The sequence below is a fragment of the Triturus cristatus genome, chromosome 2_2 (assembly GCF_964204655.1).
Source record: "Triturus cristatus chromosome 2_2, aTriCri1.1, whole genome shotgun sequence".
Lineage (NCBI taxonomy): Eukaryota > Metazoa > Chordata > Amphibia > Caudata > Salamandridae > Triturus > Triturus cristatus.
Window position 1 is genome coordinate 428450439 of NC_140582.1, and position 1153433 is coordinate 429603871.

The following is a 1153433-nucleotide window of genomic DNA, read 5'->3' on the forward strand; positions in this document are numbered from 1 at the left end:
GAACTGGTCTTTAGGCAGATGGGCAGCATAAGGCTCCCATTTTGTTTTGTCTTCCCACGGCTTATAGCATTGGTATTTCCCTCATCAAAATGGCAGACACAATGACCTAATTAGATAGGGATCTATCCTCCCCAGCCCAATTCAGGAAAATAGACATAGGACCTCGGCCCACTAATCACTGCTAAACTGTAACAAAGGACCAGCACCTCTATTCAACTCCATGGAAAGTGACAGAGGACTACACCTAGTGAGGTCCCTATCATTGAAAGAGCGATAGGACTACTTCCCAGATCAGCACTATCACAGGACAATCAAGCAGCCATCTTGGAAGGGCGACTTTACCTAGTAATTATCCCAGAACATACTAAGTTTCATCCTACTACTCAGCTACTAGGACCTATTATTAAGGTACAGATCTAGCGCACTTCTCCCCGCACCGCTTGTGTGGCGCTACACGACGGATGTAGTTCGTTTCCTGTCCCCGCCCCTAAGGTTCATTACATAAAGACGTTTTTTTTAATTTTATTTTTTTTATACTAAGCTAACTGCCTTTACCCAGCGGTCACAGTGCGACTCAGGTCAGCTCAGATAACCATCAGATTCCATAGAATCCACTCTTTCTCCCCACCCAGACCCAACTACATTCCCCCACAGTGGTTTACCCCCCCTTAACACAGCCACCCTCCTCCACAATCCAACCTTATATAACAACCCAAGCCCTATACACTTTGCGAGACCCTTATCGTCCTATTATTTCCCTCCCACCATGGAACTCACAGGCACTCGTACCCACACCATCATGTACCCTCCCAACTTATCTAAAAAAGCAGCCAAACGCTTTAAACACAATCTCATAAAAATACATCCTGAAACGCCTATCGCTGATCCTTACTTCTCACCACGCAACGGGCACTTCTACCGATATCATCTTTCATACGAAACGAAGAGCGCAATGGAGGAAAGCCGTCCTTTCCTTATTTACGATTGCGGCCACTAGGAAATCAGCACACGGCCTAGTTATTTACATCTCCCCCTCCCAGTTCTTTCACGCAACAGCAACCATTACCATTTACAACAACGGGACCATCCTCATGCAATCCACTGACCGTAATGTTAACCTCCTGGATAGCATCTTCCCCATCATTAAAGATCAAGTTTCGAGCTCCCAAACTGGCAACCAGGCCACACTCACCAACTCCATACAAGTTAACCCAGCACCTCTCCCCAGTGACAGCCCTGCCCCAGCACCAGCCCCTCCACTCCTGATTTAGATGCAACAGCCAACCAGATTACTTCTGTTTACAACACGCAGCACATTATCCTTCCAAGCTTGCACCACAACCGGGTTCCGTCAGTACACCAACCGTCAGGCACCTTAGTTTCTAAGGTAACAACCATATTGCCTGACCCTCTTGCAATACTCCAAACCAACAGTACCGTGACAGCACTTGTACCGCCAACAGATAACCAATCCCCCTTACACTCGTACACAGCGGCACCGATTGCCATCACCCTCCCCGCCACACCGAAAATTCCAGCCACTCCAGCGCCACTAACCACCAAGACGCCTTGCACTCATTGCCCGCAGCCCACCCTACCACACACAGTTCAGCTGGCAGAACACAAGAAGACGTCCCAGCACCACACGGATGATACACCACCACCGGAGCCCCTTCTGGCCCCAAGGACACCTCATATACCCCCATCCCAGATACTCACGCCAACAGCCCCACCCTACACATCCCCCAACCAACCATCCGCACCCACAGCACCCCCTCCCACCGCACCCATTTCTTCACCAGACCAGGAACCCGATCAACTCACAATCCTCCCAACTATTGACATATCTCAGCCTACAACCCCTCTCCTAATCATTCCAGACCCCAGATTAGATGAGATCATGACCGCACTACATCAAATCAAAGTAGAAATACAAGCTTTTAACGAGCTGTTTTCAAAACATCCATGGCTCTCTGGAGCTACAAGTCATCCCAAAGCCAGCGGGCGCTTGATGCAGCCATCAAATACCTCATTACCTAACTGGAAATCAGTGCCCTTCATGAATAATTCTACCCGCCCTCGACGAATTAACAACTCGATGACAGAGAGGGACCTACTAGCGCTACTTCACTCATATGCACCCCCCTTTCGAACCGCATCACGCCCTCTGCTATGACCATCCCAACTATCCCCCCCCAACCCACACAGAACCACCAAACATAACAGTAGAGGCATCATCGACAACAACCTAAAAAGAGTCCCCCTCATCCAAGAACCTACATCGTCCCTCCGTTCCCCCCGCCTCAAATGCATCCTCTTAAATTGTAGATCGGCAGCTAGACACGCAGCAGAAATAGCGGACATCATCCTCACACAAGAACCCGACCTATTATTGCTTACCGAAACCTGGCTAAATGAATCCTCCTCTACGATCATGGACATACTAGTGCCCCCTAACTATGATATCATAAGACTATACAGGGTTGGTAAAACAGGGGGAGGCATCGCTTGCATACACGGAAGCAATATCTCAGTAAGCAGAACAATTGCTCCGGTATTTCCATCTTGCGAATACATTTGCCTCAACATCTCCATTAATGATAAACCACTATGCTCCCTACACACGATTTATCATCCACCAGGTGACAACCTGGCCTTCACCGAACACTTCATGGACCTGGTTTCAACAAACACCGGGCGCCAAAATACACAAATTGGCGACTTCAATCTACATTGGAACGACCACAAGGATGCAGCGGTCAACAGCCTCAAAAATTTCTTACAAGACCTAGACCTCATCCAAAGCTGCAATAGCCCCACACACGACAAAGGCTCAATTTTGGACCTAATAATCTCTAAAAGAGATTGCATTCAGCTAGACTCTATCCAACCATGTGACTGGTCTGACCACCATGTCATCACCTTTTTTATCAAGGAAATAGCGAAACCAATCTCTATGCAATCCACAAGACCGAAAATTTGGAAGAGAGACATCAAAAAAATCAACCCCACTACTTTTCCATCCTCCAGTTACAACCTACTTCTGCCCCCCATGGGATCCTCAGAAGTCCAGGTCATCACAAATCACTACCTTAATTCCATGACCAGGATAATAAATCAGGTAGCCCCCCTGCAATTGAAGAGAGCCTCCACTAAGGACTCCAAGCCTTGGTACAATGGAATGCTCAACGAAGACAGACGCTCTCTTCGAGCCACGGAACGTACCTGGAGGTCAACTCCCTCAGCAAATCACCTAAATACACTAAGGAAAAAGAGAACCGCTTATTTCAGAAAGATCAAGCGCACTAAAGCAGAATTCTTTAGCCACCAACTAGACCAGGCAAGAAACCGTCCCAAAAAACTCTTTGAACTTATCAATCTAAGGACCCTGCGCAACGTCCACAACACATAGATTGCCAGCAACACAACTGTGAAGAATTCTCCGCCTTCTTCACCATGAAGACAGACAATATTAAGACGGACCTTCTGAATGATCTAATCCTACACACGGGACAGCACAAGACGACTCCCCCAAATAGGCCAACGGCACCGCACCATCCCCCATCCCAGCCTAGCCTAAAAAATAAGGCTGGCTGGGCATCCATTTCGACATACTCCGAAGAAGCCATTGGTAAAATACTTGGGGCCTTGAACCCTGCCAATCACTTCTCCGACCCCCTACCCGCTAACGCGGTTAAAACCCTTACCCCACTTCTGCTGCGTCTTTGGACTAAGATCATAAACAGTTCACTTCAACAAGGCTGCATTCCGGACACCCTCAAAGTGGGCCAGGTCTCACCCATTCTTAAGAAGCCCTCGGCCGACCCCACGGATCTAAATAATTATCGGCCTATTTCCAACATCCCCACACTGGCCAAACTTCTGGAAAAATGTGTATTCCTCCAACTGACAAAGCATATCGACCAGTTTGACCTGCTTAATAAATTCCTATCCGGCTTCCGTGCACGTCACAGTACAAATCAGCCATGACACACATAATTGATGACGCGTTACAAATCCTGGATCAGAATGGTGCATGCCTTCTCATCTTGCTGGACCTATCCTCAGCATTTGATACGGTCAAACACGAGAATCTATTGGACCTGCTGAAGCACAGAATGGGTCTATCAGGTACAGTGTTTAACTGGTTCACCTCATTTCTCCATAATCGAACACAACAATTCAAGGTCAACAACGCCATGTCTAAACCCGTCCCAGTAACATTAGGAGTACCGCAAGGGTCTGCTCTATCCCCGACTTTGTTCAACCTTTTCATGGAACCCCTCACCGAAATTCTACAAGCCTCTAACGTGCAATATCGCATGTACGCTGACGACACTAAATTATACCTCAAGATCCACACCCTAGATGATATCAAACTGCTCAACACAACGCTGGGGAATATCCAGTTATGGCTGGCAAAAAACCATCTCGAACTAAATGCCTTAAAAACCGAGTTCTTGCTTATAGCTCCACCCGCCCAAGTCCCCTTAATGCAAGAATGGTTAAAACACCTTACGGCACTCAACGTCCAACCAATCATTGTTGACTCAGCGAAATCTCTGGGAATAACTCTTGACTGGAACCTCAGTATGCAAAAACATATCAGCAACGCTACGAAGGGAGCTAACTACCAGATAAACACACTGAGGAAGCTGAAACACTTCCTGCCTACCAAGGACTTTAAGCAAGCAGTTCAAGCACTTGTCACCCCCAGAGTCGAGTATGGTAGGGTCTCTCTATGTGGCCTACCCAAGGCAACCACAGCACCACTAAGAGCCACAATCAACGCTGCAGCGAGACTCATCACTAGTTCTAAAAGAAATATACACATCACACCGGACCTCAAATCCCTGAATTGGCTCCCCCTGGAAGCCCGTATTCACTTGAAGATAGCATGCATGACGCACAAAGCCATACACCACGATACACCCAGATACCTATCACAAAAGCTAACAATCTCCGGAGGGCTCAGATCCTCTAGAAGTGCGGAAAACCTAATTCTAAAACCACAGAGATTCAACAAGAAAAAGACTTACAACCGTACTTTCTCAGGGATGGCACCAAGAATTTGGAATGCTCTACCACCTGAAACCAGACTTAACACCTCTTCTGCATCCTTCAAAAAGGAAGTTAAATTAATTCTCATGGCTAAATTCACTTGAGTACTGTCCATTGAGGACTTGTGATCTGCAATAGTGTTACCACTACCCGGACTATGACAAGGATCCAGCTAAGTTTTGGACATCCCATCTTACTGTTTCACTGTTTCACGAGGATAGAGGCCCATTGTACTTGTTCACTGTGTTCTTGCATTATGTTTTTTCTGTATAGATCTTACAATTTCCCTGTGATTTATGTATAAAAACTCTATTTGACTGTTAAGCGCTCTGATACCCGCAAGGGTCTTGTTCGCGCTCTATAAAACCTTTCAAATAAATAAATAAAATAAATATCAGAAAATAACGGCTATTGGGGCACTACAATTTTAATAACTTCTCACAAATCAATAATGAATCTGTAGATTTTAGTGTCAGTGTTTTGTTTTCAAAATAGTAAGGATAGGGCTATTGCAAGTGTTATAGGGGACTTCTTCCACTACCCCTACTTTAATCAAATCCTGAACAATATGTGCTAATGCTTCATCACCTTCTCGGGATATTTTGTATTGGGGCAGTCGAGGCAATGAAAAACCCTCCTTTACTTGAATATGTACAGGTGGAATAACCATTTGACCCACATCCGTATCTGATTTAGCCCACAAAGTACTGTGTAAGGATGCCAGAGCAACATCCTCATTGATAAGACAAGATCTCTCAACCATTGGATAGTGGTCATTCAAAATAACACGCACACCTTCCAGAGAACAACGTATTGTGGCACAGAAATATTTAAGCATATCGATACCCACAATGTTGTCCGGTGTGGTAGGGGACAGCAAAAATGGACATGCTGCAGTGAATTTATCAAGTCGCTGTGAAAGTGGGCTAGGTGTAGGTGTCCCATTGAATCCTATCGATGTTATCATTGTACCAGACAGGGAAGCCCTAGGAACCCATTTTTTAGACAGAGCACTATGGGTAGCCCCTGCATCAACCAGAAACCGATCAGAAGATCCCAAGACGTTTGCGTCAACATAGGGACCCATTTGATCTACTGGCACCTCAACCGGTTCCTTACCCCATCCTAGGCATCCCTATGCATAATCGGAATCCGCAAGGGCATCAGCAGAATAACCAGACATTTGATATTGATTTAGTCTATCAAAAGTATTAGAGTAATTTGGTCCTTGTTCAACTGCTTCAAATCTGGGGTGAGCTCCCGTACCTCCCCTGCTTTCTGAATTCCCTGGACGTCCTCTTATACTGCCCCTTCCCCGCTGATACTGCTGACCTCGCAAAAGAGGGCACTCAAAACGCCAATGCCCAGTCTCTTTACAATAAGCACACTGATCAGGGAACAAATTTGCTCGAGGAAGAGGGGGCACTCCAGGTGTATACATTGCACGGCCGCCTCTTCCACCTCCCCTAAATGGTGGACCATATACTTGAGCCAACATAACTTTTGTCTTTAATTCTTTAACCTTCTTATGCTCCCTCTCTTTCGCTTCCTGTTCCTGTCGCTCATAATATTGGGCCATAGTCAAAAGGAAAACTGGGGAAGACGTGGTCCAAGAACTCTAGCTGGCCTTTAAGCGACTACCTATTTCTGGTAACATATTAGCGACAAATTTGTCAACAAACAAATGCTTACCCGTATCATCGGCCAATGACTGACCACTAAAATCAAGGAATGTCTCTTCAAATCTTGAAAAGAAATCAGAAACTAACTCATCCTTTTTCAGTTTACAAAACGCTAACGTAGTCCAATCTATTTTCTTAGGGCATATGAGAGTCTTTAACCTAGTCACAATAGCTTTAGGAAGATCTAATATCTCCTTCGGAGGTTTCTGAGCAGGCTCCCTTTCCGCATCTATTTGTTCTAAATGTTCCCAGGTATCACCATATGCTACATTATAATCTAATTTACGTATTGTTCTCCACATATCAGGAGGCAAAATAAGCCAGAAGAACATATCAATATCTGGCAAGGTCATAGTGCCGGAGCTAATGGCTCCTTCCACCTCCTCATAGAGGCGGCAGGATTTTTCCAGGGGTTGGGCAAAGCAGCTTTAAGAGCCATCACATCAGCTCTACTCCAAAGAGTGTAAACCCAATTATATATAAAATATCCCTTTGCATCATCTGAAGTTTTATCATCATTGGTTGCCGCATCCTTCGGAAGAACATACAGGGGTGCAGCTTCACGCATATGTTTCACAGTAACTGTATTACTACCGGTGCAACCTCTTCCACCGGAGCATCTACGTCCTGTGCTTGAATTTGAACTGCATCTATACCTCTGTTTTCTAGCTAATTCTTGCTCCTTTCGTAAACGTAATGTTACGTCTCGTATTTTAACAACTCGTCTAATCATATAGGTTCGAAAAAGGCGAAGTCCCCTCTGTTAATCGTTTATAATCAGTATTTATATCAGCTGGCTCAAATTCCTGAGAAATTTGTCTATAATCAAATATTACCTTCCAAGGAAATGTTTCTACAAATTAAAATTGCTCTGTATTTTTCCACTGTTGAACCATAGTTACAATGAGCGATGCAGCGTGAGGCCGACGAGCCTCCTCTCTAGCAGGGGATTTTAATTTATCTTTTTCTGCTTTAGTCAAAGTAGTCCGTTGCCCATCTTGTTTATCTTGAGCTTTGTCGTCTGAAGATAAGTGCTCGTCGTCAGAAACCTCATCAGGGGCACTTGGAGTGGGAAGTTTATACGGGGGTGTGGGGCATTCTAATAAGATGCAATCATCCTTAGATGTATCAAGTAGGGAATAGAGAGGGCGCCTGATAGAATACTGGCCATTTACCTCTAATCAACGTTCCCTATCTTCTTTTTCTATTTTTTCCTTTTCTTTATTTTTAATTCTAGCACTTTGATATATCATTTTTCATTGTTCTTTTTCTGCTATAGCTTTTGCTCTCTCTCGTACCGTACTTCTTTCTCTCACAATCAAACATATCCTGTCTACTTTTTCTTTTAAATAAACACTGCTCTACATATTAAACCTTTTTAGAATCGAATGACCCATTCACTGGCCATTGTAGACTGGAATCTTTCTTTGTGCATTTATTCCATAGTGGACTGTACATTATGGAAGAAAAACCATATTTGACATACATGTCTCTATTAGGTGTCCCTTCTGGGGGAGCCGTCTGACTTTATTCCAAGCTTACTTTGGTACCACCAGAGCAGCATCACCACCTACAAAGTGTGCTGAGAACAGGCATGTTTTATAAATATATGTAAAATATTACTACTCCAAACAAATATTCCAAAAGGAGAAAAATCTCCACTTACCTGCATTCAAACTTTGCAAAGAATGAATAACCAATCTAAAAAAAAAAAGCCCAGGCCAAACAAATCAAGAGTGCCGCTTCAGCGACCTAACCAAACAGAAGTCTCCAACTCCCACCTGCCAATCTCTTGGTCGACCTAATGGTCACTGCAAAATTGCGCCACAGAAAACCCCAGTCAAGACCAGCCACCACCTGGAGTGTCAAATCAGGAAAACCGGAATAGTCACGTCGGCCTGCAAAGACAAAGGTCTCCCCGTGCAGTGCGCTTCATCAGTAATTTTTGGATCCTCCGGCAAGACCACTCCTTCGGACGGTCACGTCTCCAATGGCAGCTACAAACCCTCAGCACGTACATTGCTTTTAGCTGAGTCAGGAAGTCAACTAAAATAGATAACACAAGCAGAGTGAAAAGACGAGCAGCAGAGGACGGAAGAATTATGAAGGAAACGAAATGGACACCACAGCCAAAATGGCTGTCGCTTATGCTAAGTAAAATATTAAACGTTTTCCACACTGCCACCTAAGGGAGGGTAACAGATTGTTTATTATGGTATTGCTACACCAAGGCCATTGAAAAATACACCGTATGTGCCTTTCCGGACAGTGGAGTCCCGAAATAGCAAAATGGGACGAGAAAGGTTGCTAAAATGGTGTCTCCAAGTGTTCCAATATTGTGTTGATAAATATATAATGTTTATCCCAGCCTTCGCTCTTCTTTTAAATTTCAAAGAACTTTATTGGTTTTTATGACAAAAAACAGAAACGTTGCATTGATACAGTAGTAAAAACCACATGTTGAATAGGCGGGTAAAGTATACATAACACATTATGCATTGTAAAGAAAACCAAAGGGCAGACAAGATATAATCATGAGGTAAACCTGATGTTGAATATCAAGCAAAAAGCCAAATACAAAATGCAAGTTGCAGAACATAAAATAAGGAATGATATTGATAGGCATGACAATTCTGCGGGTGGTATTAGAGCAGCACGCTTCCGGAAAGGTAGCAGTCTGGTGGCAGACAATATAGATAACATGTTAATGACTAACTATGCAACTACGGAATGTTGTAGTAGGGGATCACTGAGCTTTGGAAGAGGTGAAGTAGTTGTCTAGTGCCTTTCAAACAGGTCTGGTCTGAGATCTACAGGGGGAGCTTTAGATAGTAATGTTATCGGGCCTCCTTAGAAATGAGACCCAGTTTAGACAGGACTTGAAGGAAGTAGTTGCAGTATTTTTACAGTTAGCTAGAACAGACTTACAGGCCGCATTCAATAAAATGCCTACAAGAAGCCTGTCATTGGGTGACGTGAGCTGTGGGTCAAGGAACTCTTGAATGAGGGAAATTAAGACATGTTCCAGCTGAATCCCAAATAGGGAACAAATACAATCGAAAACTCTGTTCCAAAAGTGGGAGACAGTACTACAATGAAATAAAAGATGTGGGAAAATGACCAATAGCTTCATTACAATTCCAACATGTTGAGTCCTATCTAAGCCACAATTTATGAAGGCGCAAGGGAGTCCAAAAAGCACAATGAAGGAGTCAGTATTTCATTTGGGATAGAGGGAATTATTTTTTTAGATACTACTGATTTCCAGATCAGTCATCAGTCGTCTGGAAAAATAGTGTCAAGTGTATCCCACTGTTTGGGAAAAGCAGGGTGTGTACAGCTCAGTACTTTGATGTGAAATGTATTCAGAAACGGAAATGTGAAGCACGAGGACATGGATGGGGCCTCACTTCGCTGTGCTGCACATCAGCAGGAGCAAGCGCTGGTGCGGGTGCTAGGACAGGGACGTGGCAGCCTTTGGCAGCATTTTGTGTTGGCGGTGGTGTTGAGTTGGGCCGGAGGGGGGGAATCTGCCACAACACCTCGGTCCACCTTGCTGCTTGCTGTTTTGTTGGTCCCTGGACCACTGCCGATCACTTCCCTCCTCCGGCCTGAACTGGTGAAGCCGAGACCACACCACCCCACCGGATCTACCCAGATTGCCAGAGGAGACAGTGATCTAACTTGGTTCGGTTGTGGGCTTGATCTGCGTCTGGAGGGCGCTGCAGGGGGCAGAGTACCCTAGATAAGGACCCCACATAAGCTGCGGTAAGTGTTTCCACCTTTTGCCTGTAAAGCTCACTGATGAGCAGAAGCAAATCAACTAAGCCACTATGTGTGAGCCAGTGAGTTAGTGTGTGGGGTGCAGAGTGTGATGCACTAGGCAGTAGATCTTGGTTCTCCTTGGCAGTGGTTCGGAAGCAGCCAGTGTTAGATCGGTGCAACTTGCTCCATGTCAAGCAAACCAGTAAGGAAATCGTCTGGCCACTCCCTGCCTCAGTCCAGACCCCCATTGCATCAGTGGCATCACGACAAAACCACAGTCAAGATAAAATTCACAGCAACGACCAATAAGCAAAACAAAAAAACATCCTTGGGCTTGTCAGCACACTTTCATCCTTCAGCTGTAAGCAGATAAGCAATATTTACAAATATAATCTTTAGTGTAGCCCACACCGAATAACTGGTGTGTCCGTGCAGAGGGGCAGCGCTCATACCGACTAGAACCTTTTATTGGAGCAACAAGTTTCAGACTTGACTAAGGCGATAGTCAACTTTGATAGTATCAACACTGCACCCACATTACAGGGAAACAAAATTTGGGAAATGAGAACACACAACTCAAAGATTTTATATATATCCAACCCACATCCAGTACTCACTCCCTGAAAACGGAAAAGACTGTCCATAACAGCGCAACATCCCCACCCAGCAAAAAAGCAGGACTGGCCAGAAACCCCGGCTAAACAGCACTCCATAATGGTATTTCTGCTCCAACCAGGCTGAAGGAGCCGAAGTACACCAGCCTAAACCAGGCTTCGCACAAACTGGTGGTCACCCGGAATGCATCCCCAACAAAAGCAAATGAAAATGGGACTGCAAATAAGGACGGGAATCAACTGTCCAGGAAAAACAAAAAACGACTAAGGAAACTAAATAAAAACAACAAAAGGAATGAAAGGCTCGTAATAGCAAACAACCTCACAGATCGTAAAATTTCTTCAGCCCCTGAACCAGTCCAATTAAATCAAGAACACAAGCCATTAACCGTCTTTCTAAAAAAAAACACTACAACCCTGACAAGCAACATTCCAAATTAATAAGTGAGCTGCCAGCACACCTCATGGAAGACGATACAGCCAGCGAAAAAATTAACTCGCCCCACCAAAGATAGGACTGAAGCATATAGAGCAAAATCATATAAGAGAAATGGCAAGCAAGTTTCAGATAGCTGGTGCCGCACACGGGAATAGCTCACCTAACCAACAACAATTGCAAAATGAGACCCTGCTAAAAGAAAGGAAGTAATCGAAACAAATGTCAACATCACTTCAGATAACGCCCCAAATGTAAAAGCAAATGAAAATTGAAATAAATAAGAGGCAATGGGAAGCGCCCCTCTCAACGCTCAGAAAAGTGAGATTTTCCCAAGGAATCAGCAGGGGAAACCATCCAGCCCCATACTTGGGTCTCGAAATGGCATGAATGCCCCAATCATAATGCCATACAACTTCCAAACACAAGGACATATCAATAATCCACAGGCGTCGGAAGAGAGGATTAAAACAGAGGCGCCCATGATGGGAATAAAGACAATCCTATTACAACCAGAATATGTATCTCAAAGCAAGTGGGACATTCTGAATAGGCAAAATATTCAAAGACTGGCAATCAAACTACATGGTCTGAAAAACTTGAGCTCAAACTATATGGAATACGTTGCCTTTAAATCCCGGGGGTTCAGGGAAAGGAACGAACATAGCGAGATTTGTTTCAAAGAGAAGTTTTCTTTAAGCTCTATAAAAAATAAAGAACAACTGTATAGGTGGGGAATAAACCTGTCATATATCCAGCCTAAGAGATACTCCAGTTTCTTAAACCTGCCCGCTCCCAACCTTGGCCAATGAAAGTACAGCGACTGGTGCCTCAGCACCAGATCAGGCTAAAGGGACAAATGACCATACCGCAACGAATGGATCGCCCCCCAAATCAACAAAGGGGCACCAAGAGGAAGGAGAGTATAATTGGCTAGAAGTGTAACATGTGGAAGGCAGCTCAGGACAGGAAATAAACAAAGTGGAGTTTTCTCCTCCTCCTATATTACAATCAAACTAGGCCTGGCTGGCCGGCTGCCTAAATAACCGTTCCTAACCAACGCAATACAAGCAGAGAGAGACCACCTATGAGAGAGAGGAAAATCTGTTATTGGAATTTGAAAGGCCTATGAGAGCAAGAAGATAAACTAAGGGAACTTTAAGAATTAACTAAGTATGACATAATTTACCTGCAGGCAACCTGGAACCTGGACCAGGAGCTATTTATGGAAAATGCAAATGCATCGCCCACCCGCCCTACTATCCCAGCAAGGCAGATGAACCAGTAGAGGAGTCTCAATCCAAATAAAGATAGATTTAGCTGTAAACTCTACAATAATCTGTGCAGGAAAAGCAGTCGCGCTTATAAAGAAAAGCAAAAGTGACCTCACAAATCCTCTCCTAATTATTGGAATCATCTATAGGACAATCTATTAATACTTTCATGATTGATAGAGGAAGCGATGAGACCCAAGGCCCTTCCGTTAAATGCAACTTTCATCGATTTTACTGACACCTTTGACAATAGCACCAGAAGCATATTATGGGAAAAGTTAAAGAAGTAGGAGATACCATCAAACCTTCTAAATGCAATTATATCATTATACAGCAAAACTTGGGTCAGAGTCAAATTAACAGCAAACTGAGAGACGTCAGAAACAATCTCCACAAACAAAGGGCTGAAACAGGGCTGAATTTTAGACCTGTTTCTTTTCAACATTTACATGGCAGACATTGAAGATCACTTGATAGTCCCAAGGATTTAACCACCCAGACTGATAAAGAAGAAAATACAAGTTCTTCAATATGCAGACGACATTGTAATCCTCGACAACACCCAAATCGGCCTTCAAAGATCACTGGACGTATTAGAAGATGCTGCATAGAAAATGAAACTACCATCAGCTTGAACAAAACAAAAACAATGATCTTTGGCAGACGCCTAATTAAAAAGGGTGTCTAATCAATTGGAGGCAAAACATTGGAAAGAACAGCAAGCTTTAAGAACCTCTGGGTTACATTTGATGGAAGAGGGGAAAAGAACCTTTGAAAACAACTACAAAACATCTTACCTGCAAGATGGGTCAGCTTAAAAGAAGTGTGACAAGCCAAAATACAGAGGCCAGCCTAACGGTGATGGTGGTCAAGTGATGCCCGCCCTGACATACAGTGCAAAGATGTTCAAAGATCTCCACAAGTGGCTAGATAAACAGCAACGTGTTTGCTATCACCGCATCTTTTCTCCAGATTGCACTAGCCAGTCACAAATAAGACTAACATTTAAGCTGACAAAGCAGGATTTAGCCCTAAGGGCAACATTTGTTACCTACTGCAGAACACTATAAATGGCCCCAATGGGCACAATAGAACATCTGCTTTGGGTGAAGTTTCAGTCACCTGGGTCAGCTTTTAGAAACCTCAATTTAGACCTTAAGCACTGAAGACTTACTAAAAAGCAGCCCACTACCAAGAGCAATTGCAAAGCAAAAAAACTATACACCGTGGCAGTTGGGCTGCAAAATGTGATCATCTTGGCACCCTTCCCGGCTATCTACACTCGACGCCCACATCACACTAAGCATGCCCTAATGAGAATGCATTTCGGGTTGATCCCCCTAAGAGGTTACTGCTATGGGCGAAGCGAGGGGGTAGCCGACACACGATCCAGATGGTGCGGCAAAACAGAAGAATCTCTAACGCATGTAATTTGCATATGTGAAACCCTGAAATTCCAAAGGTGCTTCTGGCTACGACCAATATTTTGAATTTTAAACATAAGATCACCCGAGGCGGCTGTATTCACCTGCCTACAAGGAAAATCTTGCCAATTATCTGAGCGCTTTATAAAATTCATGAAATTAGCAACAGGAAAGCTGACAAACCCATGATGAGAACTGATGTGTCCAGGAGCATATCGATGACAATACCTGCATGAAGAATAATTACATTCAGTAAGAATCACCATATAAGATTGATTGTCACTGAGGTGGACATTTTAATAAAAAAATCTTTTTTTTTTTTAAATTGAGTCTAAACCCATGTTTTACCAATGACAGGACGATGAACTTTTTTGAGTCATAGAGGATTGCGCACACTGGGCCACACTACTGTGAGATTTAGCTTGTATGGCAGCCCTTTTTGCCTACTGCATGATTGCATGCTTTTACTTTGTTTGCATGCTTTTACTATTTTATTTTCCATCCTTTGCTCTGCTCAAGATGTAACGATTTTAATTAATTGAGCATCAATAAACTATTCTAACTTTCCCACTTTAAGAGGTTGGAGGTTAAACGTGTTTTTTTGTTGTATGAGGTGGTAAGATTTGAGGCTTGATGTCCGGTTTTGTTAAAGGTGAAATTGATTGCAGGTAACGAGGGATCTACATTAGGGCATTTCGATTTTAAGAGGCTGGATTTGAGATTAGGAAGTTGTAGACTTCAATATCTTATAGAATGTATTGTTGTAGTTCTCTAAAGGAAAGAGGGGTGTGTCGTGTACCTAGTTATTTCAAGAAGTGGATGCCCAAGAACGCCAAAATATGGGTGTGTCTTGAAATTTGATTTTAGGGTTATTCCAGAGTGAGGTCATGTTAGAATGGGCAATTGATTTTGAGGTTCTTGTCAAGGGGATTGCTAGTCATAATATAAGAGCAGAAATGCGGTTATGAATTGTGTGAGCGAAGGATGTAGAGGGGAGTTAAAATGTGTTCTATCATAATGATGGTGGAGTTTGAAAGAGAACTGCGCTATCCAAAAAAGGGGTACTCCTGGGTGTAAGCGAGTCCTTACTGCTTGGATGTAGCTATGAAAGGTTGTTAATTTTTGAGAGACAGCAAGTATTAGTAGTGTGAAGGACTGATGTGCCATGCCATATGAATTACGAAATGTGGAAAGAGAAAAAAAAAAAAACACAAAATGTAACAGCACAACCATAAGAAAAAAGAAATCCAACCCCTAAACCTGCTCCCAATCCCCCCACCCAACCCACCCATTACACTGAATGCGAGTGAGACTACCGCGGTGTGACAACTCAACCATCGTGGAGGTGTACTAAAAAAACAACCTAAACGAGTGAAGCTGCAGTCTTGCAATAAAAAATCAAGTACTGGATGCAACGCTGTAAACAGTTAGACAAACGTTATTAACTACAATCACCTGTGGGATACTCATGAAGTTTTGCCTTTACAGAAGGCAGCACTGTCTCAGTAATACAAACTCACCCATGTGGGCAAAGATTGGATTCTTAACAGCTCAAGGTACAGGTTAGCACTCTGCATGAGGCAGTAGATACTGGACACCCGAGTAACGTAAGTTCACAGGTACAGTCAAGAAAAGGTGGATATGAGACTGTGATTAAGCAGGTGTAAACATTACTGTGCAAGAGGGTAGCACTGAGGAATTGGACAATAAACCAGAGCATGAGTATGAGAACATGTCGGGAAGATACAGTAAGGCAACAGAGTACCTGGGTTGATCTGAAATCTACAACATAAGCACCTAAATAAGTACTATAACACGCACATGTACATACATGTATCAAACCTAATAGCATTGTGACAGTGATCAGGAAAAATGATGAATAAACAATAATGAAAGCACTCAAAACAGTGGTAGAATCTGCAGTAGACAAACACTGGGTGAGGCTCATGAAAACTTATATGTTGTGTCCACAGGGAGAGCATTGAGTCACTGTAGGTAAGTGTGAGAGGAGTTTATCCTGTAGTGAGAAAGGCACAAGTGCCCGAGAGAAAGAATTTTGAGTTCAACCTACTGGGGGGTGATTATTAAACAAACATAACCTGTATTTGTTAAGCGGATGTTCACTCTGCGTCTTGGAGCTGAATAACAGATGTTTATTTTTACCCAATTCAATGGTACTCATTTTATCGACCTCAGATGGATGAAAGGCTGAGTGGACCCGCCGGGATTTGAACCCGTGACCATGAGGTCGAACACAGGCCCCTGCAGTGGACGCATCAGACCCGGCTCAGTGCACTTATTGGATGCCCATTAGATCACAGTCTCTTTAATCTAGGAAGGTTTGTAGATGCCTGTGGTAGGCAAAAATGTGGTGCTTCCCATCAACAAAGATTTGGAATTTAGCAGGACCAGTGAGAGAAAATTGGAGGCTTGCTTTCTTCAGTCTAGGTCTAAGGGCTAGGAAACCTTTCCTGATTTCTACCGTTGGTTTGGAGTGATCTTTGGATATGAAAATGTTGTGACCCTTCTATAAAATGTGGTTGTTTTTGCACATGTACTTTAGAATGAATTCAGTGTGCTGGTATCTTAGGGACAGCAGACGATCTGGAGTGTAATGTTCTTATTGACTGTTCTAGTTACTGGAAAAATACATCAATCAGCAACTGACAACCTACCTTGAGGCTAACAGTCTATCAGACAGCTCTCAGTCTGGCTTTAGACCTCTTCACAGTACTGCGACAGCCCTGCTTGCGGTCACTGACCATATCAAATGCCCTCTTGATGTCAATGTCCCTACAATGCTGGTTTTGCTAGATTTGTCAGCAGCATTTGATACGGTGTTTCATCCTTGACTTCTTGACAGACTACGGGAGATAGGGATCCATGGAATGGCCCTCAAATGGTTAGCGGACTTCCTGTCCCTGAGATCCCAAACAGTCCTTCTAGGCCCCTAGAAGTCTAGAACCAGGTCACTTGACTATGGAGTCACCCAGGGCTCCTGTCTTAGCCCTACGCTTTTTAATATCAATATGGCACACCTTGCTAAGCTAGTCAGTGTTTTTGGGTTTGAGATTATCTCATACGCTGCTGATACGCAGCTGCTTTTCTCCTTTGGAAATAATCTATCCAATTCCAAAGCTTCAGTCTCCTCCGGGATGAAAGCCATAGCTACCTGGATGTTGGAAAACAGACTGCAGCTCAACCCTTCTAAAACAGAAATCATGTTAATTGGACATGCCCAACTTCTTTGGGCTACTGACTGGTGGCCAGCAGAGCTGAGCCCTGGCCCTGTACCCAAACCGGTGGTAAAAAACCTGGGAGTTCGCCTGGTCCAATCACTCTCTATGAAAGAACATTCCTCTGCAACTACTGGCTCTTGTTTTCATATGCTACGTCTGTTGAGAAGAGTTGTCCCTCTATTACCATTCTCCTCAAGGAAAACCCTTGTTCAAGCCCTGGTAATCAGTTGCCTTGATTGCTGCAATTCACGTTTGGCCTCCTTTAATGAGAATTGACTCTCTAATCTTCAGGATGTCCAGAACACTGTTGCTGGTCTCGTATGCAATCTCCCCCCGGGCTCGGTTATAGCCCCACTTCTTCAGTCTCTACATTGGCTACCGGTGAGAAGGAGAATCATATTTAAACTATACTGTCTAACCCACCATGCTCTCCATGGTCAAGGGCCCTCTTACTTGGCCTCCAAGCTTCTGCTCTTCATTTCTTAGATCATGCGATAAGGCCTTGCTTAGGGTCCTAGGTTTAAGAAGCCCAAAGCAGGTTGCAGATCTTTCTCTTTCCTTGCCCCTCATCTCTGGAATAATTGGCCTACACAATTACGCGTCTGCTAAAATCATTCCCTTTTCAGGAAGGCGCTTAAGACCCATCTATTTTAGGTTCACTTTCAGCCTGTCATTGTCCTGGTCCTGCACCGAGATATTCCTTCAGGGGTGATTTGAGCATGTAATAAATTAAAATAACATGACTGACTGGTTTGAAGGAGGGAACTCTGTGTGCTCTTTCTAGCTTGAAGTCTTTTTTGGAAGGGAATGCTCATCATGTGCGGGATACAATTCTCTAGAAAGGTAATGCAAGAGCTCGAAGAATCCTCTGCTCACTCCGGCACTCCAAACATATACAGATGCCCCCTACAATTCCTGTCTTCTAGCTCTGCCACGTCTTTTGAAAGGCCTGGCTTGAGGCTTGCAGTGGCAGTTGGTGATCCACAAAAATGGTGGGTTCACATCAATACAAGATAAACGACGGCAGAAATACAATTTGAAAAAAAACATGCAAATAAACATTTAAAAATGAAAAAAACTTTCACTTACCTTAGCCTGGAGCACGTCCTCCGTGTTCTCTAGCCCCAGCTCCAGACTCCTGCAAGCTCGACTTCCCATGGGTCCTTAACCAGTCCAGACATTGCTCTCATGCTGCATGAGAGCATTGTCTGGATTGGCTGGAGCAGGCAGCCTCAGCGCTCCGAAGAGCACTGAAGGCCTGTGCCTGCTTTCCATCCCAGCTGTCTATGACAGCCGGTTGGAGCGGTTGAATTGCGCATGTCTGTTTGGCTGTAATAAGGTAGCCAGCCATATCAACATTGCATTTCATATAGAAGGGGCCACTTGTCATTGCGGCCAATCAGCAGCAATGACGCACCTGACACCTTGCCATCTCAGTTCGGCAGAAACCCAGGAAAATAAAATGGTAAATAAATCCTTTTATTACCATTTTATTTTTCCACCTTTCTGCGCAGCAGTGTGTGGGGTGCAGCGTTCTTCCGCCTTCATGGAGGAACCGCTGCTGGAGGCTTATATTTTCTGAAAATCTTTCCGCAAAGCCTCTGCTGTGTCTTCTATTGTGCAGATGCACGATTCTGCCTCGGAAATATTGGAGAGAATAGTATTAATATCTGCTCTGATCGCACAAAGTTCCTGATGTATCATGTCCGTATTTGCTTTAATGGATTTAGCCAAATCATGAACTTCAGCAAGTTTCTTCAGGATTCTGTTTCTAGTATTTGATATATCTGTTTTTCTTTTGAGAGGCAAATCCGGTAGCAGAGATTCCACTTTGGAACGTTTGTGACTTGGTTTGATTTATTTTTCAGCCATGTTCTTTCTGTTGTGAGAAGTTTTGGGGAGCAAGCCAGACTGTAGGGTGATATAGGCTTACAGCGCAGATGAGGAGCGTGTGGGACTCTTTACAATATAACATAGACAGTGGTGTGACCAGACAAGATGATGGAGAATCTTCAAGGGGGACTATTATTTCGTACCTTCTGGTCCCTTGGGGTGAGGTGTTAGCCAGTCAAGAAGCATCAAATTGCGCTCTATTTCACAGTTGCTGGATTGTAGGTAAGCAAGGATCGTAGTTGCCCCAAGTCTAGAAACGAACGTATGCAGTGCAAAGTAGAGGTGCAGTACGTGTTGTTTGATGATCGGTGCAATAAAGTGGGTTACTATTAGAGCCCAATTAGTCAGGTTATCACCAGACTATGCCGGAGGAACCAGTGTAATGGTATGTCCCAGAAGTCTCTGAAATGTTCACCAATGATCACCACTGATCACTACTGGTCATACTCAGTTGCGGAGGTACAGTACTCCTGTTCAGTGTGCCCAAGTATTACTCAGGAGACGTTCAAATTGTGTACAGCGCTTAAGAAATGGTCAAACTGCCACACCACTTAGGACTTCAGTAAAAGGGGAAAGTCTTGTGGGGAGCTGCCATTTTAAACTCAGGCAAACAGAGAGGTTCTCCAGACATAAAGAGCTCATTCTCTGAGCCCAAAAATGAGGAGTAGGAAATGTCTGGTAGATGTGCACAAGGGAGGCATCAAAAAATACAGGATGGCTTGATAGAACGGCTTACTTGGGGTCCAACGAGACTCGTATTCAGGAAATCTTCGCCTGGTCGCGTATGAGCTCAGTGGCCATTTTGGAATCGGTGTTTGGCCGCATTGGAGGCTCAGAGCTCCGAGTTGAATTGCTCCCGGTAAACAATGTTAAAATGTAGAAGCCAGAATGTCTGGGTGCTCCTGTTCTTCCACAGTCGAAAGCAGTGATTTGGTCACATGAGGTGTTCTTTAGGTTGCAGCGCTCCGGTTTCATAGTCCGCGAGGGCGGGAGCAGCAGAGTGAAGCTGCCATTCATCGAGCCGTCCAAGCTACGTCCCCCAGTCTTCAACTCTTGATCAGGAATGAGAGGCATAGCAGCCCTGTTCAGCACATCTGCTCTACAGGTCATGTTAACAAGAGAAAGCTGGCAGGCGCCAATTCAAACAAAAACATGCTGGACAGTGAAATTTCTTAGTACCAAGAAAATCACCAAAAACTGGGCATTATATTTTCCACTTCAACTAATCTGCGCGTAAAAAAGGCTCAATATGAAAACTCAGCTTGCAAGTTGTACAATTTCGAATCAATGTCTGGGTGAATTGCATTGGGTCTAATAGTTCCCCATCACTGCGAGGATAGTCAACACATCTTGTCCACGTCTTTGCTGATCTAAAGATTTTTTTATTCATGCAGTTGTTTACCAAACTCCAAGAGAAAACAAGCTACGTTTTAGGGTCACCCCAGGTGGTAAGAATATAAAAGTGGTCCAGGAATCCATCCAAGAGAACGTTACATGGTAAATAGAGCAAAGGGTACCCTAGATAGCCAACTAGTCACTAGAGCTCTAGTCGTTTAATTGTATGGGTCAGTGTCATATCTGCTGGTATTTCTTCATTGAATTCTGGTAGCTGTAGTCCTGCATTTAGAATGAGATACTATGAGAACCATAATGCAAAGGAAAATCAAAAAGCTGCAAATATATTACTTGTACCCGCTGTTCATTGCGGCATCCCAGGTACTAACATGTAGGAATTCATCGGCTGCTGTCTGCAGTCAAATTATGGTTATTACATGTGTTAGTGTACAGACAATATACAACTTGCTGCTGATTTGCATATAGGTGATTGAGATATTAAAAAGGTACTCTCTGGAAAGTTCAGAACAGATAAGATGGCAGCACACTCCTATTAGGATTGGAGTGTGAACAATCACTAGGCTACTTAATAAGTGAGTTTTAAGTCATACTGTCTACTAGTACATGGAAAGATTTAAGTGGTGGTTGTGGTGATGTGCTTTAAAATACTACCTTGTCTCCCATATGTACTTCCTACCTCCCTTTGAAAAGTGTTCTTTAAATAATAATCACTTTTTCTGACAAAATTTATAGGCGCAGGTTGCTTTAATATTAACTGTTTTCCATTGCGTTCCAAAAACATCTTTAGTAGAAGACTCGTAGCCCTTGTAAATGGTATTTGTGCCTTATTAGTTTACTGGTTTCAAATCTCTGCAGTGTACTCGTTAACTCACTGAGCTACCTTACGCATATATTAAGACACAAGTCATATGTGTTGTGGTGCAATTTTTAACTGATGAACACGTAGCTTTCAGTTAGATGCTGTGATCTGATCATATGATCTTTTGTGGTGCACACTGCAGTGTGTGCATTTTATTCTAGCTTGTAACTCCCCATTAGGAACAATGGAACTTTATATAAAAAACAATGATAAATAATGTTAAGGCGCTTCACTGCACTGAGTGGACTGGATCTGGTTTTCTAAATACCTACTAAAGAAAGGATATTAGGCACTTTAAAAAAAAAAAAAAATTTTATTAGAAACAATGCAACGTTCAATCAATTAGCACCTAAATACCGTGCAGTCCCTTTTTAAACATTCCTTTGACATTTTGCACATTATTATCCGCAGTCATAGGTATAACAGTATTCCCTGTTAATCTCACATCTCCCCTCCATCCTCCTCATCAGAAACCTCATCTGTCTGCAGCCTGGGTGGTTCACAGATGTAACCCCTGAATTTATTCCAAGCCCCCCATACTTTATTCCATTTTCGAGGACAACCTCGATTGATGAACACTGCTTTTTCGGCCACCATTGCTGTTTCCATGTCTTTGCACCATGCGGCGAGTGTGGGCGACTCTTCCGAACCCCATTTTTGGGCAATATTACGCTTTGCAATCATTATCCCCAGTGTAGTCCAATCTTGTGCTGGGATAGTAAGGTCATTTGGCTCCCAAACATTCAACAAACACCTCTTGGATTCTTGCACCAGTGACACCTCTTCTGTTTGTGATATCGTTCTCGTTACCTTTACCCAGTACGCTTTAATCTCCGGACATTGCCATATGGTGTGATAAAATGTGCCCTCCTCCCCACACCCCCGAGATTAGGCACTTTTAAATAACAGAACATGGAATTATCAGGGCACGTTTTACACACTGATCTCTTTCTGAATAATGAGTGTAACATGAGTGTTTTACAGAATACACAGCAGATTAAATTGCGTTAATTGTAGGGTGAGTTCACGTTGTGAATAGATGTCTAAAAGGGGGTGGAGCTGAGGCTGAAGGCAGTGTGATTTCCCACAGTACCTATCACGTGGCAGACTACTTGCTCATCCTGTCCTTGGCCTCGCTGCAGACTGCACAGAACGATTGGCACGTAATTATGATTCTACAGGGAAAAGTATTTGTACACACACACGTACACACACACACACACTTGTACACACACACACACACACACACACTTGTACACACACACACACACACACTTAGAAAAATAGCCTTTATCTGATTAAAGAAAGACCAAAACAACAAAAATCCAACATACACAACCCAAGATATGAATTTTCAAAGTTTAATAAAGTTATAGTTCTTTGGAAATCAATGGTTGAGCTTGACCTGTACAAAGTACCTTATACGTGTCAAAGCCGATACGTGACGCAGGGGGAGGTGAGGCATCAAAAAAGCTGGTGATGCATCGGTTCCTTTCTGCTAGGCAGGTTAGTGGGACGCGGGCGCTTTCAAACAGTGCATTGCGTGGGGAAGGTAATGCTGCGGTGCGGTTGATGAAATCGCCATCCAGAAAGTCAAGTCATGCTGCGTCGATTCAACAGTGGTGAAGCAGGCGATGCGTCTAAGTCGGAGCAGTACATCACTGACTTTGGTGATGCGGTGCTCGAGACTTACGCTGCGGTTGTTGTTCCGAGGCACTAAGGCAAAATGTCAGGGCCTCCGATGAAAGCCATGATTGTTGCATTAAGCGGGGACCACGCTTCAGTGCCGGCTGCCGCAATGCAGCGAGTTTTGCGATGATGCGTCTGTTCCAAATGATGCTGGGAGTCAATGTGTTAATATCTCTCCTTGTTGCACGAGAACTCACTTCCAAGGCCCCAGGAACTGGATTTCGTTATACTTGGCAAGGCAGGGCTCTCAGCAGAGGAGCCCAGGTGCTGGCAGGTAAAGTATTTGATGGCCGTGGGACTTCTTAACTGGGAACAAGCTTAGATCAAGCTCTTGGAGAACCTCAAAAGCATGATGTAGAAAGCAAAGTCAAGTCCTTTCACTTCCCAGGACACGAGCAGCATGCCAGCACAGCAAAGTGGCAGTCCCTCATGAAGCAACACAGCTCTTCTTCTGGGCAGAATGTCCTATATCCAGAAGTGTTCTGAGTATATGGTGTCAGAGGTCCAGAACGTATACCCATTTAAGCCTTTGAAGTAGGCAAACTTCAGAGGAAAGTCTTTGTAGTGCACAAGACCCTGCCCTCCTTTGACCTGGCTCCAGACACACTACAGGGGGAGGGGGGACTGCTTTGTGAGGGGACAGGCACAACCCTATTAAGGTGCAAGTGTCAACATCTCCCACAACTGTAGCTAAGGAAAACCCATCAGCCTGGTGATGGGTTACCAGGACATGCAGGGCACACCTCAGCTCCCTTTGTGTGACTTTCTAGCGTGAATACACAAGAGCCCAACTGGCACCCTGACCCAGATGTGTATTCAGGGCAGACAGAGGTACAGAATGGTTAAAGTAAGAAAATGCGATCTTTCCAAAAGTGGCATTTTACGACCTGCAATTCGAAAACCAACTTCACTGAAAGCTGTATTGTTATAAGTCCAGAGACTCCAAACTCCAATTTTCTATCAGCCTCCAACTGGCAGATACACTTCTGAAATGTTACAAGGCAGCTCCAATGCTAACCTATGGGAGAGACAGGCCTTGCTGCAGTGAAAACTAAATTAGTAGTGTGTCACTACCAGGACATTTAAAACACAACAGTACATGTCTTACCTTCTAAGCACTCTGCACCTTGCCCTTGGAGCTACCTTGGGCCTACCTTAGGGGTGACTTACATGTAGTAAAAGAGAAAGTTTGGACCTGGTAAGTGGGTGCACTAGCAAAGTCGAAATGGCAGTTTAAACTGCACACACAGATACTGCCATAGCAGGTCTGACATGCTTGCAGGGCTACTCATGCGGGTGGCACAATCAGTGCTGCAGGCCAACTAGTAGCATTTGGTTTACAGGCCGAGGGCACACACCGTGCACTGTACTAGAGACTTACTAGTAAATCAAATAGGTCAACTATGGAGAAGCCAAATACCATTAAATTTTAGATAGGGAGCACGTGTGCTTAAGCACTGGTCAGAAGTGGTAAAGTGCCCAGAGTCCGAAAGCCAACAAAAACTAAATCCAGCACACAGTCAAAAACAGGTGGTCAGAGACAAATAGACTAGGGAAACCACATCAAAAGATGCCAGGTCTAACATCACTTGATAATTATTGGATGCGGTACATACCTTTAAACTCGTAATTCCGACCCATGCGTAAACAGGGGTTTACACAGGAGTCAGAATTAACCGACCCTCTCGAAATCAGGACCATAGGCAACTGAAAGATTTTGAGCTTTATTGTGCACATGATGGCGACAGGAATTCTGTCTAATGTCTACTGTGTTTATAGGGTGATGTGTAAGTGTGGATTGAGCTAGATGCACTACCGATCTAGCAAGCACAGAACCTCCTGAATGACTTGTAGACGATTGATTGCCCTAAGAGCTGTCTCCTTCCCCAATGGCATGTGACAGAACACCGCGATGCGATGACTTGAAGGGAGACAATGATACTAAGCGTAAATGGAACCAGGCTGAGGCAGAAAGTGGATGGGAGACAATTCCAAGTCAAAACTCCACTTCCTGTGTAGCTCACTTTGTGGGGGCCTTTAGGTGCATGCAAAAAGAAGGGAATAAGGCGGGCAAAGGAAACAACAATAGCGGTATCAAAAGAATTTACCTACTAAGCTATCTTAATGATTCTACAAATGTGAGATCTAGCTTTACATGCAATGTTCTGGAAGTATATTAACCATCTAGGCTATTTTAAGTGGACTAAAACTGTGTCCATTTGTTGAAGAAAAAGAGAACAAGGGATTTTACATAAACTGCTATTTAAGTACCACCTTCTTTCCCTTCCATTACCTCAGTATACACTAAATGTGGAGCATTATTCTTTGGAATGTGGCAACCCTCCTGCAGGTACACAATAGTTGGAGCGATTAAAGTTTCTGAAACATGACAGTACAGGCTTCCCTCCTTCACAGAATAAGTACAGCACACCATATTGGCCTATGTAATTGCAGGTGTGGCTTAAACATGAAAACTAAAGTCATGTGCTTTACAAAGCATGCTGCCTGGTCAATATTGGGGGGCCTCTCTGTGTTGTATATTGTTGCATCCAGATATATAACGTACACCTAAAAAACTAAAACGTATTGGCTTTGCCAGTGCCTGGTAGTAGTATCAGATAAATGAGTAACAATGATTTTGTTGGGAAAAATCCCGGCTTAGGCAGATATTTTATTTCACTGAGACTTTTTTTTCTTCTTTCTCACAAATGAGTACCTTCAAATGTGTGAGTTTGAGAAGTGCACTGTACAAAAACTAATTGTGTTTGATTTAACCGAATGTTATATTGCTTCATATATATTAAGAATCTAGGCCATATATGGGGTATGCATGACAACTGATTTGCCTCAGATTTCACTAGTGGCATTGCGGTCAGGGCAGGGGGAGGGATGAATTTTTTTAAGTTTAGGTTTTTAAACTATTATTTTTAATAAATGCCTCTAAATTCATTTATTAGAATGCATTTAGAGAAGTATAAGGATGAAACCCAACAGCATGTTAAAGAAAGGGTTGTATGAAAGAAGCACTCATGGCTGAACCACATGTGCCTCTACAACGCGGTCACAATAACAAATGCATCTCAACCATGCATTCCTTTACCAAGCATGACTTCAAATGAATTTTGTTGTAAAGGCATGTTTGCTGAAAGGGATATGCGTGGTAAATTATCACTACTCCCAACCCCCCTCCAAGCACTAAGCCCTAAAATACTATCCCCCCGACCTCGTCCCCCTTCACCCGACCTGAGCCATAAAACAGACCTCGCCCTGCCCTTGAAACTACCCCTTCCGCTCCCCCTGCCCTGAACCTAAAACCCTGCCCCCTACCAAAAACTACCCCAATCCCAGCCCCCTTCCCTGAGCCCTAAAATGTACCCCTGCCCTTGAAACTACCCTACTTTCCCCACCTTGAACCCTAAAAACTACCCCCCACCGTGGCCCAAGCCCTTAACACTTCTCTGACACTCCCCCCAAACTGAGCTCTAAAACACTGTCCCCTTGACAAAAACTACCCACGCAACACGGCCCCCGACCCACTTACCTGTACGTGTCCAGAGCTTCCTGTCCAACACTTCCTGTTCCTATCCCTGCCCATCCGGACAATAGACCGCTGTCTGCCTTAACCACGCATATGCGTGGTTAAGACAGATGCGTGGTTCAGTCAAGCGTTGTTATGCTTGCATGGAAATGGCACGCATAGATCAGCAAACACAAAGAGATGTTGGACGGAGTGCTGAAACTTTTCAGACACTCTTCCCCCAGTCACAGATCTGGGCTGAATCCATCATCGTTCTTTAGCTCACCTCACCACCCTAGTTCAGACCCAGCTGTATGCAAATCACTCTTGACGCTGTGCCTCATGGGAACAGTCCAGCCTGAACTGCCAAGCCAGGTCTTACCTGAACCAGAAACAAGCATCCTGGGACCGGTTTCGAGGTAACACCACTCATCAGGACCTGGCCTGGCAGTTTGAGCTAGACTGTTCTCATAGGGAGCAGGGTCAAGACTGATTTGCATATGGCTGGGTTCAAACTGGAATGGCATGGGGAGCAAAACAACGATGGACTTAGGCCCATATCTCTGTACTGGGGTGAATATATGACATTGCTCTGCATTCTGTACATCAATTGTTCTTTACGCATAGCTCAGCCCACGTTGTAAAGGCCTTTGCCCAAAATACATTGCTTTTTATAGAGACTTTATTGTATTTTACATTATGTTTGATACATAATTTAATTGCCAAATATATTCAGCTCATGCTTGGGTGCTTAGAGCCAAACCTTAGTCTTGGCTCGACTCTCCTTGTTAATAGGTTGGCTCACCCACCTCCACCTAGTCTTGAAGTCACTGTTGCTGGAGGCAACCGATCCAGCTGACACTGCCGGGCAAAGGTCAGGTAAGTAATTCATAGGGGGTGTCCCACGTTATACAACTCCCTGAAGCTACGACTCTGCCCTTGGTTGTGGCTATAGAAGCTCACAGAGGGTCCAATTGTCCCTTTGCCAATTATCCCTATTGATTAATAACTGTGGGCAGGTGCACTACCTTTTTTAGCAGTGGCAAACGGAAAATCAGGCAATTTGCGACCCCTAAAAAGGGTGGTGGTATTTGGAAGGTGCGTGCCAAGGGCCTCCCTTCCTAATAGCGAGTCGCACTGGTATGGACGACTGTTTTACGACCGCAAAACAATAGCAGTTACCACCTACTTTAAGTAGGTGATAAGCCAGTCGCAAATGGGAAGGGGTCCCCCTGGACCCCTTTCCCTTTGTATTGGGCAGTGAAAATATTTTTTTCAGAGCAGGCAGTGGTCCCACGGACCACTGCCTACTCTTAAAGAAATGAAATAACGTATATTTTTCTTTTTAGATGCATTGCGTTTTCCTTTAAGGAAAACGGAATGCATTTTAAAAAATATTCTGCTTTACTTAAAAAGCAATCACAGACATATTTTCGTATAGTATATTACTCATGTATAATTAGGCTTTCCTGTTTTCAGTTTCTATTTTTGGTAAATTCTGGTCTTTTTTTTAAGTGTTTAAGTGATTTCAATACCTCAATAAAATAGTGGCTATCAGTGGTTACACATTTCCGCGCCATTAAAACAACAGAAACATTGTTTTTCCTGTGTTTATGAAACAATTTGCTTTTATTATTGCTTGCTTTCTGCACGGTCAACGGTATATACACAGTGTATGTACAGTGTATATGAGATCCAAATACATTTTTGCAAATCAAACTTATTGTAGTACACCATACAATACTTCAGTGAGTCTTTGGTCATGTGCACTCACTTTTTCCTTCCCATGTAAACGTTTTTCTGTGAAAAGGCCCTCTCAACATTGGCACTTGAGATGAGCAGGGGGATCCAACTAGCTTTCCTCCAGGAAACACACATAGCGCCAAAAGAAGATGTGGCATTGCAGCGTACATGGAGAGGGCAGATTCTTTGCACAACGTATTCCGCTTTCGCACGAGGGGTCTTGATATGGGTCAGGGCGGGTGTTCCTTTTCAACTCACTCGGCAGCTGAAGGATCCTGAGGGTCGTTATATATTGGTTGCAGGGCGGCTTAATGGTAGGGATGTAGTGCTGGGCAGCATATATGCACCAAACACAGAACAATCGGCCTTTTTTACACAATTGTCTGGGAAATTTGCACCCTTCTTAACTGGATCAGTGTTAGTGGGGGGGGATTACAACTCTGTCACGGATGTCCACTTGAATAGATCTCACCCTCCCCTTCTGGACTCGCCTACTCATGCTCTTGCAAAGATCAGGCGGGAATGGCAGCATAGATGGGGGCTGATAAGACACCTGGAGGGCGTACCATCCGACTACCCGGGATTATTCGTTCTTTTCTGCCTTACACGACCTCCATGTTCGACTTGATGACCTGCTTTGCTCTCCTGACTAGATGCTGTAGTACAACATAGCGAATTCCTAACTAGAACGCTATCTGACCATAATCCGTTGTTATTACGGGTGAATTTTTTGCCTGATCGCCCCAAAATTCCAACTTGGAGCTTGAACCCAGAATTGCTGGAAGATTAAACATTTCGCGAAATGGTGGGAAGTGGCATTACTGAATATTTTCAGAGAAACACTGGTACTGTCTCATCGCTAATGGTGGAGTGGGATGCTTTCAAAAGTGTAATATGGGGGCAATGCATAGAGTATAAGTTGGGAGTGCGTAGAATGCTACTGCAAGATTTAGAGAGGGCGGACCAACAGTTGTAGGATATTGAGAGGGAAAGGCCTGAGCACACAGAACGCCAATGAGGCTTACTGGCAGCGAGAGAGGAGGTCACAGTACAAGTGGAGCGATTACGCTGCTTTGACTATTAAAAATACACTGCACAGGCGCATGCAGAGCACGATAAATCTGAGGCGCTGTTGGCATGGCTAGCTAACCCAGCGCGAAGAGGGATGGTCATTTCAGAACTCCATACCCCTTATAGGGAAGCTCGCTATACGCTCGCTGAAGAGGATAAATGACCGATTTTTTGCGTACTATAAAGATTTATATCAAAGCAAAGTGACCCCTGGCGAAGAGGTCACTCAGGAGTTTCTAGCAGTGGTGGCTCTCCCAGTGCTAGATAGTGAGAGGGCGGAGCTACTAGGTCATGATATCACTCTGGGAGAGGTACGTGGCACGATTAAGCATATGGCCCTGAAGAAAACTCCTGGCGTGGATGGTCTCCCAGTGGAATTTTATAGCACGTATGTTGACCTGCTGGCCCCTAGGTTGGTGACCCTGTATAATACTGCGAGGAAGGAGAACCTTTTGCCTGCCACCACTCGAGAGGCGTTAATTATACCGCTGCTAAAACCGGGTAAGCCTCCTCATGACAGGACCACCTATCGTCCATGGTCAATGCTGACCACGGATTATAAAATATTGAGCCGGATTCTGGCGACCCGCCTACTCCCATATATGGTCCACTTAATACACACAGATCAAGCGGGGTTTATTCCAACACGGAATACGGCTCAGAATGTTCGGCGCCTCATTGCTATCTTAGAGGCAGACACTTATCACAAAGAGTCTGCTGCCGTACTGGCGATAGATATTGAAAAGGCCTTTGATAGTTTGGAATGGCCATATTTGTTTGGATTGGGGGATGGTTTTGTAGATTGGACATCTCTCTTGTATAAACAGGGCCACAGCGCGGATGAAGACGGGAATGATGATATCGGACACCTGCTCTGTGGGTCGAGGGACGAGACAGGGTTGTCCCCTTTCACCTCTGCTGTTCGCCCTAGCCATGGAGTCGCTGGTGGCACGGGCTAGGACGGGCTTGCACTATTCAGGACTGAGAGTACATGAGCAAACTCATCAAAATGCATTATATGCTGATGATCTCCTTCTGTTTTCGGCGGATGTAGAGGGTGCCCTTCGTGGCGCGAAGGTTTTATTGGAAGATCTTGGCAAGGTTGCCGGTCTGAAGGTAAATTGGACAAAGACTTGCCTGTTCCCTGCGGCGCTGCAATCTGAGAGCCGAGAATTGACACAAGGGGTGCCCTGGGAGCGACAATCTTTGACGTACCTTGGCTCTCGCATTTATCACACCCAAACTGACCTATTGGAGGGTAACGTGGGCAGGGCACTTAAGGGATGTATTGCGTTTTGGGGTACGCTCCCACTCTCGATAGCTGGGCGAGTAGCCATTCTTAAGATGGTAGCGCTCCCTAGACTGTTGTACTATTTTAGAACGCTACCGATCTGGATTCCGGGATCGGTTTTTAAGCAACTTCAGTCGGTGGTTTGATTTCTTTGGGCTGGGGGATGACAGAGTAGCTCTCAATACACTTATGAGGCCACGATCGGAGGGTGGACTGGCGGTTCCTGATTTTGAATCGTACTATTTAGCGGCACAACTACAGTGGCTAACTCAAGCGGTGGCACGTTCGTTCCGCAGTGATGATGATGGGGAGAGGAATCAATTACATAGGCAAACGCTTTCCAAGCTACTATTGCAATTACCACTTCCGGCCTCCTTCCTGACTCGAGAGATGGGGACGTTTAAGCTCTGTTGGAATAGGAGTCAGAGATGCGCACAAACAGTGCGTCCGTATGCACCTGAAGTCCCGTTGGCGGTATGTGGTGCACTACCGCATGGCGGTAATTGGGCGGCGCTGGGGGACTGGGCGGAGACGGGGTTGACCACCATAGGGGATCTGTACGAAGATGGCTCTGTGATACCATATGAGATATTACAAGACAGATATGAACTGGCCAGGGGAGATTACTTACTACACCTAGCGCTCGTAACGGCCATCCAGGCGCATTGGAAAATGGGACTCGGGGAACCACCCACCTCCATGGTTTGTCAGTATGTAGTCCTAGCTGCTGGCACCATCAAGGCAGTTACTTGTGTGTATCGCCGTATGATAAGTGAACGTCTGACCCCACTAGTAACGCTCTGGGGCGGTGGGAAGGAGACCTAGGTGTTGAAATTCCTGAGAAGGCATGGGCAGAATTGATGCAACGTGCATGGAAAAGCACTCGGAACGCACGCTTCCAGCTGATACATTTCTTTATACTTCATCGAGCATATCTTACACCTGAGAAAATTTATAAATATTTGAATGTGACTACAGCAATGTGCCTGCGTTGCAGTACGATAGGAGCGGATTTCTGCCACATGCTGTGGAATTGTCCTCAACTTGGTACATTCTGGGAGGAGGTGGTAGCTCTTTTGCATATAGTTACAGACAGGGACATAGAACCCACCATAGGCCTCTGTTTGCTGCACTGGTTCCCCCACACCTCTAAGAATAAGATAACAAGTACATTTATAGACCTGGGGCTTTTATTGGTGAAGAGGGAAATAACAGCCCACTGGAAGGCCGTGAAGGGCCCTAGTTTTCAGAGATGGCGCACCGAATTCCTTAAATGGGCGTAATGCGAGGGAACCACGCGACTACAGCTGGCAACCCACGCTAAAAGTGACAAGATGATAGAGATGGCGAGGGCCTGGGAGGCGTTAGTGCACATATTGAGGGTACCTCCCACTGACACTGATGAAGACTCAAGCACACAAGGTTAGGAGACTCCTCCTCGAGGGCTTACACCTCCTTAAGAGGATGACTGCAATGCTTTCTCTCATGTCATTACCTCGGACAACACAGACCGGCTTTCTGGCTTATTGTGAAGGACACACTTGCTATTGCCGCACCTATGACTTACCATTGAATATTGTTTAAAAACCATTGTTACGCCATTAGGGAGGGGGGGGGGGGCTAAGCGGGAGGGAAGGGGATTGCATATCGTGTTATTTGATACACCGAGCAATGGATGGTTGCAATCATGCGTTATTGTCGGAAGAGTCTGACTGATGGTATGATGTTTTTGGGAGGTGACAATGTACTATGCCTAGTGTCTTTTCTAACTACCAAGGTATGATTGGAAACAGGGGGATGTCTCCAGAAAATACGTTCTTTTCATAACATGATGCTGAGTGTACAGATATCTTTGATATAAATGCACTTGTTTTGTTTGTTTAAAAAAAGTACAATAAATATAAATATTTTTTTTTATTTAAAAATGAAGCCGTTGGACTCCAACGAGGTCCTTGTTGCATTAAACTCGATAAGAGTGGGAGGAACACCTGGACTGGATGGCCTCGCGGTAGCATTTTATAAAGAATTCAAGGACCTTCTGTTCCGCCATTTGAGGAGATGGGTGAGATGGGGACGATGCCATCTTCAATAAGAGAAGCTCTTATTGTCACTGAACTTATCTGAGATAAAATCCTAAATGTACTACTTTTGGTATTCACAGAAGGCATTTAGTGGTAGTAAAGTTAGGACGCCTAACTTTACTACTACTAAACTGAGATAAAATCCTAAACTTAATACTTTTGGTGTTCACAGAAGGCATTTAGTAGTAGTAAAGTTAAGCCTCCTAACTTTACTTCTACTAAATGCCTTTTGTGAATAACAAAAGTCGTAAACTTAGGATTTTGTCTCAGTTTAGTAGTAAAGTTAGGAGTCCTAACTTTACTACTACTAAATGCCTTCTGTGAATACCAAAAGTAGTAAGTTTAGGATTTTATCTCAGATTAGTTCTGTGAATCGGCCCCACTATATTTAAACCCGGCAAATCACCGGACGAATGCTCGTCCTTTCGGCCATTGTCGCTTCTTAATGTGGACACTAAGCTGTTCGCGAAGATATTGGCTAACCGGCTTGCCCCCTTGGTTCCGTTATTGATTGGCCCGGAGTAGTCGGGCTTTGTCCCAGAGCACAACTTGTCATACAATTTGAGAACCGTCTTTGGCGCCATACAACACATTAGGCCGGAGGTTAGGGTGGCAGCGGTCTTTCTGGAAGCAGAAAAGGCCTTTGAGTCCATGGAGTGGTATTTTATGCAAGCAGTGCTTAGGCGCATGGGGTAGGGGAAATCTTCCTTGGGCTGATAGGAGTGCTCTACAACTTCCACGCTGCTCGGATACGAATTGGCGACATGGTCACATCCCCTATTAGAATATCGAGAGGCACGCAACAGGGTTGCCCGCTGTCCCCTTTGATCTATGCCTTAATAGCTGAACCCCTTGCATGTGAGTTAAAGGAGTATCACGGGCATAGGGGGATTAGAATTCCTGACTATAACCTCATTATATCAGCATATTCAGATGATACGCTACTATATGTCAGACATCCGGAGACCAACCTGACCCCGATCCTGGATGAGGATGTGTGATACGACGAACTGCCTGGACTTAAAATCAATTGGGCTAAATCGACAATTTTACCTTTGTCCCCTACCATGGCCCCGGTGGACTTAGATGATCTCCTTCAGTGGTCTTCAGATCTGATTCGCTACTTGGTCATACGATTGCATACGAATTCAGCCCTGGTGATTGGCGAAAACTATGGCAGAGCAATCAGCAGATTAGAGGAGGAAGTAGATAGGTAGATCCGGCTCCCCCTGTCCTTGTTATGACGCATATCTTTAATGAAGATGGTAGTGCTACCCAGATTCTTGTTTTTATTCCTGAACATCCCGGTAGTGCTACCTGCCAATATTTTCAAGACAATTCTCTCTTTATTGATGAGATTGGCTTGGGCAGGGAAGGAGCCCCGGGTCAAGTGGGACGTTCTTACGCTGCCATACTCTATGGAGGGACTGGGGGCGCCAGACCTGGAGCTATACTATAGAACGGTGCAGGGATCTCATACCTTTCACTGGCTGCATGAGGAAATACGACCTCCTCGTCTGCCAATTGAAAAGGTGGCAGCAGCGCCTGAGTCACTAGTAAGGGTCCTATTTCAGGCCCCCACCAGAAGGACCGGTGTCCTGGACTCTTAACTCGGTTGTACATGCGTGGCAGAATTTGTTGAAAAGACAGGCAGGCACTATACGATATTCTCCTTTGACCCCGATTGATTGGTGCAATTTGCTGCTGATGAGTGGAGAGAAGGGGTTAATGCAGGCCCTTGAGAAGACAGAGGTCACCAAGATAGGGGACTTGTTCTCTGAAGGCAAGCCCGGGGCTGGACTGAGTTTGATGTTGAAGGCTGCGATTATAGTCCTCGGACTAGCTTCTACGTGAGACATGCACTGCGCAAACTGTTGGTAGATAATATGCTGGAGCCACCTGAGCTGGGAGCTTTCTCTCACCTGTTGCATTGCACGACCCCCAGCAGGATCCTCTCTATTATATATGATGTAATGTAAGATTACAGAAGAAATCACTACATTAAAGATAGACTGGAATGGCAAACTGATATGGGGGTGGTACTCGAGGATACTGTTTCGCGATACTGTTGCAAGGCTATGCAGCAAGGGTCTCTGAATGGCAGACATTGCCTGATCCATTTTAAATATCTTAATAGAGTCTACTATACGCCAGCACGTTTGTACCGGTATGGTTTACAGGACACCGTAGCCTGCGAGAGATGTGAGACCGACCCAGCAGGTTTTTTACATACAGCCTGGATGAGTCCGGTGAGAGCCAAGTTCTGGGAGCAGGTCTTTCAAACATTAAACAAAATCACAGGCTTGGAGATCGTATTAGACCCACTTTTGGCGCTGCTGGGCTATACTGAGAAGCTGCCGAAAGAAATGCGTAGCTTATAGGTATGGGATTGTTGCTTGCCATAAGAAGAATTGCTATGTGATGGGCGCGGGGACCTGTACCAACCGTAACTGAGTGGTCTAAAGATATGGTTTATTGCAACACACAATCTGAACTGAATAATGATTTGTTACCGCCTCAGAGCCGCCCCAGAAGCTTCTGGGGACTGTACCAGCAATAAATGATTGGAAAGGAGACGGGTGAGGCTGAGGGCACAGGCCCTATTTAGATGTGGGGAAAAATAGACGATGCACTCCAATTCTGGAGTACCCTTGCACATGTAGCATTGTTATGTAAGGTAATGTTGCTGAAGTCTACTGCACAGCCGGGAGCGGGAAACGTGATGTGGACATTGGGCTGGCGCTGCAGCTATTTTCTGGAAGCAATGTGAGGTTTGTACTATATGAGGCTAAATGCTCTGCAATTCGTCGTGATGAGTGCAACCGGTAACTCTTAATAGTCATTGTGTCTATTTGCTTTAGGTTTTTCAACAAAATTAAAAAAATAAAATTAAAAGTTTGTTTCTGAGAAAGTTATGGCTGCCACAGAGTCAGTGGAATGGGTCAGTCCCATTGCTGTTATATGCAAAAAGTCCAAAGGGCTCAGGTTGTGTGTGGATCTTCGCACACTAAAAAAAAACATAGTGATAGACTGTCATCCCCTGCTTAAGATTCAAGAAATGGTAACTAGTGTTGGGGAAGCTAAATTCTTCAGGCTTATGGTTATGCGTTCAGCTTATCACCAGATTCCCCTCATGGAAGAGTCTCAAGAGCTAACCACTTTTGTTATGCCGTTCGGTGCGTTTAAATTTCTACATCTTCCTTTCAGTCTGGCCTCAGCTGCCAGTGTGTTTCAGAGACTCATGGATGCTATGCTAGTTGAGGTAGCTGTGGCCTATCTTTTCGTGATGATGTATTAATTTTTGCCAACTCTGTGTAGGAACATGATGCCATTCTTGAGAAGGTGTTGCAAATTTTCAAAAGAGTGGGTGTCACACTTAGGACTTAGCGCAAATTTCTTATTCAGGAGCTGGACTACTTGGGAGGGACACTGCATCACTGCTGAGGGCATCAAACTTAAATTTTCCGTGATGCAAACCATTGTCGAGGTTTCCCCACTTAAGGACAAAGTTTCACTTTGTTCCTTTCTAGGACTTAGTGAATATTTCTTAAGGTTTATTGAGGGAAATGCCTTTGTGGTTTAGTCCGAGGGCTCTGCTCAAGAAAGGTGCCAAGTTCATGTAGAACAATGTGTGAGAGTAAGTGTACTCCTCTATTAAGAGAATGATCACATCTGCCTCAACACTTGCACCTTTTAACTCTATTAGTAATGTTTTCTTACAGTGGATGACAGTCAGGCGGGGTTAGGAGCATGCTTTCGAAGTGATTGGGGGCAAAGAACAGACAGCGGCTTTTGCTACTCATTGCCCCAGACAGCCAGAAGTCAACTACTCCACCATTGATCAGGAAGCTCTTGCTTGCAGTTGGGCAGTGGTGAAGTTCAGAACGTTTTTGTGGGGCTCCAGTTTTGAGATTTCCCAACCATGAACCCCTAATTTATACATTGGATGGGAGTGGCACTGATAAGGCATCATCTAGACTAGTTAGGCTGTTAACATGCCATCAAGAATTTTCTTTCATCATGAAATTAATACCTGGTGGTAAAAACTGTAGGGCAGACTATTTATGCAGGGTACACATGCCGTGTGATATGAGTTTGGAGAGTAAGGAAGATGTGAAGTGCGTTGTGGCTTATGTGGAAGACATGTTACGCAACAAAGTTGTTTTCAAAGGCTAAATGGTTGGAGGCACTTGACTCCGTGTTGAAAAGTGTGGTGGGTTTCATCACAAAGGGTTGGCCACCAGAAAGCGATGTGGATATCGATCAAAAGCCAAGATCTCTGAAGAATTATCTGTTATTAATGGACTAGTTACACGCAATGATGTGTGTATCCCTCCAGTTACTCTTCATGATACCTTGGTTAATTTTACCCTTGAGAGTCATTTAGGTGTCTGTGCCACATGCAAGAATCCGAAGCAACACCATTGGTGGGCTTCCATGGTTTATCAGGAGGTGAAGCTAACAGATACTTGCAGTGTTTGTCTTCAGTCTGATAAACACTGAAAAACATTTGAGTCACCATCATATGTCAATCAGCTACCGGACGGTCCTTGAGAAAAGGTTGCTTGAGACTTTGCAGGCCCTTTTGACATGCTACCAGTGAGAAATGGTTTCTTTTAGTCCTAGTAGATTACTTCTCTAAAAGGGTATAATTTGAGTTTGCCAGTTCTTCTACGTAATGTGTGATGGAATTTTTGAAGAAAGAGAGTGCCTTATTTTTGGTTAAAGAGAATGGTACGCGTTTCACCTCTACCTTGATGAAGAAATTCCTTGTTCTCAATCATATCACTCACATGCAGGTTGCACTTTACTCTCCCACTTCAAATGGTTTGGTGGAGATAGTCATCCGTTTTTTGAAGGAAGGTAAACAGTCTGCTATAGCTAGTGGTCTAGAGGAGGAGGAATTTCTAAAACAAAAATTGTAGGCATATTTGGTTACACAAAGATCCATCTCTTAAGGGGAGAAAAGAAGGAAATTCAAACCTGGGTTATATGGGTGTAAATGTCCCACAATGGTTGGACATACACAAAGGTGTTTAAATACCCCTCACACACCAAGAATGACCAGTGGTGTCATGCTTCATCATAGGGGTCTTCCCGCCCCGCTGCGGGACGGGGCGTGCTACGACCTACGAATACGTGGGAGCACTGATAATAAAGTGCTATGTGTAGTGCAGTGGGAGGGTCTGGGATAGGTGTGAATGTGAGTTAAAAAGGACCTGGCCCCTAGGACAAAAGAACTTTAATAAGTCGGAGGGGGCTGGTACTAGTAAAAGGGTGGTGCGGAGACTTCCTACTCAATGTGTGGTGTTCTTCTAGTATGTTGTCGACATGTTTCGATGCTAGGCATCTTCTTCAGGACAGGGTTAAGATCCCTCCTATGTGCGCATATTGGTACTCATGATAAGTTTATCAATGTAAGAGAAAACATGCGTGAGTATACAGTACCTAATGGTATTCGTATTTAATTCTGTAAGAAAAATAATAAAGCAAATTTACTCGTTCAGATTCCCAGGAATTGTGAACATCGTACCTGCAAACAAAAGAAGTGTGCCACGAAGGTGACAAAAAACGTGATAGTTTTAGCCATAACTCTAAATGGTTGCAGAAGAAAGTGCAGTGACCTGTAAGAAAAGTAGAGACATACATGACACTACAAACAAAAAACAGAAAACACACACTCTAAAAATAATGAACGTTACTCTTATTCGGATATGGAACCAATGGTATATTGAAAACATACTTAAGTGTATGTGGGGTATTGCCTCATGGACCTTAGGGTTGATGGAAAAAACAATAAGGAGCCTCAATGCTGAAAAAGATAATAAAAAGGAGAGATGCCTGTTATCTACTGATTACTCCTAGAGAAACGCCGTTATCGGTGTCCTCCAGCGGCTAAGCCGTACTCGCGTATCCTTTAGCAGCCAATCGCTACATGTGCATCCATCCCGATGTCCGGTCGTACTGTGGGGAAATCCCTACTGTGCCCAGTTTAAATACAGCCAGCTTTCACCAATTCGCGGGGAAACTAGTTGCACCTGGTGAGTTTCAGAAGACTTCCGGTTCAAAGGGTGCCGGTAGACTAGACCGGATCGAGTAAAAGATCTCTGTCAACCGGAAGTGAGGACCCAATACGGGTATTTGAAGTGGTATGATCACATGCGCCCACTGGTAAATGTAAAAAACAAATAATAAATCAAAAAATGAGGATAGAGGTCTCCCAAGTGTAACGCCTCAAAGCCTGTTTGACGGATCAAAGAGGTACGGGCTGGACTTAGTGAGAGCGAGAAGCGTCTCTCGTATGTCGAGAGGTGTGATAACTGAATTGGCTCTCGTGTGTCGAGAGGTAGCTGAATTACAACGGGGAGAGAAAGAAAAGGGCCAATGCTGAGAGGAGGTGGGACTGATCCGAGGGAGGGGGTCAAAGGGTGTCAAAATTAGAGGATTGACACATGGTTAGTAATCCATCCGAGCCCTTCGTGTCATTTAACAAAGACAGAAGAAGTTCTTCTGACGGCAGAAAGGATGCTTGGGTGGTTTGTTGTGAATACAAGTACAAGCATCCAAATAGTGCCAGGAAAGGAGTATCATAATTGATCTCGTTGGTCATAACTGACAATGAAAGGGGTGAGGCAAGTCACTATGACAGCTGTGACCATGGTATGTCATCGTTCAGACCAAACACGTGAGTGCCCAGACGGAACACCCAACGTTGTTCTTTCTCGAAGACTCTTTTCCTGGCACTATTTGGATGCTTGTACTTGTATTCACAACAAACCACCCAAGCATCCTTTCTGCCGTCAGAAGAACTTCTTCTGTCTTTGTTAAATGACACGAAGGGCTCGGATGGATTACTAACCATGTGTCAATCCTCTAATTTTGACACCCTTTGACCCCCTCCCTCGGATCAGTCCCACCTCCTCTCAGCATTGGCCCTTTTCTTTCTCTCCCCGTTGTAATTCAGCTACCTCTCGACACACGAGAGCCAATTCAGTTATCACACCTCTCGACATACGAGAGACGCTTCTCGCTCTCACTAAGTCCAGCCCGTACCTCTTTGATCCGTCAAACAGGCTTTGAGGCGTTACACTTGGGAGACCTCTATCCTCATTTTTTGATTTATTATTTGTTTTTTACATTTACCAGTGGGCGCATGTGATCATACCACTTCAAATACCCGTATTGGGTCCTCACTTCCGGTTGACAGAGATCTTTTACTCGATCCGGTCTAGTCTACCGGCACCCTTTGAACCGAAAGTCTTCTGAAACTCACCAGGTGCAACTAGTTTCCCCGCGAATTGGTGAAAGCTGGCTGTATTTAAACTGGGCACAGTAGGGATTTCCCCACAGTACGACCGGACATCGGGATGGATGCACATGTAGCGATTGGCTGCTTAAGGATACGCGAGTACGGCTTAGCCGCTGGAGGACACCGATAACGGCGTTTCTCTAGGAGTAATCAGTAGATAACAGGCATCTCTCCTTTTTATTATCTTTTTCAGCATTGAGGCTCCTTATTGTTTTTTCCATCAACCCTAAGGTCCATGAGGCAATACCTCACATACACTTAAGTATGTTTTCAATATACCATTGGTTCCATATCCGAATAAGAGTAACGTCCATTATTTTTAGAGTGTGTGTTTTCTGTTTTTTGTTTGTAGTGTCATGTATGTCTCTACTTTTCTTACAGGTCACTGCACTTTCTTCTGCAACCATTTAGAGTTATGGCTAAAACTATCACGTTTTTTGTCACCTTCGTGGCACACTTCTTTTGTTTGCAGGTACGATGTTCACAATTCCTGGGAATCTGAACGAGTAAATTTGCTTTATTATTTTTCTTACAGAATTAAATACGAATACCATTAGGTACTGTATACTCACGCATGTTTTCTCTTACATTGATAAACTTATCATGAGTACCAATATGCGCACATAGGAGGGATCTTAACCCTGTCCTGAAGAAGATGCCTAGCATCGAAACATGTCGACAACATACTAGGAGAACACCACACATTGAGTAGGAAGTCTCCGCACCACCCTTTTACTAGTACCAGCCCCCTCCGACTTATTAAAGTTCTTTTGTCCTAGGGGCCAGGTCCTTTTTAACTCACATTCACACCTATCCCAGACCCTCCCACTGCACTACACATAGCACTTTATTATCAGTGCTCCCACGTATTCGTAGGTCGTAGCACGCCCCGTCCCGCAGCGGAGCGGGAAGACCCCTATGATGAAGCATGACACCACTGGTCATTCTTGGTGTGTGAGGGGTATTTAAACACCTTTGTGTATGTCCAACCATTGTGGGACATTTACACCCATATAACCCAGGTTTGAATTTCCTTCTTTTCTCCCCTTAAGAGATGGATCTTTTTGTTAAGTAAATAATTTGAAGTGGAGGACGCATCCATCTCTGAAGCCCATGAAGGGCCATCCCTCTACACTCCCCAATCTTGTTACTAGTAGATATTTGGTTACACCCCATAGTACCACGAGGGTGTCTCCATTCAGATTATTAAGAAAACATGATCCATGCTCTAACTTGTATCCTGACTGGTTGAGACATTGACTGCCACGGAGATTGAGTGACACTGTAGTACGTAGTCGGGTTTCTCAGTCAGCACAAGAGTCTCAAAGATGTTCTAAAGAATTCTTTAATAGAAAGAAAGGGGTGAAAGAACTTGTTTTTAAAATTGATACCTGGGTACTCATTAAGAAACCAGACAGGGTCCGCAGGCGCAAATCAAAGCTCTCGTCCCCTGTAAACATAGTCAAAATGTCTAAAGGTGCTGTATTAATTGATGGCACAGGGTGGCGGAGCAAGAGATTCTTGTTAAGATCACGCAAGCGATGACTGGAATTTTGGCTTAGACAGGTGTGTCCACTCATCTTGCTGATTCATGGTGGGTGGATACCACTGATAGCGCTTCAGAGTCAAATTCTCTGCACGAAATTGGTCGGGTGGAAAAAGTTCAGCCTGTTGTCTTTCTGCACCCAATGTAAATGTGGAATGAGAAAATGTGGAGTCGGTTCTGGGCAAACTTACTAGCAAGCCGGCTCGCAATGTGGGTTGCCCTGCGAAGTTAAAAGATTTTTGCATGCAGTAGTTGGGTTTCTTTTTTTATTTAAAAGAGGGAAGATGACGTAGTAATGCTTCTCGGGCCCCCGCACGTTAATGTGCATGTGTTGGTGTGATTGCTAGTTTGACGTACACTGCTTGCACGCGAGCTCTTGCATCGATTGTTCCCTCCATGCTGGCGTGCAAGCCCTTTGCATTGTATACTAATATGTTTTCATTCAAATGTGTATTCTTTGATGATGTGTTCCATCTTCATGCCGATACCAACGGGATCTCAACTAGCGCAGCTAGGCAGACAGTTGAGACGACCTTGGTGGATTTAGGTTACAAACATGGGCTCCTTTATGTGAATAAACTTATATTGTTTGGAACATTTATCTGAGAGGATACCAGTGGATTATTCATCACACCACATCCTGGCTGGTTGTAAGTGTATGTCAGTGTTGTTGTGTTATATATCTGGATGCAGTAACAGACTAGCTCAGCAAGACACCAAAATACCGGTCGTCAAGGGAAACACTATGGTAGTCACAGCAATTTAGTTCATATTTTAAGCCGCACACATAATTTCTTTGGACATGCCCTTTAATAGACCCTCCACTTTTTCCATCCCACGCAAAGAGCTGCCTATGCCTTTTAATCTTTAAATTTAATAGCGCCCCATCTAAAGACAATTTCTAAAGACGCCTGGGGCATGGAAAGTTCTTAGTAACTGTAGTGAGCTACTCGGCTACTACGACGGAGCAGGGTGAAAAGTTAGTATTAATCCACCAAAAGCAGGGTATAAATTCAATAAGATTAAGCTTTATTGAAAGCTAGAACATGAACACCACTGGAGTGCATCTAATCCCCTTGAAGTACGAACTGCCAATGTAAGCAACTGGCATTCATACCTCAACGAGAGATAGATCGCACAAGAATGCAAATTCAATTATAAACAATAACATGGTTACATATATGCACGCAAAGAACAATAGTAAGGCATTTAAAAGATGCAGAATAGCGTGCATGCAAGCACGTGAATGAGCGCATGGAAGATGACATAATGATGACTCAACAAAGAGGTGCGTGCGCCTCAGAACCAAGCACTCACTACATCACCCTCCCCTTATCAAAATAAAATAAGCAAGCTAATGCATGAAATTAATTTTAACTTTTAAACCAAAGAAGGTACAAATTTTGTGTAGTGTAACTGACTAAGACATGTAATAATCCTTAAATTTGGATGGAAAAGAACAATTACATGAGGACCTTGAGAAGGTAAGTTCAGGCATGGGAATAGAATGACGATGTTGGGGTGAGTCTGTAGACAAAGCCTCTGTGCTGGAAGAGGGGGACAAAGCCTGTTGAAGTTCATTAACATGGTTTGTGTCAGATTCTGTAAAGGAGGAATCATGTGAGAAATGCGAAAAATGCAAATCCTCTTGTAAATCAATACTTTCGTGAGTTAAAATTTTAGAAGCTTGAGCAGGAGTTAATTTGACAATCATTCTCTTGCTCCACCAACCCTTTTTTCCCCAAGAAAAGAGAAGCTTTTGACACCTTTAGAACCTGTATAGGGAGAGAAAACTTCGAAAGACCTTTTTTAACCTTACTGGGAAGCTTAAACATGACCCAATCGCCAATTTTAAAGTCATGGGTGATATTACAAGTCTTAGTGTCAAACAATTTTTTTTTTTTTAACAAGTTTATTTCTCGTAGCATTCTTTAACATCTTTTGTTTATCTTTACACACCAAACAAAGTTCATCCTCTTTTCTTATAACATTTAGCCAATTAGGACACACGGTACCATTGGGGTTTCTCTTCTTAAGCAATCTGAAGGGAGAGACACCCGTGGAAGAGTGAGGGGTGGTAAGGTAACACCAAATCTTTTTATTCAAAAACAGATCTACTAATGAATTACAAGCTATAGCAGATTGAATACCTTCTTTAATGAACCTATTCATGCGTTCCACTAAGCCATTAGAGGAAGGAGAATATAGTGCCACTCTCAAATGCTTAATGTCATGAGCATTTAAGAAATCAGCTAAGGTAATTGAAGTAAAATGAGATCCATTGTCTGTGACAAGTTCTTTTGGAAAACCTTCAGATAGGAAAACCCTAGAAAGAAAATTTATCACAGACGATGAATTTGGAGAAGAACAGAAATCAAACTCTAACCATTTTGAGTAGTAGTCAATGAAGACAATGTACTTTTTATCACTTGGTAACATTCCAAAAAGTCCAGCAAAGTCAAGGGCTAACTTGGACCAAGCTTCAACTGGAACAAGCACATTATGTAAAGGAGTCTTCAAAGTTTTCCAGTGCTTGTCTGAAACAAGACACGTTTGACACAAATTTATCCAAGTAGAAACATCTCTTTCCAACCCAGGCCACCAAAAAGTTTCTTTTAATCTTCTAGATGTTGCACCCACACCTAAATGCCCCTCGTGTGCTAATAAGAAAATCTTTTTGCGAAGAGAAACAGGAGGTACAGCCAAATCACCTCGCATAATCAAGTTTTCAACAAGAGAAAGCTCATCAGAGATTTGTGCAAAAGACTTCAGGGGAGCTGGTAAAGAGCGTTCTCTGGGCCAACCATTAATGATCATATTCTTAACTTCCAAAAGGACATTGTCCTCATCTGAAGCTTTAAGCCAATCATCTTGAGAAATGGAAGCCATGCTGCCAATGAAGTCTTCAATGGTGGCAACAACACATTCAACATCGTCAAACCTTGAAGAGGATGAATCATCCTGTAAAGGGAGTCTAGACAAACAATCAGCCCTTAAATTGCATCCACCAGGAATATATTTTATAGTAAAATTGTACTCATGTAAACGTGATAAGATACGAACTAATCTTGAAGACGCTTTGCCTGTGCCATTAACATTGAGCAAATGAATTAAAGGTTTGTGATCTGAACAAATTTCAAAATGAGAACCCCAAATGAAAGTCCTGAATTTCTCTACAGCCCAGGAACAGGCATGAGACTCTCTCTCAATGGTACTGTAATTACTTTCTGCAGTTGTGAGTGATCTAGAGGAGAAACCAATTGTGTTTTCTTTACCATTAGACCATTGACAGAGGACAGCTCCAAGACCACGTTGACTCGCATCCACTGAGATGGTGCATTTTAGGCAAGGTGAGAAGGCAGAAAGAGCAGGTGCCTCCAGAATTAGACTTTTAACAAGATCAAATGCCTCCTGTATTTCGTGAGTCCAGTTGAAATTTGTGTTCTTCTTGAGAAGAGTGCGAAGTGGTTGGACAACTTGAGCATAACCTGAAATAAATCTGGAGTAATACTCGGTCATGTCCAAGAAGGATCTGAGTGAATCTTTATTGTTGGGAACTGAGACTTTAGAAATTGCTTTTGTGAGGGAGAATTTCAGAGTGATACCAGAGGCAGAAATCGTATGTCCCAAATAATCAAGCGAAGTAACAAAAAAATTACATTTCTCAGTACCTAGGGTGACACCAACCTCTTTGAACTTATGAAGGACTTTTCTGAGTGTAACTAAGTGATCTGATTTGTTCTTTGAAAATATGAGAACATCATCTTGGTATGCCTGCACTGAATCAATACCCTTTAAAATATGATCCATGAATCTTTGGAAAACGCTAGCTGCTGAGGCTAAACCAAACGGTAATTTCAAAAATTGATATGCTCCAAACGGAGTAACAAAAGTAGTGAGGTCAGTAGAAATATTATTGAGTGGAATCTGGTGGTAAGCTGAACGGAGATCTAAGAGAGAAAAATAAGTTGCACCAGATATATTTGCCAATAGATCCTGGATTTTGGGTAAAGGGTGGCAGTCTACTACTATGTTTTTATTAAGTGAGCGCAAGTCAGCACACAAACGGATAGATTGATCCTTTTTCCTGACAATGACAATGTGACTGACCCACTCAGATGAGTCAGTAGTTTTGATAATGCCCTCAGAGACTAATTTGTCAAGTAACACTTTAAGATCATCCCTCACACTCAAGGGAATGGGTCTTGGTTTGTGTGAAACAGGAACAGCATTGGCCTTTAATTTGATTACATGCTCAAATTTAGAAATATTTCCTATGGTTGAGGAAAAAACTTCAGGAAACTCAGAAATTATTTTTTTTGAATCACTTTCTGAACAATGTGAAATTGTGGAAATACAAACATCATCATTTATCTGTATTGGATTATCAGATCAAGGAACTAACTTGAGACCCATCTTGGCCAAATATTGCCAGCCAACAATGTTCTTGCCTTTTATAGCCACATAAACTTTTGTAAAAATGTTCCGACCTAAACAGGATATAGATTCAACGAAATAACCTAACATGTCAATTGTGTGCTCACCATATGCTTTAGGAATGATATCTAAGACCTCCAAAGATTTTTCAGACGACCAATGTTCCTTATACAAGATATCAGAAACAATGGTGACAGGTGTTCCAGAGTCAGCCATCATATCAAGAACAAGCTTTCCAACAGTAACCTGACAGATGGGATCTTTGACTATGCGAAGAAGATACCAGAGCCATACAATCAATGGAAAGCATGAACCTCTCCAAATCATTTGGTAAGACAGCATTGTGATTTAAATTATCACTGACAGGAAGATCAAAGGTTTGGAGAGTGCTAACTCTAATCAATTTCTTGCCCCTGCAAACAGATTGAAAATGATCCATTTTGTTACAATTGGTATATTTTTTACCCAAAGCAGTGCACACAGGGCTATCTCCAAGATGAGATCTGGAACCACACCTGTAACAAAAAGCATTAGGTGTGTACTGTTTGTTTTGAAAAGCTTTTGTAAATTTGGACCTGAAAGAAACGTCATTAACAGAAGAATCCTGGTAATTTGTATTAACAGGATTAGTAAATTTAGACCTGTAAGAAAGAGCATTAACTGAAGCATCCGGATGAATTGCATTAACAGAATTATGCTTATCACTTGCAGTACATTTAGAAGAAATAATGGATCTTTCGATGCCCTTCGCAATGTCAATGACCTCAGCCAAAGAGGGATCTCTACAGCTGAGGATGTGTTCCTGAATTATTTTTAAATAACAACTATATACAAATTGATCTCTGAGGTGATAATCCAAGCATGCGCCAAAGTTACAAGTAGCTGCTAAATTTCTTAACACTGAAATAAAATCTTCAACAGACTCATCAGGTTCCTGCTTCCTCTTCATAAAGTTGAACCTTTCAAGCATTACACTGGGTTGTTCCATAAACGTTTTGTTGAGTCTTATTACAGCTTCAGAGTAGACATTCCAACCATCACCCTCTCCTGGAGGGGGTAGAGTCAGAGGAAGATTGTCAAAAAATGTTCTGCCTGCAGCGCCAAGATAATTAAACAAAACTGCTAATCTGTGCTTATGAGAATGGGATTCAGGGTCAATTGCAACTAGATAATTTTCAAAGGAGCGAAACCACAGTTTCCAGGATTCTTTTGGTTTACCAGGCTTGGGAAGAAAATAGTCCTGTTGAAATAATTGTTGTGAAGAAGCCATGTTGCAATAAACAGTAGGAATGTGTATGCTTCCAATAAATAGTCTATGAAAATCCAAAACAGGAACAATCATGCAAAAGTAAAACCTTTGAGAGAAAACTTGTAAAGTGTTGACATAAACAGTATTTTTAATGTAGAAGTAAAGCTGCCAAAATGAAGTGAAGAATAAAGAGACCCAAGAGGACTCACTTGAGTTTCCTTGACAATGTTGCACGCGTAGTGCGTGTATGTAAATTTTGATTTGTATTTTGAAAATGGTTTTAAAGGTTGCGCGCGATGCGCATGTAGATACCTTCAATATTGAAGCAGAACTGCCAAAGAATGATGCCGAACGATTTGAGCAGGACGCATTTCCTTTTTTTTTTTAATCTTGCACGCGTTGGGCGTATAAATGCGTGTATGTGCCTTTAATTGCAAAGGAGGAGTGTCCAAACCAAGACGCCTTTATCACGTCAGCTCAGCGGTGAGGTAATCAGCGTAGGGGAGCTCGGAGGCTTTTTGAGAAGGAGGAACTCGGCAATACAAGCCAGCAGAAGCGAGCGTCTGAATAAAATGATGCTGAAACGAAGTAGGAAGTTGAGCAGAATGATCTCACACAGGTCCCACTCAATCCCGGCTTCAGGAAAGCCGTTAAGAAGCCAAAGCAGGAAGAATCCTTGAAAATTGCACAAAACTGGTGGTGTCACGTCAAAAAGGTAAAAGAAGTCGCTCGTCACCAGATGAAAAGTTAGTATTAATCCACCAAAAACAGGGTATAAATTCAATAAGATTAAGCTTTATTGAAAACTAGAACATGAACACCACTGGAGTGCATCTAATCCCCTTGAAGTACGAACTGCCAATGTAAGCAACTGGCATTCATACCTCGAGAGATAGATAGCACGAGAATGCAGTTTCAATTATAAACAATAACATGGTTACATATATGCACGCAAAGAACAGTAAGGCATTTAAAAGATGCAGATTAGCGTGCATACAAGCACGTGAATGAGCGCAGCACGTGAATAAGCGCATGGAAGATAACAATTACTCAACAAAGAGGTGCGTGTGCCTCAGAACTAAGCACTCACTACACAGGGACACCCGGGTGGAGTACAAGCACCCCTCAGGGTCGGGCGCGACCAAGGGTATAAATAACTGGGATGAAAACCGATCAGGATCTTTAGCCCCGCACTACCTGCGCTGTGGCCAATGTGCTTTAAATAGAGGACTAGGGCTGTTGCAACCCTGTGTAGTGCCCAAACAACAGTACCCACCTTCGGTTTTACTGAATCAAAAGAGCAATGCTTTTGGACACCCGGCAAGACAGACACGTCTTGTAGGCCCGTGACGCATTTCCTCCCGCAGGCGCAGCAGCATTCCTGCCTGTGACGTGGCTCATCACCTTTACCCTATATCCCCCGGATGTGCCAGATGGTTGGCGTCACTCCATTCTTTTATAGCCGCACCCGGCCTCCCTCCTCTCTTTCCAGGGAAACCCTCAGACGGAACGTTCCATCTGGCGTGAGAAGGGGTAGATGAGAGTTACAACAACAGAAATGTGGCCCTTACAAGAAGAGGGCAAGCGTTAAATACACGAAACAGCACCGCTTCACGGCAAAACTATCGCCCGGGGTCAGAATGATATAAAGTGCTGCCTCACTCTCGACGCTGAAGGCTGCTGGAGATGGACGCGCCCGGTGATGTCAGAGCGGAGGTCGGGTGTTCTGAGCCGGCTGGTAGGTTACGTTACAGTGTAAGCTTGTTAAGGTTCAAAGTATACCGTGTCGTGACTCCTCGAGTTTTCTGAGTCCCCGGTGCCGCCCGGCAGGTCCGGCGGCGCGACATGTATCAGGGGCCTAGCGTTGCCCGTAGTTTCTGCTCGGCGTTGATCTGCACCCCTCTGCGCTGGCGTTGTGGCCCAGCTGCGGCCACGGAAAACAGCAGCGGAGGCAGGAGACGCGGGCGGAGCTGTTCCCCGCGGCCACCGCCGTCTGCGGGCAGAGCAGTCACCCGAGGCGCCGCGTCCAGAGCAGGTGAAGGACCAATGGGTCGGGAGTGGGGAGCGTTCTGACTGTTTGTCCCCTTGTTGGACTTGTGTTTAACATCTGTACCCACCCCTGGCCTCTAGCAGCAAAACACGATATGCCCGATGACCATTCCAGGGTGTGTATGCTTTAGGTTATGGCCCTTCCTTCATCACACGAGACCTAACTTTTAGAGGTACACTCAGTGCTGTAAATCAGCTACTCCAGACACCCACAAATCAAGGGGGGGGGGAGGGGGGGTTGACATGATGGAGTCAGAAAGGGGTAGTGCCACGAGGAGCAGAGTTAACATCCGTGAATGCGTTGTATGCGTGATGGTGCCAGTTGATGTGTCTAATGTGCTCTGTTGGTGTAGGCTAAGTATAACTGGACTTGCGTTTTCCATTGCCTTGGCAACGCTTTGCTGGTAAATGACCTGAAGCCATATTGTGCCAGTCAATTGTCAAATATGTAGTGTTTGGGTAATGTAAAGACTTAAGTAAACTAGTTTTGTCGAAATAATATAGCTGCAAGTTGCGTCCAGTACCACTTTTTCTTTGTGCGAGATCTTGCCCGTGAGCGGCAGAAATTGCTTCCTTTTAGAACTCCGAAACCGATGTTGCAGTATTTGTGGTAAAGCCTCTTCCAGTAAAAACACCCGTATTTAAGTGTTAAGAAATTGCCATGACGTTTCCCCCTCAACTGCATTTAAATATTGTGGTTTCAGTTACAAGGTTACAAACTCGTTTTGAAGTAATGGACTGTTTTTAGGTTTCACGGTATTCGAAATAGTGTGGTGTGTGTGGTTTTTTTTTTTTTAATTTTTTTTTTTAATTTTTTTTTTTTTAAATTGCACGTATGATGAAATATAGGTTATATAAGTTTTCTCTTAGGATGGTTACATCAGTTATGTCAACTCGTTTAGTAAAGCTCAGGGCTGTAAACAAGGTATGGTATGGAATTTCGTGTCAGCCCAAGCTGGTTATGGGAACGCTTTGCTGAGAATGGGCCTACTCTCTGCCTGCTAGAGCACTTTTATTTAAGAGTTATTGCTATGTAAATTGGTACTTGTATAGCGCACTACTCACCCGCAAGGGTCTTAAGGCGCTTGTACGAATACCGCTGTGGAACCCATCCTGGCTTTCCCTGTGAGGCGTCCACTCCTGGGCACCCCCAAGGTGGAGGCCAGGCATCCGTAGCGTTGTGGGGGCCGTTGTGGAGATTAAGCAAGCTATTGCCCAGAGTTGCAGAGTGGGACTCCATGATTGGAATGGCACCGAGGCGAGAATTATCAGGTCCATGGAATTTTTGAGCCCAAGACCCGCTGAAGCGGGGATTTGAACCCTGATCCCGGGCTAGACCTCTGCATCAGGGTCTGCCACTCCAATCATTGAGCCACACTTCTCCACTATGTCACTTAAAGATAGTGACTTCAGTTACCAATTTAAACCCACAACTGCTTTAAGGGCATTTATATATAGCACGTCAACATAAAGGTTAAGATAGATTTCGGGACTCAGACACACAGCCTTGCTAAACCCGAGGATAATGCTATTTTTGGGGCCTTTATTGTAACGCCACAGAGTGATAGTTGGCGAAACCGAAACTCGATTGACCAGGAGTGGGGAGTGGGCGGGCTAGGGAGGGAGGGGATGGTTTAATGAAGTTCGCATGTTGCTTGGAATGTAATTGTCTCCTACTGTCGATTTATATTGCCAGATCACTTACTTTGATGTTAACGACGCTATTGGAGATCATTGCCTTCGATTTTATCGTTTACGAAATGCCGCACATAGCCACTATAAGCCATATGTGTAATGTTCTCCATACAAAGTAAAAGACTGTCACTGTAAACTGACGGATACATTTCAAATTTGCTAAAGTCAGCAATAAAGTTTGTTAAAAAAAAAAAACATAAAGGTTAAGAGGGCAGTCTTCTGTAATGCACTTTTTTCACTCCTCTCGAGCACAGTGGTGAAAACAATATTTAGCTACGCTCTACCACTGCATGGCCTTAGTTGTGCAGGACTCCCCGAGGTAGGCACTATTCAGATGGGACCCTATCGCATTCCCCCTGAGCCTGACATATATGTTGGACAGGTCAGGGATATCAATAGAAAGCAAAAGGGGAGCACACAATTCTTGCATCACGGAGTGTAACAAACGACCCAGATGTTTATGGGAAAGTAAAAATGCTCGAAGTTACCAACAATTATTAGTGCACTGCACCACTTCATGTAAAACGTTTATTTTATTTACATATTCATAAACCAAACGTAATTGCTAAAAACACAAAAAGAACTTAAGAGGTGGTGTTTAAGCTAGACATCCCTGCCGTTCATATCCCCAGAAAGTAATGATATGGGTGTATCTAAGGCGGCACCGTGAAATCCCCTGCTCTGTATGAAACCATAATCTCGAGTTGCATCAGCAGTGTTAAAACATTTTGTCTGCTCTCGTGGGCTGTAATCGTCACTCAATTGCTGTGCATTTCTGACAGCCCCACTAATCAGGATAACATTTCATGTTCACTGTTGTATTACCAAGGTACCACAGGGGCAATACAATTCTTTAATATAATAAAGACTGTAAAGAAGTATAACTGGTGATTAATAGGCGAACTAAAAGTCCAATAAACATCAACAGCATGAATGCTAAACCACATTGAAAAAAACAGAAAAAGAACCAAAATAGCCAGAAAAAAAGACATGCCATCCGTTTGCTCTCTGTTCATTAATGTCTTATACTTGTTATGCTAATTGTTTCATACTTGTTATTGAAATACCTATAGTCAGTTCAGGTAAATCTTGAGTACCGTTAGCTGTATATAAGTGGCCAGATATGACTATGTGACTGTTCTTTTTCACCTTCACATCTATAGTGCAGCAGCCCTCCCATCCCCGATACTGAGACGTCTGCCTCTTTACGATATCCTATTATCGACCCACTAGAAACCCTTATCTCCAAGCAGCTTATAGTGCTTACTTGAAGGAACTTACAGCCCATATTAACTTTATGAATACTATATGGTTTTAGAGGGCACTGTATATGTTTACCAAAAGGGAGAGGGGAAAATCCCCGTCAGTATATCCGTCCGTTCTAAACTGTTTTCTCAAAGATTATGATAGTTATATGACACTAACACGTGTAGTATACGCCTAAAATGCCAAGCCAAGATTTGTTGTAGGATAACCCTCACTCACATTTATGGACTGCTTCATCACAGGGTTCTCCCCTGGATAGAACTGTCTCATTTATCTGGGCTCAGCAGAACTTGGGAGCTCTTGTATAACATATGTCTTATTATTGTTAGGGCTGAATAATTTGTAAACATTACTTTAGACCACCCCCACCCATGGACCTTTCTTTTTAGGGCCCATGGTAAGATTAAATACTAACAAAGCATTTTATATGGCACTATCTACAGTGGTTCTCAAATCCCTACAGTCAACATGTTTCAGCCATGTAAATACAGGCCAAAGGGTCTATGGGTTTCGTCAGGGCTTATTGTCTAATTCTATGCATGCAAAATACTTAAATGTAAAGAAATACGCAGTAACTTTTTTTGCCTCATGGATGGGATAATCTATCTAGTCGCCTATTTGTCAAGGATAATTACCCTCCAGTGACCAAGCGACTTTCCATGCATCCTGACTTTGCCTTGACTACAGGGACTTCCACACCTCATCCCACTCCGTGATGCGAAAAAATGAAAAGTCAGGGAAATAATCTAGGTCATGGAAGATAACGGACTTTGTCCTAACTTTAAAGAAAGGGATAAGAAAAGACTCTTAAATAATCATCTTGGATGACAAGTGAAAGACTTTACAAAGCAGTTATCACTGTGTCTTGAGGAGTGGATTGTTAAAAATAGTACTTCTCCTACACAAGCGAACAGTTTTGGCTTTGAGCTAGATTAACAGACCACTTTAGCTGCAATAAAATCAGGCAGTGGACTAGAGCTTCGAAAGCTTCATCATCAATCTAAAACGTATCAAGTGCTCAGCTAATAACCTTCAGCTCCTGGCGACAGAAGCAAAGCAAATAATTGTGAACACTTGTAGGTCAACGGAGGACCCAATTGCGAATTGGGCAATGTTCTCGGACTACCTGGCAGCCAGGTTTGCAAAACCAATACAGCATGTACAAGCAACTGGGCCCAAACAACCGACCTCTCTCGCTCCCGCAATACGGTCTGCCAAACGAAGCATGAATCGGTTGTGGCGTAAACTGAAAACGATGCCAATGGACCGAACTACCTTAACTAAACTAAGAGAGGCATGCTGTCAACTGAAGGTGGCCAAATGGGAACGAAGGAACTCCTGGAACTCTTTTTGGGCCAGACTACATTACGATATAAGGTCCAGCAACCCTGTGAGGTTTTGGCGCATTATAAATAGCTTAGGGGGTAGGGCCCCCAAAGTTGCATCATCCAACATACTGGAGTCTGAGTGGTACCTCTTTCTATATAACCATTTCAGTGACCCTACAAAGCCCGATCTGACATACAAACAGTCCAATGTCACTGTGGGCAGCATGACCCCGGGGGCGCAACCTTTGCCTCACGACAAGTCACCTCTTAGGCACTCATACACAGTGATAACAATTCAAAAGCAGATCGGTCAAGGACGGGGCCCCGGGTCTGGGCGGCATTCCACCAGCCCTTTTCAAGGAGGATCCAGCTTTTGGGCCACTTAGCTAGCCCGGCTCTACCTTTCCATCTTAGAAAAGTGTACCATCCCGGCCTCATGGCAAGGATTGATCCTCGTTCCGATTTTCAAAGGTAACGAAAAAAAAATCTCCAGGTAACTATAGCTTGGTCGCTTTAATTGACAATGATGCGAAATATTTCACAGGCATACTGCTAAATTCTCTATGGGAATGGGCCGACGCAAGCTCAATAATTCGGCCAAATCAGACCGGATTCATGAGCAACACTGGCACAACGGTCAACCTCATCACAGTTTCTCACTTGATCGACCAGGCTGAATCCAGCACTAGCCCCATATATATGGGGTTCATAGACTACAAATCGGCCTTTGACAAGGTCAACAGGACGAGGCTGTGGCAGAAACTCTCCCTGCTGAACATTCCAAATAACTTACTTAAGGCCTTGCAGCTCCTGCATCAGGACTCGTGGGTCAGGATCAAGATCGGAGACGGCTCACAACTGTCTCGACCAGTACCAACAACGCAAAGCCTCAAGCAAGGGTGCGTCTTTGCTCCCACACTTTTCAATCTATTCCAGTCTGATCTTCCGGCAGCCCTCAATCCAGTCAACTCACATCCACCCAATATGGGTATCCTCCGTCTGTCCAATCTTCTGTACGCTGACAACCTGGTCCTTCTTAGTCATACAAAGATAGGATTGCAACGTCTCTTGGATGCAACTGCTACATATTCTAACAAGAATGGGCTACAGATAAACAACAAGAAAAGTAAAATTCTGGTGGTCCGTACATCAGGGCCCAAAAATCCGGCATGGTTCCTAAATCAGGAACGAATAGAAGCAACCAGATGCCATAAGTACTTAGGAGTCTTCTTTAACAACAATGGCAGATATGCGAACAAGCTGGGTGAATTGAAAAAGAAAGGAATTGTATTGTCCTTCGCACTTAACTCCATTAAAAAGAACTAAATGGCCCAACTTTCACTCCAGTCCTCCAGGTGGCCCAGGCAAAGGTCATTCCAACTCTAACCTACGGGTGCATGGCGCTAAAAGGGCTGGATAGCTCGCTATTAGATAAAAGTCGCAAAAATGTATAGAACAATCTTCCAGTTACCGCCTTACACATCATCGGCACAAATTAGATTGGAATTTGGAATCTGTAGACAGTCACTGGGCCTGTATGGCAACTTTTTTAATAAGCTGCCATAAGCTGAAGGCGTCAAAGGAAGGCAGCTTGGCCCACTACCTTTTGGAGCCAGCTGTACACAAGTCGATGGCAGGCAGGGAACCGCTATCTGTCCTGCGGCCTTCGCACTCTTGGCCTGAGCAACATCTGGGCCCTACATGCAAACCAACACGAGTTCAAGAGGCTAGCAAAACTCAGTGCAAAATGACTGGCCAGCCTGTCGTCACGGTTGGATGACCCTTCACACCTATCCACAGTTGAAATCTCAGAGCTACCTAACGACTACCTTCAATGCACGTACTAAGCTCCAGTTCTTAAGGCTGAGAATGGGGGTGATTCCTATAAACTGCCATCTCCCTAAATGGGAAAGAGATCGTTCTCAGGAAACGTGCCAGCTGTGCGGTGAACATATGGAAGACATACTGCATGTGCTATGCTTGTGCCCCAATCTTCTAGAGAATAGAAGAACCCTATTAAGAAGGGGCTGGATCGATAAGGACGTTAGATCTTGCAGAAGAGCAGTGCTGGCCTTCCTCGACCCCTGAAACGCCATACTAAACTGCGCCTTGGTCAGGTTAATGGACCGCTTCTTAAAAAAGCTAGAGGAGGTGTGACGTGTCAAACCTACAGTCTATTTGGGATTGCCATCTCCTTGTCCGAACACAATCTACCGAAAGCCAAGGACAGTGCTTTTGTAACAGAGTTTTATATGTCATGATGACGGTTGACTTTTAATTGTATGCAAAGTTCTTAATCATATTCTCTATTTTATATACAGCATTGATTCTCTACAATGTAGATCGTTGCAAGGGTTTTAACAAATCACTCAACAAAGTTATAATTAGGGCTCCCGGTTCTATGGTATTTATGTTTTTTAGCATTTCCGTCTGTATTTATCCATATTTATTTTGTGTTTTGCAGATAAATGAAGTGGTAAAACAGTACATTTCCATATTTATTTAACTGATAGACGCGCACACATACTTTGATGTCTGTCTTTTTTTAGCTATTTCAGCTGCCGCATATTATATAACAAAACATCCACTGGTAAATATTCGTATTCTACCACAAATGTATGTTGACACATGGCATTATTTAATGAAATTGCAACTTTTTTTAAATTTCGCGTGCTGTCCATCTGCTCAGGTGTTGGCATATAGTTCATGAAAGGTAGCACAGAGTGACTTAAAAGAAGCCCAATTATCTGTATTCACTTTTAAAAATAAATGCAGACAGAAAACACATTGTTTTCTGTCTGTATTTATCTGTTAAAAATCCGTAAAAACGGAAAAGCAGGAGCCTTATTTATTATGCATTTACCTACCTCACTAGTCTTGATCAGGTTGGAGGTCGGAAGGTCAACACTGGTTTGAATGTTGGGTTCCTAAGAAGCAGAATGCTAATACTATTGCTCCCTCAACTGTCACTCTTACATGTACCCATATTAGGTTTCATAATATGCTAGTAATCATCTTGCAATTGGACACTAGCCCTCGCGCTTATATTGTTTCCAAAATATACAATAAAATTGCCAGAGCAGATTAACAGGTCATTCGGATACTTTGTCTACAATGGGTCTAAATAACTGAATCATAATTTCGTCAAATGATTTACCCCCCTCTGATTTGCTCTCTCTCGCCCCCCCCCCTCTGATTTGCTCTCTCTCGCCCCCCCCCCCTCTGATTTGCTCTCTCTCTCCCCCCCTCTGATTTGCTCTCTCTCGCCCCCCCTCTGATTTGCTCTCTCTCGCCCCCCCTCTGATTTGCGCTCTCTCGCCCCCCTCTGATTTGCTCTCTCTCGCCCCCCCTCTGATTTGCTCTCTCTCGCCCCCCCCTCTGATTTGCTCTCTCTCGCCCCCCCTCTGATTTGCTCTCTCTCGCCCCCCCTCTGATTTGCTCTCTCGCCCCCCCTCTGATTTGCTCTCTCTCGCCCCCCCTCTGATTTGCTCTCTCTCGCCCCCCCTCTGATTTGCTCTCTCTCGCCCCCCCTCTGATTTGCTCTCTCTCGCCCCCCCTCTGATTTGCTCTCTCTCGCCCCCCCTCTGATTTGCTCTCTCTCGCCCCCCTCTGATTTGCTCTCTCTCGCCCCCCCTCTGATTTGCTCTCTCTCGCCCCCCCTCTGATTTGCTCTCTCTCGCCCCCCCTCTGATTTGCTCTCTCTCGCCCCCCCTCTGATTTGCTCTCTCTCGCCCCCCCTCTGATTTGCTCTCTCTCGCCCCCCCTCTGATTTGCTCTCTCTCGCCCCCCCTCTGATTTGCTCTCTCTCGCCCCCCCTCTGATTTGCTCTCTCTCGCCCCCCCTCTGATTTGCTCTCTCTCGCCCCCCCTCTGATTTGCTCTCTCTCGCCCCCCCTCTGATTTGCTCTCTCTCGCCCCCCCTCTGATTTGCTCTCTCTCGCCCCCCCTCTGATTTGCTCTCTCTCGCCCCCCCTCTGATTTGCTCTCTCTCGCCCCCCCTCTGATTTGCTCTCTCTCGCCCCCCCTCTGATTTGCTCTCTCTCGCCCCCCCTCTGATTTGCTCTCTCTCGCCCCCCTCTGATTTGCTCTCTCTCGCCCCCCCTCTGATTTGCTCTCTCTCGCCCCCCCTCTGATTTGCTCTCTCTCGCCCCCCCTCTGATTTGCTCTCTCTCGCCCCCCCTCTGATTTGCTCTCTCTCGCCCCCCCTCTGATTTGCTCTCTCTCGCCCCCCCTCTGATTTGCTCTCTCTCGCCCCCCCTCTGATTTGCTCTCTCTCGCCCCCCTCTCCCCCCTCTGATTTGCTCTCTCTCGCCCCCCCTCTGATTTGCTCTCTCTCGCCCCCCCTCTGATTTGCTCTCTCTCGCCCCCCCTCTGATTTGCTCTCTCTCGCCCCCCCTCTGATTTGCTCTCTCTCGCCCCCCCTCTGATTTGCTCTCTCTCGCCCCCCTCTGATTTGCTCTCTCTCGCCCCCCCTCTGATTTGCTCTCTCTCGCCCCCCCTCTGATTTGCTCTCTCGCCCCCCTCTGATTTGCTCTCTCTCGCCCCCCCTCTGATTTGCTCTCTCTCGCCCCCCCTCTGATTTGCTCTCTCTCGCCCCCCCTCTGATTTGCTCTCTCTCGCCCCCCCTCTGATTTGCTCTCTCTCGCCCCCCCTCTGATTTGCTCTCTCTCGCCCCCCCTCTGATTTGCTCTCTCTCGCCCCCCCTCTGATTTGCTCTCTCTCGCCCCCCCTCTGATTTGCTCTCTCTCGCCCCCCCTCTGATTTGCTCTCTCTCGCCCCCCCTCTGATTTGCTCTCTCTCGCCCCCCCTCTGATTTGCTCTCTCTCGCCCCCCCTCTGATTTGCTCTCTCTCGCCCCCCCTCTGATTTGCTCTCTCTCGCCCCCCCTCTGATTTGCTCTCTCTCGCCCCCCCTCTGATTTGCTCTCTCTCGCCCCCCCTCTGATTTGCTCTCTCTCGCCCCCCCCCTCTGATTTGCTCTCTCTCGCCCCCCCCTCTGATTTGCTCTCTCTCGCCCCCCCTCTGATTTGCTCTCTCTCGCCCCCCCTCTGATTTGCTCTCTCTCGCCCCCCCCCTCTGATTTGCTCTCTCTCGCCCCCCCTCTGATTTGCTCTCTCTCGCCCCCCCTCTGATTTGCTCTCTCTCGCCCCCCCTCTGATTTGCTCTCTCTCGCCCCCCCTCTGATTTGCTCTCTCTCGCCCCCCTCTGATTTGCTCTCTCTCGCCCCCCCTCTGATTTGCTCTCTCTCGCCCCCCCTCTGATTTGCTCTCTCTCGCCCCCCCTCTGATTTGCTCTCTCTCGCCCCCCCTCTGATTTGCTCTCTCTCGCCCCCCCTCTGATTTGCTCTCTCTCGCCCCCCCTCTGATTTGCTCTCTCTCGCCCCCCCTTGCTCTCTCCCCCCCTCTGATTTGCTCTCCCCCCCTCTGATTTGCTCTCTCCCCCCCCTCTGATTTGCTCTCTCCCCCCCCTCTGATTTGCTCTCTCCCCCCCCTCTGATTTGCTCTCTCCCCCCCTCTGATTTGCTCTCCCCCCCCCCTCTGATTTGCGCTCTCCCCCCCCCCCCCCCCCCTCTGATTTGCGCTCTCCCCCCCCCCCCCTCTGATTTGCGCTCTCCCCCCCCCCCTCTGATTTGCGCTCCTCTCCCCGTCAGAGGTCGCTCGACCCTCCCCCTCCCCCAAGAGTCTGCTCTCCCCCTCCCCCAAGAGTCTGCTCTCCCCCTCCCACCCCACCCCCAGAGGTCGCTCTCCCCACTCCCCCCAGATTTCGCTCCCTCCCCCCAAGTGGTTGCTCTCTCCACTCTCCCAGAGTCTGCTCTCCCCCTCCCAGAGCCTGCTCCCCCCCCCCCCCCCCCCCCGAGGTCGCTCCCCCCCCCCCAGAGGTCGCTCTCCCACTCCCCCCCCCCCCCCCCCCCGAGGTCGCTTCCCCCATCCCCCCCCCCCCACGAGGTCGCTCTCCCCACTTCCCCCCCCCCCCCCAAGAGTCTGCCATCCCCACTCCCCCTCCCAGAGTCTGCTCTCCCCCTCCCAGAGCCTGGTCTCTTCCCCCCCCCCCCCCCCCAGAGGTCGCACCCCCACCCCACCCCCAGAGGTCGCTCTCCCCACTCCTCCAGAGGTCGCTCTCCCCCCAGATTTCGCTCCCTCCCCCCAAGTGGTCGCTCTCTCCACTCCCCTACCCCCCCCAGAGTCTGCTCCCCCCCTCCCAGAGCCTGGTGTCCCCCCCCCCAGAGGTTGCTCTCCCCACTTCCCTCCCCCCCCCCAGGTCGCTCTTCCCACTCCCCCCCCCTCGAGGTCGCTCTTCCCACTCCCCCACCCCCCCCAGAGGTCGCCCCCCCCCCCAGAGGTCGCACTCCCCCCCCCCCCCCCCCCCCCCCCCTCCCCCCCCAGAGGTCGCACTCCCCCCCCCCCCCCCCCCCCCCCCCCCCCAGAGGTCGCCCTCCTCCCTTGTCTGCTCTCTCCCCCTCCTCCCCCCCCTTGAGTCTGCTCTCTCCCCCCTGCTCTCTGCCCCTCCCCCCCCTTGAGTCTGCTCTCTGCCCCTCCCCCCCCTTGAGTCTGCTCTCTGCCCCTCCCCCCCTTGAGTCTGCTCTCTGCCCCTCCCCCCCCTTGAGTCTGCTCTCTGCCCCTCCCCCCCCTTGAGTCTGCTCTCTGCCCCTCCCCCCCCTTGAGTCTGCTCTCTGCCCCTCCCCCCCCCTTGAGTCTGCTCTCTCCCCCTCCCCCCCCTTGAGTCTGCTCTCTCCCCCTCCCCCCCCCCTTGAGTCTGCTCTCTTCCCCTCCTCCCCCCCCCCTTGAGTCTGCTCTCTCCCCCTCCCCCCCCCGAGTCTGCTCTCTCCCCCTCCCCCCCCCCCCTTGAGTCTGCTCTCTCCCCCTCCCCCCCCCCCTTGAGTCTGCTCTTCCTTCCTCTTCCCACAACCCCCAATCTGCTTTTTTTGTTTGTCTTTTGTGTGTGCAGTTTTATGTAGCGCCATCATCACACGAAGGTATTGGAGCGCCTTACATTAGCACCAGTTAATTTGCTCAAACATTTATTTTTGTTGACATGGGGAAAATTTAGTGATTTACCCAGAATCAAGAATGTTAAGCCGACACTGAAACTTGAAACCGGTTTCCCAGCTACATAGTCAGAAGCTCTGGCCCCTATGCCACATCCTCTCCCAAAGAACGGCATATCTACCTAGCCTCAGTTCCACATTTTGTGATTACGGATAAATCGCTTAATCACCCCGTTTCTAAAAACAACAAGCATTGACCAAGTCAGTAGGTTTTGCCTGTGCTAATTCTATTGTTGGCCTACTATTTGTAAACGCCAGCATATGTCTTGTTTTCTTTGATGCCGTTCGCCATGGCATGTGGGCGTCATGCCCTCTCCTTGTGTTTGGCCCTCCAATAGCGCATGGATCGAGTACCTGTCTCCTTCCATTGTTCCTGGTTTGTACCGCTAGATTTTCTTGGTTTTCAAGCACTTTGTGAAGCTGGCTTGGCATATGGTGTACACTTAGGTAATTGGGCACCTTCACCAATCCAGACAACCCTCATGGTTATTTTAGTGGTCTTAGACAACCTTAGAAAGCTCTCAAATTGGTAGCTGTGGAGAGCAGCCTTCAGGCTTCGTCCAGAAGTAGTGTAAAGCAGCTTGTTTTACCAGAATGCAATCTTATAGGTATAGATTAAGTGAAAAAGAACCACACAGTGTATTAATAAAAAAATATGTATTTATTATGAGACACTAACACATACAGACATCTCCTAGCTGGAGATATCCTTAATGCATACAGTACTTTTCAATAGAAACTAGTAAGTAGCACGAAATACACAGTGGTCCCCGGGGGAGACCAAACCATATACTAAAATAGTGGTATGCGAACCACGGCTCGAGTCAAGACTATACCCAGAACACGTAGAAGTGCTGGGGACCCAAGGAACCACACAAGGTAAGTAACCAGGAGCCCCATAGAGGCCGTGCGCAGAGTGGGAACACGACAGCGGGATCAATGCAAGTCAGTGGGTAAGTCGTGGTTGCAATTTTAAAGAAGGACCCTTCCCAGTGGACTCTTAAGAAACCCCGTGGAAGACAGAAGGTTGGAGAGCCACCCCACCTATGGATACCCTAAGAACCAGGATACCTACACCAGGGAAGCCAAGGTGCTTAGGTGTGAAGTGGCTTCAGAAACCGCTGTCGAACCCAATGGAAGCCTTCAGGAAGATGCTGCTGCTGGAGACAGTGAAAGTGTCCGGTGGAACCCAAAGGTGTTTTCAAGATGTGAAGGAACTGCAAGCGGAGGGGACAGAGTCTATGCCACTCAGGAGTGACCAGGAGGCACGGAAGACTAATGCCCACCGATGTCGAGTGTTGCAGGAAAGCTGAAGATCTTGGTCACTGGAGATGCTTGAGGTTGGGGCTACTTGGAGCCCGAAAATCTTGGTGGGAGGAAGCCAAAAAGCCTTTGCAACTGCAAGTAGACGTGGCGCACAGGGGTTCGGCTCCGAGGGATACTGGCCTCAAACTCGGTGAAAGGACAGGGCAGGCCTCGAAGATGTGAAGAACAACCAGCTGTGTTGCTGAGCCTTTTGGAGTCCATGGGAGCCCAGGATCAGCAGACCCGTCAGCTTTTTTGTGGTTCCTGCAGATGCAGGGAAGTGACTCCTTCACTTCAAGGGAGATTCCTTGAGGTGTCTTGGATGCCCACAGGCCTTGGAAGGCTCCTGTGTTGTGCAGCAGCAGGGACGTTGCAGCAGAGGAGCATGGCGGCGAAATCAGGAGCAGCATTCTTCCCAGTTGAAGCCTTGATGCCCACAGCAAAGTCAAGCGTGCCCAGACGGTTGAAGCGGTGTCTGAAATATATCTTGTCCCACCACAAATCTAGAGACTCATCCACAGGCGAGCCTTTAAATACCCTAAGGAAAGGGTTGGAACAATTCAAGGGTTCCTCCCTAAGGAGGGGCTAGACAAGGGGGAGGATACTCCCCTGTCCTTTGTCCAGTTTCGCCCGAGAGCGGGAGCCAATGGCTCCCTAAACTGGTTTGAACTGGACTATGCATGGAGGACACCAAGTGTGCCCTGAACGCAGACTATGTGGCACTTACCAGTGCCCCCCACCCTAATACACTAAACCCTGTTTGGGAGGTGGTCACACCTCCCTGTGACAGGATACCCATTCTGCCTTCCCCTGCATGAGCTTGGCTCATCCACAGGAGGGCAGAAACGTGTCTCTGGTCAGCAGCAGCCCTAGCTTGCTGTCAAGGTCTAGAAGACTGGTACCGGGAGCATAGAGGGCCTCTCAAAGGAGCTTTACGGTCCAACATGGTTGATACCAAACATGAAAGGATTAGTTATAGCCAGTTTCGAGATGGTCACCATGAAATGACTCCGTGCCCCTCTATATGGCTGTTCTCACTTACAACCGGGGAGAATGGGCGCTGTGAGGGTGTTCTGCTCATGAAGGGGCACCCTCACAGTTGGAATCGAGCACCCTGCCTTCAGGATTGTAAGGCCTGCTTTAGGGGTGACTTATAGGTTTTAGGGGCAGTGACCTTGGATATAGGTAAACCTATAACTCTCATAAGTGGTGGTAGCACCAACTTACACAGGCTGCAGTGGCAGGCTTGTAGTTACAAATTGAGTGGTCTCCCATGGGTGGCATAATACATGCTTCAGCCCTTTGGGGACCCCTGGTGTACCTATGCCCTGTGTACCTTAGTACCATATACTCGGGACTTATAAGGCTACACCAGTGTCCAATCTGGGATGTACTTAACAAACCAATTTAGGGGAGAAAGCACATAGACTAGAGTCCTGATTAGCAGGATCCCAGTCAGACTAGTCCGAAACAGCATTGTATCGAGCCAAAAGTGGGGGTAACCATGAAAGCCGATCCTACTCCTACACACTCGATAGAAGTACTTGTGTTTTCAGGCCGTCTCCCTTGTACACACACCACATATTGTTACCCAACTCAATGATACTCATTTTATTGACCTCAGATGGATGAAAGGCTGAGTGGACCCGCCAGGATTTGAATCTGTAAATAGGAGGTCGAACAGAGGCTCTTACAGTGGACGCATTAGTCCACTAAGCCATCAGACCCGGTTTTGTTTGTAGTTAATGTTTGTAGCGCTCACTTTTGGGAAACAGTTCATATTTAAAGTTGGATATTGGTTGATCCATCAGCTTGTCCAACTTGGAAAATGAAGCCTACCTAATTAATATTCTGGGTCAGCCTTAAATTACTTGCACTACCAAACAATAATTGAGAACGAAATTACCCTTTTTTTGAACAATTGGCTGCAATAAAAGATTTAACACTGCAGGTGTACAATTTTTAGGTTGGGCAATTTTGTTTAACAGCCTGTTTCCGTGATATGTGAATTTTTCAATATATACAAACATTTACGTTGGTATTCGCTTTTATTGGATCATTAAATAGGTTTAAATTAGCTGAAAACTAGTCGGGCCTTTTTATTATGATCCATTGAACTTACAAGCATATTCCTAAGCAATGGCGTACAGTACAAAGGTGCAATAGAATGTAACTAGTATTATGTGAGCCACTCTGCAATAAATTACATTGAAAATATGAGCTTTTTATTCTTCCTATATTTTATTTTTTATATTTTTTATTTTACAACAAATTACAGTCTGTACACTTTCACCAATAATTGACAGTATTTATAATCATTTGACATAGGTATAAATTTTAAATTCTTCTTACACATTCTTGTGCTACTTAAGTTATCTATAAAATATAGTTAGGTGGGGTTGCCTCCCAATACGTACTCTTTCCATTATAATCTCTGCTAGTCACTAACCTCAGATAGGGTGTCCTCTTCAGAGGGTTCACATATATTGCCACGGAAGGTGTTCCATTTCCCCCAAATTCGGGCCCATTTTTTGGGGCATCCCCTATGGATATATACTGCTTTTTTAGTTACCATTGCATTATCCATGTCTTGGCACCAATTTCTCTGGTTAGGAGTCCGTCCTGTTCCCCAATTATGTGCTATATTCTAACTTTTTTAATGTATATTCTTTGAGATTAATTAATTATGCACATGTGTTCGAATGATAAAATGCATTTAAAAAGCCGCATCTGCTGTTGGTCTAAATCCTAACTTGGATCAAATCTATCAGGGGCCAGGTTTGGCATCCATATCACCTCAGGCCATACGGTATTGTCTCAGATGCCGCCACAGAGGTGAGATTTATTAATTGTGAAATGACCCAGAGTTTGCTGGACTCAATTTAACCCTGCCCTCTTATTTCCTCCGCAGCGTGTTCGATGGGTAACAGTACAAGCAGGCTCTATAGCGCGCTTTCCAAAACACTCAGCAGCAGTGCTGTGCCCCAACCCCAGGTACAGAATCCACAAGATGAGGATGAACTTGATCCAATCGACCCAAAGGATCTCCTTGATGAATGTCACGAAGCTCTGAAATCAAGACCTGCACGACTGCAGAGGAATTTCGTGAATCTGATGAGCCTCTCCAGTAGTGACCAGCATCCCATTCGAGTCATGCAATGGAACGTTCTAGCACAAGGTATGCTGTATTTAAAACCTTTTGTCGGAGTGCTCAGCATTTGGGAGGATTATACCAGCCCAAAGAAATAGTGAAGGGACCTTTAAATCCACAAAACTTTTAATTTACAAGGACTGAAAACACTTTTCGTAACCGAGTTTAAAATTGCAAAACAGCAAATTTTAAATGCACTTTATTGGACGGACGGCACACAGTTACCACACCACCATCAAACTCCTCTATTTACGATCATTTTTTCACAACTGCTTATCCTCCTTCAGAACAGTTTTACACTCGTTTTGGAAAATACAATTTTGTGGTATTTTGATGTTTAGAACAGCACATTTAAAGACGACCGACCCCCACCAAAAAGAACTTCACAGTACCTCCCTGGTAGTTGTCAGGCCCTAACTTATCTTATAGGTGTGTGTTATATGAGTCCTATTTGGGCCCTCATGTACATCCAATGTAATATATAGATTTACGGCTCAGGGATCGTTGAACATCTAAAAACAGATCGATCCTTTGTCTTTAAGAGAACTTCCCCTGCTTTTGCACTTGCTTCACATGTTTTTGTTAGTGTTTTGTGTTGTACACTTTTATAATGGATACATGTTTTAATGGCTTAATTTCATTAACATCTGCGTGGGGTGAGGGGGTATATGTTGCTTTTTCATTCTTGAGTGGCTACTTTCTTTTTACTCTGTAGTTCTGTCCTTTCTTCAAGTCCAAGTGGTTGATAATGACTACACTGCATGCTGTTGCTTTACGTTCAGCAAAGGGACATAGTTCCCCTGTCCCTTTTTTAGGTCGAGCCAGGGCAGCGCATGCGCTGCTATGCAAGGCATGCTGTATTGAAGTGGGGGACTTAAAGCTGCGCCCAATCTCTGCCCACATTTTTCATTGGCTTGTGTCATTGTCCACTGTAAACTGTGGCTGTTCATTGGTCAAAAGGCTACGCAGTCCCTCCTTAGTACCGCCTTGTCTAATTTTGTAACCTCCCATGGCGACACCCCCTATTACGTATGTTGTTGCTCGGGAGGCTTTAATTACAGCTGCTGTACACTATTTCCTTAAAATAGCTTTGTCCTACCTGCTGTTGCAGGCAAAACACGCTCTTTCCTAACGCTTTTGAAAAATGTTATAGCATACATTTGCAATGCAGTAGGTCTCGCATTTGCGAGAGTTTAAGCTATTGGCATTGTAAATGACACAGCCTTTTATTTATCAGTTTTAAAAAAACACATAAAATTCATTGTCATTTACAATGCCAATAGCTCAAACTCTCATAAATTCGAGACCTATTGAATTGCAAATGCTTGTTTACACACCAACCCTGCATTATACCAATGTGTCATCAACTAGCTGAGGCCATTTTTAAATTTTTTTTTACTTTGCTTCATTACTAGGACTTGTGGCGGTCTTTTCTTGATCTATTTTTTGTCGTGTTATCTTGCTGCTTTCTCCTTACTTATAAGGTAACAGTGGTTCTGTTGGGTGAAAGTATTGCTTTGCGCATTCGGTTTAGTCAAGCATTTTTCCAACAATGTACATTAATTTGACTTTAAGCAACACACAAGACAGTTCAAATGCAACCAAAAATTCTTTATATATGAATTGCGTCATTCATATATGCATACATCAATATTTTCATGAGTGGCCGTCATGCAATGATGTGTTGACAGAAGTGACACAGTGAGAAATAGGTGCTCGGTGACAATGTGCGTGATATGTACAGTAGTTTAAAAGCGAATTTTTTGAAAGTGGCCAGGATGTGTCGAATAGTAAAACTGCGCTATGGAAGAGTTCTTTTTTGGCACAGGTTCTATACGAAGGTCCACAAATTAGTCGACGTTTCAACCCTAGTACTGCCCTCTTGATAGGTCAGTGCGGGTCTTCATCAGGACTTGAATTTAAGCGTGACGGCCTGGGAGTAAAAGAAGACTAAGTCAGGTGTGTTGTCACTAGAACAAGGATGATCTATGTGCTAAGGATGGTAGCTGACTCACCTTAGAAGGTCTAAGTCTATGGAGTAGGTAAAAATCCGGCGTTAGTGTCAGGATGGGGTTCACTCCAAAGGTTTATCCTATTGACGGGCCTGTGAAGTAGTTACACACATTGTGAATATTAGTAATATTGTGTAAAGTTGTTTGATAACGAGATAGGGGGGGCTTGACTCGCTCACCCTTGTTAATTCACTTGAGGCTCCATCATAGTGTTTGATATTGACGGTGTCTAGAAGATAATAAATAATAGAGGTGGTTAGCGTGAGAAAAGCCATGGCACCTATGCTGTGTGATGGGCTGGAGTGGTGCAAGGCTAACGCTCACCTATTTACTTGAGCGGTGCTGTCTATAATCCAGATCCTTCTACCTCATTAGTGTAGGTAGGAATGGGCTTCTTCAGACGAAATTTTACTGTAAAGAAGCAATAATGAGGTAAGGGTTAGATAGCCTCGAAACAGAAAGGGCGAGGTCTAAGATTAAACACGGTCTCTTCGGGATTCCCAATTACCTTGTTCTGAAGAAACGGACAGCCGGCCTGTGGGTCCTGGCTCGTCTGGTGTGAATCGGCAAAGAAGTCTGCGGTGAGTCTGCATATAAGCCTAGTGTGGCGTGGACGCCGAGCACTGGTGGTTGCTAGGCAATGGGTTACGCTAACGTCGATGAACGGGTCAAATTCCCATGCTGACGGAGTGCAAATCTGTCATCTGGGGGATTCTGTGTGCTAATTGGTGCGAGGCGGGAGCGTCACAGGACGTCACTACTCGTCAAACGTTGCCATAGTAACTACGTAAACAAAGTGTGTCATCTGAGGGATTCAAATGCGCCGATTGCTGTGACGCAAGTGTGGCGAGAGCAAGCCCGTCACTTGATATGGGCAATTTTGAATTCAAAGTGGGATATAGTGGAAACAAATCACAAAATAAGGAGTGTAATTAATAATGGCATATACATCGATCGACGTGAGCACTTAATTCGACAGACGGCATAGAAATACTGTCTACATACGTAAATTGTACTAGGGTACAGATAAACATGGTAAAATCAACATTAATTCTATTGTATATTATTTTGTGTTTTGTTCTAGTATGTCTGAAAAAGAAACTTTGTCATATAGTGAAGACTATATAGCCAAATTGATACATGATCAGGGAGCGTCTGGATTTCTACTAGGTTCTGATAGTTTCCGCAGACACTAGTCTGAATGAATAATTGGCCAAAATTGAGAGATTGGAGAAGAAGCTAATCAGAGCACGCCTTCACGGGCATGTATTGACAAAATATCTCCAGTCCAACATAATTCCCAAAGGCTTACAAGTACGTAATGAGCCGGCTATATTTATAGATATCCCGAAATTCAGAGAAGGATTCAGTTACGTAGCAAACAACTGCTCCAGGCATTGGATGGTCCTGGGGGTGGAAACCGCATTAGAATACGTTAAAAACTTAACAAAAGAAATGGAGAACCTTAAAAAGGAATTAATTGATGACACCTCCCTTTCCAACGCCAGGGAGGCATTAGAAAGAGCCGAAAAGACACTCTCTGACTTCAACACCATCACTCTGAATAGGAAGCTAGATAAGTTAGCCAAGGATATAAGGAACTACGACACGAATATAACTTATCCCTATTTATCGGACGACTATTACCAGCAAGACAGTCAGGGTTTCTTCAGCAATAGAAGTCGACAGGGACCCAGAAGATTTTACACCTTCTCAAATTCCTCTGTGGGAAGTGGCTCAGATACTGAATCTGACGGACCTTCCTCAAACCCACAAACCAACCAGGGTGCACGTTTTTTAGGAGAGGGCTACCGCCAACACAACAGGGGCGGAGGGAGAGCTCAGAACTGGGAGAGACCGAGAGGATGGAACAGGGGGAGGAACACCCAGCAAGGTACATCACGAGTTCGGTTCTACCAACCGGAGACACACGGGGAAATATCTACACGGAGGCAAACTTACAGATGGTAGAGGCCCATACTCCTTTTGTCCAGGTGCCTGACCAATCGGGAACTACTCTACATCCCATACTCTATTTGAGTGAAGCCAACAACACGCTTCCCATGATCCAGAATAGCACCAACTCATCTGATCCAATCATCAACTTATCAAGTCACATTATGTCTCAGGCTGAGAAAGACGTACTTGCCAAAGGACTTTCCTTCGTCCCTACAACCATCCCGGACTCTTTCCAGATTAAAATCGAGCTGCACCGCTTCTTTCGCAAAATCAGATTAAAGTACTATTTCAGCAAAAATACCTATAACCCGGTACCTGCTGCCACAGGATTTAGACCCATTTCAACCTTCACCCCAGGGTCACATATGGTGAGTGAAAAAATACTTGCATATGAGAAGATTGTACTTGAGGAAACTATGCAAATTGTGGCAGAAAGAAAGTACATAAAGTACAACATCAGCAAAGAGGAAAAATGTGCCCTACGATCCTTGAGCGATAATAAAAACATCATTATCAAATCAGCAGATAAGGGTGGTGCAGTGGTACTTCAAAACACAGACGACTATGTGGATGAGCTTGAACGGCAACTAGGAATGGAGGATAGTTACCAACCGACCCCACGTGACCCGATGCCTCTTCTTAAATCTATGATAGAAAAAGTGACCAAAGGAGGTCTCTCCAATGGATTCCTAAGCCAGCATGAACATGACTTCCTCAACAGCAAAAACCCTCGAACACCGACCATCTACACCTTACCTAAAATACACAAACGATTGGAGAAGCCACCCGGAAGACCTATTGTCTCGGGATGTGGCTCGATCCTGGAGCCACTCAATCAATTTATAGACCATTTTTTACAACCCTTCGTGTCTAAAACGAAATCACACATAAGGGACACGACACATGCCATCCAAATACTGGAAGGACAGGCATTTGATCCCCAGACCCAGCTCTTGGTCACACTAGACGTGTCCTCCTTGTACACTTCAATTCCTCAAGACACGGCATTGGACATCGTCAGAAACACATTGGACTCCAGACAAAGACCGCATTGGATCCCCACTGAATTTTTGATCTCTTTACTTGACATTGCCATGAAAAAGAACTACTTCACATTCAAGAAACAATTTTATTATCAGTGCAAGGGCGTGGCCATGGGGGCTACATATGCCCCAAGTCTGGCGAATGTGTACATGGACCATTATGAAGAAGAACATCTATATAGTCTGGACAACCCATACCTGAATGCCATCGCGGTATGGAAGCGCTATATAGACGACGTGATAAGGATTTGGAATGGGGACAACAGTGAACTCAATAATTTCTTTACCTGGCTAAACATGAGATCTACAGATATCCAGTTCACAATGACGAGCAATAACGAATCAATCGATTTTCTTGACTTAACATTCCGCTCTCAAGATAATCTGTTATACTGTGATCTGTATCGCAAACCAATGGAAAGAAACTCTTTACTCAAATACCAGTCCCATCACCCACGCAGCCTGCGAGACAACCTCCCTTATGGCCAATTCCTCAGACTGAGGAGGAACTGCACGAGAAGGACAGACTACTTCAGGGAATCTGAAATACTAGTATCCAGACTCAGAGAGAGAGGTTATCCAAGAGGTCTACTCAAACGGGCAAAGAAACGGGCATGGTATTGCCCCCGGGAGCAACTGTTGGAGACCAACCAAAAACAACCAGAGGGAGAAAAAATAGTCTGTGTGACTACATTTAACACTAAAAGCAATGAAATAAAGAAAGTTGTAAAGAAATACTGGAACCTGGTAGCGAGTGAACTACAGACATCACAAGACCCGACATTCGCCTTCAAGAGAGGTAAAAACATCAAGGATTCGGTGGTGAATGCATATTTGGACACACCCAAACAACCTGACCTCCGGGACCTTTTGAGGTTGGCACCTGTAACTGGACACCATAAATGTGGGCAATGCAAGGCGTGCGACGTATGCTATGAAGGAACTACATTCACATACACTGGAAGAACATACAAACTTTCCCAATTCACAAACTGTAACAGCATGAATGTTATTTATGCCATCCAATGCCCATGCGGACTTACATATGTGGGACAAACAACTCAGAAAGTGAAAACGCGTATTCTGCAACACATGAGCAGGTTAAGGTACATGGTACATGGGGCCCCAATGGTAGAGCACTATGCCTCACACAATCACTCCCCCAACAACATCACATGGTGGGTACTTGAAAAGATTGTCCCCAGCAGCAGGGGTGGGTCAATAGCGAGGTTGCTGAACTACAAGGAGTGTAGATGGATCCATTTACTTAACTCGGTCCAGAATGGGTTGAATGAGATGGAGGAGATCTCAAGACAAATGGGCCTACTTTGATCACCCCTTAACGCGGTATACAGGAGTCGCTTGATTACATAATACTGGCTGAATCATCCAACATACTTTAGATTCACTGAGTGTAATATAATCTTTCCTTCCGCCCCCCCGTTCAAGCGGGTTTAGAACTACCTGACTTTTTGATCTATGTCCTGTTTGGTACTCCGTGATTTGGTCTATGTTATGTGCATGACTGCTATCACCGTAATCCTTTAATGTTGATTTTACCATGTTTATCTGTACCCTAGTACAATTTACGTATGTAGACAGTATTTCTATGCCGTGTGTCGAATTAAGTGCTCACGTCGATCGATGTATATGCCATTATTAATTACACTCCTTATTTTGTGATTTGTTTCCACTATATCCCACTTTGAATTCAAAATTGCCCATATCAAGTGACGGGCTTGCTCTCGCCACACTTGCGTCACAGCAATCGGCGCATCTGAATCCCTCAGATGACACACTTTGTTTACGTAGTTACTATGGCAACGTTTGACGAGCAGTGACGTCCTGTGACGCTCCCGCCTCGCACCAATTAGCACACAGAATCCCCCAGATGACAGATTTGCACTCCGTCAGCATGGGAATTTGACCCGTTCATCGACGTTAGCGTAACCCATTGCCTAGCAACCACCAGTGCTCGGCGTCCACGCGCACGCCACACTAGGCTTATATGCAGACTCACCGCAGACTTCTTTGCCGATTCACACCAGACGAGCCAGGACCCACAGGCCGGCTGTCCGTTTCTTCAGAACAAGGTAATTGGGAATCCCGAAGAGACCGTGTTTAATCTTAGACCTCGCCCTTTCTGTTTCGAGGCTATCTAACCCTTACCTCATTATTGCTTCTTTACAGTAAAATTTCGTCTGAAGAAGCCCATTCCTACCTACACTAATGAGGTAGAAGGATCTGGATTATAGACAGCACCGCTCAAGTAAATAGGTGAGCGTTAGCCTTGCACCACTCCAGCCCATCACACAGCATAGGTGCCATGGCTTTTCTCACGCTAACCACCTCTATTATTTATTATCTTCTAGACACCGTCAATATCAAACACTATGATGGAGCCTCAAGTGAATTAACAAGGGTGAGCGAGTCAAGCCCCCCCTATCTCGTTAGTCGTTATCAAACAACTTTACACAATATTACTAATATTCACAATGTGTGTAACTACTTCACAGGCCCGTCAATAGGATAAACCTTTGGAGTGAACCCCATCCTGACACTAACGCCGGATTTTTACCTACTCCATAGACTTAGACCTTCTAAGGTGAGTCAGCTACCATCCTTAGCACATAGATCATCCTTGTTCTAGTGACAACACACCTGACTTAGTCTTCTTTTACTCACAGGCCGTCACGCTTAAATTCAAGTCCTGATGAAGACCCGCACTGACCTATCAAGAGGGCAGTACTAGGGTTGAAACGTCGACTAATTTGTGGACCTTCGTATAGAACCTGTGCCAAAAAAGAACTCTTCCATAGCGCAGTTTTACTATTCGACACATCCTGGCCACTTTAAAAAAATTCGCTTTTAAACTACTGTACATATCACGCACATTGTCACCGAGCGCCTATTTCTCACTGTGTCACTTCTGTCAACACATCATTGCATGACGGCCACTCATGAAAATATTGATGTATGCATATATGAATGACGCAATTCATATATAAAGAATTTTTGGTTGCATTTGAACTGTCTTGTGTGTTGCTTAAAGTCAAATTAATGTACATTGTTGGAAAAAGGCTTCACTAAACCGAATGCGCAAAGCAATACTTTCACCCAACAGAACCACTGTTACCTTATAAACTTACTGCCCAGGTTCTGAGGGATACTGGGTTACCCCATTGTTTTTTTGAATATGAATGCTTTCTCCTTACTGGAATGTTAATTTATCAGTTCCTTCTTTAAATTCTCTTTTTTTTTTTTCAAAGTCTCTTCTATTTTTTTTCTTCACAAAGTCTCTTCTTCCTCGACTTATATAATTGAAGACCATCTTAAAGCAGTACACCTAGTTGCTTCTCAGTGATCGAGCCTGGTTTTGCTTCTAGAATCTTTCAGTGGATTTCTAATTTTTTGGTTCTGTGCAGGAATCCCAGTTGAGGCTAAGAATTGTATCAGCGTTAAAGGTAGTCTAGCTACCACAGGAAACATAATCATTTTACTCATTTGAGTGACCTGTTTCTGAGGGCTGCTTCATTCTTATGGAACTGGACCCAACCATTAAAAATGTTGCATTACCTATGGAATGCCCTTAAGGATTACCAGAATAGAAATACTTTTGGATATCATTTCTACATAATGCGGTATCTGGTGTTCAACAAAATGCTCACAAATGCAAAAGTGGATTGGGGCCTGGGTTAGGTATCAGCATCCTCTCAGACCATCTAACAATCCCATCAGCGTTTTGAATGAATGAATGAAAGAAAGCATCTAATAGCTCTGTATAGCGTACTGATCTTCTCAACTGGGTTAGGTCTTAAAATACTGGCGTTCCTCTGCTTCCTTGCAAGAGGACAGTAGGTTAAACCAGACTTAAATAGCATGAAATTGAAACAGGCTATGTAGGGGTTGAAAATATCTATTGTAGCATTGTTTAGTGGCTCTGTCTGTTTTTATGAGGTGACTTAATAACTTGGGATTCCAGTTGGGTATCTTGTTTGAACGGCATAATGAATTGGTGTCAGCCATCTTCTTGCATACCCAACCAATGGATTTGAATCTGATATTGTCTCAGGTAATGGACTTTCCATTTTTAACTTTCATATGATGATGTTCAATACTTGACTATTAAGACAATGATTCTGGTTGTGATTACTTCAGCCAGAAACGGAAGTTAATAATAAGCACTGTCATCTTAGTTACACTAAATTGTATTTCCAAATGATAATATAACCATATGATGTAAAAAATATATTCTGGCCAAAGCTCTAACAGATTTTCATTTTAACGAGCCTACATAGGAGGTACCAATTTTCTTTCTTTAACCCCATCAAGCTATTGGAGAAGCGAGCTTGCCCCTGCTGAATCCCAAAAAGCTCTGTTGTTCAGTTTAAGGTGGCGTAAGTACAGAATGGACTGGACACCGTTGGTTAGCCAGCAAGGATTGTCCAAGTGGCACAGCAGTAACTAAGATACACTCATACTGAACTGTTTCTTCTATTAAGTAGTGTGATTTATGTAGCTCGTAAAACGCCAATGAATGCATGTTCTAACAGTAGAACGAAGTTTTGCAGCCACTACTTTTCTGAGGATAGGTTGGAGTGCTGCGTTTTTGCCGGTTGTTTGACAAATGTCTACTTAGTGTTCTTTGTATGCATTTGTCAAACATTCTGCAATAACGGTGTGGACAATTTCCTCAGTATTTTATTCCTACCTCCGATACCTCGATGCAAATTTGTTGGGTAATGCTGGGTAGGTCTTTCAGAAGACCTGGAATTTTCAGATGCAGTAGTTACTAATAAAAGAAAAACCTGCATACCTTAGTTAATGTTGGTTTCTTATAGATACGGTTTCTTTTCTGCAAGTTCTTTCTCATGTCTGCTTTCCCTCATGTTCTTCATCCTTTCTGGGCCCCTATGTGGTTCATAAATATCAGAGTACTGAGAATCACTGGCTCAAGGGTGCCATTTACATTTCAGCCTGTAAGTACTACAGAGCACCAGCGAGATACTGTGAACCTAATGTGGCATGAACACGTTTCCAGGGTCTTAGCATGGAAAATGGCCTACAGCACTAGATAAACATGTGCAGCAGAAACACGTTAATGATAACAAACCATTTTACTCTGCTATTAATTTCTTGTAATCCTGTAGTAATTCAAAGGTGACTGCTTTCTCTCTCTTTGATCGAATAATCATTGTGCCATAATTTGCACAAATGAGAAAGTTTGATATGTTTTTGAAAAAGTGTTTTACTACCTTTCTGTTTTTCCATTTAGCTCTTGGAGAAGGCACAGACAATTTCATAAAGTGTCCCATGGAAGCTCTCAAGTGGGAAGAAAGAAAATATCTAATCCTTGAGGAAATTGTCACTTATTGCCCAGACATCCTTTGCCTGCAGGAAGTGGACCATTTCTTTGATACCTTCCAGCCAGTCCTCAGCAGGATGGGCTACCAATGCACGTTCCTCCCAAAGCCATGGTCGCCGTGTCTGGATGTACAACACAATAATGGACCAGATGGTTGTGCTTTGTTCTTCCTCAAAGATCGCTTTCAGCTTGTAAGTAGCAACAACATTCGTTTAACTGCTCTGTCCCTGAAAACGAACCAAGTGGCCATAGCTGAAACACTGCAGTGCAATAAGACTGGCAGGCTACTTTGCATCGCAGTCACTCACTTAAAAGCTCGGACCGGTTGGGAGAGGTTCCGTTCGGCTCAGGGATCAAACTTACTCCAAAACCTGCAGGATATAACTCAAGGAGCAAATATTCCCCTTATCATCTGTGGAGACTTCAATGCAGAGCCCACTGAAGAAGTTTATAAACACTTTGCTTCCTCCAGCCTGAATCTGAACAGTGCATATAAGCTTTTGAGCCATGATGGGCAGTCTGAGCCCCCATACACATCATGGAAGATTCGTCCTTCTGGGGAGAGTTGCCACACACTGGATTATATATGGTACTCCCAAAATGCCTTAAATGTTGTTGCTGCTTTAGGAATGCCAACTGAAGAGCAGATTGGACCCAATAGGTTGCCGTCATTTAGCTATCCCTCAGATCACCTTTCTCTAGTGTGTGACTTCACGTTTAGTGAAGAGCCCAACATACTACTCTAATTCGGACCGACTTTGTTTCTTTTTAATCCTACTGATTGGACTCCGGCAAAAATGGGCTTGTGCAAAATAACTGTTTTACACGAGATACAGCTGCCAGTGCTTTAGGCCTGCTGGACATGATCTGATCCTGCTAATAGATTGCTGCTTTTGGTTGAACACCAAGTCAAAACAACTGCAATGCTTGTTCATTTAGGGTCGTACTATATGTCCTTGTATTTTTCTGTCCATTTGGAACCTTTTTTTAAATTGTGTGAGAATATTTCCATGCTAAAGACTGAAAACTCCTGCATTGTCATGAACGTTGAAAACCTAACATAGTACCATGCATAGAAAAGGTCTGTTTTCTGTCTTGTCATTGCATGTGACTGGAGACAGATCTCAGCACTTCATGAGGCAAAGCTGTACTTGACCACAGAAAGGCCAACCTGTGATAAACCTCATACAGCTTAATTGCACACTATTTATAAAAGAGTCCATCGTCAGCTAGCTAGTCAGGGTAATTTTAAAACCATGTTATTACCATCATAGATACTCATTTTCCATTCTTTATTTTAGCCCCTACCTCGCAAGCTCCTGTTTTTATAATTCTCTTCAGTATTCCAGTTTCTATCCACTCATTAGGGTTTTAGTTCATTAGGTCTTCCTCTGCTCCATAATCTAATAAACCCTTGAGTAAACTCGTGCAATATGCCTGTCTAGATAAACGGTTGGTATTTGACAGAAAATGGTGTCAAGCGAAGAGTTTGTCAGATTACAATAACTGTTTCCAGAATCTATTTTACTGCTGTTATCCATGTATTTGATTTCCCATGGTAATCTCTTTATCACATGTGGGTCTTCTATTTGAATTGCTGGATGTAAAAAACAAACATTTAAATGTGTCTACACATTTACAGAATGTAACAAAAAATGTATTTTGAGTGAAGAATGTTAACTTTAATATTTATCAATATAATTAGGTGATAGTTCACACATCTGTATATCATTTAATTTTTCTATGTAAAAACAATACATGGAAAATATTTGTTACGACGCTCTCGTTTTAAAAAATGTTCCCAAACATTTGTGCCACTATGCCCTTGTTCCGTTTTCTAACAGCAAAGATGGGTCGAAAATAGTAATGGAACGCATAAATTGGTTAAAAAGTGATATTCAAAATCAGTCTTTCTGAACAGGTGTCCTTAAAAGATTTGGCATTTGCAAAATATGTTGGCTGCGTTAATTCTTCCACTAGAAAATACAAACTGAAGATATACAGTGTCATAAGACCCTACATGTGCGATAAGTTGCTGAAAATAGCGTATCTGAAATAAGGTGCCTCGCTCATGAAAGTAGTTGAGAGTAATTTAGAGGTTCTTTATTAACTACTTACCGAGAGGCAACTCTGTTTTCCCAAGATTACATTTGTGTCCTAGGTGCTTCTGCTCATAGAGAATATAGTAAGTTTTCTTTTCAATACGGTAAGCAGGCTCACTGAGAAGGGAGGCTGGGTGAGGGGCTTGCGGCTTATCGAAACACTCTGTTTTGTCATTATTGGTTACTTTTTATGTGCTATCCTATCTACCCACTTCTCCAGAAAGCACATTTTGTACTTGCCAATATAAAATAGCTTTACCTAAACTTATGAGAACTTTGTCAAGCTAATAGTTTACCTCAAATTTAGTAATGCAAAGTGTTTTTTGTACAGTTAGATCCTTGGCTAAAAGAAGGCATGCGCATATGCCCTATTTGCTCAATTGATACAGGACTTGTCAATGCTATGTTAATCTTTGCTCTTAAATTGGGAAGCTGTGCTTCTCCATCGTAGTTTTTTCTTTGATATTAGCCAACTGTGCCAAAGTGGGTCCCACCTAGTTTCTACATAGAATCTCCTCACCTTTCCACATTTTGGGTGTGACACTGGTGTACATGGATCTTTCACCTGCACCCACCTAGTCCTGAAGCCAGCTTCTATCCTTAAACCTCTGGGATGCATTTCTTGATCAGTGTCGCTCCTTCAGTGTGAAAAATGAGCCAGCCTAGTCACCGAAAGGCAGTCTACTAGTCGTTATTAGTTAAAATCTTTTTCTTTGTTAGATGACAGTTGAAGTATTTTTAGGTTAATTGCATTTTTATAACTTTACTGCTATGTATAACAATGACTGAACCTACCTTTTTCTAATATGGAGCGTCTTTACTGTTGCATGTTTAGACGACTGTTAGAGGACACATACACTGTCTCCTTAACTGACCTTAGTGTAGGTAATTGAAACGATTTCTAACGCAAATTTAAAAATCCGTACAGGGCAGGTAAGCTAGATATGTACCTGGTGCTTAGGCTTTTGAGATGGTGCATCCTCCGAGGACATTTACCGTTCTATAGGCCTTGCAAAGTTTTCTTCCCCCAAATTGAGAATTCCTTTTCTTTAACAAAGAATACTAGTCTTCTCTGGCTCTATCAAACAGACGTTTGAGCTCACTATCTGACTCCCTTTATCAACCCCTTTCTATAGCCTGTAAAAGGCTTTGCCCTTGCATTAACAGAGGCCTCTATCACGGAGTTTGAACCAGACCATTCTCTCGCCCCATGATAGATCAGTGAACCAGTGGAAGAGGTGTGGCGCAGCGGCCAGGGTGCCTGACTCTGGACTACAGGGTTCACGGTTCGATCCCCGGTGCCTGCGGTAGGTTAGCCCAGCACTATGTGACTCTGGGCAATAGCTCGCTTAATCTTCCCAAGGGCCCCCAACGCCGGGACACCATTTCGGAGGTAGCTGTGCGCTTTACAAATACTGGTATTTCATTTCAACCACACTTGTTGAATTCCCCTGGGTTGTAGTTACTGGGTATATCCTTTCACAACAGGGAGGTGGGAGGATGGAGGGTCGTTCCCTCATCCCTCCACCTAGATCCAACATTCTTCCAAAACTTAACAGGTATTGGACAGAGTGCACACCTGCTCAGCCAACTATTTGATAATGACACTCTAGTCCCTGGTTAGCAGACCCTACTATACTCCTTCCTTTAGCCCCCCCCCCCCCCACCCCCATCCATCCAGGTTCGCTATAGACCTACCATTACCCTCCCTAGAGGAAGATGAGCTCTTACACACAATAGATAAGTTATTTCAGTGGCTTCTCTTTGAACGCAAACATTGAGTTGGTGGACTTGCCCTGAACAACTCATGTTAACAATATTGCAAATAGAATGTTTGTGTACACACACTTTATTATGCTTAGAAACATGGAAGGGATGGGGGAAGTTTCAAGTCTTGATCTCTCATTATTGGTCATCATCTTGGGCAAATGTTAACCTTACAATCTAACTAGTATGTCAATAAAAAGTCCGTGGGAATATGCAACATGCAAACAGACTCCATCTGACATTTTTTAAATATTAATTTTTTCGCGCAATCTGCTGTTGGCCCCCTTTCATTTTTCTCAGTTACAGAAACGGACTATTTTAAAGCTGTGCATTTGGATCACCAGTGAGGGGTTCCTTTAGGAGTCTCCCTTTAATTTTGCAGAGGAGGCTTCCTGGGCATTTGTTTCTGATGCCACTGATAGCCCAAAGAATTAGAAGATCGACTGATCTTTCACTCTGGCCATAATCTTTTGCAGGTGTCTCGTTTAAGATATACAAGCTCTCACCCAGGAGCACCCAATCTTTAAGACATTGACAGTTAGGCTTCTAAACTATGGCACTCGTCTGAGCAGCATGTATTGACGTTCTAAAGACAGTCACTACAAAAGCAAATCTTTTACTGTTTCAGAAAGCTATTTGGCATGGCAATATTTGCAACTTGGATTATCTTGGGCAGAATAGAACACACAGATGTTACTTCATCTTTAAATTATGAATACACAATGTGGTTTTTTTTTTTTTTAAGCGATGCAGTCAGTGCAGCACTATTAAATAAACTATTGTATGGAAATCCAAAGGAGGACTGTCTAGTCTAGTGAGCTGTCTTGCACAAATCAATACTCTAGCCTTTAAAAATAATAATGGTTCTAGCATTATCAAGCAATGATTATTAAAAGTGCTCAACTAGCAACAGATGTTTTAATTAGTATTTAGTAGTTGTTGTGACATACAATGGAATACTTCCAAAATGTTGTTCCAATTGAGCTGCTAGTCAACTTTTTCTTTCTGCATTTTCGTGTTGTCACTAAGCAATATTTGTGATGCTTGGGCAAGATCTTGGAACAATTACCTTTTGGTATCGTATCTGGTCCTTTGCTCAGGGCAGAGTAGTTACAAAGTACGTTTTTCTAGGTGGATGTTTTCATGCTGGGGCTCACTCTACCAAAACGAAGACTGTGGCAGTAGCACTAACCCTTTCCCTGAAAATCTGTAAGTGACTTCATTGAGATCAGTCCTATTCTCCTGCAACTGTCTGTTTAGATTAGGATTTGGGTTAGGGGTAAGATGACCTCAAATCTCTCTTCAAGCAATGGCCAATATCTGTTTTTTAAAAGGGATTTAAATGATGCACTAACCTTTCAGTTTTCACAATGAAATCCCCAAATATGTTTCCAAAATAATTTGTCACTTCTGTTTTCCTCCCCCAGCCCCATAAGAAAATATTTGTGTGTTGTAAAGCAAAAGGTGGCTTGCAAGGTTTTGATGAGAGGAACACTTGTTTTTCATCTATTCATTTAAGGTGGTCATTTCTGTGTTTATTGAAGCCAGATGTCTGTTTTAGGCAAATTCCTACTGTTCAGCGCAAAGCGCACCATGTTACAAGTATTGGCGGTAACAGGACAGACAGGCTATGTGCCTTGCATAAAGGTCCTCACTTGATCACTAAAGAATATTTTTTGTTTCGTTTCAGCAGAACTTCCTGCTGTCTTCAGTAGTTGTTTCTGAACGTTAGGCTGTACTCAAACTGATGCTATGTTTGGGTGAAAGTAAAAAAAATTGTTGTCTTTTCCAGATAAAGATGCATGATGAACGTATATGTATGTTTAAATTTGTGTAAGTCCGCCTAATGTCTTCGCCTCAAAGAAAGTATTTTTATTATATTATTTATATACTATAACTTAAACATAATTTATGTAAGAAAATGTTCTCATAGATGTCTACACAAATGGTGCAAATAAATTATTCAACTTCAATTTGAGTCTTTTAGTTTTACATTCATGATGTGGAGTTCTCAACGATGTTTAAATGTTGATTGCACACTAATAGGTGACCTTTCTAGAGTACGTTTTTGTTGAATTTCGATCTACATCAGATGTTTTCTTCACCCCCAACCAGTATGAGTCACGAGTGACAATTGAGAGCAAAAAGGCGGCTCATAATATCAAGTGGAACCCAGGTAGCAAAATTAAATTCAAGCCATGCAATTAATCATGTGGAAATAGTTGATAATCTGCTTCATATAATGTCACAATCCTGTTGATTAGACCATCGCAGACATACTTCGGAGTGCACCATGTTTTTAGGTCTCGCCTGGCTATCGCGTAAGCGATCGCTCAGCGAGACTTACGTAGGGGCTTCAGAAAATGCTCCCAAAGGCTTCCCAGGCGGATCGGGTGGCGGTTATGCGCACAACCACGCGCATTCCATTTGCCACCAGCTACTTCCTGCGTGTGCGCCGCCTCACGCATTCAGAGAGCTTTAGTAAGGGGCACAAGACCTTAGGAATGCGGTTTATGGCCAGTGCATGTGAGGCATTCAAGCGCGAAGCTGGCATCTGGCATCGGACTTGAAAGCAGCAGACTGCTTTCGCCAGTGCGCTCTGGGCCTCACTTCCTGAATCCCCTCTTACAACAATTAACTTTCGCTATAACTCACACCCCATATGCTCGTTCCCTCCCACCCTTCCTTTAATGTCCGCTTTTCTTGTTGTTTACAAACCCCGCCACATACTGCTGCACGCCTCACACTGCTGCACGCCTCACACTGCTGCATGCCTCACACTGCTGCACGCCTCACACTGCTGCACGCCGCACACTGCTGCACGCCGCACACGCCACACACTGCTGCATGCCGCACACTGCTGCACGCCGCACACTGCTGCACACTGCTACACGCCGCACACTGCTGCATTACTCACTGCTGCATGCTGCACGACACTGCTGCACGCCGCACACTGCTGCATGCCGCACACTGCTGCATTACTCACTGCTGCATGCTGCACGACACTGCTGCACGCCGCTGCACGCCACACAGTGCTGCACGCCGCACAGTGCTGCACGCCGCACAGTGCTGCACGCCGCACAGTGCTGCACGCCGCACACTGCTGCACGCCGCACACTGCTGCACGCCGCACACTGCTGCACGCCGCACACTGCTGCACGCCGCACACTGCTGCACGCCGCACACTGCTACACGCCGCACACTGCTGACCTCCACACACTGCTTTTATGCGAGTTTATGCTACTGACATTGTAAATGACAATGCCTTTTATTTCTTTTAAAACCAAAACCTAAATAAAAGGCATTGTAATTTTACAATGCCAGTAGCTCAAACTTATAAATGCAAGGCCTATTGCATTGCAAATGCTTGATCATTATTCAATTAACCTTTTTTTCATCACTTTGCAATATCCACCTCCGATACTTATACATTGTTACTGCCTTGGTGGTGTCCCACTGACCCATATGGTACAGTTGAAATGTTGAAATCTTGCAAGAGGCATGATGTGAAAAATTATCCCCTACTCACTCCAACAGTCATGGATTCACCATTTATTTTCCAAGGCCAAAACAATACATTATCTACTTTGAATCTTTGACTTTCACCAGCGGGTTTTAGTTTTCTCCTGGTCCAAGTAGTGCATACCATGAGAGGTCGCAATACGAGTAACATCCATATTAATGTCCCCTAAAGTAACCTCTGCTCCCTGTGGTGTGATGCATGGTTTTTAGTGCAGTGGTTTCTGGTGTGCAAGAATTTGGTTTTAAAATGCATTCCTATTCTGCTGATGTTTCATTAAAGTTTTACAATTAGCAGGACCGTCCCTGCTTTACCATTGCACTGCCTTTTTAATTATCCACCCTAATGGGGACTTAGGCTTCTTCCTCTGTTTGCACAGATAACTGGGGGCTCTGCTTTCATTGGGATTTATTTTAATGGAATTTTTAAAATATGGGGATGAAGTGGTGGCTTCCTTTAGCACTTTGTAACCAGACCCTGTCTTGGCGGTGATCATTGCTGCTGGGTCGTGGTGAAACACCCAGAGCCTACTCCTGGTATGTGGGAAGAATTTAAGGTGATTGGAAGACTGTGGGAGGGCATATGGTGACAATGTCCCTACAAGTCTTTGTGACCTTGAGAGTGGATAGGCTGAGGTTCGAAATACAACCATGGAAGCATCATTGTGACAACTGTCTGCTTCCATTAGGCAGTCTGAGAGCAGGCACTAGGAAGTAGTCTTAAGGGGATAGGCTTCATCTTGGGTGCCACTGCTGGGAGGGAAGTCTTTTCTCTCCAGGTTCTGGCATGAACAACATCTGCTGTGAGCTGCAAGGACAGAGGCGGGCTGAAGATGTCCCCTCTCAACATGGTGGCTTATTGAGGCAGTAGATGATATGCTTTCCTGATAAGGTGCGGTTTGGAGCCTTCCCCCAAGCAAGCACTGCAGGACAGTGCTTCGTTATCGCAACAGTTTGACTGCAGAAATGACAGTGTTTAAAAAAAACAAATTTCAGCATATGGCACGAGAGAGTCTGGACTTAGTTTGACTACATTTTAGTGAGGCTCTGCTGCAAAGGCCCTGCCAGTGACGGGGTATACTTATGAGTCTCTGGGTCGGGGCGTATCCTGGGTCCTGACTGGACCAGGCCTCATCCCTCATTCCAGGATGTGAAGCTCTTGATGTGCCTGAGGTCTGACAGGGGTGGAGTCTGGGAAGCTGCACCAAAATGTTCCTTAGGTTTTTATTTATTCTGGCAGCTACAAATGGGGGACATGAATTCAGATTACCACATGTGAGCCTATTGCTGTTCTTGGTCGGTATTGGGTGCCTAATCTTCTGGAAGCTGGCGACTGGATTTATGTGAGTGGACAAGCTGGCCAACTGGATATGTGTGACTGGACCTAGTGAGAGTGTAGGATGCCTTTGTGTGGGAGCCGCACATGGGGTACTGCATCAGCAAGTGCAAATTAAGCAACAGTAGAGAGGGGTAGGGATGGTTTTGTGTGCTGGGTGGAATTGTCACATGCTGGATCTTGACTTTTTGCCCAAGGACTCCAATGAGAGAAACTGACATGATGATGTCTCCTGCAGTACTTTCAGGTGACTCAATATGCAATATGTTGGAATGGAATAAAGAACATTAAGATAAAATCTGAAGGTATTTAGAAAGGGCACTGGCAGAGATGAGGTTGAATTGTGGCCTCAATACAAAATATAGCAACTGTACCCTACAATGATGCCTTATAACTATGATTACACTGGAGGAATTGGGAGTACTATTTAACAAATGGGACTTTACTCCCATTTTTTTGCCCTCCTTTTGACTACTATGTGCTGGTGTAATGGCCGTGAAATGACTTGAGCCCTGCTACATAGAACTCTGTGCATGTGCTTTTACCCTTAAAATGGTACTTGTTCAATTGACTGGTCCCCAAATGGCACAGCCAACTTGCTTGTCAGTCCCTAGTATATGATACCTGGGGTACCTAGGGCCTGTAAGTTGAGGTGTAACTCGTTGACTGCTGCACTAGTTGTACCACCACGTGTATGACATGGTAATTTATGTCTCTCAGAATGCTACTGCAGGCTGGAAGGGCAGAATTCAACTGCTAACTCGACTTTCCTCTTTAAGGTAATGGCAAAGCCCAAACCTCCCTTTTTAGGTCTCACCTAGGCAGCGCTTTAAAAGCTCTGCCTATTTTCAAGAACTGCCCCTATTACATGTGTTGTTATGCAGAGCGTGTGAGCACTATTTCTTTCTTTAAGTTGGAGCACTCTAGGCCAGTGCTTGTGGTTCACAGAGCTCTGTTTTAAACAGGGCTGTAAATCGTGCTCTAATCTTGCCCCATTTGCTGTGCATTCAAAGATCAGGTCTGTTCCCCCACAGCCCCACCACCCACCTGTGCTCGATGCCATTGATGCTCCCCCCCGTCCTTATGTTAAACTGATTAATAGGTCTGTGAAGCCTTGGTGCAAGCCATGGCCAATGTTTAAAATATATGGCTCTTTGCTCGCGCTCTCTCTCTCCTGTGGCCTCTTTCCCACCACCCCATCCCAATCCAGCCAGATGGCCCTCACATCTGAACGCTCCATTTCTGTAAACAGGGAACCAATTACACTGCTTTATGTTACTGCTAATACTGTTTATGCACATTTTCATTTTCACAGTTTGATATTTCTACTTCTGCAGTAGAAGTACAATTTTTTTTATGTAGTTAGGAATCTGATATTTCCTTTCAGGCCAATTGTTTCGCTAGCACCACTCCACACAACGCATATTCACTTTACACAATTGTTCTCCATACAACTGCACTTCACTCTACCCAACCCACTCGGCTCTATGCAACGCCACTTCAAGCAGACCCTCAAAGCAACCCCACTCTCCACACTGCTCAATGCAACACCACTCCACTCAGCGCCACTGCATGCCACACAACTGCACCCCATGCAATGCCACTCCACACAATGTCACTCTGCCACTCCACAAAATTGCACTCCACGCAACTGCACTTCATTCTATGCAATTGCACTCCACTCTGTTCCACTTGAATCTACGCAGTGCAATGCCACTCTGCTTTACTCCACTCCATGCCACTCTGCTTTACTCCACTCCACTTTACTTCACTCTGCGTTACTCCCTCAACACCACTCTGCTTTACTCCCTGCTTTACTCCCTCCAAGCCACTCTGCTTTACTCCCTCCAAGCCACTCTGCTTTACTCCCTCCAAGCCACTCTGCTTTACTCCCTCCAAGCCACTCTGCTTTACTCCCTCCAAGCCACTCTGCTTTACTCCCTCCAAGCCACTCTGCTTTACTCCACTCAACCCCACACCATTCTACTTTACTCCACTCAACCCCACTCCATTCTACTTTACTCTACTCAACCCCACTTCACTCTGCTCTACTCAACCCTGCTCTGCTCTACTCAACCCCGCTCTGCTTTACTCCACTCAACCCCGCTCTGCTTTGCTCTGCTTTACTCCACTCGACCCCGCTCTGCTTTGCTCTGCTTTACTCCACTCGACCCCGCTCTGCTTTGCTCTGCTTTACTCCACTCAACCCCGCTCTGCTTTACTCCACTCAACCCCGCTTTACTCCACTCAACCCCGCTTTACTCCGCTCGGCTCTGCTTTACTCCGCTCGGCTCTGCTTTACTCCGCTCGGCTCTGCTTTACTCCGCTCGGCTCTGCTTTACTCCGCTCGGCTCTGCTTTACTCCGCTCGGCTCTGCTTTACTCCGCTCGGCTCTGCTTTACTCCGCTCGGCTCTGCTTTACTCCGCTCGGCTCTGCTTTACTCCGCTCGGCTCTGCTTTACTCCGCTCGGCTCTGCTTTACTCCACTAAACCCCGCTCTGCTTTACTCCACTAAACCCCGCTCTGCTTTACTCCACTAAACCCCGCTCTGCTTTACTCCACTAAACCCCGCTCTGCTTTACTCCACTAAACCCGGCTCTGCTTTACTCCACTAAACCCCGCTCTGCTTTACTCCACTAAACCCCGCTCTGCTTTACTCCACTCTACTCCACTCCATTTCACTCTGCTTGACTCCATTTAGAGCCACTCTGCTTGACTTCACTCTACTCCACTCCATTTCACTCTGCTTGACTCCATTTAGAGCCACTCTGCTTGACTTCACTCTACTCCACTCCATTTCACTCTGCTTGACTCCATTTAGAGCCACTCTGCTTGACTTCACTCTACTCCACTCCATTTCACTCTGCTTGACTCCATTTAGAGCCACTCTGCTTGACTTCACTCTACTCCAATCCATTTCACTCTGCTTGACTCCATTTAGAGCCACTCTGCTTGACTTCACTCTACTCCAATCCATTTCACTCTGCTTGACTCCATTTAGAGCCACTCTGCTTGACTTCACTCCACTCCACTCCATTTCACTCTGCTTGACTCCATTTAGAGCCACTCTGCTTGACTTCACTCCACGTCACTCTGCTCCAAGCCACAGCACTCCACTCTACACAGCTGCAGTCTAAGCCATGCCACTCTGCACAGCCGCACTCCACTCTACGCCACACCACTCTGCACGGCTGCACTCCAGTCTACACCACGCCACCCTACCCAACTCCAATCCACACCACTCAGCTCTACGCAATGCCACTACACACACACCACCACTCAATACAATGCCAATCCACTCAATATATTGGCAAGTCACGCTTCGCCAATTTACGCAACTGCAGTCCACTCGACGCAATGCCACTCAATCAATTCAGCGCCACCCATGCAATGCCAGGTCTTGCAATGCCATTCTATTCCACTGTACACAACACCACTCCTCTCCACACAATGCCACTCTGCTCTATGCAACACCACTCCACCCAACTGCACCCCACACAATTCTACACACCTGCACTCCACTCTACGCAACTCCACTGAACGCCACACGACTCTACTCTATGCAACGCCACACATCACTCAATAACACCAATCCATACAACCACACCATGCAACATAATTACAAGCCACACAATACCACTCAACCCCACATAATTCAACTCCCTAAATACACACTACTCAATACCACATAAATACACCCCACATAAATCCACAGAACGATCCACATAAACACTCAGCAAACTTTCTCCATTCTGCACTGTTCCATGCCACACTATTCAACTCCACACATCCATTCCACACCACATAATTAAACAATGATTCCACAACAGACTTCCACTACACACCACATATGCTTTGTAAATTCTATATCTCCAGTACCAGAAAAATGCAGTCTATAAGTCGAGCCTAGGCAGCGCATGCGCTGTCTCTTCGAGACATGCTGTAATCATTTTGTGGACTTGCATTCCACCCATTGCCTTTTTATTCCTCACTTTGATTGTCCTTCAAAAAGGCTTCCTTGCTAGTGGTTAATTCTTCAATGTCTCGCCTTGTTGTCATTTGGATCCTCCCACTGAGCGGTGCTAACTTCCTGTATCTTTACGCTGCCGTGTTTGTGGTTCTTTTCGGGATCTCTTTTCACTTGCTCTGATTTGAGCTCTGGTATGTTTTTCCTGCTCTAGCACAACACCACAGCTAGTCATCAGCACTACAATGATTCCTGCTTCTGTCAAACACTGTATTGCACACAGTTCTTTCTGCAGAATCCTTCCCCCCCCCCCCCCCCCCCCCCCGAGCTGGCTGCATAAAGCATATTTTTAGTTTTTCGGCAAAACCCCAGTGATTTGTCCCTGTAGCGATTCCTGCTCATGTCACACTGTATTGCATTCAGGTTTTTCTACAGAATCCCCTCCACACACACGGAGTTGTCTACGTATAGCATATTTTTAGTTATTGTACAAATCCCATGTGTTTTGCTTGTGCGGTTGCTTATGTTGTGTTTTCTATACACGTGTTAAGGCAGTCGCTAGTAGGTGGTGTTTCATGTCTTTCATTTCTGCTTGAAACTAGCAACAAGTCTGGCCCCAGTGCCTCACAAACATGATGGTGTACTGAGGAAATAGAAAGAGCTATTCCTTCCACTTTCTCTATATATCTAGTTTTTAGGTCTCGCCTACGCAGCACGCATGCGCTGCGATGGAGGACCTTTAGCCGTCGTTCTGCTCTTTTTCGAAACATATACTCGTGCTTATGGCGGCATCCACCTTGCGGGAGCGAGCAGGGGCTCGCCGCACAAGCACGACTATGTGCTTCGAAAAAGAGCAGACTGCACACGCACACATGCACGCACCACTCCCGGGCCAGCAAACACATGATTTCAGCTCTTCTGGCCTACTCCAGCTTCAATTTATGTCCGCACTTTCACTTTTGCCATTGTCACAGACTGCCCCGCTCTCACTCACTTCCTTACGCGGCAGACTCAGATCCTGGCCTGGCTCTTCCGACCTTCTCCAATTTACGTCCGCGCTTTCACTTTTGCTTTTGTCACAGACTGCCCCGCTCTCACTCACTTCCTTACGCGGCAGCCTCGGATCCCGGCCCGGCTCTTCTGGTCTTCTCCAGCTCCAATTTACGTCCGCTGCACTGTCGGGTGGGCCCTAACGTGAAGACTGCTCTCGCTTTCACTTTTGCTTTTTTTCGCACCATCCGTAGGCCGCGGGTCACAAACTGCCCCGCTCTCACTCACTTCCTTACGCGGCAGCCTCGGATCCCGGCCCGGCTCTTCCAGCCTTATCCGGCTCCAATTTACGTCTGCTGCACTGTCGGGTGGGCTCTGACGCCGCAGCTCTCTTCCCTGATGCAAGCTGAGTGCTTCGTTATGCGCCGACCCCCTTCTATTCACGGAGGTTTCCCGCTGCCTTAATAATCGCCAAACCAGCCGTTTTTCCGCTCAGGAGGTCAGACTCTGCTGACTGCAAACTCAGCGCTGCTCCCTGTGACTCTATGCCCCTGAATTACAGGATATGTCCCGGATATTTTGTGGCCTGGACAGGAGCTGTTTTACTTAGCGGCCATCTTGGTCCTTGACCAAGACACGCCTTCCCCCCCCTTCTCTGATTATTTAACTCCGTATCAGTACTCCAAGGGTTTGTGCACTCTGTGTTGCAGGCCAATCTTATTACACCTGAATAATAACTCTGGTGCTTCAGGAGACCACCCCTATCCCCAGAGTATGACCACAGTGTACTGCAGATGAATATCCTACCCTCAGGGCATAAACACCGGGTGCTACAGTTGAATATGTCCCAACAGACAATGTGCATAAGATACTGCAGGTCAGTATTGGCATCCACACACACAGCATGACCACTGAATGCTGCTTGTGAATACACCCATTGCTGCAGCATGAATGCTAGGTGCGACAAGCCAGTCTAATTATCCCAAAAGACTGAACACATTTTTCTACAGATGAATACAGCAGCCACGCTGCTCATGAACATAGCTTACAGACATTGCCAAAGCCAATAGCTCTGGCAAACAACTTACAAGGTCACAAAAGTGAGACCTATTGGCATAGCTTTTTGCATAGCTATGCCAATAGGTCTCACTTTTGGGACCTTATAAGTGTTTAGTTGTCCAGCACAATATCCTTGGTGCAACAAAATCAACTGTTGCATGGCTAAACACTTACAAGGTCCCAAAGGCGAGACCTATTGGCTATGCCAATGCTTGTTAAACATCCCCATCCCTCTCACGTCACATTTTTCGCAAATTACGCTCCACCATCATAACTCTGGTCTGGGCAGGGTGACAACGTAGAATCGCTTATGACATTCTTACACTACCCTAGGTCCGAGGCAGAATGGGTGCCCCAGATTACAAGCTATACGCGCTGTGCGCTCAAGCCAGCTTCCTCCATTTTTGGTTCCATCCCATGCCTTTTCAACTCCATGTGGCGGTCGAGGCGGACCTTGCTGCCCCATGGCTGCTTTGGACAGCGCCATTTCTCCCACATAGGCCCCTGCACGGTGAGATCGATAGAGTTGAATACCTGCGTTGGGCTTGGGACGGGCTGCGCAAACACACAGGCGCCGACACACAGGTGCCAACACACTGTACACCCCCTCCATGAACCTATCCAGCATTCCCCCCCCATTGCAGACAGCAGGCATGGCCCGCCGCGCAGCCCTCCTAGGACTCAACATTATAGCGGACGTTTATCCTGAAAATACCATTCACGAAAATGCTGCGCTAATGGATAAGCTATTGTACTATCAGATTAGATCGACTTGCAGAGAAGAGAACCATGCGTTTCCCCAGGCTCCCCCCAGCTAATGCCGCCCTCGTATTGGTCCATTCCTCCAGCTCCCCGCGAAAGCTGGTCACTAGACTGTATGCCCTCTCATTTGCCACCTCTTCCACCAGCACTGAGCACGCCCATACTGCGTGGAGTGTAGACTTGGATAGGGACCTTCCTCAGGAGTACTGTCTCTACTGCTTCAACCATACCAAGCACCTCTCTCCACAACTATCGCCTGTGGCTAATACATTTTAAATATTTGCATAGACTCTACGACTCGCCTGTATCACTACATAAGATGGGCCTACTCGAAAATGACAGATGCGCGCGGTGCGCCACTCCTGGCGCGGACTTTGCCTGCCTGGCTGTCCCCCAGGGTTTACACCTTCTGGCAAGGGGTGTGTGCAGCCATTGACGCCATCACGCTTGAACGTATCACTCCTGATCCCCTGGTGTGCCTCCTAGGTTGTGTAAAACACATATTTGACGCCAACCGCAAACTCACCACAAAGCTTCTAGTGCTTGCAAAGCGTCCAGTCGCTGGGGGCGCAGAATGGCGCCCACGGTTAAGAATAGATTAGATGACGTGGCTCATTGACAGACACTGCTTGGTGAATTCTGGGATTTGATGTCGCCAGCTAGCAGATCCCCAGACATATGGGCCCCTCTCATTTCTTACCTTCAAAGTTTAGCCCCAGACGGCTCACCAACAGACTCCCCATCACTGACACGCCAAACGCAAGAGAGAGTGCAGCAGATAGCAAAACCTCATCGAACCGGCTTATTTGTGCTTCCCCAATTGTGCCTTAATTATCACCTGTCGGGGATGGGCTGTGTACTGTGCCAAGTTTGGCCCAACTTCATTTTCCAATGTAAATGCAAGTGCAACTGTGTCTGCATTTCTGCTGCATTGACTACTTGTAACGTGTTGTGATTTCCTTTTCAAAAAAGGTTTGGGGGGAAAAAAATGTATGGATGAATAGGGATTTATTGAGCACAAACCTAATTAGAGAGGAATGGAACGCAAAGGGCAAGAGTCACCCCCCCCCCCCGCCCTCCTCTCTTTACTATTAAGGATGGGCGACCATGAATCGTGACGTTTAGCGTTATTGTTGGTTTATTGTGTGGAGATGTGATGTTCTCTAAAGGTGGGTCTTCAGTCTATTTCAGAATTGCAGAAAGGTTGTGGTAGTTCTGTGGATGGTGATACAGTTCTGGATCCAGGAAGCAAAAACGGAGAAGGCGTGTGTTCTGTTTTTTCTTGTTTTGCAACTTTTGTATTGAGACTGGTGATGTCCTGGCTTCTGGTGTGGCGTGGTCAACCTGAAATAATTACTTTGCCAAGCATGGAGAGATGACGGGTCACAGAGCTCGGTACGTGATGCAGCCTTTCCCAATACTAATGATGTTTCAAGGGGGAGCCAGTTTAGTCCTATTAGCCTTGAACTTCTTAAGACACTTTAAGGAGACCTGCTACCACACATAGGATGTCTTTCAGGTGAGTCACCCTATCTAGGTTTGACAGTGGCATGGTTTGGATCATTGTACTGAACTTTATTTCAGGGACGTAGGGTTTCACTTCCTTCCAGAGAGGAAATTGGTCTCTTGGTTTTCTCTGCAGCATGTTCTTTGAACTAGAAAGAGACCCATTTGCCCAACTCCCCAAGTCACCCCTTTAACCAAATACTTTCCAGTCACAGTGATCCCTGTTAACCTACCCAGCAACCTTTGCTCGCCATCTAGGACCTTGATCTTTTTAATAAAACCAGTGCATACACTCTGGTTAGACGTCTACTCCACACAATCCTGGTGCAGCATGCATCCGGGTTGCACACTGCTGACCACTTTATCACAGTTCAAAGAAAATGTAAAAACATCACCCCCTTCTTCAAACCATTCCAAGGACATGCCAAAGTCTAAGCCTATTAAAATATTCCTAGTCCGCCTGTGTGACCTACAAGTCCATGCACTTACATGATCAGTGCTATCTTGATGGCAAAACACCAAACTCTGCAGGTGTCAGCACACAGCTCCTCCCTGATAAGCAAGGAGGTTCTATGAGATAAGCACTCAGTACTGACACTGACTGGCAGGTCACAATTTCGAATATTGGCAAGGCAAACTCTACATTTCTTTAGGGGAGTTGGGGGGGAATCGTGGGGGGAGGAAGGGGGTTTGGAGTTTAGGGCCATAAAATGTGTGACTGTGCCCTACGTTCTGAGGGAAGGAACACGCTAGAGCCTGGCCGCCGACAGGGGGTCTGCCCCGCACATGAGCGTCGAGATGGAGGGACACTCGAGAAGCAGTGGGTATTAAATCAGTCATGCACGGCGATGCCCGACCTCCGGGATGTGGGATAGCCGATACAGTTGGTTGCGATATGAGAAAAGGTGGCGGGCCTCCGGTTGGTGGCGCACGGATATGTACATTACAGTGCCTTGTTTGCAGTCAATAAAAACATTTAAACAAAAAAATAATCTTGCAAATAGCTAGGTTTTCATCAGTTGTCTAAGCAGTTCCCATCCATTTTTAAAACATTTTTACCCTCAATTATTTTTTTTTTTCGATTTGACGTGCTAATCTTGAGCATAGTCTGAATATTATTAAAACTTCAGCTGCCAGTATATTGGGCCTTTTTCATGAGAGGTTCTTTGAACCATTCTACTCTTCAAGTAGTAGGTAGCCAGTGAAGGTGAATGGCGTCATTATCCCAGCTGTGTACACGGAGGAGAAGTCTTGCAGCAGAATTCTGGATTTGTAATAGTTTGTGTAGTCTATAGATATCGAGGGGGGGCCCTCGAGATATATATATATATAGGCTGTTGGTATCTTAACCACCACAAGAGTGAATATATCTTGTAGCTTCTGTTTGTATCAGGGGAAGGGAAGATGCGTCTTGGTGATTTTATCAAGTAGAAGGCGTTCTTAGCGACTCATATTGACATGTGAAATCAGGGACAGGGCTGTGGTTATCCTGAGTTTCCTCTCTTCTCTTGACGTAACTGGTGGGGCATTAAGTTCTTTGGGACATGTTGTTGGTGTTTGTGTCACTGCTCGCAGGTCATGATTTCTGTTTTAGCTGTATTGAGTTTTTAGGTAATTGTTCACCATCCATATTTCTGTGATGTGGAGGGATTCATCCAGTCTTGAGGAGTGGATGACTTTCCGGTTGTCTAGATTTTAGTTGATTGTGTGTTGTCTGCATATTTGTAGCATGTCAGGTTCATGGACTTGATACAATCGGACAAGGCTGTTGGTAGATCTTGAATAGGAGAGATGCAGTCAGTGTCTGAGGGTCGTATGTAAATGTTTGCAGGATTACCAGGTTTTGTCTGTTTTGGAGGTAGGAGGCAATCTTTGGTAGGGCATTTTACAGTCTGAGTAGTGGCACGTATAGGTGAACCGTGTCCGAGGCTGCCAGTAAGTCCAGTAGTACGAGTGGTGTCATACCATTCTTGTCGAAAGCCGTATCAGGTCATCCCATTTGACTATTATTAGTAGGTAATTTTGTCTGCCTTTCGCTGGGGGTACGAAACAAATATGGCTCAACAGAACTTACTTATCCTTAGCATGTTTGTATGTTAGGATCTAATTTCTTTTAAATCTTTAAAAAACTGTTTAGATTTTAGCATGAGACCCATTGACACTTTTATGTATGTTTTATGTATCTTACCACTGGTATGTGCCTTATTTAGGATCTTTCTTGAAAATAATTGTTTTATCCCTGTATGTGCCCTGAATCTTGTAATGGTGCTCTAATTATTCATGAAATTATTATTTGTACTTTTTATGGCCGCATTTAGCCAAATAAAGTTACATGACTGACTATTATTCCTAAAAAAAAAAAAAAAAAAAAAAAACTCTACATTTCTTCCTTAGCAGATCTAACAAATGGAGTGCCATTAAATTAGGCATATGTTATTAGTTTGCTGCTGCAGTCCTGCCCACTTCCGGTAGACTTAAGGAAGTGCGCCGAGCGGACGCGCAGCTTCAACGCAGAAACTTTCTCCTCACGGTCAGCGGCGTCTTACCTGCACTCCTACCCGTACTTCCTGTCGGTAGGGCAAGGAGGAGAAGTGACGTGCCTGCTGCATCGGACTAGGAGAGAGAGGTCTGAATCGGAGAGGAGGAGATGGCTAAGGAGGGAACCACAGAGGCTGCAGCCAGGACAGGGAGCTCCGAGCAGGCACAGGGGCTCTGGGAAGAGAGCGCCGGAGCTGGGACAGGCACTCTGCAGAGACACTCAGAGATATCCCGGAGGCAGTGAACGGCACTTTACAGAGAACCCTGGAGAGACGCCGTGCTTGCAGACCCTTCCTTTAAACGCAGTGAGTTGGACCCGCAGAAATAGTGTGCAGGAGCCTGGACAGGCAGTACCTGCCACTCGGAAAAGACACTGCACAAGGCCAAGGGACTGAGAGGATTACCGCGAAGAGCCGAAGTAAACTTTGCCCTATAGACAGACACCTGTTCGGGCGCATTGTGTGTCTCTCTCAAAGGAGAGGGGAGGCCACAGATCGCTGAACGAATCCAGGGGACCCGCCCACAACATAAGTTGTTTGCTGGCGGGGGAAACAACGCCGGAGGAGTGACGGGGACCTACTTGCTGCCCTGCCGATGCTGTGAGCTGCTCCTGGGTGGGCCACGCTGATAGTCTCGCCGCTTTGTTGCATCCCGCGGCTAGAGACTACAGCTCCCAGAGAGCTTTGGGGGCACTGCCGGTCTCCTGTACCAGCGCGCCCGGAGGTGCTACATAAACAGCGACGCTACCTCCGTGTCGCGGGACTGCGCGCGGGGCCGTGCCCGGGGGTAAGCCCGGGCATAGGGCGGGCCGTCTGTGGACGACGGTGGACGGGACGGGCCGCGAATCCTGGTTGAATCGGAACACATCTTGCACAGGTATCCACACTCTGATAACTCGAGGGTTAAACTCCGCATCTGGTAGTAATTGTGACAGTGACACTAAAACCCATTTTTCGCCAGTGCAAGAGGTTAGTAAAATACTGTTAAAGACCCAGGGAGACTCAAGGAGTAAGGAGGACAACACTGTGCTTTCAACAACTATGTCTACTAAACCCAAAACAAGGTCAACCAAAAGCAAATTAGTGACCCCAGCAAAATCCAAAAAGTCAGTGTCTGAGAATGTAATTGCCGCTCCACACAAGAGTACCCCCACTGCAATAGACCTAATGTTACAGAAGGTGGCGGGGGAGATGGAGAGAACGGAAAGACGCATATCTATGTCGTTAATCACTGTGCCACTTTCACCTACCCAGAGAACTCGAGTCTCCTAATGCATGGGGTCAGTCATGAGGAATCAGGTGACGAGGTTCCATGTGCCCAGCCAGTCAGGGAAGAGGACCCTTTGACAAACAGGGAAGGGACTGTAGCCCCGGCGACGAAAGGGAGGAAAGATGGGAGGAAAAACACAAAAACACGTCATCAGAAGCGCCCCGTTAGAAGCTCCAAACAGAGAACTATGGAGCACGAGCACTCCAGACAAGAAACGAATGCCCGTTTTGTCCCCCCAGGTTGGCTAAATGAGATAGTCTTAGACCTAAAAAACCATCTAGAGGCATTTATAGCCAATCAAATTAAACCACTGATTAGCAAACTTGACAAAATAACACATGAAATCCAGAAACAGGCTAAAGTGAAGGACATACAAACCTCAAACCAGGGAGGTACGATCACACCAGATACGAATGCCCCATTGCAACGACCCCGGCAGATAAATAATTGCGTAAGCACTGCCAAGTGTAGCATCGTACAGGTACACACTGAGCCAAACACAGCAGAAGAGAGGGGCACTGAGGGAATAGGGAAACACCAAGGGAATGGGGGAAGTGAGCTACCACCAAGACAGGAATTAGTTACGCCCTTATCAATAGGACCCTCTGCTGCATTTAAACATGATTCCAAAGATCACGAGAGACACCAAGCTCACCTCCCATTAGTCAACCTCCCCCCGGAAGCAAGCCCTTTTGTAGTTATATTTACAGGGGTCCCTGAAAATAGAATAGGACAGAGAGAATCACAACTGGAATTGAAGGGTAAAATTGCTAATTGGCTAAATTTTCACAGACCCCTACAACCTGGCCAAGAGGGAGAAATCCAACACGTGAGAAGGGTTTACTGGGTAGGCTCTAGAAGGAAAGACAGGGAGGGTAACTGCGTCATCGCACATTTTAAAAACCCATATTTGGTGGAGTACATATTAGAGAACTGCAATAGGAATGCCACAAGCACAATTAGGACCATGCCGGTAGCCTACTTCTATCCCAGAAAATTGGGGGCTTATCCACAAAATCCAAAACAGGGGAATAGAGACAGACATGGGAACGAGTATTGGGCAAGGCAAAATGATACCACTACACAGTACTACCCACATCAACTAGGCCCTCAGTGGACAAATAGATATACCCCCTTGTACTCACTCGATGGAACAGAATGACTAGGGTCTCCAGGAAGGCCTAGCATAGCTACTGATAATGGAGGGAGGAGTATAGTGATAGGATCTATGGAACGTATGAACCCAGAAATGAAGCAAGTACCAGATGCCCCGACGCTTAACGCTATAAAAGCGGGGTCAGGGAATTTTATAAGTCCAGCACAACAGGGCCAAGTCGGAAGTAGTATCCAGGAGACCAAGACAAAAATCCTATCTTGGAACATTGCAGGGCTAGCTGGTAAATTTGAAGATCAGGAATGGAGGAAGGATTTGCAGGGTTATAATATATTAGTTTTCCAAGAGACCTGGGCAGTTGATCTGGCAAGGTATCAAATAGAGGGCTATAAGTGCTTTGGGGTCCCTGCACAAGAAAGTAGATCAGGAAGAGCGAGAGGTGGGTTATCTATCTATGTCGATTTAACCCTGGAAGGGAAGTGGACAATTCCACACTGGACATCACATACTCTCCAGGTACTCAAGCACCAGGGTAGAAGGCACAAATCACAATTCTTTAACCTCTATAATCCTGGGCCCACACTAGGGGAAAATCCAGTATTTAGGGAATTAGATAGCAAACTGAGGGAACAGGTAGAACAGACAAATAAGGGGGGAAATCCAATCATCTTTTTGCTAGGGGACTTTAATTGTCACCTTTGCCCTCACCTCGCCACTTTAGAAAAAGACTGGGACAGCTGTCCGCAGCATAAAGGACCGCATTTTGAGCATACGCAGGAGGGCACACTATTATCCTCAATGTTGGCTACCTACTCACTGGCACACACAATGGACATGATACCTCGGGTGGGGGAGGACTCATATATCCCCACATTTAAAGGCAGAGATTGTTCCTCCACAATTGATTATATAATTTTATCAACCTTCGGTTTATCTAAAGTCACTAAGGTAAAAACAAAATGGAGTCCCTTTAGTGATCATAACCCTTTAACTATAGAACTGACACATATGGACCGTAGGAACAACATGAATGAAAGGGAGGGGAGGTTGCAGCCTGAAGCTCGAGGAAGGCGCCTGAAGTGGATGAAAATAAACCCACAGGACTTCTATAAAACTCTAATTTTGAAAGGGGGGAAATACGTAGAGGATTGCTTAGACCTCCAAATAGAAGGTTCAGATCTAGTGTCCTCCTTTGAATCACTAACAAAATTAGCAGACACACTTTCAGAAATAAAAGGCCCCAGTAAGATATCAACTAACCCACGGTGGTTTGACTCCAACTGCTCGAAAGCTTTAAGGAATTTGAAACAAGCACTAAAATGCAAACCAAGGGACACAGCAATAGTGGCCAAACTGAGGCAAACCTACAAGGCCAAAATTAAGGAGAGAAAATTAGTAGTACAGGCAGAGGTATGGGCAGATTTAAGAGAGGCAGGAGAAAACCGGGACTATTGTGAATTCTGGAAAATAGTAAATAGGCCTTGTTTTCAAGATAGTTCCGCCCCAACTATTAGCACTAACATTCTCCCAGAACAATGGGTTAGTCACTTCAAGGGACTGTACAATAATGCGAAGGGGGTATTGCAAGAGGGTAGGTGGGAAGGGGATAGGAGTGTAGATTTAACTTTCTCCCTGGAAGAGCTCGAATTAGCAATTCAAGGGCTCACCCCCAACAAAGCACCGGGACCAGATGGGACACCTCCAGACCTGTATAGAAGCAATATAGACCTGTGGGCCCCTATTTTAACAAGGGTCCTAAATGCGGCGATTAGGTCTGGTCTACCACGCTCCTGGTCCACCGCCCTAATAGTACCTATCTTCAAGAAAGGGAGCCGAGAAGACCCGAAATGCTACAGGCCGATTTCTCTAATCGACGTCTCAGCGAAAATTCTGGGACGGGTGATATTGCACAGGCTAACAAACTGGACAGAGGAACATTGCACTTTAGTGGACACCCAGTATGGTTTCAGAGGGGGGAGGTCAACAAGCGACCAGTGCCTGAATCTGTATTTGTTAACAGCTAAATACACCAAAGCCTCCACTGGAACCGTTTTCATGGGGTTCATGGATTTGGCAGCTGCTTTTGACAATGTCAATAGAACTAAACTCTGGGCCATGATGTTTAACCTGGGTATGGAGGCGGAGTTGATTAACATTCTAAAGGAACTCCATTGGAATACTACGGCTAAAGTACGTTTCACCTCGGATGGGGGCTGCACGGATGCTTTTCCCCTGCACAGGAGGAGTAAGACAAGGATGCATCCTTGCTCCTTTTCTTTTCTCGCTATACATAAATGGCCTGGAACGACACCTCATCTCTCTAGCCGCAGATTGTCCAAGAGTAGGATCACGACAAATACCTGTCCTTTTGTACGCGGACGACGCGGTCCTGCTGGCCCGCACACCAAGGAGTCTACAAATCTTGGTGAATGGGTTTGTTGAATTCATGGCTGACCTAGATCTGGCAGTGAACTTGAAAAAATCATTTGTCTTGGTAGCAGGGAAAAAACCAGCTAAGAAACCACTGTTAAAGATAGGGCCACATGTCCTGGAAACGGTAAATACTTTCCCTTACCTGGGCCTGCTCCTGGACTCTAACATGTACTTTAAGCCTTTGGTAGACGAACATTGTTCAAAACTTACATCATCCAATGGGGCAATTTTAAGCTTTGCACACAGACTGGGTCGGTGGAGCCCGGAACAGATCATGACACTCTATGGGTCCATCACTAAGTCAAAGGCCCTATACGGGGCAGAGGTGTGGGGATTTACGGATGTGACTAAATTGCAAATCGAAGAAGACCAGTTCCTCCGCCGAATTCTCAGAATCCCAAAATCCACCCCTGCGGACATTGCTCATCTTGAACTGGGGATGGGCTATATCTCTGACGAGGTAAAGATCAGACCAATTACTATGTGGTCAAGAGTATGGACCAACCCAGAGGCGGAATTAACCAGGGAAATTGTTAAAGACTGTTTGTTAAGGAAAAACGCACTTGAAATTCCATGGTTGAAATATGTTAAAAATACCTTGAAAAGTATTCATCAGACACATTTGTTCTTGGATCATACGCAGATTACAACCATGTCTAAACTCATAGTAAAGAAACTGTTACTGGAAAACTTTGCAAGTGCTAGACTCAAAGTGGGACAACTTAAGAGAACAGTAACTGCACATGGCTTGGTAGCAAACAGGGCAGGCATGGAACCATATTTGTTTTTAATGCACAACCAACAGGACAGATTTTTAATGTGCCGTTTTAGGCTCAATCTTTTACCTAACATTTTAGCTTACCCCGCGGGGTTCACCACAACGATTGAGCAGAAGGGTGCCTGCGGCTGCGACAATAAGTCTCCGCAGGACACCCTTCATTTTGTACTTTTATGTCCATTTTTTCAATTTCCAAGGCGCCGCTTCCTGGTCCAAATACTGAAAAACCAGAAAATACGCCAAGCAAAAGCAGCCCTGTTGTTTTTACAAAAAGCAAATGATATGTATACTCTCTATGCTATCTCAAATTTCCTAAAAGTTACTGTTAGACTTAGGAATACAAGGAACTAATATAATCGTATTTACATGTCCTTTCTGCCCCTGACCCACAAATCATGTCCTAGTACATGTTTTTTAATCCTTCTCTTTTTAAATTGTTGAAGTTCAGGAATGAAATGTGATAAATTGTATTTTTATGATGATTTTTAATTATCGAAATAAAAACGAACTGAACTGAACTATTAGTTTAGAAATGCCATGTGTGTAAAGAGTGGGCCTTTTCTTGAGGGAGTTGGGCATTGCTTCAGGCGCACACCGTAAAATTCCAAGAAACACTTGGTTAACTCTAAAAATCGAGTCCAAATAAATTACATTACCTATGTGAAATAGAATTTATTGCATATGTTCCATTTGTTATGAAAGTAAGCATACAAATAAAAGAAGGAAAGTATTTTTAATGTGGGAATATAATTTCTTCCTCTTTTCAAAAGAGTGCTCCCATGTTTGTGGAATGTACTTAAAACACTATCTGGAAAATACTCAGGTCATCCAAGAACTGTGGAAACGTGTTTTGACCACTGAGTGTACGTTTTCAGAAAATACCTTCGGAGAGCAACCACATCTATTCTTCACACACTTTTTAGCAATCAACAAAATAAGATGCACTCAACCATATGTTAAAACTGCACAATCTTCCAACTAGATGACAAAGTGCATCCGACCTAGCTAAAGGAGAACAATTCCAGCTCCACGTTCTCTGAAGCATAAAATATTATATCTTTGAACAGGATTTCAAAACAGTAGTCCATGCCATGGAACTATCGAGAGTGGCCAAATGAGACACCTTACTCACTGGTTTCTTAAACCAGCATTTACAATGCAAAAGGTCTCGCAATTACATTGTTTTGAGCTATTGGCATTGAAAACGTTTTTTTTCTCCCTTTGTGAAGCATTAATCACGTAATGGCGTTGTACATGACAATGTCTTTTACCCCCTGTTGACCCCCGCAAAGCTCATCAGCATGTGCCCGCCAGTTTGAGCTTGAAATGACACACTGCATGAGTATTTTTCCAAAGTATGGGAGATTGCAGCATTTATATTTGCTGCAGGCAATGTTTGTGCTAATATCAAGAAAATCAACATTATAAACCGGCCCACAGGGCATAAGCAAAGTACACAAACTGTTATAAAACAGGCCACGCACTGATCTGTCAGACCAGCCCAGTGAGTAAACATTTCTATATCAAGCAGTACCTACTACCACACTGTTGTTGCACGCACCCGTTTTTCCCGTTTATGCACTATTTTATTAAGATGGTTCTCTTACCACGAGCGCTCTGGTGCAGGGTATGAATGCTTTCTAATAAATAAATATGGAGGAATGTATTTAATGAATAAGTAAACAACCGTTTCCTGCCAATTCTAGCACAGAAAGGAATCGGATTCGTTATCTCCAAGGGCACCGTGGGAGGGGATTTGGTGCCAAAGTACTCACTGGCTTGAAAACGTGCCAGTTCAAACATGTGCACGCACCAACACGCCCGAGTGCCGCTCGCCTCCATATTACATGTCTGGAACAGTAAACAATTGTGATGTCAAAGTACTTTTCCCTAGTTCAGATTTCCATTAAAGACCGCTATAATATCGGAGCTCTGAACCCAATGTTTTGACTAACGTTACATAATCTGCTTTGTTGTTGGGTGACAGCTGTTAGGTGTACAGGTTTGCATGCTAAAATTCAGCACAAACTTCCAATGTGGGTCTCAAATGATGTATTGTGCCATTTAGAATTTACCAGGAAATCAACGAGAGTTGTGCTCAAAAGCTAATCCATGTGAGCCTAGAAGCAATCTCCTTTTCTGTTCCTACGAAATGCTATGTTAAGCTCCTTTACATTTTAGGTCAAACACAATATAAAGGTTGTTTTTGCATCATTTATTCCCACTACAGAACATGTGTTCAGTCTAAAAACGAACAGGACTAGGGTCGCACTAGCTGACCACCCTACTGGCTTTTCCTGCCCTCGAAAACAGTCGCTGGATGGAAGCGCCTTCTGTGTGCCAGTTAAAGAGAACGAGCAGTTTTTAGGGAACATTTACAGCAATAGGACCCGCGTAAAACCCCTGCTCTTTGAAGAGTGATGCGCGTTGACGCCATCCGAACAGATGGGCAGACCGCTCTAAAGCTTAATGAGATGAAAGCAATGTTTATAACACTGCTCAAACGAAAGGAGCTGCTTACATAGGGAGCATGTCGTTGCACATAACCGTAGGTTAATGTCAGAATACAAGGTCCCATGCCCTTCTAGTGATTATCTAACGGTTCACCTATGATCACTACATGAAACACGCATTTGCAATGCAATCGGTCTCGCCATTAGGACCTTATATATATTTAGCTATGCAGCACATTAGCCTGGGTGCTGAAACATCAATTGTTCAATAACATGGAGGGAAAGTAAGCACAAAACTGCGTGACACGACAGGTATGGGAACACATTGAGAGAAATAATGCCTTTCAGTGGGAAATGGTATAGTCCAAAGCTCTGTTTTTAATATAAAATCGGGGCCTTCGGTGGTCATATCACTGAAAATACAAGATTTGAAAACGATATTATTGTCTATGGGTTCTCGTGGAAGACAATTTCTATGGACTGGAATCTAGAGAATGCTTAAGTGATTCTGGTATTTTACTGACCTCTGCTAGTCGTTTTCCATCAAGACATTTAAATAGAGGCAGTTGAACAGAAAGGAAAAAGTCCCTAAGTGGGAGCAGACAAGTCCTAGGGCTGATCTCCAGAGCCCACAAAGTACATACACATATAAGTATATACTAAAGTATATACAAGAGCCCTCGAATGCTTCACCTAAAAAGAGCCTGCAAGAGTGAGATAGACAGAATGTGCTGGCTGGTGGAAGAAAGAGGCACAAGTTGGAACCTGGGGCGAGGCAGGGTGCGTACTTACAAACATGCAACCGGGGAGCATATTTATTTTGCTTACGTTTCTAATCCACTGTGGCAGGGACTGATCAATGAAAACGCGTGTGGTGGTCTGCCAACCCCCTTAATCATCCCTCCCATTCAATAAAGAAAACGTGGAACAAAAACATAGCCCAAAACTAAAGGTTTGTTCCTGCGTAAAATCGAAGCCGCAACCAGTTGTATAGATGACCCTAACTGAATAAAAAAAAAAAAAAAAACATATTACCTCGCCCATTTATTTAAGAAAAATAATGGTCAACCGCATACTTCCCTTTGTAAGCAGCATAAACAAACTCCGAAAGCCTTTGCAAATTAAGCTTAAGGTCTATTTAACATTAGGGCAGTTTTTAATAGTGCAGAACCTGCGCTAGCAAGCACACCCTGTGCTGAAACGCCGGCTCCCGCCTGCACAGTGGACGCAGGGGGGCTTAGTATGAATGGAAAATAAGCTTGGGTGTGGCAGCAGAGATTTGAAAATCATCAGGGAAGTGCGCTTTTGAAAAGGTACCAGCAAGCCATGGATTCGGAAAACAAAAAAGTATTTAGCACCGAAAAGAACGACAAGCGGCACCACTTAACGCCCTCGTGTAAACTACTCGACCGAGTAGCCATTTCATGTTTTCATAAACAAAGTTACCCCTCCCACCTGAAGTGTGCGTGACCAGGATATTGCAGGTCCCATAAAAGTTCATCGTCATATGAAAAGCATAAATGTCGAGCAGATTGTCAATGTGACTTGTAATGATGAAAACACATCTTTCCAAATCCATTCATGTGTCAAAACCACATTTTAAGTTCAATTTAAAAGGAGCCATCCAGTGTAGAGAAAGGAAAAAAACAGTTCCGTTTACCTACTCCTGCAACACTAAGAAATGTGTGTGCTTGTGTTTGGAGAGATATCGTACCCAACTATTTACTTGAGAACCACCCCCGTTCCTTTAGGTACCGTTCGTTTAAATTAGAACGAGTAGGAACTGCAACAGAATGTGGCAAAAATAAAAGTAAAAGTGGTCAAAGTTCAAAAATTGAAATAATTGTATTTATATTTATGGGCGCATCTGGGGGCTAAAACACATGCATACCCCTTTATTATAGTTCCTTTTCAACCGAAGAGGATTAAATGCTTGCTCGGCCACTTTTTAATTGAGAAGTTGACCTTGGGCAGTAAACAGCATTCACGATTTGTTCAGCACTGTTTTCAGTGAAAAATGCAAACGTCTGCTAATTACAGCAGCAGGCTCTCAACCCACTGGGCAGCCTCGCACAGTATAAAAGCCAAAACATATTCTGTTCCACTATGGTGCCCAACTGAAAAATAAAGTAAAATAATAAAAAAAATAAAAAAAAGAATCAAAGACAGCCTCAAGTGCCTGCTCCAAAGTTAATACACTGCCCAGGAATAAATGCAGGCACGCCTCTGCCGCACACAACAGAGCATCATTATAAAGAGAATAAAACCTGAAACCCACCCAGAAGATGGTGTCGTAAACAATGAGCGTGAACTTGAGTCAGCGGGAGCAGTAGCGAACCTCCTGCTCAGTGTCCCCCGCCATGGTGATCCTTCTCGCTCCCAGCGGCAACTCCTCTCTGCCTGCCGGAACCTCTCCTCCGACAATGACAACTGGGGCGACCGGTTCTAGCGCGGAGGCATGTAAGCTTCCTCATCATTGGCCGCTGCGCGGTGTCTCCGGATTGGTCTGGGATGCCCGGGGACGGCGACTAGGGATGTATGAAAGGGGCAGCTAGGCAGCAGTAAGGACACGTATCAGTGGCTCCAGTTATGTCCTGTCAGAAGCAGTGCTTTAAATGTACCGGTACGATGTAACGACTCTTAATCATTTTCTTCCCTAGAATACCGGAATGTCTCCTCAGGCAACAAGAGTACCGGTACTCATAGGGGCCTAACCTCGATGCAGGTGGGGCTGCGCTCATTAACTCCTACCTGGCCCACCTTCACTGCTTAACGCATGCCTTTGAAAAAGGAGGGACACCTGAGCTGACCTGGAACAGGAGCGTCAGAACAGCAGCTCGTGTCTCCAGGACACTGTGATCTAAGCGTGCTGCTGTGGAAGATATGCGAGGAGTTTTTTTTGTTTTGTTGCTGCAGGCTATTTTCTTTATATTACTTAGTGGGGCAGAGAGGTGAGTGTAAAACATAATGGTCGGGGAAACGGGAAACGCATTGTTCAGGGTAATACAGCTTTTAAAAATGCCTTATGCTTTAAGTGCCTGCAAATCTTCCTCCATCAGCAATTTAAATGAAAGGCATTTGCGTGAAAGAAAATGCTTGATCTCGCCACCACTTTCCTGATTAACTTAAAACAAAGAAAAAAGCGCGGTCCTCAAAGTGAAAGAGGACCGTGCTGCAGTCGATCTTTTGTCTTTATGGGGCCATGTGTTTAAACACATGGCCCCATAAAGATAAGAAAACATTTGCGACGGGAGGAAAGCAGGCGAGCCCGTCCAAGTGGCCCGTCTGAAAAAGCCAAAGGGAGGCAACATGGAAAGCTCTTTTCCAATGGCTGGCCATCGTTTAGCATAAACGGTGACGCCAGCCAATGGTTAAAAGGGGCGGGACTTAAAGCCCTTTCCTGAAGCTACTCAAAAACGTTAAATCTCGCCAAGCGAGCTACGCATGTGCGCAGCCACGCTAGCCGAGACCTAAAAAACAAAAACAAATAAAACCGTATGCACTATCACTTTCATAGATGTTATTGCCATTGCCTCTATAAAGAATTGGCACTGGTAATAAACAAATGTCTGTTTAGCAACAGTAAAGGCGAGACAGCAGGAGAAACAAGCATTGAAAATGCAATAGGTCTCGCCTTTGATTAAGTTAAAGCCATTTGCTTTGCTAATGGTATTGTATAGCAAAGCAAGCTTTAGCCGCTGGAGCATAACGCCACTCTATATAACGCCCATTTCTTGCTGTGCACTTGTCCCGCCCTGTTTCCGGCTGGTTGTATTTTCACTGAAAGACATACGCTGAATTTCGGCTATTCTCGCTCCGAACATTTGCCAAGATGGTGACCCTCACCTGAAGACTGAGTGGAGGTCAGTGTCAACCTTGTTTCACAATTCACACTTCAAGTGCATTCACAGAGCTACTGCAAATTCTGGCCCAATTATAAGCAGTCGGCTCCACAAAAGAACAAGTTCCTTTTTATTATGCAGTGTCTGCCTCGAAAGGGGGACATTTAAATTAATCTGCAAGGGAGGGTGGAAAGTACAAGTGCTAGAGAATGTTTCCAGAAAGAAAAGTGTATGCACGTTGCAAAAAAATATCCGAAATGTAATGATATGGTTGTACTATCGGTTTCCTCACATTTTACACCCAGCGCTGTCTAATTCCTATTCGGTAACCTCTAGTGTCGGCCTGTGGTAGTGCACCATAGTTCACCCAGCGCTGTATATTCGTTCCTATCCAGGAACCTCTAGTTACTATTAATTTTCTTTTCTTTAAATTATTTATTTTGTCTGCAAACATACTGAAGCTACCTTGGGGTAGTAATAGTTTTACTATTTATTACTTTAAAGCCACTTTCATATGTTTGCAAAAACAGGACTGTTCCTTCCTCGTTCTTTTTCTATCTGCCTACCTCCACTTTAGCCACTGCTCACTGTAACTGTCTCCTTGCTGTCATTTTTCATTTTTTATCTGCATGTCTCACTTGTTAACTCTGCTTTCGGTCTCTCTTTTCTCATTTACTATCTATCTTAATCTCTTCAGCCTACCTTTTGTTGCACTTTGCACTTAACCACTCTCTCTTTTCCTGTTCTCCGCCCATATTTTGTCATTTTCTATGGGCGTGCCTTCTTTCTTTTCTACTTGACTTTTTTTTTAATACTTCGACTGTCAGCCTCCTCACACCCCTTCCTTGCCTTTTATATGCATTTCCTTTTTCCCCATTATATATTTATTTTTTTGTCTACTTTCCCCTCTTGTTTTTGTACCTTTCTCTATACATTTGTTAAGTCATGCTGTCTTGTCCCCAAGCACTTTGGTACAATGCATGTAGATGCTTAGCAAGTGACGGTACAGCAGATAGGCTTCTGCAGTGGTTTACAATGCCAACGTCATGGATCAGAGGGACCTGAAGACAGACCTGCATTTCATGGTGCAATATGTTCGCACACATCTCTGCTCCCTGCAGCAAGGAGTCCGCAGAGCCAGCACGCCGGTGGTCAATGCTCTTGCTTCTAGAGAATCAAGCTGTATGAATTGGATCAATGCGTCATAAGCGCCTTCTCCTCCCAACATCTTATGTATTTAGTGCACACACCATCATGGATATGGACCATACTAGCTCAAGAAGCAGGTGCGATAACTCTGAATAGTACATGGGTGTGAAATGGAGGCAGTGCGTGCTGTGACTTGCAACAAGTGTCAAATTGGCTCTCATTTTCCCAATGGTGTGTATATTGAGACACCCATACACACCCACTTTATGTTACAATTTGCTGCATTTGTTATCCATCCATTCGCCCACTGATTGATCCATCTACCCACCTTCTTTCCTTTCAACACCCACATCTGCCTACCCACTCATTGTTCTTCCAACACCCACCTCTGCCTGCCCACTCATTGGCCTTCCAACAAACACCTCTGTCTATCCACTCTCCCACTGCCCTTCACACACCCAACACTCTATTGGTCCACCCATGCTCTGTCCTTCCAACAACCAGCCACACCGGTCTCTCCATTTATCCACCTGTCTTTCCAACAACAACCACCTCCGTCCATCCATCTATTTCCCATGCAGGTGCATAATATGCATCTATAGATATGTACCTACAGATAGTTGACACGCATGCACTATATTTGCTAGATAATATACATTTAAATACATGTATTAACTAAACACAATCATACACAAGCTGACGCGTGCAGACATCCAGTTGTGTTTAGTGCATTCTGGAGCCAGCACTGCAGCCTTTTCAGGCTTCTAGGAGCCGTGTAAACTTTGACGTTCAGCTAACTAGAGGACGTATGTTTGTAGAAAGACAGTTTTGTAGTGTGAGGAACTGGATTTTGTTATGGTAGATTATGGTTTCGCTCTTATAAGCAAACAAATACCACTTGTTTACTTTACTTCACACATCCTGTCTGCAACTTGGCATACACTTTTATTTTGTGTGTAGTTTTTTTATTTTTAAGTGAATGCATTTTGGGCTTGATATAGCGATACACATATTCAGGCATTTAGCTATAAATGAACTACCCAGGATAATGTACTTCATGGCTAAACACTTATAAGGTCCCAAAGGCGAGACCTATTGGCTATGCCAATGCTGGTTCATAAATTTGTGTTGGATTTCTTTGGTGTCTTGTCGATTTCTTCTTGCTGTTTAAATGCTTTACACGTGTTCCTTTGTGTAAGCCTTGCTGCTCAGAGCCACAGCTACCCAGGGATGAGATAAATGTTTGACAAACAAAACCTAAGGGTCCTGAAGGAGTTGGTAAGTGTTAAAGAGTGAGGTAGCAGAACCACACCATATAATACACCCGTTTTCCTCACATCTATAATTTGTATTCTCCAGCTGACAGGTCAGATCACATCTTTGGTGCGAAGGGATCCATTTCATAATATGCTAACAAGAGAAAGGGATTTTAAATACAAAACAACAATTTGTGATTTTAAACAGGAACAGGGGTGGGAGCACACCGCTTCTCCTCCCAGCAAGTTTCGCCCTGGCATTATGGTAAATGCAGTCTCATGTTGCTTACTTTGCTAAAATATTTACGAGTGTTTCGCCAGAGTTGGCGCAAATGGTGCTGATCTCTAGACACATGTTTCTGGTTCTTTAACCGTCATCAGTAGAGATTACAAGCTTCAAATTTGGGGTTTGCTGAGTAGGCTGCCAAACATCGCATCAGGTCAGGTACCTCTCACTGGCGCGCGCGTGCTTCTTCCAGGATCTCGTCAGCTCAATGACTCACGGGAGTGCTTTTAAACAGGAACAGGGGTGGGAGCACACCGCTTCTGCTCCCACCCCTGTTCCAACAATTTGTGGTTTGTAGTATTGAGCACATCAATACAACAGGCTTTTACACCTCCATTTATAAAGGCAAAAAATGAATTCTGCAGGTGCACCCCCTAAGCTACTTTTTACCCGGATCACAGAATAAACACGCAATGGAAATGCAATAGGTCTCGCAATGTGTTTTTTATATATATGCAATAGGTCTTGTATTTGTTGGAGCTATTGACACTATAAATGAAAAAGTGAATGCTATAAAGTATGTATGTTAGAAACCCCCAAAACACAGTAATGTTTTTAATAGGGTCACCAAGTTTAGTTTTTTAATTGAACACAACAGACCATACACTATGATACACTCCACAATAGGATCCCGTAACAGACCAATTAAGATGACCTTCTGTGCTTAACCATATGAGACAACATGCAGTGAGTTATCTCCCATGAGGGCAATGGCGGAGGAGCATCACCCCCACTGCCAGGCTAAGAGCCAGTAAATGTAAAAAAAATACTGTCATTGTTTTATTTTTCATTTTCCGGCTCTGAGAACGCTTGCATGGGGAGGAGGAGTGCTATGTGCACCCCTCAAGTGCGCATATGTGTATGGCCGGCCATCTCAGGCCAACCTAAACACACATGTGTACTTAGATTTCTCCTGCCCAGTGCATTGACCAGCTGGGCTGGAGAAACTTCCACAGACTCCCTGGCCTGAGCAGGGCGTCTTTCCCACCTGCTCAGACCAATCCCCGTGCTTCTCTGACATGAGAGCAGTGATGAGATTACAGGCAGTGCGTGACGTGGCTCAGTGCTTTCTGGGACCAGGAAGGAGGCCGAGCACATCGCGGGAGGTGGCCGGCAGCTCCAGGTAAGTTTTTTTTTTTTATAATTAACCCCCCTGCGCTCTCTCTCCTGCCCTCTCCACGCGCCCCACCTCTTTTTTGTGGTGGCCACCATTGTCTCCCATTAGAAAGTTGTGGAAGATAAAAACACAGACAAGCAGCAGAGCAGGGAAAGTACCTAGTTATTGTTTGACCACAAAATTATAAGTTGGTATTCTGAGAATTCTGATACTGAAATCAATTGCTTACACTGTTTGCTGTGTCCTATTTACTGAGTCCGTCATTGTTGAAGATGAAGCGTGAAGAAGTGTCTGTATGCCAAGGAGCGATGCCAAGAAAGTGGTTTTAGGAAAGGGATATTAATTAGGCGGTGTGACAGGAATTTTGGATGTGTGCATGAGCGTATGTGTTCGGGGCGTTAGATGGTATGTAGGAGAGTTATAGGAAAGTTAGGAAGTGGCGTGGTGACTTGTTGCAGCCGTTTGGGGAATAGCAAATATTGACTCTCTATAAGCAATAGAAGACACATTTTTAAAGAGACTTTTAGCTATCCCAACCTCTTGTTCAAGCATTTTAATCCATAAGGAACTAGATTTTCTGTTCCTATCTGATACATTAAAAATTGCCCCGCTTTTAGCCTGGCTCTCTGGAAAAGGGAATCAGTCCCCCTGAACCACTCGGTACTAAAGGATATCTTAAGCTTGGATTGTGCTTCCTCCATCAGCTGGCTAGTTTTTGTGAAACAGTCCCTCAGAGAACTAGATCTGGAGTTTTTGTTTAACTCACTGTCTGAGTGCATATCCTTTTCCAAATCGCGACTAAAAGAACTCTTTGTCGCTAAATGCAACTCAGACAGGAGGCAAAAAAATAAATAAAAATAAGGTCCGTGTCCACACACCTAGCTTCACCAACTGCGAGTAGTGGCCACTTATCTTACATTTCATTTGTCACGAACATCAGACATCACTTCGTACTAAACCAGATTCAGACTGAATTACATACCATTAATGGCAGCTTATCTGGCACAAGTATATTCGGCAAACCAACTATCTCTGTGCCCCTGTGATGGCCTCTTCCACCAATCTATCTCATATCTTTTATTTTTTGATCATTCTATAAAGTAGGGAGGGAAAAAATCATAATTCCATTGCTGAAAAAATTCTGTATCCGCTCGCATAAACGAGCCCTTGAAATTGTCCGATAATTGGAAATTCCGTACCTATGTTTCATGCATGCAAACATTTTACTTTGCCATTTTAAAAAACAGAAAAATGCACTTTAATCCACATGGGGCACACTTTTAGAATTTGTACTATTACTTATAAGCTGGTGCACATTGTGTTTACGTATATAGTTTTATATATTTTTTTAACTTACTTTTATAGTTGTTTTTATGAACTTGACACTGTCTTTTTAATATCATTATAACTGTTTTGCCGTATTATATGATGCATATTACATTTTAATGTACTTTTTATGCATTTATCCAAATGCAAAATAAAGATGGATGATGATGACTTGTTGGGGGGAGTAGGTGTTTCATTAGTGAAGGGAACAAGGTAGGAAAAAAGTGGGAAAGAAGAATGAAAAGAGGATTTATGTGCTCCTCAGACACCCCCTTTGATGGACACCACAATGGTTCAGCTGCATCTGACAGATCTCCCACATGGCGCAGTGCAGCCCCTCTGTGACACTGCAGAGTGAAAGGCAAGAGTCCCTGAAGTGACAAAGTCAGACAGGTTACTTTAATGTATGTACCCTGCTGATATGATTTTTGTTTCTCTTCTCAAAAAAATTCTAATAGTGTAATAAGGAAGTAATCCGTAGAGGGCAAGCTGTTTGCCTCTAAAAGTGAATGTGGCTGTTTCGCAGTTCCACCGAACTTGGGGCCATGTGTAGGAAGCTGTTTTGCGATCGCAAACACTGCGAATCGCAAAAATCAGGGTGTATGCAATCGCAAAACAGACCGTTCCTATGTAGGAAAGGTTTCCGCAGTGCAAAAATGGGAATCGCTAATTTAGCAATTACCATTTTTGCGTACCAATGATTCTGCGAATTATTTTGCAAAATTGCAGTCTGCCGCACATCATTTGCGATATTCGCTACTACCGTTCTCGCTAAATGCGAATTCGCTAATTTAAATGTAGGTAAAAGTTGCAATTTGCGATTTCTCGAAATTCGCAATTTTACACTTCTCAATTACCACCAACTCTGAGCAGGTGGTAACCAGGTGCTATCTATTTAAACAGGCCCACAATGCCACTGGGATTTTCCACCATGGCTGGCCTGTATGTGATAGCCAGGAGGCTGCGAATCAGAGATGCTAGGAAAAGATCTACAGAGCACGCATCACCCTCTTCCAGCTGACCGAGGAGGAGATCCATGTGAACTACAGGCTGCACCCAGACAGAATCCTGGATTTAATAGAGGAGCTGACACCAATACTTGAACACCCCACATGCAGGGCACACACCATTCCCACCCATGTCCAACTTCTGTGCTCACTGCACCTCCTGGCATCAGGGAGTTTTCAGGGGGTGATAGCCATAGCAGGAGGGGTTTCTCAAAGTTCACTTTCGCACTTCTTCCACGCTTTCCTTGATGCAATGGTACAGAGGCTGCATCACCACATACATTTTCCAAGCACACAACATGCACTAGATCAGACCAAGCAGGAATTCTACCAAATAGCCCAATTCCCCCACGTCATTGGCTGCATAGATGGGACCCATGTCGCAATCTCACCCCCATCACAGAATGAGTATGTGTTTAGGAACAGAAAGTCATATAATTCCCTGAACATCCAGGTAGTGTGCAACGCCAAACATATAATCACTGATATTGTGGCAAAATACCCAGGAAGCACACACGACTCATTCATGTTTCGCCACTGTGCATTAAATCGCAGCCACACAAATGGCGAGTTTGGAGAGGGCTACCTGCTAGGAAAATGCATGGCTTACAAACACACAACCAGTAAAGGTTTGAAGTGGCAGGACAGTATTGAACATAAATCTACTTATACCCTGCAGGTGACAGTGCGTATGCTGTACGTGACTACATCCTCACACCGTACCTGAATCCAGCCACTGCAGGTGAGTGGAGGTACAACAGCGCCTACGAGCCACACGCTGTGCCATTGAGAGGACCTTCTGAACCCTTAAAAGCTGTTTCCGCTGCCTCCATAAGAGTGGAGGTGCGCTACAGTACAGCCCTGAGACATTTTGCAAAACCGTGGTTGGCTGTGCAATGCTACACAACATCGCTACCAAGAAAGGCACCCCAGTAGATCTGACAGATTCAGACACATAAGATGAGGAGGGACCAGCTCCACATTGCAGACTTGCAGGTGGGGCTGGGGCGGCTGAGACGAGATGAGATCACATAGAACTACTTCTAAGTGAGTAATGAGGACACAATGCCACAGAATAGTGCTTAACAGTGATGTTTATTTCCTTTGGTGAAGGAATACATCTGTCAAACAGCGTGACTTCATTGTGAGTGCTTGCACATGTTTGTACCACAGTGCCAGTATGTCCATCAGCCAATATGTCCATATGGAATGTGTTGCTTCACACATAGCCATAAGTCCCTGGTGTACCTTCACCTCCTACGTGCACGCCCTGTTGCCCCTCACTCAGGCTGCCCACTGCAGTCCCTGGAGTCATCATCTACTCTCCCCTGGCGCGCACTCCGGCGTCTGTCCGGTGGAATTTGTGGAGTGATGCTGCTCCTGCTGGACTGTTTGTCCGTATCCATTGTGCTAAGTGGGCCTATGCCACCTGTCGCAGCTGCGCGCATCTGGTCCACCGCATGTGTAACCTGCACCAGGACCCTGCCCACGTCCTGGCAGCAGTGAGTCATCTCATGCTGCATACTGACACATCTTCGGGCCAGCAGGGATGTGGCGGTTGACTGCTCTTGTGTACAAGTCCAGCCGGTTGTGATGGCGATGTCTCTCCATGCGCCTGGCTGCCCTGTCTCTCCTTATCTCCCTGCACAGTCCTTCCACAGAACCTGTCATGGCCATTACACCAACCTGCAACTCAGTCATGTTATGATTGTGTGCAGCCAATTGGCGCTGTATTGATCTTATTCCTTTGACTTGCAGGCGCTGTGCTTTCAGCATGCTGCCGTCAAGGCCTGAGAACACCGTGTCTTCTTCGACAGGAGCAGTGCTGGTGGACGGCCGTGCCCTGCGTCTCGACCCACTTCCTACTCTGGATTGTTCAGGGGACTGTGTTGTCTGCTGTCCTGCACGCTGCCTCAGCAGGAGAGGCACAGCCAGTGCAGTGTGTCTGTTGCCTGTGCCTCCAGCAGTGGCAGTGGTGGCACTATGTTGCGCCGTCTGCATGCCGCAGGGTTTGCTGGTCTCGCTTCACCCTGCTCCTCCTGCCCTGCCTCGTCCTCATTTTCTGGTGTTTCCTCCCCTTCTGCCACGGTTTCATGGGTTGTTGGTGGTGCTGTGAATTTAAATGCACATATTAATTCTGTGTCCTGTCTCGCATCTGTAATGCATTACAGTTTACAATTTTAAATTCACATGAGTACTATCTGTATGTTTTCTTCATTTCCTGAATGACTCATCCCTATTCCACCTTGCTGTGTCTTACTGGCCCAGGTATCAGTGCATGTGACTACATCTCCCATAATGCATTTCTGGGTGTGCTGGCTGACATGTACTGGAGTTGCACTCAGATTGCCACGCCACTCACACACTCAGGCTGAAGGGTGCCCTCCACCAGCTCCTCCAGGGGCGTTGGGTCTGTTGCTGTGGACGTCCCACCACCGGTGTTTTTGGCCTCGGCCTATCTTGTAGCCACCCTCTCCTTTGACCTCTGCCGCATGTCGTACCACCTTTTTCTGAGGTCTTCAACTGAGCTGTGTGTCACGCCAATTGCATTTACTTTCTCCTGGATGTCAGTCCATATTTTTCGTTTTCGTGCCTCTGGCCCATGTAGTGAACTTTCTCCAAACAGGAGGTCATGGCTGCTGACTGTTTCCTGGGTGAGGACCTCCAGCTCCCTTTCGCTAAATTTTTGTTTCCTCTTTCTGGGTGTTTCTTCCTGCTGCTTCTCTGTCCCCTGGGACTCCATTTCTCCTGCTTTCAGTAGCTGAGCACAAATCTCCAACTCTCCTCACAGGCTCTCACTCAGCTTCTGACAATCAGGTGCAGCATAGGCAGTCACACTTCCTGGTTGTGATGTCATCATTCTGCACCTGAATTGCAGATTCCCGGAATTGCGATTCCTTAATTGGGTTCTCGCAATTAAGGAATCGCAATTTCAGTAATCGCTATGTAAATCTGCAAATTTTTGGGAATATGCTATTATTTTCAATATTTTACCTACATCGGAATTCTCAAAATGCGATTCGCGGAAAATCGCAATTTCAGAATCGCAAATTCATTTTTACCTACATACGCCCTTACTTCTTTTAACTTATTTTGACACATGGTGGCGGCCGCGTGTTTCCATCAGAATGCATCTGGTAGGCTCGGCGCACGTGACATGTGGCTGCTTTTTGTTAAGTATTTACATACAGGGGGCAGTTGGTTTCTATTACAGCAGACTTATTTAGCAGCCCCCCTGAGCGCCACCGTGAGAGAGGTGGCTGTGATTTGAGAAAAGACTGCATAGATCTTGCATTTTTCTGTGAAAGGAATTGAACCGTGGCGGCTGAGACACTTGTATTTTTGGGGAAATGTGGCCACACACCACGCAGTGTGTTAAAGGGGCATGGTGGGCTGACACCACCTCTGTTCTCTGACACCCTGCAGCTATTGCCACAATAGAGCACAACTTTACCAACATTTGAGTTTCTCTTTGCTAAGTGGTTTCTGTGTAGCACATTGGTCGCCATGTTGTTGGCCGGTGGGCAATGGGGCAGGAACAAGTTAGTCCGTGGAATGCCCAGTCTCCGATTTTGCACTGGTAAGAAACTTTGTCAACACATGTTTTTGATTGAATGCCCTATGTTATAAGTTGGTTGTTTCTGTGAAAAATGCTGTCGTTCACGAAATACACTAAAGTGCATGCTTACAACCTCAACCGTATCAGATTATTGCAACATTACTTCCAAAGAGGCTCCTTCTCATTACCTCCTAGCTAAGTCAATTTAGTGACATTAACCCACCTGCTATTAAACACTGCCGTTCCTGGACTTGCGTATCGGACCCGCTTAACTATGGCTTTTTCTAGAAGCCTTACTTACCTGGCTCGTGTTCTGGACATGGCAGGTCTTCCCCCAACAAAAAGCATCTGCTGGCTTCCAGAGAGCCAGCTCATAACAAGTATTAGGATGCCATGGTACCGTTTTGGTGCTGGGAGGCAGAGGCAGGAAGCAGAAAATGGAACAAAGGAAGTGGACAGAAACTGAGGCAAGCTTGACAACATGTTGATGAACCAACTCGCTCTGTGTGTGCTGAGAGTTCAGCGTGTTACAACACAGCATTTGTGTCGGGGGGCTTCTCTAATAAGGGAAATGCGTTTATGTTGGAGGGTGGGTGTTAGAAATGGGGATCTCTAGTTGGCAAGGGTTTGAGGCGGTTCACGTGGAGGTCCCTCAAAGGGTTCCTGGGGGCCTGCAAATCCACCATGTAGGTGACCTCACTTTTGCGCTCCACCACCTCAAACGGCCCAGTCCACTTGTCCTGCAAGGCACAAGGTTCCACTGGGGCCATGACCCATACTTTTTGTCCAGGTTGAAATTCGACCAGAGTGGCATTCTGGTCATACCACTTCTTAATTTCTTCCTGGCTTGCTTTCAGGTTCGCCTGAGCAAGTTTCCCGAAGCAGGCAGTTTGGTTTCGGAAGGCCAGCATGTAACTAAACACATCCTGGGGAGTTTTCCTAGGAGCTGCCTCCCAGCCTTCCTTCACCAAACTCAGAGGTCCTCTCACAGGGTGACCATATAGAAGTTCAAAGGGACTGAACCCAAGAGACTTCTGTGGTACCTCCCTGTATGCAAAGAGAAGGCACGACAAGAGGATGTCCCACTTACGCCTCATGGGTTCTGTTAGACCCTTGATCATGACCTTCAAGGTCTGGTTAAATCTCTCTACCAGACCTTTACCTTGTGGGTGGTAAGGAGTGGTGTACTTGTAAGTTACACCGCACTCCTTCCACAGGGATGTCATATACTTCGATATGAAGTAGGTACCCCTGTCAGAAACCACCTCTCTGGGTAATCCCTCTCGGGAAAAGATCTCCATTAACGCCCGGCCCACCACTGGTGCCGTCGTTGTCCTGAGAGGGATTGCCTCCGGGTACTGGGTGGCATGGTCCACCAAGACCAGAATGTACCTGTTGCCCATGGCTGTCTTGGGATCCAGTGGTCCCACAATGTCGATGTAGGAGAGTAGGGTCTGCTTTCTATGTTCACCCCCACTTTTTGCTTTTGCTTTACTGGTTTTCGACTTAGATGTGGCTGTGGGCCTGCTAATCAGACCCACAGCCCTGCTATTCTCTCTCTAAATTAATGCTATGTACTTTAGGTGCATAACCCATTTGGATAGGATCACCTTATTGGCCCCTGTACAGTGTACCCTAGGTACCCAGGGCATAGGTGTACCCTAGGCCTACCAGGGGCTGCAGCATGTATTATGCCACCCCTGGCCTGGCCTTCCATTATGACACAACTGGCTGATCACTCAGCTGGGGCAAGGTCGTGTAATCACCCCTTGCTTAGGTGTAGTATTCCTATACCTAACTTACATATAGACACATGTGTACCTATCCGCCACTCCTATGGCAGGCCTTAACAATCCTGGAGGCAGAGTGCTTGGTAACATGTGAGATGGTGCTCTAGCATGAGCTGAGCCTGTCTGCAGCTTTCGGAACCATGTCCTTATAGCTGTTCTATGATATAGCCTACCATATACTCTTAAAGTGCCTTATAATCTTAAACGGTTATGGTAACTATGGTTTGGCTTTATCAAAACATGCCGTGTAAGGTGTCTAACACTTTGGAATAATACCCCCATCCCATTTCTGGGGATGAGGATATTATCCCTCCCTTCTAGAGGGAGAAGACATGTTGTAACCTTCTAAGAGAAAGGAGCATGAAGCCAGAATGAGGGAAGCTAATCTGAGGATTCAGAGGGAAGAACTTGCCCTTGCCAAAGAGAAGCGTGCTCTGGCTAGAGAGCAAAAGTTAAGTGGGTCAGAACCCACTGGTGGCAGCAATATCCCTAAGGATAGAGACAGGCACTATGATAATAGAAACCTGAGCAAGATTGTCCCTCCCTACAAGTGTGGGGATGACATCCACAAATGAATAACTGCTTTGGAGAGAGCTTGCAAAGTACAGCAAGTACCCCAAAGTCAGTGGGCAGCTATCTTGTGGCTCTCCTTCTCTGAGAAAGGCAGAGACAAGCTCCTCACAGTTAGTGATGAGGATGCAGATAATTACACTGTCCTGAAGAGTGCTCTAATTGATGGGTTTGGCCTAACCACTGAACAATACAGGTTGTTGTTCAGGGATACCCAGAAGACACAGACTCAGGACTGGACTGACTTTGTAGATTGTGCCACTAAGGCTCTGGAAGGCTGGCTAGTGGGAAGTAAGGTTAAGGACTATACAGGATTGTATAATTTGATCATGAGAGAGCAAATCCTTAACAACTGTCAAAACCAGCTACTGCATCAACACCTGATTGATTCTGATCTGACTTCTCCCCAAGAATTGGGAAAGAAGGCAGATAGATGGGTCAGGACTAGAGTTAAGCAGAAAAACCAGAACCAGGGCGGTGATCAGAAAAAGGCAGACCAGAAGGGTAATGATCAGAAACAAAAAGACCAGAAGTCTTCACCAGGCCCCCAAAAGGCTCAGGGGGAGGGTGGTCCCAAAAAGGATAAAAAGAAAGATGGCCAAAAGAAACCATGGTGCAACTATTGTAAGTCCAACTCACATTGGTTTAGTGAGTGCACCAAAAAGGATAAGCCCCCAGCAACCATTGCCCCTAAGGCAACTGTACCCCCTAGTCCAGCTGTAAGTGGTGGTTCCCAGCAAAAGGGTGTAGTAGGGTTAACCTTGGGAACTGAGGAGGATTCTGGCCTAGTCAGAATACCTACTCAGGCTGTTCTGATCTGTGATGGGGACTTAGCTTTGTCCTCTACTGTAGGCCCCAGTAACCTGGGCAAGTACAGACAGACTCCTTTTATCAACCAAAGAATGTCTCAGGCCTACAGGGACACTGGGGCTAGTGTCACAATGGTGACACCTGCCTTTGTGGACCCTGGACAGATCATACTAGGTGAGAATTACCTAGTGACCAACGCTAGCAATGCCACTACCTCCCATAGTGTGGCTATTGTTAACTTCTCCTGGGGAGGGGTAACTGGCCTCAAGAAAGTTGTTGTTAGTTCAGACCTTCCTGTAGAGTGTTTACTGGGCAATGATCTTGAAACTTCAGTTTGGTCTGAAGTGGAGTATAGGACCCATGCAGAAATGCTGGGGATAGATGCACATGTCCTTGCTGTGACCAGGCCAGGTCACAGGCCAAAAAGTGCACCACTGAACAAGTGCTGGATCCTGAAACTATGGACCAGTCACAACCCAAGAGAAAGAGCAGTAGGGTTAAGGCTGTGCCTTCCCCCCTGCCTCAGGTGGTGGATCAGCCCTCCCAGGAGGATGATTCTGAGAGCCCTGAAGGAACTGTCCTAGAAGAACTTGAGCCTGATCAGGTTGAGTTTCTTGGGACAGGGGGACCTTCAAGGGCAGATCTGAGGCAGGCTCAATTAGACTGCCCCTCTCTTGAACCCCTCAGACAGCTGGCTGCTGCTGAGGCTGCAGGGAATGCTCAAGGTACCCATAGAGTGTATTGGGATGAAGGGCTACTGTACTCAGAGGCTAGAGACCCCAAGCCTGGTGCATCCAGGAGGTTGGTCATACCACTGAAGTTCAGAGGCTTCCTTCTTACCTTGGCCCATGATATTCCCCTTGCAGGACATTTAGGCCAGAACAAGACTTGGGACAGGCTTGTCCCTCACTTTCACTGGCCCCATATGTCAGAAGATACTAAGGAGTTTTGTCGCTCCTGTGTCACCTGCCAAGCCAGTGGCAAATCAGGTGGCACCACCAAGGCCCCCCTCATACCACTACCTGTGGGGGGGGGTCCCCTTTGAAAGAGTGGGCATAGATATTGTAGGACCAATGGACCCACAAACAGCATCTGGGCACAGATTCATACTGGTGATAGTGGACCATGCCACCAGGTATCCAGAAGCTATTCCCCTGAGGACCACAACAGCTCCTGTTGTGGCAAGGGCCCTGCTTGGAGTATTCTCCAGAGTGGGCTTTCCAAAGGAGGTCATTTCTGACAGAGGTGCCAACTTCATGTCAGGATACTTGACTGCAATGTGGAAGGAGTGTGGTGTGAACTACAAGTTGACCTCACCCTATCACCCACAGTGCAATGGGCTTGTTGAGAGATTCAACAAGACCCTAAACGGAATGATAAAAGGTTTACCAGACAAGCTTAGGCGAAGATGGGACATCCTTTTACCCTGCCTTCTGTTTGCTTACAGAGAGGTCCCACAAAAGGGGGTTGGCTACAGCCCTTTTGAGCTTTTGTTTGGGCATCCTGTAAGAGGACCCCTGTGTTTGGTAAGGGAAGGATGGGAGAGACCTCTCAGGCAACCCAAACTTGACATAGTGGATTATGTACTTGGTCTCCACTCCAGGATGGCAGAGTATATGAAGAAGGCTTCTAAAAACCTTGAGGCAAGCCAAGAACTCCAAAAAGCTTGGCATGACCAAAAGGCTGTGCTGACTGTTTACCAGCCAGGGCAGAAAGTTTGGGTGTTGGAGCCAGTGGCCCCAGCAGCACTCCAAGACAAATGGTCTGGACCCCACACTATTGTTGAGAAAAAGGGAGAAGTCACCTACTTGGTGGACCTTGGGACTCCCAGAAGCCCCCACAGGGTGCTTCATGTCAACAGATTGAAGGCATATGTTGACAGGGCAGACATGGGCTTACTCATGGCTACAGATGAGGGGCAGGAGGAAGAGAGTGACCCTCTCCCAGACCTGTTGACTCAGAGTCCTGATGATGGCTCAGTTGATGGTGTGGTCTTTTCTGACAGCCTCACTGATCATCAGCAACAGGACTGCAGACAAGTTCTGCAATCCTACAGACATATGTTCTCTCAGACCCCAAGTCAGACAAACTGGTGCACCCATGAGGTGGACACTGGTGACAGTCTGCCTGTAAAGAGTAAAATCTACAGGCAACCTGACCATGTCAGGGACTGCATAAAAGTTGAGGTACAAAAGATGTTGGAGCTGGGAGTCATTGAACCTTCAGAGAGCCCTTGGGCTAGTCCTGTAGTTCTTGTGCCAAAACCTCACACCCAAGATGGTAAGAGAGAGATGAGGTTTTGCGTAGACTACAGAGGTCTCAATGCTGTCACTAGGACAGATGCCCACCCAATACCTAGGGCAGATGAGCTAATTGGCAGATTGGCAGCTGCCAAGTTTTTGAGCACGTTTGACCTGACAGCAGGCTACTGGCAAATCAGACTAGCTGAGAATGCAAAGGCCAAAACTGCTTTCTCGACCCCAGGAGGACATTATCAATTTGTGGTAATGCCCTTTGGTTTGAAGAATGCACCTGCCACTTTCCAAAGGTTGGTGAATCAAGTCCTTACAGGCCTGGATGACTACTGTGCAGCTTATCTTGATGATATTGCTGTCTTTAGCTCCACCTGGGAGGATCACCTGGTCCACCTGAGGAATGTTTTAGAGGCTCTGCAAAAGGCAGGCCTCACTATCAAGGCCACTAAGTGCCAGATAGGGCAGAGCAAGGTTGTATACCTGGGCCACCTAGTCGGTGGGGGTCAGGTTCAACCACTGGAGAGCAAGATCCAGACCATACAGAACTGGACTCCTCCAACTACCCAGACTCGGGTCAGAGCTTTCTTGGGCCTGACTGGGTACTACAGAAAGTTTGTTAAGAACTATGGGTCCATTGTGACACCACTTAATGACTTGACCTCTAAGAAGATGCCAAAGAAAGTTCAGTGGACAGTGAGCTGTCAAAAAGCATTTGATGACCTGAAGCAGGCCATGTGCAGTGCACCTATTCTGAAAAGTCCAGACTACTCCAAAGAGTTCATAGTCCAGACAGATGCTTCTGAGTTGGGTGTGGGAGCTGTTCTTTCACAACTGAATGTAGATGCTCAAGACCAGCCCATTGCTTTTATTAGTAGAAGGCTGACCCCTAGAGAGAAAAGTTGGTCAGCTATTGAGAGGGAGGCCTTTGCTGTGGTTTGGGCCCTGAAGAAGCTGAGGCCATACTTGTTTGGCACTCACTTCAAGATTCAGACAGACCATAAGCCCCTCTTGTGGCTAAATCAGATGAAGGGTGAAAATCCCAAACTTCTTAGGTGGTCCATTTCCCTACAGGGTATGGACTTCACAGTGGAACATAGACCTGGGACTGACCATACCAATGCAGATGGACTCTCCAGATATTTCCACTTAGACCATGAAGACTCAACTGGTCAAGGTTAGTTTAATGTCCCTAAGTTGGGGGGGGGGGGTTGTGTAGGAGAGTAGGGTCTGCTTTCTATGTTCACCCCCACTTTTTGCTTTTGCTTCACTGGTTTTCGACTTAGATGTGGCTGTGGGCCTGCCAATCAGACCCACAGCCCTGCTGTTCTCTCTCTAAATTTATGCTATGTACTTTAGGTGCATAACCCAATTGGTTAGGATCACCTTATTGGCCCCTGTACAGTGTACCTTAGGTACCCAGGGCATAGGTGTACCCTAGGCCTACCAGGGGCTGCAGCATGTATTGTGCCACCCCTGGCCTGGCCTTCCATTATGACACAACTGGCTGATCACTCAGCTGGGGCAAGGTCGTGTAATCACTCCTTGCTTAGGTGTAGTATTCCTATACCTACCTTATATATAGACACATGTGTACCTATCAGCCACTCCTATGGCAGTCCTTAACAATCCTGGAGGCAGAGTGCTTGGTAACATGTGAGGTGGTGCTCTAGCATGAGCTGAGCCTGTCTGCAGCTTTCGGAACCATGTCCTTATAGCTGTTCTATGATATAGCCTACCATATACGCTTAAAGTGCCTTATAATCTTAAACGGTTATGGTAACTATGGTTTGGCTTTATCAAAACATGTCGTGTAAGGTGTCTAACACTTTGGAATAATACCCCCATACCATTACTGGCACTGAGGATATTATTCCTCCCTTCTAGAGGGAGAAGACATGTTGAAACCTACTTACCCGGTTACAGTTAACCAGAGCCCCAGCATCACAAAATGGATGCTGCTGCCACAGACACAAGTCTGACCTCCTGCTGCTGGGAGTCCTTCCAGCAAGGGAGGCTTGGACAATAGGTTTCCTGCCTTGGGAGGTGCGAGCACCACCCTAGACAGGATTTAGTGTATTGGGGCAGGGAGGGTTGAATGAAACTAGACACTGCCTGGGGCACACAAGGTGTCCCATGCATAGTCCAGTTCAAACCGGCGCTGGGGCACTCCAGCCCCAGCTCTGGCGCGAAACTGGACAAAGGAAAGGGGGTGTAACCACTCCCCTTCCTGGTCCCACCCATAGGAGAGACCTTGCAGGTAGCCCAGCCCACTAGCCCAGTATATCAGTAGGTAGCTGAGCCCTGCTAAATTAGATTAACCTAAATCTGCAACTTGTACAGAAACTCTGGACCTTCGACATTCGACCTCAGGAAGAAGACTGAAGAAATCTCCCTTGTGTCCAAGGAGTGACCACCCTGGGCAACCAGGCACCATCCAGCGACCGCTGCTTTGCTTTGCGACTGATCCTACGAGGGACGACTGTAGAGACTGACCAGCGCCGAGACTTCCAGACACCTCTGACCCAGATCCACACCTCCAGCGAAGCTGAGACCCGTGGAGGCGACGAGGGACGTGGGACCGGCGGCTTGGGAAAAGTGGCTAGTACCGGACTAGCGTGACTTCCGAGGCTCCCTCGAGGCTGTGCTTGGGGAATTGAGAAGCCCCCATCCCGAGCACCATCTACAAAGAAGACCAGCTCCCCACACTTCACGTGTTCTGCGTGGGGCCCTTCTGCACCTGAGTTGCTCGACGTGTTGTCCGGTTGCTGGCCCGTTGGCTAGTGACTTCTGCGACGACGAACCTTTGTTTTCATCTTGCTGGTCCGGCTCCTCCAGACTGGCACCCGCTCCTCTGTAAAAGAGAAGCACCCCAGACTTTCCTGGTCTGCTCCAGAAGCAAGTCCTCCATCCTGCGTGGGTTCCGCTTGCCAAGGCTTGTTGGGTCCTGACTCGACTTCGATGCCGCCGACAGCAAGAGCCTTCGTGGGACAGCTCACCTCCTGGTCCTGGTTGTCCTCGACGCCTCCTGGTATCCGTGACTGCTGCGACAAGCTTCACCTCTTCACCTGCATCTCCACGACATCGCCTGGTTCCTTCCTGGTTCCTTCCCGGCTCCTAGCTGGTGACCTAGACTCTGTCCCTTTTGCTTGCAGGTTCCTTCCTTCTTGATCCCCTCCTTGGGATCCACCGGACACTCTTCATTGACTGCCTGTCAGCAACTTTCCTTCAGACATCCATAGGAGTCGACGGCGAAACCCGACGCAAGTTCACATCTATGCACCCGCAGCCCGTGGGCTAGGTAACTTGAGCATTTCGGTGCTCACAAGGGTATTGACTATCCAAGGGTCTAGTTTCCGAGTCTCGGCTTCCTAGCTATACCAGAAGTGTCCTAAAACTGCTAATTTCTAATAACTTGCATTTCTATCGACTTTTACGCATTACGCGTGAGTGTTTCCACTCTGCACCTGAATCCCGTGGGCCTCCCACTTCCTAACCTTTGGTAGTATAGTGTAGCCCCAGCGATTCCCTAGGCCTAGGCCTCTCCTGTGTTCGTGACAGTGGTCCTTATACCACTTACTTAGTATATGGTTTGCGTGGCCCCTAGGGCCTAACTGTATTACTTACCTGTGTGACTTAATGTATGCTTAAATAAGACTGTGTTGTACTTACCTCGAATCTCATAAAGAGTGCTGAGGCTTTGACTAGAATAAATACATTCAATTTTTATATATATCTGTTGTGGTGTCCTTTCATTTGGTATTCAAGGGATTACATATGGTATAACAGCTGGCTTCACATGCCATTCAGAGTTTAGCCTAAGACTGCTCTTGTCCATGCTACCACTAGGATAGCTGGTCTATAAGGTTGACTTTACAACCAATCACCATAAGGGTTGTTTGGACTGATACAGGGTGTACACTAGAATTAGTGACATCATATATCAGGCCAACTTCTCACATTGGTGAGCAGCGGTTGGGATCTGAGCTTGCTGTTGTAATACCATTGTAATCTTGAGATACTAAATTGAAAGATCACATAAGATATTGTTAGGTACATATAACATAGATTATAAATACTTAAGTCCTACTGGACTTAGTTGTTGTAGGTTGAAGGGCCTAGCACACCCTGACTACAACTACTAGAGAGGTTTAGTAGATACAACTAGTGTAGGTAGGTGCACACACCACACCCTCACTAGATCATGTCTCTGAGAGGAGATCAAGTTGATTCTCTCCCAGGAGGGGTAGATCCTAGAAAGATCCCCTCTAGATATGATACCCTAACTTTTCAGGAGATGAGACAGTTGTGTACCTCCAGAAAGTTAAAACAGGGTTCAAACCCTACCCTCATTCAGCTAGTAGAGATCCTAGAGGAGTATGATGCTCGTAGGGCCTCCCAGGCTAGTACCCTAGGTACAGGTGAGGGTCTACCCACTACAGATGAGTCAGATGGGACTTCAGAAGATGAGGTAGACAGCCAGGTCCAAGTTGGGAGACTTAACCAGGCTAACTTAAGCCTCCATGGGAGTCTGAATGGGGTCCCCCCCATTCAGACCCCCAAGTGGGCTTAACCAGAGAAGCAGAAGGGACAGATCCCTTTCAAGGGAATCCATCCACTCCCATGTCTCTAACAGCTCCAATGCCTCTTCTCACAGGGGAATGACTTCCCCACAGAGAAAAGAGCATGAGGCCAGAATGAGGGAAGCTAATCTGAGGATTGAGAGGGAAGAACTTGCCCTTGCCAAGGAGAAGCTTGCTCTGGCCAGAGAGAAGAAGTTAAGTGGGTTAGAACCCACTGGTGGCAGCAATATCCCTAAGGATAGAGACAGGACCTATGATAATAGAAACCTGAGCAAGATTGTCCCTCCCTACAAGTGTGGGGATGACATCCACAAATGGATAACTGCTTTGGAGAGGGCTTGCAAAGTACAGCAGGTACCCCAAAGTCAGTGGGCAGCTATCTTTTGGCTCTCCTTCTCTGAGAAAGGTAGAGACAAGCTCCTCACAGTTAGTGATGAGGATGCCGACAATTACACTGTCCTGAAGAGTGCTCTGATTGATGGGTTTGGCCTAACCACTGAACAATACAAGTTGTTGTTCTGGGATACCCAGAAGACACAGACTCAGGACTGGACTGACTTTGTAGATTGTGCCACTAAGGCTCTGGAAGGCTGGTTATTGGGTAGTAAGGTTAAGGACTATACAGGATTGTATAATTTGATCATGAGAGAACAAATCCTTAATAACTGTCAAAACCAGCTGTTGCATCAACACTTGATTGACTCTGACCTAACTTCTCCCCAGGAATTGGGAAAGAAGGCAGATAGGTGGGTCAGGACTAGAGTTAAGCAGAAAAACCAGAACCAGGGCGGTGATCAGAAAAAGGCAGACCAGAAGGGTAATGATCAGAAACAAAAAGACCAGAAGTCTTCACCAGGCCCCCAAAAGGCTCAGGAGGAGGGTGGTTCCAAAACGGATAAGAAGAAAGATGGCCAAAAGAAACCCTGGTGCAACTATTGTAAGTCAAACTCACATTGGTTTAGTGAGTGCACCAAAAAGGATAAGCCCCCAGCCACCATTGCCCCTAAGGCAACTGTACCCCCTAGTCCAGCTGTAAGTGGTGGTTCCCAGCAAAAGGGTGTAGTAGGGTTAACCCTGGGAACTGAGGAGGATTCTGGCCTAGTCAGGATACCTACTCAGGCTGTTCTGATCTGTGATGGGGACATAGCTTTGTCCTCTACTATAGGTCCCAGTAACCTGGGCAAGTACAGACAGACTCCTTTTATCAACCAGAGAATGGCTCAGGCCTACAGGGACACTGGGGCTAGTGTCACAATGGTGACACCTGCCTTTGTGGACCCTGGACAGATCATGCTAGGTGAGAATTACCTAGTGACCAACGCTAGCAATGCCACTACCTCCCATAGTGTGGCAATTGTTAACTTCTCCTGGGGAGAGGTAACTGGCCTCAAGAAAGTTGTGGTAAGTTCAGATCTTCCTGTAGAGTGTTTGTTGGGAAATGACCTTGAAACTTCAGTTTGGTCTGAAGTGGAGTATAGGACCCATGCAGAAATGCTTGGGATAGATGCACATGTCCTTGCTGTGACCAGGTCACAGGCCAAAAAGTGTAACACTGAACAAGTGCTGGATCCTGGGACAATGGACCAGACACAACCCAAGAGAAAGAGCAGTAGGGTAAAGGCTGTGCCTTCCCCCCTGCCTCAGGTGGTGGATCAGCCCTCACAGGAGGATGATTCTGAGAGCCCTGAAGGAACTGTCCTAGAGGAACTTGAACCTGATCAGGTTAAGTTTCTTGGGACAGGGGGACCTTCAAGGGCAGATCTGAGGCAGGCACAATTAGACTGCCCCTCTCTTGAACCCCTCGGACAGCAGGCTGCTGCTGAGGCTGCAGGGAATGCTCAAGGTACCCATAGAGTGTATTGGGATGAAGGGCTACTGTACTCAGAGGCTAGAGACCCCAAGCCTGGTGCGTCCAGGAGGTTGGTCATACCATTGAGTTTCAGAGGCTTCCTTCTTACCTTGGCCCATGATATTCCCCTTGCAGGACACTTAGGCCAGAACAAGACTTGGGATAGGCTTGTCCCTCACTTTCACTGGCCTCACATGTCAGAAGATACCAAGGAGTTTTGTCGCTCCTGTGTCACCTGCCAAGCCAGTGGCAAATCAGGTGGCACCACAAAGGCCCCTCTCATACCACTACCTGTGGTGGGGGTTCCCTTTGAGAGAGTGGGGATTGACATTGTAGGACCAATGGACCCCCAAACAGCATCTGGGCACAGATTCATACTGGTGATAGTGGACCATGCCACCAGGTATCCAGAAGCTATACCCCTAAGGACCACAACAGCTCCTGTTGTGGCAAGGGCCCTGCTTGGAGTATTCTCCAGAGTGGGCTTTCCAAAGGAGGTCATTTCTGACAGAGGTGCCAACTTCATGTCAGGATATTTGACTGCTATGTGGAAGGAGTGTGGTGTGAACTACAAGTTCACCACACCCTATCACCCACAGTGCAATGGGCTTGTGGAGAGATTCAACAAGACCCTAAAAGGGATGATAAAAGGTTAACCAGACAAGCTTAGGCGAAGATGGGACATCCTTTTACCCTGCCTTCTGTTTGCTTACAGAGAGGTCCCACAAAAGGGGGTTGGCTACAGCCCTTTTGAGCTTTTGTTTGGGCATCCTGTAAGGGGGCCCCTGTGTTTAGTAAGGGAAGGATGGGAGAGACCTCTCAGACAACCCAAACTGGACATAGTGGATTATGTACTTGACCTCCGCTCCAGGATGGCAGAGTATATGAAGAAGGCTTCTAAAAACCTTGAGGCAAGCCAAGAACTCAAAAAAGCTTGGCATGACCAAAAGGCTGTGCTGACTGTTTACCAGCCAGGGCAGAAAGTGTGGGTGTTGGAGCCAGTGGCCCCAGCAGCACTCCAAGACAAATGGTCTGGACCCCACACTATTGTTGAGAAAAAGGGAGAAGTCACCTACTTGGTGGACCTTGGGACTCCCAGAAGCCCCCACAGGGTGCTTCATGTCAACAGATTGAAGGCATATGTTGACAGGGCAGACATGGGCTTACTCATGGCTACAGATGAGGGGCAGGAGGAAGAGAGTGACCCTCTCCCAGACCTGTTGACTCAGAGCCCTAATGATGGCTCAGTTGATTTTTTTTTTTTAAAACATGTTTTTTATTGCAACATTTTCAGCAAAATAACCATCGGGGCAACCGGCACCCCCTACAATCTCCGATCACATTCTTCGGTTTAGCAATGCACACAGCCATTCAGCCCACATCCCGGGGGCCGGGCGGCATATATAGACAGTTAAGCATTGTAACACAACTATCGCCTCATAGCGGTGCCTGGATCATGCCCCATGGGAGCCTCTGCTTTTCTGTCCCAACAGCTACATTCCTCATCCAACTCAATATAGCATTACCCTCCCACCTCAGGAACTCCCCCCCCTCCCACCCCACCCCTCAACTGCTGCTGTTGTGGGCCCCTCCAGTGGTCCCTAACTCTAAGTCGTGCCATCCGTCAGGGGTTACATCTATTGTCCTCAGCCTCAAGGAACTCCGTTCTCCTCGCGCTCCCGTTCCGCCCGCTCGAGCCGGCAATCCTGCAGGGCCTGCTCGATCAGCTCCCATGCCCTTACCCACTCTAACCCCTTTTCATTGTCCGCCTTAATCGCTTGCCGCCGTCTGACTTCACTCTCGCATCTAGACCATTTTAATAACTCGGACATCCACCGCCCGATTGATGGACCCTCCCGGGACTTCCAGTGCCACGTAATCTCTCTCTGAGCCAACATAAGCCCCAAGTCAATAAATTTACTCGTCACTTTTGTCTTTGCTGTGTGAGGGAACCAGAGCAGCAGGCACGCCCCCATATCAAACTCCACCTCCCGGTCCGTTATAGTATTCAAGATCTCTCCCACCTCAGTCCAGTACGACCCTAGCTTCGGGCACCCCCACAGCATATGCTCTAGTTCAGCTCCCAGTGTGAGGCAGCGCGGGCAAGCGGCCTCCTGCACCTTAAAGTACCGGCTAATCTTTCCCGGGGTCAAATACGCCCTGTGAATGATGAAGAAGTGCACCTGCTGAAAGCGGGCATTCCCGCTACCCTTCCATGTCCTCCGCATGATGTGGCTCCAGATCGTGTCCGGAATGGGTTTGCCTATGCTTTCCTCCCACCGCTCCTTTAATGCCGCTAGCGGCTCCAACCCCTCCTGCAGCAGTCTAGCCTGTAGGCATGTCACCGCCTTAATCGTTCCCGCCGCCATTGCCACGTACTGACAGGTTAGTGCCACAGAGGGCTCCTCCAGCCCCTTTCTCCAGTGTTTTTGTATTGCCGCGCTCACCGCCGCGTGCAGGAGATAACTCCCATCCGGGAGGCCAAACTGCTCCTGCAAAGCCCCAAAGGGGGCCAGCACCCCATCTATATAGAGGTCCCCCACCATCTGCAACCCCAGCTCCTCCCACTCTGCTAGCGGGGACCAGTCGCCTCCATGCGGCAGCGCCGTCAGCATCCCCAGCGGGATCTCCGGTGCATAAGGTCTCACCGTCTTTGCTCTCCGCATGCCCCTCTGCCAGCATAGCCGGAGAGTCCGCTCCTCAATGGACAAATCTCTCAGGTCTAATTTCTGTTGCATGACTATGTAAGACAGGACATGTCTCTGGATGCCCGTCCCTCGTCCCAGCTCCGGGCCCCGGAACACCCTGGCCACATTCTGTGTCAGCACTTGTAGCTGCGCCGCCAGGTAGTACAGTTCAAAATCGGGGACCGTCAGTCCCCCCTCTAGTTTAGGCCGCAGCAGAACCGTCAGGGCTACCCGTCGCCGTCCCGACCCCCATAGGAAGCTGATGATTTGCGACTTCAATTCTTTAAAGATCCTCTGCGGGATCCATATCGGCAGTGTGCGGAAGTAATAGAGCAGTCGGGGCAGAGCCACCATCTTCAGCAACGCGACCCGGCCCAGCACCGAGAGCGGGAGGGCAGCCCAGAAGGCCATGCATCCCCTCAAAGCCCTTATGCAACGCCCTACATTACCGTCCAATAGATTTACGACATCGTGGTATATCCGGACTCCCAGGTAAGTAAAGCATTTAGCTTCCCATACCACATCCCGAGTGGGAGGGCAATATGGGACATCTGCCCGCAGCGGGAAAACGCAGGTTTTGGTCCAGTTGACCCTGAGGCCCGAGAGCTCGCCGAAGCGCGAGAGCATCTCCACAGCCCCCTCCAAGGCGTCACCGGAGTCCTCCAGGTACAGCAGGAGGTCATCCGCGTACAGGGATATATGATGTTCCTCCTCCCCACAACGAACCCCGCCGTACACCGCTCCTGTCCGCGCTTGCGCCGCCAAAGGCTCCATCGCCAAGGCGAACAACAGGGGAGATAACGAGCAACCCTGCCGTGTGCCCCTGCGTACAGGATATGCTGCGGACACGACCGCTCCCAGCCGCACCCTGGCTGTAGCAGAGGAGTAAAGGACCCGTGTCCAACGTCCGAACCCCTCCCCCAGGCCGGACTACTCGAGCACCGCGTAGAGGTATCCCCATTCGAGGCTATCGAAAGCCTTTTCGATGTCCACGGCGAGCACTGCCGGCCGCTGTGCTGGGTCCCAGACGCTGTCCATGATACGGACCAGGCGGCGAATATTCCAGGCTGTGCTCCTGGTGGGGATAAAACCGGCTTGGTCCCCGTGAACCAATGTGGTCATGTGAGGTAATAATCTAGTGGCTAATATGCGACTCAATATTTTGTAGTCGACCGTCAACATAGACAAAGGTCGATATGATGTCACATCCGAGGCATCCCTGCCGGGCTTCAACAACGGCACCACCAAGGCCTCCCTCATCGACTGGGGGAGTCTCCCCAGCTCCATGGCCTCAGTGTAGACCAGCAAGAGCCTGGGCGCTAAGGCATCCACAAATTGCGCGTAGAATTCGATCGGCAGGCCATCGACCCCCGGCGTTTTGTTTCTGGCCATCTGCTTAATAGCCACCCGAATCTCCTGCAGCGTAATGGGGCCTCCCAGCACCATCGCAGTTTCCGCATCTACCCGGGGGAGGCAAAGAGTCGCCAGGTATTCAGTTATCTCGGAGTACTCCACCCCCAACTGGCTCTCATAGAGGACCGAATAGTATGACCTGAACCGCTGGAGCACCGCCCCCTGCGAGTAAACCATCTCCCCCGTCTCCGTTCTAATACTTAGAACCGGGCAGCCCCGGGGTTCCGGGTTCGCTAGTCTAGCCAGTAGCGTTCCTACCTTGTCCCGTTCCGCATGCACTCTGACGAGATACCGCTTGTAGTCAAAGCCCCGCAGCCGCTCAGTTTCCGTCGCTACCACCTCCTTCGCCTCAAGCAGCCTGTCCTGCAACTCTGGTCGTTCAGGCCTACGCTGCTCCAGCTCCCTCAACACCCCTTCCGCCTTCTCCAGAGCCGTCAGGATAGTAGTCCTCACATTCGCAAATGTTCCCATGCAAACGCCTCTGGTCACCACCTTCATGGCATCCCATTCCATCGCCCTCGTGGCCGTTGAACCCTCATTCTCCGTAAAGTACTGCTCTACGCCCCGCTTGACCGCATCACTAAACACTGGATCTTCCAATGCCTCTGGCCTCAAGCGCCATGTCGGGACCGCCGATCTCGGCCGCCGCCACTGCAACGTCAACAGCAGCGGGTTATGGTCTGATATAGTTCTAGTGAGGTACTCCGTATGGGCCATCACGGGCGCCAAGTCCCTGCTGCACAACACAGCATCTATCCTAACGTGCAGCGCGTGTAACGCGGAGAAGAAGGAATAGTCCCTGTGTCCCGGGTGTTGCTCCCTCCACACATCTATCAGCCCCCACCTCTCCTGCCAGTCCGCCCTGTGCGCCGCTAATCGGCGCACCGGCGAGTCAGCCAATGGCGGATGCGACCGGTCCAGTGCCACATCAGTGATCGAGTTGAAGTCCCCTCCTATCAATATGGGGCCCGCCAAGAAGTGCGCCATGGAACCCGTCAAGCTAACAAAAAAGCGGGCCTGGTCCGTGTTGGGGGCATATATACTGCATAAGGCCACATCCTGACCACAGAGCTTCCCTCCCACCACCACAAATCTACCCCCCGGATCCACCAGCTGAGTCGTGGCCTGAAATGGGATTCCTGCCCGCACCCATATCAACACTCCCCTGGCAAACGCTGAGCATGTAGTCCCAAACACCTGGCCACGCCATCTCCTCTGCAGCGCAGTGAGTTCCTGTTGAGTTAAGTGAGTTTCCTGCAGGAGTGCAATTTGTATGCCTCGCCTCACCAGATGGGCATGGACCTTGTGTCGTCTAGACATAGTGCGGAGGCCACGAACATTCCACGTGAGGCATTTCAAATTAGGTAATGTCCCCATTGCAACCAGTACCCCCCCAGCACACCAACATCCCCAGCCCACCTACAGCAGCGCAACAGAACCCCGCAACCCGAACAACCCCACAAACTCCCCCCCACCCACTCCCCAGAACAGGACCTAATAACACACTATCAGCCCCCATCCAAACCTGCAACCCACCAAACCGTCCCTACTCTGTGGTCGTCTCCACAGAAAGCCTTAAGGGCCGCTCGAGGGTGGTCAGAACCGACCTAGGGCAGGCCAAGCCCCCGCCCCGCACCCACCATCCCCCGAATGTCTCAACACCATACCTGCAAGTCCGTCGAGCACCGGGACCCCCAGTCCGACCCGGAGTCACAAATGTGGCCCCACCCTCCGCATCACCCGTTAAATAGTCCATCCGCCGTCTGTGGGGTGACCACCGGCCCCCCGGAGCTGTCAACCTCCGACACCTCTCCGCCGGACTGCCCGGCCTCCTCGCCAGAATCCGAGCCCACTGAAGTCTGCTCCCCCTGAGAGCCCGTTATGATCGCCGTTGCTGCCAGCGCCCTCCGCCTGTCGTCCGCCATCTGTCCATCCCGCTCCGCTCTCTGAAGTTTATTGCGCTTGCGGATACGTTGAGATTTCCGCACTTGGACCGGTTTCTGCCTCCCTTTTTCCTCCGTCCTTCCCCGGGCCGTGCCCGCCCGATACGACTCCAGCCATGTCCACGCTTCCTCAGGGGTCTGAAAGAAGTGGGTCGTCCCGCTCAGGATTACCCGCAGTTTCGCTGGGAACAGCAGGGAGTACTGTAGGCCCTCGATCCGTAGTTCCTTTTTTACGGCCAGAAAGGAAGCCCTGTTCTTCTGTACCTCCTGCGTGTAGTCTGGGAACACCGTGACCGAGCTGTTGGCCACCTGGAAGGGGCCATTTGCACGCGCCTTCTGGATCAGCAGGTCCCTATCCCTATAATGCAAAAGCCTGACCAACATGGGTCTGGGAGGGCGGCCCTGCGCCGGCGGGCGAGCCGGGACCCTATGCGCCCGCTCCAGGGAGAAGAAGGGGGAGAGGCCCTCCGGGGCCACGGTCTTCCTGAACCAGTCCTCCATGTATGCCACGGCGTCATCCCCTTCAACTTTTTCCGGCAGGCCCACCACCCTCACGTTATTTCTCCGATTGCGACCTTCGGCGTCTTCCGCTCGCCTCTCCAGCGTCGCCAAACGGCCCAGGATCTCAGCGATTTTGCGTTCTGCGGTCGCCGCCGCCGGCTTGAGCTCCCGGATCGCCACCTCGTTGTCTTTGACTCTGTCCGCCAGTTTTGCATGATCGGCCCGTAAGAGCCCCAGCCCAGTAGCCACCTGCGCTATGTCCTGATGCAAGGCCTCCTTGGTCGCCGTGATTGCCTCCAGGATCCCATCCAGCCGTTTGTTTAAGCGCCGTTCCTGCGCTGTGTCCCCCGGGTCATCTTGGGGTCCTCCATCTGCGGCCGATTCCGCCGCCCGGTCGTGCCTAGGGGGCACATGCGGCACGACACCCTTCGTGGCCATCCCGCCCTGCACCCGATCCAGTTCAGGGCCCCACCAGCAGGCAGATCGATTCCGCCGTCCGTCCACTCCGGGAGAGAAGAGCCAGGGCCCGGCACCCGCTCACCGTTCTCAATGTGCTCCTCGGGGCGGTCCGCTCCCCCAGGGCCCGGCAGCCCAGCAGCCCAGGGTCCCTCCGCTCGTGGCCAGCAGGTCGTCCCCCCGCCAAGGCCACCCGCCACCAGCGCACGGGTCCTCCGCGGCTTCACCCAACGACAGCACACAGCGCGGGCTCACCACCTTCCTGCTCCAGGGCCGGGGTCGCTCCCGCTCAGTTCCCCCCAATGGGTCAACCTCACCTCCGGGGGGAAGGCGCCTCCACGCGGTCTTCAGGCCCTCCGTTCCGCAGCGCTCCCGCAGCCCAGCGCTGCTATCTCCTCAGGCCGCCATCACCATCCGCCACCACCAACGGGCGCGAGTCGCCCGGCTCCGCCGCCAGCTCCTCCGCCGCTCTCACTCTCGTCCCCTCCACAGCCCAGCTGCCGCATTCGCCAGCGGGCAGGCGCTTTGCTCCGGTGTCCGGCGCCGGCTCCGCTGTCCCCTCCGTAGTCTGTGCCGGGTGCCCCGAGGGGGGAGGGGCCGGCGGGATCCGCCGTCACCGCCGCGGCGGAGAGCGCCGCGCTCCAACATCGTGGTCCCGGAGCCCCGAGCAATAGGCGATCAGCCCCGCCCCGCTACACCATCGGCCGGCTTCTCCGCGGTCACCAGCCTCCGTCTGGGGCTGTTTACTCTTCTCCGACTGGGGCCGCCGCCATCTTGTGCTGCATCCGCCGTTCGTCCCGCTCCGTGTCCCGGCTCCAGCACCTCGCCCGGAGCCCTGCCGTCCCGCGTGCGGCGTCCACTGCCGTCCCGGTGCTCAGCGCAGCAGGTTCGCGCCAGCTGCGGCGCGTTTTGGCCGGAGTTCAGGATAAATATCGGGGATTAGGCACGGAGCTTCAGGCTCACGCCGCCATCCCGATCGGCGTCCAAACCACGCCCCATGATGGCTCAGTTGATGGTGTGGTCTTTTCTGACAGCCTCACTGATCATCAGCAACAGGACTGCAGACAAGTTCTGCAATCCTACAGACATATGTTCTCTCTGACCCCAAGTCAGACAAACTGGTGCACCCATGAGGTGGACACTGGTGACAGTCTGCCTGTAAAGAGTAAAATCTACAGGCAACCTGACCATGTCAGGGACTGCATAAAAGTTGAGGTACAAAAGATGTTGGATCTGGGAGTCATTGAACCTTCAGAGAGCCCTTGGGCTAGTCCTGTAGTTCTTGTGCCAAAACCTCACACCCAAGATGATAAGAGAGAGATGAGGTTTTGCGTAGACTACAGAGGTCTCAATGCTGTCACTAGGACAGATGCCCACCCAATACCTAGGGCAGATGAGCTCATTGACAGACTGGCAGCTGCTAAGTTTTTGAGCACATTTGACCTGACAGCAGGCTACTGGCAAATCAGACTAGCTGAGAATGAAAAGGCCAAAACTGCTTTCTCGACCCCAGGAGGACATTATCAATTTGTGGTAATGCCCTTTGGTTTGAAGAATGCACCTGCCACTTTCCAAAGGTTGGTGAATCAAGTCCTTACTGGGTTGGACGATTATTGTGCAGCTGTCAAGAATTCCTGTCATGCGAGGGGAGGAAAACGGTAACCAGCGAAAACGGACTACATCTCCCAGGATGCTTAGCGGTTGAGAGGTTATGTAAACAGGAGAGCTGTTACATAACTCAAGGAAAACACGCCCTTATGTAAACAGGAGAGCTGTTACATAACTCAAGGAAAACACGCACTTATGTAAACAGGAGAGCTGTTACATAACTCAAGGAAAACACGCCCTTATGTAAACAGGAGAGCTGTTACATAACTCAAGGAAAACACGCCCTTATGTAAACAGGAGAGCTGTTACATAACTCAAGGAAAACACGCCCTATAAAGGGAGGAACCGGGAGGTACAACGCTGTCGGATATTGTGTTTACACCGACGTACCTGCTTAGTGAAGAGCAGTGTTCCGGAGTGGTGCTCCAGTAAGGCAAGAACGGAGGTAGGTCGAGTCGTTACTCCCTGGGCCGTGCCTTGCCCCATCGTCACCTGTGAAGGACCCGGAAGCTCTACCGGATAACCATTGAGCTTCGCTTTTTGACTCGGCTGAGTCAAAGCGCAGTGGCGCTTTTGCTGGTTGGAGTCGTAACTCCCAGCCCGACCAGAGATACAGGGACTGCCAGCTGTAACGCACACCAGGAGGTGTTTGCCGCGTTACAGACTCGGAAGTCCATAGGATCGATCGAGCGGCTGCTCTCGGTTCAGTCTTCTTTGCTTGTGATTGGGGTATCGGTGACGCATCACCAGGAGGTGACTCCGCGTCCCGGTGCAGTCTGAGGAAGAGGTTGAGCGGCTGCTCCCTTCAGGTAGAGACCCCGGCTGGGTGTTTCCCTGACTCCTCGATTCTCCCCAACACTCTTCGTGCCCCTCACAGCCTACCGATTGGCATTGTCGGCCATTTCATTTCTGCCCTCTGTTGGCATACGCCGGGATCGGCGTATATGCAGAGGACGGTTAGGACCATCCGTGTTGTGGGCTGGTAACGTACTTAGCCTGGAGGATTCCAGTGACTATAACCTTTGTTTATTCCTTGTATTATTTTTGCCTTCATTAAAATAACTAAACCTTCACAAGTGGTTGCGTTCTCATTATCGTGTCTGTTAAACGATCCTGAGACGTTCAGGGCGTTACAAAATATCCGACCCTTAATAACACTAACTGTCTCCCGGTCGATAACAGACATGGCAACACTTGATGATGTGCTGGCTGCTTTAGTGACCGTGCAAATTGAATTGGCTGCCTCCAGGCAAGAAACAGCCGATGTAAAAGCCAGACTGGATGCTATCCAATTGGACCCGCTCACGCCCAGCACCTCCCTCACGAACCAGACCCCTGCGGTAGTAGTGGAAATGCCGATAGCCGTCCCCTTGGCAACACCAGAGAGGTACAGTGGGGATCCTAACACAGTGCAGGTATTCCTCACACAAGTGGCGCTACATTTATCGTGCAAACCAAGGGCGTTCCCCACGAGTCAGGCTCGTGTGGCTTTCCTTATATCCTATTTGGCTGGAAACGCGGCACAATGGGCCGTACCTCTGGTGAGCAGGGACGACCCCATCTTATGTGATTGGGGTGCTTTTCGCGAGGAATTCCTGAAAGTCTTCGACAGAAGGGCTGACTCGTACACGGCGGACCGTGAAATGCTTGAGTTGAGACAGGGATCCAACGACCTGGTGCAGTATCTCAACGCGTTCCGAAGGCTGGTTGCGGAAACCAAGTGGCCTGTTGCTAAACAGACGGCGCTCTTCCATCACGGGCTGTGCGATGAGCTCAAGGACGCCGTGGCTCATATTGACCCACAACCCAAGACATGTGAGGGCCTTATCAACCTGGTATTACGGCTGGAACATAGGCTAAGTGAAAGAAAGGGGGATCATGGGAGAAAAGGAAACTCCCTTCCATCCTATGTGACAGTGGGAAGTCCTGAAACTTCCACCGCATCCAAGGGAGAACCCATGGACATCGGCGCAATACGAGCGAGCCTCACAGCCACGGAGAAAGAGTCACGCCGTAAACAAGGATTGTGCCTATATTGTGGCAAAAAAGGCCACTACGTACGTGAATGCCCTGCCAAACCGAAGACGTCACGTTATCGGGCCAACCGGTCAGTAACAGCCGTGGTGGACGTACCGGCGGAAAACTAGAGGACTCCCAGACCAAAGAAGGGGCATCTCGGAGTCACTCATCCATCCCTTCACTTTCCAACTCGGTCACTAAGGGACAACGACACCTGTTTCTCACGGTGCACGTGGGAGTGCATGACCAGTGGATACCCATTGTGGCCATGGTGGATTCAGAGGCCACTGGCATGTTTATGGACCACAACGAGGCATGCAGGCTAGGGCTAGTGCTTCTTCCCAAAGCTGTACCCGAAGACGTCTATGCTGTAGACGGAAGGCGATTGGTGACGGGGCCCATCGGGCAGCACACGGGGGTCCTTCCGATGAGATGTGGGAGGAACCATTTGGAACAAATCGATTTTAACATCATCCGAGCGCCCCAATATGGCGTCATATTGGTATTGCCGTGGCTACAGAAACACAACCCCTCTGTGGATTGGCCAACACATCGCATCGAACTGACGTCACCGTATTGCATCCTGCATTGTGGAATAAGAACGGAATCCCTTGACGCAGATGAGAGCGGGAGTCAGACGGTGGCTACAGCGGCACAAAAAGATGTGGCTCTCCCCCAGGCTTATCACAGTTTTGAGGATGTATTTGATGAGGTGAAGGCGGAAGTGCTACCACCACATAGACAGTTTGACTGCCAGATCGACCTGGTGCCAGGGGCCAGCGTTCCCAGCGGCAGGCTGTATGCCCTGACGGAGCCTGAAAACGTGCATCTCCGGGGGTACCTGGATAAACTCCTCAAGCTAGGATTCATCCGCCCGTCCAAGTCTCCGGCCGCCTCGCCACTCTTCTTCATCCCGAAGGCTAATGGGGAGCTGAGAGCCTGTGTGGACTTTAGGGCATTGAATGCGATAACCGTAAAGAATCGGTACCCCTTGCCTCTCATCAGTGTACTTCTGGAACAGGTCAAGAAAGCTCGTATCTACACCAAGTTGGATTTGAAAGGGGCATACCATCTGGTGCGCATGAGGGACGGAGACGAGTGGAAGACCGCCTTTAAGACCAGGTTCGGCCTTTTTGAGTACCTCGTCATGCCGTTCGGTCTGTGCAACGCCCCGGCAGCCTTTCAGTACTTTTTGAATGAGGTATTCAGAGAGGAGTTGGATATCTACGTGGTCGTATATATCGACGACATCCTCATCTATTCGTCCAGTGTGGAGGAGCACGTACACCACGTCAAAGCTGTGCTCCAAAAGCTGAGGGAAAACATGCTGTTTTGTAAACTCAGCAAGTGTGACTTCCACGTCACATCCGTGGAATTCCTCGGAGTGATGCTGAGTCCAGAGGGACAGGAGATGGCAGAACGAAAGATCAAGGCGGTGAAAGAATGGCCGGTGCCCCAAAGCGTGAAGGACGTCCAAAGTTTCATTGGCTTCGCCAACTTTTACAGGCGGTTTATAGATGGATTTTCAGGATTGGTGGCCCCAATCACACAGCTACTGAGGAAGTCCAAGGAGTTTGTCTGGTCCCCTGAAGCGAACAAAGCCTTTGAGGCCCTGAAAAGCGCCTTTGGTAAGGCGCCGGTGTTGGCTCACCCCGATCCGGATCTCCCCTACGTGGTGGAAGCGGACGCATCGGATGTGGCGCTGGGGGCTATCTTGTCCCAACGCAACCACGACACAGGGGTGCTTCATCCCGTTGCGTACATGTCCCGCAAACTCAACGACGCCGAACGCAACTACCATATTGCAGAGAAGGAGCTTCTCGCAATCAAGGACGCCTTCACCGAATGGAGGCATTGGTTGATGGGGGCAAGACATGTGGTATCGGTGTACACGGACCATCGGAACCTACAGTTCATGACGGCCACAAGACACCTTTCTCCCAGACAGCTGCGGTGGATGATCTTCTTTGCGGGGTTCAACTTCCGCATCACATATCGGCCGGGGACGGAAAACTGGAAGGCGGACGCCCTGTCCCGTCAATCTGCGGTTAAGGAACCATTGCCTGCGACCGAGCATTCCATCATTTCCCCGAGGATGGTATTGGGGGTTATCCAACCGGATACTTTCCTGAGGGGAATAAAGAGAGGGATCAGGTCATTCGCATGGCGGAGGTGGCTCCTCAGTCACAGAGAATGGCAGCTGAAGGACGGGATACCCCTGAAGGGCAGGTGCCTATTGATACCCACGCCTAGGCTAAGGAAACAAGCATTCATCTGGTGCCATGACTCTCCATGCGCAGGTCATTTGGGCTTTGAAAAAACGGTGGCTAGCATGGGACGGCATTTCTGGTGGCCAACCATGAGAGTGGATGTCAGGAGGTGGGGACAGGAGTGTCCTACGTGTGCTACCATGAAGGCCGACCATGGCCGAACCCAAGGGCTCCTACATCCACTTCCGACCCCGGATAGACCATGGGATAGCATATCACTGGACTTCGTGGTGGGCCTACCGGTAGACCAGGGGATGACGGCAATACTGGTGGTGGTGGATTACTTGACGAAAATGGGGCACTTCATCCCCTGCAAGAGAGTCCCTACGGCCGGGGAATTGGCGTCACTACTCCTAAAGAATGTGGTACGACTGCATGGATTACCTGGGGTGATCGTGTCGGACCGGGGATCGCAGTTTACTGCGCAATTCTGGAAGACTTGGTGCACTGCGCTGCATGTTAAGACCGCCCTGTCCACCAGCTACCACCCTCAAACGGACGGCCAAACCGAGCGCCTGAACCAAACGCTCAAACAGTATCTGCGATGTTTTGTGGACCAGGGCAGGGAAGAATGGGTCGACTTGCTATGGGTTGCAGAGATAGCCTATAACAACGCCACTCACAGCTCCACACAGACATCTCCGTTCTATAGCAACTATGGCCAACATCCCAGGTTCTTGCCATTTCTACATCCGTTCAGAGAGGACAGGATTCCCGCCACAGCGGACAGGGTGGCACACATAAAAGACACGTTGATGCGCTCAAGGGCTGTCCTAATAGAGGCCAAGAGAAGATACAAGGCTGCGGCAGACAGGAAGAGAAGGCCCGGGCCACTGTACCGCACTGGAGACTACGTCTGGATATCCACAAGAAACATGAGGTTTCGAAAGAACAGTGTGTTCCATCCCAAGTACATGGGCCCCTATCGAATTACCAAGTGTATGGGTCCCGTGAACGTGAAGGTGTGCTTGCCCCAGTCATTGCGGATACACCCTGTCTTTCATGTATCATTGCTCAAACCAGCACCCTCCAAGCCGTCTGGGACACCTAGGCCGGTATGCGTGGAGTCGGAGGTGGAGTATGAAGTGTCGGGCATACGGGCGTCCAAATGGCGCAGGGGGAAGCTGTGGTACCTGGTTGCGTGGAAAGGCTATGGCCTGGAGGAGCAGTCATGGGAACCGGCTGAAGGGGTTCATGCTCCGCGCTTGGTCTCCTTGTTCCATCGGCGTTTTCCTGCCAGCGCTGGACCCGTGGGGAGCCGCTGAGAGGGAGGATGTACTGTCAAGAATTCCTGTCATGCGAGGGGAGGAAAACGGTAACCAGCGAAAACGGACTACATCTCCCAGGATGCTTAGCGGTTGAGAGGTTATGTAAACAGGAGAGCTGTTACATAACTCAAGGAAAACACGCCCTTATGTAAACAGGAGAGCTGTTACATAACTCAAGGAAAACACGCCCTTATGTAAACAGGAGAGCTGTTACATAACTCAAGGAAAACACGCCCTTATGTAAACAGGAGAGCTGTTACATAACTCAAGGAAAACACGCCCTTATGTAAACAGGAGAGCTGTTGCATAACTCAAGGAAAACACGCCCTATAAAGGGAGGAACCGGGAGGTACAACGCTGTCGGATATTGTGTTTACACCGACGTACCTGCTTAGTGAAGAGCAGTGTTCCGGAGTGGTGCTCCAGTAAGGCAAGAACGGAGGTAGGTCGAGTCGTTACTCCCTGGGCCGTGTCTTGCCCCATCGTCACCTGTGAAGGACCCGGAAGCTCTACCGGATAACCATTGAGCTTCGCTTTTTGACTCGGCTGAGTCAAAGCGCAGTGGCGCTTTTGCTGGTTGGAGTCGTAACTCCCAGCCCGACCAGAGATACAGGGACTGCCAGCTGTAACGCACACCAGGAGGTGTTTGCCGCGTTACAGACTCGGAAGTCCATAGGATCGATCGAGCGGCTGCTCTCGGTTCAGTCTTCTTTGCTTGTGATTGGGGTATCGGTGACGCATCACCAGGAGGTGACTCCGCGTCCCGGTGCAGTCTGAGGAAGAGGTTGAGCGGCTGCTCCCTTCAGGTAGAGACCCCGGCTGGGTGTTTCCCTGACTCCTCGATTCTCCCCAACACTCTTCGTGCCCCTCACAGCCTACCGATTGGCATTGTCGGCCATTTCATTTCTGCCCTCTGTTGGCATACGCCGGGATCGGCGTATATGCAGAGGACGGTTAGGACCATCCGTGCTGTGGGCTGGTAACGTACTTAGCCTGGAGGATTCCAGTGACTATAACCTTTGTTTATTCCTTGTATTATTTTTGCCTTCATTAAAATAACTAAACCTTCACAAGTGGTTGCGTTCTCATTATCGTGTCTGTTAAACGATCCTGAGACGTTCAGGGCGTTACAGCAGCTTATCTTGATGATATTGCTGTCTTTAGCTCCACCTGGGAGGATCACCTGGTCCACCTGAGGAATGTTTTAGAGGCCCTGCAAAAGGCAGGCCTCACTATCAAGGCCACTAAGTGCCAGATAGGGCAGAGCAAGGTTGTGTACCTGGGCCACCTAGTAGGTGGGGGTCAGGTTCAACCACTGGAGAGCAAGATCCAGACCATAAAGGACTGGACTCCTCCAACTACCCAGACTCAGGTCAGAGCTTTCTTGGGCCTGACTGGGTACTACACAAAGTTTGTGAAGAACTATGGGTCCATTGTGACACCACTTAATGACTTGACCTCCAAGAAGATGCCAAAGAAAGTTCAGTGGACAGTAAGCTGTCAAAAAGCATTTGATGACCTGAAGCAGGCCATGTGCAGTGCACCTATTCTGAAAAGTCCAGACTACTCCAAAGAGTTCATTGTCCAGACAGATGCTTCTGAGTTAGGTGTGGGAGCTGTTCTTTCACAACTGAATGTAGATGGTCAAGACCAGCCCATTGCTTTTATAAGTAGAAGGCTGACCCCTAGAGAGAAACGTTGGTCAGCTATTGAGAGGGAGGCCTTTGCTGTGGTTTGGGCCCTGAAGAAGCTGAGGCCATACTTGTTTGGCACTCACTTCAAGATTCAGACAGACCATAAGCCCCTCTTGTGGCTAAATCAGATGAAGGGTGAAAATCCCAAACTTCTTAGGTGGTCCATTTCCCTACAGGGGATGGACTTCACAGTGGAACATAGACCTGGGACTGACCATGCCAATGCAGATGGACTCTCCAGATATTTCCACTTAGAACATGAAGACTCAACTGGTCAAGGTTAGTTTAATGTCCCTAAGTTTGGGGGGGGGGGGGTTGTGTAGGAGAGTAGGGTCTGCTTTCTATGTTCACCCCCACTTTTTGCTTTTGCTTTACTGGTTTTCGACTTAGATGTGGCTGTGAGCCTGCTAATCAGACCCACAGCCCTGCTGTTCTCTCTCTAAATTAATGCTATGTACTTTAGGTGCATAACCCATTTGGATAGGATCACCTTATTGGCCCCTGTACAGTGTACCCTAGGTACCCAGGGCATAGGTGTACCCTAGGCCTACCAGGGGCTGCAGCATGTATTATGCCACCCCTGGCCTGGCCTTCCATTATGACACAACTGACTGATCACTCAGCTGGGGCAAGGTCGTGTAATCCCCCCTTGCTTAGGTGTAGTATTCCTATACCTAACTTACATATAGACACATGTGTACCTATCAGCCACTCCTATGGCAGGCCTTAACAATCCTGGAGGCAGAGTGCTTGGTAACATGTGAGATGGTGCTCCAGCATGAGCTGAGCCTGTCTGCAGCTTTCGGATCCATGTCCTTATAGCTGTTCTATGATATAGCCTACCATATACTCTTAAAGTGCCTTATAATCTTAAACGGTTATGGTAACTATGGTTTGGCTTTATCAAAACATGTCGTGTAAGGTGTCTAACACTTTGGAATAATACCCCCATCCCATTTCTGGGGATGAGGATATTATCCCTCCCTTCTAGAGGGAGAAGACATGTTGTAACCTACTTACCCGGTTAAAGTTAACCAGAGCCCCAGCATCACAAAATGGATGCTGCTGCCACAGACACGAGTCTGACCTCCTGCTGCTGGGAGTGATCCCGGCAAGGGAGGCTTGGACAATAGGTTTCCTGCCTTGGGAGGTGCTAGCACCACCCCAGACAGGCCTTAGTGTATTGGGGCAGGGAGGGATGAATAGAATGAGACATGCCTGGGGCACACAAGGTGTCCCGTGCATAGTCCAGTTCAAACCGGTGCTGGGGCACTCCAGCCCCAGTCCTGGCGCGAAACTGGACAAAGGGAAGGGGGTGTAACCACCCCCCTCCCAGGTCCCACCCATAAGGCGTGACCTAGCAGGTATCCCAGTCCCCCAGATTAGTATAAGAGTGGGAGTTGGGCCTCAAGACTTTAGATTATCCTGAACCTGCAACTTGAACAGAAACGCTGGACCTTCGACATTCGACGAAAGAAGAAGACTGAAGAATCTCCCTTGTGGCCAAGGAGTGGCTACCCTGTGCAAACAGGCACCATCAAGAGACTACCCTTTGCTTTGCTAAAGTTCTACGAGGGACCGACTGCAGAGCCCGACCAGAGCCTTGACTTCCAGACTTCTCCGACCCTGATCCACATCCACAGCCGTGCTGAGATCCGTGGAGGCGACGAGAGACGTGGGACCGGCTACCTGGGAAAAGTGGCTAGTATCTTCAAGCGCAGCTTCTGAGGCACCCTCGAAGTTGTGCACCGGGGATTGAGAAGCCCCAACCCCAAGCACCATCTGCACCGAAGATCAGCCCCCCACACTCCACGAGTCCTGCGTGGGGCCCTTCTGCATTTTCCTGCTTGCCGCTTCTGTCCGGTTGCTTGCCCACTGGCTAGTGGCCTTTGAGACGACGCACCCTGCAATTTTCAGCGCTGGTTTGGCTCCTCCAGACTGGCTCCCGCTTCTTTGAAAATGAGAAGCACCCCAGACCTTCCTGGTCTGCACCAGAAGCAAGTCCTCCGTTCTTCGTGGGTTCCGCTTGCCAAGGCTTGGTGAGTCCTAGTCCAACTTCGACGCCGCCGACAGCAAGAGCCTTCGTGGGACAGCTCGCCTCCTGGTCCTGGTCGTCCTCGACGTTCCCTGGTCCTCGTGGCTGCAGCGACAAGCTTCACCTTCACCTGCAATCTTCACGACATCGCCTGGTACCTTCCTGGTCCCACGTGGTCACTGGCTAGTGACCTTGACTCTGTCCCCTCTGCTTGCAGGTATCCTCTCTTCTTGATCCCAGCCTTGGGATCCACCGGACACTCTTCACTGACTGCCTGTCAGCAACTTTCCTTCAGGCATCCATAGAAGTCCACAACGAAACCCGACGCAAGTTCATACCTATGCACCCGCAGCCTGTGGGCTAGGTAACTTGGGTACTCCGGTGCTCACAAGGGTATTGACTATCCTAGGGTCTAGTTTCCGAGTCTCGACTTTCTAGCTATACCAGAAGTGTCCTAAAACTGTTTATTTCTAACTGCTAGTAATTCTATCGACTTTTACGCATTACGCGTGAGTGTTTCCACTCTGCACCTGAATCCCGTGGGCCTCCCACTTCCTAACCTTTGGAAGTATAGTGTAGCCCCAGCGATTCCCTAGGCCTAGGCCTATCCTATTTCCGTGACAGTGGTCCTTATACCACTTACTTAGTATATGGTTTGCGTGGCCCCTAGGGCCTAACTGTATTACTTACCTGTGTGACTTAATGTATGCTTAAATAAGACTGTGTTGTACTTACCTCTAATCTCATAAAGAGTGCTGAGGGTTGTCTAGAATAAATACACTTTATTTTGATATATATCTGTTGTGGTGTCCTTTCATTTGGTATTCAAGGGATTATATATGGTATCACAGCTGGCTTCACATGCCATTCAGAGTTTAGCCTAAGACTGCTCTTGTCCATGCTACCACTAGGATAGCTGGTCTATACGGTTGACTTTACAACCAATCACCATAAGGGTTGTTTGGACTGATATAAGGTGTACACTAGAACTAGTGACATCATACATCAGGCCAACTTCTCACAGTCGATCCCTCCCCTTTCAAAGGGTGTTCCAACAACTGGAAACGGTTGGAGAGGAGCTTTGACCTTCCTCCCACTCCTACCACTTGCCTGGCAAGTTTGGCAAGACCGGCAATGTCCATCTGACTGCTTTCGTATTTGGGGCCAGAAGAAGTGGGTGACAAGCCTGTCAAAGGTCTTTTCCTGCCCCAAATGTCCTGCCAAAGGCACATCATGAGCCAGACCCAGAAGGAAGGTCCTGAAACGCTGGGGTACCACCAGCACACGGGCTGACCCAGGCTCAGCCACCTTAGACTCACTATACAGGAGATCATTCTCCCAGTACATCCAATGTGATCCAGACTGATCACCAGCTGCCTGGTTTGCAGCCTGCCGCCTCAGACCCTCAAGAGAAGGGCACTCTTTCTGCTCCTTGCAGAATTCCTCCCTGGTGGGACCCCCTTCTTGCTGCCAATGGGTCAGCTCAGAGATGTCCCCCAGTTCAGCTACCTGCTTCCCTGTAGGCACCGGGGCGTCCCCCTCAAGGTCCACTTCCTCCCGGTCCGTGGGAACTTCAGGGGCCAGTTTTCCACGACCCTTGCCTTTTCTCTTGGCAGGGACTTGGGCTACTGTTTCAGGCTCCAAGTCCTCCTGATCACCCTCTCTGGCCGCCATTGACCGAGTGGACACTCATGCCCACTCTGGCAATCCAAGCATCTCCAAGTGAGACCTGAGCTCAACATCCTTCCACAAGGACTGCTCCAGGTCGTTACCTAGCAGACAATCTACAGGCATGGAAGGGCTCACAACCACCCTCAAGGGACCTGAGACCGTCCCCCACTTGAAGGGAACCTGCGCCACCAGACACTGGCGCTCTGAATTGTCTACCACAATTACTTGGTGGAACGCCCCTGGGACTATCTGCTTCTCAGAGACCAGGTGACACCGGACTGAGGTCACACTGGCTCCAGTATCTCTGAGAGCCTCTACCCTTTTCCCATTGATGGTCATCCAGGTGCTATATTTCTTTGTGTTAGGGGGCACCTGGTTTCCTGGGACCATCTCACTGTCCCCTAGTGAACGAGGGTCATTTTTGCGGGGTCCCCACCCTCCTGTGGGTACTTCTCCTCCTCCACAAGCACTACACTAGCCAACACTTTGGACTGCCCACCGGTGGGTGGCTGAGCCCCCTTTGAGCACCTGGGGTACCCCTTCATATGCCCCACCTGGTCACATGCAAAACACATGCGGGGGCCGGTCTCAGCAGGCTTTCCTGATGAGACCCCGATGTTTCTTATCTCCTGGGGGATGGGCACCTTTACCCTGGGTGTTAGTTTGGGGCCCTTTAGAGAACTCCTGTGTTTTACCCTTGTCCCCCCCCACTTTTCTGCTGGGGACCCAGCCAACCTTTGGCTGAGTCTCCCCCAAACGCTTTCTTGTGGACCCTGATACTCACCCAGCGGTCCGCCTCCATAGCAAGCTTCCTAGGGTCAGTCAGCTTACTATCAACTAGGTGCTGGCGCAGATCTGCAAAACATAGACTGGACTAGTGCTCCCATGCAATCAAATTGTAGAGCCCCTGAAAATCTGTCACATTACTGCCCTTCACCCAGCCATCCAGTGACCGGCAAAACACATCCACACATTCCAACCAAGTGTTGGCATCAGACTTCTTACTGGACCTGAAGTGATCCCTGTACTTTTCAGGGGTAAGACCATACTAAGGGGCATATCAGCAACAACCGGTGATAATTATCGCTAAGCGCACTTAGCGCTAGGATAATTATCGCCGGCTAACGTGGATTTATATCGCTGAGATAGCGTGCTATTAGCGACGCTTATCTCAAAAGCGATAAAAATCCTAGCGCTAACTGTCAACGTTCGATTATCGCTGGAAGCCCAGCGATAATCTCACAAAGTTTGGCGTTAGCTTGATGATAGGGCCTCACATACTTAGCCATGATATCCACCTTCCATAGGATATCATGGCTAAGTCAGTCCTGAAGCAGGCGTAAGGAAAGCAGCGATAACAGGGGTTATCGCTACTTTTCTTGCTGCTATACTTCATAGCGTGGGTTTTGATGATAGGAGAAATGTCGCTTAGCGACATTTCTCTAGTCATGTCAGGTCAGGAACGCCCACCTTTCATCTCATTAGAGATGCAAAGCTGGGCGTTAAGAATGCAGGCGCTAATGCAAGGTTTCACGCGATAGCGTGACCTTGCTAATTAGGCGATAAAATTATCGCCGCTTTTCGTCCGAAAACGGACGCAAAACCGGCGATAATTTTATATCGCCTCGTTGCTGATATGCCCCTTTGTGAGAAGGGCGTCCTTCATGTCTGGATAGGTGAGGTGATACCCCTTACCCAAAGTTATTAAAGTATCCATTGCTTCTTCTGGGAAGAGAGGCCACAATCCTGCTCCTCAATTCTCCTCAGGGACCCCATTCATGTGGATTGCTGCCTTGTACCCTTGAAACCACCTTTGTATGTTACCCCCCTTCTTGAATTCATTGCCTATATTTTAAGGATGTGTACAATTCTGTCTGCCTGTCTTGACAAATTGCTGCCACCATCTGAGCTGGGCCTAATTCTTAGCTCCAGCTCCTTAAGACCTCGCTCATGGTCTAAGAGCATCTTTCTTTCCTCCATGGCTATTCTTTCGTCTTCCCTCTCACTTTCTATCCTGAGTTTTTCCAACTCGAACTTCCTTGCTTCCCGCCTGTCCTCCAGCTCCTCTGGGGACAGGCTACTGCTGCCTGGAGGGTTCCCCCCCTCCCAAAAGCACATCCACCCTAGGAATAGGCTCCTCCGCCTCTCCATTGAGATCACCAGATTGCCCACTTGCATCTCTGGCTGCTACCCAGGCCCTCAGCGCCTTTTGTAGCTCATCCTTCCTAGTGAGGCCTCTGACTTGGACTTTTAGGTTCTTGCTAATTTATTTCAATTCCCTAACATTGTAGGCTTCCATCCTATCCTCCTCAAAGGCAATCTCCAGGGATGCAACAGATGATGCTCTTGATTCCGGCATGATGAAGTAGCAAGTTCAAACTGGCAAGATCAAAAATAGGCTAAAAAGAACTAGTATGTGGCACGTAAAGGTCTGCGATATGGTAGTAGTGCACACCAGTCACTGTAAGTCAAGTGCAAACGCAAGTCCTATCCTCACCGCTGACAACCAATGTTAGAAATCGGGCTCTCTAGTTGGAAAGGGCTTGCACCTTTGTCCAGATAGGAACCCTTCTTCCTGCTCAACCCCTTGGTAGCTTGGCACGAGCAGTCAGGCTTATCTTAGAGGCGGTGTGTAAAGCATTTGCACATAACCCACAGTAATACAGTGTAATCACTACAAAAGGACACCACACTAGTTTAGAAAAATAGCCAATATTTTTATATACGTTAAGACAAGACCAAAAACAATAAAAATCCACAATATAATACTTAAAAATCTACAGTTGTCAAAATAAGCTTTAAAAACAGTTCCTTGATGTTGATAGCTCCGTCCGGGGCTATCACGGCGTCGTGAGCAAGCAGATACAAACAGTTCTGGCTGACCGCAGCATCGCGGGCCAGCTACGGTGTCGGGCAGACCCGCAAACAGTACCTTTTAGAAATGCAGGGCGTCGGCGACCTCTCGTTGAGCTTTCCAAAACATGGCATCCGCAGGCGTTGGTTCTGGAGGTGGGTGCAGGAGTCGTCGGGGCCCTCGAAGTCACATGCGTTGCAGGTCGATCTCCTCTTTCTTGGAATCGGGAGCACTGGCGTCGGCAGGCGTCGGGTGCTGCGGTGCGAAGTGCAGCAGTGCGGCGTGCGGTGCTCTTAGGTCGCCGTGCAAGCAGCGGCTCGGTGGCGGCGTCAGATGGCGCCCTCGATGAGACCAAGGTCGCGGTGCGAGATGAAGGCGGTGCTCGTCAAGGTGCTGGCAGGTCCCGGTGCTGGCAGATCCCGGTGCTGGCAGGTCATGGTGCAGGCAGCGGCGTCATAGACGTTGTCGAGTTGCTTTTCTTCTGTTGCAGCACAAAACACACAGTCCCCAGTGCTGAGGGCAGAAGAGCTTGAAGTCTTTGCTGTTCCTGAGACTTCTTGAACAGGAGTCAAGCTCTACCTCAAGCCCTTGGAGAAACTCAGAAAGCAGATTGCAGAAAGTTCAGTCCAGTCCTTTCACTGCCCAAGTCAGAAGCAGCCACTGCAGGCCAACACACAGCAAAGCACACAGCAAAGTGGTAGGTTCTCCTCACAGCTTCTCCAGCTCTTCTTCCTGGCAGTCTCCTTGATCCAAAAGTGTTCTAAAGTTCAGAGGTCTGGACCCCAATATCCTTTGATCTCTTAGGCAGAGAGTGTCTGTGCCCAGCCAGAACCAGTTCTGCCTTCTCTGGTGTGATTTCCTGGCAGGAGGTGGGGACGGCATAGTCAGAGGCAGATCTCCCCCCTTCCCCCATCGCAGCCCAGGTCTATTCAGCCCTTTCTTGATCTACCTACACTCCTGCTCCCCAGCCTTCTGTCATCCAAAACCCACACCGGCAATTCACATTCCAGCAGAGGCACACAGGATGACTGAGCAAGAAAATACCTACTGTGAGAAGTTGGCCTGATGTATGATGTCACTAGTTCTAGTGTACACCTTATATCAGTCCAAATACCCTTATGGTGATTGGTTGTAAAGTCAACCTTATAGACCAGCTATCCTAGTGGTAGCATGGACAAGAGCAGTCTTAGGCTAAACTCTGAATGGCATGTGAAGCCAGCTGTGATACCATATATAATCCCTTGAATACCAAATGAAAGGACACCACAACAGATATATATATAAAATGAAGTGTATTTATTCTAGTCAAACCCTCAGCACTCTTTATGAGATTAGAGGTAAGTACAACACAGTCTTATTTAAGCATACATTAAGTCACACAGGTAAGTAATACAGTTAGGCCCTAGGGGCCACGCAAACCATATACTAAGTAAGTGGTATAAGGACCACTGTCACGGAAATAGAATAGGCCTAGGCCTAGGGAATCGCTGGGGCTACACTACACTAGCGTTAGTTAGGAAGTGGGAGGCCCACGGGATTCGTGTGCAGAGTGGAAACACTCACGCGTAATGCGTAAAAGTCAATAGCAATAGTACAGTTTAGAAAACGGTAGATTTAGGACACTTCCGGAGTAGCTAGGAAGTTGAGACTTGAAAACTAGACACTAGGATAGTCACTATCCTGATGAGCACCGGAGTACCCAAGTTACCTAGCCCACAGGCTGCGGGTGCATAGGGGTGAAGATGCGTCGTTTTCGTCGTCGACTCCTATGGATGCCTGAAGAAAGATGCTGACAGGCAGTCAGTGAAGAGTGTCCGGTGGATCCCAAGGCTGGGATCAAGAAGAGAGGAAACCTGCAAGCAGAAGGGACAGAGTCAAGGTCACTAGCCAGTGACCACGTGGAACCAGGAAGGAACCAGGCGATGTCGTGAAGATTGCAGGTGAAGGTGAAGCTTGTCGCTGCAGCCAGGAGGACCAGGAAGCGTCGAGGACGACCAGGACCAGGAGGCGAGCTGTCCCACGAAGGCTCTTGCTGTCGGCGGCGTCGAAGTTGGACTAGGACTCACCAAGCCTTGGCAAGCGGAACCCACGAAGAACGGAGGACTTGCTTCTGGTGCAGACCAGGAAGGTCTGGGGTGCTTCTTCTTTGCAGAGAAGTGGGAGCCAGTCTGGAGGAGCCAAACCAGCGCAGAAGATTTCAGGGAGCATCGTCACAAAGGCCACTAGCCAGCGGGCAAGCAACCGGACCGACGCGGCAAGCAGGAAAATGCAGAAGGGCCCCACGCAGGACTCGTGGAGTGTGGGGGGCTGATCTTCGGTGCAGATGGTGCTTGGCGTTGGGGCTTCTCAATCCCCGGTGCACAACTTCGAGGGTACCTCAGAAGCTGCGCTTTAAGTTACTAGCCACTTTTTCCAGGTAGCCGGTCCCACGTCGCTCGTCGCCTCCACGGATCTCAGCTTTGCTGTCGATGTGGATCAGGGTCGGAGAAGTCTGGAAGTCAAGGCTCTGGTCGGGCTCTGCAGTCGGTTCCTCGTAGAACGTGGGCAAAGCAAAGGGTAGTCTCTTGATGGTGCCTGTTTGCACAGGGTAGCCACTCCTTGGCTACAAGGGAGATTCTTCAGTCTTCTTCTTTCGTCGAATGTCGAAGGTCCAGAGTTTCTGTTCAGTTTTGCAGGTTCAGGATAATCTAAAGTCTTGAGGCCCAACTCCCACTCTTATACTAATCTGGGGGGCTGGGATACCTGCTAGGTCACGCCTTATGGGTGGGACCTGGGAGGGGGTGGTTACACCCACTTCCCTTTGTCCAGTTTCGCGCCAGAGCTGGGGCTGGTGTGCCCCAGCACCGGTTTGAACTGGACTATGCATGGGACACCTTGTGTGCCCCAGGCATGTCTCATTCCTTTCAGCCCACCCTGCCCCAATACACTAAAGGCTGTCTGGGGAGGTGCTAGCACCTCCCCAAGCAGGAAACCTATTGTCCAGGCCTCCCTGGCTGGGATCACTCCCAGCTGCAGGAGGTCAGACTTGTGTCGTGGCAGCAGCATCCATTTTGTGATGCTGAGGCTTTGGTCAGAGGCTAACAGTTGAAGTATGATTTTAACATGTCTTTCCCTCTAGAAGGGGGGAATAATATTCTCATGTCCAGAAATGGCATGGGGGTATTATTCCACAGTGTTAGACACCTTACACGACATGTTTCGATAAAGCCAAACCATAGTTACCATAACCGTCTAAGATTATAAGGCACTTTAAGAGTATATGGTAGGCTATATCATAGAACAGCTATAAGGACAAGGTTCCGAAAGCTGCAGACAGGCTCAGCTCATGCTAGAGCACCATCTCACATGTTACCAAGCACTCTGCCTCCAGGATTGTCAAGGCCTGCCATAGGAGTGACTGATAGGTACACATGTGTCTATATGTAAGTTAGGTATAGGAATACTACACCTAAGCAAGGGGTGATTACACGACCTTGCCCCAGCTGAGTGATCAGCCAGTTGTGTCAAAATGGAAGGCCAGGCCAGGGGTGGCATAATACATGCTGCAGCCCCTGGTAGGCCTAGGGTACACCTATGCCCTGGGTACCTAGGGTACACTGTACAGGGGCCAATAAGGTGATCCTATCCAATTGGGTTATGCACCTAAAGTACATAGTATTAATTTAGAGAGAGAACAGCAGGGCTGTGGGTCTGATTAGCAGGCCCACAGCCACATCTAAGTCGAAAACCAGTAAAGCAAAAGCAAAAAGTGGGGGTGAACATAGAAAGCAGACCCTACTCTCCTACACCTACTTTCTAAAAGTGGTATTTTCAAACACAGAATGTAAAAATCACCTTCACTAAAAGCTGCATCTTTAGATTCTTTGTTCAGGCGTACTAAACTTTATTTTCCCACCTAGTTCCCAGGGCCAGTTATGTTTATAAGATGTTATAAACAAACTTCCTATTCTGTCCTATGGGGAACAGGTAGCCTTGCAATAGTGAAAAATGAAATGGGCTGTAATTCACTATCAGGACATGCCACACAAACCAGGGGATGTCCTACCTTTCACATACACTGCACCCTGCCCACAGAGGTACCTTGGGCCTACCTTAGGCGTGACTAACATGTACAAAAGGGAAGGTTTAGGGCCTGGCAAGTGGGTGCACTTGCCAAGTCGACATGGCAGTTACAAACCACGTGCAGACTCTGCAATGGCAGGTCTGAGTTATCGTTTTAGGGCTACTCATGTTGGTGGCACAATCCGTGCTGCAGGCCCACTAGTAACATTCGATTTACAGGCCCTGGCAACCCCAGTGCACTTTTCTAGGGACAAACAAGTAAATCAAATACCCAATCATGGAAACACTAATCCATATCATAATTTACCACAGGAACACTTGCAATTTACCACTGATCAGCAGTGAGGAAAGTGCGCAGAAACACTACTCCAGCAAAAACAGAGGCAAAACCAGGAGGGCAATAAGCAAAAACTCAGGGGAAAAACGCCAAAAGATGCCAAGTCTAACAGTGGGGGAGGGCGAAAGCAGTGACGGCAGAAAGCAACCAGGGAAACACTTTGTGTGGAAAGATGGAAGCAGGGACGGCGTAAAGCAACCTTAAAAAAGTTCTTAAAACAAAAAATTCTTAAAACAAGCAAGTAAGTGTAAGGAGACAGTGCTTGGCCGGTGCTCCTTAGCCTTGGTCGGCTGCGTTAATGACTTAGGAGGCAGCATAGAAGAGCAACGCAGGAGTGAACCAATGGTAAGTAGCAGGCAGGAATAAAGTACTTTTTGTTGAATACAACAGCCAGGCAGACAGATCATGAGAGCTGCCTAGGCTCGGGGGCGTGGCCAAGCAGGCTACGATGGCGGACGCGCTCTGCTGAGGCGCCGTGATCGGGCAGACAAGCAGACAGCACCACATCGTTGAATCCGGCCCCCAAACATCTCCGCGGGGGTCGGAACCGGAGCTGTGCGGGATGGTGCCTGTGAACTCCTGAATATTGCGGAGCCTGAGGTGATTTTCGGAGTTAGTTCACCCCGGGGCCCGACAGCAAGATGGCGCCCGCCCGCACCTACCCGTGATTGTGGCGTGCCTGGGCCCAGCTGCCGACTAGCGCGGTGCCGGCAGGGAGAAGCACTCAGCGGTTGGCCTCGGCGGCGGCCAGACAGGACGGTGCACCCTTGCCTGGGATTGCCACTGCCGGGCGTCTTCTATACGACGTGCTGCGGAGGGAGTCGCGGACGATCGGCGGCAGTCCGGGGTCTCGGACAGCAAGACCTCACCTGAGTGGCAGGAACCCAGGGGCGCGCACCGGGAGTGGCGGCTGAGCCGGCTGATGCCTTTGCCGGTATCCAACTGCCGGGAAACGAATCGCTGGAGCTCTCCGCCCTGACACCTCACATGGGGCTTGTCGCGCCGAGTCAGCCTGACTCTAAAATGACGCCCGTGAGGTAGGAAGACCTGGATCACCGAGAAACGATCCCTGAGAGATCTTCCAGGACACGGCGGCAGGTGAGAAGCGGGGACTAGATCCAACCCTACTGGCACGGATAACGTGGATGCCCCCCAGCCCCCTGCAGCACACGAGTGGTGGTCATACCCAGAGACCATCCTTGCCTGACCCTAACATGGAGGCCGTAGGGGTGCAGGGGGATCGGTGGGCACACTGAAGCTTGTCCCACACTGGCAGCGGACACGAGCCTGAAACACCCTCGGCACAGGTCCTGGGCACTCCTCGCCAGCGACACGCACACCAGCCAGAATCCAGCAGAGTGGCTCTGAGGGCGCAGGGCCTCATACCCAGCGAGGGCTATTGGGAGAAAGACACTAATTGGGAGAGACTGAAGTTTGAAAATCGGCGAGCCCAAATACCATACACCACATGTACTGGGGCGCACAGAACAGAGCGCGAGTGTTGCTGAGGGGGCCCACCACTCGCGTGACTCGGGCGGCTCGGCGGGGGACGCCCCACCGGGGCAGTGGGGACCTGCGGACACACTATGCCCCTTACACCAAACGGGTGACCAGAAAGATAACTTGGCCACACAACGATGCCAGGCCGACTACGCCCCAGCCGCCGCCCACTTTGAGCACAACAAACCTTATCTCAAACGCCAAAATGGGGAAGCCTAGAGCCACGCACCGGAGAACCTGCCGCGCACTCATACGCTGGCCAGGTTCTCCACCACCCAGCCAGACCCGACCATCTCGGACAAATTGGATCAAGTGCTAGCGGCCATCGAACTTTCAAGGGTCTCCATGGAGGAGCGTCTCGGCGCCCTCACCACGGACATTAGTCTCATCCGAGACGATCATAGAAAGGTAGCCGACAGAGTAAAGGATGGTGAGAAGTCAATGGCAGACCTACAACCCACCGTCATTGTGCAACAAAAGACGATGTGGTCTGCGCTGGACCGCCTGGCGGCTGTGGAGGAGCGGATGGATGATTTGGCAGGACGCTCGCGGCGCAGCAACATCCGCGTCTTGGGCCTGCCGGAGGGAGTCGAAGGGGCGCATCCAATCGTGTACATGGAGGCCTGGGTCAAATCGTTCACCCCACCCTCGGAACGCACAGCCTTCTTCTCAATAGAACAAGCCCACCGAGATCCAGCTCGCAGACCACCACCCGACGCCCCACCTTGGCCACTGTTGGCTAAATTTCTACACTTCCAAGACCGCGGTGCTCAGGGCCGCCAGAAACACGGGCCCACTACAGGCAGTGCTTAATTTGTAAAATTTGAAGTGCAGGTGCTCAAATCTTTGTTGGAGGCCACACCTACTTTTTCTTTGGCTCCACCCACTTCCTCCACTGGCTCCACCAACTTCCTCTATTAGCTCCACCCACATCGTCAACTGGCACTGCGAAAAGTCAGATGAATTTCAGCAAGGGAGCCTGCCTTCCTCATAGTAAGGTTTAGATAGGAGGTTCCCCTGCCCTGTGAACATTTTCAAAAAGATTAAATCAAAAGTGCATTTAAAGCACAATTTTGAAATAAATTAGATAAAATCACTAATGCATTGAAAAGGGACAATTCCAGTGCTGTATGTGCTAATTTGGGGAAAGGACAATACTGGGGTAGGGTATGCCCTTTTTAATAGAGTCTATGAGATCAAAGACACAATGTTTACATAGCTTATGTGACAAAATAAACCAAAATGTTGTGAAAACAAACACTAGTCAAATCAGAACAGATAAGCTGCATAAAATCATGAAATACACTTGAATGAGTCACTGTCACTTCCAGTGTCCGAAGGGGTTTGGGATTCATAAAAAGCAGAGTTAAAGCGATTACTTTTAGAGAAACAATTAAAAAAGATGATTAACAATTGGGCTTGCTACTATAACTTACTCCCTGGCATGGAGCTATATGTTCATTTATTAGACATTCTGAATAGTAAAAAACATGGAACTTAACTGGCGTTTCCCAATGTAGTTCTGTATCATACAGACAAGACAGAGATTAGAAAAGAGGCATATATATTCAAAATATGACTTTTTAATTAAAGATTTGTATATTAACAAAGCACAGAAAAATGTCAACTCCCCCAACAATCTTATAGGTACCTAAGCCAAAAGAATAGGTAGTGTATGCCTGGGCAGTTTGAATTTCTGTATCTCAAGTCATACCCATTAGTGCAAAATGACCATAGTACCATACAAAATATAAATAAAGACAAAATGACTCAAACTAAAGTATAGATAAATACAGTCAAATAAATACATACATGTTCTAAAATGAAAAACGAAAAAGAATTGTCTCATAAAAACAAAATAAATAACATATATAAAATATAACAATATATATAACATCCAAAAAAAAGGAAGAGACATAAATATAACAAAATATTAAATAAATTGACACTGTCAACAAAGTGTTATAATTTCAAATAAATAACCGATATAAACTAGAACAATGAGGAAAAGTAGGTCGCACACCGCTCGTCACACCAGCAAGTTGCCCCAAAGGACTGTGGGAAATGTAGTGGCGACGGCGGGTACGCCTATGCCACAAAAAGTAAATAGAACAGTATGTGTATGCGTTAAATATCCAAACACAGTAAAGCCTAACTTTTTCAAAACATTGCAATGACACGTGTTTTGTCAGTTGGAATTGGCTAGCATCTATTTTTCTAGAAATGCCCACAAATAGTTTAAATTGCTTGCGCATTCCAAGTCTTCCTCTTTCCTTGCTTTATTCCTAGTGTCATCAGCTGCTCTTCGTCCTTTTGCAAGCCATGACTGAACATAAGGGATGGGGTTGAATCTCTTCAATGGTGGGCCAACAAGATTTAAAAACATTAAAGAACATGTTGTTTCAGTCAGCAAAGATGTGCAAATAAGATTCATTTGAGAAAAGCCCCGCTCACATTCTGCAGTACTGATTGCAATAGTGTGTAAGGCCATCAAAAGCTCCTTGAACTGCCTTTTAATTTCTTTCCCTCCAGATTCCTTAAACACTCTGTAAGCACGTATAGTCTCTCGACTGGCAATGTTGAATCGTTTACACAGTGACTCAATGTCACTTTCACCATAAAGAACAGGTAGCTCATCAGGCCAGTACTGTTTGTATAAAACTTTCACTTCGCTAATCAGTGTATCATACTCAGCCTTTTTGTCAGTAGAATTAGTACCTCCTGTAGACAACAAACGATGTCTTAGATTTTCTGCAAGACTACGAAAAAACTGTCCCTGTTCAATGATTTTATCAATGGTCTTTCCTTTGTGCAGCATCACACCTTGGAATATATTTTCTTCTATGCCCTTTTTACACTGTGAGAAGTGGTTCCCTTGCCTGTCTACCATTGCCTCAAACACTGAAATTTGCCAACAAATAGCTCGATGAGCATCAATGATTGTAGACTCACGTTTCTGTAACTCGAGTGATAACTCTGATAACTCCTGAAGAGCATCATACATGAGCCCAAGATTAGCAACAAACTGGATAGATGATAACCGCCTTCCTAGGCCTGTGTACATATTTCGTGTTGAATGGTCACGGGACCCATCATCAGCTGCTCTAGTAAAGTGCTTGTAGAGGGCAGGGTAAGCATTCCAAATAGCCTCCACTGTTCTGAAGCTTGATGCAACCCAACGAGTATCTAACACTCGACCTATTCTGCAAAGCTGAATGTCTAGAGCTTCTGCACATTCTTTCAGCTCCAAACGGTTTTTAACAGATGTGGCAAATAGAGAATAAAGCTTATCGAGTAAGTTTTTTAAATGAGTTGTAGCGCCAATATCTTTCATGACATCATGAACGGCAAGTTCCAGGCGATGTGCTGAGCAGTGCCCGGCTACAATATTGGGAGAGATTTTTTCTTGCAACCTCTTCACAACACCACTGTGGCGGCCAAACATCACAGAAGCTCCATCACAGGCAACAGAAACCAGGCATTTGGAGAGAAAGTCCTCACTTATGTTAACTGGATCTTTTTTTAGTGCAGATAGTAAACTGTTTACTATGCCGTCAGCTGACAAATCACTCAGCTCAATGAGGTCAACAAAAATATTAGCTGGGGAGTCCATGTCAGGTAGCTGCATTCACATGTACACAATTAAAGAACTTTTCCTATTTAATGCAGTGGCTTCATCTAGTAAAAGACTTACTTTGGGGGAAAGTTCAATAATATTGGCAAATATCTTCCTCTTCATATCTGAGGCTATGTGGCGCTGTATGTTTGAGCAAGCAACATTGGAGTGCAAAATTAGCCCCATATCTAGTCCATTCAACTGGTGACAGTCTATCTCGGTTTCAAAACCATACGCTGGCCTGTTCCGCTTTGCTTCCTTATAAGCTACTCGGAATATTCTGGCTGTTGCTGACATTTGTAAAGATTGCGTTTTTGCAGTTACTTTCAATAAAGGATCTTTTTTTGCATTTTGTAAGATTTTTAAAGTTGTAATATGAGCCTTGCTTTGTGCATGTTCTCCAATATTTTTCCTCAATGATTTCTGCTGCTGTTCTATATTGGTGCCATATGCCTTCACAGTAGACTCCGTGCTTTCTTTGGACAATTTCATTCCCCTGGATTTCTCAGCACCAAGATCACGGACTTGGCGACACACAGAACAGCCAAGGTTAGGGCCTTTAACAATTAACCACGGATGCTTGCGTTGGAAATGTATTTTTTGGTCATGTTTCCAACCTTTAGGAAGAATGCCTTTCCTAAAAACTCTGTCTGAATGTGGTTTCAGTGATATGGTAAACTGTTTGCTAGTGCTTGGTGTTTCCTCTGTCTCTGTATCAATTTCCACAGCATGATGCTGCTCATCTCTAAGAAGACTATCTTGTGTCGTTTCTTCTGTAGGGGTGATAACGCTGCTGCTAGTAGTGGGGTCACTCTCATCTAGTGCCTTCTCTCGCACTTCTTCATCTTCCTTGTTCCCTTCATCCACAGGAAGTACATGGTCTTTTCTAGCAAGTTTGCTTGCTGGCTCCTCATCATCTTTGGGCTTAAATTTTGTGAAGTAGCTTGAAATCTTCTTCTGTCCAGTGTGTGACATTCTAGGGATGCAAAGTGAAAGAAAACACGCTAGACGTGCAAAGTGCGATGTTAATTCGTCTAAGTAACATGCACAATTAATATTTATTTGCAGTTTGCCCAAAGACATTTCTGCATCTGCACATATATTACCATCCATGACTGACTACAAGTACAATCCAAATGGATCCTCCTCCTACTTTGCCCACCCAAATTCAGGCCTTTTCCAAATCATACCCCGGCCTGCTTGCCCTGCAGCGCTCACTCGAAAGAGACACAAAGTCTATACAGTTTGCCTCAATTTTAAGCTTTGGCTTCTGGAATAGCAAAAGCAGGGTAAGGTGGCAGTGTGCACAGTTAGTTACACACTGTGATTCACAAAAATTAATTAATTAATTGACACTCAGGGCCGGACTGGGAACCCAAAGCAGCCCTGGCAAGTTTTGTTACACCAGCCCCCATACGGTGCATAGCACACAAACACAGCAAGCGTAATGACTGCCACAGGTGTTTGCATGGGGGAATTCTCCCCTCAAAAACATTTTGCAAAAAGAAAAACCAAAATGGTGCACAACACATTTTCCATTACATATTTATCTGTATCAACTTTCAAAGCATAGTAAATCATAAATGACGACCTGACATAAGCACCCAGGCCAGAAAGCATGGAAATCTCACACTCATAAGTACTCAGCCAAGGAAACAAGGAAATGTCACACAACGGCACCCAGGCCAGAAATCATGGAAATGTCACACAAAGGCACCCAGGCCAGAAAGCATAGAAATGTTACACAAAGGCACCGAGCCAGGACAGAAAGCATGGAACCGTCACACAAAGGCAACTTGGCCAGAAAGCATAGAAACGTCACACAAAGGCACCCGGGCCAGCCGGCCAGAAACCATGAAAATGTCAAAGAAAGGTACCCAAGCCAGTGGGGCTAGAACAATTTTCAGAGTGTTGGTGCTGCCCTCAATGTTACATCACTGAATGAAGTCATAAGATTGAGAAAAATGCAAACATCACGCACACTAAGGACAAACATAGCAAATGAGCCTTGCCCATTCCGGTGGAGGTGGTGAGAGTGTGGTATGTTGCAGTGGAGCATTTAGAAGCCCACTGCTTGTTGAGTGGTGTTGGTGAACTCAACTGTATGAACCAAATCTTTCCACAATCCTAAACTCACCAACCCCAATTGCCTCAACTTCCTGCTCTATCCAGTGCTGTGGTAGAATGCCTGCATATCGGCTGATGCTTTGGACAGTTGAGTAGCTTTGATGGGAAGAGGAGGTTTCTGAGGTGGGAGTATCAGGCAAGTGACACTTCTCGGGCTCCCTCTGTGCAAGCCTTCAGGGAGAATCCCTCTTCATTACTACCTCCCTGACCCTGGACTCTGCAACGCACTCCCTTACAGGCTTGTTTATCCCGGTAAAAACATTAGTAAAATCACCTTCAAACTTAAAACATTGAATATAGTGGTAAATATAATTAGCACGCACTTCAAAGTATGTTCCACAGTAGCCCTTATGACCCCGACTGCTAATTAAATAAACAAAATCAGAAAGGCCATGACAGGGCCGGCTTCAGCGCTGATGTGAAAGTCTTTTTTGGCGTCGCACCAAAAACCTCTCTCTCCGTAAATAACCTTTACTACCACCTTCCAACAGTGCCCCTCATCCCTCTATGGCCCCCCCTATTGACATCCTCCTCAGATTCCCTCACTGCCACACGCCACAAGTGCCCCTCATCTCCCCATAGCCCCTTCCCCTCATGACCTCCTCCTCGGATTCCCTCACTGCCACCCTCCACCAGTGTCCCTCGTCTCTCTGTAGCCCATCCCCCTCATGACCTCCTCCTCAGACTCCCTCACTGCCACCCTCCAGCAGTGCCCCTCATCGCTCCCTCCTCCACCCCATGACCTCTTCCTCGGATTCCCAAATTGCCACCCTCCAACAGTGTCCCTCATCGCTCCATAGCCCCTCCCCCTATTGACCTCTTCCTCAGATTCCCTTACTGCCACCCTCTACCAGTGTCCCTCATCTCTCTGTAGCCCATCCCCCTCATGACCTCCTCCTCAGACTCCCTCACTGCCACCCTCCAGCAGTGCCCCTCATCGCTCCCTCCTCCACCTCATGACCTCTTCCTCGGATTCCCAAACTGCCACCCTCCAACAGTGTCCCTCATCGCTCCATAGCCCCTCCCCCTATTGACCTCTTCCTCAGATTCCCTCACTGCCACCCTCCAACAGTGCCCCTCATCTTCATGTAGCCCCTCTCTCATATGCATTTCATTTGTTGTATAGCGCTACTCATATCAGTGTAGTGTGTGTCAGTACTTTACACCACTCACACATTATACAGGAGACAATGAATCATACAAGTATGTAAATCAGTCTACAGGGAATGTCACATAAGCCAATGAGGATTACAAGGTGTATGAATCACGTGTCATCCATACCTGTGGGACGGAAATTTTGAGTGGGTTTGGGCTGGTGAAACAAAACCTTAGGATTTAAAGATTATTCAATGGGGGTCAGCTTTACTGATAAAAATGTATATCTGCCCAAACATACTCATTTTGAAAACATTAGAATAATGAAAGACTGGGGAAGTTCTAACTATATCACAAAAAAAGAAAGCGAAGTTCTAACTATACCATTCATGTTTAAACTTTGTATGCAGCTCTTTGGTGACAGTTCATTGGTCACTGTCCTATGTTAGGATTGTACCTTCTGAACTGCATGTAACACAAGGATCTCTGTTACAAAGGCAGTAACCCACTGAGCTTCCACATAAAATACAGTTTATCTGCATTTAAAAACTACTAACAGACAAATGATTGCTCTCCAGCAGGATCATTTATCACCAGCGCTATCTGGGCATTTTGTATTGTCTTATTGTTGTCCTGCATCGGCCACGATATTGCTAAAAACTGTCTAAATGAAACACACACGAAGTATGTGTCCTGCTGGGCCTGCGCAGCTTTTAAAAAGAAAAACAACTAGTAACACATTGTTAGAAAAACACACTCCCACACCGGAAGGGTGGTGGTGTTCTCCCAGACACACTGTGGTAGCTAGGCTCGAGCGGGAAGGAAGGCACTGTGTTAAGCATACGTCACACCCTCACAATAACCATGCGTTCATCCGTTCCAAAAACGACACTACACCTTAAAAATTATACTGAAAATATATCTCTTTATCTTCTTTTCTCTTAGTTGCTGATTAAATAAATAATAATACAATCACAGTACACAAGGCTTTTCCTGTGGAAGGGTACGTCAAATAAATAATACTTCAACGATTCAATAAATAAGGTAGATCATAAATAATCAAGGCATAAATATAAGTGCATTACATAACAGGCAATTAAATATTATGAGGCAATAAATACTGCGAGACAATAAATATTGTGCGACAATAAATACTGTGAAACAATAAATACTGTGAGGCAATAAATAGGATGAATACAATAAATACAGTGCTCTCAATAAATAATAAAAGCCAACAGTGACACTTGAAAATCAGTTCACATTTCTGAGGTACTATGGGATGATTTGACCCAATCCCAGCTTGTAGAGATTTGGATGGCCTGAGGGGTATACTCCCTGGCTTGGACAAGGCTGAGGCCTAAACTGAGGTAGATCAAGGGGGAATCTAGAGATCTGGCTCTCCCACACTACACAACCTCTCTGTATTAGTCTCAGCTCACCCCTGGCACAATCAAGCTGGTTCCAGCACCTCTCTAGCCCCTAGGATGGTCTCTTAGGGCTCCACAGGGCCTTAGGCGCCCTCTATTCCACTTACTGCCCTTTTTATGAAGCTCCGACGCCGCTGGAGTCGTGTCGACGCCGTGAGGTGGTTCCGGTTCGATGTCGGCGGCCTCGGCGCAATGACAGTTCTTGACGACGCCGGTAGGCGGTTCCGGTTCGATGTCGGCGGCCTCGGCTCGATGTCGACCTCCGGTTCGATGACGTCGGGCAGTCTTGGCTCGATGTCGACTTCGGGCGGCTCCGGTTCGATGACGTCGGCCGGCCTTGGCTCGATGTCGACTTCCGGCGGCTCCGGAGTGCGATCTCCACTCCCGACCTCCGGTGCTCCTTTCCTCAGGTTCCGGCGACTCCAGAGTGCGACCTCCACTCCCGACCTCCGGCACGATTCCCTTCAGGTTCCGGCGACTCCGGAGTGCGATCTCCACTCCCGACCTCCGGCACGCTTCACCTCGGTCTCCGGCGACTCCGGGGGGCGGACTTCACTCCCCCGTCGACGCCGCACACTCGACCTCGGGTGACTTCCTCCTCGACCTCTGGTACTCTCCACGACCTCCGTCGGCGCCCTCTCTCGACCTCTGGCGGCTCCGGGTACGACGTCTGCTTTCCAGTCAGCGCCGCTTCTCCACCTCGGGCTCCAGGTCTCCAGGCTTCTCGACGTCGGACTTCAAGAAGTTACCAGTAATCAGGTCAGGAACTTGCTGTTCTTTACTTTTAAGGCCTGTTCCTGCTGTCCAGGTCCTTAAGATGGTTTTTCTTGCTTTCTCCCACACAGGGCTCCAGGCTGGGCTCAGTCAGTAGGGACTAGTATCAAGGGTGGGTTTATGGACCCCACTCCAGGCACAAGTTTCCACCCCTGCTGCCTCACTCCTTCCTCCTTCAGGTTTCTGCTGCTCTCCCTTCACCAGTCAGGTGCCAACTGCCAACTCCAACTGCCAACTCTGAGTTAGCTTCCCAACATTCTAAACCGCCTCCAACTGTCACAGGGTTCCAGAATGTTGCAGAAGGTTCTAGTAGGTTCCAGTGGGTTCTGATGATGTCACAGGTGGCCACCATTTTGTGTCTCAGGCCCTCAGACAGAAGTTCCAGGGGTAGGGAAAATGGCTCCCTGACCCTGCATCAACACTAAAAAGTCTGGTGGTTCCCAAAAAGGAAAAATCATAACAGGGTTTGAGGCAAAAGTGGGACAAAATAAATAATGATGATGAGGGACCACCCAAAGGGCTGACAGGTCTAACACGCGTCCCCCCCAGCTGAAAGTGGGGAGAGCTACCCAACCCCTTGGGAGTTCTCCTCACTAAGGCGGAAATACCTTGAGAGACCGTCTGCATTGGCGTGGTCCACTCCAGGCCGATGTTCCACCTGAAAGTCCATTCCCTGTAGGGAGATAGACCACCTCAACAACTTGGGATTCTCCCCTTTCATCTGCATCAGCCAACAAAGGGGTTTGTGGTCGGTCTGAACTAGGAAGTGCGAGCCAAACAGGTATGGCCGCAACTTCTTCAGAGCCCATACCACTGCAAAGGCTTCACGCTCTATTGCACTCCACTTCTGTTCCCTGGGAAGTAGTCTCCGGGATAGGAAGACCACGGGTTGATCCAGACCCTCTTCATTGAGTTGCGATAACACTGCCCCAATGCCATGTTCTGATGCATCCGTCTGGACAATGAACTCCTTGGAAAAGTCTGGGGCCCTTAAGACCGGGGCCTCGCACATGGCTTTCTTCAGTCTCACAAAGGCCTGCTGACAAGCCTCCGTCCAGACTACCCGTCGAGGTTGTTTCTTGGACGTGAGCTCCGTGAGGGGGGCTACAATGGTACCGTACCCCTTCACGAAGCGGCGGTAATATCCCGTGAGGCCCAGAAAAGCTCGGACCTCAGTCTGTGTCTTGGGGGGTTCCCAGGCCATGATGGCCTCGATCTTCGCCTGGAGGGGTTGCACCGCTCCCCTACCCACCAAGTGTCCAAGGTACACTACCGACCCCTGCCCGATCTGGCATTTACTGGCCTTGATCGTTAATCCAGCTTGTCCCAGGGCCTGGAGAACAGCTTGCAGGTGACGCAAGTGATCCTCCCAGCTGTTACTGAAGACGGCTCTGTCATCCAGATAAGCAGCAGAGAAACTCTCCATTCCATGAGGATCTGGTTTACCAGGCGCTGAAACGTGGCAGGTGCGTTCTTGAGCCCAAAGGGCATCACACAGAACTGGTAGTGGCCATTGGGCGTGGAGAAGGCTGACCTTTCCCTTGCTCCATCAGTCACAGAGATCTGCCAGTAGCCAGAAGTAAGGTCAAAGGTACTTAGATATTGGGCAGCTCCCAGCCGGTCAATCAATTCATCCGCCCTAGGGAACGGATGAGCATCAGTTTTGGTTACTGAATTCAGTCCCCGGTAGTCCACACCGAACCTCAGTTCCGGTTGGGCACCCGGTGGTGCAGCTTTTGGTACTAGTACCACCGGACTGGACCAGGGGCTGCTAGAAGGTTCGATCACTCCTAGCTCCAGCATCTTAGTGAATTCACTGTGAATGCTGGCCTTCACCTTGTCTGACATCCGGTAGATCTTGGACTTCACAGGTGGGCTGTCTCCTGTGTCCACGTCATGGACGCACAGGTGAGTCCTACCCGGGACAAGGGAGAACAACGAAGAGTACTGCCCCAGGACCTGGCGGCAGTCCTCCTGCTGTTCAGGAGTTAGAGATGGGGAGAGAATCACTCCCTCCACCGACCCATCCTTCTCTTGAGACGCAAACAAATCGGGGAGAGGCTCGCTTTCCACGTCCTCTGCTCCGTCAGTCACCATCATCAAAATGACTTCGGGCCTCTCGTGGTGGCGTTTGAGGCGGTTGGCATGCAGCACCCGTAGGGGCTGACGAGGGGTCTTAAGATCCACCAAGTAGGTAGCCTTACCCTTCTTCTCCAATACCTCAAAGGGTCCTGACCAGCGATCCTGGAGGGCGCTAAGCTCCCCTGGTTCGATCACCCACACCTTCTGGCCAGGCTCCAACTCCACCGGGTGAGCATTGTGGTCATACCACGCCTTCATTACTGCTTGGCTGGCTTCCAAGTTGTCAGAAGCTTGCTTCCACAACTTAGCCATTTGGCTCCGGAGGGCCAGCATGTAGCTCACCACATCCTGGGGAAGCTTTCTGGGAGTTCTTTCCCATCCGTCTCTCACCAGGTTGAGAGGTCCACGCACAGGGTGCCCATACAGAAGCTCGAAGGGGCTGAAGCCCACTCCCTTCTGTGGCACTTCCCTGTAGGAAAACAATAGACAGGGTAGGAGGACGTCCCATTTCCTCCGCAGGCTTTCAGGCAGACTTCTGATCATGCCTTTCAAGGTTTTGTTAAACCTCTCCACCAGACCATTGGTCTGGGGGTGGTAAGGAGTTGTGAACCGGTAGGTCACTCCACACTCCTTCCACATGGCCCGCATGTACGCTGACATGAAGTTGGTCCCCCTGTCGGACACAACTTCCTTGGGAAAACCCACTCGGGTAAAGATTCCCATCAGGGCCCTAGCCACAACAGGTGCTGTTATGGTCCTCAGAGGTATTGCCTCTGGGTACCGTGTGGCATGATCCACCAGAACCAGGATAAACCTGTGACCAGCTGACGTAGGCGGATCTAACGGACCCACAATGTCGATGCCCACCCTTTCAAAGGGGGTGCTAACGACAGGAAGTGGTTCCAGCGGAGCTTTCAGCTTCACCCCTGTTTTCCCACTGGCTTGGCAAGACACACATGTCCGGCAGTAGGTATCGGACGACACTTTCATTTGAGGCCAATAAAAGTGTGGGACAAGACGGGCGAAGGTCTTGTCTTGCCCCAGGTGTCCTGCCAATGGGATCTCGTGAGCCAACTCCAGAAGGAAGGCTCGATAACGTTGAGGGACTACCAAGGCTCGTGACGATCCATGTAGGGGTGCCTTGGGTTCACTGTAGAGGAGGCCATCCTCCCAGTAAACACTGTAGTTCCCTTCAACGTTCCCTGCTGCCTGGACTTTGGCCTGACGCCTCAGTCCCTCAAGGGTAGGGCACTCCCTCTGGCCCTGGCAGAATTCCTCCCTGGTCGGGCCTCCCTCCACGTGCCACTCGGCCGGGATGGGTAGGTCCTCCAGTTTGGTGACATCCCCTACCGCAGACTCCTGGTCCACCACCTCCGGTGGCCTATCCGTCCTACGGGGTGTGGACGCCGAGGCAGGCTCCTCCTGTCCTCGGTTCTTCCCTTGATCGGCAGCTGGCTGGGACTTTGTTCCAGGCTCCAGCCTGAACGAACTCCCTCTCCGGGTAGTCGCGGACCCTGTGCTCACACAGGCCCAGTCAGGTGTACCCAGCATCTCAGTATGAGTCCGGTATTCCACCTCCTTCCAAGCATTGTGCTCCATGTCATTCCCCAGCAGACAATCAACTGGCACGGCAGGGCTTACGGCAACTCGAAGTGAACCTGCAACCCCCTCCCATTCAAAGGGAACCTCGGCCACTGGATAGTGGCCTGTTCTGCCGTCAGCCATCGCGGCTGGGTGGAGTACATCGGGAATTACCTGCTCTGGAGACACCAGTTGGCTACGTACCATAGTCATACTGGCTCCTGTATCTCTCAGAGCCTCCCCTCTTTGGCCGTTGATGGTGACCCACTGCCCATACTTTACGGTATTTGCGGGCACCTGGATCTTAGGAACCATCTCCCGTTCTCCCAGGGACACTAAAGTGACACCCGCCCACTCCCTTCCCTTAGTTAAGGGCATCTCCTCCCCGAGCACTGCACTAGCTACTCCGGGGGTCTTTCCTCCAATGGGAGGGGGTGGTCGTTTCGGGCACTTCGCATCTCCCTTATAGTGTCCAACGCCACCGCACTCGAAGCAATGGACAACCCTTGGCTGCTGACTCTGGCCAGGATTAGGGTTTCTGGGTGGGTTAGCCCTAGGGGTGAATCCTGTTCCCTTTCCTTGGAAATTATTTTGGGGGCCTTTGGAGAACTCCTTTTTCTTTTCCCCTCCCTCTTTCTTCTGGGGGGCGCCCTGTCCGGCCTTTTGAGTTTCCCCTCCAGTCCCCCTTGTGGACACCCGGGTACTAGCCCAAATGTCCGCCTCCTCAGCAAGCTTCCGGGGATTGGTCAGCTTGCTATCCACCAGGTGTTGACGCAGTTCAGGGAAACATTTTTCGAGCAGGTGTTCTTTCAGTACTAAATCAAACAACCCCTCGTAGTCCCTCACCTCACTGCCCTGAATCCAACCCTCTAATGCCTTCTTTGCATAGTCCAGGAAGTCCACCCAATTCTGTGTGCCCAGTTTGTGGCTACCCCGGAACTTCTGTCTGTATTTCTCGGGTGTTAGTCCAAACTTTCGTATGAGCGCCACTTTCATGGTGGGGTAGTGGGTCTGCTCATCCTGCTCTAGGGCCAATAATGCATCCCTACCAGCTGGAGGCATGTACTTGTACAATCCCCCTCCCCAGTACTTCTCTGGAACCCCATGGGCCCTTAACGAGACCTCATAGGCCGCTAGCCACTTGGCGAGATCGTCACCCGCCCCATAGCTAGCTACTATGTCCTTCGGCAAGTAGGGTTTGGGTTCCCTAGTGAACTCTCTTTCTTCGCTGCCACCATTAGGAACAGGGTGTGCCCTGACTCTTAGGATCTGAAGATCTATCTCTTTCAGCCTTAACTCGTGAGCCATCCTCTGTCCCTCCTTCTCTTTCTCCAGCTCCGCTAACTTCCATGTGAGCTGTCTTTTCTCCCTCCGGTCAGTTAGCTCTGCTTCCGACAAGCCCCCGCTAGAGACAGTGCTGCCCTTCCTGGATATGGTTCTGGGCCCCGCTAACAGGTTCCCCACCTCAGGTTGGTACAACCCAGCCCCCTCGCTGTCAGGCTCTCCATCCCTGTCTTCCTGCTCAGCCTTGCTTTCTCGTCGTGCCTCCCCCCAAGCCCTCAAGCTGGTCTGGAGTTCAGCCTTCTTGGCACCTGGGGGACAGTACACCCCCTCTCTCTGACAAAACTCTCTGAGTTGGGCCACAGTATAACTTTCCAGGTCTTCTAGCACAAACTCCATTTTGCCCACTCAGAACAGAAGACAGGTTTTTACAGAAGCTATGCAGGGGGGTACCTTATATAATACCTCCTCCCACCACCAGAGTAAATTTGGAAAAACAAAAACTCACAATTAGGAAGGCCGCTTTGAGAAAACTCCCGGTGTAGGCCTATGGACTACCCACAGTTATTGTCGAGTATACGTAGGCACAGCTCAATCCCACCGCTGAACACCAATCATGTTAGAAAAACACACTCCCACACCGGAAGGGTGGTGGTGTTCTCCCAGACACACTGTGGTAGCTTGGCTCGAGCGGGAAGGAAGGCACCGTGTTAAGCATACGTCACACCCTCACAATAACCATGCGTTCATCCGTTCCAAAAACGACACTACACCTTAAAAATTATACTGAAAATATATCTCTTTATCTTCTTTTCTCTTAGTTGCTGATTAAATAAATAATAATACAATCACAGTACACAAGGCTTTTCCTGTGGAAGGGTACGTCAAATAAATAATACTTCAACGATTCAATAAATAAGGTAGATCATAAATAATCAAGGCATAAATATAAGTGCATTACATAACAGGCAATTAAATATTATGAGGCAATAAATACTGCGAGACAATAAATATTGTGCGACAATAAATACTGTGAAACAATAAATACTGTGAGGCAATAAATAGGATGAATACAATAAATACAGTGCTCTCAATAAATAATAAAAGCCAACAGTGACACTTGAAAATCAGTTCACATTTCTGAGGTACTATGGGATGATTTGACCCAATCCCAGCTTGTAGAGATTTGGATGGCCTGAGGGGTATACTCCCTGGCTTGGACAAGGCTGAGGCCTAAACTGAGGTAGATCAAGGGGGAATCTAGAGATCTGGCTCTCCCACACTACACAACCCCTCTGTATTAGTCTCAGCTCACCCCTGGCACAATCAAGCTGGTTCCAGCACCTCTCTAGCCCCTAGGATGGTCTCTTAGGGCTCCACAGGGCCTTAGGCGCCCTCTATTCCACTTACTGCCCTTTTTATGAAGCTCCGACGCCGCTGGAGTCCTGTCGACGCCGTGAGGCGGTTCCGGTTCGATGTCGGCGGCCTCGGCGCAATGACAGTTCTTGACGACGCCGGTAGACGGTTCCGGTTCGATGTCGGCGGCCTCGGCTCGATGTCGACCTCCGGTTCGATGACGTCGGGCAGTCTTGGCTCGATGTCGACTTCGGGCGGCTCCGGTTCGATGACGTCGGCCGGCCTTGGCTCGATGTCGACTTCCGGCGGCTCCGGAGTGCGATCTCCACTCCCGACCTCCGGTGCTCCTTTCCTCAGGTTCCGGCGACTCCGGAGTGCGACCTCCACTCCCGACCTCCGGCACGATTCCCTTCAGGTTCCGGCGACTCCGGAGTGCGATCTCCACTCCCGACCTCCGGCACGCTTCACCTCGGTCTCCGGCGACTCCGGGGGGCGGACTTCACTCCCCCGTCGACGCCGCACACTCGACCTCGGGTGACTTCCTCCTCGACCTCTGGTACTCTCCACGACCTCCGTCGGCGCCCTCTCTCGACCTCTGGCGGCTCCGGGTACGACGTCTGCTTTCCAGTCAGCGCCGCTTCTCCACCTCGGGCTCCAGGTCTCCAGGCTTCTCGACGTCGGACTTCAAGAAGTTACCAGTAACCAGGTCAGGAACTTGCTGTTCTTTACTTTTAAGGCCTGTTCCTGCTGTCCAGGTCCTTAAGATGGTTTTTCTTGCTTTCTCCCACACAGGGCTCCAGGCTGGGCTCAGTCAGTAGGGACTAGTATCAAGGGTGGGTTTATGGACCCCACTCCAGGCACAAGTTTCCACCCCTGCTGCCTCACTCCTTCCTCCTTCAGGTTTCTGCTGCTCTCCCTTCACCAGTCAGGTGCCAACTGCCAACTCTGAGTTAGCTTCCCAACATTCTAAACCGCCTCCAACTGTCACAGGGTTCCAGAATGTTGCAGAAGGTTCTAGTAGGTTCCAGTGGGTTCTGATGATGTCACAGGTGGCCACCATTTTGTGTCTCAGGCCCTCAGACAGAAGTTCCAGGGGTAGGGAAAATGGCTCCCTGACCCTGCATCAACACTAAAAAGTCTGGTGGTTCCCAAAAAGGAAAAATCATAACAAGGTTTGAGGCAAAAGTGGGACAAAATAAATAATGATGAGGAGGGACCACCCAAAGGGCTGACAGGTCTAACACACATTCTCTTACCTACTCCATTAGTCAAACTTTGTGTCACAGCCTGATGTGATACGCAGCTGCATGGGTTAGGAAAGGTGAATAGGAATAAACAAACTTCTTTTCTCCTGCGCTACATAGAAAAAGAAATATCCACGCAGCAGAATATTGTCGCCTTTGCCATGTGGAGATGAAGGGGTGAAACAAAGCCTCGTTAACATATAAATGGTCTTTCGATTTACTTGGATCAATAAAAGGCTGCAGCCCGATTTTCCTCTTTTCCAGCATGCTAGACATGAGTGCGTATGTGAATAGCCCAGTGTTTTTTTGTGTGTGTTTTTACTTGTCCTTTGCAGTTTTATATAGCGCTAACTGGAACCGAAGGTATCGGATCGCTTTACCCGAGCACCAGTTAGTTATATTAATGTAAGCAGCCAGTAATAATGGGTGAAAGAGACAGGCTTCGTAAGAATAGAAGAGGGTTAGGTTACTAAACTGAGGCGCCGTTTTAGTGCACGAGGTCTGCCATGGAGAATAAATAAGAGGCCACTGGAGTGCATGTGGTCAGTGGCGTGGAAGGAGTGATAGTCTGCCAGTTTCAGAGGCCAGAACTCGAGGAGTCCGTTTCAGCTGCAGTGAAGTGTGAACACATATATGGCGCCAGCGCCGCCAGGCCGAGAGGCCGCAACATGATGCCGCCCGCACCTGAGTAAATGTCTCACCCCTACCCCTCGTGTGTGGGCTTGACCTTTGTGTGTTTGCTAACACTGAGTGCTTCCGTCGCACAGTCACGGACAACAATGCGCACACCTGGGCAAATTAAAAGCACTTTTTATTCCGTGTGTGTGTTTATTTTCTGGGCTCGATCCTGGTATGGGAGCTTTCCCACGAAGGGCGTGGTTTGGACGCCGATCGGGATGGCGGCGTGAGCCTGCAGCTCCGTGCCTGATCCCCGATAATTATCCTGTTTGCCGGCCAAAACGCGCCGCTGGTGGCGCGAGCCTGTTGCGCTGGGCGCCGGGACTGCAGCGGACGGTGAGAACGAGACGGCGGGGGTCCGGGCGAGGTGCTGGAGCCGGATTGCAGAGTGGGACGTGTGGCGACTGAAGAGCAAGATGGCGGCGGCCCCGAACGGCGGAGCCTAACGAGTGCCGGACAGAGGCTCGCGACTGCAGGGGAGGCTCGCCGCTGGCGGGACTGGGCAGTGCCGGTCACCCACTGTCCGCGATCCCGGGGACCCGGCGTTGGTGCGGGGAGCTTTCCGCCGCGGCGGCGGCAGAGGATTCTGCCGCCCCTCCCCCATAGCTGAACGCATCAGCCTCGTGAGGGGAATCCAGCTCCTGGAGGGAGGCGCGGTACGCCGGCGGCTGCCAGGACACGGGCGGCGTCCGTCCGAGACGCCACACACCAAGGCGAACAACGGAGACGGTGAGGAGAGTGGTGGATCCCGCGCCGGAACTTGGGGCTGAGTCGCTGCCCCCGCCGCCGGCCCCGCTGGGGCACAGCTGCCTGCGGAAGGACGTGGCTGATCGGAGTGGCTGCTGGGCTGCGGAGGGGACAGGCTCGGACGCGATACGGGAGCTGGCGGCGGAGCCGGGTGAGACGCACCCAGTGGTTGTGGGCGGACGGTGATGGCTGCCTGAAGGGACAGCAGTACTCGGATTGGGGAGCGCTGAGGGCCGGTACGCCAGACGGCTGCGGAGTAGCGCCCCCCCGGGTGCGCGGCTGGCCCAGTGGGGTGGATCGAGCTGGGTCTTCCTCGGCGCTGGAGCAGGGATGAGGTGAGCTGGCACTGCTGCTGATGCTACGAGGTGTGGCGGAGGACCCTTGCCCTGGGTGGCGTTCGGGGGCACGAGGACGGAGGCAAGGGGCTACTGGCGCCTGCAGCGGGTGGTTCTGGCGGGGGGACACCCTGCTTGCCACGAGAGGAGAGTATCCGGGCTGTCGGGCCGCCGGGCCCTGGGGGAGTGGACTGACCCCTGAGGAGGACACCGATCTCAGTAGGCGGGCTCCGGGTCCTCTCTCCCGGAGTGGACGGACGTTGGAACCGGCTTCCCCTCCAGAGGTGCCCTGAACTGGAGCTAGCACGGGGCGGGATGACCACTAAGGGTGTCGCACCGCATTTGACTCCCGGGCACGGCCAGGCGGCGATGTCGGCCGCGGCTGGCGGGGCCCACGATGAACCGGAGGGCTCGGCGCAGGAACGGCGACTGAACAAACGGCTAGATGGGATCCTGGAGGCGATCACCGCGACCAAGGAAGCCTTGCATCAGGACATAGCGCAGGTTGCCACTGGACTGGGCCTCTTGAGGGCCGATCATGCCAAACTGGCGGACAGAGTAAAGGACAATGAGTTGCTGCTCCAGGAGCTCAAACCAGCAGCGGTGACCGCGGAACGCAAACTTGCTGATATCCTGGGCCGTCTGGCGACGCTGGAGAAACGGGCGGAGGACGCCGAAGGTCGCAATCGGAGGAACAACGTGAGGGTAGTGGGCCTGCCGGAAAACGCTGATAGGGATGACGCTGTGGCCTACATGGAGAACTGGTTTAAAACGACTGTGGCCCCGGAGGGCCTCTCCCCCTTCTTTTCCTTGGAGCGAGCGCATAGGGTCCCGGCCCGCCCGCTCGCGCAGGACCGCCCTCCCAGACCAATGGTGGTCAGACTCTTGCATTACAGGGACAGAGACCTACTGATACAGAGGGCGCGCTCGGAAGGCCCCTTTCAGGTGGCCAATAGCTCAGTCACGGTGTTCCCAGACTACACGCAGGAGGTCCAGAAGAACAGGGCTTCTTTTTTGGCCGTGAAAAAAGAACTGCGGAGTGAGGGCCTACAATATTCCTTGCTGTTTCCAGCGCAGTTGAGAGTGATCTTGGGAGGAACGACTCACTTCTTTCAGGCCCCTGCTGAGGTATGGACGTGGTTGGAGTCGTATCGCGCTGGGACGGCCCGGGGGGGGGGAAGGAAGAAAGGGAGCGACAGAAACCGGTCCAAGTGCGGAAATCCCAACGCATCCGCAAACGCAACAAACTCCAGAGAGCGGAGCGGGATGAACAGATTGCGGACGACAGACGGGGAGCGCTGGCTGCAGCAGCGAGCATTACGGGCTCACAACGGGAGCGGACATCAGTGGGCTCGGACTCTGGTGAGGAGGCCGGGCAGTCTGGCGGAGAGGTATCGGAGGCTGACAGTTCCAGGGGGCCGGTGGTCACCCCACAGACGGCTGATGGATTGTTTAACGGGTGACACTGGGAGTGAGGCCACATTCACGACTCCTGGTCTGGCTGGGGGTCCCGGTGCTTAGCGGACTCGCAGGTATTGTGCTGAGACACTCCGGGGGTTGTGGTCTCGGGGCGGGGGCTTGGCCTGCCCTGGGTCGGCTCTGAATCACCCTCGCATTGCCCTTAAGGCTTTCTGTGGAGACGACCACAGAGTAGGGAAGGTTTGGAGGGTTGCAGGTTTGGATGGGGGCTGATATTGCATTATTGGGTCCTGTTCTGGGGAGTGGGAGGGGGGGAGTTTGTGGGGATGTTTTGGTTGAGGGGTTCTGCTGCGCTGCTGTAGGTGGGCCTGGGACACTGGTATGCTGGTGGGGTGCTGGCTGCAATGGGGACGTTACCTAATTTGAAATGCCTCACGTGGAATGTTCGTGGTCTCCGCACTATGTCTAGACGATATAAGGTACACGCCCACCTGGTGAGGCGCGGCATACAAATTGCACTCCTGCAAGAAACTCACTTAACTAAACAGGAACTCACTGCGCTGCAGAGAAGATGGCGTGGCCAGGTGTTTGGAACTACGTGTTCAGCGTTTGCCAGGGGGGTGTTGGTGTGGGTGAGGGCGGGAGTCCCATTCCAGGCCACGAATCAGTTGGTGGACCCGGAGGGTAGATTTGTGGCGGTGGAGGGGAGGCTCTATGGTCAGGACGTAGTCTTATGCAGTATATATGCTCCCAATACGGACCAGGCCCGCTTTTTTGCTAGCCTGACGGGCTCATTGGTGCACTTCTTAGCGGGCCCCATATTGATAGGAGGGGACTTCAACTCGATCACTGATGTGGCACTGGACCGGTCGTACCCGCCATTGGCCGACTCGCCGGTGCGCCGGTTAGCGGCGCACAGGGCGGATTGGCAGGAGAGGTGGGTACTGATAGATGTGTGGAGGGAGCAACACCCGGGAGCCCGGGACTATTCCTTTTTCTCCGCGTTGCACGCGCTGCATGTCAGGATAGATGCCATTTTGTGCAGCGGGGCCCTGGCTCCCGTGATGGCCCACACGGAGTATCTTACTAGAACTATCTCGGACCATAACCCGTTGCTGTTGTCGGTGCAGTGGCAGCGGCCGAGGTCAGCGGTTCCAACATGGCGGCTGCGACCGGATACATTGGAAGACCTGGTGTTTAGTGATGCGGTCCTACAGGGCATAGAGCACTACTTTAGGGAGAATGAGGGCTCCACTGCCACGAGGGCGATGGAATGGGATGCAATGAAGGTGGTGACCAGAGGCATTTGTATGGGCAAATTTGCGAATGTACGGGCTACAGTCCTGACTGCTCTGGGGAAGGCGGAGGGGGTGTTGCGGGATATGGAACAGCGCAGGCCCAAGCGACCAGATCTGCAGGACAGGCTGCTTGAGGCGAAGGAGGTGGTAGCGACTGAAACAGAGCGGCTGCCGTGTTTTGATTACAAGCTGTATCTAGTCAGAGTGCATGCGGAAAGGGACAAGGTAGGAACGCTACTAGCTAGACTAGCTAACCCAGAACCCCGAGGTTGCCCGGTCATGAGCATTCGAACGGAGACGGGGGAGGTGGTTTACTCGCAAGAGGCAGTACTGAAGCGTTTTAGGTCGTACTACACGGACCTCTATGAGAGTCAACTGGGGGTGGAGGTCTCCGCAATAGCGGACTATCTGGCGACTATTTGTCTCCCGCGGGTGGATGCCGAAACTGCGACGGAACTGGGCGGGACCATCACGCTGCAGGAGATCCGGGTGGCCATTAAGCAGATGGCCAGAAACAAAACGCCGGGGGTGGATGGCCTGCCGATTGAATTCTATGCGCAGTTTGTGGATGCCTTGGCACCCAGGCTCTTGCAGGTCTTCGCTGAAGCCATGACGCTGGGGCGTCTTCCCAATCGATGAGGGAGGCCTTGGTGGTGCCGCTGTTGAAGCCCGGCAGGGACGCCTCTGAGGTGACATCATATAGACCTTTGTCTATGCTGACGGTCGATTATAAAATACTGAGTCGCATATTGGCCACTAGATTACTGCCACATATGACCAAGCTGGTTCACGAGGACCAAGCCGGTTTTATCCCCACCAGGAGCACGGCCCTGAATATCCGCCGCCTGGTCCGTATCATAGACAGTGTTTGGGGCCCTGATCAGAAACCAGCAGTGCTCTCCGTGGATATCGAGAAGGCTTTCGATAGATTCGAATGGGGGTACCTCGATGCGGTGCTCGAGAAGGTCGGCCTAGGGGAGGGATTCGGACGTTGGACGAGGGTCCTTTACTCCTCTGCTACGGCCAGGGTACGGCTGGGAGCAGTCATATCCTCAGATTATCCGGTGCGCAGGGGGCCGAGACAAGGTTGCTCGCTGTCTCCCCTGTTGTTCGCCTTGGCGATGGAACCTTTTGCGGCACAAGCGCGGACGGGGGCAGGGTACGGCGGGGTTAGTTGTGGGGAGGAGACGCATTATATCTCGCTGTACGCTGATTACCTCCTGCTGTACCTGGAGGACACCGGCGACGCTCTGGAAGGGGCTATGGGGATGCTGTCGCGCTTCGGCAGGCTCTCGGGCCTCAAGGTCAATTGGACCAAAACTTGTGTTTTCCCGCTGCGGGCGGATGTGCCATATTCCCCTCCCACTCTGGATGTGGTATGGGAGGCTACGTGCTTCACTTACCTGGGGGTCCGGATATACCACGACATCGTGAACCTGTTGGACGGTAATATAGGGCGTTGTATAAGGGCCCTGAAGGGGTGCATGGCCTTCTGGGCCTCCCTCCCGATCTCGGTGCTGGGCCGGGTTGCGTTGTTGAAGATGGTGGCTCTGCCCCGACTGCTCTATTATTTCCGCACCCTGCCAATATGGATCCCGCAGAGAACTTTCAAAGAACTGAAGACACTGGTAATTGGCTTCCTATGGGGGACCGGACGGCGGAGGGTGGCCTTGACTGCTCTGATGCGGCCTAAATTCGAGGGGGGACTGGCGGTCCCTGATTTTGAATTATACTACCTGGCGACACAGCTACAAGTGCTGACACAGAACGTTGCTAAAGTGTTCAGAGGCCCGGAACAGGGACGGGGGACCGGCATCCAGAGGCATGTTCTATCCTACATAGTCATGCAACAGAAACTAGACCCGAGAGACTTATCCATTGAAGAGAGAACTCTTCGGTTATGCTGGCAAAGGAGCATGAAGGGAGCGAAATCGGCGCGACCTTATGCACCGGAGATCCCGTTGGGGATGCTGACGGCGTTGCCGCATGGAGGCGACTGGTCCCCGTTGGCGGAGTGGGAAGAGCTGGGGTTGCAGATGGTGGGGGACCTCTACGTCGACGGGGCGCTGGCCCCCTTCGAGGTTTTGCAGGGGCAGTTTGGCCTCCCGGATGGGAGTTACCTCCTGCATGCGGCGGTGAGTGCGGCAATACAAAAACATTGGAGGGAAGGGTTGGCGGAACCTACCGTAACCCTGACCTGCCAGTACGTGGTGATGGCGGCGGGAACAATTAAGGCGGTGACCTGCCTCCATGCTAGACTGTTGCAGGAGGGGCTGGAGCCGCTCACGGCATTGAAGGAACAGTGGGAGGAAAGCATAGGCAAACCCATTCCGGACACGGTCTGGAGCCACGTCCTGCGGAGGACCTGGAAGGGTAGTGGGAATGCCCGCTTTCAGCAGGTGCATTTCTTCGTCCTCCATAGAGCATATTTGACCCCGGGAAAGATTAGACGATATTTTAAGGTGCAGGATGCCGCTTGCCCGAGATGCTTAGCACTGGGAGCCGAACTCGACCACATGATGTGGGGGTGCCCGAAGCTTGGGACGTACTGGGCTGAGGTGGGGGAGATTTTGAATGCAGTAACTGACCGGGAGGTAGAGTTTGACATGGCGTCATGTTTGCTGCTTTGGTTTCCTCACACGGCAAAGACGAAGGTGACGAGCAAATTCATTGACTTAGGGCTCATGTTGGCCCAGAGAGAAATTACATGGCACTGGAAATCCCGGGAGGGCCCGTCAGTCGGGCGATGGTTATCCGAGCTGCTGAAATGGTCTAGATGCGAGAGTGTGATTAGAAGGAGGCAGGCAACCAAGGCGGATAACGAGAAGGGGTTGGAGTGGGTAAGGGCTTGGGAGATGATCGTACAAGCTCTGCAGGATCACCGGCTGGAGCGTGCGGAGCACGAGCGTTAGGAGAGCGGAGTTCCTTGAGGCTGGGGAGACTAGAAGCAAACCCCGAGGATTGGCACACATTAGTGTTAGGAACCACTGGTAGGGCCCACATCAGCAGCAGTTGGGGGGTGGGGTGGGCGGGGGGGGGAGTTACTGGGGTGTGTTTGTAGTGTTACGACGAGTTGGATTTGGGGAGTGAATCTGGTGGGAATAAAAGCAGAGGCTATCATGAGACATAGACCGGGCTTCGCCATGAGGAGATCGTTGTGATAATTTGAATCACTGTCTTACTACGCCGCCCGGCCCCCGGGATGTGGGCTAAACGGCTGTGTGCATTGCTACAACCAGGGGTGTGATTTGAGATTGGACGCGGGTGCCGGTTGCCCCGAGGGATGTTTTGTTTCAAATGCTGCAATAAAAACATGTTTAAAAAAAAAAAAAAAAATGGGAGCTTTCCCACGCAGACACTGCCACGACGGCACGTTTGCCAGGTGGAGCATGGGGCAGGCGTGGTGGCTGAGAGCAAGGATCCCCTCCTCCAAACCTGACTGGACTCTGACACTTAGACTCACTCTCACCTGGTGCAGCCGCTGTTGCCAGACCCTGGCTAACTGGCTCACGTCGTCCGGCCGGGTTTTAATTGTTGTGAGTGTGAAGTTTTTGTGAACGGCCACGGCGAAGAAGTTGAACCAACACCAACACGAAGACTAGGTGCGCGGCAGCGCTATGCTGGGGTGTGGCACTGAATGCGTGGCGTGCGCAATCGAAGCACAATTTGAGAACATCAGCGCAGTGCGCACGCTGCCGCGTACAGCCCCCGCCCCGCGCCCCCGAGGCCCGGCGAGAAGCGAGAACCAAAAAGCCCTGCCCAACAGTGTCCCGCGGCTCCGCAATGTCCGCATCAACAATCAAGCCGCAAAATGAAGTGTGTCATACAGTCTGCACACTGTACACAGTGTCCCCGGAGTCCGTAGTCCGACGGGAAGTTAAACACTTGAGTTTTACACTGCCAAGTGTCCCGTAGCATTAGCGAAGCAAGTAAGTTACTTGTATATAAATAATTAAGTGCACCTGAGTGTGTAGACCCGGCCTTGATAATTAGGTGCCGGTGCTAAGCACCGGAAAGCACCGGCACAAATTAAGCACCGACTACAGGTGGAAAACAAGCATATCATGGTCTTTCCCGACTATGCACGGGTGGTGCAGAAACAACGATCATCATTCCTGGAGGTGAAACGCCGACTGCGGGCTAACAACATACAATACTCATTATTATTCCCGGCCCGTCTGAAAGTTATCCACGCTGGCACCACCCATTTCTTCTCCACTGCTGAGGAGGCATGTGACTGGGCAGACCACCACTGCGCACAGAGCTCAGCAGCGGAGGCCACTCGGGAGCGGACGAAAAGGGCTCTGCGCACCAGGCGGCGTAGCCAGCAGTCATCACAAACTCGGAGACGGCAGGGCAGGAGAGAGTTAGCAGAAAATCATGTCTTGGACTCTCCGGACCTGGAGGAAATCATGCAGGAGCGACGCAAGGCCTTACAGACGGTGACGGATCTAGGGACCGACTCGCAGGGGCAATCCATTCTATTGGGCAGCATATATGCCCCAAATATCGACCAAGACAAGTTTTGGGAATCCCTTACTGGGGTGTTAGCTCAATTCGCAACTATCCCATGGATCCTAGGGGGAGACTACAACTGCGCGCTCAACATTACACTGGACAGATCCCACCCACCACACTCGCCTGCACCGAAGCAGACTGAGCACTTTCAAAGTTGGGTGACACACTGGGCGCTAATAGACGCTTGGAGAGCACACCACCCTCTGACACGTCTTTACTCATTCCATTCTATACCACATAACCTACGGGTCCGATTGGATAGATTTTTATGTTCCCCGTCACTGATTCCTAAAATACAACACACAGATTATCTAGGACGCGTGATCTTGGATCACGATGCGCACATCTTGCGTATCCAATGGAGGCCCCTCACACTTCGGTGCCCACTTGGCGCCTCCCGCGTGACTGTTTGACGGACCAAGTGTTCAAACACGACCACAAGCAAGACATACAGGACTACTTTTCCAACAACTCGGGGACGGCCTCCTCCAAACTGGTTGAATGGGACGCATTTAAGATAGTGGCTCGGGAAGCATGCTTTACGCAAATAATAGGGGCGAAACGCACACTAGAACGCACACTCGCCACCACAGAATTGAAGTTGGCCACCCTCACTCGACAGGAAGATGCCAATGCTGCAACAGCAGCACAAGTAGCGGCAGCCAAAACACAGCACGCTGTTGCCATGGCAGACCTACGCAAATACAACTTTAGAGCCTTCGCCTCTCGAATGCATAAAGAAAGAGATAAAACGGGCACACTCCTAGCTTGGCTAGCAAAACAGGACACGGAAGCAAAACCCATCACCGAAATAATAGACCCTTCCGGTAATCTAGTGCGATCCCAACTGGACATCATAACTGCATTCCAGCATTATTACACTATAATTTACCGCACCCAGTCACAGCTCAGACAGGAGGCGATCGGACACTTTCTGGACCCCCTATCTATCCCACACATCTCAGAAACAGAGAAAAACACCCTAGACACCACAATAACATCGACTGATGTCACCCACGCGATTCGTGCGCTAGCACAGAACAAGGCACCGGGCCTTGACGGTCTGCCTCTAGAATATTATAGCACTTTCTCCCCCCTACTAGTTCCTCGCCTAACTGAGATGTTTGCGGTCGCTCTAGAGAGGGGAGAACTCCCCAGCTCCCTCCGCGAGTCGGTCATAGTGACGTTCCTTAAACCACATCGAGACCCGCAGCAGTTGTCTTCTTATCGTCCAATCACGCTCCTCTCGGCCGACTGCAAAATACTGGGGAAAATTCTGGCGGAGAGGTACGAACAAATTCTACGACCATCAGTGTGAGTTTGTACCCGGCAGAAATACATCACAAAACATACGGCGCTTGTTCCATATTCAGGATCAAGTGGAACATACACACCCTAACGCGGTCTGCTTAATCTTAGACTTAGAAAAGGCCTTTGATACTCTTGCTTGCCCATACCTTTTCGCTGTGCTGCAGCGAGTAGGGATAGGCCCAACCCTCCTCGCATATACAAGTCTTCTCTACACCGCGCTCACATCCCGTATTCGACTGGGCCGCTACATATCTTCATCATTCAAGGTGGAGAGGGGGACGAGACAAGGGTGCCCACTATCCCCCCCTGATCTTCGCCTTAGCGGTAGAACCGCTGGCAATCCGAATGCGTGCGGAGGGAACCGAATGGGGCATCCCCGTAGTGAACACCGTCCATAGCGTCTCCATGTACGCGGACGACCTCCTAATATAGATCCGTGATATCACCACGGACCTCACACCCCTCTCGACAACCCTAAAGGAGTTCGCAGAGGCGTCCGGTCTTAAAGTAAACTGGGACAAATCTACATTATACACACTGCACCCAAACCTCAGGCCGCTGGAGGTGCAAATTGGTACGCAGCGCCTATCCTGGAGCACACATGCCCCCGACATCTCGGCATCCGCCTATACCACTCCCCCACAGACATATATGAGGGCAACCATCGCAAAGTGCTAGCCGGCATTAGATTGGCGGTGGGATTTTGGAAGAATCTCCCGCTGGCCCTGATAGGCCGGGTGTCCATAGCTAAGATGATTGTTGTCCCCCGTCTACTGTACCACTTCACGAATCTACCGGTGATCCCACCTAGGGCCTTTTTTCGAGACCTAGACTCGCTCCTCCGCACACTCATCTGGGGCACGCACAGACATCGGATAGCCCTCGCTAAGCTGCAATTACCCACCACACAAGGGGGCCTAGGCGCCCCCTCCTTCGAGTCATTCTTTCTGGCGGCGCAGTTACAATGGCTATCGTACTGGACGGCGGGTAGGAATACAGGAGAAACTCATACGTCCCAGGGCTGGGTCCCTACCCCGGAACTGCGTCGCCTACTGCTCCCAGGTACTAAACCTCGACGGACATATCCGTTACAGGTGTCGGTGGCCCGTCGATGTATGCAAAGAATCCACCGCATGTAGGCGGGGACCCCACATTACTCCCCATGGCTATCGCTGGTCGGCTGGCCCAAGCGGGAGACATACTTTACGGCAGCCATGCTCCGTGCGTGGACGGACTGCGATATAACAGAAGCGGAGGCACTGTTTGCAGAAGGGCAGTCAGACCTTACGTCCAGCTCACGGAGGATTACTATCTACCCGCGGGACATTTTTTAACTCACCGAGAGCTCCTAGAACACTTTCGGCCACACGCGGACCTCTCCATAGGCGAGCCCAAGACCCACCCGGTCATTCACACTATCCTACATATGGGTACAGGTCGGCACTTAGTTACATGGATCTATAAATCCATAAGAGCTTACGAATAAACCACTACTTGAACGTCAGTTGCACGACAGGGAGTGGGAGAGGGCCCTAGAGTTCCCTAAAAAAGTATCGAGGAACGCACGTTTTAAAAACATACAGTTTTATGTCTTACATAGAGCGTATTTAACACCAGCGCGCCTACAGCGGTTCTACCCGGACACTCGATTTCTATGCCCCAGATGTCACTCGTCAGACGCACACTTTCACCATATTTTCTGGAGCTGCCCCACCCTACGACAGTTCTGGTCCTCGAGACACTTAAAAAACTTACAGACCTTCCGGATATTCACACCTGGGAGGCGGTCGCTCTCGGAATATTCCGTAGACCAAAAACACTCAAAGTGCCCATCCACTTCGTAACCTTAACAACGCTACTAGCAAAAAGAAGCATCGCCATGAACTGGCGAGCCCCATTGGGCCCCCCTGTAGAGGCATGGGTGGGGACGGTGAAAAAATGTGCGGCAGCGGAAGAAGAAACACTTCGGGAGGAGGAGGTGAAAGGACTACGAAAACATCCCATATCTACGGAATGGGCCATATTATCACACCAGTTCCAGCACTTACAATGGCGTGCCGATTCAGGCACATCTCAACATACCACTACAGACTTAGAAGCATGTACCCTGAACGGGAGCACACATAACGCTGCCGCCACCTCCCCGGCTAACGAGTGAGGCACACAAAACCCCCCAGTGCACTACACGACCTACTGCCGCTGGCTCGGATGTCCTGGCGCCTGCCCACAAACAATGTCCTACCATCTACATACTACAGCTGAACTGACCCGGACGCCATACTCATGGCCCTCACCCTGGCTTCCCCCTGCAAAGCATCCCCAGCTTTTTGGTTTTTTTTTAGTCTCCCCGGTTCCCCCCCTGGCATCACAGTACAGAGAGGATATATGGACTGTAACGACAGATGCCCCCTCTGAGGACAGGATGCACGTCCTACAACTGGACAGCACAACTACTGTCGATTACATAAGTGTAATGAGATGAGCTGTGGCTTTTGTTTGTTGTAAAAATGATAATAAAAATATTTCCAAAAAAAAACAAAAAATGAGAGCTGCCTAGGCTCGACCTAAAAAACTTGCTCAGGGTTGGGAAAGAGAGAAATCAGGTGTATTCTACTTAAGTGTAGGTGGAATATGTCCTCAATCAGGATTCCCAGTTAACTGTCTAAACTGTCTGGAACAGGGATGTAGGGATGTTCCATATGCCTCGTCAATTTACCCTAACACCTTTTTCCAAATATCACCTACCTTCATGCACCCCCCCATCCCAGCACATGTAACACTTACCCTTCCAGCTTAAATTGGAATGTTTACTATTGAAAGTGCTTAACCTGGTAGGCAAACGATTCAGCATAACTGGGAGCTGTGTCCTGGTGATCCTGAATCTCGCAGCATAAACAGCTAATTTAGAGCATTGTTCCAGAATGAATGGGTAGGGAAAGTCACATGAACAGCTAAGGGATGCTTTGCAGCACACTACTTGAGAAAGTCAAATCACATAGCAGAGGTCATAGTTTCTAAATTCGGCACCTCTTCACAGAACCTGTGCTCCAACATGGCTGCTACTCAGACAACTAAAGCTATATGGAGTGTAGCAGTCAGATGAGCTCAAATTGAACTTAATGTGGCAGCGTTTGTATTCCCTAGCAGGCAGGATCAATGAAGCCGAGATGAAAGTGGGAGGCAATGAAGACTACAGAAGAGCACATAAAAAAGGGGTGCGTGGGGTAATAGTAGTGAATAGAGCTTATAAAATAGCGGAAGGCTGGAAGACCGAAAAAAGGAGAGCAAGAAGGAATAATGTCTGTGTTATGAGTGTTGTGTAGAATATCAAAAGTGGACTAGTTGAATCATTTGTTGAAAACAATTATCAGATCTCAGCTTTGTTGAATGTTTTTCTTGTGGAATAGACTCTTCGGTCCCTCGTTCACCCCATTGTGCGTACCTGTGCCCCATATTTGCAAGATTATTGAATTACAGAGGCAGGATACTGAGAACGGGCTGGGACAAACAAGGCATCAGCATGGACCCATAATAGGATCAACTCCTATCCTGCTTTCACTCTAGTTGTTCAGAGAGCTAGAAGGTAGTTCAACCATGTGGAAAAAAACCTTATATAATACACTATTGAATATGTATATGCTATATTCCACCTTTCAAAACTGATGCTAGTAAAAAGCCCAGAACACACATTTATTTTCACATACTGGGGCTCGTGAGAGGTCAGTTGCCGCCCACAATTGTGGGATGAGGCAGTTCACAAGAGATGGGCCAGTCCATCGCCCATAATGGTGAAAACAGAACAGAGAAGACTAGTGTTACATTCTCACTTTTACTCTGTGCCACATAAGTTATCTTTTGTTATACATTCTAGTTCCATTTGGAACCATCTGCTAGAACCTGGGCTGAGACTGGCGAGTTGTACTGGAGCTGTCTGGGCGTCAGTTGTTCCTGTTGCTGTGCTGCATATTTGTACAATGAATCAACTTTTTAATACTGGATTTACAGTTTCTTTCAACTAGCCGATCCAGCGAGGAATATGCCGTTATTGAAGTGTAAAATAAGTGATGATGTAACATGAGCAATTTGTTGTATCTGCGGATGTCAACAATGGGGGAAGACTATGATGCCATACAGGTGTTTGTAGCAGATAAGCGGTGAACTCAGTCTCCTGTATTTACAGGCAAGTGCTAAAAACAAGTGTGGGGAAGCTGGATCATCATGGGTGGGTGGCCCTAAGCATCGAGGGCACACCTACTCAATAGACAAACACCATGTCATGAGAACAATGGCTCACTCCTCAGCCCACTCACGACGCAGGCATCTGAGATGCCTGCACTATGGGGCTGAGAAATACTTGTGGGGCTCTTTATGAAAGTCTGCCCATGGAAGGTAGCTGACTGAATGATGTCACCATGCGGAAAGTGAACAAATGATGTAGCCGCAGATGGATCAGAAAGTACCCCTGTGCAGTGAAGTCTTGTAGTGGCAGGCCAGGGTTGTGGTGCGAAGCAAGAGAGCAAGGAATTTAGGACAGCTCTGCAGAGAATCAAAGAGCAGAGATAAATGGCGGCTGAGTGTCTGTGGAAAGAGATTACACCGTGGAACCTGAGGAAAAGACAAAAATAAAATTGATTAGCAGTTGAGATGAGCAGCCTGTAATGTAATGATGGATGCAGGGCAGATGTAGCCAGACTGTTTCGTTGACTGTGTTAGGGTGTGTGTAAAATAATCAGTTACAGATGATGTTACTTTGTTCCTCCCTGAAGAATGGGTAGTACGTAAAGAGGTGCCGTAGGGGATCCAAGTTCTTCTCATAGAATAACAACTCGGAGGAAAATGGAGATCAACCCAAGTTGCTCCTAAAATAGGTGAACATCCGAGTACGTTCACTGATTTTCAGGTTGTCTTTTGAGATATTTGGAGGTCTAAATCGTGTATTTTTGGGGCCAGAAGATGGCGAGGATAGAATTGTGAAATGGGGATCACTGTTCGTTGCCCACTGTTGGAAGTTTAGTAAAAAAAAAAAAGACCAGTTAATTTCTTTGATGGCATATAGCACTATGCATGGGGTTAGAATTGAAGAGGTGCTGCACTTACATGTCCTGCTAGATGGATGAAAAAACTGAGGACGATATTGATATATGTGAATAGGTCGCATGCTAAGCATGCGATGCTGCAAGACAACCTATTAGGAGTACCTTAGAATGGTGCATGTTGGGGACCCAATGGGGACTTTGCTTCAGATATAAAAGGTTTCAGAGGGAAAACTTGTATTAGTTCACATATAAAAGAATTTGAGCATTCCTTCAGTTAAGGAACACCTGACAGGCGTTTTTCCCTTTAAAGAGGGGAACCTATATTGTAATGCCAGTGGCCCAAAATAGGTCGTCTAGCTTTCCACACTACTGCATAGCTGTCAGGGTAAACTGGGTAGAGCAGTAATCAAAGAGGGAGGCTTCAACACGATCCTGAATATCTTCTGTGACTAGTCTTTGATTGCCAATGGAGGTGAGCGTACACATCCCCCTCAACTCCCCATAAAATAAGGTGTGGAGTTGCATGAGCCTGTGGACACCTGACCGCAAGGATGACATTTACTACTTCAAGAGGAAGATAGAGTGCAATCAACTGCTGCCGCTTAATCTCCACGGCATGAAGGTGTAGATGGTGCAAGACCATATCCTGCTGCTGTGATAATAGATCAACTTGAAGGGGCAGCCTGATCGGAGGGCAGATGCTGATGCCCAGAATTGTCGGGTACCACAGTCTCCTGACCAAATCAAGGGCCACTAGCATGACTTGAGTCTGGTCATTCCTGATCTTCTCCAGAACTCAAGACACCAGAGGGAGCATACAGGAGTCCTGTGCTCCACTTTAGGCGGAATGCATCTTTAACAGAAAGGCTTTTTTTGAGAACTACAGCACACAAGTGTTAACATAGTGTGTTCTTGGCGGCGGCAAAGAGATTGAGCCAGGGTTCTCCCTATGGCTCAAAGATGCCCTGTGCCGCCTTCGGATGTAACTGCTATTCGTGATATTATTGAATTTGTCCCCTCTGCTATTTAAAGATCCTCCCAGGTGTTAAACGATCAGAGAAATGCCCTGATGGTCAGCCAGTTCCAGAGGTGCAGTGCATCTTGGAAAAATGGGCCCATAACCCCCACCTCGCCCTGCTTGTTGCAATACCACATAGCGGTGGTATTTCTATAAGAACCTGAACCAGCCTTCCCTGGATGGATGGTAGGAAGGTCTTCAAAGCAAAGCAAAAAGCCCACAGCTCCAACAAGTTGATCTGGAGATCTCCAAAATGACCCCTTTGACCCAACAGTGACATGTCAATCATCATCACCACCATCAGCTCTGGGCCGGGTAGGAAGAGGGGTTAGCTGCTAATTCAATTGCAGTTGTGCAGCCACCACTGCAGATCTGTTGCAGACTCCTCTGAAACCTGGATGGACTCTGACAGGTTCTCTTGGTGCTGGGTTCACTGAAACTTAAGAGCCCACTGCAGACCCTGCCTATGCTATCTGACATGGTTGACAAGCAGGATGCCAATTGTCCAAGAAGCCTGAGTGTCCGCCTAACTGGGACTCTCGACAAAGGCTAAACATCTGGATCATAGCCTAAATGCACTGGATGTTCTGATCCAGAGGGAATGCCTGGTAAAGCCCCGTATCCAGGATGGCTCCAATTAAAAGGAGCCTTTGCGAAGCAGTCATGTGTGACTTTGGAACGTTGACAGTCACTGCAACGGGGTAAGGAGATTAGCTACCATCTAGAGGTCTGTGGCGAGCCCGCCTTCCACAGCCAGTTTTCATGATAGGGGAAGACAGGTATTCCTGACCTCTGAATGTATGAAGCGACCGCTACAATCAACTTTGTGAACACCCAAAAGGCACTGATGAGGCAGAAAGTGGGCACAGCAAGCAGAAAATGCTTTTGGCCCATGTTGAACTGCAAGTAGCACTTGTGGGCCTGCGAGACTGGAAAATGGAAATAGATGTACTGCACTACGATCCAGTCTCCAGTAATCAGGGCAGATAAAACCTGGGCCAACATAAGCATCTTAAAGTTTTCTTTTCAAAGGAAGAAATTGAGAGCTCAAAAATCTAAAATAGGGTGGACTCCTCCGCCTCCTTCGGCACAAGGAAATAACAGGAAAGACATCCATTTCTGATTCCAAAGGTCAGGACTCCCTCTAGGACTCCCTTTGCCAAAAAAAGCCTGAATTTCCTGCAGCAAAATTGACAAGTGGTCGGAAAGGAATTGCAGGGTGTAGCCCTTTTGAACTATCTTCAGAAACCACTTGTCAGATGTTATGGCCTGTCACCTGTGGAGGAAATGACTGATCTTGTCTCTTAAAGGTTAGTCATGTGCCAGTAAGGGCAAACTAAATCGGCTTCAAGGCTGCTGGTTGGTGGGGTAGAAAGAAGGGGAACAGAGAACTGGGAGGTTTGCTGCACCTGAGGGCTAGGACTATGTCTGTTGGATCCCCTGGCCCGATTGGACTGGGGTGCCTGCTGTTGAGGTGGTGGACTTTGGCATTACCTATCAACGGAACCCTTGCTGATGCCTAGAAACAGTCAAAACTGTTGCAGGTGCTGCCTTGCGGGCGTAGAGAGGCCCAGGAAGTGCGCTTTGCCTCTACTTTCTTCAAATTATTCTAGGACAGAGTTGGCCAAAGAGGCGAGCTATGTCAAAAGGCATATCCTGGAGTGATGCCTACTCGTCCCAACAGCTCTGCCTAAACAGTCAGTCGTGTCTAGGCTGGAGCGTATGACCTATTGGCCTGTGTCCTGCCCACCCAGAATAGTTTGTGCCACGTTGTCTCAAACTACTCCAGATTCGCTGGCAAGATCTTTGTAACGGTATCCCACAGTCTCATAATGTTTTGGAGTAACTGTAAAGCAAACAGATGGAGTTAAATAACCAATGGGCAAGACTTGCTGAGGTGAACAGTTGTTTACCAAATGACTCCAGTCTCTAACTTAACTCCCTATCTGGATGGGTAATAGGAAAACAGTTTGAGTTGTGCCTGCTTATTAAGTCCAGAACCACAATGCTCTTTGGAGTAGGGTGATGTGTCAATGAGGCAGGTCTGTGGTGTTGTGGTACCCAGTCTATTTACAGGAGGGCAGGACAGGTGCCTATCAGTCAGGGCTTCGTTGAAAGACAGCAATGGTTCAGACAAGGAAGCAGAATTTCAATGAGAACATTTGTTTTTACTTCAACAGAGAGCAATTGTTAAGTCCAGGACTTCAGCTGAGGGAACCATAGGAGAACCCAGCCCTGTGTCTGGAGAAGTGTTCAGTCCACTTGCCTCTTGTAGGTCCAGATAAAGAATGTCATCATATTGTGAGGGACATTCATCCCCATCATCTCCACTGTTGTCAAAGGCTGGCTAGCTTTGGTCCGAATATGGTCTGAAAAGTTGTTCGAGCTCCAGGATGTGAATCCTAGACAAAGGTGCAGTTTGGCCTGAGTCTGAATGAACAGGGACGAGCTGCGTTGGCACTGTTCCTAGAAGCTACTTCAGTCGAGGTCAAGACAGGTTTGCTTCTGAGTCAGGTACTTTCAAAGGTATGGTGTTCCTATGTAAAAAATGGGGAGGGGACAGGTCAGCAGCTCTTTGGAAATCAGATCAGAGGATCTGCTTCATCAGACGCAAGGGCCCTCACACACCCCAAGGTGTATCATGCTTCATCATCGGGCAGCTACTCGTTGGGCTGGCGCTGCAATGCCCAACGAGCCCCTCAGGGGGTCTCTCTGCCATAGTTTTTTTGGTTGTGGATGTGAAGAGTGAGGTGCTATGTGGGTGTGATAAAGTGAGTAGATTGCAGTGGAGTGAGTTAAAAATAACAAAGGCTAATCCAAGCTCAATTTAATATGTGGATTGTTTTTTTATATTAAAAACAGCAGCCAGAAATAGATGCAATAGTCCACGATGGCTCTAAAAAGCTATGTGAAGGTCAACATGTTTCTTTGCCTTTAGAATGTCAATACTAATCATGTCAATTCTTCAGAACCATATATAGGCAAAACTACTCAGCGGTGGGGTGGGGGGGGGGGGGGGGGTCAATGTTTGTGCACTTACAATAGCCATCCCTACGTCAATCACACAGAGTATATAGTATACCTTATACCAATCAGTTAAAAACCGACCATCAGGGGAACAGTGTTTGGTAAGTACTAACAGCTCTTTGTGGTATTGTGACAATGTCTTTTATTTATGTGTTGTTTTTAAAACAGATAAATATGTCTTTTATTCATGTGTTGTTTTTAAAACAGATAAATAAAAGGCACTGTCATTTACAATAACAATAGCTTAAACACTTGCAAATGTGTTCTCTAAACAATAAAATCGGGATTAAGGTAAAATAATAAAACAAATGGCACATTAGGGGAAAGATACGTGCATTTTGTCAAAAGCACATTAGGAGTCCAAGGCAAAACGGACAGTAATTTAAAGGGATACACTTGAAAATAAAACTGAAGAGTCACAAATGTGAAATGTCTTGTTGTGGTAGGATTAGGATTGTCAAATTAAATGTGTTCTTTAATCGTGAGAGATGGCTCAAAGGGAAAAAATGCGATTTGCCAACTGTGTCCTCAAAAACTGTAAGCTTATTTTCCCCAGCTCACCTCATTAGCAGTTTAAACACATCACCTGGCTCCGATGTGCCGCTACCCAATTCGTCAAGATATTATTTAAACTTTGAAGCACTCCGGAGAACTGGTTATAAACCCCGAAGACGGCTGCACACGTAAGAGGCCACTGCTGGTTAAACCACGCCCCCGTGTGGTAAGCATGAAAGATGCATGTACAACATGTAAAGCAATACTTTAGAACGCACACTGTCCGCGAGGCGATGCCGCTGAGCACACGCGAGGTACAGGATAGTGCTGCTGGGCACACACAAGGGCAGTGTTGCTGAGATACCTTAAGATATGGAGCAGTGTTGCTGAGAATGCACAGGGCAGGGAGCTGCGCCGCTGAGAACCCATACGGTAGGGGGCAATGCTGCTGAGAACAAACACCTAGGTAGGGAGCAGTGTTGCTGAGAACGCACAGCCCAACTGTCCTGCTGAGCACGCACATGAACAAGCAGTGCTGCGGAGCACAGTTGCACAACGAAACTTGAGGGGGCCCAACTGGAGTGTTTCTTTGACCCCCACATGCGATAGTTCGAGCATGTGTGAGCAGCCACCACCTTGCATGTATACAACCCCCACGCTCACGCAATCAAAGCAACTTGGAGGGTGGTTAGCGGGACCCCTCCCACCCACTCGCAGAGGATAAAATAACGCCTTCTCCCAAGCCGCATACCCTTACCACCCCTTCCTTGGCTGCCAAGTTCACGCAGGGAATACCAGTTAAAGAACCACTAACCCCGATGCTGATTTTGGTCACAAATCGCCCTGAAGTAGATTTAATTAAATGTTATGTTAATAAATATTTCTATAGAGCACGTACACCGAGAGGTTTCTTGGCGCTGATCTTTGAATAGTATCAAGGCAGAGACGGATTATGCATAAGCCTGCTCAAACAGCTACGTCTTGAGCATTTTTCTGTAGCCCAAAAGGTTGTTACAGGATCTAATCGCTAGTGGAAGGGAGTTCCAGAATTTGGGGGCCAGATAGGAGAACCTACACCCTCCCTGGCGTTTGCGCTTTAAGGTAGGGGTAGTTAGCAGCTGGAGGTGTGCTGAGCGCAGGTTGCGCGGGGGAGCGTATCTTGATATCATGCAACTGATAAATTTAGGGCTCCTATAGTGGAGGGCCTTAAAGATTAAGCACCCTGTCTTAAAAGCTACGCGTTGGGCAATTGGTAGCAAGTGCAGTTTTGTTAGTAGGGGTCTGACAGATTGCCATTTTGGCTGTTTATGGATTAATCTCGCAGCTTGGTTTTGTACCAGCTGGAGACCTTTGAGTAAGAACAGTGGGAGGCCGAGGTAGATAGAGTTGGAGAAATCAAGACGGGAGAGTACTAAGGAGATCACTACCTGTATGAGAGCGGTGTGGGTAAGCAGGTGGGCAATCTTCCTAATTTTGCGTAACTGGTAAAAGCATGAGGACACCACCGCTCCTACTTGTCCTTTGAGTGAAAGATCCACATTTATAGTAACTCCAAGACTTTTTACAGAGGGGGACGGAAAAGGGGGAGGTCACAGTTCGGTCGGCCAATAGTGTGGGCCCGAGAAGATTTGGCCTTTCCCGGGCAGTACTAGTTCAGTCTTGTCCGGGTTACGTTTGAGATGGTTAAGGTCCATCCAACTCTGGATATGGAGCATGGTATCTTGGAAATTTTGGATTGAGTCAGGGGAGTTGTCAATGGTGAAGACGAGTTGGAGGTCGTCAGCATAGTTGAAGGTAGTTACCTTCCTGTGCCTAAGCGAATTAATCAAGGGCAGGAGGTAGAGATTAAACAGGAGGGGGGACAATGATGATCCTTGTGGGACCCCATACGTGATGGTGATCTTGGGGCCAGTAAAAGGGGCGCGGCGTACTGCTTGGGTGCGACACTCGAGAAAGGACTTAATCCAATTGAGAGCTGAGCCTTGTATGCTGGCCTGTCTGACACGGTCCAACAGAATTTTGTGGTCGACCATGTCCAAAGCAGCCGATAAATCTAGGAGTACCAAGGCCTCAGGGATGTCCTTGTCTGCATTGGCTCGTAAGGCGTCTAGAACCGTGAGGATAACAGTTTCAGTAGAGTGGGCGGGTCGGAAGCCTGCCTGGTGAGGATCCAGGTGCTCGGAGTGTTCAATGAAATTAGATAGACACCTGGCGACATGGGCCTCTAAAATCTTGGCCAGAAAGGGGAGCAAGGAGATGGGGCGATAGTTTGATGGATTCAGGGGGTCGGCGCCTGGTTTCTTTAGAAAATGGACCACAATTGCATTCTTGAATGCGTTCGGGACCCTGCCCTGCGCTAGGGACTCGTTTAAGAAAGGCAGTACGGTGTGTGGAAGGGCAGAGAAGATGTCCTTTAGGATGTAAGGGGGGGCAGCAGTCTCTAGGGGAACCTGACTTGATTCGGGCCAATAGGTCTAAGAAAGTCTGTGAGCAGATAGCGGGAATGTGATCCATGGTGCCTGTATTGATTATCAGACTGTCAGGAGGCTCCGTGTGGCTTGAAGAGGAAATACTGCCTTTAATGCTGGATATTTTATCCAGGAAATAATAATTCAAGGAGTTGCATAAATCTTGGGTAGGGGTCTGTTTAGGGAGGATTCCCTCAGCATTGCAAAGATCATTAACTATCATGAAGATTTCCTTCAACCTATTTTGAGATTTCAGGATTCTGGCAGAAAAGTGGGCTGCCTTAGCTGCTGTTATAGCATTTTATACTCTTTACGGGCCTTAGCGTACTGAATTTTTTCTTCGGGGGAGTAACTAGCTCTCCATCTCCTTTCTTTTTGTCGGAGAGCTAGTTTTTGCTTTTTTAGCTCCGCAGAAAACCATTTCTGAGCATCAGCTTGGCGTGCTCGGTTGAGTTTAGTAAGCGGGGCATGTATATTGCATGCTGCAAGTAGCCAGGTAGAGATATTCTCTTCCGTGGAATTGATATTGGAGTCGGGGGCAGGTACTGAGCTGGCTAAAGTGTCAATGAAGTCCTGTTTAATCAGTGCCCTCTACTTCCTTATCATGCCACCCTCAACCGCGGGGGCCTTGATGTTGAGGGGGATTGTTACCGTGAATTTTATTAGATGATAGTCTGACCATATGCATGGTAAGATTGTGGGTACCGACAAGGTTAGATTGATCAACCAAAGGTGGTCCAATGTGTGCCCTTTGATGTGGGTGGGCGAGGATATGTGCTGTGTAAAATTAAGGTTGGAGAGTAAGTCAGATAGTTTGTTGGCATGTGGCCCTCGAGGGAGTCGTTGAACCAATAGTTCATGTCTCCTATGAGTAAAATATTCGAGTAACTCGTGGCCAGATTGGCCATTTGTTCACTCAAGGAAAAAGGAAATGAGGGCATGTACTGTGGGGGCCTGTAGACAATAACGCAGATGAGGGGTCCAGCGTTGGAGTCCAGTTTGATGGCCAGATTCTCTGTCGATGGGAGACTAAGTGGGGTAATAGTGGTGAATTTATGATCCTTGTGAATGACGCAGCTACTCCACCGCCTGTTTTACCTGGGGGCCGGGTAACGTTTAGAATGTAATAATACTGAGGTAGTGCCGCTAGTATGTCCGGGGTGGAGTCGAGGTTGAGCCAGGTCTCCGTAACCAGAAAGACGTCTGGTTTCTTGGACATAAGCAGCAGGAAGATGTCTAACTGGTGTTTGACCAGTGAGCGGGTGTTAAGATATAAAATACGTAGGGTGGTGTGTTTTATCTTGGGAGGTAAGGAGGCTTGGGGACGGTGAGGAGTGGGGGTAGTGGGTCAGCAGAAGGGTTTCTTGATCGATCGATCTGGTTGACTCTGATGCATTTGTGGGTAAACAAAATTGAGGGGCACGGCCGTCTGGGCAAGCAATCTGAGTTCCTCAGAGGAATATTGTTTGATTTGGCCAGAGATTGCAGCCCATGGGCCCGTCAGGGCGCGGACGGGCTTGCCTTTGGCATGCCGCCAGCGCGTCTGCTGCGCTCCCTCGCTGCGGCGTGCATTTGTAGCTGGGCCCGCCTCTGACTCCTCCCCTTCCCAGCGAGATAGGCTAAGCCGAGGGGTGGTGCCGAGCAGAGTGACAGTGGCAGTCCGTGAGTGAGCAAGATCAGTTCCGGATATTTAAGTATTTAAAACAGAGTGATACAATCAGAAATACAATTCAAGTTTTAAAAGTTTAAAAGAACAGAGCGCTGCAGCAGCGGTCCGCGCAGCAATCTAGTTGCAAAAACATTAAAATACCACTGTCCTAAAAACATTACCACTTGGATTGCGAGCACAGAAGGCGCCCCACACCACCCCCCTCTCCCCTGAAGGAAGTCATTAGTGCTGGATAAAATACTGAGAACCATCTTTAGAACAAGCGTGGTCCCGAAAGTGAAAGAGGACCGCGTTGCAGCCGGAGCATGGGGATCTCTTGTCTTTATGGGGCCATGTGTTTCTAATTAGAAACACATGGCCCCATAAAGATAAGAAACTGCTTTGCGACAGCAGCAAAGCAGGCCACCGAGTCCAGATCGGAGGCGAAAGGGTGTGAACCAAAAACCCTCATTTTCAATGGCAGGCCACCGTTTAGCATAAACGGTGACGCCAGCCAATGGAAATGAGGGGCGGGGCTTCACGCCATCTTCTGAAAGTCCTCCTCTCGCCGAGTGAGCAGCGCATGCGCTGCCACGCTAGGCGAGACCTTAAAAGGGTATACTAACGTTTTTTTTTAGAACCAAGCAGGACTTGGCACAGATAAGTCAAATATATTCTCAAATGCAAGACTTTCAGAGAAATGCAGTTGTGGTGGAATTTGCAATTGTTACGGGTTGGTATTGGTACAAAAAGCAGTTTAAATTTACAGTAATTAGTTTTGGAATACTTTTGGATTACTTTTAGATTACATCGACTACTCGGAGTGGTATGCCTAGATACCACATCGGGGATCTCACAATACAAGGTAAGTAAGAGTTTTTAGGGTTTGCAGTTTAGTTACTTATTCTTCTATACAGAGTCAGCTGAACAACATTTTTGGAACAAAAACTCGTAACATTAGAGAGAAAAATGGTTATCAGTTTTACAGGTAAGTACTGGAACTACGAATTAGAGTTTTGGGGGTTAGGACCAAGGTTCCCCAAGGTCTAGGTAGGCACTCAAATTGCACCTGGACACCCCAGTGCCGCTGGTGATGGAGAGTGCGGGGCCCAATGTTAGCCAATGGGGCTAAGGGTGCCTTGGGCTAGGGACTGCTTACGAGCAGGCCACTCGAGTGTGGGAGCAAAGCTCCTGGGGGGGCCCAATGTTAGCCAATGGGGCTAAGGGGGCCTTGGGCTAGGGACTGCTTACGAGCAGGCCACTCGAGTGTGGGAGCAAAGCTCCTTCAGTTAGGGTCAGCACTGCAGGGGCCAACAATCCGCACAGGAGCTGCACCACAAGCGGCACAGGGGTGGCAGGGTGCAGTGTGCCAAGAAGACGTTGGGGACCCTGTGGATTCAAATGGAGACCTTCAGTTCAGCAGAGATTCTGCAGGTTTGGGCAGGGAGGCTTCCTGAAGGCGATCACCAGCTGGAGAGATAAGTTGGGTAACTGGGGGATGCCTTGACACCATCGGATGGGCCACTCAAGGCCGTGGGGTGTCTGGTGCTTGGGTGTCTTTTGTCGTCTGGTCTTCTTACCAGCTCTGGTCGTGGTCAGGGGAGGGCCTTCAGGTTGAAGTTGCAGGCATCGTCTTGAAGCTTAAGGGAGGTCGGGGATCACCAGATCCCAGGCAAGGGTCGCTGGAGAGACCTCCTCGTGGTGTTTGGCCACTCGAACTTGGGCCGTGGGCATCAGGTGCAGAATCGCAGAGCCACCTGGATCCAGATTCTGTGGGTGAGCCTTGGCTTGAGCAAATCCGATGCTCACGGGAGACAAAATCTGTTAGACGAGTGAAGTACAGGTCCTCTGGGCACGGGAGGTTGATGGCTGCTGGACTCGCCGGGGTTTTCGCTGTATTTAGGTTTAAGGCAGGACAGGCCGGTAGGGCTGGGGCAAAAGCAGGAGGTGTCCTTTTCTTCCTGGGTTAGCACAGCTCTTCGGTCTTTATCTTTTCTTCCTCGAATCTGAGGAGGCAAAGTTCAGGGTTGTCCCTAAATACTAAATTTGGGGGCATTAAAGGGGTCCCTTCATTGGGTTGGGTACACCCCGTATTATGCCACCCTCCAGTGGGAGGGGACATGTGCTTCTTCCTAATTGGCTGGGTCCCCTCATCTTCAAGATAGAGGGGACTGAGATGTGTGCTTCACCTCGGCTTCCCCACCTGAGCGGTGGGGTTCACAAAGGTGGGCACACCTTTCCTCCTAGCTTAATTTACCTGCTGATTCGGTGGGAGTCAGTTACTGGGGGCAGCAAAAGGCAGGGACAGCTTACAAAGGCGGCCTTTGAAGCTTCGTGGGCCCAGCCCATCCTGGGGTAGGAGGCATGACACCTCTGCCCAGGATGGGCTTTGTTTCTGTACCCAGAGAGCTGAGGCTCTTTACCCAGTGGTCCAGAAACCTCTGGGAGAGCGAGGAGAAAGGAATAGGATCAAGACATTTATAGTGACAGTTTGAGAAGGGAGTGGGGAAAAGGATTAGGAAAAGGAAATATATTCCAGGGCACAGCGGGTGAGAGCAGGGAGAGAAAGGGCAAGAGAAATTAACCTATTTCTTTCTCCCCCCTTCTCCCTCTCATTAACATCACCTCTCATCGCTTCCCGCCCTTATAATTTCATTGCACGAAACCCTTACCACATTCTCACGGGTGAGGTTTGCTTCACATTAACTTTGCTGTATTGTTGTACATTCGCTCTGTTACGTTTTTTCTTTTTGACTATGGTTATTGCATTTTGTGTTGCTTTTTTCTTGATTGTACAGCCCTGAGGAAGCCCCATGGCCAGATGGCCGATGTAAGGGGTGAAACACGTGTTGGCTGTTTATTTAAATACACTTTGCCTTATGGATCTGTGATCCATTGCTGCAGTGCATGACTCTAAATTCTGGAAAGAGTCAGGTACCACAAAGATCTTCACGTAGAGCAATAAATTGGAATGTTTCCTGAAATAAGGGTGACGATTCTTACTTATTCTGGCACACCATCAAGTTCAGTACTAATAATGGGGAAGGGGTCTCCCATTGTCAAGAACAAGTGAACCCTAAGTTTTAGGCTTTATTACCAAAGGTCTGCTGATGATCGGGACCCATTACCCCCTATTTCCTGGCCATGTTTCGGAGGTCCGACTCCCCAGCTGCCTGAGAGCAGAATACCCTTCCAGATTACCATCCAGAAATAACTACGCTGATCCAACAGATGGCATTCTGCCAAGACAGAAGAGCAGAACGTTCAACCAGAATTGAAGAAACCTTGGCAACCAACCCAGTTATGACAAGAAATCCCTCAAGCAAATCTAACCCAACATCGGCTAGAAGCACTTTCCAAGCACTAGAATGTGCTGTGAAAAAAGAAACCTCTAAATGGTGGGAAGCAGCTTCCCTGAAAAAGTACTTGGAAGCTGATAGAATTCCGTGAGGTCTACGGATTCTCATCTTCCAACCTTCAGATACAACAGACCCAGAATACATAGAGAAATGGGAAGGAAATCTAAAGGAATGTTCAAACAAAAAGATCAGACAACTCATTGATTTCGCAGAAGAAGAATACAACAAGGCAAAAACAGAAGTGGATTATCTAACAAAATATATTGAGAACTCTAACTGGGGGGACCTAACCAACAGGAATTATGAAGTATTGAATAACATCACTGGCGAATTCGAAGAGGATATTATCAAAAGAAAAAAAAAAGAAGTTTTGCCGAAACCAGCTGGATTACTGGTTTGGCAGAGTCTACACTTTTGCCAAATGATATGATGCAAAACTGGTAGTAGTCAATAGTAAAGAGGATAACACAATACAGCAATCGGGACGTCATCAAGCTCAGACATAGACTCACCAACGACCAACTTGGAAAGTGATACCTGAAGATGCAAAGTACATTTTTTCGAAGAGGTCCTTCGTTACAGACTGGGTATAAATACAAAAAACGTCCAAAATACTACAACACCAGCAGCCTCCCTTCAAAACTGATGATCCTTAACATCCCCTGTAGGGGTCACCACAAGAGCCACGAAGAAGGAACTGGACAGAAGAAAGTAGCTACAGAAAGTTTGGTTAAAAATCTCTTGAAAATTGCACTCTCTGATCATGAACTTAACATACTTAATAAGAAACTGTCATTCTGCCCCACGGCCTCCTGGAACCTGATTCAAACACACATTGATCTTTTTTTCAAATTCACCAGAAAGCTTAAGCTTAAAGTGTTTTTTGAAGACCGACCGTCACAACACCATGGACCACTGCATACCTCCATCTCCAATATATTCATCCAAGATATGGAAAACAGACTTACTCACCAAGCTAAGTGAACGAGAGACCGATCCTAATTCACTTGCCAGAACTGCTCTGGAAATAGGATTCAGTACTGACATGACTAGAGATACCAACCTTAGAAAGAAATCGACTTTCTGCCCTCAGTTACTGGCTGGTAACAGTATAGATGCTTTCCACCTAGCAGTGACCCATGATCTAGAAAAAGAACATCTCAAATACCAGAAAAAACTAATATTTCTTCCACAAACGTATCAAGGGAAGAGAGAATGGCGATTAAAACATTGCAAGAGAAGAAGGTCTTAATTCTCAAGGAAGCAGACAAAGGGGGCAACCCAGTGGCCCTACATGAGAACGACTACATCAATGATGCAAACCGACAATTAACTGACAACACATGCTACCAACTCCTCTCCTAGATCCCACGCCTGAAATTTTACATGTACTAAGAGAAAAATTGGACAAATGGTATAGGTCAGAACTTATCTCCTTTGAAGAAAAAGCATTCCTCTATATTGAACATCCTACTATTCCTACATTCTACCTTCTTCCAAAAATTAATAAGGGCACCTACCAGCCTCCTGGAAGACCAATCATTGCGGGCATTAACTCGCCCTGCTCCAGGATCGGCGAATTCATTGAAAAGAAGTTGCAAGTTTTGATGAAAGACTTTATTCAAGACAGCAAAGACATCCTACTCAAAGTTAGGGATATCACCTGGGAACTGGACTTTCTTCTAGTGTCTATCGATATAGTGAGCCCCTACACCTCCATTGAACATAAAGATGGATCAAAATCAGTACAACAATCTCTTTGAGCACAACCTGCTAACTTCTTGGAAACAAACAAAAGATACTCGAAAAGGCTGGAGTTCTGCCTAGACAACAATATCTTCAGTTTCAACAGAAAGATCTATAAACAAGCTATGGGGGCCAAATTCGCGCCGACATATGCCTGTGTCTTCATGAGCAACAATCCATGGGGAATCAAAGCAACGTCCAATTTTTCCAATAAATAAATCAACTTCTTACTGCAGCTATAAATGTACATCGGACTAGCCTATAATACCTTTGTATGCCTAAGTATGTATCTCAAGATTAAAGCCATTGCCGATGTTTAACTGTATCGAACATGTTAAAAAATCACTAAAAGAAATTTCAACAAAAAAAAATAAATCAACTTCTTGGACCTCATTCTATGTGAAAGACAGCCGTCTTCAAAGTAAACTATACAGAAAAGAAACAGAGGTCAATGCCATCCTCAGTGCAGAAAGTTGCCACCCCAAACACAATATCAGAAATATCCCCAGAGGAGAACTTGTTTGAATCAGAAGAAACTGCAGTGAAGAACAGATGTTTGAAATTATAGGAAGGGAAGCAATAGCACGCTTAGAGCAGCGAGGTTACGATCAAAGTTTGCTGCAAAATACTCTGACAACCATCTCAAAGATTGAGAGAGCCAGTACCTTAGATCCCAAATCTGCTACCAAACATGAACAGGACAACAGGATCTGATTTATCACAGATTACCATAACGGACACCATAACATCAGACAAATCCTTAAACGCCAGTGGCCCCTACTTCAATACATTCCGGGACTTAAGGATCATCTCCACAACTACTCGGAAATGAGCTTCAGAAGGGCATCTAATCTAAACAAAAAATGCTTTGTAGATTTGAGTTTGAGGACAAAAGAAAAAAGGTGCCCACTTTCCTGGACAGACCGGCAGGATTTCACACGTGTCACAACTGTAACATCTGCAAACTGGGTATCAACAAAACCCAAGTTGTACCCATGCCACAGAACAGGCAAATTCGAATCAAAGAATGGATCGACTGCAGCAGCAAGTTCACCATCTATGTGATTTTCTGCCCCTGCAATCGACCATACATAGGGAGTACGATTCGACCCCTACGTATATCCACAAATACAATACAGGCTACCCACTAACAGATCATTTCCATAGCGCCCATTCACACAAGAAATGCTTCACCTTCTATGGCATTGAGGTGATACATCCCTCTAAACGAAGAGGAGACCGGGAGTTGAAACTGCAGAGAAGAGAGAGTGAACTCATTCTCAAATTCGACACAGTTAAACTGGGACTTAACAAGGACGCAGAAATGCATGTTTGGTTGGGTGATGTATGAGTGACTTTTACGAATACCAATAACATCCCTTTCGCCCTTACCACAATGACATACCAGTCCCCCCCGACCACCCTGACACGTCAGCTGTTTTTAAACACATCACGCTTTCGCTTAATAGGTCTATCTATCCCAGATACCGCCAGGTAACATACGACCATAAACCCAATTCTTGAAGCGGAGGCCTCTACCTAGACCCTGCTTCCTTATGAGCACTGCCCATTCGACCCCTTAAAATACTCCTCACCCACACACAGGTTCCTTAATGAACTTTTTCCCCCTCCCATCCTTCTTACCACCTTCCAAGATGGCCGCTGCCTTAGAGCAAATGTATCTGCATATTTGGCCTCTGTCATCTAGGGGCAGACTCTCGAACCCTAGACTAATCCCCTTTTACCACGAGGACTCGTAACTGCACATCAGGTAGGCCCGATACTCCCTCCCCCTACCATGAGGGCTCTCGCCACCGCGGGACTTATTTCCCCTCAAACATAATCGGGACCCGTGCGGCAAATTCACCAGCGACCTTGAACTTTCTTTAGGAACTGTCATCCACATGTTATTTATATTTGCACTATTTCACAAATGCAAAACTATTCTGTATACTTTCATCCCTGCTGACCACCCCCTTAGTGGGTTCGATTCCCAGTGACCCCACACCACTCCAAGATGGTGCCGAGCTTTTTGCCTCCCCACGAGACCCGGAATAGATTTCTTTTTCGCCCATCACTGTTCTTAAGGGCCCGCGTACACCGGGCTCTGTACTCATGCCGACTGATAACTTCCACACGCCAATGACCGGACATCCTTGTTTCTCTCCAAGTAAGTAGAACCCGTGAAGTGGTCTGCAGGAACCCGTGCGGCCTCTTAGCCTTATTCCTCTTCATGATTATGTCCCAAAGCTGTTCCCAGGACTGACGAGGGCCGCATTCCTTTCTAATCAGTGCCTTTCCTCTTTGCCTCCCCCTTTGTAGAATTTGCTTTTCGCTACACTGAGCAGGATTCCCTCTTACCATTAATATACATGACGGTAAGCGGGGCCCTACACGACCCACGGTGGACTCAGGAGCATGCGTCCCTACTTGTAGGAACCTTGCTCTTCCATTAACTATTCTCCATATGCCCCCAGGGATATATAAGCAGCTCACCTTTGTCCCCTATTACAATGCCAGGCCTAGATCACCTTTTCTATATACTGTTTATCACACAGGCCAATTTTTAATGAGCCACCACGGAAACACTTGGTTTTCATTTTCCCCAGACCAAACAATATGACGCTAATTTTTATACAAGCTAGAGTTTTGGTCTATCGCTTACAACACATTTTCGTATACATACTGAACTAAACCAATGGTCATGTTTGATGTTCATTTCTCCTGGTTTTCTTTATGTTTCATGCTCCTATAACCTGGATACCAACATCCTGTATGTATCGCTATGAATCCATTGGGATTTAATAATTATGTAAACTCAGTGATAATTTGGGATTATTTTGATTTGCTTCTCTCCTCCCCTGTTTTTTTCCCCTTTCCCTCCTTCAACCGGCCCAACGACTACTACGGATCCGGTTAATTTCTCTTGCCCTTTCTCTCCCTGCTGTGCCCTGGAATATATCTACTTTTCCTAATCCTTTTTTCCCACTCCCTCCTCAAACTGTCACTATAAATGTCTTGGTCCTATTTCTTTCTCCCCCCTTCTCCCTCTCATTAATATCCCCTCATCGCTTCCCGCCCTTATAATGTCATTGCACAAAACCCCTAACACCTTCTCAAGGGCGATGTTTGCTTCACATTTAGTTTGCTGTATTGCTGTAAATACGCTATGTTACGTTTTTTCTTTTTGACTTGGGTTATTGCTTTTTGTGTTGCTTTTTCTTGATTGTACAGCCCTGAGAAAGACCTATGGCCAGACGGCCGATGTAAGGGGCGAAACACGTGTTGGCTGTTTATTTAAATACTCTTTGCCTTATGGATCTGTGATCCAGTGCTGCAGTGTAGGACTCTGAATTCTGGAAAGAGTCAAGTACCACTAAAATCTTCACATAGAGCAATAAATTGGAATTTTTCCTGAAATAAGATTGACGATTCTTACTTGTTCTGGCACACTATCAACCCCAACTTTTGTAACAGTAGGAACTACCAAAAAATATCTTGCATTATAGGCGTAAGCGGGTGTAATTGTTTAGATGTACAATAGTAGACCTAACAATTTCGCTAAGCAGCGTAGCAGGTGGTGTAGCGGATCTACAGTCTTCTTTGAATATGTCTATGCACTCTTGATTGAGGTACAATGTAACCAAACTCTAGGAGCCAAATCACCAGATTGTGCTGGATGTCCAACTTTGCCGTGGTTCTGCTAGAGAACATCCAGCCTGTTGGGAGGCTTTTCATGAGAACCATGGTTGTCTGAACCACATTAGAGCCACTAAGATAAAACTAAGGAAAGTTTGCCTCAGCTTTCTGATCACACACAGTATCAGTGGGAGAGGTGTGAAGAAAAATAAAAAAATAAAATAAGAATAGCAAAAAAAAAATAAAAGCCCGGACCAGTTCATCCACAGAACATTGCTCATGGGTGTGGAAACCTGGAGTCAAAGTTTGAGCATTTTTGTTTGTGGTGCAAAGGTCTGGTTGGGGTGCCTCATTTCTGAAGTAGGGGAGCAGGACTCCTGGGGGGGGGGGTGGGGTGGGGGAGTTCTCGTTTGTGGACTTGTTGCTGCATCTTGCTGAGCAGGTCTTCAAAGTTGTTTTCCACACCTAAAAGATACTCTGCTATGAGACAAACCTCTTCAAAGGGGGCACCGTGTTTGGAAGTATTTTCTGGTTTTAAAAGCACCTGCTGCTGCATTGCTGGCCTCTGCAATTTTCATACAAAAATAAAAATGTGAAGATAACACGTGATTAATGTTCTTCCTGCAGAGAGAAGGAGTTTTGTCAAGTGGAAGTTTTAACTCATTTTATGGTAGCACAGAGAGTTAATGTGCCTGCTGCAAAGAATGTGTACCATGCAGATCACAAAGTGCATATAGTTTAAATAGGTCAGTGCCTTTGTCAGAGAGATCCTTTTGGTACTAGCAGTGTACATGTTAAAATCCTAACATGAAACAGCGAGCTAATAACAGTCATCAAAGAGCTGCATGCAAACTGCAAGGTATAGATTAGACAATTGTGATTTTTTTCCTCAGTCTTTCATTATTCTAATGTTTCAAAAAGGGTTCACTTTGGTAAAAAAAAAAATCCTTATTATTAAATGTAGCCTACCAACCGTGAGGTTATGTTTTAAATTCTGAGATTGTGATTCTCCAAACCAAGCACTCTTAAATTATACTGTTTACTAGTATGGATGATATGTGACCTTGTAGTCTTCTGGATTATATACCGTTTCCTATACACTGATTTACACACATATGATTGATCGTCTCCGTTTAATGTGTGTGTGATGTAATGTGCTTTGACACCCTACACTGGTATAGGTGGCGCTATCTAAATAATTAAATCTATCTGAGAGAGAGTGGTTATGGAGACTTGAGGGGGCACTGTTAAAGGATAGTAGTGAGGGAGTCTTTGGGTGGGGTGCCAACAAACATTGTCGTACAGGGCGCCACCAGGGCTAAAGCCGGCCCTGGGAGGCTGCACTGGTGAGGTGGCCTCAGACCCTGGACTGTCATGTCATTGAGGTGTGCAACCAACCTGGCTAGAGATGTGCCGTGGTGATAGTCACCTGCAGAACCCGGTCTGCAAAGAGCCTGTCCTGCAACAGATTATTGCTGTTCCACCATGGCAGAAAGCAATGGATGCTGGCCTGTATCAACACTAGATCTTGTAATTGACCCTGTGCTTCTTACCATTGGCTTGACAAGCACACCTGATTATGCGCATATGCAGTCTGGCATGGGGCACTATGAATTGCATGAGGCCATCTTACCTAGAAGGTGCATGATTGTACACATTCGAAGTGTCTGCGGTGACTGAAAAAGTGGTAGAAGCTGTTGGAATGCATGCAGCCTCTGGGTGCTGCTGGGAAAAGCTGTGCCCATGACTGTGTTTAGGACTAACCCTATGAAGGGTTGGACTTGTAGTGACTCCAAGTGAGATTTTGTCGTGTTTACTGTTATCCCTAGGCTGTGCAGGAAGGAGATTGCAGACTGAGCATGGGCTACGCATTCCTGTTTGCTTGCACTCTTGATCAGCCAGTTGTCTAGGAAGGAGAAGATATGTGTTTCTCCCCTCCTTAGGCGAGTGGCTACCACATACTAGACATTTGGTGAAGACCCCATGGCTGTATTGACGCTGAAGGGCAGTACCTTGAACTGGTAGTGTTGACCATTTACCATAAAGCGGAGGTAGTGCCAATGTGCTGGATGGATTGGAATGTGAAAGTAGGCATCTTTCAGGTCCAATGTGGCTAAGAAGTCGCATTTGCTGTAGCAAAGGGATGATGTCCTGTAGGGTGACTATGTGGAAATGTGAAAGGTTGTATCTGTTGAGAGAGCAGAAGTTGATGTAGGAAACTGGGTTTTTGATGCAGTAGGGTCCCCCTCACACTTTTTGCATGGTATTTGATGCAACATTGACTGAGGTGTGCTGGGCTCCTGCTAACCAGGTCCCAAGTGCCAATGTTCTGCCCATGCCAAAACAAGACAACTGGTCAATTGATCCTCAAGTGACCAGGCCTTTAGCTCCCTGTATGTCATGGTACCTTTGGCACCTAGGGCATAGATAATAAAGAGGGTCTCTAAGAGCTGCAGCATATCATGTGCCACTCTAAGGGATCCAGTCCCAAACTCATAGACTGCAACTGCAGGCTGTGTGACAAGGTGCTACAAAAACACAACCAACATGGCACACATGTGTGCCATGTACCCTAACACTGCATGTAATATCTGTAAGTCACCCCTACAACAGGCCTTACAGCCCTAAGGATGGGTGCATTGTATTGCATGTGTGAACATATCTGCATGAACAGATGTGTTACACCGCAAAGTTGGGCACACCTCTAGGGCACAGCTTTCCAAACTTTTCATGTTGGTGAAACACCTTTTATATAATCTTCAACTAGGGACACGGTAACGCGAGCGAGCGTGCCCAAACCACCTCAGGTTGGTCCGGGGGGGTTCTCCCCCCGAGAAAATTGACAAAATAGTGGCCAAATGGTGCATTTCCAAGCAAATTTGAGAAAGCAGGAAGATTAATAAAGCAATTGTGAATCTGTTCTAACAAAGACAGTGACTGGCAAAACTGGGTGTAAGCAAGGTTAGGTTTGTGCCTGAAACAAGAATATAATCATGTACACATTGACACATGCCCCAGTGATTTACGGCACAAAAAGGGAGGGGGGTGCGCGCACTGCCAACCCTTTCAACCATGCACAAAGTCCACCTGTTGCCTTGCTAAATATGAGTTATACAAAATTCCGTTCAGGAAGGGGGAATTGTGAGTGGAAAAACTATCATTCAACCTATCAGCCGGTCTCTGCGCATTGAACTCAGGTGGGACCGCTTTCCTCATTGCAGCGTGCCAAAAGGCAACAGAAAATAAGACAAGTGATATGTTTTTCCAATCAGTACTTTGAGGTAAAATTAACCGGATACAAGACATAAGGACAAATACTTACATGCCATATAAATTGTAAATATCAAAATGTATGGGGACACAACATATTTCACAAAAACCTTTCATTGATTTTTAAAAGAAAAAATAAGATTTGTAATATAACACATATACATTCCCAAAGCATGTTGTCCTTTATGAGTAACAATGTAAGTATGTACAAGAATGAAAAACTTTGAATAAAAACAACAGCACTTACTATTTTATTGAGATGAATGAGTTGGATAGGATGAACACAGCTGGTCAATATTTCGCATTTCGGCATTAAGCATTTTCATGGGTTTCAACATTTGGTAAGTAATGATGAAGGTTCTCTCCGAGCAATGTTATATGGTCAACAATCAGGGGGCTGATATCCTATTTCAGCAGGCACTTAGCAGTTTTGGAAAACCTTTCAAAATTTCCTCCTTGCGCTTTGCTTTTCCAAATTGCTCTTTTGTCTCTCATAGCACAAGAATTACAAAATTTTAATAAAAACCAACAGCACTTGTCTTACTATTTTAATGAGAAATATGAGGCTGATAGGATGAACACAGCTGGTCAATATTTGGTTGAATATTTGATAAAGACACTTGCATTTCATCATCAAGCATTTTCAAGCACCCATGTTTCAGTGTCTTTAAATTTGTCATCGTTGAAAAGGATACTTCACAAATGTATGTAGTAGAAAACTGCAAGAGAATATTTAACGTTTTTTTACCTATGTTTGGATGCTTTTTTGTAACACGAATCCAAAAGCTGTCTAAATCACCCTCTGCATGCATCATGAACATACTTCGATCATTTTTTATTTCAGCTAATTCTTCTTCTTCAGTTAGTGAAAAGTTCCCAGTTGCAAGAAATGGATTTCTGATCCAATCATAGTCTTGGATTTCAACATTTGGAAAGTAATGAGAACCTTTCTCTCCGAGCAATGTTAAATGGTCAACAATCAGCGGGCTGATCTCATTTCTCAGCTGGCACTCATCAGTTTTGGAAAACATTTCAAAACTGCCTTCTTTCACTTTCCTTTCCCAAATTTTTATTTTGTCTCTGAAAGCACAAATTTTATCTACTGCTGTTAAGATATTTTCTCCTATTCCTTGCATACTGGTGTTCATTTTATTCAAATGTTCAAATATGTCAGCAAGATATGCCAATTTTGTGCACCAAAGTTTGTCTTGAATTAGATCGCAGAATTCGGGTTGCTGATTTTCCTCAAAAAGCTTCAGCATCATTTCCCGCAATCCATATACACGACAAAGCACGCGATCTCTTGAGAGACAACGAACGTCTGTGTGCAGTAAGAGCTTTTTAAACCTTGCCCCCATTTGTTCACAAATATGAGCAAATATTCACAAATATGAGCAAATATTCGTGATTTAAGAGGTCTGCTTTTAATGTAATTGACCATTTGAATCACTTTGTCCATAACTTTTCTTAATTCATTTCCAATGGTTTGCGCGACTAGTGCCTCACGATGTAAAAAGCAATGAGTAAATATGATATTTGCATTTTCTTTCTTTGCTCAAGCTATAAAACCTTTTGTTGAGCCAACTATTGAGGGTGCACCATCCGTGCATATCCCGACACAATTTAACCAGCGCAAATTATTTTCCTTCATGAAGCAATCTAAAGATGTAAATATATCCTTACCTCTAGTTCTCAAGGGAAGTTCTAGGCAACACAGGAATTGCTCAATAATTCTGTCACTATGAATGAAACGTATAAAAACCAGTAATTGAGCTAACCCACTGACATCCGTTGATTCGTCTAACTGCAATGTAAAGACCTTATTATCATCTTGGAAAATATCCTTCATTTGTAACTTAACGTTAGCAGACATATCTTGAATACGTCTTCAAATTGTGTTATCTGCCAAAGGGATTTTATTAACTTCTATCTCAAATTCTGCCCCAAACATTGTTCGAACAATAGCACAGCAAGATTGCTTTATGGTGGTTTCGGCAACAGTGTGTTGTTCCTTGTTTTTGGCAATTATTTGAGCAACCAAGTAACTTGCCTTTTAAGCTTTCTCTGATGTCTTCATTCTCTTTGTGAATGATGCAGACTGCTTCCTTGTAGATTTAGAAAGCTCAATAAAGTATTCTTCTGGTTTTTCTGACAAATGGCTGTGTTTTGTGGTAAAATGTCGTTTTAACTTATTTGGTACCATACTTTCATTTGCAAGTATTTCCCCACAAACTAAACACTGGGGGCAAGGATGGTTTTCGTTACCAGAAAATGTGAACCCCAGTTTCATATAAGCTTTGTTATATAAACGAGGATTGGAGATTTTCCCTTTACACTTCTTACGTGCTGAGACAGACCGCTCAGTTGATTCTTGGGTACTTTGTTCAATAGCTGCTACATGTTGTTCTTCGCAAACGCCATCTTCACCAGCTTTTTGCTTCCTATTTATAAACTTATCCATTTGGAGTTTCTGTTTGCCTTCCGGGAAAATTTAGAAATGTGGAAATCTAGAGATAGGAAGAACATGAGATACGGAGTTTAACATTCTTACGCCTTGCTTACAGTCCTCATTCTCTCTAGTATCCTTGAGTAGTAGATAACCATGTGAAATCAGAGCTCTCAACATAGGGGGGACAGAAGTAATAACTGCATTGACGCTGGCTCGGACAGACTCAGGATGCCAAGTGAGCTGTCCAGAATCCACAATTATATTCCATCCTTTATCAGAAGGCCCTTACATATCCATGCCATGGTCTTCCCCGCCAAACTAGATTGCTTACTGTCCTAAAAAACAATTTATGTCTCATTTTTAATCTACCGATTTGAACAGGAAGCAATCAAGAGATAATCACATAAAAAACCACATATTCTTCCGCTATGATCCTGAAGTCTTTTTGACTGGATCAGAGACAGGCAAACTAAATGAGGTAGCAGTGCGGCACGCGGAAAACATGACATTGAAGGTGGAAGAGCCACGCCAACATTGCCCACGGGAAATTCTAATTAAGTTGGAGAACCACGTTTCTGAAACCTCAAAAATGGTTAGGAAATCAAACTGTTGCCCGAGCTGTGTTGCCATCTTTCAATAATCTAGTTCTAATCTAGTCAATAATATCAAAGGATTTAAGATTGGTCTAGAAAACAACGAAGCAAACACAAGGAGATGATGGACGGAGCACTGAAACTTTACAGACACTGACCCCCAGTCACAGATCTGGGTTGAATCCATCATCATTCTTTAGCTCACTGTGCCACCTCAGTTCAGACCCAGATATATGACAATGAATTTACACTGTAAGAGTAAGCAGTAAACACAGAGCTGGAATCTCAACCAATTTTGCAAGTCAGAAATATAAACAAAGCATTTACTTAACCGCAAAAAAACACAGCTTGCCTGAAACGTGACTTTCGGAACGTACAAACAACCAGAGTGCAACACTACCTTGATGGCTAACTGACCAACTCTAGTTTTACAGTTATATACACAAACATCTCAATCCAGCATATAGTAAGGCTCACTTTAGTGCACAAGTAACAGAGCAGTCATAGAATGGTAAGCATGTAACACAGATTATTTGAACATGGTTTTTCAAGTGCGCAGCTTTAAAAATGAATGTCTAGATTAGAATTAGAGAAGCCGAACTGAGGCAGCTTGCTTCTGTGATTACATGATCCACACTAATGGTGAAGTATCTTCTGAAATTTGGAGAAGCCTGGTCAGCCCCAGGTCTGTTAGTCTTTGCTAGGCATAAATGTGCATACAAATATGTGACGTTTCCAGACTCTCTCTCTCTCTCTCTCTCTCACACACACACACACACACACACACACACACAAGAAGTGAATACCTTACGAATCACTCATTCGGTGTGTCGGCACTGCCCTCATTTTCAAACATTGGCCACTTTACTAGCTGTATAATTAACTAATGGGGGGCAGGCCCGGTTCTAGTGGTTGGGCCAGGCCCACCCAAACATGAGACTGGCCCTGGCACTGAAGTCTTGAAGGCCAGTAGTAAAAGGCCACTTCAATTTAAAACGTTCTTCCGAAGGTTGATTTTATTCCTAGGAGTTGCGTGATTGGGCCTGGGCTCTCCCACAGGCACCCCCAATCACGCATCGCCTTTTAGAAAGGTGGGCTGCGTCCCCATCCACTCGTGCACGTACAATTGGGTCACTGGAAGGAGACACATCCTTTCTTTGGCACCGGGCAACCTTAACTGTAACTTTACCCGTTCTGCGGCCTGGGTATTTCCTTTTCGATTCCACACTGGAGAAAAAAGTTTGTTCATCCTGATTCACCTTTCCTGGCCCAACAGCTGCTTATTAGATGGCTGTGAAGAGGAACCAGCAGGTAAGAGAATGTGTGGCTATTTGTTCTTTTTACAAATCAAGGCAGGCACAGCAAGACACATACTTCATGTATGCTTCATTTATAATAAAACATGTCTAGATAAATCTGGTGATTAATGATCCTGCTGGAGAGCAACCCTTTGTCCTTTGGTAGTTTTGAAATGCAGATAAACTGTATTTTATGTGGATAGCTCATTGGGTTACTGCCTTTGTCACAGAGATTCGTGTGTTCCTTGCAGTTCAGAAGTTACAAATCTATCATAGGACAGTTACCTATGAACTGTCATCAAAGAGCTGCATGCAAACCTGAATAGTATAATTAGAACATAGCTTTTTTTTGTGTTGTGATATAGTTAGAACTTTCCAGGTATTTTATTATTCTAATGTTGCTAAAAAATAGTTAGTTTGGGCAGATCTACATTTATGTTAGTAAAACCAACCCCCAAGCACTGGAGACCTCTTTAAATCCAGAGTTTGTGTTTCTCCAGACAACACCCTCTTAAAATATACTGCCCACCAGTATGGGTGACATGTGATTCCTACACCTTGCAATGCTCACTGGTTTATTTGACATTCCCTGTAGACTGATTTACGTACTTGTATACTTCATTGGATCTGTATAATGTGTGCATTATGTAAAGTACTGTGACACCCTACACTGCAAGTAGTGCTATACAACAAATTAAATGCATACGAGAGAGGGGCTACGGAGAGATGAGGGGCCCTGGTGGAGGGTGGCAGTGAGGGAATCCGAGGAGGTAATTGGGGGAGGGTCTACGGAGAGATGAAGGGCACTGGTGGAGAGTGGCAGAGAGGGTATTCGAGAAGGAGGTAATTGGGGAGGGGCTGCAGAGAGATGATGGGCGCTGGTGGAGGGTGGCAGAGAGGGTATCCGAGGAGGAGGAGGTGTTTGGCGGAGGGGCTACGGAGAGATGAGGGTCATTGGAGGAGGGCGGCAATGAGGGAACCCGAAGAGGAGGTCATGAGGGGGAAGGGTTACGGAGAGATGAGGGGCACTGGCGGAGGGTGCAGTGAGGGAATCTGAGAAGGAGGTCATTGGGAAAGGGGCAACGGAGAGATGAGGGGCACTGGTGGAAGGTGGTGGTAGTAAGGGAATGCGATGAAGAGATCATGAGTAGAAGGGGCTATGGAGAGATGAGGGGCACTAGTGGAAGGTGGCAGTGAGGGAATCCGAGAAGGAGGTCATTGGGGAAGGGTTACGGAGAGATGAGGGGCACTGGCGGAGGGTGCAGTGAGGGAATCTGAGAAGGTGGTCATTGGGAAAGGGGCAACAGAGAGATGAAGGGCACTGGTGGAGGGTGGTAGTAAGGGAATGCGAGGAAGAGGTCATGAGTGGAAGGGGCTATGGAGAGATGAGGGGCACTGGTGGAGGGTAGCAGTGAGGGAATCCGAGAAGGTCATTGGGGAAGGGGCCACGGAGAGATGAGGGGCACTTGAGGAGGGTGGCAGTGAGAGAATTTAAGGATGAGGCCATGAGGGGGAGGGGCTACGGAGTGCTGAGGGGCACTGGAGGAAGGTGGCAGTGAGGGAAGTCAAGGATGAGGCCATGAGGGGGAGGGGCTATGAAGAGATGAGGGGCACTGGAGGAGGGCGGCAGTGAGGGAATCCGAGGAAGAGGTCATGAGGGAGAGCCCGAGAAGTGTCACTTGCCCGATACTCCCACCTCAGAAACCTCCTCTTCCCATCAAAGGGGCATGACATAGAAAAAAACACTTTTATAAAGTGCTAACATATAAAAAGAGATTTGGAAAGAAAATAATGCGTTTTCCTGGCCCTTGTAAGACTAAGGAGAGATAAAGGAGGGCCCTGAGCAGGCCTGGCTAGACATATATGTGACAAATCGGGCCCGCTGTGGCCCACCCGAATGCACCCTTGGCCCATCCAAATAAAAAGTCCTGGGGCCGGGCCTGATGGGGGGCTACTTTTATTTGATGCCAGGACTATTTTCTGGCCCAGTCCGACCCGGCTGTTGTGTGTGCATGGAACTGCACCGCTATGAAGGAATATAAGAAGGGTGGCACTGTACTGTGAAAGAAATGATGTAGTGAGGAAAAAATGGGGCGCTAGGGATGAGGGGAACAGAGATGCAGCAGATTTATGTTGATGGATGATACGGAAATGGCAAAAGCGGGGTGTTGTAAGAATGGAGTGGATGGCAGAGTGATGGAGGGCATGATGAGAAGTGTGGAAAGGGAGATACATTAAGTTGGTGATTCGTGGGATAATGGATGCAGCCAACATCATGTGCCTGCCAGGTTTCAAGATTGTGTAATTAAATGATGTGTTTCGTTTATTATGTAGGAGGAAGGTGTTATGGGGGGGATACTTAAAGTGGTGTTTTTTTTTGTTTTAATATTAATTTTCTACGGTTTATTGTGTAAAGAGAGAAGAAGTTATAATGTGAGCTGCCAGGTTGCTCAGTGATTGTTGCCATGGTGCCCAGGATTTTGCAGCCTCTTTCTGCAGGCCCCTACAACTGCGAGTATCTCCAGCACAATATCTGATGCCAAAAGACACCACTGCACCTGCGATCCAGAGCCTGAGGAGAAGTGGACCAAGGGTGCCCCCGTGCCCAAGCATCTCAAGGGTCGAGCCCCCCTGTGGTTTCCCCTGGACTGGCCCCAAATTCCCAGCTTGAAGCCTCTGTTTGACAGGACTGTTCCCCCATTGAAGTGACTGGGACATCCAATGACATAACCTAAGATACCACAGGGTCTTCTTAGGTGACTTGTTGGTGTGGCCTTGGACTTTGCCCCATACTCCTTGGAAAAAAGTCCCATAAGTCGCTGTTGAGTGTGCCCGACTGCAGTACATGTTTTCCCCCCATAGTTTAACATTACCGCACCCAAAAATGACACTGTAAATGTTTGAAAAGTGTAAAAATTAATAACTCAAAAAGTACTTACCTGATTCTGATGATCTTGGTATCTAAATTGAGATGAGTCTGTTATTTTTATAAATTAGTGTCAGATTTCTTTGAGTGTGTCTCACTAATGCCTTTGTGTGTGCAATGAATGCTTAATGCTGCCCTCCGATATGCCCAACTGCTCTGCCACACTTCCACAAAAGAGAGCATTTAGGGTGTCATTTGTGCTTCTGTACTTCCTTTTGGGTTTGCCTGGACTCTTTACACATTGTAACTCTTTTTGGTCCACTATATAAAGAGCTGACTTCCTATAGACTAGGATTGGCCTGAGTGATTTGTCCTTCTTGGGAATGACAAAGTATAGGGAGTAGATACCTTTGCCCTGGTATTGCCTGGGTACTGTCACTTTGGCAACCAAAAACCCCCAGGACCTGCATTTGTTCTGTATGAGTCAGCTAGAGCTCCAAGGGCTGACCGTTACTCAATTAATTGAGTCACAGGCATATACATACTGTTTGTCTGGTAAAAGCCTGGAGCTCACTTACGCGACGTGCTGAAGTGATCGCATGCGTAAAGCAATTTTGAAAGTCAGAAGATGCAATGAGCAGCTATGCTTTGGCTCAATGAGGGGCCACAAAGAACGTCAAGACCAAATTAAGATCCCACCCTGACAGCACAAATGATTTAGGAGAGAACATGTGTATCAAAAGGCAACACAACAGGTGATTTAAACAAGGATTGCTGGCGCTGCTAAAAGCAAAAAAGGCCAACAAATAACCCTCATTGGTGCCCACTGCAAGTCCCTGCTGGGTTAAAGACAAAACAAACCATAAAACATTCGACAGTTTGCCCCAATCCAGAGCCACTATGACAGGGCTCTTCAAACTGGGGGTGGTGGGCTCCCTTAAGGGAGCCTCAAGAGATCTTATGGGGGTGCGCCAGGCTTGGGACAAAAGAAGCATTATGCTCATAACAGTGCTTTGTTTTCAGTAGAAAAAAAATGAGTGACAGTAAGCTGCTCTGTAATGGGCCATCACTAACATCTTTTGTTATTTATATCCTGGCTGGGAGAAGGTGTCAAAAGGGAAGGGACTACAAATACTCTTCAGAACCCCCACCCCCATTTCTAATAATCACACTGTGGATACCTTTCCACATTAGTTAGACCTGCCTGACCAGAATAGTATGTTTGGCAATCATGCATTAAAGTTCATTTTTAAAACTGTAACACAACTTAACTGCAATGTTTAAATAAGTCTATACATATTTAAACAATGTCAAATTAATAGAATACTTGTGAAAGTTTTTGCAGGGGCCCGGAATTTCTTTTTTCTTTTCACTGGGGTGGTGGCATTAAAAAGTTTGAAGACCACTGCACTAGGATGACTTGGGCCCAGTCATTCATGACTTTCTTCAGAACGTAGAGCAGAAAGAGGCGGTAAGGAATACAGGAGTGCAGTGCTCCACTCTAGCCTGAATGTTTCAAATAGAGATGCTTTTGACGGTGTGGGATTTTGATGGTGGTGCAAAGATCCAACCAGTGCTCCCCCCACAGTTGGAGACCCTACACCACTTTGGGGTGCAATCGCCATTCATGATCCACCAGGCATCACCCTCCTAGTTCATCCGGCATGGTGTTTAAAAATAACACCAAGGGGGGCATGACCTATGCGGGAATAGAGTAGGACGTGATTCACCTGCTCTCAGAGTCCCCAGGGCCCATCTAACGCCACTGACTGCACCAGGACAGCGGAATAGGCACTCTCTAACCGTTGAAAGTGGCTACCCTCCTGCCCTTACCGTGAAGGGGATGTTTTCCCCTCCAGTATCGACGCTGGCTGCTGTACAGTGGAGGCCCTACGCGGCTGCTGGGTGCCCTTGCTGCAATCTTGCCAGGCAGCCCACGCATCGCTTAGCCTGCTATGGTTGCAGCGGCCTGAGTCTGAACTGCTCCTGGCGGAGGGTGGCGCTTCTCTGCCACCTTCAGAGGGGGCCACACCGCGGCTGAACATTGGGAAGCCCCCAGAGCTTGCTGAAGGTACAATGCGGCGGCCTGGTGCTCCGAAAGTGCCTTGGCTGCACTCCCCCTGTGAGGCCGCAGCTCATAGGCCTATGGAGTCCCCAGCGGTGACCCCAACGGCGGCTGTCCGCTGAAGAGGACCTGGGCGCCGAGTTTTCCAGCCTGTGGTTACTATGGTGTGGACCTGCCTGACCACGCCTGCCCATTCCAGACCTGCGGTGTGGCCTGCCAGCGCTCCGGTCCCTGAAAAGGTGTCGGAGCAGCTGCGTGGATGCGGGAACTAAGCAAGCCACCCCAATGCTGCTCATTATAGAGCGCAAGGAGTTTGCTGGAGGAGTTGCATCACGGCTCGACTCTCTGTGCAAGTGTGGCAGTGCTCTCATTGCTGGACTGTGGCCTACCGGCATCTCTGGCACCTGGAGGTTCTGTATACAGCAACTACAAATTGAGTAGGGTCCAAAAGCAGAACCTCCTGATTTGAGGCCTCCACAGAGAGGGCACGCCTTGTCGCACTGGTTTACTTCCGGCCTGGGACACGAGCCATCGATGACTTGCCCCTGGGAAAAGGATCGGAGGTGAGAGTGCAGGGGCAGAGCGAAACGCCTGTTATGCATTAGGCCCCGGAGCTCTACATTCCTTGCTGCGGGCCCTGGGCTTGCTGATACGCGCTCAATTTAGTGCTAGACTTATTGAAAACAGGGAGGGGGGGGGGGAGGGGGGCTTGTTACATAGCTGGCTTCCTGGGAACATCTTAACAGACAGGCCTCCTCCCTTGAAGCTTCCCTCGTGGGCTGTGCTCCATCCTAAATGCCTGCCTTTGATCAGTGGTCTACGCCCTGTCTCCTGGAGCTGCTGGCGACATTCAAACTGCTAGAGGGTCCTGGGACTGTGCTTTCTTAAGTGCTTCCTACCTTCACTGGTGCGGATTGCGAGGCCTTGACACAACGAACCTCCTGGCCTCACTGGAGCAGTGTAGGCTGGAGTCTTCATGGGGCAGCTCATGTGGTGGCTGCAGGGGTGCTTGGGGAGCATCCTCTTAAACCGTAGAGGCCCGCACTCCTGGGGGCCTAGTTGACCATAACTGCATATTACTGGCTCTGCGGGGCCTAGGAGAAGCCTTTTACCCACCCTTTGCTATTGACTTTGTTCCTCCTATGATGGCCATCCCCGGTGACTTATTTCCCGGGAGGGTGACTCCTCTAGCGGGTCTGGCGTGCTCACGCTCCGGCCTCCGCAATACATGGAAGTTACTGTTGGACCCTGTTGGTCTGTTATTATTGGTTATATTTTGTTTTTTCTTTCAGGTCGACTTATTGTCTGTGGCGTCTACTGTGGATGGCAACTGTCACACCCAATATCAGGAGTAACAGGGAGGCGCAGTGGCATACAGTATTGCTTCCTCTTATATGTATCTGTCCAATGAACTCTCACCATGGTGGGCTTAGTTTGGGTTCTCTTTGGGCTGCTTCCGTCTAGGGATGAGCTGGGTGGGGATGGTCTCCCCCTCCATAGAGGTACAAAGCGCCCTTTTGTGCTACCTCTTCTCCTTGTGAGAGCACCTCACACACAGCCTCTGTGTTCAGGTCTATGTTGAGAGAAACTAAATTGATATCTCTGAATGTGCAGGGCTTAAACTCCCCAAAGCAACACAAGTAAATTTGGTGATACATACTGCAACATGACTGATGTTGTCCTTCTGTAGGAAACTCACCTGCTACGGACTGATCACCACCGCATGACACAGCTTCTATTCATCGGTAAACAAGGTGGTCCAGACAGGGAGGGTCGATAACTGGCACTACATCTCCTTCGGTGTCAGCGGAGGCTCACTCTACTGAATATATATGTGCCCAGTAACTCACAGGGCGTTTACCTTAGACGCATTTTGTTAGAACAATTAGAGGAGGTGGAAGGTGACATTATCGTGAGCAGGTATTTTAATCTTGTGTGGGGCCCCGTCCTAGACCGCAGCGGAGCCACATTTCAACATGTCCTCTCACCTTAAACAAAACCTAGAGAATCTGGGTTTAGTAGACGTGTTACAAACATCCCGACACGCAGGATTACTCTTTTACTCGCATGTACACACTTCCTACTCCCATATTGACTACGCCTTAGTTACTCACTCCCCGCTTCGACACCTAGACACACTAGGCCTTTCAGACATTCCTATTTCCGACTACACACACACACACCTAGAGCGGACGTGGGCAGCTAGTAGCCTTTCTTCAAAAAGCCCACCGCCCTGGCGCCTGCCCCCACCTCCACCTCCACCTCCTACGTGAAACGATTAACCAACAGGGACTTGAAAAGAGAAGGCTGATCTGGCAACCGAAGGAAGGCAGAGATGGCTGAAAGATAGCCCTTGATAGTGCCCAGAGCAGAGCTCTGCTGGGCTAAAGAGGGAAGAAACAAGAGTACTTGAGAAAGAGGGATCCACAGCCTTTGCTGTGCACAATTTCTTCCATCTACAGGTGTATACCGTCTTAGTGGAGGGACGCCTGGCTGCCAAGATTACATCACAGACTTCAGGAGGCAGGTCGAAAGACGTCAACTGCCGCCGCTCAATCTCCACGCAAGGAGGTGGAAACTGGATAGGTTCGGGTGGAGAACCATCCCCTGCTGCTCCGACAGAAGATCCTCCCGAAGAGGCAGTCTGATCGGAGGAACGAAGGCCATGTTGAGCAGCTCGGGATACCAGACTCTTCGTGCCCAATCCGGAGCCACAAGAACGACTTGGGCCCGGTCGCACCTTATCTTCTTCAGCACTCTGGGCAGAAGTGGTATAGGCGTACAACAGATCGCAACTCCACTCTCGACGAAAAGCGTAGCCGAGCGAGTGCCGCCTTGGAAATTCCAACACGCAGAATTGCTGACATTGTGCCTTTCTCTTCGGTGGCGAATAGATCTAACCAAGGCTCTCCCCACTGTCGAAAGAGACCTTGCACCACCTCCGAGTGAAGAAGCTATTCGTGATCCATCATGCACTTTCGGCTGAATTTGTCCGCCCTGGCGTTGAGAACCTGCCAGGTGTTGAACCACCAAGGAAATGCCCTGATGTTCCAGCCATGTCCAGAGGTGTAGGGCCTCCTGACATAGGGTCCACGACCCCACCCTGCCCTGTTTGTTGCAATATCACATCGCGGTGGTGTTGTCCGTGAACACCTGCACCACTCTTCCCCAGAGGGAAGGAATGTGCCATTTCCACTATTTGTGAGTACCATGTCTGTCTTGCCCACTGTGGTGCCACCAGGATCATTGTCATGTTGCTGGTCTTGCACTTGTTGAGTACCCTGTGTATCAGTGGTATTGGTGGAAAAGCGTATGCAAATGTCCTTGACCAACTTATCCATAGGGCATTCCCCTGGGATTGTTTTTCTGGTTGTCTGGATGCGAAGTTTCGGCATTTTGCATTCAGGTGTGTTGCAAACATGTCTACTGTAGGTGTACCCCACCTTTTGAATAGCCTTTGCTTTTCCTGTCCATTGAGCTCCCACTCGTGGGATGCCGAGGTTTGCCTGCTGAGCCAATCGGCTTCTACATTGTCTTTCCCTGGTAGATGTTTGGCCAGCAGGTCTATTTTGAGTGGGATGGCCCATCTCCAAATCTCTTGTGCCAGAGTGGAAAGGGGGAACGATTGTGTTCCTCCCTGCTTGTTGATGTAGAACATTGTTGTAGTATTGTCCGTCTGTATCAACACTTTTTAGTTGTATAGCTGCCTCTGGAAGGCCTTCAGGGCTAGCAGTACGGTCTTCAATTCCAGGTAGTTGATGTGTCTGACCGCATCTGCTGGAGTCCACAGACCCCTCACTCTGAGCTTGTTCATGTGCGCTCCCAATCCTATCTGGGATGAGTCTGTGGTGATGGTCACAGTTGGGCTTGGTGGTGTCAAGGGCTTTCCTATAGTTATGTTCTCCCTGTTCCACCATGCTATCTCCTCTAGCACTGCGTGCGTAACAACCACTAGATCCTCCCAACTTCCGCTTGCCTGTGACCATTGCTGTTGCAGCCATTCCTGGAATGGTCTCATGTGAAGCCGTACATTGGGGACTAGGTGGATACATGACGCCATCATCCCCATGATCTTGCTCGCTGTTCTCACTGTCAGAGCTTGCCCCTTCTGGTAGAGGCGCGTCTCCTTCAGAAGGGCTATTGTTCTCTTGTCGCTGGGCATCACCGTTCTGTCTATGGTGTTGATCTGTGCCCCCAGGAATATCTTCACCTGCTCTGGTTTCATTGATGATTTCCCCCAGTGTATTGAGAACCTCAGGTTCGTTAGTGTCCTTGTGACCCGCTGTGCGTGTTCCTCGCGTGAACTTGCTTTTATTAGCCAGTCGTCGAGGTAAGGATACACATGAATCCCTTTCCTCCGCAGGTACGCTGCTACCGCTGCAAGGCCTTTTGTGAAAACCCTTGGTGCGGACTTCAGCCCGAATGCCAGGGTTGTGAATTGGTAGTGATCTTTGTTGATTGTGAACCTTAACAGTTTTTGTGCTGCCTGTTCATTGGGATGTGCAGGTAGGCGTCTTTGAGATCCACTGTGGACATGAAGTCCCCGTCTCCCATCTGTGGGAGTAGTTCTTGTAGGGATGTCATTTTGAATTTTTGTGTCCTTACGTACTTGTTTAGGAACCGTAGATCCAGGATGGGTCTTAGTGTCTCGTCCACCTTTGGTACCAGGAAGTAGTTGGAGTACACTCCTTTGTTCCTCTCCTTGAAAGGTACTGGTTCTACGGCCTCCTTTTGGAGCAGCTGTAGTGCCTCCTCTGCGAGTTGTGCTAGCTCCTGTCTTGAGTGTTCCCTTCTTTTTGGTTTTCTGTTTGGAGGGCTCCTTTCCAACTCTATGCAGTATCCGTACTGAATGATGTTGAGTATCCATTTGTCTGTAGTTATTTTTTGCCATCCCGGGAGGAAAAGCCTCAGTCTTCCGCCTACTGGTGTTGCATGCTCGTAGGCGTTTGGTTTGTGTACCCCCTCCATTTTGTTCTTTTTGTGCTCCACCCTCGGAGGTATATTGAGGGTGAGCCATCTTCTTCATGCAAAGTCACTTTGAGGTGGGTTGGTCTCCCCCTCTTCTTCTTTGTCCTCGTCCGTTCCCCCTACCGCGAAAGGACTGGCCTCTAGGCTGGTACTGCCAGTTTTGTTTCTGCTGCCCCTGTTGGCCGTGGCTCTCGCCTTGCTGGAAACTTTGGTGTGACGTTCCCGGCTGGTTACCTCCCCTTCCGTAAGGTCTCCGAGTCGGGGTACCTCTTCGCATCCCCCTGAATTGCAGGGCCCCCATGGACCTTGCCGTCTCATTCTCTTTTTTGAGTTGGGTGAGCTTCTCATCCACCGGTGTCCCGAACAGTGTCTCTCCGTTGAAAGGGGTATTCAGTATATTATTCTGGACCTCTTGTTTGAATCCTGAAATTCTGAGCCAGGCCTGTCTCCTTTCAGTGATTCCTATCGCCATCAGTCTGCTTGATGTCTCTGCCCCGTCCAATGCCGTCTTAAGGCATGAGTAAGCTATATTCTTCCCCTCTTCCACTAGATGGGAATCCCTTTGTTGGTATTGTTCGGGAAGATGTTTGATTAGGTCCCCCATCACGTCCCAATGTTGGTACTGGTGCCTGTTCAGTAGCGCATTTGAGTTTGCCATGCGCCAGTGCATTGCGGCGTTCCTCTCTATTTTCCTTCCAGTGAGGTCCATCCTTCTGCTCTCCTTGTCAGGAGGTGGCCCCGAGGTCGCCAGGACATTGGCCCTTTTTCTGGCCCAGGATGCAATAATGGAGTCAGCAGTGACAGATCCCTTGATATATGGAGGGTCCTGTGAGGAGTGTTTGTATTTCTTTTCTGTTCTGGGCGTGATGGATCGGCATGTTGCTGGGTCCTTGAACGCCTCTTTCCCTTGGTTCATCACACTTTGGAGCATGGGGAGGAACTGGCTCCTAGTTTGGATGGGTAGCAGTGTTTCGAGTAGAAAATCTGCTTTCGGTTTCTCCTCCTCTAGTTTCACGCCAAAAGCTGCAGCCGCGCTTTTGACGACCATGTTGTACACCCCAATATCATCTGGCGGCGAAGGCCTCGAAGGATATGTCTCTACGGGCTCTTCTGGGTTTTCGGCGTCGAGGTCCTGCCATTCCAGCTCTTGTGTCGTCGACGGTGCCGAGCCGTAGATCGACTGCTCCTCCTCCTCCTCCTCTTCTTCTCCCCCATAATAGAATTCTTCTTCCCCTTCTTCGGGAGCTTTCGACTGCTCTTCGGCGTCGAACTCTTCCTGCTCCTCGACTTCGACGAGAACAGTCGCCGGTTTCGCTGGGATTGTGAATCTCTTCATCTTTTCATCGAACTCCTTCTTCCTCTGAAGTATGCTCTCCATCTCCGCCTCGAGCCTTCTCTTTTTCTTCTCCATTTCGGAGGCATGTTCGGCGTCGAGCGCTGGTCTTTTTGATGGAGCTTGCGTCGACGCGGCCTTGACTTTCGAAGTCGAACGCCCCACCTCGTGGGCCTGTTTCGACGAACCTTGTTTTTCGGCGGTCTTCGGCACCTGGGAGTCCTTCTCGAAGGATCTGCTGGGCCTATCGTCCTTGGATCCACTCGCGGTCGTTGAAATTTTCGGCGCCGGTGTTCCTTTCGAGGACTTACTCTGGTTTTTTCGAGTCAGTGTCTGGTTTTCGGGACCCTTTCGGGGGTTTTGTGCTCGACGTCTCTCCTACCTTGTCAGACGTTTTCTTATCGGTCTCTGCGACCGTGAAGTCATCAGGTCCCTTGGCGATGTTGTCTTCATCGTTGGTGGAGAGGCCCAGGTTGTACAGAGACGGGGCCTTACCCTTGCCTTCAATGTTGAAGTTGGCTCTCCTCTGCCTCTCTCTCACCCGGAGGGTCTTCGGTGTGAAGGCGGAGCAGGCGTTGCAGTCCTTGCTCTCGTGGTCGATGGGCAGGCAAAGGTTGCAGACCGGATGTTGGTCCTTCTGCGCGTATTTGTGGTGGCAGTTACGGCAGAATTTAAAAGGTGTTTTGTCCATTCCTGCGCTCAGAGTTCATGAGTGCGCATTCTCCGTTGGACGTCGAAGATTGAGGTTCTCTTCCTTCTTCGTCGTCCCGGCTCTATGTTCTTCCTCTCTGTAGTCTTTGCTTTATTTTCCTTCGATGAAACTCGTGCTCTTCTTCTTTCTTCGTTCAAACTCTGGAGCTTCTCGTTGACGATCCAGACCCAACAGCAGAAAAAAGAATCTGAAGATGGCGCCCCAAAGGTGGGACTTCCGCAGGAAGCACGCCGACGTCACGAGAGGTACACCAAATGGTGGGACGTCGACGCCCACCTGTGCTATGGAAAAACAAAAAACAAAACAAAAGAAAGACTACGAATCCGGACCCAACCACCAGATCGCGGAATAATGCACAGCATAGTGAATCCAGAAAGATTCACGCTGCAAAACTAACGTGTTTCTTTCAGATCCAGCCTCAAATCTTGAAACTCTAAGAGGTGAAACAGCTTTAGACTAGCCTAATCCTCGCCTCCGGGTCCTGACATAGAATGAAAAAGGTCCTAGCTAATGCAACAGAAAGTTTCAATTCTAGTAAGGACACAGAGGCAAGGATTAGCCCACCCATTCTTCTAATACGTTTAGCATACCCACCCGACTGGATATGAGGTATTAATATGCTTTGGGTTATGTAAATGTATGTACTTTATTCATTTGATAATTTGCTACGGTTTATCTTGTTAGACATGTTTAGGTTAATATTTCGACATTGTAGGTTGATACTTTAATCCTGGTCACCTGAACCTTACACTATGGTTGCTTTCACAGGAACAGACTCCAATACATTGGAATGATCTTTGGAGAAGACAGCTGTGTTCGCAGGAAGAAAGAGAAGGATAAAGAGTCTCCAGGGAATGTTATATGGATGTGCAGAGTCCTGATTGGATGGACTGTTTTGTTTCCCCAAGAACTTATGGAAAATGTGGTTTACTGTTAAATCTTCATGATGTTAATGGCTGCTGGTGAATAAAAAGAAGAGAAAGTTAAGTCTAATCCTCGCCTACGTGTCCTTAATAGAATTGAAACTTTCTGTTACGATAGCTAGGAATTTTTTTATTATGTTGAAGTACTGGACAAATACGTATGTTGGTAATATAGTGCGTAATGCAAAAAATATGTTGCTGTTTCGTAGTACTGTAAATGACAAGTGATACGCTTACCCAACTTGAGACTTTTTCATCACCAAAGGCTATAAAAGACTAAAGCCTCTATTCCTTGCAACTTGGATCTCAGACTTGTATTTGCATATTGACAGCGCTGAACTGGCAAAGCGATCCCCTAGAGAACAGTTCTTCTCCGCAAGTAATCAAGTGTCTAAAGAAACACCATAACCACCTGGACAACTGAATCCCTTTCCTATACTTGCTTTATTTTTCAATAGGAATCTCCTATGTCCGGTAGACTTTCGCTTTCAGTGCCGTGATCAACAGTTAAATTAACTCCAAGATGATTGCACACAAGACTAGGCTACAAAATATGGGAAGCGATTCCACTGTACACTTCTGCCAGACACTTCTTTCTCAAAGCTAAAGTAGGTCAGGGACGTTAGTGTTCAATTAATCAGTGTGTTGTGGGTAGCACATCCAGGGTAGAACTCTGTATCCAGCAAGTTGGAAAAAATTATTCTGCCACATTTCAGGGCAGAGAATACAATTTTCATTCATTCACACATGTGGGATAACAGGCCAGCCAGGCATGCAATATACCTCACTGTTTTTTCTCGGATTGGAACCTGAGAGAACGGTTTTACTAGGGGGCAGTGAAACGACTCAAATTTAAGCTAGCCTCATATACACGCACAACCTTTAATATCGAGTTAATGAACTAAAATTCAGACGCACATTCACCTCAATGGATCTGAAAACAAAGTTGGTCTTTAGTAATCAGGCTGAAGGCTTCTTTAAAAATCAAACGACCTAAAGTAGGCTTTGAAATATACAAAAAATGTAAAGGATTCCAAAGTCAACTGTTCTGATTTTGTGCAGTTCTACCCCTAAAGCAGTTTCATGTTAACATGGATCAAATTGCAGAATGGGGTAAAAAGGATATGCCACTTTTAAATGGCACAATAAAAAAAAAAAACACCTGAAGTAGTTTGTGTAATTATGCAGTCAATAGACCCTATTCCAAAAGATTTCTGTCCAACCAGACTAAGTTATGTAATATTTCTCAAAGGGGCACTGTACAGACTAACAGAATGCAAAGACAAAATGAAAATATACAAACTACTCCGTTTCAGTTCACATAGAATTAAAGTGTTTTGGTGACCGCAGGTGTGTTCCAATAATTAAAATGTACTGATCGGGATTTGTCAGAATCTCTGCTTTCTTAACGAGTAGGACATTGATTCATTAGTGACTTTTCTGCCTAGCTAGTAGTTTACAAAATTTCCATTTTTAGGAAAGAACGAAATAACTGGATATAATGCAGATCAAAATACATACACACACATCATTTCCCACATGGGTTTCACAGTAATTTGACCAGAACAGAGAGCATACCAAACTTCTCCGCTTTTTGCAAAACAGTAAAAACACTCAAAATAATAGAAAAATAACAAACCGTCAGCTTAAATTGTTTTTTCTATATTTCAGTAAAATCTACTTGAATACACTTTGAAACAAGAGTACAACAAAATAGAATATACTTCAAATGTTGAATATACAAACTATTATAGTTCATTCTGAACACTGGTAACTTTCCCTCTTAACTTCAACTAAAAAAAATACAAAATAATTCCAGGTTTTGAACTACCTGACAAAAAAATATATCGCAAATTCATGCTGAGTGTGACCTTGAGTTGAAACTGAAATGTATGCGTGAGTGCTAAGCAAGTGACTGTCATGGTACAGGCAAGCGCAATAGTGCCAGCTGCAAACTTGCTCACAAGTGAGAAATTAAGACAGACTTAACTACCATACAAAATGTTACGTTTAATTCTAGAACAATACTGTGCTAGGTAATATGCTTTCTGTTTTAATTCATTAAAAAATGCTGTACACCAAACAAGCCATTAGCTTATTTCAATAGAGGGAACTGAAAATCAGTCTAAAGCTTCTATATCAAATTCTGCTTGAAAGCGGTATATTACAAATCTCTCTGGTCTGCTCCTGCAATGTAGCTTTTCAGAAGATCTTGAGCAAAGGTTGCTGCAGTTGCTTTTCTTCCTTATGCAATTCACATTCTGGAATAACTACTCAGCAGAGTTCTATGTAGCACCAATGAAGCGAGCACTGTGAGAACACAGCTGGGCTTTGCTAGTTTCCATGTAAGTTGCATCAGGATTTATCATTTGTAGCGCGGCATTTCTTACTCCCCTGCCCTCTTCCCACCCGTCCTCCACTGTAATAAAAATATAACAAAATACTCTCTTGCAGAATCAACTTTAGTGTTTCCAGTCCTTAGTGTGTCTTGATATTGTAGTGAACTGCTTGGTCCCATATTTTGTATATACTACAGCTTTCTATGTGTAGGCTCTCATCTAGTTCCACTAGCAACAGTAGGAGGCAGTGGGGTGTGGGGTTTGTCGACATCTGAACAGGCAGTTCCATTCCCATTGAAACATGGGACAAGTAAAACACATTCCAGTCAGTCTTTTGGCCATAACCTTTGCTATTTTACATGCGTTTTGTTAAAATGCCACCATTCCTCGCTACAGCTCTTTCTTTTCAACCCAAACAATGCATTTTTACATTAATATGAGCAGATTCACAAGTTTGTTCAGTTGGTAGACAATGTTGCTTCTTTTAAATGTCGGACCTTTCTGTTCCTTCCGTTTTAACAGTTACTGGAAGGGCAATACCAGACGGCGTGCTGACTACTACCACATGTGTCACAGTCTTGCTGCCATCAATAGGGCTCTCCTCTTTCAATGGCTGCAGGGGTTTTCCGTCACCTTCTTGGCGGACACACACTGAATCAGTCTTTATGTCTGACCCTCTGAATACTGCACTGAACACCCGAGGAGTCTGGCAAGCGGCCGGCTGACTGGGAACAGACAGCCGCATGAGTGGTGTTGCATGTGCAAGGGACATGGGGTTAAGTGCTCGCATGGCCAATGGGGTTCCCATTATGTTAATACTTCCAGATGCAGGGAGACCGCTTTTAGCTTGCAGTTGATGACAATGCGCCAGCTGTGATGCCGGGATGGTGATGATTTTGGCAGGCTGCATGGTGATTTTGTCCGTGCTGTCAGCAGAAGCGGACATCATTGTCGGGATTGTCTGAATTACAACCTTTGGAGCATTGCCAGTTGTTGGGCTGGTGCTGGTTATAAGCTGCGACCCTGTATTCATTGGCTGCATTGCCAACGTTGAGATTTTCTGACCCAGAGACGTCATCACGACCGGCACTTGCATCGCTACACGGAGAGTCCTGCATGATGAAGGAAAACAATAGTTTTAGACTTCTATTTTATCCTAAGTTCATAAAAAATGCATCAAGTTCATAACTTGAAAAACTCTCTCACTACAGTCACTTTTGCACCATCGTGATCAATGGGTCATCTGGATTAGTCTCTTGGGTTTACAAACAGCAACTGAAAAAACGGATCCTAGCAACGATTAATTGCAAAGCAATACACAAGTAACAAGCTTCAAGTTAGTATTAAATTCTAGATGTGTGTCAGTAAGTAAATATATCTGCAAATACTCTATAAAGAATAGCAGTGAGGAGGTTGTAAAGTGGCAAAGCCGCCACAGACTGGTTGGCCACTTATCATTAAAGTGTACTAAGCCAACAACTAGTTATAAAAGTTAAGAAAGCCAGCAACAAGCTGGCTAAAGATTCATGAACTGAATTTGCCAAATGCGAACTCGAGTAATTTCTATTATCAGTATTTATCCTTTGGATCTGTAAACCAGTGATGAAGCAGCCCTGAAAGTAGTGACTTGAGGTAAAGAGTGGTCTCGGGTACCCTGTATGAACATTTCACAATGACCCAAATGTCGAATATTTTCAGATGAAAATGCTTTGAAATAGCCATATACCTAATCTACCATCCTTTCGCTTGTGTACTCGACTCACCTGCAACCTTACTTGCGCTTTTTAATAAAAACCTCTAATGCTGAAAAGCCTGCAATACACTAAACGTTTATCAAACACAAAGCCATATTCTTTCCAATCCCAAGGTCTAACCATGAATTCAGTTCATATCAGTGCACTGCACATGAAATTATACTACTGGTTCTTATTCAACCAGTCTTGTACATTCCCTCACTCTAAAATTAATATCTCTTTTGCTCGAGGTTCCTAAATCGCACAATGCAGGAGAATCTTCTGCACATGCCAAGTTTCTTGGATAGGAAAACGAATGACTCGAAATGTAAGCATGTAACGATTAGGTTATTAACGGCATTGATAACCTCCTCGATCTATGCACAATATATGAAATTCAATTCAGGAAACTAGTAAAAAACAAATCTCAAAATGTAATGTGTGAAACAGACATTTAATTGTTTTTTTCGAGGTGGTATCAGGTGGAGCAAGATATTGTTCTTTTAGTAGTAACTTTCAATACAAGTGTGACACCGAGGTGAGTTTGTCCATATAGCCATGCCATACTTCAAAAATAACTGCAACCCCACGCTCAATCTACTATACCATCACTGGTCTACCATGGGGCTTAATTTTCCAACGGAGTCCATCCGTACTGCCTCTTAAATCTCCTACAGTTGCCAGAATAGAAGGCTCAAAACAGCTTTTTTTTTGCACGAGTAGGAAGCACTCAACTACATATTGATGTTTGGTACTGCACTGGGCATGACATAACCAGAGTCATAAGTGCCACCCTGGCAGAGCCTTGACGGTTTTTCCACACCTTTAGAGTCGAAGATGATGACATCGAAATTGACAATTTTATGCACTGTACCAAAATTGACCTTATTAACCAAATTATGCACTCCACCCATGATGGGGAGGTGGGTGGGATGGGCAAGGAACCTGCAGGTAAACAAAGTATACAACAGAACGATCCTTATCAAAGGTAAGTAACAGTACTTAAAACTAAAGATTCCTTGCTTATTGAATAAATACCAAACAAGTATCCCCATGGAGAAATGTCTGAGGAGAAAGTCACACCAAAATGTTTTGCATAATTGATCTGACAAATGACCACCCCTGCAAACTTTTGAGTGGAGACAATAATGTCTCGTGGTGAAAGTGGGAACCAAAGCCTACGTCACAGCCTGAGAGATGCCCAAGACGACACACCACTAGACAGTTGTAAAGAAGCAGTTTTTGCCTTAGTGAAATGGGTCCTGGTGTCATCAGGAGGTACCTTTTAACTAAGAGCTAAACAGATTTCTGTATAAAATACAAGATGCCTGGAACACACCATTTCCCAAATTTTCTCTTCCTTTTTTGTTTCTGTCAAGCTATCTATCCAGTTTCTGGGACCTGTCCATAAAAAACATAAGAGGTTTGCAAGGATCCATTCAATGGAGCTACTCTTCCTCTTTGGTGGGTTTAGGAGGTTGACCAACTCTACCACGTCAAATAGGTAGCCAATCTTCAGAAGAAACAAAGCTTTGTCCTGAGAGCATGTTTATCCAAATAGAAATAAAGGCGTGAAGACCAGACAAAGCCTGCAGCTTGCTAACAAGGTGAGCCCAAGTGACAGCAACCAAAACACTGTCTTAATAGTGAACAGCTGCAATGGACGGCTATGCACTAGTTCAAACGGAGCCCTTCCTCCACCAGGAATAGGAGTACCAAATTAATGACCCACTTAGGCATTCTGAACGCTGACAGAGAACACGCAAGTCAACCCTTTGAAATGCCTCATGACAATCGGGCGCTTGAACCACAAAGGATTGTTAGGTGAACAAAAAGTCAGACAAGGATGAAGGTACTCTTTAACTGTGCCCACAGCAGATTAAAGACAGAGCAAAGGTCAACATATCCAAAAGGCACTCTTTAAGAGGATCCATGTTCTCCATAGCTCACCAAGTTACACACTGGGACCAATGTAACGGAGCTGTGTACCATACACTTGCAGCCAGTCTAGACGAAAAACCAAGGTCATCTTTGCACGGCCCTGATGCAGTTTCCTGACAACAAGAGAAATCCAAGGAATGGGAAGTAACACATAGTGTAGTATAAACTCCCCTAGGTTGAGTGTAGCCATCATGGTGCTCGGGAACTCGAGCTGTTGAGTTAACAGCCCATGTACTCTCAATCGCTTCCCTGGCACTTACTATATGAAGAATAGACTGAAATATTGTAGGAGCATATCTGCTCATGCAGATATGCCCATACCCGAGATAGGATGCAACCTGCCTTAGGGCTTGTAAGGCCTGCCAGAGGGGTGACCTATCCATACCTTAAGATGTGCGGCTTTGACATGGCACAAAGGCAGTGTGCCATGTCGACTTTGTCTGCACCAAGGTGTGCAGGCTGCAGTGGTTGTTTGCATGGCCTTAGTGAAGGCTCCTAGGGAACCCTCTTCAGTACCAACGCCCTAGGGATCTAAATAGAGGGGGGGGGTCTGAAGTTGCCAATCGTGGGACAGTTTTAGGGAAGGAGATCTGGCACAGTGGACCTGGTTGGCAGAGGCCCTGTGCACTTTCAATCGAAACCATATCAATTTCCAGGCGCAAAGTGGGTGGCTAACCATATCAAAAGAGGCACCTTCTCACATTGAGTCTCATTTTGTGACTCTATATGTACAACATATGCTTAACACTACCCTTTGATAAGCCTAAACTGCTTGCCCACACTACCACAAGAGAGAGTATTTGGGATTATTAATGTAAGCCCTGTAAGCCAATATGGGTCGTCTGGACATTCTACATAGTGTACAGTATTTTGGTATACTATATAAAAAGCCAGCTTTCTGCACTGCCTATTACAATACATTTCATAACAGCAGCCAATGAAGCTTTCTCAGCTCCATATAGCCTTGATGAGGATTAGACTGTCTGGACATAAAGATAATATAACAAAGTACGAGAGACCCCCCCATTCCCAATAATTACAGTGCTTGGCGCCGATCGTAATGGCGACGTAGCTCCGGCAGGGCCCGCAGCGATACACCCCTAATCCGGCAGTAATCCGCAACCCCTGAAAAGGTACTGGTGCCGTTTGGACCCCCATACCTGCGGACCGGTGGTGGGTAGAATCTCACCGCTCCAGACGTACGCAATACAACAAAATCCGAGCCGCTGCGAATCAGCGTAACGCGGACCCGATATCGACGGCGGAGTCTCGTTGCAGACAGCGGGACACTGAGGCTGAGGACCGCGGCTTCAGGCCTGCAACAGCTGCACACATCCCAGCCCTGGAAACGCCCCGCAACCACACGAACTGGACGAAATAGCCAGCGGCCAAGCGCTGAGGTGAGACCAGAGAGGGGGGAAATCACTGGCGATCACCCCCCCCCCCTAGTGTGGGGCACGCATAGCACCAGAAAACTGAGATCTGCATGGTACACGAGAAAGGGGCAGCCAGTCGGGAGACAATACATCAAACACAGTAGAGAGGAAGACCGGGTGAGTCCTGTGCGGGATAAGCCACGCTGAAAAGTGCGAAACTAAGCGCCAGCCACTGCATGCTCCACCTTCAGCAATAGACACAGCAAACCTGGCAAGGGTGGAGCAAAGGAATTGGCGAACGGCGACACTGGAGCGGACCTCCGACGGGGGCTGCGGGGAAGCACCCAACAAGAAGCGATAGACGCGGCATACCACCGGCAAATAACGAAGCGGCAGTGGGGACGAGTCCGCAATCCGGGGAGCCACTAATAAGAAGCGGACCGCTCAAGTACTGCACCGAGACCCCTCCCCTCCCCTAATTACTGGGACATCACAACTGCCACGCAGGAATATCGCTGCCCTTCATCGCGAGACCACCCCGGTATAGGACAATTGAAAAGCTGAAATGCGGTGGTGGTCCAGACAACTTCTCCGTATCAACATGACGAAGCCGAAGAGCGGGACTACCGCCATCCAGGCTAAGAAAATGGATACATACGCAGTACCACGACAGCTCACGACTGATACTGGGGTAAATGAGGAGGCCACACCAGCGGAAGAGCCTTCACTAGGCTCAATAATGGCAGCAATACAGGCAGTCGGAACTAACCTGGAGACCAAAATAGACAAGTTCACGATCGAAATGAACCGTATGCGGGCCAACATGTGGAAGACGTCTGAAATAGTTACGGCCACGGAAGAAAATGTAAGTGAGTTACAAGACGTCACACGTGAATTGGAGAAAAAGGTGCAAAAACTGGTTCACCAGCATAAGGAAATGGCACTGCACCTGGACGATCAGGAAGGACGAGCCAGTCGCACCAACGTACGAGTGGTGGGGGTGCCTGAAGGGGCGGAAGGACCCAGCGTAGACCTCTTCCTAGAAGACTTTATCCTTAATCACCTTAAACCCAAGAGACTCCTCCTGCTATTTTCTATCGAGAGGGCGCAAAGGGCTCCTATCCCGAAGCCATGGCCTGGTGCACCACCCCGCACTATTATTGCCCATATCTTGAACTTTCAAGACCGAGATGCAATCCTGCAAGCAGCTAGAGTGAAAGGAGATCTCCCCTATGATAACACGACTATCAGATTTTTCCTGAATTTCACCTTCAAAGTGCAGAGACCGTCGCTCTTTTGAAGGCATTAAACGGGCGCTCAGACAGAAGTCTCAAATATATGATGTTCTTCCCAGCTAAATTGAAGGTACTGGATGGAGAAAAATCCTGGTTCTTCATGACTCTGGACGACGCCCAACGATGGCTTGACGGGGGACCGGCTACGTCCCAACGCCGCAGAGAAGACACCGCCAACAGAAACGCCAATTCCTACTCCAAAGACACTGATCGCAGATTCGAAGACAGGCGATGCTCACCGTCAAGATCCAGAAGCTCCAGGTCGGGGAGTACTGGCAGCGACACTGCAAGCTCCGGGAAGTGAAGGACTGCAACGACGACAATGGTCGGTAGATATCTCACTTATTGGCCTGTCTATAATGGTGGGTAGAAAAGCTATGATTTGAATGCCTCAGCGGCACCCATGAACGAACTGGGGGCGCACAGTTTCAGTTGGGGACTAAAGACACTTATATGCGCCATTAGGGAAAAACAATGTAATTGGGATTGCTGCGGGCCCAGGAGGGAGAGACTATCAGGCGCCACACCGCACAATCCTACGTTTATGATTTATTCATTATTGGGGATCTTAGGCACTCTGCTATTGGGGAGGTGGGTAGTTTTGAACCTACTAGGCAGGGATGCAGGGAGGGGGGATGTGTTTGGGGGAGGGGAGAAGGGATGGGGAAGACATTACCACTATCGGTGTATCTCCTCTGTAGAAATGCTCATGTTGAAGTTCTAATGGTTATAGATCAGCAATTGTCACTGTATATTCACTTTCAAAATATGCACATAACGATTCTCACACCTCAACATGTCACAACGACGAACATACCCAATGGCATCACATGACCTAACAACACAGCGTACCATGAGACCAAAGCTGTTCTTCCTCTCTTGGAACATCAATGGCCTGCGGGATAAGATAAAACTAGGTTTGGTACTACAATACCCGAGACGTGTGTCTCCGGCAGGTACACTGCTACAAGAGCCGCACCTAACGGGCTCCACATGTAGGGCCCTTGATAGATGGGGGTTTCAATTAGTGTCGCACTCAGAGTTCACAACCGGCTCCCTTTGGGGGGGGGTGGGGGTGCGGATACTGATATGAAAACAGTTCCCCCTCATTCTCCATCGTACCTTTAAAGATGACCAGGGTCGATTTGCTGCAATCTCGATGCAGTGGGAAGGACGTACGATTAATTTTGTATCTGTCTACATACCACCTGCGCTACAAGCTCCCGCCCTACAAGATCTGGGCAAATTTCTCTTAACGTTACCAGAGGGAGACTTAGTAATAGGAGGAGATTTTAATATGACCCCAAACGACACACTAGATCGCACACCGACTAGCCCACAACATCGTGTTGGCTCACCTTTGGCCGACTTCTTAGATGCACATGGCCTGTTAAGATATATGGAGGTTTCAAAATCCAAATGCGAAGCACTACACATTCCACTCCGGCACTCATAACAGCCTTTCCCGTATAGACTACATACTTGTAGCAATAGACAGTTTGAGTAAGCTTGGCAGAGTCGCACATTTACCCAGGGGAATCTCAGATCACTCACCGGTTACGGCAGAACTACTAACACATCGCACTACTCAAAGTCGTATGTATCCTATATACCCGGGGTACCTCCTGAACTCTAAAATTAAGGCAGCCTTAATCAGGGCAACTTCCCACTACTTTCAAGATAATGAAGCGTCAGTCCCTTCCCCAGCATACAAGCCAGTAACAAGAGGTCATGCTATATCGCAAATTGAGGGACACAAGAAGGGGGAGAAACAGGATATAGAAAATATGGAGCATGAGAGAGCGATTGGAATCCCGGCAGGCGACAAACCCTACAGATGGGAGCGATCACACTCTCCGCATAAAAAAGACAGGAATATCATGAAAGTCTCTGAAACGCTGCCGTGTCCCGCATGACAGCCACCCAACACCGGATCTACGAATCCGGAGATAAAGCGGGTAAGCTCCTTGCATGGCTTGACAAAAGGGAAAAATCACATAAATGGATAGCACAGATTAAAACAGATAGGGGCAAAATTACATCGGACCCACAACTCATAGTGGACACACTGGCACGGCACTGTGAGCGAGTTTACACCTCCACGAATACAACCACCATACAGGAAGCACTCGCTATCCTTAAAGATATTCATATGCCTCGACTCACACCCCAAGAAGCCGACAGACTAGAAGTTAACATGACAGTAGACAAACTCAAAGTAGCTATCACTAAAATACAATCTGGGTAGGCCACCGGTCCAACTGGTATTCCATTGGAATTATATAAGTGCACAGCAGATAAGATAGCTCCATACTGGTTATGCATGTATGAAACAAGTCGAGAAATAGGGACACTCCCTAAAGACCAACGGTTAGCCACTATTGTAGCCATACATAAACCAGGCAAACCAGTGTAGGAATGCTCATCGTATCGCCCGATCTCAATCAATGTGGAAGGGAAAATATTAGCAAAAACGCTGGTGCTTCGACTTGCACCCTATTTCACCAAACTGATTCATCCGGACCAGTCCGGTTTCATGCCCGGTAGAAACACCGCACTAAATCTAAGACGCCTACACGGCGTGTTGGGCAGAAAACACTATACTGGAAGACGCCGCAGTCCTATCGCTGGATGCAAAGATGGCCTTCGATTCGGTGGAATGGTCCTTCCTATTCGCGGTACTCCAACAGCTAGGACTCGGGCCAAAATTTTGCTCATGGATACACTTACTCTACACCAACCCCAAAGCGCATGTAGTGGTGAATGGCCATATAGCAAAGGAAATCACCCTGGGTAGAGGGATGAGACAGGGCTGTCCACTATCATCCCTACTATTTGCATTAGCCCTAGAACCATTGGCGACCTGGATAAGGTGGGACCCTATGATACGAGGTCTAAAGTGGAGGGAGGAATGGGATGTATTACTATATATTACCTCGCCTACACGATCTCTTCACGCAATTCTTAATATCTGTGCTGTGTTCGGCTCGGTATCAGGATATGCCATTAACTGGGATAAATCGGTACTATACGTCCTACATGGAGCGCCCCCACGGTTGCCGAGAGACTGTAAGGTCCAGATAGTCATGAACAGTTTTAAGTACTTGGGCATTCATATTACCTCAGACCAAGACTCCTTTTTTACCCTCAACCTGCAGCCCCCCTTGCAAAGGCTGAAACGGGACACCAAACATTGGAGGGCACTACCGCTCACTGCTGGGCAGAGCGGCCCTCTTTAAAATGATGGCCCTGCCCAGATTCCTTTACGTCCTGCACAACACGCCATATGCAATCCCCGACACATACTTTAAAGCAGTGAACTCAGAAGTTGCGGCCCTTCTGTGGGGCGGCAAACCGTCCAGAATAGCTGCCCACAAATTGACGCGGAGTTGGTACGATGGCGGGATAGCCCTGCCAGACATAAAGGCATACTATTGGGCCTCACAACTCACAGTAATTAATCAATGGCTGCACGTTCCAGACACGGATCCCACATATCACCTAGACAGGATGACCCTGGGGGTTGGAGGGGTTAATAGAGCACTTTATGCCCAACGCAGAACCAGTAGCCTCATGGGCCCAGCGATGCATACTGTTCGTATATGGCATACGGTTAACAGACACCTGGGATGGACGGGCAGATTCACACAACACACACCCCTATGGGATACAGGCCGATTAGGAACATTAGGCAACAGCAAAGGGTTTCGAAACTGGGACCCGATTGGAATCTCCCGGCTGGGGAACCTTTGGCATAATGGAGAGGTGGTCAGTTTTGCCTATCTGCAAGATCAGTACAAAATGGCCCAGAGGGAACAGTTTAGATATATGCAATTTAAACATGCCATAGAGGCGGTCCTCCCTCCTGCCGAGACTACCAGAATCGTCACCCCTAGAAGACTGATTGCTCACGGACCACTTGTACAAGCGAGCAACTTCGCTAACATATAAAAAATCATCAGTAACCGTGCAGATCCACTTGACAGACTGAGGGAAACCTGGCAGTTAGAGGTGGGAGAAATGGATGACCCCGACTGGCGAGACCCCGTAGTGTCGCCTAAGGAGGTGGCAATCTCTTTAGACTACGACTGGTACAGTTCAAAATACTGCATAGGTCCTACTGCACCAGGGTGGTTCTACATAAGATGGGAAGGTCCCCTGACCCGGGTGGTCTACGGCAGTGTGGGGACCTGGGCACCTTCTACCACACATTGTGGGGATGTATGAAACTGGGACCGTACTGGGAGACAGTGATGAGGACCATTGCAGAGGTAACAGGGAAACAAGTTCAGCTGGAGCCTAAATGTTGTCTTTTGAATGTGTGGGGACCTACGGACTTTACACACGTCGAACGACAATGGGCAACGACAGGCATGATAGCCAAGAGGAACATTGAGCAAAAGTGGGGGGCCGAAAATATACCATCTGCAGCGCAATGGAGTAATGATATGGATGTTATGGTGGCGGAGAAGGCCACATTTATTAATAGGAAATGTCCCAAAAAATGGAGTAGAATATGGGCAAAATGGAATATGTATAGAGGAGATATATGCACCCCCCGGAGGAGGAAAGTGATTCAGATGATGACGTATAATAATGGAGGGTGATGGTGAAGTCATACGTTTCTAAATGTAATGAAATAACTATGATGAAGTGTTTTGCAGATGATAAATTGTACATGCAGATCTTTGTTGTATACAATAAAATGTTAATTAAAAAAAAAAATTTAATTACAGTGCTCTGTAGAGATGAACAGCCTCTGTTGGAGCATTTTCTGGTAGGTTTCATACGCACAATGGATAGTTAATTTGAGGAAACTTTCGTCATCAATCTGAGAACCGTCACAGATGTAGGGGGTGTTGACTTTTCTGCAGTGTTCAACACCTCCAATTATCATATATTCTTACAGCCGCTCTCATATCTTTGATTTTTGCAAAACGTCATGACTGAATTAAAGTGACTGAAGGACAGAATGAGAGCTACGTAACTCTATATACAAACATCTAATCCAAACCCGTAATCTTGGTAGTGCCAAACAGGCAAGACATCTCACATCTCCTTTTTATGAGATAATCCATGTATGGGCACCTGTATTCTTTAGCTCTCAAGGGAGTTTATGACAGGATGGGCAACTTTAGATTTAGTCAAATCTTGCAAGGACGACAACATCTATTCAGCCCAACATATATGACAATTGTCTCTGGCAGGGCTCTCCCATAGCCTTCCCTTGTCCCTCATTGGTGATGAGAAAAAGTACTCACCACATGTATTCACTCTCTCATTGATTTGGGAAAATCAATGAACCCGAGGATCTTCTAAAATCCTTGTGAGGTTGTAAAGCATGCAGAATGAAGAAACCAGAACGTTGCTAGATCTTAGGATGTTTTCGAATGTTTCCAGATCGCTCTGGCACTAGCACGGGCTGCCTACACAGAAAGCGATCAAGTTCAATGCATTCTATATCATGCACAAGCTCTATTATGGATAAGGCCCCAAGTTTGTGTCAACTATGTTCATAAGTATTGTCCACAAGCAGTCCTGAGATTGCCTGCTGAAGATTTGCTATCAGTGACCAGAATAAAGCATAAGAAATGCAGAGGCAGACCAGACCCTTAAGCACTCCAAGAACAGTGCTATGGAACAGCAGAGAACAGAAACTAGCCACAGTACATTTCTGAAGAAGTTAAAACATGGGTGTTTTCCTCCTGATGGAGTAGATGGAGTCTTTGAGTACTTAAGCGGGTGAAACTGAATAAACTGCAGTATTTGTTGACAGCACAAATCAGTTCTAAGTGAATGCTGCACTTTATGCATATAAATTAATAATAAATACATCAATAATGCTTACCTAGGAGCTACAGTGGTCGTTAACGTAGTTGTTGTTGAGTGAGGCGAAAGGTCATGTCCAGACGAGGCGATATTCACTAATCGTGCAATTGGCTTTCCCATTCTTGTAGCACTTGATGGGGACAAGTTCCTTCCTCCACGTGCAGGTATTGCCATTTTCAAGATGCCTTCTGTGGAGATTGACACCCGCTCTAAAGAGTTGTCCTCCGTTGGGCTGGTTACTTCTTCACTGCAAAATTCAGCTTTATCATCCTCTATAACCACAATGTTTTTTGGCATTTCTTTAAATTGATACACGAGCCTTTGGCCTTCCACTTTTGCAAGAATTCCCCTTTGGTAGTAGTACCTGTGGCATGAAAAACAAAGCTTCATCAGATATGTCAAATATTAAGGAAGACACAGGCATGGATTGTCTGGTTATTACAGCAATAGCAACCAGGATCTAAAAATGTACACCTGGCATCAAAGCAGTAATCAAACAGCCTTTCTCACTTCCTGAACAAGCACAGTCATCTGCACCCACAGATAACAGAATGCAGCCTTAAACACATTCAGTTATGACTTCATTCAGATTCGTAATCAGTCCGAACTTGCCAGTTTAATACAACTATAGCTTTCACTGATGGTAATGGTCTGCGCATGCCCCTGATGTCAATGTTCTTTGCATAAAAAACATCTACTTTTTATTTCTTTTTACTCATAACTGAAACAAGATCAGACAATACATACGAACATCTAAACAATTTCAACGTTGTTGCCCTTTTACGGAACAAAGATTGGCTTTTATGATGAAACAGTTCCAAATAAATCACATTTTTTGATTGGGAGATGTTAAGAAAATAATGTCAAAAATGTTTGTGTAAAATAGTATTCAAATGTATTATGACACAGAAAAATAAAGATCTTACATACATCCATTATAAAAATTATACATTCATTGTTTCAATTTAATATCACTAGATACAATGATCCTCATTATCCCAAGAATGCTAATGCCGTTTGCCTATCCTTTTTTGACATACCTACATACATCAGGGTTATACAGAAATCCAATGGTTTTAACATCGACTTATCGCAAGCTTTTCTTGCAATTACAAATAATCCATGTTTGTCTTTTTAATTTTTTGATGAAAATGTATTGTTCTAGTGATGATTACAAGTGTTTCAGTATGCTTCTTCAGGGCTAAAGTGGGAAAACTCAGGAAAATCTTTTTCTCTCCATAAAGTTTGACTGAATCGCATTTTCCTCATCAATGTGACTATTGAGTCATCCTCACAGTTACATAAATGAATTTAGGTATTTTTTAGAATCTATCAACATAGAAGTATTGCCACCAACCAAGCAAAGCCTGAATTAGAAGCCAAGTCATATCTCATCCTAAATCACTGTGTAGCCATAATTTGAGGGTGCAAGTCCTGCAGGTAGACAAACCAGATCGGCCAAAGTCTATGAACCTAATTATGATTTTCACTTCATATAAAAAAACTTTGTGTAATTGTTTTTAATGGATGTATTCTCAAATGTTTAAAGTTTTATTTTGTAATAATAAATGTAAATCATATTTTACACATATTTGAAAAATATTATTCTGTTAATATTAATGTTTTTATATACACATTTCAAACTCAAATATTGTGAGTTATGATGTATAGACTGGACGCGTTCCTTTTCTGTGTGGGTTGAGTAGTGCAGGGTCAGGTAGATCTCCAATTAATCTGAATTAGTTATTTCATGTCATAGTTCCCAGATAGCTCCTTTGTAAGAAATCAGGCATGTATTCATATATTTAAAAATCCTTTCTTTAGTTTGTAAATAAAGCCTCATGTTGCTTTTAGTGATAAGATATCAATGTTCATACAGATGTGTGTGTGACTAACAAGTACATAGATTTAAATTCTCAGAAAATGAGTAGTGGTGGGTCTTTTTAGAATGGCAGTCTAATACAGTGATGCATTTACTATTGAAGCGATCGCCCATCTAAGGTGCTCTACCGACTGTATTGTAAACAAGCATTGGCATAGCCAATAGGTCTCGCTTTTGGGACCTTATAAGCATTTAGTTATGCAGCACAATATCCTTGGTGTAACAAAATCAACCGTTGCACGGCTAAACACTTATAAGGTCCCAAAGGCGAGACCTATTGGCTATGCCAATGCTTGTTTTAAAGAGGGCCTGCGTGAAAGATTGTCTGGCTCCCTAGTGCAAGCTGTAGGTCAGGGCTTGGCAATCTTTCCCAGTGAACAAAACCATACCTTTAAAACTTATTACCCGATTTAATAATGGGTGGCAAAGGAAAATTCTCTGATTTGAGAGTGTTCTCTGTCAGTGGTCAATTATCCAGTGGAACTGCTACCACCATGCGGTTAGTTCCATACCGCTAATGTAGTCAAAGGATTCCTCACCTGGAGAGAATCCCTAAAGGAGGGTTTAGACCAAAGAGGAGGGGTTTTGCTACCAACAACTCTAAAATCGCCTTCTTATATTTCATTATGGAGCTCAAACTTCAAAGGTAGGCCAGGTTACAAAGCTTCACCCAGCAACAGCTTCAAAGGTGAAACATGCCAATTGGGTCATCACGGTGAAGCCGCCTTAAGAAAACTCAATTGCTGCAGGGGGAGGTAGGGGTCTCTCAATGACTAATGTTAGGTTCATGGTTATCAGATGTTTTGAAGGGCTTCTCTAGGTTGGTTCTACTCTGGTGGGGTTCACAGAGCTTTTCTCTTAACAACGGATGGGGTAACACCTAGCAGATTTCAATAGTCTCTGACTTTTAGGCGATATCAGGTGCTTAAGAAGGTGAAGAATATAGGGCCAGATGTACTAACCTATTTTGTGGCCACAAACACTCTAATTTACAAAATAGAAGAGTTTGAAGCCACAAAATAGGTTTTCCTTATGTACAGATTCGATTTTAGGATTCTTTCAACTTTTACCGACTCCTAAAATGGGATTCTGAATGGTTATAGAATCTCAGTATGGTAGGAGCATTTTTTGGGCAACCCTTCCAAACTGTGATTCAGTGATAAATCAATGGTTTGTGACTGGAACTCTGGTTGCAAACCATTGAAACGTTGCTCACTTCCAAGTTGCGGTGGTGACCTATTCGCAAAATGGTAGCAGTGTCTTTTGGACATCCTTAGTGTACAATAAGCTGCCGCTCTCCCCACTCTATGGACAACCAACAATATGGAACAAGATGCAAACCCTTACTCTCACACAAACATAGAAATATATTTTAGTGAGACTAAAAAAATACTAAAAATGTATTTAAAAGGCAGAGACGAGATAAGGCAAACCTATGGGTCTCCGAAAGCAAGGGTAAAGCCAGAGACCATGGTATGTCTGTGGTGAGAGCAGGAAGGGGGCAGTCCTGGCGGGCTCTAATTGCCACAACATTCTGTTTCTATGTTAACCTTAAAGCGAGCTTTCACTGCGCTCAAACATTCCTGTGCACACCGACAGTCCCCCTGGTGCCAACAAAATTATCAGAAAATAGACCTTAGCGCTGCTCACTCTTGCTTGTCAGGTGGCTGAAAGAAAACATTAAATACGTCTCTGCGTTTCAGGGCACAGCCTCTGGTGTTTGATGAAAAGGTATACAGACGTAAAAGAGGCTCGCGCGTGCTGGGCGAAGGGAGAAAATACAAGTTTTAACCAGGTGGAGGGTGGAAAAAGGGGAGGGGGTGCAAGGGCAGGATTTGGAGGATGTAGTTGTGTGTTCTGAGGCTGAGATTAAGGTAAAAGGATCAGGGCGGCCCAGTCCCAGCGAGCGGCTCCTGTGCCTTGTTAGTATGCTGACGTAAATCTTTCAGCCCAGACACATTTGGTTGCTTTGTTTGTTGTGCAAAGGCGCTATGGCAATTGGTCCGGCGGCATGTGTGTGGGGAAAAAAAAAACCCTTCTTACACCGAAGTAATGCAGAGTCCAACTATTATGCGGCAAGCCCCGAGCTCTGGGTCTCACCAACAATCATGTACGCCAGAATGGGGCTTTAGGATGCACCCAGGATGGGGATTCCCATCACAGATAAGCGCTTTGCCCACAAATGGACTTACGAGGCTGGTGCAAAGAAAGCATATTGTGCAAATCACCTGTGGTTTCAGTGCAACCATGATTCACAAAAAAAGACCAAATAAATACATAAAAGTGACTAGCTGTCTCTGTGTTTGGTAAAGTGACTTTGCTATTAAGGATCTGTCTCATTGGACATCCCTCTTCTAATTGCCTAGGCCAAAAAGCAGCACTCAGCGATCCTTAAGGAGAACGGGAGGGACGAGCAGAGTCGGTCAGTCTGCTGCAGATAAGGAAAGCAGATCGTCCTGAAATATTTCTATCACTTAAGAACTCATAAATCTCCCAGGGTCGACTGTCAGCGGGGTATGCAATACAAGCATTGACTGCGCGGCCGTAAAAGTAACGGCCGCGCGGCCATGAGAGCGAAAGTAATCGTGATCAAAGCGAGAGTGATGGCGATGACGGGACGCGCTGTGTGGTAAGCACGCGAGTGGTGCGCGTGCAGCAGTGATTGGCGGCTGCGCGTGTGAACGTAAGCGTTAGGCCAGCGAGGTCTGGTAGCACTTTGGAAACTGTATACTAAATGTCTCTCCGAGCAGCGCATGCGCTGGCTCAGGCGAGACCTAAAAAGGTAGGGACATTTGAGAAGGATACAGTGGTCATAATCAAATTTGATGAAATCCAACTAGATTAGTCTCAACACTGCCTTTTGGCTAGGTTCGCACTAAATAGAAATAGTATATACATACAACACTCAACTAAGCAAAACGCAAGACATAGATTTGGATTGTACTGTTCCGCTCAATACATGCAACGGTCAGCTGAAAGAACAGAACAAAGCTGATTAAGGAAGAAAAGGCACTTACTTGTAACAATAAGTTTGCTGCCTGAAGATTTTTCAGCACCAACATTCTGTGCATTATTTGGCCATCTAGTAAGTGGGTCTTGAAATGTACTTAATTTTATTTTGGCTGTTAACCATAAGGTGGGTATAGCCACCCTCTATGATGTAAACTACACACCTACAATGTACCAGTGCATGGTCACCATCTTCAGATTCTTTGTTTCCCATTCTTGGTAATTGTACTGTCTTCAAGCTTATTATCAATTTAAGCGAAGGATGAGGGACTAATACGCTAAACTCACACCTCCTTTTGAGAAGATAGGAGGATCACGTTTGCAAATAGGTGTCTCAATACATTCTGGCCCACCTGTCTTTTAGCATAGATGTCCACATAGTAGTGTTTTCTGAAGGTGTGGACAGATGACCATGATGTGTGTGTCATAGGTGCATTAGCTATGAATGCTTTCTATCTAGGAGAATGTGCCTTTGGTTTACTATTTAGCATTTTCTACGCTAGATTTAGCATCTTTGTATGGTTTGCACTATCCATCTTGCAATGATTCTATTTGTTCTTCAGGTTCAGGGAAAACACTTGTTTGTGCAGCATTTGCAATACTGTTTATGCTTTCAAGTATGTGAGCTTGCTATTACTCGCCAGTTGTCTAGGTAGGGTATGCATGTATACCCTGCCTTCTCAAGTTCTGCAATACACTTTGCAAACACTACTAGTGTTGATTTTATCTAACATGCAAGCACTTTAGATTGGCAACATAAAATGTTTATCACAAACCTGAGGTATTTCTTGGTGCTGGTTGATCATAAGGATACAGGAGGAGGCATCCTTAAGGTCTATGGCTCCTCACTATGTAGTCTCCATTCTTGAGAAGTGAAAGGACTTCTTGCAGTATGTTTATCTTGAACTTCAGTGCCTTCACTAACTTGTTTAAGGAACAGAGGTCGATGATGGACCTCCATGTCAAATCCTATTTTGGGATCAGCAAGTATATCAAGTACACTCCCAGGTTGTGTTCCCTTTTTAGCACTTTTCTGCATGAGTTCTTTCATCTCTTTGCAAAGAAGGTGAAATGCTAGTGCAAGTCCTTTTCTTTGGCATGGTATTTGGTGGTATGTGTTCGAGCTCTATACAGCATGCATACTTTGTCAGGAGTAATTTCGTTCCACTTTCTGAGGAAACCTTCCAGTCTGCCCCCTACAGTTGTTTGGTGCCAGAGGGCCCTTTATTCAAAAGTTATTTGGAGCCTGAGACCGCAACACTCCGGCGTTCCTGCCTATGCCTTAAAAGGGCTGCCCTGGTGTCATAGGACATGCCACTCCATGCTTGGGACCGGTCTACTGGCTGTGTATATGGCTTTGTTGAGTGCTAGGCTGAACCTCAACCCCCACCACTTACTAAGAGGGAGCTCCACTCTTGAAAAAGATGCTCTAATCTGTAGGACCCCATATCCATTGCTGGACAGTCATTAACTGCCACTCTGAACAGACTTTCTCAGTGAAAGGCATGTTAACTATGGATGCCTATACTTTCTATTTAAACCCAAAGACCCTCAGCCTGGCATGAATCCTGAGAGTGGTACCAGTGCAAATCTGCCTAAAAGAGGTATCAATTCTGTTTTTATACGTGTGTTGGTTATAGTCTTCTCTTTTAGGAGGACACCTTTGGCCCTCTTCTTGTACGGGAGGCATTGCATTAGTTCTTCTGCCTTCTCCCATTAATGTTGTGTATACCTTTTCGACAGGTCATTGGAGTTTGGTATATGCCAATTTCCGGTAGCAGGTCTCTTCATTCTCCTTCTTACCATCGCTAGTCCTTTAATTTACTGAGATGGCAGTGGATCAGTGAATGTTGGGGCATTATTTCTTTTGCTGACAGTGAATGGCGTCTCGTTTGGATGCGTGTATACTTTATCTCCTCCTAGGCACGACTGCCTTAGAAGAGGCAGGTTCTCTAAAGGCTTATTTTCCCTGATCTAACATGCTTAGCAACATAGGTACGTACTGGTTTTATTTCTGTGCTGGCAGTAACTTAGGCTTAGATACTGAAACATGCATCATATGGTTCAGCTGCCCCTTTAGTAACGTATAGTTTCTTACCAGTCGGTGTAGTTTTGAAGCTTGAAGACTTTCTGGATTCACTATGCTGTGCATTATTCCGCCATCTAGTGGTTGGGTCCGGAATTGTAGTATTTTTTCTCTCTTTTTTTCTTTTTCGTGGCCCAGGTGGGCGTCGACATACCACCATTTGGTGTCCTTCGTGACGTCGACGCGCTTCCTCCGGGAGCTCCCACCTTTGGTCACCATCTTCGGATTCTTTTTTCTCTCTTGGTTTTTTTATTTAATCCTTGTAAAATCTTTTCACCTTCTACCCCCCTTTTATCCTTCTGTCTCATCTTTCTGGCGGAGGAGGGTGGGTTCGCTAGTGAATCCAGAAAGTCTTCAAGCTGCAAAACTACACAGACAGGTAAGAAACTATAAGTTTTGCAGCGTGAATCTTTCTGGATTCAATATGCTGTGCATCGACTTTGTAGCGGTTTCTCCTCATAGTGGAGGTTGGGTGGAAGATGAGCACTGGTTACTGAAAATGTGTTGCAAGACCTTCTGTCCCACTTGCGCTTCTTTGTTCATTTGTATATCCACACAGTAGTGCTTAGTGAACGTATGCACTGAAGACCATGTTGCCGCTTGGCAAATGTCTTGCATAGGTGTGTTTGCTAGAAACGCAATTGTTGCTCCTTTCTTCCTTGTTGAGTGAGCATGAACTGCTCCTTGTAATGGCTGAGGTGCCTGCTTGTGGCAGAGCACAATGGTTTGAGCAATCCATCGTGCAATGGTATTTTTGGTAACAGGTCGTCCCAAAAAACTGCTGGCGAAAGATACAAAAAATTGCTTTGTTTTTCTGCATTCTTTTGTCCTTTCCATATACTGCATCACTGCCCTCCTGGTGTCCAGTGTGTGTAAGGCTGTTTCTGTGCTCGTGGACGGTATTTGGAAAAAACTTGGTATTTGAACTGTCTGGTTGATGTGGAACTTAAACACCACCTTTGGTATGAAATGCGGGTCCGTTCTCATGACAATCCTATCACTGTGTATTTGCAGGTAGGGTTCTTGGAGCGTTAACGCTTGCAATTCACTTACTCTTCGTAGTGATGTGATAGCTACTAGGAAGGCTGTCTTTAGTGTGAGCATATGCAGCGTAGCTTTGTGAATAGGCTCAAATGGTGCTTTCATTAGCTGTGTGAGCACTACATTGAGGTTCCATGCTGGTGCTGGCATTCTGCTTGGAGGAGCGATACTTTTTGCACCTTCTAGGAATCTTTTTACCACCTGTGATGTGAAGAAACTTTTCACTGTTTCTCCTCTTGTGTAAGCCACAATTGCCGCCAAGTGGACCCTTAGGGACGTGTAGCCTAGCTTGGTTTGCAGTAGATGCGTTAAGTATCTTAGTACTGTTGATTCTTTAGTAATCTTTGTGTGCAGATTTTCCCCAATGCACCATTCGGTGAATCTTTTCCATTTTGCTACGTAGCACTTCCTTGTGGTCGGTCTTCTTGCCTCTCTGAGTACCGCCATCGCACTTGCTGGTAATTTGAGGTGTGCGAACTCTAGGTCCTCTGGAGCCATGCAGCTAGGCTGAGGCTTTCTGGTTCTGGGTGTAGTACTCTTCCGTTTTGCATTGTTAGCAGGTCCTTCCTGGTGGGGAACCTGTGTGCATGCGTTTGTGACATCTCCATGATGTGTGAGAACCATGTTTGCCTGGCCCATTGGGGTGCTATCAGGATGAGCGTCATGCTGCTGATCCTGCACTTGTTCAGCACTCTGTGTATTAGTGGTATTGGTGGAAAAGCATATGCAAATGTCCCTGACCAGCTTATCCATAGCGCATTCCCCAGGGACTGTTTGGACGGTACTCTGGTTGCGAAGTTTTGGATTTTGGTGTGTTGCAAAGAGGTCTATTTGTGGAGTCCCCCATTTGCGGAATACCTTCTGGATTTTCTATTGGTTGATCTCCTATTCGTGGGATGCGGACGTCTGTCTGCTGAGCCAATCTGCCTCTACATTGTCCTTCCCTGGTAGATGTATTGCTAATAGGTCTATCTTTCTGGGAATTGCCCATCTCAATATTTCCTGCGCTAGCCGTGAGAGTGTCACTGAATGTGTCACTCCTTGCTTGTTGATGTAGAACATGGTAGTTGTATTGTTTGTTTGTATCAGAACTCTGTTCCCGTACAGCAGTTTCTGAAAGGCTTTTAAGGCTAGGAACACGGTCTTGAGTTCTAGGTAGTTGATGTGCTTTATTGCATCCTGATGTCCCCACAACCCCCTTACTTTGAGGTTGTTTGTGTGCGCTCCCCACCCTTTCTGGGAGGCGTCTGTTGTAATGGTTACAGTTGGAGTTGTTGGGTAAATGATATCCCCTGTGCTAAGTTCTTCTGGTTCCACCATGCTATTTCTTGCTGTACTGTTTGTGTGACAACCACTAGATCCTCCCAACTCCCTTTTGCTTGTGACCATTGCTGCTGGATCCATTTTTGGAAGGGCCTCATGTGTAGGCGAATATTTGGTACCAAATGTATGCATGATGCCATCATCCCCATCAGTTTGCTCACAGTCCTCACTGTCAGAGCTTGCCCCTAGCGGTAAAGACGCGTCTCCTTGCATATAGCCAGAGTCCTCTTTGCACATGGAATCACAGTGCATTGTATGGTGTTGATTTCTGCCCCTAAGAACCTCTTCAGTTGTTCTGGTTCTATTGACGTCTTCTCCCAATTGATTGAAAACCTCAGTTGTGCCAGCGTCTGTATGACTATCTCTATGTGCTTCCTGCACCTGTGGTATGAGCTTGCTTTTACCAGCCAGTCGTCAAGGCATGGGTATACATGTATCCCCTTCCTCCTTAAGTGTGCTGCTACTGCTGCCAAACATTTTGTGAAGACTCTCGGTGCTGATTTTAGTCCGAAAGCTAGCACTGTGAACTGGTAGTGATTTGTGCCTATTGCAAACCTGAGGAGGTGTTTGTGTTTGCTGTTGATGGGGATGTGCAAGTAGGCGTCCTTTAAGTCTATAGTCGCCATGTAGTCTCCTCTTTGTAGTTGAGGTATGACCTCTTGGGGGGGGGGGAGGTCATCTTTAACTTTTGAGTTTTTATGAACCTGTTTAGGAATCTGAGATCTAAAATTGGACGTAATGTTCCGTCTACCTTTGGTATGAGGAAGTAGGTTGAGTATACCCCTTTGTTCCTTTGTTTTTGTGGCACAATTTCTATGGCTCTTTTCTTTAGCTATTCTTTTGCTTCCTCCCTCAAGTGCGTCAGCTCTTTTGTTGTGCGCACTCTGACCTTTGGCCTTCTGTTTTGCAGTGGGCTTTCCCGGTCTATACAGTACCCATATTGTATGAGTTTTAATATGCATTTGTCTGATGTTATTTTCCTCCACTCCTGGAGGAAGTGTCTTAATCTGCCTCCTACCGGTGATGCGTGTTGGAGGAGTCTTTGAATTTTTTTTATTTTTTGCTGGTTTTTGTCCCGTCTCTTTTTGCACTTCCTGAGGTCTCATCAGGAGTGCGTTGTTTCTGCTGGTGAGTTACTTTCCTGTAGGAGGCTGACTTCCCCTCTGGCTGTTACCCCTTCCTCGGCCGTGCCCTCGAAAGGATTGTCCTCGGGCTGGTACTGCCAGTTCTGCTGCTGCTGTCCTTGCTGCTGTCCATGGTTATCTCCTTGATAACTTTGCTGGGTGGTTTGTTGTGTTGCCCCAGGCTGATGATTTCCTCTGCCTGTCGGTCTCCTGGAAGGTGTTCCTCTTCTCATACCTCGGAACTGCAGCGCCCCCATAGATCTTGCTGTTTCGTTATCTTTCTTCAGCTGGTTCAACTTCTCATCAACTGGTGCTCCAAAAAGTTGTTCCCCGTTGAAGGGTGTGTTGAGGATGTTGTTTTGGACCTCATTCTTGAAACCAGAAATTCTTAACCAGGCATGTCTCCTTTCTGTGATCCCCAGCATCATCTGCCTGCTCGATGTCTCTGCTGCGTCCAGGGCTGACTTTAAACATGTATTAGCCATGTTCTTCCCCTCTTCTACCAGGTGGCTTGCTGTTCTCTGGTATTGTTTTGGTACATGCTTGAGCAGTTCTCCCACTTCTTCCCAGTGCTGGTATGTGTGACTGTTGATGAGCGCATTGGAGTTGCGATGGGCCATTGTATGGCTACACTCCTTTCCATCTTCCTACCTATCATGTCCATCCTCTTGCTTTCTTTGTCTGGTGGAGGGCTAGAATTTGTGGGTATATTTGCTCTTTTCCGAGCTGTGGATGTAATGATGGAGTCGACTGGTACTGACCCTCTGATATACATAGGGTCCTTCAAAGAATGTTTATATTTCCTCTCTGCTCGTGGAGTCACAGCTCTAGACATGACAGGCTCTTAGAATGCCTCCTTCCCCTGGTCCAGCACACTTGGGAGCATGGGCAGGAACTGGCTTCTAGTCTGTGAAGGCAGCAAGGTCTCTAAGAGGAAGCAAGACTGGGGTTTCTCTTCCTCTAACTGCACCCCATACGTCTCAGCCGCCCTTTTGATGACTTGATTGTAGATCCCTATGTCGTCCGGCGGCGAAGGACTCGACGGATATGAGTCTACGCCCTCTTCCGGTGATTCGGTGTCGAGATCTTCCCATGGCAAGTCTTGAGCCTCCGAAGAAGTCGACTCTTGGTAAGTCTCATCTTCTTCCCCTTCGCCTGTCCTGTAGTACAGGTCCTCTCCCTGTTCCTCTCCAGGTTCAGGTGTGTTCGGCGCTTCGAATTCCTCGACGCCCTTTCCTGTTTCGGGTGTAGTCTTCGACGGTATGCTGTAGGATTTTAGCTTTTCGTCGAAGTCTTTCTTGCGTTGCAAGATGTTAGCTATTTCAGCCTCGAGCCTCTTTCTTTTCTTCTCCATCTCTGCCGAATGATCGGCTTCGAAGGCCTAGACCTTCCTCTCACGGTTGTCGACGTCGAAGTCAAAACCTGTCTCAGGCCTTCGCCTTTAGACGTCGAAGCCTCTTTTTCGTGGCTGCTCTTCAGCGCCTTTCCCTTGTCTTGGGTTTTCGCCGTCTGGTGGTCCTTCTCAGAGGATCCGACTGACTGTTTGTCCCTGGATGCAGTAGTCGACGTCGAGTGCTTCGACGGCCCTGCTCCTTTCGAGGACTTTGGCTCGCCTTTGCGAGTATCAGTGGAGGGTTTAGTGTTCGACGACTCTTACCTCCTTCGATGTTTACTTTTCGACCTCGACGTCTTCTGGTCCTTCTGCTATGTTGTCTTCCTCTCCGCTGGAGAGTCCCAAGTCTCGTAGCGATGGGGGCGTTCCCTGCCCCTGCATGTTGTAGTTTGCTCATCTCTGTCTCTCCCTTACTCTGAGAGTCTTCGGGGTCAACGCTGCACAGGCGTTGCAGTCCTCGCTTCAGTGGTCGAGCAGCAGGCAGAGATTGCAAACCGGATGTTGGTCCTTCTGCGCGTACTTGTGGTGGCAGTTTGCGCAGAATTTGAACGGAGTCTTGTCCATCACCGCGCCCAGAGAGCCCCCTGTATGCGCATTCTCCTTCGAAAACGTCGAATTCTTCGAAGTTCTCTGAACTGTAGTCTAGTTTCTTCTTACTTGGTCTCCGGTGTCTTCTCCGGTGATCTATTCCGATCTTTCGTCGATTCTTCTCTCCAAAGTTCTTGGAGCTCCTTCCTGTTGATCCAACGGCGGAAAAAAGAATCTGAAGGTGGCGACCAAAGGTGGGAGCTTCCGGAGGAAGCGCGTCGACGTCCCGAAGGACACCAAATGGTGGTATGTCAAAGCCTACCTGGGCCACGAAAAAAAAAAAAAGAGAAGAAATACTACAATTACGGACCCAACCACTAGATGGCGGAATAATGCCCAGCATAGCGAATCCAGAAAGATTCACGCTGCAAAACGGAGTTATATATGAACATATTAGTGGCTGATGGTCTTGCAGGATATAAGCAAAGCCTTCCTCTGGTGAGTCTGTATGCAGGCCCTGCCATCCCCCTCTTCTGCTGTCCTTGATAAAGTAGATTATTATTCTCCCATTGATATTCCTCATAGAAGAGTTTTTGCTCTTCCTTTTTAGGTTCAGAAGTTGCTGGTGGCACTAATTCTACCTGCTTGTCTTTCGGAGTTCTAAAATCTTCTTTTCTTGAAGGGTTTCTAAACCCCTTGAGGGAATTGTCAAACTTGTTTTTTTTCTACAAAAGGGTTGCCATTTCATCCTCAATGCTTTTGTTTTTGCCTTGAGCACACGTTTAGAATCGAGCCTTCGAGAAAGTGGAGGGATGACAGGTGTGTGTTTCTCTTTGTGGCTGAAGTCTCCTTTCCCCAATTTTTCCTTCCATTAATCTTAACACCCTTTTATAGTTGGGTCTGTGTCAGAAGGTTATACCCTGCGGCATGTTTGTGTTTTGCATGTGGGATTCTTTGATCTTTCTTCTACCTTCAATTACTGTTGTATTTGGCATCAAGGGTGATTGATGGCTCTGAGTCAGGGGGTTTCAGCTCAGTCCCACAGCAACCGAGACATTGCAGCCATGTGTTTCTTTGTATGCTCCAAGTAGTAATTTGGGTAAATTAAGGGTATATTTTTTGTCACAGAAAATCTCCCAATCCCCAACAGTACATTATCTAACTACGTGTGTGAAGATCAAATGAAAAGGAAAATGTTACTTACCCAGTAAGCATCAATTCTTGGCATGTAGAGCTGTAGATTCACATGCTTTGCATACTCCTGCCATCTAGTGTTGGGTCTGGATGTTTGAAAGTTGTTTTTCTTCGAAGAAGTCTTTCCAGTTACGAGGTAAGGTGACTTCTCCTTTCGGTGATAGTGCACATTTTCATTGACTCCATTGTTAGAATGTTTTTCCGTAGAGGGTGAGAATGGAGTTAGTGAGTGTAGAACTACAACCATTACAGGAGACCGGGGACATGGGTGGGTGCATGTGAATCTACGTTCTACATGCCAAGAACAGATGCTAACTGGGTAAGTAACATTTTCCGCTCAAGGCATATGAGCTGTAGATCACATGCTTTGCATAGACTATATAGCCGTATACTCCTAAAGAGGTGGCTAACCTGTAGTGGTTGTAGTTGTTTGAAACAGTGTTTTAAGTACTGCGTGGCCTACAATAGCTTGTTGTCTCACAAACACATCTACACAATAGTGTTTGGTGAATGTGTGCGGTGTATACCATGTTGCTGCCTTACAGATGTCGGCTAGGGGAATATTCCCTAAAAAGGCCATAGTAGCCCCTATTTTGCGAGTAGTGTGCTCTAGGGGGTATTTTCACATTTCTTTTTGCTTTGTCATAACATGTTTGGATACATTTCAGAACTAATCTTGCAATACCCGACTTAGATATGGGATTGCCTTTCGGAAGTGGAGAAAGAACCACCCTATCTTTGTGAAGCTGAAAGAAAGGATCTTGTATAGTTAATGCCTAAAGTTCACTAACTCTCCTTAGTAAGGTTATTGCTACGAGGAAAGCAACTTCCATGAAAGGAATTTTAACTGACATTTATGCATTGGTTCAAAAGGTGGACCCATTAGCCTTATAAGGACATGTTTAGGTTCCACTAAATTGCAGGGGAAACTCTTGGTGTTATCGCCCTTTTTAATCCTTCCATGAAGGCTTTGATCACTGGTACTCTGAATGGAGAGAAGTGCTGTAGATTTTGCAAGTATACAGCTACCGCTGCGAGGTGTAAACAGATGGATGCGTAAGCCAATTTAGATTGCTGTAAATGGAACAGGTAACAAATGATGTTTTGTACAGATGCATCAAGTGGATTGATGTTGTTCCTCTGACAGGTTGGGAATAGTCAGAGGGAAGTGTAGGGAAGTCACTGCTTTTTTGGAGAAGGGGAATTGCAGGTTGTGGTGTTTTTACCTCTGCCCCTTGGACTATTTCCACTGTTGCCTCTTCTGAAAAAACCTTTTGTAAAGGATGATTGAGAAGTGTTTTTGTAAGAGCAAGTGTTTGTCTGTTCCTGTAGATTTGGACCCTCCCTTGTAAAAAGAGCACAGAAAGGAACCCCAGTTAGAGGGAGACTGAAGAGCTCACATGGATTTTGCCACATCTGTATCTTTTTCCATCTTTTTGAGCGCTTGATCAACTTCAGGGCCCAAAAAAAATTTTTGTCGAAGGGTATGTTTCGAATTGATTGCTTTACTTCAGGTTTAAAAACCTAGAAACACATAGCCAGGCATGGCTCCAGAGTAGGATTCTTGTATTTATCCCTCTAGCTGCAGTATCGGCCGCATCTAATGGAAGTGTTGAAAATAGGTTTACCTTCCTGAACTAATTCTTGTGCATTGGCCTTATGTTCATCTGGAAGAAACTGTAGAAGTTGTTCTATTTCGTCCCAGTGGGCTCGATCATGTCTTGCAAGGAGACCTTAGGTGTTAGCAATACACCAATGATTAGCTGCTTGCACAGCTACACGTTTGCAAGAGGCATCAATTAGTTTCAACTCCTTATCTGGGGGAGGAGCATCCCCAGATGCTTGAGAATTAGCTCGCTTTCAAGCATTGGATTCCACGACAGAATCCAGTGGCAACTGACCCTTAATAAAAATAGGGTCTGTTGTGGAAGGTTTGTATTTTTTTTAACCACTCTAGCAGTGAGGATCCTAGCATGTACAGAGTCTTTAAAGATGTCGTCTGTGTGCCTTAACATACCTTTAAGCATAGGCAGTGTGTTGCTAGAGTTTCAAAGCGGAAATCCTCGTCTAAGGACTCTTTATGGAGCTCTACCCCATGGTAGTGTGCAGCTCTAGCAATGAGCACCTGATATGATAGATTGTCATCTGGTGGAGATGATCTGGCAGTGTAAAAATCTGGGTCTGTATCCTGTGGAGATCAATGGTATAATCCGTCCAAGGATCTATTGGTGATTGTGCGTCGTCATCACCAGTGTCATCTGCATTATGGTGAGGTAGAGGAGATTGCCTAGATGTAATGTGTAATGGATAAAATTGTGACGGAGAGGGAAGAGGAGGTGAAAGTAGTGTGTGGAAAGGACTAGTCCCCACATTTTTCTTCTTCAATGGAATTTTACAGCGGTCGTCATCCGGAAGCTTGTCTTTGGATGGCGTTTTAGTTAGCGTGAATTTGTCCAGTATCCGGATTAATATGGAGTTTTTTCTGTTTCGGATCTGATTTGGGTGGTACAATGTCCACGCTTGGATCAGATTGCGGTACTGGCAGCGGAGTATTTTTGGCACCGAAGTGAGCTGGAATGTCCTTTCGATGCCAAAGATTTCAGCTCCAAGGAATGTGTCCTTGGTTTCGGTGTTGAAGGTTTTGGCTCCAAGCCTATTTTATGTTTAGAGCCTGAAGGTTTTGGCTCGGAAGTAGGTGTCGGCCCAAGCAGCAAGGCTTGTCAGAGTGTTTTAGTGCCGAGCCGGAAGGCGGAACGTTCAACACCTCTTGTTGGTGCCGCCCTTGGCCAGAAGGCAGAGGTGGTGCTGAAGCCTTAGATTTTCTAGGGATGGTGGAAGGGGTGGGGGGGTGTGAAGGGGGATGGGAGGGTCTTCCGTACTCACGTCCCCTTGTCCCTACGGCACGTCGTCATCTTCACGGAGACTTCCTCTTGTTCCGAGTCTTTGCAGAAGAGATCCGGTATGTCGTCCAACTGCTGCCGCTGCTGCTGCCTCTCTCGACAGAGCCCGGCGATCACGGAGAGTTTTCTTCGATCTGAAGTATCGACATGCGTCACAGTCGTGTTCTTTGTGCTCAGGGTACAAGCACAAGTTACACACCTGATGTAGGTCCGTACGCGGATACTTTGCGTGGCACAGGGGAAAGAATTTGAAAGGAATCCATTCCATCGACCTGGTGCCGGACCGACGCAGATAGGCCAGAAGGCCACCCGCGCAAATTGCAATCGAAATTGGAGATTTCTTGATGTTGAGTCAAACCGCGGAGAAAAGGAAACGGGCTTGAAAACAATACCGTCGAGGGTAGAGTGGATTGCGCACCGAGGGAAACTAGAGGACCGATTCTGAAACGGAGTGCAGCAATACACGTCCGAACCCAATGGCAGAAAAAAAAAATCGTTGATGCCTATGCGCACTATCACCGAAAGGAGGAGTCACATTACCTCTTGACTGGAAAGACTTCTTTGAAAAAACACAACTTGCCAAAAATCCGGGCCCAACAGTAGTTGGCAGGAGTATGCAAAGCATGTGATCTACCGCTCACATACCTCGAACACGTGTTTTCAGTCTTTTTTTTTGTTTTTCTCCACATCCACTTCAAAGATTTTGTACAGTGTTTCGGTATTTTCCTTACTTTCCTTTGTGCTGTCCCTGTGTCCTCCATGATCTGTGACCGAGAGCTCTGGAATGTGCTTCCAAACCCAACAACTGAAAAAAGAATCTGAAGGCGGGGAAAATGCACTGGGGTATAGTGGGTGTACGTCTACCATCATGGAAGGATGGCTATACCCACATACTGGTCGATGTCCTTTGGGACCTTATAAGTGTTTAGTTATCCAGCACAATATCCTTGGTGCAACAACATCAACTGTTGCATGGCTAAACACTTATACGGTCCCAAAGGCGAGACCTATTGGCTATGCCAATGCTTGTTTTTTTATTTTATTTGAGGGTGTGGGGAGTCCTTGGGAATGAATAAACACCTCAGCCGTGGCCAGAGTAAACGCGAGACCTGCTCTGTGCACGTGCAATTCCCATAGCCCCGGTGTGTAATTATGCAGCCTTAGCACGGGTGGAGCAACCCCCCTTCCCCCCAACGGTTATTTTTGTACATTTATTATATTTGTCTTATTGCTGTAACTGTGATCTATATTAATGTTGGTATTATCATCATTTTTTATTATTGTCCTAAATTATATTATTGTTATTTTAGGTATTAGTGGTCTTGTCACTATTGTTAATGTTAATAATAAATACCAATAATACAATCAGATTATTAATAACAATAATACCAAAAGTAATAAACGTCACGGTGACAGCAATAATACAAACAATAATAAATATACAAAAAATAACTATGAAAAAATAGCAAAAAAAAGTAATGATAGTAAAAAAAGAATCATTTTATATATAGCATTTTCTGTTTTTAAGCGGAGCCAATACCAGCTGTTGCTACAGCCTATGAAATGGAGCCCATTTTGCTGACCTCGCGAAGATGGAAGGCTTGGCCAGGGTGGTGCGCGCGCTGCCACCTTCCCTCCCTCCTTGCGTGACCCGGCGCGTGCAATAAGCGATCCCTTTTATTCTCCTGTGTTTATTCGAGGCTCGCCCGAGTTGTTCTTTTATGCCAAACTGGTAATGTGAAGCACACATACGTGTGCATGTAAACCAAAGATGACGCACAGTTCCCGAAGAGGAGATTGAACATCCCCCCCCCCCCCCCCACACAGTGTCTGAAATAAACATGCCCTTCACGACAGCGTTTGCACCCGCAGGACAGTGGACTCAATTATGAAATCCAAATGTGTTCTGCAGCATCAGGTCGAACAGCTGTTGTGCACCTACAATCAGTGTGCACGTTCACTAGAAGACCGAATCCCTCTGTGGAGGCCGCGCTTTGCACACTTTTGCCTATAAGGTACTGCCCTAATAGTGCTGAGGATGTAGCTATCCGAACAGGCCAGACATGTGTACGTTGCACACTAGAACCACTCAACAGCCAACAGACTTGTTCACAATACATTGACAAATAATAGACCCCCCCCGCACCCATCCCCACGCTCTTTACAGCGTTGACATGCCTGGCTCCGCGGTTTACAAAGTACCCTTTACTTGTTACATATGTTCAATAGGCACCATGGTACTAATTCTCTCAGCGCGCATTTCACCATAACATCCATGGACTGGTGTTCACACATTATAAAGTGCAGAGAGCCTAGAAGCGCGCTGGAGGTTAGACGTGCACATTTAACACTGCAAGCCCATGTCTGCTCACCCATGTAAATCTTTTGCTCACAGTGCACTGAGCTAATTACTTGTGCACATCAAGTGCTCTGAAGTTCAAGTGTCTGGCACGGTCTGGCAATTAGTGCCAGCAATTACTTTTCCCACTTTAAAGATCACACCGTTGAAACACTTCATAGAGAACTCAGATGGATCCAGTGATGATCACTACTTATTTCACTACGAAACTCACAGGCTGTTGTGCACACCTTTCACTATAATGCTCAGAGCGTGAAGTGCTGGCATTTTATAATGAAACTCAGAGAGCACGGGTGCAGGTTACCACACACATCTCTCACTGTGAAGCTCGCAGCCCTCGTTGCCAATTAATACAAAATTCACCGTGGAATCCAAAGTGCCAAATAGTCAGTTATTAATACACATCTTTCATTGTGATGTGCACTGTGGTCGAATGTCAGTTACTACAAATGTCACCATCAAATCGTATGGTAGGCACGTCACGGTGAAGCTCGGGGTGCGCCAGTACCGCCATTAATGTTTCACTATGAAGGTCACAGTGCCCTAAGCACACCTTTCACTATGAACTCACAGTGCTGGAGTGAGAGTTATGAACATATGTCACTATGAAGGTTATAGTGCCCTATGCACATTTTTCAGGGTGAGGCTCACAGTGCTGGATTGATATTTATTACACGTGTCAAATAAAGATCATACTGATTTTTTACACTCTGGGTGTCATATTTTGCCGGTTTTACATACTTTTCACTCAGTAGCTCAGATTGCCTTCGCTAATGTTTTTACACATTACATATATGTGTTATTACAATGCTGGCAGTGTCCTATTTTTAACACCTTTTGCTAAGAAGATGATTGCCTTCGTTAATGTTGTCACTCATTCATTATATATGTATTTAACAACAAAAAAACGAATAGTATCCTGTCTTTAAAACCTTTCACTAAGAAGCTCGGGTTGCCTTGGTTTATATTTTTACACTTAAAATATGTGTGTTTTCAATAAAACTGACAGTGTTATATATATATATATATATATATATATATAAATATCTCCTTTGGCGCATATTACCCAACCAAGTCGAGTAAAGAGAGCACGGACCACAGGATTCTTGTTCAATATCCGTTTATTCGTTGAATCTCACAGACAGAACGGCAGCCATTACGCGTTTCATCCCTCCTGGGGGACTTGATCACATGACGCAGATCTACCAATGGCATTTGGTTTTTAAAAGGTTTCATTTTTTTCTATTTTGTGTTATTCAATGTGATTGGGCAAAATTAAATACATGATTGCTAGTGCATAAAGTTTTGTGTTACAAATCGCATTTACACAAACTGTTCAACATTCAAATATTTCAGTCTTAGTGACTAAATATGTCGGGATAAATCCCCGGTAACCTACTCAAAGAGAATTTAAAATGTCACATAAATACACCAATTGTTAAAAATTTCCGACAATTAAATTGCATATTACTAGTCGACACCTTGATAAACTGCCCCAGTGTTGGATGAGGTACAAGTGGAGTTTTCACTGTGCAAAATATAGCCATAAATACAAATACTCATTTCCGAATAAATAAATAAATACACATCCAAAAATAACATAATAGATTAAATAGTAATAAAAAATATTATTATAAATATATAAATATACAAATATATGTAATATAAATTAGGTGTTACTATATCCATAAAATCATCATGAATATTATTCCATTCAAACTTATAATGGAATCATGCCCTGAAAACAAGATTTTTTGTTTTGTTTGTTCTCTCAGTACCTCATTATTTATGGATTTCATTAAATTCTGGGTCTTATGCCTTATAATGTACTGGATTTGATCAACCATATATGGCAGTTTGTGTCCTATTAAATCCTGATTGGTTGTGTGTTGAACAGTATTGATGCCCTAACATCTAAATTGAAAAGGGAAGGGAGGGAAACAGGAAAGTGAGGAAAGGATTAGTTATATAAAAAAATATATATACTCAAAAATTGTAAATATATATATATATATATATATATATATATATATATATATATATATATTCACTGAAAAAACCATAGGTTTCAGGGGTGCTATAGTTACCTGGACTTTTCACTTGTACAAAACCATTGAAATTCCCCCGTTATAGTTAGTTCAGCTAACTATAACTCGCGCGCCCGCAATGCACTGCTGATGACGAAACATATTACATCACTCATGACATCACTGATGACATCTCAGATGACATCACTGATGACATCATCCAGTGAATGTCTGTTTTTCTGAAAATTAAATATGTTTTATATATGTATATCTCAAGGTCGATGGAAGAATAAATGGGTATATAAGTGTCTAAATGGATGATTTGTTTTTGAAAAATTGATTGTGTAACTGACTGATTAAGTGTATCATAGTGAATACATGGCTTAGTGAGTAATGTTTAAATATGTAAATATCTGTATCAGTCTCTCACTTTGTGTATAAGTGGCTGCATGGGTTGGTGAGTAGCTACATGGGTGTCTATATAGGTTATTAGTTGGTTTTTTGAGTATCAGTCTGAGTGTCTGCATGGTTCGGTGGGGGGTATTACGTAGTGCATAGGTGCATGAATGAGTGACTCACTGTTTGTATGTGTTGAAGACAGCATGTGTGCAGGACTGTATGGGTGGATGAGTGTGTGTATGGGTGTGTTAGTGGTCTCAATAGTGTCTTTATGAGTAACTACATATGTTTTAAACTAGTATATGTGATTATTGGTGTATATAAGTGAGTATATGAGAGAGTGAGAGATTGAAAGAGTTCCTGTATGAATAAGTATGTGTTTCTATAAGTGATTGTTTAAAAGACTAAGTATGTGTAAGTTTCCGTAGAAGTAAGTGTGGTGGTGTGTGTATAACTGTATATGCAAGTAAATGTATGTTTGATTCTTTATTAGCATGAGTGACTATGTGTGTGAGTAACTCTATGGATGAGTGGCATTGTGTAACAGGATGTATAGGTGTATGAGTACATATGATGAGTGAGTACATGTATGAGTGACTGTATAGGACTGTTGGTGAATGAGTGGATGTGTATGTGGATCTTAGAATTACTGAAGAGGTTGTTGTAACTGGTATTGGTATGTCCATTGTTTTGAAATTTGTAGTCTCTATTTTTGAATGTGTGTATCAAAGGTTATATTAGGGTGAGAGGAGGTCTGCCACTCTATCACAAGGATGATGTCATCAGTGATGTCATCAGTGATGTCATTGAGATGTCATCAGTGATGTCATCAGTGATGTCACTGACCATGTCATGAGTGATGTAATATGTGACGTCATCAGCAGTGCATTGCGGGCGCGCGAGTTCTAGTTAGCTGAACTAACTATAACGGGGGAATTTCTATGGTTTTGTACAAGTGAGAAGTCCAGCTAACTATAACACCCCTGAAACCTATGGTTTTTTCAGTGAATTTCTGAGGTTTTTTAAATGCTAATTCCTAACTATAACGTGCCTGAAACCTATGTTTTTTTTCTGTGAATTTCAAAGGTTTTTTAAATGCTAATTTCTAACTATGCCTACAGAGATAGGATATGTGAAGAAAGAAGAAAAAATGCACAGAAAGAAAAAAAAGAAGTGCAGAAAGAAGCAACAGAAGTCCTCAAAGACGAAGAAAAGTGCAGGAAGAAGGATAATATGCAGAAAGAACAAAAAGAAGAGCAGAAAGAATCCTTGTTGCAAAATCATCCTGTACCCTTAACTTTTTCAGACGGATACTGGTGGTAACTGAGTCTGACTAACCAGTCCTAGAGCCAGTGCTATGTTAAAAGACACTTAGAATACAGTGAAAACACCTACATACACTAGGGAACACTATGCGTTGGGGTCCCCCCGTGATTAGCATGACCTCCTCTGTAAGCCCCAGTATATAATAGGGCAGGGGATTAAAACTACCTCTTAAAACGCACCACAGGGCGTGTTTGCACACTTCACCTCAGGCCCCGTCCCCTCCCTTCCCCACTGTGTAAACACGCCCTGTAGCCGTTTTAAGTTGGGAGATTAAGTCCCCTTGAATCCTGAGGGTCCCTAGGGTCCAACTAGCCCACTAGGTACCTCCAGTAAGTGCCACAGAGCTGCGTTGCAGAGAGGTGTAAAAAGGGGCTTGCCCTCAGAACACCTCTCTGCAGCGCAGCTCCCTGGCGCATACTGGAGATGCCTGTTGGGCTAGTTGGCCCTCAGGGACCCTCAGTATTGAAGAGGAATTAATTCCCCAACTTACAACTCGCCAGGGGGCGCGTTTGCAGAGTGCTGCAAGGAGGGGGCGTGGCCTCCGGCACGATGCCAGTCTTTTATTTATTTTAATTTTTTAAGAAGGGGGGCTGTGTGGTTTCCCTTCTTATTCTAATTTATTGGCCCTGATGACCCCATCCCCCAGGGCCTGTCTCCTAATTATATTTTTTTGACCCCAATCCCCAGGGCCGGCCACTGTTTTTTTATTATTTAAAAAAAATATATATTTATAGACACACCTAGGACATGCTGGACAAACCGTACATACCTATCACCATGACGATTTGCGTGATATTCATTAAAAGGCGACTATGCATACAATGAATCCACATGGAATGTATTTACACCACTAGTGAAGCTCTGACATGTCTGATGCCCTACCGTGCCTAATCCTGGTAGACACCCTTGTCGTTTATTTATACAAACATGGGTAGCTATTGACGGGCACATTTAATACACATGCACACCAAGCCATTCAAAGGGGATTCGACAAGAATTCGACCAAAACTATGCAAGAAACCCCCCCTCACGGTTAATAAAACACACATCCACTGCCGGATGTGTAATACTTTTTATTTTACTCTCTGAAAAGGGGACGAACATCACGAGAGTCACAGCGCGCTCCTGGCAGAGCCCAATGCTGTGTTACACCCACCATTGCCTGCCGAGTGCCACACACCTCTGTGTTGTATTCCACCAGCTAGTGCATATGATATGACACTCTCTAGCCCATGTGCACTGTAACACCACCCCGTGAATATGTCATGCCACACTTGTCTTCGCACGGGTTATATTGCCCCATGTAACGTGCCTTCCTCGATGCCTATGTTATAACGCACAGTGCTATGCCATACATATTACAATCTGGGATCCATATCTTTGTCACAGTGCATATGCAACGTTACACTCCCCAGCACATATTTTATATTACAACTTTAGGGACTAGTTAGGTTACACAACACTGCCCTGTGCATATTACACTCCGAGGCGCACATCGCATAGCACGCGCTAGTGCCTGTGCTATCTCGCGCTCTCCAATGAATCTGTCATTGCGCACAATGTATTGCATATTATATTTCACGCCCAGTTCATCTTATATCACACTTTTTGGTGCATAGTTTATACCATACACTATATCTAGTTTTCTTTTTCAATCGTGCTCTCAGGACTATGTTCTATATAACACTGTGTTCACCTACCCTTTTCACGGGCATTACATTTTGCGATAGGGGGTGGAGGGTCAGGGGGTGTTTCTGCCAAGTGAGCCCGGAGTCACAGTCACAAACGTCCTCTTCTTCCTGAATAAAAGTGAGATTATGCTGCATACTTGTTCATATTTTAAGAAGTTCGCACAGACACACGTTTTAAAAACAATAAAGTTCCTAATACCCACCTTCTCTGAACAGTTAGCTTGCTGCCCCATCCCCCTCCTCCCTATCCTCTGTTGTGTGAATCCATGGACTAGCCTCCTCCCTCCTGCCATGCATGGTCTGATGTGCTGCCACTGCCCTCAATTTAGTATGATGTACCAGTCCCCTCCTCCTGCCCTCCATTGCCCAATTCTATGCCCCATCATTGACCTCCTGCTTAAACTCTGTGCTTAGCTTGCTGCCCCTATTCTCCTTCCCCCTGCCCTTCGATGTCTTTGTGCATGCCCCTGCTCCATCCTTTTTGCCCACCATGTTCCATGGACCTGCCACTCCTATCTACTCTGAGTGTTCTGTTGAGCTGCCACTCCCCTCCCACCTGCCTAGCATTGTCAGATGACTGTAACCTGTCCCTGCCACCTCCACCCTGCCTGTCCACATGCCATGCCCCTATCCTCTTCCCCCTGTCCTACATGGTCCATTGTACTGCCACACCCTTCTGCCCTCCGTGGTCTGTTGTGCTGCAACTGCTCCTCCTTCCTGCCCCGTGCGGTCTGTTGTGAGGCCCCTTCCCCTGAACTTTCTTGTCTGTGCACAGTTCCTGACCCTCCCTTCTATCCTCCATCGTCCTTTGTGCATGCCCCTGCACCCTCCTTCTTGCCCATCATAGCCATTGTGCTGCCACTAACCGTCCCACTTGCCATGCATGGTCTTCTGTGCCGCCATGGCCCCTCCCACCTTCCCTGTGTGGTCAGTTAGCTGTCCCTGACCCCCTCCCACCTTCCCTCCATGGTCTGTGTGTATGCCATCACAGTCTCACTGTTGCTCTTCATGGTGTGTCTTGCTTCTAGTGCCCATCCTGCCTGACCTCCATGGCTATCTTGCTGCTCCTGCCCTGCCCCCTTGCCCCCAGCCCTCTGTTTACATGTGCAGACCCCTACTCCCTCCCTCCTGGCTTGTCTGTTCCATTGTAATGCCCCTGATCTGTCCCTCCTGCCCTTTATGGTCTGTTATGCTGCAGCTTTCTCTCCTGTCTGTCCATTATGGTCAGCTAGCTACCATTGCCTCTTGCCCCTCTGTTCTCTGTTGTCCATGTGCATGGTCCTGTCCCCTCCCTCTTGCTTTCTATGGATTGTTGTGCTGCACTCCCGTCCCGCATGCCCTGTGTGGTGTATTGTGCTGCTGCAAACCCTGATGCCTGCCCTGCAGGGTCGGTTTGGTGCACCTCTCCAGGTCCCTCCTGTCCTCTGTTATCCAAGTCCATGTCCCTACCCCATTTCCTTCCATGATCCAATGTACCATACATGCGAACATTTTGAACTTGGTAAGAGGGAGATTTTGAAAAAAAAACTGGGGTATTGATTTTCCCCTTTGAGTTACATTGAAAAAGAAGAGATTGTAGACAGGAGACAGATCAAATAAAGCCCATTTGAGCTTAAAAACATTGGACGTTTCCTGGCTGAATCGGGTCTGTTGGCATGTATGGTTGTACTACCATTGCCTCTTCCTTCTGCCCACAATGGTCTATTACATTGCCACAGCCTCTCTTGCAAGTCCTGTATTGTTGGTTTGTTGCCCCTGCCCCCCTTTCCACTGCCCTCCATAGTCTGTTGTGCTGCCACGGCCCTTTCTGCCTGCTCAGTGTGGTTAAATTGTTGCCTTTGCACCCTCCTACCTGCCTTCAATTTTCAGAGTCCGTGCCCCTGGCCTCTGCCTCTCAACAGTATCCTAATGAACAACTAGATTGCTAACATTCTATATTTATTACAAAAGTGTGGAACGCCTGACGTCATCTTGATGTAATCAAAACTGTAATACCTAGAGCATTTCCTTTAGAAATTACATATATGAGAGGGTCTTATTGGCATAAAAATTATGGTTAGTGCTCTAAAAGACTAAAATAAGGACATATTTTCTGAGTTTTCAAATAGCGACAAAGCACTTTTAAATTATTTGTTATCTTTATGATTTTTTTAACCAGTTGACCACTTGATTAAATGCTGCACTTAGGGGAGAGGATGTGGTGTTACTTCCAGAACTGCAGACTTTGCAACTGGGGAACCAGGTTGGAGTTTCTGCTTCAGCTCGACATTCTGTGATTCTGGTCAAATCACTTAGTCTCCCCAGGTCTACAACCAAAATGAATTTGTTCTTGTGTGATGCAACCAATGCTCATGTAAAGCACTCCAATACCTGACAAGTCTGCACTATATAACACTGCAAAAACACAAAATAATAAGTGTTTTGCACACTTCTGTCATTGGGCTATATTTGGGCGATTTTGGGCTACATTTGGGCTCTTTTGTCTCCGGTGGCCATCTTGGGAGATTTATTTGTTATGAAGTTTCCTAATTTCCTCATTTACTGCAGTCTCCTCAGTAGGAAATACTTTCAGTTTTTTACTTTGATTCCATCAAGAAGGCATTCAGATATGTCACACATTTGCCATAAATTCTGAAAGTAAGCACTCTAGTTGCTCATTAGATCACTGTAGTAAAACTACTGTTCACCATGGAAGTCTGCTCCTGGTATTAAAAGTGCATGTTTCAGTCTGCATGTCAGAATTTTTTAATGAAATAGAAGAGGATTTGAGAAGTCACTCAAAATGTGCCCTCATTTTCTTTCTTCAGCATTAATCATAATTTCTATGGCAAAATGAACCCCCTCATTGTGTTCCTTTTTAAATTAAATGTTTTAAGTGTTACCAGTTTATTCCAATCAAGATGGCTTCAGGTGTGCCATACTTTTGTCATAATGAAGACAGTAAGCGCTCTAGTTGTTTTTAAGAACACTCTGGGACATTCTGTCAATGGGCTATACTTGGGCTACATATGGGTGATATTTGGGCTACATTTGGGCTCTTTTGTCTCTGGTGGCCATCTTGGGAGACTTATTTGTTATGAAGTTTCCTAATTTCCTCATTTACTGCAGTCTCCTCAGTAGGAAATACTTTCAGTTTTTTACTTTGATTCCATCAAGAAGGCATTCAGATATGTCACACATTTGCCATAAATTCTGAAAGTTAGCACTCTAGTTGCTCATTAGATCACTGTAGTGAAGCTACTGCTCACCAGGGAGAACTGCTGCTGGTATTGAAAGTGCATGTTTCAGTCTGCATGTCAGAATTTTTTAATGAAATAAAAGAGGATTTCAGAAGTCAAAATGTGCCGTAGTTTTTCTTTCTGCAGCACTAATCATACCTGTTATGGAAAAATGAACCCCCTCATTTTGTTCCTTTTTAAATTAAATGTTTTAAGAGTTACCACTTTAATCCAAGCAAGATGGCTTCAGGTGTGCCATACGTTTATCATAAGTAGGACTGTTAGCGCTCTAGTTGTTCTTTGGAACACTCTGGGAAGCTGCAGTAGAACACAAAGGAATCAACTGACAGTCTCTCCCCTTGTTGGATGTACATGTTTTACTGAGAATGTCAGACTTCATTCTCACATGACTGAGAAAGATAATGTGAATTTACAGAAAATAAGCTCTCAGTTTAGCTTATAGATCACCTTCCAAACCTCTGTGGGAAAAGCATGAGAAAAGATTTTTCGCTCAATCATGATATCCCAGCAGAAGGCTTTTTCACATGGTGAAATCACCTTAGAACATACCACAATTCCTAAAATGAGTATGGTACCATCAACAAATGATTTATAATGTAACTAAAGTCTTAAAACCTTCTATTAACTGCAATGCTTTTTAATGAGGTGCTATCATGTATATTGGTCCCAAGATGGCTGCCAACACTTCTTGGATGAAGTGCTGAGAGCCAATCAGATCTCAGGATGAGATGTGTGGTTAGGCTCCGCCCACATATATGATTTTACTTTTGATTTTCTCAGGAACTACTGAACAGATTGACACCAGACCTGCAAAAGGCACTTCCCTGAGCTGAGGACTACCTCTCTGCCAAATTTCAAGTAATTCTGTTCAGCCGTTCAGGCTGTACCTTGGACTAAAGGTCCCTATGGAAAATTGCATGGGGAAAACGCGTTTTGGGACCCCCCTTTTTTCTCAGCCCCCGCTTGACGAATCCCCCCCGAGACTTTCAGGGTAGGAGCGGAGCGCCCCACCTATTTTGGAAATTTCGCGAGGATTCGTCAACCGGCGCCAAAGTTATTCCAAATAGAATGTTGCGGATTTCCTATGGAAACACGGTCCTAACTATAACTATCTACTGGCGACCGCCAGTAGATAATATATATATATAAAAAAGTAATGTGCAAATTGTAAGAATGTGGGTTTCTGTTGAAGTAACCCGCCCCCTCTTTTTTGCCTAATAGCTGATGCACTTTTCCTTGTTGTGCCCTGGGCTCCTGCCAATCAGGTGCCCAGGGCCTGTCTTCCTTCCCTAAAAACTGCCTAACAGCCAAAACCCAAATTGGCAAACCCTGGCCACATGTCAGCCCCTGGTAAATGGTACCCTAGGTACCCAGGGCCTTGTGACCAGGGAAGGCCTCCAAGGGCTGCAGCACTCATTGTGCCACCCTTAGAGGCCCTGTACCCTAACACACACACACTGCTCTTGCAGGCTGAGTGTCTGGATACAAGACAAAACAGAGTCGACTTGGCACACATCCCTGTGTGCCATGCCCACAACCTACACTGCCCTGGCATACATCAGCCACCCCTCTAGCTGGGTGCCCTATGCCAGTGGTGTGGACACAGAGGCAGGAGCCCTGTGCCCCTACAGTACCCAGGTCCGTTCCTGGGTCCTGTAAGTGCAGTACTGCCAGCTAAGAGAATATGGTGCTGGGAGCTTGTCAAACACGAACTCCACAGCACCATAATGGCAGCACTGAAGACTGAGAAGTTTGGTATCAAACGCTTCAGCACACTAAATCCACACGGATGCCAAAAGACCCTGAGGACGACCCACGGCGACTGTGACCCCGAGTCCGGCACCCAAGGACCTCCCGCGACACTCCTGAAGAAGCCTGCAGCCTCAGAACAAGGTGCCCCCCCCAACCGCGATCAACAGAGGGTAAGATTTCCCGACACCAAAAGGCACCCCTGCATGCGGGGCCCCACTGCCCCCAATCCCAGGGTACCTACCTATCCTCCAACTACCCAACTTACCTCTCGAAATGGTGGTGGCACCTGAAGAGTCCTCGTCCCCGAGCTTGCAGTCTTTTTCTAAACCGGAGATTTCCCATTGAAATCAATTGAGCGCCCGAAGGCTCAAAAGCACTTTGCACCCAGCCGCCCAAGTGGCCCTGGCAGTGAAAACTCTACACCTACCTACTTCCCCACTTGCCCTGAGTAAGTGACCAGGAGCCCAGCTCCCACAGCCGCGTGGCTTGCCAGTCAGCAGCCACCAACCAAGGCCCCCCCCTATCCCTCATAGGATAACATTGGGCCTAACTCTCTCTGCACCCGGCCGCCCTACTGCCGCTGAGGGTGAACCAACTGAACCTACCTGACCCTGGGGGACCCCTGAGTCTATGCCCAGAACCTCAACTCTGCCAGTCGAGTAGTTACCCTTAACCCGCAAACTCTATTTTCCTCATAGGGTAACATTGACTGGCTTTTTCCTGAAATTTCTTCTAAGTGTCGATTTCTGCAATCTTTAAATATTCTTCAAAAATCGTATAACATCTGAAAACGTAATTACTTGCCTGTTTGGGATAAAGGTCCCAGTACTGAGTCTAGGCACCCAGTACTGGATTACAAAAGTAACAAGAACATACTTTTTCATACTGATTCTAGTGCTGCTAGATTTATCCGCTGCCTTCGACACTGTATCCCATGAGATACTTCTCGATCGCCTGAGGGAGAGGGGAATAGAAGGAGTGGCTCTTTCCTGGCTAGAAAGCTTTCTCTCTGATCACCATCAAGAGGTAAGACTGGGCTCCCACCATTCCATCTCAAGGGAGCTCACTAAAGGAGTGCCACAGGGCTCCTGCCTAAGCCCTACACTCTTCAACGTGTATGTGGCCCCCCTGGCGGACATTGCAAGATCTCATGGGTTCACCCCAATGTCGTACGCTGACGACACTCAGCTTTTGTTCCCCTTTAAAACCCTCACGCCCGCAATACAAAAATCCTTTGCGGACGTATGAGGGCAATATCTTACTGGATGGCCACTAATCGCCTCCAGTGTAATGTAGGCAAGACTGAGGTTATGCTGTTTGGGGAGGCCACACTTTTGTGGTCCCCGGACTGGTGGCCCCCAGACTTAGGACCAACACCATGCCCCAAACAGATTGTCAAAAATCTTGGTGTACGTTTAGACAGATCTCTTTTGTTCAAAGAGCATACGAACCAAGTAGCAGGCTCCTGCTTTCAGATCATTGGACTGCTACGATGAGTCTTACCATTTCTATCTGATTCTCATAGGAAGACTCTTATCCAGGCTCTGGTCATAAGTAGACTAGACTACTGTAATGGACTGTTGGTCTCGGCAAACGAGGAACAGCTACAGAGACTGCAGGTGGTCCAGAACACGGCTGCAAGATTAGTTCTCAACGCTCAGCCAAGGTCCACATCTCTTCCCCTCTTGACAAAGCTTCACTGGCTGCCTATCAAACAGCGTGTAAAATTTAAAATCTGCTGCACTATCCATAGATGTCTGTTTGGCAATGGACCTAAATATTTAAAAGAGATATTTAAACCCTACAAACCCAGTCGAATATTGCGCTCTAGCAGTCAACAACAACTTCAGGTTCCTAGGATAAAAACAGTTAGGCAGGGAGGGCGAGCCCTATCCTATAAAGGCCCCATCCTCTGGAACTCACTGCCCCTTGCTCTTAAAAACATTATCAATTTCCATTCCTTTAAGAAGTCCCTGAAAACGCTCTTATTTGTAGCCTGTTAGGTCTCTTTCCGTCTTATCTCTTTTCTGTTTTAGCATCAGACAATGGCTTCTTGGTTATGCATAAGCACGGAGATACCCCTTCGGGGGTTGACTTCCAGCGCTATACAAGAGCAAAAATAATAATAAATAAATTATAAATAATACTGTACCTGTAACCTGAATTTTCTTCCATAGGGAATCATTGACTGTTTTCTTTGAAATATTTCAAAGTGTCAACTTTTAAAATAGCTAAATATTGTTTAAAAATCATTACAGTAATTAAGTCGACTTTCATCACTTGACTCTGAGTACTGACCCAGGACTGAATCTAGGATCCAGTCCTGGAATTCCAAAAGTTATCCTAAAAGTAATCTGTGGCAAATAACATGAAACTTCCATTGAACTCAATGCATTATTGTGTTTAAAATAGTGTTGCCTATTGCAACCACTTGTAACTGTTTACAAAAGTCAATTACATCTTGCAAAAGTATTTATATAAAGCATCTCATTCTGAGAAAGTATATTTTAATTCCAATTGTTGGTTCTAAAATAAAACAAGCATATATTTTTTATATATTAACCATTGGCCTAGAGTTCAGTTATTGAGTGTGTGAGACCATTTGCTGACTGAGTGTGTACAACAAATGCTTTACACTGTCCTCTGATACTGCCTTACTGCTCGACCAAGCTACCACTTTAGAGAGTAAGGTTATATCTAACTTTAGCCTCTGTCAAACCCTTGGGGATTGTGGACTCTGTACACCCTGTACCTATTTGGGAACAGTATATACAGAGCCACTTCCTCACACAAATTGTACCTAATTAAAACCAAAGGTAGTTAAAACTATTGTGTTGAAGAGATTTAGGGGGGGGGGAGCGAAAATACTTATTTATTCATAATATATTGAATGTATACTTGTAGGCGGCTCAAAGATTTTATTCTCAAAGTAGAGGATGTAGCTATGTGATGTATTGGATATATATATATCTCTCTCTTGTTAATATGTCACAGTTTATAGACTAGCATGCAACTCCTCTGAACTGTTAAGCCCATTAGGCTGTTTGCTGTCTAAATTTAGGATATAGTGCATCTCCAATAGTCTAAGGGATTTCTCCCTATCACCCCCTCTTTTGTTCCTTGGAACAGAGTCAATGAAAAAATATTTAAGATCTTTGGAGTTGCCATCATGTTTGTCATGAAAATGACGCGCTACTGGGTACGCCTGATCATTATTTTTGATGGCTCGTAGATGTTGGAGCACCCGTTTATGACCTGGTAGAATAGTGCTACCAATGTACCTTAATTTGCACGGTCACTCCAATATATACACCACAGTCAGTTTTGCAATTTAGAACTTTTGTAATTTCTTTGTTGGGGCCGCCAAAAGGAGCAGAGTAATTGGTCGTAGACACTCCATGTTGACAGGCTTTGCAGGTCTTGCATTTATAAAATCCCTGTCTTTGTGCCAACCAAGATCCCTTGACTGGTGTACCACACGGGTCATTGTCAATTAGCGAGTCTCTCATTGAGGTTCCTTTTCTATATGTTAGATGGTTTTTTTGGTACCAATTTGCCAATAATGGGGTCCTGTTTTATGAGGTACCAATTCTTTTTGATGATTTTTCTTACTGCCAATTGGTGTTGGTTGTAATCTAAAATGAATCTAAAATTGTTTGGGGTATCATTGGAGCCAGTTAGCTGTGATTTATTTTCCAGTGACTTTTCCCTATCATTTAGATTACTCTTAGTGAGAGCCTTATCTAGACATTTATTGCTATATCCACGGGATCTGAACCTTTTGATGCATTCCTGTTGTGCTCTCTTTATATATATATCTCATATAGACGGTAGGTAGTTATAGTTAGGACCGACTATCCATAGGAAATTCGTAACATTCTTTTCCCAGTAACTTTGGCGCCGGATGACGAATCTTCGCAAAATTTTCAAAACTGGTGGGGTGCTCCGGTCAGCTCCTATCCTGGAAGTTTGGGGATGATTCGGCAAGCGGGGGCCGAGAAAAAAGGCTACAGCCCGAACTGCTGAACGGAATTACACCAAATTTTGCAAAAAGGTAGCCCTTGACTCACAAAGAACTTTTTTTTTTAAATGGTGTAAATCCGTTCAGTAGTTCCTGAGAAAATAAAAAAATAGAGATCAAAAAATCAATTTCCAGTAGGAAAGTTTAGACACGGTTATAGCAAAAACTGCTGAACGGAATTACACCAAATTTGGCAAAAAGGTACTTATTGGCCCAGAAAACGACCTTTTTTAAAAAAAATTGTGTATATCCGTTCAGGAGTTTTTGAGAAATTAAGAAATAAAGATAGGGATATCTATGGTCGCATGGATCCGTGCACCCTCCCGATCACGAGCTTCATGCTAAATGGCTGTCAACACTCCAAACCAGGAAGTGTTGGCAGCCATCTTGTGCCTCAGGGCTCCCGCCCTGTCATAGCAAAGCCTGGTTTGGATTTTGGAAGAGAGAGCAATATGTAACATGTGACGTCATCAGCAGTGCATTGCGGGGGCGCGAGTTATAGTTAGCTGAACTAACTATAACGGGGGAATTTCTATGGTTTTGTACAAGTGAAATGTCCAACTAACTATAACTTTCCCTAAAACCTATGGTTTTTTCAGTGATTTTCAAAGATTTTTTAAATGCTAATTTCGAACTATAACGTGCCTGAAACCTATGGTTTTTTCAGTGAATATATATCTATCCTAAGCACATATTTCAGGGTGAAGCCCATATTTCTCCCGCTCTGGTTTATGTGGATGCACGCGCGCAGACACCACTGAGACTCCTCTTGCCCTTTACACATCTTTCACTATGAAGCCCACAGGGCTCTCCCCCACGTCTCTTACAAAAAAGCGCCTCTCCGCACAGTGCGGTTCTCTGTAATAACATATTTATTCAAAGTATTTGAATAAATAAGGTATTTGATTCTTGCAGAATAAAAAAACGTATTACTGCTACCAGGGAGTGTGCGGCGTGGCATCGGTTTCAAAGGCAACTGACACGACACGGCCTGCATCCCAGACACAAACAGCGTTTCCCTTGCGGGAGCGAGCTTGGGCACCATCTGTCTGCAAGATAATTACAAACAGATGTTGCCAAAGCTCGCTCCCGCAAGGGAAACGCCAAACGTGCACGCGTTGCAATTGAAAGCAATGCAAAGCGTGCACGTTTTTGGGCAAAAAAGCAAATCGATTCCAGGAGGTCCCCTCCTAAGCAAGCGAGAGCTAAAAAAGAGGGGAGTGGAGGAGGGCTGCAAGTTCGACAGTTCCAGGGCCAGTCACTAGATGGCAGAATAAAGCACAGCACAAATCAAAAAAAGGTTACAACTTCAATAGTAGTGTATAAATACAAATCGAGTTTTCACACCTTTCAATGGTTTTTTAAGATCTGGAGCTGGAAATGTAGCAATTCAAAGACATCTTTCAGAGGAGTGCTATAGTATTAAGACTACTCATTTGTATTCTCCTAACGTTCAAATGAATAACGCAGATGGTTTTGAAATTTTCATTCTGCCAGCAAAAAGGGGAGAGTTTTCTGGGTCAGGGGTGTTCTGGGAAGAGGAGTAATTACATAAAAATAGTATATTGATCAGCGAAAGAACAATATATACCTCACAAATAAAACTTCATTGGCCATTGTCACAAAAAAGGACTATTCTCAGAAAGTATAATTTTAAAGCAAATACTTGTGTACATTTATTTTCTTAATTAAAAGTTCAAATTCATTGCAGGCACCCAAATCATAAAATGGTTACATTACCTGCTCTCCTTTTCTCTCTTCTACAGGTATTGGCAGAGACTGATATTGCTGAACACACAACTACATGCAAGTGTGTATTCCCTTTACAACATCAAGGAAGTACTCTATATTTAACTTCCTTGTTTCTTCCCAGCAAGTGATGAAGGAAGTCTTTCTTCAGTTTAAGAGAGTGGTAGGTACTTGGAAAGCTAGTATGAGGAGATAACCAATTTGACTTCTCAATGAACATCAACTCTAAAGGCTACTCCTCTTTATGAAAAAATATATAAAGCCGCCATCAGAAAAATGTTTGCTAAGACGTGATCAACATCAGAAAGAAGGTGAAGAGAGAACATCTTGATTCAAGACTGACATAACTTGTAAAACTAAAAAAGACTGCTGGGAGAAAACACTTTGGGTCTCATCTGCATAAGTACCATAGAGCGATCCTTGGGTATGTTACCATGTCCCCTTTGGGCAGCTTAATACACCAAGGCAAAAAACACTCAGGCAGACAAATATAACACCAGAACATAACAGCACAACAATCAAAGGCCAAGTGCTCACAATTATAAAAATATGTTATTAAAATTAACCAAACATATGGTCAAATACACTAAACTTGTTATCATACAGTGATTGAACAAGTTAAAAGCATTATGACAATTATTACACAAAAATAATTAATGGGAGCACCTGTCAAAACATTCTGTACAAAAATTATATGTTGAACAAATGATCTTGATCTAATGTATGGGCCTTTATTGATGATTAGAAATTATTTTTCTTGCAGGTTCTCCCATTAATTATTTTTGTGTAATAATTGTCAATGCTTTTAACTTATTGAAACACAGTATGATAATTGTTTTTTAGTGTATTTGACCATATGTTTGGTTAATTTTAATAAAATATTTTTTTAATTGTGAGCACTCAGCCTTTGATGTTGGGGGTGTTATGTTCTGGTGATATATATGTCTGCATGAGTGTTTTTTGCCTTGGTGTATTAAGCTGCCCAAAGGGGATTATTTCTTGACTACGTCTTTTTTTGCCCTACTCCTTCGGCGTTAAAGGGGACCTTCTCATTGTATTTGTGATACGTTACCATGTCAACAGCAACCACTGCCATACAATTTCAGTTAAGTATTTGGTATAAAAAGAACAGCCCACTTTTCAGGACTAATACGTACAAAGCAATCCAGAGATCTAAGAGTATAGGCCTCAACCAGGAAGTCATCTCAATGACTTGGATTTCTGCAAGGTACCATGCACAGTTCCTGAAACCAAAGCACTAGAAAAATGCCATTACACACAGATCCTGTTACCCATGAGTTTAGCACAGTATGTCTGAACTACATTATTTTCCTTCATTCAAGCATTCAGAAAATTACCTTTCCTATGCGTTTGTCTGTTTTAGTGAGTGAATACACTTTGTTACACTCTTTAATTCCCATACCTTAGGGCTCGGCCCATTGTCTCATAGTTCATATCCGGTTTATTCTTATGCTTCCCCCACAATTTTGATACTGCTTTTGAGTCCACAAGTTTGAAGATTCCTTTCTCTCTTTGAGTCCACTTGATATAACGAGGGCAAGTATTTTTGTCTTGAAGAAGATCCAACAAGAACTCCCACAAATAGGTTGTGTTTCCTACAAATAAAGAGAAACAAATAGTAGATTTGCATGGCATATAAGGAAACAAAATAGAACAAAATATGCCTGAATAGTGAGCTGTTGCTCTATTCTGCAATGTCACTTTTAAGACAATTCTCTATGTTTTGGTAATGACAATATTTGAACACAAAAGAAGTGAAAGGAGTTATAGTACATTACCTCTCAAGATAATTTTATAAAGAGACAGTGCATTATATTTAAATGCATGGGTTTCAAAGCAGTCAAAAAAAAATCCAAAATATTCCTGGACCTAAAACTGCAAAAATCTGTGTGAAATAGACATACTTTTTTCATGCAAGTGGAGGGCAGACTAATGGCACAAGAAGTACCAAACCCATCGAAAACAATGACAGTGACAGGAAAATCGTTAACAATCAGTTAAGTTATTTAAAAAATAAAGAAAAAACACCCTCATACAAAAGAAAAATATAGCAAAAATAATTTTTACCATCTGCATAATGCCTGTATAATCAGGTAGAAACCATAAAACCGTTGTGAGCTCTTAAGAGCTGGCCTATTCTAAAAACAACAAAAAAAGATGAAAAATTGAAGAGTGAAAAAAGATCATTGGTGGAAAGGAAAATGCTACTTACCACAGTATGCATCTGTTCTTGGCATATAGAGCTGTATATTCATATGCTTTAGCATAGATCGCCATCTGGTGTTGGATCCGATGTTTGCACTTTGTTTTTCTTCGAAGAAGTCTTTTCAGTCACGAGGTAGATGACTCCTCCATTCAGTGACATGGGCATCGATTCCATCCCCAGATTGTTTTTCCGGAAGGGTGATGATGGAGTTAGTAAGAGTAGTAAAGAGATGTCCATGTATAATGTATCTAAGTATGATAATACTGCAACAGATAAAGGTTCCCGGGGAGGCGGGTGGGCGCATATGAATATACAGCTCTATATGCCAAGAACAGATGCATACTGTGGTAAGTAGCATTTTCCGTTTGAGGCATATGAGCTGTAGATCATATGCTTTACCATAGACTATACAGCAGTTAACTCCCAACGGAGGCTCAGCTGTAGCTGGTGCAGTGGTTTGAAATAATGTTCGTAAAACTGCCTGGCCCACACTAGCTTGTTATCTTGTTAACACATCTACACAATAGTGCTTTGTGAAAGTGTGTGGTGTAGACCATGTTGCAGCCTTGCATATGTCATCTAATGGTATATTCCCTAAGAATGCCATAGAAGCCCCCAGTTTGCTAGTAGAGTGCGCTTTAGGGGGAATTGTTAATGTACGTTTAGCCTTACTATAGCATGTTTGAATGCACTTAACTATACACCGTGCAATACCTGCGTTTGATATGGGATTACCTTTATGTGGTGGTGCAAAAGCAACAAAAAGTTGTTTTGTTTTCCTAAAGGGTTTAGTTCTTTCAATGTAATATAGTATGGTTCTTTTGACATCTAGTGTGTGAAGAGCGCGCTCTGCCATAGAGTCTGGTTGAGGGAATAACATGGGTAGTTCAACAGATTGGTTGATCTGGAAGGTAGAGACTACTTTGGGTACAGATTTGTGATTAGTCCTAAGAACCACTTTGTTTTGGTGTAATTGCATGAAGGGTACTTGTATGGTTAGTGCCTGAAGCTCACCAACTCTAAGAGATGTGATGGATGTAAGGAAGGCTACCTCCCTGGTTAGGAATTGTAGGTCACATTTGTTTAAAGGTTCAAATGTTGGACCCATTAGTCTTGTAAGAATTATATTAAGATTCCACACTGTAGAAGGCAAAATGATTCTCTTGAGTCCTTCCATAAAAGTTTTGATAGCAGGCACTCGAAACAAAGACAAGTGCTGTCTTTTTTTATAGATAAGCAGCTATTGCAGCAAGATGTAAGCGTATGGATGTGTACGCCAAATTAGAACGCTGCAGGTGTAATAGATAGCAAAAGATGTTTTGAATGGAAGCATCCAGTGGATTGATTTGATTGTTGTACAGTAAATTACAAACCGTGCCCACTTAGCTGCGTAGCATGCTCTTGTGGTAGGACGTCTAGCCTCTTTAATGGCGGAAGATTGAGGTAGCCAAACTCTAAGATTTCGGGTGCCAGATCGCAAGGTTGAGTTGACTGGGATCTGGATGTCTTATCTCTCCATTATTCTGAGTGAGAAGCTTGGGGGAAGAGGTAGTTTTTGGTGAGAAGCTACTGATAGTTTCAACAGGGTTGTGAACCATGGTTGTCGAGCCCATGTGGGAGCAATAAGGATTATTGTGAGGGAATGTTGTTTGCGTTTCCGAACCACTAATGGAATTAGCAGGAGAGGTGAAAAAGCGTAAGCAAATTTTTCTGACCAATTCATCCATAGCGCATTGCCTTTGGACAATAGGTGAGGATATCTGGACGTGAAGCTTGGGCATTTTGCGTTGAGGTGTGTGGCGAAGAGATCTATTTCTGGATAGCCCCACATCTGGAAGAATGGGAGGAGAACTTGAGGAGGTAGTTCCCATTCGTGGATCTGTTGTCTTTAGCGACTGAGCAGATCTGCAATCTGGTTGTCTACTCCTGGGAGGTGTTCTGCAAGGAGATATATTTTTTGAGGAATGACCCATCTCCATATGCTTTGAACGAATTGTGAAAGCTGTAGAGAGCGTGTGTCCCCCTGTTTTGTATCTAGTACATTGCTGTCATGTTGTCTGTACGAATTAGGACAACATTTCCTATTAGATGCAGTTGAAAGGCTTTCAATGCTAGAAAAATTGGTAGTAGCTCCAAGTGGTTTATGCGGAGTTGTTTTGTTGTAGGGTCCACATGCCCTGAATGGTATGTTTTTGAAGATGTGCTCCCCAACCAGTGACCGATGTGTTTGCTGTTAGCACTATTTGTGGAACCGGGTCAACGAATGGTCGCCCCTTGGAAACGTTTTGTGTATTCCACCACTACAGAGAGCGATGGGTGCGGCCGTCCACCAACACCAGATCTGTTAACTGACCTTGAGCCTGGTTCCACTGATGTGCTAAGCATTCCTGTAGGGGACGCATTCGAAGTCTTGCGTAAGGAACTATGAGAATGCAAGAGGCCATCATGCCTATTAATTGCATGAACACTTGGGCTGGTTGAAATTGGGATATCAGATTTTCCATGTTGCGTATCCTGACTGGGTTGGGGTATACTAGAGCTTTTCAAGTGTCTATGGTGGCTCCTAGGTATTGTTGCACGTTGGATGGCTGGAGGTGAGACTTGGTGAGGTTCACAGTGGATCCTAAGTCGTGAAGCAGCTGAACTGTTTTGCGAGTATGATGTATACAGCTGTGTTGTGATCTGGCTTTTATTAGCCAGTCGTCCAGGTAAGGGAAGACGTGAATGTGTGGCCTTCTTAAATGAGCTGCGACTACTGCTAGACACTTGGTGAAGACTGGGTGCTGCAGCTACCCTGAACGGGAGAACTTTGAATTGGTAATGTTGTCCATCCACCATGAACCTGAAATATTTTCTGTGAGCCGGGTGAATGGGAATATGAAAGTAGGCGTCCTTTAAATCCAGAGTGGATAGAAAGTCACCCTGCTCAGGTAGTGGCAGCACCTGTTGGAGTGTGACCATGTTGAAGTGGTCTGATTAAATGTGGAGATTTAGCTGTCTGAGGTCTAATATAGGCCTGAGAGAGCCGTCCTTTTTTTAGGATTAGGAAGAACAGGGAGCATACTCCCGTTTCTTGATGCTGAAATGGAACTGGTTCTATTGCATGTTTCTCCAATAGAGAGAACTTCTTGTTTTACTAGTGTGAGATGTTCTGGAAACATTGTACGTGGTTTTGGAAGAATAGTTGGGGGGAGTGCTTGTAAGCACCATGCAGTAACCATACTGGAAAATTTGTAGGTCCCACTTGTCTGAGGGGATTGAGTTCCAGACAGGCAGGAATTGTGAGACGTCCCCCGACAAGTGTGGACTGATCGGGGATAGCGGAGGGCAGTCACTGTTGGTTTGTGGGGGAGGTGCGGGTGGAGTTGCCCTTGCCTCTTCCCCTATTATTGTTCCCTCTATAATTTCCTCGGAAATAACCTCCGGGGAGGTGGATTGATTATTCCTTTTGTAAGAGGAAGAGGGATTCTCTGTGGATGCTGTCTTTGAACCACCCCTGTAAAAGGCCCCATAGATTTTGCGACCTCAGTGTCTTATTTGATCTTTTCAAGGGAGGTATCTACGGCTGGTCCGAAAAGATGTTCCTATCAAAAGGCTGGTTTAGTATGGAGGATTATACCTCCTGCTTAAAACCGAAAATCCTAGGCCAAGAGTGTCTACGCAGTAGCACGCTAGTATTCACTGCACGAGCTGTTCGAGTGCACATTTAATGGAAGTGGTACTAATAAGTTTGCCTTCGTGTTGCATGAGCTGTTCTAACTCATTATAATGAGCCCTATCATGGCGTGCTGGCAGAGCTTGAACGTTTGCAATACATCAATAATTTGCAGCCTGTGTAGCCACTCTCTTGCCTGAGGCATCAATGGGTTTACACTCCTTGTCAGGTGGGGGAGCCTCACCTATGGTTTGAGAGTTAGCTCTCTTGCGACCGTTAGAGACTACAAGGGAGTCCAAAGGTAACTTGCTTCTAATATAAGCAGGGTCTGTTGGAGCTGGTTTGTATTTTTTTCCGACTCTGGGTATGAGAATCCGAGCTCTAACTGGGTCTTTAAAGACATCAGTGTGCTTTAACATGCCATTTAGCATAGGTAGCATAGGTAAAGTGTGAGGAGATCTTGAGAATAGGTGAGTGTCTCAAAGAGGAAATCCTCTTCTAGAGGCTCTTTATGGAACACCACTCTGTGATATTGTGCAGCTCTGTTCATGAGTTGAGGGTATCCAATTTTATCATTGGGTGGGGAGGGTCTAGAAGGATACAGGTCAGGTTCATTATCTGTATCTGGTTACTTATCGTAATTTTCCCATGGAGCAGTACCTTGAGGTTTATCCTGATATGGTGGTATGTCCTGCTCTTCATAAGTATCTCCACCCCCATAATCCTCATCCTGAATGCTAGGTGAAAGTGGAGGTGGTGGTGAATTTGATGGTGAAATAATCAAATTCGGATTAATAGGAGGAGAAGGAGGTGGAATGTAAGGTGGAGAAGGGTAAGTACCAGAGTCCTTTTTCTTAAGAGGTATAGAAGGGTCCTCTGTAAGTTCCAGCTTCCGTTTCTTAGGAAGAGTGCCTGAATATGCCCTGTTTTAGGGTTAATAACAAGTCTTTTTTGTTTTGGGTCCAAAGATGGGTCATCGGACCAAGGCTCTTTGGGTGGAGTGCCTTTCTTTGTTTGTTGTTTTTGGTGTAGAGAGTTTCGGCTCCGGCGCCTTTGGTGTTGGAGTTTTCGGCTGCACGTCTGGGTTTGGTGGGTTTCAGCTAAGAGTCTATTGATGCTGAGGATTTTGGCTCCGAGCCTTTCGGTACGGAAAGTTTCGGCTCCGAACCTGTAGGTTTTGGGGATTTCGGATCCAAACCTTTAGATTTGGAGGCCTTATGTTCCACAACCTTCGGTGTGGGAGGTATAGTCTTTGGTCCCGGTGGTGTGGTGACCGGTAGAGACTTGGACGGTGCAGAGGGTGTTGGTTCGGCACCGGAATGGGGGTGGCTCAAGCCCGTGCCAGAAGGCTTTTTTTAGGTTTCTTAGCTGGGCTGGCGGGTGGGGCATCGGAATCTTTGACAGTGCCGACCTGAGACCAGAGGCGAAGGTGGTACCAGAGCCTTTGTTTTATGTTGACTGGTCCCAGGGGCATCAGTACTCACGGTATGCTGACCCAGAGTGATGTGCTGTTCTTCCTCCATGTCGGAGTCTGCTTCGGACATGGAGACCTGTTCTTCCTCGGCTCCTTTGGCTGGATGTTGGATATCTGGATCTTTTCCAAAAATGGCCGGTACAGAGCATTTCGTGGCGTCGAGCCCGACGTTCACAAATTGTTTTCTAGGATCAGAATGATTGACGCGCTTCACAGTCCTCTTCGTTGTGTTCCGGGGAGAAGCAGAGGTCGCACACCTCGTGCAAATCGGTGCGTGGAAACTTAGCACAACACCAGGGACATAGTTTAAATGGAGTCCGTTCCATAGACTGCTATCGCAGTCGGCACGGGTAGGCCCGACGGCCCGTCTCGAGTTATCAGATCGAAGGTTTTCTCAGTTGGAACGTGGCACGTCTAATGGGGAACCATGATCAAAGACAATACCATCTAGGGTAGAGGATTGCGCATCGAAGAGGTTCTACAGTGACCCCCTCCCCTCCATCCTGCCAACAGATGGTCCATTCAGGCACACCTAATCCCGCTATAGTGTGACTGTCTGGGAGGAATTCACAAAGTCTAACTGTCAATTACACCCAGTCATGTGACCTAAGACAGCTGCAGGGCTTAGGGCAGGAAAATGTCATTAGCTTGCTCAAGTAAAAACATTAAACTACAAAAAAAAAAAAGGAAAGCTTAAGTTACTTACCTTCAGCAACTCCTTTTCTGGTAGACACACTAACTGCAAATTCCTCACCTTGTGAATTTCCCCCAGGAGCCAGACTGGATCTCAAAACTTTAATAGCAATTCCATTGAACGACTGCAGGGAGCATCGTGCGGCTCTGCAGAGTCCACTGGGTTCATTATAAGGCTGTGACTTCAGCGCACTGACAGATTTGATCTCTGTCTGCACCTTCTAACGTGGAGCCATTTAACTCAGAAGTGCAGATGGTACATATTTGGGTCTTACTAATGGACTGCATCAGTCCAATCCACAAGTCAGCGAGGAGGGTAAGGAATATGTAGTTAGATAGGGTCTCTACCAGAAAAGGTGTTACCGAAGGTAAGGAACTTGTACTTCTGATTGAGGGATCTAACCCAGGGGTCTCCAACCGGTCAATCGCGAGCTACCGGTAGCTCGCCAACAACCTACCAGTAGCTCGCGGTCCGATACCATCTTTTGTACCCTGTTACTGTCATTATGTTTTTTTTTAGGCCTTTTCGGCCTCTTGTCTGTTCTTGTCGGTATTCCTTCCGGTATCACAATGCTGCCATTGGCTGTTAAGTTAGCTGGGATGGGGAGAAGCGGGTGATGTCGGCCTGGCCGAAGCAGGGTTAGATTGCAACCCTACCGGGACCTACAATGCACATTACAATTTTCAACTTGGGGCTGGCTGCGTGATTCGATCGAATGGAGACTCACTCAGCCCTGCTGCGGCCTCCTTGATACCATGTGGCCTGTCACAGCATGAGCATCACTGAGCAGTGCCCACATGAATCAGAGGGGTGGTGCCTTACCTTTTCTTTCTGGCAAGGTGCGCCTACCCACCCCCCATAACCACGCAGGGACAATGTGGACATCAGCTTAAATTTGCCATTCCTGGTGCCAGACGCTGCTCGGCTCAAGTAGCACCTTTTAAATAGGCATTGGAAGATGTGTGTTTTATTCTTGGAGGCCACCCCACCCCAAGCACTGGCAGACAATGATTGCCGCCCAGAGAAAAAAGGAGGAGCACTGATCTGAGACCTCATGCAGAAGGCGAAGGGTGTATAGGGCACACTGTTGCCCCACATTGTACTATAGAGATGGTCCTCTCCTGACAGGCCTGCATGTTAGAGAGGCTGGGGCACACACCTCTTGTCTAAACACGCTGTTCCCAGCAGCGCTGAGCTGTCTTTAAAAGACTACTGCTGCCGCTTAAAAGACTCCTCTGCAGCGACGGTAGACCAGCATTAAAGGCAACATGCACTCCGTGCACTCTGTTGAGCCCCAGGCCCAGTCAAGAGAGTAGTGTATGCATTTTTGCCCAGCGTGTCGCCAGCAGCAGAACACCAGCATTGACTGAGGCCACAGAGGGACGAGTGATGCCTGCAGCCAGTAGTGTTTTCGAAATGATGCCACTCGACCTGCAGGAGCATGCCCCCTTCAGACAGAGAACCTCTGCCCCTGTTGTACGTGAGATGCCAGCAGATTAGCACCGCAACCACCAGCAGTAAGACCAAGTTATGGTAAGTCTTCAAATAATCATCTGGGTGCACTTTGTGGAGAGCCAAATGGGAAAGTCATATGCTCCTTAGTTCATAACAAGTCTTAAGTAGTTTAAAATACCTTGGTGCAGCCTACATGTGTAATCGTTTTTGATTTATGCTTGGCCTGAGGTGGCTGTGTAGTATTGCATAGAGAGGCGTCTGTATCTGTATAAAACAACAAGAGAGTAAAGTATGCATCTCACCCTTAATTTATCCTATATTTAAAAAAAAAAGAAAATAGACAGTGACGCCTTCTACTAAAGTTCACAAAACCATGCATTTTGTGCGGTTAGTTTTAAGTGTATGACCAAACTACTTTATTTTGACACTAAATAAAAAATATACTTTCCTCTTTAAAGGGAGAGCATAGAAGTGAAGTTATTTCATCTGCAGGTTAGGTATTATTTTTTTTATTTTTTCGAGGCCTGCTCTGTTTTAAGGTCAGACACAGTGGTTCGTGACCTTCCATTTGAGAAGTTTTACATCAGTTTCAGAACTTTTCATGTCTCAGAAGTGGGCAATTTGTGATATGTATTTGTTTCCATGGATATTATGCTCAAATGTCATACGTAAGCAACCTGAAAACTTGGCAGCTGTGAAGTTGTTCCTGGCCACAAACCGGACCTAGGAACATCCTTTACATTTCTTTTTATTACAATTTTATGAAATGATGAGAGAAAGGTATAATAACTTCCTGTCTTCTGTTTGTGCCTAGGGACAACTTGCAAGAGGTACCTTATTTAAAAAGAAATCCCTGACAAAAAGCTGCTTTCATTTAATAAGAGAAATTTAAAATCAAGTGTTAATTTTATGGCATAATAAGCATAAGGCTCAACACCTCACTTTAAATTGATCCCATTTGCAAAAAGTCCCTAACCCCTGTAGAGGCTAGCTATATTTTTCCGAGGCCAATGAACAGGGAAAGCTGAAACATGACTCAAGCTTAGGTGTCTGACCCCTTTCTTGCACAAGCACAGGTTTGAAAATATTGCAAAGAATGACACAAAAGTCATACAAAGATTGTATCCTTTAAAAAATTACGTTCTTTTATTTCTCCAGCATGGAGAAGCATTTTAACGGAGCATCAAATTACACCACTGCATTAAGAGGCATTTTTAAAAGTGATAGTTTTTAAACATGAAACAGTCAGGGACTGCCACCGTCCCCTATGTTATGACAATGCTATATTAATGTACTAAGAGGCAAGTCATGTGTAACAGCTTTATATTCTCTTGGGGGAGATTTTTGCACAGTGCACACCCTGAACCCAAGCATTTCAAGTTACAGTTATGTGTGATAATAAAGAAAAAGGAGGCACGATGTAATAACAGTTGTATCACAGCATTTATATTTGGAGATTATTACCCCTTTGTGGGGCACTGAGGTACTTACATGGCCAGCAAACTATGCCATGTAGGGTGTGTGTGGTTGGTATGGTGTTGTCATTGTCTTGTGATCCTGTGTGGAAGCGTTTCCGTGTCATACGTGATGACCACTGAGGTGCCTTTACTGTGTTATGGGACGGAGCAGTGTAGTGGATCACCAGGTATGAGAGACAGACTTTCAGTTTATGGTTTTCAGCATGCTGGTAGCTTTACACAGCTCTGCAAGTCCCTATAATTTCATGATTGTAGTGTGCTTAGCTGGTGACTGCAGAGGCCAGGATCATACAATCTGTTGAAGAGGGACGCTGGAATAGGTTTTCTGGTTTCATGTTGTGCATTGCATATACTTAATGGGTAGCTATTTCTCTGTATTGGCCCTTTAGTCAATGAAGCTGTGCGTGGGGGGACTCTGGGAACAATTCGCGAGTTGCTCGGTCTTTAGTAGCTCACGACGATTTTCACTGATCAGAAGTAGCTCTCACTACAGAAAAGGTTGGAGACCCCTGATCTAACCGTTAACTCTCCACCTTTTCAATAGATACCAAAGCAGTACCTCGGTAGGTGGTGTGTCTGTGGAATGGTAAATTGCCCATCCCGCCAGATCGGTATGTGTAGGTGATAGTGATTTGTAAATGTGTGGAGAGATGACCAAGTAGCGGCCTGGCAAAGGTACATAAGTGAAACACCAATGCAGTGGTAGCAGCCTTTGCTCTGTGGAGTGAGCACGTATAGGACAATTCATTGTGAGATGGTGCTCTTCTGTTCCGCTTTTCCCTTTTTTGCCCCAGAAAAGCCAATGAAAAGCTGGTGATCCTGTGAGTGTAAAAACCAAGAGCCCTCTTAGGGTCATGTTGGTCCTTACAAGGCTAAGGTGGTGAACCTGCCTTTGATCCGGGACCAATTTGCCCAGAAAGAACGAAGTGTGTGGTTGTTGGAAATACAATGTCTGGATTTCACTTATTTGTTTAGCAGATGTGATTGGGACAAGGAACACCGTCTTGATGGTTTAGAGACATTAAGTACCAATACGAATGTTATTCACATTAGATAAGTGGGAACCAAATTAAGGTCCTACTGTGGCATCACAAGAGGTGCTGGTGGAAACATGTGGGTCACTCACTTAAAAAAAAAAACGCATTCCAACTGGTGACTTCAAGAGGGGTGGCTGATCTGGTAAAAGAGAGAAGGCTGAAAGGGCCGACAAATGACCTTAACAGTAAGGCTTTGCTAGGACAATGAAGGACAAAACAGAAGGATGTCTGACAAACTTGTTTGTAAGGGTTGAACATGATAGGGAAGCGATTCTTACTAGCGGGTAGTGAGGTCTAAACTGCGTAAAGTCTGATGGTTAAAACATCGACAGCCAAATTACCAGAGTTTTTGTGCATCAAAGGGAAATTCGAACAGCCACCACCTCAAGCTGCTAATTTACAATTGCAAGCAATTGCTAAAAATTCAATCAAAAATAGATACACGCCATACATACCTCTCTGCAACACACGCTGGAATGCCGTGCCTCGAATTTGGAGGAGTCAGTAAATAAGGAGAAGTTTGTTACGTGCTGGTCGTTGAAAACATTGCTAATTCGGAACCGGTATTCTTGAAATAGGAAGCGCCATATTTGGTATATGATTTTATGGAGATATCAATTACCTAAGGATCACCTTTATTGTATTTTTGCTTAAGCCCTGAGGAAGTCTTTTGGAAAATGTTACCATAGACGGGGCTTTTCCCAACACCCACAACATACCGACTTAGTGGAAGGGTGACTGGCTACCAGACTGCCCACTACTTCGGGAAGATGATCAAAAACCATCAAGTGTCGCCACTCAATCTATGGAGGTGTACATTGTGCAGGACTGGGCGCAGTAGTTGGTTGTGCTGTTGCGACAGAAGGTTCTCCCTAAGGGGCAGCCGGAATGGAGGACAAATACTCATGGCTAACAGTACCACACTCTCCTTGCACAGTCGGGAGCCACTAGGATGACTTGCCGCAAAACAGCATATAAGCAGCTGCAGGGCGTGGACGCACAGCGCTGCTGAGGCAAGGGGCATCTGATTTTTAATAAAACTTTGTTTCCTGAATTTGTGTGCGTTGGTGCGTCCTCATTTGTTGGTATCGTGTGGCTGCTTTCCCTTGCTCCCCGGTCTGCCGCGGCCGTTTGCAGTTTGTTGCAGAGAGCTGATCTTTCTAGCAAATCTACTACTGTAGGAAGCTTGCTCTCTATATTGTGCACCAAAATAAGGAACACTATGCAGAAAGTCCAGGGAAACTCGCAGTAAGTCATGTCAGAGGGTAGTGCAAAGCATTTATTACCCACAAACACACACGAGGGCAGTAAATTAGACATGCTCAATAAAGAAATTAGGCACCAATTTATAAACATAACAGACTTTTATATGAATTTAGATACCAAGATCATCGTAATCGGGTAAGTACTTTATGAGATATGAATTTTTACAGTTTTAAAAAATAGGCACTGTGCATTTTTTGGATCGGCAATGTTATCCTATTGAGGAAACACATGTATTGTAATCGGGCACTTAGCAGCAACTTACAGGACTGGTCTTCAGGAGTTAAGGTGAATATGGGGCTTGGTCTAAGGCCACACCAACTGTTCACTTCGGGAGGCTCTGGGGCATACGGGTGCAAAAGTGATTCACAGCATTGGGTGTCCCATTCACTTCAATGGGAGGACAGTAAATCGGTAAAGCTGGGACTGGTGGACCAATTTGGGGAAACCCACAGGGGGGCTCGACCCATAAGATCCTCAGGCACTTAGGGACATTGTTGGTTCACTTCTCCTCAGGCTGTGGGGCTCGGGTGCAGTGGTTTTTTGGGGAGATTCTGTGATGGAGTCACTCTTGGTTGGAGGGCACCTGCATTAAGAGGCTGCAGGGGGTGACTGGAAGTCCAGTTTGGGCAAACCAAGCGTGGGCTTGGGGACCTGACCGGCATAGACACCTCCCTTGGACTCGGGAGCGCGGGTGCATAGGTGCTTTGCGGCATTGGCTCGCGGCAGTTACAGACTCGCTCTTTGTCTTGGTTTCTGCTGCGAAGGGACAAACAGGACAGCTGGGCCACTCATGATGTGGGATTCACTGTCCCTTAAGTCCCTCATCGTGCAGGTCGGTTTTCTGCGGCGTTGGTGTCTGGTCTAGACATAACAAGCCATGGCTTCTGCAAGGGGTCCAGTACCCCAGAGATTGGTAATTATAATGCTACAGCCATTTATATACATTGCGATATCATGTGGTGACCATTGACTCCATGTTGCTTCATTTTAACTACATTTTGTGAGCATGGTTTCATCTTGTTTCTGTCTGACCCGGGCTTTCAGCTACAAACACAGGAAGGCCACCCAAGTTACTCACGCGCACACATAAATATTTATATTTTTTTCACTTCACCGAGCAGGAGAGATAAGCTGCTAGAACAGATAGTGCGGACTGCGTAACCCAAGGATGAGAAAGTGAAGAACTCTGCCTCAGCTCTCATCGGAGCCTGGCCAGCTCTGGTGAGTGACTTCGAAGCAGAGAGTGCAGCCAGCACCTACAGTGCTGATGAAGGGAGGTGCAGCTTCTAGAAGCCTCTCTCTGTGTTTGTAAAGAGTGTAAAGACAGAGACCTGTTGGCATTTTGACATGAACACTACGTGTGGAGGACTGCCTGAAGAGCTTTTCCTGGTTGAGAAGGTCCTGCTGAGACGGTCAATGGGTTCCCCAGTCGTGCTGGCAGGATGATGCAAGACAGACAGCCGGCGAAGTATTCCAAGTTGTAATGACTCATTCTTGTGTACATGCAGTTATCCTTGTTATCAATTATTCTTGTGTGTGTCTATATATTCATTATATGCATTTAATACACAAGTGCACCATCGCTATTTGATATATGGGAACTTGTAATAAATTTTCCTCTTTACTTGGCAAACGCGTTAAGACTATTCACACTGTGTACTGGAGTTATGTAGTGTTGCTCAAGTGTTCTGAAGAGAAATCAAGACATTTTGGAGTAGTTAGCAGGATATGCAGTGAAAGGGGCAGAAGGTTTGGCAGATAAACAAAAAATGGATATAGCGGTTCCTAGATATCAAATGAGATACCAGGATGGGAAATAGTTGCATATAGTCAACTTGCTCATGAGTGGTCGCATTGTGCTGGGTTGAGTGAGAACTGGAGTGCATGTTTGCCTGATGCACAGGCAGAAAATATATTAATTTGCTTGCAAAAAGTGCCAATTGAAAATGGGAAAGAATTTTGTACTTTGAGTCGAAGAGGCTGGATCCTCTTAAATACTCAACTGAGTCAGATTGGACGCCTACTGATAAGCCCTGGTTTACACTAAGAGATGCAATGCAGAGAATGAGGATGTAATGATTTGATGACTGGATTGCTAAATACATCAATGCGAAATAAGACTTTGTTTAGCTTCCCCAGCCTACAAACCTGTTATAATGACATAGTTGATTAATCAAACAAGCAATCTCTTGTCAATCAAACAAGCAATCTCTTGTCTGCTAGAGGCAGTACATGAATTAGGAGAGTTGGGGGACTGGAAAAAGACAGAGGTCTTCCCGGTCTAAAACTTGTACTGATAATACTAATGTGTCTAGGAGAGAAAGGTTTATGGCATTGTTTAAAGACGGAATGTCGAGGGAAGAGATGGACGGCCTTGAGACCAAGAATATATAGAAGATGTATTGGGGGTGGGGGGTGAGGGCTGGATTGAAAGAAAGGAAGTAGGCAGGTCAATAAGAAGCATAAGGTGAATCAAAAACAGGTGGGAGTCATAGGTAAAGGAAGAGACATAAGAACAGGTTTGTGGAACACTTGCAGAGTAAAGGGTGGGAGATAAATCTTGCGAAGGTACAGGGACCCGCTCAAAAATGTGAAGTTTTTGGGTACCCAATGGCATCAGGGACACAAAGCAGTGGTGCCACAAGTGAGAAAAGATTAAAGAATTTGCTGTGCCACGAAATAGGAAGGAGGCTAAGAGGTTCATTGGATTGTTTAGTTTTTGGAGACAGCATATCCCTCACTTAAGTCAGACTTTGGCCCCTTTGTACAAGGTTACGCAAAAGAAACAGGAGTTTGAATGGGGAGATCAGCAACAGAATGCATTTGAATCAACAAAAGAGGCTATACAGCGTGCCTTGGATCTGTGGCCAGTACGAGAGGGGGATGTTGAGCTAAATGTGACAGTCCAGGGGTAGTATGCCAACTGGAGTATGTAGCAGAAGCAAGGAAAGAAGAGGGTGCCTTTAGGATTTTGGGCAAAGAAGTTACCAGATGCTGGAGAGTGGTACACACCATTTGAAAAGCAGTTGCTAGCAGGTCATTGGGCCCTGGTGGACACTGAACAGTTGACTATGAGGCACAATGTGATTTTGAGACAGAAGATTTCTATAATGCAATGAGCGATGAGTTCCCCCAAGACTCAGAATAGGGCATGTGCAACAAGCCAGAATAATCAAGTGGAAGCGGTACATACAAGACAGGGCCCGAGTAGGCTCCAAAGGTACTGCAGTAATGCATGAATAGGTGGTGCAGGCCCCAGTGGACGATACAGAGGTGTTAGAGGATGTACCTAAGATTCAGAAGTCCCCTGTGAAGTGGGGTGAGCCGTTTGAAGCATTGCCTTCAGAAGAAAAGAGACATGTATGGTTTACTGATGGCTCAGCCAGATATGTGGGGGCTTAGAGGCATTGGAAAGCAGTGTCAAAGAATCGAGCGACTAAGCAATTGTTAACTACTACTGGAGAGGGAAAGAGTAGCCAGTTTGCAGAACTGTATGCTTTGTATCAAGCTTTGAAACAAGAATTGCCTAGAAAATGCTTCATCTACACTGACTCGTGGTCTACTGCCTCGTGACATGCCCATACAGGATGATGCATTCAAATGGGGCCTAGATTCCTATTTTGAAGAATATTCAAGTTGTGTCTTGGAATTTTGAAGTCTTGCTCAGGTGTCCTGAAGAAAAAGCAAAGCAGTACTGCGTGGCTCAAGTCGGTCTTGGCAACTCCACACTTGGAGGGAGGACGGATCTGACCTGTAGGAGCACAGCTACCTCTTACTGGGCAGCTGCTGTGTTGGTAGACTAGGTAGGCGGTAGGTCTGTGTAGGGGTTTGCTTCTTTGGTGCCTGCAGCTGCAGGGGATTAGCTCTTCTGTTCCAAGGGGGTTCCATTGAAAATTCGCGAAGCACTGGCAGATCTTCGGGTTTCATGATGTCTGCACAGCGGCAGGATGAGTCAGGTACTCCAATAAGGTCAGGTGAGGCAGACAGGCTCGCGAGGTTGGCTCCAAGTCAGTAGTGCAACTCAGTTTTTGGGTCAGCAGTCTTCTTCGTCCCCTCCGGACCCTGAAGATGACCTGAATTCTGTACAGGTCGAAACGCAGTTGACCCCTCAGTGCTACTTTCATGGTTCAAAGAAAACACCAAAAGTACCCTGTATATATTGACAACCATTTTTTTGTATTGTATTGTATACGGTACTTGTAGAGCGCAGCTATCACCCAACGGGTATCTTGGCGCTAGTACGTGAATCCTCATCAGGCAGTGGGAAGGGGGGGGGGGGGGGGGGGGAGGGGGGAAGAAACGAGCATAAACTGACAGGGCGGCTCCAGAATTTAACAAACTCTGGGAAACAACCATGTTTTAATCTTTTTCATAAACTGTAGCAGATCCTGCATCTGTCTAAATTCCAGAGGGATGCTGTTCCAGAGCTTGGCCGCAGCCAAGCTAAACGCTCTTCCTCCTGATCTAGCTCTGTCTTTTCGAGTCTATCAACAGACAGGCGGTGGCAGACTGAAGGCACCTTGATGGAGTATACCATGTAAAGATCCCCGGAAGAGGTCTAGGTCCCAGGCCATGGAGGGCCTTAAAGACCAGACACAGAGACTTAAACTGAACCCGCTACATTATGGGTAGCCAGTGAAGCTCTGCCAGTGCTAGTGAACCAGACGAGCGTCGAGGTTTCATCAATGCCAACTTGGCTGCCACAGTTTGGACTCTTTAGAGGCGCTCAATCAGGAATTTAGGGGCCTCTAATAGTAAGGCATTACAGTAGTCAAGTCTACGGAGGATGATGCTACCAACAACCAACGCCCTGGCCATCTTTGTCAACAGCGGAAGGATCTTCCTTAGTGCTTTAATCAGGGAAAAACAATTTCCCACCACCTTATTTACCTGCATTTCCATGGTCAGATTCACATCCAACATCACTCCCAAATTACGTACTGCTCCATCTGGCGCCTGAACAGACGTAGTTGTGGGGGGAGGGGCGGGGGTTTTGAGGGGGCGGAAGTTGTGCGGAAAAATGGGGGGGGGACCTTCCCCAGAGCACAGTATAAGACTTCCGTCTTATCTGAGTTAAATTGGAGTGAGTTAGTTCTTAACCAATGGGCAGTATCCTGCATGCAGTCATGAAAGGATGCTAAGGAGAACGACTAGTCTCCCTCCAAGGAAAAGAAAAGTTGGGTGTCGTCGGCATAATTTACCACTCTCGCACCATTCGCCTTCGTAGTTCCTATCAAGGGTCTCATATAGATGTTAAAGAGAATAGGGCTTATGGCCGATCCCTGAGGAACGCCATGGTGGATATTGAAAAATTTAGACTGGTAACGAGAAAGGTAAACTGCTTGACTTTCTGTCAGAAAGATAAGAACAAAACCATTCCAAGACCATCCCTGACACTACGACTTCTTCCAACCTGGTCAACAGAATACAGTGATCCACTGTGTCGAATGCGGCCGAGAGGTTGAGCAGAATAAGAATGCCCGATTGTCCCCGGTCTGCCCGCAGTCGAGGGTCGTCTAACACGGTCACTAGGGTCGTCTCAGTTCCATGGCCAGGTCGGAAGCCAAACTGAACATCATCCAGCCTAGAATTAGATTCCAGGAACTGAGACAGAGAATTGCTGACCAGAAGTTCAATGATTTTGATCGGGTAATGTAAGAGAGAGATTGGTCTGTAGTTCCCAGCACATGCTGGATCCAATGTCGATTTTTTTAAGAGCGGTGTAACCACTGCCCGTTTCTAACAGGCTGGCACTGAACCAGAAGTTAAAGTGCAGTTACAAATCTGGCGCAGAATAGGAAAAAGCTCAGGGCCCAGCTCCTTCCAAATCTTGTGAGGGAGAGGATCTAAAGGGGACCCTGAAGATACACTCATGGCAGTTTTATTAAAAGCTTCCTCCGAGGGAAGCTCAAAAAAACTCAGGGAGGACAGTCAACCTAATTCTGCCCTATTATGCCTCCCTAAGTCTCGTGTCTCAATATATTTAAGAGTGAATCCTTCTTTCTGAGAAGAGTCAAGAGTCTTTCTTGAGCTGTTTTATCGCTGTATTTTTCACTTGTCACTGGCGCCGTTCACCTAGTTTCTCACGAGCACTAATGTGCACAAATCTGTACAGGTTACATGTACATTTAATGCAACTGACAATATTTCTGCATTTATTTGCCTGAACGATTACCGTCTCCCTGCCTCCTCCTTTTGCTACTTTTTTGTGCATGCTTTCTTTAATTTGCCCTCTACCAATCCCTATTGGGACATTGTTGCTTGTTAAACATATTAATTACCCAGGTCTCAACTGGGTCTACAGATATCCTCCTGTTGTTCGTTTTGATAGCTTGTCATGATCAGCACAGCGCAGAGATACTCCTTCGGGAGCGAGTTGTGCACCAGACAAAGATACCGAATAAAAGTAAAAAATAAACAAACTTGGTCCAAGTCTTTCATGATTTTTCCAGCACTTCTAGCAGGAGAGTGAGGGCAGTAGAAGCATACATGAGTCCCATTTCCCAATGCAGACGGAAGTAGTCTACAGATAAGTGCCTTGGGAAACTCAACGTGTAAAAATTCGGACACTGTACCTTCTCTGCGGTGGCGAATAGATTATGTCAGGGTTCTCCCCATTGCAGGAAAATGAAATGTGCCACCTATCGCAATGGCCATTTGTGATCCACTAGACTCTGGTGGCTGAGTTCATCCACCATGGTGATTAAGGATTCTGCAATGTGTTGGGCGGGCAGGAAGATGCCCTGATTGTTTAGCCGCTTACAGAGGCGCAGAGCCTCCTAGCACAGGACCCACGACCCCACTCGTCCAGATTGGTACAATTTCTATTGCCCCTTTTTGAACAAGAGATTGTTGGAGATCTAAACAATACCCATCTTTGATTATGGATAAGGCTCCAGGTTTTCCGTTTAAACAAATTTTTACACATAAATAGAGACAGAAAACTTTTTCGTTTTTGTCTGTATTTATATTTAAAAAACGGGAAAATACTTACAAAACAAATGCTCCTGCTGCCTCTGTAAAATCCAAGTCAGAGGTGCACAGGGCTGCCATAAGAAACAGGAAACTGCTGCCCTGAAACTGCTCCAGAGACAGGAGAACAAGTGCAGCTGGGAGCGCCGTGTCTGCAGAGACCCTCCAGCACCCCTCACAGTGGTAGTCTTGCAAGATAATTGTTGGAGCAGTGCAAGCAGCCGATCTCCATTAAGAGGTGTGAAAACACCCCAGGACATCGGGTGCAGCCCCAGCAACCTTTTGTGTTTTTTGTTGAATGGGAGGGTGAAGGAGGTTGATGTGGCAGGGTACGGGCTGCAGACATGCCTCCAACAACAATTAGCATAAAGCCTGGCTGCCTCCCTCAGTGACTATGCATGCAGTGGGGCAGTGAGGCCGAGTGAGAGGTGAGCAAGTCAGTTAGCATTACTTCATTTTTCTTAGCAATAACAGCCAGACTCTGGAAAACTAGTAGCACTTAAAAATAAAAACAGAAATGACTGTTGCACCACCTGTGCTCTACATTTTCTCCATAGTGTCCATATCAGAACACTATTCTGTACAGATGAAGATGCAGGATTCTTCAGATATTTTGGTGATTTACAATGCTTTGTGGGTAGGTTGTCTTCTAGTACACACTAAGAATGATCTGATATTCTTCGAGCAGACACACTCGGTGATGGCTGATTAAATGTGAGTAAAGGAGGGAGTAATGCGTTGACATTTTGCCAGACAGCTGCGCAAACGAGACCTAATCAAAATCACTAATTCACGCATCTTTTCTTTGAGGACAGGGAAAAAATGTGCTCCCAATATGTAAAGTGCACTTAGTATAGTCTCCAATTTAAAAAACAGCTATAACAAACTATTGCAAGTGTGCATGTCAATTTAAATAAATGTGGAAAAACACTAGTTTCAGCTATTTTTTTTCTTGCAACAAAAGTAAATGTGGATAATGAATATGCTACTTACCAGTATGTATCTGTTCTTGGCATGTAGGGCTGCTGACATTCATATCTGTGCATAGATCGCCGCCTAGTGTTGGGTCCGGATGTTTGCACGTTGTTGTCCTGGAAGAGTCTTCGAAGTATCCTGAGATAGGTGACTCCTCCCCTGGACCATAGTGCGCATGGGCATCCTCTCCATCCTCAGATTGTTTTTCGCCATTGTGGCAGTGATGGAGTAGATACAGAAAGTGATGACCACGCTTACAGTAATTCTGAGAGCTGCAGCTGCTACAGGCGCCGGGGAGGAGGGTGGGCGATATGAATGTCAGCAGCCCTACATGCCAAGAACAGATGCATACTGGTAAGTAGCATATTCAGTTCGAGGCATGTGGGCTGCTGAATTCATATCTGTGCATAGAATACATAGCAGTACCCTCTATTAGCGGCGGCCACCAGTGCCAGCTGCAGCGGTCTGAAAAAGAGTTTTGAGAACAGCCTGTCCTACAGCTGCTTGCTGTTTTGATTGCACATCTACACAATAGTGTTTGGTAAATTTATGTGTAGTGAATCAGGTGGCTGCTCTACATATATCATGCAAAGGAATGTTTCCCAGGAAAGCCATGGAGGCCCCTAACTTACGTGTTGAGTGGGCTCGTGGGGGAATCGTTAATGTGCGTTTAGCCTTTTGATAGCAAATTTGAATACATTTAACGATCCATCTGGCTATACCTGCTTTGGAGATGGCGTTACCTTTGTGGTGTGGGGCAAAGGCAACGAAAAGTTGTTTATTTTTCCTGAAGACTTTAGTCCTGTCTATATAGTACATGAGGGCTCTCTTTACATCCAGTGTATGGAGTGCTCTTTCTGCGACAGTTTGTGGGTTTTGAAAGAAAACAGGCAGTTCAATAGTTTGAGTCATGTGGAACTGCGAGATCACTTTGGGCATGAATTTTGGGTTGGTACGTAGTACGACCCTGTTAGCGTGAACCTGTATGAATGGCTCTTGAATGGTTAGTGCCTGGAGTTCACTAACTCTCCTCAAAGAAGTGTTCGCTACTAGGAAAGCTACTTTCCAGGTGAGGAACTGAATCTCGCATGAGTGTAGAGGTTCGAAGGGTGGACCTATCAGGCGTGTGAGGACCAGGTTGAGGTTCCACATTGGAGCTGGTGGGTGGCTTGGAGGAATTACTCGTTTGAGTCCTTCCAAGAATGCTTTGATGGCAGGCACTCTGAATAGAGAGAGGTGCTGCCTGTTCTGGAGATAGGCTGATATTGCTGTCAAATGGACACGTATTGAGGTGTATGCCAGATTGCATCGGTATAGGTGTAATGGGTAACAAATTTTGTTTGGATGGATGCATCTAGCGGGTTAATGTCATTGTTATTGCAATAAATTACGAACCTTTTCCATTTGGCTGCATAGCAAGCTCTGGTAGTGGGTCTTCTAGCTTCCTTAATGATGTCCATACAGTCAGGTGGCAGATTCAGGTAGCCAAACTCTAGGACTTCAGGAGCCAGATTGCCAGGTTCAGCTGTTGCGGATCTGGGTGCTGAATCTCTCCATGGTTCTGCGTCAAGTGCGCGGGTTTGATCCGCAGCCTTTGATGCGGCACCACGGAAAGTTCGAGAAAGGTGGTGTACCATGGTTGGCGTGCCCACGTTGGAGCAACCAGGACGAGTGTCAGTGAGTGTTGTCTGAGTTTGCGCGCCACCAGCGGTATCAATGGTGCTGGGGGAAAAGCGTACGCAAATCTGCCGGACCAGTTCATCCATATCGCATTGCCCTGCGACTGCGGATGTGGGAACCTGGCGGCAAAGCTTTGGCATTTTGCGTTTTCGCTTGTGGCAAATAGGTCTATGTCTGGATGACCCCACTGCTGGAAGTACGGTTGGAGTACTGAGGGGTGTAACTCCCACTCGTGCATCTGGTGGCTGTGTCTGCTGAGCAGATCCGCCATCTGGTTGTCCTTGCCGGGGAGGTGTTCCGCCATGAGGAACATGTTCCTCTGAATGGCCCACTTCCACATGCTCTGAGCCAGATGAGACAACTGTGGAGAGTGTGTTCCTCCCTGCTTTTGTATGTAGTACATGGCGGTCATGTTGTCCGTCCGGATCAACACGACTTTGTTGCACAAGTGTACTTTGAATGCTTTCATTGCTAGGAAGATCGCCATCAGTTCCAGAAGGTTGATGTGCATCTTCTTTTGTTGTATTGTCCATAGTCCCTGCACTGTGTAATTGAGTACATGAGCTCCCCATCCCTGGAGAGACGCGTCCGCTGTCAGTATTATTTGTGGAACAGGCTCTTGGAACGGTCGGCCCTTGCAAAGGTTTTGTGGGTTCCACCAATGCAGAGAGTTGTATGCCCGACCGCTCACCAACACTAGGTCTTTCAGTTGCCCGTGAGCCTGATTCCATTGACGTGCTAAGCACTCCTGAAGCGGGCGCATATGTAGTCTCGCGTGTGGGACTATGAAGATGCAGGAGGCCATCATGCCTATCAACTGCATGAACACTCGCGCAGGAAGGGAGTGTTGTGGTTTGAACTTGGAAATCAGCATTTGTATGCTGTTGATTCTCACTAAATTTGGCTGAGCTGTGGCTGTCAGAGTGTCTATGGTCGCACCTAGGTACTGTTGTACATGTGCGGGTTGGAGATGTGATTTTGGGTAATTTAGTGAGAACCCCAGACTGTGAAGAAGGTGAATGGTGTGGGACATGTGGCTGGCACATTGCTGGGCTGACTTTGCCTGAACAAGCCAGTCGTCCAGGTAAGGGTAGACGTGAATGTGTTGCCTCCGCAGATGTGCAGCCACAGTAGCTAGGCACTTTGTGAAAACTCTGGGTGCTGTTGTCACGCCGAAGGGGAGAACCTTGAATTGGTAGTGCTGCCCTTGAATAGTGAACGTGAGATATTTTCTGTGTGAGGGGTGAATGGGTATGTGGAAATATGAGTCTTTGAGATCTAGCGTGGCCAGGAAGTCTCCCTGTTGGAGCAGCGGGAGGACTTGGTGTAGGGTGAGCATGTGGAAATGCTCTGACAGAATGTAGCGGTTGAGGGGCCTCAGGTCTAGTATAGGTCTGAGTGACCCGTCCTTTTTTGGTATTAAGAAGTACAGGGAGTATATCCCCATGCCTTGCTCGTGGACGGGTACGACCTCTATTGCGCCTTTTTCCAGCATACTGAGCACTTCCTGCTGTAAGAGCGCTAAGTGCTCTGAGGACATAGGACGGTGTTTTGGCGGTATTGTGGGTGGAGTGGAGGTTAATTCTAGGCAGTAACCGTGTTGGATAATATCTTTGACCCACCTGTCCGTGGTGATGGAGTTCCACGTGGACAGGAACCTTTGTAGCCTTCCCCCGACAGGTGTTATGTGGTCGGGAGGAAGGGAGAGGGCGTCACTGTTTGTTCTTGGGGGAGGACCTGGTATTGCCGTATCCGCGTCCTCTGCCCTTTGTGCTGGAGCCACGATACCCACCCCGGGTGTTTTTATCGTAGGTACTTTGCGTATTGCCCTTGTTGTAGGTTTGCTGTGACCCCTGTCCTCTGCCTGCTCCTCTATTCCCGGGGCGACGAAAGGAGCCACTTCGAAAGGTCTGTGTTTGGAGAGCCCCCATGGACTTTGCAGTGTCTGTGTCCTTTTTTATTTTCTCTAGGGTGGCGTCAACTTCCGGCCCGAATAAGTAGTCGGGGTTGACCGGCTGATTGAGAATGTTATTTTGAACCTCAGGTTTGAATCCGGTGATTCGTATCCAGGCGTGTCGTCGTAGCATGACGCTGGTGTTTATTGCTCTGGCAGCTGTATCTGCAGCATCCAGTGCACACTTAATGGATGCGTTTGTGAGGAGTTGTCCCTCCCTGATGAGGATCTCTGCTCCCTCTTTGTATTGGTCAGGGAGATGTTGGAGTAAGGTTTCTAATGTGTCATAGTGTGCGCGATCGTAGCGAGCTAGGAGCGCCTGTGTATTGGCAATACGCCATATGTTAGCTGCCTGGGCTGCAACTCGTTTGCCGGAGGTCTCTAGCACCTTGGACTCTTTGTCCGGGGGAGGAGCATCCCCAGTGGTTTGCGAGTGCGCCCGTTTGCGAGCATTTGCGACTACTATGGAATCTAGAGGCAACTGGCCTCTAATGTACGTAGGGTCCCCAGGCGCCGACCTATATTTTTTGTCGATCCAGGGGTTTATCACTCTTGCCCTGGTGGGTTCTTTGAAAATGTCCTTTGCTGGTTTGAGGACACCTTTGAGCATGGGTAGAGTTTTGATATTCCTTTCTGAGGATGCGAAAGTATCCATTAGAAAATCGTCCTCGATTGTGTCAGAGTGGAGTTGCACACCATGATTTTTCCGCAGCACGTTCAATCAGGGCGTTGAATGCGGCAGTGTCCTCTGTGGGAGACGTTTTTGCGCCATAGAGCTGCGTGTCCTGTGTATCCATAGGTGCACCTGTGTCTACAGGGTCATCCCAAGCCTGGTCAGGGTCCTGTTGGCCCTCAGGGTCCATCTCTCTTGGGTAGGGGACGTCGTCACCCATATAGTCCTCCAAAACGTCGGTTTCGGGGAGAAGGACTGTGGATCCGGGTAGGAGGTATGGAGACGTTCGTAAAGAACTGGCTTCGAATCTGCTGGCAGCTTTTTCTTCAGCGGGATCCGGTAGGAGTCCAAAGTGTGTTCGGAAGATATTCTCCGCTTGTGGAGCATAATTCTGCCGGTGTCGGCATCGATGATGTGGGATGGTGACGTCTCCGTAGGAGATCGTTCGGCAGGTGTGATCCTAGTTTGGGTGACACGAGTTCTTATTTCAAACATTTTTGGCGCCGTAGATGGCGACAGGCCAAAAGTGATATGAGGTGTTGCTGGAGAAGCTTTTTGAGCTTTTTTTGGCTCGGGGCCCGATGTGTCCTGGAGGGCTGCCTTTTCTTTGATGCGTTGCAAGGACTCTGCAACTTGTCGCACCTGGAGCGCCGACGGTTGTTTGGCGCCGAGCGGTTCAGTAGAGGCAGGCGTGGGCTTCTTCGGGGCCACGGGGTCATCGAGTCGAGGAGAGGCGGTAGCCGTCGATGATTGGGCCTTAGGTGCTGCTTTCGAAGTGGTGTGCGACGCAGCGGCCATTTTGACCTTCGTGGCCGGAGCCGTTTGTTTCGGTGCCTGGTGCCGAGGCGGTTTGTCGGTGCCGATGGCCTTTTTACGTGTGTCGGCGCCGACGTCTGCTGCTGCGAGTTCGGCACCGAAGTCCCGTTTGGTGCGGTCGGTGCCGACGGGTTTTGCTGGCGTCGAAGGTGTAGTGGGCTTCGATCCGACCAGTACCACTTTCAGTTTCGGTTTCTGTGGAACCGACACGACTTTTGGTTTCGGTTTCGAGGAAGGGAAACCAGCCGGTTTGGGTCCTAATGGCTGTCGCTGAATGTCCGAGGCCGGGCCCGAGGGCGGGGCCGAAGAACTGCGAGATAGGTCTTGGGTAAGGCCCGAAGGCGATCCCTCGACCGGAGCCATAGACTGACGCACTGGGATATCCTCCGTCTGTACGGGTAGGCCTTGCTCGTCACCGGAGCCACTTTCTTCGGCCCCTAAGGCCTCATCGTAGTCTCCTACCTCGGTGTCGTCTTCATCTCTGTGAAATAGTTGTTCTTCGATGTCTTCCGATCCGGAATCGTGTTCGGAAGCGGGGCTGGAGGGCAGGTTCTCCACGCCTTCCACATCTTCGTCCTCGGCGCTGAAGATGTTGGTCGGGGCCGGTGCCGCTTGCTGCGCTTCAAGTCTTGCCGCTCGTCGATTCCGAAGGGTCTTCTTGGATCGGAATCGGGCACAGGCCATACATGTGGATTCGTCGTGATCCGGTGAAAGGCATTTGTTGCACACCGGGTGGACGTCGATATGGGGATATTTCGCATTGCAAACAGGACACCGCTTGAATGGTGTCCTCGATTCCATCGTCGATGGTGTCGATGGGAAAAAGTTGTTTTAGAAGTTAATAAAACTAACAAGTAACTGTCGATACCGATCGAGAACAGTACCGACGCGAACTAAAGGCCTTTTGGCCTGAAAAAAGTTTTTCCTAACTTGAGTCAAGATAAGCACATCCGAACCCAATGGCGGAAAAAAACAATCTGAGGATGGAGAGGATGCCCATGCGCACTATGGTCCAGGGGAGGAGTCACCTATCTCAGGATACTTCGAAGACTCTTCCAGGACAACAACGTGCAAACATCCTGACCCAACACTAGGCGGCGATCTATGCACAGATATGAATTCAGCAGCCCACATGCCTCGAACATTTAGTTAAAATGACCAAAAAATAAATACGGATAAATACAGACGGAAATGTTAAAAAAACATAAATGCCATAAAACCGGGAGCCTTAATTATGGATAGTACCCCTTGATCCGTGGTGGTGTCCTGCCAGTGTGGATAGAACTGTTTTACCCTTCCACCCTACTGTGTTATATGTGGTTGGGAGAGGTGTTGGCGGTCACGGTTTTAGGGGGTTTGGTAGTGGTTGCACGGCCTCTACCTTTGTTTCTATCATTTGTTTATACAAAGATCCTCTGGTAAATGGACTCCGATAGGAGCCCTGTGGTTTATGACCAGTGCCAGAGTCAGTGGAGGAACCCCCTCTGGCTGTACCCCTGTATTGACCCATACGATAGGAACCACGGTGTTGAAATGTTTGTAGGGCTCCCATTGCTTTAGTAGGGTGTGTCTTTTTTTAAGCTTTTCTAGCATTTCATCCATCTGTGACCCAAATACATTTTGCCCAAAAGATAAATTGAGCAGGTGTTGTACATCCGATTTAAAACTGGATATTCTGAGTCAAGCATGGCGTCTGATAAGGACACTGGTGTTAGCCTCGCTGGCACTTGTGTCTGCAGAGTCTAAGGCACATTGTATTGTGCATTAGATATGACCCTGCCTACTTCCACCAATTGTGCAGAAACCTTTTGGTATTAATCAGGGAGGTCAAGCAGCAATTCTTGCAATTCATCCCATGTGGCACAATTGTATATGGAGAGTAGCCCCACAGAATTTACAAGGCGCATGTTGCTTGCAGCTTGTGCTGCAACATGCTTACCAGGGGCATCATAGTTCCTACTTTAAGTATCTGAACTAGAAAATCATCTTCTTGAAGGATAGTGTGTAGGGTTATTTTGTGACATGCAGCAGCCCTACTGATAAGATCACAATATGTTGTTCATCTGGTGGAGAGGGTTTGGATGTGTAGATGTTAGGATCTGTATCATCCAGTGGATCGGTATCATAAATATCCCATGGGTCAGTGGCAGTGTTGGGATCCCTAAGTGGATCTGTGAAATAAGCGATATTGAATTCCTCAGGTTTATCATTAGCAGTAGGTGACTGATCTGTGAATATTGGTTGCTCGGAGGCAAGTGTTCTGGAGAGGGGTCTGCACTGGCCTTGCTGGTGGTGAAGGTAGACTAGGTCGAGATGGAATAGGAGGAGGAGGAGAAAGAGGGAAACAAATAGGGCGTGTGCCTCTGTCCTCCTTTTTTTTGTTGAATGGTCGATTCAGACCCACCAATGTTCTCCTGAAATGTGTCCTTCCTTTTGGGTAGCACTTGGGAAACAGTGGTGATGGTTTAGTGCCTAGTTTCCCAATGTCCAGGTGTACAAAAATAGTTTTTTGTCCCCTTCTAGTTTGTCTTGCAAGCGCTCAAGAATGGGCTGCAATTGTTCTTGCTGTGGCCTTTGGTGTTTTTTGGCATGGAGGACATTGAAGGGTCTTTTGTGTAGGGTGCAGTCTTTTGGGTATGTGGTTTCGATTCCAACAGCCTAGGGGGCGGTTTCGATGCGGAGGACTTTGAGGATGACCCCTTTTTCGGTTCTGAGGCTTTTATCAGATCCAATGTGCACTGCTTCGGCTCTAAGTCTTTATCTGGCTTAGAGTATGCCGATGTGGTGCGTTTCAGTGCTGGCACCGAAACAAACTTTGAAGCTTTATATTTTTCTACGCTTGTCGAAGGCTTTCCAGGCAGAGTGATTGTTGGTGGAGATCTCTATGACCAGAGGGCAGTGGGCCTACGAAAGCTGGATTGGGTTGTTTGGTAGGGGCAGCTTACGCCAAGATACTCACGTGCTTGTGTGGAATCAGGGTCGGAGTCCAAGCACTGCTAGCCAGAAGTATCTGCACATCTGGTGGCGCCGTTTGCGCATCCGTGTCCTCTGTTTAATGTTTGTGGTATGGCGACTGCTCCCAGCAGAAGTCTAGTGCATCCTCTGTGCATCGCTGCATGGTGATTTGGGACCAACGACGCTCCCTTCACTGCCGAAGTGTTTTGTTTGACCAGAAAGTCAAGCACGCCTCACAGGAAGCTTGTTGAGTTCCAGTGACATAGATTTGTGTAGATGTTGCCTGCAGTACTTTGTGTGGTAATTGAGGCAAAAGCTAAAGGGCATGTTTTCTATCCTTCGTGGATGGTGTCCTGTAGAATGGAGGCGTAGTAGTTTTGGAAGGTCGGGAGCTGATAAATGACTAATAACCCCAGCTGATGTTGTTTGGATAGGAATCCTTTAGATTGGAGAGAAAAAACGAGCGCCGGAAAGGCATCGGTGAGGAAATAAGCTTCAATACTGGTGCTGCGATATTGACGTCCAAACCCGTTGGCGGAAAAACAAATCTAACAGAAGAGCTGAGAAACATGCGTAATATACACCGGAGGAAGGGTCACTATACCTCGTGACTTATTCGAAGAAAAACAATGTGTAATCGTTCGAACCCAACACTAGATGGCAGGATAACGCTAAGCATATATATCTACGGCCAACACATGCTACGAATATTACCTTTTCCTTCTCTAGGTTTCTTCTTCAGTGCCACGTCAGGAGAACCATTAGGAAAATCTGGTGATTGCGGTTTTTGTTTTCGGCTGGCTGCAAAAACAGGAAACAAAATTAGAGTAAGTGGTAACCCAAACGGGCAGATTGATGCCTTAGATAACGAAGTTCAAATGATAACATTTCAAAACAGAAATCTCTAACTCAATGTGGGATAAAGAAAAGTGCACTGTGCTATTTGCAGTTGTAAACAAACGTTTCGAACGCCGTTTGCATTCAAATTAAATACAATTTGAAGGTTATTAAATGGAATTAACTAAAATACATAAAAACTAATTTCACGCCTCTTTTTAAAAAAGATTTTTAAAATTCTTTTTATTGTAAAAAGACATGTAAACAGACATAACACCACAATGCTCAAAGGGCCTGTTTAGCACATGAGTACGGCAGGATTAGTCCAAGGCAAAATACGTTCCAAATGTCATAAAAAAAACACACATTATAGCAGTGCAACAGCATCCCTCCCCCCCCCCCCCCCCCCCCGGTGGTTCACATATATCCCCGCGAAAAGTGTTCAATAGCCCCCATATTTGTGACCATTTCGTCGGGCACCCCCTAGAGACATAGATAGGCACCTCCGTCACCATGCACCAGTCCATGTCCTTAGCCCAATCGCCAATGCTGGGTGGGTGCGGGGCATTCACGCATCTTAAACCATATCCAAAATAGATTTTTTTTTTGTTGTAACTCTGTCAACGAGTGGGTGGTGCATAAACGAGATTCATGGTCTGTGTTACTCATCTATTACATTTGTGGACTCATTTACATAGATATCTTCGCCAAAATTGCTATGAACTAAAATATACACATTAAATGTGATTTATATCCTGAATTCATAAATTACAAATGGTACACATTCGATCTATTCAGGGATTCGTGCCCAAGTTCCAATGTTAGTTCTCAGCGTGCCCAAGTTCCAATGTTAGTTCTCAGTGGGATAGCCTAATTCTTAATGACATAAATTGCTTTCATGATTATTTAGCGGTATTTTACATTGTTGGAATCTTTTGGCACAGCAAATGTACGCATGTGAATCACTCGTTCTTCTCTAGAACAATAAATTTAGGGAGGTTCCATAAACACTTTTCTTACCAAGATTTCCATTGGGATAGCATTATCCATAGGTGTATGTCATCTTCCATTAATGAACAAGTTACTTACCTTCGGTAACGATGTATCTGTAAGAAACATTAGTTAGTTAGATTCCTCACCTTAGAATAGATACCCCAGCAATACCAACCCCGGAGGTGGGTCTGCGAACCAAGATCACACCAGAAGGTCCTGGAGAACAGAACGTCCAAAGTAGCCATCTCTCCGACTTGGCTGTCCAGGCAATAGTGCTTGGCAAACGTGTGCAGTGAAGCCCACGTCGCCGCCTGACAGATGTACTGCAAGGGAACTCCCCGGCCCAGGGCAGTAGTAGCCGCTGTGGCCCGGGTGGAATGGGCCCTCAGCCCAACAGGAGGGTCCTTTTTTGCCAAGGAGTAACAAAGTTTAATACACAACACGACCCACCGTGAGATGGTCCGTTTGTGTACCGCTTTCCCCTTCTTAGCTCCTACGTATATAACAAAAAGTTGGTCGTCCACCCGGAACTGTTTGGTGCGGTCCAAATAAAAGGACAGCGCCCGTTTTGGGTCCAGGTGGTGGAGCCTCTCTTCCTCTTTTGAAGGATGCGGAGGCGGAAAGAAGGTGGGCAACGTGACAGATTGCCCGATGTGAAAGGGGGTCACCACTTTTGGTAGAAAAGAAGGACGTGTCCGGAGGACAACCTTGTCCGGATGAACAGAAAGAAAGGGAGGCTTAGATGACAGAGCCTGGAGCTCACTCACCCGTCTAGCCGAGGTGATAGCTACCAGGAAAGCAGTTTTCAGGGTCAGAAGAAGAATTTGACAATTGTGAAGAGGCTCAAAAGGAGCGCACATCAGAAAGGTCAGAACAAGATTCAAGTCCCACTGAGGCATTACGAAGGGGACAGGAGGGAACATGTGAGTAATGCCTTTGAGAAAACGTGAAACAACAGGGGACCTGAAAAGAGAAGGCTGAACAGGAAGCCGTAAGAAGGCAGAGATTGCAGCAAGATAACCTTTCAAGGTGCCCAAAGCAGAGCCCTGCTGGGCCAAAGAAAGAAGAAAGAGGAGAACCTCAGAAAGAGGGGCGGAAAGGGGATCCACAGCCTTTGCTGTGCACCATGCCACAAATTTGTTCCACCGGCAGGCGTATACCATCTTTGTGGAGGGACGCCTGGCTGCCAGAATGAAATCGCAGACTTCAGGAGGCAAGTCAAATGGAATAAACTGCCGCCGCTCAATCTCCACGCATGGAGGTGGAGGCTGGACAGGTTCGGGTGGAGGACCGTGCCCTGCTGCTGCGACAGAAGGTCTCCTGAAGAGGCAGTCGTATCGGGGGATCGATTGACATACTGAGTAGCTCGGGATACCAGAACCTTCGTGCTCAATCTGGAGCCACTAAGATGACTTGGGCCCGCTCGCGCCTGATCTTCTTCAGCACTCTGGGCAGAAGTGGTATAGGCGGAAAGGTGTACAACAGACCGCAACTCCACTCGCGCTGAAAAGCATCTCCGAGCGAGTGCTGCCTTGGAAATTCCAACGCGCAGAACTGCTGACATTGTGCGTTCTCTTCGGTGGCGAATAGATCTAACCAAGGCTCTCCCCACTGCAGAAAGAGACCTTGCGCCACGTCCGAGTTCAGACGCCATTCGTGATCCATCATGCACCGGTGGCTGAGTTCGTCTGCTCTGACGTTCAGAGAGCCCGCCAGATGTTGAACCACCAGGGTGATGCCCTGGTGTTCCAGCTATGTCCAGAGGCGCAGAGCCTCCTGACAAAGGGTCCACGACCCCAGCCCGCCCTGTTTGTTGCAATACCACATGGCGGTGGTGTTGTCCGTGAACACCTGCACGACACTTCCCCGGACGGAGGGAAGGAAGGCTTTCAGTGCAAGCCGGATCGCTCTCAGCTCCAAAAGGTTGATATGGAGTTGAGCCTCCGCCGGAGACCAGAGTCCTCTGATCTCCGCCTCTCCCATATGGCCCCCCCCATCCCAGGAGGGACGCATCAGTCACTACTACGTGCTCCGGTTGGGGTAGGGAGAGGCATCTGCCGCTGACCCAATCGCGGCCCGTGAGCCACCACTGCAACTGGTTCGCAGTGCCCTCCGAGATCAAGACCTGGTCGGACAGGTTGCCTCGATGCTGGGCCCACTGAAACTTCAGGTCCCATTGCAGAGCCCGCATTCGCCACCTGGCGTAATGCACCAACAGGATGCAGGAGGCCATCAGCCCCAAAAGCCGCAGCACCAACCTGACCGAAAGCCAGGATAGAGGCCGAAAGATGGGAATCAGAGCCTGAATATCCCGGACCCGCTGTTCCGGAGGATAAGCCCGGAACTGCGCCGAATCTGGAACCGCTCCGATGAAGAGGAGCTTCTGGGAGGGTCTCAGGTGTGACTTCGGCACGTTGATGGAGAACCCCAGCAAATGCAGGAGGTCGGCCGTAGTCTGAAGGTGGGAGACGACTTGCTGGGGCGAGCCTGCCTTCAACAGGCAGTCGTCGAGATAGGGGAAGACTGGAACCCCCGATCTGCGCAGATGAGCTGCGACCACCGCCATCACATTCGTGAACACCTGAGGGGCACTGGTGAGGCCGAAGGGGAGCACGGTGAACTGAAAGTGCTCCTGACCCACCGTGAACCGCAGGTAACGCCGGTGGGCCGGCAGGACGGGGATGTGAAAATAGGTGTCCTGCAAGTCCAACGCTACCATCCAGTCTCCAGGGTCGAGGGCAGCCAGAACCGGAGCTAAAGTTAGCATATTGAACCGTTCTTTCCGGAGGAAGGTGTTGACGCTCCTGAGGTCCAAGATAGGGCGTAGGCCCCCTTTGCTCTTCTTGGGAACCAGAAAGTAGTGGGAATAGCAACCACGGCCTACTTCTGGACCAGGAACGCGCTTGATGGCCTCTTTGGCCAAGAGGGCTGTAACTTCCTCCCGCAGAAGATTCAAGTGATCCTCCGATATACGGTGGCACTGCGGTGGCATGGCTGGAGGGGTCGTCTCGAAGGGGAGGGAGTAGCTCCTTCGGACGATTTGCAGCACACACCTGTCTGAAGTGATGGAGCGCCAGTGGAGCAGGTGATGTCGAACTCTGCCGCCCACTGGCGTGGAATGGGCCTGAAAGCTCGGAATAGTAGGGCTTTGAGGCGGATGCTGCCGGGGTGGATGTGGACTGACCGGCACGTTGTCCTCTAGTACCGCCACGGCGGAACCCACGTCCAGGTTGGTTCTGCGGCCGGTGGCTAGGCGGATGTGAGGAGGCGCCCCTTCCTTGGCCACGAAAGGGGCGAAAGGCGGAAATTTGCGGCCGTGGGGCCGAGAGACCCAAGGACGTGGCCGTAGCCCGGGAGTCCTTACAACGAGCCAGCGCACTATCGGCCTTCTCACCAAAAAGGCGAGTGCCATCAAAGGGCATATCCATGAGGGTACTCTGGACATCCCCCGAAAAAGACATGGACCGCAGCCAGGCGTGGCGCCGGAGCGCCACCGTGGTGGAAATCGCCCTACCCAGCGAGTCCGTGGTGTCAAGTCCACACCGTATGGCATGTCGCACTGCATCTCGCCCGTCAGCAAGTGCCTGGGAGAGACGTGTCCGGGCCTCCTCCGGACACAGGGGCAGCACGTCCTCCACCGCATCCCACAGAGAGTGGGAGAAACGGTCCAAGAGGCAAGCGGGTTTCAAAGACCGCAGGCCCAAACTCAGGGAAGAGAACAGTTTCTTTCTGAACTGTTCCAGCCTCTTAGATTCCCGATCCGGAGGGGCGGACGGGAAGGTGGATTGGGAAGTGGAGGCCTGGATAACCAAGCTCTCGGGGTGGGGTGTTGGGACAGGAAACTGGGGTCGCCCGGAGCAGGGCGGTGGCGCCGGGCCACGTTCCGATCCACAGGAGGAACTGTGGAGGGCTTGGACCAAGTGCCCTGCAGAACGTCGATGAGGGCCTCATTGAACTGCAGCAGAGGCTCTGTGGAGCTTGCTGATGGTTGAAGCACCTCTGTGAGGATATTAGTCCTCACGGCCACAGCAGGCAACTCGAGCCCCAGGTCTTCGGTCGCCTTGCGCAGCACCACTGAGAAAGCTGCACCTTCCTGCGAGGCCACAGTCGGAGGAGAGATGAAACCAGCGTCCGGTGAAGTGTCCAGACCACTGGCATCCCCCAGTTCGTCTGCCCAGTCCTGTGAAAGTTGGCCCTGGATGGCCATAGGGTCCTCAGACCCCTCCCAGTCGCCCCCGTCATCCGATTCCTGATAAACAGGAGGAATGATCAGAGCCTGGCGGTAGATGAAACACTCATCCATCGGCGTCGGGGGCGGCGCCGCGCCGGCGTCAGGTCCGGACAGGGGCTAAACCGGGGAACGGCGTCGTCCGGAGACGGCGCCGGAGGTGGAACCGGTGTCGGCGCCGCCGGAGGAGGCGTCGTGAGGTCGACTGGCGCCGGCAGAGATCCAGGCCTAGATCCCTCGGGGACCTGCGGCGTCGGGACCGAAGTTGTCAACGGCACCGGGGACGCCGGCATGCGAGGTCGCCCAGTCGAGCCCGCGGGGCCCGAAGGCGCGCCGGCAGGCGTCTATGCCGGAGCCAGGCCCCTCATGGCCGAGAGGAAGGCACTGACCTCCGCTGGAGTCGCGTCAGTCCCAGGGACCAGCGGGTATGGAGACGGACGCGGCTCCGATGGAGCCGCGGGGGTGGGACCACCCTGACCCTCGGCCGAGTAGCACGACCGACGAGGGGAGTCCTAGGAGTGGTGTCGCCTCTTGGACTTCTTTGATCGCTTCGACTTACCCGAAGACTTCGAGCCCGACGAGCGATGATGGTAACTGCGGCTCCACGACCGGTCCTTGGATCTCCTCCTGGACCGGGCGCGGTGCCGAAGCTCGAGAAGCTTACGGGACCGCTCCCGCCTAGCCTTCGAGGTCAAGGCCTGACAATCGGGGCACGACTCCGCGTCGTGGTCGGCCCCCATGCAGTAAAGGCACCGGCGATGGTGGTCCGTCACCGACATCAGTCGATGACAGGAGTCACAGGCTTTAAACCCAGGCTCCTACAGGCACCAAGGTCGAGTCGACAGAAGACCAAAAAGAGTCAAAAAGTTAGTCAAAAATTGACTAAGGGGTAAGCTCTTCCCGTATCGGCGCTGTCTGGCGCGGAAAAAAGAAGAACTGACGTCAGCGCGCGAGGGCGGCGTCTAAGTACTCCGACGACGTCATTCCGGCGCACGACGCCAACGAAAGACGCGGAGCCGCAGACGACGCCTAGCGACAAGCAAGGGGTATTGCTACAAAAATCTTTCCGGATCCAGCCTGACGCCTGGGGATATTCTAAGGTGAGGAATCTAACTAACGTGTTTCTTTCAGATCCTACTTCCAATCATGTAGGGTTTACACTTTTGTTGCAGGTGAGTTAATATTTATATCAGTTATTAATTCTCTGCCTAAATCTGTAAGCAATAATACAGGTAACGTATGTAAAATATGAAACTAACATCTTACAATTGCTCCGTATGCTTCAAATTGCATGCCTATGGCTCCCAGGTCCAGTCAAAGTGTTTGGATGGAAAAACTTCTCAAGCAGCCTGCGCTTTTAAGAATCTATTCTTGGCATGCATTTGACTCTAGCAGTTTCTGGGAACCATTTGCAGTCCATTTCCAAATAAGTACTCCCCTTGGTGGCCGAAGTCACAGAGAAGATCGTCAACATTCAGCTCACGAATTTCATCAAAGCCAACTCCATCCTCGACTCTTCCCAATACGGATTCCGCACCAACCACAGCACCGAGACCGCATTCTTCGTCGCCACGGACGACATCCGCACCCTCCTCAACTAGGGCCACACGGCGGCCCTAATCCTTCTAGACCTCTCAGCAGCCTGACACTGTCTAACACCGCACTCTCACTGCCAGACTCCACAACGCCGGCATACAGGGAACTAACCTCAACTGGATCCGCTTTTTCCTCAGCGGCTGAACCCAAAGAATCAGACTCCCGCCTTTCCTCTCCGAACCCACAGAGATCAACTGCGGAATACCCCATGGATCATTGCTCATCCCCAGGCTCTTCAACATCTACACGGTCCCCATCTGCCCCATCGTCCGACAGCATGGACTCAGCATTGTATCCTACGTCGACGATACCCAGCTCATTCTCTATCCCTCACAAAGCAATCCAACACCACAAAACTCAGCTTCCAGGAAGGAATGAGCAGCAGCTGTCTAAAGCTCAACTTGGATAGAACAGAAGCCCTCGTCCGCGGACCCACCCCTTCATCATGGGACAACACCTGGTGGTCCACCGCCCCTAAGCAACCCCACCCCCCCACACACTCCCACGGACCACACCTGGAACCTCGGCATCATACTAGACTCCTCCCTCACAGTGACCCGACAGATCAATGCCGTCTCCGCCACGTACTTTCGCATCCTTCGCAAGACCTTCAAGTGGATCCCCCCGAATCCAGAAAGACCATCACACACGCACTCATAACAAGCAGATGCACTACGGAAACGCCCTCTATGCCGGAATCAACAAATCCCTGCTCGGAAAACTCCAGACCATCCAGAACACCGCTGCCAGACTCGTCCTCGACAACCCACGATATGAACACATCACCCACCACCTACAAGACCTCCATTGGCTCCCCGTCGAGAAGAGAGTAACCTTCAAGCTTCTCATGCATGCCTACAAATCCCTCCATAACACAGGACCCCAATACCTCAACGAAAGAGTCTACTTCCACATATCCAAGAGAAACCTCTGCTCCACCGCCCTCGCCGAAACCTTCGCTTCTGCAGAGCCAGAGCGAGCGGAAGAGCCTACTCCTACATTGCGGCAAAACCTGGAACGAGCTCCCGCTTAACATCAGCGGTTCCCCCACGCTGCACTTTCAGAAAGAGCCTCATGACCTGGCTCTTTGGCTGAATCGGAGATGCACGCCCCCCAACCCCTCATGAGCTATCGCGGGTGAGTAGCGCACTTCACAAATCCCTGATTGATTGACTTTTTACCCTGCACAGTAAAAGTACCCCGCTGCAACTCCTTCACATTATCAAGCATTGCCAAGCCAGGAGGTAGACAGATTTTACCAATGACATCAAATAAAAGAGTGGAGTGGGCCTGGCTAGTGAAAGTCTATGGACTATTTTTTATAATCAGGAAGTATAATTTGATTTAAAACAAATAAGAGTGAAACCCAGGGTGAGGTGAGATGTGTAGACTGCAGACATCAGTTCATCTACTCGGGTTTCTTATGGTAAGATTAGTGATTTGTATATTGTTCTCATGCATACTGTTCTAATGTTGTAAGTGCTCATACAGCACTAAAACCTCCTAAATGTATGTTATGGGAACAATGCTAAACATGGTGAAATAATGCATCTCCCTTTAAAAGGAAGGCTTGCACTCAAAAACCATCAGGAAACATTAACACGGCGATGCCCCAACCGTGCATACAGCACCTGTGATTGTCTTCTCTAAAATGCATGCAAAAAGAGAGGGTCTATAAAGTTTACTTATGAATACACGGGAAAATAACAGACTATGCGCTACTGCCTTAAATAGTGGTATTTTTTTTAATGTAATTGTGTGCGAGTTATTACTGCTCTGAATTTAAGCAGAAATTAGGTATGAACAAAATTCACAAGACTCTATAAGCTTTGTGCGCATGGCTGGATTACAAGAGGTCGGCACTTCAACCCACATAGAGCAAAGCATCATGGGTTGGAAATGAAAAACGATGGCCTGTCTGCAGCACCCACAGGCAAAAGCTATAGCTTTTCGGGAAGGCAAATCCAGACCACAGTTTGTAACTTTCCATTACGTCCTTTTTTTCCTAGCATGTTGCCCACATAGCCACATCATTTATTCAAGCCTTACCCTGCTGGTCAGTCTAGGCCATAAGCAGGGGTATTGTGAAGCACATCTCACAGATGCGATCACACACAGGCTTCGCGAGCACAAAGTTGTCAATGAAGTTAGCTGTAAATATCCGCTCTAATCTGCCATGGTCGCTGCCCACAACATCCTCTTCAATTCTTACTGGCAAAGCTCCAGACAGAAGTTGACGCCTGAAGCTATAGTTGGCATGGCTGACTGGGAAAGACTGCCCCTTTCATCACACCCAGCCCCAGTTCCTCACGATAGCATCACGCAGTGTTGTCTATTAAGAATGATGTTTTGTCAGTAGTGCCCACATGTCGAGCATGGTGCCACAAAACCGGTGTCCACCATTATACTCCCCATTGTGAAAAGAATTGGAGAGATTCTCTTAAAGTGTGAATTATTAACAAAAAACAATAAGAGGCAATTTGCAGGAAAAGGCTATATAACTAAGAGTGAATAATTAGGAGTGCAGCAACATAAACGTAAACCATACAAGCTAATGGTCAATAACTGAAATTAAAGGATAAGTGGGACGTCTACATAGCAAAGAAAATAAATTAAGGTGCAGTGGTACCTTTCTTCTTCTTGAGTGGCTCCTGTACATCTGGGGACGGTGGAAGAGGAGAGGTTTCCATGGGCTCAGAGTCTTCAGTGGAGACTTCCACTACCGTCTCCGTGATCACATCCGGCCTCATGGCTGCATGAATAAATTCTGGCGTTGATACACAGGGAGGGATAAACACTTCCACTGCAGGAAAAGAACATGAACAAGTTCAATATTCTGGTGACAGTTTCCATACATGGCAAGATGTGATTTCCCAAGGAAAGAAAACAGCTTAGAAAAGGAAGAGTAGGGAAAGTGATTTTTTTTCCTAGGTAAAGCGAGCATATGGGATGCTTGGTTGCATAATTTAATCTAGCTGCTCTTGGGTTTAGGTTGTAAGCGGACATAGATAACCAAGGTACAATAGTCAGGATGATCTCAACTTATGCAGAAGCTGAAAGGAAATGTTTCAAACAAAATGTATATTAATGGATTGTCTGTGAAATGCCCTAGTGGTTAGGGAAGGAAACTTAAGGCAAGATCCTTCTGGTAATTTAATGTCTTGTAGTCTGTGACTTCTCTTCAGTTAAATACAAGCCTATATCATCAGTGAAATGAACCTGAAGTGTGTAAAATATCCCATACAGTCTGAACTCCCAGTTTGTGAGAAAAATGTACCAGCAGTCAATAAAAAGCCACTGCTGTTAAGGGAATCTTTGCTGCTCAGGCAGTTGATGGAATGGTCAACTAGGGGAAATCCTGGTTTTCAGTAATATGCCATAGTGGTCTTTGGACAGTACAGATGGTCAGCACAATGATCCATGGCCAGGTCCCGTAGAACACGTATCTACTTCACAAATTAACACAGATACAACTGGCACCAAGTCATGCGATGTGTGTTCCTTGGCCAAATGTACCGCACAACCCTTCAGCTCATAGAGTTGCGTCCAACCAAGAAACAAAATACATTTTAGACAGCTGTGAGGTACACAGGGTAAACAACCCTCAAACGTTTAATGGATTGAACAGATCTGTATTCTTTAACCAGCCTGTCAGATGTTAAGGACTAACTGCCCAGTAGCCTGGAGCACTTCAACTATTGTTTTAGAACAAAAACTTGGAATTTTAGATTAAGGATGGAAAGAGAGCAGTGTTGAATGACAAAAGACAAACACATTATTCTCTAATAAACTAAATTGTAGGCCGCAATGTAACATTACAATGAAAGCTACATTTTTGCTTATTAGCAGACCATGCATAATAAGCCATCCCAGGGCAGGAGGGAACACGGTTCGGAATATACACATAAGGATGGAAATGTGCTAGTTCTGCACGGAGAATGGAATGCCTATCAGTTCACTCATTACGTGATGCTGGGAACACCATAAGCAACTGAAGACCACCACCTTAGGAGTGAAACATCAGAATGTGAAACTCTAGAACGGATTATCTTATGTTCATAACATTAGCAACATCAATGATGATTCATTTAAACAGTACCAGGACTCCGGACATCCCGGAGAATAGTGGGTGACTCCATGTGGAGCAAGGCCTCCGCTGCTTCGATCGTTTTATCCGTGCAGTGCACATGGCTGCTGTTGACCGATGCTTCAACTGCAAAAGAAAAAAAAACATTTGTGTAACCAAGGAGGTATTTGACTGAAAGACACACTTTTAAATTCCAGATTAAAATAAGATTTAGTGATGTATAATGGTCATGAGTCTCATTCCTCTGCATTTCTCAACATCAGTTACTGCTCAATAGATATTGAGTGTAAAGCCGAGCTGTCCTAAAAATCAACAACGAACAAAAACTACCTGGTATGAATATAAGATCAAGCAAAATCCGAGAGGACTCTCAGCCTGATTCCAAGTAGCATTTTGGTCGTAGTCACACTGTATGTGCAGTCAATCCACATTCAGTCACAGTATGACATGAACTGAATAGAACGTGTCTAATGTTACTACACATATTGCATGGATGTTGCTGTTATTGATGCACTGAATGTTCTTTTTGCACTCTTTTATAGCTAGTTAAGCCGAATAAAGATTTATTATTGGTACTAAACATATTGTAGTCTTTCCTGTCTGGTGCTAGCAGTAACCAATAGAGGGCTCGGTGGCTTAAGGTCAGGCCCAATTTATCGGACATCACAAAGCTCAATGACCTTAGGCATAATTATAAGCAAAACCTTCTGCGAACAAGAAGTCTATAGATAACATTTGGCAACCACTTAAATAGTGATATTGAAGATGACTGTGGCCTAGTCAAAAGTGCAAATGCAACATTTGAAAAAGGAAGACCGAAATGCACACAAACATGAATTTGAATTAAGACTAATATTAAAGAATTTGACTGAGAAGCAGTATACCTAGGAATAGATAAAGGTGCAATAACGCCATAAAAATCTAAGAAAAGCCGCAAAAAGCTGACGCTAATCGTCGAGATCTCTCTTCACAACAAATACAAGCTATAAAACAATTTGCAATGCCTGATTTTGTTCACAGCTTGGGAATCGCAGACTGCCACAAGCTGATATAAACCAAGTAAATACAAACAATGACGGAATACTTATCACTTAATTTAAAAAACACAGAAAATTCCAATATTACACGGAGGGCACATTAAAAGTGACTACACCTACAGGTCACAGTTAAGATCTACAGACATGCTTAAAACTTAAAAAGATCCAAATGTACAAACAGTGTTGCAATATGAACAGACTCAAATCTGCCATTCAGTCTCAGCTCAAATGTTAAACTCTTGACACGGTTCAAGGGACTGATTAAACATATTTCTTAAGGTTCAGGTGAGACCACATCAACAAGAATACATGCTGAACATGACGAATGAGTAATGTTTTTATTTGCCACAGAAGCTGGTGCTTGGCTATGCTTAATGTTGCTTTGTACTTTTCTTGATAGGGCCTAAACATTTATTAGAGGTCAAAATGAGTCTACATGATCAGAGGCAACTGCTAAATAAATAAAATGGAATTGCAAAACTGATTACTGAACAAGAAATGGGGAACAGAATTCCTTATGTTAAGAATAGTCTCTGAACACTTAAAACGCACAAGAAAAAATGTATTGTGTCACTCAAACACGAGAAAGGATTAAATATTTAATTTCTTTGGATGATGAGCCAAAATTATAGATGATTAACGAGAGAAAACTATAATAACACCCTCAAATCAATTATGTAGGTCATAGCAATTGTTTCGTCGGTTAGCTCAAGATAGGTTTAGAAGTACATAAAATATATGAACTGTCAACCCAGCCAGAGATTATAACACTATTATAACCCAGTTTTCGCTACATTACAAAGGATGCTTGAGTTATTTCTAGAACAGTGGTCTTCCTACTATGCCCCTCGCCCATGAGGTGCGGGCGTCATGTACAGACGGCACCAAGTCACACAACAAAGAAACAATAAACTCGCCTTATTTACTAATGTGCTTTGTGAGCAACCATGACAGCCTGTTGAAGAGTTCCACAAGAAGGTAATCCCACGCAATGACAGTGATAAGTTTAACCACGTCGTTGTATGGTTTAAGCTTGTTTCATGACTCTTTAAGGGCAATTGTGCTTATTTGGGGGAAAGCTCCTCCTGCTTTCTGGAAACATCTCTCAAGAGAGGAGTCTAAATGCAGGATCGAGGAGAGGGTGGACACAGAGGAGTTGCTGAATGACTGGTCAAAATAAAGCATTTCGTTTGAAATAGTCTCCCGTGGGGAATCCGACCTCTGGGCGGCTCATAGTGCTAAGAAGCAGTCTTTCACATGGTGGATCACCTCTTACTTCTGCATCACCAACCTTTCAGATGCATCAACTCGGTGTTGTGACTGGAGAGAGCGGTTGTAATAGTTAAGGGGAAGTGACAGGAGTGGTGGGCAGAAGTAAGAGTAGGGCACTAGCACGAGAGAGAGGCAGTGATCGTGAGGTAGGTAGTGACAGGAGACTTGGGAAAGAGGCAGGAGTGATGTACTGTGATGAGTGATCGAGGGAGGGTGACATGATGGGAGAGAGGTTTGTGACTATAGATGGCATGGTAGAAGAGGTGAGCTTAGATAGGCGAAACTACAGTGACAGGACACTGGCAGAAGAGGTGAACATTAGCAAGAGGTATGGTCAGTGATGGAGGAGGGCCATGATGGAGAGAGTGGTCAGTGAAAGGAAAAGTGGGCACTGGCAGGAGGTGATCAGTGACCAAGGAGGAAGGCAATCGTGGAGGTCGTGTGCGGTAACAGTAAAGGTGATCACTGGCAAACATGGTGGACACTTACGGGAGACGCTGACACAGCCCAGAAATCAGGGCAGTGACACAAGTGTTGGACAGTGAACAGTGAGGTGTTCAGTGACATGACAGGTGGATAATACATGGGAGGAGGAGCCGTGACAGTAGTGAGGTGGGCAGCGATAGAGAGGGGCTTGTGATAGCAGAAGTGCAATGTGATGCAAGAGGTGGACATTGACGTGAGGTGGATACATACAGGAGAAATTAAGTTTCGGGAGAGAGGGGCAGTGTGGGTTATCTGGGCAGTAATGTAGCCAGTGACAGGAGAAGGGTGCTATGTTTCATGATGGAGCTTGGACCGTAGAGGTGGGCACCAGTGTCATGAATAAGTGTAAGTGTGTGTGTGTGGGGAGAGGAGGGGGTGGAGATGAGAAACGATCAGGGGGGGGGGGGAAGGGCTCACTCTTGTAACCAGTGTCCCTTTACTAACTCCATTGTGGCAGCTTCCGAAGTGCTTTTGTCATAGAATCACCATCTGGAAAAGCTTGTAAGGGGGAGAAAGGGTATTCTGCAAAACGGACTGTATTATTGCCTTAACTAAAGAAACAAGCATTTGCAATGCAATAGGTCTCGCATTAGTAAAGGTTTGAGCGTTTGGCGTTGCAAATAATAATGTAACACCAATAGCTCTAATTTTCAGTAATGCGAGATCTATTGAATTGCAAATGCTTGTTTTCAACCGGAATGTTAATTTCCTATTTAAAGAGTGGACAGATAAATAGCGAGCAAGGGAGGGAGCAAGATGATGGGAGAGAGTGGAAGAGGAATACAGGGGGGAGGTAAAGGAAGAGATGTGGGATAGGAATGGTGAAAGGGAGGAAAAGCCCAAAGTAAACAGAACGCGTGTGCTGGACTATTTCACATCTGAATAGTACACTCAGTCAACACACTATCACATTCAGTTTTTTATCCCCATGAACATTCCATACAGAAAACATTTTTTCCTTCCCTTCTTTCGTCCCAGCATTGGCAGAGCCCACGGGACTAGCTTTAAAACTGTAATCCAAATTCGTGCATAGAACACATGTAAACTGCGTTTGTGAAGGCTGGTGTTTACATACGGTACCACACTAAAGCCACACCTATTGGCGCTTCCATTTGTATTACAACATTTACATAGCGCTTTGTGGCATGCCTACTCGACTAAAGAGTGGACCGATAAATAAAATAACTATATGCCCCGTTATAATCGGGAATTAAACAGACATAAGCTTGAAATTAAAGGGTCACTACTATCCAACCAAATCAAAGCATCGCGGAACTGACGCTTTACTTTTAATGCGAGGGTGTTTGTCCTGCACTGGAAAATCAGTGCGAACTACACCATGTGCAGCGCAAGAGGGTGCTGCTTCTTTCTGCCACTCAAGAAGACGTTCTACTCGAGCAGCAGCGTCTCATGAAAACAGAAGTTTTCTCAACGCGAGCGCTTGCTACCATCTGCGTTGAGAAATCCTACACGGAGGTGGTCTGGAGCAAGATTTTCCTCACTCACCAGTGACGACAAACTCTGCGAGCGGAATTTCACGCCCAGGCCTACACACAATGTGCATCATTAGGCTTTCGTGTAAGTTCCCCTCGCCCGCAACACAGTTACAAGATGATCAGCAGCATATGTCAATATATACTCAAAACAAGTGTCACACTGGCAGCAGCAGTATCTAACCATATTTCAGGCACAGATTACCGAGAGTAAGGTGTCCAGATGGGTATGCCACTGAAGGCTTGAGCCAGAAGCAATAGTTCTCTTGAGCCCTCGAGCCCAAAATTATCTGAGCCTTCTTGTGACTTCTACCTAATGCTCTACCCTCATGCACCAAGTATTAAAGACAAGCCATTAAATTTGATGTCAAACAGGAGCGAGGAAGGGATGCCAATCTAGTAGTCTAATTACACAATGTGAAACCAGAAAACCTGTGATCCATCCTAGCCTGGCCAATTGATCAAGGTGTGCGATGCTAGTCAATATTTTATCATGGCTCCTATTTTTTTCACTGCTACATGTAAGAAAACATTGTAATACTTGAGGATGTCTACTGTACAAAAATATTTTGGGTTTGACTTAATCTATAATGTTGCTCTGTGTAAAAATACCACATAAAGGGTGCACTTTACAACTAACTTACCTTAGTTCACTAATGGTATTGTTTTGCAGTGAGGGGTGGGGTATGATTGTTTTTAAGTTCACGTTTAAAAACTACCACTCTTAGTAAATGCCTCTAAATTCAGTGATATTATCTGATGTACTAAGATAAACCCCTTGACAAAGAAACATACTTTTTGGAATTTTGAAGACACTTTCCAGTACTATGTATAATTGTTACTCGAGTTCCCCATTTCTCAATATCTCATTCTGGGGACCAACATCTTATTTTTCTGAGATTCTGGTTGGTTTCCATGTGTCTTAGAAAAATAACTATTCCTACTACGTCTGGTTTTAATAGTTTAATATAGTGCATTACAGACACCAAGAAGTCGTTTTAAAGTTAATTGTGTATATTATTTTTTTTTAGCATAAAATGAAACAAATACTCAAATCCTTAATTTTCCCAGTTCCAGCAATACTGTGATTTTTGTCTTCAGAAGCCACCCAGCAGTATGGGTATAGCTTCGCCTTTGACCTCTGCTGGTGTCAGGCAGCCAGAGCTGAATGCAGCACTCTGCAATTACAACAAGCATTGGCATAGCCAATAGGTCTCGCCTTTGGGACCTTATAAGTTTAGCCATGCAGCAGATTATCCCCTATTAGCATGCCTACACACTCAACATTTTTGAATAAATCATACACTTTTTATCTAAAGTCGATATGAAATGAGCCAAGATGCGTTGGAGATGAATGGTCAGCATGCCTGGAGAATGGGTGCCAAGGTGGGACGTGCAGGTGTAATGGAGACTAGCACGCACGTGTGCCTATTGACCTTGGCAGCATTATTATGATATGATATCGAGAGGGTGGCTGTATAAAAGGGATGGGGGGGGCCATGCAGTATTAATGCTGTTGCGGTGCGAAAAACAGGTTTTACTTGTTTGTTGGTGCGGGGAGAGGACTAGGGCTAAGTAGAGAACAACATTAAAATTGCGGGCAGCCATATTAATATAAGCACTGTGTATTATAGTGTACGTGTCCACGAGCTCCTCCGGGTTTTCGGTGTCGAGATCGTGCCATTCGACGTCGTTGCTGGTAGATGCCGCCGATTCGTAGAACGACCGTTGGTCTTCTTCCTCGGCTTCTCCCTCATAATAGGGCTCTTCTTCCTCTTCGAGATCCCTTGTCAGCCCTTCGGCGTCGAACTCGTCTTCGACCTCACCGACGTCCGCCGATGAAACCGTTGGAATCTTGAATTCCTTCATCCTGGCGTCGAACTCCTTCTTCCTTTGAAGGATGTTCTCCATTTCGGCCTCGAGCCGCCTCTTCTTTTTCTCCATCTCGGAGATGCTTTCGGCGTCGACCGCGGGTCTTTTCGATGAAACTTGCGTCGACGTCGAACGTTCTTTCTGCGTCGATCGGCCCGTTTCATGGGATGTTTTCGACGACCCTTGCCTTTCGGCGTCTTTCGGCACCAGGGAGTCCTTTTCTAAGGATCCGCTCGGCCTCTTGTCCGTGGATCCCCCTTTGGACGTCGAAGTTTTCGGCGCCGGGGCTCCCTTCGTGGACTTTGACTCAGTTTTTCTCGAGTCACCCTCGTGTTGTCGAGGTACTTTCTGTTTTGCGCTCGACGATTCTCTTACCTCGTCTTCTTTTTTCTTGTCAGTCTCTACGACCGTGAAGTTTTCGGCTGTCTCGGCGACGTTGTCCTCGTCGTCCGTGGAGAGGCCCAGATCGTAGAGCGTCGGGGGCTTCCCCTTGCCATCCATGTTGGCGTTGGCTCTTCTCTGCCGCTCTCTCACCCTGAGTGTCTTCGGCGCGAAGGCTGAGCAGGCGTTGCAGTCGATACTCTGGTGATCGACCGGTAGGCAGAGGTTGCAGACCGGATGCTGGTCTTTCTGCGCGAACTTGTGGTGGCAGTTTGGGCAGAACTTGAATGGCGTCTTGTCCATTGCGCTCAGGGTCTCTGAGCTTGCATTCTCCAAGGCCGTCGAAGAAAAGGGGCGCTGGTCCTCTTTTCTTCGCGCTCCTGATGAAATCTCTTCCTTTCCTGATATCTTCTAGTGATTCTATCGACGAAACTCGCTTTTCTTCCTTCTTCCTTCGAGTGTAATTCTGGAGCTTCCCGATGACGATCCAGACCCAACGGCGGAAAAAAGAATCTGAAGATGGCGCCCCAAAGGTGGGACTTCCGCAGGAAGCACGACGACGTCATGGGAGGTGCACCAAATGGTGGACGTCGACGCCCACCTGGGCTACGGAAAAAAAAAAAAAAACAAAGAAAAGACTACGAATCCGGACCCAACCACAAGATCGCGGAATAATGCACAGCATAGTGAATCCAGAAAGATTCACGCTGCAAAAATACAATTATCTGTGTCATATAATAAAAAGAAAATACACACGAGACCACTAAAAATAAACGGATGCAAAAAGCCTTTTGTGCTTTTTTCAAAACTTGAATAGAAATTCAACCGTAATAAAATATAAAGCGCGGTGTATTTCTTTTTTAAAATATATATATATATATATATATATATATATATATATATATATATATATATATATATATATATATATATATATATATATATATATATATATATATATATATATATATATATACACCCATGGTTATATTTTGAGCCCGGTAGCCTTAGTGATACAAATGTTAACGTGCTACAAAAAGAGAGATGTGCCTAGAAATACACAATATGTCACAAACGCTAACACAATAAAAAAAATAACACAAAGCAACAAGTGCAGCTGAACCAACTGGAGGTGAACAACATTTACTGCTTAGGGGCATGAAGAGATGTAGCGGCTGCGTTAGGACTGCTGCTGGTCTGGGGGAGCTTAGTGAGGGTATGCTGTGCCAGGGTTTTGTGAAGCCTACAGGGTCATATTTGGCATCAACATACAGTAAATTTAAAAAAATGAAAAAGTATCTGCAGCATTTCTAGAGTGCGGGTGTCATTGTGGGACGTGGCCGTAGTAATGGTAACTAGTGTGCACACGCGCCGACTGACCTTAGCAGCAGTTTTAACAAATCGCACAATGTTTACCGAATGCTATTGGGGGGTGGAGGAGCTGAGTGGGGGGTATGCTGTGCCAAGGTTTCGTGGAGCCTACAGGGTCATGTTGGGCACTAATATACAGTAAACAAAAAACGCACACATGAATAATACAAAATGTAAAATTCTTCAAAAACAAACTCCTCAGTCAGCCGAGGCCTCTGAATGAGAATGCTTTATAGTGGCAAACTAATGAAACCATACGTAGATAGTCAAGTTGTGTGCTTTTTCATATGAATATTCAGCATTTCTGTAACTTAGGCAAATGATAGTATCTCAGGGTACTACTGGCTTTAAATGTGGTAAGTAACCTGCAGTTGTGTCCATAAGAAGTTGTTTTACAGTTATTACTGTATTAACCATATCAGTTCCGTCGTTTCTTAGACGTGTCCCCCTTGATTGCCGTGTTTCAATTGATGGAGCGATTAGTCATTTTTCAATCAGACGTGCTCATTACATTAGACTCAATCTGGCTCTACACGGGTGGCTGTCTCTGGAGACAGATGAAAATAGAGAGAGGCGACGGAGTGAGAAAATGTCTGTTTTAAATCTGTAATCTTGCCGTCTGAAGTATGCCTAGAGTGCGGAAGCCATAGTGGGGCGAGGCCAGTAACAAGAAAAAGAAAAAAAAGAAACGTACCATAACACGGTTACAAAATTTTACTAAATGAACACACAAAGTCAGCAAAATACGCTAATACATTACCAAATAAACAAGCGCGGCTGCGAAGGAATGTCAGGAATGCAGCTGGCATCCGGCCACGCTGCTGCTTGCTCCTGAGTTCCCTAGGCCAGGGGAGTTAACATTTGAAGAGAAGGCGGGACATGCACCCGCCTTTGGCCACTTGCGTGCTGTCTTTCTTAGGAAGACGCACGCAAAGGCCAATAGCGTGCGAGGAAAAAAAAAAAAAAAAAAACACGCACGAGTGTGTGGTCCGAGTTGGAAGCCCTTACTAGAAGCCTCGCAGAGCAGCCCATGCGCGCTGGCTCAGGCGAGACCTAAAAATGGTCATGCATACTGCTCAGCCAGTCAGTGTATGCGCAATTAGGCCTTTGCTGTGCCCATTCAGGTGCTTCAGTAGATTCTGTTGCAGAGTTCGACTCCTGCAGTAGAGGGAATTGGGTAGAGCAAACAGCAAGCTCCCAGTGCTGTAGGAGTTCCATGGCCCCAGCAAGCAGTGGTGCTGGAAAGATTTTCAGACTAGTGGTGCTGCCATCAATGTAACATCACTAAACTCCTAGGGATTCTCAAAAATCCAGGCATAACACCAAGAACATATGTCACAAAAGAGCCATACCTATTCAGCTATAGAGTGGCAACGGTGTAGCATGTAGGTGGTGTTACACTCAGGAGTACACTGTCACAAATATACTACTAAAGCATAGAGAGGTAGCCACTGTCAAGACTGGGGCGGTGAGGGAGGGCACAAACACATTAAAAACACAAAGCACAATGAAACATTGTACTCCCAATTCTACAACGACTAGAATCGTTTCCACACTGGGGACTAAAAGGTGAACAAAAACACCCAAAGCGCGCACACGGTTATCTGCTCTCAATTAAATACAGAAGATGAGGATTAAGAACCGGGTAATCTTATTGCAACTGAGGAAGGCAAAAAGACTCAAGCTGCCGGCAGAAATCGACTCAGATTATACGAAACTGGCAAATAAATCTAAAAATCTTTTAAAACACAACTAGTTTACCAAGGGAGCTTTTAATTCCCACACAGAGAGGAAACAGCCCGATATTTTCCTCTTACACTCTCTAGTTAAGTGCAGTGCCGAAACCGGGAGGAGAAAGCGCCAGCTATCGGCAGTTGTGGAGATGATTTTAGATGGCGCAAGAAGGGACCGTACCAAGGAGGAGGCATGAGAAATGCCCTATTTCAAAGAAGCCAAGGAACCCTCCCCAAAGTCATTGCAAATTCGAGGTTTGTTGTGGTGCTGATCTCCCCAACATTTTAGAAGCAGTCTGCGTTTGTTCTTAAGCACTGTGCAAAACCGATACCTGGCTCTCTTTTGCCGGGACGGAAACCATCACCCACAAAGGTGCGACGAAAAGAGCAGAGGAAAAGGTTTGCTTACAAAGCATTCTCCAAACAGAGAAAGTTCTGCAAATGTTGTGATGGAAGTATGCAAACTACATCCAGGGCAACAAACCAGTTATTCCATGAGAGAACAAGAAAAATAGGACCACGGGAGCCCAAGACAGGCTGCGAGCGCGCCCTGCGCGCCTCCACCCTTGTGACGGAGCACCTGCCGCTCACCGGCCGCGCTCGCCAAGGACCCCCCCCCCCCTCCCCCGGGTCGCTCTGCCTCTTGCCATTTATGGAAATGTGCTCAACGCTAACCCGTGGCAGCCAGCAGCGCCTGAGCCGGCTATCTTTAGGTGACCCTTCTTACTGCGCTGCTCTCTTAGGTCACCGAGCCCAAGAGGATTCAGCCGCGAGCGCTGCACTGAAGGCGCCTGCGGGCACAAAGCCGGTCTGCCCCCGGAAGAGAGCCAGCGCCGCACGATCACCCTGGAGTCTAGAGTTCAAGGAAGTGCAGGCGCGGAAAGCATTCCATCGAAAACGGTGCACCAGTCTTCAAATGCAAACACAGCAGCTCGGGCGCGCATGGCCTCTGGTCTCGGCAGGTTTTAGAAACCGTCTCCAACAACTTTTTCTGTGATTTGTTAGAAGTGTTACACTACAGACTAAGATGAAATTTATTCCTGAATATGGAGGAGAAATACACACTAACAAAAGGAGGAGAGCTTTGAAGATCGGGCCCTCGGAAAATAGCCATGCTGAAACAATTGTGTTCTTCTATATACATAAAGGCATGCGCTCTGTATATGACAAGTGTTCTCTTCATGTGCGTGTACGTCTGCTTTCACCGATGGCTCGGGGGTCAAACGCAGCATACAAGCATTGCAGTTATGCACAAAGTGTTATTGCACATTTGCATTACAGAAGGGGCCAAAAGGCTTCTTCTTTAATACCGAAGATGCCCATGCACCGAATATAATATTCCGTTCTTTTCATGTGGCCAATTAAGGGAATGTGCTCGTGTGTCGGGTCTATGTGACTAACGCATGCAGACTTCTATTCTAACTTGAGATTTATACAGCGCAACTTTCAACCCAATAGAGGGTGTTATCGCGCTGTCATAACTGTGCAGGGAATCCTCCATGCCCCCCTGGCACACAAAGGAATGGGAGTGTGTGACCGCCCCCAAGAGAGGCCCGAGGTACCTGTAGGTGGACAGCACGATGTCAGCATCTGCACTACAGCAGTTGAAGTGGTCGGTAACTCCTTGACAGTCTTTTTATGGGCTCCCAACTCTGTTAATGAGTGTGCAGAAGACTGTCCTATTTTTCTAACTTAGGGGCATGGCTACAGGTGTGTTTGGTGCACCTACTGTGGGTGAGATCAGATGCAAACCATGGCCTTAAGCCCTTTGGTAACATCTCAGGTGCCTTTAAATCCAACCACTAGTTTAAATCTTTTGAGCATAATAGTGAAAGCAAATACATTCAGTTGCAGCAATACGTTCTATAATGGGGTGTACAATGATGGTCCACGAGGGCAGGATCTATAGCACTTTCAGGATATCAGATGATAACATCTGCCGAAAATAATCTTGTTACCCGGAAATGCGACCATGATCAGGCCCTCCTGCACACACTCCGAGCACACCCCTGGATTAGCGCCATCTAACAGATCTAGAGGAAATAACTTCACACTTTTTTTAATATCAATATTTTGTAGCCTATTAAGTGAACTTGTATGAAACAAACCAATGCCCACCTGCTTCGGAGGATAGAAGGGGTGAAGAACACAATGCAGCGAAAGGGAAAAGAATCTCTAAACCTCCATCTAAGACTTTATCGGCCCTATGCAAGTGCTAATTAACAAGAAGTAATGTAAACCAAGGACAGAGCTGCAAGGTGATTCTACCTCTACCAGCTTCATAAATTAACAAACCACATTACACGGATTAACCCATAATGATGCCAAATGAAGCACTGGAATATTTTTGAGTGTTCGTTGTGTCCAATGGGCAAAAACTACATCCCCTTTTGGAGGGTACCTCTGTCTAGGTCCAGGGAGATAGAAGCACACTGTAGTACTGTTGCCCCCACTCTCACTTTAAATTAAATTGCTTTGCTCTAGATTGCTACTCTCAATAACATTTACCTGTCAGAGGATTCTTTTAATTTATCAATAACAGTATTTCCACCTTCCTGCCTTATCTGCTGGTCCCATAGTTGCCAACATTAATGGGTGCCACATGCTTGTTGGTTCCAAGGTCGCAACCTAGGAAGCCTATCATCCAACTTCTCTGCTGGGATTTCCAGGACTCTGGTGGAGGCTGCTTGCCTCTTCTAGATCTTCCATTCTTCCATTGCGCCCTTCAGATGTATGATGCCGGCTGCGCCATGAAGTTGGAAGTTTGCCAATGTCTTTCTCCTTTCCCTGCTCATCAACATAATCCTAGCTATGCTTACTGTCAACATGAACATGTAAATTCAAAACGGAGTCTGTGGGGTGGGAGGAGAGGGGAGGGGGAGAGAAATATAGTTAGATTAGGTTAAGGTTGGGAGGGACGAAATGAGTGGTGTGACATGCGTTAGCGCCTATACTAGGTCATATGGATGGAATTAACGGTATTTCGATGGTCACTACAATCTACTGGAAGTGTACATGTTAAATTTGTAAAATAGTACCACTGGCAATTCATAGACAACAGTATCTCGGTTTATTTTGTGTTGAGATCTACTATATGGTATATTGATGGCGATTTAAATAATGTATACAATTGATGGAAGAAGTTGTAATAAGAAAATCAATAAAATATGTTATATAAAAAAAAAAAAAATCAACAGAATTCCAAAATCAAACACGGGGTACCCTGAATTCCAATAGAACTAGGGAAATTAAAGCCATATAAACAAAACTATATTACAGTAGGAAACATTTGATTAATTGTGCAGCAATATGTTCTGCGCACTGTACTTTGTTTTTCTGTATTTGGTTTATGCACTTATCTTACACTAGCACTGCGCCGTCACTTGTACACTAATTGGAATTGTTGCAATATTATATGGTATACGTGTATATACATGTACAATTACAGCAAATTGATTAAACTTTAGGATTGTGTAGTTCATTACTTGTGACAGCAGTCACAGAGTACATTAGCGCCTGTGCAAGTTTTGTTGAGCATTTCCTACTGCAACTAGGTTTTGTATATATGGCGATATTAGAATTCAGCACAGCTGATAGTCTTTTCTCAATGCAAGTTACACTCTTCATGTACCATGATTCTCCTTGGGACCAAACGTGTGCTCCATGATTATAACCTGCTCACTTCTTGTTGGCAAGGGAGGCATCACACCCTTATTGCACCACAATCTTGTGATCAAAACTTAAAGAAGTTCGTCGGCTGCCTGTCTTTCTTACTATACATGTCTAACCACTGTCTAGGGCGCAAGTTCCAGACCTGGTAAATGAAGTTGTAGAAATCATGTTAAGAGACCGCACATTGTTGGTGGGATTATGCTTGGTGAGGAGGAGGCACAATGGCCTCTAGTATGCCAATGTATCGGTTTAGTATTCAATTTCTAGCATGCTATGAAATATTAGTTGTATGGTGCTCTTAGTCCAATGCCTACTCCTAGTAAGTCTCTGATATATCTCTAGCCAGCTGCCTTGGCTCTAACACCCCAGTACAAGGAGTTCATTTACTGTCCTTTTGATTCAGGCACTGGGCAACACCAATCACAAAGTGGTTTTGGCACTAGTCCAGGAAGATCCATCATCTCGCCCCAACAGACCGTTGATGTGGAAGGGAAGCTCTTTAGCTCTATGACTCCTGAGAAGGCACAAACTGAAACTCACCCGTGCAGCTGGAATTTAACTAGTCTGCAGGGCTGACATCACAGCAGTAAAAGCTTTGCACCTTCCCTCCTCCAGTTCACCTCTCTAAAGTATTAACTGCGTGGCTCTTACAATTTTGCACCTCATGTCCGGGGAAGTGGTCAAGCGCCAGAGATCAAAGGGGTTATGTCTGTTTTAGAGGCATTGATCCCATCCCATATAAAATCACATTAATATAAATCCAATGGGTAACGGACTCATGGTAAATCAGATCTCAGCCATCGGCAACATTTGAAGCAACACACAATATTAAAATAGACCTAGATTAAAGGATTACAGATTGCCATCTGCATTGCATACCCTGGAGGTGCAGCTATTGTGTGTTGGAATGGATATCGAATAGGTTTAACAAACTGGCTTACTGAACACACTTCTCAAAGCTTGCTGCCACAGCACTGACAGACAAAGAACTACGTGCTATTTCCTTGTTAATTCACTCAGTCAGTGGACATTAATCGATTACTGCCATTTACCTGAGAAATTTGCTGTTCTGGCCACCTTCACAAAAGTGGTGGTGGTGGGAGATGCTATTTGACTCCTGTACTGGACAGCAGCCAGGAGACCCTTGGTGCCCATACCCCTGGGGTTGTGAGATAGCGGGGTGGGTGCAGGACCTGGATGGCAACCGCCTGGATCGGAGCCCCAGACCCCTTGCAAAGAGCTATAAGCATATGGTGTGAGGTGGATAGCGCCCAGGCACGACTAACGGCGATGGCAGTGAGTCAGAGGCACAGGAAGGTATTCGGGCACCGCCCTCTGCCGGACTGGGGAGTTGTGAGGAGGCTTACACTGTTTCTCTGGGACACACAGGACTGATCACTGCGGGGCCTTGTGCGCCCCCTCCCTGCTCCATCCATAATCTACTCTACTGGGGCTGCACTGGTGGCCGGGGAGGGGGGTACGGTACAGAGGTAGTGGGGGCCTGCTCCTCCCCTTACTTGGCACGGAGGGGAAGCCATTAACTACTTGGACTGCTCTCGGGGCCCCCGGAGATCACAGCTACCCCTCTCCCCAGCCGGCCACAACGGAGGGCGGAATAGCATATCAGAGGAGTGACACCAATACGCAACCCATGGTGGACAACCCATATCGCTGTACAGAGAAGATAAAATGGCGACTGCGAGGACCAAGAAAGACCCCGCCATTTAAGATCTACTAGCAAAACCTCGCCCCAAGCAGCCAGTACCAACGCCGGATCCTGATTCGCCAGGGGGCTAGTCAACGGGGCAAGCATAAGTCCAAAGGCAGGAGAAGATGGGCCGGTCATGCGTGGCTTTATGGAATCCGTCTTTAGCACAGTGAGGGATGACATCGCGACCCTGAAAGCAGAGATGGCCAGAGATATGAAGGAGATTCGCCGTAAAATAAGTGAGCTGGAGCAGCGGGTAGACTCAGTAGAAAGATGGGGGATGTCAGAAAAGTAGAGTTGGAGGCATACCGCAATTAAACCCTGGAACTCAAGTAAAACAATGCAGACCTCAACTATAATCTGGAGGACCTTGAAAACAGGTCCAGGAGATCTAACATATGAATCAAGGGTGTTCCGCTGTATGCGCATGGGGGCCGCTTAGAGGACTTTGTCATCCGGCTTTTCCGTCAGATCGCTACAGGATAAGGAGATACCTCTAGACAGAACGCACAGAGCGGGCCGCCAATCTCAGTCAACCGGGGGCCCACAGGACATCCTCAAGTGCCTTCATAACTACGCACAGAAAGAGCTTATCATGAATGCAGTGCGCGACCAAACTCACGTCCTCTTTGAGGAGATCAAGGTAAGTTTATTCCAGGATCTCTCCCTCATCACCCTTCAACGACGCTGCAGCATGAAGCCAATAACAGATTTCTTGAGGGACAAAGGGGTGCGATACAAATGGGGACACCCGATCAGTCTAGTCTTCCCTTGGAATTGAGAAACGCGATCTACCTGCACACCTCCAGAAGCAGCAGAAATTCTGGGTCTGAACATGGAACACGATGGCCAGGAGAAGCTCGCGGTTCCTCAGCATCCCCTCCCATGTCCGGCCACCGGAGGCACTCTAAACCTAGACTCCACAGGGGTGTGAACCCGCCAACAGGAACGGAAAGCATCAGGGAGAGATCAACGTTGCTGCAGCAGCTCACCAGAAGAGAACACTCACCTGAACGAGAAGACCAATGACAGCACTGGGGATCAGTGACGACTCAATAACCCCGCCCCCCCGGCGATGCCCGAGGTTGATGGGGTAGGACTGGCTTACGGCAGGCCTTGCGGCATGGAAGTTATGGGTCTGGCCCCCTGAATCAGCATGGATTGTAGATTGTGCATTAGATGGCAGCGGCGGCGAACTCCACCAACCGTCATCATCCTAGATCTATGCAGATAGACGACATGGACCCTTACTATGTAATTACTGTTTTTTCACAGAGTACTGAATCTGTTATTCCAGTTTTCTTGTTTGTTCCTTTAGACACGTTCCATTCACTACCGACATGCATTATTGTCTTGACCCACTGCACTAGGAGACTGGGGGGGGCTTCCTTCTGCTTTTCTTTGGCGCCCCACCCGCTTCAGCACACTCTCCAAGTCATGGTGCAGGTAGTTGGCTTTAATGATAGAGGCCTAAATTCCCCAGCAAAGAGGATTGTGCTTCTGTCCCAACTGAAGGCAACACAATGCGACATAGGTCTATTACAGGAGACCCATCTTCTAAAAAAAAGATTGGAACCGAATGTGGTCCAAGTGGTTTAACCGTCAATACTGTTCAGCCTGTCCCGGAAAGAGGCCGGGGGTAGCCCTCCTGTTAGCCACACACTTTCAGGGCCAGGTCCTTCACACGCAGTCGGAAGCCACAGGCCGCATATTGTCCTTACGGAACTATTTCCACCAATACACCTTCACAGTTGCATGCGTTTATGCCGCTAATGACCACCAAGAACACTTCATCCGCTAGACGGTTGGGATAATGACCACCAAGAACACTTCATCCGCTAGACGGTTGGGACGATCCTCACCACTCCCGACGTCCATATCCTGATAGGGGCGGACTTTAGCATAGTGCGAGATGCAGCGCTGGAACGAACCCTGCAAAATGCAAGAGCACTGACCACACAGGGACTCAAATGGCTTACAGACACAGGACTGGTGGATGCATGGAGGTCACTGCACCCCTCCACAAGAACATACTCACATTTCTCAGCAGCACACCAGTCAGATGTCAGGATTGATTTCTTCTAAGTCTCATCCCCCCTACTCTAGATGGTAACACAGACGGACACTTAAGTTGCATCCACCTATGAGCCCTCCCCTGTCTCGCTCACCCTGCGCTTCCCCAATAGCAACCAGAACGCCAAAATGTGGCGTCTCAACTCTAAATTGCTATCCCACAACCAGGCCATTAAAGAGGTTCAGGGAACTATTTCAGACTAGCTCATCATTAACATTACGCCAGACACTTAAACCTCCACATTGTGGGACGCCCTTAAGGCGGTGGTGAGGGGAAATTATATATCCATAGCAGCACGGCTCAACAAGGAGAGTAGGGCTAAGTGCGCTGATTTAGACGGTGTGGTGAGGGATATGGAGGAAACGCACAGACGCAACAGGTCTCACAAGGCGAGACGTCAACTAACTATAGCCAGGAAACATCTAAAGGCCCTAGATATGGATGTCATGGAGTACGCATTACTCCGCATGAAACAGAGATACTACGTGGGGAAACAAAGCAGGTAGGCTTCTCGCGCACAGGTTGCGCGATCAGACACGAGCGAGCTGCATACAAGCCCTAGTAGATAAAAACTACTACCCCTTGACAAGAGACGCTTAGACTGCCACAGAATTCAGCAGCTTTTATGCACAGCTATACAAGGCAGAGCCTCAACAACCCGAGCACTGCACCTCATATATATAGAGCAGGCCCCCCCTTACAAAATTGACGGAACCTGTAGCGCCACCCCTAGAGTCTGATATAACATCACAGGAAGTCCGTGAGGCAATAGTGAGGCTTCAAGTGGACAACGCACCAAGGGAGGATGGATTCACGGCCGCCTTTTATAAGATGTTTGCAGGAAAGTTGTTCCCCATTTTGGCCAGGCTATATAACTTAGCTCCATGGGTACCCTCATGAAGACTATGAAGACAGCCATCAAATCAGTTCTACCAAAACCTTGAAAAGACCCACAGAATTGCACATCCTACCGACCCATATCCCTGCTCAACGTGGGCACTAAAATATTTACTGGGATACTTGCTAACAGGCTGGGGAAGTACATGCCCAGCCTGGTAGATCCAGACCAATCAGGCTTTATTCCTGGGCGCACATGCGAAGACAACATAAAGCGATTATTCCATCTAATCGACAAAACTAACCGCTCACAAACACCCACGTTGCTGTTATCAATAGATGCTGAGAAAGCATTCGATCGGGTTCACCGGCCCTCCCTGCGAGCGGTGCTGGAGGCCATAGGGCTAGGGCCTCATTTTCATCGATGGATCTTGGCCAGTTCCACAGAACGAAAAACACTTGTCCACTTCAGCAGCACTATTTCTCCGGCGTTCCTAATATCGAGAGGCACACGACAGGGGTGCTCCCTCTCAACACTTCTGTTTGCGCTCTACGTGGCGCCGCTAGCGGAGCTTATTAGGAGACACCCCTTTATTGAGGGGGGTGGCTGGGCAGACAGGCGCTCTATGCAGATGAAGTGCTGCTTGCGGTCACTAAACCACGTTAGTCGCTGCCCCAGCTGCTGGGAGAGCTGGCGGCATTCGGGGAGGTTTTGGGGTTCAAGATGAATGCCACTAAATCTCAGGCACTCAACCTCACCATCTCACAGGATGAGCAGGCACAACTGGCCAACATGATTTCCTTTACATGGGTCAAGCAGGGAATCCGATATCTAGGTGTCCAGCTCCTCTCCACGATTGAGGGACCACTATGGCACAATTACTCCACACTACTTGCTACGGTGAACGCACTTACTCAATCCTGGCACGGGGGCCCATCTCCTAGTCGGGTCAAATAGCAGGCATGAAAATGTCCATTCTGCAGAAGATTTTATATTTAATACAGACGGTCCCACTACAGCCACCCCTCTCTGTGATGAAGTTACAATCCATACTGTAGTCCTTTATATGGCACGGCAAGAAAGCCAGGATGGCAAAGGAGCACGTATACCTCCCGGTAGCGAAGGGTGAGTTAGGTATACCCCATCTTACTCGTTACTATCAAGCAGCGCAATTGCGATTCTTGGTGGAATGGCAAAGGCCCCCCTACGAAGAAGCTCTGGTGCTTTGAGGACCAAGCGGTAACCTGCATATATATTTGGAAGGTACCCTGGCTACCGCACAGGAATCGCCCCCCGGGGGTAATACATTTCTCCAGTAGTAAGGGCCGCAGTTGAGACGTGGGATAGAGTGTGTCTATAAGGGTCTCCCCACTCCGGTCTCTCCACTTACACCTATCATAGGAAATACAGATGTCCCACCTGAAATGTGTGAGCTCACGTACTTCTGATGGCAAGAGGCCAATTGCAAACGCATTGGGGATCTCTTTGATGAACGGGGACTATTGGACTTCCCTAACCTCCAAGAAGATTTTGGACACCCAGACTCTGTGCGGTGGCGGTACATAGCAGTCCGCCACTTGCTGACAGTCGGCGGTGTGACCTCATGCAGGGAGGGTTCTCACATTATTTGAACGCTGGCTCTCGTCTCAGAAAGATGATCGCAGCCGGTTGTCAGACATCTATACTTAAACACTTCCGAAAGCCCCCTGCGCTCCCCAGCCAGGGCAAGGTGGGAGGCCGAATGTGAACGCAATTTCACAGATAAGGAGTGGGCGGACATTCTGCATTGGGCTCGCACGTCGGCAAGCAGCGCGGCCAGAAGGGAGACACTCCTTAAGCTAGTTCATTATTGGTACTTCACATCTACCCACTTAGCTAAATGGGGGGGGGGGGGTTATTTCGGCACACAATCACACCTGTTGTGGCATTGCCGCCAAACTTCACCGTTATTGGTCAGAGGTGCTTGCAGACATTGACCAAATGTTTGATACTGAGCTACATTTTGTTAGGGCTCCCTAAAGTACTCACATACCCATTACGTTCATTTAAGGAGAGGGCTATTACACTTGCCCTATGCGCAGCGAAGCAGGTCCTGTTATCAAAATGGGGAACCAACGCCTCTCCTACACACCTAGAATGGACACACAAACTCTGGGACCTACTGGGTATGAAGACGCTCACAGCAATCGCAAGCCAATCCCTACATAAATTTGAGAAGACTTGGGGACCATGTCTAAAAATGTTATCTAGCACTTTTCAGGAACTCACCTGCCCCATCTATCTGCACATTACGGCAAGTGTGCAACCAGACACCTCAACTGATACATAGTGGGTTCAGGGACAGATTATTCAATTTCCATTTCACGTGGGTATGGAATGCACTGTTTCATTGACTTTTTGCTATCTTTCGTTAAAAGTAAGTTACCCCCGCCCACCCTTGTTCTTCACCGGCCACTGGATGTAGGTGAACAATTTGCATACAATTGATAGAACCCTAAAATAGAAGCTTTTGTTACTTCAATTTATAACTTTTGGAATATATGATTTAAATATCTCCCCCCTCAGGTCGAATGGTTTGCTGTAGAATTCAACGTTTTTTTTGCCAGCCCAAAAACACTGAAAACGAGACACAAAGGGAGAAAGAGACTAGAGTTGGTGTGTGATGCAGTTCGCTTTAAGTACAGTATAACTGGAAACAAACATTGATGTCACAAAATGTAAGAATCATGGTAGAGTAATTAGAAAATCATTGATCTTTCACACTTCAAGCAGATTCATGCCAGTTCAAACAGAAAATTAAGCATAGCATAACTGATTTTACAATTTAACTGATATATAACAGTTGGAAAAAAAAAAAAAAGATCGATCATCTAAAATGCCCATGAACAGCAAGTTAAATATAATTCGAAATGAAAATAAAAAAAATATAGGCTTAAAAAAAAGGAGAGAGCAGACATTCAATTAGAAACAAGAGTTTTGAAATACAGAAATAGTTGGGAATTGCTCCATCTTTCAACCTTAAATAAACACAGCCAAGCAAAGCTATCCAATTAGTAAAAAAGTGAGCCCAAAATATGGCAAAAACACCATAATTTACATCACTGAAACAAGCACTGTTAAGCCTGAATTAGAACACATGTTTCACAGATGTTAACATATCGCGGTGCTAACAAATATGGTTTATGTAGAACTTGGAAGAAAAAGGTTAATATAAGGGACTGGATAACCTCTGTGTTTAACCTTCAACTGCTAAATAAATATGACAAAATCATTCATGAGATATAAGAGCTGAAAGGAGCCTGGAAGCAAAAAAGTACTTATCTATCAGAGAAAACGTGGAACTAGTTCCACTGTGGTCTGCTAACCCAACTGGGTTTCAGATCTGGTAATCAGTACAACAAAAAGCACCGGTTGTGAGCCAACTTGGGATCAACCTAGGATGCATTTTAGAAGCAACTCAAACTACCATGTAACAATGCCATAATTACTGCTGTAATGTACGTAAATACAGAAAATGCCAATGAAAAGTTTTTTTTTAAAAACCTCAAACCACCATGCTGTGCTTCAGGAAACACAATGCAGCAAAAATGGGGAAAATACATAAAAGAGGCGCCTACAGAGATGGACTCAACTTGAGGGACGAGGAGGATAGCGGCTGCTACATCCAACATTAATATCGGAACAGCGAAAATGTCCGCTAGAACTCGCCATTTCGGTGCTTTTTCGTCTCATACACTTTAATACCTGCAAAGCTATTATTATATACCACTACATCTGCATAAAATGGGGACGCTTCCACATGTACAATGCCAGAGCTGCAGTGCAAATCCTTGCAATTTTTACTACATAGTGTGGGACTGCATACGTATTAATAGATACTATATAGGCAATAGTTACTTGAATACGAATGGTACCCATTAAACGTACACCACAAACTGTACTCTTGGGGACAGCAGATGAAGAAGCCGATTGTCGATAGAATCAGATAGGTCTAGGCTTTTTATCTGAAGACTATACCATCTATACCGGTGTGGGTGTATGATAGAAATTTTGTGGCTGCCTGACTATATATGAGATAACATGGGACCCTTGGATCAGGTTGTACCAGCTAGGTTAGCAAAGTACTCATGTTTAATATGAAGGAATGGGGGAGCGCCAATGTGCAAGGGACTACCTCTTGCTAGCTGAGCTTCTGCCCCGATATGAATATATGGCTATATCCTGGCAGAACCAATAATTGAAATTACCTTTAATGCAACCTGTCGAGAGCCTGATTGTCTGGGGTCCCTCCGACAGACCGCTACACATTGCCCCTGTAGCCTTTTCTGCTTTATGGCCCGCAGTAAACTCTTCCAGCAGGGCATGCCTGACTGTGGCACTGCATGACCCATGCTGGAGGCAGCGCTGATCCAGGAGGTGGGGGACCCCTGCTGAGCCGTCAGAGAGGGGGCCGGGGGCCCACAGAGTGCTAGGCGGTGAAGACTTGAGACACCTATACGTGGGCTTTGTGACCCACCGAACTGAGAACGACCTTGCAAGACCGTCGGCCCAAGATGGCGCTGCCCTGGCTGTTCTAAACCGGAGGCGGGAGCACAAAGAGGAGGGAGGTGTTGCCTAACTGAGGACAAGGTGGAGGTAATGGCCGGAGCCACAGGCTTTTGGCGCAATTGTTGAGCTGGACTAGGATGACTGGAGCTTCCCAGCCTGGGGGGAGATGCAGGCCCAATCCAAGATGTGGTCATGCGGATCGGCCCCTACAGAAGAGTGCCTGACAGGCGGATTGGGGAGGCCGGGCGAGCAGCCCTGAAGCGGGTGGACCGCCCGCTGGTTCCTGGGGCGGCGAGGCCCCCCCCCCCCCCCCCCCCACTATGACCACTGCAGCACTGACCCGCCAGGGAGGCCTGCTGTGGGGCCCCCAGAGAAGAGACCTACTATGTAAAATACTGAAGAGGTGAGCTGACTTAGACTGAAGGGGCCTAGTGGCAGGAACCCTGAAGCTGGCTGTAGACTGCTTCTAACACGTATGTGGAATGACCCACCCCCCACTGAAGTAAATACTGGTACCCTATAGGGAAGCCTGTGGACTGGACTATGATGAACTGATTCTATGAGCAGAGGATCCGGAGTGGTAATGCACGGAGAAATGCGAAACTGACCACTCTATACCTGCGCTAAATAGACCCTTTCCGTCCACGTGGCAAATAAATGCACTACAAATAGGCCTGGTCAGCTACAGTGCTGTGGTGGGACCGGCGGTGCTCAGGGATGGTGAAGGATAAACCCCAGAGTGGTATGGAGGCCAACAAGATGATATCCTTGAGGCCATTCGAGATTCCCACATGGCCTGGGATGCCAAGATAGACAGTATGGCAATGGAAATTAATCATTAACGTCTAGATCCCCGTAAAGTTGCTGAGAGAGTTACAAATACGGAGGAGGAGGTTGTATAGCTCAGTGGAAATGTACAGATGCTGCGCGATACAGTACCGTCCCTCCAGGCAAAGGCGATCCGAATGGAGGACAGCGTGATAGATGCAGAGGGGCGACCGAGGAGGAATAACTTGCGGTTTCTTGGACTTCTGGAGAAGGCGCAGGCTTAAAAAAAATTCTACTCTCAATTGTGAGTAAAATGTTATCAGGTCGAGCAATTTTTATCAACAACTAGTCCCATCTGGCGAATAAGCTTAGGCTGGAAAGGAACAGGTGTTCTGTTCATTCAGAGAGTGAATGAACAATAAAGATGCCATTAAATGTTGTTTTTATCTGGACACATTTGCGGTCTGTTCGAGGAAAGAGGTCAAATGTCAGTTTGTCTTTTAACTAATTGCTGCTTGGAAATTAGGTTTTTTTTCCCTCTCTTACTAGAGTTGGAAGTTTATGACAAGTGAGCCGTCTGAAGATGTCAGTTATTTTTCTGTTACACATAACATGTAAATAAATAGCCTGTAAATTAATATTACTAATATTTCAAAATAGATCAGGAATTACAAAAGCAATTTTTTTTGTAATTAAGAAGTGTGATGCAAACAAAGTTAAATAGGAGCAAATCAAACCAGATCATTTTACTTGGTGATGTGCAAAGGACACATATTTGCAGAAACTATGTCCAAACATTGTTTGTACACTAAATAGTTTTATCAGTAAAGTTGCATGTCAGTGGGAAAGTTTGTGGCCATTTCAATGTAAAATCTGCTGATTATAAATGACAGTGTGCTAGCACTTCATGCTTTAGTTATATATTTATTAAATGTGACAGTTTTTAAACATGAATTGAGAATCATTCCCGCCCACAGCTGAACTGTTCCTGGAAGACTGGTTAGTGACTGCTCTCGGCAATGTCGGTCTCTCTAAATACTTCTCAATTGAGAGGGCTCACCGTGCTCTGGGCCCACCCCATCGCCACAAAGCACCTCCTAGCGCGCAGATAGCACAAATATTTCAATTATAGAGACAGGGAAATAATCTTGCAATGTGTCCGGGCCCTTGGCCCGGCCTCGATATGAAGATCATCCTATCCAAATTTACCCTGCTATTTCCGGCAAGACTCAAGGTGGAGCATGATGGTAAGATCCGGTGGCAATGGAATGGATGGACTCCTTGGGAGACTAAAGCAGAGCCAGCAATGGAGTGAACAATGGAGGAAGAATAGACAACGGAGACGATATAGGGGATCTCCCTAGAAGAGGGCAGTCACACAAGAGAATCAAACCATGGGTGCCATCTTAGTTGACGCTGATGGCACCCTTAGAGCAGAGATAGACCAGATAGCAGTAGAGAATCCGCTTTGTCTGTTACTGAAAACTCCGATGGTTGGGACCCTGGAGATTGACAGTCAAGGTGGCTGGGAAGTGGCACTTATGCTTCTATTGGCACAATGCTGGTTCCGCCACTGTAGCTACCATAGGACAGTCCAGCCACCACACTTGGGCACATTGCTGAGCCGAGCCCCATCCAAAATCCCACGCCCCCCAGACTCGCAAGGCGGCTTTGCTGGACTGGTCAAATTGTTTTACTAGTGACATTGCTGGGTTCAGTGGGGTTTGCAGGAGTGGGTGGGGGGGTTTTTCCCTCTAGGGCAGGGTTTATTGTCCTTAAGCTTATTGTATAGCAATAAGAGATTGTCTCCCCCTGCCCATAGGCAGTAGCTGCCAAAGTAGACTTGTTCTACTTCTAGAATTATGGGGTTGATTGTTTGCGAGGGAGGGGATAGCTTCGGTACTGTTCACTATAGGCACCTCGTCCCAGTGCCCATGATTACCCGCCTTTTTGGTCACTATAACATGAAGGGTGAAAGACATGTATATATTTCTGACATGGAATATCCGTGGAGTGAAAAAATTATGCTAAACGCAATCGAGTTTCGTCATACTTGCGAAGATATGGAGTTCATAGTGCATTCCTTCAGGAAACTCATCTGTGGGGGGATTGTTTTAAACATGTACAGAAAAGATGTCGTGGTCAGATTTTTGCGACATCTTACTCAGATCATGCAAGAGGTACACTAATATGGGTGGCGCCGGGAGTCCCTTTTAAGCCAACGATGACTTGTTTTGATACAGAATACCGGTATGTGCTGGTAGATGGTACACTCTATGCACATAGTTTATGCTTACTGAATATAAATGACCCGTACACCGATGACGGAGACCTTTTGGGTTCGGTACTCAACATACACACCTCACTTATGAGGTGGAATTTCTAATGGCAGGCAATTATAACTGAGTATTGAATAGCGCAATGGATAGACACCCTCCCCGACTGAACACTAAACCCAAGGCGGTGGAGGCCCTGCGACAGGCCCAGAGTTGCCTAGACTTGATAGACATCTGGAGCCAGCACAATCCACAGAAATATGCATATTCGTGTCAAACCCAGGCGACAGATACAGTCTCTTACACTATTTCTTTGTACAAGCAACAGCTACCCACAGAGTTACAGGCGCCCAATATTTGCCCCGTTACTTGTCGGACCACTCCCGATTATCTATAGTACATAGACTACACAAACCAAGTCCTAGAATCCCACTATGGAGGTTAAATACAGATGCACTTACTGACCTAATCTTTATCCCAGGAGTTGACACACTACTTTGGGACAAACTGGGAGTCCGCGAATAGTGGGGCTTCAGAATGGGCTGCCATGAAGGTGGTGCTCAGGAGGGTATGCATGTCGGGACAGATAGTGTAAGAAGAACCCAGGAAGAAGATTAGGCAGACAAGAAAGCAAACTGGCAGCCATGGAGGTGGCAATCCCCGTGACAGACAGTGCCAGCCTCCAGAATTGGAATGCCAAGCGACAGTAAGTTGAAGAGCTGTGGGATAGACTAGACAAGTATGTCAGGAACATGAGCTAGAGGCGTTGGTATCCAGCACCTACTGACACGACTGATTGGGTTTGAAAACCAACCTCAATCTATCCTGGAGATACGTGACAGGGGAGGTGACTTAGTATTTACCCAGCAGGAGATCAATGCCGTTCCACCCCCCTCCGCCCAATCTGGGAGCAGTCTATAAAGAGCCACCGGACACCATGGGCACCCGAGTGATATCGGAATACCTGAGCGGGATCTTCCTCCTCCGTCTTGCATCGGGGGCACAGGAGACCCTCAGGTGCCCCGAGAAGTAGGTCGGAACTGATGGGCACAATGAAAGACTTAAAAACAGCTAAGACGCCTGGAACCGACAGCTTCCCAGACAAATATTACAGACAGTTTGCTGACCTATTGGCAGATAGGCTATTGGAGGTTCTTGCAGAAGCCTGGGAGAGGAAAATCAGGGAAAGGCCCAGCATTGACAGGTTTATATAGACTCCTGTCTATGTCAAATGTAGACTTCAAGCTCCTCAGCCATTTACTGGCGAATAGACTCCTGTCATTTCTCCCCCAGCTCATTCATGAAGATCAGTCGGGATTTATACCACATAGAAACACCCTCAGAAATATCCATATACTGGCTCATGTCATGCAGTCATTAGAACTGACAAAAGATGAACGTGCCCTGGCATTTCTTGACAGAGCAGGTCTTCGACTCCATAATTTGGGAACACATCTGGCAGGTACTTCATAAAGGGGCTTGGGCTCCCGATTTATAGATACAGGGAACCATTGGCTAGTCGCCTGAGACAGGGGCTTGAGGGATGGGGCATTAGGATAGGTGAAACTGAGCATGTGGTCTCTTTATATGCAGACAATGCCCTAATATACCAGAGGTGGCCGGCAGTTTCTGTCCTGATGTTATTGGGTGAGCTGGTGTGGTTTGGTGAGGCCTCGGGACTCCAGATCATTAACCCAAAATCCTGGATGTTCCCACAGGGTGGACGTGGTGGAATCATGTAGTACGAGCTCCACCAGGTTGAGCTACCCTGGATGATACAGTGTCCAATATCTAAGAATGTTTATAATGCGTGAGGAGGACCGTTTTTACTACCTGAACATGGGACAGATCGTAGCAGGACTACGTAACTCCATCCGATTCTGGATATTTAAAGAGTTGGACCCACTCATGGTGAAGTTACTGTGGAACAATAACCGATGCAGGGTGGGACTTGAAACAATGCACCAGACTTGTGAACAGGCCTTTGAAAAACAAAGGATGTTACCATAGCACTGAAGTGTCCGTTAATCTCTCTATGAGAAGGTACCCTTTGCTAAGCGTAAGAAAGAGACCTACATTATGATAATAATCATGCCCACAATATCCTCAGACACCTCCCTGCTTAGGTATTTTCATTATAAGTTACAAAGATAAAGCACAGTTCTCAATTCTTTAGTTGTTCACAAGTAGTACTTAAGGAGTGCCTCAATTAGAATATTTATAAAACCTCTCCTACTTAATCCTAGTGGAGGAATCTTGGTGCTGTCCATCTTGACGATATGACAAATGCCTGTACAAGTAGACAGGATAGTTTTACATAAGCATTTGCAATGCAATCGGTCTCGCCTTTGGAACCTTATATGTATTTAGCTATGCAGTACATTAGCCTGGGCGCTGAAACATCTACTGTTCTTTAACAAGGAGGAAAAGTAAGCACCATACTGCTTGACATGTCAGGTATGGAAACACATGGATAGAAATACTGCCTTTCAGCAGGAAATGGCATAGCCCAAAGCTCTGTTTTTAATATAAAATCAGGGCCATCAGTGGTTATATCACTGAAAATTCAAGATTTAAAAAAAATATTATCGTCTACGGGTGCTCGTGGAAGACAATTTCTATGGACTGGAATATAGAGAATGCTAAAGTGATTCTGGTATTTTACTGACCTCTGCTGGTCGTTTTCTATCGAGGCAGTTGAACAGAAAAAAAAAGTCCCTAAGCGGAAGCAGACAAGTCCTAGGGCTGATCTCCAGAGCCCACAAAGTACATACACAAGTATACACTAAAGTATATACAAGAGGTCTTGAATGCTCGACCTAAAACATACACATAAGTAAATACTAAAGTATATACAAGAGGTCTTGAATGCTTGACCTAAACAGGGGGGTGGGATGAGGGGGCAGGGCACGGTTCCCTAAAGAAGCTTAAGTGTACATTTGAATGGGTACGTTTATAGCCTTGCTAATGGTTTCAGGAGAGTATTTTTCTATTACTTATAGGGCAGTAAAAGTCAAAGGCACTCAAGTCTGAATATCAGTTTCTTAGTACGGTAAGTGCGGAAATGTACTAGCTTAAATTAATTTTTTTAACACAAAATAAATACGGATAAATACAGTCTGAAACGTCTACAACAAAAAAACAGCATGAAACTGGGATGCCTACATTTAATAAAGGTACGTGTTTTCTAAAGATATAGACGTCTGGTGCACTGCTTCTACGAAAATCACTAGGTTTATAATATTAAGAATCTTTTCCGACACATGCTGAGCTGTTCTGCTAAAATGATTATTTACAAGGAGTGAAACTGAGTGGCGTCCAACTAAGGCCCAGCATGGTTAGATATTTACAGCATTTTAGTACATTCAATAAATATGTGGGTACTATTTAAAGTAATTGTATTTAAATTTACATTAGGCGGGGATCCTGAATATCTGGCAATAATTGACCTCGCTCGAACTATGTTCAACACCTGTACTGTAGACCGTTACCACTCTTTAACTAACACACTGTAGCACTAGCTAGGCGACTTGCATAGTCTTGAAAGCAAGACCACAATTCTCTGAAACCTGAGCGATGTAATTGAAATCAAAGTTGCTTGCCATCCTAAAGTCATGCCGGAGTTAAAGAAGAACAGCAGGAGGAGTGTGCAGATAAAAACCAGGATATGCCAGATAAAGTGACATGTGGGTTTTTTCAGCAATACCAAATAGCAGGTAGTAATCAGACGAAATTGCCCCCCTCATCAACATGTTTATACTTTCTTTGCCCAGTGAAACTAGCATGAGAAGAATAGCGGTCCTGGACCATAAGCTTGTGAATATACTCAAAGCCAGTTTAAAATGTTTTTGTCAAGTGTATGTCCAGCCTCAGCGGCATCCTGTCACAGCATAAAATTCCATGAACCATTTAATCAGGACTAAATGGTGGAGAACAAATTACCTTTCTGTTGCTTCCTGAAACATGAAAGACTGCTAAACACAGGGTATTCCATGTTTTAAGAGGCAGAAAGGGCCTATGCTATCTTGTGCTGCTTACAAAAATGAACTTCGTTTATACTCCCATGTGCAGATCAAGGAGGACAAGTTGTTACATACATAGGACACGTGTCCTTATTTTTTTAAAAAATTGACACGGTATAACTAGTTTCACAGAATACATAGAGAGTAATGGCAGAGATCACTATTCAATGTAGGATAAAGTGATGGTGTCTAGGTGAAACTCCTGAACCCTGATAATCATCCAACGAGATGAGAAATGTATCCTTATTCCTCCCTCAAACGGGACTTGGTACAGACCACTCAATAGACCACTACATGCCGGATATCCGTTTAGAGATTTGATCTGCAACACATTAATAAAACAGTAGCGTTAATATGTTTATAGGAGAGAAATATCGCAATGGATTCCGTTGTCTCCGGGTAGAACGTTGGCTGTGTCTGGTGGATTAATACGTGCACGGTCGTGGCTGGCCTATGTTCAACCTCATGGTTACCGGTTCAAATCCCGACGGGTACATCAATCCTTCTGAGGTCGTTAAAATGAGTGCAGTTGTGTAACAAACATCTGTTATTCAGCACCAAGGTTGGGTGAACATGCGCTTTACAAATACACGTTGTGCTATGCAACTTTAGTAGCCTCCGTTTACATAGCAAGTCTGGCTCCTTCTTTTGCTCCTCCAATACATTTCTGAACAAGTCTGAATTGTTAAACTTTAAATTATCTAACTGACAATAATATCTGACATAAAATGAACTCCGACTCCCACACAAGCTGGTCTTTATGTTCCTTTCTAGAACTCAAAGCACAACGTATAATAGCGCCCTTACATTTCGTCGGGTACTGAAAAAAATGGTATAACGAGGGTAACAGAAGTTGTGAAAGCAGTTCACTGGGAACATGCAGTTGTGTAGGAGAAGGTGTTACTTATTAGGAAAGGCATCTTTTGGAGCAAAAGGCCACCCCAATACGCATTCATTGGTTAAATATACAATCTAAACGGTTATGTATATAAAAAATTACAGTAAGCGGTTTTAAGTCGCACTGGTGGGTATGGGCGGTTTATCTTTAATGTAATTTAATTTTGCCCCTGCACTATGCTTTTTAGGTCTCGCCTAGCACAGCGTGCATGCGCTGCTCTAGGAGAGAGCCTCTTGGAATCACTTCAGGCTTCCAAGAGACTTATCCGCGTGGGTCTGCCTCCTCCCACACATCCCATTGGCCTTTGCATGTGGCTTTCAATAATGAAAGCACGCAAATGGCCAAAGAAGGGTGCATGTCCCGTCTTTCCTCAAAACTTTCATTCCCATGGCCTAGGGAGCGAGCAGCAGTGTGCATTGTGCCAGCTGCATTCCTCCCTGATAGTTATCTTGTCTTCCTCTCCGCGCCCATTTGCAGGGCAGACAATTAGCGCCTCGTCACTAGAAGGCTCCTCTTGTGTTGCTATCTTTTGATCTTCGACCATAGAGTCTGCAACCTGATCCTCTCTGCCCCTTCCTTGTTTGGCTTCTCACGTTCCGTCTGCCCTTTTGTTATTCACGCTCTTCATCTGCCCCAGTCCTCTCGCAGGGACTTTACTGTAGCTTGTGCCGCCACCATTCGCTCCTCTGCCCTGTCACAGCTCAGGTGTTATATCCGCGACAATTCTTTATAGGCTGCACCTTTTTATCAGTGATGCCTATTTCACCTCTGGTTTTCAACACTCGGTGCCGCTTGCACCTCGTTAAACCAGCTGCGGGGTGAGTTCACTGTCTATGACCTGAGAATCGTGAAACATTTTGCGCCGCTTTAAGTTTTTGAAACCATATCCTGTGCAAGGAATGTGCACGCCACAAGTACTACTTTTAATGTAAAATTATGTTTAGTTAGCCTAGAAAAAGTAATGTTGAGCAAACTTATGTAGGGCTGTGGCAGACAAAAATAACACAATTAACTTTATTTACATAGCCCTGTCTACCATTTTTGTTTGGTATCTAGGCACTGATATGTACATTACTACCCAACTCAATGTTGCTCATTTTATCGACCTCTGAAGGATGAAGGACTGAATTTGGAGCCTGTTATTATTTTGAGATTTGTATAGCGCCAGCTAGACCAGAAGGTATCAGAGCGCTCTACATGTTATATGATAAAGTTTTTATCTCTACAGAGTTTGCATTAGTTCACTTAGCTCTTTCACTAGCTTCCAAGCGGAGAAACAAATCAGCTAGCTCTACAAACGTGCCGCGTATAATTATGCTAGTGTCTCCAGGTACTTCTGAATGAATAGTCTGTTCTGTAGCACTCTCAGAAGGGCCCAGCTCACTCCAGAAACAATACGAGATTTGTGAACTTTCCTTTCAAAAAACGCCTCAATTGCTACTTTGGTCAAATTGCTGGAAATCCTGCACCTCTTTTTCGAAATAATCCCGAACCAGTGCAGGGGCGCAGCTACTCGAAGTGCAGCAGGTACAGGGGCACCAGGAGCCCGAGGGGCAGACTACATCCAACTACGGCGAATTGTTTTTTTTTTCTATATAACTTCCGCACTATGGGATGGGGGCTGGCTTTTTTTTTTCACTTGCATGAGGGCCCATGGCACCCTTGCTAGGCCGCGGAATCATTGGTGACCCTGGCTTCACGTTATAGTTTCAAGGAGGAGCGTAGATCATTCTCTTGGTGACTGACTTCTCACATAGTTAAATGAAGAGGTATTGGACTCACTGCTACCTTGTAGGTATGGTTTATCCTGGGCTCTTTTGTGATTACAAACAACTTGAGCCATGTGCACAGACAGCACCTACAGTATACAGAGGGCACCCAGGTCTAGGGATAAGTCAGATCTCAAGGTAATTGCTTATGTTCCATCGGGGGATTTTCAGCTCATGTCTCTTAGGAACACCAGGTCTATTACTCTAAAGAATAAATTGTGTGTCATAAGAAAGCACATCTTGTGATACTAGTACCCGAGTCATTACTTTGTCATTCTTACACGTTACCACTGTCTGGGCAAAGGTTTCACCGCATTATTACCAGCCAGAAATTTAAGTGGAATTTTCCATTTGTACATGCATGAAATATGATGGAAAAAAGGTTTTGATATAAATAGATTTAGAAAGGCATCCTCCTGGTGGGAGTGGAGGTGCAAGGGGTGCTGCTTTTCTGTATTGTGCAAAAGTACAATGCAGGCTTCCCCGGAATATCCACAGCAGACCAGCTGGCAGGGCCATGTGGCATTTTCAAAACAATTTGAAAGTTCATATTTAAAAATAACCTCAAGGGGACCTAGTGCCACCCGGGCCTGGATCGTATTTTGCAATACGCTTTGTATTTGCTGGTCTTTTTGCACATAATTTTTTGAAACTTTTTCTCACTTGTATAAATCAATGCAAGAATGCACAGTCCCCTCAATTAAAAAACTAGCATTGTCATAGCCAATAGGTCTCGCTTTTGGGACCTTATAAGTATTTAGTTATGCAGCACAATATCCTTGGTGCAACATCAACTGTTGCATGGCTAAACACTTATAAGGTCGCAAAGGTGAGTCCTATTGGCTATGCCAATGCTTGTTTTGTTGGAGTTGTATATAGAGCGAACTCGACCATACGGTATCAGAGCGCTTTACATGAGCATAAATTGTATTACAGATGGACACATTCTTTTTGTTAGGCAATGGGGATATTAAGCGATTTGCCCAGGATCACAGGATGCTTGCGCCTCCGCCAAACTCGAACCTGGTTGGTTACCCAACTTTAATGTCGGCCGCTCTAGCCACATCCTCTCCTTGACCTACAATGTAATTTTACCATTGCCAACTACAATTAATGAGCTCGGAGCCTACAGTAGTCCTCTCTGTGCTACCGCCTAAGAGGTAGGGCAGCCCGCCTTTCAATATCCTCTGCAGCCTCTCGCGCCGGTGGTATAGTCTGCAACACGCAAGCGCATCACCTGGCCCCGCCCCTCTTACGCCTGCACTTCCGTGTTTACAACTAGAACAGAACTATCGCCTTCCCTCCAATTCCATCCGCGTTGTCGTCGGCGCCACCTGCCAATCACGGTGTCCTGTAGACGCCCCTACCCGCCCATTCGCTGAACCCGCTACCTTTAATAGGCTGCCGCGACTTCGTTCGAAAACGTGATCGGCAAGTGGATTGGCCACCACGTAACGTCAATCCGAAAAAAATATAATAAAAAAAATAATTTAATAAACGCCGTACCCTGTAGACCCATTTGGATATATTCTGAGAGATACAGAATAGGCGGAGTGAGACTAGGGCGCCCGCTCTTGCACAGTTCCGTTTTTTCAGAGGCTTTCGATGCGCCGTTAGACGGATCACTGCCTCGAAAGAGCGAGCGCCCCACTTTACCACCTCGGTCCGCTACACTTGTAGTTTAGTTTTGCGTTTAAATGAAAACCTCGTACAGTATCACACAAGAGCGAGCGGGCTAAACAACACAAGCACTTGATGAGGCACTTCAAATGGTTAAGACGTGTGTCCCAACAGTCACCTTAACTACCCCAGGCTACTGATACTGCGAGGGGGAGGGCCCGAAGCTGCGTGTGCGGGCTCCAGGAAGACAACAAGCCCCAGGCGTTCGCGCACACGAGCACTTCCTGGTTGCATAGCCTCATACGGATGGAGTCCTCTTGCTCGGACCGGGGCTTTAAGTTCAGTGCATAAAGAACATCCCCGGCTTCCAGAGGTAGCCTACGATAAGACACCCCTGCCTTTCCCCGTTCTTTACCGTGTCACGTCAGGAACAGCGGCTAAGCCTGTTCCTGCAGAAACACTTCCTGATTGGGCTCATGCATTGAAGGCGTGCATTGAGCTGGCTGCAGGAGCCCCAGGCTGCAAGTTCCAGCCCCGCGACACTCTCCCGTTCCATGCATAAACACTCCTTACCGGCGCGGATGAGCAGATCCAACTGGTTGGTGGGTCCCCCGTGCAGCGAGGCCGCCATGTTGATCGTGCAGGAGCCGCTGCCGCGGGTCACATGGGGCTGTCTGTGGGGTGGGGGCGCCTAGGCCCGCGGTGTCATACCGTTATACCGTAACGTCCTGCAGAGCGGGATCCAGCCAGGTGAGCTTCGGTCTACGGCAGTCCGCGAGCCAGCAGCGGCGGAGTCTGAGCACTTCCTGGCACAGCAGCAGCTGCAGAGCGACGCTTCCGCCTCCCAGACAGGAAGTGCCGAGCCGCTGCCCGGAGCACGCCGCGCACACACCCCCTCCCCGCCAGCAGCGGATGCACAGAGCACATCAAGTCAGACCGCTTACACTCCACCAGGTAACAAGCAGCACACGCCACCGCGGAGATGCAGCTTGTGGTAAGGAATGACCGCACGGCTGGAGCCGCGCCGGGACACGAACAAGGCCTTTTTCTGTTCTCATATGGACAACGGCACCTGTGCCAGTCGCAGTGTGCAGGATGGACTCAACACGGCATTTCACACGTGCGTTCACCCAACCTTCAACATGACGCGTGCCCTTCCTGACAGTAACTGCACACACTTTATTTATGTACTTACCTTTACTATTACGCGCACGCGTTAAATTACTGTAGGTCTCGTTTTAAGTATAGGACTAGTAAACATAAATAAACCCCGCGCTTAAGCTTTCCCTACTCCCTAGTCATGGTTGGTCCCTTTTTAACCATCTATAACACGCTACCGACTTACTCCACTGTACAACAATTAATTTTCATCCACTGCTTCGTCTGCCAACACCATAACATAGATAATACCTTCTCAATCCGTTTGTGAAATAGATCTTCGATAAGTCACTTACGCTTTTGATTATTTTTTGGATATTATTATTTAGATGGTTTATATAAGCATGAACTAGTATCTTAACGACTCCTAAGCGATGACTAATTTATATAAAAATAAATCGGAAAGGTAACTTATTTCATGCCGTTTGGCCATGGCACTGTAAGCATTACATAATTGTACCTTTAGGATTAAGTTATTCCCCCCAAATAACGCAATTCGATTAGAAATCCATGCCACCGTTGACTATTTTTTTTAATTTTATTTGGTTTATTTTTCATGTGCATCGCTTCTTTACCCAGCCAGTGACAACGAGAATGAAAGATTCGCTCCTAGTTTTTATGTTTTTTTGTTCAAATCTGTTTATTGATTTTTACTCCAGGTTACAAGAAGCGTTATTTGGCCACGGGGGTGCACTTCGAGGCGGGCAAGGTACTCGGGTGGGTAACCTACACCAGCATATACTCATAACCTGAACAAAGCCAAATGCAAGCCCAAGTCCGTACTTCCCATATGCAGTCTGGATGCTTAACAAGCTCCTCCCGCTTACACTCTTAACCTTGAGTTTACATGGGACATAGATCGCATACCTAAATGCTGCCATATAAAATGCTCCTAACAATCCTCATGGTGCGCCCTCTGACGGACATATTCAATTACCCGGTGTGTGGAATTTTCTAACTTTTTTTGATTATAGTCCTATTATTTTAGTTTAAAACAAGTTTTGGTATGCCCTTCATTCCCTGCAATTAAACCATGTGGATTATAAACAAATTTTGCCATACATTGTATTAAAATGGGCATTTCATTTCCAAGTATTTTGGACAACAACTTCTAAGTATGTTCAATAATCTACCGTTTTCCATATTCTTTGAAAAAACTTTTTATTAAACAAGTTGAAAACCTGTTTTCCTAGCCTTAATCTTGTTCCTAAGCATTACCATAATTATTACACCGGCCCTGACGCCCCTTACAGCCCCGTGAAAGTGTGGGATTTATCACACCTGATCTATTCTCACATCATAGGGATCGGCTGTGATAGCCAATTACGATGGGTGACCTTAAATTGCGGCATAACATACATATTTTGGAGTTAACCGCACCAAAATCTGCATGCCCTGTTATTTACCTGGCATTCTCCCTTTAGTACGTAACAGCAGGGTTGACCTAACAGCATTTTTTCCCTGGCGAAAAGCAAAACGGGAGGGTTTGAGAGTGCGTATTTGTGAGAAAGTGCCCTCTTTCTTGCATGGTATGCCCCCACTTTTTGCTAAATTGCTGAATGTACTTTGACTGAGTGTACCCTGGACTCCTGCCAATCAGGTGCCCAGGGCCTATGTTCCTTCCTTAAAACACACAAACTCCAAATTGGCAAACCCTGGCCACATGTCAGCCCCTAGTAAATGGTACCCTAGGTACCCAGGGCCTTGTGACCAGGGAAGACCCCTAAGGGCTGCAGCACTCATTGTGCCACCCTTAGGGGCCCTGTACCCTTACACACACACACACACACTGCCTTTGCAGGCCGAGTGTCTGGGTGCAGGACAAAATGAAGAGTCGACATGGCACACATCTCTGTGTGCCATGCCCAACACCCACACTGCCAAGGCATATGTCAGTCACCCCTCTGGCTGGGTGCCTTATGCCCATGGTGTGGGCACAGGAGCAGGAGCCCTGTGTCCCTACAGAACCCAGGTCCATTCCCGGGCACTGCAAGTGCAGTGCTGCCATTTAAGAGTACATGGTGCTGAGAGCTCGTCAAACACGAGCTCCACAGCACCATAATGGCAACACTAAAGACTGGGAAGTTTGGTATCAAACTTCTCAGCACATTAAACCCACACTGATGCCAGTGTGAGATTTAATGTACCAAGCACCCCAGAGGGCATCTTAGAGATGCCCTCCTACAACTAACCTACAATCCACGTCTGCTCTGAGGCTGCCACACAGCAATCACGTTGCTGGACCCCTGGGTGGGAGAGCCCCTGCTCTCCCGGGCCTGCAACAATGCACATCCTGGGTGAGGTGATAGATCTCCTCCCCCAGGATGAGCAAAGGGAAGCTTTAAAGGCCTGCCGCCTCTAGGAGTTTCCCCAGGCCACTGCAACCCCCCACTCCGGCGGGAAGCTTGTCCGGAAACCCCATACAAGGACAGGGGATGTGCCAGCCTGCCCACCCCACCCCTCAGGTGGGGGAGGCGAGGTGAAGCACATCTCCGGGCTCTCGCCATCTTGAAGATGGGAGGCCCTACCCTATCAGGATTAGGCTACTACCCCCCTCCCACAGGAGAGGGGCAGGATAGGGGGTGTACCCACCCCAGGACAAGGACCCATTGGTCCCTGGCCTTCACCTACCTATAACGCCCCTAAATCTAGTATTTAGGGGCACCCTGAACCTTCCTTCCCCAGATTCCGAAACTACAAGAAGAGCGAGAAGAAAAGAAGACCTGCCCTGCAGCTGCAAAGGAGAGAGAGACACCAACTGCTTTGGCCCCAGCCCTACCGGCCTGTCGACCTCGGACTTGCTCCTGCTCCAAACCCGGCATCTCTTGTGGCCAGCAACCTCAGAAACCCCGGAGGACCTGGCTACCTTTGAACTCTGATCCCCTGGGACTCCCATGAGTAGAGGCTCTACTCAGAACCTACCTTTAACCCCTGGCAGCAGCCCGGAACCGCGATCCCAGCCCACTCTGCACCCGCCAAGCCTGGCCGGTGCCGGAGTGAACTAAACCCACGAGGATGACCCCACGGCGACTGTGACCCCGAGTCCGGCACCCAAGAACCCCCCTCGACTATCCTGAAGAAGCTTGCAGCCTCAGAACAGAGTGCCACCCCAACCGCGATCAACAAGAGGGTAAGATTTCCGACATCAAAAGGCACCCCTGCACCTGGCGCCCCACGGCCCTCTGTGCCCAATCCCGGGGTACCTACCTATCCTCCAACTACCCAACTTACCCCTCGAAGTGGTGGTGGCACCTGAAGAGTCCTCGTCCTCGAGCCTGCAGTCTTTTTCCAAACCGGAGATTTCCCATAGAAATCAATTGAGCGCCCGACGGCTCAAAAGCACCCTGCACCCAGCCGCCCGAGTGGCCCTGGCAGTGAAAACTCTACTCTAACCTACTTGCCCTGAGTAAGTGACCAGGAGCCCAGCTCCCACAGCCGCGTGGCTTGCCCGACAGCAGCCACCAACCCAGGCCCCCCTATCCCTCATAGGATAACATTGGGCCTAACTCTCTCTGCACCCGGCCGTCCTGAAACCGCTGAGGGTGAACTGACTGTACCTACCTGACACTGGGGGACCCCTGAGTCTATGCCCAGAACTTCAACTCTGCCAGTAGAGTACTTACCCTTAAACCACTAACTTCATTTTCCTCATAGGGTAACATTGACTGGCGGTTTCTTGGAAATTCTAAGTGTGAACTTTTCAAAACTCAAAATATTCACCAAAAATCAGCCGAGTACCAAAAACGAATTTACTCACCTGCTCTTAGGTGAGCTCCCAGTGCTGGATCTTGGTGCCCAGCACTGACTCTGAAAAGTACCCACAACTATACTTACCTTTAACTCATCTTTCTTCCATAGGAAACCATTGAATGCTTTTCTGTGAAATTTCTTCTAAGTGTTGATTTCTCAAATTCTAAATATCCCTCAAAAATCGTATAACATCTGAAAACGTAATTACTTACCTGTTTTGGATAAATGTCCCAGTACTGAGTCTAGACACCCAGTACTGGATTACAAAAGTAACGATAACCTACTGTACCTGTAACCTACATTTCCTTCCATAGGGAATCATTGATTGTTTGCTCTGAAATATTTTCTAAGTGCTCACTTTTGAAATAGCTAAATATTAGTTAAAAATCATTACAGTACCAAAGTCGGCTTTCAACAGCTGATTCTGAGAACTGACCCAGGACTGGATCTAGGATCCAAGCCTGGAATTACAAAAGTAATCTAAAAAGTAATCTGTTGCATATAATTTGAATTTATCATTGAGCTCAATGTATTGTGTTTAGAAATAGAGTTGCCTACTGCAACTATTTGTAACTGTTTACTAAAAAGTCTATTGCATATACAAAAGTATTTTTATGAAACATCTCCTGTCGAGAAAGTATATTTTAATTCCAAGTGTTGGTTCTAAAATAAAACAAGCATATATTTTTTTATATACAAACCATTGGCCTATAGTTCAGTTATTGAGTTTGTGGAACTATTTGCTGACTGAGTGTGTACAACAAATGCTTTACACGTCCTCTGGTACTGCCTTACTGTTCGACCAGGCGACCACTTTGGAGAGTTAGGTTATATCTAACTTTAACCTCTGTTAAACCCTTGGGGTCTGTGGACTCTGTACACCCTGTACCTATTAAGGGACAGTATATACAGAGCCACTTTCTCACAGTATTGCACAACTCGTAAGTGTGATATGTGCAGTAATAAAGGTCCTCTTCCTCATTATATACCATCGCCTGCAACTCAAGCTTGTAAGTTGGCCTTGTGAATAATAAGACAATTTGTGGTAGTAGGGTAGGTCTAACATTAGCTATTAATGTAATAATTTGTGAAAGTTCTATATATTCTTTATTTTGAATTGATTTAATTACATTTGATGTTGGTTTAGAGCTCATTTCATTTAAACGTGCGATGCTAATTTAAAGGTCAATTTAAAATGTTTTTTTCTAGTTGTAGGAAAGTAGGATCTGCTTCTTATGGTTACCCCACTTTTTGCTTCATGTTACACTGTTTTTGACTAGTCTGACTGGGATCCTGCTAATCAGGACCCCAGTCTATCTGCTTTCTCCCTAAAATGTTAGGACATGTACTTAGGTACTCTACAGATTGGAAACTGGGTTACAATTGTCAGTCGCTAGTATATGGTACTCATGTACCCAGGGCATAGGTACCGCTGAAGCATGTATTATGCCACCCATGAGAGGCCATGCAATGGATCTACAGGCCTGCCATTTCAGCCTGTGTAAGTTGGTGCATGAACCACTTACTTAAGATGTAGGTTTACTATATCTAAGGGTCACTACACTTAAAACCTATAAGTCACCCCTATAGCAGGCCTTGACAATCCTGAAGGCAGGGTGCTGGGTTGTAAGTGAGAGGGTGCCACTGCATGAGCAGGACACCCCTGCAGCCTACGGAGTGCATTCTCCCAGGTTGTTAGTGCTACAGCCATTTACAACATATAGAGTGGCAGTATGCGACCACGTGATGACCAACTCTAAAACAGCTGAAAGTAATCCTATTGTGTTTGGTGTCAAGCATTGTGGAATCATACCCCCACACTGGTTGACAGGTATGATTCCACCCCTCAGAAACGAGCTTTGTGAGGTCCTTATTGTTCCCGGTAGCAGCCTTCTAGGCCCGGGCAGCTCTAAATGGTTGCAGCCGACCAGGGACATATTTCTGCCCTCCTGCTGCTGAGCCAAGCTCGAGCAGGTGAAGGCACAACATTAGACCTCCTGTCACAGGGAGGTGTGACCTCCTCCCAGACAGGATTTAGTGTACAAGGCTAAGGTGGGTGCGCTAGCCAGCGACCGAAAGTCTGCATGAGGGGCACATTTGGTGTCCCTGTGCATAGTCCAGTTCAAACCAGTCCTGGGAGCTGTTGGCTCCTGCTCTGGTGCAAAACTGGACAAAGGGGCGCAAAACTGGACAAAGGACATGGGAGTAACCTCCCCACTGTCCTTACCCTCCCCTGAATCTGTCCAACCCTCTCCCATGGGTACAAAAAGGGCTGATCTGGCTGCAAGACCCTAGATTTAACGTGGACAAGATTCTGAACAAGAAACCACTGAACTTCAACCGTCTTGACTTTGTTTGAGCCCGACTTAGTCTCCCACTCCGTCCAAAGCATTGTCTGTGCCCGTGCACCATACAGGCTCCGTGCAGGACAGCTGGAGCATCAAGGACAACTGAAGATATCTCCCTTGGAGTGAAGCAGTCACTCCCCTGCATTTGCAGGCACCCTAACCCAACTGACCGGTTTGCTGCTCCTGCGGACTTCGAAGGCTCCAGCAACAACACAGGAGGTGGGTTTCAAGTCCCCTGAGGTCCAAGCTGCTCTCTCACCAAGTTTGAGGTCAGAATGCCTCATGGGGGCTGCTATACCCATACCCCTGTGCACCGCCTACTTTTGCTAATGCATATGCTTGCTGGTGTTCCCAAAACAAGTGCACTTGGCTCAGAATAGCTCCGACCTCTGGCATAATTTCCACTAAAGAACTTCGGCCTCCTCGCACCGAGTGCTCCGAGGGCTGTTGCTTTGTAAATCTGCTCGAGGCCCCCTCACAACTCCTGTGCGTCCGGCCTGTGGGTCATCTTAAGGGTCAACACTGCTTTTCTTGGGCTCCCCTGGTTGCTCCAGGCTTGCCCTGACTCCCCTGTGTTTGGTGAGTCTCCTGGGCCTTGCTGGTCCAAACCGTAACCTTTCTTGATAATCTTCGTGGGTTGCTGCTGCCAAGGCTTGTTGGTGCTCCAGCCAGACACCGACCCCTCAGCACTCGACCTCCTTCGTGGAACAGCTCGTATCCTTCTCCTGGTCATCCTCGACGTCTTCTGGTCCCGGTGGCTGCTGAGTCAAGAACCCCTTCAATGCACCTGAAGAACCAGACATTGGTGGGCATTTAACGACAGAGCCCCTGGTCACTCCTGAGTGACCCAGACTCTGTCCCTCCTGCTTTCAGGTACTCTTAAAAAAAAATCCACTTTTGGATTCCAACTGACACTTTTCTTCTTTCCCACAGTGGAATTTCCTTGAAGTCCTCCATTGAGATAAACAGTGGTTTCCGACACCACTTCTGCCCTATGCACCCGGCTTCCCTGTGATAGTTAACTCTGGTACTACAGTATCCACGGGTGGGGTGGCTCTTCAACCTCCTATGATCCTACGGGCTTCCTCGTAATTTACTGGCAAGGGTCCTTAAACTTTAGAAACTGCAACAGCGACTCTCCAATAGAATTGAACAGTGCACGCCGTCGTGTTCCTACGCTGCCCCAGTCCCCCGTGGGGTCCCTACTTCCTCACCTTGGGTGGTTCCTTGGGGTCCCAGCGATTCTACATCCTCTAGACACTGTCTTGACTCGAGTCGTGGTTCTTATACCACTATTATAGTATATGGTTTGGTCTCCCCCTGGAGCCCACTGTGTATTAGTGCTACTTAAGATTGTTTCTGTGCTACAGTATTGTGTGCTTTGTGTTTATCTGCGTGTAGCAGATTCTGTGAGGTATTTAGAGTGCGTTATACTAATAAATACATATTTTTATAACTACTGTGAGGTTCTCCTTTCATTTAACCAATGCAATAAGGTTGCATTCTGGTAAAACTGCTTAGCATTCCTTCAAGATGAAGCCTAAAGGCTGCTCTCCATAGCTACCACTTGAATAACTTTCAAAGGTCATCTTTGACTTCTTACATCATCATACGGGTTGTTTGGACTGGTGTAAGGTGCCCACTTTAATTAGTGGACATCTTATACCAGGACAACTTCTCACACTAGTCCTGACCTTTCTCTTGACTAAATACACTGGTTCATTTTCCACTAGTGAAATGTTGCTTTATCTATCATGTACATGTGTACATCCTCGACATTCCTAAATGTTTCTTAAACGTGCAGTGAGATATTCCTGTGGGAGCAGAATTTCTGCTATAGGTGATTACTTTGTATCTCTTTTTACAGATACTAGGCCTATGTGGACTGTCAAACTTTCATTTCTCAGGACTAGCATGGGAAACCATCTCACTGTTGCAAGAGCCCTAGGTGACTATGTGAATTTTATCTTACAACAATCTTCCGATGGTTGTGAGAGGTTACATCACCGGGATGTTGTTAGAAGTTTATTAAAGAAGAAACCCCAAAAGAGGGGCAACAACATACTTTCCTTTTTTTCCTGGGCTAGAAGATGCTATTCTGATCGATTTTTAATGAACGTTTCTCCATTTGTTTTATACCCTTAATTTCCTTGTTTATGTTAATGGACTTTCCATGAATGCACTTTAAATATGGTACATTTTCACATCTTTGTAGGAGTTCAGCTGTTAGACAACAAATTATCCTTTTGCCTTAATGGTGGTAGGACTCTGTAACCGATTCGGATTATAACCCTCTGAGAAGCCTGCTTAAATGTTTGGCACTGTTTTACAAGTTGTGATATTTTTAACTGAACTTATTAAGAAATTGCTTGTGGCAATGAACTTTGAATCTTTAATACAATAACCAAATTAATCTGATATCTGCCTGAGTCTACTATTGATTCCTGTTGGTTCTTCCTTTTAAACTGTAGTGATTATTAATAACAATGTGTTGTAGGGAGAATCAGCGAGCTCTGACAGAACATCAGATGCTTCTACTTTTGTTTTGCGTTTCAGAGCTTTTGGTCTGCATAATCCGAAGTTTACTTAACTTCTTAAGGAGAATGGGTCTTCCTGTTGCTCTCCTTTATTTCTAAAGCATGGTCTTAAGAGTTGTGTACCTAAATGTGATCTCAAATTTGTGAGTTGGCTGTCAATTAATGGTCCTCATTGGACTGCTAAAGTGGTGTTGGTCACCCTAATTTCACCCCTCCTATCAGCGGAGAAAAATTAGTCAGGGGATAATTGCCTCTGTGGTAAACAAAGTGCTGCAGGTTGTCAAATCGTAAAGGGCCCAGTATGGTTAGAGTAGTAAAGGAGAGTAAACTTATAATAAATATTTACCACGATTACGCTTCAAAAGAAATAATCTTTTTTGGATAATTTGAGTGTTGAGACAGCAAGATGAACATTTTCTGACAGTCCTGGGATTCCTTTATGAAGCGTGAACTTGGTACAGGCTGTTCCCCCATAGCCGAGTAATACCGTATTATGACGGTATCTGGCCAGTGATGGCATGCATACATAGTAGATAATAAAGATAAATGCTTTACTTCTGTTGACTGCTTTCATCTCACTCAAAAACTATCCTTTCACATATGCAATTAGGTGAGATGAAAGAGGGCAAAGGAACACATTAGCTACATGTCTTAAGTGTGGCATTCCATTGCAGCAAGGCCATATTAATAGCAGAATTCATGCCATATAAAAACAAAACATACTCAAACTGTTGCGCAAGGAGTGTTTTTAGGATAGATACAAGGGTCACTGTACTCAAAAGTATTCATGGAAATAGTAAAACTACGGTGTGCTCCAGGTTGGTATGAAACACATCGTTGTGTAGTAAGCAGTGTCCACAGCAGTAGGGTTGGGAATAGAAAAAGCACCAAAGGTGGATTACACAGTTATAGCAGTCTGGCTACATCAAGCACACAACAAAAGGTGATAGTTCCACCCTCCAGTCTCCTTTCAGCCCTCAGCTCTTCCTGTGTCGCGGAGTGCCACCATCAGCCCATACTCTCCTTGCACAGTATCTATTTAAAAAGGTACACACTGTTGGCCTGTGCCTTTCGTCCTGGTCATGCCCGCCCATAAGAAGCAACATCAGCAGTGCAGGGAGCTACTGATTCTCTTAGTTTTCAATTTTTCCTGTCCTCCCATCTGTTTTGCCGTTCTCGTAATGTTCGGATGCTTGTTCTCGCTACCGAGAAGCAAATGAAGCAGAGAAGAGGGACGTGTCCTGCGGATTACCCCACTTATGGTCAGCCCTAGGCAGGGTCAGCTTGTGGCATTGTGCAATTTTGCATACTCGCCTACCTGTGCTTCCACCCAATCCTGCGACTGCTGAGTCACTTCAGTTGCGACCCAGACTCCCCTCTTGAAGCTGCGGGGGTTGGAAGGGCAACCTGGGCCCGTGGCTCAGGACACCCAATGTAGAAGAAAGCAGATGCTGTGAACAGTCACTGGAGCTCTCCCGAGGACCGCAAAGGCTGAACTCCCACAACTCTAGAATTGTCATCCAGCAACTGTTCTCTAAGGTCCTGTGTCTGCCTTAATGCTGTAGCTGTCCCTCTACATTAGCAACTAATTCCTGTGGGTAGTGTCGTGACCACGGGCACAGAGGGCTGAGGTAAGTTTGCATGCAGACAGTTTCCCATTTGTAAAAAAGAATTCTGTCTGTGCGAACAAGTATTTCCCCAACTATGGTTGTTAAAAAGCTAAAAAATGATTCATTCAAGTAAAGAGACAACCAGTGGCCTTTCATATTAAATAAAGGAATACAAATTCATGCATATTGGCTCTCTAGATGGATTCCCACTATCCCCATTGTTTTCCCTAAATCAACACAGCTCACTTACTTTTGGAAAGAAGAATGTGTCTTCGAAAGAAACCTTGAAACTGTTTAATAGTACTGAGTGAGGGACCAGTTCGAACAGAAGACTTCTCTTCTTGCCCGACTCTCCTTTAAAAACTCTTCTCACCCTCCCCGCAGACTAAATGCATTTTTCTGATGCTCTTAAAAGAATCCTTCAGTCAATGATGCTTCTCTTCGAAAAAAGTACTTTTAACTCCGATGATATTCTGGAAATTTAAACAGGAACTCTAACCTCTTACTTCGCATAAAGCATTTTCTTCATCCCCAAAGAACAATGGGCAGCTCCTCCGCTAAGGCAGAGGTGCGCTGCCCCAATGCTCTTTGAGCAGTGCAAAGGAAAAATAAAATAACGCAACATTATCAATTAATTTTTAGTATAGAGCCAGCTGACGGCGGGGTGGGGCTGGCTTCTCGTCAGCGGGGGGGGGGGGGGGGGGGGGGGGGGGGGAGGAATGGTGGGCATTATGTAAGTGCACATGATGATTTGACCAGCCAAACCCTCATGCACACTTAGCATTTCTCCACCTGGCTGTGTTGCACAGCCAGGTGGAGAACTGTCCCAGGCACTGCCTGACCAGCCAAACAGGCTTCTCAGATCAATCACGACACTGCTGACATGCTGGCGACAGCAGCGCTGGGATTGGCTTAGAGGAGTCTGGAAGCTGCCAGGAAAAGAGGGAGGATGGAGGCGAGGCAGCAGCCAGTGACCAACAGGCAAGTAATCTTTTCTCTTTTTACTACCCCACCCCCACCCCCCTAGCAGCTGCCACTGCAAAGAATATGGAGGAAATTGGGCACTGCCTGGCCAAAGAGCATTCATATCCCGTAGCACTACTTGAAATACAGTATGACATTTTCCAGGTTTGAGCCCCCAAACAACAAACCATTCTAAGGCCGCACTGGCCTTCTTTATTTTAACTCCAACCTATTTTGACGCGCAGCTATGCCTAACTTACAATTTACTATGGACACATCACCACTGAGCGTCTCATGGTGTGGTTCTTGCTAACTAAAAGCAGGTGAGCCTTCAGAGACTTTCCTAAAGTTTCTGATGACTGGCAGCGGCACAATCCAAGAGGAAACTAGTTTCAAAACATGGGTCACTGGGAGAAAGTCCTACTCCCCAAAAAGCGTTATTTTAAGAGAGACCAGCAATATGCCGTCTAAATTCCTGAATGCAAGGTTATGAAAGCATCTAAACACCATGCATCCTTGGCGTTAAGAGATAGATCCATGTCACGGACACCGTTTCCAGTCCTGGCCTTACATTTACTAAATGTAGTCTGGCATTTGTGGAATTGATTTAGTTCCATTGTACCAATTCAAGATGCTCAATTTAAAATACTGATTTGTATAAGGAAATTCCAGTCCTGGAAAAATAAACCGCTGTAACCGTTTTTTCAAGTAAGAAAGAATAAAAAAATAAAACAATCACAACAAAAATCTAAATGATTGCCAATGGAAGATCCAGATACCAGTAAATTCATTCCCATTTATGTACTTGACGATAGCGGCCTGAAGTTGCCATAAGGCAATTAAAAAAGTTAAATGGAACGCAAATTAAAGGAGGGTACTTGAAAGGACGCGTGGGAGCAAACGGACTATTAAAAAAAAACCCATGACATTCGGGTACAAACAAAAAAAGTAAATCGGTACACATTTCTTAGTAAGTCAGTAATATTATACACCCTGTATGTAGGTCTGCTCAATCCACGACGATCACTACAAAGTCTTTACAACAGAATATTACAGACTTTAGCAGAGAAGGTTCTGGACTAGCGTGTGACTCTCAGTAAAGTGCTTCAACGGTTCATCAATAGCAGTAAGCACTATAGAACGCAAATACAATTACATAATCTTTTCTAAGACGCTCTGCAAATGTGGGAAGGAAGCCTAGGTCCTTATCTAATTGCAAACGGCTTCTCAAAACACGTGGTCTTATTTCAACTTCTGCCTGGTGTTGCCACATTTTCTACAACACTGTATTAATCGTATCCTACAGCACTGTAGGATTAAACGCATTTTACTTACTGGAAGGCTTTGCCCCTTACACAACCAGTAGAAGCTTCGGAGCAGCGAAAGATCCCGGGAAAGTTTTCCTGGTTCAGGCAGTGAGAAGGGGCGAGACAACTGAGAATGACAAATTGTATTAAGCCTATCAACGGCCTCTACGGCTTACATCAGCCAATCAACAAAGAGGTGGAACGAACCTGAATGACCTCGATCCTTTCTTAAGACTTTCATTGCACATGTTGTAGTTTTAAACACTGAACCGCGCTTGACCAAAAAGGTAAACAAAGCTATCCGGGATGTTCAAGCTGCAAATAGGGAGAGTTTGAAAGAAATCAGGGGAATATATTTTCCCTATTCCTTTACATGAAAAGTGCAATTTTGGGCGGGACAGAGACAGGGGTCGGCAGAGAGCGCCCACAGCTGTCACTCACCCGATATCTCCAGTAGCACGTCCCGGAGGCTGCTGTGCACGCGCAGCGGCACGGGCAAGAAGCCGTACACCTCATTGTTGCACAACACGCTAGGGGCACACCCCCGTACGTCACAGAAACAAACATGGCATCAGCCAGTCGGAATGGGCCGCCCTAAAAGTGGACAAGGCGGACACCAAACTCCCCGTTTGCCAATCACACACCACCGTTTTACATAAACGAGGACGCGAGCCAATCTAAAAGAAGGGCGTGGCTTAGAGCTCCCTTCTGAAATCGTATCGATTCCAAAAGGCCCTCGCATGGCAAGAGCAGCGCATGCACGCTGCCAACGCCAGGGGAGACCTAAAAATGGTTTGTGTGTCCTTCGCATCCCACATTTAACCTCAGAGCTCTCATTAGCTCACTCCTGACATCGATTTCCCTAAGTGGTCTTTATAAGCAATTTCAGCTACCTGCTTAAATACTAAAGTACAATCCGATTTTCTTACTGAACAGGTTAGTGCAAAAGGTAGACCAATCAGAAGCCAGAGTTCACAATAATCTTTAAGCCGAAATGAGGAGGTTCCTTGGTTCTGGCTTGCCAGTTCAATTAACAAAAATAAAGTAGAGAAAATATCAAAACTTCCATTTTAGAAATAGCCTCAAAATAATGTTCTGGAATATAGCTGGGTACTACAAAGGAAAAAAAAAACACACCTTCTCTGACTTGGATCCTTAAATCAAACTGGCTTTACTTTAAATCCATATTTTATAGTGGATGCTTCTGCTGAATCTGTCCCGAAAGGACACGCAATAGTAGGATTTACTAGTCTGTTATCTAAAAACCTTTACTGGGAATTTCAGATCCTTACTGTGTCCTTCAAAAACATAAAAGTTATACAAATAACTTTCCCTAAATTACCGCATAAGCAATGCAATTCTTTTTTCCTGTTCAACGTTTACATACCTCCCTGCAAGCAAAAAATCTAATTTTGTGTCAACTATTTGAATTGATAGACTCCATTTCAAACAGCGAAAATGACAAAATGTCCCTGGTTAATTCACCCCTCCCCTGTGATACTGTTATTGCTACCACCTACTGGCCCTTGGCCCCTCTCTCTCTAAAGCGCTTAGGGACCTGGCGGTGATTTAGCGCTATATAACAATAAACTAACATAACAAATATTCTTTTGATGTGGGACTAAATGCGAGAACCTCAAACTCACTATTTAAGTTATTCAGGGATAAAGACCTAGAAGAAGCCAGGAACATTCCGGAAGTCTCCTTCCCTCTGAAAATCCAAGCAGATAGGCACAGCACACTACCACTTGAATCTCTTCCACAGAATAAATCCAGGGGTGATGAATGAAAAGGTGGACCTGAATATCCCAGGATCTCCCACAAGAAGAGGAACTACCGGGGGCGTGACCAAGAACGTCAAGATGGCGGTAGCACTATAGCAGTGCACGGACCCCTCCGTCATCCGCTCCTGCATCATTCGCCATCAGAGAGCTCCTACCTTGTATCCAGCGTGCCTGCCTGTCCTCTGCTCCCGAGCCTTCCCTGGAAGTGGTGTGGGTGGCATCCAGGCGCCACAAGCGGCCCCTGCTGAGACCCTGGCCTCGCGGCGATCCCAAGATGGCGGCTCTGCTATGCCGGTCTCCCGGCCCGATCTATGGCTCTGAGCTCCGGGTTTCCGCCCAGACAAAGATGGACCGCTTCACTACCACGGACTACAGGGCGGTGGGGGAACCGCAGACAAGGAAGACCCCCCACCCCCCCTTCTGCAGACTTGTCCACTATCCTACAAGCTATCCATGCCTCACAAACTTCAGTGGAACGCTGCTTGCACTCATGGATGCCCGAGGGCTCCCTGCACCCAAGTCACCGCCGGGTGCGCCCCACAGACTGATAATGCGGATCCTCAATTTCAAGGATAGAGACTGTACTGACCAAAGCCTGTAAGCAACAGCGCCTCAAGTATGAAAGCCAGATGATTATGATGTTCCCTGACTATACTCGTGAGGTACAGGTCCAACGCTGCTCCTTTTGGGAAGTCAAGCAGAAGTTTCGCGCTCAACATACAATACAGGCTCCAGTTCCTGGCTTCCGTAAGGGTCTTGTTCCCAAAATAGAACCCTTTTATTTGATTCCCCTGAAGAAGCTTGGACATGTGTGACAGAGGAACGGCCCCTAAAACTCAATGCCCGCAATCCGTCTCCTGCGGCCGGCGCTGGAAGTGCCAGCCGGAACATCCCGGCCCCTGCGTAACCGCTCCCGCAGGCAACGGGGCCATAGAAGAGCCCGTTCAGACTCACCATAGGGCCCCGCTCATCAGTCGACGTACGGGGCGCTCTCCGGAGATCTCCTTGCGGTGCGTCGCTCTGGTTCCTCGGGCCACTTAGACCCTGGGGGTGTCTCACCTCGCCAGTCACTGTTGGATCTCCCAGACACAGATCTTTCTCGCAGCCCGACGCTTCTCACAGGTTCTGCTTGAACTCATCTTCGCCTTCCAGATGCAACTAACTCAGCGGCTGGGTTCCGCACTTCCACCAACTATTAACTTTATCTCCCGATGGACATTGTCACACTCATCTTACTATGAGAAGGGGTCCTCCACGATTCCCTGTTCCCAGGCGTTTTAGTTTGGTCTCTCTAGTTTCACTGTTAGGGCGACAGATGCTTCCGTTCCCGAAGTATGGGGGGGGGGGGGGGGGGGGGGACTGTTGTCCCGATTTGTTTTTGTGGTTTCATTTGTTTACTGTACCAGCATACATTTCCAGCTACACGACAAGCACGCAAAGCTCAACCTTGTAGAATCGCACCCATTACCTGGCGCACCTGCATTACTCTGCCCTAACTGGCCACTCGTGCTAGGTGTCCCGCCCTGCGCCAGTTTCCCCTATGGCTGACAACCATGCTGAGCAATCGTCGCTCCACATAATGTCTTGGAATGTTAACGGCTTGCTGGATAAGGTCAAGCGCACAGCGGTCCTGCGTTATGCTCAGCATCACACTATAGATATACTGCTGCTCCAAGAAACTCATCTGGTGGACAATCATGGCCCTTTCCTGGCACACTATGGCGGAGTCTGGCACTCTGGCTTTAATCGGGGATCGCGAGGGGTGGCTGTCCTGGTGCGCCATGGTCTTCCACTCGTGGTGAGTAAGGCAATCCATGATCCGAAGGGCTGTTTTCTTATCTTGGAGGGGAGCTTTGGGGACTGGTCTCTGAACTTACTCGCTGTATACTCTTCCCCCCCCTCCTCCCTATTGATCTCCACGCTTCAACGTCTCGCTACACTGGTTGCCGCCCTGCCCCTGGGGATGACCATCGTTGGGGGAGATTTTAATGCAGTAATGGACCCTGACCTTGACACTGCTACGGCACCCTCTGCCTCCAGAGTCGCTCAATCTGCCCTCCTGTCGAACTGGGCTGCCACCCTAGGTCTCGGGGATGACTGGAGACTGTGGCATCTGACAACTCGACTCTACACCCACACGTCAGCTTCCCATCACACGCACGCACAATTAGACTATGTTTTCCTGCCGGCCCTGGACTGTAGAACAACTCAAGACGTCACCATCCTCCCCAGAGGTTTATCAGACTACTCCCCAGTGGCAATGCAGGTGGGCAGTCTCCCTGAGTCCTCGTGCCCGATCTGGCAGCTGAACGCCTGGTTCTTCCAGGACAGGTAGTTCAGGGACAAAGTGGGAGACGAGCTCCGCCAATACTTTAGTATTAATCACGGACCAGTTTCCTCTCCTGGTACCCTATGGGAAGCCGCTAAAGACACCATCCGGGGCTTCGTCAAGGGCCAACTCAAACTCTCACATTTCAGACGGCACCTCCCTGCCCGAATATAGCCCACCCAAAGCCCAGACCATGACCGGTAATCTAGGGAAGGGGGGAATCTCCCGTATCTATCGTTCCCTTACCAATAACACCCCTAACACACTATCGCACCTCAGGGACAGATGGGAGGGTTGGATTGGGACTTTGGATGACGCCGATTGGAGGGACGCATTGATGGCTCTCAAAAGAGTCACAGCCTCAGCAAGGCTTCGCCTGGTTCAAGTACACTAACTCATACAGGTTTCCCACCTCAGACTCCTGGAGGCCCAGGCTGTTCTAATTGAAGCTCAACCTCCGGCGGAGAGCTCAGAGGCCCAAGACAGGAGACTAGCGTTTCCGAGGGACGAGATCAAACAGACCTCCTTGGAGGCGGCCAAACTGCTGTGGAGGTCCTCCGTGGCGAGAGTATATGGGTAGGGAGACAAAAATGGGAAACTCCTTCACCGCCTAGCCACTTACCCAATGGCCAACCGTATCATTCCTGAGGTGATCTGCTCAGACGGAGTTATCCAGTGAGCACACGTTGCAGTGGCCCAATGCTTTGCCACCTACTACGCAACTCTCTACTCTGCACAGCCTCTCGCTCTCGGAACTCCTCCAGTGCAAACAATGTTCCCTCCCGCAACTTAAGTGAGTCTGAAGCGGAAGCGCTAGACCTCCCGGTCACCCTGGAGGGGATCAATGATGCCATATCGCGTATGGCTGCGGGTAAGACACCGGGGCCGGACAGACACCCACAGGAGTTCTATGCGTCCTGTCGAGACACGCTGATCCCCCACCTTCTAGAGATGTATCAGGGGGCATCTGATCAGGGCTCATTCCGTCCCGAGACGGATATGGCCACTATCGTGGTGATCCCGAAGTCTCAACCTCCCTCGAGGCACTTCCCCCGATTACCGCCCCATCTCCCTCATTAATTCAGAGCTCAAAATATTCGCCTCGGTCCTATCCAATCGTATACAGCCGTACCTGGCCAAACTGGTCCACTCCGACCAGTGCAAGTTTATGCCCTCCTGGGGAACCAGGCACTGCCTCAGACGCCTCCACCTTGCTTTAGCAAACTGGCAACAACTAACCCCATACCTACCCCTCCTTCTCATAGATTTCGAGAAAGCATTCGACTCGGTGGCCTGGTGATACCTAGAGGAGGTATTGATGGAAATGGGTTTTGGGGCCCCTTTCCGCAGCCTGGTTAAGACACTTTTTGACAAACCCAGAGCCCAGGTACTAGTTAACGGAGCCCTTTTTAACCCCTTCCCCCATCAGAAGAGGCACGAGACAAGGATGCTCCCTCTCATCCTTTGCCGGTCTTATACGGTCTGGCTGGCTCCTCACAGGATGGAGATGGCCTGGCTTAGAAGAAGATAAGATTGTCCTTTATGCTGACGACGTTCTGCTATTCCTAGCAGACCCGGCTCAGTCGGGACCCCGATGCCTCCGGGCTTTGGGTCGCTTCGAACAAACCTCCAGTCTTCGGTTGAATTCGGCTAAATACGTTCTGGTCCCCCTTCACCTTTCGAGAGAGTGCTTTGACTGGCAGTCGTCGATACCTCTTCGGCGGCAGTCCTGGAATTTGGGTTGCCCTCCTCCCTGACCTCACTTGGTCACTCAACGTCACTCCTTTACTGAAGAAGGCCCGGGCTGACCACCTCAAGTGGCAAACCCTACCACTGAGCCCTATGGGCAGAATAGCTCTATTTATGGTCCTGCCCAGGTTCCATTACATTCTTCAGAATACCCACCTCTCCTTCTCACGGCTGTGGTTCTGAGAGCTGGACAGCATGGCCACCAAGTTACTGTGGGGGGGCCGGAGGCCTCGGCTGGCCCTCACCCAGTGCTGGATCCCGCCATTTGATGGCGGTCTGGGGATGATGAATCTCTACCTTTATTATTAAGCGATTCGGCTCCTCACCGTACATGACTGGTGGCTGGTCTGACCCAGCATACCGCTTGGAACTGCACACCCTGGGCCTGTCTAACATTCAAGGGATGCTGTATGGGAGCGCAATCCCCCAAACTCTACCCAAGGTCACCCGCAGGGTGCCTTTGGCCTGGCGAGCTTCTTTACGTCACACCCACTGGTCGGATAAACTGACCCAACATACCCCATTGTGGTGCGGCACATGGCTCCGGGAGGTTGCCAACCTCTCGGGATTTAGAACATGGGACCTCACTGGTATTTCCCTATTGGGTGACGTCCGGGGTGAGAGTCACATACGCACCTTCCAAGAATTGCAAACTCGTTACTCCCTTCACACTTCCCAGTTCTACCGATACTTGCAAATACGCCATGCCCTCCACTCTCACATTTCAGACGGCACCTCCCTGCCCGAATATAGCCCACCCAAAGCCCAGACCATGACCGGTAATCTAGGGAAGGGGGGAATCTCCCGTATCTATCGTTCCCTTACCAATAACACCCCTAACACACTATCGCACCTCAGGGACAGATGGGAGGGTTGGATTGGGTCTTTGGATGACGCCGATTGGAGGGATGCATTGATGGCTCTCAAAAGAGTCACGGCCTCAGCAAGGCTTCGCCTGGCTCAAGTACACTATCTTCACACTTCCTATCTTACGCCGCTGCGTCTCCATCGCACTGGGCTCCAACCTGATGCATCATGTCCCCGTTGCAGCCATCTACAAGCTGACTTTTATCACATGGTATGGCGTTGCTCCGCAATCACGTGTTACTGGGAGTCAGTAATTGGGGAACTCACTGAGGTTCTAGGCTGGGAGGTTCCTCTTAACCCAATGAATGTTCTGCTACGTATCACCGAGGGGCTGGATGGTTCCAGAGCTGAAAAACTCAACCCGGCACTGATGGTGGCCAAAAGAGACATTGTGGCCAACTGGCTGAGCTCAGCTGCCCCAACTATGACGTGCTGGCGCAGATGAGTGGACTGGTGCCCCGCTCAGGAGCGACCTCTATATAAGGCAAGAGGCTGCCCGAAGAAATTCCGTAGAATGTGGGGCAAATGGGTTGGGGTGGTGGAAGACTAATACCTTCAATGCATGCTTGAGGTTTGGGCACAACAATGTTTTTACTTCTGCCTTGTCTATCAGTATCATTAGGCTGGTGAATGTCCCCTTATATTTGCCTTGCACGACCAAATGTACGAACAGCTGGTGTTGTTATTCTTGTTGGTTTCTTATAAAATCAATAAACTTGGTTATCAAAAAAAAAAAAGAGAAAATACCACTGTTTCCATCATTGATTTCATAATCACTAGCTAAGACCTATATTCCTCATTTCTTGCTGTGGATGTCCTTCCCTCATCTAGGGAGCGATCACACCATTCTCCATATGACCCTACAGCAAAATGGTCCTTGGACTCTGGTAGTGGTGGAGCAACCATAGACTTGAGGCATGGTAAGCTAGTCTGGGATTCTAGGAGGAATGATTATCTAAATGCAACAATTCTTCCCCATGGAATTCACACATGGCAAATCCAATTGATCATTATGAAACTCTTATAAGAGCAGTAGTAAATGGGATATGAAATGCTACTACATCGTTAAAAAAAGAGGCAATCTATACAAATGAGTCCTACTGTTGGGAAACTTTCAGTGGAAATAAAATTCTCCCTCACCTCCAATTTATGGAATATTCCTCCTGCAGAAAAGGAAATACAAGTGATCTGGAAAAAGAGGACAGGGTTCTGCTATCCATAAAACAGCTCTCAAAAATTGGATTGACCCTCAGCAGGCAGCCTCAACCAAGAAGTCTAAATTATTCTGGACTCTGATTTCTGCGCAAAGTGGAATAAAAAATAACTCCTGTCTACAGTCTAATCTGGAATATAGATCAATCACACCTTTATAGGGAAAATGCAGCCACTGACCTCAAGCAAAGGACCTCACTTGTTTTCCAGAATGCACAAACATCTTTGAGGATTGCTTTCCTTCGACATGTAGCCAGGTGGTAGATTAAAAAAAAGAAAATTAAAATAAAAACACCTTTTCAGGAATGGGTCCAGACAAAATTCCTGCAAAAAGTCATTACAAAAAGGCAAAGGACCCTGAGACTTGGGGAGAGTTTCCATCTCCTTTTTTTGAGTACTGTTTTAAGACAGGTGAAGTCCCTAACTGTTGCAGAGGTAGCATCATAATGCCCCTGCATAAGAAAGGATCACGCTCATCATCTGACAATTTCCACCAGATCACTCTCCTTGATACAACAGGGAAACACTTGGCGGCAAGCATCTTAGAACCACAAAAGGACTAGGACCTCATTAAAGGGACAATACCATGTGAACAGACAGGCTTCCGAATCGAACATTCAGTCACTGATAACATTGCTATAGTTCAAACTGAGAAGAATGTAGATGTCTTTGATAAAGTAGATATGCCTATCCTTTGGGGGGAAAACGCTGGGGCCAGAAGTTACTATGAATTTACTGAGTAATATTAGAAGTTCACTCTCCAACATGGTCTAGAGTGCTTATAGGTGGGAATAAAGGGCTCACCCAAAAAATCTTGACAAGGAATGGCATTAAACAGGGATGTCTTCTAGCTCCTCTTCTTTTTTCTGAATACTTGCAAAACCTACCAGTCCTATTTTTGGACATAAGAAACTTTCCCCCATGTATTGTTGCCTATGATATGCAGGTGCTGCTGTACGCTGCCAATGTGGTTTTATCCGACCTAACCCCAATTGGTTTGCAATGAAATCCAAGTGCCCTGGACAGCTAAACTAAGCGGAATTATTTAAATATTGATATATCCAAAACAAAAGTTTTGGCTTTCAAGGGAAGGATAAAACAAGTTACCTACCTGTACAATGTGGTTCTCCAGTCTTCCGGTCTCATAGATTTACATGCTTGAACCTTCCACGTCAACATGGGGAGAGTCCCACGGTAATAGTAATATAAGCAGTACTAAAATATTAGAATTGAGAATCACATTAAAAACAATAGACATTGTTAGCAAATTCACATTGTTTTAATACATCCAAACTTCAACCAATCAAAGCAGAGACCCTGAAGCACTCATTCCCTGCAGAGCCACCATACCTCAGATTTTGAGTACAAGTGTAGTTCAAGAAAAAAAGAGGTATGAAAGTGGTGAGCCTTAACGGGGAGGAGGGAGGGTCACATGTGAGTCTATGAAAGATAGCAATACTGGAGAACCACAGTGTACAGGTATGTAACTTGTTTTTTATCCAGTAATGTATCTTTCATAGATTCTCATGCTTGAATCAGACTAGTACGCAGTACCAAGGTAATAATGGAGGTGGATAAGGCAAACCATCCCGCCATGATAAAAATTATACAGCAAGATTAAACCTAGTAGCATGAACTTACCACACAGACCTAAACAAATATTATGTGAAAAAGCCACACAGTTCAGAGAGAAAGATCATAAACAATGTATGCAAACAGTCAAATGTTGCATACCTTAGGAAAACAGGTGCCATACGCAGCCTGTCCAACTGGCACATCTGCCTTTCTCAGGGAATCCAGGCAGTAGTGCTTCCTGAAGGTGTGAGTGTTAAACTATTGTCGCTGCCCGGCAGATGTCTGGCAACGATACAGCAGCAATCAGGGCTGAAGAAGCTGCAACCTTTTGCGCAGAATTAACTTTTTAACCCTTGCAGACAAGGGACCTCATGACAAAAGGTGATGGTTGCAGACACCCATTGAGCAATACTTGCCAATGACAGGGCTTTTCCTTTTCTCGCTGGAGCAAAAGAAATCAGAAGTTGATCAGAATTCCTTACAGTCTTTGTTCTATTGGGGTAGAACGTGAGACAGCGTCGGACGTCTAGAGAATGCAAGACTGTCTCTCCTGTCGAAGATGGCTTACTGAAGAACGTTGGCAATATGATGGGTTCTTTGAAGCAAAAAGATGTTGGCACTTTCGGGATGGACTAAAGGTTAGTTCGCAAAATGACTATGGTTCCAAAACTGTAAATATGGTTCAGGAATCTGCAAGGCTTGAATTTAACTTATTCTCTTTGCAGAGGTCAGCAGCAAAAGAAAACCTACTTTCCAAGAAACAAATTTCAAGTCAGCCTTCGGAATTAGTTCGAAAGGTGCTTTTATGAGCTGAGATAAGACTGTGTTGAGCTGCCATACCACAGGCAAGAACTTCACTGGAGGGTAGACTCGAAACAGTCCCTTCATGAACTCCATAACCAGCCTGTTAGACCTTAATGACAATTGTTCTGAACGTCTTCTGAATCTGGACATAGCTGCCAGATGGACTTAAATAGATAAGTGAGTTCTGATTTCGCAAACAGTAGCAGATGGGGCGGGAGAATCTGCTCTGGAGTAGATAAGAGGATGGAGACACCGAGGGCCACAACAGGGGAAAAACCATTTTGCAGAGTAACATTTATTTATTGATGCAGCACAAGCATTTCGGACAATCGATTTGCGTTTCTGAGAAAGACTTGTCCCAAACCCATTGTGCTGAGGAGACAAGCTGACAAGTATAGAGAACGAATCTGTGGATGTACAACTTGCCCCTTGTTCGACAGAAGATTCTCCAATGGTTGCAGGGGAATATGTGGGCACACTGACAGGCGAAGAAGCTTGGTGAACCAATACTGCCTTGGCCGTGCTGGGTCTAAGAGTATGGGACGGCAAGGTTCCCACTACATCTAGTGAAGAACCTCTGGAATTGAGGGAAAGCATGCGAGAACATCCCTGATCTTGCTGGGTGGAATGTGCTTCCTCAAGAACCCTGTTGAGGGCACCAGTTGGTGTACATGTTGCATTTTCTTGTTGTGACGAATAGTAAAGAGATCCAGGTTTGGAGAACCCAAATGCAGAAAAACATACATTAAACACCACTGATTGAGTTCCCACTCGTGGCATGTTTGTTTGTCCTGCTTAAGGTGTCCTCCCATTTGTTCTGTACCTCTGGAACATTCTCTATTTTCAAGGTGACGTTGGCGGGATGTTACTTTATCAGCAGGCTTATCACAGTCCAGCATGGTTTACATGCTCATTAACACCTTTGCCCTGACTGAAGGATTTCCCATGAAGACAATTACCTACAGACTTACTCATGTTGCTACTGCTTTTTTTGGGTAAGTTTCTGGGCCGGGTTGACCATCAGTACTTTATTTAAGCTAGGAACATTTATTTTGCTACTACTTGATTTGAGTTTGTGTTGGAAGTATCTACAAAATGCAGCGAATTTGCCTTTTTATATTAGTCTATTAATCAAGTAATTGGACACTGCTTTAACCTTGAAAAAGTCCTGTGGAAGAAACATGTTTCGGCAGCCTCCGTGGTGTAATTATGCATACCAGGTACTGAATTCGGTGGTGAATGAACAGTAAAATTTGAAATTACCCATTGTTACAGTTGATTCTCTTATCAAGGATTCCTGATTAACAGAAGAGTGTGTGCGCTTCGGTGTCAGGTTGCTGATGTTGTTGGGAAATATCCATTTCCATATCAGTTGCGCTTACGCCAACAGGAACTTATGATAGTGTCCCTCCATAATTGGTGAGATACACCATGGTTGTAGTGTTGTCTGTTTTCACCAAGACAGAAAAGTTACAGAGCATGGGAAGGAAAGCCTGAAAGTCGAGTTAGACTGCTTTCAACTCCAGAAGGTTTGTGTGGGACAAATTCTCCTCAATAGTCCATTTTCCATGAACCTTCAAGACTTGCAGGTGAGCGCCTCAGCCTTCTAGGGAGGAGTCTGTCATCATTGCAATATTGGGCTGTATGGAAACTAATAAGAGACCCTGAGAGATATTGTCCATGTTCATCCACCAAGACATTGCTAACTTCATCTGTGATGTAACCGAAATCGGGTCCTCAGAGGTGCCCTGGCAAGGAATCCCCTGATAAGCTAGTTATTCCTGCAATGGTGATATGCAAAGACGACAGTCTGGAATCAACGGGATGTCGAATGACATCATTCTCAACATTGACTTTCTCACAGAAGTGGTCCTTCTTGTCGAGAGGAATGCTGTGAGTGATTTGAGATGATGAATCCTGTTTGTGGTTGGAAAGGCCTTGGCCACCTTCATATCCAGAATTGAATCCCATAAATACAGCTGATCTGGATGGAATTAGGGACGGTTTTTCCTTCTTTAGCTATAGGCCTAGAGATTTGTAAAGCTGTAGACAGGCTGAAGTAGATTCTCTTGCTGAGTGACAAGTGAGTCCTTTTAATACCCAGTCGTCCAGGTGCAGAAAAACCTGGTGCTCTGATCTCCTCAGGAAAGCTGCCACTGGAGCCATGCATTCTGTGAAGACTCTGGGAGCCGACCGGAGCCCAAAAGGAAGCCCTTTCAATTGGTAATGGCACCCTGCCACCTCGAACCATAAGAACTTTCTGTGCTTTAAGTGGATGAGTATATGGAAATCGCACTTACCAGGTCCAGGGATGTCATTTAATCCCCTGTATGTGCAAACTACAGAATCTCCTGAAGGGACAACATCGTAAAGGGCTGTCTCTTGATGAATTTGTTTAAGAGCCTTAGATCCATTACTTGCCTTAACTTTCCTGACTTCTTTTTGAGGAGGAAGAAATTAGAATAAAACCCTGTGTTGCGTTGACATAACAGGACTTCCTCTATTGCATCCTTGGAGAGAAGTGAATTTCCCCCTTTAGCAGAGAGATGACCATGCAATGACCTGCATAGAGGGAGATTGGAAGGCTTTTGAATAAAGTCCAAGGTATGACCATGCAGGATTAAGTCTAAATCCCATTTGTTGGAAGAGATGTTCTTCCAGCAATTGTACAATTTTAAGAGGGGATTTCCAAATTGTTGTAGCGGGATTCTGGTGACTGGTGCCTATGGCATATCATGGTCTTCTCGAACCATCCTGCCACTTTTCTCAAGTCGAATTAAGTCTACGCGTTTGCTGCCTACTGTAGGACATTGTGGTTGTCCTGTTTGGTTGCTGAGGAGAGTATGATGATCGAAAAATGTGCTGGCAGTAGGGTCGATAACTACTTTTCTGGAACGGCACTTAGTCAATTGTCCTCTGCCCCCTCGAAAGGGCTGGGAGTACCTCTCTTGTAAGGTGCCCAGTGAAAAAACTAGTTACTTACCTGTACACTATGTTTCTCCAGTATTAGCTTTCATAGATTCACATGCTTGTATCTTCCCCGTCGTCATGGTGGGAGTCTCACGGTAACAGAATGACCACAGCAGTATCAGAAAAACTGCTTAGCAAAATCCCATAGGGAATCATCTTATTTGGTAACCAAATGTCATCATTATGTGGTCCAAGACTCAGCCAATCGGCTGCTAGCCCTGCCCTCACACTCCCCAGCAGAGCCGTCCTGCCTCAGATTTCCAGCCCCGAGTGCGAGACTAAAAAACACTTAGAGACCATGAGGTTCTGCCTGAGAAATGGGGAGGTGGGCGGGCCGCATGTGAATCTATGAAAGATAATACTGGAGAACCATAGTGTACAGGTAAGTAACTAGTTTTTTCTCCAGTATTGAATCTTTCATAGATTCACATGCTTGTATCAGAATAGTAAGCAGTACTTATCCCAAACTGCATTTCCAGGCTAGAACCCCCAATAAACGTGGGCTCTGCTCTTTTGGATAGCATGTTAACATACATTGCATTATTTGAAACATTTGCGTAAATATACATATATCTGTACATACATACATAGTTATAATCCATGATAAATACCTTAATGAAATAGGTGCCGTAGAACTGCTTGTCCCACTGCTGCATCCTTTCTCCACGCTGCGTCTAGACAATAATGTCTAGTAAAGGTGTGCGCATTCTTCCATGTCGCAGCTCTAGAAATGTCTGGCAATGGCACCCCTGCAAATAGGGCCGTAGAAGTTGCCATCTTCCTCGTGGAGTGCGCACGTACTTTGGTTGGCAAAGGTTTCCCAGCCTTGACATGACAAGGATATTGCTGACGATATCCACCTCGAGATACTAGATCTAGAAAGTGCCACCCCTTTCCTGGGGCCAGCAAAGGCTACGAAAAGCTGATTTGTCTTCCTGAATGATTGGGTCTTGTCGATATAGAATTTGAGACATCGTTTAATGTCTAAAGAGTGCAATGCTCTTTCTGCCGCTGTTGACGGGTCTTTAAAAAATGTAGGCAAAACTATTGGTTCATTCAGGTGAAAACTGGAAGGGACTTTAGGAATAAATTTGGGATTCGTTCTGAGAATCACTCTGTCCTGCCTGAATTGTAGGAATGGTTCTGCAATCGAGAACGCTTGAATCTCGCTGACCCTTCTTGCCGATTTGAGCGCTAACAATAACGCTGTCTTCCATGAGACAAATTGTAACTCCGCCTTATGGATTGGCTCGAAGGGCGGTTTCATTAACTGTGTAAGAACTGTATTCAGCTGCCAAGGAACAACTGGTCTTTGAACAGGAGGGAACATTCGGAAGAGCCCTCTGAGGAATTCTTTAATAACTCTTTGAGACCAAAGAGAGGGCTGATCAGGCACTCTTGTGTACCTTGAAATTGCGGCTAGGTGTACTTTTATGGACATATGAGAGAGTCCAGATTTTGCCAATGTCAGTAGATATGGGAGAATCTGATCAGAAGAGACCCAAAATGGATGCAAGTTGTTAGATGCACACCACTGACAGAACCTTTTCCATTTCGCCGCATATGTTTTGTTTGTGGAGACTGCCCGGGATCGTGACAGAATGTCTCTGCAGTCCTGAGGGATCTTTAACAGGTGGAATTCATGCTCGTGAGGTTCCATGCTGAGCGATTTCAAATTTGGATGCAGTATCTGTCCGTTGTTCATCGTTATCAGATCCTGCACTAATGGGAACTGTATCCTGGGTGTCATTGAGAGGCTGATCAGTTCGGAGAACCACGCTTGTCTCGGCCACGCTGGTGCAATCAGAATCAGATGGATTTCATTTTCCTTAAGACTTTCAGTATTAGAGGAAAGAGGGGAAAGGCATACGCAAACATTCCTGTCCAGCACATCTGTAGCGCATTGCCCCACGATCCTTTCTGCGGAAACCTGCTTGCAAAGTTTTTGCATTTCGAATTGTGGCAGTCCGCGAATAAGTCTAGCCTTGGCGTGCCCCATACCTTGAAAACTCTGGAAAGGTGCTTCCGATGTAGTTCCCACTCGTGAGAGATTTCGGGAGATCTGCTCAGAATATCCGCTCTTGTGTTGTCCACTCCTGCAACATGTTGCACCTGAAGCGAGATGTTGTGAGCTAGAAGCCATTTCCAAATGTCTTGTGCTTCCTTTGACAGAAGTTTCGACCTTGTGCCCCCTTGTTTTAGCAGGTAAAACAGACGTGGAGCTGTCAGTTTTCACCAGAACCGTCGATCCGCAAATTCTGGGTAGAAAAGCCTTGAGTCCCAAGAACACGGCCTTCAGCTCTAGCAAGTTGATGTGGAGCTGCGTTTCGGCCTTTGACCAGTGGCCTTGAATTTCGAGTTCCTGAATATGCGCTCCCCAACCCTGAAGAGAAGCATCCGTCATCATCACGAAATTGTAGACCTGTGATTCGAAAGTTAGTCCTTCCGCTAAATGATCCCTGATCTTCCACCATGACAGGGCGTCTCTGATCTGAGGAGTGATTACTATTCGATCCTCGAAGGATCCCTCCTCCGTGCAGATTAGAGCACCCAGAAATTGAATGGACTGCGCTGGTCTGAGATGGGACTTCTCTAGGTTGACTCTGAGACCTAGCTGATCGAAAAGCTCCATGCGAACGTGAAGGGAGCGATGGGTGTCTTTAACGAACTTCCTTTGATAAGCCAATCGTCCAGATGAGGAAAAATCTGGTGACCTTGTAGTCTTAGGTGGGCCGCAATTGGCGCCATGCACTTTGTAAATATTCTCGGCGCGGACTTTAGTCCGAAAGGTAAGACTTTGAATTGGTAATGACGCCCCGCCACCATGAAGCGTAGAAATTTTCTGTGTTTTACGTGGATTGGGACGTGAAAATAAGCATCTAAGCGGTCCAGGGATGCCAAATAATCTCCTCTGCCAATCAGGAGAAGAATTTCCTGCAGGGATAACCTTCAAAATGATTTCTTTTGAATGAATTTGTTTAGACCTCTCAGGTCCATTACCTGTCTCCACTTTGATGTGTCTTTCTTTTTTATGAGAAAGAAATGCGAGTAATAGCCTGTCCCGCGTTGAAGTCGTGGAACTTTTTCTATCGCCTCCTTTTGTAATAACGCTATCACTTCTGCCTTGAGGGCTGAAAGATGTTCTTGCCTCCTGTGTATAGGGGGCTGAATTGGAGGCTTGTCTACGAATTCAGGAGTATGGCCATGTTGTATTACATCTAAAACCCATCTGTCCGTTGTTATTGACAGCCAAGCTGGGTAAAATGAAGTCAGGTAATGGGTGCTGCTTCTCGGACAGGTGTCGGATGTGTTGGAGAAGTCATTGTCGTCGATTGGACTGTTGCGACTTCCCTCTCGTAGATGATCTTCCCCTGGACTGTTGGTGATAGTTATTGGAAGATTGAAATTGTTGATTGCTCGAGTACTGGCGAGATCCCTGCTGCTGGTACGGCTGATATCTGTTCGATTGGAGCGAGGATCGTTGTGTAAATTGTCCTCGGGAGCCTCTCCTCCGAAAGGACTGAAACCTGCCCTGTTGCAGAGATCCCAGCGCCCGCGCTGTATCTGTGTCCGTTTTGATACTTTGGAGGGCCTCATCGACATGCTTTCCGAACAGGTTGTCTCCATCAAATGGCATGTCCACTATTTTGGCCTGTACCTCAGGTCTGAACGAGGTGGCCTTCAACCATCCTTGTCTGCGCAGGGCTACTGCCCCTGCCATTTGTCGAAAAGCCACTGAGGACAAATCCATAGCGATGTCGATGGATTCAGATGCTGCCCTAGCCCCATCCTGTAGAATAGCCACCGCTTCTTCTTTTTTATCTTCTGGAAGATGGGAGAGTAAGGGAGCTATATCGCACCATATCTGCCGGTTGAATCTGCTGATGAGGGCTAATGCATTAGAAGCCTTTATGGAAGACGCTGCCATCACTGCAAAGCGCTTCCCTGCTCCGTTCATTCGTCTTCCGTCTTTGTCCGGGGGAACCATTGTTGTTGAGACCGGATTTTGTGAGTTTCTTTGGGCGGCCTGTGTCACCACAGAGTCTGGTCGAGGATGACCAATCAAACAGGCCGGAGACTATTCCGGAGCTCTATATTTTTTGTCTATTCGAGGAACTGAAGCAGCCACTGAAGCCGGGTTCTTCATAATCTTCAAGCCTTCCTCCCAAATATGGTCGATTATTGGAATGGATCGCATAGACTTACGTGACTCCTCTTTAAAGTCATAAAGAAAACATTCGGCTTCCTGAACCGGAATGGGTAGATCAAAGCGCTTTGATGCTTTCTCCATGATGTCATGGAAACCTCCTATATCTTGCGGCGGAGAATTCGCAGGTGTTGGAGATGGCGACGGCGTAGTTGGGAGAATATATTGATCCCATTCATCGTCAACTTGCTTATCTTGAAGGAGTTCCCCTTCTTCCAGTTGATCGGCGTCACTGTCTTCTAAGTCATCTCTGATTGTCATAATCGGTGGAGATCGGATCTTCTCAGTGGAAGTTTTGGGAGAAGAGTGAGGTGGTCGCACCTGCGTCGGCTTCTCCACCGTCTGTGGCGCTTGAGAGTTTGCTTCCGGGAAACGCCGATAGTAATCGTCCTCATCATCGGATTGTAAGTCTAGTAAAGTAGAAGGCGGAAGCGGAGAAATTTTTGTCCATGTGGTAAGATCTGTAGACTTAGTCTGCTTCGTCGACGACGCCATAGAGTTCAATGTTATTTTCTTTACCTTAGGCGATTTAAAAGTTCCCGTCGACGGGACTGTCGTCGACGGAGTAAGCTGTATTATCGTCGACACCGTAGTTGTTGACGACGAAGTCTTCGTCGACGAAGGAAATGTGGCCGTCGACGGAATCGTCAACGGGCTTTTCTTCGACGACGAGGTTTTAGTCGCCGTCGATGCCGCTGTCTTCGTCGATATGGTGGTCGTCGACGGAGTCGGCGTCGCTATGGTGGTCGTCGACGGAGTCGTCGTCGACGTAGTCGACGGTTTCAAAGCAATAATCACCGGCGACGCCCTAATTTTCGTCGACGGGGCTGAGAAAACTTCTCTTGACTCTTTAGATTTTTTAAGAGGAGTATGAGGTAATGAAGACGCAGGGGCCCCTTTGTCTTTTGTCTTCTGCTTTTTCAGCTCTGAACTATCCTCCGAAGTTGAAGATTTTCTCTTCTTTGAAGACTTAGAATCCTCCTCAGAGTCAGAATCTGAAGTGACCTTCTTTCTCTGAAGCCACAGCAGAAGACGTGCCTCCCTGTCACGTAGGGTCTTTGCAGAAAAGGTTCTGCAATGTTTACAGTCCTTAGGCACATGTTTAGGGTGCAAGCAATATAAGCAGTCCTTATGTGGGTCCTCAGAGAACAATCTAGGCTTTCCACAGGATCTGCAGGGCCTGAAAAGCCTCTTCTTAGAGCTTTCAGCTATCCTAAACAAGAAAAGGTGAAGCACAATACCTTAATCCAGCCAGAAGAAGATAATTCTAGATAAACCAGAAGTCAAAAGTTCATACAGGAACAAACTGAGCAAGGCTCAGGGAGACTCCTCCTCACACGAAGGCGGTTGGAAATCTGAGGCAGGAAGGCTCTGCTGGGGAGTGTGAGGGCAGGGCTAGCAGCCGATTGGCTGAGTCTTGGACCACATAATGATGACATTTGGTTACCAAATAAGATGATTGCCTATGGGATTTTGCTATGCAGTTTTTCTGATACTGCTGTGGTCATTCTGTTACCGTGAGACTCCCACCATGACGACGGGGAAGATACAAGCATGTGAATCTATGAAAGATTCAATACTGGAGAATGAGTAGTCTCTGTGTCCAATTTTATGGACTGCAAGTCCTCATCCGCATGCTTTCTAAAGACGTTTTTCCCCATCAAAAGGGCATGTCCAGTATTTTTGCCTGCAATTCTAGGTGAAACGATGTTGCTTTCAGCCACCCTTGGCAACCCAAGACGGCTACTCCTGCCATCTGTTGAAAGGCAGTGGAAGAGATGTTCATGACCGCATCAATGATTTCTGAAGAGGCTTTTTCCCCCTTCCATCAGTATTTCTCGAGCATCTTCCCTTTTGTCCTCGGGAAGATATTCCAGGGACACAGACATGTCAGACTACATCAGACGGTCATATCTCCCCAGGATGGCCAGTGCATTAGACACCCTGATAGATGTTGTAGCCATGGCCGAGATTCGCTTCCCAAAGAGGGTCCAATTTGCGACCCTCTTTATCTGGAGGGGCTGTGCAAGGTGAAGACAGATTTGTAGTCCATCATTGGGCTACTTGCATTATTACAGAATCAGGACAAAGCTGAGCTATAAGTTAAGTTGGTGAATTGTCAGTGGTCTTAAATTGCTTGTCCAGCTTTGAAATGACAGCAGCCACTGAAGCAGGTGCCTTCTTCAATTTCAATCCCTCCTGCCAGATGTAGGCAACAGTGGGAACAGATCTTACAGTATGCTGAGGAGCGTCTTGAAAATCATTAAGAAGGCATTTGGTTTGCTTAGCCGGGAGAGGTAGATGGAAACGCTTGGATGCTCTTTCCAGGATTTCATGAAAGCCACCATTATTAGCTGGAGGCAAATCTGTTGGAGGCCAGGGAGGCAAAGTATTTAGTAGTACTGCATAGTCATCCTATTCAAGGTGATCTTCTGCAAAGTCAAAGGCAATTTCCCCTTCCTCAGGCTGTTGGTCACCATCGTTATCAGCCAATGTGTCGCTAATAGTAAGAAGTGGCAACACAGGTCTTTCCCTTTGTTGAGGTCTGATAGGCTCTTCAGAAGGGATACTGTCTCTAATACATCTGGATGCATTGGCCTCAGGAAATCTTTTATAGTAATCATTTAACATCATGCGCTGCGCAAATCAGTGATACACGAGATAGGGGCCGCAATAGAGAGCCCTTGTGCATGATATTGTTACTCGTCGGGCTCAGTCATATGGATAATGTTCTTGGAAGAAGTCATACTCCTGAGCCGATTTCTGGCCTTGGTCATGAAAAGTAAATTCACCCTCCAGATATGTAGGAGGACCTTGGTCGGCATGCTCAGTTTCTTGGCATTTCACATTTAATTGAGAAGGGCTGTATGCTGACCAAAAGAGAAATTTGGCCTCCCAGATTCCTGCTTCTCCAGCAAGCGCACTGGGGGTAAAAGTGAAACCTTTGAAAAGTCATGTGGCATACGTATAAGAATCCTCTTGTCTAAAATAATTATCTTTTTCTGCTGTTGACTGTGCCGCAGCCAATGTCGCCCCGGATGAAATTTTCATTGACGGAAGGACTTTAAATGTAGTTGAGGGTGTTGCTGGAGCTGCCATCGAAATCCGTGCCATCAGTGACTGACTCGTCGACGACGATGCAGTTGTCACAAGTCTTTGTCAGTAACTAAGAAGTGCTCCTCGCCATTCTGGTTGTCAGTGTTGTAGATAACGCCATAGTCACCGGAATAGAAGGGGGTACATGAGATGTCGCCGGGATGATTCTCGCATGCGCCAGATTTTTTTCGATGGTGGCTCCTTGAGTAGAGTAACAGGAGCACATGCAGGTGAACAGCCAAATCTTCTGTGAGAGGGAGAAGGTCCAGCAGGTTCCTTGCTTTTCTACCCCTCAACACTGGCCTCCGTACTAAGGGATTTAGCCCTCTTTGAGTCCTTATCCAAAGAGGAGGAGCCCTCATTTTTCCGTTTCTTTGAGGAAGAATGTCCTTTTTCTTCACACTACGATTCAGACTAGGCTTTCTTTTTCTGGAGCCAAATAAGCGGTCTGACCTCGTGATCTTTGAGGCTTTTTGCTGAGAAAGAGCAACAGTACTTGCACTCCTTGGGTTTGTGCTGAGGGTAAAGGCAGTGCAAACATTCCTTGGGAGTCCTCAGAAAAGAGTCTTGATTTCCTAGAGGAATTACAAGGCCTGAAAAGTCTCTTTTGGAGCCCTCAGACATGGTAAAAATAGGAAATAATAACATCAAACTCTCTCAGATGTTGCCTGGAGGTTTGAAAGCCAATTAGAGAGCTGTCAGATCAAAAGTTGAGATCTGAAACACTGAGCAAAGCTCAGGGAGACTCCTTAATACATGACATGTGGTTAATAATCTGAGGTATGGTGGCTCCTCAGGGGAATGAGTGCTTCAGGGTCTCTGCTCCGATTGGTTGAATTTTGGATGTATTAAAACATTTTGAATTGGCTAACAATGTCTACTGTTTTCAATGTTATTCGTAATGCTAATGTTTTAGCACTGCTTATATTACGGTTACAGTGGGACTCCCACTATGACGATGGGGAAGATTCAAGCATGTGAATCTATGAAAGACACAATATTGGAGAAACTGTCTTGTCTTTTCTCCTGGAAGCTGGGAGGAAACAAAAGTGAAATAGTAAAAGCATATACATATCTTGGAAGGGTGTTTTGCAAGAATTTGGACAGTAAACATCACAGTTCTCATTTAGGAAGTAGGGCCCTCTCACATGTTAGTGTTTTAAATAAACAATGTAGCCTCTGGAAGGATACATTTTAACTATTGACTACAAATTTATAAAGTAAAGATTACCCCTGTGCTCCCTTATGCCCTTGAACATATCCCTATTGAGAAATTGTCCTTTTTACACCAATACAAAGGGAAGGCCCTGCGTAAATGAACAACTGTCAGCCAAACAATTGCTGCCTAGGCATTACGTCTGGAATTAGCATTATCTAGCTATGTTGCTTTTGCTATGTTAATGTGACTTGTTGAGCGCGCGAATACCCAAAGGTGTCTTGGCGGTATGAATGCAGTATTCCCCACTGGGAGATCAGTTCTGGAATAGCCATGTTTTTTACTTCTTTCTGAAAGTGGTGAGGGAGGCAGCCCCTCTGAGCTCCACCAGTAGCGTATGCCACAGTTTTGCGGTGCCGTACGATAAACTTCGGCCGCCCCAACGTGTAGTTCATATTCTTGGCACGTTCATCAGTCTTGCGCCTGTGGACCGCAGCTGTCTGGACGGTTGATACCAGACAAAGAGATTTATGAGAGAGAGAGAGAGGTCCTGTGTTGTTCAAAGCCTTGTATGCTAAACAAAGAGCTCTAAATTAAATCGCGGAGCCAGTGTAGTCTGTGAATCTCTTTGGACATTGAGTCACACTTGGGGATATTTCCCAGCAGTCGAGCAGCTGTATTTTGAATCGTTTGAAGTTTTTTTTTTATATTGCTTTTGCATACCAAGGTTGAGTCCATTGCAATAGTCCAGTTTTGACTGGACCAGTGCAGTAACCACCAACTTTCTGGGATCCGTAGGAATGTATAGCAGGATTTTCTTCAGTTTCTTTATCAGAAAGTGGGAGGCAGAGACGATAGCGTTAGTCTGGTGTGATATTGCTAGTTTGGTGTCAATCCACACTCCTAAATTTTTGGCCTTTTGCACAGGTTTTGGTGCTTCACCCATCTCTTCCGGCCAGCAAAGACTGTCCCATCTAGGTTGCAGACTACCAAAGATTATGACCTCTGTCTTCTCAGAATTGAGCTTCAGACAATTCGTTCCCATCCACCTGTTTACTTCTCTCATACAGTTCTGAAACTGTAGGGTGGGCGAAGCTTGTTTTCTTCAGGCTGCCATGACTATCTGGGTGTCGTCCGCATAGGACGTCAGGCTAAAACCAAATTTTCGAATCAAAGGGGCGAGTTCCGTGACATATATATTAAAAAGAGTTGGACTCAAGGAAGATCCCTGAGGGACTCCACAAGGTAAAACATATGGTTCTGATTGGTAACTGTCCATTGTGACTGTTAATCTCCTTACCTTCAGGAAGGAGGCCAGTAAGGTCAATGCCATTCCCTGGACCCCCATCAATTCCAGCCGCTGTTGCAAAATAATTATGATCCACAGTGTCTAATGCAGCTGATAAATCGAGGCGGACCAGGGCAGCTGTCCCTCCTCTGTCCATCACTGTTCTGATTTCATGAGTGCCATTGATCAGAGCAGTTTCAGTACTGTGCTCCTGTCGAAATCCGTACTGAGAGTGATTGAGCAAATCATTGTCCTGAATAAATTGAGATAGTAGTTTATTCATAATGTTTTCAACTATTTTGGTCGGAAGTGGCAGACGGGCAACAGGATGATAGTTAGATGGATTAGACACATCTAAATTGGGTTTCTTTAACAAGGGGAGAATGGAGCAATCTTTCCATATAGATGGAAAGTTGCCTGAGCTGAACATGGTATTAAAGATCAGTGTAAGTTCAGAGCTTACCACCTCCACTATCTCTTTAAGGACTGCGGGTGGGCAGGGGTCAGTTGGTGACCCGGATTTAGCTTCTAATATATGTTTTACTACCACATCAGAAGAAATTGGGGAGAACGAACAAAAGTAGTTCCTCTTAGATTCAGCACATAAGGGAGATTCAGTATAACTGATCGGACGTGGCTATAAAAGCTACACAAAACAAGATTAGGGAGTGAAGAGGTAGTGTCCTACGATGAAATTGGAGGTGGATACATCCTCCTCTAGAGATTTGAACAAAACATAAGGATCCACCTCAAAGGAGGGTCTGGAGTGAATGCGAAAAGTGAATAGTGGAAAAAATGCAAAACTTCATGCACTTTATACAGTACCCAGTCGTTTTTTCTAAAATGTAAGTTAGGAAAAATAGGAGACAATGCTCCATGAGCCTTTTTAACAGGTGGGAAGGATGCTGCCACTGTAATGTAATAGTCAACACTACCTCGCTCGAGTCAACGCCATCCCGCGGCTCTGTCGCATTCACTCCAGACCCTTCCTTTCACTACCCCTACACCACATATAGTACTGTAAAATCAGTGCTCCCGCGTAGTCGCAGGCCGTAGCACGCCCGTCCCGCAGCCGGACGGGAAGACCCCTATGATTAAGCATGACACCAAGGGTCCTTTTGGTGTGTGAGGGGTATTTAAGCAAACACAGTGTGCGTCCTACCAAGATAGGAAACACACTCTTGTGACCCTCCTTTGAGGTGGATCCTTATGTGGCTTTAAAAGCGTCATAGATGTCCATAACTTTAGATTTAAAGGCTGAAGCAATCAAATCACAGAAGTTTTGGTTGCATTTTGTTCCTTCAGTAACGACGCTGATTTATTTACTACCCTAAACAATCTTTTGAGGTATTTTTAGCTTTCTCGATTTGTTTAGTAAAATAATCCCTTTTTGCAGTTTTTAATGAGTTTTTATAATGACTTAAAACAGTTTTATAAAGCACTTTTTCTGCTGTGTCGTAATTTGCTCTCCAGCGTCTCCGTTCTACAGCACATTTGTTTTTCCTTGCGCAGGGCGTCGGAGAACCAAGGGGCTGATGGTGAACTCCGATTCCCTGAAGTTTTCCCAGTAGACACAGACTTTAATTGCTTCATTAAGCCAATCTGGATATTTAATAGCATCTGAATCTGAAGACAGATTAAGCTGTGGACGTGTCTCCTCTATATAAGCCTGAAACAAAGCTAAGTCTACTGTGCTCAAGGCTATATAGGTCGAGGAGAGTGTTTTTGTTATCCTTCCTAGCTGAGCTTTGGGAACTGCTAGGTCAAACTTAATTAAAACATGGTCTGTCCATGTCAAAGGAAGAATTTTTTTTTGTGATAGTCCGTGTGGAAGTGAATATCCCATCAAGCGTGTGTCCTGCCTCATAAGTGGGAGAATGGACCATCTGGGATACGCCCAGGGCCCCCAGCGTCTCTAGTAGAGTGACAGTCTCCTTGTCCTCATTGTCTCGTAAATAAAAATTAAAGTCACCAAGAATGGTAAACTCGTTACTGGCAAGGGTGGGTTCCAGGAGCCCATCCAGGTTCTGCACAAATGCACTTCTAGCACCAGGGGCCGAGAAAGTAACATGCCTCTGAACTTTTTTCTAGGGGCTATTTCAATGGAGAAGTGAAGGGCTTCATAGAAGAGGGTAGAGGCTGGGAGAAAGTTAGCTTCAAACTGCTCTCTCAGAATCACCGCCACTCCACCTCCTCTTTTTATCGGCCTATCTACTCTGTAAGACCTAAAATCCTTGGGAGGAACATTAGTGCAGTGCTAAAATCTATGCATATTTGAGATCATAGTAATTTTCCCTATAGCTCTTAATCAAACAGGAAGGCGAGAATCTGCAGTTAGAGTATCCACCAGAAGATTGTTACTGCCGGTAAGTAATTTTTTTCTTCTGCTGGATACTTCTACCTGCAGATTCCTCACCTGTAGAATATATTCCATAACCACACCCAAAATGGAGGACAGTTGATGGATTGTTATACCAAGATTTCCTGCAAGATGGATCTGTCAGAATGACCATTCTAACGCACCTCGGAATTCAGGCAGTAATGCTTAGTAATTAGTTGCAGTGAGACCCATGTGGTTGCCTTGCATATTTCCGCAATCAGAACTTCTCTTGCAAGGACAGAACTAATGGCCTTGATGGAATGAGCCCCGATTTCTTCCAAAGGTTCCTTTTTGGCCAGCGAATAGTAGGTCTTAATGCAGAGGAAGAAGCATTTGGAAGTAGTTCTTTTCTTGACACCACGGTACCCTACAACGAGCTGGTCATCCAGTCGTAAGTCCTTGGTGCAGTACAGGTAATAGTTGACTGCCCACCCAGGATCCAAACAATGCAAGGTTGTTGGACTGACTCAGATGTAATAGAATCACCACCTTAGGCAGGAATGCCCTGGACTACCTCCTGCACAGACCTTCAGAGGTCCCGCGAGGTGACTTGCGCTGAGCCCAAAACGACAAGCTCAATGCTCGGGTCAAAGGAGGCGAGACCCTACACCCCCTTGTTCGTTGATGTACCAGATCATTCCGTTGTCAGTCAGGATCTGGACAGACTGACCTTAAATAGAGGGGAGGAAGGCTTTGAACGCCAGCCGAATCGCCTGCAGTTCCAACAGGTTGATGTGAAGAACTTGTACTTCCGGAGACCAGAGGTCTCTGATCCTCCAGATTAGCTACCAACCCTGAAATGGAGGCAGCTGTAACTACAGTAGCCTCGGCTGGTGGGGGAGAGAAGGCCATTCTGTTGAAGGGTTTTTCCTTGTTACCCCCATGAAGTCACTTCCGCCACAGTGCTTGGGGTGATAAGCCTGGAGTCCGACAAGTCTCCCCCATACTGTAGCCACTGCCAGTAGAGGCACCACTGTAGGGCCTTGATATGCCAACATTCATAAGTGACTAGGAGGATGCAGGAAGCTAGCAGACCTAAGAATCTGAGGACCACCAGGACAGGACCATTTCCTGGATGACGGCAATCCTCTGAGGTGGACGCAAGGCTCGGAGAATGGTGGTGTTCAATAATGACTAAGAACTGGAGTCATTAGGAGAACATCAGGTGAGAGTTGGGCTTGTTGATCAAAACGCCCAGGTTGAACAGTAGGGATATAGTTGACTGCAAATGGCACAACACGACCTCTGGCAACCAGACTTCAATGAACCAGTCATTCAGGAGCAGGAAAATAGGGATGCCTGACTCCTACTGGTGAGGAATCTGCTGGTAGAAGTATTCATCAGAAACAGACCTTTTTTTCCTGTTTAAGGAGTGTGTGCCTACATGCCTTACTCAAAGTTCAGATTCAATGTAATGTAATGCCCAGACCCTCATCTGACATCCTCCCGTGCATGCTCAATGTATGGTGACTGGTATAGTGAGTGTATGGCTTTAGAGGCTAGTGGGACCCTTTCTGGATGTCCCAGATAAAACGTAGCACAAAGATGGAGGTTGTGGCAAAGTCTCCCCAGTCTCCCCAGACTGTAGTAAGGGTAGGACTCGCATTCCAGAGCAGAAGCTGCAGCTTCTGACGCTGAAGTATGTGTGGGTGGATGATAACAGGGTTACTTTGGAAATGCAGCAGTGACCTTTGTTAGCAAGGGACTGCAGCTGTTTATTTCCGAAGGACTGCAATTTGGCTGATGGTGAATTTGGGTAGATGACATGGCCCCTATTGTTTTGCAGAGGTAATCTTCTAGGCAGTTCCTGCCCCTTAGTCTACCTTTGGAGTGCTACTCCACAAGAGCCATGACAGTCAGGTGTAACATTCACACTTCATTATGCTTATGTTGTGGATGCACTAGTTTGGAAACAGCTTTTATATTATTTGGTAATGAAGCAATCACCTTCAACAAAGGAGGGCATACATTTCAAATATAACTGCTTCAAACTAGTTCCAGAACACAGATAGTAGTGTTAATCTCTCTTTGCTGGAAACTGACTCTAAGAGTGGGGGTCCAAACTATCCAACTTAGTTCCAGTTTCTTCATGACAAAAGAGGGCGTGCTCTGCACAGTTTTCCAGTAGTGAGATCCAGGGCCACAATACTTGACAGTCAAAACTCCCACAGGTGAGGGGACACTATCTGAAGTGTGTGCCATCTTAATGAAAAAGCTGTGGGCTTGCCTGTAATCCTACATGGACTACTGAGAGACGGTAAGGAGTGCCTGATCCTTCCGGGAGATAACTGCCCAAGGAGGAAAAACCCATCCGTTGTTCATGGATTGTGTGAAAGCCCAGAAGAGTGGACTGAATCAAGGAAGCAGTTAGTGGGTCTCCGTCTCCCTATAAATATCTTCACCAAGCGTCATAGGCCTGTACAGCCTACAGCTCGAGAAGATGACCATCAGCAAGATTGCGATGTAGCAACCCGCCAGCAGCATTGGAGTGATATGTGCTAGCTTTGCTAGGAGTGGACACTACAGTCTGTAGACTTGTCAACCACAGCCCACAGTTGCTGTCACCACATGGACCTGTGCTCTTGTTTTTCTGGAGCTGCCACATACCTCAACCAACACTAGGAAATGTGGAAGGACCCTCTTCCTGCATGCATTTAATTTAACCAGGTGTGACGATGGAGATCACTGTAGTGTTGTGCACTTTATTATCCATTTGCCTTTTTTGGTGTAAAATGGTACTCCTCTTTAGCATCCATGAACTGTAACTGTGAGATCCAGAACTACTTTAGCTAAAGGTTTAACCCTATTCAGTGGTCTTGGAGGCTGGAAATAAAAAGAAATACAATGTTATACATCTGTAAGCAACTTTACAGCTTGTCATAATGTAGATCATATTATCTGTACAACCCTGCCATCAAGTATTAGTTTCACCAAATTCAAGATAGGTTACTTCAAGAAATTTACTTTTGATTTCAAAAATGACTTCTGATCATGTAGCCCAAATTAATAATGCACCAGCACTCACACTTCACCTTATTTTGCTTGTTTCCTCATTGGAATAATAGTGTTTGTTTGACTTTACTAAACATTTTATACTCCGCTAATTACACACAAATAGCAATCCCCAAATTACACTACACAAGGACATGGGTGGCATATGTGAATCTAAAATATGACTAACTGCAAATTGTTGGTTACATTTTCCATTAGCAGCATGTTGTTGTGAGTCATATGCCATGAGCTGACTTAAAGGCAGTGCAACATCCACTTAACCCTGAAGTGGACACAAAGTAGAATTAATTGTATTAAGTGGTTTTAAAACTTCCCTTTTTGTTTGAATGTCAACACAGGAATATTTTGCCAATTTACAAGTAGGTGAAATGTTGCTGTCTTCCAAATATCCATAAGTGGGATACTACCAAAGAGCGCTATAGTGGCCCCCCTTTTATGGTCTGGTTTGAAAGTACAGCTGTCAGACAATTATGTGAGAATCATCAGGAGAGGGACTCTGGCTTCGCCCACATGTTGGAAGCCAGTAGTATAAGTTTTAATTGTGTAGAAATTGTGTGCTTCCACAAAAAAGTGCTAGCACTCCATACAGCTGTGATCATTTTATTTATTTAGCTGCCTGAAGTCAATCCTTTAGGGGCACACACAATATTGTAATGCCATTAAAGTGTCTTAGATAACTAGATAATTTGTGGTGGTGTTCTGTTACAGCATCACATATGGAAGGAGGGAACTAGTTAACCTACATGGATATTTAGGTCTGTCTTGACAGTACAACTGCCACCTGACCCTTTAACGTACACCAATATTATTGTGCAGTTCTTGGTTTCTACACAAATATATCTATTCCTGTGCCCTCTACTTGTAATGGGTCACAATACCATGCAACATTCATTTACAGCCCAACCTATTGGCGTTGCCAATGCTGGTTTTACACGTTGACTTAGCATGAAGCATGTCCACAAGTAGTCTGTCTGCACATGCATAACAAACCTGAATGCTTCACACAGTCTATTTGCTAAGCCCCCTTTAGAAATACGTTTCCCAAGGTAAGTGGGCACAAAAGAGAAACAACTATTGTCTTGTGTAAAGGAAGTCAAGGTGGTAAGTAGTGAAGTGCTCGTTTGACATCTAGTTAATGCAGTGCCATCTCTGCCATCCTTGAAGGATTTGGAAGAAAGTTGGAAATTCAATGATTTGTTTGAAGTGAAAACTTGATACCACTTTTGGAAGAAATCATGGGTGTGGGCAGGTGTTTATGCAACCTGATTGAATCGTTATTCCACTCACAGTGCTTGTAACTTGCACCAGACCTATGCATGGAAGTGACTGCTAGAAAGTGCAACCATAAATGCAATTTTCCACAATAATGCCTGAAGTGTGTATGATTGCAGCAATTCAAAAATGGGCTAACAAGTCTTGTTACAGCAATGTTGAGATCACAAGTAGGCACATGGGGTGCGCTGGGCGAGAGAACTCTACTCCATAAAGGCTTTAATGACAAGGATATGCCAAGTAGAAACAGACATGTCTGTTTTGAAAGTAGGCAGCCACTACTGACAAATGTACTTGAAGAGAAGTGCAAGCCAGATCTGCTTCCTTATGGCAAAAACGTATTGCAGTATGTGTGATGGATTTGAAGTGAAAAGGTGTACAGAGGTCTGCTCACATAAATGCTCAAAGTGTTTCAACTTTCCTACATTGCACACCTGTATTGTGAGCTGCCATGCTTTCTTAAGAACAGTCATACATTCCTAAGGTAAGTTAAGATATCCAAACTGTGAGATTTGAAGAGCATAAGCACAAAATGTAGTGGCTGTGATTTGGGAAAATAAATCTGGTCCTTTTACACAGACCTGAAGATTGGGCCAATCCAGAGCTTGCATGGACACCGTAAGCAACTGCTAGTACCACACATGTCTGGCCCATGTTGGTGCAACTAAGACTTAGTTCATGGGCCTTTTCATACCACTGCTAAGTCAGTGGAAAATGGTACACAAATATCTGACCATTTTGTTCCACACAGGGCAATCCCATGGGATTGTGGGGGTGGAAACCTAGATGTTAAGCACATGTACATTTTTGCAAAAACGTGCTAGTCTCACCCTGCGGCCCGCCACAGTGATCAATTAAAGCGCTGCGAGGCCTCCGGGTAGTCTATGCGCTATATAAATATAATTTTTCATTTCATTTCATTTCATTTCGTTGTGGTCTGTGGTGAACAGATCCATATCTGGTGTGTCCACCTTTGGAAATAAGAGTTGATCACGCTGGAATTTATTTCACACTTGTGTGTGCTGATGGTGCCAGTTGAGTGGGTCTAAAAAGTTGTTCTCTGTCTTCAGAAAGTGTTCTGCCAGGAGGTTAATGTTGCATGTCCTACTCAAGATGAGAAAGAATACAGGAGTCTGGCCCTCCCAGTTTTTCATGCGTAATCAAAGGTTGTAATGCTGTTTTGTCTAACATTTCGGGCTCTACTGTTCCTACTGAAGCAGAATCAAGACTCATTTCCATATGGCTGGGTCCAATCTGAGGTAGCTTAGTGTGCAAAATAACTATGGACTGCGATGTGGCCCAGAGTAATTACCAGTGGCTGAAATTATTTCAAGCATTCCACCCATCACTTTTTGCATACTTTAATGCGGTCTGCACAAATACATTTTTCCTGGTATATGTGTCTGTAAAACCTCACTGCTAAAAACACTGCCTTTATTTCTATCTCACTGATGTTAAGTAGTTCTACGTTGGTCCGTTATTCCCAGACTGTAAAATGGGACATATACACTCTTCATCACTGAATAGAGACCTGCGTTGTGACAGCTATCTACAGCTAGAAATCGGTGAAGTGCTGCTCTATCATGTGATGTTGCATGTTCCACCATAGCAGCCTGTCCTTGACCGGAGGTAACAATACTAGATCTTCCCATTGCTAGATTTTTGACCACCGGAACACCAAAAACATTTGCAGACATGCAGTGGGAAATAACTATGGAGAGAGCTATCATTCCGAACAACTTCATCACCATTCTTAGTCTTGAGACTGGGATGTCTGGAGACCTGAAATCAGACTCTGAAATGCCTGTACCGTCTCCAGTGTTGGAAAAGCTTGATTTAACTGAGCCTGCATTGCTGCTCCTAGATAATTTTGAATCTTAAGTGGTTGCAGAAGGGCCTTTTGCCATTGATAGTGAACTCTAGCTGGCAAATTTGGATACTTCTGTATTCGAGACAGGAACTGCTGAGCCATTTTCACTTCTAGTAGTGAATAGTCTGGGTAAGGTTAAAACTGAATTCCCTAGTGAAAGAAAGGAGGAGCCACCGTAACAAGACAATTAGTATACTCTCTACCACCAGATTGTACCACCAGATTGTATGCTGAAAGATGAAAGTCAACTGATAATCCTTTGCACTTACCTTAAAGAGAAGCAATGAGTTTAGAACATAAGGATATATGAAAGTAGGAGTTCAGCTAGGAAGTCTACTTACAACAGTGGGAGCATTCCCTGTAAAGATGTCCTCTTGAAATTAATTGTTTGTACGAAGGCATTCAGGAAGCTCAAGTCCAAGATGGGATGCAGTGTGCCATCAATTTTTGGTATCAGAAAGTAAATAAGAGTACACTACATGACCTTGCCAACAGCACTTCTTCTATTACACCACTGCTTAGCAGTGAGGGAGTTGGTATGGCCATTGATGTCGAAGGGCACCCATGAACTTGGCTGTATCTGTGTCCTTTTAAATCCTTATAAGGTCCTTATTAATGTGTGGGCTGATTAAATGGATACCTCCACTAGTAGCACACAGAGCTTGCGGGTGAGGTTTTTGTTTATTCCGACAGAGTGCGTTGCCGTAGTAGAGTCTGCTGGTGACCAGGGTGTGAGTGACGGTCTTTCTGTGTTCGAGGGGGATCCATTTGAAGGTCTTACGTAGGAGGCGGAGGGTGTGGAAGCAGGAGGACGAGACGGAGTTGATCTAGCGGTCCGTTTTGAGCTCCGAGTCCAGGATGATTCCCAGGTTGCGTGTGTGGTCCATGGGGGTGGGTGGGCTTCCAAGGGCGGGGGGCCACCAGGTGTTGTTCCATGTGTCGGGGTTTGGGCCCATGATGAGTACTTCTGTTTTGTTGGTGTTTAGTTGTAGGCAGTTGCGTTTCATCCATTTGGCGACGGCTTCCATGCCTTCTCGAAAATTGTGTTTGGCGGTATTGGGTTCATTGGATAGGGAGAGGATGAGTTGGGTGTCGTCTGCGTATGACACAATGTTGAGTCTGTAGGTTCCGACGATGGGGGCGAGCGGAGCCATGTAGATGTTGATTGTAGGGCTGAGGGAGGACCCCTGGGGGACTCCGCAGGTGGTAGGTGTAGGGTCGAAGAGGAAAGGGGGGGGGATCTGACCTGCTGCGTTCTGCCGGAGAGGAAGGAGTGGATTCAGTTGACGGTCTTGTCTTGGATCCCTGCGTCATGGAATCTGCGTATTAGGGTGCGGGGAGAGACTGTGTTGAACGCTGCTGAGAGGTCGAGGAGGATGAGGGCTGCTGTTTCTTCTTTGTCCAGTAGGGTGCGGATGTCGTCTGTTGCAGCAAGGAGGGCGGTTTCCGTACTGTGTTTTTTCCTGAAGCCGGATTGGGAGAAGTCGAGGATATTGTGCTCTTCGATGAATGTGGCGAGTTGGCTGTTGATGGCTTTCTCATTGACTCGCTGGGAACGGGAGCAGGGAGATGGGTCTGTAGATTTGAGGTCGGTGGGGTCCGCCCAGGGTTTCTTCAGGAGGGGGTTGACCTCGGCGTGTTTCCAGTAGTCGGGAGCGGTTGATGGTGTGGCAGAGCATGGGTGCGATGGTGGCGGCTCTGTTGAAAATGTGGTGGGGGCAGGGGTTCGTGTGAGCCCCGGATTGGATGGACTTCATCGTCTTCAGTATGTCTTCGGTGGTGAGGGCTGTCCAGTTGTCGATCGCAGGCTTCAGGGTGTCGGGGGTGGTTGGTGAGGGTTCAGTGTGTTGGTTGTCTTCGTCGAAGTTGTCGTAGATGCTCTCTATTTTGTGGTGGAAAAAGGTGCTGAGTTTCTCGGAGAGGTCTTGTGAGGGAGGGATGTCGGTGGACTCGCTGGTGGGTTTGGCGAACTCCTTGATGATGTTGAAGAGTTCTTCGCTGTTGTGTGCGTGAGTGGAGATTCTGTCTTCAATCGCTTTTTTCCTTATATTTCTGATGAGTTGGTGGTGGGCGCTGATGGCAGCTCTGAAGTTGTTGTAGGATTCTGTGGATTTGGTGTTCCTCCAGGCCTTTTTGAGGCAGCGGCAAGTGCGTCTGGACTCTCGAAGTTTGGTGGTAAACCATCTGGCTTTCTTGGCGTGGGTGTTGTTGTTTTTCTTGAGGGGGGCTATGGTGTTGGCGCTGACAGAGATCCATCTGTGCAGGGTTCAGGCTGCAGTGTTGGGGTCGTCATTTTCCGTGATGGTTGGGGTGGAGATGCTGAGTGATGAGGTTAGCTGGTCGTCGGTGATTCTGGTCCAGTTTCTTCGAGGGAGCAGGTGCAGGTGTCTGTGGGTGTTCTGCAGGTGTCTGTTCTGAAGGTGAAGTGGACGCATCGGTGGTCAGTCCATGGGAGTTCGGTGGTGTGGCTGAAGGTGATGGAGTTACCTGTTGTGAAGGGGGGGGGTCGAGGGTGTGTCCTGCTGAGTGCGTGGGTTCGGTCACTATCTGGCGGAGTCCAATGTTGTGTAGGTTGTCCAGAAGGGATATGGTCCTGGGGTCCAGTTGGTTGTCGAGGTGGAAGTTGAGGTCTCCCAGTAGGGTGTATTTGGTGGACGTGATGGCATGCAGGGAGATGATGTCCGTGATGGAGTTGTCGAAAAGTCCGCAGGGTCCAGGGGGCCGGTAGATGAGGGTTCCTCGGAGGGTGGTGGTAGGGCTGGCCAGTATCTTGAAGTGAAGGTGTTCCATCAGGTCTGTGGGCTCATCAGGGAGTGTGCTCAGGCGGAGGTTGGATCTGTGGACGATGACGATTCCTCCTCCCGGGCGGCTGGAGATCCTGTATCCTTGGGGAATGGCGATGTCCGGTCCTGAGGTGGTGTTGGTCTATGTTCCGGGGAAGACCGCTACGTCCGAGGATGTGCTGTCGAGGAGGTCCCAGATATCGGTAGCATGATTGGACATTGAGGAGGATGCATTGCAGGGTCTTCGGTTGAAGATTGGAAATCAGGCAGTGAAAAGTGCAAGAAAAGTGGAGGAAAGACACAGAGGGGGAGTGAAAGGGGGAGATTGAAACCAGTAAAAAAGAGTGAAAACGGAGGACAGACACAGAAGGAGAGTAAAAAGGGTCGATTGAAATCAGTGAAAAACGAGTGACAACGCAGAGAAAGAGCGGAGCGAAAGAAAGGAGACAGAGGTCCACTGGACCACCAGGGATGAGGCGCAGGTAAAATCTGCGGGTGGAGGTGGGCCTCGAACACCAGCACTTGAGTGTGCAGGGGCTCGGGGAAGGCCTCACTTGATGGTGGAGCTGCGAGAGGGAGGGGGGGGGGGGGGTGGAGTCCGTGGTCTTGCTCGCCTGATGTATTAGCCTCCCGACTGATCCAGGTGATTACGACTCATTCATCCGGACCAATCCGGCTTTATGCTGGAGTGGAGCTCTGCTCTCAACTTACAGCATATTGGGTCAAACTGAAGAGCTTATGGACGAATCCCTTGTACTCTCACTTGATGCCAGAATGGCATTTGATACTGCTGACTGGTCATAAATGTTTGAAGTGTTGGCCAGGATGGGCTTTGGCTCGCAGTTCATGGCATGAGTAGGGCTCCTCTACACTGATCCCCCTGGCCCAGGTGACAGTCAACGGAGGTGTATCTCAGATATTCCGGCTCCAAGGTGGCACTAGACAAGGCTGCCCGCTTTAGCCGTTCATTTTCTCTCTCATTCTGGAGCCCCTGGTCGCCTGGATCAGACATGACCCTTTGGTTCAAGGGCTGCAATCAACTGATGACTGGGAAGATAAAATATCGCTCTATTCAGATGACATTTTGGTCTACGCCTCAGACTCAGTATTTGTACTTAACAGAATTACGCAAATAATACCCAGTTTAGCAGATACCCCAGTTATACCATCAACTGGAGAAAGTTCCTAATATAGATCCTGCACAGGTGCATACAACTGCCCCGAGACTGTGAGGCAAGAATCGTCAAGGATGGGTTCCGTTATTTAGAAATATACATTAACACCATCCCAGACATGTTTTCCAATAATAATCTATTTCCACCGCTCACGTGCCTGAGGTGCGATGTCCAACATTGGAATTCTCTACCCCGGTTGTTACGTGGCAGGGCTGCACTTCTAAAAATGATGGCCTTGCCTCATTTTCTTCACGCTCTGCACAACACAATTTCCTAGTCTGTGTCTTACTTTAAAGTAATCAAGAGTGAAACTCATACACTGCTTTGGGATGGAGGCCCTCCAGGTATAGCCATTAAAAAGGTGACGAGGGGCTGGTATGATGGGGTCATCACACTGCTGGACATACAAAAATATTGTTGGCTGGCACAACTAATCACGTTACTGTTCACCTCTCCGCAGTAGAACCCGCGTTCTACATGGACATACAAATTATGCAACCGGAGGGCTATCTCAGGGCCATCTACGGTGGGTCGCGTTACACAGCTTTTAAAGGTTCAATGGCAGTAATACTCAGCCTCTGGAACACAAACCTTCATGCACTTACCTGGCAGGACAACTCCCCGTGGGGCCCAGCGAGACTAGGCACACTAGGGACACAGCCTGGATTCAATAAATGGGACCTCATTGGTCTCTTCAAGGTGGGGGACACACAGGGAGGAGTCATGCCTTCCACTTAACTGCAAAGTGAGTACCACCTAGCCGTCACTGAAAATTATCGCTATTTGCAGATAAGTCATGCATCTGGAATACTGCTCCCCGAATCCGGGCCATTAGAGGACAGGTTGTTAGATAATCCCATGCCCCGCAAGGCAATCTTCCTTACACGCCAAATATTAATCAACTCACTAGACGCCCTAAAACCTTTCTGGGAACAATGGGAGGGTGATCCGAAGGGAGTTGAGGATGAGTGGCCCGAGGCCCAGGCATCCCCAAGAGACGTGGCAATAATGCCACAATTTCACCTAGTGCAGCTAAATATACTACATAGATCCTATTATGCATGCACCACCATGGTAAAAATGGACAGGGCAATAGACGCACAGTGTCGCAGACAGTGTGGCCAAGTAAGTACATTCTTACACACTATAGGAGCTGCCCTGAGATACAACAATATTGGGAGTCCATGGTCACTTGCATGAATAATATATGTGGGAGTGACATGGGTGCCTCTGCAAAATGGGGCCTCCTGAATGTCTGGGATGCAACAGCTGAAAACTGAATGGAACGGACTTGGATGATACTGGGACTGATGGTAGCCAAACTAAATACTGCACGTCTATTGGGGGTGGAGTGGGCACCACAACTGGAGGACTGGAAATGGGATATGGATTGGTGCACACTGTCTGAGAAAGTGGTGTATGAGGGTCGGGGCTGACCCCAAACATGGGCAAAAATATGGGGAAAGTGGAACGACTTATAAAAAAAAAAAATCGCTGTGCATCTCTTGTTGGTGCTGGTTCCAATGTATTGCTCGCTAATCCCTCTGAACCAAATATTATTGGAGATGGGGGAGGGGGGGGGGGGCGGTGACACAGAGCTGGCTATATCCAGAAGGGAAAATAGTCCGGTCTGACTGGGTCAATGTACAACTTCTGCTTATGATTAACAGGCCTTATGAAATGTGATACCAAAACACAGGGTTCAAAGGCAATTTTCTAAGAAATAATAGTGTGTTAACTAAAGGAGTAGCACTCAATTTGTTGAGTGTTACTTCTTTTTGTGATGGTGTGATTACATTTGGTGGCATAACTGAAAATTAGAAAATAATTTGGTGCATAGAACCTCTTTTTAGATGATTATGCGGATTTTTAAAAATGGTCATGAATTTGTTTTATGTGTTTATTAATGTAGTTATGCTGCTTTGCATGCTATCGTCTAAATAACATTATTTTAGCATATCTTTCCTTACTCTCCTTTTTTCAGAAGCATGGAGGGGAGTTCTTGCCCAAATATCGCTGGTATGCATTTGTCTAAGCCTTAAATGAGATACAAAAATCATACTGTTTTGAATCCACGGAGAACTAGTAACCATATCTATTTCCCAGAATCAGGTGTTTTCTGAAAAGTAACTTTAACGATCACTGCAATAAAAGTTAAGGAGGCATTAAATAAAAGACAAATGGAGAAGCAAAAAGGAAATCTTGGTGGCAATAGTAAAATTTGTTTTGTATGTGCGGATTTAAAATCTGAAATATTGGCTAGATTAAAACAAAAAGATCAAGTAGTCACCATAAACATTCCGTTACATGAATATATGCATTGCTTATTGTTGTCATTGTGCAATGAACAGGGTTCTCACAGGACCTCTACCCATTACGATTTGCCTCAGGTGGACATCATGCACTTCCACCTAGAATGTTGATACAGTCCATCTCAACACTAGCCTCAATGTTTATGTCTCTTGGGGCAACTGATGTTATACAAGTTATAATACTTAAGGGGGCGTGGCCAGGCAAGACGGCAGACCGCACGTTTTGAACTGGAGCTCAGCCAACCCCCTGAGCGATCAGGCGGCATCTGGAACCTCTGCAACCGCAATTGGGGCAAGAATACGAGACCCGTAATTATGAGGACCACCTGCTCCCATTAGGGGCGGGGTTAGCTGTGACATAAAAAGGTGATACATTGATGCGCAGGGCCGCAAAAGGTCGGTAAAAAGATGGCGTCTGCACATGCATTCCCTAGACTGAGGAGAGCAGTGGCGGCAGCGGGCGAGGCTGCTGGGGTGCCATTGGCCTCCTGGCCTGGATAGCGTGGTGTGCCAACCAGAGGCTCATGATGGGACTGAGTAGCGAGGCTGCTGCCCATGACTGGCTTGTGGAGGCCACGCTTATCGATGTGGAGTGGCCCCGTTGAAGAGCAGGCGAGTCCCTGGGGAGGCTGGGGGTAGCCTGTGAGCGGGAGAAGCCCAGACACATCTGCGACACAATCTTGTGGTTGGACATGGGTGACGATGGGGGAAAATCGGCAGCAATGAGGGCCGGAGGACCCGGTAGGCTGGCAGGGATTGAAGCCTCAGCAAATGTAATGACGGGGGAGACAGACCACTGGTGAGCGGTAAAGCTACAGCCTGCCCTGTGCTGCCCGCTCTGTGGGGTCGCTCATTGGAGAGGGCTCTGCTCCTAGCTCCCCTCTCTTCTTTGCTGGTCAGACTGGGATGCCGGTAGCCCTGAGGTACAGCTGTTTTGTTGCTTTGGAGTAATTGAGTGGAGAAAGTGGATTGAGAGCCATGTGGGGACTGTCATGAACACTCCCCAGCTCTCGTCTGTGACGTTACTAGGGCCCATCTCAATAGATAGCTTACAGGGTAGGCTCTCACACTACACCCCCCACCCCACCCAAGAAAACTAGGACATTGGATTCCAAAGGTACAGAGTGGGGTGCTATTTTGGCAGCCAGTCCTGGATACAGAGGAGCCGTAGGCGGCCAGGCCAGTGACTCAAGAGTCTAAGCATTTTTGACGCTGAAAGACCCTGAGAGACAGAAGAAGTTGGCTGTGCGGAGCCAACTGAACTGAACGACCTGGAAGTCCCCCTGGTCACTGAGAGAGCTCCCTCAGTACCACCCTCGCCTCCTGCGGCGAGACTGGTGACTCTGGACCAGACCTGTTGCCATAGGCGGGGACAGGGAGCCTAGGTCACAACAAACCGGAAGGGACCAATATACTGAGCCCCTCAGACCCGTGCCCAGACTCCCTGGGAATGATGAGGGGTAGAACCCAGGGGGGATGAGAAACCTAATGGGCACCCAAATATTAGCAGCCATTGCATCCCCAAAACCCATAGAGAGGAAAAAAAGACCCCCTCTCCGTTGAGGGCAATCTCCTGTGCACAGATGTGTGCATATTCACGGAGCGATCCAGGTAAATAGAAACAACAGTCCAGCCCCTATCCATGGAGGTGAAGGACCTTCAAGCCTCAGTTCAAGGGCTAACCAAGAAAGAATAGTTCCTCAACGGTTTGCTGGAGGCCCAATGCTGCAATTTGCGTTTCATTGGCTTCCCTGTAAGAAGGGATGGGAATTCTCCAGAAATGTTCTTAGAGGAATGGATCCAGTCCGAGGTTGAGCCTTCCCAAATGTCTGCATTTTCCATGATGGAAATGGCACATCGGATGCTGGTGCCCAGGCCTCCGCCGGGAGCCCCGCCACAGACCATCAAAGCTAAGGTGCTCAGTAACAGGGACAATATCCTGCAAGGTGTCCGGACATGTGGGGGTCCTCCCTATGAGAATACCCAACCCAAGATATTCTCAGACTATATGCGCAGGGTACAGGCCCTAAGGTGCTCAATGGGCATCAAATACATGCTGCTCTTACCTGTTAAACTCCAGATGGTGCACGGGGGCCATTTAAGATTCTTCACTAGCCTGGAGGATGTGTGAGATTAGCTTTGGTAGGTTGGCCCACGAGATGGGGCGCCTGAGAGACTTGTTGGGCCGCGGAGAAGCAGAAGGGTCAGGGCTAGTGCTTCAGCTGAATGGAGACGTGGGAGCATGAAGACTGCCACTGCTCCCTCATGATTGGGAGTTATGGACTTCGATTGGGCCCTTGAGTTTAGAGCCTCACTATGTTACGGATTTGGGGCGTATAACAATGCCTTTTTCTCCCATCAGGTATCTTGAGCAGGAGTTTCCCTGAGATATGACTCCTACTTGCTGCAGGGGCTTAAGTTGTTACTTGTGATTCTTTACATGGGAGCGGCGGAAGAGATACACTGGGCCATGTCTTCTCAAAGGTTGCTCGTCTTTTTCTCATTGTTGCCGCCTGGTTTCTTCTTTTGCTTACAGTTCACTATAAAATGATGGTTTACCCGGGAGAAGGGGGTTGGGAACTTGGCTGGTTTTGTAGACTGTTCTGGTTAGGTTTAGTTACTTGACAGTGTGAGTTCACAGACATGATACAGACACACTGATTCAGCCTTGGGATGAAATGGGGAATGTAAGGCAGAGCCACTGGGACTTGATGAATGAGGGGAGGAGGGCTGGGGGTGAAATCTCCAAAGAGTAGGGAAAAGGATGGCATGAATACCTATGCCTGGAGAGATTAATATTCTTACTTGAAATGTTAGTGGCCTGCAAGACTACACAAAGTGATACAGGTACAACACCTACCTTAAAAGGCATTGCACTCCTTCAGAAGACACACCTCACAAACGCAGAGGCAGATAAATTGAGGAGGAAGTGGAAAGGGAAATTGTGGGCCTCCACCTATTCATTCAACATGAGGGGAGATTTCATATAGATAGCTCCTGTAGTGCCTTTTAGAATGCGGAAGGTGTGTGCAGATGTTGAGGGTTGGGACTCGTTTCTCTCAGGCACACTGGAAGGATGAGATATTAGCTTTCTAATTGTATACGCTCCTAACTGTTATGATAGAGGATTTTTTGGGAAGGTGTTAGACATACTTCTGCTGAGCCTGGAGACAACCCTTTGGGAGGGCGACTAACAGCATTTTGGACAGAGACATGGACAGCTTCCCCCCTACAAAGAAAACAAAACTGGGTATTTCAGGGATGCTGAGGGTGGCAATGAGGAGGGTGGACTGTGTAGATGTATGGAGAGAGGCATACCCGATAGGTAGGGAGTACATTTGCCGTTTGGAAATGCATGGCATGAGTAGCAGGTTGGACAACATTCGTATAGCGCACTGGGTGACCTGGCGACCACGCTTCACCACCTGGGGAGGTTTCTGTTAGATCATGCCCCAGTGCTTTTGACATATTCATGGAGACTGGGTGTCCAACCCATTCCAATGTGGCGGCTGCACCCAGAGGCACTGCGAGATGGTGCATTCCAAGCGGATATCTAGCTCCCCTGTCCATGATCAATGTAGAAGTAAAAGTCCTCTCTTGTACATCAAGATGAATGCAGGGTTATCCCCCAGAGAAGCAACCTTTTGAACATCCGCAGGCTCAAACACATCATGCATTCAGTTCAGGACGCACGGACATAGATGGCCGTGGCAGCACTGGACACAGAGAAGGCATCTGACACAGTTGGCTGGGAATATGTGTGAGCCGTGCTATATCATGTGAGTTTCAGACTAAACCTCCCCCCCCCCCCCCCCTTTCCTCTCGGACCCTACACCTACCGAGTCTCCCAGGGGTCCTCCCTCAGTCCTATGCTCTTCAACGTCTACATGGCTCCGCTCGCCCCCATCGTCAGAACCTACGGACTCAACATTGTGTCATACGCAGATGACACCTGTTAGAAGGGCGCTCTCCGGGGAGTCAGAGGGTGTCGGACTGACCACCCCGAGAGCCACCGTTCCGTAGGAAAGTAGCCGAGCGCCGCTGAGAAGCCTCCTGGGCGAGGTCCTTCCCCTATGATCGTACCAGCCAAGCACCCCCACCACCACAAAGGGACACAAAAAGGGTATCAATTCTCACAAGTCTTTATCGGTAGTGAAAGGCAGGCTTCTGTGGCAATATTTACAGGCGGATCGAGGGATCCCAAAGAGTCTCGAGGTCGTTCAGGGACGGGGTAGCAGGACAGTCTCAGTACCAGCCTGGTACGGGAACACCCTGCGCTCAGCTCTCAATCCTCGAGCTGGGGGGGGGTTCCGGGAGCCGAGGCGTCGTCCGTAGGGCTCGGAGCGTTGCCTCGATGAGGTCGAGCAGCGACGAGGTCAGCAGGGCTCCGATGGTTACTTCTGCGAGGTCGAGCCGCGACGAGGTCAGCAGGGCTCCGATGGTTACTTCTGCGAGGTCGAGCCGCGACGAGGTCAGCAGGGCTCCGATGGTTACTTCTTCGAGGTCGAGCCGCGACGAGGTCAGCAGGGCTCCGATGGTTCCGTGAGGGTCTTCTTCTCAGCAAGGGGGAGCCGCGACGCAGTCAGCAGAGCTCGAGTTCCGAGTTCCAGGCAATGAGTCTCTCTCCGTAGGGTCAGCCGCGATCCGATCAGCAGGGCTCTCGACTCCAGGATACAACTGCCGTCCTGGTTTTGGGCTGCCCCAGATATAGGTCTGGAGCCCTTTGATGTCCGGACCCTCACGCCTGGGGAGGTCGGAGGGACCGGGAGAAGAGCGTCCAGACACCCAGCAGGGGGTGGAGCCAGCGCCCAGGGAGGCCGGAGGGCGATCGCAACCAGGCGTCGGGGGACGGCTGGAGGCCCCATCGAAACTCTCCTCCTCCGGAATCTGTGGAGTGGCCACTCGACCCCCTCCGGTCAGGTCTTGGCGCCTTGAGGTCAGGGCTTCGCGGGGGGCGGGTCGCGTCGCGACGGCTGGAGGGTAGCGGGGTACAATCCAGGGGGTCCCCAAAGGGTTCGGGTAGCCCCCGTTTAGTCTGGTAGGAGGGTTCGGGACCACGCCACGAGGCCGGGTACAACAACACCCAACTCATCCTCTCCCTATCTAACAAACCCAACACCGCCAGACACAACTTTCGAGATGGAATGGAAGCCGCCGCCAAATGGATGAAAAACAGCTGCCTACAACTAAACACCAACAAAACGGAACGGAAACCGCAAGACTGGTCCTCAACCTGCAAAGACTCTGCCACATCTCCCAGCACCTGCGCACACTTCACTGGCTCCCCATCAAAGCTAGAGTCACCTTCAAGATGCTAACCCACGCTCACAAGGCCCTCCACGACACCGGACCAGCATACCTGAATAGCTGACTTAAATTCCACGCACCCCAAAGGACCCTACGATCAGCCCAGCTCTCCTACGCCATGGTCCACTGCACCAGAAAGACCAGATCGGGAGGCTGCTCCTTCTCCTTCCTCGCGGCCAGAAGCTGGAACGACCTTCCGCTCCACCTCAGACAGATACCATCGCTCCCCATCTTCGCAAAAAAACTCAAAACCTGCCTCTTCGACAAACCCCCTCCTTGATGGACTGGAACCTGCGAACCCCCTCCCCACACACACACACCTGCCAGCGCCTTGAGACCCTTACGGGTGAGTAGTAGCGCTTAAACACCGGATTTAATTTTCTTTGATGCCTTGGTGTACATGAAGAAACAGACACATGTAGTGTCACTTCTGGTGGATGCTCTGTGTACTTTTGATAAACTGTCAGGCCTTAGCGTAAATGTGGCCAAATCCTTAATCTTCCCCATTGCAGGATGGGCTGGGGATAATAGAGGCTCACTTCCGGACCTGGGCCTGCCTGCATTGGGAAAGGGAAAGCTTTCGCTACCTGGGTATCCAAGTGACAGAGTAGAGAAGCAGTATAGATACAACATGGGCAGAGTTATAATGGGTCTGGAGGCCTCGGCAGATTTTTGGAATAAATAACGGCAATCAGTCGCAGGCAGGGTGGTGATTGCCAAAATGGTGTTACTGCCCCATTGGCTGTATGTGCTGCAGAACACACAGTGCTCCATAGCTCACTCGATGTTTAAGAAATAGCCTCTTGCTGGCCCTAGTCTGGGCTGCTAAATGCAGTAGAGTAGCACTCTAGGTCCTTAAGCTGGACATGGAGGGGGAATGGGGGCTTGGATTGCCAGACCTGGAATTAGATTATATGGAGGCACAATTGCAACATGTTGCACAGTGGTGCGCTGAGGGTCCTAATGGGGAGAAGAGGCTTCTGGCAGGAACGTAGGAGCAGATTAATTGCCCCTCTATCTTATGGCAGGGGCACAGGTACATACATATTATTCATACAAAGGGTGCAGACCATGCACACATAGGAGTCAGAGATCAGTCGAGTATAGAGTCAGTGCCAGTTCTTCACGCGATAACCGCTGTGGTGGTTGAGGCCATTCTTGCAGAATAAAAAGGTTATCTCCATGACGGCATGGATCGAGGGCGGTTGTGAAACATTGGGAGACCTGTACTTGGGGGAGAAGTGCATCACGTTTGTGGAGGCACAAGAAGCATTCAGTTTGGGACCTAGACAACTTTTACACTTTGCCAAATTCACAAAAACGGCCAGTGACATCTGGATTGGTTCCCCCCCAGACCCCACACTCACCTTGGAGGTACTTCTAAATGGTGGAGCTACCCGGGGGCTAATTACTAGATCATACAGTTGCAGCACGATGACCAGTACCCCAGATGGTAGCTAGACAGGGTTGGGATGGTGATCTGGGAGAACCCTTGACTAACAGTAATGGGATGAAGGCTTACACACTAGTAAGAGGAATAGGCAGTAATGCACAATTCAAATGTACACATTTTTGTCTTGCACCAAGACTATCTCCCCGCAAAGAGATTGCATGGAATACCTGAGACCAGATTGTGTGCCTGTCGCAGGTACGGAAGGGCTGAAGCAGACTTCCTGCACATGGTGTGGGGGTGTCTGGACCTGACGGCTTACTGGAGCATGGTAACCCATCGAATCAGACAGGTGACTGGCGTACATATTGATGGCACAGGGTGAAACTGTTTGCTATATCTGATACCGAGCCGAAAAGGGAGCAGGGTGAACTATAAGTTTGCTTTGTTGGGGACTTGTGATGGTTGTAAGAAGAATCCCTATTCAATTTCTGTCTTTTCGGGGACCTACCCATGCTATGTGGAGAAGGGAAATGGGCACTGGCAAAAGAACGCTGGATTTGAGAGGGCAGGACTGACGACAAGATGGAGGAGGACAGTTTTGAATGGACAGGGATGTTGCAAGAGCTGTTGGCCCCAGTCACAGAGTCAAATTCGGATGCAGACTCGACTCACTGACAAAACGAGCAGCTGCCACGTGTTAGCCTTGGGCCTAGACACCTACCACCATGTACAAAGTCTTCTGGTGAACTGGGTTTTGGGGAGGTAAGGGATCGAGGGTGCTGTGTGTTTGTGTCAGTATTGAGAAGGTGGTCTGCTTTTGAATGTAGCTCTGTCTGCTGTTAATTGAACACTGATGCATTGTTGTGAATATGGTAAATAAATAATTTTTTTGTTTTTTTGTTTTCATACTTTAGCTTCTTTAGTGCTGAGAATGATCCGTTTTCATACTCCATACTACTTGTGTATTGTGGAGGACATCAACAGGTTGTCCCATACTCTTAAAAAGAAAATTCTTATTTTTTAATAGGCAGAAGCATTTTCTTTTTCAAAATCAAAATCTGGATAAAAGGGAACAACTTCCCTCGTGTCTTATGGATTATTTTTTGTTTTCCTGTAACTTGAGTGCACACAGCACGCTACTGTCACAACAAAACAAAAGAGAAAGCAGAGTGCACTAATGCTTTAACTTATAAGTGCATCAAGGTGTAGCTCTGCCAACAGAGAACCAACCTCTGCGGGAGAGACTGTGCTGGAGAGGGAAAAATACCTCCTTTCAAGATCTGTTTCCCCAGTGGAACCTTGCTTGGGATCCCCTCCACTAGAGCACCATGGATTATTTTTGCCGGGGGGCGAGCAGATCCTTGGATGAGTGCCAGGGCCTTCCCTTCCCCCATTCAAAGGCAAAGCAGAGGGGACAAGAGGTCCCTTTGGAGAGAGGCCAATTTCCCCCGCTACCACCTCTAATGGCAAGACTGTCTTGGAGGATTTACCCCCAATCTGCCCCCCGCCAGGGGGTTGAAAGCCTACTAGACAAAGGGATTGGAAACAAAAGGGGTGAAGGCATAGGGTAATGCCCCCACTCCATACAAGAAATTCAGTCCTCGAGAAGGACTTGCATTGTTTGTGCTTGTCATGGGCAATAGGCCTAGAAACACAAGTGGGGTAGTGTTTTAAGAATTTAGTGGATCCTAGAGGTTTACGTTATAGAAATGTGAGGAAAATGTGTAATTTTTTGCAAATAATTTTTGGCCAGTGCGATTTGGGGCCAGTTGTGTTGCAGGTGCTAGGCTTACCAACAAAAGTGAGGTAGCAATTTCATCAGAGCAGGTGTAGGAATGCTTAGTGGTAGCAAGTTATATAGATCCCAACAGACTGCGAAACATTCTCACAGAAATGTGAGGAAAATGTTTGTTTTGTCTAAATTTTAGGTTGAAAGGGCATTAGGTCCAAAAATGCTTTAGGGAAGTGGTTCTTAATCTGTGGTCCAGGGACCCCTTGCGGTCCACAAAGCCTATTCAGGAGTTCCGCGACTGCTTAGTATAGAACAAAAGAAGAAAAACTGAAAATCTTAAGACATTCTATATACAAGAAGGAATTTGAAATCGGAGGCTAAAAATCCTTGAACAGATTTGTAGGAGCAGTGCTGAACACTGAATTTAGAAAAGCCACAAACGTCCTGTTAAAGTAAAAAAAAAAAAAAAGTTAGTTTAGGAATTAAATGAAATATTTAATCATCTGTGAATTTGTTTGAATTTTATGTCTTTTTTGTGTTTTGTGGTTCAAATCATCAAATGCTTCCAGTAATAACTCATGGGGGAGCCCGGATTTCAATAAGGAATCACTGGGGTTCCCCTGGGTCCTGAAAAGATTAAGTTGGGGTCCACAGAAGTCAAAAGGTTAAGAACCACTGTTGTAGGGTACATGCAAGCTAAGTCCCCTGGGTGTCTAGTGCTCAGGGTGTCTGGGTTTGGTAGGTTTCTCTCGGTGGCAGACAAGCCAGTGTTCAAATTCCAAAACTATCCATATTGCAAAAAAAAAAAAAAAGAAAGTTGTTTGGGATTGGTGTAATGGCATAAGTCCATATCACTGAAGTGCTTTGTGTCATGGGTGCTAGGCCAGCCATACAAGTGGGGTGCCATTTTAATGAGGACAAATGTGAGATGCAGAGTGGTAGTGAATGATTAAAACTCTGACCATTCCCTCTCAGAAATGTGAAGAAACTGCAAAAGTTGTGCCAAAGTTTTATATTTGCAAGGCTTTATGGTTATGAAAATGTCACGGCATCCATACTTATCATCCTGGAATCTCTTGGTGTTTAATATTCTGAAATGTTATGATTTTGTAGTTTTTCTTGCATGGTGGCAGGGTCCAGGCCCAGGCCCAAAAGCCACAGCTTCCCACATTGCAAATATAAGTTTGGTGTTGAATGGAAACATTCAATCTATACGTGTGGCATTTTGGGGGTTTCCGGTCATGGGCGCTGGGTCCACCCACACAAGTGCGGTAACGTTTTTATCAGGGACTGCTGGGTGGTAGGAAATTTGTGGATCCCCATAGATTCCAGAACTTTTCCTCACAGAAATGCAAAGAAAAGGTGCATTTTTAGCCAAAGTTTGAGGTTTGCATTGTCGTATGGGTAAGAAAATGTCATGGGATCCACACAAGTGACACTACCCTGGACTCCAGTGGATGTCTAGCTTTTAGAAATATCTGGGTTTCATAGGCTTCCTTGGGTGGTGGCTGAGCTATGCCCAAAATTCAGCACCTACCCATGTTATTTAAAAAGATTTTGCTGGGTGATATGTTATGTATTCAGGGTGCATTTAGGGGCGTGGTTTCGTGGGCGCTAGGCCCAGCCACCCAAGTGGTGCACCACGTTTAATGGGAAGCGTGTGGTAACACAGAACAGTATACCATTTGATATTACCAATTGGATCTCATCAATTTTGGCTTCCAAATGTAAGCCTGTGTGCAAGAAAACATATTTTACAAAATGACCTCTGAAATCACACAATAGTATATGGGTCATCCTAAAATCAGAGGCGTACAAATGACCACTGTTCCTAGTCTCACTATTGTGTGTACATTTCAGAAATACACAGGTTTCTTTAATAGTCATTTTTCATTCATTACATTTTGCCATATGAATTAATGCATGGTTGGTGCACGATGAAAAATCATAAGCTGCATAAGCTCATTTGTTGGCCTGCACATTGTAGGTTTTACCAAAACACTCAAACCCAATATATCTTTGTGACCAAAAGAGTATGACTGACGTAACTGTATTCTGCTTTTGTAACCTGGCCATCATGATAAAAAAATACAGATGAAAACTGTGAAAACAAATGCATTTTTTCTTCTTATTTTCACTATCTTTTTATTTGAACGCATAGTTTCTTTGGGAAAACGTTCAGGGATCTACACAAAGGACCCCATGCTGAATGCAAAATGTTGTCTACTTTAAAAAAAAATGTATAGCTTTCCGGGCTCACCCATGGAAATCACGCTTGTTTTGACCACAAAATGCAAGTAGGATGAAACCACAAAAATTAGGAAACATTGATTACCTCTTAGAAAATGAGAGATATGGCAATTTTTTTTCTTAAATACAACTCTGCTTGTTCCTGAAAGCTGTCAGGATGGTGATCATAACACCACAAATATGTAGTCTATGCCATTTTTTGAAGCAATGTTGCAATATTATAGGTATTTTCTCGGGTGCCCTACAAGGGAATCCTTAAACCCTGGGAAACTTCAGAATCCCCAGGATGTAGGAACAAAGGATGCAAATTTAGGTTGGATACCTATGTGGGAAAAATGTTCTGTAGGCGTAAGTACGAAATACCCCAAATATGGAAAAAAGGACTCCGCACTGGGGTTTGAAAAGCCTCAGCAGTTAAGGGGTTAACCTCCAACTCTAACTAGTAACCCAGTCTATGGATAATGTCTTGTAACCTTCACCTCACTAACTGCATAGATGCCACAAGAATATAGAAATCTATGTTTTTCATTTCAAAGCCTAAATGCTATTTGTCATTGTCAAACTTGTCTGAAATTGACACTGGCAAGAAGAGAGGACCAATAACGTACATTCAGAGAGAATAATGTTTGAACTATCAGCCTTCCAGATGACGGAGTATGGTTGCATGGAGGCATTTCACAGAGGTTTATATATTTAAAAAATGCATGCTGTCATCATCATGACAGACTGTGAACCTGTTTTCAGGAGTTCTCCAAGACCAATTATAATTAGATCATATTCAGGGGCAGTCAAAGATTCAAGTACTTACAGAACAGAAATAACAGTTTACAATACTGCCAATAAAAACAGAGAAGGTGGCCTTGAGAAATCAGCTATTAAAATGTACGATTCTCGGGGGAGGAGCCTAGCGCGCATCCAAGATGGTCGCGTGAGCACAGGGCTCCCCGGACCCTCGCTGCTCCTCGGAATTTATCCTGACTTTATCCTGACTTGGTTGATGGAATCTGGAAGACGAATGTTGGCTGAACACTAAACTCCTTTCGGAAACCAAATCGGACCTGGCAATCCTGAGTTATGGTGGTTTGAACTTTTGAGGCCCAACCGATGGCTGTGCCCGATGCGAGGGTGATCTGTGGAGCCGGGGCGTAGTTGAACAACAACGGCAGCGGGGCTGTGCCAGTGGCCGTCCCATCACTTTCGGTTTCACTTTTGGATCTCTGAGGGGCTGGACAGTGGAATTGCTTGGTGCGACTGGGCTTTCACTTTGCCTTCGCTTGATGCCTGTGTCTTCGCCTGCTGCCAGTGTGTCCATCGACGGTGGTCCCTTCGCTCCGCCACATTGCGGCCTCTGGTGCGGCCCGCGTCTGCTTGGCCAGTGCCCCCTCGACGCTTACTCGGTGGTCCCCTTCGGCGAACGTGGTTCTCATGGGAGGCAAGGGAGACCCCGAGAGGCGTAAGACCAAGACATCCCTACGTGGGGGACCGGTCCAGACGAACAACATGGACCGCTACACTCAGGGTAAAGGATCCCCCGGGACGGCCAGTGTCCCCCCGGATGATGCCAGTGGTGGCCCGTCCGTTTCTCCGGATCTGTCCCTGCAGGACATCATGGGCGCCATTAATGGCATCAGGGAGACCATCGCTACGCAGTACGAGGCCTTGGCCCGTAAAATCGACACGGTAGCCATTGATGTTACGCTAATCCGGGCGGATCTCTCTAAGACCAACGAGAGGGTTCAATCGCTGGATGTGCGGACGTCCTCCCTTGGTACGGACGTGTCGGACCTGCAGACTACTCTCGGCGATCTCAAGTCGGCCAACGATCTGATGGCCCGGCGGCTGGAGGACTTCGAGGGACGGGCTCGACGCAATAACATCCGCGTCATAGGCGTTCCGGAGACCTCCGACAACCGCCCGGTTGATCTCATGGTTGAGGAGCTCATCCTCGAACAGCTTGCCCCCGCTGGCCTGAGTAAGTTCTTCGCCGTGGAGCGGGCCCATCGAGTTCCAGGTGGTCGGCCGCGACCGGGGGCCCCCCCGAGGCCTATTGTTGCGAGACTTTTTCATTACAGAGACCGAGATGCGATTCTGCAGGCCTCACGGGTCCATGGCCCTGTCCGATATGAGAACTCGTCCATTAACTTTTTCCCGGACTTCACCCAACTTGTCCAGAAACAGCGGATGGGCTTCCAGGGGGTGAAGCGTGGTCTCCGGGACCTGGGTCTCAAGTACTCTATGCTTTTTCCTGCTAGGCTCCGAGTGGAATATGAAGACCGGACTACCTTTTTAGACTCTCCGGCGACTGTGAGTGACTGGCTGGATTCGCTGCCGGACCGGGGTGACCGGACTGGGCCCTCTGCCGGTACCGAGGGTGGCGGGTCTCCTTCGGAGTGACTTTTGGTCCTTGACTTTGCCACTTTGTATTGTTCGGCTGGGTTCTACTTCTTTTGTGCATTTTGTTTCATTATGATCTGTGTGGGGGGCGGGCGGGGACGGGTCCCTTTCCTCCTCCGGGGTCTTTTCGTAGAATGGGGTTTGTAGGGCGACAGGCACACTGCAAGTTGGGGTGGTTTTTTGGACCGCAGGGGTGCAGGGTGGGGGGTGTTGGATTCGGGGGGGGGTTGGCGGGTGGGTGGGGTTGTTTGGATTTGTGTTTTTTGTTTTCAAGGCGAGGTATTGGCTATGGTTCAGTTTCGGGTGTTGCGCTATTTGCTAGGGGACCTTTGATCTACTGGAGGGGATGGGGGGGGACGGGTTGAGATTGATGTCTTGGAACGTCAACGGATTGGGGGACCGTATCAAACGGGGTGTTGTGCTGCAATATTTGCGTCGTCTGACTCCTGATGTGGTGTTCTTACAGGAGACGCATCTGGTTGGTAATGTTTGTCATGCCATGAACAGGGGGGGGATACCGACTCGTGGCCCATTCTGGTTTCACCACTGGTTCTAGAGGGGTAGGCATTCTCCTGCGATCTTCACTTCCGTTAGAGATCACCAGGGTAGTCCTAGACGATAGAGGGCGCTATGTGGCTCTGACTGGGAGGTGGGAGGGGCAGTCCCTTTCCTTGATCTCGGTCTATGTTCCCCCGGGCCTCCAGAACTCCACCTTCTCAGACTTGGGTCGTATGCTGCTTGGGCTTCCTGACAGTCTTCTGCTTATGGGTGGGGACTTTAATTCGGTTGTCTCGGGTGACCTGGATCGCCACCCGCCCAGGGCCCTCCCTGCCGCCCAGGCGTGGCTCAACGGACTCCTGGAGACCTTCGGTCTGGTGGATTGTTGGAGGTTAATGCATCCGACACAGTGTCAGTACACATTTCACTCTGGGGCCCATGGGAGTCTCTCCAGATTGGATTATTTTCTTATGCCCGCGGCCCAGACTGCCCGGATTCGAGAGGTTAAACACCTGGCCCGGGGTATCTCTGATCATTCCCCAATGAGATTGCTTTTTGACACTGGGACGCGGTCCGCTGGGCGGATCGCTCCTATTAACCCTTGGTACCTGCGAGACCCCAAGATCCGTGATAGCCTGATTAAGTCGATTGATCAATATTTTCTTGAGAATGAGGGGTCGGTGTTGTCCTCTGTGTCCCTGTGGGAAGCTTTTAAAGCAGTGCTCCGCGGGCATGCCCTGTCCCAGATAGTGGAGGCTAAGAGGGTTAAGAGGGAGGCGGTGGTGACGCTGGAGACTGAAATATCGGGGCTGGAGGCAGCCTTGGAGGCGGGTGTCACTCCGGATGGGCTGCATGCCCTCAGCCTGAAGCAGTTTGAATATAAGTCTCTTGTTACTGATGCTGCCAAGACCATGTATAGGGAGCAGCAGGGTAGGTTGTATGATGCCGGAGACAAGGCGGGTAAGCTGATTGCCTGGTTGGACAAGAAGGAGAGAGTGAATCGTGTGGTCCCGGAGCTTCGGGCTTCGGATGGAGTGTGTTTGACTGAACCTGGTGAGATTGTGGAGTGTTTTGCTGACCACCTCCGGGCTGTGTACTCCCCGGTGTCTGATAGAGACGAGGACGACTCTCGTCTTCTGCTGCGGGATATTGCCCTGCCCGGCTTATCCGTCGAGGACCGCGAGCTGATGGATGCCCCTTTGTCTGTCGACGAGATTGCTACTGCGATTCGCTCCCTTCACTCGGGCAAAGCTATGGGCCCCAACGGCCTGCCGATTGAACTGTATAAATTACGCCTGGATAAAATCGCGCCTTTCCTCCGTCATATGTTTCAGGAGTCGCTCGAGAGGGGTTCCCTTCCCGACGACCAGCGTCTGGCTACTATAGTGGTGATTCCCAAGGATGGTAAGCCACGTGACCGCTGTGCCTCATATAGGCCTATTTCCCTACTAAATGCCGAACCCAAAATCCTTGCTAAGGTCCTCGCTAATCGCTTGCTGAGCGTTATATGTGACTTGATACATCCGGATCAATGCGGCTTCATCCCTCATCGTAATACCGCTCTCAACTTACGGCGTCTGCACGGCGTCCTCGCTAGGGCGGAGTACTTCTCTGAACCGGCCGTATTGGTCTCCTTAGACGCCACGATGGCCTTTGACACCATTGAGTGGCCATTCCTTTGGGCCGTTTTGGCGAAGTTTGGCTTTGGGGAGGGATTTCTTAGCTGGGTGAAGCTTCTTTATGCTGGACCAATGGCTCAGGTTGTTGTCAATGGGCGGGTTTCTCGGCCTTTCGCTCTCGGGAGGGGAACTAGGCAGGGGTGCCCGTTGTCCCCGCTGCTCTTTGCTCTCGCCTTGGAACCGCTCGCTGCCTGGCTCTGTTGGGAGCCCTCGATCAGGGGGCTCCGGTGGGCCACGGGCTTCGAGGATCGGGTCTCATTGTACGCGGATGATATTCTTTTGTATCTCACCTCGCCGCGGAAGTCGCTCAATGTCCTCTTTGATGTCCTTACTTCCTTCGGGAAAAATTCGGGTCTGATGATTAATTGGTCCAAATCTTGTGTTTATCCTATCTCTGGTGGCCTTCCTCTCTTGCCGCCTCGGCTTCCGCTCCAAATATCTCAGTCCGGCTTTAAATACCTGGGGGTGTACGTTTCGTTGGATCCGGCGGTCCGCTATGAGCAGAATCTCCTGTCTCCACTCCGGCGTTTGAGGGCGGATACGGCTCGGTGGTGTAAGTTGCCCTTATCTCCACTTGGTCGCGCGGCGCTGTTTAAAATGATGTCCCTTCCCAGATTTCTTTATGCACTCCAGAACTCCTTCGATGTCATTCCGGCGGCCTACTTTAGGGAAGTGGAGAGTTTGCAGAGGAGACTGGTTTGGGACGGGCGAGCGCGTATCGCTTTGGCAAAGCTGACTCTCCCCTGGTATGACGGGGGCATCGCGCTTCCTGATATTAGACGGTACTATTGGGCCTCCCAGCTGTCTGCCATTAACCATGCTACGTACGCTCCTGGTTTGAACCCGGCATATGAGATGGATAAATTCCTGCTTCCCGGCGGTAACTATAACAGAGCGCTTTACTCTCGATCCGCTGGTAGGACCCTTACGGGCCCTACTAGGATTGCGGTACGTGTGTGGAAGGCGGCGAACGTAGCGATGGGCTGGAGTGAGCGTTTAACGTGTGCCACTCCTTTATTCGCCTCAGAACGCTTGGGAAGCCTCTGGACAACGAAAGGCTTCGAGCGCTGGGACACGATCGGCATCAGCAGAGTGGGGGACCTATGGGTTAAAGATGCGGTTAAATCCTTCGCGGCGCTCCAGAGCGAGCACGAGCTTAGTGAAAGAGAGTTCTTCCGTTATGCACAGGTTCGGCACGCCCTGCTCTCGGTCTTTGGGGAGGGGACCACGGTCCCTGCTTCTTCGCCTCTCGAGGAACGCATACTCGATGGTCACGTCCCCGACAGTACTATCTCCTTGATTTACAAAAAACTGATAAATAATCGGGCTGACCTCTTGGTGCGTCTTCGGGAGGCATGGACGGGAGATGGGGTGGAGTTGGACGACGAGGACTGGCAGACTGCACTGTCATCCCCTAAGGAGGTGGCCATCCCGGCCCGTCTCCGTCTGGTCCAGCTTAAGATTCTCAATCGTGTTTATGTGACGGGCCCCCGCTTGGTCTCGATGGGGTTCTCTGACGACGGACTCTGTAAGCGTGGCTGCGGGCTCAGTGCCACCTTTCTCCACATACTATGGGAATGCCGCGAGGTGGCGGAATATTGGCGCCAGGTGCATGATGTTATGAGACGAGTCACCGGGGTCGCTCTGCTGCCGGAGGTGCGTCGCTGTGTTCTGAATGTATGGGAGCCCAATGACTATAATGCGGCTCAGGCTCGGTGGGCGGCCTTGGGGAACATGATCGCAAAGAGAGATATAGCGCAGCTTTGGGGTTCCCAACGGCCTCCCACCGTGTCCGTATGGAAGGAGAACATGGACTGGTGCATGTTCAGGGAGAAAACTGTGTATGTGGCTCGTGGTAAACCGGGGGCATGGGTTAGAATTTGGGGGCAGTGGAACGTGTATCGCGGGTCTATCTGTGCTCCCCCCCTGGTGGATACGTCTGGGGTTGCCTCGTCCCCCTGATCCTTGAGGGTTCCTTGCTTATCTCGTACTTCGGAGTACAGATTTGGTTCTCCCGTGGCCCCCCCCTCCCTCTCAGGCCTCCTTTTATTGACCGCCCTTGGGTGGTCGGGTGTGGACTCCCCCGGCTGTGGTTCGACGCCCATTCAAGTCGTTTCGCCTTGCTTTTTGTTTTTCTTTATTTTTGTTGTTATTTATATTAAAAGTGTGTATCCTGAAAAAAAAAAAAAATGTACGATTCTCAACCCCACAGAGCTAATTAATACCCTTGTGGACTGTAGATTTGTTAATGTATTGGGAGGATAGAATGTCATTGATAGCGAACTAGGGCACACATAGACCAGCCCAGAACCACTAGCCATATTAATAGTTCAAATTTCAATAACAAGAACAAAACCTGGGCTCAACTTCCACAGAGAAAGTTTAAGGATCAGCGTGCAGACCTAAGACCCAGCTCAAGGGGCCATGATGGTGCAGGAGGTCACAGACCCTCAAATCAGCAGGCCACAGTAAAAGGGTGGCTATCGGGTTAATGTAAGGTGGCAAGCAGATCTGCTGCTGGTTATGAAGCGAGGTGGACAGTAAATTAAGACAAGATCTACAGCACTAGTAGAAGCACGAGAGTAGACTGGGAGTATTGTTCATAGTCTGGGAATGTGAAACAGCAGGATATGAGAACAAAACGTGGAAGCGAATGGTCGGGAATGGGGTCACTATGAGGAATTCAACAATCACTGAGAGTTTGGTAACTAGCACTTTTATAAACAAGGTCTGGTTGCATTGCCATTTGTGTTTCAGGTTTGTGAAAATGCTGACCCCACTCGCCCAGAGCTACATAATTTATGGCTGTATTGGTGGCTTTTGAGACCTGCAAGGCTGCCCTTCCATTGAAGGCAGGTGCGACCAATGAGGATAAACAACCCTGTCAATGGGTTCAGGCGCTTCACAATGATGGACGATAGGGCTAGCAACGACTTAAAGCAGAATATCTCAAAACAGCTAGAGATGTAATTCCTTTTTAATGCATGTAGGTTGGATTCCTAAATGCTCGCTAAGGAATTAGTTATTTTTTCATAGGATGTAACATGCCAGGCGCCATGGAATGCAAGAGGAACCAAGGAAGTCTAGTGGCAAGGTAGAAGAGGCTAAGTGGATCAGCTGTGAAACATCCAGAAAGCAATTTGTAAAACCTTTTTTTCCTGGCTCGATATGAACTCTGCTTGGCGTGATGACAGTGCAAAGAATGGCTAGCAGGCATTCTGGACCAATTTGGTAGTGGATGGAGCTTTACACCTAGCTTGTTTACGACCTGCTGCACCTATTTTACTCACAATAGTATGATATTGGTTTGATAACAGGTGCAGCTACTGGTACTTAAGGTGAAGAGTACAGGTACTATCTTCTGTGCCCGTTTCATTTTTTAGGAAGATTGCACTAATCAGCTTGGGGCAGAGTTTATGAAATTAGGCATTTATCTACGAGGTTTGTGAACACAGATGGGTCTAAATTAAAAAGGTAATATGAAAAGAATTGTATACGAGTTACAGAATGAATCGGATATGTTCACAGCAAAGTGGGACCCTAGTCTGACATCCCTAACCACTGATAATAGAGATCTGGCGTGCTCTAATCAACGGAGTCATAAGCCTGTTGTCCCAGAGATGGGCCAGACCCGGCAACAGTGGAGGCTCCTCCGCTAAGGCAGAGAATCATCGCTCCACTATTCACTCAGGGAGCAATTAAAAATAGAAAAAATTAATTATAATAACATTATTACAATTGTATTTAAACGTACCTGCTCCGTTGTTTGAGGGCGGGTGGGGCTGGGCTGTTTAGAGGCTGGGGGAGGAGTGGTGGCACCCTCCTAAGTGCGCATGATTGTTTGGCCAGCCAAACATTCATGCGCACTTTGCATGTTCTACACCCAGGCTGCATTACAGCCTGGGTGGAGAACATGCCCAGGTTCCAATTACCTGTCTGAGCACCGAACCACGGCGCTTAGATCAATCACAATAGGGGAGCCTGGGTGCTTCCTGCTTCCACAGAAGCCAGGAAGAGGACGGAGAAAAGGCGGCAGCTGGCTGCATCCAGGTAAGTGAGGTTTTTAAATCTCCCCCTCCCTCCGCTCCTCACCACCCCCCCCTCCCATTTGGAAACAACCGCTACTGTCTGGCAACGATCCCTAAACGACCTTTAGCTGGCACTTCCTTCCTCATGTGGTTTCATGAGACATGAAGCTGTGCCGTGGGGTGGGTGAGGGACTTTGATATTTGTTTCTGACGATTGCCGATACCCATTTGAGTTACACTTGTGGTTCTATAGGTGGGTGTGCCCACCTTCTGTTGTATATGAAAAACTAAATAAAAAGTAAAAAATTAATTCGGTTATTGAATTATCATTTTGAATAGATTCTCCATCTCACTATTTAGCACAATAGTGGGTAACAAAAATATTCTTCTCAAATCAGTGGGTCAGAAGGGATCTTAATTCACCAAACAGTGGATTATACATTTATCTCTACAACGACTGACAACCAACTCTGAATGTTAGCATTTTTGGGAACAGTAGTTGTGTGAGAAATGTCTACTATTAACACATATTTGTCCAGTTCCTAAACCCCCAGCTTTTCGAGGGGGTCAGTTGTTCAGAAGGTGCTACAAGTCACTATATAGGATCTTCTAGAATCCCAGCAAGTGCATTGCTGATGACAATCCTTCAAATTGAGACAAAAATCCAATGCATACAGAACTCCACCAACGCAGTCAATCTCTCCCTCCTGTGTTTCCACTGATAGACGAGCAGAAACAAAAAAGAAACCCCAACTTTCAGGAGGTAATATGCACATCAATGCTCCCTTTAGTGAAGACCACAATGGTTTAAGGCTCTCAAACAAAGGGTAATAATGGAGCTGATAAAGACTACAGGAATTCTGGTGAGGGGAAGAAACCTATTAAGTTGGATGCCAAGAAATGAGATTGTAGGAAAGTAGGATTTGCTTTTTATGGTTACCCCCACTTTTTGCTTGATATGATGCTGTTTTGGACTAGGATCCTGCTAATCAGGACCCCAGTCTATCTGCTTTTTCCCTAATTAGGTTTGTTCAGTTCTTGGGTACACTTCAGATTGGATACTGGAGTACCCTTATCAGTCCCTAGTATATGGTACTAAGGTACCCAGGACATCGGTACCACAGAGGTCCGCCATGGGCTTAAGCACACATTTTGCCACCCATGGGAGGCCATGCAAAATGGAACTACAGGCCTGCCATTGCAGCCTGTGTAAGATGGTGCATGCACCACTTACTAAAGATATGGGTTTACTATATCTAAGGGTCACTGCGCTTTAAACCTATAAGTCACACCTATTGCAGGTCTTTGCAATCCTGAAGGCATGGTGCTTGATTCCATGTGAGAGGGTGCCCCTGCATGAGCAGGACACCCCTGCAGCCCACAGAGTTCATTCTCCCAGGTTGTCAGTGAAGCAGCCATATACTATATAGAGGGGCACCGCGTAATTACGCGATGACCATCTCGAAAACAGCTGCAACCAATCTGATCATGTTTGGTATCAAACATGTTGGAATCATACCCCCATACCGTAAACGGTGTTGGAGGCACGATTCCGAGCACTGAAAGAGCCTTTCGTTAGGCTCTGTGTTCCTATGCCAACCTTCTAGTCCCGAATAACACAAAATGGTTGCTGCCGACCAGAGACACATTTCTGCCCTCCTGCTGCTGAGCCAAGCTCGAGCAGAGGAAGGTGAAATAAAAGGCATCCTGTCACAGGGAGATGTGACCACCTCCCAAACAGGATTTAGTCTATTGGGACCGGGTGGGTGCGCTTGCCAGCGCCCGAAAGTCTGCATGAGGGGCAAATTTGGTGTCCCTGTGTATAATACAGTTCAAACCAGTTCTGGAAGCCGTTGGCTCCCGCTCTGGCACGGTACTGGACAAAGGTCTTGGAAGTAACCTCCAGTGAATCTTCCCAACATTTCTCTAGGGTACTTAAGGGCTTACCTGGGTGTAGATCCCTAGAATCGTCGTGGGATCAGATTCAGAACGGACACCACTGTACTTCTACTGTCTGGGCACTCTGAACTTCGCTGGACTTAGTTTGGGCCTGACTTCATCTCCCTTTCAGTCTGCTGCCTCGCCTGTGCACCATACAGGATCCGTGCAGGACCTGTGGAGTATCAAAGACACTTGAAGGAATCTCCCTTGAAGTAAAGGAGTCACTTCCCTGCATTCGCAGGCACCTCAACACTGCTGACCGGTCTGCTGATCCCGAGCTCCTGCGGACTCCGAATGGTTCAACAACACAGGTGGTGGTTACCTACGTCCTAACGAGGCTCAGCGAGAAAAACGGATAAACTGAACTTATTGATTTCACCACATGCATGGCGAGAAACATCTAGTTTTCCAAAGCAAGTTAGAGTTAGTATTTTACTGTATGTTCATCAAGGCATTCATATTTTGGAAACGTTATGTGTAAACATCTACAAAAGAATGTTTAATAACGTAAATTTACTTAAAAACGTAAAAGAATTAAATAATTTTTAATAATGTAAACTTACTTAAAAAACGTTTTGTCCGTTAAGCGACAATTGAGTATTGCGGCCAAGGAAATCAAGTGCACTATGGGGGTTGTATGCTTCGTACAGAGGCTGTTTTAGGTAGTAGTGGGTAGATCAGGTGGTTTATTTAGACGCATGATTGAGTGAGGAACCTGGGCGGGAGTGAGTGGTTAAAAGCGGGTGATGTCACGTGGAAGGTAACGCTTTTTCGAAAATGGAAGTTGGAAGCGATTTTTGGCAGGTATGTGTGGATTCGTGGCTGTAGCATCGGTAGGAAGTTTTGTCTAGGGGAGTTAAAGAGGTGCGAATGCGGGAAATAGGGGGTGATTGCAGTGTTAGATAATGTGACGGGTGGAAGGGGTGATTGAAATGAGAGGATGGGCGAGTGTGAAATGAAAAGCAGGTAGGAAGGTGTTGTGTGAATGAGTAGTGGTGAATGCAGTAGGAGCAGGAATTTGTGGAGTAGATAGAACGTGAGCGCAGTGAGAATTTTGAAGGGAATGGTTAGGTGTGAACATGATAGCGTTTTAGCTTAGTGAGTGTAGATGTGGGAAGAATTTGGAAAGTATGGATGGTAGAGTGGTGTGATTCGGGGAGTCCAAGATAGTGCAGGCATTATGAGAATACGTTGGAGTGGGTTGTTTGGAAGTTAGAGTGGTAGGATTTGAGAGTTGTGAGTTGAATAAGTGTTGGAGAGGAGCGGGTGGTTTTAATTCATATTTAGTATCGCGGAAAAGAGGAGGGGGGGTGAAATTAAATGGTTTATCACGAGTGGGATGCAATTGGTGGGTTAGAATAAGAAGGATAACGTAAATGACTAACAGTACAAAGATTGTATTTCACATGAGGTTAATTTGACACTTGGGTTTTAACTAGATTAGATGGTCAGCACAGATTATTAAATATGTAAAACAAGGCATAATGCAATAATTGTGAATGTCTGATTGTTCATTTACAGTTACCCCTGAAGAAGGGCCCGAGAAGCCCAAAATGCATTGGGTCTAAATAAAAGAACACTGCTTTTAATTTTTCATGCATTTCCATCGTGTTCTTGAGCGAGGTCCGGATGGGCACATCTTGAGCATTTGAAGCCTGTGAAACAGCATGGTACCATACATGCGGGTTAAACATGAAGAATGATGAAAATTTGGGCAAATAATGGCGTAATATGGAGTTAAACATGGTTGATATAACAGGAGTATTGTTGTGACTATATTATTTTGCTGTGCGACTGGGTTGGGGTGAAGTGTCGCCCCACACTGCACGGTTTTGTACTAGTGTGCCAATAGGGCAAGACATGAACCCAGTGAGCACGCACTCTCTGAGGATACTGAGGACAAAAATGGATTAATCGAGAAAAGCATGGTATGCATCCCACCACTTCTTGTTGAACATTTCATGATTGATTGCAACACAGGTGGTGGTTACCTACGTCTAACGAGGCCCAAGATGTCCCCTCACCGAGTTTGAGGTCAGAATCCCTTGTTGGGGCTGCATTAACTGAACCCCTCTGCACCGCATACTTTTGCAAGTGTGAATGCTTGTTGGCAACTTTGTGACAAGTGCATTGGGCTCCAAGTAGCCCCAACCTCTGGCAACTTCTTCCACCAAGATCTTCAGCCACATTGCCTCATGGGCACCGTGGCCTGCTCCTTTGGTGAGCTGATCAAGGTACTCTCGCAACTCCTGTGCATCCGGCGTGTGGGTCCATTTTAGGGTCACCTTTGTTTCAATGGGGTTCCCCCCCATTGCTTGGTGCCTGCCCCGACTCCCCTGCTTGTGGCGAGTCGCCTGGACCTTGCTGGTCCCAGCTGTGCACCTTCTTGACTTCCCGCGTGGGCTGCAATTGCCAAGGCTTCCCACCAGACATCGACCCCTCAGCATTCGACATCCATCGTGGGACAGCTAGTATCTGGACCCTGGTCCTCACAGCTGCAGAGTCAAGGACACCGTCATCCTTCCTGAAGCACCCAACATCGGAAGGCATTCGTCTAAGTCTCCAGGTGACTCCCGAGTAACAGACTCTGACCCCTCTGCTTTCAGGCACTCTTCTTCAAGAATCCATGTTTAGATTCCCAAGGACACTTTCTCCTCTTCCAACAGCGGCACTTTCCTGAAGACCTCCATTGGGTTCGACAGCGGTTTCCGACACCACTTCACACGTATGCACCCGGCTTCCGTTCCAACCTTCGCTCTTCCACGGGGTTTCTTCAGAGTCCACTGGGAAGGGTCGTTAATCTTTACAAATCCAACCACGACTTGCACATTGACTTGTACGGAGCATGCAGTTGTGTTCCCACACTGCACAAGCTCTCCGTGGGGGGGGGGGGATCTATCTACTTACCTTGGGTGGTTCTGTGGGTCTCCAGCAATTCTAAGTCCTCTCGACATCATCCTGACACGAGTCGTGGTTCTTATACCACTTTCTTAGTATATGGTGTGGTCCCCCTCTGGGGCCACTGTGTATTCCGTGCTATTTACTGTATTTCTTTGCTAAAGTATTGTGTGCATTGTGTTTATCTCAGTGTTGGAGATACTTGAACATTCTAGTGAGTATTCTATAATAAATGCATATTTTTTATAAATGCTTGGTGTGGTTCTTTTCACTTAGTTTATACTATAAGATTGCATTTTGGTAAACAAGCTGCTTTACACTCCTTCTGGACTAAGCCAGAAGGCTGCTCTCCACAGATACCACTTACAGACTATTCTAAGGTTGTCTAAGACCTCTCAAATCACCATTAGGGTTGGTGCAGGTTGCCCACTTACATAAGTGGCCTTCATATACCAGGCCAGCCTCTCACAGAGAGGCACAGTGTTGGTGGGATGCCGTGATTCTGACCTCACTAGAGATGTTCAAATGATGAAACAATCGCTCATGCCCAAGGAATTAGTTACTTTACAGAGAAATGTAGGCCCGTCCGAAAGCCTGCAACATGCATGTCATACAAAAAGTAGAAAAATGAACAAGTTACTTACCTTTGGTAATGCCTTATCTGGTAGAGACATGACCTAGCCGCAGATTCCTTACCTTTGAACTTCCAGGCGTCAGGCCGGATCTGGAAGATTTTTCTTAGCAGTTCCCCTGCGCCAGAAGGTGGCATTGGCGTGAGGTTGTTGTTGTGACGTCTGCATCAATATAACCGCCCCTCCGATGCACTGACTTTAGTACTTTTCCCAACTTTCCACGCCAGAAGCATGGAGCCATGAAGTGACTGACCATGGTGTGTTAAAAAAGACAGCTAGGGCCCTGAAGGGGAACAGCCCTGACACGAACAACAATTCTGCAGTACGGGGAGGATTGGTGTGTCGGTAAGGAATTTGCGGCTAGATCATGCGTCTACCAGATAAGGCGTTACCGACAGTAAGTAACTTGTCCATCTGATAAAGACATCTAGCCGAGATTGCTTAACTTTGAACAGATACCGAAGCAATACCTCCCCCAGAGGTGGGACTGCAGAAAGTTTTAGACCAGAAAATCCTGCAGAACGGAACGACTAAACAGGCCCTCCTTGCGAACCTGAGAATCCAGGCAATAATGTCTGGAAAACATGCACAGAGATGCCAACGTGGCAACTAGGCAGATATCACCAATTGGAACCCCACGCTGGAGGGGCTGACTTTGCCCTTGCAGAATGTGCCCCAAGGCCTTCGGGAGGCTGCTTCTTTGCCAAAACTAATTTTATACAGAGAACAACCCAACGGGAGATGCTCCTCTTCTGAACAGCACGCCCATCTTTGCGCCCACGTACCCTATAAAGAGTTGGTCATCCACCCGGAACTCTTAAGTGCGATCAAGGTGGAACGATAATGCTCTTTTTGGGTCCAGACGAAGACACTCCTTCTTTGAAAGGGTGCAGAGCTGCATAGAAAGTGGGCAGAGTAACGGACTGTCCCAGATGTAAGGGGGTTGCAACCTTGGGGAAAAGAGGATGCCCTAGTTCACAATACTACTTTGTACGGAAAGACTGTCAGGTAAAGGGGTTGTGATGACAGTGCCTGCAGTTCGCTCACCCTTCTGGCAGAGATAATTGCCACTAAAAAGGCTGTTTTGATAGTGAGCAACCGTAGGGAGCAGTTACGCAGCGGCTCAAACGGTGGGCACATCAAGTAAGTAAGCACCAAATTAAGGTCCAACTGTGGCATAAGAAAAGAAGAAGGGGGAAACAAGTGGCTGCCAGAATCACTTAGCAGACTTTGAGGGGAAGGTCAAAAGCTGTCAGCTGTCGCTGCTCAATCTCCATGCAAGGATGCGGAGAGTGGACAGGTTCGGGTGGAGGATCCTCCCCTGCTGCTGCAACAGAAGATCATCCCGAAGATGCAGCCTGATTGGAGGATCAATGCTCATAGCCAGAAACTCGAGATACCAAACTCTCCGTGCCCAATCCGGAGTCACAAGAACGACTTGTGCCCAGTCGCCCGAACTTCTTGAGCACTCTAGGCAGGAGTGGTATGGGCGGAAAGGCGTACAACTGATGACATTGTGAGTTCTCTTTGGAGGCAAAACGATCTAACCAAGGCTCTCCCCACCGCTTAAAGCGACCTTCTATCACCTCCGGATGGAGACGCCACTTGTGATCCGCAAGGCACCTTCAGCTGAGTTAGTCTGCTCTGGCATTCGAAGAACTGGCCAGATGTTGAACCACTAGGGAAATGCTCTGTTGTTCCAACCAAATCCAGAGACGCAGTACCACATGGCGGTAGTGTTGCCCATTACCACGTGAACCAGCCTTCCCTTGATGGACGGTAAAAAGGCTTTCAGTGCCAATCGGACTGCCTGAAGCTACAATAGGTTGATATGGCGCTTGCCTTCCGCCGGAGACCAAAGTCCTTTGATCTCCACCTCTCCCAGATGGCTGCCCCATCCCAGAGAGACACATCTGCCAATACTGTGAGATTTGGGTGGGGAAGGGAGAGGGGTCTGCCTCTGACCCAATAGCGGTTTGTCAGCCACCAGTGCAGGTCTTTTGTAGTGCTCTCTGATAGCTAAACAAGGTCGGTGAGATTTCCTCAATGCTGTTCCCATTGGAACTTCAGGTTCCACTGCAGAGCTCGCATGCGCCACCTGGCATGGTTCACCAGCCGGATGGAGGAGGCCATGAGGCCCAACAGCCACAGACGTTTCTCACCGAAATCCGGGACTCGCCGTTTGGGATGATTGGCCCGAAACTGAATAGTGTCTAGAAATGCTCCAGTGAAAGGGAGCATCTGAGAGGGAATAAGGTGCGACTGCGGCACATTGATAGTGAACGCCAGCGAATGCTGGAGGTTCGCCGTAGTCTGGAGGTGGGAGACAACTGCTTGGGATGAGCCTGTCTTCAACAACTAGTCGTCGAGATTGGTGAAGACTGGAACCCCTGATCTCAGCAGATTGGCTGCAATCAAGGCCATCACCTTCATGAACACCCGAAAGGCACTGGTGAGGCCGAAAGGGAGCTCAGCAAACAAAGTGCTTGTGGCCCTCCGTAAACCGCAGATAGTGACAATGGCAGGCAGGACGGGGATATGAAAATAGGCATCCTGCAGGTCCAGCGCTACCATCCAGTGTTTCGGGTCCAGGGCAGACAGAACCGGAGCTAGGGTGAGCATCTTGAACTTCTCCGTTTTGAGGAAGCAGTTGAGGGCTCTGAGGTCGAGGATAGGACGAAGGCCTCCGTCCTTCTTTGAGACTAGAAAATTGCCTAAGTAACAAGCACAGCCTATTTCTAGCTCGGGAACCCTCTCCTCTCTATAGGTCCCTTGGTCAAGAGAGTTTTGACTTCCTCGCGAAGTAAGGCAAGGTGATCTTTTATCAGCTGATTGTATACTGAAAGCATGGATATAGGGGTAGTCTTGAAGGTGAGGTAGTAGCCCCTTTAGACTATTTGCAACACTCACCTGTCTGAGGTAATGTCTCATCAGGGATGGAGATGATGGCGTATTCTGCCCCGAACTGGCCGTGAATGATCCCGGGAGAATCAGACTAGGATGGTTTTGTGGTGGAGAAGGAGATAGTGGCTTTGCTGGACTTCTGGCCTCCCGACCCTCGGGTCGGGGTGAACCGCGTTCACGGCCCCGCAGAGGTTGCTGAACTTGCAGGACCCTCTGACCGGAATAGGGTTGGTGTAGTTGGTAGCCCCTTCCGTTCCACGAAAGGAGCGAAAAGCTGACACAGGCCAGGATGTTGTGGTGAGGCCCAATGACTTGGCCATAGCCCGCGTGTCCTTATAACGCTCAAGTGCGGCTTTGTCTCCGAAGAGACGGGCATGTCCATAAGATTAGCATGAACATCCCCAGAAAAACCAGACGTCCTCAGCCAGGCTTGGCGACGTACAGCCACCGTCGTGTGAATCACTCTGCCCAGCAAGTATGTCGTGTCCGAGCTACATCAAATGGCAAACTTCGCTACATCTCTCCCATCTGAAATGGCTTCAGAGAGTAGAATCCGGTCCTCCTCCGAGACTCTGGGCAGCACCTGCGCAACCATGTTCCATATCGAATGGGAATACCGGTCCAAAAAGTCATGAGGCGGAACAGAAACATTTCTTCCCAAAGCTTTCCAGTCTCTTGGATTCCCTGTCCAGGGGTGCGGAAGGGAACGCGCCACGGGAAGTGGAAGCTTGTACCACCAATCTTGGTGGGGTGGGCGGTGAGGAAACCTGGGTCACCAGGTACAGAGCGATGGCGGCGAGCAATCGTTCCGTTCACAGGTGCTCCTGTGCTGGGCTTGGACCTGGTGCCCAGAAGAACATCCGTCAAGGCCTCATTGAAAGGCAGCAAGGGTTCAGAGCTGGAGACACGAGGCTGCAGTACCTCTGTCAAGACGTTAGTTTTGACTGGCATTGTAGGGAGCTGCAGGTCAAAGACCTCTGCAGCCCTACACATCACCATAGCGGACGATTCCCCCTCCTGCGTAGCCAGATTAGGGGGAGACAGCATGCCAGAATATGGGGAGTAATACAGGCTACTGGCATCAGCCAGTTCCTCATACCAGTCCATATCCTGGGGTTCCGGGAATTCTAAGGGGTCCTGCTCCCCCTCCTAATCCTCCTCTCCCATTCCTCACCCTTCAGAATAGAGCAGATTAAACGGCATGGAGCAGTATGGCTCTATCCGCGCTGGACTCAGCGTCGGTGGATGCCTGACCCTTCCATGTTGTCAGGAATGAGGATTGGGGAGGCGCTGCCGAGGACCTCGGCTGCGACACAGCGCCGGGGAAGGTTGCTGTGGAGGTGCGACCACCCCAGTCCAGACCTGGAAACGGGTCTAGTAGGTGGCCGTGGTGCCGGGGCCGAAGGCGCGGAACCCACGGGGACTGCATCTGAGCCTGGGTGGCCTGAAGGGGCGCCGGCAAGGTCTGGCTGCCCAAATATGGCGCACATAGCGTCACAGAACTCCTCAAGTTGGGTGGGGGTCGCTCCCAGCCCACAAAAGAAAGGGAAACACGGAGCCAACCCAGGCACCCACTCTGAGGAACAGGACCCCAAACGCCGAGGTTCCTCCATCTCGTCATGCGACCGATGTGGCAAAGTCGAAGATCGCTTCGACTTCTGGTGCTTTTTGAGATGCCTCTTACCTAACGACTTGGAAGAAGAGGACTTTGATCCTACAGAGAGGTGCTTGGACCTTCCTCTCGACCGGGATCGAGACTGAGACCGACGGGGCGACTTCCGAGGTGCCAGCCGCCGGGCTGTGATTAGCTTTATGGATCACTCACTCAAAGCTTTCGGTGCCATGGCCGGCAATCGGAGCAGGACTGTGTGTCGTGGTCGCACTTCAGGCACCAGAGAGCGATTAAATGGGGGTCTGTGACCAACATGGCGCAGTGACAGGCACCGCACAGCTTGAATCCAGAGGTCTTCTTGCTAGACATCCCTAACACACCAAGTGTCATTTAAATTATTACCTGTGGTCATTGCTTCCACCATCGAGGAGAAGAAGCGTAAGCCCTGTCCTAGGCATGATATCCAATAATTTTGCTCGCAAGTAAAGTGAAATAAGATATACCTAGTCAGCGAGGAGGAAAAAGTTGTATGCAAATGTATGAAAAATACCCTCAACAGATAACAGTACTTCAAGGTAAATAACTTTCTTTTCTACGATTGAATCCTCCATAGATTCACATTCTTCAAATTAGATTGGATAAGCCTAAACCTTACCACAGAAGCCTGCTTCTGCTACTTTTCCAGGCACATATAAGATAAGCTTCAACAGAAAGGAAGGTAGAATGTATGTTAATCGATGAAAAATACAACTAGAGAGCTACTGTCAAAGGTAAATAACCTTTTCTTTAGTACTGAGTCCTTCATACAGTAATGTCTTCCTATCTGAATCTGGCAAAATGTAAAGCACATATAGAAGATGGAAATCAGGCTTTCCTTAATTAAAGGCATTTTGGAGCACAACCTGACCCCTTCCCCCCCTGCCCTCCACCCCTAACTCCTCTTCAGTTTCCTTTCTCTACTGTGCAGGCATGCCGCAGATGATGCATGGTACATCCACCTTCTTGCTGAATTGGACACTCCTACAAAGATTGATGTTATGAACGTAATCCCCTCTACCCGAATGAGGGGAGACCCTGCCGGCCTTATTGAGATATACACACAGCTAACCATCTGATAACTGCACAGCTTGATTTCTGTCCACAAACAAATTTTAACATCATCTGAATGTCAAATACGCCAGGCGACAGAAATCAAAATGTAAAAGAAAATTGGCAAAACTAGAGTCTGGTTCAAAAGAAATTATGAAGGAACTTCTGGAATAAATGTATGGTTAGTTCACAACCATTTTGGATAAAGGCTTGTTAGCTGAGAAGGCCAGAATTTCCCAAAATCTCTTCGATGAGGATGTTAATGCCAGCAGAAGCCCGACTTCCACTTCATAAATGAGATAACTAATATGTATATTGGTACAAATGTGCCCCCACCCCCCTTTGCATAGTAGTGTATTCAGTTCCTAAGAGGACAATGTTGTAGTTACTGTATGGAACTAGCTGAACAGTCTATGCATGAAGTACTTGTTAATGTTTTGCAATATGAGTGCTTCGGCCCTTATTCCTTTCGGGGTTTCAAGGCAGTGATAGATGAACTGTTATTTTGCCTAATTTGGCCAGATATAACAAACATGGCAGGATCTGATGATAGAAAGGTGTTATCATCTGCGGAAACATCCTTTTCTATGCACTACACACAACCTGAAAATCATTTGTGACACTTGTTTTGGTGCCCAGGTTGCCAAACTCCAAGTGTTTAAAAGCCATCTTGTCAGGTTCATGGAAGCCTAGATGAGATGGAGCAGACGTTTCTTCTCTTGTAAAAGACAAACAGGGTGCTCACTGAATATGATCAAGTTAGCAATCAACACATTCTGGGTATCTGTGTAACAAAGGTCGTCTTGTCCAAGTAGTGCAGATCAACCTGTAAATCAGTGTATCAGCGATGTCATAAAAGAAGTGTAAGCAAATATTTTGGATCATTTCATTGCAAACACCTCACCTCAAACATCCCCCACTGAATCTGCAGTTGATGGATTTGTTTTTTGTTGTGGCACACTATGCTGAACAGAGCTAAAAGGGCATACCGTACCCCTGCAGAAGACTATTTGCAGACAAATGTCTTTTTCCCATTTGTGATATTCTGGTTTCTGTTTGCTGAGATCATTCACTAGGACCTTGTAGCAATTTTACCCACTGCCATCCACACTTGCAGAGCACAAAGTTGGGGCTGTTCACCGGACTCTTCACACACACCCTTTGTATTCTAGACAAGAACCCCTGCATAACTGCAGTATAGCTCTTAACTACAGAAAGTTTATATACAAAGACCTTGACTGATTTGTTCTGGTAGTCTTTTGTTGTCAACTCTTTAAGGTGAACAGACCAACCATCTGGAGACATAAATAGTGAGGAAGTACTGATGGTCCTGCTGCGGAAAAGAGAATCTTAGCTGGGCATTCTTCATTTTTGTCTACCAAACAAATACTATTTTGAGAGCTGTGGTCACCTTGACCTGATCATTGGAGACCTGCTGCTGCATAGCAGTGCTGGTGAATCTGTTCTTGCAATGGCCTTATGCAAAGTCTACCATTTGGAAAATGTGGGTTCCATAGTGACTTTGACAGACACTCGAAACTGCATAGCCACAAGGTTATTCTCTTTCTAAAATCCTTTTCTAGGCTTCTTTTCTGCATGCTTTTCCTTTATCACAAATGTCTCAAAATGTGCTTCTAGAAACACAAGCTTCTGGTCGGGGTCTAGTAAAAGGCTTTTAACTTTAAGTTAGGCCCAAGTGATGAAAGAGCTAGATGAGGCAACAGCTGTGATTTGAAAAGCATCCTCTAATGTAATGTAGTCTTCCAACTGCACTAGAAAGGATTTAACACTCCTTGTCAGAATATCAAGATAATTTAGTTTATCTCTTTAATTTACAAAGCCTCATCCAAACGATTCCCAAAGGGACCCTCACCACTGATCATAGCCATATTTTTTCTAGCTTTTCCAGTCCAAAACCTGTGTTGCATAATCATGCATGAATCTTAGACTTTGTAAAAGAAAAACTTCCTGGAGGATCGCAACTACTTCTGCTTTGCTCTTATTGTTGGCGAGTAGGTCAAAGGCTGAATTAATATAATTCCACATTTGATTATTCAAATAAGCCAGAATGACAACTATAATGGAGGCCTAATACTAAATACTGGTTGCTGACTACTTACCTAAGGCATTTACTTGAGCACAGACCTTCGCCCTCAACCACTTGTTACGAGCCCAGTACACAAGGCTGCCACGTTTGTACAGACTGTCTTTGGACAATATCAGTTATAGTCTTCCTTTAAGAAAATTAAGAGATCTCTGGACTCAAAGATGGTGCTTTCATGAGCAGTAGGTAAAAACTCTTGGAGTCGAACTGATTGAAATTCAAAACTGTAGAAGGGTGCTACTTATTGTTCGATAGTTCTCACTCATTCTGGATACATTATGGAAGCCCCGGGGGACAAATTTTGCACAATGGCTACATGCTGAACAAATCAATGTTCTTTTGTTGATCAATGCGGTGATTGTCAAAGAGGAGGTTACAAACTTTCTTGAGATAAGGAAGTCAGGCCGGCCTGCCCCCCCCCCCCCCCCCCCCCCCCAAAAGGGAGCCATCATAGTTACACCCAGCTTGATTCAAGACAGTCTGTTCTCCTCTCGGTCAAAAAGTTTATTTCAGCCATTGCCATATTCATACAGGATCTATCAGCTTCTCTGGTGACATATTATATGTTCACCAGAATGCCCAAACTCTTGATGCGCTCACAAAAATAATATTTTTTTAACAATCAAATGGAGTTGCAAAGACATGTTTATAAAACTATACGACAGAACCTAACATTTGGGGGAAAACAGCAAATAGAAATGTATTTGCATGAAGAAAAATGCAGAGTTCACAAACTATCTAATAGTTATCATCAAAATTGATTTGATCAATATTTAAACTCAAAATATTGATGCATTAAGCAGATATAAAGTTTTTGTCTAAACTACTATTTTTTCAAAATATTTTAGACTTTTTTGGGATTATCTTGATAAGGGCAAGTTGAGGTGTCAAGAGCTCTCATCCCGATTTGCCACCATAAACAACCAACACAAATCCTTATCTCAACTCAAACTCACCACGTTTCAGTTTCCATTTGCCAACTGCTTGAGAAAGTCTCTCTGCCGTGCTTCTTAAAGGAAGTCAGTGTGCACAACTATTTTTGCTAGCTGGCATCAGTGTTGCATGGTCACTCGCTGAGCCAGGTTCCTCTATCCTGATCTGATTAAGTACTCGCCTTGGGCGTACATTAAGCAACATTTCTACCCTGGATCTGCTACTTCTCTGTCTATCTCTGAACCAAACACTCCAATGCTTACGTCTCAAAGTATTGTGGATTCTTTTTTTTCTTTTTAGTTTCTGGGTTTACGGATCCTGCAGTTTTAAAGTTGCAACCCAATAATCTGGTATGTTCTTGTGCAACCATGTTTACAAGCCAATCACTTTAATCTACAACTGTGAAACACTGAAAAGCAAAATATACAATGGTGGGATAGAATTCAGTGTTGCCTTTTCTTCTAATTAGTTAATGACCTTTGGTGCAATGTGGGTATTATTATATATAGCTTTATTAAGAGTTAACTTAATAAGTACACTTGATTGCGATGAAAAAATGGCATAGACAATGGGCAAACTTAATAAAAAAAATTGTCGCCATCTTCAAATGTCGATTGAGCAGAGAAAAGTTAAGTAGAGAAATTATGGGGCAATATGATTTAATATTACCTACCTTGTAATTCTTTTGTCATGAGTTTTTTCACCTTTTTCATCCTTCTCTGACTGACGTGGTCCAGAACTTAAGAGGAATTAAAAAGCTTCTACCCAACACACATGTTTACTCCCTTTACCCAGTGCTCATTCTATTTCAGTACTTTCTAAAGTAGGTAAATAAAGAAAATGACTCAATATGTCTAAGGTGCAATGTCGACTTACAATAAAGATAATATTAAGATAAATTGAAAATTACCATGTAAGTGATCCTCCAATGACTTGCCACAGCTGATCGTTACAACTTCAGTCAATTAATGAGAATGGTCAAATCACAGGAGTTTTTTAAATGTACGATAGCATTCTGAATTTAAAATTCATAGAAAAAGAGGAATCGTACTGACATGTATACATAGTTCTTAACCAAAGTGAAGCGTATTGGCAGATATGTTCCAATATTATTTCTGAATTACTTTAAATCAGCTCAAAAAAGGAACAACAGACCCTATTTTCATGCTTAAATCAGCATTAGAAATTAACATAGAACAGGCAAGACATTACACAGTTATTTTAAAAAAAAATCCATATGTTTAAACCTCAGAGGATGTATTTTGGTGAACAACATTTGTATTTCAAAGTAGGAGCAAACCAAATGCAGCATATAATCAAGAGAGAAATTTGAACAAGTGCTGCTAACCTTCAAGTGGTGCGGTCTTCCCCTTACTGTACAGAAAAATGATTTTTGTAAGTTGTATCTGATGTTGTCAAGAGGCAATGTTCCATCCAAGCCTGCGTCCAATGAGATTTGATCTAAATCCTGCCTTGATTTCAATATGATATCAGAGTAGGATCCAAAGAGGCTAATTATATTTTTATTGCGCAGGTGGGAGTTGTGTGAAGTGACTAATGTTCTAGAGTTTCAACATTATAAACTGAAAGTATATGCAACTCAATTTATTGTAGGAAAGTGCCCTTTTTGGATGGGCACCTGACACTAGAACATCAGATCTGCTCTGAAGAAGGACAAATAAAAACGATACATACCAGCACAAGGCAGGACTCCACAAGAGGCACCTATTGGCAACCCCCCCCCCTGCACCTGCCGAACTACGACTCGTCAAGGGACCGATTCCAAAAGGAAGGTGAACCCCTCTGCAACCTAAAAAAGTCATCAGGACTTCATTAGGCTAGAGGTCCTAGTCCCTGCAGTTGGCAGGCACGAACTGCACTTCCACGATCCAAAGAACTGCCCATCAGGCTCTCTTGGGGATCAGCCTGAAAGTAACCGGCCAGGTGCCTTCATGGAAGCATAGTCCTGAACCTCAGTGAGTATCAGCCCTTTGCAGCATTCCCATGGCCTTCGGAAGAAAAAGACTGACCCAAACGTGACCTTTGCCAGGACCAAGGCTTGTTGGTGGTCTTGCTGACTACTAACTACTTCACGCAACATCCCATGCATCATCCCCCTCCACTTCAGTAGCACAGTTGTAGAGTTCTTGAATCCCAAAGATAGCTTCGTAGGCACGCCTGGTAAAGCCAGCACCCACAGTCCCGTTCAGCAACACGAATAGCCAGGCACACCTTTGCACCTGAAATGCCAGAGTTAGGTAGAGCTGTTCTACCTTGCGATTCCTGGCTATTGGCTCCTCAAAGGGGCTTCTCTGAACCCAACCTGAAATTATAGTTTTGTCACATACAGTTTTTGACAGCTCCCATTTAGCACCAAGGACAGCCAAGGCACCGCTACACCTGGACATGGTAAAATTGTTCTGACTGTCGAGGCTTGGTCTTTGGAACCGTTGAACTCACCCCACAAGTGACTGTCACCTGAGATTTTACCCACTGACACAATGGTAACATTTGACTGCTCAGCAAAGTACTGATTTATTGAACACTTTAAAATCGATAACTCCAGTTATACGACCTGTGCTGATTCCGTCCTGTTGTCTAAATTTATATAAAAATAAGCTATATTTTTATAGATTGGTGTTGGATTTCTTTCGAGTCAATTACTTATCATCCATGTTGGTACTGTAAAATGCTTAACAGGTTCCTCTAAGTAAGGCTCTCTGCTTGTTGCCACTCTACGAGGACTGAGAGAAGCATTACTAGTGCGAATCCGAGGTCCACTTTTGGGTACGGTGTTAATGTTACGATAAGGCCTCCCAGCCATACCACATAATATTTTACCTTTGCTACATTTATGTAGGCCAGAGGATTACAATTCAGACTCCCAACTGGTGTTCTCCTTTAGGGAACAGTATGATTTAGCAGACAATTGGTCTGAGCATGCGTCTTAAAACTTCACTACCCAGGCTGGTCTTAGCCCCCAGCATGGGGTTCACAAACGTAAACAGTTATGCAATTTCTTTAAAAAAAAAAAAAGAAAGAAAGAAAGAAAAGTCTGGTAAAACGACTTTAGGCTAGTGGAACATACTTGCAATGTCCTTGAATTTATATCTGGATGGTATGTTTAAATAGACCTATGCTGTGGCAGTTATTATAGTTGAATTACAGTACAGAACAATTTGGATATCCTAATTAACGTATCAAGCTCTCTCCATATATGAAGGAGGAGTGATGAACAGTCATCAACAAACTGATGAGTTGCAAAACATAATTTGAATATGAATCAGACAAATAAGATGGCTATAGGTCAGCACTTCTAGAGTGAATCTCAGAAGCTCCCCATTCACTGAAGTAAAAGGGGCAGTAATCATTAAGTTAACCATTTTGATGATCAAACAGTAACTAAAAAACACACTTCGAGCAAGCATAGTGAGGGAACTGCTATGAATAGGCTCAAAGTGTGGCTCTGGGAGAATTCCAAGTGCCAGGCTTAAAAGTCACGAAGAAACCAGATAGTTAAGTGATTGCCCGGTTTACCATGTAAATGTGCTTCTAAATTATCAGAGAAAGACCCTAGAGTAACATGAATAGGTTGCATATTTATTGTTTTCTACAAGAAGTCAGATTGAGACATCTCACAAAAACTCAACAATGAGAACTTTGTCTCCTCATAGTATGCTTCCCCGTTTCAAGTTCAACTCGTGAGAGGGATAAGAATTTCTGCTCATTAAATCTGCTTGTATCCCGTTCTCTGAAAAGCTTTCCCAGAGGAAGGTTTTTGTCTTATCTATTTCAGCAATGTTTCTCTGCCAAATGACCAAGATTGAATATCTACACCACCTGTTTACTTGATGTAATACAGGGTAGCTGTATTTTGACATGATATTATGTCCTTACAAAAAGGTGTGTGAAGTTTTGTAGATTCAACCTGATACCCGTATGCTTTAGGCAGTCATTGTGGCATTTTGTTTTCCAAGTAAACTACAGGTCCAAATCCAGAACTGGCTTAATGACAAACCTGGACAGATTTGAACTCTAGACCCCGGTTTCACCCTAAGCATTACATCAAGAAAACCAACATTTTCTGGTACCAGTCTTAACTTAAGTGAAACAATTCCTACCCGGAAACTACTTCAGAACTGCTGTTTAAGCCCTAAAATGCTCACATCTGGATGGTGGAAATACCCTGCTCCACAGCCTCCCAGACAGCACATTCTTTGTACACCCCCCTTTTAAGGGCATCTTACATGCCATAACACCTCATACCAAGGGCCTGAAGAAATAGGACCATCCAACCCCCACCTTACTCCGCTGGCTCCCCTTGCAGCCAGCACCATCTTAAAAACCAGAGGCATTCTCTAGAAAGTCACTACGACTGGCACCCCACATTTGTGGTTGGCAAAGTACACAGTTTATGTTGGCTCTAACCACACCCACAGCCAGGATACAATCAGACTGTAGACAAAAAAAGTGCACACACAAAAAAGAAGACAACAGGCCACCATCTATGCATCCAAGATCTGGAAGAACATCCATGTGCTATCAGGACTGCACCAATCTAGAAAAGAGCTTATAATACACCTCTTAAATGATTGTTAGATCATAATGCAGAAACAGTCAACTTTTCCAGTTAGAAGCTAGGAAAGACAGATACCTGGCTGCCAGTAAAATCACCATCACTTCTGAAACCAACTCATATCCTCATAGTGCCAGTCTCTGAGGTTTCAAACATGATGATTTAACACCTGAACATTGGTATTAAATAGACACGCTTGTTTTGCTATAGCAGACTGTACACATAAAGGTGCATAACTGAGGTTTTGCAAGTCCGGATACCAGGATTGTCAGGTCCAATCATAATTATGTAATGTGTGTTCCTGCATATTTTCTGCACAACGTTCCATATAAAAGGGACTGGGGGAGAGCATAATGTGTATAAAAGGTCCTTTCTAAATGCTAAAGAGTCTCTAAGCCTGTTAGACCTGCCAGCCCTTGGCTGTCCCCTCCTCATTTTTTCTTTTTTTTTCTCACCCCTTTGGCCCTCTAATTTTTCTGTCCATTAGTTTTTGGGTGTTGACGTAGAGGCTCTGGGCGCCCCATTTTCACTACCTGAGGGTGAGGCGCAAGGTGCTTCACTAAAATGGAGGGAGGGAGGGAGAGAGTCTCTTCACAAAATGGTGGACTAAACTGTCACCTCAGAACCTGGGCCATAGACTGTCATGAGGGGTTCCAGAACCTTCTGGACCACTCTGGCCAGTCAGGGCCCAGGTTATAAATAGAGGGGAGGTGCGTCGGCCATTTTAGAGAAGAAGGTGTGCTGTGAGGAAGTCAGGAGTAAGGCATCTGAGTGGGGAGGTGGATGCACTAGAGAGGGAATTTGACAGTTCTTAGGGTCTGCTTTACTTCCCTCCCCAGCTGATACCACCCTCGACCTCTTGACCTGACCCTGTTACCAGCCACTGACTCCAGGTCACAACTACCCTAGGCGCTCCTGTTCAGTCAGGTCCCTTGAAGGAAGTTAGGGTAGAGAGACACCGACTTTGGCTACACCTTCCACACCCCTGCTGTTGTCTGGAACCCTGGATTAATCCAGGGATATCGACTGACCACTACTTTCGACTGTAGGGAAGGTGATCTGCGACATAGTCCCAGGGATTTGGCTAAAAGCTTCGATTTCCCCAGAGATCGGATCGCCTCCTTAATTTTAGCCACCCCTGACCTGAGACCCTATCTGAAACACTCACCGCCGCAGCCCAGGGGTTGGAAAATCGTCCTACCGTCACCTGGGGGGCCCATGAGGAGGCCCAGGGTCCCATTGTGCCGGATATGATAGCGCGACCTAGCCCGGAGTGAAAGGGAAACCTGCCTTACTCGGATCGCACGCAAAGGGGCGGACTAAGAAGCGACGCCCCACCGAGGTCCGACTGTGTGAGGAGGCCGCGCCCCTGAGTAGAAGTCTGTGACGGGCCTTGAAGCTGCGATCCTCTGATCACATGCAGGGGGCGGTCTGAGGAGTGCCGCCCCCGCTGGTGCCGGCTGTGTGAGGAGGCTGCGCCACCGCAGGCCACGCTGCGTCTGGCGGCTGTGGGCGTGCCTCCTGGCAGTCACTGGGTGGTTGAGCGCCTGGTTTAAAGGGTCCTCGTGGGGCCCAGGAACGACCCCACGTCAGCGTTGTCACCCCCTCAAGGTCTATCAGGAAGTGGGCTTGCCGGTGAGTGGGGCTCAGAGGAGCGAGTCCTCAATCCGACTCGAGTGACCCACAAGAGGCGCGAATTAGAGAAACCCTCGGGGAAGGCGGGCGGAAGGCCAGTGTGGCCCCGGATTCGCCCCTTCCCCCGGGGAGATTCATCCCGGAGTATGTTGAGCCCCCTCTGCCCCCAGCAAGAAGAACTTGATTCCTGGGCTTTCCAAGCCTCTCCTGAGGAAGACGTGGTTCTTTACTAGTAAGCCGGACATTTTGGGGGAGTGTTCCGGATTGTGGTAACTGAGGCCAGTGTGACATCCTGATAGCCCCGATCTCCGACTACATAGGAGACCCCTAATTTATATCTTGATCTTCAAACAAATGAGAATGTAATGTGCAGCGCTTAGAATAATCACTTGATCTTCAAAGAAATGAGAATGTAATGTGCAGCGCTTAGAATAATCACTTGATCCCCAAAGAAATGTAAATGGTATGTGTAACGCTTAAAGTAAACACCTGATTTCCGCTGTATAGTGATTGCCCTGGGGAGCGCTTCGTTTGGTGTTTTGGTTCAACGCGCTATTGAGTATGGTGTTGATTCGAAACATTAAAAGGGGCGCGCTTGAGATCTTGCTACATTTGAAGTAGAAGAGTATTGCTAAATCGGACGAGATGAAATGTTCTGACTTTGTAAGGTATTGGATAAAAATTGATTAACTTCACCTGATAAGAAAAGATAAAGCTTACCTACCTTCTCTAAATAATTGGTGTAGCGTCATTTTTTTTAAAGTGGTAAAGCGTTGAAGTGTGAAGTGAGTGTGAAGCAAGCACAACATGCAATTCTGGAGTAAGCCTTTCCTACTTGAGCCAAGCTACCCTAGGACTCTAGTGCCAGTCTCTAAGGTTTCAAACATGATGATTTAACACCTGAACATTGGTATTAAATAGAGACGCTTGTTTTCCTATAGCAGACTGTACACAAAGGTGCATAACTGAGGTTTTGCAAGTCCGGATACCAGGATTGGCAGGTCCAATCATAATTATGTAATATGAGTTCCTGCATATTTTCTGCACAACGTTCCATATAAAAGGGACTGGGGGAGAGCATAATGTGTATAAAAGGTCCTTTCGAAATGCTAAAGAGTCTCTAAGCCCTTCCTACAAACATTTAAAAAGATGGGGCATTTCCTGGTGACAAATGGGTCAATATCCAAGTATGCTTCACTCATTAAAGATGAATGTCAGTCACCCCCTGTAACAGCTACTCATAATTTAAATTAGTTCACTCAAAAGACCTCCTGTAGTGTTCTCCATCCCACAAGTGAGCTGCTGTCAATTTAAGTTTTCTGTCTATGTCCCGATATCACAAAGACATTGCTTCATTGCCAAGTGGGCTGGAGAAATGCCCCCACTTCCATCTGGTTCTTTTAGAACATGTTAACATAGTTGTTCTTAAGGATCTGATCTTAAAGAGGTTGGAAGATGCCTTTCAGTGCTGAAGCCACTTCTCTCAATGCAATATCACTGATGCACAAGTCACTTATTGGTATGGCCACAAAGCATTCAAAGTGAGGTTCCTTTGCTGTGTACTCTAGCCATGCACAGAAGTTACCATTACTTCTTTCGCTTGAGGTTAGAGTGGCCGGAAGGATTCCCCTACCAACAAACCTGAGGGAGGCACCCACCAAAGTAATGTGGTAAACAGTGCAGGGTTCAACTGTCATTGCAGAATCAATTCCACTGAATAGCCCATGTACATAATTGTGCACGAGGAACTAAAAATGTGCATTACACCACCAAGCTGAGAAGCTTCTATACAGATGTGTGGTCTAAATTAAATTTTCTAATTGTTTTGTCACCATGGTCTAACTATTGCTCAGCCTGTCCAGGAAGTTAACTCCTGCCGCAGGCACATGGTCAATGAATCCACAAACTGGAAATGGTAAGAGGGCCCTAGAGAAGACCTTTTGTTCATTGAAAACCCAACCTTGTGCAAAAGGGAGATTCTGATGGAGGGAATGTGGCAAACAGGCCTTCAGCAGCCAGCCATCAAATAGAGCTAAACATGCATCCCTTGACGATGCAGATGGGCCACTACCACGGTCATGATCTCAACGCGAGTCCAAATGAAAAACGTTTGAAACATCAGATGCAGGATCACCATGTTGGATTTCTCTGTCTTATTAACTAGTTCAGGAAGATGAAGAGGAGGATTGAAATTGCTTTCAACTACTTGCACCTCTGTCTCTAAGTGGAAAGCATTGTTGGAAGAAGGTTGAGCTGTTCCCAAGGATTGATGGAACGGCTCTAACTTCTAATAGGTTGATGAAAGTTTTTGACAAGTTGATATACAGGCCTAGACTCTAGTTTTGCTTATATCTCTCCCAAGAGATATTGTTTTTGCCCTAAAAGGCCCGCTCTACCAAATGGCTTATCAAGTGCAGGGCTTGAACATCAGCAGAAAACCTAGTCAACCTCAACTCAGTGTCTCTGAACCATTAAGTTTCCGCTGGAATGGTCAACCCCTTATAAAGTATCAAATCTAGTTTCTGTGGCTTACTTGACATATCCAGCAACAACACAGTTAATGAGCTTTGTACACCTAGTAAACTAAGCACGGCCAGGGCGGCCACTTCTCATGAAAGTCTAGGAATATCTTATGAACAGGGAACAAGAATTGTTGGTCTTTAATGCCCAGCTACCAGAAGCAAAAACTTTATAGCAAAAGCTGCCAAGGTGCTTAGAGTCTGATAGGAATGTGTTCTACCAGAACTTGGTTGCAGATGCTTGGATGACATTGCTTTCTGATGCACTGTGAGTAGATATGTATGAAATATCAGTAGGAGTAGGTCGTACTTCTTAGAACTGGTACACAAGACTGGACTCAAGAGGCTTGGAACAAACCTGAGAAATCCTGCAATCAGTGCAAGTCTCGTTGAAAGGCAAAGTTGCCATTCCCCGAGAGAATCTCTGTAAAGAGACTGGATTTCAGTTAGTCTGAATGTAGTAGACTCCAATTTCTCACCAGAGTGAAATTAGCTTGCTCATAAATAGAGAGGCCTTCTGGACTTCAATTGATACTCCACCCCGGTGTAGGGTATCACTAGGCTTGGCACTGAATGATGGACAATAGAGGCTTGGTTTCTTTCAGAAAATACATCTGTAAAGAGTTCATAATATGGTGAATGGTGTGGGTTTTCTTTTTTCTCTACTAATTTTCTCTGTTCTCTATTAATTTCTTATTTTTCAATGCTATTTATTGAGATTATACAGCACAATGTGACCGAATATAAGACAGCTTTTGTAGATATTCGCCAATGCATTTCAAGCTATACATTGTTCGCCATAGCCTGCCCTGTAAGATTCATCCTAGACTTTCACTGATACATAAATATGGTCTTCTGACTTTTACAAAAATGAAAATTGCCAAAACATGAAGAGTAACATTCATCCAGTCTCAATGGGCCTCGTCTCTAAGGGGGATCATGAAACTAAGCTATCTTAACCTATACCCAAGACTGGTTCAACAAGGGTCTTTGTATAAAAAGTGAGCGATAGTCGACTACCATGCTAACTCTTAGACATGCTTTTCAGTTTTTGAATGGCCCTAAGGTTTCCAATTCCTTTAGTAAGGCTAATGAAGTTTTCAGCCACTTAAATATCAATCCACTTTTACTGTCTCTTTTTCTATGCTCATTTCCCTGTATTGAGGAGTCCTTACCCCTCTTCTGAAAGTGATGGCCAGAGCTGTTTGCTGGTGTCGCTGTCCACATCAGGCCCCAGCAGGAGTACAGTCTTCAGTGGTTTGGGAAAAGCGTCTTGAATCTGAATTTGTATTCCACATGGCGTCCGGTCCTTTAAGAAACACAGCTGCTCGCGGTCGCTCCAGAAAGGTGTCAGACTCACCATTTTTACATGCTTGGAGCGATCAAAGGGTTCTGTGGGGGTGTTTCAACAAAACAAATGTCCACCTCTTTACCTTTGGTCATTTGAATGACCTCGTGTTGTTTACATGGTATAGAATCCCATTGAGCATAGCCTTTTTACCATCCTTTTAAATGGAGGTCTAGTATCGGGGAACTATTTGTATATTTTTTTAGTTTCTTTCAGCACTCCATAGGAGTGCATTTGTATTCTTGCTTTTTGCCCACTTTGCTGCTTCCTTCTCATTCCCGCCCGTGCTCGGTGCTGTTCTGTGCTCACTGTGGTGCCACTTGGCAGCAAAGAATTGCTTGCCCCACCAAAACCCTTTACTGCCCCTAGACTCCCTCAGTAATGTATTTTTAATTCTGTTTTCTTTATTATTAGGAGGGCCCGGCAGCTGTAATTTGCAACTAGCTACTCCTTTCGCTACAATGCCCTTTCACACACCTATTATTTATTCTTTTTTTAATTTACAGCTCTAACATAAATACAAGGATATTACCAATACATTTATATACTTTTGTTCTTTAATTGTTAATTGCACTTTAAAGTCAGAAATCCCTAGTGGCAATATAGAGGTGTAAATGACAATCTAAGGGCTGGCTACGAATTTATAGTACATCTTTAAAAAGGTCAATATAGCTGCTGCACTGTAATGAGACATGCATGTATGACGTTGTGCATACATCATCATGTTGCGGCAGCCATTTCATTTTATTTGCTTTCGGAGATGCTCAACAGCACAGCACAACTATTTAATTTTTTCAATTTTTACACTTCGCCAATACAGTTCTGTATCAGCAAAAAACATTGGCAAAGCCAAAAGGCCCGTTAACGCCTTTAAAAGGGGAGACATATTGGCTTTGTCAACGCTGGATTTATCACTGTCATCATCAGGAGTCATACTGTTTAATATTAGCAGATTACAATTATACAGTCTGTTTCAGCTATGGCACTTTTTAAATAATAAAAAGGCAATGAAACATGCAAGGCACTTACTGTTTGGCAGAATTATCACAGACATGCCACCATATGGTCTTGGGTTTTCTTTCCTCCGAAAAACGGCAAAAGACACTATTTGTTTGCTAAACCGTTGATGCATGATTTTCTTTTTATCTCCTTAAAATGCATAATGAGAGCACCACAAGCAGAGCTTGCATCAAATCCATGAACGTAAGACCATATTACTTTAGCTTTGTTAATATTTTTTCCAATGAACTCTGCCTTACCGCATATTAGCCTACTTAGAAATAATACTAAACCTCGGGAAGCACCAAAGCCAACTCAGTCTTTGGTTTCAACACAAGAAATGACCTGCATCATTCCTAAACTGCACAACCTGTGCGTGAACAATCAATTCTGCCTGAATTCCACACTAAGCGGCACAAGGAATATATGGTGCAAAATTTAAGTAAGGAAAAAAAGGTTACAAACTATCAACCACGATTCCCGCACAGATGGAAGGTGGGAGGGCAATGTGTTTTATGTAGAAGACTAAGTATCTACAAAACCGAAGGGGATGATGGACGGAGTGTTGAACTATGCAAGCACTCACCCCCAGTCAACTGATCTGGGTTTAATCCATCATCATTCTTTAAGTCACTCCCCCACCCCAGTTCAGACATGACAATATGCAAATCAGTCTGACCCTGTGCCTCATGGGAACAGTCCAGCCTGAACTGCCAAGCCATGTCTTCCTAAGACCGGAAACAAGCATCCTGGGACCGGTTTCTGGCTAATCAGCCGTCATCAGCCAGGCTATCTTCAATCCAGTGGCAAAGTGAGCAAGGGACCCACGTCTGAGCATACCCTGCCAACCCAGGGCGAACAAAGCAAAACCAAAGGGGATGATGGACGGAGTGTTGAACAATGCAAGCACTCAACCCCCAGTCAACTGATCTGGGTTTAATCCATCATCATTCTTTAGCTCACTCCGCCACCCCAGTTCAGACATGGCCATATGCAAATCAGTCTGACCCTGTACCTCATGGGAACAGTCCAGCCCGAACTGCCAAGCCATGTCTTCCTAAGACTAAGTATCCACTACAAAACATTTTACCAAACTGATATCTATCCTTGTAGTTTCCTCTCATTTTTGGTGAATTACTCATGCTGACTGGACTTGCATTTTAAAAGTAGGCTGCAATTCACCCTCTGTTTAAGTTGGGTTTCTCTGTTGTAGCACTGAGAGCTTCAGGCTTTCGGTGACTTGCAAATACTCATTGAAATGAAAGCAGGTTAATATCTGTTTTCCCACTGACTCTGAAGAATTGTGTGGCTAAACTGTGCATTAACACCTGAGCCTACGAGCAGGTAGTAAAGAACATTCTCACTAAAGCCAGACTGCTGAGTGATGACCTTTCATTTTTGTTGTTGAAATCCTTTTATTGTAATTTGTAAAACGTTGCATTACAGCAATAGATCAAGGACACCGTACACAAAGAGTTAACACATTAGCATGTTGACTGTTGTTGATACAGCGGTGATAGTATGTGCTTAATGTGTCATGCATGAGGGATTAAAGGAGTCCGTATAGGTAGGTCACTTGAATGAAGGAGTAACCGTGTAGTTTGCTTGCGTGATGTGCGGATCATTGGTAATCTGAACAGTGGGCGTAGGGTTCAACAAAATGAGGACAAAATAACTCAACGAAGGGGAGGGAATAACCGCCCGTGACCTATAGCCGCAAGGTATTACATCAGATGTTTATCTGCTTGTAGTATGTGTTAAGCAACTATGTTATGCCTGGCTGAGTAGAGATTGAGGGACACTGCCCCATCTGAGTCATCACCGTAGCGACAGCGATTTGTGGCCTTCAAGCCGCTTAGACTTCCGTCTCTTCTTGTATATCCTCAGTGGGTGCATCTAGCTTCTGTAGGATCATTCACAATAGTCCCCCAACCACTAGCTAGGGGAAACTTGCAAAGTCCCAGCAGGTCTTCCCTTTGCAGGGCCACTCCCTCCGCCCTGGCCCAGTTTAGCAATGAGCGGCGCCAGACCTGTGCGTGAGGTGCTACCGGCACCTTTGATCTCTTAGTCAACAGGCGTTTTGCTGTAACTAGGCCCAGGTCCAAGAATCGTGAGGGGACCCTGTCTTTCTTGCTCCTCTTGAAGAGGTGCAAAATATACACCTCCAACTGAAAAGGGATGTCGCGCTCGGTGCAGTGGGCTAAAGTGGTCGCTATGTCGGTCCAGTACTCTCCCAGGGCTGGAAAATGCCCAAGCATGTGCAGTAGGTCTGTATTGGGCAAAGGGCATCTGGGGCAGTCCGAGTCAGTGCGGAGGAAATACTTATTTATCTGGGCAGGGGTGGGGTATGCCCGGTGCAAAATAAATAATTGAATCTGCCGAAAGCACTGGTTGCGAGGGACGAGTGTCGGGCCTTCCAGCACTGCCATCCATTCCTTCTCCGAAAAGGCACACCCTAGGTCGTCCTCCCAATGTTGTTTTAGGGGGGCCAGTAAGATCGCCGTATGTTGCCGGAGGGACGATGAAAACCAACATATCAAATGGCCCTCTTCCCCCATTATATGTAAGTATTGAATCAAATGGTGTGTGGAAGGCTCTGTCGTTAAGTTACCCCTCCGAGAGGAGAGGGGAGTTATGAGTGCGCAGTGCAATAGGAAATGACACAGGGGTAGACCCTTCTCTGAAATTAGTTACGCATATGGGAATAAAGTGCCATCTCTAAAGAAGTCTCCTGTGTCGTAAATGTCCATCGCGTCCCAACTGCGCAACTCTGAGGACGTGGTGGGCAACCCTCCCCTTGGTGTCCTTGGTAGGAGAATAGTCAGGGCATATGGTGTGGTGTCAAGTGTGATGTATAGGCTTCTGCGGTAACATTTGTATGATGTGGAAAGTAGCAAGGAGCTTATATTCCTGGGCTTCGCACATGGATGAAACATGTAAAGTAGGATGTGGAGCAACATTGGTGGATGTAATGTGGCTGTATCGGACAAGTTACGTGAGGCTTGCCATCGGCTACCCACTGCAGCTGGGCGGTTAGGTAATAGTGCTCAAGATTAGGCACTACGAGTCCGCCCTGTCCCGATGGTAGATAAAGCTTCCTCGAAGAGACCCCATGTCCAGACATCCCCCCCGAGAAAATTCCTGACCATTGTTTCCAACTTGCTGAAGTGGGGGGGAGGGGGGGGGGGATGTAGAGTGGCAGGGTGGTGAAATAGTAAAGAAGTTGTGGGAGGATCACCATCTTCGTAAGGGCCACTCTACCAGAGACAGACAGCGGGAGAGTTTCCCAGAAATCCATCTGCGAATTAATAGCAGAGGTGACCCTGGTAATGTTTCTGTAAAATAGGTCTGTTTTATTCCGATCTACCCGGACACCCAAGTAACGGAAGGCGTCAATACACCACAGCACTGGGACTCCACCCAGTGAATACCCAGTGGCCGATGAGCATGGGAAGAGAGTGGACTTCGCCACATTTACCCATAGCCCTAATACAGTGGCAAATAGTGAAAGTACCGAATTGAACGAAGAAGGGATGGAGTGGAGATCTCTTGCATATAGCAAGATGTCAACAGCATACAAAGAAATTGTATGAGTGCCATCTCCCAGAGGGATACCCATGTCTACCCATGCCCGGATGTACGCAGCCAGGGGCTCCACTGCTAGAGAGAAGAGGAGTGGGGAGAGCGGACAGCCCTGTCAAGTCCCACAACCCACTCGAATGGAGTCTGAAATATAGGGCCCAGTTTTCACTCGTAACGTTGTGCTATTATATAGTAGCTTGACCATGTTAATAAAGGAAGAGCCTATGTCGAATCTGTGTAGCACTGCGAAGAGAGAGTCCCACTCAAGAGAGTCAAAGGCTCTCTCGAGGTCAAGTTCCAGGCAGTCTGAGCGGGGCCAGTCCAGAGGGGCATTTTCTGCTACTCTGAAGTAGCAATGGAGGTTGAGCGAGGTGTTCCGGGCCGGAACAAATCCATTCTGGTCTACGTGCACTAAGGAGGGCACGTACTGTGCAAGACTGTTAGCCAGGGTCTTCGCCAGAATTTTATAATCCGTGTTTGGGATCGCTAGGGGCCAATAAGACCCCAGGGCAGTGGGATCCTTGCCTGGCTTCAATAAGGAGACTACGTTAGCAGTGCATAAGGAGGGAAGAAGGGCTGAGTTGTCCAACGCAGAGGTGTAGAGCGCATGCAGGCGCGGTACCAGGACCTCCGCATAAGTCTTAAGAAAACTCTGTAGTAATCCCGTAGGGTAACTCTAGGTGTTGGTCAATCAATAGAGTAGGCAGCTCAACAGAGTCCAGCAAAACGTTTGGTGTGAGTCCCCATGCACGTTGGACACAAAGTGTAGTGAAATGTTTAGTCATGGCTGTGTGAATGTCCAGTTGTGTGCACCTCATTTGCTCAAGCTCATTTCTAATAGAATATATGGGGCGGTGTGGGTGCTCCTGTCCAATAAGGAATGCGAGTAGCTTACCCGCCTTGTCAGACGATGTGTGGGTACGAGCTGAGTGAGCTAGGTAGATGTGACCGCAGTTTTTCTAGGAGTTCTAACCGGTCCACTTGCAAAGCATCTAATTGTGTCTTGGCTTCGGGCAGGGTAACCAACGGGGATTCCCAAAGGAGGAGCTTCCGCTCAATAAAGGCCAGGGAGGTGTCCAATTGCTTGCGGATGTTCCAGGTAAGGCCCAGGCAGTGCCCTCTAGTCGTGACCTTAAAGGCCTCCCATTCCGTCAGGAGGGATTTCGTAGAGCCGACATTGTGTTCGAAGTACTCAAGCAGCACCGTTTCCAAAGAGCTGGAAGAGGCCTGATCCTCCAGCGCTGCTATCTGCAGCTGGCAAGTTGGGATCGGCGGAGCTCCACCTCCCAAACTTAGCAACATGGTCTGTGGATAATGGTCTGAATGGTAACGACCCAGGTAACCAGTGTCTCGGATTAGAGGGAGCACCGCAACCGATGCCAGTATGCGATCCAGCCGCACATGAAGATTATGGACTGATGAGTAGAAGGAATATATCCGCGAGTCAGGGTTGCTCGCTCGCCACACATGTTAAGGACCAATGCCCCAGCCAGCTGCGAAATGCTTGTGCGTTCAATGAAGCTGAAGTGCGAGTAAAGGGTGGGAAGGAGCAGTCAAGAGATATGTCTAGGACCAAATTGAAATCCCCGCCCAGGAGCCATGCGACATCCCCCCATTGGGACAGTATGGTGGAAAGACTAGAGGAAAGCGCTCTGTTCTTTGTTGGGGGCATAGATTGAGCATAGCAGTAGAGTCTGCCCGTTGAGTCTACCCTTAATGCACATGTAGCGCCCTGAGGGGCCAACCACCACCACCACCACCACCACCACCACCTCCTCCTCCTCCTCTTCCTCCACCTCCTCCTCCTCCCCCCCTCATAGGGTTCCCACCTTCACCCATATCAGGGCACTTCTAGCCTGGGTTGAAAAGTTAGTGCTGTACACCTGTCCACGCCAGCGGCGTCGAAGTCTATCAGCCTCTAGTCTCATCAGGTGTCTCCTGAAGGAAAGCAATCCCGGCAGATCTGGGCTGTAAGTATGCGTACATGGAATACCTAGGCACAGGTGTGTGAATACCCCTAACACTCCAGGAGAGGACAATGCTTGTCATGTGACCTGTGCAGATCCGTAGGACCCAGCCAGTAGAGCAAATGTGCTGCGTGAATGTGAGCAGGATGGCGTCAGGTCACTGGGAAGGGCAATAACCTCAAAGGGAAAAACAATAGTACTCAAACTAATTTGTAGAACTACATAAGAGCGAACCCCAAACCGGGATTGACCCTAACAGATGTGCCTAACAATGGCAACTAATTTGTAGTCAGATGTGAACCGTGAGAGGGGGTGTGCGAAAGAAGGAAGGCTCCAAGCGATCCATCCCCCAGATATGTAACATCAAGAACTGGCATCTTGGAGTGTCTGTGTATGCATATAGTGACACAAGTGTGTGACGCGGGGCACCAGTGAATGTGCATGGGGAACAATTACATGCAAAAATGCACTCTATGTCTGTGGTGGGGGCTAATACAAACAGTACTGTTAAATAATATTGTCCGATGTTCGAGGCGTGACATCCGGGTGGCGAGGCGAGCCAGAGTCAGCGGACCAAGCAGACAATGAATCAGCGTCTCCCCTGGATCTGGAGGGTGAAGATATGGAAGCGGATGGTGATCTTATGGATTGGAGGGTTGACGCAATATGTAGTGCATCCTGGCGTTCCGACAGAATCTGCTCTGGGTCTAGGGCATTGATTGGTGAGATCCGCCACCGCGATTCTCCGCCCCTGCCCCTCTAACAACCGTGCCTGTTCCTCTTTTGTACTGGGAGGTCTCCTTGTGGCCTAGAAGTAGTTTCCAATCCATTTTCTTCCGGCCAGTCCCACGTGGAGAAGGAGTCAAAGAAACAAGCAGTGCCACTATGAAATACCAGGAGGCGGGCTGGGAATAGCAGTGAGTATCATAAATCTTGAGCTCCCAGCTGCCGTTTCACTGCTCCAAAGTTGGGGCGTCTCTTCTGTACCTGGGCAGTGTAGTCTGGGAAGAAGGAGACAGACATTTTGTACCTTGGGTCCCGGGTGCCTCCCCACCTCTCTCAGTATCGCATCCCGGTCATGGAAGTTTAACAGACGGATGAGGAAGGGACACTGGTTAGCCCCAGGGGTGGTCTGCCAGCAGGGACTCTGTGTGCCCGCTCAACAACGAACTGAGGGGAGAGTGTTCCTTGGGGGAGTAACTCTTTCAAGCTAGCCTGGCTGATTAAGGCCAACACCTAGAAACCGGTCCCAGGATGCTTGTTTCCGGTCCAGGGAGGACCTGGTTTGGCAGTTTCGTCTGGAATGTTCCCATGAGGCACAGGGTCAAGCCTTATTTGCACATGGCTGGGTCTAAACTGGGGTGGCATGGTGAGCAAAAGAACAACGGATTTATTCCAGATGTCTTGACTGGGGGTGAATGTATGATTTATTCAGCATTCCGTCCATCATTTGATTGCGTAGCACTTTTCACCCTAAGTGGGATAAGTATGCCCAGACGTGGGTCCCTTGCTCACTGTGTCACGTGATTCAAGGTAGCCTGGCTGATTAACGGAGGGTAATACCCTGAAACCGGTCCCAGGATGCTTGTTTCCCGTCCAGGGAGGACCTGGCTTGGCAGTTCGGTCTGGACTGTTCCCATGAGGCACAGGGTCAAGACTGATTTGCATATGGCTGGATCTAAACTGGGGTGGCATGGTGAGCAAAAGAAAGATGGATTTAACCCAGATCTCTTGACTGGGGGCGAATGTAGGAATTATTCAGCATTCCGTCCATCATTTGTTTGCGTAGCAACCCTCAACACCTGGGTTCATGTCCCGCAGTGGCCAGTCCAAATGCAGACTGTCAGCTTCATGGAACCGAGAACCTTGCCCAGGAGGGGCACACATGAGGACGGGCAGGGTTGCAGCAGTCTGCCCCTTTTAAACAACACGCTCCTTGCGCTGGCGATCGCCTTGAGTCACAGTGCGTGGGCTCACTAGGCCTCCCAAGCCTCGGGAAGACAAGAGGAACAGAGAGACAGCCTAGGCCCCAGCCGACCCCCGTGTTGACCCCCTTGTGTCTCAGATCCAGGCTCAGGATGTGGCACCTGGGGCTACCCCACAGTCGCCACTCCCTGCGCTGCACTTGTCTGCCGCTGTCACTAAGAGGGACCTGGGCCCAATCAACCCCCGGGCTCCACCCCAGGAAATGCGCCCCCTTGGCTCCTTCGACCCAGTCGCCGGCTCAGCTCCTCACCTCAGCCGCACCAAGCACAGGCTGCCGCGCTCCACAGGCATCTTGTTTCTGGCTCCACTCACCCGCCGGATACACAGCAGCCGGATATGTCGTCGCTCACCTCTGACCACAGGGAGCCCTCTCCGCTCCGGCCCATGGGCTGTCTCAGAGGGCTTCCTCTCTCTATTTCGAACAAGTTACTTACCTTCGGTAACGATATATCTGTAAGAAACATTAGTTAGTGATAGATTCCTTACCTGAGAATTACCCCCAGGCATCAGACTGGATCCAGAAAGTTTGTCAGCAGTACCCCTGCGCGTTGGAAGGTGGCGTCGTATGGCTCCGCCGCACTGACGTCAGTTCTGTCCACGACTTTCCGTGCTAGGAACGCAGAGCCATGCAAGATACGGACCACTGGTGCCTTGAACTAGGGCCGTGAAAAGGATGACCTTAATCCTAGAAACCAGTTCGCAGAACGGGGAGGATGGGTGAAGCGGTAAGGAATCTATCACTAACTAATGTTTCTTACAGATATATCGTTACCGAAGGTAAGTAACTTGTTCATCTGAAAGAAAAAGTTATAGATTCCTTACCTTAGAATAGATCCCCCAGCAATACCAACCCCGGTGGTGGGTCTGCGAACCAAGATCACACCAGGAAGTCCCGGAGAACAGAACAGCCAAAGAAGCCGTCTCTCCGGACTTGGCTGTCCAGGCAATAGTGTTTAATAAAAGTGTGCAGCGAGGCCAACGTAGCTGCCTGACAGATGTCTTGTAAGGGGACACCACGTCCCAATGCCGTAGTGGCAGCCGTCGCCCTGGTAGAATGGGCGCGCCGCCCCAACGGAGGCTCCTTCTTAGCCAGAGAATAACAGGCTTTAATACACAGGACGACCCGTCTAGAGATAGTCTGCTTGTGTACGGCCCTACCTTTCTTGGCGCCAACGTAGCCAACAAAGAGCTGGTCATCCACACTGTTGTGTGCGGTTCAGGTAAAATGAGAGCGCACGTTTTGGGTCCAGACGGTGGAGCCTCTCTTTCTCTCTGGAAGGATGTGGAGGGAAGGTGGGCAAAGCGATGGTTTGCCCGATGTGAAATGCAGTGACCACTTTTGGCAAAAAGGATGGCCGTGTTCTGAGCACACTTGTCCGGGTGGACAGACAGAAAAGGACGTTTACAAGAAAGAGCCTGGAGCTCGTTCACTCACTCTCCTAGCTGAGGTGATGGCAACCAGGAAGCAGTCTTCAAAGTTACTAGACGTAGAGGACAGTTGTGAAGAGGCTCAAAGGGAGCGCACATCAAGTATGTGAGAACCAGGTTCAAGTCCCACTGTGGCATCACAAAAGGAATAGGAGGGAAAAGGTAGGTAATGCCTTTGAGGAATCTATTTACAACAGGGGACTTGAAAAGAGGGTTGATCAGGGAGCCTGAGGAAGGCTGAAATAGCAGAAAGGTAGCCCTTGATATTGCCCAGAGCAGTGTCCTGCTGGGCTAAAGAAAGAAGGAACAAAAGGACTTCTGAAAGAGGGGCAGAAAGGGGATCCACAGCCTTTGCTGTGCACCATGCCACAAATTTGTTCCACCTGCAGGCGTATACCAACTTAGTGGAGGGACGCCTAACTGCCAGAATGACATCACAAACTTTAGGAGGCAAGTCGAAAGGAATCAACTGCCGCCGCTCAATCTCTACGCAAGGAGGTGGAGACTGGACAGGTTCGGGTGGAGGACCGTCCCCTGCTGCTGCGACAGAAGATCCTCCCGAAGAGGCAGTCGGATCGGGGGATTGATGGTCATACTAAGTAGCTCGGGATACCAAACTCTTCGAGCCCAGTTCGGGGCCACAAGAATGACTTGGGCCCGGTCGCGCCTCATCTTCTTCAGTGAACCTGTCAGGTGTTGAACCACCAGTGAAATGCCCTGATGTTCCAGCCATGTCCAGAGGCACAGAGCCTCTGGACATAGGGTCCACGACCCGACCCCACCCTGTTTGTTGCAGTACCACATGGCGGTGGTGTAGTCTGTGAACACCTGCACTACTCTCTCCTTGATAGAGGGAAGGAATGCCTTCAGTGCAAGTCGGATCGCACGGAGCTCTAGAAGGTTGATATGGAGCCGGGACTCCGCCGGAGACCAGAAGCCTCTGATCTCCGCCTCTCCCAGGTGGCTGCCGATCCCAGGATGGACACATCCATCACCACTGTGTGCTCTGGTTGGGGAAGGGAGAGGGATCTGCCATTGACCCATGCTGTTTGTGAGCCACCACTGCAATTGTTGTGCAGTGCCCTCCGAGATCTGGACGGACTCGGACTGGTTCCCCTGATGCTGCGCCCACTGGAACTTAAGGTCCCACTGCAGAGTCCGCATATGCCATCTGGCATGATCGACCAGCAGGATACAGGAGGCCATGAGGCCCAGCAGCCTCAGGGTCATCCTGACCGAAACCCAGGATAGAGGCTGAAAGATTGGAATCAGAGCCTGAATATCCTGGACTCGCCGTTCGGGAGGACAGACCCGAAAGCACATCGTATCCAGAACCGCTCCGATGAAGAGGAGCTTCTGAAAGGGAATCAGGTGTGACTTTGGCACATTGATGGAGAACCCCAGCAAAGGCAGGAGGTCGGCTATAGTCTGGAGGTGGAAGAAGACTGCCTGGGGCGAGCCTGCCTTCAACAGCCAGTCGTCGAGATAGGAGAAGACTGGAACCTCTGATCTGCACAGATGAGCTGCGACCACCGCCATCACTTTCGTGAATACCCGAGGGGCGCTGGTAAGGCCAAAGGGGAGCACGGTAAGCAAAGTGTTCGAGGCCTACTGTAAACCGTAGGTAATGCCGGTGGGCCGGCAGGACGGGAATATGGAAATATGCGTCCTGCAGATCCAACGCTACCATCCAGTATCCAGGGTCGAGGGCAGACAAGACCTGAGCCAGAGTGAACATCCTGAACTTCTCCTTCCGGAGGAAGCGATTGGCGTTCCGAAGGTCCAAGATAGGACACAGGCCCTTGTCCTTCTTGGGAACCAGAAAGTAGTGCAAGTAGCAACCACGTCCTACTTCTTGCGCAGGAACGGGCTCGATGGCCCCCTTGGCCAAGAAGGCTACGGCTTCCTGTTGAAGAAGTGCCAAGTGATCCCCCAACATGCAGGGGTACTGGGGTGGCATGGCTGGAGGGGTAGTCTCGAAGGGGAGGGAGTAGCCCCTTTGGAGTATTTGTAAAACCCACCTGTCTGTGGTGATGGTGCACCAGTGGGGGAGGTGATGGCGAATCCTGCCACCCATTGGCGTTTGATGGGCCTGAAAAACCGGACTAGGAAGGTTTGGAGGCAGTGGTGGCTGGGGTGGAGGTGGACTGACCCCGCCCGCTGGCCGCCTGACCCACCTTGGTGGGTTCCACGTCCACGCTGGTACTGTTGCTGCGCAGGCCTGTGCCTCTGAAGCGAACGTGCTGGGGTGCCCATTCTGTGGCCACGAAAGGAGCGAAAAGCAGAAGGCGGAGGATGGCGAGTGGCCGAAATGCCAAAGGACTTGGCCGTAGCCCGCGAGTCCTTAAAACCACCTACACACTATCTGCCTTGTTGCCCAAAAGGCGAATGCCATCAAAGGGCATGTCCATGAGTGTTCTGGACATCCCCAGAGAAACCAGTTGTCCTCAGCCAGGTGTGCAAAACGCCCTGCTCAGCGAGTCGGTGGTGTCAAGGCCACAACAGATTGTGAACTTGGCTGCATTCCTCCCCTTCAGCAATAGCTTGAGAGAGCACTGTCCGGGCCTCCTCCGGACACTGAGGCAGCACCTGCGCCACCATATCCCACACAGAGTGGGAATAACGGTCCAAGAGACATGCAGTGTTCACAGACACAGCCCTGAACTGACGGAAGAAAAAAATCTTCTTCCCGAACTGTTCCAGTCTCTTAGATTCCCTGTCTGGGGGTGCGGTAGGGAATGCGCTCTGGGACGTGGAGGCTTGGACAACCAAGCTCTCAGGGGTGGGGTGTTGGGAAAGGAAAAGGGGGTCGCCCGGGGCCGGGCGATGGCGTCGGGCCACGTTCCTGTCCACAGGAGACCTGACCAGGTGCCCAAAAGAACGTTCGAAATTGCATCATTAAAAGGCAGCAGTGGCTCCACAGAGGTAGCCGCCGACTGAAGCACTTCTGTCAGGAGGTCAGTCCTGACGGCCACTGTAGGGAGCTTGAGGTGGAGGGCCTTGGCCGCCCTACGCAACACCACTGCGTAACTTGCACCCTCCTCCGTAGCTATGGTAGGAGGAGTTAGCCTGCCAATGTCAGGAGAGGTATCAGGACCACTGGCATCCCCCAGCTCCTCTGCCCAGTCCAGGTCATATGCACACAGAGCTGTGAGTGGGTCCTCAGACCCCTCCGAGACCTTCCTCCGAAGGCTGATGTACAGGCCGAAAATAAGGAGGCCTGACATAGGGGTAGAAAGGCCCCATCGGCGTTGGAATCGGCGTCGAGCGACGCCGTTCCTGCGCCATGTCCACATTGGAGCTGAAACCGGGGAAGACGTTGTCCGGTGGCACGGGCGACGTCTGAGGAGGTGCCGACGTATGAGGTGGTGCCGACGTCGGTGGAGGTGTCACAAGGTTAACCGGCGTCAACCGGGATCCAGGCCTGGATCCTTGGGGGCCAGCCGGAGCCGACAGCGATGGTGGAGCCGCCAACAGTAAAGGGCGAGGACCCTCAGTCGGGCCCACGGGGCCCAAAGGCACGCCGGTGGGGCCTGGCGGCCCAAAGAGGCGAGCCATGGCTGACAGGAAATTCCTGCAGCTGGGCCAGAGTCGCCGACAGGCCCGGGAAGGGCAGGTAGGCCGATGGCGACTGCATAGACTCCGCCGGAGCCGCGGGGGAGGCACCACCCGCACCCTCAGCCGCGTTGCGCGATGGGAAGCCGGAGAGCAATGTCGCTTCTTCGACTTCTTGTGATGCTTCGTCTTACCTGACTCCGAGTGCGAAGACTTCGATCCCGACGAACAACGGTGGTGGCTCCGCGGCCGGTCCCTTGACCTCCCTCGGGACCCGGACTTTGAACGGTGTGGAGCCGACTGCTGGACTTCAAGCAACTTTCGGGACTGCTCCCGCAAAGTCTTCGAGGCCATGGCCTGGAAGTTGGGGCACGACTTGGGGTCTTGGTTGCGCCCCAGGCAGTAGAGGCACGCGGTGCAGATCCGTCAACGACATCATTTGATGACAGTCCCCGCAGGACTTGAAGCCGGGCATCCCTACGGTACCAGGAGTCGATCGACTTGAAAAATAGAGACGAAAAGGCCTTGAAAAACTGAGTCAATAGGTGACTGGGGGTACCGCTCTCTCTAGATCTGCGCTTGCTGGCACGGAGAAAGAAAGAACTGACGTCAGCGCGCGAGTGCGGCGTCTAAGTAGCTGCCGTGACGTAATCTCGGCGACCACAATGCCAACGACGGACACGGAGCCGCACGACGTCACATTCGGACGCGCAGGGGTCAGAATGACGAAGACTTTCCCGAACCAGTCTGACGCCTAGGGGTCCTTCTAAGGTAAGGAATCCATCTCTACGGGTTTCTTTCAGATGCAGTGACCCCCGGTGCCAGAGCGCGGCAGTTATAGACACCGCTCAACTTTGATGTGCTGAGCGCCGGCCAGCACTGCCAGGCGTCTCCCTGCTTAGAGACGCCGGGGCCCTGCCAGCCAGGCCACGCGTTCCTCCCCTCAGCAGGCTGCACTCTGCCCATCAGCGGCCACAGGGCGTCTCCAGTGGAACGGAATTCACTATGACAGTCCCTGGTGCTTAAACAGGGCTCATCACGCTTTTCCGTGCTCCCTCCTATAGCAGCACAGGATGGATGGCCAAGAGGACTGAGGGATGGTGAAGGAGCAAACTCAATCCACATCCGCCATCTCCAGCGGTTAGCCACACCCCTCCCTGTGTGATAACCTTTCATAATGGACACCATTTTCAAAAGGACAGACGGAGCAGCTCTGCCTGTTGTAGAGCAGTCAACTGATTTCAGCTTTTGTAACTTCTTCATAACAGATTAGAAAAGCATGGAAAAAATAAGACCTTGTCGGGTCAAGTCTTACTCTAATTAGATCCTCTGTCCAAATTTAACTCTGACACCACCTGGGGCAAGCAAACAGGCTTCAGTCTCAGTATTATCTCAAAGAAAAGAGGTTTTTAGAGGGTCAGCACTCTGTGACCTAAAGTATTCTCCACCAAAGTACAGTCTTCTCAGTCAACGGTTTTAATGAAAATGAATAAAAGAGCACTAGTGGGCCTCCTTAAAAACAAACACTCAATTGAGATCTCACTGAGCAGAAATAAAAGGTTTTGGAGAAAACCTATTTTGCACATCTGCTACGCTTCTAACCTTTTTTAGGATGTAGACAGGGATCCAAGTTTGGTGTACCATATTTATATTAAAATAGCCGCTAATTATCCATGAACTGGTAAGACAGATTGCAAACTCCAACATGATCCAATAACACCACGGGAGGATTCAGGACCATTTAATCACAGCAACCAAAATGAACCCCTCCTCTTGAACATATTTGCAGTGTGGTCTCCTAGCAGCAGAAAACGCATCCAGGGCCTGTATTAAAGTTAACAATTTTTCAGTCTCATTCTGTCAGCCTGAAGGCAAAGGGTCTCCAAGTTTGTTTGTAGGACTGTCACTTTCTGTTTCAACAGAAGGCAATTCTTTTTGTGAGCATCTTTGGAGCACAAAGACCAAGCTCTGTAGATTCTGAGAAAACATTCCTTTTTGAATCCAGTGCAATGTGAACCACTTTACCATTTATGAATTGTGATATTCCCATTCCCAGTGATGTATGGGAGTAATGCAATTGAATGGAATACCATTGTAGGAGCATCAACCAGAAAATATCTTTGTAGAAACGCACTAGAACAGAGAAAAAGAAGATTTACAAATAGATTCTTAAGTTAATAGGTGCACAAGAAGGATCTTCATCACAGGGTGAAGCTCCCTTTTACCATTTGTCGCCATCAGTGATCGCCTGCCTGAATAGTATTGTTTTCTGAACAAGTAAGCTGCAAAGATGATAGTGTTGTGGTGCAAAACCCAGAAAGGCCATATATCACCTCAATAAACAGTTTGAAAAACGTCACCACTGCTTTTGATAGTAACGTGCATTGGATGTAGCTTTGCCTGTATGGACCTGCAGTGTATGGCCTCAAGAAGGTAAGAGGTCAGTTAAAGCCAAGTGGATGCCACAAAGTTGTAGCAAACTGAAGTATATCATCTATACAGGAACCAACTAGGTCCCACTACACTAGAAATCCTCATAATGAGCACCCAGCAAGATGAAAGGAGTCCATGACTACGGTTATGAGGACATCCACCACTGCGTCTCGGTTAGGCGTGACAGAAAGCATGTCCGAATGTTTTCCAATATATTGGTTCCACTGTCAATGAAAGTGACTATTAGTAACAGGAAAATACAAGATGCTTTGAGCTCAACAGTTGAAGGTACACTACTCATATTTAGGAGCAGGACACACTGTGAAACTGCCAAGAAGACTTTTCAAAATGGAGTGAAAGACCAAAGCCTTACCAAAGGAACCAAGTTCTTTGCAGGTTTTCTGTGGTTTTGCCAAAGTAGGTTGATGTAATTAATCAGTCATCCAGATTCGGAAATAAGTGAATGTTCTACTACTACAAAAAGGGTTGAGGCAACAAACTACATCCTTTTGATAAAACAATTTTATGGGGGAGGCCAGTTCAGTTCACACTGAAACAAGGGAAACAATCTGGAAGTGTTATTAATGCTGGATGAACCTGAGGAAATGAGGACAATGCCTCATAAGGATTTAAAAGAAGCCAAATGAAGAACTTTAGACATAATCCAGTGATTCGGGATAGAGGACTTGGAGAAAGTTGATTACGGTGGACATCTTAAACAACTGCTTCTTGAGGAATCAAATTTAGAAATTGTCAGTGGTTCGGGAATAAAAACTCTTTAAAAAGGCTGCAATCTCTCAACAGCCCTTTGCCAGGCAGATCTGTTACAGATGCATGCTTGCTAGAGAAAACATTCTGCCTTTCAACATTTATTAATGTTTCATAGATGCAGTTTGGTTCGCCTACTAAAGAAACTTAAACCAAAAATAAATACAGTGAAAAAAAATATGGTTTGATTATTGGATGAATTGAAACAATGACCAGAAGCCAAACTTCCATTTCATGGTGTCAGCATTGCAAAGGGGTCCAGATATGGAAAATTAAACTTGCACTTCTTAATCGGACAGGTATTTGTCTTTTGAGAGCACTACAGGGTTTTAAACTAAATGCCCAGTAATTGTCAATGCATATATCAACATATGAGTAACAGGCTACATACAAACCACCTCACAGCTTTCAATTTGTAGAATATTTTAACATAGAATTTATAATCTTATCATATACTTAGATGTATCAATATACTGGTCATGAAGGAGATCATTACCGGTTTCCACTACTTCCGTCTCAATTTCTTGCTCCTCTGCTACATCTTGCATCATGAACATTTCATCATCGTACACCAAGATTTGAGCTGCATAACCCTGTTCTAGCCTTGCACTAGGAACTGGTTCCACGATCACTGCAGGGTACTCGGTGACCTGTACTTCCTCCTAAACAACGAAATAAAAAACAAAGCCAGACAAACTCCAGATAGTTATTATTGGTCTGAATATCACAACTTAAACTGCCTCTTAGTCTTTCTGTAAAACAGCTATAAGAAAAGACTGAGCATGTGCAGCTACAAAAAATTAAATGTAAAGCCAATAGGACTTTCCTCAGTAAATTTGTGCAATGGTTATCTTTTTATTGCAAGCATTTACCACAAAAAGAAAAAAATCTAAGACAATATGCCACCTAAATTTGGCAGCATAATGCTTGTAATAAAAATTTTCAATTACATTTTAAATTTAAATTAGCCATTACATATAATTGTAATAGGACAGTATATATGCTTTGTACTAGGTAAGTGAACTTAAAACAAGTAGAGCAAATCTTTTACATTTTCATAAACATCACAGGAATATAGGATTTTTAGTGGTGCAAAAAACTGCAAATTAGAGCTATCTGAAGACCCCGTTTAAACACAGAAGGACGGCCAAAAAAACCCAAAAAAGATAAAGAATGGAAAGAAAAAAAAGCACTGGTGAAGTAAAGTAGTGACCCACAGGCCCAGACCTTGAAGTTTTTTTCTATTTGAGGTGGATATGCACCTGCTATCACTCACAGTGCAAGAGAGCAGAGAATCAATGGCTTAAATGGGTTTACCAATAACCCATGCTGTATGCTATGGTGTGCAGAAGCAAAATGTGAATGACAGTTGAATAGCCCAATGAATAAAGAGAAATGACCCACCAAAAGCCCTCCACATACGTATTATTGGTTTTTTAAATTTATTTATTCCAAAAGACTGGCACCACTCAAAATGCTAATTCAGAAAATAGGATCCTGTTTATAGTGACACAAACAGCAGAAGCAACTATTTACAAATGGAAATATATACCACTAGAAAGTTCCTCAAAGTCTGGCATTAAAAGAAAGCTAAACTAAAAGGGCATTGCGCCTTCTTGCTCAACTAGCAGCTCTTAAGAAGGAAGGCTACATTTCTATTTTGTGAATAGGACAAGTGGCAGTTTAAAGTAAGAGGTTTTGTTTTATTGTAAATATAAATTAAATGTATTTCAATGCTGAGAAGGTGAGATTTGTATACACAGGCTATTAAATACACAAATTAACTTATATGGAAAATTACAAATTATTGCTCTCCTTTTCCCCCACCAAACAAGAGCAATGAAACAAGGTGACTTTCTGCCTTTCTTTTCTACCCAGATATCCTGAATTTCTGCGTTTTCTCTGTTAGGCTTCTGGCCACTTATTCACCGAGTTGGAAGCAGTCCCTTTTGTTTCCTTGCTTCTGTAATCTGGTTTTGAATTCTTGCGTTAGCTCCATGTAATAGCAGAATAACAGTTGTTCCAGTGCCTGTTGGGTACATTCCTCAAGGTCTTTGTTCGGAATTTTAGTTCCAGCTTCCCTTTACTACCAGGGAATTGAACATACCAGTGCCTGTTCGTACAGCTTCTCCCGATCTCAGAATTCCTGATCTGGACTTCTAATGCCCTGTTCACGAGTTCTTATCCTGAATTTCTCCCAGACTCCTTGACATCTCTATTGTTCTCTGAGCTCTGGTGGAGTATATACCTTCAGTCTCAGTTTTGTTTATTGCCTGGTTTCCTGCTCTTTATTTTGGTCCATCTTGCATTCTGGTTATTCTTCCCACTCTGGTTTTATGTTCCATTCCAAACTCAGTCCGCTGGCTGTTGCACTCCAGTATCAGTTTACAGTGTGGCCTCAGGACGGTTCTACGTTCTATTACGTAAAGGAAAAACTTTTGCTGTTGTACCAAAGTCCTTTGGACGCTTACCTGTCTCAGTGTTGTTGTCAGTTTCGGTCTACATTGCACACTGTACAACAGCCTCTATAACAGCAGGCCCAAACTATGGCTTTGCCGTATGATTCTAATTATGAGAAAGCTGCTGGTATCAATCCAAAAGACTATCCCTAAGCTACTAAGAGACCTCTAGTCACATACTAGTACATCCCTTACTTTGATCAAACCTTGTTATAGGGTTACGTTTGGTCGTCTCCAATCTCTCTTTTTACAGCCACCTCTTGTCCTTTGTAGTCCTGTAACCACAGTTTATTCTTTTGAGCAGACAGCTCTTTAACTTGCCCTCTCATCTTGATAAGTAGTAGTCCCTGCATTCACTACCTGAAAAACCTGCAATCATATAGGCAAACTTTAGCCCCAACTCACAACAGCAGTGGGTGGCACAAATCACACCTAACATAGTGGTGGAAGATATCAACTGGCCATGTCATCTAGAAACAATATAATAAATGATAAGGGAAATCATAGTGAAGCTTCAGGGGCTGAACAGGACACACAGGTATAGGGCAAGATGTCCTCCTCACTGGAAACACAAAGGGAGACATCCCATCATTAGATCATTCATAGAAGATCCCTTTCAAAACCTCAGAGAAGACAAACTAGTTCAACTAGACTTGGAAGAGATGGGCGACTGAGGTGTCACTGGAGAACACAGCAGATAGCAATGGGAAGGAGCAAACATTTTCGCACCAGGAACTGGCTACACTAAAAGAACAAAATATGGTATACCAGGCCCGCCTTGAGGATTCAGCAAACCGATGCAGATGAAACAATTTAAGAATAAGGGGAGTGCCAAGAAAAGTAAAGGGTGCTGATATAGAAAACGTTGTCCAACGACTGTTTAAATCTATACTGCCAACCGAAGACATAATCCTGGACAGAGTAATGGCATATAAAAACAAAGCTCATTGTCCAGCATATATAAAAATGATAGTACAGTTTTTTTGGACTTAAGAAAAACACAATGGAAGTGATCACGAAATATGGGGACATCAACTTCGATGGTGCCAAAATCCTGCTCTACCAGGGCTTTTCTGTCAATCACCCTCCAAAAGAGACAATCCTTTCAACCCACTTCAGACTTCTTAAACTCTAAAGGAATACCATATAAGCTGGGAACCCCTCCCACCTTTCATTTCAGTGAAGATACCAGCTGCAAATGTCCAACTCACTAGGAGAAGCTAACCTGGGTCTAAGGGCTGAATGAGGATACAGACAATGAAGAAGAATGCCGACCCAGACCATCATGTAAGCTCCCACGAAGAAGAGGCAGGAGGAAAAGAAAAGGCAGGCAGACGAAGACAAACTAACAGAAGAAGTGATGCAGCGATAATGGCATAGACCAACTGCTGAAACTTTTATCTACACACCGAAATAGAGACTGAGCATTATCCTGGAGAACCAGGGACTAAAGGGGGGTGACACCCAGAAATGGTTTAGCGAGATGGAAATGATTATGTGTATTTGGATGGATATTTGATGCAGAGAGTATACATTTTGTCTTAAAAAAGGGAAAAAGAGCTCCAATATCCTGTTTTCAAGAGCCAGGAAATAGAACCACATGTAACTGCCACTAAACTGATATGAAATGATGGGACACCAGTGGTCTGAGCACCCTAATAAGAAACAATGCCAGTTTTCCAGACTTTAAAAGTCTGTGGGCTATATTGTCTATGATTTCCTTTCATTGTCTCTATAAAAAGCGTTTTGTACTAGAGACTTTCTTTTTAAAGATTAATAATCTTTTTTTTTAATTTTTTTTTTTTTAATTGGACATAGCAGTCTTCCGATAAGTAATAAACTATTGGAAAAGATTTCTTTTCTGGGAGTGGGGCCAACTGGGTCCCAAGAAGACTGCTACATATTGGATTTGCTAGATAGAAGTTAGTAAATTCAGTAAATTATTTGGCAGAACCATTACCAGGCATTAATATAATCTAGCTCAGAGTGATCATGTCAGGGGTAGTAAGCGCTATATAAATGCAATTACAATTGTCCTTATCTAGAGTTACTCGATCTTTCGTTCATCTTTTTAGCAACTTTAGGTAGAAGTTAACATCGAAAAATAAATATTGGACCCTTTAAAAGCTAACGAGCATAAAATCTACAGATGACCCCAAAGCCGTTAATCTGGGAAACATAGGGACAAAGCCACCCTTGCAGTTATGCAATGCGTGTATTCATGATAAATGATCCACAATACTTTGACAGCATATCTTAGGATCCGTTTTGTTACTATAAAAGGCCAACCAGTTAGCACCCATCAGACTATAATGTCCCTCCCAGATTAATTTCAGATACACAGAAAAATGCTTGTATATCATCTGCTTGCCGATGTAATTTAAATCCTGTGAAAATAAGGGCATTCAGCGGCTACCTATATATTTTAAGCCTACAGTGAGACATCACATGGTCTCTGTATTTGAATGCTTTTAGAGAAGTTTAAATGTGTTATTTTACACTTGGAGGAAGAACTTCTGTGCGTGTTTTCATATCGAATAGTTATATAGATTGACAGTTGGTCGATGTGTCTTTCTTAAACTGAACATATTTGTCCAAATGAGTTCATTACAATCATACTAGGTCTCTTGGTAGAGAATCACTTAGTTACAAATTGTTTTGGAGCCAATACTATAAAGTAAAACTATATTAAAACCACCCCTATATTAATTATTTATGATAATATTTTATACTACATTATGGAAGGGGTAAGAGCACTATGCTTAGTATATAGGACAAACAACCTGCTCTGATTATTTTACGGCCAAAGTAAGAATTGTAGTTTATTTAGTGACAGTCTAGTAAGGTGACCACAGTCCTGATAAAATAAAGATATTTAATTCCAAATCACATAACAAAAATTGTGTAACCACTACATACTTTAAAAGGTACATATTTGCTTAATCACTTTCTATTAAAATAAATGTTGAAATTTTTCTTTCCAATACCAACTCTCAGATCAGATGCAAGAAAGGAAAGATTGCATTTCAGGTCATAAAAACCATTCATCCGGGTAAGCTAGAACAAAGAAAATCATGAGAATAAAACATTGCACTTGAGTGAAAACTGATATACTTTACCAAGAGAAAAAAAATCCTAGAAACTGCAACTATTCATGTGTGAGTTGCAAGCTTTAATTCATGTCATCATTATACAAAACTTGAGAGCTGAAAAACTGTAAACTACGAAATCTGTGAAAAATGACACTGTGAAACAACTTGCCACCACTTGTTGCCACAGCAAGGTTTTATGCTCATGTTATGTTATGTTATGTTATGTTATGCAGGTTTTTGTATAGCGTACAGCTACTCCAAAGAGTGTCCCGACGCTTTAGAAAGCACACTCATCTTGGAACACAACGACGGAAATAAACAGAAAGAAAATAAAGAAGAAGAAACCTAGTAGAACCTGAAACTAAGAAGTAAAGAGCCAGGTTTTAAGCCCCTTCCTGAAAGCCAGCAAGTTTGGAGTGCTACGCAGGGCCACAGGCAATTTGTTCCACAGCTGAGGCACTAAACATTTGAAGGAGCGGCCGCCAATGCGAGCTCTCTTCGCGCGGGGCACTACAGCAAAAAACAAGGCTTCCGACCTTAACGATCTGGCCGGACGGTAAAAAGACAACCTGTCCTGGAGATATTTTGCTCCAGATCTGTACAAGGCTTTGTGTGCCAGGGTGAGAGATTTAAAAACTATCCGCTTCCGGACAGGAAGCCAATGGAGAGATTCCAAAAGGCCCGAAGCTCTGGCACAACGAGGTAGTCCAAAAATAGCACGTGCTGCTGAATTCTGAACGACCTGTAGTCGTTGAAGCAGGTATTCAGGCAGGCCGAGATAGAGAACGTTGGCATAATCTATTCTCGAGCCTATCATCGCCTGCATCGTGATCTTCCTATGTTCCTCCGATAGCAGAGGGAGGAACTTGCGAAGCATCCGGAGTACGCCAAAGCAGGTCCCTGTGAGGCCGATTACCTGCGAACTTAGTGTGAGGCCATTGTCGATCTTAATCCCAAGGTTTTTTGCTACCTGGGAGGAACTAGCTGGTGGAAACATGTTCTCAGGCCACCACACTTTCCAGTCCGGGTCCGAGCTGCACCCAAAGAAAAGGACCTCAGATTTATCCGAGTTGCACTTGAGGCTGTTTTGATGGAACCACTGAAACACAGCCTCAAGGCAACCCTGGATCCTGCCTCCATCGAAGTCCGCACCCCTCTCACAGGTGAAGAGGAGCTGGGTGTCATCAGCATAAGAGACGATCTGGGCCCCGAAAGACTCCGCCAGGGCCGCCAGAGGGGTCATAAAGATATTAAAAAGAGTCGGGCTCAGGACAGAGCCCTGAGGAACTCCGACACCCAATGGCGACATATCGGCGGCGCAATCAGAAGCCCAGACCGATTGTCGACGACCTGCCAGAAAAGATCGAAACCACTGGAGCACCGTCCCACAAAGACCAATCTCTGAGAGTCTAGCAAGCAGACCCTCGTGGGGGACGGTGTCAAAGGCCGCCGACAAGTCTAACAACACCAGCATCGCTCTCCCACCCGAATCCAACACCTCCTTTACCGCCTCCGAGACTTCCAAGAGGGCTGTTTCGGTGCTAAGATTGGCGCGAAAACCCGACTGGGTAGGGTGCAATAGATCGTGGACCTCCAGGTAATCGGCAACCGCCCTATGCACGTGCTTTTCAATGACCTTCGCCAGAGCCGGCAGGAGCGAAATAGGTCTATAATTCGCTAAAACCTCTCCATCCAGACCAGGCTTTTTAAGCAGGGGAATAATCATAGCCTGCTTCCAGGACTGGGGAACCACACCCTGTGCAAGAGAACAGTTCAACAGGGGGTTCACAAGAGGATTAATGACAGCTGCCATTTTAGCCAGAAATTTTGCGGGGCAGGCATCCCGAGGGGAACCTGACTTTAGTCCTCCCATCAGGTCAAGAGAAGCTGACAGCGAAAGAGGGGGGAAAGCCGCCAAAGCCACACCGGCACTCAGTCGGGTAGCAGCGGCGTTCTCCACCCAACCTGGTACCTCAGGATCCAGTACACTAAAGGAATCCTGAATCCGCTGGATCTTAGAGGTGAAAAAGTCTGCAATCGCCCTGACCCAAGGCGCAGGAGGGGGGGTCTGGGCAGGCGCTGTGCGAGAGGCTGTAAACTCTCGCACAATGGCGAAAAGCTCCTTACAGGAGTTGGAAGCGGCTTCAATTCTTCTAGCAAAGTAAGCCTTCTTCTCCGCGAGGATGTTCCGATGGTACGCTCTCGCCAGAGACCTGTAAGTGAGTTTCGCCGTCGCGTCGTATTTCACGCGCCAGGCTCTTTCCGCAACCTTGCATTGCCGACGCGAGGCCGCCAATGCTTCCGTGAACCAAGGGGCAGAAGCACCTTTTCCGGGTTTGCGGGGGGGTCTCAGAGGAGCAAGCTCATTGAGCCTCTCTGAGAGCCAGACCTGCAAACGCTCCACATCCTCCTCTAAGTTCCCGGATAAGGCACAAGGGTGATCGGCACAGGACTGTGCCAACAGTTCAGGAGTAATCCGGTGGAGTGGCCTAAAACCCACTAAAGACTGCCGGGGGACACCGGCAGGCTTCCCAGGCTCTGAGAGATAAAATCTCACCAGCCTGTGGTCAGACCAAAGCACCTGGGTGGGGGCCAACATCTCTATAGGGATCGTAGAGAATGTCAAATCCAGGGTATGTCCCTTCTCATGGGTCGGCCCAACATGGTAAGGAACAAGGCCCATAGGGGCTGTGACCTCCAACATTTTCATAGCATCGGGATCCGTTTCAACGTCCATATGGACGTTGAAGTCCCCGGCGACAATGCAATGTTCTGATGTAAAGAGCAAAGAAGAGGTCACCGACTGGAACTCTTCGAAAAAGGAGCCCAAGGGCCCCGGCGGCCGATAAACTAGGAGACCCTTAATCGATTGGTGAGGTGAAAGGACAAGGGCAAAGGCAAGGGATTCACAATCCTTGATCACCTCCGATGGAATAATGGTGCAAGAGACCATTTTGTTGACTATTAAAGCCACGCCACCTCCCCGCCCCTTCATGATTTTCGTTTTTTTAGTTATCCCTGATGAAGGGTGGTTATGACCTGAAATGCACTGGGATTGGGACAGCTTTGAATACTGGAATGTCTAATTAACAGATGTACTGCAACAACTCAAAGAGACCATAATATAAAATGGAAGTCCGCTGATCAGCATTAAAGAGGAATTTATTTTAAACTTTAGATGCATCGCAGCTTAATTACGTTCAAATTATTTCAGCCTACGGGCAATTTTTGGTACAGTGCTTGTTCGGACTGGTCAGCAGATTTCTGCTATATGCGAGATTCAAGTATTAGTGAGTGTTCATCTAACAGAGATCACACCAAGACAGTATATCTTAAACTTATGTAATTAGACTTACTTTGAGCTCTACAATTAAGCGCATTTGCCAGACTCTATGTAGATTTGTAAATCACATTTGCATATCTTGGTTTTTAACCATTTTCTCCACATAAAAATGTTTCCATGTGAATTAATGCCATTCCCTTACCTACACTCTCTGAAAACATGGAGTGTTTGGAGCAGTTGCATACTCAATTTCAACAATTTCTTCAGCATGTTGGCACTTGAATGCACAAATGTTGTGTCAAATGCGATTAGTCAGTAAAGGATAAGGATTAGGTTACTTACCCTGTAAGTATCTGTTTGTGGCATGTAGTGCTGTAGATTCACATGCCTTACATACTACTGCCATCTAGTGTTGGATCGGAATGTGTGCAAGTTGTTTCTTCAAGGAATTTTATTGAGTTCGAGTGACTCGTCCTCTTGGTGATAATGCACATGGGCATCAATTCCATTTTTAGATTGCATTCCTGCAGGCAGGTGAAAATGGAATGTAAACTTAGTGTAGTAAAAGATGTCCATGCATAGCAAAAAGGTAAATGAAACTACAAGAGCCACAAACTCACTCACACCCAGATTGAAACGCTGTTTCACCCGGGCCAGGCAGGCAGTGCCCCTACACAGCTTCTGGTGGGGGTGGTATACCGATGTTATCGACGCAGTCTTTACATTACGCGATGTGTCACACCATTGGCATTATCGCTCCCGATAATGGGTACTCCGAGAAGACACCGGGCAACAACCAGCACTGAACTTGCGCACTGGGAAGACGCCGGGGTGCAGACACTGATGGATCTATACGCTGATAGGCTGCTCCTCCCGTTCGTAGCACTATCCGAGAACTCGGAATTACCGCAGGGTCAATTCCTGCTACATACTGAAATAGTTAATTCGCTAAGTGCGCTGTGGGGAGATATTACGCCGGAACCAGCTACTCATCTAACTATACAATACCTACACGAACTGGACACAGGCCGGCACTTAAAGTGGTTTGCGGAATCTCTCCGGACACACAACGCCGCAGCTGCTCTCCCTCCGTGGCCGCGGGGACATGGACCTGCAGCGGCCTACCACAGACCGGGACTGGGCAAGTATTCTCGAAAATCCGGTGCGCATTCCACGGAATGTTAGATTCCAGCTCATTCAATATTATATCGTCCACAGGGCTTATCCGACGCCGGAGCGTATAAATAGGTATTTTGGCCGCACTGATGCCAAATGTGCGAGATATGATGTAGCGGAGGAAGACCTAATCCATATGTTATGGACTTGTGCTTCCATTCAAACATATTGGGGCGCGGTCACCAGCTGCTTAACTCAATGCACGAAACAGGGGTTGGACTGGACGTGGGAGCAGTGCATCTTGGGGCTATACCCCAGATCCAGGAGGCACAAGGTGACTTCCAGATACATAGATCTGGGACTCAGTCGCCAAACGGCTGCTCAAGCGCCGCTGGAAGTCTCCTACTCCCCCAGTGGTCGTAGCTTGGTACCAGTCCATGCTATGCTGGGCACAGGCGGAAAGATGCCAGGGGACTGCGTAAACAACCGATGGCAGCGGCATGGGACACGATTTTCTCAGACTTTCGCGTGACCTGGCGCGATCGCCTACAGTCGGCACTAGATACACCAACGAATGTCGACGGTTATGAAAGTGCAGATGGCTCATTGTGTGGGGGAAGGGGGTGGTGTTCAGCATCCTGTTCCAAGCTCTGCACAGGCTCATGTATGTTTTCTCTGCCACATCTCCCATGCATACGGAGCGATAGGGTGCGCTGTCCGAGGGGGGCGTCACGGTTGCGGCATACGTGGAAATGTATAATCGTACTGTAAGTGTTTCAGGTGTAGGGTACAATATTCTCTGTTATGTTTTTGTATAAGCAATTTGTACGTTATTTTTGCGCAATACGCTATGTTACTGGATCAATAAATGTACCAAACAGAAGATAACGAATGTAACTGACTAGAATGTTGAATATCAATAAGGGTTCTGTCTATGTACAACCGTGATCTGAACTGTATTAATCACACTGATCAAAAAGAAAATGCACTGGAAATTGCAAATTTATAAAAATAATAATAAAAACAAAGTAAAATAAAAAAATTAAACTACAACTGCCACAGGTTTCCAGGGAGGAGGGTGGGCACATGTGAATCTACAGCACTACATGCCTCAAACAAATGCTTTCAGGGGAAGTAACATAACCCGTTCAAGGCATGTGTAGCTGTAGCTACACATGCTTTGCAAAGACTGTAATAGAGAAAATAGGGCAACCCAGTGACCTAGGCCAGATAATTATCAAAAATGTAGTCCCCATGGGGGAAGTGTAACCTTAGACTTCCACAGCAAATGTATCGTAAAGAAACGTTTCTGCATGTTACTTAATTATGCGATAAGTGCATGGGCAACCTCAGCAAACTGTATGGAAGTAGCAATGGGCTTCCTACTGGTAGGGCTGAAGTGGATGGTTTACTACCGCTTACATCCAAATTGAAGGCTATAAAACAACAGCCCTCAACCGTTCAGCAAAAAATATCACTGCATGCAGTTAAAGATGGTTATTTATATCAGCGCTTTTCGTGTATAAATCATTTAAGAGGCCAGATCCGTCTACTCCAGCCGTGATGGAGTAGTCTGATCCAGCCGGCACGCTGCGCACTTCTAATACTTTCCAAACAAATGGCAGTACTTCTACTGGGGTGAGTTTAGGTTCATACAGAGTCCTCTACTGATGCTGATATACGACACCTTTTAGAAGCCTCTTTTCACATGATTTATGCACGAAAAGCGCTTACCACTGCGAAAGACGCATTTACGGTTGCGGGTTTCTGTGCACCAATCCTTTGGCGTCTCCTGTTCTAAGTAATTGTGTTAACCCCTTCAGTGCCACGCCCTTTCCCCCTCCTGTGCCGGGCGTTGCACTAGTGGGTGGGGTTCATGACGAGATAGTCTCGTCATGGGCACAGCGCAACCGTGCTCCATGACGAGACTATCTCGTCATGGGCACTGAAGAGGTTAAGGGGTCGAAACCCCGACAATAACATATGTGGCCTGGTTTTAAATTTTGATTGAAGTTTTCAACACTCACAGTACCATTTACAACAACATATCCCAATCAGTAAGACATATATATTTCTGTATATAGCAAAAGTCCACTTTATCACACTATTCACTCTCACTGCGCCGTCACTTTGCAGGAGCACCTTGTCTTTTGATGAATGTAAATAATGTGTCACATTATTATGGTCCGTTTCTGCATTATACGAATGTAATTGGCAAAATGAATGCAATTATTGCAGAACTAAGTAACTTGAAGAAAAGTTTCTTTATGATTTTATTGCCGTGGAGGTCTAAGGCTACTTCGCCCATAGGGACCACCTTTTTGACAATAATTGCATAGACTGTAAAGAAGTTCTTCTCAAAGCAGTGGCTAACCTGTGGGTGTTGCAGTTACTTGAAAGAGTACGTAGCACTGCCTGTCCTATATTAGCTTGTTAGCATGCTAGAAAATCCACAGAATAATGCTTTGTGAAGGCGTGTGGTGTAGACCATGTACCTGTTTGGTATATGCTAGCTAATGGGATGTTGCCCAGGAAAGCTATACAAGCCCTTATTTTTCGAGTAGAGTGTGCTCTAGGAGGTGTAGGTAAAATTATTTTGGTTTTAACATAACATATTTGAATGCACTTAACTGCCAATGCCAGCATTTGGATACAGCCTTTCCTTTCTGTGGTGGTGAGTATGCAACAAAAAGTGGTTTTGTTTTTCTAAAAGATTTAGTTCTGTAAATGTAATACATGATGGCTCTTCTGATATCAAATGTACATAGAGCCCTTTCAGCAACTGAGTCTGGTTGAGGAAAGAATACTGGCAACTCAATGGATGGATTGAGATTTATTATTTATTGAGAAGTTTTATATAGCGCTGGCCAGACCTGAGGGTATCGGAGCGCTTTACAACAGTTTTAATGCAAGAGTTACACAATAAGGCAGTGGTATACAAATTGGTTCGGACGTCCCAGCGTGCTGTGCAACATTGAGGTAAGGGAGGTATGAGATAACCTCGTTGCGTGCATGTTGTCTTGGGCTGAACCTCCTTCAAGGAGGAGGGCACGGGGACGGGGAGCAGGGAAGAGGTAGGTCTTAATGAGACATTGTCAGGTGCTACAGAATGCAAGTCTGTGCGCTTCGGCGGCGGCTATCGATTCGGGAAGGATAAAAATAGTAGACTACCTTTGAAAGGATTTTGAGGTTAGTGCGTAGAACCACCCTTTCTTTGAAGTAGTCTTCTAAGGCTAATTCCTGGAGCTTATCAACAAGTCGAAGTGATGGCAATTAGAAATACAACCTTCCAAGAGAGCTATTGAAGGAGGTAGCTATGAAGGGGTTCAAATGGAGAACCCATGAGTCTTGGGAGAATAATGTTAAGATTCTATGAAGGTGGAGGTAGAACCAGAGGTGGAATCACTCGTTTAAGACCTTCCATTGAGGATTTAATAACTGGCACTTTGAATAAAGACAGGTGCTATCTATTTTGCAGATAGGAAGCTACAGGACCAACGTGTAATCGTATGGATGTGAAAGTGAAAACAGCTGTAAATGCAGCAGGTAACAAAAATGTTTTGTATAGTGGCATTGAATAGATTAATTTGTGGAGCGTGACAGTAGCAAATATCCTTTCCATTTAGCCGCATAGCATGCCCTTGAGGTAGGTTTATGTGCTCTTAGCGCAGGGATACTCATAGTACGGCCCGCCAGCGGCCCGGCAAGCCTTTCATGGCGGCCCGCGGACCTTGCAGACATCGTACCGGGGGGGGGGGGGGAGGAAGAGGTGACAAAGAATGACAAGAGAACAGCAGGGTGTGAGGGTCGGGTAAGGGGACAGAGGGCGACAGAGGGCAGTAGGGAGAGACAGAAACAGACAGAGAGATAGAGACTAACAGAGAGAGGGACAGACAGAGGCAAAGAGACAGACGGAGAGACAGACGGAGAGACAGACTGAGATAGGGAGACGGAGAGAGGGAGGGCGACAGAGAGAGAGGGAGGGCGACACGGAAAGAGAGAGGGAGACGGAGAGAGGGGGCGACACGGAAAGAGAGAGGGAGACGGAGAGAGGGAGGGAGACGGAGAGAGGGAGGGAGACGGAGAGAGGGAGGGAGACGGGGAAAGGGAGGCAGACGGGGAGAGGGAGGCAGACGGGGAGAGGGAGGCAGACGGGGAGAGGGAGGCAGACGGGGAGAGGGAGGCAGACGGGGAGAGGGAGGCAGACGGGGAGAGGGAGGCAGACGGGGAGAGGGAGGCAGACGGGGAGAGGGAGGCAGACGGGGAGAGGGAGGCAGACGGGGAGAGGGAGGCAGACGGGGAGAGGGAGGCAGACGGGGAGAGGGAGGCAGACGGGGAGAGGGAGGCAGACGGGGAGAGGGAGGCAGACGGGGAGAGGGAGGCAGACGGGGAGAGGGAGGCAGACGGGGAGAGGGAGGCAGACGGGGAGAGGGAGGCAGACGGGGAGAGGGAGGCAGACGGGGAGAGGGAGGCAGACGGGGAGAGGGAGGCAGACGGGGAGAGGGAGGCAGACGGGGAGAGGGAGGCAGACGGGGAGAGGGAGGCAGACGGGGAGAGGGAGGCAGACGGGGAGAGGGAGGCAGACGGGGAGAGGGAGGCAGACGGGGAGAGGGAGGCAGACGGGGAGAGGGAGGCAGACGGGGAGAGGGAGGCAGACGGGGAGAGGGAGGCAGACGGGGAGAGGGAGGCAGACGGGGAGAGGGAGGCAGACGGGGAGAGGGAGGCAGACGGGGAGAGGGAGGCAGACGGGGAGAGGGAGGCAGACGGGGAGAGGGAGGCAGACGGGGAGAGGGAGGCAGACGGGGAGAGGGAGGCAGACGGGGAGAGGGAGGCAGACGGGGAGAGGGAGGCAGACGGGGAGAGGGAGGCAGACGGGGAGAGGGAGGCAGACGGGGAGAGGGAGGCAGACGGGGAGAGGGAGGCAGACGGGGAGAGGGAGGCAGACGGGGAGAGGGAGGCAGACGGGGAGAGGGAGGCAGACGGGGAGAGGGAGGCAGACGGGGAGAGGGAGGCAGACGGGGAGAGGGAGGCAGACGGGGAGAGGGAGGCAGACGGGGAGAGGGAGGCAGACGGGGAGAGGGAGGCAGACGGGGAGAGGGAGGCAGACGGGGAGAGGGAGGCAGACGGGGAGAGGGAGGCAGACGGGGAGAGGGAGGCAGACGGGGAGAGGGAGGCAGACGGGGAGAGGGAGGCAGACGGGGAGAGGGAGGCAGACGGGGAGAGGGAGGCAGACGGGGAGAGGGAGGCAGACGGGGAGAGGGAGGCAGACGGGGAGAGGGAGGCAGACGGGGAGAGGGAGGCAGACGGGGAGAGGGAGGCAGACGGGGAGAGGGAGGCAGACGGGGAGAGGGAGGCAGACGGGGAGAGGGAGGCAGACGGGGAGAGGGAGGCAGACGGGGAGAGGGAGGCAGACGGGGAGAGGGAGGCAGACGGGGAGAGGGAGGCAGACGGGGAGAGGGAGGCAGACGGGGAGAGGGAGGCAGACGGGGAGAGGGAGGCAGACGGGGAGAGGGAGGCAGACGGGGAGAGGGAGGCAGACGGGGAGAGGGAGGCAGACGGGGAGAGGGAGGCAGACGGGGAGAGGGAGGCAGACGGGGAGAGGGAGGCAGACGGGGAGAGGGAGGCAGACGGGGAGAGGGAGGCAGACGGGGAGAGGGAGGCAGACGGGGAGAGGGAGGCAGACGGGGAGAGGGAGGCAGACGGGGAGAGGGAGGCAGACGGGGAGAGGGAGGCAGACGGGGAGAGGGAGGCAGACGGGGAGAGGGAGGCAGACGGGGAGAGGGAGGCAGACGGGGAGAGGGAGGCAGACGGGGAGAGGGAGGCAGACGGGGAGAGGGAGGCAGACGGGGAGAGGGAGGCAGACGGGGAGAGGGAGGCAGACGGGGAGAGGGAGGCAGACGGGGAGAGGGAGGCAGACGGGGAGAGGGAGGCAGACGGGGAGAGGGAGGCAGACGGGGAGAGGGAGGCAGACGGGGAGAGGGAGGCAGACGGGGAGAGGGAGGCAGACGGGGAGAGGGAGGCAGACGGGGAGAGGGAGGCAGACGGGGAGAGGGAGGCAGACGGGGAGAGGGAGGCAGACGGGGAGAGGGAGGCAGACGGGGAGAGGGAGGCAGACGGGGAGAGGGAGGCAGACGGGGAGAGGGAGGCAGACGGGGAGAGGGAGGCAGACGGGGAGAGGGAGGCAGACGGGGAGAGGGAGGCAGACGGGGAGAGGGAGGGAGACGGGGAGAGGGAGGGAGACGGGGAGAGGGAGGGAGACGGGGAGAGGGAGGGAGACGGGGAGAGGGAGGGAGACGGGGAGAGGGAGGGAGACGGGGAGAGGGAGGGAGACGGGGAGAGGGAGGGAGACGGGGAGAGGGAGGGAGACGGGGAGAGGGAGGCAGACGGGGAGAGGGAGGCAGACGGGGAGAGGGAGGGAGACGGGGAGAGGGAGGGAGACGGGGAGAGGGAGGGAGACGGGGAGAGGGAGGGAGACGGGGAGAGGGAGGGAGACGGGGAGAGGGAGGGAGACGGGGAGAGGGAGGGAGACGGGGAGAGGGAGGGAGACGGGGAGAGGGAGGGAGACTGAGGAGGGAGGGAGACTGAGGAGGGAGGGAGACTGAGGAGGGAGGGAGACTGAGGAGGGAGGGAGACTGAGGAGGGAGGGAGACTGAGGAGGGAGGGAGACTGAGGAGGGAGGGAGACTGAGGAGGGAGGGAGACTGAGGAGGGAGGGAGACTGAGGAGGGAGGGAGACTGAGGAGGGAGGGAGACTGAGGAGGGAGGGAGACTGAGGAGGGAGGGAGACTGAGGAGGGAGGGAGACTGAGGAGGGAGGGAGACTGAGGAGGGAGGGAGACTGAGGAGGGAGGGAGACTGAGGAGGGAGGGAGACTGAGGAGGGAGGGAGACTGAGGAGGGAGGGAGACTGAGGAGGGAGGGAGACTGAGAGGGAGGGAGACTGAGGAGGGAGGGAGACTGAGAGGGAGGGAGACTGAGAGGGAGGGAGACTGAGAGGGAGGGAGACTGAGAGGGAGGGAGACTGAGAGGGAGGGAGACTGAGAGGGAGGGAGACTGAGAGGGAGGGAGACTGAGAGGGAGGGAGACTGAGAGGGAGGGAGACTGAGAGGGAGGGAGACTGAGAGGGAGGGAGACTGAGAGGGAGGGAGACTGAGAGGGAGGGAGACTGAGAGGGAGGGAGACAGAGATAGGGAGACAGAGGGAGGGAGACAGAGGGAGACTGAGAGGGAGGGAGATGGAGGACGGAGGGAGAGGGAGGGAGACGGAGGACAGAGGACAGAGGGAAGGAGAGGGAGAGAGGGAGGGGGAGGGAGACTTGGAGGGAGGGAGACAGAGGAGGGAGGGAGACAGAGAGGGGGAGATGGAGAGAGACAGAGGGAGAGCGGGAGGGAGACGGAGGAGGGAGAGAGACGGATGGAGAGGGAGGGAGAGGGAGGGAGGGAGAGGGAGGGAAGGAGAGGGAGGACGGAGGGAGACGGAGGAGGGAGGGAGGGAGATAGAGGGAGAGAGAGAGATATGTGTATGCCGGGTCCGGTAGCTCAGTGGACGAAGGAGTCTGCTGCAGGGACCTGTGTTCCACCTCATGGTCACAGTTTTTTTTGTTGCTCTAGCCCCGCCCCCTCCCCAAATGACCCCGCCCCCAAAGGTGCGGCCCTCGGCCACAAACCACACTGTAAATTTGGCCCCCAGGAGAAAGTTTGTGAGTACCCCTGTCTTAGAGAATGGTCATATATTAGGGTGGGAGATTGAAGTAGCGTGTTGCGGGGATTCTGCTCATGCACAGAACTATGCACAGGAAACCAGGACCTCAGTGAATTGTGGTGTACCAAAAAACTCACCTCAGTACCCAGAACCCCTTATCCGACTAGAATCAGGGTCTCATTCGTTCTCCGTATCATTTCGAAGCTACCAATGATTAGACAACCAAGAACAAGCGACTTAGAGTATTCTCAGGAATGGTGGGAATCAGAAACACCTTTTTGTTATTATTCTCATATCAGTCCACAATAAGAGTAATCAGAGACACGGTAAAGTTTAAAATGTTTATTTTTAACTACGTGCTCTAAGGTGCAGTACTTTGGCTAATATAAGCAGGCAAATGATTAAAAACAAAACCATCAGCATTGTTACAATACCATAGAAAATGAAGGGAGAAATCATATTACAAATGATAGTGGAAAACAAGTCCTATCATACTCTGTGAACCACCCTCCCTTGATTAGTAAACTAGTTTTATAAAACTAATAGAAGGTCTCTAGGCTTGAATGGGGAACCCCATACCTCAAAGATCAGCTTAGGTGAATCACATCACAGGATCAACTCTGCTCTCTGTGTCTGGAAAGGTTTTCTCCAAGTGTCTGAATCATGCATGCAAATGCAATATTAAAGGCACCCGAGTTTCAGGTATTTGCAGCTGTGTGCGTGTTGTGTCTAGAGCGTGGGCCAATCAACCTGAATTCAACAGCATACATTGTTATTTGACCTTGACGGCTTCTGCACACAGTGTTCAGACTAAGGTCGCGGGGCATGTCTAGGGATGTGAACAACAGACCGTTCTCATGTGAAGAAAAAGCAAGCAAGCAGTTTTACTTGTAATAACAGCTACCTGTAGTGTCGTGTGCAAAAGCAGCAAAGTGGCAAGATGGTGTTTAGCTTCTAAAATGCTTATGCGAACATAGCAATGTGTGTACATAAAATCCCGTCCTCACTACACCCTCCCTTGATCAGACCACAAACAGAATAGGGAAGCAATGTAGGAACGTAGAGTTCAAGTTCGAGTGAGACAGAACCAAGTTTATAAATTGCCAATCCATATAACTGGTAGTGAAAGTTCGGTGGAAAAAAGTAAAAATTAAAATATCTCCCATGGGCGGAATACCGCCAAATGTGGAGTAAAAAAGAAAAATTAAAAATCTGGATTAGGATGAACTGTCAATTTAATCCATCAACGTGTAGGCGCAATAAGTTGCAACTGCCTCCAAGAGTAAGTCATTAGAATGTTCAGTAAAAGAGTCAGCCATCCAGTCAAGTAAAGTAAATGAACATACATGTTCTTCGATAACCGGAGCCTCTAGCACAATCAGAGGACAACTGGCATGTTCTTCAAGATAACTTCTCGCGAAGAAGTCAAATGCTGCCGCACATATATCCCAATTCCCTAGGATTCCGTGTGCGCTCCACAGGCCATTATCCAGATACCAGAACAGTCCAACTCATGAACCACTAAGGGACTCATTAGTCGATCATAATCCGGGGCAGGAGACGCCGTGTTCGACAGGCATAAATCCAGAGCCCATTCGAATGGACAATCTAGGCAATGGAAACCAGGTTGCACACAAGTAAAGTATGAGAACCGTAAGGATAATCCATAGGCTACGCTCAAAGTGGCCAGTGGTAATTTGCCATAGTATTCAAGCATCCGGTTGCGCAGTTGAAGCAGCCGGGCCATGCTGTTGTGTGATACAGATCGTGCAGCCATTGCGGAGCAAGCAAATCAACAGCAGTACACCAGCAGTCAAGGCAAGAATCAACAGAAGCCCGCCGAAGACGCTGGAAAAAATAGAATGAAAAAATTCCGGTATCACACCAAATATTGTTTGGAAGGAGGTCACGAGGCCGGAGCCCCCAACTGTGAAAAAATGCACCAAGCCAGTTGTTGACGAGGCATTGAATATAGTATGAATCAGAGCACCGAAATGAAGGGGGAGATCAGTATTCAAAAGCGCATACACCTCGGTGCGGGTGTTTGCTACGTGAAGGACAAATGTTTCACGGGAGGAAGTCAGAGCGACTTCATTTTGAGACAATAGAGCCCTTATTCTGCTCATCTTGTTGAACTCCGCTTTCAAGGTTGGTATGGAAGGCCAGATGGATACATTTAGTCTCCCATGTGGGGTGGGAAGAGGACATTTTTACAACCGACTACGCGTTGTGAGACAGTTACAATGTACAGAATCCCCACTAGCATCCCGCAGCATGCCTCATTAATTAAAAGCAAAAAACTTCCGTTAGCCAATAACGTAAAAGTGGGTGTAATTGCTGGCACAGGATTTCCCTTCAGAATGCAAGCTAAATTCGGTGCCTGCACGTTGCATCCGCCATGCAATTGGATGTTTCTACCGACTACTGAGTGATCAGGTGTGGAAGTGCATGCCTCTCCTTTCAAATAAACCTCTTCACCCTCTCTCAGGCACCTGTATGTAAATGGTAGTGACCAAAGTTCATGCAGGAAAGCGGTACCCAATGGTTCGTATCTGCCTAAGGCATAATGCTTCATACATGAACTGAACTTAAACAATGGAAATGGTAAGGTGATTAAACCATGGATAAGCCACACAGCTGAGTTCGATTCGGCCACAGAGAATGGTAAAGGTTCCAACTTTTCAATATGCAATAATGAGTATGTTGCATCCTTCATGGACATGAACTGTTGTTTATCAGTTAGGTTAAACGGCAGGAATAAAGATGAGGTGTTCATGTAGTCCCAAGGAACTTTCCCAGCCTTCAATGTTTGTAAAGTCCCTGCAAACTGCATTATAGAACGCAGCTGATTTTGACCATGGTATAAAACAGGCATATCATCCTGAACAATATCCACAACAGATGAAACAATATTATCTAACGTGTAAATTTTGGAAGAAAGGGTGTTAATTCTATCATCGACGACAGCTAGCACTTTTTCTAAATTGGCTTGATCAATAACCCGTAACCTAGAAACAGCTTCAATTTGAGATAATTTCCAAACTTCGTTGTAAACAGCATACACCCATCTTTTGGACCTTCCACCCACAGGGCCTCTAACAAAATCATTTAAATCTACCTTGTCATTCAATTTTGATAAATGAAGTTTGACAGATGCCAAGGTGGAATGTTGCAGCCAGGTCTTACATAACTTTCCTACACAATAGGTAGTAACAGAATGGGAAGATTCAAACTGGGGGTCCACCCTAACCTGTGAATAACCGGGGTACAGACCCAGAAAACGATGTTGACAGGAATTTGAGTTTTTCTGCCATATTAACCACCCTTCAGGGTCTAGGTTGGAAATGTTGAAGGATGTATTCATAATAAATGACTGCAATGCATCAAGGAACAGATCTGTGTGATTATCCCATCTTGGATACATGCCCAGATCAGGAATAGTAGGAGAATTCAATTTTTTCGAAGTAGCCAATCCAAAGCATTGAAAAATGGTAGAATTCAAAAACAACATGTGGTTTGGGATAAGGCAAGCACGATGCAGAGCATCCGTACCTTGTACCTGCCATGCTTTAGAACCCCAAACAGATTTAAGATCCATGGTATCTTTCCACAGCTCATAGCCCCCTATAGCTAATTCATCCATAAAGGACTTGGAATACAATAATTTAGTGTGGGTCAGTCTAACTTAGGAAGCTGACTCTGCAGCCAATTTAAAATAAAATTTAAAATTAAAGGCTTCAGGTTTAGATACGTGGAAGTCAGCAAAATATGTACATTTGTTTACTAGAGTTTTGGAGCTGCCTTCAATGGGCGCTGGACAATGTTCCCATTGTGTAAAATTGACGATATTTCTAAATGTATTTGCTTTATGCAGAAAATTATTGCCATAGTGTTGGTAGCAAAACAACTCTCCATAATTTGCTGTGTCTAAATACAAATCTTCAGCATCAAAAGCAGCATAATATTTCAAATCGGAAAAAAGAGCCTCTACGGCTTGGACATCCCAATCATCAGAGTGTATATTTTGTTTCACAACATCCCCCATAGATTCACGAAGTACATTTCCCATCCAACAGAGGCCAGGCAGTAATAATCACAAAAGTCTGGTCCCTTTTCATGATGTGTGATGAGGAGTGGGGTGCTAAAGTTCCATCAATTAATCTAAATGTGAGGGAGGAGCCTAGCGCTTGACCAAGATGGCCGCGTGAGCTCTGAGCTCCCGAGACCCTCGCGCCCTCCGTCGACTATCCTGTCTCTAATCCTGTCTGTATGCATGGCATCGTGTAGATGACCTGCCAGGGAGGCGATTGATGCTACCCGCGGTCGGATCGCCCACCGGGAACCGGAGTTATGCATGGCGGAAGATTGCGGCCTATCTCCGAGGAATGCCAGGGGCTAGAGTTGGCAGGACGCCCGACTTCTAGTTGAACAACAACGGCCAGGCGAGGTGTGAACTGTCGGATGGAGGTCCCCGTCCTTTCACTTTCGCTTTCTCTCCCTTTGTCTGCCCTGCCCCTGGAGAGCTCTTGGTGGCTTCATTATCCTTTGGACGCTCTACATGCTACTCTGGCGGCCCATTGCAGAACTGATCACTCCTGATTCCTCTCGTTGAGGGAGGGCCGTCTTATCTGAACCGACCTGCTTGGTACCAACCATGTCGGGCAAAGCAGAGGTGGATCGGCTGAAGCCTAAATCTACCAGGCGGGGTGCCTATACTCAGGTCAATAATATGGACCGCTATGCTCTGCAGAAGGGATCACCGAGTGGGTCGAGCCAGTCGCCAGATACCCAGAAGGAGGCCTCGCCCTTGGCCCCGGAGCTCTCGCTGCAGGATGTCATGGGCGCGCTTGAAGGGATGCAGACTTCGATTGGGAGGCAGTTTGATGCCCTGGCGCATAAGGTGGATGCCATCTTGGTGGATGTCAACCTGATCCGTGCGGACTTGGGCAAAACGAATGAACGGGTTAAAACCCTGGACCTCAAGACCACGGGCCTCGCCGATGATGTCGCGGAACTGCAGACCGAGGTTCGTAAGCTGAGGACCGAGAGTGATCTCGCCGCCCGCAGGCTGGAGGACTTTGAGAGCCGGGCCAGGCGCAACAACGTGCGCGTTATCGGGGTCCCGGAGTCCTCGGATGAGGCTTCGGTTGACCTGCTCGTCGAGGACTTGGTGCTTAACCATCTGCAGCCTAAGGGTCTTGGGAAGTTCTTTGCGGTTGAAAGGGCCCATAGAGTGCCGGGTGGGAGACCCAAGGTGGGAGCCCCACCGAGGCCGATTGTCGCCCGGCTCTTTCATTTTCGAGATCGGGACGCTATCCTGCAAGCATCGAGGGTGACGGGCCCGGTCCCCTTCCAGAACGCGTCGGTGAATTTTTATCCGGACTTCACCCAGCAGGTGCAGAGGCAGAGACAGGGCTTTCTGGGGGGTGAAGAGGCGACTTCGGGAGAGGGATCTGAAGTATGCCATGCTCTTCCCTGCCAGACTACGTGTGGTGTACGAAGATCGGACATTCTTCTTTGAGTCTCCTGTTATGGCCGATGAATGGCTGGACGCTTTGCCCCGGCGGCGGACGGGAGAGGATACTGTCGCGGATGGGGACAGTGGCCGGGATGGGCAAGGCTGATTTCTCGGAGCCGGTCTGACTCGATTTGACTTTATTTGAGGACTTGATTAGAGTGCAGTAAATGCGGAGGGTTGCGGGAGGACGAGGGGAGCTCTTTCCTCCCTTAGGGTGCTTTTTGTAGATGTTGGGTTTTGTAGGGCGACAGGCACACTGCAAGTTGGGGGGGCTTTGTAAGCTGCAGCAGGGGTGCAGGGTGGGGGGGATGGTTGGGATTTTGGGGTTGTTGTTGGGGGGTCTGTTTCTGCAAGGCGTAGTGATCATCTTCGGTATTGTCCCATGGTGGCTCTTCGGGGGGGGGGGGGGGGGGGGTGGGCCTCTTTGTGTTTGGGGATGGGGGGTAGAGGTTTAAGTGTTATTAGCTGGAATGTTAATGGTTTGGGGGATCGCATTAAGCGCGGGATAGTTTTGCAACACTTGAAACGGTCAATGCCAGATGTTGCCCTACTGCAGGAGACACACCTTATAGGTAACACGTGCTATGCTCTTAATAGGAAGGGTTATAAATTCATAGCTCATTCGGGATTCTCCTCCGGGTCTAGGGGTGTGGGCATCCTTGTCAGGGCCTCGCTGCCATTTGAGGTGGACTCCACCGTTGTTGACGATAGGGGGAGGTTTGTGGCGGTGGCGGGGAGGTGGGAAGGTAGAACTTTGGTTTTAGTTTCGGTTTATGTCCCTCCAGCCCCGCAGGCCTCCACGTTTGTGGATCTGGGTAGGGCCTTGCTGGATCTCCCGGGGGGTATGTTAGTGGTAGGGGGGGACTTCAATGCTGTCGGCTCTGGGCTGCTGGATAGGCACCCGCCCAGAGACACAGGGGGGGCTCAGAAGTGGCTTCCAGACTTCCTAGACACACTCGGCCTGATAGACTGCTGGAGGCTCCGACACCCCACACAGCGTCAATACACCTTCCACTCCGGGGCGCATGGTAGCCTTTCTAGGATTGACTATCTGCTCACTTTGGCTGTGCACGCCCCTTTGGTTTCTGAGGCCAGGCACATGGCGCGTGGCATATCGGACCATTCGCCAGTGTGGGTCAGGTTGGATGTCGGCCGAGAGGGAGGGGGAAGGGTGGCTCCTATTAACCCCTGGTACTTTCGAGATTCCAAGATGCGCAGCGCACTGGTGAAGACAGTTGATAATTTTTTCAAGGATAATCAGGGGTCCGTGGAATCGGCAGTGTCGCTCTGGGAAGCATTTAAGACCGTTCTGCGAGGGGAGGCCCTCTCACTTGTAGTGGCGGCCAAGCGGCGGAGAGATGGCGAGGTTATGCAGGTGGAGGAGGAGATCATGGCTTTGGAGGGAGCGCTAGAGGAGGAGGTAACAGCGGCCTCACTGCATGAGCTGAGCTTGAAGCAAGCCGAGTATAAGGACCTTGTGACAAATGCCGCTAAGACCCTCAGTAGGGAGCAGCAGGGCCGCCTGTATGATGTTGGTGACAAGGCCGGGAAGCTCCTAGCTTGGCTGGATAAAAAAGAACGGGTTAATAGAGTAGTGCCGGAGCTGACGGGAGAGGGGGGAGAGGTGATTGTGGAACCTGAGGGGATTGTCCAGTGTTTCTCGGACTATTTCCGTAAGGTTTATGCCTCAGTGTCGGATAGGCCGCCCGGGTACTCGCGTGACCTCTTGCGGGATATCGCTCTGCCCTGTCTTTCTGATGTAGATAGAGATGATCTTGATGGAGACTTAACTGTCGATGAGGTGGCGGGAGCTATTCGCGCGCTGAACTCGGGCAAGGCCTCGGGCCCGAATGGCTTGCCGATTGACCTGTATAAATTGTTCCCGGATAGGGTAGCCCCTCACCTGCGCGCCATGTTTGTGGAGGCGCGGGGGAGTGGGACCCTCCCGTTGGACCAGAGGCTGGCGGCAATTGTTGTGATACATAAAGATGGTAAACCCCGAGATAAGTGTGCCTCATATAGGCCCATATCACTCCTCAACGCCGAGCCGAAGATCCTGGCTAAAATCCTGGCGGGCAGATTGGTCAGGGTACTTGGAGACTTGATTCACCCGGATCAATCCGGTTTTATTCCGCATCGCAACACCGCGTTGAACCTTCGGCGCCTTCATGGGGTGATCGCCAGGGCTGGCACGCTGCGAGAACCGGCTATTGTGGCGTCTCTTGATGCCACGATGGCCTTCGATACGGTGGAATGGGAGTATTTGTGGGCTGTGCTAGCCAAGTTCGGCTTTGGCCCTGGTTTTGTGAGCTGGGTGAGGTTGCTGTACGAGGGACCCCTTGCGAGCGTGGTGGTAAATGGCCGGGCATCGACTCCGTTCCGGCTTGGGAGGGGGACTCGGCAGGGCTGCCCCCTGTCGCCTCTGTTGTTCGCCCTTGCTCTTGAACCTCTGGCGGCGTGGATACGCTGGCACCCGGTTATACGTGGCCTTCGGTGGTCGCCCGAACACGAGGACCGCATTTCGCTATACGCTGATGACATCTTGTTGTATCTTGCCTCGCCCAAGAACTCACTCATAGTGGTCTGTGACGTTCTTACATCCTTCGGTAGGAATTCGGGTCTCGTCATCAACTGGAGTAAATCGTATTTATACGTCCTGAGTGGTGAGGTTCCGCCGGTCCTGCTAACTTGCTCGATCCAGATTGCTCAGCAGGGCTTCGTGTATCTGGGGATCTTTATCTCCATGGACCCCGCTTTGCGGTATGAGAGAAACCTGCTCCCCCCCCTGGCGCGCCTGCGGCGGGATGTTGAGGGCTGGCGGAGGCTGCCGCTCTCCCTCGTCGGGCGCGCTGCCTTGTTCAAAATGATGTCCCTTCCTCGGTTCCTCTACGCATTGCAAAACACTCTAGATTGGGTGCCGGCCAAGTACTTTCGGGAGGTCGAAAGCCTCCAACGGACGCTGTTGTGGGATGGGAGGCCGCGGATAGCGATTGCTAAATTGACGCTTCCATGGTATGACGGGGGTATCGCGCTTCCAGACATCCGACGCTATTACTGGGCCACCCAGTTGTCCGCGATTAACCACGGTTTCTATGGCCCGGCCCTCAGCCCTGGTTATGCCATGGACAGATGGTTGTTGCGCGGTGGGAACTATCTTAGGGCGTTGTACTCGCGGTCCCTCGACTCATCCCTCACGGGGCCCACTGGGGTGGCGGTGCGTGTATGGAAGATGGCGACTGACTCTCTGGGCTGGAAGGATAGGCTCACCTTAGCTGCCCCGTTGTTTGAATCTGAAAGGTTGGGTAGGCTTTGGCATACGAAAGGGTTTGATAAATGGGATTTGATCGGCATTTCCAGGGTTGGAGATATGCTGATTAAGGGTAGGGTGAAGTCCTTTGAAGAGTTGCAGAAGGAGTATGAGTTGGGGGCGTCTGAGTTTTTCCGATATGTTCAGGTGCGTCATGCCCTGCGGTCAGTCCTTGTGGAGGGTGAGAAGGTGCCTGAGTCCTCTCCTTTGGAGGACCGGATCCTTGATGGCCATATGCCGGAGAGCACGATCTCGCTCATCTACAAGAAACTGATAAATGTTCGGGCTGATGTGCTACTGGGGCTGCGGGACCAGTGGACTAGGGACGGACTCGAGTTGGACGATGAGGACTGGCAGTCTGCTGTTTCCTCTCCTAAGGAGGTTGCGATCCCGTCGCGTCTGAGGCTGGTGCAGCTTAAGATCCTGCATCGAGTGTATGTGACGGGGCCGCGACTGGTTCATATGGGATTCTCTGAGGAAGGCCTATGTAGGAGGGGATGCGGTATGGTGGGTACTTTCCTACATATCATCTGGGAATGTGGTGTCATCACGGAATTTTGGAGGCGAGTTCATGCGGTGATGGGGGAGGTGACGGGCATTGCTATGCAGCCGGAGGCGCGGTGTTGTCTCCTGAATGTCTGGGGGCCCACTGACCATGATGAGGCACAGACCCAGTGGGTGACCCTGGGTAACATGGTTGCTAAGAGGGACATCGCGCGCTTGTGGGGTTCCGGGGGGCCCCCCACGTTAACTGCGTGGAAAGAAAATATGGACTGGAGTATGCTCAGGGAGAAGACAGTATATTGCGCCAGAGGCCGCCCTCGGAGGTGGCATGCCATCTGGGGGCGGTGGAACCAATACAGGGGGGGGAATATGTCTTGCCCCTGATCTGGATCCCCCCCGAGGAACAGCTTTCTTCTTGACCTTCTTTCCAGCTCCGTATGTAGATGTGATGGTTAATTGACTTCTTGGGCCTCTGCTTTTCCCCCTTTTTCCTCTTATCATAGTACTGTGACCGTTAGACGATTGGGGTCCGGCTCCCCCTGAGGGGCTACCACCGTGGGCATTCAGTGTTGTTGCCTTGCTGGGGTTTGTTGTGTGTTTGTAATTATTAAAAATGGAACCTTCTCACTGCTCCTTCAATGTACTGTGGACGATTCTCTATACTCTCCTAATGAAGCTGCCGAACCTCCGGGTTGTCGGCTGAATAGCTGTGTCCAGATTCTTGAAGAAATAAAGGTTTTAAAAAATAAAAAAAATAAAAATAAAAAAAATTAATCTAAATGTAGATCTTTCGGCGAGATAGTGTCCATTTACTAGACGACAAAATACAACCACAAATCCAATTGACATAAATAAAAAAATATATATGAACACCAGCCAAATGTAAGTCCAAGGGGAAATTAAAAAATGTCTTTTAAATCAAGCAGCAAAAATAGTAATTTTCGATGGGGCATTGGAAGTCATAGAGTTAGTGTCAAATGAAAAACGTGACTGGCCAACTGCACTTGATTGTAAACCAGGCAACGACATATGTGGGATAAGTATACTCAGTATCTTAAACTGGACCACCAGCCGGTAGAGGCAATAAAGAATTAGTAACTGTATGCATCTCGATGGCAACGTCAGGCCTGTTGGTATTCGCTGGAGCCAAAACAGAATTTCTCAGCATTGCTGGACAAGAGACCGCTGGAGTCATACTAAGAAGAATCGGCCACTCGTTGTAGTTTGACATTGTCAATGGAGATGTACCAGTTATCCTTGCGCCCAGGAAGTGGAGGTAAAATTACTGTTCTTGTACCGTGCACGCCAAGCACTGGAACATGATAAGAGGGGCCGAACTCCTTGTTCTCCACCTTCTCACGGATCAGGTCACCAACTCGAGGTAGCCAGCCGACTACTGGAATCTGAAGCGCAGCATCAGTTGTGGAGGGTAAGTTCCTTTGCAAGACTATCTCTGGTCTCTTGTAGATTCTGTAATACAGCAGAATGATCATCTACGTCAAAGGGTACGGCCGACGCCGCCTTGTCTAGACCATCAAGGTCCGGGACAAACATTGTTATGCCTAAGAGCATCTCGTATGGGGTCCGCCCACCAAGAGACCTTCTAGGGAGATTATTAAGTGCACGCTGAACGCTATACAAATGGGCCAACCAGTTCCTGCCAGTACCTAAAACCCTAGCTGTCAGGGATTGCTTTAAGTCACGGTTCATTCGTTTCACAACGCTATTGCAGTCAGGCCGGTATGGAGACGAAAATTTGACTTGGACCCCCAAAGACCTCATGGCTTCTTTGTACGCCTTAGAGGCGAACGCCGGACCCTGGTCTGAATGAAGGGTACCACATGCAAAAATTCCCACAAAGACATGCAAATCCCTGATGACAGTCCGAGCATCAGCACTCCGTTGTGGCCAGACCCATAGAAAACGTGTGCACGAATCCACTGCAATTAAGATGTACTTATAAGCAATATCAGAGGAGAAAGGACCGCAGTGATCTAAATAAACACACCCAAGTAGTTTATTAGATATGTACAACTGTGTTTGAGGTGTACGCGCAGCAGTTGAAGGTTTCATTTCACAATTAAGGACATAAGCTCGAGTATGTTTATACAATCCGCGCCACCAGTAACGTTGTTGTAAGATAGTAACAGTCGCTGAAACGCCGGCATGGGCAGATGCCATACCGTCATGAGCGGCTGTAATCAAGGAAAGTCTGATGTCCGTGTTGGGAATCAATCTGTCACCAACGTCGTTAATTCTCACGTAGGGAACTTTCAGGACTTAAATGATAAGAGTATTTAGAAGGGAAACCACGAGGGTAATTATCACCCTTCTCTGTCGCAGCAATTGCTGCCAAGATGTCATAATCAATTTTAGTGTAACTGCTGCTACTAGATATGCTGCCACTGCTGCTTTCGCTGCTTCGTCAGCTAAACTGTTTCCAACAGCGTGGACACCTACGCGCTGGTGCCCAAGAGTGTGAATTACATTCACGAGCGACAGACATTGTTTGAGTTCTGCAAATCAAACCCAAAGCATTTTATGCTTGATTGTGCTACCTTTGGAATCACGATACTCATTTTAAGACCAAAAGAATAAAGCGTCGTTGTATGACTGAACACAGTGAAAAGAGTCACTTACTATAAGAGTAGTTACTTGAGGATCGGCAAACTCCAGTGCAAGCACCAGAGCACGAAGCTCTGCCAACTGGGCTGTACAATCACCCAATGTCTGCGTGTGTACGACATCAGATTTGAATTCACCATTCACGAAAGTACCAGCCACTATTGCGCAGGCCGCCGAACAAGCATACTTAGAAACTGTCGCCGCTTGCGCCGAACCGTCAGTATAAATGACACAATGGTAATCCTCAAGCGGGCGCAAGGACAGAGGGGCTGGATGAACAAATTCATACTGCAAATACTCCTGAGTCTGCAATGAGGCATCAAAGATGTGACATCCAGAGACGTCAAAGAAGTGGCCCATTGTATCCTACGCGGATGCAAAGCTTTAGAATTTGGTACACTGGCTTTCGTCACTGTCTCTGGAGCAGGATAGGGTGCGACAACCAACATGTGTTTACCTTGCGACAGCGCTCTTTCAAAATCGCCATCTGCACTGCAGTCAAAACTTTTTTGACAGTGGAAAAGCGCCTTTCAGCCGAAGTGTACAGGTGTGATTTGTAAGCAATAGGGACCGTGTCGCCCTCATTGAACGTTAAGTACGTGAAACCCACTGCGTCAGTCACGATTCTTATTACCAGGTTTGTGTGGTTATCACGTGTCAGTAAGAATTTAGAAGCAAGAAGATCAGCCTGCAAAGATCGCAGGATAGCTGAATGTTCTGGCAGCCAGCTCGATTTGGAAAAAGTTGGTTGTACCAAGGCATATAGCGGCTTGATACGCTGGGCATAATCGTGAATATAAGTACGCCCGAAATTTTAAAAAAAACAGCAAAGATTGTAGTTTTTTCAGGGTTGTGGGAGCGCGCAAACATGCACATTTCTCCAGGAAGTAAGGTGCTAAACCTCGACCTTCGTTGTTGAGTTCATAGCCCAAAAACAACACTGTATACTCTGCAATGTGTGATTTTGCAAAGTTGAATTTGTAACCGAAGTCCACAAACATAACGATGATGCGGTCAACGTGACACAGATGCGGCCATAATTCGTCGTCTGTGAGATAGATATCATCAACATACGAATACTCATCAGGGTTAATGCTCTCCAACAGAGAGACTACACGTGCGGCAAAGACACCTGGACTGTTTTTATAGCCCATGGCTAATCTTTTAAACTGTTTTTGTTTGCCGCCAGAAGTAAAGGCTGTCCACTGACTACTAATAGAGGACAGATTATGGCTGTAAAAGCCATTGGAGATGTCAAGTGTGGTTTTAAACCTTTTCCACACGAGAAATTAAACGAGGGCAGAACTGTGGGTGTTTTGTACTGCACAGGTCCGACAATGAGAGTTCAAATGCCGATAATCCAAAACTAGGCGGTACGACCCATCAGGTTTGGTTACAGTACAAAGAGGATTAATCATGGGTGACACACATGTTTCAATCACACCTTGATATTCTAATTGTTCAAGGATCTCTGCGACGTGAGATCTAGCTTCGTGGCGCATGGGATATTGGGGTTGTGGCTGGGGCATAGACCGTAATGGAATCTCATGGCTTGGCGACAACTTATCGTACGGTACAACGCCGGAGCAAGTACCTGAGCCCACTCTTCTGCAAAGTTCTGAGCTTGCTCCTTTGGCACAGTGGGTGCAAAAGATGGGAGGATTACCTCCTCCCCTCTGGGAGCTGCCAAAACGAAAGCTGGGGGCCAGTCTGCCTCTGCTAACAGAATGTCATATGTAGAGGTCAGATGTTCCCAAAAAATCCCTTTCAATGGTACGTTGTATGTCACCTTCAAATAAAAGGACTACGTCATATAGTCTGTCAGGGGGAGCCAATCTAGTATCAGCAGTTTCTACAGTAATGAATGTGTCAGTTGCTGTGGCCTTCAGATATGGACGCAGTGCTTGCCGCACTATTGTAACCACCGCTGCACTGTCTAGCAGCGTTAGTGCCCATGTCAAGTTCTGAAGCTGCGTTCTCACTATCTGTGGCATACCTCGCTGTTAGTGCAGCAACTTTCTTCTTCTGAAACAGGGGTCGTTGTCGTGCAAATTCCTCCTGCTTGCCTTTACCATCAGCCGGACGGTGCTCTTCACGTTCTTGGGTGGCACCCGGACCTTTGCCATGGTCTCCTCCACCTGACTGTGAGACAGATGTTTCCTGCGAAGAACGAGGAGAATGTTGTTCAGGAACCTGAAATCTATCAGGAGACCCAATTCTAGTGCGATCGCGCAAATCATATGTGCGTTCAGTAGTCGCTTGAACCGGTGACGCGGGAGGAGACCCCCGTTTCTGTTGCTGCTTCCCCTGTTTTTTCGTTTTCCAAGTTTGTATAGGAAAAGCTGGATGGTCGTCTTTAGAAGATGTCACCATCTTAGTTTGCAGTTGCGTTGTTGTTTGAACAAAAGGCTTAACCCCTAAACTATTGCGGCCAATGGTCTTATAAGCCTCTGCAATAATCTTTGGTAACTGCCGGGGTTTATCGACGTCGAGGCGCCGCGCATTAGACACTTGAAAGTTTACCGCATCTCCGTTGACGTTAGCAAGGATGAGCATGGCAACTACGTCGAACACGCCGACAAGCCTCATTCCCAACTCAACTGCCGCCTCCGGACCGTGTTGATCCTTAACACGCTTGATCACGGAGGGCAGTACAGCCATAGACGGCGTGCCAAAGCACTTCGAGTAGATTGCTGCAAACACTTTACCCCAGTTGTCACAATCAGTCACCTCTGGGACTAAGTCTTTCTGCAAACTAATAGTGAGAATCCTGTGTTTTTCCACAGGAGTAGAATTCGGAAATACCGCTTCCAGCTGGTCAAATTTCTCAGCAAGCCAATAAGACATATCGTCCTTATTCTGGGGGCGCTTGCCCATTACCGAATTAACCAGGACGGGACTAATAGTAATCCCGGCCGGGCCAGCTGGCTGCGCCGCAACCCCAGGTGCCCCCACCTGGACATTGCAAGAGACGTATTGCACTAAAGCCCAATGTACCGTAATCAAGGCGGTATGGAGTGGACGCAAGTCATCCAGTGGGGCTTGCAAATAACATGGATGTGGTGTAAACCCGGCCAAGACTGGCCAAGTGGCCCCTGGAATGGACAAGGGACCCAAACGAACCGGTTTAACCGTGTGGGGGAGGGCGGCATTAAACCAAATACGATGCTGCAAAGCAGAAATGGGAATTTCCTGCGTCCTATATGGCGTGTAATTAGCTGGGACTGCCGTAGGACTGTATGTGTGAAACGTATTATCATCCGCATTCACCTCCGGCAAAGTAACCCAAGAGCAAAATAGTTCATAGGGATGTGATGCATCGGCACTCACTACAAAGATAATAACCATCCCATCGTCAGGCACCCCGAACTGCGTCAAATGACGCCGGAGAGGTGCTCGACTATGCACTGCAATAGCGACTTCAGCCATAAGGACACAGAGAAGAAAAACAATCTATATAAACAGTAGCACAAAAAGGGTACAAGATAAAATGAAACCTTTTTAATTGTCAAGCTTGAGAGAAACTATTTATCAACTATTTAGGTAGGTTTAAACCGTCACTCCTGTCAACCGGAAACAAGAGTGAGAGTATTGTGGACTAATATAAGCATTACTAAGGCGTCTCAATCATAAAACCAAAACGTTGGGTGCGCCATGTTGCGGGGATTCTGCTCATTCACAGAACTATGCGCAGGAAACCAGGACCTCAGTGAATTGTGGTGTACCAAAAAAACTCACCTCAGTACCCAGAACCCCTTATCAGACTGGCATCAGTGTCTCATTCGTTCTCCGTATCATTTCGAAGCTACCAATGATTAGACAACCCAGAACAAGTGACTTAGAATACTTTCAGGAATGGTGGGAATCAGAAACACCTTTTCGTTATTATTCTCATATCGGTCAGGTTCGAAACCCTTCTCTAAAGGCGCAGGAGCAGAAGGTCGTAATCTTCCCAATGCCCCACTAAGATTACTCTACATCACGCAATTAACAGCGCATCAGTAAATATAATCTCATGGGGGAAAGGGGATTGGACAGAGAAGAGACGGCCACACCGCTTGCTTCTTCTTTTCACTGCTTCCACGATCTTCTTTCTTCTTCTCTATTTTTTCTAGCTTGGCAGGTAAATATGTAACTAGAAGGAAAATTCACATATTATTGAGTTCACATGCAACTTCCTATTCTATCTTCCTCAAATGTTACTATTCTTACTGTTCACCTACCCTGTAATGATGTGGCCTATTCTCCTCTTCTATTTATTGTGATTTGCTTCTGTATGCTGTGAACTAAAAATTTGATAATTATTCTTGGTTCTTAGCTTATCCCTAAAATAACCTCTCTCACTTTCTTGCAGGTTACTCACCTTGAGAATGCACAGCTGTGGTGTTAAACCTAATTAACCTTATTCCTCTAGCTTTTTCGGAGCGCTAGTTATTTATGAACTTAGAAGATAATTCTGTAGAATTATAACTTGCATTCTGTTGCAATTACTTCACTCCAACTAAATATGTATATATTCATCTCTTGCCTCCCACACTCATCGTTTTTAAATTTCTTATTTAACTTCTTTCTTTTTCTTTATTGCAACCTTAAACTCGCGGACTAGTGCTGACTCTACTTTCAATGAACTAAAGGGTGTTCCCTCGATAACAACTCTAGTAATACCCAGTAACTCCAAATGCGCATGCCCCCAAATGGGAAAACTACATTTCATTCTCTATATTGCGCATGCTCTACAATTTTATTTGGAACAGTCTTACTTGAGAAGGTCCGCACACGCGTGCCCCACCTCCAACAACTGAATTGATATTCGAGCGCGACGCTCGCTTGAACACGTCCGTCTAACCGTCGAAGTTCGGTGAAGTGCGCCACAGAACCGGCACGACACCTGGATCTGAATAATTGCGGTCCAGCTCTAGAGCGCCAACCTGTTGCTGAAGTCTCGGATTCCCGGTGGCCATCTTGGTTACGGTACGTGTTGTGTATTTGCTCTGCCTACGCACAGCCTTCTTCTTAAACCTAGCTCTAAGGTCTATTGTGTTTACCCTGAGCCGTTTTACATGGTGCGATTTGACAACCCTTATAGTACCCCCTCTCAAAGTGCTTCCTTTCTGCTGGGGCTTGTCTGGAAACCTATGAAATTCTATAATTAATCTCGGGGCATGTACTTCTGAAGATAACTCCCAAGATCTTTCCTCAGGTCCATAACCCTTCCAGTCCAATAAATAATACAATCGTCCCTTCTGAATCTTAGAATCTAAAACTTGCTGCACCTCAAACTCTTCTCCTTTTTGGATTGGCTTAGGGGGTTTGTTAATCCGGAATTCATTTGTCACCTTCTTCAGTAAAGAGACATGAAATACCAGATGAACTCGTAACCCCCTGGGTAATTTCAACTGATAGTTCACTGCACTCATCTTTTATTCTATCTGGTAGGAACCTACATATCTAGGCTTAAATTTTCGAACTCCTTTCAGCCTAAGGTTTTTTGTGTTTAACCAGACCTTATCTCCTACTTGTAATTCTGGTTCCTGTCTTCTCTTTTTATCTGCATAGAATTTGTAACTTTCTTTTGCCTTGGTTAGGTTCTCTGTGGCTAAACTATGTACTTGTGTCATGTGTTCAACTAGCTTAGTTACTGCCGGAACATCTATCTCCTGAAAATTGAAAGACTGATGGGGGTGTCTACCAATATTTAAATAGAAGGGGGTGTAACCTGTAGAAACATTTTGGATTATTAGGTGCAAACTCAGCTGCCCACAAATCTGGCCAATCACCCTTCTGATCCATCAAGCACAATCTAAGGTACTGCTCAAGCTCCTGACTTGTTCGCCTAGTCTGGCCATCTGTCTCTGGGTAATAGCTAGTGGTGTACCTGGTTTCTATGTTCAGTTTCTTGGTGAAGGCCTTCCAAAAATGGTATAAGAATTGGGAACCCCTGTCTGATATTAAGACTCTTGGTATACTATGGGCTCGGACAATGGTTTGACTAAAGGTGTATGCCAAAGTTTTGGCTGTGGGCACCCCTTTTAACGGTACAAAATGGGCCATTTTAGTAAAGGCATCTACACATACCAAAATGGTATCAAACCCTTGACTTGATGGAAGAGCGACTACTAAATCTAATGTTATGGTATGCCAAGGGTAAGGGGGGTACGTAAAGGTTGCAGTAACCCTTTGGGAGCTTGCCGCTCCGGTTTTCCCCTTGCGCAGATCTCACATGTGGTCACATATTCCCTCACATCCTTGATCACGTCTGGCCACCAAAAACGTCGTCTCACCAACTCTTCTGTTCTAGTTATTCCTTTGTGTCCTGCCAAAATGCGATCATGACTTTCCTTCAAGGCCTTTAGTCGCATTTCTGGTGTGGGCAAATAGAGAGCTCCATTGTGGTATGGTAACCCTTCTCGAATTTCTCTTCTTGTATCTTCCTTCAGCCATTTTTCCATTTCCTCCAAAGCCATCAACTTCTGATTTCCATCTTCTTGAGACTCTTGCAAAACTGCTCCAACCACTCTTCCTATCGGTATAATGGTCTGATCTGTGACTTCTTCAACTGCTCCCCCCGTACCCAGTCTGGACAAGGCGTCTGTCAAGAATTCCTGTCATACAAGGGAAACACGCCCTTATGTAAACAGGAGAGCTGTTACATAACTCAAGGGAAACACGCCCTTATGTAAACAGGAGAGCTGTTACATAACTCAAGGGAAACACGCCCTTATGTAAACAGGAGAGCTGTTACATAACTCAAGGAAAACACGCCCTATAAAGGGAGGAACCGGGAGGTACAAGGCTGTCGGATATTGTGTTTACACCGACGTACCTGCTTCGTGAAGAGCAGTGTTCCGGAGTGGTGCTCCAGTAAGGCAAGAACGGAGGTAGGTCGAGTCGTTACTCCCTGGGCCGTGTCTTGCCCCATCGTCACCTGTGAAGGACCCGGAAGCTCTACCGGTCAACCATTGAGCTTCGCTTTTTGACTCGGCTGAGTCCAAGCGCAGTGGCGCTTTTGCTGGTTGGAGTCGTAACTCCCAGCCCGACCAGAGACACAGGGACTGCCAGCTGTAACGCACACCAGGAGGTGTTTGCCGCGTTACAGACTCGGAAGTCCACAGGATCGATCGAGCGGCTGCTCTCGGTTCAGTCTTCTTGCTTGTGATTGGGGTATCGGTGACGCATCACCAGGAGGTGACTCCGCGTCCCGGTGCAGTCTGAGGAAGAGGTTGAGCGGCTGCTCCCTTCAGGTAGAGACCCCGGCTGGGTGTTTCCCTGACTCCTCGATTCTCCCCAACACTCTTCGTGCCCCTCACAGCCTACCGATTGGCATTGTCGGCCATTTCATTTCTGCCCTCTGTTGGCATACGTCGGGATCGGCGTATATGCAGAGGACGGTTAGGACCATCCGTGCTGTGGGCTGGTAACGTACTTAGCCTGGAGGATTCCAGTGACTATAACTTTTGTTTGTTCTTTGTATTTTATTTGCCTTCATTAAAAGAACTAACCCTTCACAAGTGGTTGCGTCCTCATTGTCGTGTCTGTTAAACGATCCTGAGACGTTCAGGGCGTTACAGCGTCCGCCTTGCCATTTTGTGATCTGGGCCTATAAATAATGACGAAGTCATAATCTGCGAAATATAAAGACCATCTTAACTGCCTGGGTGTCAGGGTTCTGGCTGACTTTACACATTTCACATTTCTATGATCTGTGTAAACTGCAACAACATGCCTAGCACCCATCAGATAATGTCTCCACTCCTTGAAAGTGTCTTTGATTGCCAAGAATTCCTACTACGTGATTGTGTAATTGGCTTCTGCCGCAGTTAGCTTTCTCGAACGAAAGGCTACAGGATGCAGTTGTCTGGTTGTCTTATGCCTTTGGGACAAAACTCCTCCCAATGCCAGATTAGAGGCGTCTGTTTCCACAACGAAAAGTTCAGAGAGATCCGGATGAAGTAAAATTGGCGCAGTAGTGAAATCTTTTTTTAGTTGGGTGAAGGACTTCTCTGATTCTTCTGTCCACTCAAACTTGACACTCTTCTTCAGTAGTCTGGTCATGGGAAGCAACTTCTGTGAGAAGTTTTGGATAAATCTCCTATAAAAATTAGAGAATCCTATGAAACTCTGAATTTCTTTCACTGACTTTGGAGATTCCCATTAAACAACTGCTTTGATTTTATTTCTATCCATGGTGATTACATTTGATGAAAGCACAAAATCTAAAAATTCCACTGAGGCAACACTAAATGCACATTTTTCTAACTTTACAAATGGACTGCTTTCCCGCAATTTCTGCAGTACCTTCTTTACATGATCTTCATGTTCTTCTGCTGTGTCAGAATAAATGAGAATATCATCTATGTATACTATCGCATACTGATCTATGGATTCTTTCAACACATCGTTGATGAAATGCTGAAAAGCAGCTGGAGCATTGCATACACCATAGGGCATTACTTGATATTCAAAGAGTCCATACTTGATTCTAAATGCAGTCTTCCATTCATCACCTTCACGAATCCTGACTAGATGGTAAGCCCCTCTCAGGTCCAATTTGGTATATACTTTTGCTCCTTTTACCTGGTCTAACAAGACTGATATCAAGGGCAAAGGGTATCTATTCTTAACCGACACGCCCCCAACCGACAGGATACTTCTGGCAAGAATTGCGCATTTCGCTTGAAAGACCTTTGTATGTGCATACTCCATGGCCAAGGCCCGGCCGACCGGCCTGCAGCATACACCAGGGTTACACAAAAAACACGCTCTACTATAGACTACACCTTTACAGATTACGACCTTTTTCTACACATCACGAATTTTCAGATAAAAGATAGGGCGGAAAGTGATCATCAGCCACAATCTTTTACATTATTAATAGCTTTCAAAATCTCAGCGAAAGTAAATGCGCTATCATCTTTAACACAATGCTATAATTTAAAACGCCTTCGCTGGAATAAGAACAACATCAAGGCCATCGCAAACACTTCTACCAGTCTTTTGGAAAAATCCAATCCCGAAACACTAACCATAAAAGCTTGGGAGTTTTTTATTTTTGAAATTAACAATATATTTTCAAAAAATACCCATGCCCGCAAAGCTGGAAATTCAAAAGGGGCTGTCTGGTTCAACAATAATCTGAGGAAACAAAAACAACAACTAAACAAATACCTCAGACAATTACGATCTCGGGGACCAGAATGCCACCAGGAACTTCTGCCGTGAATCGCAAAAACTAGAAAACAGTAAAAAAATTACATAAAACTCACAAAATAAGAGCATCAATAACATATTTGGGCCAAGCTCCATTACGCCTGCAAATTGGGGGATTCCAGGCTTTTTTGGGAACAAATAAACCAACTAACCAATGGCCGGAATCAACATCATCATTCGGATATACTGGAGGCCACATGGAGAGCCCACATCAAACTCCTATACAACGGAGCTGTACCTCGATCAGCTCCAAACTGTGAAGCACTAATAGTGAAGGAGGCAGGAGGCCGAGACCAAGTTAATGGTATCAATAACCTCGAACCACCTGGGGATTCAGTGTTTTTCACAGAAATTCAAGTGCTAAAAATCATAAAGAACCTAAAATCGGAGGGAGCCCCAGGTCCGAACGGCCTACCAAATGCCCTGTTTCAACATGACCCTGCATTCTGGTCCCAAGTCCTGACTCCTCTTTTTTCTAAAGTTACAGCAGATTGTTTGATACTCGAGTCCTGGAGAGGAAGTATCCTTAATCCAATCTACAAGTCGGGTCCCCGTTCGGACCCCTCTAACTACAGACTGATCGCGTTGATAGATGTAAAGGCGAAAATTTATGCATCTAACCTCTTAGTAGAAATAGAGGCCTGGGTTAGTCTAAAAAACCAAATACCTCACACGCAAACCAGATTTCGGGCGGGGATGGGCACCCTAACGAACATCTCTGTGGTCACTCTCTTAGCTAACCAGGCCTTCGTAAAATCAAGGCCCCTGTACGCCTGCTTCGTGGACCTTAAGGCGGCCTTCGACAAAGTTTTGAGAGCCTCTCTATGGGCTAAGATGCAGGCCTGGGGGGTCCTGTCTAGACTCTTGGAGGCCATTATCAACCTGTATTCTTATACCTGGGTGCAAATCAAGAAAGTAGACGGGTCAAGGGTCACCGGTAAGATCCTAACACTAAACGGGCTAAAACAAGGTTGCGTATTAGCGCCTTGTTTGTTCAACATTTACACGTCAGATCTTGACAAATGCCTTCAGTCAATTCCAGCTGACCCCCCAAAATTGGGCAAAATACCAACGCCATGCCTTCAGTACGCAGATGACATAGTACTGCTAGCACAAACACCAGCTGGCCTGCAGAAACTGATCACGGGACTAGGAGCCTACACCACCTCAAACCAACTTACGATCAATCACCAAAAGACTAAAGTAATGCGTTTTTCAAAACATAATAAAACATCGTCCAGGTATACCTTCTCCTGGAAATTGGGCGAACAACCATTGGCCCGCGTTAACTCTTACAAATATCTAGGCTTCTTGCGAGATAGCAAGCTAAACTTTAAACAACACGTGGAACAAGTATAAAAGCAAAACAACTGTTGTTCGCCTTCAAAGTCTTGAAAAAAAAGCTCTTAGGTTGTTCTACCAGTCACCTGCTACTTGTGATAGCCGCAAAATTTTTACCCTCCATCTCGTATGGGTCAGAAATCTTGAATACCAAAGATGCAACCACCTTAAATACAGCACAATCCGTATTTTTCAAAAGACTGTTTCAATCCCATCACATATCTCACAAGACCAAATCCGTCTAGAATTTGGATTAAAAAACCAGATCATGGCCAAGGTGCTTTAGTGAAGTACTACTGGAGGATGAGGGAGGCAGAAGATAATACTCTAGCCCATCGTTGTTGGGTTGAGATTGAAAGTCAAGCTCGACAAGCTAACTCGACGACGAGAATCCTGCAGGAATCCTTGTCGGCATTACAGCTAGAGGAGGCCTGGTCAACACCAGTAATGTATTCTGGATTTAAAAATGCGGTGAATTCCGCAATTAAGAGGAACTCCCTAATAACTGATAAAAAGACTTTCAAAAAAATACCACGCTTGGGCTGTGATACAGACATATCAGAGGCTAAAACCGCAACGGTAACTGACTGAACATATCTCTTACCATAAAAAGCATTACCTGATGTTGCTAAGACTGGGATCATTCCCCTTAAAAGATTTAACCCGGCAATGGAAATTCGTATGGCCATCAAAGGAATGTCGCCTTTGCTGTCAAGGGGAGGAGTCACTATTACATTTATTATGCATATGCCCTTTTTTATTAAAAAAACGCAAATCCATTCTTCGGGAGATTTTAAGGAAAGAACAGATCAGAACATGTAGAGCTGCTGTCATTAGGTGTCATGAAGCTCTCTACTCCACTCTCCTGTAGCACCATAAAATTCTGGAAAACAGCAGCAAAAGAATTGGACAAAATTTCCTCATGCCAAGTAGTAATTATACAACCCGTTGACTGACCCTTTACTGTGATCATGGTTTTTTTTATGGTTTTCTTCCTGATCAATGTTTTAAAAAAATAAATAAATAAATAAAAAGATGAATTTTTTAATAACAATATTGTTTATATACACATGCTCATTTAACGTTCAGAATTAGTATTTTATGATGGTTTGCCATCCTTTTATGATTTTTAAAGAATCAATAAAAGTATTTTTTGACTTGACTTGACTATTCTTAACCGTTCTTCGATTGATTGCCCTATAATCAATGCAGGTTCTTAACTCTCCACTCTTCTTCGGGATAAAAAAAAAGTGGAGAAGAGACTGGGGATTGTGAAGGTCTAATGAGTCCATTTGCTAGATACTTTTGTATATACTCCTTCAAATGTTCATCTTCTCGTTCAGTTAAGGCATATATCCGACTGCACGGCAGATTGGATCCCAGTTCCAAATCGATTTTACAATCAAACTCTGTGTGGTGGAAGCTTTTCTGCTTCCACTTCACTAAAAACATCTTGAAACTCTGTATACTCTTCGGGTAAAGTTGTATTTATCACACAAATGGTTGCCTCTCTTTCACTTAGATGAAATGCTGGATTTTTCTCTGAGACTTTTTGGCAACCCATATGACAATTCTCCTTACATAGTTCATGGTGATTGATCGGGCCCCCCCCAATCTATAGTCGGGTTATGTTCCGTGAGCCACGGCAGGCCCAGAATTAGTTGAAACTGCGGAGCATCTATTAAGTTGAACTGTCATTTATCAAGATGTCCATCTTGCGATTCCAACTCCACTGGCTCCGTATGACTCACTATGGGTCCCGACGAAAGATTTGTTCCATCGACAGCTCGGACAGCTTCACTTCTTTCCTTCTTGATTGCCCACAGACCAATCTTCTTGGCAAACATCAAATCGCAAAAAATACCCGTAGCTCCGGAATCTATCATCACGGTGTTTTTTTCCAATATCTTCTTCCGGAACCGTAGGGTCATCATCATTACCAAGTGCGGCACTGCCGATTGTAAAGTGTTTGCTAAGGTATGAGTATTTGGAGCCGTCTTAGATTCTGCAAACCACCAGTCCAACTCCACTTACTGGTGGTGCGAGGCGTTTTCCGACGGTGTTTGCTTGGGCTTCTTTGCACAGTTACGAACAAAATGTCCAGTACCTCCACAATAGAGACATTGTTTATTCACTCGGCGGTGTTCCTTTTCTTCCTTGGAGAGAGGTCCCTGAATGGTTCCAATCTGCATGGGTTCTCCCCCACGGACTGAGTCATTTTCCTTGTTGCCTTCAATTCTAGCTTGGTCAAATCTGGCCACACTTGGATGAAAATCTCGTTTCCTCTCTCCCTTTCTTTCACTTTGGCGGAAGTCGATTGCTAATACCAGATCAATTAACGCTGAGATCTCCATAGGTCTATTTGGCACTTGTGCCAAAACATCTTTTAACTCGTCTTTTAAGCCACGATAAAACACTGCTGCTCGTTTGTTTTCCGGCCATTGTGTTTTGACTACTAACTTGTAAAACTGGGCCAAATATGCCACCAGATCACGACTGCCCTGTTTAATCTCCAATAAACTCATTGTCAGTTGCTTGTGAGACCCTTCTTCTATCTAAAATCCGAAGAAACTCCTTTTTGAATTCTTCCAGATCGTATAAAATTGGATCATTTCTGGTCACCATGGGCATTGACCAAGACGCAGCATCCCCGCTTAAATAGGACAGGATAAATGCCACTCGAGGCTGCGCATCAGGGAAAACTGCTGGACGACACATGAAGTGTAAGGTACATTGTGTCAAGAACACTTGAGCCTTTTGCGGGTCTCCATTGAAACGTTCTGGGGGTGCCAAAGGGATCACTGGAGACAGAGAATGTATAACCTGTGTGATGACCTTAGCTTGAGATTCAGCTTCCTCTTTTGGAACCCCGTCGGAGAATCCGGAATATTTTAAATTGGGATTGGAAACTTAACTACTCATTTTGATAGTTAAATCAGTGGTTTCTTTTCTCAGCTCTCTATTCTCTTCTCTGACCGAGATTAGTTCCCGTTGTATTCCTTCTATGATTTCTCCTAACTTTTTTAAGTCCAGACCTTCCGCCATTCTGCTCAGGTGCCAAATTTAACATGGGCACTTCACTCTGTCAGGTTCGAAACCCTTCTCTAAAGGCGCAGGAGCAGAACGTCGTAAGCTTCCCAATGCCCCACTAAGATTACTCTACATCACGCAATTAACAGCGCATCAGTAAATATAATCTCACGGGGAAAAGGGGATTGGACAGGGAAGAGATGGCCACACCACTTGCTTCTTCTTTTCACTGCTTCCACAGTCTTCTTTCTTCTTCTCTATTTTTTCTAGCTTGGCAGGTAAGTATGTAACTAGAAGGAAAATTCACATATTATTGAGTTTACATGCAACTTCCTATTCTATCTTCCTGAAATGTTACTATTCTTACTGTTCACCTACCCTGTAATGATGTGGCCTATGCTCCTCTTCTATTTATTGTGATTTGCTTCTGTATGCTGTGAACTAAAAATGTGATAATTATTCTTGGTTCTTAGCTTATCCCTAAAATAACCTCTCTCACTTTCTTGCAGGTTACTCACCTTGACAATGCACAGCTGTGGTGTTAAACCTAATTAAACGGGAAGTTGAAACTAATTAACCTCATTCCTCTAGCTTTTTCGGAGCGCTAGTTATTTATGAACTTAGAAGATAATTCTGTAGAATTATAACTTGCATTCTGTTGCAGTTACTTCACTCCAACTAAATATGTATATATTTATCTCTTGCCTCCCTCACTCATCGTTTTTAAATTTCTTATTTAACTTCTTTCTTTTTCTTTAGTGCAACCTTAAACTCGCGGACTAGTGCTGACTACTTTCAATGATCTAAAGGGTGTTCCCTCGATAACAACTCTAGTAATACCCAGCAGCTCCAAATGCGCATGCCCCCAAATGGGAAATCTACATTTCATTCTCTATATTGCGCATGCTCTACAATTTTATTTGGAACAGTCTTACTTGAGAAGGTCCGCACACGCGTGCCCCACCTCCGACAACTGAATTGATATTCGAGCGCAACGCCCGCTTGAACACGTCCATCTAACCGTTGAAGTTCGGTGAAGTGCGCCACAGAACCGGCACGACACCTGGATCTGAATAATTGCGGTCCAGCTCTAGAGCGCCAACCTGTTGCTCAAGTCTCGGATTCCCGGCGGCCATCTTGGTTACGGTACGTGTTGTATATTTGCTCTGCCTACGCTCAGCCTTCTTCTTAAACCTAGCTGTAAGGTCTATTGTGTTTAACCTGAGCCGTTTTACATGGTGTGATTTGACAACCCTGACATATCAGTCCACAATAAGAGTAATCAGAGACACGGTAAAGTTTAAAATGTTTATTTTTAACTACGTGCTCCAAGGTGCAGTACTTTGGCTAATATAAGCAGGCAAATGATTAAAAACAAAACTATCAGCATTGTTACAATACCATAGAAAATGAAGGGAGAAATCATATTAAAAATGATAGTGGAAAACAAGTCCTATCATACTTTGTGAACTACCCTCCCTCGATTAGTAAACTAGTTTTTATAAAACTAATAGAAGGTCTCTAGGCTTGAATGGGGAACCCCATATCTCAAAGATCAGCTTAGGTGAATCACATCACAGGATCAGCTCTGCTCTCTGTGTCTGGAAAGGTTTTCTCCAAGTGTCTGAATCATGCATGCAAATGCAATATTAAAGGCACCCGAGTTTCAGATATTTGCAGCTGTGTGCGTGTTGTGTCTAGAGCGTGGGCCGATCAACCTGAATTCAACAGAATACATTGTTATGTGACCTTCAGTGCTTCTGCACACAGTGTTCAGACTAAGGTCACGGTGCACATCTAGGGATGTGAACAACAGACCGTTCACATGTGAAGAAAAAGCAAGAAAGCAGTTTTACTTGTAATAACAGCTACCTGTAGTGTCGTGTGCAAAAGCAGTAAAGTAGAAAGATGGTGTTTAGCTTCTAAAACGCTTATGCTAACATAGCAATGTTTGTACATAAAACCCAGTCCTCACTACAAGTCGAATTCTATGACCTCAGGTGCCATATCTCTCGGTTAAGTGCCTTGGGATCTGTGTGCCTGATTTCTCCATGGTTCTGAGTGAGGAGGTCCGGCCTAATGAGGAGCTCTTGGTGGAGTATTACTGAGAGATCTAGTAGTGTTGTGTACCAGGGCTGTTGGGCCCAAGTGGGAGTTACTAGTATGAGATATGTATGCCTGAGCATCCAAACCAGAAATGGAAGGAGAGAGAGAGGCGGAAAAAGCACAGTCAAATATCCCTGTCAATTAATCTATTGTGCATTGCACTTGGATAGTGGGTGAAGGAACCTGGAGGCAATGTGGGGGCATTTTGCATTATTTGTTGTTGCAAACAGATCTATTTGTGGAAATCCCCATTTGTGAAAGTAAGGGAGGAGGATTTGGGGGTGGCGTTCCATTTGTGGAGTTGTTGCAGCATCCTGCTGCGGAGGTCGGTAAAATTGTTGTTTGTTCCGGAAGGTGTTCTGCTTACAGACAAATCTTGTGATGTAGGGTCCAGCGCTAAATGGCCGGAGATAGGCATGAGTGCTGTAGAGAGTTTGTCCGCCCCTTGGTTTTGTAGATAGTACATGGTTGTTGTATTGACCGTCCGGACTAGGACAACCTTGCCGATCTGGTGAGGAAGGAACTCTTAACACTAGGTGAACAGCTTGTAGCTCTAGGTAGTTGATGTGAAGAGTTTGGTGCTTGGAATCCCAAATACCCTGAACTGTGAGGACCTGTAAGTATGCACCCTCCAGCCTGTGAGGGATGAGACTGTTGTCAAAGTGATGTGAGGTACAGAGTCTAAAAAAAGCCACCCCTTTAACAGATTTTTGGTGTTCTACCACTGCAGAGAGAGTGGAGTTCAGTCAATACTGGATCTTCTAAATGACCCTGCTACTGTTGAGCTAGTCATTCCTGTAACGGATGCATGTGATGGGGAGCGTGATGTACTATGACAATGCAGGAAGATTCCATGCCCAGGAGCCGTCTCAGCACTGTCCTTACTGTGAGCTGTTAATTGATTTGAAAATGGGATATTATTGTTTGGAAATTTTTAATACATGCAGAATTGGGATAAGCTAATCCTAGGTATGTGTTTAGGATTGCACCCAGATAATTTGTTGAGGTTTTGGGTGAGATTTGGTTCTGAAACCTAATTAATGAAGTAGATCTATGGTAGCTTGTGAGACTTGCTGACACAGATCATGAGTATTGGCTTTGATGAGCCAGTCTTCCAGATAAGGGTATACATGGATGTTTTGTCAGTGCAGATGTGCTGCTACTACTACTGCTAGTCTACACCAGAGATGCAGTAGTGACCCCGAATGGTAGGATTTGAAGTGGTAGCATTTACCTGCTATAACAAATCTTAGCTATTTACAATGTGCTGGGTGTATAGAATGTGGGAACAGGCGTCCTTTAAATCGAGGGCTGCAAGAAAGCGCCGTTTTGGAGGCATGGGATCACATCTTGGAGTCTGACCATATGAAAGTGCTCCGACAGGATGAAGTGTTTTAGGGGTCTTGGATCTAGAATAGGCCGTAAAGGTTCGTCCTTTTTGGGGATTAGACAGTATACTCCCAACCCGTGATGGTGAAGAGAGACGGGTTCTATAGCTCATTTGAGAAGAAGAGCTTGAACTTTCTGTTTCTTAAGCAGTGTTTGATGTTCCAGTGATAATCTGTGGGTGCGAGGTTGGATGTTGGTAGGTGTGGTAATGCGCTCCAGACAATAGCCGTGTTGGATTTTGTCTAATACCCACTGGTCTGATGTTATTGACTGCCAATTGGCCAGACAGTTTTGTAAATGACCCCAGACAGGTGTTGTATGATCAGAGGGAAGGTGAGGAAAGTCACCATTAAGTGGTGGGTGTTCCACTGCATAGAGAAGCACCTTTGCCTCTACTTTTGGCATTGTTGGCCTCCTAGGAGCCTCCAACATAACTTCTGGAGGAGGAATACTGATTTTGGTTATGTTGGCAAGAGGTGGAGGATTCCAAAGTTGTGGTTTTGGAAACCCCACAGTAGTTGTTTGAAGGGACCCCATGGATTTAGCTGTTCGTGTCTTTTTGAAGATTCTCCTCCAGGGCCTAGTCAACTTGAGGCCCACTGAGATGTTCTTTATCAAAGGGTACATTTAGGAGGTTTTGTTGTACCTCTGGCTTGAAGCCTCAAATACACAGCCATGCATGGCGGGGAGGCAGGATGCTGCTGTTAATCCCTCTAGCTGCAGTGTTGGCAGAGTATAGGGCACAACGTATGGAGGTGTTCGATAAAAGCAACAAGTTTTTGTCCCCTTTTTCTGTGCTCATCTCGGAGATGTTGGAGGGGCTTCTCCATTTCGCCCCAGTGAAGACGGTCATATCTGGCAAGCAAACCCAGTGAGTTGGTGATGCGCCAACGGTTTGCAGGTTGGGCCTCCACCCTTTTCCCAGCCATTTCAATGTGCTTGTTTTCCTGGTCAGATGCTGGTGTGCCACTTTTAGCCTGTGGAGCTGTGGTGATCGCTAGCGAATCTGGTGGTACCTGTTCTCTAATATAAATGGAATTTGTGGAATTTGATGCAGAGGGTTTTTATATATTTTTTTTTATCAACCCTGGTTGCTACTATTCTAGCTCTAACAGGGTCTATGATAATGTCTGTGTGGCTTAACATGCCCTTTAGCATGGGTAAGTATTGAGTGCCCCTATGTGTAGACAACAGGGTTTCAAAAAGGAAATCCTCTGTAGAGGTTCTTTGTGCAGCTGCATGTCATGGAAAGGAGCAGCCCTACCTAGTAACGCCTGATATGTAGAGGAATATATATTAGGAGGCAATGGATGTGCGGGGCAGAATTCTGGATCAGTGTCCCGGAGGATCTATATCGTATGTGTCCCAGAGGTCATCATGTGATAGTGTCCCAAAAGAGTCATCCCCTGCATTGTGTCCACCTGTACAATTACCATGTGATCCCTGAGGTGAAATATGTAGGGGATCTTCAACAGACTGTGATGGAGATGGTGAGTCTGATGGTAGTGGAGGTGGCGAGGGTGGCGTAAGAAGCAAAGGGCTAGTTGATTTGTTCATTTTCTTCTTTTTCGGTGGAGTAGGTGAATCAAGTGCCTTTTGAAAAGACAGCTGTCTTTTTGATGATGGCTGTTGGGAGCCAGAGGCTTTTTGAGGATACGTCCATTTTGAGGCTAAATCGGGATCTGCCTTTGTCAACAATCCTATTTCTCCAATAATTTATGGAGAATAGGCTCCACTGGATTTTCGGTAGGCTTTTTCGAAGCAGGCCTGGTAGGTTTTGGATCCAAGCCGTGTTTGTGTTTCGGCATTGAAGTTCCACACGGTATTGAAGCGGTGGATGTGGACAGTCGGCTTGGCACCGATGGGCGGGTAGGTGCCGGGGTTGTCGGCTCCGAAAGCTTCGGCTGATATTTCAGTGCCGAGCATGAGAGCGGGGCATCCAAACCAGCAACCCATGGCCAAGAGGCAGTGGTGGGTCGAAGGCCTCTTGTTCAAAAGTTGCTGCCTATTTTTTCGAATACTTAACAGGGGATTGAGGGGCAGGGGGTACAGTACTCACTGCTTGAGCCTCCGGCTTTACATCCATGATCCCGAAATAGAGTTTGTGTTCGGATTAAGAACTGGCCTCAGAGAAACCCTCTTCTTCCACTACGGAAGTTTCACTGTGGTGTTCTTCACCAATGTCTTCATGCCCGAAGCGGTCGGGAGTGTCCTCGGTACTCCTCCGCTGCATTTCGAGCAGGCATGCCCAACAGTCTCGCAGGGTCTTCTTCGAGCAGAAAGACCGATAGGCCTCACCATAAGAATCCCTGTGTTCCGGTGACAAACAGAGGTTACAGACCTGATGGAAGTCAGTGCGTGGGTATTTGGCATGGCAGCGAGAACAGAAATTAAAAAGCGCCCATTCTGTTACCAGCAGAACATTCTATGGAGGACCTGACAGACTGAGCTCAAATGCCCTGAAGGGAAAGGCCCTGAAGGGGCCACAATGGAAGCGTGTCGACTTGACGAGATAATGTATCTCGATATGCCGATTGGTAAAACACGATCGAAAACAATACCATTGCGGGTTAGAGTGTAATAGGACCCAAACAGAGATCGGTAACAGTCTTGACCCAGAGCACAGGCACACACGTCTGAACCTGCCGGCAGAAAGTAAACATTTTAACAATGGAGTCGATGCCCATGCGTATTATCACCAAGAGGAGAAATCACTCAACTTGTTTTTCTTTGAGAAGTCTTTCAACTTCACACATCCAGATCCAACACTAGCTGGCAGAAGTATGCAAAGCATGCGTTTCTACAGCTACACATGCCTCGAACACAAAAGACCGAAAAGGTAATACCAGCAAACTGGGAAATACACCAATAAAAATTGTTTTTAAAACAATGACGACATGCCCTAAATAATACATAAAAAGACTCCAAATTCAGCCATACAAAATAAAGGATAAATTAAGGGAAGTAACTACTAATGCTACAAATATTAGTCTCAATTGATGTTTTGAGACAACCACATGTCCAAAGGAAAATACATGGTAGGCACCCCGGCAGTGGCAGGGAAATAGTCGTTACAGAATTGAAACTGTAGAACATGCATGATTCGCGACAAAATTTGCGTGAGAATACTATCAAATAGGGACTACTTTCAGAAAAACAAGCATAAGAAACCTTTAGCTTTCTGGAAGTGAGTCCAATCGCTGTTTCGTGGGCAACTGAGTAAAAACAGTGGAAAACGTGAACTGGAACTGAAATTAAGAAACTATTAAAAATACAAGGCTCCAACCATTAACCAAATATTAAAAGAGTCTTACAGCAAGTTAGTGTTTGAAAAAAGTTAGTTAATAGTGTTAACAGGTTTAAGCTAATATGCAAAGAAAACGTGATGGTATGTATGGAACATGATTTGTTATGGACACATCTACAAATTAAAAAAATATTTTGGAAAAAAACTGGAATCAGCAGTGCACAGTGAAAAATACTGAAAAGATTTCCAATATTAATTTCTTACCTGTTTCACTTCCTCTGCTCCATAACTAGAAAACGCAGATCCACCACTGTCAACAACTCCTGAGGTCATGGTGCACAACCCAATGGTCGGATTGTTTTAACCAATGTGGACCAAGCTCTGAAAGTCTCCCAAAGTGTCAATCAGTCTCGGAGGCTTTCCCGCACAACTCAATGCAAATGTCTTGAAATTCACTCCTCACCCACAGCTGTTAAACATTCTGCTGGAAAGAAGGACGGATATGTTACTTAAAACCCACAAACAAACTGGGTGTTTGCTTTGGTAAAAATATTAATTTCCGTTTCGTACACGAGAACTGATTTGCCAATATCATTTTATTAAACAGATTATACATGCTATGCATTAAAACCTATCCAAGATTCAGGAGTACAAAATATCCCTATTTGTGATTATTCATGCTTTCCAACTTGCATATTATGATTAACAATCTCATTCGAATCAAACTACTGGTCTTGTTTAACGCTTACTGTCACTTTACAGCACAATGGCTATCAAAAGAGCCACAAAATTCTTACTGAATCGCTTCTGTGAGCTTATGCAATAGGTGTTATTACTACCCAACGCAACAGTACGCATTTTTTTAACCTTATGAGAATGAGAGGAGTGGACGTATCAGGATGTGAACCTGCGACCTAAACGCTATACACAACAACATATTACAGAGGATGCACACAGGATGAAATACCATTTACACACCAGTTTTAACTTACTCATTTAAGTGTGCATAACAGTGATTCCAACTAAGTTCCATAGATGATCAGATGCACGAGCCAATCTTTCAAGTTAGCATATACTGGGGGCTTCTCTATCTTGTGAAGTCATGCAAGTCTGAAGCAGCAGATCTCGGGGGGAAGAGCGAATGAGAAGATAGACTGGTGAGTGTTAAGAACTTTCTGAAGACTTGTAGATCAAGTTAAAACAAGTTCTTTAATGAATTCACCAACACATGCTCCCGAGTAGGCGGAGCGCAAGGTAAGCAGCTACTCCGTGAAGCATCAGCTGTCAAAGTGCCAGTTGACAGATGGTGACAGCACAGGCGGTAAGGAGTCCACGGAGGGACACTGGAATGCACTAACAACTACGGTGTCCACGCAGGGACACCGGAATGTAAGACACAACACATCCTCCCCCTTCGGAAAAGAAAGCGAGGAAGAGAAAGGGAGAGAGAGGAATGGGGGAAGATAGATAGATAGAAGGAAAGAAAAAAGAAAGGAAGGTAACCCTGGAATGCAACAAGTGGTATACTTTGAACACACATGAGAGGCTACTCACAAATGTAATCTGAAAGTTTATCAGGTGGCAACAACCTTCTACCTGCCCTGCTCGTGCTGACGGGTAGTGGAGTGTCATGGAAGGACGTAGATGGCAACTGTCTTCTGACTCTTTCCGCGGTGTCACGATTAGGTAAAGCACGTACGGGTTCAAATGTGGGCTGCGTAATGGTGCTGTGAGCCGTGGTGTTGGAGGTGGGAAGCTCATAGTCAGATTCACTGTCTGACACTCCATGGTATGCATTGCTGTGTTTGCCGTTTGTGGGAAACTCACTGGAGTGATCAGAGGGTAAGGTATCGTTGGGGTGCTTTGTGGTCTGTCTGCAGGCGGAGAGGGCAGAGAAGTTCCACAACCTTCCATCGGTCAAGAGAGCGGAATTGCAGAACACCTTGCGCACTGATGGGGTGGGGTGTAGCTGTCCTACCCCTTGCTTATGTGCCCACTTCTTTTGACCTTGCCCGTGTCCCCTACAATGAGCTCCACTGGTTTACACCCATGCTTGAGGTCGTACTTTGCCTTGCAACTGGACTGTGCTAGCACCAACCTTTCTCTGACACGGTCAGCTGACCAGTGTACTCTTTTCGCCGCTTTGACCCTACCCACATTGTCCTTGGACAATGGAGTCCTGCCCCGCAAAAGTTCAAAAGGGCTGCGACCGGTGGTGTCACTAGGTGTAATGCGATAAGCCCAAAGTGTTTTGAGTAGCTCTTGTTTCCAGCTTAGTTTGTTGCTACTGGTCAAGTAGACTATGCCTTTGATGACTCTGTTAAAGCGTTCAACTGCACCGTTGCCCGCTGGGTGGTAAACTGAAGTGGTTTTATGCTCAATTTGGTTTCTTTGTATGCAAGTCTTGAATGTGTCGGACATGAAGTGTGCCCCGTTGTCACTGACAATCTGTTTCGGGAGAACCTCCCGTGTGAATACATCGTCAGGAAATTTGACTATGCTCAAGGCATCAGGTTTATTGACAAACTTAAGCTCGGGCCACTTGGTAAAATGGTCGATGTGGACTATTACGTACCACTGCGCCAAGCGTTCTGGTATGGGACCCATGATGTCCACACCAATCCTCTCCCATGGCACGGATGGGCAAGGAATGGGGTGCAGTGGAGGTCTGAACGTGACCTGAGTTTTATCAGAATTGAGGCAGTGTGCGCAATCCCTGACCATCCTCTCTATTGCTAAACTAATGTCGGGCCACCAGTATGTTATTTTTTACCCTGCATTTGGTTTTCCAATGACTAAATGCCCCTTGTGACACAAATTAAGTATCCTCATCCTGAGGCTACTGGGAGGTATCACTCTTCCACCTCTTAATAACAATCCATTCTCGTGCGACAGCTCAATTTTGACCTCCCAAAAGTGTTGTAGTGGTTCAGGTAGTTTGTTCTTGCATGACCACCCTTTGGCTAACATTTTTATAACCTGGCATAAAACAATGTTCTTGGCTTGCTCAGTAAGCTAGTCCTCCCTTGAGATGCCGTTACATTTTTCAAGTACGTTGGCTATGCATGACTCTTTGGTCTCGGACATTTGGTCATTGTCAGTTAGTCCAACTTGCATCCTGCTCAAAGAGTCCGCCACAACATTATTCACCTCTGGAACATATTGAATGTTGTACATATAATCAAACAAGCACACAGATAACCTAGCCAGTCTAGGTGATGCTGCGTATAACCCCTTAGTGGTGAATATTTTCATTAGGGGCTTGTGGTCCGTGCATAAGGTGACTGCTGCCCCAAACAAATGATCTAAAATGTTCTAAAGCCCACACGCACACTAGTGCTTCATGCACTATGACCGAGAATATTTCCTCAGCTGGGGTCAACGAGCGTGAAACAAAAGCTATGGTATATTCCACACCTTTAGCATTCTTCTGGGTAAGTACAGCGCCCAAACCCTTTGAACTGGCGTCTGTAGTAGGAATATGCTACTTACCAGTATGCATCTGTTCTTGGCATGTAGAGCTGCAGATCTATACACTGTGCATAGATCGCCATCTGGTGTTGGGCCCGGATGTTTGCAGTTTGTTTTTCTTCTTGGACAATCTTTGGAAGTCACGAGTTCGGTGACTCCTCCTTCGGTCCGTACTGCGCATGGGCTTCGGCTCCATCCTCAGATTGTTTTTCGCCAGCAGGGAAAAGATGGAGCGTAGTGATAATAGTAAAGAAACCCATGTGTGTTGTATCTAAATAAGATAGACTGGAACTGATACAGGTAGCCGGGGAGGCGGGTGGGCGTGTATAGATCTGCAGCTCTACATGCCAAGAACAGATGCATACTGGTAAGTAGCATATTCCGTTCGAGGCATATGAGCTGCAGATTATACACTGTGCATAGATTATATAGCAGTACCCAACCCTAGCGGCGACCACCGGTATCCGTTGCAGTGGTTTGAAACAGTGTCTTTAGTACAGCCTGGCCCACACTAGCTTGTTGTTTGGAGTGCACGTCTACACAGTAATGTTTTGTGAAGGTGTGCTGTGTTGACCATGTGGCTGATTTGCAGATGTCATCTAAGGGTATGTTCCCTAGAAAAGCCATAGAAGCCCCTATCTTTCTTGTAGAGTGGGCTTTAGGTGGAACAGATAATGTTCTTTTTGCTTTGTGATAGCAAATTTGTATGCACTTTACAATCCACCTAGCTATCCCTGATTTTGAGATGGGGTTGCCTTTATGCGGTGGAGAGAAGGAGACAAACAATTGTTTAGTCTTTCTGAAAGGTTGCGTTCTTTGTATGTAGTAAAGTAAAGCAAAGCCCTTTTAACATCAAGTGTATGTAGAGCCCTTTCCGCAACAGATTGAGGTTGCGAGAAAAAAAACGGTAATTCCACCGATTGATTGAGATGGAAGGGGGAAATGACCTTAGGCAGAAATTTTGGATTTGTGCGAAGTATCACCTTGCTGTGATGTATCTGTAGAAAGGGTTCTTGTATAGTGAACGCTTGTATTTCACTAACCCTTCTAAGGGAAGTGATAGCTACGAGGAAAGCTGTTTTCCAAGTAAGGAACTGTAGCTCACATTTATGCATTGGTTCGAAAGGCGGACCCATCAGCCTTGTAAGAACTACGTTTAGATTCCACACAGGTGAGGGTGGTGCCCTGGGCGGAATTACTCTTTTAAGGCCTTCCATGAAGGCTTTAATAGCAGGCACTCTGAAAAGTGACAAATGCTGTCTGTTTTGCAGGTAAGCAGCAATTGCTGCTAGGTGTAGACAGATGGATGAGTATGCCAGGTTACACCTTTGAAGATGGAGCAGGTAGCATATGATGTGCTGTATGGATACATCTAAAGGGTTGATTATATTGTTACGGCAGTAAGCAACAAATCTCTTCCACTTTGCGGCATAGCATGCTCGAGTGGTAGGACGTCTGGCTTCCCTGATAATGTTCATGCAATCAGGGGGAAGGTTAAGGTATCCAAATTCTAAGATTTCAGGAGCCAGATCGCAAGGTTGAGCTGAGCTGGGTCCTGGTGCCTGATCTCTCCATGGTTCTGGGTTAGGAGGCATGGGGACAGGTGCAGTTTTTGGTGTGGTACCACTGAGAGCTGTAGTAGTGTGGTGTACCACGGCTGCCTGGCCCATGTTGGAGCTACCAGAATGAGTGTGAGGGAGTGCTGTTGTAGCTTCCTTACCACTAATGGAATTAGCGGGAGAGGTGGAAAGGCGTATGCAAATTTGCCTGACCAGTTCATCCATATCGCATTGCCTCTGGACAATGGGTGTGGGTATCTGGCGGCGAAGCTTGGGCATTTTTTTGTTTTCGAGGGTGGCGAAGAGATCTATCTGAGGATGCCCCCACTTGTGAAAGAATGGGTGAAGAACTTGTGGGTGCAGTTCCCATTCGTGCATTTGCTGCGTTTGTCTGCTGAGCAGATCTGCCATGGTGTTTTGTATACCTGGGACGTGTTGTGCCAGGAGAAAGATTTTCTGTGGGATTGCCCATCTCCATATGCTCTGTGCTAAGCGAGAGAGCTGGGGAGAGTGTGCCCCCCCTGTTTTTGAATATAATACATTGCAGTCATATTGTCTGTGCGAATGAGGACTGCTTTGGCTGAGATTTGTTTCTGAAACGATTTCAGGGCTAGAAAGATCGCCAATAACTCCAGATGGTTGATGTTGAGTAACCTTTGTTGTGGCGTCCATACACCTTGCACTGTGAGGTGTAATAGGTGCGCTCCCCAGCCGGAGAGCGATGCGTCCGTCGTTAGAATCACCTGAGGAACCGGGTCCAGGAACGGTCACCCTTTGGAAAGGTTTGTGGTGTTCCACCACTGCAGAGAGCGATGGGAGCGACCGTCCACCAACATCAGATCCGTCAGCTGTCCCTGGGCCTGGTTCCACTGGCGTGCTAGGCACTCTTGGAGTGGATGCATGTGGAGTCTTGCATGAGGCACTATGAAGATGCAAGTTGCCATCATCCCTATTAGCTTCATAAACACCCTTGCTGGGAGAGAGTGCTGAAGAATGAATCTTTGGCGCAAGGCTTGTATGCTTGCGATTCTGGCTGAATTGGGATAGGCTACAGCTTTTGAGGTGTCTATAGTGGCACCGAGGTATTGCTTTGTGTGAGACGGTATCAGCTGGGACTTTTGGTGGTTCACCGTGAAGCCTAGCTGGTGGAGTAGTTGGATGGTAGTGTTTGTATGTTGCACACACTGGTTGTAGGACACGGCTTTTATTAGCCAGTCGTCCAAGTAAGGGAAGACGTGAATGTGTTGTCTTCTGAGGTGTGCCGCCACTACTGCTAGGCATTTGGTAAACACTCGTGGTGCGGTTGTGACCCCGAAGGGGAGAACCTTGAACTGATAATGTTGGCCGTCCACCACAAATCTGAGGTACTTTCTGTGAGAAGGGTGTATTGGAATATGAAAGTATGCGTCTTTCAAGTCCAGTGTAGTGAGAAAGTCACCCTGGCAGAGGAGTGGGAGAACTTGTTGGAGAGTTACCATGTGAAAATGGTCTGAATGTATGTATGCATTTAGAGGCCGGAGGTCTAGAATGGGCCGTAGGGTCTCGTCTCTCTTTGGTATCAGAAATACAGAGAGTAGACCCCTAAATTTTTCTGATTGACGGGGACCTGCTCTATAGCTTGTTTTTGCAGGAGGGAGATTACCTCTTGTTTCAGCAGTGTGGTATGTTCTTGTGACATTGTACGGTGCCTGGGTGGAATATTTGGGGGGGTAGATGTTAGTTCGAGACAGTACCCTGCCCTAATAATTTGGGTCACCCATTTGTCTGATGTTATGGTCTCCCAGGTTTGAAAAAAAGTCTTGTAGTCTGCCCCCGACTGGAGTGGAATGGTCTGGGGGAGCGGGATAAGTCATTGCGTGGGCGGTGTGGCAGAATGGGCGGTGTTGGTTTTGCCCCTGCCTTTATTATTGTTCCCTCTATATCCACCTCTTTGATAGCCGTTTGAGAAGGTAGTCTGAGGAGGGGACTTGTAGGACGTAGAGGCGCTATCGGCAGAGTAATCTCTGCCAGTGCCTCGAAAGGAGGAACGGTGAAAGGAGCGTCTAGGGGTGTGGGATTGTAATGCCCCCATAGACTTCGCCGTAACTGTATCCTTCTTCATTTTTTCCAGGGCTTCGTCTACTTTTGGGCCAAATAAGTGTTGTTGGTCAAAAGGGTGGTTCAATATAGATGCTTGGACCTCCGGCTTAAAGCCTGAGATTCTGAGCCAGGCGTGGCGGTGAAGCAGAACACTGGTGTTTATAGCCCTGGAAACTGTCTGCTGCGTCAAGGGCACATTTAATAGAGGTGTTGGTAATGAACTTTCCCTCTTGTATCAGTTCATGAGCCTTATTTTTATATTTCTCTGGGAGGTGTTGCATGATAGCCTCCAGCTCATCATAGTGCGCTCTGTCGTAGCGTGCCAGCAGCGCTTGCGTGTTGGCGATGCGCCACATATTGGCTGCTTGCGAGGCAGTGCTTTTGCCTGACGCATCTAAGAGCTTGGACTCCTTATCGGGTGGTGGAGCCTCACCTGATGACTGAGAATTGGATCGCTTCCTAGCTGTGGATACCACTAATGAGTCTAAGGGAGCAGGTCCTTTAATATAGGCAGGATCTGTGGGGGCTGCCTTATATTTCTTTTCTATTCTGGGGTTTTAGACCCTAGCCCTGACTGGGTCCTTGAAAACCTCTGCCGCATGTTTGGTCACATCTTTAAGCATGGGTAATATGGCAGTAGATTTATCTGCGATGTCAAAAGTGTCAAGTAGGAAGTCTTCCTCAACTGGATCACTGTGTAACTCCACCCCATGATAATGTGCCGCCCGTTGTAACAAGTGGTGGAACCCCAGGGAGTCCTCCGGTGGAGATGGCCTGGATGGATAAAGATCATCCTGAGGCACATCTGGGACATCTGGATTGTGGTAATCCTCCCATGGGTCTGGTGTTCCCCGAGGAGTGGGGTCCTGTGGGGCATCTGTTGGATCATAATATGGATCCCCTTGGTCATCAGGGTCTGGAGACGGGGTTGGAGAGCGATGAGGCAAGGGTGGAGAAGGTGGAGGCGGAGATGGGGGAGGTGGAGGAGGATGTGGAGGTGGTGGGGAGGGTACTCTGAAAGGGGATGTGGCAGAGTCCTTCAGTTTTGGCGGTGGAGGAGGAGCTGGCTTGTCTAAATGTCTTTTCTTGGAAGACAAAGTCAAATGTCCAGTCTTTGGATCCTTTGTTAAAGTCTTTTGACGAGGATCTGGCGTGAATAGCTCCTCCGGCACAGATTCCTCTGTCGGTGCCGATGTTTTCGGAGCAGACGGCTTCGTTGGTTTATCCGTGCCATGCTTTTTCGGGGCCTCCGCTTTTTTGTTCGGTGCCGAGGCAGGCTTCGGCACGGGAGCGTCGGTGCCGAGGGATTTATGTTTGGTCGGCACCGAGAGGCCAGGTTTCGACACCGATGGCTTCAGAACGGAGCTTGGTGTGGTTTTCTTCGGTGCTGAAGGGTGTTTTTCGGCGCCGCTAGCAGGCTGGCTCGAACCCGAGCCGCCGGGAGACTTATGATGCCTCTTCACCGGGGCTGAAGGTGGGGTGATAGAAGCGGTATGCTTGGTTTTCCCTAGGCCCGGAGGCGAAGGTGTAACCGGAGTCTCTTTCGGTATGGGCGTGGGAGTGGGAGGGGGGTAGAGTACTCACGACCCTCTGCGCCGGTGTGATCTCCTCCACGTCGGAGTCGTCGACCTCGGAAGCGCTGACATCGTCCTCCTGTTCGGTGTGCTGCTGTCCCGAAGCTCCGGTGTCTTCTCCGAAGATGTCCGGTGGAGCCGAGGTCGATGAGTGCGCCATGGTGCGCCGAGCTCGTCGATCCCGAACAGTCTTTTTCGATCGAAAAGACTTGCAGGCGGGGCAGTCTCGGGCCTCGTGTTCGGGAGAGAGGCAGAGGTTGCACACCTGATGTAGATCGGTGTGGGGAAATTTAGATCCACATTTTGGGCATTTCTTGAAGGGAGTCCTTTCCATCGGCCGAGACCGGAGTCGAGATAGGCCCGAAGGCCGCTGCCGATGCCTGGAATCGAGGAAGTGCCGAAGAGAGAGATGGAGAAGATGATTCCGTCTGAAGAATCTCGATGGACGAGGATTATTCGTTGAAGGTCGAACTGGAGAGGTTCGAAGCCGGAGCACGAAGTATTACATCCGAGCCCGATGGTGGAAAAAAACAATCTGAGGATGGAGCCGAAGCCCATGCGCAGTACGGACCGAAGGAGGAGTCACCGAACTCGTGACTTCCAAAGATTGTCCAAGAAGAAAAACAAACTGCAAACATCCGGGCCCAACACCAGATGGCGATCTACGCACAGTGTATAATCTGCAGCTCATATGCCTCGAACACAAAGTTTTCCAGTAATGGGTCGAAACCTTGTAAGGGTAAAGCAGTGCACATTTCCTTTTTGAGGGAATTGAAGGCCTGATGAGACACATCTGTCCATTCAAACTTGTTTTTTAGTTTGAGTAGTTGCCGCAAAAAATAAGTCTTGTGTGAAAAGTTTTAGATGAACTTTGCGTAAAATTCTACTAGTCCCAGGAAGGATCGCAGCTCATCCTTGTTGTTAGACACTGGAGCATTTTTAATGGCTTGCAGAAGTTCTCCTTTTGGGATGATACCGTCGCCAGTGATCTCATGACCGAGATAGCTAACTGAATTGCATGCGAACTTGCATTTTAAGTGCTCGGCAGTCAAACCTTTTGTATTCCAGGATTTCTAACACTTGGTTGAAATTACTGTTGTGTTCCTCCCTAGTTTTGCCCAACCCCAGGATATCATCCTGGAACAATAGTATGCCAGAAACTCCATCAAAGATGTTATGCATGAGTCTCTGAAACATCGCAGCAGCAGAAGCCAAACCAAAGGGTATCCTAGTAAACCAGAAACACCCAAATGGCGTGATAAAGGTGGTTAGCTTCTTGCTGTCATGATGTAGAAAAGAAAAATGCCAGTGCTGCTACTGCCTTCAGACTCTATTCATAGCGCATTGAAACAAAACCAATGTCACAACAACCACTGTTTCCGTTGGATTTAATCCAAAGTTTTGCACGTTACATTAGAATTTTGACAACACCACAACACATTGTCGACATCTTTACATTTTTATCAAAAAGTTTTTTAAACATATAAAACAAACCACCCTTTTCCCCTCACACTCTGAAAAGACTACTTCACTTTCCATCCAACTTCACTTGTGCACACTCTCAACAAACTATTCACTCGATCAAAGACACCAACACTGTCAATCTATCACTACACACCACTCACACCACTCTTCACTTCCAATCGTATATCCACTCAAACTCCTTTTTCAAATTGTTTTGCTAGACAGACACTTATTACAAAAAAAAATAATAGTAATTTTTTAGTCCACAACACTTAGTACAAAAAAATACAAAACACCAAGAAAAAGCCATCAACAAAATAGATTGGACTGAATTGCAGACATATACAAGTTTTATATTTGATTGGCCTAAACACCGTGGTCTACGCGTTTCGAATCCCTCCAGATGTGGGGATTTCCATCAGGACCAGAAAAGCTTCTCCACTAGTCGAAACTCAATCGTTCATATATCAACTGCCACTCTTGGGACATGCTGAGGATGGCGTGGAGCCGGTGGCAGATCAAAATGTTGTTTACATATCTGATTAAATCTTGGTCTTCTCCCGACCCAGTTATAACGGCACAAGCTGTGAGGAGGCGCTTGGCAGTAATCTCCAAATATATCTTGAATGTTCCCACGGGGAAGTCTCTCTGTTTCTTCTCTCCGGAATTGATAGAGTAAGAGGATTACTTCACAGCAGTAATCCATTCCGGAGAGAAGAAACAGAGAGACTTCCTCGTGGGAACATTCAAGATATTGTTGGAGATTACATGTCTGCAATTCAATCCAATCTATTTTGATGATGGCTTTTTCTTGGTTCTTTGTGTTTTTTTGTACTAAGTGTTGTGGACTAAAGATTTTTTGTTGTTGTAATAAGTGTCTATCTAGCAAAACAATTTGAAAAAGGAGTTTGAGTGGATGTACGATTGGAAGTGAAGAGTGGTGTGAGTGGTGTGTAGTGATAGATTAACAGTGTTGGTGTCTTTGATCGAGTGAATGGTTTGTTGAGAGTGTGCACAAGTGAAGTTGGATGGAAAGTGAAGTAGTCTTTTTTCAGAGTGTGAGGGGAAAAGGGTGGTTTGTTTTATATGTTTAAAAAACTTTTCGATAAAAATGTAAAGATGTCGACAATGTGTTGTGGTCAAAATTCTAATGTAAATTGTGCAAAACTTTGGATTAAATCCAACGAAAACAGTGGTTGTTGTGACATTGGTTTTGTTTCAATGCGCTATGAATAGTGTCTGAAGGCAGTAGCAGCACTGGCGTTTTTCTTTGTTATTGGAGTATAGTAGGCTTGGCCTTGCTGTGTAGGAGCCAAACCCTGCATTGGTCTCTCGTCATGATGTAGAGGCACCTGGTGGTAGGCGGACTTCAAGTCAATGGTGGAGAACCACTTAACCCCCTTAGTCGTAGCCAACATTTCGCTAATTTTGGGGAGAGGAAACTGATCAACAAGTATATTGTCATTGAGGTCTCGCAGATCCACACATAACCTCAATTTGCGATTAGGTCGTTTGGCAAGGACTAAGGGCGCGACCCACTCCAAAGCTTCAACTTTTTCGATGATACTGTCCTCTAGAAGCTTGTCCAGTTGTGCCTTCACCTCATCCTTTATGGAAGATGGGAGGTTTCTCGCTTTATGTAACACAGGTGTAGCATACGGCTTAACTTTGATTTTATGTTGGTACCCTTTAAGAGCACCCACCTCCCCACTAAATACTCTAGAGTATTTGCTCAATAAGGATTTGGCATACTCATCGTTGCTTGAAACAACTAACACAGGGTCGTTTTGCTGGGGTCGAGTATTATTCCAAGATTGCCCTAGTCCATCCACCCAAGTACAGAGGGACCCACTTTGGACACAGTTTTCCAGTAGACTCTCTCCCCTTGAATGCAAAGCTTAGCTTCCTGAAACCATATACATCCATAGGGTCACCCGTGAATGACCTGATGGTGATGTCGGCCTTATCAAGTTGTTCACCTATGCAGGGTTTGAACTTTTCTTCCCAGACTTTCTATTGACGATAGTGTATGGGGAACTTGAGTCCGCAACGATACGGATGTCAACACCCCCAATGGTCATGTTGCATACAGGTTTCTTTGTCTTGGAGGTACTAGTTTCACTGATTCTACCCACTTGCTCATCATCAACGTTCAGCACAAACATGGTTGACGTCATCTTCATCAGACATGTCTTGGTAGTTTGCATCTCCCTCATCAACTATTTTGACTGAACGTGTGTTACGTTTCCGGCATGCCTTGAGGAAATGCCCAAAGACTCCACTATATAAACACCTAACTCCACGTGCGGGACATTTTAAGTGGTCCACCAAATAGGACATGTTCCAACACCTGTAGCAACGCCCTTTGTTGCTAGTCTGAGATTTGTTGAATGCAGGCTTAGTACCTTTTTTGTTCCAGGTTTGTTGTAGTCTGTGTTTGTGCTCCATCACCTTACTAAAAGTGTCCCCCTCTTTCTTCTCCTTCTTCTCCGACAGAACTACCTTCGCGCAGTGGCCAGTGAGCTCAGCTTTTCTCACAATGTCTAGGATATTTTGTAGGGGGTATTCACCCTTGGCCCATAAACTGTCCTGGATGCTGGAATTAGACCTTTGCATAACTAGCTGGTCTCTTATTAACTCGTCGTGTAGACCTCCAAAACGGTAAATGATGGCAAGGTTTTTTAGTGTAGACACAGTAATCGATAGAGTCTTCCTTTCCCTGTTTTCTATGGAAGAATTTATACCCATCTACACCCACGCAGACTGTCGGTTTGTAATATGTATTGAGGTCATCTATGGCATTTAGGAAAACATCACCCTCATTCTCAGCTCTCACTTTCTTCTTTATGGTATTATACACCTTTATTCCACCTGCGCCGAGACAATGCATAAGCATTTTGTATTTTTTCTCTGCCTTTAACTTCTCATCGTCCTCCAATGTGGAAATGTAATTCATGAAGTACTCTCCACTCCTCCCACTTAAGTGAGGTTTCACCACCTGCTCACAAGAATGACTCTGGAGGCGAAAGGTTCCACACATACCCTGATGCCATGACTAGTGAGGGGTATGCTGGGAAAATATTAGTCGAAAACTAGTGAGGTTAAGAGTAATGCTGGTTCTGGTATGAGGCGAGAGAACTCTTACCTTTGCTCAATAACAACATCTGCTGTTGGTTGATGTTTGACGAGCGTATTCAGATTTGCTATATATTGTAATGTGTTCTTTTTTTTCATTAATGAGCACGTGTTTATAGGCTACCCACTTTTTTTTTTATGTTTTGAGGAAGCGGATTTAAATTTTGCAGCATATCACACAGTACCTTATTTTATGTTGTGATCCGGCGTGTAGGGGGGGGGTTGGGAGCATCTTGCACCGAAGATGCGCCTTCGTCACTTTTCAGCTGTGAAGTAATCCTCTTACTCTGTATTAAAGATGGCGCCGCTCAAACGTTCTGTGGTGCGTCACCACATAAGCTAGACTGTAGACTTTATTTCAATATTTATCCCAGCACGTAAGTGAGAGTGCGTAGTACATTACCACGTGTTGCTTCAGCTGACGATGACGCAGGTTGCAGCTGACGGTTGATTGCGAACGTTAAATAAAAAAAAAAATCAGTTTAACCGACTCTGAAAGAAAACGTTGGTACTATAAAGTACAGTGTTGAGCTTACCTGTGAGGTAAGCTGACGGAGTTGTAGTTTCTGGCTAGTAAATGCAGCTGTTAACTTCTCACTATACGTTTCTTGGTTTTAGTGCATAGTTTGCCAAATGCTGTACAACAAGTCTCACATTAGCTTCAGTTTAGATGTTTTGAATCCAGATGAGCACCACTACATTGTTGTAAATTAGACACTTTTAATCATCCCAGATTCACGAACGGTGCACATTAACTGGCAAATCCATCAATTTTGCTGTCCATAAAGTACAGAATTCACGCTATGCGTTCAAGCTGACTGACCTTACTTTACTCCTGGTAAATTATAGCGTGTTTTGTTTGAAGATTTTCCTTAAGTAGCATCAGCGAATGTTGTGTTTGCTTGCAGTCCTTCATAAAATATTAATATGTATTCAGTCACGGCGTAGCGTGTTCTTTTTTTCTGAAGATGTATTTACGGTGAGTTCTTGTGTTGGTGCTCGTCGCCAAATTTGTAAAAAACTCTTAAGACTTGTAGATTAAGTTAAAACAAGTCCTTTAATGAATTCACCAACACAGGCTCCTGAGTAGGCGGAGCGCAAGGAAAGCGGCTACTCCATGAGTCATCAGCGGTCAACTGTCTAAGTGGCAGTTGACAGCTAGTGACAGCACAGGCGGTACGGTGTCCACGCAGGGACACAGGAATGTAAGACAATAGTGAGACGGACTGATATGTCCGAAGTGAACGGAAATGTTGACGAAAATATTGGTATTCCTTTGAACAAAGGTGTCTTAAGTGAACACGTGGGGATGCAGTTGAGAGAGGTTGCTTTTAGGGCAGAAAATGAACATTGTACTTCAAGGATAGATTCCCACTTGAGCCTGCGCCTCAGCCCAGAATGGGAACTGTTAATTTTTCCTGGGAGTTAGCTAGGTGCCAAGATACAAAATCTTCGAAATCTCATGAGGTAGATCAGTGAGTTAACATACTACTGGCATCTGCAAGGATCGCAATGTCACAAATTTCAATCCCAACACGGCAGACTCAGCCTTCCACCTGCTGAGGTTGGCAAAACTGTGTACCACTAAATGAGTAATACGAACACGTCATTCACAGTGTTTTGAAATGTAGGAAGTGTGGTATTAAGTGCTATTTAAAAATAAACGATTATTCATTGTTACTTGAATGCTGGAAGACTGTTCTGTCAAAGATAAATGCCTCAAAGGAACATTCAACGAAGTTTCATTTGTAGCGTGGTCAATGACAGACATACCTTGACCTACACATAAGATTGTTTTTTAACAAAAGAATGTGCCACTGGGGAATGAATTAATCAGCACTCTTCATAAAAGATTCTGGAATTATAAACCATTTAATTTTGCAGGGATCCTTTACCAGGTAAGCGGACATCTGATTATCTCTCGATGTTCTCTATGTCGCTCAGACCGTGACTCTACCAGGCTCGTAGCTTTGCGTGTGTGTGGGGGCAGCAAGTCTCTCTCTTCCAGGCAGTGACTCTTCCAGGCTCATAGCTTGGAGCGTGAGTCGGCAGTGAGTCTCTCTTACTGCCAGGCATTGGCTCTTCCAGGCTCCTAGCTTGGTGTGTGGGGGGGCAGCGAGTCTCTCTCACTGCCAGGCAGTGACTCTCCCCCCCAGCAGACGCGGCAGCAAGAAAACCCCCTGGTTCACCGACGAACTCATCACCTCCAAGAAGAACTGCCGCTCCCTGGAGAATACCTGGCGCACCAACCAGACCACAGACAACATGACTGCCCTCAAGCATGCCACCCGCAAACACCACCAACTGGTCCGCGCCACGAAGAAGACAGCCTTCAAGGAACGATTGGACAACAACACCCACAACAACACCCACAACAGCAAAGAACTCTTCCCCATCATCAAAGAGCTCTCCAACCCAGACGCCGGAAACAACGACATCACTCCCTCGCAAGACCTCTGCGACTCTCTCGCCGCCTTCTTCCACGACAAGATCGCCAACATACACAACAGCTTCGGCCCTCCTACCACGACCCCCACCATCGAACCGATGCCCCCCACCGCCACCCTCCGCACTTGGACCCCGGTCAGCACCGAAGACACAACACGCACGATGAACACCATCCACTCCGGATCCCCCACGGACCCCTGTCCACACCACATCTTCAACTCGGCCGACTACATCATCGCACCCCACCTCCGCGACATCATCAACGCCTCCTTCAACACCACCACCTTCCCGGATTGCTGGAAACACGCAGAGATCAGCGCCCTGCTGAAGAAACCTACAGCTGACCCCACCGACCTCAAGAACTTCCGCCCCATCTCGCTCCTCCCGTTTCCTGCCAAAGTCATCGAGAAGACCGTCAACAGACAGCTAGCCGTCTTCCTTGAGACCAACGGCTCCCTCGACCACTCGCAGTACGGCTTCCGAGCCAACCACAGCATGGAGACCGCCCTCATCGCAGCCACAGACAACATCAGATCCCTACTGGACAACGGGGAAACAGCGGCCCTCATCCTCCTGGACCTCTCCGCAGCATTCAACACTGTCTGCCACCGCACCCTGGTACAACGCCTGAACAACGCCGGAATCCAGGAGAAGGCCCTTGAGTGGATCACCTCATTCCTCGCCGGAAGAAGCCAGAGAGTCCGCCTCCCCCCATTCCGGTCAGCGGCCACTGAAGTCATCTGCGGCGTTCCACAGGGGTCATCGCTTAGCCCCACCCTCTTCAACGTCTACATGAGCCCCCTCGCAGCCATCGCACGCCAACATGACCTCAAGATCATCACCTACGCCGACGACACCCAGCTCATCCTCTCCCTCACCAACGACCCGGACACCGCCAGAGCCAGCCTACATGAAGGGATGAAAGACGTCGCCGAATGGATGAAGAACAGCCGCCTGAAACTGAACTCAGACAAGACGGAGGTTCTCATCCTGGGGTCATCACCCTCCGCCTGGGACGACTCCTGGTGGCCCCCAGCCCTGGGCGCCACCCCCAACGGACCACGCACGCAACCTGGGCTTCATCCTGGACTCCTCCCTCTCAATGTCTAGACAAGTCAACGCCATCTCGTCTACGTGCTTCAACACCCTGCGCATGCTTCGAAAGATCTTCCGATGGATCCCCACCGAGACCAGGAAGACGGTCACCCAAGCCCTCGTCACCAGCCGACTGGACTATGGGAACGCCCTCTACGCCGGCACTACCACCAAACTCCAGAAGAAACTCCAACGGATCAAGAACGCCTCAGCTCGACTCATCCTGGACATCCCCCGTCACAGCCACATCTCCGGTCATCTGAGAGACCTTCACTGGCTCCCTGTCAACAAAAGGATCACGTTCAGACTCCTCACCCACACACACAAGGCCCTCCACGACCTGGGCCCCAAGCACCTCAACAACCGCCTGACCTTCCACCAGCCCACCCGCCAGCTCCGCTCCGCCAGCCTCGCCGCCGTCCCACGCATCCACAGAGCCACCGCCGGAGGAAGATCCTTCTCCTACCTGGTGGCCAAGACATGGAACTCCCTCCCCATCCACCTCCGGACAACCAGGACCATCTCGCCTTCAGGAAGCAACTCAAGACCTGGCTGTTCGAGCAGTAACTTCCCCCCCCCCAGCGCCTTGAGACCCTCCGGGTGAGTAGCGCGCTATACAAATGCCATTGATTGATTGCCAGGCAGTGACACTCTCTCACTGCCAGGCAGTGGCTCTTCCAGGCTTGGTGTGTGTGAGGTCAGAGGGTCTCTCTCACTGCCTGGCAGTGGGTCTTCCAGGCTCCTAGCTCGGTGTGTGTGGGGCAGCAAGTTTCTCACTGCCAGGCAGTGACTCTTCCAGGCTCCTAGCTCTGTGTGTGTGGGGGCAGCGAGTCTCTCTTACTGCCAGGCAGTGAAGCTGCCTTCTGTCTGGCTGTCAGTTGGAATGCAAGCACTATGCTGGGGTGGCACGCTGCACTGCAGGGGACGCTGGGTATGTCGTTGCACTGACATCTGTGTAAATGAGCCAGGAATGAAGGCCCGATGCTTCAATGTGTGTCGGGTCATGAGGCCTACGGCACATTCCTAGCGCACTGTGAGTGGGAACCGCCTCTGGGCACTACTCGATCAGGGCAGAGGGTCTCCGCCAGCCATAGGAAAGCTGCTGTGGGCGGCGACTTGCACCCACTGCCCTCTTGGCATGTAGGCAGACACACAGTCAGTTGTTTATGTGCCCCCACCCTTGGCCCTGCTGAATGGGCTGATGACTAGCACAGTGGGCACGGCTGCCTTCTGGCCCAGGCGCGGACTTCATCCCTCCTGGGCACTGCACTGCCAAGATGCCCTCTGTGCGTGGTACCAGATTCACAACCCTTGCTCAACCCCCACTGTGGGAGCTGGAGGCCTCGGGTTTGAGAGGGGGTGTCAGATTAATCTCTTAAAGTCTGCACACTGAGCTCTTGAGCGAGAGTCCCTGCCCGACCCTAAAGTAGGTGATGCCCACATATACAAGCGTAGGAAACCCAAGAGGCTGCCATGCCCTCATCGGGCCCAGTTGGTCCCTGCGATCTCTCAAGGCTGCCCTAAAGCTGCTTGCGACGCTGCCCCCCCTCCCCCAACTCATCAGCACTATAGACATTTTACAAACTCTGGGGCCTGTGCTGTCGGAAAGAGCCATGGAAGTGTGATGGTGCACACCAGCAGGGGTTGTAGTGTTGAGCCTCACCCTACAGTTAGTGATGTTAGACGCCGCCGCAGGCACCAGGTGCCCTGGAGGCCATGGAGCCTTGCGTTTGACCCCCGGGCCCTTCTCAGGCCTCTGGCGCATCAGCTAGGCACCCCCAGACCGGGAGAAGGATGCGGGCTCGTTGGCATGTGCCATCTCCTCCAAGGGTTCAGTAGGCATGAGATGGTGAAGTCACAGTCTGTGCATGTGCCTGCAGCATAACAGGCTGGCACGGTGCCCAACTGGCAGTCACTAACCACGGTAACCATGACTGCCCCACCATCAGCAGTGCCACAGATTAGGGCGGTACCAGGCGGAATGACACACTAGTCGGCCTGCCTCTAATCCACAAGGCCCACCTCTCGCTGGTATCCGGTGATGGCGATGAATGGTCCCCTGGCTGCCCGCAGCCCGTACCTCTGTCCAAAGGATTCTAGATTCCGGACCAGGAGGGGGCAGGTCTTAGTTACCCCCCTACTCCATACGGGTTTCATTCATGCCACATCTGGAGCCAGAGGGTGGTGGGTAAAGCAAGCTTGTTTTAAAACATTCCCCATCATGCACTGGTCGAAGTGTATTGAAGAAGGATGGGAGCTGTGATGTTGCGCACAAATTGAGGAGGGGTCAAAGGCCTGGCTAAAAAAACAAAATATTCTGTAACTCTTTTTCAGTCTTTCAGCTTTAGATAACTACATATAAAATAAGGCGCATCTTAAATGAAAAATAAATGCAAGTTACGTTAATCGGTGGGAAACGCATACTTTATAAAACCTCTATTAGTTAATACACCGCAGAGGTCTGTGTCTGTAACCAGAGAGACACAGAACTGAATCCTGGCACGTGCAGTGGAGAATGGTGATTTGTGCATGTTTAGTGCTAGGAGGTCCCAGTCTGTGACAGTTAGTACTGTGAGTATGCAAGGCATTATATTAAACTTGCATTACACACAGTTAAAGATAGGCTGATATAAAATGAGCAACAAGGTGTAAGATAAAAAACGGTTTCAAAAATATAGATTTTAGTAATGGCCAGAGTGTACATAGAGCAATTTTCTTTTATAACTGTTCCTTAAAGCACACGCTTCACTGGTCAGCTGGTAACTCCCTTTCACAAGCACTCAAAAAGAATAAATCTGTGTCATCAGGAAGCTACAAGGGATTCCATCAATTAAAGTCAATATTGGCTTCCATGCACCCTCTACATTGGAAGCGTAACCACTTGTGCACATTTACATTTCTTTCAGGGAAGCAGGTACCCTGGCAAGAAGGTTTGTTTAGCTGTCTGCCCCTCCTTCGGTTTCACAGGACACTCCCTGTCGTGCGCTCCATCTAAAGCATTTTACCTCTCGGAATTAACCGTCCCAGGACAGTTACAGTTTCATAAAATATCAAGGGAACTATGTTCCTAAATTAAAAAAGTACAGGCACGTCGTGCACCTACGATCCCGCTCACTGCAACCACTGCTTTCATGAAGCTTTAGCAGATAAATAAATAGCGGGTTTGGGCCCAAGATGCGAAAAGAACTGGGTGATAAAGTCGGACCTGAAGGCAGGATTGCTTTATTCTTTGTACTCCCAGGACATTTTAATTGAGAAGAGCATTTCTACAGCGTCGTGCAGTGCAAAGAACGCAGCTGCTGGGAGCGCTGTAGCACAGCCTCGTAGCTCCTGTGCAAACCTTGCAAGTCACCAATCTCAGAATAGTGCTAACAATATTCAGAGCTTGAAGACTCCAAAGTTTTCTCTAGAAATCTGCATTTATTTCAAGTTGTATATTTTAGGGACTCAAGGAACTATTTCACTCAGATTGAGCACAGGATACATTTTGTCTCAAACGAAGATGTGAAAATGCTAAAAAACGTATGTACTTCAAATGATTTTTTTTGGTCTAGCTCCAATACTCAAAGGGAGAGGAAGAGGAAACTGTCAAGGCATCCCCCACCCTTTGTTAAAACATACATACAGAGCTAATACCTTGGGGGAAGAATTATATTTTCTTTAAACCTATGAAAAAAAGGTTTTCCAGCAGGAGATAGAGAATTCATTTTGTTTTTTTTTTTTGTAAATATGTTTATTAACATTCAAGATCATACAAATACATGACAATCAGTAATCGACCCTTGCTGAAAACATCTAAGTGGGCAATTGCACTAGAATAACCATGCTCGCTGAACCCCGCTGACATATTCTCTGATTAAACGCTCCTCCTACAAACCTTACAATAAAGTCACTAGCAATTCCACCATCGGAGCAGCTTGCAAGGCCACATTTACAGACATATTAACCATGGAGCCTCTGTTCAACAGGTTCAGTGCATAAGCAATATGACTAATCCTAAACTGATCAACTAACCCTGAGTACAACCCCTCCCCCCTCCCCCTACCCTCCCCCCCACCCCCCCAACTCCTCCGGCATGACTTGTTGGCTTAGTATATGGGCAGACATTCAGTTCCGTATGGGACACCCTAACACAGGACCACTGGGAACGCAAGGAAGGCAGTGCCTGATCCCCCTCGGTACTCCACTAGCCCGACATAGTCGAGGGTTTACTCTGCGCTCCCTCATTCTCCAAGGCCCCCTCCCCACCAGAGTCGGCATTTTTCAATAGCACTGCCAGTGTCCCCCAGGACGTTCAAGCAATTCCCCCCATATTTTCTCCGGGATGTCCCTCTCCAAGTCCTCCTCCCAGCACCGCTTCAGCCTATCCAGGGGGGCCAGCCTCTCATAGGTCATGCGGCGATACAGACATGTGACCGCTTTAATGGTACCCGCCGCCAGCACAACATATTGACAGACCATGGATGTCCACGGCTCAGATAGCCCTCCCTTCCACCGCCGCTGAACAGCCGACACCAAGGTCGCATGCAGGAGATAGTCCCCACGCGGAAGACCGTAACGTTCAGAAAGGGCTTCGAAAGGGAGTAGAACACCGTCTTCGTATAAATCCCCCACTACCATCAGTCCCGCATCACACCAGCCCGCCAGCGCCGACCAATTGCCCCCATGCGGTAGTTGTTGACACATCAAGACTGCAAGCTCCGGCGCATATGGACAGGGGATCCCGGCCCTTTGTTGACTTCTGTTCCAACATAACCGAAAGGCCTGCACTTCGGCCGAAAGATCCCCTATGCGGAGCAGCTGTTGCAAGACAATTCTGGCCAGTAGGCAGGCAGTAATTTGGCCACCCACGCCGGCCCCTACGCCTCGGAACTCTCGAGCCACCGCCTGAGGAGATAGAGAATTCATGTTTAGTTACTTTATCCACAGCTTATCGTGGCATGCTTCATCATAGCGACCTTACCACACCAGAGTAGGTCAATACCACTCTGGTGTACTCAACCTATGAGGGGAGTTCTTAGATAAGTATTTAACTGGAATACAGCATTATTTGCCCACTGCTGGCTGTGGACCCTTTTGGGGTTGCCCACTGCTGGCCAGGCTGTGGAACCTCTGCGGTTTACCCACTGGATCCTTTGCGTTCACCCACTGCTGGCCAGGCTGTGGTCCCTCGGCGATTTACCCAATGCCAGCTATGCTGTGGATTCTCTACAGTTTACCCACTACTGCGAGGGCTGTGGATCCTCTGGTTTTGCGGTGTGTTCTCTCCTCACTTATCGTGAAGTACTGATACTCAGACAAGCCTCTCTCCTACAGCCCTCATTCTTCACCTCGGATCCGGCTGACGCTGGGAGACGCCCATTGTACCGCATCAGCACCTTGCACCAGCTCGTGCGGGGCCTGCGGGAGATCGGAAGTGGGGGTGATGGGGGTCAGGGGAGTGTGGAGACCCTGGAGCACATCACTGGAGTAAATTCTGAAAGTATCACTCACTGGGGCGTATGTATCTTTATATGTATTACTTTACTCCTAATTCAGCATCTCCAATGCACTATCCTATATCTCATCATATACCTCTCTCAATATATCCTCTAGGTCCACTCTGTAACATATGTGTCCATCTGTAACAAAACTGGTGCTCATGTAAAGCGCTCCAATACCGGATAACTTCGGGTCTAGTTGGCGCTATAAACAAACTCTCCCCAAAAAATAACCAATCTCAAACCTCATTCTACTACTCTCTCTAATGCACTACCATTTTTAGGTCGGCAGCCTGACCTTATGTGATCAGCAAGAAAACTACTTTCTATTGAGAGAGAGGCTTAGGCTCCCACCCTCAAATTGATTTCAGCGAGTACAGGATTTGATTGGGCTGAGGTTGTGTGCTTCCACTAAAGAGTGATTGATTTACACTTTGTGGCAACATTTATATTAAATGCAGCAGGGCTCAGGTGGTTATGGTGGCAAGACAAAGATTATAGCTATGGGCCTGGTCCGGTTAGTATAAATGCTACAATAAAGGCAGTAGGCCAAACGTATATTTCTTTTAAAGCACATTTTAACATTAATCAATTTAAGGGTGGGTTGATATTAATCTGTATGAAAGTTTGCAGAAAATAATTTTGTAACATGGAATTTCACAGATTTCTGTATTTGGCGAGGGCTTTGCTTACTCCACTGTGACAAAGCATGAAAATAAATGATTTGCTCCGAGAGAGCCCGTGTAAGGCCCTCTTGGAAAAACTGGTAGTTTGCCTAGCCAACTGTAATTTTGTACACAATTCTCATTTTAGGACTGCATGCTTGAAATTTGCCTTGTTGGGAAATCTTACACTAAAAAAGTGAGCCTGGGTTGGTTATGCTGACAAGCTATAGGCCGACTCTTGCACTGGGAAAAGTATTGTCCAGTGCCATAAGTCTGATCTGCATATTATGAAGGCTGAAGGCCTAGCACATTTACAGTAAAAAGCACTTATTAAAACCAGTAGGCCATAAAATGTGGGTTGTCATCACATTGTGTAACAGGCTATAGACAGGTATTTTGTTACATTTAATCTCACAGATTACCGCAGTAGGCAAGTGTTTTCATGTTGGCCACCCACTTTAACAAACACTAGGGGCATTCACTGTACGATTCTTGTTAGATCCTACGGAGAGGGGCTGTATATTGTTTTTCAAACTTTTCTTCTACATATTTGTAAATGTATAACTGTAGGCATGCACGATGGTTGCCAGTTTATGTACACCTCAATAGGACTGTGTTGGTTATGGTGTCAAGCCAATGGTAAAGGTTGTAGTTCTTATCAATTCCATGGGGAAAGTTATGCCAGATTCCATAGCTTTGATCCATTTATTATGAAGCGTGATGACGAAGCCTGACTTAATTACTGTAAAACAAAATATCAACTGTGAATGGGGAGCAATAGAAATGAAACTAGAACACCGACAGATAAACAATTTCCTATTGGAATGTGACTTATTCACAGAAAGAAAAAATTAAGACCAATTGAATGTGCCAATCCTGTACAATTCAAACGATGCTTATATATATATATATATATTTTTTTTTTTCTTTAGCAAACCAGTATGTATAGTTAGTTCCACCAATATGACAGTAACACATTCCTTTCTTAATCCAACAGTTTCTTCACATTTATATACTAACATACATATGATCATCCATATACAAATCTATTGTCCCCGTACTACCAAGGAAGACGATGCTTACAGGAGCGTAATTTATTGGTGTACTACCAGGACGCGTTTCAGCTGCCCTGCAGCCTTGATCACAGATAAAGTGCCCTTTTATCACCCTATTTACATTCAATGTTACTTAACTGCATTACGTGCTATGACCACAAAAGACAGACTGTCATGTCAACATGTATTTTTCTTCTCAATCATGTATTGAGAAGAAAAGTGGTTTTTTTTCAAATTAATCTAGGGTATGTTGTTTAGTTTGTTTTATTGCGGTAGTGTCAGAGGATGAATGCAAGAATGAGTCAGTGGATGGATGAATGGATGCACAAGTTCAAAGATAAATGACAGAGTGCATGTATGATGACTTACTGAGGGGAAACGGTCAGATCTACGTGGGCTCTGCCACGCATGCTTGACCAACGCAAGTGTAACCATGCTTGCCCTAACCACGCATATGCCTTAACAACACGTATCCGTTGTTAAGGCAATGCACTGTCTAGTTGCCGAGTGGATGGGCGGAAAAGGAAGAAAGGAAAAAGAAGGACGATCATGAATCGGGAGAGGATGTAGTGAGGTAAGAGGGGCTGGGGCCTGGTCTTGGGGGGGTGGGGCGTTTTTCGGGGTGGGGGTAGGTTTTAGTAACCTATCCACCACTCAAATTACTTTCATATTTCACTATACTAATTCAACACTAATCCTATATGAGTTCCGGAGTAGCGTGCTACTCGCCGAAAAAGCCCTTCCACGTCTTGTCAGGGGTAGTAAGCGCTATATAAATGCAATTACAATACAAAACAGGACCTTGAGCTTTATAGGGGCAGACAATACAGTTCCACATTTGTAAAGTAATGTGTTGACCTGCAGAAATCAGAGATCATAAAAATGAAATCTGTAACTGCGATCCTGTTTTGCTGAAAAAATGTGCAGAAACTATTTAATGTTCCTCTGAAATGTGAGTTGTAATATAGGCAGTGCTTAATTTGCAAACGAAACTGTGCCAGTGTCCGAAGCTCTTCTCAGAAACTCCTGGCCACAGCAATTAAACGTCGCGCGTCGAATACTTAGGTTGGAAAACTTAAAATCTTCCTCATGCCCCGTTAAATTTACTACCAGATACTCCCGGCCCCTTGTGTTCACTCTTGCAGGTTCCTGCTTCTCTCTTTGTGACGGTTTTGCATTTGTTCCTTTCCTCCGTCCTTCCAATCTGTGTGTTTTTCCATCTCTTGCGCTCGGTAAATATCTGATGTGGAAAAAAGTGCCGGTGGTCCCATTGCCAACGACCTTAGCACTGAACATAGACGCAGTATGTGAAGTATGATTGAGAAAGTTGAAAAATACAGAGAAGGTACCCATCGGTGCCAAAACTTTTCTACATCCGAAGGAATACCATCAACATCGACATATACGATTTACTACTTAAATTACTGGGTCTCCGACATATGAATCCAAACTTGCCTACTTAACGAAAAGCCCCATAGTCTTCTACATATGAATGAAACTAAGCAGAAAACTTAGGAAAGACAGACAGACGCAAGGCTAATGTGCACACTTATTATGCAAAATGTATTGTTTCAAGCTACATTAAGACAATAGTACAGAAATTAAATTTGGAATCCCAGAGGTGATATAACCATTACAAAGCAGTGCTGCCGGCAACAAACCCAGGTCTGAAAATGGGTAGATACATTTTCTCATTTTGTTCCTCTGTCTGTTTAGTCTGGATAACTTCTCTGTTCAGCATACTGTGCAAATTTGGTTTCTCCAAGAGTTGGCCTTAAAGAACAATATTTAAAGATTGACGTCTATCAATAGAAACAGTATTAGATGAACAACAATGTGTGTCTGGCCTATGTCTGCCTTCTAATCATTCATAGCAAATTTGGTGCATATAGATGCACACGGCTCTAGACTTGCACAGACCATTAACCATATGTCCTAGCAGACGCAAGGCTAAAAAACGCAGTACAAACAAAACAGTGGGCATCTGAAAGTCAGTGCTACATTTCGCTTGAAGTTAACCAAGGGATGAAATTAACTAGCAGACAATAGAGGCAATTCCACTGTGTAACCCTGGTTTTCTAAGATGGCGGCGCCACACAGAAACCTCACCGACATCAATTTCCAGTAGCTATCTTCGACCAGCGTTGCAGGCAGACTTTGCTCAACATTCAAGTATTTGCTGTGGCAGGAGGTCAAGGACCATCTGAGAACTGTTACGGACTCCCAAAACAGGACACAGTGAGTAGAAAGGTATTAGTTTACCGCCGTATCAACAATCAAAATGGTGACGTACAACTTCGTACTCCCATAACTAGCAAAATTCTACATCAACAACTCAGGTCGGCTTTGCAGTTGAACAAAGACCCATTCACATCTCCAGCACTACCGCTCATTTCCCTAATCTGCATGACAAATAGCTCACTGCCAGACAGTCTGGTCCATGATCCCACTATGCCCTTACAAATCACATTATTACTAAACTGTAAATTAGTGGATCGATGTGGGTGGATGTGGATCGATATCTCCCTCTCCCTCTCTCTCTCGCTCTCTCCCCACCCCCTCTCCCTCTCTCCCTCTCCACAGATTCCTTAACGTAGACTTCACCAGGCGTGAGACTGGATCCGGAAAATCTTTGCCACAGCACCTCTGCGCGCCAGGGGGCGGTACCACGCGACCCCGCCCTGACATCGTCCGCAGACGTGACATCAGCGAGGTCACATAAGTCCCACCCCGGCACGCTGACGTCAGTTTTCTTCAGAGAACTTTTCCACGCCACAACACGGAGCCATCACCAACAAAACTGTGAGAGTACGGGAACAGTGTACAAAAAAAATCAGTGGAACAAAAAAGGGAAGAAGCGAATGGTGAAGAACAGCACCATTAGGGACAGTACCAAGCACTGCGTTACTGAAAATCATGGAAAGGAAAGATCAGAGCACCACTTTGAGAAGCAACCCTGCAAAGCGAAGGCGATAACCTCCCTGGAGGCAGAAAAAACATGACAAAAATGACGTGGCAGATGACAGAAAAGCAGCAACCACAATCTATAACAGTAAAAGGCAACAAGTCTGGAACAGAGGAGTAACTACAAAGCACCCCAATACAACACTATCAAGGAGTGTCGTATCCCCTGTAAGAAGCTAAGGGCAGAGGCACAGCCAAGAAACCCCAACCTAGAGGATTGCGGAGGAGGCAAAAAAACCCAAGCAATGACAAAGAGAGAGAAGAGTACAAGTAGGCCCCACACTGGAATAACCAGGGTGAAGGGATGCAGAAGTACACATGAACCTACCTTCCAATGACCACAAAAGAAGGAGTGGAAAAAGAAACAGAACGAAGCATCCCGCAAGGGAGGACGAGAAAGAGGGCACCAGCAGGAGACAAATGCCATCTGGAGGGAGGCGAGTGCAGATGACCAGCTGAAGGGTCCTCGCAGAACAGGGAGGAAGGGCGGGTCGTGAAGGAATCTGCGGCTAGAATAGTCTCCACCAGATACATCTTTACCGAAGGTAAGTAACTTGTACATCTGATAGAGACTACTAGCCGCAAATTCCTTAACGTAGAATAGATACCCTAGCCATACCCAGAGGGGAGGAGGGTCTGCGAGAGAACCTCACCAGCTTGGAAGAACACAGGGCCCCAACAGGGGATGTGGCATGGGTACAGGAAGGACAGCCCAACCCCCACCAAGCAGAAGTGAGCAAAACAAGGAGAAGGGAAGGCCAGGATACCACAAGCCGACCCGAGGATCAAAGGGCACCCGCCAGAAAAACCAGAGGGGCAGACAGCACCAAGCGAGTACCAAAGGGAGAAAAGAAACACTCGCAATTCCAAGGAGAAGAGGTGGAACGGAGGCAGAGCCCGCCCCAGGAGAACACACACAGAGCAAAGGGCACAGCTGAATTGGTGTCTATCCCGAAGTAGGGAACAAGGCCGAAACGGTTCCACAGTCGAGAAGCGCATACGTGTGAAAGAAGACACAGGCGCGCAAAGCTCCAACAAACAAGGGACAGGAGCACAAGCTGACACGACGCTGTAATCAGCATGACAAAGGTCGGGCCGATGACCCAGAGGCGAAGAGGATAGAAACATCAAGGAGATAGAGACCGCACCAAGCGGTATACGGAGACGCCAGGAAAACGCGAGGAACCTGAAAAGGTATCCACGCCCGCCCAGCTTAAAACAGGGCTATACAATAGCCAACAAATACCCCACCTAGGGTATGAATCGTCCCTGAACAAAAACAGGGAAACACCTCTTAGGGAAACCCGCAGCAGAGGCCAAGAACCGAAAAGACCAGTGGAAAACACCACAGACTGCTTACTAACGAGCCAAACAAAAGACAAAAGGCCCAACCTGAGGACCTATACCGCTGCACATAACAGCAAAAAAAACACCACAAGCTGAAGGGCTGAACCAGTAGCCAAAAGAATAAAGAGCCAACTGAAAGACCCTGAAGGCACTCAAAGCTGCACACAGCACACAACGGGCCAACTAAAACCTAAGGCCCCAAGAAGGAAAAACGCCTCCCATAAGGCATCGGAGAGCCGAGCTTACGGAGGAGGAGGAGGATGATGAAGGAGCCCCGCAAGGAGTCTCTGAATAGCTGAGTCCGCGTGAATGTGAAATAACAAAGTTCCATCAAAGGGTAAATCCACATGACGCTCCCGAACATTGCGGGGGAGGGCCACAGAACTCGCTATAGCATGGTCTAGGGAATCAGAGACGTCCAAGGCAGAACGGAGAATGAAAGTAGCTAACTACCGACCATCCCGCACATGGTGCCGCAGATCCGCGCGGGCACCCTCTTGGGAGGTTTAAGACAGAAGGGACTCCGCGGAATCCCACAGATCGAAAGTAGCCCTGGCCAACACACAAAGAGTGTTGAGGTCACGCAGAGCAGCGCTAGGGGAGGCGAAAATGTTACGCCGTCCAGCCACCGAGCCTCCTGTGACGGCGGAAGCAGCACTGAAGGCAAGGAAGGAAAAGCAACCCGCAGGACAGGGCCCTGGGCCCAGGGGTGGGAAAAAAGACAAAGTGGATCGTGCGGAGCAGGACGGTGGCAGTGGAAGAGCAGCTGAGGCACCGCATCCCCCGTGGCAGGGTGCCCCCAAGCCCCCAGAAGAGAGTTATGGAGCGACGGTTCAAATGGGAGAAGCGGCTTTCCTCCACCAGAGCCCTGGTGGAGAACCTCTAACAAGTGGTCCGAAGGGAGTGGGGCAACCGGATTCCCCATCGGCAGAATGCCAGTGGCCGTGGAAATGGCCTGGACAAAGGCCACACTCACCTCCGTAGGGCGACGTGGGGGGGAAAGGAACTCCTCCGTGGGCGAAGGTTGCAAACTGAGACGCCCGTCCCCGTGCCCACTGAAGGGAGAAAAGACCAGCCCCTGAGGGATGGGAAACCCACGGACGAGTGGGGGACCTGAGGGGTCTCTGGAGAGGGCAGAGAAGCCTGTGGGGCAGACAACTGCAGGGAACGGAAGAGCGGGTCCGGGGGCTGTGGGCGTGGAGACGGCGTAGAACCCGCCCCGGAATCAGCAGCAGAAAAGGCTACGACGCGGCGTCCAGTCTCCGGCAAAGAGGAGACGAATACCCTCCGGAGAGGAAGGGACATTCGGAGATGAGTCGACAATCCGACATCGGGTCGGCGCCAGGGAGTCCACCACAGGCACCAATGAGTCCTCGACCATCACCATGTGCCGCCTCGGGGAGGGGGGCGTGGTCAGAGCCAAAGCAGCCAATGAAAGGCGCCGAAAAGGTGCCGGCTCGGCCCCTGACGAGGCAGCCGCCTGCGCCGAGAGCGGCCCAGGGAAGCGTCCAGAGTCCCAGCCTCCACCCGCGGCAGCGCCTGTGCCAGGGAGGAAAGCAGTTGACGCCGGAGAGGCATCGGCCTCCGGGAAGACAACCGCCTGTCCAGAGGACCGAGTGGGACTGGAGGACGAGCCCCGAGTCCCTGCGACACCGCAGGGAAGCCCGCGGGGCTTTGCGGCGCGGCCGGGTCGCCATGGGCAGAGGGGAACCCTGAAGGGCCGCACCTCGACGGCACCACACCTCCAACACCTGAAGCCGAACGCGTCGGTGCTGGGGGCGAAGCCGCTGGCGAGTCCGCAGAAGGCCCCGCGCAAGGCAAAGAATCTACGGACATCGCAGGAAGAGGAGGAGCGGGGAGGAGAAGGGCTCAAGGAAGCCTGCAGAGCCGTAGCGTAGGCTTGCATCTGTGCCCTCGTCGTCCCAACGCCGGGAAACGGTGGATAGAGTGGCAACGGACTAAGGCACACATCCCGGGAGGGACCGGCGCCCTCTGCCGAAGGAGGACAAGGCCTGGGCGACAAACTGCAAAACTTATCTGCAGGCAACGACTCCCATGGGGCCTCGGCGAAGGACGATGCTGCAGCCGGAAACAGCGGCCCCTGGACCCGTCTGAGGTAGGATACGGACGCTGCGACGACACCGACCTGGACAAGCAGGCCGACAGCAACTTCATCCGGCGCTCCCGCCGGGACTTCGGTTTGAGATGCTGGCAAGCCTCGCAATCCGTAGAGTCATGGTGCTCGCCCAAGCACCACATGCAAATAGTGGGAGGGTCTGTTGCCGACATCTGATGTGCACACAAAGTGCACATCTTGAAGTCCAAAGGCATGGTACACTGTTCCCAACTCAAGGCGCTAAGAGGCCAAGGAGCACACTCCGGATCCGCGTTGCACGCGGAAAAGAAGGAAACTGATGTCAGCGCGCCAGGGTGGGACTTATGTGACCTTGCTGACGTCACATCCGCGGACGACGTCAGGGCGGGGTCGCGTGGTACCGCCCCCCCGGAGTGCAGAGGTGCTGTGGCAAAGATTTTCCGGATCCAGTCTCACGCCTAGGGATAATTCTACGTTAAGTAATCTGCGGCTAGTAGTCTGCATCAGATCTCAATCTTACATGTAATCCGTACGAATAGCATGTAAGTAACATGCTCATCTAGCCACATCCATCAGAGGCGATTTGAGCACCCTGGGACATTGATGCAGCAACAATTTAGAAGCCAGAATAATTTGAATCAATGTTCAGATTAAGAGGGATGAAATCATACTGAATTAATGTACACACTAACACTGAATGTTTTAACCAGAGACTATCCCACACACAATGCCTCACTGAGTTAATATCAGGAACTATGCTCCTAAAACAAGGTAAGGAGCAAAGCATTTTATTTAGTGGAGCCAGTGAATTAACACTTTTGACCTGCATCACTTGCCTCACTGTCACTGGGATAGATCCCTATATATCTCAGGGTTGAGAGCTTGCTGTGAGATGTTATAACAATGGCAGATAAGGAACAGAAATCAAGTCTGAAATGCTATATAGCTGTTGCACAAAACCTGGATTCACCAATCAAGAAAAAGACAGACCTAAACAGTACCATGGAAGTAATTCTAAAACGCTGGCTGAGGTTTGTGACCTTACAGAGGCAACCAAAACAAACTCTGATCCCATGCAATCAGAAATATTGGCTATGTGGGTTGATCTGAAACAAATATCCAGTAGAATCTCAGAGACAAAGAACAGTATCAAAAACGCAGTTCTTTTTTGATTGTGTTTCAGAGTCTCCTGCCAACCATCACATTAAACCTTATCTTCTACAGAAAGAGGAGTTAGAATTGGAGGATAGCATCTTTTGCAGCGTAAAGGATGGTAAAATGTATTTTACGCTAACTGCCTTTTACCACTCGAACCGTACTGGGCGCTTTATGATTAGACAAACTGCAGCGCTTCCATTTACCACAGTGGCAATGAGCTTCCGACTAATCTTTCTCTGCAGATAGGAGTGAAAATTCGGTTGATGAGGACTATTATTGACTGTCAACTCACAAATTAGAGATCAAATTTAGGTACACCACTTTTAAGATCATGCTGTAGAAGTAAAGGATAGCAAGAGGAAGACCCAACCTTCTACATTAGTTAAGTCAAGTCAGGATTATGCAGACAAAAAGCTCTGCAACAGCAACACAAAACAAAAGAAGTAACACCTAATGTCCTGTCAGAGCTCGATGATTCTCCCTACAGCACATTAAGTTATTAGAAAACAGCACAGTTTAAATGGAAGAACCAACAGGACTCAACAACAGACTCAGACAGATAACTGATTAATGTAATTATTGTATTAAAGATTCAAAGTTCAATGCCACAAGTAGTTTCTTGAGAAGTTCAGTTAAAAAGTTCACAGCTTGTATAACAGGGACACAAATTTAAGCAGGGTTTTGTGGATGGTTATAATCAGAATCAGCTACAGAGTTACAGAGTCCTACCACTGTTAGGGGAGAAGGATAGTTCGTTGTCTAACAGCTCAAATCCTAAGATGATGGGCAAAAGGTTAAAATTTAAGTCCATTAAGGGTGAGACCATTAGCATAAACAAATAAAGAAAATGGAAAATGGTTCGGCAAAGAAGGTTCAGTCTATCAGCTACCAACTGTAACATCAGCCAGGCAGTCCAAACGGAAGAGAAAAGTTCATTAAAAATCGGATAGGATAGCATCCTCTTGCACGGAAAAAGACAGTATGGTGTCTACTTGAGAAGCGCAAATCAATGGCATCTGCGTTCCTCCCTCCATTGGAGTTTCTTTTATAGTTTTTAAGATCCTTCAAGTGAGGTGGCATCACACCACCATCGAAAAACTTTCACATGCCCATATTTGCATAGTGTCACCTAGGATTTTTGCAACAGTAAGAAGTTTACCCATGCTAGTCATGAGAAACAATAGATTTGAAACTCCACACAGGCCGAACATTGATGAAGAGAAATACAAAGTAGCTATCTAAAGTAACAGCCGCAATCCTGTTCCCACAGGAATAATTCACCGTTAACATTGAAGAAACATTTAGGAATGCCGTAAACATACACGTATAGCACAGATAAAGCAACTTTTCACTAGCTGTGAAGAGACCCATTGTATTAAGTCAGGGTAAAGGTCAGCACTACAACAAAACATTTCGAAAAGGCCTTTAAGTTAGCATCGCATGTTTTAATGAAATGAGCTTTAAACAGACATCAAATATAAGGTAATTAAATCAATTCAAAATAAAGTACATATAGAACTTTCACAATTCATTATTACATGCTAATAGCTAACATTAGAAACACCCTACTACCACAATGTTTCTCAACATTAATATAAGTGCATAATTTTCTAAACTCATTACAAAATTTGTTTTCGAATTTTCATGAACTATAGAAGCTCTATTACTATGCCACGTTTCGAGCTTGTACTTCATTTCTACACATTTTTGCACCGACTATCTAAATGATGCACGCTGACAGAAAGCATCAAAACACTAGGCAACTTCACTTAACATCAAAATTCCATCATTATACATTAATAAGAAACATATGCATTAGAAATTCGTTAGTACAATTCATTTATATGTATTAGTAATTTTTTGTATACAGGTTTTCTTCATCTCACGTTTTAAAGCAAACTTTTACGGCGCCTTCTACTACACTTGTCTCATTTTCATGCGTAACTGTGTGTGCAAAGTGTACTTTCAGCTTTTCGTGTCCTTAATTTGTGAATGTTTTGTGATTTTTATAATTCCTGAAGAGGAAACCTAAGGATCAAAGAACTCTGCAGGCTTTTGCATTTTTTTCCCTAGAGAAGCTAATTCCAAAAATGACAGCCATAATTTTCACAAAAAACTTGGAACCCGAAAGAGCGCATTCGGTTCTGACACAAATGGAGCCCAACAGCAAGAATCCCAGACCAGCTGTCTGCAAACCTCTCAGCTACCAAAATACAGAAACAATCCTAAAACATGTAAGTAAAAAATCATATCAACTGATAAAGCTTGCATATATATACCTTCATATCTTCCAACATTATTCAAAAGTTACAGTGGAAACAAAAAAAAGGTTTGTTATTGGGGCATGTCCTTTTTTTCAGATCAACATGTCTTTAAACTTAATTGTTCCCGTCTTACTCTATTCTTCCACTACTTTCCCTCGAGTTTACATATTCTCCATAAACACTTATGGGAAATCTCGTAAACCTTAAGCACACGATTAAAATCATAGGCACTAGTACTTGTGTTGGGAGCTCACCCATTCTAAATTGCAGCTGTGGCTTACGGCATTTATTCTATTGTTTACTTTGCAGAAAATAGTTTCACCTAAGAACAGCTGGACCATTAACTCCGTTAACACCAAGAGCCTGAACCATCCGGTAAACAGACAGAAGTTCAATGAATATATCTAGAAACTAAAAGGGGATATAGCTATGTTACAGGAATCTAAATTTGGCATGAAGGAAGCCATGTCCATGAAAGGAGGCTTGATAGGAGGAGTAGCCTGCTTCACAAAGGTAAAAAACAAACCGAGTCACCACCTTAATCACTAAAAAGCAAATCTCAATATTTTATCCATTCTGACTGATTAAGAAAGGAGGTGGATTATCTGAAAACTAAATAAAGATACTCTAGATTTCAATGTTGCCATCATCTACTCACCAGATTGTATTTTTCTGGGAAGTGGAAAATGCCTCAATCAATCACAGACAATGCTTTGCTTTTTTGGGGGTGACTTCAACCAGCCATGGATTGCATCCTAGACTGAGCCTCAAATTGGATATACAGACTCCCCAAAACACACACCACTATGTAAAATCTCTGCACAAATTAGAATCTAAAGGATGCATTGAGACTAAACCATCTGGACACGAAATACTAAGGGGCCGATAACTATGTTGGTCAGAAAGGCTCCGAACGGCATTTGGTTTGCCCAAATCAGATTCGGAAGCCTTGTTTCCGACCGACTCGGAAACATTTCCGACTGATGGATTTGGATGTTAAGTAACCGTTCGGTCCTTCAGACTCGGTTCCTAGAGGCATTCGTACGAGTCAGTCGGAGCAGACTCGTACGGTTCCATGGACCGCGATTCCGACCGATTACGATATCCGATTCGGGCAGCCTCTCCAAATCGGTTTGTCCGACATGGATCGGCTGTCAGAATCGGACTTTGGGGGCCTGTAGCAGGCCCCTCTTCACATTGAGGTCTCCGATGTACCCCCCCTGTTAAACCATGAACAGTGTGCCAGGCACGACGGGGTGCCCGCCACAGGGTGCAAGGTTTTACGCAACCAACCTTTTTTCAATGTGAGCCTGTCTTGTCGGTTGGAACACAGGCTCCCATTGAAGTCAATCGGAGTCCGACCGAATGGTGTTCGGAAACATCGTAATTGGTCTGTCAGACTCCCCAAATCCGATTCGGTCAGAAACCGTTCCGAAACAGAGTCGTACTCTGCCCATAATTCTTCTTCTCAGTAGCCTACAAATCTTATTAGATAATATACTACCTTATCTCAAGAAAACAATTCTGGCCACAGAATGCTTAACAATTTAACAGAGATTAATCGCAGAACACTGGAACATAACTTAATCCTTATCATAGAACCTATCCAAATTATGGAGACTCAATGATAAAATCTCGGGATTCCCCCAAAACAGTGGCAGATTAAATCTAGCCATTACCAAATACCTGAAAGACAATTTCTGTCTAGAAATGTTGACTTTGCTCAGATGGAAAGCTCTTAAAGCCATCGTCAGTGGCATTTTTTTAAAGAACTAGATAACACATAAATAAATCCGAGAAACACGCTTTCGGAACTGGAACAAAGGGGTTAAATATCTACCATCCAAACACACATCATCCAATAGGATGATAAACTACTGAATAAAAAAAAGTAGGACTGTAACAAAATACTAAGCACCAGAGTAGGAATCTGGTTCAACAAACAAATGCATACTAAACTATGTAAAGCTAACAAGTTTATAAAGTTAGTAGTTTCATGTCTGAAATTTAAACACAATCCTATTGGCACATCCAATCCCACCCCGCAAAAGATAGCGGAGATCTTTAAAGAGTCTTACACTGAACTATATTCGGATAACAAAAAAAAAATATTGAGGTTTGTGAGCAATAGTTAGTGAACCCAATTCTTACAATAAAATCAGATATAGAGAAAATGTCACTTAATTTTCCAATAATAGTAGTTGAAATGTATGGATTATTGGAAAATTAAAAACAGGTAAGGTGGCAGTTCCTGGCTGACCCAATTCAACAAAACCTTCAGGCCTGCACTAATAAACCCTTCATCAGATCGGTTTATTTATTTTTCCACCACTGGGGATATTAGGGGCACACCAGCATTAGCTGCAATCGCAGTCCTACCGAAGGAAGGCAAAGATCTAACAGAAATCACAAACTACAGACTAATATCCCCAAAAAAACATATTGCAAAATCAGCACAAAAATCATGTTTATGTTCAATCCAATCCAATTTACCTTTCTCTAGGGTTTTATTTTGAAATAGATGTCTTCTTGGTTAAGACTTTTTGACTATGCACACTGTATGTATTTTTTCAAATTTCTTAATCATTTTCACTCTCGCGGCGCAGTCACACATCGCACCTTTCCAAAGATTGGAACTATCACTTTATTCATGCAATGTATGAAATTATACTGAAGAATTTTTAAATAATGTGCTGTGATGGCAGGGTCTTTAAATAGAAAATCCCTGCTAATGTGTCAATCTTTGTCTAAGTAATTGCCATTTGTTGTATATATGGTCTATAACGTTAACCATTGACTTAAATATTAATAGCAAGAGTTTATCATGAAACCAAACCTCAGAAAGGGTACAGCCATTACTGCAAGTTACCTTGATAACTAAGAAGTTACAAGACATGCTTCACCCAAGTTCACCATTCACTCTTAAACAAAGAGGTTGTACATGAAGTCTTTATTACTAAAAGTGTTTCATATATTGGTCTAAGTCTGTTATTTCTGTTCTGAGTGGTACGCTCCCCTCCATGCCCAGAGGGGCAATACTCAACGAAGCAACAGAAGGATTTAAGTACCTAGGAATTTATATCACTCGAGACCTGACTAGGTTCCATGAGCAAAACCTCATGCCCCGCTTCAACAACTCAGAAGCGAAGTCAGCCACTGGAAATCACTCCCATTATCCCTGCTAGGAAGAGCAGTGCTCTTTAAGCCGATATCCCTGCCTCATTTTCTTTATGCCCTACAGAACTACCCAAGTCCAGTAAAGATGGAATTTTTTAAAGCTATAGAAGTTGCCCAGAGAGAACTCTTGTGGAGGGGAAACCGCCCAAGATCTCAATCCAGCAGCTCACAAGAGTATGGTATGACTGAGGTATTGGCCTCCCAGATATCAAACGATATTACTGGGCGGAGCGACTTGCAACAATCAACTAAGTCAATATAGACCACCAGGTGACCCTCAGTACCAAATGGATAGGTGGTTATTACCGGGGGGAGACTTCACAAAAGTACTCTAAACCAAGTCAAATAAACTGAACCTCACAGGACCAACAATGCACGCCGTGCAAACTTGGCGGACAGTCACGAAGAACTTGGGCTGGGAGGGAAAGGTAACGCAGGCTACCCCATAGTGGGACACAGATATGCTAAGCACCTTAAGAAAAACTAAGGGTTTTGATCGGTGGGACTTGATTGGCATCTTTAAGGTAGGGGATTTATGGAAGGCGGGTGACGTGGTGGCTTTTACTCACTTACAAACTGAATACGATCTTGCAAACAGAGTATTTCAGATACCTGCAGGTCAACCACGCACTGCAGGCGACTATTACAAAAGGTGAAACACTCTCCGAGTCTTCCCCCACTGGAGGATAGGATCCTAGACGGCTATATGCCAGAAAAGTCCATCTCATTGGTTTATAGGAAAATAATAAACATGACGGACCTCCTCACCTGGCTCCAAACTAGATGGGAGACAGATGTAGCAGAGATTGAGGAGGATGAATGGTTAGAGGCAATCGCTTCTCTTAGAGAGATTGCTATCTCCACCAGGTTGAGACTTGTACAGTTCAAAATACTTCACAGGACGTATCTTGCGGGCCCGGCCTTGGTAAAGATGGGCTATAGAACTGATTCAGAGTGCAGGAGTTGCTGCGGACAAGAGGGCACCTTTATAAACATAATTTGGAGCGGTCTCCATATACAAAGCTACTGGGCCGAACTGATAGCACGCATGGAAGAGGTGGTGGGGAAGAAAATATAGAATAGCATTAAGCAGTGCCTCTAAAATATAAGCGGTCCAACTGATTTGAGTAGTAAGGAGAGGAAATGGGTGGTGCTAGGACTAATGATAGTCAAACGAAACAATGCAAAATTATGGGGGGCTCAGGAACCACCGTCGATACAGGAAAGGGAAAAAGACATGGACTGTTGCATGGTGATGGAAAAGACAATATATGTATCCAGAGGATGTCCCAAAACGTGGGTGCAGATTTGGGAGAAAAAGAACAACTACAGGGGAGCTATCTGCGTACCCCCACAGCTGGGGTCGGAACTAGACACGGGGTAGCTTAAGTACAAGTAGGCCAGGGGGAGAATCAATAACTAATACGACCGATACCTAGTCAATGATACAGTGGGTACTGAAAACTACATCCCTGAACGTTAATGTATGTAAAATTATTGAAACCTGTAACCTTGTTATCAATAAAAAGAATTTTTTTTTTTTTAAAGTGTTTCATACAGAGCCAAAGTCAATTTTGTATTCCAAAAAGATTAGAGATCATGAACCTTCCAGGGCTCAAGCACAATTAAACCATAGCTTTCTGTTGCTGCGTTCATTTGCAAGCCTCGGCTTACATAAAACAGTGACATATCTCTCTACAAATTGTATTTCTAGAAGTGTGTTCTTGTTTACCACTCCAGTGTATTGTACTGTTTTTATAGTCCTATGGCATCACTCCAGGAAACCAGAAACTCTGGTGACTGAAATACTATGGAAGTTGCTGAGCTCTTGGCAGTATTGTCTTCTGTGGTGGATAAGACTGTAGCATGATTATTCGGGGGAGGAGCAATAAGAGGATCTAGCCTTCATAGGCTGACATGTCAGAATGTAACTCTCCAGGAGAATAGTCACTTACAGCCACTATGCAAGTTAGCGTAGTCCAATGTCCTCAAGCACCACATAATGTAGGCCAAGGAGTGAAGCGAGAAATACAGCTTTATTCCATGGACTGTGGAAACAGCTTTTGCCCTTCCCCATCTGGTTTCTGTGTGAGCTGTGACGTCTGAAAAGAGGCTATACAGCCTCCTTGCCAAACAGCCAAACAATGTTGAGGACAGAAAATTGATGTTGAGGACACCCTTTTGAGGGTACTTCCTCTCGACATAGACATTGTGCTTTCATTGTTGAATTCTCTATGTGCTTCGGTTCAAGGAGAAGTCCACTGATGTACATAACGAATGCAGGAAACCCATTTAGGAGCTTTCATGCAGTGTCAGAGGGGAATAGGTGGTGGCATAGCCACTACATGGTCCCTTCAATTATAATTAGGGGCATTGAAAACGTGCAGCAGCAGGGAACCAAATTATGCGTTAGAGTTAAATAAATTATGCATTAGATAAAAAGCCAATTCAAAGCTGGATTATGCAGCACATTGTGTGGCTGCACTATCATGCTACTTTGTCATTTTAGGCACATTCATAAAATGGTCTTACTTTGAAACCCACATTAATACTAAAGGGAGCCCAAACACAATACATACATCTTAAGTTTAATAACTGGATAGAAGCAATCAGCACCTCAAAGTTGAGCAGTTAACTTTTGCAGTGTCTGTCCCAGTGCTGCACCACCAATGACATGTCTGTTTTAGTAATATTTGATCTCTTTGAGCTAGACATATTAATGAATTCTACAAAATATGTATAGGATAGCGAAATACGTTGCAAGTGCATTACATCAATAATTACACAGAAAATACCCCAATCGTATAATACAGTGATCTTACTTTTAACTTGCAATTATGAATTTTTCTTACACACTTAATTTTTCGATATGCTAAATTGAAAGCAAAGCTTTACCTTTACATAGGCACGGTCTTTGGCTTTAATTTAAAGAGTTGGTTGTTAAGATTTTAAAAGCGTTCCAAGATCCAGCACTTGGGTGGGACTATTCAGTGTTTATAAATAATAATGAAGATTTAATGAACGAAAATATGTGCACAATTAGTGCTCACTGGAAACCAAGTATTCTTTTTTAGGCATTAATTCCACCAGTGACCAACCAGGCAAGGCTTTCTTTAAGTGGTGAAGACATGAAACTAATTTATAGTACGACCCAAACTAACAACATTCAGTAAAGATCACTGCCCAGTTGGAGCTGCATATCTTTAAGAGTAAAGATATTTGCCTACAGTGGTAAGATGTAGAACCCAAGCAAAAACATGGATGATCTTAGTATCATTTAGGGCTGCAATAGGAACACAAAGATTTCACAGCACTTACAACTAACATTAAAGTCTATGAGTAAGTATTAAGATGGCTAGAAATTTGGGCCTTATTGCCTTTCTACTAGCAATGTTTCTCAGCGAGTAGGTGAACGACAGAATGTTACTAGGCTATCAGTTGTCTAGTGTTTAGAATATGTCTGCAATTAGCCCTAGGTTTTCAGCAATCTTTGATGCAAACAAGTACAATTCAGAGGATTTGAAACCAAGTATCAGTCTACGGTTCACAGGGCTACCAAATGTTCAGTATTTGTGGAAGGGCACCAGACACAGTTCATAGAGGCCAGATATGACTTCAACTGCCACATAAGAAAATGCTCCAACATGGAGGTCTGCCGATGCAACAAATGGACTTAAAAACTAAAAAAGGTTCCATTGGTTCCCAATTTTTAGTGGGGTCTCAACTTCTAAATGGCTGGCCGTACTTGGAATCTTGTGATTGCAGTGTTCTCATGAGACTTGCAACACCCACTGATTTCTACTGGCAGCTCAGTAACAATAGTTTAGGGTTGAGGTCCAATATCTTCAGAACTGTAGGTCGGAGATGGAACTTCCCCCCACTGATGTGAACGATAAAGGGAGGAGTCAAACAAAGAAAAGTGACTCACTTGTTCAACTTCAAGGAATCTACAGGAGACGTGGTTTCCATTGGAAAGAACACTTTCGCCAGTAAAATATATATTTTTTTTAAACCGTTCTTCTAACTAATGCTTGCTCTTTTGCTTTAACCACTACCAAAGCATCATTGAAGGGGGGGGGCTAAGTAAACCCCAGTTACACTCGAAATGATTGAAGGATTACTTGGCCAAATTGACACGGTGCTCGATCTTCCACATGAAGCCAATAATGCTTAAAGAATTCAGCAAGGACGAGGTACTAGCCGGTCATATTATCCCCATCAGAAGAGCTTAAGCGGCTGCCATATCCCTCGCTGAATAGGTATGAAATCTAGCACAAGGTTACTTCCCTGTTCATTCATAACGTTTTCACATTAAATAAAGCCACCTGGAAATGGTCTATATTCTGACAGCAGAATATATATATATTTTTTCTAAGGCTATGACAGTATGATCATTCGGCCTGATTGTTTATTGTTGACGTGACGACTGTGAGCCCTACTAGGTTCTTATCTGTGCAACCTCTCTTTCTCTTTGAATGATGGCAGTGGGTTACAAATAAGGTGAAGAAATCACTTGGGTCCTGTGAAAATCTGACAACCTTCAGTCGAAGAGAGGAAGACCCTAAAAAAACCTTGTGTCTTGGAAAAACAAAGCAACCAAAGGCTTAAATGGCTTTCAATTTGCTCACATGCCTAGCAGATGTTTTGGCTACAATGAAGACCACGTTTCAATTCAGAACCACAGAGTTTAGGAATTTATGGACTCATATAGGGTACATAAAAAATTTAAGTACCAAATTCACATAGAAGAGTACCTAAAAATTAGAAGGAGTGAAAATTGTTCTGCAATATCCTTCATAAGTCTTGATGTCACAAGCAAACTGAAAAAAAGAACCATGATCTTACAAATAAGTGTGAGCAAAAATGGCAGGAAGCTCTCGCTTTACCATTCCAATGATTTTTTGTAAAATATTTTTGACATTTTAAAAGAGATCAATTCACTACTACGAACAAATGAAGATGCAAAACAAAGAAAAGGCAGATGTGTGTAGGCAGGAAAACATAAGCTAATTTATGTGCCAAGCACAGTCATAATGAATGAAACGGAGAAGAAATCCAAATAAGTAACTCACAGTCAGGGCATTCAGTTAAACAGTAGTGCAGCAGTTCTCGGAGCTGCTCCAGCTCAAGGGTGTGACATCATTGCAACTCCAAAGAAAGCTGCTGTGGAACTCCATCGCGCACAGCTCCAAGGCACTCGGGCACAGGTTACTACCATTCACTCAGGCGGAGCCTCATTCATCTGGACCTCAGCAGTCATGGCACAGGAAAGTAACATCGGCTCTGCCTCTGGGAAAGAAGTTGAAGAAAGCACCGCTTCAAGCAAAAACCTCCCCCAGAGGACCAGTTTCGGGCAAGCCACTAGTATCGCACCCCAGGAAGGTAAAGGGTAATATTAGGACTCTACGCATGCCCCTGGCCTCCTCCAGAAGCTCATCTCTCTCACAATCTGCCAATCTAGCCAACTTCTTACTCCACTTACATAGATCAGGTCCAGGAGTGGACTTCCAGCTAATTGTGAGTTGCTATCGAACAAGTATAAGGGCTACATCCGTAAACCTGTTTGTCATCTTCTGGGCTGCACTTAGAGAATGCAGGCCCAGTAAACACAGCTACGCGGAACAAAGTGTCAGTCGGTGGCTTGACACACTACTTGCAGTACTGTGGCCCCGTATGAAGCCTTCACTGGACAAGACCACACCATATGAAAGAAGCCGGCCTCAGTCGCAAGACAGAGAGGATACTCCAACGAAGCCCAAGAGAACATGCTTTGAAGTCACCAAGGTGGGAGATAGGCCCATGTAAGAAATAGAATTGAAATCAAGCTTTTTGGGACACCTTAGGGGTAAACAACAGAATTTTCTTCCAGGCAGTCACTTAGCATAGATCTTAAGTCTGCATCCCAGCGGTGGTGCAGTTGTGTCAGATTTATTTGGGCCCCCTTCAACAGGGCACGATAAAGCAGGGTGAACGTACTCGTCGTCCCCGTGAGAAGGAACAGGTAACAGAGGCGCTCGTGCACGGAGGCTCAGCAGCACCCGCCCTCCACCAGGTACGGATCCTGCCCGTCAAGGCTCCATGCAGTTGGAAATGTCCCGCCGGGATGTCATAAGTCTCCAAAAAATCTAGGAAGGAGCTAATTTAGCCCCGCAAATAAATCGGCCAGGATGGTGAGCACAGCCTCGGCTCAACCTACCGGGGAGTGCTAGTATCGAGCAATCAACAGTGGGTGCTTGCAGGTACATGGGGCCCTGGTGTGGGCTCTTTGCAGAACTCACGGTCACACATAGTGCGCCATGCGAACCAGCACATTATTCTCACCCCGCACTATGAAGGCTGGGGTGGGACTCAGTAGAATACAGTTGAGAAGAATCTTGGTGGGTGCCCACCGACTCCCAGAGCACAGACAGCCACTGAGCGACCCACTGTAACTGAGAGGCTGGATAATACAGTTCAAATTCGGGGCAGCCATACCGCCCTCATCCACCAGCAAGCACAGTTTCTTTGGGGCCAACCTGTGTCTTGATGTACCCCAATAAAGAGTGATCAGGATGCTAGCCATAACTCGAAATAACGCCTTGGGGAGCTCAGCTGGCAGCAGGACCATCTTGGAGATGGCTATCTGACCGCAGACTGAAATCGGCAATGTGCTCCAGAAGGCAACCAATGCTGCACAGCAAATAGGGTTCTCGTTTCTTAGCCTGCGGCCTGATTATTCATGCTGCCTCTAATCGGGTCTCTTCCTCCCCCCCTTTTGGTCCTGATGGAGACCCCACGATAAGGATCAAATTACTTTTATTGCATATAGGTGTCGAAACGTCAACAGTCTTTTGTTACTTTGCAAGCGTAGACGACGAAGATTAATTATCTGTGGCCACAATTTGCTATGTTTGTTTTGTATTAGTTTGACATCATTAGGCTGGATAGGTTTCAGCTATATCTGATGTATATATTGCACATTGTCTTTCCTTTCCTACAACCCTCACTAGCACACATTTCTTATTGAGCACACTATTCCCTTCTCCGAGCACTATTTTACTTAAATGTACAGACAATCATGCGGTCTTCGATAATCATGCGATATAAATAAAATCACATTTGCTTGAATTCATCATGGTGTTATTTAAATAACCTAATTTCGTATCTTGTAAAATTGATATCCACTGTGACCGTTTTCTTTTGTACTGCACAGCAAATAGAGTGCGGGTAAAGTTATCCTCAAAGAGCAACCCCAGAGTTCTATGCACATCCACCCCAAAATAACAAATTGAGACATTTTCCCAACGTACTGCTGACAAAGCAGCGAGGGTGGGGGAAGGGATCTTCATCAGAGCCGTGTTGCAGAGGTTAGGCACAAGACTTGTGCCAATTAACCTCCAGGCCAGACAGCTGCCCAAAAGCCAACAATGCAGTCAGCACACCCTCCAAGTCAGAGGGTCCTCTGAACATGCTGCTATACATGTCATCTACATATAGTGAAATTATACACGGTCTCCCCACACCTGTAGCTCCCCATATAGTGTCCACTCTGCCGCACAGTCAAAGCAAAAGGCTCTAGAGCAAGTGCAAATAGTGGGGGGACAACGGGCAAGTCTACAGAGTGCCCCACTCCACAGCGAATGCCTCTGAAATCACTGACCAAGTTTGAATCCTTGCCTTCAGCTGGGTGAACAATAGCTTAGTCCATTTAACAATTGGTACTCCAAATCCCATACCAAGGAGGGTGGCATATAAAAATTCCCATCGCAAGGAATCAAACTCTTTCCATATATTCACAGATAGGGTAGGGCATCTAGCGGGAGTGTCCCCTGCCTGTCCAGCATATGCATCACTGGTGAATGTTAGGTAGTGTGCTTCGGGTAGGTATAAAGCTGGTCTGGTTGGGGTGTATCAATTTGCCCATATGCAGCGAGATCAGACTTGCCAATATCTTGCTCAGGATTTTGTAATCCATGTTGAGCATTGATAGAGTACTGTAAAAGACCACCAGCAGAGGTCCTTGACTTTCTTGGGGAGAGATACTATTGAAGCCTCACTCAAGAAGGGCGCATGCATTCCCCACTGCCATGCTCTATTATAAACCTCCACTAACTTGGGGGCGATGGCAGTTGAGAAGGTGGAGTAAAATTCCATGGGCAGCCAGACTAACTCTGGTACCTTGCCCCTGTCCAGCTCCTTGATAACTCCCTAAACTTCTTGCACAATCACCTCCGCTCCCAACTATTCGGCTATGGCTGGGTCTTAAACCGAAGAGGAAGAATCTGCAACCTAACACAGATCATCCAGCCCATTGGTCTCTACACCTGCCGCATACAGGGTACGATAGCAGTGTAGGAACACTACATTAATGTCCCCCTGTACGAACACTAGTAGGTCCACAGAATATTTAATCTACAGGTTGGTGTGTCCACTTGACTCTTTCCAAAGGAACCGGGCCACCATGCTCCCAGATTTGTCCCTCTCCGTGGGGGCCTTTGCAATAGATGCACTATATTTGGTATTGTTGCAGGCATTCTACCAAGCATCACTTGTTCCGCCAGCACCTGCTGCCTGTCCACAGGGTCTCACCCAAATCCAGAGGAAATCCAGCGAGGACCGATTCCTGCTGGCGAATGTGAGTGCAATTTGGCGAGCACCCCGATTTATTAGTGATGTAGTAGGCACGTAAAACCACCTTAAAGGCCTCCCATTCGACCCCTCATGGACGAAGCCAAGCCCTCGTCATCTAGCCAAAAATCTATGATCCGCTTGCTAAGTGTGGATCGAAACACCGGATCCTCAAGCAGGACCAGAACTAATCTCCAAGTCAGGATGCGGAGTCTACAGGTGGACCACTGGAAGAGGCATAGTAGGGGGGCAAGGATCACAGTACATCCGCGCCTAGTATTCAGCATCCATCACCCTCTCACACGCCGCATAGCATCCAAGCACTTAATCTAACTGAACTTCAAAATCATGCAAACTGGAGCAATACAAATACACCCGGGCCTCAGGGTTTCGCATTCTTCAGCAAACCACCAGGCCCAAATGTTGCACCCAACGTGCCGAAAGCAGTCGCTAATTTAGATGCAGGCGCCAAGTGCAATTGGGGGGGTAGGATCTGTACATATTGACGTCTGCCCCACAGTTAAAGTCTCCACCCACTATCCACATGTATAGGAGCATAGCTGGCAATAAAAGCGCCAGGCTATCTAGAAATTGTGGCTGGTTGGTATTTTGGGCCCAAGCATTAAGTAAAGCAATATATTTACCATCCACCCATCCCATTACTAAAATATAGCGACCCTTCAGATCAATACTGGTCTTAACTGGAAGGGCAGCCCTGGTGCCCTTCCAGTTAAATAAAACAGTCCCCCCACGGCCACATCTTTGGCTCAACAGTACTTCCAGAGGATATGTGGGCCTGGCGCAGGGGACACCCCAGTCAGCTGCTGCTCATCCCTCCAGGCAACTCAGGGGGCTCCCAACCCGTGATTCAGGAGATATGGTATGGGGGGGGGGGCCGAATCTGGGCTTCGCTCCAGTAATTAGCCCCCCCTCACCTCCTCAAGCAGGATCCCAGTTCTCCCGCGGGAATCAGCAGCACCTCTTCCACCACAAGCTGCAACAAGGCTAAATATATCACCACTTCACCTCAGGTGCTTGTAAGACTAGCGTCAGGTGAAGTCGCATGCACACAATACCAATACTATAGAGTCATGAGAAATGGGGGACTTTCCCAGCAGAACACAGTGACCGTGTTCCTGTTCTCCCCCCTCCCCCCACACTTGTATTGAGTGTTTGGAACCTCTCCCACCACCCTGCAAACATTTGCTTACGGCTGCAGTCAACTCAGGGAAATGCAGTGCATGGGAAGTTGTGCCTTTCTTTTCAAGGTGGGTGGGCTTGTCAGTGCTTTCTAGTAGGTCTTTTGAGGTACTCTCCTTTTCGGTCTTCAAGTGGGGTCTCTCCAGCAGGTTCCTCTCAGTTTCCTCCTCTAGGTCTGGATGATGGGTAGTTTTTGTCTTCCTACAGCCTGATCTCTTCCTCAGTGGCATGCCTCTGTTACGGTCAGCCTCTACTTCAGAGGTTGTCCACCAATCTCACATTGTCATAGGAGTGGGGAGTGAAGTAGTATCCACCTGAAATGGACGGCACATCTTCGCAGTGCCCAACTTCCTTTTGTCAATAGGATGGTCCTGGCAGGAGGAGGCAGGGATGATATTTTTCCAAGCTGCAGGGCAGGAGGGTTTTTGAGACCTACCTATTGAAGGTCTGCCTGAGGTAAGGCATGCATAGTCCCCATCACAAGGTATTTGAGGAGTCCCCCGTTCATAAAGATAGGCTTCTGATTTGGACCAGGTAGACTGCAGTACCCGTCCAGTAGTTGAGAATGGCTTTAACGAATTTGAGAGGGACTAGGATAGTGGCACAGTTCTCCTTTGACTGTGCAATGGTCCGAACCAGTAGGATTTGTGAAGGAGGTTATTCACTGACTTCAGCAGCTTCAAAGTTGGATGTACGGCATGTAGTATAATAGCAGTTGGAACAGAAGTCATCAGTGCCTCAGCAGATCAATCGTATCATAAAGGCAAAGGATATTTTGAGCACACCAGGGAATGAAACTGCAGAGACTGAAAAGAAGCCTTTTAAACGGCTTCAATCTGACTAGTAGATTCATCTGCAGAGGTAAACGTTACTTGCGAAATAGAGTAGAGTACCATACTGGAATAGAGTTTGAAAAATAACTTTTGGCACTTTTTACTGAAATGAGAAGAGGAGTGCTTATAATCTTCCCTATGATCTATATGCTTCTTTTATAGAGAACCGCTCCTTGACTAAGCGAGAGCGGGTTAAGTGGGGAAACCTTATTTCTATTTCAGTGAGGCCGAAAATAGTCTGGTGTCTTTCGCAAATGGCCTCTAAGTGCAGAGGGAGAAAAACTGTCAGGATGCATGAACATGGGACCTAATCAAGCACCAAAGGCAAGAAGAACAGGTGTGTCACAAACGTCTGCCTGCGACAGGACACAGCAATTTTACCCTAAAGAATTGAGCATGGAAAATATCTTTAAATTTGTTTTTAATTAACAAAGAGAAATCTCAAAAGAAATGCAAAGGCAACTCAGTAGCCCGAATCGTGTATCTGTGAGGGCAAAGAGGAAAGAAATGTCACCAGAGCATGAGTACACATTATAGAGCTGCACTATCACATCTCCAAAACTAAAGCTGGACAGCGCCTTCTGATGCTGGTAACTCCACGCTGCTGTTAAGTTTCTAGAACCCATTAGGCACCCTAGAAAGGGTTCATTTAAAGAATCTGCATGAATGAGTATTATTTAGAAACATTTCTAAGGTCCTGACCCACAAAGGTTTTTCCCTGAGTAGGTATGACTTACTCCTGCAAATTCAAGGTCCCACCTGCCAACAAGAAAATCTTTTGTGAATTGGGCCTTCTATTTCCACATCCTTTATTCGACATCAGATGCTATATGCCATAAAATGCAAAGGGTATTATTTTTGGTATCTCGAAGCGTTAGACTCCTGGATTAGTGACAATTGTCCTAATTATTGTGCAGATGAATAAATATTATTTAAAACCACATAGGCACTCAATTTTTTTTTTCTGTTTTTTTTACAATTTATAAAAATCTGTCCGCTTTCAACTTCCAGCACTGTTGGTACAATCTGCTTGTGACAGACTTTTCACATGCTTGGGCTCTACCGACGTGGAAACAGTCTTTCTTTAGATCGTGGTTAAGAGGCAGCCAAATGATGGTGTCAAGTCTGAATCGATCTATCATGTGGTTCAGTATTCCCGCTTTCTGAGACTGGGTTTTAGTCTAAATCTTGTTAGGGGGTATGAACTGATCTCCGTGACTAGGTCTGTCTTGAAGGTTACAGAAGTTAAAATATGTACATTTCCTAGCTACTAAGAACATTGAACTAAATCGCAACGTAACGTGTATGATTTACTAGGAGGGCCGTATGCACTATACAGGTGGGAATTCACTACATCTCTGCGGTTTTGCTTTGATAGCGCTTGGCACGCACCTTCAAATAACCTGTATCTTCCCTCTGCGAGTTTTAGTTTACAGTCCGACACAATGCTGAGTTTGGTAAACATCCCTGTAAAATTATTTTCCTTGTGAATCAGCTTCCTTTGCCTCGCCCGCATCCTTCCTGACACCTCGCGCTGCCAGCTTTTTAAAATGTAAAAGTGTCTTGTAATATGCATGAACTGTATTTGTGGTTAAGTTGTAATGAAGTGAGCAGCTGAAAAGGAGGTGAGAGGTAGTAAGGGAATCATGTAGCCAGGTAACCCATGCAGACTTAAGTATGCAACTGCTCAATATTTCAGTAGTGGCGGGTCACAGCAGAAGCATTTTCTAAATGTCTGATCCAAGACGGTTGAGATGGAAACCGCTTGTACATACGGTTTGGAAACATATGCATAATTAAAGAAAGTAGTATTTTGCAGTCAGCTGTTACGATGTCGAAAGCAGATAGTGTCATCCCCATAGGTCATTTCTTATGCGCTCTTGGTATTTCCTTTGCTAATTTAAATAACGCACCACAGTTTCTGACGCCTGTGCGATCTTGGAACAATCCTTTCCGATAATGAACAAAAAGGTGGCATGGTGAAAAAGTATCTGCCTACGATCCAGTGTGGGCAAGCATGAAAGACGAAACTGATCCCAGAATTTTCAGTTGCACACGTGTGCAATTCAGCCACTAGATGGGTCTTTCTTTCTGACATCAAAGATTCTTGGAAGATGAGATAACACCATTGATTCTTGGAGGATGAGATGCGAGCATGGGTGACAGACTTCACATTTAATTTTTTACAGTTTTATGAAGCGCAAACCTTGCTCAAGGATACAAGATCCCTTCTTAGAGTTGGGCACAGATATATTTGCCAGGATTCACAGGCTACCGACCCAAGGCTGGGATTCGAACCTCGTTTACCGTTTTCTGGTGACCACCAAGACAGAAGCACACAGGTAGGCTGCAGGGGGGGGGGACTTGCTGAGATATTGCATACAGAAACAATATGCTGGTGCAGCCAGAGTGATCAATGAGTCACCGCTCCATCCTTTATGTATCCCCTCAGTCTGCGCCCTGCCCTCGAGGTGTAATGCATCCACAATGTATTGTAGAGGCCGGGTGGCACTCCACACATTACATGGTCGGCAGCAGTAGCCAATAGACTAGGCCATATTGCCTCCCATGAAAGCTCGGCTTGTTTTGGTTTTGAGGTTTCAAGAGGATTCGAGATGAGCCACCACAAAAGAATCTGGCTCGAGCGGTCAGTGGCTCACCAACCTCCGTACCGTGTCTCCTGTTTCAGATGCCACAAGAGCAAAAATAGACTAATCCACAATCTTTGCATCCATACGGAAACAACTCATTCAGTGAGACCAGTGACTGCTCACTGGTTTCAGAGTTTTGGATGAAGACAACAAGGAACGGAGGAATTAGCACTGTTTTCAACCTTCACGAGTTTGTACTAAACACTTTGCATGTAAGCAAACTTTGTATGTTCTTTTAACTTTGGCTCTTCTGCCTGGAAAATCAGGGCACGTGCAACAGTTCGTTAAGTATATCCATTTTAACAATAAAAATGGTTCTGCAGGAGATATGTCACAGAAAACGGTTCTTTAAAAAAACTGTTAAATGGTATTTTATTTGTTACATTATGCATATATCTGCATTATCATTGACGAGACAGTCGTACTACACGTCGCAAAAGAATATGAAAACAAATAAAACTTAATCAGCTAAATAATAGACTAAGTGCAGTGGTCTCGGCACATACTACAGCAACCTTCTATTTTTGAGTTAATTCTTTTCGGTATAAATCTTTTTATACATCACAAATAAACATCTCATAGTGACACATTGTCATATTTTCTGCATGCACATCTGTAGTAAGCTCCAACCACAATAAAATGAGGACGCGCTGAAGATCAAGCAGGAATCTTCGTTATTTATCAACCCCACTGCACCTCCGCTGGCAATAAAAGTACACCAAGCCAGGAATGCCATCAACATTCTAACCCCCAATACTTCAACCTAGAATCTAGAACAAAGAGTGCTGAACTCAGTAAATTCCACTTAAAGTTCCACACACCACTAATGCCACGAATGATTAATACCACACAATTTACCTTTTTTGGAAAAACAATTAAATAACTAAATAAATACCTGTACGCATAAATAAGTCACTTTAAAACATATAAATTTTTAAATAATTAGTTACATTCAAACATATCAATTTACTATGGTTTCTTCACAATTCTTCAACGAAATGATCTTACTTCCACTGGATAATGAGAATCACCACCACTCCTGATCATTTGAAAGCTACCCTCCTATGCCAAACTAGAAGATTGCTTCTAACAAACATAATCCAGTTTACCCTTTGAATTGGAACATTCCCCAGTGCTAATGCACTCTCCATTACTGTTGGAGCTGACATCATTCCACATGGATACATCCACCAATAATTACTAGAGGTGGTTCCTTTTGCCACGTGGCACTCTGTACCACCTCCTCCCTGTGCAAGACGACTCGTTTGACAAACTTCACCATCATCCAACATAACTGTGTTATTCATCACTTTTACCACTTTTTTAGGTTAACTGAATTTGCTCTCTCCTTTAGCTATTTTCCTTGCACTCTTTACACATACCCACTGTCCTACACACAATTTCACTTGTTTTACTCCATGTCTGAAATCACAATATGCCTTATTTTTCTTTTGAGACTTCACAATGCGTCTCCTCACTTCAATGACCTCAGACTCCTTCTCATCCATCCTGGATTAACTTTAGAGTAAATGTCTCTTCCTCAAATTGATGAGAAAGGACTCCTACCTAAAGAACCATGACACGTCATCATATACGCCCACATCATCCTTTTTAGGTCACTTTCCCAAGAAACATTGCTCTTAATGGAGCGTTTTAAAATACCTTTGATAATTCAGTTGATCCTTTCCACAACGCTATTACAGCTGGGACAATAAAGAGCTGTAAACTTCTGCTTAACACCAGCTGCTTTTAAATACTCATTAATTTTACTAGATTTTAATTGTACACTATTATCGGTGAGAATGGTTGCAGAAAATCCTTCCCTCCAAAACACAACATCCAGAAACTGGATTACAGTTTTAGTGTCCACCTTATCTACAATACTCAATTCAGACAATCTCGAAAAACGTGACTACCAAAACTATAATGCTTTTAGAACTTTCATCTTGCCAATTTATAGGTTCCATGATGTCCAAAGCTACATCCTCCCATGGCAACTTGGGACATTCTAAGAAGTCAATGGGTGATTAAAACGTTTCTATGTCTTGTCAGTCACCTCACATTTCGCACATAATGTAACAACTCTTTCTACTTCCATATTCACCCTGGGCCATCTATAGAGATCTTTCAATCTCCGTTAAGTAAGCGTGATGCCGGAGTGCCCATCATGGCATAGGTTGATAATTTTTCACATAATACTTTGGGTGGAATAACTTTTCCTCCCTGCCATATATAGAAGTCACACATGCACAATGTATCTACAACTTTTCAAAAATCCTCTCAAATCATCCTTTAGACTCCTAGCTTGCCTACCCCAACGATCCTCAACTTTTCTCTTTCAAGTCTAAAATCCTTTAATCACCAAGATAATCTGGCTATTCTAGCAGTCACTCTAAATAATCCTTCCATAGTCAACAACTTCGTTAATGGTCACACCTCAAAGTAAATTTTGTACCCCATAAAAACTACCTAAAATGTTCCAATGCCCAGACACACGCCAAAGTTTCAAACTCTATGACGGAGGACTTCCCTTCCGTAGGAGTGAGTGAGCAGGATGCAAAAGCAATCATAACCTCATTGCCATCCTCTTTAATTTGGGTGAAAACACTCCCTACACCTCTGTTACTCGCATAAGTAGTGACAATAGTTTGCAGTAGGATCAAACCGCTGAAAATTAGGTGCTTTGCGAATGGCATACTTAATCCCCTCAAAGGATCATTGACACTCACTGGACCCTTCAAAACTCACTTTGTTCTTTAGCAAAGTTCTCATGACATGTGTCTTCAAAAAAGAAAATCGGGCTACAAATTTGAAATAAAACTCCGCCAAACCCAGGAATGACCGGAGGTCATCCTTGGATTTGGGCGAGGGTGCATTAAAGATGGCTCCCACCAATATCTCCTTAGGTTTTATTCCATCACAACTGGACTAATGACCCAAGTATGTCAGCTTCTTCTCAGCATATTTACACTCGGATTTTGGCAGTTAACCCTAGTCTAGTAGTACACTCCAAGCCTTTCTCAACCTCTCATCATATTATTCCTTACTACAGACAACATCCAAGATGTAATCCTGAAAGAACACTAGTCTGGGCATATATCCAAATAGTTCAGTCACTCCTCGCTGGAACACCGCTGCCACGGAGGCCAGGCCACAAGGCATAAGATGGAACTGGAAACACCCAAACCGGGTGAAAAAAGCAATTAAACTCCTACTAGTGGGTTGTAAAGAGATATGGTGATATGCCGAAGAAACGTTTATTGTGGAGAAACACTTAGTACTCCTGATTAACGAAAGCATCCCATCGATTCTGGGCAGTGGAAATTGGTCCACCACAATGCTATCAATCAAACACCTATCATCCACACATAGCAGAATTGTATCATTGGCAATGACCATCAAGGAAAGCCACTCAGAGGCTTCAGAGCTCCATCTTACCCTCATCTTCCACAACAATGGGTATAATACAAGCTTTGTGTATATTGGGAATGGCTGAGGTTTTAACCCCGATTCAATAAGTAAACCCTTTGAGATTTCCAATTTTTCCACTGAACACGTTTTGGAACTCATTTAGGACCCACTTTTTAGTATCCTCACTATTGCAAGCATTGCTTGCTCTGGACCACTGGGACCTAATACAATATTTAACACCCTTTGGTCCTAAAACTGAGGGACCATCAGCTGCCACTCCTGGTTTACTTCTTTACCTGAACCTTTATTATATTCAACTCGGTCACCGATACTCCTTCAAATCATACTTGTCCATTTTTTCCCCTTCCGAAAACTTGTTCGCAGATGAATGGTCTGAAGTGGGATTAACAACTCTGGCACATCTCTCAGATAATTATGCCTTCTTAACTAAGGCAATATTATCCTTTAAACTCTAATAATCTCCCTCAATCCAAAACCTTTCTTGGAAACCCTTGTTTCTAGTGCACATAATCTGGTCACTGATTTATTTTGTCAAACAAATTAACAAATATGTATGGTGCAGTTAAATTCTTGATAACAGATGCATAATCTTCAGTAGATTCATTCTGTTCTTGTTTCCGTTGGAAGAAAGTGTCTCTCGTAACTGCAACACATACATTCGGGGAATAGTGCTCATCCAAGTCTCCAATAGCATTTTTGAACACATCAGAAGCACCAGCCCTATCAGTTTTTTTGCCTTTGGTTGCCAACTCTAAGCTCTCCAGGTCCCAGACAGTACATGAGATTTTTTTTCCTTTTCTTAGGGATAGAAGACTACCATTGTTTTCTAAGGTAGTGATATCATTTTTAAAATCCTCCAGCGAACGCTGGGCGCGCGGTGCAAATGAGGAATGTAGCAGCCACACGCTGCACTTTTCAAGTGAAAACAGTTCCGTCAAAAGGGGTAAGCTACACTATCAGGTACGCCGCATTTGTATAGCAAAAGCACTGGATAATTAAAATCCAACCATCACCGGATAGGAGACAAGTCCTTGAACATGCAGGGATGTAATCTAATATTCTCTACAAGAAAATTAGTAATGGTAATTAAATGTTTCCTCCAAAATCTCCAAACCATGGTTCAACGAGAACCTGAATTCTGATAGGCGCAAGCTAAGATCAGCTGAGCGTCTATGGAAATCTGCATCTTCCACTGAGCACCTACAAAACCTCAGAGTGCTAAGGAACTCATACAACAGAAAGATCCTAAAGGCCAAGGCAGACTTTTTCAAACCCCAGCTAAACGAAGCCATTAACCGCCCCAAAAAACTATTCGAAATCGTAAAAACAACAAGTGCGCAACACGCCGAAATCTTTGGAACTAAACAATTCGGCTACACCCAACTGTGATGAGCTGGCCAATTTATTCCTAGAAAAGACAAAAGCCATTGAACTCGACATCCAATCTAAGAACGCCATTCCACAACCTATTGCTCATGATACTAAATTTTACTCTCAGATCAAGGCCCATTTTAGTACTCCGAAGGAAACCCCAAAAAACAATGCCTGTTGGCACTCCTTCTCGCCCATCCCTGAACAAGAAATCTATAACACTCTTATAGCGATTAACCACTCCAATCACTTTTCTGACCCCTACCTCCTTTATTCAAAATGATAAAAACATCTATTCTACGCCTATGGTCAAATATTGTAAACGCCTCTCTGAGAGAAGACTCCATACCAGACTGTCTTAAAGTAGGACAGGTCAAACCCATACTAAAGAAAACCAAATCCCGCCCCCCAAATCTTAACAACTACCGCCCTATATCCAACATCCCCACCTTGGCGAAACTGCTGGAAAAATGTGTACAAATTCAATTATGTAACCACATTGAGAATTTCAACCGCCTAGACAAACGCCAATCCAGCTTTCGTCAAGGTCACAGCACAGAATCTGAATTCACCCACATAATGGATGACATACTAAAAATTCTAGACCGTGACGAATCATGCCTATTGATACTTCTTGACTTATCCTCCACTTTCGAAACGGTCAAGCATGACAACCTATTATACTTACTGGAACATAGGATGGGCCTTACTGGCCCAGTATTACAATGGTTCACCTCCTTCCTAAATAACAGAACACAAAGAATCAAGATGAAACATTCACTCTCTCATCCCTCCATGGTCACCATAGGGGTTACACAGGGATCACGACTCTCACCCATTCTTTTTAATCTACTAATGGAGCCCCTGGCAAATGCATTGAACTCTGCGAACATTCTATATCACCTGTACGCGGATGACACCCAACTGTATATGAAAATCTCCTCACCAGATAACTTAATCTCTCTCAACGCTATTCTACAGAATACTCAAAGCTGGCTCACCCGCAATCACCTCATGCTCAACACCAAAAAAACACAATTCCTGCTCATCTCCCCACCCAACCACACACCCAAGATAAGACATATGGTTGAAACATCTAACTTCCTTCGACTGTGCTCCCCACATCATCGACTCCGTGAAATCCTTGGGAGTCACCAAAGAGAAAAACCTGAACATGCAGGCGCAAATCACTGATGCCACCAAGGGAGCCAATCACCAGATGAGTATACTAAGGAAACTTAAACCCTTTCTACCACAGACCGACATAAAAATAGCGGTACAAGCCCTAGTGTTACCAAGATTGGACTATGGAAGCACCACTCTATGTGGTCTCCCCAAATACAAGCTGGCCCCACTGAGGACATAGCTTAATGCTGCGGCCAGACTGGTCTCAGGAAATAAAAGAAATAACCACATTTCTCCAACCTTGAAAGCTCTGAACTGGCTGCCTTACGAGGCAAGAATACAACTAAAGATCACCTGCATGACCCACAAAGCCCTGCATGGCAATACCCCCAGTTACTTAGCACTAAAGCTAGAGTGTTCGGAAGGATGCAGACAATTGCGAAGTACAAGTTCACTACTACTGAAACCACAATCCTTCCATAAAAAGAACTGGTTGCAGAGCTTTCTCAGGGATTGCACCGAAGATTTGGAACTCCCTACCGCCAGTGATACGTGGAATCCCCTCATGGACCTCCTTCAAAAAAGAAGTAAAAATGCTTCTAATGAACAAACTCACCTCCTAAGACTTTAATGCTAAGTCGCCTACTAGTCACTTAAGCTACCCATTTATTACTGTCTGCCTCTTTTGTATTGATTGACGACTACCGAATGTACTTATACTACCTCAACCTCCTACTGTTTAATAGCGGTGTGTGGATCATTCTTTATTGTCTATCAGTCACCTATGCTATCCATATATTAACATCTATCTCTATTGTACTGAATGGTGAATATCGAATGTACGTATATTACCTCAACCATATAACATTTAATAACTGTATATTGTAAAGCGCTCCAATACCGTCGCGGGTCGTGTTCGTGCTATATAAAACTTTATAAATGAATAAATAAAAAATTGGAGGGGGGGGGGGGGGGGGGGGAGGATGGGGAGATCCATTGAGTCCAGGCACGTCAATTCCAATAAATCCACAGAGGAACTCAAAGTGGGACCAGGGGATGACAAGCTCTTCGTTGCCAAATTTATGTAATAACCTCCATCCACAATAAAAGGAGGACGTGCTGCTTATCAAGCAGGAATCATCTTTATTAACTACAAGGCCAGCCCAACTGGCACTACAAGCACACAAAGCCACAAATGCCATCAACATTCCAACCCCAATATTTATACCAAGAATCTAGGACAAAGTTTTTAACTCAGTAAATTCCCCTTCATACTACACATACCACGAATGCTAGTCAATACTATAAAATACTAAAATGACACTGCAGTTACATAGACTAAGTGTTTCTGCACATAGATTAGTACAAATGCTTAACTCTTGCTGATAGTTCATTTACTATTCGATTCACATGTTAGGCAGCTCGGCTATTTACGATAGTTAGTGCTACTAGATCATTGTACTTTAATGTCTGATTTATTGACCAAAGGCAGCAATATAAAGGCATGTGATTTACACAACTAAGATCTGTCGTTTCTACGATGATGCTTGTCCGTTGTGATGTTTTCACCATCTCAGCCCATTTACCCCAGGCATTTAGCTGACCAGCAAGTCATGGTCAGTTGGTGACTTCCAAGGCACAGCGATCCCTTGTTTGAATAAAAAGTAAGCCGGAACAGTAACATCTGCTTAATGCAGTTTTTTTTGCTTCAGGGTATTTGAACCACTAGGCAAGGTTATGGTTGGCAGACAACTTTCATAGTGAGTTCAACCACCGCAAGAACAATTTTTTTCCAGTACTCTTGTCTATGGGCAGTCTTAGACCATGTGATGGAGGTCCGCTTATCCTGCTTACATCTGGGGCATCTGTTCACATTTTTGCCAATGAATTCGGTTGTTAAATAAGTTTTGTGCTGAAATTAACATTAATTCCAAAGTTGAGTTTCTAGATATCTTCCTGTGTACTCCAAGCTATCAGTCGGTTTTCTACTTATAACAGTGGTCCTTGTTACTCTTAAGTCTGACCCCTACAAACAAAGGAATGACCTGTAAAGTACCAATACCCTCCTTGTCCCATTACCATGAGCCAGGTCTCACAGAAAACAATGTTCTTTCCTGTGCAATGCTCCTATTTATATAAAAGACCATGCAAACGGTAAATCGCGGAGAAAAAAACCCAGTAAACAATTGTTATTGTGCGTAGAAAAGTAATAAACAGGACACTCTAAGAAATATTCACCATACATTTATTGTATTGGATGGGATTAGATTACCATGAAAACTATCTTTGTGGAAAAAACGAATGCACAATAGGAGGGGGTCGAAATTTTGCGAAGGTTGCAAATATTCATGGTTTACCCTAGACTGAACAAAATGTGAAGGAGGGAACTTCGATAGCAAATAAAATGATTTGCACCCCACTAAAGAAACTGGCTTTGTGACTGCCAAATAGACGAGGGAAAAATGTAACCTTCAGTGGCGACATCAAAGTGCTGTTACTGGAGAGCTTGCAATGCTTGCCCCAGGAGTACTAATAACAAATGTGGACAGATATCAGCGCACTTAAAAAAAAAAAAAAAATAGCATGCAGGCAACATGGAGCCACATGGACTGATCAGGCCATTTCCGACCGCAAAAATGCTTCAACTATATACAAAACACAAATTGCGAATTGGTGCCACGTTACTTAGTTGCAATTTGTGTTTGCATTTTGGTATTTGGAAGGGGCATGTTTAGGGCATCCCTTCCAAGTACCAAATTTGAATGGGATGTAGGAATATATTGCGATCCAATTACGGTCGAAAACATTAATATTTTACCGACCCCTTGAGGGAGATGGCAACCAATTTGCAAATGGAAAGGAGTCCCCTGGTCCCATCGACCACTGCCAGCTTTTAAAAATAAAAAATAAATGAAACTGCAAAGTTAAATTCTTTCTCTTTAAACGGATCCCGTTTCGCTTCAAGGAAAATGGGCTGCATTTAAAAATATATATATATATTGCTTTATTACAAAGCAATCACAGACATAACTTTGCAAAGTAAAATAAAGTGGGCCAATATATGCTAAAGATAAAACTCTTATATACCAACAAAAAATGCCAGAATTGAGGTCACATGAACCAGGAGAGGAAAATTACATAGAGATAAACAAGCATTTACAATGCAATGGTCTCGGCATTGTTAAAGTTAGAGCTATTGGCATTGCTCATGACATTATTTTTGTTTATGTTTTACTGAACTGTGATCAGCGGGTGTGCCCGGTAGACCTCTGGCTTAGGGTGGGGGCACTCTGCATGCAGGACTGCCTGGAGGGGGCTCCTTGAACTTGGGAGGGAGGAGCTCTATGAAGGAGCATTTCCTAAACTTCAGTGAGGGACCTAAGTGACGGTGAGCGTCTGTACAACTGGGTTAGGACAAGGAACCCATCCCAACAGGGAAAAAGTCAAACTAAAGTAAAGAAGGGGCTTTCTGAAAGGGGCCTTCGTTCTGAGCCTGGGGTGGGACCAGCGGGAGGGGGGGCAGGACAGGTGATGTGAAAAAAAGCTGTGCCTTCTCGACACTCCTATTGTGCATCTCCCGAGATTACAGCTCGTGCGTGGGGCATATTTCACATTATGAACGGAACCGCTCTGTTTTACTGTTGTTTGATCTGTGCACTGGGGGGTTTTAAAGTTCCTGAAGGGGTCTTGTGGGGAGGGGGTCCGGTGTTCAACAGTCAGTATACATGTTTTGCTGTCTGCTGTGAGAAATGACTGTTGTGACCAGTGACTTCAGGGAATGTTATTTTGATGAAAATCTCTCCCCAGCAGCCCATGATGTATGTTTATAGCCCAGACTTTCGTCATTTAAGACTTTGCATTTAATTTTTATTTGTTTAAAATGCAGAATTAATGAAAGTGCATGTAGTATAAACGTGAGTGAGGGAAACCAATGATGAAAGCTGACCATTTCTCCCACCAATGACCCGCACTCACCGGGGCCGGGATGCCAACTCTTCCTGGTACCGCAGCTCCCGGTGCGGGTCTTTTTCCGGTTCCTGCACGGGAAGCTGGATTCCCTGGCAACCGCACGCACGGCCCGGATGGCAGCGGCACGGCCGTCACTGGCGAGGCGCCGTTAACACAGAAGAAGGACTCGGGCCGGGGATATGACATCGATCCGGCGGCGGCCATCTTAGAATGTCAACGTCTCAATCATAGCAGGCAGCGATGTGGTAGTGAACTGAGAGCGGTGACTGATTCAATTCCAGTTTAACACTAAACCTACATTTAGAATTGTTTCTAAGCGTAGACTGAAAATGGGACAAAATAGTTGAGCGCTAATTTTTATTTTGCAGTTTTATATTGCGCAACTTGTAATTGAATAAGATGAATAAACAGTAAGACAAAACTCAAAACTAACATCTAGATTGGAAGATAAATTATGCGCTTCGAACTTGTATTTAACGTGGCAAAACTTCCCTAAAATGTCCACTTTTCTTTATAAATCATACAACAGTTGACGTCACGCAGCAATGAGAACCAAGGAGTTCTGACGGTGATTCCTGCCTGCCTTGTGGAAAGCGCTCGGTAAGCCACGAAGGGGTACTCTGCTCAGGCCCCCGCCATGGGGGGAGAGAAAGAAACACGAGAGAGAGAGAGAGAGAGAGAGAAAGACAACTGCCTTTCTCCGAGGTCAAGCAGAAATGCCTCGGAGAAAGGCAGCGGCGGTTTCGGATTCGGGGGCGTGTTTTTCTTTTTCTCTCCTCTTGCCATTGGCTGGAGGAGAGAAAAACACGCCCAGCGAAAAGTATCGAAAAAAACGCCCCCGAATCCGAAAAGGACGGGGCCTGTTTTGCGAGACAAACCTCTTCTCCAATGGCTGGCCAGCATTTAAGAGGCCAGCCAATGGAGAAGAGGAGAGAAGAGGGGCGGGTTCAAGCCCCTCTTCTCCAAGTCATTAAATCTCGCGAGCGAGACTGCGCAAGCGCAGCCTTCGCCAGCCGAGACCTAAAAAGGTCAGGGAGTAAAACATGTTTGACAAGTGAAGAACAGGAATATTGGGGTACTGCCCAAAGCCAGATCTAGACTGCTGCCCCAAAACACGGCTCCAACACTGCATTCTGCATCCCTCTCTGCTCTTGGGCAGACGTTTCTAGCGGACCAGTCAGGATACTAGTTAAAGTTATCCCTTTAATAAACTTTCTAAAACAACAATTAATCTAGTCTGTTCTGTAAAATATGTAAGCTTTTAACGTGCTTTTTGCACTGCCAACGCTCAATTTGTATAGCAGTAGACAGGATAGGCAGGCAGGCAGGCAGGCAGGCAGGCAGGCAGACAGACAGACAGACAGACAGACAGACAGACAGACAGACAGACAGACAGACAGGCAGACAGGCAGACAGACAGACAGACAGACAGACAGACAGACAGACAGACAGACAGACAGACAGACAGACAGACAGACAGACAGACAGATAGTATTTTATGCACATGGTATACTTTTCAGATACAAATCAGTTTCTGGTGCACAGAACAATATCTCAAAGGACGCGTTCGCTGCTTTAGAACAGCTTTTACATTTAGAATGAGATGTTCCAAATTGGGTGTATTTGGGCGACTTAACATATTCATCCGCACAAGACACCTTGAAAACTGTTGGACTGTTGGACAGTATAAGTGTTGTCTCTGAAAGGAATTCGCCTGGGCTCCTCGACTTTACTGACGAAAGGTGCGTTGGAGAAAGGCTCGTGCGCCCCGCACTCGACATCACACGTGCATGTGTCCGGGTGGGCAGCTGAAGCTATCTGTGGAAGTAAGCCCACCCGTGACCCTGCGAGCCCTGTGTGCAGAGCCAGCCCCCGGACTCTGGGCCACGTTTTCCGAAGCACTCTCCTTTGTTGTCAGCCCCCTTCATGGAGGGAGGGCAGTAAAACCCGGCAGGACAAAAAGCTGCGTCCTCCATTTGTGTTCATTTGCATGAAAGTGCTTGGAACAGCTGTTTTGCTCGCAGGATTTGAGAGGCCGCTATCTGTCCTGGCTGTATTTGTCCTGCCTCCCGGGGTGAAAGACTGCAAGATTAATTGCTTCGAGGAGGGAGTCAGTGCTGAGAAGGGCCCTCGGGTCGGAGGGGCGGCTTTACATGTGAAACAACCAGAATCAAAGGTGAGGCCGGACATGTGTAAAACAACTTGTGTATTGACATGCAGGGGAAAGTTAAAGGCCGCCCCAGCCTCGGGGGCACCTTTGATGCAGCCAGCAGGTATCCCGGCCTCCAGTTCCACCCTTCAAACCAGTGCCAAGAATCCTTTGCACATGGCGGTGTTCCACAACTCGTGCAAAGGTGCACTTATCCGAGGAAACCTCTTAAATGTCTTGGTGTATGTTGACACGATAAGGGGGGAGCTACTGCTGCAGCCACTGGCCCTTCGGTTTAGAAGAATGGAGCACGGACCACAAATTAGGTGCATCAAATCATTGGTAAGACGGCCATTACGCGTTTATCCAAAATAATCCCACTAGCACAAAGGATCGAAGTAGGCACTGACAACAGGAAAGGGTGTTGATTCGGCAGAGATGTATGTACGCTGGATGACACGTTAAGGTGGACACAGCCACCTTGATCACACATATACACATATATATATATATATATATATATATATATATATATATATTATCTACTGGCAGTCGCCAGTAGATAGTTATAGTTAGGACCGAGTTTCCATAGGAAATCTCAAAATTCTATTTTGAATAACTTTGGCGCCGATTGACGAATCCTCGCGAAATTTTCAAAACTAATGGGGCGCTCCGCTCCACTCCTACCCTGAAAGTCTCGGGGTGATTAGTCAAGCGGGGGCCGAGCAAAAGGGGGGGGGGTCCCAAAACGCGTTTTCCCCATGGATTTTTCCATAGGGACTTTAGTCGCAGCTACAGCCCGAACGGCTGAACAGAATTACGTGAAATTTGGCAGAGAGGTAGCCATAAGGTCCATGAAGTGCCTGTTGCAGGTTTGGTGTAAATCTGCTCAGTATTTCCAGAGAAAATAGCATTTAAATCAATATATATATCTGTACGCGCGCAGCGTGCGCACTGGGTGCGCGCACTTTGCCGTGCGCGAGCGCAATTCTGATTGGTTGTTAGATCTTAGTAAACATTCGAATCGGTCGAAACCAGGAAGTGTCGGCCGCCATTTTGTCTCTCGCACTCTGAGGGGGTGAAAAACAAATGTGGAGAACGTGAAAAGGGGGCAGGGTGGACAGTTCCTGACCCCCTTTCCGTGGTCAGGGGGTCCCAGAAGGACCCCCAAGGGCAAAAAAATTTTAATTTTTTTTTTCGAAAAATCGCCGAGTGCGCGCACCTTGCGCGCACCACCCAAACGGAAAAAATTCTGCGAAGTTCGCGCAACGTGCGCGCACTCCACGATTTCCCCCCCCCCCCAAAAAAAATGTATTTGGCACCTGGGGGCGAAGCGCTCCGTGCCCACCGCGCGCGCACGGCACGAACTGCGTAAAGTGGGCGCATGGTGAGCGAAGCGCACCGTGTGCCCACCGCGCGCACACGGTGCGCGAAGCGCCGAGAAAAAGTTTTGTTTAAAAAAATATATTAATAAATACATAACTTCGCATTTAAAAAACCGTACAAATTCACTGAAAAAACCATAGGTTTCACACACGTTATAGTTAGGAATTAGCATTTAAAAAACCTTGCAAATTCACTTAAAAAACCATAGGTTTCACACATGTTATAGTTAGCTGGACATTTCACTCATGAAAAACCATTGAAATTCCCCCGTTATAGTTAGTGCAGGCAACTATAACTCACGCGACCGCAATCCTCTGCTGATGACGTCAAATATTACATCACTGATGACATATGTGTTTTTCTGAAAAAAAAATATTTGTAATATATGTATAGCTAAAAATTAATGGAAGAAGACATGGGTAAATAAGTGTCTAAATACAGTGATGTAATATCTGACGTCATCAGCAGAGGATTGCGGTCGCGTGAGTTATAGTTGCCTGCACTAACTATAACGGGGGAATTTCAATGGTTTTTCACGAGTGAAATGTCCAGCTAACTACAACATGTGTGAAACCTATGGTTTTTTAAGTGAATATATATATATATATATACACACACACACACTTATACCCACTCACCTTCTATGTCTAAACGCTGTAAATAACAGGTATCATAATTGCCAAATATAAAGATTACCCGTTTATGGAGCGCTGAATGATACAAGGATATTTGCTTCACTTATTTTTTAATATGAACTTTGCAGGTATCAGCAGCGAGTGTTTAACTCACAAGGCTACTTTGGCATCTGGGAACAGCCAAAAGACAGCGATTAGTCCGCTAGGCCGGTGAGAGATGAGAAGTCAAACGTGGCCCTCTGCCCCTTGGCGAAGTTCCGGTTCATCCCTAAACCCCGCCTTCCTCTGTTTCTTCTCCTTCCTGTACATTTGCCTCGGGTTCAGAGAGAGGTGCAGTTTTCACCCGAAGAGGGATCATGAGTGCAGTTAAGAGGCTTTCGGAATCCGGCCTCGGGGGACAAATAAAAGGGCGGGCCCGGAGTGAGTTAACCAGCGCCCCTGTTCACTCTCCTGCAGCCCGCACGGCTGGCGGGGGTGTCGGGCCCTTTCTCGCAGCGCACAATAGACCTGATTTATTCCCCTGCAAGGGGTGAGCTGGCAGATACTTGGGGAGGGGAGACAAAGTTGGCCGCTGCCTTGAACTCTTCACTGCAGAGAGGGCTAATCAGGGCGGGGGCAGCAGGCAGGGCGGGTCTCCCCCCCGCCACGGCCTCCCTTTCATCCCGGCCTGGATGGAGGCGCTCTATTAAAAGCCTATCACTTTGTAAGTAAATCAACGCCTATCAAAGTTGTCACATCAAACAAAACGATTATTATTGCGGCCCGCCTCACCCATTAATCTCCCCGCAAGATAATCCGCCTGACAGGTCAGGCCGGCGGAAGGGAAAGCCCGGCCAGGAATCCTTTGGGTGTGGGTTTATTTCACACACACTCCCGGGCTGTGTAGGTCTGAACTGCTCCCGGTGACTTGGGTTCACCTTGTTACCCGGGGCACCGGTGCCTCGACAGGAAATTATACCCAGTGGGCAATAAACACAGACTCCCCTGCGACCCACCCTGCCTCCTCGCCGAGACATCGCCCCCTTTATAGCGCTTCTGCAGAAGGAAAAGCGCTAGTCTCAAGAAGCCCTGCCTGTTTTGTGGAAGTGGTGGGGGCCCACAGATGAGAGGGCCCCCCAGTGACAGTCTGTGCAGCGCACAGAAGCGGCCCTGGCTGCCTTCACGTGCCTGCCTTCCACCCGACACTTACAGTAATAGTAAAGTGTCAGCACACCTGCTCTTCCGGGCTCCTGAAGCGGGGCACTTATGTGAACAGTCTCAAGTCCAATAAGGTACAAGTCCTCCCAGTACCTTTACTTTGGAAATATTGTGAAAATACGTTAAATTGCGTTGATTAAATTGCCAATTTATCCCTGTAATAGCACGTCACGTTTTTTTCCTCTATTGCTTTCGCGCAGTCCCGCTATTGGGGCGAGCGTCGTCGCGTTCCTTTCGGCGCTTTGTGGCCCTTTTACAAAAACATTCCATCACGTGAAGTTGTTCCTGGAGATCCACAAAACGTAGCTTTCTCCGGCCAGACGCAGTGGGCTTTTTCGAACCCTGGTTTCATTTTTATTCTGCCACTGTTAAAATTGGGCTGAATAAAGTTGGGTGGTGTTTGTGGGGTTCCATGTATTTATAAATAAATAAATATATCACGGTAGGGGGCCGGTTAAGGCGGGTGACGCGAAACCCGTGTTTATTGCGGCTTATGAACTCTTTAGGTAGATTCGGAAGGCCAGTCCAGGTGAAGAGGTATTTTCGTAGGACAATATCCCAGCTGCCGCCTGCAGCTCCCACACCTTAAGAGAGTGCTTCGTGGCGCACACCTCGATATACGCATCTCGGTTGCCGAACTCACCATAATCGCGATAGACAACCCTCTCAGATACTTTTCAGCGCAATGTAAGGAGGCAAACACGCGCAATAAGTGTGTGTACGTGCAGTTCACGCACGCCCTGTTGCCACAATGATCAATGCACGTGCACCGAGAGATCGGATTGTTAAAATTACCGAATGATTATCAAAACCAGGCGAACTAAATCGAACTTTAAAGAACATGGGCTCGCTCGGTGTCAAAGCACCACAAACACTTCCACCCTTGTCAATGTCGCAGCACGTTGTGCACTAATTAAAATATCGACACCTTCCCTTTGCACCCCGGCCTCAGAAGGGCTCGTGCGTGATGCAGTATACGGTTCGCGAATATCATATTTCACGCCACTTTTCATCAGCAGTGCGCGCCGCCGCTATACATCATCTGCTGGAAGTGCCGTAAAAAGTGCCGAATGATCTATAATGATGTAATATATACATTAAAAGGGTGTCTGGCTGATCAGAGTTTGGCTAAAAATGTAAAAGAGCTTTTTGATTGATAATGCGCTGCTGTTTTTTTTCCGCGGAGGCTGTGAGGGGCTGACACAATGCTTGAGTTATTAGGGCAGAGAAGGGCAGCCATAAATTTCCAACGTCAGGCAAAAAATCTGCCTTTATTGTCTGCATGATGGATGGGCTTCTGTACGAGACACCAAATACTTCGTATCACCCTTAAATGGGAACACATTTTTCGTGGCCATAATTCATGCTTTTTAAATAGAAACTTTGAAATGCCTGCCTATTTTTCACCCTGCTGACATATTTATGAAGCGCTCCCTGCATGCAAATATAATTATTGAAGGCGCCGGGGTACTCTGCTCAGGCCCCCGCCATGGGGGAGAGTAAGAAACACGAGAGAGAGCGAGAGAGAGAGAGAGACAACTGCCTTTCTCCGTGGTCAAGCAGAAATGCCTCGGAGAAAGGCAGCGGCGGTTTCGGATTCGGGGGCGTGTTTTTCTTTTTCTCTCCACTTGCCATTGGCTGGAGGAGAGAAAAACACGGCCAGCGAAAAGTATCGAAAAAAAAACGCCCCCGAATCCGAAAAGGACGGGGCCTGTTTTGCGAGACAAACCTCTTCTCCAATGGCAGGCCAGCATTTAAGAGGCCAGCCAATGGAGAAGAGGGGCGGGTTCAAGCCCCTCTTCTCCAAGTCATTAAATCTCGCGAGCGAGACTGCGCAAGCGCAGCCTTCGCTAGCCGAGACCTAAAAAAAACAGTGGCTATAAACACGACTCTTGCCACTATCTTAACACACATTTTCAGCTTCTTACAAATCAATCTTTCAAGTATCAAAAGAGAAATACACATTCACAATTAGCAGAATGCCGCTCCCTACTCACTGCACTGCTTCACAAAATTCAGAAATTGAGAATGAAATGATTTGCGCTACTTTCGTTAAGACTGAAGGTCGAGGGGTATTTTAGAATCTTAAAGAGGTCAGCAAGGTTGTTATTGTTTTCACTGTAGCAACAGACACAAAAGAATGACATTTCAGCAATAAAGGGAGTGATTTAGAATTGCAGGCATCTCTTTAATAAAGGCAGGGTCTTCAAAGTCCATCCACGGACTTGGAAAGGGACGGCTCTTCTGGAAAGGGGTATACTGGGAAGATAAAAAAGAGGCTTCACGAGAGGGAATAGTGGGGAGGGTTGAGATACCCAGAGATGGCCGGGATCGTGATATGCTATGGGGGAGGGAGGGGAGAAATTGAGTCGCAGCTATAAAGTTTACATGTTTGCAATGCATATATGTTACTATACAAAAGTATAAATAAAGACGTTTAAAAAACAAAGTCATTATCTATCCACAGAGCTGCAGAAAATAACCCTTAACCTGCCAAATGAGTTTACTTCTTATTTTACGCCCCAAAACAAGTTAGATTGATTGAATTTTGGTTTTCACACCGTGTTGAAAAAGAATCCTGTTCATTATATCACATCTGTTTTCATGACAATCTCAAGCGTCTGCCCAAACTTAGCAAGTTGGGATGCAAGGTTTCTATTCAGCACACTCTGTCCCCTGATAGGTCTGCAGAATCTTAACGTACATTGCGCAAATGCATTTTTTGGAAACCTTTCATGAACATACCACTCACTGAAGAAGTGGGTTCTAGGTTATGTCTAGCTGTATAACAAGTAACAGACACAAGACCTTGCAGTCTTTTCAACGCACGCTCCAGGCCCAGTGTCTGGAAGATGTGTGCGTTTGAGCGCACCACCCTTGAACTGGGTGTGCAAAGAGAAGGTTTCATGAACCCTATGCCCCGCCCCCTCCAATTACCTCCCATGGCTCACTAACACCATCCATCCATCCACCCTCCTCTAGTGTCAGATTTTGTTCCCCTTTCACATACACGCCTCGCGCTGTTACACGACGGATGCATGATTCCGGTCTGTACAGGTGCGCGTGCAGCGGATAAACCAACGGGTGACGGAAACCATGTGCACTCGGTTCTGCACAGTTAGAACTCTGCAGCACAGGCCTGCCTTGGGAGGATGCAGGGACGCCCCCTACACACAGATGCAGTCTGTGCGCTGACCGTGGGGCCCTAGAACCTTCAGTGGTTCCTCTTATGACCGACCATGAAAAAGTAACAAAGCTGTTCCTAAAGTGGGTGGGACGGACCATGTAATGATCACCCAGTCCTGGTAGTGCGGGGTAGGTCTGCTGGCGACACGGACTCGGCGTGTCTAACGCGAGGAACTCCTTGCGTAGCCTACCAGGAACTGCAGTGTACTATCCTATGGAATCTATAGGGTAGACAGAGTTGCAGGTAAAACACCAGCTACATATGAGAATGCTTACTGTTAATTAGGATATATAGTCTGGATTTATATGTAGATAGAATATATTTTAGGTCCTGAAGAATCGCTAGAGTATTCCTCAATTAAAGCGAGAAACATGTTGACCCCGATGAGGCAGTGTATATAACCTAGAACATTAACCTAAGTTACTAACTCTCCACCTCACAATTTTTAATTAGGCGAGGAGGCTTCATAATAAATTGATTGAGATAGTACTCCCCCCCCCTATTTTAATTAGCAACTACTTCTTTTTCATCTACATCACTAAAGAGCCCCACACTCCCATCTCAACTAACGGCTGTATTGAATAAAAAGATCTCCATAAGAGTGCTCCCTAAACAAGAGCCCGTCGGGTATTGCACCAGCCGACTCGACGCAGGAGCAGCCCGATGATGACGCATTACATCCTGAAGGGTACGTGATTCACGACATCCTGATGGTTGTGTGAGGGTTCCAATATCCAAACAAAAAACACTTTTGATCATTACATGGTCAGTCCCACCCACTTTAGGAACAGCTTTGTTACTTTTTCATGGTCGTTTACTTTGGGGCATACTTAGCTGGACCTCTTTCCCAAAAGCCCATTCCGCCCCCCAATGTTTCTTTGTCCTCTTATGACCGCTCAGCCCTAGCTAATGCACCTCCTCAATACTAGAGGTGGGGGGGCCAACACATTAACAGGGAGATCCGAGTCGAAAGGAGGGTCTTGCTGGGCTCTAAGAGCCCGTTCACGAGACGAGCCTAGAAAAATGGTTGGCACGTAAACTGGGCAACAAACACCATATAAAAATATGCTAAAGAATCTTCAAAATAAAAAAAAAAGTGCTTTTCTTTAACAAGTGGAAATGTTTCAACATAGTACATGAGCTTTTATAACTGCATTGAGAGGCGCTAATAAAAAGGGAGTTTTTAAACAAACTCAAAATTGTTGATGTCCCCCGCATCCCAACATAAAAAAAAATTATTAACGAATTAAGAGGCAGTCGGTTGTCATGTGCACTCTATACGTGGCCTAGATTATTAGATAGAGCAACTAAATACACGAAGGTCCTCGAATAGCGCACACTGAATTCAAGTATTTTAAGTGTACTCAAAAGCAAGGAGGAAAACAAGCATTTGCAATGCAATAGGTCTCGCATTATAAAAGTTTGAGCTGTTGGCATTGCTAATAATAATGTATCACTAGAAACTCCAAGATTCAGTAATGTGAGACCTATTTCATTGCAATTGTTTTTTTTTTGTTGTTTTATTTTTATATAACACGAACTTGAGTGAAAGGTGTGCACTTATGTTGCATTGAGTACAATGTAATTATGTGGCACAGATTGGAATTGTGTGGAGAGTATTTATGTTGTATTAAGTAGAGAGTAATTACGTGGCGTGCAATTATGTAGTACTGAGTGGTATGTGGAGTGTATTTATGTTGTACTGAATACAGGGTAATTATGTGATGTGTAATTATGTGGTACTGAGTGGTATTATGTTGAGTGTAGTTATGTACTCTACTCAACGCAACATAAATACACACCTTTCACTCAAGTTCGTGCTATATAAAAATAAAACAACAACAAAAAAAACAATTGGCCCAGAGTTTGTCCTGAATACGATGCTGCTGGTGTCCGTCTGGTTAAGCCACCACACAGGTCATCGCTCCCATCGTAGCTGGTAAAGCACCAATAGAATAGTTAGGGGGTTGAGGGGTTATGCGGACTAGCACATAGTAGCACCATATCCACTTTACAACAGTAGGCACTGCCCTACTCCCATACCGGCCACTGGTAGTGGTGCTACCATGATGAGTAACAATGGCAGGTGATTGCCCAGTGTACAGCAGAGTAAAGATGGCCTGCGCGGATGAAGATATGGCGAGTGTTATGCCCAGCCTACAGTGCAGAATACAGAGGCTGCGCGTGGGGGCTGCAGCCGGGAGTGATGCAATGAGCAGTTACCCATGCAGAGTGGAGCAGAATCCATACCAACCCGCCTCTCCTGTGTTTCTGGCTCAAATGCTGGTATTTGTTGTTTCACCCCCACTTCTAATCCGTGCAGTTCCTCACGTTCAGACTTCATACCAGATGTATCTGTGTGTGTGGTTTGCTTGTGTGTGTGACGTCCCTTGTGTGTCCTTGATAATAAAGGTAAAGTGAACCAGCTGCAATACTTCACTGGGATTCCCCTGGCTGTGACCCAAATATGCTTGCAATACAAGGGTTCTTTAGTTTCAGGTTGGGAGGGGCAGTGCAGTACATGTTTTGCATCGCTGCTGAGTGGCGGTGTGTGTGTCGTGGGATATATTTTCAGTCAAGCCTCACTTGTTAGCCAGCAGTACCGTTCATAGTGTCATTTTGAGCAAATGTTTGCATTGTTGTCGAAAGTTAAGCGTGCAAGCTGTGTGCATCTGTGAGTGCACACAGCGAGTCCCTCTGGTGCGAGGGCCGTGATCTGTGCATTCTGTTCAACATCCTGTGATTCTGGGCAAATCACTTAATCTCCCTGCGTCTACCAAATAATGAATGTGTCCTTGTGTAACGTAACTGGGGCTCGTGTAAAGAGCTCCAACACCTTCGGGTCGAGTTCACGCTATATAAATCTGCACACCAAAAAAATAGATTGAGTTACCTGCGCACTAGCCGTGTTCTCTTGGGTCTTTATTTGCATTCGCTCCTGTGGTAGTTTACAACCCTCATAAATACAGTGAGTGTTCTTTGTCTAGATGGCTGGGATAAAACGTACGCAGTTCGGCCAACTCCCGTAACACTGTAAAGACGTGCTGCCCAATATTCTTTCTCCACAACAGTCTGCCGTGAATAGGAGGGCTTGTTTACTTTAATGTATGGCTGGCTAACTGCCTTGTCATCACATAGCGGCTAGCCGCATCGCCCAGGAGAGTGTATGAGGTCATAACTGACACGTTTTCAGGGTGCATATGTGTGATATTTCTAGGTTTACAGTGTGCTGTTGGGTGGCATTGGCCTGCCTCCCGCGTGACGCTTTAAGTGACAATTTCTGCAAGCGATTCAACAAGAAAACGGGTGTAATGCCAACATTTTCAGAGTCTTTTTTATCGCTTTGCCCGGTAGGCATTATGTAGATGCTATCCATAAAATGATGGCTGGGAAGTCCATCAGTTATTACTGCACGTCATACTATCTGCAGTGGACTACCAGCTGTTCCCTGTACAATGCTAAAAGAAAGGCACAGCGTAGAGTGAAAAGGGCTCATCATACAAACTCTCAGATGTACTTTTTCAGTGTAAGAGTCTGCGTCCAACGGAGATTGCTTTCACTTTGTTTCCAGTCACCCCGTGGCATATTGGAACAAGCGCGCACTGAAGCTAACGAGGAGGGAGTGGGAGGGGGGAGTGGGGGCGGGCACAGTGGTGCGGCCGCAGTTGTAAAAGGCAGGGAGAGGGTGAGATTGGGAAAGATAGGGATCAAAGGAAACAAGGACGAACAGGAAGGAGAAACAAAATAGATAGAAACCACACGAGGCAGCGCTTTAACACCTAGCTAGACAATAACAAGCAAGAAGGGGGTGGCAAATGGTGTGCACTTTGATGTCCTCAGTGGCCGCGCGGCTCACTGAGGACATCAAAGCGGCCGTGAAAGTGATCAGGCAGTGCTTTTCAGGCTGCCAAATGGTGCGTGCGCCCGGCGCACATGCACTGTATTTGGAGGCCTGAAAAGCACTGTTTGCACTTCCAGATCCCCCTTTTACAAAAGCTCTCGCGAGAGCAGCGCTAAAGCGCCTGCTCAGGCGAGACCTAAAAAGGAAACACTGTGATATACAATATTTGCCAAAGATCACTGAATTTGGTTTAACCCGGAAAAATACTGGATTTTCGGATTTCACACTGTGCAGTGCAGCCACTAGATTGGTAACTTTTCCCCTCTCCTGTTTTGCTTCAATATTGATGTTTTTATTTAATTTATGGCACCCTAGATAGGTGAGAGCATGTGTGGCAGGCAGAAAACAAATTATAGCTTTGTTTTTGTTGGGCTCAATGATCCAAGAGGGCCTTGAACAGAGCCAGACATCTAGCTCTAGGTCTTAGTGGCTCTCCCACCCCCACTCAATTTCTATTTGGCCATGCACCCACAACGGTAATATGTCATGGGCAAAAGTCTTTCCTCATTCGGATGGGGTACACCCCGATGCAAATTATGGTAAACCCTCTTTGCATTGCACAGGGCAAAACTTGCACCAGCACCATGGGTTTCCCAGAAGGGTCCACACAAGTGTCTGCAATCCCTTCTGTAATAATGGCAGTCAAATACCTGCTGCATCTCTGGGTCCATTCTGTAATCCGCACTCTGGTATCAATCTCTGCTCTTCAAAGCCAAATCTCCCCTGTCCACCAAACTGCAAATCCACTTCTCTTCGGATCGGTCCCTAAAAAATGTGAACTCACAGAGGCGGAGTTATCCAGCAACAAAAGGGACAGCAACTCCCTCCAGGCTTTTTTTTTTTTAATACTATTTCTATTGATGGACTTGTGTGATAACTTAACACATTCTGGGTGATGTAGTCTTGTTTTGCTTCCACTTAACTAATTAGACAAAAACATCTGAAATCAATGATTTGTAGGTGAGAAGTTCAGAACTGGAGACAGTGTTCTGGAGTGAGAGGATTACCCTAAGCAGCAGTGCATGTGCTCTTAATGTCGTGCTAAGGAGGCACACAAAACTCCCTAACATGGCCAGTCATTTAAACATCCGATCTAATCAACTGGAAATGATAATGTGCAATCAAAATAATATTTTGTAATCGAGTTTGTGATTGTTTTTTCTATAATTTTCTTAAATATAAAAGCCCCAAAAAGACACACTGGCAAACTTAAATGAAAAAGATCTAGGTATATATTTGTCAGGCTCCACTGACGCTGCCCTTGCACAAGGGAAGGTTTCACACCAACACAATAAGCTGGTACATGTTTACATTTTATTACTTGCACTTTTGAGGTTTAAATACTATTTTTAAAGTTATACTGATGGACAGTGAAACTTGTATTAGTTTAATCCATGAAGGAAAAAAGGCCAAGTTACTTGCCTTGTAACGCTCTACCTGGTAGAGACATGATCTAGCCGCAGGTTCCTTACCTTAGAACTCCCAGGCGACAGGCTTGATCCGGAAGATTTTTGATAGCAGTACCCCCCCTGTGCGCTGATAGGTGGCGTCGGTCGACTCCATCTGAGGTCGTAGCCATCGGGTTCGTCATGACATCTGCATCGTCTATATAGGTGCCACCTCGGCACGCTGAAGTCAGTACTTAACACGAATTTCCACGCCAGAAGCACAGAACCATGATGTGACTGACCATGGTGTGTTAAACAATTAGGGCCCTGAAGGGAAACAGCCCTGACACTAAAAACGGATCCCCAGTCGGGGAGGATGGGTCGGTCGGTAAGGAATCTGCGGCTAGATCATGCCTCTACCAGATAAGGCGTTACCGAAGGTAAGTAACTTGTCCGTCTGATAGAGACATCTAGCCGCAGATTCCTTACCTTAGAACAGATACCCAACCAATACCACCCCGAGAGGAAGGACTGCGATAAACTGTTAGGCAGAAAGTCCTGTAGGACTGAATGGCCGCGGAGGCCTTCCCTACGGACCTGAATATCCAGTCAATAATGTTTGGCAAACATGTGCAGAAATGCCCACCTGGCCTCCTGGCAGATGTCAAGGACTGGAAAAACCAAGCTGAAGAGCTGTGGTGGCTGCCTTAGCTCTGGTGGAATGAGCTCTAAAGCCTTCAAGAGGTTGTTGTTTTGCCAAAGCGTAACAGATTTTTATGTAGAGGATAACCCCATGTGAGATGGTCCTCTTCTGCACAGCACAACCCTTCTTGTGTACCCCACAAAGAGTTGGTCATCCATGTGGAGCTCTTTAGTGAGATCAAGGTACAACAATAAGGCTCTTTTTGGGTCCAGGCGGAGGTGAAGCCCGTCTTCCTTTGAAGAATGCGGAGGAGCACGGAAGGTGGGCAAGGTGGTCTCCGTCCTTCTTTGGAACCAGAAAACAGTGGGAATAACAACCACTGCCTACTTCTGGCCCGGCAACCCTCTCTATAGCTCCCTTGGCCAAGAGAGTTTTGAGTTTCTTGCGAAGTAAGACCGGGTAATCCTCCGTCAGCCGATCGTAAGTTGGAGGCCTGGAAGGAGGGATAGTCTTGAAGGGGAGGGCGTAACCACTTTGGACTAACTGCAAAACCCACCTGTCTGAGGTGAAGTCCCGCCAGTGGTGGAGATGATGGCGTATCCTGGCACCGACTGGACACCCACGGACAGGGAAGATTGGACTAGGAAGGTTTGGGTGCGGCGGAGGAGGGGTTTGTGGCCTGACCCGACTCCTTGGCTCCCGACCAGTGGGGTCTGGTTGAACCGCACCCACAGCCACTCAGAGGTTGCTGAACTTGCATGGTCCTCTGGCTTGGGTAGGGTTAGCGTGGTTGAAAGTCCCTTCCATATCCACAAAAGGAGAGAAAGGCAGACGCAGCCCGGGATGACACAAAGAGGCCCAAGGTCTTGGCCGTAGCCAGCGACTCCTTAAAGTGCTCCAGCGCCACCTCCACCCTGTCCCCGAGGAGACGAGAGGCATCAAAGGGCATGTCCTTGAGGTTAGCTTGGACACCCCCGAAAAGCCAGACATTCTCAGCCAGGCATGGTGCCTAGCGGCCTCCGTCAAGGATATCGCTCTGCCCAGCGAGTCTGTTGTGTCTAGGCCACAACATATGGCAAACCTTTCTGCATCTCTACTGTCTGCAACAGCTTGGGAGAGGACAGCCTAGGCCTCATGCAGGACTTGTGGCAGCACCTGCGCAACAGTTTCCCATAGACTTTGGGAGTAACGGCCCAAGAGTCAGGAGGTGTTTACCGACAGCAATGCAAGGCTAGTGAAAGAGAAGATCTTCTTTCCAAAGCTGTCCAGCATTTTGGATTCCCTATCCGGGGGTGTGGAAGAGAACAAACCAAGGTAAGTAGAGGTTGGACCACAGCTGTTGGGTGACTAGAAAGCAAAGCTGGGTCGTTCGGTTCAGGACGATGCCAGCGGGCAATTGTTCTGTTCACAGTAGCCCCTCTGCTGGGCTTGGACCAAGTGCTGAGTAGAACATCAGTCCAGGCCTTGTTGAATGGCAGCAGGGGTTCCAAGGTAGAGACACCAGGTTACAGGATCTCTGTCAAGACATTAGTCTTGACTGCCACAGTAGGAAACTGCAGGTCCAAGACCTCTGCAAATGAAGTCCCCCCCTTCTCTTAGGCCAGGTTAGGTGTCCAAGCTGCTGCTCTAAGGGATCGTGCTGCCTCTCCCAATCCTCATACAGTCCTAGTTCTTCAGAATAAGGCACAGTATACGGCATGGAGCCGAATGGCTCCGTCTACTTCGGTCTCAGGGTTGGTGGACGCCCAGCAGGCTCCATGTCGTCTGGAATAAGGATGAGGATGCGCCACCGGCGAGGGTCTCTGCGTCGGACGCGGGGTCGGGGAAGCTCGACTGGGTACGACCGGCACCAGTCCGGATCTGGAAACAGATCCAAGAGGAGCCCTGGGCACCCGTGCTGGAGAAGACGGCGTAAAACCCAAGGGAACTCCTTCTGCTAAGCCTGCAGGGCCCAAAGGCAGGGTTAGGCCACCCAAATATGGCACACATGGTTTCCCAAAAAGTTTTCAACTGGTAAGGGGTCGGTCCCAGCCCCGGGATAGGAGGAAAACTTGGCGCTGACCCAGGCACCCGATCTACAGAGTGGGCTCTCGAGACTCCTCCGTCTGGTCAGGTGATGGACGAGGTGAAGTCAAAGCATGCTTCATCTTCTTATGTTTCTTGTGGTGCTTGTTACCTGACCTAGACGACTTCGAGAGGAAGAAGACTTGTACCCCCCCCCCCCCGAACGGTAATCGGATCTTCATCTCCACTGAGACCTGGAGTGAGCAAGAGATCTTAGGGGAGATCTCCGGGGTGCCTGAAGTCGGCCGCAAGAAGCTTCATGGACCACTCCCTCAAAGCTTTCAGCGCCATGGCGCAGCAGTCGGAGCACGACTTTGGGTCGTGGTTGCGCTCCAGGAACCAAAGACACACTAGATGCTAGATGGGGGTCCATAAATGACATGGCACAGTGACAGGCACCGCAAAGCTTGAACCCAAAGGTTTTCTTACTGGACATACCAACACATCAAAAACATCAACAAAAAGTCTGTCAAAAAATGACAAGGGGTAGTTCTCTGACATATTTGTGCTGGCTGGCTCGGAAAGAAAAGAACGGATGTCAGCACGCCGAGGTGGCGCCTATATAGACGACACGGATCTGATGACGACGAACCCAACGCCTACTAAGTCACGTGGAGTCAACAGACGCCACATATCGGTGCTTAGGGTTACTAATATCAAAAATCTTCCAGATCCAGCCTGAAAACTGGAGGTTCTAATGTAAGGACTCTGAGGCTAGATGTCTCTATCAGATACCTATAGCAATCTGGAGCTCACTTTCATACTCTTTATAGCTGATGCTACAGTGTTCCTCAATCTCACAGCAGAGAACAAAACTAATTCTCTCTTAGGGTGCTAATGTCTTATTAAAGACTCATTACTTCTCTTCCACTTCTTCAAGGACTGAATTGAGGGGCTACATCCTCAATTCCCATGTTTCTCCTCGTAGGACTCCGGGGGTGTGTCACATGAACTAAGGGGACCTCACTCGCTGGCTAGCTGAGGGGGATCATCAGCTTGACGTCACCGGAGTACTGATGGGTGTGGCACTCATTGGTGGCATTGTTGCAGCGGTGCAGATTGGCAGAGGATAGACTTTAGAAAGCTCAGCTTCTGCTCTTTCCCACTCTAGAAGGAGCAGATGAATGAAAATTATTCAGGTAGTGACATTGGCAAGAAGAATGGTACAAGGGGAGGTGATGTATCCTTACGGCTAGAGCGGGCGACCTCAGACCTGGGGAACCGGGTTCGAGTCTCGGCAACGACGCTCAACATCCTGCGATTCTGGGCAAATCACTTAATCTCCCCATGCCTAACAAAAATGAATAAGTTAATCTGTAATGAAACTGATGCTCATGTAAAGCACTCTGATGCCCAATGTCTCAGCTCTAGTTTGCGCTATATAAAACTACAAATAAACTAAAAACTAGATCCTAAGAATGGTATATTCACATATTTGATTAGGTTTGCTTGGTGTATCATCATCAATAATGGGTATTATAGACATACACGTCCACAGCAACATAGACATCAAGGTCGAAAAAAGGAATTTTGTTAAGTCTAACTAATTGATTGGACATGAGAACATATATTACGACATTACTACCTCATAATAGACCAGCTGCAATTAGAATAGTTGGAGAATTTACACAAAGCAATATTTCAAATTCCTGCTAAGCAGTTCTCATATCACAATGTTTAAAAAGATGATACACAGTTAACTGCCTAAGGGCAAGTACTTAGGACAATTTAAAAGAAAATGTAGTAAAGCGCTGAAATTGATACATATAAATACATGTGTTTTTTTTTTTAAAACTCCAGTCTGAGGAATATCTCCAAAAAATGTGTACAATGTCACTATCAAGATACATCTTCTGATGCTTGCTCATGAATGAACGAGTGACCACTAGTATTTATGCCGTTTTGTGAATATAAAGTATGAAACATAGCTTGATAACAGCACAGGTTTCATCCTCATTGTATCAGACTTCTAGACCATAGTTCCTAAACTTTTGACTTCTGTGAAACACAACTTAATCATTACTGGAATCCAGGGACCCCCCTGAATCATACTGGGATAAGTAAGCCTCTACTGGAAGCCAGGGACACCAGCCTAAGAAATTTCAATGATTTGAACTACAAAACAATGCAAACAAATACAGAAGTAAGCATTCATCAAACAAATACACAAATGCCAAACTATTTTATTTAATTCGCATATACAAATCAACCAAAACATTTTAATGGGAAAGTTGGAGCTTTACTAAGTTCCATTGAGACCACCCGTCGGCCATACTATATTCTATTTGATGCACTTGCACTGGTCACAAAAATCAATTTGAGGATACCAACTTAATTTGAGCCTCCAATCTCCGATTCAGTCACATTTAAAGACATTTTCAATTTTACAGTTTGCTTTGCTATTTATATATACTTTTTTATTCTGTTTAGATTATTTAATTTGCTAAGCAGTTACGGAGCTCCTGAGTAGGCGTCGCTGACTCCCACGGGCCTCCAGACCAAAGGTTAAGAACCGCTGTTCTAAACTGTGTGTGGAGGGGGGAGGGGGGGGGGAGGGGGGGGGGAAGTCGCATTAATAAAACTGATAATATACTGAATGCCTGCGCCTATGGAGCCAGCCAGCCCCGTGACTCTATAAATTGATATTGGCAGAGAAAGGGCTCTTTTCCACAATGTACCTTACAAGATGTTACAATTAGAACAGACTTACTAAATAAAAAATAAGCTCACCAATACAAGGCGATAGGAAGGTTTTTTAAGTGGAAAATTCTGAGCTAAGTATAATTGGCCAAGGGATCAACCTTTAGACACCTCTTTGTGTCTTTGAATTGACGTTCCCTCTATAGATGAAACTCCTAGGTATTAATAGATATCCAATATGTTCAACCAATTGCTACCCAAGGTCCAAGTATATTAACATTTCTATTTCGCAAAGGAAAATACCTTAGTTTTTGTTTTAAAGATTTGATGGTTTGTTTATTCCCAGTGCAATGTTGATTGAGATAAATCATTTTTATTTTGCAACTCTTCAAAGCCATAGCTAATCATCACAACAAAACCTATTCCTTCAGTAGATTAAACGCAAAAAAGTAGGGGTGTCAACAAACACCCTTACTTCAAGTCATTACAAATTGGCAAATTGGGCCCGGCCTGCAAACATGGCCGCCTAGTTACCTTTCCACAGTGCTCTGCTAAGGCCTATAATAAATCATAAAAATCTAATAGGCAGGAAGTCCCATCAACATAGGATAATGCCCTAAATACCTCCAGGAAGGAGACTGACACAGGATGGCACAATATTGAAGCATCTTCGCACAGAAATGAGAACCAAATCTCCAACAATTACACATCTGGGCCTGCCACATAGCAGGCAAGGTAGCAGCTCCAGCACTGAAAGACATAAGGCTGATCTATACGAGGGATGAACCCAGTTCTGAGACATCCATACACCGCCAGCCATGAAGTGGTTACCACAGACCAACGATGTCGCAGCCAGGGTAGTCAGCCCACCATCCTCCCACTTGGGCTGAATTCGCAAGACAGCTCTGGCAGAGGTGAGCCTAGGAACCTCGTCACAACCTCAGATGAAAGCAGGAGCAGTCAGTGCAAGCCAGGAACTCCCGGGGACACTGGCAAGGTAGATATTTACCCATTACAATTGAACATGGTTGGGATTGCTCCCCAATTACCCGAAGGAATCTGTGTACAGAGCATGCACAGAGCATACAATAGATCTGACCCAAGATCTCACTTACTGGATGTGGTGCGTTCGATGTAGCAATCAAAAAGCTCTTTTGTGGCACAGTGTGGCAGCCTCAAAGTGCAGCGCTCTGGCTCCTAACAGATGAATTTTTGAAGGAGCAACTGGGGTCTTTTGAGGGCAGTGTGAATCCACACTAGTGAGGTGTTGGAACACTATTTGAGCTCCCTCTCGGGAGTGCAAGTGTGGCAACCATTGACTGGCACTTGAGAATAGCTGAAACCTAAAGAGTTCATACTTGCCTAACAAAACACCGCATTAAAAAAAAAAGTGAAAAACTTCGCAAAGCCCACAACTGAAAAAAGCATGCATTAAACTCCCGGTTCTCCAAGACATGCTAAGACATACAACATCCCATCATGGTCCTAGTAAGATTTACTAATGAGCCTTCAAACTTTCAAGAATGTACTAAGGGAACAAATTAAGAAAAACCGTGACAGAACTCTCAGACCTCAATGCAGAATTCGGCCCTAACCTGGCCAGACTAGAATGGTGTTGATTCCGTACGTGCAAGAAGAAAAAAAACAGCAGTACAAATTATCCCTCCTGAAGTGCCAAATGAAACTTGCCACCCTGAAATATAAAGAATCAGAAAATAGGTTTTGCAGAGACAACATCAGGGTGACAAGAATGACAGGATGCAGAAGGCACGGACCTCGAGGCGTTGTTTCATACATCCTGGCAGATGATCAACAATAAACTTGTATAGAAAGGGCTCATGGGATAGGCCGCAAACAAGCAGGAGAAATTCTCAAAACAAGAAATGCCCTTGCTAAACCACATAGTTTCAAGGCAGCCAGAAATATAAACTCCATCTCCTTTTAAAACTACTCCCGCTCTCTTTATTAATCCATAGCCTCAGCCACATTTATGAGACAACAGCTATTCAGACCTGTCAAAGATTGTCTACAGAGAGACGTTGTCAAATATGATAAGGCCATTCGGTTTGGAGATTCACTCAACCTTCAAGACAAAAGCTACCATTTTACAAGACCTGAAGCCGCTCACTTCATAAACATTCAAATGAAAGAATAGGAAGAAGCAGCAGAACCACAGGACCGAGGACCACACAGCTTCCAGAAAACCAACCACCGCAAACCCTTGATGAAAACACGAGTACGAAGACACAGGAATGAGAGGGGAAAAAAGCTAGTTACAGCAAAAGACTTGACTTAATCCATCTCCATGCCAATTTTTTTGCCTACCCAAGAAATCAACGCAAACATAATTGAATGACCCATGACCGGTCTCCTATTCCAGGCCTTACCAAAGTCCCTGCACTCAGGGTACTTGGGAGCAGAAGGAATCACAACTATTACATGTAAATGACAACCTCGTCACTCTCAAAAGTAAATACTTTACCCTACATACTGGAGTTAAAACAGGGACTTCCTTGATTCCAGTAAAACAGCGGACCCCGGAGGATCACAGAGAGGTACACACTTTAGATTAACTGTAGTAACCAATAAAATAACTGCTGTGCCCAAAAGGTGAAATCTAGAATCCACGCAATACTCCTTCTTCTATATGGCAACAACTAAACAGTCAACACCTCGAAGTTGGGAGCAACACGAATAAACATCCATACACAGGCGCAACCATTTATCACATTTATAAATGCTCATAAAAGTAGTATCCCTAAATATAAAAGGGCTCAAAGCCAAACCCCAAAAATGATGCTACTTCTTATCGCAAAAGCACCATGTTATTAATACTCTTCAATACGTACATCTGAAAAAACAAGATGAGAACTACATGAGACATAAATCCTACCCTCTTGAGTTTCATTCCTTAACAAAGACCAAACACAATGAGGCAACTCACCGCTTCCCTGACGCTGCCGATCCTGACCTCTTGCCTTCTCTGGTGACACATGACGCGGCGGAGCAGCCTCGGGTTTCGTGGCGTTGATTCACAGAGGTCCTGGCCATATATTGGGATCCAGCAGTTTTCTGCCTTTGTTTCCCGCCGGTACAGCCTGAAGCGTCCTTAGGCTGCGGAGCATGCCCGGGTTTTGAACTGGGCCCACTGTAATCCTCCACACCTGCGGGCCCGCGGATCTGCCCGTCTTGGTTGCTTGGAGCGGGCGCCCCTCCCCTGTGGCTCCTCTTGCTGTGGAGGGGGGGTGGTGTCCCATGGGGGAGGCTCTGCCTTTTGAGCCTTAACTCCGAATGCTCCGCTCTGTTGTGCCTCATTAGAACTGCCTGAATTGCCCTGGTGGGACTACCGATCCCAGGAAACACCGAGCCACTGTAGGAGACTTGTTACCTATTTTTAACTGTATTGTTTGCTTTTTATTTCATGTTGTACGTCCTTCTCGTTGATCTACGTTGTAGTGTTTAAATTAAGGGACTTATTATGTGTGGGCCTGGTACGGTGAAGCAGGGCCGCTGGTATCCTTGACAAGGAGACGGAACCGGCGTAGGTCATCTCACTCGTCCATATTGACCCACCCTTCTGAGCTGCTGGGTAGTGGTAGCTGTTTTGGTTCTCTTGATGATAGTTCCATCATTTATCAGCTGATTTAGCAGTGAATCCCCCCTCTCGTATATCACCTCCAGTGCTTTGCTGTAAGAGAGCCCTCCTCAGCGTAGACCCCAGGGGAGAGTTTGTAAAAGGAGGAAAATAGGAGGGAAAAAGATGTCAGTTCAACTTGACCAAAGAGCACTAACAGATGAGGAAGCTCCATGCTCACTTCTTGTTACCTAAATAAAGAACTTTGTTCTTAAACATTTTAATAATGGAGCCCATCCATCATCGGAGGAGGGGATTAAGATACCTCATGAGCCACCAAGTACTTCAGATTCTGCAACAGACGTACTGTGCTTAGCAATGGATGAAGCATGAACAATTCATTTATTGGAGTCTTCTACACAGGCCACAAGTGCGATTACAAGTCGGGACCCAAGACTGTCTTCTTCACCTTGTTTAGATATCTCCTTATCATCAAGTTCCAAGGATTTTGATCTTTCACAAGGGAACTGTAGAGAAGACTATTTGAATCGAACTATTCTTTCACACTGCACGGCTCCTCTGGTAAGGGAACCAAATTCACCTCTTGGATCCCAGGGAAGGTCAATATCAATCCAGTCTACCACCTAGTCATCTTTGTTGGATGTAATGCTGCTTATGAAAACTACTCTACATGGCATTTTGGAAGCATTGATGTCGATCAGGACAAACCAGGTGGACCAATCAAAAGTTCTGAAAGATATCAGACATGAAGTCCAGCATTTAAAAAATAATACAGGCAAAATGATGATTACCAAACCACCGGTTGTAGAAACAGTCTCTGAGCCTCAGGGAGGCCACAGTACTATTACAGAGGAAATTGAAGGTCAATTGGTCTCGCAAGGATCTGTTTATATTTCCAAATGGCCTGTGCTTGTAAGGAAAAAGTATCACCATCTACATCCTTTTAAATTTACCTCAGGTTATAGCTGTACACAGAGGGCAAGTACCCGAAAAGAGATTGTCTTGGTCTTATGCCTTAAGGTAAAAAGAAAGTGCTGAGTATGAAGGGAAAAGACCGTAACAGTGCCGCTTTCAAGATCAATACTCGAGGCCCTTTGGTGGTAGAGTTATAGATGCATCTTCCTACAAGAAATCTAAGCGAATCGTAAAATCTCGTCTTAAAGTTAGTCCGGATCCTATTTTCTCACCTTCGGCTGCTTGTCCCACCCCAAGTATTAAAGGCTCCACTCTACCTCATAGTAAGGTGCCTATTTTCCATAATCTGAAAAACGCCTATAAAGAACTCCCTTTTGCCTTTGAATCTTTTCCCAGTGAGCAACCAGGGTCTTCTGAGCTATTGTTGGACATTACTCGCCTGGGGAAAAAAGGTCAGAAACTTCGGCCTTTCAACCGCTCAAAATACTCCATATAATCCTTCAAATTCCCTCCCTTTCAGGGATATCTTTGTTAGACTTAACTTCAGTTGGGTTTCAACATGGTGAACAAGGTAGAAAAGTAACTAAAGTTTCCTTTATCTCACCTTGTAATGCGCAGCTAGTGCTTAAGGCTGAGGATGACCTACCTAAAGCAGGTTTACAACCTTTTTGTCCATTAAAAAAAAGAGCCCTCCCCCACTTGTTCCCCGGTCGGGCCATACTCCCCCTGCCATTTTAAATATACATGGCAGATTTAACTCCCACCCAAACGGGTGCGGTTTATCCCTGGGAATCTGCCTGTAAGGCCCGACCATATTTGGCAAAGCAGCCAGCCCCAAAGTGATCTGAGAGTGGTTACAGTAAAAAATAGACAACCCAAGCAACCTGAGCAATTAGTATGGGGTCAGGGTAATAGGTCTCTCCCCTACAGCATTCTGTGGAAGATTGCGATTGGAACATTAGGCCCAATTCCTCCTAGAATGAGGGGTCCTCTCTAAACCTGAGAAACCGGAGTTGGAATATCCACAGGTTTGAACATCTGAGGAACAGTGCTGAGCTGGAAGAAAAGCTAAAACCCTACCATCTGATATTCCTTCAGGAGTCCAGGCTCAGAGAGGACCAGACAGTAGAAGGTTTTATGGTACTGAATAGCAAAGACCATAGCTAGGGTAAGGAGGGAGAATCTGCAGGTGTCCGGACTCTAGTTTCCACTAAGGTGATTAAGAGATACGTGGAGGTTATAAATGTGTCAAGTGGCATGCAAATCTTAGTGTTTGAATTGAGCTTGAGTAATAACATTCTTAGATACTTTCTTCTTATAAATGTTTATATCCATAAATAAGACCATCAACAAATGAAAGGGTGGCTGGAACTATTTGAATCTTCTTTCCAGCATCTCTTAGCAAAATACCCAGAAGCAGTCATAATAATCTCCGGAGATGTTAATGCTGGTCTCTTCCCCGAACAGCTGGACCTGCAGCTGTAGGAACTTTCTGGCAGGGCCAGTCCTACGGCCCTATTGACTATATATTTACGTCCTTTTGGCATTTAAATCTTTTTCAGATTTTTGAGGTGGCAAAGTATGAGGGTAGTGACCATTGGGCAATTACTGCAGTTCTTGACTTGTGCGAGCCAGGGTCTGCTGACAGTGTATTGCCTCTAGGAATGTCATATCCGCGTAGGCTCTTAACACGCCTGGAGTCTATTCATCTCCAACAGTTAGCCGCCCTCCCACTAGAGGAGAAGATTGAAATCCCCCCCAATTGTGTTGATGATATCATTTATCATTGTGTGGTACAATAAAATTGTATGGCAAATTATGGGATGTATCACAGTGAACATAAGGGTGAAGGGTATGCACACAGACCCTCCTGCCAATAAAGGCAGGGGGGGGGGGGGTGTTGATTCTGCCTGCCAAGAGTTGAGGCGATAGCCAGGAGCGCTAGGTGCCAGCCTGGCTCCCTAGCCTCCCAGAGCTGACCAAGCTTAAACTCCAATATAAATCTCTTGTGCAGGCGAAAAAGCCGCCTTCTACCACAATAAAGGGGAGGAGATGCAGGGTATTATCCTCTCCAAAGATTACCAAAAGTTTTGGGTTAAAGTTAACTAATTAAGTGCCCTAAACAGGGGTACCCTTGTTTGAGTGATCTCGGAAGAGCAGTGGGCTACTTATTTGACAAACCTGTATAGGTGTTGTTCTGGTTCAGATAGATTACAGAGGTATCCTAGGCTAAAACTCCCTATCACTTGGTTTTCAGTTAAGGAGGTAAAAGCTGTAATCGAGAGCCGTCATGCTGCTGGCCCTGATAATATCCCGGCAGTAATAATCAATATGAATAGTGTTTGGCGGACTACAGTTTATTCCTCCCTGTTTAGTTGGATTGACAAATCCGGCTTTTACCCTTCTTCTTGGAAGGGGTATATAGTAAAACCCATTTTTTAAACATTATTAACATTATAGGCTTATTAGCCTCCTGGATATTTCACTGAAGATCTTCTCTAAGATTATTTTATCCAAACTAGAAGACTGGGCCCTTGAATCCAAGAGAATACCAATAGAACTGGGGGGGGGTTTACGGGAGGGTCACTCTACTATATATCATTGTTTTGCATTATGGGCCATTATCAGGAAGTCATTGGAGGTAAATCAAAGGCTGTGCTGTTGTTTTGTAGACTTCAGAACAGCTTTTGACTCTGTGGATAGGGATTATCCTTTGGGGTAAACTGGTTGCCTGGGAGCTTCCATTAAACCTCCCGAGTGTACTCCAATCCTTGCATTCTGGTAATTGGTCTCAGGTGGAGCTAGTCAAGTCTCCATCGAGAATGGCATTCGGCTTTTTAGTTTCTTTTTAGATGACCTTCCTGCCTTTATTTCCCAATCCAAGTCCTTTTCCCCCAAAGTTGGGAAACATCATATTGACTTCTTGCTATACGCAGACGATTTGGTATTACTGGACTATACTCCAACTGGTCTGCAGAGGAAATTAGATCCTTTAGCAACTAACAGTAAGCAGAACCAGCTGTGCATCAACTTGCAAAAGACCAAAAGTTTGGTTTTGGGGAAAAAAGTAAAGAATTTCAGTTGGCACTTAGATGCACGGGAGGTGGAGCAAGTTGCCCAATATAAATATTTGGGTCTGACTTTAAGGAGGAACCTGAATTGGGACTCGCATCAGGATGATATTAGGCAGAAGGCACCATTGCAAGCCAGTGGCCCATCAAGATATAATAGTAGTTTTGGGGGGGGCTTTCTCATATTCTACTATTAAAGGCTTATGAAGGCAAGATTCCCCTGTTGGGTCTGTATTGGGGAAGAGGTATTTTCCCTTGATTCGACATATAAATGGGATAGATTAGAAGGGGCAGTACTTAGAAGGCTTTTATTTCTCCCCCAGGGCACTATGGTACAAGCCTTAAGGAGAGTGTGTAAGTTAGCTTCCTGGAACCCGATAGCCTTTACTCGGGCCATTTAACACACATTTTAACACACTCTCTGATGACGATGAAGTGTTCAAAGTTTCCAAATTGTGCTGGGTAGAAATCCAAGGTAGCGAAAGAAGGTGAGCAAAGGATGTAAGAACCAGATTATTTGCCCTTAGGAACCTCCACGCAGATAGTGGTACAATTACATCCTGGTACCCCTTCCAAAGCAAGCAGGTATTAAAAGAGTCTGTTGCCTTGGTGTCCGAATCCAACAACTTATTTTGCCTAAGCGAGAAATAATCAATCAGCTTTTCTCTTCCTACTCTGGGTCAGGATACTGTATTTCCCCATTTGTTGCAGCTACCAGATCCAGGGTTGCGAAATGAAATATTAAGGGCCAGGGTGGGATGTAACCCAATTTACTCATCCCAACCAAACAGGGCCTGGGTCCAGGATAATAGTGGCCTCTGTCCCTGCCCCTTGAATGTAAAATGTTCCTTGCTGCATATATTAATGGATTGAATTTTTTACTCTGCAAATCAACTTAAAGTTTTTAAGACCTTTGTTTTTTAAATATGGTACTCACCATAGAGGGAAAGCTGTGGAGTTGTCATCAGAAATTCACTTTTTAGATGTGTCAATTGAAATTGCTTGGTTTTAACGGTCAGTTAAATAGAATTTAATGATGAATTATAATGTGAGGGGGTTGTTGGGTAGCAAGATAGGACTTTTTATTGATTTTAATGGTTAACTGTTTTAGAATGTTTTATGGATAATCTAAATAAACGTATTTTCAACCTCAATGGAGCAGCGCTCTTTTTTCCTATTTTTTTTATTTTATATATCACTAGGCTTCAAACAGCAATCTACAAGACAGACAAAGAGGGGCAATGCAGCATGGATTCAGGCAATCTCAAGGGCCGCTAAATTACTGTAGTACCTATAAATGCTCCCAACACTGGCCAGAATGTCTTTATTGCCACCTTCCTCAATACATTACCAATTTGTTTTTTTTTTTAAAAGGGACTTAATACTCCTGGGTGACTAACTCTTCCTGTGACAACACCATAGACAGATCAGGGAAAGGACTGTCCCATTACAAAGCACTTTCAAAGAAGCTGAACAGCACTTCAAGAGATATGGGTCAGATAGACCCCTGGAAGGAACAACATATACTTCTGGCTACACTTTCATTTTCCACATATATAGATCATAATCTAGAGAGGACCAAATACTCCTCAGTAATGTTGTATGCCCATCATCAATGATACCAAGATATGTTTAATTATAATCTCAGACAATGCTCCGATTGTAATCAGCTTGACCCAGAATCCTAAGACGTTTTCAAATGGATGCAGGATGTTTAACCCACCTGCAGAAAGAGCCAGTACTGAAAGCAGTACTTAAGGAACATACTAAAGAATATTTCCAAAATACCCCTCCAGAAGACACTAATCCGACCTCCACATGGGCTGCCTTTAAATGGGATATGTATAGGTGCATTAGCTAACAAAGACGAGGAAGATGATCTGAAGAAAGCCTAGAGTGATCATACAGCAAATCCATGAGAACAATTCAGCAGAAGATGATCCCCATTAAAGGGAAATTAAATGTAATAGCAACAAACAAAGCAGAACTCACTAGCCTCCATCTCAGAAAGAATGCCTAGATCAGGGCAACAAAGTTGGTACAAATTTAACTAAAATACTTAGATGGAAAATGGATGGCAACTACTTGGGAGATATTTTGCCGCCCCCTTTCGGTAAATTATCAGAAATTGAAAATAGCAAACTAGACACCTTTCAAAAGTTTTATACAGCCCTATACACTAAAAACTCCCCTCCCCTACCCCAACAGGAAGAGAATGCATCAGAGTATTTGAGGTAAATCAACCTAGTACAGAAATTTAAGGCAGATAAAGAAGCCCTTGATTTCCAAATTACAATAGAGGAAATGCTTAAAACACAAAGTTCCTAGCCCAAATGGCTATACAGCTAATTTTTATAAAGCATACTTGGCACATTCCCTGAACACTTTTTAATATCATCAGTTGGGAAGGCAGGGTAATGACACCCATGTCCGAAGCAAATAATTTCTTAGTTTTTACACCTGGAAAAGATACAACAATGTGCCTTCTACAAACCTAAATCTCTAGCAAATGTAGACACTAAGCTTTACGCAAAAAGAACAGTTGATGGACAGAATGCAGAACAATGTCATACATTCACCCCAGTTCAGAGATCTGGGCCTAAATCCATAATTTTTTCCCTCATCATGCCATTCCAGTTTGGACCCAGCCATGTGCAAATCAGTCTTGACCCTGCGCCCAATGGGAACAGTCCAGCCTGAAATGCAAGGCCAGGTCCACTAAGCTTTACACCACAATATTAGAGACTAGATTTGAGCCCTTACTTCAATCTCTTACACATGCAGACCAGTCACGTTTTATACTGGGAATACAGACTCATGATCACGTTTGAAGAGTAATCCAGATGGTCAAAAAGGAAAAAGGGGACACACTAGCAATTTGGGCTTCACTGGATGCACAAAAGGCCTTCAACTTGGTATACTAGAACTTTTTAGTGAAAACCCTACCAAAAATGCAGTTTTCACTCCACCTTTATAAAGATGGTGATGGCTAGACTTCAATTTCCTTTGTAGAGGATTAGGGACAACAGTACAATAACAAGACAGTTCTTGTTACAGAGAGACAACTAGATGGGGCTGCCCTCTCCCTCAGCTACATTTTGTACGTAACACTGAACCATTCACACCCAGAATCAGAGCACACAATAACATAAAAAGTATACAATCAGCCAATAAAAGCATAATACTGCATTTATAACTTTTTATTGATTTTGTGCATATAAAGCATACAACTAGTGCGGTGAATCGTGGGAGCCTCCACTAACCTAGCAATATAAACATCTTGGCCTTAACCCATTCCTCGTCATTGAGAGTTCCCCAACCTGCCTTCCATTGTACCCCGAGTTTGAGCAAGAGGTCAGGAGAGTTATTAATAAGGGATTCGTAAAGTCTAGAGAAGCCTCCTTTGCCGAGTCTATCAAGTGCAAGAGAACATTTCAAGGGTTTATATCCTGGAAGGGATGTAAGTTTATCTCAAGCATGTTGAAGCTGTAAGTAACAATAAAATTGTGACCTGTGAAGGTGGAAGTCCGCCAGCAGGTCTTGTAAGGACCTACCGGCACTGTCCCTCCACACATGCCCCCACTGTGAAGAGTCCTATTAAGTTCCATTTGGCAAAACCTGCTCATCCTACTGTTTCAGAGAACTCCGTGTCCTACCACAGCAGGGTCACAACTTTCAACTTTCAAAGCTGCTTGCCAACAGAGGACAGGAGTTGAGTAAACGGGAGGATGTGCGTGAGGGTTGCCTTGCCATATATTAAGTTAAGGATGCCGTAGAAATCAAGGCGTTTGTGATCTAGTCCATTAGCTGGATTGACGCTGTCCCCATGGAGCCAGTCATCCACTGGCACTACGTGGGATGCCCAAGAGTATAGCTTAACATCCGCCCACTCCAGCCCCACTTCGTGCGGTTCATCCAACACTTACATTTACACTTTCCCAAAAATACATGAAAATACCAACACTCCACCCAGCAGAGCTATTTTCTCAAGATGTAGGTATGTACTGGAATCTATGGCAGCTATGTGGACTTTTTCATCTTTCTTTCAGTTCATGAATGTTTTCTTCAAATGAAGGGCACTTATATAGGAGTAATTTTTGTTCTCAATTCTGCAATTATATACATGGACTGTATTGAATCTACAACCATCCTTACTCCCAACAATACATTCAGATAAATTACTTTTCTGGAAAAGTTACAATGACAATATTTTCTTATTTGGAAAGGTAATTCTACCGATCTCACTCAATTTCATCATTGGCTCAACTCACACTGCAATGGTCTCAAATTCGCCTTGCATATACATAGCACTGAAATCGCTTTTTTGGATTTGACAAATAAAATAGAAAAAAAATGAACTTTACACTATTCTATCGCAAACCTACTGAAACAAATACTTTTACTCAAGTTACCACCCACATGCTCTATGTGACTCTTTGCCATTTAGTCAGTTATTACGTATCAGACGTAGCAGCAGACAAAGAGGAGATTACCTTGAAGAGGCGGAAGTCCTTTCCAACAAATTATTAGCCCACAGCTACCCTAAACACCTTTTCAAATGATCCATTAAAAGTCATGATACTACTATCAAATCATAACATCAACACCCAAGATCAAAACGGAATCTGACAGAACAGTATGTGTTCCAACTTTTCCCCAAGTCTACTGCTATTTCCAGTGGTATAAGGAAACACTGGAATGTATTGGCAGCTGGAGATCTTACACTGAAACCTTTCTTGTTTCCATACAAACTTGAAAGATCACCTAGTCCACACAGCACTCAAACAAATGAAGACCCCTCATGTTGACTGATAATTGGGGCATCACACTGCTAAAAGGACACTTTAAACACGGACATTCAGGCATATGTTCATCCCTCTACCATTGAAAGCAAGACATTTGCTCACGGTAATGTTGAATTTCCCATAAAAACAAAAGTCTCCAACAATAACACCTGCAAAGTCATTTATACAATTTTCTGCCCATGCCATTTATATACATTGGCGAAACCACTCAGAAATTAAAGATCCGCAATTGCCAAAATAGAATTTTACTCTTATGTAAGGTCCTAACTGCACCGCTAGTTGAACACTGCATTCAAACGACCATTCAGAAGACATCAGATGACAGCTGACATCAGTGATTTCAACCCCACAAAGAGGAAGGAATCTGGAGCAACTGCTTAACAAATAAAAATATAAAATTATCTGAAAGATGGACACAATGAAAATAGGCCTTAACCACCAGGAAGACTGGACTTAATTAATATACAACTGAGTAGGGTCCTTTCACTCATCCTGCAAACTTCCTTCAAGATGTACTAGAAATTATTTTACTACTGGATATTATGTAATATGGGCTCCTCTGATGAAGAGACAGTATTTCTTTTCAAGAGACTTAAGTCTGTCTAACGTATTCAAATTTGCTCAAAATCACATGCTTTTACTTTTTCAATTGGCAGCATCCTTGTACCTTACAACATTTGATGACTTCATGTCTCTGTTTCTGCTATCTGACCTTTTCTTTGTCTTTCTGTGTTAGCCCATCACTCAATTACCTCTTGCCACTGTTCTTTCAGCCATTCTTACTTTTGTTTATCTCCATACATTTTCACGTGACTGCAACATTGTTTCTCCGTGTTGGTTTGTTCATACTCACACTTTCGCCTCATCTCCCCTTGAGTTTTGATTGCCTTTCATGCATGACTCCAAGATAGCCACCTCTTTTGCGCATGTAAACAATTCCAAGATGGCCGCCGGGGTTCTCCCTTTTTTTGATCCCCTTTCTATTTCTAATTATGCATCCCATTCAGCATGCTTGCCTTCCTGCTAATCAGAGAACCTGCCGGGCTGATCCTCCACTGTCAGACTTCCTGACTGAAATAAGGATTCATTATGGTCATTAGGGCGTTTTCCCCCTGCTCACACCTTGCCCTCTGATCTGTAAGTGGTACATGAACTTGGTTATTACATGTTCTCATGTTTCTTGCTCTGCCATCCCTTCTGATTTTCCATCCTTTCTTCCAGGCTGGTTCATGACTCCGGGTGCATTAAACTCACCATTCTTCATGATCAATGTCTCCCAGCTACTTATGCGTTTTTTTTTCACATTTTGGGTGAGCTTTTTATCCTTCTTTTTGCGTCCTTTTCCATTTTTGTGACTGGCACCTTACACTGAATTGTTTTTCTTTTCTATTACAGTGCGTATTGTGACTTGAGGAAGTGAATAGCACACACGCTTTCTTCCTTCTCATATGTATGTTGCTCTTATATCTCAGAATAAGATTCCTTTCTCTGTTCCTTTTACACTCTGGTTCCATATCTAACAGAGTCCTGATGATAATCCTATATTTATTAAAGGATCAAAATGTCATTGACTTGCACAAACACAATTATTGCATGTTATAATTCAGTGAGAGTGCTGTACTTTACTGATTTGATATGCACTTGTATCACTTATTCTAACGTGTATAACACTTCAAAGTGCACCAAGCACATTTATCACTAGGACCCACTCAGTCATTTATTACATATTTGCTTTTTTGCACTTTGTTGGTACATTAAATTACAATTTGGCTAGGATTATAGTTTGCTTGAATCACTCCATAAGGGGCCTTTGTTCCTGCACTAACCTAATATACCCCACGGCCCTAATGACTCTGGGGGATCCTTTGTAACCACATATTAAAGCAAAAAACATTTATGAATTGACCGCACTGAAGAAATTTGTAACACTGGCAAGAGAAACAAAATGGCAAATCACAGCAACCTACATTACACTCTTACATACTTCTAACTAATAATCAATCCATTCAAGAGACCATGGCCCAACATATTGAGAAAGAAGAAACAGCGGGCCATTCAATGGCGGGATATATAAATAAACTCAGACAATACACTCGGGTGGGAAGCCAGTTATAAGATGGTGTGCTACTAGTGTCTAATCTGAAGACACATTATACCTTCACCTGCGATACATGCTGGAGGAGCTATGAGATGCTGGGCATTTAAACACATTTGGTGAGATTGTCCTCAAATCAATTTGTTTTGGGCAGGTATACAAGCAACTATGAAAACCACTTTGGGCATTAGCAACTATGAAAACCACTTGGGCATTAGCAACTATGAAAACCACTTCCTCATTAGCTATTGCTTATACCTTGCTCGGTTTGAGATTCCATACACTTCAACACCAATCCAAGAACGACAGAATTTTGATGTGGAACAGTCTGGTAGCGGCTAAGACCACTCTGATAGAGAGCTGAAAAAAGAAAGAACCTCTACCAATAGCTCACTGGACCTGTGGAACATACTAGTAAGGGAGAGACTTTTGAACAGACTGGATACTACTCAGGGTAACTTCAAAAACACGTAATCCCTTTCTTGAATTCCTATAGCAGGAATTTCTGTGACCTTGTATTTGGTGTGTCTAAAAGTATTTATCATCAAGTCCAACACCAACCACTAATAGCTTAAATTAGGGATAGTGTAAACATTAATAAATTAGTTGCTTTGAGTCTACGTCATGTGTGTATGACCATGAAGTGATATTCGCATTATAGGATACTCGCCGTCTTCTACACAAGCAAGGCAATAACTTTTTCCTTTCTTTTTTTCCCTTTACTTTTATTTAGCTACTGGGGAGAAGTGGGCAGAGGGGGGAGGGGGGGGATGTAGGACTTAATCTTTATCCACTGCATTTAGCATGCAGCATGGATACAGCCAGTAGGCAGAACACAGTGAAAACAAGCATTGGCATAGCCAATAGGTCTCGCCTTTGGGACCTTATAAGTGTTTAGCTATGCAACAGTGGCATAACTAAATACTTATAAGGTCCCAAAAGCGTGACCTATTGGCTATGCGATCAAACATCAAAGCGGCCGTGCAAGTGAAAGTAATCGCGGTAAAGTGCGGCGCGCGCGCCCGCTCACTGTAGCTCTATGCTGGCCTGGTAGCACTTTTTGGATCCCTCTCAATAAGTCTCGCCAGACCAGCGCATGCGCTGGGTCAGGCGTGACCTAAAAAGGGAGGGACAGGTCTTCCCAAAAATTCTATATATATCTTAAACACAGAATCTGAAAACGCACCCACACCGATGCCCTACCAAACTTTAACATTTTGATGATATAAAGAAGGTTAGTAGTTGTTAAATTACCCAGGAAAGCCTCATCAGCAACACATCTGGGGACAGTTTATTCTGGAATATCTAAACCTGCCAGTATGTTTATGGTATAAGTAAATAAGGGCATTCCTGGACAATGGCTGCACCTGAATCCACAAAGTACCAATATGAGCCACTCTATGTAATTGGCTCCTCATTTTAAATCCAAGCCTTCAGTTTCTGTAGTTTCGCTTTTCATCTGAGTAGTGGTCAATAATTAAATGGGGCTTTATAATATCCGGATTTTATGCTGCCTGTTTGTTCTGATGAACTGATGCAACAGATTTCAAATGAAATCCCAACAATTTCAACAAGACTGATCAACCAGAGGTTTCCTCTTTGTTTTTTACTTCAGACTAGACGAATTAATGTTAAACCAATAAAACATTTAGCGGATAGTGAACAAAAAAAGTAGACATCATAAGGGAGCTTGTAAGGTTTGATCTTGGCAACCGTTAAGTCCCAGTGGGCTACTGATTCTCCGTAATATACAATTGGTCTCATTTGTAAATCATTTCATTGCTATGCCCTTTAAGACTTCTAAAGTTACCTGCTTTCTACTGTGTATAACGAAGGAAGTGTAGAAGGTTATTTCCATCACATTGGACAGCTAAACAAAATGTAACATTCTCAGTATGCCCATATAATCAGTAAGGTCGGTATAAGCCACAATTGTATGCCCGACTTTACTAATCTCGAAAGAGAAAAATAAACTAATTTAAAAATATCGGGTCTGATGACTCCGCTGGCACCCTTAAAAAACCCACTGCGGACAGACCCAAAGGGGTAAGATGAACTTCAAACAATTACTCCAGTGAAACCAAACCCAAACTCTATTGAGAATCATAACCCACTCACAAGGAGTGAACAATCAGAACAAGACAATAGTAATCCAGCTAGGGGAACGCAAATACAAAAAAACATTACAACAGCGACAGTACATGTGCCACCAATAGATACTAATATTAAAATAGAGCCTCAAGATCTATTACTCGCCCCCAGTATAACCAAGGGAGAAAGTACGCCAGGTGGTCTGGTTATAATGCAAAAGACTCAAGATCTTAATATCTCAACGAGCCTCGTTTCCCAGGCTATTGAGCGCGATCAAACAATTAGCTCACAAAGCTTACAATCAAGCACTGAAGATCTCGCACACCTATGGCTAAACTCATGTCTATCCCTTGCTAACGTGGATGAGTCTCGGGCGCATAAATCCACAGTAGACACACAGGAGATAAGGGAGGAGGACCAAGGAAGTGAAGAAGTGAAGAATAAACTATTTAGTACTTGCCATAGCAGCGGACAACACAAGTTAACAGACGTCAGAGTCAATTCATCACCAAATCAAATAGAGAGATCTGGCAGAACTCCAAAAAAGGGGTAAATATCAACAATAGCAATACTACTGGGCAAACCGAATTCATTATTACTGCAAGTGTTGCAAACATCAACAGCAACTTTGATAATGCAATCAGACAAATTGGATATACAAATAGATTTAATGAACGTCATTACATCATACATAGCAGGAATAAACACAAAACGTGATCATTTAACCAATCTAATTAATAGAGTACAATCAATTTATTCCCCACAGGAACCAGCCTGCACATGTGGGCCAATCTTAGATAAATTAAGCTCACTACCAACAATGTTAGAACAGATACTCAATCTGAACAAACGCTTGATCATCCCCCACTCTCAAGTCAGAGACAGCTTACATAAAACAATCTGAGGCAGCTATAAAACAGATTAAACCACAAGTAGTTACAAATTCTACACTAGAACAAAAGAATGAATCTCAAACCCCCTTAGCCGGGAACACGGAATACATAAGAACTAATCACGCAATAGCACAGAATGTTACAATTGGGCAACAAGAAATTAAGCAGACGCAATCGAGAAGACAAAGAAAGAAGGAAAGGAAAGCAAGAAACAATATACCTGCCCCTGAGCCTCAGCGAGGCATTAGAGTATACTTTATTTTCTCTAAATCCAAAGCAGGTGGATCTCATAGTCATAAGGAGTATGAAACACAGGCAACAGCCACTCCAATAAGAATGCAGTTGCAAGAAAGGGAAATAGGTATAAGTAGAAACCACACAGAGGGACACTTAAAAACAACGAAGTTAAAAGCGATATCAAAGCTACAAACCCAGCTGAAAGTCCAAAAATCGACACTGGAATCCGCAGTAAATAGGGAAATAGATAATGCAATTAATCAAATAATTACCCCTATGGAAATTAACAGAAAAGTAGAGAAAGTGGAAATGACTTCTTCACCTCTACAGCCATTAAAAGAAGCGAGCAATCAATGCCCCTCAGAAGCACTTCAAAGTTCAATACCACGACTCAATGTAGTAAAGCAATGCAGCTTGTTACAAGGTCAATTAAGTTTCTGTATTCCAAATCAGCGCAAATCTCATTTGAAGAATCGTGAAGTTAAGAATATAAAAAGGGGAACAATACATCACAATGAGATAATATGGACACCAGAATATGAAACGCAGGGCAGGCACGACATTTTGAATAGAAGCAATATTTTGAAACTTATGGCTGAAACTCTGGAACTAAAGAACATACAATCGTCAGATCTCGTAGCTGTCCAATTTAATCCAGGGAACAACGAAATAACTAAAGAACAAACATTAACCACATGGACAACGCCAGAGTCAGCGCACCCAATATTAAATAATTCGGATCAATTTTTAGCCTGGGGTATACGAATATCAGCACCCACTAATCCCAGTTATCCATTTCCCTTGAAAGAACTTCAAACACAGCAAATACATAGGAAATCAGATCAGACGGCAGCACACACACAGGTCTACTAAATTTTACAAAATGCAAAAAGGTAGGAGTAATACAGCCCAGTCCCCAGAAAGATCAGATAAAGATCCTCAAGGGGAAATCGATTCAAACTTAGATCAATGGAATTGGCTTCCCAGCTTACTTAGCAATAAGAGGAGGAATTGACAACAGTAAGATAGGGAGGGTTACTTCGAATCTGGTGTTATACATATGTTATCCTGGAATATAGCTGGGGCAAGGCAACTACTCGAGGAGGGTTTCCCACTTAAGGAATGGGCAAATTGTGACGTAATTGCATTGTAAGAGACATGGTCGCAAGAAGATCTCCCGATAGGAGGCTTCATCCGCTATACAGTAGCAGCAAAAAAATGTAAGCAATATGGCCGTGCAATAGGCGGACTGACAGTCTAGGTATCTACTGCTCTAAAAATTAAAACTGAACAGCTGAAATCTCTCAATCCTAGTATACAACGTATTAAATTCTCGGATCAATACTCGGATAATAAAAGAACGATAATATTGATTAATTACTACACGCAACCGAAGTTCCAAACTAAAAAGGAAAAAAATGCTCTTCTGAGCAAAACAATTTCAGGTCTACGCTGTGCCGAGCCCACATGGAGCTTAATAGTGCCTGGAGATTTTAATTCTAGTTTGATATTCAAGCCGGATGAAGGCAAATTCCTGACAGCAGATAACTTATATTGGTGTGTTCAACAGCAATCTCAAGCTGGGACGAAGGCTCGTAAGGATCGACTTGGCCAGCAATTAGTAACAGGTATACAAGTGCTCAATGGAAGGACAGAGGAAGAGCGCCCGCAGAAAAAAACATCCTAGGGCACAAACGATACTTGATTTTACAATTATAACTCTTTCATTAATGCCATTGCTGGCCTGTATTTATATAGAATACACCACCTTGAGTGACCACGCGTTTCAACACATTAACTTTAACGTGGAAAGATTTCAGTCCACCAATATACCAGAGGGCCAAATCAACACAACCAATTTAAAACGTATTAAATGGACAAACGAAAATAAAACAGATTGGTTCTCAATAATAAAAGATAACCTGGCTGAATTGGCAAACGAACCTATGAATAAGATTCAAGCCTGGTCGCTTTTACTAGGCAAACTAAAGATGAAAATTAAAGCACCCAAGGTGAAGGATAAAAGATATGACCTAATTAAAGATCTACCAAAAGAGGTGCAAGATTTAAAAAGGGACCTAAAAAGAACACAAAGGAAGCTACAATCAAAAAACACAGAACCACACGGACCAAACTAACTTACAGCATAAGGCACCCAAACTTGAACAAATTTTGGCACACAATAAATCAACTGACTAGGCACCGAAACATCCTAATTGAATGTTAAGGAGCAGGATTGGGTCAACTTTCTTTCACAGAAATTCAAACAGATGTCATCTAATGCTCAACAGAACCAATCGGCAGCAGTAATTTCAAATAAATTAAAATTAATGGACGCAGGTGACTGTCAATCACCACCAACTGGTTCGATTCAATCATTCATGCAAGACTTGGTCCCAGTAATAAACCACTTCTATTATACAACAGAGGATATAGCCAATATAATAAAGGCAAAAGCGATGGGGCTCCGGGCCCGAACGGCATTCCGCAAGCCATCTATAAACATGCCTCTGAATACTGGGTACACACTTAGAGAAGCTATACGCTGATGTAGAGACTAATAATCAAGTACCCGACAGCTGGAAAGGATCGATTATAACCCCCATTTATAAAGGAGAAAGAACTAACTCTTCTAATTACAGGCTAATTGCCCTACAGGATGTAGAAGCTAAATATTTTGCCACAGATCCTTGAAGATCTGGTCAACTGGTCTGGGGAACGCGTTCTGATCCCAATCAATCAAACAGGTTTTAGAAAGGGGATTGGAACTATGTCGAATGTCCTATCAATCACTATGACAGCAGAAAAATGTAACAGCGAGAAACAGGAGTTGCATCTGTGTTTCATAGACTTAAAAGCTGCTTTTGACAGTGTGGACCGGAAACTACTGTGGTCAAAACTAAAAGCCTGGGAAATACCGGATAGAATATTACAGGGTTTGTTACTATTTTATACAGATACCTGGGTTCAAGTGAAACTTGGGGATGGTGCTAGAATCTAAAGAAAAGTGTACACTACTATCGGCTTGAAACGGGGATGTGTGTTGGCCCCGCATCTATTCAACTTATTCATATCAGATCTATCTGGAAAGCTTGATAAAACCAACTCACATTCTCCGAAATTATTCAAGTCACAACTCTCTCATCTTGCCTATGCATACGACATTGTCCTCTTGAGCTTAACCAAAGTTGGCCTGACAAGGCTCCTAATTGAACTCTCAGATTTTCGGTCTACAAATAAGCTGGAACTCAATTCATCCAAAACAAAAACAAGGCTTATTACCACTCGACTAGCCCCACAACATAACATATGGCTAGAAGGCAAACAATTGGTGAAAGTATCCCACTAGAAGTATTTGGGATACTAAATAAATGATAAGTTATCCCTACGTGACCCGAAAAATTACATGATGCAGAGAGCGAGGGCCTTAATATTTGCGTTTAGGTCACTGGCAAAGAAGTTAGGGGGGGGAGGGCATCTCTAAGGCCGCTCCTGTTGATTATTTCCGCCAAAGCACTGCCAACCTTATCATATGCCAGTGCGGCCATGAATGGAAAGGACTCGGAAATTCTTAATAAACAACAAGAATTTATAAAAAGGTTTTTCAAATCCCCACGACCGCTTCGCCTGCGCAAATGCGATTAGAATTTGAACTGATGAACGAATCATTGGGCAAGGTTTATACATATATAAAGGTGTGGTATCGGATTAGGCAAAACGCAGAGGAAAATAGCCTCAACAAATTATTATGGCTTGAATTTGAAATGCAGAAAAAAAAAAAAAGAAATCGCAGGCCAACCAATTTTTGACCAGTGCGCTTAAGGCAACTTGCTACTAATCTTTGGAATAAAAATATGCCTTTCTCAGCATTTAAGCTGGCACTAAACAAAGCAGCAAAATTTAATTCGCTGGTAACAGACAAAGGTATCTTTTCTCATTGTTACCATTCGTGGACAGTGATTAATAACTACAAAACCCTTAAACCGGCGGCCTACCTAGACTCTACGTTCTCTATCTACATCAAAAGACAACTGATGGAATTGCGCTTTGGCAAATTCCCTACACTTGCTGACGAGCCACACTGGAAGCACATTAAGTCAAAAGAATGCCGTCTTTGCTGCTATCAAAAGGAAGACTTAATTCAGCTTATATGTCATTGCAAGAAGCTGCAACCAGAGCGGGTCACTTTTTTAAAGAGAGCTTTCTTGGACAGAGGAATAAGCTTGTGTAGAACTGCCATCATTAGAGGACTGGATCCAACTGAATCCCAAATGAATTGTAAAATGATAACGTTTTTACAAGCTCATGATTAAGTATTGAAAGAAGCAGCACTTTAACGAGATAATCTCAATAGGGGACGAAAGCTACAAAATGAATTGTAAAATGATATGTTTTTTTAACAAGCTCATGATCAAGCACTGAAAACAGCAGCACTTTAACGAGATAAGCTCAAAAGGGGATGAAAGTTACTTTTATTTGCTATACGTACTGAGGAGGAGACGAAACAGGCGTTGATCACCGACTAATTGAGTTAAATACACCACCTACTGAACAATTGCCATTAACATTTGTTAGACTCTGGACAAGGAGCCTGACGGCTGTATTTTTCTGCCACAAAAAAGGAAGGAAATAATAGACTGAAGCAGATAATGTCTAGTTCTACATATTCATATTATAGGTTCTTTTATATGTTTATGAAATGTGTATACACCGACTCATAAGTTGTCTTTTACACATTTTATGATGAGTTTTTTTACGCAAAGCGGTAATTGTTTTAAATTAATGTTCGAAGGATGTTCTATGTAAATTGTTACGGTTTTTATTAACTATACAATAAACAAACTTTATTCGCTTTATTTATTTAAAAATGTAAGAGTCTGAAAAAATTGCTGATAGGCAAAGCCCTTTTGCTCATGACTTCTCTGACCATGAGTGAAATCCTTTTTATGGGCGAGGAGTAACCTATCCCCCTCGCAAACTTAAAGACTTGCAGAATCAATAACGGTTTGACAAACTAGAATACAGAAATAAATAAATAAATAAATCAACCTGTATGTATTTTTCAAGGGTCTCATTTGTTATTAGAAACACTTGCTCTTTTCAGATAGTGGGAGGCTAGGTAATCAAATAGTGGTACAAAGGTGAATATGCTGAAGATGGAACTGGAAAACTCATATGTACAGCAGGTAGGGTTTTGACTGCTCTTGAAATCACACCACATGGAAACAACCACTTGGAACACTTTTATTAGCTTGATTAGAATTACCATAAGCTTCTTACAGGCTTCCTTCCTACCTTACGAGTCAAATGTAAACCTGACAGACTGAGGAACAAAGGACTACTGTGATAAAGTTGCTTGTTGGGTTAGGTAACTTGATCAAGTCCTTGTCTCTGTTTTCTAAATTGTTTTTGCACTACTTACATGTGTGGCTCCCATAATTAGGTATTTCCTTCTCTGATCTTTTCTTGTAGGCTAAGCCTATCGTAGAATCCTCTGGCTTTTTCAGAAGAGTCTTCTGCATCAGACTATCAAGAAGGGCTACAGGTATTTCTTGCTTTTTGTAGCGCATTGCTATTTGGCAGACTTAGCTTAGTTACAGGACGTGACTGAAGAAGTAGGACTGGAGTATTTTTCCCTTTACATTTTCTTTAGCAAAAGATGTTTTTTATGGCAAACTAATGTACACACATGGTGAGGCTATTTCGATATACTGTGGAGTTTACTTGTTGCTATTTAATAATGATATTATGTCCAAGGCCGTTACAAAGTTTCCATTTGTACATTCTATATACCCAGTTACAACACAGGGTTATACAAACTTTCAATCTCAGAACACTTATTTCATCAACTGTTGTCATGATGCCACAGTTAGATGTTCTCTAGTATATGCAAGAACCTAGTCTTGTTGACCTGCTCTTTTTTGCAGTACAGATCAGAATAAAATCTCTAATATCACATGCGCTCCCATCCAACGGCAGACCTCTGCTATTCAGTCTGCTGAGTCATAGTTCTCTATCAGGTGAGTGGCACACAGAGGACAGCAAGATGCTAAGAGGTTCACAGGAAAGGGTAACAAAAATATAAATATTCAGAAAGCATAACTATCCTGTGATCATTACTACAACCTGCGGTTCCATCTACTTACAGACAAAAGTTTTAGTTCCCCCAATTTCACTAGAGGGTGCTGAACTGGAAAACAGGCTCATCCCGAAAATTCCAGTCTTAGAGCTTAATTAAGAGCTCAACTGTAAATATAAATTATAAGCCCAGCTAGATTCTGTAACTAGGCCATCCCGTCTAAAGACAATCTGCCTCAATACACATCTTCACCAATAGGAACAAACACAGGAAGGATTTCAGACAAAATGTTTAAGTGTTTGCTGCCAGGAACACTGGGCAAATACTACACTGACCTAAAGAGTGTAACAGACTGAATAAATATGCAGAACATTTAAGTCAGCTGCCAAGATCTGCAGATATATCACAGGTCCAGCATAAATGTTGTATGTTAAGGCATTATGACAGTTATATGAAGTCAAATGAGAGCTCTCAGCAACATACTGGTTGTGTAATCACTGAAAAATCCTGTTTGAATCCGAAGGTATGTCTAAGGCTTAGAAATGTCTGTCTAATTTAATTTAAAGATTCGATTGTTCTTGGACATCTATTCTTGAGATCAATCAACATATGGCATAAAAACATGCCACAACTCCCTAGAGCATGACTTGCCTACTAAAGACAGAGGTCTTCAAACTTTTTGATGCCGAGACCCCCCTGTCAAAATCTTTTAGGCGTAAGGACCCCCTTCTGACAAAACAATTCTAGAACTTTGTACTCCTCATCATTGACCACTATCGACAACTATTAACACCCCCAAAACATTTTACACTAGGGAAATCATATTAAATAGTGTTCATCAAACCAAAGGTCAGTGAGCGTGGAAACTAGGTCACAGGTGTGGCTAAAAACAAAGGGCCTCATTACGAGGAATTGGCGTAGGGCAGCGCCGCAAGTCTTTTTGCTGCACTGGCCTAGCCCAATGTGAAAGGGCAGGAATGCACCTTATTTATGAAATATGGTGCATTCCTGTCCTTCCAAATTGCTGCCTAGCGCCAGAGTAGGCAGAATTGTTTTTGTGCAGGAAGGGGCGCCTTCCTGCAAAAAACAAGCCTGAAAGGGGGTTTCCTCTTTATGTGAGCTGCAGAATGCAGCACACATGGAAAGAGGAAAAAACACAAGGAGACATGAAAACATTTCTCCTCGTTACGCCAGATGTGGGGAGGCGTAAGGTTTTGGTGCTGACCCAGATTTACATGGTTTTGTAAATCTGGGGCAGTGTCAAAATCCATGGGTGTGGCATGGGAACACCCACCGCAATGTCCATGGAACTCCAACTTGACAGGCTAAGGCAAGACAGCGACTTGCGCTGCTTTGTCTTACTCCATATGTATGAGGCCACTCATAGCCATGCAGGGTGACTTTGCGTCGCCTCATAGATACAAGTACAGAGCTTGTAATGCCAGAGCTTTAAAAAAATGCAGCTCTGGCAGCTCAACCCTCTCATAAATCAGCCCCAAAAATGTATTTTTTTAGGTCTTTCACCATCAGGTAGCTACATAAAAAATAATGGGTAGCGTAAATGAAAAATAAATGTTACAAAGTTGTTACTCAGTGGGAAATGCACTGTAGTACATTGGGAAACCTCAATTGGTTAATGCACTGCAGAGGTCTGTGTGTAACCAGACAGCTACAGAATTAAATTTGGTTGGTGCAGCGGAGTATGTTGACTTGTGGATTTTTAGTGCTACGAGGTCACAGCCTGTGATAGAAAGCACAGTGAAATGTAAGTCATTATTTTATTCTTGCATTACACACATTATAAGATAGACTGTGCAAATAGTTTTAGGATAACATGGAGCTTCCAAAACGTAGATTTTAGTAATACCAGAAGATAAGTAATGCATTTTCTTTTTTTGTTTGTTGCATAACTGTCCCTTCAACACCTCCTCACGGGTACTAAGCCATTAAAAGTATGCACCTCAAAGCCTAGTTGTTAACTCTTCGTACTACCACTAAAAAAACAAGCATTGGCACAGCCAATAGGTCTCGCCTTTGGGACCTTATAAGTGTTTAGCCATGCAACAGTTGATGTTGTTGCACCAAGGATATTGTGCTGCATAACTAAATACTTATAAGGTCTCAAAAGCGAGACCTATTGGCTATGCCAATGCTTGCTTTTAATTAGGGTCCCCGTTTCTTTAAAGAGAAAGGTAGGACCAGAAAACTAGTTTGCTACTGAAACTTCTAACAGCTGCATAAAAAGCAAGTAAGTAAATCATTAGACCTTCAATATAATGCATGAAAAATCCTTAACTTAGAACCAGGAATTAAATGTAAGTCACCCCTCCTCCCAAATTATTGTACCATTGCAGCAATAAATCATGCTGTAAGGAGAGTTAAGGATTTATGTGTCCTCCAAAGGCAAAACAGCAGGGCGTCTGAAGTGCCAATTGCAAAAGAAAAATGCTCCTATTTTCTGCATGTGAGAAAAAAAGACGGCCATCAACCACCAAGTTATACAATAGAAAAAAAACAAACGTGAGACTGTCTCACTTACAGACAAATGTTAATTAAGAACAAGCATTTGCAATGCATTAGGTCTCACATTTACGCGAGTTTGAGCTATTGACATTGCAAATAACAATGCCTATTGGCATTGTCATTTACAATGCCAATAGCTTTAACTCGTGTAACTGCGTGACCTATTGCATTGCAAATGCTTGTTAGTGTAAGTAGCATGCATAGCTGGAGACCAGAGCTGGACTGAATCAATGAATGAAAAGCCTAAACCAACGCTGTAATGTGTTAGAAAAATACCACTTTAGTACCATCTAAGAGACCTATGGCAGATGGAGGCCAGTGCTAGCACGAGTTACCCAAGAAGTTACTTTATCAACACGTTGCATCACTCCCTTCAAGGGTACTCGAAAAAGCAAGTGAAGATGCCTGTCAAACAAGACAAGCAGGAAGTGGGATAAGGGAGGGGGTGGCAAATGGCGTGTACATTTTGCGGCCGCTTTGATGTTCGCAGTGGCCGCGCAGCTCACTGAGAACATCAAAGCACCCGCGAAATGTACACGCAGGCTGCCAAATGGTGCGCGCGCCCGGCGCACATGCACTGTGTGAAAGTGATCGCGATCAAAGCGGCCGTGCGGCCCGCGAAAGTGAAAGCAAACGAGTGCTTTCAGGCCTCCAAATGGTGCGCGCGCCCGGCCGGCGCACATGCACTGTATTTGGAGGCCTGAAAGCACTCGTTTGCACTTCCAGATCCCCCATTTACAAAAGCTCTCGTGAGAGCAGCGCTAAAGCGCTGTCTCAGGCGAGACCTAAAAAGGAGTGCTTGTAACAATTATACTCTAGTGGTAAAATAAAATTCAACATTTATAGTTCAATTTTTTCATAGGCATAAATTTAAAAAGCTTACATTTTTAATCATTTTCCACTTTTCGCGTTAACTATCCTGAGACAGCTCATTTAAAGGTGAAGTCTGTGTCCCTTTCAGAATGAAAAATTAGAAAAGAAAACATGCATGGCTAGCTGGAAGGGTAGGACACGCTTCTCCTGTCTGCCTAACATGTTACAAGCTCTGAACTTTCTACTTAAAAGGCAAGGCACGAAGGAGTTCATGCCGAAGAGGAAGACTGTGAAATTTCGTGTTGGCTGCCTCCCACTTCGTAACTCTCTCCTCCCTCAAAAATGAAAGAATAAAATCTGTTCACATCACCGAAATCGCACCGGGTCAACAGTCCAGTTTAGATCGTGTTTCAAGCGCAGCCCGTAGTCAAAAACAGAAAATAATGCTCAACTAAAAAGCACATCACTTGACAAATTGGACCGGTAACAAATGAGAGCCAAGCGTGAACTCACAGCAGCATCGTGGGCACGCAGCAACACTACTGCCCTCAATTGCGTTTCTCTTAGACTGTGTAATCAGCAAGGCAGAAGTCACCAGTGAAGGCAGTGAACCGGCGCGACCTGTAAACGCTGCTCTGCCTCGTGCGCACCAGCCCCCTGCAGCTGCAAACGTGAAACGAGGGAGGAATGCAGCTGCCACAATGCGTTCTGCTGCTCGCTCCCGACACCAAAACGCTACCGGAAGGAGGGCTGTAAGTACTGGGATGGAGATGGATAATCTGAGTAATGAAGATTACTCATGAGTAACCAACAAATTAGCTCCTTAACCATTCCTGATCCCAGTACTTATTAGATGAGAATATACTCGAACTGTAACCTCACAACCTGATAACTATTAAGCACGTGGGGCCTCATACAAGATGGCTGGATGTAGAAAAGTGGTTATTTCATCAGCAGGGACGAAGACTCAGCAAAGATGGAATAAAGTTGTTTATTGAAAGAAGTACACAGGACGACCCCAGCCACAGCTGTGATTGCGAACATCGCTCTCGTCAATACTCCGCGCAGGGAGCTCAACTACGAACATTGGCCACTGACATTCTAATCACTGTCAGAGTGGCGTAAACCAAGAGAACACCAGGAGAGGGGGTGGGTGGCTAGGAACAGGATCTCCCCCCCTCCCCCCGTGGCAAAGGATACCACACATCCCCCTCCTTACCCATTTGAAGTACAGTGTAGATAAAGCAAGAACAAATTTACAGACTATTTGTCAACATAGCGTTCTAAGTACTTAGGGCGGCAAATCTTCCTGCCACTTGCCCTGGGAAAAGAGTTAACCAATCTGGAACACCCCTGCTTAGGCCCCTCACCGCATGCAGTTTGTCAAATCTAGTTTTCCTCTCTAACATAGCCTTGTATTCTCTGTCCTGCCACTGTGATTCCTTATTAAGACCTGTCCACCCTTTATACCACTTCACCCACCCTAGAACTAATCTTGAGTTAGGTTTCCTTGCTTTAAGCACCTCGAAAGGTGTCATGTTAGTGGTTTGGTGTGGTGTTAGTCTGTAGGCTTCAAGGTGTGAGGCAGTCGCGCTAACTAGTGTAGAAAAGTGGTTATTTCATCAGCAGGGACGAAGGCTCAGCAAAGATGGAACAAAGTTGTTTATTGAAAGTACACAGGACGGCCACAGCTGTGATTGCGAATACCGCGCTCGTCAATAATCCGCACAGGGAGCTCAACTTCGAACGTTGACCACTGTGACATTCTAATCACTGTCACAGTGGCGTAAACCAACAGAACACCAGGAGAGGGGGTGGGTGGCTAGGAACAGGATCCCCCCCGTGGAAGAGGATACCACACAGGACTTTGCAGAAAAGATACAGGAAAGGGTGGTTTTAAGTTTACCAACCTCTATCTGTTCTGTAAAGATCGGCCATTACACGGTTTTTCCACAAAATGGAGAATAGCTTCTCGCACACAAAAAAATACTAACATTTTCTGCCTGCTCTGAACAGGCGAAAAACGTCAGTGTGACTGCTGGTGAGGAGGGTGTTGTACTGCTCTCCCTGGACTGCAGCAGGCTGGGAGTGTAATGTTCGTTATTGCCACCCTGCATGGATATCACCCAGAGTTACCACTCTGGGTGAAACAAGAGATGCCAGACAGAAATCACAGCACTGCTTAGCCCTCCAAAAATCTCTAAAAATAAAATGAGAAGCGAAAGATCGGGAGAACCAGACCAAGACTGAATACTGGAATGATGGCCGAATGTATCAAGAAAGTACTATCATAAGAAAATATTCAGACCAAACACCCCACTACCTAGACTGAGGATGCTAACAGGACAATGGTCAACCCCAAGACCAGATCAATATCAGGTCAGAGACCGAATATATCACGAGAGACAGAAGAACTAAAAGTGCGCTAAAGAAAAGTCAAAAGACATGTCAATGGAAACAACAAACCCAGTCACCAGAAAATTGAAAGCAAATAAATGGAAGCAAGGAAAATTAACCTAGCCCAGCAATGTCCATACAGTAGCGTCTGCAAGAGCATATACAGAAAAGAAAAAAAAAGAAAACCCAGGAAGGTCTGTGGGTCGCCGTCCCCTTTAAGGCGATATAAGGGGTATAGGGGAGGGTGTGGAACGGGAGAGCACGGACGGTTTCATGTTTCAGCTAAGCCACGTGGTGTTTGTGAAGAGGTGAACACACTTCATTTAGATAAGTACTGTTACAAGGAAGGGTTAAGGAGGTACAGATAGTGATTGCTCCTGATGGAGGCCCCTATGATCAGACAATTATCCGCTAGTCACTTCCCTATTCAAAACCAGTTCAGAAGCCATCAGTCCATTCACACTCAGTGCTCACCTGTACATTTATAGCCAGTAACGGTTGGGATGAATCTAAGAAAGCAAACTAAGCTACAGCTGCCTTGAATGTATCAAAGTGCAAAATAAACCAAAGCCACGTTAAAAGTCGGCCTGGAGGGTAATATAAATTACTGGGGTAATAGTTTAGGGATTTTCTGTGTCTTTTATGTGAATTTCTGAAAATGATGGCATTAAACTACATTGTGCGTTCAGGGACAATGCGAAACCTCCAGAACGCAAGCAGCTGTGCCTTCCCGCAAATGTATTTTTTTTTTTACACTTTTTTAGTGCAAAATGACGAATTTGCATTTTGCGCAATTTTGTGTAGTTTTCCTGAAATTTCACATAATTACCCAAGAGCAAATTACATGGATTACGCACCCCCCTAATTAAAAGGAGCAAGTTAACCGTAGCTATGTAGAAAGGGATATATGAACTATGTTTATTAGAAGATTATTAAGCACCCAAATGAATGGTGACCAATGATATTTTATTTTCCATAACTAGGTCCACCTCCTGGCCAGGTACTTTTTAAAATAGTATTTATCTATTTTTTTTTTGTACACAAGAATCTTTTGTACATTTGATTTCTATGGCATACTGGACTAATTAGCAGGACTCTGATAACAGTAATAATAATAGCAATAATAATGGTGGATATTTGGAACTGGTCTGCGCAGTTCGGCCTCTTGCACATTCCCTTCGACAATCTTCCGTTGTCTCGCGCTGGTTCACGAGAGCAAGGAGCACCTCTCTCTCTCCAGCAATCTTCAGGCACGGCCTGGAGGAGCGCCTGGGGGAGGGTGGAAGCAAAGTACTTGTGGGTCTTGGCAGAGAGGAAGTGCCTGTATTCAAGCTGCCATCTCGTTTCATGGCCATGATTAATGATCCCATTAGACTCACCCTCCTGAATAATTCATGGATCTCATCTGCATGAACCCTAGCACGAGGTGGGAAGCCGGGCCGGAGGCACGTGGGCTTGTAAACAATCACCTCACGGTAAATGCCACCCCCTCCCCTGCACAGCGAGTTTTTTTTTTAACCGTTATGTGCCTGCCCATAGGTATCATCAAAGCAAAGCCCGCGTATTAAGTGAACCTTGCACTTCGTATTCGGTGCTATCACTATCGCATTGACATCTGCTGCGAGAAGCAGTCTTGGTCGGTTGGCCGTATGGAACCGGATACATCCCCTAGCGGGGTAGGATAAACCCGTACTGCTGTGGGACAGGATACCTCATCTTCTAACAGGAACAAGCGCTCGCCAGGCATCCGCTGTTTATTTTTGCATTGCGCTTCCACTTTAAAGTGAAAGCGAGATGCAAAAATAAACACGCGGCGCCATATCTCCTTTTTTGTCCGGCCCAATCAGACAGCCAGACTGGCGCGTGCAAGGCAGCGTGGCGAAGCTTCTGATAAGAAACTTCGTCACGACAGCCGTAATGCAGGCGAGCCAGTCCAGGTGGGCCGGAACAAAAAGCCAAAGGGAGGCAACCGAAAACCCTCCTGTTCAATGGGAAGCCAGCGTTTAACAAACGCGGACGCTACACAATGAGAATGAGGGGCGGGGCTTCGAGACCCCTTCTTGAAACTGACTTCATTGCTATAGCTATCGCAGGCGAGGAGCGCATGCGTGCTCCAATGCCAGGCGAGACCTAAAAACAAATCTTTGCCATCACAAAGCAATCACAAAGCAATTAAATCCAGAGCGCTTCTAAGCACCATTACATTTGCAGATTAACCGTCTGCCCGGCCTCTTAGTTTCACAGCACGGGAGACTCAATTAACTTCAGCTAAAGTATTTTAACAACCAGAATGAAGCGTCCCAGTTTTCAAAAGGAAGAGCACATGTTTCGGATTCTAGGCAGAAGTGAGGCCTGGAAATGTGCGACCCCCTTCCTAGGACTCCAGGGTCCCCCTCTGTGCCGCGCCCCATAGATTGAAGACCTCTGTGCTAAACTGTGTTTAATTTTGTAAGAGACACACGTTTCGGTTAACTACAGGCACAACTTGCTCCAATTGTAACTTTCTCTATTTTTCCCTATATTACTTGGAGCATTCACAGACTTTGAAAGTGTTTGCAGCTGGCTGGGGTGGGACCACGTCCCCCAGATTTCCTTGCTGTGGTGTGAAGGAGGGAGTGCCCACACGCCGCAACCAGCGCACAAAAGCGCCTCGCTTTTCCCATGGCGCAGGAGCATTCAGAGACTCTGGCAGCATTTTCAGCTGTCTGGGTAGGACTACATCCTCCAGCTTTCCTTGCTGGAGTAGTGTGGAGCAGGGGCTGCCCGCCCAACGCAATAAACGTTCAAACGTGCCTCACTTTTCCCACAGCTCAGGCTGTGCCCAGGCCAAGAGCAGTCTTTGCCCAGAAGAAGCTGGGCTATGCCACCCCCCTTGGCTTTGCTGTAAGGCATTCATAGTCTCACTGCTCTTATCTACAGTAAGCCTTAGTACTGTTAACCTGATAATCTGTTACCTCTTTAATCATGGGGAAGATGAAGGCTGCACCAACAAAAGAGGGGAAACACAAGCTCACAAGCCCCCCTTGAAACCAGAGGTTACCCCTGTTAATAAGGAGTCTAATACCCAGAGTTCTTACTCCTGAGATGATGGGGTCCAAGAGAAGGGATGCTAATGTTAGACCATCAAGAAAGACAGCCCCTGTGCAGAGCTTACCTGTATCAGAGTAAATTTAGGTGGCTGTGGGTTGAAACTCTGAGTTGGGGATAAGCAAAGAAATAGCAAGGACTAAGTAATGCAAGAGTCCCATAAAATTGTCACTGAGATTTTCAAGCAGTTCCTAACCAGAACAGAATCACTATTAAATAATTTCAGCAATAAGATAGAAACTAAGATTGTGGCACTGGTCAAATATGAGATGTAACAAGTATCTGTGCCCCGACACTCCTGGTTTACAAATCATTTGGTATAACCAAAGATCCAGCCATAACACCCCTGACAGCACCTGCTCCATCAGGTGAGGTTCAGATTCACAAAATATGGGTAAAAAGTAAACTGATGGTCTTCAAGAAACGGTCTCTCAAATCCTCTAACCAAGAGAAATGGTTAACCATAAGGGCCCTCTGGGGAAAAATGGACATTGTGCATTTCACCGTTAAAAAGGGACAGAAAATTAAAATCATAGCTACGTACTCAGAGTCCTTGCAGTTGCTGCCCGATTGGACACTTCACACGGAAAGCCAGGAAGGGTTCCTTCAGTGGTATGAGTACAGCGCTGAGATACCCCTAGGGGTGATTCGGCGCTATATAAGCACATACACATTTACATTTACAATTGTAGTAGAAAATGTCTCACTACTCTTAGATGGATCACAGGAGGATGATGAGGCCTTAAAACGCAAGACTGCCAACTGGTTATAGACTATAGCCAGTCACTATGGTGATTTGCATAATGACTCGTAGGGTAGGGTGGATTGGACAATCCAGTAAAAACAAAAAAGAAAATCCAAAAGGTGACTGCGTAGTGACATTACCTAACTGAACTAAGTGGCGCAAAAACAATTCGGCGTTCGGGCTCATTCTCTTGGTTGTTTTACAAGCCTGCATCCCTCTTTACAAATAATTGCATTATTGTCCAGAAGGGTCCAAGATCTTATGCTGACAAGCAGGATTGTTACAATGTCCCTGTAGCAATCATTATGACTTAATAGAAGGGATTGACATGATGGATTGACTACTTCCGTAGGGCAAATTGACTAAACCTAATTGCCAGATAGAAACTGACCCCAAACCTGACCCTTTTGATGCAGGGAGCCCACCAAAAATCGGGCATAATAGAGAATCTCCAGATCAAGAATATCAGCCAGTGAAGGGTCTAAGCTGAAACTCTTGGAACATTATGGGAGCACGCTTGAAGATTGTAAACCCAGATTGGACTTGGTTTGTTAGTCTTTTTGGCATTATTTGCTGCCATGAAACTTGGATGACTTAGAGACTTTATATTGAAGGATATTGTGTTTTTGTCCAGCCAGCACTACTCTTACCGGCTGGAAGAGCCAAGGGCGGTCTTGCTACCTTTACAGCTGTCAAAATCCCTACATTGAAAGTTTCTGTAGTTTGGACCTCCTCCTTTTTCTTGGTAGCCCTTTTATCCATGAAAGGGCTTTAAGCAGCCCGACTCCCTGAGGCAGGGATCCCTTGGAGCATAGATAGGTACACTTTCTGAGCATGTACATAGCGCATGAGGCACAACAGTGAGACACATTGACTGTGGGGCACGTGCTTGATAAGCTTAAGCAGTCCATTACATTTTGGAATACCCTTAAGTTATCATTGATGGGGTAAATTACCTTAATCAAAATGGTCGTACTACCCCAGTGCCTCCAAATCCTGTAGGGAACTATGTATGAGATGCCCACGGAGCATCTTCCGGGAGATGGACAAACTCCTAGTGGACCTACAGTAGGCTGGGAAGCGGTGCCGGCTTGGACTGGCCACAGTCAGGTTGGATGGGATAGAGGGGGAATGGAGGTGCCGGACCTCGAACTTTACTACATTGCGTTCCACTTGCAACATGCTGTACAATGGTTCGACGAGGAGCCCAACTGGGAGAAATCCTTGCTGGTCAGTAACAACCACTGGGGACAAACCACTGTGGTCCCTACTCCTGTGTAGCGGCAGGACGCCTGCCTCATAGACGTATGTCTTGCGACTGGTGTGCAGACTATGGGAGCAGATAGTGCAAGTGGTACTACGTAGGGCACCCTATGTGCCGGAACTGGAGCTGTGGTACATCCGGCTCTTCGCACAAACAGCTCACACCATGGCCATAGCCAGCTGGTGAGGAGGAAGGCTGTATCACATTAGGTGACCTATACCCATTGGGCAGGTTCTTTCAACTACAGGAGGCAGCTGAGACTTGATTTGGGACGGGGTCAGTTTCTCCAATATGCTAAAATTGCAGCTATGGCCCGGGAGATATGACCTGGGTTCCCAGATGTCACTGACACTATCCAGACACTTGTTGCGTTGCGGACTATGACTTGTGGTCGAAACCTCATCACTCACATGTGCCGCGCTCTGCGAGCGGATAGACCTTAATATTCTTTTGATTATTGCAATTTTATGGTTTGCCTTTATTGGATTCGACAACAGTTGCAGTTCTGAATATGGTTGTATTTGATGTAAAGGATCTGTAATATGTTTCGGAGGTAGTAGTTTATGCTGCTGAAATGTCAATAAAAACAAATAAAAATAAGAAAACCCTTTTATCATTACCTGTACAACCAGACATCTTATTGGCAAATTTCTATTACAACAGTTTTAACCAGAGTCTGCGAAACGAGATAGACCAGCTTGATTACTTTTTGGAACATTTTTACTTCAAAGCTAAATGTACAGTTGTTATATTATGGGTAAGAGATTTTTAACATCACCCTGTACCAATTCACTGGTAAGAATATCTGTGGCTTTCTGAATCAAAACAATGAAAATGTTATACATTTAAGCACACTGCATATGGTGAGGAACTAAACACCCTTATATTGAAGTGCAATTTAAATTTTACCTGTGATATCATATACAGGGAGAATGTCTGCGTCATAACTTTTATGAGAAATTCTAGTGGAAGCATAATCAATTTGATGTTTTATCAGCTGTCCTCTCGCCTCTTCTCGAATTTTAAAATTAGTAAGTGTGCAAGCAATCAACATCCTTTTACTATACTACTGAACGTTCATATCAAACCAAGGGGCATATGGAAAAAATCCTGTGAGATAGATTATTCTAAGAATAAACGCCTAAAATTAAAATGGGACAAGGTGGCTTTTAACCAAGATATTATTGCAAAGAACATGGATTCCATTCTAACTTGTTTATCTGAGAAGGCAGATTGTACTATCATACAAGCCGGGCTTAAAAGAACATCTGTAGTCCAATCTCAGACAAATTAACTTCAAAAGGGGCCTTTTCAGAGGTTCTTCTCCATAGATGGTTCAACGGGGCATGTTGTGCCGTTCAAACAGCGGATGGTTGGCCTTAATTTTCACCCTCACTCAATAAAAGCTGTTAAAGCTGCAAGAAGCTAATGTAAATCCACCGTAGAGGCAAGGCAAAATTAGATGCAGAATAAAGCTTGGGATGACCTTTTAGTGGCAGGGAGGGTGAAGGACAATATTAAGTTCTGGGAAATGGAGAACCACCCTTTCTTCTCAGACCAAGACGCTACAAAGGTCGAATCTTTAATCACAGCAAAATCATGAGTGTCCCGTTTTTCAAACATTTTCCAATCAGGAAACAGGATGACCCAACTCACTGATTTAGACAGTGGGATGCGTATGATTACGTAAAACCTATATGGCCTCACTAGCTAGATAGGAATCAATGAACTGGTTTTAGCTGTTGAAGTGTGTCCTTGGGAAGACATCCAGCCCAGACGGTGTCCCTGGTGATATTTTTTAAATCCTGCTGATATTTTTTAAATCTTACATTAATTTGTGGGCCCCTTTGCTAATAAATGTTACAAAAACTACTGTGACAGGACCCATAACCGATTCCTGGAGGACAAGCAACCATTGTCCCTATTTTAAACAAGCACTGGCATAGCCAAATGGTCTCGCCTTTGGGACCTTACAAGTGTTTAGCCATGCAACAGTTAATGTTGTTGCACCAAAGATATTGTGCTGGATAACTAAGCACTTATAAGGTCCCAAAGGCGAGACCTATTGGCTATGACAATGCTTGTTATGAAAGTCGCACATTTTGCAGAATCCATGCAGCTGTGAGCTTTCAAATGGAGGTTGTATTGACGTCTGAGAGCACAGTACGACTTTTGCCCAGGCTTCTCAGCATTGTGAAATTTCTCCAACACTTTACCACCAGTCTCCATAATGCAAGCAGTAATCTACCACAGTAGGCAGTCAAAATCTCAAGCTTATATGATTGCTTGGCAATCAAAAACATGACGCTTCCAAAGCGACCTAGTTGTAAAGCAACCGCCCCACAATACCTTGCGCTCGCTGCTGCAGTATAAACGGAGCTGAATGAAGCATGCACGTTGTGGTTTTACAATAAAATGCAGTCATCGGCTGGCTACCCGTGTATACAGCTCACATCGCAATCACTGCCATGAAGACTGGCCCATCCAAGCTCACTCATGCAGAGCGCTCAGTAGGCAACACTACCTCCACGGAGTCCTCAAAGGAGCTGAAGGAGAAGCGCAACCGCGCTCCCCGCAGCCCACTCAAGCAGGACATCCAGGTAATGGGGAGCGCTGTGGGTACACTGTGAGAAATAACCAACCATAAAAAGCAAACCGCTGTATTATCTACAAATTCCAAACAATTAGCAATGCCCAGAGAATGCTAGTGCAATACCTTGTACTCGCGGGACCCACAAGTTTGCTATGGCAAGACGTCTATCCTCCATTTACCAGCAAATATGAAAGAAGCAACCCTCGAAGTTTGGTTGCAAAAACTAAGCAAGCATTGGCCGCGCGGCTGTAAAATTAACGGCTGCACGACCGTGAAAGTAAAAGTGATTGTGATCGCTGGGAAAGCGAAAGGGATTGAGGACGCGCGTGAGTGGTGCGTGCACAGCAGTGATCGTGCTGAAAGGGAGGCAGATGGTGGCTGCGCACGTGCACGCTCGCGTGAACGCAAGCTGTAGGCCAGCGAGGTCCGGCAGCAAATTGAAAACCCCATACTAAATGGCTCGCAGAGCAGCGCATGCGCTGGCTCAGGCGAGACCTAAAAAGGAGCCGGATTATTGCATCTTCTTACAGACCAATCTCCTGCTAGACTCCAGTGTTAAGATCCTAGGATGTGTGCTCCTGTCTCGTGTTGAAACTTGGACTGAAGAATTTAACATTCTGACAGAAGTATATTATGGCTTTAGATCAGGAATTGGCACCGTGGATCAATGCCTAAATCTTTATCTTATAGCAGGGAAATTTGTTTTAGGCAAAAAGGCAGCTTTACATTTGTCTTTTAATAATCTGTCAAGCGCATTTGATTTAGTAAACTGCTTAAAGCCATGGCCCTTAATGGAACGAATGGGGGTTAAAACTGAACTTCACACTCATAAGACATTTCATCAGGACCTAATGGTAAAAGTCCGCAGTGGACCCTCCCAAATTCGATCTATCCGGGGTGTCAAATAAGGGCATATTTCAGCCCCATTACTTTTCTACACTATATTAACGATTAACAAACATTTAGTGGGCACAGGAAAGGATATGCCCGAGCCAGCTCATACACATTCTGATATAAGAGGTGCTTATTGCCTGCACAGCAAAAGGCCTATAGGCTTTATTGGATTAATTATCGACCTATAAGTAATATTTTGACCTAAAAGTAACCCACTCAAAATAATATATTATGACCTGTGTGCGTCCAAATACGAAGATCAAGCGCTTTATTATGGAAGGGGGGACACACTTGAGAAGACTAAAATGTTAAATTATCTCTGGATCCTTTTAAGCTCATCCTTAAGTTGGATTGCCCTTTTAACTTCAAAATCGCAACAATATAGTAGGATGAGGCCAGTTTTTAATTTGCACATAGATTGAGCTACAAACCAATCAAAGATGATAAATATATACAAATGAAAATGCATTTCAGTGAGTATATGGCGCAGGCTTATGGGCTTTAGTAATGTGGAAACTCTTCAACGTGCACAAAATCGTTTTACCAGCAGATAACTTTTCTGTCACCAGAAGCACTGCTACCTTTATTTGCCATGAAGAATTAGGGCTACCGTATTTGGAAGATATGACTGGGCTTGCACCGCTATTGCTGTGGATAAAGAACTGGGGAAATCCGGACACAGGCTTGGTCAGAACTTGTATTTCTGACTGCTTGGCTCTTGATAAGGTAGAGCTTGGCTCTCCTATTTGAAGAAATCTTTTGTGAGAAAAGGATTTCCAGAACTTAAAAAAAAACAAAAAAAAAAACATGATCATGCCTAACTGTAAGTAAGCAGTCAAACAGTGCTATTTAGATTATTGCATGCAGTTGCGGATGGAGAGGAATCAGACAATGGAAGTGGGAGGCAGGTAGTTAGATACTCTTTGGTATCAACTACAAGGAATTTGGAACCCGATTTAATATAGATTGTGAACCCCACTCATCATTTTTATCTTTCCCTTTTAAGATTAAGCACATTGTACTTTAAGGTTGGTTTCCCTTTGCAAAGATCTTGGCATCAGGATTTACCTCCTTGCCGCCATGTTAATGTCTCAAAAGGAAGCGCATGTCACTTTACATTGTTCTGCACTTTGTACTCAGTACCACAGTCCTCCGTTTTGGTCCAATCTTGCCTAGTACAAATCAGACATGGCTTGGCAGTTCGGGCTGGACTGTTACCATGAGGCACAGGGTCAGACGGATTTGCATATGGCCATGTCTGAACTGGGGTGGTGGAGTGAGCTAAAGAATGACGATGGATTAAACCTAGATCAGTTGACTGGGGGTGAGGGTTTGATTTGCTCAAGCGCTCCGTCCATCATCCCCTTTGGTATCGCTTTGTTTGCCCTAAGTTGGCAGGGTATGCCCAGACGTGGGTCCCTTGCTCACTTTGCCACTGGATTCAAGATAGCCTGGCTGATGAGGGTTATGAACCCGACACCAGTCCCAGGATGCTTGTTTCCGGTCCAGGGAAGACATGGCTTGGCAGTTCGGGCTGGACTGTTCCCATGAGGCACAGGGTCAGACTGATTTGCATATGGCCATGTCTGAACTGGGGTGGTGGAGTGAGCTAAAGAATGATGATGGATTAAACCCAGATCAGTTGACTGGGGATGAGTGTTTGATTTGCTCAAGCGCTCTGTCCATCATCCCCTTTGGTATCGCTTAGTACAAATCTGAGACATCATCAGGATGGACTAGTGTTCCTGCAGCAATTTTGCACAGTAGACATTTGTTTTGTGTTAAGTGATTTAAAAACAGCACTTGCAATTAGGGAATGTGATGAAGTGCTTTATTTGTAATTATAGCTTGCCTCTGTGCTCGATAATGACGAATTTAATTCTTTGAAGGCTGGTCTTAATATTGTCTTTGTTATTTTTACTGTTTTATGCTGATTTTTTTTATATATTGTATATCTAGGTTTTACTTTTATGGCTTTTGCCAAATAAAGATTGATTTGGAGCTGTGCTCTCAATGCACTACTTGAAACTTATGAAGTGGCAAGAAGATGTTGAGCACAAGACGAGTAGTCGGACCAAGAAAAGCCACCAGAGTCTACAAGACATATCACAGAAGCACATAACCCTGGTTGGAGGGACCCGGGTAATAATAATGCAAGTTAGACTGCAAGGGTTGTTGAATTGTAAAGCTCCAGATTTTTGCTGGCTAGATTATAGTATTACCTTACCCTGGCTCCGGTGGCAAGAGGTTCATGACTAAACTAGTAAACTGGTGGTGGTAACTAATTTGCAAAGGGAAAGGAGTCCCTTTAGAATACTTTCTCCTTTGTGAAAGTGTTTGCAGCTTCAGTCCAGGAGACCACTACCTACTCTCCCCAATCTTTTCCCAAATGGGAAACTTTTCTTAAATTGTAAACAACAGCAATAGATCCTTTAACCCTTTCGCCGCGGCGGGAATTCCGCCGCGGCGCTGGAGGGTGCGGGGGGGCAGCGCGGTGGCGCTGTGCTCATGACGGAGCCGCTCCGTCATGAGCCACGGTTGAGCTGTGCTCATGACGGAACGGTTCCGTCATGACTCCGCCCATTTGCGTTGTCCCCCCGCACAGGCGGGGAAACAGCGCCGCGTAGGCGGAGCGGCTGCCAACGGCCGTGACATGACGGAACCGTTCCGTCATGAGCACACGGCAACCGTGGCTCATGACGGAGCGGCTCCGTCATGAGCGGGGAAGGGGTTAAGGAACACAAGCTGCTTAAAAATATTTCTTGTTTAGGAATGAAAAAACATGGATGCTGGTCTGCTGTTCCTTGCAGGCATCCATCCCTGTGTTCACAGGGGATCGTAAATAGCGACCTGTCTAATTAACATTAATTAGACTGGTTGTTCTGCAACTTCCTGCGGCTGAAGATTTTATGATGCAGGTTGCCTTGCAAAACTAAAGAATGGTCCCAAAAGGTTGATGCGCAATATGCAAGCACTTTTTGCAACCAGTTTAAGTACATCTGGCCCATATTCCCCTTGTTTAGGATTTTGCCCAGTTTAGGGGTGGAGGGGAATGCCACAAACAGAAGTCTTCGCGCCTTTTTAAAACAGCAGCTCCTAAGATCTTTTAGAATTGGGGGAGGCAACTGCTCTGTCACCACAGAAAGAGCCTCTGCTGGTTCCTTCAATGGTAGACGTGCACCCAGTGGTTCATCTGCCCTAGGAGTGCTGTATCATAGTGGCACTGTTAAATGGCCCTCAACCTCAGCAAGAAAACCCCCTTCATGTTGAACCATTTGTTTTTTTGTTCAGAGAAAAAGCGATGCTTAGGGAGTGTTTTTTCTGAACATAAATGTTAGCTGATTAAGTGCATTAAATATAGTACCTACTTGGCAAACCTTCGGCAGTATAAAGGGAGCCACCACCATATCAACTCTCTTTACAGAACAGGGATTCCCAGCAGGTAAGCGTTGATCGATAAACAGAAGGGACTATCCACCAAAGTCTAAGTAAGACTAATTATTCACTCTAGGCTAGCATAGTAAAACAAGCATTTGCAATTTAATAGGTCACGCATTTGGAAGAGTTTAAGCTATTGGCATTGTAAATTACAATGCCTTTTATTTATCTGTATTGGTAATTAACACATAAATAAAAGGCATTGTCATTTACAATGGCAATAGCTCAAACTCTTGTCAAGGCGAGACCAATTTAATTTCAAAGAAGCGGCCGCCATTGTCCCGGGCTGCTTAGAAAGTAAAGGCGTGCATGGCGCCGTAAATGTTGCAGGAAAGCATGTCATGCTTGCAGTAGGAGAAACTAATTAAAGAAAAAAGTGTTTACAGACTAAATAAGACATACCCTGTAACAATAGAAGTAAAAGGGCCAGTCCTCATGGGAGGTTACAAATGAAGACAAGGCTGTACTAATGAGGGACTAAAAAGCCTATTAACGAATCAGAAGCCAGCATTTACAAAGGACAGTGACACAAGCCAATGAATAATATGGGCAGCGAGTGGACAGAGCTTCAAGTCCATACTCTAATACAGCATGCCTTGCAGAACAGCGCATGCGCTGCCCAGGCTTGACCTAAAAAGGCTTTTCAGTGCAATGAGTTGTTACAATCCTAGTTTGTCCCATTTTTTTCTAAGCCCTCTCATTAAGAGTTTGGGTATTTCACTCAGAGACAAATCCAAGGGAAGTACCCCAAGTGAAAATTTCAAGACTATAGGAGTGCAGAATTACTGAGTTTAAACACGTCTGACCTGACACCAGTAGTATCAGTGTTGATGCAGTGCAGAAGCTCAGGGCAGCAGCACTGCCCAGCCACAACCATCCATTTGCAGCAGAACAGGAGGAACAGACAATGCTCTTGCCAGACAAGAGACAAGCATGTCCTGACCCTGTTTCTCTACCACACTCCTTCAATTCACCACCGGCACACCTGCGGACACTCTCCACCTGCTCAGATCAAGAGAAAAGTTGTCAGAGGGTTTTTGTCTAAATTGGGGGATACTGTCTGGTAAAGCACCTACAAACTCTAGATCCAAGCAGTTATTCCCCATTTCATGGATCCTCATGGACAGACTGATGCGGAAATGCTGCCAGTTAACGTACATTCTGGAACCCATACCCCAAGTTATTTCTGTACCAAAGTACTGCCAAATCATAGCGAGGGCTCGATCTAAAAGGGCAAGGCTGATCTGATTGAGAAAGTGTATTCTGAAAATATTCCTGAAGAACGAACAATACACCAGTCTGAAACGTTGGAAAATATCCTTAGAAATGGTTTCTTGATTGAATTAACTGCATCATTCATTTTACATCGACACAAACATGCGTATTCCTCATCTTACTCCTGTCAAAGGAGAGTGCTCGGTCAGTCTGATCAGTCCCTGCTTTCACTGACCCAAACCTATCCTGTAACTGGTCTGCTATATATTGCTGGGTTTTGCTAAAACCAACTAATTAGTTATAGGATTCTCATTTCTGGTGCAAATGTTAATATCTTTCTAATAAATGGCTCATCTTCCTAACAGAACAACATCCTGCTCAGCTTGCTGTAGAACTTGAACTACAACCATGACCACACAGGATTGGCTAGCAATCCTGAAAATGTCTATTTCCCTCAACAATTGCTTGTCCAAGTCGTTTTCACATGGGCCCAATTGATTTGCAAGAATCAAATCAGCACATTGAATGGTCTACATAAGAAGGGTGTATAAAGATGTTTAATACTTATTTGATGAACACGCAGCGGCAATGCCAATAGGTCTGGCTTATGAATTAAAGTGCCTTTTGTGTGACTGATGGGTTTGGGCATGCAGTAAGTCACTATACATTAAATCTCTGACACAACCACAGTTGAACACAGAAAAGTAAGATGTACAAGATAAATTGAAAGAATACATGTACAAAAAAAAACTGCCATCTAAACACAGGGCATATGCATGCAATAACAAAACATAGCAGTGGGTATCCATCTTTAAGTGGTATTATACATAATCTATATTGGTTTAAAAGTTTCTGCATAGCTTCAACGATTAGAAACAATGCATTGGCCATCTTAAAATGGTAAAACAATGATACACAATGGACAGCATTCCGTAGTGGTCATCTGGTTTAGAGGAAGTAGCCACACAGAATGGCAAGGAAGAGGCCTTCTAACACGGTCTAGGGAGAGGTAGTATAAACAATTGTGGCAGCTGCCACTGGAATAAATCTGAAAAAGGTTGGCCACGGGATATAGCGGCTGCTATGTTTGGCATGACTCTTCACAGGGTGTTTAGCAACCTCTGCTGCAAATATGGAGTCCTTACTGACTGGCCCATCACCGATGCAGGGCATTCTCCGACTAATGCGGAAAACTTTGCATGGACTGCTTGAATAATCCCTTGCTTCTAATGAGGCCTTGAGAGTGGAAGCTAGTATACGTAAAGAGATTAATGGTGAATTAAAGTCAATTAACTCTCGTATGCTTTCTCTGGTAAGGCCGGTAACGTCCCAGCTGCTGGAAGTAGATGCAGTGGTTACAGAGCAAAAGGGGCAGAGTGGGGATAAGGGCCAGTATATGTATTAAGAAGACCTATGCTAGTGAGGAGGGGGTATCAAGGGGTTAGTTTTAGTTCTCCAGTTTTTGTGGGCCTCGTATTGGAGGCCAAAGATGAGCTTAATAAATTTGGTTTAAGAATCGTGCCGGTAACAGAAGTAGAACTGCAACAAATGATGGACTGAATGCTGAATGATTCAAATATTCTCCCCCAGTCAAGAGATCTGGGTTAAATCCATTGTTCTTTTGCCCACTACGCCACCCCAGTCATATGCAAATCAGTCTTGACCCTGTGCCTCATGTGAACAGTCCAGACCGAACTGCCAAGCCAGGTCCTCCCTGGACCGGAGACAAGCCTCCCGGGACCGGTTTCAGGGTATGTCACCCTTCATCAGCCAGGCTAGCTTGAATCCAGTGGCACAGTGAGCAAAGGACCCAGAAACTGGTCCCAGGCTGGACTCTTCCCATGAGGCACAGGGTCAAGACTGATTTGCATATAGCTGGGTCTGAACTGAAGTAGTGAAGTGAGCTAAATAATTATGATGGATTCAACCCAGATCTGCGACTGGGGGTGAGTGTCTGAAAGGCTTCAGCACTCCATCCATCATCTCCTTGTATTTGCTTTGTAACAGAAGTAGAGCTGTATCAACCGGAGTTGCCCCTTTTGGTAAATGATGCAGGCCTCAAACAAGAAAAAACTGCAGTTCGCAATAGGCCCAGAATCAATCAATCAATCAATCAATATGAACTTTATTCGGATAAAAACAGCATATCCATAAAAGTACAGCATAAAATAATGTAAAAAAGTTACTAGAAACATAAAAACTGTTACACAATTAAAAGGTCAGTTAATCAGGGTGCATAGAGTTACGTATACGCATCACTGTTTTTAAAAATAATCCAACTCTAAAACATAATTCATCATCGGCAATAGCTAGCACCTTCTCGTAAGCCACCTTGTAATCCGTAATGTGTCGAGATTTGAAATATGGGATCAAGAGTTTTTTAGTGGGGGCTGAGTAGTAACTGCAAAAGAACAAGAAATGTAACATTGATTGCTTTTGAATGTTATCACAGGGGCACAGTACTGAATTAAAATTATGTATGAACCCAATGGGGAATGACAACAGATATTTCATGGTGTCTGTCCTTAGCCTGAAAAATAGACCTCTTTCCCAGCAGCTAATGGGGTTGACAAGATATCTAGGCATAGCAGGGGACATTTCTATTTGCATATATCTAGCAACTGAGGTTTTGCAACACTCAGTTGATGCTCGTGCTTCATTATAAAGGATATACAAAGACTTTTCCAATTTTTTGATGTTGACAGAAGCGTGCTGCAATGGGTTTAAAAACAGATGTTCCATTTTCAGGCTATTTAAACTTTTCCGGACCCCTGCTAACCACGGTATGTCCATCCCTTTGTCACATTTTAGGCAGTCATTGATTATTTCCCTTGTCAAGTGTGCAGCTGGGTTTCTCCAGATTCTTAGCCAGAACAAGACGGGGCGAGCCTTAAAAATCCTTAAAATCCTCAACGTATGGTAAATGAAGTTCACTATGGGTAGCAAACGTTGGGGAAAAGAAGGGTGCGCCTAAAATCTTGCGGCAGAATCTATTCTCTTCGCGCTGTATAGGCGTGCTGGTTGTATGCCCCCAAACCTCCGCCCCATATGTTACGGTTGGTGTGCATTGCAATCTATACATTTTGATGATGGAAGACACAACCTCTATATTCTTTGGCTTCGGTAACCTGAGTATGGTATTAATAGAGTTGATGAATTTTCGTTTACAGTATGCAATATGATCATTCCATAACCCATTTGATGCAAAGAGCAGGCCAAGATACGGGAAGGTGCATGTGCTCAATAACTGGTTAGAGTTTATGGCTATTGTGAAGTTGGAGTATTTCTTAGACCCACACGACATTAAAAAGGATTTTTTTAAATTTGTGCACAGATCCAAACTTGCCATAAACTTTACAAAATCATGGACCAGGGTGCGTAAAGCTTTAGGAGTACGCCCCATTAAAACTGCATCGTCAAGCATATAACAATGCAGGGATTTTATGGCCACCAATCAGTGGGACGTCTACATTTGAGATCAGCAAAGATTTAGTTAGATCGTTAATATATAAAATAAATAGATAGGAGAGGGGCCAGTACACAACCTTGTCTGACCCCTCTACCTACTTCAATAGCTTTAGAGATCTCACCATTCATGCTAATGCGCACCCTAGCTTTTAGGTCTCTGTGCAAATAAGCCAAAAAAGCCAAAAAAGCAACTAAGGAATCGTCCAGCCCAAGGTCCAACAAAATTTGCCACAATCGTGATCTGTTTACAAAATCAAAGGCAGACGTAAGATCCATAAATGCCAGATACATGGGGGCTTTTTTGGCTATAGTATATTTGCCAATAATTAGATTAAGGTTGAGGCACTGTTCCACAGTGCCGACCTTACTCCTAAAACCCAACTGGCAAGGGTGTAGTACTTTAGAATCCTCGGCCCAAGAACTGATCTTGTTGAACAACGCCCAGAAGCAAAGCAACCCCTGATTCGTGCGGTGGGTTATAATTGTAGTACCCTAGAGGTAACCACTCCTATCCACTCACGAGATGGAGTAGTAGATTCAAGCTCCCTGTGCAATAGATTTGTGGGACTAAGAGTGAACAGAAAGAGTGTCTCCTTTTAGGGGGTCAGGTAGAATAGGTAGCAGCTGCACCCGCCAACCTTGGAGCCTTGTCGTGGAATGTACGTGGGCTGGAAAACCTCCACAGAATGTTAGATCTTACAAAGACATGAGAGGAACATGAGGAAATCTGTCTTCACGACACTTGATTGGTGGGTGAACTATCGCATCTGAGTGGGTCTATGCGAATTGTGAAAAGGGGAACAAAAGTGGGACCAGGTTGCTTAAAAGGCGGGCTGATGACCTTGGTATGTATTAAGTGTAGCAAAGGAGCAAGAGTTATTCCAAAAAGCAGTGACTGGCTCCTGGATTGTCTCTTGGACTTGTTTGAGGGCTACCACAGTATTAGGAGCCTCTTAATTATTGTCTACATAAATCAAGGTAAGCCCCAGAGGGAGATATGAGAGAACTTTCAGAGGGAATTGATGGCTTTGGCAGAGTTCCCAGGGCTCCTCTGATCCCCTTATTAGGGGATTTTAATCATAGGTTAGCCACCGCCCAAGTGAAGGTCAGTGGCAGCGACATGCTATAGAGTTATGGAATTCAAAATGTAATATTTCCAGAATGCACTCAAACGAAGTATGACTAGCAACTAATACAATTTCTCTCTGAATTAAGCTTTGTTAGCCTAAATGGGTGGTTTAGGGAGGATATCCCCGCAGCACAAATGTTTGTGTATGGCAATCAGTGCTGCCTAATTGACTATGTATTCATACAGGCTTGCTTCTTCAACCTTAGCGGTGCAAAGAATAAGGGTTAGCAAACACTGACCCTTAAAAACAATTTTGCACATTGCCCCAGCTCTAAGAGAGCGGGTGTTACCAATGGAGGTATCCTTACCTAGAGGTTAGACGACAAGAATAGGAGAGATTTATGACTATCTTATTGCACTACCAAGAAGGCAATCATATGAGGCTCAGTGGGGAACGGGGACCGAACATGTTGGTCTGATACTCTGAAACCATAACTGAGGTAGTCAAACGATTGATTCCCCCCCAAGTTATATTGAGTAACCATGGGGCCAAAAAAACGAAGATCCAGTATATTAAATCACCTCTGGTTTGATAACAAGTGTCTAACAGCTAGGAAGAGTTTGAGGAATGCATGAAGAGCTAAAGGACTTGCTCGGGCTACTGGGAAAGAGGGCTATATAAGCATTAGAAAGGAGTATGATGCGCTGATTAGCGCCAAGAAGGCGGCCTATCAGATATATTGAAATCTTACGGTGCAAACGTTCCAGGATAAGGACATGAGAAAACTTTGGAAACTAGTGCAGAGAGAGTGCACAAGGCCAGATCCCCTGGTGAGGTGTATGGTTCCAGAAAATGCCTGGGTTATTCATCTCAGTAATATCTATAAAGCTTCCGTGGAAACCATGAGAAAAAGCTGGCCCAATCTAGGGGAAAAGTCATTGGAGTCACTCTCAGTACAAGCTGATAGCCTCCTTAAATTTAACAAAGGTAGCCGGACTGGATAATCTTCCAGCAATTATAATTAGGGCTCCCGGCTTTATGGTATTAAATTTGACATTTCCGTCTGTATTTATCCATATTTATTTAGGGCAAAAATGAAGCTGAAATTAATATATGATGTGCTTTTATGAATTGTTATAATTCGAATAAAGATTCTTTGAATTGAATTGAATATATTTTCACATTGATTTAACCGGTAAATATACACTCATACTTGAATGCCTCCTGGGTTTCGATGCTGTAAACACCTGCAGATGGTAAATTATGCACTTTTAAGAAAAGATGCAAATGTCAGTATCAACCTTGTGCATATCTACTGCTGCTAAAGCCTCTTTACTAAAATTCCTTTATTTTTTGGCCATTTACCTATTGGCTTGCAGTCATGGCAGACAGTATTTAGAATTACTCAAAAAGTAACCCAATTTCCATTTTGATCCACATTTAAAAATACATACAGACAAGAAAAGAAATGTTTTCTGTCTGTATTTATCTGTACAAATCAGTAAAAACAAAAAACAGGGAGCATTAAGTATAATCCAGTCTAATCCGCCTTGGTGGACACCCTTTTTAACAAACGTTTTTATAGCTATAACAAGGGTAGGAATATTCCCCCAAGTTGGAAAGGGTCTATCATTAAACCTATACACAAAAAAGGTGGGGTAAATGATCAGAGTAATTTTAGGTTGATAAACTTTTGGATGTAGGTGCAAAATTGTACTAAAAAGTAATGCATACTTACTAGAAGAACTGGATTGAGGATAATGATATTGTCCCTATGGAACAGGAAGGCGTCAAGCAAGGGCACTCAACTCTTGATCATTGTTTTACCTGCGGGCTCGGCGCAAAAAGCAATGGAAACGACTGGCAATCTATTTTGTTGTTTTGTTGATTTCAGCTCTGCTTTTGATTTAGTGGATCGTAGTATCCTGTGGGAGAAGCTGCGTTAATTATCAATTCCACCTGGCTTATTAGTTATACAGCAGGAACTACATTCACAGAACTGGGCCCGATTGGAGCTAAATTTAAACAGGCCCTCTCTGAAAAAATTCCATTAGAGAATATGCTAAGGCAGGGATTCATCCTGGTCTCTATGTTGTTTACGGTGTTCTTGCAGATCTCCCTAAATTCCTTGCTGCCACCAAATCCTTCTCGCCGAAGATCGGGAGTAGCTATATTTTTTGTCTCCTCTATGCAGATGATTTGGCCATTTTAGATTTTACCCAAGTTGGCCTCCAAAGGAAACTGCATAGATTTAATATCTATTGTGAGAAAAACAGGCGTGAGGTTACCTGGAAAAACAAAAAATATTGTTTTGGGGAAAAGCAGCAAACTATATAAGTGGCACTTGGGTAGAAGGAAGGTGGAGGTGCCTAGCTCATACAAGTACCTAGGAATAATATTCACAAAAAAATTACCCTGGGGTTTGCATAAAGAAACAGTGGAGATATGAGCAGCTTCGACTATCGGAAATATGTGCAGCTTCGAATATCTGAGGTCTGGTGCAACTGAAGAACTCTTTTGGTGGTCCTTTATGGACTCCTCTCTTAAAAACCTATAATGCAATGGTCCCCTTTCAATGTGCTACGGGCCAAAATATTGTCTTTAAGTTCAGAGGCAAGTTGGGAGAAGGTGGAGGGTAAATGTTTGAAAAGATTGTTTGGTCTGCCGAAAAGTGCACTGGGCCCGGCCATAAGTTTAAAAAGGGTCTTGTAGGCTTGTAATTATCTGGCCTTCAAATCAATCCTGCAATTCTGCGATTCACTGTGGACAGCGGAAACTCAAAAGGTATTGCTTTTATGTGCAAAGGAAATTGCGTGGAGCAAACTAAGCTGGACGGTGCGGGCCAGGACTAGATTAGTGAAAATTGCAGAAGCTCTATAAATGGAAAGTTTTAAGCTGGCCAGAGGCCTCCCATCTATCGAAAGGTAAATTGAAGGCGGCATGTAAAAGAGAATCAAGGTTATCAGACTAAGGGTACCTAAAGAATACACTCTCTGCAATCTACATGGTGGAATCATGGGAGAACCAGAGAGTGTTCCCGTATATAGCTGCCCTGCCAAATGCCCAGTTATGCTGATCACTAAAATTTTTGAGTTGTTATGAATGTGCATTATTTAAAGCGTGAGAAGTTTAATGCACTTTGAAAGTTGAGAATAACTGTACGTGTGGTCTAGGTTTCCAAGATTTTAATGTTTATCTTTTACCAGATTGCCTACATTTTTATAGGATTCGCTGTGTAATTTTAAAAACGCTTTTTATAAAATATATTATTATTATTAGTTAATAAAAAACGGGGGGCTTGGCTAAAGAGCCGTGCATGGCAGACGCGTGAGCTCGGAGCTCCGCGCCGGCCCAACACTTATTAGCCTTCCCTGGAGGTGCCAGAGTCCGGTAAAGCGCCAGCGAGGATCGGGCTTTACCAGTGTTCCTGGATGCTGCCCCTGACGCCCGCGCCGGTGATGGAAATGTGGCGAAGCGGCCTAATCCCTGCCAGCCGTCGGTAACGGCGATGATCCAAGATGGCGGCCCGGGGTGTTTTCAACTAGCTGCGCAGCGAGGAGCCCTGACCTCTTCTTTGGCTTGCGCTGAGCCTGGGAGTGAATCCACGGAGGCCCGTAGCGGATGGAGGTGAGGTGTGGGAGCAGCCTGGACTTTGGGGTCGCGGTCGACACAGTGCCTCCGCCCCGTGCCTGCCAAGTGCTGCGTGTGGTGCGGTGGACGCCAGTAAGCTTGTTCAAGTTAGAGCGAGCTGGGGCATGCAGCAGTGACAACAAAGAGGGGAGGGCATGTGGAAGTGAGGGGGTTGCAGCGACGACGACGGAGGCGGCTCGCGGTTTGCTGGTACGTTCCCCACCCCTTCCTCATCGCCCGAGCACACTGGCATAGAACTGGGTATATCATTACGGCCCTGCGCATGTAGGACTGGACTGCGTTGGTGGCGGACGAGGCACGCGTAGCCCTGGAAGCCCTAGATTGCAGGAGGCTGTACTCCGCCAGGCACTTCCCATAATTGTAGTCGCGGAGTGTGCACACTTGATTACACCACTGTGGGTCCGGCAGCGGTGGAATAGGTGCCGTGAATGGAGTGTTGGGCAGTCACCCCAGAGCCTTTGAGTGAGTGGCGGTTTTAGGGCATCGGCTGCCGGCCTGACCCCCCTCCCGGACACGTACCTATAACTGGTGGGCCGCTAGTTAGCATGGGCAAGCCACGGGGCCGGCAGGCTGGGGCCTCTCAGGACCCTGAGGATGGTGCCCAAGAACAATTGCAGCCAACGCCGGAGGCTTCGCTGAAACAGGTGGGCAAGATTCTGGAGGCCATAGCAGATACAAAGGCCACCCTCCACCAGGACATCACCACAGTGGCGGTAGGGCTGGGTCTCCTGCGAGAGGACCATAAGAAGTTGACGGAGCGGGTAAAGGAGGCCGAGACCACCATGGAAACCATAGCCCCTGACCAAAAAGCCCTGGAGCACCAGATGGGAGCTCTCGCGAATAGGGTGGGAGTGCTGGAACGGCGGGCCGAAGATGGTGAAGGCCGCAACCGGAGGAACCACGTCCAAGTCCTGGGCCTACCGGAAGGAGTTGAAGATAACAACATGGTGTCCTACCTGGAGCAGTGGCTGCGAGAGGTGGTGGTGCCTGAAGGCTTGTCCGCCTTCCACACCTTGGAGAGAGCCCATCGGGTCCCGGCCAGGCCTCTGGCGCCGGGGCATCCGCCACGCCCGGTGGTGGCCAGTCTACTCCACTTCAGGGATAGGGACCTACTTCTACGGAGAGCGCGGATGGATGGCCCCTACTCTGTAGACAACAGCAAAGTCTCACTATTCCCTGACTATACCTTGGAGGTCCAGCGGAAACGAGCCTCGTTCCTAGAGTCCAAGAAAGTGTTGAGGGAGAGGGCCTTAAGTACTCACTGATGTTTCCGGCCCAGTTGAGGATTGAGCTTGATGGTAGCACCCATTTCTGTGATAGCCCGGAAGAAGCCCGGGACTGGATCGAAGCCTACAGGGCTGGATCTTCTTGTCCAGTGGGCCCTCGACCTCAGGAGCAACACAAAGTGGGGCTGAGGAGGAGATCGCGGCGCCGCACTCGCAGAGGGACCCCCAAGAAACTCACTATCTCCAACTGAACGGGAGAGGGCGGATGCCCTGCAGGCTGTGGCAGCCATTATGAGGAGCGGGAGCCCCTCCCCGGAGGTTGGGTCCCGCACGTCGAGAGGCACTGGGGACAATGACTCAGATTCCTCTGGCAATGGCACTGGCAATGGCAGTGTGAAAATGCCATTAGTGACTCCAGGCCGCCAGAATCCGAAGGGGCCGCGGGCCCAGAACAGTTTTCTGTGTCTTTTCTTTTTGGGGTTCCTTCTTAGTCTAGCTCTTTTGCCCACCCCCCCTGGGTACCTTACTAGTGTACGAGAAATGTTCTGTACGCTGTTTGGGGACTGACCGTTGTCAGGATGCCCTGGGTTCGGGGAGTTGTTTGCCGTTGGGGGTTCAATAGTTTTTTCTTTTTTGTTTGATTGCAGGGGAGGGCGAGTGTGTGTGCGGGCGGAGAATGGTGGGCCCACCCTATAAGCGCCACAGGGCACATCTTTGCGGGAGTGGAGGGAATACCTAGTGGTCTGAGGTTCCTCACGTTAAAAGGCTTGCTGGGAGGACGTGCAGCTGAAGCGAAGGCCTGTGCAGAGGAGATTCCTGCGGGGCACATCCCGACACAGCTGTGCTCCACTGCATACATTACATCTCTGTCAGCAGTTCCCTCTTCACTGCGGTGAAGACAAAAGCACTTTATTGCCCATCTTCGCCAATGGATACAGATTGGAGACAGAGCTCTGTGCGCAGCGCGCCACCGTGCTGGCCTGTCAAGGCACATCTTTCAGGAGGGACAAGGAGGCAGCATCGAGGGCATAGTTTGCGCGTAACTGGCTCTTCAGCACCTTGGTGATGTCCCCTCCACACCCCTCCATAGTGTCATTGGTATCGCCCACTCCGGTGTTTATTTTAACAGGAGCGACAGATTACAGAGTAGGCCTAATAACTTGTGCACTCCGGCCACCGGGACTGTCAGCAAAGTACCAACTACGCCCGGTTTCGATTCATATACAACCAAGCAGACTGCGTTGTGACGCGGTTTTTTCACATTCACACAAATCACGGTGCTCGCTCTCAGGTGGCCACGTATTTAAAGTTTATTCATTACTAGGTATCACTGAGACGATCAAATGTTCATAAGGACTTCGAAAGCCTCTCATACCTTTCATCCTTTGTTGAAGGGGGTCCCAATTGTGTCCACCATTAAACCAAATTCATTACCTTGCCAATCCGGTTAGCAGGTCATCGGGTGTGCATGAGCTGCGAGAGCCGTGTTCTGTTCTGGGTACCCAGATCTGGCCGTGCACTTAGGCGCCCCTCTCCCGTTTGTCTACTCTCCTGCCTGGGTATGCCTTTTACCGCACGTTCTGGAAATATATACGTTTTGCTGCTAACACCGTACCCATTCAAGTTTCCCAAAGTAGATTTCGGCCGATCAAATATGCCGAAATTTACCACAAGAAAAATTCCAAATAATTACAGAAAAATTATACATCCGCCCGTTAGTCCTCCAAAAATTTGTAATAGGTGCAATGTATCACACTTGATAAATTCCCACACCCAGTAGCTTGAGTTTAAGAAATCAGTCACCTGTAACAAGGCTCACAGATTGCAAATCTTCATTTGGAGCCTAAAATTAGGCTCAAGGGATTACCAAAGTGCATTAAATGGATAGATGCTTTAAGGTACTAAATACCTGCGATTCTTTAATTTGAAAGGGGAGTGCCAACAGATTATAACACTTTTAATGGGCGAGAACTAACACTTCTCAGTAGCAAACATACTCTGCGATAACGAGTGCCTGCACTATTATAAACATCAAGGTCAGCCTTGTTTTAATCAGTCTTCTGATATTGGGTCCCCTTTAGCCCTGTATGCAACGACATGTACAGCAAATCACTGCAGTGGGTGTGGACATTATCCAGCGCATACGGTCTGGAGAACGTAATGCTAAGCTGCATCATTCCCTGCACCACAAGTAGCACCGTATTTTGAGGAAACGCTGCTACCGCTGTGCCCGGACTTCAGCCTACCGACAGAAGGGAGGTCCAGGGGGACTTCACTACCCAGCCTGCCTCGCTTCGCCTGCATCATTACCAAGCACCCGGAGGCGCTTTAAATCTTTCCGCGGGCCCCCACAGTGCGGGCTCCGCTTTTGAGGAAACGCTGCTACCGCTGTGCCCGGACTTAAGCCTACCGATGGAAGGGAGGTCCAGGGGGACCTCACTACCCAGCCTGCCTCGCTTCGCCTGCATCATTACCAAGCGCCCGGAGGCGCTTTAAATCTTGCCGCAGTGCGGGACGTGCAGGGGCGCGCCCGGGCCCATCTGCGTCAGGTCGAGGCAGGGCAGGGCTACCTCCCCGAGCCCCTGGGCACCAGTTTTATTCTTTCTCTTTTTTAGCAGCTGTGGCAAAGTATTTATAATGTACTCTTAATTTGTTGCGAACATTGGACTATTATTCCTCGTTTCCTTCTCTTTCAAACTGGGCGAGTGGCTAAAGTTCTACAAATGTCCACAATGTGATAGCGTGGATCATTTTAGCACTACCAACTGCTGTATTGTTTTTATTCTCCTTTTAATGTGATGCGATTATTTGATACAAATTATTTTTGCTCAATATTGTAAATTTGTGTTGATATTAACCAGTGTAACTTTTGGTGCACTAGAATGGGGAAAAGAAAAGCTGTGGATAGTGGGGAGAGTGCTCATAAAGAAAGGCAAAAGAGCTAAAAAACCAACTAAAACGCTGAGTAAAACCCACGCTGCTATGGATCGTATTGCCAACCTTGTTGGGGAATGCGAGGAGATCCTTCTCGATACCCCAGGCTTGTGTAGTTACTCTATCGTGGCCAGTGTATCCCCCCGTATTAACCATAAGTAAAAAACAACCTGTTTCAGTTATACCAGATATGTTTAAAAAGCAACTTCCAAAGGGCCAACAACCCCCCAACCCGGCCCATAGTTTACATGAAGAAAGTACCAACTCCTCCCTGTTTAGCCCTTGCCCTGTGCCAACCTGCGCAAATGTGCCTACCATTCCCTGTTCGAATCGTTTTCTGCCTTTATTGCAAATTCCCCAGGAAGAGTTTGTCCAGTCAGCATCTATGGGGATTGAAGATGTAAATTGTTCTTGTTCAGCCCAGTTTAGAAACCAGATAAATGACCTAAAAGATCAGACTGGGCATCTTATGAGGGAAGTTAAAGAACTTAAGGGAATGCTGGCCAGCCTTAATTTAGCGTTAAAAACAAGCTCTGGAGGGAGGAGCCTAGCGCGCAACCAAGATGGACGCGTAGGCACAGGGCTCCCGGGACCCTCGCGGCCTCCCACATCTATCCTGGCTGTAAGCCTGTTAATTTGAAGGAATATTCCTGGTGAACCGAAGCGGAGGTGATTCCCGTTTTCGGAACTTAAATCGGACTTTGGGAACTCGACTTATCCTGTACTCCAGAGAGAGGCCTGCTCCGTGGCGCCACCCCGGCCTTGGGTTGGCACTGTCCCCGAGCTCCAATCGAACAACAACGGCTCTGGGGTCCCCCCCTGGTTTCACTTTCGCTTTTGACTTTCCTCTACCAGTCTGGTGGCGGGCGCTCGCAGTCGCTCTGCGTTGGGACCGATCTGTAGCGGTCGAGTGGCATTGATAAAGGGGGCTGTCCATCAGTCAGGTGGACTCCCCAGGGTGATTGCTGCACCCCACAGGTATACTAGATCTGCTCTCCCTGCTGAGTGATGACGACCCGGCTGGAGGGTGACAAGCACAAGTCTAGAGCTCCCCGGAGGGGTAGCTACGTGCAAGCTAACAACATGGACCGCTACGCCCAGCAGAAAGGATCTCCCGGATCGAGTGGGCTTTCAGATCCAGCCAAGGAGGGCCCGTCACCCTCGACGGAATTGTCACTACAAGATGTCATGGGTGCCATCGACGCCATGAAGGCCTCGGTCGGCCAGCAATTCGACTCTCTGGCCCACAAGCTTGACACCGTGTTGATCGATATCAACTTACTTAAGGCAGATCTGTCAAAAACTAGTGAGAAGGTCAAATCGCTCGATCTCACATCATCAGGCCTCAAGACGGATGTCTCTGAATTGCAGACGGAGATCCGTAGTTTGCGGGCCCTCAGCGACCTCTCTGCTAAGAGACTGGAGGATTTTGAAAGCAGGGCCCGGCGGAATAATGTACGCATCATCGGTGTGCCGGAGAGGTCGGAGGATGGGCCGGTAGATCTCTTTGTGGAAGATCTGATCCTGACCAAACTAGCGCCGAAAGGCCTCAGCAACTTCTTTACGGTGGAGCGGGCACACAGAGTTCCGGGGGGCCGGCCGAGGCCTGGGGCCCCACTGCGACCTATCATTGCCAGGATATTCAACTTTCGGGACCGTGACGCAATCCTGCAGGCCTCCCGTGTGCATGGCCCGACGAAATATGACAATGCGGATATCAGTTTCTATCCTGACTTTACACAATCGGTGCAGAAACATCGAATGGGCTTTGTGACTGTCAAGCGGCGGCTGAGGGACATGGGCTTGAAGTACTCTATGCTTTTCCCGGCCAAGCTACGTATTGAACTGGAAGAACGGACTGATTTTTTTGACCGGCCCGAGGCGGTTGAGGATTGGCTTGACACTTTGCACCGTCGGCACGGCGGGGAGGAACGAGCTGCGGATGAGGGTGGTGGATCAGCGGAACAAGGGTGAACGAATGACTTGTGGTTCCTTGACAATCTTGTGTTCACCCCCGACTTGGGTTTGATGTACTGGGGTTTTTCTTTTCTAGGACTGCATTACCCTTCCTTCATCATTGGGGGGCCGCGGGGTATCTGGTGAGATTCTTCCTCCTCGGGGGGGGGGGGGGGGTTTTCCTTCTTTCTTTCCGTAGAGTAGGTTTATGGGGGGGCGACAGGCACACTGCGAGTTGGGGTGGCTTAATGGTCCTGTGCAGGGGTGCAGGGTGGGGGGGTGTGTAGCGGGAGTTGGGGGGGTGGGGGTAGGGGTGTTGTTTTTGTGTGGTGTTCGTTTTATACCAGGCAATCAGTGTGCTGTTATTAGCTCTCAACGTGGGTGGGGTGTCCGTTGCGGTGGAAATGGGGGGTAGGGGGTTGCGCATTTTAACATGGAATGTCAATGGTTTGGGGGACCGATTGAAGCGAGGGGTGGTGCTACAGTATCTGAAACGTCTCTCTCCTGATGTGGTTCTGTTGCAGGAGACGCATTTGGTGGGACACTCATGCCATGCTATGAATAGAAAGGGCTACCGTTTGGTGGCCCACTCTGGTTTTACTACCGGCTCCAGAGGGGTGGGCATTTTGGTTCGATCCTCTCTCCCGCTGGAAATTGATGAGGTGATACACGACGACCTGGGGCGCTACGTAGTGTTGGTGGGCCGGTGGGAAGGACGGACTTTGTGTTTGGTTTCAGTTTATGTCCCCCCGGGGTTGCAAACCACTACCTTTGCGGACTTGGGAGGGTTGCTGCTTGGGCTCCCGGAGGGCCTCTTGCTGGTGGGTGGTGACTTCAATTCTGTGGTATCGGGTAGAGAGGATCGGCACCCTCCCAGAGACCTCCCCGGGGCGCATTCCTGGCTGGGTGGCTTTATCGACACTATGGGGCTTGTGGACTGTTGGAGATCAATGCATCCGGGGCTCGCCCAATTTACATTTCACTCTGGCGTCCACGGCTCCTTATCCAGATTGGACTATATGCTGATGCCGGCCGTCCAAGCCCAAATGATCGGGGAGGTCAGACATCTGGCCCGTGGCATCTCTGATCATTCCCCGGTCCTGCTCCACTTAGATGTGGCCATGGGGGTAGAGGGGAGGGTGGCCCCGATTAATCCCTGGTATTTGCATGACCCCACGACTCGTGCCCTTTTGGTTAAGTCTCTGGACCGTTATTTTGAGGAAAATCAGGGTTCAGTCTCATCGGCCGTAACGTTGTGGGAGGCTTTCAAGGTGGTCATCCGTGGGCAGGCCCTGTCCTTGATCTCCCATGCTAAGAGGCGTAAAACTGAGGAGGTGGTACGCCTGGAGTCGGACATATCTGACTTGGAAGAAGATCTCGGGCGAGGGGTCACACGTGACAAACTCCATGCCCTTTGCCTGAAACAAGCGGATTACAGGGCGTTGATTACGGATGCTGCCAAGCTCGCTAGTAGGGAGCAACAGGGGCGCTTGTATGATGTTGGTGACAAGGCTGGAAGGTTGATTGCATGGCTGGAGAAGAGAGAGCGAGCGAGTCGTGTGGTCCCGGTGTTTGTGCGTGCTGATGGTGTGAGTGTTACGGATCCGGGGGTGATTGTGAGCTGCTTTGCGGACCATTTGCGGGACGTCTACTCTCCGGTTTCGGAGAGGCCAGAAGACGACTCTCGTCAATTGCTGCGAGATATTGCATTGCCGTGCCTTTCGGTCGATGATAAAGAACTGCTGGACGCGGTGCTTACAAACGATGAGATAGCATTGGCGATTCGCTCGGTCCGTTCAGGAAAGGCTCTCGGCCCCAATGGCCTTCCGATCGAGCTCTACAAGCTTCGTCCAGATGGGTTGGCACCTCATCTTCGCGAAATGTTTATTGCTTCCCGAGAGGCCGGCGCCCTACCGCGTGATCAACGTCTAGCGACCATTGTGGTGCTCCATAAAGAGGGCAAACCGCATGATTGCTGTGCGTCTTATAGGCCCATCTCCCTTCTAAACGCTGAACCCAAGATTCTCGCTAAAGTGCTCGCTAATCGTCTGATTAAAGTCATCGGTGACCTGGTACACCCGGACCAGTCTGGTTTTATTCCGCACCGCACCGTCTCTTGACGCCACGATGGCGTTTGACACACTGGAATGGTCCTATTTCTGGGCGGCGCTGGCTAGGTTTGGTTTTGGACCTGGATTCATTGGATGGGTGAAGTTGTTATACGTGGAACCGCTGGCGCAGGTGGTGGTGAATGGTAGAGTTTCTGCCCCCTTTTTGCTTGGCAGGGGCACGCGGCAGGGTTGCCCCCTGTCCCCGCTTCTTTTTGCTCTTGCGTTGGAGCCCCTGGCGGCGTGGCTCCGGTGGGAACCCTCCATGACGGGTATTCGGTGGACACCGACGTTTGAGGATCGCGTGTCACTCTACGCAGATGATATTCTGCTCTATCTCACCTCTCCGTGGAAATCGTTGATAGTCTTATTTGATGTATTGAACTCCTTTGGTCGCAATTCAGGGCTTGTCATTAACTGGGTGAAATCCTGTGTCTATGTGCTGGTTGGCGACCCCCCTCTCCTCCCGCGTGGCTGTCCTATTCAGATTTCACATTCTGGATTCAAATATCTAGGTATCCACGTATCCCTCGATCCGGCGGTCCGTTATGCTCTGAATCTGTTGCCCCCGCTCCAGCGGCTGCGGGCCGATGTAGCTCGTTGGCGTAAGCTCCCGCTATCACCGCTTGGCCGGGCAGCCTTATTCAAAATGATGTCTCTTCCACGCTTTCTGTATGCATTGCAGAATACGCTGGACGTGGTGCCCGCCCGATATTTTAGTGAGGTAGAGAGCTTACAGAGGCAGTTAGTTTGGGATGGGAGACCGCGCATTGCTCTCGCTAAATTGACCCTACCGTGGTACGACGGTGGCATAGCTCTCCCTGATATTAGACGATATTATTGGGCGTCCCAGTTGGTGGCGGTGAATCATGGGACATACGGCGCTGCGGTGAACCCCGCGTACGAGATGGATAAGCTACTGTTGCCGGGCAGAGATTTCAATAGGGCGCTTTATTCTACGAAGGGAAGTACTAAATTGAACGGTCCCACGAAAAATGCGGTGCGCGCCTGGCGTTGTGCCACCGCTGCTACGGGATGGACGGGCCGTCTGTCTCGTGCGACTCCACTGTATGCGTCGGACGCGTTGGGAGGTTTATGGCGTTCGAAAGGCTTTGAGAAGTGGGACTTGATCGGAATTAGTCGTGTGGGGGATCTTTGGACGAAGGGCGCTTTTAAATCGTTTGAAGCTCTTCAGATGGAATATAAGCTGAGCGATAGGGAGTTCTTTCGTTATGCGCAGATGCGCCACGCGTTACTCTCAGCTTTCCCGAATCCTGCAGTTATCCCCGAGGCCTCCCCGCTGGAAGATCGTCTGCTTGATGGTTACCTGCCAGATAGTACTATTTCCCTGATCTACAAAAAACTGATTAATACTCGAGCGGACCTTCTCACACATTTGCGAGAGGTCTGGGTCGCTGATGGCCTAGAGTTGGATGACGAGGACTGGGTCGCGGCCGTAGCCTCACCGAGGGAGGTTGCTATACCGGCTCGCCTTCGATTTGTGCAGTTGAAGATAGTACATAGGGTATATGTCACCGGTCCCCGCTTGCTTCACATGGGTTACACAAGTGATGGTTTATGTCGGCGCGGTTGTGGCTTGCTTGGTACTTTTCTTCATATTCTGTGGGAGTGCCCGAAGGTGATACGTTTCTGGACTGGTGTACATGAAGTGATGGAGGAGGTTACGGGTGTGGCGCTGCTCCCTGAGGCTCGGCGATGGGTGTTGAATGTGTGGGAACCGACTGACTGCGATGTGGCGCAAGAACGTTGGGTGACTTTGGGCAACATGATCGCTAAAAGGGACATTGCGCAGCTCTGGGGGTCCGGCCGGCCCCCCACAGTTACGAAATGGAAAGAAAACATGGATTGGTGCATGTTCCGAGAGAAGACGGTTTACGTGGCCAGAGGCAAGCCTAGGGCATGGAGTAAGATGTGGGGTCCCTGGAATTCCTATCGGGGGGATATTTGCGCCCCCCCCTTGGTGGTCGCACCAGATGTAACGATGTCCCCTTGACTTTGATGTTCCTGGTCGCTTTGCGGGAGGGATGACCGAGCCTCTTCCTGCCCCCCGTGCCCTTTTTCACGCAAATAAATGTGTAATTGGCTTCGTTGTCACTGTTGTCCCCCGCCCATGAGAGAGCAAGTCCCTGTTAATGGAGTTCTTTCGCCTGGTGTAAGTTTCTTTTTGTGTTTTATTTGTAAAAAGTTAATAAGAAACCTTTCTGAAATACTATGTTCAGTTGTGGGCGGCTGCAGCCGTTAGGTGTGCGGTTCGCTTCGGCTCTTCTAACTGCTGTGTTGTTGTTTTCTCTACATTAGCGGCCGGCCCGGGCGGTTTTAGGCCCATGACTGTCAATATTCGACGTGTAAATAAAGGTTGTTAAAAAAAATAATAATAAAAAAAAACAAAATTGTAAAAAAAAAAAAAGAAAAGCTCTGGCAAAGAGTATTCAGCTACTCAAGATCTGCCCCATACTCAAGCCAGTAGTACACCAATCACTAATAAAGGAAACCCTAACCGTCCAATCGATAAGAATGTAGTCAACGTATAAATGAAAAGAGTTTCCAAAAAAACCTCCTAGCCATCCAAATGCTATGTTGAAATGTGTAGCCACAAACGAAGTTGCAAGTAGATCAGGTAAATTGCATAATCGATCGATCAGAAGGGAAACTCAACCTGCGTATGTTCACTCAAATCAGATTAGGTCAAGCCTACCTACAAGACTAAGCCTCACTGAGAATTCTCGCCCCCGGCCAATAGAGTCACATTTTTTTAACCAATGTTCCTAAGATCCAGCCCAGCCTAATCGGAGAGGATGAACAGTCCCTGATCAACAAGAGTATCCAGTGGCTACGACATGTTCGTAAGTGCAGATCATTAATCAGGGAGGATATATCCTCTGCTATAAGATATTGTTCGAAGGATGGAGACACTGACTATGTGTGCCTTACCCTTGTCTCGCCACTGTTGGTAGAGAATCTGTTGAAATTTGAGTTAAGAACTTCACACCTTATCCATACAAATATTAGGTTGAAATTGAACCCTCCAGATTTTGTTAATCATTTACCTTTTAATACCTTTGAAAGAAAGCTAATCGGGGATTCATCCCTCCAAAATATAGACTGACCATCAAATGGTATGAATCTACAGGGAGGAACCCTGATGGCCAGCCCCATGGATGGGGTTGTAAGCTCTTGTATGGGCGATCCTTCTGGTACCGGTTCAGTAGGGTCGGATTGTGTTGATGATTTGCCTAGGACTTAGTCGAGAACACTGAGAGCAGCACGTACCAAATTGGGAAACTTAACCCACAAAGCAAAGCACCCTTCAGTTTTAGCCACTTCTGTAATAGGTGTACCAAAGGTGGCTAGCTTAAGCAATAACATGGTGAACTGCGATCCATCTCTACTGAGATTTGCATTGTGGAATATAGCAGGGTTGCCAAGTAAGATAAAATCATCCGATTGGACAGATTTTATTGAAACACTGGATATTGTAGTGTTCCAGGAGACCTGGGCGCTGGCCCCGGTCTTCCATCATGGCTACCTTACTTTCCACAAAGTGGCAGTGGGTGGACATAAGGGAAGGCCCTCTGGAGGTCGAACAACATGGGTAAGGCAGACCCCCGCTTTTAAGATAACCGAACTCAAGACTGACAATATGGATATTTTGGCGCTGCTCATTTGCCCTAAAAACGCGTCGAAAATACTCATAGTTAACGTTTATGCTCGGGGTTTGGCAGGTGGCAGGTCCTCAAAGACTATTACTGATCTTAATAACTTTTTAGTCAGTAAGGGTGAAGGGTATAATACAATTATTGCTGGTGATTTTAATACTACTTTTGAGCCATTGGACCATGAGGACGGCCAATTAAGTGCAGATGAAGATGCCCAATGGGGTATCCCTCAACTGGAAATTCCACCAATTAAAAAATGGACCGAGGCAGCCCTCCAGTTGAAAGCCCTTAGTTTGGAGAGGAGTGTGCGAGCAGTAAATGGGTGCACCCCATCAGACCGATCAGGATCCCATACTTATAATAACGGCCTGAGCAGTAGCCAAATAGATTATATCCTATTAATGCAGAGTATTGGTCCTCAGTAGTAGGTATGAAGGTTTGTACCAGAATCGAAAGCGATCATAACCCACTACTGCTAGAAGTAAAAGGCCTAGCCCAAGTAGGACCTTCGTCTCCAACTGAGATAACTGAGACCGCCAATGCTATAATCAGTAACGACCTGAGTAGGGTTAAGTGATCTCGGGTAATTGAAAACGAAAGTTCCATCACAAGTATGAACGCTGAGATGGTAAATACACTAGATCTCCTTGAACAATTTACAAACCAGGAAGACATCAATCAAAATATTACACATATTCATGAGTCCTTGTTTGAAAATATCAGGCATTTTTTTACTAAACCTTATGAAACCCCTAAGCGATCGTCATTAAAGCGCGACCATTGGTACAATAAGGCATGTAGGATAGCACACTAACAGTTGTCCTGGGCTATAAAATCCCAAAAGTATAAATTCGATAAGATCAGCCCGTAAGCAGTATAAATCTACACAACAATCTGCAAAAAGGGCATGGGATGAACAAAGATGGAAGGACCTTTTGGTAGCAAGTAAAATGAACAACCCACAATCATTCTGGCAGCTTGTTAAATGGGGTCGAGGAGGCCAAGGAAATGCCCCGTCCAATCATATTGCCCCAGACCAATGGGTATCATTTTTTGAGCTCCAATTTGCTGTCACAGAAAATCTATCCCCATTTATAGCCCCAAATGTAGAGACCCCAGTAAAATTCTCTCTAAGGGAAGTTGAAATAGCTGTGACCTCGGCACCTATAGGTAGGGCACCAGGTCCCGACTGTGTCCCAGTGGATTTATTGGTCTGATAAAGAAAACTGGTTTAGGTATATATTGGTTCTTGCAAATACAATTGCTAACGGGGCATCCATTCCTGAATCCTGGCGTGGGGCGGAAATCCTCCCCATCTATAAGAAGGGGGATCGTTCTAGCCCCAACAATTACAGGCCCATCAGCCTGATCGATTCCACACAAAAGATCACGGCTAGATTGGTTCTGAATAGAATTCAGGCATGGATAACGGAGAATAACATACTATCCCCCTTCCAAGCTGGTTTTAGGGCCTACGTGAGCACGATAGACCAAGTTTTCTATTTTTACTAATCTACTGGCGTGTTGTATTGCTGGCGGGTGGAACCATCTACGCCACTTTCGTAGATCTTAAAGCAGCTTTCGATACAGACGCAAGGAATAAGCTTTGGTCCGTATTGAGAGACTTAGGAATCCCCCCTGAATTATTGCAGTTGGTGATCAAACTTCACAAATCAAATTATGCGCAGGTTCGATGGGGTGCCCAAGGGAATACTACAAACAAATTTCTAATCTCTTAAGGGGTACGACAAGGGTGTGTGCTGGCTCCAACCCTGTTTTCACTGTTCATAAATGGTGTGGTTAGTTATTTTTTAGATCACCCCACTGATGCTCCCTCTGTTGCGGGCATCAAAGTACCAATACTCATGTTCGGTGATGATACTCTAATTCAAGACTCAGGCTGGGCTGGTTTGAGTCATTCTGTTCCGAACATGAACTATTGGTAAATGTGGATAAGACCAAATTAATGGTATTACATAACCACAAAGCCATTAAGTCAAGAGTTGTCATGAATAATGAGTCTTTAGAGCAAACAGATTTATTCACTTACCTTGGAGTGAATATAAATCATACGTTGGATTGGAAGCCCCAAATAGAAATAATGGCGCTTAAACATTCACAAATAGCAGGGGTGATTTTGAAAGAATATAGGCTCTCTCAAACCAAGCCTGTTGGCCCCGCAGTCAAGATTTATCATGTTAAAGTTATGGCGTCCATTTTATATGGGGCAGAACTCTGGGGGTTTGAAAATTTGTCCCCATTAGCTCAGGCACAAAAAAGTTTTGAGAGGTCTGGTTGGTTTCCCCCAGAGCACTCCTCTTATTCCTCTATATCTTGACATGGGGTGTCACCCCCTAACAGAGGTTGCAAGGTTCAAACCATTGGCTTACTGGAGAAGGCTCTGGTCTATACCGGCACTAGCCCATTTTACCTCAGCCCTTATGGACATAAGAGGAAACGATACCTCCCACAAGATCAGATGGTTACAGCAGGTTAAAAGATCCCTGGTGGACATGGACATGAGGCATCTATGGGACGACCCAGCTCACAATATATTTCCTTCTAAAAAAGCATTCAAGGATGTGTACTGGTCTATAATTAGATCCGGTATTTTGAGTTTTTCCGGGTCTATATCGTTGACCAGTGCCTTTTTGGATCATAAGCTGGATCCTTTTTATGAAGAATGTTGGGACATTATAGCTAAGCCATTGGATAGAAAACGTTATTTTCAGTTCAGGGTTGGAACATTGCCTACCAAAGTTTTTACTAAGCCGTGGCACCCTTCTCAAGATAGTAAATGTATATTTTGCCAAAGTATGGATGAAACGATCTCCCATATACTTTTTGCGTGCCCAGCATATTGCTCTCCACGGAGAAAATGGCTCAAACCAATTTATCTGAATCTTGACACTAGGTCAAGTGTTGTTGCGCTAAGAATATTAAAGTCCAGCACCCAAGAGGCAATTGTAATTGCAATAGCAAAGTTTTTGGGATGGGCCTGGAGAATAACGTAACAGTTTGAAAATAAGCAGACTGACAGTGATTACCAATGCTTTGTCTTCTGCTTAGTTTCCTGGTATTGTTATAAATGGTTTATATATATTTATAAATGTTTTATATTTGTATATCTGCACACGGGTTCGCTGGTATGGTCCATTATAAGAAATGTCTTTTAGTTTGTGCTTTTTAAATATTTTTAATAGGGGTTTTACATTGGACAGCTTTTAGTGGATACTCGCTGTTTTTTTAATATGTACTATTATATTTTTGTAAAGTCCCCGATGAGAAATGGATTTCATATATGTGATGTTGTAAATATCCTTGTCTTTTATGATCAACTTGGTTGAAATAAAGACCAATAAATGAAATAAAATATATATATATATATATATATATATATATATATATATATATATATATATATATATATATATATATATATATATATATGAAAATTTCGCGAGGATTCGTCGACCGGCGCCAAAGTTATTCCAAATAGAATGTTGCGGATTTCCTATGGAAACAGGGTCCTAACTATAACTACCTACTGGCGACCGCCAGTAGGTAATATATATATATATATATATATATATATATATATATATATATAACCTACTGGCGGTCGCCAGTAGGTAGTTATAGTTAGGACCACGTTTCCATAGGAAATCCGCAACATTCTATTTTGAATAACTTTGGCGCCGGTCGACGAATCCTCGCGAATTTTTCAAAATAGGTGGGGCGCTACGCTCCGCTCCTACCCTGAAAGTCTCGGGGGGATTCGTCAAGCGGGGGCTGAGATAAAAGGGGGGTCCCAAAACGCGTTTTTCCCATGCATTTTTCCATAGGACCTTTAGACAGGGCTACAGCCCGAACGGCTGAACAGAATTTAATGAAATTTGGCAGAGAGGTAGTCCCCAGGTCAAGGAAGTGCCTTTTGTAGGTTTGGTGTAAATCTGTTCAGTAGAATCTGAGAAAATAGCCTTTAAATCAATATATATATCTGTGGCAGCTTACCGTGCGCTTACGGTGCGCTTACCGTACGCGTACGGTAGCGTGCGCGAGCGCGATTCTGATTGGCTGTTAGATCTTAGTAAACATTCGAATCGGTCGAAACCAGGAAGCGGCGGCCGCCATTTTCTCTCTTGCTTCCTGACTTGGGCAGCAAAAACGAACCCCAAAAATGTATAAAGAAGCCCTTTCATGAGATCCTAACCACCTAGCATTGATACAGGGGTCCCCAAACCACCCCCAAGCCCAAAAAAAAAAAAAAAAATTTTCCGGAAAATCGCCGATTACGCTTACCGTACGAGCATGGTAAACAATTATATAAAAAAAAAAAGATTATCCACATTCTGTGTGCATGGCGTAATATAGACTTAAGAAGTTAACAAAGAATACATTTCACAAAGATGCGCAAAATATGTCCCCCATGTGCGCACGGTGCGCGAAGCGCATCGTGCGTACATGGCCCATCCCGCTTAACGTGGGCACGCGGTGCGCGCAGCGCACCGCGTGACCACTGTGCGTGCACGGCACTAACTGCGTAAAGTGGGCGCGCGGTGCACGAAGCGCACCGCGTGCTCACCGTGCGCGCACGGAACGAACTGCGTTAACTGGGCGCGCACGCCACGAATGGCGTAAAGTAACTTAGCATTTAAAAAACCTTGCAAATTCACTGAAAAAACCATAGGTTTCACACATGTTATAGTTAGCTGGACATTTTACTGATAAAAAACCAATGAAATTCCCCCGTTATAGTTACTGCAGGCAACTATAACTCACGCGACCGCAATCTTCTGCTGATGACATATGTGTCTTTATGAAAAAAAAATATTTGTAATATATGTAAAGCTAAAATTTAATGGAAGAAGACATGGGCAAATAAGTGTCTAAATACAGTATTAGCATCAGCAGAGGATTGCGGTCGCGTGAGTTATAGTTGCCTGCAGTAACTATAACGGGGGAATTTCATTGGTTTTTTATCAGTAAAATGTCCAGCTAACTATAACATGTGTGAAACCTATGGTTTTTTCAGTGAATATATATATATCTCCAAGCAGATCGGTGCTCTTCCACCCACCTATTTGAAACATCGAGTCAGGTTTTCAAAACGACCAACAATTATGCAAATAACTTACATAAAAATTCAATTTGTTTTTTTCTGTTTTATTGTGGTAATGTTTATGTCCTGGCTACGTTGTCTATTTACTGAGTTGATTAGCTGTATAGTATATATAATAATATTTACAGACGCTGTTCATTGTCAGCCAGACTAAATGTAACAATAAGGATTCAATTCAAAATTGTATCTAACGTTCACAGGGCAGTTTTCAAACAAGGTCCCATCACCCTTCAAAATCTTTCTTTCTTTTTACATTCCTACTAGATCTTTAAGGTTGGCGAATTCTTTTGCCCTACAATCTTCCAGGTTTCGCGGTACTAGGCATGGTGGCTATTCCTTAGCAATGGTCGGTGCTAGGCTATGGAATAACTTGCTTATCTCACTTCCTAGGACCTCTAATTGTTCACTTTTTTCTGACAAACTGAGGCCGTTTACTCACAATTTATAGTTTACTTACTTTTTGGGCTTTTCTGATACAATCAGGGTCTTATCTCCTTGAAGCTCTTTTCAGAGCATGTGTTGCTCTCTATCAATTTTCAATTTTAATTTGATGAGCCATATAAAACAGAAATTAATTTAAATAGAGTCCTTCCCCGCACATGTAGCAAACACTGACAGACTCACTCTCACAGACTGACATACAGACAGACTGACTGACTGACTCACTGACAGACTCACTGACTGACTGACAGACTGACAGACTCACTCTCACTGACAGACTGACAGACAGACTCACTCTCACTGACAGACTGACAGACTCACTCTCACCGACAGACTGACAGACTCACTCTCACTGACAGACTGACAGACTCACTCTCACTGACAGACTGACATTATTATAACTTTTCAGCATGCTGCAGACTTCTGTGCAGCACAGCTTAAAGACATAGGCAAAGTCAATATCTCTGGCTAAACACTTAATAGTTCCTAAAGGCAAGACCTATTGGCTATGCCAAGGCTTGTTTTGTTTTTTTTAAACAGCATGTTGTTCACTCTGGTTGGACCAGTGCCTGTCCCAGAACAATTTGCCACCCTTAAACTTTCATATGGGTGGGGGTGATCTGGTGCTAGCCTTCATAGTCTTGCAGCAGAGGCTGGACCTTGCCCTGCTCACGTTGGAAGAGCGTACACTCCGGCTGTGTTGGAACCGGTGCCAGAGGAGGGCGGCGATAACTCGCCCCTACGCCCCAGAGATTCCTTTGGGAATGTGTACGGCGTTCCCGCATGGAGGCGATTGGTCTGGGCTGGCTGTTTGGGAGGAGTTGGGCGTGCAGATGGTGGGCGACTTATTCCGGGAGGGGGTGCTGCTGCCTTTCCAGGAGTTGCAGGACTCCTATGGGCTCCCACGTGGGGACTTTTTACTTCACGCGGCCCTGGTAGCGAGCCTTCAGCGTCACTGGAATGCGGGGCTCTCGGAGCCACCGGTCGCTGCGGGTTGCCAATATGTAGTGATGGCGGCGGGGACGTCCAAGGCCATTACTTGCCTCTACCGCAGACTGTCGTCGGAAGGCCTACCGCCCCTTGCCGCCTTGAGGGGCAAGTGGGAATTGGACCTTGAGAAACCGATCCCAGAGACTACCTGGACCACGCTGGTGCGGCGGGCCTGGAAGGGAACGCGCAATGCCCGGTTCCAGTTGGTTCAATTTTTCACGTTGCACAGGGCATATTTGACGCCGGTTAAAATATTGCAATTTTTTGGGGGTGCACACTCGCAATGCCCGCGGTGCGGAAGAGAGGGCGCTGATTTTCGTCACATGTTTTGGTCCTGCGTTCAGCTGGGTGATTATTGGGCAGAGGTTATGGATTGCCTAAATCAGGTGACGGACCGTGTTATTAACCCGGACCTGGGGGCCTGTTTACTGCTTTGGTTCCCGCACACCCGCCGGACGAAGGTCACTAGCAAGTTTTACGACTTAGGATTGATAATGGCCAAGAGGGAACTGACTATGCACTGGAAGTCCAGGACGGGGCCTAGCTTCTTGCGATGGAGGGCGGCCTTCGTGCGTTGGGCGGGGGCTGAGGGTGCGCTCCGGCTGCAATTAGCTCTTCGGCGGGATGACGAAAAGGCGTTGGCGACGGCCCGGGCGTGGGAGGCGCTGGTGGTGGAACTTCAGGGGCTGATGGCTAACAACGGGACAGAGGGGGACACATCTGGCGGGCAGGAGGAGGTGGTGAATGGGGAGTAGAAAGGGAGTAGTAGTGAGCGCTGGAAACGAGGGTGTGGCTAAGCGCGAGGGAAAGCCACGGTTCTCTAATGGAGGGCGGGCACCCATGTCTGATTTATGGCAGGGAGGGGGCACATCAGGAGTGAGGCGAAAGACAGGAGGCACACTGACATGGGGTGGGGACGGAGGGGGGAGGGCCTGTATGGGCTGGAAGCTCATTCTCCCGGCTATTGGATGGTAACTCTGTATGTGTAAAACATTCTTTGACCGTGGAGGAAGCGGGGTTTGTACTGAGCTGTTGCTATGAAAACAATAAAAAGTGTTTCAACAAAAAATGGGTGGGGGTGATCTGGGTTTCTCGGAAATGCTATCACGACACAAAGGCGTGGCCTTGAGATCCCTCATCTGATCTCATTTAGGTCTGTGCTATGGAAATGGACTGCAGACCAATCTCTGCTCTTTAGGAAGCACTCATTCAGGACTGACAGTGGAAACCTCTGTCTATCCAAGTGATATAGGGGAGAAAGATAAATAAGAAGCAGATTACAGACAATGCATGGAATAAAATATAGACTTTGGGAGGCTCCCGTAGATGCTAAACATGTAATTCAGAAGAGGAGAACCTGGGCTTCTTTCTGTAACTGACAGCCCACAACAACTCCAGATTACTAGGTCTTGTCTACTCCTAGGAGGCCGCACATGTGAAAGCATGGCCTTAATAAACTCACTGAAGACGTTTCCCAACCTCTCATCAGCTGAAAATATTTAGAGTCATGACCGAGAAAGCATAAACCATTTTACATGTTCCCTATGTAGAGAAAACATGGAGAGGTTGAAAGATTATATATTATTATTTAAGTTCACTTACTTGAAATCACTTAAACTCAAATGTACATGCTAGAAAAGCAGCACAGGAAGAAGCAGTGCAAGCAAGTAATGACAAGCAAATCTAGTTACGCTGGGTCCCAGGCCAAAATGATCACAAGGCAGTTTTCGAGCCTACACCCTTTGGCAAAAGGGAAGGGAAAACGTGTGTTGGACAAATAAAGTGGTGCAGGACGCATGCCAGTTTTGCAAGAGAGCAGCTTTAAAACGAGGTTTCCAAACATACAGCATGAAGGTGCTAATTCAGAGAAGTTGATAGACCAACAATCCATTACAAAACACTTTCGTTAATTCACTACTTGAAAAATTCATGCAATGGCTACACTTTAATAATTTTAGCCAGTCAACCTTCTGGTGGTTACTCTGTAAATTCCTGTGCTCCAAAAGTAGTTCTGTAGGCACGACATATTTAACCTAGGGCATGTTTCATACCGAAAGACCTAGGTTCGAACTTTTTTGACAATTTGCAAAATGTGAATTGTAACTGTCCACTTTTGTACTTTATATTTATATCTGCGAACAAGACCACACATCATCGATTAACAATTTGGAATTGCAGGTTTGTACTTACAAGGGAGGGAGGAAGGTCAATGGTTTTCGGTACGTCATGGCTTTTTAGAAGCTCACACCACATCTTAAGCCCAATTCATTCATTACCTAAAAGCAAAACAATTACACTTGTAAGAGAAACATTTCGAGACAATAAAAATATTGTAACCAAAAAGATGAAATTTGATATGAAATACCAGATTTAAAATACTGAAGAGGGAGACAAATCTGAATCAGCATCAAAAGTTCAAATCGGAAAGATTTTTGGTCAAATACCAACAGGACGCTCCATCTAAACTCTTGTAACCGGTAACAATCTTCCATCACTCAAGTATTGAAATTCAACCACGATACTGTATTCAACTGGGATCATTTGAACTACAGGTCCCAAGCTTTGACGCTAGCTAGAGGTCTAGAGAAGAGAAAATGCTCTTCCCTCACCAATGACCATGTAACGGAGAGGGTCCCGCAGAACAACAGGAAAGTATGGAATGGTGGACCCCCATACCGTTCTCACCTCCTCTTGTTCCCTCACAGCAAAACGAGAAGTTTCCCCCTCCGACGGATACGGGACGATTGACAGGAGGAGACGAGCCCTTTAAGTGGGATAGTGACGTGTACATGGACACACCCCTGTATGACGCAGCGGAACCCGGAACAAGAAAAGGAGGAGAAACGAGACAGCGGACGGACGGCGTATCCTGGAGGAGCGTAAGTGGAGACTGGAGTATCGGAGGACTGGAGAGCGGAGCAGAGCGGAGTCGAGGAGGAGTGACCAGCGGAGGAGAGGAGTGGAGTCGAGGAGGAGTGACCAGCGGAGGAGAGGAGCGGAGTCGAGGAGGAGTGACCAGCGGAGGAGAAGAGCGGAGTACCCGGGACGAGAGCGAGGAGGCCGGTGGAAGGATCGGAGAGACGGTCTGCAGCCGACCAGGAGGTCCAGGATCCCGCGCAGCGCCCAGCCACGTTCCCAGGGGAGGAGCGTGGCTAGGACAGGTACGGGAGCGGGTAGCGGGTTGGATAAAAAGAGGGGAGAGCCCGTATACTTAGCCGCTGTATCTGACGCCTTGTATATACTCCCCTGCCTCCCTCTCCCTTGTTGTGAAAGACTCACCGGCACAAAGAGCAGTGTTTGCAGTTTGGGGCACGAGTGCACAGTTTAGGGTGTTTCCTCACTCCCTGGTCCCGGTCTCAGGTGGAAGTCTTACCGAAGGGTACCCTGACCGTTGTCCTTGTCTTTTCTTTATCTTTTGGGGGCCCGGACCTTCCCGCTGAGAAACGTATCCCTGACCCCGACGGCCCAAGAACGAGAGACCACGATACAAGGAGGGTTCGGAGACCCCAACCCCAACAGGAGCCACGGATCCCGCCGTGTGGCCCAGAGAAAGAATCACTAGTAGATTGAAAAAGAGATATATTTCAATAAAACCTCGTTTGCAACGTACCCGTGTTCAGTCTGTCCCTGACCCACTGCCACAGACCACTAGACCCAGCGGAAACATTTACAGAAGAGATAAGGGGAATCCTTAACATAATAGAACGGACGGTCATAAGTTCCCACACCATCCATTTAATTTTATGACGAGTGTTTTGATAAAAGCAGACCACCACATTTCTTAGAGTGAATTAGGAAAGGCCTGTGGGAATTAGGTTCCTTACTTTATGCTTGTGGGTCTCACCTACGGTTCTCTGCCGTCATGTCCTCCTCCAACAGACAAAATGGGTTACACAGTTCTAACTATGATAGGTACCCTTATGGATCATCGTATACAATGGCACTGTGCTGAGGTGAAGGAACAATTATGTAAAGTAACACATAACTTTCACTTTTTGTTGCAATTCCTGTAAAAATGAGCATCTAATCAGCTCACAGTGAAGTCTATTTCATTAGTGAATAGTTTTGAAGTTTAAAACTATTCTTGCAGTATTCAATACGACTTTGCCAGGTTAACCATAACCTGTTGTATTAGCATTTAATAAATCACTTAACCCTCCTTTGTCGAAACCTTTGAATATTTATTAGGGCTATTCTGTCTTCCCACTTGCGTCTTTTACTGAAGACTAACACTTTTAGCGACTTTCAGTATTCCTTCATGTGTTATATCCTTCAGCACATCTTAGTTTTGACACTAATTTTGTTTTTGTAATATGGTAATGGATATTAGACACACCATTCTAAGTGAGCTCTTATAAAAAGCTACAAAGTGGAGTCTCAAAACGGTTACTTACTTGTAGGAGTAGTTTTTGCAGCTTGAAGAATATTCTGAATTCCTATGCTGGACATTATTCCGTCATCTAAAGGCTGGCTCCAGAATAGTCACTTTTCTTTTTGAGCACGGGCATCGTCATTGTTGACCACCATTTGGTCCTCTATCCAACCTCCAACATTGTTAAACATGTGCCCCTAAAGCCGATGCGTGTAGTTGTCGTCTTCAGATTCATTTTTACCTTTGGCAAATTAGAGTACGATTTTGCTTCCCTATGATCAGTATCCACTTCCTCCATTCCAATCCCAAATTACCTAATTTCTCGGGGAGGTGAGAGTTGTGTCCTGTGCACTGGTTCACAGGACGGTTTCATCAACTGCATGAGTAGCAGATTCAAGCTATTCGGTTTGCCCCGTCTTGGAACCACCTGACTACTGGTGTGGCGCCCTTGAATATGTCACTATGGCTGACAAGTTTACTTTTAGTGAGTAGTAAGACAGACCCTAGTCATGAAGTTGCACGGGGCACCTGATAGTGGTAATGTCCTGTGCCCAGCTGTCTTATCGTACCTCTCTATTGCGCCAGTGTATTAGCCCGTTACATTTTTCTGTGCAACACCTTCATATGGTAAGCCTTCTGGATTCTCTTAGGACTTCCATTGATCTTTGTGGCAGTCCTAGATTGCCAAACTCGAAGTCTTCACAACCCATTTCGCAAAGCTGAGGGTGGCTAGTTCTGGGCGGCATACCTGACCCCCCAACCTCCCGCCCCTTTCACTGTGAACAAGTTCTGCTGAGTTGTAGGTAGTCTCATCACTCTGCCATGTACCATTACCACCAGTTCTGAAAGCCATGTCTGTCTAGCCTACTGCCTGCTTGCATCCTTCCAATATCATCTGTTTCAGTGGGATTGGGAGAACAACGTATAGAACTTTCCCTGACCATACCATCAATGCGCATTCCTAGCAACCAGTGGCGTGGCCGGTGTCACTATCCTAAAGCCAATTTGACTGGTTCAGTGCATCACCTACTCAAGTTGATAAGGCCATCTCTGTTCCTTAGGGGTTCTTTGTGTCACTTTAGGAAATGATGACTGTATTGTTAGCCTAAGCAGAGAATTTGATTACCGGACAGATGATTTGTACTATTTTCCCATTTAATGTAACTAAAGTATCTCCGTGACTACCTTTTATGGGCTATCATTCAAGTTTTTATGATGGTGGTTCCTTCTTGCACATGTAGTTGGATTTGGGGGGAAATAATTTTTTTATGCAAAAGAGTAACATTGCATAGATTTCAAGGAGACATAAGAGTATGGTTCCAGTTAGGACTTACAGTCATATTAGTTATTGGTGGCATGATTGTTAAGAGGAGTAAAAGTTTCAAGAGATTTATTTCAGAGGCAAGGCCTGGACGATAGATAGGATCAGAACAGAATAAGATCAACAACCCTCATAACCCCTTCCTGGTGAATCTGCACAGGTATGGTCATTCATTTTTATTGATCAGGTTATGCCTAGTTTCTTGGAGGTGCCCCCCTCCGAGTTTCGGAAGGTAGCGTCTAAGAAGCTCTTAAGACAGGCTAAATGATCCCACTCCATAGGAAACTAACAATAGACTGAAAATCACACCAAAGACCTACCCTCAATCGGCAAGACAATCGAGCAAGTCGTCTAAGCTCACCCCCAAGATAACATATTTGCCACTCACCAACCTACTACCTGACTACTAAACTAGATTACGATGATGTTGTAGCATGGAGGTACCTACCTTACACATTGTGATAACACTTTCAAGATCCCAGATGAAGATTACCCTAACTTGTGATGTTGCTGAAAATGTCAGGTGCCTTCGCACAGTTGACCAATCCCGCCTTCATCCACATCCTTTAGTCTAAAATAGGATTTGATGGGGGGGGGGGGGCATGGGGTGGGGGGCGGAGCTTGCCTGACTCCAAGATGGCAGTGAGTTAGTGCAGCTCCCCCGATCGCCACCGGTAATCCGACAAAATCCGCATGAAGATCCAGTTTCTGCCCTGATCTGGATGTGCCATCGTCTCTTTGTCGTCACAAGCAGTCTAAAGCACCCAGCAACATAAAAATCTGTGCGATATTGGGGGGACTGGCTATCGGTGAAGCACTCTGGCAGCCGTGTGGAGCGGAGACTTGCTGCGGCCCGGATCAACGCTGTCACCCGCTTTGGGAGGGAGGTATCTGGCAAACGCCATCCCTGCAGACCGCTAAGTGCCCTGTGAAGGACATCGGCGGTGTGGCTGACTGGACTCCTGAGGTGTACGGGCACCTGCCGTTTCAAGCTGCCGCGAAGTGACGAGAGTAACGGGCCGGTGCCTAGAATCAGCCTGAAGATGTCCGCGCAGGTCTGCCCACACTGGGGACTACCACACTGTTGGCGCGCGCTTCCCCCATGGGGTGGCCCCCGCTATCAACCCGACATATCAAGGCCATGGGCGCGGGTTGGCGGTGACGTGTGTGGGTCCTAAGATAGTTGCCGCTTTGCGGTCTCAATCAGCTGCATCACCAGAGAGTGTGGTGGACTTGCAGGAGGCCGCCTCTCAGGCCCTTGAACACATGAGTGCTCCTCCGGAGTGTGCCCTTATTCCTGGGAACCGGGTCGCAGAGGGCTACGGCCACCCGAAGACAGAACTGCGCAACGCCCCCCATGAACGTCAGTCAGCTTTACCAAGTGAGGAGCGACGCTGCACCTACACTATCCTATATGGGGTAATACCCACTAATTATGAGCACTGACGCTACAGGGAGAAGGTGTGCATTACTACACAGGAGCTGGGTTTACTCCTACGACCCACTGCGACACAGAGACCCCAACCTGAGGGAGCCCCTGCATAGCCGTGACCTGAGTCTAGCATGAAACCCAATGCTGCTCCCTTCCCTGGCATCCATCTTCGCATCATGGGCAAAACAGACAAACTACAGTCTAAGCTGCACTTCGGCACACGCATACCGCAAGGGCGAAGGACTCTGCCCTCAATAACCAGGACACTGCTGCAGACGATCCAGAAGCGGGAGGTGACCTAGATGTGAAACATGCATTCCGCACAATACAACAAAGTCTCTCCAAAATAGACAGTAAAATTAACACACTTTCATTTCAGATGGACCGCATGTCAGAACGGTTGGACAAGCACGGGGAGCGGTTTGACGCAGCGGAACAGCGGGGCTCCGACTTGGAAAACGTAATCCGTGCGGATGCTGAGACTGACAAAGAAAGGGACAAAATTCTACGTGCGCTACAGGCGAAGGCCGAATATCTTGAAGCGCGATCGAGGTGGAACAATGTGCGCATTTTAGAAGTGGCAGAATCGTCCAACAACATAGAGCAGTACGTGATCGAATAGTCAGAAAGATAGGTGCTTATTTAAAAAAGACATTCAGTGTCTGTCGCTCTCTTACAGGAGACACATCTCACCCAAGAACGTAGTAAAGATATGCATAGTAAATTGCATGGAATTTGCTTTTCCTTTGATTTCACATCCCACGCTAGAGGGGTTCTGCTATGGGTTGATAGAAAGGCAGCGGTGGAGAGGACAGGCTTATTGAGTGACTCACAGGGTAGGTATGCGGTCGCTGAAATATGACAATCCTCAGTTTTATAATTCCCTGGCAGCCAAACTGGTACAATGGAGGGGCATTCCACAGATTTGGGGGAGGGAATTTATTTGTGTTTTGGATCTACACTAGGATAGGTCATAGGGCCCACCTAGACGCCCAGCAGCCGCAGCAGTAGCCTTGCAAATCATCATGCACGCCGATGGCCTCCTAGACATCTGGAAACAAATATACCGCAGTGCGTGGCTACACTCATTATTCTTTTTTAAACAAGGAGGGACAAGGAGCCAAGTTTATGAGGTCCTGCTCATAGGCACCAGGGAAAGTACTAAATAAGGAATGAGCAGTTCCTGGGAATAACGGACTAGGAGGGGGGGAAGAACAGGTCTTTCTTCAAAATGCCCTCACACACCCCAAGGGATGTCATGCTTCATCATTTGGGCATTTGCCCCTCGTCAAGCCGGCGCTGCAATGCCTGACGGGCTCCCGAAACCGGGGCTCTTTATCAGGGATCTTTAGAAGAAGCCGTTTGGGTGCGTGTGGGTGTGAGGGCTGGGTAGTGCACAAAGTATGAAGTGATTAAAATAGGTATAGAGCCGTCCTACTTAATTCAAGTTTTAACTATTGAGGTAGCTCTAGCCTAATTTAAACCTATGTAGAAGCCTTTGTATAGGAGTAATGTTCCATAAGGGCTAATCAGAGGTGGACGTGGTCAACGTGTTTCGTGCCCCAGCTGCCCCATAAGGGGTCAATGGCACTTCGTCAGGACCAATGTGAAAGTGTGTGGTGAGTGCACTGCCGTCTAGCACTATAGAGTCAAGTTGCTAGAGACTGGGCCCAGAGCGAGGGTAGGACACCAGCAAGTTGCCCGCCTACACTTATACCGGAGCAACCAAGGTGCTCTGGTCTTATCCCCGTCAGCCGGGACTAGGTTACGAGGGGTCTTTCTATACCCCAGTACCAGTTCCTTAGTACAACCCCTACCGTCTCTAGCAACTTGACTCTATAGTGCTAGACGGCAGTGCACTCACCACACACTTTCACATTAGTCCTGACGAAGTGCCATTGACCCCTTATGGGGCAGCTGGGGCACGAAACATGTTGACCACGTCTACCTCTGATTAGCCCTTATGGAACATTACTCCTATACAAAGGCTTCTACATAGTTTTAAATTAGGCTAGAGCTACCTCAATAATTAAAACTTGAATTAAGTAGGACGGCTCTATACCTATTTTAATCACTTCATACTTTGTGCACTACCCAGCCCTCACACCCACTCGCACCCAAACGGCTTCTTCTAAAGATCCCCGATAAAGAGCTCCGGTTTCGGGAGCCCGTCAGGCATTGCAGTGCCGGCTTGACGAGGGGCAAATGCCCAAATGATGAAGCATGACATCCCTTGGGGTGTGTGAGGGCATTTTGAAGAAAGACCTGTTCTTCCCCCCCTCCTAGTCCGTTATTCCCAGGAACTGCTCATTCCTTATATAGTACACTCATTATTCCTCAGTGTATGACACTCATACCCGTATAGATTTTTGGTTAATATCTAGTAGATTAGAGACTCGGGTGCTCACCTGCGAATACCTCCCGCGTACATAGTCTGACCACTCCCCGGTTCGACTAACACTGAGCTAGAACGCTCCTCGTGCTTTGGCACGTCTCTACGAGGAGTGGGATCGAGCTGATGCCGTGTTGGCAGGGTTACTGAGGCCCAAGAGGTGGTAGGCATGTTAGATGAGAGCGGGAGTCCGATTGGCACCACTGAAGATGTCGCAGAACATTTTCATGAGTATTATCAGAACTTGTATACCTCACAAATCCCAACTGATAGTGAGGCCCAAGAGGAATATCTTCCATACATAAAAATGCCCAGGTTAGTGAACAAACATAGATAACATTTGATGGCACCGTTGACTGCCGATGAGATTCGGGGTGCATTCAGTGGAATGGCAGCAGGGAAGGCCCTAGGGGCGAATGGTCTCCCGGTGTTTTTTTCTTTACAAAGAATTCTTAGATATACTGCTCCCTCACCTCAAAATGCTATTTGAAGAAATGGCAGTGTCAGGCATCATGCCACCTTCTATGCGTGAGGCTATCATTGTTACGTTATTAAAACCAGGTAAGGCACCAAGTAATTGTTCCTCGTACAGGCCCCTGTCCTTCCTCAACATGGATGCGAAGATCTACGCCAAAATCCTGGCCAACAGACTCGCCACCTTGTTACCTGGCATTATACGAATAGAACAGGAAGGATTTGTCCCTAGCCGTAATCTATCTCATAATCTTGGACCCTTATTTCGTGAGGTGCAGGTATTAAATCCAGAAGTCAAAGCTGCTGCAGTGTTTCTTCATGCTGAAAAAGCTTTTGACTCTCGACTGGGGGTTTATGTTTGCGGTACTGCGCAAGATAGGAGTTGGAAATATATGCCTACGTCTGGTGCAAGTGTTGTATGTGTCACCCACAGCTAGAGTGCGGATTGGTGACGTTGTCTCACAGCCATTCCGCAGTACACGCGGAACACGGCAGGGGTGCCCCTTGTCCCCGCTCCTATATGCAATAGTCGCAGAGCCCTTGGCTGGTGCTATTCGTGAATATCACACTTGTAGAGGGCTGAGATTCCCCGGGTACACCCTTAATATTTACGCCTATGCAGATGACACTTTACTATAAGTTTATGACCCGGAGGTGAATTTTTCCCCCATACTGGGGGAGGTTGTTCAGTTCTGTGAGCATTCTGGTCTTCGAGTAAATTGGTCTAAATCAATCGTATTCCCCCCTCACCTCTAACACTACAGAACCCAGCATGGAATTCCAGCTACGGTAGACTGCTGACGCCGTACGGTACCTAGGAATTCAATTTCAAAACTGATCCCACAATAGTGAGTCAGGAAAACTACGGCATGGCCACACAAAAGCTGGTGGAAAATTTAGACAAATGGATACTGCTTCCACTTTCATTAATGGGACGTATTGCTACCATGAAAGTGGTAATCTTACCAAGGTTCCTCTTTCTTTTTCAGAATATACCTATTCTTCTGCCCAAACACTTATTTAAAGTCTGGCGTACACAATTGATACGACTTGTGAGGGCAGCTAAACAGCCCCGAATACAGTGGGACTCGCTCACTCTTCCTTATGAGCTTGGGGGGATGGGCGCCCCGGATTTAGAAGAATACTATAATGCGGCTAACAGCACATTCACCCATTATTGGATTCATGGTCCACAAGATTCACCCTTTGTATATCTGGAAAAGAATGTGGCGAATCCATTGCCCCAATTACTTACCCGTCCATCCTCTAGGAGAATGTGGGTTTTTGATTCTTTGGCAGTCATGGTACATACATGCATGCACATGAAAAATAAATTAAACAAGTTAAAATACCCTCAATATCGGTCTGGGCAATCGCCTGTACACCCACAGTGTGGTAACAGGTCAACGATGAAAAAAAAAAAATCGCTCCAGGTCAATATCTCAGGTTGCACGCTGCCTGGTGAGAGGAGCTCAAGGGACTGCCGCTGCTATGGTGTTCTAAGAGCAGCCAAGGATTTTGCTACATATTTGTTTCTGGAAAATTGTTTTGATTTGGGTGAAGATCAGCGTATTTGTAAATACTGTTATAACAAGTTAGAAGAAAATAAAATGCCAGCTAGAGCTGTACATAATAATTTAGAATTGGTTGATATTCCTGCAGAACTTAGTGATTTAAATACGTATGAGTCTATACTCATTCAATGTATCCATCCGTTTCAGACTATAGTTCGTATGGAGCCCAAAACAGGTAAATTACCTCCTTCAGATTTACAAAGAGATTTAAAAGGAAGAGTTGTCTATTTGCCATTAGATTTTTAAAAAAAATATTGAAACAATTGATGCAGATAGTTTGGAAACTGAACCATCATTTATTCTGGTTAATGGTGTACCTACAAAGAATAAGAAAATTTGGCAGGAGCTAGTAGATGTACGAAAAGTACAAAGAGCAAATTTATATTTGAAAAGAAATAATAAGTACTATGAATCAATTTATATGGATGAAGATGAAGAAGTTTTACTAGCAGACACAGGAATACCAACTGGGCAAATTGAAAAAGTGGATAAGTCAAAAGAAGAAGAAATTTATGAACATTTCAGCATACATCCTCTTCATTCTAATGAAGTTATGGGAAACACTATTGATCTGTTTCAGATGAAAAAAGCAAAAGGAACTCCTGTGAGTGTATGGGAGGAGAGCTTGGAAGCTCGTTGTTTTCCCCAGATGTTTCCTACAGGAAAAGGTGGACGATATGATGAATGTCCAGTACAGATTCCTGCTTCTGAGTATCGGACTACAAGATTATATGCAGAAGATCCAAGATTTCGTCAAAGTATTCCTTATTTGTTCCATCTTTTATTGGAAAGTGACTTGTCTGCACTATCTTATGCAGTAAATCACATTTTAAAAACTGGAGTACATCTACATAATGTGTCTGCAAAGGATTTTATGAACAAAGTGCAACAGCGAGATGATCATTTGGAATCTCAATTGATTAATCTGATGGCTTGTCAGCATGGAACTAATGAATATTGGTACCGACGCCATGGAGAATTGAAATGTATGTTACGGAATTTAGGAACTCCTACATGGTTCCTTACCCTAAGCTGTGCGGAGTACGCTTGGGATGATTTACTGGATTTTCTTCGAGAGGCAAATTCAAATATTGAAAACATCCAATACAAGACAGCAGGACAATTGTGCTCATTGGATCCGGTTAATGTTTGCAGATATTTCAATCATAGATTTGAGGCTATGATGTCCTTCATCTGCAATAAAAAAAATCCACCTCTTGGAGAAGTTGTGTATTTCTTTTGGAGAAAAGAGTACCAAGCAAGAGGTGCTCCTCATATTCATATGCTGTTGTGGATCAAGGATGCCCTAAAATTTGGAACCGATTCTGATGATGCAGTTTTATCTTTCATTGAAGAATATGCAACATGTGCTATACCTAAAAGCACAGAAGAAAAAAATGAAAAGAGCAAGTTTTACGTTTCCAAAGTCATCGGTGTGGAAAATACTGTCGACGAAAGTACAAGAGTAAAGATAAATTCTATACAAAATGTCGATTTGGATTTCCACGACCTGTTCTTTCAAAAGGAAGAGTAAACAGTTTTATGTCAGCTGTGCGACATACCATTACAAGAAAATCTCCGAAAAATACCTATAACCTAAGAAGAAAAGAAGAGTCAAAATATATAAATAACTACAACCCAGTCATTTTATCCATGTGGAATGCTAACATGGATATTCAGTATGTAGCTGACAATTCTATTGCTGTTGCTCGGTATGTCACATCTTACATCACTAAATCTGAGAAAACGGAATTGAAAGAAATGTGGGAAGACATTTCTCACGAGAAGACTGTCAGTAAAAAGCTATACAGTTTCAGTTTAAAGGTGTTATCGCATCGAGAAATTGGGTCATACGAATGCTCAGATAGGTTATCATCTGCAAGTCTGTACTCCAAATCCAGAAGAATAATTTGGGTAGGTTTAGGCTTTGCATGAATGCGAAATCGGGTACTGAAATCTATTCGAGAAATTGAATATTTAGCAGAGAACGAACCAGAAAGTACAGACATTTTGAAAATAAATATGTTGGACACATATTACCCAAACAGAAGTCATCATCTTGAGAACATGTGTCTCTATGAAGTGCTGCAGAACTACATTTTTACACGGAATGCCACAGAAGACATCAACAAGGGAAAATATAAAGTCATTGGTGAGGAAGGATGTTTGGTGAAACAAACAAAAGGAAGTTTGATTAATCACAGGAAGCTGAGTTGCGACACTACTGACAAAAAGGAATTTTACTACTTAGCACTTTTACAGCTGTTTAAACCATGGCGTTCAGAGGATGAATTACTTGGAGATTTTCAGAGCTATGAAGATTCTTTTAATGCATGTAAAGATAGCATAGAATGCAGTACTGTCTCAAATTATGTACAAATGTTAAATGAAGAAATTGAAGAAGAAGCTACAATTGCAGCTGAAGCAGCTAGAGACAGTTCTCAAGACAGTCAAAGTTCTGGTATGCTCAGTCAAGATCCCCTAGGACAACCAATCGTAGAAAATGAAGCTGCAATAACCATGACTGAAGTGGAAACAGCTATGAATCAAGCTCAGGAAGATTTAATAGACTTACCAAATTTGGAACAACAACTGAATGATGAACAACAACAAATGTATGAAGAAGTCACAAAACAAATTGATCATGGATTACTACATGAAAATAAAGAGTGCTCATGCACATCATTTGAACCAATTAGAATGTACGTGAGTGGACAAGCTGGAACTGGAAAAAGTTTCTTAATTAAAGTAATTAGAAGCTACCTACAGAAAAAAACTGATTCAACTTTGTCTTGTGTTGTTACTGCTCCAACTGGGTTAGCAGCATATAACATAAAAGGAATTACCTTACATCGTTTGCTAATGTTGCCAGTAGAGCATGAGAACAAAATAGAATACCACAAGCTAACAGGAGAAGCATGTTTTGAAGTTTCAAGAGTGTTGAAGAAAATGAAAGTTCTCATTATTGATGAGGTAAGCATGGTATCAAACTTAATGCTTGCCTTTGTGCATTTAAGAATGCAGCAAATTCTAAAGACAGACTATGACGTGTTATTTGGAGGAAAACATGTTATAGTTTTTGGGGATCTACTGCAGCTCACTCCAGTTAAAGGACAACCAGTATTTAATACTCTTGCACATGAAGACACGAAAAAGTCATTAGGAAGTATAGGTATTGTGAATATTTGGTCATACTTTGAGTACAAAGAACTCATTACCAATATGCGGCAAGCAAATGATGATGATTATGCAAGTATTCTCAAAGATATCAGAATTGGACTACTCACAGAACATGGCAGAAAAGCTTTACAGAGTCGATTGCTATGTAATTTGTTTCCAACAGAACAAATAGTTCCAGAGAAAATATACAAGGAAATTGCAGAAAAATATAACTGTAATCTGCTTAATGCCAACACTACATGAATGCTCTATATTCAATGAAGAACTTTTGAAATTGGAAAATGAAGAGATTATGAAAATGGAAAATGAAGAGATTATGAAAATGGAAGCCGTGGATAAAATACAGCATGAAGGAATAACTATTATATTGACAGGCAAATTGAAAACTAAATTGGATTCTCTAGAGAAAAACATATCAAACAGCTGGTTTAGAAAAGAATCTTTATGTATGTATGAACTGTCGAGTAATTTTAAGACGTAATTTGAATGTAGAAAAAGGTTTAGTGAATTGAGCTATGGGTAAAGTTGTGGGTTTTGTTAATTACCAGAAAAAAGATGGAATTGAATTTTTAAAAATAAAATTTGATCAGATTGAAGAGCTTAAAGACATTAGTCGTTGTTCAGTTCGTTTTTTGCTTGTGAAAGACTTATATGTACGTAGGAAGCAGTTTCCGTTTTCTCTAGCATATGCTGTAACTATTCACAAATCTCAAGGATTAACTGTAGATAGTGCTTTTGTAAACATTGGATCTAGTGTGTTTAAAGAAGGTATGGCATATGTTGCTTTGTCACGAGTGAAAAAATTATCTGGTTTATTCATGATAGACTTTGATGACTCAAAAGTTAGTGCTGATGCAAATTGTGTAAAGGAGTATAATAGATTAAGAAGAAGCTATGCTCCTCGTTTAGGTCAGTATCCTGTGTTGAAAAACGTGTTTGTCAGAAAAGGAGAATTGAGAATATCTGTAATGAGGATGTACAGAAGAGAAACCAAAAGGAGAGTGATGTGATTGCAAGCAAAAAGAAAAAGGACAATGTTGAAGAGATTGTTGGTTGTCATTTTGAAAATAGCTCTGGTGTCAACTGCTACGCGAATGTAGTGCTGAATGTTGTATTTTATCTTGAAAGTTTGCAAGAGCAAATGATACTAAATCATGAAAAAAGATTTTGTTCTCTGCTGAGTTTCCTTTATGAGAAGTTGAGTAATGATAAAACTAAAATAGAAAGTGCTTCTGATGTTAGAAATCTTTTAGATGTATGTTCTGGATGTACGCAGTTTACTCAAAATGTCCAGCAAGATGCACAGGAATTCCTAATGTATATGCTTATGGTACTGGAAGATGAAGGGGTAGAAATAGAAAATAGGTTTGGTCTCTCTTATAAATGGGAACATTGTTGTGAAAACTGTATGAACACATGCAGCACTAATGTTGATTCTGAAAGGTTCATACATTTAACATTACCAGAGTAAATCAGTGACTTTTAGTAAATTAGTTAAAGATGCAAATCACAACATGGAATGTTCTCAATGTAAATCAGAAATGTTATCAACGTTATTTTTAAAGAAATATGGACAGTATATAAATTTAATGATGCAACGTTGTAGAGCTGATGGAACAAAATTAGACACTTTCATAAAGAAGTTTGTAGGAAATCAATTAACAATATCAGGAAAGATTTTTGTTGCAGTTGCAATAATTTTCCATGATGGACCTTCTATAACTTCTGGTCATTACACAGTTTATCTAAAATGTGAAAAAGGCTGGACACTGTGTAATAATTCTCAATTGATTTTCAAGAAACGTTTGCCTGCAGAATTACCAAATTCCTACTTAATTTTTCTAAAACCAAAATTTTAGATACAAATTGCAGCATCTGAAGAAACCATTATTTCGATTTTATAGGATTACCATTGGATATTTCACCTAAAAAGGATTTAAAAATTACCATTTGGCCTCATGGAAAGGTAAATGTTTCTATTGTGGACTTCTTTGACAGATATTATTTTGGTGTATGTGCTTAAGCAACCAGATTTACAGACGTTATTTATTGCAAATAGTTATTGTTCTTAGAAGATATTTTTAATATATATGTTATATGAAGGTATGTTTTAGTGAAGATAGATTCAGGGCTTTTTTAAACAATCTTTCAGATTGTTTATTTTTTTGCCCGCTGTTAAGTGATGAATGCAATTGATATAACTATTTTCAGTGAAATTCAATATATTCTGAAAACAGAAAAAAAGGGCAAAAAATTACTTTGTTAAATATGAAAATGTGTACTGTATTCTAAAATGTATTGTTAAATATTACTACTTTTTTTCAGATCGAGTAAGAAGATTTAGGAAATTGAATCCATTTTTCTTGTAATTAAAAAAAAACATTTATTTCTAATTAAGTTATTTCGTTGGTCAGGTAAGTTTAAAATATCTGTATTTCTCACCCCTTCACTTTCATGCTCCCTTTTCTTCACTTCTCCTCACTCTGCTTTTCTCATTCCCCTTCCCTCTCTCTTCTTCCTTTACTGCTCTTTCGTAACTCCCTCACTCCTGCTCTACTACTCCCCTAGGTTTACTGCCTCCATCACTATTTTTTCAACCATGTTTCTCTCCCTGTCTCCATATGTCTCAGTCATTCTAACTGCCTTACTCCTTCTCAGTTCCTTGCTCTCTGTCTCTCTCCCTTTGTCTGCCTTACCCTTAATTTCCTTAACATCTCTGTTACTACCACTCCTCCTCTCTCCATCACTCATTTTCCATCTATGTTAATTTTTTAACCTTCTCCGTCATTCTCCTTCCCTAACTGTCACTATCCTTTACTCATAGTCACTCCTATTCTCCTACTTCCCTTCCTCCTGTCTGTATCTCACACCCCTTCATCTTTTCGCATTCTTTCCTTCACTCTCCCTCACTCTCCCTCACTCTCCTTTGCTCATTGAAATCCTGACTCCCTTTCTCTCACTCCAGTTTCCTAAATCCCTCCATCCCCTCACTCCCCATCTGTCACTTTCCCTTACCCCCTTTTCTAATCCTCATACCCCTTATCTCACCATCACTCCACTTCTCTTACTTTCAATCCCTTTACCCTGCTGTACTTCATCCGCTTCATCTGTTACTCCCTTTTCCTATCTCCGTCCCTTACTCCCCTTTTCTCACTCCCCCTTCATCACTCTCCATTACTCACTGCCATTCCCTTACTCATTCACTCTTCTTACCTGTATCCTCTACCCTTAGTCTTTTTGTTGCAGTCAGTCTTTCACTTCCCTTTCATGACTGATCATACTTTCCTTTTCTCACTCATTCTGTCTGTCCTTTCCTCCTCTTCACTCAGTCATTTCAATCATTTCAATCATTCATTTATACACTACACATTCATTCAATAAAATTACAACACAGTATATTAGGAATATAGCTCTTCTTGGAGAAGTGAAGTGAGTTCTGAAAAGAACTGGTTTTTTTGTCTTTTTTGTTTTGTATTTTTTTTTTAGTTTAACAATTTTGTATTTTTATTTTATTTTTTTAGAGCACCAAAAAAAAAAACTGGTAATAAAAAACTGTTCAACAGGAACAAAAAAAAAAAAAGAAAACAATTATGGGCTGGAGCATGTGTGCTGCTGTATTCTGTTTTCAATCAAGTTTATACTGCTCTCCCCGTAGCAAATAACAGCATTGCACACATTGCAATGTATGTGCACCTTCTGGAAAAGGGGGCGGATGTCCAGTGCGGTGAATCTGCGGCCGCAGATGATGTGCTCGGCTGAGCAGGTGGAGGGTTGTCCCTTAGAGCTCTAGTTGTTTCACGAGCATAACGGACAGGATGCACTGTTTTGAAGTGTCTCAGCATAGAATAAATACTAAAGGAGTATTTTTTGCTGGGATCTCCTCTAGATAAGACACTTCCACAAATAGTGCATGTCACTTTCGGCGCATTCACCTTCTTTTGGCCCTCTGGAAAGGTGAAATAATTCCAGATGAAAGAGTGTTTTTGTTTGCTCTTCCTTGGTGGTTCCACAAAGGTCTCCTCCTCACTCCCTGAAGTTGACTGCTGTTCTGCCATTTTCAAGTAAGATTTCACTCGAGTAGCAGTTCAGCTCCTTCTCCCAGGACATAAGAAGAGATAGTGAGGGGAGTGGGTGTGGTGTTTGAAGATTCTGGAACAGAAACTACTATGAACCAATGAAAAGTGTTGTTTCGTAATCACATGACTTGCCGTGCGCGCACGGTGCTCGCACGCATGCGCGCACGGTGCATGCACGGATCGGAAATGAATTACTTTTAACCCGATTTCTACAACATGAAAAGGAGGCAGGGAAGACACTCCCTGACCCCCTAGACCTTCTCAGCCCTAAAGGACCTCGTAAATCAAAAAAAACCATTTCCTTTAATAAAAAAAAATTGCAGTGAAAAACCATTAAAAAAAAAAAAAAACATTTTAAACTGTTTATAAGTTTATAGGCGATATTAACTATGCTGTTCAACTTTATCCAAATAAAAAAAAAAAAAGAGCTGAGCCATTCCATATTATAGGATACAGTCAATCTATAACTAAATACATAGGTAGTTTATTGTAAAATAAATATATAAAAAATATAATACATAGATAAATTAGCATTTAAAAAACCTTACAAATTCACTGAAAAAACCATAGGTTTCACACATGTTATATAGTTAGGAATTAGCATTTAAAAAACCTTGCAAATTCACTGAAAAAACCATAGGTTTCACACATGTTATAGTTAGCTGGACATTTCACTCGTACAAAACCATTGAAATTCCCCCGTTATAGTTAATTCAGCTAACTAATTTGCGCGACCGCAATTCACTGCTGATGACATCACATATTACATCACTCATGACATGGTCAGTGACATCACTCATGACATCACTGATGACATCATCCTTGTGTAAGAGTGGCAGACCTCCTCTTATCCGAATATAAACTTTGATACACACATTGAAAAATACAAACTAAAGTTTTGAAAACTATAGAGATACCAATACTAGTTAGAACAACCTATTCAGTAATTCCAAAATATACATACACATCCACTCATTCATCAACACTTCTATATAGTCACTCATACATGTACTCAGTCATCATATGTACTCATACACCTATACATCCTGTTACACACCTACACTCATACATAGAGTTACTCACACACATACTCGCACATGCAAATAAACATCCATTTACTTACATATACAGCTATACACACACCAGTACACTTACTTCTACAGAAACGTACACATACTTACTCTCTTAAACAATCACTTATAGAAACACATACTTATTTATACAGGAACTCTTCCAATCTCTCACTCTCATATATCCTCACTTATATACATCAATACTCACATATACAAGTTCAAAACATAAGGACTTACTCATAAAGACACTATTGAGACAGTCATTCACTCTCTTACTCACCCATACACACACTCATACACCCATACTGTCCAGCTCACATACTGTCTTCAAAATACATACAAACAGTGAGTCACTCATTCATGCATCCATACGCTAAGTAACATCCCCCACTGAACCATACAGACACTCATACTGATACACTAAAAACAAACTAATAACCCATATACACACTCATGTAGCTACTCACCAACCCATGCAGCCACTTATACACAAAGTGAGACACTGATACAGATATTTAAATATTTAAACATTACTCACTAATACTTGTATTCACTAAGATACTGTTAATAAGTCAGTTATACAATTAATTTTTCAAAAAAACCCATCCATTTAGACACTTATTTACCCATTTATTCTTCCATTAACCTTTAGATATACATATATAAAAAATATTTATTTTTCAGAAAGACACACATTCACTGGATGATGTCATGAGTGATGTCACTGACCATGTCATGAGTGATGTAATATGTGACGTCATCAGCAGTGGATTGCGGTCGCGTGAGTTATAGTTAGCTGAACTAACTATAACGGGGGAATTTCAATGGTTTTGTACGAGTGAAATGTCCAGCTAACTAGAACATGTGGGAAACCTATGTTTTTAAATGCTAATTCCTAACTATAACGTGTATGAAACCTATGGTTTTTTCAGTGAATATATATATATATATATATATATATATATCAAACACCACACGAGTTGCCTGCTGAGAAAGACACCGCACCACTGGTAAGTGATTTGCCAAATTCGTTTATTCAAGAGAGCTGCAGCCTGTAGATAACTCAATCCACACATCAATAGTCCAACCCGACGCGTTTCGCAATTCACTTCATCAGGGGCATTGGACTCGAGTGAAGCAGCAGAGCAATTTTGGCGGCAACTCTTGTCATTCAAATACACTGCCTCAGTGGGCGTGGCCCTCACACGAAGGCCTGCTGGTACTCGTAGTGCCGCTATTCTTCTCAATTGAGTTGCCTGCTGCCAACTCGATCAATTCATTCAAATCACATCCCAGTGGATCGTGGCACTAAGTTATTGTCCTTGTCACAGCTTTGAATCTCTTAGAAAACGGCACCAGTGCCATTAGTCAGTCCGCCGGTTGACGGACCAACAGGAATGCTGGAACAGCATCGGAGCGTCTTCCGCGGCTCAGGCCAGCCGCTTAACATCAAACACCACACGAGTTGCCTGCTGAGGAAGACACCGCACCACTGGTAAGTGATTTGCCAAATGTGTTTATTCAAGAGAGCTGCAGCCTATAGATAACTCAATCCACACATCAATAGTCCAACCCAACGCGTTTCGTAATTCACTTCATCAGGGGCATTGGACTCGAGTGAAGCAGCAGAGCAATTTTGGCGGCAACTCTTGTCATTCAAATACACTGCCTCAGTGGGCGTGGCCCTCACACGAAGGCCTGCTGGTACTCGTAGTGCCGCTATTCTTCTCAAGTGAGTTGCCTGCTGCTAACTCGATCGATAATGGTTGATGGGCAGAATGCAGAACAATGTTATACATTCACCCCAGTACAGAGATCTGGGCCTAAATCCATCGTTTTTTTGCTCACCATGCCATTCCAGTTTGAACCCAGCCATATGCAAACCAGTCTTGACCCTCTGCCTCATGGGAACAGTCCAGCCCGAACTGCCAAGCCAAGTCCTCTCTGGACTGGAAACAAGCATCCTAGGACCGGTGTTCACCCCTCTTCAGCCAGGATAGCTTGATTCCAGTGGCATGGAGAGCACGGGACCCACGTCGGGGCATACCTGGCACACTTAGGGAGAGAAAGCAAAAGACACACAATTGATGGTACGGAATGCAGAACACCATCTTCGAAACTTGAAATAGGCCCTTATTTTGGTGACAAGATCAGTTTAGTTGGCCAGTTGAGAGTGGGATTGTAAAGAATTACAGTGTGATATATATATATATATATATATATATATGCCACAAGGAATCGCCTCACCAACCGCACAGCATTCCAGCGCGAAAGACGAACACGGACCCAGAGTAAGTGCTTAGTGGTTTTTATTGAATCAAAAACCCAGTAGCTGCCATGACGCGTTTCGGCCTTCCAGAGGCCTTGATCACATGACGCTGTCTTGTGAAGCCAGAGTTTTTAAAGTGCAAGTGCAAAGGTTAATCATGACATCATCACAATAGATATAGAAAACATACTATATAAAATACATTCGTACAAATGCGCAAACAGTTAAATGCATTAATTCATCGTGTGATTCATATTACAATAAATTCTAAAGCCGCAAATAAAAGTCAAATGCTTTCAAAACACATGTGTGCTGGCCAAAGAAATTTAAAATTTCATGATTGATGAGACATACTGTGCAGCACAATTCGATCTGATAAATCAATCTAAAATTTGTAGCTTATATCGGTTACACCAGAGAACTCCCTGGTAACCAATGCCTACACAGAAAAAGCCAAAGCTAATAATAACTGGATCAATCCGGTTAAACTCAATCATAATCTTGCCTCCAATCAATCAAGACATAAGAAAAACAATTTTGAAAACCCATGCATAAAAGAGAATGCGCAAAGTGATGGTCTGATCAATCTAAAAAATACATATATACAAAGTTATTCCTTGTGAAAGTGCTGATGAATATAGAGGAGGGGACATAAGAAAGAAAAATAACAACAAATTAACAACAAATTTGTGAAATACATAACAGCTAGATGGATAAAGCTGTCATGATAATCTATATACTCAGGAGGAAAACTGAGGTTGAATAAATATTGGAAGCTGCCGAAAAATGTATTAAGAATGGGTAACTCAGAGTACGTCAGCGAAAGACAGCAAATACGGGCTATTACAGCCAGGTATAGAAGTCCTCACTCTAATTTAACCCATTGGGTGCCTTCGAGTCTAGCTCAAGGATGTACCTAGTCTCCAATCTCCTAAGCATTGCTTCCCTGTCACCACCGCGCCTCAGTGGAGGTATTGTATCGATGACAAAGTAGCTGAGGTTCTCAAGGTTACTGTTGTGCTTTTCACCAAAGTGCCTGGCTACTGGATAAGACGCATCATGGTTAATGATGGCTCTCATGTGCTGGAGTATACGCTTGTGTGCCTGCAATTTGGTACTCCCAACATATTGCAGGCCACACGTGCACTCCAGCACATACACTGCAAAATCTGTCTTGCAAGTGAGTTTTTTGGATATTTTACAGGGAATGTCTGAAAATGGAGAGGTGTAATTGGACGTGCTTTTGCCCAAGGTACAAGCCTTGCAAGTAGAGCATTTAATAAAGCCCTTGCTGGCCTGCAGCCAATTACTTGCATTGCTCTTGAGCTCCGGACTACTCTTGACCAGCATATTGCTCATAGAGCGTGCCTTGCGAAAAGTGATGGCAGGATTCTTCGCTATGCTATTGCCAATCACCGGGTCTTGTTGGATCAATGACCAATTTTTCTTTATAATTTTACGCAAGTTATTATGCTGGCGACTGTAGGTTACAATCAGTCTAGATGTGTCATCTTGGACAGAAGCAGGACTAGGGATGCTCTCATGGCTCGTATCTGTGGTGTTGATACCTAGGATTTGGTCCCTGACTAGAGCCCTAGTCCGGGATATTGCCTTGTCGAGAATGGTAGGGGAATATCCCCTGGCAAGAAACCTAAGCTTGCTCTGTTCCTGAGCAACCCTGCAGTCTTCATCTGTGCTACAAATCCGTTTTATGCGCAGCATCTCCCCATAAGGGATGCTGCGTATAAGATGGTCAGGATGGTGGCTAAGTGCATGCAACACAGTGTTGCCTGCAGTTTCTTTTCGATATAGCTTGGTGAGGAGTCTTCCTTCAGAGATAAAGACCTCTACGTCAAGAAAGTTAACTTGGCTCTGACTTAACACAGCTGTAAACTGTAAATTGAGCTGATTCATGTTGATGGCTTGAATAAAGTCACAGGCTGAAGTTTTGGAACCCTTCCAGACCACGAAGAGATCATCAATATAGCGATGCCAGGCAACGATGTTATTAGCCATGACAACACTATATTCCTTATGCAGGACTTGCTCCTCCCACATGCCCATGTGCAAGCACGCGTAGCTTGGGGAAAAGCAAGCCCCCATTGCCACGCCTCTCAGTTGCTGGAATACAACATTCTGAAACAGAAAATAGTTATTGTTGAGGCAGATGTTAATCATAGTTAATATCATTTTGCAATGGTCCATCATGTAGATCGGTTCAGTCTTGAGAAAGTGTTCCACCGCCTTAATCCCATCTTGGTGATGTATACTGGTATAAAGGGCGGTTACATCCAATGTGATCAGCCAGAAATTCTCCTGCCACTTGATGCCACTGATTTTTCTCAGAAAGTCGTTTGTATCCTGTATATAGGAAGGTAATCCCCTCACATATTTCTGCAAGAAAAAATCAATGTACAATGAGGTCTTTTCCAAAATACTCCCCCTGGCCGAGATGATTGGTCTTCCCGGCGGTTTGGCTGCATTTTTATGTATTTTGGGGATCAGGTAGAAAACCGGCATGATCGGGTGATTGACCTTTAAAAACTTCAATTCCTCAATGCTGAGGAGGCCCGCACTCTTCCAAGCCAACAGCATATTGTAGAAGTCGTTCCAAGCGGCTTTAGCCACCTTCCACTCTGTTCTTTTGTAGCAAGCTCTGTCATTTAGATGTAATAGGGCCTCTTCCACATACAATTGTCTTGGCCATAGCACCACATTACCTCCTTTGTCCGATTGGCGGACGATGATATTGTCATCTTTTTGAATCTTCTTCATGAGTTGTCCGTATCCATGATTCCAATGTTGTTGGGCCTGCCGAGCACTGTTGACTGATTTATGCAATGATTTCAATTGGCAGGTTACTCTTTCATTAAAGATTTCTATATTATCATGAACCATGATGGGATTGAAAGTGGACTTGGGTTTAAACGGAGTCACACCTGGTTTGTTAGTAACAGGCAGAGGATCACATTGTGATGAATCCTGAATCCGACCCTCCTCATGAAGCTGCTGCAGGTCACAAAGGAGATTGAAATCCCCCACAGTTCCTACTGGAGGGCTTGAGGAGATGTTTTCACTCAATGTGGTGACCATTTTATTTCTGTTCAGTTCGAAAAATTTACGTAGCTTTAATTTGCGTGTAAATTTAAAGATGTCTACGCGAGTTTGCGCATAATTAAAGTTGTCCGCTGGACAGAATGAAAGGCCAAGAGCCAAAATCTTCTCCTCCTTGGAACTCAACTGCATGTCCGTGAGGTTAATGACTGCTAAAGGTGAAACTGCTGGGATCATTGTTTGCGAGTCCATCGCTTCTGTGTTCTTTTGCCGCTCTGAGGTTTTAAACCGCTGTTGGATCTTGCGGTGTTGCCTGCGTTCCCTTCGTTTGACGTTGTTGCGTCTCCTTCTGCTCTCGTGTTCTGCGCCCGTGGTCTTAAGGTGTGGCGTCTGTCCTGCCGTAAACAATCTACCTCTTGTCCCATGGTAAGTTTTGTAAACCCCAATTCCTTGTTAGTAGAGGTATGCTCATTTTCCGATTCACTTCCTGGAATAGAGCTTAGATCTGATAGGGAAGATGATATATGACCCACGGGATTGCTTGACGTGGACGCCGTGGCAGATTGGCGCGCTTTTTGTTTGTAGGTGACAAATTTCCTAGCAAATGTAAAAATTTGGCCATTTTGATAGTCAATTTTGTCCCTTTGGAACTTGAAGGCCTTGCGTTTTTTGATGGATTCCTCTTCCTTATCCAAACGGGTGTGCATTTCCTCCCGAAGCCTCTTTTCTGCTTCCGAGGGGCCCAGCTTACTGATCTGCTCATTTAAATCCTCTATAACGGTTTGGATTTTCAAGCGATCACTCTCAGCATATTTCACTAAGATCCTCAAAAGATTAGCAGAGGACTGTAGATTGCATTCCGCCCAATCTGCCAACATTTGAGGGTCAGGATTTTCATAGCTGGGTGCCAGCATGATGCGCAAACCACGTGGCACACGCCCGACTTCCAAGTAGCGCGACAGGGAACGGTGCTCCCACCATTTTGAAGTTTCAACACGCATAGCTTTCTCCAGCTTCTTAAAAAGTTCTTTCAAATCGGCATTGCCCGACCTCGGGACCTCCTGGGTACTGACCGACACAGGAACTGTGCCGGGTGAGTCATCAAACATTTCTAATGCCGCCTCCTCACGGCTTCTCCCAGCGCCGGCAGCCATTATATTAGGGTTGGAAATAATATATCAAAGATTCTTTCACCAACACTACGCACCGCTGAATAGCGGTAGTAGCGTAAGCAAGTTCGCACACTTCTTCACCGGTTCACAATGCCCAGAAACCTCCTACCTTGGCAATTTGCACGGCCGCTTGCTCACGAATCGGCTGGCCACTGGCTTGCGGCAGGGGTGGTTGTCGGCTGACCGGGGGCACTCGCATCTGCTCCGACTAGGAGCTCGTAGAACTTCCGGGTAACCGGGAGGGTGCTTCCTGTTGCTCGGCCCAGACACACAGAATCTCCTCCACGTGGAAAGAGCAGAGGCCACCCAGGGGAATTTTGGAAGCGCTTTATTGAAACAAATGGCAAATGCATTTCGGCCTGACCGGCCTTCTTCAGTGCCAGACGTGATGTGGAGGCTCTAACCCACCGCGTTATACATAGTCCTGCCTTGTCCCCATTGGTGAAGAAACCGCTCCTCCCCCATTAGATGTCAGCTCACCTAAGTGCAGTTCACGGAGTGCTGGTAAACTGCAAGTCCCAAGATGCATCATGTCGAGGTAGGTGATGCGTGGGGTAATTGTGACCGGATGGTCCGCGGCAGGCAGGATGGCGGTGTTGGTGAGAGCCGATATCCTTAAGAGTTGCAATTGAAGCGCCTCCTCGAGTCCCCAAACTGCTGCAGCCCCCAAGGCGAGGAATAGCGTAGGCAGGGGCAAAAATGCCCAAACATGAAGTCAAAGTCTCCAATGGACCACCTCTTCTTCTCCCCGGCCAGGAGACGGGCAGGGACCAACCAATACCTTGGAGAGACAAACGCATCCACCGTAGCAGATATATATATATATATATTTTTATTCACTTAAAAAACCATAGGTTTCACACATGTTATAGTTAGGTGGATATTTCACTCGTAAAAAACCAATGAAATTCCCCCGTTATAGTTAGTTCAGATAACTATAACTCGCGCGCCCGCAACCCTCTGCTCATGACGTCACATATTACATCACTCATGACATGGTCAGTGGCATCACTCGTGGCATCACTGATGACATCATCCTTGTGATAGAGTGGCGGTCGCGCGAGTTATAGTTATCTCAACTAACTATAACGGGGGAATTTCATTGGTTTTTTACGAGTGAAATATCCACCCAACTATAACATGTGTGAAACCTATGGTTATTAAGTGAATTTGCAAGGTTTTTTAAATGCTAATTCCTAACTATAACGTGTGTGAAACCTATGGTTTTTTCAGTGAATTTGTATGTTTTTTTTTTAAATGCTAAGTTATGTATGTCTTTTTTTTATATATATTTATTTTTCAATAAACTACGTGTTATTTTTTTTTTAAAGGTGCGCGCACCCCCGCGTTTAAAAAAAAAAATGTAAATGTTTTTTTTCTGCCTTCGGGGTCCTTCAGGGACCCCCTGACCAAGGCTAGGGGGTCAGGAACTCTCTACCCTGCCCCCTTTTCACGTTCGCCACCTTCCTTTTCCACTCTCGCACTGAAAACAAACAAAATGGCGGCCGACACTTCCTGATTTCGACCGATTCGAACGTTGACTGACATGTAACAACCAATCAGAATTAAGCTCGCGCACGTATATTTTATTGCTTTTGTATTCTTTATATGTAAAAAAGTTTTATTTTTGTTATATAAATTTTTAATTTGCTGCTATTCCTTGCTTATAATGTTCATTATTTACAAATACATATAGCAGTTAAACAGGTAAACAAACAAATGCCAATACACACATGCAATGCTTCTAACTTCTTCGTGTGTGATAATTCTATAGCATTTAAACATTTGGTACTACCACAGACAGTAGATTGCATTTGCATAGATACAATCTTTCAATTTTTTCATCTGTATCTGTTATAAGAGAAGAAAAACCGGCAAAACAACCGTAAAATCTAAATACATAGAAGTTATTCACAAATAACCCCACACTCAACCATCAAATCTTCATTCTCACCTATCGAACCATCTCACCCACACTCACATTCATACACCAAAAACGAATAATCATATCAGGGATCCTGTAAATATTGAAGGTCAGGCTATCTTTTCATCTGTGCAAAACAGAACTGCATACATTGTCAATTGCACAGATGGATCATAGCAGGGGCAACGGCATAGCACTTTAGACCAGTTATTTGTTTCGGGGAAGCTAATCAGATGATAAAAAGTGCCAAGTCTAAGTCGGGTTAAGACAAATCTATCATAACCACTTAGGTTACACAGTAGATACGGCTGGATGTCATAAGTTGTTAAAATCAGTTGATGTTGTAATACTGTTGGCTTATTTACTTCCAGCGTGAATCTATTTGCCTCCAGGTGGATCATACAGATTCTTTTAAACTCCTTCCTGGAGACAGTATTAATAGATTCAGGGGAATTAAAATACTCAGGGTGCCCAAGATCGTGCATTAATTTTTTAATATAATTCAGCCAGACGATCTTAGTAGCATGGTCCAACTTCATGGGATTCTTAATAATATCTTAATTAACACCAGTTCCAGCAGATGTTCAAATTCTGTGCCATAGTAGTACAGGCTGTGCTTTAATAATGTCTGCAGTATATGGAACGCCCAGCTCACTATGGCAATTGTGGATGGATGTGCTACCGCTAGTAGAAACTTTAGAAAGGCGTATTTCACATTCTGAATGGGTTGGACAGCTTGGTAACCCCAAACGACGCACCATAGATAGCCATAGACACACATTTTGCCTGGTAAATCTGAAGGAGCAGCGCAGGAGGCCTTCTACCCAATCTTTTTGCAAAATTGGCCACGGCTGCTGTCGATTTCGTAAAGAGATGACGCCTACTTTTGACGGCCTGCCTCCAGGAGCTGATAGAATCAAGCAGTATACCAAAGTATGAGAATGACTTGGTGGATTCTACCCTGCTGCCCCCTATGGACAGGCTCTTGCATCTCTGGCTACCCTTCCCACACATCATTAGTTACTTATAGATTCCTTACCTTAGATTTACCCCCAGGCGTCAGACTGGATCCAGAAAGTTTTTTTGTCAGCAGTACCTCTGCACGTCAGAAGGTGGCGTCTGTCGGCTCCGCGTCAGTCATCAGCATCATGGTCGCCAGGATGACGTCGCGGCAGTTACTTAGACACAGCCCTTGCGCGCAGACGTCAGTTCTGTACACGACTTTCCGCGCCAGAAACGCAGAGCCATGCAAAACACTGACCATTACATCACAAAACTAGGGCCCTGAAAGGATGTCCTTAACCCTAGATATCAGTTCGCAGAACGGGGAGGATGCAGGGCCGGACTGGGAACCAAAACCAGCCCTGGGAAAGTGCTCTTTGCCAGGGCCGGTTTACGGCCCATTTTGTTACAGGGCCGATTTTGCAGCTATGCTGCAAAAATGGCCCTGTATCAAAAACGGCCCCCAGGGGCCCAAAACCGTCCCCACCCGTGCGGTACACCGGGGGATTGCCCGGTGCCTGGTACGGCCAGTCCGGCCCTGGGAGGATGGGTGGGGCGGTAAGGAATCTATAACTAATGTTTCTTACAGATATATCATTACCGAAGGTAAGTAACTTGTTCATCTGAAAAAAACACGTTGGTTATAGATTCCTTACCTTAGAATAGATGCCCCAGCAATACCAACCCCGGTGGTGGGTTTCCAAACCAAGATCACACCAGAAAATCCTGGAGAACAGAGCGGCCAAAGAAGCTGTCTCTCCGGACGTGGTTGTCCGGACAGTAGTGTTTGGTGAACGTGTGCAGCGATGCCACGTAGCCGCCTGACAGATGTCCTTCAGAGGCATTCCTCTTCCCAAGGCAGCAGTGGCTACCGTCGCCCTGGTGGAGTGAGCGCGTAGCCCGACTGGAGGCTCCATTTTAGCCAGAGAGGAACAAGCCTAATACACAACACAACCCATCAAGAAATGGTGCGTTTGTGTACGGCCCGACTCTTCTTTGCACCCACGTAGCCAACAAAAAGTTAATCATCCTCCCGGAACTGTTTTGTGCAATCCAGATAGAAGGGGAGCGCACGTTTTGGGTCCAGACGGTGGAGCCTCTTTTCTTCCTTTGAAGGATGCGGAGACGGAAAGAAGGTGGGCAAAGTAATGGTCTGCCCGATGAGGAAGGCAGCGACCACCTTAGGAAACAAGCATTGAAAATACAATAGGTCTCGCCTTTGATTATGTTAAAGGTATTTGCTTTGCTAAGGGTATTGTATAGCTAAGCAAATGGCTTTAACTTAATCAAAGGCGAGACCTATTGCTTTTTAATGCTTGTTTTTTAGTTTTATAAAACGCAAACTCGACCCGTCGGTATCAGAACGCTTTACATGAGCACCAGTTGCGTTACAGAAGGACACATTCATTTTTTGTGAGGTACGGAGAGATTAGTGATTTGCCCAGAATCACAGTATGTTGAGTGTCCCTGCCGAGATACTTATAAGGTCCCAAAAGCAAGACCTATTGGCTATGCCAATGCTTGTTTATGTACCCAACAACTCTTCATTCACTGCTGCCCATCTTCTTTTGTATGACTCTACCTTTATGCTTTTTTTGTATGTCCAATATATGTGTGGCGAGCTACAAGATATAGGTCAGCTGAGAGAGAAGACAAACTTTTTTAAAGGAAAAAGGAAAAAAATAACTGCATGAGACAGTTATTCACGTTATCAAGTTTTAAAAGATGACAGTTCCTCATCAGATAAATGATCAATACAGGTAACTCCCATCTCATACTTTGAACAATATTTATATTTTTATTTAAATTCTAGTATGTAGACTGATACACCCATCAAGACGGCGTGCCTCATGAGTAGTCAAGTCGAGTGTAGGTATAACTGCGCCCATGTAAGGAAATGACTCATACGTGGTCTCTCATTTATTCCAGGACAGTGAAATGTTTTAACGCAGCCATGTGTTGGCCTGAGGGACTACTAATTTTATAGAGATCGGATACTTTAATTTGGACCATCAGAAATTACATTTGGACGCACAAAAATGATGTGATTTCTTCATCAGAGTAAAGCAGTCACTTCTTAGATTTCACGTCCAATTGTAGAATTATTGCAAAGGCACCTTGCACTGAATATACAGATAATGTCAACATTAATAGTACGGTAGAAAGAAAAATCAATAATGCGGCTGTTAACATTAAGTCAATGTGGCGTAAAAACAATACATTCTGAGATTTAAAATAGGGTATACTTTATACTATCAGCTAGTGCAACGTTAAGTGTTTTAAAAACCCAGAATGCCACCTTCGTGTACTACCTACAACTTAAAATCTAAGTCGTACAATGCAAGTCAGTGACCATCTACAACTCCAGCGGTCACTAATTACCGCTCTTGGATGTCATCAAATATTGGATGCATGTTTTAAACCTCGAGTACTGAGCAGCAATTGTTTGCAGGTGAGTTTAAACAAATGGCCAACCCCCAGCACAAACACATCCGAGGCGCACACCCAGCAGTGGCCGGCACACCGCTGTGCCCTCCCACCACGACCCTGCAGACACACTATTGTGGGCTGAGGTGTAGGTGTCAGAGGGTATTCTCAGTACTGGCTGCGGGAAAGTCAGAGGCCTGTCCCGGCTTAGCTCAGAGCCCCCGTCCCCACTGCACCCCAGAGACACTGCCTAGCCCAGCAGCCCGTGCCATGCTGCACCCCACTTCTGCTTACCTCTCCAGACCTGAGCGAGGCAGGCGAGAGCCAGGGGCGCGGGCGAATCCATGGTGACCCGGGGTAGATGGGAGGCGGCTCCTGGTCAGAGGGGACAGTGGAGTCAGAGGGAGCCGGAGGCACCAGGGTTCAGGGTAACATTTAGGGGCAGGCTATGAGGAATGGCGACACTGCACTGGGTGACCACCGGGAGGGAGGAGCCATCGAGGGGAGAGCGGGGCGTGGTTGAGGAGGAAAGGGACCTATGCGGAGGGTAGGAGGGGCCTTGCCCGTCAGCAGCTGGATGGAAAGAGACAAAGGGTAGGAGGCTGCGAAAGACAGAGGAAAGTGAGCTGATGAGGAGGAGGCAGACAGCAGGAGGAGGGGCTGATGGGGAAAAAAACAAGCAGCCGTGAAAGTAAAACAGATCGCGAAAGTGAAAGCGATCGCGCGAAGGCCACGCTAAACTCATCAAACACAGGCAAGCTGCGTACAGGAAGCGACATTTCCATTGCTATGACACCAAAATGCAAAATGGCGTCGGACTGTCCACAGTCCCTACAGACACGCGCATGCTGTTTGGTTTAGACAAATGGCAAGGGCAGCCATCTTTATCCATGCAGACGCGTGCATGCAAGCGTTTGGGAGAATTGATTACAAAAGGCACTCGCATGGCGAGAGCAACGCATGCGCTGCTATCGCCAGGCGAGACCTAAAAATGGATGTACGGGTCCTGAGGACCACCTTGTCGGGATGAACAGACAGGAAAGGAGGTTTTGAGGAAAGAGCCTGGAGCTCACTCACCCTTCTAGCAGAAGTGATGGCTACCAGGAAAGCAGTCTTAAGAGTCAAGAGACGTAAAGGACAGTTATGAAGCGGCTCAAACGGAGCATACATTAAATAAGTTAGCACAAGATTCAAGTCCCACTGAGGCATAACGAAAGGGATTGGAGGAAAAAGATTTTGTAAGCTTTTTAAGAAACGTGCAACTACCGGGGACTTGAAAAGAGAATGCCGATCTGGCAGCCGAAGGTAGAGATGGCTGAAAGGTAGCCCATTCTAGTGCCCAGAGCAGAGCCCTGCTGGGCTAAAGAAAAAAGGAACAAGGGTACTTCAGAAAGAGGGGCAGAAAGGGGATCCACAGCCTTTGCTGTGCACCATGCCAAAATTTGTTCCACCGGCAGGCGTATACAGTCTTAGTGGAGGGATGCCTGTCTACCAAGATAACAGCACAGACTTCGGGAGGCAGGTCGAAAGACGTCAACTACCGCCGCTCAATCTCCACGCAAGAAGGTGGAGACTGGACAGGATCGGGTGGAGTACCGTCACCTGCTGCTGCAACAGAAGATCCTCCTGAAGAGGCAGTCTGATCGGAGGAACGATGGCCATGTTGAGCAGCTAGGGATACCAGACTCTTCGTGCCCAATCCGGAGCCACAAGAATGACTTGGGCCCGGTCGTGCCTGATCTTCAGCACTCGGGGCAGAAGTGGTATAGGCGGAAAGGTGTACAACAGACCACAACTCCACTCGTGACGAAAAGTGTCACCTAGCGAGTGCCGCCTTGGAAATTTCAACGCGCAGAATTGCTGACATTGCGCGTTCGCTTCGGTGGTGAATAGATCTAACCAAGGCTCTCCCCACTATCGAAAGAGACCTTGCACCACCTCCGAGTGAAGACGCCATTCGTGATCCATCATGCACCTGCGGCTGAGTTCGTCCACCCTGGCATTCAGGGAACCTGCCAAGTGTTGAACCACCAGGGATATGCCCCGATATTCCAGCCATGTCCAGAGGCAAAGGGCCTCCTGACATAGGGTCCAAGACCCCATCCCGCCCTGTTTGTTGCAGTACCACATGGCGGTGGTGTTGTCTGTGAACACCTGCACTACCCTTCCCTGAACAGAGGGAAGGAATGCTTTCAGTGCAAGACGAATCGCCCGGAGCTCCAGAAGGTTGATGTGAAGCCCAGACGCCGCCGGAGACCAGAGGCCTCTGATCTCCGCCTCTTCCATGTGGCCGCCCCATCCCAGAAGGGATGCATCCGTCACCACAGTGTGGTCTGGTCGGGGAAGGGAGAAGGATCTGCCATTGACCCAATCGTGGTTCGTGAGCCACAACTGCAGTTGTTGTGCACTGCCCTCTGAGATCTGAACGCAATCGGACAGATTCCCATGATGTTACGCCCATTGGAACTTCACGTCTCACTGCAGAGCCTGCATATGCCATCTAGCATGATTGACCAGTAGGATGCAGGAGATGAGGTCCAGCAGCCTCAGGGTCATTCTGATCGGAACCCAGGATAGAGGCTGAAAGATCGGAATCATAGCCCGAATATCTCGGACTCGCTGTTTGGGAAGATAGACCCGAAACCGCGTTGTGTCCAGAACCGCTCCGATGAAGAGGAGCTTCTGAGAAGGGAATCAGGTGCGACTTCGGCACACTGATGGAGAACCCCAGCAAATGCAGGAGGTCGTCCGAAGTCTGGAGGTGGGAGACGACAGCCTGGGGCGAGCCCGCCTTTAACAGCCAGTAATCGAGATAGGGGAAGACTGAAACCCCTGATCTGCGCAGATGAGCTGCGACCACCGCCATCACTTTTGTGAATACCTGAGGGGCCCTGGTAAGGCCAAAGGGGAGCACGATAAACTGAAAGTGCTTGTGGCCTACCGTAGGTAACAACGGTGTGCCAGCAGGGTGGGGATGTGAAAATAAGCGTCCTGCAAGTCCAATGCTACTATCCAGTCTTGCCGGTCGAGGGCAGACCAGACCTGAGCAAGCGGCAACATCTTGAACTTCTCCTGTCACCCTTTCCGTAGCCATGAAATGGGCGAAAAGCAGACTGCACCGGGCATGTGGAGAGGCCAAGGACTTGGCCGTAGCCCGTGAGTCCTTGAAGCGCTCTATGGCGTTGTTTGCTTTGTTGCCAAAAAGGCAGGCAACGGCCATCAAAGGGCATGTCCATCAAGGTGTTCTGGACATCCCCTGAAATGCCAGTGGACCTCATCGAAGCGTAGCGACGAAGCGCTACCGACGTTGAAATGGTCCTGCCCAGAGAGTCTGCAGTGTCGAGCCCACGCTGTATTGTAAACTTAGCTGCATCCCCCCCAGCGGCAACAGCCTGGGAGAGCACTGCCCGGGCCTCCTCCAAACACTGAGGCAGCACTTGTGCCACTGTATCCCACTCTGAGTGCGAATAACGGCCCAAGAGACATGCGGTGTTTACGTACCCCAGTCCTAAGCTGGCAGATGAGAACATTTTCTTCCCAAGGTGGTCCAGCTTCTTGGATTCCTTTTCCAGTGGAGCGGTAGGGAAGGTGCTCTTGGATGTAGAAGCTTGAACTACCAAGCTTTTCGGGGGTGGGATGTTGGGAGAGGAAAGTGGGGTCGCCTGGAGCCGGGCGGTGGAGTTGGGCAATTGTCCTGTCCATAGGAGCCCATGTGTGGGGCCTGGACCACGAGCCCAAAAGGACGTCTGTGAGGGCCTCATTAAACAGCAACTAGGACTCAAAAGAGCTCGCAGCCGGTTTAAGCACCTCTGTCAGGAGGTTAGTCCTGACCGCCACCGTAGGAAGCTCGAGGTTGAGAGCATCAGCCACCCTACGCAACACCACTGTGTATGACGCTCCCTCCTCGGTAGCCACAGTAGGAGGAGACAACATGCGAAGGTCAGGAGAGATGTTAAGACCACTGGCATCCCCCAGTTCCTCTCTCCAGTCCTACTCAGTGTCTAACTGGTCAGTCAAAGGGTCACCTGACCCCTCCCAGTCCTCCTCATCATCCTCTGTGTGCCATTGTTGTTGGAAAGGGACCCCACCCCAAGAGTGAACAGGGGCATAAAAACCCCACCCGCTCCATGTCCATCTTGGGATGGAGACTGAGGTTGATGCTGGCCCAGAAGCCGACCGGCGCTGAAGGGGTAGTGGTGCAGATCCGGATCCAGGGCTGGATCCAAGGGGGGCCTGCGGCACCCGCGTGCCACGTCGGATCAGCCGACCAACGAGGAGAAGTCGAAGAGTGGCGATGCTTCTTCAACTTCTCCTTATGCTTGGACTTACCCGACCCAGAATGCGAAGACTTTGATGATTTTGAACCGGAATGGTGGTGGCTCCTTGACTGGTCCCTTGACCTCACTCTCGTGCGGGACCTCGAACGGCGCGGAGCAGACTGCCGGCGTTCAAGCAGCTTTCGGGACCGCTCCCGAAAAGCCTTCGGTGCCATCGACCGCCAATCGGAGCACGAATTGGGGTCGTGGTCGCGCTCTAGGCAAAAGAGGCACACGCGGTGCGGATCAGTCACCGACATCAGACGGCTACAGGAACCGCAGGCCTTGAAACTGGGCATTCCCTCGTGCACCTGTTCGGAGTCAGAGACTCGAAACAATAAGTCGACAAAAGTTGTGAAAAAGTTAGTCAAAAATTGTCTGAGGTACCGCTCTTCCCGGATCTGCGCTGGTTGGCGCGGAAAAAGAAAGAACTGACGTCAGCGCGCGAGGGCAGCGTCTAAGTAGATGCCGTGATGTCATCCCAGCAACCACGACGGACGCGGAGCCGACCGACACCACCTTCTGACGCGCAGAGGTACTGCTGACGAAAAAACTTTCCGAATCCAGTCTGACAGCTGGGGTAATTCTAAGGTAAGGAATCTGTAACTAACGTGTTTCTTTCAGATTACAGTAACACAGAGTGGAATTGTGCAGAGTAGATTGGTGTGGCTGTGACTGGAGTTGTGGCACAGAGTGGAGTACCATACTGCCATTACAGACAACATTATCAATTGAAATGACCATTACATTGGCACAGACATACATTTTTACTAATAAAACTATACAGCTCACAGACAAAAAAATGCGGAAATGGCATCACCTAGTTTAATTCTTTGGATCATATTTAAGTATTTGTTTTCAACACACTTCAGACATAACAAAAAATGTCCTTCATTTGTGTTCCTAATTCTGAAGTACTTACAAGGTTCATTTAAATGTTGTCATGTGCTAGAAAACAATTCTTTCCTACCCCCAGTGTCCAGCAAGATTGTCTAATAAATCCGCTCACTTTAAAGTCAGAGAAGAAAAATAAACAAGTGTGCTCTGAAGACAGCGCCTGAACGCTGACCTCAGTTTTGAAGGCACAGCGAATGTGACGAGATAAGAATAATATTTACAGGCCTGTTTACAGAAAGCGAGTTTGAGGAAGAATACACTAAGCACGATTTTGGCAATGGGAGAGACAAACTGAACCTGGAGAGCCTAAAGCATATAAAGCCAGCAAATAGGAAGCCAGAAAATGTGAGTTACAAACCACAAAGCCAATGGTACTCAACAAGCAGAATTCATTACTAGGTCAACCTTCTGAAAGTCCCCAAGATGTCTTTAGCAAACCAGACACCTGCACGGTCTGGTAGGCTGTCCCCTAAAAAGGGTATGAATTTCACTAATTATACCGGTGATATCTTATAGAATTGATCTTTACCTGAGACGCATCTCATTCAGATACTGCTCAGTGTTTTCTGAAGTGCATGTTGTCCAATTAGCTTTCTGTCTTGGCATACTGGCAAAGTGCTTAGTGCCAGAAAGTCTAAAGTAACAAGTTAATTACTTACTTCAGTAACTCTCTTTCTGGTAGGGACTCTAGCTAGCCACCGATTCCTCACCTTTTCAATATTCTGCAGGCATCAGACTGGATCCAGAAACCTTTCAGCAGTACCGCTGCACGTCCGAAAGTGGCTCCACACTGACAGTTTTCCGCTCCAAAAGTGACATGCAAGGACTATATAGGTGCCACTCCTGCACGCTGACGTCAGTTACTTTCGAAACAGTCCCTGCCTCCAGGCGTGGAGCCCCAAAAGCAAATTGGAAGACCAGTTTGTAGATTTCTAGACTTGGGATATTATTAACAGGTAGAGCCTCATCCCAGAACGGGGATGATGAAAGGGTCGGTGAGGAATCTGTGGTTAGAGTCTCTACTAGACTGATTTTAATCGAAAGTAAGTACATTGTTCTTCTGCTACAGCCTTCTAGCTGCAAATTCCTCACATTTTGAATAGATACAAAAGCTGTACCTATTGGAGGCAGGTCTGTGAATGGACTCAAACCAGAAAGCCCTAAACGAACTGAACGAGTGAGTAAAGTGCCACTCTCAGCAGACTTGGATGTCCAAACAATAGTGCTTTGGGATCGTATGGAGGGATGCCCATGTAGCTCCTTGGCAGATTCTTGGCCAGTGACTCGAAGTGCTAATGCAGTGGTAGCAGCTTTGGCCCTAGTGGAGTGGTCTTGCAAGCCTTGTGAGGGCTGCTTCTACGCAAGTGAGTAGCAGATCTTGATGCAGAGTATCAGCCAGTGCAAAATGGTATGCCTTTGCACAGCCTTGCTCTTCTTCCCTCTGGCAAACCCCACAAGGAGCTCATCCTGTGGCCTTTAATGCAATTGATGTAGAAACAGAGTGCCATTTTGAGATCCAAGAGATGGAGTCTTTCCTTGTGGGTCCCACGGAGACTTCAGACCCCACTGCAGAGCCCACATATGCCAAATGGCATGCTCAACCAGCAGGATACATGAGGCCATGAGTCCCAGCAGCCTTTGAGTCGATTTTACTGAAATCCAGGACGGAGACTGAAGATTGGGATCGTAACCTGAATGTTCTGTACCCAGTCCCAGAGGAAAGGCAGGAAACGGAACCACGCCCAGAATGGCTTCGATAAAGTATAGCATGTAGGAAGGAGTTAAGTGGGACTTCAGCACATTTATAGTGAACCCTAAAGCGGACAGGAGGTTCACCATAGTCTGGAGATGGTGTGCAACTGTCTGGGTTAAGTTTACATTCAACAGCCAGTTGTTGAGGTTCGGGTAGACTACCACCCGATCTCCCAAGGTGTGCTGCCACCACCACCATCACTTTCGTGAACACCCGAGAGGGAATAGTAAGATCAAAGGGAAGCACAGCAAACTAGAAATTTTCTTTGTCCACCATAAGCTGCAGGTAATGCAGATGGGCCGCTGGACAGGGATATGAAAATGGGCAACCTACAGGGAATATGCGCCGTTACAACGAATGCAATACAAAGCATTCCATTACAACTCAGTCGTTACAAAAATCGTGTTACATTGCATACCATTACAACGACTTCCTGTAGGTGGCACTGGATGTTAGAATATTACAATTTATTATTCCAACTCCAGTCTGTGCAACAGTAGGGAAGGTGTTGGATTTTAAATCCAACACCTTCTGCTCCCAAGTAACGACCCCTACAGCAAGTCATTGTAACGTCTTGCGTTGTAATGGTTTGCGATGTAACAACGCAGTCATTGTAACGACTGCGTTGTAATGGAATGCGTTGTATCGCACTCGTAAACGAGGTCTCCCCCTGCAGGTCCAACACCACCATCCAGTCTCCGGGTTCGAGGGCAGACAAGACCTGGTCTAAGCATTTAGAATTTCTCCTTCGGAGGAAGTTGTTCAGGGGGCACAGGTCTAGCATTAGCCGGTGTCCTCTGTCGTTCTTGAGGACCTGAAAGTAGCAGGAAAAACAACACTGTCCAACTTCTGGCCCTGGCACCATCTCAATAGACCATTTGGCCAAAAGGGCTTGCATTTACTCCTCCAAAATGGAGACAAGGTCCTCCATCAGTAGTTGGTGGGGTGGTGGAAGTTGCAACATGGAAAAAATAAAAAGCAGTGCATAAATAATTCTGACAATCTGCAGGACCAATCTGTCTGATGTAATCTTTTGCCAAGGAGGATCGAAATAGCGGATTCTACCTCCCACTTGTTGTTGGCTGTTGTACTGCAAAGAAACACTAAAGTGATTTTACAGGTGGGGCGTGGTGGGGGCAGGGAACTGAGAACTGTGTGGTACGCTGCCATTGGCCAACGGCGGTGGTAGCCTTGACCTCTTCCACAAAAGGGATGAGTCTCTTATTGGGGTCGAATCAGCTGGCGGTAGGGGATGCCTTGATCAAAGCCTCAAAAGAAATTCTGGAACTGTTGGGCCTGGCAAGGCAGGGTGGAAAGATCCAGAGAGCAAGCGGTAGCCCTTCTATGTTTAAACCATTCAAGGGCTGAGTCAGCCTGGTCTCCAAACAAGGGAGTCCATTTACAGTGCATGTCCATAAGGGAGGACTGGACGTCACCCACGAACCCAATCGACCTCAGCTATGCATGGCGACAAATGGAAAATTTGGCGCCCATGGCACACCCAATAGAATCTGTGGTGTCCCAAGCCACAACGAATTGTGAACTTCACTGCACTATGACCATCTTGGATCACTTGAGAGAGGATGGGGCGGCAGTCCTCTAGAACACCAAGGAGGGCTTTTGCCACCAAAACCCAAAGGGCATAGGTATAGCGGACCAATTAGTAGGACGCATTAATGGAACACAGGGCAAAACACGCAGAGGTTAAGTGATGCTTTCCAAAGGACTCCACAAGTTTAGATTCCCTGTTGGGAGGAGGGGTTGGGAAGTTATAAGGGTTGGCCCGGTTAGTAGAGGCCCGATCCACAAGCATCTCCGCAGAGGGGTGTAGAAACATTGGGTCGCCAGGAGCAGGGCAGTAGTACCAAGCAATATGCTGGCTGATCAGTGCGCTAGTGCAACGTTTTGCCTAAGCCCGGAAAGAGTATGTGAGAAGCTCAATGAAGGGCAAAAGAGACTCAAAGGCAGTCTAACCTGGTTAGAGGAGTTCTGTAAAAATGTTTTTTTTAACCTCCGTGGACGGAAGCTGAAGTTCAAGAACTTCGGCTGCCCTACGCATGACCATAACATCTGAAGCAGATTTTCTTGGGGTGGGGCGGGAAGGTGGTGGAAACGGTTTCGGCTAAGGTGTGAAGCCACTGAACTCTTCCAAATCTTCATACCAGGAATTCTCTGTATACGGTTGAGCGAACTTGTACCCTGGGTTGCAGTCGTTATCTGAATCTTGGCCAAAGAGTGAATGTGAAGAATGATGCAGAAAGAAAGGAACTGATGTCAGCATGCAGAAGTGGCACCTACATATGCTCCGCACAACACTTCTGGAACAGAACGATGTTGGTGCAGAGCTGTACCCCGCCACCTTCCAGCACGCAGAAGTACTGCTAAAAAGTTTACTGATCGAGTCTGACACCTGGGGAATATTCATAAGGTGAGGAATCAGCAGCGAGAAATCAGTCAGAAAACCTATTTCCGTGCCGTGTTTGGGAATATTGATCCAGAAAACATCAAGATTTACCCTGACAGTTAAGCAATAAAGACTTGCTTTGAGGCAATATAGGAGGGGGAAGCGGTGGGGGGGAGGAATCTGCATATTTTCCAGACTCACCTTTGGGCCATTGTAGGGAGCAAGAACTGAAACCATAGCACTTCATTTCTTCTGATGACATCTGGGAGTGGTTGGAGGTGTGGCACCATGGGGCCTCCTCACAAGACCAGGGACAAATCACGACAGAGAGAGCATGGCATGCCTGGAGAATTTGAGGATGACAAATATGGCCGAGGGCCCTGTATTCCTCTTAGGCAGAATGAGTCTGCAGCCTCCTCCTCTGCACCCTTGAGGGGAGGAGGTCGGGCAGGCGACCGTCCTTGGGGCATAAGGAGCAGCAGAATGAAGATAGTGGTGCACTGTCAGTTCTGCATGGTGAACAGGATTATTGGTCAACTCTCAGACCACAACAGCCCATGGGCACAGATTGAAGTATTGCTCTGTTTATATGATATGTTGTCCACGGAGGAATCAAAAACCTTAATCTGAACAGGGATGAGTAAGGAGGATTAGAATAGTTCTATCTTAAGCCATTTGCCCTGTCTTGAGTTATACAGAGGCATAATTATTGCCTACCAAAGCCTTCGGTTAGACTTAATGCACAGGGGGCAGGCATAGTTCTAAACACACTGGAACAGGTTGTTCTTCAAGGCTGGATTATATTCCTATTCCTATAACGTCCCCTGTAAATTCACAGTAATACAATTCTAGTTTGACTTGGGCATTAAAAGTGTCACAGCAAGTGCTATGTAGGAAGCAGCGTATACACAGAGGACTCTTTCTGAGCACCTGGCTACTGGACTGGTCATGTCCTTTAGGCTAGTCCTGCCATGTATACCCCTTTTTACATACATTGTTCTATCCACACGACAATAACTGTTCTGAAACAGAGGACCTTTTACCTAGTAGCTTACTTCTGTATCTTCGACACCAGCCTCTGGTATTCTATCATAATCCCTGTACCGGACGTACATAAACATGCCCTCAGGCAATGCATTATTATTCTGTGTAAGGGTCAGCACTTTTTTTTTTTATCCTTAGCCAACAGCCCGCTGTACGTGATCGCATTGTTTTAGAAAACATTTATTATTGTTTTCAAAACAAATCGATTCTAGAAGAAACACTTGAGTGACCACTCTACTATATAAGACCCTTATTTCCCCCTGCATATTAGCCGAGCATTTCTTCCACGCTGACACGGTGTCCTGCATGCTGAATCTTCGACATGCAGCGGTCTGACATACCTTGCGGGGTGTCATCCTCGGAGCTAAGACAAGGTTCTTCATTCTCTACCATCAGGTGAGGGGGTTGGTTCTTCCCTAGGGGGTTCTTGGCTATATACATACATATATACCTACACATGCTACAACTACATATCTAGGCTAGGTACATTTAGTCAAATTACGTAGGGCGCGCATTAGAGGAGTATGCAAATGCTACTGTTTTATCTGAACTGTATATGTTCATCTTCTTAGCACTATGGTAGAAATGTATCTACTGTTTACTATATTAGTACTTGCGATTTCTTTGGTATGCTTCTGTCTCCTGATTTTCACAGCAAATATGTTTTACACAAGACTGATGCTGGACCAATAAATACTTATTGAAATGCCCTAACTGCCATCCTGTGCATTTTCTGAGAATAAGCAAGCACGAATGACTGAGCAAAAAAGTACTGTACGGATTTCCACGATCCCTGAGGAATCAGGTTTGTCAGGTTCAGTGGTTGCCAGAAACTACCTACACCACTGTAAGATACAGGAGGTTGGTAGTGGCACTGTAGTGCTGGCTGATCTAACGGCGGACATATCCTGTGTGAGTGTCCGGAAGCGGTTTGGACAACAAGCCCTCAGTTTAGGTCATCCAAAACGCACAGGTCCTGGGGATTCCTGGGAACTACACAAGAGACCTCAAAGCTCAGAGACACAGAGGTTTATAGCATGACTGTGTTTATTTTTTTTATGTAAAAGAAGGTGAAAATCATTTACGGTATTTCTCGTCTACCCTGTCACTTTTGGTAATCACTTGCAGAATTAATTCGATTACAAAATATTTACCAACTCGCACAAAAACATTTCAAGGTATGGATGAGACTTACCGACAGTCTATTTAAAATCTAACAGGGCACTGTTCAGTATGTATGCAAGGTACAGACTGGCATCTGAAAGCAGAATTCACGTAGGGAGCGAGTGGAGCAGAAAAATAGGTTGTATTAAGAAAAGCACACATGCTCCCAGAGAGGGGGCTGGGAAGGGGTAATCCTCGGGGAGTTCAAGAGCTGGAAGGGGTTATTTCAGGCTCTAAATTTTTGTTATGTTTTAACATTTAACAACTAAAGCACGAAAAAATAAAAGTGCCTCCAACTAGCCATTGACGCCCGGCACAAGAATGCTATAAACCAGAATTATTTAACAGGAGATTTGAAAGGGAGGGGAATTTATTGCACAGCTTAACTATGCACATTCCAAATTATCTTATGAAAATACTGTTTTCCAAAATAATGGAGTGGGGAGGCAGTAGCTCTTTTCCAGAAATACAATAACCGCACTGAACCCTTCGAGATGTTACTTCTATAATTAAACCTATGATTAAAACATGCAAAAACTTCTGATACAATCAGTATGTTGGTTTCTTGCAGACTTAAATAAACAAAAGCATTTGCAATGCAATAGGTCTCGCATTTACAAGAGTTTGAGCTATTGGCACTGTAAATGACAATGTCTTTTATTTATGTGTTTTTAAAATAGATAAATAAAAGGCGTTGTCATTTACAATGCCAATAGCTTAAACTCTCGCAAAAGCGAGACCCATTAAATTTCAAAAGCGTTCAGCGTCAGAGCTATACAAATTAAAAAGAAAGCGTTAAGAAAGAGTGTGTCCAACAGCAGGCAGGACAAAGCTATTTGAGAAAATAGTGCTTGGAGGATGTAATTAAAGCCAACCAAGTGACAACACACGTAACGGAGGGGTGTCGCCATGGGAGGTTACAAAATGAGACAAGGCGGGACTACTAGGCCTATTGACCAATGAACAGCCACAGTTTACAGGGGACAGTGACACAAGCCAATGAAAAATATGGGCAAAGAGTGGGCGGAGCTTCAAGTCCCTACCTGAATACAGCATGCCTCGCAGAGCAGCGCATGTGCTGCCCAGGCTCGACCTAAAAAAACAGACTGAAATTCGTGTACCGGTATACAACTGGACTAGAAACAAATAGATCCGAAGTGTTTGGTAGATTTAGGTCTGTCTGCACAGCACAATAACTAGTCATCACTAAAGCAAAACAGAAACTTTCTGTGTAAATGAAAGCAGTGTATTGCTCATCTATGCATGGGCATAATTTAATAGCAGGAGGCAGGAAATAAAAGAAAAACCACTACTACATAGTAAATCAACTTAATCTCACAAGGGACGGGTATGCACTCATTTAGCTCAAAGTAGATCTCTCCCTTTTGAGAAGAAAATTACCATTTTAAGAAAGGCAACGTTTTTACATTCTATTGTGCACAGACAACAGCATTAACACTATCAAAAATAAACAAAAACACGTCATGGGAATGACATAATACAGCTCAACATTCCCTAATAATGGCAACCTCCACAATATTCTCAATTTTTCGGTCTTGCCTAGATAGTGCCTTCTAGACGCTTTTTTTCTATCAGTGGTCTGGAGGCTGCCCATTACTTTCCATTGGTTATCTTCACTGTCACTCATTTAATTGCTTCTTATTGTTCTGGTGCTGTAGACGTCTTTCCTCTTTGTGCGTTTGTCCCTCCTCTGGAGCATGGACACATTACTTGTAACCTTCACTACTTACTTTTTAGGTGCTACTTTTTTCTATGCAGCTTTTTTAGCTGGTAGTCCTCATATTTCTCCCCCGTCTATGTCCGCCCCTCCTTCGTCTGAGTTGCTTTCCCCCATCCGCCCTCTTCTATTGATCCTTGGCTCTACCCAAGCTTCCTCATTCTGTTGATATCTGTATTGTTGCTTGCACCCAGCCCCTCCCTCCCACCTCTGTTGTCTATTTTGCCCCAGCCCCTCCCGCCTTCAGTTGTCCATACTGCCTGTGGCTAAACCTCCCTTCCTCCTTGATTCTTGCCAACCCGTCCTCCCTCCATAATAAACAAAGAAATTACTCCATGACGTTGTCAGTTACTCCACGCCCTTGCTCATTTACCAAATAACTACCATTCAGTTTTTTTTTTTTAAAGCGCCATAATGCGGCCAGCACTGGCAGAATCATATCGCGCATTTTAAAAATTTTTATTTTTATTTCAGCTATGCTGCACAAAAGATGTAAAAGTGTATGTATAATAGTGAAAAGCCTATTTCTCTGGAATAAAATAAAACTGAAAAGCACTTCTGCTCCGTGATGACATACACACATAACAGTCCACTCTCTAGCAACCGTTTATAAAATTGGTATCAACCACAAAATCGAGGCACAGACCAAACAGTTGGTATGAAACCTCACACTGGGCACATTCATTGGAAATACCAAGAAAAAAATCATAATAATAAAATAATAGAATGTCGGCACCAAGCTGAAACCTGTCAGTTCAGGACAATTTTTCAAAGATGTTCAACAATCAAAGAGGTATTTCATAAACTGAAGCAGGGGTGAGGAGGGTATTGCAAATGAATACTCTGAAGAAAATCGCAAATACTGGTCATACTTCCCACATGTCTTATGCAAGTGAAAGGGAGACCCACGGAAGTAACAAACCTGTATGGTAGGATTTACCCACCAAAGGGAGAGGTCATAAAATTAGCCACCAGCACTAAAGGAAGTGAAAAAGGAAGCTGAGGAAGAGTGAGGCTTGATGGTTCCAGTCTAAAGGGGCCACACTTTAGACACAGGGCTTCATAAACGGGTCTGTCCAGCATACAGTCAAAGATGTTTTGAAGAAAGCATACATTCTAGTTAGATGCTACGTTCTTGATTATTAGAACTTGCTTCAATTGCAAATGGATATTCTTGTCCAAATAAAGACGTAACAACTCTTATGATATTCAAAAGAACTTTGGAGTGTGCATCCCCCAAGGCGACTGACATTACGGACAGACAATGCATTGATCATTCTTAGATACAATATTCCGACAGGCTAGGGGTTAGGTACTGATGGATTAAGAACACACTATACGCACAATGAGAGAGGTCCACTTACCACCAGTGAATACAGGACTACAGTCCATCAAAAATACCCTTCTGTGCATTATGTTAGGACAGTCATCAGAATAGGAGAAATGTTTGTGAAGATTGACGCCCTGGAGCAATACACAGGGCAGTAATGGAGAAAGTTTGGGAAAATGGTTTGACTAGAGAAAGCTTAGGTCCTCGGAATGTGTGCAACTTTGAGGGGAAGAAAGAGGGCAATTTGAGGGATACGGTAAAAGCCTTCAATATTATCGACAGGCTGGTGGCAGGGAGACTCTGATAGCAGACCATACAGACCAACAGGGCCAGTTACTGTCATTACTGGGAGGGGAACATGGCTGACTTTTGAAAGTTAGCCACAAATCATAACTATTGAAGATGAGGAATTGTGAGGTTGGTGCAAAGGATTCCTGGTAAGACTCCGCTACCTTCGAGGTGGACAAGAAGATGCATCCTGCATAAGGAAAGTGAAGTAGAGGCTAATAATTGTGCGTAGATAGAATTACTAAATTCCTTCAGATCCAGTCTGGCGAGTTAGGGCGTGATGTAAAAAGAGAAGGTTTTTCGACCGCGGTCGCAAATTACACACCCACTATTTGTATTTGCGACCAGTCTCCAATTGTGTAAAGTGAACTATGTAGTAACAAGTCACGATGCAAAAGCTCCAGTCACAGGGGCTCACAGACTACCTTATGTTTTGCTTTAAACGGAGGGATGGTGGCATCCAAAAGCAGTAGATCACTTCTTGTGGTCACATTCCCTTATGGGAAATTTATTAAGGAAAATGTTAAAAACAGTCTGTGTTCGATAAGGGTTGTCAGTGCTACACTACACACACAAAAAACTCCTACGAGGGAAAACATCTGGGCGAAGCAGCCAGTGATACTCCGACAGGAAATCCTATTCCCACAAGGCATCAGACATGATTAAAAAAGGGAAAGGTGTCCCAGTGAGAAATCTGCTCCTTAAAAACCAGTTACCTTTCCAACTCATGGGTCGGTATCTCCCTGATGGTTTACAACCACAAGTGAGGTGACAAACAACTGATACATTTGTCTGGAAATTGGAGAGGGACATTCCTTTCACCTGCTCTTCTATTTGGATTTGGAAAAGTTTCCAAAAGCTCCTTAATAAGTCAGAAGGAATCGTTCAGCTCTCAAAAGGGCTTTATACATTATAAATAGCCTTTTTATTGTCCCAACCCATGTGATTTTTGCAAATAGCAAGTTTTGCGAAAGCAAAAAAGACTTGCACCCTATGCCCCTAGTTCTTTGTCAAAGTCTCAGACAAGATGAATACATTATCATGAAATGGACATGAACTTACCACCGACTTGGGGAGAGCAGACTGATAACCAGGATCTATCTGCAGGATCCTTCTTTTCTACCAGAAAGACAGTGTTTTTATGGCATCCTTTACCAATACAAAATGAACCTTCTAATTTACCAGGAAATCCCTCTCAGGCGTGTAAGAGAAGGGAAGTGGAATCCACTTGAATGGCTTCAACGCTTTCAAGAACCCAGAGGAGTGGTGTGATTGAGGTCCACCTGCATGCAAAAAGGTAGATTCTGCGTTCCCAAAATGATTTTGACAGGGACAGGATTGAGCTCCAAGTGAGGACCTATCTTCTAATGCCCTCAACAGAGTGGAGGGTTAAGTCTCTTGGCATCACAGGCCACTGGGGAAGATGTCAACTGTTAACTACTTTCCGATGCCTGAAGGAACCTCTGAAGGTGGAACTCTGACAGCTGGGGGAACTTCCCTTTTTAGTACGGACCCTTCATAAAACAGATCACGAAAAGACCTTCCAAAATTCGAAGATCAGTCTTTTTGGATGCAAGTAAAAACCCCAACATGTTTGTAAAGCCACAAAATCACTACCAGACAGTATAGAAAATGTTGAAGCCAATTTGCAAGCGCTCTCACCACAAGATCAGACCTATCCAAGAATGAGGACTCTACCACATCCAAGACTTTAGCCAGAGGGCCAGTCACATCCAGAAGCCTGTTTTGGCAGGACTCCCTTTTGGTGCACAACCCAATTTTCTCCAAGTAAGAGAGGATCTTGGGGTTGAGCTCTGAAGTTGCCAAAAACGTAGGAGTCCAGTGAGGTAAAGAGCACTCAGAATGTATGAATGCCCTTCTCCGATTTAGTACTCCCCATTTAATTTGCATTACGTTGGGAGAGGCAAACATAAACCCCCAGAAAGTGTATGCCAGATAGTTCAAGGATAAACAAAGCTGTCTAACAGTTGCTTGAAGACTGGGAGTCCAGGAGGAGTTAAGACCCTATCCAAGGTTTTACAGAACCTTGCCTGAAATTTGTAGGGTGAAGCCAGAAAATTCCTACTTCATGTTAAGGAACGAGGAACAGGAGAAGCAAATCTCTCCACACACTCAAGAACTGTCACATCACTAGACAGCAGGAGGAGCATTCCCAGGTATATGTGAATAATTGCGAACTACCAAAATGTCTGAGGGCCTGATTTAGATCATGGCGAATGGGATACTCCATCACAAACGTGACCGATATCCCATCTGCTGAAATATAAATCCCATTATATCCTATGGGATTTATATTTCCGTGGACAGGATATCCATCACCATTGTGATGGAGTAACCCGTCCACCAAGCTCTAAATCAGGGTCTCAGATAAGAAGTCCCGGCTTAGAGGAGGATTAGATGATGTCTTGGAAGCAACTGTTGCCCCAGGGGGATAGGAGATGGGTCTGCAAGTCGCTGGGAACAGAATGCAAACTTGGAATGGTGAGACAGTTGGTTAAGGGTATGATGCACCCGACTGCAACTTTGTGAAAGCTGAAACTAGTTTCTATTTGGAAGCTGAGGGAAGGAAGGTATGTTGAACCATCAGAGGAAGTGTGTTCCAGGGAAAAGTAACGAGGCACATGCTAATCAGAGTACACCCAAGATAAACTAGAGACTTTGTGCTAAAATAAAAAGTAAAGAGGCATACAAATCCTGACAAGGCACACAAGAGAACAAAAGCGCTTAGGATAATATATATGTCGGCAATAAAGCTGGAAGCAGCATACTAATACCAGCATTTCCTTGCCTTTACTTTTATTTCGCAATTTTATTTATATATAGCGATGAAGATTACTCACTGAATAGTAGTGGTGGATCGCTGGTGCACAGCTATCACACCTAAGTCAAAGTGAACAAAAAACAGGATTGTTGGTTCCTAAAATTGCAGCAGCGCCATTCAGATGAATGCACATCTTGAAGCAACAGGAACATGCAAGCAAACATGATCATGTGTCTCCCAGAACCTGGACACAAATAAGTGGCCCCAGAGTTGTGGTTGCTAAGGAACCCAAAACCAGAGGCCTATACCTTCAGACATCCCAGAAAGCAAATCCAAAGTGTCCGATAACAATGAAGGATAATGTGGAGGGCCTTCAGGGGCTGAAGGAACAAGATACATAAAAATCTAAAAAGCAAAATTGCATGATGCCTGGAATGTGCAGGGCAAATGGATGCAGTATGATGCGGTGGGAACAGGCTGCCCAGCACCAATAGCGTAGTGCAAAACTTAGGTTCCAGAAGTGGACCGCAGGTGGAATCGACAACTTATCCCCGCGGAGCGATAACTGTACAATGCCAGTCACGCTCACCACAAATTTGGTGGCCTAACTTGTCACAGAGGTAGAGTGGGAAATGAGAAAAGGGGGGGGGGGGGTTAGCAGAAGAAAGACAAAACCGTGACTCGAAAGCTGATAAAATGACTATGGGCAGAGGACTGCGTCTCAAAAACGGATATTGGCAGAGTTTAAATTTAGTCAGCCTAAGGTCAGTTTACCTGGTGGGGACTCACAGAGAGGCGGGCGAAAGTCACTGTGGAGAGCAAGGACGATCGCTGACTGACAGGACAGGGTTGCCCAGCATGTAACTCTTGTATTCAGACCAAACGTTGCTTGTGCTGATAATGGCCACACCCCCTGCGTTACTAGCTCAACCAGACAGCTCCTCCCTTATCTCAGTGACAGACCGGGCTGTGAGTCCTGCTAGCTGCTGACCGCCGGGTATGGGAGACCCAGGGAGCATGAAGCACCAGCGGCCATCTCCCACACCAGTCGAACAAAATCAACAGATATTCCAGGTGTGAGAATCGATGAGTGGCATAGATAAAGGCAAGTATGGCAAAAGGCATTTCTTGGTAACCAAGATGTCTTATTAATAGCAGTTATTGGCTCAGATAATCTGGCAAATTGGGAGGCGTGTTGTGGAGTGGGAGGGGAAAGCAAGGGTCTGATCAGTCATTAGTTGCTCTACTCTGCAGGCAAGTCTTGACCAGCAGCAACCTTATTTAAATTTGCAATCTTTGGTAGGCTACTAGATGCGGCTAAATTGCTTTGTATTCATTTTCCGCTTTATTGTTTTAAATGTAGTGCTACCCGCCTTTTTATTATAGTAGAGGTTTCCTCTTTAGCATACATTTGCTAGCTCCGTTGACTTTAACAATGTCTTAATATATTTTTGGGGCCATGTTATTTGATCCATAACAAACATTGTTTTCTTTAGAGTGGTTATGGTGGCACACAATAGAGGAGCCTAATTCTAAATTTGCATGGGGTGGGGGTTGAGCGAAAAGAGATGACCTGTCAAACTTAAGGCATCAAGATTATATGCAGCACTGAGGAAGCCACTGGAGTCCAGAAGCAGAGTTGCTGGGGCCCCCTCACTGATGCAGACACTGGACCAAATCAATTTGCCAACTTTTAGCTACATCTCATCCGATCCGATCCTACCCAACACGGCTGAAGTAGGGAAACAGAAATTCTTGATTCTGACATTTAACAAAAGCCCCCTCGTTCCCTTGCCCCCTAGGTTTTTCTCCTGGGGGTGTCTCAGAGTTAAAGACAGATTGCTGAACATAGGGAATTGGGAAACACCTCTTGCTTCTAACAACGCTTAGGAGCCTGTCTGATGCAGAGGACATCCTGGGATCAGACCATTGACGACTTCTGGAAGTAGTCAAGAGACAGGCAAAATCAGGAGAACCTCTCCATGAGCGGACACCAGCTGACAGGGCTGCTGCACACACAATGTAGCAAACAGAAGAATTTGGAAGGGCAACGTTGCAGGACCTGGTAGCAAGGTTCCACACTTGACATTTAACTCAGCCACTTCAGAGACAAACAACACTGGGTTGCTGACCACCAAAGTTTCAGGAGAAACAGAGACTACAAGCAGGAGCAAGGTGGGGTGTGGTCGAATCCCCGACATAGCACAATGAAGACAGAATCCAAATCAGGAAATTGAAGGGTTATTCATCAAGAAGAATAAAAAGTTGCAAACTAAACATCCCAGGACTTTGGTGTGAGATTCAACTGTCTCCAGTTTATCAAACAGAACATCAGGGATTATTCAGCACTGTTCGAAGGGGTAGAATACAGAGTAGCAAGTAAAAATTGTTATTTTTTGTGGCAGAGAGAACCCTAGAGACTAGATTCTTCATGGGCGGGCTAAGTAGCCGCAATTAGGGAGCGGGAAGAAATTCATTACCAAAGTGTACCCAGTTGAATTACAATGATTGGAAACTTTTTGTTAACATTTAGGACATTGCCGATTGTCAAATATGAAGAGTGTCGATATTAAACAGCAGTTATTTAGCATGTAGGCCTTGTTGCAACGAATAACGAGAGAGGTTGGTAATCAGTTTTACCCACCATTTAATAACGGAGACATAACTGTTGAAATTGAAGTCTCAGGAGACTGAACATCAGAAACAATACGTTCGGCAATTATTTCACTTGCAGGCCAGCCTACGTCGCTTAAGGGCTCAACACTTTCCGACGAAAGAGCATCAAGTGCAATTCTGGGGGAAAAATACATAATGTTCATGTCACGTCTTGAAAATAAATATGCAAATGCATGATGTTTCTAAGTCCATGGTAGGTTCCCAGTTAGCTACTAAGGCTTTACATACTGAGCTTATTTGCAACAGTGGGTTATTACCTGAATAACTGATTTGACAATGATTACATGATTGTCTACTAGAGGTGACTGTGCTACAAACTGTTGGCCAGTAGCTGGAAGTCTTTGTTTATGTATGAAAACAGAAGCTATACAGAGGGACCACATAGTGCTATAGAGTGATGGTTATTAATGGAATCTGGCATCATTTGCTAGACGTGGTGGTTGGTAAAAGTTACATACAATATATGAAGATGGAGCTTTGACTGACCAATAAACACAAGGCAATCAATCTATATGCACGTACCGGAATGTGGCGAAAAGTAAGAAATATGTGCATTTCATGTCAGGATGCCACCAGATAATGCCTGAAATTTGGAAAAACTGGCAGGGCCCAGCACGGCTCCAGAACTACACAGCCAAGAAACCCTTGCTCGTTGGTGGACGTGGGACAATCACCACAGCACTGTTCAGAGCATTCCAACTTCCTGCTGCACGGGCCGTGTGCGGGGCACGTCTACACTAGCCTGGGTCTAGAGCGCAAAGTATTTTCTGGGTGTTCATTTTTGCTGTCCCGATATCTAATGTACAGGTAAGAGAAAGTTAACAGATAAAGTTACAGCAAAAGCTAGTTGCGCTAAAGCCACAGTTATAAGTTAACCTTTGAATGCAATGGGCCTAATCACTTAGGATATCAAGAATGTGAAAGTAAGGTTAGCTACGTCACAGCAGACAAAGCAAGCTACACTAGAAGAGTCTAAATGATACATAATCTGAACAAAGCTGCTCTGAGGATGATGTATTGAACCTTTCAAAATCAAGGGCCAACAACCCATGTGTGAGTGCTAACCAGAGATTTGTGCAATATCATGGTCTTGTTTAATTCTCAGTGCACAATCAGCGACTCATGGCGCCCAAAAAAGAACTGAGAATGATCTCAGCACCTGAGTAGAAAGAGGAAAACTACATCCAGCACTGGTATTAAGGATATCAAGCCTCCTCCTTACGAGGCCAACAGGCGAACCTATAACAGCGTGGCCTGAGAATGCAACTTCCCATTTGCCTCCTGTGACAATATTCAATACATTTTATTGTTCCAGCTTATCATATATAAACCATACAATATTGCACAAGACAAACGTAAAAACAAACATACTAATTTAATGCAAAGTATACACACATACAATGAGATCGTAGTGGAGCTAACAAACGAGCCCACTAAAGTACACTTCATAAATCCATGATATACATAAAAAAACAATTGGGAATGCCACAAACTTGACATAATTTATTAGCAAAAAACCTGCTAGTAAAACATAACTAAAATTGAAATTCAAAAACTTGACAATACATGTGCAAAGAACAGCGGGCCAATACCTTTGATGTGTGCAAATTGCAACTTATATAAAGGCACAGCGAAAAACACCACAAGCTTGACATAATTCATTGGTGAGGCCTGCCAATAAAAACAGAACTAAAATTTGCCTTTCAGAACTTAATGATTCATGTTCAAAGAGCAATGGATAGTAGAGCTTTGATATATGTGCAAAATTACAAGAGAACCAACACTTGGGGCTGCTAAGAATTACACTTCAGACTTCTTCTAGATGCTGGAAGGAGCAGTAGCACTATGAATGCTGGGACTAAATAACTACGGCCCTGGAAGACTGATTAGCCTTTAGGTGGTGCCCCTTGTTTATCTCCAAGCAGCAGAGATGTAGGAGGCTACTGGCTTATAAAGAGTCTCAGTGTCAGTGTGGAGGCAAAATGTCAAGGCTGCATTACAATGCCTTATATTAGGTTTGAGAAACAGTGGCCTGAGATGCTCTTTCTTCACTGGCAAAGGCTTTGTGCATAACATAAAATGGAGCGGGGTTTCTTCCCTGCCTTGCTTGCAATCACAGATGGTTGAGAATACCTTAGAGATTTTATGATGAATAATTTAACCCGATAGGATACCCAGTCGAAATTTGATATAAAGTGAACTTTTCATAAAAAGGAAAAGATTATCCATGTACGATTAAAATAATGCAGATGGTTTAATTTTCTGAAATTGGGTTGTCAAAGGGCCTCTTGCTTCAGATCTTACATGCACCCAATACTCATCTTTAAGTACCTCTGTAGCTGCAGGAGTCATTGCTTCTGGAATATTCTAGTAGTCAACATCATCTCCTACGCCGACGACACCGAGCTGATCATATCCCTCACCGAAGATCCCCACACCGCCAAAGCTAACCTCCACAGAGGACTGAAGGCCGTAGCCGACTGGATGAAGGACAGCAGACTGAAGCTGAACTCAGACAAGACAGAGGTCCTCATTCTCGGACCCACCCCATCAGCCTGGGACGACTCTTGGTGGCCCACGTCACTAGGCACAGCCCCGGAACCCACGGACCACGCACGCAACCTCGGGGGTCATCCTCGACTCCACTCTCTCCATGACCAGGCAAGTCAACGCCGTCTCCGCGTCCTGCTTCAACACCCTCCGTATGCTCCGCAGGATCTTCAAATGGATCCCCCCCGACACGAGAAAAACCGTTACCCAGGCCCTCATCACCAACAGACTCGACTACGGGAACGACCTCTACTCAGGAACTACAAACAAGCTCCTGAGACGACTCCAACCCATCCAGAACGCCTCAGCCCGACTCATCCTCGACGTCCCCCGCCGCAGCCACATCACACTCCACCTGAGAGGCCTGCACTGGCTCCCAGTCAACAAAAGGATCTCCTTCAAGCTCCTGATCCACGCACACAAAGCACTGCACAACACCGGACCCACCTACCTCAACAACCGACTCAGCTTCCACACCCCCACCCGAAGCCTCCGCTCAGCCAACCTCGCCCTCGCCACAGTCCCTCGCATCCGAAAAACCACCGCCGGCGGCAGATCCTTCTCCTACCTCGCCGCCAAGACCTGGAACACTCTCCCCACCGTCCTACAAATGCAGTGATTGATTGATTGATTGATTGTAGTCTTCAAATTAAATCAGAAAGTTTCTCGAAATGCGTTTATACACCAAGGAACACTGCTCGCTCTGCCTCTTTGGCAAATTTCATGGAATGTTTTTTGGCAAGTTGCCTGATCAGGCTTTGCTCAAATACAATATAAAACTGGTTTAAGAGCCAAGAGGAATTTGATTGACTTCATGCCCAGTTCTAGCCTTAGGGCGTCTACGGGGGTTCCTGGCCCCAGGCAGAGGAGGCGGGATAAAAAACTATTTTCCAACTTGCCAAATCTCTTTGGATTTTTTTAACTCCCAGAGTTCTGGGCCAAAGGTGCATGATGCCAAGGCTTTAATATGATAGGCACTAAGTGCGGTGAAACAAGTCTCCTTCCGCACTTGGAGAAAAATCTGTACACTGCGCTAATATAGTGAAACAGAGTCCCTTCATTTTTAGATATTTTGGCAGACCAAGATAACTTCGGAGTGAGAAGAGTCTACCAGCAAACGAACCAAGGTTCTTTTGATTTTAGATATAATGTTCACACTCAAAATTATGCGATCGTGTCACGGTGAAATCACGGACCCACCATATCCTTCTTGGGTATCTCTCTTCCATCGCTTGAATAGCTTTTGGGTCACTTTGCCCAAATTATATCTTGATATTTTGGCCTATCACGTCATTTCCGCCATTTGCTTGTTTTTGCTTTTGAGCACTTTTTACTATGTTCTAAGCTTTATGCACACCAAGTACTATGTAAGGTGGTACATTGTTTGTTATGATTATTTTTTACAGCCTTGATAAAGTTGCGGGAGATTGCCCATTAGCGACGAAACACGTGTTGGCTGTCAGGCTGTCAGAAGAACTTGACAATAAAAAAAAAAAGGGAAAAAAGGAAACAAGACACCAATTTGTATTCAACTACTTTAATCATTGTTCACAAAATGCTATGATATGTGACTTAAAAAACTGTTTACGTGTGCTGGGGATAATCATTGTTGTTGCTGCTGGCTACGGCTGGCAAATCTTGAGGGGGATTAGTGGTGTCCTCTCACCCTACAGCACCGGTATTAACTCAGACGAAGTCGACACACCTATATGATAATCTCCTGAGTGGCGCCATAATTCCTATTTGCAACCACTACCATACAATTGCTATTATATTCGTTAAGAGGCTGCACCAGGGTCATTATGACTACCTTCACAAAAGAGAGACAGAATAGAGACAAAGAGGCTGAGGACCTGTTTAATAACATTTCAACCGATAGCACCACAAATTTGGAAGCACATGGCGGACAAGCCCCAAAACAAGAGGGCTTAAGAGAGAAATGTATAAGATTGGAGAGACTGAGGAGAAATGAAATGTCTAGGTGGTGGGACGCAGCCACACGTAAACAATATATACGCGTTAAACGCATACCCAGGGGACTCCGATCACAAATCATACCTACGTATGATAATCTGGAGGCAGACCTACTGGTTGCCTGGGAGGAAGAACTAACTGGGAATTCTAACAAACTCATGATGATTCTCAGAGAATTGCGAGAGAAAAGTCTCCCAATATCAAAAAGAAATTGATTTGTTAATCTGAGATCACTAAACTAAACCTGAGTGAAGCTACAGAGAAAAACTACAATATTCTCATTGAGGGGTTACAACGTCATTTGGCAAATATAAAACAGCGCAAAACTAGAAAACTTGAGAGAGACGAACGTGATTATCTAAGTGGTAGGATATTCACATTCGCAAAAAAATACGACCATCTAATTCCGAAAGAAAGTCAGACAGATACCACAGATGGCAAATCCACAAGCATTAGCTCAACATCCTTGGATACAGCCCTGTCAAGTGAAAAAGAGTCCGATAAGGGAGAAGGTAGCAATGATCTCTCTAGCAATGGTAGTCGTTTTTTAACGGAGGTGCAAAGAATCAAACGTGGGAACAGAGAAATCAAACGTGGGAACAGAGAAACCAAACGTATCATACCTTTAGAAAAACCAGGAGGGGCAAGAGAAGGGGCACAGGGAGACGATCGCACGGGTGTCAGAACCCGATCATGGAACCAGAAAAAGTGAATTAACTTGATCAAGTGAATGTTGTTAACTTGTCTGATGAATGCCTTTCCAATGATGCAGTCTCAGTACTTACTAATGGCATGAATTTCTGTCCTAAAGGTAGTGGTGATATATGTGAAGTGATAATAGATTTGTTTAAATCTGTGAGAAAATTGAAAATTAAAAAACATTTTGAAATGTCAGGATGTGCCAATAAAGATGTGGAACAGAAACATGGGATGTTTGAATCAAGCGTACATACGATACAGGATATTCTGGATACTAGACTATTATTGTCCCTGACTGAGTGTGAGGATGATGCAGTAACAGCAGAAATGGTTATGCGTGATCTGAATATAGCGAGTGACTTAAATATCACTAGTAGACTTAAAGAATAATCGAAATGGACTCCGCCTCTGTTCACAGGAAACAACATAGATATCTTCCACAAACTAGTGACTGCAGACCTGGACAGACATAATCAAAAAAATAAGGCACATATCCGATTCAAACCAGACAATTTAACCGGAGGGGAACGTAGGGCCCTGAAAATTTTTGCTAATAATAAAGACTTGACAATCAAGGAAGCTGACAAAGGGGGCAATATTGTCATTGTGAGAAGTGCAGACGATGAGAATGATATTTTGACACAACTCAATGATATTCAATGTTATGAATCACTCCCTAACAATCCTATCTGGTAATTCATGAACCACATTAACAGACATCTCAAACAGTGGCATGGACAGGGACTTCTTGATGACAATGAACTCACATACGAGAGTGGATAAACCGAGGTATCCCTGTATATACACACTCCCAAAGATCCACAAAGACACGCCCTTTCCTCCTGGCAGGCCCATTATATCAGGGAATGAGGGACCCACAGAAAGAATTTCAGAATATGTGGATATCATTTTACAACCACTGGTCAAAAATCTGCCTTCATACATAAGAGATACGAAACATGTTCTTGGTATTATGGCAGATCTGAATTGGGATGATAGTATGACTTTGGTGACACTTGACGTTACTGCTCTGTATACCAGCATTAGGCGAGACTGTGGCCTAATGGCGATTTAGAAAATCTTGAACACCAGATCAGCGAGCGCATGGAGCCATAACGAAATGCTCATAGAGATGATTGAGCTGATACTAGACAATAATGTCTCTCTTTAAAGAGAACTGGTGTAGACAGAAACAAGGAGTAGCCATGGGCTCCAGATTCTCTCCCTCGTACGCCAATCTTTTCATGGGTTGGTTCGAGGAGAAGAGGGTCTGGGGTCCCATGGGGGCTCAATGGAATGATTCGATCCTATACTGGGGCAGATACATTGATGATTGCCTAATGGTATGAACAGGTTCCACAGAGAAACTGATGCAATTTATCAAACACCTGAACAGCAATGGTGACAAAATTAAGTTTACCTTTGAGCACAGCACTAACCAGGTTACATTCTTGGATGTTGAGATCTACGTTAGAGACAACACATTACCGACTAGACTTTACCGCAAGAAAACAGCTTGTAATGCAATATTACATGCATTCAGTGCCCATCCCTTACACCAAATAAGATCAATACCATATGGTGAACTGGTCAGGATCAGGCGTAATTGCAGCTATGACCCGGAATTTGAGGAACACAAGCGCAACATGATGACCAGATTTCAGAATAGGGGTTACAAAACAGAGACACTAAGGAAGGCTGAACTCAGGATACAGCAAACTAAGAGAGAGGATACACTTAGAGAACGCAACAAGCAGGTACAAAAGAAAGAGAACTTACGGATGATAACGGGCTACAACAACTGGTCAAGCATATTACTTGGTAGTCTTAAAAGACATTGGCATCTGCTTAAAGCAGACAGATCACTCAGTGATCACATCACTGACAACCCTACTATCACGTACAGAAGAGGCCTGTCTCTTAGGAATATGTTAAGTCCTAGCTACCCCAGAACTGACAGAAAAGAGAATTGGTTGACACAACGGGGTAGGGGTTTTCATGGCTGCAACACTTGCAGCACATGCAAATGGGCCAGTTACCACAAAACAGAATTCAAGGGACCCTGTGACGAGACATACAGAATAGAGTCAAACATTAACTGTCTGACAAAATATGTAGTGTATGTCATTGAATGCAAGTGCACTAAAAGGTATGTGGGAAGCACTATCAGGTCATTACGAGAAAGAGTGAGTGAACACATGAGAGCAGTGAAACAGGAGGATTCGAGATATCCTATTGCTGCACATATAATACAATGTCCCGCACAAACTACCCACAAATGTTTTGAATACTTTGGCATAGAACAGACCCACAGACATCCGAGGGGGGGCAACAGGGAACTGGACCTCCGCAGATGTGAAGCTCTGTGGATCCTTAGATTGCAGAGTACCGAAATAGGGCTTAATGATGACCATGAGCTGCATTATTTCTTGGGTAAATAACTTAAAATGAAAGTCACCTTTAACTCTATATAACAAGCACCTCAACAATGTGTATGATCGTGAGAACCGGATACATTTTATAATAGTCTTTTGCTTCCCATTACACTGTAACATGTACCATATGTGAGCTAAATGTAAATATGTATTATGTGATGTTTCTTTATGCCAGATGACTCAGTGACTACTCAAAATAATTTTACATTTCATCCCAAAAATATTTTTTTTATCTTTAATCCAAAGATGGAAGAGATAATGACTCAACTAAATCTGATAATAATTCTGCACCCAGATATAGGATAACCATAAGAGCACCAACCAAATTTTCACGTATTTGTTTGCACAAACAGACACCCTATACCGGCACACATCATGGATATGCATGTTCAGTTATCACGTGAAATTCGCTACAAGAGTCCGCCAATATGCCGTCTTCTATGAACACTTACTACCTCAGATCACGATACTTATTTTAATACCATGATCGGCTTTGGCCTTTTACTATCTGCAGAAACACCCAATGGTTTTATGAGAAACTTTAGGTATTTAAATATGGCCGCCTAAAATACAGCAGATAGCGAGTCTTCTTTCCATTACTCAATGCCGGGTAGAGATAACACACACAGTCCGTCTTCTATTTTTATACTTGATGTCAGGGAGCCTATATAGTTACTGCCATGGCGTGCTTTTTACCGCGCACCGATACTCCGGGAGGACGCGAGGAAGCGACGTCAGGAACAACGCTCTCAACACAACGGTAAGAGCTTAGGGGATCTAATCAGTTGTACGAGACTTATTTTAACAGAAATTTAGGATCAGTACTTTTATCGTTATGACAGCACTTGGTCAGTGGAGCATATACGCCTCATGCGTTTTGTATGATTTGGAGCACTGGTTTAGATGTGAGGATGTTAACTCTTGAGGCATAAGTACGTTAAAAGGTAGATTTAATTTAACACAGGACACGATTGTACTTGTGGCTTTAAACGTCTCATTATATGAATGAGCATAGTATGTGATAGATTCACAACCATAGTGCCATATTGGGAAAAGGTGAAAAACCTGGATATACGTCATATAATCTATGGGTATATAACTATAGTACTGTGACTAGGAACAAGCTCATAACAGCTGTGTATCTTCATAAGGTGTCATGTGACTCTCGATATAATTGTTTAGTTTGTAATTTGATCTATACTCTACCTACTGAGAATGTTTAGCTCTTTAATACACCCCGTTTATGTCATCCATCAAGGGATTTGAATAGGACAGTATATTTTTCATATTTTACCTTGTTCAATTGGATTAGGTGACCCACATATTTGGAGATTTGGGTGTTTGCTTTGATGTGCAAAGCGTCCGGTGACATGCTTGATACGCAATTTTCAACTCAATTTCAGGATACACAGAAATCTATATCCAGGGACATATTTGGACCCCGGGTCTTCTATTCTTACAATAGTGTGACGTCGCGGGGAACAGAACCCCTTATTGTGGGTTGGAATTATCACCACAATACAAGTAGGTCTTTATGTTAATAACTTTGACATCACAAACTCACACACAACCTTACCAAGCCCGACCCTCATTTTACAATTTCATTGTCCATATTTCTAGATCGCTGTCAAGCAAAACAGAGGTATTTATATTGACAAATTTCTATCTGCACCTTTATCACTAAATTTTGGGCTTAAGGGTCCACATTGTCTAAACTGGACATCATCTTTGGTTGCACTATCCAAAACCCTTTCTCACATTTACAGTCCTAGTATGCGATCGTGTCACAGTGAAATCACGGACCCACCATATCATTCTTGGGTATCTCTCTTCCATCGCTTGAATAGCTTTTGGGTCACTTTGCCCAAATTATATCTTGATATTTTGGCCTATCACGTCATTTCCGCCATTTGCTTGTTTTTGCTTTTGAGCACTTTTTACTATGTTCTAAGCTTTATGCACACCAAGTACTATGTAAGGTGGTACATTGTTGGTTATGATTATTTTTTACAGCCTTGATAAAGTCGCGGGAGATTGCCCATTAGCGACGAAACACGTGTTGGCTGTCAGAAGAACTTGACAACAAAAAAAAGGGAAAAAAGGAAACCAGACACCTATTTGTATTCAACTACTTTAATCATTGTTCACAAAATGCTATGATATTTGACTTAAAAAACTGTTTACGTGTGCTGGGGATAATCATTGCTCTCAAAATTGACACATGTTTCCATCATATTTAGATGAACAGGACTGACTCTGGCATAATCCCATAAATTTAGTTGGGAAACCTGGCTCTCGGGAGGGAGAACCCTCATTCTACCAATTAAATCATACCAGAATAAACCTAGGAGTACTAACCAAGTGTAAAGAGTTGCCTATTCCTTCCATGCAGATTATTGAAACAGATTCTTTAATAACAAAAGCTTTTGCAACTTTAAATGTGGCCAGTATTGGAAACAAATTAAAAATAGTAGGGTGGGTGAATGAGCTATCCAAATGTAATATTATCCGTCTATAAAAGACTTGTCCGACAGTCAAATGTACAGTCGATGGATATAAAACTGTACTCCGGCTATCCCATCAACATCTGGCAGGGTAAAGGGAGAGGTAGAAATTCTCATCTCAATCCTCCATCCAACAGATATAGCAAGGTCCAATTAAAAATCATAATATTTTCCATTATTATGTTCAAGTTTGGATTCAAATCATAAGTGTGAATTTTTTACTCGCAGCAGGTGGATTATAAACCACTGGAAGCACAATTATTTAACATAATGCACAGACTCCATTAAGTTTGTTTAGAAGAGATTCCTTTATTCATATTCTTCTTTTATTATTTTTAAAAGTCTCTTCTTTAATTCAAATGTAGCCAATGCGTTTCATCACAAAGGACTTCTTCAAAACTTCTAGTAGATGTTCTTCTGGGTAGAAAGAGTTGTCATTTTAGTGCATCATAGTCACGATTCCAAGTAGGGGTTTCTTATTCATATTGGCTGACGTTTTATGGATCTCATAAGTTCGATGGCTCACAATTTAAGAAAAAAAAAAACCTGTTGGGAACGCGCTGCAGGATTTTTTCTTGAGAATGACAACTCTTGCTGGAATTTTTAGCGCCAGGAATCTCTATAAAGAGACGCACGTTCGCTATTGGGTTCAGAGGTCTTATGGATATCAGACCTTTGCTGGAAAAATCAGTGCACAACTAATTTTAATGATATTACTACACGGTCTTATCCATTCAATGAGATAACTCAATTAAGTCTGCATTATGTTAAATAATTCTGCTGAAACTTTATGAATGGAGTTTGCCATAAGTTAACAATTGTGGTGCTGGGCCATTTGAATTTGCAATTGTTTAGGGATTTTTCTTGGGAAGAAGACAAAGGGCGCTAGTCTCCAGGCTCCGTGCACCACTTTGACTCATTGCTAATTTTACCCTACTAAGGTGTTGGGTGCGCTGGTTTCAGCCTCAGCCTCTTTGTATAAATTTGTCAGATATGGAACAGTGGTTTAAGGATGTCAAGTCTTGCCTACATGACGGAATCTCTCTGCAAAATCACTATTCACTTTATATTTATGTTTAAGTTCTATAGAAAGCCAAGATCTTGTTATATAAAGCCAAAAATGCACTTATTTTTGAACAAAAATAGCAATCTCCAATGATTTGTGTTGAACTAGTGGAATTTATCAATAAATCACTTGACTCAAGAAAATGATGTGTAATTTTATGTAAGATATGTGGAATACTTCTCTTTTTACTAGCTAATTTTAAATGGTTTAATATTTTTTATTATTCTATATCAATTTTCTAATGCAATCTTGTGAAGTGTATGAATTCTTTTAATGCTTTTTGGAAAACTGAATAAAGATTGAGTAACAATACAGGCCTACACTAATGTTTCTTCAAAACTAGCAATCCCTGATAATTTGTGCAGAACTCACAGAATTTATAAATAAATCACTTAGACTCAGGAAAATGATGTGTCATTTTATGTAGAATATGTGGAACACTTTTCTCTTTTTACTTGATATTTAAAATGTTTTAATATTTTTGTATTATTGTACAACGATTTTCTAAGGCAATTTTGTGAAATGTATATTTTTTTTGTAATGGTTTAACTGAATAAAGATTGATTGATTGATGCTGGACACAGGCTGTACAAAATTAGGTAGCAAAGTAATATGGTACTTACCAGCCACTATGTAAAATATAAAAGAAACTAAAACACACATTGGAAGATGTCATCAGTCAGGTCCTGAGTGATGTCATAAATTAGGTAATCGAATAAGTCATGAGTGATGTAATGTGTGGTAATAAGCAATGCATGGCAGGGGAGAAATTTCAAGTTTGCTCTGCTAACTAGAACTGGTGAATTTCTGTGGTTATTGTAGTTCAAAACGTAAATGTCGTTACTGACATATTCATCAACAGGCCTCGACAAATCTACTCGCCCACTCGCTATGGCGAGTTAAGAGTTTATCAGAGCGAGCTATAGTTAGGGCCTATGAGCCCCTTCTGGCAAGCTGGCAACTGGTGTTGTGTTCACTCACAAAGTGAAGAAGAATTAAAGAAGTCTTTAAATCTTGTTTTTAGCTTGTCACATTTATTCTGTGTTGATAGACAGATGACAAAAGTCAGTTTACAGCTACAATTATTTTTACTGCAAAGTTTGATGATTCTGTAAACTGAACCGTCTGACAAATGTGCAGTACAAAAAGCGTGAAATGAACGGCTGTAGGATGTCATGATTTATTTTTAAATAACTAAAAAGTGAACTGACGAAACATTTCAAAATAGATTTCTGTAGTTATGCAAGCTCTTGTTTTGTAGTTCTGTGATATGAAAAAAATATTCTCATAGGATGAAAAAAAATGAGAATACTTTACTTGGTGATGTGCAAAAGATAAATATGTTTGCTGAAGCCCAATTTTCCACAGATTGTTTATACACTATAAGTAAAACTGAATGTTAGCGGGAAAGTTTTTGGCCATTTCACTGGAAAATGTGCTATCGGTAAATGACAGTGCACTACCATCTCATGCTTTAGTCATATTTAGTGAGAAACATTCCTGCCCCTGCCGCAATGGCAATGCTATGAGTGAACTAAGAGGCAACCCAAGGGTCATGTGTACCCTATACGCCAGCTGGATTCTTATTACGCATGGAACAAAAGTGTAATCTATTAAATCAAATAAGGTTTTTTGATACAGCAGAAATGTTAAATTCACATATTAGGTGTTCTCATATGTGATAATAAAGAAATAGGTGGCTCTGCAAAATAAAATGATTTACCTAAGACGACATAATGAGACCAGTTTATGGGTATAATACAGGTAGGTCGAATAGATTATTCAACTTACAAGACCTGCAGGTCTAGTAAAAAATGTTTATAAGCCGAACCTAACTACAACGTTACTTTAACTTTAGTTTTTTTTTTTCTATCAGGGAATGGCTAGGTGTTTTATTTTTATTTTTTACACAAAGTAATATTTTATTACCATACATAAAGCCAACCCGCTGTCGTGCATGGCAGAAGCATTATTAAGCCCTGGGGACTCCACCACCCAAGTTATTTTTTTATATATATAAGGGAAGGGGGCCATTTGATTTCCCCCACCCCCCCCACCCCTCCCCCCCAAAGTCTCAATAGGCCCTGGGGACCCCATGGCTTTATATTTTTCTTTAAGGGGTGGGGGTCCAAGTGGCCCCCCTCCCAGAGCCTTCACCCCCAGGGCAGTGTTTTATTTTTAGGGGGGAGGGGTGTCGCAAATCAGCCTCCCAAAGTTTGATTAGCCCTTGGGGATCCCATCCCCCACAGCCTTTTTTGGGGGGGTTTTTGTAACGGGAGGGCAGCTCATCCTACCCAAGTCTCTTTAGGCCCTGGGTACCTCATCCCCCAGGGCCATTTTGTGTTATTACAGAAGAGGGGGCCACATGGCTCCCACCCAGAGCCCAATTAGGTTCTGGGGACCAATCCCCCAGGGTCTTTTTTTATAGAAAGGGGAGAGGGCCTTATTAGGCCTTGGGGATCCCATCCACATGAGTGTTTTTTAAATTGAAGGGGAGGGTACTGTGTGGCCCCCTTCATGAACAGTGATCGGTCACGGGGTCCCCATCCCCCGTTGTCGGCATCACTGAGGGGTGGGTGCCCTGGTACTCACCAAGGGTGGCCACCACACACCCATTGTGCAAATTTCAGACCCCATATTTTTATATAATAAAGGAATGCAGCCAGGGCCGGTTCCTTTTTTCCTTTTCTTCAATTCTGAGAGATTGCTGCAAATTGTGCCAATATTTGGGGGGTTATCCCTCTGTAAACAAAGGCAGGATTATAGACAGGAATATAGCTGCAGCCTCCAAATCACCCTGCAAGCAGTGTTGCCAAGTTGGGCTATTTCCCGCACAAACGGGTGACATTCTTCCCATTTGTGCGAGAAAAAAACTCACCTGGCGAGTGACAGATTTTTGGGTGTGTATTTGTACTAGATGGGGCAGCGCCTCTTCAATGTCTCTGGTTGCACGGCGGTGGCATGCAAGCCCAGGCCACGCCTGTTCTGTGGCAGGAAAGCTCTGTGAACCACTGTCACCTGTATTTTTCATGCCCTTCGCTTTCCTGCCCTTGTTGCCCATCCTCCAGCATGCACAGACTGCAGAGTCAACAACAGCTCCATGCCACTGGGATCACCACCGTCTCTGACTCGACGGATGAGTGCAGCCTGTGCATGACATGGCTGAGAGCAGTGCACATACCACAGTCCCGTGGATCTTATGCACCCACCGCGAGATGCCATTCACGTGCATATTATCCCCACTATTCGCTTGTTTACACTCAGTGTGTCCGCTCCACTCCAGGCAGTCACTGCCTACCCCGTGAACTCCACGGAGAAGTGGTACTGACACCTTCCTCACAACCCTCAGTGCACAGAGAGGCATCTTGTTCCACATGTATTCACAGATTTGATCCCCATCTGCCCTCTCCCGCCCCCTACTCTTCGCGCTCTCCAACACCGACGTCCTATGGAGGGGTGTGATTGACAACCAGAATACCAATTGCGCTTTAAGGAATCTCGTGCAGAGGCAGACGCCCTGCGCCATACATATGCAGCTGCCCAGGGTGTAGCCATCTTTTGTCCTCTAGAACAAGTAGTGTCAGTCGGTGCAGCATTAGGGATGTGACAGAGTCTGTATCATTCTGCACAGTCACATGTTGCCTCAGCGCACAACTCTGCCAACAACTGCCCCTCACTGTTTATACTATGCTTTCCTTGGTGCCTCTGAGCCTCGCCCACTACATTATTCTATGCATACTAGATGGTACCTCTACCTCGACAGATCTTATGTAGAGGCATAAACCCTATGCCATATATATGCACAGTACTCTCCAGCTGCTCTCATTCTCTTTGAACCTTCTTTCTCCAAAGGCTGCATCAGGCAGGGGTCTCTCAGAGCTTAGCCACTAGTATGCTTCCATATATAATAAATGATACCCTTGCGTTAAGAGATTTCATTTAGAACATGCACCATAAGTAGTATGCACCAGCAGAGCTCAAAAGTGCTCAACTGCTTCACATGCAGCGCTTACAATACAGTTAATCAATCTTAAAGCTCAAACTTAGTTCACCAATTCCAAAGTCAACTGCTTTACCTGTTCCGTTACTCCACTGCAAACAAAAATTATTTCAATGCTGTTTCGAAAACATTATAATTTACAATGCCAATAGCTCTAACTTTGACAAATGCGAGACTGATTGCATTGCAAATGCTTATTGTTATTTGGTATAAATCCTTTCAGTCATTTTTGAGGGAACATAAATTTGTATATATAGGGAGGCGGATCCTCGGAGGATCCAACAGTCCTCGTGCTGCAATGTGATTGGCTGCCAACACCAAGCAGGAAGTGTCGGCAGGCATTTTGGGACTATTTCAGCAGAGTTGGCCCCCCACCTCAAAAAAAAAAAAAAAAAAAAAAAAAAAAAAAAAGGGTAGGGGTCAGGTTAGGAATACCCTGGCCCCTAGGCCTCATGGAAGGATCCTGCAGAGACCCTGCCTGGGGCAAAAAAAAATCCTTTTTTGAAATTTCTCAGTGGGAGTTGTACCGGATAAGCATCTCTTTTCGAAAAATAAAAATACGTCCCCGGGGCTAATTCTAAATAAATCAGGGGCCAGCCTCGCTGTCCCCCTCCCCCCCCACCTCTGTGTCCACCACCTACTTGGGGCTAAATTGTAATGGGGGGGGGGGGGGGGCTCACGGAACTCCTCAGAACCCAGGGACTACTTCCACCCTAGGGACAGCCTTTGAACCACCAAGGAGGGGGGCCTTGCGGCCCCCACCCTCTTGGAGCCATTTATGGCCCTAGGAAATGTCACCCCAAGGCACGGCTCCTGCTACATACCAGGGAGGCCATCTCCAGACATAGCGGTTTGGTGTGACTTGGCAGAAGCTTTGACAGCTCCCATCAAGTCACAGCAAACACTCCGCTTTCATCAAGCGAAAGCTGACAAAATGCTCTTGCTTGCTGGAAGCTTTGGTTTCATCTGTTTTCCTGCCGCTGTCAAGAGGAAAGGTAAATAGACGAAATGACTGCTCCTATACAGAGGAAGTTGCCTTTCAGCAGCTCATTCCGTGTAGAAGCACTGCCGGCTACTGCGAACCTGGGAAATAGCAGCAAGAGGCACAAAAATAGTGAAAAACAAGCAGAAAGAGACAGATAAAAGGTGCGCAAGAAGCAGAAAGAGAAAGAATAAAGGTCAGCAACGAGCAGAAAGAAGCTAAATAAAGGTGTGAAATGAGCAGAAAGAGACAGAATAGAGGTCAGAAACAAGCAGAAAAAGGCAAAATAATGGATCATTTAAATGAACCAGTCAGTAATTCAATTGGCCCACTTCAATACGTGAATGACATTGACTGACTTCATGCATCAACAGACGTACTCGTGGAGGATCCATCATTGGGAACCATTATTTCTGATGTACTTAAACAATCTAATGATAAAGGCGGTCTGTTGCTGAAAATGTATTAGGTGTTTCTGAGATCAGTGGAGTGTTCCATGTGGTAATATGGAATATAGCCAGGATGCATGCAAAAATGAGGAATCAAGACTGGTTTTCTTTTATGTATAAGTTTGATGTAATTTGTTGCCAGGAAACAGGGCTCACTGAGGATTTTCACATAAATGGCTTTCACTCTATTGGCACCTATGCTCTTCACTGTAATATGAGAAGACCTCAAGGGGGATTGGCGGGTTTATTATCAATAAATTGTACTACTTTCTCACTTCTTATTATTATCAATTGATTTGGTTAAAAATTAAGAATGTTTAACAGGTTTGGCAAATCAATTATTATGTTTTTGACCATGCAGAAACCTCAGTTGTAAAAGGGTTGGAGTATGATTTAGACGCGTACTTGAGGAAACGCCATACTCCCCTTCAAATATTATGGGTGGGTTATTAAAAGCACAAGAGTGTGTCTTTTTGGATATGGATGGGGAGGGTCAACCACATTTTTAACACAATTTATATAGGGAGTTTTTGAATAGACTTTTTATGAAATGTAACTTCTCATTTCCATTTCATGGGCAGAGGGACCTTGAGCCTCACCTCACAATCTACCAACATTTATAAGAACAGGAATAAAGAGAACTATTGATTCTATTTTATTTTCAGCCACCTAAGCACCTGTAAGGTCTAATGTTATGGTCATACCTGAATATCAGAGTGACCATAATCCACATAATTGAGATCTATGCTAGAATTAACTTTTATCAGTTTTACAGATAAAATATTCAGAAAATCATGGAATGCAGATAAAATGGAAAAATAATTAACCCCACCCATTTTTTTACAACTTTATGCAAATATAATAAGGGACTCTTTGAGGTATGTTTGAATCCTGAAGAGGATCCTAATCCTAATGAAATTATATGCACCTTTCAGCTACTCAAAGTTAATCAGTAAGAACCACCCTAGGGGTAAATTTAGGAAAGGTTGGTTCAATCAGAACGGTTCTAAAGCTCAAACAATCATTAAAGGCTCTTACAGCAATCCCAAGATAGAGTACTGAAATTAGATGAGCCAGTGCCAATTATAATCAGGTCCTGAACCTTAGAAAGAAGGAACCCAAAGAAAATGCCTTGGCTGACCTGGAGGTGGCTGGTAAACTTAAAGACACTGCAGCATCTTGGTATGTGGCGAATGCACCCTATTTTAGTTCTTCTGACATGGCCCCTTCTGATTTGCAGAGAAGTGTCTGGAACACTTTGGGGACGTTTTTAACTAGGACCACACAGGGATAGGTGGGGAGGTGTTGTTCCCACTCGTATGACAGAGAAGGGCTACAGCCCCCATACTTTGACAAAATTCCTGCGACATCCCCTGCCTTCATAAACCGTACGATCCACTTGCATACACTAATCAATTTCCTTCTCCCTTTGAGGCAGGGAGAGTATGTGCCTGCTGCCCCAGGCCCTAGTGATATTGCAGAGTGCAGGGATCAGTGCTACTACTGGGGTAGCCGGTCGCCTAGTTATCTGAATTGGAGTCTCCACCACCTCCGGCAGACAGCCCTCCACCAACTTCCTGAATGGCTGTATACGTAGGCAGTCCCACGTAGAGTAAACCAGTGTGCCCTGATGATCACATCCTAGCAGGCATCCGTCAGTGTCTACCTTGTCCCTCTGGTGAAGTCTGTTCCTGATAATGTGAGCGCGGTGTAGGATCTTCAATTATATCAGCCTATATCCAGCTTGAATAGCTACCTCCCAAGAGAGTTGGTAGGCCTTGCCCGAGACCCTGTCTGCTAGTGAGCCCAGGTATTCTACCCACTGCCCCCGAAATATGTCAAGTGTGGGCTGACAGTTGGCAGACAGTGTGCTGAATGAAAGGGAGATCACATGAGTATAGAGTTGGGACAGCAGAAGTCTATTTCAATGGGGACTCATCAGGGACATCATGTAGTATGTCCCTGTGTTCCCTAAGAGCACGTCCAACCTGTAGGTAATGAGAATGTTGTGATGCGGTCAGCTCGTACTGAGTCTGCAAGAAGGCAAAAGGGAATAGTCCCTCCGGACCCAAAATATAACCTAGGTTTGAAATGTATATATGGTCCCATTTATGTTCCCCAGGCCTGTACCGTAAGAACCTCAGGGTAGCCAACGTCCACAGAGGAGTCTTTGGAGTGGACTTCCCCTGCCAACTCTCCTTCCTTGTAGCGGTTTTCCAAATTGTTAGCACGAAGTCCGTTGGAGCGGATGAGTGTGGGGGTCTGCGTCCATTGAATAGGTACCAGATACATCCCTCTGGGGACAACCAATCCCAAACCACCTTCAATAAGGGTTCGGTTTGTGGAGAGAAAGTCCAATCATTGACCACCTGGAGTTGTGGGACCAATAGTACAGTCGGAGACCTGTCAAGCCAGTCACCTGACATAAGGGCCTCTAGGCAGAGTCGACTGCACAATGCAGGGTGACCCTGCCGTCCTACAGTAGGGTCTGTGTGAGTGCTTCTACTTATTGGAAGAAATCATCCGGGACTTCGAATAATGTATTTTGGAGCAGGTAGAGAAACGGAGGAAGTACATTCACTTTATATAGGGAAGACTTACCCATCAGTGATAATGGGAGATATCTCCAAAGCCATACTTCCTCTTTGTATTCCTTCAGTGTCTGGTCCAGGTTGCGTTCCAGGAAGGTCACAGGATCACACGTGACCCAGACCCTCCAGTATCAGAATCAGTTTGGAGCCAAGCATAGTATAGGTTAATCCCCAGGGTAGGCGGCTATAGAGTCACCAGGAACAGGACCGATTTCTGCCAGTTGATAAATATCCACGAGTATGTACAGAACATGTCAAGCATATACAAAAACCTAAGAACTGACTGCATGGGGTCGGCATGAAATATTGCCGCATCGAGGGAGATAATGTCTTCCCAATCGTTGGCCCATCGTAATCCTAAGAGGTAGTCATCCACCCTAACCCAGCCGTTGAATGGCTCTAGGACCAGCGCAATGAGCAGGGGAGAAAGCGAGAACACCTGTTGTGTCCCACGGCCTATGGGAAATCACTGGCATAGCAACCCATTCACCTTGGCTTTGGCCACTGGCGTTGTGTATGGCAGCCGGATCCAGCACACAAATTCCCTGGCGAAGCCCATTTTGTCCAGGACGGCCCATGGGAAGTCCCATGCTACGGAGTTGCGTGCCCTCCTGGCATCCAGGGAGAGCAGCACTACAGGCTCCTCCACCCCCACATACAAGCCAGACAGCCAAAAAGTCTGCGTAGATTAGGTCAGGTGGAACACCTGACCATAAAGCAGACTGATCCGGGTCCACCAGTTAGTCAATCCTTGTGTTAGTCAGCTCACAAGTACTTTTTCAAGAAATTTGACCACCCTATTAAGTAGGATGTTGCATGGTAGGAATCACAGTGCCAGGGGGTTGGGGTTGAGGGGGGGGGAGGGGGGTCCTACGTTGTGGATTAGGACAATTGTGTCAGTTCTCATGTCTAGAGGAAGCATGCCCTCTTTCCTAGCCATTAAGACCATCTGTTTAAATGGATCAATCACTAGACAAGCCAAATACTCATAAAATTCTGGTGGTAGGCCATTAGGTCCTAGGGTCTCGGGGGTCCCACCCCACACAGTTGACTAATGGCCTTCCTGATCTCCTCCATCCAGATTACTCCATCCAGAGCTTCTGAGTCAGCAGGGGATAGACTTGGACGGGACAAAAGCTGACTAAGGTCTGCCACCAAGTTGCAAGGTCCCAGGCCTTAAAGATCCGCCAGGAGTGACGTAATGGTGTTGGAAAAGTAGTTTCCCTATGGTGCGGCACCCCTAGGCATCAATATGTAAGGGATCTAGCTCCTCCCTTTCTTTCAGCGTACTAACCACGTAATCAGTTTCCCTGCCTGGTTACGGACTTCGTAAAGCTGGTGTTGTTTGGATTGGTATTGGGAACACGCCTCCTCCTCCTGCTCCTCTAATGTGCGGCATTTCTCCCTTGCTAGGGCCAGCTGGTCGATTTGGTCAGATGTAAGGGGGACCTCCCATTCAAATTCACACTGTGCTAAGCATGCTTTTAATGTGGTATCCTCTTTGTTTCTCTCTTTTTCAGTGCTATGTGCGCAAGTAGGTCACCCCTATCAACTGTTTTGTAGACCTCCCTTATGCGAGGAGGCTGTGTCCGGAACAGTGCATCTCTTGCGGAATGCAAGCAACTATACCAAGGCCAAGAAAGGCTTCATCCATATGGGTTTTTTGGATTTAATGGCAGTATTCGATTCTGTAACTAGGTCTAAATTATGGCTGTTCGTGGAGGCCGTGGGGGTGGAAAAAACTTCATTATCATTTTAAGAATGTTATATCAAGATAAGCAGTTTAGGGTGCGCTATGTTCTAACTGAGGCATGTGCAGAGAAATTAGCCTTGGGGAAAGGGGTAAGTCAGAGGTGTGTTCCGACACAGTTTTTATTTTATATTAAGTGTCTAGAACAATTTTTAATAGATGGGGAAAGATTTTCCACTGGTGGGGAGAAAGGCAGTCATATTATCAAAAATACGCTAATTTCTCCTATAACGCCTTTCTACACATCAGAAAGGCTTTGTAGGAGAAATTAGCGTATCCCGTATCAGGGGGATACAACTTTTTCTATACGATCAGGAGGAGACTAAATATGGGAGTATGATATAACTATTCAATACAGGTTACCACCCATTATCTGAATATGGTTCATGTGAAGGATGCAGATGTGATATACATATAGGATCCATTTGAAAGAGTGAAATTATTACTCAGTGGATATTTGAGTGACGGCCTTTCCGACATGGAAAGCCAGTCAGAAAGCTTGTTTGGGAGGCCCTAGCAGGGCCCCCTTTTCCTTGTGGCCTTTGGTTGGGCGCCGAGGGGGCACATATGGTGCCCCCTGTTAATCCCTGCACCTTGCGGCAGACACCTTAAGGGGCCTGCCACGGGTGCATGGATTAACACAACCTCCTATTTCTCTATGGTAGCTTGTGTTACGGTCGGTTTACGGCCGTAACCCATGCTCCCATAGAGAAATGTGGGAATGCGACCAGACCATGTCGCATCATAATTAGGCGGTCGGGACCCCCGACCGGAGGTCGGTTAGTCAGTCCCGTTTCCGCCACGTGACAGACATCGTAATAGGCCCCTAAGAGTACAGAAAAGCCACATTTTTTCAATTTCTAAGGTCTGATGTCTTGAACCTTTCATTGCACCTTAGTGAGACACTCGCAATGTAGATATGTATTGAACACTACTGCTATGCAGTGCCGTCCTGCTTCATAATGGAAAGAGGTTCACCTACCCAAAATTCAAATTTAAGACCAATACCAAAACACTACTGTAACATGAAAAATGAAAGACCCTGACACATAATTCGGTGAGAGGATCGGGAGAATCGGACTCAGAGTCCTCACAATCAGATAGCTTGCAGCTCCCAGCTGTGACCCCGAAGACAGCAGATGAAATAATCTGAAAAGACATTGCACAGAGGGGAAGAGATACACACAATGCTGCAGGATCCCTGGCCCGTGGGCAAAGTGGGAGCTATTGGACACATTTGGAGGAATAGGGCCGGTGCGGAGGTGGCAACTAAAAAGCAGTCTTTAGTACACAACTAGCCCCCTATTGGAGGGTTTACTAATCGATGAGTTCGGACCTTTTAATTCATAATCATGGTTTCCTTGGGGTTTGGGCAACTGGCTATTGCGGTGTTTTGGGGAAGGTGAGTTCATGTCCAGAGAGACTGTTTACTTCATTTAGTGCTAGTTTGTGTTCTACACGTGGGTGGCTCAGCTGCAATTGGCCTGGGTGGTGGGGGGGATGGAACAGGAGACGGGTTGATGCGGAGTGACTCCACATGGTACACCACATTACACACTGACAACTTGTGAAGTGGAACATTAGAGGCATTGGGTCTGCAGCTAAACGGCATAATATTCATAGATATTTGCGTAGAAGAGGAGTGCAGATAGCTATGCTGCAAGAAACACACCTTAATCAAACTGAAGTAGATTGCCTACGCAGGAGGTGGAGAGATCAGATATTCGCCACCACATACTCAGCATATGCAAGAGGAGTATTGATATGGGTGAGGGCGGGGGTCCCATTTGAACTGCAGAATACACATATTTATAAGGAAGGACGGTTTGTCTTGACGACTGGTAGACTATGGGGGAGGGAAATAACACTTGGAGCTGTGCATGCCCCTAACCAGGAGCAAATCCCTTTTCTGCAACTTCTCAACTTCACTAGCCGACGTGGCCGTGGGGATGAGCTCCTGGTGGGGAGGGGGGTGGGGGACTATAAAATTGTGTCCGATGTTTTATTAGACCGCTCAACACCCCCCTTACCAGGAGCCTCAGCACATAGTAATGCAACAGGGATACGAGACTGGATGGCGAATTGGGGGATGGAAGACATATGTAGGTCAAAACATTCTAACATAAGGGATTACTTTTACTATTCACCTATTTATCACCTACATACAGGAATAGATGCCTTTCTTTGCTCGCACTCCCTTGGGGCAATATATCATATAATGAGTATCTCTGGCGCACGATATCGGATCATTGCCCATTATTACTCAAGCTTAAACCACTGAAGAATCGCCCACTGGTTCCTTTGTGGCGACTCAACCCATCGACCCTACAAGACGTTTGTTATAGGGAAACCCTAAAAACTGCCATCGAGAATTATTTCTCCGAGAATGCGCAGTCGGCATCTTCAAGACTAGTGGAATGGAAGCTTTTATGATAGGGGGACGAGGACATTGCTTGGGTCAGTCTGTAGGAGCCCAGAGGGAGTTACACTCAGGACTGAAGACACTGGAAGATAAACTGCATCAGTTAGGGAACGCACAAGGGACGGATGCAATATAATGAGGCCCTAGAACGATTACGATGTCACGACTATAGGAGCTACCTCACAAGGGTCCAAGAAGTGAAGGGGAACCCAGGGCGACTGCTAGCATTGGCTGATTAGGCCAGAGTCTAGGGGGTCCCCGATCGCACATTTAACTGGGACAATTACAACATTACTATGACCCGAGAAGATCAACACCCTATTCTTCGACTATTACAAAGACTTATATAGCACACACCCCCCCCAGGTTGCACCGCAGATACATATTGCTTCTTGGAGTAATCTGCCACTTCGAAAGCTAGACCCCCAGGACAGAGAAGCCCTGGGAGGCCCAGTGACGGAACAGGAAGTTCGGATCGCCATTAATGGCATAGCTAATGAGATGACTCTGGGCCCTGATGGCAACCCAGCGGAATTTTATTCTGCTTATGCTCCAATCTTGCCCACTAGATTGACGACACTTTACAGGGAGTCTTTACGCCTTGGATACTTCCCCGACACGCTGCGTGATGCAACGGTCATACCACTTCCAAAGACCTCAACTCCCGACGCTGGCACGAAAGATTACAGGCCACTTTTCATGTTGAACATGGATCTCAAAATCCTTAGTAAAATTATGGCACTCTGGCTGCTTCCGCACATGACCGATTAAATCCATCCAGATCACAGTGGGTTCATACCATCTAAAAACACATCGCGGGGGGGCGTGGCCAAGATGGCGGCGAGGTAGGACGCAGAACTCGGAGCTCCTGCCCGCCGCCCGCCGAAAACAGCTTCTGAGAGCTCCAGGGAGACCCGTGGCCGTCTGCAGTTCACGGCGAGGGGCTGCCCCAGGGACCCGCTGGCCCGACTGGAGCGGGAGGCGGCCGCAGCTGGCTCCGGCTGGAGACGGAGCTCTGAGAGGCGACCCAGCCTGCGGTGGTCGGTACCCGGCGGAGGCTTCGACAACGCGGAGGCCCCGAGAGAGGCCTACCGAGGCCAGCTACCCCGATACCGGCCTCTGCCTGGGGACCTGAACGCGGGCCGCCCCCGCCGGACGTTGGAAGCTGCGGAGGCCCGGAGCCTTGCTGGCGCTAGAGCGGGACCCCTCTCTGTCCCGGACGATCGACGAGTGGACCGGTCCTGGGGGCTGCCCGGCGCGGGGGTGTGCTGTGCCTGGAGCGCCGGCGGTTGGACGCGGACCCGGACCCGGCTGGGGCACCCTGCTGGCGGGACCTGGACCCAGCGATCTGCTCTCGTGAGAGGCCCTCGACCCCTCCCTGGACCGGCTCGGCGAGACAGGCTGCGAAGACTGGGGAGTGTGGAGGCCTGCCTGTTCGCCTTGTGCACGCGGGCTCACGGAGGCTGCCCGGAAGGCGGTGAGTCAAAGAGCGCCGGAGCGGGAGAGAGGTGAGGGGCTGGGGGGCCCGGTGGGTGCCCGGACCTGAAACTTTGGGAGGCGCCGCCGGAGGCGAGCCTTGGGGGCTGAGATCAGCCGGCTGGTGCAATAGACGGTGGGCCGCGTTCGGGCGCTGGCCTGCGGGCGCACGTGGCACCCCCCCCCGTGGCCTTTGCTGGACGCCGTGCCTACCCGATCGGCACCCCCTCCGAGACCTTGCCTTCAGGCCCGCGGGGCGACGGCGGGAGACAGCCTGCTACTAGCCCGGGAGCTTGCCTGCCGCTGCTGGACTCCACCTCCCTGCCCTTCCTGCTCCCCGGTGGCGACATCGACGCGCCCCTCGGCGCTGGTCTCTTCGTGGGACACTACGCTATGCCAGTATCCAAGGCGAGGAAATCAAAGCCTCTAAAAGACATATTTGGGCGCCCTCAGCCTGTCCCCGGCAGTCAAGGCGCGGATTCCCAGATGGCGACCCTGCAGCGTTCTCCCAGCGCTGGGGAGGAACCGGTCACCAAGGCGTTCATGGAATCCCTCTTCCAGACTCTGCGGGCTGACCTACAGACAGTGAAGGCTGACCTCACCGCAGAGATAAAAGACATCCGCAGGGATGTGGAGGAGGTGGGGGGAGCGAGTGGCGGCGCTAGAGGAGAAGAGCGACGCCACGGTGTCCGACATGAATACGATCCAACAAGAACTCCGCCTGCGGGACCAGCAGCTAGATGTTCAGACCCACCTCGAGAATAGGTCCCGCAGGCATAACATCCGGATTCGCGGAGTGAAACCCGCGGCCGACAACGCGGACCTCCATGCCTTCGTCGGGGGCCTCTTCCGCCACATCCTAGCGGCGCCGGATGGCGCGGAGATCGTCCTGGACAGAGCACATAGGGTCGGTCCACCCCGGGCGCCCAACAGCCCCCCTGCGGACATACTGGTGTGTGTTCAAGACTTTAAAACCAAAGAAGCCATCCTCGCGAAAGCAAGGACCCTCCATCCCGTCTCTTATATGGGGCACTCCCCGGTGCTCTACCAGGATTTAGCTCTGATCACTTTGCAACGCCGACGACAGTTCCGCCCTGTCACAGACCATCTCCGGCAGCGGAGCATTCCATACTCGTGGGGGCACCCATTCCGCATCATCTTCCGCCTCGATGGCAAACTTCCCCAGCTACGTTCGCTCTCCGAGGCCTGCGGAGTGCTGGACGTGGCACCACCGGACGAAGAGGGGGACAATCGAGCTGCGGACCCGGAGCCCGGGCCCTCGGCGTCAGGATGGCGGCGACAGGGAGGGCGCAGACGGGGCTGGAAGCCTCACAAAGCAGACATAGCTAAGAGTCAGCGGGACGCTCTGGCCTCGGCGACGGACGCGCTGCCCTCCGGGGCTGAATGAGCGCTGGCCACTTGTAGCTCCACGCACTTGACCCAGGGGTCTCTGGCGGGAGGCGGGCGGCGGAGGGAACCGATACTCCCCCTCTTGGTCACACTATGGTCCCCACACCGACGCCCCCCTGGCTTTGCCAAGGTGACGAACAATCTTACCAGATCAAGACTCTGCTGTTGGGTTTTGTTAATGTTGTTACTCTTGATACATTTGCTTTGCAAGGGGTTTTGGGGTTTTTCTTTTGGTATGGGTTCCCTCGTCCGCTCTCCCATGTTGCACCCCGACAGATGCGGCACAAGGTCTCAGAGGGTTTTAGAGGCCTCCCGCACTTGCTTAGGATAGTTAGCGTCCTTCAGCGATTCCGCCTTGCTCACTGGACCGTAGATGCCACACACCCCCCTTAAAGTTCTTACGCTAAATGTGCGGGGGCTGAATAATCCCGTCAAACGAAAGGCAGTCCTTAGTTATCTGGAACATTCGAAAGCGGACATATGCCTTTTACAGGAAACACACCTACTGGCTAAGGACCACCACAGATTGAAATCCCGAGCCTTCCCAACACAGATGTTTTCCTCTGCCAACTCCAAGACAGCAGGGGTGGCCATTTTGGTTTCCCGCTCTTTCACAGGCAGGGTCTTACACAAGGGGGCGGAGATCAGGGGTCGACTCCTCACCTATCAATTCCTACTGGGGGGGGGTGACTCTGGATGTTGGTTCCATCTATGCACCTAACGAAGGGCAGATTGCATTCCTCCTCAATGCTCTTGACGATGCGGCCGCCGCTTCGGGCCGCTGTCTGCTATTGGACGGTGATCTTAATATTGTCTTTGACAACGCACTGGACCGGTCCGGTCAGCGAACTGGTCAGGCGGGCGTCCTCTCGGCTGCCGGACGAGCTCGTCTCCGTGATCTGGGGCTGTCTGACCTGTGGCGCCACTTTCACCCGTCTGGTCGGGGCTACTCCTTCTACTCCGGGGCACACAAAACATATGCACGCTTAGATTACTTCCTTAGTTCCTCATCACTTCAGGCCCACGCATTGAGCACTGACATCCTACCGGCCTCCCTTTCCGATCACTCCCCTGTTCTGGCCACCTTCCAGCTCCCACCATCCCTGCAGCCTCTCCGACATTGGCGCCTGCGCGACACACTGCTACACCACCCCTCGGTTATCGAACAGCTCCAGAAAGCCATCTCGAACTTCCTCGCTCTTAACGCTAAACCGGATACGACTCTAGCGACACAGTGGTTGGCGCTGAAGGCTGTCCTGAGGGGGGAATTTATAGCCATCTCATCTGCCCAGAATCGCGAACGCAGCCGCAAACGGGCGGAACTTTCCCAGCGCGTCTCAGAGCTTGAACAAATGCATCAGAGAACCGGCGCTTCCCGGGCCTGGCGACAGCTCTGCATAGAAAGGAAGCAGCTTGCTGCCTTGGATCAGGACAGGGCCGAGTTCGCTGCGATCAGGCTCCGACACGCATACTACACGGGAGGGGATAGCTGCGGCCGCCTGCTGGCCAACAAACTGCGGGAGACCAGACAAAAGCAGGGAGTCCGCGAGATCCGGACGTTAGGGGGGGAACCTGTAACTAACGACGCCGATATAGCAGAGGCATTCCGCGATTTCTATGCGGGCCTCTATTCCGGGGAGCCCCTGGAGACTCAGGCCTGCGCTGACTACATAGCGGGGGCCCACATGCCTTCCCTGCCTTCTGTGCAGGCGGACCTCTTGGAGAGGGATATCCGGATAGAGGAGGTTGTCTTGGCGATCTCACGCCTTAAGCCGGGTAAATCGCCGGGCCCAGACGGCTACACGGCTGCCTTCTATAAGACCTTTTGTAGCCAAGTAGCCCCTCTCCTGACGAGTTTATTCAACACCTTCGACCAAGCGGGAGCTATCCCGAGTGACATGCTAGAGGCCGCGATAGTCGTTATCCCTAAAGCTGGAAAGGATCGGACGGCTTGCAGCGCGTACAGACCCATCTCCCTGTTAAACATAGACATTAAATTGTACACTAGCATCCTCGCGGCCCGATTGGCGCCGCATATGGCCTACCTGGTTGAACCAGATCAGGCGGGCTTTATTCCACAGCGGCAGACAAGCGACAACACTAAGCGCATCTTGCACCTGATCGAAAAGGCGTCTCGTACGCAAGGAGAATACATGCTCTTGGCCATCGACGCGGAGAAGGCCTTCGACAGGGTGCACTGGCCATACCTCGAGATGGTACTGAGGAGCGCTGGGCTTGGGGAGAAGCTACGTACCAGGATCTTAAATTGCTATCGCTCCCCCATGGCGACGGTCCGGGTGAATGGCTACACTTCCTCCCGCTTCCCCATTGGGAGGGGTACTAGGCAGGGGTGCCCCTTGTCACCCCTCCTGTTTGCGCTCTATATGGAACTTCTGGCTTTAAGGGTGCGGAGGCATCCCCTCATCACGGGGATTAAATTTGGAGGCGACATCCATACCATTAGCCTCTACGCGGATGATATCCTGCTTTCCCTCTCTAACCCGATATCAGCTCTGCGCGCTCTTTTCATCGAACTGTATGGCTTTGCGCGGGGATCAGGATTCAAAATCAATTTGGAGAAATCCATAGCACTTAACGTCTCGCTCTCCTCACACACCCTGGCCCAAATCCAGGCAGAGCACACCCTGAGCTGGGCGGCTGCCTCGATCCCCTATTTGGGCATTCACCTAGCCCCGACACTTCAGGCCACCGCGGACCTCAACTACTCTAATCTCCGCTCTCGCATCCGATCAGAACTGCGCAGATGGAAAAACTATACGCTCTCTTGGTTAGGCAGGATTGTGGCCATCAAGATGACGGTCCTCCCGCAGATCTTGTACCTCTTCCAAACTCTTCCCCTCCACCCACCGTCCGGCTGGATCCAACAGACTCAGTCGGACCTGGCGCGCTTTATCTGGCAGGGCCGTAAGCCCCGATTTCGACATGCAGTGGCGACTCTCCCACCGGAGCGGGGGGATGGGGGGGGGGGTGCCCGACCTTCAACTATACTACCATGCCGCTCAGCTTCGATACTTAGTGGAATGGCACCAATTGGAATCGGAGAAACACTGGCTGTTTCAAGACCAAGCGGTGGCAGCCAGACCGCTGCAGGGCATCCCCTTCCTTCGTAAGCAGCATAGACCACCCAATCTCTACGCTTCCGGTATCACGAGCACGGTGCTGGACTCATGGGACCGTACTAACCTTGCCCACCGACTGACCTCCTTTCCGTCACCGCTCACCCCAATCTTCGACAATCCAGAGTTTCGCCCTGGCGCGGACGCCCAGGCCTTTCGCGCCTGGCGCTCCTCCTCTTGTAGGTCCCTGGGTTATCTTTTCGATTTTGACGGCATAATCACATTCCAGCAACTCAAGGAGCACTATGGCCTCCCGGAGTCAGAGCGCATGCCATATTTACAAGTCCGACACTGGGCACTCCACCAACAGGTTAGGCTCCAGGCGCAGCGTCTCATGACCCCTTATGAAAAATGGCTGGTGACGCGCACGTCCAATAAGAAGATAATCGCTGACCTCTACAAAATGCTTCTGGACTCCACCGCACACACATATAACGCAGGCCGGGCTCGGTGGGAAAGGGACCTGGGCAGATCCTTAAGCCACAAGGAATGGGAAGGTGTCTACTACAGAGCGCGGCACTCTGCGTACAACATGGGTCTCACGGAGACTCTGACCAAAATTGCCACCTACTGGTATTATACGCCAGAGCGCTTGCATCGCTTTGACCCACGTCAGAGCGCGCTGTGTTGGAGGAATTGTGGAGAAGTGGGCACCCTAGTACACGTTCTGTGGAGCTGTGCCTGTATACAACCATATTGGTCCCAGGTTCTGGACGAAATTGATCTGCACTTCGAGACAGAGCTACCGCGCTTCCCCGCGTATATTCTTCTAGGCTTGCCCAACCCGTTGACATACCCACTCAAATCCCGGAGGGGTAGGCTGATGGCCATCGCCTTAGGCGCAGCGACACAAAACATACTGATACACTGGTGCTCAGCCCAGCTCCCGACACACTCTGGATGGCTCCAGAGACTCTGGGGGGTGTTGGGAATGGAGAAACTCACACTCACTTTAGCTGGCAGAGGATCCGAATTCCCAGAGTTGTGGAGGCCCTTCCTCACCCTACTGGTGTCTGAATTCCGTGAGCTGACCTGTCCCCGCTACCTGCGATTACTGCGCCTGGCAGACACGCAGATTCCGAAAGCCACTTCCCAGAACCGCCGCAAGCGGCGGCGCTGATCCCTTAGAGGCTGCCTTCACTTGATCGGTCACAGCGGACGAGGGGAGGGGGGGGGAGGTGTCATTTGGGTATTGTATGGTTTTATTATTTCTTTTTTTTTTTGTCTTCGGTTTCTGTTTACCACCCGTAATCTTGCTAAGCTTGGCAACCCAGTTGCCTCATTGGTATTGCGCCTTCAGACTCAAGGGTGGTTGTTGTTCAATGTCTGTTTGAAATCAATAAAGAGATTTAAACCATAAAAACACATCGCACAATCTGAGAAGGCTCTACTCTGTTTTGTTCCACTTGGATGATCAGGCTGTCGCCCAGGCTGCATTTTTGTCGATTGACCTGGAAAAGGCCTTCAACATTGTTAGATGGGATTATTTATGTGCGGTCCTGCAAAAGATGGGACTGGAAGATGGGTGGCTAAAATGGATACAGCTGCTATATGGCAAAGCCACAGCGAGTGTGTGTACAGGTAAAATATGAGTGTGTACAGGTAAAATAGTTTCCCACGAATATGGAATCTATCGGGGGATGAGGCAGTGATGCCCCCTGTCACGGCTTTTGTTTGCCTTGCAGATTGAACCCCTAGCGGTTCTATTTCAGGTTGGTGGGGAAGGTATGGGAATACATATACAGGGTCGAACACATCATCTCGCTATATGCAGATGATCTTTTGATATATCTGACTGTGACAAAAGGAACAGCCACTGCTCTTGAACGCCTTACAACCTTTGAGGTTGTGCCTAGTTTGAAGGTCATAGAAGTAAAACCTACTTGTCCCCGAAGTCTCCCACCCTCCCGCGGCCACAAGACATTCCAGGAGAACTGAATTGGGCACATACCACTTTCAGATAACTAGGGATTTACGAATACCACACTTTTGAAGACCTACGGGAGGGTAATTTTGGGAGAGCTCTCAGATCTCTTCGAACTAGTGTACACTAATGGCGTTCGCTGCACCTACCCATAATGGCTAGGGTTTCATTATCAAAGATGGTAATGCTTATGTGATTATTATATTATTTTGCTAACCTTCCAGTCACTCTGACAAAGGGATGGTTTCGCCAGCTGGACTCACTACTGAGAGACCTTATTTGGGACACTGGAAGGCGGAGAGTGACTTTAACTACCTTGCAAAGACCCATGAGAGCGGGTACTGAACCTCAAATGATACTTTTTGGCAGCCCAGCTTCAATAGGTTGTACACTTGTTAGATGGCAGAGGACTGGAAGAGGTTGGATGGACAGAGGGAAACACCATCCAGCAAGGGCTACTGGCCAAATTGCTCAACCCAGTGGTGGACACCCCGCAACGGTCGCCATTACTGACAACAGCCCTGAAATGTTGGAGACAGGGTATCTCCTAACAGCGGATACCCCTAGATACTCACGGCCCTGCCTCTGGTAGGGTTGCCACATGGAGACCCCATCTCTGCCTTTGCGCCTGAGCAATTAACAGCCTGGTCCTCTGTAGGATTAGACACAGTGGGGATCTTTATCATCAGAACACCCTTGTTCCTTTCGAAATTTGGTGGAGGATACAGATCTCCCCCTGGCCTGTTTCTCATATTCGAGGCCCTGGCCTCGACGTTCAGGAAGCAGTGGGGAGAGGGCAGGGAGGAGCCAGAAACCCATCCGTTGTTGCACTCTTTGATGACCCTGGGACCAGCTGGCCACATAGTAAAATGGTTATACTGCTCCCTGCCGGAAATGGCCCGCAAACATCTCGGGCGATTACGTGCAAGGTGGGAGTCTGCATTGGAGAGGGAGTTCAGGGACTCGGAATGGAATAAGGCCCAGGCTTACCCTAATGCGGTCTCCCGCACCACCAGATAAATGTAAATAATTAAACTGCATATATTCATATCTGGTGTTGCGGGTCTCTCCACCATGGACAACATTCAACCTGTGGGGTGTCATATGTAAAGAGTTAAACTGCATATATTTATGACCTAAATGACACCCCACAGGTTGAATGTTGTCTATGGTGGAGAGACCCGCGGTTGCCCTAGGTGCAGCCAGGAGGACGCAGCGTTTTTAGGTCGAGTCTAGAGCAGCGCATGCGCTGCTGGTTAGGTCGAGCCTAGAGCAGCGCATGCGCTGCTTGCTCGACTTTTAGCAAAGGGGTAAAAAAGTGCTACCAGATGCTGCCATGGCCGGCCTAAAGCTTGAGTGCATGTACGCGGGCGCGCTTTGCGTGCCTCTCTCCGCGCTTCCATTTCCTACCCCTCCCCCACCACAGATCGCCACTTGCGCGTGCGGACTCCCGTTCGCGGCCGCACGTCTTGTTTTTATCTACTTTTGCACATGCACTGAGAGTGCATCAGTGCATGTGTCTGCAGTCACCTTCAGCCCTGCACTCCTCCTGGTCTCCAACTCTTCGTTGTTTTGATTCACACCGATCCTTGCTGCCTTATTGCATTTTGACCCACACAACAGCGGCCCCCTTCACCACCCCTTCTACAAAATCTGTCTGTCCTCTGATCTGGATTACTATCTGCTTTCCATTTCATACGTCTCTCCCCGCTGCCTCACCGCTTCCTCCATCCTGCCCTCCCACACTCCTCACTACTCAAGTCAGACTTCCGTCTCCACAAGTTTTTGAAGGGCAGCATCGTAACAGGCAGCGTTTTATTCTCGGCTGCCCCTTTAGAGTTCCCTTGATGTTTTAGCTCCCGTGGTTTGCTGGAGGTTTCTGATCCTTGCATCTGCATCTCCAGCAGGTCACACAGGCACTGTTCACGCGAGTTCATTGCTCCAGCCCACCCCGAAGGAGGCCAGGCTGCGGTAGACTATTGCAAGCAGACTCAGCAGACGAACGCTGTGGTGAAGGTGGAAGGACGCCGAGACATAAAACTTTGGAAGTGCAATAGGATTAACAAAGTGAGCAGAAATTAATTTACAGCGAGGCTGGGATTCTAATAACACTGATCACGCACAGAAGATAACTAGGTTTATTGAAAACCAGATACTGAATTTCAGCTCATTAAGGCTAACTGAGTTTTAATCAGCGGTGGAAGAAACGAAAAGCATGGGACCTGTGATACTAGCTGCAAAGGGGACAGTGTTAGATATATGGCTGAAAGCAACAACATCTTCTCTAACTTCTTTTGTTAGCCTTTCGCCTACAGGTAACTGATATGAAATATAATGCACACATCTTAAATGAACAAGCATTGGCATAGCCAATAGGTCTCGCCTTTGGGACCTTATAAGTGTTTAGCCATGCAACTGTTGATTGTTGCACCAAGGATATTGTGCTGGATAACTAAATACTTATAAGGTCCCAAAGGCGAGACCTATTGACTATGCCAATGCTTGTTCTATCAAGTGTTGCAATATTCGCAGCTCTCCAGGATGCAGGCTACCACCCCCCCACCCCACAAGTTTCCAAATTGCCTTCTATGCCGCTGTTAGCAAAGGCACCCTGACAGTCACGTTGTTAGATAGGTGTCTGATGGAGTTAGATCTGGGCTAGGAGCTCTCACTGGCTTCTGGCCTCGGATGGCGACTCGGACTCCGCTTTCAGTAAATGCTGGACTTGCAATGGCAAGTTCTTCCGGGGCTGTTCTTAGGGTGTTGGTGAGCTCTATTTTTTTAATTTGTCTGTACTGATGTTTTCTGTTCCTTCTGCTCGCTGAGTTACAACAATGGATTATAAATAACTGAGAGGTGATCTAACCAAACCTGCACCGCAATACCCGCTTCAAGGGTTCTGGATGGTACCTTCACATCCCCATCCTATTAAAATGCCAAAACGTCTTGTGTTCTTGTCTTGGATTTCCAACTTGAGTTCTGTCCAAGCTTTGCCATGCAGAGGTCTTTTTTAGTATCCAATTAACTGCTTGTATTCTTATTTCAATGCCTTGAGGAGTAACTCTCTCATTACAGAATCCCTTCTAAATCTCAGAGCCGTCCCTAGTGAGATCTTTAATTTAAGACCTTCACTGTCAAACCACTCGGTTACTTTTGGCCCTTCTGCATACCTGCCTGCACTCTGCAGCACAGACATCTTGAGCCAGCTTTGGAGTTATTTTGAGAAGATGTTCCAACTTGGATATAGCTGCAGGGTGGACAGACTCCCTCAGCTTTAGCAGTTCTTCACATTCCCAGGTCCATTCTTTATCAGCTCCCCGGTGGTTGAACTTTGGAGGGTGCCGACCAGCCTGCCAGGGAATAATTTTCCTATTTGACTTCACAATAATTCTAGCCCCTTCAAAGGTCTGCAGATGTTCCAAATCATGTTCTTGTTCCAGCCCAATGTTCAGGTTTGCTATTACAGGACCATGAGCACTCTTTATCCGTCTTACTATGCTCATGTCAATGATTACAAGCCAGGACTCCAACATGGAATCCATCAGGCTGGTTTTATACCAACTCTATATGTGCCTTGTGCTGGGCAATTCAAGGGAGTTCGACCAATAGGAGACCACAGTTACGTTCTACGCAATAGTTTGCTTAGGGAGCCGGCACGTTTGGTTGGTCTTAATTTAGGAACGTCAAGTTGGGGAAAGGCCCAGACAATCTCTTGCTGTCACATCTCAGGACCCGCCATCATCGTGTCCGGCCCCACATTAAAGTCTCCACACACACTTGTCATATGGCATCCGCTCTTGTTGCTATTTGCATTCTCCAATCCAAAGGGTTCATTTCACGCATTGAAAATACGTTTCTCATGAACTTAAAAATGAGCTAAATCATTTTTCACTTCACCTGGTGGGAGATAGATGTTGAAAATATTTACTGTCCAATCATCATTAATAATGCTTACATTTGAATATTGCCATTAGGTTTGTAATTTTCCATTTTAGATGCCAAATTGCTGGTTGAAACCCACATTACCACCCCACACTTTGTCTGCCTTTCACGGCTCTAGAGGCAATTGTTGCATCCATCAAGCTCCAAATCCCCCAATGCCCAGGTTTCCCCACTTCTTTTTTTAAGACTTGTGCCCTGGACAGCACCAACACAACTACTAACCATTGCACGCCTTAAAGAGTGGTAATTCAGACTATTGCAGGCCCCCAAAACTGTGAAAATTCCTTTGGAGGAAGGGATTAGTCATTTTTAGGTCGAGCCTAGCGGCAGCACGTATGCGGTGCTCGCTCTGCGAGGCATGCAGTATTAGGGTATGCACTAGCAGCCCCGCCCACTCTTCGCTCATATGTGTCATTGTCTTTCACAAACGCTGGCATGTGAGTGATTAATAGGCATGTTAGTCCCTCCTTAGTTCCGCCTTGTCTCCATTTGTTACCGCCCATAACGACTGGACCTTTTACTTGGCTTGTTACATGTCGGCTTTATCTAGTGCAGGGATACTCATAGTACGGCCCGCGGGCTGCCAGCGGCCCGGCAAGCCTTTCTTGGCGGCCCGCGGACCTTGCAGACATCGTACCCAGACATGCCAACCCTCCCCATTCAGGCGGGAGACTACCGATTTCAAGGCTAGTCTCCCGCCTCCCGATTCCTGCAAGCAAAAACCCGATTCCTCGGGGGGTTTCAGCTGACAGGGCTTGTATTGTGTAGAGTGCTAATTCTTCCAGCAATAACCAGAGTGGCGATGCAGGGCTCTAGAAAGGGTGAAAAAGCAAAACAAAGCCTCATCAACAAGCGAATGGTCTTTTAAAGACCTGTGAAGTACTCGGGGGCGGCTGTGTGTGTACCTGGAAGCTGTTTCAGCCCACCGGGCTGCCACACAGGGGGGGGGGGGCGGGGAGGGGGAGGGGGGTGGGGAGGGGGAGGGGGGAGTTGTATGCACGGCCAGCAACCTGCCAGGCCAGTGCACAACACTTGCATAACCCTCTCTCTGCCTGCCACTGCGCTCAATGCTTCTGAAAGGTAAGGAAAAAAAACGTGCATTTTGCGTTTCAAATGTCGGATTCTGCAGCAGCACACCTCCAACGCCTATACATGACAGTAACCCGACTCAAGGCCCCATTCTCCCGATTTTTTTTCAGAGAGGGAGAGAGAGGGAGGGAGGGAGAGAGAGAGGGAGAGAGGGAGGGAGGGAGAGAGGGAGGCGGAGGAGAGAGGGAGACGGAGGAGAGAGGGAGACGGAGGAGAGAGGGAGACGGAGGGGAGAGGGAGACGGAGGGGAGACGGAGGAGAGAGGGAGACGGAGGAGAGAGGGAGACGGAGGAGAGAGGGAGACGGAGGAGAGGGAGAGACGGAGGAAGATGGAGAGGGAGGGAGAGAGAAGGATAGAGGGGGAGGGGGACAGAGAGGGAGGGGGACAGAGAGGGAGGGGGACAGAGAGGGAGGGAGGGGGACAGAGAGGGAGGGAGGGGGACAGAGAGGGAGGGAGGGGGACAGAGAGGGAGGGAGACAGATGTTTTGAAAGGTTTTTTTTTTTACTCTAGCTCTGCCCCCCTACTGATCCCGCCCCCACTGACTCCACCCCTACCAGTGCAGCCCTCGGCCACTAACCACACTGTAATTTTGGCCCCCGACAGAAAGTTTGTGAGTACCCCTGATCTAGTGGGTGAGCACTATTTTGTTTATGGACACTGATGAGGACAACGGCTCTCTGGACGCCAACTTGGCAATGGCGGCCAATTTAGATATTCGGAGTGTCTTTCACTTTTTTTTTTTTCCAAGCTGTCATTTCACCATTAAGGTTCCCCAATATCCTGATTTATTTCCTTAAATTTACTGGGGCTCTGTTGAGGTGGAGATGCAAATGGAATAAAAGAAAGAATGAGATATGCGGCTGATACAAAGTGGTGAAAAAATGTAATATTTGCAGATGGAGATGAGCTTTAGTGAATTCATCACTTGGCTTTCTTGAGTTAACTGCGGACACAAGAAGTCCAGAGGAGTCATTAAGGCACCATGAGATGTTCTGTAGCGGCACAAAACGCATTTTCATTATTTTGCCCGTAAGACTTTACCATGTTTTTTAAAAAACACTCACTGCCTGAAAGAAATCCCTAGTAGAGGGAGGTGATGGCTAAAATTTTCAGGGGCAAAAAGGCTACAATTCACTGCATGTGGTTAAGCGCTGTATCCATATCGCTCTGCAGTGCAGTAATGTCACACATCACTGGTGACATCCCATATCGCATCATTGATGACATCACTATGAATCCATATGTCTTTATCTGCCCATGTGATAGGACGTACAGAAGTTGGGTTGTTTCCATTTCTCCATTGTTGTCACGGATCACTTCACCCTCAGCGAGTACCCCAGAACAGGATCTCAAACCTGCGTCACTTCCTCCAGTTCAGGAAGAAAGGCAGAGCTGGCATTTTAACTCCATTCCATACAGCAGTGACATCAGTGAGTGTGGGGCGGAGCCATAACTCACCAGAAGCTAAGTCTGGACTGGCGATGCGCTAGTGATAAACAATTTATTAAACTCTGGCCATCTGCATGTACAACACAGCGGGGCATATCAGCAAGGGCTGGCGATAATTATCGCTAAGCGCGCTTAGCGCAAGGATAATTATCGCAGGAGTTGATCGCTGAGATAGCGTGCTATCAGCAACGCTTATCTCAAAAGCGATAAAATTTAAAGCGCAAGCTGCCAAATGTGCGATTATCGCTGGAAATACAGCGATAATCGCACAACTTTTGGCGATAGCTTGATGATAGGGCAGGGCAGACAGCCATTATATCCAATGGAAGGTGGATATAATGGCTAAGTCAGACTGAAAGCAGGCGTAAGGAAAGTAGCGATAACCGCGGTTAGCGCTACATTTCTTATCGCTACGCAGGTTAGCGATCAGCTTGCTGATAGGAGAAATGTCTGTTAGCGACATTTCTCATGTTATTTTGGGGAGGAACGCCCACTTTGCATCTCATTAGAGAGGCAAAGCTGGGCGTTAAGGGAAAGGGCGCTAAGGCATGGATTCACGCGATAGCGTGACCTTGCTGATAGTGCGATAATTTTATCGCCGGCCCTGGCTGATATGCCCCAGCGTTCTTTCACCTGCACTAGTTACAAACAGGCGCCTTGAAGCCGAAGCAGAGGAAACTCTTGCTACTTCAGGCTTGATGTGAAGCCGAGCAGGTCACGGAGGTGTTTATTTGACAATACTGTGTTAAAAACGTGTGCTTTGTACTGTAGTAGTACGTGTCTGAATCTATGTGCATTACAAGGGTCGCCCCCATGCACTAGTTGTATTGGGACCGAAGTGCACTTGTAAATATGCGTAACTATAGATGTATGTAAACACGGACTCAAATGTATGTATATAAAGTAGAAAATCCACTACATCAACAACAATGCACATATTTGCTATACAGCTGCCAGCAGCACTCATCGCCCAGCACTGAGAAGCCCCCACACTTACAAGAGGCGCTTGAAAGAAGCAGTGAAACTGCCCGAGGACAATACACTCCTCACGCAATTAAATATAACAAACTCCCAGGATGAAACACAGATGACAACGGGACAGTTATGTTACATTTTAGTATCTTATTACCTGAGGGAGGGACCTCGAGCCACATACATCTGTGATGCAAGGAAGTGATCGTGACGTGGCACGTAGACACATCTCTCATACCTTGCACATATTACTGCAGCTCAGACAAGGACACTGAAAAGGATAGTTGGAACTAAAAACATCTCAAGTAGATTCGCATCTTGTTTACTTCTCACCAAGCAGTGGCGTGGAGTTACACCAAGGACTAGAGAAGTGCGCTGCGCAGACAGCAGTCTTGCCTGTCCTCTTTCCAAGCACGTATTGAGCGGCAGGTGACATGAAGGGACAGTGCCAACAGGGTAATGAAGCATCCATTCATCGAATCATGACCAAGAGCGCTAGACTGACCACTTGCGAGATTGTGTGTTGGGAACCAACCGGGGGGCTGGCTGTGAAAGCAAAAACACCACTGCGCGTAGGTCAGCTTTTTCTAAAGGTCTTTATGAATTGTGCAAGACTGACACATTAAAAGTTGATCTTTCAGGCAACAAAACTGCCACCTAAACAGTTATTTGCTAGGATGCAATCTTCAAAACAAGCATTTGCAATGCAACAGGTCTCGCAATCGCGAGATTTTGACCTATTGGCATTGTAAATGACAATGCCATTTATATATGTGTTTAAAAACACCTGCAAAAATAAAATGCAGTGTCATTTACAATACCAATAGGTCAAAGTTTCTATAATGTGAGACCTATTGAATTGCAAATGTTAGTTACACAAGACGTGGGCATGTTCCAGACTAGTGACATTTTGGCAGGAGGTGATGGCGGCATTGGGCAGGACATTAGGACGTGAGATTAGTTCCTCTGTTCACACTAGCCTGCTGGGGCTCTTCCTACGCCCACCTAAGCAAAAAGTCAGGAACAGGTTCATGAGTCTGACACTAGTCCTTGCAGACGACGAATTGCCATGGCCTGGAAATCGGCCATCGACCCAACCGTGAGTGCTTGGAGGCAAGACGTGACACATAGGGCCAGTTCAGAGCACAGGGTACTGATTAGAGAAGAAGCGAGGAGACTCCGTAGGTGTCCTATAGCAACCCAATGGAGGGAGACTCTTGAAATCTGGGAGAACCCAGGGAGAGATGTATCCTCAGGGGCAACTGACTGATGAGGAAGCAAGACAGGGAGTCACAATATCCCCGACCGCTTAGAGGCGAATGACCTGAACGGACGCCTATTGGGGGTCGTAGACTGTAGGGAGCGGGAAGGGTTCTGCGGGAACCGCCTGTCTGACTAGACCCAAGAACACACGTGTGAAGTGGACACAGCTGAGGGGTTGCTGCCTAGGCCAGACTGGGTGGGTCGACTGTGGATTCCCTGGCTTGTGCCCCCCCTCCTTCTTCCCTTGTTCCCTTCTACCCTCTCTGACCTGTTGACTGGGGATGTACTTGGGGGCGGGGGGGGGTGGGGGGGGGGGGAAGAGGAGGAGAAATCTAGATCCTGAGAGATGAGGAGCCACCCACGATCAGCGGATTACATTTTTCTTTTCCCACTGTGGGTTTTATTAGTTTGAATAAATGGCACTACGTGGGAGATCTCACCATTGGAGACCCTTTCTGAGATAGCACAGACCACAAGATGTTAATAAATATTAGAGTGGAGAATTATATCCAGTAAATAAGAGATACTCCTACATAACAAACCACTCTAGAGCATAATATTATAGTTGAGTTATGAAGATTGCTGTACCTAAATGCACATAACTAATGAATATCTTGCATAGGATGCGAAGAAATGGGTTGAATTACAGTGTACTAGTTTATGTTCTGTATAGTTAGAAAACCGAACTAAATGTATCTGGTTGTATCTAATATCATAAATGCCAATAAAAATAGGTTACAAACAAGAAAAATTCCTCCCGATTGTATACTCTGGCAGTCCCATATTAAATCTGCTTTTGTGATCAATAACCTACACATTATTGTGTGATTTTATTATGGACACTAATTGTTTATTTTTAAAGAGACCTTAATAGTAAAATTATTCTCTGCGAAACACAGAACACAACTTCAGTGAGGAGACCATTCTTCTCCCCACCCCAGGACTATCCAGAGCTATCCTTAAATACCACAAATGGCAAGTCCTGACATCAAGGCAAAAACCTTAAGAGACAAATCCCACAGACTCGGGCTGAGCTCCATTAAAAGGACCTTTTTTACTTTTTTCAAAGCAATTACCCTCCTGGACTGTACAATATGCTGTTTATTCTTAGTCTCAAAAACAAAAATTCCTTACAGGAAAACACTCCATATCTCAGATTACCGTAACTAGAAATGTGAGCTACACATCAACCCGAATTAGAAGGTCAAACCCAGGAATGCACAAATGCCTATATTATTTGTGCTGCATCTCCGTGGAAGCAGTCTCTTTCGAGACAGCCAAGACTGTTCAAAACGGTCTTAGATTGTATATTTTTATTCGCATTTTGAAACATACATCAGCACATGCACCAATTGCGAAAATTGTAATGTCAGTCATATGTAACATCAGTTCTCAGAAGATCAGAAAAAACAAGTATCCTTGTATCGTAATATTACGAAGGTCAACACTTCGATACGATTTAATATTGCCTAGTGCTAATCAAATTATATAATAATTAAAGCGGTCCCTCTAACCTTTGGTTATTGTGGTGTCTCCTCCGATTGTGCCTTGTATATTTGTTGTTAAGTAATGCTGAAGTGGGAACCAAATATCTTTGGGTCTGGTTTTGGGGGGCATTAGTGTGAAGTGGGGATCTGCTGCATTCCTACAACATATTAAATCTTGTACCCATCATTTCATTTAGGCGAGGGGCCACTTCCCCACTGCATCGCCACACGATGCTTTAACTTTCTATTGACAGCAGGGATATTTTTACCACACCCTAGCCGGGCAGCCAGCGGTGAGGAGTCGACCCAATATATTGTATCGTTTTTTGAATTTCTATAAATATGTCCTTCCAGAACTCCTGAATACCAAGGCATCGCCAAGAAGACACGATGCATCATATTTCCTGTGTTCCAGTGGCATCTCTCACCCCTGGCATTCGCTGCCAGGCCATATGCTCATAGCTTGGCCAAGGTGTAATAAAACAAGTCTGTTTCTTGTATTTAATGATATACTTTTAATCTGTGCACAGCAGTATCTGCACTGCTTATATGTCAAGTCTGTTTCCCACTGCGTGATAGTCCTATTATGTCCTAGTATCTCGAGCCTAACGCTGTTGATGTGAGCAGGGATGTGATAAGGGATATGCAGTTCTATCATATACATTAATATATCGAACCGCTCTGGTCCTTTCAGAAAGTCGGGGAGAATGGTTTTCAACACGCTTCTCATTTTATAGGAAAGGAAAAAGTGCAGTGCTGTTTTGGGAATTCAATTCACTGAATTGCTCTATAGTTTTAAAAGTGGTGTCTTCACATACTTCCTTCTTATTTATAATATTTAGGACAGGTGATCGCTTTAAATTTCAACTGAATTTTAAAGACGAAATATGCATCTTGGTCTTCTCCCTAACTTTTTCCTCTCAATTACACAACAAAAAGAACGGATGAAGTCTGGCTAGTTATACATCGGACAGCCAGAAGCTGGTTCAAAAACAGAGACCCATTATCATTTAAATACAGACGACTCGCTGAGTCAATGGGTGAATACAGCTTCTGTGGTGAAGAGGCACTATAGCGCTAAATTAAATTTCCCTGGGCAAAAACTTGCGTTCCCAGCTTGGAATATAGCATTTTTGGAGGTTTTGTTTTTTTCTAAACGAAGTCAGAGTTTTGTTGTACGTGTTCTGTTCAGGGGCGGCCTTAGGCATGTGCAAGCTGTGCACCTGCACAGGGCCACCAAACCCCAGGGGCCACCACGAGGAATCAGATACAATACATATTCATGGCGGCCCCTGACAGGGATTTGGCGCATGAACGACTGAGGCGTGATAAATCCAATGTGATGCACGCTGAATGGTTGTTCTTATACTCTTTTCCTTTCTGACCCAGTCTCGTCTTTGTGTAGGGTCGGCCTTGTTTCGGGCTCTTCTGGTAGGTCTTGTGCTTGTTTAGAACTTTTTTTCCAGGAGAATCGAGCTTGTTTTAATAGTCCAGATCTGGCACCTCTAGAGGCTCGCATGCGCGCGCATGCGCAGTGCCCGCGAGTCCTGCAGCGAAGGGGTTACAGAAGCACCACGCATCACTGGCGGCAGGAGGGGTGGCAGCACCCGTGCCCGGCGTGCAGCGAGCAGCACCGAGACCGGCCGAGGCCATGCACCGGCGCGCCTAGAGACCCTGGGCAAGAAAGGCCGCCTTGCAGAGGATAGCATGCCAGAGTGCAACCTTTGGTGCCAGCTGCGAGGTGAGCAGCCCGAGGGTCAGGGCATGGGGAGGGGGAGTGAGGAGGTCAGCGTGTGCCACTGCAGAGTGAACCCGAGGGAAGGTGAGCCATTGGACGAGGGTGTGGGGAGCCCTGGGGAGGAGGGCAGATCAGGCGTAGGAATGTATCACAGCCCGTGGGGGTGAGGAGCCGGGGGCGTGGGGAAGGTTGGGTGAGGATGTTATTGTAGATGGTGTGTGCTTTGGGTCTGGGTGGAGGTAAGCCATGTGAGGTGGCGAGCTGGAGGTATTCTGGTAGTCATGGGAAGGGAGGCATGATGAATCGTGAGAGAGAGCCTCTCTCTCACGATTCATCTCTGAGAGGGCGCGGGTCGGAGAGGTGGTCACCGTGCGCCAGGGGTAGGGAGTGGTACAGATCGGCGCTGTATGTTGAGGGAAGAGTGAGTAAGGAGTGCAGGGGTGGTGTTTACTTGTGGCTGAGGGGAGGCATGGTGACTTTTGGAGGTGTAACTTGGGAGGCACGGCCGTATTGGGGGGGGAAGAGGAGAGCAGGGTATGAGGTGTTAGACGTAATGTTAAGGATTCATTAAAATGATTACAATTACTTATCAACAATCATGAAAACAGAGTATGAAGCTGATACTTGTGATCTAATGAGTGGATCTGCCTGCACAAATCTTTTAAAACATCGAGTGTTCGAATGTACTTGGCATTTGGTTATGTCTGTTTATATGGTGTTGAGGCAGACATGAAATGCAAGCACCTATGGATGGACGCCTGGAATAGGATGGCAGTGCCTACCCATGTTAACTCAATCTAATGCCCTTTTGCAGAGACCTTGGTAGGAGACTGGCTTCTTGATCATTTCTTTAATTACATTCCATTGCTTGTCATGTGACTAGCAGAGAAAACTAGTTTAACTAGTCCTCAGTTTGCAATTGGTGAAGCAGCCTTCTCTGTCCATACTAGGGGCATAGTTACCATTGGTTCAGCAAGTACAGTGGTACCGAGACCCAAAACCCTCAGGGGCCCATTGAACCTTGATAATTGCTATATTTTACTTCCTGAGCAGCAGCCAAAGGGGCCATTTTCCTTGCTTATGCCACGGCCCATGGGGTCGTTGGTACGCTGTGCTAGTGATTCGTACGTCTGCTTGAAAGTTGTCTCCTGACTGGATGTTCCTTGCACATTAATTTTGCTTCAGTGAACCTCTAGTGCCTTTTCATAGCCTTAGGACTCACTGTAATTAATCCTTGTTTAATAGGTGCTCTGAAAGCGAGCAGAACTGGTTGCTGGAGTATGGCACTATACAAGAAACCTTAATTAAATATATTGTATTTTGTCTTTTGACAATGTGGTAAAGTGGACGAGTCTTTGGTTACCTGTAGGCTGTCTTCAGGATCAGTTAGTGACGTACTGAGACAGGTCTCTGTGTGCCATGATTTCAAAGTAGCTTACTCTCTTCCTGCTAAGGTCACTTCCCAAATAGATCATGAACTATTCTCCAGGCTCTACTGTTCTCAGTGGACTGAGAAAACAGACCTTGTATGCCAAGTCACATGATCTACCCTATAGTTTTATAACACTCTTCAAATAAACCTTCCATATGTGGCTAGTCCTCATAATGTGTCATACATGTAGTGGGAAGGGTAATTACTATCAATCAGTCAGGGTTTGTAAAGCTCAGCTGCTTCACACATAAGGGTCTCGAGGCGGTGTGGAATTCATGCTGCTGGATCATGCTGCTTGTTGGTTGAACAGCGAGGTCTTGTGGTCCTTCCTGAACTGCTGGAGCGATGGTGAGGCTCTAAGGTGCAGGGGGAGGGTTTTCAGGTCTTCACTGCTGTGAGAAGTTGGCCTGGTATATGATGTTCACTAGTTAAAGTGACCACCTTGTACCATGCCAAGCAACCCTTATGGTGTGGTTGTAAGTCAACCTTTTCGGACTAGCTGCCCTAGTGGTAGCGTAGGCTAAGCAGTCTTTGAGGCTAAACTCGTTAAAGTGTGTTAAGCAGGCTGTTTTACCATATGTAACCCCCCTTTATACCAATGAAAGGACACCACACAGATATATATTCAAAATATATATGTATTTATTACTCAAAGTATCCCCTAGACTCTTTATGAGCACAGGAGCACAAATCGTTAAACAAGAAAGTATTACAATATACAGAAGTTGCACTTTATATGGATGGGCCCTGGTGGCCACTCAAACCATATACTAAAATAGTGGTATAAGTACCACGAACAGGAAAGGGAAAAGGCCTAGGGCCTCTAGAATAGCTGGGCCTACAAAGAGCTAACTTCAGTTAGTGACCAGGAGGTCCACGGGTCGCGTGTGCAGTGAGGAAAGTTACACGCGGGCTCCCATAGGTTTTCAATGGGTGCGTAAAAGTTTAAAAGTTACTGCAGAAAGGGTCTTCTGGATGGACTACGAACTTAAGATTCAAAACACAGACACTAGAGATGTTTCTCTACACTTGGGCACCGGAGTGCCAGCGTTACCTCACCCACAGGAAGCGGGTGCATAGGTCTCGAAGTGCGTCGGGTTTCTTCTATCGATTCAATGGAGCCTGATGACAAAGCTGCTGCAGGCGGTCGGTCCAGAAGAGCTGCGTTGGATCCAAGGGTGGATCGGAGTTGTAGAAGACCTGAAAGCAGAGGGGACAGTGTTCACAGTCACTAGCCAGTGACCGGCGTGGCACCAGGTAGGTACCAGGCGATGTCGGGTGCAAACAGGTGATGAGGTGTAGCTTGTCTCCGCAGCGACGTGGTCCCTGAAGGTCGACGACGTCCAGGAGTCGAGTCACGAGCTGTCCCACGCAGGCTCTCGCTGTCGGCGGTGTCGGCGACTCGAAAGAAGCAAACAAGCCTTGGCAAAGCAGGAGTCGTGGAAAGTAAAGAAAGCTGATGGTTCTGACCAGCAAGGTCAGAGGAGCTGCTCTTTTGGAGAGCAGCTGGGGCCAGTCTGGAGCAACCAGACCAGCGTCGTTGATTTCAAGTTAGGTCGCCAAAATGGCCACTAGCCAACGGGCCAGGGACCGGGCAGGCGTGTCGAGGTGCAAAATGCAGAGGGGCCCCACGCAGATCGTGGAGATACTGGAGGGCTCACCTTTGGTGCAGATGCTGCTCGGATGTTGGGCTTCTCAGGACCCAAAGCACAACTTGGAGGGAGCCTCTGTTGTCGCGCTTGCAGCTTGTCGTGGGTCTTTCAAGATGGCTGGCTCCACGTGTCTCGGTGCCTCCACGGGTTCCTTCTTTGCAGGGACTGTGGATCGGGCGGTGAGAGGTCTGGAGGTCCAGGTCTTGTCGGGCTCTGGGCTCGGGGCTCGGGCTCCAGCAGGAGGCGGCGGCAAAGCAGACGTCGAGTAGCGGGTTGGTGCTTGCGTTAGCAAGATGGTCACTCCCTGACCATAGGGGAGATTTCCTTCTGTCGTCTGTGCAGTAGAGCGTCGAAGTTCCCGTCTTCTTCTTTGTAGTAAGTTGATTCCAGGATGTCTGAAGTCTTAGGACACAGCTCCTACCTTTAAGCGGATTCTAGGGGCCGGACTACCTGCTAGGTCCCTCCCTAAGGGTGGGACCAGGAAGGGGGGTGGTTACACCCCCAATCCTTTGTCCAGCTCGCCCCAGGTCCGGGGCTGGTGTGCCCCAGGACCGGTTTGAACTGGCATATGCACCGAGGCTCCTTGTGAGCCTCAGGCATGTCTGTTTCCTTTCAAGCCCTACCTGACCAATATACAAAATCCTGTCTGGGGTGGTGCTCGCACCTCCCCTGGCAGGAAACCCTTTGTCCACGTCTCCCAAGCTGGAAGGACTCCCAGCAGCAGGAGGGCAGACTTGTGTCTGTGGTGGCAGCATCCATTTTGTGGAGCTGAGGCTATGTCTGATTTTACCCGGGTTTCAGGTACTGTACATGTCTTGTCCCTCTAGAAGGGTGGAATGCTAACCCCGTCGCCAGAATTGGCGAGGGGTTAGTATTCCAATTCGTATGACACCTTACTCGACATGTTTTGATAAAGCCAAACCAAAGATAGCATTTAACCGCGAGGTTCATAATGCACTTAAGAGTATATGGTATGACGATATCTGGAAACGGTAGAAGGAAGTTGTTCCGACCACTGCAGACAGGCTCAGCTCATGCCAGAGCACCATCTCACATGGAACCAAGCACTCTGCCTTCAGGATTGTCAAGGCCTGCCATAGGAGTGACTTATAGGTTAACATGTGCCCCATTTAAGGTTAGGTATAGGTATACTACACCTAAGTAAGAGGTGGTTACACCAACTTACCCCAGCTGAGTGATCAGCCAGTTGTGTCGAATTTGCTAGGCCAAGCCTGGGGTGGCATAATACATGCTTCAGCCCCTGGCAGGCCTTAGATACACCAATGCCCTGGGTACCTAGTGTACACTGGTACAGGGGCTCACAGGGTGATCCAATCCCAATTGGTTATGCACCTAGGGTGCATAGTGTCAATTTAGTTAGAGAGAACAGCAGGCTGGGGGTCTGATTAGCAGGCCCACAGCCTCAATATGTCAAAAACCAGTGAAGCAAAAAGCAAACATTTGGGGTGACCATAGGATAGCAGACCTTACTCTCCTACAACTGCCATGTGGGAGAAGTAGCGACCTCCACTGTTTTATCAGCGGCTGTATTAGGTGGCTTCTAGAGAGATGGTTCTGGAACATATTTTCCTGGTAGGTTGGTGGAAATTCACTCGTTCATTAAGGTATGCTGGTCCTTCATTGTGTAGTCCAGGGAAGACATGGCTTGGCAGTTTGGGCTGGACTGTTCCCATGAGGCACAGGGTCAAGGCTGATTTGCATTTGGCCATGTCTGAACTGGGGTGGTGTGGTGAGCAAAAAAACGATGGATTTAGGCCCAGATCTCTGTACTGGGGTGAATGTATGACATTGTTCTGCATTCTGTCCATCAACTGTTGTTTTTGCAAGAAAATAAAAATGACACATCAAAATCTTTCAGCAGCCGCCACTGCTGATTGTCTTCTTTTTTTCCCTACCCACTGCTAGCCTCGCCCGCTGCATTGCAAGCAAAATGAAGAGAATTAGAGTACACAAATCTGGTTATTCGAAACGAAAGAGAAAGGTGGCTCAGCAGGCTTTCGTAGTGTCACAGGAAGGAGAAATCCTGCACTTTAACACCCAAGGGAAACCTAAAGATGGAGAATCCTCTGGCCAGAGTACTGCTGACGCACTCGGTAAAACAGGCGCTGAGGACCATAAAGAAGAACAAAACAATGATGATATCCATGAGAAGAATGATACTCATGAGCAGACCAATGAAAATGAACAAGGTGACTCTGAAATTGATACAAACATGCAGCAATTACCAACTCAGGATGAGGATTATTACAAAAGACCCTCAGACAGAGAAACTGAAACATCATTCATCGGTCCAACAACATCTGGCATTCTGAAGGAGGTTCAGAGTTTACAGACGGATGATGCTGGTATTGAAAAGGAAGCCAAAGAGCAAGACCATGTTACAGACCCGTGTTCTGAATAGGATTTATGTGTGATTGGAGGGATCCTGCTTTGTGGCCGAACTCTCTTACGGACGCACAACGTGTTTTTCTTGTTGAAAGGGGTCCCTCCAGAGACCTAGATTCTAGAACAAAGTATCCAAGTGATGAGCACTCAAAAAGTAAACGTCGTATTTCTGTTACCATGTTACTGGTCATCTAATGCCTTTTCTGGACGTTTTATTAAAACACCTTCCTGAGCTCCGCCCCGCCCGGACCCCCTCTTCCGGGGCCCCCTACCTGCGCTCCCTGCACAGGGCCACCATGAGCCTAGAGCCGCCCCTGTTCGGTTGTATAAAGAAATTAGATTCCGAAATTGAGCTAGGTCTCATAAGTGTATTCGAGAAAGGTCCCCTTCTTATGCTCAATAAAAATTAGTTACATTCCCCTTTTCTGCGGCGTAGCCTAGGAGGCCAAGATGGTGGTCGTAGTGTGAGCCAGAAACTCCAGCACCTTGAGACCCTCACAGGTGATTTGCATCACCCTACAAATCGCGGATTGATCGAGACTGCTCCACCATCATCCTGGCCGACAGGGCGGCAGTCCATGGGTCCCGCTTTCCTCCCTTGGCCTCCCTGAAGGATCCGGTCCTGCCATGTTGGAGCTGGAGCTCCTGGAGTGCTGCAGTGCCCGGCTGCATCTCTGTGTCGTGGCCTATTTTTCCAAGGCTACTGACGTTTTCTGTTGAGGACCCATTTCAATGTGTGAAGCAACGAGGCTGAGGACGCGGCTGGCGTCAGGGACGAGCTGCAGAAGGCACATGGGGGGGGCGGGGGGGGGGGTCTGTTTGCCGCACCCTTCTTACCATGATGGGGCCTGCCTGCAGTGGGCCGCTCTGCTGCGCCCGCATTCTCTAAGGATTAGAGTGCAGAATTCCGCCATCTCCTCTCCTGCCGAGCTCCTGATCTTGGCCCTGCCGCAGCTACGATGGGCAAAGATAAGTACCCAACAGACAAAGGCCCAGACCAAGATTGACCGATTTACCAGTGCCAGGAGGGCCTGGGAACTCTGAGGGCCCTCCTGGAGTCCGACCCCACTGTGCTTGGGGTGGTGGTGGACGGCAGACAGCTGTCAGAAGCTCTGGCTGGTCTTAAACAGAGAGGCGAGACTCCTACGGTCAAGCCTACTTGAACACTTGCTTGCTGATGATGATGATGATGGGGCGGTGATGGTGTCCAGGGACACAGACCGATATACACTAGAACTGCATAACATTCTTGTTCTCTTTATCTCTGGTATCATATCCTTCATGGAGGAGATCCACGTAGATTGCTTCCAACTCTTTCTTCTTCCCATTCTCTTAAATGGTCTGAAAATCTTGGTACAAAACTAACTGAGTGGATAACAATCAAAGAGACCACCCCCATAGCATCAGGAATAGCCACTCTCCAGGAGCATTGGGAGGTCCTTCTAGCAAATCTCAACAGGCACTAGGGGGTGGATCAAGGACTCTCCCACAGCAGGTCAGGCATGCCCGTCAATCCCCTTATCACCTTAATCCAAAGGAGCTACAAACAAGCAAATAGAGTCTTTTAAAGGCTCAGAAGGTACGAAACAAGAGGAAACAAAACCCCGCAGGGTCAAACAATCCCTGCTCTTCGAGCGGCCCACAGAAACAAAGTCTGGCAGCCAAAAAATAAAGATGATTGAAGCAGACTAGCTGAAAATCTTCCCCCTCCTCAAAGAAAGGGGTCACATTCAACTCCGGAAGAACATTAACCAACTAAGCCAAACATAGGAGAACGGAGTGGCGGACCAAGAGTGGGTAAACTACGTATAGCTGTTGTACTTTAACTAATCAGGACACATCAAACACTCCTCCCCACCAACCACCCTCTGCACCCGGCTTGTCCCCTCAAATAACTTGCATCTCAGAGGCCACCGCAATGCAATAGGTCTTGCGTTGGCAAGAGTTTAAGCTATTGGCATTGTAAATGACAATGACTTCCTTTATCTGGTTTGCTAATTAAAACATAAATAAAAGGCATTATTATGTACAATGCCAATAGCTCAAACTCTTGTTAACGCGAGCCCTATTCAAAGAAGCGGCCTCCATTGCCTGGGGCCACTCAGAAAGTGAGAGCACGCATGGCGCGCAGCATGTTGTGCCCGCAGTAGGAAAAACGTATTAAAGAAAATAGTGCTTACAGAATAAAAAAGATGCACCATGTAACAACCGAAGTAAAATGGCTAGTTCTCATGGGAGGTTACAAATGAAGACAAGGCGGTACTAAGGAGGGACTAACAAGCCTTTTAACAAAACAGAAACCAGCATTTACGAAGGGAAATTTCACAAGCCAATGACAAATATGGGTGGAGAGTGGGTGGGGCTTCTATTGCATACTCCAATACAGCATGCCGCAGAGTAGCGCATGTGCTGCCCAAGCTCGACCTAAAAATGAGGAACAACGGAACACCAGGGCTTAACGGGGTCTCAGCCATGGTATTCAAATCATCACAAGCTTATTGGTCAGGACAGCTTACACCACTTTTCAATTGCGCCTATGCCACTTCAATAATTCCACCGTCATGGAGAGGATCAATACTCTTTCCAATTCGTAAAAAGAGATCGCACAAAACCGGAAAACTCTCTGCTTATTGCTTTATTAGATCCTGAAGCAAAAGGGTACGCCCAAATATTAATGGAAGAACCAGAAGCCTGGGCAACAGACAACTGCATTCTCCCCCTTTCCCAATCCGGTTTCAGGCCTGAAAGCTCTACCATGGATAACATTCTAGCATTGGACACCTGTCAAGCTGCGCCACACAGCCGAAGTATCCACCATTATTTTGCTGTTTCGTAGAATACAGCGCAGCTTTTGAAGAGTGTCCAGAGGAATCGTGTGGAAGAAACTTGTCACCTGGGGGGATCCCCCAACAGCTATTCTAGGCTATAATTACATTACACCAGGGGACGCGAGACAGAATAAAAACTAGCCCAACAACTGAAACAGCCAAAGTGCCAACCAATAAAGGCATCAAACAAGGCTGCATGCTCGCTCCTCTTCTTTTCAACCTCTATACAGCAGATCTGGGTAAAGCTCTGGAAGGTGCCAGCCTAATAACACTGAGAATGGAGGAAGTGCAACTCCAAATCCTCCAGTATGTAGATGACATTGTAATAATGGATCATTCACAAATTGGCTTACATAGAGCCCTCAATGCACTCCATAGGTACAACCAAAACAACAAACTTTTGGTGAACCAGGGGAAGACCAAGATAGTCATCTTTGGGAAATATCCACGAAAGAAAACAGCCACTGGCAACTCAGCAACTTGATCATGCATAAGCTATAATTAGCTAGGTGTCTGGCTCTCTGATGGGGGTCAAACCAGGGGCCCATTTAAAATATCTTAGAAGCAAGGGAGCCGGGATCATCCATAGTCTGAAACGCCCAAGCCAACAGTTACACAGCCCAACTGCAAAACCTATATTAAAATTCCTGAGAGCCAAACTAGTCGCCTCCCTAAACTACGATCAACTAGTCTTCCCCGGATCACTGAATACGTATCTCATTAACTCCCAAATCACCGCTTATGACGCAATAACTTGCTCTACCCCGCCTACCTTTACAACGCGGTCTCCACAACGACCGCATCTTAACCACGAATTGCTTTACCACGCATTCCTTTACCAATAATATTCATGGTAAAGGCATGCATTGTAAACGCCTATCCGTGGCTAAGGTTACCACCCCCTCCCTCTCCCCCTGAGCCCTAAATACACCCCAACCTCCTAGAAACTACCTCGAACCCCCACCTCCTAAAAACAACCCCAAACCCCCACCCCAAAAAAACTACCCTGAAACCCCCCACCCACTAAAAACTACTCCGAACCCCTCTTACCTGTCCTGTTTGCATTCCGGCACTCCTCTCTCCCCGCCCAACCCGAACACTAGACCGGCTTAACCCCAACCATGTACATGCGTGGTTAAGGCAAAGTCATTGTTCGGGCAAGTCGTTGTGTAGCTTGCGGGCTTCTGGAACTCGTGGCTCTTGCCTCGTTGTTCCAGATGTTTCCCCACCTGGTGCGCTGTACTAGGGACCTACTAGTAAATCAAATAGGCCAATCATGAAGAAACTAAATATCATTATATTTTAGACAGGGAGCGCTTGCACTTTAGCACAGGTCAGCAGGGGTAAAGTGCCTAGAGTCCTAAGGTCAGCAAAAACTAACTACAGCACACAGTCAAAAACAGGAAGGCAGAGGAAAAAAAGACCTGGGAAATCACGCCAAAAGATGCCAGGTCGAACAGTTTATTCTTATACGCTTAATCATATCCACTATCTACAATTGCACCTCAGATGTTGGATTTTAAACAAAGCGTTCCTTTTATTCATGTAACCGATTTCCTATAGTATGTACTATGTTATTTGAATCGTGATATAGAGAACGAATCGCTCCTGGTAGGTCATCTCGGTGCTTGAAAAAGAGGCAGGCAGTGGATAGAGCGGCGTTAAAACAGCCAGGTTTTAAGATTTTTTAAAAATTCCGGTGGACTTGGACACACAGATGACCAAAGGAAGTTTGTTCCAATGAAGTGGGCCAAGATGGGAAAAGGCTCTGCCTCCATGTTTAGCGGTGTGAATGCGCAGCGGACATAGCAGCAACTGAATGCTTGATCAGAGCTTTCTGTTTGTGACATAAGGAATGAGTCTATTCTGAAGGTACTTTGGGCCAGAGCCTGACAAGGCTTTGTTAGCTAGGCAAAGCATTTGATCCGAGCTTTTTTGCAGATGTGTATACAGTGTAGGGCTCCGAGTGTAGGGGCTGAAGCAGTACTTCACGGAAGGTTGTTTACTTTTTTTTTTTTAAATATTTTTATTAATTAATTTTTCTGTTTATCCACAAAATCAGAATATATTTTGCACAGAGCACTACCCCCATATCCAGAAGGAACATTAATCACAGAAACCAAAGACAGGAATACTATACATTATCCTAAAAAGATTTTCAATAAAGAAAATTATCATACAGAAACATATAGAAACATTCTCCTTAATTAGAAGCCTGCTCCTTCCAGCTTCTAATAGGTTCCCAAATACGCTTACCTAACATTCTACCCTTCTTCCCCTTCCTATCATATATCCCTTTTTCCAAATTATATGCTGACAATAATCTAGCTATCCATTGATGAAATGTTGGAGCTGACTTATCCAACCATGCTGATGCGACACATATTCTTAAAACTGACATAGCCACAAACAAAGTAAGACGAACCTGCCTGCTCGTTTCCACCTCCTACCCCAAGGAGAATCCATACTGGCGTAAGAGTAATATTTATTCCTAGGTTTGCATCTAGAAAAGATTCGATAGATTTAATCAGTGCATTAAGCTGTGGGCATAGCGCGAACATATGGACAATATCAGCCTCGCTGCTATCGCACCGGGGACACGTAATTCCTGTTGTTCCCCCCCATTGAGCGATCCTGTCGGGTGTGTGGTATAATGAATAGATTGTCTTGTAATGTTGGGCCTGTAATGTAGCTGAGCAAAGTATAGTCCCTCCGAGTTCAAGGGAGTCCTGGAAGCAGTCCTGATCGACCTGAAGTTTATCTGCCCATTTCCTTCCATATTTTCCCAGATCATCACCTTTTAATAAAGATAGCTCAGCATAAATTTTCTTAATAGAGCATTCTGCCCCACGCTCAATCACATCCATTACCCTGTTTCTACTAAAGCCGGCAGATCCACCCTTCTTATTCATCACAAAGCTTCGGACTTGCAAAAACTTGAAGAAATTATTCCTAGGGATACCATACCTCTCTTGAATTTCGGTGAACTGTTACACCCCTTGAGTTCCCATAAAATCCCCCAGTTTTCGTATCCCCAGCCGTCCCCAATCACCAATAACTCCATCTGCGAATATTTCTACTGGAAGAGAATCATTCCCTCCGATCCGTGTGTAGGCATTAAATCTACCCAGTCCCAATTTTTTACAGAGTGCTGCCCAAATTTTAAATCCTGCTATAAGTGTCTTAAACCGTGTTCTTTTGTAATATCCAGGATCTGTATATTTCAGGAAGCAGTTCCCAGCATCTTCACCTATCAGTATAGCATATATATCAATTGATGCTTCCTTAACCTGGATATCTAAGGTGTCTCCACCCATAAGTCCTCTCATATACTGAATAGCTGCAGCCCAGTAATATAGCTTAAAATCCGGAACTGCCCATCCACCCCTATCCCTAGGGAGAGTTAAAAAACGGGAGGGCTCTCCTAGTTTTTCCCTGTGCCCATATAAATCTGTTGATCAAACGTTCAATTGCCACAAACCATTTACCTTCGAATAGCAGTGGAATTGTCCTAAATAAATAGAGAAATTTAGGCAAAATTACCATTTTAATCACGTTAGAACGTCCGACCAGGGACAGATGTAGATTGTGAATCCTATCAAGATCTAACTTACATTTCGCTATTATAGGCTCTATATTTTGCTCTACAATTTTATCTAAGTCTGCCGAGATGCTAATCCCGAGATACACCGCCGATTTCCCTACCCGCACATCATTACAAATCGCCTGGTTGTTTTTTATTATCTGTGTTTTGGGGCCGTTTAGAGCATATCCCGAGATCCGACCAAATAACTCGGCTTCCGTTTCTACTTCCATAATAGCTCTAGAAGGGGAGGGAGTCACAATCGCTACATCGTCCGCATAGACTAAGGATTTACACGATTGGCCCTGGATACTAATCGGAACAATTTGATCATTTAAATTCCAGCCTACGGATCAGCGGGTCAAAATAGACCGCGAACAACAACGGTGAGCATGGACACCCCTGAGGGGTACCTCGTTTGATCTGCACTGGCAATGTGTGCCCTCCATTAATTCTAAGCTGGGCTGTAGGTGACCGATAAAGTGCCTGTATTGCCCTTATGAATCCGACGCCGACACCAGACCATGATAAAGCAGCCCAAAGGAAGTCCCAGGAGACTCGGTCAAATGCCTTTTCTGCATCTAAAAACATGGCCGCCATAGGTTCTCCTGAGACTTCCGCGGCATCAAATAATGTAATTACCTTGCGGACGTGTTGTGCAGTTCCTTTTCCCGGAATAAACCCATGCTGTGAAGGGCTAACCAATTGCTCTATTATTTTAGACAATGTGAATGCGCAGCGGACATAGCAGCAACTGATTGCTTGATCAGAGCTTTCTGTTTGTGACATAAGGAATGAGTCTATTCTGAAGGTACTTTGGGCCAGAGCCTGACAAGGCTTTGTTAGCTAGGCAAAGCATTTGATCCGAGCTTTTTTGCAGATGTGTATACAGTGTAGGGCTCCGAGTGTAGGGGCTGAAGCAGTACTTCACGGAAGGTTGTTTACTATACGGGCAGCAGTGTTTTGGACCACTTGCAGTTTTGATAGGCGATACTCATGTGAGGCAAGGAACAGGGCATTGTCAAAGTCTAAGCAACTAATGACTAGGGCCTGAATGAGAGTTTGAAGTGAGCTCAGCGGAAGCCACCGAGGGATTTTCTTGAGGAGACGCATGGTACCAAAGCAGGTTCCAGAGCAGGTTCTGCATATGGAGGCAAGATGGTCCCGCATAGATAGTTGGTCATCTATGATTATGACTAAGTGTTTGGTCTCATACATACAGCACCTTGGACAAGAGAGCTCTATAATTAAAATGAAATTAAAGCACACCAAGAGAATGGGTGAGAGTATTGCAAAGTTATCAGCTCTTAGAGAAAGTCACATACTAAGCAGCCCTCCGTCTCCTTTCCAATAGGAAAGTCCAGAAGATGAAACACACATGCTCCAATTCTGCACTAAAAACACTACATTCCATGAAAGCTTAATTATTTTGCCCCCAAAACATTGATTTTTAACAATAACAACGGCGCAAGACAAAATCACTGACAGAGGATCACTGTGTGATCAACCTTGGTACTAAACGAGCGGAAAAGAATACCCATAAGGGGATTAACTGAAGTGTATGATGCTTCTTAGTTAGAGCTATGCAGTGCATTCTGAACCTAATGTGCACCAATACTTCGGGAGGGGCGAGCATGACTGTGCCAGAGGGAGGAAAGGAAAGGGGTGCGGAGGCAGCATGTGTTAATACCTGCAAAGGCAAGGCAAAAAAGGGCCAATGTATAAAACAGAGCTCTAGCGTTTGGTAATGTTCAGACCATATCCCCCATATGTTATCATATTTCCTGAGACAACCCCTGGCCTTACAAATTTCCTTCTCCATAACAGAGCAATGGTCCATACTCCGCCTCCAATGCTGAACCCTGAAGAGATGGTGCCTCTCTGGGCCCCTCTGAATACAGCTATGCAGGAGCCGAAAAATCCCAAAAAATTTACTAGACCTGCTGCAGGTCTAGTTTTTTTTTTTTTTTTAATTTCTTTATTGAGTTTATTGCAGTTTGTATGACTCTTGACGCTATAAGACGATCTGGGCTGCTATGTCCTGGACATGTACGTGGGATGCTATTCTAGTTGGGATGACGCAGTCCTCCGCCCTGCGGGAATCCCTATGGCGCTCAGTGTGTCCCACGTAAGTCCCCCGGCACGACTAGATGGGAGTGCCATGTAGAGGAGATACGGATGGCACCGGGTCATTTTGCCCTGGATTATGAAGCTGTAATAGGGGCGCATCCCGTGCCCCCGCCCGCAGGAGCACCCTCAGGCCCAGTGTGTCCTCCCACCGCAGTGCCACACTTTCTGCCTGCGGCCAGCAGGTCAGCGATTGTAGCCAGACTTTGACACTTGGCAAGTCTGGTGTATTTCCAGTGCCTGGTGATTAAGCGCTTTGCTACAGGTCTATAAATCGGGACGCGACCATGTGTTTATTTGTTCTACGGTATAGGCCTAGCAGACAAGTGTCCCAGGAGCACGCAACTGTGCGACCCGTACACTTGGACAAGTGCGTCGTTCCCGAACTCCAATGAGAGGAGAGGACTGTGCATGTGTAACAGGTTTGCATCCAATACTGCAATCTAGGGCACTTAGTTTCTATATAGTTAAAGTATCTATTGATCTTCGCCGGCGTTATGTATGCCCTCTGTGTTATATAATACTGTATTAGGCGGAACTGGGCATTTTTAGGAATATGGGTGGGCCCCTCTTGTATGGTTGTCCATTCCCGATCAGTGCATTGCCTCTGCAGGTCTGTGTCTGGATGCTGGCTTAGGGGTGTCAGTTGTTGCGCCGTGTGTGTGTGCAGGGATGCAGCCAACCATTTAGTCAGATGCCTAACTGTGCCCAGCTCGTGCAGGTATTGAATGGTAAGATGTATTTCGGGGTCTTGAGTTATGTCACCCCACAGTGTTCGCAGCGCCCGTGTCAGTGTGGCATGCAAGAGTAATTGGCCTTGTGGCAGTCCACTGTTCTCAGCCAGAGCGAGGAATGGTATTAGTTGCTGGTCACTACAAAGTTCCCCTAGGGTCAGTATACCTGCTGCCTCCCAAAGGGTCTAGTTCTGCCGCTGGGATTGTGTGGCGACGGGCTGGTGTGCCAGATATGGGCAGTGAGTGGGCATATGGCTCGACTTTCTTCGTAAGTTTTAGGGTGCAGCGTAAACATCTATAAGCAACCGAGGTCAACAGCTGCGTCGGGACTGCGTCTCTTCTACCCGGGTAAAACAAGGCTATTATTTAAGACTGCGTGCATTCAGGCTGTAACGTGGCCGGGTCTCCTAACTGATGGCCACACAGCCAGCGGGCCACCCACTGTAGTTGTGATGCCAGATTATAGTGCTCCATGTTGGGAACTGCCAATCAGCCGTGATCGATAGGGAGGTACAGTTTCCTTAATGCTACTATATTGCGGGGGAAAGGAGTTGGCCTAACGACTGGGGGGGTCGACCTTGAACCTGGGGAACTGGGTTAGAGTCTCGGCAATGACGCTGAACATCCTGTGATTCTGGGCAAATCACTTAATCTCCCTGTGCCTAACCAAAATGAATGTGTGTCCTCATGTAATGTAACTGGTGCTATGTAAAGCGCTCGGATACCCGATTCGGGTCAAATTCGCGCTATATAAAACTCTAAAAAAAAAAAAAGTTAAATTGCATGTCCGGTGCCATATAAATTGCCTTAGGTCTTGTTCTAGCATGCTGAAAAAGTAGGGTCTGACATAGATTGGCAGATTTGTAAAGTGGTAAAGTAGCCGGGGTAGCACCACCATCTTCAGAAGCGCTATACGGCTCATGGTGGCTAAAGTAGAGTGCTCCAGTAGGACATCTGAGACCTCACTGCCATCACAACCCGCACTAGATTACCCTCTAGCAGGTCCTCCCGCTGGCGGAAGACAGACTCCCAAATAACGGAAAGCTGAGCTCCGTCACGGCACCAGCGTGACTAGACCTGCAGGTCTGGTAAGATAGAAAATCTCCTCGACCTAACTAACGTACTTGACCTCTGTGTCCGAAAACCGAGCAAACGTGACAAGATAACAAGAATTTAAAGGCATCTTTATTGCTCATTCACTTTGTGAGCAATACAAAAACGCCTTTAAAACTTGTTTTCTTATCACATTTGCTCTGCTTTCAGAGACAGAGGTCAAAAGTCAGTTTGTCTTCCTACTCGCCAGAAGGGGCGAGTAGGCCCTAAAAATAGTTTGTCCTGAATAAATCTGGCTCGCCATAGCGAGCGTGCAATTGGATTTTTTGAGCCCTGCAAACTTAATGAACGGATTTATACGATTCATTCACACCTACATTCAAAGAAGAGAAATCATTTCTCTAGTCTTAAGATACAAAATATAATTGAACTTAAACTACTCATTCTATGGTAGTTCTCTGGAAACCACAGAAACTCCAATACCAATAACTCACTAGCCTGCTCTAAGGGCATCTTTCAATCCCAAGATACAACCCAAACATACCATACCTCAACACTGTTCATGTGTCGATTTGAAGTTGAACAGTTTATTAACTTCATAAACTATAGCATAATCTCTACTCTTACGATATTTTCAATCGCAATTAGATACAAATGTGTTGCATGAATACCATAAGTGGAATAAAATACAAAATATAAATAACGCAGCCTGCTTTGAAATTCAAATACTAAAAATAAAACATTTAAGACAGCATAGGATTGGAGTACATAATCCCAAAAATGTTACATACAATATATTGCACTAGTGTAGGGTATATACGTTTTTATCTAGTTTAATGAGAGGTTGGACAGGTCTGTAGCTACTCCTGATCCACATCTCAAGTAAGTTTAAAGAAACAGGTTGCCTCGTGTTAAATGACAGTCACAGAATCTCAATACCCTTTAGGACTAGTTGTAGGGAAAATATTTATTTACGTTAATCTCCCTGAGAAAGGAGGATTTTGTGGGTTTACATTTATGGTTTCCAAAGAGTCAAAAACAATTTGTGAAGAAGGAAGTTGGGAATAATACGAGAAGGAAAGGGCTATTAATTCAGGAGTAATTAACAGTGCATAGGTTTGTTTACTGCGCCCCACTCTAAGCAAGATACAAAGTCAGGAAATAGCTGTAAAAAGGTTCAGACAACAAAGAGAGCCACATCAATTCCCTTTAATAACCCCTTAAAAGAAAGGGAAATAAATTGGAGAGGTTGAACAAATTAGCTTCTGCTCTCTTGCACTCAGTATCATGGCAGCGTTTCCCTCTTTGCCAGTCAGTTGAATATCAATACTGAAAGCAGACTCATGTCAAGTAAATTGTGTGCCCTCCATATCCTTTACTCTCTTTAGGTGGGTAGTCAAATCCTTTAAGCCTTTACTCATACTGGCTGGATCCTCCTTGAACTGCACAAACCAGGACTTGTGATGGGTTCAAGAATAGTTAATCCGATTCGCTTCTTGCCTACATCATTATTCAGGATCGCATTCTGTATGGCCACTGACTCCTGCTCTGGTAGCAGAGCAGTATGAATATTCTTGTATATGGATTTTCCACTAAAGCTGTCCCCTAGGAATTCAGGGATATAAACATTATGTTTCTTACTGTAGAGAATACTATATTTTGTGTTCTTGTAACTAATATTATATCGACTCTCCTCACTTTCCATTGATGTACCGTTTGCTGTTAGTAAGATTTTAAATAGCTCGTCTTCATGTAGTTCCTGACAGTGCAGCCCACAAATGTCTGTTAAGATAACGAAGTATAGTGACAATCCACACTCATGCATCACCCTATTAAATTACTTATAATGCTGCTCTGGGCACTGTAGTGTAACAGAGAAAAAAATAGGAAATACTAAGTTATGTTCACACAATCCAAGTCCTTTTTCCTCACTCTGCAGTAAAAGAGACTACTAACTTGAAAACAATCAGTGCAATTAATGCAATTTTTTTTACTTGCCAAATTTGAAATGTCACTAATCCATCACAGTGGCGAATGTGAAAACAAGCAGCTCCAATATCATAGTCGCAAAATTATTTTATTTCTGTACCAGTGAAATGAAATGAAATACCAGGATTTGTAAAGCGCACAGCTACCTCCGGAGAGGTGTCCTGGTGCTGGGTGCCGTCAGGAAGATTAAGCGAGCTATTGCCCAGAGTCACATGGTGCTGGGCTAACCTGCCGCCAGCACTGGGGATCGAACCATGACCCCGAGGTCCGTAGTCAGGCACCCTGGCCGCTGCGCCACACCTCTTCCAGTGACATCTGTGAGGAGAGAAGATGCTGGAACTACACAAAATGATGGAGAAAATGAATGCTCAGACCTCAGTTGAGTTCCCGGCCATTTAGGTTTGAAGTTAGATACAGATCTCTTACTATCAGCACAAAGGCCGAGGAGAAATGAGTGTATGAATGGTGGAGAGATACGAAAGCAACTTGCTTTTCAGATTCCAAATCTAGATGAAAAACGATGCTAACAAACATAGCTACAGTCTGGGATGAGACTGCATCACTCTACTTGGGACTCTATTTAGACTTTCCACTCAATTTAACTCTTTTCTAATTTGGACTTGAGCATCATGGACCAACTTCAAGATATTTCATTTCTGTTCTCCATGTGAGGCAGCCAGGTTGTTTTCATTACACATTGGGATATCATATCCCCTGAGACCTATCTTATTAGTAGCATGAGACTACAAGACTTCTAAGGGGCCTCTTTCCCATCTTTGATGGCCCTTACCTTCCCAGAACTGGTTTGTCTCTTCCTAAACTTCCCACCTGTACAGCCAGATGCTATAAAGTAAGGTACAAGTACTTCTGGATAATAAATGTTTGAAAAGAAAACATGCCTCTATCAAGTAAGTGGTTTGATAAGTGAAAACCCACTAAAACCTTTAGAAATTTGTACCTGAACCTTCAAGGGAACTAATGATATATTTTAACACGGAACATATTTTTTTTTGTAGTTTTAAGTGGCTGGTTATATTCCATCATGGCAGCACACAAACATCTTCACAATGGTTACCTCCTAATGGGAGTTACACAGTGCATTTTCCAGGTGTTGGTTGGAACCAAGCTTCTTTCTGTCTACAAGGCAGTAAGGTAACAACACTTGCTAAACAGACTTCAGGTTCTCTGTACAGCCTGTGAAACAGGTCAATAGATTACTCAATTACAGATGACTCGCAAGGAAAGCAACAAGCATTTTCAGTGCAATAGGTCTCGCATTTATGCGAGTTTAAGCTATTGGCATTGTAAATGACAATGCCTTTTATTTATGTTTTAAAAATGAAAACAAAAGTAAAAGGCATTGTCATTTATAATGTCAATAGCTCAAACTTGCGTAAATGCGAGACCTATTGCATTGCAAATGCTTGTCTGTGTAAGCTGTGCTCCTGTAAGCTCTGCAGGGGTCGCCCTCTCACCTCCTTTTGTCTAAGTTGTGTGCCTGTAAGGTATGCAGGGGTCGCCCTCTCACCTCCTTGTATAAGCGGTGTGCCTGTAAGCTGTGCACACTGCCCCCTTTCTCGCCCTTAGCTTGTTTGAGTTGTATTATTGCCAGGTCTGTGTGACCCTCTCCCACCCTCTGTGCCTGAGGCCTGTTTACGGTAAGCTCTGCAGAGAGCGGTACCTCCGTCCCTATGGCCATTCTACTTCTCTGCTGTATAAGTAATACCTCGAGCAAGACTATAAAGCATAGGGCACAAACAAGACACTAATTCAACCCCTGCGCCTGTGTGGCTAGCCCTTGGGACAATGCGGGGCATGCTGTAACTGGGCCTACCGGAGGCAGTAGGGTAGACGGGCACTGGCACAGGCGGTCCTAATTTGGCAATAAAGTATATTTTTCTGTGTCAGCGTTCCGGCGGTATAGTTTAAAAACCACCAGCTGCTTCAGAGTTCCGCTCCCTCAGAGCATAAACACATTCCAGCCACATTACTAAATAACCACCCTCTGGATGCGCTGGCAGCCCTTTAAACATGCAGGTCACAGATGCAACTCAGTAAGTATAGAGACCCGGGTTACGTCACGGTGAGCTTCATTGAGGAGAGGAGCACGCCAGGAACATGTTGGAATGTGAAAAGTACTTCCTCTCAGCAACTTCCTGGTTCTGTTAAGGCTGTTTATGTGAATACAGTTTTGTGTGTTAACCCCTAAAAGACTTTAGTCAACACTGAAACACGTCCCTCATAAGCCATACAATAAACCAACACTGTTTTATTAATACCCTTCACCTAAAGCGCTTCGTAGCTTGCCAGGGACATGACGCGCTTCATTAATTCAGCTACAGTGCAGTGCGGAAAGTATAATTCTGCATTTCAAAATAATTTAAATCTGCGCACTTTGGACGCGTCAATACTGTGAACAGAGACGTAGGATGGGGAGCTGTAGATAGAACAGGCCATTTACTTGTTAATCTCGGCCAGAGTTTAAAACAAGATAGTAACGACAGCAGGAAATATAAGGAAATGAAGAAAAGCAAATGCTTTAACGTCGCATAAAGGGTAGTAAGCGCTACATAAATGGAACTAGAATACACGAAAATGGGAGCAACCGTGAGGAGTCTAAAGGTAAAACCATACTGGCTAAATGGAACGTTTACCTTGGAGGTTTGAAAGGAGCAGATCGGGGAGACATCAAAATTGCACCCTCGTGTTCTATTATTTACCAATTTCCGCATTTGGAATGTCACCTTTCCTAGCCGGTGTGCTTTCTGTTCTTAACGCGACTGCTGCTACGAGAGGATCCATCTGCTTCCGTGTACGTCATTAGCCCTCACTAATGACATCTCACAGCTCGTGGCTGCTTGTGACTAATCACTGCGGTAGTGAGCCAAAAGGACACTATTTGGGGAATGCGCATGCGATTTTTTTTGCTGCACTACCAATAAGGATGTAGTTTGCTTGTTTTTCCGTGTGCAATGAGGTTATCGCTTTGATTGGCAGTAAAGATTTGCTTGTCAAAGGCCATGTCCAATAGAACAGCCGAAAATGCGTCCACTGGTTTTCATCCGACCAATGAATGTGCAGTGTGGGCGGGGTGTGTACAAATGGCGAGCGGGATGGAGTAGTTGGTTCTTCGTGGGAGTATTGACAGCGAAGCAGGCAGCAGTGGTGTGCCCTATCTAGGGTAGCGTGCCCCGATCGTGGCGACAGTGATCGCGAGTGGAAGATGAGCGGGCCAAACAGGGAGATTCTCCGTGAGTACCGAGATCCAAGCGGCATTACTGTAATTGATCACGGGAACCGAGGTGCATGTAACAAAGTCGTGCGCATGCGCCGTAGGCACAGACTTTGCCTGAGAGAGTGCTATTAGTCCGCAAATAATTTTGTTACGCGTGCCCTGTTAACGCAGTCGTTTGACGGGGAAACAGCTGATGGAAGAAATCTTAAAAGTGACAAAAGGACAATTTGATAAAACAGCCGATCGGAGGTTGCGGTGAGGGGGGGGGGGGGGGGGGGGGCTTGGTCGGCAGCGGCGGGGTGTGTGCGCACGCGTGTGTCTCTGTGTGCGCGTCTGCGCAAGCGCGTTTCAGAAGCGCGTCCACAGGCCCCGATCGCTGCGCGTGCCCCGGTCTGTCCCCCTTGAGAGGCATCACGGCAACAATAGTTCTCGTTGGCAGCAGCGCTTTGCGCTGCAACGCCAGCGAGACCTAAAAATGCATATTTGAAGACTAAACAATAGTACCAAAATCTGTGAATTATTTGACTGCTGCCAGAATGATCTGGCTTTCTAACCTGACCTCCAGAGTATTATTCAGTCTTTCAAAATACTACTTTTAACTTCAAAGGCACAAAACTCCTCCTTTTCGAGGTAGACCATACAGGTATTATGAAAATGCTGTGCACCAAACTAAACTTTCTTGCTTGCCCATCAACACACCTTCAAAGCCTAAAGGAATTCAGATAAGCTTAGTCAATTATCTCCAAAAGTGATAAAAATAGGACTTTATAACTGCACTATGCAACAGTATTCCTCTGATTGCACGTAAAATAACGTAAGTTACCAACTTGGAACACAATACAACAAAAAGGTGCCCCTTCTACACAAAATAAAAACAATTTAAACCCAGCATTTTTTCTCAAATATGTGTATATGATTACATATGAGGAGGAGGGTCAATAATGGTCCACAAACAAAGTATAAAGACATGGACCGAGCAGCTAGCATTGGAGAATATGCCCCTTGATCTTTTCACAGCTTCAGAAACTAACTGTGTTGCCCATGATTTACATTTGTAGTCGCTAGAGTATGCAGATACTTTAACTTCAAACTACATTCTATCACTTAAACCTTGCTCTCTAACAGAAGTAGTCAAAGACACTTCACCATAAAGATATTGATTAATGTGTGTACAACATAACCCAAATAAAGTTTTTCAACAACATGTACAATTTAATATTAGCCTTGTTCGATAGGCAGACAAATATCCTTGTTGCACAACTTCATAGGCTTGCTTGACTGATTGCCTCCTTTTACACCAAAGAATGCCCTTGCAAACAGTGAAATTGATGAGTTAGGGTAAAGGATACTGGGAAGCTTGCCCAGCAGATTTGAAGTTGAAGAAAATGGTTAATTTGTGTAGCGTGTGGAACCAGAACTAAACTTTAAGCAACAGGCATACAGGTGCTCTGTCACAACGAGGATTAAATATCTTCAATTACTGACCAGTAATATAATCAAGGCGATAGGGCATCAAATACATTTAAGTTAGAAAACGAATTGTCTGGGATTCCAGAGCAGGCCTAAGGAAGTAAAATGTGTCACCCACTCAACAGTATTATGAATCCCCATCGGAGCTAAATGATGCAGAGGGCTGCATATTAAGGTGGTCTGCTTAGTTAACTGTGCAGTAATATTACCTACTTAATACATTAACTAGCAAAGAGACCATAGTCCATACAGTAACTCCGGCAGATGGCAACCTATGTTGGTACTATATGAAAACAAAGCTGAAAATATTGAAATCAGCCTTCCTAAGAAGGCCATTATCTAAAGACAAGCAAAAGACAGAGCTGTGAGGAGGTGGTTTCTAAATGCACTAGAGTAAATCCTCCAGAAGACAACTAGTTTCACTATGGCCTCTTGTACGGAAGAATGAGAATTTCTCCCAGGAATCTTTCACCTCATGCTTATATTTTGTTGCTCTCAAAACATTCTGTAAGTTATATCATAACCAGTTTGAGATTTGTTTAAATACTGTACTCACTAAATTGATTACCTAAAATGTAGACAACTTTGTGCCTGCCAAAATAGTATCCTACCCGATATTCGTTATTTTAAGGCCATTATTTGTTGCACACCATTCACCTGAAAATACAAGAAATGTTTGCATCTGCCCGATTATGATTAAAATAAAGATGATAAATACAGATGATGGGTTGCTATATATTAATGCTGATTTTTACACAAACTACAGAATGGAACAGTAAGGCTCCTGTCAAACACATCTCATAGTTATTCAAGACCAGCCCAAGTTAACATAAAGAACATTCACATTTGCTACCACTGTTGTTCCTAGAACACCCTCAAATAGTAATCTACAGAGTATGTTGGGGAAGCCCTGCCTCCATCTTCATGGTCCATTTCCAAAACAAAATGCACTAGTGTTGTCAAAGGCCTTCTAGAATGACTACTGAGCCGCTTTATTGGTCATAGAAGACTTTCCACAACAAGAAAGAGAATACAACATGGCAAACCTTACAGCTTATACCAAACATGGAAAATGGTAATCCGTAGGGAAACTTACCTTAAAATGAAATTCTGTGTGTAGGCTGTACAATACGTGGTCTACCGAAAAAGTTGCAATATGGCTTCTTCGTTGGGGGCCTAAATAGAACACATCCTTTTAGATGGTGAAAATGAATTGAAATACTCTTACTCTGCTCATTCTTTGCCAATCACACTGAGCTTAAGGCACGGGGATTTGGAAAGCTGGATATAAAAATGCAAGATAATGGGATTACAAATGACTGATCTTTAAAATGTTTGCCCATTATTTAAAAAAAAAAAAAAAGCCTAACCCATTCTTCACGTCATACACTTCCAATCATTGCACATAATATGAGCCTCTGCTGACATTTCAGCCTCAGGACTTTTCTTATTTTATTCCCTTTACTATGCTGATTTAAATAAAGATTAAGTAATTAGCAAAAAAGGCTGAAGAGACAGCTAGCTTTAACCGACAACTGCTTTTTGAAAAAGGTGGTAAAGGAAACTCATCTAAAATTAGATTTAATATAACAACGATGTGAAGGTACTTTCATGTCTTTTAGGCTAGTCCCGTCATGTAGACACCCCATTACCCATCCACACAACAATAACGATTCTAAACAGGTGACCTTTTACCTAGTAGCTGACTCCTGTCTCTTCGACACCAGACTCTCAGTTCCTGACGTACATAAACATATGCTCAGGCACGGTATAATTATTCTGTATAAGGGTCACCGCTTATTTCATCCTTGGCCAACATCCAGCTGTGCATGATCGCATTTGTTTGGAAAAACATTTATGATTGTTTTCAAAACATATTGATTCTAGAAGAGACCCTGGAGTGACCACTCTAGTATATATGACCCTTATTTCCCCCTGCAAATTAGAGGAGAATTCCTTCCAAGCGGACACGGGGTCCTGCATGCTGAATCTTCGACATGCAGCGGTCTGACACCCCTTACAGGGTGTCATCCTCGAAGCAGAGACGGGGTCCTTCGTTCTCAAACATCAGGTGAGGGGGATGGTGCTTCCCCAGAGGTTTCTTGGTTACATACATACATACATACACGCATATACATGCTACACATACAGGTCTGGCTAGGTACATTTAGGCAAATTACTTAGGGCGTGCATTTTAGGAACATGCAAGTGCTATTCTTTTTATCTGAACTGCTTCAGATCATCTTATTAGCACTAGGGTAGAAATGTATCTACTATTTACTGTATTGGTACTATCAATCTCTTTCTTATGCTATTGTCTCCTGATTGTCGCAGCACATGTTTTACACAAGGCTGTTGCCGGACCAATAAATTCTTATTGAAACGTCCTAATTGCCAACCTGTGTATTTTGTGAGAGAAAGCAAGCACGAGTGTCTGAGTGAAACGTACTGTATTCCACGATCCCTGAGGAATCAGGGTGGTCATGTTCAGTGGTTGCCAGAAACTACCTACACCACTGTAAGATACAGGGGGTGGTAGTGGCACTGTAGTGCTACCTGATCTAACGAACGACATATCCTGTGGGGTTGTCCGGAAACGGTTAGGACAGCAAGTCCTCAGCTTAGGTCATCCACAAAATGTGCAGGTCCTGGGGATTCCTAGGAACTACACGACAGTACCAGTAATAAAGCTGTACATTTTCAAATTTAAATAAAGCCCCAAAGATTATTAAAGTCCTGAACACCACCAAAAAGGGCCAAATTGTGTTTCGCAAAAGTATCAGATTCTTTGTAGCTATAAAAATATCTAAAAGGAACAGCAGTAGTAGCAAACCATTATATGCCTTCCATATTTGAACAAAGTAGTGCAATAACAACAAGCATTGGCAAAACCAATAGGTCTTGCCTTTGCAAGAGGTTATATTTGGGTTTTCTCTATTCTACAGTAGTTGTGTAGTTATTATGTGTTAATCAACTTGTCAGTATTTGTATAGCACGGCTTATCACCCTGGGGTGTATCCAGGCATTGGGGGTAGTTAGAGTTAGTCAAAGAGCCCGGTCACAAGTCCCTTCCTGAAGTGTCTGAGAGAGTGGGAGGTTCGGAGGTGGAGGTGGAGGTGGAGTTGGAGGTCGTACCAGGATTTGGCGTGGAGGTAGGCAGGAGAACGACCTCCACTGTGGCTCTGCCTTTTGCAAGGGACATATGCGAGGGAGGCGGATCGGAGTTGTCTGGATGGCTGGTGGAAAGTCAAGTGGTGGTTGATGTAGGAATATCTATTGTTGTGGAGGGCCTTGTAGGTGTGCATCAGAAGCCTGAATTGGCATTTCTTCTGGGTGGGGAGCCAGTGGAGGTTTCTGAGGTGGACGGTGATGATGGTCCATTTGGGGGAGGAAGAGGATGGGTTTGGCTGAGGTATTCAATATGGTCTGTAGACGTTTGAGGAGATGGGAGGTGGTTCCGGTGTAGAGTGCATTTCCATAGTCGAGTCGCTGGTGATGAAGGCCTGATTCACTCTTTTCCTGGTGCTGGCGGGATCCACCTGAAATGTTTTCGGAGCACGCGGAGGGTGTGGAAGAATGAGGAGGCTACCACTTTGACCTGGCAATTCATGGAGAGGGCACTGTCCATGATGATGCTCAGGTTGCAGACGTGGTTTGTGGGGGTAAGTGAGGGTCAGAGTGCTTTGGACCACCACATGTCATCCAATGGGAGGGGTTCTTTCCGAAGATGACCACTTCCATCTTGTCCATGGATCTCATCCATTCTGCGAAATTGGTCATGGCATTCTGGAAGTTGCCTGGTGGTGGCGGTGTCTTCCATGGAGAGAGGATGATTTGGGAATCGTCAGCTTATGAGATGATGTTGAGTCCGCGGGAACAGACGATGTCGGCCAATGTAGTCAAGTAGGCGGTGAAGAGGGTGGGACTGAGGGAGGCTCCTTGGGGCACTCTGCAGCTGATGCTCTTGGGTTCAGAGGTGTAAGGTGGTAGATGGATTTTCTGTGTACGTCCTGTGAGGAAAAGAGGTGATCCACTTGAGACAGTTTTCTCTGAAGCCGATGTGATGGGGTCTGGTGAGGAGGGTGTGGTGGGATAGGGTGTCGAAGGTCGCTGTGGTTAAGGAGGATCAGGGCTGCCGTTTTGGCCCGGTGGAGGATGGCTCTGATGTAGTCGGTTGCAGCGGTTAGGGCGGTCTCCATGCTGTGGTTGGAGCAGAAGCCACACTGGGTGGAGTCGAGTAGGTTGTTTCTTTCCAGGTGGTCTGTGAGCTGGCTTTCTCCAAGACCTTGGCCAGGAAGGGGAGCAGCGAGATGGGGTGATAGTTCTTGAGTTTGCTGGGGGCCAGTGGAGGGTTTCTTCAGGAGGGATTTGATCTCTGTGTGTTTCAAGGCATAAGGAAAGGTGGCAGAAGTGATGGATGAGTTGAGGATGTTTGGGAGTGTGCTGCAAATTTGCTCCTGTCCCAGGTTGAAGGCGTGGTGGGGACAGGGGTCTGTCGGTGCTCTGAAGTGGTTGGAGTGTTTTTAAGGAACAAGGGTACCCCAATATGTGAACCTGGGGTGATACAATGTAGGGGAATACAATGGTTCTTAATGGCCTATGAAGGTCCAGGGTAGCGAAAAGCCCTAGAGAGGGCAGGTGATTTTTTATAGGTACAGAGACTCAAAGGGGAGAGGGATAATTAATATAGAGAAATTAATTAATATAGAGAAGGGCCAAGAAGGTCAAATTATGACACTTATTTATTATACAATAGATGAAATCAAGTGCTCACATATTCAGTGACAAAAAGCGTGACGTGCAGGTGAGGGTGAACTTTAAAAGAGAACATCGCATTGGCAACAATTGTGAACCATTTTTTCTTAAATTAGTGTAAAGGGTTCAGGTTGCGTAAGGTCGACGACGTTTCGAACTCAGTTATTTGAGTTCATCTTCAGGACAAATGTGAGCATATGAAATCTAAACATAAAGGATACAATAAATACAAGTAACTCATAGGAAAAAGTATTAGGTAACTCATAATGACCCTTCAAAATATATGGCGCATCACAATCATGTAAATGAATGGTACATAATGCTCTCCAGAAAATGATGCAAAAAAAAAAAGGGCCACGTTTAGAGTGCCTAAGGGAGAGGATAAACATATCAAGAGTGAATCAGTGTACTCCAATACCAATTGACATATAATACTGTATGGAAGTATTCACATTAAGCTTATTCCGAAGCTACGGAACATGATCAACCAATCAGGGGATAGATATAATTTAAGAGTGCACTAACATAGTTTAGTATACTGAAGCACTCTATGAAGCGGAGACCTAGCGTTGCGCGAAGGAGGTTTTTGGCACTTACTTAGCATACGGAATGGATGATCACTTGCGGTGCAATTGTTAAGTTTAGCGAGTCATCGGAGTGGCCAACAGTTCAATGAGTGCCACGGGGGGTTGAGGCCTGGGGAGAAGGGGAATTAGGTGTAAAAACGTACTGCGTATCGCTTGTGAGGCTACGGGGCTGGGACAGAGTAAAGGTGACTTACTTGAAAGCCGCTGTGTCCGGAATCAACAGTATTATTTGGAAGGAGCGGTGTACTTCTAGTGCCAGGAAATGAATCTGAAAGGAAGCGGGCGTGATTAGGAAGGGCGGACATGGCGGCCGCCGGGGAGGAGGAAGGCTAAGTATAGAGAGAGGGTTACTTACTCGTGGTATCGGCAACAGGGTCCAATCAATGGGAGTCTCAAGGGGGGGTCTGTTCACGTGTTAATCCGTGCTGCGACTGAGGACGGGCCCGGGAGCAAGGTGAATATATTACAGGTGGTTGCCGTGGTTACGAAAAGGGGAGGCAGCTGCGTGCGCTATCACGCGTGTGAATCTATCGGCCATGGGGTGGCCCGGGACATGCCTGATCACATTAGGCTGGGGCTGACACGGGAGCATGCGTGTGGGAGCAAATTAACAGATTTTGAAAAAAGGGGGGGGGGCACGTGTGTGTGAACTACACGTGAAGGAGAGTTAAACTCCTGGGCAGTGTAGGAAAACATGAGTACAAGCGCTTATATGTAAAAGTTAACAGCATCGAGAATGAAGCAAATGGGCGCTGAATTACATGGTGTAAGGCGTTGCAATGTAAACACTTGCTGCATTAAGATGGAAACACAAAGGCGATGCCAAACAGTAGAAGAGATACTGAAGGAGGTCTTGAATCAAAATAAATTAAAGAATTAAATGCAATACATTACGCGGTCTCATAGCTAGGGTATAGCAAAAATACAATTATGTAGAGGTACAAACTGGGATTGAGTTTACAGATGGGTTGGCATATCTTGCCGGAAGAACTGTTTATCAGTCATAAGCTTTTATTCGATATGCAAGATATCTTGTAAGCACATAAAAAATACAATAGACACATAAAAATCACAGTTACAAGAAGCCAGTATGAAAAACATAAGAATATAAAAAAGGGCATAAATTTCCCATAATAAATTATCTAAAAAAGAATTAAACAGCTACTGACAATCTCTTGCAGCGAATGAGCCAGGACCACTTTAAAAATTTCGCAATTCCACACACAAAAAGGGGGAAAGTGTCCGTCGTTAAAATGCGCAGGGCCTCAAGGTGACTACGTGTGCCCATATTGCGACAGAGGGGTTTCAACCAGACACCCCTGGGCCTTGCATAATCCGGGCAAGCAAATAAAACGTGTACAATAGTCTCAACCTTGCTAGGGCAACATGCACAATTGGGAGAAATGCGGGGCACAGGTGACCAACTCGATACCAATGCACCTAGGGGGAGGCATCCAACTCTGAATTTGAAATAAAGGGCTCGGTAATAAGGGAGAGTTATCAAGTCCAGGTAGGGTTCAAAAGCCACAGTGTCTTTAATTTGCAAAAAGGCGACAGTCGACTTGCAGTGGTTGGAGGTTGTATTTAGCCGCTCCGCACACCAGTTCCAATAATGCGCCTTGACAACTTCTTTTGTAGGGGCTGAACGTGATGACCAGCAGCCTCCTAGACCGACATTCTCCAAGAGCTTTTTGGTATCTCTAAGCCACTTTATTTTGGCCCAGCCCCCCAGACTCATAATTTCTCCCAAGGCATCAGCATAAGATTTCAATTCTTCACCCCTCCAGATTCTTGTCCATAACAAAAGCGGGCGAAGCTGGGCCTGGTCTTTAATATTTTTGCAGCCCATGTCCAACCGGACAGGTACGGATGGAGTACTCAGGGGAACGGAGATAAGAGATTTCAATAACTTACTCTCCGCTGTCTCTAGATCTTTCAAACAGCAATGGCCCCACAGTTCTGCCCCATACAAGGCTGATGACACTACTTTAGCCTTGTAAATGTCAACTACTGGGGTGAGTGATCTTCTTGGAGAGGCCCTGAACTCCCTCATAAGGGCACCTCCCACTCTCCTATGGCTGAGGACCATTTTATCAATATGACTAACCCAGGACATCCTATCCGTAATCCGGATACCCAGGTAGTCAAATTCGGCTACTTTCTCTAGGGGTGTCGAATTTAGAGTCGGGGGGCGGCCCAGTTTCTTAGGAGGATTTAGGACTAGATATTTTGTTTTATCCACGTTTATTGTTAATCCTCTTGCATCACAGAACTCCTGAAATCGTGTTAGTAATTTCTGGAGACCTTGAGGGGTCTTCGAAATCAGGAGCGTGTCGTCCGCAAATAGCAGGGTGGGGATCCGGACTCCACCGAGACAGGGGGCGTCGGCTGGTTCTTGCTGGAGATGTTTTACCACCCCATTCACATAAAGTGAAAATAGGGTTGGAGCCAAAACGCAGCCCTGCCTTACGCCCCTAGAGACTGGAATCTTCTCAGTAAGTTCACCGTTTTTACCCCAGCGGACCTGGGCAAAGGTATGGGCGTGAAGGTTGATAAGAAGTGACAAGATGTAAGGGGGTAAGCCCAGCTCGAGAAGTACCCTCCAAAGATCTTCTCGGGGGACTAGGTCAAAGGCAGTCTTCAGGTCTATAAAGGCCAAATAAAGGCTGCCCTTGCCCAGTTCCACCACCTTCCACCCCAGTAATATCAGCCTAAACACCTGCTCAATTGTCCCCATTCCGACCCGAAAACCTGCCTGAAAGTCTGAAAGAATTTTATTCTCCTCCACCCAATGGAGGATCCTTCCGAGGATAGCTTTACCTGCTATCTTTTGGGTGGAGTCGATCAGACTTATGGGTCGGTAATTACCTGGAGCTTCCCTGCACCCTTTTTTATAAACTGGGACCACCACCGCCCCTTTCCAGGATTCAGGTACTGCCCCTCCCATCATGATGTCGTTAAGTAGCGCTGCTATGACCCGTGCCCATTCAGCTGGGTATGCCCTCATAAGGTCTCCCGGGAGGCCATCGGGACCCGCAGCCTTGCGTGGGGCTACCCACCCTATAACCCCCTCAAGTTCTAGCGGAGTAAAGAGGTCGTAGGCATGAGGTTCAATTATATGCGTAAGAGCCATCCCCGCATTACAATCCCCTTCTGGAGGGAGGTATAAAGACCCAAAGTGCTTTACCCAGCTTTGTGGCGGGATGTTACAGGGTCTCATAAGTGCATCGGGGTTTTTCCGTGCACTTATAAGTTTCCAAAATGCCCTTGGGTCTCTACTTTTGCTGGCCTGGAGCAGGTCATCCCAATATTTATCTTCCCACTCCCTCCTGGCTAGTTTAAGAGAGTTATTGTAGGCCCTCCTTGCTTCCTGTATCTCAAGACGGGACTTAGCTTTAATCGCCTCAACTAACTTAGCCTTAAGAACCCTACATGGTTGGGAATACCAACCCTCAGGGGGTTTTTTAGAGAGTTTATTACCCAATTTATTATGATGAAGGGTAAAGACATTAGTCAAGGCATCAGTCAGGGAGACAAAGAGCCCACTCACTCTACCCACACCTTCCGACGATGTTCCAAGGTTTAGTACTGTATGGTTTAGGAGAGATTTTATTTCTTCTACCTTCCCCTCTGATAAAACCAGTTTGGCCCATTTAATTCGCCTGCCACAAGGGGAGACTTCCGATACCTCAGGTGGTGCTGCTACTTGATTTATAGGGACCTTACTTGAGTGACGCCACCACTGAGCCATACTTAAAGAAAGCGGGTTATGGTCGCTTTCAACCGAGGGGACCACCTGCATGTCCCTTACATAGGGCCAAAGACACACGTCTACTAAGAGATAATCTAACCTAGAGGTATGTCCGGGCCTATTATACGTGTGAGCACCCAGCCTATCCGAGGGTGTCCTCCCATTAACAGCCCTTAGATTGAATTCAAGGCTCAGGGAGTATAACTGAAGCGCCACTTCTGACCACCTCTTGATCGGTGGGATTTCCAGAGCCGGAATCCCCCACCTAGTGTCCTCCTCTTCTTGGTCGAGGGAGACGTCCGAACCCAAAGGCTCGAACGTACAGTTCATGTCACCTGCAACCAGTGTACAAGACTTATGTGGGGTGTTGTTTAACAAAGTCTCGAGTAATGATATTATAGGAGACTTTCTCCCGCCCACGGTTCCCCGGGCATAAACATTATAAACGTTTAAAACAACTCTCCCCCTTCGGTCTATTAAAGTTATGTTTTGAATGTCAGGAGAACCTGTGGGGAAATCCATAATTCTGCAATCGAGAGATGCCGCAACCCAGATAAGGAGGCCACCGGCTGGGCGCCCCCTCCCTGAAGTTGAGACATGCGCAGAGGAGAAATAGGAGGAAAAACCCACCCTGTGGACCGGCACACAACTCCATGTCTCTTGGAAGAGGCACAGAGAGTGCTCGTCAACCTGCGTAGTAAAGTCAGCCAGGGGCAGCTTTCCTGCAATCCCCGCGACATTCCAGCTGAAAACCTTAAAGACAAGGTCCGTCACAGCCGGAGTGCTGCAGGGCACCGGAATGTCCCCGCCTGTAGAGCTCTTCGGGAAAACGTGAGGACAGCAAGGGTCTTGCAAGGTGGGTGTAAGGTCACCTATCCCACTTGCAGGCTTACTTTTGCTAAGTGATAATATTTCCACTGAATCTACTCTCTGCCCAACTTCCAGTCAAATGGGTCCCGCTGAACACAAATGTTTCTCCCTGGAGACCCCTGAAAACCCATTCCTATTCTGATCAAGAACAGGGGGACTTAAGCCTCGACCGGTAGAGTCAATGATTTGCCTGGGGTAAAAGAAGGAAAGGTCTACCACTTTAACCCCCGGGACCCCCATATTAGGAACAGGGGTACAAATTGATGGTACCACTCTTGGATCTTGGAAATTTACAATTATACAGTCCCCCTCCTGTGTTTTTTCTCCGTGTCCAACCCAGTCCACTCTACGAACACTCAGTATAATGCCATCCACACCTAGCGGGATTGGCTTATTTGCCTTTAGCCAGTGGATACACTTATTCTTAAGTGATTGATGATTTTCCCACTGGCCGTCTTTTAAAGGAGGCACATTAACCATGACTGCCGCAAAGGGTTGACAGTCTGGTGGAAGATTTACTGGGGGAATTTGACTCACTTGTTTGCTTGGGGCAGGTGTAAGGGTCGATCTGGTGATAGGATGGGGGACGGACCTAAGGGATTTCTCTAAGGCTAACCTGCTAGAGTTGGTGCAAGCCCCTTGTTTTTTAGGAATTTCCATTATACGACTCACTACCTGTGGTTGCTTCTGTCGGGGAGACTTAGGTTTATTTTTATCGGGCACTATCTGGGATTGAGGACCCTTTTGCAAAAGTCCTGCTTTGGGACTTGGAATGGATGTGGAAGCTGTAGTAGATGGGCTATTAGAAGCTCCCTTCTCACAACATAGTGGATGCTTAGAGGCTCCCTGAGATGAAGGCACGTTTCCGGTTGCGACCAAGTTCTTAGCTTCGGTCACTCTACTTGTTTGTTTAACTGCTACTTTAAGTGCGTGAAAGCCGTCATGGGGTGGCCCGGGACATGCCTGATCACATTAGGCTGGGGCTGACACGGGAGCATGCGTGTGGGAGCAAATTAACAGATTTTGAAAAAGGGGGGGGGGGGCACGTGTGTGTGAACTACACGTGAAGGAGAGTTAAACTCCTGGGCAGTGTAGGAAAACATGAGTACAAGCGCTTATATGTAAAAGTTAACAGCATCGAGAATGAAGCAAATGGGCGCTGAATTACATGGTGTAAGGCGTTGCAATGTAAACACTTGCTGCATTAAGATGGAAACACAAAGGAGATGCCAAACAGTAGAAGAGATACTGAAGGAGGTCTTGAATCAAAATAAATTAAAGAATTAAATGCAATACATTACGCGGTCTCATAGCTAGGGTATAGCAAAAATACAATTATGTAGAGGTACAAACTGGGATTGAGTTTACAGATGGGTTGGCATATCTTGCCGGAAGAACTGTTTATAAGAGGGTCCTGTATTCATCCAGAGTGTTAAGCCCATGTTCGATGCTGCGGCATTTGAAAATCCATTTACACTCCATGCGGTTAAGGATTTGTTGTTGGTTCCCTCCTCGGTTGTTAGGATGTAGGGTTTCAATCACTTGCCAAGTGAAATCAGTTTCAGAGTGTCCTTTGTCCAAAAAATGTTCCACCAGTGGTGCCGTTTGTATTTTGCAGCGAATCCTACTTCTATGTTGAGAGATCCTTGTCCTGATTTTCTGCGTGGTTTGTCCGATGTAGAGTAGTTGGCACGGACATTTTATACAGTAGACCACATTTTGTGAATTACAGTTGGAAAAGAACTGTAAAGTGTGTTTCATGCCATTAAATTCAAAATACTTGGTGTTACATGTGGAATCACATGACATGCAATTGTTACATTTATAGTGGCCCTGTAAAGGCGGGAGACCAAGAAAAGAGTGTAGGGTATTGTCCTTGTGTGTTGGGTTTTGTGCCCTGACTAGGTGGTCCTTAATATTGCGTCCTCTTTTGAAAGCAAAAAGCGGGGTTCCTGTGTTCAGCTCTAGAGGGCCTAGTACTGACCAGTGTTTTTTTTATCATTTTGGTGAGTTTATTGCTGACTGGGCAGAAAGTAGTCACACATGTGATCTTGGTGAGGGGTGTTCTCTCTTTCGGTTGTAGTAGAAATTCACGATGTGAATACCAAGCTCGTTTCATTGAGTGTTTAACTAGTCGTCTAGGGTAGCCCCGGTTAGTGAGTTTTTTGCACAGGATTTCAGCCTCCAGGAAAAAGTCCTCTTTGAATTTGCAATTTCTGCGAATTCGGAGAAATTGTCCGTAGGGAAGACCGTCCCTCAGTGCTCTAGGATGACAGCTATCATATTGCAAGATTGTATTACGCTCTGTCGGTTTTCTGAATAAGGTAGTGTAGAGTTCGCCATTTAAGCTCTTGACAGTGACGTCTAGATAATCAATATTGGTGTTGTCAAAATTGTAGGTGAATTTGAGATCAGTCTGGACGTTATTCAGCCACGTGCAGAACAATTCGAGTTCTGTTTCGGTGCCAGACCAAATCATAAACACGTCGTCTATGTACCTGCGCCAAACCCGGATTTTATCTAGAAATGGGTCAGTACTGTTGAGAATGATATTGGTCTCAATGTCATCAACAAAGAGTATAGCAAAATTAGGGGCAAAAATGGCCCCCATCGAAGTACCTTTACATTGTCTATAGTACTGATCTTGGAACATAAAGTAGTTTCTGGTAAGGGCTATTTCCAGGAGTGAAATGATAAACTCTGTGGGGACCTGATGAGGCGCTGGACGAAGGTTAAGGTGTTTCTTGAGGACTTCTGTCCCTTTGTCTTGGGGGATGTTGGTATATAGTGATTCGATGTCAAGAGTGACAAGGAGTTCTGTTTGGGGGTCAAAGGGTTGGGATTCAATCAGATTAATAAAATGTGTGGTGTCTTTTACATATGTGGTGGTGTCTTGTACCATATTCTTTATAAAGAAGTCAATATACTTCCCTAAAGGTTCCAGAATCGAACCACAGCCGGATAGGATGGGTCTGCCTGGTGGTATTTCCAGATTCTTGTGGATCTTGGGGAGGGTGTATAGGACCGGGGTCCTGGGGTTTTTGCAGTTGAGAAAGGTGAATTCATGTTTACTAATGTAACCTTCTTCTAGAGCCATTTTGGTAATCGTGAGGATGAGATCACTGATGTCTTGTAGGGGGTTGCGCATTAGACGTTCATAGTGAGATGTGTTATTCAGTTGGCAGTGAATTTCGTTATCGTAGGCGGTTTTGTCCTGTAGGACGATACCACCTCCCTTGTCACAGGGTTTTATAACCACATCGTCCAGGTTTTTTAGAGTGTCAAGGCTGTGTCTTTCTTCTAGACTAACATTAAAAGGTGTGAACCTGTAGTTAGTTTTTATTTCATTGAAGTCTTTGAGTACAAGGTGTTCAAATGCAATGACTTCCGGGGGCATAGAGCCACTTGGCGGGTTAAATGTGGACTTGGGTCGTAATCCTGTACTGTCAGTTTTGGTGGTTGTCTCTTTATCCTGGAAAAATACATTCAATCTTACTTTTCTAAAAAACTGAAGAATTTCGGTATGGATGTTGAACCAGTTAGGTTTATCCGTAATGACAAAAGACAGGCCTCTGCTGAGTAGGGCAATATCAGTAGAAGCCAGTTGGTGTTTGGATAAGTTAAAAATAGGCATTAGGTCTGTCCCAGCCCCGTAGCCTCACAAGCGATACGCAGTACGTTTTTACACCTAATTCCCCTTCTCCCCAGGCCTCAACCCCCGTGGCACTCATTGAACTGTTGGCCACTCCGATGACTCGCTAAACTTAACAATTGCACCGCAAGTGATCATCCATTCCGTATGCTAAGTAAGTGCCAAAAACCTCCTTCGCGCAACGCTAGGTCTCCGCTTCATAGAGTGCTTCAGTATACTAAACTATGTTAGTGCACTCTTAAATTATATCTATCCCCTGATTGGTTGATCATGTTCCGTAGCTTCGGAATAAGCTTAATGTGAATACTTCCATACAGTATTATATGTCAATTGGTATTGGAGTACACTGATTCACTCTTGATATGTTTATCCTCTCCCTTAGGCACTCTAAACGTGGCCCTTTTTTTTGCATCATTTTCTGGAGAGCATTATGTACCATTCATTTACATGATTGTGATGCGCCATATATTTTGAAGGGTCATTATGAGTTACCTAATACTTTTTCCTATGAGTTACTTATATTTATTGTATCCTTTATGTTTAGATTTCATATGCTCACATTTGTCCTGAAGATGAACTCAAATAACTGAGTTCGAAACGTCGTCGACCTTACGCAACCTGAACCCTTTACACTAATTTAAGAAAAAATGGTTCACAATTGTTGCCAATGCGATGTTCTCTTTTAAAGTTCACCCTCACCTGCAAGTCACGCTTTTTGTCACTGAATATGTGAGCACTTGATTTCATCTATTGTATAATAAATAAGTGTCATAATTTGACCTTCTTGTCCCTTCTTGGCCCTTCTCTATATTAATTAATTTCTCTATATTAATTATCCCTCTCCCCTTTGAGTCTCTGTACCTATAAAAAATCACCTGCCCTCTCTAGGGCTTTTCGCTACCCTGGACCTTCATAGGCCATTAAGAACCATTGTATTCCCCTACACTGAAGTGGTTGGAGGCCATAATCGCTGTGGTGAGCGGTGTCCAGTCAGTTACGTGGCTGTGGGAGTTGTCAGTGTATCAGGAGGTGGGTGAGGTCGGTTTGCTGGGGGTCAAAGTTGCTGTAGATGTCTGCTATCTTGTTGTGGAAGTAGTTCGCCAGGGAGTCACAGAGAGCTTGGAAAGGGAGAATCGTGTTCTCAGTGGCTGACAGGCAGGAGAATTAATTCTCCAACGGTACTGAAGAGTTCTTTTGTGTGACTGGCGCTGGCCTCAATGGTGGTGTTTGCAGAGGGTACCCTTGAGGGTGGTGAGGTCACAGTAGTTCCTGCTGGAGCACCAACGTGTTGGTGCAGCTGGAGATCCATTCAGAGAAGTTACAACGTCTAGCTCAAGGTTGCTGGTGATGTGTGTTCTGGTGGTTTTGAGGGCGGCAGAACGTGGAGATACTGCGATGGCGCAGTGGTCGATGCTGTGGTCTGTCCAGGTGAGTTTGATTGCGTAAGTGAATCTGTCACTTTCTGAAAAAGATTGGGTCCAAGGTGTGTCCTGCGCGGTGAGTAGGGCTGGTGAAGTGAGTCAGATGTTGCTCATGCTTTTCAAGAGGTTGACGGAGTTGGTGTAGCCGAGGTAGAAGTTATTACCAAGGAAGATGTAGTGTTTGTAGCCTATTGCCGGGGGGGGGGGGGGGTGGGGGGGGGGGGGGGGGGGAAGGGAGAGGGTGAAATTGGAGATGGCTTCACAGAATCTGGGGCAGTAGCCCAGAGGTCTGTAGGTTAGGGTTCCTCTGATGGTGGTGTTCGCATTGATTCGGAAGTTGATCTGCTCCATGATTGATGAGGTGTTGTCTTAAATGGTGGTGCACTGGAGGGTCTCCTTATGGATGATGGCGATGCCTCCTTCGTGGTTTTTGGTACCGTCTTTGTGTATCATCTTGTAGCCAGTGGTGTTGCGGTCAGGATATCAGGTGTTGAGGATACTGTGCGCCAGGTCTCAGTTATGAACATCACATCGAAGCTGGAGGTGGTGATGGTGTCCCAAATCTCTGTGGCATTCTTTCAGAGGGATCGGGAGTTGAGTACCATACATTGGATCTGGCCCGACGGGTTGGAGGTTGGCTGTGTGGGTGTAGTGAGGGTTACGGTGTCGCAGGTAAACTGGCATCGGTGGTATGTAAAGGGTCCTTCCGTGTGTCTCAGGCGGAAATGCAGCAGTTGCTATTGCATCTCTTGGAGGTCAGTGCTAGGAGTTTGGCCGAGGTGTAAAAATTGGTGGCAGGAGATCCAGGGTTTCTGGAGCTGGGAGCCATACAGGCGCAGATGGTCGTAGACGGGCTTGCCTTTGACATGCCGGCGGCACAGCGTCCTCCATAAGTAGCCTGGGAGGAGCCATGTCTGGTTGCTTAATGGACTAGTGCATCCACTACAGGGGTCTGTGTTCGACCTCATGGTCACAGGTTCTATTCCTGGCAGGTCCAATCAGCCTTTAATCCTTTCTGAGGTCCATAAAATGAGTAGCATTGAGTTGGGTAACAATAAACATCTGTTATTCAGCGCCAAGATGCCCCTTTGGGGATGAACGTGCGCTTTACAAATACACTGATTATGTTTTTGTGTTAGGGGCCAGCAGGGAGGCGGGAGGATGGAAAACAAGCAAGAAGCAGGAGCGCGAAAAACGGCGACTCAGTAAAGTCAGTAAAGTACAAACAGCACAACAACGAGGGGCTAGTCAACAACAGAGAAAATCAGTGTCAAGTGAAGTACCAAATAAAATACTTGCACAAAATACAGTAAGGAGCTGGGCAAAAGACAAGTCACAATGGCATGCAACACAATAACAATAGCAGCAGTGGTAGGCTAGAACAAAACCTAGGAGGGCCTCGAGGGCTGGGGCTGAAGAGTCGCACATATTTCACGGTGTTATTCCAACAGCCACAGGGAGTGGCGCACAAGACCAGGGTCAAGGGCTAACCTAATAAAATTGTTTTGCAGATCAAGTGATGTAGGTTGGGTGTTTAGTCTGCCTCTGTAGACCTACTGGCTTCGGAAATGTTTTTGTTGATGTTAGCCAGCTGAATCATTAATGTCCAGCCCTACCTCAATGGCATTGGAAACCATTTCTGCGGATTACATAAGCTCCCTTTGGCAGGTGTACAGAGAGCTATAGTACATGCTTTTGTTAAGCCACTTTAGCACAGCACACATAGGCTTGTTCCATTCAGTGCAGAAGTTGTATGAATAAGGTATTTATATATAAACCTACATGAAAGGCAGTGGAGCTCTGTATATTGTCATGGCAGAGCCATCTCAACATATGATAGAAGTGGTAGCTGGTTTGTGAAGTATTGCGGATGAGGTTTCAAGTGAAAGTGTGTATCGATGTCTGTAAATCAATGCCCTCGGGCAGAATCGTCTCTGCACAACCCGTCGGGTAACTGGAGTCATATGACGCAGCATGAAGAAGATGAAGTGACTGCTCGCATACCTGCTTTCCTTGTTCCTGAACATTAACTTTAGGAACACAGAGAGCAGCCGCAAGACTGTGTATTAACAGTTTCTTTTATAAAGTACATAGCTGTAAAGTTTTGTGTTTGCGTATATGGTTGAGATAATTATTGTTCCTCTTTGTGATGATTGGTGGTCTCAAATGCGAGTTTAGCGCTCCAGTGGAAGCAGTTGTAACGAGGAGCAGGGAAGCTAAAGCGGGACATAGAGAAGGAGACGAAAAGAGCGGCAGACAACGCGAAGGGCAAGCAGCGATGAGGAGGGGGTGGGTAGAACGAACAGACGTCCTCAGAAAACAGCAATTGTGTTGAGACAAATGGACAAGATTTACAGAGAGGTTTACAAAAACAGCACTAAAAGCCACAACACTCCAAAGAAACAAAAAGGGAACCTTTCCATAACACGACTCAAAGAAACGACAAAAAATTGTGCGCATACACGAACTGAAATAGACTAAAGTGAAAGGATACAAGTAATAGGCCTCTGCTAAGTGGGAGGGAGCAAGAGAGAGGAAAAAGGGACACAAAAAAAAAAACACACATAATGCCCACACAGAAGCAAGCCTTTTGGAAGAACATGCAAAGAAATAATCAAAAGCAAGGGGCATGCTGTACGCCCACATAGTGGATACAGGGAGTCTCGAAGAGACAGGGCATGTGCTGCCTAGCCGAGACCTAAAAATTAACACTTTTCAAGGTAATACATATAGATAACAAATAAAGGCAGGCAATTAATATAGATGTAAGCTATTCACTAAACAAACATGAAGTAGATCGTAAACAAATGGTTTCCAGGTACAATTTTCTACTATATCAATAATGCATGGGCATAAGTAAATGGAAAGCCCTATTAACTTCAATGATACACCTTATCAGTAATCACGGGGCTGAGGAATTTGATAAAATATCTACGTGTCCAAGGGATGAAAAGCTTCTTTTGGTCCCATGCCGAAAGTTGCAAATGATGGCAGCACCACTCTCATTATATAAAATCTCTGATAATAACTTTTGTGTTTATGAAGGAGCTCATGGTATATCAGGGTTTGGATTCCGGCAAGGTTCGGATTTTGCCATTTTTCTGCAAATATATATAGAGCAGATTAGGAGTTGAACAGAGTGCACCAGAATTTGCGAGAAAACCCGGCTGTTTAAATAGACAGAATATCTGGCCAGCAAAACTGCTTTGGGAATTGGCTGCATTGTGCTGGGAGCCATTTTCCAGCCCAACCTCAGACATGCCTCTGTGGGAGCCTATAATGCACCCCCTGCCAAACTACAGTTTCTCCTGTCCTACCCCAACCACCTCACCAGCCAGCTGCTTCCCGCATGACTGCCAAGAGCAAGTGATAAATGTGCTTGAAAATTCCCACAGAAATAGGAATATTGTATACAATTCCGCTCAGTAAAACCAGGTCTGTAGGGTAATTCCCCATTCCAAATGATGGGTAAATGCCTGGTACTGATAGGGTCTTACTCTATGAACACTATATAAACAAATTTCCTGGCAAACACTCATCTTTCGCAGATAATGGAGCCTTAATGTTGTACTGTAAAATGAAAGTCAAAGGGTTTGTGCTATATTGGTTTGGACCTACTTAGCAAGTAAAACATGCATAAAACTTGCTGTCCTTGACCCCAAACAATATGCCCTGGTCATCAGACAATAGAATTTTGACCCCCGAATCAACAGCCATAAGTGAAAATTAAAAAGCAATATAGAGGATTAAGATTCACTAGCTTCAGAAACCACCAAAATATACCTAGTCCTAGAAGTCACTCACTCATTAGCCACGTTACTCCTAACAACTAAAGGAAATAAGATAATAAAGCACCCAACCAATAAATAAGGACATACATAGTAGCTATAATAGTTACCATTACAATTCCAACCCAAGTCTAACTTGAAATTGCAGGGAGGAACTACTCACATTTACAGGACTGAAGTCAAGAAATGCCATGATACATGTGGACTGCCAAAGAGTCTGAAGTTTCAGCAGTGCCACAGTTTCAAAGGCTGCATCTAAACCAACAATGCCTTAGTGGTGGAATCCATAATTGCAGTCTGTTGATTTCAAGTATTGAATATGAGATACAGCTCACTCATATTTGCTAGCTCAGACTAGAAAAATAAAAATCAACTGTAGAAGACAACATGCCTGTGTTTTGCGTTCCCCATGTTAATTGCTTAACAGCAATGTAATGTATCCGTATAAGTTACAGGAAGCAATGTGAAAATGTGCTTTAGTAGCATACGAACGGGTGAATTTGGAGACCACTGTGGCATATTGCTTTTGTCTTGATTATGTAATATGTTTGATCTACTAACTGATTTCAAAAGCAGATGGAAGGAATGTATTAGATCCATTAGAAATGCAGATGAAAAAAAGAAAAATCTAATGGCTCAACATTTTTTGCCCCCCACACAATTTGAGAATTTAGAAAAGATTAAATTATTGGGGATATAGTACAAGGGCTCACAGTCAAAGAGGACAGTGGCTCGAGTTATCAAACTCAAGACAAAATGAGGCTTTTTGGATGGGCCAGCTACCTCTGTTAAAGCAGATACCATGAATTACAAATAATTCTGCATATACATTTTTTTAAAATTTTCCTGAATAGGAGAATAGGTCAATGATGTACACACCATGAATACCTTGCTAGCACATCAATTATAATTTTAAGCCAACTAAGCTTTGGATGTTCACTTAGCAATTGGCAGAGATTGCTCTATTTTAAACATTTTCATTTACATTAATGTAAAAAGTCTTAAATATGTAATGAAAATGACAGCTTCATTTCAGTGTGAGAAGCATGCTGCCTCTTGGTTAGTGCAGTTCATTCAATATACTTTATTCGGCTAATATAGCCATAAAAGATAACAATAAAAACATATAGTTAACTTAAACACAGCACTAAACCTGCAAAGGCTTCATGGTGTGCTGGGGAGATTCGACAATTCAGGAACATGAAGTTGTAGTTTCACTAGACGCCACAATGGCATTTGATACCATTGAATGGACATATCTCTTTGCCGTATTGGCAAAGATGGATTTTAGAGCCAGTTTTATCGGGTGGGTAAAGCTTCTCTACACTGCCCCCCTTGCCCAAGTAGTGGTCAACAATATGAAGTCAGAGGTGTTTGAACTGGGTCGGGGGACGCGTCAGGGTTGCCCACTTTAGCCTTTACACTTCGCCCTCTCCCTGGAGCCCTTAGCAGCATGGATTCTGAAAGACCCCATAATAAGGGGGTTCAGGTGGACGGAGGGATGGGAGGACCGCATCTCCTTATACACAGATGATATCCTTCTATACCTCGCCTCCCCGAAAGCGTCACTTTATAGTGTCCTTGATATTTTCCCAAACTTTGGTAGATATACATGGTAAATGATCAACTGGAGCAGGTCTCTGTTATATGTACTTAGCGGAGACCCTCCTCCCCCGCCCAGGGGTTGTCCAATTAAGGTGGCACGAGTGGGCTTCAAATATTTGGGAATTTTTGTCACCACAGACCCCAAACTCCAATCCGAACGCAACATGCTCCCCCCCACTACAGAGACTAAAACGAGATGCAACAAATTGGAAGGCACTGCTGCTCTCCCTACTCTGCAGAGCGGCGCTTTTTAAAATGATGTCTCTGCCGCGCTTCCTTTTTGTGTTGCATAAATCCCTAGACCTGGTTCCGGCTAGATACTTAAAAAAAAATAGAGGGCCTGCGAAGAGAACTGCTGTGGAAGGGTAGGCCTCGTATAGCACTGCACAAATTGGTACTGGGTTGGTACGACGGGGGGGGGGTTTGGATTCCCCGATATTAAAAAATACTATTGGGGCACCCACTTGGCTGCCATCAACCACTGTACTTACCGTCAGGGAGACGACCCGGGTTTAGAATGGACAAATGGCTTCTGCCAGGCCACAAGTACAACAGGACCATTTATTCAAGATCCCTACGATATCCTTTAACATGACCTACCAAACATTCAGTTCAGGTCTGGCATGCGGCAAACAGAAGTTTGGGATGGGACCAGAAGCTCACACTAGCCACCCCCTTATGGGACTCTGAACAACTGGGCATGTTGAGAACATCCAAGGGATTTGACAAGTGGGATTTAATCGATATCTCAAAGATAGGAGACTTATGGGAAAAAGGAGAGATTGTGCCATTCACATCGTTCCAACGAGACCATGAGTTAGCAAGCACAGAGTATTTCAGATAACTGCAAGTCCGACATGCACTACAATCAAACTTAAAAACAGGCACCTCTCCGCCAGGGTAGTCTCCCTTGGAGGACAGACTACTGGACGGGTATCTGCCGGACAAAGCAATATCGTTGACCTACAAAAAATTGATTAACAACACCGCAGACCTCCTTGGGCAGATAAGAGAACATTGGGAGAGAGACGGGTTGGACCTAGATGACGAAGAATGGCAAGAGACGGTTGCCTCTCTGCGAGAGGTGGCGATCTCTTCCAGACTGCGCCTCGTTCAACTCTAAATTCGGCATAGAGTGTATTTGTCTGGGCCCAGATTGGTTCAAATGGGAAGAGTAGAAGAAGGGAACTGTAGGAGGAAAAGTGGTCAAGTAGGCACATTCATGCACATAATATGGGAATGTACAGAGATATTGGAAGAATATACATGATTGTATGAGCGAAGGTACAAGAGGTTGAGATACGGCCGGAGGCCAAACTATGCCTTCTAAACGTATGGGAGCCCACCGACCTAAACAGATCAGACAAAATATGGACTAAGCTGGGACAAAAAGGAACACTGCACAGCTGTGGGGGGGGGGGGGGCAGAGGCACCACCACAACTAAAGGCCTGGAAGGCAGATATGGACTGGTGTATGATCAGAGAAAGAACAGTCTATATTGCGCGAGGATGCCCCAAAAAGTGGTCCGAAATATGGAGCAAATGGAATGCCTACCGGGGAAACTTATGTGTCCCTCCTGTTGTCCCTACCGTTGACGAACGAACAACGCCGTAAACATTGTAACAAACGTTTTGTCAGCTGAATGTACTCTGTGTTTAAGTGTCTCTCATCCTTAGTGGTCACAAACTCATATGTAACTGCTTTGCAATGTCGTTATTCTTTTCATGTTTAATAAAAAAGTTATTAAAAAACACAGTTAAAAACACAAGCAAATATACATAGTGCGACCAGAAGAATAATACAAAGCACAATAAAAACCCAATAACACAATATGAGCAATGCCACTCTATATCAAATAGGTCTTAATTCATGACTAGTTATGGGAAGAATTAGATAGGAGTAAAGTGTACATTTCTGTATACATACAGGGACTCCAGAACGTCATCAAAATTGGGAAGAATCTCATTTTAACCCCCTTATCCATTTTAAATTATAATAACAATTCTTTTAGAGACACCTGCATTGCAATTAAAAATCTTCCTATGGCACATACAAAATTTAAATTCTCATTATAAACAGACTAAGAGCTTGATCCCTATTAATAATTTTATAAGTAAAAAAAATAGGTTTTACAAACTCCTTCCATTTATCTAGGAACCACAAGCAGTCCAGCAAGATATGTGGGCCACTGCATTTTACCTTTAGCCCACATACACACAAGCCCAGTTCATTTCTCATTGCAGTTTTTATCTTCCCGTCTGCATTACATGGGTTCAGGCCAACTCTAAATTTCAGTACCACGTCTCCAAGCATAGGACTTGGCATGGTCTCAATGTAAGGGAACATATGATTATTGCTCCACCCTTTTACCAGGAACTGGGTGGACGGTTGGCTCCCCAGATAAAGTAAATCTTCTAAAGCCTGTTTGGCTATAATAGGGCTTAGCTCCTGTTTGGGGATCTGCTGCCCTAACTTCCATTGCTCTGGCTCTAGTGATAGTCTGATGCAAATCCTAACAAGCGTATGTCTAACATGAGATGCCGAACCAATTCAATTCACTTTACTACATTTCTCTTTTACAAAGGTGTGATATTTTGGGAGTCCCTTCTTTTTCTCTGCCAGAAATTCATTGTGGATTGCAACCCCGGATAGTTCCAGGCTGTAAGTTGACATTCTGCTCTCACAGCCTGGATCACAGTTGATGCTGGGAGAACAAGAAGCTGGTTCACACATTTGCCCTCCTCAAGATTCCACTCCGTATTGAAATTTTGGGCGGGCCATTGCATTAAAGGGTGATAATAGAATTGGCTGCAAAGACGGGCCTCCATATTTCCCCTTTAATTGTTTTAGGTCCCCTACTGGGGGAAGTGCCTTTGCTTTTAGTGATTCTATATGGTCCCTCCCATTTAATTTGGTATCGAACCACATGCCCAAATAATAATTTAATTAAAAGTTCCCTTTCCTTTCCCCAGCACCATTATGTTAGTCTCTTCTAAATTGACCAGAAGGCATTTCTTCAAACAACAATCATAAAAGATATCCAGTTTCTTTTGCATACCCAATTCTGTCATGTCCACTAACTATCACTAAAACATCAGCATATAGCAGACAAGGGATGTTGGTCCCCCGACCCCTATTTTAGGGCATAAACCACCGGCAATACGTAACGTATTTGGTAAATTGGACAGGAACAATGAAAATAATAGTGGGGCCAAAACACAGCCCTGGCGTAATCCATTTTCTGTCTGTATTTTCTTTGATAGCGTCCCAAGGGTATCTAAGATTACCCTGGCCCAGTTCTGAGTGCATTTCCTGGATTAGTGAAAGTATCGCTTTATTGACACCAAGTCACCCCAACATATTCCACAGTAACTTACAATCGACTAAATCAAATATGGCTCGGAAATCTACAAAACAGCAGGACAATCTGCCTCGTAATTAGATAGTCTATGGGCAATGGCAAAAAAGACAAAGGCAATGATCTATTGTTGAGTGGCCCTCTTTAAAGCCACCTTGCTCTATCAGGATCGGGTTATTCTGATCTACCCAGGCCTTCATTACGCCTAGCAATATCTTGGAGAATACTTTCTCTCCTCCATCCAGCAAGCTAAAGAGGCTATAATTATGGGCCTGTGCCATCCTCCTTGTTATATATTGGTCTGACTATTGCTTCTTTCCAACTTTCCGGGAAAATCCCAGAAGTTAAACTATATCATGAGGCAGACATTAAAAAAAAATAGCAAACAAGTCCACATTATTTTTTAATATATTTGCTGGTAGATTGTATGGCTTTGCTCCTTTCGTTAGTTTTAGGGATTGTATGGTTTCTTTTATCTTTTGGAAAGAGAAATGCAACTCTATTTCTTTCCCAACCTTAATGCGTTTTTCCAGATTCTCATCTAATCTGTCGCTATTGTACAGATTGCTTAAATAATTATTCTGGTCATCTTCTCCCACTAAGCACCGCATTTCCCCTTCCACATTCCTCTCCCACACCAATTGCCAGAATGATCTTATGTTATTTGAGACTATCACTTCAAACATGGTTTGCCAATTTTTAGTCATATATTTCGATTCCTTTCCTTGACTTATTTTTATACTCAAGTTTTGCCAAGCAGAGACACTCCATTGTTACCTAATCCTGTCTTTTTCTAAACAGTCTTTCCCATTCCAACCCTCGATTTTAGGCTCCTATACTGATTATTAAACCAACCATTTCTTCCTACCCCCCCCCCACTTCTCATAACCACCTTTCTTGGTCGCAGATCTTGATTTTAGTTGTACCCTTAAACAGTTTACCACCTGCTCAATCACCTAATCATACCATATTAGGGCATTCTCCCTTTCCTCTGGTTTACCTCGACGTATAGTCAATCATCTGCTCATTAACCAATTTCAAACTATCCGCTGTTATACGGGTGGTTATGCATCAAGGGTGTGCTATCTGCAGAGGGATCACTCAACTCTTTTCAGCCCTTGTTCTATTCTGAGTAATACGCGTAAGGGCCAATAATAACTGCCTTCACATTGCAGCACTTCAAAGCCTTCTACTTCAGTAAAGAGCCAAGCATTTATGAAGGCGTAGTTGATTGGGCAGCTCTGGTTATCTATGCAAAAGTCTCTCTCGTGGGGCTGTCAGTACCTACGCATCCACTGGCACAGAATAGCCCTATAGATCCTAAGAACTTTGCTAGGGATTCATCTCGTGCAGAACCACCTGCTCTAGGAAAGATAGCCGGGGGCACCTGTGCCATGGTTAATTGATCTGTATATAATTTATCGCTAAAAGAGGGATCAAATATATGGTTAAAATGCCTAGGATAATTATCAACTGTGATGCATTTGCTTTATAGATGAGCTCCAGATCTTCCTCTAACAGTCCAAACTGCCCATCATAATCCGTTATAGCCACTGGCTGTATGTATATATTGACCACAATTATGTGTCTTCTTGCGCAAGAGCCACTATAGAGTTCTGTCTGGCTAGCTAATAGCCAGACTTTTCACTTTCAGCCTAGTTACTTTACTTGCTATTTTTGATGGTACTAAAGTAATCAATCACCCCGAGAGGTGTACTGGGTTTGTGCGCACTGCCTCTTTAGTAAGAATAAAAAAACATCTATTGGTTCAGGTGCCTCGCACAGCCAAGACTCCTGGAAGCACATACTTTCATAGCTTTCCAACATCTCTCTGAGGGTATCTTGGGTTAAATGACTCTTTTATCCCCCTATATTCCACGTCAGAATCCGTAGGCTGTGCGAGTACACCATTTCCTAATACAGATCACTCAACCCTCCCATTATATTATCATCAAAAATTGCTATTCTATTGAGTCAGATAGGGATTCAAATCGGTTGCTCAATAATGGACCTTTTACAGCATTTGCTGTGGCATTTGCAGTGTATATTCTTCAATGCTGATCCTCTGGTATGACATACTGTATTTGATCAGGGCATAGTCCTGCATGACTGGTGAGAGCCCCAAGGTTCCCAGGGTTACTCCTCTCTGTACCCAATTCACCAACTTGCACAAGTCTTATACCCTCCTTTTCCAGTTCTTCCTCAGCCCTTACCACCATCTGCTTTACACATTCAGAATAGAAGAAGACCTTTGTCACCTCATTTCCTTCCAAATTTGTTGTAGAGCCTATTTGCCTTATATCGTCAGATGTAACCTCACCCATTATAGGATAGTTAACCAGTATTTGCAATAGGTGTGAGCGATTCAGGGGCTTTAAATTCTTCTGATGTTTTCTCTCCATCCTTCTCCCCATGGTTCCATAAATACCCATAGACTATCCCTTTTATTATACTTTCTTTTACTCCTCCCGTCTCTAGGTGCTCTATCCGGCCTTAGGCATTCTCTTTTCCCAGGTTTATTTGGTGAGGGTTCTCCCCTTTTTATTATACCAGCCAGCTCACCATTTGCCCTGCTAACCTCTTTTTTGAGGCCCACTCTTTTCTCTCTTCTACAGGTCTTCGGGGTGGTGTACTTCCAAGCAAGACGTTATTCTCCTCATGGCTTACAACACCTAATTTATTCGAATTCCCCTAGTCCCTCTTCACTTCCTGTTCCATTTATCTGTCGTCTCTCTAGTTCTCGGGCCACACCCTGCCCTTTCCTCCAACTTTGTTTTGGACCCCCTTTCTTTTTCAACATCTTCTGTGTTTTTCCTCTTGTCTTGTAATGGGGTATATACCTCTTTGCTCTCCAGCACTGCCCCCTCTTTATTACCAGCATTGGACACTTTTAAATATAGAAACCATAGGTGAATTTTCGGGCTGTGCGTGTTCTCCCTCATCAATGAGGGATGATGCATTTACCTCCTGATCGCTCTTCTCTATTACTGGTCGTACTAGAGTAGGCATACAATTGTTAATTTGTTTTAGCTCCTCCACAATCTTCTGTAATAGGGCTTTATGGGTTTCCCCCCCTGGCCATTATTCTCGACTAGGGCTTCTAATATTGCCTGAAGGGTTTTTTGCATTAAAAATATCACCTCTAGTAATAACCAGGCCGAGGTTGCGGTCATGTCTAGTGCCAATAAGGACTGTGTGGTATGGGGGGGGGATTAGGCCTTGCTGAGGGGTACACTTTCCAGTGACTCCTGGCGAATCATTTCCCCCCCCACTTCCCATTCCCTCCCTTCCTTCGTCACTGCTTGTTGCAGGACTTCTCTGCCTTCTGTGGGGATATCAATTCCACTAAGGGAGAAGTAGAGTGACGATGATAACCTAGGATCAAATAGAAATAACCCCCCCTCCATTGATACCCTCTTCATCCCCCAATACATGGTCCAAATCTGGTAGTGTTTCAAGAATAATAGAGTCACTTGTTACACTCATTACATTCTTTTCACCCGCTTTCCAGTCATTACCTTGAAGACTTTCCGGTACTAGAGGGTGTTCACAGGTGTCGGATTTCCTTTTAAAATATTTCCCCGCAAATTCTTTTATACATTGTCCTGGGGTTTTCCACTCGCTTCTTCCACAGGGTGTACCTAAACATCTAGCATACTAGGAGTCTAATTCTCTTCTAGGGGATCAATAATACTCTCTGCTAAAGTTTGCTCCCAACCGGCCATTATAGTTCTCTTTTCTCCACAGTTGTGTGAGGATTAATTTTTTCCCATTTTTACTCCTACCACCCGTGGCCCCCAACCACCCTCCACCCCCCTTGAGGAACCCTCCCTCCTCTTCTTTGGCGATCTTAGCCGCCTATCGGGACCTCGCTTGATCCGATACCAGGATCAACCCTCTTATAAACGTTAAATTCCCTCATGTGCTCTGACCCTCTAAAAAAAAAAAAAAAAAAAAAAAAGATATGCCCGATTTTTATTTTTTTATACACATCCTATTTTTTTTATTGAATTTTTTTGTTATTTTTTTTTAATATTTTAATTATCTCCTGTTTCTCTTCTCTTCTCATCCTAATGCCTATAACCCCCCCCCCCATTTAGTGTGCATCCCAGACATTCAAATGCAGGCCTAACCCTCCCATTTTGACAGAGAAAAAAAAGAAAATTCTAATGTGAGTTTTCCTCCATCAAAATCAACAATGAATCCACTTCTTGGGGAGAAGTAAGGTTATAGGACTTATTTCTCCACACCACCTTCAGTGAGGCGGGAAATTTCATCTGGACATGTGCGCCAAAGCTCTTCAAATCGGGCATTCTAGACCCCAACTCCCATTGCTTTTGTGCTGTAGCTCTGCCCACATCAGAACGAATAAGATATTTTGTAGAATCAAGCAGAAGAGATGTGTCGATGAGTGCTCAACCCAACATCAACTCATTGACTGCAAAGGTATGGAAGTTAACTAAGATTTTTCTGGGAGCTTTTCTGTCTGGGTGTTGCCTAAAAGGATCTCTATGTGCCCTTTGAATTTCTTTTTCGAGGTCAATGTCTGATCTGTCTTTTAGTACTCCTTCTCTGAGAAGTTTACAGATCAATGATTTAACATCCCCGTTCTCAGCTCCTTCTGGAATCTTTAAAAATGTCAAGTTATTTCGTCTGGCTTGAATCTCTAACCTCTCAATGTCCATTTGGAGTGACTTGTTCTGGGCCTTCAATTCCGCTATGTCTTTTGTGTGTACTCGACCCACTTCCAAGAGTGTAGCAACTTCCACTTCCAAGGCCCCAGTCCGCTTACAGATATCGTCCAATTTAGTTTCTAAATTTGCACACTTCTCGTGTATCCCCTTTTGGTTTGCCTCGGAAATCTCGAATTTGGAAAGCAAGTCCCCTCTGAGGGACTGTAGAAGTGACTCTAGCTGTAAATGTCCACCACTCAAATCTCCAGATCTCGCCCCCAAAGCACCCTGGTCAGACCTTTCCCCCGCTTCAACATCGGTAAAGGGTGATGAACATAGGGCTGACGGAAGACAGACTGCTGTGAAGATCTTAATATTAGCGGTAACCATAGAATCTAGGTCTTTAGCTGGGTACTGAGTTAGGGTTGGGATAACAGATTCAGGCGGGACTGGGAGGTTAGAGATCTCTAGCCCAGAGGGGGTCAGCTCTTCAGTCTCGATATCCGGAGCAAAATTTAGTCTACCTAAGGCAGCCCCAAGATGAATAGCATTCCTAATAAAATCAAGATAATCAGCTGGAACGTCAATGGGTTGAGAGATACGAGAAAGATGTCTAGAGTGTGTGAATTTTTTAAATAATTCTAAGGCTCATATTTGCTTTCTTGAAGAAACCCACCTAGAGGCAGAGGAGTGTAAGCTAGGTTTTGGCAAGCTCAGATGGGTCCAAGATCTTCTATGCTCCGAACAAAATGGTAGTACCAGGGGAGTCGCAATAGTAATCACAAACAATGCTGGGATTAAAGTAGAGAAGTTCGGGACAGATCAATCTGGGAGGTGGCTGGTAGCTTCATTGTTAATAGGGAGCTCTCCATTGGTGTGTGCAGTTTACTATGGGCCTAATCAAGATGTTCCAGCTGCTCTCTTGAACTTAAAAGCTAGCCTTTCTTATATGGCAACACCCATTATCTTAGGGGGAGATTTTAACTTGATCTTGGATGAATTCCTAGATCGTACTTCAATGGTTAAATATGCCCCTCCCCGTAAATCCCATTTGGAATAGAGAAATATTATTAAAGAGTTTAATTTGATAGGTATCTGGAGAGCAAAAAATGGATCTAAAAAGGATTTTTCCTTTTACAGCCGGAAGTACAGACATCACTCCAGAATTGATCTCTTTTTATTAGATCAGTCCCTTTTCTCAGCAGTAGACTCCATCTTATATACTCCAGCACTACTCTCTAATCATTTTGCGGTGGAGCTGGTAGTTAATTTTAAGCAAAAAGAATGTCAGAGAAGGTGGTCCCTGGATAGATCCTTATTACTAAAGGAGGAGGTAAAGTTGGACTTAAAGTATTCCTCTGCCTGATTCACTAAGTATAACTGTAGCACCGCAACTGATCAGGTGGTTTGGGAGGCATTTAAGGCCTTTTTTAGAGGATTGTTAAGTACACTGATGATTAGGAGAGATCTGTTCAGGAGGAGGCTGGAGGAAGAGCGTCTCTCTAAGATTAAGCAAAAAGAACAAGAGCTTCAGAGGGCATCGGCAGAACATCAGAATACAGTACCACACCTGCAAAGTGAGCTGGACGGATTACGGGCAGAATTCCAAGCTAGTTTGGATAAGATTCTAAAAGATAGGTGGCATGCCAGCAAGCTCCAAAATTTCTCCTATGGCGAAAGATGTGGCTCTTTTCTAGCCAGGAAAACCAGGGCAGATAGGGTAAGGAATCAAATTAAAAGCCTATCTCAGAGCAGCACAGGAGCCATCATATAAGATGATGACCAAATTAGGGAGGAGGCGAGAATATTTATGCAGGATCTATACAAAGAAGACACTTGCTCTGTACCTCAAAGAGCTAAAGATTGGTTGAATCAGTTAGGGCTGCCTCAGATATCTATGTTGGATAGAGCCTTTCTATGCTCGAGCATAAAAGAGGGCGAAGTTAAAACCCAGATTAAGAAAATGGCCAGAGGGAAGGCAGCGGGCCCAGACGGGCTCCCAATAGAGTTATACTTGGCAGTCCTCGTAAAGGTTATCCCTGTCCTAACAAATCTGTTTCATAGAATCTATTTATGAGGTGAGACAGTCCAAAAATCATGGTCTGAAGCCACAGTCACCCTGATCCTGAAGTCCAACAAAGACCCGTTAAAAATTGAGTCTTATAGACCCATTTCCCTGTTAAACACGGATTATAAACTTTTTGCGGGGGTCTTGGCAGCGAGAACAGCAAGAATTATTAAAACAATAGTACATCAGGATCAGAGGGGTTTTATTCCCGAGAGGCAGCTGAATGAATTAACTTTTCAAGCTATCGCGGCAATAGATGTGGCAACAGATAAGAAGCTTCCATTGACTTTAGTAGCTATTGATGCCGCCAAGGCTTTTGACCAGGTGAACTGGTCATACCTATGGGAGCTCTAGCTGGGTTTGGTTTTCCCAATAATTTTGTTTCAGCCGTTAGGTCTCTTTATTTTTGCCCTCAGGCAAGAATTTTAGTCAATGGAGTCTTAACAAATTGGGTTACAATCGCTCGGGGCACCCGGCAAGGGTGCCCCTTGTCACCCCATTGTTCAATCTTTATATCAAACCTTTTGTTTGTCAGCTTAGGTCCAATCCATTGATCAAACCCTTCAAAATTGCAGATCAGGAGTTGAAATTTGCTCTATACGCAGATGATCTGCTTATGTTTACATCTACTAATCTGGAGATAGCTTCAGCTGGATTAGATCAGGCTGAATCGTTTGGGGAAATCTCGGGATATAAAATAAATAAAGATAAGACCGAGATTATGGAATGGAACCAAGATGAGGGGACACAAGGGGCTAAGCCTCGAAAGAGGTATTTGGGGATCCATCTGGCCCAGAAAATTGGAGATATATCTAAAATTAATTTGACCAGAGTTTCTAAGGATGTTTGTGGTTTGCTTCAGCGGTGGTCAAGCCTCCCTCTAAATATTTTTGGAAGGGTTAATTTGATAAAAATGATAATTTTGCCAAAAATAACTTTCCTATTTAACTCAATTCCGCTATCTTTTATGACACCAGATATCGTGAAACTGCAGGGAAAAATAGGCTCTTTTATTTGGAACACTAAGTCCTCTAGAATCTCCTGGAAAAAGCTTAGGAGAAGTTTATACATGGGTGGTCTAGCTCTACCAGACCTATTTACTTACTGTCACTCATTTCATGTTAAAAACTTCAGAATATTGGCCAATAAGACGGATGCATCTTCACTGGCTTTATTGTTTCAGGCCCTATTGTATGACATCCCCCAGGGGCAAGAGTTTTTTCTTTTTAAATTCGGAGATCCGAAGTTCTATAAAAAAAAGTCAGGCTTAAGATTCTGGGTGCTGCCTTGAAGAACTGGTTATACATTAGGAAAAGTCTTAAAATCCCCTACTATGTATCCCAGGCCCCAATTTGGGACTCCCCTGGTACCCCGGACTGTCTTAAAGATCAATTGTCCCGGCCCCTAAAAATGGCAGGCATAACATGTTGGGGTGATCTGCAGAAAGATTTGCAGCTCTTGAGCTGGGAGTCCCTCTCGGGTTTGACAGGAGGGACACTCACTAGATTTAAATATTACCAGTTGTCAGGACGGTGGGCAACAAAATCCTGGGACCTTGAAGCATCAAACTCCAAATTTGATTCAGTCTCAAGGAGGGGTGGATGGAAATGGGAGGTTTCTTTTTGGTATTGGGCCCTTCTAGAAGCCGGAGGAGTGACGGAATCCGAACTCCAAAAACTCTGGGGCAATGTCATTAGTTTCAACTCTAATGAAATCAAGGGCATTTGGGGGGGGAGGGGGGGGGGGACTCCTTTACTAGGTTGCAGGCAGTTGTTAAACCTGCAGCACTTAAAAGAAATCATTTATATTCTTCACATAGGGTATATTTAACACCTGGAAAATTAGTTACGGTGACGGGTCTAGAATATCATTGCCCTAGGTGTACGCACCCGGCTGCGGGCGATCTCCATATGTTCGTGGATTGCCCGAAGATCTCTAATTATTGGATTGAGATACAGAAATGTTTGGAGGACGTGTTACATCAACAAGTGGAGATTACCCCGGGGACTATCTTTCTTGGTCTTACGACAAGATTAAGACCTTAATGATTTAGCCTCTAAATTTATTTTCTATGTCATTATCCTGGCAAGGCGTGAGATATGCAGAGCCTGGAAAGACGTAAATGCCCCAACTTTTACGGAATGCCTGAAACATATAATTTTTACAAGCAAATCAGATATGGCCTGTGACAGTACAAGCTACAATAAGATCTGGGCGGCCCTAGTGGCATGGTGAAATAGGTAACGGTGGTCCTATGATTTTGCAACGGGCACTGTTGGTTCTTAGTCTCCATAGTAACACTGGGTGCCGTCGGTAGTGCGAACTGGAGAGGACTAGGAAAACAGCATCAGCTTGTGGGATCTATCTTCCACTGTCTTTACGGGCCTCGGAGCCGGGGCTGGAACAGGTTGGCCGTCTGAGAGGGGGGGATGTCTTGTTTCCCCATCAAGAATGCCCTTCACGGTGTACGAGGACAAAACAATAAATAAATAAATAAATAAATAAATAAATATATATATAAATAAATAAATAATACTCTCTGCTGACTTAAAATGCTAGTCCTTTTTATGCTTGAACTTTTTTAGTTGAGCATTTTTCTGTAGAGCATCTTTCTGTCCCTTGATAGCCCCACGTGTTTTCCCTTTCAGCGGCATTTCCCTTTGTAACCTATGGGGCTGTTACTCCAAGACAGTCCATCTAGTTATAAACAGAACCCAAGAATGAACTGCAACACACTACCCCAAGGTGATAACACACAGGGAGTAGGAGCAGGATAGGGTGCAAGTTCCCCAGTCGCTCCACAGTTCTGCCTCACCTGCGCTCCCCTACTCCCGAGGCCAGCCCAGTTCCAGAGTCTGCCGAGGGGTTGTTTCCTCTTCGTCTCTGGACCACCGTCCCCGCACTGGATGCTGCTGAAAGTCTCTGGACCCTGGGGCTCTCGAGGTCTCAGTGCCCTCTCCAGACCGCTGGCTCACACGGACTCTGCTGGCTTCTTTAATCCTCAGACACCATTAATGCTCACAATACTGCTGATGTGAGAGGTAGGTATCTTTGGGTGAACAATGGCTTGGAAGCTCTGTAGATCCGGCAGCTCCCGGCCCCGGCGACTCTCTCTGTGCCTCCACGAGGTTCGCTGCTCATTCTGCCTCCTCCAATAGCACGCTGATGTGACTCTGTTAGCCGCTCAGCAGTCAATTTTGCAGCTTCCCCTCCATTGCTACCTTAAACTTTTTGCGGGAAGCCGGGGACTGCGAGGGTGCCGGGGCTAGCTCGACCTCGTGCCCCTCAGCAGCAGATAACTCCAACTCCAATTATGGGCTGGCCGATTCAATTTTCGGAGCCACGACAGCGACTTGTGGCAGCGGATCGCAGCTCGCGTTCCCTGCAACACCCCTTCCTTGGCGGTGCAGTTGGAACCATCTCAAGTTGTTATCTGTAACACAAACACTGGAGGTTCCAAGTCTCAACTTTGATTGAGAACAAATCTTTTACATTGCTTACTGTAGCTTTGCCATGCAGAAACATTAAACTGAAGCAGATCAGCACACAGAACGCAACACAATCCAAGTTGTCATCCGATATTTTACTATTTAAACTAGTAGAAAGCACAACACGTTATTGGTAAATGCAATACACAAACTACAATGCCTACTTTTCCGGGTCATTAGAAGTTTTGTTATGGTGTTTGAAACAAGGCAGCAGTGCTTATGGAGCTACTGAACATTCACAGACCACCAGCTCACACTTATGATGTTTCTTGTCTTCTGTCCACCAATGCAAGTAGTTGTGCCCTATCACGGTCATTTTAAGTTAGATGAATTGGGGGATTTTTAATGTTATCTACATGTTTCTATGCACGTGGGGAAGCACTCTGACCCATCGTTCTTTTGCTCACCATACCACCTCAGTTTGGACCTAGCCATATGCAAATCAGTCTTGACCCTGCTCCTCATGGGCACAGTCCAGCCCAAACTGCCAGGCCAGGTCCTTCCTGAACTGGAACACAAACCCCTCTGACTGGCTCCTTGTGTTCTTCCATGAGTGCTTGCTTTCTGGGAACTCCTTTTTAGGTCTCGCTGAGTCAGCGCATGCGCTGCTCTGCAAGACATTTAGACTGTGGCTTTTGGAAATGCTTCCAAAGGCTGTTGCCGGCCACCAGCTTTCAGTTACGCACACAAGCGCGCGCGCCTCGCTCTGCCTCTGCAATCAACGCTGCTGTGCGCGCACATCCCTCGCGTGCTGAGCACAGAGCGTGTCACCGCGATGACTTTCGCTTTCACGGCTGCGCGGCGTTACCTTTACGGCCACGCGGCCAATACTTATTGTATTTTGTCTCAATGTTTTCCCATTCTGCCCCCTCCTTTCTCATTCTTGCCTTCATTCCTTCCTTCTTCGCCTTTATTTCTCCCTCCCTACTTTGCTGTCTTTTTCTTCGTTTTTATCCCTTTCCTCTCCCATTCTCTCTCTGTCTATTCCTATAGCAGACTCTCTCACTCTCTCTCTCTCTCTCTCAGCGATGCATACTTACTCTCTACCCTTCCCTCCACTCCCTCTAGAATTTCTATGCATACGACTCTCTCTTTGCTCCTCTCGTCACCCACTCTCCTCTTTCTATGCCTCTTCCTCCCCCTTTCTCCACTTCACGTTCTCCCCTCACGTATTCTCACTCAATCTTCCCCTCCTTTACACCCCCTCCCTTCGCCCACCTGCACCTTAGATCCATCAGCACACACGCCACCTTGGCTGTGCGAGTAAGGTAGAGCCGCCTGACCGCTCTCTACCTGCCAGTCAGAGGCCCACCCCAGAACTCTCCGACAGCCCACCCCCTCGTCCCTCCACAGTGTTGAGGAGGGGAAATTCAATTAAGGCTTCTCCCGCCGGGCTACTAATAGAACAGACAGACGCCCTTTGCCTGCCTGGTTCAAGGAGGGACCTGACCTCTGACCTTACCCCTTGCGAATGTCCTCAACTGAACCTGGCCATCGCGTCACCCGAGAATGTGCAAAGAACCAAACAGGTTTCCGTTGCTACTCTACGCATAGCTGTACACATTATCCGCTGTTAATACACTGCCACAAGTGATGCATTTTCTCCTGTTAATGCACTCTTAAATAAGTGGCATTATTTAATGTAAATACACTATCACACAAGGGGCATTACCTGCTATTAATGCACCGTCTCACATGGCATTACCTGTTAAGAGTCTGCCACCGAAGAGAGAGTAATGCCCCATTACAGGAGGATTGCCCATTAATCTCGTGGAACACCTTTAATTCCATTAATGCTCTGGGGTAGCCACAATATTCGTCAGTGGCCCCAGATCATAAACCACTGCCGCAATAAATATCCAGGGATTGCTGTAATACCAAAATTAACGAGTGCCCACGGATAGCTCCACCGACACCATTATTGTCTTCGGGTCCGATGACAGCAGTAGTGCCCTCATTAAAGCCCTAAAATTCAATGACAGCAGTACTGTCGTCATTAATACCCCAGCATTCGGAGGGCGTTCCTGGCCATGCCTCCTGGAGGTGTGCCCACGCGGGCTCCTTTACCGCCCCTCTTCTGCTGATCACCACATATTTGCTGGGCGTCTCATCGCTCCAGCTGCTAATTTTATGCCCGGCTGCTATGCTGAGTAACCCGAGGCGGGCGCCCTTCCCCACCTCCGAGTGCCAGAGGGCCAGGGGTTGAGCTGGTGCCAAGTCTGGGTCCTCTGACACCGGGGCGAAGACACTTCGCAGCTAGATGGCTTTCTTAACCTCTGTCCCCTCCAGGACAGACCCCGCCCGACGGGCAGAGCGTTCTCTGGACCTCCCTGTCAAGCACAAAATACGGACAAATGGACAGACGAAGCGCCACCTTTGAACAGAGGCTTCTCCAGATCCGAACACAGTATAGGGAGGCTTTAAGTTAGATGAAACAAGCACACCTATAGATATCCTTCATAAACCGCGAATTGACGCTCGGCTGAGAGGGTGCAATGAGAGTTCTCCAAGCGGCCCTGCACTCTGAAGCAAACCACATCCCGTCTCAGTGGCAGAGACCGCAGGCTCGGGCGCCGCGAGTCATTCCTCGTCTGCCACACGAACACTTCTTTGGCATAGCCAATAGGTCTCGCTTTTGGGACCTTATAAGTATTTAGTTATGCAGCACAAAATCCTTGGTGCAACAACATCAACTGCTGCATGGCTAAACACGTATAAGGTCCCAAAAGCGAGACCTATTGGCTATGCCAATGCTTGTTTTCTTTTTTGTGAGGCACTCTAAGAGAGTTCATGTGTTTTTTACTTGTTTCATATGCTAGTTCACAGCAGTAATTGTGTTGTATTGCTTTGAAAAGGTTTCCTATCTCTAATCTTTCTGCTTGACTGATTCTTCTAATCTCTGCCAGTACATCAATCTTGCATGCCTATGAGGTGCTAATTTCTATCTACAAGGTTGTTTATTTTGGTCAGAGCACATTACTAATCGCATAATTTAAACCAAGTGTCTCCAACCAGTTGATCGCGAGCTCCCAGCGTAGACTTCATTTTTAACTAAGAACTGCGATAAATAAGTATTGTGTTTTCCTTTAAAAGTTAAGGAAAGGCTATGTTTTTTTTAAATTATCAGGCTGCAGATAGTAGATCCATATAATGAGCAGTGCTCCACTCAGAATTATGAACCCATATGGGTCACAGAGGTTCAGAACTCAAGCACTAAGGTATTTAACGTTTAATTAAAAAGTGGTTCTCAACTCAATATTGGAGCACAAGAACAAAATGATATTTCAGAATGCTTTTAAATGAGAAAAAATTGAAATGAAAAGTTAACTTAATGATTAAGTTAAATCTTCATTTTCTCCCTTTTCAAAGTGTCATATTTACTAAACAGTGGGCATCTTGCTCCCAGTGGCTAGTAGACAGTACCAAATGTATAACTGAAAAATACAGTAATTTTCTTTTCAACGTGAGAAATTTTTAGTGAAGAAAATTTTCCATTAACCCGTTTACCGCGGCGTAAGATCCGCTGCAGGAGATTCCGTGCGTGGGCAGGGCCACGTCGGCCAACGGACATGCGCAGCACTACGGAGGTAGTGCTCACGACGGCCGTTGGCCGACGCACGCATCGAAGGGGTTAAACATTGTCTTCATGTTTTTCTCTACTTTAAATTAAGCCCTAATATTTTATGAAGCATGGTTCTTCATTTTAAATTCCTCACATTTAAACAAATGGGTGTATGTTCCTGTTATAAAGATGGCACCATTTCTACAGGCCACTGGGAGTAATATGCCTGCTGTTTGTAAAGACAGTGGCATGGGAGAAAATTAAAATGGTGAGTTTTATGTAATGCATATAAACAAAGTTAACTCTTCAGTTGAATTTTCTCCCATTTCAAAGTGTTACATTTACACACAGCAGATATCTTGCTCCCAGTGGTTGGTACACTTGCTGCCATATTTGTAACTGAAAAATAAAACCACTTTTTTTTAATTAAATTTAAGAAATTTTAAGTACAGAATGTATTTCCTTATTATGAACATTTTTATGCATTTTAAATTACTCCCATTTAAAAAAAAAGTGGTTGTATGTTTGTGTTGTACATGTAACGGTGCCACATATGGCGAAAAGTATGTCCTGTGCCACAAGTACATACGACACAGGCTCTCAGTCACCCATACAGCTATATGCCATTCATTCACACACATTCATACATCCCTACAGACCATGCACTCACTGACACACATAGCAGCCCTATCACAGTATCCCTAGTCACAGCATTTTGTTCAAACCATAGTATCTGGCCCCATGGACATTAGGTTAAAAGTAAATGAAGCTGGGCGAGAGGGCGCCTGGTAACAATGCGCAAGTTACTTGACCTTCAGTAGCTCACGACGATTTTCACTGATCAGAGGCAGCTCACATTACAGAAAAGGTTGGAGACACCAGATTTAAACAATTCTTTTCCTCAATTTCACACCCATGTCATAGGGCGGGATTGGGAGGGGGCTAAAGCACCTCCAAAAAACAAATAACCATGCTGGAGTTCAAAAGTGAATGAGCAATACACAGCCTTTCACATTTTGCGGTTATCGTGACACATTTACTGTGCAAAGAAAGGTCAAATGCTAGGCTCTGTCTTCCAGACAGCTTGGTGTTTATTTTTCTTTCTCGGACCGCAAAGTGAGAGTATTTATGTGACAATCTTACTGGGTACTAAGGGTGTGAAAGGAAAGGCTTCGGGTGTTATTTTTCTCTAGTACACATCAAAATGCAATTCCAGTAAATGAACTGTACAAAGATTACAGAATATATCGGAAATAGAAAATCACAAATAAAGCACATTTTTTGTAACTCTGAAGTCCGGTGGAAACAAATATTATAATACAATCAAAACAAATCCGTACACTAGGGGATGCCGATTTCCACATATTATTTGTGCTCTGTATAGTTTTATCAGTGAAATTGGATTTTTGCAAATGTAATGATCATTTCAATTGAAAATGTGTTGTTTTTAATGGCAGTGCGCTACTACACCATGCATACTTCACTCAACGCCCCTCCAGTATACTCTACTCTATGCCCTTCCACGTCACGCCACTATCCTCTGACACTTCACTCCAGGCCACTCAACAACGCTCTATTCTACTCCGATCTATGACACTCTACACCACTGCACTAAACGTCACTCCACTTCATGCTCCTTTCCTCTATGTTACTAACTTTTAGCCAAGCTGACATGGCTAAAACAATTTGGCAAAGCCAATAGCTCTCATGTGAGAGCTATTGGCTTTGCCAGTGCCGATTATCACTTTAGGTTCTTTTTTGTTTCATCTTTCCTCTAGTTGTCGCAAGTAATGTACAGCTGATCACCGACTAGTGGGGCTACATACACCTATGTTACTACTGTTTCTGAAGTAACAGAATCCTTTGCCATGTCCTTTAGGATAGTCCCAACATGTACATATCAAATTCCATAAGTTTTTGCCCCACCTACAGGACATAACTGTTCTACACAGGTGACCTTTTACCCAGTAGCTTACGTCTGTCTTTTCGACAACAGGCTCTCGGTACCCTATCTTAATCTCTGAACCTGACGTACATAAACATGTCCTCAGGCACAGCAGATTTATTCTGTATAAGGGTCACTTTTCTTTTTTTCATCCATGGCCAACAGCCAGCTATGCAGGAGCGTTTTGGTTTAGAAAAGGATTAGCAAGGGATTAGTGAATGTTTTCAAAACATATTGATTCTGGAAGAAGACCTGGAGTGAGCACTTTAGTATAAAATACCCTAACTCCCCCTTACAGAGAGAGAGAGTAGAATTCCTTCCAGGCTGGACCAAGATTCTGCAGGCTGATACTTCGACCGGCAGAGATCTGACATCCCTTGTGGGGTGCTATCCTCAACGCAGGGACGGGATCCTTCATTAAGAACCATCAGGTGAGGGGTTAGCACTTCCGCAGGGGTTTCTTGGCTCCATTAGAGTATATCCGAGAATTTACATACACCTGCTTCACCTACATGTCTAGGCTAGGTACTTTTAGGTAGGCTACACATCGTAGGGATACCCCAATTTTATTGTTTTATGTAATCTGCTTTTATTCATCTTAATAGCACTATGGTGGAAATGTATCTGGTATGTACGATATTGGTATTAGCGATCATATTTGTCTGCTCCTGTCTTTTGATTGTCGCAGCTATTATGTTTCACACTAGAGTGACACTTCACCAATAAATAATTATTGAAACCGTTCCAATTGTCATTCTATGTGTACTCTGAGAAAAAGTAAGCACGAGTGACTGAGCGAAAGATACCGTATTGTTTTCACGATACCGGAGGAATCTGGGTTGTCATGTTCAGTGGTTGCCAGAAACTACCAACACCATAATAGAGTACACAGGGGTGGTAGTGGCACCGAAGAGCTAGCTGGTCTAACGGCAGACTCATCCTGTGGGGGTGTCCAGAGTCTGTCTGCACACCAAGCCCTCAGTTTAGGTCATCCAAAACGTGCAGGTCCTTGGGGGGTACACCTTAACCTCTGTATGTTGTCTTTTCTGCTTAATTAGTGAATACAAATGTAGGGAAGCAATAGGGTTTTTCCTCAATATGTTAACACGTAACTCTTCATTACTGATACTTGCCCCTGAAATAGGGCGTTCTCTTTCGATTAGCACATTGCTACGTATGATGGCCCCCCCACCACCAAAAGTTCTCTTCTGCTGCGGTTCTGATTGTTACTTTGTGCAATGTCTCCCACTTGTCACTGCACGTAGCCTTCCTATTTTGCATTCGGACAAAGCTCTCCCAAACAAAAAAACAAACACTTTTAGATCAATACAGTTACTACATGACTGCTATGAAAACAGTACCCAACAAGTGATTTGTGTGAAAGCACATCGCATCACTAGTGGTAGAACTGCATATCAGGCTCTCAAGGAGTTGTACTTGCTCCTTTTTGGCTAGTTTAGCTAAAGTTAAACACCTGTTCAGTTTCTTAACACAACATCCAAGTGTAGCACCACACGAGTAGCCAATCAGGAAGGCTAAACATGGCACCTAGAAATTCCCACTAAGGTCATTTTTTGTTATATTAAGAGACCGATAACAATCAAAGAGTGTGCAACATACATTAAATATAAGAAAAACATTCAAAACCATTGAGTGAAATTATTTTAACAAATGTTATTTAAGAGGATAAAATGCATAGCTCTGCAAAATGAAGAAGCAGATGTCCATTGTTTCCCTTGCAATTCAATGGGCTACTACTGGAAACTAGCAGATAAGAACTCGCGTGAACTCTGAAACAGCTAAAATTAAAAGCAGCCAAGTGCGGTATCCCTAATTGAGGTAAAAGTCGAGTTCAGGGTAGGCTAGCCCCATCCCTCAGAATATACTTGGGTGCATTCTATCACGTTAGCTTTTCTCTGAAATTACAGACAAGAATCAAGCATGTATAAGTGTGCCCAAATTAGCAATTATTCTTAGCACACGTCCAGCTGAAACTGTTAAGCAATATCCTCTCTGAATAGAGGAACAAAGGAGTCGGTAAAAGTGGAGTTCAGGATAGGCCAGCCCCATCCCTCAGATTGTACTTGGGTGCATTCTATCACGTTAGCTTTTCTGTGAAATTACAGACAAGGATCAAGCATGTATAAGTGTGCCCAAATTAGCAATTATTCTTAGCACACGTCCAGTTGAAACAGTTAGGCAAAATCCCCTCTGAAGAGAGGCACAAATAAGTCTCCTTAGTGAGGTAGAAACATAAATACAGTGGAACATCCAGCTCGGAACACAGGTCTGGGAATACCACTCTAACTAAAGGACACTCACTTCGAAAACAAAGTGACTTGCCTTTGAGCCACTTGGCAGTTATGGGAGCGAGTGGGAAGGTCAGGAAGATAAGAAGCTGACTAACCAGTGGGTGCCTGGGGATGGCACATCTCAGACTCGGTCATAACACGCAAAATACCAGCAGGTATGTCATCTCATCTTTATTTATGCAACATGGCAAAACAACAACACCCATTATGCTGTCACGCGAAAGCTCGAGATGGTCAATAAACAATGTCGTGATGACAGGAAGCGAAGTGACCAGTTAGCCCAGACTCGTCTGAGCGGAGCTGTAGGAAGTGGAGTAAAAACTGACGTAGCCCCGCCCCCGCGGGTAGATGCATGCGGAGCCCGGGCAAACACACTAGGAGAGAAGCACACTTACCGGGCTCAAAGAGGAAAAGCACAGAGCAGGCCCAGTGTGGGGGTAGCAGGAGCAGGCGAGGTGGTGGCCAGGCGGGAACCACGGGGGTCGAATGAGCCTTCTACAAGCAAGGGGGGCTCCGCAGTGACGGCTCAGGGAGGGGCCTAGCTTGGGAAGCCCCAGTGCTCGGGACCAGCGGGAGGGGGGAGGGTGGGGGCCGCAGTGGGTGACGTGAGCACGAAGCTGGTACAGGCCGGGTGACAGTAGGCGGCGGAGCGCGCCACAAAAAGCTGCTGGGAGGTAAACGCGGCGTCCAGTCAGACTGAACCCACCTCGGGAAGGGTCTCCTCACCAGCGCTTGTACCACGGACAGCCCGGGTCCCTTTGCCGCTTCGGGTCAGGTCGCCGGCGTTGTACAACACTTTGTACCCCACGGAATCCGTTTGTTTATCCCCAGGCTGCTGCTCGGCTGTCCTCGGGACTCCTCCCGCGTGAAGAACGATTGGCTCTGTGCGACTCCGTACCGGCTTGCCTCTGACAGCTCTGTGCTGGCCCCGCCTCCCCGCGGAGAGCCGTGCCTCTGCCCGGCCTGGGCATGAGCAGACTGAAGCAGCGGCGCACCGATCCGGAGCTGACTCTTCGAGATTGTGTTTGGAAGCGGTTTGAAAGGTTTTTTAGACACGAAGCCAATAGGATCTGACTGAGTGGGACCTGTTTTTCGTTGAAACAGCTCAATTCTTTCACTAAATTAACAGAGACCATTTTAGTATCCGGGATGTAGTTATAATATTTTCAAATTCAGTGTTGTTCGGTTTTTAGACGATATTGTATTTTGGTGGGAGGCAATGTTTATTTGTGTATGTTATTCTGGGTTCATGGTGCTCGTGCTCTTTTATTTTCAGGTTCTGAAGCGAGGTGGTCAAGTTCCAGGTTTTATAGTTGGAAGGAAAATTACCCTGCGTGCTGGATAGACGCTGCGTTTTTCCAACAGGTTCGTGCTGAAATGCAATCTTAAAATCATCACGTACCGTGGTTTCGGTGGCCGCTCCCATGCCCCTACGCAAAAGACCTTGCCCACAGGACATAGCTTTGCACGGGAGTGTATCCGAGCGACTGTGCTTCCTTTTAATAATCCTTTCTGTCCCTGACTAGCCTTCTGGGTACGTGCGATGTCCTGGACACGACATGGGAGCCAGGTGGATCTCTGCATCCCTACCCACTTCGTTTAAGGCTTGTCCACCTTCCCCAGCCTCTAATATTTGGATAAGATAATGGCACACATTGTCGCGTTGACTGTGAGCAGGGTGGTGGTAGGTCCGCTCTGCCCTGGCTTTGTTCGCAACTTGGTCCAGCTTTTTCTGGGGTACCTACTTGTCACAAAGGGGCCCTCACCGTAACCCCTGAGTCAGTCCGGAGGAATGTGCTTAACAACTGTTGTTCCACGCTGTCGTGTTCTACTCAAAACACGGACTTCAGGTATGGTGTGTGATATCTTTATTTCTTATCTGTACATCGCACTTATCCCCGCGTCCTTCTCCGTCCCCTCCTGTCCTCGACTGTCCCGTGTCCCCTCCCCTGGCCTCTGCCCTTTGCCCCAGGGTCCTAGTGCCCCTGGTCTGGTCATGACATCTCCCCCTTTGTTGCAAACAAACATTTTTTTTCTTTTTTTTTTAGAGAGAGAAAGATATACTTTCTACAGACTTCTGTCTCCTCACATTTCTTCAATTAGTCTTTTTGTTTTCTTGCATTCCCTTCTTGGTCGTTGTGTTCTGATATCTGCTGGAGCTGTCTCCTCGTGCGTCTCTTCCTTCAGCCCATGTATTGGCAGCTCCTCTTCCTTTGATTTCAATTCTCTGAAGTGCGAACTGTTTCGAGTAATGTGGTATGGCCCTGCTGAAGCCGTTATCATTGGCCCTTTCACTCCTGTCACTGTCAGTGGGTCCCTTGAGAAAACACTGTCTGATTTTCGCACTTGTTTCTGCCGTACTACCACGGTGTCCCCTTCTTCTATCTTTGAGCTTGCTGCGTGTCTTCTCCGATCCGCATATGCCTTCATCTTTTCTTTCGCTTCGGTGTCTCTCGTTGCTATGTCTTGTCGCTCTATGCTTTCCTCTTCTTTCACTTGTGGCAGCCTCGTCCTGCTCGACCGCCCCAACACCAGTTCTGCAGGGTATCTTCCTGTGGAGCTGTGAGGGGTGTTTCGATAGTCCCTTAGGACCTGGCACAGAGCTTGTCCTATTGAGATCTGCGTCAGCTTTGCTCTTTGTACTGCTTTTTTGATTGTTCCCATGAACCGTTCTGCCATCCCATTTGCTTGTGGCCATAGGGGAGTTATTCGTCTGTGATTGATCCCGAGGTATTCCATGAACCTTTTGAATTCCTCGCCTGAAAATGGGGGCCCATTGTCTGTCTTCAGTGTCTGTGGTGAGCCCCATGCTGCGAATACGTCGTCCAGGACTGGCAGTGTTGCATTTGCTGACGTTGACGCTACCTGCCTCACAATTGGGAATCTGGAAAATTCGTCTATTATTACCAGCAAGTAGTTTCCTGTCTCTAGAGGTCCATAGAAGTCAGCCGCCAGTTCTGTCCACACTGCCTTTGGTAGTTTGGACATTTGCAGTGGCTCCGGCTTTGATGGGGGCCCTGTTACTTGGCAGATGTGGCAGTGCATCACGGTGTCTTCCCCCATGTTGTCTAGTCACGGGAACCACACTTTTTCTCGCAGCATTTTCTTTGTTGCTACAATTCCTCGATGTGACTCATGTGCTATTTCTATTGTTTTTCTCCTCAGAGTCCGGGGTATCACAATTTGGGTGCCTCTCATCAGTATTCCATTTTCGCTTTCTGAGAGTTCTTCGCTGACCTTTTTGAATGCAAGCAGTTCTTCTTTTCTCACTCCTTCTTCCCAGCTGTTGTTGTTGTTGATGTGCCTCCACCTTTGTTGTTTCGTCACTTTCATTATTGCTTGCATGGTGAGGTCTTTCTTTGTCTCCTGTTCCAGTTCTTCCATTGATATCGTTGCCGGTGTGTCAGTGGCGGCTCCCCCATTAGGGCGTTGGGGCGTTGCCCCACTGCTTTCTCGCGGTGCGAGAAAGGCAGAAACATACATGGTAAAAAAACGACCATTTATGTTTCTGCCTTCTCGCATTGCGAGAAACCAGAAGTGCCTCTGTGCTTGGTTGGGGGCGGGAGGGTGGGCGGGTCCTGCTCGAGGGCAGGGGGGAGTGGCTTACCCACTGTTGTAGGTACTGACTGTTTGGCCGTCGGCCCTGAGCCTACCAAACAGTCAATACCCACAACAGTGGGTAAGCCACTCCCCCCCCCCCTGCCCTCTAGCACGACCGCCCACTCTCCTTTTTCCCTATGCGGGAGAAAATGGCGCGGCTGGGGCGCTCTCCCCAGCGCCTCACCAGCATTGAGATTGGTGGAGGGAGGGAGGGAGGGAGGCGGCCTTTCCAGTTGACGAGGAGCGAGGCGGCCTTTTCAGTTGACGAGGAGCTGCAGGAATTAGCGCAGGACCGGACGGCGGGAGTCGGAAGTCGTCGGACCCATCCAGAAGCTCAGTAAGTTAAAAGTTTTATTTATATTTTGAAGTAAGTTAATAATTATTAAACCCCTCCCGCCTCCCCCCATATCCCACCTGACGACCCCATTTCCACCCCCCCGCCCATAATGCTGGCCGCGACTGTGCAGTACCACCCTTTGAGGAGTCCAATGTCAAAGTGGGTGCCGACCAAACTCGCAGTTCCAAAACCCGATAGATTTCGTTTCACACACCCGCCCCCTCTTCTTCTCAGTTCATACATAGTGCGTCACGAAGGTAGTTAGGAGTCTTGGTGCCTCTAGTACTTTGAGCCTGAAGGGTTTGCAGTGGCAAAGTCAGTGATTAGGGGGACCGAATGCTTCGTGATTGCAACCCCCTTGGGTACGTCAGCTCCGAGGACTTGGGAACGGAGCGGGTGCCCTAAGAATGACAGTCCAGAGCCGTGTGTGCGTGGGTACATTGTATGTGTGGCGTGCGTGGATGCATGGTTCTGCCTGTTGTGCATATGTGCCTGTGAGGGGTGTGTCTATAAATGTGGCAACAGAGAAAGGTGGAGAAAGAGTGGGTTAGAGACAGACAGTGTCCGCTAGTTAATTAGATAGATAGAGGAGAAATGAGTCAGGTGCTGGGGGCTCGAGAGAGACCGGCTGAGTCAGACCGAACGAAAGACAAAGTGAGGGTGAAATTAAATGATAAATCAATCGATTCGTTCGGTAGGTGAGGTGAACGGACACGCACTTGATCCGTTATCAGACTAACCCCTTTCAATCGATCCCTCTCGTGGTTTATATGGCTCTCTTGTTCTCCTAAAGTTTGTTATTATACACACTTGCTGTCGCCGATGTCTTAAATATTCTGTTGTTGCTGTAATGTTGTTTGTAACCTGCCATTACGATCAGTAACTAAGCAATTTTAATTGTAAATATGGAGTATTTTTAATAGTTCAATATTCCAAATCTACACTGTCACAATTGCTTCATAAACCATCTTGCTTCATCAAATGTACTTTCAAATGCACTATTTTCCCACTTATTTTCAAAATTCTCGCAACACGACACTCATCAACAACTTTTACGCCCTACCACTTCCAAATGTCACCAGCCGCCACTGAAATGCACTATTTTCAAAATTCTCGCAACACGACACTCATCAACAACTTTTACGCCCTACCACTTCCAAATGTCACCAGCCGCCACTGCGGTGTGTTGTGTTTGAGTGCGAAGTTTAGGTATTCCTCCGCTATTGTCGTTGCTTGAGAAACTGGTGGCAGGGGGTGCCTTGACACATAGTCAGCCGGGTTGTGTTCTTTTCCTGGTTTGTGTATTATTTTGAAGTTGTAGTCCATTAGCCGTATCCCCCACCTCTCTATCCTGGGTGGTATTTTTGCATTTGGATTTCCGTATATTGTTATCAGTGCTTGGTGATCTGTTATTATCGTGAAAGGCTTTCCATAGATGAACATGTGGTAGTGTTCACATGCCCATACTACCGCCAAACTCTCTTTTTCTGGCTGGGAGTATCCTTTTTCGACCTCCGATAGGCTTTTGCTTCCATAAGCTACTACATGTCTTGGGGAGTCTTTTCCTGGTTGGTGTTGCGCCAGTATTGCCCCTAACCCCACTGGGCTAGCATCTACTGTCAGTTCAGTGCACAGCCTCGGATCAAAGTATGCTAGGTGATCTACTGCCGTTACGGCGTTTCTTATCTCCTCAAATGCTTTGCTGCATTTTTCAGTCCATGCGAAAATTTGTCCTTGTTTTGTCAGTTCCTTCAGTGGTGCACTTACAGTAGCGAAGTCTTGGATGTATCTTGCACAGTAGCTTGCCAGGCCAAGAAATGACCTCACTTCTGCCACATCGCTTGGTTGTTGTGCTCTTTCCAGCGTTTTCACCTTGTTGCGATCCGGCCGCATCCCTTTCTTGGAGAAGATGTGGCCAAAGAATACTAGTTCATCTCGCTCCAGCTCACATTTCTCTTTGTTTAGTGTCAGACCCGCCTGCTCCAACTGAGAGCATACCGCTCTTAGCGCTTTGTCGTGCTCCTCGTTTGATTTTCCAAACACCAGGATGTCATCGCTGTAGTTTAGACTGTTTTTTACCGGCTGTATTACTTGTCGTACTGTCTCTTGAAATATTTCTGCAACCGACGATACACCAAAGCTCAGACGTTTGTATCTGAACAGGCCTAAGTGCGTGGAAAACGTCGTGATGTATCGAGACTGAGGATCTAGTTCTAGTTGGTGGTATCCCTTGCGCAGGTCTAGTTTAGAGAATCGCCTCATGCCTGTTAGGCAGCTGATCATATCATCAAGGTGCGGTCCGGGATGGTCTCTCTCGTTCAATTGCTTTGTTTGGTATCCTCATGTCAACACAGATTCTTATTTTTGACGTGTCTTTCTTAGGTACGGCCACGATCGGTGACACCCATGGCGTTGGTCCTTCTGCTGGTTCTATGATGTCTTGCTTTAGTAGTGCATCCAGTTCCTCTTCTACCTGCGGTTGCAGGTGTATTGGTACCCTCCGATGATGTTGCGCTACTGGTCTCACTGTTTCATCAATGTGTAGTGTTATTTGCCGCCCTTTTAGCTTCCCTAGTCCTTGCAGTAGTTTGGGGTATTTGTTCAGGATGCTTCCTTTATCTGATACGTTGTAAGTCATTTCAAAAAGACCCATCATCTGAGCTGTGATGTTGCTCAATAGGCATGGCGCTGGGATGTCGCCCTTTAGCACATGAATCTCTTCCATCGTCTTTTTGTCTTTGCATGTCAGTTCTTCTGTAAACTTCCCCATGTTCATTACTGGCGTCCGGGATCCCCAGGTGAATACTTCAACTCGGGACGGCCTCAAGCTTGGCTTTGTTTCCATTTTTTCATATTCTGACACACACATGATGTTACATGTTGCGCCACTGTCTAGGACAAACTTTGCTTTGTGTGACCCTACACCTATGATCACTGATTCTGTCTTTTTCATCTTGCTTTTATCTACCAGACATATGCTTTCTCCGCTTTCGCCCTCCTCGGCATGTTCGGTAGTGACGACCCGTTGGTGCCTCTTCACTTTCTTCTTCTTCTTCAGATTCTATTGAGGAACTCCTTGTTCCCGTTTCAACGTGTCGGACATGTCTGCTTGTTGATCCTCGTGGTCTTCCTGTTCTTCCTCTGTCGTTCCTGAATTGCATTCCTTGACATACACTGGCATAGTGATTTCTCCCGTTGCATTTCCGACATGTCTGACCAAACGCCGGGCACGGACCTCGATGTGGAAATTCAAGTCCGCACCTGTAGCATCTTCCTTCTGGTTGTCTCTTCACTGTTTGGTCGTTTCTGTCTTTTTTCCATCCACTTGTGCTGTTGTTGTTTGTCATTCGGTGCACTTGGTCCACTGATCGTTCTTTTCCTCGTTCCATTTCTTTTGCTTGTGCTGTCGCTCTTGCTTCTGCTCTTGCTAGTGATAGGATGTTTTCTAGCGACGTTGGTTCCTTTAGAATTCTTGCGCGAAATTCTGTGTCACGGCAACCCTCAATGATGCGCAGTCTGATGGCTTGTTCGTTGTCGAATTTGTCAAACTCACAGTGTGTTACGAGTTTCCGCAGTCTCGTTGCAAAGTCATCCAGCGTTTCATCTTGTTGTTGGAACGCAATAGTGAAGGTGTATCGCTCAAAATCGACATTTCTTTGTGGTTCAAATTTATTTGTCAGGCACGCCTTTACTTTGTCGTAGGTGGTGGTTTCTTCTTTTGGCAGTGTCACTAGTAGGTCTTCAACCTCATCCCCTACTAAGTTTAGGAATAGGCCTAGTGTCTTCTCTGCTATCACATCCGTCGCTTCCGTGTATCTTTCAAAACGCCTTATCCATTTCTCCCACCGTATTCCTGCTTGCGGCTCTTATAAATTGAATGGTAATGGTCTGCGATATTGTGCACTTTGTCTTTCTGCCATCCTTTTCTTTTGTTGCTGCTCCTTTATTTGCCTTTGCCAACGCTTGTTTCGTCACTTCTGGCTCTCTTTATTTATTCCTTTGTTTCTTTATTTATGTATTATTGTTCTTTTTTTTTTTCTTTTCTTTTCTTTTTTTTTTCTTTACCAATGCTTGTTTTTTTCTTTCTGGCCCTTTGCTTGCTTTTGCCAGTGCTTGTTTCTCTTTGGGGTGCTCTATTCGGCACGTTTTCCTCTTGCCTAACCTCAAAATGGCCGTCGCGCTGTTCTGTCTGCCTATTGGCTCGTTTTGCCTAATTTTAAAATGGCCGCCGTAGTCTCGCGAGAGTTTGTTTAAAATCTCTCGCGCTTCTCCATTTAGTTTCAGTTTTATTCCGGCAAGCTTTAACACCTCGCGCTCCTCGCTTTAGAGGACCTTTACTTAATTTATTTCTTTTGCTTGCGCTCTTACCGCTCTTCAGTTTTCCCGCGGCCGGGGTGGGCTCCCGCGTCGCTTCAGCTTCTACTCCCTCAGACCAGGGTGGGCTCCTGGCTCTTCAGTTTGGGGAAGTCAGCGCGATGATCGCGGATCGTCGCTGTTCTTCTCCAGTCACCTCGCGGACCAGTGTGGGCTCCTGGTTCGTCGCAGCTGCTTTTACTCTTCGGCGTCTTCCTGTCCTTCATGTATCCCACCTTCGATCGCCAGTTGTCGTGTTCTACTCAAAACACGGACTTCAGGTATGGTGTGTGATATCTTTATTTCTTATCTGTACATCGCACTTATCCCCGCGTCCTTCTCCGTCCCCTCCTGTCCTCGACTGTCCCGTGTCCCCTCCCCTCACCGGACCTGGTGTCCGGTGTCCTCTGGCCTCTGCCCTTTGCCCCAGGGTCCTAGTGCCCCTGGTCTGGTCATGACACACGCTATCGCCAGAAGTCACAGGGTGTGCCACCTCCCTTCCTCCCGAAGGAATTCCATGACTTCAAAGGTGAAAACCTTCTTGACTCAAGAGGCACTTTGTATCACTGTTTCATTATTTCTGCATGATTTTACCATAGTACCCTTGACTAGTTTAAAAGTCTGTTGTGTCCACCGTGTCCAGTAATAACTAGTGCTTTAAATGGGAAAAAATAAGTGAAGGTGCTCATCAATTTAAGCAGTGAATGGAGGAGGGGAAGTTGTGGGAGAGGCTAGAGGCTGAGCTTGGAGGCAGACATTTAATGGGAGCCACATTTTCTTGGTGCCAATTGTGCTTGATTATACAGAAATATTTCTGCTATCTTTAGAGTATTTGGTTTTTCATTCCACGTGCAAAAGGTTACGTTTATTATTTTGGGAATGTCATACCAATGCAGATTGTCTCTGAGCTATGCACTTATGAAACATAAAAGTCATGAATTTTCTGATTGTGCCCAACAACAGCTATTGTAGGCAATTTGACTAAGAAACCTGGATAAAGATAGGCCTATTCCTTTTGACCTCCGTTATTTAGAGTACACCTTGCATCTTTACATCCTTTTCCTTTCTGTTGCCTCCTCCACTTTTCACACAGTAAACATCAAAACTGAAGTCACAGAACCAACCCAAACGAAAGAGAACATTTTCAATTTGGTCTTCAACTCAATGCAGACTACAATACTGTTGAACATAATCTATTATACAGCAGGCACCCACTAAGGTCAATCAAAACCATCCACAACTCCTTCACTGGGAGGACGAGGTACCTAATGTGGGCAGTGGGCAAGTGAATTGATTACAGGCAACTAGAGTGGTGACACATGTGATGAATGGCTTATATAAATGGCTGAGATGAACACAATGGGATGAGTTGAACTAGCACATGTGAACGTAAAGTGAATGAAATGAACAACGAGAGGCACTAGGGTCAGCAAGGCAAGCACAGGGCAAATGTGCCTTGAACTGTCTGGGTCAGGTGAGAATTAAGTGAGGAGAGAAAGGATGGGTCAGTTAAGGCAGGTTGAGTAAATCAAACATGGTGGGTCAGTACAGAGTGGAAGAGCCAAGGACATCTTGCATGATGTAAGCAAGGATTGGCAAGGAAAATACAGGGTGGATGAGTCAAGCACAGGTGAGAACATGGTGGTCTAGATGATGACCGGTTGAGTAAAGCAAGTAACCTTGGTCTGTGCGAGAGGCAAATACAGCTTGCATAAAGGAAACAGAAGATGTGCAAGGCATGCAAAGGCTGGATAAATCCACACAGTGTTGGTACAGTGGGCACCTAAAGGTCAGGAGACCATGGGATTTTTTTTTTTTTTTTAATTTTTATAAAACCTTTATTCTTTTAAGTCAGGGACACAGCTATTCAGCCGACAACCCGGAGGTACGGCAGCTTTAGAAACACAACACAAATGAGCGTCCACATTTCACTGATAGAAGAATCAGAAAGGTTCTGTTTTAAATAAACACAAACCCAAACCTAAACACAAGCAAGGCAATAAGTACTTAAAGCACAAAAAGGGTTCCCAGCAGGGGGAGCGAGCCCCATTTCGTCCATCAGACACAGGTCAATAGTAAGGGAAAGGAGGGGAAGGCAGAGACTCAGGAAGGCAAACACATACCAGCAAGGAATACATAGCCGGAAAGAATGCTAAGGGGAGAGCTGCTCCTCAGGCGGGTCGGGGTCTGGGGGCAGGCATATGCCCCCTCTGTACTGGTTCTATCGCCCCCATACGGTGTGCCATTACACTGTCTTCTCCCTAAACATGCTCCAATCCATGTTTTCCATCCACGCTGTCAATATAGGAGGCCTAGTAGAGCCCCACAGGCGAGCAATGTCGCGCTTGGCTACCATGTTCCCTAGGGTCACCCACTGAGTCTGTGCCGCGTCGTGGTCGGCAGGACCCCAAACATTCAGGAGACAACACCGCGCCTCAGGCTGCATGACGATGCCCGTCACCTCCCCCATCACATCGTGGATTCGCTTCCAGAACTCCATGATCGCACCGCATTCCCAAATAATATGTAGGAAGGTGCCCACCATACCACAGCCTCTCTTACATAAGCCCTCCTCAGAGAAACCCATATGGACCAGCCTGGGCCCTGTCACGTAAACTCTATGGAGTACTTTAAGCTGCACCAGCCGCAGGCGCGCAGGGATCGCGACCTCTTTGGGAGAAGAAACTGCATACTGCCAATCCTCATCATCTAATTCGAGGCCGTCCCTAGTCCATTGATCGCGCAACCCTAGAAGAAGATCTGCCCGAACGTTAATTAGTTTCTTATAGATGAGAGAGACGGTACTCTCTGGCATATGGCCATCCAGGATCCGGTCTTCTAACGGAGAGGACTCAGGCACCGTCTCCCCCTCTACAAGGACTGACCGCAAGGCGTGACTCACTTGAGCGTATCGGAAGAACTCCGCTCTCCCTAGCTCGTATTCCTTCTGCAGCTCCTCGAATGACTTCACCCTACCCTTAACCAAAAGTTCTCCAACCCTGGATATACCGATGAGGTCCCATTTCTCAAACCCCTTTGTATGCCAAAACTTACCCAGAATATCGGAATCAAACAACGGGGTGGCAAGGGTGAGCTTATCCTTCCAGCCCAGTGAAGCTGTCGCCACCTTCCACACGTGCACGGCCACCCTGGTGGGCCCCGTAAGAGTTGAGTCCAGCGACTTCGAGTACAACGCTCTGGGGTAATTACCCCCGCGCAGCAACCACCGGTCCATGGCGTAGCCGGGGCTCAGCGCCGGACCATAGACACCATGGTTAATCGCGCTCAACTGAGTGGCCCAATAATAGCGTCGAATGTCTGGAAGCGCGATACCCCCGTCATACCACGGGAGCGTCAACTTAGCAATCGCTATGCGCGGTCGCCCTTCCCACAATAGCGCACGCTGGAGGCTTTCAACCACACGGAAATAACTGGCCGGGACCAATTCTAGAGTATTCTGTAAGGCATAGAGGAAACGGGGAAGAGACATCATTTTAAACAGGGCGGCGCGGCCAAGGAGGGAAAGCGGCAACCGCCGCCAGCCCGCCACGTCCCGCCGCAAACGTGCCAAGGGAGGGAGCAAGTTTTTCTCGTATCGTAAAGTGGGGTCAGTGGAAATATAGATGCCTAAATACGTAAAGCCCTGCCGGGCGATCTGGATCGAGCAGTCTCGCGGGACATCCCCACACAGGACATACAAGTATGACTTACCCCAATTAATAACAAGACCAGAGTTCCTACCGAAAGAAGTCAGGACGTCACAAACCACTATGAGAGATTTCTTAGGCGAGGTGAGGTATAACAGAATATCGTCGGCGTAAAGCGAAATACGGTCCTCGTGGCCAGGCGACCAACGGATCCCACGTATATCCGGGTGCCATCGTATCCACGCCGCCAGCGGTTCAAGAGCAAGGACGAACAATAACGGCGACAGGGGACAGCCCTGCCGGGTGCCCCTCCCGAGCTCAAACGGTGTCGACGCCCGCCCGTTCACCACGACGCTAGCCAGGGGTCCCTCATAAAGCAACCTCACCCAGCCTACAAAGCCGGGTCCGAAGCCGAACTTAGCTAGCACAGCCCACAGGTATGCCCACTCAACCGTGTCGAAAGCCATCGTGGCATCGAGGGCCGCCACAACGGCCGGCTCTCGCATCGTGCCCGTCCTAGCAATCACTCCATGTAGGCGTCTAAGATTCAGTGCAGTGTTACGGTGTGGGATAAAGCCCGACTGGTCCGGGTGGATCAAATCTCCAAGCACCCGGACCAGGCGGTTAGCAAGAATCTTGGCAAGGATTTTCGGCTCGGCGTTAAGAAGTGATATCGGCCGATAGGAACCACACTTATCCCGGGGCTTACCGTCTTTGTGTATTACTACAATCGTCGCCAGTCGTTGATCGAGCGGAAGAAACCCATTCACCTGCGCCTCCACGAACATGGCGCGCAGGTGAGGAGCCAACTTATCCGGACGAAGCTTATATAACTCAATCGGCAAACCATTTGGGCCCGAGGCCTTACCCGAGTGCAACGCACGGATAGCACCCGCCACTTCGTCAACGGTTATATCACCATCGAGGTCATCCCTATCTATGGCGGAAAGGCAGGGCAGAGCAATATCACGCAGAAGGTCGCACGAGTCCTCAGTCGGCCTATCCGAAACCGAGGTGTACACCGTACGAAAATAGTCCGAGAAACACTGGACTATACCATCGGGGTCAGTGACAAACTCTCCCCCATCCATCGACAATTCCGGCACCACTCGATTTAACACGTTCTTTTTTTTTTATCCAACCACGCCAACAATTTCCCGGCCTTATCACCGACATCGTACAATCGACCCTGCTGCTCCCTATTGAGGGTCTTGGCGGCGTTTGTCACCAGATCCCTGTATTCCAATTGCTTCAAGCTCAAGTTATGCAGTGTGGCTGCTGCAACCTCCTCCTCCAAGGCCACGTCTAAAGCCGCAATCTCGTCCTCTACTTGTGTCACCTCGGCGTCTCTCCGCCGCTTGGCGGCCACTACCAAGGAAAGGGCCTCCCCTCTCAATACAGTCTTAAACGCTTCCCACAAGGACACCGCAGATTCAACTGAACCCTGGTTATCCTGAAAATAGTGATCAACTGCCTTCAACAACGCACTGCGCAGCTTGGGGTCACGAAAGTACCAGGGGTTAATGGGAGCCACCCTGCCCCCCACCACCCGGCCAATATCCAGACGGGCCCACACCGGCGAGTGATCGGATATACCCCGTGCCATGTGCCTAGCCTCAGATACCAATGAGGCGTGCACAGCCAGAGTGAGCAAGTAATCAATCCGAGAGAGACTACCGTGGGCCCCGGAGTGAAAGGTATATTGTCTCTGAGTGGGGTGCCGTAGCCTCCAACAGTCTACCAGGCCAAAAGTATCTATAAAGTCAGGAAGCCACTTCTGAGCCCCCCCGGTGTCCCTGGGCGGGTACCTATCGAGCAATCCAGATCCAACCGCATTGAAGTCTCCTCCCACCACCAGCATCCCTTCAGGGAGTTCCAACAAGGCCTTGCCCAGATCAGCAAACGTGGAGGCCTGCAAGGCAGGAGGGACATAAACAGACACCAATACCAACGTTCTGCCCTCCCACCTCCCCGCCACAGCCACAAAGCGCCCCCTATCATCAGCAATGGTGGAGTCAACCTCAAATGGTAGGGAAGCTCTAACAAGTATGCCCGCACCCCTGGAGCCCGAGGAGAACCCCGAGTGAGCAATGAATTTATAACCCTTTCTATTAAGTGCATAACACGTATTTCCTATAAGGTGGGTCTCCTGCAAGAGGACCACATCTGGCGAGGTCCGTTTCAAGAATTGCAGGACTATCCCCCGTTTTAATACGATCCCCCGAGCCATTAACATTCCAGCTAACTATGTTTAAGCCCCTATCCCCCATCCCCAAACACAAAGGGACCTCCACCCCCCCCGGAGAACCACAATCGGACAATACTGACAACAATTACTACGCCTTGCAAGAAAAAAAACCCCAACAACAACCCCAACATCCCAAATCCCCCCCCCCTCCCTGCACCCCTGCGTCAGCTTACAAAGCCCCCCCAACTTGCAGTGTGCCTGTCGCCCTATCAAAAACAAATCTACAAAAAGTACCCCAAGGGAGGAAAGAGCTCCTATCTTCCCCCGCCGCCCTCCCATTACTGCAGTAGAGTGCGAGTCACTGTCCGGGGCTGAGTCCAAACAGACCGATACCGGAGGTATCACTCCTGTCCATCCCGGTCGCCTTCCGCTCCAACCACGCGGTCCCCGCCGGGTTGTCGCCGAGGGAGCGCATCCAACCAGTCCCCTGCCATGTCCGGCGATTCGAAGAAGAAAGTCCGATCCTCATACACCACACGCAGCCTGGCGGGGAAAAGCATGGCATATTTCAGGTCCATTTCCCTAAGCCGCCTCTTCACCCCCAGGAAACTCTGCCGTTGCTTATGCACCATCTGGGTGAAGTCAGGATAAAAGCTCACAGAGGCATTCTGAAAAGGCACCGGGCCTGTCACCCTCGATGCTTGCAGGATAGCGTCTCGGTCTCGAAAATTAAAGATCCGGGCGACAATCGGCCGCGGGGGGGCTCCCACCTTAGGCCTCCCGCCAGGCACTCGGTGAGCCCGCTCCACCGCAAAAAACTTTCCGAGGCCCTTAGGCGCAAGATGGTTCACCACCAAGTCCTCGACGAGTAAATCCACGGAGAGCTCCCCCGAAGTTTCCGGGACCCCAATAAGGCGCACATTGTTGCGTCGGGCCCGGCCCTCAAAGTCTTCGAGCCGGCGGGTGGAGAGGTCATTCGCGGTCCGCAACTTGCGAACCTCATCCTGGAGTTCCGAGACATCATCTACGAGGCCAGTGGTCTTGAGATCCAGGGACTTGACCCGCTCATTGGTTTTGCCCAGGTCCGCGCGAATCAAGTTGACATCGACCAAAATCATGTCCACCTTGTGCGCCAGGGCCTCGAACTGTCGCCCAATCGATGATTGCATCCCCTCAATCGCCCCCTTGATATCCTGCAATGATAACTCCGAGGCTGGGGATGGATCGGTCTTCTGTGCTTCCAGCGACTGTCCCGAGCCACCAGGCGACCCCTTCTGCTGGGCATAGCGATCCATATTGTTGGATTGGGTATAGCCTCCCCGCCTGGTAGCTTTAGACTTCGGCTTGTCTACCTCCGGTTTGGTCGACATCTCGAACAGTGGGGCGGTCAGTTACAAAAGACGTCCCTCGCTCAGCCAGAGGAAACAGGGTCAACCAGGACGTCAACAGCCAGCCAGGGTCGAGTGCAGCTCTTCCAGATATCAGGGGATCGGCAGGAAGCACCCCCGGGCCTGAGCAATCAAAGGGCGAGAAAGCGAAAGTGAAAGTGCAGCGGCACCCGTCCACCAGTTCACACCTCCCAAGGCCGCTGTTGTTCAATTAGTGGCCGGGCATCCTGCCAACGCGAGCTCCTGGCATCCTTCGGAGGTAGGCCGCAATCTTCCGCCATGCACAACTTCGGTTCCCGGTGGTCGATTTTAGCCCGGACAACGTCAGTCGCCCCAGCTGTGACTCATCTGCAGGATTCCGTGCATGAAAATCAGGATAATTGCAGGAGGGCACGAGGGTCGCGGGAGCTCAAGGCTCACGCGGCCATCTTGGTCAAGCGCTAGGCTCCTCCCCAAGACCATGGGATTTTGAAGTGGTTTTTGTTGCATGGACCAGTCCTCATGGGCATTGGAGAGATGCAAAAGAGAAGTTAGTACAATTTTCTAGCATTTGGGTGTTCCCTTCAACATCCCTCCAGATAGTAAAAGCGTATAGACATTGGGGAAAACCATTTTGGTTTCAGAAAAGAGTTTCATATGGAAGGTGAAAAAAACAAAGATGGTTCCACCCCTGCTTCTCTTCTTTCCAAAATAATGGATCACCAACAAAAGACTTTATGCGCGGTCTGGACTTTATGTGCGGCCTGACTTCCTCAAACAACCCGGACTCTGGCTGTAATACTGGCCCAGGAAGCAAAGGCTGTGTTGCTTTTCACTAAATGTAATTAAAGCTTAGCTTTACTGCAATATGAAACCCAGGCAAACTCACCTCTGTGTCTTGATACCTCTCATTGAAAAATACACAAACAAATTAAAGAGGTCATCTATTGAATACTGTTACGCTAGATCTCAAAATCCCGTCTACCATCATCAAACATTCTATAGTACCTTTTTTTAGAGAGATGCTGGCCTGGGCTAAGATAATTGTTTTTTCTTAGACTGGAGAGTCCTTTAAGGGGTATGAGTTCATCAATTTTCACAAATAGGACAGCACCACGCTTAATTCATAATCACAACTGTTCAAGATCATCTATGGTATGAGAGGCTCAGTAAAGACAAAATGTTTTTAAAAAAGGGGTTTGTGGAAGTGCCTGAGCAAGAAGACAGAATGTGAGGAGGTTGCACCTGGACACAATCACACTAGTCATACAGATCAAAGTCAGTACGTATCATGAGAGTGTGCGTTATTTTGAAGACCATTCTTTTTCAAGCCACTCATTTCCCTTTGTTTTTCTTGGCCATCTCCTTCTGCATCTCAAAATCCATGAGATTTTATTCAACACCTCTTTTTCAGTGCCCAGGAAACCTGTTTATTATCCACAGTCTGTTGAACCCTAGCATCCATGCTTGAACGCCCTCTAACCTCTTGCTTTCTCACCTGCAGTATTAATTGACTGCCTGCTCTCCTCCTCCTGAAGGATCTTTATCTTGTGTTCTGTGGGTCATCTGCCTCTCACCCTCAGTCTGGCAAACCCTGTAGTATGGATTTATGCTGCGTCTGGTTCACACAGACCCGGCTGGACTCCATTAGGTAGTTGTGAACTTGTCTTCCCAGACTAATCACGTTTATACACACCTACTCACCCATCACATAAAAAACTCACACACGTGGCGTGGCCAACTGCTGAAGGGAATGGCCGCACGGCAGCCGAGCTCCGCTGCGACACTCCCGATTAATCCGGTATAAAACATTGTGCCCCGGCCTGTACTTGCCAGTGAGTGAGCCCACCTGGTCCTTACGTTGTGCCCTGCAGCCGGACGAAAGGCGATCTCGATTGGAGGCACCCCCGCGATGAAATCGCTTCCTGGGTGTTCTGGCGGCTCTGGGAGTGCTCTGCAGAACCCTGGGGAGTGTGCTCTACTCTACGCCGTGGCCTAATTGACAAGCCGGCCCTTACGTCGAGGTAGCCGCGCCGCAATACCAGCATCAGCGGCACTGGCGGTGAATGCGTCGCCCCCACTACTGCTCTCCTGTGTGGCGGCCGGATTGCTCCTGAGTCTCAGACATTGCTGCTTCCCACGGAGAGTTTGCAGCCTACGCGCCTGAGCGCTGTGAGCCCCGGATTGGCGAGGGGGCGGATTGACTTGTGCTTGAGTCGGCGCCTTATACTGCACCAGCTGTGAACCGGGTGGGGCGCACAAACTGTTCCTCGGCGGCACAGGAGGCACCCCGCCAGACCCCCCAGACAAGAGCACTAATCAACGCCCCGACCTACTGGTGGATGGGATGGCGCCTGAGGTGGGGGGCCGAGCTGAGGGCTTGGTATCGACGGCGTTGGTTGTGTGTTCGCCACCCCACATCTTGTCTTCTTGCTACCAACTGGACTGCCTGGGGCCGGGAGAGTAGCCGTCCGCGAACAGCCCTTTGCCCTCCTTGGGCCTCCCGGAGGGTGCGGCGGTGTCTTGGTGAAACTGTATATGCGGCAGTGAGGCCCCGGGCGTGCTTTGGCCCACAGACGGCACAACGGATCATGCGGACCCCCTATGCATGAACTCTGCGCCTTGGACTGCAGGGGTGGTCTATGACGTGATCTTGCACGCCCTTGGCTGCCCCGATGCTGAGAATTAATTGAGGGCCCGGACAGTTGCATCCTTTCTGTCCCTGAAAGCTGCACGGGGCCACTGCACTACTTGTGAGGTGCTAGAAGGACATCCTTGTGCTCTGAGGTGTGGGTGCTGCTGGTAAAAGCCGTCAGGCCGGTGTGGGCGAGACCCACTGCAGGCGGGGATGAGTAGCTGGCGTGGCTCAACCCTCCTTTGGACACCTCACACCCACCTGCGACATCATGGCAGCGGGCCGCAGTGGTCACAACGCGGTGCAGGCGAAGCTGGACAAATTCACGTGGCAAAAGGGCCAGGATGGGGAACACACTAACTCCAAATCGCATGGCGAGCAACCTGATCCCACGTTGCAGGACATTTTAACTGCCATAACCTCTGTGCGTACTTTACTTGAAACCCTCATTGATACTGTCGATACAGAGGTTTCTTTGATCAGGGCGGACATGCAGAAGATGTCTGATCGCGTCAGCACCATTGAAAACACAACCAAGGAACTGGCGAGTGATACGGATCTTCTGAAGCGTCATGTGACTGAGCTTCAAACTACACAGGAGGCACTCGCACTACTGCTGGACGATTACGAAGGCCGCATGAGACGCAATAATATATTAATTTTATGGGTTCCCGAACGGGCAGAGGGTCAAGCTGCTGACCTCTTTGTCGAGGAATTGGTCCTCCAACAGCTTCAGCCAAGGGGCCTCTCCAAATGCTTCTCAATTGAACAAGCGCATCGTGTACCGGGGAGCAGACCAAAACCAGGAGTGCCTCCCCAACCTCTTCTCGCAAGGGTTTTTAATTTTTGAGATAGAGATGCCATTCTCCAGACGGCGAGGGCGCCCCCTCCGTTGACGATCGACATTAGTAAAGTCACTTTTTTCCCTGACTTCACCCTGAGGGTTCAGAAATAGCGGCGCAGCTTCTTGGATGTGAAGCGTGCGCTAATGGGCCAAGAAATTAAATACGCCATATTGTTACCAGCAAAGCTGCGGGTCGAGTCAGAGGGTAAACTATGGTTCTTCACGAGGACCGAGGACACTTGGGACTGGCTTAATGGCTGGCGAAAAATTGATAAGAGTCCCCACAAACCTGCGGCCGACGCCTGTAATGCTAGCAACCGACGCCAGCAGCCAGGGGTCCCCTACCCGACAGCGTCTTTGTGGCACAAGCCCGAAGGGATGAAGGTTGAAGATTGGCAAGTATAAGTGACTGTCGCCTGAGTCATTGACTTCCTGAGATTGCATCTGGTAGCGGATTTCATATTTAGGGTGCTTCACCTTTTGCCTGGGTTCCAATGGATCAAGGCTCATGCTGATCCAATTCCGTCTTGTTCTTCGTTTTCAGTGTACTAGATAATGCTATCTCTTAACTACTGTAACAAGTTATTCGTTGTGTTCACATACCAGGTTATGGGATTATTGGCCAGGGCTGTTCCTGTCCTCATGAACCGTTGCCCCAGGGAGTGGGGTTGTTCACGTACCGGACACTGTTGAGGGAGGGCGATAGGCACTCTGCAAGTTGGGGGTGGCGGGTGGTTATGTACCTGTTGTGCAGGGAGGCAGGTTGGAGGGTGGGTGTTGAGTTTTGGGGGGAGAGGGGGTTTGGTTGTCTTTGGTGTTTCGTTTACTGTACTTGTGCAGTGCTATTCTTTGTTCTCCTTTTCGCCAATGGGTCCAATTGTCCTATGCACCTATTCACTTTTACTGTGACATATTATGCTCACCGCCAGAATACAGAGGCATTACAACGGGGAGTGCTGGGGATACTTAGAGATCAGTACATATGTCCACTTGTTGAAGCGACTGGACCCCGATCCGTCTTACTGACGTACGGCAGGCTCTACCCTGCCTTTGCTGCCCCGGTGCCACAATCCTGACCTCACCCTCTGAGTTCCGACAATTTGTCATCCAAACATATCACCCATATGGCTCCACACTCCGTCCTAAAACTCCTGATGTGGAATATTCATGGCCTGGGAAACAAGATTAAGCGGGGAATAGTCCTGCAATACCTGAAGCGACAGGCGCCGGATATCGTCCTACTCCAGGAGACTCACTTGGTTGGGAACTCCTGTGGGGCACTGAATAGGTGGGGATACCGACTGGTCGGCCATTCAGGGTTCACCTCGGGTTCGCGGGGGGTGGGAGTACTCCTCCGCAGGGGCTGTTCATACATGATCCGCAAGACTTGGACGGATGCGCAGTGTAGATATGTAGCATTATCTGGCACCCGGGAGGGACAGATTCTCAACGTCATATCCATGTATGTCCCCCCTGGATTACAGCATCCTGCGTTGCGATACATAGGAGCTCTCATACATGACTTGCCGCTGGGTGTGCTGGGGGGTGACTTCAATCTGACATTTGATGGCGCTAGGGATCGCCTTCCACCCTGCAGGATCCCCCCCCCCCCCCCGATCCCAACTGAACGAGTTTTCGTCCGCCATGGGTTGGGTGGATATCTGGAGATGGCTTAACTCGACCACCATGCAATTCACGTTTCAATCTGGAGCACACAATAATCAATCCCGTATTGACCACATGTTCTTGCACGACCAAGATATTCATGTTTTTTCTGAGTCCCGGTGCCTTGTACGGGGAATCTCTGACCACTCCCCCTTTCTCACGACTTTAACCTTGGGGAAGACCAGGCGCTGTACTACCCTCTCTATCAATACTTGGGCGCTTAAAGTACCCCACATTAGGGAAACACTGCTTAAAAGACGCTGACTACTACTTCACAGAAAATGTGGGGTCAGTCACTTCCGCCTGTGTATTGTGGGGGCGTTTGGCGCTGTCATTAAGGGTCGAGCCTTATCATTGATGATGGGGCATAGAAGGGAACTCTCCAAACGAGCAGTGGAGTTGGAAGAGGAAATTCTGGTCAAGGAAAAAGCCCTTGCGTGTGCTCCTGATTCGGACGCACAGCACGCAGTAAATATGGTGCGTCTGGACTACCGGCAGTTACTGACGGAAGCTGCCAAGACGTGCTATCTTGCTACCCGTCACCAGATTTACAAGCATAGCGAGTGCACAGGTAAACTCCTTGCCTGGCTAGAAAAAAGGGAGCGGGCATCCAGGTGGGTCCACTGGATATCTGGGGCTGACTGTGTGCTTCTCACTGACCCTCAGCAGATTGCCGAAACATTAGCCTCTTACTTCTCATCGGTATATACTACTGCCGAGACGTCCCAGGCCCCTATGGCTGCGGACCTCCTGTCTACTATCAAAGTTGCTCGCCTATCCACGTAGGACAGTGACTCCCTAGAGAGTGACATTACAGAGACTGAAATTCAAAAAGCTATTCAGGACGTACAATCAGGTAAAGCTATGGGACCCAACGGACTCCCAATTGAACTCTTTAAACCAATGGCTACTAAGCTCTCTCCCCACTTATTGCGCATGTACACCGAAAGTTTTGCTCTAGGTATCCTTCCCACGGATGTTAGGACAGCCTCAATTGTGTTTATACACAAACCAGGCAAGCCAGCGGATGACTGTAAATCCTATCGCCCTATATCCCTCCTCTCCGTGGAGGCGAAAATTCTAGCAAAATTATTGGCCATCAGACTTATCCCCCATATCACTGAGTTGGTACATCCGGATCAATCCGGGTTTATGCCAGGAGGGAACACGGCCTTGAACCTGCGGCGGTTGAATGGGGTCCTCGGCAGACTAGGCACTATCAGGGAAGATGCAATCCTGTTGTCATTGGATGCCACCATGGTTATTTGACACCATTGAGTGGGATTTACTCTTCGTACTTCTGGCTCGGATGGGCTTTGGACCCAATTTTATCAGATGAATTCAGCTACTTTATACCCAACCGACTGCGCATGTAACTGTTAATAACTATGTCTCCAGTAGTTTCCCATTGCAGCGGGGCACGAGACGGGTGCCCTCTGTCGCCCCTACTCTTTGCCCTCGTATTGGAGCTGCTGGCTGTCTGGATCAGGGGTGACCTGGAGATAAGGGGGCTTAAGTGGAGTGAGGATCACGAAGATCGCATTTCGCTCTATGCGGATGACATCCTCCTCTACTTGGCCTCACCCTCCAAATCCCTACGTCGAGTGCTCCACATATTCCATCTATTTGCTGCCCACTCGGGGTATACGATCAATTGGGCTAAGTCCCAGTTATATGTGTGGTGGGGGGAACCGCCACTTAGCCCCAGGGGCTACAACATACCTGTGGCATCTCGGGACTTTAAGTACCTCGGCATCTTCATTACCCCGGACCCGACTTTATTCTATGAATCCAATCTGCTGGGGCCCCTGACCCGTCTGAAATCAGACGCTAGACATTAGCGATCTCTCCCTCTGACTCTTCTGGGGCGGGCGGCACTCTTTAAGATGCTTGCACTACCGCGCTTCCTGTATGTACTGCAAAATTCCCCCAATGTGATCCCCAACGCCTATTTTGAAAGTATTGACAGCGTAGTGCAAGGACTGCTGTGGGAGGGACGGACACCGCGTATAGCCATGAGCAAACTTACCATGGGATGGTATGATGGAGGTATTGCATTGCCTGATATGCGGCTCCACTACCAAGCGTCGCAACTGGTTGCGGTTAATAGGTGGGTAAATGGGGAGTAAGACGATCCAAACTTTCGCACAGACCGCTGGCTTTTGGGACGGGGAGGATACAATAGGGCACTCTACACGAACCCCCGTAAGCTTCGCCTCACGGGGCCCACAGCACGCACAGTGGAGGTCTGGCACAGAATCAATAAGAAATGGGGGTGGCACAACCGACTAACAAAAGCTACTCCACTCTGGGAACCAGATATGTTGTGTCAGCTTAGTAAATGCCCTGGCTTCGTCAGGTGGGATATGATAGGCATCTCAACGGTGGGGGACATGTGGGTGAAGGGAAAATTGTCCACTTTTGCCGACCTAGAGGCCAGGTATCAATTGGCGCCCACCGAGACCTTCAGGTACCTCCAGATCAGCCATGCTATCTCAGTTGCCATGCCCACGGAGCTCCCCCTGCCTGCGTCATCTCCACTGGAGGACAGATTGATACTCGACCCTATGCCCACAAAAGCTGTATCCCTAACCTATAAAAACCTGTTAAATAATCGGCCTGATCCTATGCAACGCCTGTGGCAGGGCTGGGAGTCGGACCTGGGAGCATGGATGATGAGGACTGGCGCGACGCACTGGCTTCTCCTAGGGAAGTGGCTATCCCTATGAGACTGCGCTTAGACCAACTGAAAATCCTCCATCGTGTGTATTTTGATGCAAAGCTTCTATTTAAGCTGGGTAGGAGGCCTGATTCCTTATGCTTACGAAATTGAAACCAGACAGGCACCTTCTTCCATATCCTATGGGACTGTCCAATAATGGGGGCAATACTGGGATAAGGTCACAAAACCGATGGAGAGGGCGTGCGGCAAGACCTTGAAGGCTTACCCTCAGCTGTGCCTCCTAATGTGTGGAAGGCCACTGACCTCTCGAAGATTGAGCAAACATGGGCCTCAATGAGATGGGCCATCGCTAAACGCAACATTACGCAGAAATGGGGGATGGGGACGGCCCCGTGTTTGCGAGATTGGGCTATTGATATTGATAGGGCAATCATTGCTGAAAAGGATGTGTTTAAACATAAAGGGTGCCCCAAGAAATGGGACCATAAGTGGGGAAAGTGGAATACAGAGGTGATATATGTTTATCCCCTTCAACTGAACTGCAACGTGAAAGATGCTTATTGCTGGATGAGCCTGAGAATGATGCGGCGACCATGCGCTAACCCATGTAGTTACCGACCCAATTACAAGAAGCCACCTGATATACATGCTGTTTGTATGCTTCTATCCCTTAGTACTAGATGCCTACTGAACAGGTGAGACACTGTCACTCTGGTTCATCTTTGGGAAGTATATGGTGCTTATCGACTTATCTCAGTATTGTAATATGTGTCATTAAATTGTAGACCCGACTATTGTTTTATAATTGCCTTGTACCTTTTCTTTCTTTTTTCTAATAAAAATTGTTTAAAAAAAAAAAAACCTCACACACATTCAAGACCACTCGCACACAATTTGATTCAGATAATTAGCTTGCACATTTGCCTCATGTTAATAGCCAGAAAACCTGAACTCAGACTGGCCCTTCTAGACATATGGTGGACACCCCTTGTCCACAATAATCTCTTAAGTCTGAGAAAAGTAATATTCATGCACACAATAATAGGTATGCAAACATGAGACGATGTTGCAGATTACAAAACTGATAAGTTCATTTTTTAATGGCCAACTAAACTAAAGACATTCAACCCTGATCTAAAGGGCAGAGTGATTTAATTAATTGTTGGCAGGTGAATATCATTGATGTTTGTAGAGTAGTCGCTGCCCGAATGGGGCCTTTTGGTATTTTCAAATCTTTTGATAATAAAAAAGGATTAAACCCACAACTGTGGAATTTGTTTTTCCTCTGAACCTCAAGTCTGTCTAAATTACTCCATCCCAAAGTTTCGTTAGAGAAATATGAAGTAGATTCCTAGTTTTCTTGCTTTAGCGCACTCTTCCCCTTGAAAAGTCTATGGAACAATTGGAGCATGCACAACACTTAATCAGATTAATACTGCAATTCGGATGAGTATGGTAAACTTGTCAAATGAACACAGGTGGGCTGGGACGGGTAGAGACAGTAGTGTGCATGCTGATGGACTGCCTGCCTGCCCTACAATGGACTGCCCAGCTGAATGATAATCGGCCAATATATGGTAGCAGGTAATACATTCCCCCTCACCCGCCACCCCCTCTGCAGACTGGTGCTGAGAGGTGCATTCATCTCGGGAGTCAAGCTGTAAGTAAATTAGATTAGTGAGGTAGGGGATAGGCCCAGTGTCACACACACCTACAGTGTGATTGACTGGACAGGGTCTGATTGGACCCTTCACTTTCATTCACAAACGGCAGCGGGGCATCCAAAACCCTAAACAGCCCTTAAGTGATGCAAATGAGCCGCTGCGGGATTGCTCAGCAGCGGCTCCATTCAGAGGTATAGACTGCCCCTCCCTCCATTCTGCCTTCTCTTTTTCGGCAGCAGTTGAGCAGAGCACTTTCTGTGCAGCTGCACAGTCCACAATGCCATCGAGCCTGCCCTGCCTGACTATCCCCTAAGAGTACCGGTACTCTCCTTGGCCAAGGAAAAGTTCCGGTACTCAAAGGGAAAAAATTAAAAAGTGGCGGTACTCCTTACTGCTGAGTACCGGCCCATTTAAAGCACTGATAATAACAACACACAAGCAATGAACTCGCACACTAGGTAACAGTATCATCAGTGGCCTCGAGCAAACTCGCTCTTTTATTTATCACCTGTAGAGGCCGGGTGGCACTCTACATCCCTTTCAACTTTTACAATCGATCGTTATACTGTCCACATGGGACACACATGATCTCTGGCTGGGAGCGGGGTTCGGGCAGACACCATACCCCTGACTCCGTGCTCCTTCTTCACTTCTGCTCACTGGATCCAACGCACCCTGGGCCTCCTGAGCCAGGGATCCTGACGGCCCATGATTGTTCGAAGGTGTAAACCGGTGAGTACCAGAGTGTCAGGGTTCTGGATTACCCACGGGGCACTTGCCCATGGCCACATGGTACAATTGGTCCCTCTCGACTGATTTCGCCATCTTCCTCTGGGCTCTCATCTTGACCATAGACCTTCTAGAACGAGGATACATTTCTGACGGCGATGTGGTGTCCCCACTGCACAGTGATCATGGTGCAGTTCATTTTCACAACTTGCCAGGTTTCTGCCTCAAATGGGGTTTGGAACCTTCACCCTGGATGGCGGTCTCACATGATGATGTTGTCCCCTAATGGATAGAAGGGGTCACTGCTCTCCTTCCTAAGCTGGCCTTGATGTTGGTGGCCCGCCTCTTCTCTTGCGTGGCATGTATGCCTGTTGTGTGCCTTCGAAACAGGAGGTCTGCCGGGGCGCAGTTGGTGGTACTGTGTGGGTCTGGCGAAAAACTCTCAAGAATCAATGCATACAGCATTCAGGATCTTCGCCCTGCTCAATGCCGATTCTTAATGCTCAGTTTAGAATTCTCATGAATCTTTCGATCTTCCCGATAGCTTGAGGCCACTGGGGGGCTTACCTTTCGGCTGTAAATGGCTAGCGATGACCAGTATTCCTTGAACTTTTGCCCCTGAAATGGAGGACCGTTGTCTGATTTTATTTTGTGTGGTAGGCTGATCAGAGTGACTACCTTCTCCAACACAGGCTTTACTGTTGAGAAGGCGGTTGACTGTACTAGCTCCACGACTGGGAACTTCATGTGGGAGTCAACGAGAATGGCGGTGAGATGTTCATCCGGAAACTCCCAAAGTCCATACTTATCTTCAACCCTGGTTTCAGGTTGGGTTCCTTGGTCATAATTGGTGTTGGTGGTGATTCCCCACTGGTGATAACACATAAGTGGCAGCTTCGCACCTATTCATCAACCGGAGTGTCCATTGCTGGGAACCACACCTTGTCCCGGAGTTGACCACCCTGGCCCACAGACTGCGATATCACGATCTGCTAACCCCTGAGCAACAGCCATTCCTCACTTGCGCTCAGCTCATGCCGTACTCTCCACAGCTTAGTCCTTGATGTTTGTTCCGAGTGTGTCAGCGACCGGGACCCATTGAGGAAGTGTTTCCACTGTCTCCTTGTGAGTGCTTCTTTGGCTCGGGAGAGACTCTCAATGTTCTCTGTCACTTCTTGGATCTCGTGTATGATGAGTGCCTTAGGTTATACCTCATACACAACTATTAGCACAAACTACTCTGCTCCCTCATCGTTTTCTGCCGAGCATCTGCTGTCAGGAGGTGGAGGGTTTCTCGATAGATAATCTGCTGGGTTGTTGGCCCCTGGGCGATAGATGACTTTAAAACGGGTATGCTTGCAGCTGGATGGCCCACCTTTCAATCCTCGGAATCTGCAGCCAGACTGACCCAGTGAAAAGCGGGACCAACGGCTTGTGATCTGTGACCACCCAGAAATGCCGGCCACAAAGATACAGGTGGAAGTGGTGGCATGCCCACCAGATGGCCAATGCCTCTTGCTGTATTTGAGCAGATCTGCTCTCGTCAGAGAAGTCTCAGCTTGTGTAGGCAATGGTTGCTCACACTCCTTCCTTTTTCTCTTGCAGGAGCCCTGCCCCTAATACTACTGGGCTGGTGTCAACCAGTAGAACTGTTTTTTGCTGCAGGCTGAAATATGCCATGGTGGTATCATCCAGGAGGGCCTTTTTCATCTTGCGGAATGCTTTGTCTGCCACTGGTCCCCACTCCCAAGGAGTGTCCGTCTTCGTTAGTGGCCTCAGCGGCTCCGACAGGGTGGGCAGGTTTGGGATGAACCTCCCACAATACGTTGCCATACTCAGGAAGCTCCTCACTTCGGTCGGCTTTTGGGGTATGAGTGTGCTCCGGTTGGCGTCCGCTTTCCTCAGGTTTACCTTTAGGCCATCTCGAAAGAATATGTATCTAAAGAACTCTGAGGTTTGGTAGAATGAGCACTTTTGTACCAGTAGGGTGAGGCCGCAATCTGCTAGTCATTGCAGAGAGGCTGTTAGTCTCACGTTGTGTTCTTCGGCGTTATCCGAGACAATTAGGCTGTCATCGCTTATACTGATCACCTCGATCAGTCCAGAGAGATTCTCCCTATGGTGTTTTGGAACACCTCCACAGCAGATGTGATACCGAAGTTGAACCTTTGATATTGTCGATGGCCTACGTGCGTCGAGAACATGGTGATGTACCGGCTGGCCGGGTCAAGTTCTAGCTGATGGAACCCAGCATTTAGATCCAATTTCAAAAACTATTGGGTACGTCTTGGTCCGCCACAATGCCACTATGGTTGACGTGATGTGTCGCTCCCTCTGGATGACCTGGTTCAGGAGCCTCATGTCAATGCACAGTCTGATGGCCCAAGGCTGCTTTGGTGCAATGATGAGTGGGGACACCCATGGCGTATGGCTGGTCACCTTCTCTAAGGCCCCCTTTTCCTCTAGGTCCAGCAACTCTTGAAATCCAGTATTTGAAATGAAATCCAGTATTTGTAAAGCGCGAACAATTACCCGAGAGTGTCAAGGCGCTGGGGGCTGACGGGAAGATTAAGCAAGCTATTGCCCAGAGTCACATGGTGCTGGGCTAACCTGTCGCTGGCACCGGGGATCAAACCGTGAGCCCCTGTGTTTCGGAGTCAGGCGCAATGGCTGCTGCAACACACCTCTTCCACACACTCTTGTTCCACTTGCGGCCGCAGGTGGAAAGGGACCCATCGATGCCTTAGGGCATGGGCCTTATTGAGCCGTAATTGTACAACTGGATCTGTTGTCCTTTTAGTCTCCAGAGTCCGGTGAATAGTTGGGGAAATTCAGCTAGCATGGCTCTGGCATGCAATTCGTGCACCTTTTTAGCGAAAAACACCATCCCCAGGTCTGCCGCTCTGTGGCACTCCCAGGTGCCGGTGCACCCTACAGTGATGTGGAACTTTACCTGGTTCGACTGGCCTTTACTTGCTACATCAACTTTGTAAGAAGCTGGCTCTGTATATACTATAACCACAAACAGGAAACCTAGGGTCAGACCAAAAGAATAAGGATAAAGTAGGTAGATACTACAACAAGTGAAAATCAATCCCATCAGCCACTTAGGTAGCCACCCACATCATTTGGGATTTAGTAGCCTTTCCGGTGCCCTCCATTGAATCAGGGCCACAGAATTAAAGGACCACGTGAACCTTATCTTAACTTTGAGATGTATCAACCAAGGTTCTTAATAATGTGGGTAGTAGCGAGGGAAGCAGTGCAACAAACAAAAAGTGAATATTAAAATCATCTACCGGAACAGAAATGGTACTTTATTGGTTCTGTTCAGGTGATGAAACTAAAACCAGTGCAGGAGCAGTTTTGAAAGAATAACCGCTCAAGTCCAGCTCAAAAAAGGGTCTACATGTTTCAGCCACATGATTACATGATAATCTGGCTTTTGTCAGGACCTATGAACTTATGCTACTGCTATATATGTGTGTAATCCATAAAGTAAAAAACACAACTAGAAAAGAAATTGTACAACCTACTTGGGTTGCTGACTTTTTCACACACCACTCTGTCAATTTTATCAGTAGTGTTTGTCCATTCCCTAGAGAGAAGGGGAAACAATCAGTGCCCAAACATAAGCATCACTCTACTTTATCATTACTTACTGTATATCATCATGGGTCTAAATGTAACTCTAAGAACACTTTTGATTTATATCAGTGTTCTATGTTCAATGCAGAAACCCATGAAAAAACAGAAACAAAAGGGAAAAAACGCTTACCCGTCAATGTACGGGAGCTATCCTCACCTCACCCGACATCCACTTGGAGGAAATGAGGCCCCGCTCTATGTGAAAATGAACGGGTATAAAGCATATTATATGTCTTTAGAATAGATAACAAATAAATAAATAACGTACATTTCTTGCACCAACCACTTGCACGGGGGGATTAATGAAATCCGACTGCGCGAGCTCTCAATTTAATGTTTGCCAATTCTTACTGTGAAAAATGTATATATCGCTAGACACACATTGACAGACTTTGAAGCCCAATTCTCGGGAGTTAGGGGAGATCGCGACTTCTATTATTCCGACTGGTACTAAAAAGCCGCATAATCGTAGGCATTAAATGATTTCTCTGATATAATTTCCGCTGAACAGGGAAATGCCTATTATCAGACACATTCAATTCAACCAGTCCTTTACAACGGTCGAATACCGGCACTTTAAGTAGTCTACAACACCGTCTTCCTTACTTGTTTGTCAAGCGGTTCGATTTAAAGGAAGGTTACATGCAACTTAATAATCAGTAGGCAATAACAGAATTCTATTACGCCCCTAATTAACATTAGTACACTAGTACACTAACCTGTCCGTCGGTACCCCGGTACTGAACTCGGCAGGATGGGGAGGCGCCGACAATACAAACGCTCTGTCGCGTTCAATTTCTCACGTCATAACCAAGCGCCCGAGCATCATGGGAGTTGTAGTGTCTTCCACTGAATTTCAGTGTGGGCTAAAAATTGTGGGCAAAAAAAGTATAACTCAGCTCACTGTTGGACATGTATTGGGGGCTTACTTTTTCATATATAGTGCCACTTGTTGTTATCTGTGTCAATATTGAGTATCTCGAGTGAAACTCAGGTCGCTGTTATACATATGTTTAGGGCTTATTTATACTTGCAAAGTGCCACCTCATGTTGTAGATTATCGAAATGGTTCGCACACGTCCTTAGCGTCCTTACACAAACAAAAATACGAACAACAATCAGGACACCCACGAGGACCAAAGTACCGCCCTCTGTAGTTCGTTTTTAAGACCCTCACTTTCTTGTATGTAATGAGCCCCTTTATGTTATAATCCTAGCCCTCATAATAGCTTGTCTTGTCCACACCACTGAATTCTCTATAGGTGTATGTATAATGAAAGTAGAGCAGGGAAAGCAAAACCTTCTGCTGCTCATGCAGAAAATGCTCTCTTAGTATGTGCAATATCACTTTTTCTTTGTGTGGTCTGTATATACTATACCAAAGCGAGGTATAGTGTGCACAGAGTCCAGTGGATCCCCAAAGGTAGGCAGAGGTAAAGTTAGATAGCACCTCACTCTCTATTTGTGGTAGTGTGGTTGAGCAGTAAGGCAGTATCAGAGGAAAGTGTTAAGCATTTGTTGTACACACCCAGTCAGCAAATGAATTCACACACTCAAAGACAATTGTTTTTTGTATCGAAAATATTCTTTTAGGTATTTTATTTTATTTCCTAGAACCAAGCAAGCCTTGCACAGGTAAGTGATAAATACTTTGCAGTAAATATAAAGTTGTAATGCAGTTTGGATTGGTGATTGTATATGCACTTTGTTTTTTACTTACAGTATTGTTTCAGTGAAATGCAATGCTTTGTAAATACAGTACATAGACTTGAATGGGCTTTTCAGTAAAATACCAGGTAAGTTACTTTTTAGATTACTTTTCTTACTCAGAGTAGTATACCAGGATACTACTCTGGGACATTTCCTGCAAACAGGTAAGTAAAATCGTTTTTGTTTAATAGCACAATTTTAAAGAATTTCTTTAGGTTTTCAAACTGCACACTTAGAAACTTTTCCAAGAAAAACAGTCCATGTTATCCTACCGAGGAAGATAGTGTTATCGGTTTTGAGGTAAGTATTTGGTAGTGGGAGTTGAGGTTCTGGGGTAGATGCAGGGGTCCACCAGGGTCAAGGATGCACTCTCGTTACACCCTCAGCGGCACTAGGGCGGCCGGGTGCAGAGTGCTGAGGCCCATGTTATCCAATGAGGGATAGGGGGCCTCCGGTTGGTGGCTGCTGGCGAGTAGGCCACAAGGTTGTGGGAGCCAAGCTCCTGGTGTTAGGCTCAGGGCAAAAGGGGATCCTGTTTAGCACAAAAAGTGCACCCGCAGCGGCGCAGGGGCGACTGGGTGCAGAGTGCTGTTTTGGCGTTGGGTGCCCTTTTTGTTTTCAATGGTTTTCAGCTGCAGGCTCGGTCCAGGAAGACTTCCAGGAGGAACCAACAGCTGGGCATGTAAGTTGGAGGGTTCGGGGACGTAGGAGCATCTCAGGTTCTGTTATCCAGAGCGCAGGGCAGCTGAATGCAGGGGTGTCTTTTGAGGTCCGATTTCACCTTACAGGGCATCTCGCGGTTGGGGGGGCTCTCCGTACAGAGGCTGCAGGTGACGGGGAGTCCTGGAGGGGTCAACCCACGGTAGACTCGGACTCTGGAGAGCTGTGGGACCTCGCTGGGACCGTTTGTCCACTCAAACTCGGGCCGTAGGTGACAGATGTAGTGGTGGTTCCAGTCGTCTGGTTTCTTTTTCCTCAGCAGGCTCGGAGTCTTTGGTGTTTCTTATGAACAGAGCTGCTGTTCACAGGAGATCTGGTCTTTGTTGAAGGCAGTGAGTTCTCCCAGGGGTTCTGGAGGTCGCTGGCAGCAAGACAAGACGATTTTGGTGCAGGATCTCTGGAAACAGCAGACGGGCCGGTAGGGCTGGGGCCATCTGCAAGATGGCTGGCACTGAAGAGTGGGCTTCACCTCGCCTCCCCACCTGAGGGGTGGAGTTGGCAGAGGTGGGCACACCTTCTGGGTTGGCTAGTTTTTCCCGCCGAAAAAGAGGGGAGACAGGAAAGGGGTCTGCTCCTGAAAGCAGGAGAGGCTGGTGGTTGCATTACAAAGGCTGCCAGGCCTTTGAAGCTACCCTGCTACAGATGGCTCTTCCTGGCCTGGGGGAGGTGTGAACACCTCCGCCCAGGAAAGGCTTTGTTTCTGGGCTCACGGAGCGAAGGCCCCCACCCTAGGGGTTCAGAAACATGTCTTGTGCTGATAGGCTGGTGTGTACCAGTCAGGGAACCCACCAGAGGCTGGACGTTTTTTAGGGGGCATCTCTAAGATGCCCTCTGTGTGCATTTTTCATTAAATCTCACACCGGCAGTATGGATTGAATGTGCTGAGAAGTTTGATACCAAACTTCCCAGTTTGCAGTGTAGCCATTATGGTGCTGTGGAGTACTGACAAGCTCCCAGCACCATATACTCCTAATGGCTGCCCTGCACTTAGAATGTCTAAGAATGGACTTAGACAGTGTAGGGGTACAGGGCTCATGCATCTGTACCCTCACCACTGGTATAGTGCACCCAGCTAGAGGGGTGGCTGACCTATGCCAGGGCAGTGGGTTGTAGGCATGGCACACAAGGATGTGTACCATGTCAACTCTTCACTTTGTTCTGCACCAAAACACACAGCCTGCAAAGCAGTGTGTGTGTGTGTGTGTAAAGGTACAGGGCCTCTAAGGATGGCACAATAAGTGCTGCATCCCTTAGAGGTCTTTCCTGGTCACAGTGCCCTGGGTACCTGTGGCACCATTTACCAGGGGCTGACCTGTGGCTAGAGATGCCAATTGGGTTAGTTTTGGGGAAAGAACACAGGCCCTAGGAACCTGATTGGCACAGGGCACATCAAGTCAAAGTGCATCAGTAGTCTGGCAAAACGTGGGGGGTTACTGCAACAGAAACCCACTTTCCTACAGACATCAATCAATCCTTTGAGGGGCAGTGGCTCCGTGCCTCTGTAAGTGTAGATCTGTGCCTTTGTCGTGGATAGCTCGGGGCGTGGCGTGATCCAGTTGAATTGCACTGAATTCATCACGTTGACAGAGGCGCCTGGTCTATCAGCACCTCGATGGTAGTGCCTCCAACCTCAGCCGTGCACCTGGGAGGCAGCCGCTTACTGTTGCCTAGCCTCCTTGCAAGTAATATTACGAAGTCTTTGTCGTCTTCGACCTCCAAATGGGCGCCTGCCCCACCACTGCTTGGTGCGTCCACATCCGCCTGTTCGTCAAGGGATAGTTGTCCTAGTGCTGCAGCCATCTTCTTCAGGTATCCTATGTTGTACCCTTTCTTCCCACTCCAGTGCACCTTTGCGAAGTGTTTTGCTTTTCCGCATTTCGAGCAGGTGCGCCCTTGAGCCGGGCAGACATTTCAGAATTTGTGTTCCAAACCAATAGTGGCCTTTGGATACCTACTGGATGGGGGGTGCCAGTCACCTTCGGATTGCATCAAATTGTTCTTCCTTTATTTTCATGCTCTTAAGGGACCCACTCATGGCTGCTCCTTACTTAGGTCTGCTTCTTTGACTCGTGCTTTCCTTTAGGCGACACCGTGATATGCCTCTGGTGTGCCAATTCCAGTTTTCTCTCTTTTTTTGTTTTGTTTTTGGAAGGGCCAGGGGCACCACTGTTCTGCTTCCCCTCAAAAGGATTGTATACTTCATAGTTCTTAATTCTTCTCTTATTGAACACAATTGGAATAGCATCCATTTGTCAGCCTTAGTCCACCTGCTTAAGTCTCAGGAATGCCTTCCAGTTGTGCTGTTGCATTGCCTCAATAACTCTCTGTATTCATTCATCCTCTGTGGATGCTGTCACCAATTCATCCAGAGTCATGGCCTTCGGGCAGGCGCGGTGTGCCACCATGTAAATGTAGTCTTCTCCATCATCGTCTCCAACCATAGTGCATGGCTGGGATGCTAGTGGATGTCTTGAGAGGTAGCCTGCTGTATTACTGCCTCCTGCCCTGTAGAGTATGGTGAAAGCATATTGCTGGAGCTGTACAACCCACCGGTCAATCCTTGTTTGGGGGTGCTGAGCTGTCCCCGTGACTAGGGGCTAAGTGATTTGTGGTCTGTGATAAAGTTGTAGGTCCATCCATACAAATGTAGATGGAAGTGGTGGCACCCCTACGATCGATTTGAACATACCTCTTTTCTGTGTCTGTTAGTGCCCTCATAGCAAATGCTAAAGATGTTCATTCTTCACTAGGATATCCTACCACCATTAAGACTCAGTTCAGACCTGTTTCTCTGTAGAAAAAAAAGGACAACTTAAGAGGGTTGTTTATGGAGCCTCATGCACCCTATTGGTGTCATAGTTTATCATCGGGTCTCACCCTGTGAGCTTAACCATATTCTAGGAAGCTCTTTGAATATTATTCTTAACGTGAACTAAAAGATTAAAAATACCTAAAGGACACACTGTTTACCCTTAATTCTTCGGTGCCTTTGGTATAGTTAAAAAATATATATATATATTCCCCAAACAACAAATACTTGTGAAAAGTAATTGCAGACTTGATCGGAACTATGAACTAACTCCCCAGTGCATTATGGATGTTTGAGTACTCTCGGACTGCAAAATGACGTTGCAGTCTGAGATAAAAGAGGCACGAGTAAGGTCACGCCTTCAATTATCCATATGGCTCACCTGTGATCAAGGCTCCACACGAGCTGAAACGCGTAAGGATTTCCATGCTGCCATGCTGTTACTTTGGTGAATAAAAGCGTCTGGTTTACTGAGTCTGGTGCGTGGCGCTCTTCTGTTGTTTCTACAAGAGAGGTTCTTTTAAACACGTTGGGTCTTGAACAAAGCGTGAAATAAATTACCGCTGCGGCAACACTTTGGTCTTCGGTGTGCTGTTGTTGGAAAAGGAACCAGCATTTGTTTGAATATATATATATATATATTTCTTATGGGGGTTACTATCCTAACTTCTCATCAACATTTTTCAGCCTATCAAAAGGACCTGGGCTTTCATCAGGATTAACCCTAAATTGATGCCCGTACTAATATTGGTTAGGTTTTCTGTTGTCTTTTTTTTCCCCAAGTCTCCTTATGTCAGTCAGTCAGTCGACATATACCATAAAACATATATCAAGGCAGACTTAAAGTTCTTTTGGCATGTATTAACACCTGTTGTCATCCAATGCTATGTATATCAATCAACAGGTAGACGCAGGTACTTAAGAAATGATAGTTTATTTAATACAAACAAGCTGAAAACAGGTACACAAAAGACAAATAGACTCAGATATGCAATCTACTTTTAGCATGTACATCATGCTGTTGCATGCAACATAATGGAAGGAGACAGCCTTCCTCTGCATTGGATGACAGAACAATACATAAATACGCCAAAGCCATGTGTATCTATAAGGTTGTGATATCCACTGTATCCAGTTTTGCAGTGTATCACTACACACTTGTAAGAAAGTGCTAGCATACTTCGTGCACAACTATATAGTAGTAGTCATTAGAATCCTACTCTAAATGGTGTATATTACCACCATATATAGGTTGGTGGTAGCACGCCCCTGTTGTCACACTCTGTACATTAAAGGAGGGCAAGAATGCCTTTCAAAATAATTTTCAAGCTGCTGTCATGTTTATGTAAAATTGTGAAAATTGAGCGCTTACTGCTCCAAGGGTACTAAGCCACCATATTACCTATTTAGGCCACCAAATCAACTGTGCCGATAGGGAGAAGTCAAGCACATGCTGGTTGTATGCATGTCTTTTCCTTAGCACCAAGTCTTCCGGACCGGGCGCATGTTACATGATCACGTGCACATCCTAACATGACACAAGCGTACTACATGGCATGATGGAAGTTTGGGAATTGTAGTTTTACAAAAGATGTGACGATAATTCAGGGAGTTTTGATCATTGTCTCAGATTGTATATCATGAGACATTGTATGATGTTCCACACGCCTATCCTGTTAATATAGTGCTTTATAGAGCTATTTCTTCGGACCAGGTGAAAAACTGTAGATATTGTTGAACATCCCTACCAGAGTGCCCGCCTTTTCACAGAGAGGTGCCCTGCTCAAATAAGTACGAGGTTGATTTATCTTGATATGTTTTCTATGTACTCCTTATTTATATTTAATTGGTAGGTTTTTCTCTGTGACTGTCTAAAAATGGGGGTATAATAGCCACATTATTTCTGTAGAGAATTAATCAGGTTCCAAAGTACCTCACATTCAACCTGTTGACATGGGTCCTGACTCTATACACCCATCTCTGTTCCTGCTCAGTTAGGATCTTAATTACATTTATTGCCACTGTCAATTTTGCGATCACTGTCCATGCTATGTCATTTCCTCTATGTAAGCTGGACAAAGAATGATTTTTCATTTTTCTTGTGCTCCAAAGGCACATGATATTACTGCAGTGTACAATACTGCATAACCTTATCTTTCCGCACTTAATGCCTATGTACATTAGGTCACAGGAACATTTCATTGGGTAAAATACATTGCTTGATTTGCGATTAGTATGAGTCCTCGGTACCCTGGGATATTGAAGACCTAGTTCTAGGGTGTTGATATTCGTCGTGTATGCGCAAACCTGACAGTGGCCACACGGGAAGTGGCCTTTACCTGAAGGGAGACCCTAAAGTGTATTTTCCTCTTTTTTTCCTCTTTCCTTAGGCGAGTGTTCCTCAAGCTAGTGTTTCTTTTAAAGGATAACATGAGTTTCTCCAAATTGAGGGTGTTACTATTAAGTATCCTTCAATATTTATTGATAATATGTTTCACTTGGTTAGAGTTGTTACTGTATGTACTAACACAAATGAGCTGTTGATTGACATGTTTTTTTTCTTTATCCATTAGAAGGTGTTCCCTATTGCTATATCTAGACCGTTTCACTACATGTTTTACCAGGTGTTGCACGTAGTTTCTATTTTTCAATTTGCCAGATAGTAATTTTTCCTCAACTTTATATTCATCCAAATTGGAACAATTTTGTCTTAGACGTAAGAACTGGCCTGTTGGTAAGTTTTCTCTTAAGGCTCTTGGATTTGCACTGTCTAATTGGAAAAGGCTGTTTCTGTCTGTTGGTTTTGTATACACCATTGTGGTCAAAACCCCGTCTGATGGCCTTATTAGTAGATCTAGGAAGAGGAGTTCTTGTTTTTTTGTCACTGTAAACTTTAGGAACTGGTTCTGTGCATTAGATCAAGCCAAAAAATCATCTTCTTTTGCTGCTGTGCCGTGCCAAATTACAAAGATGTTGTCTATGTACCGTCGCCAAAGTTTTATTTCACTATGGAATGGGTTATTTTGCCTGATGTTTTCATTATCAAACAGTTGAGCACACAGGCGAAGGTACTTCCCGTTGATTTTCAGTTCTTTTGATCAAATATAGTTCCTTTAAATTAGTTTTTCTTTACTACCAGCCTAGTCAATGTCATGATTACCTCTCATTGATGCTGCCAGCTCCCATGTTCTCTGTCTTAGAGGGTCTTCTATAGTGAGCAAACAATCATTTAACTGTACGCAGACAAACAGACGCGTATGCTGAATATACCCCTTAATGATGAAGTTTTAAAGGAATATTAATAAACCGAAATATTATGATCAGGTTGGTGATGTTCTTTCTTCTTCCTCTCCTGAATGGCACCTTCTGGAGGTTTAGAAAAGAGGAGACAAAGCAGCAGTGAGTATTTTGATTGGGTTTCTAGGAGTTTTTTTATCTACCCATCACTACACCGTTTCTCCGAAGCGATGTTCGGGCCGAGCAGCGTTAGAGGGAGGGGATGTGCAGGGTAATTACAGGACCCGAGTGTTCCATGGAATCCTTTCCCTTTATAACCACAAAAAGGAAAGATTTCTAGTTGTAGAAAAATAGAGGGATAACAAAAGAGCCTACTATTTAGACCATTTCCAGGTATCTCTTCACCCAGAACACATGCACTTCTTTCTCCCAGTCAGGAGCGACCCTTGACCCTGTCACCCGGTAGGTCGCCCCCCTCAGCCGCCACACGGTCCTCCTGTGCCGCTGTCCCGCTGCTGCTGCCCGCTATGTCCTGACCGCCTCTCCAGCTCCGCGGTCGGTCTTGCCTTGCCTGTGATTGTTTCTTGTGTTTTTTTTCCTTAACTGTGTTTATGACCTTTTTTTCCTTGTTGCCACTTATTGTTTACTGTTGCTGCCGTTCTTTTTTCACTTGGTGCCCTTGTGCCTTATCCCCCCTTTTGCCTTCTGTGACACCCTCCCGCTCCCCCCCTCGCACTTTCCCGCCGCTGAGTCCCTTGCGGCCCTGCCCCCCTGGTGTCCCATTTGCGACCCCACTCCCGCCTCCCAGCTGCTCCTCCCTCCCACAGTCCCTCATATGGAGGGCGTGCAGCGGCCGCGACGCTGGCGCGCCGCTGGCAAGCCCGTCTGCACCCGTCCGCGCCTGGACCGTGCCCAGCGCCAGAATCCCTGGCCCCCGCCATAGCCAGGAAACCTGACTGAGATACAACACTGCCACCCTCAATGCACAGGACGACCACCTGCCTGCTACCGAGCCACCCCGAAGCGCATCCACGGACCCTTCTCCTGCCTAGGCTGCAAATTCACCTGCGTCCGAAACTGCACCCCACCATCCGGACCAGGCAACAACAACCACCTCAAGCGCATCCTGCTCAACACCCGCTCCATCCACAAGCACGCCGTTGACCTCTGGGACCTCCTCGACACAACAGCGCCAGACGTCGCCTTCCTCATGGAAACCTGGATGAATGCCTCCTCAGCCCCCGACATCGCCATAGCCATCCCGGACGGCTACAAGATCATCCGAAAGGACCACGTCACTCCGAAGATACCCTCACCACCGCCGAACACCTACACTTCCAGATCCTCACCGACCCCAAGACCACCCTCAGAGGAACCCTCATCTACAGACCCCCAGGCCCACGCACACAATTCAGTGAAGCCATCGCCGACCTCATCAGCCCGCATGCCCTCGCCTCATCAGACTACATCCTCCTAGGAGTCCTGAACTTCCACCTGGAGAACAACAACACCACCACCACCCTACTAGACAACCTCGCCAACCTCGGACTCAAGCAACTGGTGAACACCCCCACCCACTAGGCCGGCCACACGCTCGACCCCATCTTCTCGGCCAGCGACCACGTTACCTTCAGCTACTCTACCGGACTACACTGGACCGACCACAGATGCATCCATTTCATCTACAAGAAGACCACATCCCACCACCACCCACAACAGATCCCCCGCAGATGCTGGAGCAAAGTCACCACAGACCAGCTAACCACATCACTGAGCCAGAACCCACCAATCAACACCGTGGACACCAACGACGCAGCCCGCAACCTCAAACAATGGATCATCAACTGCGCCGACACCCTTGCACCACTGAAGAACCCTCCAGACAAGCCCGGCAACAGGAAAGCCACATGGTTCACCGACGACCTCAAAGAATCGAAGAAATCATGCCGAATCCTCGAGAAAACCTGGCGCCACGAACAGACGACAGAAAACCTGACAGCCCTCAAGAACGCCACTCACAAACACCACCAGCTGATCCGCACCACCAAAAAGACATAGTTCAAAGAGTGGCTGGACAACAACATACACAACAGCAAGGAACTCTTCGCATCGTAAAAGAGCTCTCCAACCCCAGCGCCAACAGCAACGACATCACACCGTCACAAGACCTTTGCAACTCCCTCGCCACGTTCTTTCACCGCAAGATCACCGACATACACAACATCTTTGGCGATCAGACTCCGACTCCGCCCCCAGCCACAGAACCAACGACCCCTACTACCACCCTCAGCGACTGGACTCCCATCAGCACTGAAGACGCCACCCACGTTATGAACACCATCCACTCCGGCTCTCCTTCCGACCCATGCCCTCACCACATCTTCAACAAAGCCGACACCATCATCGCACCCCACCTCCGGAACGTCATAAACAACTCCCTCACGTCCGCCACCTTCCCAGAGAGCTGGAAGCACGCGCAGATCAACGCCATACTGAAGAAACCCAAGGCGGACCCTAAAGACCTCAAGAACTGTCATGATCCGTGATCGCCGGCGCCAGCGCGAAGGACTACAAGCCCCAGAGGCGCGGCGGCCGCACGATCACGTCACCTCCCCTCCGCGCATAAAAGCCCACAGCCACCACGGGGGCGTTGCCTATGATTCCCATAATCATTGCAACGGCCTCCAGAGCAACAGCTTCGCGGTTTCCAGCCCGCCAGCATCTGCGGATCGTCGGACCTTCCAGCGGCCCTCGGAGCTTCCTCCAACCGGTGCCAGTGACGTTGCCGAAGCCCGCAACGCTCGGTGAGTATCTCCGTACACACCGGGGACCTCGCCAACGCCAACAGACCAGTCCCCCGGCTCGCCTGAACCCTCGCAGCCATCCCCTCGTCGGAACCCCGGAGTTCCCCCTCGGCCCACGGATTTCCGGGCATACTTCTCCCCGTCACGGCCCACGGATTTCCGGGCATACTTCTCCCCGTCTCGGCCCACGGATTTCCGGGCACACCTCAAACCCAGCTCCACCCTCGGATTCCCAGGCGAACGACTCTCCAAGTCAGCCCTCGGAGTTCCGGGCGCTTTCGTCCCTCGGAGTGCGCTCCTCTGCTCCCAGTGGATCAGGGAGCATAGAGTGGAAGCGCGGCCATCTCCGACGGGATCTCCCGTTCTCTCTCCACTGGTGTTTGGTCGTGTCTCCCCAGACTGTCGGGAGGGACACGAGCGGACCCCGCCAGGCTTCGTGAAGGGAGGGAAGAGACCATACCCTGATTGGCGCTCCTCCGCTCACGGAGTTCCGAGCGTTGAAGTGGTAGCGCCACCCCAAAACCTTGGTTAAGACTCGCCGTGGTGATCCACGAAGCCCCCCTGGTCAGCTCATCGACCCTCGGTCTCGGAGAGACAGGAGAGCCAGGTACTAGGGCCTTAACACTCCAAGGGGGTGCTTGGGAGGGGTGCAGGGGTCCTCGCTCCTCTTCTCACCCACTGCTTCTTTCTTCCAGGTCTCCCTCTCTCGGCTGTTCCTATCCCGTTTTCCCTCGCTCACCCGTCTCCCTAGTCCGAGGGTATTTCGCATTCTCCGGGCTGGGGACGGATGGGAGGGGGACCCATACCTAGCATCAGTGCCATCCCGAGGAGAAGATCACGAAAACCACGACAAGAACTTCCCCCCCATCTCTCTTCTTCCCTTCCCTGCAAAAGTCATCGAGAAGACCATCAATAAACAGCTGACTGCATTCCTTGAGGCAAATGGCTCCCTCGACCCATCCCAGTCCGGCTTTCGAGCCAACCACAGCACCGAGACTGCCCTCATCGCAGCCACCGACAACATCAGGACCCTGCTTGACAACGGGGAAACAACCGCTCTCATCCTCCTAGACCTCTCAGCCGCCTTTGATACAGTCTGCCATCGCACCCTAATAACCCGCCTCCACAACGCCGGGATCCAAGGTAATGCCCTGAATTGGATCACCTTGTTCCTCTCCGGCAGAACCCAGAGAGTCCACTTTCCTCCCTTCCACTCAGCAGCCACCGAGATCATCTGCGGCGTACCCCAAGGCTCTTCACTCAACCCAACCCTCTTCAACACCTACATGAGCCCCCTCGCCGCCATCGCACGCAAACACAACCTCAACATCATCTCATACGCCGACGACACCCAGCTGATACTCTCCCTCACCCAGCCAAGGCCAAATCCAACCTCCACGAAGGAATGAAAAACGTCGCGGAATGGATGAAACTCAGCCGTCTCAAACTGAACTCAGACAAGACGGAGGTCCTCATCCTCGGACCATCCCCATCCGCCTGGGACGACTCCTGGTGGCCCACAGCGCTGGGTACCGCACCGACACCCACGGACCACGCACGCAACCTGGGATTCATCCTGGACTCCTCCCTCACGATGACCAAGCAAGTCAACGCCATCTCATCCTCATGCTTCAACACCCTGCGCATGCTCCGAAAGATCTTCCGGTGGATCCCTACCGAAATAGAAAGACGGTCACCCAGGCCCTCGTCACCAGCCGACTGGACTACGGGAACGCCCTCCACGCAGGAACCACAGCCAAACTCCAGCGCATACAGAACGCATCCGCACGACTCGTCCTCGACATCCCTCGCCACAGCCACATATCTGCCCACCTGAGAGACCTGCACTGGCTTCCCGTCAGCAAAAGGATCACCTTCAGGCTCCGCACACAAAGCGCTCCACAACACGGGCTCCGAATACCTCAACAGCCGCCTCACGTTCCACACTCCAACCCGCCAGCTCCGCTCCGCCAGCCTCGCCCTCGCCAGCGTGCTACGGATTCGCAGAACCACCTCCGGAGGGAGATCATTCTCTTACCTGGCTGCCAAGACGTAGAACTCCCTACCCACCCACCTAGGACTGACCCAGGACCATATCACCTTCAGGAAACACCTCATACCTGGCTCTTCGAGCAGTAGCAGCACCCCCTCCCCCCCCCCTTCAGCGCCTTGAGACCCAAACGGGTGAGTAGCGCGCTTTATAAATGTTTTGATTGATTGATTGATTGAGTTTCCTCACACCGTATAACAGGCTATTGTGACTTTACATCACTTTTGGAGGCTTTCCAAAGAGAAAAGAATAATCCAAACAACAAACAAAATAAAGAATAACCGTTCGTGCTCCCCGATCCCCTACCTCCCTTCCTTCCCTGAAAACTTGCTGCCCATCCTGTACTGACTCACCCGCTCCGCCTCAACTCCCCATCCTCCGGTGGGTTCCGCCATTCCTTGCTCCACTGCTCAGGGGTTTCCTCCATCTCGGTTTCTTCCCCTGCTTTCTCCTGGTGGTGGGGATCTGTCTGTCTGACTTGCAGGGTTTCCGTGGTATACTCCTTCGGCTCTGGGCTCCCCGTGTGATCTCCTTTTCTTCTGTATTTGTCCTCCTTCTCTTTGTATCCTGCCTTACTTCCTATTTCCTGTCTTTTTTTCTTTCCTTGACCCTCCCGGATTGGATCCTTTCTCTCCTGTCTCCACTTCCCTGCTGTGATATGAGAGAGGCTGGAGTTATTGTGGGAGTGAAAATGAATGTCTCGTTTCCCCTTCTCCCACAGATGGAATCCTGGTTCCTGACGGCGGAGAGCGGAGTCCCCCTTGCCCTTTCAGGTATATAAAGGGGGTCGGGCTGTCTTCCTCACAAGGGCCTCCACATATAGCTCCATCGTCATTTCTTCTGTTGAATCAAATTGTATAACCATAACGATATTCCAATGGTGTTTCGTATCCTTAATATATGGACACTAGTTGTCGTTGGAACCAGTCCCCAAATATTGACCAGGGTTCTACTACTGACCCTATTCTTTAAAGGACATCCTAAGGGTAGAGTCTTTATTTTTTGGTATCTTAGGAATGGTGTAAAAGTAAGGGCTTTTTAGTTCTTAATCAAAAATTCAGCCACTTTTTTAATTACCCATTGTTGTTCTTTTTCATGTTCAACAATAGTTCTTATCTCTTTCTTTAGTTTCTTCGTGGAATCCCCCACAAGAATGTTGTACTTTCTTCTTTCACTAGGTAGTTCAATATACGATGTTCTGTAATCTTCAGCTATCTAGATAACTATTGCTCACCCTTTGTATGTCAACTTGATTACTATGTCATTCCAAGACCTTGGGTCTTCCAGTGCTTTCTGTTCTCTGGAAGTGAAGCTGTGGTAAAAGACCTCATTAGTGTTTAGTGCCTCAATATCTTTTGTGCCTGCTTGTTCAAAGGCTAAAACATCGGTTGATATCATATTTGTAGGAGGAATATGAAAGGATTTATTCATTAATGTAGTATGTGTTGTGGCCTCCACCATATCAGGAATATATGGGAGAGAAGATTTAACTGAATTTCTATAGAAAATTCTGCTAGTTGTCATCTCAGGCTTAAGTTGTCAGTTTTTTTGGTGGGAACAAAGCCTTGACCTCTGTTAAGGACACATGTTTCTTCTTCCTGAATTCCAGGGGTGTCAAATGTACCACTAAATCTAGCTACTGTTTGTCTCTTGGGGTTTTTGTTGTTCCCTGGTCTTGCTCCTGGTCACCACCCCTTCCTGCTCTTCCCATCTGACTCTCCATTCTGCTTTTCTTCCCAATCATCCTCCTCACCTAAAAAGGGACAGTTGTTTGGGTGAAATTGAGGCTTGGTTGCTGTAGGGGCAGGACCATACAATGTAGGCCAATTGTAATGGGGGTGGTGGGGGCGGGCCTGGTATTGTTATCCTTTTTTAATCTTCTGCACCATCTATGTTTTTTCTGTTATATTGCCTTGTACAGAACTGTCACTACACCACCCCTCGTAATTGGAATTGAAGGATCAGTCAATAACAGAGGTCCCTCTTTTAGAATGTTATTGGATGTTTTGTTGTTTGATATAATCATATGTTGTATAAGGATGTACCTTAGTGTGGAAATTTTCTTTTGCATCCTCTTGTAATTTGGAAACTTTAGTCTGTGTAAGTAAGTCTTTGTAATCTGAGATCTCCTTATTCATGTAATCCAATTTTTCATGTACATTCCAATCTATACCTGAGTTCTTAAGTGGTCTTTGCTAGTTTTATTTTTACAATCATGGCATCTGATAAGCTATTGGCTGTGTTTATAATTAAAATCAACCCATCCCGGCTGCTTCTCCATGCTATTAGGGATCGTTCCTTCCAGAACTGCTTATTCTCTAAAAATACCCATGTTTCGTTACTAACTTTCATTCCGGTAGGAGTAAGCATTTGATTGTAAATATTCTCATTATTGCCTTGTACAACCGTGTTCTGACTTCTTCTTTTTTTAAGTTGCTGAGGGTATCACATCCTTCAATCTGTGCTAGAGCTCGGGTTTTGTTGCCTTCACTCAATAATGAAGGTTGTAATGGAATTTGTGATGCTGCCATCTCAGCTGTGTACCCAAGACCTGTTTCTTCTGTCATTTTAGGAGGTTCATTGGCTTCCTAGTGATCACCAACTTAATTTAGTGTGTAAAAATGAAGAACCAGTTTGGGGTCTCCCTTCATTGAAAGGCCACTTCCGGTGTGGCCACTGTTCAGTTTGCTCATACACTACCTATACCAACACCATATAACTAAGTCTTCAATACCCTTGGGAACAGTGATGTCATACTAATTGCAATCAAGCAATGTAATTTACCTAATCAAGTGTCTCTCGACTTAATCCAGCTTAAAATCAATAAATAACTTACCTATATAGGGAGTGCACTTTCATTTTGGGACAATTTCGGTGGAAATATTACGGCAGTTCTGGCCGGGAAAGTGCACCACCGCAGTGACTTCAAAGCGGGTCCGGTTTTCACTTGATAGATAGATAAACATGTGAACGTCAGGATAGCAGAAAGCAGCCCACTGGAGGACAAAGGACATTGGTAATATTCTCCATGGTAGGTATGTCATGTTGCTCACGCTTAATCTGTTTCTTGGGTAGACATATATCAGTACAGAGCCACACAGCTCCATTCTGTCTTGGTTTGGCAGTTATGACCAAATGTGAGAAAGTGCCATCTTTCTTGCATGGCATGCCCCCACTTTTTGCTGAATAGCTGATGTACTTTAACTGAGTGTGCCCTGGGCTCCTGCCAATCAGGTGCCCAGGGCCTGTGTTCCTTCCCTAAAACTGCATTGAAGCCTAAACCCAATTGGCATCTCTGGCCACATGTCAGCCCCTGGTAAATGGTACCATAGGTAACCAGGGCACTGTGACCAGAGAAGGCCCCTAAGGGCTGCAGCACTTATTGTGCCCCAATTAGAGGCCCTGTACCCTGACACACACACAATGCCTTTGCAGGCTGAGTGTCTGGGTGCAGAACAAAACAAAGAGACGACATGGCACACATCCCTGTGTGCCATGCCCACAAACCACTGCCCTGGCATACATCGGTCACCCCTCTAGCTGGGTGCCTGAGCCCTGTACCCCTACAGTGCCCAGGTCCATTCCTTGGCCCTGTAAGTGCAGTATTGCCATTAAGAGTATATGATGCTGGGAGGTCGACATTACGAACTCCACAGCACCATGATGGCTGCACTAAAGACTGAGAAGTTTGGTATCAAACTTTTCAGCACATTAAACCCACACTGATGCCAGTGTGGGATTTAATGTAAAATGCGCGACAGAGGGCATCTTAGAGATGCCCCCTGAAACTAACCAACAACCAGCGTCCTGACTGAGAGGCTGCCTAGGCTGCCACCCAGCAGACATGTTGCTGGACCCCTGGGTAGATAGCCATCCGCCCTCGTGGGCCTGCAACAATGCACATCCTGGGCGAGGTGCTAGGCCTCCTCCCCCAGGATGGGCAGAGGGAAGCTTCAAAGGCTTGCCGCCTTTGTGAGCTTCTCCAGACCACTTGCTGTACTCAGCAACTGGCCCCCACCGGTTCTGACCCCCACTCTGGCGGGAAGATCGGCAGGAAAACCCAAGTGAGCAAAGGGGGTGTGCCAGCCTCTGCCAACCCCACCCCTCAGGTGGGCGAGGCGACGCCCAACTCCGGGCTCTCGCCATCTTAAAGATGGGGAGCCCTACCCAATCAGGACTAGGCTCCTGCCCCTCTCCCACTGGAGAGTGGCAGGATAGGGGGTGTAAGAAAATTGGAAAAGAGAGGAGGCGCACTCTGGTTCAAGAGGGGTAGTTCAAGTACAACGAGGTATAGGTGCAGACGAGAAGATCCCCCTGAGTAGGGATGGTGATCAGTCAAAAGCACGTTCTAGCCAAGAGCGTGTCACTCGAGTTGCACTCCAACAGAGAAATTAATCAAGCGAGGGTAAATTCTGTAATTCGAAAATTTTATTCAAGTGAATCCATTCAATGAATCCTTTAGAGGATGTGATATTCATAATATTTCGGCATCACAAACGAGTGTATTCAACGTCATAACTCGATGTAGCCCAATGCATTTCGGGCCAGTGTGGCCCTTCGTCAGGGGCAGCGCTAAAATAGGAGGATACAAGGAAGCAGCTTTAATCAGTGCAATATATGTCAACAATAAACAACTGTGAAAGGAATCTTGGTTAATATATTCAAAGTAAATGAAGTTTAGTGGTTCATGAAAAAAGATGGTATATAAAAGGTGCTGGTAATGAAGATAAGGTACCGTTTTTTGAGAAAAATTGTGAATGTCATGTGTGTTAAATAGTCCTGTTAAATGAAAGTGAGGATGTAATCACGTGCAACAAAGAAAGATGCTCAAAAGTGCGGTTAAAACAAGAACAAAAATACATAAGAGAAGAGACCAAATACTAAACCTAATAGGGTAGAGATGGAGGGGAGGAGCCAAGATGGCGACCGGGACGGCAGCGTAGGCTCCCGGCTCCGTGAACCTCCACATCCCGCACAGATATCCTGCATGAGATCCTTAGCCTGCGCTACATGCCCGTGTTGGTGGTTGAGAGCGGCAACCGCTCGTGTGATTCTGAAGTTTCTGGCGGCGGTACCGCCGGAGAAATGTACATTTGAAGTTTGCGGCCTGTGCAACCCTGGAACCGGGACCTCGGGTGGACAACTTGGCCGGGCGGCAGTTCAACAACAGCGGCCATTGGTGACTGGGTGGAGTCGGAGTACCGGAGCGGCGCGAATATTGGCCTGAATTTCGCTGTGGTCATTCCTACCACTGAGCGTAGCGGAACGAGTGCATGCCCGGGGTGGCGATTCCAGGATTCTTCGGTGATTGCCTGAGCCCTCGCCAGTGAACTGCTCGGACGCGGCCTGTAACTCGTCCCGATTTACGCGGGCTGCTCCCGGGTTTTCGCGGGCACTGGTCCAGGGGGAGGATGATTGTTACCTGTGACCCCCCACTGGATACATATTTTGCCTGCCCCCGGAACCCTGTTTACAGTGACATGGAACTTGACGCGCTTGTGCCTGAGTCCCGGTCCCAATCTGGGGTGGAACTACCCTGCGGCCATCTTGATAGGATGGAGTCTATCATCCTCTACACTGGGTCTCAGCAAGATTGGGAGTGTGTGGCTAAGAGGAGCGTAGCGGAGCGGGCGCAGGGGGCTGTGCTGGGGTACGGTGACCTTCTCGAAGCTCTCGGTGCCCTCCATTCCACCCTGGTTCACGGCACCCGGGTATTGGGGAGAAAGCTTGATGGTATTGCGTCAGCGTCGGAACAGTTGCGATCTGCCTGTCCCCAGGTGCACAAGGATTTGTTTCACTTCACACAGGAGGAAAGTGTCGTGGCCGCCTCCGTGAATAAGGGAAAGCTGGAAACTTCGGACTATGTGGCAGCGTGTGGTCGGCTGGCCGCGGGTTTGATCTGTTCCGGAGGTTTTAGATTTGAGCAGAAGGGTGTGACTTTGTCCCACGCGCGGCCTCCGGCGACCCAGGCAATATTCACGCAACGATCGCCTGCTCTGGCTGATTCCTCCTTTCTGGACCTTGTGTGCGGCGCATGTCCTGGGGCAGTACTGGGAAAGATGATCCTCCATGCTGATGACTGTGTTGGTATTCAGAGACGTCCACCCTACATGTGTGTGTCGCTTCCTGGTCTTTTTTGGACGCTTCTCTTCCTCGTAACACTGGACATGACAATGGGTCGATGGGTATGCATTGGTGGATTCGCAAAGAGTGGCCAAGGATAAGGCTGATCCTTCAGAGGTTGTCATTTAATAGGCGGGCGGGCTCGGGGGTTGCGTGCTCTCACGGCATAACTAATAGTGTAGTGGGTGAATAATGCTCCCCATTTCTCTTTGCCATGGTCGATTTCTTGTTGTTTACTGTTTGCTTTGGGGAGGAATATATTGTGCGGGAGGGAGAAGCCGGGGGCATGTTTGAAGGCCCTCCTCCAGTTTATTAATACTCTCTCCCTTTCCCCGTCAGGTGGGGTTTCCTTTCTTTCTCCTTTTTCTCTGTTTCTTCTATATTTCGGGTCTGGTTCTGGGGCGACAGGCACACTGCTGGGGGGGGGGGCCGTAGTCATCTGCAGAGGTGCAGGGTGGGGGGCTGGGGGGAGGGGATTTTTTTAGTTTTTACTTTGTTTCTATGGCCTCCTTTTTCTTCTCTTATTCTTCTTTGTCTTTCTTTTCTGGGGTCAGTACGGTAGGTTTCCTACGTTGTCAATCACTGCTTTTTTATCTGTGCCTCAATTTCCGTGGTGTTTTCTGGGTCTTAGGGCAGGGGACTGCAGGCGCAAACGGCTCGTGATATTCCTCCACATCCTGAACCTCCTGTTTCAGCGCCATTGACTTGATAGATTGCTGTTTATTGTTGACGTTCACTATTCTACCTGCCATTTTTCGCTGCTGGGAACTTGTTTGGCACCTGATCCTTCTATCCTTTATTATAAAATGAAAACCTTTTATATCCTCGTTACCCACTTGGGCTGTTCAGTGGACAAGAGTATACTAGCATGGAGAATCTGTTCCCCGAGGTGCTGCATGTGATCACAATTTGCTTGCTGTTACTCTAACTGCTTAGCGGCCGGCCCCGGGGGTTGTAGGCCCATACTTGTCTTTGGTTGAAATGTCAATAAAGGTTTTAAAAAAAAAAAAAAAAAAAATAGGGTAGAGATGAAAGCGTTACGCGTCAGCGCACTGTGAGTTTAGAGAAACGTGAGAGATGGTAATCTACGAACGAGTGCATAAACTGTCAGGATTGTGAATATAGGGGAAAAGATAGAATATCGGGTGAAAAAGGTCACAGATGCGTTAATAAACAAGAAAACGGAAAAAGAACAACTAAGCCCATGTCAGATTCGAGGTGGAATACAATGTAACACTAAACACTTACGTGATGCGAGCTTCCAATTCAATTGTAACTCTGTATTCATAGGCTGTCAGCGTTTTAGCGGGTAAATCTGCTGTGTGACGCGAGTGGTATTTAAACGGTGTCACGTGCTTGCCGCCACGAATCAAAGTGACAGAAAGCCAAACAGCCAATCAAAAAGTGTATATTAATTGGTATACCTACAGGTGTATGAGAAGCGGGTAAATACGTCAAAAGACGGTAAGGGCCAATCAAATCGATGCGAGTCTACAGCAACGAGTCAATGAGTTACGAGTGTATCCGGAGTGGTGTCGTCAGAGGTAAAAGAAGGACCAATCAAGGAAGGAGGGTAGAAGCCTAGTGTGAAGTATCAAAAGACTCGAATGTGTATGAGGACGGTCAAAAAAAGGTGCAAGCGGAAAACGTAAAACAGAAGAATATATTTAAATAAACCGAATGAGTAATTGGGAGGTAGATGAACAAAAGTGTATAACAAACCAAGACGGGTGTATTTGAATGAAGTATGGGTATTGCGATGAAAAAAAGCATCAGGAAAAAAACTTGTGAAAATGTACACTCGTATTGAGATAGTGAATGACTGAGAAAACCAAACGGTAATCTAAAGGTGTGGTGAGAGTGAGGGGGAAAAGAAAGATAAAAAGAAAAAGAATGATGCAGGAGTCTGAAAACGGAAAAAAATGAAAAGTCTACACTGGTGTGGTGTGTGAAAAAAACAGAACATATATGTGTAAAAAAAAAGGGCAGATGCGATAGAGAGGCGAGGAAAACTAACAATATTCATGGTGTTTTCTGAACAGTACATGTAAAACATCAGGAAAAACAAGGTTATAGGATCACAGGTCACATGGACTTAGGGCCCTTAACATAAGTACATGGGTGTCTTCAGAACACTGGAAAACATTTAAGAATCAAAGAACATTACAAAAAACAACCCAAATCATAGCGTTCGTTGAGTCCTTTGGGATGGATGGAATCTAGTTTGTTGATCCAAAAAGCCTCACGTTGTAATAGGTATTGTGTGTTGTTTCGTCCTTTTATGATGGGAACTTGTTCCAGAATCAAAAAACGCAGTTGGCAGATATTGTGTTGTAGGAGATCAAAATGGTTGGCAATGGGAGATTTAGCATGATGGGTACGTATATTGCTCTTGTGTTCATTGAGTCGAATTCATATTTTTCTCTCTGTCTTACCAACGTACACAAGCCCACAAGGGCATTTGAGTAAGTAAATTACATTTTGGCTGTTACATGTGGCTGTAACCAACAAGTTGATAGGAAAACCTTTATGAGGATGTGAGATCTTGTTGCCTTTAATGATAGAGTTGCAATTTCCACAATTCAAACAGGGGATGGTGCCTTTGTGAACTGTGGTAGTCTGATTTACAGATGTAGACAGAAGTTGTTTCAGATTGCGAGATCTTTGATAGGCGAATCTGGGTGGTGAATCAAAAATGTGCTGAAAATCGGGTTCATTACTCAGTATTGGCCAATACCTTAAAACAATTTTTTTGATTTGATGACTTCTTGTTGAAAATTTTGAAATGAATACCGATCTGGTTTCTTGTTTAGCTTGCAATTTGGGTTGAAGCAAATCCTGACGCGTAGGGGTATCAGCTTTGATGATAGCGCTTTCCAGTATGGTAGGTGGATAATTGCTTTTTCTGAATTTATCAATGCAGGCAATTTTGCTAGATTCATAATGGTCATCAGAACTGGCAATTCTTTTCAACCGTAACAGTTGTGAATGAGGTAAATGTTTTTTTAAAGAAGGTTGATGAAAACTGTCATAATGTAGCAGGTTGTTGCGATCAGTCGGTTTGGTGTATAGTTGTGTAGTAAGTTGATCTCCAGTGTTGGTAACAAGAGTATCCAGAAAGGTAACTGAATCTTGACTGATGGTATGGGTAAATTCAATCCGGTGATCAACTGCATTCAGTTTTTCAATAAGATGATTCAGTAAGGTAACTGGTCCTTTCCAGATGATAAAAATATAATCGATGTATCTTTTGTAAAGGATCAGGTTGTTTATCCAGTCTTGTTTGCTGAGGATATGATCAAGTTCAAAACGGTGCATGTAGAGGTTGGCATAGGTGGGCGCGGCACAGTTACCCATAGATGTGCCCGAACATTGCATGTAATATGTTCCAGACCATTCGAAATAGCTATGGTAAAGTGTAAAGTGTATCAACTCCATGAGAAATATTTTCAGATTATTGGGTTTGTCTGTTTGGAGTAAAAAGGATTCGATTGCCTCAAGTCCTTGGTCATGTGGAATTGAGGTATACAATGCCTTCACATCGATGGTAGCCAGTGTAATATTCGGGGTGATTTGATTTTGTATTGACTCCAGAATGTTAAGGAAGTCGGTGGTGTCCTTGATGTAGGTTGACATGGATTGTACTAACGGTTGTAAATGTTTATCCAAATATCTTCCCACTGGTTCGTGAATTGAGTTAACTGTTGAAACGATGGGTCTGAATGGAGGTTTGGTAGCGTGTTTATGGATCTTAGGTAGCATGTATATATATGGGATAGCCGGATATTCTTTGATGAGATATATTTTGTCCTCGTCTTTGATGGTACCTTTTTCATACCGCTTATGAAAAAGGTACCATCAAAGACGCTACCAAACCTCCATTCAGACCCATCGTTTCAACAGTTAACTCAATTCACGAACCAGTGGGAAGATATTTGGATAAACATTTACAACCGTTAGTACAATCCATGTCAACCTACATCAAGGACACCACCGACTTCCTTAACATTCTGCAGTCAATACAAAATCAAATCACCCCGAATATTACACTGGCTACCATCGATGTGAAGGCATTGTATACCTCAATTCCTCATGACCAAGGACTTGAGGCAATCGAATCCTTTTTACTCCAAACAGACAAACCCAATAATCTGAAAATATTTCTCATGGAGTTGATACACTTTACACTTTACCATAGCTATTTCGAATGGTCTGGAACATATTACATGCAATGTTCGGGCACATCTATGGGTAACTGTGCCGCGCCCACCTATGCCAACCTCTACATGCACCGTTTTGAACTTGATCATATCCTCAGCAAACAAGACTGGATAAACAACCTGATCCTTTACAAAAGATACATCGATGATATTTTTATCATCTGGAAAGGACCAGTTACCTTACTGAATCATCTTATTGAAAAACTGAATGCAGTTGATCACCGGATTGAATTTACCCATACCATCAGTCAAGATTCAGTTACCTTTCTGGATACTCTTGTTACCAACACTGGAGATCAACTTACTACACAAGTATACACCAAACCGACTGATCGCAACAACCTGCTACATTATGACAGTTTTCATCACCCTTCTTTAAAAAAACATTTACCTTATTCACAACTGTTACGGTTGAAAAGAATTGCCAGTTCTGATGACCTATATGAATCTAGCAAAATTGCCTTCATTGATAAATTCAGAAAACGCAATTATCCACCTACCATACTGGAAAGCGCTATCATCAAAGCTGATACCCCTACGCGTCAGGATTTGCTTCAACCCAAATTGCAAGCTAAACAAGAAACCAGATCGGTATTCATTTCAAAATTTTCAACAAGAAGTCATCAAATCAAAAAAAATCGTTTTAAGGTATTGGCCAATACTGAGTAATGAACCCGATTTTCAGCACATTTTTGATTCACCACCCAGATTCGCCTATCAAAGATCTCGCAATCTGAAACAACTTCTGTCTACATCTGTAAATCAGACTACCACAGTTCACAAAGGCACCATCCCCTGTTTGAATTGTGGAAATTGCAACTCTATCATTAAAGGCAACAAGATCTCACATCCTCATAAAGGTTTTCCTATCAACTTGTTGGTTACAGCCACATGTAACAGCCAAAATGTAATTTACTTACTCAAATGCCCTTGTGGGCTTGTGTACGTTGGTAAGACAGAGAGAAAAATACGAATTCGACTCAATGAACACAAGAGCAATATACGTACCCATCATGCTAAATCTCCCATTGCCAACCATTTTGATCTCCTACAACACAATATCTGCCAACTGCGTTTTTTGATTCTGGAACAAGTTCCCATCATAAAAGGACGAAACAACACACAATACCTATTACAACGTGAGGCTTTTTGGATCAACAAACTAGATTCCATCCATCCCAAAGGACTCAACGAACGCTATGATTTGGGTTGTTTTTTGTAATGTTCTTTGATTCTTAAATGTTTTCCAGTGTTCTGAAGACACCCATGTACTTATGTTAAGGGCCCTAAGTCCATGTGACCTGTGATCCTATAACCTTCTTTTTCCTGATGTTTTACATGTACTGTTCAGAAAACACCATGAATATTGTTAGTTTTCCTCGCCTCTCTATCACATCTGCCCTTTTTTTTTACACATATATGTTCTGTTTTTTTCACACACCACACCAGTGTAGACTTTTCGGTTTTTTCCGTTTTCAGTCTCCTGCATCATTCTTTTTCTTTTTATCTTTATTTTCCCCCTCACTCTCACCACACCTTTAGATTACCGTTTGGTTTTCTCAGTCATTCACTATCTCAATACGAGTGTACATTTTCACACGTTTTTTTCTTGATGCTTATTTTCATCGCAATACCCATACTTCATTCAAATACACCCGTCTTGGTTTGTTATACACTTTTGTTCATCTACCTCCCAATTACTCATTCGGTTTATTTAAATATATTCTTCTGTTTTACGTTTTACGCTTGCACCTTTTTTTGACCGTCCTCATACACATTCGAGTCTTTTGATACTTCACACTAGGCTTCTACCCTCCTTCCTTGATTGGTCCTTCTTTTACCTCTGACGACACCACTCCGGATACACTCGTAACTCATTGACTCGTTGCTGTAGACTCACATCGATTTGATTGGCCCTTACCGTCTTTTGACGTATTTACCCGCTTCTCATACGCCTGTAGGTATACCAATTAATATACACTTTTTGATTGGCTGTTTGGCTTTCTGTCACTTTGATTCGTGGCGGGAAGCACGTGACACCGTTTAAATACCACTCGCGTCACACAGCAGATTTACCCGCTAAAACGCTGACAGCCTATGAATACAGAGTTACAATTGAATTGGAAGCTCGCATCACGCAAGTGTTTAGTGTTACATTGTATTCCACCTCGAATCTGACATGGGCTTAGTTGTTCTTTTTCCGTTTTCTTGTTTATTAACGCATCTGTGACCTTTTTCACCCGATATTCTATCTTTTCCCCTATATTCACAATCCTGACAGTTTATGCACTCGTTCGTAGATTACCATCTCTCACGTTTCTCTAAACTCACAGTGCGCTGATGCGTAACGCTTTCATCTCTACCCTATTATGTTTAGTATTTGGTCTCTTCTCTTATGTATTTTTGTTCTTGTTTTAACCGCACTTTTGAGCATCTTTCTTTGTTGCACGTGATTACATCCTCACTTTCATTTAACAGGACTATTTAACACACATGACATACACAATTTTTCTCAAAAAACGGTACCTTATCTTCATTACCAGCACCTTTTATATACCATCTTTTTTCATGAACCACTAAACTTCATTTACTTTGAATATATTAACCAAGATTCCTTTCACAGTTGTTTATTGTTGACATATATTGCACTGATTAAAGCTGCTTCCTTGTATCCTCCTATTTTAGTGCTGCCCCTGACGAAGGGCCACACTGGCCCGAAATGCATTGGGCTACATCCAGTTATGACGTTGAATACACTCGTTTGTGATGCCGAAATATTATGAATATCACATCCTCTAAAGGATTCATTGAATGGATTCATTTGAATAAAATTTTCGAATTACAGAATTTACCCTCGCTTGATTAATTTCTCTGTTGGAGTGCAACTCGAGTGACACGCTCTTGGCTAGAACGTGCTTTTGACAGGATAGGGGGTGTACCCACCCCAGGAAAGGGACCCATTGGTCCCTGACCTTTACATTCCTGTAACGCCCCTAAATTTAGTATTTTCCTAAACAAGAAGAAGAACAAGAAGAAAGAAGAGCTGCTAACAAGAGGACAACACCAACTGACTTGGCCCCAGCCCTACAGGCCTGTCGACCCTCTAACCTGCTCCTGCTAAATCCCGGCATCTCCTGTGGTCGGCAACCTCGAAAACCCCGAAGGACCTGACTGCCTTGCTCATCTAAAGACTGGGACTCCCACGAGCAGTGGTTCTGCTCAAACAGCAACAACCACTGGTGCCAGCCAGGAACCTCAAATCCAGCACACTCTGCACCCGCCGAGCCCGGCCTGTGCCTGAGTGAACAAAGACCACAAGGACGTCTCCCCGGCAACTGTGACCAAGAATCCAGCACCCAAGGACCCTCCTCAACGCTCCTGACGACGCCTGCAGCCTCAACTCCAGGGACCCCCCCAACCGCGACCAGCAGAGGGTAAGATTTCCCGACGCCAAAAGACACCCCTGCACCAGGTGCCCTGCGACCCCTGTGCCTAGCTCCTGGGTGTCTACCTAACCTACAGCATCCCAACTTACCTCTCGAAGTGGTGGTCGCACCTGAACAATCTCCGTCCCTGAGCTTGCAGCCTTTGTTCATCTTGCAGCTTCTCCATTGAAATACATTGAGTGCCCAACGGCTCAAAAGCACCCTGCACCCAGCCGCCCTAGTGCCCCTGTGTTGGACTTGGCCCTTCTGGCAAGTTCACCCCTCGAACTTTTTGCAGTATCCTAGCCTTTTTCCTGTGTTGTACTAGTGGTTTTAGGCCTCTAGGCGCTTTCACACTGAGTCCCAGTGGAAAGCGCGTGCGCTCTGTGTATGGTTTGGTGAGACTGACCTGCCCTCCCATAGGAATGCATGGGGGAATGTATGTGTCCCTGGTAGTTCCTGATGCGTGGGGAGTGCAGGTGCGAGTTTGGTATGTGCAGACTCGTGTGATGAAATGCTGCACGATGATGTGTGCGGTGTCCATGTAGCTAGTATGGAAGTGCCACTTCTAGACGCTGGCATAAATGTGCAGTGACTGCCTGGCGCATGATTGGCTGGCTGAGGTCAGGTGATGGGCTAGGGAATCCTCAGAGTCAGGAGGAGTCGCCCAGTGGTGAATGGGGAGATCAGCAGCCAGATGGGTGGGAGGAGTACACCTAGGACCTGGATAGGGCTGGGCTTTCCCCACACAATGCTGGCTCCGCCCCCTGTGGTGCAACTGATGACCCTGGCCTGTCCTGTGAATAGGGAGATGGGCTGAGCAAAACAAAGTGCTCAAGAACCAGTTGCATCTGGTTCGCCCCTCCCCTGCACCTGGAGACAAAGGTATTAGGTGTATAAAAAGGGGCTGTGTCCCCTTACAAAATGTTCTCTTTTTGGATCCTGACCGAGGGGGGCTTGCTGCTGGTGGGGCCCAGGAGGGACCGCCATGGGGGCTACCTCCCTGCTGGAGGGCCCTGTGTGCTGGCCCCTGGGCCCTGCCTTGCCCCCTGGACGCCTTCGGGACCCTTTTGGACCTTTTTGCTGGTCCCTTTACTCTGCCATGGCTTGATACAGCCTTCAAGCGCCTGGGAAGCGCTTTGCATTTACCTGCCTTCAAGCGCCTGGGAAGCGTTGTATCTATTGGCTTAGGAGCCCCTTCATTTGTGGCCAGCAGCGCTGAGCTGCGATAATTTACGGGGGGACCCCGACATAGGGATTCCCCCGCTCTTTGCCGTGTTATGTGGCGGGTGCCCACCCCGCATTGTGGCGCTCGTTGGCGGGTGCCCATCCCGCTTATTTGGTTGCCTTTGCTCGCAAGCGGGAGCCCACCCCGCGACTTTGCCGTCATTTACGCGGGTGCCCACCCCGCGGATTTGCTTGCTGTGCGCAAGTTGGACTGCGGGTGCCCACCCCGCTGGTAATTGCTTTCTGCGGCGGGAGCCCACCCCGCACAGAGAAATCGCCAAGTAGAATTCACCGCCGCAGCCGGGGAGAACCGGAAGTCAGGTCGCGTGTTGCCTGACGTGGGGCGGGACTTCCGCTTTCCAAAGGAAGCCCCGCGCCCACGGAGTCCCCCGGAAGCCGGCACAGAGAGGTGCGTCGATCCCCCAGCGGAGCTCTCGTGAAGTGAGAGCCCCGCCGCCCCAGAGAAAGCGGAGCGTTGTATGCTCCATCGTCGGCCCAGCAGAAGTTGAGCTACAGGTGGGAGCCTACCCCGCCGTGAGAGGCGCCTCCGAGAGAGAGCCGGTGAGTGAGGGCTCTAAGGGGGTCCGGGCCGCCTTTCGCTCCCGCCGAGGAGGGAGCCAATACCGTTCTAAAGTGCCAGTGAAGGCACTGAGTGTAAAGTTCTGGGGCGGCCCCGTCTAATAGCGGGCCGCTCCCATGGGGGCATAGTTGGTTACAGAGCCCCGTGAGGCTCTAACGCGGGGAACATAATTAATTCAGAGTCCAGAGGGACTCCAACGCGGGGCATATTTGTTTAGAGCCCAGTGAGGCTCCAACGAGGCGGGCATTCTTTATTTAGAGTCCAGAGGGGACTCCAATGCCGGCCAATATTGTTATTTCAGAGCCCTGAGTGGCTCCAGCACGTGTGCCAGTTTGTTCTCTGAGCGTAGATGGCTCCAACGGTTGGCGCATATGACTTAAAGGAGCCGGTGTGCTCCAGGGGGACATGTTATTTTGTGAGCCAGATGGCTCCAACGTTTTGGCATATTGTCTCAGGGGCCATTGAGAGCCCATGCCTCCTAGGTGCCTTCCACAGCTGCGCAGCACTTAGTGCCAGCTGCAGCGTTTAGGCCCTGTGCTTGTCCCCAGCTGCCCAGCAAGTAGTGGGCAGCTGCTACGTTTAGGTTCTGGTGCGACCTGGACCCTAATGTGATTGAGGTGTTATTGTGATTCATGCTAATGTGATTGGGTGCTAGGAAATGTACTGTGTATAGCATGTTTTGCGCACCCTGTGTTTTATACCTCTAAATGTGGTCATTTCTGCCTAGGAGGTTGTTTTACCTGTTTAGGTTGGTGTTAGGGAGATTGTACTTCCCTGTGCGATATACGCCCCTAGTGTAGGTATACTTAGGTGGTTAGGTCTAATGCATTAGACCAAAGAGAAATTGCATAATGTGTTTATGCCCCTGTGATGGATGCAGGATAGGTTTTATACCTGATGCTAGTGTGATGACGCTGAGGTCATTATTGCGCCAGTAGTTACTGGTTGTGCTCTACCGTGCTAATTTGTGTTACAGTTAGTATATGTCCTATATGTACAAATTGGTGATTTGTGCTGATTCTGACAGTGGTCCATGTGGCCCTGTCCTGTGTAAATAGTCCCTTGTAAAATTCTGCCCAGTGCCAGTTGGCACAGTGTAAATTGTGTGAATATTATCTAATGTGTTTTGGTATAATACAAAGGCTATTTTTATATAATACCTTGTGTGGAGTTTCCTTTGTGGTGGACCTTGGGTGTTGTTGCTGGGTGCGCGCGGAAACGGTTTACACATTGCCTCCGGGATAAGCCTGACTGCTCGTGCCAAGCTACCAAGGGGGTGAGCAGGGGTTATCTTTGGCGTGTAACTCCCCAGCCCTGACTAGAGTGGTGGTTTCTGCCTGGCTTTGGCGCAAGCCTTAGCCAACCAGAAATCCCATTTCTTACATTGGTGATCAGCGGTGGGATAGGACTTGCGTTTGCGCAGTACCTCAGCGACAGCTGGCTGCACCACAAAACTCTGCATTTAGATAATCACATGGTATAGGGATTATTGTTCTAAGTTTGTTTTTAAGTGTCATTTCTGCGGAAATGTGTTTCTGGACTCACCAGTAAGGGTGGGATCCAGTGGTGGCAGCAGATGTGTGTCCAGTGCATGTATTCCCATTTCCAGTTCCCGGGGTAATGGTACCTGTGTCACGTGGTGGTCAGGTTGAGAAATCAGGAGTGGTAGAAACTGTCTTACCAGTCTTGGGAGGGGTGGGGATGAATGTGTAATGCGCTGGAGGAATGTGAACGTCCCATTCCCAGTTCCCGGAGTAATGGTACCTGTGTCACGTGGTGGTCAGATTGAGAAATCGGGGGCGGTAGAAACTGTCTTACCAGTCTGGGGGGTGTGTGTGTGGATGAAAGGTGTGAGTTCTCTGAAATAAGGAGCTTGCTGGTTGATTGGGTGTGAGTTCTCTGGGATAGGGGGCTTGCATTGGGGAGTGATTCCAAAAGGAGTGGCTGAGGTGTCTTCCATCCCAGCGTGGTGGAAGAGGTTCAGAGTAGCCCAGCTAGGTCTTGGTGTAGGGGCTCACGTCCTGTCTCTGCGGAGAAGGAGTGGTGGGACTGCGTGTCTCCAGGTGCCCGAAACCCAGTCTCAGGGCCTGGATGGTTTCTTTAGGGAACATCAGGTCGGGGGCCTAGGCTGTACCAATAGGTCATTTGAGGAGGATCTCCCAGTGTCTAGAGAACGTGGAGTGTCTGTAATCAGAGCTCCAGTAGTCCTGGTGTCTGGCGGTACCGCTCCAGTTGGGAGGGTGCGGAAGTCCAGAGGGAGGGGTGAGAGGGGGAGGGATTCCCCAGTGGGAACCAGTAGGTCAGGGACCAGCCGGGAGGGCTGAGTCGCCACTGAGTGACCGTGGTGTCGCCACTTCTGTCCTGGGGGGTCTGCACGCACTGTCAGATGGACAGGAGGTCGTGAGATCAGCGCCAGGCAGACTGTCACAGGACCCATTAGTTATGTGTCACCCTCGTTAAGTCCTGGTTCGCCAGGCATCTGACCAAAGGGTATGTCCCTCTGTTGGGGAGCCAGTAGTCGGTGTTTCCGGATCTGGACGTAAGGGCAGCTGTAGTCCTGAGGGCAGGTGGGGCTCATCTTAAGTGAAGAGACCCTGCTCTACAGTGGAAGGGGGTGCAGAGGAAGGGAGTCCTCGCCTCTGACCCCTTGGATCCCAGGTGGTAGACCAGTTGGTGGAGAGAGGTCCTGAACTGGTGGGAGAGTTGTGTTCTGGTGGGTGCTTCCCTGGGAGGGTGCGGAACCCCAGAAGTAGAGGTAGGGTGGGGCATTCTTGCCCGTGACCTCTGGTCAGCCTGAGGGTGCGGACCCTAGGTTGAAGGATCAGTGGTAGTTGGGAACTACACTGAGAGGGAGAGTGGAGAATGGCTTGTATTCCAGGGGTTACTACCCCCCACTCTGGGTTTGGCAAGAACCAGTGGTATCTGGGTGGCCTAAGGCCTGGTCCTGGCCGTGGACAACTAGGTAGTACCAGTGGGGTAGCCTAGTTGGGCCTGAGTTTTTTCGTTTTTTTTTTCTTCAGATGGAACCACGTTGGTTGAGAATGGCGTAGAACCGGAGAGTGTCCCTGCAGTGCGGGCCTGCGTCCGTGTTCTATCGCCCCAAGCAGGGAAGACCATCACGGTGGTGATTGGTCTGCCCTGCGTTTTGGCTGGAAGGGGGTTGTGTTGGACTTGGCCCTTCTGGCAAGTTCACCCCTAGAACTTTTTGCAGTATCCTAGCCTTTTTCCTGTGTTGTACTAGTGGTTTTAGGCCTCTAGGCGCTTTCGCACTGTGTCCCAGTGGAAAGCGCGTGCGCTCTGTGTATGGTTTGGTGAGACTGACCTGCCCTCCCATAGGAATGCATGGGGGAATGTATATGTCCCTGGTAGTTCCTGATGCGTGGGGAGTGCAGGTGCGAGTTTGGTATGTGCAGACTCGTGTGATGAAATGCTGCGCGATGATGTATGCGGTGTCCATGTAGCTAGTATGGAAGTGCCACTTCTAGACGCTGGCATAAATGTGCAGTGACTGCCTGGCGCATGATTGGCTGGCTGAGGTCAGGTGATGGGCTAGGGAATCCCCAGAGTCAGGAGGAGTCGCCCAGTGGTGAATGGGGAGATCAGCAGCCAGATGGGTGGGAGGAGTACACCTAGGACCTGGATAGGGCTGGGCTTTCCCCACACAATGCTGGCTCCGCCCCCTGTAGTGCGACTGATGAATAGGGAGAGGGGCTGAGCAAAACAAAGTGCTCAAGAACCAGTTGCATCTGGTTCGCCCCTCCCCTGCACCTGGAGACAAAGGTTTCTGATGGATACATCTGCCAGTGGATTCCTCACCTTGTGAATATCCCTGCGCCAGCAACATTCGGAAACTTTTGTAGCAGTCCACGCCGATGAGTTCGAAGACGACGTCACAGACGAACGTCACCGCTCGCGACTCCGCTGACGTCACCGGCTCCATAAGAAGACCTCGTCGGCGTGATGACGTCAGTTCCCTTTTTTCCGCGCCGTCGAAGCCAACGGATTTCGGGAATCGCTGTTGTTAGCGTCGTTGATACTTTGTGTATTCTCGTTATTTTTCCTGTTCTCTTTCGAGGATGTCGACAAAAAAGTCTGGATTTAAGCCTTGCCGGGAGTGTGGCAAGCACATGTCCATCACAGATCCTCATGAGGACTGTTTGTGGTGTTTATCATCGGACCACGACGTGGATGGCTGTACCAGCTGCCGCAAGATGAGCACGAAGACTCTTAAGGAACGGGAGGCAAAACTCTTCATTGCAAAAATGAAGAAGGAGAAGAGAGGGAGAAGAAGATCGAGAACGAGGTCGAGGTCTCGATCGAAGTCGAGGTCGGCGTCGAAGTCGACTTCGGGACATACTTCTCGAGCCAAGAAACATAAGAAAAAGAGAAGGCACTCGTCTCGACACCATTCGGATAAGAGCTCGGCGCCGAAGCCGAAGTCACCTACTCGGCGTCGGAAGGACTCTGTTTCTCCTTCTCCTGTGCCGGATTCGCCTGCTGGTCCTTCATCTCCAGTGGTCTCCTTGTCTCCGGCTTCACCGGGTCCAGCTCGGACTCCGACGCCGGTTCCATCTCCAGCGCCGGTTCCGTCTCCTGCTCCGTCTCCGGCCCCGGAAGATCTTCAAGCCCCGGGTGAGCCTGCGACACCGCTGATTCCACCGTCAGCACCGGTTGGCACGAGTCCGGTGAGGCCTGACCAGTACCCTGCCTTCCCTGGACCAGGTCAGGACTCCTCGCATTACTTAAATGCGATGTATGGGGTGTTCGCTCAAGCCATGTACACCTCTGGTGCACCTGTGGGTCCGATGGGTCCAATGGCATTTAACTTGGGGGTGCCGCAAGTATATCCACAGGCCCCTTTCATACCATTCTTTCCAACGACGCCGTCTTGGAATCCTCCGAGGACGTCGACGCCGCTTCCATCCTCGCCGGCTCCGACTCGACCTCGTTCGACGCCGATGGCTCCGGCAGATCCACGTTCGACGCCGGCACTGGCGCCATCGGATTTGAATACGGCGCCGCCGACGCCGATAATTCGGATTCGTTCCAGAAGGGAGACTCAGAGGATTATTGAAGAGCAGAGGTACCTTCAGGAGGAAGCGGAAGAGGGAGAATTGGTGGAGTCAGATGAAGTATTCGAAGAGCTTAAAGAAGCTAGTGGATTGGATCTGTCTCCTGAGTGGGAGATTACTCCACCGTCAGATGAACCCTCTAAGGACGTTGCTCCCTACCATTCGGTTATCAAGAAGGCTGCGGAGCTGCTTGATCTCCAGTTACCAACTACGGAGTTTAAGTCGAACATTTTAACTGAGGTACTACATTCTCCCACGGCGGTTTCAGAGCCTTTGCTTCCCTTTAATGAGGCCATTGTGGAACCTGTGTTAGAGGTGTGGCGCGAGCCCTTTTCTGCTCCTGCGGTCTCTAAGACGATTGCTAGGAGATATAGAGCAGCCCCAGGGGACCCTGAATTTTTAACGTCACATCCTTCACCCGAGAGCCTGGTAATTCAGGCAGCTTGTTCGGGAAAGTCTAAGGGGGCTTTTCCTCAGGTTCCTGGGGACAGAGAGGCTAAAAGGCTAGACCAGTCAGCAAAGAAAGTATTTTCATCAGCCAGCATGGCCTTGAAATCAACAAACGCCACTTGTCTTTTGGGACGCTATGTGCATGCGCTTATGGATTCGGCTAAGAAACTGGCGCCAAAACTGCCTGAGGAGGATAGGACTGGGTTTAATGACGTCTTGCCTGATGCTCAGGCGGCAGCACGTCAGGTGATCCAAAGTGGGCTGGACACTACAGATTCTGTTGCAAGGATCATGGGGTCTTCTGTCGCAACCAGAAGGAGTGCTTGGTTAAGATCTTCAGAGTTCTCACAGGATGTGCAATCGACTCTATTGGATCTGCCGTTTGATGGGTCTGGCCTATTTGGTAAAAAGGCGGATGCTGCGCTAGAAAGATTCAAAGAGAGCAAGGCGACTGCTAAATCTCTGGGACTTCAATCTCAGACGAGGGGGTCTTTTAAGAGGTACAGAGGATTTGGAAGGACATCCTTTCGACCCTACAGACAGACCCAGTAGCAGCAGCAGCAAGGTTCCTCGTCCAGAGGTTTCAGGGGAAGAATCAGGGGTCGCACTCATGGCCGGCAACTCTCCTCCTCCTCTTCCTCTTCCTCAGCCCCTCCCACCACCGCAAAGCAGCCCTAGATTCGCCATTCCGGATCATGCTGGTCCTGTGGGGGGCCGGCTTACCCATTTTCTTCAAGATTGGGAATCTGTAACTACAGATCTCTGGGTTCTGGATCTTGTAGAAAATGGGTACGCCCTTCCCTTTTGGGAATTTCCTCCAAATTACCCTCCTTGTCAAGGGGCTTGCTCGGGAGACCACCGTCTTCTCCTGCAGGAGGAAGTCCTGAAGTTGTTTCAGAAAGGTGCGATAGAGGTGGTTCCAGAGCAGGACAGGGGTCAGGGATGCTACTCCCGGTATTTCCTGATTCCGAAAAAGGATGGCAGATTGTGTCCGATATTGGACCTCAGAATCTTGAATCTTTTTCTAAAACAAGAAAAGTTCAAGATGCTCACCCTTGCTCAGGTTCTTCAAGCGCTGAATCAGGAGGACTGGATGGTGTCGATCGACTTGCAGGATGCGTATTTTCACATCCCAATCCTGAAGTCTCACAGAAAGTATCTCCGTTTCATGGTAGGGTCGCAACATTATCAGTTTGCGGTCCTACCGTTTGGTCTTACTTCTGCACCCCGAGTCTTCACGAAGGTGATGGCAGGCTTTGCTGTGGCTACAGTAAAAGAATATTTATCGGCTTTGTCGGCTTTCCTTTGCCTGCCGGATCAGCCGTCATTATTTAAATCACCTATTGTGCTTAGGTTTCTCAAGGGCCTCACAAACAAATTTCCTCCTACTCCCTTTATTGTGCCTCAATGGGACTTAAACCTTGTATTGACTTATCTTATGGGTTCTCCCTTCGAGCCCTTACATAAGTGTCCCTTGAGATTGTTGTCTTTCAAGACGGTTTTCCTCATTGCGATCTCCTCGGGAAGGAGGGTAAGTGAGCTTCAAGCTCTGAGTTCAAAACCCCCGTTCTTGACCATTCATGCTGAAAGAATGGTACTCAGGACCAGGGCTGCATTTTTGCCTAAGGTGGTAACTCCCTTCCATCTGGGGCAATCCATTACCCTCCCTACCTTTTATCCTCCCCCCTCACCCTTCCAAGGAGGAGGAGAGACTTCACCGCTTGGACCCTAAGAGGGCGGTGAGCTTTTACCTGGACAGAACAAAGGACATCAGAGTTGATGACCAGCTCTTTGTGGGCTTTGTTGGCTGCAGGAAAGGCAGAGCAGTGCACAAGCGCACCCTTTCCAGGTGGATTGTCTTGTGCATCAAGATATGCTACTCCCTGGCTGGTAAGGAACCTCCAGAGGGTTTAAGGGCTCATTCCACTAGAGCAAAGTCTTCCACTTCTGCTTTGTCTAGGGGCGTTCCTGTGGAGGACATATGTAGGGCGGCAACTTGGGCCTCCCTCCACACCTTCGCAAAACATTATTGCTTGGACACCGAGGTGAGGAGGGACGGACGCTTTGCTCGATCCGTCCTTCAGGACTTTCTGGTATAGAAGGGTGGACACCCTCCTCCGGGAGTGGGGACTGCTGTGGAATCTATTCACAAGGTGAGGAATCCACTGGCAGATGTATCCATCAGAAGAACAAGTTACTTACCTTCGGTAACGCTTTTTCTGGTGGATACAGAATCTGCCTGTGGATTCCTCACTGACCCACCCGCCTCCCCGTTGTCCATCCTTCTATACCTAAGGTTCTATTAATAATGTTTTAGTCTACTATTCTAATGATGGTATTTCAAAATGTATATGTTACTGTCAAAGGCATTGTGTCTTTCTTTGGCCTTTCTATTTATTCTCCACACTATGTGTGTTGATCTGCATATTGTGTACTGTGTATACTGTGTATATATTGCTGTCAGTCCGTCCGTGTGCCTCGAAGGCACGGAAAAAAGGGGCGGAACGGACGTCATCACGCCGACGAGGTCTTCTAATGGAGCCGGTGACGTCAGCGGAGTCGCGAGCGGTGCCGTTCCTCTGTGACATAGTCTTCGACCTCATCGGCGTGGACTGCTACAAAAGTTTCCGAATGTTGCTGGCGCAGGGATATTCACAAGGTGAGAAATCCACAGGCAGATACTGTATCCACCAGAAAAAGCATTACCGAAGGTAAGTAACTTGTTCATTAGGTGTATAAAAAGGGGCTGTGTCCCCTTACAAAATGTTCTCTTTTTGGATCCTGACAGAGGGGGGCTTGCTGCTGGTGGGGCCCAGGAGGGACCGCCATGGGGGCTACCTCCCTTCTGGAGGGCCCTGTGTGCTGGCTTGCCTTGCCCCCTGGACGCCTTCAGGACCCTTTTGGTCCTTTTTGCTGGTCCCTTTACTCTGCCATGGCTTGATACAGCCTTCAAGCGCCTGGGAAGCGCTTTGCCTTTACCTGCCTTCAAGCGCCTGGGAAGCGCTGTATCTATTGGCTGAGGAGCCCCTTCATTTGTGGCCAGCAGCGCTGAGCTACGATAATTTACGGGGGGGACCCCGACGTAGGGATTCCCCCGCTCTTTGCCGTGTTATGTGGCGGGTGCCCACCCCGCATTGTGCCGCTCGTTGGCGGGTGCCCACCCCGCTTATTTGGTTGCCTTTGCTCGCAAGCAGGAGCCCACCCCGCGAATTTGCCGTCATTTACGCGGGTGCCCACCCCGCGGATTTGCTTGCTGTGCGCAAGTTGGACTGCGGGTGCCCACCCTGCCGGTAATTGCTTTCTGCGGCGGGAGCCCACCCCGCACGGAGAAATCGCCAAGTAGAATTCACCGCCGCGGCCGGGGAGAACCGGAAGTCAGGTCGCGTGTTGCCTGACGTGGGGCGGGACTTCCGCTTTCCAAAGGAAGCCCCGCGCCCACGGAGTCCCCCGGAAGCCTGCACAGAGAGGTGCGTCGATTCCCCCAGCGGAGCTCTCGTGAAGTGAGAGCCCCGCCGCCCCAGAGAAAGCGGAGCGTTGTATGCTCCATCGTCGGCCCAGCAGAAGTTGAGCTACAGGCGGGAGCCTACCCCGCCGTGAGAGGCTCCTCCGAGAGCGAGCCGGTGAGTGAGGGCTCTAAGGGGGTCTGGGCCGCCTTTCGCTCCCGCCGAGGAGGGAGCCGATACCGTTCTAAAGTGCCGGTGAAGGCACGGAGTGTAAAGTTCTGGGGCGGCCCCGTCTGATAGCTGTCCGCTCCCATGGGGGCATAGTTGGTTACAGAGCCCTGTGAGGCTCTAACGCGGGGAACATTATTGATTCAGAGTCCAGAGGGACTCCAACGCGGGGCATATTTGTTTAGAGCCCAGTGAGGCTCCAACGAGGCGGGCATTCTTTCTTTAGAGTCCAGAGGGGACTCCAACGCCGGCCACTATTGTTATTTCAGAGCCCTGAGTGGCTCCAGCATGTGTGCCAGTTTGTTCTCTGAGCCTAGATGGCTCCAACGGTTGGCGCATATGACTTAAAGGAGCCGGTGTGCTCCAGAGGGACATGTTATTTTCTGAGCCAGATGGCTCCAACGTTTTGGCATATTGTCTCAGGGGCAATTGAGAGCCCATGCCTCCTACGTGCCTTCCACAGCTGCGCAGCACTTAGTGCCAGCTGAAGCGTTTAGGCCCTGTGCTTGTCCCCAGCTGCCCAGCAAGTAGTGGGCAGCTGCTACGTTTAGGTTCTGGTGCGACCTGGACCCTAATGTGATTGAGGTGTTCTTGTGATTCATGCTAGTGTGATTGGGTGCTAGGAAATGTACTGTGTATAGCATGTTTTGCGCACCCTGTGTTTTATACCTCTAAATGTGGTCATTTCTGCCTAGGAGGTTGTTTTACCTGTTTAGGTTGGTGTTAGGGAGATTGTACTTCCCTGTGCGATATACGCCCCTAGTGTAGGTATACTTAGGTGGTTAGGTCTAATGCGTTAGACCAAAGAGAAATTGCATAGTGTGTTTATGCCCCTGTGATGGATGCAGGATAGGTTTTATACCTGATGCTAGTGTGATGACGCTGAGGTCATTATTGCGCCAGTAGTTACTGGTTGTGCTCTACCGTGCTAATTTGTGTTAGTTAGTATATGTCCTATATGTACAAATTGGTGATTTGTGCTGATTCTGACAGTGGTCCATGTGGCCCTGTCCCGTGTAAATAGTCCCTTGTAAAATTCTGCCCAGTGCCAGTTGGCACAGTGTAAATTGTGTGAATATTATCTAATGTGTTTTGGTATAATACAAAGGCTATTTTTATATAATACCTTGTGTGGAGTTTCCTTTGTGGTGGGCCTTGGGTGTTGTTGCTGGGTGCGCGCGCAAACAACTTTACACATTGCCTCCGGGATAAGCCTGACTGCTCGTGCCAAGCTACCAAGGTGGTGAGCAGGGGTTATCTTTGGCGTGTAACTCCCCAGACCTGACTAGAGTGGTGGTTTCTGCCTGGCTTTGGCGCAAGCCCTAGCCAACCAGAAATCCCATTTCTAACACCCTGGAAGTGCAGTATCTGTCCTATTCTACTTCCCCACTTGCCCTGAGTAAGTGACCAGGAGCCCAGCTCCCACAGCCGCGTGGCCTGCCTGCAAGCAGCCACCAACCAAAGGCCCCCTACCCACCATTGGCCTGCTCTCTCTGCACCCGGCTGCCCCTGTCCTGCTGAGGGTGTAACAACTGTACCTACCTGATCCTGGGAGACCTCATAGTTTATGCCCAGAACCTTAACTCTGCCAGTCAAGTACTTACCTGAAAGCCGATAACCTACATTTTCTCCATAGGGTAACATTGACTGGTTTTCACGTCGAGTTTTGAAACTTTGAAATATTCACAAAAAAATAACCCGATAAACGAAAATCAAATTACTCACCTGTTGCCAGGAGAGATCCCAGTGCTGGATCTTGGTGCCCAGCACTGACCCTGAAAAGTAATTACAACTGCGATTTTCCGATAACCAAACTTTCCTCCATAGGATAACATTGCCTGGTTTTTGCAAGAAATTCTTCAAAGTGTTGATTTTTGAAACATACAAATATTCCTTAAAATTCGCCTATATAACAAAAACAATTTCTTTCAACTGTTTACAGGAGATGCACCAGGGCTGAATCCAGGATCCAGCCCTGAATAAGAACAACCTATGCAAAGTAATTGATATTGCCTTTACTTAAAGATTCCTATTGAGCTCCATGTTATAATTGTGTTTAACTTGTGTTGCCTATTGCAACAACTGTAACTATTGCATTTAAAAGTCTATTGTTTATTGAAAGTATTCCAACTAGAGCATTTCATTCTGAGAAAGTATTTTGATATCTACTTGTGGTTCTAAAATAAAACAACTATATATTTTCACATACAAAACCATTGGCCTAGAGTTCAGTTCTTGAGTGTGTGAGACCGTTTGCTGACTGAGTGTGTACAACATATGCTTTACACTGTCCTCTGAAACTGCCTTACTGCTCGACCGAGCTACCACTTTAGAGAGTAAGGTTATATCTAACTTTAAACCTCTGCCAAACCTCTGGGGACTGTTGGACTCTGTACACACTGTACCTTACCTTGGTGCAGTATATACAGAGACACTTTCTTACACCATAGGAGACACCCACTTTTTGAATGACGTTTGGTTGCTCTAGTCTCACCAACTATTTCTTCACCAGTGATGACAGGCAGAAGGGTGCTCATCGAGGTGCTCATCGGTATCTGAGGGCAATCAGCTGTATTGTCTTGTCAATTTGTTGTCAGGTACATGTGAGGTATCCCCACCCCAACCCACTGAATAGGTTCTGAAGGTTTTTGAGGATGTCATTCCCTTGGTGGTCATGTATTTGATGGGCTGTGAACACCAGGCTGAACTTCTGTGCCATGTTCAAGCCTAGTAATGTCACTTTCTGGGGTCACATGAAAACGTGCTTGCATTTAGCAGCCCTATTGCAGACAATTACATACTCCAGCTATTGGTCCCCCATAGACATAGATGTTGGTTAGTTTCGAGGCTACAGGGGGCTGAGGAAGCAGGTTCCGATACTGTTTGATGTCCGTCACATTCACGAATGCTCCTGTGTCAAGTGATGCCCTTACCAGTGTGCCTGTGATCATCACTTCACAGATAGGCTATGGCCATCATTTGTTCTTTCCTTGCCCGGTGTATGAGACTAAAAAGACTCCTTCGTCTTCCCTGTCATATTCACATTGTGTTTCTTGTTTGAGGGACTGAGGGACACCAGTTTGAAGTTCTTCTTCAACTGCCATTTGGCTAAGCGTTGATGCCATACGGTGCCTACCCTGGAAGTCCTCTTCTCCAGCCTCCACCCTCCTGGTCATCTAGCCCACAACTTTTGGAATTTGGTCATCATGTTTCAAGGCTCTACCATTTGTTGTCTCAGCAAGACCTTCTCTTTTATGGCATCCATCGATTCCTCGAATGGCGTTGCTCTCCTGTGACTCTGTGCCACGTGTCAGGGCTTCCACCATTTAATCTGCCTGGCTGTTAAATAGTTTGTGAAACCTTCCCAATATCAGAATGCTCTCTAATTTATTTCCCCATTGGCCGCCATAAAACCGATCTGCATCCTTGTATGAACTAGGCTTGGACTTCTTTCTGTTGGTTGTTGTTAGTGCCGGTAGTGGTCAGCTCTCTTAGCCGGGCATATACCCATCTATTTCCATCTGCTTGTTGAGCTTGCTGCAGTTTGAATCACTCATAATCTGGGGAGAACTTTGGATCAAAGTGTGTGTTTAGCACAGTAATTGCTGCTTGTAGTCATAGTCTGCCCCTCTGCCAGAGAAATTCTCAAAGGGTTTATAGATTTCCTCTCCCATAAAGTGTAGTAGCAATGACCTCTTCATGGTGTCATCCATCTGCATCGTGGCCCTGAAGTAATTGTTAGGGTAGTTTATGCATTTGTTCCACCGCGGGCCCGCAGTGGTCAGGGCAGTCAGTTCACTGAAGGGGGGTAGCGCAGTCACTGACGTTTGTAGTAGCCCCTCCTTGCAGGTGTGTTTAATGTGGTGCCATTGGCTGTGTGTCTCCTTCTCCTTCCTACTCAGTGATTAATTTGTAAAATAAAAAGGGCCAGGGCTCTCCTCAGGAGGCAGCGCTAACAGGAGAAATGTGGTAGTGCAAACTGCCTCCTGACTAGAGCCCCGGCACTTATTAACCTGGAGAGGACTTGGCCTAATGGGTAGAGCTGCCGATTTCGTAGCTGGAGGACCCGGTTCGAGTCTCGGCGTGGCTCAACATCCTGTGAGTCTGGGGAAAATCATGTGCCTTCTAAATAAGTGTGTCCTTAACTGGTGCTATAAGCACCGGTGCCGAGGATTAGGTGCCGGTGCTGAGCACTGGAAAGCACCGGCTCAAATTAAGCACTGTCGCTACTCATCTGCTCTGCTTGGAGTTGACTGATTGTCACCCCTCATTTGTCTCGGACTGGTACAGGCGCTACTGCTACATTTAATGACCCTCTCACCCTGAGGCTTCTGTGAGCTGTGCAGAGATGTTATTGGTTTTAGGTTAATGTGCTTTGTATATCTCGCTTTTTCCGTCTCATCAAGGCTTTTCTGTCTCATCAAGGCCTTACTGTGGGTCTGACCCCAGCCCTGCTGGGTTTCTTTGTTTCTCAAGGCTTAACTGTGAATTTACCTGCATCCTTTCAGGCTGCTGTTTCTTTTCTCATTTTGTGTTCCTTTTTTCCTATTTTGTGCCTTACTTCAGCAATTTCAATCAATCAATCAATCAATCAATTTGCTTTATTTCGATAACTTCATATCATAAAAGCTTTGTGCAACATTTGTACAGTGAATAAAAGCCAATAGATCGATGAAGATAGTTCTTTGGTACATAATTAAACTGGAGATTGTGCTTACACTGTGTTTTTAGAGTACATATTGCATCATGGAACAGTTGTCTAAAAGCTATACATACAGATTTCTGCAAATTCATACCATGAAATCATGCATGGATTGAAAACGAGTATTTAAAAGAAAGGATAAAAACATAGCAGTGCAACCCAGTGGTATTATATAAAGTGCCTGTGCTTTTTGATTCTAATTGGACTTGACTGTGTTAATGCAACATCCCTGTGTGGTCTAAAATTTAGTAAGTGAGGGATCCCTCTTAAGGCTTTTTGGCTGGCTATACATACAAAGCTTAAGTTTTGGTTAGCCCACAAGTAGGAGCTCCTGCTTTGAGTTTCAATATATGCAGAGCCACCCGGGGGCCTCCAGTGTCACCCAAGGCATAAAATTAAGGCACCCCTTGTAGGGCTTTGTGCCTGGCTATCCAGGCATGGCTTAAATACTTAGCCACCGCACAAGAATAAAGGGTACTTGGGTCGAATTTTAGGATATGCAAGGCAGCCCGGTGGTCACGGGTACCCATGTTCCTGCAGATTGGTTTTAGTCATTAAGACCTTGTGATGTTATAGGCTGGGCTACCAAACATGACATGGGCAACACACTCCAACAGGGCTCCACAACAAGGGCAACCTTCTGTTGTATTCTTGGGTGAGTGCCACTTTGATGTTCGTGCATGAACTGGGAGCGAGCCAAGCCTAAATTCGATATACAACGCCCTGTATTACATCTAGGCAAGGCTCAAGGCTTCTGGTCTGCTTAAAGCAGAGAAATTCATCCGTTAGCCTCCCCGCATTGGGCTTACTGAGCTCCTGGCTGTCTATCCACTCCCAATATGACCGCTTGAGCTCTACCTTGCTTGGGGGGGTTTTGGGTATGCCATAATTCTTTAAGCCCCATTTGTGTCATCGTTTTCTTAACTTTAGAAATCCATTTGACCCTGTGGTCCACATCTAGGTTCATCACCTCCGTTGGTGCTGTGGCATATTTAGTGAGCTCTGGGGTGTGCCTTAGGCATGCCCAAAATAGCAGTGGGCGTAGGTTGGCAATATCTTTAAACGGCCGCCTACCCATGTCAAACATTAGCGGTGTTAGTGGGGGTGTTACGTGGGAGCATCACCAAGTCCCTCAAAAACTTGTGCTCAGATCTGCTGATATCATCTACGTTATCAAACCTCCATAGCTCAGCTCCATATAGTGCTGAGCGAGCTGCCTTAGCATCATAGACCACAAGGGCCAGGGCAACTGGCCTGCTGTACAAGGAGCGGTTTTCTTTGCTTAGTGCCCCGACCACACGTTTGTGGTTCATGAGCATTTTGGCTAAATGGGGTCTACAAAGCATTTTGTCTGAGAGTCGGATGCCAAGATAATCAAAGATGCTGGCTCTCTCCAGGGGGGTACCATTTAGTGTGAGGTTGTTCCTAAAAGATTTATGCGGGGAATGCCATAAGCTTTGTCTTAGAGGTGTTGATGACTAGACCCCGGGAGTCACAGAAAGATTGATATCTATTCATTAATTTTTGTAGCCCAGCTGGAGTCTTCGACACCAACAAGGTGTCGTCAGCGAATAGAAGCATCGGCACTTTGTCGCCCTCCAGGATTGGAGCATCAGCAGGATCTTCTTGGAGAAAACTCACCACCCCATTCACATATAAAGAGAACAGGGTGGGGCCATGACACAACCCTGGCGGACTCCCCTGCCAACAGGGATCTGTTCGGTCAGCTGGCCTTGGGTCCCCCATCTCACCTGGGCATCATTTCCCTCATGAATTCGGATCAGTAGATTGAGGATTAGGGGGGGAATGCCCATATCTTTAAGAGTCTGCCACAGCCTGGTCCTAGGTACCAGATCGAAGGCAGTCTTCAAGTCAACGAATGTGAGGTAAAGACTGCCCTTGCCAATTATCACGACTTTCCAGTATATTAGGAGTAACCTAAATACCTGGTCGATAGTTCCGGTACTGGCCCTAAAGCCAGCCTGGTATTGGGAGAGGACATCGCCCTCTTCGGACCATGTTTGGATACTCTGAAAGAGCACCCTACCTACCACCTTTTGCATTACATCAATCAGGCTTATTGGCCTGTAGTTTGAGGGATCTTCTCTGGCACCCTTTTTGAAGATTGGGACCACCTCAGCGCCTTTCCAGGATTCTGGTACTGGGCAACCATCGACTATAGCATTAATCAGTAGCTGGATGTACCATGACACACCTCTAGGGTCAGCGAGAAATAGGTCTCAAAGGAGGCCGTCTGTTCCGGGGGCTTTGGCAGGGACTATCTTCTTAATAGCTGCCTCTGTTTCGACCAGAGAAAAGGGTTCGCTAGCATTCCCTGCTGGAGGGATGTCTATGGGGCCGCATGGCTCCTCCAAACATCCGTCCTCTGAAGCAGAATACAGTTTCCCAAAGTGGTCATACCAGTCTTGGCTTGTGGTGTGATTGGGAGGAATGCCTAATTCCCTGCTGTTGCCCCGGCTCACTAATGTCCAAAACTGGTTCGTGTTTTTTGCAAGGCTGGCATCCTTCAGTTGCTTCCAGTGCAATTCGTCCCACTCAATTTTTGCTTTGTGCAGGGCCGCATTATATTCCTTCCTTGCCTTTTTGACCAAGGGGCCGTTATTGCTTCTGATTGCTTGGGCTAGGGCCTGTCTTTTGATCCTGCAATTCTTGGAATACCATGGGTGCCGGTTTTTCTGAGGGGCGCAAGATTTGTTATGCTTGCCTGGTGCTCGAAAGTAAGAACTCAGTTGTTCCATTGTGTGTGAGTGGATTGTGGGAACAGCTTCCCACTTGCCTGTTTCTGCAAGTGCGACCTGAAGCTCTAATGTATTTGTGGATAGGACATCCTGAATACCCGCTGTTTTGGTATCTTGCAAGGAAACCTTATGCCACTTCAAATACCTTTTGCAGTTGGAGGGGACGATATCAGAGATAGTTTGAAGCCCGAATGGTCTGAGGGTGAGATGGTAAATTCCACGGAATCTCCATGGTCATACATAGGTGGTTGTGGTCACTATCAGTCGTGGTACCCACAAACATGTCAGTCATTTTGCTCCAGAGTTTTACATCAATTAGGATATAATCGATGCATGAGGGGCGGCTGACTCTATTAAAAGTGTTTGCCCCCTGAATGCCATTGGCTGCCCTTAGGCCAAACTCCATGGTGAGCGCATTAAGTTGGATTGCTAAGTGGGTCCAACTTTTGACGGGTTATGTTAAGTGGGGGGACAGCCCATTTTGTATCCTCTCCCTCAGGCCCCAGGGTGTCCTCTGAGCTCAAAGGTGCAATTAAAGTCACCTGCGACCAAAATTCTTTCATGGGGCGAGCAGGTAGATATAGCTTGTTCTAATAAGGTGACAGTGGGCGATGGGTTGTCCCCCTTAGTCCCTCTAATGTAGACATCAAACAAGTCTAGGCTGAGCCCCCACCAGGGCCTTTGATGGTGAATCTCAAAATATCGGGACTCTGGCTTGGCTGCGTGATGATTTGGCAGCACATAGCAATGTTCACCCAGATAATCAGCCCCCCTGAAGGACACCCTCTCCCCATGGAGGTAGCAGGGGAGCAGAAGCAGGCATAGCCTGTTTTATATAATGGGACCATGCTCCAGGTCTCCTGAACAACACAGACATCAAAACCCTCTATCAGTTCGTTCCAATGGGGTAGTATTAATTTATTTTTTTAATCCTGCTACGTTCCAAGATATAATCTTTAACTGGCCGGGCTTTACGGCCTGGGCGAGAATAGGATTGCACCTCGTGATAGTTGATTTGGCAGCACTGGGGGATAGGACATCACAGTGTGATCTAGAGGTATGCAGATTCCTGGCTCATGAGTTCTTTGAGCAGTATCGGAGTGGTTGCTTGGGCCCTTTATCCCTGGGTTATCTATCAGTAGTTCGTGTTCGTCAGGGTGGGATGAGGAGTTGTGAGTGCAACATTTATTGCTCAGGGGAGTGGTGCTTTCATCCTTGTGTGAATAAGGGTTGTGCTGTAGTCAATCGACTGCTTCTAAGGATGTCTCTCCCTCTGAGGTGGCAGGTGTCCCACCCCCTGTGATTGTTTGTGCTCATCTTAACTGTATGGATAAAGTGGGAGGGGGGCAGGTTCGGTATTCCAATGCAAGAAGATTCTCTGCCAGATCGGCAGTGGAAAAAGTGAATTAGATCCAGTCATAAGATTGAGCATGCGACGAGCATCTTCGGGCCCTAATGATGTCCTCACGTATCACTGAGCGGCAGCCCCTGATGTAACAAATCCAGTGTATGACTTTATTTGTTAAGGAGTTGGCACTTTCTGGCACATTCTTTGTGCCGAGTTTTGGGACGTTCACCATAAAAAGTTTTGGACCACGTGGTGGCGGGGAAGTGCGTAGATAATGGGTCTGCTGGAGATGTTTCACTGGAGGGTGTGTGCTCGATGATGTGCTGGTGGAGCGAGCATAAACTGAAAGGGCACAAGGGGCAGTTTCATGACAGCGTATAGGCCTTTGAATTCCGAAGATCTTTAGATGTGTTGGCCTTTGACTTATGATGGTGGTCGACTTTAAGAGCTTGGGAGGTGAGATCTGTGGGGAGTGTTAAAGATGGTAAGACTGCGCCACTTGATGAGGCCCTTTCGGTGGGAGGCATCTTGTTTGCCAAATAGGATTTATGGCCATGGTTGAGTGGATAATTCGCAGGCTGATGCCCAAGTGTAACCATGGAGAGTAGGGTTATGACCAGTGCAGTGAGATCTTTGATCATGTGTCTCATGGTTACTATCTCAGACCTAAGAGTGTTAATAAGGTGAGAGGTATCATGTGAAGTTTGTTCTTTATTGCCTTCTGTGTGTAGTGTGTTTAGTGGCTGGGATGCTTCATCTACGGTGATGTCATGTGTGACCGCCAGTGGTGCAAATCTATTTTAACAGGGAACAGGGGGACCAGGCACACACTCATCAATACAAAAGGAGGAGTCTTGCGGGTTGGTATCCTCCGCCAGTGCTTTTGTGTGTGGTGTTTGTGTGATATTACTATTACCGGGATTACCCTTTCTAGGATGCTTTTGAAACATTATAGGGATGGTTGGTGGACGGGTAGGACTAGTATGGTTGGGAAGAGGTTGGGCATCAGTACGGGGCGCTGTTGGTTCTGCGACTAAGATGCCCTCGCACTCGCTAATGAGGGTGTATATTCTGTCGCGGACACAGTTGCTAGCTGCATGTTTGTGTGATTTCCTTGCCTTTTTCCCCTTGCCTGCCCCGTTGTTATTACCGCTTCCTACCACTGTACCCACCATGAATTTCCATTTGCCCATAATTTAATCAAGGTAAGCAGGATAGAGAAGTTCGCATATAGAAGTCTAAGCGACAGTTAGTTGTAAGAATCGCAATTACTAATTAGTGTGGTGGATTGGTGGATCTTAGAACCTAGTCAGGATGTTCAGAATGTTCAGGTGGATTGGTTCTTTAGCAGTTTCTATCTCTCTACACAGATCATCCACAGGCATAGCAAAGGCTGTCATAGTGCCCTGTCAAGTCAGGTTGCTGGGAGGCTGCAGCAAGCAGAGACACAAACCAGGGGTGAGATGAAAGAGGGGTGGCCCTGTCCTGCCTCTTCCTGGCAATGACGGGCAAGGACCAGCCCGCCTTTGGCTCGGGTGCGGCCCGCGCACAGCCCGCACCGCGGGGGGAGAGGCAGCGCTTTGTGCGCATTGGAAATTGAAGCGCCTCCCCCTCACTCGCGGCACCTGTGTGGCAAGTGTTGCACCCTGGGAGATGTGGTCTCCTACCAGGGTAATGGCGGTAGTGGGAATGTGGCACACAGGATCCCTGGGACTCCTGTCCCATCAGGGATGAAAACAGCGGGGCACTGGGCAGCAGGAAAACCAACAGGAAAGTGCACAGCAGGCACAACTGGCAATTTCAATCTCCCTTTTACTATGTTGGGTGCAGTGGTGGTCTGGAATTAGCAGCTGCTGGCAGGCCTCGAAATAAACACCTTGTCCGCAGAGACACAGGTCACTGTGTACAGTACAGAAATGAGCCCCACGTGGCCATGCTCCTTTTTAGGTTGAGCCTAGAGTCAGCGAACATGCGCTGCTCTGCAAGACTTTATGTATCTACAATATGGGCTTTAACCAAGTCCATCGACTGCCACTTGCTCTCTGCTTTGCCAATCACAAATGCTGCCCCCTCCTCCCCCCATTGATGGACTTCTTTCCAAAGACCTTTGTCTGGGTGCTTGGTTGTGCCCAGGCGATTTCACTAAGAGAATATTTTTGTTGTCCATCATACTGCTATCAGGCTTGCTCCTGTTACATCATGGGATAGCCCCTCCTCCCATCTGGATCGCTTCTTGCTACAGCCCCGCCTCCCCTGCTCCACCCACTGCTCATGCGACGGAATTCTAACACCCTGGTTTTGAAAAGGTTAATACTTCACGCTATGTTTATGGCAGATTATTGGCACAGCGCGCAATGGCCCCTCCTCCCATGTTCCTCGTGGTCGGCCATCGTACACAACAGGAGTAGTATTTCACTCAAGTGACAGGTTAGGTGTATTTTACAAACTACACCTTAAGCGGGCTACAAGCATCTGTGCTTTCGTCACTGCGCATGCGGGTCTTGTGTGTGGGAATAAAACCAAGTGCACAGGAACAGAACTGGCGACTAAATTGAACCTTCAACATCTCAGCAGACGGAATGTGGAGTGTGATTATTAATATAACCTGAATTCTATGCCTTGAATGGAGGCGAGGATTATGCTTTATCTTTCTCCACTTCTATTGATAGCAGCCGTTGCAACTCGAGAAACAAACTACATTTCGCATTACACTGGGAATGGTAGAAACAAAAAACGTCCAACAGTCCCACAATGCTCCAGGTCCAATGAGAGGCCAGCACTCTCCAACCTAGTCCTTCTCTTCTGTCACCAACTCCTCTTTCTTTGCTGCTTGCAGCCCGGATAAGTTCCTTTTACCTTCCCTTGGCATTTTATTGTCTGTTTGATCTTAATTAATTGTGCTTTACCGTGCTGTGTTATTCTTTATTGTCGTGGGAACGCTCTGCGCTCCTATTCAACATAGAGTGGGTGCCTGGCATGTGCAGAGTGCGGTGGGGTCCCCCCACCACTGGGGGTGCTGTTGGAGTGCCGTTTTCTATGGTTTTCAGCATGATTTTGGAATTCTGACTGGAATCCCAATATCGTGCTGTCTGCCTCTGTTCGCTCCTGGAGAGTGACGCCCTGGTCCTGGAGTCTTTTCAGCCTGTTGCAAAGTCTACATGACGCCTGAAAGGCTGGTATTGTAGTGCTGACTGATGCCCCACTGGGGTTTGTATCACTGTTTGCAGGTGCTAAAGCCTGGTGGGGGACATTAATATTAATTTTGATTGAAGCCAGGTGGGTGGTGTCCCCGAGGCTGTGACCCGCCCCCTTAATGGGAGCGGCTGCTCTTTATTGAATTGCTGGACTCTAACCCCATATCGGCAAAGCCTAGCGCTTAGCCTCCTTATTCCAGCGTCTGCCACACTGTACAGCTTTTTCATAGGGCTGCAGGTGGGCTTGCTCTGCGCTGTGCAGGGGTCAACTGACCTATACACATATAGCTGGCACCTGTAATTATAGTGAAGAACCTACTTTCAGTACTCCTCTAAGGTGTGAGCACATCATGGAGGGACAAGGAATTTTATGGGGAAGATCCTCTAGATGCCCTCCATGGGATGATGAGTTCTATGCTGCAGTGGATGTCTACATATACTGCGCTGTTGAGGAGGCAATGGTTCCCATGGAGCAGCACTTAGCCAAGCAGATTGCGCAGTTGTGTGATAAATGGGGCCAGACTCCGGTCCCTAGTGTCCAGAGTCCACTCACTTCCCTTCCCCGAGACAAATGCAGGGGAGCCCACCCCAGCTAAATGCCCACAGGAGGAGGGGGTGGATCACAACACTTTTGAATGCCTCAGAAAGGTATTCTGGAATGAGGCCCAACCGGCCTCCGGTCCTGAGGAGGCTGTTGGGGAATTGGCCATACACCACCGCCCCTAGATGACGATGCCCACAGGGACACGGACGAAAAGCCTGTCACTTTGCGACCGTGGCGCCCCTACCCGTCCGACCTCCGAGCCTGCGCTGCAGGATGATGGGTCCGATATGCTGTACCTCAAGGAGCTCATACACCTGCGGTTGAGGGAGTGGTCTCCTTCCCCTAAAATAGCTGCATATAGGGTAGGGCAGATCAGAACCCTACTGGGTAAGGATGCCCAAAATTGTCTGTAGCCTGAATGCCCATGCCCCTCCTTGGAGGGCAGGGTAGCGCTGACCCCAGAGCAGGACCCTAGAATGTCTACCTTCTTGGCTAAGTTTATAAAGTATCCCAAAAAGGACATTGACCGATCCTGGCGGGCGTGCCAGGATAAGCTCTTCGATGCTCTTGGCCTGATCACCAGGATGTTGGATATGGCAGAGGATGCCAAAGCCTCTGGACAACTTATTTCGATCCAGGGTCTTTCCGGATGGGCGCAGCGAGTGGTGTCCTTTATGGGAAATGCAAATTGTGCGCTATCCACAGAGTGGAGGCTCTCTTTTCTGATAAAAGTGGACCCAAAGCTAGGGGACCTGATGGATTCAGAAGCTGGGGCAGTGGCGCAAGGTAGCCTGTCTAGGGAACCTTTTTATCAAGAAATTGGGGAAGTTTGTTAGTACCTTCACCTCCCTCGACAAGGCCCAGACATCTATTAAGAAAGTGTTTTCCTCACGGGTTTTCAGTGGGGCCGGACGAGGCTGGGGCTTCGCGGCCTGGCCTACTCCCAGAATGCGCAAAGAGGGCAAGGTTCCAGACGCGGACAGTACCAGGATCAGGCTCGCTTCAGAAATTTCTACCAGACCCACGGATGGTGGTCCAGAGGCAGAGAAGGTAGGGGGACATCTGGCGTCCTTTTCACATTACAAACGATGCATGGGTATTGCAAACAGTTCGAGGCTCCCACATAGTTTTGTGGGTGTGCCTATCAGGGTACAAGGCCCAGGCGTCTGCAGTTCTCATAGGAGGAGGTGGCCCAGATGGATGCAGAGGTGCCCTTGCTGATCGGAAAAACGAACTATCTGCCCCACTACTCTTCATCCCCAGGGCTTTGTAAGCAACCTTTCTCTGGTGAACAAATTGGATGGGGGACAAAGGACGGTTATCAATTCACACAAATTCAATGAGTGGCTGATCTATCGCCAGTTAAAGAGGGAGGGGATCCATCTTCTTCGAGATGCCTTGCGCTTAGGGGGTTGGCTGGTACGCCTGGACTTGAAGTATGCTTACCTAGCTAGTCTCATTTTTCTGCCCCACAGGCGTTTCCTCCAATTCATATGGCGAGAACAGGTGTTTCAATCCACAGCCCTTTCCTTTTGGCCTCTCTTCGCCCCGTGGTGCTTCACGTAGGTTTTCCGACCAGTCATGGGACATCTCAAGGCCAAAGGGATATGCCTGATTCTCTACCTAGATGATATGCTCCTGTTGGGGCAGGATCCCCATCAGTTGTCCACACACTTGCAGTTGGCAATTTCTTTGCTGGAAAACGTCAGCTTTGTTATCAATGAGAAGAAATCCCTCCTGACTCCATCCCAGAAAGTGGTGTTCTTGGGGTTTGTCATCGACTTCACAGAGGCTACCTTGAATCTTCCTTCGAGGAAGGTGTAAAAAATCAAGAACGATCTGCGACGTGTGTTGGTCAAACAGAGGGTGTGTCTGAGACAGATTGCCCACTTGGTGGGCCTGCTGTCCTCATCCAGCCATGTGAGTTTTCCGTGCCCTGTGCTCTAATGTGCTCTTCATCACTTCAAGGCGACACATGTGAAGAAAGGGGCGTTGTACTCCCAGATGATAACCCTATCAGGGGACCCCCGCGATGAGATCCGTTGGTGGCTCTCCCATATGGAAGCCTGGAACGGCAGAGCAATTTTTGGCTGCACCACGGATCCTATGAGAGAGTCCGACACCAGTAGATCAGGCTGGGGCACTTGCTGCGTAGAATTTGCCACTGGCGGCTCGTGGTTCCCTGAGGAACAAAGTTTGCATAATAACTGCCTAGAGTTACTGGTGGGCTCATTTGCAGTGTGCTACTGGACGTGAGAAAGATGTCAGTCATGTGTCCTCTTGAAAATGGACAATGTTTGGGTTGGTGGTTATATAAATCATCTGGGAGGTACTCAGTCCAAAGTTCTGTCGGACCTAGCAATCAGGTTTTGGCAGTCTGCCTGGACCAACGGATATCGGTCACGGCTGAATACCTTCCAGCGCAGGATAACACGGTGGCCAATTGGCAATCTCGCCACTTCAGAGATTCCAGTCTTTGGAAGCTCCATCCTCAGATATTTGCCGATCTTCAAGATAATTGGGGTCCTTTCTCGTGGATCTTTTTCCCTCCTGGTTGCACCACCAGCTTCCAAGATTTTTCAGCTGGAGGCCGGATCCTCTGGCAACAGCCACAGATGCCTTCCTGCAGGACTGGCACATACAAAGGGGATTCGCGTTTCCCATGTTCGCGGTGATCACCAGAGCTTCAGCCGAGATCAGATGGCAATGGGCAGAGGTGGTGTTGATCACCCTAGTTTTGAGGGCTCAAGTTTGGTTTCCGGTACTTCAGGAAATATCTTGGGATTCTACAATCTCACTCCCCCTGTTTCCGACTCTCCTCCTCAATGAAGCTCGGAATCCACATCAGATGGTCCTTGGAGGGTCACTTCAGCTCATGGCATGAAGGATCACAGGGGACGATGGTCGATCCCAGGCCTTTCAGTACAAGCTGGGGACCCTCTGTCTCAGGCATAGTCTGAAGGCACAATCAAATGCTAAATAAGGTTTTAAACCTGTTTCTCTCATGGCAATCTAATTAGTTTCTTTCAATGAAGGAGTTATCTGCCAAGCTCGCAATGTTATACTGCTAGGTGTCTTGCAGGAGGTCGTCGGATATTCGAGCCCTTGACATCACCTGAAGATCCTTCTCTCCCTCAGGGGTCACCTTTACGGTGACTAGACGTACAAAGTCTAATACCAGGGTTATTGAATACCCAGCTTTTCCAGAATCACCTAAGTTGTGTGTAGTGGAGTGTCTCAAAGCCTATGAGTCAATGCAAGAAGAGTTTCGGGCCACAGCAGACCGCCAGCTTCTAATCGCCCTCAGGAAACCATACAAGGCAATGTCCTCTCCAACCATAGAGTGCGTTGAGTGATGCAGGAAGCAGGAATAGACCTTAAGAGTTTTTGGGGCGCATTCTGCCCGTGGAGCAATGGCGTCTAAAGCTTTTTCTCTGCAGGCTGTCATGATCTCTTCCGCTTCCTCGCTCCCGACGGCCGGAAGCGAGGCCTTCCACGGGACGAGACTCCTCCCCTCTACTGGCGTCTCACTGAGTAGCGGTCTAGTGGCTGTGATCGACTCGGCCACTGTCATTGGCCGTCCCCCACTTCCGGCGGATTGTGTACTTTAAGCCGACGGACGCCCACGCCGGTGCTTCGGATACATTCCACGGAGCTTCGCCGGATACGCAGGAGCGTAGCGAAGGCTCTAACAGCAACCAGACCTTCCGTCTGGACCGCGCATGGGCGCCTACAGCTGCTGTTCACCGAGACTCGGGTAGAGTCTCCATCGCCTTTTCTGTTCCCTCTCGTAGCGCAGGAGCGCTATCTTCCTTGCTTCTCCACGGCTCGTGCGACGGCACAGAGTCGCCCTTACTTTGCCCCTCCTTCACTAGCGCTAGTGCGCTTCCCCCTTGAGCACCCACGACTTGTGCGACGGCACGGAGTCACCCTTACTTTGCCCCTCCTTCACTAGCGCAGGTGCGCTGCCACGCCAGGTTACCCACGAGCTTCCCCCCTTGGACCGATTCCTGGTACCCATAAGCACACAGCGCAGGAGCGTATGCTTCCGCCACGCTGACACCCTCTCTCGCCTCCCACCCTGAAGCGCTTGCCGACTGGTCTCATCTTTCCTGCGCAGGAGCGCCACCTTCAGGTGGGATTCACGCCCGACCCAAGACCCCGGTTGTTCACGAGAGACGCCCCATCCCGACACACCACCCTCACCTGCTTCGTGGCAGCCTCCCCCAGCTCCCTCTCTGTCCTGGTTAGTGCACTCGGTCCTTCCAGGAGGAAAAGGGTCCAGGAGGGGGTTGTCCTTGTCATCCTTGTGGGATCTCTCCACAACAGTAAGGTAAGAATTGTGGGGACCGGACAGAATCCGAAGCCCACGTATATATATCCCACCCGGGTAACATGGACAACCCTGACATCACCTTGCAGGACATAGCTGCCATGTTGGTTAGCATCCAAGCCGAGAATCGTAGTCTGCGACACGACATGACCACCCTACAAGGGCAAATAGGTGCGGGGAACGTAGGACCCTGGGGTCCCTCTTCAGCACGCCCCCGACAAGAAGGAATACTAAGGCCTCCTATGTTCAACCCAGGGGGCTCCCCACCATCAGTCTCGACTACTTCCGCACCCATTCAGGTCATAGCTAAACCCACCGCCCAGCTAGCCGCACCAGAACGATTCTATGGGGAGAGCGCGAAATACAGTATATTCTTGAACCAATGCCATCTACACTTCATGGCCAGAGCATCGGCCTTTCCCGACGACGCCTCCAAGGTCGCGTTCATCCTATCGTATTTGGGAGGTGACGCCGCGCAGTGGTCTATTCCATTGGTAGAGAATGACGAACCACTCTTATACAACTTTCCGGTGTTTAAGGAAACCATGCGTCGTATGTTTGCCCGTCATACGTTTGTGCAAGCGGCGGACAATGAACTACTCAATCTAAAACAAGGCAACACCGACCTACTCCACTACATCACCACCTTCAACCGTCTAGTAGTGGAAGCCCATTGGCCAGAAAACAAACAAGTATCAGTGTTCTATAGGGGCCTACGTGAAGAATTAAAAGACCACATTTCACAAATGACCGACCCACCAGAAGAGATAGGCCCATTCATAGACATGGTGGTAAAACAGAATTATCGCCTACAAGAGCGGAAGACAGAAAAAACCAAAGGAGGAGAGGTCAGAGTCCCTGTGTTTAGAGACCTACCAAAACCCCGGGATACTCCTGAGCCTATGCAGATCGGGGGTATCCGTGCCCCCTTGACAAAAGACGAAAAGGAAAAAAGACGGAAGCAGAATCTATGCCTCTACTGTGGCAAAAGCGGCCATTTCGTGCGGGAGTGTCCTGCAAAACCCCGCCAACCCCGAGAGAGGACCTCGGCAGTTCCCGATCACCCGAGGAGACGGGTTGGGAAACGGGACATCCCAGTAGTGAACGGGGTCGGTCTACTGGGACTGTTGGCTGAAGAAAAACAGACCCCAAACCTTTGTGCCAACCACCATCACATGGGCTTACCGGTTGTCTTACACTCATCAATAGGCCCATCATGGCACGTTGTAGCCTTGATTGACTCAGGAGCAACCGGAAACTTCATCGATGCCCAGTACATGGCGGGCCTGGGCATGCAAAAACGAACCAAAAGCAGGCCCGAAACGGTGAAGGCAGTGGACGGCACGGATTTGACCTCAGGGCTAATCCGCAACCAAACCGAAGATCTGGTAATGGTGCTAGAAAACCAGCACACAGAGAACATCGCCTTTGACATCATTGATGCTCCTCAATTTCGGCTCATATTGGGCCTTCCATGGCTGATTCAGCACAATCCCCTGATTCATTGGGCGACTGGCAAAACAGTGTTGGACTTGGTCCATTGTATTCGCTATTGCTACCCCCCGGAGAAGAAAGCCATAACGAGGGAGATCCAGGCCTGCGCTCTACCACGGGAAGGAATGGGACTGATAACACACCAGAAAGTCCCCAAGGAATACCAAGACCTGGCACCCGTTTTTGACGAACAAGGGGCGAACACCCTACCCCCACATCGTCACTTCGACTGCCGCATTGATTTAATACCGGGATCCACGCTCCCTTGCAGCCGTGTTTACTCCCTCACGGAGAAGGAAAACGAACATCTTCGCGCCTATCTCGATCAGTACCTACAGAACGGGTTCATACGCCACTCCAAGTCTCCTGTCTCTTCCCCTCTCTTCTTCGTGGCAAAGAAAGAAGGTGATCTGCGCACATGCATAGACTTTCGGGCGATGAACGCCATAACCATTAAGAACAGGTACCCCTTACCGTTAATACCCGACCTACTGGATCAAGTAAAGGATGCGGCCATCTATACTAAGCTGGATCTACGTGGGGCATACCACCTTGTCCGAGTCCGTGAAGGGGATGAGTGGAAAACCGCCTTCCGAACACGATATGGATTGTTCGAGTACCGGGTCATGCCCTTCGGACTCTGCAACGCCCCAGCCGCCTTTCAATTTTTCATTGATGAGGTGCTAAGGGAATTCATCGACAAATGCTGCATCGTGTATATCGATGATATACTGATTTACTCCGCAGACATGAAGGAGCACCGTCAACATGTGCGGGCGATACTCCAGCAACTACAGCAACATGGGCTATACGTGAAACTAGAAAAGAGAGTATTCCACACCACAACCGTGGAATTTCTGGGACACATCCTCACACCAGAAGGCGTACAAATGGACTCCAGGAAAGTCGACGCCATATTACAGTGGCCATCCCCAAGCTCCGTGAAACAAGTCCAAAGGTTCCTTGGATTCGCAAATGACTATCGCCGTTTTATTTCAGGCTTTTCCCGGATTGTTACCCCCATTACCTGTTTATTGCGAAAAGGGACACGTTTCCAATGGAACACCGGAGCGGAAAGAGCCTTTCAGGACCTAAAAAACAGGTTCACCTCAGCTCCGATACTAAAGTATCCTGATCCCAACCGCCCCTTTATTGTGGAGGCTGATGCCTCACAGAACGCCGTAGGGGGTGTCTTATCACAAAAAGACAGCAACACCAATCTACTCCACCCCATAGCCTACTATTCCAGGAAGCTTCAACCAGCTGAATGCAACTATTCCATCGGAGATAAAGTGCTCTTGGCCATAAAAACGGCGTTTGAGGAATGGCGACACTACTTAAAAGACGCTAAACACCCAGTCACAATATTCACCGACCATAGAAACCTACGGTTCCTTCGATCAGCCAGAGCCCTAACAGCGAGACAGCTACGATGGACGTTGTTCTTCAACGAATACGATTTCCAGATCACCTACCGTCCCGGGAGGGAGAATGCCAAGGCTGACGCCTTGTCCAGACTGGAGGAAACCGAAGACCAGGCACCCACCTCAGACCCAGTACCTGTCATTCCCAGCCGATGTTTCCAGGGGACGGTGACCTCGTCCTCCTTCTTATCCCAGCTGCACCATGATTTACAACAAAGAAGTCCTACTAATTGGATCGGAAACATCCAAGACCTTACAGAGCGAGATGGATTCCTGTTGAAAGAAGGACGGTATTATTTACCTCTACCTACCCACCAACAACAAGCTCTGGTTCAATGCCACGATCACCCCCTCTCCGGTCATCCTGGATACCAGAAGACCAAAGACCTGCTACAACGACACTTCTGGTGGCCTTCCCTGAACCAGGACACACAGGCCTACATAGATCGCTGCACCGTCTGCACACAAGGAAAGACGACCTCCCAACCCATAGTAGGACTATTGCGTCCCATTCCTGTTCCCCCATGCCCATGGCACACGGTCTCGATGGACTTCGTAGTGGAACTTCCTAAAACCACTAAGGGATACACGACTATACTAACCATCGTAGACCATCTAACCAAAATGGCACATTTCGTACCACTGCAACGCCTTCCTTCAGCCGCGGAATTGGCAAACATATTTATGCAGAACGTGATACGGCTTCATGGAATCCCGTCAGTACTGATAACAGACCGTGGAACTCAGTTCGTGTCCAGGTTCTGGACGGAAGTCTGCTCTCTTCTGCACATGGAAGCCCGTTTGTCATCCTCCTATCATCCCCAAACGGATGGACAGGCGGAACGCACAAATCGTACCATGGAACAATACCTCCGTTGCTTGCTGCTTTCCTTGGACTCAGAATGGTCCAATGTATTGTGGATGGTGGAATACGCGTATAACAATAACAAACACACCGCCATTGGGGTGTCCCCGTTCTTTTGTCTCCAAGGGTACCATCCCAGAACGTCCCCCTGGGAAGAGACACGGACCTGTGGTGTACCTACCATACAGGAGCATCATGCCTTCCTCCGTACCATATGGCAGCAAGCCCGATTTGAGCTAGCCAAAGCCAAAGAAACGTACAAACAACATGCAGATAAACACAGACAACAAGAACCCACCTACGCTGTGGAGGACAAGGTATGGGTGTCCATCAAGAACCTTAACACACAAGGGCCCAAGAAACTGTTGCCCCGTTATATAGGTCCCTATCCCATAACCCGGGTTATCAACCCAGTGGCCATGAGGCTGTCACTGCCTTCTCACATGAAAGCACATCCCGTCTTTCATGTCTCACTTTTACGTCCTGCCCATCCTGACTGCTTGATAGCGGAGCCCCCTCCTCCAGTTCCTGTGGAAGACCACGTGGAATACGAGGTACGGGCCATCCTTCACTCCCGTAGAACTAGAGGGAAACTCTATTACCTGGTGGATTGGAAGGGGTATGGTCCTGAAGAACGCTCCTGGGAACCCCTTTCGCATGTCCGTAACGCCCCTACCCTAGTTCGCGCCTTCCACGCTCGGCAACCCCTGAAACCCCGTCCTGCTATCCCTCTTTGACAACCGGGTCGGACTGTTTTAGGGGTGGGTGCTGTCATGATCTCGTCCGCTTCCTCGCTCCCGACGGCCGGAAGCGAGGCCTTCCACGGGACGAGACTCCTCCCCTCTACTGGCGTCTCACTGAGTAGCGGTCTAGTGGCTGTGATCGACTCGGCCACTGTCATTGGCCGTCCCCCACTTCCGGCGGATTGTGTACTTTAAGCCGACGGACGCCCACGCCGGTGCTTCGGATACATTCCATGGAGCTTCGCCGGATACGCAGGAGCGTAGCGAAGGCTCTAACAGCAACCAGACCTTCCGTCTGGACCGCGCATGGGCGCCTACAGCTGCTGTTCACCGAGACTCGGGTAGAGTCTCCATCGCCTTTTCTGTTCCCTCTCGTAGCGCAGGAGCGCTATCTTCCTTGCTTCTCCACGGCTCGTGCGACGGCACAGAGTCGCCCTTACTTTGCCCCTCCTTCACTAGCGCAGGTGCGCTGCCACGCCAGGTTACCCACGAGCTTCCCCCCTTGGACCGATTCCTGGTACCCATAAGCACACAGCGCAGGAGCGTATGCTTCCGCCACGCTGACACCCTCTCTCGCCTCCCACCCTGAAGCGCTTGCCGACTGGTCTCATCTTTCCTGCGCAGGAGCGCCACCTTCAGGTGGGATTCACGCCCGACCCAAGACCCCGGTTGTTCACGAGAGACGCCCCATCCCGACACACCACCCTCACCTGCTTCGTGGCAGCCTCCCCCAGCTCCCTCTCTGTCCTGGTTAGTGCACTCGGTCCTTCCAGGAGGAAAAGGGTCCAGGAGGGGGTTGTCCTTGTCATCCCTGTGGGATCTCTCCACAACAGTAAGGTAAGAATTGTGGGGACCGGACACAGGCTCAATTGGAAGACCTCTTGAACACGGCTGACTGGGCTTCAAACTCGACTTTTAAGCGGTTTTATTTTAAGCCGATGCTGAATATGGCTAGGCTAGTGGTAAGTAAGCTTTGAATCAGCATAATCCTTGCCTTCAGTCCTGACATAGAATGAAAAAGGTACTAGCTATCGTTTCGAATAACTGTACATGATACCATGCTTCTGGTTTAAACCATAAATGTATGGTTACTGTGTTGGTTACGGTATAGCAATTTTGCATTAATGTGAAACTACAGTGTAACTGCTTAAGGATTGTTGGTTACCTTCTGTATTTTTTGCAGTATCTTATGTCTGACAACTTAATAGTCTTACGAACCTGGTAGAGTTCAAATTATTAATATTACCTGGTTCTCAGGAATACACAATGGTTAATCAGAGTCTTAGGAACAGAGTTGTGACAGAGGAGAAGGACTAAGTTGGAGAGTGCTGGCCTATGATTGGTCATGCAGCATTGTGGGACAGTTGGACGTTTTTTGTTTCTACCATTCACAGTGTTTCATGGGAAATGTAGTTTGTTTCTCAAGTTAGAATGGCTGCTATCATTAAAAGTGGACAAAGATAAAGCATAATCCTTGCCTCTGAGTCCTTAATAGAATTGAAATGTTCCATTACGATAGCTAGGAAATTTTTAATTATCTGCACCAATGACTATATGCTTCAGTATATTTCCACGAGCTTATGTGAGAATACATGTGTTGTTTATATATGCCTACCCATAAATTCTAATATATACATATGGAAATGAGCTGTCTCGCCATCACTAGTCGTGTCTGGATGAATATTATATGCCTATGGTGTCTTAAAAGTGTGCATTGAGTGGAGGGTGTGGGGCCACGGTCTGTGCACACAGAGCTACGCACACTTCTCTAAGCCATAAGTTTCACTTTCGAGAGCCTCTGCATGGAAGTGAAAACTTAGGGGGGGAAGGCAGGAGAGGGGTGGAGGGCGTGCCAATGGTTGTCACTGGGTTGCCCCCTCGTGCACGGACTAGTTAGTACACACCGCATTTGTGCATTTATGGGAGCCAGAGGACAACCTAAGCGAAGGTTGGGCAGGACGGGCAGGGCAGAAGCAGGCAGCAGAGGGCAGGCAGAGCAGGGCACCAGCTGCAGTGCTACTCCCTCGATAAGTGTCACGGCTAGTGCCTGAAGTGTGCCATTAGACTACTTACGAACCCTTTAAACACCATATGCTGTGCGTCACATATGCAGTGTTGAATTATTTATGCCAGTCTGCCATATATAGAGCCATGTATACCTAGAACTGTGCTTCCTTGAAACCACAATGTCATATATGGAGATAACTAATCCAGATGTCAGACTGTCACACAAGGAGCTGTACATACCAATATCAGCCTGGCTTACAGGGCTGTACATTACTGATGTCAGAGTACATACACTACAGAAGAAGACACACAACAGAGTTATTTGATTTATAAAGGTGGGCATATCCTTACCAAGTGCATTAATATTTGGCCGTTTACATCATGTGTTATGCAATTTTAAAACTATTATTCATAGGTGTTTGTGCCATGGAAAGCAGCCCTCAACAGCACACCACATCATTAGACTCCACTACATACCACTCCACAACTCAAAATACCATTCCACATAATTATACTCCACTCCACATAATTTCAGTACACCCAATACCACATAAGTACTATTCACATAATTCCACAGCACACCATGCCACATAATTCCAATATTCAAATCCACTCCACCCCACACGATTACACACCACACAAATACACAACTAACTAATCCAATCCAACCCACATAATTCCACAACACACCACATACATACACTCCATAACACATAAGTAAATATAAAAAATTGCCGTTTACAATGCCAATAGCTCCAACAAATACAAGACCTACTGCAGAAGTAAAGAAAATTGCCATTTACAATGCTAATAGCTGCAACTCCCACAAATGCAAGACCTATTGCATTTCCAATGCCTGGTATTTATGTCTTCTGGCCATCAGGGTGTGTGTACTGTTCTGAAAATGACGTGGGGGCCAGGTCGCTCCCTACACCTAACTCAGTGTGAGAGTGCTCTTTTCTTACATTATTTTTGGAGACAAATTCATGGTGTGACTGCAAGAAAGCTATGTAGTTTGCTAACGAATGCTGTACTTTGAGGAACTTTTCTTTGCAATCAGCTAAATTTCCAGTATATTACTGCACAGTGGGGGTACAGGAACCTTTTAATGGATTCCCAGCAATTAGTTAACCAGGTTGGGCCAGTAGTCTTGTGATTTGCTGTGACATCAAAGTCAGGCAGCCAGCTATGTAAAGCCGCCATACATCTAAACATGTGGTACAAAGTGACTTAGTCATACAGACTGTTATTTGGTTGCCATCTTGTGCAGTCGTGTGTAATCTGGCTGTGCAGGAGATCCAATTTTCTGTTACAAACATCCTGCTTATGGGTGAAATAAAATGTGTATCACATTTACAATGGCAAAATTCAGAGTAGTTCAAGAAAATTAAACTAGTTTGGTATTCTCAAGCGTTAGGAGAATACACAAGAGAATGTGCTCAAGAAGCTTTCTAACAACTTTACGCACAATTAGTTACAAATTTAGCAAACAGTGAAATGTACTTATTTCTGCAAAGATAAACATTTTGGGCAGCGAGAACATGGCCTTTTCTCACAGTGGGCAACCACCAAATCATTTTTTGCCTGAACCAGGCAAACCTGTGGTAAAGTGGCAATAGTAGTACTGCGCATTTGACAATTACTTGGTAGCCATTGGTAAGACATTTGATGGAGAAAGAGACCCTGTTATTTAATGCTTTGGGCAATGAGTGTCCAAAAGTCTTCAGTAATTTACCAGAAATAGAACCAACAGCAGCTGATTTTGGCAGATGGGATGTGGAGGCAGTCAAAAGGTTGGACCTACAATTAAGTGAATAATTAAGTGCGATTGTTAAACAGCATAATGTTTAGTCAAGACAACAAGGCAGTAGTGTATCCATTGATGAATATGTACTTGCATTTTGCAGCCTTGCTGCAACATGCAAGTTTGAAACTTTTACAGACCAATATTTAAGGTAACAAATAGCGACTAATCGGTACTCTAAAAAGTGAATGAAAGAATATTATGTTGCAGTTATCCTACCTTGAAGAAAACTGTGACTTGTGCAAAAAGAATAGCAATAGCTAGCTAGGATTTCTGTAAGAGTCTTAGCTGGAGAAGGGGAATGTTTGAAAATCCTGGGTGTGAATGCAGTTGTTAGAAATGCAATATATAGAAAGAGAAAATTATAGTTCGATTTGTATTTAGTAGTTTGTGGCTCTACAAGTCATTTTGATAATAATCCAAATACACTTCTGGTATAAATTGGTCATTTTTAACAAGTATGCAAGGAAGGAGAGGATAATACTACAAAAGTTAACCAGGTTACTCAAGAACCTTGCGATGTTAATGATAAAACAAGAAGACATGGTTTGACTCTTGATGTGGTGGATAATGTGAGCTCACTGTGAAGTGAGTATTGTGAGGTAAATGTCAAAGTGATGGATGATTCAGTATCTCCTCCGACTATTTTGGAAGAAAGTACTTAATAGAGGTTATGGAGTACCAGGAACTTGAAAACTAGTGACATTAGGGATGTTGATTTTGAGGTGCATGTATGTTGTTAATTTGTATTTTATAGGGAATAGTATTTGAACAAAGGTATATGTGACAGTCAAACTGATAATTCCTTGGAAGAGTTATCAAATCGTCATCTGGTGTTGTTTGTTGATGCTGTTAGATGATTTTTTAAAACCTTTTTATTGTTTTTACATCTTACTAGTAGCATTAAATATATTAAAGTACGATTCTTGTTTACATCATCTGCTCCGTGCTCTTGTTGTACATTTCTTTAAGTAAAAGATAACAACAGACCAAGAATAGAACTAAAAAAAGATAAACAACAACACAGACAGTAAGAATAATGAGATCTATATCAAGGTGGAGTCTGATATGCTGATCCAGTGTATATTTCAAACATCATAGTTTTTTTGATGTTGCTGCCTCATGCCAGGGGTTAAGTTCTCGCAAAAGGTACAGTACAAGTTACTAATTGAGTGTTGACACATGGGGAAGGAAAAGGGACTCAGAAGCCCAGCTAAATACGTCATTTATCTGTTATTAACAACTTAGAATTAGCATCATTTGTAAACTGCAGACACAGTAAATGTGCAGGAATTTATATAGCGCAAATCACCAAGCGGTCTCTAAGCGCTTGCTTAGGGAACCCGTCCTGGTATTCCCCTGTGAGATAACCCGGCAGGGCATCCACAAGGTGAAAGCCAGGCATCCCGCCGCGAGGGGCCCATGTGGAGATTAAGCAAGCTATTGCCCAGAGTCGCAGAGTGTGAACCCATGAGTCGAGTATGCACTGGAGCGAGAATTATCGAGTCCATGGACATTTATGGACTCAAGACCCAGCCGAGCCGGGAATTGAACCCTGGTCCTGGGCTGACCTCTGCTTCCAGGTCTGCCTCCTCTAACCAGTGAGCCACACTTCTCAGCCTCTCAAAATGCCCTTTAAATTTCGGGTTAAGCTTGCCCTTATCTGGGTCTTAAGGTTTTCACTGTGTCATTCAAGCTGCTTGCCTCTCTAATTATTTGCAATACTTTATCCTATCCTTGCGTAAATTCACTATTTCTCTTACCTTCCTCAGCATTTCTGCTTCTATTTTGGCCCAGTCATAAGTTGCTCTTACCCATTGTGCCAGTTTAGGACATTGGGCAGATTTCCAGATTGTGGCTACTCGCTGCTTTGCTGACAGTAAAGCCAAATCAATGACTCTGTTGCCCACTTTCCTCTTAACTGGGTGGGAGAAAAGCCCATCAAGAGGCACCCGGGTTCCAGCAGCCCTTTCGTTGTTTTTACCACCCTATTTACTCTTTCCAAAAGTTCATCACCATGGGATACAACCATGCTAGATAGAAGAACTCCGGTTCCTACTCCTTGCTCCAGGGCACCCAGAGGAGGCAGTCTAGTACATCAATGACAATCTTTTGGGGGGGTGGGGGTGGGGTTAATTATCCCCTGTCTACTGTATTATAATACTGTAATTTAAACTGAGCATTCCTAGATATTTGGTATGGGTGTTCAAGTGCAGCAACCTAGTCTTGGACTGAGAGATCTTGACACAAGTTGCGATTCCACGTACGTCTCAACCAAGTTAAATTACACTCCAGGTGTTCGTGCAGTGCCTTGCATAGCTGTGTGGTCATTGTGATCTCTGTAGAACTGAGCGTCAGTTGAATCTGCCTGTGTTGCTCTTGCCGATTCTGATGACGTTTGTGCATGTTGTCGTGCTACACCAATGGAATCCAAGGATACAGACACTGCTGACAATCTGTCACTAGCGACGGAATCGAAGGTAATGGAGCAGGTACCACTGTTATTAGTTGGTCTTCATATATTGCATATTTCAGGATTGCTAATTGCATCAAAGTACAGTATTGGTTGAATCTCTTCTCTCATGTTGAGAGATACTATTGGTGATTGCTGTAGACAGAGTCACTCCTGAGGCGGAAGCCGGGAGCCCCAGACAGAAACCTTCGTATTTTAAAAATTGTATGTTGTGATTTTAAAACTGCCTGACTTATTTAGCAAACCCTGACACCCACCTCAGCTACGCCGATCAGCTGATTTACTTGCTGGAATCGGATAAAACGCTCGTTTCTCTGCCGCCATTTCCACGAGCGAGGAGCCTAGAGACACGCCCATCTCTGTTGGCCACACCCCCCTCCGACACCTAAGCTCCTACTATAAAACCATGAATCCATGCCGGAGGCGCAGCGGACGGGCGCAGCGGACGTGACGATGGCGCGCCGAAGCCGCGCCAAAGGGGTGCCAGTCTGCGCCCGTCCGCGCCGGACCCGCGCCCAGGGCCCAAACTCCTAGCCAGCCACCACACCATCCTAGTAAGTCAATGAAATACTCTTCCTCCGATCTGTTAGAGATTAAAAACACCATGCTTCGGCAGGACTGCCCACATCTTAACCTAGACAAGTATTCCAACGTGATTCATAGAGCCTGCCCTAAATGCAATTTTAAACTCAATCATTCCCTTACTCAGATACCTCTAACTCCAGGGGCACCATGTAATGAGACCATACGCATTAAGTGCGAACTAGTGAACGCTAGATCTATGTGTAAACATAGAGAAGAGGTGGCCGAATTAATATCAGCACACAAATTGGATATCCTGTTTATAACAGAAACATGGGCCGATTTGGCCTCCGACCCCGATCTGGTGACAGCCGTCCCTGAGGGCTATTATATTGTCAGACAAGATAGACCGGCTGGAAAAAAAGGGGGCGGCCTTGCCATAATTCTACAGCTAAACCTAGCAGTAAAAACCGGAACCTCAGATACCATCCCTGCTGAAACATTATCCTTCTCTATCACGCTTTCCCCCACCCAAATGTTCAATGGGGTTCTGCTCTATCGTCCCCCAGCGTCCCGAACACCTTTTCTCCAATCCATTAGCACTTTATTAGAAACAGTGCCAGAAGTCTCTGACTTCACAATACTTGGAGATTTTAACTTTCATTTAGAAAATACATTAGACAAAGATACTCTGAGCCTGATTGAGGATTTCAAGGCCGTTGGCCTAAACCAGTTGGTTACTTCACCCACGCACAAAGCAGGTCACGTCCTTGACGGATTATTCACGAATAACCCGGCCATTACCCCCCCTACTGTTATTCCCATTGTATGGTCAGATCATGCAGTGGTGGTTTTCCACGCCTGTGTCAAGAAACACAAAAATCAACCCTCGGCAAAAAAGCAACAGAGGCCCAGCAGGGATTGGAAAAACATAGATATGAATATACTAGCCGAGAATCTTGAAAATACTAAACCATCCAAAGTGTCAGACCCGCAACTAGCAGCAAATAACTACAACCAATGGCTTACAGACACCTTTAATCAAGTAGCGCCTCTAAAGAGAGTGCGGTTAAATCGTCCAACACCATCAGCCCCTTGGTTCTCTGAACTGCTAAGAATAGAAAGACAGAAATGCCGCAATCTAGAAAGGCGCTGGCGAGTTAAATATGACAACAACGGACAAAGAAAGATACAAACAGGCGCTATCAGGCTACAGGAAGATGCTAAGACTGGAAAAAAGCAAATATTTCTGTGAACAGATAGAAAAAGCACAGAACTCCAGTAAGCAACTATACCAGGTAGTGGCTACACTAACAACTATACCGACAGCCAATACTACTGAGACTACCCAAGACTTCTGTAATCAAATGGCTGACTTTTTCAGAACCAAGGTCACAGAAATCTTTGATAAATTTAATAACATCAAGACTGGGGAACTTTCAGATAGCACCAAGAACGTACAACTCACATCCTCCTCTCTGAATGAATTTCTCCCTCCATCTCTATCAGAAATAAAAGATCTCATTAAAACAACTATGTCAGGTTCCCCTCTGGATCCTTGCCCACCAACCATCATCAAATTAACATCTGATGTGGTAGCACCAATCCTGGAGAACATCTGCAGTACCATCTGTGAATCAGGAAACTATCCTCAAAGTTGGAAAACTGCTATAATAAAGCCACTTCTAAAGAAACCTACCCTTAACACCTTGGAATTAAAAAGTTATCGCCCTATAGCAGCCCTTCCTTATCCATCAAAAATACTTGAAAAAGTTATAAACAAACAGTTGGCTAGCTATATTGATCATAACAACCTGTTAGATAACACCCAGTTCGGGTTCAGGAAAGGACATGGAACGGAGACGGCGCTCATCAAGGCTTCTGAAGAGATCAGACAGATCATGGACCAGGGTGGCTCGGCTGTTCTGATCTTGCTTGATCTCTCGGCAGCCTTTGACACGGTCGATCACAACATCTTGATCGACCGTGTCACAGCCATGGGCATAAAGGGCAAGGCTGCGGAGCTTCTGGCTTCTTTCCTGGCTAACAGAGAACAGTCAGTAAAGATGGGGAATTTCTATTCACCAACGTTTGTGCTGCCTTGCGGAGTCCCCCAGGGATCCTCGCTGAGTCCGACACTTTTTAACATCTATGTGTCGGACTTGGCGAGGGTCATTAAAACCCACGGAATGGGAGTGACTTCGTACGCCGACGATACCCAGTTGGTGTTGGCAGTGCATAAAAACGGCACCGAAGTGGCAGCCAACTTTCAGACGGGCATGAGAGCCATCAGTCATTGGATGGACAGTAATTGTCTAAAGCTGAACACCGATAAGACCGAGGTAATGGTGTTTGGAGACCTAAAACCATCTTGGTCTCCGATCTGGTGGCCACCGGAAATGGGCAACCCACCCATCCCAGTCTCAAAGGTCAGAAACCTAGGAGTGTTGTTTGACAACAAACTAAGTTTCACTAATCATGCCAATGCAGTAGTCTCCTCTTCCTTTTTTACGCTACGGAAAGTGAAAAAGTTACTACCTTACCTTCCCCTGTCTGCAGGGAAAACCCTGATGTCCTCCTTGGTGCTATCCAAGGTGGACTACTGTAATGGGCTTCTGCTGAATGCTCAGGAGCAGGTTTTCAAAAAGTTACAAATGGTGCAGAACGCCGCTGCACGAATCTTGACCAAAACTCCCAAGTTCGCGCCTATTTCATCCGTCGTCTACCAACTGCACTGGCTCCCAGTAAAAAAAAGAACAAAATTCAAGGCTTTGTGTATTCTATACAAGGCACTGAATAGCCAAGGACCCGACTTTTTTAGGGAATCACTGCAGCTGTATGTTCCCAAGAGAGCGTTAAGATCTGCCTCATCCGCATCCCTATGCATTCAACGAGTGAGAACAGTCACTTGGGGAGACAGACGTTTCTTGGTAGCTGCCTCGAGGCTCTGGAACTCCTTGCCCCATCACATAAAAAACAGCTCTTCACTGCTGCTCTTCAGAAAGCAAGTGAAGACTTGGTTATTCACTCAATAATGCACAGGAAGTGCCTCTCTGTCTGCCCAGCGCCGAGACACCATTCGTGGTATTTGTTCGCGCTCTAAAAGTTTAGAAAATAAATAAATAAATAAATTGCTCCAGCGGGGCATCAAAATAGACCACTTCATACACCAAAAAGCAGATCTCGTATGAGGAGCTTGGCATTTGCGAAATGACTGAGTCTAATATTCACTTATCTGATTAAATTACTGCCGTCTAAAGTAGTATGCCATAGGTTGAGGACGTTCAGTTGGGCGGGTATCTCTTCTATTCACATTGGCATTCAAACTGGCTTTATTCCTTTAATAGGAGAAAAATAAGAATTGAACAGTCAGCTATCGGAAATGTCATTGAACATTCACCAAACAGATTTGAAACAATGATCTAAAGGATGAGGAAATTAATCCGAAATTGTTGTAAAGCCAGCCCATCAGTAGGGCAGATCCTATGGTTTAAAAAATATGGGTAATGCATGTTGGGTTTGATAAATGGAAGATAGTGTCCAATAAGTCTGCGAAATGAGTTGGAAGTTGTGTTAAATCAAATCAAAGAACATTTGTAGAGCGCACTACATACCCGTGAGGGTCTCAAGGCGCTGGGGGTGGGGGGGCTGCTACTGATCGAACAGCCAGTTCTTGAGTAGCCTCCTGAAGATCTGCAGGTCTTGGGTCTGTCGTAGGTTCAGTGGGAGGGTGTTCCAGGTCTTGGCGGCGAGGTGGGAGAAGGACCTCCCGCCGGTGGTTGTTCTTCGGATGTGCGGAACGGTGGCGAGTGCGAGGTCGGCGGAGCGGAGCTGGCGGTTGGGGGTGTAGAAGGAGAGTCGTTTGTTGAGGTATGCTGGGCCGGTTTTGTGGAGTGCCTTGTGTGCGTGGGTGAGGAGCTTGAAGGTGATCCTCTTGTCTGCAGTAGTTTCTGGATTTCAGATGCGGACCAGGCTAGTTGCAATGCAAAAGTTTCTGCCGCACAGGCTAAAAAGACGTATTTCTGTCATAAGATGGCAACAAGCTTATTTAACTTATCAAAGCACTTATTTAGTATAGTTTTGGCTATGGAATATTTTCCACCTATTTTAGCAGAGGAGGATACAATGTAATGCCACAACCATATACTGTTATATTTTTAACAGAAACGTGTAACTGGGAGTAATCCCTCAGCAGCTTTCATTTCTTCTAATTCGATAAGCACCATTCCAGCAGAGTATATGATAAAAAGGAATAAATGAAATAGGTGCTGCAAGTAATTTAGTACGGCTGGGCTTCAAAGGGTTACAAGATAGAATCACAGAAGAGTAAATGTCCTAGTGGGTTAGTGCATTCAGAATACAGGATTGTTCTTTGTCAAGGAAAGGAATTCAAGCAGAAGTTTCAAATCATGGAAAAGAAAGCATTATGTATTTTCTCATTCAAGTCTAAGGATTTGTGTTTTTGACAGTCTGAAAAATTTAACGCAGTAACTAGCAAAGAGATTACTCCAGTTGGGAGCCACATTTAATGAAGGCACTCTCTATCTCTTCTACAGACAAGAGGTTTTACAATGATTCTTTTTAGGTCTCGCCTGGCGTTAGCAGCGCGCATGCGCTGCTCTTGCCATGCGAGGCTTCTTGGAATCAGTGCGGTTTGTGAAGTTGACTTTCGGCTCCGGCCATAATTTACATTGGTGTGCGTCATTTGACGTAACCAATTATGCCAAACGGGGTGTACTGATTGTCCAGGAGGCATTTTAGTCCCTCCTGGTTACCACCCTGTCCAGTTTTGGCCCTGCCCACTGGGACTGGATCTTTTACAGGCGGATTTACACGCTCTCCTTTAAAGGACAGTAAGCACTTTTTTCTTTTCATTTGCAGCGCCGTCCACACGCTCGTAATGGCCGCTCGGACAGCCCCTCCTGCTTCAGCCCCCCACCCCTCGTTGTTTTATATTATTTAATCGCACAAGCGCGGTTTATTTTGGGCGCGTTTGTGTATTTAATTGATTATTTAATCGCAGCAGCGCGGTCCGATTCGGCCGCCCGTGTGTATTTAATTAATTATGTAATCGCACAACCGCGGTCTACTTCGGACACGCGTGTATATTTAATTAATTATTTTACCAAAAAAGCGCGGTCCGCTTCGGCCGTGCTTGTTCTCTTTTATGTGCCTCGCTGTTCTCAGAGGAGAGCTCGGGCTGCTAGACAAATACTCGGCTGCTGGTTGCAGAGCACACTGCGCGCTCTGGATTCACCACAGGCGCCCTCACCATGGCGGGGGAACCCTTGTTTTTTTCTCTTATCTTTGGCATCTTGCATGATCATGTACTGCATCTATGGCTGTGCACGCTCAGCACTTCTCCGCCAGAGGTTTGTCTTTGTGATCTAGCTCATGATTATAGTTTTAGTTTAGTTGTACAGATCTTTAAGAACGACAAAATGTGTTTGTTTAAGTTAAAGGAAGCAGGTTCTTTACTGGCGTACTGGAAACATTTTCTCATTTGTTTTGTTGAACCCGGCTTGTTTCAGTAATGACTTTACACCTAAATCATACGTGCTCTGTGATAGTGAAGGGCTGTTTAAAAACGCGGTAAATGCGAATGGTTTTTGAACCCTAGTGTATACGCAGCGCGAGAAACACAGGGCTGTGACGGACCTTTATGCCCAGTTGTACCAGTCTAGGGGGCGCTGCCCAGGTCATGAGCTAGAGAGATTCTTGGGCCCGTCCAACTACCCACAGCCTCAGGGGCACATCAGGAGACGCTTAACAGCCCACTCACCTTAGAAGAGATTGGGGATGCGATTGGGTCCATGGCATCTGGGAAAATGCCAGGGCCGGATGGCCGGATGGCCTGCCAGCCAAGTATTACAAAGCCTACCGCGAATCCCTTGTGCAACACCTCCACGCACTATATACTACAGCACTGGAGGAGCAAGAATTGCCCCCCTCGATGCTAGAAGCATACCTGGTGTCCCTTCTTAAGCCGGATAGGGATCCCACAGCCCTGGGTTTGTATAGACCCTTAGCCCTACTCAATACTGACTATAAGATACTCGCTAAGGTGTTGGCAGACAGACTAGCACCAGTAGTCCCTGGACTGATCCACACCGAACAAAATGGATTTGTGCCTGCACGGAGCACATCGCTGAACCTGCGGCGATTTTTCAGGGTGGCGACAGATGCCATACAGGAATGGCCCAGAGCGGGGTGTCTCATACTAGACCTGGAAAAAGCATTTGACTGCTTAGAATGGGGCTATCTGTCAGCAGTGTTGTTGCAATATGATCTGGGCCTGGGGTTCCTTCAGATGGTCAACTTGCTATACAAAAATCCCATGGTCCGGTTGCGACTGGGGCCACACATATCCGATGCCAAACCGGTGCGCAGAGGTACCAGGCAGGGGTGCCCCCTATACCCCCCTCCTGTTCGCGCTTGCAGTAGAGCCCCTAGCGGCAGCGATACGTACAACACTAGGAGATGGTATACCTCTGGGGGATGCGATACACCAAGTGTCGCTTTACGCAGATGACCTACTGGTCTATGTGAAGGACATAGGAAACATACCTGATCAATTAGCGCACCTCTTGCAGGACTTTGCTGCCATCTCAGGACTACGAGTGAACGCTGGCAAATCCTGCATCTATGCGTTCAGTGAGGGAGGCCAAGACCCAAGATACACTCTGAATGGTACAATGGTGAATGGAACGAGTGCACCTTCCGCTACCTGGGGATCAAGATATATCGCCAGCCGAAAGACTTGTTTGACTCAAACCTGGGGAGGGCCTTAACAGCAATCCGGTCGCAAATGCAATTCTGGAACACACTTCCGCTGACGATCACTGGCAGGGTAGCGTTAGCAAAGATGGTGATTCTTCCCCGACTCCTGTACTATTTTGCTAATTTGCCTATATATGTTCCGGCAAACTTCTTTGCTACGCTCAGTAAATTACTCAGGCACTTTCTCTGGGGACACGCCCGAGATAGAATGGCACTAGCGAAACTATATCTGCCCACTGACCAGGGAGGCCTTGCTGCAACCTTGTTTTAAACACTACTATTTGGCTGCCCAACTACAGTGGATAGCCCGCTGGCTCATGGATAGGGGCCGTGAAGACACGGCGACCACGCTGCCACCGTACTCGCTAGAGCAAATAGTCAGGCTTTTCCTCCCCGTCACTAGGGCCGCGCAACCAACGCCACTCCTACTAGCAGTAGCATACAAATGCTATCGCAGGTGCCTATACATTACCAGAACTATGGTCCCCTGCGCGCCAGCAATACCACTAGAGCCATCTCCTAGCGGGCCCACAGTACTCATGTCCCTTTCGCTCACGGAATGGCGAGAAGCCGACTTACAGACATTAGGAGACCTGTACCAAGATGGGGCGCTAATACCGTATATGTCATTAGTGGAAGACGAGGGACTCCCACCAGGGCAATTCCTCATGCATTGCTCACTAATAGCAACACTGACGGCCAGATGGGGGGACATAACCAAACAACCGAGTCCGCACCTCACCATACAGTATTTACACCTCATGGGGCGTGGAAGACACCTTATACGCTGGTTCGCGGCGTCACTCCGAACTCATGCGGCAATCAGTTTAGATCCACTCCGCCGTAAATGGGAGCTGGACTTGGGGCGACAATTAGCAGATAAAGAATGAGAAAGGATGCGTAAAAGTCCTGTGCGCATACCTAGAAACATGAGATTTCGCCAAATACAATTAACCATTGTTCATAGAGCATACCTCACGCCTGCGATGATCAACAGGTACTTTCACCGCACGGATCCGACGTGTCCGAGATGTGCCGAACAAGGGGCTGAACTAATACACATGTTATGGAGCTGCCCTAGAATACATGCATATTGGCACACAATAAGCAGACTGTTATATGCATGCACAGGCCGCGACATACCCATTGAATGGACTGTATACCTATTGCACCTCTTTAGGAGGACCCCCGCCACAAAGGTAACATCCAGGTTTCTAGACCTGGGGATAGTGGTTGCTAAGCGCCTCTTAACTAAACGGTGGAAAGCAAAGGACTTACGCGTGGCGTTGCTTGCTGCTAGCATGGGCCAAAGCGGAGGGGGTTGCCATTCAGCGGGAAGAAACACTGGGACTGCGTTAAGAACCCATAGCAACTCAATGGGAGGGACTCCTCCATGCACTACAGCAGACAGAGGGGGAAGGTTCTGAGGGGTGACCTGAGCGGGATGAGTGCGAGCAAACAACGGGAGACGCGTGCATCATCAGGGAAAGGCCATGCTATTCCATGAACACATGCAAACTAATTGATTGCCTACATAGAAGCAGATGCCGCTAGCAAGGGGGAACAACTATCAGGTTGATTAGAAATCACTAGGGGGGTGCGTAGAGGAGGGCTGTGGGGGGGGATAAGTGCACATAAACCGGTCAATGTTGTTGTTGTTTTTGTTCTCTGTTGTATCATCTGTTTGGAAGCACACAGTGAATGAACTGGAAGGACTTTTTGTGGAACGCCATCACGATACTCTAATATAATTAAGCTGTATTCTATGCAATATGTAACATTGGTTGAAGACCAGGGGCTATACATGATCCTTCACGGAAGGAACTGTATGTTATCAATTGTATGCCCAGCACAAACGCAAATAGAAATTTATGTCATACTAATGATTAATGTTTGTATGTATAGACTGCTACCCAAACGTCTGTTGCCTTTCATAAGAATGCAAAACAATAAATAAAAACAGATTTAAACAAAAGAAAATGTGAATAGTTTCTGATGGTGCCACTTCCCCCTCCCTCCAGGGCTCATTGCAACATTGTTGACTCTCTCTGTAATGGTGAACTTCATCTTGATTGATCTGTGCTGTCCTTCCACCCCTGCCTGCGTCATTTTACGTCCATTCCCACATTGTGTCCCCCTGCCATGTTGCTCCCAGTGCTACTTTGCTTCGTCCTTCCATACCCCCTCTGAATTTGTCCCAGGGGCCACAACCATGTCTCCTATTCTTCTTTCCACTATGTCTTCCTTGTCACTCTGTATCTCCCTACTGCTGCCCTGCTGTTCGTTTCAACACGTCTCCTTCTGTCTCTTTTACCCATCCATGCACCCCCTTACCAGAGATTCCCATGTCCCCCGCCCGAATCTGGCTATGACGACTCCCTTTATGGCTCTCATCCGCGTCCTTCTACCATGGGGGTGTTCGTTGTGTCCCTGCCTCAAATGCTCACCTCCGCTTCTTCCTACTCACCCTGATCTTCCTCTTCTAATCACACCCGCCCTTTTAACCTTTGTCCTTCCTTCCCTCCCCCTCTCAACACGTCTTCCTTCCCTCGCCCTCCTCAACTTCCCCACCCCCTGCTCGTTACCCCTTCCAAAATACCACGGGCTTCCCTGACCGGCCAGGCAGGGCTCATTTGCCAAACTCATTTTCGGGTGACAGTTAGCAATTAGGATTTCACTTTTGAAAAGTGCTGGTCACGCAGGGAGCGTGCATATTTCCCACATAAAATTGAGATGAATGGGCTGCTCACAGGGTTTAACTATATTACAGGGTTAGTTTAAAGTTTATTTTATGTCATCAAATATTTCCGCACTAAACTACAAACTACGGTTAGTTTGGACTAATGGATGGAGGGTATTCATTTCTAAGGGGAGACCCAGAGCGATTGGTCACCAAGGACGCTGTGTTACAATCCAGTGCATTGTGGGAGCAATAGTCCAAAGGCATTACAGTTAATATAACTAACCTGAAGCACAGGAAAACATGATTTATAAAAGAACATAGTTGTCAAGTTCTCAGTTTGCTTATGTGACATTTCCCTGTTCACAGGCTGTAAGTGGGATAAAAACCTGGGTGGTGGGGTCTCTCAAAGGGGTGTGGTCGATATTATTAAGGGCGTGGCTTAAAAACACCTAAGCTAAAAATCTGTGCTTAGCATAGTGTGCCGCCCCACTGGTATTTTGCTGCTTCTATCATTGCATCTAGATATATAATACAAGTAACATTACACCTACAACAATCCAGAACTATTGGCTTTGTCAGTGGGTATTAGTTGCATAAGATAAACAAGCATTAAAAATGCAATAGGTCTCGCCTTTCATTAAGTTAAAGCCATTTGCTTTGCTACACAATACCATTAGCAAAGCAAATGTCTTTAACTTAATCAAAGGCGAGACCTATTGCATTGTCAATGCTTGTTTCTTTAGCAAATGTTATCTGTCTTGACGTTAAACAATAAGGGCCAAACACCCTGTCATTGCTTTTTAATCGATTTCAGAGTATGTAACACCCAATTTAATTGTCGTATAGTTCACATCTGAGCCTGCCTCCGTTGTAAAAGACATATATTCTCTTTCAAAAGGTGAGGGTGGAACAAATAATAGTCAACATTGTGTATTCTGTTTTGAGAGTGTTTGAAATCCATTGTTTATAACTTTAAGTGTGGTCTGTATTAATTATTTGTCCGTTTTTTTCAGCAGCTGCTGTTTCAGATTACGCCATCTATTCTTTTTATAATAGCATATATTTTTAGCAAGCAAATGTTATTGATTTTCAAACTGAACATTACACAGCCACTCTATCTCCTCAAGGTGTAATACAGTAAGCAGCATTTAACCAGTAATCATATAGCCTTATTGTCCCCCACTCAGACTGTGGTATTCCCACCATTTGTCTCAGATTTTGTCATGCTTCCGCGGACATCCCCTAGCTATATTAACATTTTTTTTTTTTTTTTTTTTTTTTTAAAAACCTTTATTTGTGCATAGTAAAAGAACAAATACGGGCCTACAACCATCAGGCCGGCCACAATACGGTTGAGCACAGAGACAAACAATACATCCCCTGTGCGTCAAGGTCAAGATTAGCAACGATTCAGGATTCATACACTGGAGGGATCCTTGACACCGGGGGAAGGAGAAGTGAAGGTTAATTTTAAGGTTTTCAAAAAAAAAAAAAATTTTTATCGAGAAAAAAAAAGGCAGTAAAGGATAGAAACAAGGAGATTCTAGTCCGCAAGTCGGCTTCATACACTGGAGGGCAGCAGCATCATTAAAACAGCCATAGAAAATCTCATACAGTAAGGCGATGCAGTTAGATAACAGGATCATCACAGTAGTAAATACGCACCCCCTAAAAGCCGCCCCCACTCAATCCACCCCACACCCGGACCCCGAATCGAAACAAGTATAGCGCAGAGACATGAAAGAAAGAGGCCCATAGAACTAAAAAGAAACAGTAAATTACCCCCCCACCCTACACCAATGCGGAGGCTATGGCCTACCCCCCCCCCCCAGCATAGTGCCTGTCGCCCAATGAACCCGAAATATAGACAAGAGAGAAAGTAGGAATAGAGTAAAGAAACTAAGAGAAGAAAGAAGAAAGGAGGTGGGGAGGAGCCCACGTATCCTCGGAGCGCCCGACACCACCGGCCAACCAATCCTCCACACACTGAAATCCCACTACACCCAAAGGCGGTCGTGTGAAGATAGCATGTAACACCAAGGCAAAGAAGGCAGACAGATCGCGACGAGTGCGCACAACATATGTAGACAATTCCAGTCCCAGTCCAGCCCGGCCGTGAAGCCATGATGATAGAGAGTAATCTAGCCCTGGCCCGATCGCGGGCGTACGATTAGACCCGCCCCCTCGTGAATGCCCCGCATCCCGAACAGACAAAGACAATATGGCCACTTGGGAGAAGATGGAGAAGTAGAGTCACAAAATGGCCGCCGATCATCTATGGAGGTCCCCTTGCACACCATATAAAATCCAGACCTGGCTTGTAAAGTACATGAGTTCCACATAAAAGGAGCCGTAGGCCACCGTGAACGGTTCCTCGAGGTCGCCAGGTGTAGTTCAGCTGGAAACTCCTGCGGGCACGGTGAGGCAGGCAACAACAAAGCAGGCAGCAATGACCGGGGAAACAAAGTGTCTGCCATTGAGCAGGAGAGCGATTGATCCTGAGCGCCGGGAAAGCCAAATGAAGACACCAGTGTAGCACCGTTATACCCAGTCGTTGCTTCCCCGCAGGAGGACCACAGCACTGGCAGACTCACGTCTTGTTGATCACAAACGGGGCGCTCACGGCCCGCAGCAGACAGTGTAGAGTCGAACCGCTCACTCAGCGTTTGCAAGCCGACACACAATTGCAGACGAAAGTCCCGCAGGGCAGCCAGAACGGAGCCGTATGTCAGCGGAAGCTGCGTCCCCACAACGGCAGCAATCCGGGACGGCACTGGGGAACTGGAGTCTGGTAGAGGGAGGGCGAAGCGGGCAGCGGGCGAGACCGGAGCATCACCCCCCAGCAGCGAGCAGGCAATCAGCGCCATGTTTTACCGTTGAACGGTACCGTGGCCAGGGGGGGGATCGTGACAAGGAGGCAATTCCCAACAGGTCTGCGCCGCAACAGGTGAAAGCCAGCAGGCGCTTCCCTTCCCTCGGGCTCTCTTTGCAGCCGACTAGACCATAGAAGAAGGGGGTCTGCAGCCTTCCACAGCGTGGTCCACAGAGCGGGGTAGGAGACCCGCCACACCGGGGCTTACCCTCTAGCTCCAGCCCGTCAGGTGCAGGGTACAGGAGGTGTCCGGGCGTCTCTCTCCCGGCTCTTCTGGCGACCGTACGTGGCGTGAGGCGGGATCGGGACCTCGGGCTCAGATTTGCACCAGCGGGTCTGGTGACTGCAACGCTTCCAGAGGGCCGGCCGAGGCCACAGTAGAGCAAGGGTCCAGGGCGGAGAACAAAGGCACCAAGAACTCCGGCATCCGGGCGGGCTAAGACTTCGGGAAAGCGACGGCGCAGTCAGCGCGTCGTCGCACGCGTTGCACCTCGAAAATCGGCAAGGATAGGAATCAGGATGATAGTCCGAGGCCAAGGGCCGACGGAGCCGGGCGCTCAAGCGACTGCTCCGGTCGCCATCTTGGCTCCTCCTATATTAACATTTATTAAAGTGGGAATGAAGCCTTTATTTTTTACAAGATTTGAGTCAATATAAAATTGCTCAAATCCATGTCAGTTTTGACAAGTGTGTTTTACACATCGCGTAAAGTGGAATGTGTTAGCCATTACTGGCATAACTTATAAACACTACAGTGGTTACTATAATGGGGGTATATATTTTATACCGGGTATCTGGTCTACTTGCTAGTGGATCAGCAGCTATGTACAGAAACCTGTCATACACACATTAGTATCTATCAGCCACAAAGCAATTCAATCTGAAATAAATGTAGCTAAATTATATGTTCCTTTCTGCACCATTTAATTCAGCTCAGCATCAGTAATCTTTTCTTTCCTTTGCCTATCTAAGGATTGTGTTAAATTCATTTTTGCAATGGATGGTGTCTTTATTTCTCTATTGGACGCAGAGCCCATGCATGGAACGCGGCACGTCAGGGGGCCACTTATCGCCCCTCCTTTTCGCCCTGTGTATTGAACCACTGGCGTGCTGAATACAACTGCGAGCAAACTTTTCTGGATTTCCCCAGATGATGGGACAACACGAAAAAATGTGATATGTGCTGAAGATATCCTACTGTATCGGAGATAGTCTTCCCAATGGCCCTGTCAGTTTTCCAACCCTTTGAAAAAATTTCGGCTTACAGGATAAACTGGAAGAAGTTGACATTGTTTACCCTGGGTGAGTGGAAGTCTATGGGAGACTCCTGCTGGTTCCTATGTGTGGAACGGAACGGATTCTGCTACCTGATGATGCTGGACAAGGCGAGATTCCTAGATCTCAACCTGGATAAGGTCCTACGGGAGTATTAGGGAGACATTGAGCATTGGGGACTGTTGCCACAGTCTATGATGTGGCGTGCGACGGTCTTCAAGATGATCAATCTCCCCAAACTGCTCTATATCCTGCTGAACACAACCTTTACAGTTCCCAAGATGTATTTTCATCAAATTATTGTTACTACCAGTTGCCTTCTCTGAGATGGGGAAACACCCCAGAAAGCTTTGCGGACCCTGCAAGGGTCGACCTAAAACGGGGGTATTGCATTGCCAGATGTCCAGGCTTATCAGTGGGCCACGTAACTGCAGAATCTCAACGAATGAGATTGTGCCCCGCTCTCGGACCCGACAACGAGACACGAGAGAATGGGACTAGAGGATCTTGCACATAGACTCTACTTATACAGCATGAAGAGTAGGTGATACCTGCTAATCACTGCACAGGCAACATTGGATGCATGCCACAGGCACCGAGGCTGGCTATATAGGGTGACCAAGTGGACACTACTATGGAAAGGGGACATATTGAGGGAAGGTGACCGTGTTTCGCGGCTTGGATGACATTGGCATCTCCATGGTAGGAGAGGTTGTAAACGCAGAATGGGGAAGTCCTTCGAAACCCTCCAGTCTAACTGACCTAAGCTCCACCCAGGAATTCTAGTTTCTACAACTATGCCATGCCTTACAGGCGAAAACAGAGTGGAAAAAGGTACCCGACTGTAGCTCACTAGAAAGTAGGCTACTGAGGGATGAGGTGGTTCATAAAGTAGTTTCACTTGCAAACTGATGCATAATTAACAGCTAACCCAATACTCTCACGAAACTCAGAGAAGCCTGGAAGAGAGACTTGGGCCCCATGGAGGATGTAGGCTGGGAGGTAGCTGTCAGATCGAAATTGAGATTGGTATGACAAAAAATCCTTCCTAGAGTCTACTATCACAGAAGCAGACTATATCAGATGGGCAGAACTCAGGATCCTCAGTGTCTGAGGTGTTCGGCGAGCGAGGGTACTTTCCTATATACACTTTGCCCCACTGTCGATGGGTACTGGGTGGAAATCAAGGGTCAATTGCTCTTGAGTGCAGATACATGCATGAAGGCGAAGACCGTGTTTTATGTTAGTAGAAGATGACCAAATACATTTGATAAATTGTGGAGCAAATGGAGAGAACAGTATTGCATACTGCAGTAGCCTGGAAATCGAGATGGCGAAGACAGCCTTTGTGGGGTTATCTAGGTGATCTATTTCCTGGTGATTTAAATGTATTGATCAGTCTCTACGTTTTTTTAAACTCTGATGACCCTGTGTTGAATATCATCGGATTGTGGAAATGGTTTGTTTTGCTTTTAAAAAATTAAAAAATATATTTTTAGAAATACAGTTTTCCGGAAATCATGCATGCTCTGTAATACATTTTCTGTATCCTTAATCTGCCAAAACCTGGTTCCCACTTTTTCATTTATATTTTTGTCCATTATGCATAACCTTGGACTGCAAGGCAATCAATAAACTACAGAGAATAAATACACTTATGATTTGTGATCAGAAGTATTTTTATACGTCTTTCTGTTTTTTGGGAAATAAAGGCAGATCAGTCAGACCTGTGATCCCTATTGAAATAAGGAAACCTTTTTTTGGAAACTTTTGTAACTATTTATGGGTGGGACCTGACGATGAAATGCTCCTACTGTGTATAGTTATATATTTATCAGGAGCTGCTTGATCTATGAATGTAATGGTGTCCATAATGATGAATACAAACAGCGCCTGTTTATTTTCTGCATTTAAATAAGGATTTTCATTATCTAAATAGGCATACAAATGTAAATTCAGCACTAATTGTTTAACAGCAATTATGTCCCATGGATTTGCAAAGGGCCAGGAATTATGTTATCCTTGAATATTTTCAAAACATAGGGAATTTGAATAATACCGTCAGATTCCATGACCTTTTCCCAATCAACACCTTCCGGCACAGGATGTGCAGTGATGTTCAGAACATGATAATCCTGATGTGCTCGATGAGAAGAAAGCCAAGGCTGCAATTCCTGGACCACAGGAAGTTACACTGCCATAATCGGGGAATATAGATCCTGTACACAATAAGCAAAATGTAATAACCCTTATAATGCCCATTAATTCAGACAGCACTCTAGTAGTAATCCAGATGTATGACTATCGTTGAAAAATGTATCTGTCATGAACCCAACAGCAAGGAAGAATCCATCTGTAATGTTGTGTGGCTGGAGAAGGAATTATTATTTTTCTTCTTTCAAAACCTGCATCAGAATCATTTTCATTTAGCACTATTTCTTGTAGTGGTATTATTTCAGTAGATCTAGGATCTGTTCGTGGCTCATAATAAACCACAGCAGAGGTTACATTGATCGAATGTGTGATGGCAGCTTTGCGCCTGACTTCCACGCAGGTTCCCGGGTTGCCACCCTCCCATGAGTGAGTTAACGCACACTCATCCTCTTTCCTGGGGATACCTCCTCCCTGGCTGTCGTGACCCCCCCCCCCCCCCACACACACACTTTTGGCCTCGTAGCTTATTTAGACACAATGGACCTTTGTTGCTCTGAAGTTTGGGTGGAAATATGTTCGTCAACTCCTTTGGTATTTATGGTTCCAAGTTAAAGATAGGTTTGTTCTTTTTTATGTCCTTCATGTCCCATCCCTCCATCTCACCTGTCTGCACTAGTGATACTGCACAAGCCCACACTCATGCCTGCGATTGCAGCGGCTCTCTGCTGTGCCCTTTCTCAATATATGCATGACACACTAACTTAATTACCTGGAATGTGGGAGGAATGCACCCCTCTTCACGTTCCTACTCAGTCTATTCCTATCTGAAATGTCGTTCCACGCACATTGCACTGTTGCAGGAAACACATTTAACTCGTGTGGAAGCTACTAGGTTACAAAAGTGCTGGCGAGAATGTATTCACTACTAATTTCTCCTCTTATGCTAAGGGCATTGTAGTACATGTTCTGCTTGTTGAGCATTCTCTGTGCTTGTGGAATGTTCCTTTTACTATGTTCTAGGTTGCTTCATGCTTCTGTGTTCTCTCCTTTGGCAGTTGCGTTTGGCTTCTGCTGTGGAGAGTCCGCTCTTGTGTTTCCTGTTCTACTTAATAAAAGCAACTTGAGAAGAAAGCGGTTGTGGACCACTATTTATCTACAACAATTTTGGCGACGATTTCTTCATCAGCCCACGTTTGTTTCCACTTCGTTCTAGTCTTCATCACAAGAGCGGAACATCTCTACGCTTTCACCCTCCAAAGCTCGATCCTACAGAACTGTCTCTGCCTCTAGTCAATACAAACAGATGAGCTTTCCTGCGTGGTCAACTCTCCGTTTGTGGGTCTTTCTACGGATCGTCTTACGCGTCAAGCGTCTTACGCGTAAAGCGTGAGGGAAAGCCAAACCTGTGTGCAACGATTCGCTCTGGAGAAGGTTTTGTCTCAATTTAACTGCTGTAGAGACACTTGCGACTCACCTGTTTGCCTAGTTCTGGTTGCGGGCACGATCGGCGTGGGAGTGACAGTTGGTGCGACAGGAGCTCCTCTTCTCGTCGAGGTTTCCCTCCTCTGATGACATCATGGAATCTTCACTGCGGAGTGGTTCACGGCAAGAATCCTCTTCGTCACGCTAGAAGCTCTCTGCTCACCTCCCGTCAAGCGTCTAGTTACGCTCTCACGTCTCTGCGTCATCGACGTGGCGGCCATCTTTGTTTGGTACTGTTTCCAGGACAACTCCTTCCCTGTCAGCCACCGAGGTACGCTACTCGGTCTTTGAGCGCATTTGGCTGGCGTTTCGTTCTCTGAGGTAGCACACGGGTCGTGTGTCTCATCCGACCTGCTTTGGTTTCAGGTACTGTTTTACTGCCTTGCTTTGTTTCTCTCTCTTCATTTATAAGTTTATTTTCTGTTCTGTACAAGGCTCAGCGTGGTCAGCCATGACAAACGAGAATCCTTCTGTAGTGCTTCCTCCTAGTTTTCTGGCTCTGCCTGGACAACCTAGCATTTCTTGGGATGATTGGTTCCCGATGTTTGACAACTATTTGGATGCTCTAGATGCTCAAGAATACTCTGCAAAACGTAAGAAAGCACTCTTATTGGGTTCTTTGGGCAAAGAAGGTCAACGCATTTTTCGCTATTTACCTCAAGCACTACAAGCTAATGGGCAACCTGTGCCTGACGAATATAAGGAGGCCATTGGTAGGCTTGAGGTAAGATATGCGAAGGAGGAGAACTTAGTCATGAATCGATACAGGTTTTACACAAAAAGTCAAAGAACAGGCGAATCTATCGATGACTTTGTTGCCAGGTTGAGAGAGATGTCAGTGAAATGCAAGTTCGGTGGAATGACAGATGAACTTATTAGGGATCAACTTATTGTACAGTGCAATAACAAGAAGATCCAAGAGCGTCTTTGGGCGGCGAAAAATCCTAACCTACTGACAGCCATAGACCTAGCTAAAATTGTTGAGGAGTCTCAAGGATATATGAAGGAACTTGAAAAGAAGAATTCTGGTGACGTTAATGAAATTTCCGGTCAGGAATGCTCAGAACAAACCCTCTTTTCCGGAGAACAAGCTGACATTGCAGTGGTAAAGAATAAGAAGCTTGTCAAAAAAGTTCCTTTCATCAAAAATCCCACTACACAGAAGTCCTCTGTAACTCGCATGTGCAACAGGTGTGGGAGCACCGTTCACTCCTCTGACTCTAAATTTTGCTTTGCAGCCAAACAAGAATGTTTGAAGTGTGGTAGGGTGGGTCATTATGCGAGAGTTTGTCGTAGCAAACCTCGTTCTTCTGTGGCTTCTGTGGACGATAGTGCATTTGTTGATGAAGATGGTCACAAAATTCTGGTGGTTGATGGAGATTCGTCTGTGGTGTTGAGTGATGAACTCAAAGTCAGGCCTAAGGCACTTTTCATCATAGATGGCAAAGAAATTCACTTAATGGTGGATACTGGCTCAAGGTACACTATTATCCCACATGATCTTTTCTTGCTCAATTGGGGTACTAGGCATCTTTTACCTAAAGACATTTCCCCGGGTGGTTATCAAGGTGAGACCATTGACATTTTGGGGTACTTCAATGCACACATTATTTTTTCTTATAGGAACATACAAGGGAAAGTTTATGTTTCTAGGTCAGGCCCGGCAATTCTGGGTTGGGTTCACCAGTATGACTTGGCGATCATTGTCAACCCTCGTGCTTCACCACAGGTGATGATAATCGAGGATAATGAGTTAGAGAAGATTTTGGACGATGCTAGCGCTGTATTCAGAGAAAGCTTGGGTCAACTCAAAGGGTATTCTCATCGAATTGTGTTGAGGGACCACTCCATTCCTGTGCAGCACAAGGTCAGGCGAGTTCCAATCGTTGTTAGGCAAGAGGTTAAGAGCATGATCGATGAGATGTTGGCCTCTGGAGTAATTGAACCAGTCGAGGCGTCACCCTGGGTTTCTCCCATAGTCGTCACAAAGAAATCGGATGGCAAGCTCCGTTTCTGTGTTGACTTAAGATCCTTGAATGATTGTGTGGTTGCGGACACCTTTCCTCTTCCCAACATATCCGAGTTGGTCACTACGTTACATGGTGCTAGAGTATTTTCTAAGCTGGATCTTAGAAGTGCTTATCACCAGATTAACTTGCATAAGGACTCTAAGCATTTAACTGCCTTCATTACACCTTTTGGCACGTTTCAGTTTACTCGCTTGCCTTTTGGGCTTAATTCAGCTGCCAGCGTATTTCAAAGGATGGTCTCCAACCTTCTTGAGGGAGTGGGTAATACGGTCTACTTTCAAGACGACATTTTGATCTATGGGCATTCAGTGGAGCAACATAATGTCACTCTCAAAATAGTGTTGGACAGGCTTTTGGCGGCTGGGTTGACTTTGCGAAAGGACAAATGCAAATTTTTGTCTGAGCGTGTAGACTACTTAGGGTACACCATTAGTGCAAGTGGGGTGAGCCCGAAGGAGGATCTGTGTAGGGCGATTCGCTCTGCTCCCCAACCTCAGGACAAGGACCAGTTACGGTCCTTTATGGGGCTTATCGAGTACTATGCTAAGTTTGTCAAGAACTTTTCTGACAAGACTTCTTGCTTGAGGTCACTGTTAAAGAGAGGAGTTAGCTTTGTGTGGTCTGCAGAGGTTCAAGAATCTTTTGAAGCTATCAAAAGAGAGATTTGTGAGGCAAAAGTTCTTACCCCGTTTGACATTAAGAAAAGTTCTGTGGTCACGGTTGATGCCAGTGCTACCGGTCTTGGGGCTATGCTTTCACAGATCTCTGGTCAGGATGAGCGTACTGTTGCTTTTGCGTCACGAACTTTAACAGAGGCTGAGAGGAATTACTCGGTTATCGAAAGGGAGGCCCTGGCGGCTTCATGGGCAGTGGAACACTTTCGTACCTACCTGTGGGGCATGAAGTTCGTGCTCAAAACCGATCACAAGCCTCTTGTTAAGATTCTCTCTCCGGGAGGGACGGGTAAAGGCTCGGCTAGATTAGCTAGGCTTGCTTCCAAGCTTCAGGAGTTTCAATACACTGTCCAATACATCCAGGGTTGGAGGAATACACAGGCTGATTGTCTTTCTAGGTTGTCGTTAGATTGGAAATCTGTGGGAGCTCCGTTCTCATCTGAGGATGATGTTGCTGTTGCTTCTATTGAAGATGCTGTGTTTGTTGGAGAAGGTGTTTTTCAGGCTGTTGATTGGGAGCGTGAAATGTCTGCCGATCTTACGCTACAAGAGGTCATTAAGCTTATCAGGCTAGGTTCTAGGAGAGAGAGTACAGTGTCAGTTTCGGTACGTCCTTTCCTGAAAGTTTTGGAGGATCTTTCTCTGGTTACGGATAATTTGATTGTCAAAGGTGAAAGGTTTGTACCTCCTGGTGGTCTGAGAAGGAAATTGTTGGCTCTGGCCCACGAGGGCCATTTAGGCCAAACTCTCACACAACGCCGGCTGAGAGATAATTTCTGGTGGCCGGGTATGGATGCACAGGTGGTGGACTGGGTGGTGAATTGTCCTACTTGCAAGGAGGGCGAAAAGAGACTTAAGGTTGGTCCCAGCAACTCTCAAACTCACATACAGAACCCTGGTTCACCGTGGCACAGTATTTGCTTGGACTTTATTGGCCCTATGGGTGAACTTCATGAGAAGGACAGGTATGCTATTGTGGTTGTTGATGTTTACTCAAAATGGTTGGTGGTGGAGTTCACTCACAACATTACTACTGAAAGGACAATTGGGTTTTTGGGCGATTTGTTTAGAGATGAGGGTCTTCCGTCTGTGCTCATCACAGACAATGGTACTCAACTCACTTCTTTGGAAATGCAGTCTTTTCTTAAGGGGTGTGGTGTTACTCATCATCGTACCTCCTTGTACAACCCTCAAGGAAATGGCATGTGTGAAAGGGCTAATAGAGTGGTGAAGGGCATTATTCAAATGGCTTCCTCTGAGGGTCTCATTGTAAGGAAAATGGTCAATGAGATGTTATGGGCCTATCGCACCACACCCTTGGTAGATGGTCAATTGTCCCCTTTTCAACTGATGAGAGGGCGCACTCCGGGTTCCAAACTGGTTCCTGCTTGGATGAAGCGTGTGGTGGCTTTGCAAAAGAACCCCTCTGGGGTTGTTTCTTCGTCCACTGGGTGTTCTTTTCGGGTTGGTGACTTAGTTAAGGTCAAGAGTGGTAGAATTGCAAGGGGGTTGTCTAAATTCAAGGGGCCTTTTGCTGTGAAGAAGGTCTTGGATAATTGTGTTATCCTGAATAATGGGGAGTGTTGGAATTTTAGACGGGTGGCTCTTTATGAAAAGGGTGGGTCTCTGGCCAGCGGGTGTGAATCTTCTTCAGCTGAAGGTAACAGTGGTTATCTTTTGGCGCCCTTGCCACACGAGGCTACCTTGGTGTCTCCTGCGTCTCATGTGGTTGGTGGGTGGGGAGATTCTGGTGCCTCTGGTGTTCACTCTGCTCCAGATGCTATTCCTCTTCCTTTGCCTTTGCCTCGGGGTAGGGTTCAAAGGTTTAGAAGAGCTCCAGCTTATTTGCAAGATTTTGTGTGTTGAGGTGTTTTTTTTCTTTTCTTTCTTTTGCTTTTCTTTTCATTAGAAAGAAAGAAGATGTGTAGTACATGTTCTGCTTGTTGAGCATTCTCTGTGCTTGTGGAATGTTCCTTTTACTATGTTCTAGGTTGCTTCATGCTTCTGTGTTCTCTCCTTTGGCAGTTGCGTTTGGCTTCTGCTGTGGAGAGTCCGCTCTTGTGTTTCCTGTTCTACTTAATAAAAGCAACTTGAGAAGAAAGCGGTTGTGGACCACTATTTATCTACAACAGGCATGTTTTATGGTTCAAGCCGGGTACCCCATTTGTGGTAGAAGACACTGCTATAGACACAGAAGGTCGAAATGTGCTTCTGTTGGGTCATCTTGAGGGCCGTCAAGTCCTCCTGGGTTTCCTTTATGTACACAACACCGAACAAGATGCATCCCTACGCAGCCTATCTGCGACATTGTCTCGCTGAAGTGGGTTACTGTGGCTTATAGGAGGGGATTTCAATTGCTTCCTTTCTACAGCCCTTGACAGCTCCTTTTCTCCACTGCCTCATACCCCTATGACATTTAATGCCCAGGTGCTGCATGACTGGCTGCTGCATCAGCGATTAGTTGATGTTTGGTGATTTCGCAACCCAGACATGAAAGTATACTCTTTTTTTTTCTCCTTCCCACATTAGCTTCACATCCTCATAGTTAGATTTATGGGAACGTCCTCTTTGCCCCCCACTGTTTTACACACAGACTATTTAGGACTTGCACATCTCTCTGGAGTGGCCTTACCTTTTTAATGCTTTGCCTCGCCAGGGATTCGTACACTGATTTCTCCGACTCGTGAGACTGTTATACACTCAGCCATCGATTAGAGTCAAAACGGGGTCCCCTATTTCAACCCCAATAAACATGCACAGAGGTACCATACAGGGCTGCCCACTGTCTCGTATGCTTTTTACTTTGGCAATAGAGCCTCTTTTGATTGCACTTCGTGATCAGGGAGGTCCATGGGACATACCTTTAGGGGATAGGATTCACATTATATCCCTTTACGCTGATGACATATTACTTTGTCTTAAGGACATGCACACTTTCCCTGCCACGATAGCCCTGACACTCGATGCATTTGCCTCCTGTTCTGGGTTGAAGGTTAATTGGGCAAAGTCTAGTCTTTTCCCTTTCATGCCCGCCATCCTGTATCTGTTCCACCCCTGTAGAACTGCCCGACTTCTTGTTGCTGGGTGTGGCATATCGCTGCTACCGCAGGTGCCTCACCCTCCCTTGTTCCATGGTCTTTTACGCGCCAGCACTGGCCATACTTGGGACACCCTATACGTGGCAGATTCATTCTGCCAGCAGAACTGACTGCTTGGCATGCCACAGTCATACACACTGTAGGGGATCTCTATCGGTAGGGAGCCTTAATTCCATATCAGACATTAATAGAGGAGGATGGCTTACCCCCGGTCAGTTTTTGTTACATAACACTGTTATTGCATCCTTAAGTTACATAGGGAGACATGTCCCATGAACAACGACCCATCTTATGATACAACATCTCCATGTCATGGGGCCTGGTAGACTCCTCATCTGCTGGTTTGCCAACTGCGGACTTGCATCAGGAATGGGAGGCCGATTTGGCACGCCCCTGCACAGATAAAGAATGGACCTCATTGTTGGAATGTTCAGTGCATGTACCAAGTAATTCTCGATTTAAGCTCATTCAATTCTACATCATGCATAGGGCTTTCCTCACACCTGATAAAATTAACTACTATTATCATCGACTAGATACTGCTTGCCCTCGATGTCAGCAGGTTGATGCTGACATACTCCATATGCTCTGTACGTGTCCACACTTACACAGTTACTGGTTAGGTGCCACAACCACCTGTCCACATGGATTGGGCGCCCGGATCTACATACGTTTGAGATATGTCTTCTGGGTGTCTTATCATAGACACAATAAACATAAAGCTACTTCTCGTTTCCTAGATTTGGGTTTTATAGTGGCTAAACGCTTGATCATTCTCAGGTGCAAGTGTTGTGCATTTATTTACTCACATTTACTGATGGTTCGATGTCAGACAGTGTTGGCTATCAGATTCTCCTCACAGGCACGTTTCTGCAGGTACTTATTTGAGTGTAAACAAGAGTGAAGTCATGTGTGCTTTGTTATTGGTAAGTCAGTTATGGGATGTGGGCTGGGTCTACATATGTTTGGTCTATTGGCTTGTTTTTGTTTCTTTAGTTGTGGTGTATTGAGTACGAAACATGAACTTTTTTTCATTATTCCTGATGATGGATTTGCTCTTTTGCAGTGTGAATTGTTATGCAGATATCCATTATTTTTCCTGCGGACCATGGTTGGCCTGTGTGTGTCGATTGGGACTGATATTTAAGACCTAATTTTCTTCTCCAGTAACCATGTCCTGTTGACACTGGCTGTCAGTTGTGAGTACTTCTGCTATATAGTGTCCTACTTATTTCCTGCAATTTTATTGTACTGTGAAATGAAAAACCTAATAAATGGATTCAAACAAAAATAAAAAAAAGAGTCTCACAGGTAGAACCGATTCTTTGTCCAAACTTAATGGGCTCTATACAATGCTGAAGTCTGCTTCAAAGCCCATTCTTGTTCATATGTTTCCTTGTGTTCTTCTGTAATAAGAAGGAAAATGCTTGCATTATTGCCGCCTCAACTTGGACGTATATAGCTTTTATTTTGCACGGTATATCACCCTCACTTTGTATTCCTACATCATCAACCCTATCTGGAGGGTTAACATGTCTCAACCTGAATGTATTATTTTATTTTTATAAATCTTTTTATTTAACACATAATCAGACCACCATTACGATCAGAATCATTAAATCAGCACACTTGGCAACATCCAGAGCAGAAGACACGATATTGCCTACATTGGGGAAGGATCGCCTGCCCGGCATTTGTAGTGTCATTTAATTAATTTGCTATCCCTCCCTTACTTTCGTACTTTCACCCATCTAAGATCTATATTCCTCCCATGGGTTCCATATTTTATTTTATTTTTGGGGGCAACCTTTCCTTTGGTTTACAGCTTTTTCTGCCAAATGGCACCAGTCCATGTCCTGTTTCCAGCTGAAGAGCTTTGGTGGTTCCTGTGCCCCCCACAACCTAGCTATATTTCGTTTTGCCACCCCTGAGGCCAGCGCGAGCCAGATTGTTGTGTGTGTGGGTCTCCTGTGACACCCAGTAAGTGCCAGCGAGCATCTGGGCGTATGTGTATGCCCAGCACTTCAGACATTACCCCAACCACCCCAGTCAAGTAACATTGAATTTTGGGACACTCCCAGATAATGTGAAAGAAAGTGCCTGTCTCTCCACATCCCCTGACACAGTGATGTGAGTCTGACCTGCCTGTTTGTAGGGGAGCGTTCGGGGGTTGTATGATCTGTGTAGGAATTTGACTTGGATCAGTCTAAATCTTGCCCATATGGCAACCTCCCTGGGGCTCTGGATCGCTTTCTGACAGTCGTCCTCTTCCTGTAGTCCCAAGTCGGATTCCCAGGCTGCTCTCAACGGTCCTAGGGGGTCAGGGAGGTTGTTCATTATCTTCCGGTATGTGAGGGATGTCGCTTTGTCTATCATTGGGTCGAGTAGGAGTCAATCCTCCAGCGGGGAATAGACGGATAGCGTTTCCCCTTCTGGTATGTAACGTCGTAGTGCATGTCTCAATTGTAGGTAACAGAACTGTTCTCCGTCAGCCTTTTGGTATTCTGTCTGGAGTTTCTTAAAAGTGATAATGCTGTGGACATATCATGGTGTGCAGCAGCCCGCAGGAAGCGCAAGGAGGAATTGACTCGGGCGGAGGCGGATATAGAGGCATTGGAGCGTCGCAGTCGAGAAGCAGGAGGAGGTCAGTATGTGAGACAACTGCTCCTAGCTCAACAATCCTGCACTGCTCTCCTGATGGATGAGGCTCACCAAGTCTGGCTGGCGACGCGTAGCAGGATATGCCAATGGGGGGACAAGTCCGGCAAGATGCTCCATAGACTTTGTCAGGGCACTCTCCATTCTCAGGCTCTTCCGGGTCTTTTGGACCTAAAGGGTACACCGATTACAGATCCAATTGCTATAGCGGAGAGCTTCGCTACGTACTTCGCGGATCTTTATGCCCCCTACGAATGCTTATCGGTGTCCACTGTGGATAAATTCATAGCCGATCTACCGCCCAAAACAGTTTCGGATGAAGTGCGGGATCATCTGGAGGCACCTGACAGTCGAGGAGCTGGGTACGGCCCTGGGTGAGCTTAACTCTGGGAAGGCACCGGGACCCAACGGCTTTCCGCGAAAAAAATTTCAGCGCTATAATCTACAGCTGGCCCCATATTATCGGGAGGTGGTGGAGGAGGCCCAGGAGAAGGGCCTGCTCCCCCTGGACTGGAGACATGCGGAGGTGGTGGTGTTTCATAAACCCGGACGGCCCCCGGAACAACATGCCTCATATCGCCCCATCTCTCTCTTAAGCGTGGAGGCCACCATTTTGGCCAAAGCATTGGCCAACCGCCTCTCGCACACATCTCGGCGCTTATACACCCCGACCAGGCTGGGTTCATGCATCAGAGGGCGACCAGGCATAACATACAGTGGGCTCAGGTGGCGGTAGCGGCCATCCAGCAGACCGGGAAATCAACGGCGCTACTCTTAGCGGATATGGACAGGGCGTTCGATTCCCTGAGTTGGGTATATCTCTTTGTATTGTTGCACAGACTCAATCTTGGCGCACTCTTCCTTTCATATCTGCGACTCCTGTACACGGACCTGTCGGCAGTGGTGCGAGTGGCGGGCGGTCTCTTCTCCCTTCCCTATTAGTCGGGGAACACGGCAGGGGTGCCCCCTGTCTCCGTATTTATTCGCCCTGGTCATGGAACCGTTGGAGGCGTGGGTGCGCATTGATGCACAGATCCGGGGATTTGAGTGGGCTCCGGGCCTGTCCATCAGGATAACACTGTACGCGGACGATGTCCTCTTCTTCCTCACAGCGGTGGACAAGACGGGGCAGCGACTTATGCGGATCATGCAGATATTTAGGGAATCATCGGGTCTCTATATGAATCCCCGCAAATCCACGCTCTGGGCCATGGGGGATCGGACGAGGTTTGGCACATGGGCATCCACGGTCCAGTTGGCAGTGGGAGCCCTGAAATACTTGGGGGTGTTTCTATCGGACGTACCGGCAATTTCCGGGGAGCGGAACCTGGTCCCAGTATGTGAGCGTGTCCGGGCAGATATTAAATCCTGGTCAGGCATGCCTTTGACATTGTATGGCAGATCAGCAATATTCAAGATGATGGCGCTTCCTCGACTGCTCTATCAGCTCCAGAATCACCCGTACACGATCCAGTCCAGATGGTTCCGGCCGGTGAATTCTGTGCTTGGGCAAATTCAGTGGGGGGGGGGGGGGGGGGGAAGGTGCGTGTAGCCTTGCAAACTTGCTTTCTATCCACCTACTGTGGAGGACTCGCGTCCTCGGATATACTCTCGTACTACCAAGCCTCACATCTCTTGGTTCTCAACGAGTGGTGGTATGGGGACAGGGAGGACCCGGCATATGCGCTGGAGCGGCGGCTTATGGGGCCTCATACGCTACATACAATTCTTTACTCTGCGCCGCTGCGAGGCACATTGCCGTCCGTCACACAGGTGGTATTTATGATTTGGAGGCAGGCGCTACGACACATGGGGTGGTGGAATACCCTGACTCGGGAGACTCCTCTTTGGAACAATGGACGCTTGCCCCAATTGGCGGCCCTGCGGGGCTTCCGGGGATGGGACGATATCGGTGTTTCGACTCTGGGAGATGTTATGAGGGGCACAAAACTCAAGTCTTTCCAAGATCTGCAGAGGGAATTTGGCATGCCACAGACACAATTCTATCGATACTTAAAATTTTGCCATGCCCTATCCCCTAGCCTGGAAGGGCTGGAGTCTCTACCGGACTTCAGTCCGCTGGAAGCGAAAGTGTTTATGGGTGACCTAGAGACAAAGAAGATCTCGCGGATCTACCAATCCCTCATTACACATAGCTCCTCCACGCTTCAGAAGCTTCAGGGGGACTGGGAGGAGGATGTGGGTGAACTGGAAGAGGAGGACTGGAGGGAGGCCCTGGCAGCCCCACGGGGAGCGGCCATAGCGATGCCCCTTCGCCTTGTCCAATTTAAGTATCTGCACCGGGTCTACTTTACCTGATCTCGACTGTGTCGAGCGGGTTTAATTGCTTCCCCAGAGTGTCTTCGGTGTGGTCGGGAGGAGGGCACGTTTCTGCACACTGTCTGGCAGTGCCTTTCCCTTGATCGATTTTGAAGAGGGGTATTTTCCTGCCTCTCGGAGGTTTTGGGGTGGGGGCTCCCAGGTACACCGCGACTAGCCCTGCTGCACGTGATGGAGGGAATAGGGGGTAACATATATAAGCGACATCTCATGCAGATGGGCCTCACTTTAGCAAAGCGAGATATTGCCAGGGAGTGGAAGGCGCCACGGGCCCCCTCAGTGGCTGCATGGAAGAATGGCCTAGACTATTGTATGGGGCTAGAACAGCCTATTGTTGTTGCCAGGGGATGCCCACGCAAACATTACAAAATATGGAAGAGATGGGCGGATTACCGGGGTCTGTGGCTGGAGTCCCCATCAGATGTAGAGGCGCCAGTATTGGGATAACTTCATGTATATGGGGGGTCGGTATTGGGGTGGGGAGTGAGGTCGGAGGGGTGTGTGTTCTCTTGCTGAAACTGCGTATATTTGTATGAAGGCTGTGGACAGGACTATGCGGACACTGTGCAACTTCGGGGGGAGAGGGAGGGAGGGAGTTGGGGGGGGTTTCTGTATTCTTTGATATGCTTTTGTTATGCCATATACGAAAGTCGATTGCCTTCTTGGTCCTATCTGGCTTGATTCTGTAGATGCCTCTGGTGTGCAGAGCACTGCGATAACTGTGCAATTTGAAAAAAAAGCGACAATGCTTCCACCCCACCATATCTCTCCAAGGGTGTCTAAGCCAATGAGGCTCCATCTATGAAAACCCTGCAGGTGCCCCACGTCATCCAGTGCATCACTTTCCCAAAGTGGTGTTTGTTGGGTCAAGCTAGAGTCCCATCCCAGCAGCCAATTTGTTACTCGCCATGCTCGTACCATCTCTTGTGTGTGAACAGGTAGTGACTTTTCTCTTCATCCGTGGTATAGGGCAGCAAGGTGTCCTCTGTTTCCTATTGTGTGCCTATCAGCCATGCCAGCTCAGTGTGGGGCGCAGAAACCCAGCCATTGACATTAATAAGTTGGGCCATTAGGTAGTAGCTCCTCCGGATGTCTGGGACCGCCAGTCCGCCCTCGTACACCCCCCGCTGGCGTTTGCACAGTGCAATGCGTGGTTTGCCAACCTCCCACAGAAGGTTGCGTTGTTTCCCCTCAATGGCCCTGAAGAAGGTATCTGGGATCTTGTGTAGGGTGTTCTGTACGGCTTAGAGTAGGCGCGGTAGGGCCATCATTTTAAAGAGTACTACTCTGACCAGGAGGGAGATTGGTAGTCGTTGCCAGTGTGTTATGTCACCACGGACCCTCGCCAGTTAGGAATGTATGTTTAAGTTTAGGAATTCCTCGTCTGACTTTGTGATCCATATACCTAGATATTTGAACTTATTTTGCTGTGTCAGGGCCGTGCAGTCAGTTGTGAATGGTGGGAGCTCGGCCGAGAGACTGAAGATGAGGGATTTGTCCCAGTTTATCTGGTATCCTGAGTAAATGCCGAAAAGCCGGCGGAAATTAATGAGTCTGTTGAATGTCTGTTTAGGTCTGTGTACATAATGCAATACGTCGTCGGCGTATAATGAAATACGCTCTTCCCACCCCCGATATCTATACCTTGGATTAAAGGGTCCCCGCGGACCCATGCCGCAAGCGGTTCTAATCTCACAAAAGAGAGAGGGACCCCAACAACGAAGGGGAAGGCTACCAACAATGACCAAAGTCTAAAAGAAAATCCCCTTCGGGTAAACCTCATACACAACACTTCACTTGAACACACAAAGCCCTTATACACCTTATACACCTAAACTGATGAAGTGTTTTCTGAATGATAGGAATCATCATTTTTTCCTTTGTTGTTGTGTTCCCAATCGTGTATATTTGGGGTTATGTCTGTGAGGGTGCACTTGGAGGCCAAATGGTTGCTTTTGGTGGTGCAAGAGGAGGAGGGGTGGCCCCAATACACTAATATGTGGCTAGCTCTTGCGGCGGTAGTGGCAAAGCACAACATCGCTGGACACTGGGGAGAGACGCTCCCCCCAACAGTGGTGGATTCGAAGAAGGGCCTTGACTGGTGCCAGAGGGCATAAGCGGTAGTCTATCGCAGAAGGGGCCACCCCAAGAAGTGGGAGAGGGTGTGGGTCCCATGGCGGTTGTACTGTGGTGAGACCCCGGAAACATAGCATGATTGTCTATTTTGGTCTGATGCTTTCTATCATGGGGTAAGGTAACGTTACAAACACTGCTTGTGGCTGTAAAAGTACCAACTGTCTATCAGCTGCCTGTTGGAAGATGGTGCCGAGCCGGGTGGTGTATTGTATGCTAAATTGTGTTGTAATCCTAGACTCACACTGTACTCTCAGGTTCTGCCTTGTATGATGAGCATTGTCTAATAAAAAGAAACTTTTTTTTTTTTTTTTTTTTTTTTTTTAAAAACCTTTATTCGTGCATCTTAAAAGAACAAATACGGGCCTACAACCGTCATGCCGGCCACGATACAGTAAAGCACTGATACCCACATTACAGCCCCCGTGCATCAACGGTCAGGATTAACAACAGGTTATGAGTTACATACTGGAGATATCTTTGAAACCCGGGGAAGGAGAGGTGAAGGTTAATTTTAAGTTTTTTGATAATTTTATCAGAGAAAAAAAAGTCAATGAAGGATAAGAGCAAAGTAGATTCGAGTCCGCAAGATAGCTTCACCACACGGGCGAGCAGCAACATCAGTAAGAACAACAATGGGAGTAAAATCTCAATCAGTGAGGCGGTGCAGAGATATATCAGGATAGTCACATGAGCAAGTACGCGCCCCTCCAGAGCCGCCCCCACTCGATCCACCCCACACCCGGACCCCGAATCGAAGAAAGTAGAGCACAGAGACATAAAAGAAGAAAGGCCCATAGAACTAATTGAGAACAGAGTATTACCCCCCCCACCCTACACCAATGCGGAGGCTACGGCCTACCCCCCCCCCCAGCATAGTGCCTGTCGCCCAAGGAACCCGAAATATAGAGAAGAGAGAAAGTAGGAACAGAGTAAAGAAGGGAAGAAAGCAGAAAAGAAGGTGGGGAGGAGCCCACTGGACACCAGAGCGCCCCGAACCATCAGCCAGTTATGGCCCCCACACACTGGAAGCCCTCTACGCCAAAAAACGGCATGCAAAGATACCATGGCACCACAGTTTAAGCAAGGGATACAAGTCGCGACGAGTGCGCGCAAAACATACATACAGTCCCAGTCCCAGGCCAGCCCGTCCATAAACCATAGCGATAGAAGTCAGTCTAGCCCTGGCCCGATCGCGGGCTTGGGATTAAACCAGCTCCTGCGTGAAGGCCCCATGTCCCGAGCAGACAAAGACAAGATGGCCGCTTGTGAGAGGATGGTGAAGTAGGATCACGAAATGGCCGCCGACCACCGATTGGGGTCCCTCGTTGCACCACATAAAATCCAAACCTGGCAAGTAAGGTACAGGAGTTCCAGAAAAAGGCAGCAGTGGGCCACCGCGGACGGTCCCTCGAAGCCGTTAGGTATCGCTCAGCAGGATAGCCTCGCGGACTCGGTGAGGCAGGGAACAATGAAGCAGGCTGCCATGACCAGGGGGACAAAGTATCCGCAGTTGAGGTGGAGAGCGGTGGACCCTGGGCGCCGGGAGCGCTAGATGAAGGCACCAGTGTAGCACAATCATACACCGCCGCTGCGTCCCCGCAAGAGGACAAGAGCACCGGGAGACCCACGCCCTGTGGATGACAAACAGTGCGCTCACGGCCCGCAGCCGACAGTATGGGGTCAAACCTCTCACTCAGCGCCTGCAGGCCAGCGCACATCTGTAGTTGAAAGTCCCGCAGGACAGCCAGAACGGAGCCGCATGTCAGCGGAAGCTGGGCCCCAACATCGGCAGCAATCCGGGACGGCACTGTGGAGCTGGTGTCCGGAAGAGGGAGGGCGAAGTGGGCAGCGGGCGAGACCGGAGTATCACCCCCCAGCCGCGAGCAGGCACTCAACGCCATGTTTTGCCGCTATACGGTGCAATGGCCAGGGGGGGGGGTCGTGGCAAGGGGTCAATTCCCCTCAGGTCTACGCCGCAACAGGAAAGGCCGACAGTCGCTTATCTTCTCGCCGGTCCCCCTCGCCGCTGGCTAGGCAATAGGCAAAGGGGGCAGCAGCCCCCCGCAGCCCGGTCCTCAGAGCGGGGCAGGAGACTCACCGCACCGGGGCCCACCCCACAGCTCCAGCCCGTCAGGCACAGGGTGCAGAAGGTGTCCGGCCGTCTCTCCCCGGGCTCATCCGGCAACGATCCATGGTGCGAGGCGAGATCGGGACCGCGGGGCTCAGGTTAGCGCTAGCTGGTCCGGTAACTGCGGAGCTTCCAGGAGGCCGGCAAAGGCCGTAAGGGCGCAGAGTTTCAGTGCCGAGGACAAAAGCACCCAGAACTCGGGCATCCGGGCGGGTTGAGACTCCGGGAAAGCAGCAGCGCGGTCAGCGCGTCTTCGCACACGGTGCACCTCGAGAATCGGCAAGGATGAGCATCAGGATAGTAGTCCGAGGCCACGGACCGACGGAGCCGGGCGCTCAAGCGTCTGCTCCGGTCGCCATCTTGGCTCCTCCCCCAATAAAAAGAAACTTATTTTGTAAGACAAGTGTGACTGCATGCAATTATGGTTGCTGCAACTAATGTCTGTGGTAAAATCAAGGAAATCAACAGTAAAACTGTCCCACCTGACCATAACCCACAAACTGTTAAAATAACATGGCCCCCACACCTATCTGTCAACCCAGCCCATTAGGCACTGCCTAATTGCCTTGTAGGCCAGTCCAACCCTGTATCATATTAAATACTGTGAATTAAAGCAGATTTGAATATCATGTGGCAAAACAACATTAATAGATGTGTATTCTGTATTTAACACACACATCTAAATATTCAATGTAGGTCAATAAATGTAGGTCCAAAAAGGTGATACCTAGAATGGGAAAAACATGACAAATATTGCACTTCTATTGGAGCTCTTCTTCCTTAAGAGTTGCTGAATGTCAACTAAAACTGCCTTACTATGATATCTTTTCATAATAGACATATTTTAATGGAGTGTATAAACTATCATTTATGGATGCCTGCTTTGTACTTTCATGTTGTTTATGTTAATGCCTTTGTGTTGGTTTATGTGCTGTCCATGTCTGTAGTTTTGACTTCTGCATGCATGACCAAGATCCTGTGAAATCTTCCAATCACAGTCCACAATAACTCCCAGTTCTTGTTTGGTCTTTCCTCGTCCAGGTTACAGGAACACCCTACCATATGCTAAACCCCTCCTCCTGAAATCCCTTATCAATGTAGAGAACAAGTTTGCCCTATTAGCTATTCTCATTGAATTGAGTTGCTACCTTCATCCATCTTGATCTTTCCTCAACCTTCAACACTGTTGACCACCAACTCCCATTCCAAAAGTTAAGTGACACAGGAATCCTGTGTTGGTCCTTAATGGATTCATATTCTGCCTTTCTGATCAAGACCAAATTGTCACACTTTTTGCATTTTTCTCAGCACCATTCACCTATTGGGGAGCTGTTCCTTGAGGCTCGCCTCTCACCCCTCTTCACTTCAGTGTAGACATGTCCACATTCTCACGGGTTACGAGTTATTTTATAATTACCTGAAACCTGATTACCTGAAATCGATAGAGGATACCAGGGTCTTCATTGGTACAGGAAATTACTTATTATAATTTAATTTGACATATCTCAGGGCTCTAACGCCCTCTTATTATTAAGCTTAGTTATAGAATAAGTTAGTTTTTATATACCATCATGTCACAAATGACCAAGTCATGAATGGCCTTAGAGCTAAGAAATCAAAAACAAACACCACTAATATGAGTACATTTCTTTGTGTACAAAGCTTTTTCTCTTATTAGATCATATGAAAAATGTGATTCATATCTGTGTGCTTGCCTCTTAGTTACATCTCAGTGGGAAATGTCAGTCATCATGCACTTTTCAGCCACACAAACGGATGTCGGTTAATGTGTGTTTACCATCTGGTTTCTCTCTCTCTGTTTAATGCACAGGCGACGGAGTCATGACCTGTGGTAGCAGCTGACTCAGCAAGCTGTCCTGCTTAAAATGGACTCAAAGATAATATTTCACCAAAGGAGTATTTCAATGTTTTATAAAACATGAGCCAATATTTGGTGTATGCCTCATTTCTGGGGAATGCACATACATTCATTAACACAATAACTGAATTCTGTTTGCTATTATTATAAATAAGCTGAACATATGGCCCTTTGCCAAGGCATCAAATTTAATTTCAGTTACATCCTTGTAGAAACGCTGAAAGGTCACCGGGGCACAGAACCAACTCAACTTGCCCAACTCTCTACCTTATGTCTGCAAATGTTGCTTAATGAAGATGTATGTAACGATCACAGGGTGGGCATCTTGATTGTGCTGCCCTTTAGCTCCTGTGGCACTGACAGTGTTCTTCGTTTACAGAAGCTGGGTAGGGTTAACAGAGCTGACACACTGCAAACAGAAGGGCATATTTACAATGCCCCTGTGGCACTTGTGTGATGTTCCTGAGGCGCAGTGTGCCGTCCCATTTTTACAAGGCCACGCAAAGCCACCCTACGTTGCTTTTCATGGCTTTGTAAATACGCCTTATTCCGCATGGAAGGGGCGTTCCATGAGTGTTGCTGTGGGTATTCCCATGTACCACCCATGGTTTTTGGCACTGGCCCAGATATGCAACATGGCGTAAATCTGGCGCAGCGCTAAACCGAATGCCTACCCAAAGCAGGCGTAAGGAGAAGAAATGTTTACAGTTCTCCTTGTTTTTAGGTGGAGCTTAGGCGGCACATGTGCTGTCTTTCGACATGCTGTAATCTACTTGTGTGGGATTTCACCATGCCCATTCCTTTCATTCGTTCCTTGGCCTGCCTTTTCAAAATGTCTTTTTTTTGTTGGGTAAATGCTTTACGATTGTCCCGCCTTTTGGCTGTTTTGTTCTCACCCTGGAGACTGACTCTGTTACATGGATTATTTCACGATCGGCCATATATAGTGTCAGCGCACTACTTTTGTTTTGCCTCGACTTGTTTTGTTACTTTCCTGCTTGTGTTTCGAGCTCTGCTTCTATCTCTGAGCGCCGCCCGTTGTCCGTGTTGCCTTTTCCCCTGCCCCTTCCTGCTGTCCTGTTGCCATATTCCTCATCCCCTCCAGTTGTCCTGTTGCCTTTGCTCCCGCTCCCTCCCATTGTCCTGTTGCCTTTCTTCCGCCCCCTCCCGCTGTCCATGTTTCCTTTACTCCCGCCGCCCTCCCGGTGTCCTGTTGCCTTTGCTTCTGCCCCCCTCCCATCAGCCTTTGCTCCTACCCGCCTCCCGTTGTCCTGTTGCCTTAAAAATATTTTCCTTGCTGCATGTGTAGGTGGAGCCTAGTGCAGCGCGCATGCACTGCTCTAGGAAAACGACTTCTTGGAATCGCTCTGGGCTTTCCACACACTCGTGCGTGTGTTTTTTTTATTTGCATTATTTTCACAGGTCTTTGCGTGTGTCTTTCTAAAAAAGACATCACGCAATTGGGCAAAGGCGTCTGCATGTATCCGCCCACGGCCTGTGGCTTGCTGTTACGAGCAGGGGCGTGCTGTGTGCCATCTGTTCGGTTTCGGAATTCATAGGCTTCGCGTTCACTTTGTGGCCGCTCGGCCGGGCACTGTTTTCTGTAAACAGCGCTTGTTAAAGATGGAACCATTCGCTGGCAGCCTGGGGGCTTCCCACGGACCCTTCTCATCGGCTCCTCTTAGGGAGGGAGAGTGTCTCTTTCTTTAGCTTGGCTATCCTCTGCTTTCTGCTCTAGGCAACTGTTCCTGAAGCTGCATACTGTAAGATGCTGCAACATTGAAGTTAATGAAGTTTTCAGTTGTCGCGCTCCACTCGCGGGACGCTGGAGCTGCGCATTCTCCATTTTTCAGTTGTCTGGACTTTGCCTTATCTAACATCCTCTCTGGCTCCATCTGTTGTTGCGAGCCACCCGGCGTATACTTGTGTCAGGAGTACATCACCTCCTGTGCTTTACCGTCCCCCTCCTTGTTGCTCTGCCTGAGCGGGATTACTCACCGGCCTAGGGACCATCCTGTAATGCTGGTGGCCAGTGTCCTGGGTAAATGCAGAGTTTTCCACCGCAGTGAACCTCTTCTGTTCTTCCAATCACTACGCCGCCACTCGAGGTCCCTGCATCTGTGGTAGGTAAATCGTACATGGCTTACATGTTCGAAGGTGTTGTGAGCTTACACCAGCCTACCCTTTGGGTTTCGTATTCTACCCGGCACACCCAACATCCTGACTGCACCTTCCCTGCTTTGTTCTGAGGCAATTCAATGCATAATGCCATATTGTTATTTCTACCTGTACAAGTATTGTCAAATCTAGCTGTGTACATTGCTTCTTTTTCTATACTATTGCCATACGTGTTGTATCTTAATCTAAAGGCGGAAGGGTCCCAGTTCTGTACGGTGTAGGGGATATTTATGTTGTGTGAATATTTTGTAGTCACTGAATTGTCACGTTATCGTTTTTGTCTGCATCATATTGTCTTATGATATAATACGATTTGTCACTTGTGCTGATTACTAGTGTTTGAATGTTCTTTTCATCGCAAACTATCTAGTACAGAGCCGCATCGTTGGTATGTTTTTGGTACATTTGATATGAAACTGAGTTACATTTTTCAGTAAGGCACATGCAGCTTTGCTTGCAGATATTGCTTTCCTCAGGTTTGCCTATGTCTAGTTTAGGTCGTTGGTGTGACAATGCTGCATCCCACCCTGATCCATGAATAGAGATGATGCAGGTGTCTAGCATGGCCCTAAAAGTCAAGTTACGAGCCGATCATTCACAAGATGTGCACGTAAATCAGGCAAAGAATATCAAGAAAAATACTGATGAAAATACATCTAAAACTCAAAAAAGATATTTCTTAGACATTTGTGAGTGTTTCAGGTTAATGCATTTGATCTTATTGGAGGCTCCAATTACATTTATTGAAAATCATGGTTCCGAGGAGATTTTTAGTGGCAAAATATCCGTTACCGACTTTGCAGGACACATGAGCTCTTTTCAGAAAAGGTTTGTTGGTAAGCGGACTGCAAGCATTGGCATAGCAAATAGGTCAAGCTTTTGGGACCTTATAAGTATTTAGTTATGCAGCACAATATCCTTGGTGCAACAACAACTGTTGCATGGCTAAACACTTATAAGGTCCCACAGGCGAGACCTATTGGCTATGCCAATGCTTGTTTTATTATTGCTGTGCTCCAGCCCGAGTTGATGCTTTGCATCGTGCCTAGCACATAATTTCCCCAGAGTTAGTTCCAGTTCTGCCTCCACCTTCTTCCAGCTTCTTTACCCAATCGGTCCTTCTCTTCACAGGCACTGAATGCACTTATCTCTTTGCCCATACATTTTACAATCCGTTAAAGCACTAAGCAGTTTACATGTGTGCATACCTTCATTTAAAAAAATAAAAAATACATAGCTACCCAAGTCATGTAAATGTGCAGTGTAAGCTTTCTAATTCGGACATTTAAATAAAAATCGGGCACAGTTTTTGAGCGGTGTTTTTTCACCCTGCAGTGGAACCAGGCATTCATACCAGCAAGAGTCGGATGCTATTTTCACTCTTAAAGTTGGCTCGTAACTAATGAACTTGATATCTAATCAGGTCTGAGATAGCATATGGTGGAGGAAATCTTCTTCAAGGTGCTATGCTAAAAACCGGCAAAATATTTGACTGTTGGCGTAGAGCTGTCACAAATGAGTTCTTGGCACCTGCTTTACCACAACATCTTTTCGATCTGCAGAATAATGTATAGGCCAGCCAACCATTGGCATACTTCTTCGCACTGCAAGAGGTGACCCACACTATACTTGGCAAGACACTCTGTAGAATCCCATACAGGTGTTGTACCTGGTGGCTACTTGATTCCTTCAACCGCAACACTCACACAGTTTTTATGCAGGGGTAGGGGGGACTTTTTACTTTAACCATTTGAAGACGCTGTTCACTGGAGTGTTACATCCCTCCGCTGCGAGGAGCTGGCTAAATAAGCAATGATTGTTACTTTTTAGGTCGAGCCTACAGCAGCGCATGCGCTGTTGCTCGACTTTTAGTAAGGGTTTTTCAAAGTCCTACCCACAAGCGTTTCCTGGCCTAAAGCTTGCGTGCATGTGCGCGTGAACGAACGCAGCCGCCATCTGCCATGCTTATCTCATTAAAACTTGCTCTGCTTGCACTACCCCATCCGGCCGTGTCACTTTTGCAGCTGCGCGGCCAATGCTTGTTCTTAAGTGGTAGTTTGCTGTTTTTAGGTCTCGCCGGACCCACTCATGCGCTAGTCTGGCGAGACTTATTGAGAGGGCTCCAAAAAGTGTTACCAGGCCAGCCTAGAGCTACAGTGCATGTGCGCGAGCTCGCGCGCCGCGCTTGACCGCAATTACTTTCACTTTCGCGGCCGCTTGGCATAGCCAATAGGTCTCGCTTTTGGGACCTTATTAGTATTTAGTTATGCAACTGTTGCATGGCTAAACACTTATAAGGTCCCAAAGGCGAGACCTATTGGCTATGCCAATGCTTGTTTTGTGTGCAAAGCTGCCTTGTGTGAGCTTTTTGCCATATTGTCTATAAGAAGCCTAGTTCTTTCCGTTATGTACTGTGCCTGAAATTTTTTACTTCGAGGTTTGTTAAAGTGCTCCTGCACCAATAGTATGAGGACGATTTTCATTTGAATTAGAGGAAATATATCATAAACAGTAACAGTCCATCACAGATTCCCATTCCTAAATTGAGCCATAAAACATTTGGTGTAAATCTATTAGTGACGGCGTCATTTAATTGATTTTAATGACATCTGTCCACTGAATTTAGCTTCCCCAACCACATAGTCCTCCCTTGTGGTTTAAAAAAAAAAAAAAAATTCGGACCTGCACTTCAGTCCATCATTTTACCTCTTTATTCTTGAAGACTGAAAGTTCTACTTTGTTTACTTGCGAACACGGACAGCTTTAATAGTTTTACATGATTTAAATACTAAAACTACCCCACTCCTTCATCTCAGCATGAAATGTAATTACTCCCGTGCCGTCTCACTGGCTCCTCTGGTGCTCCAACCTCACCATTATTTTTCTACTTTTATTTTTTTCGATATTTCCTTTCATGTTTTTTTCCTTTTTTAAAGGGTCCGATGATGGCAATTTGCTGCCGGGTCACTGCTTTCTAAATAATACGCAGTTGCGCTACCGGACATATTTTTTTCATTTACCTTTCCAACTGGGTGTTTGCCATCTTGGAACGGTAAATGAAAAATGGCTGCTACACCATCATGACATACACGTACATAAGTGATGCATGCACACATACAGATAATCACACATTTAATTCTACTGTCTCTTTTCTGCATTGCCAAAGCAAAAAGCAAGACATATCGCGCAATAAGACAAACCACACAAATTTGACTTAGCAAAAATGGTCACTTTATTAGGACAGGTAACCAAGAACAAACTTATTGAGACAATATACACATTATCAAAATGCTTCAAACATTCTTTTTGCCCCAAACAAGTCCAAAATACCCAAACCAAAATTTACCATAAAATACCCCATGTACTGCCCAATGGCATCAGTTCCTTTTTCACCCTTTTGGTTTACTTGTCCAGCTTTTCTTCCACCCTCCCCCCGCCCCAGAGGGAAGGATAAGCCCGCCCCAGACTATCCAAACCCTCAAAAACCGCCTAACAACACACACATGAAATGAAACAAACTGTCACCTGTCCTAACGTGACTTATAATCAAATTTTTTTTTAAATTATATATATATATATATTCACTGAAAAAACCATAGGTTTCACACATGTTATAGTTAGCGGAAATTTTACTGATAAAAAACCAGTGAAATTCCCCCGTTATAGTTAGTGCAGGCAACTATAACTCACGCGACCGCAATCCTATGCTGATGCTAATACTGTATTTAGACACTTATTTGCCCATGTCTTCTTCCATACATTTTTAGCTATACATATATTACAAATATTTTTTTTTCATAAAGACACATATGTCATCAGCAGAAGATTGCGGTCGCGTGAGTTATAGTTGCCTGCACTAACTATAACGGGGGAATTTCACTGGTTTTTTATCAGTAAAATTTCCGCTAACTATAACATGTGTGAAACCTATGGTTTTTTCAGTGAATTTGCAAGGTTTTTTAAATGCTAATTCCTAACTATAACGTGTGTGAAACCTATGGTTTGTGCACTTCAATGATGAAGGGAACAGAGTCTTCCTCTTGAACCTTAGACTCTGCATCGGTACTTACTTGTAGGTAGCACTAAAAAAATGACTTCATAAACACAACAGCTCTTTTTAGAGCTCCCTAATATCTAAACTCTTAAATCTGCTTTTCATTTATTTATTTTTATTTTTTTTACCGTACGCTTACCGTAAGCTTACCGTACGCGTACCCCGTGATTTTTTTTAAAATCAATAAATGTTTTTTTTGTACTTTTCTGTCCTTCTTTGACCCCCTTACAAATGTTAGGGGGTCTGTAACTCTCCTCATTGCCCCCTTTCCTTGTTTTCACTCTTTTTTTTCAGAGTGAAATACACAAAATGGCGGCCGCCGCTTCCTGGTTTCGACCGATTCGAATGTTTACTAAGATCTAAGAGCCAATCAGAATCGCGCTCGCGCACGCCACCGTACGCTTACCGTAAGCGTACGGTAAGCGTACCGTAAGCGGGCTCAGATATATATATTGATTTAAAGGCTATTTTCTCAGAATCTACTGAACAGATTTACACCAAACCTACAAAAGGCACTTCCTTGACCTAGGGACTACCTCTCTGCCAAATTTTGAGTAATTCTGTTCAGCCGTTCGGGCTGTAGCTCGTTCTAAAGGTCCTATGGAAAAATGCATGGGAAAAACGCGTTTTGGGACCCCCCTTTTATCTCAGCCCCCGCTTGACGGATCCCCCCGAGACTTTCAGGGTAGGAGCGGAGCGTAGCGCCCCACCTATTTTGAGAAATTCGCGAGGATTCGTCGACCGGCGCCAAAGTTATTCAAAATAGAATGTTGAGGTTTTCCTATGGAAACGTGGTCCTAACTATAACTACCTACTGGCGACCGCCAGTAGGTAATATATATATATATATATATATGTATATATATTTTTTTTAAAGGGGGTGGGAGGGAGGGTCACAAAACAACAAGCGCCTCGTTACCACAGGTACTAGTTTCCCGCCCAACCGCCCTCCTACAACGTAATTCTCATAAGCCCCGCCCCCTACCTAACTGCTTATCTCGCTGCGTGGTCTGTACCATCGCGCGAATCGTCCCAGGGGGACCCCGGCACGCGCCAAGGTCTCCCCGGGTCCCATTGGCTATTCTAATGTTATTTTAAAAATGTGGCTTTTAAAATATTTGTAATTGGTCTACTCTGCTCCCTCTGTTTTTTTATGTTCCTGAAGCCCAACAAGATAACCCTAGTGGTACAGTATAAAACACGATGACAAACTTTCAATCACTCAAGTAGTTTATTGCAGTACTTTTAGGTGATTTCCGCTGTCAGTGGCATTATTTGCAAGGTTAAAAGTTGCATTTGCTAGCAAGATTACCAAGCATGTGGCCCAGTGACTGTGCTTTTTAAATGAAGAGCAGTGGCTCTTTTGAGGAAGAGTAGTCGAAATGTATTTCATATGCTGAAAGTTTGCCTTCATGTCGAGAAGGACGATTGCCTCTGCTACTAAATAATGAACATTTTTTGTCGGTTCTTGAGAGAAATAAGTGAAACCTATTTTCATCTCTTAAAGAATTTAGATTATCGCCGTTCTAGTTTCTTTTTAATATTGCATTGTAATGTAGAGTGCTAAACATAGTTGTCTCTGCTTGATGGGCATTTATGACCACCAATCACCATTCAACTATCACTAAGAAAGATTTTTGCTTATTTCAGATATTTTTCTTGAAGTGTTTTTCCTCCGCTTGTGACATTAGCTATTTGACACATGGACAGCAGTTTTTAAAAGAACTGTCATGAGTTGAAGCTGGTCTTCAAAGCAACTCATTTTAATCGGTATGCTGCATTTTCATTTTTGCTTTTTTGAGGTTTTCTAAACTATATATTTGCATCTTTTACTATATTTGTTTGTCTTCTTAAGCAAGTGCTTTCTGCTTTGCAATATCCATATAGTTATCCGTCCGTAAAATGTATTGGGTTAGAAAAAAGCATTCTGGTTCCCTTTCTTGAAGGAACAGTAAGTGTTCAGTATGACTCAATAATGGTGGATAACATGAGGTCAACTATTGCAATTTCCTCTTGTGACATCCCCCAGTTTGCTAGTTCAGGCTTGATAGCATGCAACATTGCCACAGATCGGATTCTTACAGCTCTTTAGTATAGGTGGTTGTATCCCAAACATTAGGCTTTGCACACTTGACCTAATGCTCGTACTATCATGCCCTAAGAAGTGAGCTCGAGTCCCCTTACCGCTTATAATTTTGAAAATCGAACTAGTTTTCCTAACATGTTGAAACAGTCTTAGTTTTCAGTTTACATTTTTATTCTTATTGTGATTATACCATTATTCTTACTGTGAGAGGTAACGATTGTTACAATATCAGTCGGTGATAGGTTCTTTAGCGCATGCTGACATGCTGCACACAACCCATCAGCGGTTTAGTAAAGTTCCAGTCCAGATTTTCTGTATAGTCTGCGATTGGTCACTTGATTCAGGTGCTCTGCATCAGTAGTCATTTCAACCAGTACATATATAGAGGGGACGGTTAGGGATTCCTTTAGCACTGGGTCGATATTAATCCCATGAAGAGCATTACTTCTACATTTTCTTAAGGTGAGAGTGGGACCTGGACTATTTATTATCAACTAGGTTTAGTTAAAGTAGCATAACCTTTATATTTTATTTTGTTTTTAGCCTATTACCCCCAAGTTGATGTACGTTTGCTCTACAAGCGATTTGTACTATTCCTGTGAGCATCTCAACATGATCTTACTAATTTAAAAAATGACAAAGTGATTTGTTAAGGGCAATATATTTATTTTAAACTATTTATGTCTTTGAATAGGTTATCCATCCTCTTAGAAACACATACGTTGTAACTGGGAGCATTATTGCTAGGAATTTCATCTTAATTTGAGCAGGAACCCTCATTGGCTCTCTGTATACAGGGAACACATTAGCAAGACAAGGACCACGGGTGCAATCCTGCTGTCTAATTGTTGAAATTATTTCCCTTCCAAACTTTTATTTTCAATGTTTGTCTTATTTGAGAAGATAGATGCTTCAGTACCTAGTGGGAGTATTGGCTCTCCATTTTTTGAATTTCGTATTGCTCGTACATTTTTATGAACGTAGTTCGAGCTGCAAGGAAAATTCCTATTGAAGCTTCTAATTTTTAGACCCAATAGAGATCACTTTAACGGCTTTAACTGGTTTCTTAGCAACCCGCTTAGTAGTATCCCTTTTCTAGAGTTATTTCAGAGTGAGCAGGTAGATATACTTAAACAATATATCAGGTCAAACAACCTATAAGATGTAGAGAGCTGATACCTTTCCGGTCATGAGCCAATCAAACCAACCTTTTGTGTGAATAACTTGGCAAGGTCTACTTGAAAACTCGTTGCATAATATAATTCAACCCAGATATTATCACACGAGCAGGAATCACCATAAGCTTGCTGTATACGGGGAGCACATTAGCAAGACAAGGACTCCTGCTATCTACCTGTTGAAAAGATTTCACTTCCAAACTTAAAATAAATATATTATTGTCTTATTTGTGAAGATATACGCTTCCGCACCTAGTGCATTCATTGGCTCACCGTTCTATTTTATTTTGGATTGTTCGTACATTTTTCCATTTCATTTTGAGCCGCAAGGATGATTCCTATTGAAGCTTCCGCCACTATCCTGATTAGAACTAAGAATCACTCTTGATCCATGCTCCCCTCTTCTTATCTAGATTGAGTTAATCCCTATAAATTATATCATTCTTGCGGGAATTCTTTACAATATAAATCTCAAGTCGAGTATTTAAATATAACTTTTTGTGTTTTATTGATCCATAGCACCCATGAGACCACTTTTAACTCTACATACAGTCAACTTATCTACGCACAACCTATTAATGTTTATTGGGAAAACTTTTCGTAAAATACTCTACAGACATATGTAACTAGGTGAGTGAAACCACCAATAGATTATATGCAGTGATTTCTATGAGAGAGGTGTCTCTATTGCGTTTCAGCATTCCTATGTTAATTTTTATTGGCACTTTAATAAATCTGAAGAAAGGGCCAAGATAATTCGTATTTGTATTTTGTCTGAGTAGTGTTTTGGCAAGGTATTTGTAATTTTATTGCCTTCAAGACATGTTTTTCACCATTAACATGAATAAATGATGTGCAGTTATAATTTTGTCAACTGTTAAGTTCAAATCAAATGAACTCAATTCCAAAATGAAAATAAGTTTATTATTTCTTTTCAGCCCTGAAGAAGTGGTGTAGTCTGCCGTGAAACATGGGTTGGCTGAAAGTTGTCAGATTGGCTCAACACAATAGTGATACTAAGTTATCTTTATTTTGTAACCATGGATGTTTGCTATTTGTTTTAAGACCAGAATGAATGTATAATTTAATGAGAGGAATATATAGTTTATACATAAGAGTTATATATTTCAAATGAAAGGAGTGAACCGTACTGATATACTTTGGATTATTCTATACGCCCAACAAATATTGTTACTATTGTCTTAATTTATCAGCCAGATAGTGCAACTGGCGTTTGTTGTGGCAGCTAGCGCAGGGCCTGCTCATCTTTTTGCCATACATCTCTATTTCTATTAGAACTTGGTTTAGTGCAGTGGTTCCTCTAATACACAGACTGTAAAGTTACCAAATAGCAAACCTTCAGAGTCCGCATTAGCTTCTGCCTAGAGGCCTTATCCAAAATCAGACTCACTCCTCACTGAAAAAAAGTCTTTAGTCTAGCTGTAGACAGCAGATTGTATTAATCACTTGAGTGGTTTCCATCGTACCCTGCTCTTGGCATAGTTGATTTTATAGGCATTTCCTGAAAATTTTGATTATCTTCCTTTTCATCCATTTGCATAAAATGCTTAATTTACTATTGGTGCTTCTTCTTTGAGTTCTCTTTATTCGGAAAATAAGTTACTTAAAGTTTTTTTTTTCTGGCAAGTACACTGACTTGATTGTAAAATAGATTGTGTGTTTGTGGATCAGCAGATCCAGCAAAGAGTGGTGGATGTCAGTGTTATCTTCAGTTTAAGCTAATGTAGTGAATGTACTTTTTAGCCTATTGTTAGAAAAACACACTCCCACACCGGAAGGGTGGTGGTGTTCTCCCAGACATACACTGTGGTAGCTTGGCTCGAGTGGTCAGGGGTCAGGCACCGTGCTAAGCATACGTCATACCCACACAATAACCATGCGTGCATCCGTTCCAAAAACGACACTACACCTTAAAAATTATACTGAAAATATATCTCTTTATCTTCTTTTCTCTTAGTTGCTGATTAAATAAATAATAATACAATCACAGTACACAAGGCTTTTCCTGTGGAAGGGTACGTCAAATAAATAATACTTCAACGATTCAATAAATAAGGTAGGTCATAAAGAATCAAGGCATAAATATAAGTGCATTACATAACAGGCAATTAAATATTATGAGGCAATAAATACTGCGAGACAATAAATATTGTGCGACAATAAATACTGTGAAACAATAAATACTGTGAGGCAATAAATAGGATGAATACAATAAATACAGTGCTCTCAATAAATAATAGAAGCCAACAGTGACACTTGAAAATCAGTTCACATTCCTGAGGTACTATGGGATGATTTGACCCAATCCCAGCTTGTAGAGATTTGGATGGCCTGAGGGGTATACTCCCTGGCTTGGACAAGGCTGAGGCCTAAACTGAGGTAGATCAAGGGGGAATCTAGAGATCTGGCTCTCCCACACTACACAACCCCTCTGTATTAGTCTCAGCTCACCCCTGGCACAATCAAGCTGGTTCCAGCACCTCTCTGGCCCCTAGGATGGTCTCTTAGGGCTCCACAGGGCCTTAGGCGCCCTCTATTCCACTTACTGCCCTTTTTATGAAGCTCCGACGCCACTGGAGTCGTGTCGACGCCGTGAGGCGGTTCCGGTTCGATGTCGGCGGCCTCGGCGCAATGTCAGTTCTTGACGACGTCGATAGGCGGCTCCGGTTCGATGACGTCGGGCAGTCTTGGCTCGATGTCGACTTCGGGCGGCTCCGGTTCGATGTCGGCGGCCTCGGCTCGATGTCGACCTCCGGTTCGATGACGTCGGGCAGTCTTGGCTCGATGTCGACTTCCGCCGGCTCCGGAGTGCGATCTCCACTCCCGACCTCCGGTGCTCCTTTCCTCAGGTTCCGGCGACTCCGGAGTGCGACCTCCACTCCCGACCTCCGGCACGATTCTCTTCAGGTTCCGGCGACTCCGGAGTGCGATCTCCACTCCCGACCTCCGGCACGCTTCACCTCGGTCTCCGGCGACTCCGGAGGGCGGACTTCACTCCCCCGTCGACGCCGCACACTCGACCTCGGGTGACTTCCTCCACGACCTCTGGTACTCTCCACGACCTCCGTCGGCGCCCTCTCTCGACCTCTGGTGGCTCCGGGTACGACGTCTGCTTTCCAGTCAGCGCCGCTTCTTCACCTCCGGCCCCAGGTCTCTAGGCTTCTCGACGTCGGACTTCAGGTAGTTACCAGTAACCAGGTCAGGTACTTGCTGTTCTTTACTTTTAAGGCCTGTTCCTGCTGTCCAGGTCCTTAAGATGGTTTTTCTTGCTTTCTCCCACACAGGGCTCCAGGCTGGGCTCAGTCAGTAGGGACTAGTATCAAGGGTGGGTTTATGGACCCCACTCCAGGCACAAGTTTCCACCCCTGCTGCCTCACTCCTTCCTCCTTCAGGTTTCTGCTGCTCTCTCTTCACCAGTCAGGTGCCAACTGCTCACTCCAAATGTCAACTCTGGCTTAGCTTCCCAACATTCCAAACCGCCTCCAACTGTCACAGGGTTCCAGAATGTTTCAGAAGGTTCTAGTAGGTTCCAGTGATGTCACAGGTGACAATGGGTGGCCACCATTTTGTGCTCCGGGCCCTCAGACAGAAGTTCCAGGGGTAGATAAAATGGCTCCCTGAATCTGCATCAATACTAAAAAGTCTGGTGGTTCCCAAAAAGGAAAAATACTAACAGGGTTTGAGGCAAAAGTGGGACAAAATAAATAATGATGAGGAGGGACCACCCAAAGGGCTGACAGGTCTAACACGCGTCCCCCCCAGCTGAAAGTGGGGAGAGCTACCCAACCCCTTGGGAGTTCTCATCACTAAGGCGGAAATACCTTGAGAGACCGTCTGCATTGGCGTGGTCCACTCCAGGCCGATGTTCCACAAGAAAGTCCATTCCCTGTAGGGAGATAGACCACCTCAACAACTTGGGATTCTCCCCCTTCATCTGCATCAGCCAACGAAGGGGTCTGTGGTCGGTCTGAACTAGGAAGTGCCAGCCAAACAGGTATGGCCGCAACTTCTTCAGAGCCCATACCACTGCAAAGGCTTCACGCTCTATTGCACTCCACTTCTGTTCCCTGGGAAGTAGTCTCCAGGATAGGAAGACCACGGGTTGATCCAGACCCTCTTCATTGAGTTGCGATAACACTGCCCCAATGCCATGTTCTGATGCATCCGTCTGGACAATGAACTTCTTGGAAAAGTCTGGGGCCCTTAAGACCGGGGCCTCGCACATGGCTTTCTTCAGTCTCACAAAGGCCTGCTGACAAGCCTCCGTCCAGACTACCCGTCGAGGTTGTTTCTTGGACGTGAGCTCCGTGAGGGGGGCTACAATGGTACCGTACCCCTTCACGAAGCGGCGGTAATATCCCGTGAGGCCCAGAAAAGCTCGGACCTCAGTCTGTGTCTTGGGGGTTCCCAGGCCATGATTGTGAGAAGTTGGCCTGATGTATGATGTCACTAGTTATAGTGTACACCTTATATCAGTCCAAATACCCTTATGGTGATTGGTTGTAAAGTCAACCTTATAGACCAGCTATCCTAGTGGTAGCATGGACAAGAGCAGTCTTAGGCTAAACTCTGAATGGCATGTGAAGCCAGCTGTGATACCATATATAATCCCTTGAATACCAAATGAAAGGACACCACAACAGATATATATATAAAATAAAGTGTATTTATTCTAAGCAAACCCTCAGCACTCTTTATGAGTTTAGAGGTAAGTACAACACAGTCTTATTAATGCATACAGTAAGTCACACAGGTAAGTAATACAGTTAGGCCCTAGGGGCCACGCAAACCATATACTAAATAAGTGGTATAAGAACCACTGTCACGGAAATAGAATAGGCCTAGGCCTAGGGAATCGCTGGGGCTACACTACACTAGCGTTAGTTAGGGAGTGGGAGGCCCACGGGATTCGTGTGCAGAGTGGAAACACTCACGCGTAATGCGTAAAAGTCAATAGCAATGTTACAGTTTAGAAATAGATAGATTTAGGACACTTCCGGAGTAGCTAGGAAGTTGAGACTTGAAAACTAGACACTAGGATAGTCACTATCCTGATGAGCACCGGAGTACCCAAGTTACCTAGCCCCCAGGCTGCGGGTGCATAGGGGTGAAGATGCGTCGTTTTCGTCGTCGACTCCTATGGATGCCTGAAGAAAGATGCTGACAGGCAGTCAGGGGAGAGTGTCCGGTGGATCCCAAGCCTGGGATCAAGAAGAGAAGAAACCTGCAAGCAGAGGGGACAGAGTCAAGGTCACTAGCCAGTGACCACGTGGAACCAGGAAGGAACCAGGCGATGTCGTGAAGAGTTGCAGGGGAAGGTGAAGCTTGTCGCTGGAGCCAGGAGGACCAGGAAGCGTCGAGGACGACCAGGACCAGGAGGCGAGCTGTCCCACGAAGGCTCTTGCTGTCGGCGGCGTCGAAGTTGGACTAGGACTCACCAAGCCTTGGCAAGCGGAACCCACGAAGAACAAGGGACTTGCTTCTGGTGCAGACCAGGAAGGTCTGGGGTGCTTCTTCTTTGCAGAGAAGCGGGAGCCAGTCTGGAGGAGCCAAACCAGCGCAGAAGATTTTAGGGAGCGTCGTCACAAAGGCCACTAGCCAGCGGGCAAGCAACCGGACAGACGCGGCAAGCAGGAAAATGCTGAAGGGCCCCACGCAGGACTCGTGGAGTGTGGGGGGCTGGTCTTCGGTGCAGATGGTGCTTGGGGTTGGGGCTTCTCAATCCCCGGTGCACAACTTCGAGGGTACCTCAGAAGCTGCGCTGTAAGTTACTAGCCACTTTTCCCAGGTAGCCGGTCCCACGTCGCTCGTCGCCTCCACGGATCTCAGCTCTGCTGCAGATGTGGATGAGGGTCGGAGAAGTCTGGAAATCAAGGCTCTGGTCGGGCTCTGCAGTCGGTTCCTCGTCGAACGTTTCACAAAGCAAAGGGTAGTCACTTGATGGTGCCTGTTTGCACAGGGTAGCCACTCCTTGGCTACAAGGGAGATTCTTCAGTCTTCTTCTTTCGTCGAATGTCGAAGGTCCAGAGTTTCTGTTCAGTTTTGCAGGTTCAGGATAATCTAAAGTCTTGAGGCCCAACTCCCACTCTTATACTAATCTGGGGGGCTGGGATACCTGCTAGGTCACGCCTTATGGGTGGGACCTGGGAGGGGGTGGTTACACCCACTTCCCTTTGTCCAGTTTCGCGCCAGAGCTGGGGCTGGAGTGCCCCAGCGCCGGTTTGAACTGGACTATGCAAGGAACACCTTGTGTGCCCCAGGCATGTCTCATTCCTTTCAGCCCACCCTGCCCCAATACACTAAAGGCTGTCTGGGGAGGTGCTAGCACCTCCCCAAGCAGGAAACCTATTGTCCAGGCCTCCCTGGCTGGGATCCCTCCCAGCAGCAGGAGGTCAGACTTGTGTCGTGGCAGCAGCATCCATTTTGTGATGCTGAGGCTTTGGTCAGAGGCTAACAGTTGAAGTATGATTTTAACATGTCTTTCCCTCTAGAAGGGGGGAATAATATTCTCATGTCCAGAAATGGCATGGGGGTATTATTCCCGAGTGTTAGACACCTTACACGACATGCTTTGATAAAGCCAAACCATAGTTACCATAACCGTCTAAGATTATAAGGCACTTTAAGAGTATATGGTAGGCTATATCATAGAACAGCTATAAGGACATGGTTCCGAAAGCTGCAGACAGGCTCAGCTCATGCTAGAGCACCATCTCACATGTTACCAAGCACTCTGCCTCCAGGATTGTCAAGGCCTGCCATAGGAGTGACTGATAGGTACACATGTGTCTATATGTAAGTTAGGTATAGGAATACTACACCTAAGCAAGGGGTGATTACACGACCTTGCCCCAGCTGAGTGATCAGCCAGTTGTGTCAAAATGGAAGGCCAGGCCAGGGGTGGCACAATACATGCTGCAGCCCCTGGTAGGCCTAGGGTACACCTATGCCCTGGGTACCTAGGGTACACTGTACAGGGGCCAATAAGGTGATCCTATCCAAATGGGTTATGCACCTAAAGTACATAGTAGTAATTTAGAGAGAGAACAGCAGGGCTGTGGGTCTGATTAGCAGGCCCACAGCCACATCTAAGTCGTAAACCAGTAAAGCAAAAGCAAAAAGTGGGGGTGAACATAGAAAGCAGACCCTACTCTCCTACACAACCCCCCCCCAAACTTAGGGACATTAAACTAACCTTGACCAGTTGAGTCTTCATGTTCTAAGTGGAAATATCTGGAGAGTCCATCTGCATTGGCATGGTCAGTCCCAGGTCTATGTTCCACTGTGAAGTCCATCCCCTGTAGGGAAATGGACCACCTAAGAAGTTTGGGATTTTCACCCTTCATCTGATTTAGCCACAAGAGGGGCTTATGGTCTGTCTGAATCTTGAAGTGAGTGCCAAACAAGTATGGCCTCAGCTTCTTCAGGGCCCAAACCACAGCAAAGGCCTCCCTCTCAATAGCTGACCAACGTTTCTCTCTAGGGGTCAGCCTTCTACTTATAAAAGCAATGGGCTGGTCTTGACCATCTACATTCAGTTGTGAAAGAACAGCTCCCACACCTAACTCAGAAGCATCTGTCTGGACAATGAACTCTTTGGAGTAGTCTGGACTTTTCAGAATAGGTGCACTGCACATGGCCTGCTTCAGGTCATCAAATGCTTTTTGACAGCTTGCTGTCCACTGAACTTTCTTTGGCATCTTCTTGGAGGTCAAGTCATTAAGTGGTGTCACTATGGACCCATAGTTCTTAACAAACTTTCTGTAGTACCCAGACAGGCCCAAGAAAGCTCTGACCTGAGTCTGGGTAGTTGGAGGAGCCCAGTCCTTTATGGTCTGGATCTTGCTCTCCAGTGGTTGAACCTGACCCCCACCAACTAGGTGGCCCAGGTATACAACCTTGCTCTGCCCTATCTGGCACTTAGTGGCCTTGATAGTGAGGCCTGCCTTTTGCAGGGCCTCTAAAACATTCCTCAGGTGGACCAGGTGATCCTCCCAGGTGGAGCTAAAGACAGCAATATCATCAAGATAAGCTGCACAATAATCATCCAACCCAGTAAGGACTTGATTCACCAGCCTTTGGAAAGTGGCAGGTGCATTCTTCAAACCAAAGGGCATTACCACAAATTGATAATGTCCTCCTGGGGTCGAGAAAGCAGTTTTGGCCTTTGCACTCTCAGCTAGTCTGATTTGCCAGTAGCCTGCTGTTAGGTCAAATGTGCTCAAAAACTTAGCAGCTGCCAGTCTGTCAATGAGCTCATCTGCCCTAGGTATTGGGTGGGCATCTGTCCTAGTGACAGCATTGAGACCTCTGTAATCCACGCAAAACCTCATCTCTCTCTTACCATCTTGGGTGTGAGGTTTTGGCACAAGGACTACAGGACTAGCCCAAGGGCTCTCTGAAGGTTCAATGACTCCCAGCTCCAACATCTTTTGTACCTCAACTTTTATGCAGTCCCTGACATGGTCAGGTTGCCTGTAGATTTTACTCTTCACAGGCAGACTGTCACCAGTGTCCACCTCATGGGTGCACCAGTTTGTCTGACTTGGGGTCAGAGAGAACATATGTCTGTAGGCCTGCAGAACTTGTCTGCAGTCCTGTTGCTGATGGACAGTGAGGCTGTCAGAAAAGACCACACCATCAACTGAGCCATCATCAGGGTTCTGAGTCAACAGGTCTGGGAGAGGGTCACTCTCTTCCTCCTGCCCCTCATCTGTAGCCATGAGTAGCCCCATGTCTGCCCTGTCAACATATGCCTTCAATCTGTTGACATGAAGCACCCTGTGGGGGCTTCTGGGAGTCCCAAGGTCCACCAAGTAGGTGACTTCTCCCTTTTTCTCAACAATAGTGTGGGGTCCAGACCATTTGTCTTGGAGTGCTGCTGGGGCCACTGGCTCCAACACCCACACTTTCTGTCCTGGCTGGTAAACAGTCAGTACAGCCTTTTGGTCATGCCAAGCTTTTTGGAGTTCTTGGCTTGCCTCAAGGTTTTTAGAAGCCTTCTTCATATACTCTGCCATCCTGGAGCGGAGACCAAGTACATAATCCACTATGTCTAGTTTGGGTTGTCTGAGAGGTCTCTCCCATCCTTCCTTCACCAAACACAGGGGTCCTCTTACAGGATGCCCAAACAAAAGCTCAAAAGGGCTGTAGCCAACCCCCTTTTGTGGGACCTCTCTGTAAGCAAACAGAAGGCAGGGTAAAAGGATGTCCCATCTTCGCCTAAGCTTGTCTGGTAATCCTTTTATCATTCCCTTTAGGGTCTTGTTGAATCTCTCAACAAGCCCATTGCACTGTGGGTGATAGGGTGTGGTGAACTTATAGTTAACACCACACTCCTTCCACATTGCAGTCAAGTATCCTGACATAAAGTTGGCACCTCTGTCAGAAATGACCTCCTTTGGAAAGCCCACTCTGGAGAATACTCCAAGCAGGGCCCTTGCCACAACAGGAGCTGTTGTGGTCCTCAGGGGAATTGCTTCTGGGTACCTGGTGGCATGGTCCACTATCACCAGTATGAATCTGTGCCCAGATGCTGTTTGTGGGTCCATTGGTCCTACAATATCTATGCCCACTCTTTCAAAGGGGACCCCCACCACAGGTAGTGGTATGAGGGGGGCCTTTGTGGTGCCACCTGATTTGCCACTGGCTTGGCAGGTGACACAGGAGCGACAAAACTCCTTAGTATCTTCTGACATATGGGGCCAGTGAAAGTGAGGGACAAGCCTGTCCCAAGTCTTGTTCTGGCCTAAATGTCCTGCAAGGGGAATATCATGGGCCAAGGTTAGAAGGAAGCCTCTGAACTTCAGTGGTATGACCAACCTCCTGGATGCACCAGGCTTGGGGTCTCTAGCCTCTGAGTACAGTAGCCCTTCATCCCAATACACTCTATGGGTACCTTGAGCATTCCCTGCAGCCTCAGCAGCAGCCAGCTGTCTGAGGGGTTCAAGAGAGGGGCAGTCTAATTGAGCCTGCCTCAGATCTGCCCTGGAAGGTCCCCCTGTCCCAAGAAACTCAACCTGATCAGGTTCAAGTTCTTCTAGGACAGTTCCTTCAGGGCTCTCAGAACCATCCTCCTGGGAGGGCTGATCCACCACCTGAGGCAGGGGGGAAGGCACAGCCTTAACCCTACTGCTCTTTCTCTTGGATTGTGACTGGTCCATAGTTTCAGGATCCAGCACTTGTTCAGTGTTGCACTTTTTGGCCTGTGACCTGGTCACAGCAAGGACATGTGCATCTATCCCCAGCATTTCTGCATGGGTCCTGTACTCCACTTCAGACCAAACTGAAGTTTCAAGATCATTGCCCAGTAAACACTCTACAGGAAGGTCTGAACTAACAACAACTTTCTTGAGGCCAGTTACCCCTCCCCAGGAGAAGTTAACAATAGCCACACTATGGGAGGTAGTGGCATTGCTAGCGTTGGTCACTAGGTAATTCTCACCTAGTATGATCTGTCCAGGGTCCACAAAAGCAGGTGTCACCATTGTGACACTAGCCCCAGTGTCCCTGTAGGCCTGAGCCATTCTTTGGTTGATAAAAGGTGTCTGTCTGTACTTGCCCAGGTTACTGGGGCCTACAGTAGAGGACAAAGCTAAGTCCCCATCACAGATCAGGACAGCCTGAGTAGGCACTCTGACTAGGCCAGAATCCTCCTCAGTTCCCAGGGTTAACCCTACTACACCCTTTTGCTGGGAACCACCACTTACAGCTGAACTAGGGGGTACAGTTGCCTTAGGGGCAATGGTGGCTGGGGGCTTATCCTTTTTGGTGCACTCACTAAACCAATGTGAGGTAGACTTACAATAGTTGCACCATGGTTTCTTTTGGCCTTCTTTCTTCTTATCCTTTTTGGAACCACCCTCCCCCTGAGCCTTTTGGGGGCCTGGTGAAGACTTCTGGTCTTTTTGTTTCTGCTCATTACCCTTCTGGTCTGCCTTTTTCTGATCACCGCCCTGGTTCTGGTTTTTCTGCTTAACTCTAGTCCTGACCCATCTATCTGCCTTCTTTCCCAATTCTTGGGGAGAAGTCAGATCAGAATCAATCAGGTGTTGATGCAATAGCTGGTTTTGACAGTTGTTAAGTATTTGTTCTCTCATGATCAAATTATACAATCCTGTATAGTCCTTAACCTTACTTCCCAATAGCCAGCCTTCCAGAGCCTTAGTGGCACAATCTACAAAGTCAGTCCAGTCCTGAGTCTGTGTCTTCTGGGTATCCCTGAACAACAACCTGTATTGTTCAGTGGTTAGGCCAAACCCATCAATCAGAGCGCTCTTCAGGACAGTGTAATTATCTGCATCCTCATCACTAACTGTGAGGAGCTTGTCTCTTCCTTTCTCAGAGAAGGAGAGCCACAAGATAGCTGCCCACTGACTTTGGGGTACCTGCTGTACTTTGCAAGCTCTCTCCAAAGCAGTTATCCATTTGTGGATGTCATCCCCACACTTGTAGGGAGGGACAATCTTGCTCAGGTTTCTATTATCATAGTGCCTGTCTCTATCTCTAGGAATGTTGCTGCCACCAGTGGGTTCTAACCCACTTAACTTTTGTTCTCTAGCCAGAGCAAGCTTCTCTTTGGCAAGGGCAAGTTCTTCCCTCTGAATCCTCAGATTAGCCTCCCTCATTCTGGCTGCATGCTCCTTTCTCTCAGGTGAAGTCATTCCCCTGTGAGAGGAAGCATTAGAGGTGTTAGAGACATGGGAGTGGATGGATTCCCTTGAAGGGGATCTGTCCCTCCTGCTTCTCTGTGAATGTCTACTTGTGGGTCTGTATGGGGGGACCCCATGCAAACTCCCATGTAAACTTAAGTTAGCCTGGCTAAGTCTCCTTACTTGGCTCTGGCTGTCTACCTCCCCATCTGAAGGCCCATCTGACTCCTCTGTGGTGGGTAGACCCTCCTCTGCGCCTAGGGCACCTTCCTGTGATGCCCTCTGAGCATCATACTCCTCTAGGAGTTGTCTTAACTGAAGGAGGGTAGGGTTTGCACCCTGTTTTATTCCTCTGGAGGTACACAATTGTCTCATCTCCTGGAATGTTAAGGTATCATACCTAGAGGGGGTCTTCTGCAGACCTGCCCCTCCTGAGAGAGCATCTACTTGATCTCCTCCCAGAGGCATGATCTAGTGAGGGTGTGGTGTGTGCACCTACCTACACTAGTTGTATCTACTAAACCTTTCTAGTAGTTGTAGTCAGGGTGTGTTATTCCCTTCAACCTACAACTACAAAGTCCAGTAGGACTTAAGTATAATAATCTATGTTATATGTACCTAGACAATATCTGTGTGATCTTTCAATTTAGTATCTCAAGATTACAATGGTATTACAACAGCAAGCTCAGATCCCAACCGCTGCTCACCAATGTGAGAAGTTGGCCTGATGTATGATGTCACTAGTTATAGTGTACACCTTATATCAGTCCAAATACCCTTATGGTGATTGGTTGTAAAGTCAACCTTATAGACCAGCTATCCTAGTGGTAGCATGGACAAGAGCAGTCTTAGGCTAAACTCTGAATGGCATGTGAAGCCAGCTGTGATACCATATATAATCCCTTGAATACCAAATGAAAGGACACCACAACAGATATATATATAAAATAAAGTGTATTTATTCTAAGCAAACCCTCAGCACTCTTTATGAGTTTAGAGGTAAGTACAACACAGTCTTATTAATGCATACAGTAAGTCACACAGGTAAGTAATACAGTTAGGCCCTAGGGGCCACGCAAACCATATACTAAATAAGTGGTATAAGAACCACTGTCACGGAAATAGAATAGGCCTAGGCCTAGGGAATCGCTGGGGCTACACTACACTAGCGTTAGTTAGGGAGTGGGAGGCCCACGGGATTCGTGTGCAGAGTGGAAACACTCACGCGTAATGCGTAAAAGTCAATAGCAATGTTACAGTTTAGAAATAGATAGATTTAGGACACTTCCGGAGTAGCTAGGAAGTTGAGACTTGAAAACTAGACACTAGGATAGTCACTATCCTGATGAGCACCGGAGTACCCAAGTTACCTAGCCCCCAGGCTGCGGGTGCATAGGGGTGAAGATGCGTCGTTTTCGTCGTCGACTCCTATGGATGCCTGAAGAAAGATGCTGACAGGCAGTCAGGGGAGAGTGTCCGGTGGATCCCAAGCCTGGGATCAAGAAGAGAAGAAACCTGCAAGCAGAGGGGACAGAGTCAAGGTCACTAGCCAGTGACCACGTGGAACCAGGAAGGAACCAGGCGATGTCGTGAAGAGTTGCAGGGGAAGGTGAAGCTTGTCGCTGGAGCCAGGAGGACCAGGAAGCGTCGAGGACGACCAGGACCAGGAGGCGAGCTGTCCCACGAAGGCTCTTGCTGTCGGCGGCGTCGAAGTTGGACTAGGACTCACCAAGCCTTGGCAAGCGGAACCCACGAAGAACAAGGGACTTGCTTCTGGTGCAGACCAGGAAGGTCTGGGGTGCTTCTTCTTTGCAGAGAAGCGGGAGCCAGTCTGGAGGAGCCAAACCAGCGCAGAAGATTTTAGGGAGCGTCGTCACAAAGGCCACTAGCCAGCGGGCAAGCAACCGGACAGACGCGGCAAGCAGGAAAATGCTGAAGGGCCCCACGCAGGACTCGTGGAGTGTGGGGGGCTGGTCTTCGGTGCAGATGGTGCTTGGGGTTGGGGCTTCTCAATCCCCGGTGCACAACTTCGAGGGTACCTCAGAAGCTGCGCTGTAAGTTACTAGCCACTTTTCCCAGGTAGCCGGTCCCACGTCGCTCGTCGCCTCCACGGATCTCAGCTCTGCTGCAGATGTGGATGAGGGTCGGAGAAGTCTGGAAATCAAGGCTCTGGTCGGGCTCTGCAGTCGGTTCCTCGTCGAACGTTTCACAAAGCAAAGGGTAGTCACTTGATGGTGCCTGTTTGCACAGGGTAGCCACTCCTTGGCTACAAGGGAGATTCTTCAGTCTTCTTCTTTCGTCGAATGTCGAAGGTCCAGAGTTTCTGTTCAGTTTTGCAGGTTCAGGATAATCTAAAGTCTTGAGGCCCAACTCCCACTCTTATACTAATCTGGGGGGCTGGGATACCTGCTAGGTCACGCCTTATGGGTGGGACCTGGGAGGGGGTGGTTACACCCACTTCCCTTTGTCCAGTTTCGCGCCAGAGCTGGGGCTGGAGTGCCCCAGCGCCGGTTTGAACTGGACTATGCAAGGAACACCTTGTGTGCCCCAGGCATGTCTCATTCCTTTCAGCCCACCCTGCCCCAATACACTAAAGGCTGTCTGGGGAGGTGCTAGCACCTCCCCAAGCAGGAAACCTATTGTCCAGGCCTCCCTGGCTGGGATCCCTCCCAGCAGCAGGAGGTCAGACTTGTGTCGTGGCAGCAGCATCCATTTTGTGATGCTGAGGCTTTGGTCAGAGGCTAACAGTTGAAGTATGATTTTAACATGTCTTTCCCTCTAGAAGGGGGGAATAATATTCTCATGTCCAGAAATGGCATGGGGGTATTATTCCCGAGTGTTAGACACCTTACACGACATGCTTTGATAAAGCCAAACCATAGTTACCATAACCGTCTAAGATTATAAGGCACTTTAAGAGTATATGGTAGGCTATATCATAGAACAGCTATAAGGACATGGTTCCGAAAGCTGCAGACAGGCTCAGCTCATGCTAGAGCACCATCTCACATGTTACCAAGCACTCTGCCTCCAGGATTGTCAAGGCCTGCCATAGGAGTGACTGATAGGTACACATGTGTCTATATGTAAGTTAGGTATAGGAATACTACACCTAAGCAAGGGGTGATTACACGACCTTGCCCCAGCTGAGTGATCAGCCAGTTGTGTCAAAATGGAAGGCCAGGCCAGGGGTGGCACAATACATGCTGCAGCCCCTGGTAGGCCTAGGGTACACCTATGCCCTGGGTACCTAGGGTACACTGTACAGGGGCCAATAAGGTGATCCTATCCAAATGGGTTATGCACCTAAAGTACATAGTAGTAATTTAGAGAGAGAACAGCAGGGCTGTGGGTCTGATTAGCAGGCCCACAGCCACATCTAAGTCGTAAACCAGTAAAGCAAAAGCAAAAAGTGGGGGTGAACATAGAAAGCAGACCCTACTCTCCTACAATGATGGCCTCGATCTTCGCCTGGAGGGGTTGCACCGCTCCCCTACCCACCAAGTGTCCAAGGTACACTACCGACCCCTGCCCGATCTGGCACTTGCTGGCCTTGATCGTCAATCCAGCTTGTCTCAGGGCCTGGAGAACAGCTTGCAGGTGACGCAAGTGATCCTCCCAGCTGTTACTGAAGACGGCTATGTCATCCAGATAAGCAGCAGAGAAACTCTCCATTCCGGTGAGGATCTGGTTTACCAGGCGCTGAAACGTGGCAGGTGCGTTCTTGAGCCCAAAGGGCATCACACAGAACTGGTAGTGGCCATTGGGCGTGGAGAAGGCTGACCTTTCCCTTGCTCCATCAGTCAAAGAGATCTGCCAGTACCCAGAAGTAAGGTCAAAGGTACTTAGATATTGGGCAGCTCCCAGCCGGTCAATCAATTCATCCGCCCTAGGGATCGGATGAGCATCAGTTTTGGTTACTGAATTCAGTCCCCGGTAGTCCACACAGAACCTCAGTTCCGGTTGGGCACCCGGTGATGCAGCTTTTGGTACTAGTACCACCGGACTGGACCAGGGGCTGCTAGAAGGTTCGATCACTCCTAGCTCCAGCATCTTAGTGACTTCACTGTGAATGCTGGCCTTCACCTTGTCTGACATCCGGTAGATCTTGGACTTCACAGGTGGGCTGTCTCCTGTGTCCACGTCATGGACGCACAGGTGAGTCCTACCCGGAACAAGGGAGAACAACGAAGAGTACTGCCCCAGGACCTGGCGACAGTCCTCCTGCTGTTCAGGAGTTGGAGATGGGGAGAGAATCACTCCCTCCACCGACCCATCCTTCTCTTGAGACGCAAATAAGTCGGGGAGAGGCTCGCTTTCCACGTCCTCTGCTCCGTCAGTCACCATCATCAAAATGACTTCGGGCCTCTCGTGGTGGGGTTTGAGGCGATAGGCATGCAGCACCCGCAGGGGCTGACGAGGGGTCTTGAGATCCACCAAGTAGGTAGCCTTACCCTTCTTCTCCAATACCTCAAAGGGTCCTGACCAGCAATCCTGGAGGGTGCTAAGCTCTCCTGGTTCGATCACCCACACCTTCTGGCCAGGCTCCAACTCCACCGGGTGAGCGTTGTGGTCATACCACGCTTTCATTACTGCTTGGCTGGCTTCCAAGTTGTCCGAAGCTTGCTTCCACAACTTAGCCATTTGGCTCCGGAAGGCCAGCATGTAGCTCACCACGTCCTGGGGAAGCTTTCTGGGAGTTCTTTCCCATCCGTCTCTCACCAGGTTGAGAGGTCCACGTACAGGGTGCCCATACAAAAGCTCGAAGGGGCTGAAGCCCACTCCCTTCTGTGGCACTTTCCTGTAGGAAAACAGTAGACAGGGTAGGAGGACGTCCCATTTCCTCCGCAGGCTTTCAGGCAGACTTCTGATCATGCCTTTCAAGGTTTTGTTAAACCTCTCCACCAGACCATTGGTCTGGGGGTGGTAAGGAGTTGTGAACCGGTAGGTCACTCCACACTCCTTCAACATGGCCCGCATGTACGCTGACATGAAGTTGGTCCCCCTGTCGGACACAACTTCCTTGGGAAAACCCACTCGGGTAAAGATTCCCATCAGGGCCCTAGCCACAACAGGTGCTGTTATGGTCCTCAGAGGTATTGCCTCTGGGTACCGTGTGGCATGATCCACCAGAACCAGGATAAACCTGTGACCAGCTGACGTAGGCGGATCTAACGGACCCACAATGTCGATGCCCACCCTTTCAAAGGGGGTGCTAACGACAGGAAGTGGTTCCAGGGGAGCTTTCAGCTTCACCCCTGTTTTCCCACTGGCTTGACAAGACACACACGTCTGGCAGTAGGTGTCGGACGACACTTTCATTTGAGGCCAATAAAAGTGTGGGACAAGCCGGGCAAAGGTCTTGTCTTGCCCCAGGTGTCCTGCCAAGGGGATCTCATGAGCCAATTCCAGAAGGAAGGCTCGGTAACGTTGAGGGACAACCAAGGCCCGTGACGAACCGTGCATGGGTACCTTGGGTTCACTGTAGAGGAGGCCATCCTCCCAGTAAATATTGTAGTTCCCCTCAACGTTCCCTGCTGCCTGGGCTTCGGCCTGTCGCCTCAGTCCCTCAAGGGTAGGACACTCCTTCTGGCCCTTGCAGAATTCCTCCCTGGTCGGTCCTCCCTCCACGTGCCACTCGGCCGGGATGGGTAGGTTCTCCAGTTTGGTAACATCACCCTCCGCGGACTCCTGGTCCACCACATCCGGTGGCCTATCCGTTACACGGGGCGCGGATGCCGAGGCAGGCTCCTCCTGTCCTCGGTTCTTCCCTTGATTGGCAGCCGGCGGTGCCTTTGTTCCAGGCTCCCGCCTAAACGAACTCCCTCTCCGGGTAGTCGCAGACCTTGTGCTGACACAGGCCCAGTCAGGTGTACCCAGCATCTCAGCATGAGTCCGGTATTCCACCTCCTTCCAAGCATTATGCTCCATGTCATTCCCCAGCAGACAATCGACTGGCACGGCAGGGCTTACGGCAACTCGAAGTAAACCTGCAACCCCTTCCCATTCAAATGGAACCTCGGCCACCGGATAGTGACCCATTCTGCTGTCAGCCATCGCGGCAGGGTGGAGCACATGGGGAATCACCTGCTCTGGAGACACCAGTTGGCTACGTACCATAGTCATACTGGCTCCTGTGTCTCTCAGAGCCTCCCCTCTTTGGCCGTTGATGGTGACCCACTGCCCATACTTTGTGGTATTTGCGGGCACCTGGATCTTAGGAACCATCTCCCGTTCTCCCAGGGACACTAAAGTGACACCCGCCCACTCCCTTCCCTTATCTAAAGGCATCTCCTCCCCGAGCACTGCACTAGCTACTCCGGGGGCCTTTCCTCCGATGGGAGGGGGTGGTCTTTTCGGGCACTTCACATCCCCCTTATAGTGTCCGACACCACCGCACTCGTAGCAATGGACAACCCTTGGCTGCTGACTCTGGCCAGGATTAGGGTTTCTGGGTGGGTTAGCCCTAGGGGTGAATCCCGTTCCCTTCCCTTGGAAACTATTTTGGGGGCCTTTAGAGAACTCCGTTTTCTTTTCCCCTCCCTCTTTCTTCTGGGGGGCGCCCTGTCCGGTCTTTTGAGAGTCCCCTCCAGTCCCCCTTGTGGACACCCGGGTACTAGCCCAAATGTCCGCCTCCTCAGCAAGCTTCCGGGGTTTGGTCAGCTTGCTATCCACCAGGTGTTGACGCAGTTCGGGGAAACATTTTTCGAGCAGGTGTTCCTTCAACATTAAATCAAACAACCCCTCGTAGTCCCTCACCTCGCTGCCCTGTATCCAACCCTCTAGTGCCTTCTTTGCATAGTCCAGGAAGTCCACCCAATTCTGTGTGCCCAGTTTGTGACTACCCCGGAACTTCTGTCTGTACTTTTCGGGTGTTAGTCCAAACTTTCTTATGAGCGCCACCTTCATGGTGGGGTAGTGGGTCTGCTCATCCTCCTCTAGGGCCAATAATGCATCCCTACCAGCTGGAGGCATGTACTTGTACAATCCCCCTCCCCAGTACTTCTCTGGAACCCCATGGGCCCTTAACGAGACCTCATAGGCCGCTAGCCACTTGGCGATATCGTCACCCGCCCCATAGCTAGCTACTATGTCCTTCGGCAAGTAGGGTTTGGGTTCCCTAGTGAACTCTTGGTCTTTGCTGCCACCATTAGGAACAGGGTGTGCCCTAGCTCTTAGGATCTGAAGATCTATCTCTTTCAGCCTTAACTCGTGAGCCATCCTCTGTCCCTCCTTCTCTTTCTCCAGCTCCGCTAACTTCCATGTGAGCTGTCTTTTCTCCCTCCGGTCAGTTAACTCTACTTCAGATAAGCCACCGCTAGAGACAGTGCTGCCCTTCCTGGAAATGGTTCTGGGCCCCGCTACTAGGTTCCCCACTTCAGGTTGGTACATCCCAGCCCCCTCGCTGTCAGGCTCTCCATCCCTGTCTTCCTGCTCAGCCTTACTCTCTCGTCGTGCCTCCCACCAAGCCCTCAAGCTGGTCTGGAGTTCAGCCTTCTTGGCACCTGGGGGACAGTACACCCCCTCTCTCTGACAGAACTCTCTGAGTTGGGCCACAGTATAGGTTTCCACATTTTCTAAGACAAATTCCATTTTGCCCACTCAGAACAGAAGACAGGTTTTTACAGAAGCAATGCAGGTGGGTACCTTTGATAATACCTCCTCCCACCACCAGAGTAAATTTGGAAAAACAAAAACTCACAATTAGGAAGGCCGCTTGGAGAAAACTCCCGGTGTAGGCCTATGGACTACCCACAGTTATTGTCGAGTATACGTAGGCACAGCTCTATCCCACCACTGAACACCAATTATGTTAGAAAAACACACTCCCACACCGGAAGGGTGGTGGTGTTCTCCCAGACATACACTGTGGTAGCTTGGCTCGAGTGGTCAGGGGTCAGGCACCGTGCTAAGCATACGTCATACCCACACAATAACCATGCGTGCATCCGTTCCAAAAACGACACTACACCTTAAAAATTATACTGAAAATATATCTCTTTATCTTCTTTTCTCTTAGTTGCTGATTAAATAAATAATAATACAATCACAGTACACAAGGCTTTTCCTGTGGAAGGGTACGTCAAATAAATAATACTTCAACGATTCAATAAATAAGGTAGGTCATAAAGAATCAAGGCATAAATATAAGTGCATTACATAACAGGCAATTAAATATTATGAGGCAATAAATACTGCGAGACAATAAATATTGTGCGACAATAAATACTGTGAAACAATAAATACTGTGAGGCAATAAATAGGATGAATACAATAAATACAGTGCTCTCAATAAATAATAGAAGCCAACAGTGACACTTGAAAATCAGTTCATATTCCTGAGGTACTATGGGATGATTTGACCCAATCCCAGCTTGTAGAGATTTGGATGGCCTGAGGGGTATACTCCCTGGCTTGGACAAGGCTGAGGCCTAAACTGAGGTAGATAAAGGGGGAATCTAGAGATCTGGCTCTCCCACACTACACAACCCCTCTGTATTAGTCTCAGCTCACCCCTGGCACAATCAAGCTGGTTCCAGCACCTCTCTGGCCCCTAGGATGGTCTCTTAGGGCTCCACAGGGCCTTAGGAGCCCTCTATTCCACTTACTGCCCTTTTTATGAAGCTCCGACGCCACTGGAGTCGTGTCGACGCCGTGAGGCGGTTCCGGTTCGATGTCGGCGGCCTCGGCGCAATGTCAGTTCTTGACGACGTCGATAGGCGGCTCCGGTTCGATGACGTCGGGCAGTCTTGGCTCGATGTCGACTTCGGGCGGCTCCGGTTCGATGTCGGCGGCCTCGGCTCGATGTCGACCTCCGGTTCGATGACGTCGGGCAGTCTTGGCTCGATGTCGACTTCCGCCGGCTCCGGAGTGCGATCTCCACTCCCGACCTCCGGTGCTCCTTTCCTCAGGTTCCGGCGACTCCGGAGTGCGACCTCCACTCCCGACCTCCGGCACGATTCTCTTCAGGTTCCGGCGACTCCGGAGTGCGATCTCCACTCCCGACCTCCGGCACGCTTCACCTCGGTCTCCGGCGACTCCGGAGGGCGGACTTCACTCCCCCGTCGACGCCGCACACTCGACCTCGGGTGACTTCCTCCACGACCTCTGGTACTCTCCACGACCTCCGTCGGCGCCCTCTCTCGACCTCTGGTGGCTCCGGGTACGACGTCTGCTTTCCAGTCAGCGCCGCTTCTTCACCTCCGGCCCCAGGTCTCTAGGCTTCTCGACGTCGGACTTCAGGTAGTTACCAGTAACCAGGTCAGGTACTTGCTGTTCTTTACTTTTAAGGCCTGTTCCTGCTGTCCAGGTCCTTAAGATGGTTTTTCTTGCTTTCTCCCACACAGGGCTCCAGGCTGGGCTCAGTCAGTAGGGACTAGTATCAAGGGTGGGTTTATGGACCCCACTCCAGGCACAAGTTTCCACCCCTGCTGCCTCACTCCTTCCTCCTTCAGGTTTCTGCTGCTCTCTCTTCACCAGTCAGGTGCCAACTGCCCACTCCAAATGTCAACTCTGGCTTAGCTTCCCAACATTCCAAACCGCCTCCAACTGTCACAGGGTTCCAGAATGTTGCAGAAGGTTCTAGTAGGTTCCAGTGATGTCACAGGTGACAATGGGTGGCCACCATTTTGTGCTCCGGGCCCTCAGACAGAAGTTCCAGGGGTAGATAAAATGGCTCCCTGAATCTGCATCAATACTAAAAAGTCTGGTGGTTCCCAAAAAGGAAAAATACTAACAGGGTTTGAGGCAAAAGTGGGACAAAATAAATAATGATGAGGAGGGACCACCCAAAGGGCTGACAGGTCTAACACCTATCATATGTCAAAAGTCGGTAATTGGTGAACGCTATTTCATGACTAAAATTCAAAGTAGCAGTAAACAAAAATATACTGTAGTTCCCAGAGTATGTAAATCCATTATTAACAAAGTTATATGGGTGGAAAGTGCAAAGACAATAAAAGGGTAGTATAAGAAGAAGGAAAATTGTCTTTGCCTAAATCAGAGATATTTGTATCTCAAAGTCATTGTTCAGTACCTTGACCTGACAACTAACTGATCTAAGTGCTGTTTCTTCGCATAGTAAACAAGCATTGGCATAGCCAATAGGTCTCGCTTTTGGGACCTTATAAGTATTTAATTATGCAGCATAATATCCTCGGTACAACAACATTAACTGTTGCATAGTTAAACACTTATAAGGACCCAAAGGCGAGACCTATTGGCTATGCCAATGCTTGTTTCCTTAGTACATGATTCATGTATAGGAGTGCTGGAGCCTCCGGAACTGACTCCCGAGTAGTTCCGTCCAGTAGTTTTTACTGCGATCACATGACTGGTTTTTGGTGGCCATGCGCAGGCATTAACCCCCTACACCCCTCTAGACTCAAATTAGGCTGTGGCAGGATCACAGCATAGGTTCAGTGGTATAGCTAGTCTGCTGATGGCTATTCATTCAGGCTGTACTTCAACACCTTTCAGTCTGACTGAAAGACAAATCATATTGTGGTGGGAACATAGAAGTGCCACATTTTTCGACGTGCACCTGTTGTGGAAAAGCAAAAGGTCACGCTGTCGCAACCTATAGTTCTCAGTGTATTGTGGCGCTCGTTTTATGTTCTTCTAGGATGCTCTTCCATCGTTTACCGTGTAAAGGAGGCGGCATGTAGCAAAATACATCACCATGCAACATTTTTGTGAGTCTGGTTACCTTGTGTGAAACCTTTGTGTACATCATATATTCCAATGTGTAATTAAATTATGGAAATGTCCCGTTTGTTGTTTAGCTTTAACCTAGATCAGTGGGATAGTGCCATATTTTTTATGGCAAACGGACATCGCACATGGGGCTGCAGTTTACAAATGCAGAGGTGCCTTTACAAAATGTTGTGGGTTAAGAGGAATGAATGCACGTGTAGGAGGGAGCGTCCGTGTAAGAAGTGGGTCAGAGGGACTTTCTTGTGTAATAAAGAGTGAAGTTGTGGCACCAAGTACTATGTGATTTCAGCATTGCTAGCTGGAGAGGGAATTCCTCTGACCATATCAAGGCTCTGTTGGCGGGAATCATGCTAATCTTTGTGTTGGTTTCAGAGACACCTTTTGTTGGCTGTGTGTGCAGGGGCCAACATTTTATTTGTTCCAACTGACACCCGACCCCAGCTTGCAGGCGTCATGTTTCAAGTCCAACCGCTGGTGCATAAAGTCTTTAGTCGTCACTGGAATTAAACGTGACCCGCTCTGCTTTTATTAATTGGACCCATAATTACTTCAAGGAAAGGATTGATGCTTGCTGCAAGACCTTTGTGAGAGGCCCAGGTTGCATCTTCCTCACCAGACAATCACTGATTATTTTTGCGTTGAAACGCTAATACTGTATCTGACTCCTTTCAGTTGCCCACCTGTACTCCCAGCTCACAACCAGTTGTGTTGTGTGATCTTATCACATTTTAGAAATACAGGGATATGAGTTACAGGTTTAATGTGGGCACCTAATTCATTTTTTTCTTCTAATGAAGCATGTATACTGGAGTAAGTCTGCTAAAGACCGCTGCCAGTACTGGAGTGGATCCCTACCTGCCAGGTTGAAAAGTTAGTCCATGCATGGGCTTGGTGGTTGGCCTACAGCAGTGTTCTTTGAAGTGATTACTTTGCAATGTTTTTAGTTAAACAACAATTTCTCACTGTAGGCATTGTGTGACAGCATCTAGTCTCCCTAATTCCCTGATGTAGATCACTTCAGTAGGCCCCCTGCAGTATATGCTGTATAGACAATTTCATTTTGAGGTCAAGCCTAGGCAGCGCACATGCGCTGTCTCTCAACATGCTGTAATCTACTTCTGTTTGCTTTCACCACATCCATCATACAGCCATCACAGGCTCCTCACTTTCATTCGCTCCTTGGCTTGCCTTTCAAAATTCTTTTGGTTTGTTTGGTAAATGCTTTATGTTTGTCCTGCTTTTTGGCTGTTTTTTTCCCGCCCTCGAGACTGACCCTGTTATATGGATTATTTCACGATCGGCCATATATAGTATCGGTGCACTACTTTTTCTTTTGCCTCAGCTTGTTTTATTACTGTCCTGCTCGTATTCTGAGCTCTGCTCCTATCTCCGAGCGCCTCCCATTGTCCGTGTTGCTTTTACTCCCGCCCCCTCCCGTTGTCCATTTTGACTTTGCTCCCGCCCTCCCTCCTGTTGTCCTCATTGCCTTTGCTCCCGCCCCCTCCCATTGTCCTGTTGCCTTTGCTCCTGCCCCCCTCCCGTTATCCGTGTTCACCACCTCCCAGAGGGTTGCAGGCCCTCCCAGTGCAGGCCTCTGCCAAGAATAGCCCGTGTGACCTATGAGCCGAGCCTTGCGCGTGCAATTAGTGGATCAACGGTGCTTTGCTGCAATCCCTTGCAGCAAATCACACCATGAAAGCCAGTTTATGTGATCTGCGTGAACGGCACAGCATAGGTAAGGAGGAAGACTCTCAGGGCTCATAGAAAAACTTCTGTGACTTGGTCGGGCTGCATGCCCCGGTGTTGCATGCTGCGTGCCGCGGGATCCCCTCGTTTCACTGGGAGACCATGCACTACAAGCTGGAAAATTAGGTAGGTCGGAGTCACTTGTTTTTAGGTCTCGCCTAGCGACGCAGCGCATGCGCTGCTCGCCTTGGTTAGACCAATTGTTGTCGGTTTAGTGGGCGAAGGGGGACAGGACATGTTCACGCGCCCAGAAGACAGGACATGTGCACGTCTACGGCTGAAGACGTTAGCATAAAAGACAGCAGGCTTACGAGGACAGGAGATGTGCACGCACGTACGTCTCGGTCGCTCGCTCCCTCTCTCTCTCCCTGTCTGCGCGCACGCTGCGCGCACGATGTTTGCCTGCTTGCTGTTGCCTTGTTAGCACTGGTAGGTGAAAGTAATGTCTTGCATGGGTCAGTGAGGGCAAAAGCCTATATGCAACTGTTGATGCACATGTGGCGGTAACTTGGGCTTTACACAGATTGGTCGTTATAACCTGTTTTGCAGTGGCGTTTAATTCTGCAAACCAGACAAGTGTTGTAAGTTACTACTGTCTAATCTAATTCTGCTCCGTTTACTGACCCGGGAAGCATGGAGGCTAAATGTGCAGGTGCACTCATTTTCAGTAAAACAAAATACGTGTCCCCCTCCCGCGTCGGTGGCCGCAAAGCAGGCAGAGCAGCCCTAGCTCCTGTCTGGAAGCATTGCGGCGGCGAAGCGCTGTGTCAGCCAGGCAAGAAGCGGGCAACCGCCGAGCCCAGACAGTGAAACACAACACTGCAGCTCCCAGCCTGCGCGCCCGGCGGCCCACCGGTGCAGGGAGCAGGAGAGCGTGGGGCGAGCTGCCAGGACTGATGTCTGTGTGTGTGTGAGGGGGGCTGGGGAGAGGGGGAGGGCAGGAGCACTGGAGAGGGGCATGTGTGGGAATAAAGGAAGGGGCAGCCAGGCTGGAGTACAGTGGCAGAACTGTGTGTGCGTGTGTGTGGAGTGGGGCAGGCAGCGGTGGAGCAGACAGGGGACAGGGTGTGTGTGTGAAGAGAAAGGAGCGAGCTGCCAGGACTGATGCCTGGGTGTGCATGAGGGGGGAGGGGGACCGTCACCAGGAGCGCTGGAGAGGGGTGCTCTGCCGCCACCGGTGTGTGTGGCAATAAAGGAAGGGGCAGCGAGGGCTGGAGTACAGTGGCAGAACTGGTGTGTGTGTGTGTGTGTGTGCGTGTGTGTGGAGTGGGGCAGGCAGTGGTGGAGCTGATGAGGGGCCGTGTGTGTGTATGAAGTGAGGGTATGAATTGCTGAAGTGCAGTACAGAGCGGCGTGCGCGCTGGAGAAGAGTGTCACAACTCGTGTGTCTAGTGCAAAATGAGGCAGAAAGGGAACTGAAGAGGGACGCTGCCAGGACAGGTGTCTGGAGGGTTGAAGAGGCAAATGGAGTGCAGGGTTATAGTGCCACAAAGTGTGTGTGTGTGTGTATGTAAGTGGGTAGGGAGTGAGGGAAAAGAATAGGGACACGCTGACAGGGCTAGTGTGCGCGCGTGTGTTGAGGTATGGGGGCAGGGAGTGCAGGGAGTGCAGGGAGTGCAGCGCTGCAAAAGGACTTTTCGCCAGTAACTGTGCGTGTGTATGTTTGTGTGGCACACTTTAATAACTCATGTGTGGTCAGGGGCACACTGCCAGAACTGGCGTCACTGCCAGGGTTGCCGACTTTGGAGCTGGACTCTCTGGAGAGCCAGATGCGCATCTCGGCGTAAACTCAACATCCTGTGATTGTGGGCAAATCACTTAATCTCCCCGTACCTGCAAAACATGAATGTGTCCTTGTGTACTGTAGCCCATGTGACGCGCTCCAATGCCTTCGTGTCGAGTTTGTGCTATATAAAACTGCAAAAAGCAGAACGTGTGTGTGTGTGGTGGGGCCTGAGAACTTTAAAAGTAATGAGCACATACATTGTCAGAAGTCATGTGTGGGCACGGAGGAGGGGCGGAAGCTGTTAAGCATAACAGAGGAGCGCACTGCCAGAACACCAAAACTATGATATAAGAGGAGTGTACAAGGAGCGCATTATGAGTAAAAGGGGCACCGCACTTCCCCTCTCCACCACCTCCAGAACTCATGTGTGAGAAGCGGACTCTGGGCCAGGTGTAAGGGAGTCAGATACCTTTTAGAGGATGGCACCTTGCCAATGCCATAAGTTGTGAGGGCCGTGGGCCTTGATGTCAAGGAGTCCAGGAACGTCTGAGAGGGCCGCGCTGCTAAAAATCACGAGATGGGCACACTGCTTGTACTTGTGTGCATGTGTTAATGAGGGCAGGGGGCGGAGATGACAGAAAACTAAAGAGGGGCAAACTGACTGAATGAATGCGAGTGTGTGTGTGGGGGGCATCAGGGGGTATAGGAGGTGCTCAGAGCTGAAACATGGGAGAACGTGGAGAGGTAATGTTGCCATGTATGCAACTGGTACCTGTGTGGCCAGGAGATACGGGCGGTCGGGGTTGGGACGGGGCAGGAGGACTACGCCGAATGGGAAAGAGATATGAGTTGCTATGATAAGGGGCACGCCCTTAAAGCGTGTGTGGGTGTTGTTGAGGGATGTACGACCCAGAGCACAAAAGAGTGGCACTTTCCTAGAACTTTTATGAAAGATGGGCACGAAGCCCAAGCTATATAAATACAATTACAATAAGAGGCAGCTTATTGCAGAGGAAGGCATCACGCCAGGAGGGAGAGATTTCAGGTAGTTTTTGATATGTATTTATTTAATGTATTTATTTTTGTTATTTTGGTTTACTAGGTTTTTTTTCCATAACGCTATTACCCGAAGAGATCCTAAAGTGCTTAGCACATGACATGTCTGGAAAGAGGATAAGTATATTTACATCAAGAAACAAGTTACAAGAGTTGTCTAAAACAGTTTCATGCAAAAACAACAGTTGATGGACAGAATGCAGAACAATGTCATACATTCACCCCAGTACAGAGATCTGGGCCTAGATCCATCGTTTTTTTGCTCACCATGCCATTCCAGTTTGAACCTAGCCATATGAAAATCAGTCTTGACCCTGTGCCTCATTGGAACAGTCCAGCCCGAACTGCCAAGCTAGGTCCTCCCTGGACTAGAAACAAGCATCCTAGGACCGGTTTCGGGGTTTCACCCCTCTTCAGCCAGGATAGCTTGATTCCAGTGGCATGGAGAGCACGGGACCCACGTCCCACTCGGGGTTACAAATGCACTGGACCCACGTCTGGGCATACCCGTCCCACTTGGGGTGACAAATGCAAAAATCGTTTTTTTGCTCACCATGCCATTCCAGTTTAAACCTAGCCATATGCAAATCAGTCTTGACCCTGTGCCTCATTGGAAGTGTCCAGCCCGAACTGCCAAGCCAGGTCCTCCCTGGACTGGAAACAAGCATCCTAGGACCGGTTTCAGGGTTTCACCCCTCTCCAGCCAGGATAGCTTGATTCCAGTAGCATGGAGAGCACGGAACCCACATCTGGGCATACCCGTCCCACTCGGGGTGACAAATGCAAAAACAACAGTTGATGGACAGAATGCAGAACAATGTCATACATTCACCCCAGTACACAGATCTGGGCCTAAATCCATCGTTTTTTTGCTCACCATGCCATTGCAGCTTGAACCTTACCATATGCAAATCAGTCTTGACCCTGTGCCTCATGGGAACAGTCCAGCCCGAACTGCCAAACCAGGTCCTCCCTGGACTGGAAACAAGCATCCTAGAACTGGTTTCGGGGTTTCACCCCTCTCCAGCCAGGATAGCTTGATTCTAGTGGCATGGAGAGCACCGGACCCACGTCTGGGCATACCCGTCCCACTCGGGGTGACAAATGCAAAAACATGGTTTTGCTTTGTTCGCCGTAAGTTGGCAGGGTATGCCCAGATGTGGGACCCTTGCTCACTTTGCCACTGGATTCAAGATAGCCTGGCTGATTAGGGTTATGAACCCAAAACCGGTCCCAAGATGCTTGTTTCCGGTCCAGGGAAGACATGGCTTCGCAGTTCGGGCTGGACTGTTCCCATGAGGCACAGGGTCAGACTGATTTGCATATGGCCATGTCTGAACTGGGGTGGCGGAGTGAGCTAAAGAATGATGATGGATTAAACCCAGATCAGTTGACAGGGTTGAGTGCTTGCAATGTTCAACACACCGTCCATCATCCCCTTTGGTTTTGCCCTAAAACAGATTCATTGCATTTGTTTGACAAGCGGGAATTAATTACCATAAAATGTATACAATGAGTTTTACAATGTGGATCCTGCATACAAAGAGAGAGCTGGGGAAAACTGTTTTAAATTTAGATTGTTTATATCTGGATTAGCAGCAGAAGAATTTTTCTCCGGCCTTCAAAAGATGTAAAGGGCAGTGCTAGAAATGGGAAAATTGAAGTGCAGGTACTTACCTGTGCCAGAGTACCTGCTTGTTTCTGAGAAGTACCAGTACTCTCCAATTAAAAGTCTTATGTCTGTCTTGAGAAGTGCCGGTACTCTCCCTCTCAAAATAAAACAAGCATTGGCATAGCCAACAGGTCTCGCCTTTCGGGCCTTATAAGTGTTTAGAGAGAGCTATTTGCTTTGTTAACGTTTTTAATATGTGTTGCAGAGCATTGTGAATGTTGCACAGCATGTTTAAAAGTTATAAGTAATAATTAAAAAAGTGTTATAACCATTTGTCACTTTATATATAACCTAGAAAACATTTTATACAACTGAAGTATCCTAATAAAAACCAGAAGTAACACCAAAAATGTGTTCTAGTTTTCGCTGGCAGCAGTCAGATGCGTGCTCCTGTCCAGAGGTTAAAGGGGCTGTCCAGAGGTTAAAGGGGCTGCGGAATACGGACATTCCTCAGCCCTTCGCTTCACAGGAGACTCTGCGGGGCTCTCCTGGGCCAATTTCCACCTCCAGGAGGGACTCGGGGTTGTTAGGCGCAACGGTCCTTCTTAATTAAAGGCCACATAGCTTCTATAAACTCGGGGGAAAGATAACCCTAGCAGTTTATAACCAAGAAGCCAACATCCCCATCTCTGTTGTCAATACACAGCCACAGAGTAAAATTCTTTTTTGTGCAGCCTCTTGTGGTATTCTCTTAAAGCAGATGAAAAATAACATCCCATTTATTCATTGTAAAGTTTTTGCTACAGCGCTATAGACCTTGGATGAGTGACAGTGCACTTTGAAACAAGCATTAAAAATGCAATAGGTCTTGCCTTTCATTAAGTTAAAGCCTTTGCTTTGCTATACAATACCATTAGCAAAGCAAATGGCTTTAACTTAATCAAAGGCGAGACCTATTGCATTTTCTTTTTTTTTAAAAAAAAGTTTTTAATATTTTCTTTGTAAACAAACCAACAAGACACTTGAAAAGACATGTTGCACATCACATTTGACAACAGTGCACACCAATTTCAAATCCATAAGCAAACCCCAGTCCTGCACTGTGCCGCGTAGCCGGCAGTAATCCCCGAGCCCTCTACCCCGGGAACCGCCCCATCAGTCTGAGTCAGAGGAATCATGATGTGACAATGGTGGAGGGGCACATATGTCCCCTCTGAATTTGTTCCACGCCCCCCATACCTTGTCCCACTTGCGGGGGCACCCCCGCCTGATAAACACTGAGCGTTCAGCAAACATTGCTGCATCCATGTCCCTTCCCCATGCGGTCAGTGTTGGTCCCCTCTCCGCCCCTCATTTTTGGGCTGTGTTCCTTTTAGCCGTCATTATCCCCAGCGTCACCCAGCTCTGCGCCTGACGATTGAGATCATTAGGCTCCCACACATTTAACAAACAGCGCCGGGGTTCAGGCACCAACGATACTCCGCACACCTGCGACATTGTCCGAATCACTCGTCTCCAGAAGTCTTGGATGACCGGGCAATCCCAAATGGTGTGGTAAAAGGTCCCTTCCTCCCCACAACCACGCAAACAGAAGGGGTGTAGTGCTCTACCCATCTTGTGCAATAACTGTCTGGTGTAATACGAGCGGTACAGGATTCGAAGCTGCACCAGCCGCAGCCTTGAGGGTATACCCGCCTCTCGCAGCAAGGCCAGCGCCTCGCGCCATTCCGGGTCATCAAATTCACCAACCTCCTTTGCCCACCGCTCCCGCAGGGGCCCCATGGGGTCCGGCAGGTTATTAATAAGCTTGCGGTACGTGAAGGACGTAGCCTTCTTGGGCATGTATTCCGTCAGTAACCTGTCTTCCAACGGGGATGACTCCGGAACCTCCTCACCGGGTGCCAGGTGTGCCTTCAGGGCATGTTTAATCTGAGTGTATCTGAACCACTCCGAAGGAGCGAACTCATATTGCTGTTGCAATCGTGTAAATTGGACGACCGCCCCCTTGTGCCACATGTCACCTACCACCGAAATGCCGATGGTGTCCCAAGCATCGAATCCTTTACTGCCCCTCAACCGTCCCAATTGCTTAGCATCCCAGAGAGGTGTGAGTTGAGTCAGAACCCCCCGCCACCCGAGTTTGGCCTGTGCCGCGTGCCAGATGGACACAGTCTGTCGCAGAGGGCCGATCAACTTCGAGGCCAATCTTCCATTGTATAAAGGTGACAGCATACCCCTCTCACCCAGTATGTCTCTGTCCGCCTTAAATGCCGGGTCAGACTGTGGTGCATGGAGCCACTGGTTAATTACCTTCAGCTGCGCTGCCTAATAGTAGAGCTGGATATCCGGGAGCGCAATTCCCCCGTCGTACCACCCGCGAACTAGTTTAGATTGCGCAATGCGCGCCGGCTAGAGACTTGCGTTGCTATCGCGCGGAAGTAGGCCGGAGGCACCGGATACGGCGTGTTTTCTAGCACATATAAGAAACGTGGCAGAGCCATCATTTTGAAGAGCGCCGCTCCCCCCAGTAGGGTCAGCGGCAGCGCTCCCAATGATGCACATCCCGCTTGAGGCGGTCCATCGGAGGGCCTAAATTGCGCCGAAAGAACTCCGCCGGATCCAACGTAATATACACCCCGAGATATTTAAACGAACCGTCTGCCACCTGGAGCGGATAGCCCGCCGGCAACCGCGGGGGAGGGCCACGCAGTACAAATAGGACCGATTTAGACCAATTTATCGTATATCCGGACGCCCTGCCGAAAATCTTGCAGATGTTAAGTAACGCCAATATAGAGCGTTTAGGGGAGGACAGATACAATAACACGTCATCCGCGTATAGGGAGACGCGGTCCTCCCAGCCGTCTGACCACCGGAGGCCCCGTATCATGGGCTCCCAGCGTATCCAAGCCGTGAGCGGCTCGAGCACTAAGGCGAAGAGCAGTGGTGACAGGGGGCAGCCCTGGCGCGTGCCTCGCGTCAGGGGGAAGTCCTCCGACATATGCCCGTTGGCCGTGACATGAGCCAGTGGGTTAGTGTATAGGAGTCTGACCCAGGCACAGAATTTGGGCCCGAAGCCCAGATGCAACAATACCGCAAAAAGAAAGGGCCACTCAACCATGTCGAACGCCATACGCGCATCCAGAGAGAGAAGCACCGCCGGTTCCCGCACGTGCCCCGCCCAGCCCAGCCACCCCATGCAGGCGCCTCAGATTGTGGGACGTACTTCTGCCGGGCATAAAGCCGGACTGATCTGGGTGCACAATTTCAGACAGGTGTGGCGTCAGCCTGATGGCCAGCAGCTTAGCGAGGATCTTGGCCTCCGCATTGATCAGTGATATGGGACGGTAAGAGGTACATCGATCAGCAGGTTTACCTGGTTTTGGAATCACCACAATGGTGGCCGTGCGCCGATCTAACGGAAGCTCGCACGCCCGCAAGCTGTGAGTAAACATATTTAGTAAGTGTGGGGCCAGCGTCTCGGACAGCCTCTGGTATAGCTCAACCGGTATGCCGTTGGGCCCCAAAGCCTTACCGGGCTGCAATGCGCCAATAGCCGCCTGGTGCTCCTACACCGTGGGCTCAGCCTCCAGGGCCTCCCGAGCCGCCGGGGAGAGTGTGGGCATCTGAAGGTCTTTGATGTATGTTAGCGCCTCCTCCACCGTCATGGAGGAAGCGGAAGTATAAACCCTCCGATAGTGCCCCGCCAGGGCACGCACTATGGCGTGCGGGTCGGACGTTTGCTGCCCCTCAGCAGTGCTAAGTTGCGCAATCCACCGGGCGCCATTGTCGCGTCGGTCAAGCCACGCCAGCAACTTCCCCGTTTTATCCCCCACGTCGTAAACTGTGTGCCGCGAGGCCTCCAAGCGTTGTCTGGTGCGCTCTGCGAGGTGCTCCCTGTACTTAATCTGCGCCAAGCGCAGGTCGTGGGAGCCCGCGGGGGACGGGTCCCGGGCCTGGCGAGCCTCCGCCGCATGAAGCTCAAGCTCCAGTGACTGCAGCTCGGACTGTTGTCCGCGCTTGTGCTCCGCAATGGAGGCCATAGCCTGCCCCCGAACTACCGTTTTGTACGCCTCCCAAAGGACAGTAGGGGAAGCCACCGAGGCGGTATTTTCCTGGAAGTAGAGGCTCGTCGCCTTCGCTATGGACTTATTAATCTCGGGGAGCCGTAGGCAACCGGGACGCAACGGGTAGATGCGACGAAGCATCAAGTGATAGCTTGTGTTGTGCAAGAGTATCGGGGAATGATCAGATATGCCTCTCGGTCTGATTTCTATACTGTCAATATTTTGAAGGCAACCAGTCGATCCCAGGAAGTAGTCTATATGAGTCAAACTATTGTGTACCCCAGAATGATACGTGAATTGCTGCGCCGCCGGGTGATGCAAACCGCCACAAATCCGTCAGCCTGATCACCTCTACAAAACTCTCAAGGCGCGATACTCCCCCGCCCCTCGTCCGTGGAGGACAGCGATCATTGAGGTCGTTCATTACTGCACTAAAGTCACCACCCAGTATCACCTCCCCCTCCGGTAGAGCCAGCAGGAATTTACTGAGCGCCGGGAACGCCACAGCGTGCAGTGCAGGTGGAATATAAACAGACACAATGTTAAGGGGACGCCCCTCCCATTGGGTATGGACCGCCGCAAATCGCCCCGACCCCTCAGTGTGAACGCTGTGCACAATTAGATGGGACTGTCGGTGCACCAATATGCCCACCCCCCGAGATCTGGAAGTAAATTCAGAGTGTGCCACCATCTTATACCCCCATCTGTCCAGTGCTTTACTAGCGGTGCCAACCAGGTGGGTTTTCTGGAGCAGGACCACCATCGGGGCGCACCTCTTAATACTATGCAGTACCAGGCCCCGTTTGATTTTGTCGCCTAAGCCCCGCACATTCCACGTGAGCATTGAGAGAGGCCGCACTGGGGTCAGACTGGTCTCAGACTGTGTTTCGCGCACCAACCCAGACATTACGGTGGTTGGGGCGAAAGGCCATGAACCATGCGGATGTACTGATGTGGGACATGTGCAGTGTAGTGAAGGCGTGCATTGTGTGTCTCAAGTGTCATTGCCACCAAAAACCAAAACCTGCGAAAAAACAGTAAAACAATCCCCAACCCCCATCCCCCTCCCTGCCTCCCTGCCATACGGACCTGGAACTGCCCGCCACCCCAACTCAGCAGAGTGCTCAAACCCCTTAACCCCGAACAGTACTTGCGTGTAAAGGAGCGGGAGGTCCGAGGAAGACCAGTACCTCCCCTGTCCCAAGGTCCCATAGTTTATACAGTTAAGCAACGTGAAGTAGGCCACTCCAGTGTCCGTGGGTCTCTGAGTTCGCTACAGTTCGGCATGCCGGAAAAGGCCTCAGCCAGGACCTCATCCGGCAGATCCCTCCTCCACCTCACCCGTCCGCCGTTTTCGACCATCAGGATCCTCAGAGCCCCCAGACTGTCTCCTCCTCCGGTCCGAGCGTCCGGTACCCTTGACGTGCTGCCATCCCTCAAGCCAGTCATGAGCCTCCTCCGGCGTGTCGAAGAATCTCGTAGTCCCATCCGCTCGGAGCCGCGCCGGGAAAAGCATAGCATAGGGGAGCTCACGGGCACGAAGCTTCTTTTTGACTTCCAGGAAGCTCCTCCGCTGCGCCGCCACCGCCGCCGTGTAATCCGGGAAGAAGGACACTGTGGAGTTCTGGAGACGGATGGGCGGCGCCACCCGCGCCGCCTGGAGAATGGCGTCTCTGTCGCGAAAGTTGAACAAGCGAGCCAGGACCGGTCTCGAAGGCGCACCCACCTTCGGCCGGCCACCAGGTACCCTATGGGTGCATTCCACCGAGAAAAAGGCCGAGAGGCCTCTGGGCTGCAGTTTGGACATTATCAGATCCTCCACGTATAGGTCCATGGCAGGGTGCCCCTCACTTTCGTGAATCCCAGTTATGCGCACATTATTGCGCCGGGAGCGCCCTTCTTGGTCGTCCAACCTGGCCGCCATGCGTTTGTTCTCCGCTTCCAGCTGTGATACCTTCTGTAGGAGATAGCTGGAATCTTTCGTTAGGGTGGCCGTCACTTGCTCCACATCCGTGACCCTGGCTGACATTTTTTGGAAGTCCGCACGGAGAAGGGACACGTCCGACGAAATCGAGCCCACGGTGGACTGCACTTGCGTCAGAGCAGCCATGATGTCTTCCAGTGTCACTTTCGGCATCTCCGGTTCCGCTGCCGCTCGCTCGGTGCGTCCACCGCGGTCCGGCAGCGAGGAAGAGTCTTTGCTGTAGGCAAACTTGTCCAGCTTGCCCTGCTGGCTCGCCCGGGCCACCTTCCCGCTCATGGCTGCGTCGGGCTATGCCGTCAGAGGTGTGCCCCGTCCACCACCATCCAGCCGTCGCAACGGGGAGTCCCGACCGGGCGCCAAGAGCACCAGGCCAGCACAGGAGCCGGCCACCACCACTGGGCACACCCTCGGGCGCAGCTTGATGATCCAGGGGCAACTCCCAAAGCAGATCGGGGCCCAGCAGTGAGCGGATCCGCAGCCTGCAGCTCACCCCGCTAGGCTCAGCAGAAGGGGGCCACCTCACGAAGCCCCACCATAGGCCGCAGGCAGCACCATCAGCCGGTCCCCAGGGTCAGCAGCAGCGCCGGCGATCGGAGCACACCAGAGCACGTCTCAGGCCGACCTGCCAGTCGGGTCCTCCAGCCCGGCCACGAAGTTTCTGTGGGGCCGTCCGCCCCACCGCCGCCCGGACCTCGTCCTCCCCGGGTCCGCCGATGCGCCGTGTGCTGGGGGAAATCCGAGCGGGGCGCGAGCAGCGCGCGATAGCGCCAGGCCCGCCTCGAGTCGCCAGCCTGCCTGGAGCGGTCCAGATCCTCTGCGCCGTACTCGGGACACTCCACTAACCCGAGGTCCCGGTCTCCGGCACTAGGGTAGGCCGCAACCTTCCGGGCTGCGCCAAGTGCGTTCCGGGCCACGGAGGGACCCAGGAGTGGGAGCAGGCGAGGTCGCTTCGCCTCCGCTCCCCGTTTCTCGACCTTGGGACTGGAAAGAGCCACGGATAAGCAGGCGGATGCGTGGGGAGTCGGCCTCACCCTCGGAGCTCGATTAAGCTGCGGCCATCTTGCTTGGCAGCAAGCCACGCCCCCACCTATTGCATTTTCAATGCTTGTTAAGGTGGTACTACGGGCTTGACTCTAGCATCCACCCCTTCTCATCAGACTGAAACTTTAACGCCGAGACCCCCGCCCCTTTATATCTACAATACTTCAGCAGTCCTACTTGCACTGTCCACTTGGTCCCTTCTGTGGTCATGTGCACCTAGTTTGTGATTAGTTGTTTTTTCCAAAATGCTTTGCAGGAAGTGGCCTGCAATTGGTAGCCAGGCATTTCCCTTTAAATCTTACACCGCTCCCACATCGAAGGCTCCCAAAATAAGAAAACCTGCAGTATTTTTTCCTGAATTTAAATGCAGGGACATTATTTCCTTCAGCTCTTTCCCACCCTCCCATAGAGGTGGTAATAACCCTCTGCTAAAAGGAAGCCTTTACCTTTCTCTTTACTGCCAGATGAGGTCCCACTTATCTACTTTGTTTAGCATCCCAGTCTCCGTCCAACTTAATATTTCAATATGCCACTTTTGGCAGCACTATAGCAAATTGTTTACGTTTCTTTCTTTCTTATTATTTGGCTGGTTCTTGTGTTGTCTACAGAGATGACAACAATACACTTAATACATGTATATTTGTATATACGCCCTCTATTGTAAGAAGCTGGGAGGCCTGTGGTCATTTAGCCTAATTTCAGTGGGCAGGGAACATGAAATGGAGTCATTCCTGATGTACTTAAAAGTTTCATGGATATCCCTTAAAAACAAATCGGACCTGGTAGTTGCCTTATTTCGAAAAGCATAGCAAAATTAAATATACCACACACCCAGGGTTGGTTCCCTCATTCTCCTCTCAGCCATCCTGCCTTGCTACTGTGCACATGAGAAGCTCATTTACCTTCTTTTGATAAGGTTGTTCAGTTGTACATAATGGTTTCTTAGGTATATATAAGGTAACAAAAATGCTTATAACCCTTTTTTATTATAACGTTTCAACATGCTGCACAGCAGCCACAATTCTCTACAACATAGCTCAAAGACATTGTAAAAGCCAATAGCTCTGGCTAAACACTTATAAGGTCCCAAAGGCGACACCTATCGGCTATGACAATGATTGTTTCCTCTTTCCACGTATTCTGCATTCTGCAGCACACATAGAACGAGGAAAACAAATCCTTTGATTGTTTTGTGCAGGAAGGGATACCTAGCACAAAAATAATCATGCCAACAACACCACGGTGCAAGGGGGCCTGTGTCGGTGCTTGGCTGCAGTTTGTGTGCGGCCGCTGGCAGAAAGGACAAGAAGGTGTGATATCTTGTAGATACTGCGCATTCCTCCCCTTTTCTTTTGACGTAGGGCAGTGCAGCTAGAAGCCTTGCGGAGCTACCCTATGGCAAAATATTGTAAATATGCCCCAAAAGGCAGGAGGAAGGCGATACTCTGCGCCTGAAAGAATGGCAACGGCGGGTGACAACTGGCAAATGCATGTATTATGCTCCCTGCAGCATCACACTCTCTTATTGGCCACAACTCTTGTTTATTGCTCTTGCTCACGTTGCCTTGTTTGTCACTACTTACTTCCTGCCCAGGCCTCTCCCTTAGATCGTGGGTCCTGCAGGATGAGCTGGAGTACAGCGTGAGCGGTGGCAGGACTGTATCTATGTGTACTGTGTTTTTTCTCTATGCTTCAGTACTTAATCACTCATTGGTACATATTTCTGCTTCTTCTGGTGGGGTGGCAGGTAGCGTTGCTTCATTAATCCTGTGATACTGTAGTGAAAGTGCACAGTTTGGGGCATATTATCAAGACAGGCGATAAAATTATCGCCGCTAAAACGGCGATAATGGGCTTGATAATATGTTCTATGTAATTCCAATTGAAGCCCATGTTAGATGTGAAGGACGTCTAACCTGAGCTTCAATTGGAATTCCATAGAGCATATTTTCAAGCCTATTACCGCCGTTTTAGCGGCAGTTTTCTGCCACTAAAGCGGCGATAATTTTATCGCCTGTCTTGATAATATGCCCCTTTGTTTCTTGTTTGTTTATGCAGATGCAATTGAATTCAATAGTACTTATAAGAAGGGGAGCTATCTCTACTCTGTGTCTAGAATCCAGACCAATAGGTGGGTATCTTCACTAAGGGAGAAGGTTTAAATTATGCGACGAGGAACTGCCCACAGAAGGGAAACACTTGCAAGAGAAATGTGGTGCTGGCACCCCTCTGAGAATGTGGAAAATCATTCAATTTAATCCTTGGTTCTAAGAAATATAACATGCAGATTCGAAGCATTTTTTTAAATAAATTGATATAATGAATTTGTATGTATCTTATTTTAATTGAAGGGATTTCAATAAATTAACCACACGTTTCACTTTGCACTTAATATAATGAAAGAAATAAAAACTATGCGTGGAAGGTGAGTAACATTTGATTTGTAACTAAAGATATATTTCACTGATACCCATTTAATGTGGTGCAGGAGACAGGTCTTGCCTCTGCATTCCTCCGTCTAACTTTGTAGACTTGCGGCTATAGTTCTGCAATTTTAAGTTTCAGGAGATTAAATATTTATTTTCACTGCACAACATATAGATGAACAATAGCCTCTCCATAAATACCAAACTCGCCTTTCCCCTCTCAACATCTCCCTTCCTCCCTGAGAGCCAATCCCTCCACAGCCCTATCTGAAACCACAGTAAAGTCAGTGCCCTGTACACATTAACAAAATCCAGATTGTGGAATATGTTTTAGGACAAATCCCTACATTTGCTCTGTCCGGCTGTAGCGACTTCGGAGCGCCAGGAAAGGCGTTGTACAAGCAGGACTGTTTCAAAGAAATGGAGGGGAAAACTGAAAGGTTGGAGAATGCCAGCATGGTGGTCTGTAATTGCCTGCCCTGGCCGAAGAACAGCTAGGATGCCTTCAACGCAATGCTTCTATTGGAGACAACAATGGAAACGTTGGAGCCTGCCATAGTGTGTTTAACAGCTATCTTCTGTAGCTCCCTACCCTGCCAGAAGAGGCAGACAGAGCTAAAATACTGAGATCATTCATTGTAAGCATTGGGTTCCCCAGATTATACCACTTCATTGGTAAAACAAGTCTATCACATGACCCAAGGTCAGCTAAAATGGCCTCATGTCAGGGAATACAGGGGCAGATTTACAAGCCCCTTGTGACACTTTTGCGTCACTTTTAACATGGGAAAAGTGACGCAAAAGTGGCGCAAGGGGCTTGTAAATCAGCCCAACAGTTTTGTTGGCGATGACCAATTCAGAATGGTGGGATCTAGTAGAATCTCAAAGCAGCAAGAGGATTCGCCTGTTCTCAAACCTGAGCACAGTGACTCAGGATAGGCCTTGAGGGGCTTATTTATGAACCCTTGTGACACTTTTGCACCACCAGCAGTGTGTCACTTTTTGTGACGCACCGGCGGCGTAAAATAATGCGTCATGTTGCCACCTATTTACAAAGTGACGCATCTAGGGAGATGCGTCACTGTGTAAACCTCTGCGCTACATTATACCTGCGTAAGGTATAATGCATGCAGGGTGGGCATTCCCCCGCATCAAAACCTCGTAGAAGTGGCGCAGTGAAATCTATAAGGTTGACATGGTATGTTGCGTGATTATGCTTTTGTTGCTCATGATGTGCAAAGAGAGGGATGACTACATTTGGAGAGATGTGACTGTTTTCTTATTTGTGTTCTCTTCCCTTTGTCTTACTGCCCTCCTTCCTTTCCTTGCTTTACCCAACCCCCTTCCCACTGCCTTTGCACTGTCCTAAATAGCTGCACAGTTTTTTATTAATATGAATGTGGAGATAGTTAACGAATTAGTGGATATGTTGGCTGTTCAAGAGACAGCTAATATGGTGTTTTATTTGAAAGTGGTGCATCGATTGTTGTTTTTGCACTGCCAAGCTGCACCTGTTTATTTCAATAAAAAGTATGGAACTATAAAAACGGAAGTATTCTAATATACCACACATAAAACAACGATTAACAAAGAAACCAGAAGTCTTAATTTCCTGTCTGGCCAGAGATTAAACCACAAACACTGGTTTGCATTTTTGCGTAACGAAATGGACAGTATTAGCAAAGCTTGAATTTGCGGCTTCACAACGTCACCATGCGGTCGAATAGGAGAGACTTACACCTCTGTGTCCCAAACCACCTAAAACAAATTCTTGCCTTCTGTACCTTTCAAGCTGCCTAGAAGTGAGAAGGGAATGTGTTGAAGGTTCTGTCCCATATCTTGAACCTCGGTACACCTGCTGACCCTTGACCTCGTGAGCCGGTAAGTTGCCTTTCCTGGTGTCCAGGTCTCTACTCCACCCTTACCCGTCACCTCCCCTGCCAGGAGGGCTGGCAAGTAATGAGGGAAGGTCAGCATCCCTACAGGGAACCACTCATCCCTTTCCCCTTCTGGCATTGACTAATTAGCCTCCTGTGTGGCACCCATGGAGTAGGTTGGGTTTCCTGTGACACAAATCACGTCAGGCAGAGTGAGAGAAGCTGGCAACACTAACACAGCCACTACAGCTACTTCAGAAACCTCCTTGTCTCTCTCTTTTACCCAGAATAACAAATATTGTCTCCAATCTATCATAGATCGGCCAGAGATGGCACTAACTAAAAGAGGGTTCCCTTTGGCTGCCCTGTAGACCTCGAAGTCAGGCTCAGGGGTTTCCTGTCCAGTTATAGATAGAGCCCGCATTGGGCTGACACTGTTGTCAAATTCACAGAGGGAAATTCTACAGGGAGAAGACGTGTGGCAAGGCACAACAGCTCTCCGGGACCATGAAGAGAATTTCAGTCCCAACAAGGTTGCTTGTGTTCCTATTCACAGGGCATATGGTGTTGCAGTTTGAGCTTTATTCCTTCCTTCATGATAGGGTAATGAGTAATTGAAATATGCACGTCCTCATCTGTTTTGTAAAGGAAGAGTAAAAATCAATGGGAGGAAATGCTAACCTGGTAAATTCTCAGTTATGAGTCACTCATGTTTCTGTCCAACACATCTGCTGGCCATTATGTCTTCATAGGTTAGAGGGCCATTTCCTGATGTGCGTCTCGAGCCTTCTGTAGCATGACAACATGATTTCCTTTGCTATGTACACAATCACATGCAGAAAGAGAGACATCCTGGAGAAGAAACAAGACAAAATGGACACAATCACATGTCAATGTCCTTTCACTCAAAGGCACACCTCAACATCTCTGACAAACTGTGACGCAGGGTTTCTGATGGGTGCCTAGCCGGTCCCGAACTGAGGAATAGCCCAGCGTACCTGCTGGTATTTTGCTGAGCCTATTTGGACTCATCAACAAAGCAGGAATGCCCAAATAACACTTGTGGGACTGGGTACCATGGGAATCAACTGTCTGCCATGATCTCTTATAGGTTCTCATCGGCCTGTTTTCCCTTGTACTCAACATTAAATATAGCACTTAGGGGCATTTATACGAGGAAATGGCAGTGTGAGACGTTAGCAATCATAGCTTAACGTCTCACTCCGCCACTTCTGAAACGCAAAGCTGCGGCATATTTACAACGACATGGTGCAGCCTTGCGTTTCCCCCTGCGCTGGCGCTACACTTCCTGCACATAAACAATCCTAAAATGCCATTTTGTCACTTTTGTGTGTGCTGCTTCATGCAGCACACATGAAAGTCACAACATGTCATGTTTTTACAAATTGTTTAAGTACAGGAAGGGACACCTTCCTGTACATAAACAATCCATGGCAGTTTGTTTTTTCCATGTGTGCTGCACAAGGCAGCACACATGGAAAAAGCAAAACCGAGGAGAAATAATGCACTTCTCCTTGTTTCGCCAAGTTAAGACCAGGTTTTCCCTGGTGTTAATTTTGGCGCTGCCTCCTATATACACTGCCCTTGTACATAGGAGGCAGCGTCAATATCAATGGGTGATGCGGTGGAACGCCCACCGCAACATCCAGTGCCCACACCTTTGAATCCTAGCATAGCGTGAAAGAAGACTCCTTTACAAGGCAGCATTAAGCCACATTAAATGGCCAAATGCTGCCTTTTAAATAAGGCTAAACCCATATCGCCACCACAACATCGATAAAAGTGACGTTATGGTGGCGATAGGGGCTTGTACATATGCCCCTTAAATTTGAAAGCTGAAGAAGTAATGAACAGACGATACTTTACTCATCCATGAAATATACAATAAGTTCAACTTGTATCTCAATACATTTTTTTTTTTTATAACTCTGTTTATTGAAATTAAGCAACATAGTCATGCTTTACAGGTACATGTGTCATACGTCACAGTGGTGAACATAGTTTAAAGGCTGTCTCAATACATTTTAACACATGATTATTTCAATTCAGAGTTCAAGGATTACCATAAAACAGTTTATGTAACACATCACATACTACACAGTTTTGCACAGATTACCGTTATGATGACTTTACAGAGAAATATACTTCTGGTAATTCTCACAGGGTTTACTCAATGCAATGTTATCTTGCACCTTTGTTGAGACAAAGGTGGGGGGCATCATCACCCAAACACCTCAATGATAATAAATAGGATATTATACATTGTGCATCTGCACATGCACAGTACCAAGCATCTTCTCTGGTATCATCAGCACAAAAATGAGGCAAAAATACAATGAATCGTATTCTAGTAACCTCCATCTCAACCAATATAAAAAGATGACAATATTGAACCAGCAAACTGAAACACGCCAAAGGGCAGGCTACATACAACACAGGATGGATAAGGAGAAATGACATTGGGTTGTGTAAGTAAGGAACAAAAGAAAAACATTGGTGTAAAGATACCAAAGGAGGAAGCATCAGAGAAGAGAACTTAGAGCTACTATTATCCTAGTGACTGTCACAAGCAGAAAAACGTGTTGAATCTCTCCACAGCGTCCATATTTCCAAATTAAGGACTTTCCATAAATCCTCGACTTCAGAAACCCTTGCACATCTAATTTTTAGTCACTATTATGAGCAATGTTTTATGATTGACACATAGTCAAGTAGGTGACAGACATTAAGAGGCTGTGAAGCCTCAAGATAATTGACTGCATTTTTTTAATTGGCTTGGTACATATTCTCATGTAGCATATTCTGTAAACAATGCCCTACATATCACTTCAAGAATGGGCCCCAAAGCAACTCATGCCATTATTTTAAGAGCTGTTCCAACGGATAGGCATAGACATCACTGCTACCTTTGAACCATATAGCAATTGTTACCACTGGTGCTAACTCTGTAAGATAAAGATCCCAAGATGAACTGGGGGCGATGTTCATATCGGAGGTTTTTGATGCCCCTAACTGGATTTAGGCAGCCTTTCAAAAATAACCAAATTTAAAACACATTGGGGCACATGCATCAAACCATTTTCCGATCGCAAATAGTGCGAATTGCAAAATTCGCCCGTTTGCAATCGCAAAATGGCCTTTTGAGATGCATTTGCCTTTTTAGCAAATCGCAATTAGGGAAATTGCAATTTTTTACAATTCCCTTAATTGCGAATGCAGTTAGGGAATCGCAAATTGCAATCCCTAAATGTGATGCATTATGCAATCGCAAATTGCGTTTTTGCAATTTAGAATGGCAAATTACCATCAACTTCAAGTTGATGGTAATTTGCAATTCCTTTGAAAAATGCGAATAAATGCATTTTCCAAAGTGCAGTGAGGTGAACACGTGCACCACAAGTGCATACCTACCTTTTTGTTTTTTCTCTTGTGTCATATGCAGACGACGCTCAAATCACAGTTTCAATATCTTCAGTTAATGAGGTGCCGTCGGCAAGGTTTCATAGTTGTCTTGATTGCATCATACAATGGATGCACACCAACTATTTGAAACTAAATACACAGAAGACCGAAATCATGGAGTTTGGAAATGGCCCTCCAATTTGGAACATAGCCTGGTGGCCAACGGGGGCAGGAGAGTGTCTGTCACCAGTAGATAAGATGAGAAATTTGGGTGTGGTTTGGGGGACACCGCTTAATTTCTCTGCTCAGATTAATCAAGTTACTTCAGCCTGTTATTTTACATTAAAGATCCTACTTCAAGATCCTACCATTTCTGCCAATGGAGCTGAGGAAAACTGTGGTGGTTGCTCTTGTATTGTCTCGTATTGATTATTGTAATGCCCTTTACTTAGGGGTTGACAAACGGCAGCTTACTAAACTGCAATCCCTTCAGAATACTGCTGCTCGGACATTACTCAACATACCTAAATTCAATCATATTCCCGGGGCCATTAGGAGCCATTAGGAGCCTTCATTGGCTCCCTGTTAAGCAGCATATTGAATTTAAGGCTCTTTGCCTAGTCCACAAAACCCTGTATGGTGGCGGTCCTTTGGCGTACCGCAACTTATTTCAGTGGTACTGTCCAGGGCGTTCACTACGGTCTGCCAATCAGGCCTTGGTTAAAATCCCGAAATGGAGGAAGGCTAGATGAGATGGGGTGGTAGATGCCTTTCATACTTGGCTCCCAAACTCTGGAATAGGCTGCCTTTGGATATCAGATCTCAACCAGGTCTTTCCAAATTCCGTGGCCTATTAAACACCTGTCTCTTCCAGGTCTACCAGTGGATCTTGTACCTGTGGACTTGCCTTCCCTTCTATGTTTCTCCAGCGCCAAGATGCCTCAGCAATCGAGTGCTAAATAAAACCCCCACTTACTTACTTTTGGGGGTGAACCAGGGTGGCCTTTTGGCCCCCTTGCACCCTTCAAATTGCATGCGCAATTTGCAAGTACCTATTTGGTACTCGCAAATTGCGCATGCAATCCCATTCATTCCTATGGGCCTCTAGGTCCATAGGAATGAATGGGAAGCCATTTGCGAGTCGCAATTAATGAATGTGTAGGAATCGCAATTGTTTTTGCGATTCCTACATGCATAAGGAATTGGGATTCCTAAATTGCGATTCCTTAAAAATCTCAATTTAGGAATCGCAAGTCCTTACTTTGATGTATGTGGTGCATTATACTTTACAGTAATCGTAGGGCGAGAATATGAAGTCAGAAACCGTGAATGTTTATTAAAGGTTTAAATCATAACAGAAGGCAAAAATGGTTAGAGAGCATGTAAGTCATACTTCAAAAAAATGTAATTCATATATACTTAGTTATAATGCAAACATCAATAGCCAGAGGTTGATACAGTCTAGCTCAAATTAGTCAAAGTATAATTCAGAAAGCAGACCAGCATGGAACTGTTCCTAAGATTCAGGAAATAAAAATCTGGCTCATCCCTAAAAAGGGGTTTTTATAATAAAACTCATAGGGAGAATTATACATTGACCATAACCTCAGCAAATATATCATATGTGCAACCAGTCACATGCCGAGCAGAAAAGGGCGATACATTTCTCTGACCACGTTTAATACTATACCACAAATACATACAATGAGCTTTCTCCATGCCCTTTTGACATCAGATGTAACCGTACAAAATGCGCTACTTGAACAATAACAGACTCATTTTTATAAATTACGAAATTCTCACGTGAAGAGACCATGAATGTGTTATATAAGATGAACAACTTTCACCAGAGTTTGCAAGAGTCAGCACATTGCAATTGATAAAACAAACTGAATAGAAAGTTTCTTGTGCACATTTTTTCTGCATGTGTAGAGAAACAGAAATAAAAACATGGCTGCATGCAGGATAAACAAACATTGGTGAATGCATTAGGTTTCACCTATGATTAATAATAAGCGTTTTTTTGTTGTAAGTTGTAGCTTGCTGAATACTTGTACAACAGAAGTTACAGAAAGTCTGTTAAAGTGTTATGACTTGTTTATATACAAAACGGCAATGTATTGTGCTGTTACTAGTGGTATAGTTCAGGTAAGTAATTGCAAAATGTTAAAAATTTTAATGAAAGCGGGCAATAACAGAATTAATTGATGTACTAGCAATATTATGGGGCAGATTTACAAGAAAGTGACGCATCTGTAGAGATGCGTCACTTTCCCTGCGCCAACATGCCAAATCCTTGCGTCACCATGGATTTACAATACCTTGGTATTTATAATACGGCGCACCATGGCGCAAGGATTGACAGATGCGTCAGAAATTCTGACGCATCTGTTGATGGAAAAGTCACGCATTGCTGGAGTCATGTCGCAAGCACGACGCAACTCCAGCAATGCTCAGGGGCGCCCTATGCCTAACATGCTGCGTCACTCCTTACGCCTGCTTCAAGCAGGCGCAGGGTTGTTAAGCATCATGGACGTAAAAGTGACTCAGTGAAATCTTGTAGATTTCACTGCGTCACTTTTATGGGGCTTCCTGCGACGGAACGCCCACCCTGCATACATTAAACCTGACGCAGGTTTAATGTGGCGCAGGGCTTCACAACGTGACGCATCTCCCTAGATGCGTAACGTTGTAAATGGGCCTCAACTTTTACGCTACCGCTGCGTCACACAAGTGACGCAACAACAGTGCAAAAGTGACGCAAAGGGCTTGTAAATCTGCCCCTATGTGTTTAGAGGAGTTCTGACAACTTTTGGGCCCGGTGCCACTGCAGCTGCTGGACCATTCAAATCATGCACCTAGTGCCTGCAAGATACCTGCATTTGTGACTGCCTGTTTATTAATAACCTTTAGCCATATTCTGCGTTTAGTGGAGTCCCTATCACTTTTGGCTCCGGTGCCACTGCACATGCTGCACCATTCAAATCAAGTCCCTTTTAACTGCAAAGTAACTGCAATTGTGTCTGCCTGTATAGTAGTAAAATATAGCAATATTAGGTGTTTTAAGGAGGTCATGACAAATTTATGGGCATATTCTTCACCATTAAAATCAGGCCTCTTTTAACTGCAAGGTAACTGCAATTGTGTCTGCCTGTTTAGAGTAAAATATAGCAATATTCTGCGTTTAGAGGAGTCCTGATAACTTTTAGGCCTGGGGTCACTGCACCTGCTGCCCCATTCAAATCATGACCCTGTTGTCTGCAAGGTAACTGCACTTGTGGTTACCTGTTTAGGAATTAAATATAGCAATTATAGGTGTTTAGTGGGGGTGCTTACAGCTTTTGGTCCTGGTGTCACTGCACCTGCTCCACCATTGAAATGATAACCCTGTTGTCTGCCAGGTTACTGCACCTGTGACTTCCTGTTTAGTTTGATATTTTAGCAATATTCTGGGTTTAGTAGGGTCTGCAGAACTTTGTGCCCCGGTGCCGCTGCACCTGCTGCACCATTCAAATCAAGTCCCTTACAACTGCAAGATAACTGCAATTGTGACCTGCCTGTTTAGTAGTAAAATATAGCTATATTTGGTGTTTAGTGGAGTTATGACAACTTTTGGCCCCGGTGCCACTGCACCTGCTACACCATTTAAATCAAGCCCTTTCAACTGCAAGGTAATTGCGACTGCATGTTTAGTAGTAAAATATAGCAATATTAGATGTTAACAGGAGTTCTGACAACGTTTTGGCCCAGTGCCACTGCACCTGCTGCACCATTGAAATCATGACCCTAGTGCCTGAAAGATAACTGCACTTGTGACTGCCTGTTTAGTAATAAAATATAGCACAGCTCTTGTATATTAACTTTATTTTTAATATACAATGCTTATCACAACATTTAAAATTTGATCATAATGGCCAAATTGATTAAGTTGAAAAATTCAGTCAGCTAAAGCCTACAAAGTGCAAAGATAGGTACTGAGGCATGAATAGGAAATGCCACAAACGTTCTAAGGCTAAATCATCTGCTTTACAAAAATAAGTAATAAAATGCAAGCATTCCAGCAAGCTGTTAGAAGCACCTTTTCCATGAGAAGAGATCTTATCTTGACAGTGAATGGGGCTTAAACAGTGTGACCAGCTTTAGTAGAAATATCGTAAATGGGTGCAGCCAGGGGAAGTTAACAAAAAAAGTTCCACACAAAAGCGATTTAATACAGTAATTCGGCTTTGGGAACTGGTAAGTGCCCCCTTTTAAGATATATTAAATACAAGTGATTTCACAAGCACAGCACTGTGCAGGAGAAACCCAAAAAGCAAGCATTTCAGCATACTGTTAGTAGCTGTCTACCTTTTACCAGTGGCGTAACGAAAGTGTAAGGGGCCCCCCTGCAATGTACACAGAGGGGCCCCTGATCCGGATTTGATACGGAGCGCTCAGGTTTTATTACTGGGCTGAGGGGGCCCCCTGAAGCTGCGGCCCCCCCCCTGCACCGCAGGGGATGCGGGGGGGCTGTGTTACGCCCCTGCCTTTTCCGTGGGAAGAGATCTTATCTTGGCAGTGAATGGGACTTAAGCAGTGTGAATAGCTTTTGTAGAAGAATCGTAAATGCATGCAGCCAGGGGAAGTTAACAAAAAAAAGTTCCACACAAAAGCAAATTAATACAGTGATTGGGTTTAGGGAACTGATATAATCCCCCTGTTAAGATAAATGAAATTCAAGTGATTTTACAAGCACAGGACAATGTCTTTTTTTAAAATTCACAACAGTTTTGGGATTTAAAAGCTACTTAAAAAACGGCCACTAGATGGCAGCAGTGCACAAATTTTGAGCACTGTAATTCGGCTTTCCCAGAGAGAATAGTTTTAAAAGAGGGGCTGTTACAAAAAACATGTTTTCCTTCAAAAACGCATTTTTACACAATTGCAGCAGTAGGTGTAAACATCTGATGAAAGTAAACATCCATATTTTCAGAGCTTATAGCTAAAGTTTTGCAACTTCTTGTCGGGCTCTTTAAATGACCCCAAACCTCCCAAAGCAGTTCGTTAGACAGCAGGACAGGCTCATCAAGCATTAGCAAATTCATTAGCTTTTGCCGACGTGATTAATAACATCATTCTTTTGTTGTAAATTATGTATGTGTTATTCCACAATGGAATAATCCTTTATAGACTACTCTCACTAGTTCTATTGTGTTCCGGAGATGAGAGAACCAGTACTACGGAATGGCAGAGATACCAATGATGCCAGCCCCTGAACGAATTTTAAGCCCAACTTACTGAAGGGCGTTTCATGCAAACTAATGTGGCAAAGGACGGTGTTGAAATTCAGAAATATGTCCAAAGTAGAATAACAGCTCGTTTCCTGCTTCCAAGAAAGCAAAAAAAAAACATTTAATATACTTATGTACTACAACGTTAAAAAAATTGTGAACGACACCCAGTCAACAAAAGAACCCGAATATTATCAGATCATTCCAAGGTAAACATAAACATTAAGCATGTGCACACTAAACTGCTTAGGGCAGTGATGGAGGCATTGGTAAATGTATATATGTATTTTTCTGGAGTTATGTTGGAAGAAAACGTGCAGCTAAGACTATTAATGGTCCTAGAGACGAAAATGGTGCATTTTCAGGACAAATATCGAAAAGTACAACATAAATAAATGATTAAAACAGGTACTCTGTGGCCTTCCCATCGGCTCTGGGTTCCAGCAGAACACGAAGAAGCCCGTAATGGTTTACCAGTTCATAAATGAATGATTGAATGTGGTTGGTCAATGTTCTTGCTCTGTTCAGCTTGAAGGAAACTCAAAAACTAATTTGAATGTAATAACGTACCAGTAACGTGCAGAAATAATCTTTTGAGACAAGGTAACGTGCAATATCACCAATCAAAAACTTGAAATGCAGTGCATCCATTTTTGAAAAGGTGTAATAGGAGCAGAACGGGCACTATAATCAGAAATGAGTCAAACAAAAATAATTTGAGTTCACAGTAAAAATAAAATCACCAAAATAAATAGCGGAGATGCTGTACAAAACTTTTTTTAAAAACACAAAATAAACTATACGGGAAACATGTTCACACTGATCGTGTGAGCATAAACAAGGGGCAGTGAAACAAAGCATACCTAGTAAAAACACAGACAGTCACTCATTGCCGTTCTTCAAGCCAAAAGGTGACCTGAATCACGGGGGAGGGCTCAGGGCTGAAAGCGAGGCTTGGAGACCAATGATTTCCAAGCCTCGTGTAAAACAATTCTTTGCTGATAACATATAAAATAAAATATTTGTCTGCCTTGTATAAGCGTAACTCCATCATTTGTTGCAGTTACACTTTTCGCCCTAAGTGGGATGGGTATGCCCAGACGTGGGTCCCTTGCTCACTGTGCCACTGGATTCAAGCTAGCCTGGCTGATGAAGGGTGACATACCCCGAAACTGGTCCCAGGATGCTTGTTTCCGGTCCAGGGAGGATTTGGCTTGGCAGTTCAGTCTGGACTTTTCCCATGAGGCACAGGGTCAGACTGATTTGCATATGGCTGGGTCTAAACGGGGGTGGCATGGTGAGCAAAAGAACAATGGATTTAACCCAGATCTCTATACTGGGGGTGAATGTATGATTTATTCAGCATTCCGTCCATCATTTGTTTGCATAGCACTTGCCTTGTATAAGCAGCAGAGAGTAACAACATTTACAATCAAGCTATGTGTGAGATATACACCATGTTGGTGGCACGGGGTAGGGGGCCAAAGTGGCATCTAGCGTACAGCTATGGAGGACAATGTGAGCAACAACAAAAAAAGTCCTGCACATGAAAACAGTACTTGGTCCTCGGGAAACTGATAAGAGAAGCACACAAGGAAGTACAGGAAACAGTATCCTGCAGCCGATAGAAATGGAAGAAAATTAAGTGGCCAGCACAGGAACCAATCAAAAGCAAGGAGGCAGGATGTAAGCCCCTTTTAGGATTTATTTTGAATACAATAGATTTCACAAGCACAGCGCAAGTGCTGTGCAGGCGAAACCTAAAAGTGGAATCTGAACCCACTTAGTCCTAGTTAAAGAAACAGTTCTGTTCATTGCAGCGCGTTCGTTCTAACTAAACATTATATACATTGCATTACAAACATTATTTATTCATTAGAAAAGGTGCCCGTTATCATTACGTCATAGTGCTTGTGAACTTTGACAGAAATGAGAAGTTCAGGGTTAGTCTGCAAAAATAAATTATGAGATAGCTAGCAACTCACTTTTCTTCTAGTTTACTAATAAACGAGCTACCTAACGTCATAGAGTGAATTCGTCATTTTGATTTCCAAAGACGACCCAGAAGCACAGCCTGTCATCCAGTATTTACTTGAAAAACCTATAGGAGCTGGCAACATGGAAAGGGATCATTGTTAAATGGATCCAGTGGAGGTTGCTATTTTCCATCCAACATTTCACCCTTTGCTTTGTCCCTGCTCGTGTAATCCTTTGGAGCAACCTGGACAATGCTGAGGACAGCTTGTGTCCTGCATCAACTCTTAACAAGCTACCAATCATAGAACTCCCCTCCACTGCCTGAACAGTGGAGGTACAAAATACCAGCAGGCAGAAAGTAGTGCAGGAACCTGAGATGGACTTCAGGTATGCCGCTGTGGGAAGGAGACAGCAGCCCCGATGTTTGGATGCATAAGGAAACCCCCAGTGCCTGTGTATCAGGGGGGGGGGGGGGGAATCTGTAGTCTGCAACGTCAGAGAAGATCCCTGCAGTTCTGTTGGCCTACAAGCAAGACAAGGATACAGTCTACAGATAAATATCACCTGGGTGACGGGGCTGCAGAGATGCTTTCTTGCAATGGTGTCCCTAACCTGTCCATTACTGATGAGCTGCCCTGCATCTGCCCATTACCAATCAGAGCAGCAGCTCTAGGGTTAGAAACCTTGGGGCTTATTCACAAGCCCGTTGCCCCACTGGTACGTCACTTTATCACATTTTAAAAGTGGCGCAAGGGGCTTGTAAATAAGCCCCCTTACATCTCAGCCACTGGACCTGGTACTGTTGGCTGGAGTTATCCTTTTGATTCATAAAGTAAATCCTGTCTTAAGATTTTGGTTGAACAAGACATTTGCCAAAACGTGAATGATGTACATCCTGCCATATTTAGAGTGCCACTGACATCAATGTACTTTTTTTTTTTTTTTTTTTTTTTTTTTTGAAACCGTTTATTACAGGTCTTAAAAGTATACAAGTATGGGCCCACAACCTTCCGGCCGGCCGCTAGCAATAGTAGGAACACATGACATATATACATGGAAAACGCGGCATTACAGGAGGGTCATTTCTCGATAGATAGCAATGTCGAAAAGCCACATCATCCAGGCCCCATTATGCGGTTTCATTTTAAATTAAGAACAACAAGAAAACCACACCCACAAGGCAACCCACAATCGAAAATAGCAGCATGTGCTCCCCTAGAGGGGGGATCCCAACTATCCGTAAAAGTCTAGAGAGGGGGAAGAGAGCAGAGCGAAGACTGGGGGAACCCAATGCCCGGCAGCAGGGGAACGAGTCGGCTAGGGGGATGGGGCTGGCGAGGTATCAGGCAGCAACGGTGGTGCACAGATACCCCCGCGGTAGGCGTTCCAGGGGCCCCACACTTTCACCCATGTCCCAGGCTTACCCCTCGCCACATACACCACTTTTTCGCGAAACATGCACCAGTCCATGTGTTCTTTCCAGGCCGAGACCGTCGGGGGCCTCTGGGATCCCCACAGTTGAGCAATATCACGCTTGGCGACCATATATCCCAGAGTCACCCACCACGTCTGCGGCGCTGAGTAATCAGTCGGTTCCCACACATTCAACAGGCATCTCCTCGCTTCAGGCAACAGCGTCACATGCGTAACCAGACGCAGCACCTCATGTACACCACGCCAGAACCCCTCTATCTCCGGGCACTCCCACAAAATATGCATAAAGGTCCCCAAAGCACCACACCCACGCTTACATAACCCATCTCCGGCATAGCCCATACGCAGAAGCTTTGGCCCCGTCATGTAGACCCGGTGGAGTATCTTTAGCTGGACGAAGCGAAGGCGAGCTGGTATGGCCACCTCCTTCGGGGAGGCCACCGCGGAGGTCCAGTCCTCGTCGTCCAGCTCCAGCCCATCAGCAACCCAAGCCGCACGAAGGGCAGTCAACAGGCCCGAGCGGTCGTTTATCAGCTTTTTATATATAAGTGAGATCGTGCTGTCCGGGACATGCCCATCCAGCACTCTATCTTCCAGGGGGGAATATTCCGGGATGGAGGCAACATCCGTGAAGACGGAACCCAGCGCATGACGGACCTGCAAATACCGGAAGTATTCACTGCCCTGCAACTGAAATTCCGTCTGCAGCATATCGAACGTTTTAAATCCTCCCCTCGTCCAAAGATCCCCCACTTTACTGATACCTATCATGTCCCACTTCTCAAAGCCCTTAGAGGTCCACAAGGAACCTAACCGCTCGGACGCGTACAGTGGTGATGCCCGGGTCAAACGGTCCTTCCACCCCATAGCTGCATTGGCCGCGTGCCAGATTTGCACCATGACACGCGTGGGGCCCGTCAGACGAGCATCGGGCGCGCCAGAGTAGAGCGCTCGATGGTAGTCGCCACCTGGCAGGAGCATCTTGTCCATTTCAAAGGCCGGGTTTAAGGCGGGCCCGTAGAGGCCATGGTTAATGGCGGCAAGCTGGGAGGCCCAGTAGTACCGTTTAATATCCGGGAGGGCAATCCCCCCGTCAAACCAGGGGAGCGTCAGTTTAGCCAGAGCAATGCGTGGCCTCCCGTCCCAGAACAGGAGGCGCTGCAGACTCTCCACCTCACGGAAATAGTGCGCCGGGACCAAGTCCATGGTGTTCTGCAAAGCGTATAGAAAACGCGGCAGAGACATCATCTTGAACAATGCCGCCCGGCCGAGCGGCGAAAGCGGCAGGCGCCGCCATCGTGCGACATCCACCCGCAGACGCTGGAGAGGGGGAAGCAGATTCCGTTCATATCGGGCCTCCGGGTCCAGAGTGATGAAGACACCCAGGTACCGAAATCCCTGCGGGGCGATCTGGATCGGACAGCCCCGCGGGAGAATAGGAGCCTCCCCAGAGAGGACATACACACACGATTTAGCCCAATTGATGACGAGGCCGGAGTAACGACCAAACGAGTGTAAAACATCAACTAGGACTATAAGTGATTTACGTGGGGAGGCTAGGTACAGAAGGATGTCATCAGCGTATAGGGATACGCGATCCTCATACTCGGGGGTCCAACGGAGACCACGGATGGAAGGCTCCCACCGCAGCCACTCCGCCAGGGGCTCCAAGGCGAGCGCGAAAAGAAGCGGCGACAGGGGACAGCCCTGCCGCGTGCCCCGGCCCAGCTCAAACGGGGCCGATACTCTCCCGTTCACGACCACCTGTGCCAATGGGCCCGCATACAACAATTTGACCCAACTGATGAATCCTGGGCCAAACCCGAACTTAGCAAGCATCGCCCAGATGTATGGCCACTCAAGTGTATCAAACGCCATAGTGGCGTCTAAGGAAGCCAGAATGGCCGGTTCCCGTATGAACGGGACACGCGCAAGCACCCCATGCAAACGCCGAAGATTAAGGGCTGTATTGCGATGGGGAATGAAACCAGACTGGTCCTGATGAACCAGATCTCCCACCACACCGACCAGCCGATTGGCAAGTACCTTAGCGAGAATTTTAGGCTCCGCGTTCAGTAGTGAGATAGGCCGATAAGAAGTAACCCGATCTCGAGGTCTCCCCTCCTTGTGAATCACAACGATTGTAGCCAGACGCTGGTCAAGCGGGAGGGAGCCCTCTGAGTGGGCCGCAAGGAACATTGCGCGGAGATGAGGCGCCAATGTATCCGGTCGCAACTTGTACAGCTCGATAGGGATACCATTCGGGCCCATGGCCTTGCCTGAAGCGACCGAGCGTATGGCGAGGGCAATTTCGTCGGAGGTGGGAGCGGCGTCCAGCAACACCCTGTCCTCCCCGGACAGGGAAGGCAGTGCAATATCTCTGAGCAGGGCACAGGAATCCTCTTCCGAGCAAGAAGAGACCGGGGAATACACCTCGCGGAAATATTCCGCGAAGGAGGAGACAATTTCTTCTGGTTCAGTTACACACACACCATTCGTTTTCTCAATCAGTGGGACCACACGATTCGCTCTTTCCTTTTTATCCAACCACGCTATCAGTTTACCAGCCTTATCACCCACATCATACAGCCGCCCCTGTTGCTCTCTACTAAGGCCCCTGGCCGCCTCCGTAACGAGGGCCCTATACGCCGCCTGTTTGAGCTGGAGGACATGTAGTGCGGCGTCAGTCACCCCATCTTCTAGATTACCCTCCAGCTCCGCTATTTCAGCCTTCACCCGGGTCACCTCTTCCCGCTCACGCCTCCGGGCGTGGGAAATAAGGGATAGGGCCTCCCCTCTAAGTACTGTTTTGAAGGCCTCCCACAGGGAGATAGCTGAAGGCACCGACCCCACGTTCTCCTCAAAATAGCGCTGGAGGGATTTAATCAAGTCAGCGCGAATGGTGGGGTCGCACAGGTACCAGGAGTTAATTGGGACCACCCTGCTCTCAGCCCTCGGAAAGACATCAACATGCAACAATAGCGGGGAGTGGTCCGAGATACCCCGTGCCAAATGGCGCACCTCCCCCACCCTCCCAACATGGGCCGCCGGGACAAGGACATAATCAAGCCGTGAGAGACTACCATGGGCCCCCGAGTGGAAAGTGTATTGCGACTGTGTGGGATGTTTTAAGCGCCAGCAGTCCACCAATCCCAGTGTATCCAAGAGGCCGGATAGCCACGCCTGTGCCCGGGGGAGGTCCCTAGGGGGGTGACGATCCACAGTTCCAGAAACCACCGCGTTGAAATCCCCCCCCACCACCAGAAGCCCCCCCGGAAGGCCAAGGAGGAGGCGCCCCAGATCTGCAAAGGTGGTCGACTGCAACCCCGGTGGGACGTACACTGACACAAAGACAATCACTTTGCCCTCCATTCTCCCCACCAAAACAGTGTAACGTCCCCTGTCATCATGGAGCACCTCATCAATCTCTAACGGGAGCGAGTTCTTTACCATGATACCCACACCCCTGGAGCCTGACGTGAAGCCCGAGTGGGCCACAAGGCGGTAACCACGCCGATTCATGGCGCAGAAGGAATTGCCAATAAGGTGTGTCTCCTGCAGGAAGACCACATCAGGCGAGAGTCGCTTCAGATACTGCAGGACCACACCTCGTTTGATCCTGTCCCCCAGTCCATTAACGTTCCAAGACAACAAAGTCAATTCCCTACCCCCCATCATACACAAAGACCATCATTTGTCCCCCCAAGAGCACAGTAGAGCCTACACAAAAAAAGGGTTGCCTTGTGGAAATAACAAACAACGCCCCATCCCTACCCACCCCCCCCAACAAAACTCCCCCCTCCCTGCACCCCTGCATGAGCCCAAACAGCCCCCCCAATGTGCAGTGTGCCTGTCGCCCCATAGATAGTTAAACTAACTAGACCCCCAGAGGAGGAGGGAGAACCCCCAAGAGACCCCACACAACCTCCATAGGAGGGGAAATTAAACAATCCGACATATAGTCAAAAAGTGGCATCATTTTTGTCCCGAGCGAGGCCTAATATTAGTCCCTCAGTCTTGATCCGGCGAGCCCTCTCCCCCGGCCGCTCCCCCCCCGCCACCCCGATCCCGATCTCCAGACAGAGTATCCAACCAGTCCCCGGCCGCTTCGGGACGTTCAAAAAAGTGTGTGCGACCTTCCACCTCCACTCGCAGCTTAGCAGGGAAGAGCATGGCGTACTTGATGTTGAGGTCCCGAAGACGGCGCTTGACACCAAGGAAGCTTAGTCTCTGTTTCTGGACCGCAGGGGTGAAATCAGGATAAAAATTAATATCCATATTGTCAAGTCTAAGCGGTCCCTGTAGTCTGGAGGATTGCAGGATAGCGTCTCTGTCCCGAAAATTAAAAATCCGGGCGATGAGAGGTCTCGGAGCGGCTCCGACCTTAGGCCGTCCCCCGGGGACCCTGTGGGCTCTCTCCACAGCAAAGAATTTACTCAGCCCCCGTGGCTGGAGATGGTTGACGATCAGGTCTTCCACGAAAAGGTCCGCCGCCGCTTCCTCACGTCCCTCAGGCACCCCGATGATACGGATGTTGTTACGCCGGGCCCGACTCTCGGAGTCCTCCAGGCGACGATCCATTAGCGCACTCGCCCGAGCAAGTCGGCGCACCTCCGTTTGCAGGGCCGCCACATCCGTCGTGAGGCCCGATGAGGTGTGGGCCAAAGAATCAACTCGGTCGTTGGTCTCGGAGAGATCGGCCCTTATCAGGCCAACATCTACAAGGACCGAGTCGATCTTCTGCGCCAGTGTGTCAAAGCGCTGGCCCACAGAGGCCTTCATCTCGGCGATGGCGCCCATGACATCCCGAAGAGTCAGATCCGGAGGCAGATCGGGGGCATCAGTAGGGCCCTCAGGGGACTTGCGGGGCACCTCAGGAGATCCCTTCTGGAGGGTATAGCGATCCATGCTATTGGACTGTTGGGCTGCGCCACGCCGGGTCGATTTTACCTTTGCCCGATCGCCATCTTGTTTCGTGGCCATGGTCCCAGTCTCACGATCGCACCAGCAACGTCGTGAAGGGCAGGCAAACCGGTCCACGGGCTCCGGGGGGGTGCCACCCCCGATCTGCAGGGCGGATCACAGCCGGCGGGCAGGCGGGGCCCCCCAGAGATGCCACACCAACACACAAAGCCCCGTGACCCAACCTCGCATAGACAGCCAGGAGGGTACGAAAGCGAAAGTGCGGGTCCCGCGAGCCACCAAGCCCTGCCCGCCGCTGTTATTCACTTCGTCACTGGATCGCCCCACAACGCAAATCCGGGGTTCGGCTAGGAGAAGGCCGCAAACCTTGATCGGTGGTAAAGTCGGTGCCCGAGGTCCGATTTGGAAACGGAAAACGGGCGCCACCTCAGCTCGGGCTCACCAACACAGTCCCCTCGTCTGGGACAGGATATGTTCAGGATAATGATAGGAGGTCGCGGAGGTCCTCGGGAGCCTCGCACCTACGCGGCCATCTTGGTTGCGCGCTAGGCTCCTCCCTTCATCAATGTACTTTTAAAATGATGAACAAGACACCTGCCACGTTTTGGCAGATGGCCTTCATCCACCCAACTGTAAATGAGAGCAACATAGTCTTTTTACGTGACGAATGGACCCAAACTCAAAAATATAATGTGTACAAGTTCAGCCAGTGTCAGCAATCCTGGCTGTCACTGTCACTGAAAGATTGAGACCACAGCTGGCTGCTTTTAACTCCTTAGCTGCTTTTCCTGCACCCGCGCTCAGCCATGTTTTGATCTTTGGGGCACTTCGCGCTTAAGCCTCCATCATTTTTCCCCCACAAAATGTACTCAGGCCGGATTTGCCGCTACTTTTCCTCACAATTGTGGATTCTATAAGTACCCAGGGTTTATAGATTCCAATGGAGGAACCACGAAAAGAGGCAAATTATGACTCAAGTATTTCTTTATTTTTTTGTGGAAAATGGGAAAAGGTGTTGTGTAAGAAAGCATGGATTTTGTCCCTAATAATGGCATCAACAGGTTTGTCGTGTTAAGATCACCATCTTCCCACCTTTCAGGAATATGCAGAAAAGAAATGTTTTCACCACAGTATTAGCATTTGGTGGTCCATTTTTCCTATTTTGTCTCTTTTCAACTTATTTGCAGCGGTGGCAACAGGTGGAAACTCATGGGTAAACCCAGACAGCTATACATTTCTGAAAACTAGCCAAAATTCTGAATTCAGCAAGGTCTTATCGATGTAGATTGCCCATGTTTTTTCCTAAAGAACCTAATCATTCAAATAAAAAGTAATGAAAATACGTAGTGAAAAATAGCAATCGGTGACAACATTTTCATCTAGTTTGTAGCCTTGTTGGCCGATTTACAAAAATAACATAACGTTATGTTTGTCAGACCCTTCAACAACTCGGCTTATAATGATTTTTCATTTTATAGTACCATGCAGCAATTTATATGGTGAAATCTAATGAATGAAAAATGGGTATGAAAGCAAACCTATATATTTATGGAATCTGTACATGATGCTGTGTTTATAAACAGTGGCTATTTGTACACCAAAACACAACATGGAGAAACCAGATGAGAAAAAAATTGGAGGCCATCAAAAACAACCCTTGTTTTGCCATGTGGGTAGCTGCAAAATGTGGGCCTGACCGCCACCCGGGAAAACAAACCTAACCTAGAGGGAAGTCCAGTTTGGTATACTTTTGTTACCCACAATCCTCTGCAAACCTTAAACATTGGCACATTTATGTGAGAGAAAGTTCTGTGATCTTCAGTGATCCACAAAATTCCTGACATCCAGTGTTCTCGTATATCTTTGGATAAAAATTGTGCCCTTCTTTTGTGACTGGGCCTTCCACCTGCCTCAGGAATTGATCAAACCAGGGACCAGGTGAAGACCGTGTTGACTTTGTATAGGTCCTGATTTGATCAATGCCTGTTTCTGTTGTGGGTGCTAGGGGATGCTCTAGCCCACAGGCAGCCAGAAACACTGTTGGGGCTTTCAGGTGGGTTATAGGCCCATGCCTGGCCGGCCTGGAACTATCCTACAAAAATATATCCTTGGTGTCTAGTGAATTTTCTTTCCAAACGCTGAGAGCAGATTGATGATAAAACCCCCCAAGCTGCCCGCCTTTGGGGTCAGAAAGATTCTTAGGCCCATTCTGAGATGGGGTGATGGTCGAATGCCTCGGCGGGCCACCCCAAGCCCTTCTTTTCTTTTTGATCATTTTCTCCATGTTGTCTAACAAGCTTTCCATCTCCTTGAGGGTAAGAATGGGAGTAACACCTCCCCCCAGGTGTCCCATGGGGGCAATAACTCTGATGTACCTCTTCAGGAGGTGGGGGCAAAGCCCATACCCATTTTTTTCTTTTTCTACCTTGTTTAGAGACCCTTTGTCACTGACAGATTAGGGGGTCCATTTGACCAGAAAGACTTTTGGGTCCAATCAGGGGTAGCCGCACAACCTCATGCCTTGGTGTACCACACTCACCTATTTTTTTTTACATTTCCCTACAGGGCTTTCTGTCCCCCAGGGTGGCTGAGGGGTAGATTGAGGGTACATTAAGACGAAGGACCCCCTGCATCAATAGGATACCGGGGCAGGGCAATTGCACATTAACAAAAACACTTCCGTCAGACCCACCTATATTACAACTTTAACAGTTCATCTCGATATATATCACACACTCAAAAGGTTCCATGTATCTCATGTTTGCATTATTACAAAATCTTGTTTCCGTTTTTATAAATATAATTTCTTATTCATTGTACACAGACTACAGACATATAAAGAATGTTTTTACAATAAATAATTTTTCCAAAAACACATATCATATATTTGGTGATAAAAACGTGCTGAATCCAACTCAGCAAGTCTAAATAATACATAAAAAAACAACCTACATTCACACACACTGTCAATGCACACACTCCAATCAACCTGACAATCCCATACTTCAACACTCTTGCAACCTATAAATATATCACAATCTCTATTGCCTCACAGATTGATAAATTAAAACACAATGTCAAATTCATCAATAATATTTTGCCAATATCGTTTTTTCAATATATTTTATAATGATGGGGTGTTTTTGTTAATTGGTAGATTGAGGGCAAACACTCCCCAATCCTCCAAAGGGAGGGATACATTGTAGCACTTGTTCTGGAGTGGGGCTAAGCCCGATTCCAGGATGGACTGCCATCACCACTTCATTTTTGGCTTGAGCCTACCAGAGAGCATAGATGTCTGGTTGTAAAAGACCTGTTGTCAGTTTACAAGATCTTACAGTAGGCTTAAAGCTTGCCCATTGCTTACCATTGTTTGGCTTTATTGTCACACTCATGTGCTTGCTTCTTTTTCTACGGCTTGCCTTGTCAATCTTTTGTTTGTCCCTCCCCTGGAGCATATCCTCTTCACTTGTGTCATTCCACAGATCACTTTTAAGGAACTACTTTTTTCATTTTGCTTAGGCACTCTTCGAGAGTGCATGTGTTTTCCAGATCAATCAATCGGTCATTTGTAAAGCGCACTACATACCCGTGAGGGTCTCAAGGCACTGGGGGGGGGCCGCTACTGATCGAACAGCCAGGTCTTTAGCATCCTCCTGAAGGACAGCAGGTCTTGGGTCTGTCGTAGGCTCAGTGGGAGGGTGTTCCATGTCTTGGCGGCGAGGTGGGAGAAGGATCTCCCGCCGGTGGTTGTTCTTCGGATGCACGGGACGGTGGCAAGTGAGAGGACGGCTGAGCGTAGCTGGCGGTTGGGGCTGTAGAAGGAGAGCCGTCTGTTGAGGTAGGCTGGGCCGGTCTTGTGGAGTGCCTTGTGTGCGTGGATGAGGAGCTTGAAGGATATCCTCTTGCTGACGGAGAGCCAGTGCAGGTCCCTCAGGTGGGGGGTGATGTGGCGTGGCGTGGTACATGGGGGATCAGTCGTGCCGAGGCATTTTGGATGCATTGTAGTCGTTTGATGAGCTTGGTTGGGGCTCCCGCGTAGAGGGCATTTCCGTAGTTGAGTCTGCTGCTGACGAGGGCCTGGGTGACTGTCTTTCTTGTATCTGTCAGGATCTATCTGTAGATCTTGTGGAGCATGCGGAGGGTGTTGAAGCAGGAGGAGGAAACGGCGTTGACCTGCTTAGTCATTGAGAGCATTGAGTCGAGGATGATTCCCAGGTTGCGTGCGTGGTCGGTGGATGTCGGGGCTGCTCCCAGTGCCATCGGCCACCAGGAGTCGTCCCAGGCTGAAAGGTTGGAGCCGAGGATGAGGACCTCCGTCTTGTCCGAGTTCAGCTTCAGACGGCTGGTTTTCATCCAGTTGGCGACGGCCTTCATTCCTTCGCGGAGGTTGGCTTTGGCGGTGATGGGGTCCTTGGTGAGGGAGAGGATCAGTTGAGTGTCGTCGGCGTAGGAGATTATGTTGAGGTCGTGCTGTCGGGCGACGTATGCGAGCGGGGCCATATAAATGTTGAATAGTGTCGGGCTGAGGGAGGATCTCTGGGGTACGCCGCAGATGATCTCGGAGGCTTTGGACCGGAATGGGGGGAGGCGGATGCTCTGGGTTCTGCCGGATAGGAAGGAGGTGGTCCATTCCAGCGCCATGTCTCGGATCCCTGCGGCGTGGAGGTGTGTGCGTAGTGTGCGGTGGCAGACGGTGTCGAAGGCGGCGGAGAGGTCTAGGAGGATTTGTGCTGCGGTCTCGCCGTTGTCCAGCAGGGTCCTGATGTCCTCAGTGGCGGCGATGAGGGCGGTCTCAGTGCTGCGGTACCCTGACTGGGAAGGGTCCAGGATTCTGTTTTCTTCGAGGTATCGGGTTAGCTGTCTGTTGATGATTTTCTCGATGACCTTGGCCGGGAAGGGGAGCAGAGAGATGGGCCGGAAGTTCTTGAGGTCTCTTGGGTCAGCCTTGGGTTTTTTCAGTAGGGCGTTGATCTCGGTATATTTCCAGCTCTCTGGGAAGGTCGCGGTCTCAGGGAGAGATTGATGATGTTGCGCAGGTGGGGTGCGATGGAGCTGCTTGCTTTGTTGAAGACGTGGTACGGGAAAGGATCTGACGGAGAGCCAGAGTGGATTGTTCTCATGGTCTTAATAGTGTCATCGATGCTCACGTTGGCCCAGGCTAGCAGGGGGTCGTGGTCGATGGTGTGCGGAGGGTCTGTTGTGTGTTGCTGTCTGTTGGGTCTGTCTGGGTGTTGAAGCTGTCGTGGATGTCTGCTATCTTGCGGTGGAAGAAGGTGGTGAGGGAGTCGCACAGGGCTTGTGACGGCGGGATGTCGTTGGTGTTGGAGCTGGGGTTGGAGAGTTCCTTCACGATGTTGAAGAGCTCCTTGCTATTGTGTGCGTTGCTGTCGAGGTGGTCTTTGAACAAGGTTCTCTTGGCGGCCCTGATGAGGTGGTGGGGGTTGCTGATGGCATCCTTGTGTGCTGCGCGGTTGTCCGGAGTTTGTTTGCTGTGCCACTTCTTCTCTAGTTTCCGGCAGGCTTGCTTGGAGGCTAGGAGTTCTGGGGTGAACCAGCTGGCCCTCTTACTGGTGTCTCTGTGGGGGGGTTTCTCCAGCAGGGCGAGGGCGTTGGCACAGTCTTCGATCCAGCGTCTAAGGCTGTGAGCAGCGTCGTCGGTGTTGGAGGGTTCAGTGGGTGGGATGAGAGCGAGGTTTGCATGTAGTTGGTCTTCGGTGATTTTGCTCCAGCAGCGGTGGGGGATCTGTTGGGTGCGGTGGTGTGTGGTGGGTTTCTGAAAGGTGAAGTGGATGCAGCAGTGGTCGGTCCAGAGGAGTTCGGTGGTGTGGCTGACGGAGACGTGCGGGCTTGAGAAGAAGACGGGTTCGAGCATGTGGCCGGCGGAGTGGGTGGGCGATGTGACGAGTTGCTTTAGTCTGAGGTTGGCGAGGTTGTCGATCAGGGTTGTGGAGTTGTTGTCGTTGTTGTTCTCAAGGTGAAATTTCAGGTCTCCGAGGAGGATGTAGTCGGTGGAGGTCAGGGCGTGCGTGCTGATCAACTCGGTGATGGAGTCGCTGAACTTGGGGCGGGGTCAGGTGGGTCGGTAGACGAGGGTGCCTCTGAGGGTGGAGTTGGGGTCTATTTGGATCTGGAAGTGCATGTGTTCGGCGGTGCTAAGCGCGTCGTCGGTGCTAGTCGCGATCCTGATGCTGTTCTTGTGGACGATGGCGATTCCTCCTCCGACTCCGTTGGTGCGGTTTCTGCGGGTGATCTTGTAGCCGTCTGGGATGGCTATGGCGATGTCGGGTGCGGAGGAGTCGTTCAACCAGGTCTCTGTCAAGAAGGCGACGTCTGGGAATGTTGTGTTGAGCAGGTCCCAGAGATCAACGGCGTGTTTGCGTGCGGAGCGGGTGTTCAGTAGTATGCATCGCAGGTGGGTGCGGTCATTCTTGGCGAGTGGTTCATCGGTTCTGAGGCTGGAGTAGCTGCAGTTCCGGCAGGTGAAGGGACCGTGTGTGCGTTTTGGCGCTGCCTTGAAGCAGGTGTGGGTCCGTCCAGGGTTGAGAGCGTGGAGTGTGCTGGCGTTGTAGCGGCAGTGGTCCTCGTGGCGGGAGCGGGGGCCAGGGGTTCTGGCGCTGGGCGCGGACGGGCGGAGACGGGCTTGTCTTAGGCACACCTTCGGCGTGTCAGCGGCGCAGCCGCGCAGTAGCCGGCATATATGGGGAGGTGGGAGGGAGGAGCAGCTGTAAGGCGGGAGGCGGGGGCAGCGAATGGGCAGTGGGCAGTCAGGGGGGCGGGGCGGCAGGGGACACAGTGGCGGGGGCTGTGAGGGACGGCGGAGGGAACATAAGGAAAAAGGGGAACAGAAATCAATAAAAAAACGAGTGGTACAGAAGGCAAAAGGGGCACAAAAACGAGGGGGGAGCGAGTGGCACAGAAAGCAAAGGGCACAGAAATCAATAGAAGACGGGTGGCACAGAAGGCAAAAAAGACACAGAGATACGGGGCAGCTGGGGAACAGAAGGCAAAAGCGGTCAGAGAGGCACGGGGGCAGCGGGAGGAACAGAAGGGAGAAACCGGGCGGAGGGACACAGGGTAGCGAGGGGTACAGAAAGGAAAAAAACAGACAGAGACACGGGGGCAGCGGGGGGTACAGAAGGATTACGTGCAGGCAGCGGGGGAAGACAAACAACAGCGGTCACAGATACAACAGGAAAATACAGGCAGTACAGTAGAACAGTAGGCGGAGGATGAACAACTTACGATTCCTCAGCAGCGGCAGCTGAGGCAGGGACACACAGGCGGAGCTTTGCGGAGGGGGAGCGACCTAGATGTCACCCACATGTGCTTCTCTACCCCACCCGCTCTTGTGTTGCTCTCCCTTTCCCTTGTGCTGCTCCCCCAGTTCCACATTGCTCTCTTTCACCCATGTGTGAGGCAATTTTTCTCTCACTTCAGGCTGTGGCTTCTCCTCTAGCCCTGCTAACCTCCTCAACACCATGCAAACGCAATTGAATTTTAAAGAAGGTGTTTCCTTCCTTCTTCCTTTGCAACATGAATTGCAAGACCTCCTCAGCCCTCCCCTTAGAAGTAGCTGGTTGACTGCACATATTTTTACCCCATGCCGAATCCCCTCTCCAGTGTTCCCCAGCACCTCTATGGAAATCTTCCTTCATGCACCTCGGTTAAAAAAATTGAACGAGTAATTTGATTTACACAAAAACATAAACTTCCACCCCTACCCTTTGAGCTGCTTCCCTTTCACATTCCTGTGTCTCCTTCCCCCTCCCCCATTACGGACCCTCCAAACTGCCTTTCCCATTCCACTTGGCTTGTTTGTTTATTTTTTTCTTCCTTTCTTTTTATATTTAACCCTTCTCCATACCTGAGCTCAATCTTTAGGTTCATAGGTTAAAACATATGGGGTGAGCAATTTTTTAATGTAAAACATACCTTAACAACTATGATTTGTGGCTTTTAAACCCATTTTCCAAATTTCAGTTACTTTACTCCTAGACCAGATAGGGGTGAACGCGGAGTGGACTCTGCCTTCTGCAATGTTCATGCTATGAACTCTGGGGTGTTATTTCTTTGTTTGTTATATTGAGTCAGGTAGCCTCTTTGCCCAGTACACAGCCACAGCCTCATCATGCATACTTGTGCATGCTTGGTGACATCATCAACAATCTTTTTTACGTCTGGCATTAGCCAAGATGTTTTAATTTTAGTAAAAGTGTATTTATAATATTCTCAATTACAGCCCTCTTCATTTATTGGTCTGTAATTGTGTCCTTCACATTTTTCATCTGCCTGCTACAGCATAAGCAATGGGCCAACCCAATTTGTTTGACTTCACTGTGAGTCACAGCATTTTGCTCTTTGACAAGGCGATGACAGAAACTTCTAACTGCAGATTCCTCACCTTTTGAAAATCAGACTGGATACAGAAACTTTTGCGTAGCATTTCCCTTGCAATCAGAAAGGTGGGGTCATGCAGCATTGTTCTACCTCGTGCCAGTCCATCCCACGTGGAAGAGACATTAGGACCAGCATATATACGGCACCTGCTGATGCTGGCGTCAGTTCCTTTCTATCTGTACCAGCCGATGCGGGTCCGGAGCTTCAACTGTCATGCTACAGATTTTTCTTTCCCTAAAAAGAAATATTCAACGATGGGCAGATAATGTCACCTAAACCTAGATTTTAAACCAGTTAAGGCATGTATGCGGCAGATTATATTTAGAGATACTCACATCTGCCTTTAGTATCTTGGCTCCTGTCCATAGGTGCTGGAAGAAGGGGTGCTGAGGGTGCCTCAGCACCCCAAACATAACCATGCTGGAGTTCAGAAGGTGAATGAGCAATAAATATGCCTTGACATTTTATCTTTGTTTTGTTCTATTCAAAGCCAGATGTCAAATATCAGGACACGTCTTCTGACAAATTGCTGCTTACTCCTTGAAACTGATATTTACATTTCAGTTTCTGACTGCAAAGTGAGCAGATTTTGTAAAGTGAACTATGTGAAAATCTGCATGAGTACAAGAAGTGTGTAAGGAAAGTCTGTAGGATGTCATAATTTTCGAACACAATAACATTTAAATATAAGTAAATGTATTGTACAGGGGGCGCTAGGTGGCGCACATCCATGATGGCCGCACAACTGTGAGGCTCAGGACGCTTGGTGACGAAATCTAGCATTTATCCTAATTTCTACCTGAATTAAAGGTGATTCATCATCGGCTAATTGCTAATTAGACCACCCAACTGAATCTCCGGAAAATCTGAGTCTCTCGTAACCCCCGTCGGCCATTTGCGAGACACTGCTCGCTGCGGGCGGAGCTGCGGTCGCCACGGCTGGAGACCTTGCCGGTTGCCTCATCTACTCGAGCCTCGGAGCTCCCACGCGGGGACAGGCCTGATCTGCAGCGAACCTTTGCCGGAGCTCCAGGCTGCCTGCTGACCTCTCCGGTAATTGTGCACTGCCACGCTTTGAACACTACTACATCCAGGCAAGTGCATCTTCAGTTGGCGCAGTGACAGCGGGACACGCAACAGCCGCGGAGCCGTCATCCTCGTTGCGAGACACACCATCTTCTTCCCCGCGTGCATCTGCAGTGGACGTGAGAGCGGAAGCACACAGAGCACCCCACCGGCCCCACGGAATACTGCTAATCTGTGGGCTGGTTTTTCGGCGGGATCTACGGCGCATCGTCCCCGCTCTGGGGCCATTCTGGTTAGTGAGCGCTCACCATTTCCCTCTTTCTCCTGCGCTGGCCTGTACTGGCAAGACTGTGCTGACTCTGCCTTGCCTCGAGGACATCATCCCACCTGACATCTGACAGGGTGCAATCCCTGGGGCCTCTGCATGCAGCTTTCTGCCCCCCATAGGAGGCTACAGGAACTGCACACCGCTTTATCCCGGAACCTCCAGACGGGAGTGGGCCTAGCCCCCGATCCCTGCTCACCTCAACGCCTTTGGCCCATCTCCCCACTGAACGTAACCACAGTAAGGGAACCCATTGGTTTGTACCAGGCCCCACCACCACATGCTGGGGGAGGCGCGAGAGCCTCCATAGCACCTAGAAGTCTGCCTTGAGTCGGTTAGGGGGCAGCACCGCTTTTTCCTCTCCCCCAGGCCCTCCGTCTCCAGTAACGAGCGACCCCCTGCATGTGCCCGATCATTGCTGCCTGCTGCGCTGTCCTGTGGGGCCTTCATGGTGGCTGGAATCCACGTCATTGGGGGTGTGAGCAAACCCCAATGTTACTATCCCAATATATCACTATCTGGACACAGTCATCTTAACAAGTCGCCTGCCTGGTATACGGCTGCGCTGTCACTTCTGCTCTGCTGCTTCCCCAACCTGAAACACACCATATCGACTCTGACCGATCACGCCCTGTACAGGAACTCTTGGGAGGCAAATATCATCCCTGTCGCCATTGACCCTGCCCCTTAAATCGCCACTACCTGGCTCACTTAACTGCTACTACTACACATGGAGTATTAGCGGGCCACTTCCCCACAGCACAACAACACCGCCCGGCATGCATTACTCTCAAGCTACCTTCGGGTCCAGAGAGCTAAGCCAGCGCCCTTAACCTTAAAAAAAAAAAAAAAAAAAAATGGGGAACCAGATGGGTGACAACCCAGGCTCACCTCTGAAAATACGAAGTCCTCTAAGAGGTCTACCTCTGCGGATTCCCAGCACGCCGGGGCAGACCAGGCCTTACCAACCGCATCATCCTCCGAGGACTCCATGAAAGCAATACTCCTAGCAGTTCAACACAGCCTCACGGACCTTTCTGGGAAAATGGTTACGATGAACACTCGGCAAGATTTTCTGGTTCAAAAGGTCGATAAGCATGATGGCCAGCTGAAGGAAGCCGAGCGCCGCATATCCGAAACTGAGGACACCACCATGCAGATGCAACAACAGATGTCGCAAATGGATAAACTCCTCAAGGTAATAGCCGCCAAAAATGAAGACATCGAAGCGAGAAGTCGGCGGAACAACATCTGCATCATAGGCGCCCGGAGAGCATGAACACGGGGCGCAAGGAAGATTATGTTGAACGCCTCCTAACCACCACCTTCGGAGCTAACTCCTTCTCGCCGCACCTGGTGGTCGAACGCGCCCACCGATCTCTGGGCCCTAGACTGCCACCGGGTGAGACTCCCAGACCGATTATTGCTCGGCTCTTGAACTATCGGGACCAAGATGTCGCTCTGAAAAAGGCCTGAGAGCAGAAACCGCTACAATATGAAGGTACCACATTCAGCATATATCCAGACTTCACTGTCGCAGTACAGGAGGCGCGCCGCAAATTTCTCCCCGTACAACAAAAATTGCACAAAGCTCAAATTGAGTATGCCTTCATGTACCCTGCACGCCTTTTATTTTCAAGCCATGGCAAGCACATCTTCTGCACGAATCCACAACAGGCTGAGGACTTTTTGAAAGCAAACCAGCGACGTTCACCGAGACGGGACAGTTAGTCCGGATCTCCTTCCTCATCCTTCGAATAACCAGCAGCTCCATGGACAAGGCTCGAGATGACCTGGAGACTGTATCTTCGCTCTCGCAAACTTTGCTGGAAGGGCTCCTTATACAGATAGGTGTCATCACCTTGGCTCTTTCACTGATGGGACCCCCTCTTCACTATTTTGTAGGGCCTCCTTTCCTACACGTCAGTCGCGAACAGTCAAGTGCCCCGTAGGGTCCTAAACAATAACAGCGGCCTTTAATCTGAAATATGTTCTTTATATTCCTCAGGTAGATTTGTACTATGCATCGCCAAGCACCCTTCCCCCCCACCACTCACTCCCAGTGGTCACTCTGTGGCACCTGGGGTCTGCTCAGCAGGGAGAGGTATGGGAACGGGAAGGTTTGCGGCCCACTGACGCCCCCCCCCCCATATGGGAGATCCCCTGACTTGGTTTGAACTGTATGTTGCTTATGGATATCTGCTCTTAATGCTCCGCTGGGCCAACTGGGTCCTGTCAGAATGTCACAAATGTTTGTTGGGTTGGGGAGGGAGACTTAATACCGGCACGATTGGGGTGCTGTTGTGGGTGGGGGTGGTTCGGGAGTTCACTAAGTGTGCCAAATCTGTTATTCTGCTGCTTTGGTTAGAGAAAGGCACTGTACTAGGCATATTAAACTACTACACTAGATATACTGGTCAATACCACACACTCTTTCCACTACATATAGAAGAGACCACACAAACTAGGCACCTTATCCTATTCATCATATATATACATTGCAGTGGCACCCCACAATGAACAATTACGCATTAAATTGATGACATGGAATGTCAGAGGGTTACATGACCCTCGCAAGCGGCAACAAGTCTTAGCCTACCTGGATAGGCACCAAATTCGCAACACACATTGATCCCCGACGCCCAACCTACTTCGGCAGTAAATGGTCCTCTGCCCATGTCTTCTCCTCCTACTCCTCCTACTCCTGTGGCACGCTCATATTAGTTAGGAAAAATACGCCGTTCATTCTGGGTGGCACGTATAGTGACCCTTCTGGGCGTAGTTGTGTTCTATGGGGCACACTAGACACACAATCAGTTACTCTTGCCTGTTGCTACGGCCCTAACACAGATGACCCATCCTACTTCACCATGCTATGGGTACAAATACTAAAAGTGGGCTCCACACACATTATTTGGGGGGGCGACTTTAACACTGCCCTACGCCCAGGTATGGATCGCTCCAATCCCTTCCCGCATCACTACACTAACACCCAAGATACTTTATCTGGCCTATTCCTTGATTACGGGCTCGTGGATGCATGGAGCGACCTTTGACCCTGTCACCAGGCAGGTCGCTCCCCCCATCCGCCACGCAGCCCTCTGTGGGTTGAACCTCCGTTGCCGCTTTTGCCGCCTGACTGCTCGCTCCCTTTTTTATTCTGTACCCCTGCGCTTGGCTTTCTGTGCCACTTTGTTTTTTCATTCTGTGCCCCTGTGTTTTGCTTTCTGTACCCCTGTGCTCTGTTGTCCCTCTCCCGCCGTCTTTTCCCGCTGTTTTTTGCCCGGGTTTTCCCCCGCCGCTGAGCCCCTGTGGCCCGCCCTCTTCACTCCCATTGGCCGCCCTGCTCCCACCTCCCAGCTGCTCCTCCCTCCCTCTGCCCTCATATGAAGGCCGCGAAGCGGGCGCGCCGCTGGCGCGCCGAAGGCAAGCCCGTCTGTGCCCGTCCACGCCTGGACCGCACCCAGCGCCAGAACCCCTGGACCCCGCAACGCCAGACTGCACTACGACGCAAGCACCCTCCACGCACTCAACACCAGACGAGACCACCCCTGCTACCGGGCCACCCCGAAACGCACCCAGGGGCCTTTCACCTGCCAGAACTGCAGATTCACCAGCATCCAACCCTCCACACCACCAGCCAGAGAACCCAACCACCTCCGCTGGATCCTCCTCAACACCTGCTCCGCTCGCAAGCACGCCATCGAACTCTGGGACCTCCTAGACACTCACTGCCCCCGACGTCGCCTTCCTGACGGAGACCTGGCTGAACGCCACCTCAGCACCAGACATCGCCATAGCCATCCCACAGGGCTACAAGATCTCCCGGAGAGACCGCACCAACGGAGTGGGAGGAGGAATCGCCATCATCCACAAAGACTCCATCAAAATCTCAACGAACACCGATGACACCCTCACCACCGCCGAGCACATGCACTTCCTGATCCACACTGACCCCAACACCACCCTCAGAGGAACTCTCATCTACAGACCTCCCGGACCCCGCCCACAGTTCAGTGACACCATCGCCGACCTCATCAGCACCCACGCCCTCGCTTCCACGGACTACATCCTCCTCGGGGACCTGAACTTCCACCTCGAGAACAACAACGACGCCAACTCCACCGCCCTGATCGACAACCTCGCCAACCTCGGACTCAAACAGCTCGTAACAACACCTACTTACGCCGCTGGACACATGCTCGACCCCATCTTCTCCGCAAGCCCCCACGTCTCCTTCAACCACACCACGAACCACACTGGACCGACCACAGATGCGTCCACTTCACCTTCAGAAAACCCACAACACACCACCGCACCCAACAGCTACCATGCCGCTGCTGGGGCAAGGTCACCGAGGACCAACTGACTACCGCCCTCGCCCTGAGACCACCCACCGACCCCACCGACCCAGACACCGCCGCGACCAACCTCACACGGTGGATCAACGACTGTGCCAACACCCTCGCCCCTCTCAAGACCTCTACAACCAACCACACCAACAAGAAAGCCGCCTGGTTCACCGAGGACCTACGGATCTCCAAGCACACCTGTCGGAAGCTGGAGAAGAAATGGCTCCACGACCGAACACCAGACAACCACACAGCCCTCAAGAGCGCCACCCGCAGACACCACCAACTCATCAGGACCGCCAAGAAGACCGCCTTCACGGACCGCCTAGACAACAATGCACACAACACCAAAGAGCTCTTCAGCATCGTGAAAGAACTCTCCAACCCCAGCTCCAACACCAACGACATCCCGCCATCTCAAGACCTGTGCGACTCCCTGGCCACCTTCTTCCACCGCAAGATCACTGACATCCACGACAGCTTCAACTCCGACCCCCCCGCACCCACCACGGAGTCCACCACCCCTGCGACTACCACTCGGACCAGTCGCCTGACCGTCTGGTCCAGCGTCAGCGACGAAGACACCATCAAAACCATGAACTCCATCCACTCCGGATCCCCATCGGACCCCTGCCCTCACCACGTCTTCAACAAAGCCAGCGCAACCATCGCGCCCCACCTCCGGAAAACAATCAACTGTTCCTTCGAGACAGCAACCTTCCCAGAAAGCTGGAAGCACGCCGAGATCAACGCCCTTCTGAAGAAGCCCAAGGCGGACCCCAAGGACCTCAAGAACTTCCGGCCCATCTCCCTGCTCCCTTTCCCAGCAAAAGTGACCGAGAAGATTGTCAACAAACAGCTGACCCGCTACCTCGAAGTTAACAACATCCTGGACCCTTCCCAATCCGGTTTTCGCAGCAACCACAGCACCGAGACCGCCCTCATCGCAGCCACTGATGGACAAAGGAGAAACAGCCGCCCTCATCCTCCTGGACCTATCAGCAGCCTTTGACACGGTCTGCCACCGCACCCTATCAGCACGCCTCCATGACGCCGGTATCCAAGAGAAGGCCCTGGCCTGGACCACATCCTTCCTCTCCGGCAGAACCCAGAGCATCCGCCTCTCACCCTTCAGCCAAAACTATCGAGATCATCTGCGGCGTCTGTAGGAGAGTAGGGTCTGCTATCCTATGGTCACCCCAAATTTTTGCTTTTTGCTTCACTGGTTTTTGACATATTGAGGCTGTGGGCCTGCCAATCAGACCCCCAGCCTGCTGTTCTCTCTACTAAATTTACACTATGCACCCTAGGTGCATAACCAATTGGAAGTGGATCACCCTGTGAGCCCCTGTACCAGTGGACACTAGGTACCCAGGGCATTGGTGTATCTAAGGCCTGCCAGGGGCTGAAGCATGTATTATGCCACCCCAGGCTTGGCCTAACAAATTTGACACAACTGGCTGATCACTCAGCTGGGGTAAGTTGGTGTAACCACCTCTTACTTAGGTGTAGTATACCTATACCTAACCTTAAATGGGACACATGTCAACCTATAAGTCACTCCTATGGAAGGCCTTAACAAACCTGAAGGCAGAGTGCTTGGTTCCATGTGAGATGGTGCTCTGGCATGAGCTGAGCCTGTCTGCAGTGGTCGGAACAACTTCCTTCTACTGTTTCCAGATATCGTCATACCATATACTCTTAAGTGCATTATGAACCTCGCGGTTAAATGCTAACTTTGGTTTGGCTTTATCAAAACATGTCGAGTAAGGTGTCATACGAATTGGAATACTAACCCCTCGCCAATTCTGGCGACGGGGTTAGCATTCCACCCTTCTAGAGGGACACGACATGTACAGTACCTGAAACCCGGGTAAAATCAGACATAGCCTCAGCTCCACAAAATGGATGCTGCCACCACAGACACAGGTCTGCCCTCCTGCTGCTGGGAGTCCTTCCAGCTTGGGAGGTGTGGACAAAGGGTTTCCTGCCAGGGGAGGTGCGTGCACCACCCCAGACAGGATTTTGTGTATTGGTCAGGTAGGGCTTGAAAGAAACCAGATATGCCTGAGGCTCACAAGGAGACTCGGTGCATATGCCAGTTCAATCCGGTCCTGGGGCACACCAGTCCCGGGCCTGGGGCGAGCTGGACAAAGGATTGGGGGTGTAACCACCACCCCTTCCTGGTCCCACCCTGATTGTCTCTCTGTCCCCGTCGGAACGCCAGGGGGCGAAGTTTGCGGCTTGCCTTACCAACATTATGGCATGGATGTCGGACTCCCGGCTAAAACTGAATGGGACGAAAACGGAGCTTATGCTCCTTGGCAATTTATGCTCATCATTGCCCAAATGTATGTGGCCAGCTAGTCTAGGCGCCCCCCCAGCCCCTAAGGGCACCATTAAAAGTCTAGGCGTATGGCTCGAACCAGAGCTGTCTATGATCACACAAGCCAAACGAGTGGCAGGGACGTGTTATGGGCTGCTCCGGTCAGCCCGAAAAGTCCTGTCGCTTCTCCCTGATAATTCCAGGAAACTATTAGTTCAGGGATTGGTGCTTTCCAGGCTTGATTATAGCAATGCCCTTTTCCTGGCGGCACCTGAATCCACACTGAATGTTCTCCAAAGAGCTCAAAATGCAGCGGCACGGATGCTCACTGGTACTGCCAAATGCTCTTCAGCTCGGCCCGCCTTGAAGGCCTTGCACTGGCTACCTATTAGAGAGCGCATTAAATTTAAATCTCTATGCATAGTGTTCAAAGCCTTACAAGGATCGGGTCCTCCCATTCTAAGAGATTTGGTCCTCTCCTACAAACCTACGCGAGCCCTTCGCTCTGAAGATGGGAATCTAGTAATGATACCCAGAGCTAAAAAGGCGAAATCGGGTGGACGTCGGTTTTCCATTAATGCAGGTCAACTTTGGAATGCTTTGCCGATGGCTCTGCGTAAAGAACCCAACTTGGCAAAATTCCGCAAAGCATTGAAGACTTACCTCTTTCCTCTGTAGGTCTCCCCCTGTATCTTGGGGTAGTGGTTCAGTACATTGCTAGCGCTGGGACGCTCTAGGGCAGCCATGCGCTTTAGAAATCTTTTTTCATTTCATTTCATTTCATTTCAGGGAGGGACCTAGCAGGTAGTCCGGCCCCTAGAATCCGCTTAAAGGTAGGAGCTGTGTCCTAAGACTTCAGACATCCTGGAATCAACTTAACTACAAGAAGAAGACGGGAACTTCGACGCTCTGCCGCACAGAGGACTGAAGCCAATCTCCCCTGTGGTCAGGGAGTGACCACATTGCTAACGCAAGCACCATTCAGCGAATCAACGTCTGCTTTGCCGCCGCCTCCCGCCGGAGCCCGAGCCCAGAGACTGACAAGACCTGGACCTCCAGACCTCTCACCGCCCGATCCACAGTCCCTGAAAAGAAGGAACCCGTGGAGGCACCGAGACACGTGGAGCCAGCCATCTTGAAAAGACCACAACAAGCTGCAAGCGCAACAACCGAGGCTCCCTCCAAGTTGTGCTTTGGTATCTGTGAAGCCCAACACCCAAGCAGCATCTGCACCAAAGGTGAGCCCTCCAGCATCTCCACGATCTGCGTGGGGCCCTTCTGCATTTTGCCACTCGACACGCCTAACCGGTTGCTGGCCCGCTGGCTAGTGGCCATTTTGGCGACGAACTTCAAGAACTACACCGCTGGTCTGGTTGCTCCAGACTGGCCCTTGCTCCTCTCCAAAGGAGCAGTCCCTCTGACCTTGCTGGTCAGAACCATCAGCTTATTTCGTTTTCCACAACAATTGCTTTTGCCAAGGCTTGTTTGCTTCGATCAAGTCGCCGACACTGCCGACAGCGAGAGCCTGCGTGGGACAGCTCGTGAATCGACTCCTGGACGTCGTCGACCTTCAGGAACCACGTGGCTGCAGAGACAAGCTACTCCTTCCTTCCTGTTTGCACCCGACATCGCCTGGTACCCACCTGGTGCCACGCTGGTCACTGGCTAGTGACTGTGAACACTGTCCCCTCTGCTTACAGGTCTTCTACAACTCCGATCCACTCTGGGATCCACCGCATCTCTTCCGGACCGATCGCCTGCAGCATCTTTGTCTTCAGGCTCCATTGAACAGATGGAAGAAACCCGACGCATTTCGAGACCTATGCACCCGCTTCCTGTGGGTGAGGTAAAGCTGGCACTTCGATGCCCAAGTGTAGAGTATCATCTCTAGTGTCTGTGTTTCCAATCTTGAGTTCATAGTCCAACCGGAAGATCCTTTTTGCAGTAACTTTGTAACTTTTACGCACCCATTGAAAACCTATGGGAGCCCGCGTGTGACTATTTGCTCTGCACACGTAACCCGTGGACCTCCTGGTCACTAACTGAAGTTAGCTCCTTGTAGGCCCAGTGATTCTAGAGGCCCTAGGCCTTTTCCCTTTTCTGTTCGTGGTACTTATACCACTATTTTAGTATATGGTTTGAGTGGCCACCAGGGCCTATCCATATAAAGTGCAACTTCTGTGTATTCTAACGTATTCTTGTTTAACGATTTGTGCTCCTGTGCTCATAAAGAGTCTAGGGGATACTTTGAGAAATAAATACATATATATTTTCAATATATATCTGTGTGGTGTCCTTTCATTGGTATAAAAGGGGGTTACATTTGGTAAAACAGCCTGCTTAACACGCTTCACGAGTTTAGCCTCAAAGACTGCTTAGCCTACGCTACCACTAGGGCAGCTAGTCCGTAAAGGTTGACTTACAACCACACCATAAGGGTTGCTTGGCATGGTACAAGGTGGTCACTTTAACTAGTGAACATCATATACCAGGCCAACTTCTCACATTGGTGAGCAGCGGTTGGATTTGAGCTTGCTGTGTTTTACCATTGTAATCTCTTGATTACCAACTGAAAGATCACATAGGTACCTGTAGGTACATATAAAACAAGATTAGATATACTTAAGTTCTACTTAACTTAGTTGTTGTAGAGCAAAGGGAGTAGCACACCCTGACTACAACTACTAGATAGGTTTAGTAGGTAAACCCAAGTGTAGGTAGATTGCAACACATCCACCCACAATTAAGAGCAATGGCTGGGGCAGAGGGGTCCAATGTACCCATCTCTGTTGAGAGTGACCCCCAGAGGGCACCATCCAACTTTGCTACCCTAAATCAAAATGAGCTCAGGCAGTTGGCAAATATCAGGGGCCTTAAACAGCCCAAGAATCCTACTTCTGCTGAACTCAGAGAGCTTTTACAGGCTGATGATCAGAAAGCTCTCAGGAAAGCCTCCCAGTTAGGCCCCTTAGGGACAGGAACAGGAGGCCCCCCTTCTGAAGATGCTACTGAAGTACCCCTTTCCAATAGTCATCCCTTAGATGAGAATCATACTACAGAGGAGAAAAGTGAGGGGGATAAAGGAGGTAGTGAGGATGAAGGGAGAACTAGCCCAGTGCCAAGTGTTATACATGGCCCAGCTAACTTAAGGCTATTGGGGACTGACAATGGGATCACCCCATTGGATCTCCCCAGTGGACTTAACCAGGGGTCTGGGAGGCAAAGGAATCACTCAGGTGAATCTAATGCTTCTCATACCTCTAGAGGCTCTCAAGGTCACTCCAGGAGAAGGATGACCACCCCTCAGAGGAGGGAGCATGAGGCCAGAATGCAAGAAGCCCAGCTGAGGATCAGGAAGCAGGAGCTAGAAGTAGCTCTGATGGAAGAGAAAGTGAGCAAGACTAGGCAGCATAAAGAGAGTGGGTCTATACCCACTGGTGGCAGCATTGTCCCTAAGGACAAAGATAGGGTCTTTTATAATATGAACTTGTCTAAGGTTGTGCCCCCCTACAAAAGTGGGGATGACATCCACAAATGGATGACTGCTCTTGAGAGAGCCTGCAAAGTGCAGCAGGTTCCTGAAGACCAGTGGGCAGCAATCTTATGGCTCTCCTTTGAGGGGAGAGGCAGAGATAGACTCCTCACTGTTAGAGAAGAGGATGTCAAAAATTACAGAGTCCTGAAGAGTGTCCTAGTTGATGGGTTAGGCTTAACCACTGAACAGTACAGGTTAATGTTCAGAGACACCCAGAAGACACAGACTCAGGACTGGTCTGAATACATTGAATGTGCCACTAAGGCTTTGGAGGGTTGGATGCTGGGAAGTAAGGTATCTGATTATACAGGATTGTACAATTTGATGATGAGAGAACAGATTTTAAATAACTGTCAAAACCAGCAACTGCATCAACACTTGGTTGACTCTGATCTGACCTCTCCCCAAGAATTGGGAAAGAAGGCAGACAAATGGGTCAGAACCAGGGTTAAGCAAAAGAACCAGAACCAGGGCCAAGTGGGTGATCAGAAGAAAACAGACCAAAAGGGTGGAGATCAGAAATCTAAAGACCAGAAGTCTTCAACAGGGCCCCAAACTAGTACTAAAGAGGGTGGGTCCCAGCCTAAAGGGAAGAAGAAAGAAGGTCAAAAGAAACCCTGGTGCAACTCTTGCAAAAATACAACTCACTGGACTAGTGATTGTAAAAAGGGTGGAGCCCCCAACACTGTTGCCCCTAAGGCACCTGCTCCCAGTACTACTGTTAGCAGTGTTGGTCCCCAAACAAAGGGTGTAGTGGGAATCACTATGGGAACTGAAGGAGATTCTGACTTAGACAGAACCCTGACACAGGCAGTCCTGATCTGTGATGGGGACATTGATTTGTCCCTGACTGTGAGCCCCAGTAACCTGGGCAAGTACAGACAGACTCCTTTAATTAATGAAAAAGTGGCTCAAGCCTACAGGGACACATGTGCCAGTGTCACTATGGTGACACCAGGCTTTGTGGACCCTGGACAGTACATACCAGGTGAGAACTACCTGGTGACCAATGCCAGCAATGCCACTACTTCACATAGTGTGGCAGTTGTTAACTTCTCATGGGGAGGGGTAACTGGCCTCAAAAGGGTTGTGGTTAGTGCAGACCTCCCAGTAGAATGTTTGTTGGGCAATGACCTAGAGAGTTCTCTATGGTCAGAAGTGGAGTACATGACACATGCAGAGATGTTAGGTATAACACCACATGTCCTTGCTGTGACCAGGTCACAGGCCAAAAAGTGCCTTACTGAACCACAGGTCTTGGATCCTGGAACAATGGACCAAGCACCTACCAAGAAGAAGAACAGGAGGGTCAAGGCTGTGCCTTCCCCCCTGCCTCAGAGTGATGATCACCCTTCCCAGGAAGCTGATCTAGAGAACCCTGAAGGAACTGTCCCTGAAGAGCTTGAACCTGATCAGGTTGAGTTTCTGGGGACAGGGGGACCTTCAAGGGCTGACTTGAGGCAGGCTCAGTTATCCTGTCCCTCTCTTGAACCCCTCAGACAGCTGGCTGCTGCTGAGGCTGCTGGGAATGCTCAAGGTACCCATAAAGTGTATTGGGATGATGGGCTCCTTTATTCAGAGGCTAGAGACCCCAAGCCTGGTGCAACCAGGAGGTTGGTTATACCTCTGCAATTCAGGGGCTTCCTTCTTACCTTGGCCAATGATATTCCTTTAGCAGGACACTTAGGCCAGAACAAGACTTGGGACAGGCTTGTCCCTCACTTTCACTGGCCTCACATGAATGAAGATACAAAGGAGTTTTGTCGCTCCTGTGTGACCTGCCAAGCCAGTGGCAAATCAGGTGGCACAACAAAGGCCCCCCTAATACCACTACCTGTGGTGGGGGTCCCCTTTGAAAGAGTGGGAATAGATATAGTGGGTCCCATGGATCCTCCCACTGCATCTGGGCACAGATTTATACTGGTGGTAGTGGATCATGCCACCAGGTATCCAGAGGCAATTCCCCTTAGGACCACTACAGCACCTGTTGTGGCCAGGGCCCTGCTGGGAGTATTCTCCAGAGTGGGGTTTCCTAAGGAGGTAGTTTCTGACAGAGGTACCAACTTCATGTCAGGATACTTGACAGCTATGTGGAAGGAATGTGGTGTCAACTACAAGTTCACCACCCCTTATCACCCACAATGCAATGGGCTTGTTGAGAGATTCAACAAGACCCTAAAGGGTATGATCAAAGGATTACCTGAAAAGCTTAGGCGAAGATGGGACATCCTTCTACCCTGCCTTCTGTTTGCTTACAGAGAGGTCCCACAAAAAGGAGTTGGCTACAGCCCCTTTGAATTGTTGTTTGGGCACCCTGTAAGAGGCCCACTGTGTTTAGTGAAGGATGGATGGGAGTTACCTCTCAAAAAGCCTAAACAAGACATAGTGGACTATGTACTTGGTCTCCGCTCCAGGATGGCTGAGTATATGGAGAAGGCCTCCAAAAACCTTGAGGCAAGCCAGGCCTTACAGAAAGCTTGGCATGACCAAAAGGCTGTCTTGGTTGAGTTTCAGCCAGGACAGAAGGTATGGGTGTTGGAGCCAGTGGCCCCAGCAGCACTCCAAGACAAATGGTCTGGACCCCATACAATCCTGGAAAAGAAGGGAGAGGTCACCTACTTGGTGGACCTAGGAACTCCCAGGAGTCCCCACAGGGTACTCCGTGTTAACAGGTTAAAAGCATATGTTGACAGGGCAGACATGGGCTTGCTCATGGCTACAGATGAGGGACAGGAGGAAGAGAGTGACCCTCTCCCAGACCTGTTGTCTCAGAACCCTGAAGATGGCTCAGTTGAAGGAGTGACCCTTGGAGGCAACCTCACTGCCCATCAGCAGACTGAATGTAGACAAGTTCTACAATCATTTCAACACATGTTTTCCTTGATACCTAGCCAAACTGACTGGTGTACCCATGTGGTGGACACTGGTGACAGTCTGCCTGTAAAGAACAAGCTTTACAGACAACCTGACCACGTCAGGGACTGTATAAAGGCTGAGGTACACAAAATGCTGGAATTAGGTGTCATTGAACCCTCAGAGAGCCCCTGGGCTAGCCCAGTGGTTCTGGTCCCCAAACCTCACACCAAAGATGGCAAGAGAGAGATGAGGTTCTGTGTGGATTACAGAGGACTCAATGCTGTCACCAGGACAGATGCACACCCTATTCCAAGGGCAGATGAGCTCATAGACAAACTAGCTTCTGCTAAGTTTTTGAGCACATTTGACTTGACAGCTGGCTATTGGCAAATCAGATTAGCTGAGGAGTCTAAGGCCAAAACAGCATTCTCAACCCCAGGTGGGCATTATCAATTTGTGGTGATGCCCTTTGGTCTGAAGAATGCACCTGCCACCTTCCAAAGGTTGGTGAATCAAGTCCTTACTGGGTTGGATGACTTTTGTGCAGCATATCTTGATGACATTGCTGTCTTTAGCTCCACCTGGGAGGATCACCTGATCCACCTGAAGAAGGCTCTTGAGGCTCTGCAAAGGGCAGGCCTCACTATCAAGGCTACTAAGTGCCAGATAGGGCAGAGTAAGGTTGTGTACTTGGGCCACCTTGTAGGTGGAGGCCAAGTTCAACCACTGGAGAGTAAGATACAATCCATCAAGGACTGGTCCCCTCCAACCACCCAGACTCAAGTTCGAGCTTTCTTGGGCTTGACTGGGTACTACAGGAAGTTTGTTAAGAACTATGGGTCCATTGTGACTCCTCTTAATGATCTGACATCCAAGAAGATGCCCAAAAAGGTTCAGTGGACAGTAAGCTGTCAAAAGGCATTTGATGACCTGAAGGAGGCCATGTGCTCTGCACCTATCCTGAAAAGTCCTGACTACTCCAAAGAGTTTATTGTCCAAACAGATGCTTCTGAGTTGGGTGTGGGAGCTGTGCTGTCACAACTTAATGTAGATGGTCAAGACCAACCCATTGCTTTTATTAGCAGAAGGTTGACCCCCAGAGAGAAGAATTGGTCAGCTATTGAGAGGGAGGCCTTTGCTGTGGTGTGGGCCCTGAAGAAGCTGAGGCCATACTTGTTTGGCACTCACTTCAAGATTCAGACCGACCATAAGCCCCTCTTGTGGCTAAAGCAGATGAAGGGTGAAAACCCCAAACTGCTTAGGTGGTCCATTTCCCTACAGGGGATGGACTTTACAGTGGAGCACCGGCCAGGTACTGATCATGGGAATGCAGATGGTCTCTCCAGGTACTTCCACTTAGGACATGAAGACGAGACTGGTCAAGGCTAGTTTAATGTCCCTGCGTTTGGGGGGGGGGGGGTTGTGTAGGAGAGTAGGGTCTGCTATCCTATGGTCACCCCAAATTTTTGCTTTTTGCTTCACTGGTTTTTGACATATTGAGGCTGTGGGCCTGCCAATCAGACCCCCAGCCTGCTGTTCTCTCTACTAAATTTACACTATGCACCCTAGGTGCATAACCAATTGGAAGTGGATCACCCTGTGAGCCCCTGTACCAGTGTACACTAGGTACCCAGGGCATTGGTGTATCTAAGGCCTGCCAGGGGCTGAAGCATGTATTATGCCACCCCAGGCTTGGCCTAACATATTTGACACAACTGGCTGATCACTCAGCTGGGGTAAGTTGGTGTAACCACCTCTTACTTAGGTGTAGTATACCTATACCTAACCTTAAATGGGACACATGTCAACCTATAAGTCACTCCTATGGCAGGCCTTAAAAAACCTGAAGGCAGAGTGCTTGGTTCCATGTGAGATGGTGCTCTGGCATGAGCTGAGCCTGTCTGCAGTGGTCGGAACAACTTCCTTCTACTGTTTCCAGATATCGTCATACCATATACTCCTAAGTGCATTATGAACCTCGCGGTTAAATGCTAACTTTGGTTTGGCTTTATCAAAACATGTCGAGTAAGGTGTCATACGAATTGGAATACTAACCCCTCGCCAATTCTGGCGACGGGGTTAGCATTCCACCCTTCTAGAGGGACACGACATGTACAGTACCTGAAACCCGGGTAAAATCAGACATAGCCTCAGCTCCACAAAATGGATGCTGCCACCACAGACACAAGTCTGCCCTCCTGCTGCTGGGAGTCCTTCCAGCTTGGGAGGTGTGGACAAAGGGTTTCCTGCCAGGGGAGGTGCATGCACCACCCCAGACAGGATTTTGTGTATTGGTCAGGTAGGGCTTGAAAGAAACCAGACATGCCTGAGGCTCACAAGGAGCCTCGGTGCATATGCCAGTTCAATCCGGTCCTGGGGCACACCAGTCCCGGGCCTGGGGCGAGCTGGACAAAGGATTGGGGGTGTAACCACCCCCCTTCCTGGTCCCACCCTTAGGGAGGGACCTAGCAGGTAGTCCGGCCCCTAGAATCCGCTTAAAGGTAGGAGCTGTGTCCTAAGACTTCAGACATCCTGGAATCAACTTAACTACAAGAAGAAGACGGGAACTTCGACGCTCTGCCGCACAGAGGACTGAAGCCAATCTCCCCTGTGGTCAGGGAGTGACCACCTTGCTAACACAAGCACCATCCAGCGAATCAACGTCTGCTTTGCCGCCGCCTCCCGCCAGAGCCCGAGCCCAGAGACTGACAAGACCTGGACCTCCAGACCACTCACCGCCCGATCCACAGTCCCTGAAAAGAAGGAACCCGTGGAGGCACCGAGACACGTGGAGCCAGCCATCTTGAAAAGACCACGACAAGCTGCAAGCGCAACAACCGAGGCTCCCTCCAAGTTGTGCTTTGGGATCTGAGAAGCCCAACACCCGAGCAGCATCTGCACCAAAGGTGAGCCCTCCAGCATCTCCACGAACTGCGTGGGGCCCTTCTGCATTTTGCCACTCGACGTGCCTAACCGGTTGCTGGCCCGCTGGCTAGTGGCCATCTTGGCGACGAACTTCAAGTACTACACCGCTGGTCTGGTTGCTCCAGACTGGCCCTTGCTCCTCTCCAAAGGAGCAGTCCCTCTGACCTTGCTGGTCAGAACCATCAGCTTATTTCGTTTTCCACAACAATTGCTTTTGCCAAGGCTTGTTTGCTTCGATCAAGTCGCCGACACTGCCGACAGTGAGAGCCTGCGTGGGACAGCTCGTGAATCGACTCCTGGACGTCGTCGACCTTCATGGACCACGTGGCTGCAGAGACAAGCTACTCCTTCCTTCCTGTTTGCACCCGACATCGCCTGGTACCCACCTGGTGCCACGCTGGTCACTGGCTAGTGACTGTGAACACTGTCCCCTCTGCTTACAGGTCTTCTACAACTCCGATCCACTCTGGGATCCACCGCATCTCTTCCGGACCGATCGCCTGCAGCATCTTTGTCTTCAGGCTCCATTGAACAGATAGAAGAAACCCGACGCACTTCGAGACCTATGCACCCGCTTCCTGTGGGTGAGGTAAAGCTGGCACTTCGGTGCCCAAGTGTAGAGTATCATCTCTAGTGTCTGTGTTTCCAATCTTGAGTTCATAGTCCATCCGGAAGATCCTTTTTGCAGTAACTTTGTAACTTTTACGCACCCATTGAAAACCTATGGGAGCCCGCGTGTGACTATTTGCTCTGCACACGCAACCCGTGGACCTCCTGGTCACTAACTGAAGTTAGCTCCTTGTAGGCCCAGCGATTCTAGAGGCCCTAGGCCTTTTCCCTTTTCTGTTCGTGGTACTTATACCACTATTGTAGTATATGGTTTGAGTGGCCACCAGGGCCTATCCATATAAAGTGCAACTTCTGTGTATTCTAACGTATTCTTGTTTAACGATTTGTGCTCCTGTGCTCATAAAAAGTCTAGGGGATACTTTGAGAAATAAATACATATATATTTTCAAAATATATCTGTGTGGTGTCCTTTCATTGGTATAAAAGGGGGTTACATTTGGTAAAACAGCCTGCTTAACACGCTTCACGAGTTTAGCCTCAAAGACTGCTTAGCCTACGCTACCACTAGGGCAGCTAGTCCGAAAAGGTTGACTTACAACCACACCATAAGGGTTGCTTGGCATGGTACAAGGTGGTCACTTTAACTAGTGAACATCATATACCAGGCCAACTTCTCACAGCGTCCCACAGGGATCCTCCCTCAGCCCGGCGCTGTTCAATATCTACATGGCCCCCCTCGCCCACGTCGCACGACAACACAACCTCAACATCATCTCCTATGCCGACGACTCCCAGCTGATCATATCCCTCACCGAAGATCCCCACACCGCCAAAGCTAACCTCCACAGAGGAATCAAGGCCGTAGCCGACTGGATGAAGGACAGCAGACTGAAGCTGAACTCAGACAAGACAGAGGTCCTCATTCTCGGACCCACCCCATCAGCCTCGGACGACTCTTGGTGGCCCATGTCACTAGGCACAGCCCCGGAACCCACAGAAAACGCACGCAACCTGGGGGTCATCCTCGACTGCACTCTCTCCATGACCAGGCAAGTCAACTCTCCGCGACCTGCTTCAACACCCTCCGTATGCTTCGCAGGATCTTCAAATGGATCCCCCTCGACACGAGAAAAACCGGTACCCAGGCCCTCATCACCAACAGACTAGACTACGGGAACGCCCTCTACTCAGGAACTACAAACAAGCTCCTGAGACGACTCCAACGCATCTAGAACGCCTCGGCCCGACTCATCCTCGATGTCCCCTGCCGCAGCCACATCACACTCCACCTGAGAGGCCTTCACTAGCTCCCCGTCAACAAAAGGATCACCTTCAAGCTCCTGATCCACGCACACAAAGCACTGAACAACACCGGACCCACCTACCTCAACAACCGACTCAGCTTCCACACCCCCACCCGAAGCCTCCGCTCAGCCAACCTCGCCCTCGCCACAGTCCCTCGCATCTGAAAAACCACCGCCGGCGGCAGATCCTTCTCCTACCTCACCACCAAGACCTGGAACACTCTCCCCACCATCCTACGACAGACCCAGGATCTGCTGGCCTTCAGAAGACTCCTCAAGACCTGGCTCTTCAACCAGTAGCACCCCCCCTCCCCAGCGCCTTGAGACCCTCTCGGGTATGTAGCGCGCTTTACAAATGCAGTGATTGATTGATTGATTGACATCCCACAGATAAGGAGGGCACCTACTATACAGCGGTCATGGTCAAGACTAGACTACTGGGTCTGCTCCCGGGGAGTGGCCCCGTGGATCCAATAGGTGGAACACCTGGCCCGCATGTACTCGGATCATGCGCCAGTATGCCTTGTCATAGCCCCCCTAATTTAATTTCCTCCCCGCGAAATTGGAGACTGGTCCCGGAGGCATTGTTAGACACGGTATTTCAAGCCGAAATTGGAGAGGAAATCGCCGACTTCTTTGCCAGGAATTAAGGCACAGTCACTTCTGTGGGTACCATTTGGGAAGCCTTAAAGGCGACTATACGTGGATCCTGTATGGTTAAGAGCTTTGGGGTGCTCAAGGATATCCGTAGAGACCTGACTCGCCTGGAACAAGAGATAAAGCAACTCGAACTTACTATGTGGGATGCGGGAACTGGTCAGCAGAGGGCCACACTTCGTGACAAAATTACGGACTACACCACCACTGCCGATAGAGAAGTTAAATTCAGAGGCAAATACTTTGTGGCCCGCCGATACGGTGAGGGAGGCCGACCTGGCCGTGCATTAGCGAATGACATTAGGCAACCCCGCTTCTCTAACTACATAATGGATATGGTAGACAGTGATGGGACACGGCACTGGGGTAGTCTGGAAATTTTGCATACCTTTACAACATACTATGCGGATCTCTACAGCTCACGCCGTTCATCTCCCCCTCTTTATTCTGAATATTTCCAGGATATAACATTGGGCTGGCTGGGCAACCACCAAAGGGAATTTCTGACTGCACCATTTGAGGACGATGAATTCCGTGAGGCTTTCCTGCAGATGCAGTCGGGAAAAGCACCCGGGTCAGATGGCCTCCCTATAGATTTTTATAGAAATTATATCAATCAACTCATACCAATACTAAAAGAGGTGTTTCTTGAAGCCCACAAAATGCAGGTCCTCCCCACTTCAATGGGAGAAGCCTTGATCACCTCATTGCTTAAACCGGGCAAACCCGCTGATCAATGTGGATCTTACTAGCTCCTCTCGCTTATAAATTCGGATGAAAAAATCCACGCGAAACTCATAGCAAATCGTCTCTCTTTATTAATGGAGAACCTTGTTCTCCCTGACCAGGCGGGCTTCATCCTGGGCAGGGCGACCTCTCACAACCTTAGAACGCTATTCTCGATCCTTCAATCCGTAGACCCGCATTTCCCTCTAGCTGCGGTATTTCTAGACGCTACAAAGGCCTTCGACTCTTTTGAATGGGACTATTTATTCACGGTCTTGCAATGCATGGGCCTCCCCGTAGGTTTTTTGGCCTGGATCCGTCTCCTTTACACCTCACCGACTGCAAAAATTCTCATAAATGGGCACACCTCCCAACCGATTCCCCTCTGTCATGGCACCCGGCAGGGGTGTCTGCTATCACCCCTACTCTTCGCCCTTGCCATGGAGCCACTGGCCGCTAAGATCAGGCAACACCATCACAAGAAAGGCCTTTGGTGCTTTCTTCGCCCTATCCTCATCTCCCTTTATGCTGATGATGTCACCTTATACATCAGGGAACCACAGCACAACCTAAACCCACTGGTCAGAGAATTTGTTAAGTTCGGGGGTTATTCCGGTATCCATATCAACTGGGCGAAATCCCAGATCTTCCCTCTGACCCCCGCGGCCACACCATTTGTAACAGACTTCCCCATCGAATGGTGTTCTGACGAGGCAAAATACTAGGTATACGAGTTACTACAGACCGCGAGGAGTTGATGAGGCTCAACCACGGATGCTCAATGGAACATGTTACTGGATGCATCACCATATGGATCGCGCTGCCTTTGCCCATGGCCGGTCACATCTCCCTAATCAAAATGGTGATCCTTCCTTCGGTCTGAATTGATTAGATTAGTATGGGGTGGCAAACAACCTCACGTACAATGGGATACACTCATGCGACCGTACTCACAGGGGTGCTTCAACATTCCCAACTTTGAACTATACTATACATGCGCCCAGGCACACTATGCTCACTTCTGGTTCCACCCTCCCCGGTATACACCACATGTCGCTACCGAACACTGGCTGGTGGACCCTATACCCTTGGATGGTATTATATTATCCAAGGAGGGTAAGCTTTGGCCCCATCCATCAACAGTAGATTGCACAATCAAGGCCTGGTCCCGGATCACCAAGCACTTGCAAATACCTTGCCTATATTTTCCACAACTTCCGCTTGTCTACCACCCGGATCTATCATTATTACAAGAGGGCATTTAAAAAAAAATTGCTACCACACTTCGTATCCACTGTTGGGGTGACCTTTATCTTAATGGTAAATTTCTTACTATTCAGCAACTCTTTTCAGACCCTCCACCCACTACTATGGAAACCTTTCTTTACGCTAGACTTAGACATGGAATCAGGGACTGCACATCAACGTATCCCCTGGAGCCTACGATGGTGGCCCCTCTGCACCATGTCCTTCGCACACTGACTGCGTCGCACCTAGTCTTCACACTATATCACAACTTATATGTTGATTTTGACTACCCTCAATGCGCAGCCAGGGCTAAGAGGTCTGCTGCTCTGGAATGTGACATCACGGACGAGCAATGGACTTTTTGTTGTACCCAAACGGAACAAATCTCCTTCAGCAGTAGACTTCGAATTATACATTACAAATTCCTACACCGCTGCTATTACACTCCAGTGAAACTCCATAGGCTTCACTTACGAGACACTAATAGATGTAATAGATGCAAGGCGGAGGCCGCAAACTTCCTTCACTTGGCTTGGAGATGCCCGGAGGTACATGCCTACTGGAGTCAGGTCTTTGAGGCGTTAGAATCCATGACCTCAATGCTCATCCCAATTTCCCCTCTTACTGCCCTGTTAGGGTATACCAAACAGATCCCAGTTAGCCTCCGCAAATTTGTGTCTTTCAGCTTGGTCCTGGCCAAACGCTGTGTGGCCTGCCGCTGGGGAAGGGGGCAGGCCCCAAAATTCAAGAAATGGATCACAGATATGATATTGTGGCAGGACCAAACCAGTACATATGCTGAACTGCTCCCCATATCCTCATGCCCTCGGGACATATGGGGCCCCCTTAAATCATACCTAATAGAACACCCTATGCATGTCTCACAGGACCCTTCGGATCCGTGCTCCACAAGTGGTGCCCAATCCCACATGCATTAGTCATACCTCACTCGCACATACCCCCTTGGAGTAATGCTCACTAGTTAATTGTTATGCCCAAAGGGGTGGCACATCGAACCCCTCATCCTGCCCTCTGATGTCCCAAAATTGTAATGCCACTGTAGTTACATACAAATGTCTTGTATGCCTGTTATGTCTGACTGTCTTGTGCCATATGCCATTCTTGCTGCCAATCGCTCATATGGTTCTAATTTACTATCATATGCAAAACAAATGCCTGAATGGATACATGTGCTTACGTCAATAAAATAAAAAAAAGTAAATGTATTGTACACATATTTAAAAATATACCAACAGTTCGGAAAGCACAAATAAAGCACTGTTTTTGTAATTCTGAAAGTGTGATGGAAGCAAAGAATTTGAATAGTACCAAAACAAATCAAGGCAATTTACTTAGAGATGTGCAAACGACAATTAGTTGCTGAAACCCTATTGCCACACATTGTATGTGCGCTATATAGTTTGATCAGGTAAAACTGCATGTCTGTGGAAATTTAGTGGCCATTTCAATGGAAAATGTGTTGTTTGTAAATGACAGTGTTCTACCATTGCATGCTCTAATAAATTTGCAACAATGTGCTCCAAAACGCACCACCGGCTACATACCACACTCTTACTACTTTCCTGCTGAATAGGCATTGCTCATTTGCTACACTTGTTCTTTGCGTGGCACTAAGATTTGTTTACAATCCCTATGACTTTGGTGATATGACAGTGATAACAGCTCCCAGCTCTGAAAATTGTTCCAGCACCACTACTCCTGATATGACTCAAAGTTGTGTTCGTTGTGTGCCAATATGAACAAAAAGGCCATCTGCTACTGAGAGGCAAAGTTTGCAGTCACTGAGATGAGGAACTCAATGACCCGTGCCCCATCAAAGTTCGAAGATCTCAGCTGAAGTCTAGGATGCAAAATTATTCTCATTCCAAAGGTCGTTCTTGTGACCAGTCTTCATCAGAGTCAGGTAAGTAGAAAAAGAGCCATAAAATACATAAATGGTCCAAGCATGGTTCACCTGCGTCTCACCACTCGCACCATTTAGGGTCATATGAAGCAGCTGTCACTTCTAGGCCTTGGAGCCATTCTTCCCCAGTGGAGTTGGCTACCATGCTGATCTTGTTTCAGATCCCATCTGATTAGATGGAGACACCAGATCAGCTCCAACAGCTTAAAATGCCTATGGACAAGTGGTGCCACACCAGATCTCACTAGAATGCCTTTGGGCTCCATAGATCCGAGGAGACCTCTGGATAGGTTACCATCAGCGGATTCATCTTTGATGCTAACTTTGACTCTGAAACTCAACCCAGGGTCGATAATGTCACCAGCTCCGGTTCTGTTGATTCAGGATCTGACAAATATCTGGCTCAATCCTCTGCGCTGCATCAGACACAGTAGTTGTTACTACTGACTCTAATCACTGCAATACAGGCGCCTATTACGGTGTTGCTGACTCAGGCAGAATATGTTGGGAGTGCTTGGTAGAAGTTTTGGAGCAAACTAGCCTGTTCTGCCAATTACGACTTTTTTCGACTGCACACCATATGTTGTTATAAATTCCAAAGGTGCATACGGATCTTGGAGGAGCCCCTATGCAATCATTGGATCATTGGATTGCAGGAGACGAGTCGAGTGCGGAGAGTCGGCTTAGAGTCGGAGAGTCAGCTGAGCTCCAAGCGGTGTGATCTGAGCGGCGTGCTGCGAGCAAGGAGTCACCGGGACTCACCAGGGTTGCCGGGATCCACCACGGATACATCGCAGAGAGGGATGAGGGCAGAGGAACTGTTTGCAGGGGACCCGTGGTCTACAGACTACGGCTGCATCTGCAGAGGCAGGAGGCAGAGGGTAAGCGGGAGCAAGGGACTGCCGCCGCCAGCTGCACGGCACGTCTGCAGGTCTCCAGCGTGCCTGCTTCCCGTTTCTCCACCGTGTCCCCTTCCCCCTCTGCATCTCTGCCGCTGACCGCGGACCCCGCAGGGGGCCACTCGGCGGTCGGCGCCTTAGTGGCCCCGGGGCCCCGGTCACCCCTCCCCACTCTCTCCTTTGGGGGGGGGCAGGGACTCAGATTGGTGCCCCCCCCCTTCCGTGTCAGGGCCGGAAGTGACGCGGAATACGCGTCACTTCCGGGCCCAGGTGTGAGGGGGAGGCTATTTAGCCTTCCCCCACCCTCACTGGCGACCTCTTTGTCGCCCACCTCGCCTTTTTATCGGACGCCGAACCGTCTCGCGGGGATCGTCGTCGCCTTGCTGTAGAACTACTAAATACTTGTGGTGAGTTGCCGGATTGCCCCCTCGCCCCGGCCCTGTCCCTGGGCAGTACCAGGAGACGGGGCCCTGTGGTCGGAGTACCACGGGCGGGGGGGACCGTGCACAGAGCAAGGCTCGTGTTTTGTTTAAGTTTAACGGAACGTGCGATAGTTGAGGGAAGCTGTGTTTTGCTGCGTGTTTCCCGCTGCCACGGATGGCTATCGCAGGTGGGCGCGAGGAGTCGATGGCGGGACGCAACCGGCCGACCATCCCCCCCCCCCCCCCCCCCCAGCTGGCTTCCATCTTGGGTGTGGGGCATAGCATGTTTCTCCATGGCGCAGGGATGTATTGTATTATATGTTGCGCCTAGGTTCACTGGTTCGATATTCCTGTAGGCGGCGGGTATGGGAACTTGTCCCGGGGGTGCCCCACGTTATAGGCCCGCGTCAAGCGCCATATGTTATGGGGTGCTGCTTCTACTACTGGACCGTGCGTCTCGTTCCGGCCGATGCAAACCGGGTCCCGCGGTGCTTTAGGGGGGCTTTCTAGGAAGAGCAGCGTGTTTTCAGGTAGTTTCCCCACGCGGGGTCAGTGAGAGTCCCTGTCCGGGCACGTGTGGACGAGGAAGGCGGACTTAGCCCGCTGCATTGTGGGGCTGCGCTGGGACTGAGAACGCGATCGAATTACCTTATCAACCCTCACCAGCGCGGGTAATTTTAGAGCGCTATTCGGGACATCGTGTCCACGTCTGTTTCCTGGGCTCCTGCTCCCCGTGCCTGAATGCGTAATGTAGAGGGCGCGATTAATTTACTAAACGCGAGTGCGCGTTGGGACAATTACGCAAAATGCGGTAAATTGACAAGTACTTTTCCCGCGTTTGGGGCCTCTGGTGGACTCATAATGTGTAGTGCTCTCGGGGCATCGGGACAACGTGTCCATATCCTTATCCTTGAGCCCCTGCCCCCCGTGCCTGAATGCGTACTGTAAAGCGCGCCAAGAATTTGCTAGCTGCAAGTGCGCGCGGTACAATTACGTTAAATGCGGTAATTTGGATAGTCCGTTTCCCACGTATCCCTTTCCTTGAGCTCCTGCCCCCCGTGCCTGAATGCGTACTGTGAAGCGCGCCACGAATTTACTAGCTGCAAGTGCGCGCGGTACAATTACGTTAAATGCGGTAATTTGGAAGGTACGTTTCCCAAGTTGGGGGGCTCTGGTGGAATCGTAATGTGTAGTGCTCGCGGGGCATCGGGACATCGTGTCCATGTCCTTTTCCTTGAGCTCCTGCCCCCCATGCCTGAATGCGTACTGTAAAGCGCGCCAAGAATTTACTAGCGGCAAGTGCGCGCGGTACAATTACGTTAAATGCGGTAATTTGGAAAGTCCGTTTCCCACGTATCCCTTTCCTTGAGCTCCTGCCCCCCGTGCCTGAATGCGTACTGTAAGCGCGCCAAGAATTTACTAGCTGAAAGTGCGCGCGGTACAATTACGTTAAATGCGGTAATTTGGAAAGTCCGTTTCCCACGTTGGGGGGCTCTGGTGGAATCGTAATGTGGAGTGCTCTCGGGGCATCGGGACATCGGTCCATGTCCTTTTCCTTGAGCCCCTGCCCCCCCGTGCCTGAATGTGTACTGTAAAGCGCGCCAAGAATTTACTAGCGGCGAGTGCGCGCGGTACAATTACGTTAAATGCCGTAATTTGGCAAGTACGTTTCCCGCGTTTGGGTGCCTCCGGCGGACACGCAATTTGTAGTGCTCTGGGGGCATCGGGACATCGCGTCCACATCCGTTTCCTGAGCTCCTGCTCCACGTGCCTGAATGCGTAATGTAAAGCGCGCATAAAATTCACTAGTGCCCCGTGAAACAGCAACTTTTGGGCAAATGGCCACCAGGAAAGTACAGTGGTGTGGCGCAGGCGAGCGCCATGTGGCTTGCCATGTTCGAGGTGGGGATAGGGGTAGAGGCGTGCAGGGTGTGCGTGGTTTAAAGTGATTTGTAATAACACCTGTTTAACCCCCCGCGCCCATTTGACCCCCACCCCCCCCCTTTTTTCTTCGTTTCAGTCGCGCCCCTTTTCCTGTTTGCCTATTTCTGGTGCTCATGCTGGTTTCTCTTTCAGTACATTCGTCCGCTAGCGGTGACTGGAGGTTTATTAAGTGGCAACAGGGAGACGCGAGCCAAACATCCCCCGTATTCGGGGCTCGGACGGGAGTAAGTACGGGCAGGTGGGGGAAGGGGGTACCTTTCGGAGTAGCATGTGGCACTCTGGAGCAACGAATCTGCCTCAAAGGGGGCGAACAGGCGGTTAATTTTCTCTCTTTCCCAGAGCAACCGTTAAGAGATGGACAGCCAAGGATTATCCCCCCCCCTTTTCAAACCAGGGACACAGGTCGAGGAGTCCGTGCCGGGCACTTCGGAGGAAGCCCGGATTGCCGCATTCTTGGAGCTGACAAGGGCCAAGGGTTTAGCCTGGGCAACTGAACTATTGAAAGCCAGTACCCCCCCAGACTCTGGGATAGCGATGGACGTTCCATCTACAGATAAGGATGTAGGGGAGGGTGCGGGCCCGTCTCGGTCAAAAAGAATTCGCCGCCCCACGAGCAAGGATTTTCCGGTTGAGCAACCGCCGGCACGAAATAGAGCGGCTCCCCTCCACAGGGCCTCAATGACCCCCCAGGCGGCGGTCGGTTTGGGGACGGGGACGAACATCGGACTACCTTGCCCTCCCCAGGCGACATTTGCATCAGCAGAGGAGCTGGGTAAGCTTTCAGATACTTTAAAAGACTTCATGGCTGAGGTCAGATCTGGTCTGTTGCTTGCCAGGTCCCCCCTGGTGGTCGGCCCGTCCGCCCCACCACCACCGAGTGTAACCCCGGCGCCGGGGGGCTTCACGCATGTCTGGGGTCAGCAGTCGGCTGCGGTGGAACCCCCGCGGCCCCCACCCCCAGCTGCTGCTGTGGCTGAGAACGCGGCAAGTGCGGTCAATCCCGCAGTAGTGGTTCCCCCGGTGGTACCCATGCCGGCACCAACACTAGCCGTTGTGCCTAAGCCTCTAGTTACTACGGCCCCGCTAGTGTCGGGCCGCTGCTCACTCGCTTGGATGGTCCCTTTAGTCGCCAAAGAAGGGATTTGGCGCAGGGAATTTATTGATATCTTCACCCTTCTCATGCATGGGGCTGAGGGGGTGGATACCAGGAGGATGGGCAACAAGGAGGAGGACAAGAGGGTGCGGTATCATTTATATCCTGCAAAAAATATTGTGACCTGGGGTCAGGCCTTTGCCATCTTTGCGGCAGTAATAGTGGAGAAATTCCCAGACGAAGGGCCAGGTCTTTTTCACTATGCAAGCGTGATTACAGAAGAGGCTGCTAAGGGTGGGGGCATGGGATGGTACCACTATGACTGTGACTTCCGCAGACAGAGAGCAATCTGCCCAGATCTTGAGTGGGACCAGTTGGAGGTCCGTTTATGGGTGAAACACATGGGCAAGCATACTGAGGGGTCTACGACAAAGTCAGGTACAGAGAGTGGCGTAAAGAGCAAAGAGAAAGAGGATAAACAGGTGGGGAAATGGCAGAACAGGAAGTCCTTTCGGGGCGGTCGTGGGGGGGGCCGCAGGCCTGGCTTTCGGGCACGGTCTTCTGGAACTTGCAGGCTCTTCAATGCAGGGTTCTGCTCCTGGGACAAAACATGCCGTTTCTCACACAATTGCAGTGTGTGCGGGGCACCCCATGCCGCCACCGCATGCTCCAAGCGCGACACTCCCGACAAGCCTTCCTCGAGCAAGTAGCCCAGGGGGGTTCCCCCCTCCTGCGCTCTGGCCCCCTGCGAACACATCTGCCAGCGCGCATGACCTTGCCCCACACGACCATGTGAAAGGGCCCTCTCCCATCAGCGTAAAGAACCTCCTCAGCGCACTCCGCGGTTACACTAGCAGGGAAGGGTCCCTCATTTCGGAGGGTTTCTTAGACGGTTTCCGCATTCCTTATCAAGGCCCCTTAGTGAGCAGGGATGCAGAAAATCAGAAATCAGCTAGGGAACACCCGGAGGTAGTGCGGGATAAAATAGCGAAGGAGGTGTCTTTGGGCAGGGTGGCGGGCCCATTTTCCTCACCCCCTATGCCCCACTTTGTGATTTCTCCCCTGGGGGTGGTACCAAAAAAGGAGCCAGGGGCTTTCCGACTTATTCACAACCTATCACACCCAGAAGGGGACTCCGTGAATTCCTGGCTTGACGAAGGTAGATGCTCAGTGTCTTACTGCTCCCTAGACCTGGCAGTCGACATGATCAGGAGGGCAGGGAAGGGAGCCTGGTTGGCCAAGTCGGATATCGAATCGGCTTTCAGGCTGCTACCAGTACACCCGGACAGCCAACACCTTCTGGGCTTCAAGTGGGGGGACCAGGTCTTTTATGATAGGTGTATGCCCATGGGTTGCTCGGTGTCTTGTGCGTACTTTGAGGCTTTCAGCTCCTTCCTACAGTGGGCCTTAACAAACAGGTATGGCATTGAGGGAGTGACCCACTACCTGGATGATTTCCTGTTCATCGGGGGAGCTGACTCGCAAGAATGCGCGCGGGCGCTGCAATGTTTCAAGGAATTGGCAGGACACTTGGGCGTACCTTTAGCTCCTGGTAAGACCGAGGGTCCGGCGCAGGTTTTGGTATTCTTGGGCATCGAGTTGGACACGGTAAAGGGCGTGTCCCGACTCCCTGCGGATAAGGTACAGGCCTTGCGTCAGGAGATCTGCGATCTACTGGGTAGGGACAAGGCTACTCTGGGTGAAATCCAATGCCTGCTAGGGACTCTGAATTTTGCGGTAAAGGTCATACCCATGGGGAGGGTCTTTGCCCGCAGGTTAGCAAGGGCAACCGCTGGTGTAAAAAAGAAACATCACTGGGTCAAGCTGGGGACAGGTTTGAAACAGGATCTGGTCGTGTGGAGCGAATTCCTAGCCCGCTTTAATGGGACGGTAATTTGGAAGCAGCCCTGGATTGACAGTCAGGAACTTTGTCTTTTCACAGATGCCTCAGGCAGGGAAGGTTTCGGGGCTATCTTGGGTGAGGAATGGTGCGCTCAGGGATGGCCCAATGTTTGGCGCAGGCGTAGGATCACCAAAAATGTTACTGTGCTGGAGCTCTTCCCGATTGTTGTTGCATTACACCTATGGCCGGCGGCATTGTCAGACAGAAAGGTGGTATTCTGGTCTGACAACATGGCGGTCGTTCAAGCAATTAACAACCAGTCCGCCAGGTGCCGGCTGGTGCTGTGCTTACTAAGGGAGTTGGTCCGGGCATGCCTGCGCATCAATGTGGAGTTTAAAGCCAGGCACATTGAGGGTATTCAGAATGTGGCAGCTGACGCTCTTTCTCGTTTTCAGTGGCTCCGATTCAGGGAGGCCTGGCCGCGGGCGAGAGCGCAGATGACCCCATTCCCGGACCATCTATGGAGGATCCTGCAGTGGGACTGAGCCTGAAAGCGAAGGGGGAAAGAGCTCTGGCCCCAGGTACCAGAAAGCGTTACAGCGCCCACATGGCAACATTCAGAGCAACTTCTGTAGCGCTGGGTACTTCAGGGGCTGCGTTGGTGTCCCAGGTCCGAGCATTTCTGGTGTGGGCTAGGGGACAGGGAAAAAGCCGTTCATGGGTGGGCAGTCACTTGGCAGCCGTAAGCCACGACACTAGGTTGTCTGGCGGGGCGGATCCCACTAACTCCTATCCCATCCGGGCCGCCTTGAAGGGTTGGGCTAGGGAGGAGCCCAGGGCCCCTGATAATCGAGCGCCCATTGATTTCAAAATCCTGAAAGGCATGCTAGGGGCTCTCGAGTTAGTCACCTACTCTCACTACGAGGCCACGCTGTTTTCAGCCACATTCTGTTTAGCATTTTTCGGGGCTTTCAGAGTCAGTGAGTTAGTGGCTAGGTCCAAGGTCGACTGTTCAGGGGATGCGCTGGCAATTTCAGATGTGTCTATTTCCGGGGCACTGACCATTCATTTACGCAAGTCCAAGACTGATCAGGCGGGGCGGGGGATCAGGGTGGTTCTTCAGCCCCTAGGTGACCCCAGGTTCTGCCCAGTACAATGGGTAAAGGCGTTGTTGGAGCACAGACCGCCCGGCCCCGGTTATCTTCTGTTGCATTCAAATGGTACCCCCGTAACTAGATACCAGTTCGAGCAGGTAATCAGGGCCAGTTTAGCCAGGGCGGGGCTCGCCCGGCCGGACAGAAGGTATTCCAGCCACTCCTTCCGCATTGGCGCTGCCACCGCCGCTCACCTGGCGGGATTAGAGGCCGCACAGGTGAAGAAATTAGGGCGTTGGGAATCTGATTGTTATAAGATATATGTTCGCCCGTGAGGCAGCCTTTAGTTAACGTGTTTTGTGATTATATAGTGTGTATCGTTGGAATCACCCTTTCTGATTAAATAACTTGTGTGTACACCATGTCTCCTCTTTATTAGGACGAGTGGTGTGGGTGATCGGGCATTCATTTGTCGCTCGGGCTGCCCAATGGGCATCGCATCGGAATTGGATGCGACGCTTCTCTCAGACCAAAGTGGAATGGATGGGGGTGCCAGGGATGAGATGGTTCGAACTCAGGAATAAGATCGAGCAGAGACTAAGAGCACACGGATCCACCTTGCCCCACCTGTTGGTGATCCACCTGGGGGGGAACGACCTTGTTACCCTAGGGAGACGATTGCTGCTATTAGCCATGAAAAGAGACTTAGGGGAAATCTGCAAGCGTCTGGGCGAGTGTGAGATCATGTGGTCGGAGATCATCCCCCGCAGGTCCTGGCGTGGTGTGGTAAATAATTTAATTACCGGGACTTAATTTGATACAGAAACATAATAAAAATAGCTCAATAAATAAGAGGCAGAATCCGTGGTATTAGAGGTTCGGAATGGGCTTTATTCCAATGGACGATTCGAATCGGTTGCTCCAAGTTCCATCACCACGAAGGTTCAGGAAGTGAAGTACATACATTATTGATAATTAATCACTTTTATACAATAGGCATTACAGTGAAGCAAATGCAAGAGGCGTAACAATTGATAGCAAAGATAACATTTCACATGCGTAGCTGAAGGAGGCGTAATTGGGAGTAACAAGGAAACGTCATTGGTTGTGATGTCACATATGGGTGGACCTATGAAATAATTTCGCAATGTCAGCAGAAATACTTGGCAGAGATGCGCGCGCAGCAGCATGACGTATGATTGACGTGCGACTAGGGGGTGAAGGGGACTTGACATTTAGCTCTACATGTGGCGACAGAAGTCTGGAGGGTCAAGTCAACCTAATCCCCAAATCATATCTAACATCCTATGTTTAAAGAACTATGTTATCCAAAAGAGAGGCCTCTTAGAGTAGAATCTTATTCTATACTGACTATACTGACTGTTAGTGCGTGTACAAGCGTCTAAGTGTCTACACTAGATGCGAGGGCAGGAATCTTCCATAGTAACAGGGCTATGAATTACTTGCATAAAGACAGAGAAACCGGGCCTTTGCTTGGTAGCTGGAAGAATGTTTACTTAAACTACTAGACAGGAATGTATTGGGCAGGGAGCGGAGCAGATAATTTCGAAGGTGAAATACAGTTTCTTGGCAGGCAACAGGCTGATGTCAGGCTTCGTGAGCCGCGCAGGGAATGAGACAAAGTTCATGGTCACAGATGTAGGCTCAGACTGGAGCTTCAGAGGCAGAAAGCAAGAAAAGCTTGATGACAGAATCAGGGCCTACTTGCCTGGACTGTAAAATGGCATAAGTGAACCATATAAAGCCGGTGGCCTTTCGTACTTAGGAATGGAATATCCGGCCCATTCATGGCTGATCTGAAAGAGGACATGTTGACGGTGGACGCACATGTGTTTGCGTCTTCATAACTGGAACTAGAGGGAACATACATGTACTTGTGATTCATACATGAAACCGTTGGGGTCCAAGATAGGGGACATAACTGATCAGAAAAATCCATATTTCCACATTCCCTCCTTGTCCCCTACTTGCCCGTCAAGAGATATCAATCTTCATTAATCCATTGATCTGTTCATATAGCATCATTTGTTCTTCTTTTTTCTTCTGGGACGAATGAAATCTTGGTGATGGAATACACGATGTGGCACACAGACCACAAATCGCTGGTCCACATTGTAGGCATGGACAGCAACTGAATAGTATGAGGAAGCCAATACCTAGGAAGGATAGGACCTTCCATCCAAAGGTAGATAATACACTCCAAAACCAACCGGACCAAGTCCAGGTGCCTGGATTCTGGTGTATCTGGCTTACAATCTTATGAAGGCGAGTTATGGCTTTATATACAGATGGCGAATTTTCTGGTATGAAAATGCAACAACTTGATCCGATGACCCTACAAGCTCCGCCCCTATCGGCCAGGATGACGTCAAGGACAAGACGATTTTGAAGCACAACAATCCGCATAGCAGACTGCTCTTCTGTTAAATTGCCTAAGGCGGAAATAGTTTCGTTCACTACTGCTTCAAGGGTTCTAGTTAATCTACGTATCAGCTTACTATTAGTAACGGTACCTATATAGGGAAAGAGACCTTTATTGAAATCTGTGTATTTTTCCCATGCTGTTTCAGTGTAATCGACAATTGGGAGATCTCTCCTTTCTCTATTGTGTACTAAATGAGTATTTCTGTGATAATCGGGAGGAGCTAGGAAAACAGGTGGCAAAAGGAATCCAATGTAGCAGGTACCATCCCAATCTAGAGGCAAACGTACATATGCCGTCTGACCACATATAAAATAGGAATGGCGGGAAGCTCTAAATGTCGACTTGCCTTGATCACTGAATTCTATTACAGTGGTGCATCTACTATGGCCCATATGTATGGAACCATTCTTTCTTACACATAATTCACCTTTTACTGGAAATACTGACATGGCGGGCAAAATTGGAGTAGCTTCGGATTCGACATTTACGATCATAAGATTAAGCGTAAAATTACCTAATCCATATACTTCATTTTCTAGATCAGTTCCTGCTCTCTTGGGAAGTCCCTCCTTGTTAGGGTAGCAGACTTTAAGTAAAACTAAGTTTAAATTTCCCCATACCCAGTTGTCTTGATAAACTGCAGAATTTGAATCTAGGGGATTAATTACACTAAACCATGCTCCACAGGAGCCGTTGTGTGTGAATGGGTATGGAAAGAGAGGTAGAATTCCTTTATAATTCTGATAGGGAGGGAGTCGGCCACATATCCAACAATTTGTAGCATTGCTAACCTGATGGGAATTTTGTAACATACTAATAAACGTATTATTGCGCAGCGCAAATCTATAAGACAACTCATGCGGAAGTAATTCACTAAAAGAATGTTCAGCAGTAACATTATAAACATGTCTAGAAATAGGATAATATATGTGCAACAATATACTTGCAGTAATTATTAAAAGACTTAAGAAAAACAAAATTAATAACGTCACTGTGCAATGACTACGCAGTGATTTACAGTATGCATGTCGTTTCAACATTTTTCGGGTGTTTTCTCTATTCAGATCTAAGGGATACATGTCAGAGACAAATTCAACCGCTTCACCTTGGAGAGGACTTAAACAATCAAATTTCCCGACTGGTTAGATCTGAGTTTTAGTTTATATTGTTCGTGACTACTTGATTCAACAAAAGGAAGTTTTGAGTCAATGGGTGAAGACACACGAGGTGTGGTGTTTACATCCGATGGTAGTCCATGAAATTTCTTGATATGACTTGAATGTACCCAGCCTTTTCTGCCTTCGATCTTCACGGCTGTCCTTGTGGTGAGCAAGACCAGTTGCGGTGACTTCCACCTAGGATCCAGCTGAGTCTTTCGATCAAAGTTCCTCACGAGGACCAGGTCCCCCGGAATTATATCATGGGGTTTCACCTCAGTGTTGTCGGGAAAGGCTGCAGCTACCTGTGAACGACAAGATTGTAGTGCAGACATCAAGGAAGCCAAATAATCTGTCAGCATATTACAGTCAATATCAGTTATTTTTCGTGGTATAGGCGTCCCCCACATATTTGGTGGTCTGCCAAAGATCACCTCATACGGGGATAGCCCTGTTCGAGAGTGTGCTACCATTCTCATGTAAAAGAGTGCAACTGGTAAGGCTACTACCCAGTCGACACCTTTCTCTCTGCATATTTTGGACAATCTGATTTTCAGGATCTGATTATGTCTTTCTACGAGACCTGCTGCCTCGGGGTGTCGAACACAGTGGAATTTCCACTGATAGCCTAACAAAAGTGAAACGTGTTTCATTAGTTCGGATGAGAACGGCTGGCCGTTATCTGAGTAGACAACACGTGGTAAACCGTATCGTGGGAAGAATTCTCGAACTAACTGTTTGGCAGTAGTCGGGGCAGTGTAATCTGAAACCGGGTATGCCTCTGTCCAACGGGAAAGAGCACAGACAACTACGAGAACATATTTGAATCCTCGACATCGTTCCATCTGGATATAATCCATCTGGAGCACTTCAAAAGGGTGATCAGGAGGCTGAAATCCACCCTGTTCTACGGGAACGCTTTTTCCCGGGTTGAACTGACAACAGATCATACAGGTACGAACTTTTTGCTTGGCTGCTGCTCGTAAATGTTTATTGAACCAAATGTGTTGGATGCTGTCTAGCATAGCTTTTTCTCCTAGATGCGCTGGACTATGTATTGTGTTAATAATAACTTGGACCATTGAATCAGGAAGGAACCACACAGATTTTTCCTTCGTCATCCATCCTTGGTCCGTTTGAATCCCTCCTAATTCAGTCCATTTCTTTATTTCGTCTGGAGTAGCATGCGTCTGTATGTCAATTACATCAAGAGCGGGATCTTTAATCGTCATACAATGTGTTGGCGTCGGGACTATCGTCTTTGTCATGTCGGATGTTTGAGTTTGAGCAGTCTGTTTAGCTGTTCTGTCAGCTAGATCATTGCCTTGAGAAATGATATCAGTAACTTTCGTATGAGCTTTACATTTCATAATTGATATTGCAGTGGGTAGATGTATTGCATCTAATAAGGCATGAATGAGGGGTCCGTGCTGAATGTGGGCACCGTGAGAAGTTAAATAACCTCTCTCTCGCCACAGCACGCCGAAGTCATGTACAACTCCGAATGCATAACGTGAATCAGTGTATATGTTGACTCTTTTATTTGTGGCTTGAATACAGGCTTGTGTCAGAGCGACGAGCTCTGCTGCTTGAGCGGACAAGGTATTTATGCAATTTGTTTCAATGATTTCAGTGTCCGTTGTGACTGCGTAAGCGGCCACTAACTCTCCTGTACTTGTTCTCATACACGAACCATCTACATACAACGTTAGGTCTGGGTCTGACAATGGGACATCTGTCAAGTCTTGTCTGGGTTTCGTCGTGATTGTAATAACATCAATACAATCATGAGCTAGTGGGTCTGTTCCGATTACGGGTAAAAGTGTGGCAGGATTCAATGTGTTACAACGTCTGATTTCTATATGTGGCTGAAACAATGTTAATTCATACCCTGTAAGTCGCGCTATAGTCAAGTGCTGTGTTTGCGTTCTATTCACAAGAACTTCTACTGCATGTGGTACTTGAACTGTCAATGGATGTCCTAACACTATGGCATCGCTTTGTCTTATTGCTAAAGCTGTTGCTGCCACCGATTTCAGGCATGCAGGCAAAGCCTGAGCTACGGGATCTAATGTACTAGAAAAATAAGCACATGGTTTGTGGGATCCTGCCTGTTCCTGTGTGAGTACTGACAAGGCAGTACCTTCGCGTTCTGTAACAAAGAGTGTAAACTGTTTATTGTAACATGGTGTTGCTAAAACCGGTGCTTGGCATAAGGCTTTCTTTAGGTTTTCAAAAGCTTGTGTATGTTCCTGAGTCCAAGGGAGAACAGTCGATGTGGCTGCCTCCTGTGTTGTCAATTGAATGAGTGGTTTTGCTAGAAATGCATACTGAGGGATCCACTGCCTACAATATGAAGTGAGGCCTATAAAAGCCCGCACCTCCTTTTGTGTCTTGGGTATTGGCATGTTAGCTATTAACTGAATGCGGTCGGGTGTAAGCTGCCTTCCCTCCTTGGACAGCGAGTGTCCAAGATAAACAACTCGCTGGACACAGAATTGCAGCTTAGAAGGGGACACCTTGTGCCCTTTTTCGGCTAGAAATTGTAAAACTGTCAGTGATGCTTTCTCACATTCAGGTTCGCTTCTAGCGGTGATCAACAGATCATCGACATATTGAAGCAGGGCAGTGTTTACTGGCATGTGGATACTGTCGAGTTCTCGTTTCAGTGCTTGGCTATAGATGCTGGGGCTTTCTGTAAATCCTTGAGGTGCGCGTGAGAATTTAAAGCTTCGTCCATTTAAACTAAATCCGAACAAGTATTGGCTTTCCGGATCTATAGGGACGCTGAAAAAGGCATTCTTGAGGTCAATTACAGTAAAGAATGTTGCTTCGGAATCAATAGCTGTCAGTAATGACGAGATATCTGGGACCACAGGGAATTGTGGCACAATGCATTTGTTCAATTCGCGCAGATCAATAACCAATCGATATACTGGCGGGGCCTTTGGATCTGTTCGTTTAAGAATCGGAATTATCGGGGAATTACATACATTGGAGTCTGTTTCTACAACCACTCCTTGGGCAATGAGCTCGTCAATGATTTGTAGTAAAGCCACAACAGCATCTGGTGGTAACTTGTATTGTCGCATTCGTGGTAGTACCACTCCTGCCTTTAGTGTAACTCGATATGGTGTAATATTCATGCAACCAACATCAGTAGGGCCTCGTGCCCATAGATGTGTAGGTAAAGTCTGCAGTCGGGGATCCATGTCTCGAGACACATAGTGACCTTTGAAATCACGTAAAAACAATCTTACTCCTTCCGGAGAACAACATATTATAGCTCCTAGAGCTTTCAGTGTTTTTATACCTAACAAGTTTTCTGGACATGATTTAGTAAGCAATAAATCTGTAGTTCTGGTCAAGGGTCCTATCGTAAGTGGAAGAGGCTGTGATACTTCATTAACAATAGGTTTTCCTGAAAAACCAAGGGAAATATTCTGTGAGCCTGAGAGGGGTGCCCCTGGAACTTCACTACGTTTTATGGTTGTTCGACTTGCCCCTGTATCAAGTAAAAATTTTCTATCTTGGCCTAATAATTCACTATGTACATTAGGTCCTTCTTGGTCTACTGGGACCTCGATAAGGGGTAAGTCAACTTCCCTCTCTAGGCTGGTTCATGCATATCGTTGATAATCAGGATAGTCATACTGTGCGGTCTGGTACAGCTGTCGTGTCGTGGTTTGTGTGGCAGCAACCGGCAGCGCTGGTGCAGCTGGCACAAACTGTATAGACTGTTGTGGAGCTGGCATGGACTGTGCATGCTGCGGGGCTCCTTGTTCATTCTGATCCTGTCTAAGTGGCCGTGGTCTTTCTTTTGTAATACCTGTGGCGATATTACGCTTCAGGACTGGGCAATCGTGTATATAATGACCTGGTTGTTTACAATAGTTGCATGTCCCTTTTACAGGTCCTGCTGAATCACCGGAATGTGTCGTACCCTTTTTATGTCCTTCAGCTGGAACTGTCTGGGAGACTAGCATTTTCATTTTCGTGTCTTTCATGCGTCTTTGTTCATGTTCTTGTTCCTTTCTAATTCTATTGTAATGGTACTGTAACATTTGTAACATTTGTGATGGGGTATTACCTTGCCAGGTACTCTCGAATTTTAATACTCTATTCTTCACTTGGGGTAAGGAATTTTCAACTAATTTTGTCACAAACAGATGTGGGTATGATTCGCTACTTGCTTTTATGCCACTATTTATACCAAAACATTTTTCAAATCGGGCATAGAAATCACTAGTGTCTTCATCTTGCTTTTGTTTACAGGCTGAGATTGCACCCCAGTCTTCCTTTTTCGTAGTTAATAAACGTGGCAGTACCTGTACTAGTAAACCTGGTAGTGCTTTAGTTTTGTCCCCAAGTCCCGAACCTGGACCTCGGGCCTTTTCTTCATTTTCTAATGCTGTCCAGTCTATCTTTTGGTCTCCCACCTCCCACTCTTTTTCCTTGAGTTTTTCATAAATGCCAGCAGGCATCAATACCTTTAATATTGTCATAATGTCGGGATAGGTATACTCTCCCATGAGTAACATGTCTTTAATTTCTCGGTGGAAACCCGCTGGGTCTTTGTCATGACTGGGTACCACTTTCTTCATTTCTAACAATTCTATTTTCGATATGGGCGTATATACAAATACACGTTTAAACTCATTGTCCTCGCCCTTTATTGGGTGTACTTCTCGTAAGGGATTCTGTCTGTCCATGTAATACATCGGTCTTTCCTTGATGGGCAGTGAGACATGTTCTGGACATACAAAAAGAAAGTACTGCTTTCTTGATTCTAGTATTTCTTTAATTAGCTTAGTACCTGAACCTCTCCATCTATTCGTGAGTAATTCAGTCAATATATCAGGTAAGGGACCAGGATCTGAATGTTGGCTTTTATATAGTATAAGAAGTTGTTGAATCATATAAATCCCAGCTAAACGCTGTTCGTCTGGGGTGAGGTTCAAAAATGTGTGTGCTACTGTATCATCACCATATTTTCCGGGACTGTCAACCCAATGAACGGCTGACCTGGCTAATTCTTGTTCATCCATAGAATCGAGTAAATGATAACCCCTTCGTTCTCGCAGTAATTTGTCAGCGGCTTGGAACGAATGCTCGGGGGACCTTATATTTATTATAGGTGTTTGGAAATTCCTGTTATTATCTGGACATATCGGACGTATCGGGTCAGTAAAACATCTAGTACTATTACAAGATCTTCCTCTACCTACATAGGCTATGGTGTCTGACTGTCCTGTGGGCAGTCCTGATCCTTCCTCCTCGCTTTGTTCGAACTGGTCTACCGCTAATCTCTCTTCGTGTAGGCGTTCTATTTCTTTACGGATCTTTCTGCACATGGCTATTATACATTTTTGCCTATCATGTCTCCCTTCTGATATATTCTGGCTCCATCTGGTAAGAGTTTCCATTGTTTCCGGGTCTACCCCCGGTCGGTCTTGATTTCTGATCACACAATTTATGAGGAAACGTAACAGTTCCCCCTGTATTTCCACTTTCTGGTATTCCATAGCTCTGTTAATACATTCAGAATCTCGCCCTGTTTGGACAAAATGATATATATTATCTAGATGCATAGTCATTCCTGGTAACTTCCCTAAATACACCGCGGCTCGTCTGATACGTAATGATGCCATGATCATTTCGTCCTCTTTGCCGGGCACAGGGTCATATCTACAATCTACAAGAAGTTCCTTAAGCGTGCGTGCATTTATGAGTTTGGGGGTACGTGGATGTACTGACTCTTGAAAAGTAAGTTTATTTATTCTGGGTGGCGTAGAAAAAATATTGGTAGCACCTCCGGTAGCCCCGTCTGGGGTATCGGGCGTGAAAGGATTCGTTGAACGCGATACAGCAACTATAGGTGTGGGCACAGCTGTAGAAGCAGCTGTAGGAACAGACGTGGAAACAGGTGTGCTTGCCGGAACTTGTGTCAGGATTTGTTGTTGTAGAGATACAGATACAGGATCTTGGCGTTGAACCTCCCCGGCAGACGGTCTATGTGGGGCGGGGTTAGCATACTCGGGAGCTGCGTCATCTAAATATGAGGAAAGAAAAACATCTTCTGCGGTTCTAGGATGCCCCTTAGGATGTACTTTTATTGGAAATAATGGGGGTGGCAAGTCTTTTGGTATCCCCGGAGTAGCCTTAGGTAATCCCTCGGCCAGAAGGGGATACATACCCTTCATAAGGGCATTTCTTTGTCTGTCTACTTGTTCTGATTTCACTCGTGTACCTTCTTCAATTAATAGATTTTCTCGGACTCTATTTGAATTCTCCTTATTTTTCTCTTCCTGTCGGAGTGCCTTTTCTGTACGTCTATGAGATTCCTTACGCCATAACTCAACGGCGTCTTTCTGTGACTGTCTGACTTTCCTTTTCCATAACTCTTCTTCTACTTTCATGATGCACTCTGCATCCCAGGTCCCAGCTGCGGGCCACCTCTGACTCTCTGGTAACTCCTTGGTGTAGTCTACCCATAAATCAAGAAATAATATAGCGTCTAAGCCGTGTTTATGATACATGAAGTACCCTGGAGTGTCCCTAGGAGGAATAGGAACAGCTTCTTCGAGTACCCCTTTTCTAGTTGTGATCTGTCTTAATTTCGAAAAGAGCGGCATATTGAGAACTGATCTGATACTTGATCTTGAACAAACTTAATACAATAAACACGATAATGAACAGTCATTCATACCACAATATGCAGAACGTATTAACACATTTAACATTTAACATTTAAATGAGCAAACAATGATGATGACGATCTAAGGAAAACTTAATCACTAAACATAATACTCGGCATTATCTGGATTATTCTGAATTTATATACTTGATATACTAGATATACTGCTAAACAGTACAGATACACTGCTGAAACAGTGCAGACCGGATTTGTGTACCCAAACCCGTCTGGACCGGCACAACTTATGTGCACGCCAGAACGCCTCCCCAGTAATGGTACTCACCGGGTAGCTCGGAACGGAAGGCCTCGGAACGGAACTGAACTGAACTGGACCGGACTGGACTCGACTCGACAACTTCGGACACTTCTGAGCTTCGGAAACCTGGTGGGCCTCTGTATACCTCGGATCTTGCTCTCTCAGCTAGGCTCTGGTCGGGATACTTCGCACTTCTCACCGCCTCGTCTGGGTGTTGATCGCTGCCTCAGTCGCCCCCGCTTAACCGGAGGGAGATACAGGAAATCCTGCTGGTACGCGTTGCTGTCCGTCCAGCTGTGGCAGGAGACCGGGCCTGCAACGCACCGCCGGCGCGTGAGATGAGAAAGTGTCCCTATTCGGGCGCCATTCATGTGGTAAATAATTTAATTACCGGGACTTAATTTGATACAGAAACATAATAAAAATAGCTCAATAAATAAGAGGCAGAATCCGTGGTATTAGAGGTTCGGAATGGGCTTTATTCCAATGGACGATTCGAATCGGTTGCTCCAAGTTCCATCACCACGAAGGTTCAGGAAGTGAAGTACATACATTATTGATAATTAATCACTTTTATACAATAGGCATTACAGTGAAGCAAATGCAAGAGGCGTAACAATTGATAGCAAAGAAACATTTCACATGCGTAGCTGAAGGAGGCGTAATTGGGAGTAACAAGGAAACGTCATTGGTTGTGATGTCACATATGGGTGGACCTATGAAATAATTTCGCAATGTCAGCAGAAATACTTGGCAGAGATGCGCGCGCAGCAGCATGACGTATGATTGACGTGCGACTAGGGGGTGAAGGGGACTTGACATTTAGCTCTACATGTGGCGACAGAAGTCTGGAGGGTCAAGTCAACCTAATCCCCAAATCATATCTAACATCCTATGTTTAAAGAACTATGTTATCCAAAAGAGAGGTCTCTTAGAGTAGAATCTTATTCTATACTGACTATACTGACTGTTAGTGCGTGTACAAGCGTCTAAGTGTCTACACTAGATGCGAGGGCAGGAATCTTCCATAGTAACAGGGCTATGAATTACTTGCATAAAGACAGAGAAACCGGGCCTTTGCTTGGTAGCTGGAAGAATGTTTACTTAAACTACTAGACAGGAATGTATTGGGCAGGGAGCGGAGCAGATAATTTCGAAGGTGAAATACAGTTTCTTGGCAGGCAACAGGCTGATGTCAGGCTTCGTGAGCCGCGCAGGGAATGAGACAAAGTTCATGGTCACAGATGTAGGCTCAGACTGGAGCTTCAGAGGCAGAAAGCAAGAAAAGCTTGATGACAGAATCAGGGCCTACTTGCCTGGACTGTAAAATGGCATAAGTGAACCATATAAAGCCGGTGGCCTTTCGTACTTAGGAATGGAATATCCGGCCCATTCATGGCTGATCTGAAAGAGGACATGTTGACGGTGGACGGACATGTGTTTGCGTCTTCATAACTGGAACTAGAGGGAACATACATGTACTTGTGATTCATACATGAAACCGTTGGGGTCCAAGATAGGGGACATAACTGATCAGAAAAATCCATATTTCCACAGTGGGGCTAAATCCTTAGAAGCGGTAGAGCACTCCAGGAGGCGCATTAATGGAGCAATGCGTAAGTTCACGTCCCAAAGGGGTTTGGGCTTTCTTCGCCATGAGATGATTCGGGGGAATGTAAAGGGGTACTTCGACTTAGATGGAGTACACCTCTCCCAAATAGGCATGGACCTGTTTTTGTTGGATTTAAGCGAAGCATTGGTGAACAGAGGGTGCAGGTAAGAGCTAAGTTGGTGGGGGGCCCTGGCTGCGACGGTTAGCCGCCTCCAGGGCTGTGGCAGAGTTACAGGGCGATCTGGAAGCAGGCCGGTACAAAGGGTACCTCTGCGCGGCACCACGTGGTGCCTGAGCCAAAACGAGGAGCCTCCAGAGAGGTCCCGGAAGCCGGTCGGCGCCCCGCTAGGCCTGCGGGCGGTTGTGGGCCTGAACAACCGGGGGCTTGCTATGCGACGCTCCGCCCCGAGAGGGGGGGTGTGAGTAGAATTTTCAACGGCACGTGATCGAAAAAGAATCACTTGGGGGGCAGCACTTGGGGGTCGTCCCCTTGCTGCCCGGCTCATCAGGCGGGCAGGTGAAGTAGATGGCCGCCTGCCCTTGGATCGCCCGTAAGATAACCCACCTATTACATATCCTGGAATTATGTAATAAACCTGCAGCATTTGTTACCCACTTACAACTGTTTCTTGTGTTTTCATTGGGTAACCTAATTTGGGGGAGGGGGGTAAGCGGGGTGCCCCTGGGGGTACTATGCCGCTGACCGCGGACCCCGCAGGGGGCCACTCGGCGGTCGGCGCCTTAGTGGCCCCGGGGCCCCGGTCACCCCTCCCCACTCTCTCCTTTGGGGGGGGGCAGGGACTCAGATTGGTGCCCCCCCTTCCGTGTCAGGGCCGGAAGTGACGCGGAATACGCGTCACTTCCGGGCCCAGGTGTGAGGGGGAGGCTATTTAGCCTTCCCCCACCCTCACTGGTGACCTCTTTGTCGCCCACCTCGCCTTTTTACCCTCCCTACCGCTTACCCGGCGTAGGTGTGGTGGGGTGGGGTTTTTTGCTGAACGTTTTAATGTTTTCCTTTTCGTTGCAGGCGGAGTTACAGGGCGATCTGGAAGCAGGCCGGTACAAAGGGTACCTCTGCGCGGCACCACGTGGTGCCTGAGCCAAAACGAGGAGCCTCCAGAGAGGTCCCGGAAGCCGGTCGGCGCCCCGCTAGGCCTGCGGGCGGTTGTGTGCCTGAACAACCGGGGGCTTTCATATGCGACGCTCCGCCCCGAGAGGGGGGGTGTGAGTAGAATTTTCAACGGCACGTGATCGAAAAAGAATCACTTGGGGGGCAGCACTTGGGGGTCGTCCCCTTGCTGCCCGGCTCATCAGGCGGGCAGGTGAAGTAGATGGCCGCCTGCCCTTGGATCGCCCGTAAGATAACCCACCTATTACATATCCTGGAATTATGTAATAAACCTGCAGCATTTGTTACCCACTTACAACTGTTTCTTGTGTTTTCATTGGGTAACCTAATTTGGGGGAGGGGGTAAGCGGACCTGAAGGAAGATCTCTTGGCTATGCCAACCGCCATTCTTTCTGTACCACTTGGTTTCTTCTACCGGCCACTCTCTGATTTAGCAAAAACTTCAAATGGCTCCATTCTCACGCAAAACAGATTCGACTCATTGTCATTAATCGAAGAGGTAGATTGACTAGCCACGACCACCAAGTTTGTTAAAATTCCAAATTCTGTGCAAATAAGCACTAAAAATTCATGTCTCCCAACCCTGATCCCAGAACTAGAGCCTCCCCCATCGAGTAACGCCCTATCTTCATTTGCTTCTCAATTATGTTTTCCTAATAAATCTCTACAAGCATTTTCATTACTTCTATCCAACTGTGTAGACACTCAAACTATTCCTTCAACTATAACTCACTGTGATCCCAAACCGATTTCGATTCCTGAGGATCTCTCTCTTGCCAAAAAAACGTATAATCTACCTTCATCAAATAGACCAGAAAAACTTCCTACTTCCTATCCAGCTAGTGTAATGTATTGGAACATTGCAGGTCTCCACTCAAAAATTCATCATGAGGGCTGGTTAGCATTTGTTAAGCAGTATGATATCCTCTGCCTGCAGGAAACGTGGGCACTTTTTCCCACTCATCTTACTGGCTACAAGACCTTTTTTTCCCCCGCGCTTCTCTCTCCCTCAGGACGGGCCAAGGGAGGTCTAGCAACCTATATTTCTAACCATATTCCTGCCCAATCTACCAGCGTTCTAAAAACTGACCCAAATTACCAGATAATGTCTTTAACACTTAATAAAATCACCAATGTGCTCATTGTCAATTTTTATAACAATTTACAAGATTCTCACCTGATTGGTCTGTTGAACGAAATTCGCTGTTTCCTTATAGAGTATCACAACCAGCCCCTAGTCAAAAACCCCATCTTAATCTGGGGAGGAGACTTTAACTTACCACTTTGTGAAAAAAACAACATCACTTGTGGTTTTACGGAACACAACGAATCTTCGTTCACTCATTTTTCTCACTCTCCCAAAGGTCTGTTGATGACTGAAACCATGTCTCTCCTACAAATAACTTTTTCAAACAAACTAATAATTCCAAATGTTAAGAGAAGTCCCACATATCATGGTAGAGGTGCTTTGACTTGTATTGATTTTATTTTAATGTCTCACAGTGCTGTCAATTTAATTACCAAGTTTACCACTCATGACTGTGCATTCAGCGACCACTTTCCGATTTCCATTACAATGGAATTAGCTGGTTGCATTACTCACCCCAAAAAGTTTTAGCGCAAGAAAAACTGTCAATGAATCGGCCAAACGGTTATGCCCTAAAATGGTCCAGTATTGACCCAGAAAAAATTCTTAAAGAGATAATTGAAGGGAACAGAGCTGCTTTTACAATTTGTTTGGCAGAGTCCTCTACATCGCATGAGGTCGTAGCAAATTTTAAAATCATCACGACAGAGATATATAAGGCTCTTACTACTTTTCCTAAACCCAAAAAGAAATCGGTAGTAAGTTGGTTTAATACAACCTGCTCCAAGGCACATAAAGCACTTAAAATGGCCCTAAAGAGAGTCCCGAGAGACAAAGCAGAGGTTTCCCAACAGAGAAAAACATATAATGAGTCTCTTAAGAACCGAAAAAAAGAACTAAAGGAAGAACTTTGGCTTGCTCTTCAAACCAGCTCTAAATTAAAGGATTCCTCAGCTTTCTGGGAGGTCATAAACTCCTCATTTCTTTCTGGCCCAAAAGAACGTGGGACATTAGAGGTCACCATAACAGAGCACGATTGGATTAATCATTTTTCGCATATGTTTAGTTTTACAGAACCTCTCTCCTCATCCTCATGCCCCCTCGCTCAGACACTGCCAACCCCTTCCTATGCCTCTAAAGTTCCCCCTATAGAGTTCGACTTGTCCGACACTATCTTAGCACTCAAAGCTAGCCGGGGTGGGAAGGCCCCAGGCCCGGATGGGGTTCCCGTGGACTTATATAAATCCAACATCGATCTATGGGCCCCCCTCCTTCTTCGAGTGCTGAAAGCCGCTAGCGAAACCGGACCATTGGACTCTTGGTCGGAGTCAATTTTGGTTCCTATCTTTAAAAAGGGGGATCGAAACAGTCCCTCTTGTTATCGACCCATCTCGTTACTTGATTCCCTAGGAAAGGTGGTGGGCCGCATTTTACTCGACCGGCTGCAATGTTGGACGGAGAATAACAACACCATCTCCGACCTTCAATATGGTTTTAGGGAGGGCCTGAGTACCATCGACCAGGTCTTAAACCTGGTCCTACTAAGAGGGAAATACGTTAACGCAAAGGGAGGAAACTTTTGCATGGCTTATGTTGACCTCACTGCAGCGTTTGACTGCGTTTCACACACCAAATTATGGTCTATCATGGTGGATATGGGGGTGGACCTAACAATAGTTAATTACATCAGAGATCTCTACTCTGGCGCCACCGCCAGAGTGAGGTTCGGCACTGGGGGCCAGTTATCATCATCATTCAGGGTCGAGCGGGGAGTGAGGCAGGGCTGTGTCCTGGCTCCCTTTCTTTTCACCATCTATACCAACGGCCTGGAGGCAGCCATGTTGGAGGGAAGCCAGGACCTGCCCCAGATTAATAACCGTCAAATTCCTGCATTACTTTATGCAGACGATGCGGTAATACTCGCTCGTACCCCATTAGAATTACAACGCTCCCTGAATCGATATTATAACTTTATGTCCAACCTAAATCTAAAAGTAAACCCCACCAAAACATTCACAATGACCTCCGGCAAAAAATCACCAAAGGGACTAGGCATTTATATCAATGACACAAAGATCGATCACACAACAACATATACCTATCTAGGAGTGGTGATTGACGAAAGGGGGTCCTGGAAGAGGGCAATCGAGGCCAGAAATCTCCAGTTCTTGAAGTCCACCATGGCCCTAGTCTCCTTCACTCAGAGACTTGGAAAGAGACCCCCGAAAGAAATTCTGGAAATTTATCGCCCAAAATGTATCACCACAGCTACTTATGGAGCAGGTCTATGGGGATACGCCGAAGTAGATTCCATTCAAAAAACGAAAACAGCTTCTTGAGACATTTACTATCAGTCCCCAAATCCTCACCAACTTTTTCCTGCCACCAAGAACTTGGTTTGCCTTATATCACTGATACCATCCGATTGCAACCAATCTTGTTGTGGCATCGTATTTGGTCCTCAGAAAAATTGCTTTTAACCCAAGCAATCATTAGGGACTGTCAAAAACTGGAACATTTCAAAAAAATTCCTTGGCTGCATTATGTTTACAAATTCTGTAATGATTTGGGACATCCCAACTTCTACACTACTCCCTAAGACATGTCAAAGATCCCGAGAAAACTATTCAAGACGGAGTGTCTGAAACATCTCGATGATCTCCGTTTGGCAGTTGAAGCCAGCAAACCCTCCATACAGCATTCTTTATTAATCCAAACCTCCTACAGTATAGAGCCCTACCTTATCTTAAACTTCCCAACTTATGATGTATTGTTACTAACGAGATTTAGATTTAACAATTTTCATCGACTTATCCCCCTTCCCAATACAAACGACTGGTCAAGGGAACTTCCCACCTGTCCCTGTGACGATATTTCTTTACAGTCCCTTCTACACGTTACTTTTTTCTGCAAATTTTTTTATGAACCTAGAATACGCTGGCTGAAACCGCTTTTGCTACAAATGTCTCTACGCGAATGCCGTCCTGCCTTGTTGGCTTTACAAATGTTGGACTCTCCTGCAATATTTTTTAATATCGCAAAGTTTTTAAAATTTTGTATAAGGCACCGAACTAATCTTCAATTGTAATACCTCATTTGTTAATCATGCTGTATTTTGTACTTTGCTTTTATGGATGTGCTCTGCTTTCCAAATAAAGCTTTTATTGATTGATTGATTGATAATGAATATCGACAACACAATACCAAAATGGGATAACCCAACCGCAACAGATTGCCTCAACACTGTCTTTCCCTCCTCTCTTAATAAACAATCTACTCATTCCACTTGTAGTTCACATCAAATACCTAGAGAAAGAGGATTGGGAATCATAGACGGCCTAAAGGACGACACAACTGGCAATCGAGGGCAAAGGTCTAATGGACAAGATAAGCAAGAGATTTTCCCTTCTTCCCATTTTTCAGATTTCTGGCAGGCAAAGGCCATCCCCGCTTCTATAACCAACAACAAAGGAGCCAATTGACTGGATTCAGACAAACTCTGGGAATCCCTACTGGACTCCATGAAGCTCACCATCAAGTCAAGGCAGTACCACTCTGACAAGATGGACGTCTAACTATCCATCCTCAACTCAGTGGCCATCCATATCTCTAACATTGATGGCAGACTAGCTGACATGAATAATTTGATTAAAAGGGCCCAGGCAGATACAGAATTGTTACCAACACACTGCACCTGCTTCGCCATTGTTGACAAACTCTCCAGCCTCCCAGTGGTTATGGGGGATATCCTAGAAGACATCAGGACAATAGCAGAAAGCTCAAGCGAACCATCCAGGAGGCTCCAATAACAGGCCCTTCGACGGGATCACCCTACTGCGAGAAAGACGAGGTAAACAAAAGATGGGTAAAGGGCCCCTCAATCGACCCTCAGAACGAAACACGACCAGCCAATCGCTCAAACGTTAGGCAGACAACAGTTGACAAAAAAGCAGGTGACCACAATAGCGAGGATCCTGGGAGTTACAACACAACAGAGCATAGTAGGGGCATTGAATACAGCTACGACCACCACCCAGAGGAATCCTCACCCATAAAACCTGAATCAGAAGTCTCTGAAAAAACAGATGCTGCAAGAAACAATAACTTAAAACATGGTCGCAAACAGAGGAGAAAAGGAAGAAAGAAGAAAAAGAACATAACAGATTATTTCCGCACAGGGAACATAAAATTAGGGGCGAAAAGTCATGCTGCTAGTAACACAACAGAAGTTCTGCCCCCAGAAGGAGAGAATAAAGCAAACCAGCGGATGACTCCAATAGCAGGGGATCCTGACACCATATCGTAAAAGATAGAGGACAAACCAATAGAGCCACCTATAAAAGAATCGGATGAAAGCACAAAGAACACAAGAACCCGAACTCCAGTACTCCTCACCAAGAATAGACCAACAGAGGTAGCCATCCCCGGGAAAACAGTAGGAGTCAAGAAACCAAGGTCTTTAATTATTCCAATAGCAGAGGATTCAGGCACCAAACAGGAGGAGACAGAGGAAGAACCAACAGTGCCACGCAAAAAAGCACAGTATGAGAACAGAAAGCATGTAAGCTCCAGAGCACCAGTATATGCCACCAATGAAAGGCCCGGAGAGGCAGCAACTTTAAGGAAAATAATAACCACAGCCAGAGACGACAGCAGAGATCGAGTGGATCCTCCTAACTCACACGCTGAAGAGGAGATAGTTTCCCAGAGAAAACCTCCAACCGCCAACCAATCACAATTTAAAAATAACTCAATCCTGTTTATCCAGGAATATAAGTCTAGAGGCTGTGGGGATATCCCTAACAGAGAGAATATAATACAATTAATTCAAGCAATTGGAAACCTGGCGGACGCAAGTACACACGATCTCGAAAGAATTGCATTCTAAAGCATCAAGGGAATTTCGGACAGGGAAATAACTAAAACAACTTGGATCTCAGAAGAAACAGTGAGGAGGATTTTGGAAGAAGAACCCCAATTAAAAGCATGGGGGATCAGAATACTACTTGATCAAAAGCCTGGCTATCCGGATCCACTGATCCGAATCAAGAGAGAGCAAGTAAACCCAGATCCAGTAATAGCGGGCACACAATCACAATCTGTGCTGAAAGGGGCCCGCAGTACAGATGCACGACCAGCAGAGAGGAAAGATCAGCATCAAGTTCTTAAATCAGAAAACTGGTCCTGGCTAGCAAGAACGATAAATCGGCAAGATAAGAGCTCCTGACTCAGGACGAATTGCTTTTGGCAGCAGAGGGGTGTTGAGATAATCAGGCTTGTTGTGCTAATATGATTTGTATTAAGACTGGTTGTGGCAGCACTGCTCTGTAGTTAAAAATAGCTGGGGTGTACGTAGGTTGTGGTGCATTTTTACACCTTGCTAAGATGGCCGCCGCTTTTTCTGCAATGGTCTATATGGCACCCGGCGATTACGTAATCTCACGAGACGAGATTGCCGGTGTTTGAAAGAGGGATGCGGCGATGCGGCAAACTATGCTGGGTTGAGTTACCGCCCGTACACGAAGGAGTGCGGTAAGCGTACAGTGTGTGAGGCTGTCGTGATTATGAGATGGATTTTTAGACAATCTGCGCATGAAGTGAGTCCGTCTGTGTACAGTTGAGCGTCGAGTGAATATTTGGGGTGGCGCTCAGTAAAGGAGGTATACATGCCGGTATAGGAACTGTACGTGTAACACACGAGGGTTGTTAATGATCAGCCTGGTGGTAGGGTGCACGACATGAGCATAATGTGATTGAATGTTCATGGAGGGGTCGTTCTTAGTGAATAGATTCATTTTACAATGTTCCTCCACCCTGGATGCATCTAGTCACTGCGGAGGTTTCTTTAGATAACACAGTGTGAGGATAATACTCGGACAATGAAGATGGGGTGAAGTGTGAGTTCATTGTGTAGAGTAAGAACGATTCATTTTTAGAAGCCAGGGAGTGATGTAGCTGGCTGTTGACCATGTTTAATGGTTTTTTCCACAGACGCAAGCACTAGCAACGACAGTGCTTTTTACAAGGGACGAGAAATTGTATATTGTACACGTCCTTTTGACCTGTTGGGAGCTGGTATGTTGGCCCATAGCTCCTACTAGGTAAATACTATATGATAAAATCATAGGATTAACTATGATTATTTTTACTGTACTGAAGAGAGTTTGCGTGTGGACATCCCTTGTTTTAACTAAACCTGTCTGTTTTCTCTGTGTCCGTCAGTCTCTTTTTATTGTTGTTTGTCCAGGGAGGTGATTGTAGACCTCTTTAGCCCTGATGAATTTACCACAAATAAATTGGCAATGAAACATGTTGGCCGTCATCTATATGGTATACAACATGCTGTGTTTTTAATTGTGGGATAGACTCCTTAATCAGAATGTAGAAAGATAGTAATTGTGAGTCTACTCCTCTTTTATTTTCTGACTTTTGAGACTTCTTTTGTCTCTATCTTTCACGGGGGACACAAATCTTTGTTTGTTTCAATTTCCTTGTTCTCTTCACTGGACACATCATTTCTTTGAGAAAGTTATCGATGATGAAACGGACGTGGGCAAGCTGGTGAGAGCCTACCAGTAGCTCCTCTGGTGGTGCGCACGTGAGATGCTTTCTCTATCTTTACACATTTTTTAATATTCACAAAGAAAAAAGAGGGGGTGTGTGTAAAGTAAAATTAGCCAAAAATTGGTTGGAGTACTGATTGTTCTTTCTTTATTCTTTGTCTCTTTGAATTTTTAGATTACGTGGCACATTGGATGGGGTTACACCAAATCATTATTTAGGTGATGGAGGTTTTTGATAAAGTTGTCTTTCCTCTTCCCATTCCTGAATAAAGTAAAGTGATGTGTGCTATTGGTTGCCAGTTCTTTGTTGTTAAAATACTCACAGACTAATCCAAAAACCAATTTATTGCTGACGGGGGACTTCAATATGCATCTGATGGGGCTACAGAAGAGGGACGAGCTACTTGAGGAACAACATACCGCCTGGAATATTCCTTGTCAGGAGCTGAGTGCCAAGAAGCGACAATCAGCACATGCTAAGAACTTAGTTAAGGATCTGGAACATCTAAGTCTTGTGGCACTAAACAAGCGCTTTCCGGGAGATCAGCCTCCGGCGGCAACATTTCACAGCGCAACCTCAAGTACGCTGATAGACTACACTTTTGTATCGTTATCATTCTTCAGCAGGATCACAGGCTTCCATATAGAAATTTCTACAAGAATATTTAGACCAACACTAGATAAGCAAGTCAAGGACCTTGAGTCCATTCATACGGACAACTTCCGGCAGATTAAAATTAAAACTAATCACCCAGAGGAAATACTAGCCTCAGCTAAGTCATTATGGGAGCAACAGGAAGAGAATGGCGTGAATGTGATAGCACACTGGGAACACCTAATTAAATCACTAGAATCAGCGAATACGGTAAATGCTCGCCCAGCTTCTACAACAACCCGTTCATTAGTACGTCAGGAGAACTATTTCTCCAATTTCAAAGCTCCAAACCTCCGCATGCTCAAGAAAGCAATAAATAAAACAATACGGAATCTTCGGCTCACAGGGCAGGATCCTATTTTAGAAAGGGAGCTATCGCAACTAAAAGCAAAAAATAAAAAAGAAATCTGGCAGGCAAAAAGTCAAGCGGACGATAATCTGTGGGCGAGGCTAGTGCACGACTCAAAGTCAAACAACAGCACAAGATTTTGGCACACAATAAATAGCCTAGCCAACCAGAATGCTCAAAGAATAAATTCCCACCTGACAAAGGAAGCCTGGGCCTTGCATCTGCACCAACACTTTAATGCACCACAGAGGCAAACCTCCCGAAACATACCTGAGGCAACCCCTCTATATTTTAATGTCCTATCAGGAAACGACAATCTTTCATTTACAACTCTTCAGATTAAGAACAGGAATGCTAAAGGCAAGAGGGAGGACTCCCCGGGGCCAACAGGCTCCCACCAATTCTATTCAAAATGGACCCGGAGCATTGGGCTTCTTTACTACTAACACTGTATGCCCAAATCACAAGAGGAGTCATCATCCCGGACTCCCGGAGGGGGTCAATCATATCCCAAATACATAAGAAAGGGGATAAGAACTCAGCATAAAGTTATAGGCTTGTGGCCTTAATTGACATTGAGGCAAAATATTATGCTGGCCTCCTTCTGGAAGACCGTACTGCCTGGGCCGAAGAACAATCAATTATACCGATTAACCAAACGGGCTTCTGCAAGGGCATGGGACAACTGCGAATATACTTGCACTGTCCCTACTGATAGACGGGGCCAAACTAGCAAAGTAACCTCTATTTATGTGTTTTATTGACTACTCGTCAGCCTTTGATAAAATCGACAGGAGCAAGCTTTGGTACAAACTTAAGGAAAAGAAAATACCATCGGCTGTCCTAAACCAGTTAATATTGCTACACACAAACACATGAGTCCAGGTCAAGCTAGGAGATGGAAAGTACCTGTCCAGGAAAATCCCAACAACCATGGGGCTCAATCAGGGGTGCGTCTTGGCGCCGACGCTCTTCAACCTGTTTATGTCTGACCTTTCGTCAGAATTGGACATTTGCAATTCTCATGCTACAAATATGGGAGGGCTACCACTATCCAACCTACTGTATGCAGACGACCTCGTATTGGTCAGTAGGACTCTTATCGGCCTCCAACATTTACTAGATACAACTAGTCGATATTCAGCATTCGACGGGTTAACCATCAACAAAGATAAAACGACGGTTATGAGGATACATCCAAAGAAGGGAACCTCCAAATATCGCTGGCACATGGCAGACTCATCAATTGAAGTAGTTGACCAATACAAGTACTTTGGGGGAAACAACTTTTACAACGCAACTATTACATCGCACTACACTTACAACGCAGGCATTACAACGGAACATCCTTTACAACGCATGACACTACAACGCATACCATTACAACGCATACCATTACAACGCAGACACTACATCGCATGTCACTACAACGCAGGCATTACAACGCATACCATTACAATGCATACCATTGGAGTTAGAATATTAATTTTTAACCCCTACACTATCCAACACTTACCCTACTGTTGCACCCCCTGGAGTGAGAATAGTAATTTTTAACCCCTACACTATCCAACACTTACCCTACTGTTGCACCCCCTGGAGTTAAAATAGTAATTTTTACCCCTATACTATCCAACACTTACCCTACTGTTGCACCCCCTGGAGTTAGAATAGTAATTTTTACCCCTATACCATCCAACAGTTACCCTACTGTTGCACCCCCTGGAGTTAGAATAGTAATTTTTCCCCCTATACTATCCAACACTTACCCTACTGTTGCACCCCCTGGAGTTAGAATAGTAATTTTTACCCCCATACTATCCAACACTTACCCTACTGTTGCACCCCCTGGAGTTAGAATAGTAATTTTTACACCTATACTATCCAACACTTACCCTACTGTTGCACCCCCTAGAGTAAGAATAGTAATTTTTACCCCTATACTATCCAACACTTACCCTACTGTTGCACCCCCTGGAGTAAGAATAGTAATTTTTACCCCTATACTATCCAATACTTACCTTAAATGCAATGTAACATTATGCGTTGTAATGGTATGCGTTGTAAAGGTAGTATGCGATGTAATGGAATGCGTTGTAAAGGTAGTTTTTAAAAATGCGTTGTAGTGTCATGCGATGTAATGGAATGCGTTGTAGTGGATGTTGCGTTTTAAAAATTGCGTTGTAAGTGCATGCGTTGTAAAAGTATGCGTTGTAACGTCATACATCCGTACTTAGGCGTGATGAAGGATAATAAAGGGATTTTCAACTCACAAAAAGAGGCAATTAAAAGAAGAGGTAACTCCATTGCGGTAGCTATAAAATTGATCAAACAAAAAACTGCTGGTCCCAGCCTTATCCCACTGCTACAAGTTTGGCAAGCAAAACTCATCCCTGCAATCACTTACGGGAGTGAGTGCCTGAGGGGAAGAGACACGGTTACTTTAGACGGTACTGTCTCAAGAGCGGCCAGGATGATATTTAACCTACCAAAGTACGTGTCGCTAGCCAAAATAAGGTTAGAATTCGGCCTGCAAAGCCAAGAAATAGCACGCAAAGGAGCCTACGCCAAGAGCTGGTACAGGATAAAAAAAGCTTAAGCAGGTACATTGAACTCCCATTTATGGATCGAAATACATCAAAAGAGGAAGTGCCCAGCAAGGAGCTACTTGACAGCAGCAATAAATCGTTTGGGACTTGAGGAACTCTGGGCGGCCTCAGGGACCTACCATTGTTTAAACAAACTGTAAACAAGACAGTGAAAAGACTATCTCTACTAGAAGATAATGCGACACTCACAGAAAGAGCCCACAAATGGTTTGTTGTCCACAGCTATGATAAGTCCTCTCCACAACCATACCTAGGCATGGGATTTAATCAAAGGATGAAAGAAAAATACCTTCACTCCCGTTTGGGCATTTTACCATTATTACAGCATTTTCCCCCTTGGAATAGACCCCCGGGTCAAACAATATGCTGCTTATATGAAGACGCCAACAAAAGTGTATTACACCTATTGTGTATATGTAGGGTTCTACAGGCTGAATGGCGACAGTTACTGAAGCCACTCTTTGTAAGTAAGGGGTTAAGAACCTGTTGACAAGCTGTGAAGGCATGCCTTGGAGGTGGGGACGTTCAGCTAGCGTGTTGCTTTGTTCAATTTATGGAAGCGGCAGGGGCAAAAGCTCTGTCGCCAACCGACAGCAATACTTTATCGCTGCATCCAAATGCCTGTTAAAGGGTCACATTACAGCGAAAACCATATTTTCAGGCTGCCCCTCACCCAGATGACTCACGCTCAAGCAGGACCGCCAATAGCAACTTACCATTGTCATTGTTTACAAATCATCCGACCACTGAACAGACTCTCTTTTAGAACTGAACTTTGTTTTTTAATTCACGGTCTGTGCTAATAATTGCTGACAATTGATTAACGTATGTTAACATAATTTAAGAAGGTTTTATGACATTTTTTTTAAACAAATCTGTTCTTAAACATGAACCTTACTGCTTTGCCACTTTTTACATGAAAATTGTAAAGGTTTTAATTAACTTAACAATAAACTATTACCTTACCTTACCTCAGGCAGAATATCCCATCGTTTCTTCGGATACTGAAGCCCATATATGCTCTTTCTCAACTTAACTATTCTAGAGAAGAGTTCATTTTTTAAGAAGAATATTGACCCTTTAAGCAAGGTGATGTTTTTGTTGAACTCGCGGAAGCCAGTGGCCTGGATACCTCTCCAGACGTTGGTCTGGCTTCTCCTCTACTGGCCATTGCCACTGATAGAGTCCACAAATTAATATACAAATTATTTAGCTTAGTAGCTAGATGTGCAATGATTAATGTAAAATTCAAGGCTGAAATGAGGTGCATTTAAAATGTGCCGATTTGCAATAGGCAGTCATAGTTATCTGTATAGGCCATAGAAAAGTTAGGAATCAAGGGGCATATCAGCAACAACCGGCGATAATTATGGCTAACCGCACTTAGCGCTAGGATAATTATCGCCGGCTAGCGTGGATTTTTATCGCTGAGATAGCGTGCGATTAGCAACGCGTATCTCAAAAGCGATAAAACTCCTAGCGCTAACTGCCTAACGTGAGATTATCGCTGGAAACCCAGCGTTATTCTCACGAAATGTGGCGTTAGCTTGTTGATAGGGCCCCATAAACTTAGCCATGATATCCACCTTCCATAGGATATCATGGCTAAGTCAGTCCTGAAGCAGGCATAAGGAAAGTAGCGATAACAGGGGTTATCGCTACTTTTCCTGCCGCTATGTTTCATAGCGTGGGGCTTGATGATAGGAGAAATGTCGCTTAGCGACATTTCTCCTGTCATGTCAGGTCAGGAACGCCCACTTTGCATCTCATTAGAGATGCAAAGCTGGGCGTTAAGAATTTGGGCGCTAATGCAAGGTTTCACGCGTCAGCGTGACCTTGCTAATTAGGCGATAAAATTATCGCCGCTTTTCTGCCGAAAACGGCTGCAAAAGCGGCGATAATTTTCTATCGCCGCCTTGTAAATATGCCCCCAAGTTTTCTTTAACTGAAAGCAAACCTAATATTGATGAAATGAACAAAACATGAACTAGAGGCTTGACCTTATAATGACACGGTTAGAAATGCTTGTCACAACTGCAGAATGTTACTTTATAAGCAAATGTGTTACTTTATAAGCAACACTTATTTATAAATACCAAGAACGTCCTATTCTCTCATATTTCACATAATGCTTGAATAGAATATTTGTGCATTATAGACAATGATTCTTGTTCATAATAAATAGAATGCATTACCTAACAGCGATTTTGCCTCGCAGTTAGTGTAGTTCATTGTTCTCACAGTGGAACAAATGTGCTGTAGAAGGCCGAGCTGTGTTCAATTGCCCATGAGAACTAAGGCTTATGTTTTCAGATTCTAACTACGCAAGAATGTTTGTGGCTAACTTTGTGATAAACTTTACACGTCACATGCATTTTTGTGGGAACGGAGGAGCTGAACCTGCTCACCTGATTGGTCCAGAGAGGAAGAAGCCTGCTACAATGTCTGCAACATGTATTCATGTTGTTTATAACCATGTGTGTTCCCAGTTTGCTTCAGTGCCAGGGGCGGCTCCTCCATTAGGGCGGAGGAGCGTCGCCCCACTGCTTTCTCACAGTGCGAGAAGCAGACACATAAAATGGTATTTTAAATACCATTTAATGTTTCTGCTTCTCGCACTGTGAGAAAGCAGAAGAGTATGCTTGGTTGGGGGGCGGGGGGTGGGCAGGTCGGGGAGGAGTGGCTTGCCCAATGCTGTGGGCCCTGACTGTTTGGTCGGCCTTCTGGGGCCAACCAAACCAGTCATGCGCTCTCTGACTTTTCTCTCTGTAGGCTGCATGCTAATGGCTTCCCCATAGGCGCCCGGTTTGGCGCCGTCCCCACCAATCACAACGTTGCCTTTGCAGTATTGTGATTGTCTTTGGGGAGGTGAGGGAGGATGCCTGCTTCCTGTTCAGCAGGAGAGCAGGAAAACAAGATCCGGCCCGAAGCCGCAACGTTGCGGGACCCAAGAAAGTGAGTTTTCAATTTCTTTTCATTAATTACCCCCCTTCCCCCAGCCACAAACCCGTGCAACCCCTGCGTGAACCCCTCCACCTGTCCCCCCACCCGCGAATCATGCCGGCCGCACCTGTTCAGTCTTCCCTGCACACCACTTCCTAGACCCTTTCCTTGATGGTTGTGGCTACTTCTGCTACCGTCCTTTGTTTACCTTATTACTTGATGCTCGATTTTTACAGATTGCTACCGCAACTGTATATTGATTCAATTTGATTTACTGAGAATCGGCTGAGTTTCATGAACTACTCTTTATGGGAAGTTTCTGCTGCTTTAATTTGACTTTGAGCATTAAGCTCCTCTAATGTCATTTTTTTCCTTAAATGTGAACTCTTCATGGATTCTACTAATCTAAAACTTGAATCCTGATCTTAAGATAGGCATTATTCCTTTATGGAACACACTTGATTAATTATTTGATGATTATTCTGACCATTCTTTTTGAGGAGATTTCTGTAAACTTATTTGATTGTTAATGCGATTTAACTATGAAATGCTTGAATTGCTTCTCGATTCAAAATACGATATTCAAAGGTCCATTATTGGAGAAAATAAGGATCTCGTGTGGAAACAGGGCCTAACCCAACAAGTGATGGATAAACAAATTATCAAATCATTTTGTTTGATTAATCAATTTAACAAAAGGAGATGCACCAAACAAAGTACATTTCAATCCATTTGTGTTTTCTTCATTTTCATCCTTTATTTCAATATCCACAAATGATCATAAAAGCAGCCAACGCGTCTCGTTCTTATAAGACACAAGCCTATTAGAACTTCTTCAGGGCTCGTGAAGCAGATTATTAAAGCTCCCAAAAGACGAGTTGGTAATCTTGTATTCCGCGGCTAATTGCAGCTATCATTTTCAAAATGTAGCAGGATTCAAAGGACAGAGTCCTCCCATCTTGTGACAGAGGCAATTAGCTAAAGCATCGTAGATGAGTAGAATTGAGCGTGTGCCCCTGGTAGTCACCGGAAACTCCCAAATATCAGAGTAGTCCGCCGTGATACATGGTCTCCAACTTCCCGGTTGTCTGTATAAACAGATCCAGAACGAAACGCGTTGGCTGCTTTTATGGTCATTTGTGGATATTGAAATAAAGGATGAAAATGGAGAAAACACAAACAGACTGAAATGTACTTTGTTTGGTGCATCTCCTTTTGTTAAATTTTTTGACTAAATCTGTGGCTAGCGCCACCAAAAGGCAACAGGTGCTGGAGATTCGTGCACGAACAACTAACTTTAAATTGACAGCAGTGTTATGATGAGGTGCTAACAGTGAGATCCGTCACCCCCCTTTTTGTGTCTTTCATTTTGTTTGATTAATGAAGTTTTTGGGGCCCAGTTCGCCCTATCACCTCTGAGGAGACTTTATTTCACAGCAGTCATCTGGAGGGTGGCAGAGAACCTCGGTTTTATCCTACCTACTCAGGAGCTAAAGACAACCCTCTTTACAGAGGGTTTGAACCTGGCACACTCCACTCAGAAGCAAGTCCTTATTGCCTTTCATGAAACCCTTACAGATGTGCTGGTAGACACCTAGGCTTCTACAAGTCGTACAATCCCAAATGCCTTTCCATTGATCAAAAAAGTTGGAGGCATTTCCAGAATGGATTTTCTCTTTGACCAGTCTGATCCTTAGGTCGGTTAATACATCATGCCTCCTGGGGAAATATTCTAATGCATATTGGAAAAAGTATTGGATGTCCTGCCAGAGGTCCCTGAGGAAGTACATCAGATTTTGCAAAATGTAGTCTCTGACGGTCTGGAGGCGGGAAGATTCTCAGTCAAGTCAGATCTAGATGCTACTGACTGTCTAGGAAGTCAGCACCAGCATGGTGCTTAGGTGCCATGTCTACATTTACTCCTAAGGGCTTCTCAATTGATGTCCAACACTCCCTTATGGACATGCCCTTTGCCATCTCCAAGCTGTTTGGGGCAAAAGCTGACTCTCCCCTTAAAAGATTAAAGAAGAGTAAGGCCACTGCCCATTCTTTGGGCTTAGGTCAGCCAACAAGATTACTTCTGCAACAAAAATGCCATTTTCAAGGATTTGGAAAGGGTTATCTGCAAAGACAAGGCAGTATTCCTCTCAGCAACAACATACCTCTCAGATCTCTTAGGGTATGAGGTTGGGGACCTCCTCCTGGTTGAGAGCCTTCAGATTCCCACGGGCAACATTCTACTCAGACCACAACCCTCCCCTCCTCCCACCCTCCCCTGGTTGGAGGTCAGATCACCTTTTACCTCCCCGGACTGAGGAACATCATCTTAGATCAATGGGTGCTTCAGATTGTGGAATTAGGTTACTCCCTATCCTTTCTTTCCCCTATACCATCCACAACACAACATCTCACCGAGGATCACTTCTCTATCTTCCAAGGAGAGGTTTTAGCTGTCTTAGCCAAGGGAGCAGTAGAGAGGGTGCCGGTTTCAGAAACCAGGAATGGTTGTTACTCTTGTAACTTTTGATACTGAAAAAGGATTTGTTCAGGGCCGGACTGCAGACCAAAACTGGCCCTGGCAAAGAGCTCGGCCGGAGGTTGTGAAAAGCTGTGTGCTGCCTTTGTTACTGGGGGCAGATATTGCAGCTGCAAAACCTGCCCCAGTAACAAAACCAGCCCCCACCCTTGCGGCACACCAGTGAAACGCCCGGTGCCCGCTACACCCAGTCCGGCACTGTCTTTGTCCTATCTTAGATCTCGGTCATCTGAATTTCTTCCTAAGGAAAGTCAAGTTCAAGATGCTCACCCTGGCCCTGGCCCAAGGTCTGTCATCCCTCGATCCAGGTAACCGGATGGAAACCTGACTTCAGGAACGCATATTTTCATATTCCAGTTGTAAGGAAACATGCATTTTCCGGGTTTACCCCCACCTTTTGCCCCCAATTTGACTACAAGGTGCTGGTGTAATGGCTCTGAAATGCCCGAGCCCTGCTAAACAGGACTCGGTACACATGCTCTGACCCATACCATGGTGCATATTTAATTGGCTTTTCCCTAATTGGCATAGCTTAACTTTCTTGTAAGTCCCTAGTATATGGTACTAGTGGTACCTAGGGCCTGTAAGTTAGATTATCCCCCGGGGACCGGCGCACTTGGTGTCCCACCATGAGTGGGGCAAGTTAAAGCATGTTTCCCCATCTGCCACTGCAGATTGGAAGGGTGGTTTTTAACTGCTAACTCAACTTTGCCATTTAAGGTAATGACAAAGCCCAAACCTCCCTTTTTAATATATGCAAGTCAACCCTAAGGTAGGCTTAATGAGCCCTAAGGCTGGGTGTTGTGTTACAAAGTGGTACATGTACTTTTACATGTTGCAACAGTAAAAACCCTTAATTGTAATTTTTATTGTGGAAGAGCTAGCAGCTCCATTGGCAAGTACAAAGTTACAGGCTGACCCCTTGGCCCTTCAAATTTCTGAATGAAACTACTAAAGTTGGTACTGCAAGGTATCAACAAAATCAGTGCACTAAATCCTAAGGTGCCCATGGTTTCCACGGCATGTTTATTGTTGTACTCGTGTTCTGTCCTGCAGACAGCTTTCTGCCCTACTGAGGAGACATGCTAAAGACTCCCAGGAAATATAACAACAAGGGCGTGCCACGGGGGGAGATTTTACCTCCCCCTTGCAGGAAGCCACATGGATTTTAGCCCAAAAAGGAGCTTCAAAGACAAGGGGCTTTTGAATGGCAAATGGGGAACACTTCTGGAGGAGCTGCTCTATTGTTTATGTAGACACGCTGGCACTAGGGACAGGGAAGGGGAAGCCAGTTGACAAACTGGTTTTCCAGGGGCATGTAGCCCCCTTGGTAGCCATACCTCTGGGTTGGGCTAAGGAACTCCACACACCGGGAGAGGGGTCCTGCCATATTGGAAGTGGTCATCAGGTGGCAGGGAAACTGGTAGCTCATTGGCTATCAACTACATCCTGCCCTGTGGGCATTTTCTGAGCATAAGTAGGGCACCAATGGCACCCCAAACTCAGATCGCGACTGGGCTGGAAGAAGGACCGTAGAAAAACTGCCCTGCTGCACTGTGGAACAGGCAAAGAGAGACTGCACTGACGTGGACTGCACCTGCTGAACCTGGTGGTAGCAAAGGAAAGGGACTGTACCTGCTGTGTCTTGCTCAAGGAGAAGTCATCTCCAAAACTCAGACAAAGCCAAGGAACTCCAAGGATCAGTGAGCTGGCCTCCTATTCACAGCACAGGGTTTCAGAAGCTGAGAAGGCTGCTGGGGCAAGTTGGTAGCCCAAAGTCTTCAAGGCACCACTAACCTCCACCATGCAGCACCAGGGACCAGGACCTGAAAATCCGTCTCAAACAACCTGAAACTGGGTGTCATCAAAGTGCAGCGGGGACCTCCAGAGCATGAGTTATCGACCGAGTAAGGATTGGCCCGTGATCAAGATACTTGGCAACTGGTAGTTCAGTGGCGACTGGAATTCTGCTCTCACTGAGAGGACTTTGAGGGATGTAAAACACCTCATGCCTTTCGTGTACCAAAGAGTGGTCAAAAGCAAGCCCCGTCGATCACATCACATCCACAGCATCCTTTGAGCATCTTCAGAATCCTTCATCCCTTGCATCAGGACCACTTCCATAGGAAAGCCCTGCAAAGCATAAATGTGTCTGGAACTGACTGGCAACTGGTTCACCTGCTGAGGTAACTATATCTGAGGACCTTGCTGGTCTCCATGACTGGCTCCCCACTAGAGCTGGTCCCCTAAAGTGACTCCAAGTGACCGCATTACACCTATCCCAAACGTTTTAGTGAGAAAGTTTCTAAGTGTCAAATTCATTCAATTTGCAAGTGCTTGTTCGTGGTTGAGTGACAATACCTTGAAATACTATACCTTTAACTTCTTTATCTCCCGAATCCTCAGTTGGATCTTTTTTTGTTGTGGTGTCTAAAAATATATGAAAATACAATCTATTTTTATAAATTGGTGTCTGTTTTCTTTGGTGTCTTGTTGATTTCTCCATCAGTTGTTTTGGTGCTGTTTAAATGCTTTACACTTGTTCCTTTGTGTACATCTTGATTCTCAGAGCCACAGTTCCGCAGGGTTGAGCTGAAGGTTTGACAAACAAAACCTAAGGGTCCTAAAGGGTTGGTAAGTGTATTACACTGTGAGGCTGCACAACCACTCCACATATTACTCCTCATTTCCTCCCACCCGTAGTACAGTTGCACGGACATTACCTGCAGTTTCAGGTGGTTAAGGAGCATTTTCATTTTTCTATGCTCCTCTTTGGCTTTATAAGTGCACCTTGGGTATTAACAAAGGTGATGGTATTGGTCATAGCCCATCTGCGGAGGTTGGGAATACCAGACTTTCCATATCTCGACAAGTGGCAACTGAAGGCAACTCACCTCAAACAGTTGTGAACCACTTTCAGATGATGGACGATCTGTTGACATCGTTGAGGTTTTCCATTAATGTGCTGAAGCCACACCTTGCTCCTTCACAATGGCTTTCATTCATTGTAACAATTGTGGACACGGTGCTCTTCAGAGCCTGTCACGTCTGGAACTCAACATACCTACAGCAGGCTGGTTAGATCTTGTGGGGGCGAGATGCGTCTTCAGAAACGAGTGTTCCTAAATCTCCCCAAACCCTGCAATGACCAAGAGAATATATATATTCTTCCGTATGATCACGACAGGCCTGCGTGAAAAAGGGAAAGGGTTTGAGTGAGCAATAGGTTCTTCTGCGTGGTTCTTCCCATAATCTCTCTCTCTAGTTCACATCTAGGGCCTCTGCAATCTAGTTGAGAAAACGGAGATTAGTTGTTAATGCAATATCTATGTTTTTAGAGGTTAGCGTCACTATACTTCTACATATAACCGTACCCCAAAGTTCCCTTAGTTCCCGCTGGCAAAACGCACTCTGTCACTAGACTCAAATTCCTATAGTGTAACCCCTGAAAGGGAGAAAGGGGGGGATTAATTATCACAATAGCTTATATAATATTCTTTTCTGCTTAGCCTCATTTCTCCCACTCTTTAAGTTATACCTTCAAAGAGACTCTTGTCTCCTACAAGAAATAAGGCTTCCCTACAATCCATCGTCAAGAAATCCCAAGAGAGCTTTACAAAAAATGTATTCAATATTTCACGTAATTCAGATTTAGATTGTCTCTGGTACAAACTGTACATCTTTAATAGTCTTTCTCTGAACACCTATATACATATATACATTAAAGGCTTCTCTTGTATCTTTCCTCCTTATAGAGTCTCTCCAACCACTGAAGGTGACAATGCTGAGAGGAGGGCTCACCACCAACGGAGGATGCTACAAGTCCATTCAGAATGGTAAGTTCCATTTATTCACTATAATAACATGCACCTTCCCAGGTTTGTAGAATAGTTTGTTGTTCAGAATTTCTTTATGTGCTGTTCCTTATCAGGACCCTCGGGCTTACTGCCTCCTGGATTCCATTGATAGGTGAATGCCTTCCCAGGGAAAATCAGGTGAGTGAATTCCAAAAAGAAACAAACAAAAGGCTTTACTGGTTTCTAAAAAACATAAACGCTGTCAGAGCCTCAGTTCTCCCGGAAACAAATTCAAATCAGAGGACCAAGTTTCCAAAATATCAGGAAATGGTACAAAACAAGCCAAAAAGCATAAGAGTCAAAAACACAGACAAAAACGCTAAAGAAATATTTCCCTATTTTGCAGGCAAATGCGTCGGCTCCCATGCGTGTACTAAATCACCTCTGGAGCTGTACTGTGAGGCTAGGTACGGGGCCATGAGGGCGCGGTCAACCAAACACTAGACTGCACTCCTTGGCTCCCAGCGGCACATGCTGCGAGCAATTTCAGTGGCATTGTGCACCCAGTATAGGAACGTGTACTGGTAACTACCACAGAGTTATCCCTCCACCAAAAATAGTCTAGGACATTCGGGCTATGATCCTGTTTCAACCTGCAGCCTGGGTCTCAGTGAGGTCAGCTGTGAGCTTCTGGGCCTCTTGGCCTCCTGCATCCTGCTTGCGGACCACACCAGGTGGAACACACATGATCTGCTATGAGATCTGAAGTCTCAGTGGGCTCAGCACCAAGGAAATCTGTCAGATTCCATCCAGGTGTTGGAGCAGACTACAAAATATCTGTAGTGAAGGCTGCTTGATGGCAATTAGACTGGCAACAGACCCCTCTCCCTACCCCACCCAGAACTGACCTTCATGACAGATGCATCGTTTCTGGTCTGGAAAGGTAATTTGTGAGAGGTGGAGATCAAAGGACTCTGGTCTCTGGTGGAGGCTTGGCTCCAAATCAACCTGCTGGAGTTGTGAGCGATTCACTTGGTGCTAAAGGGGTTCCTCTGAACCATTAAAGGAAAACGGGTGCATGTTCTCTCAGACAACATGATTGCAAAGTGGTAGTGCAACAAATTAGGAGGAGTGGGATCTTGCGCTCTTGCCAGGATACTCTTCGACTCTAGAAATGACTGAAAGCACAGGGCATTTCCCTGATAGCATAGTACCTGATGGGATCTTTAAACTCCAAAGTGAACCAACTCAGCTGAAGTTGCCTAGTGGATCCCGAATGGCAGTTATACTCAGAGGTGTCACAGGGCATCTTACAGCAATGGGGAAAATCCTGACTCAATCTATTTGCTACCACAAAGAACGTGCAGTGTACAAGCTTTTGCGCGCTAAATTTCCTAAGGCAGTCTTCTTTAGAAGAAGCCTTTCTCGGGTTCAAGAGTCCTCTGCGCCTTACCCCCCCTGCCCGAGTGCTCATGAAAATCAAGAGAGACCAGGCCCAAGTCATCCTTATTGCTCCAGACTGAGCGAGGAGAGTGTGGTACCCAGAACTTCTGGCCACGAGCACATGTGACAATACTTGAGGAGGGTTACCCTATTTTGTTGGATCCTATTACTATCCACAAGACAAAATGTTGTATTGCCACTGTCTCACTCTGCCACCTGATGACATTTACTAAGGAAATAGATCTGGGACTACAAAAAAAGTGGGAGTTATACAAACACTCTAATTGTAACTCAAAACAAGTCAGCTATATGATAGCATGCCCCTGTGATTTGCGTTAAGGCATAACCACCAGGAAAGTGAGTGTCAGAATAGGAGAACATCGAAGCAATGTACGTTGCAGGTAGGCAACAACAAAAATGGCAGAACATTTCCTTACAAAAGGTCATACAACACAAGAACTCAGGTGGATAGTTCTAGAACAAGTCCAAGCAGAATCAAGAGACATAGAGAGAGTTTTTCTTTTTATAGAACAACAGTGGATTTATAAATTATCCACACAATATAAAGGACTGAATGATGAAATACAGTGGGGAAACATGCTATAAGATATACAATAGATCATGCATGACAACATCACGGATGGTTCTTAAGTGTAGAACTACATCAGGTACCAACATGGGCGCAGTACTCAATAGGATGCATTTACACCACATCCTTGAAAGAACAACAATTCCCACAAATGTAGTAGTTCTGGAGTTCATAAGCAGATCACGTGACTGTCACATGACAGAGAAAAGAAAGTAATTTTCTGTACAAGAAACAAAAACACGTAATTTACAATGTAATCACTACTAGGAATTCAAGTCTAAAATACTGGGTATTAATATACATGACAAAGACCAATAAAACACTGATTCACATCCCACCAAGGAAGATAAAACCTAGGACTACGTTTCCCCCAAAATTTGTAGTTCTTTCACAGACCTCCCGATCATGTGATGGTCACATGACGAGAAAGAGGATAAAACCGGAGACAGCCGGCTTCCGCCCTTTGATACAGGGTGCGGGAAGCCGAATTGGTAAAGACACCGGCGCTGTCCTTTGAGGAATTAAATAATACAAAAGAAGGAGACACCCTGTTGCACCTTCTGTTTAAAAATCCATTTTTAAGTGGCTTAAATTCTATCCAATTACTTGCCATGACAACCAACTAAGCACAAAGGGCCAGGAAAGGAAGAAGACCGCTGGCTCTGTAATCATCCCCGTACGTCCTTCACATCATGGATATGCAGCCCCTCTCTCCGCACCTACTTGAGGGCCATAAGCCTACGCGGTAATTACATGCTTTGCAACACTCCACTTAAGTGCATCAATAATATAGTGAGCGCACATGCTCTCTAAACCTGCACCCGCAAAGGCAGAGAAAAGGGAAGGCGAATAAAGCCGCCTCGACGCAAACAACTCAGATGCGTTTTTACAAGCCCCGCCAACAAGTGCTCCAAAAGACAAACCCAACTGCTAATTTCAAGTTACCCGTTTATGCTATGAACTAATTAGAAAGCATGCGTGCGCACGAGGGAATAAATACTCCCTCCAGAGGAGGGGATGATGTTGAATTCTCCCTCCAACTGGAGTGGCATGGTCTTGCAGAACCATACGAGGAATGCTTGGCGGCTGCAGCTGCCGGGAACTGGGTGGCAGATGACTTCTGGCTCCCATTTCCATAAGGCCAGAATGTACTGCATCCACACCCTCGCACAGCTTGGGGAGTCTGTGCAGGACGATGGCTGGGTATGGCTGACGCGGTTGATAACCCCTTCCATTGCCACGAAAGGGGCGAAAGGTAGACTGGCCACGAGGTGTAACCAAGAGGCCCAAGAACCTAGCCGTAGCTCAAGATTTCTTGAGGCGCTCATATGCGGAGTCTGTCTTCTCGTGATAGAGATGAGTCCCGCCAAAGAGCATATCCATGAGGTTAGCCTGGACATCTCCAGAGAAGCCAGATGTTCTCAACCAGGCGTGGTGCCGTAAGGCCACCGACCACGAAACCACTCTACCCAGTGAGTCAGTCAGATCTAAGCTACACCTGATGGTGAACTTTGCTGCATCTCTTCCATCCTTCACTGCCTGGGAGAGCACAGCCTGGGCCTCTTCTGAGACCTGTGGCAGCACTCGCGCAATTGTTTCCATTAAGGAGTTCAAGAAAAGACCCAATAAGCATGCAGTGTTCACTGACCGCAATGCAAGGCTGGTGGAAGAAAACATCTTCTTTCCAAGTGCATCCAGCCTCTTGTATTCCCTATCCGGGGGAGCGGAAGGGAACGCCCCATTGGACGTTCAAGCCTGAGCCACCAAACTCTCAGGGTTGGGGTGTTGGCCGAAGAAACTTGGATCACCCAGTGCAGGGCGATGGCGGAATGCTATAGTCCTGCTTGGACCAAGCGCCTAGGAGGACATCCGTATGTGCCTCATTAAAGGGCAAAATGGGTTCAGATGAGGAAGCCCCAGGCTGAAGCACTTCAGTCAAGAGATTAGTCTTGACCTGAACCGAGTGTAGCTCCAGGTTAAGGACCTCCGATGCCCTCATCACCACCATGGCATAAGATGCCCCTCCTCCATTGCCACACTAGGTGTAGAGAGTATACCAGTATCTGGAGAGGTGTTCAGTCCACTGGCCTGCCCAAGTTCCTCATTATTATTATTAGCAAATATTTGTAAAGCGCAACTATCACCCAGCGGGTATCTTGACGCAGCAAAGACTGTCATGGGAGTAACTGTTTGAGGGGGGTATGGGCTAATTGTTACAGATATTTCATTTGCCCTTTGTACCTTGAAAATAGCCATGTTTTTAAGTTCTTTCTAAAACTTAGTAGGTTTGAGTTATTCCTATGCTGTAGTGGCAGGCTATTCCATAGTTTTTACTTGGAAAGATTTGCCTCCCTGTCTTATTTTTCTGAAAGTGGTTACTACTATCAGATGGGCGCCAGATGACTTAAGTTTTTGCATTGGTTTATAGGGCGAAACTTTCTGCTCTAAGGCCTTTGGTCCAGCGCCGTGTAGCACCCTATGAAATATACATAGGGCCTTGAATAGGCACCGCTCTTTTACTGGGAGCCAGTGAAGTTCCTGCAGTGGTTTGGTTGCGGAGTCCTTTCTCCCTTTGTTTAGTGCCAGTTTAGCGGCCAGCACCTGGATCCTTTGAAGTCTTTTGAGCAGGTAATCTGGGCAGCCTAAAAGTAGTGCGATGCAGTAGTCCAATCTGTTCATTATAGAGGCCTGCACCACCAGCCTCCTGTTAAGTTGTGGTAGAAGTGGGATGATTTTCTTCTTAGTAACCCGTAGCATACAGATACTGTTTTATTTACCTGTGTTTCCATTGAGAGTCTTTCATCAAAATGGGCACCTAGGTTCCGTACTAATTGCGTTTGATCTGGCATTGAATTTGTTCTGGACGCGCCATTGAGCCATCTCCTTCAGGCAGGCGTGGAGGTTGTTTATCAGATTTGCATCCAATTTATCTAGTGAGATAATCAATTGGGTGTCATCTGTGTAGTTTATGACCTTTACCCCAAAGGATTTAATCAGGGTTAGCAGCGGCCGTAGGTATATATTGAAAAGAATAGGGCTGAGCCCTCTGGAACTCCATGGTCCATCTTTTTGTAATCGAATGTAAACGGTGGTAGGTTTATTGATTGCTCATACCAGTCTAATTCCTCAACAGGAGCGTCCATCTGGTTTTCTAACTGGTCCAGAGACCCCTCCCATTCTTCTCCCAAGCCTGAAATCTGTTCAAAATGAACAGGCGACTATGTAGAACCTCTGGGCTCCATCGGCACTGGAGTCGAAGTAGACTGGCTTTGATCCAGCTCCGAGTTATCAGGCATCAGAATGGGGCAGGGGAAAGTACAATTGGCACGACTGGCACCGAACTGGATCTGGTATCGGATCCATGAGACCCACCGGGCGCCGAGTCCAGAGCTGTCAGCATGGAGCCAGGTGGTGCATCTTCTAACCGGGGGGGCATCTTCCGACCCCACGGGGCCCAAAGGTGCACCAGAGGGGTTCACCTGCTCAAATACTCTGCGCATGGCCTTGTAGAATTCTTTCACTTGAGCGGGGGTCGCTCCAGCTCCTGGAAATGGGGGGAGGTGCAGAGTCGGACCTGGCAACGATTCGATTGAATCGTGACTACAACGTCGATGCTCCCCAACCGTCTTGTTGACAGACGAGGTGAAGTCACAGTCCGGTTAGACTTCTTATGCCCCTTCTCTAAGAGTACCGAGGACCTTGAGTGTGACGAAGAGGACTTAGGGCTCTTCGTGTGGTCCCATGAACTTCTCTTTCCCGATCGGGATCTCTGAGGAGTTGCGCTGGATGCCGACTGCCGGGCCGCAAGGTGCTTCATGAATCATTCTTGCAAGGCCTTCAGAGCCATGGCCCCTGCAGTCTGAGCACGACGTCGAGTCATGGTAGCGCTAGAGACACCACAAACAGACAAGATGGGGGTCGGTTACCAGCATGGTGTGGCGACAGCTGCCACATGGCTTAAAACCTATTCATCTACAGGTTATCTCTCGACACACAAGAAAACCTCTCTCAACAAAATGTCGAAAAAAGCCTGTCAAAAAGAGACAGAGGGGTAGCACTTCTCTGGATCAGCGCTAACTGGTGCGGAAAGAAAATAAATGATGCCATGTGCCTGGGTGGCGCCTATATAGGTGAGCACAAGAACAAGGGACAAGGGGACCCTACTCACAAGGAACCAGGGTAGTTATATTATTATCAGAAACAACGGTTCCTGTGGAATAATAAGACTCTATATTGATAAAGAGATGCTTTACAATCGCAATGGGAAGGGTTAAAGTAATGACAGAGGGAGAAGAAACCACATACACCTTTGTATCAGTTTCACACAGTTGTGTTTTATAATTCACAAAGAAAATAAATATACAATGAGAAAAAATAACAGTTGTGCGTGCTGTCCCCAGTGAAAACTGGAACCTAAAGACTTGGTGACACATTTGTGACAATTTTACACGGTTTCCAAAGTATTCTAAAAGTCGACCATTATCAAATGTACACCGAGTGGACCGCGACTATATACAATGATACGCGATGGTTTAATGTTTCGTTTTGTGTCAACGACGTTTTGACCCTTTGTGCAGTGTAAGGTCTCATCAGGACCTAGGAATGTAGGGACATCTAGAAAGAGAAGGATAGTGTAAGTGTGTAGCCCATTGATTGGCATTAATGTGAAAAATGGAGCGTGTAGGCAGTTGGTTCATGGGTACCTGGTTGGTAGACTGCGCACTCACATGAAGAGTGTGTGCCACAGGTGAGTGATAGTTAAAAAGAAAGGATACTCACATGGGACCCAGCTGGGTACTGATTATGTGAGAGGAAAAACAGAGAAAGATATAGTTTAATGGAGGAACGTCATGAATCAAAGGTCACAATGGTCTAAGTACCACTAATTATATTCATTCCAAGTGAGGAACTTACCCCAATTGAGGGTGAAGGGCTGGCATTCAGGGGGTAGCACAGCAATTCCAATAGGATAGTGTAATGTTATGTTATGTAATACGCATTTATATCACGCGTGGATACTCAGGAGTGTCCTGGCGCGGTACCTTACTAGTGAGTTGGGGGTCAGACTGAAGAGATTATACAAAAAGCAGTGTTTTCAGCCGTTTCCTGAACAGCTTAGCATCTTGAATACAGCGGAGTTCAAAAGGAAGTGCATTCCAGGCCACAGCGGCCTTATAGGCCAAAGAGCTGCCGCCCATTCTCGCACGGCGGAAGCGTGGTATTACTGCCAGGGACTGTGCCATAGAACACAGGTGTCTGGCGGGCACGTAGAACTTATATCGCTTCCTAAGATAACAAGAGCCAGAATGGTACAAAGCTGCGTGCGCCATGGTAAGGGCTTTGAATCTCACCCTTTTAGCCACCGGCATCCAATGGAGATCATGCAAATGTTGTTTTATGCTTGATCTTTGAGGGCTATTCAGGAAAGCCCTAGCTGCGGCATTCTGAATAGACTGGAGTTTTTTCAGCTGGTAACCAGGTATGCCAATGTAAAGTGTGTTTGCGTAATCAATACGCAACAATATTAAGGTGCAGGTAACCATTTCTTTGGAGGGCCGTGGTAGAAGCGGAAGAAATTTCCTAAGTGATCTTAGGGTACCAAAACATTGGAGAGGATGACAACACACAGCAATGTGTGTGGACTAGTAAAACTAGTAGGAACTCTGTGGAGAATATGGAAACGTGTCAGATCATGCGGGGGATAAAGCGTCAGATTAATGAGCCTGTTAGAGGTATTCTTACCGGATTTACTGCTGTTGCATACACGATTAATGATGCAGTCCACGGGGAGGAGCCTAGCGCGCATCCAAGATGGTCGCGTGAGCACACGGCTCCCCGGACCCTCGCTGCTCCTCGGAATTTATCCTGACTTTATCCTGACTTGGTTGATGGAATTTGGAAGACGAATGCTGGCTGAACACTAAACTCCTTTCGGAAATCAAATCGGACCTGGCAATCCGGAGTTATGGTGGTTTGAACTTTTGAGGCCCAACCGATGGCTGTGCCCGATGCGAGGGTGATCTGTGGAGCCGGGGCGTAGTTGAACAACAACGGCAGCGGGGCTGTGCCAGTGGCCGTCACATCACTTTCGGTTTCACTTTTGGTCTTTGAGGGGCTGGACAGTGGACTTGCGTGGTGCGACTGGGCTTTCACTTTGCCTTCGCTTGATGCCTGTGTCTTCGCCTGCTACCAGTGTGCTCATCGCCGGTGGTCCCCTTCGCTCCGCCACATTGCGGCCTTTGGTGCGGACCGCGTCTGCCTGGCCTGTGCCACCTCGACGCTTCCTCGGGGGTCCCCTTCGGTGATCGAGGTTCTCATGGGAGGCAAGGGAGATCCCGAGAGGCGTAAGACCAAAACATCCCTATGTGGGGGACCGGTCCAGACGAACAACATGGACCGCTACACTCAGGGTAAAGGATCCCCTGGGACGGCCAATGTCCCCCCGGAGGTCACCGGTGGTGGCCCGTCCGTTTCTCCGGATCTGTCCCTGCAGGACATCATGGGCGCCATTAAAGGCATCAGGGAGACCATCGCTACGCAGTACGAGGCCTTGGCCCGTAAAATCGACACGGTGGCCATTGATATTACGCTAATCCGGGCGGATCTCTCTAAGACCAACGAGAGGGTTCAATCGCTGGATGTGCGGACGTCCTCCCTTGGTGCGGACGTGTCGGACCTGCAGGCCACTCTCGGCGATCTCAAGTCGGCCAACGATCTGATGGCCCGGCGGCTGGAGGACTTCGAGGGACGGGCCCGACGCAATAACATCCGCGTCATAGGCGTTCCGGAGACCTCCGATAACCGCCCGGTTGATCTCCTGGTCGAGGAGCTCATCCTCGAACATCTTGCTCCCGCTGGCCTGAGTAAGTTTTTCGCTGTGGAGCGGGCCCATCGAGTCCCAGGTGGCCGGCCGCGACCGGGGGCCCCCCCGAGGCCTATCGTTGCGAGACTTTTCCATTACAGAGACCGAGACACGATTCTGCAGGCCTCACGGGTCCATGTCCCGGTCCGACATGAGAACTCGTCCATTAACTTTTTCCCGGACTTCACCAAACTTGTCCAGAAACAGCGGATGGGCTTCCAGGGGGTGAAGCGGCGTCTCCGGGACCTCGGTCTCAAGTACTCTATGCTTTTTCCTGCAAGGCTCCGAGTGGAACATGAAGATCGGACTACCTTTTCTGACTCTCCTGCGACTGTGAGTGACTGGCTGGATTCGCTGCCGGACCAGGGCGGCCGGACTGGGCCCTCTGCCGGTACCGAGCGTGGCGGGTCTCCTTCGGAGTGACTTATGGTCCCTGACTCTGCCATGTTGTACTGTTCGGCTGGGTTCTACTTCTTTTGTGCATTGTGTTTCATTATGTTCTGTGTGGGGGGCGGGCGGGGACGGGTCCCTTTCCTTCCTCCGGGGTCTTTCGTAGAATGGGGTTTGTAGGGCGACAGGCACACTGCAAGTTGGGGTGGTTTTTTGGACCGCAGGGGTGCAGGGTGGGGGGTGTTGGAGTTGGGGGGGGGTTGGTGGGTGGGTGGGGTTGTTTGGATTTGTGTTTTTTGTTTTCAAGGCGAAGTATTGGCTATGGTTCATCCTTGGGTTTTGCGCTCTTTGCTAGGGGGCCCTTGATCTACTGGAGGGGATGGGGGGGGACGGGTTGAGATTGATGTCTTGGAACGTCAATGGATTGGGGGACCGTATCAAACGGGGTGTTGTGCTGCAATATCTGCGTCGTCTGACTCCTGATGTGGTGTTCTTACAGGAGACGCATCTGGTTGGCAATGTTTGTCAGGCCATGAACAGGGGGGGATATCGACTCGTGGCCCACTCTGGTTTCACCACTGGTTCGAGAGGGGTAGGCATTCTCTTGCGAGCTTCACTTCCGTTGGAGATCACCAGGGTGGTCCTAGACGATAGAGGGCGCTATGTGGCTCTGACTGGGAGGTGGGAGGGGCAGTCCCTTTCCTTGATCTCGGTCTATGTTCCCCCGGGCCTCCAGAACTCCACCTTCTCAGACTTGGGTCGTATGTTGCTTGGGCTTCCTGACAGTCTTTTGCTTATGGGTGGGGACTTTAATTCGGTTGTCTCGGGTGACCTGGATCGTCATCCGCCCAGGGCCCTCCCTGCTGCCCAGGCATGGCTTGGCGGACTCCTGGAGACCTTCGGTCTGGTGGACTGTTGGAGGTTAATGCATCCGACACAGTGTCAGTACACCTTTCACTCTGGGGCCCATGGGAGTCTCTCCAGATTGGATTATTTCCTTATGCCCGCGGCCCAGACCACTCAGATTCGAGAGGTCAAACACCTGGCCCGGGGTATCTCTGACCACTCCCCACTGTGGTTGCTTTTTGACACTGGGTCGCGGTCCGCTGGGCGGATCGCTCCTATTAACCCTTGGTACCTGCGAGACCCCAAGATCCGTGATAGCCTGATTAAGTCGATTGATCAATATTTTCTTGAGAATGAGGGGTCGGTGTTGTCCTCGGTGTCCCTGTGGGAAGCTTTTAAAGCAGTGCTCCGCGGGTTAAGAGAGAGGCGGTGGTGACGCTGGAGACTGAAATATCGGGGCTGGAGGCAGCCTTGGAGGCGGGTGTCACTCCGGATGGGCTGCACGCCCTCAGCCTGAAGCAGTTTGAATACAAGTCTCTCGTCACTGATGCTGCCAAGACTATGTATAGGGAGCAGCAGGGTAGGTTGTATGACGCCGGAGACAAGGCGGGTAAGCTGATTGCCTGGTTGGACAAGAAGGAGAGAGTGAATCGTGTGGTCCCAGAGCTTCGGGTTTCGGATGGAGTGTGTGTGACTGAGCCTGGTGAGATTGTGGAGTGTTTTGCTGACCACCTCCGGGCAGTGTACTCCCTGGTGTCTGATAGAGATGAGGACGACTCTCGTCTTCTGCTTCGGGATATTGCCCTGCCCGGCTTATCCGTCGAAGACCGCGAGCTGATGGATGCCCCTTTGTCTGTCGAAGAGATTGCTACTGCGATTCGCTCCCTCCGCTCGGGCAAGGCTATGGGCCCCAACGGCCTGCCTATTGAACTATATAAGTTACGCCCGGATAAAATCGCGCCTTTCCTCCGTCATATGTTTCAGGAATCGCTCGAGAGGGGTTCCCTTCCCGACGACCAGCGTCTGGCTACTATAGTGGTGATTCCCAAGGAGGGTAAGCCACGTGACCGCTGTGCCTCATATAGGCCTATTTCCCTGCTAAATGCCGATCCCAAAATCCTTGCTAAGGTCCTCGCCAATCGCCTGCTGAGCGTTATATGTGACTTGATACATCCGGATCAATGCGGCTTCATCCCACATCGTAATACCGCTCTCAACTTACGGCGTCTGCACGGCGTCCTCGCTAGGGCTGAGTACTTCGCGGAACCGGCCATATTGGTTTCCTTAGACGCCACGATGGCCTTTGATACCATTGAATGGCCATTCCTTTGGGCCGTCTTGGCGAAGTTTGGTTTTGGGGAAGGGTTCCTTAGCTGGGTGAAGCTCCTTTACGCTCAGGTTGTTGTCAATGGGCGGGTTTCTCGGCCTTTCGCTCTCGGAAGGGGAACTAGGCAGGGGTGCCCGTTGTCCCCGCTGCTCTTTGCTCTCGCCCTGGAACCGCTCGCTGCCTGGCTCCGTTGGGAGCCCTCGCTTAGGGGGCTCCGGTGGGCCCCGGGCTTCGAGGATCGGGTTTCATTGTACGCGGATGATATTCTCCTGTATCTCACCTCACCGCGGAAGTCGCTCAATGTTCTCTTTGATGTCCTTACTTCCTTCGGGAAAAACTCGGGTCTGATGATTAATTGGTCCAAATCTTGTGTGTATCCTATCTCTGGTGGTCTTCCTCTCTTGCCGCCTCGGCTTCCGCTCCAAATCTCTCAGTCCGGCTTTAAATACCTGGGGGTGTACGTTTCGTTGGATCCGGCGGTCCGCTATGAGCAGAATCTCCTGTCTCCACTCCGGCGTTTGAGGGCAGATACGGCTCGGTGGTGTAAGCTGCCCTTGTCTCCACTTGGTCGCGCGGCGCTGTTTAAAATGATGTCCCTTCCCAGATTCCTTTATGCACTCCAGAACTCCTTCGATGTCATTCCTGCGGCCTACTTTAGGGAGGTGGAGAGTTTGCAGAGGAGACTGGTTTGGGATGGGCGATCGCGTATCGCTTTGGCCAAGTTGACTCTTCCCTGGTATGACGGGGGCATCGCGCTTCCTGATATTAGACGGTACTATTGGGCCTCCCAGCTGTCTGCCATTAATCATGCTACGTACGCTCCCGGTTTGAACCCGGCATATGAGATGGATAAATTCCTGCTTCCCGGCGGTAACTATAACAGAGCGCTTTACTCTCGATCCGCTGGTAGGACCCTTACGGGCCCTACCAGGATTTCGGTACGTGTGTGGAAGGCGGCTAACGTAGCAATGGGCTGGAGTGAGCGTTTAACGTGCGCCACTCCTTTATTCTCCTCAGACCGCTTGGGAAGCCTCTGGACAACGAAAGGCTTCGAGCGCTGGGATACGATCGGCATCAGCAGAGTGGGGGACCTGTGGGTTAAAGGTGCGGTTAAATCCTTTGCGGCGCTCCAGCGCGAGCACGAGCTTAGTGAAAGAGAGTTCTTCCGTTATGCACAGGTTCGGCACGCCCTGCTCTCGGTCTTTGGGGAGGGGACCACGGTCCCTTCTTCTTCGCCTCTCGAGGACCGCATACTCGATGGTCACGTCCCCGACAGTACTATCTCCTTGATCTACAAACTACTGATAAACAATCGGGCTGACCTCTTGGTGCGTCTTCGGGAGGCATGGACGGGAGATGGGGTGGAACTGGACGACGAGGACTGGCAGACTGCACTGTCATCCCCTAAGGAGGTGGCCATCCCGGCCCGTCTCCGCCTGGTCCAGCTTAAGATTCTCCATCGTGTATATGTGACGGGCCCCCGCTTGGTCTCGATGGGGTTTTCTGACGACGGACTCTGTAAGCGTGGCTGCGGGCTCAGTGCCACTTTTCTCCATATCCTATGGGAATGTCGCGAGGTGGCGGAATATTGGCGCCAGGTACATGATATTATGAGACGAGTCACCGGGGTCGCTCTGCTGCCGGAGGTGCGTCGTTGTGTGCTGAATGTATGGGAGCCCAATGACTACAATGCGGCTCAGGCTCGGTGGGCGGCCTTGGGGAACATGATTGCAAAGAGAGATATAGCGCAGCTTTGGGGTTCCCAACGGCCTCCCACTGTGTCCGTATGGAAGGAGAACATGGACTGGTGCATGTTCAGGGAGAAAACTGTGTATGTGGCTCGTGGTAAACCGGGGGCTTGGGGTAGAATTTGGGGGCAGTGGAACGTGTATCGTGGGTCTATCTGTGCTCCCCCTTTGGTGGATACGTCTGGGGTTGCCTCGTCCCCCTGAGCCTTGAGGGTTCCTTGTGTATCTCGTACTTTGGAGTAAAGATTTGGTCCTCCCGTGGCCCCCCCCCTCCCTCTCAGGCCTTCTTTTATTGACCGCCCTCGGGTGGTTGGGTGTGGACTCCCCCGGCTGTGGCTCGCCGCCCATTTCAAGTCGTTTCGCCTTGCTTTTTGTATTTTTTATTTTTGTTGTTATTTATATTAAGTGTGTATTCTGCTTTCCCTTATGTGCAGTCTGATCTACTGTGATATAGCGGAGCCCCTGTGGGCCAGTCATTGTTTTTTGATCTGCTGGAACACTTCACCTACTAGCGGCCGGCCCTGGTGGTTGTAGGCCCGTGTTTGTAACCCTTTCTATGCACAATAAAAAAAATTCAAAAAAAAAAAAAAATTATGCAGCCCACAGGAGGTGCATGCGCGCCGACCTGTGTCTCGTGAAAATTGCCTTCAGTTTAGTCGGTAGTTTCCATGTTCTACACAGAGTTCCTACTAGTCTTACTAGTCCACACACATTGCTGTGTGTCGCCATCCTCTCCATTACACTATCCTATTGGAAGCACTGTGCTACCCCCTGCATGCCTGTCCTTCACCCTCACTTGGGGTAAGTTCCTCACTTGGAATGCATATAATTAGTGGTACATTGTGACCTTTGATTCATGATGTTCCTCCATTAAACTATATCTTTCTCTGTTTTTCCTCTCACACAATCAGTACCCAGCTGGGTCCCATGTGAGTATCCTTTCTTTTTAACTATCACTCACCTGTGGCACACACTCTTCATGTGGCTGCGCAGTCTACCAACCAGGTACCCATGAACCAACTGCCTACACGCTCCATTTTTTGCATTAATGCCAATCAATGGGCCACACACTTACATTATCCTTCTCTTTCTAGATGTTTCTAGATTTCTAGACCCTACACTGCACAAAGGGTCGAAACGTCGTCGACACAGAACGAAAGCGTACCATTAAACCAGCGCATATCATTGTATATAGTCGCAGTCCACTCTGTGTACATTTGATAATGGACGACTTTTATAATACTTTGGAAACATGTACAATTGTCACAAATATGTCACCAATGCTTTAGGTTCCAGTTTTCACTGGGGACACCACACACAACTGTTCTTTTTTCTCATACTATATATATATTTTTTGTGAATTATAAAACACAACTGTGTGAAACTGATACAAAGGTGTATGTGGTTTCTCCCTCCCTCTGACATTACTTTAACCCTTCCCATTGCGATTGTAAAGCATCTCTTTATCAATATAGAGTCTTATTATTCCACAGGAACCGTTGTTTCTGATAATATTTATATAGGTGAGCATGACATCATGACCAATGCCAACTACGTCATGCAGAGCCAGATGGAGCCACCTGACAGCTCACAGGAGTACTGCTCATGCAAATGTTTCTGGATCCAGTCTGACGCATGGGAGGTTTAAGGGTAAGTAATCTGCAGCTAGACGTCTCTATCAGATATGTCTGTTGGGAAGACCTAGTAGTATGTATATTGGAAGTATAGGGATAGTTGTTTTAAACATGGAGTCAAAATCATCTAATACATGGACTAGAAAGTGTGTATTCGTGGGCTATGCCAAAGGATACGCATCAGCATTCCTGGCTTCCATGCTTCTGTCAGCATGCATCCAATCTGCGTATGTCCCACCTATGAAATGTTTTTTTTTTTTTTTTTTTAAAGCTTTATTTAGATTTGCAAAATCAAACGGTACACAAATGTAAGCTGTGCAATCATCGATGACAAAGTATAGAGGTACATCAAAACATCTCCAGCTCCCTTGCAAAATATGTAAGTTACGAGTGGCATCCAACATCAGAAACCCCTTGCCCATTTCCCCATCCGTACTTGTCCAACCCGAAAACAGAGGAGAGTGAAAGCGCCCATTCATGCCCATGGTCCCCAGCCACCCCCTCCCCCCACGCACAGTCCACCACCCAAGTGCCTACCATGCCAACCACCCCCCCACAACAAACGTCCCATGGGACACACCATTCCAATCCGACCCCGACTGCCCCAGCCTCCCAGCGCCCCTATCATCTCGCCTACCCCACTCCCGTTGGAACTATGCCGGAATGTGTGGGCGACGAGGGGGAGCCGGGGAGGCCTGCAATGTATGATTTGTAAGGGCCCCAGATATCCTTAGGACGCGCTGCCGCGGGAAGGAGACCGGAATAGAGTTCGCTATTCGTGCTGCAAAACGCCATGGCAGTGAGCCACGATTGGACCGTAGGGGCCCGTCTGTCACCCCAGCGCCTGGCGATTTCTCGTTTAGCAAGAAGTAGGCCCATAGCGGCCAGCCTGCGTATGTCCCACCTATGAAATGTTGATTTTAACTATTACTCCATCCCTGTTGTGTTTCTTGGAAGTGGTACAAGTACTCACAAGTATTTCACTCCATTCCTCGACAGAGACTGCGCCTCCCAACACTTTAGTCTAAGGAATCATGTGTGTTTAGGTGGGCTCCCTAACATTTTTATAAACTCTGCAGTGATCTGCCTATTATTATTCTAAGTGCAGGTCCACTTTTCGAATGAGTCAAGGTGTTGAGAGACCAGCAGCCTAATGAACTGCTGCATCACCCAATTACTGGTGTGATAATATCTAAATCTCTCTGGTTTGGTCTTTTAGGTGACACTTTGAGTGGCTTCTTAGTTTGTACATATTGCCTTCTATCTCCAGAGGCAGTGCCAGATGCCATATTGTGACTGCAAGTCTAGCAATGCAGTAGAAAATAAATCCAGCAGGAATGAAAAAATGGAGATTAAAAAAAAAACTTCCAGCTACCAAGCCAAGAAGCAAGGTGAAAAGCAAGAGAACATCAGAAACTGGCGAGGACAGAGATTCCACCAGCCGCGGTGCGTCCATTGGGGCGTAGGGGCGTAGCCCCACCAGCCCTGCTGCTTGGACCCGCGTTAAATAATACCCGCGTTAAATAATTAAAATATAATGTCCAAATTACCATTTACTGCGCACATTATTCCGGCGGCGCCGGGCAGCACCCGACTTTATCGGGAGTGTGCAGGGGGGCGGGCTGGCTGGTGTGGTGATTGATTTGAAGCCGGATGATTGACAGGTCTAAAAAACGGTTTTTTTTTCCCCTTTCCCCGCATGTATGCTTCGGGCAGCAACTTGCCCGAGCATGCGCACCCAGGCCGGCCCCATTAGCTAGTAGGGGGGGGGGGGGTGCAGGATCTGCTGGCGGCAGCGCTGGCAGCAAAAGGGCGACAGGGCGAGCAGTCACTGTGCCCTCCAAGCCAATCCTGGCGCTGCATGCAGCGCCACTGCGCCAGGATTGGCCGGTCACCGCGCAGCATGAGCAGGGGCAATCTTGATTGGATGCCGAGCTTGACGTAAGGTAAGCGTGCTGCTTGGATCCGGTAATGGTCGGGTTCACTTCGTGCGCGTCGCCTGAGCCTCGTGGTCGTCGTGTCTCGTGGACTGGACGGTGGCTGAGGACTGAGGACACACAGGTAGGATCGGTTGGGGAAACATGGGGAAATGCTGGGCCGGCTGATAAGATTCGGAGTTTTGTGATTGTTTCTTGAAAACACGTCATTGAATCTGTGTGTTTCCAGGTACAGTGTTGGGAAGTATGTCCGCAAAACGTTAAAAGTTGGCCATCACTAAATCTGAAGGAAAAGACTAAAGTTTAGTCTTTTCCTTCAGATTTAGTGATGGCCAACTTTTAACGTTTTGCGGACATACTTAAAGTACCCCGCTTTAAGAGCCCGCCTCTGTTCTCGGCACTCATTTCGTATTCAATCTACTTTTTTAGAAAATAGAATGATGCTGATGCAAAGTTTGCGCCGGTCCCTCTGAGAGACGCGGGAGAACGGGGGCATCTCAGGGGACAGGCGAATGTGCTGAGAACGGATTCGGTGCATTTCAGCGAGTGTGAATGGGAATCTGACACTGGGGGGTGGTGGGGTAGTCGAAGGAAGAGAAACGAAGCTAGGCTAAGAAAGAGGCATAAAAAGAGGAGCTGTCTTCGAATGGTGAGAAAGAGGGGAATGGGTAGGAACGGGATGTGAGGAAGAGGCGGTGAACGAAGGGAGTGACTTTTGAGAAAGAACGGGGTAGGTTAGCAGCAAGGTGAGCTCCCAGAGAGTGGTAGGAGAGAGAGCCTGCACCTAGAGAAACTGGAGAGGGCGGTGTAAGGGCAGTGGCAACGGGGTCAGGGGAGACAGAAGGGGGTTGTTACAGAAATAGGAGGGGGTGAACTGCAGAGACCCCTAATGGTAATGGGAGAGCAGGGAAGAAAGGGGGTGGGGGGTTGAGTGAGGGAACACAGAGCGCCATAAAGTGAATGGCTACATTGTGGGTGAAGAAGGAGATGGGGAAGATGTTAGGGAAGAGAGAGAATGAAGGGGAAAAGGAGCAGCGAATGAGGGTGGTGGGGAGGGTGGGGAAGGAGAGGAGGGTTCTGGAAGCGGGTAAGGAGGCGGGTGGTATCAGAGGGGGAAGCAGAAAGTGAAGGAAGTGAGAACGGGACAGAGACGCGAGGGTCGGTCCGCTCTGTGTGTAAAAGTGAAGCTTCTTTATTATGAGAGTAAAAAGTCTTCCGGTGGAGGGCTGGGCGCAGGGAAGGAGGAAGCGGGGGCTGCTGGGAGGGGAGAAGGGGGGGGGGGGATTTAGGCAGGTGGGACAGTCAGAATGCTGAGAGTGAGTAGAGAACAGTCTCGGAGCTGGACGGCAGCAGAAGGGGAGGGGGCCGCAGAAATAAAGAGCAGGCTGTATTACAGGCAGAAGGGGGGACTCGGGCTGTAGTCCGGGAGGGGCAGAAGAATCCGAGAGAATGCCTGAGGGGGCAGGACATAGGGGCAGAGTCGGGCTCCTGACGATCCACAGACCTCCCATGTCACTTACACATCCTGTAGAGTCGGGAAAGAGCCCGAGCTCCTCCCCCGCGGGAGCCTCCTCAGCAGCCGGTTCGTGGAGCCCTCGTTCCCTTTGGTTGGTAGTTCTCTGTGCCCGCCCAGGGTCCGGCAGCAGCGGAGAGCCAGCGGTGGGCAAACCAGGGGGGGGGGGGGGGGGGGGGAGTAGCAGCTGTTGTAGTGAAGGCGCTCATAGACTTTACACCGGGGTGCTGGCAGAGCAGGTCAAGACTTCAGCAAGAGGAGGATCCCGCAAGCACGAGACAACTCCCCTAACAGTGCCAGAGCACGGAGAAGTAGCAAACACCCGACTACGGCACGAGAGGACAGCAGTGACGTTGTCCGGACCAGACTGGCAAAAGAAAATACAGAAGGATTTCAGTGCAAGAAATGCAATAGTAACTGTGCCAGAGCCGCGAGGGGAAACTCTTGTGTGCCAGGGCGGAGCGAGCCCAAACTGCATCCTTTGCCAGGGGGGCGCAAGAAGACACCATCCTTTGCCGGGACAGAAGGAGACAACACACCGACTTGTACCAGAACTGGAAGCGACACTGCACCCACCTATGCCAGGGCAGTAGGAGACAGCAAGACGCATTCCAGGACAGCAAGAAGCGCCGCGCGTACATGTGCTAGGGCAGTAAAAGGCAACATAACTCGTGCAAGGACAGGAAGAGACACCTCTCCTACCTGTGCCAGGGTATAAAGCAATACACGAAGCAGCGCTAAGCATGGAGCCTGAACTGAACTTCTACCACGACAACGAAGACATGCCGCACACTTGACAGAGGACAGGACACCACACCAGTCTGTGTCGAGGGAAAGCGAAGTGAAGACACCAACCTGTGCCAAGGAAGGAGAAGGCAACACTTGCCTTTGTTGCAGGGTAGGAGGTGCCTTTTTAACCCGTGGCAAGGCAGGGAGCAGACGTGTGACCCCAGAGGAACCAGGCAAGGCCTCGACACTGCCAGAGGCGAAGCTGTTGTAAGGCATGTGCCGGCATGAAAACAAGGTCACCATAAAAATGTCAGATCAAGGCTTTGCCTGACGCAAAAAGTGAACCACCAGAGGAAGACTACAGCGCGCCCACTGTGCTATGGCAGGCAGCGTGACTCCAGGGTGAGTGGCACACACCTGGGACCTCACACATGCCAGAAGAGGAACAGGCGCTCTGTGCTTCTAGTGGGGCGCTCAGTCACAAGTCTCAGCACGCTAAGGTGGTGCACTGACGGCAGCAGACAAGGAATACATCTTTGGACCAATTGATGCTGGAACAACAGAAAGTGATGGAGATATTTGTGCCGGTTCAGTAGAATGCCCGGTAATGTTAGCTGCACCAGGAAAGGAAGAGGTGGTTCCCTGACCTTACCAGTGCCAACATAGCAGGACTTCGTACTGTGATCCCATCAGTGCCAGGCCAGAGGACGACGAAGAGACTGGGTGATCACAAAAAAGCAGGAAAAGGCTTTCTGGCCCTGTAAGTGTCAGGGATGCAATAGAAAGTGCAGCAGTGCCAGGAAAGGAGACATTGTAGTCCAAACCGTGCCAGTATAAGCAGCACTGTGCCACATCAGTACCAGGGCAGCAAGCACGTTTGCCATTTGTAATTCTGCCCATTCGCTATTGCTCTAGGAGTGGGGGTCCTAAGTGCCCCCCACTGTGGAAATTTAGCGTGCAAACTGAACATTATCTGCGCCATCTTGCCTCTCCCCAGCGCCACGCATAGCAAATGCACGGCCGCCATTTTAGGCACCCCACTCTCTCTCCCCGCTCACTCTCGATCGCCAGCGCTTTCCCCCGGCGCTGCGAGCATCCCCCGCGCGCCGGCCACCCCCGCTCTCTCATACAGGCCATAAACCCTCTCCTTCTGCGCGACCCTGCTACGGAACCACTTCCGACCGACAACCCATACATGGTCATGCCTCTCCTTTGATAACCCCCTTCCCCTGCGCCCCATCGTCTGAACTGGTCCCAGGCCATCACCTAGCCCTGCGGATGCAGTTTATTGCCCCTACTGTAAGGGAAACACCCCACATCAAAGGGATTACAGTAGATCAAAGCCCCTACCCCCTGAGACCCGGCCGGTTGCACACACCCCCGGGAATTAGCGGAATTCCCTGCTGCGCGATAGCCATCTCCCACTGCGGGTAGGGTGGGAACCTCTACTGTAACCATGTGTGGGATCGGATCTGAGCCGGGGGCTTCAGGGGATGTTCTTTCAGGCATCAAGGGAATCTCAAGAATATACTATGTATAATAAAGCAATAAACCAGTGTATAAGAGACCAGGTCTCAGAGATGCAGTTAGAGCACCTCGTGACGATACCTTGCTGTCTGATCTGATGTGTTCTGCTCCGACGGAATAAAAACTTTGTTTCCTGCCTTCCAGTCTCCGGCGCCTGCCTCTTTTATTGGTAAAACCATCGAGTGGTATGAGAGGCGATTACCGCCGGGCAAATACTTGAAAGGTTATCGACTGAAACTGCCGCTACCATTTAACAATTGGCGTCCCAAACGTGGGGCCCATCAGCGACACGTGGATCCAGTGGGAGAGGTCCCGACGACAGAGTGAACGACTGCAACGATCGGGAGAGCTCCTGCCCAATAGACCCTCGTCTGGCAGCCGATCATCCGAACTTCACTGGTTCCGAGCAGACCTCTCTCGAGTGATCTACGGTCCTGACTGGGAACCATCAGGAGTGCCGCGGCAAATACGGAGAGTAGAGGACGATCGGGCGCTGGAGGCGGAAGACGAGAAACTGTCCACGCGGTCCGGGTAAGGTCGTGATACACGACAAATTGAGAAATAATTGATTGATTGTTTGATGCTTTGGAAATACTAGTATTGCTCATTGATTGTGCTCATTGATTGTTCTCTTTGAGATATTCGCTGTCTACAAACGGGGAGGAGTAGAAATACTCTCTCTCTCTCCCTTTGCAGATAGTGAAGGGTAGGTAACGCAGACTTTTGTCCCCGTTGAAACCCGTCGTGCCTATCTTTATCTCCCCATTGATTGATTGTCCGAACATTGATTGTTTTGGAGAATAGTGCTTTTTGAGATATTCTCTGTTTGCAAATAACGTAGAATAGGAATATTCTGTCTAGTCTTTGCAAATAGTGAAGGGTAGGTAATGCTGACTTTTGTCCCCGTTGAAACCCGTCATGCCTATCTTTATCTCCCATTGATTGATTGATTGATTGATTGTCCGAACACTAGTTGTTCGATATTGGTTCTTTGGAGGTATTCTCTGCTTGCAAATAACGAAGAATAGAGATATTCTGTCTAGTCTTTGCAAGCAGTGAAAAGATAGGTAGTGCTGACTTTTGTCCCCGTTGAAACCCGTCATGCCTATCTTCTCCCCACTGATTGGTAGTTGGTTCTGCCCGGACCGCTTATTAGAGGTGAACCATCCGGCTCCACTGGAGGGCACCCCTAATAAGGACATGTTCACTAAATATGGACTAGTCGCCGTAGCTTATACCAAACTATGGCATAAATATACAAAGAAGGACCCCGAGAGTCAGTGGCCACTGATGGGATCCTTCGACGACCATAAGATAGAGGCGCTAGAAATAGCTCTGCGTAGCAATAAGACGACGCCTACTATGCTTGACAGTATCGGCATGTGGCGCAAAGAAGCGACGCAACGGAAAAAGAGGGAAGAAGTAAAAGCAGAAAAGGAATTACGAAAGGCAGCTCACCTTGCCGCTAGAAAGTTAGAAGAAGACAAAGGAGAGAAGGGAAACTAAACTAAGACAGGAGCCCGAAACCTCAGGCCAGTACGCTGTTAGGACCCCTTCTTTGCTCTACCCTGAGTTGTCCTCCAAGCAGCGAACGAATGACGAGTTACTGTTAGGTCCCCCGATCATTTACATGCCCCCTCCGTATGCACCCTCCCAATCAATAGTGCAACACCCACAACCCCCGAACGCGAGCGAAAGCAGTACAGGGGCCTCGGCCCTCACGACCTCCGCGCCGGCTGAGCCTCTTGTGCTGAACCCAACGTCGACTACAACGCCAGACGACCATGAGATAGGAAAGAAAGAGTCCACCAGAATGAATCGATTAACTAAGGATGAACGAGCAGGAATTGACAAGATAGTAGGGACGCTGGTGGAACGAAAAGAAAGTGAGGAGTATATAACAGACGTGTATAACTCGTATGCCGACAGCCGCAGACGACACTTCGTCGTACGGCTCTGTTATCACGCCCTGAATGCATATGAGGATAGGTACCACGATAAAGGTCCCGAAGGCTTAGCGGCCCTATATAGGAAGATAGACATTGGGGAAGAAAGAGAGGGCGATGTAACGAACCTCTTCACTCGTACACTCGAGGTCTACCGACACCTTAAAGAACATGGACAGACCACCAAAACAGAAACCCCCATAGCAACTAATCCCCAGGGAGGAAGGGCCGATGCCATGATGCCCATTAAAGAAGCTGCCCCCTACTGGGTCCCCCCACGGGGTCAGGGAACACACGACGACATCAACAACTCAGATGCGAAGGGAAGGGTTGTATATAACTGGGTCTATCAGCCGTGGGACCGGCAAGATATTTTGACTTTTAGAAAGACCCTACCCGACTTAAGAAAGAACCCGACTGCCTTCTACACGGAATTGGGCACAGCCTTAGGCTCAACGATAATGACGTTAGCAGATATCGACTTGTTCTTTGGGCTATGTCTGCCGGCTGATGTGTGGAAGCAAATCCGGAAAGTTGACCACGCTGAGCCGTTCGGATATACCTGGGTACAACTCGATACCATAGATAAACAGCGAGAGCCAGGACAGAAACCCCCGAAAGCCATCTTAGAGCTCCCAGACAAGATTGTACAAAAGCTGAAGACTCTAATCCCAGAAAGAAAGGTAGACTGGTCGATAGTAACGGCTTGCCGTCAGAAACCCCAGGAAGATGTGTCTGAATACTTCTCCCGATTCGAGACTGTGTTTTCCGATTACAGTGGCCAAGACATGACCACCGCAACCGGACACCACCTCTTTGTCCAGAATTATGTAAAGGGTCTGTCACAAGAAGTTTCCCAGAAGCTACAGACCAGCGAGAGTAGCTGGGCAGCCTCCAAACCCGCAGCGATTCTCCAGATGGCCCAATACTACGAAAATCAGAAAAACGAGAACGATAGGGCATCAGAGAAGAAGAAAAAGGAACTGAAGGAGAGGGTAATGATAGCACAATTGCAAGGGGTGACCATAGGAAGGGAACCCCCGAAAGAGAATTACCAACCAACCGCCCCTAGAAAGCTACCCCCTAGAGACCATACACCTACACCCTACAACGGACGGAGAGACTTAGATGGGAATCAATGCGCGTTCTGTAGAGGGTTCGGACACTGGAAATCCCAGTGCCCGGTCCTTCTGGAAATGAACAAGAATAGGGACCCCAGAGACACAGCATATGACCCCAGAAATAGAGGACAGGGACGAGGGCACACGAACAACACCATCAACGACAGGCCAGGCAGACCAAACACCTTTGATCGCCCCCGACAAAACCAGTGTCAGCAGTCCGACTATGAAAGCACCCATGACTTCGCATAGGACCGCCAGGGGCAAGGGAGGGATCCAGTCGAACTCCGTGTTGATCAGCAAGGCCCTTACGTCACTGCTAAGGTCTTGGGCACAAAATCCCCATTCCTGGTAGACACTGGGGCGACACGTAGTGCGTTATCCAAACGACTGATCCCTAGGGCACCCTTGTCTGGCTCACATGTAACCTCAATAGGCTTCGATGGAACGCCCTCCACTAACCCCTTATCAGCACCAATCTCCTTTGACTTAGAAGATAACACCACTGACATGACCTTTCTGCTCTCCTCCAACACCCCCGATGCTATTATGGGACTTGATTTGCTAAAACATTTTCGAGCCACCATCAGATGCTCCCCAGACGGAGTTCGAGTCATCCTACACGATAACCCAGATCTGTCCAGACCCTGTCACACACGGTGTATGCTCTCTATAACCGATGCTGATATGTCCCTACTCGACACATTACCTTCACATCTATGGGCTAAAACCGACTCAGATGTAGGGCGCATGGTGATCGACCCGGTACACATAACCGTCCGACCGGACGCAGTGCTCCCAAAGCTTCCACAGTATCGGATATCACCCGAAGGCGAGAAGGCATTGGTGGAAATCATCGAGTCCCTAGTCGAGGCAGGAGTGGTAGAAGAAGTAGTCAGTAATGTTTGCAACAGCCCTATCCTACCCATTGTAAAGAAGCAAGGCGAGGGGGATGAGAAAGCCTACCGTTTCATTGTTGACTTGCGAGAGGTTAACAAAGTAGTCATACCCCAGTACCCCGTAGTCTCAGACATCACCACCATCCTTACCCTGATTCCATCCACTGCCACCATCTTTACTGTTATTGACCTCAAGAACGCATTCTTTTCCATTCCCATCCACCCAGACAGCCGCTACCTGTTCGGCTTCACTTTAAAAGCCCGTTCGTACAGATTCTGCAGGGCACCCCAAGGCTACACTGAGAGTCCCAGTATTTACAGCCAAGCCCTCAAGAGGCAACTGGATGCAGTCCAACTACCCGATGGAGTGGTGTTGATACAGTACGTTGATGACATTCTTTTGGCAGCCGACACCACTCCTCTTGCCGTCACAGCCACCATTCACCTCCTCCGCTTCCTTGCGGAGAACGGTCACAAGGTCTCCAGAAAGAAATTGCAATTCTGCCAGCCCCAAGTAACGTATCTAGGCCACCTACTATCCAAAGACGGGAGGAAACTTACCCCTGACCGAATTCAAACCATTCTAGAAACCCCTGTTCCCAAAACTCAGAAGCAAGTGCGGTCCCTAGTGGGCCTCACCTCCTTTTGTCGACAGTGGTTGCCAAATTTCAGTCTTATCGTAAAACCTCTGCTTTCCCTGCTGGCTAAAGATACCCCCTTCCCCCTCCCCTGGACACCCGAATGCCAATCCTCCTTCAAAGAATTACGAGACGCCCTCTGCTCGGCCCCAGTCCTAGGAACCCCAGACTACACTAAACCTTTCTCCCTCTACACCCACGAAAGGGAGGGATGTGCGTTGTCTGTCCTAACCCAGTCCATAGGCCCTAAACAACGCCCTTTTGCCTACTTCTCTGCCACTCTTGACCCCGTAGCCAGAGCTTTGCCCGCCTGCCTTCGAGCAGTAGCCGCCGCTGCTGTCTCTATCCGGCAAAGTGAGGGGATCGTGCTCTCGAACCCCCTCACCGTGCTAGTACCCCATGCTGTTGATACCCTCCTGAACCAAACCAAGACTCAACACCTGACTAGCGCACGACTGACTGGTTATGAACTAACTCTGCTTGCACCCCATATCACATTGAAACGATGCACCACTCTGAATCCAGCTACTCTACTACCTCTCCCTGACGCTGACCCCAATGCATCCCCTATACATGATTGCGTGACCCTCACCGACGAACAAACCAAGAGTAGGGTTGACCTCCGGGATACTGCCTTCCCGGACCCTGACGGAGAACTGTGGGTGGATGGCTCCTGCATCAAGCTCCCTGATGGCACCACCTCAGCTGCCTATGCAGTCACCACAGCTCGAACAGTTGTTGAGACAGCCCGCATCACACAGCGATCCGCGCAGGCGGCTGAACTAATTGCCCTCACACGAGCCTGCATCCTGGCAGCAGGGACAACCGCAAACATTTACACAGACAGTCAGTATGCCTTTGGGGTAGTTCACCACTTCGGGCTCTTATGGAAAGAGAGGGGATTCTTGACTTCTCATGGCACACCCATCCTGCATGGAGATCTAGTCTCTGCCCTGACCGAAGCAGTCCTCCTCCCCACACGGATAGCTGTGATCAAATGCCAGGCACACAAGAAGGTGACAGACATTATAGGTCAGGGAAATGCACTAGCTGACATTACTGCCCGAACCACAGCCGAGAATAGGTCCACGACCCGCATGTACGTGACCAGGTCACAAACTGAGAAATGGAAGGATGCTAGGGAAACAATTAGGGATATCCAACTAGCCAGCACACCACACGAATTAACTGAATGGGCCCGGGTGGGATTGAAGGACGATGACGGTTGTTGGCGAACTAAAGACTCGAACAAGTGGTTGCTACCCGACTCATACTTGATCCCCATGCTGACCATGGCACACTCCCCCGCACACATAGGGTCTGCCCCCATGATCGAACTCATCTCCAAAGTCTGGCACAACGACAGAATACCAGACTCAGCCAAACGTCTGGTCCAACAATGCCTAGTATGCCTCCAACACAACCCTGGGAAAGGAACTGCTGTACCCCGGGGAGGGTTTGGGGTCCCCAATCACCCCTTTGAAGTCCTACAAATGGACTATGTCCAGCTAGAAAGGTGCCAAGGATTAAAGTATGTACTGGTCGTTGTGTGTGCCTTCAGCAAGTGGGTGGAAGCCTACCCAACCCATGACAACACCGCTATGACTACCGCAAAAGTACTGCTGAAAGAATTCTTCCCCCGATACGGCCTTTGTCGAATTTTGTGGAGCGACAATGGCCCCCACTTCGTAGCCGAAGTTATCCAACTCATCTTAAAAGGGTTGGGTGTAAAACAGAAGTTCCATGCGGTCTTCCATCCCCAATCTGCAGGCCTGGTTGAGCGACACAATGCCACATTGAAGCTTAAGATAGCAAAAATAGTCGCCACCACAGGACTAAGATGGCCAGACGCTCTCCCACTAGCATTGCTATCAATGCGTTCCACCCCCACCAAACACCACTTAACCCCCTACGAGGTCGTCTTTGGGCGGCCCATGAACCTTTGGACTGCACCAAAACCAACATCCATCCACGACGTCCCGGACGTCCTCATGTCTGACTATTTGTATAGCCTAACTAAGACGTTGTCTGTTATCCATCAGCAGGTGCTGCACGCCATTCCCGATGTTTCCAGGGGCCCGGGACACGACATCCAACCCGGTGACTTCGTCCTAGTGCGTAACTTCCAGCGCACCAAGAGTCTGGAGCCCCGGTGGACGGGTCCCCTGCAAGTCCTGATCACCACCCGAACAGCTCTTCGAGTGGAGGGGAAACGCAATTGGCTGCATGCACACCACTGCAAGAAGGTATCACCGACCCTGACAACCACGGACAACATCACCGCCCAAGAGGAACTTCTGGACAAAGACCGACCATCCCTGAGCCGCTGCCCGGATACAGAGACACTTGAATTGATTGAATATCCCGATCCCACTGTGCCATCCAAAGAAGGGTATAACTTGCGACGAAAGGAGAGAACTTCGGCTAAGCAGACCACAGGCTAAGTGGAAATCTCAGAACGGTAGCCTAGTCACCTCAAAGGCCACCAGGAGAGAAACTAAAACAAAGTCTGTGGTTCTGCCCGCTACCGAGTCTCTTGAAGGTGATGGAAGCGCCCGACATGAAGATGATGGAAGCAACCGGACGTCCGAAGATCCACTTCAAAAACCCAAAGACTGACCGAATGCACAGCTTTAAGACAATAGCACTTTTCATTTCCCTTCTCTTTTGCCTTCTCCTCGTGGTCACCTTCTGGATCATGGAGGAGAGCACACCCGCTCATAAGACATTGCTGACTACCGTTCAACCTACCACCACGAAAGAACACCATCTGATCTCACTTTCACCCCAACTCCGAGAAAGGCGTAAGGAGTTCTGGAATAACTCTTTTGTGCAGTTGCTCCACCAACACAACCTTGCCACCAACGCCACTAACTGCTGGATCTGTGGATTGCTGCCCCATGCCACTGGGCACTCAATCCCTTTCATCCCTTCACCTTTTTCTGTCCATGGTTCCTGCCTCGCCTGGCTGATCCTCCTGCAGGAGAGCTACAAGGACAATGCCACTTCCGGCAGAACCATGTCACACTTCTACCATGGGTTCTGGCTGAACAAAACCGGTAGAACCTCCGCCCTCTTCTGCCCTCTGAGATCGAACACTTCCTTTCACATGGACATCCCCGCCAAAGAACGAATTGAAATGCAAGTGTTCAACAATCCAGCCAGACCCACCTTCTCTTACCTCCGAAAACGGACAGCCGCCACCCTAACAGTGGCCCTGTCCGTCATCAACATCACTGGATCTGTATGCCTCGAAGGCCTGGGGGCACAGCTGGTGGGCCACAGCTCCTGCCTCATCACCCGAACATTGGACTCAGTTGACCCACCCTCCTTTGTTGCCTCCCCGAATATGTACTTCGTCTGTGGTACTAAAGCCTACACCTGGCTCCCGAAAGGTTGGGGAGGCACCTGCTACATCGCCTTTGTCCTTCCTCCGACGTATGTGGCTCCAGCAAACCATCACCGACAGAAACGTGCCAAAGACATTGTACAAACCGACTCCACCGGAGCACAGTTCATGGATGCAGTAAAGGGTCTTGTTCCGCTCTGGGGTCCGATGGCAAACAGCCGTGCCATCCGCCACTTAACCCAGGCAGTCGAAACAGCAATGAACATTACAGCTGGCGCCCTCACCAACAACACCGCTGAGCTTCAGGCCGTCCGCCTGGTGGCTCTCCAGAACCGCCTTGTTCTAGATGTGGTTCTGGCTGATCGCGGAGGAGCATGCCGCATCATTGGGTCCAGCTGTTGTACCTACGTACCGGATAACTCACCCTCAGTCTACAAAGCAATTGAACACCTCCACAGACTGTCCACAGAGGTCCATCAAGAGCAAGAAGAATGGTCACTGGGGAGTTGGTTTTGGGACGCTATTAAAGGTTGGGGATGGAGGCTGTTTTCATTTATCCTCATACCAATCATGATACTATGTGGATGTTGCTTGGGGATTCAGTGTCTGCCACCTTTATGTTCGCTTTTTATGAACTGCATCTGCCCTAAGACTTTGGACTTTGAAACTGAGTGGATGAAAGCTCTGAATGAGGTGGAGGTACGGGGTATTATGGGGATAGATCCAAACTAGGCAAGCTGGCGAGACATGTTAAAAGGGAGGACTGTGGAAATTTAGCGTGCAAACTGAACATTATCTGCGCCATCTTGCCTCTCCCCAGCGCCACGCATAGCAAATGCACGGCTGCCATTTTAGGCACCCCACTCTCTCTCCCCGCTCACTCTCGATCGCCAGCGCTTTCCCCCGGCGCTGCGAGCATCCCCCGCGCGCCGGCCACCCCCGCTCTCTCATACAGGCCATAAACCCTCTCCTTCTGCGCGACCCTGCTACGGAACCACTTCCGACCGACAACCCATACATGGTCATGCCTCTCCTTTGATAACCCCCTTCCCCTGCGCCCCATTGTCTGAACTGGTCCCAGGCCATCACCTAGCCCTGCGGATGCAGTTTATTGCCCCTACTGTAAGGGAAACACCCCACATCAAAGGGATTACAGTAGATCAAAGCCCCTACCCCCTGAGACCCGGCCGGTTGCACACACCCCCGGGAATTAGCGGAATTCCCTGCTGCGCGATAGCCATCTCCCACTGCGGGTAGGGTGGGAACCTCTACTGTAACCATGTGTGGGATCGGATCTGAGCCGGGGGCTTCAGGGGATGTTCTTTCAGGCATCAAGGGAATCTCAAGAATATACTATGTATAATAAAGCAATAAACCAGTGTATAAGAGACCAGGTCTCAGAGATGCAGTTAGAGCACCTCGTGACGATACCTTGCTGTCTGATCTGATGTGTTCTGCTCCGACGGAATAAAAACTTTGTTTCCTGCCTTCCAGTCTCCGGCGCCTGCCTCTTTTATTGGTAAAATCATCGAGTGGTATGAGAGGCGATTACCGCCGGGCAAATACTTGAAAGGTTATCGACTGAAACTGCCGCTATCATTTAACACCACCACAGTGACGTCACCTGAATGCGAAGTTGGTTGAAGGCAGCCTGGAAAGACATTTGCTTAGCGGGGATGAGCACAGGGGACCCCGCTTCTCCGGCCCGCCTGCCCCCTGGGCCCCGTTAAGTGCCCCCCACCATGATCACCGAGGAAGACCCCTGTGCAACTTCTTCTACTCTTAGAGCTGAGATTTCCATGAGTCTTATAGTCTGAATTCAGCACCTGAGCATAATAGGACAGAATGTATGAAGCTCTGTGGTAATACTGAATAAGCAGCTACCTATGTTATGCCATCTATTAATGTAATAACTGCACTTTCACAATTGCTTTATTAACCTTCCTGCTTTCTCAAATTTGCTTGAAAATGCACGATTTTTCTTCTTTTTTTCAAAATTTTCTTGGGGGGGGGGTAACCCCCCCAAACCTCCCTTTTGGGGTTCGGGCAAGCTCGATGCGCTCGCTCGCTACGGTGCTGTATGCTAATTCGTTTGCGCCCCACCACTTTAAAATCTCACCCACCGCCCCTGGATTCCACGGAGTCCAGCAAAGATGAAGAAGCACTTGCAATGCAACTGAACTCAAAATGGACACTCCTTTTTAGAACCAAACAGGAAGTGAGCAAACTCGGAAAGTGGTTTGCCCATCTTGGATTGGGAAATAAAATTAAATAATGCTTTACAAACAAGGATGCATAGCTGAGAAATATCTTGTTTTCAGTGTCAGAAAGCATCATCACCTGGGAATATGTTTGCCTGAATATGCACAGTTAAACTGAGGCCAATTGTGTAATTATTTTTCTCCTGCATGTGGTGTACTGTTATGCAGAGAGATTGCCCCGTCAATCTCTGCACGTGCTAGTGCGCTTCATGGAAACGCAAGATGATGTACCTGGGACGGCATCATTTCCAAGGATAAGACGGTGATGCGGAGATTTGGGATTTAGTGGCAAGGAGAAGCAGCATCAGGTCCAGCCTGATTCGCACTAGCACACAGTGCGTTGAAGGTAATGGTAAAACCCTTACATTGGTCTTGGGAAGGCCATACGGTGCTTTCACTCAATGGCATAACGTAAATTGATGTTGCCCAGTTTAATTGACACTGTCGAAAACTGCAATAATAGCTCTGGTGATAGGAGCTATTGATAAGACCTCTTGGCTAAGGCTTTTGTCTAACCACAGAGCTTTCTAAATTATTTTTCCAGACAAAGCACCATTGTTTTTCAGACTCTTCCCTCATTCCTTCCACCACATAACATAGTTGCACTGGAAATACTGAATTACTCATGTGGAGCCCAGACCTTCCTCCCTAGCCCCAGTACCCAGGACAACTTCCTATAAATGGGTTGCCATTTCCCCGCCCATAAGAAATCAAGGGCCCTCTGAAAATGCTTCAGCAGAGCTGTTGGCACTGGAAGCAGTAGGGTTTGAAACAGAAACAAGAGCTTGGGCAGTAGAGACATTTTAAGTGTGACCCACTCAGGAGAGAACTTTAATATGCCATGCGTAGAGTTCTTTTTGGATCTCTCTAAGTAAAGGGTAATAGTTAGCTCCAATTATCTGCTCTACCCTGCCTAGTGGTGGCACGCACTCCCAAGTGTATAGCTAAATGTGAAGCCCATTTGAAAGCAGGGAGTCCACCGTGCAGTAGGTTGATCCAGAAGCACTGAGATATGTGAGACCTGTGACTTACCTAGATTTACTTTGATTCTGGGCTCCTCCCCATATCTCCCTATCTCTCCAAGAGTGTTGAGATGGAATGTTGTGGGTTGATCAGGGCAAGAAGGACATCATTCACTGGGTCAGTTTAAGACTCTCCCTGACTAAAAGTAGCCGTTTTATTTTAGTGTTTCTACAGACTCGTTCCACAAAGGGGGCCATTACAAGGGTAATTTAAAGAGTCGAGTGTGGGCAGCCATGCATTGCGTCACTGAAAATTGAAATGGTAGAGCAAGATCCATTTTCATCCTTACCTGCACTTACGGCTGTTGATAACCCTCTAAGACAGATCCTATCTATTTAGGTCCCAGGTGTTTCCCATAAAAAATCCCAACTTGATCATACGCTTTTTCTAAATCAATGGATAGGATGATTGCCTGTGTATGACTTCTGTGAGCGTAATCAAGCCCATGTAGGACCTTGTTCTTATTGTTTCCGCCTTGTCTCCCTGGTTAATGAATCTTGCATTCTTCCCACGAGACGAGGCCAGCAACTGCTCATAGTGGGTTTCTGTCTGTGACAGGGTTCCTCACGTTGAGAAAAGTGTATAAACTTAGCACCAAAATGTATGTGTTTTAGCATTGCATGCTCCAACTCCATTCAATATGCAATTTGCTTACATCGATGCTTGCTGGCTATGTTTGCATTAAACGTGTTAGACTTCTTTGTGCTATTTTATAAGTTGTTAGACCATGGAGGCTTGCTGTTGGTTAATAGAAGACACTATATGCAAGAACCGATTTTGATGTAATCCTGTTTAGGTGATTAAATACATTCCCTTTGTCAGCTCATAATTTTTTGGAAACTATTAGGAAATAATTGAGAAATAGAAGACTAATGGCTGTAGAAAATGGCTTTTAAAAAGCTTTGGCCAATTTGTACTTTGTTTAAGTGATTGTTTTCGGAAGACAGTGAAAGAGAACTAATGAGATTTTTATAAATAAAGCACAACAAAAGTCTGAATGTCAAGTTGCCTTTTTATTGAAAATTATGCAAATGTAATGCTGCTCAGGTAGCTTTTTTCCGCAGTGGAATGCAAAGTAGCAGTTAGGAAAACAAATGCAAAACAGACACCAAACGATTGACAGTTTCCCGCTGTGTTATACAACTTGCAGTGTTTGATTTTCCTCTGTACATAAATACCTAAAAAACAAAGACAAAGTGCCATTGGGCCCAATGGGAGTGGTCATTTCCCTGTCGACTACTGTAGCAATGTTAGTCTTGCCCAGCACCCTCGCTCTTACATATACTATGAAACTCACTGCCGGAGGTAGTCAGTGTATCTCACACCTTCTCCCTTAAAGAATGCTCCATATTGCTGTTGATACATTTACATACAACACAATTTACATTGGATTTAAGAGACCAATAGGATTTAAGTCAACAAGGTTGCCCTAGTGTACATGGTCACAATAGCATAACATAACATGTGTATTTGTAAAGCGCACGTATCACCCAAGGGTATCAAGGCGCTGAATAATAGATATTTCAACAATCAAGAATAGTGTAGAAAAATGACCATTTAAGAAGCTGTAACATTTCCATTACGGCATACGGTTTTAAGACACCTTCTAGATTATTTTGAAAGGAGCAGGGCTGGGAAAAAGATGCTGCTTGGGATAAATAGTCAAGGGCCAAGAAATGTTGGAAGGTTTTGCTTCCCAATAAAATAAAAAAAGGCACCATTTCAGTAATTCTGTATGTTAATGCCTTGTTGACTCAACAGAAATATTACCCTTTCAAATACTTTTCCATACTTTCCAAAGTATAGTGTCACATTCACAAAGCTTGAGTTTTACTCCAAACATAGGCGTTACTTATTCGTAACATTCTATGAATAAGAGCCTTTTTAACAGAATAACATTTTAATCAGGCATGGATGTTTGGGGGTAATTTACACTTAAATCATCAGTAGGACACAACTACTAACGGGAAAAAAATATGACTTGGGTCTATATGTTTATCATTGCTTTCTTTTCACTGCAAGTCATCACTGCCTCTTAAATAGACCAACATCACAACACATTATAAGACAGAAGAGAGGTAGGTCAAGACAAGAACATATTCAAATCATAAAATCAACTCTCAACGAGAACAAGACGAGGAAAATGTAATTTGCTCTTCTCATTTAGGGATTGAAATTATAATAAATGATAGAAAGGCATTTCCTTAAAGCACTATATTACACGGCTGACAGTTATTTCACAACGAGCAGTTTGTTTTAAAAATCCATAATTCAGAGCGGACGTCCGCCCAATTAACTGTGAGGCCCAGCTAATGGAAAGCCTAAATAAATATATGTGTAGTATAATGACAAGTAGAGCTTTGCATGTGCCCTAGGTCTTTAATGTCATTTTACCCTTACTAATGCTTCATTATAGGCCCAGAACTCTTCCATGGAATTAAAGAGCCTGTATGCATGTTTTATATCCTCTACATGCACTGTGAAATAAGACAAATGCATCTCTATGCTACTGTAATAATTTATTACAACTGAGTTGTGACTTTACATGGCTGCTGACAGAACCAGCAAACCCCGGGAAACCTAGCTCCTTTGCAGTATATCAATTGCAACTCAAACAATTAGAGGAAGGGTGTTCTTCAGCTTTATCTCTTTTTATTTCCTAAAAATTCAAACATTGCCAGAGAATGAGACATTTATGGATGTGTTTTTCTTATTGTACTACTTGAGTTCACAGAGAACAGGATCTCTCTGCATTTTAAACACCAAAAGTCAAATTTGTTGTGACAAATTACAAGCTAAATATGGGTGTGTTTATGTTTACAGCACTTGTTCCACATTTATTGTATATATCTGCAGCTGGAATATCTTCATCGTAAGGAGCAAGCGTCTGAGGCTCTGGCTATGTGTAAGGCAGAATTTTATGTTGAGATTCCCAGCGGCCAGAATTACTGTTATCCGCTGGTATGTCCACATGGAATTCCGCCTATTGTGAGGTAAACCCTTGGAATGGGAAATAATTGTGTAGACACAAAATTAATGTGTCGACTTCTGCATGGTATTCCCTATTCCCCAGGGTTTAACACACACATTTGCCACCTGCTCCAAGCAGGTGGTAAATGTGTGTAGGAAGGATACGGGAGGAAAAGGTATTTTTAACAGGGAGAACATTGCATAACCTCCACCCTCGGCAGAGAAAAAGGATAAGGAGGAGTAGGGAATGAGGTTGGGCTGCTGTTGGAGTCACAGACTCAAATGATTTTGAGTGCTAGAATTATTGGCTGGTGTTTCTCTAGGTACAGACCAATTGTGGTAATTCCACTCCGCCTGATCGTAATCGGGGTCTCATTGTTGATCAGGGTCTTTTAAAGGAGAGTAATACTCTATTTGGTCAAAAAACTCCTCAGTGACTTGCAATATAATTATACTTTTCGTTTTTTAATATATCTTAGTGGATACTGCCTTCCCTGTGAGGCACTGTGCATCAATACATAGTACATCATAATCACAAACTACAGTTTATAGAATTGATGCCCAACATGTGATGTGGGAAATAAAAGACTGAGGTATGTTTCAAACGCGAACGAAAGAAGTGTATCATGAAAAACGCAGAACACAGATCTTCAGAATCCATGCATTGTACAATGAGCAGCAGTGTTTCTGAATAAAGTAAAACGTTAAAACTAAGCATACAAAAAAGTGAATTAAAAATTCACAGTTGAAACAGACATGAAATGTGATTTGAATAGATGTTTATGCTGTAACAGTAAAGCAAAATACACACAGATGATGGGCGAAATACAGAACAAATCAAACATTCTCCCCCAGTCAAGAGATCTGGGTTAAATCCATTGTTCTTTTGCCCACTATGCCATCCCAGTTTAGACCAGCCATATGCAAATCAGTCTTGACCCTGTGCCTCATGGGAACAGTCCAGACCGAACTGCCAAGCCAGGCAGACACATATCTGACCACTCCCCATTATAACAAATCTTACTGGTTAAATCAGGTTCCACTCAACCTGTTAAACTTCTCCAGACACAGATCCCACAGTGACTTGCATCTTAGTGTTCGGTTGTTTCTTGACACATGATCGTGAGATGGCTCCCAAAGTTAAATGATCACTACTGACACCCCTTATGATCTGCTGGTCATGAGTTCTAATCTTTCCAAGGCCGATTCAGCCCTTCCAATAGTAGGTATTATGGATTATATGAACAGTTATTTGAATGTGTGTAGAAGGGCAATATTAAGTACTATACAACAATCTTTTATTACACAGATAATATCACCCAAGGCTGTAACACAGACCCCTGCAGTCCTTGCTGTGCATTTGGACCTAACCTTCCCAGGAGACCCAGCTCAACAGTCCCTCCCAGGTCACCAGACATCGCGAGCCGACCAGAACTGCGCTATCATCGAAAAATAAATTTGGGTGGGGAGTGGGAAGAAGACTTATGGATAATGACAGTATATATACCTGGTCTTCCTCATGTATGTAGCAGTCTCTAAGACTTCCTTTGCCTGATGTTGGTATTTTTTAAGATGTTTCTTTTATGGTCATATTTTTATATGCAGAATAAAGATTATTATTAATATTATTATTATGACTTATGGTTCTGTATTTATGCATTGGATGGCATGTTTTTCTGGGGCCATCGTAAGGAAAACAATTTTTTTTTTATATGTCGGGTCAAATTCCCTTGTAGTTTTTACGCAGTTTAAAGATGAAACAAGGATTTCAACAGGCAAACCTTGCATGGTTTGCAGCCTTGTAAATCTATCTGCTTTCATGTGTTATGCATTTATATATTACTTTCTGAAGTATTGCTAAATTGTGATGTAAACTCCCAGCAAACTTGGCTTTGTACTTTCCATTTCTGAACAAACCCTATTGATATTTTAACCCACTTAAAAATGAATCCCAATCTCCCTTTTTTTCTGAGATGCACGCAAGAAAATTGCACAATAATATTTTGGTGGAAATCCTCAAGAAAAGCGCAGCCTTCACCTTGACATTTCTGCAGCTGTGCGGTAAGCCTATTTTTTACATTCTTAGACACCCAATGGCAGTGCAAGACCATAAATGTGCTTAGGAATTCAGCTTTCCTGAATATGGATATGAAAGATTTATACGGGTTCAAGAGGAAACGTAATAACCCTACAGCGGGACAATAAGTGACTAGTGCCCAGGTACCTTTATAGTCTCTGAAAAACACAATTTCCAGTGAATTGCACATAACACAAATGTTGCCGTTTTCTCAACGGAACAATGTATTAGAAGGGTTAATCAGGGTAAGTAAATCAGGAATTTAATAAAATGCCTCTTTTGTATCTGCTTTTGTATTGGCTATGATGGTTGGGCAGGCACGACTACACTTCTCCATGTGTCTTGTACATAGCAGGTTTACACCACCATAGTTAGACTGAGATTCAAATGGCAAATATCCTGGAAATAGTGGTTGCATATCAACTTCAGTCATTATTGACCTGCTACGCCAGAGACGGACAACTACACTAGCACAGACACAGATCACATTCTATCCCCTTTGGTGGTTCACTTATCTCACATTGTTTTTAGTAGGCCATTATCCTTCATTATCTTTCTCCGCTGCTATCCTGAGGAACTCCTCAGCACTCTTCATAGACCAGGTCTCTTTTTAATACTTATGTAAATCCCACTGGAGAGGTTATTTAATCTTTTCCTCTGCAACTTTTTCTACAACATAAATGATATGCTGTTATTTCAAGTACATAAATACCATGTCACAATGATCTTTTCCTACCTCTTTGACACTCAGAAACCTAAATGCAGAAAACTGCTCTCAATCAGAACAGCAATAAACAACCCAAGTAGTAGCCTTTGGTAGAAACAAACAAGTCTGGACTACTCACTTCTGATCACGCCATCTGGGTCTTTGCCCATCAGATGTTTCAAAACCCTGGCTCATGCACGTTCAGTTTGATGAAAAAGTGTCTTTTTTTGGTCAAGATGAATCACTCTCAAATTCCTGCTTTTTTCAGCTTAAAATCCTTGGGTGAGTACTGTTCACGTTGGCATTATCTCATCTAATCAGGGATGATTCTGCACTTATTTCAACCTGGCTAGTTTACTTACAGCTTCTACTCAAGCCTGCTATGATTTAATCAAACTCCTTGAGAGCTTTCAGAATGATGCAGCATTTGCTCATAGATGCATCAATGAGGCGACAGTTCCCCACAAAGAAAAGACTGGGCTCTCTTTCCTAATGGCTGTTTTAAATGTTATGCCCACTCTCCCCAGGATCTCTGCCTGAAAGTATGTGAAGTTTGCTACCCGAAAACTGGAGGTTGGGCATTCCCAGTTCTGCCTCAACACTCTATAATTATGTATTTAAAACTCTATATGAAAAACATCTTCTGTCTAATTACAGAATTGCCAGAATGATTACCATGGATTACAGGCCAATATTGTAAATTGTGCACCTAGGTCACGAGTTTCCATAGGTCTTATTGCTTTGACTATGACATCTAGTTAATGTTTACTGTCATGGACTGGCTTCCCAACCTGATTTCACCTTATTTTATTCTATCACTTTATACATGTTATGGTCAAGGACTGGAACACCACAGAAGAACAGATAAATATGAACTCGTAGATTTGAGAATGTTTCTATTTTCACTTAATGTTATAATCAATAAACATGGTTTAAAAAAAAAAAAGAAACTTAGCTCTTCACTCTACGAAGTTGAGTCCTTCTATTACTACAGCAAATCTTTCTTTCTAGCCTGCTTCAGAAAGTGCCAAGGAATCTTTGGGTAGACAAGCGCTCTCAGCAAATCAAGTAACATCACCCAACCATCTTCTTTCATGACCAAAGGGCATGCTTTCAATTCACCCACAAGGATATTGGGGCCTCATGTATGAAGAATTCATTTTGTAAAGGTGGTAGCAATTTGCACGCCAACTTTTACGGAATGCACTAGTATTTTGCAAACCAACTATTTACTAATAAGTCGGTTCACAAAATGGCGAATAATAGTGGGTTGCAATAACTAAAATATTAATGAGGTAGGTTGGAAATTGCTACCCATTATAACTCGCTGCCATCACAGGGATGGTGGCCTACTGAAATCAGCAGACCACCATATGCCAGTGATTGCTTTTAAATAAAGCAATATTTTTTTTAATTCAAAACTGGGTGCATTAAAAAAAAAAAAAGTTAAAAGTTTTCCAATATTTTTTCAAGACTAGGCAGTGGCAATGATTTTTGCAGCTTTCCCAAAGGGGAAAGGGTCCCTTGGTGACCCCTTCCCATTTGCGAATGGGTTACCGTTACCTTTGTGTAGCCGGTTAAATATTAATGATTTGTGACCTAGTATTATTAACTTAATAACACATATTATAAGGAATCACTATTTGGAAGGGACGGCCTAAACACAACCCTTTCCAAATACTGATTCCGTATGGTTTCCTAAACCCACTTAACGATTCAGAAAACCTTTTGAAAAAGGGTTTTAGAGTGTGCAAACCCTCTGATTTACAGAACCATCGAGTTTGTGAATGCTTAAACCCTTTGTACATCTGATCCTTTGAATAGTAGCTGCTTTCCTAAAAGTTGTATGGGAAATATTTATGACAGTTCAGTGTCAATGTACAAATCTACCTCGCCATTATTTTAAAAATACAAAACCAATGTGACACAAAGGTACAAAGCCTCTATCCTGATTAACTAGATGCATGTTCAGTTAAGGTTTCTTGCAGCATTGTGGGCTTGCAAGACAGGAAGAGCATGTTCTATATATATTTTGAGGTGTTATTTTGGGTATAGGGTTTGAGGAAAGTAACAGAAACAATATTACAGGGGAGTAAGAAAGTCTAGGTTTGTGAATGCTTTACTGAACAGAAGTGTTTTCAAGGATTTTTCCTGTCTATGGTTATCTTGATGGGGTGCTGTTATGGGAATAGTCGTGTTTCCGTTACGAGAACACAGTGTATTAGCGCCATGTTCTGAAGAGAGAATTTCTCTTGTACAGCCAACATGGCGGCCCTTCTATAGCTGGAGCATTGATTTGCTGGTCTTTGGTAAACATTTTAGAACACAAAAAGACAATGAGTGGGTATTAAATTGAAGTCCTTCTGGCAGAAATACTGGAAAGAGAAATACCTCTTTTTGACCATGTGCAGTTAAGCTTTTGTTAATGGCAGTAAGAGACAGGTTGCACCATAATGACCTTCAGAAGCAAGGTGAGTTGATCAAGAGAAACGGTTTAGCGAACCATTAATTAGCATCTGAGTGTTATATTAGGTTCTATCCTTGCTGAGATATAGAGTAGAACATTTGTTCTTGCTTTTTCCGGATTGTCTAACATCTTCTTTACAGTACAACAGATATTGGCTTCTTTCTCAACATACCTAAATAGATTGTCATGCCGCAGTTCAACGCATAAGACTTTAGGTTTACTTTATGTTTGCTACTCTTTGGTTGCTTGTGGTGCTTCAAGTGCATAAATAAAGTAAAGTAGTAGTACTACCACCATATGGCGCAAGTTGTATCAGCAAGTTACATAGCAAAGAATGTAAGTTTTAATAATTGCTCCAATTTAACTCATCCTACTACTAAAGGTCTCTTTTAACAAAATGGAACCGCGCTGCTACATGTAGGAAAGCTAGAATGACAGTAGTCTTAAAATGTATTTACAAATATTATAAACACTTTAAGAATGACTTCAGGAAATATATTAAAATACTGGTTGAGGAATAAAATGTAAACATTTCATCCTCAAAAATAGAAATATTTAAAGTAGTAAAACACGATTAGATTTTTGATAAGAATTGATCGTAATCTTGATATAAAAGCTCAGGTAGCTAGTGGTTCGTCACTCACACTGTATGCCATTAACTGGGAAAAGTGCTGTGCCCCTGCTACCAGTATTGTGCATGTTTACTGTAGTTATTCCAACCATTCCATGGTCGTAGCTTTAGGGCATAAGTAAAGTGGAATTTAAATTTATGAATTGAGGCCATAAAAATGTTCTTGAATATTAGCTTATAAAAGAAGCTCACAGCATTGACTAAATGGTTTTCACAATGAGTTGTAAACACGGAAGATGCTTTTTCCCATAATGCACGCTGTTTAAATGTAGGGGAAGAGTTGGTCTTTTGTTCTAAAGTTGCACGTCCTCCACATAGAATCTCCTTAGCAGCTTAACACCTGATGTCTGATGAATCTGAAAAGAAAAAAATGAAAACGTGTAAGGCAACAGAGCAACGTGGCGTTTAATTACATGCAATTGCCGGAATTAGTGCTTTACAGAGGATTTATTTCAAAAGCATGCTCGCTTGTCGCTTCCTGTAGGAATTTTAGAGAGCCCACTCCAAATTGCGATATATATCTATAGATGCATAGACTATTTGTGCGACCTGCCATTCACAAATTTTAACCAATCTATTTTTTTAAAACAGTTTTCTGATTTTATATTATAAAAAAAGAAAGACAGTATCGGCCTATATTGGTGATAACATAACACATAATAAAAAACTGAAAGTAGAATCTCAAAGTTCGATAAGAAATGGAAAACAGTCAATTTAATTTGAGTTTTTTTAAATGGCTTCAGTAAGTTCTGAGTAAACAATAAACGAGACCCACTTCTCATGGTAGCATAGAATTTGAAAACAACCAAGTGCAGTCAGGCTTGTAGCATACTGATGTCAGGCGCCCTAAGACCCTTGTGGTTCTGGGCGGACTCTGAAGAGGAAACATGTAATATGCGGGGAGGTATTAGGATGTGGTTAATGTGATTTATGATGTAACACGCAGTATGTGAGTGTATGCTGAAGAGTAAAGTAATGCTTGATAGCAGCTCCCATGTGGCATAATTCATCTGCATGCTCCTGGGCTGGGGTAGGAGCTACAACTGGCGACGAGTAGGAAATACGTACCCAAGAGGATAAGAATGCTCTGCTTGAGAGTTTGCAACGATACCATAAACTGCTCATGCATGCTACGTGTGCCAAGAATCGATGCAGAGCAGCCTGCAACTGGCAAATGTGGAGTCAAAGCCCTGCTCCAGCCCATACACGGCCGCAGAAGAAATTGAAGGCCCTACAGAGGAGCATATTCGAAACAGCTGCCAAACCCACCAATGAGGTGGTCGACAGATGCACTGCGCCGCGCCCTAAATACAGAGCAACTAATCAGACGAAACCAGAGATATTGGTCATGTCAGCAAGACGCGAGAAACAGAGAACTTGCTCACTGTCACAGGCGATTGAAGCATATTGCGACGCATGCTTTGAAGGCAACCTCTGCTTGCAGGAGTTGTCAGAGACAGCATGCAACGCAATTGCCTGACCATGCCAACAAATGGCAGCAGAAGAAAGCATGAAATGCTCTGTAGCTGTGTTCCTTAAGACACCATTGCCCTTTGACACTTCTAAGAAACAGAGCATTGGGGCTAGGTGGGCCATGTGGATCGAAACCTTTGATGACTTCATAGATGCACTAGAGGAGGAAGAGGACAAGAAGATCATCAAATATTTGAAAAACCTTGCAGGGGATGGAGTGAAAAGCAAGCACAAAAATCAATAAGACACACTCAAGTCACATCTTTAAGGAAAACAAAGCTATTCTTCCGATGTGGATTTTCGTTTCCCCATGAAGGTAAAGGCCCAGCCATAGGACAAGTCTGCAAAGATTGTTGGAAAGAGAAGCATTTTATAACTGTGTGCTAAAGAAAAATCAAGGGTGTCATAACAGTAAGGAAATATGAATGCAAGAATGTTCCAGAAGCAATCTCACCACGCCACTACAACCGAAAAGCAACATCAGCTCCGACAAGCAGAGATTAGGCAAAATAAATCATCATAAAGCTCATTGTACAAAGGCTTCATTCGGAATAACAAAATAACATTGAAAGTGAACGATCAACCAGTCACTTACATCATAGACAGTGGTGTGTTAATTAATATCATGCCATTGAAAAAGTTCAACAGCTTATCCCCTGTGCCCTGCATAGTCCACACAGTCCGTCAGGCAGAAAGGTGTATACCTGAATCACTTATAAGACATTGCAAAGCCAAGGGTCATTCACAGCGACAATGCAACACAAAAAGACATTGGAGCGAGCCCCCATTCATGTTCTACAGGGGACTTAGTTGAATGCCTGCTCGCTCGGTTTTGCCACAGCTGCTCACATGAGGTTGATATCCCTTAACTCCAACCTCTGTACTCAGTCTGGGATCATAAGCCGATTCCCGTTGTTGTTCCTTGGCATGGGAAAACTGAAGAAAATGAAAGTAAAGCTTCATATCAATGAAGATATTTTCCCTGTTGCTCAGCGACACGTAGAACTGCTTTTCATCTACAAGAAGATGTACAGAAAGAGTTGGAAGCACTCTTAAAACATGACATCAACGAATGCTCCATAGGCCCCATGCCATAGGTTTCACCCATAGTACTACAGAAAAAAGGACAGTAGCGGAGCAATGCGCATTTGCGTTGCTATGCGCCAGGCAAACAAAGCCATTGTCAAGGAGAGACACCCTGGTCAACAAATAGTGGACATGATCTTGCAATTGAATGGAGCCAAAGTGTTCTCCCGTCTTGACCTGAATAAAGGATGCCATCAACTCGAGTTTGAGGAGAACTGCAGGTACATTACTACCTGTTCGACTCATGTTGGTTTGTTCAAATATAAGAGACTGTCTTTTGCGGTATCTTCAGCTGCTGAGATTTTTCCGGATGTTATTCACTGAGTAATCCAACCTGCTACGCATGCTTTCAATTACAGTGATAACATAATGGTTTTTGGGAGAACACAAGAAGAGCACAACAGAGCCCTACCACAAGTGTGACAGTTACTAGCTGATGCAGGTCTCACTCTGAACGCAGCAAAGTATGAGTTTCACAAAACAAAACTCAAGTTTTTTGGGCACATATTCTCTAATGGGGGAATGACTCCAGACCCAGGACAAGGTGCAAGCACTGTCATCCACTTGCCTCCCCATTCCCCAAGATGTTACCATGCTGCGTTCCTTTCTAGGCACGCCCAGGTATTGCTCGAGATACATTTGCAACTTTGCTACAGTGAGTGCCCCATTGAGAGCCTTGACAAAGCAAAATGTACCGTATCAGTAGCTTACGGAATGCAACCAGAGTTTTAAAGACATTGAGCATGCGATTGAGAATGAAACTGAAATGGCCTCATTTGATCCCAAGTTACATACCAAAATAACGGTTGATGCAAGCCTGGTAGGACTAGGGTCAATCCTTGCCCAACACAGTAGCCATCCGAATGCTCAGAGGCACATTGTGGCTTATGCAAGTCGAAACTTGTCCGAAACAGAACATGCCTACTCTCAGCCGGAGAAGGAGAGTCTGGCTGTGGTGGGGGCATGCAAACATTTTCAAGTATGCCTCTACAGAAAATGATTCACGTTCATCACAGATCACCAGGCGTTGATTACAATTTTTGAAAACCTGACGGCTAAGATGGCCGCTCGCATCAAGAGTATGACTATGAGATCGTGCACAAACTGGGGAAGGATCAAAATCCGGATAATTACTTTTCATGAGTGCTACAATCTTGTCACAGTTCGACTTCAAAGAGAAGCTAAAGCATACCTTAACTTTATTGTGGGATCCACCACACCAGCAGCTCTAACTGTTAAACAAATCTTTGCTGCCACCTATGCAAATAAAGACATGACCATAAACAAAGAACTGTACAGGATGAGTATGCAGTCACCCAAGAAGGCATAATATTGCGATTCTCGACAATCGTCATACCTGGAAGCCTAATAAAGTGAGTAATCGAGCTAGCCCATGAAGGAAACCATGGTATCGTAGCCACCAAAAGAGCCTTAAGAGATCAAGTGTTGTTTTCTCGGCTAGATGAGCAAGTTGTGAAGGGGCTGAAGGCTTGCCACATTAGCAACTGCTTGTCCCCCAAGGGGACGCAGCACCCAGTGACAATGTCTGACCTTCCTGACCATGCATGGGAGAGGGTTGCAGCTGACTTTCTTGGGCCTTTAGGTAATGGACATCATCTTATGGTAGTCATAGACAAATCTTCACATTTTCCTTTGGTGGAAGATCTATCTTCAACAACCCGTGACAAAGTCATAGAACGGCTTGATGATAACGTGGGGTATCCCCGAAATCCTCAGATCTGATAATGGCCCACCCTTTAACAGCAAAGAACTCAAAGAATTCCTTGTCTGATTCAGCGTCAAACATTAAAAGAGTACACCCCTCTGGCTCCCTCTCACCTCAAGCCAATGGTATAGTTGAACGATTCATGGGCACCCTCAAGAGTGTCATTCAACGAGCGTCAATGGAGAGAATTAATCTGAACCAAGCTCTGTACCAGGCCCTCTGGGCCTATTAATCAACTGCTTACTCCACAACTGATGGGAGTCCAGCCACCTTGCTATTGGGACAGCCATCAGAACAAAACTACCTCAGTGGACCCCGGATTGATCAGGGAACACTGACAAGGTTCGGGGCGCCAACGCGACTCGGAAAAGGAAAACATGCAGATCAGCGTTGCGATGCCCAGGAGAAAGTCTTTGTCAAAGGGGACTGGGTACTGGTTAAGCAGAGACAAAGATGGAACACTGAAACTCCTTTTGCCACTGATCCTTTACAGGTTGTGGCCGGCAAGGGACATATGGTGACAGCACATCATCCTGGACAATTCATTACTCTGGACACATTATATTTTCAAACACCTAATGCAACACTTGTCGAGTCCCTAAACCATACATGAAGCGACCCTGCCAGCAGGTCCTACTCAAGTGCCTGACCCTATGTCAGATCACCTGAGCCAGCAGACAAATGAGAGTGCCTCACCGACTAATCAAGGAAATGTAATTTTTAGTGATGTCTGACACTTTTTATTTAACAAAGGGGGAGATGTAGCATATGGATGTCATGCACACTAGGACCCTCATGGTTCTGGGCGGGCTCTGAAGAGGAAACACGTAATATGCAGGAGGTGTTGGGGTGTGATTAATGTGAAATATGATGTAATGCGCAGTGTTTGAGTGTATTCTGAAGAATAAAGTAATGCTTGATGAATGAATGAATGAATGAAATTACATTTATATAGCGCATAGCTACCCGGAGGCCTCCCAGCGCTTATGGACAACGGAGAGTAGAAGAAAAAGGGGTTACTTGAAAGCTGAGAGAAAGAGGTGAGTCTTAAGGTGTTTGCGGAAGAGTAGAATGTTGGGTTCACCACGGAGCGTGAGTGGGAGAGTATTCCAGAAGTTGGAGGCGTTTAGGGTAAAGGACCGGCCACCCCATCTCGCTCTCCGAATTTTAGGTGGCGCGATACGAAATGTGTCACTAGACCGGAGAGTCCTGGTAGGTTGATAAGGATCATCCAAAGAATGCAAGATTTGGGGGCCCTGTTTCCAGAAGGCTTTATGTAAAAGGCACATAGCTTTGAACTGAATCCTGGCGCGGATGGGCAGCCAGTGCAAGGACATCAACGCAGGCCTGGCTGAATGTCTACGAGGGATCTGTGTCAGGTGGCGCGCAGCACAGTTTTGTATCACCTGAAGTCTGTTTAAAGTAGATTGAGGGGCACCTAGATAGAGTGCGTTCCCATAATCTAAACGGGACAAAATCAGGGCCTGAACAATAATTCTCCTAGCTTGAAATGGGAGAAGAGGAAGAATTTTCCTGATCAAACGTAGATGGCCAAAGCATACGGCCGCGAGCTTCGTTGCCTGGTGGTGAAGGAGAGGGTGTTGTCGAGCCAGATACCAAGACTTTTAATTTGATGCTTTGGGGCTGGCATGGGTCCCATACAAGGTGGCCAAATGAGGGGAGTGGAAGGTGAGGGGGACTTTCCCAGGAACATTAGCTCAGATTTTTCCCCATTCAGTTTGAGATGCGAGTGGTGCATCCAGTGGGCGACAGCCTCTAAACAGAGGCCCAAGGTGTTAGATGAACCCTCAGGGTGGTTGAGTGCCACCACTAGTTGGGTGTCGTCAGCGTATGTAATTATTTTTATGCCAAAAGGAAGCACTATCTTGGCTAGCGGGGCCATGTAGGCATTAAAAAGAGTGGGACTTAGTGAGGATCCCTGAGGGACCCCACAGTTGAGATGCCATTGCTTGGATAAGGCTGACCCCTCAAAGACCTGATAAAAACGGTCCTCTAAAAAGGACTGGAACCAGGACAGTGCTGATTTTCCAATCCCCAGGTTGGCCAGCCGATCGAGAAGGATGTTATGGTTGACAGTGTCGAAGGCGGCACTGAGGTCAAGCAAAATGATGGCTGCTGAGCCTCCCTGATCCAGTAGTCGCCTGGCTTCTTCCGTAACCACCAGCAGCGCAGTCTCAGTGCCTAGCTGGGGACGGAAGCCTGTTTGGGAGACATGTAGTAAGTGGTTGGATTCAAGATAATTGACTAGGGTAGAATTAACATGTCGTTCAAGCAATTTGCTCAGCCAGGGAAGGAGGGAGATGGGCCGGTAATTGGCAAGGACAGAGCGATCTAGATTCGTTTTTTTTATGAGTGCTCTGACCTGGGCGCATTTCCAAACTCGGGGGACTCTAGCTGATGTGATGGAAGAGTTAAGTATGTCCAGGATTACTGGACCTATTATGTGCTGAACCAGGGAAAGTTGTTGGGGGGGAGCAGGGTCGGTGGGAGAGCCGGAGGTAATCCTGGTACAAAGAGTGTCCAGAGTTGTTAAATCAAGCAGAGGGAAGTTCTCTAAAGATGTCGTTGTATTAGTGTTAGAACTGGAGTCTGACGGATCCGGCACATAGGGAGAGAACGACTGGCAAATTAATTGAATTTTTTGATGAAAAAATTCAGCAAGCTTGTTACAGTGGTGGGAGGGGTCCTCGAGTTTTGGGGGTTCTGTGGGAAGGGCCGAAAGGGATTTAGCAATTCTGAAAATTTCTTTAGGGGCGGAAGCGGAGGCATTAATCTTATCCTCATAATAGTGTAATTGAGTGGATTTAATCTCAGCTTTGTAGGACTTTAATGCTTCTTTGTATTCGTGTTTCCTGTCCTCTTCGTAGTTTTGTCTCCACCTTCTCTCTAGGCGTCTGCAGGTTTGTTTGATCTTCCTAAGGCTAGGAGTGTACCAAGGTGCCGATTTCTCCCTGGACTTTTTGTGTGTGGGTACTTTAGGCAAGAGCGAGTCGAGCGAGTTACAGATCCATGAGTTGAAGTTGTTGTTCGCCAACTCTGGATTAGGGTCGAGGATGGGTTTACTCATGGCCAGCTTTGTGGACCAGGTGGTGGCCGATAGCTTCGCCCATTTTCGTTCCAACATAATTGTAGGTTGCTGGACGGGAGTGAGGGTCGTAGTCTCCCATGTCATGGGAATTAGAAAGTGGTCGGTCCAAGGGAGTGGGATAGAAGTGGCTACAGAAATATTGTGTGCGTTGCTAAAAACAGGGTCAAGAAGGTGGCCTTTGTCATGAGTAGGACAGAGGCTCTTTAGAATAATTTGTAAGGCAGAGAGACTGGTAGATAGTTCAGTTGCAGCGGGGTTAGAGGAGTCATCTAAATGGATATTTAGGTCACCGAGCACAGTAAAATTGGAAAGCATGACCGCTCGTTCCGCTACAAAAGATGGGAGGGACGTGAGGAATTGGCCGATAGGGCCGGGAGGACGGTAGATCAAGAGGCCAGAAAGGGTACAGGTGGGGGAGAATTCCAGGGCGAACTGCATACTTTCGCAATCAGCGGGGCCGTCTGAGGAAGTAACACGGCAGCTTATATGCATTTTGTAGATTATGGCTAATCCTCCACCTCTGGTAATTTTCCGATCAGTTCTGCATATACGATAGTCAGGGGGAAGAGCCTGAACAATATCTGGTGCAGAGTTATTGTGTAGCCACGTTTCCGTTAAGAATAAAACGTCGGGTTGATGGTCTTCTAATAGAAGATGGATTTCAGTGGAGTGCCTGGACAGAGAGCGACAGTTTAACAGGAACAGCGTTAAAGGTGTTATGGAAATATGGGGTTCCATAACGTTAGAAAGTATTGAAAACTGGCAGGAATGGCAGAAGTATTCATTGGCGGGGTTAATTGAATGAGCGCACTTGGCGGGGATTGAACCCCTTAAAGTTTTAAGAACGTGGCTGCTGTAACAGATGGTGGTGACAGAACCATCAGGGGTTCTGGCCCCTGGTCCCTGTCGGTCGCGGACGGGCGCAGACGGGCTTGCCTTTGGCGCGCCGCCGGCGCGCCCGCTGCGCGCGTCCGCTGCACGCGTCCGCTGCGCGACTGGGAGAGCATCTAGTTAAGAGCAGAGTCGGTGCGAGTGCGAGAGCGCTGATTGGCTGGGTGTTCAACCCGGAAATGACCCACCAGGGAGATGCCTCCAACCAGCCCTCCGCTCAACGGCACAAGCCGAGTCGGACCGGGGCTTAGGAGAACTCCACGGAAGAGGCAGGTAAGTGTGCAAGTATGCGAAGCAGATAAGATACAAATACAAAAGTAGCACCAACAGTAAACGAGGCTTTAAAAATGATTTAGGAACAACTCTAAAAATGCAGTTTTTCTAAAAGCGATAAAAATGAGCAGTTTCAACACAGCTAGCGGCAGCTCCTCAATTACTTCAAGCTCTGCGCGCGTCCGCTGCGCGACTGGGAGAGCATCTAGTTAAGAGCGGAGTCGGTGCGAGTGCGAGAGCGCGGATTGGCTGGGTGTTCAACCCGGAAATGACCCACCAGGGAGATGCCTCCAACCAGCCCTCCGCTCAACGGCACAAGCCGAGTCGGACCGGGGCTTAGGAGAACTCCACGGAAGAGGCAGGTAAGTGTGCAAGTATGCGAAGCAGATAAGATACAAATACAAAAGTAGCACCAACAGTAAACGAGGCTTTAAAAATGATTTAGGAACAACTCTAAAAATGCAGTTTTTCTAAAAGCGATAAAAATGAGCAGTTTCAACACAGCTAGCGGCAGCTCCTCAATTACTTCAAGCTCTGCGCGCGTCCGCTGCGCGACTGGGAGAGCATCTAGTTAAGAGCGGAGTCGGTGCGAGTGCGAGAGCGCTGATTGGCTGGGTGTTCAACCCAGAAATGACCCACCAGGGAGATGCCTCCAACCAGCCCTCCGCTCAACGGCACAAGCCGAGTCGGACCGGGGCTTAGGAGAACTCCACGGAAGAGGCAGGTAAGTGTGCAAGTATGCGAAGCAGATAAGATACAAATACAAAAGTAGCACCAACAGTAAACGAGGCTTTAAAAATGATTTAGGAACAACTCTAAAAATGCAGTTTTTCTAAAAGCGATAAAAATGAGCAGTTTCAACACAGCTAGCGGCAGCTCCTCAATTACTTCAAGCTCTGCGCGCGTCCGCTGCGCGACTGGGAGAGCATCTAGTTAAGAGCGGAGTCGGTGCGAGTGCGAGAGCGCTGATTGGCTGGGTGTTCAACCCGGAAATGACCCACCAGGGAGATGCCTCCAACCAGCCCTCCGCTCAACGGCACAAGCCGAGTCGGACCGGGGCTTAGGAGAACTCCACGGAAGAGGCAGGTAAGTGTGCAAGTATGCGAAGCAGATAAGATACAAATACAAAAGTAGCACCAACAGTAAACGAGGCTTTAAAAATTATTTAGGAACAACTCTAAAAATGCAGTTTTTCTAAAAGCGATAAAAATGAGCAGTTTCAACACAGCTAGCGGCAGCTCCTCAATTACTTCAAGCTCTGCGCGCGTTGATAGCAGCTACTGTGTGACGCAACTCGTCTGCATGCTCCTGGGCTGGGGAAGATGCTACAAGCCTCATTGCGTCAACACAGTTGCCGCTCTAAATCTCTGCCCGGTTTTCTGAATCCAGTAATAAATTAGGTGTTCTCTATTATATCTGCAGGGCTCTCTATGCATTTACTTTTTTTAAATTTGTTTCAAAAACATTTTTTACAGATTATTTCCCTCCCCCCCTATCGAGCCGTATATTATAAACACTTCTTATATAGTCTCTCTTTTTAAAACATATTTCTCTTTTGTATTCAGGAATGGGAATTTGCCTAGTATATACATAATCTCTCTTTTTTTGTCCAGTCACATTCCAATCACTGAATGTGTCTTTAAAGGTTGTGTACACTTTGAACCATTTAATAGCTGTATACTGTAATGGAAAAACGTGAATAAGTGATAGACGAATGTGCCAAAAAGTAACTTAATAGTAAATAAAAATCTCCTCAGACACAGGGTTTCACTTGTCACCAACGCTCACCGTCAAGGCATCTGGAGAGTAACTAACGTGCATTCTGATACAAGGACTAAAAGAAACTGGACTCTGGAACAATAATATGCTGTTTCATTAATTTCCAGTAAGGTCATTGGATTAATCATTTATCTACAGAACAGTTTACTTGTAATACTGGTCAAGGACCTTATGCTATGTTACCTTGTTTTTGTCTTAACACTCATTAGCCAAGGTTTGTGAGTGATGCTCCCCTGCTATGCAGCACTCATCACAAGTGAGGTTGCTCAGACTGTGCACCATATCAACTGTGTACTTCATACATACTTAAAGGCTGCAAATGTATCTTAGACATGTTGATGTTAAAACACAAGCTTCCGGGTTGATATACAGGTGGCTCGGTACTAATAATGTTTGCCTTCTTGATTCTCACTAAACATTGCAAAGTCTTTTTGTTGGATCCTTTTCTATCACTAGTTATATTAACTTGGTTTAACTCTGCGCCTCAAATTGACAGGTATACAACCTTCCACTTCATTAATAAAAATTACATAATCAGCCTCTCCTTCCATTCCTACCTCCAGGACCAGTTATCATTAGGGCAGTGGACCATTCTAGACTGATGTCTTTCGCTGGGTTGTTGGTTCTAATTATTGATTGGGGGGGATTTTGTCCCAAGCATCAATTGTAAGAACCAGCTGTTGGCGTGAAAGCCAGGTCCTCCGTAAAGTGCTTCATTTTCACACAAATCTTCTGGGATCATGGCCCTCCTGGTTATAAGTGAGGGCATGGAGCTTAAACAATATAGCCATTGCAAGACAGCTACTTATGTGTGCATACTCAGTGCATCTATATGGAGTAAGAAGAGTCAGTTTTGCGATACTAATTACCTCACACACAGTTTCCAGGTCTTGCACCCAAAAAAATATCAAGCAATTTAGCTGCAAATAACATAGCATGGAGAAAACTGGTACAAAAAATCATGCAGAATTCATCACCATTTATTAATAAACCCTGCTGGACTCCGTGGCACACAAAAGTGAATCCAACGCACAGCCCTACAGTTGTCATATAGGAAGAACAAGGCCAAGCTGTTCCACATAGTATCCTACAAAAAAGAGCCAATTTTAATGATTTGTGGCTTCCCCCAAAGCCATAAACACAAGGGGGGAGGCTACTTGGAGGTCCGGCACACACGCCCCAAGATAAGACTGAAAAACAGAAAAGTGTGCAGTTCCTATTAATGGTGGGTCGGTAGGGTCCTGAATGGATCGAGTCCAAGGGATCTGATCCTTCAGGAGCAAGAGCCCTCACACACCTCGAGGGGTGTCATGCTTCATCATTGGGCAGCTCCTTGTTGGGCCGCCACTGCAATGCCCAACGGGCCCTGTGAGGGGGCTCTTTGCCGGAGTTCTTTTTAGCTGCTGTCTGTGAAGTGTAAGTATGGTAGTGAGGGTATCATGTGTGAGTAGAGTGCTGGAAGATATTAAAAATAACTCTTAGGGATTCGTCGATAGGGTTTATTTAATGTGTTGAACACCAGGTTATAATAAAAACAGATGTGGGCTTGGGTGGGAATAATGGTCCACGTTAGCTCAAGGTATAGATGATGGTCAACATGTTTCTTGCCGGTAAAGTCTAGAAAGATCAAGGTAATTTGTCAGGACCGTGAGAGAACTATTTAACTCATTAACCGCGGCGGTAATTCCGACGGGTGCGGCTGTTTAGTGGAGTGGGCGGGGCCGTGTCGGACAACGGACGTGCGCAGCACTACGGAGGTAGTGCTCGCAGCGGCCGTTGGCCGACGAACGCATGGAAGGGGTTAAACTACTCCTAAGGGGACAGTTGCGTGCACATGTCTTACTTAGTGCCCTGCTGTCCCATGCGCAAGAAACATGTGCACGCACGATATACGCTCACCACCACACTTACACTTGACAGACGGCAGCTAAAAAGATCTCTGGCAAAGAGCCCCCTCTCGGGGCCCGTTGGGCATTGCAGCGCCGGCCCAACGAGGAGCTGCCCAATGATGAAGCAGACACCCCTCTGGGTGTGTGAGGGCTCTTGCTCCTGAAGGATCAGATCCCTTGGACTCAATCCAGTCAGGACCCTACGGACCCACCATTAATAGGTCATAGTCTGGCCCATTCGCCCCTCAGCCCTTTGTGCAGCATAATCAACTCTATTTACCACTCTGCAACCTTCCACCCCTATAGGTAATGAATTGCAAAATCCTTATGGAGAGACTGGCTCCCCTCCACTTCACTGAATGAGAAAGACTTTCTTCTTCATTGGAAATGAGCTGTGCATGCAAATGTTGTGAATGGTTTGAACACGAAAAATCTACTTTTGAGGTATATAGTTGGCTTTCTACAGATTCATAAAATACATATCATACATAAGGTATAAAGCCAAAATGGTTCAATATAAGCTAATCTTCATTTAGGGACAGAGATGCAGCTGACGTGTTCTTAGTAAAAACACATTAAAAGTAACTTGCCTCGTTGTGAACCGCCTAGGGCACTCCTGAATCTTCACAACCGATGGCAGAGGTATGGCTCCCTACATGGAACCCACAAAGAGACTGGAAGTTTACGTTCATAGTACTATAGAGGGGCCTCTACAATTTTTCATGTGGTTGATCTGAAATAAGGGCAATGGGCTCGCTCAGTTCAGGGGGGGGCTATATATTCAAGCTTGCCTGGAACAAGATACAAGACAGGACTGACAGAGCTGTCCTATAGGTCAGCAGCGTCATAGTGGAAAGTTGGCGGAAAGAACGAAATAGAGATTAGTTGGTGCGTATTGCCCGACTAGGCGAGCAACGTCCGCCCACGTGCGTTTAGCACTGTTTGGGCGATTGTTTTGGGGGTTGGGGGGAGATTTCAAACTACACTTATGTCGTTTAGAACTGCAATTCATACGTTCAGCTCAGGGTGGGTTTTTGGGTATATTTCGTCGGGTCGCAGTTGGGGATGTCCTGACGTGGTGGGGGATAGGGGAGCATGAGACTCAGTTATCCTAACCTATCCTGTGTTACGCATTTGACCACACACAAACATTGCAATTCATACTTGCACCACAGACAGACCTGGTACGCAACATAGACTCACCTCATGATGCATCCTATGGAGTCCGATAGGGACGCAAAAGTAGACACTCTCTGAGCACTCACTTGGAACGTTAGAGGGTTTAATGAATACAGGAAGCTACGCAAGGTCCTTACATATCTGACGAAACAGGACATAGATGTGGCCCTGCTCCAAGAAACTCATCTCCTGCCCAACTGCCCTATGCTGCGTAGCAGAGGTCTACATGGCAACATTCATGATGCAGGATTTACTACTCATGCGCGGGGGGTACCTAATTGGGTCAACCCTAAGTCAGCCCTCACCCTCGAACCGGTAGACACGGACAGAGACAGTAGATACACAATTTATGGTGCAGGGGGAAGGGTATGGACCTGCTCATAGTTAACAACTACGGCCCTAACTTCCACAACCTGAAGTTTTTTATAGTACTGGCGGACAGACTAGGCCGAGAAGGTGGGGGACTGCAGCTTTGGGGGGTGACCTTAACCTTGTCAGGGACCCAAGACTCGATAGATCGGAGGGCCAGAGAGACACATCACGGCGGCTGCTAGAGCGCAATAGTTAGGTTTGATTTATACGATGTATGGCGCCAGAGACACCCAAACAGAGGAGGCTTTACACACTACTCAGCTTGCCATAATCTACACACCCGCATTGATTATTGGCTGGCAGCTAGGGCACTCAATGAGAGGGTTCGCTCTAGCAGCGTACTTCCCCGCACATTTTCAGATCATTCCCCGATCCTATTGGTGATTGACACACCCCACAGGTCCATTCCTCCCTTCACGTGGAGGTTCCCGCCATACTCCTTACTCGATGCGGTATTTAAGGAAGAATTAGCTGAAGCAATTGAAACGTTTTTGGAAACGAATGTGGGCTCGGTTGATAGCTAACAAGTCGTCTGGGAGACGTTCAAAGTCTATATCTGCGGGGTCACAATGTCCAAACACTGGTGTCCTCAAAGGCATTCGGAAATGCCTGACAGAATTAGAGAAAAAACTAAAGATTTTGGAACAACGTCAGCTGTTGGAACCGAGTGATACCACCAAGCGGGAACTCACAGACCTGCTTGAGAAATATCATGAGGCGGCAGACGACGAAATAAAACACCTTGGTAAATATGCCACAGCGCAGACATATGGAGAGAGGGAAAGACCGGAGGCAGTACTGGCCCAATTGCTTAAGAAACGCCGGGAGAAAACGCTAGTAGCTGAAATCAGGTCAGCAGAAGGTAAGATCCTGACTACAGAGACAGAAGTGGCAGACAGATTCCGTCAATACTATTCTGAACTCTATGCTTCCCGTAGTGGCGGCACAAAGGAGGAAATCACAGATTACCTAATGCACATAAAACTGCAATGGCTCACTAACACTCACCGGGAGTTCCTCATGAGACCTATTGAAAGAGAAGAAATTCTCTTAGCCCTATCCAACATGAAAGCGTGGTGCGCTCCAGGGTCGGACGGCCTCACAGTTTCATTTTATATGGCCATCTTGGACCTCCTACTTCCCCGGCTGACTGCACTTTTTGACGATATGTGCCTTGCTGGAACTATGCCACCATCAATGAGAGAAGCTGTGATAGTGGCTATCCTAAAACCGGGCAAGTCACCAGAGGAATGTGCCTCTTACCGCCCTCTCTCACTACTCAATGTAGATACGAAAATATTCACAAAAATTCCCCCGAACCGTTTGGTTCCCCTAATCCAGGCCCTAGTTGTACCTGAACAGGCGGGCTTTGTGCCTTTCAGGAATTTGACTTACAACTTGCGCACAGTCTTCGGTGCCCTCCAACACATCCGGCCGGAGACGCCGGCAGTGGCAGTCTTCCTCGATATGGAGAAGGCTTTCGACTCTGTCGAATGGCACCTTTATGAGGCAAGTTTTCACCAGGATGGGCTTAGGTCAGGTCTTCATTCAACTACTAGGTGTTCTCTATAATGTTCCCACAGCCAGAATAAAAATAGGTAACCTAGTGACGGAAACTATCAGTATTTCAAGAGGCACACGTCAGGGCTGCCCCCCTGTCCCCTATTTTATATGCGCTGGTGGCGGAACCTCTTGCTTGCACGCTAAGAGAATACCATGGGTACAGAGGTATTAGATTCCCGAGCTATCAGCTCATAGTCTACACATACGCAGATGACACCCTACTATATGTACGAGACACAGAAATCAACCTTTCTCCGGTCCTGCGCGAAGTGGTTCTCTTTGGCGCTCTGTCAGGCCTACGCAAGAACTGGCTGAAATCTATTATATTTCCACTCACACAGAACACACCCCAAATTGAGCTGGACTACCCTTTGCAGTGGTCTACGGATGCGGTAAGGTACCTGGGTACAAGAGTGCATACAGATTCTGAGGTAGTGTTCAGGGAAAACTATGGTGTGGCCATCAGCAAACTGGAAGACGATGTGGATGGTTGGATAAAACTCCCTCTGTCCTTGCTTGGCAGAATCTCCATCATGAAAATGGTAGTGTTGCCACGCCGTTTATTTCTATTCGCTAATATCCCCATGGTTCTCCCATGCTCCTTCTTCCACCGACTTACTACCCTGATGGTAAAGTTAGCTTGGGCGGGTAAGCAGGCACGCGTCAAGGGATACATTCTAACCCTACCATACCACATGGGGGGTCTAGGCGCGCCGGACTTTGATTTATATTACAGAGCTGCGCAGAGCGCACACGCGTATTATTGGATGCATGATTCTCCAGACATCCCGCATCTCCGCATAGAAACAGCGGTGGCGGCTCCACTGCCGGCGTTGATGTTTCAAGCTACTTACCGTAGGACGGGTATTGTGGACTCAATAAACGCAACGACACACGCGTGGCACCAGCTATTGCAACAGCAGGCAGGTGCGATACTCTACTCACCATCTTCCCCGCCTGACTGGTGCCACTGGCTGCCCCCGTGGAGAGATAAAGGGGTTACACGAGCACTCAACACACTGGTAATACAGAATGTCGGTGAGTTCTTTGAAGATGGCGTAGCCAAGACTTGGGGGGGATTTTAACTCCGGTGACCCATCACCCACTATACTCACACAATTTCAGTTCCACAGAACACTACATGCACTGCTAAATATTTTAGGTGACTTACTCGAACCCCCAGAACTTCCAGCATTAACCCACACCATACAGGCGAAATCACCGTTAAGGATAGTTTCCACAATTTATAAATTATCTATGTCCTACAGAGAAAACCACTACACCAAGGCCCGGCTGGCCTGGCAGCGAGACTTGAATAGAGACATTGACGACACAATGAAGACTTACTGCTGCGCCAGCACCCAGCACGTCTCTCTGAACGGTAGGCACAGATTAATACACTTTAAATACCTCAATAGGGTAAACTATACCCCAGAGAGATTGCACAGATATGACCTGCGGGAGGATCCAGCATGCGAGCGTTGCACTACACAGCCTTCTGATTTTCTCCATTTGGCCTGGTCTTGCCCTGGGATATCTGCCTTCTGGGATTTGGTTTTCAAGGAGCGGAGACAGATTACTGAACTGACTCTCGCACCAGAACCAGCACTGGCCTTACTAGGCTATTCTAAACTGTTACCGAAGAGGGTGCGTAGACTGGTGGACATGGGACTACTAACAACCAAGCGCAGGGTGGTAATCTGCTTGTCGCGGGGTCCTGTTCCCACGATGGCACAGTGGTCACGAGACATGATATACTGTAGCACACAGACGGAACTATTCACCGAACTCCTATCCCCACGGAGCAGGCCAAAAAACTTCTGGGAATTGTCCAAAACTTACCTTGCCACTAAGACGAGTGGTGATGGGGCAGAGGCAGACATGACGCAGGACACAACTGACCAATTAACGACATCCCCTGGCCACAACACTGTGAGCAATTCTCCTTGACTTTTAGTTTGACGCTGATATTGCACTGAGGCTGTTTTGAGAGGAACACTTAAGAATTGGGAGTAGCAATAAGGATAATTGAGTTTATACAGCAGTAATAAGATGATCTCACTGTCGTGATGGGGACATGATTGCATTTTCCTGGACACCGTGTGTAACAGCTAATGTCATTCTGTCATATTGAGTCTCAAGTCTGTTTGTTATGAGAAAATCAATAAAATAAATTTAAAAAAAAAAAGTAACGCCTCGTTCCCATGCTTCACCAGCCATCTCACACAATAAGTTTTTTCATCCATGTATTTTGTAGCATGTTACATTATGTTTTACAAGAAGGTGGCTTTGTGAGTGCTGTGAAGCAAAAAGAGCTGAAAAAATAACCAGGGTCATCATGGGGGTAACAGTTCATTACTTTTTGTGTAGCTCTCTATCCTTCCCAACTCGTTGGCAACCTGATTCTTCATTGGACGATGCATCCAGTGAATAATGCTAACAGAAGTAATGTGGGATAGCTTAAGTGGCTGCCCGAAAAATGTTTGAAATGGGGACATGCCCTTGGAAAGTCGTGTTATTTATAGTAGAAAAAGCATGTAGTTTTGAAGTAGGTTAAGCCCTACTTGTATTGTACGTTTTAGTTATGCAGAAGAATATCCATTCGGGTCTAGTTTGCGCTATATAAAACTCTGCAAAAAAAAAAAAAATACCACAAGATGTGCCTACCGTAATCTAAATTGGTCCTTGAAACAAAGAAATACAGTGTTTGGCAGGGCTACTATAATATCTTAAGAAATAATTAAATTATTTCGGCCGCATCTCATTATAACATTTGGTCTGGTAATTATATATTTTCTGTGTTTAGCATGTCCAGTGATAAACTGCCCTGCTTTTTCTTTAAGATTTGACACCAGTAGCCTCAGTAGACAATATTACAATATCAACAGCATGTATTGCTTAAATAGTACAGTTAGAACGTTTTAATTTAAGGACATTATTACGTACTTTCTGGGAGCTAGACAGCTTCTTCTGATTCCATCTCTGGCTTCCTCAATGACAATTCTGAAAGATCTTCAGCCTGTGTCACGTGTTCTTCAGCACTATGCGATGTTTGCTCCACAGTGGAATCCGTTTCATTGTCAGCTGGCATCTCTATGGAATAAGTTAAATACAGTTATTATATTAAAGAATGAAGCAGTGAAAGAAAATAACAAATAAAGTTAAAGAGAACTTTCAAAATAAGGTATAGTTTATAAAGACAAGCAAGATGATACAGACAGCAGAGAAGGCAATAATGGGCAGGAGTCCTGTCTTTTCACTCAGGGTGCAAACACTGCTGGTTAAAGTCCTCAATTCATAATCAGCTTACTGGTTTCAATCTGGGCTTCCCTCTCGGACCATGTTTCCCTTTTGGCAAGTCACCTATCGACCCAAAGCATAAGTAAAGGAACTGTTCATATTTAGCCCTGAGAAACTTGCTCAGAGATTAAAAAAAACACTTTACTTATCAAGAATGGTTATCACTGTAACTGCTTAAGAAAATGTTAGCTGAAACAACTGCTAGTAAAACAGTGACATATTATAGGGACTTTGCTTTCACTAGAACATGCGTCTAAAGACGGACTTGTCGACCTTGACATAAAGATTCAGTCAGCAGTGTGTACCAAATGTGTGCACTTATCCCCACAACTCATGCAGAAATATTGCAGATTTACATTTCTCCCAGAACGACAAGTGCTAAAGCTGTCTTGTTTATTGTAGATCTTTAATCCTATTGAAGGGTGACGAGAATTTTAAAGCAAAAAAACGGGACATTTCACAAAAATAGAAGGAGGACTATAATTTTACGTCAAGTGAGCGCACAGAATGACAGCGCTCCTCAGCAGAGAATTTTTTTTTTTTTTAAAAACCTTTATTTCTTCAAGAGTCTGGACACAGCTATTCAGCCGACAACCCGGAGGTTCGGCAGCTTCGTTAGAGAAGGACAAAGAAGCGTCCACATTGCATTAAAGGAGCAGTGAAAAGATTTCATTTTTAAGTAAACACGAACAAACAACAAACCCCAGCAAGGCAAAAACACTGAATGCCCATGGTGAAAGCCCCCCAGGGGAGGCCGGACCCCAATCATCTAACAGTCACAGTACTGTGATAAGAGGAAGAAGGGGGACAGCAGAGGCCCAAGAAGTCAATTAATCATCACATCTTATATACTGAGCTGGAAAGAATGTCAAGAAGAAAGCTGTTCCTCGGGGGGATCCAAATCAGGGGCAAGACATATTCCCCCCCTGTATTGATTCCACCGCCCCCAGATGGCGTGCCACTTCCGAGGGCGGCCTCTAGCGCAATATACTGTCTTCTCCCTGAGCATACTCCAATCCATATTTTCTTTCCACGCAGTCAATGTGGGGGCCCCCGCGGAGCCCCACAATCGCGCGATATCTCTCTTAGCGACCATGTTACCCAGAGTCACCCATTGGGTCTGTGCCGCATCGTGATCAGTGGGCCCCCAGACATTCAGGAGACAACACCGCGCTTCCGGCTGCATAGCAATGCCCGTCACCTCCCCCATCACTGCATGGACTCTCCTCCAGAATTCCGCGATGACACCACATTCCCAGATGATATGCAGGAAAGTACCCACCATACCACATCCCCTCCTACATAGGCCTTCCTCAGAGAACCCCATATGAACCAGCCTTGGCCCCGTCACATACACTCGATGCAGTATTTTGAGCTGCACCAGCCTCAGACGCGACGGGATCGCAACCTCCTTGGGAGAGGAAACAGCAGACTGCCAATCCTCGTCATCCAACTCGAGTCCATCCCTAGTCCACTGGTCCCGCAGCCCCAGAAGCGCATCCGCCCGGACGTTTATCAATTTCTTGTAGATGAGCGAGATCGTGCTCTCAGGCATATGGCCATCAAGGATCCGGTCCTCCAAAGGAGAAGACTCAGGCACCTTCTCACCCTCCACGAGGACTGACCGGAGGGCATGACGCACCTGAACATAGCGGAAAAACTCGGAAGTCCCCAACTCATACTCCTTCTGCAACTCTTCAAAGGACTTCACCCTCCCCTTAATCAGCACATCTCCGACCCTGGAGATGCCGATCAGGTCCCATTTATCAAAACCTTTTGTATGCCAAAGCCTACCCAATCTTTCAGATTCAAACAGCGGGGTAGCGAGGGTGAGCCTATCCTTCCAGCCCAGCGAGTCAGTTGCCATCTTCCACACACGCACCGCCACCCCAGTGGGCCCCGTGAGGGACGAGTCCAGGGACCGCGAGTACAACGCCCTGTGATAGTTACCACCACGCAGCAACCACCTATCCATGGCATAACCAGGGCTGAGGGCAGGGCCATAGAGACCATGATTAATCGCGCTCAGCTGGGTGGCCCAATAGTAGCGTCGGATGTCTGGAAGCGCAATACCCCCATCATACCATGGAAGCGTCAACTTAGCAATTGCTATTCGCGGCCGCCCGTCCCACAGCAACGTTCGTTGGAGGCTTTCGATCTCCCGAAAGTATTTGGCCGGTACCCAATCTAGAGTATTCTGCAATGCGTAGAGGAACCGGGGAAGAGACATCATTTTGAACAAGGCAGCGCGCCCAACGAGGGAGAGCGGCAGCCTCCGCCAGCCCTCTACATCCCGCCGCAGGCACGCCAGGGGGGGGAGCAGGTTCCTCTCATACCGCAAAGCGGAGTCCGTGGAGATAAAGATCCCCAGATACACGAAGCCCTGCTGAGCGATCTGGATCGAACAAGTTCGCGGGATCGGTGGAACCTCGCCACTCAGAACATATAAATACGATTTACTCCAGTTGATGACGAGACCCGAATTCCAACCGAAAGATGTAAGAACGTCACAGACAACTATCAGTGATTTCTTGGGCGAGGCAAGATACAACAGGATGTCATCAGCATATAGCGAAATGCGGTCCTCGTGTTCGGGCGACCATCTAAGTCCCCGTATATCCGGGTTCCAGCGTATCCACGCCGCCAGTGGCTCAAGGGCGAGGGCGAACAACAATGGCGACAGGGGGCAACCTTGCCGAGTGCCCCTCCCAAGCTGAAACGGAGTCGACGCCCGGCCATTTACCACCACACTCGCAAGGGGTCCTTCATACAGCAACCTCACCCAGCTCACAAAGCCATGGCCAAAGCCGAACTTGGCCAGCACAGCCCACAAATATGCCCATTCCACCGTATCAAAGGCCATCGTGGCATCGAGAGACGCCACAACGGCTGGTTCACGCAGCGTGCCCGCCCTGGCGATTACGCCATGAAGGCGCCGAAGGTTTAACGCGGTGTTACGATGCGGAATAAAACCGGATTGATCCGGGTGGATCAGGTCTCCAAGTACCCTGATCAATCGGGCCGCAA

At 46.8% G+C, this 1153433-nt stretch overlaps 3 protein-coding genes and 1 pseudogene across 13 annotated transcripts in view; 1 reads left to right on the plus strand and 3 right to left on the minus strand.

Moving 5' to 3' along the window:
- The first annotated feature begins 48010 nt into the window (after positions 1–48010).
- On the plus strand, positions 48011–81593 carry NOCT (nocturnin). Of its 3 annotated transcripts, none has more exons than XM_085641511.1 (3): positions 48011–48251; positions 65133–65399; positions 75662–81593. In XM_085641511.1, exons 2-3 carry the CDS (start codon positions 65141–65143, stop codon positions 76495–76497), a joined length of 1095 nt encoding a protein of 364 aa, XP_085497637.1. In that variant the 5' UTR covers positions 48011–48251; positions 65133–65140; the 3' UTR covers positions 76498–81593. The 3 variants fall into 3 exon arrangements, with proteins under 3 accessions (XP_085497637.1, XP_085497635.1, XP_085497634.1); XM_085641509.1 differs by lacking the exon at positions 48011–48251 and adding an exon at positions 48326–49274; XM_085641508.1 differs by lacking the exon at positions 48011–48251 and adding an exon at positions 49245–49571.
- A 77674-nt stretch (positions 81594–159267) lies between these two features.
- LOC146862316 (E3 SUMO-protein ligase KIAA1586-like) lies at positions 159268–161649 on the minus strand (annotated as a pseudogene).
- Positions 161650–228506: 66857 nt separating this feature from the next.
- On the minus strand, positions 228507–822423 carry ELF2 (E74 like ETS transcription factor 2). 9 transcript variants are annotated; one of them, XM_085641515.1, is made up of 11 exons: positions 822230–822423; positions 780784–780863; positions 663924–664009; positions 513197–513413; positions 463507–463672; positions 317481–317594; positions 316011–316184; positions 306442–306528; positions 277840–278032; positions 241393–241737; positions 228507–230311 (listed from the first exon to the last, which is right to left on the minus strand). In XM_085641515.1, the coding sequence occupies exons 4-11, from the start codon at positions 513263–513265 to the stop codon at positions 229684–229686; spliced, it is 1776 nt and encodes a 591-aa protein (XP_085497641.1). In that variant the 5' UTR covers positions 513266–513413; positions 663924–664009; positions 780784–780863; positions 822230–822423; the 3' UTR covers positions 228507–229683. The 9 variants fall into 9 exon arrangements, with proteins under 9 accessions (XP_085497641.1, XP_085497638.1, XP_085497643.1 ...); XM_085641512.1 differs by having other exon boundaries at positions 513197–513416; XM_085641517.1 differs by lacking the exon at positions 822230–822423 and adding an exon at positions 821919–822184.
- Positions 822424–1123909: 301486 nt separating this feature from the next.
- MGARP (mitochondria localized glutamic acid rich protein) overlaps positions 1123910–1153433 on the minus strand; it is a 543910-nt gene continuing 514386 nt past the window's right edge. The window contains exons 6-8 of the mRNA XM_085641521.1: positions 1150053–1150199; positions 1124670–1132122; positions 1123910–1124518 (exon numbers count right to left, since the gene is read on the minus strand). Coding sequence (XP_085497647.1) covers positions 1150063–1150199 — 137 coding nt within the window. The 3' untranslated portion in view covers positions 1123910–1124518; positions 1124670–1132122; positions 1150053–1150062. The remainder of the gene's footprint in view (positions 1124519–1124669; positions 1132123–1150052; positions 1150200–1153433) is intronic.

Coding starts and splice junctions, on each gene's coding strand:
- NOCT (XM_085641508.1), top strand. CDS start 49,382: ATGTATCAGGGGCCTAGCGTTGCCCGTAGTTTCTGCTCGGCGTTGATC. Junction 49,572..65,132: donor AGGCGCCGCGTCCAGAGCAG/GTGAAGGACCAA, acceptor TTTCCTCCGCAG/CGTGTTCGATGGGTAACAGT. Junction 65,400..75,661: donor ATGGAACGTTCTAGCACAAG/GTATGCTGTATT, acceptor TTTTCCATTTAG/CTCTTGGAGAAGGCACAGAC.
- ELF2 (XM_085641518.1), bottom strand. CDS start 513,265: ATGACCTCAGGAGTTGTTGACAGTGGTGGATCTGCGTTTTCTAGTTAT. Junction 317,595..463,506: donor GACGGAAGTAGTGGAAACCG/GTAATGATCTCC, acceptor TTTCTTTTGCAG/TTGAAGCATCGGTCAACAGC. Junction 241,738..277,839: donor ACAATGGGCCGAGCCCTAAG/GTATGGGAATTA, acceptor TTCATGCCACAG/GTACTACTACCAAAGGGGAA.